A 1,025,612-nucleotide genomic window follows, 5' to 3' on the forward strand; every position below is an offset into this window, starting at 1 on the left:
CCACAGCTAAATATAATTGGCATCTGATAAGTAATAAAATACTGTATCTATTTCAAGGAAAAACTAAGCAGCATATGATAATTGTTACCTACTTCCAACTCTAGCCTTGGGGGGGGGGGGGCTAGCTTTAAGGTTGAGGGTATTGTACTTTACGTGTAGTAGCAATTCCCACTTTCAGTTGTTGTTTAGGCAGGAGTTTTTGCTTAAAGTGTCACCAGATATGTCTGTGGGAATAGCTACCTGAGATTTTGCAGAATTACTGCCTGTCAACAGCATAGACACCATCACGATGGGCAGATCAGTGGTCTGCATCAGCATAAGACAACGTCATTTATGGTAAATTGTGTGATTACATTGGATTTTATGATTTGCAGCTGTAATCAGTATTGGCAGAGTAGCGTAACCTCTGTGAACCAATATGAAAAAATGCAGTTCAAAGAAAGAAGAGGGTGAGGGGAGATTGAAAGCACAGGTTACTTGCAATCTCTTAAGAGAACAGAGAGCAAGATGTGTTTTAACTGAGCAGTTTGGACATGTAATGAGCAGCTCAGGATTGTCTGGTTGGACTTCAGTAGCTTACAGTTGGCACACAGATGGCTTTTGCCCCAGTTCACTTTAATCCAATAATGCTATTCTGCTCTGTCTCACACCGCACACCCAGAAGTGCTTTGGGAGTGGAAAAAAAATAAAGGGCTTCTTCCAGCTGGTATTGATGTAAGAAATGTAACTGCATCACTGCTCTTTTTGCTCATCATGTGTACATGGCTCTCAAGATCAAAATTGCTGAGACTAAGGTAAAGGAAATCAACTTGGCATTGGACTCAAGGTCATTGTATAGCATTACTGTACGTGACATACAGCAGGTATTTAGAAGAACTATTGCCTTGACTCCACTATATGATGTTTTGTTTCATTTTTTTCATCCTCCTTTGGCCCTTGAAAAAAAAATCAAACTAAAAATGAGTGTGCTATTGAGAAAGCATTTAAAGTGTTGATAATAAGTGCTAGGGCAAGTGTCAGCCACAAAGAGGATTTTTTAAAGTTGTAGGTTAGTCAGAAGGTGTCTTAGAAATATTTTCTAATAGCTTATTTACACGAACTTTTGAAGCATCATTAGTTGTTCTAATTGTGCCTTCAAACGTCTTAAACTGGAGTAGCTCTCAGTATTTGAACAGAACAGCTCAAGAGGAAGAGGTCTGTAAATTGTGAGCTACAGATCACAGTTTCTATGTGAATGTGTGTGCATTTAGCTTCTAGAGGAAACTATATCTTTGAACAGCTCCAGATTCTTAAAATATATACATTTAGATTGGGGGCAGAGTGGAAAATGACATGGACAGACTTAGCAGTCCCCCTAGGTTTAAGTGCACTCTTGGATGGGGACCAAAGTATTTAGCACCCAACTGAAAGAATTTTCTAGAATTCAGTTAGAATTCAGTTAGAAAGAATTCTTTCTTTCTTTCTTTCTTTCTTTCTTTCTTTCTTTCCTATACTTTAAAACATAGAAGCAACTTTTGTAGCCCTCTTCATACCCCTCAACTGCAATTTTGCATGGACAGTCCTCTCATCCCATTTTTCACCTGCCTTTAAAATACCCCCTGCCCTTTGTCCTCAGCTTACTTCAGGTGTTGCAAACTGAGGCCCAATACAGACGGGGGAAAGTGCTATGCTGGGGCTGATTTAAGGGCTCCATAGGGCTTGGCATCCATACGTGCCCAGCCCTAATAGCAGTGCCCATGCGCCTTCTTGCCACAGCCTCACCTACAGGGCGTGCACAATGATGGTGCATGGGCATCCACGCACCAAAATGGCACTCACCAGAAGGGTGCAAGCCCCTTTATGGCACTCCTAAAAAGAAGCCACTCTAGGCAGCTTCTTTTTAGGGAGCACGTCGGTGTCGTGTATGCCGTTGGCATGGCACCAACGAGGGGCAAAAACAGGCAGCATAGAGTCGCATGTCTGTATCCCCCCTGAGTTCAAAGTGCAAAAGTAGTCTGTATTCAATTACTGTAATTCAGCAAAAGGGAGAAGAGAGAAGGTACAGCGTCTTGCTCTTCCCAGTAGGCTCAGGAAGAAGCAAACTGCAACAGCTTCTCCTTGCTTGTGTTCATTAATAACTGTTGCCATCTAGACAACACTCTGATGTTGTTTGCCCACATACAGTATGTCCCAGTTCTCATCTGTGAAATACTGAAGAGTATGCCTCTGGATGTTGTTGAAACTCCCAGCATTTATCACCATTACTTATCTTGGCTAGGGCTGCTGCAACTTGTAGTTCAACAACAGTTGAAGAGGTGTACAAATCTCACCTCTGCTTTAAAGCTCTGGATCTCAAACCTTTCTCCTTTAGAGGTTTTGGATTCAAGGTAACTGTATATAGCATTACCCTATGCTCCCTAAGCATTGACCATTCTGGCTGGCTGCTTCTGGGAGTTAGAATCCAAAATATCTGGAAGACCAACAGATTCTTGCCAAGTACAGTTTTATATGAGCGTCGAGTTTAAGTAAGTAAAGCTGAGATGGAAGGAGCAATTGTATAGTATGTTACTGGATTTGGGGCCTATGGCTCAGCCATAAGTCACTGCGTAGGTGCATACAGACCAATACAATTTATTAACTGTATACAGTATCCATTTCCTTTATCTTTATGCATGTGTAGTAAGCCAATCCATATGTGTTACTCTTCCAGATGGTGAGAAAAATATGTTCAGTTTTTTAAAAATCCAGGAAATCAAGAGACTGGTAACCTTGTCCTCACCATCAGTAAAATCAGAACAGACAATATGCTTGTCAAGTGGGTTCAGTCTTCAAGTGGGAAATATGCCTGGAGTGCCTAATAAGAAAGTAATAGTATGAGAAAGTCCTTCTTGCAAGGCTGTCACCTGAAGAGATAATGCAAAATACAGTCCACCCTTCTCTTATGCGGGGGATCCGTTCCGGACCCCCCTGCGTAAGAGAAAATATGCGGATGCTCAAGCCCCATTCAAACAAATGGGGCTCATGCCCACGGAAGCGCAGTGGTAGCGCACGGGGTGCACTCCAGGGGGACACGCCCCATTCATGCGGCTTGAGCGCGGGCGCACTGTAAAAGAGGGATGAGGAGGGAAGAGGAAAACAAGCAAATTGATGTAGCAATTCTTAAAATGATGAAGTTCTTACAAAGTTCTTCCATTCCAGTATTCTCTGAAGATGCCAGCCACAGATGCTGGCGAAACGTCAGGAAGAAACTATTCTAGAACATGGCCACACAGCCTGAAAAACCACAAAAAATTATCAATGCCGGCCATGAAAGCCTTCGACTTCACAATATGATTCAAATTCTTATAAATTTAAACTCCCAAGTAGTTAACATATTTCAAATATGTTTTAATTTGAAAAGTCTGATTTATTATACTTTGTATCCGTGAGCTAATAACTGTATGAAGGGATTCAGTCTTACTAGTTTATAGTTAATCCTGCTAATTTGCCATAGTAACTAATTTCTTCAACAGTATTTCAAAATATGCACTGCTTTCAAAATATTCTTCTTAACTGCGTAACACTCAAAAGTTAAAATTATATACTTTAATCTAGACTCTTCACTGGCTCTATGTGTCATCACACAATAAGCATAAATTCCTCTTTTTTGCTTTGTTCTCTGCATTCTCCAACAATATAGTGAGCTCTTGCACAGTTTTATTCAAGGTTTGGATTGTCTCTGCATTAACCATGCTTGCTTCTGAAGTTGCATTTCCCATTTCTCCCACCTCCAAAACTGTGTTGCTTAGCTTCTCAATCTTATCTTCAATGGTCTTCAAGGCTGCTTTTCAGTTCTCTTTCAGCTTTTCTTTTAATTCTTTCTTTTGCAAAGCAGATTGTTTTCTGAGTTCTTACAACGGAGTTGAGTCCCCTGTCTCATTAATTTGAACACTTGCTTTTTCAGTATGGATGTCAATCACATATCCAGTTTCTCTCCTGGAAAGCTCTTCTTTATTTATAGTCAATACTAAAGAAAAATAATCAGTAATGACTTTTTAAAAAAATTTCTTTTCAAGCTTATTGAGATTTCTTATCAGAAATTATTACTAAGAAAGTTGTCTACTTTGTGGGCTGTGTTGGCTGAACATCAAGCAAAGACCTAAACAGCCATTTTCAATGCTGACATCACTTGACTCCATCATCACGTGAGTCATATCTTTAACTATTTTGATGTCACCAAAATCCACTTTAAAGTTTTCTAAATTATCTTCATTATTTTTCTTAATGTTCAGCCCTAAGCCTGCTATTTGTCTTTCTTTCTTGACTTTCCTCAATAGCTGTTCCTAGTTTTGCTATTCTCTGCTAGTAGTGTGGTGTCATCTGAATATCTTAAAATTATTGATGCTCTTTCCATCAGTATTCATATATCTTTCCTCCCAGGTTAATCAAGCTCTCTGTATGATACCTTCCACATATACAGTATATTAAATAGTGTGATAAAATGTAGATTGTAGTATGTGTTGTTGCTAACTGCCATCAAGTCAACTTTGACTTATGGTGACCTCCAAGTCACCCTATTATCAACTGCCCTTCTTAGGTCTTGCACACTCAGGGCCGAGGCTTCCTTGAATGACTCTCTCTGAAGTGATATTTCTTGTGCCTTCTACCTTACCAAGTGAGTCATATCTTCTCATATGGTCAAAGTACAATAGTCTCAGCTTAGGCATCTTGGTTTCTAGGGAGAGTTCAGGCTTGATTTTCTCTGGGACCCATTTATTGGTCTTTTTAGCAGTCAACAATATCCATAGAATTCTCTTCTACACAATATTTCAAATGAGTTGATGTTCCTCCTATCAGCTTTCTTCACTGTCCACCTTTCACAAAGATACATAGAAATGGGAAATAGGATGGCATGAACAATTCTTAGTATTCAATGATATATTTTTACATTTCAGGATATTATCTAAGTCCTTCACAGCAATGTATGCCCTACCAATGTAGAACAAGAACTATGCCCTATCAATGAAAAACAAGAACCAAACGCCACTCTTTTGGAGCAACCCAAGCTATGGATCATAGGCAGATTTCAGTCATAGAAAGGAGACAAATTTTAAAAACCTTTTCCCTCCATTTTAAACAGTTGCACTGTGGACATTTCAGCCATTAGTTACATCTGTGAGGCAAAACAAGCAGAGTTTCATAGGTTGTGTCTTTTTTTGGAAAAGAAGGAAGGGCTACATCCCACTATATTCAGAGAGACCTATAAAGCATTTTAAAGGATTCAAGAGGTTTCCACTATCTTTCTTAAAGTTTATGCTATAAATTTATTTACAGCTTATAAAATTCAAAATACAAACAATTAAAATATCAGACAGTGGGGCAGTCTTGTTTAAATAAAAGCAGATGGAAAGCAGGAAAGTATAACCTATACTTTCTGACCATCCCAATTTGGCAAGGACAGTCCTGTTTAATGCTGTCATCCCACTTTTAAAATGACCCAGTTTTCTTTCCCTCTTTCACTTCCCCTCACTTCGTCCTCAACTTACTTAAGTTGCTGCAAAAGTAATTTGTACTCAACTCAGCAGATGGGAGAGGAGAGGGCAGAATCCTGCCCTTTCCAATAGGCTCAGGCAAAAGCAAATTGCTTCAGCATTTCCTAGCTTGTGTGTTTTTACTTATTAATAACTTATTTCATTTTGACTACACTCTGATGTTCCTTGGACACTTTCCTAGTATTCATCTGTGAAATGTTGGAGGGTATGCTAACATGAGCTGGCAGCAAATTCCAGATTGAAAGCTTTGTCTCTCACCAAAATATTCAGTCCATTATAGAGCTGAGTTTTTCCCCAACACATTTTTAAAAGAGTCTCCTTTGTTTGTTTGCTTATTTCTTTAAAATTTCCTGCTGTTCAGTCCTAGGTTCCAGAAGGTGGCTTTCATGAGCTGCACAGAGACAGACAGATATGGAGATACGTTCTTACAATTTAAGATTTACAGTCCACTTCTATACATGTGTCTGCTAAGCACTGTGGGGCAGATGTAGGCTCAGTACGTTTAGGTCTGCTGGGTGACTGGTTGCTTGGAAACACTGTTTATGCTAGAACTCAAGAAAAGAGTATTATTGAACCTTTTTTTCTGATTTCAGAAGGGGGGGGGTGACTTTTAACAAGGCTAAGAAAGCAAGTTATATTTATTTTTTCCTTTACAGGTTGTTTTGCTCAATCTGGTTGTATGTGTGATCATATTCTACTTGGTGTATTATGTAGTCCTTTGCATTTGTTTCACAGCATTCAGGTGAGAATTCCTTTACAATAATTATGAAAGAATGAATTAATACAATTATGGGAAAGGGCTTGCATTATTATGTTACTACAGAATAAGGTTTTACATATTTTGGATGGAGTTTTTAAGCATAACAAATCCCACTATGGTTGCCAAATATGTACATATATGCATACTGACAGCTGTGCAAAAACCTTAAAATCTTAAATGTCTGTTGTACAGTATAAAATAATGAACTAAATTATGTTAGCAAACCAATAAAGGCATATAGGATATCAACACATATGCAAAGTAATTTATATTATAGTGTTATGAATAGCCAGTGTTGAGATAGCCTCATACACCACCACTGACATTTCAAATGTCTTCAACAGACTGCAGATGTTGGATGGACTGGCACCTTTTGATTTTAAGACAAACCCTTCATGGATTAACCCATATTATTTAGGTAAATTCTGTTCATTCAGTTTCTGTATTCTTAAAGTTGCTATATAATTTCTGCAGCTCTGAATGGGTAAACATTTTAAATATTGTGTAAGAATGATCAAATTCTATTACATTTAAACCAGTTTCATGATTTGACCTCTGACAGAAATCATTTGAAAGTCAAGGATCTCCAATGGTCTGCTCTACATGCTAAGAAAAAACAAACATGGTACAAGGGGAAATAGAGGCCTAAATATCCTGAAGGTACCAGAGCCCATCTGATTTTGGAAGCTATGCAGGGTCAGCTCTGGTTAGTACTTGGATGGGAGACCACCAATGTATACTAGGCTCTAAAGACTATGTTTCAAAGAATCCTTGCCTACGAAAACCCTATGACAGTGATAGGGTTGCTGAAGTTGACAGGTGACTTGAAGGCATACACACACATACACATGGAGAAATACTGAGGTAGAAAAGGGCAGAATGGTATAAAGAGTTTCAAAGTGGAGAAGGTTGGAATTGGAGAACGAATGCTGCCTGGTATCAGAAACTCCCCACCTACAAAAAAATGTGTTAGCAAGAAGAATCCCTGTCCATCCCTTTGAGTCATGTGCTAGTTTACTGTTGTTGTTTGCCTTCATCTCAACTTGTGGCAACCCTCTCATAGAGTTTTCATGGCAAGCTTTCTTCAGAGGGTTTTTTGTCATTACCTTCTTCTTAGGCTGAGAAAATGTGACTTTCCCAAGGTCACCCAGTGGGTTTGCATGGCTGAACGAGGATTTGAACCCTGGTCTCCTAATCCAACACTCAGACCAATATGGCATACTGGTTCATTTACTATGCAAAGGATAAAAATAAAATTGTAAAAACAAACAAAAACAAACAAACAAACAAACAAAAAACCACCAACCCCAAACAGACAAATATGAACCATGAGATCTTCATCTCCTATCTTGCTTTATCTGATTTGGTCTTCATATCCCCTCTGAAGTATAATTTTATTCCAGAGAACTTTATCTGAATACACACACCCTGATACTACTATTTCAAGATTTGCTCCAACTGTAGTTTGGTAAAGTACATTCCAGTTTGACAATAGAACCGTTCACTGGGACATAGGATCTCTCTCTTGTGGGAAATATTAATATACAATTTAGATATACTTATGTTAGGGATGCTTTAGGGTGGCGTAGAGTATTGGACTTTGGAGACTAGGGTTCGGTTCTTGCTTGGCCACGAAATCAGCTGGGTGATCTTGGGCAAGACACATGCTCTCAGTCTCAGGGAAAGGAAATGACAAACCTCCTCTGAACAAATCTTGCCAAGAAAACCCCAGAATAGGTTCAGCTTAGGGTCACCATAAGTCAGAAATGACTTGAAGGCACAAAGACAAGTTTGAAATAACAAGCAACCAAGCAGATTACATTCAATGCCATCCTAACACATTTCACTTCAGTGTAGAACTGATGAGTGCAGAGGAATGAGGTACAAGTGAGGATGTTGGGAGGCAGACTATGTTCACATGTCTGCAAGCAGTGTGCCTCTGCATACACTGTTGTATCATACCCTCCAACTGTCCTGATTTTGCAGAGGCAGTCCCAATTAATCCTCTGTTGTCTTACTTTCCCAGCTACTTTAAAATGTTCCAGTTTTTCTTTCTTCCTCTCACCCCCCTTGTCTTATGCTTACTTCAGTTGCTGCAAACTAAGTTCAAAGTGCAAAAGAAGCCTGCTCTCAATTAATCCAGTGTGGGAGGAAAGAGCAGAGAAGAGGCATAATTTTGTTCTTCCCACTAAGATCAGGCAAACACAATTTGCCTCTTGTCCATTCTTCTTCATTAATAACTCTTGCTATCTTAACCACACACTGATGTTGCTTGGCCACACGTCCCAGTTTTCATCTGTTAAATATTGGGGAGGGTGTATGCTGTATGCACAAAGATTTCCATTTAACTTGGAACCTGAGTCAAGCAGGAACATAGAAGTGGCTCATGAAAGGCTTTGGGGCCCTTTCACACTACATAATTTTAGTGCTTTTATTCCACTTCAGCTCCCATCCTATAGAATCATGGAGTTTGAAATTCACTGACACAGGATTGCTCTCTGGCAGACCATTCAAAATTCTTCTACACTTTGAATCATAGGATTTCATAGGATTTGCCACAGTTGCTAAAGTGGAATGATAGTGTTGTAACTGTGTAGTGTGTGTGCTGGTCTATGACCGTAATAAAGATGAACTGAACTGTGTAGTGTGAAAGGATCCTAGGATACATAATGGAGCCCTATTGAGTTATGTTGTGTAGTATGTAAAACATCCTGACTTTGATTCCTTGTAAAGCTATTATGTTTCCCCTCCTGGGCCAAATGAAAGAGATTTACATTAAGTAAATGGATTTTAGTTTATAATCTTTCCCTGAAAAGAAAGTGAAATCTCTATGAATAAAACCTTTTTAAATGTAAATTGTTATGATAAACATCTTAAACAAGTACAGAAGCAGAAAGAGTTGGAAGATCTGTAACTAATCTGCTTTTAAATGCAAATAACATTTCAATGAGGCTATTTGTGTTTCTTGTGTGTAGTGCAGGGAGAGATACAGAGTTGGAACAAGTTATTGCTCATATCCAGATCACATGTCACCCTACAAATAAGATGTAGGCTTTTAAACATATTTTTCCAGCCCAATAACATATATTTGAAGATGAATTAACATGAACATATTTTTGACATTTAGTTAGTTGTTAAATTTATATCCTACCTTTCTGTGAAATAGGCATCAAGTAAAACCAAAAACCGTTAAAACGGCTGGATGAGGGAAAACAGACTCAAATTGAATCCAGAGAAAACGGAAGTACTTGTGATAGGTCCCTCAGGTCTAAAGAAGGAAATTTGTCAACCTGTCAACCTGAAGGAAGAAGTTCGTAGTCTAGGAGTACTTCTGGATTCATCCCTGCAATTGACATCTCTGGTAGATGTGATGGCCAGAAGTGCTTGCTATCAGCTTCAGCTGATACGCCAACTGCGACCCTACCTAGACCGAGGGGACCTTGAAATTGTGGTACATGCTCTGGTAATCTCTCGGTTAGATTTTGGCTCCGAGATTGTGGAACAGCCTCCCAGAGGAGATTCGCTTGATAACCTCCCTGGAGTCATTCAGAAAGGCAGTTAAAACGGAACTTTTCCCATTGAGCATACCCCCCTGATATGACATGACCAAAAATTTTCTGCCGCCTTATGTCTGTTGAATTTATTAAATGTTTAATTGTTGATGCTTTTAATGAATTAATGGTTTTAATGGTTTACATGTGTATGAATTGTATTGTATGTTTTCTATAATTTCAAGTAGTCTGTAACCCCGCATTGATCCATTGGGAGAGGCGAGGAAACATAAATAAATTATTATTATTATTATTATTAAAGTAGTAGAGGCTTAAATACAGTTGTTATTCCCAACCAGAGTAGGCTCATTTGATAAATCATAACATGATAAGTTTGCACTCTTTTATTATTTTATTTATACCTCCCCTTTCTCCCAACATAGAGACTCAGGGCGGTTACCAAGAAATTTAAAACAGCACAAATTAAAAACAATACAAAAGCATTAAAAAGTATAAATATGAAGTTTAAAAATAATTAAATAATTTTAAAAGTTAAAAACATCTCACATTAAACATATTACAAAGTATCAAAAACTATATACAGACCTTGGCATCCGAACTGCACAGCATTTAAAGGAACTAATGTAAGTTTCATTGATTAAATGGGTCTACTTTAGCTGAGACAATAAAATTGGATTTTGGCATAAAGAACAATTAAAAACAAAAGAAAGAAGAAACAATAGAACTCCATCAGTTAGTGCCCTTTCTCCAACAACCCAACTTAAATATCAAAAGCCTATATGAATAAAAGGGTTGGCTTCCTGGCAAGACAACAGAAAGGGGATAGAGTGCACCAGACTGATTAAAAGCATCAGAAAGTCCCAGATTTTGTTCCTGCTTTTTCCAATTTTATTTTTAATTTTCCGTGGCAGGGAGGTTTTCAGCCTGGGAGCAAGCAGTCAGTTTAAAAGCCTTCTAAAATGTCTCCATCAAATATGCCTGTGACAAGAGAAGAATCCTTTGATTCTGTAGCACACAGAATCCCATTTTTAAAGGACAGCTTTAGAGATAGGAGTGAAAGAAACTTTAACCAGCCTTGGAAGAGATCTGGAAACCAGGAGTCAGAAGGCAAGAATAATAAGCTAGGAAGGGCCACTGTAATGAAAACTGTGAAGCAGGGCTTTTTTCCTAGAAGCCTTTATTACAGTGAGCCCTTATTATCCGCTGGGTTTGGTTCCAGGATTCCCCATAGATAACAAAATCCATGGATGCTCAAGTCCCATTAAATGTAATGGCATAGCAAAAGGCAGTCCCTTATATAAAATGGAAAATCAAGGTTTGATATTTGGAATTTATACTTTTTTTGAACATTTTCAAGTTGTCGATGCTTGAATCCATGGATAAAAAAAATCCATGGATCAGGAGGGCCAATTGTATAACCCTTTCAGTTCAGTAGTTGCTACTGGCCAACATGGCTGGGAAGTCACTCTGGAAAGTATAAGCATTATGATCTGCAGTCCTCATAGCCCGCATATACCAGCATTATAAACAGAAAGTTGACTCTTCTAGACCTGACATATATTAGCATGTTTTGAAAATGTGCTAAGAGCCAACTTGCATGTGGCTCTCAGCATGAAGTAAGAAGGTAATCATTTTGTAAATAGATACCAAATACTGTAGATATTCAGTCTGTCAACCAATGGGTTAAATCATAGATGGGAAATGTGATGTTGCATATATTGGGCTGCAACTCCCAGTATCCCTTGTCATTGACTATGCTGGCTAAGGATTATGGGAGTTTATGCCCTCCAGCATTTAACAGATGAAAATTGGGATACATGTGGTCAAGCAAAATCAAAGTGTGGTTAATATGGCAAAAAATTATTAATGAAGAAGAACAGACAAGCTTGAAGAGGCTGCCAAAATTTGATTTTGCCAAAGTCTACAAAAAAGGACAAGATTCTTCTGCTCTCTCCTGTCCTCTCCCTGCTTCTTAATCAGTTTAGTGCAAACTGCTTTTGCACTTTGAATTCATATGCTAAGATGAAGGGAGAAACTGGGAGTAGAAGAGAGAAACTGGGACATTTTAAAAGCAGCTCAAAAAGTGAGATGATTGAGGATTAATTGGCGATGTCCCTGTCAAACTAAGACAGTTGGAAGGTATACAATTGCTGAAAAGGGGGCATAATTTCCATCCCTGGACATGGGGTAAGGGTTAGCTGATTTCCAGTTTATTGCTCTGTGTCTTCAAGTCATTTCTGACTATGGCAACTCTGGCCTGGTACAGATGGGCGTTTTGTGCTGGCCTGGGCCTGAAATTAGATCTAGATAGGGCTGGGCGTCCACATGCACCCAGCCCTATTATTGGCGCCCGTGTGCCATCATGGTGTGCCCCCGTTTAAATGGGGTGCGCCATGATGACACACGTGTGTCAGAGTGCCCAAACAACACTCACCAGAAGGGACATCATCATGGTGCACAAGTGCCATAATGACATACCTAAAAAGAAACTACCTAAAGCGGCTTCTTTTTAGGGAGCATGTTGGTTCTGCGTCATGTGGCTGCCGCAGAACCATCCTGGAGCAAGGATGGGCGGCTTTTAGCCACCCGTCTGTACAGACCCTCTATCACAGGACTTTCTTGGCAGGATTTATTCAGAAGGCAATTACCATTGGCTTCTTCTGAAACGAAGATAGTATGATTTGCTGCAGTCGCTTGATGGGTTTCCAAGATCCATTGAAATCAGTGGGACTTCTGTAGGCAGTAACTTTCAATTCACATTGGTACTTTAGTTGAGACTAACATTGGATTTAGCCCAAAGTCATTTTCTTATAGGATTTGAATATTCTGTCTTGTTGGTCCACTCATTCTACAGTGGGCTTCCACTTGTGGAAGACTAGCCAAACTTGGTTAATAGGTAAAGACATCAGGTAGGCCTTCATGTGTAAACTGATCTAATTGGTTGAGTGCCACTAAAAGGGGTCAAAGTGGTTTGCTGTTGGCTATGGCTGTTATTGTTATTTAAAAATTTTTTGTTGTTTAGCTTTAGTCAAGATTTTATTTTTAATCTGTATGCTGTTGGTTGTTTTGATGGAAAAGGTAGGTTATAAATGAAATAAATAAAATCTCCTAATGCTAGAGATTGTCTGATTAGGACAGAAAAAAATTCCAATAGTTAATGAGCTACACTGTGCTTTAATATTCAATGTACTGAGTAGTTTACTCAGGCCCAAAACACACAGACCAAAAGAAGTGGCTTCCAGCCACTTTGGAGGCATTGCGTTTAGATGACATATGCCTCCAAAACAGCCGCAACTGTTCTAATGCCACCCTCCACTCCAAACGACCAGATTAAAAGGAGCCATTTTAATCCAGCACTTGGGCAGCACGGGTTGGGACCTGCGGTGGCAGCCCGCATTCAGAGCAGGCTGTGCAGTTCCTGGAGTCACAGCCTGATTGTGGCCAGAGCAGCCTCTGGCTGCTCCTATCCAGCCGGCCACCTCGCCCCTCTGTCCTTTATATGTTCAGTCATTTGTCCCAGCAAATCACTGCACACAGATAAATGCTGAAGTCATTACAAGATCCCCATAGTCAACACTAATTGGTTTATAGATTCCTCTCCAAACAGCTTTGTGACAAAACTGACTTATTGCCATATCATCTATGTTTCAAGGGTCTCTTGTCATGTTATTCTACTAGCAATCATGCAACAACTGGGCTCTTTTATTGGATATTGGAATACAAATACATGGACAAGTTTATAATGTGGTGCTTTTTGTTATCAGTTTAATATATTTTGTATGTGTATAATGTCTTTTTAATTTTCTATGAAAATTTTATTGTGTTTTATTGTATTATAACATTTGCATCATAGTTGCTCTTCAAATCACATACTCCACTCTTATGGCCATTGCACCAGTTCTGAACTCTGATTACTTACCTGTATTCTTTGAATTATTACAGCATTCCAGTCTGTGACTTGTCACTTTAGTGCACAATTTTTGCATTCTGCAACTGTGGCCTTGTCTACACCCGTAGAAAACCCCGTACTCACCCCATAGCCTCAGCACAGTCAAATTCAAATTCAAATTTATTATGGCACACAGCCAGCATAGCCTCAGCACAGTTTCCCAGTCTGCAGCAACTCTGATAACTACACTCACTGTGATGAAATTGGAGTAACCCAGAAGAAAAGGGTGGTTCTACACTGGTCATGTGTCTCAGAGTGCAGAGCATTTCAGGTCACATGGCCATGTCCTCACCATCAATCAGGGTTTTCCAGGTAGATGTAGGGGGAAAAGGCAGTTCTTTTTTCTCTGTATTTTCTGAGAAAAGCCCTATATTGCCTGTGAATCCTGAGGAACATTGTATGCCCAGGTCGCATATGCTACAGGATGAGTACATAGTTTCCTGCTGGTGTAGACAAGCCACATATCACACTTTTCCAATAACTAACAGCATTGCTTTCTAGCATTTGTGTCAAAGTTATTGCTTTTAGAGTTTTAAATAATGTGCTTAAAAATAGTTGTGGATTTATCAATCCAAAGCCAATCAGATTGTGCTTTTCCAGTTTGGCAATAGTGCACATTAGGGCGACAGCCAAATTAGGTAGTGACGGCACAGAGTTTTTGTTGTAGCATCTAGCCTAGCCTTGCATGTGCAGCTATGGATGTAGTTAGTGATGCTGTTATCAAGTATGGTTTTATATAAAATTTTGGGTGCCATGCGATCTGAATCTATGACCCCTGACTGACCCCATCGCTAGCCGCCATTACCCTAAGAGCGAGCTGACCACGTAGCCAGCAGCCTTGCTAGGCATGGTCACAAGAAAAAGGTAGATTCTAAACCTTTCAGCAAGCAGTTTTGGGAGTTGCCATACTAGTTTCGCAAGCTGCCCAAAGCAGGAGGACAACAGCAGTAGCTCCCTCCTTAATGAGCCAGTGATTAGCTTAACGGCTCAGCCATCAAGATATTTGTCCCCTCCTGGAAAGTGCCAGACCTCTTCTTTGTGTATCCATTGTGTAAGTTTCAGCTTAAACAAAGATAAAGTCATCAAGCCTTTGTTCGCCAGGCTGCCATAGCTTGAGGTTATGCTTAGGGGTATAAAAGGACCCCACTTCTAGCCCTTCCTTGGGCTTGTCAAGCATTGAGTTCCAAGCCTGATCCTGGGCTTGTAGATTCAGTTCTGAGCCTGAGTTCCTTGCTTGTAGAGCATCCTGCTCCGAGCTTGCATTCCCTGAGCATTTTGCTCTGCTGAAATCACTTGAGCGAAGCCAAGCTCACTGTCACCGGGCCTCTAGTTAGCTTTGCCCGCCGGCGCTCAACTCCTAGCCAGCACGGTCGTCGCTTCCCTTTTCATTCCCGCAGCCGTGTCTCACAATCCACTATCCCTCACATCCGTCGCTTTGGAGAAGACTCCTAAGGTAAATATCCCAACGGTGCCTCTATCCTTTCTCCTTTACCCCCAAACTCACCCCTCCCTTGCTTTAACATTGAATGTGTGTGTGCGTGTGTGGTCCCCTTTGTTGTGTGGCTTTAATAAATGTTTTATATTTTAATTGCATCTCATTGGCATCCAAGTCTCTGTTTCTTGGGGTTGGACTAGATGACCTCTTGTATACACATAGGGAGACGACCCCGCTCCATGCGTTGTTAGGACACGCCTCTCGTAATATTTGAGCTAATTAATTTCCCCTAATTCAATCCTTCCTAACAATGCACTGCAGACATTACTACTTAATAATCAATGGTTTTCACATTCAAAGAAGCTGAAATGAGCTGAACTTGATTAAAGCATAGCTGAACTGAACACTATTGGTTTTCATGACTCATGCAAGCAAAACACTCATGTGAGATAGCTGCACTGATCCAAAGAATTAGTAAGATTTAGAAGTGAGATAGGTCCAGGACATGGAGGGAAGATGATAAAACCAGTGGTGTGTGTCATTCAAAATAATTAACAACTAGTTCCTCACCTGTCTTCTCCTCTCAGCTCTGGAGGATCTGGTCCTTCCCTCCTTCTGATGCCATCCTTTCATTAATTCTGGTTCTCCTTTAGCCTCCATGTCAGTGGTTCCCAGCCTGGAGGTTGGGACCCCTTTGGGGGTTGAATTACAATTTCCCAGGGGTCACCAGGGACCCCCCTCAGAGCACCATTTCCCAAGCTAGGCCCATTAAAGCAGCAGCTACCTCCAGGCCCCTCCTCAGTGTCTTAGCAACTGCACACAGAGTCCCCTTTCCTGCCTCTCTCAGGAACATAGAGCTCTGTAAAAAGGAAGAGAGACAGCACAGCCAGAGAGTTTCAGTTTCACTTTGAACCACTACTCCTGACCTCTGCCCTTCTATGATGCGGCTTTCTGGTCAGGTTTCTCCAGAGGAGCTTTGCCATTGCCATCCTCTGAGGCTGAGAGAGTGTGGCTCCTTGCCCAAGGCTCAAGGCATACCTATCCTGGGGCTTTCTGAACAGTTTTCCTCAGAGAGGGCTGGCCATTGCCATCCTCTGAGGCTGAGAGAGTGTGGCTTCATGCCCAAGACTCAAGGCATACCTATCCTGGGGCTTTCGGGACAGGTTTCTTCAGAGGAGCTTTGCCTTTGCCATCTTCTGAGGCTTTTTTTTGTGATTAATCACTATGCTTTACTTATGTTCAATGAAAATACGATTCATAACAGTAGCAAAATTAAAGTTATGAAGTAGGAACGAAAATAATTTTATGGTGGGGGTCACCACAACAGGAGAAACTGTATTAAAGGGTTGTGGCATTAGAAAGGTTGGGAACCACTGCTCCATGTCTTTTAACAGTTTTAACTACCTGTTTTGTGTCAACAGATGGGGACTAGTTGAATGACTCCACTGGATAAAACCTCTAGTAGTCCTTTTTGTCTCTTAGTGACAAGTGTCCCCTGGTGTGATTAAGGAAAGCCAGTACATCCAGGGTTATGCATGGGACAGCAGTAGATTAATTACAATAATGACCAGAGCATCTGTTGAGGGTCTGAGATACCATTCTTAACCAGTGTCTTGCACAGATGAAAGCAGCTTTGCTTTCCTCTGCATAGGTTTCATTGCTTACGGAAGACAGTTATGACTGAGGATAAGAGAATGGACACCAAAAGCTAGGGCTGCTATTTAACTACTGGAAGCCCCCTTTTAATTTTTTAAAAGTGGTGGATGTTTATTACTGATTTTGGCAGGTGATGGATCAGCTCCTTGGAGGATAAGATGGATTGTCTTCTGACTTCAGGAAGGTGCCAACTGTTCAAGGCAACATTTAACTGTGTAAACTTTTAAGTTAATTTTGTCCATGCAGTTACTGCTGGTCTAAAGACAATAAGTACCCATAAACTACTTTAATTTAATGTATAATAGGATTTTGGTTGTGGCAGGCAGGGGACTGCAGTAAATACTTTTGTGGGTGAAAAAAAATGGAAAATAATGAAAGTCTATTTCATCCATAAAACCTAAATAGACTTGATAGTGATATTTTAAATGCTATCATAAAAGCCTATTCATGAATTGTTTCGTATGTAAATGATTGTATTGGCTAGGTTTTTGGAAACTTGTGTGATGTGTAGCTCAACTTATTGCTATCACCGAGGGTTGCAAGATTTTATGCTGGTGGAAATTCTCCTCCCATGCTGTTGTTTCTTTCATGGAGAGGAGAAAGAAGCACATTTCTAGCATTAGATATGAAAATGAAGACAGCCTTGGTGATTGCATTTGTTATTATCCTAGATGACTGTGGATTGGGAAAGGGGCATAGAAGAGTCGACATGGCATCTTCTTGAATAAATGGCATGTTGAAAGATTCTAAGAAGATCACAAGAAGTACATTCATGCCAGGATGCTGGGGCTTAAATCCAGAGGCCCACTCATCAGGATGAGCAGGAGAGCTAAATATAGCAGAGATGCCACACCAGTCAGTGAACACATACTCCAAATCAGAGCTTGAGATGTCACTTTTTTTTACTACAACTCCCAGAACTCACCTTCTTAAATAGTAATTCTTGTGATCTCTGCTTATTGCCATCTAGAATGGAAATTCTCCCTCCAAGCATTATGTTCACATTGTTGAACAACCTGGGTATATTACTGTGTATGAAAGCATGCATACAAACTGAATGGTGCTTATATTTCCTTGAGCAATTGCATTTGCATCCATACTAAAAAGGAACCTGTTACACACTGAGGATGAAAGTAAAGATAAATAAGTAGAGTTACTAACCTGTTTCCATACCTTTGTCAATTTAGAAGCCTCTGAACTAGCAATTTCAGGATGAAGTTTCCTTCTGCTGCTGTAACATATTTTCTGTTATTTTAGTCCTTCTAGTGTCACTGGAGATAACCTATTTCATCTCAGGACTACTCTTTGTCTTGGTTGTAGAAGAATGGGTTTGGGATTATGCTATAACGGTTACAGTCATTCACATCGCAATAACCTCAGCTGGTATGTATGCTATTTTATAATGTCTCCAAAACAGGAGTATAGTTCATTTTTTAAAAAGAAAGAAAAAACAGTATTTAAAAGGTGTACAATTGGTTTTACTGGCTTTACTGGATTGTTATTTTAAAATGAGCCATACTCTTATATTGTTAAAAGTCATCTGATATGGAGATATTAAGCAGGCAAGGTTTTTCTCATTACTTTATTTCTATGTCAGGAAAAAATTGTCTGTGTGGTAGACTCCTGTTAGTGGTCTAGAAATGAAATTAAAGTAGAAAAGAGAGAGAGAGAGAGAGAGAGTCAACCCAGAAGACTTGAATTTAATTCTGTCCATGAGGTTACTGCTGGTCTAAATGGCAATAAGTACCCATAGATTACTTTATGTATATTGGGGTTTTGAGTGTGGTAGGCAGTTGACTTGGTTAAGGGGCAATGGCAACTGGAGAAGTCACTGTTTTTCAGCCTAATGTACCACACTGCAGTCCTGGATTTATACCGAAACTAAATAAGCTATGATGTCAAGACATAATTTCTGAATGCTTTGAAATGCCACCCCCTCATTACATTACAATTTTTATTTAATGGTTAGAATAATACATGGTCTGAAGGCATAATGCTATGAGCCCTCTTGATGTAGCTCCATCTTACCTGGTGTAAAAGAGAGAGGGAGTCTCCCTGATACCAAAGTTTCTATATAAAAAGTTTATGTCTCAAATTAGTCCATTGCATTTTAACCAAAACATGTTTGTATGACCTTCTTACGGGGACAGTGATTTGTTCATGAACCTGCAGGGATTTAAAAAAAGCATCTCCAAATATTATAGATCAGTTGCCAGGTAAACAATCTGGAGTCAATTTTTAAAAATCCATGCATGCTCATATTCAAAATATTTTCCTCTGCAGAAAGCCGTACAAATATTTATGGGATGAAACACATTGGGCTATTTTGAGAAAGGTTCTTCTTCTTCTTCTTCTTCTTCTTCTTCTTCTTCTTCTTCTTCTTCTTCTTCTTCTTCTTTTTTGCATAAACCTGAGACTCATTCTCTTTCTTTTACATCTACTTCATCTTGCTCAACCTTACAGGATTGTTATGGGTGTATAAGAGGAAGGGAGAACTATGAAGAGTGCCCTGGACACATTGAAATGAAAATGGAATATAAATGGAATACACTAATGCAGGGCTTCCCACTTCACTCCATTCATCTGACCTAATTTTTATCTATGTGCTGTGAACAGAAAAGGAGCCTTGCATGCTCCCCAGCAGATGGGAGAAGAGATGGAAGAGGGGACTAGAAAGCACTCTGGTAGAAAATGTCATAGCTTTTGCATCCTCCTTGGCTGTGGGCTGTTAAGAGAAGGTTTTCTGGGTTGTTTCCTGAAAACCGTACAAACTTGTAACTTCAAGTATTTACTTTTTCTCTCATATGGCAGAGAGGTCAAGATCTGAGCCTCCATTTTTTTTAAAGTCCAGACACTACCCTACAAGTAAGGAAAGGGAAATATGAAGTACTCCATATGTTATTTGATCGCAGCTCCCATCATTCCTCACCATTGCCTGTGTTGGCTAAGACTAATAGGAGTTGTGGGCTCCAAACTTACAATGGTGCTGCTCTTAGCACAACTGGTTTGAGAGATGCAGTTTACCATGCTGATAACCATTATATATGGTTGAATTCTACCATAAATTACTTCTAAAATAGTCAGTGTACCTTGTGAAGAATTGCTATTTCATTTATGAGCATTGTTTTTCAATGATTTGTAGCCTCCTCTCCCCTTTACATCTTTAAATTGTATTTGAGCTTTTTCTAGTTCTGCATGAGAGGTGTTTATAATGAGAAAGAGAATTCTGCCCAGTGTTGGGTCTACAATGAAATGAGAAGAGGATGGCTTTAAGCCTCCAATATGAGCAATAGCAAATGTTTAATTGACCCTATTCCCAACATGGGGCAGCATTTTGCTTATCCCAGCTGATAAACGACAGTGTCCTGGCTTGCAAGTGCCCTTTTCCTCTTTCTGGCAAAAGAGCTTCACTAGAGATTCTTGCCAGCAGTAGTGGCTTATTACCCACACTTTCTTCCCCACCCTTCAGCCTGCAAGAGAATTGATTGTATGGACATATGGGGAAGGTACTTAACAGAATCACTCCTTGCTAACTTATATTAGTCATTCTTATATCTGAAAGCTTACCACAGTCCCCTAATGGTTATATTCATTTCAGACAACATTAATCCTCTGTCGGGACGTCTTGGAAGCTGACTGTGTAATAAGCTTTCAATAAGAAGAATATATATATTCTTATATATAATAAAAATACATATAGATATTCAGGACATCTTAAATATAGCCAAAAATAAGGAAACATAAAAAATGAAAATGAAAATGGTTAAGTGAGCAAATGAATATTGAAACATCATAGCAATGTAGGACAATGACAAAATGTTAAAACAACTGAAGCAAAACACGTGTAATATGCATCTGCACATCCTGAGCAGGAATTTTATGACACCAAGAGCAGAAAACGTCAGAAAGGAGACGGAATCCAGAACAACTATGTTTACTATAAGTGAAATGATTTCCTTTGGCCATATTGTGAGGTCATCACCAACTTTGTCAAGTCACTGCTTGGTATATCAAGAATCTATGAAATATACATGGCTTAGGTTTGATAATGTTATATGGTTATATGTGACCATGCATATTCTACTATTTAATAAATGCATTAAAAAGGAAATGTAGATTAATAATTTGACAGTCAATGTTAAACATGAAAATTTTAAATTTAGACAGCTAGAAAGCGCTTTCAGCTGGAGTTAACTGAAACTTGGGTCCCAACTCTCTCTCTCTCTCTCTCTCTCTCTCTCTCTCTCTCTGTGTGTGTGTGTGTGTGTGATGTATTGATGAGCTACCATGAAACAAGACAAGATACAGTAAATGGGATTAAATAAGGAATAAAAAAGTTGGGTTAAATGAGAGCAAACCCCTCAGGTCCACTGAAAGGGTAGACTCCTCCCCCACCCCACTCCAGGTCAGAGGACTTAAAGAGGCAGTTCTAGAGCCTTGCCCTTCACCAAAAGAGTTCCAAGGTTTACACCTAAATTCTTATATTCTCCTCCCGCTACCTGTCACAAACAAGGGACAAGAATCTGTTTAGTCCCTTTCCTCCACCTCACCAGCCAATAAGGCCTTCATTCCTTGTTGCAGAAGCCACATGAACAAGTGGTAATCCTGATCAGCCCTGTATAGCTCTGGCCATGAAATAAACTAGAGCAGGATGTGGAAGAAAGGGGCCCAACCCCTTATTCAATAATGGCATTGGCCCTATGCCATGGCCTAATCTGCATTGCAGAAATCATGCAGTTTTGACACTGCTTTAATTGCCATGGCTTACTGCTATGGAATTATGGGATTTATAATTTTGCAAGATATTTAGCTTGCTCAATCAGAGCACTGTGGTCCACCAACAAACTATAAATCATGGGATTCCATAGGATAGAGCCATAGCAGTTAAAGTAGGGTGAAACAGTGCAGATTAGACTCATGTTACAAAGGGCACATAGTGGTAACCTGCAAATCCTCCGTGATTAATATGCTGAATTTCCCGTTACAGGCCAAGGAAGCCAAGACCCTGAATTTGCAGAACTTGAGCAGGGCTGTTGATAACATAGTGAATTGGAGGTCTTTCATTCATGGGATCACCATAAGTTGAAGTTGACTTGATGACAGTTAACAAAAAAAATTAAAAAATTATAAAATCCTGTAATAAAGCTTTTTGATAGGGAAGGGGGGAGTCTGATTTTATCCTCCTCTTTACCTAAACAGATAGCTTCCAGCAGTTTTAAAGAGGGGCTTTGTGTGGACATCCCCAACAGCTGACTCAGACAGACCAATGTGTGCACTGCACCTGTTTATGTACATGTTTCTCCATTTGGAACATTGCTTCCATGCATGGAGTATCCCTAGCACTTGGAAAGGATTCATTTTGGACTACATCTTCCAGAATACTCCACCCAATGTGGCCAGAAGTCAGGCTGCCTGCATCTCATTTTTAATGTGTAATTTTATTTAGGCCTGTTATAGACTGCCAAAATAAAGCTGCTTTGGGTCTCTTTGGAGGTATGCTGTTTAAATGATGCATGCATCCTAAGAATCCGGAAGCTGCACCAAAGCTGCACTCCAGTGCTTAGGAATTGAGTGTGGCTTTGGTGCGACCTCCGGACTCTTAGGACCCATGCATCATTTAAATAGCATACCTACAAAGAGACCCGAAGCAGCTTTATTTTGGCAGTCTGTAACAGGCCTTACTTTTCCAGATTTTTCCCACCCATTGTATTGGTGTACTCTCAGTATATTACTGGTTTGGCTGAGTGGGTGAGGAAACTCTATAGGCTGTACTTGCTAGTTCAGTTCAGACAGGAGAGAAGAGGAGCTGGAGAGGAGAGAAGCTGAGTTTGCCAGGGATAAGAATTAGGTGCTTGTCACTTTGAATTAGAGCTTTGAGGTTTTCTACAATAATGGCTGAGTACCAAGATTTCTGCAAGCAAATTCTGTGCTGATGCTTTGTGGGTAACTTTAGGAAACTGTAATATGCTGGGTTAAATATAAAATATGTTGGATTGTTGATGTTTCATTGAAAATCTGATTTAAATTTGAAAATGATTTAAACTACTGTGATTTTGTTCGCATTGTTAATTTATAATTGGCTCCATAAAACCCAAAGAAGTGGTACATTGGCACTAATCCTGAAATGTAACATTTCATTTGCAGTTATGTCTGAATTTCCGCTGATGTTGCACTGGTGGGCAGCTTTAGGTATGATATATTTATATCTATGTATTTAACAAAATTCAAAATAAGATAGCTGTAATACTGGAAGTTAATTGCAAGTAGCAATTGAGTGAATAATTTTATTTAAAAATGTAGGGGCCCCATATCTGGCTGGGATACCATTGTGGAGGGCCGGAGATCTGCAACTCTTTACCCCCACTGTGCATCCAATCCTTCCAACTACCTGCTATTTGCATTGAAGGAAAGCTCTCACTCACATGAATGGCAGCATTTCTTTCCCTCGAAGGGAACATTTGTGCAATCTGAGTAAGATCAAGGGAGGGGGATAAATACCCCATTACATCACGCAAGGGTCTCAGTGCAAGTCATATCCTCCATGACTACTGTATACTTTTTAAAAGCTATTAATGCAATTGCTTGACGTCACATTTTGTGTGACCCTTCATAAAAATGATTCACCTAAGGGCATCATTACCTAGGAAGCTCTTCTGCACATCCTCCACTAAAACAAAGCTTAAGTGTGAGTTCAGTACTAGCCAGGGCTCAAGCTCAACTCAGGATTGCATCCTTCCAAGGTTGCTAAAATGAGTCCCCAGCTTGTTGGGGGCAATTAGCTTACAGTTGTAAACCGCTTAGGGACTGCTTAGATCAGTATGAAGCAGTATATAAATGAAGCTGCTAAGTGTCATAACATTTTTTCAGGATAATTTTCCAGTGGCTCATGTTCTGAGGGTATAATTTACATTTCACTGAAAGGCAAAATTAAAAAATCCTATTTTAATAGGATATTTTAGTGTTCAGTATTGTGATTGTCACCTAAAAGTATACAGCCATCCTATTAAAGTGGGGGCCTCTAAATATATTTAGAAGTGCACATAACTGAGGCTAGTATTGCACTCATAGAGTTAGTTAATTTGAATTTACTTTCTTCAAATAAATGGCTTAAGAATCTCAGGATTACCATCTGACAGTGTACGCATTTATGAAATATCAGGCAGCCTCAATGGAAGGAGATGATTATACAGCAAATGTTAAGTGGAGATATTTTGAAGTTCATTCTGTTTTCTTTGTCCTGAAGTGAGATTTTGAAGTTCATTCTGTTTTCTTTGTCCTGAAGTGAATGGCAGAAATATTCAACATATAATCGAAACTGTGCAGAATAACTGTTAATGATTTTCCTTGGGCCTATACTAACTTCTAATATTGGTTTTTATACCAATTTAACAGGCATGGCTTACCATACCGAAGTGGGAATTGTACTTGAGTAAGATAGTGAACATACTACTGGTACGTTAAAGATCCCTAGGATTTATGCAGACCAAAACTGTAGCACTACAGTTCTTATACTTCCTTGTGAAAAGGGAACAAAACCTTTTCACTATAAGGCATCTGGATATACTTTGTTCTGAAGAGAGTCAGATATGCAATTGAATACTAAAAAAAAGGTATCTTCCCATAACTTCATTTATAAAACCTAAAAAAGGGGAAGGACCGTTTTAAAATAGCTGTAAAACTAATAACAAAACCACAATTCAACTAGGTTTCATAGTTCAAAGGAGCTTGATTTTCTAAACAGAAGTATATTTATTTAAATTATGTCAGTCATTACTAATGCTAACAAAGAGTACTTTTTTATTTCTTTATAGGTTCAGGCCTAATTTCAATGATTTGTGGGGGACAATGCTTGGCCTACTTCCTGTTCAAAGACAACTTTATTTACCCAATCCTGGATGATTTCTGAAATACATTTTACACTGCATTCTTCAATTCTGCATTTTTTAAAAACACATCTTGTGTCGCAGACTAATTTCTGCATGCTGTTTCCATTCATTCAGAATTATAGACACTATAATAACCCAGGTTGTTTTCTTTTGTTGTACAGTAATACTGTTTCATATTTAATAAAATTTTATGTGTGAACAAATAAAAATGTTATTTGAATAATATTGAACAGAAATTAGTAGTACTGCAAAGAAAAGTCTAAAAGTAAAGTCTTGCTCCAGCTTGATTTTACCATTATATACCATTTTATATAATTTTACTACCCCATTGTATATAATGGGATTTAAGCATCCACGGATTTTGTATGTGATGGTGGTGGTGGTGGTCTTGGAACCAAACTCCAGTGAATACCAAGGGCCCACTTAATTAGTCCTACATAGCATACACCTGATAAAATTACTGAGACTGAGCAGTCATAACCAATATGAATTCCTTTGATTTCAAGAGTTCTACCTTAAATACTAATGCCAGATTTAGTTCAAAAGTATTATGGTCACTTTACTATATTAATTTCTAGCACATCTTTCAGCACCGAAACTAAAGGGGAGTGGATCTAGCATAGATCTCCACTCTAGAATGAAAAAGAAATAAACTATCTGGTTGTAGTATACAGTAACATTCATTAGCCTTGAACTCACAGGATCTTTACAATAGAGTGGTATATCTCTGAGATTAATGAACATCTGATGCATTACCCTGATCTGTTGATTAGTAACTGATTTAGGAGCACTGACACAAAGAATTATACATGTGCACACCCAATCATAACCTTCTTTTAAAAGTCTGTTTATATATTTCTTTGGTCATCAAACCCCCAAGAGTGACTCAGAAACATCAGAAAGAAAGACTGCACCAGATGGATGGATTCAGTCAGGGAGACCATGGGCCTGAATCTGGAGGACTTAACCAGGACAGCAGAGGATAGAGGGTCTTGGAGATGTCTCCTGGATCGCCATGAGTCAGGGCCAACTTGAGGGCAGTTAACAACAAGAGCAATAAGCATGGCAAGGGACAGATGGTTGGATTCACTTCTGCAGTTCTGATGTTAAGTTTGCTGTTCACCATGTTTCATATGTTGACTCACATTTTCCAAACTTAAATCTTACAAAATTGGCACAAACACCAACATGATTTAGAAAATCTGATTAGAAGAAGAAGAAAGCATTATCTTTATTTGTTTAAAACATTTTCTCTCCACTCTTTATCATCTGTAAGCTGCTCTGAGAGCCTTTGTGGCTGACAAGCAGGGTATAAATATAGTAAATAAATAAATAAATAGCATCTCAGCATAGCCAGCAATATAAACAATTTAAAATAATTCAAGATTAAAAGCATGAATATAAAAACATATTAAGCATATTTGGGAGTTGTAGTCCAAAAAAGTATAAGTTCCAGCAACCGGAAGCAGCTTGGAAATGAAGTAACAGTAATTAGAGAAGGTGATAATGCCTTCTTTCTCTTCTCCTCATAGTCTTTTATAGTAGTACAGACATACTTTTCAGCAGAGAGCCAGTCTGGTGTGGTGGTTTGGCTCGAGACCTGGGTTCAACTCAAGATCAGGGTTTGATTTCCCACTCAGCCATGAAACGCAGTGGCAAAGGGGAAGACAGTGGCAAACCTCCTCTGAACAAATCTTGCCAAGAAAACTCTATGATATGATATGATATGATATGATATGATATGGTTTTAGAGTCACTGTAAAGTAGCAATGACTTGAAGGCACACAACAAAAACTACTGTTCAGTATGTGTGGCTGCCTCCTTCTGCAGCGTTTTGCCAGCAAGGGTAATGTGCAGGGCTTAAATTATTGGGAGAGAGTAGTGAAGATAAACAGGGACTTAATGATATCCACAAATGACACTCCTTGAGTCTTCCAATTTTAAAGAATTATCCCCCGATTCCTACCCTGGCAGCCTTCTTAACAATAAGAAAACCAACCCTACATAAAAGGCCCTATGAGGAACGACTTAGGGAGCTGGGGATGTTTAGCCTGGAGAACAGAAGGTTAAGAGGTGATATGATAGCCCTGTGTAAATACTTGAAGGGATGTCATATTGAGGAGGGAGCAAGATTGTTTTATGCTGCTCCAGAGAACAGGACCCAGAACAATGGATGCAAGCTACAGGAAAAGAGATTCCACCTCAACATTAGGAAGAACTTCCTGACAGTAAGGGCTGTCTGACAGTGGAACACACTCCCTCTGACTGTGGTGGAGTCTTCCTCCTTGGAGGTCTTTAAACAGAGGCTAGATGGCCATCTGTTGGGGATGCTTTGATTTCCATTTCCTGCATGGCAGGGGGTTGGACTGGATGGCCCTTGCGGTCTCTTCCAACTTTATTATTCTGTGATTCTGTGATTCTGAAAGAAGCTGGAGGTCCTTCAACCCACCCACCCCCAGCCCCACAAGCATGATAATTTGACCCTGTGCCATAGGAAAGCCAAGTAGGAGGAAAAGAAAATGGACTCAGTGCAAGGTAAAGCAGATTTTTTTTTCATCTAGGAGAGGTTTCTTATATGGTCCTTCTCCTTGACCTGGAATTGTACAGTGGAATGTCACTAGTTTTTTTTTGTTGTCAGTTTGCTTTATCTTTGTGACATCCATAGACAATATACCAATGTTTCTGCCAAATATTAGCCTTATAAGCATGACAAGCAAATAATGCACTTCATTCTAGCACATGGCACAAATACTATCATGTTTAATTGGCCAGGAAACAAAAGTGTACAGAATGAATGTGGACATTGGTTACAGAATGTAGCAGCAACTATCTCCTTAATACACTTTACCTCCTGCCTGTGGCTTTAAGTCACTCACTCAAAACAGTGGAGATGTACAACTATCCACAAAGAATTCTTATATTCATTAGATCATGCATGGGTTATGATATTTGTTAGATATTTGTAAAAAAATATGTTTGAAGTCGTTTGCTTTAGAACTGAAATAGCAATCCTATACACCCATGTTGGGAGTTAGTCCCATGACTGACCCTATGCATAGCATTACAGATGTATGCTAAGCATGAGTCAGAAAACAAGAAATGGCATATAGCAATGCATATAATTCCATTAGCTGTAAATGATTTGTCACCCATTTTGAATGTGTACTTAATAGCGCAGGGCTTTATGGTGCAGATCTTTAGTGGATTATGACTCAGGTTAATCCCTGGGTGAATCAGGTTCTATACTTAACATCATGTCTTTTATTTAAAGCAGGAGCTTCAGCAATCTTGTTCTACTAAGTAAGATGATTGAATCTTTGTTTTGATCCTAACCTTTGTATCACTTCTGAAGTTTCAAAATGACAAATATTCCAGTCTTACAATTTTGCTACTGGGAAACAAAGTATTTTAACCCAACACCAAGTAGACTAATGCAAATTTTCAAATATGAGATTTATAAAGGATTTGAAGGACTAAATCTAATTGCTGGTCCTAAGTAGAGTAAATCCACTAAATCACTGGCACCTTGGCAAGTCAGCACTTATATAAGTTCCACTGATTTGTCTGTCCTATTCCAATTGAAACCAACAGTTGGATTTCACTCTACTACATAAGAAAATATCTTTTTAACTGTCCAGAATTTCAAACAGAAAATAAAAAGTAAATTAAAAACTATTTAAAATGTTTCATTTTGTGTAGGCTCATATGGCATATTTATTCACTTAAAAAAAAGAGAAGCAGATTCATTTAAAATGTAACTGCATTTTATATTAGAATACATATTACTATGTAACACATAATGGTCACACTTTAGGTGCTGCCATGACATTGATTAAATCCCGAGCTTTGTGCAGTAGAATATGGAATATGAAGCCCAGGAAAAGTCAGAAAAAAGAAAAAAGATCAGAACTTCAGTATGTTAATGTTAAATTTGAAACCATGTAAGCACTGACTTACTGTACCCTTCACAGAGCTAAATGGACCAGTGTTCTGACTCAGTATATAGCATTTTCACATGCTACTCAAGTGAAGGGGGCATCATGCATTGAAGAAATAGTAAGACCAGACCTACCACCTGCCATTGGGGTTCCTGTAACCACACTTATTAATAGGAACATCTATTGTTGTTATGGAAGCTCTCCACATCGGTAGAAGAATTCATGTGAATGCTGTGCTATATGTTGGACTTTGGACAATTATCAGAACATGGAGAGTATTGTTACCCTACATCCTTCTTGCTGGATATGGGGTTTCATAATTAATATCTAGCATTGGGCATGTTTTAAGAGCTCACAATGGCCTGTGTAAACTAGCAAGTTACATGTGTAAGGAATCATGGTGACATGAGGACATATGTGAGATCCAGATAGGAATAAAGTAAAGGCTGAATGGGATGGCTGATCACCCGTCCTAGGCTGTTCACATTTCCTCTTGCAATGGAGACAAAGGGAGTCCCATCACAAAGCAAACAAAGAACATACCCTTCACCTCATCTCATGCTGTGTTTCTATTCACCCTTCCTGTCCAAGCATCCAGGGGTTGTCCCAGATGTAATCAATGTTTTATTACTTTGGAGTTAAAGGAGCAGCATTTTGCCATTCCTGTTAGTGTTGGGGAAAGGCTGGATCAAGGCTGCAACAGTTAATTGCTGCGGCCCCAATCTGGCGCTGAAAGGGGTGGCAGCAGGTCACTCCAAAGGAGCGGTCTGTTTAGCCCCTCAGCATACCACCTTATTGTAGTTGGCATCAAGCTCAATAACAGAAAGATTCATTTCTGGAGGAGCTGAGGTTGAGGAAAATTGCAGGAAACCACAGTTAAAATTTATTAAATTTAAAATATATTCAACAATTTTTAAAGTAGGGTGTGTTCTGCTTATTGTTTTTAGGGAATGTAACATTGAATATTAATGTGAAAAATGTGTATCATCATTATCATAATTTACTTACATAGTTCCATCAGTATATATGGCACTTTACAAAATGTGTAAGTCCAACCTTTTTCTGCCTCTTTATACATGTTACAGTATTTCTCAGAACTTCCCATTTTAAATAGACAATTCCCACTTAAGCAATTGGTAAATCTTTAGTGGCATATTACACATATTACAAGTTGACTCTCCCTTATCTGAAATGCTTGGGACCAGAAGTGTTTTGAATTGCATTAACTATAATCTAATATGCACCAAATAACATCATATAATTAAACCTATATTAATCAGTATCAATATTTAAAGATTAAACTTGATTTTTAATATCTTTCAAATGTGATTAAATTATGTTTGCTTTTTAGTTTAAGTACCTACAATTACCATCTGTTCAAGTAATGACGAAGGGTTTAATTTCTCTCTCTGTATGTGTGCTTCAGACAATGTGAATAGTGTCATTCTGCATCATTTCATCATGAATCAGAAGATAAAATGGCTGTAGAAGAATGGCTGATAGTAGATGATGCAGAACCTTTGTTATTGGTTAGACATCTTGTGAACTATAAAATCTTCCTCTATATCATAAAGTTTATTGGAAAACTTTACACTGGCTCAAGTGCAGAACTTCACTTACACTGTTCAGTAAACCCTGATCTATCAGTTGTGGGGAACGGGGGGGGGGGGAGAGGAATCGGGGAGGACTCTTTCCCTGTTGAATTTCTGCCTGTAGTGCAGATTGTAAAAGCAGGGACTCAAAAGCAGGATGTGTGGCAAGCCCTCTTCCTCGCAGAGGAGTTTTCCAGCAGGGTGACCAGATGTCCCAATGGCAAAGGAGGACAAGGCACTGCAAAATGTAGGCTACTCAAGTAAGATGTAAGACATTACACAATAAAACCTAAAAACACTCCTAGAAGGTTATCACACAGGAGGCATCCCATGCAGAAATGGGATTTAAAACAGGATTTAACCCCCCCACAAAAAAACTTAAGACGGCACGCAAAAGTGCAATCGATTTTCAGACACATCAGAGGTAATGCAACATTAAACTGACTAGAAAGTGGACAAAACATGATTCTTTTTTACATTTAGGATTTTCCAGAAGTAAAAAGAATCCTGCTTTGTCTACTTTCTGGCCGGGTTAATGTTGCGTTAATGCACCTTAACAGTGATGTCATCTGAAAATCAATTGCGCTTTTGCGTGTGTTTTTTATTTTCTGTCTGGGTTAATGTTGCGTTAACCTGGATGTCATCTGATAATAAATCTGCTTTTGTGAGGTTTTTCCCCCCACTTTAAATCATTTTTGTACTGGATCCCTCCTGTGTGATAAACTCTCTAGACAGATAAATCCATGCTTCTTAGTCCCTCTCCAAATGGAGGATGTTTTCAAAGATATGGGCCTGTTTAGTCTGTAGGATCAGTATGTGGAGAGATCTTGCAGCACCTTTGAAACTAACTTGTTACCATGTACTAATATGTATTATATTTAATGATTTTTGTAGAATGTATGCCATAGGCAGGTTTATTTTATATGTTTTAATTGATTGTATGTACAGCGCTGTGTAAATGTACAGCACATTATCAATAAAGCTTCATAATAATAATAATAATAATAATAATAATAATAACTGAAAGAAAGAAAGAACAGTTGGCAGCATGAGCTTTCCTAGGCTTCAGTCTGCTTCCTCTGGGAAAGCTCCTGCTGCCAGCTTCTTCCTTTCCGTTAGTCTCAGAGGTGCTACATACAAGATCTCTCTAGACACTATTTAATGAGTTTTGTAGAATGTATGTCATAGGCAGGTCTATTTTATTTATTTTAATATTTTCCTAGACTGAAGTCTATGTATGTATGTATGTATGTATGTATAGCACTATGTATAGCACTATGTAAATTTACAGCATTATATAAATAAAGCTTAATAATAATAATATCTGAAAGAAAGAAAGACGTTGGTAGCATGAGCTTTCCTAGGCTTCAGTCTGCACTCAAAGGTGGTACATACAAGGGCTGCATCCACACTGAAGAAATAACCTGGTTTGGCACTGCTTTAACTGCCCTGTCTCAAGGTTATGGGATTCTGAGAGTTGAAGTTTGTTGTGGGGCCCAGAATGGGACCCCACAAACTCCAACTCCCAGAATTCCATAGCCTTGAGCCAGGGCAGTTACAGCGGTGCCAAACCGGGTTATTTCCAGTGTGGATGCAGCCAAGATCTCTCTACATACTGATCGTACAGACTAACAGGGCTATATCCTTGAATCCTGCCAGTGTTGGACTGGGGACATGGGAGATACAGGTTCAAGTCTCTAAAGAAATTCACTTTATGTCTACTTCCTCAGATGGATTGAGAAGACGTTTGGGGGGGGGGTTCTTCCTGGGCAGAAATGGAGGACATGTCCTGGAAAAGGAGGACCTCTGGTCCCACATCAGTGGGGGGGGCAGGAGTGGGGAGAGGGAGGTTGAGCTTCTGCTTGTTGGCTCTCAAAGCAGGGAAGCCAAGCCCCAGCCAGGCTGCCTGGCAGCAAGGCCTCCTCCTCCTCCTCCTCCTCTCTGCAGAGGAGCTCTCCATCCAGCCTCGGAGGTCAGTGGCAAGGAAGGACTCCTCGGGAGCGATTAGGCGACGACAGCTGGCGGCCAGAGAGCCTGCTCTGGGCGCCCTTAAGCTCTGGCGAGGCGGGGGAGCAGAGGAGAAGGAGGAGAAGCAGCAGCCCCTCTGCCCCTCCGCTGCCCTCTCCTCCTCCCTCAGCAGCCAGAGGGAAGAGGCAGCAGGGCTCCTCCACCTCGGAGCAGGTGAGAAGGGACAGCTCCTCTGCAAGGACGCCAAGAAGCACACAGGCAAGCCAGCTGGGACCTCTTTCTCTCTGGCCACATCCAGCCTCTCGGAGGGCCGAAGGTGGATCCCGCCAAAATGGTGACCATGGTGACCAAGCTGGTGCACTACCTGCATCTCAGGTAAGGCCCTTGGGGTTCCCCCCATCCCCCCCCCAAGCCTGCCAGGAGGTCCTCAGGAGGAGGGCGACACAAAGGAAAGGGGTCCCACCTGAGCAGAGCTGGGAGGCTTGGGCTTTTCAGAGAGAGTCCAGGGGATCCCAAACTTGGTTCCTCCAGGTACTTTTTTTCTGGACTTCACTTCTCCAGAATATTCCTGACTTGGTGAAGCTGCCTGGGGCTTTGGGGAGGTGAGCGCCTAAACACCAACTAGGGGAGGAGGCTGATACTGACGTATTATTATTATTATTATTGTTATTATTGATTTATTAATTTATTGATTTAGAATATTTATACCCCCTTCTTCAGCCAAAAAGTTTACAAACTGTCAGTTAGACATTTCCCTGCCCGCAGGCTTACAATCTAAAAAGAAAATGATATTTATTTCTATCCTGCCCTTCTCTCAATGCTGGGACTCAAGGCAGCTTACAACATTAAACAAACAAACAAACAAAAAACACAACACAGTTAAAAACATACAAAACCCATATGTTTAAAATAGGATTAAATTACTATAGGAATTAAAACAAATTCAGCACTAAAATATCAAATGCTTTAAAAAAGACAAAAATGCTTAAGATACATTAAAACAATATACAGTCGGCCCTTCTTATACACGGATTTTTTATACACGGATTCAAGCATACACGGTTTGAAAATGTTCCAAAAAAGTATAAATTTACCTTGATTTTCCATTTTTATTAGGGACACCATTTTGCTATGTCATTATATTTAATGGGAATTGAGCATACACGGATTTTGTTATACACGGGGGATCTTGGAACCAAACCCCAGCGTATAACAAGGGTCCACTGTAGTATCCCAGGGCATTCTTTAAAAGCATTCCCTTTTAAATGCCTGTCTGAAGAGGAAAGCTTTTGCCATCAAAGAAGGGGCCATTCTGGCCTCCCTGAGAAGGGAGTTGCAGAGTCTAGGGGCAGCCACCGAGAAGGCCCTCTCTCGCGTCCCCTCCAACCGTGCTTGTGATGGTGGTGGGACAGAGAGAAGGGCCTCCCCTGCAGATCTCTGAGCCCAGGCTGGCTCATATAGGGAGATACGGTCTGCCAAATCATCATCATCATCATCATCATCATCATCATCATCATCATCATCATCATCATCCTGCTTTTCTTCCAAGAGTGGGACCCAAAGCAGCTTATAGTCTAAAAACACACTCAGGCGTTGTTGTTTTTTAGCGTGACTATGCAAATAATCTCACTCACGCATTCTGGTCTTGTTGTTCACACACTATTTTCTCCTCCTGGAACTGCATCTCTGGGGTTTCAGTTGCTCACATGTGTCAGCACTGTGAGTGAAGATGGAGTCGATGATACAGATGTATCAAAAGCACGTTCAAGGCATGCAGAGTTTTATACTGGTTTATCCTGGGTCTATTCACATTAGTTATTCACACAGCTGACAATGAAAATCTTTTAGGAAAATTCAGGCAGAGGTGGTGGGGAGGGAAACCCAAGATGGATTATCCCAGGATTAGTGGGGGATGGTTGGCAGCCCCCCTAAAAACTTACTTGGGTGCATTTGAAATTAATGTGAACAACAAATATTCAACCCACATTCTACTCAGATTATTTTCACCGTTTGAATAACCTGAGGAGCAAAGTTTGGGAACCACTGAATTATATACTAGCCCTTGCACATCTTGCCCCAGCATCCAAGCTCTCTTTCTCTCTGCTTTTGCCTCTCAGTCTTTCTCTCTCATACACAGACATTCTTCTTGCACCTCAAAGATCATTTTTCCATTGTGCAGCCTTCCTTCTCACAGAAATCTGGATATTTACTCTTGTTGCTCTCCCATGTTCATATGTGTTTCCCCACCACCTCTTATCTCACTCCATTCTTTTTCTGCCATGTACATGCTAGGTGACCTCGGGCAAGTTAACATGCTCTGAGCCTCAGGGTGAAGGCAATGACAAACCCTCTCTGAAGAAACCTTGCCAAGAAAGCCCCATGATAGGTTTGTCTTAGGGTTGCCATAAGCAGGAAACAACTTGACAGCATACAACAACAGCAACAACAACAACATGTAGACACACACTCTGACATACATGCAGACATGCTTGACTTGGCATTCCCCCAACACGCTTGCACCCTTCTCTTTCTAAGACACACGTGATAGTGACTATTAGAAAAGTATCTCAGTATCTGATTATCAGATATTAATTCTATCCTTAAAAAGAAAAATCTAGGTCTGGCACAGGAGATTTGCAATCAAGATCATGGGCAATAAAGTTAGCATTACCTGTGGGGATGGTAGATGGGAGGACAAGAATTCCTTCCTTCCTTCTTTCTTTTCTTTTGATTTAAATCAACACCCCCACAAACAGAGAGAAAGTGTGTGTGTGTGTGTGTGTGTAACAGAGATGTTGTTGTTGTATGCCTTCAAATTGTTCCCGACTTAGGTGAACCAGTCATGGGGTTTTATTCACAAGTTTCTTCAGAGGAGGTTTGCCATTGCCTTCCTCTGAGGCTTAGAGAATGTGATTTGCCCAAGATCACCCAGTGGGTTTCCATGGCTGAGTCAAGATTCAAACCCTGGTCTCCAGAGTTGCAGTCTAAACTGTTATGCCATGGTGGCTCTCAGTGTGATAGAGATATCATACCATCTACCTCTGGAAGTCTTCCTTTCAGTGGCAGTAGTTTGCAAATGTACTGTCATCTGGGAAAGTCTATTATCAGTTATGTGTGTTGTTTGCCTTCAAGTTGTTTCCAACTTATGGCAACCCTAAAGTAAACCTATCACAAGTTTTTCTTGGCAAGTTTCTTAAGAGAGGGTTTGTCACTGCGCCCAATACACTGCTGCTTTTAAATGGGAATTTTGGTAGTTTAGATACTGTAAAAATAAATTATAACAAACGATATTTTAGCATGAATTACAGATTGGTTATTGTACCCAATCAAGACTCGCATAAAAAGAGGAGCAGATGGTACTAATGAGGAATAAATGAGAATGCTTGTATGCTTGTCAGTTATTATGGGATAGATTGTATTCATCTATTATTTAAAACATTTTAATCCAATTGTTTGACAAATGCTTTCAGTGTTGCCTTTTCCCCATGTTCATCTCTTTCCAAAATCAGGAGCTCAAACTGTTTTTCTTTGTAACAAAATTTATCACCTTTACAATAAAAATGAAATAGATTGTATGTATGCTTACTAATGAAAATTAATTTTATTTAATTATGGAAATAAAACGTGGCATGCCCACCAACACCCATCTTCACAGATCTAACAACAACAAAATAAGAAATAACATATTTCAAGTGCTTTCTCTGAGCATCGAAACTTGCACAGTTGGAGGAAACTCACATTTCCTAGTTTTGAGCTTAGTATGATTTGTTAGAGATCTATCACTCCTTGGGAGATATTGCAGCATTCATTACAACTATTGTCAGAGATAAATGTGATTTTCAAACTTTGCCACTAATGCTTTGATTATGTATTGCTGCATGGCAGGGGTTGAACTGGATGCCCCTTGTAGTCTCTTCCAACTATATGATTCTGTTATTCTCTTACTCTATGAAAGTGTCAGGGCCTGAACAGACTCCTGTTCCTGGTTCCAAAACTGCCGCTGAGGTGTCCATACTGAAGGCCCCCATCTCAGTCTGAAAGGACAGAAACAGGGTGCCTGGCTAGTGGCTACACTCACATGGCTAGGCACCTCCTTCCAACATCAGAGGCAGTGGCAGAGGCCTTTGAGATGGATGTAATGGCTCTGACCGGTATGAGGTACATTTTATAGACTAATTAAGACCCCTTTGGGTTGGGATCATTTCCTGACCACCAGATTGGTGTCTGGACTGGCTAATCCTGGCCTGGGAATAATGGCCTGTGTCACCCTGACAAGATGATGTAAGGTCAGAGGGAACATGTCTATAGGCCCTTGGATGTTAGTTGGTGCTAAAGAAATGTATGTTTGAACATGCCTAATGGAGACTTTCAACCAAAACACACTGCAGAAATAACACAGTTTCAGAGCACTTTAACTGCCCTGGCTCAATGCTGTGGAACACTGGGAATTGTAGTTTATTGGAGCACTAGAGCTCCCTGACAGAGAAGGCTAAATGTCTCACAGAACTACAATTCCCATGATTCCCTAGCACTCAGCTGGGGCTGTTAAAGCAGTCTTGAATTGGATTATTTCTGCAGTGTGTTTTGGACCTTTGAATCCCTTAAGTGGCACATCCCCTATTATCCCATCATAAACATGTTTGTAAAAGCTCCTCTTGGTTTTGTGTGGCAATTTTTTTTTTTTTTGGGGGGGGGGAACCAGATTCTACTCCACTTTCAAAATTGTTTGCAGTTGTTTGAGTTCCTGATTGTATGTATTCCAGTTTTCACCATTCTGTAATTTAGCATCTTTACAATCTCTATAAATTATTCAGGGAGGGCCAAGTGTCTTTTAAGGCTGAAGTACTTGAATTATTATCTTACATCCTGTTTTTGAGTTTGTTTGCCAAATGAGGATCTTCAGTATGCTTGCTGGATATTTAGTTTCACAAAAGTTTACATTTGCCAAAGAGTCCACTGTAGACGTGTTGGAACATACTTTAACGGCATGTTTATGTGGCATAACATTATGTTAGATGCCATTTTGTGATAAGGATGTGGAGAAATTTCACTTGGAACATATTCTTGGCTCCTGTAATGTAGCCACTAAACGAAGGAGAAACTTCCCAGAACTGAGAGACAGTTTTGCATGTGTTGATATGATTATATGGAGAACGTTAAAAATGATTGACAGATTGATAAATGCCTAAGATAGTAATGACCAAATAACCTCTCCATGTCTGACAATGGAGGTTATCGCACTGCGTTCTGAGAACGTTCCGTATCATCACATGATGAGAACGTTCCTGGAACAGATATTACTGCATTAGTAAACTAGAACGTGATCAGAACTGCATTTTACCGCACAGCGATTCCTGAAACCGTTCTGAGAACATATTCCACCAAGGCCGCCTCCGTCTCCTGATTGGCTGAAAGAATGACAGGCAGGGAGGCAGGGAAGCAGGCAGGCGAGCGACTGCAGTGAGGGAAGGGGTGTGTGTGAGAGAGAGGGGGGAAAGGAGGAGGGAGGGAAGGGAGGGAAGAAGGAGGGATCGGGAGGAAGGCAGGGAGAAAGAGAAATGGGGAGAGATGAGCCTTGCAAGTTACATCCCAAACCTCCTTTGCAAGGCTGGGAAGAAGGAGGAGCTCCATGCAGGTCTCTTCAAGCCGAAGGAAAGCAAGTTGCCAGGGAGGGGACTGGGCCAAGGGCAGAGCCCCGGCAGCCATAGCAGCTCTTTAAACCGGTTAGAAAAGAAGAGTCCTCTGCTGTCATCCCAATTCCCCATTTTGGCTGCTTGTCACCCTTTCGCCTCCTGTGTGCGCGCGCATGTAATGTGTGCCTTCATAGAATCATAGAGTTGGAAGAGACCACAAGGGCCATCCAGTCCAACCCCATTCTGCCATGCAGGAAATCACAATCAAAGCATCCCCAACAGATGGCCATCCAGCCTCTGCTTAAAGACCTCCAAGGAAGGAGACTCCACTACACTCTGAGGAAAGAGTGTGTTCCACTGTCGAACAGCCCTTACTCTCAGTAAGTTCCTCCTAATATTGAAGTGGGATCTCTTTTCCTGGAGCTTGCATCCATTGCTCCGGGTCCTAGTCTCTGGAGCAGCAGAAAACAAGCTTGCTCCCTCCTCAATGTGACATCCCTTCAAATATTTAAACAGGGCTATCATATCACCTCTTAATCTTCTCTTCTCCAGGCTAAACATCCCCAGCTCCCTAAGTCGTTCCTTGTAGGGCATGGTTTCCAGACCTTTCACCATTTTAGTCGCCCTCCTTTGGACACGCTCCAGTTTCTCAATGTCCTTTTTGAATTGTGGTGCCCAGAACTGGACACAATATTCCAGGTGGGGCCTGTGAGCTTCCCTCCCCACTTTAATTCTTGTCTGGCTCTTTGCTATGGAATTCTGGGAGTTGTTTGCTTGCTTTTGTGTGTTGCTCCAAACAGAGGAGCTTTTGTGGGTTCCTTCCTGGAGGGAAGGAGGAGAAGGTCCTGGGCATCCCTGCCATCCTTGCCTCCTGGAGGCTGCCAGCACAGGAGCCCCGCTGGACATCACAGTAGAGGCCCCCGCAGAAGCAGCCAGACCCTCTCCCTCTTGCTCTCTGCTCTGGCCCCCCTGTTTCCCTCTCTCTTTCTCTCTCTTTCCCTTCTTTCCTCTTCTCTCACTTGTCCCAACTTTCCTCCCTTCCCTCCCTCCTTCTTTCCCCCCTCACACACACACACCTTCCCTCACTGCAGTCGCTCGCCTGCCTGCATCCCTCCCTGCCTGTCATTCTTTCAGCCAATCAGGAGACGGAGGAATGAGAGAACGGATTTGAGAACAGATAAGAATACCACACACACCTCTGTTGGAACGTTCTCATCACGTTTCAGCTCTCTGGGAACACATTCAATCTGTACCCTCCTGGAACACATTTGGAACACATTTAAACGTTCTGAGAACCCGATTGGAACACATACGTGCGGTATACTCAAATGCGTTCCGTTCTCATCACGTGATGAGAACGGTCTCAGAACGCAGTGCGATAATCTTCAATGAGTCAAAACACAAGTTCATATTAATTGAAGAGGACTGGTCACATTTCTATTTGCTATCATAGGAAACTCAAAGGAAAATAATTGCTATCGTTGACAGCATCCAGGAATCATAGAATCATCCAATCTTAGGGTTGGAAGGGACCACAAAGGTCATCTAGTCCAACCCCTTACCATGCAGGAATTCACAATCATAGTGCTCCTGAAATATGCCCATTCAATCTCTGTTTAAAGATCTCCAAAGAAGGAGAATCCACCAGCCTTTGAGGAAATAAGGCCAACATTATATGCCAACTTTATGGTATGATAACCACCAGAAAACTGTTTTTGTGATGTTGGTTCCCTTCTCACACTGTATAAGTCATACACAGATACTTTTAGTGGGTTGCATAGCCCAAATCACATGGCTATTCTCCTCTCCCAAAATATGAAAAATAATGAGACTTTTTACAGACTGTACATGTGAGCCAGGCCTATTTAATTTCCCGTGGCCACAAGATATTCTTTTTATTCCAACTCCATGCAGTTTTATGCTAAATCCACATCTTCCTAAAAGGATGTGTAAACATTTAACTCCGCCACTAAACTGCCTTGTGTTACCAAAACCCACAATCCCTACAAAGTCCACCTGCAGTTCTATTCATTCCTCAGCTCCTTCACATACACACACACACCACTCTGGAGATGTCCATGTGTTCGCTTCACTTTTCATATAATCTTTGTTACATCTTGTGCCCACAACCTACAGAATCTGTGGTTTATATAGGGCTTTATCACAGCAGCTTCTTTTGCACTGTAGTCCTGCAACCTAAAAATAAAATGGTAAAATACTGGTATAGGGGCAGCCACCACCACACTTCTTCCTGTAGCTTCTGCCAGCATCACACTCTGTTCCTGTCCCTTAACCCCTCCCTCCCGCTCTTATGCCTTGTCCGACAGGCCTTTGTTTTGTTTTTTTTTAATTTCAACTTTTTTTGTGGCTCTAATTTGGAGCTCCCCAGCCCTAATCCACTCAATTTTTGAAACTTTGGGGCTCCGAAGCTCTGAAATAGTGTGAAAAAAGTTGGAAAACAACATTTTAAAAAGGGAGGGGAGGAAGAAAAGGGGGTAGGAGGGGACAGTGAGACTACTGTATATACTCGACTATAAGTCAACCTTATGTATAAGTTGAGGGCAGGTTTGGGGGCCAAAATTGGGTATTTTGATATGACCCATAGATAAGTTGAGGGTAAAACTCAGGAGCATGTAACAAAAGACCTATAGGATGAAGCAAAGGAAAACAATGCTAAAAACCCTACAAAATTCCAGCGGACATAACTGTTTGTGCTGTGGATGGATGAACGAGTAGAGAGAGATCAGTGCTTCCAGGACAGATTATGCTCTTGCCTTTCTCCAGGGGATGGTTCCCTTTTTTATAAGAGTTAATGTACAGGACTTGCATTGACCCATGGATAAGTCAGTCCAGGTTTTTGAAGTCAATTTTTTGACTAAAATTTCGAGACTTATATACAGAATGTGACTGCCAGTCATGCTACTGCCGAGGGAATGGCTTTCTGCACCCGTGGCAGTGCATGATTGGCATTTCATTCATGAGTTTCACGTGGACTGGGCAGCTACGGAAGGGAAGTGGTGTCATGTGATCAGCATCACTGATGCCACTTCCTTCCTGTGGGAATCGTGGTTTAAAAGCCACATGAGATAAAGCCCTAAGACACACCAAAATTCTCACTTCCTTGTCCAGCTTCTCTCAGGCCTAGGGTTGCCATAAGTCAGGACCTCCAAACCGGGACAAATGTAGGACAAATGTAGGACAACATTTTCAAATGTAGGACACATTTTTCTAAAAGTGGAGGACACGCGAAAAAATTTGATGGTTTTTAAAAAATGTTCATATAAATGCATGTTTCTTAGGAATGATCAAAATGGAGGACATTTTGGCATTATTTCTAGACAGATGGCAGAAATGTACTTCCCTTTCTGGCCAAACCACCCACCCCCCATTCCAAAACACACACAACAGCACATTTGGGCATTTCACATGGCTTTACTTAACATGGCCTCTTGCATCAGAGGCTTATTACATAACCAACCCCTTGGGTTTAACACTTAGCATGGTTTAACATGGCTATGCATACTGAATATGTCAAGGTGGTTTCACAGTTCTTGCACCAAGTGTACTTCTCAGAAGTGTGTACTTGGTCAAGGGACTTTGGTTTTTCTTCACTGTGCATGATTTTGTAAAAATCACAGCAATTTACACTGACCATGCCTCAGAGGCTTGCTGATATCAATTAAAGAACCAAAAACACACAGAAAAGGCACTTTGGAAAGCGACACTCTCTCGGCTTCAGAAACAGTGCCTGCATGCCTTTCAAACTGTCTCATATCATCATCACACTATCATTGTCAAAGCAAGGGAGACTTGTTAGCAATTAAAGCACGCAAAATAAATAAAAAAAAAAAACCTTGAGGCCTCTGGCCACTCACCACCTCCTCCTTCTGCTCCCCTTCCTCCTCTTCCTCCTCTTCCTCCTTCTGCTCCCCCCGCCTCCTCTTCCTCCTCCTCTTCCCTCCTCCTCCTCCTCTTCCGTCTTCTCCTCCCCCCTCCTCCATGTCCTGCGCTGCCTGGGGGCGGGGCGGAGGAGGCAGAGGAGAAGGAGGTCGGTGGAGCGGGGCCGCGCTGGGAGACAGGGAGGGCGGCGCGGGGCTTCCCCCTTCACCTCCTCCGCCCCAGGCCACGCGGCCCTCCTCTTCCTCCTCCGCACGGTGGAGGAGGAGGGCAGCGCGGTCAAGCTCTGCAACCCGGATGCATCCGGGGTTGTCCCGGTTTTTGGCGGCACCCAGGACGGGAGGGGCCCGGGGCTGCCAAAACCAAGATAATCCCGGTTGCAGCCAGGTTATGGCAACCCTACTCAGGCCCAGCATGGGTGCAGATCCACACTCCCATTTCCATCTTAGCTCCAATACATTTCTCCTGCCCAGTCAGTCATGGTGACACAGGTAGAGCAAGGCAGATCCAGATGGGAACTCTTCCACAAACTGATTGGAAGACATGTACCATCCTGGACCTGGCCTGGCAAAGTTACTGGGCATATTAGCTAGGGGATTCTCGGCATAGTAGTCCTATAATGTAGGTCTATTTATTAAGCTCTAGTCTGTACCCATAGAGAAAAGTTGTTTGAAAAAGCCCCATAGGGAAAAGAAATTAGCTTGATGAATTAAGGATAACACATGCACTTCAATTTGAGATCTTTAATGTGTTGAATATTAGACTGAATGCAATTGGCACTGTTAACCTTCAAAAATTATCCTAACACAGCTAAACTGCAGTCTGTTTCCCAGAAAAACAACAACACTGGTACAGAATTAATTGGTTTTTCATTTGTTGTTGCCTTGTGGCATTCCTTAGGAAGCCTATGGTTGACTGAAAATGTTAATTGGTGGTTTTAAAAAATAATATTGTTTATCTTAAGATGTATAATTACTGATTTCTTGGGACATTTAATAGCTTCACTGCTAATTTATGATTGCACTAGTATTTAAATATGGTATCAGTAACACACGAATACATTTCTAGGCAATTGTCAGGCCAATTTACTAAGCGTTATACCATTCCTGAAAGTGAAAAGGAATTATGTACATGATAGCAAGTACTGGAAATACAAGGGGATTCTCCCAATCTGTTTATATTTTCCAATCTTTCTCTCTCTCCTTTAGCTCAGACAACTCTTTGTATGTTAGTATTATTGACTTTATAGTTGGCCATGGCGACATCCCATTTGAGATTATAGTAATATGTTCTGTGTGGGGCTATATTTAGGACCTTTCAGTCCTCTGTTACCTGGGGCCAGGGTATCTAAGAGACTGTATCTTTCCTCAGGAACCTGCCTGAGTTTTATCCTCTTGATGAGAGACCTTTAACTTGGTCCCACCATCCCCACAGGCATATTTGGTGAGAACAAGAGAGAGCTTTCTCAGTGGCTGCTCCCAAGTTGTGGAATTCCTGTGTAAGGGAGAGTAGATCTGCAGGCAAATACCTTTTTATTCATGCAAATTTTCAGCAGCTGACTGGCTAATGAGAAAGGGGTCTTTAATGTTGCCTTTGTCCTCTTCTCTGATATTCTTTGAATTTTTAAAATTTTGATTCTTGGTTTAATAAATATGTATGTTTGTACTTTAATCTTATAATTTATTTTGTTTTAGTATATCCATTTTAAAATCATTTTTAAACCACTCCGAGTTCCAAAACTGGAGTCAGAGGGGAGATAGATGGAAAGATAAGATATGGACAGATGTTTATCATTAATATACAGAGTATATATGGATGTTGTTGTTTTTTGTGTTCCTTCAACTCATTTCCTACTTATGGTGACCCTAAGGCAAACCTATCATGGAGTTTTCTTGAAAGTTCCTTCAGAGGGCCTTTACCATTGCCTTCCCTGAGGCTAAGAGCATGTGACTTGCCCAAAGTCACCCAGTGTATTTTATATGGATGTAAATTAAGTTATTAAAATATTACAAGTATTTTTAAAATGTTCAATATACTTCTGTGCAGATAAAAATAATATATTAGAAATATAAAGCCATTAAAGAGGGAGGGGGAATATATAATTCTCCAAATGTTCCTTGGCTGCAACTCCCATCATCCTTCACCATTGACAATACCAGCTAAGGCTGAAGGAACTGTCATCCAACAATATTTAGAGGGCCATACATTCCCTCTCTCTGATATATAAGATAAAATATGTTACATCTGATGAAGTAGGATGTAGTCTATGAAAGCTCACCCTATAAAACATTCACAGTATTAGTATTTAAGACTCCATAGGATTCCCTGTGTGTTGTATTCTGTGTGTTTCTTTAGTAGGCTAGCACCATTGCCTTTTGGGAATTAACACATGTTTACACATTATTATAAATAAATTCAGAGCAAATGTGAACAAATACTTGAGAACAACAAACAAAGGAGATAGAAATGGGTAGAACAGAACCAAATGACTAATGCCAGAAACACTGAACAAACAGAGCAAGACAAAGAAGGGACAGACCAATAAAAAGACAAGATACTATTCATGAGCAAAGCAGCCACTAGTGTTACAAAAGATATTTGTGTAGCACATCAGACAGTAGCAATAATAGCAATTAGATGCTTTTTCTAGGCTGTAAACCTTAATGTGCTGTAAGTCCCACTGAATTCAGTGAGGCTAACTTCTGACATAGCATTGCAATGTCCATCTCCATCTAAGGAGTTTATCACACGGGACGAATTTCTCTTAATTTCGAACGAAAAGAAAGTGGGGCCAGAACGCATTCACATGAATTTGCTAGTTCAGCAAATTTACGTGAATTCAAATTGCGTTCAAACTGGCTTCCCATTGCCCAAAAATAGCTTGCCATTGCCTGAAACTGCATGTGATCACTTCTCGTGCAATAACGTGAAACCCCATGATTACGTTTGAACTGATTTCTCATTGCCCGAAATTGCATGTGGTATTCTATCATGCAATAACGTTAAACCCCATGATTGCCTTCAGATTGCCATTGGATTATACTTCCAATTTCCCTTGTCTGATAAATTCCTAAGTGTGTTTAACTAGATGTAAACACTACTGTGGGGAGTAAGCATGGTGTAGCGCTTTGAATGTTGGACTATGACTCTGGAGACCAGAGTCTGATTCCTTACTTGGTCATGAAACCAACTGGGTGGCCCTGGACCAGTCACATACTCTCAGAGGAAGGCAGTGGCAAACCTCCTCTGAACAAATCTTGCCAAGAAAATCCCATATGTTGGAAACAACTTGATGGCACACAGCAAAAACAAAACACTACTGTAACCAGTGAAATATATTTCAGAGTATACATTTTGAAATGAGATGACAGTTTTACTTTTTAAAAAACCACTAGCTTAATCGATTCACCAGCTGGAGATTTTAATTGATTGAATAATCATCCTACATATTATTCTCCTCCTCCCAGAACCAGGACATATTTACATTGCTGAATTATTTTGAAGATACATTTTTATGCATTTTGTCCATTAAAAGCACAATTTAAATGTGCTCTGTTTTTCTCTTAAGTTCTGGACAGCACATTTCTCATTCATTTTAAGTCCCAAATACTAAAATACTTTAAATGATATCCTCATAAGGAACAGGCTACCTTTGCATTTTAGAGACCTTAGCTAGGCATACTACTTATGAGTTTATCAGACAAGGGAAATTGGAAGTATAATCCAGTGGCAATCTGAACTCAATCATGGGGTTTAACGTTATTGCGTGATAACCCACTACACACAAATTCGGGCAATGGCAAGTCAGTCCGAACGCAATCATGTGGTTTCACATTATTGCGTGATAGACTGCCACACGCAAATTCGGGCAGTGGCATGCTATTTTCGGGCAATGGGGAGCCAGTTCAAAGGAAATGCGCATTCACGTAATTGTGCTAAACTATCAACTTTAAGTGAATGTGTTCTGGCCCCACTTTCTTTTCATTCAAATTTAAGAGAAATTCCTCCTGTTTGATAAACTTCTTAGGCAGTAAAGCAACTAAACATGTTAAATGGTCTTTCTTTGCCACTGTTATTTCTGAGCAACATTGAATAGACAGAACTTTCTAAGGTGTTTTTATGTCAGTGGTCTGCTGAGGCAGACATTCTGAACACATGAAGATTAAATTATCTGTGTCCCTCTAAGTTTAGATGCCACTAAGTTTATTATCCTTGAAGTGCAGTTTAAGGATGTGGACAAGGTACAGTGCGCCCGCGTTATACGCGGGAGCGCTTTATGCGGTCTTGAGCATACGTGCTCAAGCCGCAGGGCGTGCGCGGGGCACAAGGGGCGGTGCGTCCCATTCAATTGAATGGGCGCATGCGCCCGTGCTGCCCCGCGTGCTGCCATGCCACCGTGCACGGGCCCCATTGTTTCCAATGGGGCTTGAGCATAGGCGGAATTCGCCTTACGCGGGGGGGGGGGTCCGGAACGGATCCCCTGCGTAAGGCGAGGGCCGACTGTATTTGGTGAGGTTAGATATAGTGTGGCATACCACTTGACATTTTTATAACATTCAGCAAAAGGGGGACTATCATGTGGATGAAAAAGATTATAAACCTGCCCTTCATTGCAAGGTGATCCCATCAAATACAGTGGACTCTTGGTATCCACTGGGGTTGGGTTCCAGGACCCCTGTGGAAACAGAAATCCATAGATACTCAAGTCCCATGAAATAGAATGGCACAGTAAAATGATACCCATATATAAAATGGCAAAATTTATTTTGCTTTTTGGAATTTCTATATTTTAAAAATATTTTCAAGTTGTGGATGCTTGTATTTGCGAATAAAAAAAACCTGTGGATATGGAGGGCTGACTTCATAGAAAGACATCACAATGACTTCCTTCAAAGAATTCTGCCTGCATCATTCCAGTAAATATTGGCCTATTGCAATATCTATTTAGTTGATTAGGTAAAGTGCTTTGTATTTGTTGCTGTACTTTTCAATTTTATTTATTTACTTATTTATGATAAATCTCCAAATTAAATTTTTATGGTCTAAGGCTATTTTCTGGAAATTTCTGGTAGCAGTTGCAACAAGTTGTTCATGCACTTTTTATTTATTTATTTATATACCGCTATTCCAAAGATCATAGCGGTGAACAGCAAGTAAGCTAATTAGCAAGTAAGCTAATTTGCCCCCAACAGTCTGGGTACTCATTTTAGCGACCTCGGAAGGATGCAAGCCTGAGTCGAGCTTGGGCCCTTTTGCTGGTCTTGAACTCGCAACCTTGTAGCTTTGAGTGAATGTCTGCAGTACAGGCATTTAATCACTGTGTCCACTTGAGTGGACTTTAAAAAAAATTAAAAAAAAAACAACAACAATGAGACATATTGGAAGGATTTCTCCTTCCTCTTATTTATCTATTTTTTAAATTGTAGTGCACCAGTGAAATGGTATTTTTGGACTATAACTCTAAAAAAATGTTTAAAAGTCACTGAGAAGAAAACGTGCTCTTCAAATCATAGGACCACCTCAGCAAACTATGGGCCCATACAGACAGGCCAAAATAAAGCTGCTTCAGGTAGGGTTGCCATGATGGAGGACCTCCAAACCGGGACAAATGTAGGACCAGGTTTGAAAATGTAGGACTTTTTTTTAAAAATTTCCTGGCTAGGAAATTAAAAAAAAAGTCCTACATTTTCAAACCCTGTCCTCCTCCTCCTGGCTTCGGAGGATGCCTAGGCCGGCTCCCAAGCCGGGAGGAGGAACGGGGGCCGCTTGGAATCGCGGCGATCGCCGCGGTGCCAAGCAGCCTCGTCCTCCTCCCGGCTTGGGAGGAAGCCTAGGCCTGCTCCCAGGCTGGGAAGGAGGCGGGGGCCGCTCCTCATTGCGGCGATCGCTGCGATGACAGCAGTCTCCGCTTCCTCCCCGGCTTAGGAGGAAGCCTGGGCCTGGCTCCCAGGCCGGGAAGGAGGCGGGGGCCCCCCCTCATCGCGGCGATCACCGTGGTGGGAAGCGGCCTCCTCCTCCTCCCGGTCTGGGAGGAAGCCTCGGCTGGCTCCCAGGCCGGGAAGGAGGCGGGGGCCGCCCCTCATCATGGCGATTGCCGCGGTGGGAAGCGGCCTCCTCCTCCTCCTTGGCCTTGCGGAGGCCTTGAGGACCCCGCGGACGGAGCTCCGACCGCGGAGCCGCCTCCAAGGCCTTGCTGGGGCCCGGGAGGGAGCATCTCCGTGGCTGGAGCTCCAACCGCAGAGAGCCTTCCCAGGCCTCAACAAGGCTTTGGAGCTGCCGTGGGGGCTGAGGTGGCCGCGGTGGGCGGGGCTGTCCCGGTTTGGGCGCCAAACCGGACCGGGACCGGGATGGCACCGCCCAAACTGGGATTGTCCTGCCCCTGGCGGGATATGGCAACCCTAGCTTCAGGTCACTTCGGAGGCATGCTGTTTAAATGACACACGCAACTTAAGGGGCCAGAAGCTGCACCAAAGCTGTGCTCCAGTCCTTAGCACTGGAGCATGGCTTTGGCACAACTTCAGGCCTCTTAGGATGTATGCATAATTTAAACAGCATATCTCCACAGTGACCCAACACAGCTTTATTTTGGCCTGTCTGTATGGGCTTTATGCTACTAAAAAACCTTTCTGAAGAGTCCTAGTTCAGATCAGTAAAGCACCACAAACATCCCCCTTCCCAAAGAACAGATAAAGTGGATGCAGAAGTAACAACAAAGGCCAAAACTGATAAAAACCGACAGTGTGCAAGAAGACACACTGCTTTAGATTAATCTGGAAAAGCCATACCTAAATTTATTTTAGAATGTTTTCAAGCTTTGTTTCAGTGTGGATGCAGTTCATCTGTACTGTGATTTGAATGGCATTGCATCTCAATTAAAGGACAAGGTTTTCCACATGGAAAGGCTGATTTATCTAGGATTGACAATAAAACCCTCAAACATTCTTGAAGTTTGTGACATACATGATAATAAATTTTAAAATAACAACACCTATCTAAATGTATCTATGTACTTCAGTCACTTATCTACTGAGCATGTTACAACAAACAAGTGAATGTAAATGAATGAATATAATGCAAATGATGCTCCATTGCTAAGCAACCAGAACAATTTTTTTTTGCTGTTTCTGACCACATGTTTAATTGTTTGACTAACAGAGATAACTGTTACCCACTGGTTATCAAATCTGGCCCACCATTGTCAGAAAAGGACAAGGTTTTGGATTGTAGGACATCTTGTCTTCGTTAACATTTCTTTCATTTGCATCTACATTCAGAAATGTTTACTATGGTAATAGAAAATTAATTGAAATTTACACTGAGAACTCATCAGAACCATGTGTGTGCATGCACTCTTGTGTTCTAATTTTAAAGAGGCCTGTAGACCTCAGATAAGTATTTGTACAATGTTAAATCATAAGAAATATGGTAACTAAACAAATAAGATACAAACATAGGGGCAGTCTTTTCAAACCAGATCTGACTATTCATCATAGAAAACAGTTGGCTTTTCCTATACAGTCGGCCCTTCTTATACACAGATTTTTTATACACGGATTTAAGCATACATGGTTTGAAAATGTTCCAAAAAAGTATAAATTTACCTTGATTTTCCATTTTTTATAAGGGACACCATTTTGCTATGTCATTATATGTAATGGGACTTGAGCATACACGGATTTTGTTATACACGGGGGATCTTGGAACCAAACCCCAGCGTATAACAAGGGTCCACTGTATAGCTTCTGAAAATAGAGTAACAACAACACTAATTACTTAGGGGTTCCAATGAGTTACAAATTCGTTTTTTAAAAGCAATTTGCCAAGCTCTGGAAAAGAAGTGGCAAAGGCCTAAAGTGAGCCTACATAACACATTTCACAGATGAAACTAGGGACATGTGTGGCTAAGCAATGTCAGAATATAGTTAAGATGCCAAAAGGTATTAAGAAGAAAGAACACAGAAGACAGGAGAGGCTGCAGCAGATTGCTTCTCCCTGGGTCTATTGGAAAGAGAAAGATGTTGCTTCCCCCCTCCTCTCCTCTCCTCTCCTCTCCTCTCTGCTGAGTTAACTGAGTGCAAACTACTTTTTCACTTTGAACTCAGATTGTAGCAGTTAAAGTAAGTTGAGGATGAAGGGGGAGAGAAAAACTGGATCATTTTAAAAACAGCTGAAAAAGTGGGACAATGGAGAATGAATCAGAACTGCTCCTGCCATATGTAACAGATGGAAGGTATGTTTTTATTCCTTCCTCATATTGGTCAGGTCAGTTCCTCAGTGTGGGCTATTTCTGAAAGAAAACTCATGGACACTTGAGGACAAACCCTACGGTCCATGTCCCATTCATCCAATCACTGTGCTCCCCCTTGAGGATATCACATTACACATCACAAAAGACACAATAATGGAAAGTTTCAAGACAACTGTCAAGAAGCCCATTTCTCATTTAAAAATGATACCACTTCAGAAAACTAACTGATGTGCAAATTAGAGCAAGTGCTAAAGGCCACCTGCTAGTACTCTATTAAGGTGTAGGTGATACAACTGGGCCTGGTTTCTTTCTGAAGCATTGTGCTAGCTGATACAACATGCCTTATCTGATTTTAAATTTGCCCACTCCTGCAAATGCTTTGATTTGGGAGCAGCATTATATTTCAGCCAGCAGATGGCAAACAAGTAACTAAATGCAGCGACAAACTATTTCTACCTGGAAACATTTGAAAAGTATTTAAAAACAAGATAAAGAAATGTATTCTTAATTAGCACATTTATGGCTAAATTTAAGGAGGTAATTTAATCTACAAGCTATTTGTAGATTAAACATTTTGAGCTATTTATGTACAAAATGTAGTATGCTGAGTTCATGTAAAAGTTGAATGTCTAAACAAACAGGAATGTGTGTTTCTCCTCCTTTTAACCATGTTGTTGTTGTTGTTGTTGTTGTTGCTGCTGCTGTGTGTCTTCAAAGTCTTTTCTGACTTATGGGGACCCTAAGGCGAATCACCATTCATGGAGTTTTGTTGGCAAGTTTCTTCAGAGGTGGTTTGCCACTGCCATCCTCTTAGGCTGAGAGAATGTTACTTGCCCAAAGTCAGACAGTGGGTAAGTATTTTAAGTATTTCTACAGACAGAAGTCAAAAGATTCAGCATATATTTCTACTTAAAAAACAAACAAACCTTGAGCAGAACCTTTACTATAAAATAAACTGCATTGAACTCTTGAGTACATTGGGATAAACATGTTTAGGTTGCAGTTTTATCATTCTATAAAGCCCATGATAGGTCTGAAGGACCCTGAATAAGGTTTTTCATGCCTCCTCCCCATCAGCAGAATTTTAAATGTTTGGCTGGACTTACGCATTGCATGCTTACTTGGAACATAGTGGATGTTTGAGTCCTTCTGCTTGTTCTACTGCAGGTTCCACATACATCACCCATCATTTTTGTTATTTATAATTAATTTTATTTATACCCAGCCTTTTCCGCCAAAGTAGGTCTCAAAACAGTTTCCAAATTAAAGTGAGTATAATGTAACTAAAAACATACATAAGATCAACATTTTAAAAAGAATTAAACTATTAACATTATTAAAACAATTTAAAACATGCAATTTAAATAATAAAAAGTAATGTAAGACAGTACTATTAAAATGATACAGCATCTCTTAAAAGCTCTTCATTCAGTTCTAAAAGCCTGTCAAAATTTTAAAAACCCAAACATTTTCCTGCTGAGAGAAGGAATGCAAGGTGAGTTCCATTCTGACCTTTCTGTGAAGGATGTTTGAGCCTGAGGCAGCCATACCAGCTCTGACCAGCTCTGGTATGAACCCACCCTATTCCATGTTTTCTGACTTTGGTACAAATTGGGCAGAAAAAAAGAAAGTCTAAAATTGTTACCTAAGCATCATTACTCCTTAGTCCTTTTGAATTTTGCAGGTTGCTCATCTAAGTACAACATTACCTTGCTGTTCATTTTTTTTTTTAAAAAATCACACCAACCTGTTAAAGGTGGTAAGGGAAAGCAGCATCACCTATCCCACATAAAAAACTGAACACCCCCCCCCCCGTACCCCAAACTCTTCATATTTTCTTCATAATCCTCTGGAGGCTTCTTAACTAAGGCCCAAGACAGACTGGCACTTTGTGCTGGCCTGGGCCTGAACAAGGGTTGCCTGAGGGCTGAGCATTTACTCTCTCCAAGCCCTTCTCATGGCACCCGGGTGCCGTCTTGACGTGTGCCCAACCAGACGGGGTGTGCCATGATGATGTTGCCCGTGCGCAGCATCTAAATGTAGTCCCTATGGCGCCCCCGTAGTGCTGGGAATAGGAGCTGCATTTTGCAGCTCCTTTTTCGAGTGGCTTGGGGGCATGGCATTCAGGGGCGGCTATCTGTCGAGCCCTTAAGTCCTGTCTTGTCATATTTATAACAACTGACTGGCCCACTCTATGAAATATCAAGGATAAAAAGACTCTTCTAAGAATAAATGTGCCTAACTATATGGTTGGCTACATACAGAGCTCTGTGTATTCAATATAATAAACAGTTATGTTTATTCAGTCTTAGAAAGCAAACTTAAGGAGGTAGATTCTGATTTTGAAAGCATTCTAATAGGAGAGAATCAACTTTATTTGGCAGGAAGGAACCAGTGACATCACTAGAGGGGGTGCTTCCTACACTGATTGACACCTCAGAAGAGGGGTGACACCTGGTTGGACCCTCCTCCTGCTGCAGGGTGAGAAGGGCTGAGCAGTCCCGTCTTGCTGTTGCTGTGGCAGCACCAGTCTCATCATGAGGAGGCCAGCACTGCAGTAGCACAGGAGAGGACTAAGTGCACCCTTTTGGCCACCTCCTCTGGCAGTCCCCTCACCACCCCTACACTGGGTGACACCAGGTTTAGCAACGCCACTGAAGGGAATCCTTTTTTCCCTCTTTAACATTTTTCTCAAAGTCCTTGACCAGTAAAATAAAGTAGCTACTACACATGTTGATATTTAGAAAAAGAAACAAGTTAGGATAACATATGGAGCAGTTCTGTGACAATGTTGCGGTATCTTAAAGAGATAGTGACTTTGTTTTGGAAGTTTGTGAAGCAAAGCTTTCTATCTACACTACAGAATTAATGCCTGAACCTACTGGGAAGAGCCAAGATGGTGTCCACTCTTCTCTCTTCTGAGTTGTGTGCAAAACCACTTTTGCTGTCTGAACTCAGTTTGCAGGCAAGGAAGTAAGCTGAAAACAAAGGGAGAAAGTGGGAAGGGAAGAGAAAAAAATAGGATATTTTAAAAGCAGCTGGAAAAAGAGCGATAACAGAGGATAAATTAAGCGTGTCCCTGCCATAGTGATACAGTTAGAGTATATGGGATTGGTAGCTAGTGGTTGCAACTTTAGTTTACTTCGAGGTAACTTTCAGTGCCCTGCAGATGTATTCACACACACACACCTTTGACTTGTCCATATTTTGTTGTGTTATAGCCTGGAATTGGAGTAATTTAATTAGTTTTCTTATAACTTAATATATACAAGATACTCAGCACTGTGAAGCTGTAAACTTCACTATGGTACAAAATTAAGTGAACAAAACAAACAAAAAGTAAATCTGAGATAGTTTTATACCAATAAGGGCTGGGTTATAAATATATTCCAAGCTAGAAACATCTTGAAGTGCACAGTTAAACCTGTTGTTTCAGAATGGTGGCAATATGGGACAATTAAGAGTCTACCCAGGGAAGGCTATCCCGCAATACTCAGTGATGGGACAGAGAGGACATTATTAAGAGAAGCAAACAAGAATTCACTGGCAAATCTGAAGGGGATGGAGAGATTCAAAGATGAGGTGAGAGAAACCATCCCTGGCACAGATATTACCCAGAGTTTGCAGGAAAGTTTTTGGGAAAAGGTTCTCTGGTGTAAGGAGAGCCAAAAGCAACTTTTTGGATTTGCTGAAAAATACTAACAGTGCTCATTATACACACTGTTTACCACAGTGAAACATGGCATCATCATCATCATCATCATCATCATCATCATCATCATCATCATCTTGTGGGAATTGATTTCTTCAGCAGTGACTGGGACAGTGGCCAATATTGGGAGCAAGGTGGATGGGGCCAAATACAAAGGCATTTGAGAGGAAGTGTACATCAAGTGGTAACAATGCCAATTAGATCCGTTTCATGTACAGATTGTAACACAACAACATGTGGAAAAGTCAAAGATGTGTGTGTGTGTGTAAATACTCCTGCAGGATCTTGTAGCTTCTTAGGGTTTCCAGCCATGTCTTTTGAACAATTAAGCATGGGAATTCATTTTGTATGATCAATGGGAGCTGTAGGTTCCAGTTGCTATGCTAATCCATATTTATTTGGGAGGAGGGCCCATTGAACCCAACAAAACCTGTTAAATCCATAGTTCTGCACATTTGCCTACTCACCTGTGAGAGAGCCTTTGGAACTATTACATAGGGTAAGGTGTAACTGAACTTTTAGTCATCTCAGTTCATGGCAGAGACAATGCAAACAAAGTTTGGTGGATATTTATGTATAACCTCATGCAAATCAGCACTGTTCCTGTTTAAACTATCGCTTCTCGGCCTTTTGACTAAGATCAAGTGTAGTATCAAGTGTGTGTAAACTATCTCATTACCCTTAAACCAACTCTATCTTGGAAGAAAATCCAGTTCTTGTTCTATAAATGTAAGACATAGCATGTTTGTTCATTACATATCCTGTTGTTCCTGTTAAAGGCTTACATCTTCTGAATTTCTTCCATGAGTTTTCTTTAGCTTATTAATAATAGTTACAAAAACAGCCACCAGAGAGCACCAATATACCCTTTTTAGATAAATCTGTAAAATAAAACTAGAAAGTTCAAAAATATTCTCATGTTTAAATTAAATATATTAAAGTGTATAGGTGAATTAAGTTGAAATCCTACAGACACTGATCCGTTTATAGTGCAATCTATACATGTCTACTCAGAAGTAAGCGCCACCAAGTTCAGTGGGGCTTACTCCCAGGTAAGCATGTATAAGACCAGACCAAGTGCGGAATGAACTATAATATTGCATTAGTTTTTATTGAAATGCAAGTCATTTAACAATACTAGACTAGGATGAAATAATACCTAAATAACCAGGATTGACTGTAAAAATACAAGTCACTGGGGAACTATAAGCTGATCTTTTCTAATGCACTTTCTTCTTGTTGTGGACCTTCAAGTTGTTTCTGATTTATGGAGACCATATGGTGAACCTATCATGTTTTTTTTTGGGGGGGGCAGCTTACTTTAGAGGAATGATTATTAAAGGATAACCTGGAAGAATAAACTAGTTACAAAATATTTAACTTATTTTATAAATCACTTGGTTGCATTACCCACCCCAGCTCTTCAATTGTTGTTGTTGTTGTTGTTGTTGTTGTTGTTGTTGTGTGCCTTCAAGTTATTTCTGACTTATGGTGATCCTAAGGCGACCCTACCATGGGGTTTTCTTGGCAAGATTTATTCAGAGGCTGAGAGCATGTGACTTGCCCAAGGTCACCCACTTGGTTTCACGGCTGAGTACTGAATCAAACCCTGGTCTCCAGAGTCATAGTCCAACACTCAAATCACTAATCCACATTGGCCATGTCATAACGTTACAGGTGTCAAATATTTTACTTGTACTTTATAACTACCCTACCTTCTCACTTTTCACCACTAATCTTTTCTTTAATATAGCAGTCATGTTTCACAAGGTAAGGGCAGAGTTTTAAAGCGTGGAATATGAAGGCTTGTTTACATGGTCCCTTTATAAATGCACACACCACTCTGATGCTATAGTTTTGTTTATGGCCAGAAAGGACAAAATTAATCTTCATGGAAGCACAACACTAAATTTGTTTTGTAAATAAAGATTGGAGTCACAGTCTGGTCATTTGCTTTATTTGCTCATGCAGTCGAAACACTGTAAAACAATACAAATAACACTGTTTTCATTAGATTCTTTTATTTATTCAACAGAACCACTATTCATAGCTTAATGTAAAACAGATGAAATCCATAATGTAAAGCAGATGAAAGAAACATATTTCCATGCTTCTGCAATACAATATTAATTAAAGAAAATGAGGCAAGAAGCCTTGAGCAGTAGGACAGGACGAAAATCTATTGAACTGAGCAATTTTTATGAGGTTGAATGACGTAGCTAATACTGATATTTTGCACCTTTGCACCAAGTATAAATTGGTTAGCTAGTTTTATGGCTCATGCACCATGATCTTTAAAAGAGAAACGTTGCCCTTGATAACCCTCTATACAATTGCTGGCTTTTGAATAAATCCTCATAGCTCCCTTTCCTGTTCATTTAATTAGGACTTTTTAAAAATTGAAATTTGTGTGTAGGGAAGAAAGTGCCCCTGCAATAGTGAATAGTGAGCTGGATCCAAAACTTGCTGTGACAAAGTGCAAAGATGGCACCGGGGAGCATCCATTTCCAAATTTCTTCCTCCCTTTGTTAACATCTCCCTGCATAATATCATATTTCACTCTGGAGGGTCTCCAATGGGTTTTGAGGAATGTAATATGGGGCAAATTCAGTACAGAAGCAGAAATGGCTTTCCACTTGACATAGGAATCTTTGGAGCCAACTAATCATAATCTTGTAAAAAAAAAAACTCATAAGGATAGTTTTTTGTAGATTGGTGCTTCTGAAAATGCCACATTCAAATGCATTTAATATGTGACTTTGCATGTAAAATGTTTGCCATATAAAAAACTTGTGCAAGAAGACAGAATACAAACCAAGAGGGGGAAAGATTCCTAATATAAAAAGTAGGAGGGCAAAGAGGTAATTTTGAAAGTCCTCAAAACTGGGGCATAGTTAAACATTACTGTTACCAAAAGGAAAGCAGCTAGCTATTTAAAGTTTTTTTTTAAAAAAACAAACAAATCAAAAATAAAATATACCAGCTCAAATAATTCAGATGGCATGGACCTGTGCTGGTTGTAACCAGTGTGATATTATGGACATCATCCATGACCATGCCTGAGATGGCATAGAAAACAATAATTGAATTGCCACTTGAATGAGAATCATATTATCTCAATAGCAGCAGCTTATGGAAATCTGTAGAAAAGATTATTTATAGACTTATTTTATGAATGTTGATTTGGTAGTTAAGTCTGAGAGGTCAGTGTACTCTGTAAAGCTAATGGATTTAAGCAAATAATTCTCGCCAAATAATGTCATCATCTGACAAGAGCCACTTGACCCATTTATCATTTATAAAGTACATTTTAAGAGTGTCATTAAGAGTAACCATAGGAACAATTGTTGTTGTTTTTAGATCCTCAAGGTATGAAACAAGTTATTTTCTTTTGAGTGAATGGTACACAATTTGAGCTATGAGTGCTGAATATCTTTTCACAATCAACAATTTGAATCACTGTTTTAAATTTGGACACATTAATAGCCCAGTCAAATCAATGCTTTCATTCAATTACTCTGTGAATATGTGCAGATGAGATCTGAAATTCTAAAAGTGATAACTTTGAATAACTTTGCTTTCACATAATCATCTTTGTCCTGCATGACCCACTGACTTAGCACACTGTCAGTTCAGGTGGCAGCCTTATCTCCTATTTTTAAGTCCCCCCCCCCCCCCCCCCCCCCGTTCAGTAATTTCCAGTGACAGCCCATTTAAATGGTACTGCTCTTGTGTTTTACTTTTTACAGTAAAAACCACCGTAAATTTATCTGGAAAAGTGAGGTTTTTCATCTTTACCTTTAAATTCTCTAATCTGATTCTGCTTCACTTTACAGAATAGATTTACACTGTGCCCCCATACCATTTGGTATAACAAAATTTTACACTGTTTGTACATTACAGACATTACAATTACAATGTACACAGTACATTTTGCACATTTGATTCCCCTTCTCCATTTGGATAATGAGGCTAGGCTTTGCCATCCATATATTGAAGACTTTATATTGTCAAGTTCTGCAATCCTACACTATTTAATGCAGTTGTATATCTTTAAAAAAAATCCTTGTTAAGAAACTACTCATTTAAAACCACATGTTTTATTTAGTTCAGAATATCTTAATGCTAGTTTATTTCTGGACTCATTCTATATCCTTCAACATTTCACAGATGAAAACTGGGACACATGTGTCCAAGCAACATCAGAGTATGACCATGATAACAAAACCTATTAATGAAGAAGAACACACAAGCTAGGAGAACGTGCAGCAGTTTGCTTTTGTGTGAGCCTACTGGAAATGGCAAAATTCTGTCCCCTCCTTTCTTGCCTCAACTGCTGAGTTAATTAAGTACTAACTACATTTCTGCTTTGAACTCATTTTGTAGCAATTGAAGTAAACCAAGGATGAAGGGGGGAAGTGAGAGAAGGAGAGAGAAACTGGTATATTTTTTACAGCAGCTAAAAAAAATGAGATGACAGAGAAGTAATTGAAACTGTCCCAGTCAAATTGGGATAGTTGGAAGGCAGGTCCTTCTCCTTGGACACCAGATCCAATCTTAATAACTGAGGCCCATCCAGATAACAGAAATTTAATTAAACACTGGAAAAACAGGAGTGGGAATCTTCTGGCCCTGGGAAGGAGGTACAGTCCAATCCTTGGATCTCTGGCAGACTCCCAAAAGTCTCTAGCATACTCCCTTTCTTTTTTGCCCCCAAAATCAGACAAAAGGCCTAAAACCTGTTTTTACAAAACCTTACAAGGCTGTACAGTGCTGTTTCATGGGTCCCCATCCACCCAAATGACTCAAAGGGCAACTGGATGTGATGTGTTGTTACTTCCAGTTACCCAACGGGTGGGACTCTGGAGCTCCAGAAAAGTCAAAGATGAGATGGGCTCTGCCCCCCTCTTCCACTACCCTTTGACAGAACAAGGAAGCTGGAGTGTGGTGTGAGAGAAAATACTATATGTAGGAAGAAAAGACAATTCAAAGAGCGAAAAGGAGCAGGTTGTTAATAGCAAATTGGCATGTATTGCTGATGCCTTCTGGTAGACTGTACAGAACACATCTCCAATATAACCAGCTGTGTTTGTGTGAGATCAGATTGAGTGTGGTTTGGGGTAGATGCCTCAAATGATTCACTTGACTCAAAAGTAGGAACTTGAACTGGAAAGAAGTTGGGAAATTCCACAAATGTGTAGCTATAATTAGAGTAAGAGAGTTGGAAGGAACCCTCTAGATTTTTTAGTCCACAGCCATTATTTCAGTAGCAGTCTTCATTCTGCTCCATTACTTGCTGTCAATAATTCAGAAGCTTATTTCGTAACATGGGGGCTCATTGTTGAGATTTATGTGGCAATGCCTTTTCCTTACAATTAACTACTACCAGCTTGCCCCAGCACACCTGGTTTTCACTGCAGATGGCAGCTCTTCCAGGCCAGCATGACTCCAGTTTTCTTTATGCTAGTCTTGTATATATTTTTATATCTGCCTACTTGTAATTAGGCTGTCTTAAATGTGATTGATTATAGTGTAATTTCTGCCTTTATTTTTAAAATGTGACTTATGATTTTTGTTGAACATGCTTTATAAATTTGTCTATCACTTTAGGAAGATATTTATATTTTAAAGGTGGCTTGTAGGTTTATTCAATAAATACATGCATTTCAGAATTCAAGCTGAAATTTCCTCTTTCTTAAGAACAAGTCCTAGTGGATGGACTAGAGCAGAGCAGGGCAACTTGGACCATCCCATTGGTTTTTGCCTATTAGCCTTAGTCAGTATAACCAGTAGTGAGGGATTATGAAAATTATCCCTCACTACTGGTTATACTGACTAGGTCTAACAAGCAAAAAACAGCGGGATGGTCTAAGTTGCCCTGTTCTGCTCTAGTCTATCCACTAGCCTATGAGAATTGGAGGACCTTAGTTGCCTAACCCTGGATTTGAGTCAGTGGATTAGTGGATTAGGCCAGAGAGTGAAAACAATAAATCAGACATCAGAATCAGACTAGATCAGTTGTTAACACTCTGTACACAAGGAGCAACATAGTTATATTTACAATTTACAATTTAGGTCAATATGTCCAGCTGGGGCAGCACTTCAAAGTATGCATGTATAGAAAGGAACTGACAATGACTGGTCTTAACTGATGGGCAAGCAGTCTTGAGTTAGAAACCAACTAATCTGGATGACTAAATGATGGTATAACTCATTGCATCTAAAGTTATATGGTATATGGCAATTCTTTTCCTTTCAGGGATGATTCCAGCTTGCCCTGCTGGCACCATATGCCTACATCCTTTTCATACATGTGCCTACTGGAATCAATAAATGTGGATGAGTGAAGCATGGTGTAATACATTGTGTCACAAGCTATGTGATCTGAGAGGCCAGCAATTTTTTTCTCCAGTGTGCCAGGGGCTGATATCATACTTTTGCCCATTGGATACAATTGTTTCTTCCTTTCTTGGAAACTCACCAGAAATGGCCAATGGCTTGCGGACTGACACAGGTCCATGGACCACCAAGTTGGGGTAACGCTGGTGTAACTAACCACTGGGAAAGGTAAAGGACCTTTCCTGCTTGGAAGCTTAGTTAATACCATGGATATAGTATAGCTGTCCAGATGTTGTTGAACTGTAAATCCCATCAACCCTTACCAGAATAGTCAATGGTGAATGATCATGGGGGCTTACATGTTAATTCCTAAGCTATAGCAATGTGTGATTTATTTTAATATTTCAGTTATAATCTAAACATTTGGCAAGCTAGCCCTACTGGCAGTAATTCAAGATAACCTTTAAAATAAATATATTAAAAAAAATCAAATTCATCTCCAAAACAAGCACACATACACACTTTTAGGTTTGCTCATATAATAATAATAATAACAACAACAACAACAATAACAACAACAATAGTTTTTATTTATATTTCCTGCCTCTCCCTGCAGATTGAGGCGGGAGTACAATAGTAAATTACAGTTCAGTTCAAATTACAGTTTATATAAAGTAAAGTCCATAAAAACACAACAATAAATCAATCCTATAAAATATCCATATCAACATATATAACTTGAGGTCACATAGATTGTCTGAATTGAAAAAAAAAGGTCTTCTGTCTGGCAAATGGATTTCTTTAGTCATCATCAGCAGTCAAGCAAAGAAAAGGGATACTGATGGTGTGAGTGTGTGTGTGTGTGTGTGAGAGAGAGAGAGAGAGAGAGAGAGAGAAAGGACCATAAGAATGGTTTTTACATGCCATGGTCTTTTCTAAACAAAAGAAAAGTAAAACCAAGATGAATTTTCTGTAGCTCTTCTTCCAACAGCCTGATTCAGGGGCCAAGAACACTATTATTTAGTTAAAGCATTTACAGTATATACCACCCTTTAGCCAAAAAGGCTCTCAAACCAGTTTACAAGATAATAGGACACTCCCTGCTCTCAGATTTACAATCTAAATTTACGACAGGACTTACTGCTTGCTCCTCCTCCATCCCTATTTCCCTGTCATTTATGTTTCTGCCCATCTCTATGCAAAACTTCTCATTGTGCGTTGTAAAAGGTGGCTTCTCATTTCCCAGAAAGCCTTTTTCTTTGTTGATTTGAGAGAAAGGCAAGAGAAAAGGAGTTTGCCACAGAACCAGTGGACTGTAGGTTGGGGTTGGGAGTCACTTTTCAGGTTGTTGCTGGGGCTGCTACCAGACTGAGATATTGAGCAGCTGTCTTGTAAAGCCCTGTAGAGAAAGGGTTAATAAGAAACGCTCTCAGTGTGTGTTGTGTTAGGCAAAAATAGCAAAAAAAAAAAAAAACAAAAAAAAAAAAACAAAACAAAACAAAAAGAGAGAGAGAGAGAGAGAGAGAGAGAGAGAGAGGAGCTAAAATGGATAAGAAGGTGGGGGAGCCAACAAAGTAACATGCCCAAGGTAGGAAGAATGCATCTGCACAAATGGATTGCAACCTACAAGAGTTCATGCTAAAATAAACCACTCAGTCTTACAAGTGCCCCCTTCCTCTCTCTCCCCCTCTTTCCTATCTATCTATCTATCTATCTATCTATCTATCATCGGTTTTGAAAACCTGTGTGTGTGTGTGTGTGTTAAAAACCTATATATATTAAACACACACCTATATTAATATTATTATTATTATTATTATTATTATTATTTGTATAGCACCATCCATGTACATGGCACTTTACAACAGAATAAAACATTTAGCACTACTTCAATAATATACAAATACTAAAATACAATACTAAAATGCAATAGTAAAATACAATGCAAAAAAAGCTACACACACAAACACAAAATATAGAATAAAACAGATAGTCAATTGTAATAAAAAATATAAAACACTAATCTGAGATTCTAAAAGTTTTAGAGGACAAAAAAGTTTTCCGTTTGGACTTAAAAACTACAAGAGAAGGAGCAGGCCACAAGTTTACAGGGAGGTAATTCTAGGAATGGGAGAGGGTGGCATGAGAAAAAGAATGAAGTGGAGTCAAGAAGGAGGAAACCTTTAGCTTGGTGAGACCAGTATTCCCAGAGTGCAGATTCCTAACAGGCTGGTAAGAACAGATAAGAGCTGCAAGATTAGGTGGAGCTAGGCTGTGCAGGGCCTTGAATGTCAAAACAAGCAGCTTGCTTGTTATGGGTTTTTAATGGGGTTTTAAAACACATTTTTAATGCAGAAAATATAAGAAGAGCAGGTTTAGACTCAGAAGAAGGAGGAGTGAAGATAGGAGGGAGGAACATTAACCATCTAAGATAGGTGGATGACATCAATACTACTAGCAGAAAACACCACAGACTTGGAACAATTATTAAGGAAGGTCAAAGAAGAAAGTGCAATAGCAGGCTTACTGCTGAGCATAAAGAAAATTAAAATAATGACCATGGAGGATCTACATAAATTCAGCCTAGACAATGAGCAAATCGAAATAGTTAAAGGGTTCTCATAGCTTGGATCAAACATTGAACAGAATAGAGATTGTAGCGAAGAAATCAGCCAAGAAACTGAAGGAGTACTAGGAATGGGAAGGGCAGCTATGAAGAACTAGACAAAATCCTAAAGTGTAAAGATATACAATGGAGCACTGATGTTAGAATTGTCTAAGCCATTGTATTCCCCATCACTATATATGAATGTGAAAGCTGGGCAGTGAAGAAAGCAGACAGGGGGAAAAAATCAACTCATTTGAGATGTGTTGCTGGAGAAGAGTGCTAAGGATACCGTGGAGATCCTTGAACAGATCAAAGCTGACATCTCCCTGGAAGCCAAGATGATCCAACTGAGGCTGTCATACTTTGGTCACATCATGAGAACAACATATTCACTGGAAAACATAGGACCACATGCCATAGGACCACATGCCAGATGGATGGACTCAATCAGAGAGGTCAGGGGCTTGAATTTGCAGGATGTAAGCAGAGCAGAGGAGATGTTTCTCGAGATGTCTCATCCTCCGGGTCTTCATGAGTCAGGGTTGATTCGAGGTCAGTTGACAACAACAACAACAACAACATGTGTGTGTGGCTATGTTGTTAACTGCCCCTGAGGTGAACCCAACTAATGGCAACCCTGTGGATAAGGCGTTTTCAAGCCTCCCCTATCCACTATTACTCTGCTTAGATCCTGCAAATTCAGGCCCATGACTGCCTTGATTGAGCCCATCCATCTGGCATGTGGTCTTCTTCTCCTTATACTACCTTCTAGTTTCCCTGGCATTATTGTCTTTTCTAATAAGTCATGCCTTCTCATGATGTGGCCAAAGTATGACAGCCTCAGTTTAGTCATCTTAGCTTCCAAGGAGAGTTCAGGCTTAATTGGTTCAAGGACCCATTTGTTTGTTTTCTTGGCCCTCCATGGTATGCTCACCACTCTTCTCCAGCAACACATCTCAAATCAGTTGATGTTCTTTTTATCCACTTTCTTCACTGTCCAGCTCTCATAGTGATGGAGAATACAATAGCCTGGACAATTCTGAATTTAATGCCCGGTTGTATATCTTTACACTTTAGGATCTTGTCTACTTCTTTTCTAGCAGTCCTTTCATTCCTAGTCTTCTGATTTCTTGACTGCAGACTCCATTCTGATCACATGGAAAATCTAACTATTTTGATTTCCTTGTTATCTAGTTTGAATTTATGTAGCTTCTCTGTGGTTGTTATTTTTTCTTTCTTTATGTTCAGTAGTAATCCTACATTTGAACTTTTTTCTTTAACTTTGGCCCGTTACAGATGGGCTTAAAAGTACACGCGGAGCACGTACTAGGGTTAAGGTGGGGCGGTGCTTTTGCACCGCCCTAACTCTAGTGTGTGCTGTGCGCGCACAAAATGGCGGCGGCCGTTCCACACGGCCACTGCCATCGATACATCACGACCACGCCGCCTCCAAACGAGGCGGCGCAGTTGTGACGTATTGGGGTTGCGGAAGGGTGCCTAGGGCGCCTTTTCTGCGACCCTGGAAGGAGCTCCGTTTCGGAGCTCCTTCCTGGTTTGGTCTGCTGGGCACAGGCTTTAGACGGCTGCGCCCAGCGGACCAAAGGAGAAAGGGGCCAAACAGCCCCTTTCTCCTTCTCCCCGCCGCCGTGGGGTGTCCTTGGGGCTTGAAGCCCCAAGGACACCCCTTTCCAGGCTGCGGGGAAGGGGCCTTTTGCCGCTTCCCCGCAGCCTGGAAAGTGGCGGATTGGGGCTTCAGCGGCTGCCGCTCTGGCCGCTGAGGCCCCGATTCGGCGGGGAAAGGTGCGCCTACAGGCCGCCCCTAAGGGGCGGTCTGTAACGCGCCTTTTCTCATTAATTGATATAGATCTATGATGTTTCTCCTAGTACTGTGGTGTCATATGCATATTTCAGACAATTGATGTTACTTCCTTCTGTCTTCACTCCTCCTCCTGAGTCTCTCTCTATCTTTGTGTGCCTTCAAGTTGTTTTTGATTTTTGGCAACCCTATCATGGGGTTTTCTTGACACGTTTCTTCAGAGGGTTGTTATTAAAGGATAACCTGCAAGAATAAACTAGTTAATAATTTATTTTATAAATGATTTGCTTGCATCACACACCCAAACTTCTATAACGTTGTTGTTGTGTGCCTTGTAGTTTCTGATTTATGGTGACCCTAAGGTACCACTATCATGAGTTTTTCTTGGTAAGATTTGTTCAGAGGCGTTTTGCCGTTGTTTTCCCTTGAGACTGAGAGAGTGTGACTTGCCCAAGGTCCCTCAGTAGGTTTCATGGCAGAGCTGGGAATTAAACCCTGGTCTCCAAAGTTGTAGTCCAACACTCAAATCGTCACACCGGAGGAGGAGTCTGCTTATATGTGGAGGCTCTCCAAGATTTTAAAGAGATTTTAAAATTCCAGGTTCTCATGTGCACACAGTGAATCTCCATTGTTGTTGTTAGCTGCCCTCGAGTCAGTCTCGACTCATGGCGACCGTATGGATGAGACAACACTAAGACTCTGTGTCCTCCAGTGCTCCGCTTAATTCCTGCAACTCCATAAAACCTGTGACCTCCTTTATTAAGTCCAGCCGTCTGGCATGTGGCCTTCCTCTTCCAACCTTTCCTCTCCACCTTTCCCAGCACTAATGTCTTTTCCAATGAGTTCTTCCTTCTCATGATGTGTCCGAAGTACAACAGCCTCAAAGTTTGGTCATCTTGGCTTCCAAAGAGATTTCTGGCTTGATCTGCTCTAGGACCCATTTGTTTGTCCTGTTGGCTGTCCATGGAATCCTCAGCACTCTTCTCTGGCACCACAACTCAAATGAATGGATATTCTTCCTAGCAGCAATAGCAACTTCATTTCTATACTGCTTCATACTGAACTAAGCAATCTAAGCAGTTTACAATTGTAAGCCAATTACTCCCAACAATCTGGGTACTAATTTTAGTGACCTCCAAAGGATGCAGATCTGAGTGGAGCTTCAGCCCTTTTGTTGGAATTAAACTTACAACCTTATGGTTTTGAGTGAGCGGCTTGGGCCACTAGGGCTCTTCCTATCTTCTTTCTTAAGTGTCCAAACATAAGTCCATAGGACCCATGCTGCTTAGTGATGCTCCAAAGAAAGGAAGTCTTGGAGTTCCACCTGGACAGAGAAGGAGGAGGCGATGGAGGGCGTGTCCGGTGACAAGGACCAAGGGGGGCGGGCAGTATGACTTAGGAGAGAGATCCCAGCAGCTGGCTCAGAGAGGCGGGTGGGTGGCGCCAGTGCCGAAGGCTACAGCAGCTCAGCTGGGCAAAGTGAGTCACAGTCTCCCTGGGAGGAGGAGGAGGAGGAGGAGGAGGAAAAGGGCTGGCCTGGGCTCCTCCTTCCTCCTGTCCTTCCTTGCTCGCTCCAAGGGGAGGACCTTCTCCGGGGAGACCATCATCACCATGCCCTCGGTGCTGCTGCCATGAGCCGCTGGTCCCCTTCTCCCCCAGGAGTGGTGCTGACCGCCTACCACCCGAGCCATGGCCCTGGGGCAGCCCCCTCCGCCCAGGAGACCCCCTTAAGGTGAGCCCCAGGGCAGCAGGCAGCGGGAGGGAGGGAAGGAAGGAAGGGGCCAAAGGGGGACCAGGTGCGGGGCTCAGGGACTGGAGAGGCAGGGGAGACCTGCGCCCCTCCCCTGCAAGGGCAGGAGCTCACCTGCGCGGCTCAGGCAGGGGCAGGGAGCTCTCTCTCTCTCTCGCACCCACTGAGGCCTCTGGAAGGCTGTTCTCCGGGGGAGTGAGAGAGACAGCTATGGCACAGGTATATTGGAAAGCACAGGTATATTTGAGTGTACCCAGAGCAGGGCGAGCAGAGGCACTCCTTTTCCAGGACCTTTCAGCCTTCTCTCAGGAGGAATCCCCAAATGTCCTCCATTTGGAGCAGAGCTAAGTAGCATGCATTTACATGTATATGAGTGTTTTTAGCTCCACATGTCCAGCTGTCCTCTATTTACAGGACACGTCCTCCATTTCAGCTTTCTGCACAGGAGGACTCCCCAAATGACATCCATTTCGAGCAGGGCCAAGAAGCATGCATTTACATGTATATGACTGTTTTTCGCTCCACATGTCCAGCTGTCCTCCATTTCTGGGACATGTCCTCCATTTCAGTCTTTTGCCCAGGAGTTGTCCCCAAATGCCCTCCATTTGGAGCAGGGCTAAGAAGCATCCATTTACATGTACAGTTAGCCCTTCTTATCCACAAATTTTTTATCCATGGATTCAAGCATCCACGGCTTGAACATATTCCAAAAGTTATACATTCCAAATAGCAAAGCTTGATTTTCCATTTTATGTAAGGGACACCATTTTACTATGCCGTTGTATTGAGTGGGACTCAAGCATCCATGGATTTTGTTATCCACGGGGGGGGGGGGGGGGCTGGAACCAAACCCCAGCAGATAACGGCCCATTGTATATGAATGTTTTCAACTCCATATGTCCAGCCATCCTCCTTTTCGAGGACATGTCCTACCTTTCAGCCTTCAGTCCAGGAAACATTCCAAAATGCACTCCATTTGGAGCATGATTAAGAAACATGCATTTATATTTATACAGTATAGGAGTTTTACAGCTTTTCTTTTGGAATGCCCTATGTTTTTCTTGAAGGTTCTATATTTTGCCATGTTGCGTCTTCCTTTGTGGGTTGGGACATCTGGTCACCTTGACCTCAAGTTGCCAGGTGTCCCTTATCCATGAACACCTGGCAAAACCTTGTGATATGGTTTTCTGTAGGTCAGAAACAACTTGAAAGTACACAACAACAGCAAAGAAAGTTTGTCCCTTGCTTAGACAGAAGGAGACTGCAGAAAACCCCTGTTTTGGGATGTGAGAATAATGAGAGGATTTCTGCAGATCAAACTTTAATATTCAGGTTACTTTGATCATAGCTGACACAATGTTTTTTTTACAGGAGAGAACTTTTGATAGGCTTGTTTGGCATGTTCATGCATCCCAAAAAAGAAAATCAGTATGGATTTTATACAAAAATGCATCATTTAACTTACATTTAGAGACTGCAAAAATATGTCAGTTTTACCAAGAAACACATGGATAATTTAACCAATCATTACTTTTATTTAATAACAATAACAACTACAACAATAATACAATAACAGAGGATGGGATAAAGTAAATTTTATTATTATTATTATTATTATTATTTATTTCTTACCCACCTGTCCCCATGGATCAAGGCAGGGGACAATAATAACAGTTAATAGAACAAAATCAACTAAAGCACATCAGTTAAAATGCATATCAATTTAAAAGGATTCTCAAACCAGCCACATTTAAAATTCATCATTTAAAATTCACAGTTTAAAAAATCATCTGGATAGGCCTGCCAGAAATCTTTAATGCTCTTTTAAAAAAAAAAAAAAAAAAAAACTTTATTTTTACAAATTTTATCTTTTAAATTCAGACAGTGTATTCATCTGTCGAATTTCATCTGGCAGGTCATTCTACAATCTAGTGGCGGCTGAAGAAAAAGTCCTCTGGTTGTCAGTTGCCAGCTTAGTCCTGGCCGACTGGAGTAAATGTTCACCACAGGACCTGAGTGTATGGGGCAGATTGTATGGGAAGAGGTGATCCTGTAGGTGCTTGGTCCCAAACCATGTAGGGCTTTAAAGGTAATAACCAACCCTTTGTACCTTGCCTGGAAAATAATTGGCAGCCAGTGGAGTGAATATTGGTGTGATATGATCACTCCTGGATGTCCCAGTAATCAATCTGGCTGTCATATTTTGAACTAATTGAAGTTTCTGAACTTGATACAGAGGTAGCCCAATGTACAGAGCATTGCAAAAGTCCAGCCTTGAGTCTAAATTTAGTATTTAGGTAGAGCACAATTTTCTTAATAGCCACTTCTGGACCCTATGCATCCCGAATATCAATGGTTCCTACTGGTATTTTGAAAGCCTGGAAACTCTAGTTGGAAGCATGGGAAGGTTGGAGTGCTTGAACAGAGCTGGATAGCTTTTCTTCTTCCATGTTGGGGGACATGAAAGGCATTGTCTTGTATAAATATGTTTGCCCATCCAAACATATTTTTCTCCAGCTCTTCCTATTGATGTTGATGTGAGTTAATTTTCAAGCCTTGTAGCTGTGTTTTTATTTTCTAGCTCATAAATTTGTTATAATGTATGTTTGACAAGTGAATCTCCAGGTAAACAAAATGGTCTGGCAAATGAGCTGTTGGCTGCTTATGATGTGTGTGTGTGTGTATAGTACTGCTGTTGACATCCTCTACTTGGACTCTCACGATGGAGCAAAGGAGCAAAACTTTGCCCTTCTACATTTTGTTTTTTATCTCCTCCCAAAAGTAGGGTTTTCCAGAGTAGGAAAATCTCATTAAAAAATTATGTTTTTTATTGAACCAATTACACACACACACACACACACACACACACACACCAATAGGTTAACATTGCCAGCACAAAGACAGTATCGGAGCAAGTCCTGTTTCCTGGTGTGTGTACTTTGGTTTTCTCAAGTTTAATTTTTCCCTAATGACCTCAGTACTTCTCTCTTTTACTGCTTCTAAGATGCAATGAAACTTTGCTTTCAAGTGATAATAAATTATTACTGTTAGATTGTGAATATAAGTTTATGAAGGCACATCCAATTCAGTTTGTGGCCATGGCAAGTGATGCTCATTTGGACTATTGAAGTGAATGCAAGGGTAAAGCGAATTACATCTAGGTTGAAATCCAGCCTACTGTCTTGCAAGATCTAGGTACATTTTGTATCCTGCTCCTCCTTGGGATGTATATTTGGTTTACTAAGTGGGTAATGTCCCATCTGCCCAAACACCCCTTCCCACTTGGTTGCTTGAGAATGAAAGTAAGTGTGGTATAAGAACAATTGCCTTTTAAAAAAATGATGCATGCAACCTGTGTTTCAAAGAAACAATTCTTAATGCATTATATCTTCACAGTGTGCTGTAATGGTGTCTTCCACATCTTTTTTACTTACGTTTAAAAGATAATAAAAATAATTTTTATTTTGCATTAAAAAAAGATGCACAGAGAAAGAATAGTGAGACAAAGGAACCAAAGCTTCTGCCATATTACAGGGTAAAACTTTCAGTGCATCTTACATACACCAGTGCATTATTTTCTAACAAGTAAATTCCATAGTGGTTTATTTGAAAGCAAATGTAGGTAGAAGAATAAGTGTAATGCTCTTCTAGGTAATACAGATGCTGTCTTTTCTATTAGATGCTTTTTCACATGTGCATGGCCAATGTGAACTTGTGATAAAAAAGTCATTAAAACCAGTGACCTCTCACCCTACCTAAAGGCATAACCACCATTTGTAACCAGGGGAAATATTTAATTGAAGTTGGTATAGCTTTCCTTCAGGTAAATATCCTAGGAGGTTGTGGCTGAGTTGCATACTTGGATCTGCAAGAGCCACTTAGGGCTGGAACAGATAGCTCTTTAAAACTGCTATTTGGAGAGCTTGGAAGCATGGTGTTTATAGCAAGTAGCAATAACACTCTCAAGCCAGAACTCGGTTGGCCACCCAGACATGGGCAGCTTCAACACGCTGCGGCATTGCAGCATTTACACTCAGCACACTGCTTTGGGCTGTGGCAGGCTAGGAAAGGCAGACCGCGGGAAAGGCTCAAAAAGGAACAGTTCTTTTCTGCTTTTCTTTGGGCTGGGTTCAAGGTGGATTGGGGCCATGTATGTTTTCCGTGGTCCCAATACATCTTCGGCAGGGACGGCTTTAAGCTGTCCCTTCTTGCCGGTCTGTTCCAGCCCTAAGAGGAGCAAAGGGGAAGCAGTTAAACCAAGTGGTCTACATAGTAGGATAGTTCCTGATGACTTACACAGGAAAGCTAAACCACTCATGAAGGTTATCATTTGGTTTACAAATAGTTTTGTTTTAACAAGCCCACACATGGTGTATTTGTGAGGAAAGTGACTTGCCCAAAGCCACGTGCATGCAATGTCTCCCTACTGCAACCTGCCACAATAATTGACATTTAAAACATGAATTTGAAGGGGGGAAATAAATCAGTTGAAATTCCATGAGATGCCACTTGTATTCAGGGTCATGTTAACTTTTCCCAACATCCGATCAAACAGTCCTTGAAGATTTTTGGGGCAAGATGCAATACCGGTTCAGTTTCCCTTATCCAAAATGCTTGGGATCAGAAGTGTTTGGGATTTTTTCAGATTCTGGAATATTTCCATATACATAAGGAGATACCTTGGAGATGGGACCCGTCAAAATATGAAATTCCTATACGCATAGCCTGAAGGTAATTTTAGACATAATATTTTAAATAATTTTGTGTATGAAACAAAGTCTGTGTTTGTTGAACTATCAGCAAGCAAAGGTGTTATTACCTCAGCCACACATGAAAAAAGTTTTGGATTTTGGTGTATTTCTGGTTTTGGAATTCTGATTTAAGGGACTCAACATGTAGCAAAATGACAGCAGGCAATTATTACTAATAAAGAGACTGCTACAGATTATTAAGTCCTAAAAATAATTTTACACTGACTCCTGACTGAAAATTGATTGAAGATCACATGAGAGATTTTGGGCTTAATGACATTATTCTTAGTGATTTTGGTTATACTGATGAGTAGCCAAAAGTTTAGTATGTATCCATATAGAGTGAGCATTGATTGGAACTTGGAAGAATTACATTTTTGAACTACAGTTCCCAGAATCTCCCAACCAACATGGTCAATGGCCAAGCAGCTGGAGGATTTTAGGAGTTGTAGTCCAAATGTTATGCATTCAGATATAGTGACAAAAAGGTCTACTGTTGACAGTCCTTGTTCATCCACAATTTTTGATGAAGCTGGACTTTGTGGAAGCAGCTACATCTTGAATCAAAGGTGTGTTTGGATGTTTTTCAAATAATCCTGTTATGTAATCCTATGAGTTCATTGATTTCCCACAGCACTTTGATAGGAAATTGCAGATGACACCAAATTAGGAGGAGTAGCTAACGCCCAAGAAGACAGGATCAAAATTCAAAATGACCTGAATAAATTGGAAAGCTGGGCCAAAGCTAACAAAATGATATTCAACACAGAGAAATGTAAGATACTACACTTAGAGCAGAAAAATTAAATTCATAGATATAGGTTGGGGGACACCTGGCTTAACAAGACTACATGTGAAAGAGATCTAGGGCACTGTACATACTGCCAACAAGCAGCGTACTTGTGCCGATTTTAGGGTTAGGGACCGTGCGGTGTTACAATTTTAGGGTTAGGGACTGGTGGTGTTACAATGGCAGTGCCCCGTGTATATGGGAGCCACCATTGTGACATAAGCGACACATGGCGTCTGCACATCGCTTATGTAATGAGAGCACCATTGGCGCACTCGTTATGTCTGCCCTGCGGCAGAAAAAGAACCCGCTTTTTTCGGGTTCTTTTTCCTTCGGAGGGAAGCTGTGCAGTTTGGTGGCTGTGGCTTCCCTCCGGAGGAAAAAAGGCCGGCGGCAGGCCACGCTTTTCCTGTGGTCTGTCCCAGGCCTAGGAGTCCAAGTAGACCATAAGTTAAACAAGAGTCAACAGTGTGATGTGGCAGCAAAAAAGATCAATGTGATTTTATGCTACATCAATAAAAGTATAGTGTCTAGATCAAGAGAAGTAATAGTGCTACTGTATTCTGCTTTGGTCAGGCCCCACCTGGAATATTATGTCCAGTTCTGGGCACCACAATTCAAAAAACGATGTTGAGAAACTGGAGCGTGTCCAAAAGAGGGCCACCAAAATGGTGAACGGTCTGGAACCATGTCCTATGAGGAACAACTTAGGGAGCTAGGGATGTTTAGTCTGGAGAAGAGAAGGTTAAGAGGTGATATGATAGCCCTGTTTAAATATTTGAAGGGATGTCATATTGAGGAGGGAGCAAGCTTGTTTTCTGCTGCTCCAGAGAACAGGACCCAGAACAATGGATGCAAGCTACAGGAAAAGAGATTCCACCTCAATATTAGGAGGAACGTCCTGACAGGGCTGTTTGGAAGTGGAACACACTCCCTTGGAGTGTGGTGGAGTCTCCTTCTTTGAAGGTGTTTAAACAGAGGGTGGAAGGCCATCTGTTGGGGATGCTTTGATTGAGAGTTCCTTCATGGCAGGGGGTTGGACTGGATGGCCCTTGTCTCTTCCAACTCTATGATTCTATGATTCTATGACTTGCTTCCTAGTAATCCTGCAGTGGTATTACAAAATTATTTAAGCAATGTTTAAGTTAGAGGTTTCACAAGGCATTTTGCCTAAAATTGTCATTTCATGTCTCTCCCCAAGAACATAATGTTCCAATGGATATGATGTAGTTAAGGCAGGAATGGGCATTGTCCAGTCCTTTTTGATGTTGTTGAACTGCATTCCTTACCTCTGGCTAAGCTGGCTAGATCTGAGGAGGGTGGTGGTTCAACAACATCAGAAGGGCAACACGTTTCCCACCCAGATCTAAAGCTCGAAGAGTTCTGATTCCATACCTGATTCAGTTTGCCACGTCTCTGTTGATGTGGCATGCACCATTGCAAGAATGGCAAACCATAGTGGGGGAAAATAAAAAATAAAATTGATTTATTTTAACATTTTACTGGGCATTTCAGTCTTACTCTCTAATTGTGGTTTTTAAAATTTGATGTTGCATAGAAAGCCTTGAGTCAGAAATATGATCCCTTTCTCTGGGGCACTGATAAAAGTTTCAGGGAAAGAAGCTGTTCTCGTACAGTAGTTTTCTATTTCTGGTTTGAAGCAAGGATCCCTGTATAGAGGAAGTGACCACAAATAATCTTGATGAGATAAGCATTTGTAATCCTAGGCTGAAATATAGACCCAGCCATCCTAACTTCCTGCCAACATGTAATACTGTTTCTAGCAGTACTGTAGCTTAGAAAGGAAGTGGAAGATGTTTGGCTCCTCTTGTTTTTCTGTCTCTCCCACCAACCACAAACACATGCTCCAGACCAGATGCGCCTAATTTGTTTTTTTCCCAATAAAACATTTAAATTATTACTGTAGTTCCACATGTCTCTTCTCTCTAATGCAGGTTATCAAGATAAGAATAAAATGTTTTGATGTGAAAAGATAAGATATTTATTTGATAAAAAAAACCTTCATTTTTATGATGATTGAGCAAATTATATGCTTATGATTTATTATGTGAAGGAGATATAGAACAGAGGGATATTGTTTTCTCAGACATCCTTTTCTGGTTGCTGTTCCTATAAGGTTCTAAACCTACGTGTAGAATTTGAACAATGAAAAATGAAAACAGAGCTTTGGAAATGGGGAAATCATGAGAGTGACAGGAGATGCAAATTACAGAATTAACTGAAGTCACATTAGAACTCCAGAACAGGAAATACCACTTGGTTTGGTGTGAAACTGTTGGCAGATATTTTACAAGATGTGCACTGTGACATCGATCATTACATAGATGCCACCATATTTTGTCCTTTCTGGGAATTGGCCTCTCTAGGGGGTCATTTGTATTAGGGAAAATGCTTGTGAGTTATTCTCCCACTGTGCCTTGTTGAGTCTCCCTCTGTGCTTTATTTGTCCTTACTTGTTTCTTTTTTTTTTTTTAATGTACCGTATGTTTGTGTGAGATCCAGTCACAGATCTCCTGCTGTCACATCTTATTGATGTGGCTATTTTCCATTCTTATGTGGAGTAGAGCCAGGCACTTGGTTTCCGGGAGAATGCCACAGACAAATAAGGTGAGCTGCTTGATAGAATAACAGGCCTCTCTTTATGTGTTTTGTCAGACATTAACAGTAATAGCTTGTCTTTCAGGAAGCTGATGAGATAAGAAGGAGCTAATAAGTGTCTCACATCAAACAGGCAGCAATTTAAAGGGCCTGAACAGACAGGTCGAAATAAAGCTGCTTTGGGCCACTTTGGAGGTATGCTGTTTAAATGTCACATGCATCTTAAGAGGCCAGAAACTGCGCCAAAGCTGTTGTCCAGTCTTTAGGAGTGGAGCACGGCTTTGGGCGGCTTCTGGCCTCTTAAGATGCATGTGTCATTTAAACAGCATACCTCCAAAGTGACCCAAAGCAGCTTTATTTTGGCCTGTCTGTTCAGGCCCAACAACATTCTCATCACTGAAGAAATGACTCTTATTACTTCATTGTTGTATGTGTCCCATAAAAAGCTGGCTAACTGTAGTTTCTCAGCATGTGAATGCATCGTAACTTAACAGATAAGTTACCTATTGCTGTTTCAAAGACCACCTTTTTCATGTATTTCTCCATGCACTTTAAGATTTTTATCGGATGCCCTACTGAAGACCAGGATTCTATGGGTCATGGGTGGGAATTGTACAGCCCTCAAGAAGATGTTGGGGAACTGCAGCACCCAGCAACCCTAACAACCGTAGACAGTTGGGAGGAATTATTTGAGTAGCTGTTCAACATTTGGAATGTCCTCCAGTTCCCACTTCTGCTACTCTGTAAGTGGTTTCACTTTCTCTCTGCTTATGTTGGGAGCAACAACAAATGGAACTGGTTGAAACAAATGGTAGTGGATTGCCCTGGACATTTGCGGCACTAACATGCTGCTTCTTGAGAATGAGGTGGCCACCGATGCATGCTTCTCAACACAAGCTGACAGGATCTATTTGTGATTCTTTTCTCAGTGCATGCCTCTGCATGGCCTTCAGAAGCAAATGGAGGGATGGCTTGGGAAAGGTACACATTCTCCAGTTTTTTGGGACTATAATTTCCAAAATCCCCCAGCCAACATGGCCACGGCAAGGTTTTTCTATGAAGTCCTTGGCACAGCCCTATTATTAAACCCTTTGTCCTAATCAGTCTTTGACCTGAAGATACACAGTGAAATAACAACATGCTATTTCCTTGTTTACACTTTTCTGCCCTTCCTCTGTTTCTTCTATGCCAGTTTATAGATCGAACGCTCCTTGTGGCAGGTATGCCTGTATGCATATCAACTATTGGCAATCCCATGAATTTTTATACAGGTACTGTCTGCTTTTTACAGCACTATGTTCTGTGATGATACTGCATGACTGTGGAGGACTGATTGTCAAAATGGGAGGGGAATCATCAGGTGGAACACAATTCTAATTGACATATACTTGATAGCAGGGCACTAATAGGAAATGGATGGGATAAAATGGAGGGAACCATGGCTTGATTTGTAAGTACAGTTGGCCCTTCCCTTATGTGGGGGATCAGTTCCAGACCCCGTCGCGTAAGGGAAAAAACGTGTAAAGTCAAGTCCCATTAGAACTAATGGGGCTTGTGCCCACAGTGCACCCCATTGCTTCTTCTGGGGCACGGGAGAAGTCTTTCTGGTGCGGTTTCCAGTGTATGCTGGAAGCTGCGTATGGTGTGTCTGTGTATGACGCGGGCGCACTGTAGAAGGTTCCAGATTCAATCCTTGGCATCTCAGCTTAGGCTAGTAGAATACCATGCCTAAAACCTTGGAGAGCCACTGCTAGTCACTGTTGATGATGTTGTGCTAGATGGACCAGCTGTCTGTATAAAAAAGGCTTGGAACACATGGGCCAAGTAAGGTGGCTTCAGGCCACTTTGGGGGTGTGGTGTTCAAACAGTGCATGCTCCCAAAGTGGCCAGAAGCTGCTTCCATGCTGCCAGGAGGAGTCCAGTGCTGCTGCAAAAAGGGGTGTAAACAATCTGACTTCTAGTGACGCCAACTTGGGACTGTGGGAGCTGCCCACTTTGGAAGCCGCGATTGTGGCCAGAGTGACCAGAGGCTGCTCCTACAGGCCTGTCTGCTTCACCCCATAGTTTCCTGTTTTCTGATGGTCAGAGCCATTGATTGCTTGTTTGATTTCCCCCTGGTTACATTTTGTACTGTTGGCTAGTTAGTTCCCACTTACTCAATATCAATATAGACATCAGTTAATAAAATATATATCTTGTATACTGAAAGGATATTAGAGTTTAGGAGCTGACACTTGGGCTATTCAGGGTGCTGTGGGGTCAAGCTGCAACTTTTTCTTGATTCCCATAGTCTGTCTCAAAAAGTACTGCTTCCAAACCTCTCTGAACACTGCTGAGTGTAGGGAATAATTTTAATTTATTAGAATCTCTCACTCAAGAATACATAATTTCAGAAGTTTTCTCCCTGGTAAATGAGGTTTTGGAAGAAGTTTTGTGCATTTTAAAATCATTTTTCTCATTTTGAAATTCCCAAACTATTTTTGGAATTCCCAAATAATTTGGCCTCCCTAAATAATTTTATAATGCAATTCTATGCACATTTGCCCAGAAGAAAGTCCCATATTCAGTTCACTAGTATCTTCAGCCTGCCTTCTGACCATGGTATTTCTCAGGATGGCATCCTGTTATTGCAGGAAAACAGGATTACTGCACAGTTGGATATGCCAAGGGATGGTGTATTTTCATAGGGAACAGTGTTCTTCAGTACTATGCATACAAAAAGTGACCTTACATAGAACTTTATGGATAAGCTGAGCATTCTCAGCATGCACTAACCTGTTTTGTAGTGTTCCTATGAATGAGAGGGTGTTACATTTCTCCTTCATGTATTGCCTTAATTCTCCTCTTTCCTTGCTCAGCTAAACAAAGCTGAGCAGTATACTTACCATGTTCCACCACTGCAGCCATTCCACTTACAGTGTTCCACCCACAGATCCAGGTCAAACATGCAAGCCCACAGTGTTTTGAAGCTCTGACCTTTTCTCAGCTCCAAAGAGCTTTTACAGAACTCAGACTGCAGCAGATGCCTCCTGCATATCTTGAAGGGAAACTTCTAAGGTTGTAACCAGACACTGATGACATGATCACATAATTCATTACTTGTTGTCCTGCCCTCTTTATTCAGACTCTAGACACAGATTTTTGTCACCCATTACTCAATTATATAGTTTGCATATATCCCAAGATGGTAGTAGAATTATTTGTTGAAACGCAGCTATTTTTTTTAATATTCAGTCACTCATTTTGCATTGTCAGCTAAGAACTAAGTTCTCATTGCATTAGGGAACATATTGTAGTATTGCGTTTACACTTGTTTGTTGGATGGTTTTATAGGGTTCTGCAAAGTAAAATCTAATACTTTAAATAATTTATTTCTAACTTTATGTTATATTTTACATATTGGTAAGACCTTTGGTTACATACAATAGCATTTATATCCACATACATAGCAAGTGTTGTAAAAATAGGTGGCTCCCCCCCCCCCCCCCCCGGTGTACATGAATACTACCCTTTCTCTTAGGATCTTCTTTAATGCCATTTTCTGAACCACAACTCCTTCTCCCTTGACAGATTTCCAGATGATATAAGAGAGCCTCTCTGCTTGAGTGTAAATGTAGAATTACTTCTTCAACTTGTTTCCAGTATTTTCTTTGTAGAAGAATGTACCTGCTAACATTCCACCTAACTATTATTTTGAGTGGGGAACACCAACAGTATAGAAAAGGGATGGTGATTACTTATTCAGTAGTGTCTTTGCATATACCAAAAGCCTGACTCTTCTCATACAATAAGTAACTTATTGGCCTTGGTGCTAAGAACCTGTTCATTTTATAGCCAAAGTATATTAAACAACGTTTACCCTGTTGGTTCTAGTTTCTGTTGTTAACAGTGGAAAGACAGCAAATGTCTTGAGTTTCTAATGCTTAAATAGGTGCAATAAAAAAAAAAACTGCTGAAAGTTCTGAACTGCTGACACTTCCACTGATTACCAGGCTACTGAATTTTTATAAAGCAAATGCCTTTATGAAACAAGCAAGCATTCACTTCTGCCTGTTCAAGTTTCTCCCACTCAGCTTTTAATTTATTTATAGAAAAACATTCTCTCTCCTTCTGGTGTCAACACACTGCTTGGAAGGGGTGCTAATAGTAATTAAAGCTGCTAAGGTTCACTAGAACCTTAAAATAACAACAATACAATAAAAAAGGGGAGATGCAAGAGATAAAATATTAGGCAAACCTTTTAGAGCCTAAACCAAAAGAAATCTGTCATACACGGATGCACTTTCTGGGGGCAAAGATTTTACATAATCTATAATCTGGGAGCAGTCACTGAGAAAGCCCTTCTTCTCTTCTTCTTCCATCAATGGCAGTACACTTTAGTTGGATCACAGAGAAGTTGCCCTTTGGCAGATCTTAGTGTACAGATAGTCTGGTGTTATGATCTTATAAGTGATCTGCAAATTGGCCTTTAATTGATTTGTTGGCTCTTGTATTCTCTTCTTTCACTTTCAAACCAGCTAGCCAGTGCTTTTTAGCTAGAGTAGCTAGCAGTAAAGTCCTGCACAATCTAGTTCTAAACATAGTCCAGAAACCTTTTTGCACATAACTAGATGCACCAGAAGGTAGAGGGTCATGTACATGTTCTAAATGTAAATGGTTAGCTGCCACTCTCAAATGTACATTCAGTTTGTGCCTGTGATTCCACCCAAGCAAATATATAAATACATACATCACTTAAATTGTAATCCTGTTTATCATAAGCAGGGGCGTAGCCAAGGGGGGGTTTCTTGGGGTCCGGACCCCCCCTTCCGTTAGATAAAATGAATGGTGTGTGCTGCCGCGCCACCGCACCCAAGCCCCATTATAATGGTGGCACTTAGTCTGGACCCCTCCCCCCTTCCCAAAATCCTGGCTACGTCCCTGTCATAAGATTATATACTGCAGGGGAAAGACAAGCACAGTGCTACTCTGTTGATCTTCCTGGATTTCTCAGTGGCTTTTGATACAATGGATCATGGGTCTTAGAATCATAGACTTGGAAGAGACAACAAGGGCCATCCAGTCCAAACCCCTGGACAGATCTCTGTGAGCTGAGAGTAGGAGGCAGTGTTCTTCAGTGGTTCTGCTCTTACTCGGAGGACTGGTTACAGAGTAGCATTTGAAGATTCCAGTTCAGCACCATGGCGGTTAAACTGTGGGGTGCCACAGGATTCCATCTTTTCCCTGTATTGTTCAGTACATACATGAAACCATTAGGGAAGGCCACAAGGTGGTTAGGAGAGGGGTGCCATTAGTGTGCGGATGACACTCAACTCTATTTCTCCTTGTCATCAGAGATAGCTGTGGTTGTGCAGTCTTTGGACTAGTGCCTGGATGATGTAATGGGCTGAATGAGGGCTAGTAAACAGAAACTGAATCCTTATAAGATGGAGGCTTTGTTGAATGGTGGTTCTCCAGTCTGAGAATTGGGTAAATAACTTGTTCTGGATGGGGTTGCTTGGGAGTGCTCCTAGATCCATCACCAGGAGCAGTGGCACCACTGGTGGCACAGTGGTTAAATGCCGATGCTGCAGCCACAAGGTTGTGAGTTGGATCACAGGGCTTCAAAGTTGACTCAGTCTTCCATCCTTTCATAGGTTGGTAAAATGAGTACCCAGCTTGCTGGGGGCAATTGGCTTACAGATTGTAAACTGCTTAGAGAGTGCTGAGTTCACTAAGTGGTATAGAAACGTAAATGCTATCGCTATTGCTATCTCTGTCACTTGAGTCCCAAGTGAACTCTGTGACTCAGTGCTTAGTGCCAGCCTTGATTTGTGCACCAGCTATGGCCTGTCCTGGACAGAGATAACATAATACATGTACTAGTAGTCTTCCAGTTAGACTACTATTATGTGCTCTAGGTGGGGCTGCCCTTGAAGAAGACTTGAAAACTACAGCTAGTGCAAAATTCAGCAGTGCAACCAATGACTGAATATCATATAGACTGCATATAATGCCAGTCTTAAGAACATTGACTGCCAATTTGTTTCTGGTCTGAATTAAAGATGCGTGTGATGACATTTAAAGCCCTTAATGGCTTGGGACCTCAGTACTTGAAGGAATGCATCTACCCATACATGCCTGCTCAAAGAGTAAGATATGCTGGGGTGGGGGTGGGTCATTCACCATGTCCCATCAGTGAGGTCAATACAATGTGTCAGTACATCGGTGAAGGTCTTCTCAGCTGTGGCACCCCAACTGTGGAATGTTCTCCTCTGGAGGCCCAACTGGTGCCAACACTCTTATAATTTATGCACCAAGTTAAAACTTGGCTGTTCACCCGAGCCTTTGGGCCTCATTAATGCAACTGAAAGACTGCTATCTACAGTTTTAAGAACATTTATATTTTTTAATATCTGTTTTTAATTTGTTATATTGTTTAATATATTCTTAAACTTATTGACTCTTGTATATTTTTAGCCTGTTTTAATGCTATTGTAAGTTGTCCTAAGATCTCTTGATACGTGTATGTGGGGGATATTTTAATGAATAATAAATAAATAAGTAGTGTAGAAATTGGTAGGTTGTTAATGTCATGGATATAGGCAGCTGTGTGGAGGGAGTGGGTTAGAGTTATTGATGTTTGATATATTTCAACAATCTTTGCCAAGTGTACTTGAAAAATGTGACTGTAGGGAATAAATAGATTTGGATAATTATGTACCATAATACTTATTCCACATTTTCTTTTTTACTTGCCTTTTTCTCTTGGAATTGGGTTGTGTGCTGTAATCTTTGAACCTGAAAGTTGACTTAATAGGACAAGCATTACAGAGAACAAAAATGAAGGCATGAAACATGTTTATATGCTTTAGGTTGCAGGTTTTCCTTTCGTTCTGTTTGCTGTTAAGGCTAGTTATTTGCATTGTAATTCTTTGGAGTGAATGACTTCTATAGACATTTTTGGGGGGGATTATGTAAAAATAAGACTTGTGGAAAAATGTCAGTTTCCTGGTGTAGCAACAATATCTCAATGTCAAGATTCACCAAGGCTTCAACTCTGAAATTATACCAAATTTATTTAACTAAGCACCCGTATTTTCCGGCGTATAAGACGACTAGGCATATAAGACGACTCCCAACTTTTCCAATTAAAATATAGAATTTGGGATATACTCACCGTATAAGACTACCCCTCTTCCAACGCACACCAAATAAAAATTTAAAAAACATCAGAATTGATTTCAGTATGGTAATTTTAATTCAAATGCTTATGACATGCAGGTACTTAGCAGGAAAACCTGTTGTATACAAAGCCTGCTTGGATTGGATTGTATACACAGCCCGCAGATGCTCCAATCTGGCTCGGTAGTTTCAGCACCCACCCTATAAGACGAAACCCGGTGTATAAGATGACCTCTGACTTTTGAGAAAATTTTCCTGGGTTAAAAAGTAGTCTTATACGCCAGAAAATACAGTAGTTCCCAGAGAAAGTCATTTTTGGACTGTAACCCAGATGAGTCCTTGTCTTAATCAGGAATGTGAATCTTCTAGTTTGTTCATATGAATATAAACTGGGAAATAGTTTATAGGAGGGGCAACTGTATTTTCAAAAATGGGTATAAGAAGAAGCTGTATGTTGGATAGTGCACATGCCCATTTTTTAATGTAGTCCAGTGGCAAAATTCTAATTATTCATGTTTCCGATCTTGAATAAAGACTTTGACTTTTTCCTCTTGATCTCTTAGCACTTATATGAGTATGTCTGAACAGCTAGGTCTTCTACATTTATTCTTAACCATTTTTGTATTTGGGATTGCATCAGCACAGCTGCAACGGACACTGAAGCCGTGCTACCTTGTAAGAAGCCTTTGTTCCCAACTGTGGAAATCTTAAAATAGTTATCAAACAAAGGTATTTGATTGTACCCTGTAGAGCATTGTCCAAAACAAGTATTCCTGTTTCCTCTAAATTATGATGATTTCCTCATCCTCAGGAAATAAGATCCACGTCATTGTAAGCATTTGTGCCACAGACCCCCAAAATTAACGGATATAGAAGAGCTGTGAATATATAAACAAGATACCTTCAGAGGTATGGGACTTTATCACACGTGTGTGGGGGGGGGGGGATGTTTGCAGCTCAGATCCGCAGTCATTCCTATTCTAGCAATGCAAAGCGTGATGTTTTTTCACACCAGATCCAGAGTCACTCCTGTCAAGCAATGTGAATTAAGGTTAAAATGTGATGTTTTACCACACCTGGTTGCCTTTCTGCTGCCCTTCCGAATTGAGGGGGAAGTGGAGTCAGTTCTATTCCAAGCAAGTCACATGATGTGGATTCAAGCAAAGTGGAGTGAGTGCACATTGTATTACCACACCAGAGGGTTCAACGATTCGAATTGGCACCCTTGCACATGCTCAGTGGGGCTCTGGATGCTGTCCTCCTTCCTTGCCCCTCCTTAGCTGTCATCCTTCATCAGGGTGAAGAAGCAGTCAGGGGATGATGGGATAGATGGCAGTTTGGCAGAGAGGGTGAGATGAGGATGTAGGAGCAATCGGGGGATGATAGGATGGATGGCAGAGGGTCACTGGAGCCAGGATTGGGATGCAGGAGAAGTGAGCCTGGAAGCGAATTCTGTAAAGTCACTTTTTTTCAGTTTTACCGAAATGAGGGGTCACTTTGGAATCACTGCGGAAGCACCTCGCAAGAAGCTCCCATAGAAAGGAAAGGTGCCTGATAACACATTCACATTCTGACGTGAATGTGCATCGTTGGAAGCGCAATCACGTCAGAACTGACCTGCAAAAGCTCTAAAAATCTCCGTGTGATAAACCTCATTGACTTTCTTCATGGCAGAAAGTGTGTCTGAATCACAGTGTCTGAGGAGATCTGTATTTAAATTCTTAAAAGTGTTTATAGTTATCATGTTTGGCAACAAGATTCCGACATCTGGTGATGTGTGTGGTATATAAATGTGCACATATTTGTGCATCTCATGACTTGAAACACACTGTTCTTGCTTACAAATGGAAGATAAAGAGGGCATATCCTTTCCCAACTAGTAAAGGAATCCATGTATATTTCCATTTAGGTATCAGACCAGGTGGACAGTACAGATTCTGCTGTTTTCTTTCCTTTCCTTTGTTCTGCGTGCACATATTTGCACATATTTTTGTGAATGTGTTTGCTGTTCTTTGATGAAAAACACAATAGAAGGAGTTTTCCACAGTGCCAGCTCAGCTCAGGCAATAAATTCTGGGAAACAGCCATTCCTCCTCAGCCCTTGTGCCTGGCCATGCAAGTCCCATAATCTCTATTGTACCTCTCAATGTTGCATGTCTTTTCCAGTGTTGAAATAAGATTAAACTAACAGACCAGCTTTGATTATTGAAATGGAAATGAGTGCCATCTTGTCCTGTGCCTCAAGCAGATAAATGTTTGGATTATTCCGAGGTGGGGGTGGGTGGTGGGTGGAGAGGATGCCCGAATGGTAGAAAAGGATCCTCGATGGCTTTGCACAACTTCACTGACACCCAAATAAGTGTCAGTGTTTCAGACCTGTGTTCTTTAAGCTCAGCAGGAAGCATTTGGACCTTTGCTATTGCTATATCTGGAAATGGCCAAAATATTTGGGTCCACTGACCACATCTGTATATTGTAATGCATTATGGAATGAGTAATTTTAGTGTTTGAATTTAATCCAAGAGCAAGATCAAGTTGTTTCCATGACCAGAAGTCTTCCGAGATGGTGGAAAGCTTTGTGTGTGTATGTGCCTTCAAGTTGCCTGTTAATTTATGGCAACAACAGTTACTGTTGACAAAAAAGTATGAGCTGAAGTAACATTTTTCAACATTCTTTTTACTGGCATTTACAAAAGCTGTGTCAAAGTTGTAAGTTCCCTTTCCCTAGCTGTATAAAGACTATCTCTCAGCAATGCAAACGATAAATCTAGCCCTTGTATGCCTTGGAAGATTTCTTGCAGGAAACCTCTTGTACTTATTTAACCTTCAATCCCTGACTTTGCAGTAAAACTGTTTGCAAAGGCAAAACTGAAACAAATGTGATTAAGATTAGGCTTCCTTTACAAGACTTTTATATAGCTGACAGGGATTGCTTCTTGTTTTAATGAAGTGATTTCGGGCAGAATAAGCAGATCTCTTGACAAATCATTTCTTTCATGCCATTTGCTTTTGCTGATAAGCAGAACAATGAGATACGCAATCAGACTTCAAGCCCAAGTATCGTTTGATATGCATATAGCAAGCTGTTGCAGAGAGTTTCTGTATGGGAAGATGTCAAGAGATCGATTCAGTTTGTAAGTCAACTAATCTGTCGTTCAGTATATGTACTTTAAAAACCAGTATGGCATAGTAGTGATGCAAACCTATAACACAAGCACACAAGTGGTTAGCTGCACCGTCAAGCAATTCCACATCCCGTGAAGTGAACCATATCAGGTTACCAACAATAAAATGGATTTAACAGACAGATTAATGAACTGGCTGGTTCAACAGGGGATCATGATGCAGATGGGAGAATGTAAGGGGTGTGTGACCATGATTGCTTGTGCCAATTTGTCACTGGGTGCACTGGTATGCCCTATGCACAGTCATGTGATGGAGTGGCCAATCGCATGGGGCTTTCAAAGTGCTGGTGGCTGGGTGGACTGTCCATGTGGTTGGATGCATATAATATTTGTGATGGAACAGGAAAAAATAATGTGTGGCTTTGTTTTGGTGGCTCCTTTCCTGCAGCAGGAGGGATGGTGGTATGGACTGTGTGTCAGTCGTGGAAGCTGTTGGTGCATGATTCAAGCAGAAGGATCAACAGAGGGACATCAGGGTTTTTAGTTTTTAATTGTTGTTTTTATGCATTGATATTGTGTTTTAATATGTTATACTGTTTAATACTGTCTTAAGGGGGGAGGGATAAAGTGTTTTTAATTGTCATATTTTATATTTTACTGTTGTTAACCGCCCGGATTGGTTTGCCATAGGGCGGTATACAAATAATAATAATAATAATAATAATAATAATAATAATAATATATTACATATACAATAGAGCTGTAGCAATTTTGTCTGTATGAGCTAAAGGAACATGAACAACCCCCAAAAACTAAACAATATGATCTAAAATTAAAAATGACTCATATCCTGTAGATAAGCCCCCTCCCTGCAATTAAATTTGCCTCTCTGACCCCCCAGCTAGGTTTTGGTGCATGGTTCCAGTCTGGACCAAATGGTTCGCACAAACACTAATTTCAACTGATATTTGTCTCCAGCATTATTCCTGTTTTTTTTAATTGCAGCATGGAAATATGAAGACCACACAACAACAACAAAAAAACAGTGAAGTTAAGATCCTTGGTTGTTTGATTTTTCTCCACTTTGTGTATATCTTTGATTTGGAGATTAAGCTTTGTCATGGACATACCATTATCTGATAGGATTCAGACTTAATGAGGGCACTAACTAGAACAGAGTTGTGGAGGTAGTTAAAATGGTTCACTCTAAAAGGCTCTCATATACATTATGCAGGGGCTTTTTCTGCAAGTCTTATTGGTATTCTGTGACACTTTTGGCTGGTTTATAAGATGAAAAAGAAGCCAAATAGTTGCCAGTGCTACTGTTTCTCATCTTCTCTCTATCTTCTCTCTCTATCTTCAGAGCTAATATAGCTCCTTGACGTGTGGAAGATCTATTGGTACAGTAATGATATTTGGTGGGATACCATTTGAGTGATGCTGGAAGGCAACTCATTATAGGCCTATCTGAACATAACCTTGAGGCAATTACTAGCTACTCTGTGACAACAACAGAAATGAGAAAAGCAAGCTTCTCTACTGCCATTGCATCTGTGAATTAAACAATAGCTTTTCCAGATGGTACATGCTCTTTTACTCAGGATGCATTGTAGGAGTTGGAGGATAGATCCATAGCCCATTAGAACCATTAGTTGGGCCCTTTGTGGATAAAATATCTTACAACCATGCTGACTTTGTACTTAGAGCTAGTTGATGTACTTTCTGTTCCTTATTCTGTGGCTATGGATTATTTTCAGTTTGTGCATCCTGATGATCTGGACAAGATTCCTGGATCAGTGAGATAATCTATACAAGTACTATACTCCAACTTTGCCCATTCTGTTTTAAGGCATCCAGTGAAGATAAGGAGAAGTGCAGATTATAAATTCTCCTCTATGTGAGGGCTCTGTTGTCATCGTTAAATGCAGCAGTAGTTCATCCTTTGTCCATTTTGGAACAGTACATTTGATCATGTGGTAATGACTCAGCTCCAAGACTATCTAGATGAAACTGATTATCTTAATCCATCTCATGTTTCCAAGTGTGTTCTACTGTGGTTTGTGGTAGGAAACGATGGCTATCTTCTTAATCTACCCTCAAAACTAGATGAGAGAGTATTTCTCTCTTGGTCCTTCTAGAGCAGAGGTAGGCAACCTTTTTGAGCCGGGGGCCGGGTTGCTGTCCCTCAGACAACTGGGGGGCCGAAGCCAAAAAATAAATAATTAAATAATTTTATAAAAACATTAATTAAATAAATAAACCGGGACAAATGTAGGATAAAATTTTCAAATGGAGGACACTTTTTAAAAAAAGGTGGAGGACACGCAAAAAAATTGCTGATTTTTTTAAAAAATGTTAATATAAATGCATGTTTCGGAGGCTTCTATAGACAATTGCCCCCCTTGCCCGCCGCTTGCCCCCCTTGCCTGCCGCTTGCCCCCCCCTTGCCTGCCGCTTGCCCCCCCCTTGCCCGCCTCCTCCTGATAGGCCAAAGGCCCCACGCCCTCACGTGAGAGGCCAAAGGCTCCGGCAGCAATCGGCGGCAGGACCGGGCTGGGGCCGGTCCCAAGGCCTTGCCGGGCCGCATCCGGCCCACGGGCCGCAGGTTGCCTACCCCTGTTCTAGAGCTCTTATCAGTTTTCAGTGCTGTCAGCCATTGAATATTCTGGGCTGTCTCCTTGGGACAGAGGTTATATGGAGTGTTTTGTAGTAGCAATGTTCCTGAAAAACAAATTTTGGAAAAGCCTACTGGGATTTTCCACTTTTTCCCTTAGGTATTTTTCTTAAAATGGGTACTGAGAAGGAGACTAAATTTAAAATACTGAATTTCTTAAGAGTGCATCAGCTCCATTTGTAATGAAATTTTAAAACTGTGAAAGTACTAATTCAGTTAGTAAATTTGAAAATCTTGTCTGAATAAACAATGCATCTTAATTTAATATACCCAACATGAATAATTTTTTGAGCAAACCATATTATGTATATCACTAAAGTAACTGCATGGCTTTGAATATGTAAATAATGTTTTTTCATTGTCCCATCGCACAGGAAATCCCTGAGTAAGAAAGACTCTCAATATCCCTCCCCCAGTTTCAGAATTTCTGGTCATTTTATATCTACTCTTTGACCCTTATCTCTAAAACCATAAACAGTAGGGGACCAGATTATCTGATCAACTGCTTCCTTGTGTGTGATTCTGCCTATTCTTTAAGAACTCTTCTTTCATGGGCCACTGTCTTATGAAGCCATGATGTATCAACATGTTAGACGGGTTCTTCTATGTTCAGCAATCTATATGTGGAAATACATAATCTAATAAATTATTTACTTCTTTGTCCATGTTCTGCTGATGCCTGGAGGCATCTTTTTGAATAAACTTTTTTTAGTGTGGGGTCAATCTGATGGCTCTTTCATATTTGGGGTGTATGCCATTTTAATACTGTGGGTGACTGTATTTCATTTTCTAATATTTCAGTCACAATTTTCGTTAGCTGCTTTGAATATCTGCATTTGGATAGGAAATTGTGAGATTATTTTTTTATAAAAACAAAACACCTTGATATAATTGGGGGGATGGACCATTTGGATAGTTTGGACTCAGCTGATATACTTTAGGGGCATTCACACTATGGAAATAACCTGGTGTGAAACCAGGTTATTTCCTTGCCATTCAAACTCATCCTGAATGTACTCAGTGCACTTTGTTGAGGGGGGGGGGGCTACCCAAAAACCCACTTAACCTAGGATATTTGATACCTAGGTTTTCCCCCACATCTTTTTTGAAAGAACCGTATCGATCCACATCTTTGGCAATGTGAATATACTACTGAGTTGGTTTGAATCACTCTGTAGGGTTCAAGGGAATTGAAGCGGCTCCATTTTATCCTGAAATGATCGCACATGTGAATTACAACAGGGGTAAAATGACTCGGAGAGATTTGGGAACACAAAACGTAATGGGAACAGTGATCCTGATATGCATTGGTGATCGGCGATCCGCCTCATGTCCTTGGGACAAAAACCCTAGTGTGAATGCCCTCTTTGTCTATTCCATTGTTTAAATTTGTCTCTGCACTTGTGAATACAGAGACATTTCCAACAGACTTAATGCATTCCATCATAGTGACCAATGCCTTCAAACTTAGTAGATACAAATTCAGTTCCAAGAGGGTACTTTATAACTTCATAACTATTGCCTCTGTTTTGTTGTCTTTGTTCCCACTCAGTTTATGTCCTTAGGGACATAAATGAGGGACTCAACTTTTATCTACATACACTTCCTACACCATCCAAAGCAGAAAGCAGATATTGTGGTTTTAACACTTTATTTTACTTTATTTCCCTGTATGCTATTTGGGTGAGAGACTGCCAAGGAATGTCAGGTGTTGTATATTTCAGAGGAAGGAACGGGTAAAACTACCTCTGAAAATCTTGCCTCAGAAAACCCTATAAAATTCATGAGGTCACCATAAGTTGATTGATGACTAGCACATACACACATATACAATTTTCTATCTCTTCCTGATGAAGAAGGCTGTGAAGCTTCAAAAGCTGGTGTGAAGTACTTTATGCCTTTTGAATGGTCCAATAAAGGTATTATCACAGGATGGATTTTGTATCTTGTTATTTTTCCTCAGTATAGCAAAGACATGTACCCAAGTTGAGCTTTTTTTTTTTGCCTCCTCACAACTGCTTTCCTTATTTTCATGTCATGTGGAACAATAATAGGAAAGATGCATCCTTCACCATGTTATAACTAACTGTTATAATTTCTTACTGTGAGGTATGCTAATGATGGTTCATGGGCATTGCAGTCCAAAACCATCCAGATGTCCACCCTGCCCTGTTTTTATGGCAGTGACTGTCTCATTGGTCTTTGTAAACTAATCTGGGATCCTTTGCCACCTGAATATCAAGGTAAAAATACTTCAGGTAAATAAACAAATTTCTTTGCTTATGCTTGTTTTGCTTATTTTAAATATACAGACATTTCCCAAACTGCATATGACAACAGTAATTTTAGTGTCTATGTCTGTAGGTTTAATAGCCAGAATAATTTTATTTGTCGCCTTTGTTTTGTGGATATTTCATCTATGAAACAAAAACAGCTGAAGAAGCAAGATAGAAGGAAAAATTATTACTGCAACTGTGTAAATATGCATAGCCTCTGTCCATCTCATTTTAAAAGTGCAGTAACATATATGTTTGTGTATTGAGCTGGCATACCTGATTTGCAAGCAGATGTGCAAATCTGATCCGCACAAACTAGGAGATGCAAAATCATGAGCTGTGTTTTCTGCACACTGCTGTTCTTGAGCTTCTCTTCTGTGTGACTAAATCATGCTTGGTTTCCGAACCAGAGAAATGTTGTTCAGGTATATAACTGTCAGGTTTTATTTCCAGTTGTGCGTGAGCTATATAGTTTGTTTCACTGTAAAGATGTAATACAAGAAAACAATATTTTTGTGATCTGTAATCAGAATATCTGAAAATTCACTTATGCACAGCTTATTCCTTATAGCAGCAATGAAGAATGTGTGGATCTATGCCTGTTGTTAGATTGCAACTCCGGTCATCCCTCACCTTTGTTCATGCTGGTTAGAGATGTTAGTTAGAGTGCTAAAAACATTGCAAACTCACGTACATGAACTGTGTATGTGTGTGGATACCCATGAAAGTCCTTAAAATCATTAAATTTAATACAGGAATATCTCAGTTAATGAAACAGATGTTCTGGGCGTTATTTGTTTGACAGATGTTCTGGGCATTATTATTACAGTACAAATTCAAATAGGTACACACACACAGTGTAGTTCAGAATGTTTCAACAAACTTTTTATTCAAGTGTAATGGTGAAATGAAGTAACCAGGTCTTGTAAGCCTTGTGTAAGCAAAATAAAAACCTTTGAACTTCCTAGAAGCCATTTGGAGATGTCTTCCAAATGTCTTCCCCCTTTTTTCAAATGCACCCAGTTTTTCTTTCTTTCACTAATCTCCATTTTTGTTATAGTAGTCCCAATTTTCATAGCCAAACTTAGAGATGTATTTTTTTTTTAGCATGCTGGTTGTGGCTGTTGAGGCAGACCCATCTGCTTCCCCTTGTTCTCTTGGTTTTGCTGTTCAAGCATACACATTAAGTGATTTGAATGGCAGCTGCTGTTTACCTTGCCCATTGTAAGCAGTCACACAGTAGAATCAAACACTCTGTGTTTCTCCAGCCCTCCACCACCACCTTCACAGTGCCAATGCTGCAAGAAACTTCCAGCTAGGCAGAAGAAAAGGAAGAAGAATGGCTGTGTGGGTGGGAAAAGATAATATAAAAAATTCTTTATCAATGGCTTTGTTAACTGAGGTTTGCTTGTACTGTTATCTAGCTAAAGAAGATTGACAAAATGTTGTGGATTTCTTGTAGAATCAAGGCAGGTGTATTTGCTGATCCTAAAATCTATGGATATTGAAAAAGTGAGGATGTAACTAAAATTTATGGATATTGGAAAACTGAGGAAGTCAAGCTAATCTTTGGCTACACTGTTCCTCCAATGCAGTTAATGCTGTGCTGGAGGTTCAAAGGAGTCCTATAAGAAAAAGCAAACATGTTTGCAATTGTGTCATTTAGTAGTCCTCAAATGGTTCAGTTCAGTACTAGTAAATGAAAATGGGTTGCCAGGAAATGGCTGTGAAACTGGAACATTGGTGAAATGCCAGGATAGTGTCCTGTGAAGGCAATGCGAAACATGTGGCTGCTAGTAAAAGAGCAGCCACGCCTCTAATGCTCTATCTTTGTTTGGTGTAACAGAACTCATTCGTTTCTTGACATCACAACATTCTGTTTATTCCTGTACCCAGTGGTAACAGCAGTCAATCATGCATGGTGAATGCAAGGGTGCAAAATAATAATAATAATAATAATTATTATTATTATTTGTTTTATTTATATACCGCTATTCCAAAGATCATAGCGGTGAACAGCAAGTAAGCTAATTAGCAAGTAAGCTAATTTGCCCCCAACAGTCTGGGTACTCATTTTAGCGACCTCGGAAGGATGCAAGCCTGAGTCGAGCTTGGGCCCTTTTGCTGGTCTTGAACTTGCAACCTTGTGGTTTTGACTGAATGGCTGCAGTACAGGCATTTAACCACTGCGCCAGCAGTAGCAGGAGAAGAGAAATATCTATTAGTCAGTATGAAGTAGAGGTACTTGTGTAGCAGCTGCTACTGTTGATGTCAACTTTATAGCCATGGTCCTTTCTACTTGAACTCTGAGGGGTGAGTCTCACATAAATTCCATCTTTCGCAAGAGGCAAGACCACTTGTTCAAAAGCATAAACACATCTCTTCTCATTCTTTATTATGCATACTGATCAAGATTATTATTATTATTAACCTTCATAAATAAAGGTTAATAATAATAATAATCTTGATCAGTATGCATAATAAAGAATGAGAAGGTGTCATTCTGGCCTCCTTAATGGTTTAGTTTTGGTATGGGAAATGATGGGCCTTCAGATGCCCTTTGGTTGCAACTTGCACTGTTTCTCACAATTTACAATGCTGGCTTTAGCTTCTGAGAGTTGTATTCCAAAAAATCTGGAAGGTCACAATTGCCTTGCTCTTGTCTAGCTAAATCCCATGCAGAAAATGGATCTAAACTGAAAACAAATAAAGAAACAAACAAACACAAAAGCGGGTCATTTTTCAGACAATGTTCAGGGTTAACCCAAACAGAAAGTAAGAAAAACCTGCAAAAGTGGGTTTTTTTCAGAAGACATTAGTGTTAATGAGAATTACCCTGAGCAGAAACTAGACAAAACCATCTCCTTTTTTCTTTCAGAAAATCCTGAAAGTAAAAAGGAGTGGGTTTTGTTTACTTTCTGTTTGGGTTAATGTCACATTAACCCCGTCGTGTGTGAAAAACGACCCACTTTTGCAGGTTTTTTCTGGTTTTTAAATCCCATTTCTGCATGGGACTTTTGCACTTTGCCCCTGTGTGATAAATTCCATAGGCAGAGAAAGGAAAAGTACTTTTAGCACTGTGATTCTTGGACTACAAATACAAGATATAGAAGGATCATGTCTTTCTGTTGGAGCCTATCTGGGTTCAAAAGATTAATTTAATTTAATTTATATCCTGCCTTTCTCTTGATCGCTCACTCAAGTCTTCAGGGGAGACCTTCCTTGCAGTCCTATCACCTTCCTTGGCCCCCTTTCTGAGAGTGAGGGCCTTCTTGGTGGCTACTATCAGGCTAGGGAACTCTCTTCCCAGAGTGGCTAGGATGACTCTCTCCCAGCTCTTCTTTCCTTGGCAAGTAAAAACTTTTCTGTTCAACAAGCCTTTACAAATTGACTGGAGGGGCTTTTAACAGTGTGCTGTTTTGATGATTTTTATATTTTGTCTTTTAATGAATTTGTTTCAAATAACATTAATTCTAATTAATTAATTGTATCTTAGAAATAACTTTTCTGATGTTTTTATACACATCTTTATAAGTGCTATAAGTATATTGGTTTTATTTTTTATTTTTTGTAATATGCCTTGAAATGGCAGGAAATAATAATAATAATAATAATAATAATAATAATAATAAACACCATCAGAACAACAGGACACAAAATCCTCCAGCTATCAGGGCCTTGTTGACTAGATGATTCTTGTTGGCAAGATGATTCTAAGTGGCCCTATTTAGATGTGGTTTATTGTGACTTGTATGAAAGATAGTTTGTGCTGTTACAAGGAACAAATTGCATTGGTGTGGCCTTCACCAACCTGGTACCTTCCCAATGTGTTCAACTACAGCCTCCATCATCCTCAGTTGCTACAACCATTAGTCATATTGGCTTGGATGATGGAAGATGCAGAAAAACATGTTTGAAGGACACCAAGTTGGAACGGATATCGAAATCTCTTTGAATTAAGCTTCATATCTTATAGCAGTGATAGTGAACCATTTAGAGACTGAGTGCCCAAACTCAAAGGCGTTACTCAGTGCCAGGGGGCAGGACGTCTGGGTAGACAGGACGTCTGCCTCCTGGGGATGGGACTTCTGCCTTTTGGGGGTGGAACTTCTCGGAGACAGCTGAAGGCCTGGGAGGCCCCCACCTTCCCATCTCTCCGCGTGACCTCAGAAATGGCTTTGCGTGCCAGAGAGGCCATGCATTCCATAGTTTCGCCATCACAGTCTTATAGTGACATGCCCAAGGCCACAGAGAGATCTTCATAACTGAGAAGGCATTTGAATACAGATCTCCCTTAGTCAAAGACTGTGACAAATTTTCTGTCACTAATTTAGGAATAGATTAAAAGTGCTTCAAGTTGTTTGGTTTCCCCCCCCCCCCCTCCCAAATATTACATTTGTAAGTAGCTTAGAGGGGATGTGGAATAACTGGTTTTATCTACCAAGCTCTCTAGTTGTATAAGTTATTCTTTTCAGTGGACTTTATTTCAGCATGCTTTTAAAGATTATATAAGAGATAGCATAGTTATAGTTCTTGAAGGAATAAAGATCCTCTGTAGTGGATGAAACCTTTGGAAAATAAACTCACCTTGCTCTTTTGTACAAGCATTTAAATGGTATATTAAAGGCAGTCATTTGTCAAAACAGCTCAGGTGTGAACTGGGAGTAAGCCCATTAAGAAACTATGGCGGGATACAGACGGGCAAAAAGGGGTGTATTCATGACGTCATGAAGGTAGAGCCTTCAGATGGGCCTTACCTGAATGCCGCCATGAACACGCCCCCCGCATGCCCCAAGCGGGAAGAGGCAGCATTAAAAAGGTGCTGCTTTTCTCCGCTTCTTTTCCGTTTGATGCGCAGCTGCGCAGCTCCGTCTGTAAGCTGCTGCACCGGTACGCCAGAATTGCTACGCCGCTAATTTAAGTTGCCCATTTAAAAGCTCCGTGTCTGCTGCGTCACATAATGAGTCGGGGTCCTGGAACACGCACAGTTTTCAGTCAGGCTTTAATTGCAGCGTCAGCTGCCATGCAGGTGTGGAAGCTGCAGCATAGCTGCAGCGCATTTTAAGACTCGTAACCCTAACCCTAACCCTAACCCTAGAGCAACATGTACGCATGCGCTGCTTGGAAAGTTTGGACTTTAAAGTGAGCCCCTACACACATTCCTGTGCCATTTTCACCTAACAATAAAAACCCCTAAAACTGTAAATATTTACATATGTACAAGGGAGGTGATGGGGGATGGCAGGGGGACAGCGGTGGCAGCGGTGACAGCTGTGGCTGTGCATTGCAGATTCAGCAGGAGCGCGGGGACCAAAGGAGAGGAGGCATCCATGATGCTGGTGACACTGGCAAAGTGCAAGCGGGCAAGGATGCCAACACCAGTTGATCACCAGCTGGCAGGAGACCACCATTGTTCTTGGGCAGAGCGGGGAAAAAAGTTTTAAAGGGGCTTGGGCACTTTAAATGTGCCCATAGGCTTTCTGCCGCCGCTGCTTAGCGCTGCAGCTGCGCATCCGCCAGCCGGCAAAGGAAAAAAAAAAGCCCCGTTTTTGGCCGCCCGTGAGGAAGCTGCCTCTCTCTTTGCAGCGTCCTCCGAGGTGGCGGTTTGGAAACTGCGGGTCAGAAACGGCCCCAGGTGAGGCGTCTTCACTGCCCCCATGTGGAAGCCCCATCTCCTGAGCCACGCCCCCGGGGCGGGCGGTCTGGAGGCTCCGTATTCAGCAGAATACACCTCCAAGACGTCTTCCCCTGCCCGTTTGTATCCCGCCTATGATTGTATAGCAATCTATTGTTTCCGTAATACTGGACTTAGTCCCCAAAAGAGGAAGGGAAGAAATATAACTTCTTATCATGATAGAAGCAAACACTTGGGACTCTGTGAAAGGTTATGTTTATCTTGCAACTATGCAAGAGCTAAATGCTAAAGAAAAGCCCCAGAGAATATCTATTCACATTCTTCATTCTTGGCAGAAATAGTCCTTGGGTGTGAGTAGTTTTTATAACAGCTTGCCTTGTCATAAAACTGATGCCTCTGGATTGGTCTGGAGATGGAATAGCATTTTGAGTGAAATGATGGGGAAGAACAACTTTTCTTGATGTTCACCTTACCCTTGTTAGTCTGGAAGATAGCTCAGTACTTTCTGGATCATCCTGTGTCCACTAAAGTATCTTCTGTATGTGGAATAGTGTTTGAGTGATAGGATAGATAGGAAAATATAAGAAATAAGAATAAGAAATTCTCCTTGGCATTGACCTCACCCTTCAGAATGCTAGAGACAATGAAGACTGGCCTAGTCTTTCCCCTTTTGCCTGCCCAGAACTGTTCTTCCCCAATAACAAGAACAGCAAAGAAAGTCTGTGCAGTTGCTTTGTGATGTGCAGTGTGGCTCCTGATAAGACAGGCATTGTTTTGGTCAGGAGAAAAGCTGAATTCTTTATCAGTCTTTGAGTCATTTGCAAATACATCTTTCGCTAATAGTAATGGAAATTTGAGGGCACAGATATGTGGGGTGTGGCAGTTTAAAATGGATTAGAATATTATTGTTGTGTGTTTTCCTTTCAAACCTATGGCAATCCTAAGGTGAACCTATCACATGTTTTTCTTGGCAGAATTTGTTCAGAGATGGGTTGGCCTTTGCCTACCTCTGAAGCTGAGAGAGTGTGGTTTGCCCAAGGTCACCCAGTGGGTTTCCATGTCTCGGGGGGGGGGGGGGGTTGAACCAAAACCAATGCTCAAACCACTGCACCATATTGGCTCTATACCTGAGCAAATATGACTTGAAATATTTTACAACTGATTTATTCATGACAATAGCAGATTTTTGACAGTATTATTGACGGTAGATTTATAAAATGGACCCTTGGTATCTGCTTGGGTTTGGTTGCAGGACTCCTCATAGATACCAAATTCCAAGATTGTGTAAGTCCCATTGTCTCTCATATAAAATGGTAAAATCAAGGTTTGTTTTTTGGATTATTGGGGGGAGGGTAATATTTTCAAGCTGTGGATACAGAAACCATGGATACACAGTGCTGACTGCATATTCTCAGTGACAGCTGTTACCTCTGATGCCAGTAAGGTGGTAAATGCAATCTGGGTTTTAATCTGAATTTGAAAGGATCTTTCCAAGATGCTGGATTTATCCCCAAAACAGTCTAGACTAAAAGTCTGGACTAAAATCCAGAATGCATTTATAACGGCACTGACACTAAAGCCCCAGTAGCCCTTGTACATAGCTACATGGGTTTCAGAGTATTTCTTCTTCTGTGCTGGGACAATAAAGGCCAGCTAACAGACCAGTGAACCAGTGGCAATGGCACCCCCCCCCCCCCTTTGAGCAAACTTGTCAAGAAAATCCTGTGATAAATTCCCCTTAGGGTCACCATAAGTCAGGAAGGACTTGAAGGCAAACAGCACGCACACAATAGAGCAGTGGTTATGTACTGTACTGTGTTGTGTGTGGACATGGTACTTCTTCCAGCGGGCACCATAATATAAATGAAGGAGCAGTGGCTTAGTGGTTAAGATGCCAATTCTGACAATCATAAGATTGGAATGTCGGCAGTTCGAGGTCCAAGCACCATGTGAGGGAGTGAGCTCTCATCACTAGTCCCAGCTTTTGCCAACTAGCAATCCGAAGCATGTAAAAGTACAAGTAGATAAATAGTTACACACTTTGGTGGGAAGGTAACAGTGTTCTGTACAGTCATGATTACCACATGACCACGGAGCTGTCTTCGGCTCTTTGGCTTAGTAATGGAGATGAGCACTGCCCTCTACAGTAAGTTACAATTAGACATTCATGTCAAGGGAAAAAGCTTTACCTTTACAGTATATATTGACCTAATGTATTATTTTGTCACTGCAAAAACAATTCTTTACAACTATTAGTTACAGTAATTTGTTCTACCAGAATCAAATAAGAAAAATACATACTTAATTTTAGTTTTAGCCTTCCTTTATAAACTGGACCTGTATTCGCTACAACTTCTAAAGTCTGGCCAAATTCCATTTTGTCTTGGGCCCCAGTTCCAATATATGTTATGCTGATGCAAATAGCAATTAAGTTAGTTATGCTGCTTTGGCCTGTATATGTGTGAGCTATCTACACAGATCAAGTTTCCTTCTCTTTTTGTACTCATAATATCTTGCTGACTCTTTTTAGTCCATTTACTTTAAGAACCAGAAATTGTTCTAAAAGAAATTGGTAATCCTTAAGCAACTATGACATTAATCTGCATAGGAGCTGAAAATGCCTATTAGTGTAAGACTTTTGTGGTTGACTTTCATATATCCTGTCTCCATGATATTAATAGATTCAAACCTCTAGGCTTTAGATACATGGGGGATGGATTGTCGCCAGCTATGAACATTTTGCACAATAAGGATGGGGATCAAGTGTTCTTGGAAGTTTTGTTCTCTTTCTCTTCCTGGTGCTAAGTAGAGCATGTCAATGAAGCTGCTCCTGGCCAGGGGTTAGTATGTGATAATGGATTTACAAAGATGGCCTGAACAGTCTCCTAGAAACTGCACAAACATATTAGCCTTTGATCTTTCTGCATCTCAACAAAAACATATTTTAAGTACAGAAACACTACAAATATTTTTGCACAGATTAATACTTAGCAAATTACAGAGAAAGTTGCAGCAATTACATAGCTGATTGTTTTCCCCAGTGGAAATGAAACAAAAATGAATGTTCCTTCTAATCCAGCTCATTCATGTCTTGCCCAAGAAGGGAAGAATTCTTTTTCAAATAGAGGTGAATACTTAAAAAAATACTTTGCATTTCCTAAAAGTGAAACTTTCTTCACTGCAGTTACCTAGTTTGACTTTACTTTTTGAAAGCCCATCTATACAATTAAATATTCTGCTTCCTAGACAGTGGGCTTAATCCAGTAGTCTGTTTGCAGTTGCAGTGGAGCTTCCATCTCCTCCTTCAGTCTTCCTCACCATCTGGAAACCAGTTGAAGGAACTTCCCTACCCTCCTAGGAGGGTTTTAGGGATGCAAGCAGGAGGGGATTCCTCCTTCTTTGGTCTTTTGGCACCTTCCACTTCATCTGTGCAATGTCACCATTACATGCTGGTCATTAGTGGTAAACAGATAATTGTTTTAAACATTAACCTACCTGTTTTTCTACAGGCAGCTACCAGGGATCTGAGATAATATTTAAAGAGCCCAGCAATTTTAGTAAGGTCTGGTAGTCTACATCTTGATTCAAAAGGGAGTCAGGCAATGCAGCCATTTAATTATTATCCATCTCTGTAATGATTTTTCATCAAACAGTAGCACTAGCACAACCAGGACACATTTAAAGCATACTTCTGTAAATTCAAAGGAAGAGGATTACCATTAGCGTGCAACTTTTAGAAGAAGAATGTGTGCTTCCTCTTGTCTAATATGTATAGTGTTCCTAGCCACTAGTTGGACAATACAATATCTTCTTTTTTAAGCTGCATTAAATGCTAAAACTACAGAATACACTTTCACTGAAAATATTAATACTGAGCTAATTTGCATCTCAAAGCTCTTTAGAAACTATTTTGTTTCTTGTTAACTGTCCTTAAGTCGATCTCAACTCATAGCGACTCTATGGATGAGACATATCCAAGATACAGTTTAAGTCCATACAGTGGACCCTTGTTATAGGCTGGGGTTTGGTTCCAAGTTCCCCCGTGGATAACAGAATCCATGTATGCTCAAGTCCCATTAAATATAATGATATAGCACAATGGTGTATCCCTTAGAAAAAATGGAAAATCAAGGTATGATATTTGAAATTTATACTTTTTTGGAACATTTTCAAACCGTCTATGCTTGAATCCGTGTATAAAAAATCCGTGTATAAGAAGGGCCAACTGTACTAACATTTTTGGTGAAATTGCTTAACCATGATTGGAGCACTGAATGCACAGGCAGGATATGATAGGTCAGACCACCATATCCTGCCCATGGATCTGGCCCATTCCTACTCCCAGCACCTACCTGGTTTGGCACAGTGATGATTTGGTGTTCAGATGTCCTCCTGCCACTGAGCTGTGGAGCCACTACTGCTGCTCCACCTCACACATTGCTGCTACCAGTGTGCTACTTACTGAGTCCCAACATAGCCCATAAATACAGAAGGGAGGTGCCTGGCTTTACCTATGTGGCCAGTCACCCACTACCAGCATCACAGGCCATGACTGGAGTCTATAAAAATGGGGCTTATTTATTTCTTAAATTTATGAAGAATCACATTGATGAAGTGCAAGAATTTGTTCAAACTCCAAGTACATTTGAGGCAATAGGAAATTAAGAAAAAGAAAGACAGTGTGCTTTATAAATTTAGCAAGGAAGAATACATATGATCTTGGCAACGGGATAAACTGAGTGTTTAATTCTCTTCCCTCTGATAATAGTGGTATAAATCCTGTTGCTCTTTTCAGTTAGAGTTGATCCATTTAATCAGTGGTATAAGACTCTGAAGAACAAGGTTTGAATCCTCACACAGCCATGGAAACCCACTGGGTAACCTTGGACAAGTCACACTTTCTCGCTCTCAGAGGATGGCAGGGGCAAACGGCCTCTGAACAATCTTGTGAAGGAAAACTTCATGATAGGATCACCTTAGAGTCACCATAAGATGGACACACCAACAATAACAGTTTTACAAAAGTGCTGACTTACTATTTCAACTTACCATTCAACAGGAGCAGTTGGGTTTACTCTGGTTTGGAAGAGAAATTGGATTTTGGTCACTATGAATAGCTTTAGAAAAGTTAGTTTAGAAACCTATATTCATTAGTGAGGACAGAAAGAGCTAAAGCCCTGCTTTAGAATAGCTGAACACAGTGATGAACGTATTCATTTTAGTATTTTCAACTTGTTTTGCTTGTTTTAGCACAAGATCTCCCAGGAGAGTTTATCCATATTTGAAGTGTTTATCTCCAAGTACACTCACAAAGTGCTAGATGATTCAGCTAGCTGTTGTCTTGGCCTGGGAAAAGTTCTCTCTTCACAGACAGTTATGTGACCCTGAATGTTGATGAAACCAATTGGAATGGTTTTGAGAACAGAGATGGAAAAAAAAATTAGAATCCCTCCCCCTCTTCCTTCACACTGTAATATCATGACATGTTTACTGCTGCTCAGAAGTTGAGAAAAATTAACAAAAATGTCAGTTTGATGATGTGACATAAAGTTGTATGAAGACCAGTGCTATATCTGTTCATGGCACTGATACCACTGAGAGCCCCGATGCACTTTAGTAAGTCTTTAATTTTGGTGTGTACTTTTTCTAGCCGCAGATCTGGCCAATATACGATGAATCATGACAACTCTAGGAAGCCCTCAGGGAAGCCTCCCTATGATCGCTCAGGTTCTCAAGATTCACTGGATGAATTGTCCATGGATGACTATTGGAAGGAACTTGAAAACATCAATGAAACCAGAGACAACGATCATGAGAAACAAGAAGTGGTTATGGTGAAAGAACCTGATGGTAAACAAAACCAACTATTTATTTCTCTGACATGAGGTTTAAGGGCTCTGCTTTCCTTTGTTAATTGCATTCTTGTACAGTAAGGAAAAATTTCAAAAGCTTTCCCCCCACTGGGCAAGATTATAAAAAGCTTTGGGACGACTTTGGGGCTCGACAGCCTGCCCCAAAAGGGCAGGCTGGAGCCATCCGTTTTTGCTCCCTAGGGACACCACAGCAGCCAAACCACGCTGCATCCGTCCATACCAAAAAGAACCCAGAAAACCCAGGTTCTTTTAGGTGTGTGCGGCTGATGCAACGAGTGAGCCACAATGATGCGAGATCACTTTTTTTTGCACTTTGGAAATTTATGGTGAAAAAAGTGTTTGATATGAAATATTACATGGTATCTGACTTTTGGGGAAGGAGAGTGGAAATGGCTCAGTGTGTTGAGGTACTTTTTATTGTTGAGAATGAGAAAATTTGGGAGTATGCTTTTCATCCTTGCAGTGTAATGGTTTTAAAATGTGGTCATTCAGTATTGGCTACCATCTTTGTGGCCTGGCAACAATTGGAAGTGGTATTATAAATCTCTCATTGGCTGGACAAAATAATTCTTCTCTTATTTTAAACAAAACATGTTTTTTACACAACACATAATTAATTTCATGAAATACACTAATCCCCAGCAGCCTAGAATGGTAATTAGTCAAATATGTGGGAAACCTCCAAATTCAGAGGGAGTATGCCAGCCAGTGCCAACTGCTGCAGAACACTCTGTCATTCCTGCTACATTTTGCATAGGTATCTAGTTGGCCATTGTGGAAACTAGGATGCTGGCTGACATAAACCATGGTCTTAATGACTGTATATATGTGTGGGAGGTGGGTGGGTAGGATTTGTTTTTCATAAGTGATGAAGGTAGGTATGAATGGCATCATTGCTTATAGTGTGTACTTGCCTATCTAACTTCAGTCTGTTATTATTTATGAATGCAGCCAGTCTGTGGGAGAATTTCATCAGACTGCTATAAAGTATAAAGACCAAGTAACTTCTACGGACCTCACTATTTCCTGGAACTGTGGACAGATATTTTCCCTTATCTCATTTAAGTCTGTAGTGACTGCCATTTAACTCTTCCCTAAAGAAAAAAGACCCGATTGGTCTTTTATACAGGAGAAAGTAGAATTGGAGGCATAACTTAGATCATGCTCAAACTCTTCTCCCAGAAACTTAAGAGTATGGTGAAAATCTTGGCTCTGCCTCCACTTGAGTCATCAGTCCATTTGCTTTCTAATATATAGTCAACATACAGGAGGGTGTACCCTGAAAGGTGACTTATACATCTTATAAATAATAGCAAGAACCACTTATGTCTTTAACAGTATGTATAGTAGCAGTGGTGTCACCCAGTGTGTTAATTTCTCCCATTCCCCACCATACAGAATCCTTAGTAATGTTTTTGTGCTAATGTTACTCATAAATGGTAATTCTCATATATCACTGAATGTAATGCCAGTAGTTGTGACATAAACAACTAGAAAAATTAAAATTATACCTCTAAATTACAACATCATATACAGAGCCTAAATGTGCATAGTTTCATGTGGTTAAAGTGAAAATCTGGAAAAATTTGATGTTTTTAAATAATTCTTATAAAATTATAAACTTTTTAATTTTTATTTTTTAAAAATAAACCCTGAAGCGTTTCCTTCTTCTTCTCACTGAGCCTCATCCCACTCACCCTATCTCTTCTGCTTAGCTCTAGTGTTTTAAAGGGATGCAGGCAAATGCCACAGCTTGTTTCTGCCAAAAGGCAGATTTTGGTGGAGCAGTGGTGTCACTTTTAGTGTGACATCTGGTGTGGCCTGCACCCCAGCACCCCCTAGTGATGCCCTTATGTAGAAGACACACTTAACATCAATTGTATCTTGAATATTGTCCTTCTTATTCTCTCTCCCCACCCTGTTATCTGGCTCAGAGGGAGAACTAGAAGAAGAATGGCTAAAGGAAGCAGGTTTGTCAAACCTCTTTGGAGAGGCTACTGCGGACTCTCAAGAAAGCATGGTGGTTTTGGCGACTTTGACCCGGACTCAGGCAGCAGCAGTTCAGAAACGAGTGGATACTGTCACACAGACTATGCGGAAGAAAAATAAGCAGTACCAAGTTCCTGATGTGAGAGATATCTTCAAGCAGCAAAACGAGTCAAAAGAAAAAGTAAGCTTCTGGTTTGTGGCTTTGGTTTGACTTGTCTTTAAAAAAGTCATATTCCAAAATAGGCTATAACAGAAGTAAAGCATATGCTTCTACCCACAAGGAAGAATCTGACCTGCAATTATTTACAAAAGGTTCTTATATGGTATTTAGAGAATACAGATGTAATACTTTCCCCAATCGGACCAGGATAAAGATGAGAAATTTCTGCAGAGGGGGTGAGGAATCCATACATGTGTATTGTGAAGGTTTGCAGTTTTCCTGTGAAGCAGGATTTCACAATGTGAAACAGTTTTTTTTTCAGGCAGCAGATTCTGGGGTGGCAGACCATTTTCCTAACAGTAAACTACATTTCTTTGTCCTTTTATGAAAACTAATTTGTTTTTATGCTGTTTTCATTTTACTATTCATTCTATTTAAGCCTTTTTTAAACATCTTTTCATGTTAAAAAATCCAAAGCAGTTAGCAGTATTATGATGGTAAAAAGCAGAAAATACATTAAAATCATGTGAAGAAAATGGTATTAACATACTGTTAATAATATATGAAAAAATACATGGTAAAATAAAATATTCATTAAAATCACTGTAATCAGTAAGGATAAGTTCAAGAAGAATGCCTGGGCCAACTGATTTAAAACAATATTTTTAAACACAGTAGTGGCTGCCACTAACATCTGGTCTGAATTCAAGGTGATGATGGTAATATTTAAAGCATTAAATGGCTTGGAACCTGGGCACCTCCTCCTGTACATGCAAGAACTGAGGTCTATTGGAGGGGCACTTCTCTTTGTCCTACCAATGGTAGCAATATATTGTGAGAGAATGTGAAATAAAGCATTCCCTGCTATGGCCATCCCAGCAATGGAATGGCTAACCTTGGAGTCCCAATTGTCTGGTTTCATTCTGGCACCAATGTAAAATGCAGTTCTATTTTTAATTAAAGACTTTCATGGCTTTATCCAATTTGCACCAGTGCATAGTTTTCAAACTTTTTAAATTTGTTTTAAATTGTCATACTGTAAATTTAAAGTTTTTAATGTTATAGTTGAATATGTTAATTTCATAAAATAATTACATTATGTCTAAATTATCTTCCATGGTTTTAAAATCGTACACTACCCTGAAATATTTTTATATACAGTGTGATATAAACAAAAGAGAAGACTGTATAGTTTCGGGAGACTTTTCCCTCTTCATGATGTTATACTTGATTCATTTATGTATATATAAAATTCATAAACTGGAATAGAAAATATTTTGTTGAATTAGTTGAGCCTCAATATTCAGTATTAGCAATATCCAAAGAGAGAATAAATATAAATATAAAACATATTCATCCTCCCTGTTTCTGACATAATTTGCTGATGCAGAAACTTTAAGAAGAGTTTTTATTTGATACTTCTTTCCTCCTTGTTCCATGTGCCTTTCTCAAAGTGTACCTTACTCATATCCTGCCCAGTCTCCTTCCCTTCTCTCAGGGGTGTAGCCAGGATTTTGGGAAGGGGGGGGGGGCGTCCAGACTAAGTGCCACCATTATAATGGGGCTTGGGTGTGGCGGTGCGGCGGCACACATCATTCGTTTTATCTAACAGAAGGGAGGGGGGGTCCGGACCCCAAGCCCCCCCCCCCCCGGCTACGTCCCTGCTTCTCTCAAAGTTAACCTGTACAGCATGCCCTTCCTGCAGGGCTATGGTTCTGCCCTAGAGATACGAGAAAAAAACCATGCATACTCAAGCCCCATTATAGTCAAGGGTGGTGATGGCACGTGGCCCAATTGGCGGAGTTACATGAATACACCACCATTGATATTAATGGTGTGAGGCAGGCCCACTGTATTCTGTTTCCAGCTGCTAATTTCTCCCTCCTCCCTCTTGCTACTGCTTAGATATCCACTTCCTATGATAATAATTTCTCTCTCTTATTCTGTTTCTTTCTGTTTTAATTTTTTTTAAAAAAACTTATAATTATAATTAATTTTTTAATCTCTCTTTCTGATTTTCTTCAAAGCTCCTATTTCCCTCCTATGTGGGTGGCCACTTTTGTCTTCTTCCCAATCTCTACTCATTTGTACTGTCTTCTCTATGCACATACATTGGACCTCCAATTTCTGCACTCAGATTGTTTTTGGGAGGCAGAGGTAAAGGCCATTACTGTGACCCGAAGGTGCACTGCAGCATCAGACCCTACTAATTTCTCCTGTAGTGGGCAGAGGACATTTTAAATTATTTTCAATAATTGTGTTCCCTGTTTAATGCTGAAGAAAGTGCTTAGGGCTGAAGAAAATGCTTAGTGCTGAAGAAAGATTCCTTTGCCCACCTCAATTTTTTTTTTTTAGCATCAGTTTTCTTCATAGCTGAGCTGTGGAGAAAACTCTGTTGGAGCTACAAAGCCCATAGGTATGGGGAGTATCTAATTTTTGTTTTATGTATCCTGTTGTAGATAGAATTTTGTGTTCTCCCAGCATTACTTTCATTCAGCTGATAGTGGCATCAACAGCATAGGAAATTCATCTACATTATCGTCCTTGAGCCATGTACTATTATTCTGTGCATTTCTGTAATCTCTTTTGCTTTCTATATTGTATTGTATTGTATTTAGCAGTAGCCCAATTCCTTTTGGTTCTTACTTCCTAAAACAATAGGGAATAATACACACATAGCAAATGTATTATTATCATTATTTTACTGGTTTATAATAATTTGCAAGTATCTGAAGGATTAAAGTATCTAAGAGAAGGATTAAAAATTCCTACTTTTCAGGGAGCAATTTAGTTAAAAGCATTCAGTGTAAAATTAAGTAAGAACAAACAGTGAGGGGAATAAGATTAGCATCAAGATGCAAAAGAATACTTGCTTAGGCTCCTGTTCTGTTCACCTTTGGAAATGGGTAGACCTGGTTTTTAAAACTGTGTTTTTGCCACCTTTGAAGACCATAGTTTTCTCAATGTGCCATACAGTCTAGAACAGTGGTTCTTACCCTGTCGTCTTCAGAGTGGTTGTTTAAGTTTGAAGGCTTGAAGGCTGCTCAACCCCTTCTCCTCCCTGCAGTGGAGTGGCCACGTTACAGGAGCCAAGGAAAAGGTTGGCTCTGTTTGCACACTGCTGCTCATTTCACCCCAGCCACAAACTGGCAAGAAGAAGAAGCAAACGAAAAGTATTTCCTCCCCCCTGTGAGGTCAGGTTTAACAGATGGTGTAATTGTTAATGGTTCAGTGTTTCGGTCTCCTCTTCTTCTTCCTCCTCCTCCTGGTTTTAAATTCTGCGAAGCCTACTAGGGAGTCTGCAGCAACAAAAGATATTTAAAGGGGGTCTCTGGTAAAGAAAAGGTTAAGGACCACTGATCTAGAACATCTGTTATCCATTTCAGCGCCTCAGATTCTTAAAATTAGCATCAGTTTTGAAAAAAGGACAATAGATACAGTAAAATACCATCTAAAACAAATAATATCCAAAAACCTAAATAACTACAGAAGGAGCAGCATGTACAATAAAACAAAATGGCAGACAGGACAAAAACGTTTCTAAAGCTAAACACACTTCCAAATAACTATAGATAAGATCAACTACAAATGTGTTTCCACTATCACAGCATTGTTTCATGTTTACACTTTGCTCTCTGAACTCCTGTGGATAGCAGATTGTACAAAAGAAGCCAGCACTTTATACACAAGGGTTTCATTCATTTGTATTCTGCCCCTGGTGTGTTCGTATTTTACCCTATCCCATTTAGCCTTTGAAAAAATGTGAGTCAACAGGATTGCTAATGTACTGCAATAAAAAAGGATTCCAGTCTCATTGCTTGTGTAGGTTGAGTGGTGTATCAAGGGCAAGGAGAAGTTGCTTTCGCTCTTAGGTGAACTTGACCTTGGATTAATGTGTACACTGCATTTTTACCAGGGAAGCCAATTCATGTATCCCCAGAGGCTTGTAACTGCAAGAAAGGGCAAACTCCCTCCACCTTCTGTCAGAAATGATCTGACTTCTTTGTGCCAAACTGAAAAAAACTTGAATCATGATTGAAGGATTATAAAAATGACACATCTGTGTCTCCAAACTAAGAGAGAGGAACCAAACTTTTGCTTTGTTAGTGAGCAACCTGGAAGAGTTGGTCTGGGAAAACCTAGGACAAAAGCCAATCTCCTCTTGGGGTATAAGGTTGTCCCATCTGGCTAGGTTTTTGGGCTCAGGCTTGATTTTCTTAGACTAACTCCTAAAGGGAGAGTGAGCAAACAACCCAAGATTTTATTGGAGGAGAATTCAGAACTTCTAGTGCTTATTTTCCCTGTGGGGTTGAACATTATTGAATTTCCAAGGCTTGTTTCTGTGACCAAGTGCTTCAGATTTCACTGACACCTCTAACAATGGCAACTAAAAAGACCAGGTGCAGTGTGTATTTGAATGCTGGTCTTTACACAGGGATTCAGCAGATGTTGCAAACCTCCCAGCTTTGTAGGTTCCGACTGTGTTTTTTCCTTTTGCGTGAAGGTCTTGATATTTATATCATGGCTGTGGTTTTTTTAAAATATTAGAATGGATTTGCTTAACATTAATATTTGTGCTAGATAAAGCTTTAATTAAACACTAGAACACTTTACCTGTGCAAGAGCTGTGTCTCAAGGTTAATAAAATGCCAAAGTCTGAAGAAAGAAAAACATACCTTGAAAACTTTCCACTTTTTTTAAAATAAAAAGAGTTGAATACAAGATTAAAAAATACTGAACTGCTTTGGTCACCATTACTTGTTATAATGTTCTCAAATCCAACATGCTCAAGCAGGTTTGAGCATTGAACTATGATTCTGGAGACCAGCTGTAGAAACCTACTATGTGACCTTGGACAAATCACACACAGCCTCAGAGGAAGGCAAAAACAAACCTCCTCTGAGCAAATCTTGCCAAGAAAACCCCATGATAGGGTCATCATAAGTTGGAAACTACTTGAAGGCACACAACAACAACAAGGATATATATATAATTCTCACAAACTCTGGCTTGAGGAATACACAGTAAATCTGTATCTAGTATTAAAATAACACAACTTGCTGACTAGCTTACAGATTTAATATGACCTGTTTTTATTTTCTAACACTGGAGTGAAGTCAGAGCTTGGTTGCATTTTTTCTCTGGGGAATCCTGTTAGTAAAGCAGCTTCTTCACATTCACTTTGCTGCAGATTTCATTGGTGTAATGATTTGAAACAGATATCACAAAATTAGTTGTATCAGCTGCTTGTTGTTCAACAACTGCATTGATTGAAGCATACAACCTGCCTTGATTCTCTGTGGAATTACTTTTGTTTATTCTCAAATAATACCTTGCGCCACTAGAATGAACTGACATCAGTTAGGGAGTAATGAAGGAATAAATCTCCTTGTATTTTTTAATAATCAATGCTGCCTATTAAGATAGTGTTGATATAACAACATAGCTCATGCATTTTTGAAAACTAAATTTAGGGATTGTTCTATACGTATTCAAAGGATGTTATGAGTACCGTATATATTGACTCTGGCTGCATCTATACTACACAATTAATGCAGTTTGACACCATCTTAACTACTGTGGCTTAATGATATGGAATTCTGGGATTTGTAATTTTGTGAAACATTTAGCCTTCTCTGTCCAAGAGCTCTGGTGCCACAATATATTACAAATCCCAGAATTCCATAACATGGAGCTATGACAGTAAAAGTGGTGTCAAACTGCATTAATTCTGCAGTCTGATAGCAGCCTTTATTTGTTGTATACACCGGTTTGGGGTGTGCAGTACTCTAGATGTCATTGAACTGCAGCTCTTTTCATTCCTCATTATTGGTTATGCTGTTTTAGGATGCTGGGGAGTTAAAGGTCAACAAACATCTTGGGGCCGCTTGATTCTCATCCATGATACACACAAGTACCTAGGAGCAATTGCTATATTAGTCTGAGTTTTGTTATGGTTTTGAGGACTCTTACTTCTAGGTGGATCAGTTACCTCTAAAAAAACACCAACATTGTGTTGACAACGAACAATGTTGCTTTAGTTACAGGACTTCATTAAGCCATAGAAACTTTTGAATGTCAGCACTAAAATCAGTAAAACAATTTGCCTATGATTATCTTAGGTTTTTGATTAATTTTCCCCCCTGCATTTATTTTCTTCATTTTAGGAAACTGACAGCAAATTCGAGTCTGTAAGGACAAGCGAAACAAAAGAGGAAGCAAAAGAGGGTAAAACGGAACAAGTTTTTTGTATTGTTTTATTACTTTGAACTGTCTTTACAAAATATGTTGTAGAACAGGTTCACCTGAAAAAATATTTTACACAACTAGAATAAAATAAGGTCTGTAATCCTTTTACACAGCCCAAATTATTATAAAAAGGTTTGGGGGGGGGGGGAGAGAAGAAGAAGAGAAGACCCTTTTTCTCATCTGAGGAAGTGGATTGTAATCCATGAAACTGATACTGAAATAAATCTGAAAGAAAGAAGTTGGTAACATGAGCTTTCATACACTTGAGCCTGCTTCCTCAGAAACATGTTAATATGTGTTTGAGGAAGTAGGTTCAAGTCTACGAAAGCTCATGCTACCAACTTCTTTCTTTCAGTCTCTTTCTTTCAGTCTCATACCAAGTCCTGTGAGGGATGGGCATCCAGGGCAGAGATGTCAGAAATGGAGTGATGTGATCAAAACGGTGAGCCAAAAAGATAATCCTAGCAGCATAGTGTTGAATGGAAACCAAAGGATTAAGATGGGACAAAGGAAGCCCTGTAAATAGAATGTTGCAGTAGTCAAGGTGAGAGATAACCAGGGCATGAACCAAAATCTTAGCAGAAGAAACTGAAAGAAAAGGTCTGATTTTAGCAATATTTTATAAAGGAAAAATTGGCATTAATTGGCTCTAGCCTGGACCTGGGGGACAAACGATAAAGAGGAACTAAAAATTAAGCCAAGGCTACATGCTTCATTCACAAGATGGATAGAAACATTATTGACTGTGATTGAAAAAGTGTATTTTGAAGTAGAAATGAGTCTTTGCCATGCTAAGGTTTAAGCGTTGGTGTAGCATCTATGTTGAAATAGGTGAAAGACATGATGAAACACGCTGTTCAGTATCCGGAGAGAGTTCTGGAGTGGAAAAGTATAGCTGGGTATCATCAGCATAAAGATGATATTGAAACCATATGAATTGATAAGATTACCTAAAGATAAAATGTATAAAGAGAATAACAATGGACCCAGGACAGAGCCTTGAGGGACTCCAACCGGCAGGCAAACAGAAGTAGATGCCTGACATCTGGCTAGCACAGCAAATGACCGATTCAAAAGATATGATCTAAACCAATTAAGGACTAGATCAGTAAATCCTAGGTCCTGAAGCAAATCTGTCAAGAGACCATGATCAACTATGTCAAAAACTGTGGAAAGATCAAGAATAAGAACTGAACATGGAGCTTTTGGCTATCAAAAGAAGAGTGCAACAGATGAAAGCCAGATGGAAAAGGATCCATGACAGAATTGATAGAAAGAAACTCAAGACAGCGAGCATAAACAGCACATTCCAAAACCTTAGAAAGAAAAGGCAGTAAAGAAATCGGGCGATAGTTGGAAAAAGAAAATGGATTGAGTGAGGTCTTCTTGAGAATGGGAGAAACTAAAGCATATTTAAACATAAAAGGAAATAAACCAGTAGAGAGAGAAAGATTGATGATTTGAAGAATAGAGGGCAGTATAGCAGGATCAACAGTGATTAGGAAATGAGAGGGAATTGGATCAAAAGAACAGGTTGAAGGATTTGAGGACATCAACAGCTTAGACAGTTCACCCAACACTGTTAGACACTGTTTTTATAATGAGGAGGATAGGAATGTAAAATTCCTTGATTTTTTTTTTCTGAGATAAAACTTTACAGAGTCCTTCTCTAGCTTTCTGCTGCCCTTCAGATGTTTTGAGTTGTGGCACCTGTTGATCCTGACCATTAGCAAAGTAGCTAGGATATATGGAGGTTTAGCACAATATATCTGGTAGGCATCATGTTTTGTAAGGCTGTTTGTAAGTTTGTTCATCATGGTGTGTAGTTTGGGTATTCTTAAACTAGGAAACAAGTGAATGATCTGGAGCATACAGAACAAAGAAAGAGCTTGTGAGGCTGACTCATGCAACCATGTATCTGTGGTGAATCTGGTCTGCTGCAAACTAGGAAGCAGGTGAATGAACTGGAGCATGCAAAGGGAGGTAGCCACAAATCATGTTTTGGCAATACATGTGAGCTTTTAAACAGTTCTTCTGGTCCTTAGCTATAAAAAAACAGCTGAAATGAATTAATGGGTCCCCTTTTACTTGGCTGTTTGTCCATCTCTGTGAAATCCAGTCATGTGATTAAGATAACTCTAGTTACTGGTAATTGAACATCACAGGTTCTACCTAATGGTGTCTCTGACACTAGTGTCCTTTATCATTGCAGTTTCATGTATGCCTTCCTGAGGGTTGGGGAACCCTTTAGAGCAAATCTTGGGGTGCAGGGAAAGAGAGAAAGTGGAGGTGATGCTGGATAGAACCCAAAATTTCTAAAAGAGTTTTATCTTCCTAAGCTAGTGGTTCTCAACCTTTTCCATGCCCCACACTGCAAGGAAATGTTTGATTAATGTTTGTATCCCCTACAAAAATAATACCACATTTGAAGATGAAGAAGTCTTAATTTCTAATTTTTGAACCAAAAATTGAACCACGTAACACTACTACAGGTGAACAAACTGAACTGTAAAAAAAAAAAAAAAAAAAAAAGAGAGAGAGAGAGAGAGAGAGAGAGAGAGAGAAGCTTTTAACAACACATGAAATCCAAATCTAAACTGAGCAATTAGGTTCTGATTTATTCAGAAAAAAGTGATGACTTGTGACTTGTCATTCAAGGGCACAAGACACTGTTTGTCACACCCCTTAAAATTCCATTTCACACCCCTTGGGGCTGTGGGCACCCCAAGTTGGGAATGCCTGTTTGAAGGGAAACAGATCCCCTCATGTACCTTGGATATGTACCTAAGATATGAGTATAATAACTTGGTAACCTCCTTATGTTTTGACATATACAGAAGCAACCAATTGTGTTTTATGGTGCAGTCCAAGTCTCAAACAAGGAAAACTTAAAATAGAATAAGGAAACACAGTAAGATGGAAAATGACTAATTAAAAACAGTGATCCGTGTACTGTAGCCAGAAATGCGAATATACTTGACTTTTAAAAAATATCAAGAGAAGAAAGGAAAGAAGGAAGGAAGGACGGAAGGAGTGTTACTATATTTGGCCAAAAAAAAAAAAAAAAAAAAAAAAAAAAAAAAAAAAGAGAGGAAAAAAGAACACTCTTTCAAGAGCAGTGACAATCCTATATCCAAAAGTAAAACATTCCATTAATTAATAAATGCATTGCAAATGCTAAGCTCAACATAACTGTAAATCCCAAATTGTATGTAGTCCAAAGATAACCATCAGCTAAATAATATGTGCTCCCAGGAGCATTAATATGCTTTTTTGCCTCTCACTGAAGCCACGAGGCAGCCACTCATTAGTAAGAACAGTTTCAAAGATGGGAGAACTGCCAAACTGCTGGGTCAGCAGAAGGCGGAGAGGAAGATTGAAAAGCCTGGGGCTTATGCCAATAAACTCTTCTGCAGCATCCTAGCCTGGAAAATTACCAAGCATTTATTTAAGATTTTCATAACATCTGGTTCTTCTTTTCCAGTGCCTTTTTATGAGCCTTTCAGAAATGGGAAATTCTGAAAGGCCGTTTCCATATGCTAACACTCCACAGCACTGAATGAAAAGGGCACAGCTAAGACAGTCTGCGTGAATTCTGATAGGCCACAACTTTGGCAGCCATACTGCCATGTGGGGTTTTGCTCCAGGATCAGAACAAGATAGAAACGTGTTCTGTGTACTGAATTGTTCAGGCTTATCTCTGTACAAATGTAGCACCTGTTCTTGGGCTGTGCCAGGGACGCTTCAAGAATAATCAATGCTATTTTAACAGAGCATGGTGGATTTTTGTTCTGTTCTGTTTTGTAATGGCAATAGGCATTGCCTGTTGTTTCAAAGACATCAAATATCCTTCAAGTGGCCGAAAGGATTTCAGTAAAGTTGGAAATGTATTTCATCATTAGGACTGTGACCTAATAAATAAATACATAACATGAAGAAAACTTAATCCTTTAAAATCTTAACAGAGTGCTGTTAGTCCACATTCAGATAAAAGACTGAAGTTAAAAACAATGCATAGTCAGGCAATCCATTACTAACAAGACATTGGCTTTGAATTGAAGCAGCCTCCTTAGAATTAGGTGGAAAGGAAGAAAAGAGTTAAGCATCATCAGCATACTGGTAACATTAGGGCCCAAACCATGAGAAAACCTCTCCTAGCAATTTATTGTTTATTGTAAATAACATGGGGAAAAGATGAAACCCTGAAGGATTCTGTGGGCTGATGGCCAAAGAGTTGAACAGAAATCCCTCAGCTTCATCTTCTGGGTTCACACTTCCAGAAAGGAAAGGAAGTACTATAAGTACTATATTGTCTGCAGGTCCTATTCCAGTAAGACAGTCTAGCTCATATCCTCTAGCCCTAGGAGATGGTAAAGATCAATTGGGCATCTTCCTCAAATCTACTAGGTTGAGTCTCAGTTCTGCAAAGGCACAAATTTGTTATTAGAGTTCCAAGAATCCCACAGTGACACAGAGGTGAGAGAGGTTGCAAAGTTTAAGTGGCAACAGTCAAATGACAATTGGGAAAGGAAGCACAGTTTTGTTTCATGATGAAACAAGGAAGGATTGTAGAAAGTAATCAACTTTACAACATTCTTCTTTGTTGCTGATGTACTTGCATAGACATGTCGCTGGAATATTCTTAGTGAATGTATTTTATTTTATTTATTAAATCATTTCTGTCTCACCCTATATGCAAGGATCTTAGGAGAGCTTACAGTAAAATGAGTGGTTTAAAGCAAGTTAAAACAATAAGAATAATTGAATGATTTAATGTATGTCAAACAATTATTACTTCACATGGCACAATTTAAAAACAGTTAAAACAATTTAAAACCACTTGTGCAAATATGGATGAAATCAGTCAAGTCTCAAACACTTTAATAAATATCCATGCTTTTGCTTCGCACCAGAATGGCAGCAGCATTGGTGCCGATCAGGACTCTTAAGAGGTGGGCATTCCAAAACTGGGATGCCACAGCAGAGAATGCTTTTAATGTCAATGTCATTACCTGCATCTTGAATTCAGACTGGAAACATATTGGTGGCCAATATAATTCCTGTAAAAAAAAGTTTCACAAGGTTTCTTTATAGTGTTCTGGTCAGCAGTCTAGCTGCTGCACATTGCTCTATTAGATTAAGCTTCCCAGTTGTCTTCAAGGGCATCCCCACATAGTATACATTGCAATAGTCTAATTGGAAAGCTACCAGTGCATGTACTACTGTGGCTAAGTTATCCCTGTCCAGGATGGGCTCAGGTTGGCCATGGACTCCACTTGGGCCTCCAGTGACAAAGATGGGCCTAAGAGTATTACTTCCAAGTTATACACCTGCTCCCTCCAGGGGAGTGCAGCGCCATGCATGGCAAGTAATTTACCCAATTTCTGGGTGGCAGATCTTTGAACAGAGAAATCGTGGGCAATTGTGGCTCTCCAGGTGCTTTTGGAGTAGAGTTCCCATAATCCCTTATTACTAGTTACATTGGCTGAGGGGATCTGTAGACTAAAAACATCTGGTAGTGCATTGCCCAACCCAGTATGTAAGGAAGGAGCCCTGGTGGCACAGCAGTTATATGCCTGTACTGCAGCCACTCACTCACAAACCACAAGGTTGTGAGTTCAGTATCAGCCAGGGGCTCTGGGATAACTCAGCCTGGCATCCTTCCGTAGGTCACTAAAATGAATATCCAACTTGTTGGGGACAATTTACCTTACATTTTGTAAACTGCTTAGTACATCGGTAAGTGGTATAGAAATGTACTTGCTATTGCTATTGCTAAGGTGAAGTGCCTTACAGCTGTGTAATAAAGGTATGGTTAATTTTTATGCATGGTACACCACTGCTATGAAAACCAACATGGTGTAGTGGTTTAAGCATTGGACTATAATTCTGGAGACCAGGAGTCAATTCCCTGCTCAGCCATGGAAGCCCACTGGGTGACCTTTAATGACTCACATAAATTCAGTCCCAGAAAACCCCGTAGCAGGTTTGCCTTAGGGTTGCCATAAGTCAGAAACAACTTGAAGGCACACAACAACCACAACAATGCTATACCACATTAGAGAGAATCACATATGTTTTGTGTTGGGTGTATATCTTTGAAAATTTAAATGTCTGGCATGACTTCATGTATAAGTTGAGGGCAGATTTAGGAGCCAAAATTATGGATTTTTATATGACCCATGGATAAGACAAAGGTAAAACTTAGGGATGAATAACAAAAAATGTAAAGGACAAAGCAAAGGAAAATGATACCAAAGAACTTATAAAATTTTTGCAGGCATAACTGTTTGTGCACACCTAAAAGGCTGGATGGACGAGGGAGAGAGGTAGTCAGTGCTTCTTTTAGGTGGTCTTGGGACGGACTAAGCTTTTCTTTTCTGCCACTTTACCCAGAGAAGAGGACAGTTCCTTTTCTGATAAGAGTTAAGATACAGTATTTAGATTGACCCATGGATAAGTCGACCCAGTTTTTTTGGGGTCAGTTTTGTGACTAAAATTTCTAGACTTATACAGTAATATTTTAAAACAAACATACCCTTTTAATGTATGAGGTCTGAGTAGTCACATGTAGCAGGGGTAATAATTCTTATAATTTCAGAACAGAGGTGAAGTATAGCATATTCGACAATAACAACAAGAGCTCACTGCAAGTGTTAAAATAGCTCAGCAGAAAAAAAATTAAATACCTGACCTGTAATTTGAATTGCTAATCTTTCACTGAAGGGTATTCTCAGTATAGGGCAGTGGTGAATATCTTCAAAGAAGAACCTCCTACCAATAGCCTCTGTTCCACTACCTTCAGTTGCTGATACCTAGACATTCAGTGAGTCTTTTGTGCTAGAGAGGAGGGGAATCGAGAAAGGTCATGATGGACAACTTCAAAAGAACTATAACATTTATTTTTTTTAAAAGGGAAAATGTATGTGATGGATCAGTGTAAACCAGAATAAAATTTTGCCTCATTACTATTAAGTCTGCTTATTGGGTTGGATTCTGTTCAACCCTTCAAGTTTAAGAGGGGTGTGAGTTAGTATAGAACCATAAAGTGCCATGCAAGAAAGAACATTTTGCTCTCTCTCTCTCTCTCTCTCTCTCTCTCTCTCTTCTGCCTACACCCTCCACAGCCCTTCCTAGGGTGTTCTGGAGGATACTCCAGTCCTTCAGATCTGATCCCCAAGGGGCATAAGGAGTGCAGGGAAAAATGGAGACCAGCCATCATTGTCTCCTCTTAGATGAAGTTGAACATTCTGTGAATACAACTCCACAAATCTGGATTGAACCATTCTTTAGGTTGGAGAAAAGAAGACAGAGAAGTGATACAATAACCACCTTTATATATTTGGAGGGATGTTATGTAGAAGATGGAGCACACTTGTTTTCTACTATGCAAGAGACTAGGACACAAAGCAGTTGTTTTAAATTAAAATAGCAGAGATTCCACCTAAACATTAGGAAGAACTTCTTTACTGTAAGATCTGTTCAGCTGTGGAATAGACTGCCATGAAAGATGGTAAACTCTCTGTCTTTAATGGTTTCAGAACAGCATTTGGATGGCCATCTTTCAGGAATGCTTTGCAGTAATTAGACATTCCTGCGTGGCACGTGATTGGACTGAATGGCCCTTGGAGTTCCTTACAACTCTTCTGGTTTTTATGATTAGTTCAAAACTCTATGCTGGTACATTTTTTACTTTTTTGAACTGCAAATATAAAGGAAGACGCCATATATAACATTAATGGTTATTTTACCATTTTCTCTTTTTTCTTACATCTAGCACACAGCCAACATATTGGTGACAACAGCACAAAGGATGATGTGCCAGCAGCTGAAACAGACATAAATCTGGAAATATCATTTTCTGAACAGGCAGCTAGTCTCAAAGATAATCCAATAAACAAAGTGTCAAAGGGCAAAGAAGATGACACACTCCTTCCTGTAAGTGCTGTTTTTTTTTCTTGCAGTAACACCTTCAGTTTTCATCTGTTATCCTCTCTACCTCTGTAAAATTACCTGTGACAGAATTATTTATTCAAATTTTGCATCATGTTACTTGTCTGCTCATACAAACAGGCATGATGTGAATAAAAGGGCTGTCATTTGCATGTCTGACCCCATCTAAATAGTTCATGCCACCTCTCATACTTCCCTGCTATCATTGTATTAGCATGGATGCCTGAAGTAGGAAAGTAAATCTACAAAGATGTTGACCGAATCCTGGCAACTTGATCATGCAGAGTTCTAGGATTCAGTGATATCTATGAACATCAAGACCTGTGCTAATTGTAGACAGTGGAGCAGTGGTCTTAGAGAAGCTATACTGTGAATTATACATGTATACAGATATGTAAGCCCACTTTGAATAATATATTCTACCTATGATCTATCCACAGTAGAGCTGTGATCTCTCTCTCTCTCTCTCTCTCTCTCTCTCTCTCTCTCTCTCTCTCTCTCTCTCTCCATTTTGTGATATGGGGCCCCACAATCCTCAATCCTTCTTTCCCCTCAAGTGTCCTCTCAAAGTTTTGATTGAAGAGGGCTTAGGTACCTAGTTGATACAACCGAGGAGCTTTTTTTATACTGCTGGCAATGAGCCATGCATGGAAAACTATTTAGTTAGAACCTAAGATTTTTATTCTGTCGTTTGTCTAGTTAGCTTTATAAGTACAGTAACTGGAAGTGGGTGGGTGAGTACTGAGAAATGTAGCCTCTGCTATGAGTACATGACGACTGAAGAAGTGCAGTCAGGGAGTAATTTGACCACTTCAGCAGATGACTTTTTATGCCAGTCCTGAGATCATTCTCTGGGACTGAAAGGACTTCTCATTAAGATCAGATCAGGTTCTTTTTGTCCAGTTTTCAGTCTGTGTGTGATGGTCTTTTTTTTTTTTTAAAAAAAGCATGCATCAAGACCTTGACTTGTATACACTTTCATAAAGGCACCACATTTTCATATAGGTTAGGCTAATCCTTAAATGTGTTTAAAGCATGTATAAGTCTCCTCAACATTTGTAGTGCACTTAATAGCTTCCAGTTTGCTGTTTGGCTATATACTCTCACAGCCTGATGCCTTCCAGGTGTATATAAATTAGAAGGCCTCAGTGAAGCTGCAATTTTAATATTATACAGAATTTTGGAAGGGGGAAAGGGAGTGAGAAAAAATCCAGACCAGAAATGTGTGATCAAAATATAAAGGTAGTGCCAAAATATATAAATAAACTTTTTTTTTTAAAAAAAACCTCTCCTTTTATGACATTAATTCCTAGATGTTCTCCTTCCATGTCAGTTATACATATGAGGAAGAGAGTGGGGAAAGGCATATGGGCTCCATCCCATTTTTTAGATGCACATACAGGCCCTGTACAGACTGGCACTTTGTGTCAGTCTGGGGCTGAAATTAGGGTTCTGTAGGGCTGGGCGTCCACACATTCCTAGCCCTACTATCAACCCGCGGGCGCCATGATTGCATGCACCCATCCATATGGGACATGCTATGATGAAATCTGTGTGGCACAGGTCCTTGCTGTGTGGACGTCATCATTGTATGCGAGTGCACCAATCGCGTCCCGCACGTGGCATAGAAAGAACCCACCGGGAGCTTTCTGCCCATCTGCATCCTCCCATGGAGACTCATTATTTTTTGTTTTCTTTATGTTCAACATCAGACCTGCTTTTGCACTTTCATCTTTGATCTTCCTTATTAACTGTTCCAATTTCTGAATGTCTTCTGTTAATATTATGGTGTCGTCCTCATATCTTAGGTTGGTAATGTTTCTTCCTCCTATAACTCCTCCTTTTTCTGTTCCTAATTCTGCTTTCCTTATGTTTGCAGCCTATAAGTTAAATAAGTAGGGTGATAGGACACAGTCTTGCCTGACCCCTTTGCCTGTTGGGAACCACTCTGTTTCCCCAAATTCTGTTCTGATGGTAGCCTCTTGCCCTTGGTACAGATTCTTCATCAGGACTATCAGATGTAGTGGCACCCCCATGTCTTTAAGTGCATTCCATAGTTTTTCATGATCTATACAGTCAAATGCTTTGCTGTAGTCTGTGAAGAAATACACAAATTCAATATAGACAATGTGGAAATTGAAATGGTTAAAGAATTCCCATATCTAGGACCAAACATTGACCAGGATGCAATCAAGAAATAAGAAGAAGACTAGGAATGGGAAGGGCAGCTATGAAAGAACTGGAAAAGATACTAAAGAGCAAAGACATACAACTGAGCAGTAAAGTCAGAATCATTCAAGCCATTGTGTTCCCAATTACCATGTACAGATGTGGGAGCTGGACAGTGAAGGAAGCAGACAGAAAGAACATCAACTCACTTGAAATGTGGTGCTAGAAAAGACTACTTAGGATACCATGGACAGCCAAGAAGACAGACAAATGTGTTCTTGAACAGATCAGAACAGGGCTCTCTCCTTGGAAGCAAAGACAATATAGTTGAGACTATCGTACTTTGGCCACATAATGTGAAGGCATGGATCACTAGAAAAAACAATAATGCTAGGAAAGGTAGACAGTAGAAGAAAGAGAGGAAGACCACAAACCAGATGGATAGACTCGATCAGGGGTTATGGGAAGGACTTGCAGGACCTGGGCAAAGCAATGGAAGACAGGGTTGTCGTGAATCGGAACCAACTCGAGGGCAGCTAACAACAATAATGGAGTCTCACTGTGTGCAGATGAGAACCTGGGATTTTAAAATTTCTTTAAAATCTCAGATAGCCTCCACATATAAGCAAACTCCTCCTCAGTTTGCCACCCTCCATCTGCAGAGGAGGGCAGAATCAGCTTGGCAATCCCCATTGCTTTCCATATGTGTAGAGTAGAAGTGAGCAAGTGTGTGACTTTGGAACTGAATTTCCCTATAACCCCCTGCAGGTCACAATATCAGACAGTGCACAGGTAAATACCACATTCTGCAGATATATTCTGTTCGCACTGGTTACTGGAAGTGGTGTTTCCTCCCTTCTGGGACTCTTGTCACACTTCACAGTTATAGGACTATGATTTTACTGCCATGGCTGCATCCTGTGGAATCTTGGGTTTTGTACTTTGGTGTAGTTTGGTGGCTGCTGAGAATTGTAAATAATCCTCCCTAAACTGCCAATCCCAGAATTTCTTAAGAGGCCAAAATGACAGTTAAAGTGAAATAATAATGCTGTAATTCTAGAGTGTGAAAGCCCTCTGATTAGAATTTTGGCTGGGATCTGATTGAAGGAGTGACCTCTAGGACTGCTCTGAGGGCATTTGTGGAATAAAAGGGTATTAGTATGTATTTTTGCATCTTTGGGGCAGTTTTAGCTCAGGTTGTGGAGTGATAAATGCTGAAACCCATAGGCTGCACTTTCCCAAGCCCTGGTGTCCTATCTCTGTGGAAAGGATGGAGGGCAGTATGCCTAATATCTTTGCTCATACAAGGTTGTCAAAATGTAATATGTGGGACACATGTGGCCACAGAGGGTGTTTTCCTGGAACCTCTGCCCACCCTGATGGTCCCCATCTGTAAAAAAACAAAATACACCAATGTGATTTTCCAATATTTGAAGCTTGCAGCAGTGGTGATATTTCATAAAAACAAGACACAGAACTTCCTGTGGTTTGCTTTACTCCCCCCAGCAGGTTTTGTGAAACTGCAAATGGATTTCCAGTTATTTCCCAGAGTTGGTGCAGTCTTTCTTTCTTTCTTTCTTTCTTTCTTTCTTTCTTTCTTTTTATCATATGTTGAAATTAGGACTTTGTGCTGTCATCTTAAACCTTCTGTTTAGAATTTCAGACTGCCAAAAGACAAAACGGGTACAACCAAGATTGGAGCCCTTGCACCTCAGGATATGAAGAAAATCCATGCCTTGGCTCTGATTGAACTGACTGCTCTCTTTGATATACTTGGAACAGAACTTAAGCCACAAAAAGCAATAAAAATTAAAATAAAGGGTGAGCAGCTTTTATTTGTGTGTGTGTGTGTTTTAGCAGTAGTGGGATATTCTACATTGTACATGCTGTCCTGCCACATTAAAAAAAGAAACACTGTTGTCCTGCTGGTGTTCTTGGTACCAGTCCAAACCTATAAAGAACAATTCATTCATTTATTTATAAAGGCTCGTGTGATATTTCCATGTCAGTGACTACTGCCTAGGCAGGTTTGTAGGGTGGGTACAGTTCAAGCCAAGGGACATGCATTTATATTCAATAGAAGTCAGCTGCAGAGTGTTATGTGTGCTTAAATCTCTGCTACTAAAGTCAGTGCAATTTATAACCACTTAGCTCTGGGTAAATCATGCCAGTTAGCAGAAAAGAGTGCAGTGTGCACAGAGAAGGAAACTAGGTTATATAGACATTTACCAAGTAATACACAGAGTGGGAATGGTAGGTTTTGTTTGCTGTTAACTGCTGTCAAGTTGACTTTGACTTATGACCATCTTATGAATGATACATGTGACTTGTGTGTGTGATTTGTCTCTGGTCATATGTTGGTACTTACTACTTGTAATCTGTTGGGTGTATTTTCAATGAACCTATTCAATGAACTTGACCATCATATTTTAAAATCACCCTGTTGTGAGTACTATCTCACTTATATGTGCCAGACAGAGATCATTTTATTTTACATATTTTTAAAAAGCAGTTTTTACTAGTTTTCTATCAGTGTGAAGTTCATGGCAGCTTTGAAAAATTAAAAGGCAGTGCTAAATGAGAATAATGATATATTTTTTTAAAAAACTGAGAAAACAGGCTAAATACAATGTGAGAAGTATTCATTTGATTTTTTTTTTTTAAAAAAAAAATAGGCACCAATGCACAGGAAATGTTAGCATTTTGTTAGCGGCCTCTATTTCTGACTTCCTCTTTAATCTTTACAGTGACTTGAAACGTGTTACCAGTTAATCAAATACCTTCCTAGTCCAAAACCTGCAGTCAGGGTTCAGCAGAGATGATAGTGCAGTAGCTAAATAATTGAAAGCAGCAGTGCCAGGGAGTGATGAGAGACACACTACAAGGCACAAATGAGTTCTCTGAATGCAGGTTTTGTTCCACAGCCAAGAAAATAACTTGTTCCAGTGCTGAACGAGACACATAAGAATTTTTGAACTTTTGCTCCACTACTGCCTTCCATTTGCATATGCCTAAATTTGTATACACTAAATCAGTGTATTGAACTTCCTGAGTAGGAGATACTATTTTAAGAGAGCACTGCTTCATTTCATTTCATGTATGTAGTGTTTCTGGGCAGAATTCTGTTGGTTAGCCCCAACTAGATGCACTAAATCAATTGCTGAATGGTAAACACTAGGTAAATCTGACTGATTCAATGGATTTACTCTAATCAAGCCCGGCAGCAGGATTTAGGTATGTATTTTAGAGCTATTGAGCCTCTTCACATTTACTCCAGCATTTTTGTTCCATGTGATTTGTACAGAGAATGATTGGTCTGCAATTGAAATAATTTGGTACTAGGACTTTGTGCAAGTATGATACAGAAGTTTGATAATTTATCAAACCTAAATAAATCCCTTGTTCTGTCGATGGTCAGGCATGCAGATGTTTGCTCGTACAATGGACATGTTCTGTGTACAATTTCCTTTGCTGCAGTTCCTACAAATCTGCTCCAGAGATACCTCAGTCCTGTCGATCAAACTGAAGAGGTTAATCAGTAGACATGACACAAAGAGAAACTGTCCACTGTGAATAAGAAAATGTAGAATTTCTATAGATCAGTTCACTTGTGCGTATGCTGTAAATTTTGTCTTCATGATATTTATAGTAGGACTGTAAGAAGAGGCTGTATTAGAGAAGAGGCATGTGAGCTAGATGCAGTCATGGCTTGCTTATTTCTGCCTAATGAATTTTATAGCTGAGATTTGAATCATGGAGTTTCCTGTTCGGTTTCAATGAATGATTTGCTGTTTAAGAGCAATGATATTTTTGCATGTTGAACAAAACTTAGAAATAGACACAGTATCCAATTAAAGGCAAAGCAGATTGCAAAAATGTAAACAAATCAAAAACACAAAAAGTTAAATCCTGTTACTTAATGGGATGTAATGTACTTTATTAATAGTAAATGGAAGTATAATAAATAGAAGAAATACATAATTTCTGTATGGCAATATAGGCAATATGTATTTATGGCATCTCAAGTCTCTTGAGCATCTTAGCTTTAATAGAAGTGGGACAGCTTTGTTCTGTTGCTGATGCAACATTTCTAAAATACAGATGTTCAGGTTGCTTTTCCCACTATGGTACAAGAATATGAATCTTGCAAACTATAAGGATTTGCAAGTTTGCTTATTTTATGGCTGGAAAAGGAGAAATTAAGAGGTTTTGCTATTACCAAGTGTGCACTTTTCTGATTATGCTTATTACAGCAATCATACGCATGTTTTCTTGAAAGCAGGTCCCACTGTGGGATTTGTCACAAGGTTATCTATACAGGTACTAATTAACAAATTCACACAAACTAGGGCTATATCCCTGACATAGACTTTGTCTGAATGTAGTAATTAGTACCTGTGTAGATTTAACACAGTGGAAAATACTATCTCTGAAAATGTTTTCATATTCACCATCTCATGAGAGTATTGTTTTTTGTCCCCTTACTTTCTACAGAATCTGGTCTTTTTGGTGTTCCACTGTCAGTTTTGCTAGAACAAGATCAGAAGAGGGTGCCAGGCATAAGGGTGCCACTTATCTTCAAAAAAGTGAGTGTGTTGACCAATTCATTTTTTCATATTCATTTCATTTCTTCATATTCATTTCAGCATATCTTAATGCAAGCATGTCTGTGCTCCAGTTACTTTGTGGGCCTGACGTGTAGCATGTATTTCTGTTTTGAGAGAATATAACATTAATTCATCTACTAAAATATTTTTATATCACCTTTCTAAAATGTTAAGATTTGAACTCTGAACTATTTTTTGTACTGTGGTTTAAATTTAGGGCTTTCTTCCCTTCCCCTCTCCCGTGCCACCTGAAACTATGTTCCAGACAACTTCCCTGCCCTCTGGTGCATATTTTTGATGTATGTGACATGGGAACAATTCTCCTTATTGGTGCTACTTTTGGAAGCACTTCCATCAACAGAACAAACCTCTTAGATCTTTTCCACTGATCCAAATTCTTTAAAAAGGGGCACATGTAAACACCCTAAAGGCACCAAATCCCATCTGATCTTGGAAGCTAAGCAGGGTTAGCTCTGGATAGTACATATGGGTGACCAGCAATGAATACCAGGTGCTGTAGGCTATGTTTCAGAGGAAGGAACTGACAAAACCACCTCTGAGTATCCCTTGCCTAAGAAAACCCTGTGAAATTGGGGTCACTGTAAGTCCACAGGCGACTTGAAGGCACACAAGCACACATATACATACACATTCTTTGGACCCATTAAAATGACTCTGGTACCACTGCAGCATCTTAAAAGCCAGTTTATGTTGTGTCCTAAATCCATTTCTCAGTCTCAACTTGAAGAGTCCCATTAAATCAACTGTCAACATTTGAATGTAAATCCATTTGATTAAATATTTGGGTCTGATCTACTAGAGTATAAAAATTGGATTTAGGCCAGTTCCTTTTCCTGGCTGTCATGCATCGCCACCAACTCATGTGAAGAATTGTGCAGCATTGCAACTGGGATTCTCAAAACTTTGTAGTTCAAATCAGAAAATCCCTCATCAGGAAAGTTAATCTGTAGAGCCTGTTGAGTCAGTTCTTTCCATGTCATCTCTGGAGAACAGCCAGTGGGAGTGAAGCTAGAAAAGGCGGGGACTGCTCAGGAGTGGGTATAAATAGAGAGGTGGAGCCATGAGTTGGGGGAATGTGTCAAGCCTGCGGAAGCAGGGGAGTGCTTTTAAGACTGCCAGAGGTTGCAGTTGGAAAAAGGGGGTCAGCCTGAATGCGGTTCATACTCTCAGAACAGGGAACTGGGTATAAAAGGGACAGAGAGGTCTAGTGTTAAAGAGTGTGTCATTGTACCCTGAGGGCAGTTAGCAGGGTTTAGTTACTTAAGGACTAAGGGAGTCTGGAGTTAAGGTGTATATGTTAATATTCTGCGGGATATATAGATCGCTAGGAGGCGGGGAGATTATTAAGTCATCTGGAGAACAGACAAAATCAATATTAGGAAACTGGGGAAGTTTAATTAAAGTGGTTGTTGGTGTAACAGATAACCAGAAGGATTAGGAGATACTGAGGCTAGATAAAGGTTCTGTAGGAACTAGGTCTATAAGGGAACGTTTATAAAGTTAAGCGAAAGAAACTGTTAAACTTTGTAATTACTGAAACAATTTGTACACTGTATCAAGCTTGAATAACATCCTACAAGAAAGATACTGTATTCAACCTTGCTTGTAAATAAAAGTTGTCCCTTTGTTTCAACAAGTAGTTGCCTGAAGTGTGCTTACAGATACCATTATCCATGCTACCAAACATAAATAAAATGCTAGCAAAAAGAAAAAGGCTTTTTATTATTTTAGACACTTCAGATAGTGGTGAGATAGTTGCCAAGTCGTCACATATTGGAAGCAGTGGGATCAGATAAGGAAGGAAACACCATAAGGTCCTGGTCCTGAGTGAGAGTGTTGCCGCCACCATGTTACATATTGGTGCCAAGCTGTGGGATTTAAAAGATCCATTGTGCTGGCATCTGAAAAAAGTAATGAGACATGGTGAGCCTCGCCACATCATCACACTATGCCAAGTGTGTGTGATCCACTTGGTGTGCAACAGGGCTGGGGGGAAAAGCCTATGAATTGGCTTTGACTGGCAGTAAATAGTACTTACTATACGCTGTAGGTTCTTGTAAAACATAGAGTGCAGATAAATAATATGAATTAGACAATCCTCTTACCTGTCATTCTTACCTGGTATGAAAACTCAGGTATAATATGGATGTAATATAAATATGAAGGCACATGTCAGAGTGAAGTTTTTCATGACTGACCATAAGAGCCAGATCATTTTGTGCTCCAGTGTCATGAAGTGGTTTTTTTTGTTTTGTTTTGTTTTGTTTTTTTGAGGTAGTGGTGGGCTATATTAGTAAATTGCATACACTCGCCACACAACATAAATATCTATGCAAGTGCAGCTCTACACATATTGATTTCTCCTGTGGTTCATACAAACCTTTCTCCTTAACACAAAAGATTTTGTTCAGGAGTGGAATGTATTTGTGCAGAAGGCTCATGCCCATTTCCTGTCATGTGTAGGCCAGATGCTATGTGAAATAGCCACTAACCTTTTCAAATAAGTAGTATTTTACAACCATGACCAGGTAACTTGATCCTAAAGACATTCTTGGGTGCATCAAATTACAGCAAAAGCACGGATCCTCTAGTCTTCCAGAGGCAGATGAACTAAACTTGCTTTCTTTCATCAACATTGGTTGAGGCTGATGGGAACTGGAGTACAGTCATATTTGGAGGGCTGCAAGTCTTCACCTTTTTATATGGAAAGGTTTAGCTACAGGCAGCCTTCTTTGTGTAAAGCTTGTATATTTCCATGGTTACAGCAGTACCAATTTTTCACTCATATATGTGCCAGTGTTTTAGTAACAGCCAGTGATCCTGAGGTGCTTTCTGTTTTAATTTACAGCTCATTTCCCAGATAGAAGAGGGAAAACTGGAAACAGAAGGACTTCTTCGAATACCTGGTGTTGCTGCAAGAGTGAAGGTAAAATAACATTTAACTCTTAGAAGATTGTACAGTATATATTGTAATCCCATCACATTTGATAGCTTGTGTTCAGTGTCAGGTCAAACACAGAAATCTTGTAAGCATATCTAGGACACAAGCATTATAAAGTACTCCCTGGACAATGAACAGCTGCTTGTTCAAGCTGAGAGGGAAAGTAAGAAGCCCATGGCAAAACTGGAACCGTGGTCTAGATTCTTGTGTGTTAAAATGTATTACATGTCACGATCTAAGTTGTTCACAACTGTTAGCTTTTTTTTATTGAAACATTTAGAAAATTACAAATATTATCAACATAGTCAAACTTCAATCACAGTAACATAAAACAGATACTTTGTACATATAGGACAATACACATGCATATACATTTAACATATAACAAATATCTGTCTTGTAAGATTTCTTTAAATCATCTTAATCACTTCCTGGTTTCCTATACTGTACCTATTCATAAGAGACATAATAAAAATCCCTAAAGATTCTTCGCATAAGGTTAAGGTTCATAAAAAGAGGCAAAAACTAATACCATCAATTTCAAAAGATCCGAGTTATATTCATATAATTTACAGTTTACATTTGATATTTACATATCTATAATGATAGTAGTATTATCGATCAAGGAGTAGGGACAGGTAATAAAAAAGCCATACTGGAGTGAGAGATTAAAAATACCTATTTGTGACAGTAAATCTGAGTATTATATGAGTAAAACAGTTCGTTCCCTATTGGTTATATCTGTAATTCTGTACACAGTGCCATTCTTCTTCTGTCTCCTTGGGCCTTCTTTCTTTCAGTAGCGCTGTCAAGATGTCCATTTGCATGGATTCACTGAGATTATTTAGCCATTCTTCTTTTGTTGGGAGGATATCACTCTTCCAATATTTGGCATATAAGATCCTCGCTGTTGTGATGATATACAGAATGATAAGTCTGCTAATCTTGCTTTCCCCTAACAACTGTTAGCTTTTTATATGCAGCAGTGTATTTTTGTTTGTAAATGAAATGATAGAGATGGTGAAAAACATCTATTCTTCTTACGTATTGACTTCTCATTGTTGTGTGATGTCCTCTGGATTGTGATTTGTCACCTGAGTAAACAAGCCTTTGCTTTCCCTCCCTTTGAGACTATTTGTATCTGTCCAACTTTCCCAAGAACTCCTCACGTTCTCTTTTTAATATGTCCAGTAAAATTGAGCCTTTTTAATATGTCCAGTAAAAGGGTTTATTCGAAATAAAATGTGCATATAGGACAGACTTACATAAAAGCTACCTGTGAAAAATATGGTTGTCAGATGAAAAAAGGGGCAGTACTTTTGTTCCTTTAATGGTTGTGTAGAAGTGTGTTACTAAAAGTGGTGGTTTATAGACTGGTACTGGACCACAAAGTATTGGCTGCCAGTGAATGGAGTTTTTTCAGGAAAGCAACAGTTGTAGCTAAAGGGCATAAATATGGCGTTGTTGCCTGGCACTCTGGGGGTGGGGGTGGGGATGGGGATATCTACCAGTCCCCAAGATCAGCTTGCTTAAGAAGCACTTGCTGAAATTCTCCCCTCTATGCTGCCAATAAAGGGAGAGGAGTCCTGTCACTTGGAAAACCTAGTGGAACATTCCAGGAGTAGCTGTGTTGGTCATAAGTACACTAACATCCAAAATCCACAAACCAGTGATACCAAAATGCACAAAATACACGTTCCAAGCTTTTGAAGTTCCACTGGCTTCTTCATCAGGCAACAATGCTAAAAATCATACAGGAGAAAAAATATATATATGACCATGTTAGTCACAAGCCAGCATTTTGAAAATGTTTCTGTGCTATGTTCAGGTATTGTTGGAGGGACATTCATTCAAACCAACTCCTCATCCTTCTATGTGGGTATTGCAGGAAAAAAAATTAAGTTCCACTAGCAAGACAAAAAGGGATGCATTTCTTGAGATCCAAGTTGCCTCAGTCCTTTGTGAAGCCACAAGCTCCTTTGTTGGGTAGAGAGCACCAAATGTCTAAGAAAGCCCTATCTTCTAAGGAACATTGTATGAGGCAAAGAGAGAGGCCATACCTTTGAATGTTCTGAACACTGAACTGCAAATAATTTGGACTCATGTTGGTTAACTGATAATCATGTTTCAGTTAACTCAAACTTCTTGGAGGGAATTCATCACAACCTGTGCAACATTTGATTTTAATTTTTAGCGATGTTAGGAAATCATAATCAACAAATTGGGATGATTTTTCTCATGCCTGATCCTAAATTAAAAGTTTCAAACTTTGAGCAACATTTCTTGCTATTGGATATTATTAAAGAGAGAACAAAAAGAGCTATTGTAAAATTAATATGTACTCTAGCTACATTCATTGTATTACTTATACAGGAAATGTAAGAAGATATCCCTAGTATCATCTGTGAATATGCCTTGAGTGGCATGCAAGCACTCTGTGTAATTAGTACAGAAGCTAGGATAAGATGTTAAAATGTAGGTGAAGTAAAGTTTGGGATAGGATTAATAGATTTAAAATGCAATTTTAAAAAGCATAAAATATGGTGTGTGTGACTGCCTGCATTGACTTTTCTTCTGCTCATGTGCCTTTCAGAATCTTTGCCAAGAGCTTGAAGCAAAGTTTTATGATGGGACTTTCAGCTGGGAAAATGTAAAGCAGCATGATGCAGCAAGTCTTCTAAAGCTTTTTATCCGAGAACTGCCTCAGCCACTGCTTACTGTGGAATATCTCAAGGCTTTCCAGGATGTGCAAAGTAAGTACAATTTTTGTTCATAGGTAGCTGAATAATACTGCCTATACATCATGGATACATGTCCTTCTGGCAGATATTTTGCCTTCAGTCTGTAATGTGGGACAAGCAAACAAGAACTTATAGTCCTGATTGTTCCTGACACAGTTAATTTTCCTTGGCTTGCAGATTTATGGCTTGCATCCAGTTGGTGTAACTTTATTGACAGAGTCCTCTTTGATCCAGTAGATGTTTCTACCAGCAGAGCAGGAAGCAAGGCAATTTTGGACAATCCCCTCTAATCCTGCCCACTTCCCACACTGTTTCGTATGTCATACATATGAATCATTGTTGGAGAGAGGTGCAGGCAGGGAGTATCATAAAATGACCTGCCCTCATTCATCTGACAGATGAGATGTTTTGCCAGCAGAATGAGAACAATTAGATGAAACTCCTTGAAATTATCCATAAATTGTTCTTGAGATTTCATGCATCTCAAAGCAAAGGCACAAAACTATTTTCTATAATAAATATCTTGTTGATTCAGATAAATTAATATTGGATTGATTCCTTTGTTTTGTATGGGGAAGAACAGTGACCCACTGCCAGAGCAGATTTGTAAAACTACAGGCTGTTGAAAATGCTCCCTCATTAACTGCAGAATAAATTATATTACAGTATAAACTTAGGGGGACATTTATATTCATATTTAGAAACATTAGATATTTTAAGAAAATAAATATTCCAGAAGTCGAGTAATTGTAGTAGATTTCATTATTTCTACAATTTTTTTGGAATAGCCCAACCTATAGCTTTCATATTTTCTGATTCAGCATTTATTACATAACCTCCCTGGTCAGTCCAGAAGAAGCATTGGCTATATTACAAAAACAGTTATTCGCTTGTTTTCATCCAGAAGATTAGGACAGGTCTGATATAGACTTATTAATATATAGAGAAGTGGTGCTGGAGAAGAGTACTGAGGATTCCGTGAATGGCCAAGAAGACAAACAAATTGGTTCTAGAATACATCAAGGCCAAACTTCCCTGGAAGCCAAGATTGACTAAATTGAGACTATCGTACTTTTGCCACATCATGAGAAAGCATGACTCACTTGAAAGACAATAATGCTAGGAAAGGTGGAAGGCAGCAGAAAGAGAGGAAGACCATATGCCAGATGGATGGACTTGGTCAGAGAGGTCATGGGCCTGGGCCTACAGGACCTGAGCAGAGCAGGGAGGAACAGGGTTTTTTTGGAGAAGATTCATCCATACGGAAGCTACGATTCAACGTTGACTTGAGAGCATTTAACAACAACAAGACGTTCACACTGGAAGCAGTGGAACAGAGAAAAATGGTTTAAATGATAGTAGTCATAAGGCCATTTCATACATTATTTTCATAAGCTGCTTGCTTGTTCATTATAATTGTTCATGAGCAGTGTAATGTGTTCATATGGATCCTGGCAATATCTGTAGGTATGAAGATTTCCACCACTGACATGTGTACATTGTGTGTGTGTGTGTGTGTGTGTGTGTGTGTGTGTAGCCTTCAGTTTTTTTCAGGTATGCATTTTTATCTGTTATGATGGCTAGTTTATAAATAAAAATGTTAAGGAAACTATCTACTGAGATACGTTTAAGCCTGCTGAGCACTGTTGATAACAGTATTACTATTAGCTTGAAATGATAGCTTACAAATCCTGCAGAGATCAGGGATTCCTGGATTCAGCATCAGAAATTACTTGGTATGCACTTATATTAAATGTGTGCTCAGCAAAGAACATTGTGCTTCAATAAGTGTCACAAACGTCTTTCCTTTTCACATGCATAAATGACAGTTTCATTTGGGAAGGATTTCTCTTTGATTAAATACTCTTACATTACGAAACATAGTAGTATGAAATAAAGCAGCTAAAGGAGGCCAGACTCATTATCTAAAACATAATGACTCCTGTGACAGCTTGGTCATGAGATAACATCTGAAATCAAAGTGGAATATGTGGCAGTAGTGCTTTTGAAACTTGCATAGAAAATTAACGGTATTGGTTATGTGTTGCCAAGGAAGCTTCATATAAACTAGCATTTCTGAGCTAAATGCAGAATTATTCAAAATCTGGTATTTTCACATTTCATTGGCAGAACTTCCAACAAAGAAGCATCAGCTACAAGCACTGAATCTTTTGGTCCTCCTTCTCCCAGAGGGAAACAGAGATACTTTGAAGGTTAGAATTTTATTTCAAAATATTGTCATTTATATAATTGAGTCTAGGAAGAGGTGGTTTGTATGTTTTGTATTAAAAACAGAAATAGCCACTATAAATAACTGAAGAGTAGGCTTGCCTATGTTTCTACCACAAACATGTTTGGAATGGGTTCAGAGGACAAGAAGAAGGATGGTCACTGGTATGAAAGGCAAGTCTTATCAATGAAAGTTGAAGGATCTGGGTGTATTTAGCCTGGAGAAGAGAAGTTGAGAGTGATGACATTAGACTATCCTTAAAATACTTGTGGGATTGTCACATAAGAGAAGAAGCATTCTCTGTTTCCCCGGGAGGCAAGACTAGATCCAATAATTTTAATTACCAGAAATTAGATCTCAAATGGGTGCCAGGTCTTTGGCTGAGCGAGACCCTCTCACAGCCGCAGGAGTTTACCGCATACCATACAGTTGCAGACAAGTCTACATAGGGACCACCAAATGCAGTGTGTAAACAAGAATCAAGGAAGATGAGAGACACTGCAGACTGGGCCATCCAGAAAAATCAGCAGTAGCAGAACATGCCACAAACCATCCTGGGCATAAAATACTGTTTGAAAACACTGAAATTCTGGACCAGGCCAATCACTACCATGTCAGGATGCACAGGGAAGCCATTGAAATCCACAAACACCTGGACAATTTCAACAGGAAAGAGGAAAACCTTAAAGTAAATAAGGTTTGGCTACCAGTCCTGAAAAACAGCAAAATCAAGACTCAACAAATGCACATGAGAAATCTCCCAGGGTCAGGGGTTTCCCAGCAGACAATGAGCACTAATCAAGCAGACTCTAATCCTCTTTTGCAGACCCTCCCACCCTGAGGCCTGCCATTAGCAACAGAACAATAAACATGCAAATCACTCCTGCCTTCCCAGGGTCACACAGTATATATACCCAACTCCTTTCCAGGCAAGCATTCTCTGAAGATGCTAGCCACAGATGCTGGTGAAACATCAGGAAGAAACTCTTCTAGAACATGGCCACATAGCACGAAAAACCCACAAAAAACTATAGATGCCGGCCATGAAAACCTTCGACTTCACCTTGCAACATATGTTTTTTGCATATTAGTTTTTCTGATAAAGGTATCATTGTTCTATGGATTTTGGATGTTATTGTACTTTGCTATACAGCCAATATAACTACCCCTGGATATCTAGTTCAGCAGTGTGAGTCTGTGTGGTATAGTAGTCAGAGTGCAAGTATTGGAATTTGGAGTCCTGGATTCTAGTCTCCATGAAGCTGTGGAGCCCAGTGTATAACCTTGGGCTAGTCTCAATTTCTGACTGATGTAGCAAATTGAATCATTGTGAGAATAATGTGGAGAAGGAAGCAGTGTGCCCCTCCTTGTGGTCATTTGATATAAATGTATATTCCATATATTCTTTCCAGAGCCCTTCCCCAAACTATGTTTGGATGGCATCAGGAAGCTGCTCTAGAATAAAAGACTACCCTAGATCATCTATTTGTTTTTGGTTCAAAATATGTACACTGCAAAAATAATCCAGTCTGAGACTCCTTTAACTGCCCTGACTCAGTATTAGGGAATCCTGGGAATTGTAGTTCTCAGACAGAGAAGGCTAAAGGTCTCACAGAATTACAGTTTCCAGAATTCCCTATCATTGTGCCATCCAATGGATTTTGGTAGCCACAGGGGGTCCTGGAACCAAGTCCCAGCAGATACCAAGGGCCCACTGTACTTTGTATGTGTATTTCAGCCATCTTTTACTTAATACATACATGATCTTGCACACAACGTTTTCTCAAATACTGCTTTCACTTTCAGGCACTGCTTGAATTTCTTCAAAGGGTAATTGATCACCGTGATAAGAACAAAATGAACCTAAAGAATGTTGCCATGGTTATGGCCCCAAATCTGTTTATGTTTCATGGTTTGGGCTCCAAGACCACAGAACAAAGCGAGTTTGTTATGGCGGCTGGGACAGCAAGTGTCATGCATTTTATGATTAAATACCAAAATCTTCTTTGGACTGTAAGTTTCTTTGCTTGTTTCTTTGTTGTCCTTAAAGAACTGCTTCAAAAAATAAGTGTCCCTACTGTTTTTCTCCTACAAAGGATGCAAGTGACTTAAGTTAGTATAAAAGTTACAAAGAAGAATTGAGAGTCTGGCTGAAAATGTTTGCCTCTAAATTTATTTACAGACTATACAACTAATATCATTCAGAATTTACTACTAAACTTTTCAAGTTCTAAGGTTAAAGTTTAATCTATAAAACATAATAGAATTCAGTAGGTGAATGGTTTAATTATTCTCCATAGAAACAGTTATGGAATAAATCATGTGTATTATGTTTTTTTACAGTATAACTAGAATATTTTTAAGGATTAATTAAACCATATTTTGTTAATTTCATTTTGTGTTTCACAAGAAGCTAGCAATTTAATTATTTATTGTATGTGAACTATTTATATACTAGCCTATGGACATTATCACACAGGAGGAATGTCTCCCATTTTCGAAAGAAAAGAAAGTAGGGCCAATTCGAAAATGAACACTATTACGCGAATGCAAAAGAAATTATCATATGAGTACATACCCTTCATAGTCTAGAATTCGAACTACCATCCCTGTACATGTGCAGTGAGGGCAGAGTCGGATCGTGACCATTTTACACTTCTGGCGGGGCTTGCCTCCACTTCCTGTGGTTTTGCCTTGTTTCACGTTATTTCTTCATTCATTACCCTTTATTTCATGTTATTTAGGCAATTCATATTATTTGGTCATTCATTACCCTTTATTTCACGTTATTTAGGCATTGCACGTTATTTGTGCATTCATTACTCCTTATTTCACGTTATTTAGGCAATTCACCAATTCAAAATCAGTCCAAAGCAACCTTGTACTTGGTTTGAGTATTGGACTATGACTCTAGAAGGCAGGGATGGAATCCCTCTGGGTGACCTAGTGCAAGTCACACTTTCTCAGCCTCCTCAGGAAATGACAATGGCAAACCCCATCTGGATCAACCTGCCAAGAAAACCCTGTGACAGGGTCATGCGAGAGAAAGAGAGAGCCAATCATTTCCCTCCAGTTGGAGAGGATGAGTTTTGCAAAGGGAAAGAGACAGAAAGGGGTGAGAGGAGGAGGGAGGGAGGCAGTGTGTGTGTGTCTCTGTGGGGAGGGCTGCTTCACCCCCAAAACAGCTCCAGAAGTACTCCTAGAGGCTGAGAGAAAAGCCCTCCACACTGGGAGGGGGGGAGGAAAAATTGCAGCCAGCAAAGGAGCTTGGGAATTGTAGTCTGATTAGAAGGCATTCCAAGGGCGACCAAGACATGCGTTCCATACCTGCCAAATTTGAATTGAACGCAACTTTGGAGCGGAACAGGATTTGTAAATTCTGTATTTCCCCGAATTTACACATCTCTTGGTTGATCCTGGATTGGTTTCGAATTGACCTAGCATTGACTTCGATTACGTGTGATAACCTCTCGCGCAATATCGTGAATCCACATGATTGCATCTGGGATCACATTGCATTGACCTTCCAATTTCCCCCAATTTCCTCTGTGTGATAACAACCTATGTAACATTTGGTGCTAGGATGGCTGAAAAGTTAAAATATATATAATCCATTGAGCCAGATAAAAATATCCAGCAGATAACAGACGTACCTCACGCCTGATCAAGAACTTAACTGCAGACAGGGAGCAATTTTCCCTTTTAGAAATATACTTATCTTCTGATAAACTATTTGCAAAAGCCTTATAGTGGATGAAACATTGTGCTTTGGATGACCTGAGACAGTTTTATTACAGTTGCATTTTTTTTCCTGGACCTTCTAAATGTTGGTGTTTTTACTGCTTTGTTTTACTATTCCACTATCTCTTGTTTTATTGCTTTTAACTGATTTTATTGTGATAGTGTTGGAGTATTCTTAATTATTATAGTTTTTAAATGGTTGTAATTTGTCTCAACCGTGTATTGGATTGAAAGGCAAGATATAAATACTAGAATGAACGAATAAAGAAACATGTCACATTTTGTATCTCTAATTATTTTCCATATACATTAAGGTTGTTTTGGAAGTTCAGTTTTGTCCTTCTGGGATTTAACTCAGACATGCAAGCAAGAATATGGAAGGCAACAAACTGTTCATGAGGAACTGCTTGCTATGCGGCCTGAATAATTTCCAGCACAACACTGACTTCTCCCCCTGTTTTTTGCAAACTGAATTGAGAGACAATAAGATGCACCAGTATATTTCCGACACAAGCAACTGCAGAAAGACCTGCTCTATTTTGAGAATCCTTCCTGAGAATTTTACCACTATAGGGATTCAAAAAGTTCTTCAGAACAGTGATAACATTGCTAAACAGTGGTGATAATGTTGCTAATAAAATGTTGTATGTTTTCCTAGATCCCTACATTTCTCGTGAACCAAGTAAGAAAGCAAAATGCTGAAAGTCAGAAAAAGGAGAAAAAAGACAAAGCAATGAGGAAATTGCTGAAAAAAATGGCTTATGATCGAGAAAAGCACGAGAAGCAAGACAAAAGCAGCAACGATATAAAATGTCTCAACGAAGTAAGCACGCAAGTACCATTAATTAAAAATTGAGCTGCACATTTCACCCTGAAACTATAGGCATACTATCAGGGCAAGAGATAGCTGTAAAGCCACAGCATGGTTTCAACAGTTACAACTTCCTCCCTGGTACAAATAAATGAAAGCTGTAGTTATTATCTAAAAAACTAGATCTCATTAAAATGATGCCGCTGGTACTAGTAAAGAAGTTTCATGCAATATGTATGGAGTTCTCCTTGCCAAAATATTTAAAATGGCTATCTATTGAAATGTTATACCTTTGGCTTTTTGAAATTTTTGCTTTTCCTGCATATCTTAGATACCCTAGGTCATGAACCCAAAGCTGAGTATTTTTTTAATAAACTATATGTCTTATCACAAATTTAAGCAATAATTGTAGTAACTTGTGTTAAACTGCAGAGCCACCAGCAGTGTAAGAGTTCTCACTCCTTGAGGCAGGATAAGTGCCACCATCCCCTTGCCATCACACCTGCCTTTCCTGGCATGTCCCTTGCCTCAGTCTGAGACATGATGGGCTAAGTGCTCATCGAGACTGCCTGTGTCTGGTTGGTTGTCAAGACACTTTCCCCATAGTGCTTCATTTTGAAAAAGGACTGTTTTGAGGAAAGAATGAAACCTTTGAACCTTGGGAGCTCTTTGGAGAGTTTACCTACTGAATCTCTCAGTTTCCTCAGAGTAATGCATCAGGCAGACAGCTGCTTCAGGGAACCCTGCCACATGGACCACTTTCCTGCTACATTTGCTGTAGTTCTGTAGCTGCCATGTTGTGCTATAGTTCTGTAGCTGCCATGTTGTGACTCACTCCAAAGAGTTGTATTTGACATCTGTCTAGCTCTCCTGCCTGAGGCAGGCCCAGGCCAGCCCCGAGTACATTGCATTAAGAAAGCACTGAATTTCACAAAGGACTAATTTATTGTTGCTGATTCTACTAGCTCTTGTGGTTGGTACACACTTCATTTTTACAGTTCATGATAAAGTTTCTTGACCTGCGTGAGTTGAACAGTCTGCTTGTAATGGTGGAGGGAACTTGAAAGCAAACTGTGAAATGATAATTCTGTCATTAGTGTTTATCACACAGGAGAAATCCTGTGAAAAAACAGGATTTAAAAGGTAACACCCCCCCCCCCCCGCAAAAACGGGTTGATTTTCACACATGTCATTGTTAAACTTGTGTTAACACAAACTGAAAGTAAACAAAAGCCGCTCTTTTTTACTTTCAGGATTTTCCAAAAGTAAAAAGGAGCGGCTTTTGTCTACTTTCTCTCCACTTTCCATTCAGGTTAACACATAACTAGATGTCATGTGAAAATCAACCCACTTTTGCAGTTTTTTTTCCAATTTAAACTCTGATTTTTGCACAGGATTTCCCCCCGTGTGATAAACTCCATTGTTATATATTTTACATTTTTGTTGCCTTCTCATGGAAGTTGCCAGGGTAGTACCCAACCTATCAAAATAAAGCAATAACACACAAATGAGGTTACAGTATATTTAAAGGTTCTAATACAATTTAATTACAGTTTAAAAGGCCACATTGAAAAATTATGCATTAATTATGCCTTAAAAGAAACGTGAGAAAATGGGGGCCAGTTTTAATGCTTCCTGAGGCAGCATTCACGCATCCCTGACATCTTTTCTGTTGCCAAAGTAGCATCAAAAGCAGTACGCGACATATTAAATACCAGTATGGTCATATTTACATATTAAATACCAATACCAATAACTGTTTTAACAATAAAACAGTTTTAAAATACAAGCAGCAGATTAAAACACTCTCCTCAGAAATGCTATATCAGCAGCAAAAGCTAATTTCCATTAACGTTATCTTTAAAAATGTATTACTCATCTGTTCACATACTAGTTCACAGTTAATACATGCTGGTTTACTTTTAACTGGTTAAATATAACACAAAAAAGTTAATTTTATCCAGCATATGTTAGGATCAATGTAACATAAATATGGCACATATAAATATGACACATAACCATATATATCCCAAATAGTTGCACTTTGTAGTGTTCAGCATACAAATTTTGTTCTGATTAGCGTAGCCCATTTTCACCTAAAATCATATTTTCAATGGTGGTGAAGTGGAGACATCTTGTGGAGGGATGCAAAATTGTACTACACTAAGGTATACATTTTTGGCATCTTCCGGCCAAATTAGAAGTGGTGATGGCAGCCATGTTAATTTTTCTACCCTGTTCCCATATAAAACGTGTATGTATTCAAGAATAGTATTTAAAAGGTTGGTGTAGGAGAGATTTAATTCTGCCCTAGCTTGTTGGTTGTTATTCTGACTTTTAGTATCTGACAAGGCTGGGTTGAAGAGCAGGGGGTTCAGGCAACAGACTGGATATAAAATGGGGGAGGGTTTCACTACCCCAAATCATGATTCCTTCTTGAGGTTTTATCCTTGGAATGTTTCTTTGGCTTTTTAAAGGAAAAACACGACAGTGTCATCTCCTTCCAAGCTCAGATATTACACTATAACATAGAAACAATCAATGGGGAGCAGTCAGTCAGTGTGCACCATCATGCTGACTTGAGCAAGCCAAAAAAATGTATGTGCTTGAGGTGCTGTTTTAATACATCAGTTGGAAGAGTATTAGTAAGTCCCTTTCACTTCCCCAATACCTTAGCCTAAGTCACTGTCTGGAATTGTGTTGAGGCTGTTATGCCAGTACAACTGAAGATTGTGCCAGTGATAGTTCTGCTTGCACATCTAGGTTACCTTTCTAGTTATTTTTCTAGAGAGCCAGTTTGGTGTAATGGTTTGAGTGTAGGGCTACAACTTTGGAGATCAGGGTTCAATTCCCAGCTTGGCCATGGTTCTGCTTGCATGTGTAGGTTACCTTCTTTCAGGGAAGGCAATGGCAAATCTCCTCTGAACAAATCTTGCCAAGAAAACCACATGATAGGTTTGCTATAAGTCAGAAACAACGTGAAGGCACATATCGATTTTTCTAGACAAACAGTTCCCCAGTGGCAGTGCAGCAAGTGTCCCTTCCAGTTGACAGTGAACCACAGCTCTGCCTCTCCGCTACCTCCATTGATGTCTCCATCCTTGCTGCACTCACAGGCATTTATTCCCATGGAGCATTACACTCTACTGCTGCTCAGTAGGATACAGGCCCTTGACTTCTACTGTAGACCCATGGCAGAAAAGGGGAGCCTGGCCCTTTTACCTTTTAAAAAGGGGAATTGGAGCATGTACAAGATTTTCTTATTCCAACATCCCAAGTGGCACCTGCTGAAATTCCCTTTTTTATCCAGCTATGGTAGATACAATTGCACTGTAGTACCTTATAGCTTCAAGTGGAAGCAATTGGCCAGCATGCACATAGCAGTTGTCATGTGCACACCAGGACAGTGTATTGGACAAACATTTATTTGCCTACAGCTCACCTCAGTAAATTTGGCTCAATTTGAGAAAAGTGTGGTACTGAGCAAATCTAGAGGTAGTCAGGGTCTTCTTTACTGCCATAGGTCTAGACTGTACTAAAAAAAAGCATATTACGTGTTCTTTTGTTATCAGAATGTGTGATGTCTTGATAGATATCTTGAAAGAGTTTGGTAGGTGTCACAGCTTGTGCTCTGTACTTTTTTTAGTTTTCTACCTTATTTCAAATTTTATTTTATAATGATTTGTGAGCTATGGATGTGTTTGTTTATGACATTCAGCCATTTATGCTTGGTTCCTCATGGAGCAGGAGTCATATTTTTCATATGCTTCATATTTTATATGGCATTTTTCATTTATGTGGCCTGTTCCCCAGCCTCCCCAACTTTTTCCCCTCCAAACAAGACAGAATAATAAGGCAAGGTTTTGACTTTCTTTTTAAAGGCAGCTTATTGCAATGTGTAAACCGAGCTTAAATATGTCTACCAAAATTGTTCACTATTGTTCTCTGTTCCTTTGCTGTTCTGAAATAACTAAGCCAATTTAGACTTTGTTTTGTTCACATTAAAACTGAATTATTCATAAAATGAATCATAGAATCATAGAATTGTAGAGTTGGAAGCGACCACAAGGGCCATCCAGTTCAACCTCCTGCCATGCAAGAACTCTCAATCAAAGCATCCCTGACAGATGGCCATCCAGCCTCTGTTTAAAGACCTCTATGGAAGGAGACTCCACTACACTCCGAGGGAGTTTGTTCCACTGTCGAACAGCCCTTACTGTCAGGAAGTTCCTCCTAATGTTGAGGTGGAATCTCTTTTCCTTCAGCTTGCATCCATTGTTCCGGGTCCTAGTCTCTGGAGCAGCAGAAAACAAGCTTATTCCCACCTCAATATGACATCCTTTCAAATATTTAAACAGGGCTATCATATCACCTCTTAACCTTCTCTTCTCCAGGCTAAACATACCCAGCTCCCTAAGTCATTCCTCATAGGACATGGTTTCCAGACCCTTCACCATTTTAGTCGCCTTCCTTTGGACACGCTCCAGTTTCTCAATGTCCTTTTTGAATTGTGGTGCCCAGAACTGGACACAGTATTCCAGATGGGGCCTGACCAAAGCAGAATGTAGTGGCACTATTACTTCTCTTGATCTAGACACTATACTTTTATTGATGCAGCCTAAAATTGCATTGGCCTTTTTAGCTGCTGCATCACACTGTTGATTCATGTTCAATTTATGGTCTACTTGGACTCCTAGATCCATTTCACATGTAGTCTCGTTCGGACAGGTGTCCTCCATCCTATATCTGTGCATTTCATTTTTCCGCCCTAACTGCAGTATCTTACATTTCTTCATGTTGAATTTCATTTTGTTAGCTTTGGCCCAGCTTTCTAGTCTATTCAGGTCATTTTGAATTTTGATCCTGTCTTCTAGAGTATTAGCTATTCCTCTTAATTTGGTGTCATCTGCAAATATGATAAGTATGCCCCCAATTCTGTCATCCAAGTCATTGATAAAGATGTTGAATAGCACTGGGTCCAGGACAGAGCCTTGTGGGACCCCACTGGTCACTTCTTTCCAGGATGAAAAGGAGCCATTGTTGAACACCCTTTCGGCCTGTCAACCAAATACTAATCCATGTAACCTTGTCTAGCCCACCTTTTACAAGCTTGTTTGCAAAAATGTCATGGGAAACCTTGTCAAAGGCCTTACTGAAATCAAGCTATACTATATACAGCATTCCCTTCATCTACCAAGCTGGTAATTTTATCAAAGAAAGAGATAAGATTTGCTTGGCATGACTTGTTTCTCTGAAACCTATGTTGACTTTTTGTGATTATGGAATTACCTTCTAAATGTTCACATACCCTCTGTTTAATGATCTACTCTAGAATCTTTCCTGGTATAGGTGTCAAACTAACTGGACGATAATTGTTGGGATCCTCTTTTTTTCCCTTTTTGAAGTTGAGGGACAACATTTGCCCTCCTCCAGTCTGTTGGGACTTCTCCTGTTTTCCAGGAGTTCTCAAAGATTATTGCCAATGGCTCCGATATTACAAACAAAACAAAACAAGCTTCATTTATATACCGCTTCTTACCTAAGCAGTGTCTAAGTGGTTTACAACTGTAAGCCAATTTGCCCCCAACAATCTGGGTACTCATTTTAGCGACCTCAGAAGGATGCAAGCCTGAGTCAAGCTTGAGCCCTTTTTCTGGTCTTGAACTTGCAACCTTATGGTTTTTAGTTAGTGGCTGCAGTACAGGCATTTAACCACTGTGCCACCAGAGCTCCTTACATTTGCTAGTTCTTTTAATACTCTTGGATGTAGTTCATCTGGTCCTGGAGATTTATATTTGTTTAGATTAACCAGATATTCCTGTACTATCTCTTTACTTATTCTGTCCTGAAATTCCCCTATTCTGTCCTCTGCTCCATTATCCTCAGGTTGAACTGAGACGACTGAAGCAAAGAAGGTGTTGAATAATTCTGCCTTTTCTCTGTCTTCTGTTAGCATTTTGCCATCTTCTCCACGCAGTGGCCCTACCATTTCCTTCTTCTTCCTTTTACGGCAGACATATCCAAAAAAGCCCTTTTTGTTGTTTGTATCTCTCTAGCAAGCCTGCCTGAGTTCATTCTGTGCTTTAGCTTTTCTGACTTTACCTCTACACAGGCTAGCTATTTGTTTGAATTCTCCTTTGGTGATTTCCCCATTTTTCCATTACTTATACATGTTCCGTTTAAAAGTTAGTTCAGTTGAAAGTTCCTTGGCCATCCATCCTGGTTTCTTGAGACACCTCCCATTTTTCTTTCTCACTGGAACTGTTTTAAATTGTGCCTTCAGTATCTCCCTTTTGAGAAACTCCCATCCATCCTGAACTCCCTTCTCTTTTAGTATTCCTGACCATGGGATCACCCCCAGTATTTCTCTACGTTTACTGATATCAGCTCTCCTAAAGTCTAGAATGTGTGTCTGACTATGCCTGGCTTCTCCTTTCCATTGTATAACAAACTCCAGGAGAACATGGTCACTTCCACCTAATGATCCCACCGCTTGCACCCCATTAACCATGTCATCCTTGTTGGTTAGGATCAGATCTAAAATAGCTGATCCCCTTGTTGCCTCTTCCACCTTTGGAAAATGAAATTGTCTTCCAGGCAAGTGAGGAATTTGCTAGACCTTGAGGATTTGGCTGAGTTTGACTTCCAGCAAATATCAGGATAGTTGAAGTCACCCATCACTACTGCATCTCTCCTTTCTGATGTGTGGTCATCTGCTCTAAAAAGGCATCATCCATCTGACTGGGGGGGGAGGGTTCTGTAGTAGACTCCCACCATAACATCCTTGTTGTTTCCCTCCCCTTTAATTTTTATTCAGATGCTCTCCACCTGGCTTTCAGTATTGATGTCCTGGAACTCTTCACTGGTGTAAATATCTCTGACATATAGTGCTATTCCTCCTCCTTTCCTGTTTGGCCTATTTCTCTTAAAAGGTTATACCCCTCTATTTCTACATTCCAGTTATGAGACTTATCCCACCAGGTTTCAGTGATGCCTATTATGTCATATTTGCTTTGTTGTACTAGGAGTTCAAGTTCATCTTGCTTATTTCCCTTGCTCTGTGCATTAGTGTAGAGACCTCGCAAACCATGGGTCCTCTTTACTTGCTGCCTGTGCAAGTTTTTTTTGCCTCCCACTGTTGGGTCCTTGCACTATTTGTCTTATTTCCTCTATGTCAGTTTGACTATTTTCTTCATCGCTTTTGCCTTCCTTAATATTGTCTCCCTCCCCCATGAAACTCAGTTTAAAGCCCTCCTGATCAAATTCTTGAGACTGTTGGCAAAAACATTTCTTCCAACTGGCATGAGATGCAACCCATCCATTGCCAGAAGTCCCTCCTCATGGAACCGCAGCCCATGATCAAAGAATCCAAATCATTCTCGGCGGCACCATCTGCGGAGCCAGTTGTTTACATCCGCTATTTTCCTCTCCCTTCCTGGACCATGCCCTTCAACTGGCAGAAGAGACGAGATGACAACTTGTGCATCCATTTCTTTCAGCTTCCTACCAAGAGACTCGTAATCCCTTCTGATGTTCTGAAGGCTGTGTCTTGCAGTATCGTTGGTTCCCACGTGGACCAAAAGGAAGGGAAAATCTCTTGAAATCTCCAACGCTTAGGGGTACCAGCCACTCATTTAGTATTGTAATGCCTCCTTTTGTATTATTAAATCTTAGCATATAGCAAGTCAAACTAGTAATAAAAAGTCTACCTGTAGATTTAATTAAATGTTAGTGTGTGTGTGTGTGTGTGTAGGCTTTTAAAAAAGGAAGACCCCTGTTCTTGGAAATAATTTGAAATAAAACTCATTTCATCACACTCTTTAGTTAAGAGTTTCATAAATATTATTTTACACTATAGCATATCTGAAGGAAAGGAAAGCATTTGATTTGAAAACTCAGCCTTTTAGGAATCTTGAAACTTTGTTATGATAGTGTAAGAACAAAGTTTTTGTTTCTTTTCACTGTTGAAAGAATAATTGATTGATATGTAAATTTGGTATCTAAAATGTATGCTGAATACCATGGTGAATGTTACATATTAATTTCTATGAACGTTTATATCCAAATGTTCTGTCACTGTAGAAAAGGTTCAAGTGTATTAACATTTTGGTAAAATTGTTTTATAGGTCAAAGCTGTGTGTGTGTTGGGGGTGGGGCCTGCTTTGTATAGAACAATATGCCTAACATGAGTATTCATTATATGATCTGTCCAAATTAATTATTCTGCACTATGTTTTGAGAAGATTCTCAAAGCCAGCTGGAAGCTGCTATATTCCAATTTCATTACTGCTTTGCAGGCTGATGTTCCTCAGGGAGTAATACGGGTGCAAGCACCTCATCTTTCCAAAGTTTCCATGGCAATCCAGCTGACAGAAGAATTAAAAGCTGGCGAAGTTGTTGCCAGATTCCTCAGCCAAAAAAGGTATGATCCTGGCTGCTTCTTTTCCCCCTAAATGCTTTGTTTTTATTTCTTTTTTTAAAGTGTCACTTTGGAATGCTACATCAAGAAGGAAAAAAAACTGACTTAATTTTGGAAAAGAGCACAATGTACATTTAATTGTTAATTATTACTGTATTGAGCCCACACTTTTAGAAGTCAGGAAATAATTATTTTACCAATGAGATTGTTCTCAGTCATTTTAATGAGTCCTATTGGGCAGTCATATTTTGCAGCACCCAAAAATATGTCATGACACCTAATAAAGGTTGTTGTTGTTGTTGTTTTTGTTGTTAGCTACCCTTGAGTCAGTTCTGACTCATGGCGAACCCGTCAATGAGACATCTCCAAGAATCCCTATCCTTCACTGCCTTGCCCAGATCCTGCAAACTCTTGTCCACAAATTATACCAATGGAGGACCCCCCCCCCCAAAAAAAAAATCTGCTATCGATCATAGTTGTGGGCATGATTTGAAAACAAAAGGCTGTAAAAGCTTGCCAGGTGAACACCTCTTTGATGACCAAATTTATGGAGTCAATACAAGTGGTTCTCCAACTGGGGCTGGACCCCCAAGGGTCAGGGGAGATTTGCTCAAAGGGAGGTGCAAAACTTGGAGGCCCTGATCTGTCTTTCTCTGCTTCAGTCACACTCTTCATCTCTTTTTTATATACTGGTATATGCACTTGTGTATACCAGATACACAAGGCAAGAAAGTGAATGTTTCTGTGTGACTGTGTGTGTGTTGAAGAGTAAATGAGCATGTGTGTGAATGATAGAAAGAATGAAAGAGCATGATTGAATGTGTACAGATCTATAAGCACTGGTGCATGTGAGTTTGACTGTGTTAGAGACAGTATGTGTAAATTTTGCACATGTGTTGAGATAGGTATTGAATTTATTTAAATAACATTTTCTAATTTGAGGATATTATTTCCTTGTAAAATGTTAAAATATGAATATACATTAACATGCCCATGAACATAAACAAACTTAACAGACAAAATATTTTTATTCATATACTGTGTCAAGGGGTGGGTGACATTAGCATATAGATGTAAAGTGGACCTTAGGACCACTGGACCATTTTGAAAATTTCAAATTGTTACTAACCTGTCTGTCAAAATGTATGTGAATTGTTTACTTCAGCCCTAAAATCTGTACAGTATGTACAACTATAGAAGTATTTTAAAAAGCATTAATGATAAATGTTTGCATTTCTATAAAAACAATGAAATGGGACCACATGGTTTAAGTTAAATGACCTAGTATAAAAATGGACAGAAAGATTACATCTTTCTGAGTATATGAGCTAATTCACACAATTTTGATTCCATATAATTCATTATAGTGTGCAGCTCCACTTCCCATTATCATCCAAGTATGATATGTTTATTTCCATTAGTTAACAGATGGGAAGATATAATTTTAGTATGTTGGCAATTCTCTGAACTGTAAAGCATTGTCCTAACAACATATAATTTTTTTTATTGTAAATGACTTGGTACAGTGCCTAATCATTTTGTGACATTACTTTGTAGTGGAAATGTTCAAGTTTTGAAGAAAGAAGAGGTGTTTTTATATGAAGTTGGAGGAAATATTGGTAAGGCCGTTTACTCCATAGTGCTGATTCAAATTTTGGTTAAATCATGTAATATAACCTAAATTACCTCAGATGTATATGTGAAGGTATTATTTCTGTTGAAATACCTCCGTGGTGTCCTTTATACTGCAGAATTAATGCAGTTTGACCCTGCTTTAACTTCCATAGTGCAATGCTATGGAATTCTGGCTACAAATCTCAGGATTCCATAGGATGGAGCCATGCACAATTAAAGCAATGTCAAACTGTATTAATTCTGCAGTGTGGCAGCAGCCCAAGTCAGTTTTATGTGAAAGTTAACCATGACAAGGACCAAGCTAGAAGTTTTGATGTATACTTTCTGAATATTTGATATAGGGATGTAACTGCACAGCATTGCATGGTGGTTGTGCGTAGATGAGAGGAACAAACTGTAATGACTGGCTGTATATATCCTTGTACAGTGAAAGAGTGTTGCCTGGCTCTTTAGCCAAAAGTCACCATCATACTTCCCTGGATATAGACATTGTTGTCTGATTTTGGAAGCCAAGCAGGATTGGGCCTGCTTAGAACTTGGATAGGAGACTACCAGGGAACAGCAAGGATTCCCAGACAGGGCTAGAATATATCTCTCTCTGAAACCTTGGAGAGCCATGGCTGCTGGCCAGTAGTGCCAGCATCTCCTTTGAATGTTGGGGAATTAAATTGTTCAAAAGGAAACATTCAAGAGGTGGGTAACTTTTGGGATCTTTTTACACCTATTTATATAAATACAAACCACAAGAAACTCCAGTTCTCAGTAAATAATGAATTTTTATTTAGAAATGGGCAAGGGAGCACTCAGACACCATGAACTGATTCATTCTTGAGATGCACACGATGATACAAAAGGCTGAAAAGTTATATAGCAGAATATTAAAGGTTAAGAAGGGGATATATTTACCATTCTATGATAGAGACTCAGACTGCATTCAAGGGAACAGTGGGCAAAGTGAACAATGATATCTCAGATTTGAGAGGGGTTATATTTTTTTCTGCCCCCGGGACATGTGCTATGTTCCCAAAAGGTGTGTCAAAAGCTTTGATGATTTTCCCAAGGAATGGACAAACTGGTCCAGAAAACTTAAGGGTTTTTAGCACCAAAATGTTAATGCACTGATGATCAAACAGGCAGGGGAAATGCAAGGACTTCAGAAAGTGGGAACAGGGTATGGTCTTTGTCAGTTTGACAAATGTTTTTCTTTGTTTCCATGGGAAATTGAAATCAGGCAGGTAGGAGTAATGTGTCACATTTAGCATAACCTATAGTACTCATATTTGTTCTTATCTAGATCAGGCATGCCTGACACAATGACCCTGACACTGATGCCTTTTAGCGTACTTAAGTCATTGTGAACATTGTGACTTCTGGTTCTGCTCCACACTAGATAGTACATATGGAAACCTCATTTTTTTGTTGGAGGGGTGATAGCGTATGCTAACAGGATAGAAATGTTATAATATAATATATTAATCTCCTTGGAACATGCTGAGTTTGTCTCCTCTTTGGTAACTGGCTTAGTGGATATGTTGTCATGATCTCTATGAAGGTATCTTGATGTGATGATGAAGATGGTGACTTAACCACATCCATATCAGAACCAAGGAGGAGGTTGGCTGAAATTGAAAGCTCTCTAGAGAAAGTTTGCAAGAAGCTTTTAGAGCATAATGCTACCATTTGTTTCAGATCCCAATATACAATTGTAGATTGCTTCATCTCCCTGCTGGTATCTAGCTTCCTTATTTTCACTCTACCTGCAATCCAATGTGTATTTAATCCAGAGTAAATCGCATTGCATTCATTGGAGTTGACTCTAAGATAAATCTTAAAAATGTTTAAAATCTGTAATTTTACATAAAACGTGTTTCTCTAACAGGTGAACGTTGTCTGGATGACGATACCTACATGAAGGATTTGTATCAGCTAAACCCAAATGCAGAATGGATTATAAAATGTAAAAACTGCTGAAGTTGTGAATCTGTGAAGAAAGAGATGCTACAGATGGATTTTTGTAATATTATAAGCATTCAGGTCTACCAAACTAAAAGGGCAGTGTGATCATTTGATACTTGAACTACACCATCAAGGGGATATTGTCAGTACTACAGTTGCCTTTCAAGGAGTCTCCTTCCCTTTGTCTCAAGTCAGTATGAGCTACTATAGCAATGCAGGGTAAGAGTAAGCTGTGCAGGGCCAATATGTACAGTTCTTTTCTTATGGGAACTATTGTGCCTTTGAAATGGTCCCACCTGATGATTTGTACTTTCCAGTTGCTCATTATAGCTCCATGTAAAAACAAAAACAAAGAACAAGTTTTTTTCTTAGCAAAGACATCTATAAACCATGAGATATAAAAAGCATTATTTCATGGGTCCTAATTATCAAAATCTGGTATATGTATGCCATGTGAAAACAAGGCAGTGGTGATGTGTTGTATGTAACAGAAAGAGGTACCTGCCCACTGTTGCAGGTGGATGCTTATTTATAGTTTCAGGTTTTATTAGATGATTTGTCCTCACTGTTCCGAGGAATAGATTTCTGTGAAGACCTTAATGTGATTCTACTTACATAGCTAGTAGACTCTGATGCCAGTAAACTCTCTCATCATGATGTTTAAAATTTATTATTAAATATAGTTTGTCATTCTTATGCATTCTATACAGATTAGGCTGTCTGAATGTCACATCTCTAAAGTTGCTGCCATTCTATATCCCATGGGAAATTTGATTTGAGCATTTTCTTAAGGGCAATGTTGCTACCCAAAATTATTCACTTGTCAGTGAAGATAAACATTGCTGAGAAAAATCAAATGTGTTTATTCCCACAGTGATCTAACAGGGGAGTTGTGGCTAATTATTTTCAAGCAAGTGCTTACCTGCAATAGTTGGGGCATGCATACTACCAATGAATAGTGATTTACATTGATCCACATATTTATATTCTGTTGGTTTTGTTTTATGGGGGGAAAAAAACTGCAAGCATTCTCTCTCTCTCTCTCTCTCTCTCTGTGTGTGTGTGTGTGTGTGTGTATTTGGATTTTTTAAATCATCAAATGAAATTACCTTTTTTTGGAGGTGAAAACAGCACAAAAAGAACAGGTAATGTTCAGGAATATAGCATATTGCTGAGAAGGAAGAAATGTACTGGAGTTAGGAGTTATATTTCAAGGCACCTTTCCATTTTCATCATGGGATAATTCTTGCTATTATTCTCCAACTTCCTCAAACTGGAACCCTCCAGATTTATAGGATTATATCCTCATTATTCCCAGCCACCATGTCCCTGCTGGCTTGAATGATGGAAGTTTCTGCTTATCTGGAAGACACAAGGTGGGTGAAAGCTGTCTTGTGACAATAACCAATTAAGCACAAACTTCTGTTATGTCATTGTTGCCATTGTAGCTTCTCTGGCTTTTTGATACAGTATTAGAGAAGCAACAGATGTCATAGTTGTCATGTGGCCACTGTAAAGAATGAGTTGCAGAAGGATGCCATTTGAATGGCATGTGGACTGCTGACATCTCCAGTGAACTGTAGCTTAGTCTCCTGTTGTAAAACAGTTTTTCTAAGTAATGTGAATACACCGTGAATAATAGTAGTCAATGCAGGTGAACTCCCCTCCCTCTCCGTCTCTCAGGAATTACCACTAGACATTTCAGGTCAATGCAGAGAGGAGAGGAAATGTCTGACCTGATCAGTAGCTAGTTCTCAGTTTCCTAGACTTTCCCTGTCTCCACTGCCATATGCCAACAATTACTGTACCAATAACGGTGAACTTTGCCTTCCCTTGGTATGCAGTACTAGCCATTAGTGTCATCAGTGGAATGGGATCCACTTGTGGAATGGACAACTCTTGAAGCACCTATGCATTTCCGAGATCAGTTCCAGAAAGTTGAAAGAAGCATGTTTGGGGAGGAAGTGGGGAGAAGGGAGGAAGAAATGAGAGGCAAAGTACCACTATTGATAAGAAAGTTCACTTGCATGATGTTGGACGAGTAGTCTCTTTTTCACCAAACATTTTTAATAAAGAGAAAACTTGAAAAGTCAATACTTATGAATCTAGAATCTAAATTTTAAAGATCATATAGGTGCACAATTCAGTAAATTGTGTTTATAATACTTTTTATAGTCCTTAGCTGTTCCAAATAAGATTAATATGAGGAGGGAAATCTAGGTATTTAAATCAAGACCAATTGATGCTGTTGAGAACAGCAGCTGTGGTCATTAAAAACAAACTATCAATGGCCTGTAGATTTAATTTTTTAAAAAGATAACTTCATTGCTGGTTTAGTGCCATTATCTTTTTATTACAATTTGAAAAGCTTTTATACATAAATGGATTTTCTTAATGCTGTTTTAATTTGAACTATTAAATGTATACATGAAGTATATACAAAAGATACACTGACTAGTAGGGAATCAGCTAATTTGTTTTGTTTCCACACTTGTGTAGATTTGTACATAAAATGAGATGTTTCAGATGAAAATTTGTGTGGCTGTTTTTATTTTCCTCTTGTACATATTTTGTATTGATTATGTCATAGATCTTTGAACCAGAAGAAATCCAAAGCTTGAGAAGAAGGTCAGATCAGAAGAATGCCAAAATTTCTTTTTGTAAAAGTTGGAGAGGTTCTATTGGCCCAGTGATTTTGGGAGTTATAATCCAAAATAAGTTTTCTGTATTGTGAAACAAACAAAGAAACAAAAAACAAACAAAAAACAATCCAAAGATTACTCTTTGCATGTGAAACTCATGATATATGAAGTCATATCTTTCCATACCACTTTACTCCAGTGTGACAGTCATCTTCTAGTTTTGTACTCAAAATCAATGGGATGGATTTGATTGATTTGAACCCTCCCATGCTTCTTTGGAGTGCACTTGGACACTACTTCAATAATTTATTCCATCATCAAGTCATTGGAAAGAAGAGCTCTTCTAACTGGAAATGGAAACATTGTGACCTGGTGCAGAAACTATTATTATTGAATTTTCATACTGAAGAAGAGTTCTATGTAGTTCAAAAGATTGCACTTACTACAAACACTATCTGATTCAGCCATCTTTATTTGCTTGATTGATGGATTGATTATACACGCTGCCTAATTGGACCCAAGGCAGCTCAAAAAAGATACTTTAAAAATTGTACAATTTTAAAAACAAAATTAAAAACATCACATTAATATAACAAGTTAAAAATATAAAACCATTAAAAACATAAAAAAGCAAACAGCCCAATAAGACGCCTCCCTGGGTGTGATTACATATTAAATGCTAGCTTGAAAAGAAAGGTTCTTGCCCACTGGTGAAAGGAAACAGGAAAGGACCAGCCTAGCCTCCTGTGGAAGGTAGTTGACCAGTTCCTGGTCTCGTTTCCTGACCAAGTGTGCCTGTGATGGTGGTGGAAGCAAGAGAAAGCCTTCCCCTGAAGACTGGTGGGCTCAGCATTAGGGTTGGGGAAATAGAAAGTGTCAAAGTTTTTTGTAGCTGGAACCTTCACATATCTGATTGGAATTCTTTATTTAGATATCGATACATATGAAAGCTGCTCAATGTGGTACTCTGCTTACTGTAGTGCAGTAGTTCTCAACTTTCCTAATGCCGCAACCCTTTAATACAGTTCCTCATGTTGTGGTGACCCAAACCCATGAAATTATTTTCACTGCTACTTCATAACTGTAATTAAATAGGTGTTTTCCAATGGTCTTAGGCGACCACCATGAAAGGGTAATTCAACCCCCAAAGGGGTCCTGACCCACAGGTTGGGAACCACTGCTGTAGTAGATCACATTTGTGGAAGAATAGTGAGAAGTGTTAGCGAGGTGTTGGAGGTTTAGCTCTTGTTAGTTCTCCCCCTATATTGTCCCATGTTCAATCAGACTCACTCGGAGTCTTCTGTGTTCCTCACTCTAGTCTCTGTCCCACTTGTTTCACCACTGCCAGCTGCCAAGTGAACTGAAAGTTTTGCTTGGCTTCATTCTGTAGGAGGGGACACTTTGGAACAATCATGTCCATTGCCCAAACCATTTCCCTGTTGCAGAGTTCAGCCAGAGCTTCAGCAGGATCACCTCCTAAGGTAACAGGAAACTCCTCAAGAGCCACCAAAAATCCATTTGGATCCATAAGCCAGGTTCCATCTCTCAGCTTTAGAGTGAATGAAGTGGCAATTGGGGTACTTGCCTCTGAGACTCTGACTGCTAGTTGCCATACAGGTTGTGGAAATATCCAGAGCCTCTATCTCCATCACACCTGAATGGCTTACTCTTGTCTCAGACAAAGCTGTTCTTGGCCTGCTGACACCACCAAGTCTGATGTGCTGCAACATGAAGACAGCCCTCCAATGGGAGAATGCACACACCTGTCCAAAGAAGGCCTGCTTCTTTTAGAATTACTCCAGAGTCCAAGCCATGTTAATCTGGCCTTGCATGCTGACATGTGCCTATTACAGTTCACTGTTTCATTTGAGAAGGCAAATCATGTGAATATTAATAGAGTTTATTATATGTCTATTTCTATGTCTAAAAATGGAAATGATTTTGCATTTCCATTTTTTAAAAAAAGACTTATGCCTTCACAGATAATGAATATTGTAGTTTTGTCCCCTTTTTATTTTCAGTCCTATATTTGTTCTCACTTTCTTTTGTTTTGACAGACAGGTCTTCACTATGCAGTCTCTATAGGTGGCAGCATTACTCTGCAGTTGAATTCCACTGTTAAAAACAAAACTTCAAATATGACATGGTTGAAATACTTTTAGAGATTGTTTGGAAATCTTGGCATTTATTGCTAAAGTGGCTATCCATCAATACTGCTAGCATGCAGGAGACAAAGATATTTGAAGATACGAGAACATAAAATGCTGGTGCTAGATGTTTCCTAAACATAAAATATAGGAGATGTGAATCAAAGTACTGTAAATTGGTATGAAGTACAAATGTGGCAGAAATTTTCATCTTACTTTAGCAGAGTTGTTATTTGCATCCCTTCAGAAGGTCCATTTTTAGCTATTGGAACTTTCCTTTTTTAACCTGTCATTCACAGTGAGAAGCACCATTCATTTTGTACAGCTTTATCTGTTAAAATGCACTCTTTGTGCTGTTCAGTTAGCCATTAGTGTGCATTATCTGGTGGAGAAAAAAAGAGTAAATATTTAAAAGCTTGAGGAAGAAATTCTCAGGTAGCAATATTGCATTTCAATTGGTAGGAAACATAACTGAATGATATCATTATACAAGAACATTTTGCCTTGAATCCCAGAAGAGATCAAAGAAAAGGTAATTGTTCAATTTCAGCAGTACTGAAACCATTATAAACAAACAAAAGTTCATCTGAGGAAAGAAATACTAAAATTGGTATTTCTGATAAAAATGTTACGTTTTAAATGGAGAACAGAAGGGTTATCAATATACCCATCTAGCAGAAAAGGTCTAAGGTGGAGATGAATTCTTTGTTTATAATTTGATATCCTCCAGAGCTGATGATGAGATGATAAATGTATTGTTGCCTGTGATATATGTATTCCTAAAAATGCCTCTGATTTCTAAAACGCTGCAAAACCGGTTTACCAGAGACCACAATCGTATCCACAATATATCCAGGTAAACACTAGTTTACATTTGTTTTAGCTGTCTGCAGAGCTCAAAACTATATGTATTCTCTTTAAATATGAAACTACATAATGTATATATAGTGGTAGTCTAAATAAAATCCAACCTCCTGGGCTCCTAGATCAGATATACGCTAGGGGAGGAGTGGGAAACGTGGCCATCCAGATACTGGGTGTCAGCTTGTATCATCCCTGAATTTGATATCCGTAGGATCACAGATTTTCCATTCCAATTTAACATGTATGAAGTCTTTGAAGCTGGAAAGGAAGCAGCTACCTTAAGGGCATGAAGGATGTGCACGAAAGATGTGCAGCTGAGCATATACGTATTTTTCCAGTATACTGCTTCAAAATGAATGTAGGGATATTTTTGATTTTTATTTTTACAGTCTTCCATCATGGCTATCACCATACAGATCAAGACTGCCACCAAGAAATAACCAGGCTAATTCTTACAGTACAGGGCTACATTATTACAATCTGCAGAATGGAAGCATACATTGCCACTGTCACCACTAAGGAGGCTATGACTCCAGGCAGAGCAAGATTTGTAAGTAAAGCATTTGATAAATTTGCCATGTCAACCTTTTCCTTGCATATGCATCTAACCAACACCATTCAAATGGTTTTGCTAGTTTAATAAAGAGCAAATATGGGGCATTGGTTTGGCTGTTGGGCTCCAGGAAGCCAAGTGTTGAATGTTCATCCAGTCATGCAAACCCACAGGATGAATTTTGGCAAGTAACTCTCTATCAGCCCAAGAGGAAGACCATGGCAAACCTTCTTTGAGTAAATCTTGGGAGGAAAACCCTATGGCATGGTCAATATAAGTTGAATTTGACTTGAAGGCACAGAATAACAGCAACAGAATTCCTCTAAATACTCAGGGCATTGCTTTCTCTAGGTGAATGTCATTCAAAATGGTGGTCTGTGGATCAATGCTGGCCTGTCAGCTGTCAATAAGTTTCCAGGAAATTGTGAATATAATACTAATGGTCAACAGAACATAACAAAAGGGTTACTGGGGCCTGAAGCAGATAGGCCAAATAAAGTACCTTCTGGCTGTTTTGGAAGCATGTTGTTTAAATAATGCATACCTCCAAAGCGGCCAGAAGCAGCACAAACTGCCACAAGAGCCAGCCCAAAACAGAGCAACAAAAACCCACTTCTGTTGGCAGCCTATTTGAGACAAGCATGGTGGCCTTCATTGAGAGCAGGCCATGCTGTCACTGTGGTCTTGAGCTGATTGGAGCCAGAACAGCTTCCAGCCACTTCTTCATGCCTGTCGGTTTCACCCCAATGTGGAAAGAACTGCCTATGTATCAAAGCACTACATATAACTATACTGGATTTTGGATGAATAATAAAGGAAACATTAGCCTGCTAATTCAGCATTACTAGAAGCAGGCCAACAAAAATCTGTCTAGATGTGAGCATGCTGCAGAGCCTTTGTGGATTCAGGAAGGAAATCAAGAGAGCTTTCACACTTTTATAAATGAAATATAGGCTTCAGTGCTGGAGGGGAAATGTATTAATCTTCATTGCACAACATCAGCCTTTGCCAAGTACAAGAATACTTCAGCAGTCCAGGCTTTCAGTAGTAGAAACAGAAAAAGAACCTATAGATGTTCAGAACCTATAGATGTTCATCACAGATGTGTGTTATCAGCACTGAGAGTCCAGTGTTAATACAGTATAGTTAAAAGATATCACAATACAAAATTTGAGCAGTCTATCACCCTTTTTGTCCATAATTTCAAACAGATTCCTTTGCATCTCTTTTCTTTTTTTTTAATTTTTTAATTTTTATTAAACTTTATTAATAAACAAACCATACAATCACAAAATTAAAAACAGCCATACCTTAAAACATAGATACATACCTTACATACATTATCTTACACTGCATACATTACATCACTTTTCCTAACCTAATCAACCTTAACCTTCTACCTATCTAGCATTTCCTTAAACATCTCCCTCTCTATCTTCTCTATCTTTATTTAAGCTATAATTACATTGATAATCTGTGCTTTGTACAATACGTATCATTATATTTTCTCTTCTTTGCATCTCTTTTCCATGGATGCCCCATACCATCTGTCCCATACCATCCGTTCTCATAAGAATCATTAGGCATAGTCTTTTCTCCTTTTTCCCATCAGCTCATTAACCACAAAAGACTGCAAGCAACAGCCATACTTATTAAATTGTGACTACATGTCCCATTATCTACACTGATACTCTATAAGATATTATGAGCAAGCAAAGCAATGGCTTCAACGCTAACCCTATTCATCATAGCAGGCAAACTCCTGACAGGCTTTGAAGTCCCTGCAAGCCATGCTTTGCTGCAGAATGGCTACAGTGCCAGACCTATGAGAGTTCTTTTAGCACCTTTGAAACTAGCAGGAAGAAGTGGGCAGCATGAGCTTTCATAGACTTAAGTCTACTTTCTTAGTTGCATTTAGTGGAGTGGAAAGCCAGGGACAGACCTATATGTGCCCTTGATGTGTGAGAATGTCAACTGAAATTCGAAATCCTTTGTGTATGGAAATGAAGTGGCAAGTCCAGTTTGGCACTGGAAACTAGCCTGTTGGTGAAGAGAATACCACTAAATCTACCCCAATAAATCTATTGGATTTTTAGTCAATGGAATAGCTTTTTTTTCATAGCCTTTCGCATATATTGGAATTTCTGTCCACCATCCTAACGCTTTCTGGTTTTAGGGTTGTTTTGATGCTGATGGTTTGCTGTACCATAATATCACAAAGCAGAAATCATGTGCTCTGATTATAACTGCACTGGCACTACTGAAAAAATCAAAACAAAATTGTTTTCCATGAGGGGTGGGCAGGGACATTGGAATTCAGCACAGTTAGGAGTTGTTCCACTATACCAGAAGCACAGGAATTTATAGAAAATCCTTGAATCACCCGACCATAGAGGAACTGATCTGATTTCTCTCCCCCTCTCACTTATTCCCCCTTGTAATTTTTTGGCTCTTGCATGAAACATACTTGATTCTGCACACAACACACTTCTTTGAACATGACTCTTATGCCCCATAAGACACTGGAATTATCTTTGGGGATTCCCCCCCCCCCCCACACACACACAGCTTACACATTGTCAATTTTCCTATCCTGGTACATGAGGGTTAATCTATTAATTCTAAAGGGAATTGTGTAAATGGGCAGGTGGAACGTCTCTTTAGACTTCTGCTCAAACCCTTTGTTTCATTTGTGAATCTTGGCAGCATTTATTCTCTGCAATAATCATGGTGATCTGAGTGCATCAGGTGAAAGATCAGATGCTTCTTGTTAAACCTTCTTGTAGAAGCTGTAGCAGCCACACTGCAGCTAATTAAAAGTTTCTGCTGGCAGCCAATTAGTTTTCCTTGTTGGAAAAAAAAGTACTTTGGCTGGATTTCATGCCACTTGAAAAGTATTAGCTACTTGAGATTTAGGCAGAAGCTCTTCAGCTGATATGAGCTGTTGCTTCTTCTCCCACCCCAAATTTGACACAGTCTTTTGAGGCTCATCAGCACATAATGTGTCTTCTTATTAAGACCATGAGCCATTTGCACTGCTGTTGAATTACCCATTCATGGTAGAATCTCAATAAGGCTACAGAAAGAATTGTCTCCCCATCTTGCTTGAGAGATGCCTGCAGAAAGAAAAACAGGCCACCTTCCAGCTCTCATATTCTTATACAGATCTTGGTGCCTGCTTAGTACAATCTGCATTCAGAGAGGAAGGCTAAGAATGGTCAAACAGATACAGAGAGTGGGGAAGGGGTGGGAATCATGTGGACCTCCAGATGCTGTTGGGCTGCCACCTCAGGCAATCCTTAACATTGGCTAGGATGGCTGGGAGTGACAATGCAACAACATCTGGAGAGTTTCATGATTCTCATCCCTGGCTAAATGTCAAACCACAATGTTTAAGTTCTGCATCTGCAAATGGAAATGGATCATGCCTTATGCATACCCTCCTCCAAAGAAAAGCATTCTAGAGGAGAGATGGAAAGCCTGTGGTCTCTTACCATTGGCTATGCTGTCTGCATTTGGTGGGACTTGAAGTTATCGCCATCCAGAAGGCCACATTTTTCCTGTCCTCATTCTAAAAGACATATGGTGTGTGTAAAAATGTTTTCGTCTAGCTATATGGCTACAGCACAAGTGAATGCGGATAGTGCTTATTCATGTGTAGGGGAAAGATTTTCAAAAGTCCTGAGTATTATAGTCACTGGCTATCTTTCATTGAATGGCAGTGTATTGGCCTTTGATAGCATTCAGTGGTACTTAATTCTATCTATATCAGTATAGAAAAAAATGTAAAATCTACTTTTGTAAATGGGACGCAACAATTCAATGAAAGTCCATTTCTGAGCTTAGGGTCTGGTCATGTCAGGGCATCCCTAATCTTCATCTTCTATACTCCCTATACTTCCAGCTCTGCCCTAGGTCACTATGGGATGGTGTTCACTCTGGTTGCCTTGAAGATTGCTTGATCTTGTCTCAAGAAGAAAGTGATAGGGATTCTGGCTTTTTTTTCTGTTGTCTACTATTGTCTTCAGATCAGCTTTTGGCGACCCAAACATTCTTCTCCACATTTTTCAAAGTTTCATTCTTTGTTAATCTTTTAACTTCTGTTCTTTCATGGATATCATCCGCTTGTGCTCAGTGACCAGTTTTGAAGTCTGTTACTTCCTTCTTTAAAACCTTTGTAGTTATCATAGGTAGAATCTTTTAAATAAGCCTTTGTAGTTATCATTCCTTTAACTTTGGATTGAAAGGTATGGGTGTTTGAGTTCTGTCACGAAAGCACATACAGAACCTATCTAAGGTTTGGGATTTTTTCTGGGAGGAAAGATCAGCACCTTGGACAGCACCTTTAAAGGTTTCATGCCAAAAGCCACATCAGATTAATTGGCCCATTGCCATCAAAGCCACCAGCCTCTACAGTTAGTTGGTAACAGACAGTGTTCAAGGAGCACACTTATAAAAATTGGCCCAGAATTTTGTTCAACTACATTTAATAAGGACTAACGTTATCTTTAGGAGCCAGCATGGTGTTGTGGTTTGAGCCATGAACTATGAGTCTGAAGACCTGAGTTCCATTCTCTGTTCAGCCAATGGAAGTCACTGGGTGACTCTCAGCCCCAGAAAACTCTTCTTATAGATTCTCTTTAGTGAAGTCAGAAATGACTTGAAGGCACTCAACAACAACAGAACAACACCAAGACCCAGTACATACTGACAGGAAGTGACGTCCTTGCGGTGATTCTAGGGTTAGGGAGCATGCACCAACCACACGCTTCCTAACCCTAGCATGTCATGGTGGTGGCATAATGGCAGCCTTCCATCCACACAGGGGTTGCCATCATGATGTAAGCGATGTGCAGCATAAAGATGTCACTGCATGTTGCTTATGTCATGAGTGCGCCGATGGCACACTTGTGACATCTGTGCGGTGTCCCAAGAAGAATGCAGTTTTTCCAGGGTTTTTTTTTGGGGGGGGAAGAGCCCTTGTATCTCCCAATAGCTTTCCTGATATTACAAGTTACATATTCATTGATAAATAGGAGATAAGTAGCAGTACCTATAAGTTAGTTTATTCAGTTGGGTCTGGTTTTATTTTTATCTGATGAATGATTGTCAGAAATCCCCTGCATTCATATATTCATTTGGGGTTTCTGTCATAAGGATTATAAGTTTAGGGTTTTGTTTGGATATTATTAGAATAAGTTTATAATGGGTTTGATATATATTGGTTTGTTAGAATATGCTAGAAGGGGATAGATTGATGGTTAGCTTCTGTGCTTGCTTATTAGGATTGGAATGTTACAATGTTAGGGAGTTACCCAGCCAGGCATAGACTGTTACTGAGTTGGGAGGGGGAGTTAAACCTTAGGAGTTATTGCTATTGCTTATATGCTGTTATGGTAATATGTTCATGATGTTTATATATGTTGCTGTTATATTTTAAATGCTGCCATGTATGTTGGATTGTGGGATGATGGAATATATAACCATGCTTGAATATACTCATAGGATGTTAAGGTTCATTATTACTTAGTCTAGAGGTGAAGGATGTTTGTGCTTCAAGGCCACAGGTGCAAGGAGGAGATAACGCCGTGTGAGAACTTAATTGTTTTGAGAGTCTGCCAGAGATCCCGGACTAGAGGACATTACATCATTGGGGAGGAGATTCCTCAATGTGCGGGAAAGACTTATCCAATTAATTTCCTTTATTGCTTTATGGGGATGGGTATGCTTGTGGGACTATATAACCCATCTGTAACTATGCATCTTCATTCCTGACAAAGAAGTCACTTCTCTTGTATGTGCACTATTTTCAATAAAGTTGGTACTTTTACAGCCCAGCCTCTTATTGGGAAAGGAGACTGCAAGCAGGAGCCTGACAATGATATTTATTGGTGGTCTTTGGAGATTATCAGATGGGGGACAGGACATTCTTTTACCATGCTTGTCTCATCCTTCCTGCATGATTGCAGGAAAGATTTTCAAATGACGTCATGCTGATCCTGTCATTGTCCTGCCTGGCAAGTGGAATTGTCCCATACTTGCCCTTTTTTTTGAACTAATGGAACAACCTGTTATTGCAATTTCACTTAACCGACAGGTTTATGACAGGATCAGAGCGATATGTGAGAACGTCTTTTGCATGATCGCTATCACGGATGGGATAAGGATGGGCTTTGCTCCAGTCCCCTTTCTGATAATCCCCTAAGCAAAAGCCAGCTTCCATGAATAAAGGATAAAAGATACCCTATTCTACAAGCATTTATAACCCATCTCCTCCATGCTCTTCTGAGTTCATCCTGTTGTAATGCAATATCAACTGACTTTTATAAGCTGTTGAGTTTTACAATTAAGTGTGTGTGTGTGTGTGTGTGTGTGTGTGTGTGTGTCTTTTAATACACAGCTAGCTATGGGCTGAATGCTCAACCATTCATTGCTTTGAGCACTGTACGTTATATTAATTGAGAAACATGACCAGGCATGAAATTCTGTAAGCTTGCTTATGCTGTTCTATAAAACATAAGCAAATGCCTCTGTTCATATTTTGTTTCTTTCATAAAAATATTTTAGTGTTGATGTGATACGGCAAAGTCCCTGGTTCTGCTAAAGGATGACTGTTTGCATCTTTGTGTTTAACAATCTATCAGCAAACTTTCAGTAGTGGACTGTTCACAAATGTTCTCATATTGCATATGCAATATACAATATACAGTTTTATGGTGCTCTTCAGTCACAACCAAAAGATCCATTATAGCTACAAATCATAAAAGCATATCTATTCATGTGTTTCATGTGAACCTGACATTGTACACAAGCATATACAGCTACGGTAGGATCACCTAGATAATTTGATATTCCCATTTTGATTGGGTTCATCTTGGTTAACACAATTTGCATTACTCCACTGGGCTGCAGGAGGGAGAGGGAATTGCATTGTAAAGATAAACACAGGCCATATTTCCTTGGTAGACACTGAGAATGAAGTTTTATGGGTCACACCACTAATTGCAAGAAGAGTTAGGGAGGGAAATCCAGCTTAGTGTTTTATAGCCCTCACCACCAGGGATACAGATGATAGGAGTGGAACTGTTAGGCACTACATTTTCCCCCTTGAAAGTGTTGAATATATGAAAGAGAAGGACTGGTGTGGAAACCCCTTGCGGCTGCAATACTATATGTAATTGGTTGCTTTTGTGTGTTCAGCCCACTGAACTGGGCTGAACCCAACTGAACAAAGCTGGTGGCTTGATGCTACATAACAATATAGGTTAGAAAGTGCAAAGCCCCCATGCCCAACATGAACACTATTGTTCAAACTGTGAATATTTCTATCCATTCCTCCAGCAATCTAATAAATGTAAGCACAATCTTAAGAGAAAAATGCAGAGCTGCTTTCAAACTTACTTTGGTGAAAAAGGAGAGGGAAGGTGGGAAGCATATGGTTTGGGACAGAGCATTCCCTTTAGGATGATGATGAAACTGTTTGTTTCACGTCATAGTGAGAAAGAAGCTTGTAGAAGCTGACAAGAAACCTGCAGAATGGAAGGTCAGCCATTCAGGGAGACAAAAGTATTCAACACAAATGTATAGGGCACTTGGAGAAACAGGCAGTATATAACTGGATTTTGGAACTGGAAATTTAGTTTTTTCCAAGGCACTCTTGTGATTAGAATATCTCTCAAAAATACTATTTCCCTCAGTTATATCATTACATGTATTTTGAATTCTCTGACAAGTGAGTGCCTTTTATACTGAATCTGTTTAGCAAAAGGACAAAGGAATTAAGTCAGAAAAGAGGCTTGCTTTAAAGTATTAAAAAAAAGGTTGAGTCTCCCCATCTGCTGCATTTGTGTCTTTTACTTAAAATGACCTATAAAAACACTGTGGGCTGGCTGAACAATTTCTTTGGTTATTTTAACTTAAAAGTATGGCACAAAATAAAGGAAAACTGATGAAAAGAGAAGTGCTTAGGATGAATCCAAAGGGCAGCTTCCCACTTATTGGACAGCATAATACTGTTGAAGAACTATAGGAAGACATATGAAAGCAGTCTCATAACACAATGTCCTGTGAAGAATGATGGGTCTTCTAATGACCTAAGCCAGCGGAAATATTGTATATACCAACACTCTCTAGATGTTTTGCAGTACAACTTCCATCAACTCTGATGGCCTGGGTCTGATGGCATGTGACATCCAAATCTTCCACAAGGACAATGCAATTTTAGGCTGTATCAATAGAAGTGTAGTCTCTAGATTAAAGAAAGTGATAGTGCTACTGTATTCTGCTTTGGTCAGGCCTCACCTGGAATACTGTGTCCAGTTATGGGCACCACAATTCAAAAAGGACATTGAGAAATTGGAGCGTGTCCAAAGGAGAGCAACTAAAATGGTGAAAGGTCTGGAAACCATTCTGGGAGCTGGGGATGTTTAGCCTGAAAAAGAGATGGTTAAGAGGTGATATGATAGCCCTGTTTAAATATTTGAAGGGATGTCATATTGAGAAGGGAGCAAGCTTGTTTTCTGCTGCTCCAGAGAAGAGGACCCGGAACAACTGATGCAAGCTACAGGAAAAAAGATTCCACCTAAACATTAGAAGGAACTTCCTGACAGTAAGAGCTGTTCAACAGTGGAACACACTCCCTCGGAGTATAGTGGAGTCTCCTTCCTTAGAGGTCTTTAAGCAGAGGCTGGGTGGCCATCTGTCGGGGATTGACTGGATGGCCCTTGTGGTCTTTTTCAACTCTAGGATTCTATGAGTGTTGTAGGTGGAAAATCAATAGCTTGTACTACTTCTTGGATTTTTTAGTGAACCAGCATGATGTAATAGTGTGATGTAGGCCTAAGATTTCAGGAGACCAGAGTTCAAATCCATCCATACCCATGGAAATCTACTGGATAACCTTGGGTGAATGACACTTTCTCAGCCTCAGAAGAAGGCACTAGCAAACCATCTCTGAATAGATCTTGGCAAGAAACCTCCATGGTTGTGTTGCCATATGTTGGAGTTGATTTGAAGGCACTTTATAACAACAAGAGTTGGGGCAGACAAAGTGCACCAGATGTTGTTTGACTGCAACTTCCAGCACTCTTCGCTATTTATTATTCTCGCTGTGGCTGATGGAATTGTAGACCAACAATATCTAGAGAAGTGCATTTTGACTGTAATTACTCTAGCAGGGCCACCCAAATATAAAAGAGGCAGCAACAATATTGATCAGGAGTTGTTTTCCCTTTAACAGTTAATGTTATCTTTCCCCACCTGTAACCATTTGAGGGCTCTGAGAAAGGTCGTGGCCTCATTCATACTGGCATAAAAGACCTGGAAGGAACTGGGCTGATTCGGATGCCCCTCCCCCGAATTGCTCCGTTAGCAAGTGCCCACTACAAATGTTAAATCGAACGCATTCTGTGTCTGCTGGCAAGGTGGCCGCTGTCAATCAAGCGATCGTCATGGTGACGTTTTGAAGGGCATCGGAAAGTGTCCTCCCCCTCCTCCCTTTTTTTAAAGAGCCAGGCACAGGGTCAATTTTTTATAAACCTGTGGGCATTTGGGTCAGATCTGCCCCTGTTCCAGGCAAAGGATGGAATTGTCATGCATTTTTTTAATGCTTTTAAAAGCAACATTTGTAGCTTTCCCTTTGCTTCCCTTGCTGTATCTGCTCAAGAAGACAAATCATGCGCATATTTGCTCAAAAAAAATTGTTAAAAAATGTAACATTGATTGTAAGTGAGGTCTTTTGCAACATTTGTAGCTTCCCCCTCTGCTGTAAGCGAGGAGATCCAAGGATATAAACTGCAAGCCTGGCTCTATCTGCCTCTGGAACACAAACAATGTGCATATTTGCTCAAAAAAATTTGTTAAAAAATGTAACATTGATTGTTTGCAACATTTGTAGCTTCCCTCTCTGCCTTCCCTTGCTCCCTTCTTCCCAGGGCTCTTTCCTCCTCCCCCTCCCCTCCGATGAGGGGAGGAAATGCCTTGCCCTTTGCCCACCCTCTGACCTAAATCCCTCCCTCAATTTGCCTCGATCGCGATCGGTGCCAAGTTCTCATTCCCAGAACCCGGGGTTTTCCAAAAGAAACGGTATTTGCGCCGATTTAAAAAACACCATGCTAGGGGCCATTTACCACGGAATGGGTGTGCAAGCCTCGGATTTGCTTGTGTGAGATTCGGGGTGAGTATGAACTTCACGTGCAAGAATCGCTTTGAAAACCGGGTTTTTTCGTAGTCTGAATGGCCCCCAAGTTTCTCTTTTTTAGCCTCGTGTGTGTGTGTGTCTGTGTGTGTGTAGAGGAAATAATACGGAAAAACACTATTATATCTATGGGAAAAGGAGTAAGTAACAAGTAAATGTTTTGGGGTTGGGTTTTTTTTTGTAGAGAACTTTATGTTTGGAGATTCATTGCTCTTACATTTGCAAAAACAAACATTTTGTGAGATTTAAGAGCTAACCAATTTTATTTGGCATGAGCTTTTATGATATGCATCCCACTTCATCAGATGCATGGAGAGTTGCTTCATTTGGCAGATTATTATGCACATGTGTGAGTGGGAAACGTTATCAATGGATAGGAAAGAACTGAAAGGCAAGATGTACTATGATTTTTTTTCTGAAATATAGCCATTAATAAACACTAATTGTATGGTAATGCATATTCCTTGGCTTGATGCACATGTGTAAGATGATATACAGCTTGGGTCCAGGCTATTTGAAGGACTGTATCTTCCTTTAAGAGCCCATTCGTGTTTTAAGATCATCTGTCCTAACACATTCTCAGGCTTGTTTGGTGGGGACATGGGGGAGGGTCTTCTTGGTGGCTGCTCCCAGACTTTGGAACACCTTTCCTTGAGAAGCCAGGATGACTCTGTCTTTGCTATCCTCCTGGCGGCAAGTTAAAACATTTCTGTGCCTCTAGGGCTCCACAGATGGTTGAGGTTGGGTTCTTAATGCTCTTTGGTGGTGGGTTTGAAGGTTTAAGAGTATGCAGATAGTTTCATTTTTTCATTGTTTTAATGTTTCAGTATTTTTAACTGTTTTAATATGTACTGTTTTAAAACACTTTATCTTTTAAATTGCATATTATTTTTAATGAGTGATTTATTTTAATACTGTACTTGTTTAATTCTATTTTAATGTCCACTTTTGTATTCTTTTAATCGTATTGTTTTTAGAATTTGTAAGCCTGTTTGTGTCCCAGTTGTGGGAAAAAGCAGGAAAATAATAACAACAATAATAACAATAATAAATAATCTTGTGTCCCTCTTTATCCCATAGCTGACAGAACCTGACATAGACATAGAAACTTTTTGGTTCAGGATTGGCCACTTTTATTTATTTGATTGATTCCATCTATATGTTGCAATAAGGGGAGAAATATTATCACCCTGAATGAGTTGTCTGTCAATGATATGTTTCAGTAGCTTTAGCTGGACGTATAGGCAATAATAACTAATTAGTTTGTCTGTTTGCTCATTGAAGTTTGTGCTGTAGCAGATTATTTCTAGATACCAGCCTTCTCCTGTTAGTCTGATTTTTTTTTTTTTAACTTAGTTGGGTGGGGAACTGACCATACTGGTTCAGGGATTTGGGGAATTGTACTTCAGAAATTTCACTTTTCCAAACTCTGGTTAGAACTAATGTATGCATTTCAAGAAAAATACATAATACAGTTGGCTCTCCATATCAACGGATTCAACTATCCATTGCTTGAAACTATTCAAAAATATATAAACTCCAAAAAGCAAACCTTGATTTTGCCATTTTATATGAGAGATACTATTTTACTACCCCACTGTATTTAATGGGACTTGAGCACCCATGGATTTTGGTATCCATGGGAAGTCCTGGAATCAAACTCCAGCAGATACCAAGGACCGACTGCTTTCTTCGTGTAGCTGTGTGATGACATAGCTGTTAGTACCCGTATTGTATAAGCACATCACAAAAGTGTCTATACTTTCTATCCTGTTGCGTTTCCTCTCAGTTAACAATACTATGATGTCTAAGTAATTTAGTCCATGGCCCCTACTTAAACACTTGCTGCTGCTGCTGTTGTTTCTGTGTGCCTTCAAATTCCTTCTGACTTATGGCAATGCAAGGGCAAATAGATCATGGGATTTCCTGGGGCTGAGAGTGTTATTCACTCAAGGTCACCCAGTGGGCTTCTATGGCCAAGCAGGGACTCAAACCCTGATCTCCAGAGTTGTAGTCTAATGCTCAAACCACCACACCTTGCTGGATCTCACTTAAGCTCTATTAGTGACTTATTCCATGTGTGTATTGAGCCAAAACTAAGATTTCACTCTTCAGTAATCAAGTTTTTACTTACTGCCCCAGTCACCGAGCTCATGGGGCAAGGATGATGTTGCCATAAAAATTAACATTGCTAAGCTATTCTGACCATCATCAGATGAGGTGCACCAGTTTTAAATAGGAGGCTGATTGACACAGACTGACTGGAGAAAAGAAGGCGAGGTAAGAATTTGCCCAAAGTATCTTAAACACATTATATCATTCCAGACATATCTGTATAATGGTGTGCATCTAATTTTGGTAGCAGTTTTTTGTAAGATGATTACACTGGGTGAAGACTTGTTTTTCTAGGTAAATTTAACTGCCAGACATGAATTACTAGGTTCCTATGCCATCACAGGTAGACAGGGAAAAATGTTAGGAGGTATTTGTTGCTGCAGTTCTTACAGTTGTTTTTTTAAAATAAAATAAAATAAAATGTTCAGAAAATGTTTCTGCTCTCCCAGAATATTGTCTAGCAATTCTATGCACAAAATAGCTTATTTTTATTCCAACTCTTGAGCGGGTTTCTTTTAAATTCTAATAAATATAGGAACAACAAAATATCTTTAGTTCCTTTCTTATTTATTTATTTATTTGAAGAGAATGCATCAGTGAAATGGGAACTCTAGCTTTACATTAAAAAAAAATCAGAGGAGAAAATCTGTCCTTCAAACCATAGTAATGCCCCAGCAAACTGGTTTGTTGTTTGTTTGTTTGTTTTTAACTTTTGGAAGGGCCTTGCTGAAGATCCAAGAAATCACAACCAACAACTCCCATAAAATAAAACAAAATAAAATGGAATGAATGAATGAATGAATGAATGTGGAAGTGACAATTGCCAAAACCCAGCAAAACCCAAGGAGCTATATTATGGGAACTCTTAAAAGCAATCTGGAAAAGCCCATAGTCTGCCACAATATTAGGCAATTTCTTGTTTGCCAGTATTATGTATTCTGAGTGCCAGCAGCACAGAGCTTTCTTTCTTGCACCTACTACTTGGAGCTGCCAGAGTCTGAGCCTGGGACCTTCTGCATTCAAACTATTGGGTCTATTCCTGAGTGATGGCCTGTCCCCTTACAGGACTGAAGTGTCACTCCCCAAATGGTTGGCTTGAATGGTTCACAATCTGCATAGCTGGAGCATGCCTTTCCTTTTGAGGAGGATGAGAGAAAGCTTGACTTGAAATATTCAGCAATAAGTGTTAATGTAAAAAATGTAATTTATTCTGGGTGAAGTGGAAAGCACCCAGCCTTCTTTACTGCTGTTCTGGATTTTTGGTCCTCTTAATAATGACTCTGACAACCATAACATATACTGTATATAAAATAATTAATTTTCCTTGTCTCCTGGCATTACTCCAGACATGTCCTTAAAACAATACAGAGAGATTGAATGGACCCTCTGATAGGGCACTGCAAGGAAGCAATTTTGAGTTAAAATAATAAAATGGATGGGAGTTGCTGAAGTCCATTCACCATGAATTACCTTCGATACATTTGCCATTTCTGAGTTTCTAGAGCGTTTCCTCAGTAATTACATAGTTGCCTTGAGGGGACAGTCATTTTTCTATCAGCACTTTTAAATTTAGTTTACAGACGATGTGCCAAATTGTTATTTAGGCAAGTAAAGAATCCATGCAAGAATGGAAGAGAGGAACAAAGTAATGTAACTACCAGTGAAGTCATCTAATAAAGTCCCAACAGCATCTCTCCTTATATATAGAGAGAGACTGCTGGACTTCTTAAGACAGAAATGCACAAAGCTCAGTCCTCCATGTGGGGTTGAATTTCAACCTACATGGTCCCTAGGTGAGGAATGCTGAGAGCTGTGGCGGCTCCCTTCTAGAGAGGAGTATCCATATTCCCTTTTCTCTCCCCTCTAAGTTGCACTGTCAATGCAGACACCATTGTTGTCGGTTCCCCCAGTTCTTCAGAACAGACTGGGTTTAGAACAGAAGGATATAGATAGTAGAAGAGACATTAAGGGAAATTGCCCTTCACTCCTGCACTCACAACCATTCAGTCTGTGACGTTCCATAAGTACAGTTATAGATCCAGCCTACAACACTGGTAGTTGTTATATGCCTTCAAGTTGCTTGTCAATTTATGGCAACTCCATGCATTTCATAGGGGCTACTTAGGCGATGAGTACTCAGAGGTGGTTTGCTATTGCTTTCCTCTCAATAGAGCATACAGCATTTGGTAGTCTTTGGTAGTCTCCCTTCTCCCTTACCCAGGCCAAACTTTGCTAGATAGAGATCTTGCATTGAGCAGGGGGTTGGTCTAGACTCTAGATGGTCTATGAGGTCCCTTCCAACTTTATGACTCTATAAAAATAACAGGAAAAGTTCAGTATACACACCCATTAAAAAGGTCCTTTTGTACAGACTCTCAGTGGCCAAATGCCTGTTCAAATAAGGTTTTTTTTACTGGAAGGAGATCATGGAGGAGATCAGCCTAGTCTCCCCCTCTACCACCAGTGAGGACTGTAGGCTGAAAACAAGTTTCCATTGGCATCAGATTTAACCCCCTCTAAAGAAAACACCCACTGCTGCATGAGGCAGGGTGAGGAAAAAAGGGGAATCTGCATAGTGGATGGGGATACCTTGAAAGCTGCATTTGCCCAGAGATGAGAAGATTTCCCCTTCTCTTCCAATAACACTAGTGAACAGCATCAGCAATGTCAAAAAGCCAAACAAAAGCTGCAACAGATTTTGACAGATAAGTGTGAAGCAAAAGTAATGTGTGTGTTTATTTAGCAGAATGAATTAATTAGTATGGGAGGGATGCTTTGAAGATGAAAAGCATTTTGTAAGACTAAACATTAATTTTGTCACTGCGTTGTGATTGTCCCCAGTTGTTCTACAAATTAGCTATCTAATAGGGCTTTAATGGTGCTCATTTATCTCTTCCTTATCAGGTGTGGGGAAGTTCTTACAACAGCTTCACAGTTTCCTTTGCTTGGGTAAAGGAAAATGCATTTTCATCTGTGAGGCTTAAATGGCTATTGAGTGGTGTGTAGCTCCTCTCAGTGTTTGCTCATTGTTCAATTAGAATAGGAAACAGACATGGAGAATTTAATTAATGTGAGTGAACATTTTTGCCACTGTAGACTTCACATTTACATTACACTTGTGCTAAAACTCACTTTAAGCTTTGTTGTTGTTAATTGCCCTCAATTCAACTTTAACTCCTGGAGACCCCATGGACAGCAATAGCAATAGCATTTACATTTCTATACTGCTTAAGAGTGAGCTCAGCACTTTCTAAGCAGTTTACACCAAGCTGGGTACTCATTTTACCAACCTATGAAAGGAGGGAAGGCTGAGTCAACCTTGGAATCCTGGGATTGAACTCACAATATTGTGGCTGCAGTACCAGCATTTAATCACTGTGCCACCAGGGCTCCTTCAGATGAGACATCTGCAAGATTCTCTTTCCTCAACTGCCCTACTCAGGTCCTGCAGGCTCAGATCCATTAGCCTCCCTGATTGAGTCTAACCATCCGGCATGTGGTCTTCCTCGCTTTCGACTGCCCTCTACCTTTCACAGCATGATTGTCTTTTTAAATGATTTATGCCTTCTCATGATGTGGCCAAAGAATGATAGTCTCAATTTAGTCGTATTGGCTTCCAAGGAGAATTCAGGCTTCATCTGTTCTAGGACCCATTGTTTGTCTTTTTGGCTATCCACAAGCTACAGGCGTGAAAATGCCTTGAGTATTTAAAGAACAAGTAACAACTCAAGCTGTCCAGGGGGGTGATGCCTTGATGGTATTTCTTAGAGATGTCATCAATGCATCCCTTAGGGAAAGTTGTGTTCCAACTTGCTTAAAGGAGGCGGTTGTTAGACCACTCCTGAAAAAATCTTCCCTGGACCCCCTGGATATGAAGAACTACAGGCCTATATCCCATCTTCCATTTTTGAGCAAGGTGACCAAGAGGGCTGTCGCCCTTCAACTCCAAGCCATCTTGGATGAAACCGATTATCTAGACCCATTTCAAAACAGCTTCAGGACGGGATATGGGGTGGAGACTGCCATGGTTGCTCTGGCTGACGATCTTCGTCTAGGCATTGACAGAGGAAGCGTGACCCTGTTAGTGCTTCTAGATCTCTCGGCGGCCTTTGACACAATAGATCATGACATCCTCTTGGAACGCCTGGGAGAGTTAGGAATTGGTGGCACTGCACTCCAGTGGTTCCGGTCCTTCCTCTCGGGTAGATTCCAGAGGATGATGCTCAGGGACAGTCGCTTCTCAAAAATGGAGTTTAAATGTGGCATCCCTCAAGGCGCCATACTGTCCCCGATGCTATTCAACATTTATATGAAGATGCTGGGAGAAATCTTTCGCAGACATGGGGCAGAGTGTTATCAGTATGCTAATGACACCCAAATATATTTCTCCATGTCCCGATCAGCAGCTATGACAACAGATGGCGACGATCAGGAGCGCCTGTTATCAGCTCCGGCTGATATGCCAGCTGCGCAAAGGAAGTAAAGGCCCTAGAAACTGTTGTATATTCACTGGTAACTTCACAACTTGATTTCTGTAATGCGCTCTACATGGGGCTACCCTTGTGCCTAGTCCGGAAACTTCAACTATTGCAAAATGTGGCAGCCAGGCTGGTCACCGGAAAAACTAGGAGTGACTGAATAACAACTGTCCTGAAATCTCTTCACTGGCTGCCTATTAGTTTCTGGGCACAGTCCAAGGTGTTGGTTATAACCTTTAAAGCCCTACATGGCTTGAGTCCAACCTATTTGAGGGATCACCTGCTTCCATATAATCTGCCCCACACCTTCAGGTACTCTGGGAGGAATCTATTGCAGCCTTTTAAAAAAAAATTTGGTTCTATTTTTGAAATTGCATGCACGGTTGATATATTATACTATGACTTGGATCATAGAGTTTTAATGATGTAAAACCGCTTTGATTGGAAGGAAAAGCAGTATACAAATAAAAGTTTTAATTATTATCATTATTTATAAAACTAACTGCTACCTCCCAAAGGGCTTCTCTGCAATTGCTCCCAAAATATGGAACGGTCTGCCAGACGAGATCCATCAAATTGCCAGCTTAGACAGCTTTAAAAAAGCTGTCAAGATGGATCTCTTCCGGCAGCCCTTTCCTGAATAAAAGTGCCTGGCCACAGAATGATTGCCCCCACATCATGTATCAGCCCACTGCTCTGTCCTCGTTATATTTTTTATGGTGTTTTTAATAGATATTTTAATTGTAACTTGTTTAATCCTGTTTTAAGGGGGGGGGGGATTGGGACATAATGTTGTGAATGTGGATATTTTAATATGTTGTGATCAGCTTTGATTGTCTCGTCACATAAAAGTGGGATAAAAATGTCAGGGATGATGGGAGTTGTAGCTCTTCACCTCTGGCTCGAACTCACCACCTTGTTACGCACCGGCGCTGACCAGTTTTGGCCAGTGGTTAAAGCTTTGCTCTAAAGCAGCAGAGTTACAGAGAATAGGCTGAAGACCCTGACAATCTCTCCAAGCCTTCTCACTCTTGCTTCCACAGAAGTCTTCACACTTCTTCAGGATCCAGCTGGCTCTTGTATCTTCACCCAAGACACCAGACAACTCAGTAGTCTTATATAAAAGATCTACTTTATTCTACTATATACAGCTCCAAAACTATCCAACACAACTCCTCACTACTACCCACTACTACTACCCACAAAATACATTGGGATTCATAGCCATTATTATAGTCATTGCAAAATACCACCCACTGTTGTCTGTTTCCACCCAGTGGGCGTGTACATCCACTCTCATTGGTTCTCTTGGTTCAACCCATAATTAATGATTTCATCATCTCAGCCTTGACCACTTAACAATTCTCAGGTGTGTTCAATTATCCACTTTACATTTCTGTCCTTGGCATTTAGGACTTGCTAATTACATTACCTTTTACACCTGTGTGGCTTCTAATTGCTTTTGCTGAGTCACCCTGACTCTCACATACAAGTTTTATTTCAATCACTGTATATCCCATGTTGCTTTTTCCTTAACAAAAAATACAAGTTTTATTTATTTATTTATTAACATAACAATGAATAATAATAATAATAATAATAAATATTTATTTATATTCCGCCTCTTCCTCTTTGAGGACCAAAGCGGGTAACAGCAGAGTTAATACAATATACAACAATAAAAACAACAAACCCCACAAGACCCCAGCCCAACCCTCCCTCCCAACTATAATATTAAACAGTAAAACATAGTTAAAAAGTCCATAACAATACATCAAAACTAAAAAAACAAACCACAAATAAGAAAAATAATAAAAAGAGGGGGTTCAAGTGGTTCTGGACATTATCAATCGGGGAAGGCCTGTCGGAAGAGAAAAGTTTTTGTTGCCTTTTTAAAAGCCTCAAGTGAGGATAATTGGCGAATCTCTTCCAGCAGACCATTCCAGGTTTTTGGAGTGATGACAGAGAAGGACCCCTGGGAAGTCTGGTCTTTCTAGATTGTAAGAGGTTTTTCCTGGAGGATCGGAGTGTACAGGAAGGATTGTATGGGAGGAGACATTCCTTCAAGTAGACTGGACCCAGGCCATGTAGGGCTTTATAGGTGATAACCAACACCTTGTACTGTGCCCGGAAGCTAATAGACAGCCAATGTAGTGATTTTAAAATAGTGTAATATGGTCGAACTTGGATTTTCCGGCAACCAGTCCGCCTGCCATGTTTTGTATCAATTGGAGCTTCCGGATGTGGCACAAAGGTTGCCCCATGTAGTGCGCATTTTAGAAATAAAGACGAGAGGTTACTAGAGCATGTACAACCGTTTCTAGGTCCCGCTGCTCCAATGCTGCTAACTTAGATGGGGCCTTTAACTGCTGAATGATAGGGAGTTCAGGGAGGAACATCAGAAGTTTTTGATGAATGCTGACATCATATTGACCACAGCCTGATTTCCCAATCTGCTTGAGGGACAGAAGCATCTTTGGATACACTAATAAATACTTGCATCAAGTACTGATTGATTGGTGTGATTGATTCTCCTAGGCAGCTGTCAATAATATAGCATTTGGTAGTGGTGCAAAGCCTCTGATCCACAAGGTATATGCAGCCTGCCAATGGAACTGCCATACCTCCAATATGGCAGGATTATAGGCATGTTATCCAGTATCCGTTTGGATCATCATCTGGCCAGTATTCTAGGCTTTTGTTTAAAAGAAAAAGAGTACATTGCTAGTTCCTGGAGGAGCTGACATATGGGAAATGTGAAAAATGTGGAGGCACTTTTCTCTGAAATTGTTATGTAAGAAACAAGTGTACAGGCAGGTGGTGCAGGGACACATTATATATCACATATTATAGTGACCAACTCATTATAACTGTAAAAAAAAGTATGAAATTTGAAACATTGCGGAAGAAAAAATATGGAAAATTAATGTGCTGAATTCGCAAAACTAGAATGTAAATTAGTCATTTGCATAATTATAATAATTTACATAATATGTAAATTAGGTGACCAGATTTAAATAAGTGGAAAATGGCTACTTTACCTCCCAAGACTCCTCATTCCAGCTAACAAACTCTCAGGGCTGGTCATGTCCTCTTCCCTGGGAAGTAATATTGGCAACAGAAGCATTCCTTGATCTAGGGCAGTTTTATTAGATTATCCTGGCCTAAATATAGATAGTCAACCCCCAAGTTTTCTTCTGTGCATCTGAGAAAGCTAAAACAGTTGGCCTGTGGCCTTGGGCAGTGAAGGAACTACAAAACAATTAAGACTTAATCTTTTAAGTATCTTACTCCAAAGAACTCTGGGCCTCTAAGCACAACAAATACACATTCCAAATATCCACCCAAATACCACAGCTTGAGGTAATCAACTGCTCAAGACACTGAAGGCTCTCCAGTCTTAGGAATTTACCACATGAGAAAAGAAAGGCAAAACCTATTGGAAGAGAAGCAGCTTTTCCCATGCCATTCTGCATGCCCTCGTAGCATTTCAAAGCATGCCTTTTGCTGAATGAAAAATCAGTTCAGCAAAAGGCATGATTTGTTGACTGTCTCCCCTCCAGAAGAGACTGGAAGTGCTAAGAGGGCATGCAGGACAGCCCGGAGGAAGCTCCTCCTCTTCCGATCAGTTTTGCCTTCCTTTTCCAATGTAGCAAAATTATTCTGGAGATTATCAGATGGGGGATGAAATGTCCTTGCCCGTCCATTTCCCATTCTTATAGGGCGGTCGCAAGAAGGTTTTCATATGACATCACTCTTATCCCATCATTATCCCATTCAGAAAGTGTGATTGGCCACAATTGTGTGTAAGACTTTCAAATGGGTGGAATTGTTGTTGTTTTGTTGTGTGCCATCAAGTTGTTTCTGACTTACGGCAATCCTAAGGTGACCCTTGGGATTTTCTGGGGCTGATTTGCCAAAGTTCACCAGTGGGCTTCCATGCCTGAGCAGGGACTTGAACCCTAGTCTCCAAAGTTGTAGTCCAGCGCTCCAACCACTGTACCATACTGGCTATCCCTGAGTGGAGCAGACTCATTGAATCAATGGGGTTTACATACGTGTTGAATTATCGTTTTGTAGTTGAATGGCAGTTCTATATGGAACAGCAACTAGGTTTTTATATATCAACAACAAAGATGCAATTTTGCAGTCTTAGAGTCTACCTTTACATTTAATATAATCACTAGTTTTATATCAGATCACATTAGAGCACAATCCTGTAGATGCCTGCTTAAAAGTTAGTCTCACTAAGTTCACTGGAGCTTACTGCCAGTTAAGTGAGTGCAGCATAACAGCACTGACAGCATTTAATATTCTGCCAATAGGCCTGAGACACTTGAATGCTTTCACATGCCACATGCTCTAAAGGAGATGAAGCATCAACTACCGCCAGTGGGACTATTTCTTGGTGTTATTATCCTTACAGTTAAAAAAACAAGACTCTTAAGTGAAATTATATGAATCGTACAATTAAGTTGTTCAGAGTTATATCTCAGTTCGTATTAAAATCAATAGCAAATTGCCTGCTGCATTAAGGTAGTCACTTATCAAAGCCAGGCATTATCATGCTCAAAGCGTATTTAATATTTCCTTGTCAGATGAAGAGGTATTTGTTTTAAGGTGATCATCCCAGCATGGCAAATCAATGATCCTCGGCAAGCAATAAGCCAGATAGTCAGCAGAGCTGTCATAAAGCATGTGCTGCTACAAGTGTTTCAGACTTTTTATATGTTTCTACACAAGCTGGAAGTGACAGTGTGGCAGAGATCTTTAAGCCTTGCCATGGCTGAGTTGTCCCAAGTACTAACAAGGATATTTAAATGTATCATTCTGCTCTAGTTCCATTCCATTAGAGTAGAAAATGAGATTGACTTGCTCTGCTTGGCAAAGTTGATTCATCCCACAGTGCTACCTTCAAATGAGCTTTAGCAAAGCCATGGGCCCTCAACTGACTTTGAATCAGTGCTATAGGTAAAGGGTCTGAGAGGCACATGGCCTTGGATGGCCTTGCTTAAATACACAGCAAAAGGGTCTGTGCACAAATGGATTTCATGTAATCTACTGTTTCCTTTGCCCTTAGTCATAACTAGGAACTCTCTTGGTGTGCATCAAATTCGTGTCATGAGCAGAAGAGGTATTGCTTTGACCCAGCAATGGCAATCTGAGCATGGAAAGAAGACCCCCATTTGTGAAAAACAGCTGTGTTCTCACTCTTCCCCTTTTTAATAATAATAATAATAATAATAATATATTTATTTATATCCTGCTTCTCCCTGTATTGGATTGAGGCGGGTAACAAGATATCAAAAACAATAAAATCAAGTTAAAAAACAAAACAAAAAACAAAACACGGAAACAATAGTTAAAAGACATATTACATTTCAAGTTCCCAAACTCCCTCCCACCCTATAAAACAATAAAACAATTCCCAACCGATGGCCAATAAAATGAATCAAGATCATTCAATCCAATGGGAACAATTAGGTAAGTGGAAAAATTGGAAGTCAGTTCAGGAAGGCTTGCCGGAAAAGATCCATTTTTATTGCCTTCTTGAAGGCACCTAAAGATGTTATTTTGCGCATCTTGTCTGGTAAATCGTTCCAGATTTTTGGAGTGGCAGCAGAAAATGTCCTCTGGGAAATGGTTAATAGTTTAGTTCTCTCTGACTGCAATAGATTCATCCCAGAGGACCTGAGAGTGCGGGAAGGATTATATGGGAGGAGGCGTTCCCTCAGGTGTGTTGGACCCAAGCCATTTAGGGCTTTATAGGTAATAACCAACACCTTATACTGTGCCCAAAAGCAGATGGGGAGCCAGTGTAGGGATTTTAAAATAGGTGTAATGGATACAAATTTTGAACTCCCTGTTACCAATCTGGCTGTTTGTTATCTTACCAATTTTTACATATAGGTTTTCTGATACACCGAACATCCTAAGGCATGTAGAGCAACTTTCATCAAGAGTTGTTGAAGTACCTTGAAATCTTACGGTATTTAATTTGCCAACAGTGTGCATGGAAATCTTGGGAGTGTGTGTGAGAGATCATCAGTAAAGTTAAAGCTAAGTGAGGCACATCAGACATATTTATGAACAATCAGGGCAGTTTCACTGCAAAACGTAATGGGAATGAACATACAAAGGGATTCCATTGTTATTTTCAGTAAACCTTTTTGGTTGCCGATTCCCTCTTTCTCCCTTTCTTGCACATTCACATTTCACTTTGGCTGTATCCTTTGAAGGATGAGGTAGATGTGGTGGCCAGCAGATGCTGGTGAGATGTTGGAGCATAGAGATGTGTGTGTTCGTGCCATGTGTCTCTAACTTCTGATTCTTTCATTCACTCAGGATGAAACTAGACAATACAACCAACATGTTTTTAGAATTGCTTCTTCAAGTGGGAAAAGACAGCTCTTTGTCACAGCACATTTTATGTCCTCACATTTGTATTTTGTATTTGGAGTGGGGTTTTTTTTGTCGTTGGGCATTGGAAGGTAAGTGTGTTTAACTTGCACATCCGATTGCAATGACCTATGCAGATGTGAGAAACGTTGAGATGTCATTCAACAAACACACATACCCAGTCCTTCTTCACATCTGTTCCTACTACACACTTTACATTTTAGAATATGCAATAGTAACAATAGGTAGCTCTACTGCAGCCATCACAAGTCTGGTTGCTACTGTACAATGAACTCTTGGGACTTTATTGCACAGCCATCTTTACTCGATCCAGGTATGGGATGGGATCAAGCTTGAATGGCCTTGAACGGGTGTTATTGTACACAAAAATGCAGATTTTGTCGCAGGTCGACTACAAGCCATTCATCAGCTACGCTTAGCTGACTGATTTTTGAGGGACAGAAGCTTTCTGGGGTAAAAATGGCTGTGCTTTAAACTCCTTGATGTCTGCAGACAGCTATTAGTAATGATAGGCAATGCTATTAGTAATAACAGCCAATCCTAGTATTTGTAACATTTAGTTTCTGATCACCACCTCTTGTACATTTTAAGACAAGATGTTGCGATCATCACAAAGGGAATTGGCATGTTATTTGAAAAGATTTGTTGCTTGAGGTAGAATAACTTCATTGACTGCATCCTATGGAATCCTGGGATTTTCAGGTTTAGAGGAAACATTTAGCATCCTCAGATATCCTCTAGTCAAGTGCCTCACCAAATTACAAACTTTGGGATTCCATAGAATGCTGCCATAGAAGTAAAGTAGAATCAAAGTCCTATGATTGTCGAGTGTGAAATGGCCCCAGGTAGATGGGCTGCTGGGCTGACTCAGTATAAGGGAGAACACAGGCCTCTGGCATTTGGTATACCTGAATTTCTCAAATGCTTGTACACTATTTGATTTTCCAGGGTTGGTCCTGTTGTTAGATGGTGTAACGCAATTCTCTCAAGCAACAGATGCTAAGGCAGGGGTAGGCAACCTTTTTGAGCCGGGGGCCAGGTTGCTGTCCCTCAGACAACTGGGGGGCCGAAGCCGGGGGTGGAGCTTCCACCCTCCAGGGGCAGAGCCACATGCCAGGGGTGGAGCTTCCACCCTACGGGGCGGAGCTTCCACCGAAGCATCATCATCATCATCACCACCTCCACTACTATCATTGTTACAGCAGACCTTTCAGCAATAAATGCACCAAAAATACACAGAAATGCACTTTGGAAAGTCACACTCCTCCTCCTCCTCTTTCTCCTCCTCCTGCTCTTTCTCATTGAGAGGGGATTTTGCACAAAGAACACCCAGGGCAAGTAGTAATAATAATAAATAAGACTAAGAATAAAGTTACAAGCAAGGAAATTACTACAATGCAATTGAAAATAAACTGCAGCAAGCATGCACACAGTTTCAACCCAGAAAATCCCCAGGGTGCTGAGAGGGAAGTTTGCAGAAAGAACACCCAGCTAACCCCCTCCCCCAATGAACAGACCTCTGGCCTTGCTGTGGCTGCAGCTGCCGCTCTGGCTCCCTTTCTCCCTGGCTCTGCACTCCTTCTGCTTCCTCCTCCTCCTTTCCCTGCTCTTAGGGAGGAAGAGGAGGAGGGCGGAGAGCGAGGTGGAGCCTGCTGCAGGCCTACTGCAGCTCCTGGAGCCCTGTTGGAGTGCTCCAGGGACTGCACCAGGCCTGCTACATGGGCGCCGCCATTTTGTTTTTCAAAATGGCGGCCAAAATCTCGTGTGACCTTTGACATCCTGAGGTCACGGGAGACTTCGGCCGCCATTTTGAAAAACAAAATGGTGCCCGGAGCGGTGAAAAACGGGGGAAATCGGCGGCAATCGGCCGCAGGACTGCTCGGGGGCCGCTGGGAAGGCCTTGGCGGGCCGGATCCGGCCCGTGGGCCGCAGGTTGCCTACCCCTGTGCTAAGGGATGGTCACTAGGGGCATGTGCTATGCAGACAAAAAGTCAGAACTTTGTGTTTGTGTGATGCACAGACGGTGTCTGTGCTCTCCCTTAACTTAGTTTTATGTTCTCCAGCGTGGAACAAGACACCATCCTATTGTCACTGTTCACTCTGATTATTTTCTTCATGTGAAGGAAGAAACTGGCAGCAACTCTGGCAGCAAAATATCATGAAATGTCTTCCTGATGTGCTATCCCTGAAAGTAGCTGAATTGCCATTAAAATAGCGCAAACAATTCCTAAACAATGGAAATGAAATTGAAGCTAAACCGAGAGTTTATGTAGTTCAACTTGGCAACTGAATTTAAACTTTGTTGCTGTTTCCTTTGCACATCCCAGCAATTCTCCTATGAACATGATGGCACTCAATGAGTCACAGTAATAGTACTTGAAAACACACACACAGAGTGCAGAAATACTAAGTTTAAGTGCATCAGCTGGCACTCTTTTACTTAAATGGCAGCCTGCTGACTGTTTATTGAGTGTGGTGCAGGCTGGGAGAGATGAGGGCAATTTAAAGCATAACATGGTCATATGGGAGGAGGGGAAGGAACCTTTCCTTTGCCAGTATTCTTTTGCCACTTTACAATGATGCCCCAGGTGTCCCTCCTTCCCTCCCCTGCAAATTAAGTGCCCTGCTTGATGTTACTTCAAATATGCTCCCCTGGCTGCTGTAGAAAACAGCTAGAAATATGCTGTGAGTACACATAGACAATCCTGAGCTAAATAGGGTGACCAGGTGTCCTAACCGTAAAGGACAAGGCACCACAAAATGTAGGACATTCAAGAAAAATGTAGGACATTACCAAATAAAAGATAAAAACGCTAATATACATATCAATTCATGCTTTGTAGTCATGCTCAAAATGGAGAACATAAGGAATTCCTCCTGGACAGAAAGCTGAAATGCAGGACATGTTCTGGAAAGCGAGGATGCCTGTCCACTCTGGGGCTAAATTAACCAAAGGTTTGATTCTGTATAAAGGGTTATTCTTCAGACATTACCTATCCTTGTTGAATCAACTTTCAAAGAGGGGAATACATAGCCCTCCTTCCTCTGTCATCACATTCTCTAAACTGAAAGTAATTTTCCTTCTGTGGAAGGGCAGGGCTGAAAAAGAAACATTGTTTGTATGGAGCAGTTTCACAAAAGCAAAGAATCTGAGTTTCCAACATCTTTGTTCCTCACAAGCAGGATCTCCTTCTTTTCAGACCTGTCTGAAGACCTTCAGACCATTTTCCACATGAGGAAAGTAGTGATAGAAGGCAGAGTAAGGGGAGAGACTAGATGCTCCCTTGATAGCATGTTGAGTCAAGCTAAAATAGTAATGCCATAACAGGGCTTCAGTTAGCCTTATCATTCATAGGAATCTTCAATAATTTCTTAGGTTATTTTGAAGCAAGCAGGTCTAAATTAAAATAATAAGGGAAAGAGAAGGCTATGTGTTCCCTAGCAACTACATATGCCATCTGGCCAACTGTGCTCTCATTTTTGGCATAATGGAACTAATGAACAGTTTGTGCCATAGCAGACTCCAGTCTTCTCACTGAATAGTGAAGAGAACAATTCAGCAAAAAATAAATAATAACATTTGAGAGAGAATTTTGTGCTCCGTGTTTCTCTTGTATACAATATTTCATATATAATTAATGCATGTGTATCTGTGGCTGTGTGTAAAAACCTAAGGCTTGTGGCTTCACAAAACTGTGTTGTGGATTTTTACTATCCAGTTTACCGGACATCTCATATAACAATGACTGAGAGACAAGTCATAGAAGTACTGTCCCTGCATTTCACCAGGTCTTAGTTTGGATGTGAAACTTTCTTAAAATGTTGCTGAGAGTCACTTGGGACTTTATCACACAAGGCTGTCAAAGCAGGACAGTAGTGTCTGTGACTGCACCTTAATACACAATGCTGTGTCTGTTCTGTAACTGCTGCTGCTTCCATCTGTTCCTAGAATGCCCCTTTTTATTGACTGACAAAATCTGTCAGTGCCTCTCATTCACGCTGCTTTCCCACTATTGATTCATATGTGATAAGATCCTCCTGCTACAGTTCTGAGATACGAGCTGTCACAAGAATAATGTGATTACTCTTCTCTCCCTTCCCCTTCCCCCTCATTATTCCCAAGCAGGCTGTTTTTCTTTCTTTTTTCTCTTTTTCTTTCTTTCTTTCTTAAAACAGATTTTTTTCTTTTTTATTGAATCAATTGCTGTGACTGCCAAATAATAATAATAATAATAATAATAATAATAATAATAATAAACAGATCTAAAGGCATGCTGGGAGGGCACAGGGCAGAAATGTGGGATTATGAATATCAGCATGCAGAAGACAGAACCCAAGACTATAGCAGCACTGTGGCACTTTTGAAGAGCTTTGTGAAAATGACTGTCCCCAAGTTGTTATGTTTGCATTTCCTACAATTATATCATTGTGGCATCTCAGCAGCCAGATGTGATAAAGTCCTTGGAGATCTGAAAACAAATCAAAACAAAATATTTCATGGTGTTGGTCAGTATTGACCAATTCTGGTAACAATTTCTGGCATGCTGAACTTGATGGTAGATCAAACTGAGGCTGAGAACATCATCAAAACGTAACTTGGATGAGTACTTGGAAGACCTAGGGCACACTTGGCTTGGTTGTACTTATTAGTAATGACAGTCAGAAGCAAAGAAATCACCATGTTCAATTAAGAAAAGAAAGGAGACAGCATGTTATTCAGTATGATTAATTTCCAACTTAGAAGAAGTGAGATTGTGTGAGATTTGATATTTGCTTTTATTATTAGAAAGATGCTCTCAATTAAGACGAGACAATCTCAAATGATTGATTTGACTTGTCTTTGTATTAACTTTGTTCCAGAAAAATAGAATGAAAAATAGAATACTGTGGGTAATTATAATATTAATAAGATTTAAAATAAATCGAAGAACATAGTTTCAGATAAAAGTTATATTCCCACTGTGGACACATCTTATTATTCTGAACAATGTATATGTAAGTGGTGTCCTTTTGAAGAATGTGGCAAACTACCTTATAACTAGCCAGGGTGGCTATTCCCTGCCTCAGGTGACAGTATATCAACAGCAGCATGAGTGATTTGCCAGGACTGTTTCTTCATTAGTGTCTGGGTCTAAGGAAAGACCTCTTGAGAACTAGGTACTCAGACCTGGTCAGACCTGGTCTTTGGAACTTGTAAAGATCTTTACTAAAGATTATTCTTCCTTATTGAACTCTAAAAGGAAATCTCCATGCCCAACTTGCAAGAGTTGATACCTGCTTTTACCATCTGCCTGTCTGCATATTGTACTGGTTGTTTTGACAACAACTGTTTGTCTGCCCAATAAAGGAAGGATGTGTTTTCCAGAGCAGGGAGGTGGTGAACAGATCCAGGGAGCAGCCATTGGAGTCTTATAGAACAGAAGGAGATACAGAGGGAGGAGAAAATTGCAGTATCATGGAAGAGGGACTTAAGAATCCTGCTTGTCCCCAAACTGTGTCCCAGCTCAAATAGCATGGATAGCCTTGGTGATTGTAAAAATTGCGGTAAATACTTGGTGATTATAAATACTGTGACATTTCCAATCAGCATTTGATTCTGGATGAGCATGGCAACCCGACATATAACACAGAGCCTTGTCAGGAGGAGACTAGTGGGTATGTGTGGATTTCTCTCAGTTATGCTCACCAGGTGTTTCTGTGTAGCATCAGGTGATTGTGATTCCATTCTTCTGACCAGAGGCCCTATCCCACAGGCTGCAGGGCTTGTGAGTGTATACCTAAAGAATAGAGAGTAGATCTGGTGTAGTACCCATCCCGCTGCTCAACAGTCTCCCTTTCTAAGCTAGCCTTGGAGTTGGTGTTGGAGTCTCTTCGTCTATTAGTGCTGGGAGACCTCAAATCTCCATGCTTTCCTGTCAGGAGTGGCACAGGACTTCATGGCCTCCATGACAACCATGGTTCTCTCCCAAGTGGTATGAGTTGTTACAATTCATGTTTCTTGGTACAGTGAGTGGTGGCTACTCAACTCCAAGGATTAGGATGAAAAGGATTATTTAAATCCATTTCAATCTGGTTTCAGATCTGGTTATGGGACAGAAACCAATTTGGTCAACTTGGTGGATGACTTATGCAGGCAACTGGACAGGAATATGCCTCCGTTGGTTCTGCTGGACCTCAAAATGATCCTGGAAGTAACACCAGTTGGAGATGATGTGGTGGTAGCAATAAGGAAATGGTGGATAAGTAAATGGTGGTGTCCAATTGAGTGACAGGGGGCCCTTCCACCTCTCAAGGGGAGATATTTCACTGCCACAGTAACTATCTCCCATAGACTGGCCAGAAAGCAGGCACTGAGTGGATTCCTGTTAGTGTGAATGCACTCCCACGTCTTTTTCTTTTTGTGCCAAGATAAGACATCATCTGACTTGCCCGCTGCTCCCTCACCTTTCTTGTGTAAATAGTAGTAGCAGCTGGTCCTCTTGGAATATGATAGCTTGAGAGGCAGGGTTGGATGGGGTTAGAAGACCACTCCATATGCAGAGAGTGGGCTGGACACAGAACTGTGTGGGTGGAACATAATACTCTGCTTGGTTCAGGTAGGGTCTCAGCCATAGTCTGTTTGTAGAAAAGTCTAGTTTTCTGATGCCTTCCTTCCTTCTCTTCTTCCCAACTGCTATATTCACTACCCTTTTCTCCTGCTGCCACTGCTAACAATGTAGTGGACCAAAAGGATTCTGGCCACTGTGTGTGAATGCTTTTATTGTAATTGTTATTGTTGAAAGAAACACATAGCATTGCATTGTAATTCAAATGATATATTAGGATTTCATTCCAATACGTTTTTTGTAAATAACATTACACAAACTAGGTAGCAAATATTGCCATTGTCCTCTCAATCCCCCCCCCCCAACCCCTAGACATACAAAGAAAATGCTGTCTTGTATATCACAGGAACAGTTCATTATATAAACTGAGCATAGAAAAATTAGCAGAGTGCTTGGAAAACATTTAAATTCAGAATCTGGAAGACAATACCTCAATAGCATTGTTGGTCTCCCCCCACCCCACCCCCTTTAACAGACTATGAGATTTCTGCATGTTTATTTGGTGTGAACATTTTTGAACTGCAGCATGTTGGGCTTCTATATACAAAGATAAAGATGGATGAGTATCTCCAGACTGAAATTTGATACATTATGCTGCTGAAGCAGCATAGATGTGGAAGTGCCTTGTGCAGCCTCTTTTCCCTAAATAGCTGCCAAAGGGAAAATTTACATGTCTCCTTTACAGAGAGAGACACAAGCTCCACATTCAGGCAGAGTAGATACAACCCATTGTTGGGAATTAAATAATGAAAAGCCATAGGCATCAGACCACATGAGGGTTCTTGAGAAATACTGTACCTGCATTTCTTGTTATTCCCAACGCAAAGTGGTTTTTTTTTTTTTTAAAAAAAGTTTATACTCCTCTCCCCCTTTTTTCTGGGAAATTACTCTTGAGTATGTCCAAGACTCTTTCTGGAAATCTCACCACCCCATTATGCCTTGCCTCCAGGTAAAATCTCTTAGTCCTGCCTACCTGAAATGAGTCCCTCATGTGGATTGCCCTTTTGAATGGCACATATGGAAAGCCAAAGGAGCCAATGATCCACTTCCACTACTTTACTGTTAAGAGATCAAACCACATTACAGTTACAAATTGATTTTTATTTTTTTTTTGCAGGTCAAGTTGTGGCCACAGACTTGGAGACAACAGCCAAAAGTTTCCTGAAATAGTAAAGCCCAAGTGACAGACAATATCCCAGTTGGTTCCTGAGTATGGCTAGAAGGTTGGTACACAGCATATACACACAGTGCCTGTCAAGACTTAAAAGTATCCACACAATGGGAGCATGACTCACTTTATACTTTGGAAAACAGGGATCTGCATTAATACAATTCCATTCCTCAAAACTATGCAAAGTAATTTCACTTCAAACTTAGGGGAAAGGACATATCACATGAAAGGACTGAGGGGCAAGGACTGACATATCACACAGGAGTAATTTGCTGTTTCATTTATTCCAAGGGAAACAATTTCTTTCTTAATAGTTGTCTCTAAAAGCACACTCTGAAGTAGCACCATTTTGAATATATCACAGGCTGAAGTCAGAAATACTTGCAAAATACTTTTTTTATTATAAAGGCACTGCATATATATCAGTTTCCTTAAAAATGTGGGATACTCTTTCCCCCCTCTTCTTTTCAAGTGGTTATGCCTGTATCAGAGCTGGATGATGTCATGTCAATTTGCTGGGCATGAGAGAGGCTGAACTCCCTTTATCTCCAAGGCTTTGCTGAAGTTAATCTCTAGTGGTTTAGAAGTTCCCTTGGTGAGCTTCAACGATCGAATACATCCTTTGAAACGGATGTTAGTGGTCAGGCCAAACTGGTGCAGCCCATCTGATAGGGAAGGAGAGAAAAAGAAAGTAATTTATTATTTCAACCTCTTTCTATTCTAAAAGGAAAATAAATTCTTCATTTTTCCCAAATAGGAAGACAAGCAGGTAGGCAGACAAAGACCTTTCTACTCAGGCAACTAACTAACAGCTGAGGAAGAAACTTTTAAAAATGTGGGATTGTGGGCTACCTTTTTCTTTTTACTGATGTGCTTTTACAATTATTTAAATATAAATATTTGTTTAACTGTGTTTTGATACTGTCCTGTATTTGCAGAAATTGTACTCTGAGCCTACATTGCAGAGTTCTCTGCATATGGATTTATGATTATGTTATCTAACCTTTGGTTATGACTGTAGATCAGCTACATAACTACCTTAATTATATAGCTGAGAAGTGTCTCTCATCCCAACCCCTGCAATCTTGATTCATCAAGCAGCAGCCACTGCAAGGAATGGAGATCTTCTCTCTTGCCACTTGGGAGACAATACATGGACATTTCCACCGCCTCTCCCAATGTGATAACAACAACAACAACAACATTTATAGCCCGCCTCCCCCCCCCCCGAAGATCGGGTGATGGTCAGAAGCAGGATACTGTAATAATTGTTCCTTGAACCAGAGAGTGCTTGGGGATGGGGGTGGAAATGTTACTCAGCTGCATTCCAGTCAACTGCTGTTGCTGCCTGTTTAGTCAGGACTGGGGGGCTTTTATGATTCCTAAATATTCCCTACTCTATTGAATACCTAGGAACTGTGAATATAAGCCAATAACAAATGCCATAGCAAGGCCATGAATTGCAGCCCTTATGATTAATGGCAAAGTTACACAATTGAATGTGCTGTGGAATGCACACTGGATGTGCATGCCTATCAAGTGAGCTTCTATATGTACATCAATGATCACAATGGCAATACATGCCCAATTTAGCTTCTGCAGTCTTGAACTGAATGCAGACGTTCTACATTGGACAAAAAAAGGTAGAGTTTGGAGGTGAGGGAAAAGAGATGCTGTAGTTCTGCCTGATGTACCTGTACAGTAGCTCTCCCTGATCAAATATTTGTTAACCATGAAAGCTGAGTGACCCTATTGTTCACATATCTATATATATACTTTTATATGTACATTTTTTACAAACTTTTACATATATACAGATGAAATATTCTAAATGTTTGCAGACTTGTGGAGTGTAAAGAGTAGATTGTTCATAGTACCTCAGAAATTAGTTCAGATACACTGATAGCTGGCACCCAGTGACCTCACTGGTAACAGTGTAGTCGGGTAGGCATTTGTGTGTATCTGGAGCTCACAGGCTTTGCAAACTCCTCATTTAGCCTTTCACATTGCACAGTTACAGCACTGCAAATCCACTTTAATTATCTTGGCTGCAAGTCATGGAAACCTTGGATTTGTAGTTTGGTGAGGCACTATAGACCTCTGGTTGAGAATTCAAACTACCTCTCACTAAACTTTAAATCCCAGGTTTATATAAGATGTCGCCATAGCAGTTACAGTAGAATAAAGCACGATACTGTATAATTGTAAGTGTAAAAGGCCCCTCAGTTAAATGAAGTTAGAGGAAATACAGGTCAACTTCATTCAAGGCTGGTAAGCCTAGCCTAATACTCCCAGGATCCCATTATCCATGCAGAACAAAAGATGTATGAGACAAATTTTTAGGGTGATAAAACCACAAAGCCAAATCACACATGTGCAAACACCATAACTGTTAAGCTTTTCAATAACAAAATGCTGACAAATCTTATCTAGCGGCAGAAGCCCTGTGCATCCATTTTCTCCCCTCACCCATGCAATGTTGCTCATAAAACTTGAATGTTTTCATATATCTTTACAGATACTTCAGGTATGTATTTGTAAAATATGCTGAATGATCTACAACATACTGAAGCAAACACCTTCATCTTTTTGTTACAGAATGATCTCTGAGGTGGGCAGTGTTGTTTAGTTTATGTTCTATGTGCCAAACCAGGACTGCACTGCAGTATTCCTGAGGGCCTGGCACTCAGCTTTAGAATCCCTGTCTCCTGAATTCTCACCAAAGCCTGGCATAGGAGTTTATCACACTAGCGATATCCCGTGGAAAAAATGGGAGTTAAAAGAGATTTAAAGCAAAGAAAACCTGGAAATATCCAAAGTTTATCACACGACATCGCAATTAACGTGAAATAACATGAAGTTAATCCAAACGCAAAGCAGAGAAAACCAGCAGCTTTTTACTTTTGGAACAACCCGAAAGTAAAAAAGTTGCCGTTTTTCTCTGCTTTGTGCTCAGATTAACTTTGCTTTATTTCACTTGGGCAGTCCCCTAGTGTGATAAACCCCCCAAATTTGCAAGTTTTGTTTAAATTCTAATGTACTTGAAATCTCGTTTACCTCCCGTTAGTGTGATAAACTCCATAGATTTTCCACCAGGTCGTTTTAATCAAATCACCTTTCCATGGTCAGGGACAGTATGGAATAGTGGAGTGAGGGGATAATCTGTGCTAATTGTGGCTTGATAATAAATGCGTGATTGGTTGCATTAAGCTTACAGAATGTTCTAAATGAATCCATTAGTGATGTCTTAAGAGTAATCAGGAGTATTATCTGAGTGACCTGCTCCTGCTCCCATTTGGTACATAGAGAGTAGAGAGTTAGTGGTATATGCAAACAGATGTCAAACTTACACTGGTGTATACCTTTGTTGTTGTGGAAGTTGCTATTCTCTTTCTCTCTCTGCACTGACCAAAGGACCTCACAGATTTATTGTAAAGCTTCCTCACCACTCCCCATGGCTAATCTGTGCCTGGTAGAGAGTGAGGATATGGGAGAAATATCTGGCTACGAGCCCTCCGGAGGACTCCAGCAGACCTTAGCAGATAAGGTAATACTTTTGAATCTGGCTACAGGGACACAGCTAGGTGATTTTGCTGCTCACTCCCCAATCTCCACTGTGCTCAGAATGGTTGTTGATTGCTGCTCTATAATAAATGTGGGGCTTATGAATGGCCAGCTGTAGTACAATTCCACATGCAGAACTATTATGCTACAGAGGCTGGATGTCCATCTGTCAGGTATGCTTTGATTGAGAGTTCCTGCATGGCAGGGGGTTTGATTGGATGGCCCTTGTGGTCTCTTCCAATTCTATTCTATGATTTTATGATTGAGTCATACAGGATGCCAGCCAGTCTCATGCTGCACAGAGATATACCAATACAGAGCCAAATAGATCCTTGGTTGCCCAGTTGCTGAGGTCCATAGGGCCTCCCTATGCCCCACAATCTAATCTGCTGTTGCCAGGAGTCCATTGTGAAATTGCTTATATTGGAAAAATGTTCAACTGCCTGTCTAATCTTGGAATGTCTCTGACTGGAGGCTACAGTCAACGTGAGCTCTCCTCCTGCACTTACCAGCTTTTGTTTTACCGGGATTCATTCCAGATGGTATATACCCCTTACGTTTCTTGATCCCAGTAAAAGTACCATATGAAACTGAAACATATTTATGAACTAGTGGATGCCTAGGTTATATACTCACCAGGATATCCTCCAACGAAGACAGGATCATTAGTATCTGCTGCAGTGGAAGCTGCATTTGGGCTGATACCTTCCACATGGTGGCTATCCACAGTCAGCATTAAACGATGCTTTACTTTGTGTGCAATAACCTTGTGCCACTGACCATCACACAAGCTACCTGATATCGCTGGCTCATAGATGGCAGAAAACCGCCCTGCACCATTATCGACATGGAACATCACCTAGAGGAAAAATCACAAAAATAATTAGGGAAAACCAATTAGCTATACAAACAAAACAAAATAATAATCTGCTAATTGCAGGCCTGGCTGCTGTGCTGTCACATCCAGTCTGCCTTACAGGTACATCTTGATGCAAAGTATATTAAGCATGCCAAAGGGTCTGTTGTATGGATCTGTTATACTGTTATATGCCATGCTCATAGTGCTCTTCCTCCCGCCATTAAAAGCAATAGTGCCTCAGTTATCCTCTTCAATAAAAGCAGTGATTAAATACTTAATCAACATAAATGTATGAAACTGTGCTGTACTCAAAAATCCACTTGAAATTAATTTGCAGCTGAAGGACCAATCTTGGCAGGAAAGCTCAGAATTATGAGCAATATAGCTTGTCAGTTCATTGCTGCCAAACTCTAATATGGGTAATAGACACAAGACAGTATTTCTGCAATGAGTTTGATGATTACAGTGTTTGCACAAACACGAACAACTTGAAAAACATCCATTAAACGTAGAGCAGAGCATTAATGTAACAGGGTCCATGCAAAATTCCCACTAGAAAATATTTTAATAGACCAATGGGAAGATTTTTAAAAGGCAAACATAAATTTCATTACAGAAATCTTGGTAATCCATTTGTGCTAACTGGCTTGGGGTTAAAATGAGTCATCAGCTGTGAAAGTGAGCACAGCAGTCTGGCTCTGGTCTATAATTTAAAGAAATGTACATATATAGGGGGCACTAAGACTTTTGAAAAATCAGTTTATAAGACTACATATCTCAGAATCCTAGCCCTGCTAGGAGTATAGTCTAAGTAAACAAACAAATAAACAAACAGCCATAGTTTTTTGTGGGGTTTTCGGGCTATGTGGCCATGTTCCAGAAAAGTTTCTTCCTGACGTTTCGCCAGCATCTGTGGCTGGCATCTTCATGTTTGCCTGGAAAGGACTTGGGTATATATAATGTGTAACCTGGAAAGGCAGGAGTGAATTTGCATGAATATTGTTTTTGTTGCTAATGGCAGGCCTCAGAGTGGAGGATCTGCAAAAGAGGATTGATGTCTGCTTGACAGTGTTCATTGTCTGCTGGGAGATTTCTTATTTGCGTTTGTTGAGTCTTTGTCTTGCTATCTTTCAGGACTGGTAGCCAAACCTTGTTTACTTTAAACTTTAAACGTCAGGAACACATGGCCACATAGCTCGAAAAACCCACAAAAAACTATGGGTGCCAGCCATGAAAGCCTTCGACTTTACAAACAAACAGCCTTTTCTAAACCCTGGATTCTAGCTTTATATTTTTTTAGGGTACAACTCTCAGAATCCTGGTCAGGTTGGTTAGGGTCCTCTGAGAGATATAGTCCAAATTTTGAAAGAACTGTAAATTGTATGTGAGGAGAGGTACTCTTTCTGTGCCTCAAAAAGAACAAAGCATATTTACAGTTAGCAACTATAGCAATGTGGGTGAAGCTTATGTTTTTCTGTTAGTAGTGGTGCAAAGATATGACTAATCATGGAGGACAGAATCATAAAATAGTTAAGAAGCAGAATATACTCGAGCACAATTGTGACGATTCCATACTCACATTTTCATCCACCAATTCAATGCCAAGCCCATCCATTTTCTGGCTGCTAATTCCCAACAGAACACCGTTTGGCTGAGTTGTGCGGAACTCAAATTCTATGTACAGATCTACCCCCACTTTAAATGCTCCAACTGAAGAAAAAGGAAGAAAAGCAGAATAAGATAAAGCCCTCCAAATAATATCACCTTGACCTTTTTCTTTGTTGCACACAGACACATACAAAGCTGTTCATAATAATGTTAGTAATGGTGATCTGATACCAACTCTTAGCTTTCACCAAAAAAAAGTGTAATGGGATGCAGTTTTTGCTAAGAGTTCTTACCTACAGTAAGTAGTTGGATTTACTAAAGGAGAGACACTGGCATAATGTCCAAATTCTTTGTTTCCTGTGGTATAGGCTGGCATGCAGCACTTTTTCTTTGCTTGCTACTGTATGGTTGTTGAGACTCTCCACCAATTTAAGTTTTTTTTTTCTATGCAGCTTCTCACAAATCCATGAACCCTGTTCCTGTATTGAAGCCAGCAAATATATGGCCACCTTAAGTCCAATACATGATCCCATATTTCTTCCTTGAACTACTGTAATAGGGGCACTTGTCATGGGGGAGAGGAAGGGTAGGTCATGTTAGCTTCCAGCTGCTTAATCTCATGCTAAATATGTTGACATTCTATGGCAAATTGACATTCCATGGTAAATTCTCCTAAAACGGAGTGAGAATCATGCAGCACTCCTGTTGTTATTGAACTGCATCTCCCAGCATTTCTCACCATTGGCCATGCCGACTGCTGAAATGCTTCCTTGAACAACTTCTGGAGGGTCATATAATGGCCTCCACTAGAACAAAAGCAGGCTAAGGATAATGCCAGGAGGTACAAAAATTGATGTTGTGCTATGGGAATGTGCATGAAAAAGATGGGAGGAAGAAGGGAGGCTCAGCACTTAGTAGGGGTGCCATGAAAAATTGTGCATGTATATGTAACTTCATATATGTGTGTGGATAAATAGGAAACGCTGCCAGACTCATCATGTGCAATTAAAGGCAAGCACAGTTGTGTGATCACAGGCTTGAATCCTGTTTCCTCTCTATTCCTGGGAGGAGACATGTATGATCTCTCTAGCAAGTCTGTTCCTATCTGTAACTGCAGCCCACCAGATCCCACATCATTCCCAAGATAGCAATCCACACCTCAGAGGTAGGCACAGTATGGGAGGGTGCATGGGTGGGGTGGGGTGGGGTGGGCAGGAAAGGTTTCTTGCATGAATGGGAGCACAATTTTACTTCTAAAAGAGAAATGAGGATCCACATCACATCACACTCATAAAAATAACAGAACAATTAAAACAAATCTATTTATATTTGCGGAGAGAACTATAATAATGATTGCATAAGTAATTTTAATGTTTGAATGTTTTTAGAAAGAGTTTTGAAGATTTTTGCTTGTTCTGAATCCTTCAAAAACAAACACCAAATCATCACAACAGCCATAATCTTGTGGAAGTCCAGTTATTACTGTCATTAAACAAGTCTAGTTTCAACTTGGCTTCCTCAGGAGCATTCATGGTACTTTGATTCCTTCACTTTTCAGTCTTTATTCTCCAATGTGCTTCCTTTGGTAACTGTCTACTTAAGAAGGCCTAAAGAATAAAATTAGAAAATCCTCTAGTGCTCTGTTTATTGCACAACAGTACCTGCTTTGGCAAACCCTGTTCCTGCAAAGTAGGTTCCTTCTTGTGGATTGACAAAGCACTTTCCCACGTTATAACTGGAAGTAGGGTTATCTAGATCAACAGGAGACTCAGTCATTTGGAAATTTCGCATGCAGCCATTAATGCTGTAAACGACCTGGGCAAGGATGAAAAATAAAGATGTTAATACACAGTTACCCAAAATGTCTGATCCTGCAACTGAAAGGTTCAAATATGGCACATTGGAACACCTAGCATTTATATTCATTTGTGTTCACTGGTGAAATAAATTAGCCTTTTTACATTATTGTTCTACAGAATGTGAGTGTGATAAATCTTGGTTTATTGTATATAGTCTTACATTCTAAGAATGAATTCACACAAAATCCTGGTCACTTTTTAAAGATGTGGTGTTATAAGAACATATGTGATATAAGAATATATGACAGAACTATGAATTATATCAGAAATGTAACATGCTCCACCCTTTTGAGAATTTTACCCAGGATAACTGCACAAAAGGGAATGTGTGCATTTACAGTTAGCATTTGTGTATCTCACCTGCATACCACCATGACAAGAATGGGTGAAACACCACTGTACTAGTCTGAAAACATTTCTGCCTGCCAGTGCAACTTTGATATGTCCAACAGCTGGCTCCCTGTCCTTCCTAATATATGGCCTTGTCTTTAACACAAATTCATTCTCTGGTCAAATTTTGTTGTTAATAATTGCTGAGAATGGTTGTTGGCTTGGACCAAGAAAAACTGTAAGCAGTAAATATATAAGGCTAGACAGCTAGCTCCTTCCCTGGAAGATCATTGCCAATGTTTCTTTTCCAACAAATCCTTGAACCATCACATTATCCTATTCAATTTAGAATAAATATCTCTTTTGAGTGCCAGGCTTCTTACTGGAGGGCAGTTTGTCAATAACCTGTCTACCTTACAAGTGTTTTTATTGCTTGGAGAGAGCTATTGACAACTAAAAAAATCATTCTGAGTATGGATAGTGAAGAAGGGAAGGCCTCTCTCTTTCTCTGTTTGTGTGTTTAAAGAAGTAGGATTTTGATTTCAAATTTGTTTGGTAGTTAAGTAGGCTATCTCTTCCGGCCTAGTTTTAAAGATTTGGTGGACTGGCAACCATGAGTTTGATGGTTAATTCAGTGTTAGTGATCTAGCCAATCAGCTAATTTCTATGTCATTTAATGTAAAGCATTCACCAGGGAGCACTTGGCCAAAGTGGAAAAATTACTACCAAGCTCTCCCAGTCAATAATAAATATAATGGTTGCGATTCTGCATTGCATTTGTAGCTATATAGCTATAATCACTATAGGCCCAGTACAGATTAGAAGAAAGAGGCGGGCAGAGGCCATACTTTCCTCCTCCTCCTCCTCCTCCTCCTGCTCCTCCTCCTCCTGCGGCAACTACACGGCTGCAACAACAATCCACCCCCAAAAGGAGCTCCTTCTCATGATGCTGCCACAGCGCCATTTGCTGCCTGGGGCATCATGGTGTTATGCACGCATTGCGCTGTTTGGACGTGTGTACACATGATGTCATCAACATGCACGTTGTGTGGATGGCAGTGTGTAAAGATGGTGCCTCTGTCATGTACTAGGGTTCCGATCATGCAGATGCTGCGCACTCCAGAACCCTAGAATTGGCCCCAGGCCGCCGCAAACCGCAATGGTCTGTACTGGGCCATAGGTACTAATGATCTAAGGAAATGCCCTCTCAAGCCTACCTTAAACTCCAGGGAGCTGTTCTGAGCAATGGAGGTTTGCAGCACAAATGGGGAAAGTCAGGATGACGTTCCCAGTCTCCTACCACCCTGAACTGCAGTGCAATGAAGAGAAGCACCAAGATCTGGTTTCTCCTCATTGTATTTCAGCTTGGGAATGGCATCGTCCTGAAGAACCCCCTTACTGCACAACAGATCTCCATCACTCAGGGCAGTAGCACCACGATCATGAATACAAAACATAGCTGAATATGGAACGGTTACAGACCTGTAACTCTTGGTTATGAATCCATAACTGCAATGTAGTATGCCAGGCAATGCCTCATCATAGCTAAAGTAGACCCATTAAATCAACTGCTGAATGGTAAATCAAAATAAATGTACAGTTGGCCCTTGGTATCTGCACCCCATTAATTTCCAGGCACAGTACAAGGTGTTGGTGATGACCTTTAAAGCCCTTCACGGCCTGGGTCCAACCTACTTGCACGATCACCTTCTTCCATATAATCCTCCCTATGCACTTAGGTCCTCCTGGGAAAAATTTACTGCAGCCAATAAAAACTAGGCTGGCTGTGGTTACCCAAAGGACCATTTCATCTGCCGCTCCCAAATTATGGAATGGCCTGTCAGAAGAGATCTGACCTATTACCAATCTTGATAGCTTTAAAAAGGCTATCAAGACGGATCTCTTCCGACAGGCCTTCCAGAATAATTCACTCGGATACCCACTGATATGGACCATCTTACTGATTCTCCCGTTTTCCAATCTCTGATTATTTTAATGATTTAAATTGTATTTTATTATTGTTATGTGGGAAATATGATGTTGTTTGCTTAAGGGAGGGAGAGGATAGTGGGATTATTTTTATACTGTATGAATTTTATTATTATTGTAAGCCGCCTTGATCCTATGGGACAGGCAGGATAGAAATAAAATATTGGTTGTTGTTGTTGTATTGAAAGCTGACAGAAAATATTGGATAAACAAATAAAACTAAAAAGAAGAGGGACAGATTCTGGGATTTTCTAGTCTTTTAAATCAATCTGGATACAACTTGTACAGCACACACTTACCATCCGTGGGGTTTCAGTTTCAGGCTTCCCCAGTGGTTTAAGGAAAAAAGTGCACGTTTCAGTGCTATTCTACCCAATGGGTGGTGACATGCATGCAACCGCACTGGCACAGCAGCATGAACACACTGCCATTGATAATAATGGGGTGGGATGATCTGTGGACATCTGAGTCAGTGAAGGCTAGTCCGCTGATACAGTGGGCCACTGTATTTCCCCCCCCTACAATGTGGATACAACATGAACAAGATGATGGGGACAGCTGATATACAGTAGCAAAAATCTGCTTGGGTTCTAAAAGAAGAATGAAGAAAAGTTTCCTTTACTTACTGGGCCAATTCTTTTAGTTGTATAGTTAATGGGCAATCCTCCAATGTACAACATCCCCACAACATCCAAAATATCAGCTCTCTTTGGGCTAGTGGTCCTGTTTGTAGCACCATCAACTAACAAGACACCTTCTTGTTTGCTTCGGAATATTTTTATCTGAAAAAAAAGATATTTAGTTTATTACTACTTTATTGCTATGTACTTTCACATCAACTTTAACATATGGCAATCCTGCCATAGGGTTTTCTTGGCAATAATTATTCAGAGGAGGTTTGTCTTCTTCTGACATTGAGAGAGTGTGCTCTCCCAGGGCCACCCAATGGGTTTCCATAGCTGAGCGAGGAAATGTTATGTAACATCCCTCAGATTAAAACGATTATCAATTTTTCTAGCTCTGCAACACTTTGGAAAATTTTTTTTTTTTTTTTTTTTGGTATAACAAAAACGCTCCCAGTAATGCCCCAGCACCTAGGATTTTTTAGCCAGCGTGGTCACTGGAATTTATCGTCCAAAATACTTTGGAGATTTTTTTAAAAAAATTGTTCTATAATTTCTCCTTTTGGATAAATAGTCTTCATCCAGTCTTTCTCGGTCCAAGGATATACAGGAGTATGTGCAATGTAATCCTTTTCAGATTTAGTCACAATTAAGTGCCACTAAAGTTACTACTGCATACTCTCAATGAAGTATGGGATTGCATAAATTCAGCAATTTACACATTGCAGATCAATGATTAGGCTGCCCAAATTCTAGAATACAGACTAGAGAGGCTAACACTCTCCCTCCTAGAGAATCTAAGGCACGTTACAGACCTCCGGATTGCGGTGGTCTGCTGCCGCCGCCGGTTGCTGCGTCCAGGAACTGCAGCAGCCAAATGGTGCGGTTCCCGGACAGAGCAAAGAAGGAGCGCGAAAATCGCACTCCTTCTTGCAGCCCAGAAGAGACGCCATGAGGCGCTAGTCGTGCACTCACGGCGTCACTTCCGCCGCGTGACGTGCGGACGTTATGTCAAAATGGCGGCAGCCGTGTGGAACGGCCGCTGCCATTTGTTACGGTCTCAGTCTGTGCTAGGGTTAGGGGGCGTCTGGAAGAGACGCCCCTTTCTAACCCTAGCACGGACTGAGTCCGTCCTAGGGTCCCCGTTTGTAACGGGCAACACTTTCTTAATGCTAATCCTGGTCTATCTGATGCTGTTAGATGCTTCCAACAATTACTACTTTGTAGTTCTAAGAGCTAATGAACATATTTTAGTATTGGCTCAAATTAGGTACTATAATTGGCTCATATGGATACTATAATTTCCAAGCTATATTTCCATCCAGTTAATACCAGGAATACGAAGGTCAATGTGAATTTTTGCAGTTTTCTCTTACAAAAAGAAACCCAGATGTATTTTGACAACCAAATATGCATTGACTACAAATGCTGTTCAAGAAAAATCTTCATGAGGTTAGGATAATGGCAAACAACAAAAGTGCATAGTTTTTTGTGGAGTTTTCAGGCCATGTGGCCATATTCTAGAAGAGTTTCTTCCTGACATTTCGCCAGCATCTGTGGCTGGCATCTTCAGAGAATGCTTGCCTGGAAAGGAGGGGTGTGTGTGTGTGTGTGTGTGTGTGTGTGTGTGTGTGTGTGTATACTTTGTGACCTGGGAAGGCAGGAGTGATTTGCATGTGTACTGTTCTGTTGCTAATGGTAGGTCTCAGGGTAGGAGGGTCTGCAAAAGAGGATTAATGTCTGCTTGATTAGTGCTCATTGTCTTCTGGGAAATCCCTGACCCTGGGGGATTTCTCATTTGCATTTATTGAGTCTTCAGCTTGCTATTTTTCAGGACTGGTAACCAAACCTTGTTTACTTTAAGGGTTTCCTCTTTTGTAACAAAAGTACAGACTGTGGGCATGGTTCCTTTCATGGTAATTTTTTCCTGTCTCCATTTTGTGGGAGTGGAAGAAATTCATAAGCTGGGTGGATTCAACAGATGCTCCTGGTATATTTTGTCCAATAGGAGCAAAGAGCAGAAACAAAAAAGTGGCATATCTCTACCTAGGTTAAATATAGAACAGAGCAGTCTGATATTTTCAGTTCAAGAATGTATTTGGGAAAAACTAAGCCCCCTCCATCTCCCATATAGTTGTATGGTAGTAGCTGCCATTATCACAGACGACAACCCAATGAATAGTTTTCAAATCACCAGCTGAAGACCGAGGACCTCAAGAAAATGGGAGAATTTTACTGGTTTGTTCCTAAGAGGGAATACAAAAAGATCCTTCCTAATTTAGAGCCCACCCAATTCATTCCCCTATTTTCAAGAAACAACCAGACATCCTTGGCCAGCTCATTAACAAAATACTGATGAAAAACAGCATTTGAAATCTACATAGCATTAATGTCTGAATTAGAGAATGGAAATTCTTTCTTTCTTTATTATTTGTTTTGGGGATTGCAGCCCCCAGAACCCAGCCACTGTGCGAGCAAAGTACCTTTCCTAGCTCAGGTGATCTTTTACATTATACAACTGTGAAAGGTCTGGATAAAAGACTGCCCTAAGCTCTGCTGTGTTATATTGATTGTTTCTGTAGTCACTGCCATTTTGCGTTCTTTTTACTCTGTTTTATTCTGCTCATGAGCAAATGGGGTATTATGATGTCATACCTTGTGCCAGTGGCCATCGTTGATTTTGTTGGGAATCATTGTGCTGGTGTTTCCATGTCCCAGGTCATAACTGAAGTATGGAAAGCCATTCTTTATCTGAACAGTGGCAAAATCAGCATGATTGATCCGGGCCATATAAAAAAGTAAACCATTTTCAGCCTTAGTCCGTATTTCAAATTCAATGGTGAGTCTAAACATTTGAGAAAGGGGGGAGGGAATAGAAAGTTAGGACGCATTAATCTATTTTCTATTTCATTCTTTCTCATAAAGCTAACATTGCCAAAGGCAAATATGAGACAAATAAAACCAAGACACCTAATATCCCATTTCTGAACTTGCCAAGGTACATAGAGGTAATATTCATGCACTTACTGCACAAGCCTGATTTAGGGCTGAAACAACCCATTCTTTATGTGTACAGAAAAGTAGTTAGATCAAAAGTTGTCTCTCAGTCCATAGGAGACCAATAGTCACCTTTAAGAGCAAACTGCCACACCTTGACTTTCAGTTTGTTTAAATGAGTGGGTGTGAAAGTTGAATAAGGCCATTTGAAGTAAAGAAGATGCATGAGATACCAGAGGGTGTAAAATATAGGCAGGCTCCCAACTGGAACCCACTGACAAAACTTATGGATAGCCCTGAGCAAACATTCCTCTCAAGAGGTATGGGGCTTTTTGCATTGCACAGTTATAGCACTATGATTCCACTTTCATTGCCTTGATGACATGCTAGGAAACCCAGGGAATTTGGAGTCTAAGGAGAGGTATTTAGAATTTTCAGCCAGAGATCTCTTGTGCCTCACTGAACTACAAACCCCAGGATTCCAGAGGATGCAGCCATGGTAGTTAAAATGGAATTATAGTGCTGTAATTGTATAGTGCAAAAGAGCCCCTGATAATGAAAGTAAGCTCAGATTGCACAGTCGGTACATTCAAAGGCCTCTTAGTGATACCTGGCCATAATCTCAACCAGATTTTTTATATGTCCAGGATAATGAGCAGAATTACTCTTTCCAAAAAAAGTACTCTTTCCAAAATTACTCTTTCCAAAGTAATTTACATGGTTGTTCTTGTGGATTTAAATTTATGTTTACCACTCAAAAGGATAATGTGTTGTAGTTGTATTGCTACTGAGTGCTATATAGTATAACTAATCTGGATCCAAGTTTCTATGTGTTTTCTTAATATCAAGTACATTTTTATACCACTTATCAGTGCACTTAAGCACTCCCTAAGCGGTTTACAATGTGTAAGCTAACTGCCCCCAACAAGCTGGGTACTCATTTTAGTGACCTCAGAAGAAGGCAAGCCTGAGTCGAGCCTGAGCCCCTGGCTGGTATTGAACTCACAACCTTATGGTTTTGAGTGAGTGGCTGCAGTACAGGGATTTAACCACTGTGCCACCAGGGCTCTTAAAGAACAGACCTACAATGCAGAATGGAACTTATTCCTACGTACAACCATGCAGTCCAATATGGGTAGCAGCCAAACTAATAAAATATTTAAAAAGAAAGAAAGAAAAAAAAACAGAAGTAAGGCTATGGAGTTAAAACTGAAGGCATTAGTACAGTATTCAAAATAGTCCAGCAAGCTTTACTGTACCTGAAAAAGAGATATATTCATACTTCATGATTCGTATACATATTCATGAATATGAATTCACGAACATGAATATGAATCATGAAGTACTGTGATTCATACTTCAAAATATAGACAGAAATTCTGCACTGGGAGACATGTCTCACATAGCTATGTCTAATGATGCTACCCTTCTCTGAACCTAGCTTGTAAATCATGAGTTTTTCTGAATTTTAAGAGAGTGAGAGGGGATCAGGAAAACATGTCCAGCTATTTTCCTTCAGCAGGAAGTGCTGTTACTTTCTTTCTTTCAGCTGGACATGCTGCAAGTACATAAACTTCAGGGACTCCCACAGGTCCAAGGGATGTCCCTGCAGACTATGTACTTGCAGCATGACCAACTAAAGGAAAAAAGCTGGATATATTGCCACTTTGCTGTCTGACAACCCAGAAATGGCCATTTTAGTGTATAGCTGCTAGAATTCTGAATTATACAATGGCCAAAAAAAGTGAGTCGTGATGGCTAAATTGGAATAAACCTACAAGCCCATGCACTCAGAAATAAATCCCACTGGACCACCTTAGACAGAATTATCTAGTGAGTAAACTCTGTCTAGAATTGCAGTCTTATTGCCTGTGATTTACTATATAAATAAATCCAGGGAATTAATGCTAGAAAAAAGAATGGCCTTTTGATTTGTCTATGACTTCTGGCAAATATAGGCCAAGTCTCTCTGTTTGGCATTTTCCTTTGATTTCTCTTTGCTCTATTAAGCTATTTAGGAATTAAACACAGAACAAAGAGACGTACTAAGGCCTCAGGTCTAAAATGTCATTCTTGCAAAGAATTTAATTCTAGAAGATTTCAAACATTTTATGCAGTATGAAAAGAAAAACTGAGAAGTCATCCTGCTCAGATTCTTGCTCTGTAGCCACCTTCTCTAAAACCATCTCTGTTGTTCAGTGCATACCGTATTATAAGAATGGATTTTTTCACCACTTAATTTTGAAACTGGACATACTTATTCTTTACTTTGGTGTCATCAAATGCAACTGCAATATGACTGTTCCTTGATAGACCAAACTGCTTGCCTCCTTCCAAGGTAATTGGCTCCACATCTGCTGCACAATGTTCCTGCAAAATAAAAGGCTCTCATAATCTTTTCCTCGTGAGGTAGTCATAGTTTAGGAGTTCATCACATGAAATTTATTCTCGCCTCAATCACATTAGGGAAGGAAACATGATACATACTGGTTTGGGAGCTTTACTTATCACACTGTTCCTTAATTAACACTACCAAGGCTGTTTGAGCCATGGACTCTTTTTCCTCCACAACCACATCTCTCTGCCCAGTGTGCCTTTTGTTATTCTTTTCTTTTATTGTTTATTTGTCTTTTAATTGATTTTAGCCATCATGGTACTGTGATTTAAAGGTGGGAAGGAGGAGAAAAGAAAAGAAAAGAAAGTGACCGCCCCAAAAACCAAAAGTGATTGGGGCTAGTGGTGGGGAGGAGGAGTGGGGAAGAGAAAGCAATACTGAGACCACGTGACTGCCCAATGCTGGGTATGCATTACTGCATGGTGAGCCTGATATAATACAGATGTAATTGGAAGCATAATCAAGGGACTTCTTCCTATATAAAGGATGCCCTAACCACACTTCAGAGACACAAGAATCACACTTTGGAGATGACATCATGTGATAAGTATCACCAAAGGTGCTTTTCCCCTCTGCTTTAATCACAGTTTAAAAGACACATGTTTAAAAGCTCTCCTTCTGTGGGCAGGAGAAGATTTTTTTTTTTAATTTGACAGAAAGGCTTTTGAGAACTGAAAGTTTTTAAAGGAAGGGCTTTTAAGAGTGTGCTCTATTTTAATTGTACAGTTTTTTTAAAAAAAAAACCGTGGCAGATATTATAGACCAATTACTTTAGTTATACTTAACTCATTATACTTAACTAACTAGTGTCTCTTGGCCTAACCCCTGAATCCTACCTTACCAGGAAGCAGTTACTGTGAATGATAGCAGTCTTTTCTTTTGTTGATGCACCATATCGACATTTTCACTCCCTTCCCATTTTCACTTAATTTGTTAGTTGTTTTATGTGACAACTGTTACTATTACAGTCAGTGATATATGGGAATTACAATTTATGATGAGCATTAGTACAAAAAATATTACTAAGAATTCAGCATGATGTGATATGGGAGGAGGTCAGTGGGTGGCACCATGAGATATCATACTGGGTTGTGCCAACCCTAACAACACCACTGCTTGATAATATGACATTTATATTATTAAACATTTTGTTAAATAGTCTTGAGTTATCCATATCTCCTCCATTCCATTTTCACTCCAATGAACAGAGATCTACATAACGCAAGATGCAGGATTTGCTTGACAAAACTAAAAAGATAATAATAAATGATACCTTAGGATCAGTAGGAAAACAGAAAATATATACAGTATTTTAAAGGGGAATTTATTTTCTTTTGGTATTTCAGAAACATTATTCTTCATGCCAAAAATAAATAAAATGAAAATTTTAAAATCTTGTAAGAACTTATTTTTATATATATATATATTTTTTTTTTGGGGGGGGGAACAAACATACTCTTCTGAATCCACTCCTAAGATGCAAGTAAAAGAGGAAGACAGAGGGGGGTGAAAAACATTAAGGCACATCCAGACATGATGTTTTCTGGGGTAACTGATGCTCTGTATCAAAGGTGAGGCATTTAAGAGCCACCTATTCAAGGGATTAATTATAGCCATAAGAGCTAATCCAGATAGATGATCAAGATTTGTATGGACTGCTATCGTGCCCCAAACACTCACTCTATTCACCTACCCACCACATTCCCTTTGCAGTATTACCTGTGGTTTAGCCTGGTTTGGTGCTATTGTAGAACCAGAAATCCAAACCAGGAAGATGTCTGGAAGAGCCCATTAACAAATGTGTGAGGATAGTCCTTCAGCAACTGACCATTGACAAAGGAAATATGTTTCCTCACCCTATGAATCCTCTGTTTACAATTTCTTTTCTATGTGGTGCATAGAAAAAAAAATACATTTACCTGTCCAGCACAAGCTTTGATTTGTTGGACAAAGAAATAAGATAAACAACACTTGCTAAAATGAAAACTGTATTAAATATTGCAATGTGTCAAAGTGTCAAGAAAGAACACCCAAAGGCATTCAGTGTATAAATACTGACTAAATGTTTGTGAAATATAACTTTTAAAAAGTTATATTCTTGATGGGGCTTATAATCATGAAGATTGCGGAGAAGTTATTTAAAAAACCCTTGAAATTAATTCTTTTAGCTGTTCTCCTCCTGTTGTGACATTTCCTGCTTGACAGGATATTGATGCCTTCAGTAGAACTTTTGGGGGAAATGGAAAGACTGCTGTCTGACTATCTCACACCATTTGTCCACAGACAAAGTTGCACTACCAATGAATTGTGGGTGGTTTTTTTGTTTTTTTTGGCATTTAGTAACAAAGGGAAAAAAAAGGTAACATCACTGAAACAACACTGCAGTTCATCTACCAGAGTTAAATAAAACCAAAAATTAATAATGGGGAAAACACTAAGAGATACCATCACAGCGTCAAAGTCAACTGAAATGCTGGCACTCTTCACTTCAGCGGCAAGCAAATCCTGAGAAGCAGTAAATGACATGAGGCAAAAGTAGCAGTCACTGATGCTGTCTTACTAAGCATGTTATAGCATTTCTTGTAGAGAGTGATCCATCCTAGGGCTCATAACATCCAGAACACAGAAACCTGCTGTTCTGCCCATTGGTTTTTTTTAATTGACTAGGTCTGCACCCACCCTTCAAGAATAATCCAGTGGGACACCACTTTAACTGCCATGGCTCATTGCTATGGAACCCTGGGATTTGTAGTTCTGTGAGCTATTCAGCCTTCTCTGGCAGAGAGTTCTGATGCCACAACAATCTACAAATGCCAGGATTGCATAACATGGAGCCATAATAGTTTAAGTGGTGTCAAAATGGTTTATCTTTGCAGTGTGAGCGCACCCTAGGTCTTTCAAAACTAACACCAAGCCATATTAAAAATTCAAATTGTAGCTTGCATGCATACCTGCATTAAGCCCATATCTCCAATATTTCAGAGATGAAAATGGGGACTCTTGTAACCAAGGAACGTCTGACTTTGGTCAAGATTGTAAAAGTTATTAATGAGGGAGAGAACACAGCTAGGAGAGGCTGCAGCAGTTTACTTTTGCCAGAGCCTATTGGGAAGGGCAAGATTTCCTCCTCTCCTTTCTCACCTGCTGAGTTAACTGGGTGCAAACCACTTTTGAACATTAAACCCAGTTTTGTAGTAAGTGAAAGTAAGCTGAGAACAAAGGAGGAAATGGGCAGGAGAAGAGAGAAATGGAGACATTTTAAAAGCAGCTGACAATGTGAGGTAACAGTTCATTTAAGTGGGACTGTACCTGCCAAACTGGGACAGCTGGAGGGCACATCAGCCTGCAACACAACATACAAAACAAAGCAGCAGCAAGAACAACCCAAGAGGAGAGCCACCCCTAGCATTTGAAATTATTTAGAACCCCTGAGTATGACAAAGGTGCCTGCAAGGAATAAAGCCAAAATGGCTAACTTTGTTAGGAACACATCAGAAAATAGTCAGATTAAATATCTGAGACATCCATGGCTCAGATGCTGCAGCACAGTAACACTTATTCTTTAGGCTGACGAAGATTAGATGTAATTATAATGGTCTAATTAAACATGGGGAAATGGGGAAATTCTACTACAGTGGACCCTTGTTACACGCTGGGGTTTGGTTCCAAGATCCCCCTTGTATAACAAAATCCGTGGATGCTCATGTTCCATTAACTATAATGACATAGCAAAATGGTGTCCCTTATAAAAAATGGAAAATCAAGGTTTGATATTTGAAATTTATACTTTTTTTGAACATTTTCAAACTGTGTATGCTTGAATCCGTGTATAAGAAGGGCCGACTGTATATTTAATGTGAAGTCGATGGCTTTAATGGCCGGCATCCATGGTTTTTTTGTGGGTTTTTCAGGCTATGTGACCATGTTCTAAAAGAACATCTTCTAGAACATGTTCTAAAAGAACATCTTCTAGAACATGTTCTAAAAGAACATCTTCTAGAACATGTTCTAAAAGAACATCTTCTAGAACATGCTCTAAAAGAACATCTTCTAGAACATGATCTAAAAGAACATCTTCTAGAACATGGCCACATAGCCTGAAAAATCTACTATATTTAAGTTTTCCAAACAAATACTAGAACTTGGAACACTGTTTTTTCTTTTCTTTTTTTAAAAAAAGTAATGCGCTAATACTAGCCATTATTTTTGAAAAGGTAATACTTTACATTTTTTAAAGAATGTAATTTTACTGATGTGCTTCTTTTCATTTGTTTTACAAAAATACATTAAAATAATAATAATAAAATAGTCCCAAAGTGGCAAAACTGACTGCACAAAACATTACAGCCAAAGAGCAATGGCATTGCTGTCTGTTATGTTATTATTCCACCCTTTGATGTCCTCAAATGTAATGCATTAAAGGTAACGTACACTACACCCAGGTTGTGCCATCTAGTAATACGTTTTAGAGGGGTAGCTGTGTTAGTCAGTTGCAATAAAATTGGAGGAAAAAACAGCCTTCTGTAGGGCCTTAAAGAGCAACATGTTCGTTCCTATTGAAATAGTGATCAACTCTGGAAATCAAACCTATTTAATGCTTAAGAGAGCCAGGCATTAAAGAGTCAAAGGACCGTCATGACTCTTGTTTGACAAAGCTTACTCAGTGACCAACTGATACTACCTCAACATAAAGGGAAACTTTACTGATACACTCTTGAACATTGCTTGGTTATTGGGGTAGGAATTTTCCTTCCAAAGTCTTCGTTTACTATGGCTGGAATCATATCTGTGAATAACAGTGATGGATTTCTGTCATCACAATTCACTTTTTGGATCATTGTGGAAATGACCAAAATCCTCCTTAAACCGACTTTGTAACCAGCGCAGCCCCCATTCCCAGCCTAGCCAGTTCAGTGTTGTCAGAAAGCAGGGGGATCAGTGGGGATGCATCCAGCTACTTTCTTGTAGATGTCATCTCCAGGGACCTCCCAAGGACCAGTGTAGGTCCCTGAAGGTTGCAGCTTACAGGAAAACAATTGAATGCATCCGTGCCAATCTCCCTGTTTTCAAAGAATACAGAAATGGCCAGGTTGGGATGGAGCGTGTATGCTGCTGACACATTGAAGTTATTTGTGGAGTAGAAGGGAATCTTCATGATATTTATCTACAGAGATGTAGCTACACAATACATACATGCCTCCCAGTGTAGGATTCCAGCCTAGCTTTTCGATATCTATTATTATCTTTACTGCATCATTCCATTAAACAGATCAGAAGGGAGAAAGAAATGATGATAGACACTGAATGTACAAAGCTGCCTAACACCAACAAATACTTTCCATTGGTTCATCTAAAATAATATTCCCTACTACAAGGATGTGGAACCTCTTTTCCTCTAGATGTTTTGGTTCCAAATCTCTCACCAGTCCCTTCCAGTATGATCAATGATAAGGGACAGTGGGAGTTGTGGTGTAAAGCATCTGGAGGGCCAAGGTTTCTCACTCTGGATCTGGGCTAGAAGGGACTGAATTTAGGACCTTCTGTATACTTCTGTATGCTTTTCTGTCCCCAAAGAGGCTTCATATTTCATATCAATTTAGAACCGCTTAACAGTTTAAGACAGATCATACCTGCAAAAGAACAAGTTTACCAACAAATGTATGGTATTTTAAAATCTATTGAGGTTTAAACATTATTATATATTTTTCTATAGTAATCACAGTAGAGGGTAATTTTATTACATTCACATCTGGACAGTATCGTTTTTATAAAGTACATATTACAGCCCCATCATCTTATTACCCCTCTGGGGAGAAAGGTGGCATACAAATGAAACAAATAAAATAATAAATAAAAATAAAACATTACTTGTTGACATGGAAGATTTTATTTTGCTTTTAATTTTTACAATGAAAAACCAATGGAATGTGCTTTCCATCTGACAAATTTGCCCAATCTGCATATGTACTAGAGCAAATCTTTATATAGTTCATGGCTGTACAGGAAACACAAAAGAAGTATTCATTCTAAATCTTGCTTCCATTCTAAGCTGGAAACATTATGGTCTGGCTTAAGTGCCCCTCTGATTGAAAAGCAGGGTCCCAGCTTTTTGCTAGAATGGTCTGGCTGAACTTGTTTGTATCACCAACACAATTTTATAAAAAGATACGTTTTTTTTTTAAAGGAACTAAAAAATGGAAAACAAAATACTATTATTAGCTTCCACATGCTACCCTTACGCCACCTTGTGGGAATTAATAAAAAGTGCTGATTTATGCCACAGGTATGTACTAGAATAATAATATACAGTTAACATCTTCTATTACTATGACAGCTAATCTTGGCTAGAAACTATTTCATAGTTCATTTTTCTTTAGTCAGACTATTGTAAAGTACCCATTTACAGCAAATACTTAGCCTTCTAAGAATTACTGATTCCCTTGCTTGTTAAGATACCTTGTGTGAATCACATTCACCAACAAATATTTATTTGGGCAAAATACTTCTGCTTGATTTTTGAAAATCCTCTTATTCCACTGGAGCCCCTTCCCATGCTGTTCAGGAAGGTCCTTTTAGCTTCCTGAGATACTTTTTCAGGGGTCCAAGGAGGTGTAGGACAGAGGACAAAAATATATATATTATAGCACAACTGTCCTGCTTTGGATCCAAAGCTATTATAAACATTATAATAATTATAATATATAAAATAATTTTGAATAATGTAACATTATATATAATAGACTGTTACATATTGTTGTTGTGTGCCTCCAAGTTGTTTGCAATTTATGGCAACTCAAAATGAATCTATCACTGGGTTGTTTTTTTTATGGGGAGGCAAGATTTGTTGAGAGGAGGAGTTTGTCTTTGCCTTCATCTGAGAATGAGAGAGTTTAACTTGCCAAGGTCACCCAAAGGGTTTCCATGGCTGAGTGGGAATTTGAACCCTGGTCTGCAGTCATAGTTCAATGTTCAAACCATTAGCAAACCATGCTGGCTCTCAATGTTATATATAATATAACCTTATCTGTAGTATACTCAAATATATAATATAAAACCTAATCAAACACACATTGAAAGCTTGCATAATGTATTTAGAAGCTTGCATAATATATTTGTGCTTTTTAGTTGACCCAACAAAGGTATCACTCTTTTGTGGATTTTGGATTCTGATATATAATATTGCAATTGTAGTAGACAAGAAAAGGTATTGGCTTGATTTTATTACAGTGGCTTCTGCAAGAGCAAATGATGAAAGCAGTAAACAGACGCCAAGCTTTTGTCACTGGAAACAGAGAGAGCAATGTTTGCAATGTTGACACTCTGACCTATAATCACTTCTATCTTTTGAAGGAGAAGAGACAGAGTAATGGGATTCTACCCTGTTCCCCTTTAGATGACAGGTTGGTACATAAGCCATTTCATTGCAAACTGAAAAATTGCTATCGCTTGAAAGGTGGCATGGATACAAATATGTTAGTGAACTCCACTCATTCTTTATTACACTGGTAGTTATCTCACAAATATAACAGGGCCAAAGTTACACTGCTAATAGAGGTGCCAGCAGTAAAATCAAATAGATTACTCTATGGGAAGCTATTCCTATGTGATATTTTCTGTGGGAAAGAGATAGAAGACATATTAATATATTTGGTTGTAACTTTCTGTAATGGATATTACTGCTGTTTAACTCAATACATATGGAAATTTTACACATAAAATGTTTGGAAAGAGTAGGAGGAGAGGGGAATCAGGGTCTCTAAGCCCCTCATCTCCTTTGAACAACTCTTGTGCCCCCACTGTTTGTGCCCCACCGTTTGGGAACCACTGAGACGTCACAGAAGAAGCTGGTAATAAGATGACTGAAGTTGACAAGTGCTAATTGTATCCTGTGCATACCTACACCTATATGCCAAAGTTAAATCTTATGGCTGAGCTAAATGGGAGACCTGAACAATCAATAATTCCCACAGAATTGAGCAGAAAGGCCTACAGACCCATCTTGCTGCTCTGGAACTGATCTTATGGGGAAATCACTGGTCAAATAAGCAAATTATATGAGTGTTCAACTTTGCCCAGAATCAATTATGTCTGTGCATCCAGGTTTGTTGGTGCAGATGGCATGTTCCAGACTCTGTATTCTATATTCTGGCCAGGAGTGGAGTGGTTGGATTTCTAACTGAACTGGTGTGCACATGAAAAGAATGAGTTCATAGTTAGGATGTCACAAGATAAACCTATTCAGTGTCTAATGGCAAAGAATGTGTCTAATTTTGAAACTAAAGTACCACTAAAATGATTAGAACACAATAAGCTACCCAACTGAGTGTTTCTCCACTAAATATAGTGGACCATAGTTTAGTCACAAGTAACTTGTCATAACAAACTCTTTTGATGTGTCCCTTGTTTTTCTTAATGTAACAAACAATATGCTTCATAACACAGATACTGTCTTCCAGTCAAACAATCTTGAAAATGGGTATGATTTTCATGTCAGATTAAGGGTCTGTAAGCACACAAACAACCCATTTTTAAAGTAGTATATAAACAAATCAAAGAAATAGTGAATATATTATCACCATATAATTCTGCAGTTTCACTGTCCTGTGTAAGAACATATGATTAAAAATCACACACCCGTGTAATAAAACAAAGCAGACTTACAGGGAAGGGTGGGAAAGGTGGCGGAGGAGAGGAAGTGGAACTTGCTTTCTTCTCATGCATGTCTGGTTCAGGTTGGATTATGACTGTAGCACGGGAACCTTCATCTTCATCTTCTTTTTCATGTGGTGGTCCTAAATCAGGACACCGACCAATGTCTGCATTTTCAAAGGATACTGGTTGGGCAAAATCTATTGGACTAAAAATACACAATAAAAGCAATGTCAAATGGATTTATAAGCAATATTCCAAAGTGATTATGAATTTATCTCTTCAATGTACATAACATATGACTTTTAAAACAGACAAACAAACAAACAATTCTGAATCCATTTAAAATGTCTTCCATTTTATTCACCATCATGGTAAAGAAGAACCTTGTGGTTTAGTGGCGCAGTGGTGCACTGGTGGTTCAGTAGTTAAATGCCAGTACTGCAGCCAAAACATTGTGAATTTGATCCTGCAGGGCTCCAAGGATGACTCTGCTGTCCATCCTTTCGTAGGTCGGTAAAATAGTACCCAGCTTATTGGGGGCAATTTACTCATTGAAAACTTCTTAGAGTGCTTAGCACTATAAAGCAGTATAGAAACGCATGTGCTCTTGCTCTAGTATTAGGATATTGAACAATATCTGGGAGAAAAACATGCAAAGAGATTCTGGAGCACCTTTGAGACTGAAAGATAGACATTGGTAGTAAGTCTACAACCTTTTGTAGACTTGAGTCTACTTCCTCAGATGGGGGAGGCAACATTCAACTATGGAAGTTTAAAGGAAAATGGTTTTTGGCAGCCCATGCATAGTTTGGGGACATAAAATCACTCAGAAATTATACCTACAATATCTTCTGGTGGATCTGGGGACTCTGGGGACACCAGTGAGGTTTGGGAGTTCTGTGCAGACCAAGAGCTGTCTCTTCCCCACTCCTGTCTTAAAGCGAATGCATATTCCCTCTGCTTAATTTATTTTCTCCCTCAAGAGGATTCCTCAAAGTTTGTGAATCAGCAAAAATTAAGTCCATGTTTAACTTCTAATGATCAGTCACAAAATAAAGCATGCAAGATACATAGGTAGGGTAAATCTAATGTTATGACAAACAGACTTATTTTACCACTTTGGGAGACCTTCTCTGCAAAAATGTGATAACCACATTTATTACATGGTGAATTTTGGATGTAGGTTAGCATCAGTTGGGTTCTGACAGGTAATCATACATACTTACGCTGCATTAATGAGAAGGTTCCATATGCAGCCATCAAAGGCAGGTATGTTTCTAATTGGAGCAATGTGAAATTCAGGTGGTGTCCCTCCTACAAAAAGCTTCTTAATAGAAATAGGTTGATCTGATGGGAGTCTCTGAGACTGTCTTCTGTCTTCATCTACTTGTATGGCAAACATCCTATAGAAATGATGAAAAGACAGTTACACAAATACTCTAATTATTAGGGATGTAGCTCTTTCAGAAAGCAATAATAATAATAATAATAATAATAATAATAACAATAACAACAATAATAATAATAAACCTTGTCCATTGATAGAATGATGGAAATTTGGGCTGGATTTTGTACTTCCTGTTCCTCCTTTGGTACAAAACAAATGACTGGTAGGGATATGGGTTTGTTTAAAGGACTGCATTTGTCTATATTTAAGGATTCCATATGGAATCCATTTTTTTAAAAAAATGCAGAGAGCTATCTAAAATGCAGATTTGCAAACCTCACTGATGAAAGCATCTAAAGCTGAAAATGCAAGCAAAAAGTTTTCTAAAACACATTTTTCTCTACTTCTTTGTCTGGAAGGAATGGAGTTTACCTCTCTAGTTTCTTATTTTTAAATGTACAAAATAATGAAGCAGTAAGATGTGAGTGATATTAGCATAGTTAAGCTGAAAAAAGCAGTCTGCTGACAGGCTGGAATCTTGGTGGTACACTTCTACAGTATAAATACACCTTCATAATAGGTGGCAGCAGAACAGAAAAGTCCATGAGTTTCAGCAGCCATGAAGGAAGTAAGGCATTGGATGAATTAGCAGCTTGCAGCCAGCAGATTTTGTCTGCCTTCCCTCACAACCAGTGAGCAATGCTGGAAATAGTGAACATGCTAGTGTAGAAAACTGACAGGATTATGACTTTTTTAATGATTCATTTTAACAGTAAGGCTGAAGTGTGCAGTAAGAATAACATGCACAGAGCTTGATATGGAAAAACTGCATTTTGTCTAATTCTTTGTTCTTCTGGAATTTGGACTTGTTCTGGACAAAATGTATGTGCTTTATGTATGCAGAAAACAGCATTATGTATGCAGGAAACAAAATTTCTTTGCAAAAACCTATATGCAAGTTTTGCAAAGGGTAAGTGTCAAAATGCAAACATTTTCATTAGTCCAGGATTTTCATTATCAGGGTTTCTCAACATTATAGCACAATTTCCCACAATTTTTGGGATATATTTCAATCCCTTGGGCAGATTCCAAAGCTATAAACAATGACAATGCCAACGTGAAAAAAAAGATGGTTGCATCAAAACCTATGCTTTCCTAGATCTCTCGAAATGCTTGGCTTCATAACAACTGATCTATATCACAAAAGGCTAGGGAAAAATCAACGTATGATAAAATGCTCAAGTCAAGTGGCTTACCCTCCCCTCCCACCTCTCCTTTCCCTCATGTGCAGAGACTGCACATCTCAGCCTTCTCTCAGGGAACAATTACTTAAATCGGCATCTTAAAAGTAGAAGGGACAGGACACACCAATGCTCTTGGCCTTCTTTCAGGTGGGCTTCAGTATTGCTGCATGCCCAATGCACGTTTACTTGTCGGTCCTGTGCCGTGCCAAGATGTAAAATTCATAGTTTTGAAAACTTTCTTGATGAGACTTTTGTTGGCATTTTGTTCGTGAATGAAGATGTTATAAAATGTGACTCACACCACTGGAATTCACTGGCCAGGTTGAAGTCTCTTCCAACCATGAAATGACTGAAAGTCCCTCCCTTCAACCTATTGTATAAGCAGTGCACTCTCATGGCTGGAGAGTGGGAAGATGCCTGGTGCAGTATGCTCAGCAACAGGAAAGGATCTACATGTATCTAATTCATCCCCAAGGTCTCCACCAACATGGAAATGGTTGGAGGGGGACTGTTTATTTGGTAGGTTTTGTGTGGTAGTATTAAGATGTATAGCTATGTTATCTGATGTAGGATTCCTGAGTGCAAAGCTGGAGAAGGAAGGGATAAAAAGATCCTGGTATGTGGGATATGAGTACTAGGGATGGAAAGACTATTAGAAAATGTTCAAAAAATGATTGATTCCCCCCACCCCACCCCCCCCCCAAAAAAAAAAAGTGCTGAGAAACTCTGATGATAACAATTCTGGATTTGCAAGAATCTTTAGTTTGGGACTTATTCAGTACCAAATTCTCATGTGTTGTTTTGGAGATGAAATGTCACTTTCTATACTAGGACAGCTTAGAAAATACTGCTTTCTACAGAGGATATTGTTTTCTATTGAAGCCAATCATGACACATGTTTTGTACAGCATGTATTAAATTATGAATAAGCTTTGAAAACTGTATGGTTTTCAAAAACTTCTTCAACAGTGAGAAGAAAATTGTTAAAATCACTCATTGTTTTCTTTGAGAAGAAACTTAATGAAGAACAACAATGCTATAAATAACACATTTCCTGGGAAAAGTAATGACAAGGGATGAATTGGAAAGCTTTAAGAGGCACATGGAATGGTGACAAAAACAATATAGAAAAAAAAATGTCTGCTCTGGTTAAAACTCCTGAATACAAAATTATTTCTCAAATAGATGCTTTCAAAGACACTTGAGGAAAGCTGACCTATGGAATTCCCTACAAGAAAAAATTGTGGCAAAACATTTTGAGATTTCAAAATGTACAAAGATATCAGCAATTACTGTATGAGCTGATTTTGTCACACTCAACCACCATTTTATGACTGATGAGCCTTGATGATACCATCTGGCCTGGGAGTGAGTGAAAAGGCAGGGCCAGCTCCATCGGGCTTGGCCTCAATTAAGAAGAGCCCTCCCTTCAGTCCATCTACCTTGGCCCAGGCCTCAGAGGGAGAGAAAAAATACTGGACCTCATCCCTTTTTCCACCACCATTCTCTTCTCCTTTTGTGTCGTGTCTTTTTAGATTGTAAGCCTGAGGGCAGGGAACCGTCTAATTAAAAAGACTGTATGTACAGTGCTGTGTAAATTTACAGCGCTATATAAATAAAGCTTAATAATAATAATAATAATAATAATAATAATAATTGGACACTTTCAGGTCTCTACAATAGCTAAAGCGTAGAATGTTTGAGAATGCCTTGTCTAAGCTTTAGACAGAATAAGCTATTTTAAAAGTTAAACCTTATACAGGTCTACTCAAATGTCAAGCCACAGTGAATTCAGTAAGGTTTACTCCCAGAGAATTAGGCACATTACAGCTTTGAGGAAATCTGACTCTTCAGGTGAGCAGCTAGGACTTCACAGCTCATAATTCTGCACCAAAGGAAAGAACAATAACAATCTTCTATTTGATGTTCTATATATTTAAATCCCAACTTTCCAGCAATAGTAGACATTCTTAAGTTTGTTTGATACTCCTGCAGGTGATAAACAGAATTTCTGTATAAATGTCTAGTGATTTACAAAGCTCTCCATTTTGTCCAAGTTACCAGTGGAAGTGTTTATACACTCTGGCACTGAATGCCAGCACACAATAAAGGCACCTCAGTCCTCACCACTCTCTTATAATTACTCCAGAATGGGAAGCAATTAGTTTATAATTATATGGGCAATTAGTTTCCCAAAGAGTTCTCAGAAATGTCCTCTGATTTTAATAAAATAAAGCCTGTGTAATGATTAACAGATGAAAAGATTTGTTTAATAGTTTTTTTCTGTTTCAATTCCTGCATCTTATACAGGGGAAAGAAAAGCAAATCCATTGTACATCTGTTTTAAACAAAAGGTTATGAAAATTCAGTAAGAGTGAACCTAGCATGGATTTCTGTCCACTAGAGAGTGCTGTAAAAGCAATAATGTGCTGCTGTTAGTAGATCCCCTCACAGGCTAACAGATTAGCAACAATATGTATACAGTATTATACAGTAAATAACAATAATTATTATATTACATTATTATTATTAAAATTATACTGTAAATGATGATGATAATGATGATAATAGTGTCATTTCTCATATTATCAAAAGAGAATTGGTGCCTTCTGTAGAAAATATAAAACCTCCTCTCTGGAAGCTTTTAATCAAAGGAAATATTGCAAGGTATATTTAATATCTTTTTTGTTGTTGTTGAGGAAAAGTATGGTCTGAAATAAGAAGAGAAATGTATAAGCAAGAATTCTGTTGGTGTCATGCATGTGTAAATTCCTCTATGGAAGCACATTGACATTTTTGTTTGGTGAAAAACTTCTGCAATGCTTTCAAGTTGTGATGCAGATCTGTACCTATAGTGCTGTTGTGCACATATATTGGGTTTGCATCAGGTTGTACATCCAGTTACCATTTAATACAAAGGTTGCCTAGCAGAATCAATCAGTAACTCCATATGTAGAGAGTTATGCTACATAAACCCAAAGCAGTATCTCAGGATAAATAAAAAAAGCATTGGGGTAAATGGAGAAGATCTTTGCCTGTGAATATATATATATATATATATATATATAGTAATGGGATCAGAAAATAATTTAAATTCTGACAAAATGGATTCAACAGTAACAGAAAAAGAAGTGAATCAATTTATTTTACAGGGATCTATTAGAGATGCAACTGAAGAATAAAACCTAATGATCAAAGTAATTCCTCATTGCCTCTAAACAAATCTTTATTTTGGTGGCTTCAGATTGATGCAAAATGAAAATGCACACAAGTTATACTTCCATCTTTCATCTAGAGATGCACACAAGGGTTTTACAGCTCGATAGCATTTCTTTTTTGGATAGAGTAAAATGTTCCCTCAACACACTGCAGGTAGATCTTTTTCATTTTTTGTTCTTCACCATTTGTAAACACTGTCTTCTTTTGAGGTTGCCTTAGACCAGTGGTTCCCAAACTTTGGTCCTCCAGATATTTTGGACTTCAGCTCCCAGAATTCCGGGCTACTGGCCAAACTGGCTAGGGCTTCAGGGAGATGAAGTCCAAAATTCCTGGAAGACCAATGTTTGGAAATCACTGCTTTAGACCAATTGATGCCTCCCTCCATCTATTTGTTAAACTATACCATGCTGGTTCATGACCAAATCCATACCTTCTGAATTAAACTATAGGTTGAAACATAGATCCAAAACACGATGTAGGAATAATCCAGTTTGAGACCGCTTTAACTGCCCTGGCTCAGTGTTAGACAATCCTGGGAATTTTAGTTTATTATGGTACCAGAACTCTCTGATAGAGAAGGCTAAATGTCTGACAAAACTGCAGTTCCCTGCACTCCCTAGCATTGAGCCAGGGCAGTTAAAGTGGTCTCAAACTGGATTATTTCTGCAGTGTGTTTTGGACCTTAGTCTCCTGAGCTTTCCAGTGAAGTTCATGACTCTGAAAACATCAGTACCCACGCAGTAAAGTATGCACTCATCTCTCCATGTTTGCAGGACCCCCGTGAATATGGAAAAACTGCAAATAACAAAAACACTATGTTTTTACCTGAGAGAACACCTCTCCAGGAATCTCTAGGTCCTCCAGTGCAACTCTGTGTTCAACATCTGCCAGATATTGACCACAGATTTGAGCATGAGGAACTACAAATGCATACTGGAGTGTTCTCTCTAGGAATCTTTAGGTCCTTCAGTGTGACCTTTTGGTTAAAGTTGACCATAGAGGTGTGCTTGAGGACCTAGCTATTCCTAAAGAACATATTAATAAAATCCATGAATAATCAAATCCGTAAGAGTCATAGCTGCAAATGTGGAGGGATGAGTGTACTTTGTGACAAAATACATAGCTAAAAGTGATTGCTCATATGGATTTTTTTAAAAAAATATATGTATCATTTAGAAACAGATCAACACATGGGATGTAGACCCATAACGTGCCTTATTTCTCCATCACTGTGGCTTCAAGGGAAGATGTTTGTGCTATTTACTTCAGCTGCTGACATCCTCCTAGGTAACTGATCAAAGGAGTTACTTAGCTCATCTGTCCCTAAATGGGGACCTACATTAAATCTGTGAGCTGCCTTGGGTCCTTTGGGGAGAAAGGTGGCATATACATGAAATAAAATAAAATAAATACATTCTGCCATTTTGCTCTTGGGCACCATTGTTTCATTACAGAATCCCAGACAAATAGGTGTAATGTGCTACACAGTTAATTAGGCTTGGCTATAAGGAACCATTATTGAACACATGAAACTAAACGGCATTCTCTCTGTGTAGGGTACAATGGTGGCTATAACTTCCAAGTCAGGCATTCACTGTTCACTGTTGGCTCTGGGTTTTACTCCAGATGTAATTTGGGGGATAGGATTTAGCAGCTTGGACAGATCCCTTACAGTCTGGAACAATACCCAGAGTGGATTCACTTTATCCCTGGCATGGAATCCACTCAGCTGCCACTGGTTGGGTAGGGGAGAAGGGGGGGACATACATTGCTAAAGGAACCAGACCAAAGCCTTCTAACTTGAAATATTATGACTTAATAAAAATGTTTCTTCATTACCCCCACCTGACCTACACAAAAACACTCATAAAAATAGAAAACAGTGGGCTGTCCATTTTAACTTTGCTCCAATGAACATGTGGATAAGTGCATCCCAAAGTATGGGGAATGCATACATTTACCAGGGACAGGAGAAGGACTGGATCATTCCCCCATCCTTATCCTGTCCTTAATCCCGATGTCGCGAAAAGCTTTCAAGTTGTTGCACCGATCGCATCATTAACTGCCATTAACCCATCACTGCAGCACTGTATTAACACAAACCTCCATTAATACAAAATGCCATCCAATGTCACTTAAATGAGGGGTTAATGCCAGATTAATTATGAGATTGGCATGATTTCATCAGAAAGCCTTTAGCACCATTGTGGTCATTTGCACTTCCTGAATGGGAAAAGCGCAAATGTGATGTAAAAGTCCTTCCTACAATTGCAGGAAGGATGGGACAGTGATGGGACAGGGATGGTGCGTCCCTCATGTGATAATCTCCATAGTCAAAAGGAGTGTTAGTCACTCATGTTTCCAGACTGTATGCTATTAGAGAGCATTTTTACTTACTAGAATACATCCCTCATTTTTTTAAAAACTAGCCAAATTATGAATTTTTTAAATTGCATTTAGTATACAAATATCATAATACAGTGGGTCCTTATTATCCGCTGGATAAGAAAATCTGTGGATGCTCAAGTTCCATTAAATATAATGGCATAGCAAAATGATACCCTTTATATAAAATGGAAAATCAAGATTTGCTATTTGGAATTTATAGTTTTTAAAAAATATATTTTCAAGCTGTGGATGCCTGAATCCATGGATAAAAAATCCATGGATAAGGAGGGCTGACTGTATTACATGTTAGCTTTAGATTTTGCACCTCAAAGAGAGAACAGCATCTCTGGTTACCTCCTTCCAAGAACTGTCTCATTCCTTTAAAAGCCTGATTTGGTAGATATGGCATAAGTGCATGTCAGACATCCTTCCCACACTATGAAGCAGCTACTGAAGGGGAAAGAAGGATAACCAAGGAAAAAGAAAGGAAAAAAAACCTAGTTCAAACTGTACAAGTGTTATATCAGCACAAAGGCATTTAGCACCGGCTTATTCTGGCATGAACCACGCTGCTACTGTGTGTCAAAGAGCCAATGCCATTCACATTCCTTGTTCAGCTTCCCTGCTTCCTCTCAATTGCTGCTTGGTAGGAAGAAGGGAAGATACAGTACATATCTACAGTGGCTACCAAGTGACTCTTAAAGCTGTAGATGGCTTTTCTGCTTCAAAAGGTAGCATTCCCAAACTTCTACTAGAAAAACTTATTAAAGAACTTTTAGTTTCAAGTCAGTGTGAGTGGCACAAGCTACTGATGCTGCTTTCCTTTCCTTTTGGAAGCTGTTCCTTAATATTAGTTCAAGATCCAATTCCTCAGCTGCACAAATTATATTAATAAAGTGTATTTGCAAAAAGTATCAAAGGTTAAACATTCCAATTTAGATTAATGAAAGTTTTAAGCAGCAATGCCTACACTCACGCATGACCTATGTCATAATGAAATCATCACTGTCAGAAGATGATTTTTAAATGAAAACTGCAGAGATCCCATTCGTCCCTCCTCATAGTAGTTGCAGATGTTAGACTGGAAACACAGTGCCCTCAATATTCTGATTTATTACCCCGCAAGCCTCTCTATCCAGATGGAGTGTTCTTTGCCATCATGAAACTCGCCAAATTCAGGCTTGATAGTGATCCTGCGAGGGTCCCGTATTCCATTAGAGACATGCACTTCTAGTCGACCTCCATTCAGGAACACAGCATAATAGGCCTGCAACAAGAACCAGTTTTTTAAGAGGAGTTTCCTCCTTTTATGTATAACAGAAATGAACAGAGAGCAAAAGCTGCTGTATATTTTATTATGGATGAACCTGAGAATGTACCCCAATTTAGGCACTGATGACAATGATTTGATATTAAAATGTATTTCTAATCTAAAGCACACTGTTTTACAAACCTAAATTCTTCCTTTAGGATTGTCTTCTTTGAAAAGAGAGTCAAATTGATACAGCACCCACACAAACCACTGAAAGTTGGCATATTCTGTGTTTACTGTAATCATGTATTAAAGTTGCAGCAAAAAAAATCTCAAAAATAAAAGTGTTTCTTCTCTCAATAAAAGGGAAAGTATAGTCAATACATGGAGCATGAAGAAGTATATATGCTAAATATTGCAGATGCCAACTCAGAACATCATAAAGCATATTATGTACTTGCTGCCATGGTTAAAAGTAAACTGTGGGTGATTATAGCAGAAGCTAATGGTCATAATCTCTATATTAGGGATAGTTTTTCATGGAAGGTTTCAAATCCATTTCACTTTGACATGTGTTCATTCATAGCTCCATGTTCTTTCTGCATAAATCATCATATTTAACACATTGCTAAAACTGGTTTGTTTTTAAATGTATTGAATGAAACACATATTTTGATGCATTTTTATTTCCAATTTGCAGGGACACTTCAATAGCAATGGAAAAAAGTATCTTCTGATTTTGACAGTGTGGAAAATGGCTGGTTGACACATTCTCCATAGAAGCTCTGTGGAGAGGAGAGTGAATTGTCAAACATGCAGAGTTTGAGATGAGGAAAATAATTTATTTGGAAGGAGATTTGGGGGAACATTTATTTGATGAAATTTATTCTGTTGAAACATAACACAGAGCCTGACCTGATGGATAACAACATTGAAGACAGAGATTTGGAGAATAAATGGGGAGATAAAGGAGACCCAGAAGAGAATTGCATGATTTTGACAGGGAGACTGTTGGGGATACTGAAGATTTAGATTCAGAGAAGAACCATCTTGAATATGGAGATGATGATGGAGGGAGAGACTTTGGGGAAGGGTGTTGAGGATTTAAAAAAAATAAAGCAGTTTTTTTATGAAGAGTTTCTGTAATCCTTCAGATTACGTATGGGGTTTTGAATGATGTCCAAAGTGTGTCTGTCTAGAAATTTTGCTGGAAACCAAGGGTGAGATTTAAGAGGGCAGAACTGTGAAAATAAGATTTGATTATTTTGGTTCAATATATTAATATTAATAATAATATTAATAATATTAATATCTTCAACCAAAATAATCAAATATTATTTTCACAATTCTGCCCTCTTTAATCTCACCCTTGGTACCCAGCAAAATTATATTAATATTTTTTGTTCAAGATATTAACTTCTGGTTGTATTGCAAAAAAGAGGCAATTGTTGATATGATGGATAATTGTTAAATGAGAGAATGAAAAAGATAAGTTGTGTAGTTTAGAAGTACATTATAATGAAACAATATTGTCGAGAATACACTAATGTGTAACTGTATCATACAGGTCACAATTTTTAAAAAGTTCGGCTCAGAATGATGTGAAACATATGGCTGGGAAGAAGCAGTTCTGGCCACAATTGGGCTGGGGCTGCAGTGGCTGCATGGCGCATTCCCAAAGCAGGCGGAAGGTCTCAAGCTGTGTCTCCAGGAGTAAGTTTAGACTGATTCATTTTTGCTCCAGTCTGAAGGACCAGAGCATGACATCGAAGTGGCATGCATTATATAAATGCCATGCTCCCAAAGCATCCGAAGGCCGCCTCATATCACCCATGTATTTCGAGCCTATGTTGCTATAATGTTATTGACTGAAAATAACAGAATGCAGGAAGGAAAGAAGACACATACAGGCTTATCATGCCTCGGTACTGTTTGGGTTGTTAGACAGAAAACTACAGAATCATTTTTTAAAAATTAAATCAGTATATAAGCAGTGTCAACTGACCAATAGGTAAAAAGGAAAATGCTTTCATAGAAACCATTACATGAATCACTATATAGTTGGTCCTCTGTATTTGTGGGTGTTAAGGCTGCAGGGCCCCTGCAAAAGTGGAAAAACCACAAATAAATGAATAAAAGTCCTACCAGGGCAAGAAGCAGTCTCAAAGCATTAGAGATAGTGGCAAGGTCGTGCCTCCAGGCACATAGTCTTCATAGTCCCCCTACTAGACTTCAGATGCCATATCTGGTGTAGGACAGTGGTGGCAAGTCCTGGCCACTGAACATGCTTTCCATGTCCCCCAACCCACCTCAAGCAGTCTGCCACCTGCTTACATCTACCTTTGAGAGAAATGCGAGATATACTGCACACTGAGACACAAAACACAAGTGAGGCTGTCTCAATTCTAGCCAGCTTCACTCACATGTTTTGTCTCTCAGTGTATGGTGTATCTTACATTTCTTACAAAGGTAGACATGGGAGGGAGGTGGCAGACTCTCTTGAGGGGGAGCATGAAGAATGAACACATGGTGGCTATGGATTACACCATACATCACATTTAAAGCCTTCCATCTGAAGCCTGGAGGTGAGGACATGAAGAATGCACACCTGGCGACCATGGCTTGCTGCCACCTCCTGTTCTGCCCTGGGACTACTCAGCCAGGTTGTGCAAGTAAGCTGGCAAATCCTTATATATAAAATGATAACCCAGCTCAAGTCTGTATACAATATATAAAATTGCAGACAGCTGTTTAATGGCAAACTCACAATTAAGCAAATCCGTGGAAGTGAAACCCACGAATGAGGGATGGCAACTGTATACACCTGATGGTTGCCTATGTTTTTCTGCTATTTCTCTAGTACTTAAAGCATAACAAAGAGCAATAGTTATCAGACACCAGATTCATAAGGCAGTAGATGCTTTGTATATGTGCGTTGGCATCTATAATTAAAAGAAAAATTTGGGTGTGACAGAAACATAAATTAGTCTGTTTTATGTTTATTTAATAAGATACCTCTGCTCCAAGGCAAGTTAAGAAAAACTTTCAAAGGAATGTTCTGAATCTCAATCTTACTTCTATTTTCATAGCAGATGTAGTGGAAATAATTTATTTGAAAGTATAAAATATATGTCTTCTGTCACTGATATTAATAGAAACATGAAACCAAGCAGTATCTTCTTATGATTCTGTACCTGACCAGTTTGCCTGCGTTTCCTTCTTGGTGATACAGGCAGCCCACTAGTGCCGAAGAGAATGATACCAGATTCATTTTTAGTGCTGAAAGACAAGTGGATTTCTGTTCCTACATCAAGTGAAACTGGCGGCAGCTCCACAAAACCTGGTTTGGGGAAGTTGACTATGTAGATATTCTGCAGGGAAGAAGACACTGAATGGAAAACTTTCTGGGAAGAGCAGATCAAATTAAACAGCAACAACAGTTTACATTAGAAAGTGTTGTACAAACATCTGCCCTTTTGTTACATCATTCAATATTAGAAAACAGCCAGAAATCTTAAATTCAGAAAACAATAACTGTACAATCAAGACTTCTTTCAGAATTATATTTTCCCCAGTGATTGCTAGATAGGCTTGGCAACTGGCAGCCCAGAGACTCACATGATAGGTTAGATATGGATCGTTGCCTCTTCTCCCCATGTCAGCCCTTCCCTCACCCCCCTCTGAAATTGCTAAACAGAGAGTTGGCAGACTGTTAAAAAGCATGCACTGTGCTCGGTGAAAAGAGTGACACCCTCCAAAATTTTGGGATGGAGGACCTTCTATATATGGAAGTTGGTACTGGCCCTACCATAAGGCAGAGCAAGACAACTGAGGGTGCAAATAATGGAACCTCCTGGTCAAACTCCCCATCCATTATTGTATATGCTGTATGTATCGCCATTGCTGAATATACCTGTCTTGGGCCCTATAAACTGACCTGAGGCATCGGGTTTGAGGGAAGAACATTGCTCCACTGTGAAAGTTCTAATAAAATTCAGCTGCCACTCAAATTAGCCTCAGAAACCTTCTCAAGAAAGGTGGTTTTGGCCAGTTGTGGATGGGATTATACTCTTGGACTCCAGAACAAGGGGATCAGTGGGCTTAAATGCCCTCATGATCTTGTCCTTCAATTCAGGCAACTAAAGTCCAAAACACAATGCAGAAATAATCCAGTTTGAGACTACTTTCATTGCCCTGTCTTATTGCTAGGGCGTCCTGTAAACTGTAGTTTATTGTGGTACCAGAGCTCTTTGACAAACAATGCTAAATGTCTCACAAAACTACAGTTCCCAAAATTCCCCAGTACTGAGCCAAGGTAGTTAAAGCAGTCTCAAACTGGATTATTTCTGTAGTGTGTTTTCAACCTAAGTGTCTAGGGCAGAGCTTATGGAAAAAAGATGCTGGACACAACCTTGTATCTTCAAAATCCCAGTGCAGGAATTGATTATATAGTTTTGAGTTCTGCCTGTTTTTCACTTCATTCTGTCAACTGTTCAACTTTGGGACTCTTAAGTGTGCCACACAGCAGCTGGAGAAGGAATGAAACAGATCTTAACAGCTAGGATGTTTGTATGTGAAGACGTGGCCTTAAGATAATCAGATCCTTAGCTGTTTAGGTTGTTATAACCAAAAGCTTGAATTGGGCACAAGAAACAACCCTGGAGTAATTTTAGCTATTTGAAAACTGGAAAGCTATTTTCCATATATCTGGTCTCAGTCAGCATCCTACCTGCTGTATTTTGTATTAACGGAGCATTCAGCTCTATTTATAAGGCAGACAGGATGATATCAGGAGCCAGTAGTAGGTGGTGAAGGGTGCTTTGAGCTATTGATACCACTTTGGCTCCAAAACCAAGATGATTTATAAACATAGATGCTTTCTGGGAGTGTAACCAGGTATTCTGGAACTGTTTTTAAGGTGTTATCATGGAAACACCCTTAAATGTGAAGATTCTTGCAAGCTCGTTGTACTTAGATGTGCTCTCCATGTGCTCAGTGTGGCTTACTCCAATGGAAGTGTGCACGGGATAGATATTATTCCTGTGAGGGCTCAGTGACAATAGCCATCTAAATATTTTTATGTGTTTGATCATACACTTTTGATTGATAATTTCTGAGGAGGCTCAACTATGTAGGAATGTTGGTGGTCCAATTTTGCCAAATCCTTCCATGGGAAGGGCTTAGCTCCCCTGGTGCGTGTGTGTGTGTGTGTGGGGGGCATAAGCCCACTGACTGCCTTGTTCTGGGGTCCAAGAGTATAATCCCGTCCACAAGTGGCCAAACACCACCTTTCTTGGGACAGATAAACAAGTGTTAAGTAGTCATGCACATTTTATCAGGATAAACTTCAGTTTTACTTTTCCTCATCCAATCCTTGCAACCACTGATTCACCACCTCCACAACTTCATTTGAACTTCAAAAGCTCCCCCACCCACATATATTGTCTTCATTTCAATTATCATTAAATACCTTCTATGTCCTCATTTGGCCTGTCCTTGCTCTGCTGCTGTGTGACATACTTTATGGACAGGGAGCTTCAGCTGTGGTGTTCTTTTTTGGAAAATGGTTCTTTTTAATTTTAAAACCAACACTTTATTGTTATTTAAACGAGACATTTCCCTACAGTGCAGTTTGCTTGCACTTTAAAATCAATCCACTTACGCATTAGGCTCCATTATTTGTCATTGCTTTATTATCTGAGGTTAGCAGCACTTAAGCTGGCCTGCCGAGCCCAACTCATAAATAAGGCATGCAATGTACTGCCCAGGGCTCTCTATGCTGCTTCCCATCCACACTGGGAGATATTAGAGTGTGCAGAAGAGGTGCTCTATGTCACCAAATAATGAATCACCCTTTTTATGTGAGACTGCTTAAGCACAGCCAAAATGTACAATGATTTCAGATGATGATTAGGAACGATTCTAAGCCCAAGCTGCCAAGGACTGCTTCTATACCACCCTGTGAAATGAACTGGTCTCATCTTGGAGCAATGCCTGGAAGATTCCACCATCTGGCATTCTTGTTAATACAACTATTTAACCATTTCATAGTAACTCTTACCAGTGATAGCCTACCATTACTCAAAGTGAGTTGGTTGCTTCAAGCAGCAGAGTTTTGTATCATGAAAAGCAGCAAATTGCTAGAATTTACTATCACTATATTTGTACTATTACAGAGGTTGAAAGATGTGAGGGGATTATCTGCTCCAGGTGCCAAAATCACTTGATTTTCTTGGGTACAATGCGCCATCACTTTGAGGAGATCACAATTTCTTGTTGTTCCTCAGATAACAAAATGCCTGTGGTTGGTCTTGGTTTTTTTGTTTTTGTTTTAAAATCTCTCTGTTTTCCCATGTCCTATGAACCCAGTAAGGTGCTGTGATTTGAGCACTGGACTAAGACTCTGGGAGGATGGGGTTTGAATTCCCACTCAGCCATGGAAACCAACTAGGGGGCAGTACAAACAGCCTTGAAGCGGCAGCCTCCAGCCATCCTTCTTCAGCCAGATCGGAGCTGTGGCAATGTCACACCATGGTCCTGATCTGACCTTTTAAGGGTGCAAAAAGGAACTGCAAAAAGTGGCTCCTTTTTGTTCCCTTGAAAGCGCACCATAGGTGTTGTGGTGTGGCTTTATGGCGCTCCTTTGGTGCTGCATCATCTGGACATCATACCATATGGAGCAGCGTGTGGCATCAGGGTACCCTGGAGGGTGGAGTCAGGCATGTGTTGTGAGGACCTTATGGCCCGACTCTGCCTCATGCTGGTCCAAAGCACCGGTCTGTATAGGGCCTAGGTGACCTTATAAAAATTACACTCTCTCAGCCTTAGAGGAAAGCAATGGCAAAGCTCCTCTGAATAAATCTTGCCAAGAAAACTCCAATAGATTTGCCTTGGGCTTATCTAAAACATCAGCATGAGGGCACAAAACAAGTCACCTTGTTGTCATGGCAGAATTGCTCTCCTCACCTGTCATGAATACTAACATAGGAGCTTATCGCTTGGGCAAATATTAATTGTATGTTATTTTACTGCTGTAATCCACTTGGATTCCCTGAGATTAAGCGGAATATTATTATTATTAATAATAATAATAATAATAAAAGTCAGTTTACCTCTTTTGGCTTCAATTCTGGATCTGTGATTCCCCCGGATGTTATCATACCTAATTTGCCACTGATCTAGGTGGAATACCCCTGCCCAGGTGCTGGCTGAGTGAGTTCGAAGCCTCACACAGCCAGCACTCTTTTGAAGTCGGGGAGATTCCGACTTCAAAAATTGGTCAGCTGAGTGAGGCTTCCACCCAGGATGTATCTGGCCAGAGGCATCCCGCCTAGATCGGTGGCAATTTAGGTATAATCTTTTAAGAAACCCCAAGGTGAGATTAGTAGTAACTCACCAGAGAGCATTTTCACTGGCTGCACCAATGTACTGGAACAAACTGCCAGAAGAGCTTCGGATGAGCTCTACATTGGATGCCTTTAAAAAGGCTTTAAAGACTCATCTCTTTCAGTTAGCATACCCTCTGGACTCTCTATAGAGAATGTCTCCTCTGTCAGAAAGGACTAACTGTGATCTATAGATTCTATGTTCTTTTTATATGCTGTACTAGGTTTTTAGTGGATTTTTTAATTGTATAGATATACTGACATGTATGTTTTTTAGATTTCTGTGAACCGCTTTGATCGTTCTGGAAGAGCTGTATATAAATAAAGTATGTTGTTGTTGTTGTTGTTGTTGTTGTTATTGTTGTTATTATTATGTCCGGGGCATCCCGGATCCAGAACTGAAGCCGGAAGAGGTAAGCCAGCTTATTTGTCCAAGTGATAAACTCCATAACTTGTCAGGCCAATCCTTCAATAAATGTTACCAGTTTCCTCATCAACAACTGGTGCTCCAGGAAGCACCCATCATGTCTTGAAAACTCACCATATGAGGGGCTGCATGGTGACCTATGGTGTGGAAGATTCATAATGAAGAAACATCTTGCCATCATAGGTATGAGTTCTTCCTTTTTATATGAATTTGCTCAGTTTGTTCATGGACTGTGATATGAATACAGTAGACTGTTGTTATACACTGGGGTTTTGTTCCAAGATCCCCCATGTATAACAAAACCCGTGGATGCTCAAGTCCCATTAAATATAATGACATAGCAAAATGGTGTCCCTTATAAAAAATGGAAAATCAAGGTTTGATATTTGAAATTTATACTTTTTTTGAACATTTTCAAACCATGGCTGCTTGAATCCGTGTATAAAAAAATCAATGTATAAGAAAGGCAGACTGTACTAGGATACTCAAGGGAACATAAACAAGAGATACTAACCTCCAGTGTACAACCTTTGGTAATGCCCACATAGTCTGGACTGCTCAGAAGATTGTATGGTGTCCTTGAAATTTCAATGTCTTTGAGGCAACCGGCATACTTCCTTGTGTTCACTTCAGGTCTGCAAACAGAAAATCAAATCCGATTTATTTGCCAGTTAAAGCTAATTCTAAAATTCTAGAAAGCACAGCAGTACTAAAGCAGTTGCATATATTACTTTTTAAAACACACTGAACCCATTGCAAATAAATTTATAGTGCAATGTTGTACTTTTATACCCAGAAGTAAGCCGCAATATGTTCAATGGGCCTTGCTCCCAGTTAAGTTATTATACTACAAGATTTCTACAGTCATAGTAATACTAAAGTTCTAAAACAACATAGAAGCAACATGGAAGAAATTAACCAGTCAATAAAACTATGCATATTTTTGTTGCTGAATAAAAAAAATGGGTACTATTTTTATCACAGATGGGAATTTTAATAATAAATGGTTGCTTTTGCAAGAAGAACCATATTATAGATCCCAGAAATCTTGCATTCACCATTCTGGTTGACACTTTTGGTAGTAGAATCTCTCTATGTTTGGGAATTGGGCTGGATGGCTCTTGTGGTCTCTTCCTACTCTATGAGTCTGTGGTGGGTTACAGACCGCCTGTTTGGGGCGGGCTGCACCTGCCCCTTTCCCCAGGGTATCGGGGCCTCAGCGGCTAGACTGGCAGCCGCTGAGGCCCCAATCCGCCGCTTTCCAGGCTGCGGGGAAGCGGCAAAAGGCCGCTTCTCCGCAGCCTGGAAAGGGGTGTCCTTGGGGCTTCAAGCCCCAAGGACACCCTGCGGCGGCGGGGAGGAGGAGAAAGGGGCCGCTTGGCCCCTTTCTCCTTTGGTCTGCTGGGTGCAGCCGTGTGAAGGCTGCGCCCAGCGGACCAAACCAGGAAGGAGCTCCGAAATGGAGCTCCTTCCTGCTCCGCGCTAAGGGCGCACTAAGCGCCCTGGCACGGAGCGAGGATGTCATGTCCGTGCCGCCCTGTATAGAGGCGCCGTGGTCATGACGTCCTCATGGCGGCGGCCGTGTGGAACAGCCGCCGCCATTTTGTGTGCACGGAGCGCGCACTAGGGTTAGGGGGGTGCGGAAGCACCGCCCCTTTCTAACCCTAGTACGCGCTCCACGCGTACTTTCCTGCCCGTTTGTAAAGGGCCAATGATTCTATAAGTCTAACAACATCTGGGGACCACTGGTAAATTCTGAGTGTGAACCACTGGTAAATCCAAAGCATCTCCACCATATACAAGGCTTGAATGGCTGGGGAAATACGTGGGAATATATGGGAAAGCACAGGCTACACTGCAGCCTTAGGGAGAGCCACATGTGGCTGATATTTTACCCAACTTTGTGCTACAACTTTTATTTAAGCAGGTTGGCAGAAATATAGCACAAGAACAATCCACAAGCCATTTTCCCCTCAAGTGTTGATATTCTTTTTGTTATGCTCTGTCTTGGAAAAGCAGTTTAATAAATATTGACAGTAGTCTTCCTGCACAATGTAGTTCATCCTTCAATCCATGTTAATTGTCAGTGGATTTAAAGACTGGGAGTTTTGACGTGTAATCTGACCAACTTACCTATCAAGTGAGATATGCTTATGAGAATAGGAATCTAAAACATGAGTATTAAAGATGAGAAAACAGAAATTCACAGATTCTATAGCTATATAATGACATCTTAATTACACTAACTGTATAATATAGCTTAACAACATATGCATTTAATGCTAAGAGCTTTTCAGCTTTGTTTTTTCTTCTTTTTGCTGCAATGTAGCCATCTCAGCAAAGCATAGCATGTCTATCTGAAAAGCTGTAAATATTTGAATATGTACTATATATATAAAAAAGGGAAATAGATTCCTCATTCTGTTTTTTCCCCACACATAGAATGGATCCACAGTCCTGTAATGCAGACATTTTAGGTACTAAATATTTCCTGTGGGTGATTAACAAAACAAGCCTAAGAATGGTGAAGACACACACACACACACACACACACACACACGCGCGTGTGTGTGTGTGTGTTTGAAAATGTTTGTGCCACATCTGATACATTTGCTTCATACAATGACCTACAACAGCAGAATGTCTAGTAGCCTCAAAAAACTGTAACTCGTTAGAGAAGGTCAGCCTTACCAAGCAATACTTCAGGGTCACTGAGGCTCAAATTACATGTTGAACAAAGTGGTGAGATTACTTTCCCTGAACACAAAGCAGGCTAGGGTAGGTTGCATCTGAGCAGACAGATGTGCCAAGAGATGTTGCTTAGCGCTTACTAATCTTAACTTTTCCCACAAAAGATCACCTTCACTAAGATCTTTTTGTCACCCACCGGGAGAAGCTATTTGAACACTTCCCTTGGATTAATGGATTAAAACACACACAACAATGGAGATGTGAAAAGAAATTGTAGGAAAAAAGATTAACCAGACTCTCTTGCTATGTGTGTTTCCCCATATGCATGTATTGCATGTGTTGTCCTGCACAGAACCTTACACAGAGAAGGGAGGCGAGGAGAAATTCTTTGAGCCTCAAATACCATCTTTCAATATCACTTAAATGGCATTTCCCATTAAACAAACTTTGTGATACTGCTTAATTTTCAAGCTTTGGGCACAGAAAACCCTTATCCCAGCATTTCTTAAATCACTGATGGGGAGTTTAAAGAGTTTACTTCTATCTATGCAGAGGGCATTACAGTACATTCCTGACTTACTTAAAACACTCAACTGAAAAAAGCTCAGAGCAGCTTACATAGATCAATAGTAAGAGAGTCCTTGCCCTCAGCTATATAATCTTAATTTAAATTCTATTTAAACTTTTAACTTAAATTCTAGTTTTAATTTTGCATGAACTCAATTTGTAAGATTCATCTGTACAACAAGGGTCTTGAGAAAGAACTGTGATTCTGTCTGAGGCAATGGACAAAATTTAAAGAGAACTGGGGATAATCTTTTCAGGGTTTCTTTCTTTATTTTTGAACCCCACATAGGATAACCGTTTTTGTTTTGTTTTATGATTCCCCATTTGATTAAAGAAAATCTTAGTTTTTACTAGCCTATAGACCTGTATGGAATCTTCAGATAAAATGGCAGTAAATGCTGAATATCAGAGGTGAAGATGACCAACAGGTGAAGATGTTCAACCTGACGACCTTTTCCTTGGGCATTCAAAAATTCTTTCTGGCTTGTTTACTAGATAGGCTTCTGGTCTGATCCAGTAAGAAAATTCTTATGTTTCTGAAAATGTGTGTGCCACAAAAAGACAACCCTCTACTTTGCACTGAACAATTTGATATCCTCCAGATATGTTGCGCTACAGTTTCAATCATTCTAGCTTAGCAGGGGCCACAACTGGGAATTTTGGGAGTTAAAAGTTAAAAACATCATACAACAGTGTCATCCCCCCCCCCCAGCATGTGCACATTAACAACAAAACATGTTTAAAAATCTTTGAGAAGTGAATGTCAGATTTATTCATTTTTATGGGAAGAAATGGCCTCCCCCAGGTTACATGTAAAAGTATGGTTTTTTAAAAATCATCTTTTGAGATTGACACATAGTTCTCAAAGATTTCATAACATAGCTCAGTTGCTAATTTGCTCCACGCTGGGCTGAAGCTCCAAATAATTTTTTAAAAAAGAAACCCACACAGATTGTATGCAGATTTTTTTCTCCTTCCCAGTAGGATCCTGATATGATTAATTTAAAAGGTAAAAAAAAAAAAAGAAAAAAAGAAAAGACAACACAGCAAGATCTAAACAGCTGTGTGAAGATGCTTACTAAGTGTTTGTTGCTGCAAGTGTGCACGCAGCGTGAGGCAAGACTATGTTAAGCACTTAGGAGTAGCTTGATTTGCTGCAGCAGGATCTCTTGCTGAATGAACAACCCCAGAGCAACAGCTGGAACAAATACAGACACAAATTGCTTTTTGCTTTGCCACCTGTTGCAAGCAGTGCTTAACCCATGCAAAGCATAAAGCATGCAAGTACTGATTTAAATTGGATATTGTTTACCTTGATTTCATACTAGGATAAAAAATAAAAGAGAGAGAGAAAGAGGGGGGAAAAAAGAACCAACACACAATTTTATTTACAATTATAATATTTTTTTTAAAAAACCAAAAAACAAATACCATTCCATTAGGTTACTTTAACAAATACTCATATGGGCTATTATAGGCTACTTTAATGAATACATATATAAGAAAGATTTATTTGTAATATCTGTACATGATTTTAGAAAAAGCATCTCCACTATGGAAGTAGATTTGACACTTAGGAAAGTGCTTGTCCATGTTAGTCTGGTGGAAGAAATCCTCAAAGTTTGCAAAAATTAATAGAGGACTCAACCAATGACTCTCTTCCTCCCTAATCACACAATGGCTGAAAATAGCAGGAGTTATATCCCTAAGACACTGACTTGCCTTAAAAAGACCAAGTACTGTATGTTAAGCAGCACTCCAGTGCTGATTCCACCTATTTTAACATCTCCCCTGAAGACCAGTGTTATCGTTCTTATCAGGAGAGAATGTAAGGTACAAATCAAACCAAATTAAACCAAGACCCACATTAAGGGAGACTATCTTAATTGACATTTTTTCCACTAGCAGAACATGAGGCAGCTGGCTTGTGTTCTAGCTGCCTGCTTCCAACTAGCAGTTCTGACCATCTGCACTAGTAACTTTGCCAGACTAAAAACTCTAGACAGCTCCTGAACCTTTAATGGTTGTGTAGAAGAGGGAAATTTAGCAGGTGTTGCTTATCATTCAACCAGGTAACAAAAAACACCTGGAATTCCTTCTTCTACACCACCATTGAAGATATAGGAGCCAGCTCCAGTTTTCACTCAGGCAACACTACACACTAGTAATATTCAAAGAAATCTTGTAACACCTTTGAGGCAAAGGGTCTGAACAGACGAGTCAAAATAAAGCTGCTTCGGGTCACTTTGGAGGCATGCTGTTTAAATGACACACCCATCTTAAGAAGCCAGAAGCTGCACCAAAGCTGTGCGCCAGTCTTGCTTCTGAGGAAGTAGGCTCAAGTCTATTAAAGCTGCATGGCAGGGGTTGGACTGGATGACCCTTGTGTTCTCTTCCAACTCTATTATTCTATGATTCATCCTACCAACTTATTTCTTTCAGTTAGTCTCAAAGGTGCTACAAGATCCCTTTGCATACCAATTTACCAGACTAACATGGCTATAGTCTACACAAAAGTAGGAGATCACAAAATATATGGGGATGAATCAAAATGGTCAAATTCACTGGATCTTTTTATCCACTTTCTCCAGAAAGTTGGCTAATACAGATTTACTATGCTGGCTGTGGAAACAGGGGAGATCCTTCACAATCTGTTTCCAAGCTAACTGATATAAAGTGCGCCCACGTTATACGCGGGCGCACTATACGCGGTTTTGAGCTTACGCACAAGGGGAGGTGTGTCCCATTCGGATGAATGGGGCGTGTGCCCGTGGTGCCTGTGTGCCGCCACGCGCACAAGCCCCATTCACTTGAATGGGGCTCAAGCATAGGAAGAACTCGCCTTACGCGGGGGGTGGGGGGGGGTGGAACGGATCCCCTGCATAAGGCGAGGTTTGACTGTAACACACGTTGTTTCAGCACTACCTAAGGCATTATTTTGCAACATGTGAAGGTAGGTTTATGTACTGTTAGACTTCTTTTTATTGAAAGAATTTATTATTTAAATACTTTTACATTGCTTTAAATGAGTGCTTTTTAAAAAAGACAGTTCAGTTAATTGTTTTTAACCCTTTTTGGTAAAGCAATTCTTTTAAGCTATATTTTGTTTTCATCTGTGTTGTCCCTTGGGTCCCATACTGAAAGATGGTAGGATAATAAATAACCAAGGTGGCTTATGAGAAGTTAAAATGTATACAGTAAGGATTATTATAGACAGATTTATATCTGTAAAGATATCAAAGTCAAGTTGGTCTATAGCCAAATGTCCATTGTTCTGTCAGCTATACCACTTTGAATGTTTTAGAATGACATGTTGAAATTGGTGAAGATCAATACTGGGGACTTACCAATAATGGAAAAGTATAAACTGTGGAAAAGTGAATAGAAGATTTGTCCCTTGTCCTGCCCCCATGCTCCTTTCATAGTGCTAGAACTGAGGATCACCCTCTGTAGCTGACTGCTAGTATGTTCAGGACTGATGACCTAATTCATAAAGATATATAATTCATCTATACAACTCGGTGGTACAATATGTGTGGAAAGATGTTTAGATGGCTTTTAAAAGATCGGAGTAATTTGTGAAGGATGGGACTATGAAATGACACTTGCCATGATAACCCTATGTAATTTCCTGATCCTGTTTGTTAGTTTTCAGTGGTATTGCCTGGAACAGGTTCAAGATTCTTGGTTTAAGCCAGCCATCCAACTCTCATGATGTTATGTTTGAACGACAGTTTTAGGCTAATACATATGCACATGGGCTCATTTGACCTGGTAGTGATAATTTATGATTGTTTTTTAAAAAAGGACCTATAGCTAGAAGAATGTCAAGCAATCTGAAAATGACAAAAATAATAGTGCAGTAACTGCATTCTCAGACTTATTGAACAACAGAAAGTTGTTTGGCTCTGTAGCAATCTGTTCATCACTCCAGATCTCTCTGCATATGCGCAGTGTGACCTTATGACTCTTATACTTTCATGTTATAGGAAAGTAGGGCTGCCTGTTTCATCCTGTAGCTGAACTTTGTAGTGCTGTTACCTTTCTCTTGACAAAATGGTTTCACAAACATAAACAAAATTTCTAGTGTTTATTTTATAACAGAAGAAGCACTTATTAAAGCCCAGAACCTAGTCTCTGTTCTGTCTTAAAGAAGCCTTCATACTGCAATGGAATATGTATTTATACATGATCAAATTTACAATTGACTATTTGGACACCACCCCAGGTTCCAGTCCTTCTTTTAATTTTTTTTTAGTCAGACTTTAAAAATGTTAAGTAACAGTAGGTGACTTGGTAGATATCCCTTGGTGACTCTGGATAGATATCCTTTGGTGATAAATATCCCTTGGTAACCAGAAGGGAGAGGTGCTGATGAGGTCTAACATTTCCACCATCCCTCATCTTTAGTGCTTCTCCTCTTCTTCCCACATCAACTTCTATCTTTCCCACACCAGATTGTCTTCCACCTTGCCTCTGGTGGCAATGATAGCAACATGCACTACCTTCCTACCTATCCTGTGTTTAAAAAACAGGTACATTCAAGTACGTCACTGTCATTTTTAAGATGAGTTGAAAGTGATGGCAGGGACATGAGATAGTGGCTGGGTGAAAGGAGGAAGACAAGACAGCGTTGGCATTCAAAAAAATGGGATCAGCAAATTCCTCACTTTTGGCACATCTCACTCCTCCCAACTAAGGGGGCCACTTTCCCAGATGTTGCAGCTGAAAAAAACCCTATCACATAACCATCATGTACCTCAGGAGTTAGACCTGAGGGGTGAGTACAAGAATGAATCAACGTGCACTGCTGTGGCTTGCATTGGACCCTGAAGCCAAAGTGCTCATCAAGCCAAAGGGGTTAAAACAGAAACCCAGAGAATATAAAGTTCAAACAAACAATCAAGTTCAAATAGAGAAAAAACTTTTTTTGCTACCCAGTTTCTATCACTGATGATGACCCAAAACAGACAGGCAGACGGGGGCAGCTTCTGGCCACTCTGGGGGCATGGAATTTATATGATGCATGCCCCTTGTGCCCCTGGAAGATGCCTTGGGGCTGCACTGGTGCTGCCTAAAGTGGCCCAGATCAAGCCCCAGAAGGAGCTAATCTTTTTTGCTCATATTTGGGGCTGCGGCAGGAGGCATCCTCAGGACCGCAATGTGTGTTCGCCATGGTCCTGGGGTGACTGGGCTGGGAGAGACTTCTGGGCACTCTTTCCTGCCCATCTGCTTTGCCCCAGTGTGTTAAGTACCATTACCTGAGATTTCCTCTTAAACTTGGCAGTCCACCAAAATAGATAGGCTCATCAGCTTTCAAATTGAGACCAAAGTGCTTTCCTGTTGCAACTGTTGATATGATTTCTTCTTGATTGGAGTCAATGTCTACAATTGATACATTAGCTGTGGAAAATAAAAAAAAGTTTAATATAGATTTCACTTGAAGAATGTTTCAAATGTTAGTAGTTTGAATAGTGAATAGTTGCTCAATAATACATTTTGGGGAAATGCTTATGGTTTATAACCCTTAAGAAAAATGTGTGTGTGTGTATGCGCTCATACATGTGTGTGCTTACACATCTTTTCCCCAAAGTATATTTTAATGATGAATGACCTCTTGGTATATTGGTAGATTTAATCACAGTTTAATGTGGGTACATTGTTATGAATCAGTGCAATCCATGTAGCCTAAAATGAAGTGTTAAAAGTATCATGCCCTGGAAACAAAAAAAGTATAAAAGTAAAGAATAAACACACAAAAGAAAAAAAAATAAGCAAGGATTTGCCACAGTCAGAAAAATTTACAATGATTTGCAATGCTAGTTCTTCAGAACTAGAGCTAATGCTTAATTATGTTTTTCTTCATTACACTGACTAATGCTATGTTTTTAAAAAGCTGTAACTGACATATCCATTCAAGCAATGTGACAACAAAAATTGCAGTGGTTTTGTTTACACAGGCTGCAGTTCTGGTTACCTGATGTACTGCTGCTTATCAGGAAATTAGTTTTGGGCTTGTCTACACTATTAAAAACAAATCTTTCTCACTTCAATTTGGCAGTGATCCAGTCACAACGCATCCCTACCAATCCATGGTGGCTTTGGTCAACAGAAAAAAGAATCTCGCATTTCCTAGAAATTTGGATGAGTTGATGTGTGACTGGTGGATTTGCATTGGCAGCAAATGGAGGAAGCTGTGATGGTTAGGGTGGAACAGACAGGCACTGGTGGTCACATGATTATTCCTGCCAGGAAGTGGCAATTTTCAAGATATGGAAAGTTCAAGTTGCTCCTTCACCATTTTCAATGACTGAAAGCCAGTCTTCCTGTGGTAAAAAAAGAAGATAGAGGAGTGTCCTAGAGTAGGGTGGAAATGCATATGTTCACATGCTTGATGGACCGGTGGGGGTGGGGGTGGGGGTGGGGGTGGGGGTGGCGCAATCACAGATGTGGCCAAAAATCATTTGAGGAAACTAGCTTGAAGACCACCTTTTGTACAATGAAGCGACCTTGGAATGGGGGAATGTGTGGCTGCTTAACCTGAATTTGCAGCAATTTGCCTTGATGTTCATAGTAACAATACAGACAAGCCCAGGGTTTTGTTTTTGTTTTTCTTTTCCAAGTGAATCTGGAAAACCCAGGGCCCACCTGGAAGTGCAGCCCAGCCCAGTGTCTTCCTCTCTTTCCATGCCACCCTGTGACTGGTACCTTGGTCTCAATTAAAAAATGAAACCGCATCATTGGAAGTGCAATCACTTCAGAGGTGAGTTGGAACTGAGCCACAAAACCACCCAAAAGCTCCATGTGATATACTCCGCTGACAAAAGTCAAGACTATCACTGGTTTACAGCTGAGGCAGGAGTAGTCAAGGGAGGTGTCTGCTTCTCCCCCAGAATCCTACACACATTTATTTGTTTTAATGTACACAAAAATTTATGGATATCCATGTTGTCAACAAGAATTTTAGGGCAATCTCTCATACTGAGAGTTTAGTTGCCAGACTTAGATCCTCTGCACTATTCAGGAGGAGAGCCTCTTGGGGCCAGCAGGCATCTCGGGCAAATGTTGTTTGTTCTGTTTAATGATGTTCATCTGGAAATTTTAAAATATTTTGACACCCTAATAAAATGTAAACAACAGTGATAATGTAAACCTGGTGGGATATATGTTTACATAAATATGTTTTGTAAGTGGTAGTTCTGTTAGGACTTTGGTAGAATAAGTTATCATTTTGGTGAGGCATTAGTATGATTTTCAATAGCCTCCACATTTCTTTTTATGATCTGGAAACAGCTTATAGTGTGAAAATCACTATATTTACTGAACATATTGTCCCATCAACCACAAGCCTCTGAGGGGAAAGGAAAAGGGAACACCTATCTTCCCATCTGTGAGTCACAATCCCCGAGCTCCTAGTTTTCTTTTTCTTTCTCTTTCAAAAAAGTAGTATGTGCAAAGTCCAGGTTAAACAAATGTGGTAGATCCAGGGGCCAATCTTTGCTTCTCAACCTTTACACCACTGCGTTTTTCATTTTCACTTCCTGGTTTGGGAATTTCATATTTCTGACTTGTTTGCAGGGTGTTTTTTTTTTTGGGGTGGGGGTGGGGTGGGGTGGGGAGTACAGAGAAGTATTAAAAGCCAATATTTGGAGGCAATTTGGAGATTTTTCCCAAAAAATTGAAATGAGAGGACCTGGGGGCTTGGAGGGAAAGGGTCAGGGGAGCTGCAAAAAAAGGGACCATATGCAACTTGCAGGCTTCACTTTCCTCATATAGAAACTGAAATGTGAGATAAAAGGTGCACTTACTATTCTACCCATTTTTGTAAACTATTAATACTTAGTATCTGTACTTCTTCATGTACAAAATTTACAGTCCCAAAAAATGACACAAAAAACAATCAGTTATTTTGCAAATAATGAGAACATTCTTTTATGTCAGCCTGAAGTAAAAAGGGACTGATTATTAAAAGTAAACGGTGAAAGTGAAAAGTAAAATGAACAGCCTCTTGTAGAGCCCCAATCCTAACCAAGTGTATCCATTTTTTTCCCAAAGATACTTCCCCCTAGTCTCTCCAGTGCTTCTCATTTTTCTGTGATGAAGGAAATCATTCTGGAATAAGGGGATCTTTTCCTTCACAATTCCTATGAAATTATTAAGCTTTTATGAAAAGGTTGATGACACAAAAATATTAAATACACTATTAAGCTTTTAAAAATGTTCCTCCCCATAAAGTTTTGCATTTTGTATTAGTGCTGTCAAATTCAAACTTGTGAAGAGTTTTTGTACTGTTTGTAGCTTCTAGATGTCAGTGAAAGTGACAATAAGCAAGGATCAAAGTATGTGCATAACCAGGAGAAAAATGCTCATATTTGATGTAATACCATGTACAATGCACAGTTATTATACTCACACACTACTAGGGTGCTTCCACCCCATTCCTTTGGATGCCCTTGAATAATAGCAGGAAATCTTAGAAAATGGTTAACTCGCCTTTGTCACTCAGAATAATACTGTGGGAACACATGCAATGCTTTGTACCTGATATATGGTTTTATAGCATCTGACACAACACTAGAATATTTTTCTTTCCAGACACAAATCTGGAACTTTTTTTTTAATGAATCCACACAAATGATTTTAAGATTTTAGGACCAAGTTAGACAGTTGAATCTTTTGGAAAGCTAATGTTGTAACATATCTTCTACATTTACAACAGGGATGTGCAATTATGTTCTGAAATATCACTAATGTCATTAAAATTATTTTTGGTTTCACTGAATTTCTTGCAGATCAGGTGTGGACAGCTGTTGCATTCTGGCTATTTTTAAGAGAGCAGTTCACATAATCCTTCACCACTGGCTATGTCTGGTGGGAATTTTTGGTCATAGTTGCTCACCCCTGCTACATATAAGTGGCTTTCATTTTTATTAGTCATCATATAGTTTTTAAGATCCCTCTTATATGTGGAAAGCCTTTTCTGCTTGCAGTACAAGGAACTGTGATCTTTGGCAAAATAGGCCTATTATGTATTGTAGACAGATTATTAAATTTCTAGCATCTCACACTTTGATATACCCAGGTTACAAAAGGCACTGCGAAGTGCAAACTCAATTTGCATTCTAACAGTAATAGCATAGGCTTGTTTATGAACTTGGAAAAACATCAGAGAACTTCACGTTATTTCCCCACCCCACCCCCACCTCTGTTCAGATGAATTTGAGAGTGTAATTTGGGTAGCTGTATGGCAGAATTATGCCTGAAAAATTAAGGTACCATTTCCAAAAGAAAATCATACAAGACCTGTTTGACACTGCAATCAGTCACAGCTAACCTGAGACATCTGTAATTGAAAGCAGAAGAAGCAGCTAAGTCTTTTACAACTTTCTAAACCCAGCAATTTTATACATCATCTTCTCCATGATTAGGTAGTTAGCTGTGCTGGATAAGATAATTAGAATGTTTATGATGTTATCCCTGCAGGAACTCACCTTGTTTTAGAATTCTTGACAAGGTGAATGACTTCCATTTCCCATCATTATGGTTTTGGTTGCTGACAACCGAAGCTGTTCCTGAACCCAGATCATAGCTGACTTTAATATGCCCATCACTGAGTTCAATGCTCATGAAATCTTTCTGTTAATGAGAAGCATTAGAAATCTTATTTAGTTACTGAAAGCCAGGTTCTACTTTTCTGAAGAAAAAAAAATTCAAAGTGAGTCTTCAGCTTCCAGTTCCCACTTCATCATTGGGTGGTATGCAAGAGTCACTAACCCCTCTTTAAGTTAATGTAACTCAAGCCAGGGGGTTCAGTTGAGAAATCTACTATGAATGGGTTGGCGAGGTAGTATTATGTACTAAGAAGAGCTTCTTTTAATCACTAAGATCTAGATAATGTAACTTAAACACTGTTTGCATAATAAACTTCCAACTCATTGCTGCCAATTAATATCCTTCTTATTTACTTGAACTGAGTGCTTTGAAAAAATACTGGCTTCAATCTAATTGCCAATCACAACTAGAGCAGGCCTACTAAATCAGTTATGATCAGTATATTGCATAGCAATAGGATTTAGGCTGATTTATATGCTGGCTGAGAAACAGAATTTTAACCATTTCTGTAATATACACTGAGCTTTTTGTTACCTATACAGCAGTTCTAAGTCTGTCATTGTTTTTGAAATTAAATGAAAGACCTAACATAACCAACTGAAAATATGCAGTTTTCAAATAGTCATATGCTAATTATATCTAAATTACATTATTTTAATTGTTTTATTATCACCTATAATATTTCCATTATCATTTGAACACATTTCATAGATCTTTATGGGAACCAGGAGCTTTATGTGGCCTTCCATACCATACTATTATCCAGTCACAGATTTCTGTAGTGTCCAATTTGTCTGAGATCAAGATCTTCCAGAGAATAAGGAGAATCCTCTTATTCTCTGGAGTGTTATTGTCTGCTGAGTCTATGTATGACTGACTGAAAACAAACAGGAATTCTATTGAGCCCTGTTTGTATTCATTTGCATACAGTCTGTACACCCCCTTATGGAGAGGGATTGCACCCCACACTGTCTGCTTAAAATGTGTTGTTCTTGTGCGCCTTTGAGTAATTTCCATCATATGGTGATCCTAAGGCAAATGTATCACAGGGATTTCTTTGCAAGATTTGTTCAGAGGAGGTTTGCCTTTGCCTTCATCTGAGCTGATAGAGTATGACTTGTCCAAGATCGCACAGTGGATTTCCAGGGGTGAATGGAGATTTTAACCCTGGTCTCCAGAGTTGTAGTCCAATGCTCAAACCACTACACCACATGGCTCTCCTACCTACTGTGTATGCACTACTTTTATTTACATTCAAAGAAATTAACACAAAATCATGTATATTTTTCTAAAAATAAGGAAAATAATTCCAGTGAAATATATTTTGATATTATCTTATGCCTGAACATAACTGAAAAGAGAAAAGGCCTGTTAGAGACATATAGCCCTCCCTTCAGCCACCATCCTGGGGAGAGAGAGGCAGGTCAGCTCCAACAGGCCTTGCCTGCAAAGAAGATGACCCTCCCTTCAGCCACCATCTTAAGGAGAGAGAGGCAAGCCAGCTCCAACAGGCCTACGAGTGTAGATCCGCTGGATTTTCCCCCTTCCCCAGTGCCATTCCCTTCTCCTTTTGTGTCTGTCTTTTTTTAGATTGTAAGCCTGAGGGCAGGGAAATGTCTGATTTACAAATTGTAAGCCGCTCTGATAGCCTTGGCTGAAGAGCGGGGTATAAATAAATAAATAAATAAATATTATTAGCCCAAAATTAATGACTCTATCACAGTGCAATTTAAAAAGCAATATTCATTAAAAGCAGTACACATAATCACTGTCACAATCTGCGCAGAATCCTACTAACAACATTTTGCAAGTTGCTGCACTGCCCTTATAAATGGTCAATAAATGGTCTTGCACAAGTCATATAATTCACTGTCTTCATTTAAGTGACATCTGCCACTTAATGGCATACATTTTAATCTCAGTGGGAACTGTATACTCCACAATGTTAACAACAACAACAAAAAAAAACCCAGGAAGTATTTAGGTTATGCTTACCAAGTCAATTGTAGCAAGGTACATTAGAAGAGCAGTAGAAGAAAATGTCTTGAACTTGAACATAACCATGGAGATATTTGGATTCCATCTTATTGGGCGGCTCACCATGGCATAACCTTCTCCATCAAACTGAACTGTGCCCTCACCATCTGCCACCTGTGGACTAAGGGGGAGAGGAATGTTCAAAATTCAGACAGAAATTGCCAAAACTGCTATATACAAACAGCAATAATAGGGAACTGAAGATTTTTCTGAAACCTGAAACTGGTATAAATTTTCTTACCAGTAGGACTTAAGTAGGAGATTGGAGTTAACACCTACAGTATTCTTTCTTTCTTTCTTTCTTTTTTAGTCTGATGACCTGTCTCAAATAACATGGTTTCTAAAGTACTTTATTTATTGTTGGCCCCTTCACCAAACAATGATGATTATAAAATGTTGTTTCCTATGGACAAATGTCTATGTGAAGCAGACATAATAGAAGAGAAGATTTAGAAAAGATAACTAGAGGCTGTTAATAATTTTTAAAGAAAGGTTTAGATTACTCATTCTTCAATTATATTTGATATGGGTATATTCCACAAAGCAAATCTAATTGTTTATATCTGCCATATAGATCTACAATTCTTGAAGAGCAGAATAAAAATATGATTGATAATTGTATATCATTTATCATTGTAAAAGAAATCTGGTTTTATTTGGTCAAATATTTTGTACATTAAAGAGAATTAAAAATAGAAAAGATAAGGAAAATCTTACCTTACAGCACAGCCTTTACACTCTCCTTCAATGTCTCTGAAATTCCACAGGCCTATTGGTTTGCTGTCCAAATAGGTCTCTCCCATACAGCCAGTGAAAGTAGTGACTCTTACAGCCTCAGATTTCTGAAAATACAAAGCATGATGGCTGAGTTCTGAGCTCTTTGTTAATGGAAAACAGTGTTATAACTCTAAGCACAGAAGGGCCAAGACCTTACATTGCTTCACCATAACATGACCATCCAACAACAGCATCTGTAAGACTGTTTCTAAAAAAGCTTTCCCTAAATTCTGTCATGCTGAGCAATTACTGGCCCATCAAAAAAGTTACATTTTGGTGCAAGGTCCTAGGGTGGTGAAGCAGGGTCTCAGCTCCAAGGGTTCCTACAGGAGATACATTATCTGGATACATTTCTGGTTTCAGGTCTTGTTATAAAACATAAATGTTTTTCATGACCTTGGTGGATGACCTATAACAGGAAACTGCTTGGCAGCTTTTGAGATCATGGTATCCTTCTGGACTGCCTTGCTAGGATGAGATTTGGAGGGACTGAATTTACAGTAGCTTTTCTCCTTTCTCGAGGAGAAAGCACAGAAGCTTGTGCTGTGGGATTCCTGTTTGACATCTTGGTAGTATGTGCAGTCCCTCAGGATTCTGTCTTGCATTTTATGTTATTTAACATATACATGAAACCACAAGGAGAGGTTATCTGGAGATTTGGGATTCAGTGTCTCAATTCTATTTCTTCTTTCCACTGCAACCAAAGCAGTTTTAGTTCTAAACTAGTGATTCCAGTAAAGGATTGGATAAGGGCGGACAGGCTGAAGTTTAATCCAGACAAGCTTGAGATATTCATGGTCTGTCAACAAGCAGAACAATAATAGATTTTTGCATATATTTTTTCAGTATGGACTTTTTAAAAAATGTAAGCACTGCATGAATTGTTTGCATTTTTTTTGCCCTTGCCATGTGTGTATGTATACAGGTTTTGCTTAACAAAAGTGAAGAGAGACTAGTGCAAAAGGCAGAAAAAAGCACTGGTGGGGGAAGCACACATCCTTTAGCTCATACATGGGAGGGAAATTTTTTTGATGCAGTTGCTGATTTCTCTTGAAAGAAAAAAAATCTTTACATACCTATTTATAAATCAAATATTACTGACTTTCCTATTGGTATTTCTATCCCCTTCTATTCATTCCTGGCATAGTCATTATCAACTGTGGTCATAGCTGGAGCTGTAATATCAAGATGCCATTCTGCTTCTTTAGTAGAAGCAGGGGAACTTGCTTCTGTCCAATGAGGAATAAAACCTTGCTATTCAAATATAACTAATGCTGGGGTCATGGAAAATTTTAGTGCTATGTGGGGTTCTTGTGGATGCATTACAGAGAGTGATTACACATTGCCATAATTTACATTCTGCTTTCCTTGCTGAAGATTATTCATATCTGAGTCAGCCAGCTAAGCAAGTAAGCGGAGGCTATTTGACATAAAAGCCATAAAGATGGCTTACCCGGTGGCAAACTGTTAACATTGTTTTCAATTCCTGCAAACCTTGTTTGTGTGTTTTGTTTCAGGTGGGTCTCAGTATACAAATTACTATTTTTGTGTTCTATAATAGCTGAATTACAGTATATTTCAATGTTTTTCTATACAAAAATATGGGAACAATCAAGTTTGTAAATAATCTTACTTTATTATTGAAATCTAGACTGAAAGGAAAACTAAGATTACTATCCAGTGTAGCCTATTGATAATATTAAATTAATAATTTTGGCAGAGCTTTATTTATTTATTTTGCTCACAAGCTAGCAGTTATTATTCACAAAATAAAAGCAAAATAGGTCATATGCACTACTTGAAAATATTTTGTTCTAAAGAACAACTTGTCTTTTCCAAAAGTATCCAATTTTCTTTTATGTTTTACTTCATCAATATGAGTTAGATTCAATTCCAGATATTTAGCAATTTGAGACTCACAAGCACCTGCTACTTTTCATGAAGCAATTATTAATATTAAAAATATTAATGTGTGAGCATATGGAGAAGAGCAACTTGACTTTCAAAGAGAGGCATGACATGAAAGTCTAACAACTTCAATGATTTATTCCAAGGTCACGGTGAATATTTTAATTGGTGAATTGTATATTCAATATCACTTTTGAAAACTCCATGATAAATAGGCAATGTATTCTATTTCAGTCAAACTGAAAAAGTACATTAAACTGAAAAAGACCATTTTTATAAAAAAAATAAGCAAGCTGAGAGGTGAAAAGGGTATTTATTTTTCAATACTAAAGCATTCTTCTCTACTGAATATTCAAAATGAAATTGGAAAGTACCATCTTAACATGGTTCCCAGAACCACAGCATATCCTTTCATTTTAGAGTGCAATCAGAGATAGGATAAAGTCTTCTTTCCACTCATTCTGTACATTCCTTCTCCTCCTCCTATAATGAGCACAACTCCAAGTGTGTCACAGAACAGGTAAGCAAGCAAAGGCAGATGACTGGATAGAGGATCAACAGGTGAGAAAAGCCATGGCTCTCTGCTCCCAGAGAGTTTGTAGCCTGGGTATGGCCACTATCATTTAAAACATGATATACAGAAATATTGAACTGGAGAATAGGAGAAGGTTTTGCTTCTACTACCCTCAAGCCCTGGCAATGTCCTGAGACCTTCTTCAAGCTAGTTCAGAAAGATATGATGATTGTAGTTTTTTGTGGGTTTTTCGGGCTATGTGGCCATGTTCTAGAAGAGTTTCTTCCTGATGTCTCACCAGCATCTGTGGCTGGCATCTTCAGTTTCTCTGAAGATGCCAGCCACAGATGCTGACGAAATGTCAGGAAGAAATTCTTCTAGAACATGGCCACATAGCCCGAAAAACCCACAAAAAACTATGGATGCCGGCCATGAAAGCCTTCCTCTTCATATATGATGATTAATTATATCCCAAATGAACAGCCAGGCCAAAGTTCCCTTTCTGAGGTCTAAGCACACATTGTTCATCAAGGCTACCGATGCAGTTTGTGTTGGGAAAGCTGACCTGAATCCCAGGCAACTGAGACAGTCTAAAAGAGATTATGCTTCTTTATCCTTGCCTTATTCTGGCACATCCTGATATCTATCACCACAGCAAAAGTATGCTTATAATAATGTTGTATCAAGGACTTTGGGTAATCATTGGTTCAGTAATGGGTGATAACTGATACTGCACTCATGCTGCATTTTAGAAGAAGATTCTGTTTTGGGCCCAGGCTAGTTGTTGTTTTTAACTACTATTAATGCACTGTTACCTGGTAGAGTGTGCCCGTGATGTATGCGGGCTTGCCATACATGGATTTGAGGTTACGCAGATGGCAAGCCCTAATATGGTGAATGGGGCCATGCTGTGCGGATGTGCCCCATTTGAATTAATGGGGCTTCATCATATGCGGGATTTGCCTTAGTGTGTGTGTGTGGGGGGGATGGGGTCCAGAACAGGTCCCCTGCATAAGGAAAGGGCACACTGTACATGTTCATGTCACTACTGACAGAACTAAACAGTTAGTCAGTGCCTCCTCCCCCCAACCTAGTATTTTGGCACAAAACAACTGGCTTTTTCCATTATAGCATAACTGAACATTCCATTATGGCATGTTCTTCAGCAGCACAGTTCAAATAATAATAATAATAATAATAATAATAATAATAATAGGTTTTATTTATATACCGCCCAATCACTGGGAATCCGAGCGGTTTACAATAGAGGGGATAACAGACAGTTCCCTGATTGATAGACTGATTTTGAATGCCATGGCTCATTATTTAATGTTTACTACCATGAAGGAGGAGAAATGCCTTATTTAATGCTGCACAATTATAATTTTGCTGCACAATTATACTTTCCAAAGTTTTTTTTTAATGGAAGTAAAGAAAATTTTGGAAAGTATACAGTAATTGTACAGCAAAACATAATCCTTGGGGAGAAAAATCTGCCTGGATGGGGTTAAGCATGACATTGTATGATCCTTTTGAGTAGTGAAAAATGTACTGAGTTAACCAGGCCTATTTGTTGTTAAAATATACTGACCATGGTAGTGAATATACCTAACAGGTAACTGTATGTATACTAGATCTGTCTTACAATATTTAAAAATACATCATTATACAGGGAGTTACAGAGGTAAAACTGTTCTTAGCAGCAAGGGCATTTTTTTTAATCTATACTCTATCTTCCCCATTCCACCTTGCTTTAGAATTTTGTAAGGATTAGAGTTGTTGGGAGAGACTGCTGATACAAGTCAGGATGAGATTACACTTGCTTGGCCTACCTATGTCCAGCTACAAAACTTCATATAAACATTCTTAGTCATTTCTGGCGTTCAGGAGGGGCTGGTTTTTGTTTTTAGGTACGTGGAAGGGGACTTGTGGTGTTAAATACAAGTATCAAACACTTTCAGTGTAGAAGTAACTGCTGTGATACAACTGATGTAACTGCTGTGTGTAACCGAGTCTATGACATCCCACTATATCTCATAGAATCATAGAATCATAGAGTTGGAAGAGACCACAGGGGCCATCCAGTCCAACCCCCTGCCATGCAGGAAATCACAATCAAAGCATCGCCGACAGATGACCATCCAGCCTCTGCTTGAAGACCTCCAAGGAAGGAGAATCCACTACACTCCGAGGGAGTTTGTTCCACTGTCAAACAGCCCTTACTGTCAGGAAGTTCCTCCTAATGTTGAGGTGGAATCTCTTTTCCTGCAGTTTGCATCCATTGCTTCGGGTCCTAGTCTCTGAAGCAGCAGAAAACAAGCTTGCTCCCTCCTCAATATGACATCCCTTCAAATATTTGAACAGGGCTATCATATCACCTCTTAATCTTCTCTTCTCCAGGCTAAACATCCCCAGCTCCCTAAGTCGTTCCTCGTAGGGCATGGTTTCCAGACCTTTCACCATTTTAGTCGCCCTCCTTTGGACACGCTCCAGTTTCTCAATGTCCTTTTTGAATTGTGGTGCCCAGAACTGGACACAATATTGCAGGTGGGGCCTGACCAGAGCAGAATATAGTGGCACTATGACTTCCCTTGATCTAGACACTATACCTCTATTGATGCAGCCTAAAATCGCATTGGCCTTGTTAGCTGCCGCATTGCACTGTTGACTCATGTTCAACTTGTGGTCTACTTGGACTCCTAGATCCCTTTCACGCGTAGTTTCATTCAGCCAGGTGTCCTCCATCCTATATCTGTGCTTTTCGTTTTTCCGCCCTAAGTGCAGTACCTTACATCTCCATCCAAGCAATATTTTTCACTTCTTGTCTTGGAGACAACAATAATAAGGACTGAGTATACAACTGAGTGCTAGACTAGGACTCTGGGAGATCAGCATTTGAATCCTTGCTCAGCCTTGGAAACCCACGGTGACTTGTTCACAGAGGATCACTACCTTTATTTTCCCTGTTAGGCCTCCAACAAACAGCATGGCATTTGCATCTACATCCAAAATTGTGTAACCAGGTGGAGAAATTGCACTGAAGAGACTTGGCACAATGGTGGCTTTAGGACCTTCCAATGCCTGTACAGAAATTGTGCCATTTCTTCCAGTTCTAAAAATAAACAAAAATCAGGGAAGAGAATATTACTATCAATCAGTTAATTCATAAATCCACAAATTCTGCTAACTGAATAAAAACGGTGTGACATTTTCACAAATTCTGCACACAACTCTTGTTAGAAAAAGTACACAGGATTCCAGCATAACTATCTGTTTGCTGATCTCTTGAAAAGAGGTTGGCCAATAGGCCAGATTCCCATTGGTTAAAGCTCATCACACTTGTTTGACCTCAGATGTCTTGAGTGGCAGCTAATTAAGGGGAGAAGTTGGGAAGCCACCAATGGTGTTGTGTTCATTTTTTGTGAGGGGATTCCAGAGAAGCCACCACAATGTTATATGAGCTAGCTCTACAAGACTCACTTTCTATATCCCTTCACAGTAGCTTTCTGCAAGTCCTCCCCACCATCCTATGCATATGGAAGAGATATTTCCTTGGCAATGCACATTAGCCCCATTCCTTATTGGTGGAACTTGGAGATATATTTTCAAGAAAAACAAATATAATGGCATACTCAAGTCCCCCATAACTGATTGGTCCCAAAACCACCATTCTACCACTACAAAATTATGGATGGCTTTAGACTGTTATTACATTAATTCTTATGAAAAGTAACTTTCTGAGCATTTCTTATTGGAGTTTTTTGTCTTTCAATCCCACAACAAATCTCCCATACTTCATCAAACAGAATAATATACTGTACTTCCCTTCTTGTATAGCCTGCACAAGTAACAAGAATAAAGTTATATCTAAACTTTATTTGAACAGAACAAATGAAAAATTAAGCTTTAAATCATTCTATATAAAAGTGAAAGCCTTAGATTGATTTTTTAAAAAATAAATAAATCCCTTAATGCATTTATTTGTTCAATCAAGATTTACTGCTTTCCACGAATCAACAATATCTTTTATTATATGGAGCAGAATTATTAATATTTTCCCTTTGTTTGTAAATGTCAGGAGTCTAAATTCCAAACTGATTTGTCTCAATGAACTGATGATGTTAACAGAATATACACAGCATTCCTTGGTGAATATTATCTAGGAAATATCATAAATTGCACTGTCATGAAAATTACTGGCAAAGGTGTTAACAACAACAACAAGTTTATTGATTAGTCAACTGACAATATCAACAACAACAGTGCTAGCCAATTCTAATAGTGCCTATTGTATAACTGGACTTAAGTATGAAATATACTAAGCATTACTATGATTCAAATAATTTACATAACAAAACATGAATAAATATTTTATAGATAAGACTAGTTAACTGGTGTATGTAGAAACCTAACTGCAAACATACTACAAACTGTTTCAATATAATTTCAAGCAGGATTAAAAATGCTCTCATAATATTTGATCTCAACATTCCCATCCAAAATGTATCTAATACAGGAAAATAAGAGGAAAATTCTAAGCTACTAAATATCAAGCATGTCCTGTCAGAGTAGTCTCTTTGTTGATACATCTTTTTTCCACAAAAAGGTGTTAGAAATACAGCCACAAAAGATTCTTTCCTCTTTGAAAGCAATCATGATTAAATTTCACAGAAATACATGCATCCTTTAAAGTATTTGCTATATTTTCTCACCAACTGTTCAAGGTTGAGAACCATTTTCTCACCAATGGTTTGTGGCTGCTACCTCACTCTCCCTCCTGCTCGGACTTTGTTGTTGTTAACTGCCCTTGAATCATCCCTGACCCATGGTGACTCTGTGTATGAGACATCTCCAAGACCCCTGTCCTCCACCTCTCTACTCAGTTCAGCAGCCTCAATTTGACCATCTTGGCTTCCAAGGATATTGCTGGTCAGTCTGTTCAGACTACTAACTACCATACTTTTTATATCTTACAATAATTATTTGTATGTGCACTGAAGAAATAACTGCCTGTTATCTGAAACACTGAAATGAAAAGTGCCCCCTACCTCCCCAAGTAAAAGTGATTCTATGTGGGCTAAATGCATATTCACCTGCAACCATTATGTGTACAGCACTACTGGGTCTTGACTTGAAACACTAACAAAGTAATTATAAATCTGCATCTTTTTGTTTTTAAACAGTTATCAGCCACAGTGTCTGGCAGAGAAGCTACTGTCAGAGAAAAATCATTGACAAATAACAATATTTTAAAGCTCAAAAACGTATAAAACAAACAGCTTCATGTACATACCGCTTCATACTGAACTAACAGTGTCTAAGCGTTTTACAGCTATAAGCTAATTGCCCCCAACAATCTGGGGACTCATTTTAGCGACCTCAAAAGGATACTAGCCTGAGTTGAGCTTGAGCTCTTTCACTGGTATTGAACTTGCAACCTTATGGTTTTGAGTGACTGCTGTACAGGCATTTAACCACTGTGCCATGAGGGCTCCTTTACTTTATTTCTCAGAACAATTTTGCTGAAAGCTGTTACATGTCCAGATTTTCACCTCATTTTCCAAGCATTGCTACTAGGTTCTGGGCATTTTTTTTTTTTTTAATTCTTCTTGCTATGGGCAGTACAACTGTGGAGGTTCTATCCACTCAGCTGTTACTCCTAAATCCAAGCAGGAGATTATCATTTGGGAAGGATTGACAGAATTGACTTCATTAGTATGGTACTTGATATAGAAAAGGAGCACCCACTTCACTGCTGAAACATATAAAGCCCTTGATTACAAAGATAACCTGAGCATATTCTGCCACGACAAATTACTCTTTTAGTTTGAGCAGTGTATTACACTAAGTCAATTAAACTAATAATCCTTTCCTGTAATTGTGCAGCTGGAGGGTTGTGGAGTCTATTCACATAAAAGAAACTGACGTTCCAATTCTATGGATGCTTATCTAGAAAGTAAATCCCATTGAACTCAGTGGGAATTACTTCTGAGTAGATTTTGGTAGGATTGCATTGGAAGAGTGTTATTACGGGAAGTCATCAAAAGCAGAGAGGCTGCATGCTAACCTGAAAAAAGAGAATCAATTGGTCAGTGGCATCAACAAGGGGGTGCAGGGAGTGTGGACCACACCAGGTGACACCTCAGAAGAAGGTTGACACCTGGTCAGGCCCTCCTCGCACTGTGGGTTGAAAAAGGGTGACTGTGTCCCATCCCCCCCCCCTCCCGTTTCGGTGCAGTGGTGACATCCTCCTGAGAAGGAGGCTATCAACTCCGTGAAGGAGAAGGGTGAAGGCAAGTGCGACCTTTCTGGCTTTGCCACCATGGCAGCAAAGAAGGGTGAGCATGCCCTTTTGGCCACCCCCCACAATGTGACTCTAGGACTAGGGATGCCACTGGCAATGGCTATAATAAAGTTACTCAACATATTAGTTTCACTAAAGTTTTTATATGATTTTATTTTTCTTTCTTTCTAAAGTTAAAATTCTTATTTCAGAAAGTATTACTCATGTTATTTATTTATTCATTAATTTATTGGATTTATGGGATTCAAGGCAGCTTACATTCTGTTTTCCCATACATACTGAGCAGTTCAAGGTGATTCAAATACATCAAACTCAGAAATGAAAAAATAGTACTTAAATATTAAGAAAGTTAATGTTATCTTTCTACTCATGTTTCTATGGAAAAATTCTGGGTTGCATACATCATTTTGCACCAGTCCAAAAAAGGCCACCTGAACAATTTGGTAGATCACATTGTAAAAATGAGATGGGAAGAACTCTGCCAAAACTCTTGAGGAAGGAGCTACATTATTGTGGTGCCACTATGAAAAAGCCCTGCTACCATAACAGATTGCAAGCGTTAAATCTATCATGAAAGAACAGAGCACTTGCCTTGATGCTTCAATTCGGTACCAAAATCCATCATCAATGGTTAGATCTGGATACTCAACTCGTCCAACTCCAGACCCAACATCCCACAGGAAATCGACTTTGCCTTTACGCATTTCTATGGCTAGAAAGTCAGTCTAATATAAAAAATTTTTTAAAAAATCAATAGCATTAGAGAAATAAGAACAAAATCAACCAAACAGAGAGAGAGAGAGAAAATTTTAATAACATCTGTTCTTACCAGTGATATCAGTTTATTATTATACTAGCACAGCCATGCAATTCCCACCCTCACTGAATTATTCCAAATATGCTCACATAAGGAGCAAAATCAATAGTTGTAACCCATCAGTGCAAACATAGCACTATTAGAATCAATACAACTGTCTTCCTTGGCACACATACACACATGTGCATATGTAGCACATGAGCTTGTCATGGGGACCAGATGTTTTTTGTGTGTTTTCCATGTCTCCAGCTGGCCAGCGCTGTCATCCAATATGATTTTTTCAAACTTGACACTTGAGATATTTGTACTGATATGGAGAGTAGGATAGGAAGGGTACACATACCCCTGATTACCATAGTCTTTTGCCTGGCACTTTCAATGTTAATTTTCATTATCATTGTGCATCTGGCTATCACAACATAGCTGGATGAACTTTTGCTACTCCTGCTCTCCCTTGGCCACTACATGGCAATGTCAGGTGGGGGGGGGGGAAGGAAGATAATGAGTCTCTTCGGGTGGGAGAGAAGGAAAATTCATGCTACATCTCCTTGATGCTTGATGCCAGGGCTTCTTGGTGAGGCTGTGGCTTTGACCAGGTTTCTCTTCATTTCCCAACACTCAAGAAATCTCTTTTTCATTTTGTTCAAGTCTTTGAATACTCTTTCTATCCCTAATTAAAAGTACTACATAGGCAAGCAGAAAGTGACTGCTGAACCCTTCATAGTAGAAAGAAAACTAGACCATTTTAATTATTTTTGATCTTGCTTTTATAACCTTCACACTGTTCACATCAGAATCCCAGCAAATGCAAACTGTATCTGCCAATGGTGTCATTTCAAAAATCTTGAATCATCTTTATTCAATTTGTAAAAGAGTTTTTTTAAAATGATTAGGCTGCTTTTTCGTTCTTTACTTTTTAACTTGAATTGCAATCATATAAGAATAATTCTTATTTCTGTCAGTCTGGGATTATATGCTTCTTCAACAATTCTGACACAAAATAGGGCACAACTTGAAATGGCTCAGCTGCCTCACCATCCCTTTTCTCTTCCTTCTTGATCTTTTTTATTTTTTTATTTTTGCTGCTAGTATAGCACTGGTGGCACTATATTCACTCTGAGGAAAGAGTCATTCCAATTTTAATTATTTAAATTTGGAACAATTTCTTATTCAGAGTAAAGAACTGACCATTCTGGGGTTTGGACAACCCATCAGTGAAAGCATCTGCACTATAGAACTGGTGCACTGCTGAAGCTCTGGTTTGCTACAGGGTGCATGGATACAGGGTGGCTGCATCAGGGACTGTCATGCCAACATCTTTCTCTCCTGCTGCTTCTGGCAGCTGGGGAAACTGCCAGGTGACCAGTGAAGAGGAAAATGCTGGCAGCTGTGCAGCTGGCCAACCATACAGCAACAGCTAGATGGGCGGCAACTTAGATATGGTAACATTTGGGAACATCCTGGATCCTGAATTCAAGCTGGAAGAGGTAAACTGGTTAATTTGTTCATGGGATAAGATCCCTCTACTGCTAGTCCTGCAGGTGATGAACTTGGAAGATTATTTTGACACTGTGAATGAACAAAGGGTGGGAGGGATGGACTTTTGATGCGAGTAAAGATTTGAGAGCAATAATTATTTGTGAACTATAATGCTTGGTTATGTCTCATTGGTAAACCATGGAGCCAGAGGACTATGATGTCCCACTTCTAATGGAGGGAGCAGAAATCACTACATCATGTCAACAGCAGCAGTGGTAGCAAGTGGCACTGCAGAGGGCTGATGTATAGCTTGATCTCTTAACCTTCCTAATCCTCCCCAATTCTGAGTCAAAGAATCAAAACTGCCTTTTGATTTCCATCTTAAATCTATCAACACAAAGCTCTGAACTGACTATAAATTTTTATAATGGAAAATGAGAGCAGACTTACAAATTTGTTGCTTCCAAGATAAAAAAGCAGATTGTCAGCAGTTTTTGTCTTTACATTTAGAATGACAGTGTTGTAGCTTCCTTTCTTTATTTCTGGTCTGTATGTGCGAATGCAGTTGCCTCCAGAAGCCACAGATACTTTAATCTTCAATAGTGAAGAAACAAAAACAGGAGAGAAAACTCAGGTGATACAGATCATTACTGGCAATGAAAACTTTACATATTCCCAAACAAACAATGCATTCATGAACACACTCTTTCCATCAGGCTATGGCAATCTTATCTGGCATTCTGCACAAACTGTTATTCAGCTATTTTGTCACAAGAATTATTTGAATATGTGAATGTGGACAAGGGTCAGCTATAAAGCCTCTGTTGCTGAATACATTCAGAAGTAAATGGCTAATGAATTCACAAGGGAAACTAAGTGTATGGCCTATGTGGATCTTGTGATCCATGTGCTTCGTGCTTTCTCTTTGCTTTGTGAAAATGCTTCACGTATTTTAGTTCTGGTTCTGTCTCAGTGGAATCCTTTTAATCCTGAGAACTAATTTTCTAATATTCATTAAGACTTCACTTTATTCTTCCTGTAATATTATTGTCATTATGTAAGAAAGCTATGGCATTTATGTGCATATAATCATGAAGTCAATAAAGTCTTGGATCATTTCTATAATGTCCTGTTTTATTGAGCTTACAGAATTTTGTTATGGAAACAAGGAAAAAGTGAGCAATTTTAGTTGATTGTCTGGCTGAGAGTTGGTAGACAGAAATACCCCAGCAAAAGTGACAGTGGCATGGTGACCAGAATAAAAAGTATATAGTGCTGACTGGAAGAAGGAAAAGAAAGGATCCATCCTAGTCTGCCAGATCAGTGGCGTTATTAGTGTTGGTATCACCTGATGTGGTAACTTTGGTAGGGGGTACTAGCAGTGATCTTCCTGTCAAAAGCTTCTTGAAACCCAGAAACTAGGGTGGGCAGCCTAGGAGGCATGTGGCAGAGGACGCTGCTGGGTGGGCACTTGGGAGGGGCAAAAGAGAGGGTGTTTTGGGAGAACCTCTTCCTCCAGCTCTTTGGTGGTGGCAGTAGCATGGTAGCTCAGCTGGCTAATATGGAGGCGGGAAGAAGGAGAGACTCTACTCCCCACTTGCCTGCTTCTGCACTGCCTGGCCAAGATGCCATGCTACTGTTGCCACCAAAGAGTAGCCTGGCAGCTTCACCAGGTGGCGCAGGCAGGCAGACAGGGGGACTTTTCTCCTCATCTGCTTTCCTTTATGCTGCCCACCTCAGCAGCAATACTATTACCACCACTGAAGAGCTGTCACTGCCTGCTGGATCAACCGGGCAGTGCAGTGGCAGGCAGGTGGGGAGACTCCTTTCCTCACTTGCCTGGCTGCCTGCCTCTGTGCTGCCCAGCCAATGTGCCAGGCTACTGCTGCCACTGAAGTCCTGGAGGAGGAGGACTTGCTGGCTGAGTGGGGGATGGAGTCTCCCTTTCCTGCCCTGTCAGGAAAGCTGCTGGACTTCAGCACCCCTTCCCATTAACAGAAAGGGTGACACTCCCTTCTGAGATGTCCCCTTGTGATGCCCCTGTGTCAGAATCAAAGCAGTCTGTTTCTTAGTGCCTGGGTTCTTGATGTTAAAGGTATTCTGGAAATACTTAGAAAACTGCAGCAGCATCTTTAAGACTAACTGATTTATTTTAGCATGCACTTTCATGGATATCATTCTGCCCTGATAGAGTAATTTAAAAATAACAGTTTTTTAAGTATAGTTACACAGTAATGGGAGCGTGATAGAATGCAATAGGATATAGAAATATGCAAATTGTTACCCTGGCCAGTTAGCTCTGAAAGACTCATGTATTTTGGACCTTTTAATATAGCCAAAATTGAACTCCATTGGCTTTTCCATCCAGCATTGGCTTTTCCATTCAGTATGGATGGAAAAATCATAGAGATTTCTACTCAAAGATGTGGTTAATTTTTTTTTAAAAAAAACCCCGCTTTAAAGCCTATGGAAGAAAATTATTTCAGAGGTGAACAAAATGATTTCTGGCCTTGCCTCTATTTATTTGAAGTGCTGTTCTTAAAGTGAACAAGATATTTTATCATTGTTATCACACATGCATTCCTTTTTGTATTTCTCCTGGAGGCAGCTTGATGCTTTGACTCTTGGACTTATATTAAACAGTAGCTCACCAAACATTCATCTCTAGGGATTTACTTTACAGATTCCTGTAGGTCATATGGCAAATAAGTTTAGCATTACCAACTGATCCCTGAGTTTAAAATGTAATTACATTGGGAAGACAGATTCAGGACTCAGTAATGAGGCTAGAAAATGATGCTCTTAACCCAAGGACACAAGGTGAAGAAAATCAAGAAAATGAGAAAGCAATTCCACTTAATATTCTTAGCAATTCTGCAAAGGTGTTGTCAGATTCCTTATATACCAGCTATGGCTGATGATAACAAAACTTAACAAGTGACTAAAAGGGAGGCCTGGATCGAGTGACTATTAAATCTATCTATCTATCTATCTATCTATCTATCTATCTATCTATCTATGAAAATGACTTAATTATGTTTATTGATATGCAAAGGAATCCTGTAGCACTTTTGACACTAACTGAAGGAAGTGTTTTTGTGGACTTGAGCCTACTTCCTCAGATATATGGGGAAGTAGGCTCAAGTTTATGAAAGCTCATGCTACCAACTTCCTCTTTCAGGTAATCTCAAAGATGTTACAAGTTCCCTTTGCATACCGATTTTTCAGACTAATATGGCTATGTCTTTGAATTCTATGGCAGTTTACAGACTGCGCCTTTGGGGCGGCCTGCACCCGCCCCTTTCCCCGACAGATCAGGACCTCAGCTGCCACAGCGGCAGCCCTGAGGCCCCGATCCGCTGCTTTTCCAGTCTGCGGGGAAGCGGCAAAAGTGGCAAAAGGCCTATGTACAGGGCCTATGTTTGTCAGGATTGTTCATGCCATTGTATTTCCAATTTCTATGTATGGTTGTGAAAGATAGACAGTGAAAAAAGCTGATTGGGAAAGAATCAGCTCATTTGAAATGTTGTGCTGGTTGAGAGTTCTATGGAAAAAGTGGATAGCTGAAAAGACAAGTGAAGGGATCCAAGAGGAAGCCAAGATGACTCAACTGAGATTGTTGTGCTTTACACATAACATGAGAAGACATGAATTATTGAAAAGAATAATAATGATTGTTAAGGTAGAAGGTAGTAGAAAAAGAGGAAGAATCCATTACAGGTGGATAGATCCAATCAAGAAAGCCACAGCCCTGAGTTTGCAAGACTTGAGCAGGGCTGTTGATGACAGGGTGACTTGGACAGCTGTCATTCATAAAGTCACCATAACTCAAAATTAAGTAATGACAGAATGTAAGGGCTTGGAAATGATACATCAACTGGTCATTGTGTTAATTGTTCTTAATTGCCATTGTCTATTGAAGTCATTGAAGAACAATTAACAACATTGACAGTTGATGTATCATTTCCAAGTTCTTATGCTCTGTCATGTCCAAAGAAGAAACAGGTGTGGTTCTAAAGGTCTGTTTCAAGCAGTATGTAACTAATGTATAACTCTGGGAGCTGGGTATGTTTAACTTGGAGAAGAGAAAACTGAGAAGTGACATGAGCGGTATCTTCAAATACTGTATCTGAATGGATGTCATGTAGAAGATGAAGTAAGGTTGTTTTCAACCATTCCAGAGACTATAATACAAATGAAATCAAAATGCAAAGAAAGAGATTCTACCTAAATATTTGGAGGAACTCCTTTCTTTCTTTTCTTTTTCTTCCTTTTTTTCTTTTTGCTGTAAGAGTTATTCAACAGAGGATTGGTACATCTTGAAGGACTGTGGACTCTCCATCTTTGGAGGTCTTTAATAAGAGGTTGGATGGGTTTCTTTTAGGAGTGTTGTAATTTTGTACTCTTGCACAGCAGGAGGTTGGACTAGATGACCCTTGTGATTCCTTCCAACTTGATTCTTTGATTTGATGATTCTATAATAATATGATTGATGCATATAGAAAGGATACTCCAATCTACTAACTGTTATCTCAGCAGTTTTGCTCTACAATGAGCATACAAAAATCTGTGCAATCAGGGGCTGACTGATTCCAATACTTAAAAAAATAGCCTGGATTGAAATGGTGCATTTGTCTTTGTCTTTTGCTTTTACCACTGTTAAATGACCCGAGTGCTGTTTGTTAGAAGAACTAAGAGGAAAACATTTAATAAGTATGTGTGTTATGAGTGAGAGAGACAGAACAGTTGATTTTCCACACAATCAAATAAGTATTTGAAAAGCAAGCATTTGATTACAAGCAACATCTGAGAAATGTGCTTTTTCCCCTTCTAGCTTACTGTTTTGTTTATGACTTCTGATGAGATGCCCTATAGTAACTTAATCAAGGTAACCATGATTAAAACGATGTTCCCAGTAACAAAAGAAGAATGATGAGCTTCAGTTTACATATGGCCCAAGCTAAATACACACACACACACACACACACACACACACACACAGAGCATAAGGAAGGAACAAGAGAAGAATGTTGTGTTTTCAGTTTGTCACCATTGTGTTCTGAGATCTATTTCTTTGTCTATTAATTCAGTAACACCAAGAACTGATCATTTAGTTCATATCTCTGAATGCTGTAGCTCTCCTGTGAAACAGCTGGAAATGAAAGGAGGAAAACTTGCTGCTTTCTTCTTTGCTTCGCCAGCAAATTTCCTGGAACCAACTGTGAAAGCCTGTTACACTTTACAGGCCTGATACCCTAAGCTTGAAGACCTAGTAGGAACTACCACTTACCCCTAGCCAGACTGTGGAGTTTATTGCACAGCCCCTTGGGACGGGATCGGGTCGTGGCAAAAGGGAGTGGGATGGGAACAGAATGGGGGCTATCACACATTTTAATGCAGGCCGGAATGCCGTCGCCGCCATTTGAAGTTCCCATTCCTTTTCCCATCCGTCCCAGAGGAGGCAATTTTCAGGAATGCTTCTGAACAGCTCCTGAAAATCTGGCATGTGATAAATCTGTGATATCCCCCATTCTGTTCTCATCCCACTCCCTTTCATCACGTCCCGATCCCGTCCCCAAGGGACTGTGCGATAAACTCTTGTGTTAACTGTTTGGAATATGGGTACTTAAGTTGGGCTGTTACAGGAATTTGGCAGGGTTGCTGCCAAATGATTGCCAACCCAACTCTGTTTCTGCTTTCCATAAGGGAAATGTTTTGATACTCAGCTGATGTCTGCTAGTAGTACCGGACTGGATAGTAGTGAACAAACTGAAATGTAATTGAAAAGAGTAAAAACAAATGTGACACTCAGGCAGTGGGAGGGAACATGAGGGAGAGAGCTATTGATCTCATGGTTGGATATTTCCATAAATAAAAGACACATGGATTCAGTTTTATTTTTTCTTTGGCAGGTTACAGACCGCCATAAAAATACGCAATGAGCGTGTACTAGGGTTAGGAAGGGGCAGTGCTTCCGCACCCCCCCCCCAACCCTAGTACACGCTCTGTGCATATAAAATGGCGGTGGCCGTTCCACACGGCCGCTGCCATGATGGCGTGATGAACGTGCCGCCTCCAAATGAGGCGGCGCGGACGTGATGCCATTGCTCTGCGTGAGGGCGCTTAATGCGCCCTTTGCGCGGAGCAGGAAGGAGCTCCATTTCGCAGCTCCTTCCTGGTTTGCGTCACTGGGCGCAGCCTTCAGATGGCTGTGCCCAGAAACGCAAGGGAGAAAGGGGCCAAGCGGCCCCTTTCTCCTCCTCCCTGCCGCCGCGGGGTATCCTTGGGGCTTGAAGCCCCAAGGACACCTCTTTCCAGGCTTTGGGGAAGCGGCCTTTTGCCGCTTCCCCGCAGCCTGCAAAGCGGCGGATCGGGGCCTAGGAGGCTGCCGCTCTGGCAGCTGAGGCCCTGATACACCGAGGAAAGCAGAGCCTACAGGCTGCCCCAAAGGGGCGGTCTGTAACGCGTCTTTCTCTGTCATGTGTGTATGGGTGTGTGTGTGTATATACATTTAAAAGTCCCTCATTCACTGGTGCGCCAAAGGGGAAAAGGAGATTAGATGGGGAAGCATCCAATCAGACAGGCAAACCAATCAGCTATTGGTTGATAGGTCGATGTAGGTTGGTAAGGCAAAAAACAATGTAGTGAAGTGAGTTTGCCGGGGGAAACATGTGTTTAGTTAGGTCTGGTGTCACCTCACTGTGCTTGTTCAGCGGTGGCATTAATGGATCACTGTGTGGTTGTTGGGGACCAGGAAAATGTGAAGTGAGACTGATCTTTTCTTTGGTCAGCGTAGACAACTCCATGGAAAACAATTCTCATGGTGGTATCTGTGTCATTCCAGCGCATCATTCAAATCCACCTAATTTTCTGAGGCTCACTTGTCAACAAATGTGTCATCTTTAGCCTTATGTACTCCTTATGGACAGAGTAGAATGGTTAAAGATGCAGTGTAAGTTATTAAAACCGAAGGGCTTACAGAATTGGCTTGCTTCCTGGCTTGGTTTATCAAGTCTTTAATGTGAGAAATGTTTTTCCCCAGGTTGTCTTGAAGTTGTTTGATTGGTTTTAGTTTATCCATTAACCGATCAGCCTCTTCCTCTAAGTTTCTCACTGTGTCATCTGCATCAGCAACTTCATGTAAGAAAAACAACAACATGAGAGATTTAACAGGAGATGAAAACATGATTAGTATAACTCAGAACACTATGTGCCAATGGTTTATTAATCCAGGGATTAATGCCATGCCCACATATTCTCCCCCTTTCCTTTCTTTAACCTGAAAGGCTTTATTATGTTGTGTTAAACCAGTTTTCCATTACATCTGTAAGAGGAATCTATGATTTCATGTTGAATTCCTAAGCACAATGCAAAATAACAACAACAACAACAACAACAACAACAATAGTCCTGCTTTCTGTATGGTTCTGAGTCCATGATTAAATCTCCATTTACTAATTCAGATGTAACAGTAGGTTGCAGTTTAAAGTAAACACACTACTTATGCCAAAAAGCAGCATGTGAAAAGAGGGAAGTGATGATGAGAAATGCATGATGGCTCATTGCCAGATTAATAAACCATGGTTTATTAAAGCCAGATTGCTATCCAATCAAGCCTTCTGTTACCACTTTATTTTTAAAAGGTGCAAGATGATTTAAACAATCATTTTAGAATTTGGTTTAAAGGCAAAATAGGAGTAAAGGAGCAAGAGTAAAAGAGTGTTCTATGTGTGTTCAATAAGACATGAGTCAGAGGTAAACACCTGCACTCTTAACTTTCCATTTTCTGACATCTGGTCTTTGCATATTATAGGATAATTTATGCAAAGGCCAGATGCCAGAAAATGGAAAGTTAAGAGTGTGGCTTTTTGCTCTTACGTGTGTCTTATTGAACACAATTTGAATTAAAAGAATATTTCATATATTAGTAAAAAAATTAGCACATATTAGTTCTACAATTTCACATTAGGAAAGGAAAATAATTGCCTTGTGTTGAAAAACCATTTATAAAATTAGCAGCAACCATGAGAATGGGTTGGGAGGAATGCACTGTGTGAGGTCATAGGAGAAGGCCGTCTTCAATGTGATCTCCTGTTTGTTGAATGATCTCCCTTTGGAGGTCTGATTGGCACCGACTTTGGGCTCATTCTGACAAGTTTTTATAAAAGCTTTTTGGGTTTAGTGACTTGATGTAAAATCTGTATTCATACTTGGTTTTAGATTCTTCTAACATCTTAAATTATGCAATGGTTTATTATGTTTTTAGGTAGCCATTGTGACTAATATTTTGAAATTCTCCATATACACATTGCAAAAATGTCTACATAATCATCTCAAGTCCACACAGAATGGGGAAAAAAGTTTTTGTTGGCTCTGTTCTTTTCATAATTAGAATTCTTGTAATGTTATGTTCCTTTCTATTCACCTTCAAGGTGCAACAGTCAAGTAACAAATCATTATCACATTGGGGGGACACAGGTGTGAGTCTGCCTCACTGGAATATGCAGCACTTCCAAAGGAGAGTTTCCAAGATTCTCACTGCTTTCTGAGTTTTTGAGGGGATGATGAATTGTGCCTTTTGCCATTTTTAACTCAATTTCTCACTTAGGATTTTGATACATGAGTATGGTGTGGACATGTAACAACAGAAAGGACCCTGAATTGAGGTTTGTTCATTGTGCATGGAACAGGTTGCTGGTCTGAATGAAAGCGTTTGCATCTTTGCAGGAATAATTGATGGAGTAGAAGAGTTAGCTATTTTAATGCAATACTTTGCATATGCACCATGCAAGTATATTTGCGAAAATGAATGAAGAACATAGACATAGAGAATAGGGGGAAAGCCAAAAAAGGAAAGCAATAAAATTAAAACCTCATACGTACTGATTCCTGAAGACAAGTTTTGAAGATTTAAAAAAAAGAAGAAGAAACAACTTGTAAGGTAGTGTTTGAAAGACAAACAACACAACAAATGGATCAGTGGACATAAAACTGCAAGATTTCATTGCCTGACACATGGGTACTGCTGATATGGTATGTGGAATGCATAACTATACTTTTTTTTGGTACTCTTATTGCACTATATATATGTGTTATGTTTGTTTGTGTGTGTGTATGCGTGTGTGTGTGTGCATGCACATGCATGCCGACAACGTAAAGGCACATGCACAGACACGCACACTAACACAGATACACACACATAGTATATGTATCTGGTGTGTGTGCGTGCGTGCGTGCACATGTATTGCAGGTAGAGTAAAATAATTTGACCTGTAATTCTATATTCAGATTCCTAGATGTAAGTTCCACAGAGTTCTGTGAGATTTACTTTTGGTAGACACATTAAAAAATTGTGATATAAATGCCTATCCGATCAAAAAGTAAATTATTGTGAAGGATGAATTCCTGATTGTTTTTATCTGGTACTATTATGGTACTAGATCCTGTCTGATCTGGGAAGTTAAGGAGTCTCAGATGTGGTTAGCACTTGGGTGGGAGACTGCAAATGAATACTATGTGCTGTAGGTTGTATTTCAGAGGAAAGAACTGGCAATATCACCTCTGAGTATCCCTTGTCTAAATAAACCCCCCAAAAATCATGGGGTTGCCACACACATATACACGCAGAAGGACAATGGCCTAGTGAAAATTAATGCCTAAGATGGGCCTCCTACATCCTACCTTGGTTATTACCTGTTTATTGCCAGGATAAGTCCTCTTTAATCATGACATCATGATTTATTGTATGAGGAAAATCAGGGGTTTAAATGGACATTAGCCCATGAAAATTGTGCGATCGCAGTGAAGATTTTCACATGCATTGTGATTAAAGAGGACTTATCCCGGTAATAACCAGGTGATAGCCAGCAACAAGTCATTCACGGGATTTTCTCATGAATGATTTGTTGCTGGTTATTACCTGTTTATTGCTGGGATAAATCCTCTTTAATCACAACATCGTGTGAAAATCTTCAGTGTGATTGTACGTTTTTCATGGGCTAATGTCCGTTTAAGCCCCCGATTTTCCCAGTGCAATAAAGTCCAGAGATACTTTATGAAAGCTGTAGGCAGACTCAGGATTCCTGGAGTGACTGCCTTTTATGAGAACACAAAAATCCACCAGATACTCAGTGGGTGCTCAGACAGGTTATTATAGCCAAAACAATTAAGGAACACAATACTTTTGAATACACGCTCAGCTAATGATTTTGTGACGAATACTAGAACCAAGATCACAGGTCCACTTACATTTTGTGTTCCTCACAAATGTTATTCTTAGCAGTCTAATTTAGAGAAAGCTTCTTTAAACTATTGCAATCCTGTCAATCTATTGCAGGTCTAATGAAAGTTTTGGCCTATGGTTGCATATGGTGACCAACTGATATACCCAGATTATGACACATATCAGTTTTCTGAAAATAAAATAAAATAAAATAAAGGAGGAACATACTGGATCATATAAAGATTAAACCCCTTAAACCAAATTGGTACTATGCCAATATAAAAATAAGCATGCAAGAGATACAAGCATATTCATTTAACAATGTATGAATATCCATTTAATAACATAAAGCCCTTCCAGCCTATTTTCCTCCAAATTCTATCATGAAGACCACTCCTTTGTTCAAGTTCTTCTCTCCCCCCCCTCCGTCTCTAACCCCCATAAGTTTCTCTAAGAAAATAAAAATAAAATAAAATGTTTGTGTCTATACTTGGTATCACATTACATATGCAGATAGGAACAAGTAGACTTAAACACTGAACAGGATAATTTTATTACAGAATTTAAAAGCTCATGTAAATAACAGCTCTGAAAGTCTATCAACATTCACAATTCTCTGCTTGCCATGCACATATATGGAATATCCAGTGGAAGTGGATGTTCACTTTCTATGTCATTGCAATGGGAAAGGTCATACAGCTATGCTACAGATATTCAGATGCAATTTTCCTTCAGTTCAACATAGTGATACTCAATGAGTATAACTAAAGGATCAGCATAAAATATGCTCTCAACATAGCTGTATTACCCAAGAGGCTATAATATATCTTCTACAACCAAAAGACAGCTTTATTAAACCCCTCTCATATTTTCCCCTTCAAAAGGTTAGCTCATAGACTGAATTCATACTACAAAAGCTTGCCATTATTTCCACTGCCCTGGGAATGGTCTGCCAAGGACTTTTTCATTATTAACTTTCCAAGATAAATTTTCTTCATATTAATCAAAATGTTTTAAGAACCTAGAGAATGGATCCTTGAAAACATCCTGTTCAGTATGTGCCATTTAAAATCTTAAAAACAGCTAGAAAAAGAAGCAAATAAAGAATATTGGAAGGTATCATCTAAGAAATACAAAATGACAATATGTCCCTGGTAGTTTAGCAAAGGTGTCATAACTTATCCTTAAAGCAGTAGAAGGGACAACCCTTTCATTTCAGGAGACTATGGAAACAGATGAAGAAACCATGCAAGATATATATACAATAAAATCTTACTGTTTTTGGTGGGATCTTTCACTACAGCATTTGTTTTGGCTGCATCATCAGCAAGTTTTTGGTAGTTGTCTTTTAAGCCCAGGAGATTCTTGTTGAGATCTCTGATTCTAGCCAGTACATCATTCGCTGTATCATTAGCTTGGCTAGCTTTATCTTTGACTGCTTGTACCTTCGCTGCTGTATCTGTAAGCAGGAGGTAGGAAATCAGAATTATAGAGAAATTGCCTGGCACTCTGTTAGGGCCATATGCGCATGTACAGTTCACTTAAGTGTGCCTATGTCCTAATTTGGGAGGCTGTGAGAGTTGGTATTCCCGTCTTCCTTCTGCAGCATCCACAAGCCCCCACTGTGAATTACTGAATAGCCTCTGAACTTTTCCCTGCTAGACATTCTCTGCATCATAGGGACTGGGTAGAATCACAGAAACATATCTTGTACCTTGATGCAAAATGATGACATGAGCACTAAGATCCACCAGGGTCCTCCAGAGGTTTGAGGCCTGTTGTAATAATACTGTTTGGTTCCTGGAATGTAGCCAGATGCTTCTGTGATTCTGCCCAGTTGTGCAATACGGCTCAGCCCAGCACAGGTCTGCATGAGGATCTACTCTCCTATGCTGAGGCAAACAGGAGATCATCACACAGCTAAATAAAGCATCTTACCACTGCCATATTCAATCTTCATTCAGGCTGCATGCTGGTGTTATCGCACAGTTTTTCTCCTCAAAAACGTCAGCTGGGTACAGCCCGGCTCCAATGTGGGTCCCTGAACTTGCGCTGGTGGCCATTTTTCAAAGTTGGAAAGCTTCTGACTTTGAAAAAGCCTGCTGAAAGGAGTTCAGGGACACACATTGGAGCCGGGCTGTACCTGGATGGTGGTTTTGAGGAGAAAAGCCATGCGATAAGACCAGTGTGCGGCCTAAATGAAGACTGAATTCGGCAGCGGTAAGTCACTTTATTTAGCTGTGCAATAATCCTCACAGGCTAGAATCCTGTTGGTTATTTCCAACTGCTGAACGGTGATTCAACAGATAGGTAAATCCTATTGATTCAATGGATCTACTCTAGTTAGAACTAGCAACAGAATTGAGGTCATTGGATGCACAGATGATCATCGAAGAATCTGTTATATATAAAACAATGTTGTCAACAAAACCCTTTGATTTGGAAAAGGCACATCTTGGTCTTGCCAAGAAATCAAAATAATTAAATAGGGATGACTGTTTAAATATAAACAGAAAATATATTTATTTCCAATGGAATAAGTCAAAGAAATGAGAGATCTCATTATCATGCAACCTGTTTGTTCAGTGTAGAGCCAAAACTGATTAGTCTGTTCACACAATACTAAAATAAAATCCCAATGATTGTGTGGTTATCAAATGCTGCTAGGATATGCCGAGCTAATTATTATTTGAGGGATTTTTTTTCAGTGAAATGAAAACATGTGCTCTGTGAAATTTAAAAATTATACACATATATTACTTCGTCTGGCAAAAGGTTCACATGAATTAGTCTCAAATCTAAACTTCCACATTCTAAAAACTTGCATATATTATTTTCATATGAGCCAACTTTTGCAATGGTTTCATAATCATTACACCCCCCCTCCATCTCCCTGATATCACTGCCACCTGCACTGGCAAAAGAAATAACACAGATGCTTGTGAATTGTTTTAATTAGATTGCAACTTTGTTGAATCAGAGAAGTCTGCAATCCAGCACCACTTGGCATAGTGAGCCTCGTATAACTGTTGGTTTCTCTTCACCCTTTCACCACAGAGAATTGCTCTTTCCACTATAAAGTATGGCCACATACCTATGATGTCATGCCAGTTTGCCTCATATTAACAGAATACTGCCAGCCAATCTTGGCTTCTATTTTTACATCCTTTGAATGTAAAGGCTGTCAGCCAATTTCAGTCTCTTCCACAAATTTTTGATATTTCTGTAGAAATGAATTTTGTCTAACAAGATTATCTCTTCTCTATCTGATGTTGCCTCAGTATTAGCTTGCTAAGGCTAGCAGCAAGTTGTAGGACTATAGGGAAATGAACTAAAGAAAGGATGGATTGGCAGGCAGTAGGCTGTCTTTCATTCTTAAAAAAATTAACTTCAAGAACCAGCCTTTTAAGGGTGATATGAAAGTGACAGCTCCTGCCAGGTCAGAAAAAACTGAATAGCAAGTATTCATTCTCTGGCATTCTCAAAGAGCTAAAACAGACAAGAGAACTTGCAGAATGGAGTAAGTGTTCATGTGTGAATGTGTTCAAAATCTGTACGCTTGTTTCCCCCCTCCCCCCCAAAAAAACAACACTCAAAAATGTATTTCATTCTAGCACTTTGGCACATGTTACTAGAGCTAAAACTTATTTGTGAGCCATGAAAGATGACATCCATTTCTGATGATGCTTCAAGTAGACCACCATAACAGAAGGGCATCAATTGTGGAAGGCTGTGGGAGAAGAGTATACAGTGCCTACACTATGTTTTGCTGCCAGAGTGGGCAATGAAACCACCACAGTATAGTATGGAAAGACAGTTGCCTAAACAATATGAAGATGCATTTTCTCCACTCTCAGTGAGGCAACGTCATGCTTTCCTCAGTTTGATGTTATGTTGTTGGTGTTATATTTATTTATATCCCGCCCTTTTCCCAGTTTGGATCTTAAGGTGGTTTATAACAGTTAAACATCGTTGAAAATCAACAACATACAAAAGTTAAAATCCATAAAATTAAAATTTTGTCAAAACAAATTAAAAACAATAACAAATAAAAGTCTAGCACATTATGCAAGGCATATTTCCCATGAAAAATAAATTTATGTTCAGTGCTGCACACCCAAATCTAACTGGGTACACAGAGACATGGCATTGGCTCACTCACAACATGATCTCTGTTGAGCTAGAGCCATGATATGAGGAACAGCAAAGATGGGGTGGGGGAAAATATTGTGAAATGTGAACACATGGATAGTGGTTCTAAAAGTGCATCTAGGTTTATGAAGCACTTTGTACCCCAGAGTTTCATAGATCATAATCAGAAATTCACTCTACTTACCATTAGGAATTGCTGACAGTTTTCCCAGGGTATCGTTCAAAGCTCTGAGGAGATCAGAGTTTTTTTCCTCTGCATCTTGTAACCTATTCTGCATTCCCTTTAGATTATCTCCATTTTCTTAAAAGAAGGAAAGAAGAAAATCACAAAGGTTTAACTTAATTTTCTGTTCACTGCTCACTTTAGCTTTAGTCCATTTCACTTATTAGATTGTCTGAAATATTCTCTAGTGCTACCTTTTATTGTTAGAATCATGCTAAAAGCAGTTTGTGTGTATTCTAGCATGTTTGTCTGTAACCTATTTTTCTTTGAAAAAAAAAATAGACGCATGTGGGGCAGTCTTATTTTATCCTCACAGCATCTCTGTGAAAAAAGCTTTTACCAAGAGACAAGTATCTGGCCCAGGCGCATCATATCAGCGTTTTTGGCTGAACAGAGATTTGAAGAAAACTCTGTGCAGTTCATGTTGAACACTCTATACAATACACCATGCCATGATCAATTTATTTGCAATTAGAGAGTTAGCTATTAAACTAAGCTGGAAAGAATTTGAATCCTTCATCAAATGAAATGTCAATAAACTTCTCCATGGTACATATATGAACAGTATAAGAGCTTTAAGCCAAGGATTATTACAATGTCTAAAGCTATGGTTTTCTTAAACTTGTATTATACAACACCCAATGTTTACACAGGTTTTTTTGTTAGAAAAAGATTTAACCTAAGAAACATTACTGATGCTTGCACATAAACCAAAAAAGAAAAATGGCAAACTTTCTGAACAACACAGTCCTACTGACTAAATTGAACAGAGAAGGGTTTCCTTAACATCATCTGACCTGATCGATAGATGGCACTGATGTGTGGTAACAGCAGAATTTTTCGGTCCTTGAATCTGTGGTTTCTTAGGTGTGTGAGTATGAATAAAGTAGATCAATAAGGTCACAGCAGTGCCATGAAGTGAGCGTTTTACTTATCATATTCCCATTACATTTACTTGTTGAAAGGCAACCATTGCTAATGCAATACATACTGAAAGGCCATGAAATCATGGTCCTCTATATTGGATCGATATTTGAGGTAACACTGACAATTTACTCACATTATTTCTCTCTTTATTTTATGCCTCTTTTAGGGGAAAACTTTCATTTGCAGATGAAATAATAATCTAACACCCATTATAAGTGGGGGAAAATACACAAATCAAAAGGACATTAACTGAATATTCAATATGCTAGTGATGGGATACGATTCAAAATGGACTGCCAGGTATTTTTCATGACAGTAGTGTTTTTCTGGGATGACATCTATCAAAATGATTCTTTTAAGACTGTCAAAAGAAATGCTTCAATATAAGATTTGTGGCTGTTTGAAAAATACGTATGTCAACAAGTCAGGCGTGTTGCATGCCAAGAAAAAAAATATGATGAATGCAAAGGCATGCTTTTAGAGATGTAATTCATTATTTAATTTAGTATGGAAGATCTTGGTCCATGCTGCAGAAGAGGGAGGAAGAAATTTGTAGCCAGATGGTTCTTCCCTCTTTGAAACAAAAGGACTGAAGTGATGGCATATCTGGGAAAGAAGCTATAAATCATATATAGGGCACTGGGAGAATGTGGCACATTACAATTCTAAAACTGGTGTACTCAAGATAATGAGGGACATCTAACTAAGATATATTTTATATTTATCTAATTTGATATTCCAGAGGGTTCTTCACTGAACTATAAATCAGTTTCCAGCATAGACAAACACAGTATCCCCCCCCCCACCCCATGATGTATTAGGAGAGATCTCACATCTGAAATAAGTGCTACATAGTCAAAAACATTAAACAGAAAACCTGAGTCTTGAATGTTCTCTAGCTTTCCTAACAATGAGAGAAATTTTCTTCTCATAATTTTATACAGAATAGTTCTATATATTCCTGATGCTAACTACATTGGGTTGTATCTAATGATGGTTTTGTGCTTTCAGAAAAAAAAATCCACTTGTACAAAATAGGCCAGTAGGGTTTGACTAGCCACTGAAGGAAGTCACACCATTTCTTAGAGCTTATACAATGGGCTTTGGGTATCTGCTTGGATTTGGTTCAAGATCCTTAATGGATATCAAAATCCATGGATGCTCAAGTCCTATTAAATAAAAAGGCACCGTAAAATGGTGTTCCTGAAATAAAATGGCAAAATAAAGAAGCAAAATAAAGATTTGCTTCTTAGAATGTATATATTTTAAAACTATTTTCAAGCCATGGATAGTTAAATCCATGGATAAAGAATTCGTGAGGGCCAGCTGTAATGATGTTTTAAAATGACATTCACTCCTCTTTCTCATCATGCCCAGTAGTCAGGGGGAGTGTTTGGCCTGAAAACTGCTTCCACCCAGGTTTCCATCAGCCCAGCAGTCAGGAGGAGTGTTTGGCTTGAAAACCACTCTCATCCAGGTTTCCATCAGCCAGGAGGAATGTTTGGCTTTACTTTCCCCCAGCTCTCCATCAACCCAGCAGTCAGGAAGAATGTCTGGCTTTAAGACTCCTCCCACCTGGCTTTCCATCAGCCAGGAGGAGTGTCTGGTGGCAGTAGGAGCTTTAAAACTGCTCCCACCCAGTTTTCCATTAGCTTGGGGGCTAGATTTATCATTTATAGCAGATTAAGAGCACTGACTTTCTTCTCTTCTTTTTTTGCAATAACCCTAGTTTATTTCAAACAACAAGAGGGATTGTAGCCAATTGATTGATTGATTTCACAATTTCCAAGTAACCTGTTATTATATTGTAACTTACTGATTATTGACATTATTCATATTAGCCATTACGACGGACTTGAAGGCAACTTGGTTTCTCGAGCTGGCCTTCTATTGAGCTAATTTAATGACCTATTGTTCTTTGATGTTGGATGGTTATTATTGACTTGATTAAGTCTAGTTGTTTCAAGCCTGGCAATGCTAGGGACTATTGACTGTTCTCAACTTTTTATATTTTCTTTTTTCTTTTCTGATCTTTTTCTTGTTAATTTGTTTTCTTCTATGGCTCTTATTTCTCCTAATTTGATGTCCATCAGGTGTCTTCCCTGTTCTCAGCTCCCTTTCAATTGCTTTCTTTGAAACTGCCATCAGTTAGCTTGAAAGCAATGACAGTCCATGACATTTTTCTTGCTAAATCTCTCCATCTTCTTGCTCTCACTGAAACCTGGCTTCCAGCTCACGACACCATAACCTCTACTGCTCTGTTGTTTGGTGGACTTTTCTTTTCTCGCACTAGTCACCCGGAGGTCACAGGGGGAGGGGACAGTGTCATTTTAACCAACTCCTGTCGGTTTCAACCCTAATCTTCTCCTCAACAGCACTGTTTTTCTTCTTTCAAACTTCATGCTATTAAACTTTTTCTACCACTTCACCTTTGGATTGCAGTTATCTATCGTCCACTGGGATCACCTATTAAGTTTTTGTCAGATTTTGAGACCTGGCTTACTTTCTTTTTAGCAGATGAAGTCCCCTCCTTGATTATGGGGGACTTCAATATCCATATGGATGACATTAATAATCCTACAACTGTATATCTCTGATCATTGTTGTCTTCTTTTGGTCTCAAATTCTGTTCTAATGCACCTACTCATTCTTCTGGTCATTGCCTTGATATTGTTCTTACAAAAAAAAAAGTGTAGCCTCCGACTTCATGGCTAGGGAGTTCCCATTGTCTGATCATCACTTCATCTCTTTTGCCCTCACCGATAATCCATCTCCTCATCAAATTGTCCAGCACCGCTTTCGTGACTTTCATTCTATTGATCCTGTGATTTTGCCCAGGCTCTTGATACGTCTTTATCTTCCTTAAGTCTCCATGGATCCTTACTTAATTCTATTTTATTGACAACCCTCGATCGTTTTGCCCCTTTATTGATACATGCAACCTCTGCTAATAAGCCACAGCCCTGGCTCACTCCCATCGTTTGGTTTCTCCGTTCCTGTTCTCGAGGTGCCCACTGCATTTGACTTAGACTGCTCTTACTAAGATCACTGATGATCTTTTACTGGCAAAATCTAAAGGTCTTTATTCTGTTCTAGTCCTCAGGGATCTCTCTGCTGTGTTTGACACTGTTGATCATGGTCTCTTGGTGGATTTACTCCAAGAGCTGGGTTTTGTGGGATCACAAAACTGGTTTAAATCCTACCTGTCAAACAGATCTTTTGTGGTGGTTACAGGAGGTCAGGTTTCTGCCCCCGTCTCATTAGCTGTTGGAGTCCCTCAGGGTTCTGTCTTGGGTCCTTTACTGTTCTCCAATTATACTCTGTCCCTGGGAAATCTTATTAGCTCCTACAGCTTTCAGTATTACCTGTATGCTGATGACACTCAGCTGTACTTCTCTACCCTTGAGATTTGCCAAGTGTTGAACAGCAATTATCACCATGTCTTGCTGCTGTGTCTGAGTGGATGATTCACCATGCCTGAAGCTCAACATGGCCCAAACTGAGCTACTTGTCTTCCCATCCAAGTCATCTTTGCAATGTTCTTTGTCAATTACTGTGAATGATATTTCTATTCAATCTGTCAATGAGGCCCATAGTCTTGGCTTCCTATTTGACTATTTGTTATCGTTCACAGATCCAGGCTACAGCCAAGTCATGCAGATTCTTTCTTTATAATCTCGTCAGAATTCAACCGTTTTTTCCTGTTTCGACAGCGAAGACTTTGGTGCATGCATTGGTGATATCACACCTGGATTATTGCAACTCATTGCTATTGGATCTTCCTATTTCCCACCTTAGCCCCCTAATCTCTCTGCAATCCTCAGCGGCCAGAATCATCATCTCTGCCCGTCGCTTTGATCATGCTACCCCTTCTTGTTATCCCTCCATTGGCTCCCCATTCCTTTCAGAACCTGATATCAAATTCTTCTCCTGACCTCTAAAGCCCTTCATGGCTTGGCTCCTTATTTGTCAGTGCTCATTTCTCCTTACCACTTTCCATGCACATTGAGATCTTATGAAACTGGTCTCCGGATCCAGCCAAGGGTCTCTTCATCCCCTGCTCAAATCCTCTCCTCCACACACAATTAAGGACCATTACTTCCTTGGCTAATTTTAAGGCCGAATTGAAGACACTCTTGTTTAGGGAGGCATTCCAAATTATGGGTTGTTAATCTGCTGCTTACTTAGTTTTAATTGTATGCTAAATCCCACAAGTTAAGGACCAGGGCACTGTCAAAATTGTCAAAATGCAGAACCTATAGTGCTCTGGTCCCTAACCCTTTTGAATAAGGGGATAACCCCTGTATTGCATGGGGGAGAGATATAATTTTAATTATATTTATTTTCTTTCTATTTATTATTTCCTTTTTTACCCAGCCCATGATGCTGCCTATCCAAAATGATCCCTCACATAGAAAGAAAATAAATATACTTAAAATGGTATTTCTCACCTGTTCAATAATTCCTATGGCTATAAACGTTTTAGCGTTCCTTCAGGAAAAATAAAAGCCTATTAGTAATGCCTTCCCTAGCCAGTCTATAATTGCCTCAGCCGAACAAGTGTTAACCTCACTTTCAAAAGTAAAAATGTGCCCTTCCCAATCCATTTAAACCAAAGAATGAACCTTCATGCTTACTGTATAGCCAGATCCACTGATTCGAGGCACAGTCCAAAAAGGTTATATGTATGTGTATGTGAAGGTAGAGGTGTATGTATGTATATATGTAAGTATATTGGTGGGATGGATGTAATAAAAATTAAAAAAACAAAAAACAAAAACAAAAAGCAGACTATGAGTTGTATACACAGATTCTGGGTATAATTTAGAAAGGTTAATAGAGCAAGTTTTTTTTTAAACAAAAACTAAAAACAGTTGTTTAAAAGTGGGGAGCACAGACAGCTAGAAAGTTTTACTTGTGATACAGATGTAGTGGCTTTCTTCACACTTACTAAATTACTTTTGAAATGTGCCTTTGTTACACCCATACTACTAAAAAAGTAACTTGTTAAAGGTAACCACATTACTTGTAACACATTATTTCCAAGCAGTCATTCCCCATACAGTTTTGAGGGATATTGCATCTTTCAGTATCAGATTTCAGCTGTGTAAGTGGTTGAATTAGATAAACTGGATAGTGTCAACCTCCCCCCCTTCCATTACCAAATCATTGGACAGTCTCGTTTATATTTCCAAATGCATGCTAGAGAGATGGAACAATGCACAACAATGCATGAGCTACATTTCCAAGTGAATGCAGCTTTGGATATGTTAATGTTTTCTCTTGGTCAAAGAATATTATCAAAGTGAGCTTTTTCTTTTTTAAACATACACACACTCTTAAGATTACTTTAATTTGACTTATTGTAAAATGCAATTTTCTTAATATTGCTCAAAGATCTCTTGGGTATTAAAAATGAATAACATATATATTATACTTTTAAAAATAGTTTTCATATAGCAGATACACTTCAGGTGGTAGTTTTAGCAGTTACACAGCCTAATGCTTCAAATACTGACTGTTCTCTCTAGGGTAACTTGCCCAAATTATAACAATTATTCCATTTTTACATTTCAGAATAAACCTCTTTAGAATCTTGCTCCTAGCTTTGTAACCACTGAACCGGGCTCTTTTTATGGCTTTTAATAAGTTTAATCTCTGTGGATATCCTAAATGCCAATTTTCTAACACCATCTGTTTAATATTTCCCTATTTAATATCACAAATGCATTTTAATTGTTTTCTCAATATTAGAAAGGAAGAAAAAAAGCAAAATAAATTTCCTAAGGGAGTCTCATCCAAAAAGTAGGATGAAGTTCCAAAAATCACCATTAATATTTAAAGAAATTGTTCCACTCTTCTGGTGATAAATGCTCTGAAAGGCCATATTCTGAAGTCACCTGTGGTGAAATTAACACTCAGAGAGCATTTTACTTTAAGTGCCGTGCTGTAGCACACAATTTCAATGTGATGTTTTCCTTTATTTTAGATATACTAGAAATTCTCTTTCTGTAGTTTCTTACAGAAAGTGGTAGAGATCTAGCTTTTCCTTCCAGAAATGGCAGGTCTCGTTCCATCCACAGAAGGTTTCTGATCAAGTGAAGGAATTCTGCTGATAAAATAGGAATAGGATAAGCTCCCTCCCTCCTTGTTTAGATTACAACCTGCCCTTGGTTCCCAGGTATTATGATAGAATAGTGGATACAATGTTTGTGTGGAAGTGATTAATCACAGATAACAACAGCACAATCGACTGCATTATACAATAGACCACAGCACTGTAATTAGGGGACAGTTCATATTTAAGTATGAATTAACTGATCCAGGGCACACATGAACAGAAGAGTTACAATGTGGGGTAATGCAAGAAACTTCTTGAGAACTAAGAGGTATTGTGAAACAGACAGCAGCAGGAGGATCACAATTCCTATCCATGGAGATTATCGCACTTACCTTTTTACCCAATCTCGGCATGGGGCAGGATTAGGATGGAACACGGCAAAATGGGTATTATTGCACATGAAATTGCTGCTGAGCTGCCAGCCGACCACCATCCATACCCTATCCAGATGATTTAGAAGGACAGAAAGCTTCTGTACAACCAAAATCAGCAGGATAAGCATGGCTTGGGGATGAGTGGTAGTTGACTGGCTGCGCAGAAGCAATACTTTTTGGGTGTGATAACACCCATTTCCCCTCATTGCAGCCCAATCCTGTCCCGTGCCTGGATCGAACCAAAAATGTGTGTGCGATAATCTCCTAAGTCTTTGATATGACTCTTCTGATACAGAGAAGTCCATGTCCAAGTCCTGGAAAAACTGAGGCAGAGACCTATCTGCTCATGCTCTCCAATATTTCACAAACGAAAGCCAAGACACATCTGGCCAAGCAATATGAGAATGTGGTCAAGATGGTAAAAATTATTAATGAGAAAGAGTATACATGTTAGGAGAGGCTGCAGCTGTGTGCTTTTGCCTGAATATTAGGAAAGGCAGGATTCCAACACTTCTGTCCTCTCCTCCAGCTAATTAACTGAGTGCAAACTACTTTTGCACACTGAGGTCTAAAACACACTGCAGAAATAATCCAATTTGAGACCTTTTTAATTGCCCTTGCTCAATGCTAGGGAATTCTGGGAACTGTAGTTTTGTGGGCCTTCTCTGTCAGAGAATTCTGGTACCACAATAAACTACAATTCCCAGATTTGGGAATTCCTTCAATTCCCATAGGATAGAGCCATTACAGTTAAAGCGGTGTCAAATTCTGCAGTCTGTTTTGGACCTGAACTTAGTTTGCAGCAATAGAAGGAAGCTGGGGATAAAGAAGCTGGGGATAAATGGAAAGGGGAAGGAAGAGAAAAACTGCGACTTTTTAATAGCAGCTGAAAAAGTGGGACAACAGAAAATTAATCAGGACTGTCCCTGCCAAATAAGGACAGTTGGAGATGTGAAAAACTAATGTCATGGGGTGAAGGTGTTTTTTTTTTTTTGGGGGGGGGGGAATAACCCTTACAATCACATAGCTTAAGAACAGCTGAATTCTACTGGTGATAATGATTAATGGCAAAAAGTGCTTTGTTTTTTGGTGATATTATTTATTTTTTCCATTGTAAAGAAAATTGGATTAAAAGCTAAGAGGGATTTATCCAAGAACATATATTAAAATAACGATTATACAAAAAATAGTTAACAGGGGAGTGGAAGAGAAGAGATGTCACAAGTATATACACGATATACATTGCACCAGTACATATGTGGTATATGTTATTAGATGTTCATAGGGTAAGATCCATTTGGATCAGACTTCTAAGAGATTACTGCAATATACTCTTATAGTGCTGCTATTCCACTTTTACTGCTCCAGCTGACTGCTGTTGTATTCTGGGGTTTGTAGTTCTGTGAAGGCTAAGAGCTGTCTGGCTGAGAACTCTAAATGCCTTTCCCTAAACAGCAAATCCCAAAAAAACACAGGAGGCAGCCAGAGCAGTAAAAGGGGAATCAGTGGTGTCATTAGGGTGTGCAGTAGCATGCATGGACTGCACCAGGTGACACCCTGAGAGTGGTGTCACCTGGTGGGGTAGTAGTGGTGTCACCTGTGAGGGGAGATGGGCAGCTGCCTTCAGGGTCCCACATGGCCACGGCCACATGGGACTCAGAAGGCAGGGGGGAGATGCTAAGAGTGGCAATGACCCTTACCTGGCTGCCATGATGCCATGTTGGCTCTCTCTTTACTTATTCCATTTCATAAGCCAACTTTCAGCACAGTCTGAGGACGATCAACCCAGATGCAACTCAACAATAACATAGCAGAATACAGAAGCAAAAATCCAGATATAGGTATTGGCAATGCACTGACCACTTTCCATACTGAAAAATAACTCACAGACACAGTCGATTTCATCCAAGTCCTTGGAGGTTCTTTATCTTGAGTTGCACTGTAATACAAATGTATGCAAACTCTCCTCTCCCACTTCCATCGACTTCTCCAACTGTTCTACATCAACAATCCAACCAACTATACATCCAACAAATCCACTTCAATCTACATGTGACCTGTATACTGTTCCACTTATATATTATATTATACTGTGTTGGCTGTGAATCATCATCTAGTGCCACACAGCATGATGCAGCCTCTACAGTAAGTTTGCATCATGCCATGTGCATTCTATGATGCAGCATTCTATGGCAGTCTAACAAGAAATGATGCCATCTATCAATCAAAATATTTTCACAATCATTTAAGTGCCATGGCAGTGAGGTGGGAAAGTGCCATTTTAGTCCTGCCCCCTGCACCAGGTGACACCCCAGATGGGGATCCCATTGAGTGCATTATTATTATTATTATTATCATTATTATTATTATTATTATTATTAACCTTTATTTATAAAGCGCTGTAAATTTACACAGCGCTGTACATACAATCTTTGTAATTAAATGGTTCCCTGCCCTCAGGCTTACAATAGCAGCACTATAAGAGTGTAGTGCAGTAAATGCCTGCAATGCTGAACAGGAGGAGAGCATAATAGTAACATCTGTGATGTCAACTGCCACAACAAGCTGCAAATCCTAGAATTCCATAGCATAGAGACATGGCAGTAAAAGCAGTGTCAGACTGCATTATTTCTGCAGAGCAGTTTCAACCTAAGTAGTACACCTTTACAGCCTTGGATGTGTGGAAAATCTGGAGCAGAAAAAAGAGAGAAATCAAGTGATCTTCAGCAAATGTTTTAAATAAAAGTCTTTTAGAGTATAAGAGAGATAATGAACTTAACAACAAATGTTAAGTTAGTGAAATTATTTTAATTGTTTTCAAATTGTTATTGTAAAGTTTTAAAAATGTTTTTGTCTGAGGGTTGGATCTCTTTCTGTGGGAAGGGCGGCATACAAATGAAATAAATAACATAAATAAATAAAATAAAATTTTATATGACTTTATAGGAAAACACCATATAAGACAATTTTATTGCCTAATCAGCATATTATAAATGTAAGAACACATTATAAATGAACTATTTTAATAATTTTCTCAAAAATAAAACTTTTTATTATTTTATCATTTGTTAATCTGGGCTGAATTTGAGTGGTGACCAATAAATGCTTAAGGCTTTCTAGCCTTTAATTCTGTCATTATCATGGTTCAAATAATTGGTCTGAACTGTAATAGCTTCATAAACAAACAGATTTTATAAATGACATCTTTGTTACCATTATTTTGCTTTTATTCACAGGCAAACAGTCTTATTCTGATATGAATAAAAATCAGAAAATAGCATTCTATCCCTCATGTTGAATATACTGGCATGCACATCTGTTCAAAAGGCTGGCTGTAAAATATAATTCTTCAGCAGTTTCCCTCCCATCTTGACTTCCAGTGCAGGGTGGTGATTTGGGGACAGAGATGAGTAAATCTCCATTTTAATAGCTGTCCTCAAATGTTTTGCTCTGTAAGGACTATTTCAGCCATTTTTGGTTGTAATATATGGCATTTCCCTGATTAACAGCCATTTTATATCTCATGTAATTGGCTATAAATCAGATGGATGTCTTAACGTAGCAAAAAATAATAATAAAAAAAAATTCTTATCTCTGTCAAAGCCCAGGCTCGACTTCTGGGAGGATATATTACTTGAGTAGTGTATGGGCTTTCATTACTTTAACTAATACACTACCTGTAGTGCAGAGGGAGAAATTCTAAGCTAATGATCACTTCTGCCTACTAGTTCTTTATAAAGTCTTTATTATTTGTCTTTCAAATATGAATTTCCTATAGGGATTTGGAAACATCTAAGGAAATCTTTACACTACCCATTTTTGCTAACCCAGAAATGCCAAAAGGACAGATACAGGATTATTTTAATAATTATTTTGGACCAAATGCCACAAGGCAACTGAAGACAATTAATCTAATTCCACTTTATGAGGCCAAAATTCAGTCCTGTGGTGCAAATGAAATGTTTAACAATGTATACAGGACAGAGCACTCAAGAAAACATTAAAGCTTTATGTCTTGGCATAGCTCTTTCATCACTGTTAGAGCCTTCTAATGAAAAAGAAAAATCAGCTTCATAACCCTCCAATTAACCAGTAATAGGGTTTTATGACCATATATGAGTACTTAATTTGAAATTTTATAAGAAGCTCTTGTGGCAGAATTAGATAGTTTTGGAGCAGCATAACTTTCAGTTAGTGAAAGAGTGAATCTTTGATGGCAACTAAGGTGTAAAATGCATGAACTTGTGTTAAGTACAGTTGCTTATTGAAATAAGACAAAAGCCATTTTGATTACATTTGTTGACAAAACCAACTTAAGAACTTCTTACAGCCTGCAGTATGATCTTGAGAAAAGCAGTGTCTCTAATTCTAATCTACCTCAGATAATTTTTGTGAGAGTTAACATGACAGAAAGATCTTGTGATTAGCTGCAGAATCTGCTGGTATCAGAATCCAGTGATACCAATGCCAGATTGCCTTGTGTCAGCAGAATCTGTGACCTGGTGAGAGGGATCCCTACTGTCCAAATTTACAGAGGTATTTATTTATTATGTGTATGCCTGTGGAAAGTATTACATTTCTTTTAAAACTAATGGATGGTGATGAAAGAGATGCAAACAAAAAAAGAATGGAGAAGCAGCACATTTTGATGTCATAAAAATGCATGGAAGTGGTTTTTTATTTGTGTGCCTCTTAGGAAAATAGATATTATTTTGCATATCAGTTTCCACTCAACTTCTGTTGGTATGAAAGGAAAATCTGTTAAGAGTCCTTTGTGAACAATGGAGTGGACAAGAGCACCTGGCCAGCTGAAACACATGCAGGGCATATTATGTTTGATTCAAACATCACTAACTGTAATTTATCATAATCCTTTAGAGTAGGAGAAAACTTATAATTTTTGTATATATATGTGGTGGTGGTTCAATTCTAGATCATGATTTAGAGGGTGGACATCTGTTTGTTCACAAAGGGGAAAGGGATTATATTCTATTCCTTCCCCAATTGCTCAAATCCCAGTAATTATCAGGTCTCTAACTCCCATGCTGCTATAATTCACATTTTGAAAAACCCTGTACATGCAAAGACATGCCATTTCTAATCTGGCCCAAGGGAAGGATTTTATTGTTTGAGCCCACCTCTTTTTCTCCTTCTTTGCCAGGGACATATTAGTCTCTCTAGTATTTTTTCCTTATTTACCAGCCCTTATTTGGTCAAACATAAACCACTGTATTGCTGGGTTGGGAGCATTTTGTTAAAATATTGATCCTCTTCACTGCATATATTATTTGTAGGTCAACTATGCACATGGCCTAAACAGTTCAATACCCCTGGGATGGCATCAGGGCAGACTGGGTGCTGATGTGGCTGTCTCAGTTTGATAGCAGGGCAAAAGGGCCTTGGTGTGGGTCAAAATGAGCCACCTCCATGGCAACCCATGGCAGGCTGGATGGTCCTGCACATACCTTGCTTTCTCCACCATTGCCACTACTGAGAAGACTCCTGTCACCACAACTGATGTGGAAATGGGTCCATGGCATAGTGGCTTGCATGCATATAAATGTTCCAGTTCCAGTGCCAGCCTGAGGACTGACCTGCGTTAGAACTCAGGCCAGAATAGCATGGGCTTGGCTTGTGCTATCCTGGGCTGACTGCTCAGCCCAAAGACTCTTTTAGTACCTTAACATATTTGTTATAGCCTAAGATTTAATGGACAGTAGTAAGATACATGAAATGCTGTTATACCTTGAGAGAAGGAATATATACAAGCCATAAAATGCAAATTGTGTTTTATTTTATGGCTGTTTGTTTCCACTCTTTAATTCTGACATCTCCGTTTACAATTAAGGAACCTAAGTACTTCACATATTTGGAATGGACTCTAGACCATGATCATTTCTTCACCAGTAAATACATAGTCTTTAAAGTGCCATACAGTTCTGTGTTTTTCAGGAAACAGATTAAAATTGCTACCCTTCTATAGGTCATTATTATTATTTCTACATATGGGGAAAAGTAGCTGAGAAACTGAGCTGAAATAGGATCTGCACTGATTCGTAAGAGACAGTCTTTTAGAATTGTAGAAATAGAATTGTAAATCAAAATACTTCCCTGTAGAGATGTCTGTGCACTAAGACCAAAAGGCATCTCATTAGCTTTTCAATGAAACCCAATTATTGCAGGGAAAAGAAAATACATACCTTTAACATCATTTGCCTGCCTGTTCGCATCATTAAGAACTCTAAAGCTTTTTTGTAGTGCATTCTTGGCACCATCCTTTAATGATCCTTCTGGACCAGATGCCTACAGAAGAAAAACAAAAACAGCAACCAACTAGTGTCACCAAAATGTATGGTAAACAGCAGGTTCAGCAGAAGTTGAAAATCCTAAAAAAGTAAAACTGGGCAATTTAGTTGATGAGTCATGTAAATATGAAATGATTATCAATTAAACTCTCACATCCTGAATTCATGGTGAAATTCATGACATATAACTATTAAATATTTTTACATCAAAGGAAAGACTTCTCAAGTAGCTGATGCTCATGAAAGAGAAAATGGAAATACAAATGAATGGGAATGCACAACTTTTTAAAAAAATATGAATGTATAAATATTACATGTAAAGAAGTTAACATTTAATATTGTGTCTTAGGCTGCGCCCTGGAAAGAAAATATGATTAGAAAGTAACTACCATAGTTGTGGTTATTAAAAAGAATATAAAATTGAATTATATGATCTGTAACACAATTTTCCAATTTGTATGTCATCTCTTGATGTTGACACCATCAAACAATAGATGTGCATGTGTACATTTAAGCTAATAATAATAATAATAATAATAATAAGATTGGAATGATGATATTCAGGGATGGTAGAGCATATCTTCTAGTGCAATTGTCAATCAGTCAAATGTCTCAAAGCAGCTTTCACAGAAAGGACAGCTTGCTGAAAGCTGCCTTGTCTCGCTGTTGAAAGGAATTCTCACTGGATGGGGAAATGTTTATATACAGGGTTGTTTGTCAGCAATAAACTGCAATGTCATGGTTTTAATAGATGCTGTTTATCTATTAACAGTATATTCCTATGACATTCTTGGTGCCTTTTGGTACCAGTTATTACAATGACAGCAGTGTAGGTGCCAATCAGGCCTTTAAGGGGATGGTGTTTGTTGGAACAGTTACTCTTCAGTAATAGTTCAGATGTGTAATAAAAGGAAAAAACACAAAAATGTTTCAGACGATCACCCATTCAGGTTCATAATCTCTCTCTCTCTCTTAAAGCTCATCCACTCTTCCGGCTGGGAATGGCGCCTCGCCGAACGGAATCCTTTTAGCTCCGGATCCGTTCTGATCTGTGGCGGGAATTGGGGACCCAAAGGGATCTTTGAGGTCTCAAAATTCCCTCTGAATACTGAGGGATCAGAGGGGGCTCGACGGAGGGCTCATACTCTAGCTCCCGGCGCTGGAAACAGAAGTAAGTTTGCAGCCATGGTCGCGGACTGAAAGCCGGGGAGAGGAGCCTGCAGAGCAACCCACGCCTGCTGTTGATCTTTAATGGAAAGCCTTAGGCTCTCCATACAGAGGCGCCCACCAGCATTCAAAGATTTTATTGGACTTGTATTTTGATCTAAAGAAGAGCTGAGTTTGATTATATTTTGCTGAGAACTGACCATTATCTTGGGAGACAAACGGAGATTGGACATTTAAAATATAAAACTTTCTCTCTATTTGATTCTTTGAAACACTTTGGAAGATTCCACTTACTGGACCGGACTTATTGGATAAAATATAAAAATATAAAGGTGAGAACTGATATTCGAACCGGATTAGAAATTTAATTGAATATACGTCTTGGGCTTTGGAGAAAAGGCTTCAATCAAATTTGGGGAAAAACAGTCTCCCCCTTCGTTATATCATAGCCATTGACTCTTAGAAGGGTCGGAGAAAAGAGGGGAAGGCGAAGAGAGGGAAAGGAAAAATATAAACAATAAATTCCAACAGCGAATCGAACTAATCAAGTTGTCCTTGAAAACCCACCTGTGCCTGAAAAGCAGCGTCCGACGAAGGACTAGAGGAGGAGTTGGCGCTGGGGAAGAAACGGTGTTTGTTTGGAGACTTGGAGGAGTGATATCTGGAGGAGGAAGTGTGTGGATGTGAAAGCGGCGGTGGAGGTGTGGAAGAAGAGGAGGAGTGGCGAAGGGACGGACTTGGAGGAAGATTGGCAGGGACTGTGGGGTGAACTTGTTGGTGTGAGGAAGGGAAGGAACGGTCGGAAGTGAAGTGGAGGCTGTGGGAAGTTGAAAGTAAAGGAGTAGAAACAAGAAGGTACCAGTCAAAAGTGAAAGAGTGTGGGATTCTGGAGGACTGAACTCGCTGATCTGTTTCTGGAGAGAACGGACAGGAGAAGCAAGACTTGTGGGAAGAAGACAGAAATAGAAGAGGAGAAACAAGACGGAACTCAGTGGAAAAGGGAGGGGTTACAGATTGGAGGACTGTGACTGCTCTTTTAAATTTGGGAGGGAAGTTTAAAAAAAGAAAAGGAAGAAAAAAGGGGGCAAAAGCAGCAGTGAAATTGGTGAGATAAAGACAAAGACAATAAAAGGTAATTAAATAACAGAAGTAAGAAACTATATAAAGTGGGGTTTATTTGAAGCTGAAAGTGGAATAGAGTATTGTATAGAGATTTATATTGATATAGTAAAGGATAAAGGATAACTTATATTGGTATTAGGGTAAGGAAGTGATAATAAGGATTTGAATATAGCTTATATTAAGGAAAAGGATAGAAAGGAATTTGGTATAAGAAATATATAAGGTAAAGTATAAGATTTGTATAGATACTGGTATAATTGATATTATATTGTGTTTTACTTTATTCCAGTCACACTATTTTTAATATAATGAACACAAGAAAACAAACGCAGAAAATCAACTCATTGAATTCAAATCAAAGACGGTTGTCTATAGAAATGAATAAGAATACAGACATGAATGAATTATTTTTGGAAAAATTTGATAATTTAGCTTTAATGGTTAATAATTTGTCCAAAGATTTAAATAAAGAATTTATCAGTTTTAAGAAGGAGATTAGGGAAGATTTGAAAGCAATAAATCAAACGGTGGACAAATTAACAATTGATGTACAGAAAACAAAACAAAGAGTAGAAATCTTGGAATTTAGAAATGAAAAGCTGGAAAATGATATGTCAAAAATTTTAAATAAAGGTGAAGATGAATTGGATGCAAGAGCTATGATCGATTTGAAACCAAAAGAAAAGTCCGTTAAAATTAGAGGGATTCCAGAGCAAAAAGATGAAGATTTTAATGACAAATTAATTGTGGCCATAGCAAATTTTATGAATAGAGACCCTGACTCTTTTGGAAATGAGGTGGACAAGCTCTATAGAGTGAACTCTTTAGTTGCAAAACAAAAGGGCTTACCACGGGACGTGTCAGTGCATTTTGTCCGGAAAATAGTGAGAGATAAATTTTTGAATTTACATAACGAATCTCCTTTTAAATATGAAGATCTGGAAGTAAAGGTGATGAAGGATATCCCGGGAAGACTTTTGCAGAGGAGAAGAAGTTATATTGGTCTAACACAATTTTTAAGAGCAGAAGGGATATCCTACAGGTGGGATATCCCAGAAGGCCTTATTTTTTGGTGGAAGAGAAAAAGAGTGTACATACATACCCCAGAACAAGCTAAAAATTTTTTAAGACAAGTGAAGAAGAATCGTCAAGTAGGAAAAGAAGGGAAAGACAAGACTACAGGTGGAGATCAAACTGGTGAAGCTTTGAGCAAGGAAGAACAAGAAAAGGGTGGTGAAGAAAAAGCTTCTCAAGAGTTATTAGGTTCAGAATCAGAATTAGAATTTGATGATCAAGACTTGTCACAGGAGGAAGAAAGACTGAGAAAAGAAGAACAAGGACAAGGTGGTGACAACTGACTAAAGTTTTCGTGTACTGAGCTGTTAAGCTCCCAGTTGAATTATCTTCAGATCTGCTTTAACTAAACAAGATTAATCTTTTCTTCTTGGTTGACATATACAACTTACTTTTGAACACAACTTATTTACATTTTGTGATAATACAAATAAATAAAGATAATTAAATTTTTATTACCGTGACTGGTGTTCAGGAGATACTTTTTAAGGGTGGTCTGCATGATGAAGTGTCTTTCCTGGAACGTACAGGGGATGAACACCCCTCAGAAGAGGAAAAAAATCTTTCACTACTTACAGAAAGCAAAGTTAGATGTAGTTTGTTTACAGGAAACAAGAATAAGAGATAAAGATAAAAAACATTTGAGATGTGCCAAATTGGGTCAGGAATTTTCAGCAAACTCTAAATTTAAAAAAAAGGGGGTGGTATTGTATGTGAATTCGAAATATGAAGCAAAGGAGATAATGCGAGACGCAGAAGGAAATTATGAAATGATTGAACAAATAGATAATGATCATAAAGTGTTGATTGTGGGTATATATGGTCCGTTGGAAAATAAAAATAAATTTTATAAAAATTTGAAATCAAAGCGCTTGCAACGAGATGGAGATTCAATAATTCTTCTGGGAGACTGGAATGGGGTAATTGATACGGAACTGGACAGATTTTCAGAGAAAAAATTAAAAAAAAATCAAGGCAAATTACCAAAAGAATTCTTTGACCTAATGGAAAGTCTATCGGTGAATGATGCCTGGAGAATGAAATATGGAGATAGTAAAGATTATACCTTCTATTCAAATCCACATAAAACTTGGTCTAGAATTGACATGATACTACTCTCAGCTCACTTAAATAATAAGATTAAGGAAGTCAAAATTTTACCTAGAATCCTCTCAGACCATAGCCCAGTACAAATAAATTTGGATATTGAAAGAAAAAAGCAATTTAGTTGGAAATTAAATTCGCACTTATTACAAGATGAAAATATCGTCAGACAATTGAACGATCAGATTGATAAGTATTTTGAAGAAAATTTAAATAAAGGTACTTCACCACAAATAGTATGGGACGCCCATAAAGCAGTCATAAGAGGCTGGCTGATAAAGAAAGCAGTGGAAATAAGAAGGAATAGACAAGAAAAATTAGATAAATTGAATAAGGAATTAAGTGAAAGGGAGGATGTATTGAAAAAGAATCTGAAAGATTACTTAATCAAACAAGAGATCAAATTTTTACAAAAGCAAATATCGATATTATTAGTAGAGGAAATCGAGAAAAAATTAAAGTTCTTGAAGCAAAAGTATTTCATTTCGGCCAATAAACCCGGTAGATTGCTTGCTTACCAAATTAGAAGAGAAAAAGCAAAAAGGACGATTAAAGTTATAAAGGAGGGAGAGAAGTTAGTCACAACCCAGAAAGGGCTTAAAAAAGCATTTCTGAAATATTTCTCAGAATTGTTTAACGAACCCAAGATAAATGGATGTAAAATAATTAAGTATTTAAATAGACAAAAATTAAAGAAATTTACAGAGGAACAAAAAGAAGTCTTGAATCAAAACATCTCGTTGCAGGAGTTGAGTGATGCAATTAATAAAAGTAAATCGGGAAAATCCCCAGGCCCAGACGGATTTATAAATGAATACTATAAAAGATGTCAAGACCATATAAGAAACCCGTTGCTCCAGGTCATGAATGAAGTTATCTCGGGAAAGATACCTCAAACGTGGACACAATCGGACATAACGTTGATTCCAAAAGAAGGAAAAGACCAAACACAATGTAAGAATTATAGACCTATTGCTTTGTTAAATACTGATTATAAATTGTTTGTATCCATTCTAGCTGAAAGACTAAAAAAAATAATGACTAATTGGATTAATTTGGATCAATCTGGATTTCTACCAAATAGAATGATTAAAAATAATGTAAGAAATTTGATTAATTTGATTGAAATTCACGAAAAAAATATACATAATAAATTGGCACTGATCTTTATTGATGCTGAAAAAGCCTTTGATAATGTGATCTGGCAATTTATGTTTGAATTAATAAAGAAATTAGATATAGGAAATAAATTTCAAGTGTGGATAGAAACAATTTATAAATATCAAGAGGCTAGAATTTGGATTAACGGAGAAAAAACGGATATATGTAAAATTTATAGAGGTGTAAGACAAGGTTGTCCATTATCACCCTTACTCTTTATACTAGTAATGGAAATTTTGTTGAATAATATCAGAGAAAATGTTTTAATTAAAGGTTTTAAATTGAAAAAGGAAGAATATAAACTGAGAGCCTATGCGGACGACCTTGTGTTAACGCTAACTAACCCTGTGGAATGTAGTGAAATCCTGATAGATACTATGACAGAATTTGGTAAGGTTTCCGGATATAAAATTAATAAAGAAAAAACTGCAGTTATACCTATGAATATGGATAAAGAAGAAGTAGATATTTTGAAAGAAAGAACTGGATTTCAAATTCAAAAAATGGTTAGATATCTGGGGATTAATATAACAAAAAGAAACACAGAACTGTTTAAAAACAATTATGAGAAAGTATGGAAGAACATTAAGAAAGATATGGAAAGATGGCAAGAATTGAAAATCTCTTGGATAGGTAAAATAGCAATCTTGAAAATGTCAGTTTTACCACAAATGATCTTTCTTTTTCAAAGTTTACCTATTATTGTTAATGATACCCCGTTTAAAGTATGGGAAAGAGATATATCGAAATTTATATGGAATAACAAGAAACCAAGAATTAAAATGAGAATATTGCATGATGAAGTCGACCGAGGAGGGTTGAATTTACCAAATTTTAAATGGTATTATTATTCTTCTGTATTAGACTGGATGTTGGATTGGATGAGATTAGATAATGAGAGAAGTCTAAATTTAGAAAGAGTGGAATTAAAATTCGGTCTACACGGATATATGTTTTATGATAAAATTAAAATTGATGGTAACTTTAATAATCATATATTGAGAAAATCTATGTTAAAAATCTGGTCAAAATATAAAAGAAAATGGTTCGGTGCTATCCCGCTCTGGGTTTCCACAAATGAAGCAATGTATAGAAGAGAGGAATTATTAAAGAATAAATATGTGACATATGAGGATATTACAAAGATTGATAAAGGGGAAAGAAGAATAAAAACTCAAGAAGAATTAATTTCGGATGGATTCACTTACAATTGGTTTGCATATAGACAGGTTCGAGAAAGATTTAAGATAGACATGAAAGAATTTGGAATCGAAAAAGGAGAATTAGAAATGGAGAAAATAATAAACCATCGTGAAAAACAAATTTCTAAATTGTATAAATTAATACTCAAATTCGAATTAGAAGATGAGATAATAAAAGATTTTATGATAAAATGGGCAAAGGATTTTAAAGAAAATATTCAACTAGAAGAATGGGAAAACCTTTGGAAGAGAAAAATCAAACAGATCAATAGTATGGAAATTAAAGAAAACATATACAAATCTATGTACAGGTGGCACCTGACACCTTACAAATTAGCCAAAATGTTTAGTAAGAATAAAAGTACCTGTTGGAAGTGTAAAAGAGAAGTAGGGAATTATTTACATATGTGGTGGAATTGCGAAAAAGCTAAAAATTTTGGGAAAACATTCATACTGAGTTAAAGAAAATTTTAAAAATTGAAGACAGACCACACCCAAAGATGTATCTCCTGAATATGACAGATGGTATTAAAATGGAAGGAAGGAATGAAAAAATGACAATGTATGCACTGGCAGCAGCTAGAATGACATTTGCTAAGTTCTGGAAAAAGGAAGATCATCCCACAGTAGCAGACTGGCAATTGAAAATGATGGACTACTATGAAATGGAAAAATTAACACATTTACTAAAGAATGGATCAATGGAAGATTTTTATGACAAGTGGGAATGTTGGAATGAATACATTAAAAATGAAAAGGGAGAAGATATGTTCCCGGCATTAAATTAAATATAAAATCAAAGTCTAGATAATTAACGTATCAGTTAACAATAAGAAAATTATATATAGTAATAGAACAAGTGGATAAGAGAATGTTAATGAGAAATGATGAAAAAATATAGGTAGAGAAGATGGTTATTCTTTCTCCGATTTTGGGATATTTTTAGTAAGATGGTGAAAATAATTTTTAACATATTAACAAACTTGGGTCATAAGAACTTAATGGTAAATTTAAAAGGGATAATAAGAGTACAAAAAGAAACAAAGAAATTTTTTAGTTTATAAAACTCAAGCTCAAGGAAGTATACTGAGGTTTTTTTTTCCTTTCTTTTCGAAATGGACCGGATATGTATTTTTAGAAATACGATGTATTATTAAGAATTGTCTTTTTTATATTTCTGGATGTTTTATTTCTTTCAATAAAATTTATTTAAAAAAAAAAAAAAAGCTCATCCAATGCATCTAAGACTAGCATTTCTCTATACCTGGACCACTTCCACTATTTAAACTCTGGAATAAGCTTGATTTTCTCTTATCCAGCCCATAATTGTATTCATACATGGCCCGTACCATTACTTTAGCTTTCTGAAAAATGAAAAATAAAGCATTGAAAACTGCTAAATAGCATCCACCATGACTTGCATGTAGATGTCAGAATCATGCTTGTAAGCGCATTTCTATAAATGTCTTTGGTCCAAAACACACTGCAGAAATAATCCAGTTTGAGACTGATTTAACTGTCCTGGCTCAATGCTAGAGAATCCTGGAAACTGTAGTTTTGTGAGACATTTAGCCTTCCCTGTCAGAGAGCCAGGGCAGTTAAAGGGGCCTCAAACTGGATTATTTCTGCAATATGTTTTTAGCATCAAATTTCTGCAATATGTCTTTAGCATCAAATTTATTTCATACAAATCTGTATATAATCATAGTTCTAAATTATCTAACTGTTTTAACTGATTTTGATCTGTGTTCTTTTAACTAGCCAAATGGTTTAAAATGCTTTTAGTCTGTTTAAATTATATTTACTGTTTGAAACTGGTTAAATTGATTTTACTGTATGCTGTCCTGCAATCTATAGAATTAGGGCAGAGCAGATATATTTTACTAAATAAATTCAGATAAAAAGGCATGAAATAAACATTGCAGTAACAATAAACTTTACCCTGAATGATTGGTATTACTAACAATAATAAATAAATGTGTTGGTTTGCCAGACTAATGAAAAAAGTTCATCAGATAGAGTGAAGTTATTAACAGACTGAATCTGTAATATAAAAATGGGAAGCAGGTTACAGATGAGGCTGAATGATAGGACTTGATTTGAGCTCTTGAGCAACATTTTCATTGCATTGCATACATTTTAAAAAACTATTTACAGAGACTATTTAATGGAGCAGTAAAAGACGGCCGCCCAACTGAGCGGGCAGGCCGTGTTGCCGCCGGAGTGGCGACGCAGGCTCGGTGGAGCGCCCCAGCATGCTTTGCTGGGGCACGCTTGCTGGCGATTGGTTGCTGGGGAGGGAAAGGGAGGTACTTCCGCCTCTGAAAGGCCGCTCTAGGGGGTGGATAGTCCCTCTCTATGGTTGCCTCGGTCCTCCAGGGCAACCGATTGGTTCGGCTGCTCTGGAGGCGGGGCAACTCCTTTCCCAGCAACCCCCTGGGCATGGCCTATTTAGGCCCAGTTGCCCAGTGCATGGTGCCATTTGCTGCTTGGCTCCCCCACCCGCCCTCCGCCAGGGTGTTGGTGTTTGTCACAACTTTGGGGCGGCAGCAGAGGGTCTGGATCTGGTGGTCATGGTCTATATGGTTGCATAGCACTGTATCGGGAGTCCCTATGGGACACGGAAGCGACGAGAACATGCGTTGTGGCCATTGCGGAGGCCATAACATGACACCGCTTCCCGGTGACTAGGGGATTTAATTTGAATGCAATCACTAGGTTGCATGGATATGAGAGGGTGTTCCATCAGCCCCTAGCTCATCTCGATATCTTGCTGATATATGACTGGCCAGTATCTTACAACAGCGGGTTGTACGATGATCCAGACCTCATGCTTTTGGCCAACCCTACCTTTTGGCTGCTGGTTTTGCGTGAATAAAGTTGTGGCCTTTCCTCCACATATGGCTCATGTCTTATTGTGGCACCGCCCTCCCAGGCAAAGATTACTATTTATGCAGTGCTGATGTGCTGTGATGTGACATTTTACACTGCTAAAGCAGGAGTGTATTGATCTACACTCAGCATATGGATCACTATGACTGCCATGCAATGAAAACATATTGTGCATGATAGCCAGCATATCATGGAAATTTCAGATGATTTGGCTGTAATCCACATTTATGGATAACTTTACATATTTTAAACATTGCTGTGTAGAAAAACACTTGACATATTGTAGAAGGTGTGTGTTCACAACAAGTAGAAGTTGTGATTTGCCTCATGATGTATGCAGTGTATATACATAGAGCAAAACAGATACATATACCTTAATCATATATGATACTCTACATACATGTCTTACACTTTTTTCAGCAGAAAAATGTATGAAACTTCCTAACTTTTTGGAGCAGCAATAATGAGATCTGTAATAATGTGAGTTCACTTTAAAAGTCAGAACCCTACTAAGTCAAATAAAAAAGAGAAATGAAAAAACAAAATACTGTGCCGCCAACAATTTAAAAGTAGAAGAAATGAAAAATGGGAATTACCATGTGATTATGAGTAAATGCAAGACTTATGTAAGCCTTGCTATGTAATATTAAGCACAAAATGGGGGAAGAGGAGAGAACAGCAGGCCACTCCACCACCCCAGGAAAGAGATGTGTAGTACCTCCTGCTGCTGTGTGGACGTGCTGCTTGCTACCTGCATACACTCCATCTCACCTGGTGGACTGCTGGCCTCAGACTACTTCCTGCCAGGACCAGGCCCCAGGTACCCAGCCAGGAACACCTGTTCCCCTTGCAAAGGGGATAACGGCTGGGTGCCTGCTGCGGTGGGCCCGTCACTGGTGGGCCCACCACCAAAGGAGCATGACACCAAAGGGGGGGGTTGCCCCTTTGGGGGAGCCATTTCGGGGGGCACAATGACAAGGGCCAGTACATTTGGCTGGTAGGGGAGGGTATATTTTAATATATTTTAATGTAATTAATTTAACCGTATTTTGATTAATTTAAATGTATTTAATTAAGGTAAGGGGGTGAATTTTTAGCTGTGTATTTCTTATGTAATTGTTTATGCATTTTTGTAAACCACCGTGATCTGTTGGAAAGGCGATATAAAATAATTAATTATTATTATTATAATTATTAATAGAGAATAGGAACTTATATAAATTAATGGATTTTTTTGCTCATAATTAATAAAGTATAGAATTGTTGCACTGAACAGCAATCAACACTAATAAAGAAGGAATACTGTTGGAAAAATAATTAGATATGCACCACATAAAACACTGAACTGCTTTTCACCTGTTTTTCACCAGATTAATGTTGCATTTCACCAGACATGCGTCTTCCTCATATTTTCAAGTCTATTTATTTTTTAAAAATAAAATTGGATGTTGAACTCATAATTGGATCTTTTATTGTGATAGAATCTAGGTTACCATCACCATCCAGGCAAGTAATGGGGTATGTAAATTCAGTTGAAAATTTGAAATATCTAATTTGTGATTAATTTGCTTTGAAAGGAAAGAGGGATCCATCATATAAAGCACAAGAGGGAAGTGTCTGTCATATGTTAACACAGTTTATTTTTCTGGTAACATTCTTTTTGAGAGTGTAAAGATTGGTAGTTTCATTTTTATTTTTTACTGTTGACTGCTTCTAGTTTCAATACAAAGAAATAGGGAGAGGACTATCAAAGAGAGAAAAAACAGGGGAGTGTGTGGAAAAGAAAAGAAAAATCTGGTCCACTGTGTTTTGGGCAATAGACAGCACATAAGAGTAATACAAAAACCATTTAACAGCAAAAATTTAACCAGAACTAAAGAAGAAAAAGGTTTTTTAAAAAGTAAAAACCTCTCAACAGCTAGTGTTCTCTAAAGGTTACAATATCCTAGCAAACTGATTGCTTAAAAACAACATTATGAGATGGGCTGCTTTCTTGTTACTTGCCCTTTGTTTTGAAAAACAATTTTCAACAAGATCTTAAGAAATTTAATTAGCGAGCCATCCTTAACTTTTTGATATCTGTAGAATATCATATTTTGTGACACTCTTTGAAATACCTTTATGTAACCCTGTTCTCAAGCATGGATGTGCTGGTACAGGTGGTTTTCTTTATGATAGTTCCAGTGGTTCATTGTTTGTCTGACGGGTATTCAATAACCATAGTCCCTTGAGCTCATCTATTTTGTTTTCTGGCTTTTCATCACAAACCAGAGCCATTATAAACAAACAAACTTTTCCAAAATGTCTAAAATTTCCACCGATTTCCTTAAATTCATATTGTGCTATGGTACTCAGACCATCTGAATCCGGGTGATTAGGAAAGATTGTGGTTACATAGTGTGCTGATGATTCATGATTACACAGAGTGGGAAGTACCATCCATAGTCCTGTACTTAACCATGCAATCTACTCTAACTATGCAGGGCAGATGGAGACTCAGTACAAATCAGCAATGGAATTATTCCAAAGTCTATGAACACCATTCCACTATGGACAGATGGGACCTGATAAATATGCATTTGCAGATCATGGGGGACTGTCATATTCTGGGCACTGGAAGGAAGATGGTGGTAAATATGCTGGCTTTCTCCCCCAATCCTCCCCCCCCCCCCCTTTAAGCAAACTGTATTTTCTCTTACCAGTCGTATTGCTTCATTGGCACGAGCTTTAGCATCTTTGGAAATCCCATCAGCTTCAACAATATAGTCCTTGATATTGCTGTAGGCTTTAAAAGCCACTGTGGCATTGAAGGAGAGGTTTTTAGCTTCATCAAGGATTCTGTTAGGATATAAAATGCACAAAAGTCAAGAAACTTCTCTACTAGTTAAATGTGTATTGTTAGTTTGAACCTGCAGGTTGATTCCAACCATAAAAGAGAGTATGGGAGACTGAAGGCTGCCCAAGGGAGCTGTGGTTTCAGAAAATGAAACACTGACATCCTGTCAAATGACACAGTGATCATGCATTCTTTCGTTTCCAATAGTGTTCCAAGTCGCCATAAGCTCCCCTCTTTTTGTTTCAGCTCTTTACTGAAGACAAGACTGAGGGTCGCAGATTGAACTCCCCATTTATTTTGTATTTGAGAACATTTGAACTGTTGTTATTCTGACAAAGACTATTTATTTATTTCATTTATATGCCACCTTTGTCCCAGAGTGAGATCCAAGGTGGATCACAAAAGAAATCAATTAAAACCCAACAATACTACTTTCACAACAAAATCATAACATTTTAAATAATATAACATTATTTTAAAAAACATACACAATTTTAAAAAATGAATAAGACACCACCACCACCCACAGCAATAAGAAGCCTCCTTGCTTACACATTAAAAGCCTACTTAAACAAAAAGGTCTTTGCCTGCTGGCGAAAGGAGAGCAGAGAGGGGGCCAGTCTAGCCTCCTGTGGAAGGGAATTCCAGAGTGTGGAATCAGCCACCCTCTCACTTCCTGGCATACAGAAGACAGAAGAATAAACTTAGTTTAGAATAAAAAGAATAGCCATATTTTAAGCATAATCTTTACTTCTGCCTAGTATTGAATTCTACAATGCAATTAATTTGAGTTTGAAATAACAATAATTAATAAATAAAAAACAATTAATTTGAAATAACAAAGTCATGGTTATCATACCCATCCAGTATATTAGATGAATCATTCAGCTGGGCAGCATGAGACTCTGCTTGTAGGACTTTTTCAGGAATCTTTCGGTTTTTGATGTCTTGAGACAGATCATCAATTTTATGCCTTAAATCATTAGACATTGGACTTATTTTGTTCCGAACATCTTCTACATACTAAGAAGCATATAAGAGAAATGTATTTTAGCAAGTGAACTGAGGAGCCCCCTCTCACATATTTTAATGAAATATTTTAATTAATTAATTAATTAATTAATTAATTATCCATCCATCCATCTGTCCATCCATCTATTACAACAATTTGAAGCCATATAATTTAGATTTCCAAGTGGCTTTCCATCCATATGTTAGCTAGGCTTCATACTACCTTGACTTCAGAGATGAGATGGAACAGTTGCAGGTTAATTCATATGTAATGAATTAATGGAATATGAGAAGAAAATATAAAATGGATTTAAGCGATTACCATATGTATTTGATTGTAAGTCAAGAAATATATGCCCCCAAATGGACTCCAAAATCTTGGGTAGACTTATATATGGGGCAATAAGCTAATACTGCTTATAAAGTTCCTAAAAGAAGTGCCCACCCTTCCTTCATAGCCAGGGATCTTTAAACAGCTCCCTGTTTGAGTCCCGGTGTGCTCTCTCTCTCTCTTGCTGTGTGTTATTCCTCAGCCTGTTTTGCAAACCATGAGCCTTGGAAATCCTGGGATGAAGGGGAGAGGGAGGTTTCTACTCCGTTTTGCAACCCATAAACCTTGGATATGCTGGTGGTAAAGGGAAGAGAGAGAGACAGAGAGAGGAGATTTTTCTCAGTCTCTTACTAATCTTCTATCCTTACCTCTTCTCTCTCTTTTAACCTTCACCTAATCCCCCTTTTGTTTATTCCCTACTTTTCTTTTTCCTCTTCCTTTATCTTCTCTTACCATCCTCTACACCTGCTTTATCCTTCTTATTCTCAGTTCCCTTTCTTCTCCCTCTTCTTCCCCTATTTTCCATAACCTATCCTTATATCTTCTCCTTTCTTTTTCAACCCTTCTTCCCTTTTTCAACCCTTCTGCTTTCTCCCTATACCTTGTGATTGGTATGTACCTTTACTTAGTAAATTTAAATACATTCATCTCTTGAAATTAAAAGTATCATCTTACTACTTACTTTAGTTTCTTTTCTTAATTTCCAGGAAATACTTATTTTCAGGCCAATATAATTCAAACTGAGGGAAGGGCAACTGAAGCAAATATAGGGAAGACTGTGAAAGTGGTCTGAAAATTTTATATTCTGAAAACTAATGCAGAGTGCAGGCTATGTATTCTGAAAATAGTGATGAGTAGCATTCTTTCAGTCTGCCTTGCTGCAACCAAATGAGATGTATTATTAAGTGATAGTTGAAAAAATCATATCTTCATGTCCGGGGAACTATGTACATTTCATAGGTGGCTTCAGGAATTTTTTTGCCCCATTCTTCTCATACTTGTCTTTTCCACTTCTAAAAATGCAAGCCCCTTGGAGATGTGTTGTTGGACAATTTGAAAATGTGACCTTAAAATTTAAATACCTCTGATGGAAACAATGTTGCATATAGGCACAAAAAAGATGGCTGTCCCCATGCACACATGGGGACATTTTTCTTTTCTTCCCAGAAATGCCTTTGGGAACACATTAGTGCCAGTGATGCCATTATCAGTGATCTTTATCACTTCCGTTTTCAAAGTATTTCCTACCTCTCATCTCCCCAAATGATCCCAAGGATAATACTATTTCCAAGGATTACTGGCTTGAAGGCAGCATTCTCACCCCGAGATTCCTTGCCTTTGCCTTGTGGACTAAACAGGGTCCTGCCCCCCAAAATCTAGCAGTGCCACAAACATTTGTTAGCCACCCTCAAATGTGAGAGCCTCATCATGGGTAGCAGAGTTCACTCCTACTGATTGCAAGACATTTGAAAATTGGCTGGGATCCATCTTTAGTCCTTTCCTAGTTGAAACCCCTTTTATCAAGAGCTTGAAAAGTTATTTTTAAAATAGTGATTAGTAGTTGAACTCATTACAGGACATCTTTCATTTTTAGTTCCCCAAAAGTAATGATAAAAAGAAACAAGCAAATATTTCTTGCCATTTGAAACAAGAAAAACAAAAGTTACCAATTGTTATTTTGCATGGGGGGAAAAGAGAACTTTTTGAAGTTTTATGAACTTTTCAGGCCCCAAATGAGGTAACATCAGTGGATGGCAATGGCAAACCTCCTCTGAGGAAACTTGCCAATAAAACCCTATGATAGGTTAATTTAGGGTTGACATAAGTGAAAAATGACTTTGAGGCACATAACAACAACAAATTACTTCAAAATCTGCTTCCTCCACATTTCAGAATATTTACCAACTTTGTGATGTATACGGTAAAATTATAAAGCAATTTAAAAATACAGGATTATTAATTTTGATTTCTTTTTAATTTCTACTTCCGTTTTATAGAAATCTGCCCATTTCCCAAATATATTTACCTCCGCAGCTAAATTGATTCCATTTGCAAGGTCATTAGCTTCATTAAGGATGTCATTTCCTTCTTTTATAGTGTTTTCAGCTTCCTTCTGTCCATCTTCTACAGCTTGCTTCTTTTTCTATAGATTGTGTTTGATCGTATGAGGAAAACAGTTCAAAATGCATATGAGTTTCTTTTCTCACAAGATTTTACATACAAAAAAATATCCAGTTTCAATTATTGTTTTTTGGTTTGATGGGAATTTCTTCATTTGTCTTATGAAATATAGGAAAATGTATGGAAGAAATCTGTGGACTGCCATCCTTTTTAATACTAGAAATTAATAGAATTCCATGTCCATTTATTTATCTCATTCCTCTTTCCTACACCCAGCACAAATGTTACTTTGGTGAACTTACTATGTTTTAGGGACAAGATTTAAGGAATTACATCATGGTATAGACTCCACAGTATTTTTAAAAATACTTTTGTATATTTATTCCAAGTGTCACAGAAAATGAAACCAGGGAGAAAACCTGTTGCCAACATGGGTTTCTCAAACATCTTTCTCCATTGGTTGAGATATTGCGATGCTACATAAGTCCAGGAATCAGGAAGTGTGGTGTATATGTAATCTTATTCGGGTTTTTAAAAAATGGTATAGTTGTTTGAGAACTGGACTACAACTTGGTAGCCTAGAGTTTGTAACCAGGCTCAGCCATGAAAATCCACTGAGTGCCCTTGGGCAAGTCACACTTTCTCAGCTTCAGAAGAAACAAATGCTACAGAGAAAACCCCACAACAGATTTGCCTTAGGGTCACTGTACAGCACACACCGCCACCACCAAATAGGCTAAAGATATAAAGAGAAGAAGCATTTTAACCCTGCCCTCTCCATGTTAATTGTGAGACTGTTTTGTGAAAAAATGGCTATCCACAGAACCAAAACCCAGCAGATATCAAGGACCCACTGTATATCAAACATTGTAAAATTATATTATAGTATAATTGTCACAAAGAAACTTAGTTCTACCTTTAGGATATAATAATACAGTAGATAGCTCTTTAGGTCCTCCACGCATTTCATGAAAACTATCAGCACAGGACTAATACGAGCCTTTAGGCATAGAATGACTGAGAGACATAAACAAGAAGCTGAAACGTTTATCTTTATTTGAGTTTGACTTTGCTTTTACTTTCATGTCTAAGCACTTGTTAATGAACAGTGTAATGTGCTTTCAAGACTTGCAATTAAAATTAAATCAAAGGAAATCATTCACACCAGCTACTAACTACAACAGATATATGGTATTTTGATTTATAATCTGAATTTGCATATGGCCACTTAATCCCTTACTTGGGAATAAAACAGAAAGAGAAAGTACCAATGCTCAAGATTCTCTCTCTCTCTCTCTCACTCTGTGTGTGTGTGTGTGTGTGGGGGGGTGTATCTGAATATTTCTCAACAGATAATTTTAAAAAATGGTTGTTTGGGGCCATATCTATGTTTTGTCTGTTTGGACTACTATCTACCACTTATATTATATGCATATTTTAACTGAACTATTCATTAGAGCAAAATTTAAATTTCTCTCTATTCCTCACATCAATAGAAATTACATTGATTTAATTTAGTGTCTAACTAGGAATTAACACATGGCAGAGATTATATGCACATCAAGCCAAATGCTTGTGAGCAGCGTGTTGGTATATCAGAAGCAGCTAAACAAACTGCATAACTTTGTTTGCTGTGTTGTTTAAACATGGACACAACTACTGCCCACAACAAAATATCCAGGATTAGTTTCAAGGTTTATTTCTCTGATTTGTTGAGGAAGAATAAGCCAGAACCTCAGTTGTGTCCGTGTTTGGACAGAATAGTAAACAAAATCACAGAGAAAAGCTCCATGATCTTTTTAGCTGTTCTAGAGTGCATCAGCATGCTGTCTGTACACTACATGTCATGGATCCTAGAGTTCCCAGGCTTGTTGAGTTGTTCAACTGGACCACTGTGTCAACAAAGCTGTCAAGATTTTGCTAACTTCTGCTTTTTCAGGACCAGGAAGAAGTTTTATGATTTCAAGAGAAGAACAAAAATAATATTTTTTTTTTCTGTTTCACAGTCCACTTTGGCTTACACTATCCGAAAAAACAATTAAAGAAGGAGATCTTGGCCAGCAACCTGATGGTGACTTATTCTGGTGTAAGCTCCCATAACACCAGTGTATGTACTTTTAAGGTTGTTGTACAAGTTTATCTACTACCTCATTATTCAATCCCTCCTTTGTGTGTAACCTCAGCGGATGGTGTCAGGGAACAATCATGATCAATCAGTGGCAGTTCTTTCCCCCTAAACCACAATTGAATCATGTTTGGGATTTCCTGCCTGCATTGGCCACTGATTGACACAAAAGTGCACTCCAGCAACACAAGCATGGGTTGAACACAGAGATGAAGTAGTCATACAGGATCTCAGCCCTTGTGATCAGACACCTACCTCCACCGCTGTCATGTTTCTTTGGTTGATTGCAGATAACCTATCTGCCTCCCTAATTTTTTTGGTTGCTTCTCTCAGTAGGTCCAGAGCATCATCAACTTTATCTTGGTAGTCTGATAGTTTGTCTCTCACTTCATTCTTGAGCCCTTCTGTTTTCTTCCATGGATCTGCAAACAACTTATTCACTCGCTTCAACAGGGCTTCTGCTGCTCTGTAATACACCATATACAACACTTTATCCTACATTCTTATGATGTCATTTTTAAAATGGACATAAACCCATTATAAATTATTAAAATACATTAAAGGTATTAAATTAGATTGTATGCCCTTGGACAAGGCTATTCTGTTTTATTGTTTTATTTTTGCACAGTAATTTATACCTGTGATAAGATGTAGCACACCCAGCTGTTTGTCACCTGGGAGTTCTAGTCAAATGGTGATTCACTGATGTGTCCTAGCTTGAAGATGAACTGCAATACGTCTAGACAATCTCTTTCTTCAAGAACATCTTAATTGGTGATTACACAATTGGAAGAAACATATAATACATACCCATTTCAGTTTGTTTTCAGGCCAGGGCACAGTACCGAATCACACTAACTCACTCTGATTGACAAAGCAGTCTGGTTGAAAGACTGGGGGAGTGCTACCTTGTTGATCTGTCTGACTTTTGGTACAATTGATCATGACATCTTACTGGGCTGGCACTATCAGATGGGAGTAAGAGGCACTGTGTTATAGTGGTTCTGGTCCTATCTGCCGGTACAAATAGTAGCATTGGGGCTACCTGTTCAGCTCCATAGATATTAAGCTGAGACTCCATCTTGCCTTCTCAAACTGATCAACATCTATGTGACATTGCTGGGAAAGGTCATAAAGTGTTTTGCGATAGGGTACCATTAGTATGTTGATGATACCCAACTCTGCTTCTCCTTGTTATCAGAGCTGTGCAGCTACTGGATTAGTGCCTGGATGCTGTAATGGACTGGAGGAGGGCCAGTGGATTGAAGCTGAATCTTGATAAGATAGAAGCACTGTGGCTGTGTGGTTCTTGGGTCCAGGAAATGCATAAGCAACCTTCCCTAGAAGGGGTTGCACTCCGCCAGTAAGAGCTTAGGAACACTCCCAGAGCCATCTTTATCATTGGAGGACCAAACAGACTCTCTGGCATTGGGTATCTGTCTGGGAAAGCTGCCAAGACTGCTGATAACGCCTACCAGAGGTTTATAACTATGTAAAACAAAAGGACTTTGTGAGTGTCACCTAGTTTTTCAATGTTTGCAGTGTTAGATATTGATGTTATACGTCACTCTTTTTTTTCTTTTTTTTTGGTCGTTAAAACAGCTCTTCCAACCCTTCTAACTTCCGGATTCAAACTGTTGAAAATCTACCCAAAATAAAAGTGCACATTCAAAGTGACTTGTAGGTTACATCTCAGGCCATGTTTGGCAGCAGAACTGATAGTGTAGCAAACTGTGGGTTAGATATTTGATACAGCCCCTGTTGTAGTTGCCCACTCTGGAAATAAGAAAATATGCAATAGTGATTTGATGATTTCTAGACTCTGTTCCACTTAATTCTGGCTTGATTGTGTAGAGTACCAGAATGAAAACAAGCAGGATTTTTTTAATATAAAGAGTTGAGCCAAATTTTGTACTGGAGGACAATTCAAAGATATAAATTTACCCTAAAGACATAATTTTTCTACTAGCTGTCTATACTCTTTTCCTTATACTATTTCTAATAAATCATGTGACTTAATAACTCTACTTAGTCGACTTCATCAAGTTGTTCACTGGTGTTTTTTGGCATACCAACATTATAAATGACAATAGCACAGCCTTTGAAATATGGACTCTGACATTAAATCTGTATTCTTTAATATATATATCATAAAACAATGGAGTAAAAACTCTCTCTGGTCATCTATACACATTACTGTAATAGGGAAGACTTTTATTACTTATAATATTTGAGATAAAAAGACTGAACTGAAAATATAAATGAATAATATATGACACTGTTTATGAGTCTAGTATTAAATCACACACACAAAGACATCTGTCATTTATACCTGCAATCTACCTAGCACACTTCCAAACAGAGGTCTCTAGGGGGAAGATAAGTAGATAAACCACCACATCCTAGATTCTTGTGCCTACTCAGGGCAAAAGAAAGCATGTTTACTGAGCTTTACAGCTGGGGAGTTATCTTCCTGTTAGGTTTTCTCAATATCCATTGTAAGCAATGCATGGGGGGCAAAAATCTACTTGCCAGTTCCTTACATTGAAGTAAGATTTCCTCAAAGCAGTAGGGTTTAAAGTAATGAGTTCCAGTTTTGCATTGGTGAGACTTTATTAAAGCCAATATTTTTGTGTTTCACTTGAACTTCCTTCCTACTTTATAGATTATGCAAGGATTTCATAAGAATAAACTATTACATCCACACCAAATTGTCATTTAAACGTTAATTAGGTGACTGCATTAACAGCCTTACAAGAACCAAGCTAATATCTATATTTATATCTCCCCATCCAACCATAATTTCATAGATATGTATGCCTGAGCACATGCACACTCCAATCCCATTTTTGAGATTAAGAGAGAAAGAAACAGATGTGTGAATCTTTGAAAGCCCCATTTCTCATCCATTTCTCATCAAAATACAGTAATATCTCTTTTCTTCAACCATTATAATTTTATTTCCTTACTCTCCCCTTTTCTAAAACGTATGCTGGCCCATTTCCTGAAGGCTGGAGAACTACCCTGAATTTGATGAGAGGGATGAGAGGAAAAGAGAACAAACCTTAAAAATCAGACAGAGAATTTTTTCACGAGGGGCTGATTTCCACGGAAGATCCCTCTACCTAACCTTGAGGGTTCTCATCATCACCATCACCTCCCTACACAACAACTCACCCCATTCTCTAGGGTCACTGATTTTCAAGAGAAACGTTTATAATTAGAACTAGAAAGTGAACTGAATATGTGTTCTGATATAAGTCAAAATGGAAATAACATAATTATAAAAGACTGATAAAAGAGCTACTTCATATGGAGGAGAAGAGGGGTAGCCTCCTTCCTTAATCACTAGATCCTCTGTCAAGACAATATGCATGGGCCCGAGCTATTTCAAGGCCCATATTGCCTTATGCAAGCCTTTTTGAACTATAAGATCCCCAGGAGAAGCCCCTTTCTCTGTCCCACTATCTTCTCCGGCTTGTTTGGTGGCAACAAGGGAGAGGCCCTCTTGGGACCTTATCGCACACACAAATTTAAACGTTCTAGGGACTGGAGGAGGACGCTCGTGTGCGCGCGCGGCCGCCCAAAAACGGATTTTATCGCACACAATTCAGTCCTCCAAGAGGCCCCGTTCCGTCCCCCGTCGCGCACCCGTTCACGTCCAGTCCTGATGGGCGTGATTTTTGCCTGACGGATTACCTTCTGTCGGCAAAAAATGGCGCCCGTCAGGACTGGACGCGAACGGGTGCGCGCCGGGGGACGGAACGGGGCCTCTCGGAGGACGCCTTCGTGTGCGATAAAATCCGTTTTTGGGCGGCCGCGCGCGCACACGAGCGTCCTCCTCCAGTCCCTAGAACGTTTAAATTTGTGTGTGCGATAAGGTCCTTGGTGATTATTCCTATTCCTAGACTTTGGAACTCCCTCTGCATGGAGGCTAGGATGGCTCCTCTTCATTCTCCTTCTGTAAGCAAATATAGACTTTCTCATTCTGTCAGGCTTTAGGAATTGATTGTGGTGGGCTGCTAATGGTGTGTAGTGCTGTTTTATTGAGTTTATATTATTTTTAAAATGAATTTTAAATGTTTTAACTCTATAAATTATTTAATTATTCTTTTCCAAATTACACACACACACATGATTTTTGTATGGTCTTGAATATACACTATTCTGATTTTAATAATTTGTAAACTGCTTTGAGAATATAATTTAGAAAAAGAAAAAATAAACAACAGAATGCCAGTAAGAACAGAATGGTAAAGAAAAAAACTTCAAATGATCACTGTTTCCTGTATGGTATTCTTTCTTTGTTTCTTTCTTTCAAGGCTTCCAGAATACTGTAGACAAAATCTGGAGACTGAGCATCCAAAATGTCTATGCAACCTAGCCTTTGTAAATCTCCCTTGGTGCAAGACATATTTGACACCTGTAACATTACTTTCTGGCTATTCAGACTCAGAAAATAAAACTCTTACTATTTCAGTCTCTTTTGCCATTGCAACTACCATGGAAATTTCAAATCCTACTCTCTTTAGAATGAGTTCAGTTACCAGTTCATATATATTGATAGCTTTACTACTCACTCTAATTCATCTTGGGCAGCCTCTTCTTGTGTATCCAGTCTTCTCTTCCTGAGCTCTGCCATCATTTTGTCAACATCACTCTGTATTTCTTTAAGGCTTTTGTCAATGGTTTTATCTGGGACTCCAAGTGTCTCATTGAGTTTTAAAGCAGTATCATTTGCAGCTGAAGAAAAGTGACAATTACATACATCAACAAAGTGGTTTTCTCTGGTGATTTTCCTCTTTTCATATTTCTTCTACAAGGCACTTTTGAGTGTTAGCCTAGGATAGATGGAATCTCCCATTACTACTACGTCTCTCATTTCAGAATATGTGGTCATGAGTTCCAGGAAGGCATCATCCAAGTTCTCTGGTTTGGAGGTCTCTAGTAGATCCCCCAACCTTTCTTGTTGTCTCTCTTCCTTAATTCTTACCCAGATCTTCTCAACTTGGCTTCCAGGATTTAGTCATGGATCTCACAGGTGTACACATCCTTAATGTATAACGCTACTCCACTTCTCTTCCTGCTTGGTATATTTCTCTAAAATTGGCTACACCCCTCTGTTACTAAATTCCAATCATGGGACTCATCCCAGCAGGTTTCAGTGATGCCTATTACCATATATACTCGAATATAAGTCAACCTCATGTATATGTCAGGGCAGGTTTGGGGGCCAAGATTATGGATTTTTTCATGATCCATGGAGGTTGAGGGTAAAACTTGGAGGCTCCTTCAGTGTGTGTGTGTATGCACACAGCAAGAGGGAATCTAACTGCTTTTTGCTTCAGCATTTCAACTTTGGTTTCACCCTTGACTCCCCATACAGAAGCAGCAAGAGTGGGCGGGAAAGGGACTCTGTTTAAAAGCAATCAATCACCTAGGACTCTTTCTGCTTTGGCTCAAGAGAAAAAGAAACTATCTCCTGACCACATGGGGAAATCTGAAAGAGCTGCTTTCACTTTACCATATTGACTCGTAAATAAGTCAACCTGGGATTTTGAGGTCAATTTTTGGACATAATTTTTTAGACTTATAGATGAGTATATACAGTAATATCATATTTGCTTTGCTGTGCTAAGAGTTCAAGTTCATTCTATTTATTTCCCATGCTCTGTGCATTAGACATTAAGTCAATGGGCCATTCCCCTATCTGACTTTTAAAGATTGTTTTCCTTCCACTGTTGGATTCTTATGCTATTTGCCTTGTTCTCTATATAATATTTAGGCTGTTATCTCCAGTATTTCTTTACTCTGTACAGGACTCTACACATGGAACAATTGCCTGTTTTTGTCTCTTTTTAAGGGGAAGGGTCACTGGATTTAATTCATTCTCTTCCCTCCCAATCTCATCAAACAGCTGGTTGATAAACCCACTGTTTTTGTATGCTGGTGCACACATAGACAGGTAGATCAAGATCTGGAAAAGATGTAAAACAGCACCAAAAAAGAAAGAAGTAACCAAAGAAAAATGCATGCTATGAGCTTCCTAGAGAAGAAGACTATCCTTACCTTACTCCTATGCAAAGGTCTGTTAACCCCCCCTCCCCCTACACACACACAAACATGCCATGGCTCTCAATTGCATTTTGAAGTTGAAATATTAAAGAATCAAATTAAAAATCAAAATCAAATTCTTACAAGAGCATAGTTAGCTGAGTCTCAGGACATATACATGGCTAGTAGTCGTTTGGAAGCATTAAGAAGTAGCTGTTCATTAACAGCAAGCAATAACATATTTTTAAAGCCATCTTGAGAAATTAAAGGTGTACTCTTAATGCACAAGGCTGAAACTACAAATAGATGTCCCCCCCTTTTTTTCTTCTCCTAAATGAAATTTTACTGCCTTGAAAATAAACAAGAGCATAGCAGAAGCTGCCCATTAGTTATATAATCATAATAGCTGTTCTTCAAAAATAAACCCTAAATGTTTCTGAAGAAAATGTTTCTGAAGGAAACATTTAGTTGTTCTATGCTCATAATTGCCTGTCTATTCACAATGATAGCAAAGTACACCCTTTAGACTGCAGGAAGTGTACAATTACTTGGCTGCATCTCCTCCAATTTCACACATCTGAAGCCCAGTATGTTAAGCAACTGATTCCTTTCAGTTTATGAACTCTTGTTCAATGCACTGTGTTGTTTTTTTCCAAAATGTGCGGCTTCATTTTGCTTGAGAGACTATTGGCATTTCCTCCCCTTTCTCCAATACCTTCTGCAGCTTGGAGGGTGCCCTTGATGAACTGTCCAAGTAGCTTTGCTCTCTCATTAGTTGTCTCAGCATCCTGACTGGTTTGCTCCCCATCTGCTGTCACCTTGGTCGCCTGGCAATACAGATTAAAGAAAAGTGTAATTAATGAACATGACAGGGAGATACTACATCTGTCTGAAGTTACTTGGAAACCTTACCCCAAGCAAAAGGCAATCGATGAATTATTGATCATATATACTGGAAGTGACACACACTCTTCCCCAAGTACACAATTACATTTTATTACTACTTCGACCATTAAAGAGCCACCAGAGGCTTCATTCTTAGCTCCTAGAAAGCACGGTAGACATGGTTCCACCCATGCTCATGGCCAAAACAAAACTACACACTCATACCCTATTGAAACTTGGTTCATCTTAAGAGTTTCATGAATCACTTCTATACTACTGATTTCAATACTGCCAAATAGGCCTCCAGATCATGTCTTTAAGACATACTCCACAGTCCCTTTTAGATAATTATCACTATAATACAATTAAATAAGAATAAGGTGTTTTGTACTGGAATTCCCTTCACGGCACTACACAACACGCTACAATAAATGCACCATGTACCATTTAAAATAACTTGCTTTTTTACTCTTAAATCATGGGGTGGGAGGCTGAGTTGGAATACTGTTGAAAATTGGTGGAGGGTTTATACTTCTTCCCCATCCACTTCTCATTCTTGAATGCCCCTTTTTGCTTGGGGTCTGCTATAATAGCAACTTCAATTTACAATACTGGCCTTTACTAGCATCACATTTACTTAAGAATAAAAAAAGTTCAGCTGACCCCAAATTGCATGTTATATATTTAACAGAATATGTTTAGCGTTTCTTTGCCTGGGTGAGATGTAAGAAGGAGCTATACAACTCACATTATCCCTTGCAAATCTCTACTTTCACTAGCATGGGCAGAAGTGAATGATTTAACTTGAAGGTCCCAGAGTTTTTGTTCTTGCATTAATGAAGAAGTCCCCCTAATACTGAGAGATTAAATCCCATTTTCCAGATGATTTCATTTGCAGGTCTACTGAAAGCCTGTATCGGGGTACACTGCAAATGCTTGCCACCAGGAACCAGAGGAAAATAATTATTCACTTCTACTTCCTAAAAGGGCATTGTGTTATCAAGCAATGTTTAGGACGTATAGGTCTAAATCTAATTGCAACTCTCAACTAGAGCAGAATCAATGGAACTTACTTAAGGGCTGATTTATGTAAGTTCCCATAGATTCAGTAAATTAACTCTAGTTGGGACTAACAATTGGATTTATAACTTTATCCTAAAGGTGTTTTGGTGAAACAACCTTTCGTTTTTCCATTGCCATCACTCAGTATACCAAGCACACATAGGTAACTCAGAGTGGTAGAAGATAATGTAAAAAATGATGCTGTGAACTTGCAAGCAGCATGTTGTTGTTTTTTTACTCCAAGACTGGGGGACAGAGAGGAGAAAAATAAATGAATTGTTCTGTATATTAATGGAAATGCCTCTTTTATTTACCCTAAATTAGTTTGAAGATGATTATTTTCCATGCTATACATACTCAACTAACCAGGAATAGGAAAATAAAATTGCATTGCAATGGTAATTCTTTGTAAACCATTTAGGCTTTTGATCCTAGACGCATACAAACAATACTTCACAATGGAATTTATTGATTTCATTATCTGTACTGTCTTGCCATATGAGAAAAATCTTTTTATACTTTTGTACACATTCAGATCTTCAGGGAAGAGCAGAACCTGAAGGATTCTCCACTCTGCTTTGAAAGAAAACAAGAAAACGATCTTGGCATGACTACAATTTAATATACACTTCGCTGAGGATAAACTTCACTAAGTAGACATATAAAGGATTGTTTTGTAAGTGTTTATAGGCACATGCTATGGTTTGGGACTGCATGGCCCTCCATGTTTTGTTGAACCCTTATACTCCTTATCCAATATAACCAATGCAGAGGGATGATAGGAGCTGAAGTCCAACAAGTGCTAAATGCTAAACTGTACTCACTGTCTAAAATCACATGCTCTCTCAACCACAAATGGTACAGAGGAACAGCAAGGAACATAATTCCAGATTTTCCCATATTTTCCCCCAAGAGACATTTAGACTTCATCTCTTCAATTCTGTGTTCTTAAACACAGATTTCTTTACCACTAGATGTCACACTTTATACTAATATAGTCCTCCCATGGATTAACTAAAGAAATTCCAATTTTTGCTGTTTGGAGTCTTTAGTAATAAAAGGAATAGCAAACAACAGCGGTGTCATCTCAGGAGAATTTTACCCTCTACAAAACAAAGGCATTTTTAATAACAAATTTCCCCCTTCGATTCTAAATTAAATTTGCTTGATAGGGTCTAAGTCATAACTGAAATTCGATGTTAACTCAGGAGTTTCTCTTGTTGTTCCTTGATTAGAAACAGAAATGAACCAGAGTGCTTTTATTTCTAAAGTATGGACAAATAAAATACGGGCAAATATTTCCAAAGTATGGACAAATAAAAAAGACAAATTGTGGCAGAACATTTCTGTTTTCTTCTTAGCTCTGCCCATACAAAAAAATGTGACTGTGAAAGAGATTGCCATTGTTCATTCCAATTTTGCTGGTGATCAAGAGTTGCCAAGCAGAGAGAAACAAAGCCAGCCAAAAGCTTTCAGTACCTATGACTAGGGGAAGGGCTTGGAGGGAGGCGGGGGGGAGAAGCCTATCCATTTATAAATTCAGTGTACCTGACAAAATAGTCTTCAGTCTCTATTTCAGGCTAAATATTTTTGACATGATTCTATCATCTGTAGGAAAAACAGGTTCAGTCCCTTCCTCAGTGATGGCGGTCTAGTTGGAGTAAAGAGGAAAACTCTCTCTGTTCATAATTGTTAATCCTAGCCACTTAGGTTATTGATACCCATTAATGGATATTTCTCTCTACACACATGCCCAGTTGTTCAAGCTGTCCAGGCCACACTGGACTGGTGATTTCTGTTCTTCTGTCAAACCCTTCTCCAGTGCTGGTACAGGGATAAATATGAATTTATCACCTTTTCTTCCTCTACAAAACAATATGGTTGTCACTTGTGTCTTGCAAGTGTACATTTTTGAATCTTATGGTAGGTTGTCATGTATGGATAAATGCTTTGGCTTTCCAGGTATTTTGGAGTTCATTTCCTAGAAGCCCCAGGCAGCATGGCCAATGATAAGGGATTTTGACAATTTAAGTCTGAAACATGGACAAAGGTTGATAACTATTTCTATAATCTAGGTAGAAAAGGAACACATTGAAATAGGCATACATCTTCATTTCTGTTTCCGAACAGAAAATGGAAAGAACCTCTATCCACAATAGAGATTACAGGTTTCAATTACACCTAGAACATCACCAGGCAGAATAAGAAGATAGTTATGAATGTAACTTGGATCTTGAACTGGGAGAACAGTCAAAGATAAAATAGATAAAATAAACCAACTATTGTTCCAATAATGGAAATGGTGGTACACTCCAGGTAATCACAGTGGTGCACTAATATCCCACAGTATTTTTCAGCATGCCTGGCCAATTTTCCCCCACATAAAATTCAAAAGTGGGAACATGTACAAATTAGAATTCAATGCAGTTAAGCAGCCTTGTGCTATTTCAAAAAGCAAGATGGCAATGAGCCAGCTTGGCATGGTGGTCTGAACACTGGAGATCAGGATTCAGTTCCCAGCTCACTCATAGAAACCCACTCTGTGACTCTGGCTGTGAGTCACACATACCCTGCCCAAGAATACTCCACAGTAGGTTTGCCTCATAGAATAATAGAGTTGGAAGAGACCAGAAGGGCCATCCAGTCCAACCTCCTGCCATGCAGCAACTCACAATCAAAGCACCCCTGATAGATGGCCATAAAGGCCACCATAAGTTGGAAATGACTTCAAGGCACACATGTTTTTTTAAACATGAGTTGGAAAGGGGGAAAGAGAATGGATACCTGTATTACCACAACCATTAATATAATCTAAAATAATTTAGATTCTTTTTTAACCTTTGTATATTTAAAATTTTGTATGTTTAATTTTTAAAAACTTTTTTCTGTTTTAATTAGGCTATTTTAATTGTTTTTAAAAGTGTGTTTTTATATTGTGAGTCACCTTGGGATCCTTTTTGGGAGAAAGGTGGGATAAAAATAAAATAAATATAAAAGAGGACAAATCTTTTTATAATAAAATAAATCTTTTTGAAAATTGTGCAGAAACTGATATATGTATTTCCATTCCATTTTCACTAGAATTTCACAATCAAGTTCTCAAGTGCAATAGTTAATTGGCAGAATGGAGAGATGTGAGCCAATGCATTTGGGAGACCTACATTATAACATGCCCTTCATGTCTCAATGTTTTAACTCCCAATGTTTTTGTATTTAGTCAGTGGTGTAGCAGGAATTTGTTTCACACAGTGCGGGGCAAGGGGAGACTGCTTTGCCCCCTGGAGGTCCATTTGAGTTCCAGCATGGTTGCAGCCATGCCAAAGCCCAAATGGAAGAGACTCCCTCCCCCCAGCAACCACAGCCACTGGAAGGAGCAATGCCCCTTCAGGTTTGTTTGGGTTCTAGCATGGCTGCAGCTGCATAGCTTCTACACAAGGAAGAAAGGGATGTGGCATCCTTTCTCGCTCGCCTAGCAGCCACCCTGTGTGTGTGTCACCCCACTAGGTGACATGCCCATACAACTAAGTAACTATGGATTCTGAGGGGGAAAGTTGCTATATAAAGCAATAACAACCATTCTTAATAATGTACTGCTTCTGGATCCAGTATAAAGTATAGACGACTTGTAAAGGTCTTCATGGCCTAGAAGTAAGGTCCAAATTTCATTGCTAATCCCAACATGAATATGGACATTGAACCAATGGGATTAATTGGTGATTTATTGTTCAACAATAACTACTGTAGTTGGGAGTAGCAATTGCATTTAGTCCTAGGATAACTGAAAGACCACATGCCTTATGAGATTGTTGCAAGAGGCCTCCTTTTCTGTCTTCGCATCCTCAAAAACATATATTTATTTATTTTATACCTAGTTTGAACCAAGGAGAGTATCTTTACAGTAGATAAAACTGGACTCTAGAACAATCTCCTGAAGAAGGCGCATCTCACTATATAATGGCCTTCAACAGGATGGCCAGTACCTTCTTTTTGAACTGTTGTTTCCTTTCTTTGCTGGAAGCTATTTTATCTGCTACAGTGCAATTACTTTTTTGAAAATGTATTTCTATACATATTTTTCCTGATGTTTCATGACTTTATGTAAATATTGCTATCATAGTGCTTTAAAAATATTTTAAAGACATACGTTGGTAGCTTTTCTTGGGCTTTCTGAGAAAAGGCAAGTGAAAAATTGGGCCAGCCTCAAACATCTTGCTGCCTGAAGTGTGAGGCTCAATGGAGCTGCATCCCAAGTTTCATACAGAAGACAGTTGGATTCAGAAACCAACTGGACTGTCAGTTAATATTCCTTTACCTGAGGAAGCAAGCTAGTCAAGAAGAACTAGGCAGGCCAATGCAATAAATGCAGCAGGGAATAGCTGCAAGATTCAGGAGGAACAGCAGGAGCACTGTTGCCAAAATAGGGTCTGATGCAATAAGCAGTTGCCTCATTTTGTCTAATCATGGAGTGGCCAGTCATGTGTGTGTGATAGATAGATAGATAGATAGATAGATAGATAGATAGATAGAGACAGAAAAACAGACAAAAAGCATGCATTTTTTGTCTGTCTGCATATAGCCTATTATTTCTAAGATATCTTATAATTTCTCTCCAGCAATAATGGATAAAAAAAGGGATTTGAAGAGAATTTCAGAGACCAGGCAATCATGAAGGCAGTGAATATAAAAATAGCCATGTATGTGTTTGTGTGGTTTAAACTGGATTAACGCAACAGAGCCAAGGGCTGATATGTTTAACCTTTCTGCCCATGTCATTTTCCCCAACTGAAATGATGCTTCTGCTCCCACTTGCTATTAACCCAGTTGGAAGGAAAAGAGAACAGCTATTTGGTGCATTTTCTCCATCCAGATTAATAACATGAGGAGATGGATTTCACTTGGGAAGAATATGAAGGTGAAAGGATTAAATACCTCCACAGTCTGTGGGACAAGACCAACTAATTGATCACTTAAGCTTTTTATGATGAAATCAAGCTGTCCGATCCCATCTCTTTCTAGTTTTTCTAATTTGAACTACAACATCAGTCAGTCAATCACTGTATTTCTGCCACAGAATCAAGCAAATGTTTTCTTAACATGTAAAACTGATTATTTAACATGTGGACCAATAGTCTGATTTTAAATTTGAAAACAGGATTTGAAACCTAATTCATTCTACAAGTAATTAACAATAACAACAAAAACATTGTTGTCCATTATTCTGCTGACTGGTCAGAATCAAACACATTTTGATATGCTAATTGATAACTTTATAATGTAATTTCAAAGCCATTTTCTTTTATCAATAAAGGCCAGTCCTGACAATACAAGAATATTATACTGCATTACACCCTTGGATCAGACCACATGACTGTAGGAAGCACTTATATTACTAACACATATTGCACAACCTTCTATCTACAGACATTACTAAAATAACAAAGAATAGAATTGCAGCCTTGTTACTCCAGTAATATAAGAACAAATCCTAAAACATTGTTCTTTCAATCAAATTCAGAATTTATCACTAGGACTCACTCTTGTCAAAAGCTCATCCATCTCTGTCACGAGGGTATCCAAATTCTTCTGTGCTAACCGAAGTAGTCTCTCTGGTGCTTGCTGAGGTGACAGTAGATGCTATGGGGATAAAGGTGAACATTGTGCACCATGATTTTCAGAAATAACAGATATGACAACATTAACACTTTTTCAACTTATAACTCTCAATTATTATGTCTGCTAATATATATAAAACTGTTTATTTAAACACTTGTATGTAAGATAACAAGTGTACAACCCCTTGGGCAAGTTAAATTTGTGAAATAGCTTCTTTATTTTATCAAATATCATGACCATTATGTTGCATTACATACATACTTCATTTTGCCTATTTTTACTATTAATTTCTTCCCATTTACAAGAGTAAACATTAATTACTACTGCACAGTTTATATATTATCCTTCCCAAAATGTATGGTACCATCTATTTAGGCACAGCAGCAAGACTAAAGGAAATACTGTAAACCATTCCTTCATTCCCCCCACCCCTCTTATCTAAGTGCAACAACGTATGCTGATGAAAATATATGTGCTGGTCTGTGCCAGTATATGAATTCTAAAGCAGGTGATGATTTTGAATATACCTTTAATTCCTGGGTTGTATTTTCAAAAGAATAAAGCATTTTATATGGTGGATGAAGTGGGCCACTAAGGTTGATACTCAGAACCATTTGGCTTAGTTGATCTAAGTCACGGAGAAGGACTCCAGTACACTCATCATCACAAACTATGAGAAAGGACAGTAAAAAAATATTTATTTCTCCTAAATATTTGAGGCAGATGCTTCGTATTTCAGCCCAAAATTCTCCAAAATATAAGGCCATAAAGTCTAATAACTGGTGCCTAAAAACACAGTGCAATAAAAGGCAGAAAAACAAAGATGTGAACAGTAGATGGGGATAAACAGATATCTAATAGTGAATAACTTGCTAAAGGGACAGCACAATATAAACTACTATTTGTAGAAGTGTTCAGTATACAGTTTATAAACTCACAAACATGCAAACAAGAATCAAGAGGCACAGTTCAGAGAGGCTTAATGTCTAAAACAGATTTGGCAGAGGTGAGATAACAGAGGGATCAAAGGTCAACAAGGAAAAATGCATGTGTGTGTGTGTGTGTGTGTGTGTGTGTGTATGAGAATGATCCACAACTGAAGTTATGAATCATAACTCAGTCGTTTGCTTAGGGCTACGTAGCTGAGTGCCCTCTAGCTGTTTTGGACTGCAACTCCCACCATCTTTGACCTTTGTGCCATGCTAGCTGCGGTTGTTGGCACTTAAAACATCTAGAGAACACCATATTGCCTACATTTGAGTTAGCCAATGGTTGAAAAGAAGAAATAGGGCATGAGTTTGGGTCTGATGGAATAGAAAATGGTGGTACCATCTAAATACGGGGAAAACAATTCCAGGCAAAAGAGATATAAAAGATAAATAAAAAATGGATGTTGTGCAGTATTAAAACCTTAAGCAGTGATCTGTCAGGTTCATAGTTAAAAATCTTAGTTCACTTGATCGAACTGATGGAATTAGTGGATTAACAATTCTCAGCCATCTGTAAAGAAAGGCAGTTTTTAAAAATGATACAATTTTAAAGTGCCACAGTTTACTTGGTCACGTTTTGGACCATCCAATGAAAATGTAGGACACAATTTAATTTGTGTTATTATTTTGTGCTATTTTGTGTTATTAATTTTATTAAGACTTAACGTACCAAAATTTGTTGTAATGCAGCTAATACAGTATTCCCCTAGTACTGCCAATATGGTTTAAGATGAGCTGCCCAGGGGAAGATGGGCACTGTGGTCCACATAGCCAGAGGACAGCTGGCTGGGGAAGACAGTGTTATATTTGTATGTTCAGTTTCTGGAGAAGGAATCCTTACACACTCAATGGAGCCTAATGCACAATTTCTGTCTGCCAGAGATTTGTTTCTATAGACAACAGAAAACAATGTCCTCATCCATATGAGGATTAGAAACCCAATTTACTTGTGCTTCAGCTCATGCTGAAGGAATAAATTTTCATAACTGAGGTAGGAACACTTGAGACTCAGAAGGAGTCTCTTTCCAGATGGTTTTTCTATTGATGATTCTAGCTACACCAAAATGAAATAACATGTGACTAACTCCATTTTGGAAGCACATTAAGTAGTAGCTTGAGATGAGAACAAAATGTTTTGGGATCTTATTTTGGTAGACCCAGCTGGGAATAATAGCTGCTTATACCAGACACTTTCCTAAAAGAAGGAAAGAAGGGGGGAAAGGAGAGAGGGAAAGAGTGGAAGGCAGGCAGGCAGGCTGGCTATACTCTCTATATGATATGCACACCAACCTGATAGGGTATTTAGGTAACATTGATTTCTCTTATAAGAGAATTTAAGGTGTTTTTGCATCCTGAATACTATTTCCCTGCACTCTGCTTTTTTGCCAGCTTAGACTTTTTCTCCTTTTATATTTAAATATTGTATTAATTGAATTCTATATTACTTTTAATATTTAATTACATCTGCTTTTCCCATTTCTCCCCTACCAAATTGATAAGAAACTCAGCCAACACTGGGGATCTTTTAAAATAATTACACACACACACACACACATATGTTCTTGCATCTTGAGTAGAAGAAGGTAGTGGTTGTTGGGGGTTTCAGCTTGTCAGTTTGAAAAAGGCATGCATGAACAGGAGTTAGTATTTAAAAAAATCTCCATGCACCCACACCGTATCTCACCAATTCTCATGTTTAATGTATATGAATAATCACTCTAAACTATAGCGTTGTTCTGCTAATACTGAGATAATGACTGTGGAGTATATAAATACTAGGCATTATTATTAATTCATGTATTAATGGTATTTGCATATTCTCTCCATTCATCTTCATTTATTTCAAGATTTTCACAAACCTTTATGAGGTTGTGACTTTAAATTTTTTCAGGTACAGAGACATTCAAATGCTACTGATATTGTGCAATGAAAAAAGTACTGTCAAATTAGAGTGACATAACCACCTCATTCAGCAATAACTTCAATGTTTCTAGTGGATAAAAAGAAAATCATTAAACAAGCCTCCTTAGCCAAATCTAGAGTGGTAATATATAGCAGCAATTCATATTTTTTAATGATAAAGATGGAACCATTACTTTTTATCTTGTTTAACAGTTATACTGTACCTTTAAGTAGTAGGCAAAATTTTGTACAGGTTGTCTACATCAGCAAATAGAACTGGGTCAGATTTATATATATTCTGAACAACAAGACAGAAATCATTGGCTGGCTCCATTTTACCCCACTGAACCCAATCTAACTGTATACGAATATAGCATGACCAATCTTGATATGTGGTGACAGGATGCTGGGTGCTCCTCTCTCTTGGAGGCTATGTATTCCAAACAGTGTGTCTTGCATCTCCTAGATTAGCTTGTTGACTTTAGGTAGGAAAATGTTGCACCACCACCGTTATTGTCCCAAAACAGACAGGCCAAAAAGTGTGGCTTCCAGCCACTTCAGGGGCATGGTGTGCAGATGATGCACACCCCTGACATGGCTGGAAGCTGCTCATAGGGCACCTAAGGTGGCCCAAGGCAGCCGGCAAAAGGAGCAGTGAAAAGCTGCTCCTTGCAAGCAAACTGTTTGGGACCACTCGGGCCATCATCACAGTCCTGGGCCAATTGGGGCTCAATCGCAAGCAGAGTGGCCAGAGGCCACTCCTTCGTGCCTGTCTATTTCACCCCATAGAAGTAAGGTTCCACTGATAGTCTGATCAGCATCTGAAGATGAAGAGGGAGGAGATGCCATTTTGTTTTTTTGAGTAAGGAAATAAAATGTTTTGGATAGCCTTTAATATGTAGCAATGAAAGCTGGATACAAAAAATATCATGAAAAATAATCTGCAATCATACAAATTAGTTGATAGGGAGAAGGAGTGCTTCCACTCTTTCTCCAGTACATCCACTCCAGCTTGATATAGGTATAGGTACACTGGACCGCTGGGCAGGCAGCAGAAATTTGCACACACAGTTTCCTATCCAACTAGAGATAAATATGTAGAAGCCTGCTTCTGCATACCTAAATTATCACATGGGGTTGGGAGGTGGTCTGCATATCTACACACACACCACATATATCCTCTCTTGTATTCAAATTTATGAGAAACCTTTCTCGTTATAAAATTGGGTATGATGCTATTTCAGGCGATATGGAGCTAAAACTACATTTTGGCTGCAGACATAGAAATAACAGCAAAGCAAATCATTGGATGGGAGGCAAATTGATTTAGTGCAGCGAGAAGGAAATTGTCAAGTTGCGCAAGGAGGCACTGAGATGTTATTTTCAGTTACTTTCATTCCCGCTAAATTTTTCTTGCCTTCTCCTCCACACAGTCCTCCCACTAATTTGTTGCTTGAACTGAAGTGCACTGTAATTGCTCTAGTAAGGGGGCAATATTTTCTACTTTATGTATGCATGTCAGAAAAACCTATTAGTGGCCCAAGTTTCTCATTTGTGTGCTTGTGTGTGGAACACAAAGAGAAAACACATTTCCATAAATAACAAATGGTCTTAACACTGAGCTGTATGTTTTATATACCAACATCTATTCTACTTGGTCAAGGAGTCATACAGATCTGCCAGCCAAGCATTTAGAAAATATAAATCAAATAAACAGCAAAATACCATTTTCTTTGAAAGATCTAGCACCCCCCTTTTAACAGAATGCCTTGTGCTAAGCCAACAGATAGTAGCATACAAACAGATTTCTGTTTAAACAAGCCATTTTTAGTTAACCTTGAAAGAGTTGACAATAAGTATCAGAAAATGAGATGCAAATGAAAACCAATTTAATTCACCATGATAGAAAAAATGAATCACTTATAAATACATGAAAATACTCTGAAAGAACAAACAACTGTTTCCTCTAATGTGAATTGTGAACATTCAGCATGAATTAACGCCTCTTACTTGAAAATTAGGTAGAAAAGAGCAGACACTTAAAGTGTCATCTGTTAGTAAAAAAGACAGGGGATGTTACTTTAATACTTAGGCTGAAATGTGCCGGAGCAACAGAAGATGTTTCAAGATGATGATTATATAATTTATATGTGGCCAAATATCTCCATGTTTGGTCTATAAAACTGCCAGTAAGAATTTTCATTGAGTATTAACAAGTGGAGTATTATTTTCAGAGTATTACTGCTGGGCATATATGAAAAGCAAAATTCAAGCAATCTTTCAGTAAGGGATGTGTAGAAAGCACTGCAGACAAAATCTAATATAGTTTGGACTTATTCCTCCTTTCCTCCCCCTGCAGATCTTTGCTCCCCCCCCCCCCTATACTTTCTCTATATACTTCCTCAACGCTATAGATTTGAGGGCATGCAGGGGAAAAGAGATATTGCCTTGTCCCGTGCCATGAACATGCTGGCTAGGAGTTAATTAGAAGCCGCTTGGTGTTTTCACCACAAATTTGCATTGCATGACAAATGCAGTACACACGAGAGTTACCTTAAAAGTAGAATTTCTCACATGAGAGCATGTGTGTAAAAACAAAGTGTTTATAAAACTATTGACAAAATAAATACTTTTGAAAATTAATGTGTTTGCTTTCCAGATACCAGTCCAACTCATGCACCACTGCTTAGCAAATTCCTCGTAGGAACAATGGACAGACTGGGAGCAGCATCAGTTGCTACCTACCACACATAGAGGAATGGGGATAAGGGAACAGAACAAAGAGCTGGCTGAAACACCGGTTTCCTCCTTCCTTTGATACAGGTGCCAGCATTTACAGTTTTATATGTATTGTATGTAGTGGATGCACCATACTGACACACACAGTGCTGGAAATGGGCTTTCTTGTTCAAAAGTAACAACTAGAATTGGTAACAGAGCTGATTCATATTAGGAAACTTGTTTTCACATATATGGCTCCTATCCTATCATAGTACAGGTTGAGTCTCCTTTATCCAAATTGCTTGGGATAGGAATTGTTTTGGATTTTGAATGTTTTTTAATACCTGTATTCACATATAAGCACATAATGAGGTATCTTTGAGATGGTATAAACAAAAAAATCATTTAGGTTTCATATATACTATACACATCACCAGAAGGTAATTTTATGCAATATGTTTATTTTGTTTATGAAACAAAGTTTGAATACACTGAACCATTGTGTTACTATCTCACTTACTCATGAAAAATGTTTTGATTTTCGAAGTATTCTGGATTTCAGAATTCTGGATAAGGGAGATTCAACGTGTATAGCATTCCTTACTGATGGAATTTTATGAAACATCAGTTTGGAACTCTATTTTTTTTATATTTTTTACTGGGATTCAAATTTACTGCACTTAAAATGTGCTGTTTTAGAAAATCTCTGCAGTTATTATAGATGGTTTACTCACTTCATCCAATTTGTGGGGATCTCTCCTTGAACTCATACCACAATTATCCCATTTTACAACCTTCCTCCAACACTGTGTCTAACATTTTTGGCAGTGGAAATGGTAGAGACAGGTAAGCCTGATTTTGGGAACCCAACTGCACATTCTGTGCAATCGGGTCCAATGGCTATTTTGAGAAAGACACATCTGAAAAGCAAAAGACGGGAACAAAAATTTGAGAATTAGTAATAATATACATACAAACACATGCTATGCCTTCACGAGCATGCCGGGGTTCACATCCTGCACACTTCAGTCCAGTAGATCCAGGTTTGCATGTGCACTGTCCAGTGACAGGATCACAAGGAACAGAGAGTGAACCATATGGATGACACTCACATTCTTGGCATGATCCACCAGGAATTCTTGGGTTCCCAGTATATCCAGAAGAACATCTACAAGTTTAAAAGAAAAAATGAAGTTAGGTATAAAAATTTCAGTGTAAATGATTTTCTGTGAAGGAATCACCAAAGAAGTCTGGAACATATTCATTTCTTTAATGGAGTAAGAAATGGCCGAACACTCATCGTTATTGCATACTTAAAGCAACATATGATGCAGCTGGTATACACATGGTGCCTTTCAGAGAGTGTGTATATATACTATACATATAACTTACACTGAGGAAAACATTATCATTGAGAGGACAGAGAAGAACATTTATATTCTCCAGCCAGGAGCCCAGTCTAGCCTAGTGTATGTACCAACTATCCCTTAGAGCCAGAAGGAATAAAACCTTGTCTGAAGAAAAGCTTTTCTATACCCAATATGTCCTTAATGCACATTTCTCTAGTTTCTTTGGGAAATACTCGTATCGATGTGAGGAAATAATTTCTTCAATTAATGTATTCTGTGTTTGATCCATTTAAAGGTAAACCATTTACTGCAACCATTTCTCCTTCATTTAAAACAATTGCTTCTTCTCACTGTTATTCTTGTTAACTGCCTTCAAGCCTACTTCAACTTATGGTGACCCTATGAATGAGAGGCCTCAAAAGCACCTTATCATCTTGCTCAGGTCTTGCATACTCAGGGCTGTGCCTTTCTGGTTGGAGTCTATCCATCTAGTGGTCCTCTTCTTTTCCTAATGCCTTCTACTTTACTAAGTATTATTTTCTTCTCTAATGAATCATTTCTTCTCATGTTAAGTCCAAAGTATTACAGTCTCAGTTTAGTCATCTTTACTTCTAGGGACAGTTCCTAGAAGTTCTCTAGCACTCATTTATTTGTCTTTTTAGCAGCCCACAATATTCATAGAATTCTTCTTCAGCACCTTATCTCAAATTAGTTAACTTTCTTACTATCAACCTTTTTCACTGTCTAGCCTTGGCGGGTTACACACCGCCATTTAGTACGTATTCTATATGTACTAGGGTTAGGAAGGGGCGGTGCTTCCGCACCCCCCTAACCCTAGTACGTATAGAATACGTACAAGATGGTGGTGCCCTGTTCATACGGGCGCCACCATCTTTATGTATTGGACGCATAGCGTCCAGACGTGTCGCGGCGCCTATGATGTCGTGAATGCGCCAGCGGCGCCTCGCGACATCACAGAGGCGCTGCAAGAAGGAGCTCCATTTTGGAGCTCCTTTTTTGCTCCGCGCAGGAGCCGCGCGGTGTGACTGCTACAGCTCCCACACGGAGCAAGCGGCGGTGGCGGCAGACCGCCGCAAAGCGGCGGTCTGTAGCCCGCCTTTGATACCCATACATAGAAATGGGAAGTATGATGAATCCTAGCTGTAGTATTCAATGATATATCTTTATACAGTTGGCCTTTCTTATACACAGATTTCTTATACACAGATTCAAGCATACACTGTTTGAAAATGTTCAAAAAAAGTATAAATTTCAAATATCAAACCTTGATTTTCCTTTTTTTAATAAGGGACACCATTTTGTTATGTCATTATATTTATGGGACTTGAGCATCCACGAATTTTGTTATCCACGGGGGATCTTGGAACCAAACCCCGGTGTATAACAAAGGTCCACTGAACTTCAGAATTTTGTATAGTTCTTTCATAGTTGTCCTTCAAAATCCTAGTCTTTTAATTTCTTGACTGCAGTCTCCATTCTGATTATTCACTGTGCTAAGATATGGAAAATCTTGAAATATTTCAATGTCTTCATTGTCTACTTTCAAGTTATGTAAATCATATCTGGTCACTATTTTTGTTTTCTTAATGTTTAACTCTAAACATGCCTTTGCGCTTTCTTCCTTGACTTTATTCAGTAATCGTTCCAAGCCTTTGCTATTTTCTTCTACCAGTATGGTGTCATCTGCGTAACTTAAATTGTTTTTGTTCCTTCCTCCAATTTTCACACTCCTTGCCTCCAAGCCTAATCCTGTTTTACATATAATATACTCAGAATACACATACCAAACCCAGCCTGGATATCTGGCATTTCTCACTCTCTATATGGCAACAGTCTTTGTAGAATTTTGATCATCACTTTGCTTGCATGGGAAATTAATGAAGTGGTCCTGTGGTTACTGAAATCTTTGGTGTCCCCTTTCATGGGACATGAAATGTATATCAAGCATTTCCAATCTCCAGGTAATTTTTTTTTTCCATATTGGTTGACATAATTTAGTTAGAAATAGAGTAGATTCTGTCTCTGCAGACTGAAGCAGCCCTATCGGTAAGCTATCTGTTCCTTGTGATTTATTTTTCCCAAGTGCTCTGGGTGAAGCTTCCCCTTCACTTTCTAAAATTGGAAGTTGATCTTCATATGGTTCTTCCTCAAATTAAGCTGTCATTCTTTCATCCCTTTTATTTAGTTCTGTGTATTGTTTCCATTGTCTTTTTATTTCCACTTGGTCATGTAATACATTCCCTTGTTAGTTGTTCAGCATCCCCACTCTTGGTTTAAATTTCCCTTTGATTTCTCAAATCTTAGGGAAGAGGTCTCTTGTTCTTTTTGTTGTAGTTGTCACCTTCTATTTCTCTGTATTGATTATTATAGTTGTCTTCTTTGTCCCTGTGAACAAGTCATTGAACAGTTATATTTGTGGTTTTAGCTCTATTCCTATTACCTTTTACTTTTGTCTGTCTGTTCCTAACTGCTTGCAGAGTTTCATCTGTCATCCATTGAGACTCATCTTTCTTTTTGAATGTAGGTGGTAACTTTTTGCATTCCTCCTAGATAATGGCTACATTTACATTGCAGAAATAATGCAGTTGGACACCACTTTAACTGCCACGCCTCAATGCTATGGATTTCTGGGATTTGTACTTAGTTGTTATTTAGCCTTCTCTGTCAGAGAGCCCTGGTGCCACAATAAATTACAGATACCAGAATTTCAAAGCACTGAGCCATGGTAGATAAAGTGTTCTCACACTGCATTATTTCTGCAGCCAATGTCCCTGACTGCAGACCAGAGTCAATTAGGCTTAATAGTGCAAACTTATTTTTCATATTACCATAAAATTCTACAGGGATGTTCTTCAGTTTGTATTTCAGCATGGTGGTTGATTTAGTGTTCTTTAGCTTTATTCTAATTTTTGATATTAGCAGTTCATGGTCCATGGCACAATCTGCTCCTGGTCTTGTTTTTGCAGAAAAAATAGAACTTCTCCATCTTCTGATTCCAATTATGTAGCGTATTTCATTTCTATATGAACATCAGGTAATGTTCATGTATATAGTCACTATTTGGGTTGATTGAAGAATGTATTTGCTATGAACAAACCATTGTACTTGCACAATTCAATCAGGTTTTTTTGCTTCATTTCTTGATCCTAGGCAAATATTCCCACAATTTTTGATTGTGTTGTTTCCTATTTTTGCATTCCAATTGCTTTGATTAACAAGAAGTCATTTTGTTGTGTGATCAGTTTCCTCCTGGAGTCCAGCATAGGAACTTTTAGTTGGAGCATAAACTTGGATTACGGTTATATTGATGGGTTTTTCCTGAAGTCTTATTGACATGATTCAGTCAGACTTTGCATTATATCTTCTTAGTAGCAACTCTTTATATTTGTCTTCAGTCAATTTCAATGAACAGTCAGCCCTCTGCCTCCAATGATTCAACCATAAACAGTTTGAAAATATTTTTTAAAACCATACAAAAATTTGAAGAAGCAAACCTTAATTATGCCATTTTATATAAGGGGTGCCATTTTACTACCCCATTGTATATAATGGGACTTGAGCATCCACATATTTTGTTATCCATGTGGAGGATTCTACAAAACCTCAGCAGATATGAAGGGCCCACTGTGATGGTATTGTCCAGTCTTTGTCAGGTCATAATTTTCTTCTGTTAAATTGTAAACACCTTAACCAAATTCTTCTACACCAGTACTCTGTTTATGGTTAGAAAGTAAACAGTGAAGTCAGAAAAAAGCTGTACTAGAATGTATTTCACAATAAATCCCTAGGAAGAAAGCCCCATTTGGTTGAGCTGAATCTGCAATTAATACTATGGAAGATTTGCATCAGAGAGCTCTATCATGTAGCAGAAACCACATGGTTCATCACAATAAGTGACAAGTGTTAATAGTTTGGGGAAAAAGTAAGAAAGGCTAACAGTTACACAATAACACAAATTGAAGTAATGCTGTGGATTCATTTACTCTTTTATTGCAAACTCATGGAATGTTCTTCTTGTTACATTTACATAGTAATGTTTAATAGCAGCTTATAAGTTTGTTTGTTTATTTATTTATTTATTGTGTTTTCTAGAGTTTTGAACTTTATTTCGAATTACATTTCCTTACCTTTCACAGTATTGTCCTTCATATCCAGGTGGGCAAGCAGTACACCGATAATCATGAATCCCTTCAACAATGCAGGAGGGACTAAAACTTAAATGCAAAAATTGAGACATTACAAACTTTCATTTAAAATATCTCAGCTCCAGAGAAGAACCTAAAAGTGATCTCCTACAAGGATCTCAACTTGTGGTTGTCCTAAAGTGAACCTATCATGGAGTTTGCCTGCCAAGATTGGTTCAGAGGAGGTTTGTCATTGCCTTCCCCTGGGGCTGAGAGCATGTAGAATCATAGACTCATATAATCATAGAGTTTTAAGAGACCACAAGGGCCATCCAGTCCAACTCCATCTCACTCACTCACCCGACAGATGGCCATTCAGCCTCTGTTTAAAGACCTCCAGGAAAGGAAACTCCACCACACTGCAAGGGAGTGTGTTCCACTGTCAAACAGCCCTCACTGTCAGGAAGTTCCTCCTAATGTTGAGGTGGAATCTCTTTTCCTGGAGCTTGCATCCATTGTTCCTGGTCCTAGTCTCTGGAGCAGCAGAAAACAATCTTGCTCCCTCCTCAATATGGCATCCCTTGAAGTATTTAAACAGGGCTATCAAATCACCTCTTAACCTTTTCTTCCCCAGCTCCCTAAGTCATTCCTCAGTCACAGACCATGGTTTCCAGACCCTTCACCATTTTAGTTGCCTGACTTTGGACACACTCCAGTTTCTCAACATCCTTTTTGAATTGTGGTGCCTAGAACTGGACACAGTATTCCAGGTGGGGCCTGACCAGAGTAGAATAGAGTGGAACTATTACTTCCATTGATCTAGACATTATACTTCTACTGATGTAGCCTAAAATCACATTGGCCTTGTTAGCTGCTACATCACACTGTTGACTCATGCTCAACTTGTGGTCTACTTGGACTCCTAGATTCCTTTCACATGTAGTCTCATTCAGCCAGGTGTCGCCCATCCTATATCTGTGCATTTCATTTTTTCATCCTAAGTGCAGTACCTTCATTTCTCTGTGTTGAAAGCTTTGGTCCAGCTTTCTAGTCTATTTAGGTCATTTTAAATTTTAATCCTGTCCTCTGGGGTATTAGCTACTCCTCCTAGTTTGGTGTCATCTGCAAATTTGATAAGTATGCCCCCACTTCTGTCATCCAAATCACTGATAAAGATGTTGAATAGCACTGGGCCCATATGACATGCCCAAGGTCACCCAGTGGGTTCCATGGTCAAGCAGCGTATTGAACCTTGGTCTCCAGTGTCGTAATCCATCACTCAAGCTACTACACCATGTAGGTTGGCATAATTTAAAATTCCACCTATGTTGAAGAATGTAAGTTGGGAGATTCTTGCAATCTTGTTTAATCAATGGAAGTAAGCAAAAATATGGGATGCTTCAAAATAAGTGTAATTGCAAATGTTTATTTTAATCTGAGAACTACTAGTAGACAGAATACAGACAATAGACATAAGAAGCCACTGTAAATACTTGTGTGATGACACAAAATTGTGTAAAATCAAGTATTTCACAAGAGGCATATCAGTTTTTTTAATCTCCTTTGTTTGTAAGAGGATGTCAGAAAACTAAAATGTTATTGTTGTTAAAATAACAAATAATGTTACTGTTTTAGTTCTCCCAGGAACATAAAGCCCAAGCTTTTCTGGTACAGAGGAAGCCATGGACTTAGTAGGAAAGCCTAAACTTGTTATTGTCACTGTTATGTGCATTAAAGTATGAATTATAGGCTAGTTGGTGGGTTTTTAAAAAATGAAACTGAATAGAATACAAGTCCAATGCCAACAGGTTGAATAGGCAAATTAATTCTAAAGAAGTGGGGATCAAGGCAGACTTTGAAACAGGCAGTTCCTTGTTCTCTTGCATCGCTACTGTTCTTCTATAACACAGAAAAAGAAGAGCAACTGAATGCTGTTTATTTTAAAATTTTCTATACTGGCACTTGCATCCAAAAATTGATTGTTAGTATATATGTATATAATTTCAATAATGATTTTGATATTAAAATCACAATATCAGAACTATAAAACAGAGTGATTACCTCTTGAAAAAAATTAATAGTAAACAAAAACAATACATTTGATGTGCAGGAGCTAGTGTCCAAAAAGTGCAATATTGGCACCAATCATACTTTCCTTGAGAAGGCATTCCACATTTGAAACACTATCAGAGAAAGGTCTCTGTCCTCACGCAATTTGTAACAATGGGGCTTGTTCTGACAATATTAATGAATGGGGAGGTTGAGTACTTAGTTAAGTATCTTCCCCTTTCCATTTGTTCTTATTGTTCACTAAGCAACAGTGTGCGGAAAAAACCCAGGTTTCCTGAGCCAAGAGACTCTGGAAGGCAGACACTACCTGTTCACCCTAAAAGACCCATCAGCCATGGGAAAACTTAGAGGATACCCTGGAAAGACCCATTTATGGCAAGAGTTTGGTTGTGGTCTAATCTGCACTGAAGAATAAATACAGTTTGATACTACTTTAATGGCCTTGGCTTAATGATATGGAATTCTGGCATTTTGTAGTTTTGTGAGATATTTAGCCTTCTCTGTGAGAGAGCTCTGGTGCCACAACAGATTACAAATCCCAGGATTCCATAGCATTGAGCCATGAGTTAAAAGAGTGCCAAATTGCTTTATTTCTGCATTTATTAATGAAGTGGTCCTGTGGTTACTGAGAAGTTTTGTAAAATCTTTGTAAAAGAAGGGCTGAAAAAATGCAGCAAAAATCAAATGTGATGAAACTGGCACTCACCCTTTTTTGTGCCTAGTTCAGGCTGATTTCATTTAGAAATTAAAGCTGCAGGAGTGGGCAAAATGCAGCTTGCAATCTCATTTTACAACCTTAGAGCTTAAATAATAATAATAATAATAATAATAATAATGTTTATTTATATTTCCCAGGCAGGATTACATCAGTAAAAATGACACAATAATACAAAATACGATCAATAAAATACTAATACTGAATTAACCAACATTCCTATTAGTTCTCTAAAATAACAATTCATCAATTCATCAATAGCCAACAATCATAGTCAGGAGTGGAGCAATCGTCATAACTTTTTATATGGAGTCTGGTGGATAAGCCCGCCAGAAGAGATCTCTTTTGAATGCCTTCTTAAAGGTCTCTAAGCTAATGATAAGATGGATCTGTTCCAGTTGGCTATTCCATAATTTTGGAACTGCAGCAGTAAACGCCCTAAGGGAAGTTGTCATTAATCTAGTGTTATGAGGTTACAATAAATACTTCCCAGATGTCCTAAATGTGTGGGGCGGATTGTGTAGGGAGAGGCATTCCCGCAAGTAACTTAGGCCCGAGCCATGTAGGACTTTAAAGGTAATAACCAACAACTTACACTGCGCCCGGAACCTAATTGGCAGCCAGTGAAGAGATTTCAACACTGGTGTTATATGGTCAAACCTAGATGTACTGGTGACCAATCTGGCTGCCGCATTTTGAACCAATTGAAGCTTCCGAACTTGGTTTAAGGGTAGCCTCAAGTAGAGCGCATTACAGAAATCTAAATGAGAGATTACCAGTGCATGTACCACTGCTTCAAGGTCCTTTCAGGTGGGATGCAGTTGGAGTATCAACTGAAGTTGACACCAGGCACTCCTTGCCGTTGAATCTATTCGAGATGACAACTGCAAAGATGGATTCAGGAGTACTCCCAAACTGCACACCTCATCCTTTAGGGGAAGTGTGACCCCATCCAGGACTAGTTGACAAAACTCCATCCCTGGACTTATGGTACCTATCGCAAGTACCTTCGTTTTCTCTGGATTCAGTCTGATTTTGTTTTCCCTCACCCAGCCCATTACTGACCCAAGGCAGGCATCCAGAGGAGAGATGCCTTCCGTAGTCACTGCAACAGTCAGAGACATAGAGAAATAGATTTGGGTGTCATCAGCGTACTGATAACACCGTGCCCCATGTCTCTGGATGATCTCTCCCAGCGGCTTCATGTAAATGTTAAACAGCATGGGGGACAGGATGGCGCCCTGGGGGACTCCAGATGTCAGCTCTATCCTAGAAGAGCGGCTGTCCCCCAGCATCACCATCTGGAATCTGCCTGAGAGGTAGGACTGGAGCCACTAGAGCACAGTGCCCCCAATGCCTAACTCCCTCGGGCGTTCCAGAAGGATACTGTGGTATCGAATTCCACTGAGATGTCCAAGAGCACCAACAGGGTCACACCTCCCCTGTCGATGCCCAGACGGAGATCATCAACTAAGGCGACCATGGCAGTCCCAACTCCGTATCCTGCCCTGAAGCCAGTTTGAAATGGGTCCAGATAATCGGCATCATCCAAGACAACTTGGAGTTGTAAGACAACCACTCTCTCGATCACTTTGCCCAAGAATGGTAAAAAGGAGACCGGTCTATAATTATTTCTCACTAGGGGATCCAGGGAGGGTTTTTTCAAAAGTGGTCTAACAACTGCTTGCTTCAATTTCGATGGAAGTCTTCACTCCCCAAGGGATGCATTTATTATAGATTGTAGTAATGCTTTTGTTGCAACCCCTCCCTGGGCGGTCAACCATAATGGGCAAGGATCAAGGGGGCATGTTGTCTTCCTAACACTTCCAAGAATCTTGTCCACTTCATCGGTATTTACAAACTCAAAGTGATCCAATCTAACATAGTCCACAGAGTTATTGGACACCTCTCTTTCCCTTTCTGCTATAATGCCTGCATCCATACCAGCCCTTATCTGAGAGATTTTGTCTGCAAAAAAGTCATTAAAAGCATCACAACAGGCTTTAGTTGGTTCCAATAATATGTTTACGGTGGAAGACGATTGGGTTAACTCTTTAACCACCCTAAACAGCTCTGCTGGATGAGACTCTGCAGACGCAATATGTGCAGCACAGAAAGAATTCTTTGCTGTATCTATTGCCACTCCATAGGAATCTAAATAATTTCTATGGTGTGTCTTGTCAGATAAGCGTTGATGTTTCCACCAGTGGCTCTCTAGTCATTGCACAGTCCGCTTCATTCTAAGAAGATCTTCTGTGGACCATGGTTTTTTATTTGAAGTGGGCTGAAAAGGACGCTCAGGAGTGATAATGTCTATGGCCCTGATAAGATCGTTATTCCAAGTATCAACCAGGGCGTCAACAGAATTGCCATTGTTCTCAACCATAAAACCCTCTAACGCTTCCTGGAACCTTTTGAATTCCATCATGGGCAGACTATTCTAATAGGTCCTCCACTCCTGTTGAGGATCTGGATAGTGGCCTTCAGTCCCACCTTGACCAGAAAGTGATCGGTCCATGACAGGGCAGTAGTATGAATTCCTTCTGCTCACGGATGTTCCCGATCTGTACTGAAGACCACATCGAGTGTATTACCAGCACAATGGACCTGAGACTATTTGGGACAGGCCCATTACAGTCATGGAAGCCATGAACTCCCGAGCTGCACCTGTCAGACCTAATAAGCTGGACTCGAAGGGGATGTTGAGGTTCCCCAGGACAAGAAGCCTGGGAGACTCCAACACCAGCTCTGAGACAAGCTGTGTTATATTTTAGTATATGTGCTGCCGAAGTAAGCACTGCTTCCTTCACTTTACATTTTTCATGGAAGATTTGTGTTTTCCATTCTGGACACCCTGTGGTGCTTTCACCACAAATTATGGTGCAGGGCCCCCAAAATCTATTTTAAAAACAAACCAACAAACCTGGAAGTAGACCTCCAATTATTTCTGGTTTTGATTTTTTCAAAAACAATTCTTGCATTTCAAGCCTGATGCAGCTCACAATTGGTCTCAGGGGTGGATATCTGACCTTTGGATCATTGAAGGTTGGGGTCAGGACTTTCAAATGTCCTGAGATTTCAGGGCCAAAATCTAGGGAAAACCCCTTGTGTTACCACAGTGGGAAGCCCCTAGTGGTTATCTTTAAGAATGATATCTTCAGTGTGAAACACAATGGCATAGAGTCTGTCATTAAGATCACAAATACCAAGTCTAACAAATGATAAACACACTTTTCTTCCCCTTGCCTTGAGGGCTAAACAACCCTACTGTAGTTTGCCCATTTATTTTGAGTAAGAATCACTACACTACATTGGACTTTGGAGTAGGCATGTACAGAATTTCACTGCAAACCTTTTTTAAAAAAAGAAAATAGGGACAGTCTCCCATTTTTGGGAGGCGGGATCAAAAATAGAACAGTATGTCCCCTACTCTAATTTCTGGCAGTGGAACAAATTAGGAGATGCTTTTAAATCATCTCATGATATTCTAGCTTTGTATACACAGAATGCACAAGGATTTTACAGCATAATGATTTGACTCGGTTTCTGGCATTGTTTGGAAAAGAATGGTAGTAGTTTCCCCTTTCCTATCCCTCCAACTTATCCGCCTAATAATCAGAAAGCACATACTGCTGAGCTATGTAGGCATTATGTATTACTTAGATTTTTTGTTTATTTCTTTCATCCATCATAGGAAACCTCTTGAGAATCATGCCATCCAGTAATACATATTTGAGCACAAAACACAAGGTCTGTATTTACATATAATTTTCACTCCTTTTTTAAAACAATATTTGTAAAATGGAAAGATAGCTTTCAAAATCACTGCAAGACAATAGCAGATATTTTGCAACCAGATTTGATGGTTGAAAGCTTTGTTCTTTTCCCTTTTATTTTGGTTTTGTCCCTTTACCCCACCCCATATTTTAAATAATTCATATACAGTAGGGATTGAGGATATCTGGCCCTCCAAATGTTATTGTATTGCAAATCCCATTATCCTACATCATTGTGTATCCTGTATAAGGTGGATGGCAATTATAGCTTAACAACTTCTGTAGGTATACTCTTAGGAGCTTATCGCACACACAGTTTTAAACGTTTTGGGAACCAAAGGAGGATGCTCGTGTGCGCGCGCACGCTGCAGAAAACGGAGTTTACCACACACAATTCAGTCCTCCAAGAGGCCCCGTTCAGTCCCCTGGCGCGCACCTGTTCGTGTCCAGTCCTGACGGGCGCCATTTTTTGCTGACGGAAGGTAATCCGTCAGGCAAAAATCACGGGGCCTCTTGGAGGACTGAATTGTGTGTGGTAAACTCTGTTTTCTGCAGCGCGCGCACACGAGCATCCTCCTTCGGTCCCCAAAACATTTAAAATTGTGTGTGCGATAAGGTCCTTAGTCCCGCTTTATAAACTACATCAACCCAATTACATGTAGAATCACAAATCTCATTTAGTACTGGTATACCTCAGTTAACAAAGTAGATGTGTTCCTGGACTTTACTCCTTTAACAGAAATTTTAGTAGAAATAACATGGCAGTTTATTGCATTAGCTTTGCTCCTGTTATAGACGTGGGATGTAACTTAAAGAAAGTGGATCTTATTACATTTCTCTATTGCTGGGGAGTACACAGCCCATTTGCAACCTGGTCCCCTCTTTTCAAGAATGTGATTTTCCTGTTCTTGAAAAGATGCAGCAGAAGCCTGGGTTGCAAATGGGCTGCACACTCCTTGGTGATGGGGAAATGTTATAAGATCCACCTTCTTAAAGCTACATCCCACATCTATCGCGGGAGCAAAGCCAATGCAATAAACTATATGGAGAGAATAGAGATAGGTTCTTACATCACAAAAAAGAAGAGTACAGTATTCAGAACTAACACTATGCATATGTGAAATGAAACAACCACTTCAGATAAGTTTTGCATAACTACAGTAAACAAGAATATTTTGATTCTTCTAGTGCCCATTTGAAAGCTTCTTCCAAAATGCATCCCAAGATCATTATTTTTCTTATGACAGTCTCTATTTTTCTTATGATTTCCATTTTGATGGTGAAACTTCTAATCTATGCTTTTTCATCATGCCAGGTGAGGCAGACTAATCAACTTTTCCCTTTTCTTTCTGTTTGCCACTCCACACAGGCTCAGTAAGTCATTATAGAGGCAGTTTTTACCTTACTAGTAGTATGTAAGCATAAACAGCTAGACTAAGATGACACAGAACAGAATCTCATTTCCCAGGTCAAGCTTTATTTACTGTAAGCACGGTGCTGCAACCCAACACTGAAAGTCTCTTCCTCAGCCCTCCTTCACCATCTTCCCAATGCCAATGCTGCAAAAAATCCTTCCAACTAGAGAGAAGACAAGAAAATGGGGGGGGGGGGGGTTCACTTGGGTTACCACAAAAACGCTTTGTAAAAAGGAGCTTCTTTGTCAGAGGCTTTGTTAACTGAGGGATGCCCAGCAAACTGGATAATCAAGATGAATTAACCAGATCTTCTCTGTAAGTATGGAAAGTTAACCTAGATGTGGGAATGAAGCAGCATCGGGTCCCAATGCCCTAGAACAATGCTGAGTCTCAACTAGAGTAGTTGGGCCAAATATCCTGTATTTAAACCCAAGCTACTACAAGTTGTGATCAATGTTGTGTTTGCTTATTTTGGTACTTCATCTCTTAACTGCTAAACAAGGCTATTACCGGAATTCTGGCATAATTTTAAAGTTTTATACAAACTGAAATGCCAAAAGAGTTGAAGGACACATGGAATTGACTTCCTGGCTGTCTGAAACATAACCAATGTGTTCATGATTTGTGGGAATGTGAGGTTATGGGGGTCATGAGGAATAGCATTGACAAAAACAAGTGTGTTACATTTCCAGTTATTGCACATGAACTACCTAGATTAATGCTACCGATTCAGTTGTAGTACAATAGCAAATTGTCCTCTTGTGCTACAGTGCTGTCACCATCCTCCTCTAACTTGCTTATAATGCATTAAATCAATATTGCTTGAATGGGTAATGAAATTACACCTTTGCAAAAATGTAAACAAATTGATCTACTCTCGAACTCATTATCCAACAAATTTCAACTCAGTAAAATAGACCCACAAAGTAAGTCGCATTCTCCAAATTAGTGTTTTATCCCACAGCACATTACTTTGAAAACTGAATGCTGAATAGAAAAAGAGTTAAGCATTTTAAAAATTAATTTTTAGTATGAATCCAGTGGGATGCATGATACTCACAAAATAGCCCATTAGTTGAGTTATGCAGATGCAGGAAAAAAAAGTTAGACAAAATTATTGTCAGGTATCCTGTTAGTGACACGTGAAGGACTACCTGTGTGTTTACAGTTGTAAACCGCTTAGATACTGCTAGTTCGGTATGAAGCAGTATATAAATGAAGCTATTTGTTTCTGTTTTGTGTTCTTCCCCTTCTCCTTTTTTTGGTCATGGTGACAGAGGTTGGAATTATATATCTTCCTTGTGCAAATGACCCAAACTCACCTTTTTCATGCTACTTTTTCTCCTGACATGACAATGCACTCGCAGATGGAAAGCAGACCAACAGATGAGAAGCATGTGGCTATGTAATAGTGAAGGCATTCTACAGGACTTCCTTGGAGACTGAGGTCACACAACACTCACACACACACAAACAACACACTCACACAGAGTCCTAGTGTAATACTCTGATCACTACACCATGCTGGCTGAAAAACATCATTCTTTTCCACATATTTCAGATGGATAAAATGAGGCTAAGGAAGATTGGCTTGCTTGAGATTAGCTAATGACTCCAACAACAAAGGTTCCAATTAGAGATTTTCTAAGTTTGTAGTTAAGTCAGCATACCATACCAGCTCTGTAGACTGAAGTACTCAAGTGTAACACAGGGCCCAAACAGACAGGCCAAAATAAAGCTTTTTTGGAGGTATGCTGTTTAAATGATACAGGCATCTTAAGAGGTCAGAAGATGTGCCAAAGCTGTGCTCCAGTCCTTAGGACTGGAGCGTGGCTTTGGCGTGGCTTCTGGCCTTTTAGGATGCATGCATCATTTAAACATCATACCTCCAAAGTGACTCGAAGCAGCTTTATTTTGGCCTGTATGTTTGGGCTCACAGATATGCAGAATTCTAACCTAACAGCTTAATTCATGCTGAAGAAAGTCAAAAGGACTGTGGATGAAGTAGCTTGTAAAATTTGTGAGTTTTCTTCCAGTTGACCTAGTTAATAATGACATACATCCAACAACAGGCCACTGGACACCTTTGCCTCCACGGCCCCCACCCATAGCCCTTCATAACATAAAAGAAAACTAGTCTTGCAGTCCAGAACAAGCTTGAGGTTGTAAAGGATATTGCAAGCAGAAATCCCCCTCGCATTTTCTGTTGATAGAAGCAGTTCATCCATACCTTTGAATGCCAGCCAGCCAGCTGAACATTTTGCATGCCATCATGCCACCCTAGCAATCTTTCTGTAGGCAAAGGGTGTCTCATTTGCACATGGTATTCTGTCAGCAAGTACATTTTCTCTATAGGATTATGAAAATGGAATTTCCTTTTTTGCCAGTGAAACATATGCATCAATATGCATGATTATAGGAGGCATATAAAGTTTGAAATCTGGCCACTGGATTAAAAAACAGACAGCATCTTCAAAGGAAGCAGCAAAGAACTGCACTGGTAAAAACCTGCCGTCTTTTAGATTAAGTAATCAGAGATGGGATTAAAAATGAGAAGAGGGAAGTGGAGGCCTCTCACAATAAAATTAACAGAATTGTAAGTCACATTGACTGAAGAATGATAGCACAGAAAGGTCATTAGCATACCATACCCAACCAAACAGAAGCGGCATGATAGTATCTCTTTTAAATTATCTGATCATTCACAAGTTGTCCCAAACCAACTTAACATTAAATAAGAACTCAATAAATTAAAAAGCCCATAGCAAGGCACTGTAATGCTTTTATAGCAGTACAAAATATGAGGATAAGTCTCTCTATGACTCCCTTGTGACTAAATTGAACTTGAGAGCTCTGTTCTAGCTTCACTTGTGAGAATAATTTTTATAATACTCATTCATTATCCATATTACATTTCCCAGCCCTTATGGGTTTCTACATAGCTAATTAGCCTGGAAACAATTTCTGAAGCAAGGCAGTTTAGCAGAGGTGGGTCAGTCACTACTGCTGTGGTTCTATACACTCTACTTTTAAAAATCATAGCCAACTGACCCAGGAGGACACCAGGGAAGAGTGAGACCAAAGGCAAAAGCAGATTCATAATGTATGCTTACTTGTTGGTTGAAACAGCCAGAGGGCATGCACAAGGCTGGCAGTCATTTGGAGATCCTCTAACAATCCCATAGAACCCAAGGGCACACTTTTCACAATGGTCACCACTAGTGTTGTGACGGCAGTTCTATGGAGCAAAAGCAGAGCAGAAGAGACCACTTTAAGTCAGTCACAAAGAATTAACTACCAGAGAGATGTCTCATCTTAGGCAAGTGATTTGAAATTATACTGATACTTCCTGTGACAAAAATAAGGAAAACTACACATTCCCTACCCTCACTCCTAAATCAGAAGAAAATCTACATTGGATCCAATGAAACTATTTTATTTACAACATGGGCAAATTAGTTTTCTCTGAAAAGCTCTTAGAGTTTGAAGGTTTGTTACACAGCACCTGGTATTCAGAAGTAGGGATGTAAGTTTTTACCTACTTTACTCTCTCCCATAAGAATGAGTAATTTTCAAAAAACTTCTGATTGCTGTGCAAGATCACAAGGGGTGTTGCACTTTTTTTCAATTTTTCTTGCATTTGGACTGTTTTTGTGCAAAAAAAGTGGTGCAAATATGTACTCTGCACAAAAATTGTGTTTTGTATGAAATGCACTTTTCTGTAAACTGCCCACCCCCACATTTGTACAAAGGGGGGGGGGGGTCAGAATAATTTCTGTTTTTGCAAAAATAAAAAAATCTTCATATACTAGAAATCTCAAGGTGGATGACTGTTTTCTTCATGAACTTGTCAGTTTGTCAGTCTGTTTGGACAATATTTTGATTTTCTGCATAGCAGTATTAAAATATTCCTGGTTTTCTTATGAAGAACAAGAAAAATTGGGAGTATCTTACATGCCTCTTAAGAAAGCCATAATTTGATACAAATTGGCCCTCTGTATCCACAGATTCTGCATCCACAGATTCAACCATTCCCTTGAAAATATTCCCACACACAAATAAAATGCAAAAAGCAAACCTTTTGCCATTTTATATAAAGGGCATTATAATGGGACTTGAACAGCCATGGATTTTGGTATCCATAGGGGATCCTGGAATCAAACCCCAGTACATACCAAGGGCTCACTGCATGTAGTCAGCAAAGAAATAGAAAAGTACTCCATGGACTCATAGTAACCTATTGCAAAAAAAGAGGCAAGCTTTAAAAAAAACAAAACCCTGAAATAACCTCTGGCCTGGATCTATATCCAATACATGGAAGAATAATTAATTTCCTAATTTTTAACCCTACTGAGCATCATTGAGATATGTCACTCCATTACAATAAAAAGAAGTGGACTGAAGAGGTGCAGAGGAAGAATAACAACTCAATAATTTGCAGGTGAAAATTCACTCTTGCCTGCCCCCTTTAAATTTTTGGTCACAATTAAAAGGGGTTAAAATGGGTTAACAATCTGTGAGAGAGTTTCAAGTCATTTTTTCCCCCAAGCCTCAATTTGTCTTGAGAAAAAATCCCAAGTATCTTTTCCCCCAGTTAATATGATTCTGAGCATTAGATTCTATTATGAGTTTGCCCATTTGTAATTATACATTCACTAGAGAAGATCACTAAGGATTAGATTAATTATTTTAAATTAGTAGTCCACACTTCTTTTTCTGGCCACTCCTCACTGCTGTCCATAACAACTGTATGAGGGTCTTCTATTAAATTAGCTAATTTTTTATTTTACTTGTCTACTTTCACTGACTCCTTCCCACAGTCATCTATTCAATGTTTCTTTCTCTTTGCCTCCCTAAGGACAGAAATTAAAGTGGGAACTGGCCCTAATATATTTTTGAAATAATTCCTAAAACGTATTTACAACTTATTTGGAAAGTACACTTTTGATGTTTAAAATAGTTAATTATTTAGAAAAGAATAGATATGACATATGGTGTATACAGGAGACCAAAATTCGAGACAATGAAGCACAACTTTTGAAAAACTCTGGACTTGGACAATTATTCTACTCATCAGACAAAAATAAAAGGAGGAGAGGGGTGGCGATTTATGTAAATAATAAATATGAAGCCAAAGAATTATGTAAAGCTGAAGAAGGGAGATTTGTTATAATACAACTGAAAATGCAAAACCAAAAATTAGATGTAGTATGTATATATGCTCCGCTTGAAAAAAAAGATATTTTTTTGAGAAAATCAATAGTGAATTAGAAAAAAAACAAATGGAGATAGAGTCATTAAGGTGGGGATTTTAACGGGGTAATTAAACCAAAGAGGGATAGGAAATCCAGAAAAAAGATCAAAGATAATCAAGGGAAACTCCCAAGTAGTTTTTTTGGAATGATAAAAGAATATAAGCTAACAGACGTGTGGACACACCTGAATAAGGAAAAGGAAGGATACACATACTTTTCAGATATACATCAATCAGCCTCCAGATTAGACATGTTCTTAACTACAAATAAATTACTACCACTGATTAGAAAAATGGAAGTAGCACCCAGAATAATATCAGACCATAATGCAATAGAAATAGAGATAGATATAGGAAATAAACAGACAGAATGGAAATGGAGACTGAATGATGAGTTAATAATGGATGAAAAATACGTAGAACTTTTGAAAAATGAAATTAAAGTATTTTTAAAAGAAAATACTACACCAGGAATGCAGAATAAAACTATTTGGGACACATGCAAAACAGTCTTAAGAGGTATCCTGATAAAAAGGGCTGTAGAAAAGAAAAAAGAGAAGAAAATAAAGGAAATAGAAAGCTTACAGAAGCTGAAAGACTTAGAAGATAGAATAAATAGAAACCTAATGGATAGCAAACTGAGAAAAGAATGCGAGCTACTTAAACATAAGACATAGGAACAAAATTTAGAGGAATTAGCAAAAAAATTAAAATGGATCAAACAGAAACATTTCAAGCATGCAAATAAAACAGGGAGATGGCTTGCCCAAAAACTAAAATGAGAAAGAGAAAAAAAACATGATTGTGGAAGTTAATTACAAAGGGAAAATAGCAACTAAACAAAGTAAAATCAAGAAAGCATTTCATGAATACTTTGAAAAGATATTTAAGGAGGATACAGATGAGAAAAATGAGGACTATCAGATAAAAATGAAAAAATACTTAGAGAATAAGGAAATAAATAAAAGAACAAAAGAACAACAAGATGAGTGAAATAAACCCTTTTCTAACGAAGAAGTTTTAGCGGCAATTAATGCACAAAAAAAGGGAAAATGTCCAGGACCGGATGGGTTCTCGGCAATGTTCTACAAAGTGTTCAAACTGGAATTATGTGGGATATTATGTGATACATTTAACAACATAGTGAAAGATGGCAAACCAATCTCATGGAACTATGCAGATGTGGTAGTAATCCCAAAAGAGAGGAAAGACAGAAAAGAGGTAAAAAATTACAGACCCATCGCACCTTTAACATTGATTACAAGATCTACACTTGGATACTAAGTAATCTGCCTGGTGGCGCAGTGGTTAAATGCCTGTACTGCAGCCATTCATTCAAAACCACAAGGTTGCGAGTTCAAGACCAGCAAAAGGGCCCAAGCTCGACTCAGGCTTGCATCCTTCCGAGGAGGGAGCTAAAATGAGTACCCAGACTGTTGGGGGCAAATTAGCTTACTTGCTAATTAGCTTACTTGCTGTTCACTGCTATGATCTTTGGAACAGCGGTATATAAATAAAACAAATTATTATTATTATTATTAATAGACTTAGAAAAATCTTAACAGAAACTATCCATAAAAATCAGAATGGCTTCTTGCCAAAAATACAGATTAGAAACAACATAAGGAATATCTTAGACATTCTGGAATATTACAACTCATATAAAGACAAAAAAATGGCATTTATATTTCTGGACGCCGAAAAGGCGTTCGATAACGTCAAGTGGCAATTTATGTTGGAAACTCTCAAGAAAATGGAAATGGGGAACTTCTTTATAAAAAATATTGAACAAATATATAAGCAACAAAAATCCCAAATAATAATTAATGGGGAAAAGACCGCAAATATACTGGTGGACAAAGGTACGAGACAGGGATGCCCTTTATCCCCATTACTGTTTATTATGAACTTCGAAGTATTAAATAACACAATAAGAAACAACAAAGAAATCAGAGGCACAAAAATAAAAGGAGAAGAACATAAACTAAAAGCATACGCTGACGATATGTTTATCATATTAGAAGATCCCCTAAGGAGTATAGAACATTTGTTGAAAGAACTAAATGAATTTGGAAAATATTCTGGAATAAAAATGAACAAAAGTAAAACCTCAATCCTAACAAAAAACTTAAAAGAGAAGGAGAAAGAAGAACTGACAATTAGTTCAGGCATAAAAATAGAGAAAAAAATAAAATATTTGGGAATATGGCTAACGGAAAGTAATATAAACTTGTTTAAAAACAACTACAAAATAATTTGGCAACAAATAGAGAAAGATTTAAAAAATTGGAATGCATATACTTTGTCAATACTGGGCAGAATTGCTACAATCAAAATGAATGGCCTCCCAAAATTTATGTTTTTATTTACAAATTTACCAATTGACATAAACGAAAAAATGTTTAAAAAATGGGAAAAAGGAATACTTAACTTTATATGGAAAGGGAGAAAGGCCAGAATACAATCCAAAATCTTGAAAAAGGAGAAAGACTCAGGAGGTTGCACGTTACCGGATGTAAAGATGTATTACAGAGCATGCAGTATGTTATGGATCCAAGAATGGATAATGTTAAAAGATAAAAAAATTATTAAATTTGGAAGCATACAATATGAACAACGGCTGGCACGCTCACCTATGTTACCCCAAAAAATTATAGATAAGGATATTAATAAGCATACTATAAGAAAAGCACTGTTAAAGTCATGGCGTACAATAAAAGAAAAATTTTACAGAGGGGTGCCAGAGTGGGTGTCAATAGATGAAGCCTTCCTAATTGGAAGGGGAAAAGGAAAAGATAGTTGGATTACATACAAGGATTTACTAGTGAAAGACAGAAACGGCAACATGAAATTAAAGTCAGAAGATTTGAAAGAAAATGGAAAAAATATAACATGGTTTGAATATTTACAAATAACAAAAAGATTCAAAAAAGACAAATAGAGAAGGCTTCGAGAAAGATGTAAATGAAATAGACAAAATAATATGGGGGAAAGACAAAGGGAAGATATCTAGACTATACAAATTATTCTTAAGAAGAGAACTGGAACAGGAAATGGTCACCACATATATGGTTAAATGGGCACAGGAAATAGGACATGAAATAGAGTTTGAGAACTGGGAACAAGCGTGGAAAAAATCTTATAAGTTTACAGCATCTCAAGATCTCAGAGAAAATTATATCAAAACAGTAAACAGGTGGTATTACATGCCATCCAGAATAGCTAAATACTATCATGTAAAAGATGATAGATGCTGGAAATGTCATAAAGAAAACGGTTCCTACTATCATATGTGGTGGTCATGTCAAAAAATCAAAACATTTTGGCTTAAAATTCATAAAAGCATACAAGAAATATTTGAAATACAATATCAACTATCTCCCAGATTGTATTTATTAAATATGACATCTTTCCTGGGCGAAAAATTGGAAAAATTCCTCTGGAGAATCATGCTTTACTTGATTACAGCGGCAAGAACCTTATTAGCAAAAAACTGGAAATTGGAAAATACACCAAGAATTGAGGACAGGCTACAAAAAGCAATAGAATATATAGATATGGATATCCTGACTGCAATAATCAATAATGAAGCAAAGAAAAAAAGAGAAACAGAATGGGCTCCAGTAATAAGATACTGGACAGAGTATATGGAATAACTTATGGGTCACATAAATAGCATATATAAGTTTGATGTACTGAAATATGTATGAATTTGGGAAGATTGTATTCAGTACCTGTATTCTGTAATTTGTATAGAGTGTAATATATTGGAAAAACAATATGCAATACACACAACAAAGGTAATGAATGTAAATAATTATGACAAAAATCAAATAAAAATATTAAAATGGTTAATTAATGAAATATCCCACCTTTTTCCCAATGGGAGATGTAAACACATATGGAGACATGCTTGTAAGTACTAAACACATATGTGCCAAAAAGATATGGCCAGCCACAGTTCTGCAGCACATTTGTTTGTATTTCATGTTTCATATTTGTTTTCCACTGTAAACATTGGTATATAGAAAGCAAAATATATTGATTGAGCAAAGTGTGAGTCAGATCCAGGCATCAAAACCTTTTTGTTTTAAGTTGATGTCCAATGGCTGCTATTTCATTTCAGAGGAAATGAACCCCATGCAAGTGAGTGGGTGGGATAGAGAATGAGTAAACAGTCTAAAGAAAAGTATAATCTTTATACCTGACATATTGAGGTTTCAGGATCACATGTCTCACTGTGCCCATGACATTGACAAGGTACACAAGAACCTAAAGCTGGACCTGGTCTTCTGCCAGCGGATGTGGAGGGGAGTCTATAAAAACCAGGAGCGCATGCCTGCCAAAATAAAGAAAAACTAACGTCATTATATTGTGGCTAGGGAAGGAAGTATCAGAGAAGACAGCAAACACATCTTTATTCCCAACAGCTTTGATAGGCAGCCTGTCTTCACTCATTCTAAAAAACAAATCTCAAACTGTTTTACAAACAATGCACAGTACACTTGATAAGCAAGAGCACCAATCCTAATTGAAAACTATGTTGCCAGATCCCAGAGGGAGCACAATAGCACCAGCCGTTTCATATTAAAGCTTGAGAAACCTTTCATTTAGATGCTCCCGCCTTGTACACCATGTAACTATCCCTCTATTTCCTGAGTGGCTGAGCTGATTTCCTTTTTTGTTTTTATTGTATTTTGTTCCACTGGCTATACAAAGTGAGTAGAAGTATTCTATTTTTGCATTGTCCTTGGTGTGCTTTTCTGAAATGACAAGCTAATATCTGCCAATACCTTGGCTGATAGATAACAAGCAAATGTCAGCAAAACATATCTTCATTGCTACATTATTCATACTTGTATAATTTAAAAACCATACAAATAAATGATTCAAAATAATAAAAATGCTGCCATGGTCTGGGACCATTAGCCCTTGAAATAAAATGTATTCCTTACCCAGCAGTAAAAATCAGAAAGCATACTGAAAGTTACAACCAAGGCTGACAGATGCAAAAAAGGCAGTTTTTTTTAAATCTTCGGACTCTCTTTTCCTTTACCCTTCCCTCCTCTTGCTCCCTTATGTGTTTCATCCTTAACTAGCCTGTAAGAATTGCCTTGTAAATAATCAAGACCTAATAATAATGAAGAGAGGATAATGGTGATATTATTAAGTATTAGTATATGTGCTATATATAATACAGGAACAGGAGACATGTGCAACCATATTTTTACAAGTTTTTTGTGCCTACAGAGGACAATTTTAGTATTGCCCAGAGATGGGCAGTTAGTGAATCCCTAGTATGTTTCCTTTTTTGTCTTATCTTTTTTTTAAAATTATAGACTGATAGTCTCAGATCTGTCTTCACTTCCTTGCATATACTTCTTCCTTTCTCACTCAAGTCATGTAGCCATATCTTTCCTTTCTCCCAGACAATGTAGTTCATTTTATTAAACCATTCTCTTCACAGAAGATGATCTTTTTATGATTCCAAACAGCAGCTGCCCTATAGGGTAACATGATACATCTATGGCTCTAATAATAGATGCAATAATAGCTATTCCAATACTTTTTTTTACAATGTTTATCTCAAAGAATTTTGATGGTATAAACATGTTTATAGCAGTGGGACTGATGGAAATATTATGGCTCTGATTCTATACAGACATTTCTGGAAATTAACTACAGCGGTCTAGATGAACCAGTGGTCCAAGTCAGTGCAGGGCATCTTCTTATCTTTCTAGGTAGGAGCTAAATTTTTCAACTCAGAATATTTATGAGTAAAAATGCCTAGGAGTGGTTTGCAAAACATTTTTCATTGAAAAACAATAACAGAGTATATTAGTTTGCAAGTAATATGCCATTTTTAAAATGTAACAAATTATGGATAGTTAATACAATAAAGACATTACACACTCTTGTTCTGCTTCTATGAAGTGAAATTTCATGATTAAATTAAGGAAACATTTTTAGCATATTCACTGCATGTGTATCCTTTCTTCTCCCTGAACAAAATTTGATAAACTACTTAGAAATGTAAGCCAGTTTGAACTGGGAAAACTCAGAATGCTAGTTGGCTAATGCTACTGATTTCTGTGATGCAATTAAATAGAGCACAAGAGGCTTTTACTGCTGAGATGTATTGAACAGAAGGGAAAATAACCCAGCAGTTCTATTTTAGTGCCATCACAAGATGATACCAGCTTCATGGCTGAATCACAGCCAGCACCCACAGTGTCAGTAGCCCACAGTGGTATACAGAATCATACACTGGCATTATCCTGCCTTACTTGAGGCAGGCTCTTGTCGTGGAAGGTACTGAGAGCCAAATGATTCCCCCATTGACGGAAATGAGAAGGCAGTGTTTGCCAAATTCCATCCCTCTTTCAAGTGTCATCTCAAAAGTTGTCCCATAAACAACAACAACAATTGTTGTTGTTGTTGTATCCTGTTTCCCTCCCAACCTATTACTATTTAAAAGAACGGTACAATTAAAAACATACAAAAAGTTAACATTAGAACAGAATTAAACTATTTTCAGTATTACAACAAGGCACAGAATGCTGCATAGGATGAGTTAAAATGTCAAAATTCACCTCAAACTACAACTGCCAGAATTCCTTAGCTCTGAGCCAGGGCAGTTAAAGCTGTCTCAAACTGGACTATTTCTGCAGTGTGTTTTGAATCTATGTTTTGGAGACTGTTTTGTGTCTACTGCACTTCGAAGAAAAGCAGACAAGACCTACTCCAATGCTTGGTGAGGAGTCACATTTGCACTGAACCAGTGCAGCCAGGTTGGCCACTGGAGCTTCCCATGAAGTCCTGTGATGGCATAGTCATCACAAGGCTTTGTGTGTGTTTGGGCACAATTCTTGCACCAGAACATGTTCAAAGTCTCACAGGATTGTAGGTCTCCCAAGACTTTGGACAGAGCTTGGCAGGCCATATATAAGTCTAACTGCATGGCAATCAGCCATTATCAGCTGGACCTCAGCATGCTGCAGTAGGTTCTTCACCTTTTCCTGCATTTGGAGAAAACAATAGACAACAATGGCAACAATATTTTTGGCATGGATGCATGGAAAGAGAGGAGGAGGAGGAGTGTGATTTATTCAATTTATATCATATGTTTCTTATAACACCCCAGGGCAGCTAACAGTCTTCCATAAAAACACAGTTACATAAATATGTAAACTTCACAAGTTTAAAATAAGAAGTTACACATCTAAAATTGCAAATATCTTAAATCATGTATTATAGATTAAATATCTGTTTTCAACAGCATTGGTTTTTACTATTGGTTTTTACTGATACCTAAAAGACAGAATGGGGTAGGGGTGGGGGCAACCAGATCCCTAACAGAAGGATGTAACATAACTGGGTTGCCAGCATCAAGAAGGTCTCACCATTTGTAGTAATAAACACAAGGTTCAAATCACTGCTCAGCCATGGAAAACTACTTGATGACCTTGGGCAAGTCAACTCTCTCAGTCTCAGAAGAAGGCAACGGCAAAGTCCCTCTGAATAAATCTTGTCAAAAAAATCCCATGATAGGTTCACCTTAAGGTCATCATAGGTTGGCAATAACTTTGAGGCACACAACAACACTAGGCCATGTTACTCTAGGTCATCACAAGCAGTTTATAGGATCTGAAAACTGCAACTGACTGGGTATACTCCAATTCTGAAACAACTCCTAGAAACTCTCCTACTTACTTTGGCATGCTGGGGGGATATTCTAGTTACAGGCAGATGAATATAGAATAAATAAAGCAGAAACAATCATAATAAACTATCTGGAATGGTGGCAGCCATTTGTAATAACAGAGATCACATAGAGGAGACAAGTGTCATCCTCCCATCCTTAAATCTTTACTAAATCCTGTTAATTGCATGATTGGGGGGAAGATTATCACACCCCTGTGCACTTCTCCTACACTTGTTCTGTCTGTAAAAAGTAAATAATGCCTCCATTACTCTTTACAGATGGGACAAGAATGGGAGAAGCATGTGGGGGTTTGATAATCTTCCTCCTGATCGCGCTATTAACAGGATTTAATAACAATTGAATAATGGGAGGAGGATGCTTGCATCCCGTGTGATAAAGTCTAGTGTCATAATTGCACCTTGTAGATTCTGGACTAAGCACTAAGCACTAATCTGATGTGGGGAACTAGCAATTATTTTCCTCTTGATTATTCAATTTAGATGATTTTAATTGTTTTTAATTTTTTTATTGTATAGTCTTTTAAACTGTTTTTATCTTGTGTGTCACCTTGGGTCCCTTTCTGAGAGAAAGGCAGCATAGAAATGAAAGGAATGAATGAATGAATAAATAAAATTCTGAAGGTCCCTGAAGTGCCTAGAACCAGCACAAAATTTGTAGGCATAGACTACAATTTTTTTTTCTGTCTTGGAAACTTGTCAGGGACTTGAAGGCAGCCAATGGCTCAGGAACCAGCACTAGCCCAAGGACCATCATTTTAAGTAGTAATGGATTAGATGACCTCTAGGGTATACTTTATAAATATCTAGACTTCAAAGACAATCGCTACTGATTGGTTGAATGCAGCAGAGACAAGAAATTGGAAGAGTTACTGTACCTCACATGACAAGCCTAAGTATCCCACAGGACAGTCACATTTCTCAATCAGCTGGGCGCGAGGAGTTCTTCCTGATACACTTCCCTCCTGTGCAACTTCTATAGAGATCTCAGAAATTCTGGCAAAAGGGAAGGGGAGAAATCATAACCAGTGAATACAGAAGTGAGAATTATGTGGTTTTCCAGATGTTGTTGGATTGCAAATCCCAGCAGCTCTTGACAGCATAGTCAATTGTTCAAAAACACTGCATCCCCCCTCTAAGCTAATGGAACTCTTTAACACTGTGTTACATTTAGTTACTATACAACAATACAGCTACTTTTTTACTTTTCCTCTTAAGATTATATACATTAAAAAAACAATGCTTATTTTGGTCTGTCTGAAAGAAAGATCAAAGCTAGTGCTGTCTTTAACTTCATTTCAGTCATTATTAGTCTGTACCAGTGAAACTAATGTAAAATATACTTGCTTATTCACCTTCAGTGCTGTTTTGTTTTTAATTTAAAGCTAAACTACCAGAACCTTAGGGGGAGAAAAGTAAATGAATAGGATGTTCAACAAACTTCAAAGGCATTGTAGATTATGAAAATATTTTAAGGTATGTAGCCAGAATCTAGCATTTTGTCCAAATTTCATGAGAAACTGATATAAATGTTCAAATGCATAAACATATATGTATCACTCCAGTAAGGGCATTACTGTATGTCTGTTCAGGAGAGGGGAGCATAGTTGAGTATTCTTTACTGTAGATACCTGTCTTATTAGATGGAGCCTCTCAGATAGTAAGTTTTCTCTGAAAGATGTCACCAACAGGATCTTTTCACCATAGAATCTATTAGTATTCAGATATTACTGTCCAGGAGGTGTCTGTATGTCAGATCCTTATCTGGGGACCAGCACACATAAGCTCTGTGTACTGTTTCTGCAATAGTTTGAGTTCCTGTATAACAAATCCTCTGTGGTGCCCTTATAATGATTGTACCTGTATGCAGAAGTAATCTGTATGAAATCAGGCTATTTACCACCTAGTTTTACCAACTCTTAAAAATAATTTTAAAAGTGTATTTTTATGTGTGGGGAGATCCAGAACAGGAGTGCAGCCTGAGCTTGGAACCAAACACAAGCATCTGTTGCAGTCTGGAATTTGTGGGCTGATGTCACATTATTTGATGGATTTGAAAGTAAAGTCTAATGCACAAGCAGTATATTTATCTACAGGGATATGTGCATGTTAATTTTTTTTGTTTAAAAAAGCTAAGGATAAAAAGAATTTGCTTTGTATCTTATTTTTCTCTCACTGGTCCAAAGGAAACAAAATGGCCAGGCATCAGTTCTCTAAACCTCTTTGACCTCCTCTCTAGTTTTGCAATAATATGGGGAATATATTACCCTTGGAGAGTTACTGCTCTCAACTAACTAGGGTTCAAATGTTATTCCATATGTATGGTTCTGTGGGTGAGAGTGTTTATATATAGTTAAGAATCTCAGTGAGGTGAGAAGGAACAGTAGGATGGCCCTGGAATAAGAGGTAGAAAGCAAAAGGAGTAGATACCTACATTCGATAGGGAGCTTTGGAAGGCACAAGTCAGAGAAACATTACAGGATAAATAGGAAGGGGGGAACACGGTCATTATTGTCTCATGCCTTAGCAACCATTTTCCATACTTCTATATATAAAAAGCATCAGTACTTTGGAGACAGCAGAAACCTCATAGAACAAAAGGTATTATATGAGGACAGCTAAATACACAAAACTTTAAATTCAGGCTTAATAGAAGCTGCCTTTCTGGAGAGATTTGGCTGCTGCTTGTGGAGCATACTTAATGCATCTAAGTCTGAACAGTGATCCCCAGTCAATATTAAGAATTCTGAAATAATCAACATGAAAAAGGAACACATAGTTCCAGTTCAAATAGATGGACTGTCTTAGTCCACTTTTTTTGTGAAGGAACCCAGCCATATAATACAAGAAATAGTTCCATTTTGAGCAGTAAATGAGAAAGGGGTGGGGGAGAACAAAATTAGCACAGCAGGGAAAAATGTTTGGCTTTAGATTTTTAGTGGCAACCTCTGAATCATTCAGTGTAATAGCAGAAAGATGATTAGTATTGCTGCTAAATTACATAGCCAATATAAAGCTACCACTGGAATTAAGCTATTTTTACACTTGAACCTACTGTCAGTAAGAGGTTTCTTTATAATGTTTTTTCTGCAACATCAGTGATGTGCAATGCTGCATTTACAAACATTTCAGACAATCTCATTTTTACATGTGCCAAAATTAATTCAAAAATAGTCACAGAAAAGATTTGGTTTCACACAGTTCAATTAGAAGCCCATCAGCCTTTTGCCACCAGCTGTGGCTGCTGAAAGTAATATGCACATAATTCTCTACCAAATCACACACATAGGCTAGAATCTTTCTGGGTAGATCACTCCATTAAATTAATTGTTGAATGATAGGTCAACACATAGGTAAATCCAATTATTCAATGGGTTTACTCTATTGATGACTAATAATAGCATTTGGGCCTTAGTGTGTTACTGCAGCCAAATTTAGGTGTTCATTGTTGCACACTCTCCATTTCCTTCCTCCTTCTGGTACCAGGAAAGAATCTGAATAGGAACTTTTAAGAGAACATGGCTACAAGACTCCATGGGATGAGAAGTGCTGCCTCGCCAGGCCTTCCGTTTACATAGATCTCTGTACCTACATTCTGCCAAATGTGGTTACAATCCCTTTTCACATCTCTCTCTGTGTGCAGGGAGGGAGAGAGTGGGGCTGAAAAGTGCACCCTTGGCTCTCTCTACTTATATACAACAATAACCAACACCTGAATATGGTTTCTTTCCATGATTCACATGCACCCTACTGCTTGGCACTACCTTTGTGTGATGATTGAGTTGCATGCTCCAGTGAACAGGCTATGCTGATAGTAGCATTGCTGCTGGTAGAGTGTCCCAAGTCCAATAGGCATTTCATAAGGAATCAGACTAAATGTATCCCAAAGCTACTGGGCAGCAGCACTAGCGAGGGCTGACAATGGAAAAGGATCACTCAGAGACAAGAGTGTCACTTTAGCTAAGTCTGAAGGAGTTAATACTGTACAGAAAAAAAAATCAGTGGTAAAGCATGAACCCTTTTATCTTAAAAAAACTTACAATGAGACAATATAAAATGAAATAAAATAAAATGAGACAATATAAAACTCTTCAATCAAATACTTACATCCATAATTACACAGTGTTTTACTCTGGAAATGACAATCAATGGAGGAATGGGATGGTCTTAATAATGAGGCAAGCTGGAGCAAAACAGTCAGAGGACGCAATGCAAAGTCTGGCAAAGAATGTTAATAAGGTTCCAGGGAAGGCCTATTAATATATTTGTGATCAGTGTACCAACATGGTATAGTGGTTTGAGTGTTGGACTATGACTCTGAAGACTAGGGTTCGATTCCCAGTCTGGTCATGAAACCACTAGGTGACTTTGGGCAAGTCACATGCTTCTCTGAACTAAATCGTGCCAAGAAAAGCCCTGGATAGGATTGTCTTAGGGCCACTATAAGTAGGAAACAACTTGAAAGCACACAACAACAAACAAGCAAGATTTATGATCATACCACAGAAACACATGAGGAAGAATTCAAAACATTTTGCATGGGCATGCAGGAGAAAATGCATCACACACTGAAACAGGATTTAATAATAATAGGCAATTGAAATTCAAATGTAGGGAATAAAGCAGAATGAAACATTGTAGGAAAATTTGGTCTAGGATCAAGAAAGGAAGCAAGAAAACAACTTACTGAATTTTGTGAAGATAAGTTTGTTCACTGCAAACACATCCTTAAGGTGACCAAAGAGAGCACTGTATACATGGATGTAAACTGATGACTGATATAGAAATCAAATAGACTACATAATTGGAAACAGAAGATGGAAAAGCAAGACTAGGGGACGATTGTGGCATAGACCATGAACTGCTAATTAGAATTAGCAGATTAGATTTAGAAAGTTAGAATAATGCTAAAGAAATACACTAAGGCATGGTACAGACTGGCACAAAGTGCTGGCCTGTGGGTGGAGTCACGGTGGAGCATCTGCATGCTGGATGCTATGATGCTGCGTGCCATTTTAGATGGTGTGTGGTATCATGGCTTGACCCTGGTGCTGCATCTAGACGATGCAGCGCCAAAAGGGCGACACAAAGCCGCACCACTGTGGCTGTGACACCCTTTAGAGGGCACAAAAAGGAGCAACATTTTGCGGTTCCTTTTCCCGCCCTCCGGAGGCCGGATCAGGGCCGCAGTGTGCGGTGGCCGCGGCCCCAATCTGGTCAGTAAAGGGGTGGCTGCATGTTTGTACAGCCCCGAAGTCCATCACTGTGCCAAAATACAATCTAAAGAACATCCCTCTAGAATTTAAAGACCACATGAAGAATAGATTTGCATTACTAATGGAGAGGGAAGCAGAAGAATTTGGGACTGGAATCCCAATATTGTGGGGGAGGAATAGAAAAAGACATTATTGCAGCCAAAAGGAAATAAAAGCCTTATTTAGTGACAAGTGAAACTCTTCAAGCAGTAAGGAATAAAAGGAAATAAAAGTAAAAGGTGACAGAAATAGGGTCAGAATCCTGGATACAACAATTCAGCAACTTGTACATAGGGACAAAGAGAACTATTATAATAATAAGTGCATAGAAACTGAAGAAGACAACAAGAGATCTTTTCCAGAAGATGTGAGAAATTAAAGGGGAATTCAAACCAAGGGTAGAGATACATAGGTGCAAGACAGACGAGAAGAAAGGGATGGCCAGAGGCCGCTTCCTGGTAGAGCCATTTGGGTGCTCTGGCACGCTTACGTCACCAGGCTGCGCCCCGTGTGGATGGGGCCATAGCCTTATGACGTAACGGTATAAGGGCTCAGCGAATGTGGATGCTGAGCCACACCAAGCCCTTATTTTGCCACCGCCACGCCGCTTTGTGCCGGTAGGTATCAGTCCTATATGACCAACGAGAGAACACATTAACTGACTGGGACAAAAAAAAAAGTCAATTGAAGCAGTAAACTGAGGAGCTATATAAGAGAGATAACATGATGACAGATTCCTTCAAAGAAGAACAATTTGAAGAATACCCCACAATTTTAAAAAGCAAAGTGGAAAAGAATTTCAAAGGAAATAAATAATCAGTAACAGATGGCATACCAATAGAGCTGCTTCCGGGTTGTTCCCACTTAAGATTTGAAACGATTTAAAATACAACGTTTTTAATAAAATCGATTCAAAATAACACTGTTCTTATCCCGCTATCCGATTCGCTTTGTTCATCGTTCCCATCTGTTTGTTTAAATCGAAGTTTTTACCTGCAAGCGTTCCTACTTGGCATGAAATCGGTGTTTAAATAAAGCGATTCTTCTCCTCCATACCTTATTTGGAGCTGTCAATCAATAGTACGTCAGAATGACGTAACGTTAATCCGGAATATTTGGAAGCGATTTACCTTTTGGCATCGTTTCCATTTCATTGACAGCCAGGGAGAATCCCTTCAGAGAGCACAGAGATCAATGAAGGAGGCTGCTGGCAAAAAGCGAAGCTCTTTCCAGAGGAACTATGGGATAGGTTTTGGAGGGCAGCATCCTTTCTCCCAAGACAGCCAGGGAAAATCCCTTCAGAGAGCACAGAGATAATGAAGGAGGCTGCTGGCAAAAAGCGAAGCTCTTTCCAGAGGAACTATGGGATAGGATTTGGAGGGCAGCATCCTTTCTCCCAAGACAGCCAGGGAAAATCCCTTCAGAGAGCACAGAGATAATGAAGGAGGCTGCTGGCAAAAAGCGAAGCTCTTTCCAGAGGAACTATGGGATAGGATTTGGAGGGCAGCATCCTTTCTCCCAAGACAGCCAGGGAAAATCCCTTCAGAGAGCACAGATAATGAAGGAGGCTGCTGGCAAAAAGCGAAGCTCTTTCCAGAGGAACTATGGGATAGGATTTGGAGGGCAGCATCCTTTCTCCCAAGACAGCCAGGGAAAATCCCTTCAGAGAGCACAGAGATAACGAAGGAGGCTGCTGGCAAAAAGCGAAGCTCTTTCCAGAGGAACTATGGGAGAATCCATTCAGAGAGCCCAGAGATCAATGAAGGAGGCTGCTGGAAAAGCAGGGAGGGAGCACTCTTCCCAAAGATTCTCTTTCCAGGGTTGGAGGAGAAGGCAGATTCCATTTGAGAAATGGAGGGAGAAAGGCTATCCCCCCCCCATTGATCAGAGCCTGGGTGAGATCAGATGCCTCCTCGCGAGGAGCCTTCCCTTCCCTGTCTGGGCGAGATCAGTGCCCAAGCGGGCAGGGAATGTCTCCTCGCGAGGAGCCATCCCTTCCCTGCCTCTCCTCCGTTAGAAATGGGCTCTCCCCACACAGAGGGGAGGTTGCAATCCACCGGGGGAAGCCTTGAGCAGCCGGGACTTCAGGTGTTTAAAGAGCTGAAGAGATTAAGCGCCTGTAAACCATTAAAATAAAAAATAAAAATAATCCTTATCTCTTATTGAAAGACCGCAGCGGACAAAGGGGTGAGGGAAGCAAAAATGGCGACAGCCATGACGGATGGGGACAGAAAGGGCAACTCCCCCAAGGACAGCCCCATCGCACTCCGCTCCTCCCATCCATCTAACGCTTTCAAAGACTGTCGTTCCTATTTAAATGCTCCGGTTCCTAAATCGAATCAATGGAAAAATGTAGGTCAGACCCTAGTGTTTTTTTAACACGTGTTAAATGAGGAAAGCTCGAATCAAAATTTTATTCCGCTCTACAATTCGATTTGTAGTGGAGACGATTGCGGGTTGCTCTAGAACCGTTCTAGGTTTAAATAGGATCCTAATAGGAACGCCACTCCTTGGATTCGATTCAGAACGCGGGGTTTCACCTAGTGAGAACAACCTCTTCAAGGTGTAGGGACCAGAATCCATTCAAACTGTAACAAAAATGTGTCAAAAAATGCAGAAAAAAAAACAACGGCACACAATCAATATATATTCAAATCCCAAGAAATGGGACATCAGGAAATGTAGCAACCATCAGACCTGCATTAATCTCCCATGCCAATAAAGATTTTACAAGAAATATTTTTAAAGTAAAGGTAAAGGTATTCCCCGTTGACAAGGTTGTCAAGTCGTACCTGACCATAGGGGGCAGTGCTCATCTCCATTACTAAGACGAAGAGCCAGTGTTGTCAGAGACTACTCTGTGATCATGTGGCCAGCATGATTGCACATAATGCTGTTTACCTTCCCACTGGAGTGGTACCTATTTATCTACTTGCATTTGCGTGCTTTCGAACTGCTAGGTTGGCAAAAGCTGGGACTAGTGATGGGAGTTCACCCCATCATGCGGCACCCAGGCCTCCAACTGCCAACCTGCCAATCTTGCAATCAACAGAGTCAGTGTCTTAACCACTTGAGTCACTGCATACATGAAACAAGAAATACCAGCTGTCCAAACTGAGTTCATAAAAGGAAGAAGCATATTGCAAATATAAATTGGATAATAGAGTGTAACAAAGAATTAGAAGCCTGTGCTTTATAGGTTACAGCAAAGCCGTTGATTGTACAAACCATGAGAAATTATGGCCTGCTATAAAGGAAATGGGTGTGCCATAGCAGCTGATGGCCACTGTCAAGACACAGTATTTAGAAGTGGAATGGTTTCAAATTAGCAAGGGGTTCAAGCAAGGCTGAATTTTATCACCCTATCTGTTTAATTTATATGCATATGGAAAGCAGGGTTAGACAGAGAAAGGAAACATGAAAACTTGGGGATTAATATCAACAATTCAAGATATGCAGATGATACCATATCACTTGCTGTAAAAATTAATTAAAATTAAGGAACAATGTGCAAAAGTGGAGTTATAGTTGAACACTGAGAAAACAAAAATAATGACCACAGATGATTTACACAATTTTAAAATGGATGATGAGAACACTGAAGCAGTCAAAGACCTTTTATACCTTTCTACAGTTATAAATCAATATGGTGTCTATAGTGAAGAAATCAGACTAGGACTTGGAAGGGCCGTTATGAATGAACTAGATAAGATAAAATATAAAGATATATAATTGAATACTGAAGTCAGAATTATCCATGTTATAGTATTTCTGATTTCTATACATAGGTGTGAAAGCTGAACAATGAAGAAAGCTGACAGGAAGAAAATCATCACATTTGAAATGTGGTGCTGGAGAAGAGTTCTATAGATACCACGGATTCCTAGAAAGACAAATAAATGAATCCTAGAACAAAACAAGCCTGAACTGTCTCTAGAATTTAGCATGACTAAACTGTGACTATCATACTTTAGATATATCATGAGACAATAGTAGAAGACAATAATGCTCGGCAAAGTGGAAAACAGTGGGATAAAAAGAAGAATGAATTACAGGTTGTTTGAGTCAAACAAGGAAGGCACAGCTCTGAATTTCCCAGATCTGAGTTAGATAGCAGGTCCATCTAGCCAAGTACTGGATGACAATTTTATTCAACTTGGTTTTTCTTTATACAGTCTGCTCTTCCTATCTGCGGGGATCCATTCCAGACCCCCACCTCCCGCAGATAAGGAAAAACACAGGATCTCAAGTCCGATTATCCTCAATTGTGGGTACAACATTCATGCAGCAGCTAATTTGGCAATGTGCATGCACCCCCATTGAAAACAATGGCCCCGACTGAAAACCATCTGTGGATGCTTAAATAACTTTTCAAATTTTTCCATATGTAGATTTTTTTTAAAAATGAATATGGAAGAAAGTGGAACTGATAGATTTGTATCCATCTAGATAGAACAACTTTTGTTAGGAGTAGGGCCTTCTAAGGTTGGAGCAGAATGGGGTACAGCTTCTAATAGTGTAAGTTAAGCCTCCAGGGATGTGATTGACCATTCTCCCCTTCCCTGTTTTCAAAAGCAGAAGCCATTGACTAGCCACCTCTGGTTTTGAAAAAAGGTCCCCTAAGACCTAGAAAAGGCCCACTCCAAACAATGTCCTCAAATGACCAACTGTTTCCCCTTCATATTTCTGGTGGCATGATTACTCCCTTTTTGGCCCCAAAGATGGAGTGCACTTTTTTGTGCACACTTGAAATTCTAGTTTTAATTTCTGTTTTGTGGTTCTGAATTACAGGCACATCCAGCTGGGATCTCAGTTGGATAGCTGTATCCCCCCCCCCCCCGCCCCCTTGCAGGTTTTCTGTAGCTGGGCAAATCCACAGAACCCTACTGAGGTGCAGACTTTGCATATCCCTTACTTCATGAAGGAATGGTGAACCATACTCAGCCAGCTGTCCCAGAGCTGGCAGAATTCCAAAGCTGGGATTCAGCAGTTTCCTGAACTGCTGGTTGCCTCTGCTCAGCTTCATTCTTCCTTCATCTTCCCAAGAAGGCAAATCAAGGGAGTATCAAAGCAACTAAGCTTCCGAGGGAAACCAACAGGAAACTCACTGAACTGTGGTTCACTTCCTCTTCCATTTCCTCTGCCTTGGGAAGGGACTTGAAAGTGGGCTTCAATGGAAAGGAAGAGACCTCTTTCTGAGTTCCTGGTCCAATTGGCTAAGCCAGGAAGACAAATTTAGTCCACAAGCTGTTCACCAGTGGAAAACACTCCCTTGGAGTGTGATGAAGTCTCCTTCTTTAGAGGTTTTTAAGCAGAGGCTGGATGGCTATCTGTCAGGGGTGCTATAATTGTGTGCCTTGTGTGGACTCTTCCAACTCTATGAGTTTCTGCATGGCGGGGGTTGGGCTGGCTGGTCCTTGTGGACTCTTCCAACTCTATGATTCTGTTTGTATGTAAGTTTGTATGATATTCCTGCCCCAGGGGGCCACAATTTATATTATTTGTTTGTTTTAATCTCTTTCTTTTATTCACTGTTCTTTAAATATTTTATTTATTTAAAATTATATTCAGATTACTCTCTCAAGATGGTGTATAACATTAAAACAATACAAAACACTAACCATATAATGCAAAAAAAAAGTTATAAAAATAGAATAAACAGACATTAGAAATAAAACTAGCTTAAGAAAAGGCAAGTGGAAACAGCTGGAGTCCTTGTGCTTTCCTGAGGACCTGCAAGGAAAGGCCCTGACAAACCCCTGATTCCAGAAATGAAAGGTCCTCACTGAGCTCAGTGACAGGCATGTGAAAAGGGCCTCTGTTGTTGATCCCATTCTCTGGGCAGGTTGGTATGGGATTATGGCAACCTTTCTCGAACTCAGATCTATTTGATGTACATTTCTACATATGCCATGCTACTCCAAGCACTTTATTGCATTATCACAATTGATAAACATTATTTGAATATATAATGCTTAAAGGGTCTAACCTGATCAAGTTGGTACAAAATGGTTACCTGGTTTGTCTCATGAAGCTGCCATGAGTAGCCTTAATAAGTATGTAATGAATGTTGTACAGGACATCCATGAAGTCTTCATGGGTCACAGTTCTACTGACCCTTGGGCCATCCCCGTGGTATTTCCACTCATGCTGAAAAGGAAACACCAAGGTAATATGCACTCATGATTTAACAGTTTACAAAGTGTCAGTGACATAACTTCTTGAACAGGGTGGACTGAAAAATTACCTCTGTCATTTCTATCTCATGCCTTGTCAATTGACCATTCAGAGGAGCAGCTACATGCTTGACAATAATTCGCGTTTGTGTGGGAGGCCCACCCTGGATGATGACCTGGGGGTTGTAGGTTGCAAAGCCAGTCTCTTCTCGTGCTTCAAAGAAGATAGCATATTTCAGCTTTCCTCCATAAGCTGTCAACTAACAAAGAAAAACAAACCATATAAATATTTATAGGAAATCAAAGCCAAAAACTACAGAATCAAAAACATTTCTGCAGGGCATGCATGTTCAAATAGTGAGAATAAAATGAAATGAAATATCTCAAAACATTGTTCTCTGGACCTAAACATTATGTAGCTGTTGGTGAATGCACACTGTAAAATGTTGAAAATATGAATGTTTTTAATTAGCACAGACCTAATCAGACAAGTTCTTTTGTGTGCCCAATCTTGTGGACCCACAAATGTCCATAATGGCTTTAGATGAAACTGTACAGCCCATTTTCCCATGCTCTTTTAAAGAAACAAACTGTCCAGGATATGTCTGTATAGACATTTGAAAAAGCATTTGTTAGTTTTCTAGCATATCTATTTTTCCTGGAGCAAACTATCAAGTCAACCCCTCTGGAATTTGAAAATTCACGCCATCTTACATCAAGCTAACCTGAAGCACATTTCAATATGGTGGATGCTGCAGGAGCCTTTTAAACCATGCTTCCCAAATGCATCTCTCAGTCTCTCACTATGGCTGGCAAGGTTAGGTCAGCTAGAAGGAGATTGTGTTCCTTTAAGGATAATCCCAAATTGATCCAGGTCAACCATAGCCACAGGCAGAACAGAATATAGCACTGTACTGTCTTAATATTTACCTCAATACTTAGTTGGTTGCAATTCAGCCTGGGTCAGCATAAATGTCTCTACCACAGTTATTAAAGAGCGTTGTTCAAGTATTCCAATGGAGCTAGCCTCAACCCAGGACAAAAATAATAAATAGGGCTCCAGCCCTTTTATTTTTTGCCTTTCAAAATAGGTACTTAATGGAGAGTAGTATAAATGACAATGCCAGAGAATTACATGCTGAAAAAGTCAGATTGTATGTAAGATAGAATTTTCCCAACAACATTTTCTAATACTTTCTTGTATTTTTTTTTTTTGGACACTGTTGTTCAACAGACAATTCATAGCTAAGGCTGTGGAAAAACAGTCATGACAGTTTATTCATTTCAGTCCTGTCTAACCGTTCCAATAAAAGGAACAGAACAACAGTAACAACAACTGGGAAATTACAACTTTAATTATAATTCATATTCTTTACCTTCCGTCCTTCAAACTGTTCTGGAAGTCTCCAATAAAATGGTTCTGAGCGTAACTCTTGCTTCACCAAGTCGATATTTGCAATTGTCTCTGGATACTGGTATATAATTCCATGGACAGTTCGGTGCTGGACACTTTCATCAACCAGAGGAAGGATGACTTGGTCTGGCTTAAGAGTCAACTGTAGATAATTGAAGAGATGAGACAAAAAATAAAATGTTTTTTCTTTTTTTCTAGACAAAACATCAATTTATGAGTAATTTAAGGCAGGTATAAGGAGGCTTTAGGGATCATACTTTAGAACAGAAGTTCAGGATCCAAAACTTGGAATCAGATACAAACTAATGGTTTGTGGTAGACACATACTTAGCACAGTTAAACAGCAGATCATGCCAAAAATGTTTTCAATATTAGTGCTAGCTCATTAATAACATTACCTTTCCACTGTGATGGGATTGCATGTTCTTGTGAAGCAAGAGGCTATGCTAATGGCAGCAGTGCTGCTGGTAGGGTCTCCCATCTCAGACAGGCTTTTGTGGAAGAGCCAGACTAAATGTGTCACATAGCTACTAGGCGGCAGCAGCAGTGTGTGTGGGGGGTGGGGGTGACACTGAAGCTGCACAACACATATTATAGGAGCAGAGAATATGAGAAGCATGAATTGGGGGGAGATAGAAAAGAAATGGAATGTATAAACATTGCTATAGTTGGGGTGAACAAGCTAAAGCAGACAGGAATGAGACACTTACAGCCAGATAATTACACAATTTTTTACTCAGGAAATGAAAATCTAAGTAGAAATGGGTGGCATTAATAGTGAGGAGAGGTGTAGAAAAAGTAGTCAAATGATATAATGCAAAGCCTGATAATAATAGCAGAAAGACTTTGAGGGAAATCATCAGTATAATCATAATCCTGGTTTATGCTCCAACTACAGAGTCAGAAGAAGAAAAAATTAAAAGATTCTATGCTGGGATCCAGAAGAAAACTGATCATACACCAAAACAGGACTTGTTGTTAACTATAGGCAACTGGAATGCAAAAGTAGAAAACAGCAAAATCAGATGATAGGAAATTTTGGCCCAGGATCCACAGAGGATATAAGAGTGACTGAATGAATTTTGTGAGTTTGTTAATCACAAACACTTTCTTTAAGCAATCAGATTTAAGAGTAAAAGTTAGAGAAGAAGCAAAAATACAAAGTGACTGAAATAGAATCAGACTGAATTAACAACTTTTGGGCAGGGTCAAGGAAAACTATTATAATCAATACAGAAAAAATACAAGCTGACAAAACAAAAAAAGGAAGAAGAGACCTCTTCCATAAGATCTGAAAAATCAAAGGTAAATTTAAACCAAGAATAGGGGTGCTCTACGATCAGCAGGGGAATACATTACATCAGTAGTTCTCAGACTGTGAGAAGAGGAGGAGGAGGAGGAGGAGGAGGAGGAGGGATAACAAGCTTGCTGGATCGTGTCCTCTGGCAGGGCCTATCCTGGGCTGCCACTTCTTATTCCCCCACCAGTCCCATCATTCTTGGGACAAGACAGTGCCTGGATGTACTGATGTATATTCATGAATACAGATGAATATGCAAATGAAAATACACACACTAAACAAAGAAACTTATTTATATATTATGTTGAGGTGTGATATCAACATGTAGCTGTAAAGGGGCTCAAAAAGGTAAAGAGTTTGAGAACCATTGCATTACATGACCAGGTAGAAATAAAAAGATGATGGAAACAATATAATGAAGAATTATATAGAAAAGATGAAATGATGACAGATTCATTCAAGGAAGAACCATTTAACGATGAGCCTCCAATTTTAGAAAGTGGAAGATGCACTCAGAGCATGTGGGAGCAATAAATCACCAGGAACAGATGGCATACTAATAGAACAGCTATAAAGGAACTGAACAAGATCCTGAAGTGTAAACATATAACAGTGAATGTTAAACTTAGGATTGTCCAAGCCATGATATTTCCAATTTCTATGTTTAGTTGTGAAATGGACAATGAAGGAAGGTAAAAGACAACAGGAAAAGAGAAAGATCTCATTCTAGATGGATAGACTCAATCAAGGAAGCTATGCCACTGAGCAGGGTTATTAATGATTGGGTGACTTGTAAATCTTTCATTCATAGAATCACCATAAATCAAAGTCAACTTTATGGCTGTTAACAACAACAACAAAATTAGTGCTAGCATTACTATGGCCAATACTTTTCTCACAATGTCATGTCTCTCCTCTTGATGCTTTGTATTTCAATCACTGCTTTTCATTGACAGGAATATCATGTCAATAGCTCCCAATATAGCTGCTTTTCTATAGGAGAGGTGTGTGATATGTGCCTTCTGCTTCAGTTCCAATATTATGGCAGTCACGTGGGGTGAATTGGCATGATTCTCCTGCTCTCCCCTTCCCCCCCATATGCTATTCCCAAGAAGGCATACACGCAATGGGTAGGGCATATATTGGGAAAAAGGAGAGTTAAGGAGGCAGTATAGAAGAGTGAGTGCGAGACCATGAATCACCAAAGCATAATAAAAGCACAATTGATGAGAAGTGTTATTGCTTCAACAATACAACTGCAACAATTCAATAGGCAGGTGTGATAAAATCCTTTAACTCTATGTGGATTTTACCCCCCTGCACAAATTGTAAGGCAATGGCTCTCACACACAGAAGCTGGTGCATAATTTACAATTCTGCATGTTTATGATTCTGAGGTGGGAGGGAAGCCTGTATGAATGTATTAGACACTCTCCATTGCCATCAATATGTGGAGCAGATGTGACAATTAAATTAAGTGAAGAAAACCATCCTTGAAAAACATCAGTCTCTGAAACTTCACAATGTGCCTGTCTAACAGAGAAGCAGCCCTGAACTGACATTATTATTTTTCTACTGTATTTGCAGTAGCCCCAGTACCAAGATGACAGCACGTTTCTTTGAAGTGCTAATGCCAAAATGAAGTGCCTGACTTCACTCTAGAGGTGTTCCTGACTGCTTTGCATTAGACATGCTAATCAAGAAGAAACTGGTTAATGCACAAAGTATTTCAAATGTTTGCCTCAGTGTCATGGTACCTGTGTATCAGAGGGCTTGCCACTTGCACTCAGTCTGTTCTAAAATAGATTGGAATAGTTTGAAGTTATAAAAGTTCACAGGGATAACTGTATGAAACCGCAAGCCTCATTTAAATAAGAGATTCAAAAGAGGGATAACTGATCATTAGGGAGATTTTCCATCACATACGCTTGCATCTTTCAAAGTGTGCATGTGCATGTATGGGAAAAGGCATGCAGGAGAGGTGAAACTTTAATTATCTTTGGATGCAATCCTAAGCAAGCTTATTGGTCAATAAATTCCACTGACAACACTGGGACTTTCTTCCAAATTTGCTCATTAGTAACCTATTTTTTTCAAAACCATGACAATTGAATGAAATTTGGGCTGAGGACAGCCCAAGTACAACTGAATACAGAGTTTCACTTTTCCTTGAATGTAAATGTGGGTGGCTGGGTACTTCCTATCACACACATTTCTTTATTTTTCAACAACTGATTAACACTGGAATACTTGCAACGGAATGTGTAAACTTACTCCACTAAATAGCATTGCACTGGGTTCTATCTCTGGTGTTGATCTGTGATGGCTTGTTCAGATGCAAATCATCATTTAACCTATAGTCTTCAAGTGATCAGCATTCATGTGTGAACTAGCTCAGCATTTTGAATAGCTTATTCACATCTTTTAGTAATGACACCCTCCCTTTTTTTAAACAAAAAGCCCTCACTCTCTAGTACTTTGAGTACTTGAAAATCTTGATGTAAGTTCTATGAAAAGTTCTGATCAGTGAAGAATCAAGATGGAACATGAATTTTGAAAGCTTGAATTTCCATATAGAGCAAAGGTAACTGTATAATGAGTGTCCCAAATCTCTTTTTATGGATTTTGTATTCCATGTACAGTCGAAGAGATAGTGGATAAAATCACCAGCATGATGTCTTTGCACCCATGATATCACCTTTGTGGGTTTCTCTTCACCTTCTTCCTTCCAGTCTCTTTTAAAAACAATGCTGCGGCTCATGAAGGGGTACAAGGAACAGGATTTAATTCTTCCCTAGAACTGGCAAAACCACTGCTGGCTATTCCTTGCCTAAGAAAACCCTATGAATTTCATGGAGTTGCCTTAAGTCAACAGGTGACTTGAAGGCACAAGAGGAGATTACATTTTTCTCAGACTTAAAACTAGTAAATTGTTTTAAATATTGAATGACTATTTTTCCCTTTTGTTATGTAATGTGAAATCTTACAAATAGATTTTTTTTGGAAGTCCACTTCACTTTAATTTAATGATTTAAAAAAACACAAAAAGTACATCTACGCTTCTGGCAATCCTTGTCCTAAACCATTTATTTTTAAAAAATGAAATACAAATGAATTTTTAATGTAGGTTTTTAGGTTTTTTTTTATAAAGTACTTTATAATGAGAAGACACGACTCACTGGAAAAGACAATAATGCAGGTGGAGAGTAGGAGAAATAGAAGAAGGCCACATACTAGATGGATAGATTAAATCAGTGAGGCTATGGCCCTAAGTCTGTAGGACCTGAGCAGAGCAGTTGAAGACAGGAGGGCTTGGAGGTGTCTCACTGATAGGGTTGTCATGAGTCAAAATTGACTTGAAGGTAGTTAACAACAACAAATATCCATGTAGTGAAGCACATGATTGGATATCCCTTTTGTAATGTACTCATGAAGAATATATGAAAATTCTTCTTCTCCTCTTTTCTTGGTGAAATACAGTCACAGACCAGCCCCATCCATGTCAGTTAAAATAAATCCCATTAGTTAAACAGAAAAATTCACAGGTATGAGGATACAAAAATCACTTTACTTGGCTAACAGTCTTATCATCATATATTACCATTGCCTTTCCCCCCAAATTGTCAATAACACATTGTAACTGTGATAAGCAGAATGGGGCACAAATGAGTTCTAGAGAGTGGTCATCAAGGTTATGATTTCAAAGGGCACTTCCAGGTGGAAAAAATTAGCCTATATCAGACATGCTGAATCAGAATATCTAACCTCTGTAACACACAATAGGATAATGCTAACCCGGATCAACAAAATGGTAGAATCTAGGTGGACAACAAAAATGTAGCACAAAATCATCAATAAAAGCAACAAACAATGCAATTGCTGTCTCCTCTCATTTCCCCTCCTCTTTTGAAAAAGTCCTGCACTGTTGGCTACAGAGCATCTGCCAAAACACCACAACACTGAAACTGTTTTCTTAAAACAGCAGCATTGCATTATTGAAGCATTAAAAGGGGCCCCTAAATAATTCTGCATCAGGCAGAAGAGTCCTGCCCATAGGCCTGATTTTACTGAGGAAGGGCTGAGATGTGAAGGCGAAGGCTTTCATGGCTGGCATCCATAGTTTTTTGTGGGTTTTTCGGGCTATGTGGCCCGAAACCCCCCCCAAAAAATGAAGGGTTGAGATATTGCCTCCAAGGAGTTTGGGAAACATCCTGCTCTTTACTTGAAGCCCCTCCCATTCTCCAAGAGCTATCCCTTATCTACCTTACCATGCAGTTGAGAAGGCAAGCTGCAGATGGGGGAAAGCCCTCTGATATCTCTGATCAGACATTGCATGGGGTGTTCTCTGCAGATGGAGGGCACAAAACTCTATGGTTATCTGTGCATACAAAACAGTAAAATGACACCTGGGACAGAGCAGGCTTTGGGGCAGGATTTTGCCCCCCTCCCCTGAACTTCATCATTCAGCTTTGTCATGGGGAGCCATCTTACTCTGAGAATAATCCACTTCTGTTCTACATAGTGCTACCAGATGGACATTTATCCCCCTTCTGATATTTGCATATATTTTAAGCATTATTCCCTCCCCCTCCACCTCACCCAAATATTATTGTTATTAATAATATTTATTTATATAGCACCATAAATTTGCACGGCCCTTTAAGGTATCATCAAAACAGCATAAAACCTGCTAATAGCATACATGTGATTTCTCATACTCAGTTTCTAATCAGGATAATCTTAATTCACCCACCATCTTTTAGAGGTCAGATGGGCTGATATTCTTCTACTCCAGCAGACATGACAACCTACATCATAATAAACTTGTATAATAATCTATAAATATGCAGAATGCCATCCTCTCATGATAAATATGTACAAAAACCAGATATGTAAAATGGCCAATCTATTATCATTCATCTACCAAATGGCAAGTTCCTTGAACTTTTAAGAGCTCATCATCAATATAAAAGAAACATTTGCCAGACCATAATCTTCTTCAAAAATTTAGACATAAAGCCTCTCAAAATATGGTTCATCCAGGTAAAACTGGGAAATTCTGATTTTCCTCACTGTTTCACATTTGAAAAATGAAGAGTGTTACACACTCATAGGACAATTTCCCCAGACCTGACTACATTGCTTTTTCCTAGGTTTTAATAGCTTTCCTCTGGAGCTTGACATCCGTTATCTTATCTGAGACTTTTGGTGAATGTTTGGCCCTGATTGACTAATAGAACATGATCTTGCTCCTGCTTCTTGAAATACACAAGGGGAAATCACTGAAATTCCCCCCCCACCCACCCACACATATTTCCTACTACTATCCCTGTGTCTGAGTAAAAGACACCAGCAGGAAACAACATTATCACATTACATGGCTCAATAGTCCCTTACTCACCCACATACGGACCAGGCCCTTTGCCTCACTGCACTGCGATGTCAGGCCAAAGCAGTAGCAGCTGCTGCAGCCAAGTGGATTCCTGGCAGAGAGTCCAAACCTGCCAGGTTTGCACCTGTCACAGTAGATACCTTCCACATTCATCTATTGTAGAAACAGAAGAGAAGGCTTTAATGAACATACAGCATACACAAAGACACAGCAAGCCTGACTATCACCATAAGGTTCTTAAAGTAGGATGGATATGTGGTAAACATGCTGTCTTTTGCAGAATAAAACTTAATATCTGCAATAATTTAAGCACTTACAAAAATGTTTCCCTTACCTGCTGTCCTTTTTTTAAAAAGAAGCTTACGACCAGGTTGTGATCGCAATTTAATGTGAAATCTGCATCATACTGGATCAGATCAATAAGCAGCTTCAGCAAAGGAGTACATAGAGTAGTGTGGTGTGATGGTTTGGGTATTGAATTATAACTCTGGAGATTAGGGTTCAAATCCCTGCTTGTCCATGGAAATCCACTGGGTGACTTTGTGCAAGTCACACTTTCTCAGCCTCAGTGGATGGCAGTGGCAAACCCCTCTGAAAACTTTCCAAGAAAACCCTGTGATAGGTTTGTGTACGGGTCTCCATATGTTGGAAATGACTGAAAGGCACTCAACAACAACATATACAAAGTACATTTTAAAAATGTACCAAATGATCAAGAGTGGGCAACTGCATCCCGACTCAGGAGTTTTTAGATTGCAACTGCTGTGATCCCTCTGGCCATGTGAACTAGGGTTGGTGAGAGTTGCAGTCCAACATCTAGAAACCCAGTTGATCCTGACTGTAAGTGAAAATATACAGTTTCTGGAGAAATCTGAGATCAGTGACATTACTAGGGTTGGTGTCACTTAGTGCAGTTACCCATGGTGTCACCCCCACCTATTGACCTCCTCCCATATCACACTATACAGAATCCTTAGTAATGTTTTATGTACTAGTGTTACTCATAAATCTTAATTCCCATATATCACTGAATATAATGACAATAGTTGTGACATAAACAATTAGCATACCCTTAAATTACAATATCACACACATAGCCTAAATGTGTGTGTGTGTGCATTGTGTCATGGGGTTAAAGTGAAAATTGCATAGGATGTGATATTTTTAAAGAAAATGTAAGTATAATAATTAATTTTTTATTTTTATTTTTTAAAAACCATGGAGTCTCTCCTTTCTCTTCCCATTGAGTTTGTTCCACTCACACTCTCTCTTCAGTGTTTTAAGGGGATGCAGGTGTACGCAAAGCCCATTTCTGTTAAAAGGCAGATGTTCAGGGAGCAGTGGTTTCACCCCTGCTTAGGGTGTCACCTAGTGTGGCAACCCCCCCCCCCAGCCTCCTAGTGATGCCCCTTCTTGAGATACAGTGCCTGTGAACAACTTGTTAAATAGTTAATAGAAGTTAACTAATGATTAACTTCTTAAAACAGAAACACTCATTTTAGGCAAGTACTGATTCCCTATCAATATGTACTGTATTTTCTGGCATATAAGACTACTTTTTAACCCAGGAAAATCTTCTCAAAAGTCAGGGGTCATCTTATACGCCAGGTGTCATCTTATAGGGCAGGTGCTGAAACTTCTAAGCCAGACTGGAGAATCTGCAGTCGTCGCATATGTAACTGAAGGACGGAGCAAGCTGCAGGCATCCAGGACGCCCGGGGTATGAAAAAAAGAGACATGTTTGCAATACCGCTCTGATAGTCTTGGAGACAGGGAGGGTTGGGCAGGCAGGGACCGATCCAAGCAGGCTTTGTATACAACAAGTTTTCCTGCTAAGTACCTGCGTGTCATAAGCATTTGAATTAAAATTACCATATTGAAAACAAATCTGATGTTTTTTAAATTTTTATTTGGTGTGCGTTGGAAGAGGGGTAGTCTTATACGGCGAGTATATCCCAAACTCTATATTTTAACTAGAAAAGTTGGGAGTCGTCTTATATGCCCAGTCGTCTTATACGCCGGAAAATACGTTATGGATGTGAGAGATGAATAGTGAAAAAAATAGATATAAAGAAGATCAACTCATTTGAGATGTAGTGCTGGAGAAGAGTGTTGAGGATACCATGGACAGCCAACAAGATAAACATATGGGTCCTTGAACAGATTAAGCCTAGAAGCCAAGATGATTAAATGACTCTGTCATACTTTCGCCACATCATGAGAAGGCATGACTCATTAGAAAAGACGATAATGCTGGGAAAAGGTAGAAAGTAGTAGAAATTGAGGAAGACTGCATGCCACATGGATAGACTCAATTGAAGAGGTCACCAATGGACAGGGAAGTCATAGTTCCAAATCTCTGAAGACTAATTTAAAATGCTGAAATAGTTGATTATTGAATACACCATTAAAAAGTTAGAAAAGACAATAATGCTAGGAAGACAAGAGATCTTGCAGATTTCTCATTCACAGGGTCACCATGAGTCAAGGTTAACTAGAAGACAGCTAACAACAACAACAACAACAACATTGTTCATCAAGTAACCATTACATTACCAGGGATTCTTATTTCACTTGAATCATTCCTAGCACATATAAAGCAAAACAGAAGTTGAAAGGATCTGAAATGATGAAATTATGTTTTCTCCATTTCTATATCACTTTGTAGATTCTTCATACATGTCAATTTATTTTTATGTTGTATTTAATCTTATTTTACTATGACACTCCTAAAAGTAGCCTTCATAGCATCCTCAACAATCCTATAATCCATATCAGGAGTTTAATTAATCTCAAAGTATGATTTTAGCACCCTCATTTAGGCATTTATTGTTTAACAACTGTTCAGTAAAATACCAAGTAGATGGCATAGGAGGGATAGTTTTAAACTAAAAACCTGTAATTACAGGTGAGTGATTAGATGTATAAATTTGACCAAAACTAGCAGAAAAACATAAACAAACAGGACAACTACAGACAAAATGTCATGAATTAGACAGTTTAGAGACTGACAGAATTAAGAAAGCTCTCTTATAAGTGAGTCAAAAATAGTGTGAGCATGGCAATAAGGGTTCTAGGCTGTTAGCAACTGCGTTATACTCAGGCAAAGGAATAAAAAAATAAACACATTAAATAACAAAATAGTCAACATTTTTGAACTACTATCAAGAAGTCTATTCTTAGGAGTTTATCCCATGGCATTTTAATTCATTTTACCACTATCTGGATTAAATCTTAATTTGGGCAGCATCCTGATTTTATCAGATGGTTTTTGCCACTTAATTTGCTGTCCAAATACATCCTGGGTCCATCCCCACTTCCAGAGCTGCTCCTCCCAGCTCTTTTCAGATTCAGGAGTTTTCTGGCTTGAGAAAATGGCTGGCATAGCACTCCTGGAAGCAGGGATGGACCAAGGCTGTATTTGGGCAGCAAATTAGGTGGCAGAAACTGTCTCATAACATCAGGATACCACCCAAATTAATGTTTAAACTGGATAGAGGTAAGCAGAATTAAAATGTCATGGAATAAGCTTCTTAGTAAAATTCAGATTAATCATTTCTCATCTATACATAGAGAAGAATTAAATGAAAAAATTGCTGAAGAGAAGATGAAAAAAGTAATTAGACAGTTAAAGTATAACAAAGCCCCAGAATGAAATGCCTTTTCATTAGTCTTTTATAAGATTTATTTTCTGATTTGCTGACACCTAGACTGACTACACTGTTTAATAATGTTTTTGACACCTAGATTGTTTAATAGTATTTTTAGAGAGTGAAATTATTCCAGATTCATGGCAAACTTCCAGTAATAGTAATTCTAAAACCTGGAAAGGATAGTACAGAAGTAGACTCATATTGTCCGAATTGCCTACTGAGTCAGGACTAAAAGCTCTTCAGATTGTTATTACCAGGAAGAATGAAAAGTAGTATCTCTGATTACATATATCCTGATCAGTAAGGTTTTGTTCATGGTCACCATATTTCAAACCCAATTAAGTAAATGCTTAATACTGTGGTAAATAGCAAGCTCCATAGAAAATCACTTAGAATATATAAACAAGATGGCTAAAAGGCATGTGATTGTATGGAGTGCCCCACCCTCTCTCTCTCTCTCTCTCTTTTTTAGAATTCTTGAGAAATAAAACAAAGGTGACATTTCTTATTTCAACAGCTATTTTGAGAGTTAACAACTGGGATTCTCTAGATTTTTAATTATCTCATGGTATTAAGCAGGGATGCACACTATCTCAAAATACATTATTTCATTAGGACCCTTTGTTTAGCATTAAGAGACAACCCAGAAACAAGAGGATTTAGAATTGGACTTAGTTAACATCTTACTCATTTGTATGCAGCTGATGTGGCTTTATTTTTAGCTAACTGAAGGTTCCTTCTGAATTCAGCAGACTTTACTAAGTATTGGTACGGCTATAACAGTATTTGTCTACAGCTCTCATTACCCCAAATCGGCATGATAGTGTTCATGGTAGGGATTGTAATTCAAAACACAGGGGCTCCAGGTTGGGGACAGCTGTGATATCATGTCATGCTTATTTGTTATTATTTGCCTTCAAGCTAACTCTAACCCATGGTAGCCCTATTGGAGGATTTTCCTGGCAAGATTTATTCAGAAGAGGTTTTTCACTGTTTTCCTCGGAGAGAATGTGGTTTGTCCAAAGACACCCAGTGGATTTTGATGGCTAAACAAGGATTTGAACCCTCTCTCCCAGAGTCCTCAAACCATTTCAACATTTTGGCTCCTTATTTTCATCGAATAAACAGGACATTTGATTAAATATGTTTGGACAGGCTAGTTGAACCTATAGTCTAAATCTAGCTACAGTGGAGACAGTTTAGCAACAGAAATAAATATCATGTGAGTGCAACCTTTCTTACCTTGCAAGTGCATTGTCCTGAATGATCTGAACATGAACATTTTTCCATCTCTGAATCACAAGAATGTGGCTCGGTCCCTGCTACCATGCATTCACAGGCAATGCACTGTGGATAGTTTCTATATCCCATCCTGCATTCAGTACATTTATCTCCAGAAAATTGTGGCCGGCAGAAACAACAACCAGTATCAGGGTTACACTGGAAACTAAGGGATCCAGCTACACTGCAGTCACAAGCCTAAAACAGGAAGAGAAGATGCATCATCATCATCATCATCATCATCATCATCATCATCATCATCATCATCATCTTATTTTTAAGGTTTCTAACACTTTTAGGTAGGGTGAATTCTCAAATTATTAGTGCGCCAAATTCCATAAAAATAACAAAACAAATAATTGCTTGTGAATGTATTTATATTAATTGTTTAAGCAATTATTTTGTGTGAGTAAAATGACACAATCATTATGTAACCATAATTTACTGTATGATGTTTTCTATTTTAAACTTTTAAAAGCAAATGAATGTTTTGTTGTTGTAGAGAAAGGTTTTCTCTAAGTATGAGACATTTTTGTTGGGAAAGAAATTGGGTGAATGTATGTCTATAGAGATAGTTGTTCTGCACTTCCTGAGAGTGACCACAGTATGGACTGCCTCTTGCAGCTTGGAATTTGCTTTGGAGAGAAAATGTACATGAAAACATGTGCCTGACCAAAAATGCATAATTTGAAAAGATGCACATAAGCACTGAAAAAAATGTGTGCAAAAAGACACATACATTTCCATGCATAAAGGAAGGAAAAAATGTTGCAAGCTGATACAGGAGAGAACAGATGGAACCAATGATAGAAAATGAAGCACATTGGAAAGAACAAGATATGTAAATTTTCACATTCTTAAGTAAGAGTGAGAAATATATGGTACAGTATCTAAATACAAATAGAATAGACTGCTTGTCTATTCTGCAAAATAGACAGCCCCTTTTTCCTGTAGCACCCCTTGGCTTCTTCAGTTCTCTGGAGGTTAGTGGCCTTCTGGGTCTCTTTCCAAGTTACTTCCTGTGAGAAGAAAAAGTCTCTCCTAACGAAAAATAGCCAGTGGGAGAGGGGACGACAAAAAATGTACAGAAATTGTCTCTCAAACCTTTTATAGTGTCTTTCCCCCCACGAGATCCAGACTGTTTCTGTCCTGGGTGAGGCTATAAGCAAAGTGGAAAGGTTCTAGAAGAAAAAGCTGGAAGCACGATTTATATCAAAACCTCATCAGAGAGAATATATGACACCTCAGTTTTGATGTAAAAGAGTAAGATCCATAGATCTGTTGGTTTAGTTATGGTAGTGCAGACCTGAACTGTATATAGTTGGGACTACTAATAGTTAAATATTGCTTGGCAGGATGCCATGCAGTCAAAGAATTAAAATCTGTTTGGAGCTGTATGCCTGCACAGTGAGTAATGCCAGAGGATAATGCCTACTGGGCAAATTGTTCACCATATGCAGAGTAAATTACAATCAAATGTAATGTTTGTTTTGCAAGAAGGCAGTTTCATGCAATATTCCCTTGCCAGTGAATTATGATGGGCTCTGAAATCGGCTCCACTAAAAGCTGAAGTGGAGTGGAGGCAATCGCACCTTGCCTTGGAGAAATGAGTTCCAATGCGTTAAAAGGGGAGACTTGGCTGACATATCATTATTAATTTAGAGAGTGCCGTAGCAGCTGCCATACTAATGCACTCATATAATAGACAAGGCAAGGAGAGATAGGAGAGATCCCAGTGCTGAAACAAGGGTCTTCACCCCTATTAAGCTGGTTTGCAGAAGCTTGGTGATCTGTATGCTGAAAGAAGCCAGAGGTTTGGGAGAGGAACGTTACAACTCAAAGAGAAAATAAATTATTTTGCATTAATTAACTGATTTTAACAACCATGAAAAACAGCCTTTTAAAAGAGAGCACAGTAGCATCTGATTGGTTGCATTCAGGTAATATACACTGAAGAAAATCACAACAAATGGTAAATTAAACCCCTTTATGTTTCTGTTAATGATCATTTGTTCAGGACTTTTAATATGCTTTGATTACAGTTTTTAGCTGTTCATTTTCAGTACATTCTGAAGAGAAAGTCTTTCTGTTTCTTACTCTAATAACAGACACTTGGAAAATGAGAAAAATGTAACTGTCCTAAGATCATTCAATCAGCCTATAGTACAGAAAGAGGTGGCAATTCATCCAAATCCTGTATTGTGTTCACTGGACCACAACGACTCTGTTAGCCACAGTGCATTTTTCTGAATTTTGGTGTGTGTGATATTCCACATGACTTCAGATGGACCCTGCCAGGCCTGCCACCATTATTCCCAAAGTGGTGGGACATATAGGCACTACACTCAGATGAGGTCAGCCTCATGAGACCTCTTGAGAACAATACCCTCAGACTAGCCCAATAGGTAGTCTGGGAGTTGCTAATGCAAGCACCATCACCCCCAATAATCAGAAGAATGGGTGACAATTGTCTAGATGTCTCACCTGATGAGCTTTTCCATTTCCCTTGATTGTTGTCAGACAAGATTACCTCACCCCAAACAATCAAACACCTTTTCCCAGCAGCTAGTTTTTGCCCTTAAAAACTGGAAAACTCCCCTCTGTGTGCTAGTTGGGGGTTCATTGGGACATTTTGTCCCTATGCTCTCTGAATTAGCTCCAGCCAGGTCATTCACTCAGCAGTTGCAGAATGACTGAGTCCCACGCCATCTCAACCAACTGGATCCTGAAGTAAGTCTTGGCTTGTGTAAGTATCTCCATTAGTTCTGCCTCAAACCTTTTCCAAACTAACCCCTGATTTTCTGAGCCTTGACTGTATAAGTGAGTGATAGTGAATTGCTGTGTGATTTTCCCTTTTAAATAAAACCCTACTTTAATTGGAGACTTCTTCATTTCTTGGATCCACTGGCCCCTCAGTTGGAAACTGTTTCATAGGGTCTTCGTAGTCAGCCCCCTCTCAATTTGAGCTAAGTAAAAATTCCCCTACATAGAGTTTTAGCTACAACTCTCACTGGGAACACCTTTTAATTAGGTTCAGAATAGGCAAAAGCAAAATCTTTTCACAGGAAAGGCAATTAATTTACAGAACTAATTACCAAATGGTGTAATGATGAGCACCAATTAAAATTTGAAAATTTCTTATTTTGTTGTTGTGTGCCTTCAAGCCCTTTCTGACTTATGGTGAGGCAAGACAACCTTACCATGGGGTTTTCTTTGTTCAGATGGGGTTTGCCTTTGCCTTACTTTGAGAGAATGTGACTTGCTCAAAGTCACAAAACAGATTTCCATGGACAAGCAGGGATTTTAACTCCAGTCTCAAGAGTTGTAGTCCAATGTTAAACCACTCCATGAATAAGTCCATGATGTCAAGACTGAATGCATCCCAGCACCACTGCCGGCTGCTTAAGGCAATGGTGCCTTGCTGTCAATTTTACTTATTGCAGTATAGCTCTCAAACTTTTATCCCTGTGATTCCCCCTTTACATCTACATGTGGCCATCAATGACCCCAGCCCCCAGCTGGATGTGGTGTATGAATAAAAATACTTTGTTTGTTTACTATGTGTATTTTCATTTGCATATTCATGTATATTTATATTTTAACATTTTATAAGGCAATAATATTGTTCAAATTAGAACAGTTTTATTTAAATAAATTAAATACTTAACACACGTGTAAATTTTACTTATACATGCTTCAGAGGGAGAGAAGAATGCTTGACCTGATTCCCCCCCCCCCCACCATTCCCTTCTTCTTTTGTGTCATGTCTTTTTAGATTGTAAGCCTGAGGGCAGGGAACCGTCTATTGTTATCTCTGTTGTAAGCCACCCGGATTCCCAGTGATTTATTTATATAAATAAATCCTATTATTATTATTATTATTATTATTAATTATACTGTCTCACACACAGTCACCCATACATACAACAATACTCACCAATATATACACAGTCATGCTCTTTCATTTTTATTTCATTCACACACATGCTCATTTGCTCTCTCACAGTCACACAGAAACATTCATTCTCTTGTGTATATGCAAGTATTTACATAAGCACATATGGGAGTATTGAAGAATTAAGAAATGAAAGCTATGACTGTGTGTGAATGAATGTATATGAGGAAGAGAGAGTCAGAAAAGGAGCACTGCTGATTGTGTGTGAGAGAATGTCACTCACACACCAAAGGAGGCACTGCAGGTGCCTTTCTTTTCCTTTTCAGGACTGAAAAAAGTTTGGAAATACTGAGTAGGAAGAATAGGAGGAGGAGGGGGGATTAGGCCTCCAGATCTGACACCCCTCTTGAGCAACTTTGTTGCCTGCTCCCCACCATTTGAGAACTACTGCTCTAAGTTGCTCAGGATAATATACATTCAATTTCTCCCATTTTAGTATAACAACTTTCTGAGGAATACCGAGGAGGAAGAGGAGGAGCAGCAGTAGCAGCAGAAACCACACAATATGGGGGAAATCCATGATAGATCTCCCACTTTATTTTTTTTAAAGTTGAAATGCAGCTATTTTAACTGAAATTAATATTTATCTCCCTGCAGTGGTTGGTGGCTTTCATGCCACTGAGGTGCCATAGAGCTCTCCCAGGTGCTGAACCTGACTTCCCAAACAGGTTTGGCATCTTGTAGAGTTCCTTTAGCATTCAGATTAAACCCACAGCAGATTCTCAACCCACTGACATGAGAGCTGCCAGTTACCATTGTTAGCTTTCAGGGGCTTAACCTGAGTTCACAAATCTTTTAACAAATCGCTGCCCCTGAGGTCTTAAATCCCATCTTGAGAGAAAGGTGGGATATGAATTCAATAAAATACATACATGCGTACATACATAAATATTTTTGGCTCAGGAAATGCAGTTCAAATATTGCTAACAGACACTAAACACTAATTGTATTGTTAGCTGCAGCTAGAAGAGACCTATTAAAGCAAAGCTCATTTGGGAAGTCAGGAATTAAGTACAGCTGGCCCTCTGTATCCACAGATTCTGCATCCATGCATTCAACCGTTCATGGCTTTCAAAAAGAAAAGCTTGATTTTGCCATTTTATACAAGGTGCACTATTTTACTATGCCATTGTATACAATGGGACATGAGCACCCATTGACTTTGGTATCCACAGGAGTGGGATAGGATCTTGGAACCAAACCCTAGTGTGTACCAAGGCCCCATTGTAACTGCCATTGATGCATTGGGTTTGTTCCAATTGGGACTAACATTTGGACTCAGGCCAAAATGTAATTTAATTACATGAATTGAGTTCACATTTTACACCAAATTTGTGCATGGAAATTCAATTTAATAAATCTGATTTAACTGGATGTTTGCTTTGCCTTAGTTCTTTGAGAAGGGATAAATGATGTCCAACTGTAGACTGTGTTCTTCTGACTTCACTATACAGTGCTACCTCGGGTTACGAATTTAATTCGTTCCGCGGCGCCGTTCGTAACCCGATACATTTCGCAACCCGAAAAGGCACTGGAAAGCCGCTAGCCGCGGCTTCCGATTTGAATTTCGCGCCGAAATTAATTTCGTAACCCGAAAAATCTTTCGTAACCCGGAACAGTTTTTTCCAATGTAACTTTTTCGTAACCCGGAAATTTCGTAACGCGGTGAATTCGTATCCCGGGGTACCACTGTATTTCTGAAATAACGTATATGTATGTGTGAGTCTATACACTGTATTTGCCCAAAGAAGCAGCTCCAGCTCAAATAACGTGTGTCCCATCACCTGAATCAATGCCAATATTCACAAAAGAAAACTCAATTTTAGAATATTCTAGAAATGACCATTGGTTCCAGTCCTTGGGTTCTTGAGCCTCGAACAGTGATTCACTGCACAGAAAGGCAAGAAACACAGAGAAAATATAAATTTACTTACCTTGCACCCACTGGTAATGTCATGGCCCCAGTGATTCGGTGCACATTTGTCACATCGTTGTCCTACAGTGTTGGGAGGGCAGATGCAACGGCCAGTGTGTGGGTCACAATTATTACCGAGATGGGAACACTCACAGGCTTCACAGGGAAGAATACGAGAAGAAAAGAGAAGAAAGAAGCAAAATAGTGTTGCTGTTATTTTTAAAAAAACATGAATACACTTGTTATTATACTTGGATACATACTCTTTACAAGATCATTCACATAATGTTTCTTGCAGGGGAGTGGGAGGATGATAACTTAGAAGAAGACTCCAGTTCCTATGGGTCTTCTCCAGGAGAAAAGCTAAATTTTGCAACCAGAGTGCTAGATTTTGCAACCAGTTATGGCAATGTTCAGATCCTGACATGCCAATCTCAGACCTCACAGAGCCTTCAATCAACATATCTGGCAATGATACTAACTTCACTTCATGTGTCCAGGTTGTTCAAGTCTTGGTCCCCTCCCCAGCTCCATATCTATTCCATGTTACTCTCCCGAAGTTTAGAAGGGCTCTAACTTTGGCACGTTTCAATATGTTGCCCACAGCCATGTTGGACGGTAGATTTAAAAAAACACCTTTTGAATTTCGTTTTTGCCCATGTGGCTCGGGTGCTGTTGAAATCAACGAGCATGTTCTCCTTTACTGTCAATTCTATAGGGACATTCGTCACCAACTGATTAGCCCACTACTGAGTAAATTCCCAGGTAAAACTGACTCATTCTATTTATGCCTCCTATTGGATAACAATGATCCTATAGTATCCCATAAGGTGGCTAAATTTTGTTATATTGTTTGTAAACTGCGCCCTCAACTGACAAATGGACATTTTATTACCGTGTAGAAAGATTTGTTTGGATACTGTACATATATAGTCTACTATTAGTTTATATTTTAACCTGTTATTGTTATACTGATATGCTATTTGTGTGATTTTCTTTTTATACTAGTCAAAGACCGAATAAATTTTATTATATTATTACATGTGTCCAGGTTACTCTTGGCATTCCAGTTGTGCATCTCTGCCTCCTCTGATAAAAAAATGAAATGTCAAGATAATATTCTATTTTAGACATATTCTGAGGAAATTAGGCTGCAATTCTGTACTCACTTGCTGGGTATGATTCACTGTGCCTAACAGGATTTACTTCTGAGTAGACAAGCATATACCCAAATTGTTAAATGATGCTGGAAAAGATGGGAGTTATTGGTTTTGTTTTTGTATTTTTTCAAATTCAGGGCAATTCAAGTATGTATTTAAATAAACTCCTCTGCTTAGGTTTTTCAAAATGGAGCAATGATCAGCTTTGGTCAAGCAAGGAAGGGAGAGATTCATACTAGGAAAAGGACACAGGGGAAAGAAATTAAAACTGTTCCATAGTTCTGGAGTGCTAAAATAATATCCTTTCCCCTGATGGCATCTGTTTGGGCACTCTGGGAATTAGCCCTTTATCTGACCTAGCAGGGATCTTATATATGCCTGCCTGATCTACTGAGAGGACCCTTCAATGTGTTCCCCAGTAAGGTCATGTTGTATGAAGGCATGAGAAAGGGCCTTCTCTGTTGTCGCACCCTGACTGTGGAATGTAACTGGAGGCCCAATCAGCACCAATACTCATGTTATTTGTTTTTGGGTGCCTTCAAGTCATTTCCGACCCATGGCAACTCTAAGGCAACCCTACCAGATGTTTTTCTGGGACTGAGAATGGAAATGAACCCTGATCTCCAGAGCTGTAGTTCAGTGCTTAAACCACTACACAATGCTGGCTCTCTCGCTCACTTTACTTAGCCTGCAGGTAAAAAACATCACTATTTGCTAAAGCCTTGGGGGCTTAATTGATTTTTCTCCCACATGTTGGTACACATGGTTATAAACTGTTGTAATTTAAACATTCCTCTACCTCTTTTTAATTGTTTACTATGTTTTAGTCTATTTAAATTATTTTTTATTGTTTGAAGTTGTTTGAATTTGTTGATATATTTTACATGTAAGCCACCCTTCGATCTCATGATATCAGGGGCGATATAACTATTTTAAATAATAAATAAAGTCCCCAAATAGACTGGAATTTTCAAACTTCAGTATGATTTCCTTTTAAACTGTCTTTCATTCAAAAGTTTAATGAATATGCTATTATGAAGGCCTTTTTATTCAAAATAGCTTTCTAGGAAATGAATCCCAGAACCAAAGAGAAGCAGAAATTGATATTCTAGAGATATATTACGTACCTTTGCTCTTCAAATGTCATATTTCTCCTCTTTCCTTCTATTTTTTTTAATCAAAATCTCTCTAGGATTTATTATATTGAGAGACACTTGTTTCAGACAGATTTATTTTCAGAGAAACAATGGAACCAGTACCAAAAGGGGAAATCTACTCATCTAAGAATGATTGAGCATACCCTCTTTCTCAGAGAACCAGTGCATCTCAGGGGGAATGTTCCTCTCATCCAGAAACATGCATTCTTATCATCATCAAAGTAGACTAGGAAGATGGTCAGATTTGTCACACAAAATTCCTATTATTGTATTTTATTTGTGGGGAAAGAATGAATTTTAGGGGCTATCTTTCCTCTCCTCCCCCAAAATAAAAACTGCTGTCAAAGCTGTCAACATTGCCCATATGTTTGGCTCAGTAGACATATAGCCCATTATTGTATACAAAGATTTGTAGGCCAATATGCTTTCAACATTTGACTTTGCATAGGATACTCAGTCAACACATGCCACTGCTTTATGATAAAACAGAGTTACTTTACTTAAAATTATTATTATTATTATTATTGAAAACATATTTTGAAAATTTCCTTTTTAGCAAAAAACAGAACAAAACACCTCTCTGAGGAATTGTCTGCATCAGCCAAAATCCCACTCGCACACCCAACCCCTGTTCTGGCATTGCCCTGTTCCGATAACACACAGGTCAAACCCCAGTTTAGGTGTAGGCAATCCATACAACATCCAACATGTCCTACACCAAAACTGGCACATTCCAAGGTTAATACAATTAAAAAAAAAACCATTGCTCTTGTTTCTGCACCATGGCATCTGTCTGCATGGGCATCCCACTGGGCCACCCAAGGGGCATCTGCCATGGGTCTCTGATTCTGAAGCCAGCATGTGACCATCGTTAATCACTTTGTTCTAACCACAAAGCAAGTGACCCATGATGGAAGCAGATGTGCTGGGTGGCCCAGTGGCAGCTGCTGGGCCAAAATACTACAGACTTCTCCTGGAGTATCCTAACCAGTGCAGACAAGGCCTGAGATTATTTGCTTATCTGTTTCTTACATTAAATGTTTAGGAAAATCTTGGAAGGGTTTTGAGTGGGCAACTGTAGGAGATCAGGGAGTCACATTGCCCCTTCCCCTCTGACGATCATGGAGACCTGCAGTTGTCCATCACACTCCCAACAAAAATGTAAATGTCTGTCTCCACTGTCATCTAGGGGAATGGGAAGGCATTTTGCCACATTTTTTTTTGCACCTGCAGATACATTTTAGGCCCTGGATCCTTTTTTTAAAAAAAACACAAAAAAGAAGTGATCTGAAAGTGATTTAAAGGACATGTCCAGATAACCTCTTCATTTTTAAAAAGCCTCTTCTGGGCTTAAAGTAGCTCACGAGGGCAAAAACATGGCAAAATTGTCCCACACGGCCCCCAGAGGATACTGGAAATGGGCATGGAGGGCTTCATGTGTCCTGCAGTCTGCACTTTGTTCACTCATTTGAAAGGATGGTCTTCAAAGAATGCAGACAGAACATTATTAAGTGCTAAAGAGAATGGGAATCCTCAGCTTGTTGACGGTTCTATAAGCACACAACACTATCATTTTAGATCATAGGTGTTATTTCCACTGTTTTTCCTCTCTATTGCATTTGCCACAGTGATATCTCATTATTTTCCTTTTTGTATGATATAGTTCAACTTAAGATGAAACCATCAACCAATGTGCATTGTTACATATTTATTTAAGAGTGAGGTAGATGACCTTAACCTAGTCATTCTGGGAACAAATCTACTGGAGAAAGTTTTTACAAGAGAAAACAAGCTTTCTGAACCTGCAAGTGCTGCAAAAATGACAGATCACTGAGCTCATTCACTGTGTTTGTTCCATCTCCATTTGCACTAAGAGCCTTAAAACTACAGTTACTATTTGTTTTTCATTTCAAGTTTTCTCTTCAGCGAATTCAAGAAGTGACCTCTTACTCTTACCAAGTGCTGACATGTTTAAACTTTTACACAACAATAGACATGCCTTTATAGATTCACTCTTTTGTTACAGGCACACAATGGTATGGAGACACAGTGTGAATATAACCTCAGAAATTTTAAAAACATTTATCTGCCCAAGAAGGTCACGTCTTTGGTCGTTTACTGTACAGAAGGGATGCATTAAAAACACCTTTTATAGTGTAATTCTATACAGGTCTACTGGAAAGTAAATCTCACTGAAACCAAGGGAACTTGCTTCTCCCATTTAAGTGGGTATAAGGACTAATGCCCTAACAGACATGAAGCTGCTGAGGATATAGCCCACTATTAACAAATTCTGCATCTATGAGTTCCCAAATTTGTTTGCCATAAGGTCTAGTGGAAAGGATTTGGCCAGGAAATTTTGGGAAGAGTTCTCTATTTGGGACATATAGACTTGCTGCTAGATTAGATAATAACAGAACAAGAGACTGATAGTCTGATTTATGTAGGAATGTTGTACATATTTTCCTCATAACTGGTCCATTACTTCTTGAGTAAAGATGCACAGGATTGTTCTGTTGTGTTGTGTTGTATTTATATTAACTACTTGTCTTTTCTTATACTTAGCAATTGTACTGTATTTTATTCCTTTTCATTGCTGTCGGCAGCCCTGAGTGGTGCAGGTGGGACATAAACTTTCTGATCAACTAATTAGTTATCTAATAAGAACACAAAGTAAGAGCACACTTACGTTGCTAGAAAGTCCCACTGTATATAACAGGACTTACTATGGAGAGTATAGAAATAGGATGTAAGCACAGTCTATTTTCAGTCTGTGTCCATTTTGCATGTATTCATTTGTCTCAAGAATCTACACAAGAATGTGTATTTAAGTATACATTTATTCTGCATTTTCTTGAAAAATGCACATTTTCCTATGTACTTCATTTAAATGTATGCAATCTGAAACACTCACAATGATATAGGGCAGACACCCCCGAGATGTACTGAATATATTTAAGATAGGAGGGAAAGAGAGAGAAAAGGAGGCCGAGAGAAAGCGAGCATGTGCACAAGTGTGCAGGGAAGTGAAAATCTGCTTACTCTACAAAACGCAGGATATGAAGTTCTGACTGCACACATTTAATGAATACTAGCTCATATGAACTGCTGAGCAAAGGGAGCGTCACACTTAAATGGAAAGGGTTTTTATCAAATATGTGCTATTAGGAATATAAGCTGACCATTGTAATTGCACCGCTTAAATGCTTCAAATGGAGGGTGAAATAATTATTACCTAAATAGGCTTTGTTAAACTTTTCATTTCTCAGTATTTCTGCCTGATTCAGCATCTTGCATTCACAGTTTCCCTGGGAATTACCTTCCAATAACTATTGGCTATTTCTTTTTTCTAATCACAAAGGTCATACTGATGTCCTAAGACCAACAAGGTGAATGATTACTTGACATTTATCCTGTTATAGATTATTGTATGTCCTCCTGTTCCTGGATGTACCCCTCATTCTCAGAGCTAAAATATCTGTCTGGAAGTCTTCTTAAGATGTTCAGGTTTTTTTTTAAAGATTGTTTCCACTTCTGAAATGCAAAAGTGAGTAGTTTTTGTATGTTTAATTACTGCAAATTACAGGACAAAATGAAGTGACATACAGAGAATTCTCTAGCCTGTCACTAGAGAAGGCTGATATTATAGCTTGTGAATTCAGTGTTGTCACTTTGAGCTGATGGAACTCACAGAAAGAGAGGGCGAAAGGAGAACAGCACTGATAGCAGCTTTGGCAAGGAAGCACTACTGTGCTACTGGTATGGCATGTTGTAGGCTTCTTCCTTCTCCTCTGGAATACCTGGAAGTTTATCTTCTCCGGTTACCCCTTCTCAGGTCCCTCTGTCTGTTGCCCCTTTCACCAACCATAGCTCTTCTTTTTGGTCCCCTTGATACTTTTTGCTGCTTCCACCCTACTTCACAGAGTTGTTGTGGGAGTCTGTAGTACTGGAGTAGTGGATGAGCAGGCATGAGAGATGGGCCTCTAAATCCCAGGTTGTGTTGGGATTTCACTGAGGTAATCAGACCAGTTGCTGATATTATTAAATACTGATAAATAATCAGTTAAAATTGTAGTTATTTAAGTACAATGAAGGTTATGAATATACCTAGTAGCAATTATCACATTTTATATGATAGGAATATCTAAAGTGAGAGTTGTCATAGTGATTGGTGATTTGATGCAATCAGCCGGTAAATATAACCTCTCTTTTGCTTTACAAAATATAGTAATGTTGCCCTGTTATAAATGTATCTTTGGAGCTGCATGTTTTTTGACTCCATTGGTTAATTAATATATATATAAACTGGACTCCTACTAGTTGTGTTGGACAAAGAAAATGGAAAAACATATGTCAGTGAGTGCATCATTATCATTCTGTAGCCATGTCCAATACCCAAGGTGGGCCCACCTATAATTTAGGATTTCTAATTATAGGATTATTTAAATAATAAATAAGATCATTCATTCATTCATTTGATAAATGTCAGGGTCCACCTCAAGAGCCTCATCTTATTTACTCAGCATGCATTTCTTTATAATATTTTGCAGTGACCATGTGATCATCTTAGATCTAGAGTCAACACACACACAATCCAGAACCTCTGCTTATAGGTTTTCCAACCTAAAATTGTTAAAAGAAATTTTCCTTTTACAGTTGCTCTCTATGCCAAGTATAAACAGAAAAGATGTGCAACTATACACCACATATTTGTTTTCAAATGATATATCTGCATGTGTAAACATGGGCTTTTATCCACATTAATGTTAATCTAGCTGCAATATTTTTCTCTAGTTAGTTTCAAACTGATTTTATATTGGTATTATTTATAACTGTTGTTATATTACAAGGGAAAACTTCAGCCTAGTTTAGAATTAGGAGACTATCGCTGACAGACTTCATATTTCTGAAAATATGACACCCCCCCCCCCCCCCATTCATTTCACCTTGTCCTGAATAGGCCTTGTGTTCAGCTGTATTATGTAAGCTTCCTCGTAATGTTTTAGCATATCCTCCCATTTTCTGATTTGTCCCACTTTTTCTGCTTTTTTTTAAAATGTCCTAGTTTCTCTGTCCTCTTCCCACTTTACCAACTTGTCTTAGCTTACTTCAGTTGCTGCAAACTGAATTCAAAGTACAAAAGTGCAACAGTACTTTGCATTCAACTAGCTCAGTAGGGGTGGAAGAAGACAGGAGAGGATGGAAACTTGCCCTTCTATAGATTCAGGCAAAAGCAAACTGGTGCAACCTCTTCTAGCTTGTGTGTGCTTCCTTGTTTATAATTTTTTGCCATTTTAACCATTCTCTGACGTTACTTGACCATATATATTCCAGTTTTCATCTGTGAAACATCGGAGAATATGCATTTCTATGTAACATTTCCCACTGACCATGTGATCAGCTTAGATTTAAAGTCAACAGATAAAAATCCAGAGTTTCCTTATGTGGCTGGGTGGCTCTGCTAACAGGTCTAATAAATGACAGTTTATGGAACTTGTCACTATCTTGAGTTTAAGAAAAATTGAGACACATATTTAGGGCCTACAGTTTGGACATAAGGAACTTTCATTTTCTTTAATATACAGTGCCTGCTTCAATACTCAAAATGTCACCACACAAGGCTTCCCCTGGATATTTTCTTTAAAAATGGCATCCTTGAGAGTACACACAAAACATTGCACACAAAGTGTGCCTATACAAAATTAATTTTATGTGAAATTTCATCCCACAGAAAAATAACACTTCTTTTGCTCCACGGGGGGGGGGGGGGTCCCACTCAGAATAATAAAAATGAATATTCCTCATCTTTTAAATGACACTTGATTATATTACATACGGGTGCATCCTCCTTCTTCAAAGCCATAAAATCCATGAGCACAGCGGTCACACTTCTTTCCTCCAACACCTGGTTGACAATGGCACTGTCCAGTCTCATCACAATCAAAAGATTTCGATCCAAATGAATTACAGTTGCAGGGAACACAGCCTCTGGATGACTGTACACCAAAGGTTCCAGGCTGTCATATAGAATAGAAAGAAGTCATTTAGCAGAAATAAGAACAAAAGAGAGAGAGAGAGAGAGAGCAAGGTGAGCAAGAAATGCTGAGGAAGACATGGATTTCAAAGGGGTAACTGAAAGTAAACCAGTGTTATATTCCCTACTTTCTACTTAAGAGGATGAAAATAAATAAGTACAGTTGAGTTCTTACTTCTTTCTAGTCTAATGTCAGTTTCAAACAACCCCCATTTGTTTAAAAATATATATGTTTAATATGTTTTCTTTCACATGAACTCTGAAATACAAGTTCAAATGTCCAAAACTCAAATACAGAAAAAGCTAACTTTCAACTCTGCATTTTTGAAATTCATTTTAATAGTTTATTTGTTATATTATATATTTCTAATGCATTTAGGGGAACATAGATGGTTTCTCTTCCCATCTTCATCCATGGAACACCTCTGTAAGTTAGGTCAGACTGAGAGTGACCTGAACATTGTCACCCAGTAAGAGGTTCATGGCTGACTAGACTTTTGGACCCATATAAAAGTAGAGAACTAGAATCCATGCAGTAGATTTGTCCCACATCAGTATTAATGTGTACAGCTCCAAAGTGTGTCTGTTGTAGGACATGGTAATTGGAGGTTTTCAGCCCCCAACCAAGCTTTTTAGCCTCTAGTCCAAAACATACTGCAGAAATAATCCAGTTTGAGACCACTTTAACTGCCATGGCTCAGTGCTGGAATGGAATTCTGGGAACTGTAGTTTTGTGAGACATTGAGCTTCTCTGTCAGAGAGCTCTTATGCCACAATTAAACTACAGTTCCCAAGATTCTCTAGCACACAGTCAGAGCAGTTAAAGCAGTCTCAAACTGGATTACTTCTGCAGTGTGTTTTGAACCCCTGAGTTATTAACCCATAGGTCTCATACACAGGGTTTGCAAGCAGGCTATGTGGGAAGGATGGGGAAAGTTGTGGCCCTGATTTCCAGACTTGATTGCATCCACAGAGTTTCTCTGACCATTATTTTGTGAGTCGCCTTAGGGTCCCTTTTTTGGGAGAAAGGCAGTATAAAAATGAAATAAATAAATAAATAAATAAATATTGTTCCACAGATAAATTTAACACTGCAATCTGATCCATAAATGCAGACTACTTCAGCATGATACCAGCTTGGCATGTTTGGAAATCAAGTCCAGAGTCTGAGGTTACTCTGCCATGCAAAGCCATATAAAAACAAAACATATGCAAGTCATTATACACACACACACACACACACACACACACACACTTCTGTATACTGTGATGATTACTACAGCTTCACACTCGTTTAGAAGAGAACCTCCACTCATGCATTTAAACACTAAGGTTTAATTACATAAGAATCCTACTTAGTATTTTTCTCAACATGCAAAACAACAAAAGCTAAAAACAGGCACAAAGGAAATTCCTCAACAATCATTCAGAATAACATAATAAATTTAAGTACAATTTGCATGCAACTTTTCTTTAAATAAACAGACTGATATAAGCTGTAAATCCTGCTTTTAAGAAAAAAGAGAGTATAAATTTCCTTTTTGATTTAAGCTATTTGACAAATGGACAATTATGTGAACAATTATGGCAATGGCTGTAGTTCTTTTAGAAAGATGATTCTGAATTCACATGTCTACCAAATAAAACAATATTTTATTCATTATTTTCCTATGACAATGCTAAGTAATAGCATAAATGTGCTAGATACTATATACCTGTAGTTTTGAATTACTGCTCAGATAGCTTGATAAAATCCAAATTGAAGAACCCTAGACTTGGAAGGTACTGCAAAGACTATCCAGTCCAACCTCTTCCACACCCAACTAAAGCACTCCTGAAAGACACTCATCCAATCTCTTGAAAGACCTCCAAAGATGGAGAGTCTACCACCTTCTGAGGCAATCTAGTCCACTCCTGAACCAGCTTTTACAGGGTTTTTTTAAAAGGCCCTTGCTAGTTTAGTAAGTTTATGTGGAATTTCTTTTCTTCTAATTTGAAACCACTGGTTTGGATGACTCTAAGGCGTTGGTGTGACAGACCTGAGAAGAAAGGTTGTCAATGCCTAATGTGCTCCTTTTTGAAAGCCGGAAGAATACTGATTTTGTGGAGTAATAGTGCTATTATACTGTAGTGTGAATTGGCCCCAGTTTACAGATATATCCCTTGCATATCACAGTGCAGTAGGAGGGACCCTGAACTCAAAAGAAGCTTGTACTTCAATGAAAGCTTTGTTGTTGTTGTTGTTGTTGTTAGCTGCCCTTGAGTCAGTTCCCATTCATGGCGACCCTGTGGATGAGACATCTCCAGGAGTCCCTATCCTCCACTGCTTTGCCCAGATCCTGCAAGCCTGTGCCCATAACCCCCTTGATCGAGTCCATCTGGTTTGTGGTCTTCCTCTCTTTTTTCTACCCTCTACCTTTCCTAGCATTATTGGTTGTTTTTTTAGTGATCTGTGCCTTCTCATTTTGTGGTCAAAGTACAATAGTCTAAACTTGATCACCGTAACTTTAAAGGAGAGCCCTGGTCTGATCTGTTCAAGAACCCATTTGTTTGTTTTCTTGGCTGTCTATGGTATCCTAAGTACCCTTCTCCATCACCACATTTCAAATAAGTTGATTTTCTTTCTGTCTTCTTCCTTCACTGTCCAGCAATCATATCCATACATGGTAATTGGGAATACACTGGCTTGAACGATTCTGACTTTAGTGCTCAGTTGTATGTCTTTGCTCTTCAGTCTTTGCTGCTTTTCCACTTCTTTCATAGCTGCCCTTCCCATTCCTAGTCTTCTTCTTACTTCTTGACTGCAGTCTCCATTCTGGTCAATGTTTGATCCTTTCTTTATCTATTTCAATTTCCTCATTATCTAGATTGAATTTGTGTATTTCTTCTGTGGCCATTATTTTTATCTCTTTATCTTCAGCAACAGATCTACCTTTGCACTTTCATCTTTGACCTTCCTTATTAGCTGTTCGAATTCCTGAATGTTTTCTGCTAATATTATGGTGTGGTCCACATATCTTAGGTTGTTAATGTTGCTTTCTCCTATCTTCACTCCTCCTTTTTCTGATTCTAATTCTGCTTTCTTATTATGTTTTCAGAATATAAATTAAACAAGTAGGGTGATAGGATGCAACCTTGCCTCACCCCTTTGCCTGTTGGTAACCACTCAGTTTCCCCAAATTCTGTTCTGATGGTGGCCTCCTGTCCTTGGTACAGATTCCTCATCAGGATTATCACATGTTGTGGTACGTCCACATCTTTGAGTGCATTCCATAATTTGTTGTAATCTATACAATCAAATGCTTTGCTGTAGTCTATGAAATATATGCTGATTCTTTTTTGGAATTCTTTGGTGCACTCCATCACATGTTTGGAATGTGGTCCCTAGTGCTCCTTCCTTTTCTGAATCCTGCTTGCACCTCTTTCCATGTATGTTTGGAGTCTATGTTGCAGAATTTTGAGCATTATTTTGCTTGCATGTGAGAATGGTGCTATTGTTCTATAGTTGCTGCTGTCTTTTGTATCTCCTTTCTTGTGGATCGGTATGTATATTGAGTGTTTCTAGTATGTTGGCCACCTCTTTGTTTTTCATATTTGTTGGCATATTTCAGTTAGCACTAAAGTTGCATCTGTCTGTAAGCAATGTAGAAGTTCAACTGGGTTATCATCTGTTCCTGGTGATTTCTTTTTTCCATTTCCTTTATTGCAGATTCCACTTCACTGCTTAGAATTTGGGGTTCGTCTTCCTATAGCTCCTCATTCCAAGTATCATTCATTCCCTCATCTCTTTTATATAATTCTTCTGTATATTGCCTCCAGTGTCTTTTTATTTCTTCTGGTTCCTGTATTTCCTTTTTTTTCTCCATAGAGCATCCCTGCCCTTGGTTTGAACTTGGCTTTAATTTCTCGGATTTTTTTGGTAGAAGTCTCTCGTTTTATTGTTTTCTCCTATTTCTCTGCCTTGGTCATTGTAGTATTATCCCTCCTTATCCCTGCGTGTCCGACGTTGGACAGTTGTGTTCATACTTCTGGCTTTGTTCCTATCTCCCTTTGCTTTTGCTTTTCTTCTTTCTATTATTGCATGAAATGTTTCATCTGTCATCCATTGTTTCTTATCTTTCTTTTTGGCCACTGTTAGTGTTTTCTTGCATTCATCCTTAATTATGTCTTTGACTTCTGTCCACAGTTCTTCAAGTTCCCGGTCGATCATACTCAATAGTTCAAATCTATTTCTTACATTGTCTTTGAATTTATCTGAAATGTTATTCAGGTCATATTTTGGTATAATTATGGTTTTTGCTTTCTTTTTCATCTTAATTCTGATTTTTGTTATGAGCAGTTTGTAGTCTGTGGCACAATCAGCTCCTGGTCTGGTTTTGGTCACAAGGATAGAGCTTCTCCATCTTCTATTTCAAATTATGTAGTCTATTTGGTTTTTGTGTTTACCATCTGGTGATATCCAGGTGTATAGTCTCCTATCTCATTGTATGATGCAGGTATTTGCAATAAATAGATTGTTGGCCTCACAGAATTCTATTAGATGCTCTCCTGCTTTATTTCTTGTTCCTAATCCAAATCTTACTACTTTTTTATTCTTCTTTGTTGCCAACTTTAGCATTCAAGTCTCCAATGATTAGTTTAACATCTTGTGATGGTGTGTAATCAATTTCTTCTTGGACTGTATCACATAATCTCTCAATTTCCTCTTCATCTGCATCTGTGGTTGGTGCATAAAAGCATTTTGCAATTAAATGCCTTACATATATATTATATACTGTACCAGGCAAGTTTTGAAGTGTTTATTCTTTTTATTTCTAGGGCAAAATTCATCTTATGGTAATAGCTTTATGAAGCTAACCAGAAAAGCATAGCACTTCTTTCTATTACTTTTAGCTACACTGTTAATATGGTGTCACACAAGGCAGGCACATGCCTAAATGGAATACATGCTTTGTTGTGCATGGTCTTCTGTTTACCAAGGAAGCAGGTCTGAAAGCACCTCTTGGGCACCCGCTTGCACTGGGGAAACCCCATCTCTGTGGAGGTGCTCTGACGTGCTGAGCAGTTGATGGGTTCTCCTTCTGGATGTACACCTGCCTGCTCAGGTCACATCGTTTACCTGCAAATCCTGATTTGCAGATACATCTCCCTGACACATCACAGTTCAGTGACATGGATCCTTGGGGACTGCAGCCACATGGTATACAGAACAGCTTGTCTGGTGCCCAGAAGTAATTGGGCTTTTGAAGAGAAAGAAGGGAGAAAACAGTATTAAAAAGCCAAGCTAGACAAGAAAAGTCAAAATAATAAATACAGAATAAAAGAAAGAAAGTAGCATATGAAAAGCTGCTGTACACCAAGGTCATGATCCTATTGGCAAGTTTAATCTGTTTGAGTAGGAGACAGGCCCATGGTAGATAGCAGTGCAGCAGCAGAGGTCAAGTGTTTATAGGCTCTGTGATGACAATGGTGAGGAGGCCAACAACCAAAGCCATCTCCCTCAGGAGAAAAAGCTATCCTGCCAACTCTATGCTGCTTCAGTGATGGCAGGGCAGCTTTCCTTCCTGAGGGAGATGGCTTTTGCTCCATCTACCACCAGAAATATCCACATCTTAGAAGAAGCTGTACATTTTTGGCATATTTCACCAACAGGATTCTGGACCAATTCACTAGGTTTTGGGCTGAACAGATATCAATACAGAATTAAAATGCACAAAATAATTCAAGTTTAAAATGATATAAATGCAATGGCTTTTTGTTTTACAAAAGAAAAATTGGCAAAGGCATAGTTTTTATTTAAATATGCTTAAAACTCAAGTAATCTTTCCTGCAAATTAAAGGCAATAAGGTTCCACAACTGATAACTCATTCCCATCACAGGGGAATTCAAATATGAAAACATTTAGAATATCATTTGGATAAAAGGCAACATCTTTCTGTCTAGATAAAAGTGGATTGGGGCCTCCAGCCATTTTGACTTGAACACACATACACACACACACACACACACACCATTCAGTCTCTCCCCCCCCCCCCCCAGTGCTGAAAGGTGACTCTTTAAAAAAAAGTGTTAAATATCAGTTGCATATATTCATTTCAGTTGTGAAAAATAGGAAAACTTTTTAAAGTGAAAATAGCATGTCCTATTTAGTCCAAGAATTTTTCTAGAAAACCTTATAAAATAATACTTTATCTCTATAGGCTAAGGAGCACAAGGAGTGCACATCTTGTGACTGGACAATGCCCCCTTTGAGGCTTCAAGCTGTTGTGTGCTTACTCATGAGGCAGCCTTGGGCTTTGCGGGGGTGGTAGCAGCACCTAGCTACCATGTGTACATTCTATGTGCTCCCTCCTCCTGAAGATTGAGAGTGTTGTGTGAATGTGCATGTGGCAGTTCTGGATTTTAGAAGAGGGAAGTAGCAGCACTTGGCTGCCAGATGCACATTCTCTGTACTCCCCCCCCCCCCACTACTGAAGATGTGATGTGCAGATGTCAAGGGTGCAGCAGCACACAGCCACCACGTGCTCATTCTGTGTGCTTCCCACTCCTACAGCTTGAGTCTGTTGTGTTAATGTGCGTAAGACAGTCTTGGACTTCCATGGAGTGAGAGCTGCTGGTAGAAGTCTGGCTGCCAGGCATGCATTGTGCATACACATCTCCTCCAAAGAGCCAACAAGCTGCCCACTTCATAAGCCCAAAGAATGCACACTTGGTGACCAGGTCTTACCACCTCTTCCACTGTTGCCCATTGATTCATGGTTTTTCCCCTTGGGTGGGGGTCCTTCACCACTAACCCCCAAGCATGAGGAGGGCTGACTGTACCACCAAGAAAATGCCATCTAAATCAAGAGTTCTTTTATAATAAATAGGAAATGTGATGAAGCACAAATTCATGAAACAATTCCTTGCGGCTTACCTTACATTTATCACATTGGCGCCCCACAACATTAGGTTTGCAGTCACATTCTCCTGTCTTAGAGTTACAGGTCACTGAAAATGAGCCATTGACATTGCAATGGCAAGCTACAGACAAAGAAGAACAGATGTCATCCTAATGTTGGTAGCACATGAAATGTATATAAAGCAAAATGAAAACAAAATGCTATAAATGCTTACTAAGGAAAATCTAAAATGGCCAACCTTTTGCAGCCGATCACACTAAAAAGTACAAACCATCTATTTCTCTTAGCATGTTAAATTAGTTCATATATATTAAAAGGAAAATACAGACAGTCAACTCCTGGGGTATTGAACTGTATATAAAGTGCAATTTACTTTTTGATATCAGACAAAGTCAGCCAGCTTTGCCTGGTTTATCAGCTGCATTCTCCATCTTTAGTTGTTACAAATCTTATAAGCCCCCAAAAGCTCTGATATCATGAGGAAGAATTAGGAGAAACTCTCTCTTCTCCCATTTCTAACTATAACCAACATGCTATAGCTTCTTTTGCATTAACTGCTAGATAAGAAAAGAAAAATATAAACTCATTTGAGATCTGGTGCTGGAGAAGAGTGATGAGGGTACCATGGACAGCCAAAAAGACCAACAAATGGATCCTAGAACACATGAAGCCTAAACTCTTCCTGGAAGCCGAGATGAGTAAATTGAGGCTGTCATATTTTGGCCACATTATGAGAAGGTATGACTCATTAGGAAAGACAATAATGGTGGGAAAAGGTAGAAAGTAGTAGAAAGAGAGGAAGACTGCATGCCACATGGATAGACTCAATCAGAGAGGTCACCAATAGACAGGATGTCATATTTCCCAATCTCTACAGAAACCCTGGTTGGAGAAGACTGATTTAAAATGCTAAAATAGTTCACTATTGAATACACCATTAAAAAGTTCAATCTTCATGAATTCAGACAATGTTTAATACATATTAGTATCAATGGTGGGGCAGGGAGGGAATATGTAAGAGTGGATTTTCTGGAGAAGTATCAGTGCCACTGGAATGTGGGATTTAGCCCAACAACATTGTTCAAGGGATTCAGCACTAGATTGCACTTTAATAGCCCTAGATTGCACAATTATAGACACAAATGCTATGGTGAATTCTGAAATTTTGAAATCTATGGACCAGTATGTTGCAAAGGCTCTGAACGCAGCTGAATCCTAGGACATTTTTAGTGAACAGTGAGTGCTCTCTATAAAAATACACTCTTAGACAACTTAAGAATGCCCTCAATTATAGAGAATTGAGAATGCCCTCAATTATAGAGAAACCATCATTAGGGCTTTACTTTTTAAAAAACTCTATTGTAGATAATTTCATCTTCAACTGCATTATACACCAAACTGTGATGTTCCTATAAATAAAAATCACTTCTCAAATATAAGTCAAACAGATCTGAGATGCAGGTTTGACACCTTTATTTTACTTTATTTTAAGAAATAACAACATTTAAGAATGTGCACTGGTGACAAAATCCTGCTGTCATCTGAATCGGCTAATGCAAATGAAGCTGCCAGTGTTGGAAAGGAAGAAAAGAAAAGAAAAAAGAGATTTCCAAGTGTAATTTGAGAGCAAGATTTCTGCTTTGCAAGTTTCCAATCCTGAATCTGGTACTTTAATGAACACCAAGATTTGAATGCAACAAAATAAAGACACTGTCCCTCTTATTTCACAGCTTCAGGGCAAGCTTCATGGAACTGCCCAAGAAATATGCAGAAGAGAAAATTTAGTCATGATAGGGAAAAAATAAAGATGAGGTAACTGCAAACATGAGGATGTGAATATATTGAAAAGGTTCTGCTGTCAATTCTGCTAATGACAAAAAGCAAAGAATCTAAGTATACATTAAATATCTATCTATCTTTAATGTATTTTTAAATTATATGTTTTCAGTCCAGATACAGCCACCACACCATACATCTGTCTGCTGGGGAAATGTTCAAAGCTCCATCCATGTCAATGTCTCCAGGAGAGAAACAGAGAGTTGGGAGCTGCAATTTCACTCATAGTTTGATTTTTCAGATCCATGGCTTTTTAAATGACATCTTTAAAGAACAAGTCATGAGGCATCATACCAGTGAATTATTAATCATCTCTGATGCAGGTTCTGAATACAGAATCAGAAAGGATCCTAAATGTACAAAAAAGGTCATGAAAACTATTTCATGGAAAGATTTCCAGTGCACTCCTATTATACAATTCACAAATGATGAATAATTGTGTGGAGGTCATGTTTTATGAAATCTCTTCTTTTTACCAGCATTGATATGCTTCTGGTTGAATAAGGCAACCTGAGTATTAGGGCAGCACAGAAAATGCTAGATTGTGCCTTACCCATGATATTGTTGAGGTTAAAATTGTTAATCATCTGCTTCCCAACATTTCTTTTTGTGTGCAGCACTTATCTGCTTGCATTTGATATTCTGAAATTTGTGTACCTCTAGTGTTTATTGTTCTCTTTATTTGGACAAGACTTTAAAGCAGGAATGGATAACTGTGGCAGCTATGAGATCTAATTTTGTTGTCCGCAACCCTTTAAGGTCTGGCAATACTGCCAAAAATCCTTTAAAAAGAGAAAGAATCAAAAGTGGCTAGAAGTTACTTTGAAAAAAATGTTAGAGTGTTTTTGATGGGGTGTGTGTGTGAGTCTATTTAAAGACTAAATGCCACAGCTGCAGGCTTCCATGTGGCCATGTTCTGGAAGAGTTTATTCCTGACATTTCACCAGCATCTGTGACTGGCATCTTCAGAGAATTCTGGCATGGAAGTGAGTATGGTATATATACTGTGTGACCCTTGGTTGAGAAGAATTGATGTACATATTAATCTCTGTGTTGGTCTGTTGTTGAATGGCAAGGCCTCATGCTGGGAGGATATATGAGGAGGATTGGATCACTAATTAAATAGATATAAATCCCCCTCACATATCCTCCCATCCTGAGGCCTTGCCATTCAACAACAGACCAACACGGAGATTAACATGTAAATCATTTCCTCTCAACCAGGGGTCAGACAATATATATTGTCTGACTTCCATGCCAGCATTCTCTGAAGATGCCAGCCACAGATGCCAGTGAAACATCAGGAATAAATTCTTCCAGGACATGGCCACATATCCCCAAAAAACCACAAAAACTATGAGTTTATGTCACCTTCCTACATTTCATTTTCTAAAGGGAACTATCTTGTCTTTGATGGCATCCTCAACTCTTCTTAATAATTATGCTGGTGTCTTATTAGACATAATTGTATATTTTCTATGCTATATAGTCCAGCTGAGCGTGTGTTGTGGTCATTCCTTCTGGAAAGATTTGACCTTCATGACTTTCCATTTCAAGTTCATTTTCACCAGGCCTTGTTTATGCTGGCCAAGATCCTATATCACAGACATAGTTATGAATATGTAACTACATGTCACAGAGAATGATACATAATTATGTACTCATAGCTATATCTGCTTATAACTACCCAGTGTCTTAAATCAAGTTAAAAGATAGCAGTCACACTGAACAACAGAGGTCTGTTCTGCAGGTGATTCGGGTACAGCAGGATGACTTTTCCAGCTCCCTCCTACCAGCAAGCTGTAGGGCAATGCAGTGGCATCACTAAGGTGTGTGTGGACTGCACTGGGTGATGTCCCAGAGGGGTGGAGTGGTACCCTCTTGGTGGGTAGGTGCCTTCTATGGCAACCACCATGCAGGACTCGGAAGGCCTCAAGGGGGAGAGGCGGTGAGTAGAGCAGGATGGCAACGTAGAGGTGCATTCAGTCCTCTCAAAAGACAACCCCCTCCCCCTCCCCAGGCCTTCTAAGCCACATGGGATTCAGAAGGCCTGAAGGGGAGGCAGCTGGCTTTTGAGAGGGCTGAGTGCACCCCCCATCGCCATCCTCCTCTATTCACCTTGCTGCATTGTGCCATTCTACTCACAAGTGGGAGTGAGTTGGGGGAATGCACTTTTGGCTCCACCTCAAGAAGCCCCATGCCCTGCACTGGGTGACAGCCGGACACCACCGGTGTGATGAGGAGTTGTGACATCGCTCCTGTGGCTCGCTGGTAGGAAGTGGCTGGAAATGTCACCCTGCAGCACCCCAATCACCAGTAGAACAGATCTCCATCTCTCTGATGGTTGACAAAATGGCCTGTTATTCTGGTTGTAGTTGTTATGTGCCTCTAAGTCATTTTTACTTATGCTGAAGCTAAGGTCAACCTATCATAGGGTTTTCTTCGCAAATTTCCTCAGAGGGAGTTTTCCCTTGTCATCCTCTGAGACTGAGTGTGTGTGACTTGCCCAAGGTCATCCAGTGAGTTTTTATGCTTGAGCAGAGATTTGAATCCTGTTCTCCTGATGTGTACTCCAGTGCTCAAACCACTACATCACACTGCCCCTTCCCAATCAAAACAGGTTGGGGAAGAGGTATTTGTAATTGTGGCAATAGTGCAATGCCCATAAACCTGAACACCAAGTGGTTATGAATGCATATGTTTCAACAGGATGTGAGCCACTGTCTGTTTTCAACTTAGATGTCACTGTGCTGGACTTCATGGGGATCTTCTCACTTACATTATTGATGTTATTGTTGTTGTTTTGTGCCTTCAAGTAGTTACCAACTTATTTTGTAGCATACATTGAGGCTTGGGCCTAAATGCAGGCAAATGTGGGTCTATTCATCCAACAGCCCTCATAGAAATTAACACCAGGAGGGAGAAATGGGGTAGCCATGTCAGTCTATTGCTGGAAAAAAAACAACCCAATAGAGTCTTGTGGCACATTACTCACTAACAAGTTTTATTTGGCAAAATCTTTTGTGAATGAAGTAGGCTGCTTGCTATCAGTGAAAGTTTGTCAAATAAAACTTTTTAGTCTTTTGAGATGCCACAGGACTCTGTATTATAAACTATACTTCTTGGTACAAAAAACCTATACAGTACAGCACAAGAATGAAATAGAACAAACTGAACAGGAAATGTCTGAACATGCAAGGAAGCTCAGCCACAAGTGAAAGAGAAGGCATACACTTTCTCCATCTAGAAAGAAGCTCTGAAACTATGGCTAGTTTGACCTCAGCAAAAAATTATTTCCAAACATTTTCTCAAGAATGTCTTGCATAATGTGTGTGTGTGTGTGTGTGTGTACATGTGTGTGCACCCACACATGTACCACATACAAAGAATTTCTTATATTTTGTATGCCAGCATCCCCTTCCTTTCTTACAAACCCTACATGATTCAGACAATACATAAAAGTTGTTTTCTGGACTATGGATGGAAGATATTCCAAAGAGCCATACAGTCATAAGCTAAAATGAAAAACATTGTGCTAACTTTACTGCCCTCTTCTACTCCATATAGCACCATTCACACTATTGGCAGAAATACACACACACACACACACACACACACACACACACACACACAATGTCCATGAGTTACTTGGAGACCACTTACAATGAATCTGGGCAATGGGTAACACAACTGGAATTACCAGTTTTCGATAATGTGACATTTATTCTATGTAATACCATGCAAATAATTCCATGTCCCATTTGACAGACACTCATGAGATGTGCCCAAAGGGAATGAATGCATTTTGACAGGAGAAGCAAGACTCCAGGACTTACGCTGACAGTTCTTCACATCAAGAGCATCTCCGAAATACCCATCAGCACACTTTTCACAGTACTGGCCTGTTGTACCTGGCTTACATATCAGACAAGCTCCAGACAAGCTGTCACAACTGCCAGGAATAGAGAAGTCAAGGTTGTCATTACACTGGCAACGCTGGCACGATCCCCCTGGTATTAAAGGTTGTCCAAAGTAGCCTTCTTCACACCTAGGACAACAAACAGAACCCCTTAAAGTATATACAGTAGTCTGCTGAAATTAGAGAAAAAAAACATTTACAATTCCTTTTCCCTTATGAATAACTAAGGACAGCTTGATTTTCTCTCTCAAGCATTTCTCGGATCTTCTCCCACTTCCTTTCCATCTTTTCTTTTTAGCTTCTTGAACATTGATGTAGATTCATTACTCACTGAAATCCTGCCAGCTCCCCTACTTATTAGATTTTGTGGGTGGGTGGGGGTACTGGAGGGGAAAAAAGGGAGGGACCTTGTCATTGGAACTGAAGATGAGATGAAAGCATAATAAGAAATCTGTCCATTCATTCCAGAGGAAATCAGGTTCATGTTGAGAACTCTTTGTATAGCTCTCCAAAAATGATGTTCTTCTGCTGTGCTAACTAATCAGAAAGGCTGACATTCTTTTCCTGAACTTAAAATGCCTCTTTAAAATGGGAAGCAAACATTCTTTCCTGGATTGACAAAGAAATACAATATATGCATAATGAAAAAGAAAATATCTGTCTGCAACAAAAGGATGTGTTGAATTATACATGCACACAATTTAATGCAAGAAACACTTATTTTATTCTGAGCAAAAACCTAGAAATATCTTCCGAGATGTGAGTCCCACTGAATTCAACAAGATTTACATGCAGGTTAAGTATGTATAGATAGATAGGCATCATTCTATTTCTTTTGGTAAACAAAGGCCAAAACAAAGAACAAACTATAAAGATACAAAAACACAAGCAGATAAAAATTAATTTTTTTGTAAAATTATAATATAAATACATTATAAAAGCATAATGCAACATAGACAAGCAAATTGATATAACACTGATAGCTTTTTAAATTAGTATTCATTTTTCCCTTCATTTTTATGGGTTCGTTTTGTTCTTCTTTCTTTCATTTAGGCTTTTGCCTTGTATTCTATAATGCCAGCAGAAATGTACAAAGCCAACCCTAGGAGAAAACCCCATGGATTTGTGAGCAAATCATAAATGACCCTCCTCCTAATGACAATACACTTTGATTTAAAATATCCCCATCCTTTGAGACAGTGCTAATTAAAGTTCACATAAACCTATCTGTTCTTGCCTATTCCAGGATGTTTGGAATTATATTCTATTGGTGTAATTATGTGTGCAATAGATCATGAATGTCTTTTGAAAGTGATGGGTTATATATGTCCATGTTCCTATGGTGGTGGGTTGTATATGTCCATGTTGCACCTTTCTTTCTTTCTCTCTGAATTTCCTGGTATACTGTCAGTGTTATCTACCTTCACTGCATCTTAGGAATTCTGACACTATAACTGTCTTTTGATTCAGTGCCTCATCCCTTTTGGAATCTGCACACAGGAAAAGAAAGTCATATGGAAAATTAGTATTTGATGTTAACAGGGGAAAAAAGAGTCAGTGGTGACTTCACAGTTGCAAGGAAGGCTCAGAATGAAAACATGTTTTGTTTTGTTTTTTTAAAAAAGTTTTTAAAGACATTTTGCATATTTTTCTTGTCCCTCTTAGCTTTAACCATATCCTAGAGTAATATCCACTATATCTCTCTGACAGGTACATCTATGCTGTGACAGCTATAAATCCATTTTCTCTTCAGGGTACATTAGGTCAAATTACAACCCCTAGGTTACAGACTCACAGCATGAAATCACAAAGCATTAGATAATGCTTATCACAGTGGATTACTTGTGGAAATGGTTATTATTCAACATGAAAGAAGAGAAATCATTGAGACTGCATATAAATGTATGCTATTTCTGAAACAACTGAATAAAATATATATATATATATATATATATATATGAATAACAGTTATATGTGTGGAAAATCTAATATAGTGATTTCATATACAGCAGGCCCTCTGTATCAGTGGAGGTTAGGTTCCACCCCAACATGGATGCTAAAAAACCCCCACAGCCAATGGTGCACCATATTACAGCAATAGTAAGTACATGTCTATACCGCTTGTCAGTGAACTAGCACACCCTAAGCAGTTTACAATGTGTAAGCCAATTGCCTCTAATAAGCTGAGTATTCATTTTACTGACCTACAAAAGAATGGAGGGCTGAGTCAACCTTGGAGTCCTCCAGGATCAAACTTATAATGCTGTGGCTGCAGAACTGGCATTTAACCACTGTGCCACCAGGGCTCTTTATATTATTCAATGTTGGTAAGGTGAACATACACACTTCAGTGTGTGTGTGTGTGCTCATGTTGCCACCATTCAATAATATGAAGTGTGGCAATCTGCAGCTGGTCAAATTTGTAGATCAGAAGCACACTGACAGGGAGGCCCCAGTATATATGTGTTGGAAATTTTGAGGAGAGGAGGAAAAACTGGGTTGATGGGAAAGGAAATGGAAGTTTAACTATGTAATGACAAAGACACGTTACAACAGTTTTTAAACTCTTCCTCATGGAATCCAGAAAGAATCCAGGTCATTTTTTTTGTCATTTTACTGCACCCACTTCCTTGCTGCTCCCTTTTTTTCTATCTCTCATCAGAAAATTCAGAATGCCTCTGTGTTTCTCAGTGCTATGATGAAATTTAATAAGCCTCCTGTTCCCTCCTAAAACAATTTCTAGCCTCAGTCCTTATATTTGAGACTCTCTGAATTCAAGGGTCACTTTCCTTGCTGAGCATGTGCTGGCCCATAAATTCCCAGCTCATCTTAGGTCCTCAGAAGTGCTTGTTCTGAGAGAAGAAGATGAGACAGTGAATAAAAGAAAGAGATAAGAATTGGATTCTGCCAAAGGCAGAGAGACACAGAGCCTGAAATGTGAGGATTAGGGCAAATTGAAAGCAACAAGGAGCCAGTTGAGAGTTTTAAAGAGAAGGATGCTGTTAGTGGAAGGAAACGGAGAAGCATTTTAGGTTTATTGAACAGAGGACAGATAGGTAAAGTAGGGGTACAGCAATTAAGTGACTGAGGAAAACACTGGAAAGGAGATGCATATAGAAGAATGGATGAAGATGAGGATGAGCAATAGAGGCAAAAAGAAATGAAAATGCAAAAGACTTTGGGAGCAGGTAAACCGACAAAACATAAATGCTGCCCAACACTCGCTCTACACATAAATCAAAGGAACAATGATTACGACAATAACAAGAAAACATCCTATAAAGTGTTTTAATTTACTAGCCTTACATATAAGAAAAAAGAAGATTTATTACCAATTCTCAGAGTGGGAAGTCACAGAGGATAAAAGGCAAACCTGAATATAGAACCCTTGTGATAATTTGGGAACAGTTAATTTAATAGCTACATATGACTCACAGCAGTTTCTACAGATAAAATAAGAAGAGATTCCATGCAAATTCCTGAAGCAATGACTCATTCACATTTAATAGCATATAAAGAAGGCTTACTAAACGATGGTGTGTTTGTTATAATCAATAGCCCCAGACATTTTTATGTGGCTCATGACAATTAAAAGAAACACGTACTCAAATTATTTCCTTGTTCCTAGTCTATGAATTATACCCTGCACAAAAATATACTACTGGTTGATAATGAGAGCTGTTCCTGACCAACTGTCACAAAAATATAAGTCAGCTGATTTGTTCTGCCATTCAGGTCTGAGACGCTGGCATGCCAGTAAGACAGGAAAAGACATGGGGAAATAGCATTGAGCAGCAGCCGCCATAGCAACAAGTGGGCAAATGCCTAATTCTTTTTTGTGGCAAGTGTTTTTAGCCAAATATAACACTGTTTAAATGCACAGGGAAATAGCAGATTCAGTTTCAGTTCTAGGCCAGCCTTTAAGGAGGGATGTAGCTGGGGGGGGGGTCTGTGGGGTCCGGACCCCCCCTTCCGTTAGATACAATGCATGGTGTGTTCTGCCATGCCGCAGTGCCCAAACCCCATTATAATGGTGGCACTTAGTCTGGACCCCCCCATTCCCAAAATCCTGGCTACGCCCCTGCTTTAAGGAGACTGGTTGTGTGTGGTCAGCAGTACAACTGAGAAAGACCTCTCAGTAGTATCACATAGAGAAGCCTCCACCTCAGCAGAGCATAATATACTGAGTAAAACATATTGAATCCTATCATTCATTTTTCAATTAGTGTCCAGGCAGATGTCCTGGTAATCATTCCTGATATGACTAAATGACTTTATTTTCTAAAGCATCCCACAAGTTCTTTCACTGAAAGAAACACTCTGTGCATTTGGCTCCCAGGCTAGAAATTTACTTTAAAGAGGAATGAATCTAGACATGCTGAAGCCATTCATAACTGAGAGATGCAGGACAGCAATAGCAATAGCAACAGTGATAGCTAGTACATTTCTATACTGCTTATCAGTGCACGTAAGCACTCCCTAAGCAGTTTACAATGTGTAAGCTAATTGCCCCCAACAAGCTGGGTACTCCTTTTAGCTACATCAGATGGATGCCAGGCTGAGTTGATCCTGAGTCCCTTGCTGGTATTGAACTCACAACCTTGCGACTGTGAGTGAGTGGCTGTAGTATTGACATTTAATCACTGCACCACCAGGGCTTTGTGTCCCACAGTATCCTCCTACCACAGCTCGGTTATGGATGTTCAGCCTACCATTGTCTTCATTCCTTTTAAAAGTAACTTTCCAAAACTGCATGCCCCAGCTATCTCCAAGTCTCTGAGGGTTCTATTTTGTCCCTCATGCTGTTTAGCATCTACATAAAACCATTGGGAGAGGTCATCCAGAATTTGGGGTGTGAGGTCACCAATATGCTGATGATACCTAACTCTATCTCTCATTCCCATCTGATTGCAAGGAAGTTGTCTTGGTACTGAACCAATGTACATTGTCAGTAATGGACTGGATTAGGGCAAACAAACTGAAACTTAACCCAGACAAGACAAAGGTGCTTCTGGTCAGTCATAAGGCAGATTAGGGAACAGGGACTTTGCCTGTGCTGGATGGGATTCACTCCCCCTAAATTATCAGTCTCGCAGCTTGGGTGTTCTCCTAGACTCAGCTTTGAGTCTGGATGCCCAGGTTTCCATAGTGGCCAAGAATGAATATGCTCAACTAAAACTAATGTGTCATCTGTGCCCATTCCTGAGGATGTCAGATCAGGCTATGGTGAGACATCCTGTTTGGACTACTGTAACACACTTTATGTGGAGCTATCTTTAGAAATTGTCAGAATGCTGATGGGGCCAGTTATAGGAAGCATATAGTTCCTTTGGTGAAACGGCTCTTCTGTCTACTGGTTCATTCTCAGGCAGAATTGAAAGTACAAGTCATGACCTATAAAGCCCTACATTGCTTAGGTCCAGACTATCTGAAAAACAGGGGAAGGCTTTCTCCTGGTCTCACCATCATCACAGGCTCACTTGGTGAGGACATGAGAATGAGCCTTCTCAGTGGCTGCTCCCATCCTCTGGAACTCCCTACATGGGAGGCTAGGATGGCTTCCTCCCTGTTTTCCTTTCATCAGCAGGCAAAGACATTTTTATCAAGCAAGCTTTTAATATATAATTGTGTCAGGGTGGCTTTTATACTGAGTGTGTGCTTTAGATATGTTTTTTTAACTTTTATATGTTTTAATGTCATTTTATACTGTTTTAGCTAGTTAATTTTAATTATTTTTAAATTTTCATTGCAAAATCTTTTTAACAATTTTTAAAATTCCTGATATTTTGCCTAGCACATTGGCTGCATTCCCACTTCCTTTCAAATGTTAATGCTTCCATATTTTAAGGCATGTGATGAAATACTACGTACAGTTCCTGCTACAGAGAAGAGGAGGAGAGAGGTAGCTGGGCAGCCATTTTAAGTGGTGACTGTTTGTTTTTTTAAACTCTAGGAAGAGTGTGCTTGTAGTCACATCTTCAGTGAGTCACACCTGTGAGTCACTAGGGGCGGAGCTAGCAGACTAGCTCTTTATTTCTTCTCCCAGAGCCGCGCACCTAACGGCGCGTGAAATTTTATTTGTATTTTTATTTCATTTTTTTTCATCCAAGGAAATCTACAGCAGAGGCAGAATCAATTGAGCTCACTGCCACAAATTGTTGAAATATCAGGGGCTTAACGTTGGTGTTTTCTGGAGGATTTTTTTTTCCCAGGAGGAAGCCTACAATCCTGTTCCAGTAATTTCCTAAGACTTTTCAGTATGGACACTGACGGAACCACGGCAATCACCTGCAACACTTGTGGGATGTTTCTCTTCTTGCCTACAGAAGTGGAGAACTTCACACGCCCCAAGTGCAAGTTGATAGCCCTCTTGGAGGAGAAAGTGCAGCAGTTGGAATCCAGAGTAGCTACACTTCAACATATTAGGAAGCAGGAGGATTTCCTGGACACAACAGAACTAACAATCCTGGACGAATACCACGCAGAGGAAGATGCTGGAGCTGAGGAGGTGACTTCACATACACAGGAGGCAGACAGCTGGAGGAATGTCACACAGAGAAGTAGGCCAAGAAGGGATTGTTCGGGGAACTTGCAGCTAGAGAATCGATTCGAAGCTCTATCCATTATCAAGGAGGATGAAGAAGAGCAGCATGGACAGACTTCAGGGACAGAACAGGCAAGCCTGAGAGTCCCACCCAAGGGGACAGCCACTGCTAAGCTTCATAGGAGGTGTGTGGTCGTAGTGGGGGACTCCTTGCTGAGGGGTACAGAAGCAGTGATTTGTAGGCCTGACAAGATGTCTCGAGAGGTGTGTTGTCTCCCAGGGGCAAAGATCCGTGATGTGACAGAGAGGCTGACAAGACTGGTCAAGCTTACTGACCAATACCCCTTCTTTTTGGTCCACGTGGGAACCAACGATACTGCAAGACACAGCCTGCAGAACATCAAAAGGGATTACGAGGCGCTTGGTATGAAGCTGAAAGGAATGGATGCACAGGTTGTCATCTCGTCTCTTCTGCCAGTCGAAGGGCACGGTCCAGGAAGGGAGAAGAAAATAGCGGATGTGAACAACTGGCTCCGCAGATAGTGCCGCCAAGAACGGTTTGGATTCTTTGATCATGGGCTGCGGTTCCATGAGGAGGGACTTCTTGCAACGGACGGGTTGCATCTCACGCCAGTTGGAAGAAATGTCTTTGCCAACAGTCTCAAGAACTTGATCAGGAGGGCTTTAAACTGAGTTCCGTGGGGAAGGGAGACAACATTAAGGAAGGCGAAAGGGCTGGAGAAAATAGTCAATCAGACATAGAGGTAACAAGAAAAAAAGTGCAAGGACACAACAGTGGGAGGCAAATAAACTTGCACAAACAACAAGTAAATGGGACCCGTGGTCTGCAATGCCTCTACACTAATGCACAAAGCATGGGAAATAAGCAAGATGAACTTGAACTCCTAGTACAGCAAAGCAAATATGATATAATAGGCATCACTGAAACCTGGTGGGACGAGTCTCATGATTGGAATGTGAAAATAGAGGGGTATAACCTTTTTAAGAGAAATAGGCCAAACAGGAAAGGAGGAGGAATAGCACTATATGTCAGAGATATTTACACCAGTGAAGAGATCCAGGACATCAATCATGGAAGCCAGGTGGAGAGCATCTGGATAAGAATCAAAGGGGAGGGAAACAACAAGGATGTTACGGTGGGAGTCTACTACAGACCCCCAAGTCAGACTGAGGAATTGGATGATATCTTTCTAGAACAGATGACCACACAGTCAGAAAGGAGAGATGTAGTAGTGATGGGCGACTTCAACTACCCTGATATTTGCTGGAAGTCAAACTCAGCCAAATCCACAAGGTCTAGCAAATTCCTCACTTGCCTGGAAGACTATTTCATGGTCCAAAAGGTGGAAGAGGCAACAAGGGGGTCAGCTATTTTGGATCTGATTCTAACTAACAAGGATGACTTGGTTAATGGGGTGCAAGTGGTGGGATCCTTAGGTGGAAGTGACCATGTTCTCCTGGAGTTTGTTATACAATGGAAAGGAGAAGCCAGGCATAGTCAAACATGCATTCTAGACTTTAGGAGAGCGGATTTCAGTAAACTTAGAGAAGTATTGAGGGTGATCCCGTGGTCAGAAATACTAAAAGGGAAGGGAGTTCAGGCTGGATGGGAGTTTCTCAAAAGATAGATACTGAAGGCACAAATTCAAACAGTTCCAGTGAGAAAGAAAAATGGGAGGTGTCTCAAGAAACCAGGATGGATGACTAAGGAACTTTCAACCGAGCTAAGTTTGAAACGGAAGATGTATAAGAAATGGAAAAAGGGGGAAATCACAAAAAAGGAATTCAAAGAAATAGCAGGCATTTGTAGAGGTAAAGTCAGAAAAGCTAAAGTGCAGAATGAACTCAGGCTTGCTAGAGAGGTTAAGAAGAATAAAAAGAGCTTTTTTGGATATGTCCGCAGCAAAAGGAAGAAGAAGGAAACGGTAGGGCCACTGTGTGGAGAAGATGGCAAAATGCTAACAGAAGACAGAGAAAAGGCAGAATTACTCAACACCTTCTTTGCCTCAGTCTTCTCAGAAAAGGCAAAGGGTGCTCACCCTGAGGATAATGGAGCAGAGGACAGAATAGGGGAATTTCAGCACAGAATAAGTAAAGAGATAGCAGAGGAATACCTTGTTAATCTAAATGAATTTAAGTCTCCAGGACCAGATGAACTACATCCAAGGGTACTAAAGGAACTGGCAAATGTAATATCTGAGGCATTGGCAATCATATTTGAAAACTCCTGGAAAACAGGAGAAATCCCAGCAGACTGGAGGAGGGCAAACGTTGTCCCCATTTTCAAAAAGGGGAAGAAAGAGGATCCAAACAATTATCGTCCAGTTAGTCTGACATCAATACCAGGAAAGATTCTAGAGCAGATCATTAAACAGAGAATCTGTGAACATCTAGAAGGCAATGCCATAATCACAAAAAGTCAACACGGGTTTCAGAGAAACAGGTCATGCCAGACAAATCTGATCTCTTTCTTTGATAAAATTACCAGCTTGGTAGATGAAGGGAATGCTGTGGATATAGTATATCTTGATTTCAGAATTGGGAGCATACTTATCAAATTTGCAGATGACACCAAATTAGGAGGAATAGCTAATACTCCAGAGGACAGGATCAACATTCAAAATGATCTGAATAGACTAGAAAGCTGGGCCAAAGCTAACAAAATGAAATTCAACACAGAGAAATGTAAGGTACTGCACTTAGGGCGGAAAAATGAAATGCACAGATATAGGATGGGAGACACATTGCTGAATGAAAGTACATGTGAAAGGGATCTAGGAGTCCAAGTAGACGATAGGTTGAACATGAGTCAACAGTGCGATGCGGCAGCTAAAAAGGCCAATGCAATTTTAGGCTGCATCAATAAAAGTATAGTGTCTAGATCAGGGGTCGGCAACCTGCGGCCCGCGGAGGCCTGGCGGCCGGCCCCTGCCTCCCGTTGCTGCCGCCACCGCCGCCGCCGCCGCCCGTCGCGGCATTTCGCCGCTCTGGGCACCGCCATTTTGGGCGGCAAAATGGCGGCGAAGTCTCGCGCGACCTCGAACTTCACGGCCATTTTAGGTGAAAAAATGGCGGCGCCCAGAGCGGCCTCTGGGGCTATGGGCGCCGCCATTTTTTCACGCAAAATGGCGGCGCCCAGAGCGGCCTCTGGGGCTATGGGCGCCGCCATTTTTTCACGCAAAATGGCGGGGAGGTCGCGCGAGACTTCGCCGCCATTTTGCTGCCCAAAATGGCGGCGCCCAGAGCAGCGAAAAGCCGTGATGGGCGGCAGCGGCGGCGGGGCTTTGAGAGGCCCGCTACCCTCTCTGGGGCCCTCCAGCAGGGCTCCGAAGGAGGCAGTGGGCCTCTGGGAGGCCCGCTGCCATGCTTGGGGCCCTCCAGGAGGGCTCCGAGGGCGGCAGGGGGCCTCTGGGGGGCCCGGTGCTGTTGCTGGGGCCCTCCAGGGGGCCCTCCAGCGCTGGTGGCCCCCACCAGCTTTTTTGCCGGTCTCTGACGGGGCCTGGGGCCCCGTCAGGGGCCAGCAAAGGTGGGGAGGCCTGGTCCCCGGAGGGTGGAAGCTCCGCCCCCGGCACGCAGCCCCGCCCCGGAGGGTGGAAGCTCCAACCCTGGCACACAGCCCCGCCCCGGAGGGTGGAAGCTCCACCCCCGGCTTCGGCCCCCCAGTCGCCTGAGGGACACCAACCCGGCCCCCGGCTCAAAAAGGTTGCCTACCCCTGGTCTAGATGAAGAGAAGTAATTGTGCCATTGTATTCTGCTCTGGTCAGGCCCCACTTGGAATACTGTGTCCAGTTCTGGGCACCACAATTCAAAAAGGACATTGAGAAACTGGAGCGTGCCCAAAGGAGGGCGACTAAAATGGTGAAAGGTCTGGAAACTTTGCCCTATGAGGAGCGACTCAGAGAGCTGGGGATGTTCAGAACTTGAATTAAAATCAGCGAGGCTTACTTCCAGGCATGAGTATGTATGCAAGGGCATACAGGATTAGATCCTCAAGAATAAAAGATCCTGAACATTGAAAATGAGAACTCTGTGCCATAGTCTTTGACCACAATCCAAAAATGGTTCCTCTGTACTTTATGTTGGTAAATATGTATAATACATCTATTGTAGGTTGCATTGATGAGTAACAATAATGCAACATACCACCTCACAGACATGGAGACTGACTAATGTGTATAGCTGTAAAGTGAGGTACTTTGTAACGTCTCTTGAGGAAGGTGACTGATTCAAACATTGCTACTGTTTTGTTTTATCAGGTAGCATGTACTGTCTGACCCTATCCATGCAATAGTCTTAGAATGTCTGATTCAATCATGGAGGGGGAGATTTTCCTACCCCAAATCCTAGAATCCTAGATACCTCGTGGGCTATCAAGTTGAACGTCCCTGTGCAATGCAGGATGTCCAAGGATGACCATCTGTTGGGTATGCTTTGATTGAGATTTCCTGCATGGCGGGGGGTCGGACTGGATGGCCCAAATCTATAATTCTATGAAAGCATCCCCAGCTGTCCAGCTTCTTTCTGAAGACACCCAGAGAAGAAGACCCCATCCAAAGAGAGGTGTTTACTTTTAGCCATGGGTAGCCTTTCTTGTCTTGAGGACTCTGAATCTTCCAAACAGGTTCCAGGTCAGCCAGTAACTTCCAACTCTGCTAGTACATATGGAGGATCTGCAATTGGTTCCATTGTTGAATTGCTCTTACTGTCAAGACGTTCTCTCCAATTTTCAATAGACATCTACTCTCCTATAACTTAAAACCATTAGACCTGGTCCTACCCTTTGAGGCAGCAGAGGACAGACCTGCCCCTTACTCTCTGTGAAAACCCTTGAGGTAATTAAAGAATGCAGTCATTTCACCCATCATCTTCTCTTCACCAAGCTGAACATACCCAGTTCCTTCCATCTTTCCTCCTTAGAGAAGTAATGCTAAATTTTCATGTACTGTTCTGGTCCTGGGTCACCACTAGAAATCTCTTGAGAGTCTCATTAAACTACAAACCCTAGGGTTCCATAAGATGCAGCCATGATATTTTAAATTAGAATCATAGCAGTGTAATTGTGTGGTGTAGAAGTGCCACAGGTCAGATACTTTGTTCTTTGAAGAAGTTGCTCTTAAAGACCTGGACAAGGATGGATGAATTGTAGTTTTTATTTCTTCCAGCATTCAATTTTTATAATTTCAATACTTTTCCATCTCAAATATGAACAATCATTCAAATTCTGGTAGTCTTATTTATTTTATTATTCTTATCCAAAACAATCTGAAGTGAAATGCTCAGCCATCTCTACACAGATGGCCCTTACCATCTTTTTCTGAATCAGTAACATTACAGCAGAACTATGGGGTAAGCTGTGAAAAAGTAGCTTCAATACTGTGGACAGGATCATCTGCCTTTTAAAATTTTGGTCAGCTAATAGGATGACTTCCATATCTGAGGAACAAAATGTCATCGGGTATGATCTATTTTTTCCATATGTGCATGAGTACCATTTAAGGTGGCCATGCACCTATTTTATAGAGGACACCCCTCCTTTTGATCACTTCAGACCTCATCCTGCTGTTTAAAGTTCTCCCTGAAAATCTATTCAATCCAAGTCCAATTCAAAGGTTAAGAACCAGAAAGAAGGAAAGCAGCAAGACCTTGCTGGTGCCTATTATTATTCAGCACCTGGGCAACAAATGGAATTGGTGTGAAGGTCACCTGCTCACACTGTTCCCTACTAAGTAAGGCAACCAGCTTGAATATAAGACATAGCTCTAGCTGTTTTAATATTCAATTGAACCTTAGTTAGGAAGGCTTACCATAGAGTTTCATCAGGAGGAATTCTCCACCCTTACCCCTCAAAACCCAAGATTTAGCTGCTGCAGTCCCAGTACAATACAGTTATTTATCGGCTGGGGAAAGGTGGTGGCAGCAGCATTTACAGTGGCAATGTGCCCTGCTCCATTCCTATAGATGGATGCACAGCAATAAGCATCCTCTGGGATCTCCTGGAGCATGATGTTATTGGTGTTCATATGCTACAGGGATGGAGTGGAATGCTGTGCTGCTCCCTGATTTCTACCAGCCAGTAAATAGCTGTGTTGGTGGCCCAGCAGCATCACTAGGGTTGGTGTTACCTCAGTGTGGTTCAGGGGGTCGTTCTCATGGTCAGAACCCTCACCAGCCAGAACAGATTCAAAATAGGGACCCTACATATATGCAATGCCACACAATCCCTCTGCTGCCAATGTTTGGCTTCTCCATGCACAAAAGTGTGCACTGGGCCTACAGGAACTCCTCTTCCTGCGAAAATCCCCTCCCTCCCGGGTTCTTGGCTTGCTGGGGTGCCGCTACTCACTGGGTGCCACCTGTGGTGATACATAGCTGGTCTCCTTTTCTTCCTCCTCTCAAGTTAGAGCAGCTGTGGCCAGAGCTCTAGAGCACAAAGGTGGCAGATGACATACAGAGGCACCTCAGCACTCTCTGCTAGCCCTGCTGCCACTGCTGGCCTAATGACCAGGATGAGGTCTCCTTAGGGCACTGGGTATGCAACTACCACTGCCTCCCTAGCAATGGCTCCCCCTCTGATGGGTGTCACTGGTGTGGTGCATATCATCACACTCCACTTGTGATGCCACTGTGGGGATCAATGTCATCTAAAAGGTGGGTTTAGGGAGTTGAAGGAGGAGATTTGCCACAACTCCTCCTCACAAAACTTTACCGTAAGGCTTCCTAACTGAGGATCAATTAAATATTAAACCAAAAGGAGTTGTATCTAATATTCAGCCTAGCAACCCTACCACTATGATGAAATGTGTTTTGTTTCTATTTAAATTAGAGCAATTATTCCTACATTTGTATGTGTACATATAAATTAACATATGCAAATGCTATGCGAACCATGGTCGAAAAGCCATACATATTTTGATCTATGTGTGCTTTATTATTATGTAAAAAATACTATATACATAAAATAAACACATTAAATAGACAAGCATACATATATATTCTCAACACTATTCTTTACAAGTCTAAAATCTAATAAGACAGACATAAAAACACTTCCTTTCCTTTACTGTGAATATAGGTTTTGGGGGAAAAACTTGTTCAAAGTTAAGTGACCTTCTGATATTTGCATTAGTCTAATCTTATGTAGTTCATACTTTAGGGTCCAACATTTCCATCTAAACTTTCTATCCTGTTTATTTTTACCTCTCTCAGTTTATTTCAAATTTGTTAAGTACTACTTTTTCTATTCTTTTCATAGTTCCACACTGTATTACACAATCCTAGACATTTTACAACTTTTTAACTTTGAGTTTAAAAGATAAACATCTTATCCTATATCAGTCGCAAAATCTTTTTTTTAGTTTTACTATACTAGAGCTATTATACTCCCCTCCCCCACCTCTGTGAGAAATAGTCTGTAACCAGAGACCAGTCTTTTTCATATTGGTTTATGGTTTCATCCCTCTAGAGACTAGATGAATTAACTAATCTATGTGCATTTTTTGAGCATCTTAAGACATATGTCTTGTTTCTCTGTAAATTAATCCTAATGCCATTTTCTTTGATACTATCACTCAAATGTCCTTACAAGTTTATCAGGTAAGTCCTGTACAGGTAAGTCCTGAATGGATTCATATATCATAAAAGCAGAAGCCATCATGATTAGTATCAAGGGCAGCCACTCATACATTTTTATAAGGCTTTCAAAAATTGACAGTTTGATATTTTCTGATTTGATCAGTTTTTAATCCCTGTTTTAACAGTCTACACCCCTTTTGTTCCCCTGTGGGTTTCCAAGTCTATCACAACAAAAGTTGGAAATGGTAATGAGAAAGCCTTTACCCTTGGCTTAGAAAACCCAGATGGAGGGGTGTACAACATAAGCCCAGTGGCATGTTGCAGAGAAGCATGTGTTACCCAACCTCCAAAACAGGTTTGGTACCAAGAATATGAGGAATTCACAGCCCTATAGTTCAAAAGCTTGTTTTTGAACATTTTGCCTAATTAAACATCATTTAAATTCTAATTATTTAAATAAGGTAATTCATTCCTCCTCCTCTTACTACAGCTATTACTATTACCACCATAGCTATTCTCCTCTCACACATACTTGGTTAACTAGTAAAAATTCCAAGCTTTCCTATCTATTTCATAGAAGTGTTGGACTTTGCATAATTATTGGGGATCTTTGAAGGTAAAGTTAAAAGTACTGTTCATTTTAAAGATAAACCAGGCTATCAAATGAGCAAAAGAATGTGAACAACTCTTGAGAACAGTCTCTCTGTCACTACCAACTTGTGTCATTTACTTCCGGTGACTATAGGATAAGATACCATTTCACCCGGATGATCCCAGACAAAGTAGCTCAGGAAGCAAAGCGATAAAATCCATGCTATATAGGCACTTAATAAACTAAGCATCAAAACACACTGCAGAAATAATCCATTTTGACACCACTTTAACTGCCGTGGGTCAATGCTAAGGAATTCTGGGAATTGTAATTTTGTGAGACATTTAGCCTCCTTTGTTAGAGAGCTCAAGTGCAGTTCTCAGGATTCACTAGCATTGAGCCAGGGGAGTTAAAGCGGACTCAAACTGGATTATTTCAGCAACATGTCTTGGTCCTAAAATAGAAAACTGGGTGATGGGTAAATGCACTCACACCTTCACTACTTCATGTAGTTGTTCCCTTTTGTTTACATCTTTCAAATCAAACTTACAGTGCAGCAAAAGAAACAAAGTGAAGAAATGCATTTTGAGGAAATATACTTTAAAAAAAATTAAAAATGATTTTACAGAAAAAAATGATCCTATGATATCAAATTTTACTTCTGTTTCTGCTCAAAGAGAGAGGAAGAATTTGAGGGACCTCCTCCAACCACTGTTTTGAAATATTTGTAACACTTTGACACTACTGTAGTTTCACAAGCCAAGTAAGTAACTTCACAGGAGACTAATGAACAGCCAAGTTTTAAAGTATGAAATTTTAAAACAATTAAGACAAATAAATGTAGCTTCCCAATTGTATTATCTGGCTCAGTGCAAAGAAAATGAAATGGCAATTCAAATAATAATTGATTAAATGCATTCTCAGTGTTCAGGGCAAATATGGAAGATACAGAAATATAATTAACACGAACAGGTGCACAAAAAGTCCAGCAACAAAACATCCTATCAAGTAATATTATTTTCATGAGAAATACTTTGATGTTTTAACTTAATACTTAGATGCAAAATTAAATAAAAACAATTTTGTTGGCTATATGAAGCAGCTATATAAATTTGGAAGAGATCTTGAAATTTCTTATTAAAAGAGAAACCGTCAATGGTGAAGAATGTAATTGCTTCACCCATTTGACTATGGGGCAGACAACTGGAATATGGGTGTTTATAACAAACATGATCACTTTAATACACAAAGTGGAAGAAGCCTTTAAAACTAACCATTTAACAAAGTACTGTCAGATGAAGGATATAAAATCCTACATGATGCCTGCTTACCTCTCACAGCGTGAGCCGACATAGCCAGGGGGGCACTCATCACATATTAGTCCATGACTTCGGTCCAAATGACAAGTGGGGCTAAAACTTTGTTGTTGATGTAGCGCAAGAAGAGGGATACAGAGAAAACATAGAAAGAAATTCATTAGCAGCATAGTTGCTATCCTTCTTCAGAGCACGCTGCTTTCAAAACAGAAGTTTGGTCTCACACATGAGGCTTAGGGTTGGCTCCAGCCGGTAGGGTTTGGAATGACTCTGCTATTTCTGCCGACACTGGATATAGCTCAAGCGGGTGGCAGCATCCAAATGACATGTTGTTATGGGACTTTAGTCTATCAATGAGACGCTACACCATTTAAAAAGCAGGAATGCACAGCTGTTTGTCTGAGTCCCTGAGGGCCTGGCAACATATTCTATCCCAGACTGCAGTCCCCAGTTAAATCTCACTGAAGCTGAAGTACAATGGATTGGAAAGCCCAGTAAACTCAGATTGCTTGGAGGGTGAAATAATACAACTAACTGCTGCATTAAACAAAGATGTTGGAGGGAGGAGAGATTTCCAGTATCATGCTATTTTCAGAATCTGCCAAATCTTTCTCTAAGGATATACATAGATCAATGAATGAAGATACCTGGGACTTTTTGTTAAGAGTCATCATTATGCTTTTGCTGATAGTGTCATCAATATGCTTTTTTTTGGGAGGGGGGCAATCCATCAGTGGGATGGCGTGACTGATGATTTTTGGTGGTTCACTCCCCTTCCAACTTCCTATCTTGTCCTATATGTTTGCCAGCCAGATTGGTGGAAGGGAGAGAACTTTGGTGGGAGGAGGGTTATTGAAAACCATCACCCAACTCTTTCTGCTAATGGTTGCTTTCTGTCATTTGAGGGATACCATCTGGATACTATCCATAATAATGCAGTATGCACAATCAAGAGTGACAATACTCATAGACATTCCCCATTCTTTCTGGATACGTTTATTACTAAAGGCCAGGATTTTAAATGACTTTAAAGAACCATAAGGTGGTAGCTATCTGGATTATTTAAATTGCAGTATGAAGTATAATTACATGAACAGTTCTTTGCAACTTAATCACATACATGTTTCCTGAAAAGCACCTGAACAGAGCTTTACAACTTAATCACATGCATGTCTCCTGAAAAGCAGGTTCTACTTAGCTCAATGGGATTTGCTTCCAGGTACTAGACTGCGGTTGGTACTGGAACATCAGTTATTCAAATTGTCGTTGCAATAACAACTGACTATCTTCAATCATTCTGCCTACCCTGAGGTTTCAAACCAGTTATATCCATAAGAGACTGAGCTTTATTTCATGTTTCTTTCTATTTTTAAGCAAATATGATAGCAATAACACAGTTGCATCTCTTACAACACAGTCATTTGCATGTTTACAATCCCCTCTGACAGTGTTTTACCCTAACTGTGTACTTCTGCCTTCTAGCATTTTATTTCCTCTGTTTTTCTCCCTCTGGTATCTGATTGACACATAGTAATGAGGTAATCTGCTGGCACACTGAAAGATACAAGCAGTTTGAAACAACAGGATATCTGCCACTCTACTATTTTAAAGAGATCAGTCTTCAATTATTCTTCCTTTTATTTCACTTAGAGATTTGTTTGCACTACAGTACCATTCAATTTGCCAAACAACCCAGCAGTAGACCTGAAGCCTTAGGACAAAGCTTGCTTTAACGTGAGTGAAATTGTGAAATAATATAAGTAAGCAATGATAACTGTCATTCTTCCATTAGTGATGAACCTTTGCAGGTTTGTAATGAGATCAGTTTGAGAGTCCTGACATGTCCTATGAATTTGCAAGAAAGAAACGCTTCTGAAAATCAAACAATAAATAAATATATTTTTATAAAAAATCACGATTGGCATTCACTATCAGTTATGTACAGTCATCCCTCCATATTTGCAGCTTTGATATTTGCTGATTTGATTATTCATGGATTTCATTAATATGTTCTCTCTAGGACTGTCTAGGTCTTCCACTGCAACTCTGTGGTCAACTTTAACTAAAAGTTACACTGAAAAAAGCGGCTGCCCAAATCCCCCAGGCTGGCCACTTTGCCGGTGGGGGCCCGGTGACGCGGGGGCCTTGGCGCACCCCAGCATGCCTTGCTGGGGCGCGCTGGCTCCTGATTGGCTGGCCGGGGGGAAGGGGAGGGACTTCTGCCTCCCACGCGGTCGCTCTGGGAGGTGGAGGCCCCTCTCTATGGTTGCCCCAGTCCTCCAAGGCAGCCGATTGGCCAGCTACTCTTGGGGGTGGGCCGACTCCCCTCCTGGCCCCCACCGTCCAGGCTGGCCTATTTAAGACCATGTGGCGCTCTCTCCGGCAACATTTGCAGCTCAGCTCTGCTGTGGAGCAGAGCTGATTCCTCCAGGAAGGCGAGCATAGGGGACTCCTCCCCCTCCCTGTTTCAGGCCGAGGGTCTTCGGCCTTGGCAGGAGCCAGGCGAGTGCGCTTGCTGCCTCCCCACCTCCACGGCTTCTAGCAGCGGGCTGCGGCCGCCATTTTCTCAGAGGGGCTCCCTGGGCTACAAAGGACCAACATGTAAGATTTTGGAGGACAGCCCTTCCTTCCAATTTTTTGTGGGGCTTCCCCCTCCCTCTTTGGTGCTTCCTCCTCCATTTCACTGCCTGCCCTGCGGGGAGGCTTTTCTGGAACTTTATTTTGCCTTCCATTTGCTGGCTTTCCCAGGAGGGAGGACAATATTTATGGTCACACTCTCTCAGCCTAATTTACCCATAGTTGTTTTGATTTCATGTTGAAAGACAATTAGCTGGCTCAAGTCCATGGCTGCCTAGTGGCACACTCTCTCAGCCTCCTTCAATTTTGAGGTTCACGCTGTTGACAATTGCTAATTTTGGATGCCTGTTGCACCATGCCTAACAAATCGGTGTGCTCTAAGGCATCCTCTGCATCAGCATTTGGTGGCCAAGCTGGATGTTCGGGGAGAACACATATGGTGCCTGCCCCAGAATCTACCTCCACTGCCTCTCCTGGAAACACTCCCCTCCGAAGTGCTATGGATATTGCTGCATCCAGATCTTCACGTGCCAGGCCATCATCAGTGGTGCCTCTGTTATCTGAATCTGCGACTAAAGGACTGTCTCACTCCATTGCTGAGCTGATTGTGAAAGCAACATCACCCAGCCACCTGCATTCTCAAGAGCTTGCTTCACTTTCACCATCTGCCAGTTCTTCAGCTCCTACCTCCAACCAACCACTTCCATCGGCTCATGACAAGAATCAAGCAGCAGCATGGCCTTCGTTAGTCTTGTCGTCCTCCAGCTCCAGTGACTCGTCTTCATCGTCGTCCTCCAGTTCGGACGATGATGCAATCGTCAGCACAGGAGTGACCAACAGACGGAGGCGACGCAAGAAGAAGCGCAAGGCAAAGAAAAAAACATAGACGGAATCGTTCCTCCCAGCTTGCTCAACACGTTCAAGATGCTGGCAGCGCAAACTTACCTACTGGCAGGGATCGGTTTTGGGTTGAACATGCCATGGCCCCAGGCTTGCCACGTTGGGCCATCAAGCGACACACCTGGCGACCTGGTCTTCAGGGGGTTTGGGTCGACCAGCAAGTGGAAAGCTTGCCAGTTTGTGCACCTGGCGAGTGTCCTGGCTCTCATCTCCCTCATAAGACTAGAAAGCTTATTCTGAGGGGTTGCTTTGTTGATGTTTTTGGTTTGGTTCCTCCTTCAGGTTATGATGCCTTAGCAGTCACCTCCTCCTAGGGAAAAAAGAAAGGTCCCCCTGCTCTTCCAGTCAACCGTACTTTGGATAATTGGCTGGAGGATTTCACCATTTTCAGGGCTGTCATTGCTATGGCTTTCCCTGAGAGGGCTTGGCAGCTAGACAGCCATTTGCTACATGTCCTGAGGGCCAGAGAATTCGCAGGTGATTCAGCGGCTATCATTTATGATACTGTGTTTCGGCAGCATGCATCTCAGAACTCCAAGGAGCGTTGGGATCAACTCCACTCTGAAATCTGGCTCTTGGAAGTCGGCACCCAGGCTGTGCCTAAAGCCCTTTTCCCTAGCTCTGACCCTTCTGACCTAATGGACATTGTTTGCCAGGATTTCAATGTTTGAAAGTGTTCCCACAACCAGTGCAGGTTTGACCACATATGTGTATTGTGCAGGGGGCCCCACGCCAGGCTGTTTTGCCCCCTGTCCCTTCCTCTTCTCCTATCTCCAGGGTCGGACGCCCCGCCCTTCCTCCCAATGCGGGAGCTGGTCGTGCTTCCTACTAGCCATTGCCTTGGAGGCTTTGGCTAGGCCTGGCCTTTTGGCATTGCCATAATTTTATGGTCAAGTTTTAGCTGTTAGTTTCAGTTTGAGGATAACTGTCTCCAGTTCTCCTTGTCCCTGGTCCACTGCCTTCCCCAGCAGTTGTGCATCTCGTCCCCCCTCCCCCCTTGATGGGCAGTTTGGGGAGCATCTTGCTGTTCAGGTGCGCTATTGTTTTAGCTTGCGATTGCTGTTCAGCTAGCACAATCTTTTGATACGCTGGCATTTCTGTTTCGGAATATCTCCTTCTGCAGATTTACTGGCCTGGCCGGTCAGGCAGCGTTCTCTTGTGCATATGTTGCTGCGTTGTGTGCGTGGATAAGGTTGGCGGTAGGCGTTCCTGTGTAACGGCCTTTTGTGGCGTTAGCAGAGGTTCTGGATCTGGTAGGCATGGTCTATAAGGTTGCGTGGCACTGTATCAGGAGTCCCTATGGGACACGGGGGCGATGAGGGCATGTGTTGTAGCCATTGTGGGGGCCATAACGTCACACCACTTCCTGGTGACTAGGGGCTTGATTTCATATGCAATCAGCAGGTTGCATGGTTCCGAGAGGGCGTTAGATTAGCCCCTAGCTTATCTCGATGCCTTGCTCTATATGACATGCCATTATCTTACAACAGGGGGTTGTACGATGATCCAGACCTCATGCTTTTTGGCCAACCCTACCTTTGGTTGCTGGTTTTGCGTAAATAAAGTTGTGGCCTTTCCTCCACTTGTGGCTTCTGTTATTATTGTGGCGCCGCCCTCACTGGCAAAAAGCGGTTGCCTGAATCCCCCGGGCTGGCCGCTTTGCCGGTGGGGGCCCGGCAACGTGGGGGCCTTGGCGCGCCCCAGAATGCCTTGCTGGGGTGCGCTGGCTCCCAATTGGCTGGCTGGGGGGGAAGGGGAGGGACTTCCGCCTCCCGTGCGGTCGCTCTGGGAGGCGGAGGCCCCTCTCTATGGTCGCCCCAGTCCTCCAAGGCAGCCGATTGGCCGGCTGCTCTTGGGGGTCGGGCGACTCCCCTCCTGACCCCCACCATCCAGGCTGGCCTATTTAAGGCGACGTGGTGCTCTCTCCGGCACCATTTGCAGCTCAGCTCTCCCACCTGCCCTCCCTAGGGTGCTTGGTTTTTGCCACAACTTTGGTGCGGCAGCAGAGGTTCTGGATCTGGTAGGCATGGTCTACTCTATAAGGTTGTGTAGCACTGGATCGGGAGTCCCTATGGGACACGGGAGCCATTGCGGGGGCCATAACACCACACCACTTCCCGGTGACTAGGGGCTTGATTTCATATGCAATCAGCAGGTTGCATGGTTCCGAGAGGGCATTAGATTAGCCCCTAGCTCATCCTGATGCCTTGCTCTATATGACATGCCATTATCTTACAACGGCGAGTTGTACGATGATTCAGATCTCATGCTTTTGGCCAACCCAACCTTTGGTTGCTGGTTTGCGTAAATAAAGCTGTGGCCTTTCCTCCACTTGTGGCTTCTGTTATTATTGTGGCGCCGCCCTCACTGGCAAGACCATTTGTAGCTACTGAAGTGCCATTCTATGGTCAGTGTATGTTGGACATTGACCACAGAGTTGCACTGGAGGACATAGAGATTTCTAGAGAGGTGTCCTCTCAAGTAAAAACAGTGTTTTTGTTATTTGCGTTTTTTCCATATTCACGGGGGTCTTGTTCCCCTAACCCTAGTGAATATGGAGGGACAACTGTATATATAACCTACTGTTCCACATGTGTAACTGCTCCACATTCTTGATCCTTATGCAGTTATGACCATGGCACTATTGATACAATTGTAACTGCCCTCCTGAATCTATGTACCAATCACACCAAGGGAAGGAGGTCCATTCTGCTGGCAATTGGGGCATGGTTGGATGACATTTCCATCCTCTTTCCATCAGCAAGTGAAGCTGCATCAGTCAGAAACAGCCCCCCTCCCTCCTGCAATTCTTTATTGCAGCTTTGCATGCTGGTAGGAAGGGGTTGGAAACAATCCACTCACAGCCTGATCATCAGAAGAATGGACCTGCTTCTCCCAGTGCAGTTGATGCTCAGTAAAGTAGGTTGTGTGTGTGTTGGGGGGGCAGGAAATGTTACTTAGGCCCTGTGCACACAGGCCCTTTAGCACGTCCTGGCAACGTGCTAGGGTTGCCTCGGGGCGCTGTTTCCAGACGCCCCACAATCCTAGGATGTCACCAGGATGTCACAGCTGTGTGATGCCGTATACACGGTGCGCACAGCTGTGACGTCACTGCCGTGCGCCTTCCACACAGGAGTGCATGGCAGTAATGTGTTCGCGCTGCCGCAGGCAGTTTCTGGCGACGCTAAAAGGAGCTGCTTTTTAGCGATCTTTTGTTTCTACATAGCTGCACCACGCAATTTGGTTGCTGCAGTGTGGTTACGTGTGTACCCCGCCATAGTTAGGCATATGTAACAAAGTAGGTAATGTAGAACTCCAACCCATATTTCTTTGTTCACATTTCTACAAAATACACAGTGTGTAGATGCTATCTTTTAGCTTTCCCCCCACAATGAATTCAAGAGAACTTGACTACCAGGAGAATCCAAGATGTGTTCAATCAGAAATAAGGCCCACTCATCCCAATGTGAATCATTTGTGCATGAAGGTCAAGAAGACTGCAATCCTGCATGGTAAACCAAGTGGATCCATCTAACCCAGAGAGGGAGAAAGTGTTGCCTTCAAGCTCCTAAGGGCAAAATGGATGGATTTACAGTCAAAAAATTGCTTCCAAATGTGGCAGTTTTTGTGTTTTCCTGCCAATGTTGGCATTAATCAAGCCTTGAAAGTGAAGGACATTTTACAAATTGGGCACAACCACAGAGATATGGTGAGGAACTATACCTTTCGAGCAGAGAAATCTAAATATCTGTGCCTATCCTAGGAGTCCATGGGATATTGCCATGGCAATTAGTGGAATCATAGTGTGAAAAGACCCTAGTAGTTACCTAGTGGTTCTTCTTGTAAGTAGTCTTCCTATCAGGAAATGAAATTTGATTATTTGAGAGATATCTACTTTTTCATGTAAATCTCTACTGTGTTGCATCTGTTAAAGGATGTGGTACAAAGAAGAGCAGAACTTTTATTACTCTGTCCTGAACTGTTTCTATCTGTGTTTCTATATGTGTCCAGAAGAGGGCAGCCAAAATGGTGGCAGGTCTGGAAACCATGCCCTTTGAGGAGCAACTTAGGGAGCTGGGTATGTTTAGCCTGGAGAAGAGAAGGTTAAGATGGGATATGATAGCCCAGTTCAAATATTTGAAGGGATATCAATCCCAGGGCTCCAAGGTTGACTCATTCTTGCTAAAATAAGTACTCAGCTTGTTAGGGGCAATTAGCTTACATGTAGTAAATCGCTTAGAGACTACTTAGTTCAGTATGAAGCGGTCTAAAAATGCAAATGCTATGCTATTGCTATGTCATATTGAGGATGGAGCAAGCTTGTTTTCTGCAGCTCCTGAGAATATGACCCAAAGCCATGAATTCAAACTACAGGAAAAGAGATTCCATCTCAACATTAGGAAGAATTTCCTGAAGGTAAGAGCTGTTTGACAGTGGAACACGCTCCCCCGGACTGTGGTGGAGTTCCCATCTTTGGTAGTTTTAAGCACAGGCCGGATGGCCATCTGTCAGGAGTGCTTTGATTCCTGCATGGCAAGGGTTGGACTGGATAGCCCTTGTGGTCTCTTCCAACTCTATGACTCTATGGCCCGTTACAGACGGGCTCTTGAGGCATCCCCATCATGTGCTAGGGGTTGGCCGGGGACCTAGCGTCCACACCGGCCTCACCTCTAACACGTGATGGGGGCGGAATAATGGCGGCGCCCTATACACACAGGCGCTGCCATTATTACGTGTCGGACGCATAGCGTCCGCACGTCACCTGGCGCTTATGACATTGTGAGTGTGCCATTGGTGCCTCGTGGTATCATAACCGCGCCGCGGGAAGAAGCGCCATTTTGGGGCTTCTTTTTTGCTCCGCGCGGGAGCTGCGCGGTTTGGCTGCTGCGACTCCCTCGCGGAGCAACCATCAGTGTTGGCAGACCACCGCTTTTAGGCGGTCTGTAACACGCCTATGTTTAACATACTGGATTCTATGATTCTATCTTCCTAGTACGCCTAAAAAACCCTCTCTAGGGCCTTTTGGGAGAAGATCCCAGAGGTGAGCCCCTCTCTGACCCAGGAAGCCTCCTAACCATCCATCAAGAAGCCAAGCCCTTCCTCCAGTCCATCTGCCTTGGTCCAGGCCTCGGAGGTGGAGAAGATCTGCTGGACCTGATCCTATTCCCCACCACCACTCCCTTCTCCTTTTGTGTCGTGTCTTTTAGATTGTAAGCCTGAGGGCAGGGAACTGTCTGACTAAAAAATTTATGTACAGCGCTGTGTAAACTTACAGCGCTTTATAAATAAAGGTTAATAATAATAAAGATTGCCACCTCTTCATCAGAAAGGCCACAATAGAGGGCAGGGGCAATCTGGCTTCCAGAAATAAGATGTTCCCTGCTAGCCATCTCCACCTAAGGTAGAGGCTGTATGAAAACAGTCCTTGTCAAAGTATCAGGCTGTCAAAAGTATCCCTCAGTCCAGGCTGCCAAAGGTTCCTTCTGTTTCTTTATTTGTCTAGTTAACATGGGGGCAAATAGAAGCTAATGGGCACTTGGTTTGTGTTGGTATTCATTTCTATGTCTTGAGACCAGGCAAGATAATAACAGAATTGTACATGGTTGTTGTGTTAGTCAATCTATTGTTTTCCCAAAAGATGCTCCCAATAACTGATACAGGCATGCTTCCAGGGAGACTTCAGCATTACCAAGTGAATTTGCAACTTACTTGTTTGAAGGTATACTCAGTGGGCAAGCACACAGCTGGCAGTCATCAGGCTTCCCTTTAGTAGCATCTCCATAGAAACCAGGAAGACATTTATCACAATATAGTCCACCTGTGTTGTGCTTGCAGTCCTAGGTAGGAAAAGACACAAAACCAGTCTTTCAGAATGTCATACAACCATTGCTGATAAATGTAACCGTAACAGATGTTGTTCACCATGCTTCTCTCTGCACTTCTTTTCAAGGACTTCAGATAACATACCTACTTAGTATACTTAAGTCTTTTTCTAGGCTTTCAACACTCTTATGAGTGCATTAGACTGAGAGACCTAAATGAATTTGGAAAGCAAACTGACAACATGGATGTAGGCACAAAAATAATAGTCATGTGAACTGTATTTTGGACATCTCTCTCTCTTTCCAGTTGCAGATATAAACTCTGCCAATATCTTTTGAAATATGCATTTAAATCTTTTTCCATATAAGCATTCAAGATTCAGATAGGCTACTCAATCATAAGCAAACATCTGAAGGCTTTTTGTTATGACTCCTCCCAAAGTTATCCAGTGATCATATATGAACAAATATGCCCTGCTGATAAAAACCTTGACTTAATTTTTTTTCAAATATCAAAATGTCCATGTTACCAGTCTGACTGTGGCTGCATTCAAATATAATGATAAATAATGCTTAATTATTACAAGAATGAGCTTCCATGAATTTCAGACATGCATGCTCATTTTCCCTCCTCTTCTACCATGCCTTTCAGGAAGAAATTAGAAGCTTTCATGTCTGATTTTGATTAATTGCAGTCATTGTTTAATCTTAACTCAGAGAAACTGGTTAGTCTGAACTGATTGAAACAAAGAAAAATAAGACCTTGGTTTTTATTAAGCTGGCCATTCTCAGTAAATGATATTTAAGAGTAACCACAGTTTAGGGTTTTAATGTAATGTTAAACTGTGGTCAATATGATTTCCTTGTGGCTTCATTTGATAGGGAATGCAGTAATTACAATACCACTAAATTTGCATAGGTGAATTTACACATTTCATGATTGTGCAGTATAGAGTACCCAAGTGCTCTATAAGAAACTGGGTTTCCATGAATAAAGTATATGTTTATTTATTTATGTAGAATTCAAAGACATAGCTGCGTTAGTCTGGAAAATCAGTATGCAATGAGATCTTGTATCACCTTTTAGACAGAAAGAAAGAAGTTGGTAGCATGAGCTTTTGTAGCCTTGAACCTACTTCCTGAAATGCATATTGCCCTCCCCACTCCTTCCCTGCCCGAGCAAATCCCTCCTCTTTTTTTGTTCTGCAATAACTATACTGTACCATGATGCATAGAGAACCAGCACAGTGTAGTGATATGGGTGTTGGATTAAGACTGATGAACAGTGGTCAAATACTCACTTGGCCATGGAAACCCATTGGGTGACCTTGGGAAAGTCACACTCTCTCAGCCTCAGAGGTAGGCAAAGACAAATCTTCTCTGAACAAATCTTACAAAGAAAAACCCATGATAGTTTTGCCTTAGGGTCACCATAAATTGGAGATTATTTGAGAGCACACAACAACAACAGCAACAACCAGGATGCCATATCATAGCTTGCTCTCAGTATGTGCTTTCAGTTCTTCACTAGATGTTACTATGCTTAGCAGAAACAAGTGATGCAAATGGCATTCTGAACATTTAATTTCTTGTGCAGATTCTATTGCTTTGCTATCGCAGACAACTATGCCAAATATCTATTTTTCTGTTCATCTGAATGAATGAATGAATGAATCTATTTGGTTTACTTTCTATTGAGCTTTGTAAATAAAAAAGAAATAAATCTATAGATGAATGGAATGAAAAACTAAGAGGCTGAATGTTTATCAAGCTACACATCCAAGTTCACATGTCTTATCAGCACCACATGACCCTTATAGAACAGGCATTTTGATGTGCCTCCACTAGCCAACATCCAGTGTCAATTCTTGCTATATTATGTTTCTGTTTGTTTGTTTAACTATATTTTCTGTAAAGAAAAGAAGAAATCCTAATGAATATGTTGCAGTTGTTGAGAATACCAAGGATATAGATGGGAAATAAAGATGCAAGTTTCACAGGTCTTAATGGTAACTATGGTTACATTTTTTTCCAGATGGCATAGCAATAACAAAATAATGTTATCATTCATAGGAAAGAAGGAAGAAAAGGACACATGCCATCATGACAGGCAAAGAGTAAGAGGTATAAAAAGGGGCACACATTTCTGTTATGCACTACCAATTGCTGCATTAAACTTGTGCATGACCTCTGAACTGACACTCAATACTGTGACGTGATTCGTCAGAACTCTCTTAGAACTTGCATGCAATGTTAATATGGTGAAATATCTTCGCAAAGTCTACATTTCATAGATCTGTTAACACCAAAGCAGTTATTGTGAATATCACAATGGAAATATGAATGCATTATGCATCACCTTCCATGGGTGTGGTAGGGATCAAAGGTTTCTGTGGGTGATTTCTAGATGTGTGCTAGAGAAGGGTTAAAAAAACAGACTGAGACTACAGCTGTTGATCTAAGCTCTTATTAAGAGTCAAAGAAACATATTTCAGTTTCTTTTCAAGTATATTTCAAAGCTGAGGAAGAGTCAAAAGAAGTAACATATCAGTAAATTAGCTGCCTAAATTGTCTGTTGTATTACTGAAAAAAACACCATGAATAGTAATGAGAAGGCCAAAAGGCTCAATACATCTCAACAGAAAAAAAAATCCCTTTGATGTGAAGCATGCCTCTTTTTTTCAGCACTCAAACTTCTCTCTCTCTTTCTCTTTTTCACTTCAAAAGGCTTATGATCCAAATTGAATTGCAGCATTTAAGAGCCTGCATGGGTGCCGACCAATCCTCCTTCACTTACAGAGAACAAAAAAAATCCCGGAATAGATTTTTCAAGACTTAGTTTGTGTGCACTTTCTCTCTACAAGATGATACAGTGCATGGGTGGATGCTGCAATGAAGAGAAAGCACAGGATAAATGCAGATAGATTATGAAGATACTATATGTTATTGTTTAAAAGGTTATATTTTCTACCTAGTCTTCTCAATAGTGTAGTTTATCTGCCAGATAACGTTACTACAGATAATACTAGAGCTCTATAATCAGAACTATCAATGCACTGGCTACAGCAAATTTTGCCAAGATTGATTTCTTCCAAATATTTCTGCTTCTTCATTTCTACCTGGCAAAAGAAGATGGAGTTTGGAAACAGGGCTGAGTGCTTCAGGTATGACCCACTTCATCTCAGTTCCAGTCCAAGCATCACTTTGGAAATCCAAGGCTTTGTATGTATCTCTATTGATATATCTGTATACAGCAAACTGAATAATCAACTATAACTTTTCTACTTTTGGATGGAAGTGGATGAAGTCTTCAAGCACAGGAGCATTCTACAGGTGCCACATTTCAGACACATAAAGGGACTTGTCTGCCAGCAAGGGAAAGCTAATGTGGTGTAATGGTCTGAGTGTCAGACTATGGCTCCAGGAGATCAGAGCTTGAATCCCTAACCTTGGCAATGAAATCTCACTGGGTGACTTTGGGCAAGTCACACCCTCTCAGACTCACAAGAAGGCCTCTGAACAGATCTTGCAAAAAACAAAAACAAAACCTTGTGATAGATTTGCCATGTGTGCCTGGACGTACCTTCAAGTCACTTGTTGACTTATGCAACCCATGAATTTCATAGGGTTTTCTTAGTCAAGGTTTTCCTTAGGATTCTCATAGTTTGGAAATTACCTGAATGCACACAACAACAGCAACAAGTGCAAGTAAATTTTGAAATACTTTCCTTAAAAACTGAAGCCTTCCAGTAGATTTATGTCACATATGTGGAAGATTTGTAAGGCTGTACAGCCTTATAGGATAAATTAATCCTGATGATCTCAAATGTGTCTCTGTTCAACCTTGGTCCAAAACACACTGCAGACATAATCCAATCTGACACCACTTTAACTGCCTTGACTCAGTGCTAGGGAATCCTGGGAATTGTAGTTTTGTGAGACATTTAGCTTTCTCTGTCATAGAGTTCTGATGCCACAATAAACTACAATTCCCAGGATTGCCTAGCATTGAGCCAGGGCAGTTAAAGTGGTCACAGACTGGATTATTTCTGCAGTGTGTTTTGGATCCTAGTTTTGACCAATATTAGCTCAACTGGGGCTAATGTGGGAAATGATCCTAAATGACTTTCTCAGAATAAGAAGCTGGCTTTCATTTGCAATTGTAGGATGATAACAGACAATTAGTGAAAGCCAAATTATTTTAACAAGGAAAGTGTCTCTTGAATTCCATGCAGTCATTCACTACTACAACAGCAAAACAATTGTTGACTTGGGGTCTGAAGTGTCAAGAAATGCAACATGGGATATGCAGTTATAGAAATAAAATATGTATGTGAGAAGCAAAATGACTAAGCATGTATAGACAGAGAAATCACACAGGTGTAAAAGGTGATCTAATTTGGAAGTCTTGGGAGCCAAGGACAAATTTTGGAATGAATATTGGCAACACCTAAGACTTGTTTCATGGACAAGATAATCAGATCATATTCATGGGTTGGACTTGAGTCTGGGGTGAACAAAGTCAACCAATCATGTGAATGTACACACCCAGTGGGTGGCACCTAACAATAGCTATAATAATTGCCAGTTTTGTTAATGTGATGCTGGTTGTTGTGGATTGTTGTGGTTGATTGGTAGAATTGTGGTAGGATAGTTGGGCATATTCTGAGAGCAAGAATTGTAACTGTATATAGTGTATAGTAGAATAAAATAGTACTTTTGTTTAAGACTACAAAGTCGTTTGGTGTCTTGAGTGAAATCAACAAGAGTCAGCAAATCCTGATGGTGTTGGAGCCATCAGAGGAAGAAGAGTGAGAAAGCCTGAAGAGGTTTGTCAGGGTCTTCAGCTTATTCTCAGAAACTCTGCTGCTTTGGAAAAAAGCAATAACCACTGGCCAAAACTGGTCAGCTCAGCTTCATTAACTTGGTGGTGAGTTACAGCCTGAGGTGAAGTGCAACAACTCCCATCATCCCTGACATGAAGTGCAGAGTTCCAAACTATCAGCCAGTTTTATTGTAGATATTACCTAATTTCATTAGACAGCACCAGAAAACTGAAATGATGAAAAGGCAATAATAGAGGTTCCTCAGATGAGGAAAAAGGGATCTGTTTCTGCCATTGGATTTTCTGTCTCAACACATTTAAATAAAGCAGATAGATTGTCAGATAGATATAGAATAATCAGCTATCATGACGCATGGTTTGCTTTTCCTAAGTACTATTTAAGAAGATAATTAATGTGCAAGTCATTTCAGGTATTAATTTATGAAAAGGCAATTTGAAAAATTCACCAATCCACCTATTTAAGTGATCTTGTTCAGGACTTCATAGCAATCAAACATCTTGTAGTGAAAAAAACGGGAATGCCAGTGATAATTTCAAATGCCAAAACTGCATTATAAAAGCCCAGAATTTTCATGTGGATTCTTTCCTGAAGCTTTTCCTTTGGAAGAAAAAGAAAAGAAGGGGCTGGGAGGAGCATTTACACACAAACACAATACAGAGTTGGCTTGAACTCTGCAGGGAATCTAGAGTATGATATCCAACTAAATTGGCAGTGGCTCAAATTGCATTTCTGCAAGACTAATGAAATGAGAAATGTTGTTTCAAGCTTCATGCTATGTCAGACAATATAAAACTAAAATGCCCTTGAGTTAATCAGAACAGTCTATTCAGCGTAATTCACCCATTTGAAAAAGCTACTGAGCAGGCTGGAAACAGTGGTGTGCTGGGCACGATTATTTTGGATAGCAAAGGCATTAAATTTCTGAATTGCTACAGTAAATATGTGCACTCTGTAATGCTACCCTTCCTCTAGCCAAAATAGTGTTACCCTCCCCACCCTGTCTTCCTTAAGAAATTTTTAAAAATTCCTGTTACGAGTTACTTTTTCTTAGACCGTCTATCATGTTGCCTTACAGTAGCACTCACGTTTACTGTTCTTCTATGTATATAGTAAAACCCACAATAAATATGAGGTAGAACATTCTGCATTATGAGGTTTACTAAAATATTTTCTTTGCTGCTTTCTGTAAGACCTATTGCTACCAGAATAACGTAAAGAAGTATTATTGTTTGCCCTTATTTGCAGCAGCTATTTTATCATGTTACTGTGAGATTCCTTAACTTCAGAAGCAGTTCAATATAAAGATCTCTCCTGTCAAATCATTGCTTCTCTCCTTAAGTACTCATGGTCCCCAAGGTAGTTAATTCAATTGCATTGGTATATCAAGCTGATCTCAGTGCTGTCAGTCAACACTTACCAGGCATTCTCCAGTGATATCATCACAGGACTCCGCATGACCAAAGCATGTGCATGGCCTACAGATTCCACCAATGATGGTGCCATTAACTCGTCTATATCTTGACTGACAAGACTGTAGAAGAAAAATATATTCACACAATGAATGAAGGGAGAAGTCATAGTAATGAAGGAGTCAACCTGAGAAGGAATTTGGTAAGGCAACATTTCTCAACTTTTCCAAATTCTGACTTCTGCCCACCTCACAGTGTACCCAGCACCACCGTGTGCCACAGTAGAACATGCCACATTCAAGCCATTTCTATGTGACAAGATGTGTGACAGGACATTAATTTAATACCATCAATAGAATGGGGAACAAGACATTACATCTCAAAACCATTCTTGAATCCACTGGGAAACACCATGGGAGAATAAAATACAGCATTTCTTCCCCATACTTAGAAAAGTTATCCCTGCCCCTACAAGTCCAATTTGGTTTAATCGGGATGTTTTGCAAGAGTACTCCACCTAGGACTTGACTTGTGTGTATAAGAAGCCCCCATCTCCCTGGAACTTTTTACACATTTCTTCCACATCTCCTCTGCCCCCTGTGAGGAACCACTGTGAATAAGTATGAAGAATGAAGTACTAGAACACTTCAGGCATGCATGTCTTTCTGGCATAAGTTCTATGCACTAACCTTAACCAAATAGGCAGGTGTAAGACTAAAGGAGACATTAGCTCGTTGTTTCTTCTGAAAAGGTAGGAGAGAAGCAAAGAAATGAAGAGTGGAAAGCATGGTATACCACAACTTATAAGCTGAAAAAAGTTAGAAGACACATTACATGAATGAAAGAAGAGAGAAAAGAGAGGATCTTTTCTTGACAATCTAATTCCTAAAATATTTTAATATCAATTTTTAATATCATTCTTTAAGTGTCTAAGGCGGGATACAAACCGCCGCTTTGCGGCGCTTCCCTGCCAGCGCCATTTGCTCCGCGCAGGAGCTGCAGCAGCCAAACCGCGCGGCTCCCGCGCGGAGCAAAAAAGAAGCTCCATTTCGGAGCTTCTTCTTGCGGTGCACTGATGACGTCGCGAAGCGCCGCTGGCGCATTCGCGACATCATAGGCGCCGCGACATGTCTGGACGCTATGCGTCCAGTACGTAAAGATGGCGGCGCCCATGTGGAAGGGGCGCCGCCATCTTGTATGTATTGTATATGTACTAGGGTTAGGGGGGTGCGGAAGCACCGCCCCTTCCTAACCCTAGTACGTATACAATACGTACTATATGGCGGTGTGTATCCCGCCTAAATAAAAGCAGAAGACAGACAGACAGGTAAGAAATAAAGTAAGTCTCTGATTCCCTTCATATACATAGACAGTAACACGAGAGTTGCTTCCTTAGCCAAAAGTCTATATTGCTAGCAGTTTGAACAAATATTGCATCTTTGTGAACCGACTGCATGCCAATTGCTTCAGTTTTTTCCACTGAAAAAACAATCAAACAGGAAAAGCTCTTGTGGTCAGCCATGGCTTTGTGACTTCAGTACTCAGATACATATCCAGCAGCATGAGATAGCACCATGGGAAAAAAGGCTATGTACACATGCCCTTGTATACATACAGATGAAGGGGATCTTTATTATTCTTTTGGTCTGTGAACAGATATATGCTGAGAAGTCCTAAATTATTCTTATGGGGATGCTCAGCCTAATTTGAGAGCTTCAAGCAGGAAGAGGAAGCCATGCCTCCCAGTGTTCATGCCCCTTCTTCAACTTCACAAGTTGGGGGAGAAGACCTAAAGGCGACTTCTACTTGTGCTCACTTGAATATGATTTGGTGCCATTTCAAGCCTTTACTCCAACATTTGGCTGTCAGAAGCTATGGGAGACATTGGAGGAAGGGTTTGCATTCATGTCCACATTTAGGCATCATATAAGCAAGGTGAAGACCTATATAAGGCTCCTATAAATGTTGTGATGCTTGCCATTAAAAAAACTTTTGATAAATATTGTATCCACTCTAATTTGGCACAATGCTCATATAACATCAATGGGGATTTTACAGGAAGGAAACATCTTGAAGGTGTGATTAATCAGAAAGCCCTTGACAGGTCTGCTTGCACTTCAAAATCAGTTGCCAGGCAGCAGTTATTACCCGCCATATATTTTTCTGAAAGTTTTGCAATTTTGAACATTGAAGCACTACTGCTCGTTAGAATCAGGCTGTTTCTCTATCACTATTCTGCAAGCAAGGAAAGAGTACAGGGAGATGCAGGTTATGACAAACCTCAGGAATATTCAGAGGAATCATATATTAACATTCAGAATTCTCTGCGTTTGAATATCACATCACAGCACATCAGAATAATGTTTCAGTCTTTTAATATATCTTTAATTTATGCAGTGTAATACTTTCTCCACTTATATCTGACATTGATATGTATGTCAGTATATAGACTCCTCCATATCATTCCTAATATAGTGAACAACTTATGAAGGAAGAAAGCATATACACTAGATGTAGTCATGATACTCTTTGCAAGAATATTTTGCAAAGTTTGCAAGAATATTTGATTGATTGATTGATTGATTGATTGATTGATTATTTTGTTAGTGTCTGGTCAAAGAAAATTATATAAATGTTTATTCAGCAGCAAAAGGCTTGAAAATAGACTGATTTGTTATGCTTGTTTTTACACAAATAAACCTTTGCGAGATGTTCCATGGCAGCATGAAAGAAAGTCAAGACCAAAATTCTACATTATATGTTTAGAAGAAAGACCCTGCTTTCCAAGCAAGGACTGATTATGAAATATGCTGCTGCTGTTGTTGTTACTGTGTGCCTAAGGCAAACCTATCACAAGGTTTTCTTGGCAAGATTGTCAAGACAATGTGGCTTGCCCAAGATCACCCAATGGGTTACCACAGCTGCAGCATTTATATGGTCTGTCTGTCTATCTGACTGACTGACTTTGTTCTATCATTGGAGATTATGACATTACCTTTGCTTCTGGCATAGATGTGGGATGTAATTTTCAGAAGGCGGATCTAATCGTATTCACCCATCGCCGGGGGGCCTGTTTGCCTGTTTGCAAACCGGGCTTCTGCCGCAGCTTTTCAAGAATGGGAAAATCCTGTTCATGAAAAGATGTGAGAGATGTCCAGGTTGCAAATGGGCTGCCTGCTGCCCAGCGACAGGAAAATGCAATAAGATCCACCTTCTGAAAGTTACACGCTGCATCCATGCTGGGAGCAAAGATAATGTGATGATTTCCTATGCCTTTCTATATTATCTCACACCCACTGTAGAAAGGGAAGCATCCCGCCTGTTTTTTGTAGGAACACAGGGCATCACATGTCTGTTTATTGCCTTGTATGCTTAAGCATGTAGTTGATCTACCTTACCCAGGAAGAGTTGAAGTTTCTAGAGAACAAGTAAGTACAGCTATACTTTAAATGCTAACAAGCTAGAGGTCCTTGAAAACAGCTTTTATCATGGTTCTTTAATAAAGAAAATGAACTGTAATAAGAAAAGATGCTGGTCAAGGTATAAAGGTTCTCAGTGTACAGGCAAACAGGCAGGACAAAAGGACAGGAACTGATGGCAATCAAGGAGGAAAATTCTTAGCACATGAGCTGAAGAGAAATGCATTCAGAGGAAAGTCAAGTTAAATAGGAGCAGCAGTTCTTGATTATAGACATGAAGCTGGTATATGCTACTCCAGAGATCAAAGGTAAAATAGGATTTGAGAGTACAAGGGAAATCAGAAACATAAACATCTTGAATAAACACAGTGTTTCATTTCATCCAACCTCAACTCTGCCTTGTACATACTTTACAAACAGGTTTCAAAGGATAATGGGTTTCAAAGGTTGTATGCTCTCTAGCTGGCAAATGCTTTTCAATGAGTTTGTTGGTTATGTGGGAACTAATACGAGCATTTGTGTGGAAACAGACAACAGGTTTATTTTATTTTGTTAAAGATAAAAATGATACAGCAGAGACATAATTGTATGTTTATTTTATCTTATACTACGTATTTAATTTGACCATTGTTCTTATGATTATAAGCATGTAAGCAATACCGCATGGGGTACTATCATTTGCCTGCTCTGAGTCCCATGATGGAGGAACAGGCAGGATATCAGCTTAATTAAAAATAAAATAATAAAAAACCCATACATAAATTAATATACTATAAAAATAATTAACCATTGACCATGATGCATAACTTATTTTCTCACTTCAATCTCACTTCAATCTTTTCTTTAAGTCATTTAATTCTAACCCCCCCTCCCCTTAAAACCTACCACTAGCCTGTATGAATCGCCTTTCCTTTCCTTTCTGTATTAATATTCCCAAGAGGAAAAGCAAATGAACATATTTGTTTGAAAAAGGAAAATGAATTAAGGCTTTAAATCCTAACCAACATATAAAAATCATGGTGTGCTTTAAAGGAAAAGAGAGCTGACAAGTAAATGCCTAGAGTGCCTGTATAAATGGCACATTGTTTATAGTCTTGTGAAATGGAACATCTTTGTGTTTTAATACACTCCCTTAGAGGCATGGTTTTGAACATTTTTGCATTCCCCAACACCGGGAGCAATGCCTTGATAAGTTAGTTAAGCATATGTGCACTCACTCTGAGCATGTGATAGATAGTATTTGGAAGCAAATGCAGGAAAATTGCACATACAAACACATATATATTTCACAAAGATGCATTTTACATGTAAACCTCAAAGCCACATATGAGGACTCCAGTGCTCCCAAAAGGCAGAATTCTGGCAGCAAATGAGAAAATCCCTTGAAAGAAGGGGGGGGGGGGGATAAGAAAATACTTGTTTTAAAGGAGTTTTTCTCAACCTGTTACTGAATTTTAGCAGCAAAGTGCAAAAAAAGCCCTTTAAAAAAAATTGGAGCTCATTTTAAAGGGGCAGTTGTGATGCTGACTGCTGAAATTCAACAACAAATTATGGAGCTTTCCCTTGGCACAAGCTTCTCTTGCTTCTTTCAAGGCCTGTTTTGTGGCTTGCTAATGAACTTCAGTGCCACAATTTTCTGCTAAATTCTTATGATACTTGAATGGGTTTGGCTTGTGATGAGGTATGGGGAAATTGGCCCCTGGACTTTTCAAATCACTTTATGTCTGTTCTAGACCAAGTATGCTAGAGAAAGGGAAAAATGAGAAGGCAGTAACAATGATGGGATACAGATCGCCCCTTTGGGGCAGCCTGCACCTACCCCTTTTCCCTACGGATCGGGGCCTGAGCAGCCACAGTGACAGCCCCAGAGGCCCTGATCTGCTGCTTTTCCTGGCCTCGGGGAAGCAGCAAAATGCTGCTTCCCCGTGGCCTGAAAAGGGGTGTCCTTGGGGCTTCATGCCCCAAGGACACCCCGACAGCGGCGGGGAAAGGGAGAAAGGGACCGCTTGGCCCTTTCTCTTTGTATCGCTGGCACAGTTGTTTAATACACCCAGCCAAAGGAGCTCCGAAACGGAGCTTTTTCTGGCGCCGCTGAAAGGGCGCCACAAGCGCCCTCCAGCAGTGCCAGGACGTTATGTCCACGCTGTGCTGTTTGGCCATGGCGTGGCTGTGACATCGTAATGGCAGCGCCCATGTAGAAAGGACGCCGCCATTACAATGTACTAGGGTTGCGGGGCATCTGGAAAGGATGCCCTGAGGCAACCCTAGTACGTATCCAGGCTGGCGCTTTGCGCTGGTCTGGATACCGCCAATAATACAATACTAGGGAAAGTTCTGTGTAACATAACTCTATAGTGCTGGTATTTTTTTCTTAGCATGATCCTTCTCCAAAGAATTGCAAGTGGCTTCAGAATTATTTCTATTATGGGGTTGCTGAAAAAGGAGAAGATGGGAAGGGAGCATGCATTTTCAAGATTACTTCTTGATTTGGTAATGTCATCACCTATAATAGGTCACAGTAGATGTCTGGTAAGTCTTTGATTCCCATAATGAGATTTTTCCTTTAACTCACAGGAGCTTGCACTGCCTAATATGGTTTGGAAGGGGAGGTTAACCCTTTCTCCAGCTGAGTTCATTGTACAGTCAGCCCTTTATAGCCACGGCTTGAAAATATTAGGAAAAAAACCTAAATTTCAAAAGCAAACCTTGATTTTGTCATTTTATATAAGGGATACTATTTTATTACACCACTATATATAATGGAACCTGAGCATCCACTGAGTTTGGTATCCATGGTGTGTTTTTGTGTGTGTGTGCATGCATGAATGTATGCATGCATGTGTCCTGGAACAAAACCCCAGTGGATATCAAGGACTCATTGTATTAAAAAAAGGCCCATACAGACAGACCAAGATAAAGCTGCTTCGGGTCACTTTGGGGGTATGCTGTTTAAATGACGCATGCATCTTAAGAGGCCAGAAGCTGCGCCAAAGCTGCACTCCAGTCCTTAGGACTGGAGCGGGGGTTTGGCACAGCTTCTGGCCTCTTAGGATGCATGCATCATTTAAATACATACCCCAAAGCTTTTCTTACTGTTTGAAGGAAATAAGGAGCTTCATGGAGTGCAGGGCACAAAGTGTAGGAAAGAAAGGTTTAAAACACCATCCTTAGCAATACTGAGGTGGGACCCTTTCACATTATATAGGGTACATCTACACTGCAGAATTAATGTAATTTGACACCACTCTAACTGCCATGGCTCAATGCTATGGAATTCTGGGACATGTAATTTTGTGAGTTATCTAGCCTTCTCTATGACCAAGAGCTCTGGTGGTACAACTAATTACAAATTCTAGAATTACATAGGATGTAGTAATTCCAGTTATAGTGATGTCAAACTGCACTAACCCTGCAATGTGGCAACAGTAATAGAAGACTGCCTTTGATCCCAGCATAGATGCGGGATGTAACTTTAAGAAAACAGATCTTATTGCATTTACCTGTCACTGGGCAGCAGGCAGCCCATTTGTAACCCTGGCTTATGGAGCAGCTTTTCAAGAATGTGAAAATTCCATTCATAGAATCGTAGAGTTGGAAGAGATCACAAGGGCCATCTAGTTCAACCCCCTGCCATGCAGGAAATCTCAATCAAAGCATCCCCAAAGGATGGCCTTCCAGCCTTTGCTTAAAGACCTCCAAGGAGGGAGACTCCACCACACTCCAAGGGAGTGTGTTCCATTGTTGAACAGCCCTTACTGTCAGGAGGTTCCTCCTAACGTTGAGGTGGAATCACTTTTTATGTACCTTGCATCCATTGTTCCAGGGCCTGTTCTCTGGAGCAGCAGAAAACAAGCTTGTTCCCTCCTCAGTATGACATCCCTACAAATATTTAACAGGGCTATCATATCACTTCTTAACCTTCTCTTGTCCAGGCTAAACGTCCCCAGCTCCCTAAGTCATTTCTCATAGGGCTTGGTTTCCAGACCCTTCACCATTTTAGTTGCCCTCCTTTGGACAAGTTCCAGTTTCTCAACATCCTTTTTGAATTGTGGTGCCCAGAACTGGACACAGTATTCCATGTGGGGCCTGACCAAGGCAGAATAGAGGTGCACTTGCATGAAAAGATGCAAGAGAAGCCCGAGATGCAAATGGACTGCCTGCGGCCTGGCAACGGGAGAATGCAATAAGATCCACCTTCTTAAAGTTACATCCCGTATCTATGCTGGGAGCAAAGGTAATGTGATAATCTCCTGGTTATAATACATTTATTCCACTGTAACTGACCTGGCTATATCCTATTGAATCTGTAGTTTAGTGAGGGGCATTTAGAATTTTCAATCAGAGAGCTTCTCTAGTGCCACTATTTATAGCATAGTAGTGCTATAACTGAGGAGCAAAGTATTGGTGGCTTGGAGCAGCCTCTGGCTGCTCCAGCCCAATCAGGCCCCATTTGTCTGGGGACAATGGCAACTGGACAGCTCACTCTTAAAGAGGGCTGCCGCCACCACAATCTCAAATGATCAGCTGGCAGGAATGTTTTTTCTGCATTGCTTTTGTTGGTGGCTTTTAGGTGGCCTTCGAATAGCTTCTGGCTGATCCAGGAGCATGTGTCATCTACACACCAAGACCCCAAGGCAGCTGGAAGTCACTCTTTTTGGCCTGTGTGTTTCGGGCCTATATTGTGTGAAAGGACCCTTGGACCAGGGCTGTCATAGCTGCTCTGAATTTTGAAAAGGAAAGAGGAATCCCAGTCCTGGCGACTCCTCATGGCTACACACAAAACAATAAGGGGGGGGGTATTTAAGTTTAGGGTGAGGGCCATTTTGTTTCTGTTGTGTTTATTGTCTGTCTGAATGTGGAGTATGTGGGGTATTTACTTCCAACTGGGCACAAATAAAATTGGTCCATAGGCTGAAAGAAATGTATTGCTTGCTGTTCTTCTGTCAATCTACTTCCACATATAGGTTTTGGAATATCAGATATATCACTGAAAGGGACATATATCAACTGCTCTGTAGTAAGACACTCACTTCACAGGAGGTACCAGAATATCCTGGAGGACACTGGCAAATTTCAACAGCAGATGCATCTTTGTGTCCCGTGGATAAGTGATTAGCAGCTTCCAAACTGACACCACCCAACCTAGAGTTCAAGAAACAAGACAGAGGGAGATTACCATTTCACCTAGAAAAGAACATTGATCTTAGAATGTTTCTGTTGCTAGACTGGGTTGGAAGGATGGGAAGACCTTAACTGCTGAGATAGCCTGCTCCTGTTTATTTGCTTAAAGTGAGAGGGTCTTTGTATTCACTGCCTCTGCCTTGATATCATTCATGTTTAGACTGCGGCAAACCCATGTTAGAAAGCTGTCACAACAAGTGTATCAGTAGGAGAAGGACTGTGCTTAGCTTGCAACTTTATGCTTTCATTTTCATTGCAGGCACACACAAAAGGCTATTTGTTAAAATTGAAAGCTGAGGGACTGTCAAATATAAAGTCTCCTTTTCCTGTTCTAATAGTACTAGAAACTTGAATTATATGTATAGAGCATAGATAACTTTTTAATATCTGTTTTGTTATGGAAAACAGAATAGTCCACAGAGAAGAAAAATACTACATTAGAAAAAAATCAAAGGGAATCACTTTTTATTTCGAACATCCCATGTGTTACTTGATAACAAGAAATAGATGAAAAACCTTATTTTTGGTTCTAAAAATCATATAAGTTTTCACAGACTTGTGAAAAGTGATCTGAAAATATATCTCCTGCAGAAAGGGCAAATCATATAACCAGATTAGAGTATGACTATATCTACACTGCTGAATTAATGCAGCTTGACACCAATTTAATTGCCATGGCTTAATGCTATGTAATCCTGCAATTTGTAGTTTTGTGAGATATCTATCCTTCTCTGTCACAGAGCTCTGATGCCACAACAAACTACAAATCCTGGGATTCCATAGAATGGCGCCATGATATTTAAAGTGCGATCAAACTGCATTAATTCTGTAGTGTGGCAGTAGCTTCTCAAAGGGAGTGCTACATACTCTAATGCTAGTTCATTCTGAGAAGGGATGGAGACAACATTAATTTATTGCTATTTTAATATGAATAGGCCTAATGTACATCTCTTGGACTAATATATATATATATAATATATATATATATATATATATACACACACACATACACATGGCCACATAGCCCAAAAAACCCACAAAAAAACCAGCATAATTATACATTGATTTTTGCATTCCTCCTAATTCCTCCTAATTGTGCAGTACAGTTTATTAATCCAAAAATGTATGTATAAAAATGCATGTATCATGGAAAAATTCATATAAATGGCTGTGTCACCATTCTTAATACATATATAAAATAGTGGTTATAAGTGGAAAGTCCTTTCAAATATGTATATATTAGAGGAAATTATGTACAACAATGCCCATAAATTTTTGTACATATGATTCTTTTTTGGCAAATGGAATTGAACAAATGTCTGACTAGAAAAAAAGAAGATAGCTTCATTTTTATTTATATACCACTTCATATACTGCTTCATAGTGCCTAAGCGGTGTCTAAGAGGTTTACAACTGTAGCTTACAGTTACAGTTGTAAGATAGAATATTACCGAAAGCAAAACAAACAGAAATGTTCAGCACTTCTTAGGCAAACATCCAGTGCTTCTTAGGCAAGGTGGAAAAAGTTCATGTGCTTAGTGTGAATTTCTTTTTCTTCTGTTCAATAAGGAGCCTTTCCAGTTCTTAGCCTAGTATCCCTTTGTAGTCCTTTCTTGACTGCAGTCTCCCTAGCACCCAGAGCAAAGGCAGCAGCAAAGCAGTCCTAAGAACACCGCTATGACAGCCAGCTGCTCCAGTTGCTCAGAATCTACTCAATAACAAAGGTCTCCTTAGAAGAAAAAAATCTACTTGGTAACGGGGGAAAGACCCAGCCGCAAGCAAAGGGCCAGGAAAAGTAAGAGCTGGGAATGTGCATCTATAAAGCCCTCAGTCTCTTCTAGACTTCTGCAAGAAGTAACAGCTCCAATCTGAGCCCATTAATATTTGGTTTGTCATTCTGACAAGTCAAAGTAATTCTCTGACTTTACGAAATACATTTAAGTACTTAATATCACATTATTACGAATCTTTACATAGAGGTAATCCCCACAGTTTCTAATGGAGCTTGTTCCTAGATATTGGCCATTAAAGCCCAATTCTTGTTGGTCTGTTACAATAGTGAACACAGACAATAGTGGCACGTTTGCAATTTTTTCCACAATAGTGAAGACAGACAATGCTTCTCCAGATGGAATATAAGTTGCTGACAGCTCTCTCTCTCTCTTTCTCTCTCTCTCTGAGCATAACTCCATTAAAAACAAACCTGGCAGGCAAATAGAGAAAAGCACATTTATCTTTTTGTCTCCACATGACGTAAAAACACTTTTGTTCTCTTCCAGTCATCGAAGTGTGGGAGAGGGTGGTAAAAATGTCCTTTTTTACTGAATGGATTTTTTAAGCTTGAGAAAATGGACACTTTTATGACCTTCTCCTACACTTTTATGACTGGAAGAGAATGAACATGCTTTGACACCATGCAAAGACAGAAAAATAAATGCACTTCTCTCCATTTGCCTGCCGGTTTTGTTTTTAATGCAATAAGGTCTGTGTGCGTGTGTATATGCGCACATACACACTCATATGTACATTATTATATACTATATACTATACACTCACACACACAAACACAACTGTCAGTGTTATTTATATGTGTGTGTGGATATACATAATTATCTATCTAATTATATAATAATAATTATATACTATATTAATATTATTAACATTATAATATGGAACAAAAAAATAGAAACTGGGACCTTTTAAATAAGCTGAAAAAGTGGATAGCAGAGAATTAACTGGGACTGTCTCTGTGAAATCTGGACACTTGGAGGGCATGGAGTGGAGAACAGTGACTGACAACAATGGCAAATTTAAATAAAGAACAACCTACTTGATCTAGTTTGCAATGTTTTTGTTTATAGATACAAACCTGTATCAAACCGATCTTACTTTGATTAAACTAGAAGATCTCAGAAAAAGGCCAGCCTAGAAAGAATAAGCTCACATGTAGATATATGCAGCAAACATATATTATTAATATCATTTATTTTCCACTTACAGTGGGCAAAAGCACTCAAAGGTGATTTGCAAAGAACAAAATCCTAGCCACATAGAATAATTTCCACGAGTTCCTTTTTTTTCATTTTTCTAACATTGTTTTTATGCTACCTTCTCATGTGGTGTCTCATTTAAAATGAGGCAAGAAAAGGCTGGGGGAAAAATCTGGAAAATATCAAGATTGCTAAAGGCCAAGAGTACGGTAAACCAAAATATTTTTAGAGCTAAAGAGGTAACAAAATTTGCCAGTGTTCTTTTCATCCTATTTGCCCACTGAACCACATTGCCACTTCCTACTGGCATGTAATATAATTTAGAACAATGAAAAACAGTTACGCACAGAACATTTCACTCAGTATTATTCCACATTTGTATTCACTGAGCAGTACCAATTTTCATTAGGTTCTGCTATTTGGTAAATGGTATTTTAATGTGTTTAACAGTTTTTGTTCATTGAAAAAAAGCTGCAGTGATTTCCCCCCCTGCTTCAGTGTAGTAATTTCTATTCCTCTGTGTCATTCTGCAGACATTAAAGTATATAATGTTGGCAGTAATGGGTCGCAGAAACTTGGAGATATTTGAAAAATTTCAGTATCTAGACCAAATATTTAATATGACTGCTAGTGTGGCAGACATTGTTGACATCCAAATGCAAACAAAATTAAAAGAAGATGCAGCATTTGAAGCCATAGCTGAACAGTTTGTGATCTGCTATTGCATTAATTGTCATATCCTGAGATTAATGGGAAAGAAACCACCACTAACATGCAAGCCCACTGCAAAGCCTCATCTACATTTCATGCAACATTATCCCACAGTTGCATTAGCTGAATAGTGCCAATTTTTATTAGAAGCTGTAATGAATACTGGCTATAAGGATACTGACCTATCATACTTAATACAACACAGGTCTGAGCAATATTTGTTGCAGCCTATCATGAAATCATCAGTGCTTGTTGCTCTAAGCGTTGCTTGATTTCCATAGAGAGTTATGGTTCAGACAAAGAACAACCTGGCAGTAAAATCAGGGTACTTTTTTCTCTTCTAACAATTCTAATTTTCTGTTTTGTTAAAATAACAACAACAACAAAACAACAATCCAATATTTATCAGGTTATCTGTTAGGGTTTTAAATATATTGATTTTGCTGATTTATAATTTTTATTTAAAATTGGACTCAATTGTTGCCAGCCAGTTTCTGGGTACAGCAACATCTACACTATAGAAATATGGCTCAAGTCCAGGTTATTTGGCAGACCATATCCTCCTATATGAACCTGTCTGGGCTCTGAGATCCTCTGGAGAGGCCTTGTTCTCTGCCCCACTGCCATCACAAGCATGGTTGGTAGGGATGCAAGAGAGGGCCTTTTCTGTGGCTGCCCCTGGACTGTGGAACTCCATTCCCAGGGAGACCAGAATGGCTCCTTCCTTGTTGGCCTACAAGACAGGCATTCAAAACAGAACCTTTTTAAAGGATGGGCTGGGGTGTTATATGTTTTAATGTTTTTTTAAAAAACATTTTTATCTTTTTAAACTATTTGATATTTTAACATGCAATTTGTTTTATTATTGTAGTAATTTAATTCTGTTTTAATATACTATTTCTGTATGCATTTAATTGTACTGTTTTTTTAAAAAAATTGTAAGCCACCTTGAGTCCCAGTCTTGGGAGAAAGGTGGGATATTAATAAATAATATAATGCAGTGGCTTAGGGGTTGAGACACCGGTTCTGATGATTGGAAGATCAGAAGGTTGGCAGTTTTGAGGCCCAAGTGCTGCATGATGGGGTGAGCTCCTGTCATTAGTCCTAGCTTCTGCCAACCTAGCAGTTCAACAGCATGCAAAATGCAAATAGATAAATAGGTACCACTTCAGTGGGAAGGTAACAGCATTCGGTACAGTTATGCTGGTCACATGACCACTGGAATAGTGTTCAGACAATGCTGGCTCTTTGGCTTTGTAATGGAGATGAACACCACCCCCTACAGTCAGTTACAACTAGACATTCATGTCAAGAGACTACCTTTACCTTTACTGATGATAATAGCTTGAAACCACTTTAACTGCCACCCTGCAGCATCCTGGCATCTGTACTTTTGTGAGGCATCAGCACTCTTGCAGAAAAGGCTAAAGACAATATCAAACTACAGATCCCAGGATTCCATAGGATGGGTGGTGTCAAACTGCATTATTTCTACAGTATAGATGTATCCACAGCGATCTATTGTGAGTCCATCTCCAAGGTTTGAGTGTGTCTTCCTGGTCAGAGGACAATGAGATGAGATTGAGATTCCTCTTGGTGTAATTCCCACCTGCTGACAAATGGTCTCCCTGCCTCAGCTAGGAGAAATGGTGTCAGTGGTGGTGTTGATTTTTTTCTAAACTTATTATGTTGGGTATTTTAACATCCACGCTGAGGCCCCTTCATCTGGACCAGCTCAGTCTTTAATTGGACTTGTCTCAATTAATATCCAGTTGTACACATGTAGCAGGACACATTCTAGGTCTGATTTTGCTAGCCAGGATGACAGTGATCAGTGGGTAAGGACATTCAAAATAATAGCTTAGATCTAATGAGACAACTTCTGCAAGGGTGGGGGACCCATAAAAATGGTCAGCCCTCACAGACTAATAGATGCAGAAGGAGTCCTGAATGCTCTTAGGGATTTACCAATTGCTAGAACTGGCAACTCTCTTGATCCCCTGGTTGATCTGTGGCATAGGGAAATGACCTGGTGCCCAGACAAGGTGTCCAGATCATATGCTGGGTTCATCATTTGCCTCAGAGTGACAGGCACACCAATGGAGCTGGCACTGCTGAGGGAGGAGGAAGCAAATGTTTGGGCGGGAACTAACCTGGACAAGGTATAATGGTAACGGCAGTGATGGGGGCAGTTAGGGCAATGGCAGTGGGGGAAGTAGGGGTGGGGGCAGTGGTTGTTGGTGGGAGTAGTACCAGCAGACCCTTTCTCTTTCATGTTGACGTCTTCCTTACCAAGTATTATCATCTTTTCTAGTGAAACATGTCTTCTCATGATATGTCTGAATTACGACAGTCTTAGTGTAGTCATCTTGGCTTCTAGGGAGAATTCAGGCTTCATTTACTCTAGGACCCACTTATTTGTCTTTTTAGCCATCTATGGTATCTGCAGAACTCTTATCCAGCACTACATTCTTCTCATCATCCTTCTTTACTGTCCAGCTCTCAAATCCACACACAGTGATGGGAAATACAATGGCATGGACAAACGTAATTTTAATATTCAGTGAAGTATTTTTGTACTTCAATATCTTGTCTTGTTCTTTTATAGCTGTCCTTCCAAATCCTAATCTTCTTCTTCTTTCTTCACTGAAGTCTCCTTTCTGACTCATGTCTGATCCAAGGTATGGATAATCTCTAATTATTTCAGTTTCTTCATCATGTACACTAAAATTATGTAAATAATCTGTGGTCATAATTTTGATTTTATTAATGTTCAACATTAACTTTGTCTTCGCACTTTCTTCCTTGACTTGGTTTAATAATTGTTCAAGGTCTTTGTTATTTTCTGCTAGTTGTATGGGGTCATCCGCATATCTTAAAATGTTGATGTTCCTCCAATTTTCAAACCTCTTTCCTCTGAGTCTAATCTTATTTTGCATATGATATTTTTGGCATACAGGTTGAAGATATATTTTGGTAGATTTCAGCTTAGCCTGCCCCCCTCCCCCGGTTCTGATTGGAAACTATTCTGTTTCTCCATATTCTGTTCTAACAGTTGCCTCTCGTCCTGAGTACAGGCTGTGCATCAGGACAGGACACAGTGCCTAATACATTTCTAGCAGTTGCCATGCTGTTGCTGCATTGGACAAAGAGGACAATTCCAGAAAATGATTCTCCTCACCATTGTAGTTGCAAAGACAACCAGTAGACAGAGTAGTGGAGGTGAAGGGGTCTGTCAAATGTCTGCATTGAGATTAAATAGTAGAGGCATCGTCATCTGCAACTCTTGAAGCAAATACCTTAACAACAATATGCCAGGTATGCTCCAAGCAATTTCCTTTGTACAGCTTTGGTTGTTCCATTGAGGGGCTATGCCTCACGTTGTGTCTCCAGTTAGCTACATTAGCAGGTTAGTTGTGGGATAAAGGTCAAGTAGTAGAATGAATGAATATGAAACACAATTAGCTTATGGAGAGGGTTTGAAAGACAAGAAAAGAGGTGACATAATATAGTCCTTGAAAAGCAAGTTATGCACACAAAAGAAAATCAGAAACAGAGCAGAGCTGCCAGAGAAACCAAAGACCTTGAGATGAGTGAAGATGGAAGCTATGCTGCAGTGAAGGACATGCTTAAAGAAAGTGGTGAAAATATTAAGAGGTTACCCTGAAACCATAGACAGATTTGACAGTAAAGAATCTAGTCAATGTAAACTGAAAGGTAACTGGCTAAAAGGTCACAAGGGCTTAACATAGGCCCTGGACAGATGGGCCCTTTGCGGCATCATGGCGACGTGCTAGGGTTGCCTCGGGGTGGCGCGTGCACATGCCCCACAACCCTAGCACGTGATGAGCAATTTGGTTACTGCAGCGCTGCTGCGGAGCAAAGAGAGGCACCTCCCTGGTGCCTCTTTTTGGCGCTCTGTACCGTGCCAAAGTTACTTTTTCAGATTACAATTCCCAGAATTCCCTTTTGTTCAAAGCAGTGGGATACATTAGCAAAAAGATTTTTGACAGGGTGAAAGTATCATAATATGATACATAAGGGCTAGAGAAGATAATGTAGCAGACATGAATAGAGCAGATGTTTAATAATATAAAACAAAGGATGGAGTATGTTTTTCTTAGCAATATCACATGAATATTTGGCAAATGTTTGTACACATGCACACGCACACAAAGCAACCCAAGAGCACTTCAAAAATAAAACTAAGATACTGTTCTGAAAGCAACAATGTTTTAGAAATTCACTTTCCAATGTGACTACTGTTGTTCCATCAGTGCAAGTAATTGTTCTGTATGTTCAACATGTCTAAATCTTTAAAAAGTTACATTTTGAACTACATCTGCCAGAATTATCAAAGCATCATTGGTCAGAATATCTTCTTTTCATACAATAAAGCAACTTTTCAGAACTCCAGTTATGGCCTCATTAGATTTGATTTGTTGTTGCTTAGGTAATTTAATAATAACAGATTGGATGTATGAAAATTTCTGTAAGCTAGGCAGATACTTCAGGAAAACCAGAAAACCAGCTTAGTTTAGTTCAGATTATACCCAGGAATGCAGCCATGGGTGACCATGCACTAAACAGCAGTTAATTTCCCACAGCTTGGATTCAACCAGCTGGAAGGCTGATTCTGAAGAAAGCTTTCCAAAATTCCAGTAAAGAATTGAATTAGTTGCAAGGAAAGAAAACCTACCGTATTCTAAAACTCTACTTCACAGATGTATAAAAGCAATCTGCAAATGCGCTCCTTAAAAATATTTTTAAATTGTAAAGTACAGTACACTAGTGAAGACTTTACCCTCAACACAAATTATGTGCAGGTAGGCTCCATTGAAACATGAGGGTTTTGCTCTGACTAAACATGTTCAGAGTTGTGTAACAAGGCCACTTATAAAAGAGACACCAGACTCAATTTGTTTGACTTTTTACTCAAATATACCATGAAATTTTTGATGATGCTGATTAGAAATGTCAGTGGGACTCACTAGCTAAGACCTGTGAAATGCTTATCCACGTTGTACTACTACAGTCAGATTTATTTAATAAATGTGCCACAGAATGATGAATATGTAGCATTTTGGTAAATATGGTGTTCTTTGAGCATTATATGAGACGTTGCTTGCCTGCTTTAGCTCTCTAAATCCTAAATCTACTGCTGGTCAAGAAATAATTAGTTTGGATATAAATGTTCTTTTAAATAAAAACCTGAAGATCTCAACCCATTTATGACATTTCTTCACTACTGTAACTGCTACCGAATGAAAGAAAAATGAGCAATACCATTCCAAAAAGCAAAGTGATCTGAAACTGAATGAAGCTGGCACCGAGAAAAAGGAATGGTGATCAAACCACCTCAACAGAACCTCATCTCTGAACAAAGAAAATACTTCATTATATTCTGGACAAAACAGAAAACAGTTCCCACAATTACCTGTAGATGGCATTCATCCCATAGCTGTATGTGGCTCTTATAAGAAGCCTTTTTATATTTGCCAACACAGTCATGAATTCCCTTTTGCTAATCGGAGAGCTAGTGTCATGCAGCATGAATAAGTTGTGTTTCAACAACACCTCTTCAGTGTGCTCTTCAAATGGGTTCAAATTAATACCCTCCTGTGATGTGCTGATTCTCAAGCCACTTCCCTAATAAACAAAAGAAATGTTAAGGATACACAAAATGTTACACAGAACAATGGGTATAAATGTATGCTGCCAGGCATCTTTGATATTCATGATATGCACCCCAAATTTTGACATTATTATTGATGAAGAAACTTGGATAAATAAGGAGCAAAGTAATTGAAATGACCACTAATGTCATAAAAACATCCTAAGGATGTGTCTACATTGTGGAAATAAAACAGTGTGAAACACATTATCTGCAATGGCTCCATCCTGTGGAATTCTGGGATTTGTAGTCTGGTAAGGTTTTCAGCTTGGTCTCTCAGAGAGTTCTGGTGCCTCACCAAACTACAAATCACAGTATTCTCTAGGATAGAGACATGGCAGATAAAGTGGTGTCAACATGTTTTATTTCTTCATTGTGGATAAACCATATGTCCTGTTACAAGTATGTGGATATACAATAGGAATAAAGGCAGAGAGTTATAATATTTCATTTTTTGTTTGTTATTACATTTTCCACTAAAAAAAGTAGCACCTAAGGCTGCTAACAGGTAATTAATAATCAATTTCAACAACTAACACAATTAATACCATTGCAAAGCAGTTTAAGAGGCCAGATTGAAAAGACAGGTAGTGTACTTTCTCAAACAGATAATAGTTTTAGGAAACTGCTGACAGTTCAAGTGGAAAGGTTCCTGTGACTAAATCACATTCTGAAGGAGGGCATTCCATAGTCTAGTAGCCTAAAAAGATCCCTCTCTTAGCATCTAGACAAGTTCATTACAAGACAAACCATTCAAGAGCCAGGCCCCAAACTGTTTAAGCAGAGCTTTATTGGTTAAAAAAAAAACAGCACCTTATTTTGGGAATAAAAATAAACTGGCACTCAGAGTAAATAGTGTAAAGTAATTGCCTACACAGTGCATATCCCAATCACTTTATTCACTATAAGTAGGTTGTGATCCCCAACAAACCTAACAAGAAATTGTTTCCATTAAAATAGAGGGGCTTCATTTGCAATTATCTTTCTTCAAGGGAAGACTTTGTGATTCATCCTGCACGCAATATAGCATTTTTATATTGTACTAAAATCAATAATACATGGCTTTATAAGCTCTGTGATGCCATTATTACCATTATTTCTGTTAATCATCATCTCAAAGCTACAGCGAGCCTAAGAACACGTGTTGCAAATATACATGTTTTTGTTCCCCTTCTTGGTTTTTTGTCTTCCCTTTGCCCCTGAGCTGTTGACTTCCCCACCATGAAATTTTAGATTGTATTGTGTTTTAGACTGCATTGTAAGCTGAGGAACTAGCGGTGTGTGTGTGTGTGTGTGTGTGTGTTCAGTTTCTTCTTTAGCATTCTGAGGTTGGCTGACTGTATGCTGCTGGCAATTTACTGAATACACACATTAAGAGTGAGATAATACTCTACCTCTATGATGACATCAGATTGAAGCATCACTTCAGCAGCATCTTCTTCCCCAGTGAGGTCATATGAAACTGTAAATTTCAGATGTCCTCCAGCAGCTGTTATCTGTGGTAAGGAAGAATGATGCTGATTACATAGCAGAAAACATGCCTTTAACCATTTTGAACTACTCTTTTTCCAATTACAGTGCTTTCAAGGGGAAGGACTTCTCTTGTAAGGAATGGGCATCAAGATGATATAGAGCCCCAAGGAAGGAGCTGTTATAAATGGTTCCTTTTCTGTATGTGCGCTCTCTCTCTCTCTCTCTGTTAGAATTTGTGTGTGTATTGTGTGCCTTCAAAGCTAGAACTGTATCACTTCAAAAAGTCCATTTTTATAGAAGTCCTTCCAGACTACTTTCAGACACTTCTAACAGCTAAAACCTAAGAATACATGTGTATATGAATGTATACACACACAACCTCCTATACACCATTCCCAAGAGTCTGATATAAAAGGGATAATATTCTACATGTTATTTTGTAGCAATATTCTAATAATATATTTTAAAAGCTTCAACACAGAGTATGTAACATTTAGTTGATACTAAGCTATAAAAAGCCACTCAAGGATTAGGGGCTGTGTTTTATCCTACTGTCCTTCCTCTCCTCTCCACTCGACTCTAAATTCCCAGCTTCAAGACTAGTAAAGAGGGACTTTGGGTCAGCCAGCCTGGAGGTTGATAGTATTGAATGCTTCTCATGAAATGTAACCTAAAACAGAGGGAATCTGCCCTTAGGCAGGAAGTAAAAACAAATCGAGTTAAAAAGAATGCCACAGTGTTTTCCTCCTACAGGCATATCTCTCTGAATGCTGCCTATTCCTTCTGATTTGTTCACCGCCTCAAATAAAATATGTAGCAAATAACCTCAAGCCATCTCTTGACCCTGTAATGCATTTCCTCTCACACACACACACACACACACACACACACACACACACACACACATTTGTTCACTATTAACATTTTTAAAGATGTTGATCATGTCATTCCAGGGAATAGCAGAGAACACAGACTTCTTGGGAACAAATCACCAATGGAAGTATCAACAGCAAATTCAGCAATCTAGTTTTAGCTCTTGGACTAAAAATAGAACATTTAAAAAATAATAAAGTAATCCAAGGACTTGATCCCACTACAATTTTAAGCAAATTGCTAATCGGTTTATATGACAATCATTCCATCTGAAACCGGTTCCAATCCTACTTTGATCTATTTTTGATAAAGCGAGGCAAACGCAAAAACCAAAAAACCAAAAAACGGTGCTTCCAGGCACTAGCTTCCTAGTGGTTCTATTGAAAAGAATCGTTTCCAAAGTGTGTTCAACAAGTGGGAAAGACAGATCTGAATCACATCATTCTGGATGGCAAAGAGGTATTTACCATCCTTCCTCAGCTTTTGGTAGATCCCCCTCCCCAGTGCTGCCTTTGTGCTTGTGGTGTGATCTATGGGTGCATCCGCATGGGTTTTTTAAAAAATACAATTGATAGAAGATTCAATTCATTGATTTTGCAACTATTTGCCTCATTGTTTGCAAGTAGTTGCACAATCAATCAATTGAATCTTCTATCAATTTATTTTTAAAATATAGTTCCCAAGCTGGGCTCCTTGGGCTGCCACTTACATCACTGATGACGCACAGATTTTATTTGATATTTGATCTTTTTAATTTGTTGTCTGCTTTTTTTATCTAATTCTATCTTGTATTATTATCTATTGTTTTATATGTATTTTGTAGAATGTACGCCATTGGCAGGTCTCATCTTTATCAATTTTATTGTTTGTATGTACAGCGCTATGTAAATCTATAGCGCTATATAAATAATAATAATAATAATAATAATAATAATAATAATAATAATATGGGTGCCATGCATTTTGAAGTGGTACAAACTAGTGAAGATGATAATTGTGCCAAAAAAGAAGCCATTACAAGGAAATAATGAAATGTGCAGCTTTCATGATGGGAATGATGGACCTTTGGAATCAATTAACCAACAAGGAGTGAAGGCAAATGGCACACCAGTTTAAATGTAAGTGGGAATGAGTCCCATATTTCACTCAATGCTACCAAAGGACTGAGGATTTGAATCTCTTCCCTACTCCCGTGCATTTAAAATATGCATCACCACCCCACACACTTCCATTCCCATCCACACTGATGACCAAACAATTATGTAGACATTGTTTTAATTATTCTTCAAACTGTTCCAAAAGAAATAAACCTCTGCCCTCCATTATAATTTGTCCTGTACGATTTTTACTCTTCTACAGTTAGAATACATGAATTTTACAAAGGAACTTTCACATGTTCTAATAACATGTAAATCAGGTTTTGACAACTGGATCACATTCTGCATGCTGTTATATTCTATGTTTAATGATACCCACAAATGCCCAGAGGTTTTCTTGCCCTTGAGACCCTATTTTACCCACTAGGAGATTTGTCACATTTTGGGACCTTTTTGCAAAAATATATAGAGTTGATCCTCTGTATCTAGAGATTCTACATTCAAAGATTCAACCATCCACAGCATGAAAATATTCAAACAAACAAACAAACAAATCCCAAAAGCAAACCTTGATTTTACCATTATATATAAGGGGCACCATTTTACTGTCCCGTTACATATAACGTGACTTCAGCATCCATGGATATCCATGGGGGAGGAGCTGGGGTGGAAGGATCCTGGAACCAAACAAAGTGGATATCAAGGGCCCACTGTATGTTTTTTTTAATAAAATACACTGGGTTTTTCACAAAAATCATGATTATTATGCAAAAGGCATTTTTGCAAGGAAAATAATTTTTTACAGAAAATACACTGTTTTTTGTACTGAACCCAATGTTTATGCACATTCAGCTATCCCATACACATACATACTCTCTATATATAGTCAAAAGTACTACACACACACACACACACGTGTACGAACAGTAATCACCAGTTCTCCTTCCCTCTCCCTCTCTCTTTCTTTCCAGCATTGAGAATTATGCATTGTTCATAATCAATAGGACTGTAAATCTTTACAGATTTTATTCTCACATGCAAGTATGGAGTATTAAATATTTATACTTTAAAAATGCTTTCAGTTAAAAGGCTTCAGTCGCTTTGCACCTAAGTTAAGGTTATTTTCTCTTTTTGTCATTTTGACAAGTGTTCCTAAGCAAGTATAGCAAAACATTTCACCATCAACACCAGTGGTGGAATTGTACTGGGATGTCCCCTTCCTTTTAACCAGGCTTTGCAGAATTAAGCCCCCAACCAAGTATATTACATTCCCCCCCCCTCACTATAGGTGTGATAATACCGCATCTATAAAATTTGTGCTCGTTGCTCCCAGTACATTGAGCTATAAAATCCAAATATATCACAATAGATTTTCTTCCCATTTGGAAGCTCCAATTTTTGACCTTCTCAAAGGAAATGCAATAATTGAAGAAGGCAATAAGAAATTATTGTGTTAAAATTGACACATTCTGCACATTCAGATATCCCATTACTGACAGTACAAATAAATAGGTTTTCTTCCAACTTAAAACTACCAACATTTCTCCAATGACACAGTACTTGCTTCATCACAAAGAAACAGTGCAGACACAAAAGTGCCTGTATTGGTGTGCAAGATTTTTTTTAAAACTCTCTTCTACATTTATGGTTTAATACCATCCAATTTTTGCTAGCTACAATGAAATGATGAAATGCTGATAGTTTTGTAGAGGAGAGGAGACCTCAAGCATTTTTTCTTTTTGCCTTTTGGAGAAGCACCTTTCAGTGGCCCTCACAGACTAATGAGTACAGTATATAATCATGTATAAGTTGACCTCATGTATAAATCTAGGGCAGTTTTGGGGCCAAAATCATGGATTTTGATATGACCTGTGGATAAGTCAAGGGCAAACACTAGGGCATGTTACAAAAGATATAAAAGAGAAACAAAGCTCCACTTCCCTCCCTACATCTCCCTCTCTGGACCTCTCCCAAGGGATTCAAACAGGGAGGGAAGGTCTCTCTCACTCTCTTTCTCTCTCTTTCTTCCCCATGTCTTCCTTGTCTCACCAGCTGTTTGTTAGCTTGGGCTGTGAGGGAAGGCTGAGGAATAAGACACACACACACACAGTGGAGAGCATGTGCAGGGACTCCAATGGAGAGCTGTTTAAAGATCCCTGGCTACGAAAGAAGGGTGGGCACTTCTTTTAGGAACTTTATAAACAGTATTAACTTATTACCCCTTATATAAGTCAATCCATGATTTTGGAAACCATTGTGGGGCATAAATTTCTCGACTTATAGTCGAGTATATACAGTACTTCTCCCTGAATGTGTGTGGAAATAAAACCATGGATTTAAATATTGCTGGATTCTGCTTTAGAATGTAGACACAGTAATGTTCCTAGGAGCACCTTCAGACAGAAAATTTGAAATTAATTTAATTAATTTTATATCCTGCCTTTCTCCTCATGTAGGATCCAAGGGAGTGTACAATATAAGTCAAAATAAAGTACTGCTAAGACACTATCTAAGACAAATGTTTCAAATCATTAAACAAAAAATCTCATTAAAACATCAATGTAAAACCATTAAACACAGATTTCAAGGATGGTTTAAAAAACAAACAGACCCTCCAGAGCCCATTTAAAAACCATTCTACCCATGGTTTCCAGTCCAGGATTGTCCCAGCCCCTGAACCTGTACCTTCCAAGTCAAAACCTGAGACCCAAGGATAGCCTCTGGAAATGTTATTAAGTGTTATGAATGAAGTACCAGCCATAGTTGTTCACTACTTGTTTGTCATTCAAACATACACATACAGAGAGAAACACAGAAACAAAAAACATATTTTTCCTGTTTGGAAATTAAGACAGAAATCTTAACTAAAAGGGCTGTTCCCAGATCAAGGTGAAATGAAAAGATTGTTCCTTCTCACTTATTTAGAGAGTCAGAATAAGGAACATTTAATCTAGGCTATTGATTTTAACCATTATTGGGAAGGAAAGATGATACTAAGCCTGCATCTGCATTTCAGAAATAATCCAGTTTGGCACAACTTTAACTACCATGGAACAATGCTGTGAAATTCTAGGATTTTTAGTTTTGTGAGACACGTAGACTTCTCTGTCAGATACCTGGTGCCACAACAAACTACAGTTCCCAGAATTACATAGAACTAAGCCATGGCTGTTAAAGTGATATCAAACTGGATTATTTCTACAGTGCAGACTCTGCCTAAATCAATACACAAATTCTCTGGAGAGTATTTGCAAGCTGCAGCAACAAATCAAACCAAATTGTAGCAAGCTGCTGATTTAACAGCTAAACTGGAGATTTTTACACAGCCCTTTCCATTTCCACTAGAGCTGAGTCTATCAAAACCATAGAATTTGCACTTTCTCCTATGTGGAGATAACCCACAAAAACTGGAAAGGCAGGCCCAGGACCTGACATTTGGCAACTGTATTTCTATCCCAGCCATGTAAAAGCTGAAGCCCTGTTTAAATAAGACCTTTGCCTGCCAGTGAAAAGAGAACACAGAGAGGACTAACTGAACCTCTCGTATGAGGGACATGGGATCATAAGACTTGGGTAAGCTCTTATGGGGAAATACAGTCTTTCAAGTAGTCTAGCTCTCAGCCTTATAAGGCTTTATAGGTCATAAACAGCATTTAAGTTATGCCCTTGTGAATAAAAAATACAAGATGAATTCCAAGATGAAGACTGGGAATCTACACTGTAAACATCCCTAGAGGGTTTACTTCCAAACCAAACCACTGTCTGCTGAGCTACCCAAGGGCTTCACTAAGCTTAGGGGATGCAGGCTGCAGCAGGTGACACCTTAACAGGGAGTGATACCACTGCTCCCCAAACGTCTGCCTTTCAGCAAAAATGGCTTGTGGTGTTAGCACACATCCCTTTAAAACACTGGAGGTGGTGGAAGTGTGGTGGCACTCAGTGGGAAGAGAAAGGAGACACCTCAGTTTTTTTAAAAAAATAAATTTTAGATTTTCTTTAAAAACATATCTTACCAAATTTTCACTGTAACTGTGTACATGTGAATACATTTAGGTTTGCATATGATATTGTAATGTAAAGGTATAATTTTAATTTTGCTAGTTGTTTATTTTGGCCCTCAGTGGGAAGCCCCTTCCTTGATGTTGAAAACCTTCCTCTTCAGACAGGCATTCAAAATCGAAAGCTTTTAAAGAATGGCCTGAGGTGCTATATTGTTTTAATGTATTTTAAACATTTTTATCTTCTTAAAGAATTCAGTACTTTAGCATGTCATTTGTTTTGCTTATTGTAGTAATTTAATTCTGTTTTAATGTTATGTTTTTGTATATTTTAATTGTATTGTTCTTTAATGTTGTAAGCCATCCTGAGTCCCAGTCCTGGGAGAAGGGTAGGATATAAATAAATATAATAACAATAGCAATAACAATAACAACCACAATAATAATACAATCAGCCCTCTGTATCCAGTAAAACTATAGTCAACCCCTATATCCACAGATTCTTTAGTCATGGATTCAAGCATCTGCTGTTTGAAAATATTCCAAAAATATATAAATTCCAAAAAGCAAACTTTGATTTTGTCATTTTATATAAGGGACAACATTTTACTGTGCCATTGTATTTAATGGGACTTTCTCCAAGGACTCACTCTGTATTGCCATTACATTCAGTGTAATATACTGGAATTATGATTTATATGTAATATTAGTACAAAAAACATTATTAGTACAAAAACCAGGATTCTGGATGGTGTGGTATGAGAGGGAGTCAATGGGGAGCAGTGACATTATGAGTAATCACACTGGTGGACACCAACCCTAGTGATGTTAAGAGGCCTACCTACATATTCTTCCAAATCAGAGACAGACAATGAAATGTATCTAGAACAGATTTCTTCTTTTAAATGTCAGCAGAGTATCTTTAGATAACATAACTAGAAGATTGTTCCTTAGACGTAACTTATCCTGTTAAATACCACTTTAGTCTTTCCCTGGTTTTATGGGAATTCATTGCAATGTATCTAAAATACAATTATGTTTTTATGCTTTAGACAATTTTTTAAAAGAGGTAATCAAGAAATAGTTGGTGCTACAAAGCGTTAATGTACAATTAAAGTGGAGAAATCCTCATCAAAATGGCCATCTTAGTGTTCAACAGGCTGCCAACCTACCCCAAACTGCCTGCCACCTGAGACAAAGTACTGAATAGAGAACAAACCATCTTAACAGATGGGCAGTAAGTATTCATGTACCTCCAGTGGGTTGCAGGATGCACAGATGGAATGTCTGAACATCTGCTTGCTTTAATTTATGTGCTTATGTTTTAAGGGAATGTTCCATCATTAATCCACCCCTAGGTTGGATTAGCATTTTTAGAACTAACAAATACTGGCTGGAAAGTCATAAGGAGAATTTTATATGCTTTGTTGCATTTAGGGAAAAGAGTGAAAAGAGTGGTGTAGAAATGAATTCTAATGAACCTCTTTACATGGAAACAAAGCATGTAGGTCTTACTCTCTTGATATAAGTTTCAGCTAATATTATACATTTTAGTCAGGCTGACACTACCTTTGTTTTTAAAGAAGGCATGAGTTTGAAAGGTATTATCAATCTTTAATAAGCCCCTTGTCCTATGTTAGTAAGATAGATAAAAGCAAAATATTATTTTTCTTTGCTATGCTTGAATAATGACAGAGAACTACAACTTTTTAAAAAGTATTGTTTCCTGTAAATATTTCCATGGGGATGTCATATTGCTATAGAACAAATCCCATAATCATTCTTTAGTGCCAGCCTTAGATATTATTATATTGTACATAAAGAAAAATAGTAAAAAGGCCCATTTCCCCTGATCCAGAATAGAATATATTATTACTGGTGTGTATGTGTGTACGTGTCGCACAAACATACATAGACATATACACAACGCTTCTGTTGGATAGCACTGAAAAATGCTACAATATAAATGTCATGAAATAAACATCTTACTACAGTTTTACAAAAGCCCCTTATCCATGGCTGTTGGTGAATGTTGCTCTGAGATTAAGCAGTAGGACGTATCTTAGGAACCAGGTACAAACATATGATTTAGGGGCAGGGAAGAATTCAGTTCAGAATGGTGACTGATAAGATGAAAGTGTGGTTTGTGACAACAACCCCAAGATGACATCCCTTCTCAAGCATATAAATGCCAAGAGTAGGCCACTGCAATGATTGTTTGTGTTAGGGACCTTCCAACTGAGCACTGTATGTAAACCATGAGTGGGTCTGCCTAAGCACTGTCGTTGTGAATTGCTGTCAAGTCAAGTTCATCTTATGATAAGCCTATAAATGAGAGACCTCCAAGTCTTCCTGATAGCAACAGCCTTGCTAGGGTTTTGTAACCTCAGTGCTGTGGCTTCCCACTATATAATAAGTACCATTTTGAAGTAGGAGGAGTGAGATTGACAACATGGTGGCCCTCCTAAAACTATGCAATTATCTTGTAACTCACTAAGGTTAGAGGACATCCCTAGTTTATCATTTGTTCTAAATCACCAACTACAATAGTTCCAATACAGTTGTACAAAGATATGGTAATAACCATTGACTAGGCACCTGAATTTTGTTTTGTCTGTGCTTATCAAATCTTTCAGCAAATCAGTTTAAGTGGCCAGGTTCAGCACAGCATATTCACTGAAATTTTTGAACATTGTTTTGTAAATTTGCAATACTACTTGAATTTCCAATTTGAAGAAAGCTGTAGTTTATTTAAAAGTTTACCAACTGTACTGTGGAAAATCCTATCAGGGGAGTTTATCAGACAAGGGAAATTGGAAGTATAATCCAATGGCAATCCGAACGCAATCATGGGGTTTAACGTTATTGCGTGATAGACTACCACACACAATTTTGGACAATGGGAAGTCAGTCTGAACGCAATCATGGGGTTTCATGTTTTTGCGTGAGAGGTGATCACATGCAATTTCGGGCAATGGCAAGCTATTTTCAGGCAATGGGAAGTCAGTTCGAACGCAATTCGAATTCACATAAATTCACTGAACTAGCAAATTCACGTAAATGTGTTCTGGCCCCATTTTCTTTTCATTCGAAATTAAAAGAAATTCCTCCTGTGTGATAACGTCCAGGCTGGACCTTAGATTTGAAGTGCAGGAATAGCCTCTGCCCATAACCATTGAGAGAACAGCAGATGATTCAGGCAGAAGCAAATAAACTTTGCACTAGCAGTGGTCTTCCTTGTTTTTATAGATTTAAAACAATCTTTATGGCTGCCCAAAATATATTAATTATACATTTAGTTCAAGCTAACCTTTTGAACAAGATTTTTATTTTTCAAACACAGGCTCCTACACATTAAGTCAAAGGATTAAAACTTAACAAAAATTGTTCATCGTTGTGTTCTGAGGACTTCATTGTTCATTTCATAATAATAATTATTTATTTGGGGGGGGGGGGGAACAGAGGTATTTCAGAATTGTGTAAACGCTTAACACTTTGCAAAATTTCTTACATCACAGAGAAAACCTTGTTTCAATCTGGCTGAGACCTTCTCTTAATACACTATTGTTCTGTATATAATAATATAACATTATTTAAAATAAATATTTAAAATAAATATAATAGGCTTGCTAAATGATAGCTCAACACTAGAGAACACACAGTGTTCCTCCCACTTTACAACCACTGCAAAGGTGATTCACATTTCAGATTAGATTTGCTGTATGCTTTGACATTTAGTGAAATAATAATAATAATAATAATAATAATAATAAACCACCTAATTTTGCAAGTAGCTTTGGGCTTTATGGCCAATATCAAATTCTTCTAAGGTGAATAAAGTACTTGAAGTTTACTTTGCCAAACAGCTCAATCAGCTAGCATGAAAAACCCCTGAAAGGAGTCTCATTCAATTTTCTGGAGCACAGTTCACTGTAATGCAGGCAACTCAGGACCATTTTGCATAATCAATACAGCTTTATGCAATCAATAAAAAGTTTTACAACAATGCATTTCACATTAAACCTTTGGTTTTCATCAAAAACATTTATGGAAGCACACATACATTAGCATACACACATACACAAAGGGTGTGAGCATGTGCACATCTCATGGCATAGTGAACAGGTGGATGAGACCAAAGCTAAACTCTCTGTATATGTGTTATGTGCCTTCATGACGTTTCTGAACTATGGCAATCCGAAGGTGAACTTATCATGAGGATTTCTTGGCAAGATTTGTTCAGAGGAGGTTTGTCATGGCCTTATCCTGAGGCTGAGAGCATGCATCTCCCCCAAGGTCACCCAGTGGGTTTTATGGCCAAGTGGGAATGCTCAAATCACTATGCCATGCTGGCTCTCAAAGCCAAACTAGTCCAGCTTTTTCATTTTTCACTGTGTCCAACCAAGAGGCTGCTAGTTCACTCCTAATGATGCTCCCTAGCCAACAACAGTCAGAGGCATACTGCCTCTCCTACTGGAGCTGATAATATCGCCATGATGGTGTGCCCTTCCCAATAGTGAGAGGCAACATGCCTTCTATATTACCATATGTCTCACAAAAATGGACCACAGTCAACAGCCCATATCTACTCCTGTTAGTCCCCTAGGCTCACATATTCAGGCTGAGGGGAACAGTTCATCAGCTCAACTTATGGAGTCATAGAATCATAGAGTTGGAAGGGGCCTCATGGGCCATTGAGTGCAGGATCTCCAACTAAAATATCCGCAGCAGGTACCTGTTCAGCTTCTTTTTGACAAGATCAGAGAAGGAGACCTCACCACCTCTCTAGGCAATTGATTCCATTGCCAAACCACTTTCACTGTCAAGAAGTTTAATGTTAAATCAAAATCTACCCTCCTGTAACTTAAAACCATTAGACCTAGTTCTACCCTCTGAGGCAGCAGAGAATAAGCCTGCCCCACCTCTTTGTGGTATTCTTTAAGGTATTTAAAGAGTGTGATCATGTCATCCCCCAGTCTTCTCTTCCTCAGGCTAACAAATCCAGCTCCTTCAGGCTTAGAACTGGCCAGGCTGGCTGGGAAATTTGAGAAACTGTATGTCCTGAAAAAGTAATTTTTCCAAGATCTGGGATGAACAATACTTGGAATCAATATAATGTGTACTAACCTAATTCATATCCTGCAGCCTTTCCTCAGGCTATATTAAATACTTCTGTTTCATGTTATCTGAAAATTTGCTGCTCATACATTTACGTTTTAATTCTTAAGGGGGGAAAGTGGAGTTTGTAGTCAGTGAACAAGGTGAATTACTTTTAAGGAGCCATACAGCCCCAGCATTAAATTCTAGCTTACAGAAACTATTAAACTCATTTACTTTCCCCATGCACCACAAGATGTTCTGCTGCTGTGTTTCACCAGAGAAAGCATGATATGGTAACAGTGGACAAAGTGGTTTCTTGCTGCATATACCACCATTTATAAGTAGTCTGAATTGTCTGGAATGAAAGAGAAAACATGAATGCAAACTAATAACAATAATTTATTTTGCAGGTCGCACGGGTGATAGAAATGCAGCATCCATTTAGTAAATTGACCTGATGTAAAATATCCATTACTCTCTGTCAGAGTTACCTATTTTAAGGTTAAATGCATGCGAAAAGAGAGCTCAGGAGGAAGAGCAGTGGGGAAGCAAAAAGAATTGAGGAAAAAAAGCAGAAACTCAGCATCTCCTGCTCTTGGCATCATTAATGTCCCACTTGCACCTAAGAAACAGATTCTGTTTAATGTCACAATGCTATAATGTACCGCTATATTTCATTATCTCTCAAGGAGATTTCTAAACTGCCATATATCCAAAGAATAAGAAACAAAAGAAAAATAAAATTTAAAAAGCTTTGAAACTGTATTAAACTCAGAGGGTGTTTTTTTTTTTTTTTTTTTTGGTTCTTTTTTCTAAAGAATAGTCATACAGGTCTTCCAATACCTTTAGTTTTAATTATATTTTAATGTACTTGTTAATACTTTTTCCCCCATCATGAATTTTCCATCTACGATTTGTAACAGTTTAAATTATGCTTAAAAGAGAAACTTACAACTGAGCTGAGTCAATCCTCACATTTATAGTTATGCTAGTTAACATAAAATTAATGTTACAATCCTTTCCCTTCTTACCTGAGAATAAGCTTCATGCATCTCAGTGGAACAACTGAGCAGGTCTGGAAAAATTGTATTGCTAAAGACCTAAGTGAAAACTTGGCATCCTGTTCTTTTATAATATTGTTCTTCCATTTAGCTATGGGCATTTCAAACTAATGTGCAGATGAATATGATCCTATCTATTACTCACAAATGCAATAAAATGATTAAAAATTGCAATGAATGCAATACAATTAAAAACACCTTTAAATTACAGTGCTTTTATATCAGTTTGGAAAGTGCACCTATTTAGAGTGTGAATTTTATACAGGTTTTACTGTATTTTACTGTTATTATCTAGCTCGAATAGTTCAGCATTATTATATTTTTAACTTCAGTCATCTAGCCTGTTATATCAATCCCATTATTTTTAATTAATTAATTAATTAATTAATTAATTTTATATTCCATCTTTCTCTTTATAAATTTATATTCCATCCAAGGCTATTTACAAGCATTTTTTTAAAAAAGGGTACAGTTTAAAAAATATTTATACAAAATTACTCATACAGACTGAAACAAATAAACAAACAAAAACCCCAAAACAATTAAATGACAGTTCAGTTAAAAATACAAGGTTAAAGCACAAATTTACACAAATAAAACATAGTGAAAAAGGTAAAAATACCATCCCATACCTATTAAAAGATGACATCTCATATTTTTTAAAAAACACTTTAAAAAACAGGCCTATTTGTGTGCTGAGAGATGGTATATGGATATTCCATTCTACTGACAGTGATGTCATTCCTCCAACTCCAGAACATCAGTTTTCATTCTTATGCAAGTTTCACACCCAACACTTTGATTCCATTGGCAGGAATTTTGCAGGCATTGCAGAGCCTGTCCCACAAGTGGTTCCCCAAAGCAATGAAAAAGCTGTTCTGCAATGATTCCAGAAGAAGTTATGCAAGGTGTGCTATAAAGTTTTTTTGTGGGTTTTTCGGGCTATGTGGCCATGTTCTAGCAAAACATGGTCACATAGCCCGAAAACCCCACAAAATATTATGGATGCTGGCCATGAAAGCCTTCGACTTCGCGCTATAAAGTGTTATTCAAGTTAATACAGAAGTTGTTGCACAAGCTGCTCTGCAAAATGTTTCACACCTCATAATGACTTCATTAGACTACATGACACTTGCATCATTTGCTCTGGTAGAGTTCTAAAACTAATAGTAGAACAATGCCAACTCTACATGTTTCACCAGCATAACATTTGACATCACCCAGGGCCCTTTCCAACTAAACAATTATAGCACCATGAATCTACATTAACTTCCATGGCAACATCCTATAGCATTCTGGTCTTCATAGTTTGAAGCACATAGTTTGAGGAACTATGGCTCTTAAGCTGAGAATTGTAACTATCCCTCCACAAATTGCAAATTCCAGGATTCCATAGGCTGTTTTCATGACAGTTAAAGTACAAAGAAGCCCTGACTGTTAAGGAGCTCCCACTGTTTGTACCCCAGTAAAATATGGCTTGGATGGATGCAGCATATGGATGCATAAATGTAGGGTGGAGCAAGGAAGAAACATGCACTAAATGATAGACTGAACACAAAAAACAAATAGAAAAACTATAATAAATGTAATTAAAACCATTAAAACAATCACAAGCGGGAAACAGGACGTCATGGGGTAGTCACTAGGATGGTCCATATCAGTGGGATGACTAAGGTGCTATCCAGACCGGCGCTTTGCGCTGGCCTGGATTCGTGCTAGGGTTGCCCGAGGGCGGCACCACCGCATGCCCCCCAAACCTAGCACATCACATCATCGTCAAAATGGCAGCACCCTGTCTACATGGGCACCGCCATTACGACATGATGGACACATAGCGTCCGCATGTCGCATCACGCTTGTGACGTCACAAGTGCGCCATTTGCGCACTTGGGCATCACAAGCGTGACAAAAAAGAAACCGCTTTTTGCTGGTTCTTTTTCCACCGGCGGGAAGCCACGCAGTTTATCCACTGCGGCTTCCTGCCAGTGGAAAAGGAGGCGGCGGCAGACCGCCCTTTTGGGGCGGTCTATGTCCCACCTAAGTAGATTATTCAGAGAAGGCCTGTCAAAACAGATCCGTCTGGACAGCCTTTTTAAAGCCATCAGATCTCCTCCAGCAGACCATTCCATAATTTGGGAGCGGCAGATGAAAAGGCCCTCTGGGTAACCACAGCCAGCCTGGTCTTTGTTGGCTGCAATAAATTTCCCCCAAAGGATCTAAGTGTGTGAGGCGGATTATTAATAATAATAATAATAATAATAATAATAATATATTCCCGCCTCTCCCAGATGGATCGAGGCAGGATTACAACCCAATAAAATATACAGAACACAGCAATAAAATACAATAACTTACAAATATAGATACAAATAACTCCTTAAAACCAAGTTCTATCAAAAAGCGAGGGAGGGGTAAAGATATTCAAATCTCATAATGGGACAATGTTTCTTACATAAGGTCAGGTGGGTAAGCTCGTCGGAAGAGATCTGTATTAATTGCCCTCTTGAAAGCATCCAGAAAGGTAATAAGACAGCTTGTATGGAAGGAGGCGATCCTGCAAGAAGGCTGGACCCAAGCTATAAAGGGCTTTAAAGGTCATCACCAACACCTTGTACTGTGTCCGGAAACTAATAGGCAGCCAGTGAAGAGATTTTAAAATTGGTGTTATATGGTCACTTCTAGATCTCATGTGACTAATCTGGCTGCCATGTTTTGCACTAATTGAAGTTTTCAGTCTAGGCACAAGGGTAGCCCCATGAGGAGTGCATTACAGAAATCAAGTCATGAGGTTACCAGCGCGTGTACCACAGTTTTCAGATCCCCAGGCTTCAGGAAGGGACACAGCTGGCGTAGCAGCCGAAGCTGATAGCAAGCACTCTTGGCCGTCGCATCTATCTGGGTTGACCTCTGAAGCGAAGAAATCCAGGAGCACCCCCAAACTGCAAACACAGTTCTTTAGGGGAAATGAGACCCCATCCAGGACCGGTTGACAAATCCCCATACCTGGGTTAGGGGCCCAAACAACTAGTACCTCCGTCTTTTCTGGATTCAGTTTCAGTCTGTTTTTCTTCATCCAGTCCATTACCACCTTAAGACATTCATTCAGGGGAGAGAGCCATACTTAGTCAATGCTGTAATCTGAGGCATGGAGAGATATATCTGGGTGTCATCAGCATACTGATAGCACTCCAACCCATGTCTCTGGATGATCTCTCTCAGCGGCTTCATGTAATATATTAAATAGTATTGGGGACAGAATGGCACCTTGAGGGACCCCAGATGTGAGCTCCCTTTTTGAGGAGCAACTGTCCCCAAGCATCACCATCTAGAATCTGCCCGAGAGAAAGAATCAGAACCACTGCAATGCACTGCTCCCAACTCCCAACTCTCCCAGGAGTTCCAGAAGGGTACCATGGTTGATGGTATCGAAGGCCACTGAAAGGTCCAGAAGTACCAACAGAGTACAGAGTTATGTAAGAGATAATACAGTGCGCTCACGCCATACGCGAGCACACTATACGCGACAATGTAAACAATGTCGTGTGCCTATGTCGCCGCGTGCACGTGCCCCATTGTTTCCTATGGGGCGCGAGCATATGCATATTTTCCCTTATGCGGGGGGTCCTAAACGGATCCCCCGCATAAGGGGAGGGCCCACTGTAGTGTAGCTCACAAACAGAGTAATTACCATTGGCATTTGCAAGCAAAATGTGAATAACAACCAGTCCCATTTCACCACCACCACACATAGGCTCTAGTAGAGAGAAAAAGGCAGACTTGATTTTAACCTATTTCTTTCAACCTGGCCTATCTTAAAAATGTTGCATTTGGGGATAAAAGCAAGATACATGTGAGAAAATAATAATCATAATGGATTCGAAAAATGTATCTGGCATTGTCCAAACACATCCTTAAAATATCACTGTACATTAGAAAACATTTTACCAGGTTCCCACCAAAACATAACCTGAACATACATAAAGGGCCCGTACAGACAGGCCAAAATAAAGCTGCTTTGGGTCTCTTTGGAGGTATGCTATTTAAATGATGCATGTGCCCAAAGAGACCAGAAGCCACGCCAAAGCCACACTCCAGTCCTAAGGACTGAAGCGCAGCTTTGGCGCATCTTCTGGCCTCTTACGATGCGTGTGTCATTTAAATAGCATACCTCCAAAGTGACCCGAAGCAGCTTTATTTTGGCCTGTCTGTATGGGCCCAAAGTGTTTTATGATGTCGTTGTGTGCCTTCAAGCTGTTTCCAACTTCTGGCAACCCTAAGGCAAACCTAACATGAAATTTTCTTGGCAAGATTTGTTCAGAGAAGGTTTGCTATTGCTTTCCCCTTCACCCAGTGGGTTTCATGGCCCAGCCAAGATTACAGATCACACATAAAAACACGCTCAGGAAAATATGAATAGTATGGTTTTTATCACATTGATGCATTTATTTTAATCTAATTTGATTTTATGAAATGACAGTATCCCTTTAAGAGCATTAATATATGCTAAGTGGGCTGAAATATCCTTACAAATGAAAACAAAAAGCCTTTGCTATAAATTCAAATGTTTTGCTCTAGTCTCTGAACTTTTTCATATTTAGTGGCATCCCACGGTAACCTTAGATTGAATGCATATAGTACAGCCTGAAGCAATGATTAACTTTATAGATGAAAGATGAAATATGGTTAGAAGAGCTATTATATTAGAAAAGAATAAAGAGAAAAATGCATGTAAGTTATTAACTTAACATTAAAAGGACAATGCATAGGTATAGTCTGATGGAATGGAGAAATCGTTTGCCATGCTACTATTAAGGCACTCCACATTCCATCATATGAACACCGGCATCTTGCTCAGCTTAGCAACTCCATTTGGCAATGCCATTTCTCCCCACCCATCCATTTTACAGCACAAATGCATTCTGCAAGGCTAGAGCATGCTGGGATCTTTCTCTGTCTCACAGAACTACAAACTACATTACATATTACAAGAAGAAGGGAAAGGCAAATCAGGATATCTTTGGGAGAACTAGGATGGAGCCAGGCTGTAGACCTATTGCAATGGATTTCCATATGAGCCAAGGCGAGCTATTCCAATACTTCTGTCAGTTATAGCATATTAACTGCCTTGCTTCCAGCCTATGGAATTCTAGGGGTTATAGTCTGGTGAGGTAATTAGAATTCTTTGATAGAGAGCTCTAATCCAATCCTCTGAACTAGAACTCTCTGACAAAGTCCTAAGGGAGTTCTAGGTATCTCACCCAATTACACTTTCCAGGTTTCTAAAGGAACCATGATAGTTTAGATGACATCAATGTGCTATAATTATGAAATGTCAATACAACCAGTGACATAATCAGTTAAAGAGTTCTTTGAAGCAATGGTGAGTTTTCCCCCTTCAGTACTATTCTAGTTGTCTTATTGTGTTTTACCTATATTTTTCAGTAAGCCTCTTATCTCAAATTAGTTCAGTCTCAGTAAAAATTAAAACCACTGTATTATTGTGCCCATTCTGAAAGGAGTTTGCATCACAATGAACTCTAGTGATGGGAATGTAGCCCCACAGAAGGCAATGAATGAAAGTTTCAGTTATACAGCCTGATTTTTTTTAAAGAAAGCTTTCTCCTTATCCTGACTTCTGTTTGGATTAAGAATAGATTAATCAAGCCAGCTTCAATTTATGGTAATCATACGAATGAGAGACCGCAAAAGACCTTCTGCTTTATTACACTAGAGGGCAAACAGGATTTAAATGAGAGTTGAACTAGAGAAAACCAGGAAATGCCTGAAGTATATCACACAAATTTACTGGTTTTCTCTAGTTTAACTCTTGTTTAAATCCTGTTTGCGCACTAATGTCATGAAGCAGCTTGTTGTTATCAGCCCTGTTCAGGTTTTGCAACCCCAGGACCATGGCTTTGTTGACTGAGTCAATCCACCACTTTTCTTTTCACCTCCAACTTTACCAAGCATTATTTCCAACTAGTCATGTTGTCTCATTATAAGCCTTAAGTACAATAGTCTCAACTTAGTCATTTTTTGCTTATATGGAGAGCTCAGGATTGATTTGCTCTTAGATTAATTTAATAGTCTTTGGGGTGGTCCATGATATTCTTAGAACTCTTACCCACCATCGCATTTCAAATTAGTTGATTCTCTTCCTGTCAGCTTTCTTCACTGTACAGCTTTTCCACAACTATACATAAAAACTGGATATTAAGATGGGACGGATGATATCAATTGATAATTATATATTCTTACAAGACAATCTTATCTAATGTATGTTTTGGTTTTTATAAATTCTGATTTAGGCTACAGCACAATAAAAGAAACAATAAACAAAAATAAATAAATAGATGTCAAGGGACATGTTAGAAATTTGCAAAGGAAACTTTTCAGACATTTTGACATTTGCCTCCATACAAACACCACGGACAGAATTACTAAAATGGAAGATTGTACGCAGCCCTGAAAATATGATTACAAGGCAGAACAGAAATATTCTGAATAAATAAATAAGATATTGAATTAATTTGTTTCCCTCCAATAGGGACTATGCCAAATAAATGAGATCAGAATTAAAAACAAACAAACTCTGTGAAGGTAGTTGCTAGAGACATGATTACTATTGTCAGTAACAGCTGACTAAGGGCAAGAATAGATACATGAAAAGATAACTAACTTCATATGCACATGTTTACCTACCTGCATATAGGGATGGAGACATGGGCATACACATAAGCCCTGTCTCCAAATGTCCCCTGTGCACCCAGGGAATCCTATATTTGTTTTACAGATAGAAACAGAAAGAGATTTGCTTGTAAAGTGTATGGGACTATACTTTCCTCTTGATTCCTAAATATGCCTGCACAAGATAGGGGATATTGGAACACATGGCCCTCCAGATATTTTTGAACTGCAACTCCCATGATCTCTCACTACCAGGTGTGCTAGTTGGCTGTGATGGGAGTGGTAGTCTGGCATATCTTGATGGCCATACATTTCCACCCGGTGGTGTTCCAACACTGGGTGTCACCTGGTGTGGGGATGGGGCTTGTGGGGGCAGAGCCAAAGGGCAAACCACTTCCCTCCCTCCCATATGCCATTTTACACCAGAGTAAACCTGTACAGGGAAGAGAGGGGGTGTGCTTGGTCAGGTGTCACCCTCCTCTGGAGTGTCACCTGGTGCGGTCTGCACCCCATACACACCCCTAAGTGATGCTTCTGTTCCCACCTCTTATATAATAGCTGTTAAATATTCAGTTTGTGAATATTAGCTTTGCTTAGATTTGTTACTGAACTAAACTGTATGTTCCAGATATTATAATTCAGCCTTAAGAGTCCAATTTTGAAATATATACATTATTGGTATTGTAACTGAGTCCTTGAAAAAGATCTAGTACTGTATCACACAAGATTACCAAAGCAGAATTACAACAAGATGGTAGTGTCTGTGGCCATGTCTTATCATAGAACACCATAGAACATCCTTAGCTGCTTCATCTTCCACCCATTAATGTAATTTTCATTAATGTAATTTTCAATGCGTCCCAATTATACTGCTTTTACCCTATTGATTCATGTGTGATGATAAGTTCCTCCCACTGCAGTTCTGATATGCAGGCAATCACGTCATGAAAGTGGACATGATTATGCTCCTCTCTCTCTCTCTCTCTCTCTCCCCCCCCCCTTCCACCTTGCTATTCCTAAGCAAGCTGTATTTTCTCTTATTCAGTTTATTTACTTTTCTTAATCAGTTGCTGTGACTGCAAATTGAATTTTTTTTTTTTACAAAATACTGCCCAAAAGGCATGCTGGGAAAGGCATAGGATAGGAAAGTGGGGTTATGAAAGGCCAATGTGCAGAAGACAGAGCCCTAGACTATAGCAACACCACAGCACTTTTGAAAAACTGTGTGAAAATGACTGTCGTCAAACCAGTATGCTTGTGCTTCTTACACTAATGCGATTGTGGTGTTTTAGCAGCATGGTGTAATAAAGTCCTTACATACCTGGGACATTTTTAACTATTTTACTGTTTCTGTAGCTTTCTTTTCATTTTATTGATTAAAAGTCATACACTGTAGAAACCATTTCAGAATACTGCATTCTTTGCCTTTTCTTAAGATACCTTACTTCTTGATCCTCTATTCAGTCTCTCCGAAAGCCACAAAAATTTTGCTCAAAGTTCAAAGCAGGGCACAAAAGCTGGAAGTATATATCAAACTGAGGCAAAATGAGACAGTGCTCTTCTCACACTCTTGTGGGTGGTAAAAATGTTTATGCAGCTTTAGATAATTTTAATTTGCGTCATATTGTTTTCTTTGAAAACAACCTAGGCATCGTGTAATTTTATTTTAAAAGAAAAATGTTATTCTGTGTGTCTGCTTAGATTACAAACCCTTCACTTCATTACTTTTGGACAGTTTTCTATTTAAATACAAAGTAGACAGCATAGTAGGTGGCATTTAATTCTAGGCTTAAGCATTACAACCTATTGCTGGGCAAAGTGGGGAACTTAATACTGGAAAGCTGATTTTTTAAAATGTTAAGTATACACTGTTCAGATGCTCCAGAATCACAGACATTTCAGTTAATCTGAAAAGCTGTTGAAGGTCAAAACAAACTAAACCAAAATGAAGCATCACCAATTAAGATAGCATCTTTTTTTTAAAAAAAATATTATAGGAAATAGTCCTTTCTCTGAGATCCACTCAATTTTTTGTTTATTTTTTTTTCAATCCTAATTTTTAAATTCTACTAAATAATGTGTAAACAATTTCATCATATTACTGTTACAATGATAAGTACCAACAATTCTGGAAGGGTGCTACTATTCTCCATATAAATGCTAAGTGCTACAACAAACTTTAAAAAAATTGGCTGTTGAATATATATTTGCATATCATAAAATTAAATTAACTTGCACATAATAGTTCCAGAGAACTACACACACAATCCCTAGAAGCACAAGAAGTAGTGGTTGTTGCTTCTTTGTGCTCAGTTTTAGCCTTTTTCTTGCTTCTCCTATCTGATGTCCAAAGTATATTATAAACAAGTTTTTTTTAATTATTGTTTAGGAAGGCAGTTGAAACAAAATGATTAGGAAAATCTCAGTTAACAAACTGAATTGGTTAATAAAGCCCAAAATCTAGAAACGCATGTGATCTTCAACATACTGGCAGAGTTCCCATATTGCCAGGCCCTCACAAGAGCAGGAGGGCCTAGTACTTCATTCACCATTGAAATGAAAGATAAAGCTGCTCTGGCAAACTAAATTTTTGTCTCAGCAGCTAAGTAAACCCAAATCTTTCAACTGCTAGGAATGACTGGACTGATTTGCATTTTCCAATACTCCTATCTTGGGTCAGTAATACTATTTAATGAAAACTCAAAAGCAGATAAAAGATGGATAATTATCAAAACTACAATGCCTTCAATATGGCTATGTACTGTCACTGGGAAGGAGATTAAGCCTGAAAATACAGTATCTGACTACCAATAATCCCCTCTATCTTGTATCCCAGGAGTAGACAACTGTGTCTTTCCAGCCGTTTTGGATAACAAATTCCATAATTTCTCAGTATTGCATATCCTGAAGGGGTGTTGAGAGAAAATGTAGACCAACAATATTGGTAGGGCCACAGTTGCCCAACCTTTGCTATACAGTGACCCTTCCAATCTGCAGATGTTTGGTTCTTGGCCCTTCCCCGATGGATGAGGAAAAATGCACATGCTTAAGCCCCATTATGGTCAATGGTCAGTGATGTGTGTGCACCTGTGTTGGCATAGCCACATGCATATGCTGTCATTGACAAAAATGGCACGTGGTCAGTATGATAATGGGCAATATGACAAGCCCACTGTATTTACTAAGTCTTGGAGTCTGTATAATTCAATAGCAAAAAGCAAAATGGAGTCCACAATAAGCTTCTTGTTTGATACTGAGTTATTGTGGTTGTTTTAAAATCACTAATGAAATGGTACAGAAGAATATCAGAGCACAAACAGGACATTTGAATGCTCTTAGATACATTCTAAAGTACATTCATGACACTTGACATGACAGATAGGGAAGAGTAGCAAATCTTATATAAAGTGGAAAAGGGGAAAGAGTTACAGAATTACAGAACAAAGAAAAATCTGGAGAGAAATGGCAAAATAGCATCTGAAGAATCAGCATTCAAAAGATTATGAAACATGAACAGAAAGCCAATTAAAGTTGCATGGTGGAGTAACAGTTGTTTAGAAGTTGATTGGAGGACATCATAGACAGCTACAGCAGAGAGTTATGCAGAAAATAGTTTGGCAGTAACACAACCTTTATAAGTGATTTTGTGAAGGTTAGTTACAAAATTTATAAATGGTTTGGTTAAGGTTACTTTTTTGGGGTGTAAGTGACATAGTTCTCAGAAAGATGAGAAACTGACGTCAGTAATCACTCTGGTATTCTAATGATGACTATTCTTGCTTTTAGATTGACATTAAAAGCAGCTTCCTTGAGACAACCTCATGCTATCTCAAGAAATAAGATAACTCCTGAACCAATGTACGACTAGAACAAACTAGGCACAAGCATTTCCTGGATGCAAAACTGATATGCTAAATCAGCACATCAAATGCTTTTCAACTGAAGCCATCTGGAGATGCCCTATGGCTTTCCTACCAGATATTCTTCTGCACCAGGCCTGCACAGCTTGAGCTTCCCTAATGTAAATATCAAACACATTTGGTGGCTTGCTGAGTGCTTGGAAACAACATAGTTGTTTTAGTTCTGCTGTGCCAGGATTTTAGTAGGTAACAAATCTGAAGCACTTTTGCTCCAAGGGCTTTACCACACAAAACTAAAAAGTGGAAATTTAATAGCATTATAGTGTCTGCACTGCTGTTGCCTTGCATTCTATTTGTTACTGTAGTTCTCTTTTTCATTGATGAGCAAAACTTATTAATAGGCTGTCAACCTCGCTGCTATTCCATGTATGCCTTCAGGTGATAGGTCCCTTCTGTTGCAGTTCCATTTCTCAGGCAGCCATGTATTGTGAGTGGGTGTGATTTTATGCTTCTCTTCCCCCTCCTCCTCACAGAAATTTTTCTGCCAAAAGCTTCGTAAAGCTGGTTGCAGTGTGCACATTGACACGGCAGTGATGATGGCTTGCTCCCCACTTCTTCCAAAAGTGTGGGGCTGCTATGAGAATGCACACACAGCAATCCCACACTTTGGGAGTAGGGAGGAAGAAAGATTCTTATCACCAACATTTTTCCAAAGCAGGCTGCAGTGTGGACATTCACACAACAGCTAGCTTTAGATGCCATTATGGCTTGTCCCTCCTGTTCAATTCTTCACAAAGCATGGGGCTACTATGTGAATGTGCAGATAGAAGACTTATGCTTCAGGAAGGGCAAGGAGGAGTGATCCCAGTCACCAACAGTTTCTCAAGGCCATTCACATTCACGCAGCAGCTGGCTTCAAGAGCCGTTTGATAGCTAGGATGGCTTCTCCTTCACTTCCTTCTGATGCACAGGGCTGCTGTGTGAATGTGTACACAGCAGTCCCATGCTTCAGAAGGGGTATATGAACAGTACATTCCCACATGGCATTTGGCAGTGCAGAAAACAGATCACACAACTATTGACTGCCAAACTGCTATTGTAGGGAAAAAGTGTGACAAGGAATGATACCAAATTGGTATGCTTCCATTCTTAAACTAGCATAATTGCGGCAAGACTGCAGACTTGTGTGATAAAGTCCTAAGTCATGGTTGTTTGATTTAATGAAGAATGATGCATTTTACAAAGTTAGAGATGCTATCATATTTATTAGTTTTCAGAAAAACTCTTATGTAGCTTGTGTGTATGTGTGTGTTTCTGAAGACACCTAGCAATGGAGCCATTCAGTGCTTAGTAATATAAATTACTTTAAAGTATACAGAATTAAATTAGAATAATTTTACCTGTCACTCCCAAGATTTACAGCTTGATCCTATGAACATTTAGATGTGGTTAAACCCAATGAAATAAACGAGCTTAGAAAAACCAACCCCTGCAGAGGTATGCAGCTGTTAAAGCAGAAGTTCTCTTTATGTTGAATTATTAGAATACACAGTGTCAGAGGCCATTTGACATAGACAAGCAGGTTTCATTCCTGAATGAGCATCTGCAAACTTGTCATTTACTTTAGAAGTAAAAAGATGAGAAATCTTTTTAGAATCACATTTTAATTTATGGGCCTTAGCTGTTTCCCTGAACATTTTAAAGAATAACAAGTAAATTGCCATAAGCAATAAACTACCTACCCCCATGATATTGCCACTGTACTTAATGATGCTCCTTCAGAGTAGACAAGTGTGTGCATTGCAATTGATGCCTAAAACTACCAGAACCCAGAGTCATATCATATATCTGCATGGGTTAGAAGTCTTTACAGTCCCTTTCCATTTCTAATTTATGAGATTCCACAGCTCTATTAATCCTACAGTTAGCAGGCAATGCAGAATTTGTGTAGATTTGCTTTCTTTGGGACTGGTAGAATTTATCTTCTGAAATGATTAATGGTATTTGGCATTGCTCAAAGCTCGGTTAGGTACAGTCTTGCTTAGAGCAGGAAATATTTTAAATGTTTGCAGAGAAAAATCTCTTCATCTGAAAGACAATTGCTGGTAGGCCACCTGAGAGAAAGGTCCAATTAAAATAAAAGAAATTGTGATTTCAAATGGCCCGACAGCAAAAAGCTTGATGATTTCTTTCTATCTTTTTTATCATAATGAGCCTATCAGAACTCTAATATCATCTGGAGATGCCCTTCTCTCTATCCCACCACCTTCCAGGCTCCTTTGCTGGGAACAAGAGAGGGGGCCTTCTTGGTGCCTCCTCTCAGTCTTTGGAACTCTCCCCCAAGGAAGGCCAGCATGGCCCCATCCTTGCTCTTCTTCCCTCGGCAAGTTAAAACATTTCTATGTTGCCAGGCTCTTAGAAACCAATTAGGTTGGTATTTGCTATGTGATGCTGTTTTTAACATTTCTGTGTAGTATTTTAATTAATTATGGGCCTCAAATCAATATTCTCTTGGTGTTGGCATGCAGACCTTACATTATGCTAACTCATATATCATCCCCCACATAACTACATTCTGTGCTGTAACATGAGCAGGAAGGATCAGATAAGGTCTGGCAACCTCTCCTGTATTGGATGAACAGCGATGAAATCGGCGCTGAGATTTGAGGAGGTCCTTCGGAAGCCTCAGTGCTTCTGTAATCATCGTGACTCTGACAAGGGGAGTGAGGGATTGTCAGATGCTTCCGATCTTGCCTGTTCACATTGCAGCATGGAAAGCATGTGGCAGCGTCAGGGGTTTAAAGTAGGTTGGAAGGGGGCACTGTGTGGAGAGGACATGAATACCAATCTCCACAACCCTGAAAAATAGGCATCCAGACACACACAAGGGACATTTACACCTTTGTCTGTCCATACCAGAATTCTGGCCTTAATGTTTTTAACTTTATATATTGTTTAATTGTTTTAAAATAACTTTTAAATTGAGAGGAATTAGGAGGAATGTAAAAATCAAAATATAACTGTGTTCTTGTTATGTCTTAGTCCGGGAGATGTACATTCAGTCTATTCATATTAAAAGGGCAATAAATTAATTTTGCCTCCATCCCTTCTCTGAATGAACTAGCATAAGAGTATGTAGCACTCCCTCTGAGAAGCTATGGGCAGCTGCCACACTACAGATTTAATGGAGTTTGAAATCACTTTAACTATCATGGCTCCATCCTATGTTATCCTAGGTTCTGTAGTTTGTTGTGGCACCAGAGCTCTCTGACAGAGAAGGCTAAATATCTCACAAAACTATGAATCCCAGAGTTCCATAGCAATGAGTCAGGGTAGTTAAAGTGGTGCCAAACTGCATTAACTCTGCAGGGTAGATGCAGCTGCAGTGTGTCTGGAACCAATAATTGGTTGAGGCCTTTGAACTTCTCCTGATTTTACATATTCCAAATTCTTTTGTCTAAGAACTAGATTCAGGTCAAATCACCAACATCTGTCTAACAGAACTTGAAGAAATTGGTCTAAATCATTGCATTTGATTCAGATCTTCTACTTCATTTGGGACTAACAAATGGGTTTTGTCCATATTTGGAAGATATGAATGATATATTATCTTGTTAGGCATTCTAAGTATCACACAAAATGGTACTACCAGTTGTATACCCAAAACTATTATTTGTAGTCTCCTTAGCTGGGGCCTGTATGTTGATCACATTGAACCTGAAGTGACTTGAATGGAAGCAAATCAATTCTCAAATGCAAACAAGTCTTCCATATGCAACAAACAAACAAACAACCTAAGAAGAAATTCTCTTGTTTCCTTGTCATTTTCCCCAACCACCCCACTCAAATACAGGTAAAGTAATTGGTACAAATTATTGATAAAAATTACCAACTGTAGCAATAACAACTTTTTCAAAAGAAGTCTTGGAATCAAGAGGCTAAGCTTTCTAAAATGATCAAGCCTAGGAAAATACTGACAGATAGGAAGTAGTATGAATGTTATAAGTTGAATGGGAGAATATTATATGTGAATATGTTACTTGTGAGATGAGTGTGGAAGAAAGGAAAGGAGGTAAAGGAAAAAGGAAGTGTAAGTGTAAGAAGGTATGTGTAAGTGAAGAAACATATGAGAAAGGTTTTGAAAGAAAGAGAGGTATGAAGAGACGAATGGAAGAAAGCTGGAAATAGGAAGGGAAAGGTGGCAAGAAGCAGAAGGTGAGGAATAAGAAAGGAGTAAAAGGAAGGGAAGTGTAAGGTTGAAAGACAAACGAAGGAGAATGAAATAGAGAGAGTAGGAAGAGTAAGGAAAGGTAGTGGAGAGATATGGAAGGAACTGGTAAGAATGAGCAAGTTAGATGAATGAAGGTATGAGGGATGTAAGGGAAAATAGAGAGAGGGAGGGGGTAATGGGGTAAAGATGTTGTTAGGATTGGAGGTATTGGGATTTATTTTGATTTGATATATGTGTAGTAGAACTAGAAAAAAAGATTGAGGTTTTATGGATAAAATGGTGAGGGAGGGAGGAGAGTATATTGTTATTTTGGGGGGATAGATGAGGTTTGATTGTTTGTATTTTTGTGGTATTGTCTTGTCTTTTTAAAGTAATTTTTTTTTGAAAAAATAAAAAATAAAATAAAATGATCAGGCCTGTTTTTTCCAGACTAGTTAAAGCAGACACAAATTAGTCCCATAATGGTGAACATTGAGAATGAAGATAGTAGTATCTTGCCATGAAAAGGAACATCTATTTAAAATAGAAAAATGCACTTCCTCAGGATATTGATGTACCGTACAAAAGATAGCAAATGTGAGAACTTGTCACTTTAAGAAACTGGAACAGAAGTTATAATCCTAAATTCTTAGAGGGGAAAGATATGTCCTGTTTTGTTTTTCATTTGTAATCTTTTAATGTGACCTATTTTGGGGTACAAGAAACTGATTGAATTTGAACTTTTACCTGTATTAGGGCATTTGTGATGGATGAAGTCATTTGCATTATTTCCACAAGCATTTTGACAGTTTCAAAGAAAACATTTTCCCCTTAGAGGAACACCCCCCCTGCAATTTCTTGGTTTGATATTCAAAGATATAGCTGTGTTTATCTTGTATTCATGAGAACATCATACATCAGGAGTTAGGGGTAAAAAGAAAATTTGTAAATATTTGAGAAACCCTGATGAAAAGAATCCTGAATTGACAATAATCTGGGCAGGATATATTCTGAGCAAAATTTGCATTTGGTTGCTCCACAAAGAAAACATTAGTTTCTGCAGAGAAAACAGCATTTTTGTGTGTGCAGGAAATACTACCTCTGCATTAAAATGTTGTGATTTTTTTGCTCATAAAAGGTTGTATTTGGGTATTTATTCATATTATATTAGCACATGGTTCATTTGCATAGAAAACAACATTTCTGTGGAAGAAATAAAAGCTCTGAATTAAAATGTTTTCTGCACAGAAAATGCTATTTTCTGTACAAAAATGTTGTTTTCTGTGCAAAATAACCAAAATTTCTGTTCAAATTTTGCACAGAATAAGTTCCACATGGCAAATGTATGGTTTCAAATATTTTCTCTCAGAAAATTGCTGAAATTACTCAATGCTACCTCTGAGAAAAAAACTTAGTAAAGAATTTCATCCCTAACAGGATATTGCTAGTAATGTGTATATATATATATATATATATATATATATATATATATATATATATATATTATTCTAGAATTGTTACAGAATGTTCTACCTTCATCATAAATTATTCTAGCTTCACTAAACTGAAAATAGCCATAGTGATTTATATTCAGTGAAATTTTAGTCACTGCCCTGATTTCTTGTTTCTATAAACGACCAATGTACCTGCTTAAAAAAAAAAAAAATCTTACTGTGGTTATTGAACAGAGTAGTACAATGGAGATACTATAGTAAAAACTATCATGGCTCAGAAATACTCTCTCTCTCTCTCTCTCTCTCTCTCTCTCTCTCTGTGTGTGTGTGTGTGTGTGTGGTTATGCCTACAAATTGCTTGTCAGTTTATGATGACACCATGAATCTAATAGGGTTTTCTTAGGCAAGGAATGCTCAGAGGTGGTTTTGCCAATTCCTTTTTCTTAATTATAGCAAATATAATCAGGTATTTATTGGCAGTCTCCCATCCAAGTCTCCCAACAATAACCAGAGCTTATTGTTATCCTATTATTTGAAAGGATGTCATACTAAAGATAGCAATAGCAATAGTAAGTACATTTATATACCACTTACCAGTGCACTTAAGCACTGCCTCCAACAAGCTGGGTACCCATTTTACCAACCTACAAAAGGATGCAAGGCTGAGTGGACCCTGGAGCCCCATGTGGGATCAAACTCACAACCTCTTGGCTATGAATGGCTGCAGTACCGGCATTTAACCACTGCGCCTCTAGGTCTTGTTTTCTCCTGCTCCAGAGACTAGGGCATGGAGCAATGGATTCAAACTACAGAAAAAAAGATACCACCTAAACATTCGGAGGAACTTCCAGATGGTAAGGGCTGATTGACATTGGAACCCATTGCTTCAGAGTGTGGACTAGTAAAAAAGAACAACAACAACCCTTCTTTGGGGTTTTTGAAACATATACTGGATGGCCATTTGTCAAGAATTCTTTGATTTTGTCTTCCTGCATGGCAGAAAGTTGGATTGGATGATCTTTGTGGTCTATTTGAACTCCATGATTCTATGACCCTGCTTAGTTTCCAATATTAGATCTGGTGCCTTTACAGCAGTGTTCTAAATAAGGGAATAATAATGTGAAGCCAAACAGTCTTTAGTACTGTGCATACCAAAAATGCTTCTGAGAGAAGCAAATGTCTAAGGGCTGATTCAAATATTCTTTTGCATAAGTGCTGCAGCACTCTCATACCACCTCAGTTTTTAAATCTGGAGTGATTTAAAAGTACTCTTTATGTGAAGATTGCACCACACATGAAAAGCTGCTATAGCAGACAGGGCAGGTTGGAAGCCTTTCTTTGATGTGCAAGCAATTCATGTTGAGTGTAATTTTCATACAGAAGCATATCCCACTTGAAAACTGAGGAGGTACAATTGCAAGGAAAGAAAGTGCTGCCTTAGTAATTCAACTAGCCCTTAGCACAGGGATGGACAACATGTGTTCCTCCAGATATTCTTTGTATACAGCTCCCATCAGGCAGAAGTAGCAACGGCAACATTATAAGATCTGAAATCCAACAACATCTGGACAACCACAGCTCTTTCAACCCTGCGTTAAGCAGTGCCTGTGAGGAATGTAAGCTAACCAAAACCTGATTCCTTTCCACATAGAAGCTCATAAAAGCTAATGCAGCCAATAGTTAAAAGCATGATCATTGACTTAAAGGAGTCAAATTCATGAATATTATGTTCAACGTTTGCATAAGCCTGCACTTTGTAATTTGAAGATAATATTGCTAACACAAGTAAAGGTTATTGAATGATCTATGAGAAATACTTTGACTAAGTAAACAGAACAAAGCACATTCTCTAAAAATAAAATATTCTTATGGACATTAGTAGTATTGGATGCAGATCATAAGCATGTTAAAGGTATAAACAGTCCTAAACAACATTCTTCAGCTATGATTGGCATGTGAAGTCAGCTATATTTCAACTTTGGAATTTGAGTGACACACATAACTAGGAAACTGAACACTGATTTAGTCACCAGGACTAGCCTCTTTACATGACTCAAGCAAATTCTAGCCTTTAAAACAACAACAACAAGAAGAAGAACAACAACTTCTTTATGTCTGATTACCCATTCAGTCATGGCCCTACTATTTTTTTAAAAAAAATAAAATAACCAAGAAACATTTTTAGAAGTACAAAATCATTCCATGTATTTAGGAGGATGGGGTACATTTTCTGAGGAGATCATTGTTCATGATTGCTTCTGCTAAAAATTTACAGAACTGTCTTCTGCTCTAGCTCAAAAAACCCTAAGGAAGATGGATGTGAAGTTCTATGTGTTTCAATTACGTTGTGTTTCTCAGAATCCTACTAACATTCCTGTCTTGTCCAAATTTGGGTTGCTGAATTTCCCCTTCCACTCTGGCACACAGGTTTGTGTGTTTTTAGGTACCTACCTTTCCTAATGTATATTTATTTCTACTTTTCTGAATTTTAATTATTGAGTTCTAATGTGTGTATAATGCAATGTGCTATAATTTTAAAAAATTTAATTTTTAAATGAAACTATATTTTAAATATGTTCTAAGTGTTTTTAATTGTTTTTAATAATGCTGTTATTTAATTTTCTTTTAACTGTTATAATTAATTTTTAGCTATTGTCTTTCAAACTATCATAAACCACCTTGGATCCTATTTTGGGGAGAAAAATGATATATAAATGCAATAAATAAATAAATAAATAAATAAATAAAATATTTTTATTGTATGTCTTTTAAATGCATTGAAGCATGACTGTGTACATTGTTCAAATTTATGCACTTTAATTATCTCCATATATATATATATATATATATATATATGGACTTTTATACACATCTTCCCCCTGTGGTTTGCTCCCATTAATCAGAGATATGGAAATATATATTTGTAGTTTTGTTATTAATCTTCCAGACTACAAACTGGATAAGTTTATTATTTTTTTTAAAAAAAGAATTAAGTTAATATCCATTTCTTTTCCAGCATTAATAAACCATAGAAAGTATGATTACATTTGTAGTGAACTCAGTGCTATAAGGGTATTACTGTTGCTCCTAAATATATATAAATAGCTGAAAAAAGCAGCTAACAGCATTTTCTTCAGACAGAACCTGAATCCCAGATGAATACTATAAAATTTGAAGTTAACTAATAAAATTTAACAAAATTATACAAAATAGATGTTTATTAAAAGCAGAGAATCTTTCAGCTTTGGCTAGTCTAGGTAATATATTAGGGTTAACATATTTTACTCTTTTCCAGGACATGTCCTCTTTTTCAGAGCTAAAATTTCTATCCAGTTAGATTGGATAGAAGCCGATAATCAGATAGTAGACCTCTGTGGAAGAAGAGAGACATCCCAGAGGAAAGCAGGGTGAGGGATGCCCCTTCATGAGCCAGCCTCAGCCTCATGGAGGTTACCATGCTTCCAGCTGGATTGGGGCTGACATCACTGGGGCTGCCATTATCCTTAGAGGTAGGCCCATCAGGAAAGAAGATGGTGGGGATGGATTTCGCCACTGTCTCCAGGATGTTGCCTTGCCAGAAGGAAGGTCTGTCTTGGTCATTGGGCTGATTCATCTGAGGACTGGGGGACCCTCTTACTACTGCTAGAGCTTGTAGGATCTTTAAATTTAGACATCATAGTGATTGGTGATTTGAAGTAGTCAGCTGGAAAATGTGCCTTCTTTTTTGCTTTCTAAACTATGTTAACCCTAACACACGTGGTAAAATAGGAGAGATAAAAAGCATCCTATGACAGTTATAGAATTCTCAGGATATAGCTACTCAGAGGATGGCGCTGGAGCCAAGAGTAGTATTGTCCTCTAAAATAAGGCCATGTGACATGAAGGTGTCAAGTGTGTACGACTAGAAGTTTTCTATTGGAAATGTAGACATGTTGAAAAAGATATATGATCTTCATTATTATTTTCAAAGAATACACTCAAAAACAGTAGTTGTGTGTGTTTATCATAGCCAAAAAAAAAAAAGTATTTTGTTACTTTTAGGATTAAATTACATATTGTGGCATGAACTTTCATCAGGTGCATCATCCATATTGACAGCCAATGTAAAATTGCACTTAATATACAAGTCCTCAACATAAAATGGCTTCTGAATTGTGGCCAAAATGTAATCTATGCTTGTTAATACACACTCACTTCATTAATGTGTTATATTAGAGCACATAAGAAAAAAGTAATACTAAGAATTATTTCAAAGCTAAAGCTCCTTGTTGTTAAGTATGTGATGAATCAATGTGGTAACACAGAAGCTGTATTAGAAGTATGCATGCCAGTCACAAGAAAGTATGGGAAAGAATTATATGCCAAGGATTCAAGAAATGTATGCTAGTTTTTTCAGGGTTGCAACCACTTTGTACTAAATTTATTATGTCCCTATCCCTTTACATTCTGTCATTCTCTCATATTACTTGCTAAATTAAGCATGCTCTGGCTCTGGCTCCTCCACAAGAACAGTTGGGCTGGGAATGGATATTTCTTATATGTTAATGCAACCTACTCCCCTCAATCAATACTTAGATAGAATGAGTCACAGGGTTAGTCTTCCCAATTGATGGTTCCTCTCACTCTCTTTAATAATCTAATCAAAGATTTGATGAAACACCAGAACAGATAGGTACAAGTATTGTTATTGTGAGTCTAGAAATTGGGAGGAAGAGCAGGCAGATGACTAGCCACTGAATTTTAAGAACCATTTCATCCCAAGAAAACCTCAATGAGACAAACAAGATAAATCCTTTTAAATCCCCCTTTCTTTCGAGCACGAGTCTCTTCTGTCTGTGATGTTTCCAACATACAGATATGAGGGCAGGTAGAACCAGTGTGCTGTAGTGGTTTGAACATTGGCCTACAGCTCAAGAGAACAGGGTATGAAACCCACTGGATGACCTAAAGACAAGTCACACACTCAGACTCATGGGAAGGCAATGGTAAACCTCCTTTGAACAAACCAGGCCATGAAAACTCTGTGATAGAGTAGCCATAATTTAAAAATAACTTGAAAGCACACACCAACAATCATCCTTTTACTAACTCCTCCTGGGGAACTATAGTGGTCCCTTGGTATCACTGGGGTTTGGTTCCAGGACCCGCCATGGATACCAAAACCCATGAATGCTCATATCCCATTAAATACAATTGCATAGAAAATGATGTCCCTTATCTAAAATGGCAACACCAAGGTTTGCTTTTTGAAATTTATATGTTGTTTTGAATATTTTCAAACTGTGGATGGATTAATCCATGGATAAAGAATGAGTCAATATGGAAGGCTGACTGTACTTTCTTTCATTTGTCTCTCTTTCACATCTGACAAATTAAATTAAATTTTTCAACTAAATTTTGTTTCCTCAAATTTTGTTAGGCTTGAGTATCTAAGGTAAGTGCCTTTACTTTGGCCTCTCACCGAACTGCTCCATCTTGTGGCTGCAATACTTTCCCACCCTTCACCAGCTGGAGTGAGAAATATTGATGTGAAAGCACTCATGGTAACAGTCCTCATGGCCACACCTTCAAGAACAATCCCCCAGATAAGAAATTAATTAAAGGTCCAACATGTTTCTGATGACTTGGTATGTCTTGTGAAAAAGCAGCTTACTTCAGCAGCCATTGCAGTTTGAACATTTCCGAGAAGAGGAGAGAGAAGACATTCTTGCTATGCTATTCTATGTTAATTTATTTTTGTGGAGAATTGCTATGGAAATGATATACATTATAGAGGCGACCTATAAAAATCTATGGATGCAGCAGCTTTTGTGGAAAGTGGAGTTTTTAAATTTAGAGATCTTTTCCACCTCTAATAATAAAATGTTTTCCCCACATCCTCTCAGCAGGAAGTCTGAATGACACATGGTCCAAACCCTTGTTCTGATGCGAACAGTCTGGATGATGTCTAGCCAGTTCAGTACTGAATCTGCCATATACTTCCCCCGCCCCATAATGGATTAAAATAACTCACCCTTTGCTCTGGATCATCCCTTAAGATCCAGAGCCCTTTGTTGCAATGCTGTTTACAATGCCGTGCTCCCCAGTGCAGCTGCCATGGCAGTGAATCACTCATTCTGAAGTCAGAATTAGGTGTCTAGCCATGTGACTGATGCCAGGTGCCTTTTTCTAATCTCAGATTGAGTGACTTGCCATGGTAGCCACTGGGCTGGGTGGCACAGTGAGATGCGTGTGCAAATAGCTGCTCGTGACACAACAGGAATGCTCAGGTAACCGGGAGGGGGGGCATTGGAGCATCTCTGGGGCTAGAATACTCTAGGTTGCAGACACCACCTCCGGACAACTTGATCTTCCCACAATTTTTAAGAAAATAGTCAATGCTACACCTTTCTAAGCTCCTCAGTCTCCCCCAAAACAATTTACCATCCTGCTATTTGGAGGGAAGGCTAGTAAAGATCATTGAATGTTGTCTTGAAGTATATCGGCTCAATATCCATATTTCATATTCCAAGGCACAGGGATTTTAGAGCCCTTTTTCTGCTCAAGATCTCCTCCACATGGAGATCTTGATCAGAAACACTGTGACACAAAGCTGGTAAAATCAGAATATGTATAACAGAAACTGCAAATGGTATATTTTGCTATGTTGGCTACTATTTTTAGAATGTTAAGTAAACCACTGAGATTATATCAGCAGAAAAATTTTAATATTCTTTTTGATATAGTTTTTTCCCCAGTTTGCATTGTTTTGGATCTAGGAGTTAGAAATCAGTAAAGATATACACAGGTGTTTTGCGCCGGCCTGGGGCCAAAACTTGGGCTCGGTAGCGCTCAACAACCGCATGCTGCTGAGCCCTAGTATATGTGAGGGCTGGCATGATTGCATGGCCACGCCCACACGTCACATGCATTAGTGATGTCGCAGCTGCACCGCGTCCAAATGGCGCAGCGCAGCTGTGATGTCACTGTGCCGTCCTACGGCATTTGTGTCATCGCAGCTGCGCAGCAAACTGGAGCTGATTCCGCATGCTCCTTTTTTGCTGTGCAGCAGTACCGCACTATTTGATTGCCAAGGTAATGCTGTACAGCAAAGAGAGGCGGCCCCAGCCTGCCTTTTGCAGGCAGTGTGTACTGTACCTAAATTTTATTCAGAGTAGCTCAGTTATGTTGGTGCTGTTTTAAAATTAGGTCTTAAGTGTCCTATTCTAGACCAGTCAATAGGACCTTCTGATCACAATGGCCATATGCCTAGCAATTCTACTGTCAGTATTCTGACATCAAGGAAAGGGGAGTCAGATATTATGAAAGTGTGAAGTAATTTATAGGGCTGAGGAAAGAAGTTATTGTGCCTGAGAGAATCATGAACCCATCACCACTTTTGGAGGAGCACTCAAGCCTATTATCAGCTTTCCCCAGAAATAATTAAAAACTAGCAAATTGCTATAAGAAAGGTAAAATTCCCCCCATGGGTAAAATCCCTCCTCAATCCAAGCTAATCAAAGATTACAGCAGTGCCATGAGCAAAACTTGAAGTAGGGAAAGGCAAGTCTAATCGTGCAAAAAGGTTGGATAGTACAGCATCTTGAATGGAGGGAGACATGACAAATACAGTAATTGCTTTTCCCACATCCACTGCAAATAGGGCTTCTTGCTTGGCCACTGGGGTTTAATGCTATGAGCATGCTATCACAAATACTAGACCAAAACAACACTAAAGCATATTTCCTTTTTTCTCCACATTATACCAGTGCAACTCAAAGTGGTGGTCTGTGGACCAGTGGCAGTCCATGAACCGTTAGCTGCTGAGCCACAGCAAGTTTCTAGAAAACAAGGAAACAGGTATAGCCAAAAGGAAAGAAATATGGTGCTGGTCCCTGGCATATGAAAAAAAAAAAAAAAAGCCCTGTAAGTCCCCCATATCAAATAGTCTAAGAAGCACTGCCCTAAATCATGGAGGATCACTGTTAAGTTGGACTACTGAGGAACTCCTGGCTTTTTATGGATGTTGATCTTTGTCCCAAAAAGGGTTATTCAGAAGAGCAACTCATTCCATTGTGAATTTATAACTGTTTATACAGTTAACAAAATAACAGGGCACATTGGATGGAAAACTGTTTACTTGTTTAATTAGGGCTATAATTTCAATTGATTTCCCACCTACATTGTGGATGATGTCCTAAAGATAGTGAACAAAATTTACTAGTGCTTTTAGCAGCAACTAATATATATTCCTGGCATTTTCAACTTTTTTTAAAAAAATAAAACAGACAGAAACATTCCTTAGCAAGAGCCTTTCCTGGAAAGTCAAATTTTGGAAGGCATGTTACAAAACAAAGACAATCATCTGGCCTAATTAAATAACCCCAAACAAATTCAAAGTCATGCATGTTAAATGTGGTGCATTTTCACCAAGTCTCTTAATGATTCTATTTTATTTTTAGCATTCCATTCATTACTCACTCACTAGGAAAAGCTCATCCAGCCATGCAATCAGCATTGAAGTTCACAGTGTAACCTTGGACTATTCATTATCACTCAACCCTATGTACCTCTCAGGGTTGTTATGCAGATAAGGAGGAAAGAATCGTGTAAGCTGACCTCAGTCACTTAAAATAAGGTCAAGATATAAATGAAGAGGGAGGGAGGATTTGGCATCAGCTGTATTGGCTCTGACCACAATAACATCTCTATGCACAGTACTCCGACGTAATTTCCACTGTGGAGCCTTGAGCATCAGTGCAGTTTACACTCATGTCAGTGTACATAAAACATAGAGAAACATGCAGTCCTTGATCTCCTGTGTATACTATTGTAGATGCCCATTGCTGCTCTTCCCTACCTCTCTTTGTGCTGCTGCTGATGCAACAACTGTGCTGAAGCAGAGAGTGCATGAATAGAGTTGCCCCCACAAATCTCCAGCACAATCAGGCTCTCAGGAGCCCTTTAACGTGTGCTGACAGGCATTGGCTGTGCTATAGAAGGAAGCCCGCACAGTGTGTAGGACCCGAGACTAATCGGGACAGGCCCATGGCCATCATGGAATCCATGAACTGCCAAGCTGCACCTGTCAGATCTAATGAGCCAGCCTCGAAGGGGATGTTGAGGTCCCGCAGGACAAGAAGCCTGGGGGACTCCAGCACCAGCTCCAGGGGGAGAAAACATTTTGTTTCTTACATGAGATTTTTCATATACTGTTTAAAATATGGCCAGAGGGGGCATCCCCCACCAATCCACCGAAGAAGCAATGCCTCAAACTGTTCTTGTGATCAAGTGTGAAATCTAATAGCTGTAATACAACTGTTGTAAGGCTGCTGCCACTTGGAGCAGCAATACAACTACCCTTAAGCAAAAACAGGGAAGGGGGAAGCCACACTTCTCCCATCCCCACCCTATATTCCTATCTATCTAAATTTGTCCCTTGCATCACACTAAACAATCTTCTTGAAAGTAGTGCAGAATTATTTTAGTTTAACATGAATCCATCTGTCAAAGTTTGTGGATAGTAGAAAGGCTTATAAGAGAAAACCAGATGTTTTAGCAGTCACAGAAATAATAAATAAATAAATAATAAAATATTTATTTGTATTTTCTCGCCTCTCCCCACGGATCGAGGCGGGATTACAGCCGATATCAATTAATGATACATCATATACAATCATTTAAAATCAGTTCATAGCATAAAATAAAATAGCATTTTCATAAAAAACACACCAAATTTGCAAATACAATTTAAAAGCATCCTGAGGTAGATATATATTTGGGGTGAATTTCCTTATAGAAGGTCAGGGGGTAATGCTTTTCGGAAGAGATGAGTTTTCAGTGTCTTTTTGAAGGCGTCTAAGGTGGAGACGAGACAAATCTCTTCTGGGAGATTATTCCAAAGCGTTGGGGCCATAGCTGTAAATGATCTTTGGTGAGTGGCTATTAATCTCACTTTAGGTTGTTCAAGTAGGAGCTTCCCAGTTGTTCTGAGAGTGCGGGGCGGATTGTGTAGGGAGAGGCGTTCCTTCAAGTAACTCAGGCCCAAGCCATTTAGGGCTTTAAAGGTACTAACCAACACTTTGTATTGGGCTCGAAAGCTAATTGGCAGCCAGTGTAAAGATTTTAATACCAGTGTAATATGGTCTGATCTAGGTGTCCCCATGATCAATGTGGCTGCAGCATTTTGAACTAGCTGAAGCTTTCGAACTTGGTACAAAGGTAGCCCCATGTAGAGCGCATTACAGAAATCTAAATGAGAGGTTACCAATGCATGTATTACAGTTTCAAGGTCCTTTTGGTCCAGACAGGGGCACAATTGGCGTATCAGCCGAAGCTGGTACCAATAGGTTCCCATTAAGTGGGATGCCCAGTTCTTTGCCAAACTTGAGTGAGGACAGGTTGTGGGAAATCAGTATCTTTACAGACCATACAGCAATCAAACCAGCCAGATGTTTCCTCAAACTCAGCAGGTTTGTAATGTGTTCATAGATCACTTAATGGAGTTATCTGTCATTTAACATATATTAAAACACTATTATTTTCATGATTATTAAATGCATATTAGAAGTGCAGACTCCCACCTATATCTTCTAATGCATGCTAACAGATATCATGCATTGCTCAACAGAATGAATGACTGTCATTGGGCAAAAGTAGAGATATTGTGATGTGATTTTTTTTCTAGACTCTTTTGGAGTTGTATGCTTCCCTTTCCTTCTTTTCTGATATAATCATGAAGAAAAATTTGAAAACTTTTGCTTCTGCAAAGTAGGACTTCCTATATTCTGTTATCCCAGAACTGTAATTTATCTTAATTATGGTCAAAACTAAGTAGAGCTGAGATTAAGCACAATTTGTCAGGCTTGCACAAAATGATGATAAATCAAAAGCTAAGGCAGAACTTTATCCATAGATGTCCTGGAGGAGGAGAAGGGAGCATAAGTTTCATTCATGTCTGAATTCAGCCAGTGACTAAAGGCTTATTACTCATTCATAAATCAAAGATTATTAAACTGGAAGCTTGTTATTTGAAGAAAGGACTATTCTACGGAAATGTTCATTATCACAGCTCATTGACATCCTCTCTGTTTGTCTACAAGCCTATGCAAACTATCAACCTAGAGATAATACTGTGGATACTGATTACTAATTGTCAGATTTAAAAATATAAGAACTGGTGATTCACTTTCAGTTTCATTTAATTTTGAAGCATTCCTTGAATGGGTATACAAATTACAGGTCAGAACGATTCTGAGGATTATTATTTCAATAACTGATAAAATAATAGGACTTAAGAGGACGGGAGATACTGCATTACACTGTGATGGTTATTTCATATTGAGCAACAGTGGAAAGGTACATGATCAGTAGAATGCTATGTCCAGCAATGTTAAAAATGCATCAAGAATGAAAGCAATGTAAACTACAGGGATTTTCTGTGCTTTGACAAGTCTTACAAAAAAAAAAGATTAATTATAGTTGAATGAAATATTAACATCACAAAATACAGCTAACCAAAGATAATCAAGATATTTGATTAATGTCAAAGCCAAATATTGCCTGAACCATATAGTATAAATTAAATAAAGTATGTATTCTTATTTTCCCTGAATATAAATAAAAGAAAGCAAAATAAGAAACTGCTTAGTTAAGAGGAGGGCCTTAAGACCACTGTGCATAGTTCACTATTCAACAGCACAGGGCCTGATTTAACTTTGTTTTGTCCCTATTTTGGATGTAAGTTTGGATGGGTTTGGATGTTATTTCTTAAAGCTAAGGTCTTGCCATTATTATTATTATTATTATTATTATTATTATTATTAGTAACCCATTCCCATCATTCAGTGTGAAAAGCAAAGAAACAAATGCAGAGGTTATATTACTTGTTGGTGATTGGACTGTTGTTCAGAAAGATTGGTAAAATACTAACAGATCACAAAGAAGTACTCAACAACTATTTTGCTTCAGTTTTCTTTTTCTAAAAAGAGCTGTGTGCTTTCTCACAGCAGTAGAGACCTTGACAAGGATTTGGACTGCAAATCAAGACTGATAGAAAATTATTCAGGAAGCATTTAGCTAATCTAAATGTGTTCAGATGTGCAGAGCCATATGAACAGCATCCCAGGGTACTGAAGGAACTTGCTGATATGCTCTCTGCAAAATTCTGCATTTAGGCCACAAAAACCAAATGCACACTTATAGGATGGGGGATACAGTGGTACCCCGGGATACGAATGCGCCGCCTTACGAAATTTCCGGGTTACGAAAAAAATCCATTGAAAAAAACAGTTCCGGGTTACGAAGGTTATTCCGGGTTACGAAAAAAATTTTGGTGCTTTTCGGCGCTTTTTCGCACGAAATCGCGGCTTTCGCTATTAGCGCCTATGGCTTTTTCGGCTAGCGAAAGTTTCCGGGTTACGAACGCGGCGGCGGAACGAATTAAATTCGTAACCCGGGGTACCACTGTACATGCTTCAGCAGTGGTACATGCAAAAAGGACCTTGTGATTATTGTCGATCATAAGTTGGACATGAGCCAGCACTAGAATGCTGCAGCAAAGAAGCAGGGACGTAGCCAGGATTTTGGGAAGGGGTGGTCCAGAATAAGTGCCACCATTATATTGGGACTTGGGTGCGGCAGTGTGGCAGCACACACCTTTCATTGTATCTAACAGAAGGGGGGTCTGGACCCCACAGACACACACCCTTGGCTACATCCCTGCAAGAAGGCTACATTAATTGAAGCATAGTTTCCAAGTCCATGGAACTAATAGTACCCTATAATCTGCACTGGTAAAGCAACATCTGGGGTACTTCATTCAGTTCTGGGTATCATTATATTCTGCACTGGTTAGGCCTCATCTGGAGTACTTCATTTCAAGAAGCATATGGACAAGTTGGAGTAGGTTCAGAGAAGGACAAGAAAGATGATAAGAGGTACAGAAAGAAAAATATATGAGGAAAAGTTAAAAGAGCCAGGCATATTCAACTTGGGGAAGAGAAGACTGCGAGTGACATGACTGCACTCTTTAAATACAAGGGCTGTCAGAGAGATGAGGGGGCAGGTTTGTTCTCTGCTGCTCCAGATGGTAGGATCAGGTCTAGTGGTATAAAGTTAAAGGATGGCAGATTTCAACTGAACATTAGAAGGAAGTTCTTGACAGTAAGAGTGGTTTGACAATAGAACCAATTGCCTAAAATGGTGGTGGAGTTGTAGTCCAAAAGTAATATGTCCAAGCTCTAGGTGTTTTGTTTTATTTGGGATACTTACTTACATGTAAAAAAACACAATTTTCTCTTTAGGAATTGAAAGTCATAGATATTTACAGCACCATTGGACATGTTAATTACATTTATTTATTCTATTCATTTCTCAAGGGTTTGGACTATTTAAGGAAAAACTGCAATAAAAATAGAATAATTAAAGTATTATAGTTATATTATCTCTAGAAATTAAAATTACTGCATGGTTGCTTAACTCTGGTTGTTGAATGCTAGCTCAAACAGATAAATCTTACAGTGCCTTTTAACATTCAAAACACATTTGGATTATCATGGGGTGAACGTCTTGTGTGGAGAAAGAAGGAATGACTTTATTATTATCATAATATTTATTTTGTTAATTATATTTTAGTAATTTTACATCAGGGCAGCTTTCAGTTTAAAACAAGAATAACAGTTGTTTGTGTGTGCAGGCACACATACTTATTGAGAAAGTGGCAACTAAAATGTGTTAAGAAAAAAGTATTGTCAGTTCTGCTATGCATCTAACAGAGCTAAGGGAATGATACGAAAAAGTAGGGTGGATGCTGAATAAAAGCCCTGTGGTTTCATAGAATCATAGAATCATAGAGTTGGAAGAGACCACAAGGGCGATCCAGTCCAACCCCCTGCCATACAGGAAATCCAAATCAAAGCATCCCCGACAGATGGTCATCCAGCCTCTGTTTAAAGACCTCCAAGGAGGGAGATTCCACTACAATCCGAGGGAGTTTGTTCCACTGTCGAACAGCCCTTACTGTCAGGAAGTTCCTCCTAATGTTGAGGTGGAATCTCTTTTCCTGTAGCTTGCATCCATTGTTCTGGGTTCTAGTCTCTGGAGCAGCAGAAAACAAGCCTGCTCCCTCCTCAATATGACATCCCTTCAAATATTTAAACAGGGCTATCATATCACCTCTTAACCTTCTCTTCTCCAGGCTGAACATCCCCAGCTCCTGTAGTCGTTCCTCATAGGGCATGGCTTCCAGACCCTTCACCATTTCAATCACCCTCCTTTGGACATGCTCCAGTTTCTCAATGTCCTTTTTAAATTGTGGTGCCCAGAACTGGACAAAATATTCCAGGTGGGGCTTGACCAGAGCAGAATAGAGTGGCACTATTACTTCCCTTGATCTGTACACTATACTTCTATTGATGCAACCTAAATTTGCATTGGCCTTTTTAGCTGCCGTGTTGCACTGTTGACTCATGTTCAACTTGTGGTCTACTTGGACTCCTAGCCCTTTCACACGTAGTTTTATTTGGCCAGATGTCCCCCATCCTATATCTATGCATTTTATTTTTCCACCCTAAGTGCAGTACCTTACATTTCTCCGTGCTGAATTTCATTTTGTTAGCTTTGGCCCAGCTTTCTAGTCTATTCAGGTCGTTTTGAATTTTGATCCTGTTCTCTGGGGTATTAGCTACTCCTCCTAATTTGGTGTCATCTGCAAATTTGATAAGTATGCCTCCAATTTCACTAGGCAGCTTATGAAGCTGGACAGATGGAGACCTACTCTGGGCATATCATTTTTAGAAAACTAAAAAGATTTTGATAAATATAGATGGAACTTCAGGAAGGGTGTTAGTTGTCACTTCTTCCTTCTAAAAATTGATAATAGCAAAACAAAATACAGTACATATACAGTACAACTGTCATATATAGTACAAATAGACTGAGACGATATTTGAAAATAGTGAAGAAAACTGGCATTAACTGTGTGAGTTGTACCTTATAAACCAGGTAATAAAGCCTATATTTGAAAAAGATAAAGATCTATATGGATACTGTACATGAGAAATGTTCACATAGACACTGTTTTACTTGTAAATAGTTTAAAGAATGCCATGTGCGTCCAAGTAGTTTCTGACATGACTACTCTAAGGTGAACCTTTTGCAGGGTTTCTTGACAGAATTTGTTCAGAGGGGGTGTACTCTTGCTTTCCTTTGTGGTAGGTGCCCTGTCTGAACTGGCCCTCCATTCCCACACCACCACAGCTGTCTGCACAGGCATCCCTCTGATGTCCAGCATGTCCACTGCTGCTGTGAGTCACTTGCTTCTGAGGTCACAATGATATGTCCAATAGCAGTCACATGACTGCAACCCAGAGCAGCTATGGATGCACCAGGCGGCTCATTGGGAGGCCCATGAAGACACCTGAGGCAACGCAGGAACAGATGGATTTGGATCTTCCTGGATGATCCAGAGCAACAAGTAAGTTTTTAAAATACAGTTTAAACCTACTAAACCCCAGTTTTGGTGCAGAACATGCCAGACATTGTTAGGACTGCTCACATTAATATCAGGGTTAGGGGCAAACACGACAATGCCAGAAAAGCAGGGCGGGGGGTGGAGTCCTGTGCAGACAAGTCTGTAGAACACTGGAAAGCTGTTTAAGGAGGCTAAAGTCTTATTCATATAAAGAAAACTAATCAGAGGATTTAAAAATATTAAGAAATTATAGAAACAATATATTCCCATGGTACTTTAAAATAAGGGCATTTTCATTTATGTTGTCCTTTCTTCGAAGGTTATATATACAACATTGTCTAAAACTGTTTACAAAGTATACACTATAGTTAACAGATCTTGTGAAGCAAAATGCGAGAAACCTAGCAGGTGATGGGCAGATTAGTTGTGGAATAGGACAACTTCATATGTTTTTATTTTGATCAGGCTGCAGTTTTTATAGTAATGTTATTCTGGATGCTTATTCAAAAATACTGCTTGTCTAATTTCCTAGTACCAGCCTACAAAGCAGCTTATGCATCTGCTGAAGTAGAACTAAGGGCCTATACAGACCGGCACTTTGGGCTGGCACGGGGGCAGAGTGAGGGCGTAGCATCCTCACAACACATGCCCTGACTCCATCCCCAGGCTGCCGTGATGCCACAATCTGCTCCAAACAGTGTGTGGCATCACTGTGCTCCTCCGGCGCTGCGTCCATATGACATGGTACTGAAGGAGTGCCACATAGCTGTGCCACTGTGGCTATTGCGCCCTTTCCAAGGCACAAAAAGGAGCTGCTTTTTGCAGCTCCTTTTCGTGCCCTGGAAAGGCTGGATTGGGGCCGCAGCATGAGGTTACTTCAACTCTGATCTGGCTAGGAAAGGGGCGGCTGTATGTACAGCCCCTAAGTCTATAAAACTTATTCTGCAAATTTATTTCTCACAGTTATTCTTAGAGGTACTACCAGATTCCTTTGTATATTGAAACAGAATAAAGTTCCTATGCCTTTAAAGCAGTTTATAATTAAAATATATCATGAACAAATAGCTGACACGATTTGTTCTCCATGGATCCTGCCACACTCTACAAGAAGCAGGCATCTCAGTGAAGCTATATGGTAATGTAACATAAAAATAAAAATATGGATACCCTATCATTATTTCTTCTTCTTTCTTCTTCTCTTATACATAAACTTTAGTGGCATATGAGTAAGGAAGATGATAACAAAAACAACTATTAAGAAAAAAAGATTTATCTTATACTATATAGTGGTGTGTGTTGTTCATGCATGTTATAACCTGTGTATAATAGTGCATATTAAAGGTAACATATGTTGAACACATATACCATCTTTAATGTAAGTATAAGTGATATAAATTAAGATTAATATAAGTGAGTTAGGTTTGTCAGACTGAATTGTTCATGAACTTTGACCATGGGGGGGAAATTGCAAACATATTACAGGATACAAATGACACAGAAAAACACGAGGCAATGTAACTAATACAATCAATATACTAAAACTGAAATGGTAAGCTCAATCTTTTAAATCATTAATGTGTCTCTAAATCTTCAGATCTCAACAGTTAATGTCAAATGCTCAGAGATTATCTTTCCATTTTAAAACATGATTGCTACCATATGATCCCAATTTAAGAGAATAATTTTACTTGTTTTCCTCATGTTTCTGAAAAAGGTCTTTACTTTGCATGTCAACATTTTCCAGAAAAAAAATACAGTTCTGCTGGAAGTCAAGTATTTTGTTGTTGCTTAATCTTTTTCTTTAAAAAAAACATCATTAAAGTGCTCCTGGCAGCTACTAGGCTGTGTAATCTAGGTGAATTCAGTAACAACTAGCAATCTATAACACTGTATGAGGGTTGTGTATTTTGAGACGATTTTACTAGACGTTTACCATGATGACAACAATAACGATGATGATTACCCAACTTTTCCCCATGATATGAAACTCAAAGTTCCTTACAAATTAAAACAATTACAATACAGGCAAAACATGCAAAAAATTAATACTAAAATCAAAACAAACTACAAAGTATCCCTTATCCAAAATTTCAAAATCCGAAATACTCCAAAATCCAAAACTGTCGACATGGGTGGCTGAGATAGTGACACCTTTGTTTCCTGATGGTTCAGTGTACATAACTGTGTTTTATGCAAAAATTATTTAAAACATTATGTATAAAATTACCTCCAGGCTGTGTGTATAAGGTGTATATGAAACATAACTGAATTTCATGTTTAGAATTGTGTCCCATCCCCAGCATAACTCTTTGTGTATATGCAAATATTCTAATAGCCAAAAATAAAATAAAATCTGAAACACTTCTGGTCCCTAGCATTTCAGATAAGGGAGACTCGACTTGTATAGGCATATTAGAGCAGTTTTAAAATATACACTTAAAGATGATTTTAAAAGCAGTTAAAAACAGTACAGAACCCTCTTAAAAGCCCAATAGTTAAAAAACAAAACACCCTATGTTTTAATGTCTTCACCTGTTGATGGAAGGACAGCAAAGGAGGGGGGGGGGTCACACTAGCCTTTCTATAGAAGGATCTATAATCTAGGTTTAGCCATTGAAAAGGCTCCCCAGTGTTACTCAAACTTTTTACCCTTGTGACCCCCTTTACATCTACAGGAAGATGCTGTGCCCCCCCCCCCCCTTGATGTAGTTTATGAATAAATATTTGGTTTGTTTAGTATATGATTTTTAATCTGCATATTCATGTATATTCATATTTTAATAGTTTATAAGGAAATAAGATTATTCAAATTAGAACAATTTCATTGAAATAGATTCAGTACTTAACATATGCCTAAATTTTACACAAACTGTCTCACACACAGCCACACTCACATGCACCAGTGCTCAAAGATATGTACACAGTCATGCGCTTTCATTCTTTAACTCACAAACATACTCACTTATTCTCTCTCACATCCAGTCACACAGAAGTATTCATTCTTTATGAGGCATAAAAGGTTTGGGAAGTGAAGGAGGAGGAAGAGGAGGGGGGAATCAGGGCCACCAAGTCTTATGCAACCCTTAAGCTACTCTCACAGCCCCCCTTGGGGTCCTGCCGCACAATTTGAGAACCACTGGACTACACTTTTCAGTGGGCATCTCGTGTACCTACTAAGAATATCGGTGAAGACTGAAAGAAGGGCTTCTCCTGGGGAGTCAAATACAGATACAAATTCTTGTTGAGGAAAATACTTATGATGACATGTTCTGCCCTTCAGAGAGTGCCAACTGTATGCAAGTACTACAAGGAGAAGTTCTGTAAAGAATACAGGTGACAGCCACATCAAGGACTGTCTCCATGATTATTCTGCCCTGTTTACATGTTTGGTATCCCTTCTTTGTACTTTGCTTTGAAGTGGTCTTGAGTGTTGGGCACTGAACAGAAAGCTGTTGGTTCACATCTTTTAGATTCTCTTATGTCTATTTTATGTCTATTCTATTTTTTATTTTTTATTTTAAAAATCATTCCTATTGATATTTGTAACTTCACCACAATCAAAAAAGTGTTAGAATTATGAATTCATGAACAACTGCTTTCATTCTGTACACCTGGAGTAACTCAAAGCCCAGCCTTAGAATAATCACAGAATTACAGAACTATACCACTAAAAGAGCTCCTTAGGGCCAAATTTACATGTGATTCAAAGTATGTCATTTGAAAGCCCATCAAGGTTTTCCTTTAAATAAAGAAAATATGTGCAGTTGGTGGATTTCATCATAATGACAGTGTCCAGGGGGTTTAGCAGTTGTTCTCATCCGTGGGTAGCTCCAGGGTATGAACATGCCTGTGAAAAGAAGCTAAGCTGGTTTCCTCCCCTCTCTTTTTTTCACTGATAGGCAATGACTTTTTTTAAAAAATTCAGGCAGGATTTTAGCAATTGATCAGCTGTTAAGGAAAGGCTTTCTTACCACTTGGGTGCTGCCCCCCCCCAGTGATTATTGTGACAAACTGACTTACAAACCAGCCAATTAGAAGCCAGAGATCCACTAGCCAATCAGGTGCTGGCTGAGGAGTTTAAAGATTCCGCTTGGCAGTTGGGTTGAGTCAGTTAGGGCTTGGAATCCTGAGGGATGAAGCTGGAGTTCAGTGGGGGAGCCTGTGATTTAACATCCATCCACGCTACTGACCTTTAAAAACCCACAGGGGTGTTGGGTCACAAATAAGGAAAGAATTGTGAGGTGGTGGGGAAACGTTACATAATTTGGTGAGCAGTGCCGGGATCTGAAAAGTCCAGTAGCCGAAGGTGTGCTGAAGTTAAGGGGTCTGAGTGGAAATACCAGCTACCCGATAGTAGGTTTAAACAGAAAGAAAGGAAAACCTACAGTTTAAAATCTAGGTGTTAGATTCAGAGGAGTGATCTCTGAGGTAAAAACAAAAAGTGTAATTTGTAGGAGATCACTTGAAAACTGACAACCCTAGGTAAGACTAGTCTCTGAGGTAAACGTACTGGTAGCGGTAGGAGACTAGTAGGAAGGAAAAAGCACACTTTGTGATTCCTGAGGTAAACGTCAGTGGTAAATGTAAGGAATCACTAATTTGAGTTGAGGGGCAAGTGGAGCCTCTATACATAGTGGAGACCCAGTCAAATAGACGTGATTCTTGAGGTAAAAATTTGTGGTAACGTAGGGAATCAGTAGTCTGACTTTAAATCCAAGTGGATTCTTTTGACTCAATTGAGGCAGAGTAGAATAAGAGTATTTCCTGAGTTAAAAGTTCTAGGTAATTGTAAGGAAATACTGTCCACAATGCCTCCTAAAAAAGTTAAACCTCCAGCAGGGCCAGAAATTGTGGAGGATGAAGTCAGAGAAGAAATGGTGGCTAGTGTTGACACCATAATTTCTGAACCTCAGGAGAGTGTAGAGATTTGGAAAATAAAAGAAAGAATAGAAATGGCTAAAATAGAAAGTGAGAGACTGTGTAGAGTAAAAGAACTTGAAAAAGAAATGGAAAAGGACATGATAAAAAATGAGAGGATTTTGAGTGGAAAGGAAATTGAAAGAGAAAAAGAGATTGAGTTAGAAAGACTTAGGGCAAGACAAGCTGAGATGGATCAGTTTTGGATGAGGAGTTTAGAACAGGGAATCCCTCAAACTAGTATGATGGCTGAGGTAAACAGAATGCCTCAAATTGACATGAAACGGTTTCCACGATATTATAAAGGGGACAATATTGAGTCTTTCTTCACTAACTTTGAGAGAACTTGTGAAGAATTAAACATAAAAGAAGAAGAAAGGATGAGCTATTTGAGGTCACAAATTAGTGGTGGTCTGAAGAAATTTATGCTGAAATGAGGCCAGATGAAGCCAAAAATTACAATCTGTTCAAAGATATGGTAAAACAGAGATTTGGACTAACTCCCAAACACCACAGAAGAGAGTTTCATGCGATTAAGAGAAAAGGAGATGAAACATATACCCAGCTAGGATGTAGACTGGATTATTTGTTAAAAAGTTGGATTGAGGGATCTAAAATAACGACCAAAGATGAATTACAAAGTCTAATAGGCTTGGAACAGTTCTATAACTTCATTCCCTAAGAATATAGGTGGTTGGTTCAGGACCGACAACCTAAAACCGTATCTGAGGGGGCCAAGATAATAGATACATTGGCCTTAATCAGAGGGGATGACAGAAAATTGCCAAGGACAGAGGGAAAGTCGGCAGAAAATGAACAAAGCAATCCCAAAAATTGGCATGCCTCAAAAGAGAGAAATAACCAGGGAAAAATTTTTCAACCCTGGCGACAAAAGAAAACCTCTGAAGTTGAGAGGAAAAGGGGAGCAATGAGAGAAAATGACCCTGAGGCTTATAAAAAAGACAGTTGGTTGAAGGAATCATCCAGCTTCAATCCAAAAAAATGTTATGAATGTGGAAAGTTAGGTCACCTAAGATATAATTGTCCAGCAATATTCAATGAAGACTCCAGATCCAAAATAAAATCAGCTTATTGTATAAAGTCAGTTGGGCCTGACATAAAGGAATGTTGCCACAGAGATCAACCTGAGGCGGCAGTTGCCATAGAAACGACAGTTGGAACAGTAATGGACGCTAGTAGGAATATGTCTCCAAAACCCTGCTTATTTGTAACAAATTTACCTCAAGAGTTAGAAGCAGAGGAACATAGAGAATTGATACAAATAAATAAGAACTGGGTGTGGGGTTTTTGTGACTCAGGGGCTGAGGTGTGTATAGTTAAGCCACACTTTGTACAACCTCAAGATTGGTGCCCAGAAGAAGAAATGATCTTGAAGGGGTTAAGGGGTCCTGCCTTTAAGGCAACAGTAAGCAAAATAAATATTTCGTTCAGGGGACAGAACTTGCAGTGGAAATTCGCAGTATGGGATGACATTCCATTTCCCTGCCTAATTGGAAATGACCTAGATTGGTATTTTAGGTTTGCAGGGGTGATCACTAGACAACAAGAAAAACAAAATTCTTCCGAGGAAGTCAATCCACAGTTGGAAGAAAACCAAGATCAAGCAGTGATTCTTCCAGATGAAGTTAAAGAGACAAATACCTCAAGCAAGGAGGGATCTGAGCAGAGTCAAATCAAAGCTAACCCTGAATTTAGTCAAGAACAACGAAGGGATGAAAGTCTGAAACCTTTGTTTGTTTTGACCGAGGACAAAAGTGACATAGATTTGAGTGAGGAACACCCTCACAGATTTAGAGTCATAAAAGACAACATATAGAGATATCCAGCCTCCTCCTCCTCCCGGCTCCCCCAGAAGGGACCCTCTGGTCAGCAAAATGTGCGTTCATGGAATTAAAACGTCTGATGACCACGGCTCCAGTTCTGATGGCTCCGGATTACACCAAGGCTTTCATAGTTACTACGGATGCCTCTAATGTTGGTCTGGGTGCCGTTTTAAGCCAAGGAAGGGGAAGAGGGTCAGATCCATCCGATCTTATATATAAGTAAGAAACTCCTACCTAGAGAAAAAGAATGTTTGGCTATAGTGTGGGCTGTAAATAAACTTAAGCCATACTTGTGGGGGAGAAAGTTCGTGATCAGAACAGATCACTCTCCCTTGTGTTGGTTAAATCAGACATGGGGAAATAACAGCAAGTTATTACGATGGAGTCTTATGTTACAGGACTTTGACTTCGCCATTCAATATGTCAAGGGTAAGGAAAATGTAGTGGTTGATGGTCTCTCTAGACAATTTGAAGAGGGGTAAAAGAAGAGAGACAAGGTTTGTAAACAGGTTGATATGATAATGTATATAAGTGACATATATATGTATATAGTGATGATGTTTACCTGTTGTTTATATAATGTTATATATAATGGGTAAGTATAATTTATAACTGAGAGTTCCTTGGCCCATATAGCTGTTTGGTTACGTGTGTCAATGAACCTATTAAAGGAGGGAGGTGTGTGACGAACTGACTTACAAACCAGCCAATTAGAAGCCAGAGATCCACTAGCCAATCAGGTGCTGGCTGAGGAGTTTAAAGATTCCGCTTGGCAGTTGGGTTGAGTCAGTTAGGGTTTGGAATCCTGAGGGATGAAGCTGGAGTTCAGTGGGGAAGATAGTTAGGATTAGAGACTGAGGGAACAGTAATTTGGTAATAGACCAAGGAGGGGTCTGTTAGGTCCAGAGAGGGACAATATTAGTTCTGGAGAGTCTAGAGAGGAGAGACTCAGTGTAGCCAGACTCAGAAAGAGGGGTTTGGGCTACATAATTTCCTGAGTGATAGTATAGCCTGTGCTGCTGAGTTATTATTGGAGAGTTAAAACCAGACTTGTATATATGTAACAAAAGAAGACATAGTAACAACTTCATGTCAGTTACCTTTGCCTATTCTGTGTTAAAACAAACTTTTATTATTGTTTAACTATCCACTTGGCCTGTGATTTAACATCCATCCACTCTCCTCTCCTGCACTGCATACTCTCCAGATAAAAACTGGGACTCATGTGGCCAAACAACATCAGAGTATGGTCAATATTTAAGAGTATTAAAGGAGGAAGAACACACAATCCGGGACAGGCTACAGCAGTTTGCTTTTGCCTAAAAAGCAAGATTCTGGTTCCTCCTGTCCTCCTTCCCACGCTGAGTTAATTAAGTGCAAAAGCATTTTGCATTTTGAACTCCATTTGCAGCAAGTGAAGTAAGCAGAAGACAAAGAGGGAAGGTGGCAAGAGAGAGAAGCTGAGACATTTTAAAAGTAGCTGGAAAAAATGGAACGATTGTCCCTGCCAAAATGGGATAAATGAAGGGTATTGTACCGGTGTTAGCAAAAGTTCCCATTCATGCCAGTGCTGAACTCCCAATATCTGCTACTTCAATGCAAACATTATGAGCCTCTGACAATAGTATCCAAGCTCTCTTATTGTGTACAGGAGCTACAGCAAGGACCAGAATTGTTTTTTGAAAGTGGGACATTTGTGACAGAATATTAGCTGCAGTTGTTAATATTTGGTGCAAAATAGGTAGCTATGGACTTGCAGTTGCTCTTCTGTTTGTAGGGCCAAGTGACGCAGGTGATGGAGGTTAAGTAGAGACTGATGGCACAAATGCAGAAAAAATGGAATAACATTGCCTCACTAAGGTGAAAGAAGAAATAGAAAATAGACGAATAGCTCTAGAGAAGGGATGGAAAGGAATGTCTTGGCTTAGAACTGTTATCAACCAATCTATGTGGTCAATGTTAAAAGATATTAAAGTGGCCCTTCCCAATAGCAGTTATTTTTTGTTACATGTGGCAACACATAGAGGAAGATTACTCAAGGATATTTTTTTCAAGGGGAGAACACATTTGGTCACCACACACACTCATTGTTGTTGTTGTTGTGTCCCTTCAAGGCACTTCTGAGTTATGGCAACCTAAGGCAAACTTATCACAGGGTTTTCTTGGCAAGGGTTGTTCAGAGAAGGGTTGTCTTAGCCTTCTTCTGAAGCTGAGAGAGTGTGACTTTCCCACAGCCACCCAGTGGGTTTCCATGGCTGAGTGATGAAGCCTGGTCTCCAGAGTTGTAGTCCAACGCTCAAATGACTACACCATGACTAAAGTAGTTGTTATTAGTTATGTGTGTGTGTGGGGGGGGGGATATGACATTGAAATGGTACTAGTTGATGGCCTGTGGATAAAACACTTTCCTCTTATCAGCCTTGTCACTGCCTCAACAGAGCATGAGGTACAGCATGAGTCACCACTTCAAAATATGATATTAATCACCCAATATTTAGTCAGGCCACCCGCTATAACTATGTGAATGAGCTAAAATGTTCCATTTTCAATTCCCTTGTTGTATTTCTTTTAAAGATTTAATTACAAGTAGCTAGTTGTATGAAATTAGTTGCTTGCAAGCTCTTATGGTACATATCAGAAATATTTATGATGAGAATTCAGCTTGTGGAAAATAACTGTGGAGTAGTCTCAACATTCATTCTACAAGCTAGTGATTTGACAATGACTGTAATGAAATAAAGAATTGGTCCTTTTCACACTCAGGAGTAAATTACTTAGGACTAAACAGGAAAGTGGATATGAATGAGAGGGAAATGTGATCTGGCATCTTTTGTATTTCCTGAGAAATATGGGAATATAGTTTGGTGATGCTTTTTTAAAGATTAAAATTTAATTTTAATTGGTGATATGAATCAAGCCTTTTTACTTTTCATATGAATCATGATCTAAATTGCCTTAGCTGAAATTAAATCACCCTGGTAACCAGTCTCAGTAAGTCAACAATGATAAGCTACCTTCAATATATACAACTTCTGCTGCTGATACTATCACTAGTGTTTTCAATTCATCTTTTAAAAGGTAGTTGTAGACAGCAGTCAGTCCCAAGTAGCCAAACTGAGATAAACTCAGTCAAAGTGCCCAAGAGCATCAATTAATTTTGATTCAATAGTATTTTGTCTAAGGCATTAAACCTGTGTATAATTACAGCGCTTTAGAAATAAAGTGTAATAATAATAATAATAATAATAATAATAACCTATCTACCTTAAATGATTTTGTGAAGTTTCATATAGAGGTAACAATCAAGGGACAAGCCTTGTTTTCTGGAGTGCACTATGAGTGCAACATAGCTCTCTCCCATCTGTATACAATGACCCTATCCCATACATACAGTCTCATGATTTGTCTGTGTATCCAGACATGGCATGAAACCTACATGCTATTCAACATATTCAACCTGACGTTCGATGGATCTGGCACATTATTTCTCAAGTTTCTTTAAAACTTCAAAAAATAGTTTGATGTCTAGTCACTAAAATACTGCTCTGACACTGCTGTCCCCTGTGAATCATTTGAAATTTTTTTTCCCTTTCAAACTCTTTTTATAGGTTGGAAACAGTCAGATGGAACAAGATATTGTGAGTAGAGTGGATGGTCTATGCATTCAAATCCTAGATTCTTCAAAATATCCACCATCTTGCCAGGCCAGCGAGTAGGTACATTATCCTGCAAGAAGAGAACACTCTTCTGCAGCTTCCCTCTCCGTTTTTCTTTCAATGCCTCCTTTAATCAACACACCAAGTTAGAATAGTATTCTGCATTAACTATTTGGTGCTTCTGAAGATAGCCGGTCATCAATATACCCTCCTTATTCCAAAAAATTGTGGCCATGACCTTTCTTCTGCAGGAACAGGAATTTCATGATGGCCTGGAGTTCAGCACTTGAAAATTCTAAACTCTTTGTTGCCATGGTTCTATCAATGATGTGAAAAAAATTTGGGTGCTACAATCCTATTGGCAATTTGCAATACAAAAGAACACTCTTTCAAGCTACTTTCAAACTAGGTCAGGCTGAGAACTTTTTAGCAACCCCTTGTATTTATGATACTGTTGCCTGGGTATATTTAGCTTACTTGCTAATTAGCTTACTTGATGTTCACCGCTATGATCTTTGGAATAGCGGTATATAAATAAAACAAATTATTATTATTATTATTATTATTATTTATGAGGTATCTAAAGTATAGCATAATTTCTACTAGTGAGTCTGTACCCTTAGTGACTCTCCATCTCTCAGACAGACTCAAGTAAACTATATCTTTCATTCAACCTCTATCACATCTTTCAAATGTACTGGTTTGGCAAGGACAACCTGTTGTATTCCACTTTCTCAGCTGCTTCTAAAATGTCCCAGTTTCTTGCTTCATCCTTAGTTTATTTAATTGGCTGCATAGTGAGTTCAAAATGCAAAAATATTCACTCTTTGGATCACACGCTGATCTTCGATTGTGTATTCCTGCATGGCAGCAGGTTGGACTGGATGCCCTTGTGGGCTCTTCCAATTCTTTGATTCTATGATTCTATGATCTTGCTTTGCCATACGTATCCCAATTTTCATCTGTGATTTATCCAATAACTGGGCTCTGACCATACTTTTCTTCACTAAAGAACAGGTAATTAGTGACTCATTTAGTTCCCAGCATTCTATTTTATGCCCCCTTTAAATACCAAAAAACGTCATATGAATAGTCTTTTTTACAAAACCAACCTGTCTGTTGTTCAGTGTTGTGCATTCCTTTAGCTATAGTTGTACAATTTAAATGCAGTATCTGCATATTATGCATGTTTTGAGGGAGGCCATGGTACTCAGACAGCTTTGACTTCCAGAATGGATAATTGCTCTAGTAGTAAGAATAATTAAGCCAAAATCTTCTTGATGACTGATGTTATCTGCTTTGCTATCCAGTTCTATTGTTTGTATGTTTTAAATGAACAACTTTGGCACGTTGGGCAATGAGAAGTCAAAGAACATGGAGAAACACAGGCAAAAAGACTATGGAAATAAAGAGACAGGGTTCACACACTTTTAAGCATTTTTTTTCCTCAGAAATGACCCATTTAAAGACCAGATGAAATGGAGTTGGATGTGTGTGAGAGAAAGAAACAGGGCTGTCTAATCCTTGAGTGCACAACTTTTTCAGGCCCAGGAGCTGCATGCTTTAAAACTCTTTTCTTTGACCACTGTGATCTAATAATGGAAAAAAGGTAAAAATGAAAGGCTCTCCCTTTCCCAAGTGATATCCATTTGCTATATTCACACTGTTACAACAATGAGAACAGGGATCTTTATAGCTAGGGAACAGTGCCCAGCCCAGCTCCCAACAATGATGGAGGCCAGAGAGGGAGTGACACCTGTTTTTAAGACAGAATCACAAGTATATGTGAAGGATGAGATAGCATACTCTCACTCGAAACATGGTGACTTGATGACAACTTTTGGAAATTTGATATTTCGGGAAAACATATTATCTTATATTTAGCATGAACACACTGAACCTGACATATTTGCGGATATTCTTAGACACATCTGTTTAACTGAAGCTTGGAACATTAACTTTAAAATTAATTTGTTTCATTACTCATTAGCGAGCTCCAAAATTAATTCATTATTGCTAATTTTGGGAACAAAAACTTTTAATATGTTACATTAATTGTTACATTGGCTGTGGCTTTTAAAAGAAACTGCAGACAGTCTGGAACAGCACATCCAGTTTCAGGCAAAAATCTTACCAGTATGTACAACAGAGTTCATATTCCATGGAAAACTGTACAGGGCTAAAAATCATAAGTTATTTCACTACAAAAATGTGACTCAACTTTAAATAGCTTGCTAACCTTACCTTGATTAAAATATCTTAATCACTGATCAAAGATAAGGATAGGAGAAAAATAATCAAAGAACAAATTAAAACTCATTATTTATTTCCTCAGAAAGCCAGCATCTTGTAGTGGTTTGAGCATTGGTTTATGACTCTGAAGGCTAGAGTTCTGTGCTCAGCCATGGAAACCCATTGTGTGATCTTGGGCAATCTCTCAGCCTCAAAGGAAGACAAAAGCAAGCATTTCTGAACAAACCTTGTGAAGAAAACCCCTTACTAGGTTTATCTTAGGGTTACCATAAATTAGAAATGACTTGAAGGCACACAACATGTGACACCCTGGGGGCTTGCCATTCAACAACAGACCAACACAGAGATTAATGTGTAAATCACTTCCTTTCAACCAAGGGTCACACAGTATATATACCCCACTCACTCCTATGCCAGAATTCTCTGAAGATGCCAGCCACAGATGCTGGTGAAATGTCAGGAATAAACTCTTCCAGAACACAACCACATAGCCAAAAACCTCCACAAAAAACTATGAACAATTTATTTCCTGCCACAAAATAATGAATGTGTGCCTTGCTATCCTAAACTTAGAATTTGATGTTAACCACATTAAAACAACAACACTGCATGCTAAAAGTTTGCAAGCTCTATTTCTAACCATAACTGGGGTCTTGTACAACATTTGCAAGAGATGTCAATAGAAAGCATAGTCAACTTTAATTTTATTTCATTTCATCAATTTAAAAATGATTTTTCATCTGTTCCCACTATTCTTACTCCACTTTCCTCTCTATTAGTCTTGACAGATCTGTCTGTCTGTCTCTCCTCTCTCTCTCTCTCTCTCTCACACACACACATGCACTCCACATGGGAGAATACAGAGGTAATAAGATATTTCTTACACTTCCCAGCACTTTATTATATTTGTATAAAAGGGCATATTAAAACAGTGCCAGTTCATATCCAGTGTATATGTTGTAAAGTGTAACTAATACTGGCAAAGCAATTCCTCCCTTAATTTCCTCTGTCAAAATGCCACAAGTTGTTCATGTTTATGTTTCTTACATGTTTGTATCCTTGTAAGTAAAGTTTAATAAAATGCTAATGCACACAAATATTTTTACAGCATTAAAAATATTTAATCATTAATCTGAAGCTCAATGAAAACAAACAAACCATGGAGTGAATTTATTGGCTTTATGATTCTGAACTTGTAGCAAACAACAAAGCTCCCACAAAATTCTGTAACAACTGCAGATTCTATGTTTAAAACATGCAATAAAATATTGATGTTTTCTAAGGGCATGACAACTAGACCTGAAACCTGTTTGGTTCTTTCTTTTTCTTTTTGCTTAGAATCCCTTGAAGGCAAAAATTAAGTTTGAGACAGGAGCCGATTACCTGTGAGAATGAGGAAGGCACAAGCTCCCCCACCTTCTTCCTGTCCTGCTGCCCATATATAATACTCATTATCAAGCAAATTGGAAATAGTTTTGTGAAAAGGGGTTAAACATTTTTAATCAAAAATTTATTTAAATTTATTTTAAACTTAATTTATTGACCTTTTTGGAAAAAAACTGTTGAATTTTAAGTTATGATTACAAGAAATACATAAAGAAAATAAGAAAAAGAAAGAAAAGCGAGAGGGGATTGTATAGGATATGAACAAGGACTAAGCATATACATTAATATATTTGTGTGCTCAAGGGCAAGACCCATTATTTTTGAGAATGAGACATCAACATATATATTTTTGGAACACAGCAGGCCCCAACCTTTGTTTGTCATAGTTGCCCATAGGCTTGGTGCATCCAGATCTAGACACTGACCAACCCACCTGCTGATCAGGTTTCTCATGTGGTGTCGGTTTCTCATGGAGAGAAGGCCCCACACTGGCAGACATCAGTACCAATGTGGTCCCCTTGCCACCAGGAGGTGTGAGAAAGCACCTGCCCCCAAGCTGGGCATGCCCATTTTCACCCACACCCTCTGAGTTTCTTAAATAGACTCCCATTCATTACCTATGACCAAGTAAACCCTGGATAAAAACATCCTGGATTTAACTGTTGTTGCTGTTGTGTCCCTTCAAGTCATATCAAACTAATGGCAACCCTAAGGGGTTTTCTTGGCAAAATTTGTTCAGAGGGGGCTTGGCATTGCTTTCCCTGAGGCTGAGAGCATATGACTTACCCAAGGGCATCCAGTTTGTTTCATAGCAGAGTTGCAAATTGAACCCTGTACTCCAGAATTGTAGTTCAACACTCAAACCACTACACCACCCTGGATCCATTACAAACTGCCATGAAAAGTTGTGGCAAGCAAATACAAACTTAGCCTTGCATCACATGTCCCAGAAACAATCAATTCTGAAATGGAAGGCAGGATTGGTGGGATGAATCTCCCATGGATGACTGTCCCAGGAATGACTCCTCACTGAAAAGAAGAGATTCTGAAATCAAACTTTTTAAAGACATCCCATCTGCCATTTTGAAGAAAAGAAGAAACTATTTGTTTCTAATAAGACAACTACAGTTGAGAAGTCTGCGATTTAGATGGGAAATGTTAGAAGGAATCTCACTCATCTGGAAAGGGAAAACTTACAAATTAAACACTTTGGACAAGGCAAAGAAGTTTCTAGAAAAACTTAAAACATCTGAAGAAACTACAGAAGAAACAAAGCAAGAAAAAAAATATAGACATGAGAATCATAAACAACATAGCCCAAGAAGGAATAAAAACAGACAAAGAAAGGAAGAATTCAACTCTCATCAAGACATCAGAAAAAAGACATGTAACAAAATACTGTGCACAACAAATAAATAAGATAGAAATAATGGGGTTAAAACAACTAGTAAATATAAGGTAGAGATGTTTTATCATACTAGAAAGACTTATAAGTTGAATTATACAGGTGCAATCAGATGGATTTCAACCAATGGGAAGGATGACTAGCAGAATTATGTGTGATTTTGCTTTTAAATGTGTGTGAGAGTATTTTTTTAAAGTGTGTGTGTATTTTATAAGAACTCTGTCAGCCCAGGAGACTATCAATCCAAAAGGAATCAAGTACAGTCCGCCCTCTCCTTACGTGGGGGATCCGTTCCGAACCCATCCACGTAAGGCGAATTCCACCTATGCTCAAGCCCCATTGGAAACAATGGGGCTCGTGCGCGGCGGCGCGGCGCGCAGGGCGCAACAGATGCGCGCACCCATTCAATTGAATGGGACGCGCTGCCCCTTCTGCCCCGCGTGCACCCTGTGGCTTGAGCGCGTAAGCTCAAGTCCGCGTAAATATTTAAGTCTGTACATATTTAAGTCTTCCTATTCCCATATCCCAGGTTTCTTTGTTTTCTCACTCTTAAATCCTTGTAGTTGTTATGTATGAACGCCACCCATCCACCACTTTAGGACACTGTCACACTATACCTTTATAATACAATATTACAGTTTAACTGTCATGGCAACATAATATGGAATTCTGGGATTTGTACTTCAGGGAGGAGCAGTTAGAATTCTCAGCCAGAGAACTTTTGAGCCTTAGTAAACTACAAAACGCAGAAATTAACAGAATACTACCATAGCAGATAACGTGGAATATAGCACTATAATAGTGTAGTGTGCTAGGGCCCAAAGACTCCAGATCTCAGCCATTTGATATACTTTCCCTCTCTATGTAGTGCATATTGTCCTTGTAACAGCAGAATATGCCTCTGAACAAATATTTATGTGTTGATTCCCCCATCACATTTTGCACTTATCATGATCTTAGCTATTTACTTTTCTTCAGTGAGCGATATGGATTGTGGCTGGAGGGACAGAACATATCGACAAAGGAGTATTATTGAATTTCTCTGTGGATTATGATTAGAATCCTAAATGGCTTGGAGCCAAGATATCTGAAATATCAGTTCTTTACATTTCAGCCTGCCCAGAACTTAAGATCTTCTGTTGCTTGAACCACCACCTCAAGAGGTTAACTTGGCAAGTATATCAGACAGAGCTTAATCTGTAGCAGCATCTCCCCCAAAGGAAATCAAGCTGGCTACATAATAAGTGAGCTTTTGGTAAACAGCTAAAGCTACATTACAAAACAGGCACATTATGACACTGTAACTGCTAGAAGTTTAGAAAATATCCAGCCACTAAATATGTATAGTTGGCTTTCTCCTCAACAATAGACCAAAAGATAGCTACAACCAAAATTGTCTCAACAAATCTCTGCATTTTGCCACTGGGGTGTATGAGGCCTTCAACTTCACATTGGATGATGTTTTGCCATCACAAAAGTAAAAGTTATATGTACTGTCAATTATAAAATGTTTCCTTTTCATGACATGTCAGTATTAAACATGGTATAGATCAAGACTAAAACAAGTCACTAATGACTAAAGACTAATGACTAAGAATAAAACTAGCTACTTCAGAGGTAAAGTCCATTCCAGGAGTATAGGTCAAACACACCAGGGAAATACAAGTGTAGTAGTTCTGTAGTACTATATGTCAGGGATGATGGGAGTTGTAGCTCTTCACCTCTGGCTCTAACTCACCACCTTGTTATGCACCGGCGCTGACCAGTTTTGGCCAGTGGTTAAAGCTTTGCTCTAAAGCAGCAGAGTTTCAGAGAATAGGCTGAAGACCCTGACAAATTCTCCAAGCCTTCTCACTCTTGCTTCCACAGAAGTCTTCACACTTCTTCAGGATCCTGCTGGCTCTTGTATCTTCACTCAAGACACCAGACAACTCAGTAGTCTTATATAAAAGATCTACTTTATTCTACTATATACAAATACTAATGCCCTCACAAATCACAATCTCTACAATCTCCAAACTACTCACAAAACTCCACAACTATCCAACAACTACCCACAAAATACATTGGCAATCATAGCAATTATTATAGCCATTGTAAAACACCACCCACTTAGCCAGTTTCCACCCAGTGGGCGTGTACATTCATTTTGATTGGTTCTCATAGTTCAACCCATAATTAATGATTTCATCATCTCACCTTGTACACTTAATGATTCTCAGGTGTTTTCAATTATACACTCTACATTTCTGTCCTTGGCATTTAGGACTGCTAATTACATTACCTTTTACACCTGTGTGGCTCCTTAATTGCTTTTGCTTAGTCATCGTGACTCTCACATACATGTTTTATTTCTATCACTGTATATCCCATGTTGCATTTTCCTTAACAATGGCGGGATACATACCGCCATATAGTACGTATACAATACGTACAAGATGGCAGCGCCCCTTCCACATGGGCGCCGCCATCTTTACGTACTGGATGCATAGCGTCCAGACGTGTCGCGGCGCCTATGATGTCGCGAGTCCGCGCCAGGCGCCTCGCGACGTCATAGAGGCGCCGCAAGAAGAAGCTCCGAAATGGAGCTTCTTTTTTGCTCCGCGCGGGAGCCGCGCGGTTTGACTGCTGCAGCTCCCGCACGGAGCAAACGGCGGCGGCGGGGAAGCGCCGCAAAGCGGCGGTTTGTATCCTGCCATTATATTCTAAAATAAGACATTTGCCTAGCCACAAAGGAATTTTGTAGTACCTTTGATACTGTGTGCAAGAAGCTGCAGCATGACTTTTCATAGAAAAAGTTGTTTCATTAGCGTTCTTGAGGCCATTGCAATCACAAGAATGGAGTTGTGCAAATGCAGCACAAAAGCAGTCTACTTCCTCAGATGCATTTCATACTTATATTTCAGACTAACATAGCTATGTCTCTGAAATTTTCCTAGGCAGACAGTTTGATACACTATGAGAAGGCCAACTTGGTTGCAGCGAGAAGAAAACATTAGTTTAACCATATTTCTATACCAAACAAAATGTGGTGTGAGATCTTTTCTTCACCAGCCTAGAATTGCTAGCTATTCTAACCTATGATATAACATATACTAAGATATAACACACTGCTCTCACAACTGTTATTTTTGCAGTGGAGCAGCAGATTAAAAAAAAAGCACTGTACCAATGGTGGGAAACTGGCTTGCCAGGATGGCTGCAGCATCAAAGTGGCATGCTCTGTTGTGTGCCTTGCACAAAGAATAGTACATTAAAGGACATTTTCTTCAGCAAGGAGTACTTTGCTATTGAAAATTGCCTTTAATACCACTAATGTTAGGCCTTCCTATAAAGTAAATAAGTACATATTTTTCCTTTAGAGTTTATACCTGTGTATAATTACAGCGCTATAGAAATAAAGTTTAATAATAATAATAATAATAATAATAATAATAATAATAATACCTCCTTCCTAATTTTGGGGTTTGCAGAATGGTCATTTTGTTTTCAGGTGGGAATAAAAGTGGTAGTGTTTTTTAGGACAAAGAAATAATATTGGGTCCTTTTGAGAAGAAAAGGAACTCTGTCAGCTATACAAAACAAATCTTCCATTTCATCAGGGCACATGTCTCCTGGACACATGAGACAATGATATCCCCTGAAATGCATTGGGCTTCCCACAAGGTCAGGAAATATCCCAGACTTTGGGGTACTTATGGGAGAAAAGCAGCATATAAATTAATAAAATAAAATAGCCCACTGCAAGAAAAGAATCCATCTGGAATAAGATTTAAACTGGCTAAAAAAACCTAGCATTTAAATTTGTTTTCAATATGCACTAAAAGAATATAGATTTTCAAAATGCTTTCTTTATTCTGTTTTTAAAGGTTTTCAATTTTTTGTTGTGCATTATTTCAGGATCTCTGGTGGAAAGAATAGCAATAACAAAATACTTTTAATTAACATATAAATAAAATAATTTCATAATACTACATGCAAAGGTGTGGAATTTATTTGAATATATAGCATAAGAGGATGGTGTGCTGCTTTTCATAGTTTCTTCTGAGTACAGTAAATGTGCTATTCTGGGAATTCTCTGTTGATTTGCCTTCCCAATGTAATGCAGGTTGCCGCTGGCTCTTCAGTATTCTTCTGGGTTGCCTTGATCTTGGATTTCTGCACATCCTCCCTCACCAATCAGCTAGCACAACATTTCATATCTGCTGAGCACCCACGGAGTTTGTTGGGCTGTTAGGAGGAGGTCATTCACTCCTGTACCATTCATCATGGATGCACTTATCTGCACTGTTTCTTAGCACATTACTTTAGGACTTCCAACAAAAAATCTTATTGGTTGCATGACATCTTACCATGTTGTTAACAGAAATTGTTGATAGCCATGTAGACCTTGAAGGCACCACCAGCTGCAACGCCTTCTCAGTTCTGAGAATTTCATGTTGTCCACACCAATTCATAGTGTTCGTTCAAGGCCATCCAAGTGGGAGGGAATACTTCTGTGTAACAATGCACTCTTGTTTTATGAGATTTGTTACTGATACTTTTGAGATTTATGGCAGCCCTGTTATAGTGTTTGCTTGGCAAGATTTATTCAGAGGAAGTTTTCCATTGCCTTCCACTCAGGCTGAGAGAGTGTGCTTTGTCCAAGGTCACCCAAAAGGTTTCCATGGCTGAGAGGGGATTTGAACCCTGGCCTCCCAGAGTCATTGTCCAGTCCTCAAACCACTGTTACCATGCTGGCTATATTATATGATATACTGTAATTACTATGAAGAATGCAGGGCTCTATGGAAATTGCAAAAAACCACCAAATATTTTAACCCAAAATAATAGTTTTCTACATTAAAGCTGGTGCTTGTTAATGAAAGATAACCCTGGACCATTCTCCCCAAAACTGACTCTCTTGAAAGATAGGTAATACAAAACTTTGGCACACTAACAGGAACAAGAGTTCATCCAGAAGATTGGTGGGAACATAATAAAGAAAGTGTAGAAGGCTCTGTGTTCATCAGCAGCTTGTAATGCACGTAGTTTGAACACTGCATCATGAGTTCACAAAGATGATATTGGAATTATTACCTTGCTACTCAGTAATCCAAGGCAATAGTGTCCCACAATGTTTACTGTTGTCACAGCTGATTAATAACCCCACTTACTCACCACATTTATGCTTTCATGATATACTGTAGTTAGCAACCCCTTGCTTTCTTTCCAGTTCTACAACCCTGGTACCAGGCTCTCCTCTTCCATACTCCTCTAAAATCAATGCCTGCACAGTGTTATACAGAAAGTCTTAATCTCTGACATCTTCAAATTAAATAAATCTCAAGTAAAGTGGCTGAGAAAGTTCTGTCATTTGATCATTTGTAGCGCTTCTGCCAGTTAGAATGAACAACAGTAAGAAAAACAGACAAAGCACTTGAAAATGATGTAACTGCTTCTTATGTATAAATGTGCATGTGTGTGTGTGTGTGTGTGTGTGAGAGAGAGAGAGAGAGAGAGAGAATGGAAGAGAAAAACTCCCTAAAACTGAACTCTCAGATTAACAGCAAGAAGATGACATATGAGATATCATGCTGAAATTGTTTGTTATAATATGTTAAGAACCATATATAGACACATAATGGACTAGCTGGTCAATTAAACTAGAAGGCATATATTACATAGTGTGTGTGTGTGTGTGCGTGCATGAGCGCGCACGCGTGCATGATATATAATATATGTCTTCTAGTTTAATTGACCAGCTACTCCTTCCTTCAATTGTTACATTCAGCAAAAAGGAATAAAGTATTTATACAGCCATGGGATTCAGTATGCTTTCTTTTTAAAAAGAGCTTTTCTTATTCAGAAGCTGATTTCGACAGAATATTCAGTGAAGAAGTGTCCACAAAGCATAGTCAAAGCAACAGCAATCTAAAAATGGTAATTTTGGTTTAAACTGTCATCTGAAAAATGTTTTTAGAAAAATATTTAAAGCAAGAATAAAAGCTTTCTAAATGGAAGGGCTGACTTAGTGTTTGACATGACTGCCTAACTTCCCACTAAGAGTGTTAAGTGCCCTTTAACTCCTTGGAGAGATTTATATTCCCAAATGTTTCATTACGTTACAGTAGAATATGTTTGGATAAGTCTATGTTGCTTCACTAATCCCTAGAACCTAATCTACAGTAGGTTACAATATTTTATTCAACGAATCCATTTAGCTTTCCCAATCATGTATGGCACTTTAGGAAAATGATGAGATGTGATGACAGGCCATGTTTTCCAGAGCTGCTCTGGTTAATGACAGTTAATTCTTTTAGAAAAGGAACACATCTGAGTAGAGGATAAACACAAAATACAACAGATGACTGGAAGACAAGACTTGCACTAACTTTTTCTACAGACTTCCCCATGCTTTCCAGACCCGAGGGGAAAGATAAAGATAGGGGAAAGCCAGTCTGTCAAAAGAGTGAAACATGGAGCCGTGCAGGTTGAATTCCCTATGCTATCCCTCCCCAATTTGAAATGTGATGAATTATTAAGCAAGCAGTTTGTTGGCCAATTGAATATTACCTGCAAAGTAATGCTCATCTCCTTGAGGCAAACGGAAAGCTGACAGAGCTGAGCCAATTAGACTGACTGTCTCCTCAATGAGTTGTGACCTATCAATGGTAATAGCTTATTATGATGATAAATGAACCCATCTCTCAAACTGAAGCAGGAGCACACACTTCAGCAGTTTCCCTGAATCATGGGGCCATTACCTCACAACTCTGGATCGACAGGAGCGACAGCAACAAGAGTGGATGGCATGCATGACTAGACATAGATGATTGTTTTACCCTGCTGAATATATTTACAGTTATTTTTGGTGAAGCATTGTTTTCTTTTCCTTTTTAATGGGCCTGCCTGAGCATTCCCTGTTTTCTCTGGTGATATCCACACTCACACATACATACACATTTCTCATGCTGTACAAACACTAAACTTATCCCATGAGACAACTGGATGGATTTCTGATTGGTATCTACATGCCTGCTCAATCTTCACTGTCTCAGAGGTACTCAGCATTCGATTACTGTAGAATATCCTCTAGCCTGACTGCAAAAAGGTTGCTTTACTTCCTTTTAATCCAATTAGCACCTTTAATTGCACTGCTGGAGATCATCTTCCTTAGGAAAAGTGAAAGGAAATTGGGGGCAAGTAGGTGGGAACTAGAACTTTCTCCATAACTTTTATAAATGTTTCAATGTGTTTTGAAGAATTTTTTTTAAAAAAATGTTTACTTGTAATTATAATTTATTTACAACAGATAAAACCAAAACCACTACCAAATGAGAAATCATTCTCTGTGTGTTTTCGTCTTTTCATGCTGTTGTTGGATGAAACTGGTGAAATAATACATCTATCAGTCTTCCCCACCTTTATGTTCTTTGTAAAATTAGGTGTCCGGAAGCCCCATGATCATATCCAGTGGCTACTTTGGGCTCTGAAGTCTGTGAGGTGATCAATACATTCCAGGTTTTAGCCTGGAACTATCCAAAGTGTGGGACCTATTTTGTAGACAGGGATCATCACTCTGGATAGATCCTAGACTGAAATCCAGAATAGATTTCACCCACTGAAACTATATCCATAAGCCACTACTATAAACATCATACAAAGTTGAACATCATACAAAAGTTAAAATATCATTAAACTGTTGATAGAACTAAAAGCAATTTAAAGCATGCCCATTAGAAAGAAAAACAACAAATGCAGGTAATACAGCACCTTATTAAAGGCCTTTTCTCCATGAGCTATCAGATATAACACAACATTCATTCACATATAGACATGTACACATAGGAGATTATCACACGGGAATAAGAAATGGGAGAAAAGCACTATGCAATCATCATTTTGTGCGATAGCAGGAAGATTTTCACATGACGTCATGCACATACCATATGTGTCCCAACATCAAAGCGTCATGCTACTCAAAAAAGTGTGAATGGTTTGCCAATAGCACTTCATTAGCGCTATTGTGAATGTGTGAAAGGCAATCATGTTTCAATAGCACCTTTGAGAATCTGTCATTAAATCTTCCAGAAATAAATGGAATCCCCCAGTCTCCCAGCATGCTGTTCGGCAGAATAACTTCCTGTGTCACAGTTGTATATCACAGGAGAGTTTCTTAGAGGCAAGAGATACCCATTTTTTCACCAATCAGGGGTTGCCCTTCTTTCAATGTGCAGAATGTAAAAACACTATTTTACCGTTTGTGAATAGTTAATGCCCCATCAATTGCCACACTGTGTGAAAGTAAGTGTTGCAATTTTGCCATTGCATTGTTCTTGCTAAATAATGTTAGAATAGCATTATTAAAGTGTAAATATCCCTCATGTGATAATTTCTATAGAACGTTTGTTCCAAAGATTATGCTTTGCCTTGAAAGACTGATCTAAAGCTTTTCCCCACCTAAACATCTGAACCAAACCTTTGGAAAGACATTGAATCTCATCAAAACTCTGTTCTACAGAAGAATTCTCTTTTTATAGAAAACAAGGAAATAGCTCCCATGAGAAATCTGAAGTTTCCACTCCTACAAAATGTCTGACATGTTCTGACAACTGCCAGTCCAAGAGTGTTATTCTGTCTGCCACCAGCTTCTTTACATTCCAGCCATCCTCATCTCATGGCAGGAGATTTCAGTACTGGGGCATGAGATAGACACAATAAAACTGAGAAATGTCCTGTTATGAACAAAGACAACGTCCCTCCTGGGGCATTCAAACATACTTATAACCACTCTTCCTAGATCAGGTCAGTCATGCTACAGAACAATGAGAAATGAGCAAATGGGGGTCTGTGAAGCCTGAGTGCTATGGCAAAGGATGGCATTTTTTTCTGGAGCAATATTGTACTACGGTGTAGCATTTTTCTTGAGCATATTGCACAAACATAAAAGAATATAGACATCTAAAACTCAAGTTAGTAAACTATAAGTGTTACATTTATTTACAAACATTTACATTTCTGTTAGACCTACAATAGATAGCATATATCTTTGAGAAAACTTGTGGCATTTGACATAATAATAGGGTTGTCTCAAGATATTTTGCTGCCTAAGGAAATGTGCTCCACTTCATTCCACATACAAAAACACACTGGATTAGCATTTGAATCTTAGTTCAGTGCTGGTAACAATATAATTTCAAGGATGCAAACCACACAGCTCTGTTATCCAATACCTTGCTACCACTCTGTATCTGCTGCCTGAAATAGCACTGGCAGACTAGCCCTACACATGATGTAAGCAGAAAATTCTTTTTTTCAAAGACTTTTGGGAAGAAAGTTTAAGGTGTGTTGTGTTGACCCAAAGTTTCAAGGGACTAGACAAATTTAAAATGATATTTTTTAACTACAGCCTTAAAATATGCTTTCACAGTAAACAAAGCCATGCTAGTTTTGACACCAGCCATTACTTGATAGTCTAAAAAGGTTTCCAACTATGATATCTTATAAGATTTATGAGTTAAAATTTGCAGATGTTTATCATTTCAAACTAACAGATGGAACACACAGAAAGAGATTTCACTGCCAGTGAATCATTAAACTTACAAAATCTACTCGTAACAATGATTTTGAGCAGCCAAAAAATGTGCTGCAGTGGTTAAATGCCAGTACTGCAGCCAAGGTTGTGAGTTCAATCCCAGGCAGGGCTCCAAGGTCCACTCAGCCTTGCATCCTTCTGTAGGTCACTAAAATGAGTATCAGCTTGTTGGGGGAATTAGCTTACACATTGTAAACCACTTAGGGAGTGCTTAAGTGCACTGATAAGCGGTATAAAATGTATGTGCTGTTGCTATTGCTTATTATGATTGATAAACAATTTCCGTGGTGTCAGGGGGGCAAGGAGGTTTTGTATGGTTGTATGAGCCTGGAGGCATCATTTGCTTGATGATGTAGGTTGTCTTGGGAATTATTTGCTTGAAAGGCACGATATACATCTTAATAAATAAAATTGCAGCAGGAAGTTATTTGAGGTTCAGCTGTATAATCAGGGTTAGAGGGTAAATTCTTGGTATTTCTCACTGTATAAGACTTGGCACCACAGGAGTCAACAACAAGGTCACTTATATTAGATACTGTTATTATATACTGAAATCCTACTCTATGTTACTTTGGGCAGCAAACCACAAAAAAAACCCACATATGCACAATTGAGATTGTTGTATATGCAGCACAGAAAGAAAAACAATTTCAAAAGACTAGTTTTAGTCAGGTTTATCTATTTAGAGAACTATTTTACTGAGTTTACAAATAATAACTTGCAATATTCCATTTCCATAGCAATACACTAAATCACCTTGGCTAAGTATGTCATCATGGCTATAATTTACATCATGCAACATGACAGTTCAGATGTACTATGGTAATTTGTGAGAGTTTTCAGTATTACTATGGTATCAAAAATTTATATGGCTCAGTTATTAAGGCAAGTACTTTCATTCATATAAAGATATGTGACACTAAACCAAAGCCCTTCCAAATTATTTGGTGTGTGTGTGGGGGTGGCTTCCATGTTCAAACAATCTGTGTACATTTTTTCTATTACTTTACTGCTTCAGAAGGAGTTGGAGGGAATATATGAAAATATATATCGTAAGTACAGATTACCTATGAGAGCAAACACAACTCTGTTCATGCTATATGGACCTGAGTCTCTATAGCAATCTACAGTTCTGAACAAGATGCTCATATACTTTGCAAAAGAAACACTTTAATCTTTACTTGCTCACTTACCTTCTGTCATACTGATATCTAACCAAGAGGGGAAAGCTAATGTAGAGAAACCTTGAGAAGGTACCTTGGTAGACTTTCAATAAACAACACAATAATCAACAAGGCAAAAAAAGAAAGAAAACTCGGGACTGCAGGCTTCTATTTTACTTGCATTCAAGGTTCCTGATAGTTTTTGTAGTATAGCCAATGATCTACATGTTCTAATGTAGCTACTATGTGCACACATATGTACCTTAATGCACACACAATGGCACTAATAGATGGTATACAGATACAGTTTTAAGACTATAATCCAAGACCCTGCTCCAAAATACAGTACCTTGACACAGGTGCCTAGGAGAGCATTGGTAAGCATACAGAAGGGCCTAGTTTTAATAGTTATATATTTGTGATATTATTTCATAAATAATAAGCAGAAATACACAACTTCACACAAAGGTTCCAAATTCATTAGCCTATTCTCATACGAGGCTATATCTGCTCAGATTACATAGTCCTCCTCAGATGTAGGTCCCCATGCATTTGGCAGACATTTTGAAGTTTCTAGAGTCTTCAAGAATTTTAAATATGGGGGAGCATTCTGCTTTTGCCTGGACACTAGAAAAGTACCTTCTACCAATTTAAAAAAATGTTCAGTTTGTTAAATGTTCAGTGTGTTAGGCAGGGTCTGATAATATCTGCTTCTCCAAATATCAATGAACAAAAACCTTTGACAATTCTGCCTAAAACTAAAGAAAATTGTAGTCCAACATCTGAAAGGCCACACTTTCCCCAACCTTGCTCTATAAGGAGAACCAAGTTATTCTGTAAATTATGTCTTTACTACTTATATATTGGGGGAGGGAAGGGAATTATATAAGTGATGGCCTAATTACCATGATTATCAGAATGTCTATGTTTTTGTGGTGCAGTATATTACAGCTATTAGCTACCTGACTTTTTGGGTCTCTTTGGAGGTATGCTGTTTAAATGATGCATGCACCCTAAGAATCCGGAAGCTGCACCAAAGCTGCTCTCCAGTGCTTAGGAATGGAGTGTGGCTTTGGCGCGACCTCTGGACTCTTAGGACCCATGCATCATTTAAATAGCATACCTCCAAAGAGACCCAAAGCAGCTTTATTTTGGCAGTCTGTAACAGGCCTTTATTTCTCTAGCTTGTAATGCTTGTAATCAGTTTAGGAGCACGTGTGCATCACACAATTTTTAACACACCCCTTCAACATCTGATCATCTACCAGCATATGTGCAGACAAAGTGAGAAAATAGCAGCTCAGTTTGAAGGTCCATCAAGTGGGATAAAACTACTTGGAGAAAAAGACCACAATCACATATGTTATTCACCCAAAAACAGATCACCAGCAATTTCATTCTAGAAATAATATTTCAAATTATAGCTGCTTGCATAACACCTGACACTAGAAGTAGCCAGGAGGCTTTGGGAGCCAGGAATGTTTGCTTAGTCTACTTACCATTTGCTTTGTGTCTCACTGGGATATTTGACATGCGCATGTCAGATGCTTTCAACAACCAATATTCTTGGCCAAACAGTTATCCAATAAATAATAATAATAATAATAATAATAATAATAAAGTTTATTTCTACCCCGCCCTTCCATAGATATGATCAGGGCGGCTTACAAATTTAAAAACAGTACAATAGAAAAGGAAAATTCAAATATAAAAGTTAAAAACATTACTACAAAATACAGGAGCAGGAGATCAATAAAACACACGTATCAAGGGCAAAGAAAAAGAAGAGCTAATTTACAGCAAACCGAGGTCAAAAGGGGAAAAAGTAAGGGGCAGGAAAAAACAGTCTAACTAAGGTGGGAAGGCCAACCGAAATAGATATGTCTTCAGATTTTTCTTGAAGATAGCTAGTGAGGCGGCGGAGCGAAGCTCTGCGGGGAGCTTATTCCAAGATGAAGGGGCAGCGATGGCAAAAGCCCTCTGAGAGGTCCGTACAAGGTTGGACCTAGGGACCTCCAACAAGTTTGTCCCGGATGTTCTCAGTGTGCGGGGCGGATTATATGGGGAGAGGCGCTCCTCCAAGTACCCTGGGCCCAAGCCATTTAGGGCTTTATAGGTCAAAACCAACACCTTGTATTGGGCTCGGAAGCGAATAGGCAGCCAGTGAAGATCTTTTAGGATAGGTGTTATATGGTCTGACCTGGAACTACCAGCGACCAGTCTGGCTGCCATATTCTGCACCAATTGCAGCTTCCGGGTTTGGTACAAGGGTTGCCCCATGTAGAGCGCGTTGCAGAAATCCAATTGAGAGGTTACCAAAGCATGTACAACAGATTCAAGGTCCTTTCGGTCCAGGTAGGGACGCAGCTGGCGTATCAGCCGAAGCTGATAACAAGCACTCCTGACCGTCGCATCCACCTGAGAAGTCAGCTGGAGCGACGAGTCAAGGAGTACACCCAAGCTGCGCACCGAGTCCTTCAGGGGGAGAAATTCCATATTTTGTTATTAATAAGTCAAAATAATACTCAGGTGAAGACCATCTGCACTTACTTTGTTTCCCAAATAAGGACTGGGTGCACTCCAGTAATAAACCTGGGGTAGAAAAGTCGTTGCAGCAGTGTTGCTGATGCTAAGCTGTTGAGGTCCATCAAAGCTGTCCTGCTGAGGAGTAACTCTAGCACGAGCAGATATATCTGTCAGGTACCAGCCATTCATTTCCCCAATCTATGATAGCAAAATAAAATTTCTGTTAATATCTAACCACTATCTAAAACCTTCATTACCTATTTCCTTCTTTTCACAGAATCACAGAATCTTAAGAGTTGGAAGAGGTTGCAAAGGTCTTCTACTCCTGCCATGAAGGAACACACAACTACAGCACCCCTAAAAATGTCCATCCAATCTCTGTTTAAAGACCTCACTGTTCTGCTGTCTTGGTTTTGGTTTTATATCATATTCATGATCTGGAAAAATTTCACAATAAAATATGAGGGTAGGGCTTGCCATGTTTTTTGTAATCTTCTCTCAAAGACAGAAAATTATCAATAAAGAAGGAAGTGGTCTTGTCGTAGAGATATCGTTACGAAACAAAGCATTATTGCAGCATCATTTTTAAGACAGCAATCCTATACACACTTACCTGGGAGCAAGCCCATTGAAATAAACGTAATATATTTCTGAGTAAACACACATAAGACTGTGTGCTAAATCATTTTCAGAAAGTTATGATCAGCTTGAAATTGGCAACATCAGGGAGGTCTTCAAAGAGTTGTTTTGTCTCATGCATTCAAACACATTTTTTTCTTATTTGAGGACAGCAGCAATAATAAATCATGGATGCAAGTGCTGTAGAACAAGCACTTTTATGATATGGAAATACTGATAAACCATAAAGACGCATATGCAACTTTGATAGATTGCACTGAATCCATTATTTACCTTAAAAAATAAGCCAGTTCAGCACGCCCGCACCATACGCAGGTGCACCATATGCGGCCTTGAGCATACACGCTCAAACCACGGGGCACACGCGGGGCGGAAGGGGCGGCGCGTCCCATTCAATTGAATGGGCGCACGCGCCCGTTGCGCCCCGCACACTCCTGCGCCGCCGCGCCCGAGCCCCATTGTTTCCAATGGGGCTCGAGCATAGGCGGAATTTGCCTTACGCGGCGGGATCTGGAACGGATCCCCCGCGTAAGGCGAGGACAGACTGTATTCAATGATATAGTCATTTTGATCTCTGCATAAAAAGATCTAAAGTAATGTTGAAGTACCTTAGACACAAGCAGAGAAAAATAAATTTCCAGCATAAGTTTTCATGGACAACAGTCCATTTTGTCAGATACATGGAAAGAAGCCTCTGGAGATGGACATATATACAAGACATGGTGGGAGGAAGTTCCTCCCATGTGATATCATGATACCCACATTTTATGTGATAATCTCCTTAGACTGAACAATGGGCATGAAGAGTAGTTAAAGGGACAAAGGTAGGAGAAATGTTTTGAATATAAGCCAAAACAGGCAGGTGAACATAGAACTAGTGGGGAAAGTTCTTGTTCTAGTACAGAACCAATAAATCGTTGTGATAAAGCAGGAATGAAGATCTTGCTTAGTAGCTTGAGAAATACTGTATAAATATATCTAGTATATCAAGAAACCATTGTCTTTGTTCAAACCACTGCCAATGTGGCAGTTTGTGGATATAATCTAATTCAGCTGTTTCTCTTTCCAATCTCTTTAAAACATTTTTGTTCAAGGACTGCTGTTTGAAGGACTGAGAATGTTCAGGAAGAATACAGAAGGGCACCATAGATAAAGGATTTAATATATCACATTAGAGGATGCGGAAGTGAAAACACCTCTGATGAGTGATATTATTAGGCCCTGTGATGTTGCTCATTAGATGTGGTGCAAAGGTGGCATCTGAGTTTGTAGCAAGGTCTTGTCCCTGTCTTCCAAAAAAGCTGCTCTTCCAATAATATGTTTATCGGCATAGCTTAACTTATATGTAAAAGATGTCTCCCACCTTTTTCCCTTTCAATACTCTTCACAACAATCCTTGAGAATGAACAAATGAACATATGACATCACCATACCCACACTTCCTTTCTCCCTCCCATCCCCATTTGTGTATGTACGTGTGTGTCCACAAAAGGTACACACTGAGCCAGCATGATGTAATGGTTTCAGTGTTGTACTAATACTCTGGGAGACCAGGCTTCCAAGCCCCACTGGATGACCATGAGCAAGTCACACTCTCCCAGTGTCAGAGGATAGCAATGGCAAACCCCCTCAGAACAAATATTGCCTTCGAAGGAGTTTGCAAGTCTCCTTGGTGGCAGAGAGAAAAGGAGGAGGAGGAGGAGGGAATGAGGAAGAGGAAGAGGAGTAGTTGTTTCATTCCATGCATTTGATGAAGTGGAGTGGAGTCCATGAATGTTTATGCTAAACATTTATTTTTCTCTGATACTGTCAAACATGCTACAAGATTCCTTAAAATTAGACAGTCTCCATATAATACCATGAGAATTCATAGGACTGGAAAACAGAAAATATCTCAGTCATAAACTTCTGCTGCAGCTCCTTCATATTATATTTCATATATGAGTCTTTATACAGTAGATTAACAAGAAATGGCAAGTAAAGTTGCTAATTTCTTACATGCTAATATAAGAACAGAGCCATGGCTTCTACTTAAGGCTAAGAGGGTAAGAACAAGCTCCAACTGTAGTACATTGAGTGCAATACATTAAGACACCAACGCATTTCACTCAAAAGACTCTTCTTCCGGGAAGATTGCTTAGAATATTCTTGTTTGCTCTCTCTAACTTCTGGATACACCTGAGCCTTCTTGCTTTGAATCTTTAAGTACTCTCATAGTAAAGGGTTGGAAAAACAGTTTCACCTTCCTTACTGGATTAGATACTTCTGGGATAGAAAGGAAAATGTCTAGCCAACCCAACTGCTGTACCCTGGTTGATGGTGGCAGGTTCCTCTACAGTGAATAGAGGACAAAACTTCCTAGGGAGTTTATACCTGCACCTGTTTGTGCCAAAGACATCTCTAAAAGGGATGAGAAAACCCTGCCATAATGTGTGTGTGTGTGTGTGTGGCTATCCTTTCTGATACAGAAACAGCAGAAAGAAGGAATGAAGGTGGGGGTAGTGGGGAGAACTGGCTTAGCTGGAACTAAGCAATGGCAATTTGCCATTACCACCTTCCAGATTGTCCCAGCTCCACCTATCATGATCTGATCAAACTCCTCTGCAGATTGAAAACATATCCATGGAGCTCTATTATTATTATTATTATTATTATTATTATTATTATTATTATTATCATCATCATCATCATTAAACTTTATTTCTAGAGCGCTGTAATTATACACAGCACTGTACAAAGTCGATAAAATTAAGGAGTATATAAAAAGTACACCACTCATGTGCCAGGAACCAAAGCTCTATCCATGGATAGAGTGTCTGTATTCCTTCAATACAGAGAGAGTTTTTAAAAAGAGAAGGGTGAACTATCTTCTTTACTAGGCATCAAAATGGAAAGGATTTCTAACTATAGTGGGGGAAGGGAGTGCCAATGGCTTTCTCAACTGAATGCTTGTCCTCCTGAAATAAGGAGTGCTATCCATATCAAAGGAGACCACAGTACATTTAAAAAAAAAAAAAAACCACCCTACCTTTCCCTCTTATTGGATTTCTTATAAGCCGATTAAAATATTTTGTTTTTGTTTTCCAAAATCATGAAATAGAAAATCCGTCGAATTCCCAGGATTTCCCAGAGAGTACAAAGGTAAAAAGTTTTGTGCCTCCCTCCAAATTTAAAAATACAATGGCAAATATCTCACAAGGTCTCATCTGTGGAAGGAGCTTAGCACACCATATGTTGTGCACCCTGCTGTCAACAACTCAGCAGTCTTCTTCAGCACAATAGAATAAAGTGAGTGTTCAGCAGATGATCAGATTTAGGTCCAACTGTTTAACAGTCCCTTCTTGGTTTTCTTGGACAAAATCTTTATCTGGGAGAGCAAGCATCATTTCAGTTGCATCGTGTTTGAAAGAAACACATGGATGGCAGAGAACCCCCTAACCTGGTAAATCTCTTAACATGATGGATTATAAATGCAAATGGTAAACAGAAGGCTTGTTCAAGGCTGTTTGCATACTGAACGGACTGGATGCTACCAGGGTTGCCAAAATGGCTCTGCTGTCAACTGAAGGGAGATTCTTTTTATACAGTTGACCCTAGCAGTCATTTAATTTTGAATGCATACAAATGTAGCTTAAAACACATTTGAACCAAAATAATTTTTTCCGAGCTGAAACTAATCAGATTTTTCTTAACCAATTCAAATCACTGGAGTCTACTTTGGGGAAATTAAACCAAATTCTTTCTTGTCTGAATTCACTGTGTTCTACATCAAAGCTCACAGCTGGTGCATGGTTAAAAGATAATGCCTGGTGCTTGTAATATCATCAAAAGCACATAGTCTCATGTTCATGACCAGGCAGTTAAACATGGAGGATTGAAGATTATCTACAATGGTTAAGGAAGCTACAGCTAACATCCCTAGTTCTGGTAGTTGTAGTCCTAAAACAAAGTATATGCAATTTGTTTAAAAGTAATCAGATGAAAGGTGGGAATAATTTTAATAAAGCTGTTGTCAGTGCTGATGCAGTCATTTTACAGAACTTGGAAAAGTTACTCTTTGGCACCGCAATTCCCAGAATCCATTCTGATTATACTGGCAGGGCAATTCTAGGAAATATAGTCCAAAACAATTTCTTTTTCAAGTTATACAATTCTTGTTGTTTCCAGGGCATCAGCACTATCTTTGAGATTCATACCTGGAATATCCTGCTTCCCTAGAATATTTACATGTTATTTACATCCATTGTTTTTAACAATGTTTTGTCAGGAAATCATTTCATGGTTCTTAGTGGGGAAAATTTTTTGGTTCCTGGCACATGAGTGGTGCACTATGATGTCCTGTGAAACTGTCAGAAAGGTGTGGAAGTTGCCAAATTCCTATCCAGTTGCAAGGAAAACAATCGGCTGTCATCTGAGCCAGAGAAACTGATTACACCATCAGTTTTCTTTATGCCCATTAGCTTTTTTTCTTTTTCTTTTTCTTTTTTTTTTTTTTTTTTTGTCTCATTCAGGTTCTTTTCATCAAGTTTATGAAGAAATTTAAGAGTTTTGGAAAGTTCTTATCAAAAACAAAATTAACATGATTCTCAGTTATATAACTGGCAACATTCAATACATACAGCTACTATGTCCTGGAGAAACTTGTAGCTCACTACCAAATAGTAGTTAAAGATTATGAGCACTTCAGGGACAAATCCAGTGCAGTATCATAGGCGTGGCTGAATACACACAGGGATTAAATTCTCCTTCTGGCACTGTACTCCCCCAATGCAGCCACAAATCTGCTTGGGAGGACTGAATGGTCCCCTGGAGCAGATTTAGATGGGTCATAGGGTGCAAATCTGCTTATGCATTGTTGGATCCAATACTGCTGATAAAGAGAGATCTTTAAAGTCCCCCCCCCCCCCACTCCTTTGTCATTCATATCCAAAGACAAAATTTCCTGAATTATTCAGGGACTGTATTTTTTTACCTGGCCATGTGTTATGGAACATCTTTCCAATGTAAAATTTATAAAATCTGGCTTTTACATGTGAAGAATCATACATTTTTATTCTTGAGGAACAGAGAGGTGTGCAAGTACAAGGTCTAAAGGAGTCTAAAGAAAATGCATTTTCTTTTAAAAGAAAAAGGGTGTTCTAGTAGGATATATAAATTTATTTTTCTTTTCCTTACACTGCTGTAGGTCCAGTGGGAGCTCACACAGTCATTTATTATTCCTGAGCAGAAGCATTCCTCACAGCCCTTGGGGTTGTCTTGTTGCAGGTTAAAGAAGCCTGGTTTGCAACGACTGCAGTTCTCTCCTTCAACATGGTCCTGGAAATGCACAGTACAATATTAGCTTTCTGTCATTCATTACATGTAAATCCATCTGCCTTTTTTGTGTCCTTTGAAACAACAACACATTATTATTATTATTATTATTATTATTAAACTTTATTTCTAGAATGCTGTAATTATACACAGCGCTGTACAAAGTCGGTAAAATTAAGGAGTATATAAAAGCCTGCCCAAGGCGTACACTCTAAAATAATAACAATTAAATAAAGGAGTAGATAAAATTACCATGTAGAAAAGATAAGACAAATTAAAAACATCAAATATAAAAGCAAATCACATCACATCAAACATTATCAGACAGCCAGATGATAATCACAAATTCCCTGAGAACACTTCCCTAAACAATATGGTTTTCAGCTCAGCCTTAAAGCTGGTTAGGGAAGTGATGAGCTGCACATGCAGAGGAAGAAGGTTCCAGGAATGAGGGGCAGCTAGAGAGAAGGGACGGATCTGGGACGGGGCAGAGAAAATCCTGGGTTGAGAGAGAAGACTTTGGCTACCAGAGCGGAGAGTGCGAGTAGGGATGTAGGGAGAGAGAAGATCAGTTAAGAGGGGCCAGCCCATGCAGGGCTTTAAAAGTGAGTAGCAAAAGTTTGTACCTGATGCGGAAAGGAAGAGGGAGCCAGTGAAGGGAAGACAACAGAGGGGAGACATGATCATAACGGAGAGCAAGTGTAATAATGCGTGCAGCTGAATGCTGAACAGAAATTAATGGGTGGAGGTGAGAGAGAGGAAGCCCTGCCAGGAGGAGGTTACAGTAGTCTAGTCGTGAGACCACTAGGGCATGAACCAGTGTTTTTGCGCTAGAAGCGGAGAGATATGGACGGATTTTGGCGTTATTATAGAGAAAAAATCTACAGACTTTGGCTGTAGTCTGAATCTGGGGGATAAATGACAATAGGAAAAATGTAAACAAATATTTCAGTCAATGGGGAGTCTACATAAGGCCCCAAGCTGCATACAGGGTAATCCCTGACTATCCCATCTATCACTCTTCAACAGTTAGCAGTTATCCTGATTGGGCTGAAGTACTATACTATAATCTGACATTATGACAAACCTATGAATATTTGGCCCAGTTCAGTGGCACGACTGTAGGCTGAGCACTACAGTCCCATTTTCCTATGGTGCATAGACTATACTATTGGAGAAGCTTCATAAAAAACAACACTTCAGTATTTTGATGCATGTCATGTTAAATAAATTAAATAGCTGAATGTGGTTACATGCTTACCTTTTCCCCTTCAAAAAAAGAGTGAATTTCTCTTGCAAAACAAATACTGTTTCATTCATTGCACTGAAAATTGACAATGGCCAAGAAAGATATTTATATGGGACCTGTACAGACAGGCCAAAATAAAGCTGCTTCAGGCCACTTTGGAGGTATGGTATTTAAATGACCCACACAACTTAAGACGCCAGAAGCTGCGCTCTAGTCCTTAGGACTGGAGCGCAGCTTTGGCACAGTTTCTGGCCTCTTAGGACGCATATATCATTTAAATAGCATACCTCCTAAGTGACCCGAAGCAGCTTTATTTTGGCCTGTCTGTATGGACTCATGGATTGGGTTAAATAATGTGAATAAGATCATACTATACCATGGACAGAAACCTGGTGCCCTGCAGATGCTTTGGACTACAACCTCCTTAATTTCTGAGCATTGTTCATGCTAGCTGGGCTTTGAGACTTATAGTTCAAAAAATCTAGAGGGCACGTTTTCCTTCTTCAGCTGTGTGTTTCTTCAATGACATAGCTGGCAATTCTTGCTCTTACTCTAAAGTATGTGGAATACACTCTAGAGTTTAGGTCCAATGAAGAGGGACAGAGTTTGGAATGTCATTTCATTTTTCTATTGTATTTGTGGGCAGGTGAGATCTAAATCAAGATAGCTCTGTTTGCAATTTGTGTTATCAAAAAAGGATCCATCTCGTTATTACTGAGAATAATCCAGTTCTTCTGTTCTATAATATACATACTGTACTATGACAATTCTGAAGGTTTCTGTTGGATGAAAGCCAAAATCCAAATGTCACACCAACATTTCATTATAAAGAGATCCCAGTTTGTAAGAGTTGATGATCTGCTGGACAGTCACTATTATGGTTTACATACAATTAAATCCAAAATTAAATCAAAACTGTAGTACATGCACTGGTAACCTCACAGCTTGATTTCTGTAATACACTCTACAAGGGACTACCCTTGTGCCTAGTCTGGAAACTTCAATTAGTCCAAAACATGGCGGCCAGATTAGTCACCGGGAGATCTAGAGGTGACCATATAACACTAATTTTAAAATCTCTTCACTCTCAAGGGAGATATCAACCTTGATGGCTTCAAAAAGGCTGTCAAGATGGATCTTTTCCAACAGGCCTTCCCTGAATAATTGACTCAGTCGCCCCCAGCAGACCATTCTAGTGACTTCCCCATGATGTTCTGTTTTCTGTCTATGATTGTTTTAATGATTTTAATTGCATTTTACTATAGTTGTTGTTATGTTGTAATTGCCTCGATCTTATGGGAGTGGCAGGGTAGAAATAATAATAATAATAATAATAATAATAATAATAATAATAAGGTAGCATTGTGAAATTTGACACACACACCCCCAGACACACACACACTTCTGCCTCAAAAATCACCTAAGAGAATTATTTTCAGAAAGATGCTCTGCAAAAAAATCTGTTTACATTATCCCCATCCTGTCTACAGTGATATGTCCCATGGACAGATGGACAAACACAGTTGACTGCCATCCAGCAAAGACTAACCTTTCCATGGAAATGAAGGCTTGCCTGAAATAGGAACAGGAGCACATCATGCCTGTGATGCTTTATGGATCCACATCTAATAAAAGTCACTAACTTGTCCCACAACTAAATATACTGAAGACATGTAAAGAACATGGCAAAAGAAAAACCCTGAAATTATGATATCGAAAAGCCGTTGGTGAAAAAAGAAGGGAGGGGAAGGAATTAAAGAATTATAGATAAAGAGAGACAATATGGGAACAGATGTTAAATACAGATTATTATAAACCCGCTAATCCTATATCCAGAAAATCCTTTTCATCTATGCCTTATTGACAAAAGTACCAGTAAGCATCATCATCCCCTCATCATATAATTTATTCATATCCAGCCTGTAGGAAATAATTAGATTCCTGGGCCAAAGAGTTATGCTACAATAAATGGAAATATACATCTCAACAAGTGATGCGTGAGTCAGATGTCCACCATAATATTCATAAGTGAAAATTTTAGAAACTATTTGGAGGAGGTTTAAAAGTTTGATTTATGTGAACAGGGTCTGTCCTGTGTAGGCAAGATAAGAAACAAAGCTTGCAATGTAAGCTGACTTCAGTTTTACAACACACATGCGCGCGCGCACACACACACACACACACACACACACAGAGACAGAGAGAGCTTTAATAAATAATAGTCAGCATGGTGTAGTGGTCTGAGCATTACACTAGAACTCTAGGACATTGGGGTTTGAATCCCAACACAGCTATGAAAAATCATTCTCTCATCCTCAGAATAAGGCAGCAACAGACCTCCTCTGAACAAATCTTGCCAAGAAAACGCCATCATAGTGTGGCTGCAAGTGAGAGTCAAACTGCAGGCACATAACAACAACAAATTAGCAAATAATTATACCCAGGGGTAACCATGTTGGTCATATAGCAAAACACAATAACATCCAAAATAAACAAAACAGCTAACTAAATTAAAACACACAATATATATGTTGCAATGTTTTGAAACAAACAAAAATATATATTTTATCAAGGTGTTTGCTTCCTAACAAAGGGGCTTGTAGCCTCACAAAGGATTTGAAACAAACTAGATTTCAAAGGCAGTAGCCTTTAGTCTTGCTAATGGAATTTAAATGTTATTTCCTGGACTTTAAGAATTTCACAGTACCCACATGGCGAAAAGAAGGAGGGACCTGTCTGCATGAATACCTGCCATACCATCTGGACTGAGAACAACAAACACTACATCTTGACAAAATGCAGGCCTATGACTAACACTGGTCCAAAGCACACTGCAGAAATAATACCGTTTGAGACGGCTTTAACTGCTCTGGCTCCATGCTAAGGAATGCTGTGAACTGTAGTTTTTTGAGACATTTAGTCTTCTCTGCTAGAGAGCTCTGGAGCCACAATACTCTACAGTTCCCAGGATTCCCTAGCACTGAGCCAGGGCAGTTAAAATGGCCCTAACTTGAATATTTATGCAGTGTGTTTTGGACCATTGTCACATTTCCCCGTTTTCTCCTGTATAAGTTTAACACTTTTTGCCTGATGAAGAAGCCAGTGAAGTTTCCAAAGCTTGCAGCTGTATATTGTGCATTCCGGTAGGCCCAATAAAGGTATCACTATTTTGTGGATTTTGGAAGTTATTATACTTTATAAATAATTAGTAATAATTAATGGAAAAAAAATCTAATCTATCCTAAGGATGCAGGGATGTAGCCCCCCCACACACACACATACACAAATAGAATTCTGCCCCCAAATGAAATTTTCTTCAGCCTCATTTCTAGCATTGAGGTAACTAACAAATGCAGTTGATCATTTACAAATATAGCTTTGGCATCCAAATAAAAGAGGAAGACAAAACAACCAAGGAAATACAAATACAACAAAATAAGAGCTCTAGATGTGAATGATTTCCAGTGGCTTGCTCTGTACAATGCTGGAAATTTGATGAAATTTGGGCATCAGAAATCCTATTTGGGGGCTGATTGCCCCCCAGTTTTCTCCCCCCATAACTCTACTCCTCTCCTGTAGACTTTTCATGGAACTGGAGGAGAGGTCAATTGTTAAATTAGAGAAGGCAATGAACTGTGAAATTCACCAGAACTGGACAGAGTGGTGATCCTCCTGCTCAGTGTAATTGCCAGTACTGGGCAGAAGGATGAGGAAGGTAGCAGAGATAAAGGAAGTACACCCAGCAGAATATTGTTTCGTCCAGGTGTTACTCCCCCTCCCCTAATTTTCTTCAACATGGAAAGGAGTCCAGTGCTCCTCTCTTCTTTTGTTGCTTTCCTCACATGGAAAGTTGTGCTTCCAGGACCCTTTATTCTTGCTCACAATAGCGAGCACCCACATGAGTAGGAACCTCTCCTCTTCTGATACATCATATTGCCTATTAGGAAAATATCAGTGGGGAAAAGGGACGGGATTGGATCTCATGTGCTGAGAAAAGCAGAGACCAAGGGGTCAACCACACTGGCAGCATGGAGTGCCCTCTGGTTGCTCCAGCACCTATCACATCCCATTCAGCATTGGATTGTGGCAACCAGACACCATGGTCCCAAGGCTGGTCATCACCACAATCTGCAGTGGACTGCTGGCAAAGAGCACTTTTTAATGCTCCTTTTGTGGCCCAGTTTGGACCACCTTAGGTGGCCATGGTGCGGCTTTAGCACAGTCCAGGGATGTGCATCATCTGAACGCTATGCCCCTGGATCAGCCCAAAGGCAGGGCTTTTGGCCCATCTGTTTCAGGCCTCTATCACCTAATTTGTCCTACATGAACACTTACTCATGTGTACAATTCATTATTGTTTTGCTTGCTTTCATTTCTGGAATTCCTATGCAGTCTGAAGTTAAGGGATGAAGAAAGGTTGTGCTGCAAAAGATTGTGCTGAAAAATGGAAAATTGCATATATTTTACATACTTTTGTTTTGTATATGGTCATTTGTCCTCTTTAAAATACATAACAGAGCTAGGAGGAGCAAGGGACAATTCACACAAGTCTCCATGAATCTATGATGTCCACATGACAGGAAAGTTGGGTCATGTCCACCTGTTTTGTTCCCTGGTTCTTACTGTCCAACCTGGGAATCCATGGGATGTGACTATGCTATTGCCCACAATACTGGAATAGGACTACACACTTGAGTCTACCTTGACTCTTGGCAACCCCATGGATGAAATATCTCCAAGACCCCCTGCCTTCCACTATTCTGCTCAGGTCCTGCAGGCTCAGGCCTGTGGCCTCTTTGACTGAGTCTAACCATGTGGCATGGTTCCTCTCTTTCTACTGCCCTCTACTTTTCCTAGCATCATTGTTTTGTTCAATGATTCATGCCTTCTCGTGATGTGGCCAAAGTACAATAGCTTCAGTTTAGTCATCCTGACTCCCAGGGAGAGTTTGGGCTTGATCTAATACCCAATTGTTTGTCTTCTTGGCCATCCATAGTATTCTCAGCACTCTTCTCCAGCACCACATACCAAATGAGTTGATTTTCCTTCTATCAGCTTTCTTCACTGTCCAACTCTCACATCTGTTCATGGTGATAGGGAATACAATGGCTTGAATGAACCTCACTTCAGTTTTCAGAGTTATATCTTTACCCTTTAGGATCTTCTCCAATTCTTTCTTAGATGCCCTTCCCAATCCTAGTCTTCTTCTAATTTCTTGAATGCAGTTATCATTCTGGTCAACATTTGATCCAAGGTATGGGAACTCTGACTATTTCAATTTTCTATAAATCTTGTAGATCTTCCATGATCATTATTTATTTAGACTATTTGGAGCGTGTCCAAAGGAGGGCGACAAAAATGGTGAAGGGTCTGGAAACCTTGCCCTATGAGGAACGACTCAGGGAGCTGGGGATGTTTAGCCTGGAGAAGAGAAGGTTAAGAGGTGATATGATAGCCCTGTTTAAATATTTGAAAGGATGTCACGTTGAAGAGGGAGCAAGCTTGTTTTCTGCTGCTCCAGAGAACAGGACCCGGAACAATGGATGCAAGCTACAGGAAAAGAGATTCCACCTGAATATTAGGAGGAACTTCCTGACAGTAAGGGCTGTTTGACAGTGGAATACACTCCCTCAGAGGGTGATAGAGTCTCCTTCCTTGGAGGTCTTTAAACAGAGGCTGGATGGTCATCTGTCAGGGATGCTTTGATTTGGATTTCCTGCATGGCAGGGGGTTGGACTGGATGGCCCTAGTGGTCTCTTCCAACTCTACGATTCTATGATTCTATGATTCTATTTATACCCCACTCTTCTGCCACAAAGGCTCTCAGAGCGGCTTGCAGATTGTTACTTTGACAGTTCCCTGCCCTCAGGCTTTAAATCTAAAAAGACATGAAACAAAAGGAAAGGGGATGGTAGTAGGGAAGGGATCAAGTCCAGCAGATGCTGCCTGTTCTTCTCTCCCTCCAAGGCCATGGTGATAGCAGTTAAAATGGAGGGAAGGCTTTTCAAAGTCCTCTGGGCCTAGAAATGGTGGAATTGTGCCTGCTTCTCCTTCTCTCCCTCCAAGGCCAGGATAGTAGCAAAATAAAAAAAATTGTGAAGTCGAAGGCTTTCATGGCTGGCATCCATAGTTTTTTGTGGGGTTTTTGGGCTATGTGGCCATGTTCTAGGAGAGTTTCTTCCTGACGTTTCACCAGCAACTGTGGCTGGCATATTCAGAGAATGCTTGCCTGGAAAGGAGTTGGGTATATATATTGTGTGACCTGGAAAGGCAGGAGTGATTTGCATGTGTATTGTTCTATTGTTAATGGCAGGGTCTGCAAAAGAGGATTAGTGTCTTGTGGCATCTCTAAGATTAATTTATCTATTTTACCATTAGCTTTCATGAAGACATAGATTAAAATAGACAATGAGCACTAATCAAGCAGATGATAGCCACAGATGCTCGCGAAACATCAGGAAGAAACTCTTCTAGAACATGGCCACATAGCCTGAAAACCCCACAAAAAAACATAAAGGGATTTATTTGTATTTTTTATTTTATGTTATTTTATTATTTTTTATTTCTTAATGTTCAACATTAAGCCAGCCTTGGCTCTTTCCTCCTTGAACTTCTCCAGTAGTTGCTCCAGGTCTTCCTTGGTTTCTGCTTGTATTATTGTGTCATCTGCAGCCTTGGCTGACTCCTTTTCCAATAAGGACACATTCTTTTTCTCCCTATTCAGTTCTGATGGCAGCCTTTTGTCCTGATCACATCAGGGCAGGCAAGTGTAGTAGTACTCCTATTTCTTTGAGCACATTCCACAGCTTTTCATGATCTATGCAGTCAAAGGCTTTCACTGTAGTCAATAAAACACATGTAGATTTTCTTTTGGAATACTCTGGTACACTCCATTATCATCGTATATTTTCAATGCGATTGTTAGTGCCTCTTTCTTTACTGAATCCAGCTTGCACCTCTGGAAGTTCTAACTCCATATATAATAGGAATCTTTGTTGCATAATTTTGAGCATGACTTTGCTTGCATGAAAAATTAGTGCAATGGTCTTGCACCATGTCAGGTGTTTTTCAAATGCTGGGATGCCCAGGCAGAATGGTGAGTTGGCAGCTACCTAACACGTTTGTACAGTCTGCCCTCACCGTACATGCCCTCGCCGTACGCGGCTTTGAGCTTATGTGGACAGCGAGCAGTGAGGGACAAAATGGCATGGGCACCACAGGTGTGAATACACCATGGCGCACAGGAGCTCACAAATAAATGGGACTCCAGCATATGCGAAATTGGCCTTAAGTTGGGCCGGGGGGGGGGGGGCGTGGAATGGATCCCCCATGTATGGCAAGGGTGGACTATATAATGAGCCTGATAATGAGAACGTATATAGGAATTCACATTAAGCAAATGTCTGGTTTGTAGCAGACCTATGTAACCGTTGAGTGCTAGGGTGGTTTAGTTGTCTGAGTACTGGACTAGGACACTGGGAGATGGGTTTGATTCCTGAATCAACCATGGAAACCTACTAGGTGACCTTGGGCAAGTCACACTTTCTCAGCCTAAGAGGAAGGCAAGGGCAAACCCACTCTGAACAAATTCTGCCAAGAAAACCCTGGCAGATAGGTCTGCATTAGAGTCAACATAACTTAATGACACAACAACAATGTACACTGGTGCCTCGGGATACGAAATGATCGGGTTACGAAATTTCCGGGATACGAAAAAGTTGGATTGGCAAAAACTGTTTCGGGTTACGAAATATTTTTCGGGTTACGAAATTCATTTCGGCGCGAAATTCAAATGCTGCAAAGTGCAGCTATAGGCTTTCCAGTGCTAACGGAAAGCCTTCTCTTAGCTAAGGGGGCTGGGTTAGGGGTTAGCTTTGGCGCGAATTTTGAATTTCGTTAGCAGTATTGATTGGCTTGAGAAATCAAGCTGATCATCTGGATTGGCTAACGAAATTGGGGGGGGGGTGGTGGCCTGGCTTCAGAAACAAAAGCCGGCTTCCATTGATCTGCCCCCTTTGTCTGGCCTTGTGGACTGGAGAGGAAGAGTTGCTTCTGAACTCTAACTCGTGGTTCCAGTGGAGGTTTGGACTTTTTCTGGCTTTCTGCCTTTGGACTTGTTCTGGCTTTGTACTGTACGTGTACAGTGCCAGGTGTACACTTCGGATCAAGACCTGCTATCAGGAATTTCTGTACGTACAGGTAGGTGTATGGATTTCTACCTTCTTCTTGTGGGGTGAGACAGTGTGACCATGCTTTTGCTGTGGGGTGGTGGGGTGCTTTGGTCATGGCTGTGATGATTTGAGAGTGTGGGATGTGAGTTTTGCATGTTTGGCCTTGATTTGATGTGGGCCAGAGAGTGTGACCATGGGGTTGCATTTTTAGATTTGGGGTTTCTGGCCTTTGAGTTTGGGTTCTGGGGTGGTTTGGTCATGGCTGTGATGATTTCAAAGTGTGGGCATCGATTTTTGCAAGTTTGGCCTTGGTCCCATGTGGGCCAGAGAGTGTGACCATGGGGGTGGGGGTGGTTTCCAATTGTGGCTTTTGCTCAGTGTCTGTGCCTTTTGTCCTTTTTAGGCTTGAGCTATGGCTCCCAAGAAAGCCACAGATAAAAGCGGCGGTGACAAAAAGAAGAGGGCTCCCTTGTCCTTGGAGGACAAGAGGGAAATCATCGCCAAGCATGAGAGGGGCGTGCGCTTGGTGGACATTGCCAAGGAGTATGGAAGAAACCCTTCGACAATTGGCACTGTCCTCAAGCAGAAGGAGGCCATCAGAGGCGTTGTGGCTCCTGCGAAAGGCGTGACTACGATTGCCAAGCAGAGGACACCAAAGCACGAGGAGATGGAGCGCCTGCTGCTCCTCTGGATTAAAGAAAAGGAGCGAGCCAGGGACACTGTGACCACCTCGGTCATCTGTGAGAAGGCCACCACCATTTTTGAAGACCTGGCCAGCAAGGAGGCAGGCGAAGGAACTTCTTCCCAGGAGGAGCCAGCCACCCCAGAATTCAAAGCCTCACGTGGCTGGTTTGAAAGGTTCAAAAGGAGGACCGGGATCCACTCTGTCGTCCGTCACGGCGAGGCGTCCAGCGCAGACCACCAGGCTGCCGAAGCATTTGTCATCAAGTTCAAGGCCATGATGGAGGAGGAAGGCTACGTCCCGCAGCAAGTGTTCAATTGCGACGAGACGGGCCTCTTCTGGAAGAAGATGCCTCGCCGCACCTACATCACCCAGGAGGAGAGGAGATTGCCAGGCCACAAGCCTATGAAGGACCGCTTCACACTTGCGTTGTGTGCGAATGCCAGCGGGGACTGTAAGATCAAGCCCCTGTTGGTCTACCACTCAGAAAATCCAAGGGCCTTCAAGGCACACAACATTCAAAAGGACAGGTTGCCAGTGATGTGGCGTTCCAATGGCCGCGCATGTGTCACACGCCTCCTTTTCGTGGAGTGGATCAACAGTGTCTTCGCCCCGACTGTGAAGCGGTACCTGGAGGAAGAGGATTTGCCCTTGAAGTGCCTCCTCCTCTTGGACAATGCTCCTGCGCACCCGCCTGGCCTGGAAAAGGACATCCTTGCTGAGTTCTCCTTCATCAAGGTCCAGTTTCTGCCGCCCAACACGACCTCCCTCTTGCAACCCATGGACCAGCAGGTCATTGCCAACTTCAAAAAGATCTACACCAAGCACCTCTTCAAGCGGTGTTTTGATGTAACGGAGAGCACACAGCTGACCCTGCGAGAGTTCTGGAAGCAGCATTTCGATATCGTCGTGTGCTTGAAGATGGTGGACTTGGCCTGGCAGGAGATCACCAGGCGCAACCTGATTGCTGCGTGGAGGAAGCTGTGGCCTGATGCTTCTTCCTTGGAAGGGTCACAGACCGAGGGTGCTGAGCCAGGTGAAGAAGAGGTGACTGAGATTGTCTCCATCGCAAGGTCCCTGGGACTTGACGTGGACGACGAGGACGTGGAGGAACTCATTGAGGAGCACAGTGAGGACCTCACAACAGAGGACCTCAAGGCCTTGGCGGCCATGCAACACTCGGCCGTGGATGAGGACGTGCTCCATTTTGACAGGGGCCAGGAGGAGGAGGCGGCGGGGGCATTTTTGCCAACGGCAGAAATGAAAGACATTTTGCGGCAATTCCACAATGTGTCTTCTTATGTTGAGAAGCATTACCCTGAGAAGGTGTTCACCAGCCATGCCATTGCACATTATAATAATGTCTGCCTTAGCCATTTTAGGAACCTGCTTAAGGCCCGGCAAAAGCAGACATCCTTGGACCAGTTCTTCACAAAAGAGGGAGAACAGTCATCCAAGAAGGGCAAAGGTGCTGATGACCCTTAAAAAAAACACCAAATTTAAAAAAAAATTGTTGTTAAAATGGTTAACTTTGTTAAATTGGTTGAATTGGTTAAATTGGTTGAATTGGTTAAATTGGTTGAATTGGTTGTCTGGGTTTAAATTTGGGTGTTTTGGCTGCCCCCCCTCCTCCTCCTCCTCCTCCTGCCTCACTCTGAGATGCCAGGACCAGCAAAGGTAAGAAAAAAACTTTTTTTCTTTATCCTTTAGAAACCTTTAGAATGGACCTGCAAGTCATTCTTAAGCTCTTTAGTGCCTCAGGCAACTTTGTATTAAATTGTATTGTAGGGTACTTAGCTTAATAGGCCTCTATTGTAACTTTGTTTTGACTTGCAGGTTCAGTCTGAGGTCATAGAACGCATTAGTTATTTTCAATGGAAAAAGTGTTTCGGGTTACGAAATTTTCGGGTTACGAAAGGAATGGCGGAACGAATTAATTTCGTAACCCGAGGCACCAGTGTATCAGTTAGGATTATATATAAAAAGCCATGTTAGGTTGCAAACAGATTGGCAGTAAGCGCAGGCTTGGAGGTGGTGTTGGGGCGTGATGGTTACATGACTCATGCTCTGATGCTATCCCCAAGCCGATGTCATGCCGTCTGCCCAACCAGATGGCGGACAGTATTACAGCACTCCGGCAGAGCAATGTTTATATAAAGCACACCGCTGGAATGCCACAAAGCAGCTGAAAGGGCACTCTTTTGCCAGCTCAAAAAGGAACAGTGCTTTGGCGCCTCTTTTTGAGTCAGCAAATAGTAGGATTGGGTTAGCAACATGAGGTTTAGGGCTTTCTGTTTCTGTGTACAGTATGCCCATGTCATATGTGGGCGCGCTATATACGGCTTCCAGCATATGGTGGGAGCCGTGCTAGAAAGGCTTCTCCTGCGGCCCAGAAGAAACAATGAGGTATGCACCCATGGTGCACGCCCCATGGCACACCAGGTGCGCGCCATGGGAATGAGCCCCATTGTTTCTAATGGGGCTTGACTTTACGTGGTATTTTCCTTACGCAGTGGGGTCTGGAACGGATCCCCCGTGTAACGGAAGGGCCAACTGTAAAAGGAAAAAAGGAGGGGAGGGAAAGAAAGCAGTCTTGTGGCATCTCTAAGATTAATTTATCTATTATACCATGAGCTTTCATGAAGATATAGATTAAAATAGACAAATGCTCATGCTAAATTAAACCAGTTAGTTTCAAATTTACCACAAGATACCTTTCTTGTCTCTCCACAACTCTTCATATAATTAAATAGATACAATTAAATAGAAACTATTTCCACCACCTCTTTTCATTCCCCCTTCCCAAAAATATTAGTGGCATGCAATTTGAACTTCTGTTCAAGTACAGTTTTGGTGCTGAATATTGGCAGTGCAACCCCTGTTTACTCTGCAAAACAGAAAACAATTTAGAATTTACCCAAATGCTTGAATCTATAGCAGTGTAATTCTATAGACATTTACCAAAACCTAAGTAAAATTGAACACAGTGCAGCTTACATCAAAGTAGACATAGAATTACACTGCATAACTGCTAGTTTGGGAATAAAAAAAATCTGACAGGAAGCAATTTGATTTCTCAGAAAGAAAGAGCATTTCAGTATTATGCATGAGCCAAGTTGAGAAAAGGTTAATATCCTGAGCAGATTTCAAGGCTGATCAGCTGTCACTGTGGTACTTTATGAGTGCCTGCAGTAACACCCAGTGGAGTGACATTTTTTTAGACTCCTGATCCTGTGAAGAAATTCAGGTTGTGTCAGGGCCCTCTAATTAATACTGAAGGAAAGTCTCCATACCCACAAAGGAAAGTTCGGTCTCTTGCGTGGCTCAGAATCGTCATACAAGATCTCCTTTACATCTACAATGTAGAGAACCTGACACTCCAGGAACAACAGTGGGATTCATATTTAATGCAAAATTAAAATGAGATGTGGATTGTGTTAAGCACACTCCTTGGAAGTAAGTGCTACAAATTCCCATTAAACTTAATCTTCCTTTTTTAAAGAATAGAGAACTAAGATGTTTTTAGTATAGTAACTCCTCCTCCTATTAATATTCTGAAAATATATCAATAAATATTATTTTCTGAACATGCTTTCAATTTGTTTATTGATCATTCTCTATGTAAGGCTTTCTTTATATATTATTGCTGCAGTATGCAATGGGATTTTTCCTCATGCTATAGGGTTAAGATCTGGAATTTCAGAATCATGCTTCTGTGCAAACCTTCTTTGCAAAGTGGAATGTATTAAACTATGGACAGAAAAGGTTATGAAACAATCTTCCCATCAAATCATACACATTTTGGTCATGGTACAGTCAAATGGGAATGACCTACACATTCGACCACACCCATACAGTTCTGGAATATTCTATGCTGAAAAATAGCAGGCGAAAAATGCTTTTCTCCAGGCCTGTATTTTGACTGTAAACCCCTTAGAGTTTATGACTTATCAAACCTGTTCTTTGCAAAGTGCCACATATATACGTGGAAATGCATAAAGAAATAAACATGCGGCAATTCACTTCTACACTGCTGATGTAGCAAAGTAACTAGTTTGTTCAGCATCAACTGAGTTCTATTGCAAAAAGAAAACCTCAGAAAGGCCTTGCCTACTGATTGTAAAGCTTAAGAAGGCTTAAATGGGCAGCTTATATTTATTATTATTATTCCAGCAGCTTAGATAACAGGGGCATGATTCCAGTTCACATGACATCTACCTCCTTAAAAACTGTTGTGTAACTTTTCTGAAAGTGGAGGTCTGTAAATATCTAAGAACTGGGGACAGGTGGAGGCACTTTAGGCTCAAATATCTGTGAAATGTGCCCTTCTGTTTTGGAAGTACTAGTTCACTGCAAGTAAAATAAATCTAAACAAAACAATTATGTGTTGTAAGTCACAATAAATATCAAGGTTTCTCTCTCTCTCCTTATGTTACTGTAACAATTTTTCTTGTTGTTCTGTAAGCAGTTCTTCTGCAAGCACTTAAGGGACCCACAACCTAATAGAATTGTAAGAAACAATGTTTTTAGGTATTGTCTGTTTTATGTCAACACACTGTTCAAATAGCAATTTATTGTTTTAACCATACCTTGCTGGTGGGGATTCCTAACAATGATTCAGGATTAAAAGATCAAATTCACATCAGAAATACTTACTTCAAGAGAAGAGGGTCACAATTGTTTGACACTTTGGCACTGCCACAGGTACTTACAACAGAGGGAACGGATAGAGAGAAAGATTTTTATCTTAGTACAGATGAAAAGTTGAGCTCACAAGAAAAGACGTTGTAATCCATACCTTGCACCTGCAGGGCCCTTGGCACGGGTCATCGTTTAAGCTGCCTTTGAGAGAGCAGTTGCAGGGTGCACAGTGTGGAAAGCCTTTGTAACCCAATGCACATCGATCACACCTCTCTCCTCCAAAGCCAGGTTTACAGTGACAAAATCCAGGGAGCAGGTCTGTGGAAAGATAAGGCAAGCTTCAAGCTCAGCTATGTATTTATCCATTAATACTAAGGAAGCAGAAATTTAAAGAGAATAGTTTGCAGAGAGTGAATGTAAGCATTCACTGGTAAAATCAGTGGGAGAGAACATCCCAACCCGCCATTTTAATCCTTTGATACTGAAATAAAACTGTCAAGATGTGGATTCCAATAACTGCAATCCAAAGTGTCGAATTTAGAGCATTTTGGTAGCAGAGTGTTTATTTAAAATATTTATACTCCACCCAACATTATAAATTCTATAGATTAAACCATATTAAATGACTTAAATATGAGCTAATGATTTAAATGTGAGGCAATAAAAATTCAAAGCAATACAATAATATAAACTTTCTAGAAACATTTAACCATTAAATAGCTAAACAAGGAATCTAAAAGTATGCATGCATACATATTAAGATGGCATCATTAGGTCTCAAGGGCTTTTTTTTCAAAATCCAGTCTTAACTTGGTATCAGTATAAGACTTCTGGGCTTGTACATGGGAGACTGCAACCAAGTCCCAAAGTAGCCATGGGATGCTTTTCTTCAGTATTATGATTATTCCATCAACTCATTTTCATTTTCTTCTACTACAATTTAAATTTATTCAAGTCAATAATGGTGGCATTATCAGCATCAAATATAGACCTAAACCTAAGTTTTAATACTACCCAGTTTAGATCCATTAAGCCAGTAAAACATACAGAATGATTGCCTTATCAAGTTCTCACTGGGAAGTTGTCCACATAGTCCAAAAGGCCTGTGTTCCCCCAGCCTCGAATTGTCCAATTCAGACAACAGTGAAACATACAGAATTGTAACCTTATCAAGCTCTCATTGATTCACTGGGGAATTGTCTAAACAGTCCAAAAGGAGTTCAGACAACAAAGGCCCAAACCCTGGGGCCAGGACTGGTCCCAATCCTGGTAGATTTGATATGGATCTGGTCTGATCCCAGAGTAAACAGCTTTTACATCAGATCAGTTTGATCCCAGGTTTGCTGTAGAGTTTCTTGGAACTCTGTGGAAAAACCTGGCTGTTTATACAGTCCCCTGAGCTCCTTACCTTGTAGTATCATTGCTGGTACTGATAAGTCCCCTGCCACAACATCTGATGCAGAAATGAAGTACTTGACCATGTGGGTGCCCCCACCCTTTCACATGCTGACCCAGGGACCAACCTGGGTGAACACCAGGGCCAGAATAGCATGGGTTCATCCTGTGCTATCTTGGCTTATCTGCTCAGTGCCCACATCTACTCTAACAGGGATAAAAGGTTGGACAAGCTATAGCATGTACTACAACTGGGTAGAAGACCACTGAAATAACATGACAAACATGAGCACTTAAAACCAACAGGAGATACACTAATGATGAAGGTAGCCTAAAACTAAAGTCATCTCAGCAAAGCTGATTGGGTATTGAAAAAGTAGATGTAGGGTCAATGGAAATACATTGTGATTGTTTTTGTACAGATGTCCACTTGCTAAGAGAATACTGTTGTCCATGAATTTGGAAGCTCAGGTGACCAAGCAAGTGGTCTTGATGGAACTCTTATTTAGAGACATCTGATAACATATCTGCAAAATCCCTTGGATAAAAGATGGCTGGAGGAGCCACACTTTTTTTAAAGTACACTGCAGAAAGGAGGAATGTAAGTTTTTTAAAAAGTCAGTGAACTCTCATACAAGCAGTGCTACTGCAAAATGATTTTGAAGTGAATAGGTGGAAAATATATATATATTTGAAGAATGTGGTTTTTTGAGTGAGAACAATCCAGTAGTGATGGAAATCTTCACAGTTTGGGACGTATTCTGTGAAAACTTTGCATGTGGTTGTTTTATGCAGAAAACTGCTTTTTCTACACAAAAACTGCTTTTTCTGTACAGGAAGCACCCCTTTCTGTGTAGAAAATAAGGAGGTAATAATTGTGGACAGTCTATCAAAAATGGTGGATGATCATTTTATGTGCAAAATATTGTTTTCTACACAGAAATTAATATTTCTGTAAAGAAATAATTTCCTCACAGAAAAGATTGGGACCGAACAGACAGGCCAAAATAAAGCTGCTTCAAGTCACTTTGGAGGTATGCTGTTTAAATGTCACACACATCTTAAGAGGCCAGAAGCTGCACCAAAGCTATGCTGTAGTCCTTAGGACTGGAGCATGGCTTTGGCATGGCTTCTGACCTCTTAGGATGCATGTATCATTTAAATAGCATACCTCCAAAGTGACCCAAAGCAGCTTTATTTTGGCCTGTCTGTTTGGGCCCACTGTTTCCCATATAGAAAATGCTGCTTTATATACAAAAGAATTATATGAAAATTTTGCACAGAACACATACTAAACTGCAAATAGGCTTTGATAGCTATGAAGGTTTTTGAAGGCTTTCTCATGACAGTAGGAAAACTGTTGCTTCTTTGGGGTAAAGAAAGAGAGAGAGAGAGAGAGAGAGAGAGAGAGAGAGAGAGAGATTACATTCCTATTTGATATACCTTCAAGAAAGATATTCAGGAAGTTCTCTCTCTCTCTCTCTCTCTCTCTCTCTCTCTCTGTGTGTGTGTGTGTGTGTGTGTTTTGTGCGTGTGTTCATGCTCTCTGAATGGGCAGATTTATCTATAAAACCAACTCCTGATCATTTTGCTAACTTGGATTTCTTGTAAACATGCTGTAACAGTTATAATACCGTGTTTTCTTTAACAACTCTGAAGCAGCAGGCAATTATGCCAGCACAGCAAGAACGTCTGTAATGTGACCATAGAATACATTGTTGACGTTACAGCTGTATCTAATAATCCTTTGCCTCCATGTGCCAGAAGGACAAGATGTGCAGGCTTTACATTTGGAGAGAACCACTCATTATCATCCTTTCCCATTATACTCTAGGATTAGAGTATTTTTATTTTTGCTTTGGTTGACAAAGCACCTCAGAAGCAAGTTTTCATTTTATTCCAAATAAACATTTTTCCAAGCAGAAAAGAGCTAGCACCAACAAAATCAATTTCAAAATACCTAATGTTCATTCATACTGATTTGCAAATATATATAGAAAAGCCAGTGGAAAAATAAATGCATTTTTTAGCTTTTCCTTCAAATAAGCACCAGTGTTTTCTAGCTTATACAGATTGAAGAAAATTGGCTTTCTTTCTCTTTTTTTTCTTTTGATTCACACTGCATGGACAACAAGCATTTTGCCTGACTTTACAGAAATTGTTTGTGTAGAGTGGTTCATTATTGGGCTCACTAGATATATAGCACTTCCTTCTTCCAATTTGTTATCTCTAATTCCCCCACAAAAAAGCAGGTCTAGCAAGTTGCTGTTGTTGTTGTGTTCCTTCAAGTTGTTTCTGACTTATGGCAACCTTAAGACAAACCTATAACAGGATTTTATTGGCAAGATTCGTTCAGAGGGTATTTTTCTTTGCCTTCCTCTGATACAGAGAGAGTGTGAGTTGTTCAAAGCCACCCAATGTGTTTCTATGCTGAGCGCAAATTCAAACCAAGGTCTTCCAATGCTGCTATGCAATTAGCACATGGAGAAGTTCTACCAGCGATTACACCAGTAGACAACTATCTGCCTGGCTGCTGTTTCTGATAAGAGCTGTGTATTTAGTGCCATATCTAGTTGGGCCTACAAATATACAGTGGTCCCTTGTTATATGCTGGGGTTTGGTTCCAAGATCCCCTGTGTATAACAAAATCCGTGTATGCTCAAGTCCCATTAAATATAATGACATAGCAAAATGGTGTCCCTTATAAAAATGGAAAATCAAGGTCTGACTGTATTGAAAACTTCTTAAAGGACACTGGCAGAAAAAGGTAGCACATATGTATTTACTTCTCACATTGGGCATTTTGTCATGGGAATGTTGTTAAGATGTGTCCACTTTGATAGTGAAGTATGCTGAAAACAAATCTTACACCTTCTCCACTGAAGGGTGGCCCCAGATTGATGCCCTGAGTGGTGTAGTCTTTATCTGTCTTTCTTTTCTCAGCAACCAATTTCTTTGGTTGACAGCCCCTTTAAGACAGGATGCGAACAGCTGGTTTTAGCATGTATAATTATAATAAGTTAATATAGGCCCTGTACAGATGGGCCCTTTGCGGCATGTCCACGATGTGCTAGGGTTGCCTCGGGGCGGCGCGTGCACATACCCCGCAACCCTAGCACGCCATGCATGTGCCGCTGTTATGCAGTGCCATACAGATGGCGCACATAACGATGATGTCGCTGCGCTGCCTCTAAATGGCACCGCGCAGCTGCGATGTAACTGCGCCGTCTCTGACACATTGCAGCACAACAAAAAGGAGCCACTTTTTTGAGCTTCTTTTCTGCTGTGCAGCAGTGCCGCACAATTTGTATGCTGCGGCACTCCTGTGCAGCAAAGAGATCCGCCTCCCTGGCGCCTCTTTCTGGCGGTCTGTACCTCGCCATAGTTGCTAAAAGAGATCCAGTGTGATGTAGTGGTTTGAGACCAGGGTTGAATCCTTGCTCAGCCATGGAAATCCACTGAGTGACCTTGAGCAAGTCACTCTCTCGTGACCTCAGAGGAAAGCAAAAGGCAAATCCCCTTTGAACAAATCATACAGAGAAAATAACAATAGCACTTACATTTTTATTGTAAGTACATTTTTATTGTAAGAGCTGTTCAACAGTGGATAGACTGCCTCAGAGGCTTGTGGACTCTCCATCTTTAGAGTTCTTTAAACAGAGATTAGAAGGGCATCTTTCAGGAATGTTTTAGTTTTTTATTTCCACATGGCAAGGGGTTTATTTCCACATGGCAAGGGGTTTTCCTGCACTGCCCTTGTGATCTTTCCCAATTCTTAACATTCTATTATTCCTTTTTAATTTTCCATACACGTTTGTGTTAAAACCTAAAGTAACTGTTATCAGTGTTATATGACCTGTCCTAGAGACAATTTGTCCAAGTAAGAGTTGATCTGATGTTTACAGCAGAAAGACCCCAAATTTTACTCAGCTGTTTCTAGCCTTTAATACAAATTTCTTATGTCTTATCTGATTATGACTTTTTCTAACTCTGCTAAGTTAATAAATATACAGATAAATGTGACACCTTACAAAAGGCCTTGTTGCTTTTCAAGTGAAAGTAATACTGGAGAGGAGAATAGTAGGGATATTAATTATTTCTAACCACTGTCTCCAGAGGAGAAATCTCCTTGCTCTTGGCAAGAGGATAAAAAGTCCTTTACAAGGATGCAAATGTTTTACAGCTCTTTCTCTAGGATGGAATGTAGAGAACACACTAGGGGAATTGGTTGAATGGTCTATATGCATTTTTGTGCAGTTTCTCAAAGAATATCTCTCCAAAAACAGCAAAGGAGAAAGAAAATAAGAAAAAATAAAAGCCCAGCAGGAAGTGATTCCCAGTACATACACCCCTGCAAATGTCAGAACATAAAGTGCTAAAAGAGAACATAAGAGACGATGGCAAGGAACTATCTCAGGTCTCCAAGGGAGAGCACTGCCAGTACACAGGAAACAGATTCAAATAGATCTCCTGTGAGTTTCTGATAGGACTGGCATAGTAAAAAGAGTCTTTTTAATAATGTGGCACATATATGTTTAACTCTGTGACTGAATCAAGAATCTCTCACCTCCTGAAGCATCTTTTTCATCTTTGACACAAGTACCATCTAAACAGCCAATGGAACGGCAATTGCATGCCCTGCATGGGTTGCGATCACCTGGTAACACCTATGAAAGCAAAGAAGAGGCAATAAGGCTGCCAACTAAAACTCCTGATAATGCAAGAAAAACTGGGAAACACAAGCACAACTAATGTATACTTTATTCAAACGCTTATCATAGTCCACAATCTCATTTCCTAGCTCTCTTCTCATTGTCGATTACAATAATATTTCTTTGCTCAGGGAAACAACATTCTTCTACTGATAGAAAAGTGCTGTTTACCAAATTACATCCTCTGACAATTGGAAGTGAAATATTAGCTGGAGGCCCAGACCCCTCCAGTGCATTCTCTCATATCAATGTACTTTCATGTCCTTATGAATGTCCCTCTTAGAGATTTCCCACTGAGAAAGGCAAGTAATAGGATGTAAGAATTAGAATTTAACCTTGATAAAATGGCAATCAAAAGTCTGTCTTTTCCACCTAATAACATACCACCTGTTATTGAAATGACGCTTTGGACTACTGAAGATAGACTGGTGCATACTTTACCCCTTTTGGTCTGAAGTACCCATCAATGCAGGTTTCACAGTTGATTCCTGCAGTGTTCTGTGTGCAGTTAATGCACACTCCACCCCCATCATATTCCCCATGGATATTCAGACTCTGCCTTTTGTCTGCCACAGTCTGATTATAGTAACACTCTTCAGCTTTCCCATGACAATTGCAAGCTAAAAGAAAGAAAGAAAGAAATTATATTAGCAAACATCACATCCAGTTTGCAGATGTGTAGAAACAACATTTTTACCAAAATGTTAACAATATTGTTTCATCATTTTGACATGAGTACAGTGCGCCCGCGCCATACGCGGACTTGAGCGTACGCGCTTAAGCCGCGGCGCGCGCGCGGGGCAGAAGGGGTGGCACGTCCCATTCAATTGAATGGGCGCGCACGCCCATTGTGCCCCGCGCGCACCCGCGCCGCCGCACACGAGCCCCATTGTTTCCAATGCGGCTTGAGCATAGGCGGAATTCACCTTACGCGGAGGGATCCGGAACGGATCCCCCGCGTAAGGCGAGGACGCACTGTACTACAACATATTGAAAAAAAATGCATCAATTCACAGAGGGACACCGCCCCCCCCCCCCCCCCCCCCAATTTTCTCAATTAATAAGTTAACTCAGGAAAAATGTTAAAGCACTAATTTGAATGCACTCTTTTTAAATTCTTTTGTTAGTAGTGGGACAATGGCCAATTTGCTTTCCAGCAAATATGTTGGAAAATGTGTTTTCCAGCCATTTGCAGATCAGTATAGGCATATACATTATTTTTAAAAAATACATAGGTCACTCTTGAAAATATTGGCTAATAGAAGGTTACTATTTATAGAAAAAGTCTTTAGAATTCACTGTTAAAAATTGTTAAGCCATTTGGTAACTGCTTTGAAATACTGCACAAAGAAAACATAATTGTTCATAGTTATATATTAGGTAAAGGTACTACCTCTTATATGAAAGCACATAAAAATTAAAAGCAAAATAAAATGTTAACAATACAACCATTGTATTAGCAAGTCCCACTGTTTTCAATGCAAAGATGGGTTTAAATCTATTGAAATTAATGAAATTTTAAAGTCTTTTATACATCCATGGAAAAAGTATCTTTAAAAAGTTCCAAAACCTTGCATAAATGACAGAGGTTATTTTTTATATGTGGATTGAAATTTTTAATATGTGGGTTGAAATGGATGCAATCATTATCGCAGATAAATGCATTTTCTGACAATTTACATTTTTATTTCTTTTTATTAAATTTTTCAGTTGTGCTTGCTATTTTTTTCAAGGAGCTTACAAAAAATTCCCAGACAATCAACCATCCAGCCAGAACTGGATATGTCATGATGAATATGTACCGTATATACTTGTGTACAAGTCGACCTCATGTATAAGTCGAGGTCAACTTTTGGGGCCCAAAATATGGATTTTTATATGACCCGTCGATACATCGAGGGTCAGATTGAGTGGGCAGTCCAGCTGGGGAGAGGGTGATGGTGAGTGCGTGCTCTCCTCGGCGTCTCCCTCACTGGGCTTTTCCCCACAAAAGAAGCCAAACCAGGGAGAGGCTTTTGGGAAGGCGATCGCCCTCCACGGTGTCTCCTCAGCCAGGCTCCTTCTCTGGGGAAAGAGCCTGGCTGAACAGAGGCTGCAGGGCGCGTGATCGTCTCCCTTGCTGGGCTTTTCCTGTCGGAGGGAGCCAAGCCAGGGGGGGGGGCTGCGGGGCAATCGTTCACCCTTCCCAGAGCCTCCCCAGCTGGGCTATCTCTTGCAGAGGCAGCCCAGCTGGAGAGAGGCTTCGTCAAAGTACCGTATTGCCCCGTATATAAGTCTACCTGGGATTTTGGATGCCATTTTGGGGCAAAAATTTCTCGACTTATAGTTGAGTATATACGGTAGTTCATCTCTTTGTTTCAACCACATTAATGCCTTATGTTTCCATTACCATTTCCCCTTTTTTTCCTGTTACCTTCACACTCATGCTTGACAAGGAAGGTCCCAGCTTGCCAAGGCTTCTGATTAAATCCAGGGCAGCACCGATCACAGCTTTCTCCACATGTGTTATGCTCACATTCACAAGAAGATCGCTATTGAATTGTTAAACAACAACAAAACAAAGGTTAAGACACTAGATCAGCTAAGAAAGGAACATTCTGGAAAGTGATAAAACATTTGAGGTGATGTCTGTTATGTAAGATCTTGGTTCAGGCAGGGATACACCGATAGACCACATGGTGTCTGCAGACCAGGGTTCAATTCCCAGCTTGTCCATAAAAACCATTGGGTGACCTTGGGCAAGTCACATGGTCTCAGCTGCAGAAGTAAATCTTGCAAAGACAACCCAGTGTTAGGATTGTCATAAATCAAAAATGATTTCCATTTATAAAGATCAATCAGCACAAATTTGGATAAATGGGGAAAAAACAAAAGAAATAAAAATAGAAAAGGGAACAAGACAGGGTTGTCCCCTTTCCCCCCTCCTCTTTGTATTAATAATAGAAATTTTGAATGACAACATCAGGAAAAATTCAAAAATTTGTGGACCCAAAATAAAAGGACAAAGTTACAAACTAGGTGTGTACACAGACGATGTAGCTATTTATTTGGAAGACCCACTAAAAGGTGGAGGAGAATTAATAAAAGAAATTAGAGACTTTGGTGTATTAGCAGGATTTAAATTAAATATGGAAAAAACGGTGGCAATAACTAAAAATCTTAACAAGATGGAAGAATGTGAATTACAAAAAAAAAATCGGGTTTTAAGATCAAAAATAAAGTAAAGTACAGTGGTACCTCGGGATACGAAATACCCAGGTTACGAAATTTTCGGGATACGAAAAAATCCCATTGGAAAACATTGTTCCGGGTTACGAAAGTTTTTTCGGGTTACGAAAAAACTTTTGGTGCTTTTCGGCGCGATTTCACACGGAATCGCGGCTTTTCCCCATTAGCGCCTATGGGAATTCGGCTTGCGAAAGCCTTTCGGGTTACGAAATTGACAGCGGAACGAATTAATTTCGTAACCCGAGGCACCACTGTACTTGGGTATAGTAATATCAAAAAGAAATGTAAATTTATTTGAAGATAATTATAACCAGGTGTGGAAAGAAGTAAAGAAAGACCTAGCAAATTGGACAAAACGTAGACTTTCATGGTCCGGAAGGATAGCGGCAATTAAAATGAACATATTGCCCAGATTTTTATTTTTATTTCAGAGTGTGCCAATAGTAATTAGTGATAAATGTTTTAAAGAATGGAAAAGAGAATTGACAAAGTTTATTTGGGCAGATAGAAAACACAGGATCAAGTGGAACATACTAATAGATTGTAAAAACAGAGGAGGATTGGGAGTACCTGATTTAGGATTATATTATTACACCTGCGGATTATCTTGGATAATAGATTGGTGTACAATTCAGAATGAGAGAATATTAAATTTAGAACATGACAATCTCAAATTTGGGTGGCATGGTTATATTTGGTTTAACAAAGCAAATGAGAATAAAGAGTTTAATACTCATTATATCAGGAAAAGCTTGATGAAAATTTGGTTAAAATGTAAACTTAGATTTTATCAGAAAATTCTCCTTTGGGTATCACCAGAAGAAGCTATTTTGGGAAAACGTAGTGTAACAGAGGGAGAAAGACAATGGGTTACATTTAAGGACTTAATGAAGATAACAAAAGAAGGAAAAGATGGAATAAAGTTAAGATCAAAAGAGGAATAAGAAAAGTTAGGAATAAAAATACATTGGTTTAGATATGAACAATTAATGGGAATAACGAAAAAGAACTAAAAATATAGGAATGGAAGAAAGCGCAAAAAACCTAGAAAATATAATTTTGGGAGAATCAAAGAAAAATATTTCTAAGTTTTATGAACTATTGTTAGAAAGAGAACTTGAACAAGAAGCAGTGAAAGAAACAACGATAAAGTGGAGTCAAGGTATAAATTGTAATATAGATTTAGAAACGTGGGAGAGAACATGGCAAAAAACAAGTAAATTTACAATGTGTCAAAACTTAAAGGAAAACTACTATAAGATGTTGTATATGTGGCATTTAACCCCACTTAAGCTTGCAAAGATGAATAAAAATAAGAACTTAAACCCAAAATGTTGGAAATGTAAGATAAAAGAAGGTTCTTACATACACATGTGGTGGAATTGCAAGAAAGCTAAGGAGTATTGGAAAATGATTCACACAGCGTGTATGGAAATTTTGGGAATTTTTTTTATATGAAACCAGAAATGTATTTACTAAATGTAACCTCCGTAATACAGAAAGAAATAGAAAATAAGTATTGGAAAATAATATTGTATATGGTAACATCGGCCAGATTACTTTATGGACAAAAATGGAAGTCATCAGAGATACCAACAGAAGAAGACTGGATGGAAAAACTGTTAGACATGAAAGATTTAGATTTACTTACTAGAAATTTAAGAGGGGAAGATGATGGAGAGACTCAGAAAGGCTGGAGTTTAATATTGAATTATTGGGAAAATAAACTAAAGAAAAACAAGGATGGAAAATAGATAAGAAAGAATATAATATGTTGTAGAAGAGATATTTAGACAAAAATGGAAATTAAAAGGAAAAAAGGTTGTGATCTGATATGATGATTGAAGAGTTAGAATATTGTCAATAGTTACTTATGTTTGTTGTGATATAATTATATAATAATTGTGAGAAATAAAGCAGCATAACTAAAATTAAAATATAGAAGGAAAGACCTAAAGTTGGATGGAAAGAAGGAAAAAAAATGGGGAATGATAAGTAATTTGAAATATGGTAACTATATAATCCAGGAGATAATTGAGGAAGACTTATTCAGATCAGAAAAAATGAAGCAAAGATAATCATACTTTAGAAAGAAATCTTTTAAATTTTAATAGTTGAAGATGCTCTCTTTTTGGAAGTAAGAATAATAATATCTAGAATGAATATTATATGGTATGGGATGTAAGAAGGTGAAGGTTGTTTAGTTGATGTTCAAGTATGTGTTATGTGTGGTATGTATGCATGATAATTGTATTTGTATTTATATATTAATAAAAATTATTTAAAAAAATAAAAAAAATGATTTCATGGCACACAACAGCAACAAAGGGGGTCTGTCTTATATGTTCTGATACTCTAAGTGCCAACAGCAGCCTGCATGAAATCTAGTATCCTGGGGTGAAGGAATGAGGTGAGAGGACTTTCATTCCAGCTTCCTGCTTCATGTCAAATCAATCCTAGTGGGGCCAGAATCAGTGTTCAGGATTGTGTAATGTTTTTATCAGAAGCAAAACATACATGCCCCATCCTGTTCCCTACTGGTGACATTTAACACTTTGGTGTGGCGAATGTGCCAAGCAGAAGGAGAAAGTGAAGACCCTCCGTCAATAAGTCTTCTCACATGTGGAACATCCTTTCAACTAAGGTTAGGCATGTGCCTACATTTCTCTGATTGTGATCTTTGCTGCTGATTTTTATTTTCTGAAAAGCATTTCCTTACTGAATTTCAATCTCGGTTTGTTTTAATCCATTGTATACCACACCAAAAACTTCACTATGGAACAGTTTATAAATTCAACAGAGAACTGCATTCTATAAAGAAACAAATAGATAAAAACACAGTTGCATTTAGAACTGTGTAATTTCTAATTAAGGCATTTGATGGATCAGCAGAAAACCACATGCTGCAAAGTTTTGTGCAGTCTTCTGCATAGAATTACACATGGTCATATTGGGTTGCTGGATGACAACTGCTTTTCTAGAATTTGTTAAACTTCAGGATTATACTGCTATTTGAATAGTACTAAGTAGCTGAGGTCCCTGAGGGAGCACTCCAAGAGGAACTTTCCTATGGTTATTAGAGTAATCACTGGTGATGCCAGGTTAGAGTCCCAGTGTGCTACAAGTACCCATAATTTTCAATTTCAATATTTAAGAAGAGGGGCTATGCTATCTCATTTTAACTTTCAGGGAGTTTTAAAGAATACATACATTTGTAGCTGGATTCAATGGACAGGCCTTTGCATGGCCATAGCAGATGCACATTCCTCCCACTGAGATATCTTTTACAGAATAGTAATACTGCAAATAAAAACAAAAATTAATTAATAAAAAAACTCTATCATTGACAGATTGTACATAGTAAATAGTCACCTACTTCTGTCCTAATAACAAAGGGATGTGGAAAAAAGAGGAATAAATTTATATTTGATTTTAACTGAAACTGAAAATATAGCAATTAAGAATAAACATTTCCATTTATACTGTGCACCACACACTGTATCTTGTTACATTCATAACCCACTACCCACCACCACTTATTCAGGTACTTGCAGGGCAATTTCAGTTTTCACCTTTCTATATTCTGCTTCTCAGACAAGTAAGTGGAGCATTTTTGTGGCGCATCTGGATCTCCCTGAAACTGCCAGGGAAAATACTTTGATCATTAAGGGAAATTGTTTGAAGGATCAGTTGTCTACATTGGAATTTTAAAAAAAAGTTGTGCTGGTTCCACCACAACTGTGAATGGAACTATACTCATGTGGCTCTTCTCTGGAAGGTAGAACTACAGTGGGCCCTAGGTATCCCCTGGGGTTGCTTCCATGACCCCCAATGGATATCAAAAGCCATGGATGCTTATGTCCCCTAGTAAAATAGTGTCCCTTATATAAAATGGCAAAATCAAAGTTTGCTTTTTGATTTTTTTAAAAAATCAAGCTGTTGATTATTGCATGCATAGATGCAGAATTGATGGTTATGGTGGACCGATTATATTTCTCCTCTTCTTAAATCCAGTTTCCCTTTCTCTCTGCAGCCACTACCCAGCTGTTCTACATCAGTGGCATTACTGGGGGGGGGGGTGCGTGCATAGGGTGCAGTTCACACTGGGTAATATCCCATGAAAGTGGTGACATGCAGTCACACCCTCTTTTTGTTGGGGATGTGTGTGTGAAAGGATGAGCATGCCCCTCCAGCCTTTGTTGCAGTGGTGGCTCCCCTCTGAGATCACCACTGTGGCAGAGAAGGGTGAATGCACCCCTCCAGGCTGCACAGGGGGCAGACTCCTCCTGAAGAGAGAGCTGCCACTGCAGCAAAGCCTGGGGAAGTGAGTGCATCCTTCCAGGCTTTGGCGAGGTGGTGGCTCCCTCCTCAGGAGGAGGCTGCTGCCACAGCAAAGGAAAAAGATGAGCACACTTTTCAAGTGTTGCTGAGGTGGCAGCTCCCTTCTGAGGAGGAGGACACCAATGTGGCAAAGGAGAAGGGCAAGCATACCACTCCAGAAAGCTGCCTTTTCCAGTCCCTAGAAGCTCAGAAACTGGCAGGGCAGCCTTCTTAACTGACAGAAATTGCTGTTACTACCATTACTCTCTCCCTTCTCTCCCTTCCTGCAGTGTTGGCAGCCTTTTTAGCTCTTCACTGTTCATCACTGCCACCTATGAGATTATGGTTACGGAAAACAGCAGGTCACAGCCAATGTGAGAAGTTTCCTAGAGGATTGTGTGTGTGGGGGGGGGGGGGGGGGGAGAAATTGGAAAGTTGCAATTCAACAGTAAAAATTCCTATTCCTTTGCTATAGCGATTGAGAAGCTGCTGTTACAGTGCTGGAAAGGTAGCTTCGTACATTGCATATTGTACTGCTCACTGCTTTTCTATTATTTTCCATTACTTTTCTGTGACAGAGAAAACACCTTAAGTTTAATTTGAGAATGTTGAGATGTCTCCAAAATCCCCTTTAAAATTAACTCTTTGAAAGTAACTTGCTACTCCTATATTTGTAATTTGATTATGTTATGCACTTATTTGCACTCCTTCTACCTACATAAATTCCTACACATTAACTGTATTTTCTACAATTTGATTTCCAAGTTGTGGAAATTACTTCACATCCACCAGTGGGCACCCCTACTGAATCTCATGCTCTTCATCAAACAGAAGAAACACCTCTGTTCATGGAAGGGACCCTCCGCATTTTAATGTGAATAAGATTTCCACATTTTCTAGGAGGGATGAAGCCTAAGTAGGAGAGCTGAAATGTATTTTAATCTACAGGAAAAATGATCACCAGTATTCATGAATGTATATGTTTAAAGCATAGTTTGTCAGAGGAATTCCTGACCTCCAGATAATTTACATTAAATAACCATATTTCTAGGGATGATCATTTGAATCAAATAATACTCCCTACATTCAACTACATGCTACAAGCCAAAGAAGACTTTTGAAGAATGTATAGAAATGTATGGAAAGAGGAAGATCATATTACAGGTGAATAAACTCATTCAAGGAAGCCATGGTTCCAAGTTTGCAAGACCTAAGCAGAGCTGTTGATAATAGGGTGACTGGGAAGCCTCTCATTCACAGGAAGCCATAAGTTAAAGTTGAATGGATAACGGTTAACAATAACAATACATGCATGAAATCAATAAGCATACTTTGTAATCTGAATCCAAGCCAAACTATGCTCAGAATTAATTTTGACTATACTATGCTGCCTTTGAAAGCCAGCATGGTGTAGTAGTTTGAGCACTGGAGTACAACTCTGGAGATCAGGGTTCAAATCCCCACTTGGCCATGGAAACTCACTGGGTGACCTTGTGCAAGTCTCTCAGCTTCAGAAAAAGGCAAAGGTAAATCCCCTGAACAAATCTTGCCATGAAAGCCCCATGATAGGGCCTTATGGTCACCATAAGTCAGACATGACTTGAAGGCACACAACCATCACCACAATGCTACCCTTGCTGGTGGTAGTGCTGATTAGGAAAGGTTACACGACATATAGGGAAACAATGCAACAGTCAAAACAATTTGACTCTTATGGAAATCATCTCCCTCACATTCCTGCAAACCTTAACTGCCATGTCTGTGCTGCTACTGATGCATTTTCCAAAACAAAACATTACACAAAAAATACAAACAAAAATATTTTATTAAATTAAGTTAAATTTGCCATACTAATTAACAAAGGAAAGCAAAAGAACAACGAGAGACAAAAAGTATTTAAAAAGCCAAAATATGTCTTTCTCTGTTTATTTAAATGTCTATGGTGAGATACAGACTGCCCAAAAGGGCGGTCTCCCGTTGCCCTCGATTGTTGCATGAGGGAGCCGCAGCGGACAAACCACGCAGCTCCCTCGTGCAACAAAAAGAAGCCGCAAAAAGCGGCTTCTTTCTGCGGCGCCATTATGACGCCGCAAGGCACCAATGGCCTACTTGTGGCATCATGAAGGCGCCGAGATGTGCAGACGCTAGGCGTCTATCACGTCAAAATGGCGGTGCCCATGTGTATAGGGCACCGCCATTTTTATGCCCTCGTTACGTGTGAGGGGCAAGGCTCATCAGGAAGCGCTGCCTCTCACATGTAACGATGGCGCCCGATAGGGCTCGTCTATACAGCACCTATATTTCCATTCAGTACTAAAAATGATCAGGGTGAAAACTGAATGGGCAAGAAAGAGTGATGTTGGTCTTCAGAGAAATCACTGCATTTCACAGCAAATATTGGTGCAAGGAGTTCAATTATTTAAGTAGATTGGGATCTAATTATAATCATTTACAGGACAAACTTGTGTAACAGTGAGAGAGAATACGTGTGGCAGAGGTGCCATGAGACGCAGAAGGGGGAGCATATATTCTTATTTTAATTCTATATTTGTTTTAAAAAATCTTTCAATAGATCTCAATGAGAAGGGGAAAGGGTACACCAGCTCCAAGCATGATACAGTCCTAGAAACAGCCAGAGTATAGAAAGCAGTTTGACACCATTTTAACTGCCATGACTCAATGCTATGGAATTCTGATATTTTGTCATGGCCAGCCAAGAGCAGGACTCGGAGGATGAGGAGGAGGAGGCTGTGGCAAGAGGAGATGGAGGCTATACCAGGTCCTAATCCTGCCCTGCCAGACCCCAGTCCTGATCTCCCAGCCCCAGGGGTTGAAGCTCAGCCAGGTCCTAGCACTATGGGGGTTCCTCCTGAGGCTCAGCAGCCTAGTGGTGACTCTGGGGAAGAACCAAGCCTGGAGGTTCCTTCCTTTAGGCAGCGGAGAGCTGACAGTGCTTGTGTGCGTCGATCCAGGAGGATTGCAGAGAAGCAGGCTGTTGATAAGCCACAGCTGGCAAAAGGGAGGGGGTCCTGCATTTAAGTAGCGGCAGAACCCCGACCCTTTGCCAGCAATTATTGCAGTATACTTCATGGTGATTGCTGTCAGCACTGGCTTCTTGTTTCCTTGAACCCTGGTTTGCCTTGGACCTTCGACTTTGGAACGAACTGGACTTTTGTTACCTTCTGGCTGCCCTGACCTTGGACTGAACTGACTTCTGTGAACTCTGGTATCCTGACCTTGGCTCTGCTGTGATGTGCTTCTCTCAGACTAACAGAAAGGTCTGTAGACTGCCTCCCAGCTCCTTTCTTGCTGAGCCATTGTTATCAGCGTTTGTTTGGATGTGTGCTGACCACTGTCCGGGACATATTTGTAGTTTGATGATGCACCAGAGCTCTCTGACAGACCAGGCTACATACCTCACCAAACTACAGATTCCAAGATTCCACAGGTTAGAGCAGTGGCATCCCTAGGGTTGGTGTCACCCGTTGCTGTACTGAGTACTCTGGTCCAGTGGTGTCACAAGGGTTGACGTCACCCGGTGCGGTAACTCATGGTGTCACCCCCCACATTGACCTCCTCCCATTCCAAACCATACAGAATCCTTAGCAATGTTTTTTTGCATACATGTTCCTCATAAATCATAATCCCCACACAGTATCATATGCACAACCTAAATATATTTACATATGCATTGTGAATATTTGATTAAAATGTGATGTTTTTAAAGAAAATTTGGGGCCTCTCCTCCCACTAGCTTCACCCCACTCCCATCACTTCTTAAATCATTTTAAAGGGAAGCAGATGAATGCCACAGCCCATTTCTGCCAAAAAGGTGGGTTTTTTAGGAACAGTGGTGTGTCCCCCCTTTATGGTGTCATCTGGTGCAGTCCGCACACCCCACACCCCACTAATCACACCACTGGGTTAGAGTCATGGCAGTTAAAGTGGTGTCAAACTGCTTTAATTTGGCAGTGTGGATACTTCCCTATAATCCAATGGAGGAATGACTTGCCCTGAAATTTCATGGTGAGTTTCTCTTCCTGATCAGACCATGATCCACCTGAGTATACTCTTCTCCTGCTCTTGGACATACCAGGGCAAACAGATATGGCAGATCCAAAATTTTCCCAGTCTCCCCATACATATCCCTTCTTGCCCATACTGCTATAAAAGTGCGGTAAATGTGTATATCTCCAGTGCATAGCCTTGTAGTCAAGGATATTGCTCTCTTTTACTTTATCTTTCTCATATCCTGCATTTTAATCTCTGTGGTTGGAGAGCAAAATGGTTCCTCCCCATGGGCCCCAAGTTGTTCTCTTATGAATCACAGGAGTTCAGCCTCACTTAAGTGGCATAAACAAACCTCTTTAAAAGTTCACTGGTAGATATATTATATTAAAAGATATTCAATAACTGAAAGTGATAAAAAAGAAAAAGAAAAAGAAAAGAAAAAGAAAAACAAATTCAGTGGAGTATGGCTAATGTGTTCTTTATGTTACATCCAAACAAATGCAAAGCTCATCTAGAGAAATTTTTGGTAGTGAAAAATCAACATGACAACTCAACAGAATTTTTCAATTTTGAGGAAGGATGAATTAATATACTGAAACTGATTGATATACTAATTTCAGCATGCCCAAATTGTTCTGTATGTCATTCTTACATGTGCATATACCGCACACAAACACACACACTCAGATGTTTTCTACAGATAGGAAACTGAATAATCACAGAAACTAAAACTGAAGCTGAGCCATCTGCCTGAGACATTCTCCAAGGAATTTTCATGAAAAGAAAGAACTGCAAGAAAGAACACATCAACTTGAGGCATATTCATTAGAACATCTTTTTGTACAAATAAGTGATTTGTAAAACTCACTTCCTTCTTTAGAGCTACTAGCAATTCTAAAAAATAATCTCCAAACAAACTACTTCTATCATGAATCTTAGTGAAGTAGAGCCACAGTGGTGAGGGCAATTGTCCTGGTCATGCCCAACCCCCATAGTACCTGGAGCAGAGCCAGGCGATGGGCAGCGGGAGGGAAGTGCCCATATGTAGAGCCTCATGTGTTTGACTATGTATGTGGCTGTCTCTTCTTTGTCCCCTATTCTGTTGCCCCTGCATTAGAGTTATGTGTGATATGTGTAGGGGTGTTGCAGCTGCCATCTCCTCTGTCCCCATTCCCTCTCTATATTGGAAATGTGAGAGTGCTTCCATTTCCTCCTCTACTGTACTGGCAATGGGATTAGATAGTTTCCACTGTCACTGTCTTCTCCTAAGGCTGGGGAGGGCCTCCTTCTCTACCAGCACATGGTGAGGGATCACCATTTTATGTTGTGCAAGAGAGATGTGGGGAAGCATCTCTTACTGATGTGGTTGTGATTCACTTAACCTCCCACTCTATGCTCTATGTATAATCAATTACATTATTAACTCTGACTAAATATTGGATAATATTCTCTTTTTTCAATAGGCTTGCTTTAGTTATTTTAATTATGCAAAGATTTAAATAAATGTGGAATCCACATATAAGATACAGTAACCTTAAAAAACAAAAACCTGCATGTTGAAGCTACCCAGCCTGACAGTTCCAAAGCTTATTAACTGGTTAAATCAGATAATAGTCTATCTAGCTACTTTTATGAAACTTTTAAGAAGAGAAAAAACAACTAGAGCATTTTCTACAGGGGAAAAAATACTAATAAACATTTTTTTTCATTGCAGAAAATGTTCTGCCCTACACCCTTGCCTGAAAACCTCAGAAGACCTATTCATTCATCACTCACATACAGGGCATTCAGAAGTTAACCACGAAAAGGGCCTTACTCTTGGGTCCAAAACACACTGTAGAAATATTCCAAGTTGAGGTTGCTTTAACCAACCAGGCTCAGTGCTAGGAAATTCTGGGAACTGTAGTTTATTGTGGCACCAGACCTCTCTCACAAAGAAGGCTAAATGTCCTACATAACTACAGTTCCCAGGATTATTTCTACAGTGTGTTTTGGACCTTGATCAAAATCATAGTGGGTCTGCCCTTCATAATTTATCTCTGTACCATTGCCCTGAGCTAACCCCCATCCCAGATATTTGAACATGCAGAGGCAAACTTGAAAAGGAACTCATCCAGAGCAGCTGCTCACATGTAGGAGCTCCATGAAGTTCAGACATAATCACCAATACATACATTAAAGTTCACATAAACAGAAATACAACAGATAGAACTATATGCCATTCTTGTAGGCTGTGATTATATGAAACTACAGATAAGTTAATGCATTCTATATAGCTTTCCTACAGAGAAGGAAAGACCAAGACCATGCTAGGAATCTAAAGAGTTAATCAGAAGGTGCACACCAAGGGGTGTATGTGTACAGTTGGAAATTAACACTTTTGGAGGCTTCCAGAAATTATAATTTTTATTTTTGTGACAGAAAAAAAACACAGGGTGTCACAGGGCCCCTAAGAGTCCCACTCTTGTCTACTGGGTTAGACATCAATAGCATAGATGGGTAAGTATTTGAATGGATACACATTCCTTTGGGGAATGCTCAACTAACACCAATTTTATTGAATGAACAGTGGGCTCATGACAAAACAAAAATATAACAAAAACTCCAGCTTCAAGGCCTTGTTAACTTCACAGGTTCTCCAGCTTGTTCTTAAAACCTTCTGCAGATTTTAGAAGGTCTCATATGCTTCTCTGACACTTCTCTGTTGGCTTTCTCCACCAGTGGGATTCAGGATCCACATGTCCACCACCTCCTTCTCGGGTCCCACCAATCTCCCTCCTCCTCTGCCAGCCTTTGTAGGGCCTCCCTTACAGGGTCCTCAAATTGCTCGCTGTTTATGCTACGTCTATCTTCCAAGACTCCTTCTACACTTGGGTCTCATAGGGCCTGAACAGGCAGGGCAAAATAAAGGTGCTTCGGGTCACTTTGGAGGTATGCTGTTTAAATGCTGCATGCGTCCTAAGAGGCTGGAAGCCGTGCCAAAACCATGTTCCAGTCCTAAGGACTAGAGTGCAGTTTTGGTGCAGCTTCTGGCCTAAGATGTGTTTGCCATTTAAACTGCATACCTCCAAAGTGGCCTGAAGCAGCTTTATTTTGGCCTGTCTGTTCAGGCCCTTACTTGCCGTCTAGTGAGACTGGAACTTGAGGAGAGTCCTTTTCCCTTCATTAAAGCCACTGGCCAGCCTTCACATTCTTCCCAGGCTCGTGCTCCTCTCGCTCCTCCTCCATCCCTCCCTGCATTCGCCTTTTCAGCCTTCCTCTCATCCACTCCTTCCGCATTCACCTCACCCTGTTCCTTAACCTTTTCTTTCCCTTCACTTCCTCACTTTCATTCCCCTGCCACTTTCTCCCTCTCTTCTTTCCATATTGGTGTTGTACTCCCTCCTTCCATTCATCCTGGCCTCCCTTCTATTCGTCTTGGTCCTGTTGCATGACACACCAACTCTCCTACCAGTGTGTCACGTAGGGATAGACAGACTCTCAACTGGGACACATGATGTACTAGAATATTTCATTCATTTTGTTAAAATAGTAGCGCCTGATGATATACTATGTGGAGTACCAGAAATGTGTACAGGAAGTCCTAATTCCTAGAGTAGTATAATCCTAGTCCTTAGTATTAGTGGCAAAGGTAGCACTGCAAATACACATTTCAGTATCTTTACTAAGACTTACCCTCCTTGTAACGATTAGATCAATTTCATTGGGATCCTTGTGCATAAGCATCATTAAATCAGCATTCAGTGTTCGTATCCTCTGAAATCTCAGACGGATGTAGCGAGCTGAAGTGAACTCTAGAAGGGCTGGTGAAGGGTCATCTGCACTTGGCCGTCCATTGATCAAAGATGTGTGAATCTATAAAGCAGGATACAGAATGGGAGTTGGTTAAGTGACAGTTCTCACTCCTTCTAAAACTACCAGAGCTGCAGTTTCCATTCAGTAGGCATTGTTATAATGTGCAGCTAGATATAATTTGTGCAGTAGTAAAATAAATTGTTGTAATTTGGTTTTCTTAAAATAATTTGATACATTTATATCAAACAGGTTTTAGCTGTACTTTGTTTTTAATTTTATATGAGCCTCCTTGGGACCATGGCAGGAGAAAGGCAGGATATTAATTAAGTAGACTGACTGTGCCATCATTCTAGTATCTAAATTCATCCTCCTGTGAGTCACTACCAATAATAATTTTAAACACTTATTTTTCACCATATCTGTAGTGAACTTCTTGGTGATAGCCATCTCCAAGCTATTCAGAAAAGAGACCTCACTTTAGGATAGTTGGGTGATCAATCAACAACATGGTTCCTGTTTTTCAGAGCCCAGCTAAAAGCCTAACACAGGAGAATCTGTGATTGCCTTTTTCTCTGTTTCCCAGAAAACCACAAACTGGATTGGGGCAGTGATGCTACAGAAAAAAAACATGTCACTGTTTCTTCCAGCATTGTTTCCTGGATTAATGAATGCCTCCCCAAAGCTATTATTAACACTGTGGTGGAAAAATAAAATTACTTTTTTAATCAATTGTTTTTAGCCCAGTTAAGCTAAGATAATGTTACACTGGGAAGAGCATTGGTTGTATTATGGCAAGGAGTTAAATCACCCCACTTATTATCTGAAAGCTCAGATTTTAGATTTCTATTTTTAAATCCATGTATATGTGCCTGTTTAAACCAATGAACCATATGGTAGCTTCATGACAGATTTAACAAAACATTTTTTTCCTTCTTCTCTACTCACAGTTTTGGTATTTGAAGAAAGATACTTTGCCAGAAAATCCATGGAGTATAGTCACTCCCAAGTTGTTTCTGACATATGAAAAAAAAAAAATATCCCAGCTGTTTGGCTATGCTGCTCAGACTATTTAGGTTCCCTTGATTTTCAAAGCACGTTGACATTCTTATCTAGGAGGGTTTCCAGAGACTGCTTAAAAGGTTTCAGATATTTTAGCAAGATCTCCTTCTTCTAAAAATTCTTAAACTTTCCTCAGAAAAGACTACATGGATATATGATGACCATTCAGGTCTCGGAATGCCAGGATAGACAAAGATGTCAATTTGAGATGTATGCAGTGCATCACTGATGCCAGAGTGCATTTCGAAACTGACCCATTTTACCAAGGATTTTGGAAGAATCTAAAACTTGATATGAAGCAATGAAACTGGAGAAGCCTGTAGATGTGTTTGACTGCAACTGTATTGAGTTGCCCACCCACGTTTCTTTTAAGATTACAGATGATGGTCTGAATCCAAAGTTCTGCAGTTTCTTCTGCCCCTTTTCAGACAGTGGGACACTTTTATTTCTGCAGCAGGTTGTAACTCTATAGGCCCTAGAGCACCATGGTAAAAAAAAGTTAGTTGCAACAATGTTAACTGCTAAAGACTGTGGTATATGACACTCACAGAGGAGATAAGAGTATCCTCACTCCATCTCCCTCCATAGATATTGCTATAGCTTCTTGTTATACTTAACACATAAAGTTTAACTTGTTCTAAACATTACATGTTTTTTTAAAAACATGTATCCTTGTGAAACAGTGCAACTACAATGAACTTTGATGATTTCCCCAGCTTGGTGCCCTCTTGATATCTTAGGCTACAGTTTCCATACTCTCCAAGCAGTATAGTCATTGGTCATTGTGTCCAGGGATGATGGAAGTTGTAGTCTAAGAGATTTTCGGAGCACCATATTGGGGAAGTTGATTTGTGAGATACAGTCGGCCCTTCTTATACACAGATTTTTTATACACGGATTTAAGCATACACAGTTTGAAAATGTTCTAAAAAAGTATAAATTTACCTTGATTTTCCATTCTTTATAAGGAACACCATTTTGCTATGTCATTATATGTAATGGGACTTGAGCTTACACGGATTTTGTTATACACGGGGGATCTTGGAACCAAATCCCAGTGTATAACAAGGGTCCACTGTATATGAGAAATGTAAAAGATAGAAACTGAGCATGCCCATCAAGCAATAATTAGTAGCTTACTAATTATTCATAAGAGATTATGAAAGAAAGTATGATAATAAAAGAAATCAAATCATGGCAACCCACACTGCTTATGAGCTATAGAGTTCTATATGGTCCAGAATATCTCAAAGACTGTATCTCCCTATATGAGCCTACCCAAGTTTTAAGATCTTCCAGAGGGAACTTTTCTCAGTGGCTATTCCCATCCTATGGAATTCTCATCCAAGGGAGACGCAGTTGGGCCCCTTCTTTGCTCTTTTTTTGCCAGAAGCCAAACACCTTACTAGTTGCTGTAGTGCAAGTGGTGTACTGATTTTTTAAAATATGTAATAGGTTTTAATATGTTTTAACTGTTCAAAATTTTAACTGGATTGTTTAATTCTTTTAAAATGTTCATATTACAGTTTGTTTTATCTATTTTGTTTTAATTTACCTTGTAAGCTCATGTAGGAGAAATGCTGAATATAATAATAATAATAACAACAACAATAATAATAAATGCCCAATATGAGCACAGGTACATATTCTAGTATAATTAAATAGGTCAGGATGCACGAAGTGCAGGGAAGCCAAATTTTAAGACAGAAGAAATAAACAATATAACAGCACACTTCAATTGTCTTTCAAAGAATTCATGTAGACAGAAAAAAATTCACAGGAATATTGTGATTCATGTGAAACTTCAATAACTTTAGGTTCATCACTGCACCCCAAACACAATCAGATTCCCTTTTTCCTTTCCTAACTGTAAGCTATATTCCATGAAGTCATCACATCATTAAAACTTTTATTAAGAACATGTACATACAGCTAACCAATTTAACCTAAAATATAGGTGCTTCATTTGAAAAGCTATAATAATGTGAAAATATTTAAACCATAAGAAATCTGGAATACCAGCTGGCATAGCTAGATATGTGGACTAGGAAAATATGACATATATTATACATTGCATATTTTATTCAGTTGTACTTAAAAGATATAAGATTTAATCTTTGCTACATTTTCATGCATTAATAGTTTATTTAGGCTCCAGTCTTAAAACTACTTAGCTGAGAGTACATTTAGTTGAATTCAATGGGACTTCTGACAAGATGGCAGAGGACTGCACTGTGAACCAATTATTAAATTGCATTAGTTATGACTAAACTGTTTAAAATGCACAGCTTCAAACCACCAGCAAAATGTCAAGTGCTGTTCATGTCATATTCTACTTCAACTAACTCAATTCCCAAAAGAATATGGGCAAATGTCAGCTTACTGAATTGTTTAGCAAATACTACTGTATGCTGGACAAGATGCACTTCACACAGCTTAAGCTAAAGAGAACTTTTTTCATTAGTTTGCCCCTTTCTTCAATTCACTTTCACCTGAAACCTAAAATTACTTCTTTGCTACATCCTTTCTTTGTCCACAGCAGTGCAATTCTTCATTTTTCATTTTCAAATGGAAAGTAATTCGTCAAAGACAATGTCTTTTGTGAGATATTTAAAGAGATTGCTCATTGTCAAAGTAGTGGTTATTAATATATCACAGCATAATACGAAATTCAATTCCTTTAAACCGTAACTGTCATGCATTTTTTTAAAAAAAAACACCTTTATTACTGTTGCTCCTAAAACAAAATATTATATTAGACTGAAGCTTTCAACAATAATTATATATAATAGACATCAATAGATGTCTGAGAGAATACATCTATTGCAAGGTTCTACAAGAACTCTCTCTTTTTCTGTTTCACACACACACACACACCTTGATGTGTGTAGGCAGTGAGGGAGATGAATGCCTGCATGTTTTGCACTAAGAAATATGACTGTTAATGCCATTTCTATGCAGATTCTGCTAATTCCTAAAAATACCATTCTGGTATGAGCTGTATAGTTTTATAGTTCTCCCCTCAAAGAGGCACAGCAGTCTGACTTAAATACCGAAGGGTAGGATCTTTTCAACAGACTAAATTAGTGATCCCCAAACTTTGGTCTTCCAGTTGTTTTGGACTTCAGTTCCCAGAATTCCTGATTGCCTAGGAGGCCACCGCAAGTAAACACATGAGCCAAAGCTGGAGGAAAGGCCACAACTTTATTTAGCAAGCAAATAAAATTGGTAGGATTGGCCCAAAGCATGAGGTCAGGATCTGTAGTATCGAACAACCCCCCCCGGTTGTTCGATAAGCCGCATGCCTGGTGACCGCCAGGCAATGGGATGACCTAGGGGCTAAGGAACGCCATCTCGCAGCCATGCCACCAGCCGCTCACATGTCCTCTAAGCCCCTAGTCACCGGGAGGCGCTACCGCGTTGTGGCCCCCACAATGGCCACAATATATGCCCTCATTGCCCCCGGGTACCTAATGACTCCCATACCAGTGCTTCGTAGCCCTGGTAACCACACCAACCAGATCCATGACCTATGCTTCCGCCCCTGAAGTTGTGACTAAAACCACCAACCCTAGGGAGGGAGGGTGGGAGAGCCGAGCAGCGAATGACACTGGGGCCAGACCACATGGCCCTTATATAGGCCAGGCCCAAGCATGCATAGCAGGCATAGTGGCCCCTCCCCCAAGGCAACTCAGCCAATGGGCTGCCCTGGAGGACCAGGGCACACCATAGAGAGGTCCTCATGCCTCCCAGAGCAGTCCACTAAGGTGGAAGGACCTCTCCTCCTCACACCAGCCCAATAGCAGCACAGCCTGCTCCAGCAAGGCATGCTGGGGCAAGCCTGGGAGCCTTGCAACGTGGCTCCCGGCGGCAAAGCAGCCTGCCCGTTGAGGCGGGTGGCCGCTTGCTGTTGGCCAAGGTGACTGGGGCTTCTGGGAGATGAAGTTTGGGAATCATTGGGCTAAATATTTCTCAACTAGCTCCCTCTTCTCTCCTTCCAAGGAAACTAACAGCAGTGAAGGAGAATTTTGGACCATGGCAATGATGGAAAATTCTCTCCTCCCCACCTCCACTTGGCCAACCCTCCAGATCTTCCTGCCACTGGTGCTTGTCTTGGGAATTTATTATACCAGGGTGTTAAGACACCACATTCATATTAGTGTAGGAAATGCAAACATAGCAGTTTGGGAACAATCATTTTGGTGCAGCTCTTCAAAAATGCTATGGTGTTGCTATAGTCCTGGGCTCTGTCTTCTATATGCTGGTCTACATAACCTCACTTTTATGTCCTGTGCTCTTTTGATCTGTTTTTTTCTTAATATTTTCAATTGCAAAGTTACAGCAGCTGATAAAGTAAAAAAAAAAAGAAATTGAAAAAAGAAAAACATTTTATTAGAAAATTAGGGAGATGAGGAGAAGAGGAGAGAAAGATAATCACATGCACTTGCACCAAGTGAGTGCCTGCATATCAGAACCGCAGTGGGAGGGACATAGCACATGGGACTCAATAGTGGAAAAACCGTATGATTGGGAAGCACTGACTCATTTTGCCCATCAATGAAAAGGAGCACTCCAGGAATGGATGGAAGTAGCTACAGGACAGGCACAGCACTATGTGATAAGTTACAGCTACAGAGGCTACTATGCTACTATCCTGCTGTTATTCCACTTGGCTGCCATTTGTGATAAAGTCTTTACTGCTTTACCGCACTTCATTCATAATTCTGTGCATCTGATCAAAGTTAGTGTGGATTACATCTTAGGAGATGTACAGGATTGTTCTGTCAGGTTTCAGTCTTAAATACATTTTCTCAGGAATTAAACAAAGTGAACTTGTTTCTAAGAAAATATACACAAGACAATCCATTTTATTAATGTTTGAGTCAGATAAGAAATCACTATTTAATAATTTGGCCAACAAAAATATTGAGCTGGATGTTATAAACACAACTCTGTCAGCTTGGTCCAATAAAGAATTTGCGGGGCTAGGTACAACAAATGTTACTCTTGTAGTAAGAAAAGACAAAGAAAGGGAAAACATCTTTGAGAAATTGGGAAGAAGCAAGTATAGTTTTAACAGAGATCTCATGGAGATAATTTACAACTGATTACTGAGGGTCTTGACTGACTGGCGATAAACACTAGCCTGGGGGAAGAATAGGGGCATGTCATCTACATGACGCACACCCCGACACTGCCCTGATGCTGCCATCATGCTGGGCATGGTGGCCAGCATCACAATGCTCTTCTAGTATTGTGTCCAGATGGCACAGTGCCAAAGGAGCGCCAAAAAGCTGCAGCACCAGTAGCTATAGTGCCCTTTCTGTGGTGCAAAAAGGCCAGTTTGGGGCCACGGTGTCTAGTTGCTGCAGCCCAAATCTAGTGAAGAAAGGGACGGTCTGTTCAGCCCCTTAATCTGTAGCCATGATTTTGTCCTGCAAAAAAAATCTGAATGTTAAACAAAGCTACATTGTATAGTACAGCGTGCCCTTCCTATCCACTCAGGTTTCCCTAAAGATGGGAAAAATTATAGGTGCTCAAAGCTATATTGGTCAATGACTGATCACATGCATTTGCCTGCAACACATGCCAACATTGGCTAATATGGGGAGGGGTGAGCCACAGGAGTGCCAATTCACAGATGGCTAGCCCACTGATATGGAGTTGAAAGTGACTTCAGAAAGCACAAGAAAGCATTTTGACTCACTTACCTCTACCCCTGCATACAGAAAGCTAAATTATTGGGGGAAAGGGTTTTGGCACCAATGATGGAAGGTGCCAGTAGAAAGAGGATGCATCCTCTGCTTTTTTTTTTTTTTTTTTTGGCAAAAAAACCAAAAAAAAAAAAATTGAAATGTGTTTTAAGGAATGGGTGGTCAATTTCCAAAGGTCATTTCTGGTTAGGTGCAGAGGACTTTAAACAGAAATCAGACCCATGAAAAATATGATGCAGCTGGTTCCTGTAACCTAAGAAAACATTTTAATTGGGGGGGGGGGGAATCTGGGCTACATTACACCCATTTCTGCTCTACATCTAAGGTGACCACTTGTATATGACTAAGAATAAATGCATCACAATGGGTCAAAATAGTACAAAATGGGGACACTGATTTGCATAAAATCTGTATATGCTGATTTAGAAATATAAATGGACACTAAGAGGTGAATAAAAGAAATGCAATACATCTCACTAGATTAGGAAGACTCGGGACATGAATCACTCACAAAAATATTATTTAATAATCACAACCACAATCAGAAGGGTTATGGCTCATGTGCAGCTTCAAGGTCCTTTAAAAAACAACTTTAAAACTGATATGATCAATTGTAATTATTTTGCATTTAAAACAGCTAAAATTTGTGCAAACCTCCCCCTTCAAGGTGACAACCGAAACATATTTTCCTTTTTCCTTGGAAACTTTTTACTAGTATTTGATCCTCTTCATTATGAAAAGTTTCTAATAAAGCATCTTGTAAACAGTACAACTTTTTACTTGTCATCGATAGAGTGATTATTTGTCTGTGATGCAAAGATATGATCTATGGATGAATCATAATTGCTAATTAAGTATTTAAACCTACACTAGATTAAATAATGTATAGAAAAGGCAAATAAAGCTTTGCCCATAGAATCCATTTTAATTCCAATAAAGAGAGAATTTATGCAAAAAAAAAAAAAAAGAAGAAAAAAAAAAGAAACAAGTTCAAGACTGTAGACTGGGTTTTGGATTAAAGGAAATATAGGAAAATGAGTTTATGTAATGATACTGAAAAGTATCACAAGGACTATAGAGCTAGGTGGTAGAACATATATATGTTTTATGTTTAGAAAGATCCAGTATAACCTGTGGCATCTTCAATTAGTGCTAAGAAACACACTTGTTTTAAATCCTGATGAGGTACTGCCAATTGCTGTGGATCATGTATACAGCAGTTTCCTTTGCTCTTAAAGGAAACACCCTCCACAACTGGCATTAGAATTTGTTCAATAAGAAAAAGGAAGGGAAGAATCAAAGAAGGCATCTCTCCATGTGTACAGAAGGTCAATTCTGCCTTTCAGCTGCAGCCAAAGTACCGTGGCACTCCTTGATGAGCTCACATTGCTAACAGGAAAAATCATTTGTTACAAATGTACCAATTAATCTAATTGGAATGCATGAAGAATTTCGAGGACAAGGAGGAATGAGCACTGTTTCTTTGAAATTTATCTTTGTACATTACCTATCATCTTGGTTTCACAGTCTATCGGGTGTTACTGAGTGGACTTTTGACCACCAGTGATCTGGATTCTATTCAAGAATGCTGAAATCACTCAAGTATTTTCAGGAAATGTGGCATGCTCCAAGTAGCGTTTCTTTTTTTCTTTTCTTTTTTGCAATTGTATATTGTGAGCCTATCTATGGCATTTTCATTCAGCTCTTATGTCAGTCAGATTAGTTTTGCTCCCAGGACATCATTTATATAAACATAAAAACCTTTTAACAGAAACATATGAAACTTACAAACATTTTAACAGAAGTTAAAATATAATTAAATGATCAATTGAACTAAAAGCAGTTTAACAGCATATCCATTTTAAAAGGTACATGAAACATCTGTGCAAGAAATCAGTTAACACTGAAAGTATGAAGTTGGAACATGACCTGTATCTGAAGCACCACATCCTGTTTTAATCCTATTGGAATGTTAACTGGACAAACATCACAAAAACGCAGATGTAATGGTTTCCAAACTGGAAGTACAAAATTCTATGCCTTTTTAAAAAAAAGAAAATGAAAAAGCACAAGAACATGTTTCATAGGAGGAGAAAAAACAACCCATAACTCACTCATACTGTGCTTGGCAGTTGCTCTAAGCTAAACCTCTCCTGCCACCTCTGAGTGGATGGGGATGAAGAGTCAGGTTTGGCCACATTAAAATACTTTTAAGCTAGCTGTCAAAATAACCCAAATACATTACAATAGCAATGGAATCAATTATACCACCTGTCACTTCATTTGACTGCTTTCTTACAACGCATTGCCCATGGACTTTAGATCTGACTTTAAAAGCTATATGCAAGGTGCTGAACCTATGGGGGGGGGGGGTGAATAGAGTTCAGCATCTTGGGTGGTTTCTTTGAAGTTAATACTAAAACCTGGAGCAGATTTTATTGCCCCTCTGACATATGAGTCACTGGCCATCACAGCTTTCTAATACTTTGTAAAGTGATCATAGGCCTGTTACATATGGGCCTAAAAGTATGCGCTGCATGCATACTAGGGTTAGAAAGGAGCGTCCTTTCCAGACGCTCCCAACCCTAGCACGCGCGGAGCGCAAACAAAATGGCGGCGGCTGTTCCACACGGCCACCACCATTACGACGAGATGGCGCGGACGTAACGTCTTTGCGCCACGCGAGGGTGCCCAGAGTGTCCTTTCCACGGTGTAAGAAGGAACTCCGAAATGGGGTTTGCGTCGCTGGACGCAGCCTTTACATGGCTGCGCCCAGTGTCGCAGAAGAGAAAGGGGCCAAGCGGCCCCTTTCTCCTCCTCCCCGCCTTTGCCGGGTGTCCTTGGGGCTTGAAGCCCCAAGGACACCCCTTTGCAGGCTGCGGGGAAGCAGCCTTTTGCCGCTTCCCCGCAGCCTGCAAAGCAGCGGATCGGGGCCTCGGAGGCTGCCGGTCTGGCAGCTGAGGCCCCGATACAGCGGGGAAAGGGGCGGGTGCAGGCCGCCCCAAACGGGCGGTCTGTAACCCGCCACAGAATCATAGAGTTGAAAGAGACCACAAGGGCCATTTAGTCCAACACACTGCCGTGCAGGGAATCACAATCAAAGCATCCCTGACAGATGGCCATTCAGTCTCTGTTTAAAGATCTCCAAGGAAGGAGACTCCACCACACTCTGAGGGAGTGTGTTCCACTGTCAAAAGCTCTTACTGTCAAGAAGTTCTTCTTAACATTGAGGTGGAATCTCTTTTCCTGTAGCTTGTATCCACTGTTCCATGTTCCAGTATCTGGAGCAGCAGAAAACAAATTTGCTCCACCCTAATGTGACACCTCTTCAGTTACTTAAAAGGGCTATCTTATCACCACTTAACTGTCTCTTCTCCAGGCTAAACATACCCAGCTCCCTCCGTTTCTCCTCATAGGGCACGGTTTCCAGACCCTTCACCATTTCAGTGGCCCTCCTCTGGACATGCTCCAATTTGTCAACTTCCTTTTTGAGTTGTGGTGCCCTGAACTGGACACAGTATTCCAGGTAAGGCCTGACCAAAGCAGAATAGAGTGGCACTATTACTTCCTTTGATCTAGACACTATAATTCTATTGATGCATCCTAAAATCATATTGGCCTTTTTAGCTGCCACATCACACTGTTGACTCATGTTCAACTAGGTCTCCTAGAACTCCTAAATCCCTTTCACACGTAGTCTTGTTAAGCCAGATGTCCCCCATCCTATACCTATGCATTTCAATGTAGTGCAGTACCTTACATTTCTTTGTACTGAAATTTATTTTGCTAGCTTTGGTCCAGCTTTCTAATCTATTCAGGTCTTCTTGAATTTTGATACTGTCCTCTGTGATATTAGCTACTCCTCCTAATTAAGTGTCATCTGCAAACTTGATAAACATGCATTCTATTCCTTCATCCAAGTCACTGATAAAGATAGTGAATGGCACTGGGCCCAGGACAGAACTTTGCGGCACCCCACTGGTCACTTCTCTCCAATATGAAGAGGAACCATTGCTGAGCACAAGGCCTTACTGAAATCAAGATATGCTATATCTGCAGCATTCCCTTTGTCTACCAAGCTGGTAATTTTATCAAAAAAGGAGATCAGATTAGTCTGGCATGACTTGTTTCTCAGTAACCCATGTTGACTTTTTAATGATAATGGCATTGCTGTCCAAATGTTCATAGACTCTTTGTTTAATGATCTCTTCTTGAATCTTCCCTGGTATTGATGTCAAACTGGATGATAATTGTTGGGATCCTCTTTTTTCCCCCTTTTTGAAGATGGGAACAACATCTGTCCTCCTCCAGTCTTCTGGGACTACTTCTGTTCTCCAGGAGTTCTCAAAAATTATTGCCAATGGCTCTGAGATTGTATTTACCAGTTCTTTTAATACGCTTGGATGTAATTCATCTGGTCCTGGAGACTTAGGGGCTCGACAGACCACCCCAAAAGGGTGGGCTGGAGCCGTCCGTTTTTACTCCTGATGGAGGCTGCACCAACCAAACACCGTGGCCTCTGTCAGGACTAAAAAGAACCCACTTTTTTTTAGTCTGTGCAGTGGGCACCATGAGTGCGCCAATGGTGCACTCGCATGCAGCGATGACACACACATGGCACCATGATGTTTAGACACTGCTTCATGCTTGCATCATCATGGCGGCCCCATGTGGATGTGGCTGCGTCATGATGGCGCCACTGCCACGCAGTAAGGTTCATAACCATGCGGTTGCTCCGCAATCCCAAGCCCTAAAATCGGCCCCAGACCACTGCTTTCTGGCAGTCTGTACCAGGCCTTACATTTATTTAGATTAACCAGGTATTCCTGTACTTCCTCTTTACTTATTGTGTGCTGCATTTCTCCTGTTGTGTCCTCTGCTCCATTTTCCTCAGGTTGAGTACCCTTTTCCTTTACTGAGAAGACTGAGGCAAAGAAGGTGTTGAGTAGTTCAACCTTGTCTCTGTCCCTTGTTAACATTTCTCTATCTTCTCCATGCAATGGCCCTATCATTTTCTTCTTCTTCCTTTTGCTGTGGACATACCCAACAAAACCCTTTTTATTGTTCTTTACCTCTCAAGCAAGTCTGAGCTCATTCTGTGTTTTTGCTTTTCTGGCTTTCCTACTACACGTGCTAGCTATTTGCCTGCATTCCTCCTTAGTTATTTCCTCCCTTTTCCACTTCTTATACATTCTCCATTTGAAATTTAGCTAATTTCAAAGTTCCTTAGTCATCCATCCCGGTTTCTTGAGACATCTCCTATTTTTCCTCATCATTGAAACAGTTTGAAATTGTGCCTTCAGTATCTCCCTTTGTAGAAACTCCCATCCATTCTAAACTCTCTTTTCTTTTAATATTCCTGACCATGGGATCATCCCCAATATTTCCCTAAGTTTACTGAAATCAGCTCTCCTGAAATCTAGAATGAGTGTCTTACTATGCCTGGCTTCTTCTTTCTACTGTATAACAAACTCCAAGAGAACATGGTCACTCCTATCCCACCACTTGCACCCTATTAACCAGGCCATCCTTGTTGGTTAGGATCAGTTCTAAAATGACTGATCTCCTTGTTGCCTCTTCCACCTTTTGGACAATGAAATTGTCTTCCAGGCAAGTAAATAATTAGCTAGACCTTAATGTTTTGGCTGGGTAGGATTTCCAACAAATATCAGGATAGTTGAAACCACCCATCACTACTCCATCTCTCCTCTCTGAGTGTGTGGTCATCTTTTCTAGAAAGGCATTATCCAGTTCCTCAGTCTGATTTGGGGTCTGTAATAGACTCCCACAATAACATCCCTGTTGTTAATAATTCTGGAAGTTTCAGACCACTAAACTTGTCATTGCTGTTACAGATGATTTATTTATGAAATTTATTGCATCCTTTATCTATCGGGCAGCAAGAGTAACATAAAACAAAAACAATCAAAATCTATAATAAAGGTATGATATCAACATTCAAAACATATAATAAAATCTAGGAAAGCCCACAGCAAACAACAATAAAATTTGACAGGTCCACTAATACTTAAGAGAGATATCAAATATTACAAAGCATTTGCACTTTTAGTTCCATAACAGGAGGCAGTTTTTCAGACTCCATGCAGTTTAGGGCTTTAAAGATCAAAATCAGCACCTTGAACTGGGCATGGAAACAAACTGGAAACCAGTGAAGCTGATCCAAGATTGGCATTGTGTTGTCCTTAAAACACACTGGATGCCAAATTTTGCTCTAGCTGTAGTATCGTAAAGTTTTTCAACAGTAGCCCTACTATAAAGCAAGTTACAGGGATCTAAGGAGTCTCTACGAACTGCATTGCAGTGGTTCTTGGATTTCTGAATATTGTGCTGCTTTAAAACAGAACAATGACTTTGTGCCCAGAAAATAATGAATAACCTAACAAGTATTATTACACTTACTTACACATACAGACACACACAGCATTTATAAAAACCATACTTCAGCATTTATTATATCTCCTCAGTCTGCCTGTATTTTTGTCACACATCCTTCCATGCGTCTTTATAGTTTTCTTTTATCTTTCAGTAAAATGAATTAAAGCTGATGCTCTAGCTCTTCACCACAGGGACTTCAGACCATCCTGTCAGGTGGCTAGCAGGGCACCAGCTGATAAAAGACAAGATTCTTTACTTCATCTGGCAGCTTGTTTTCTCTTTTCTTTCTACTTAACTGCTCTGTCCTCTTGCTGCTTTGCCCTATGATGCAGCTTTGGGTCAAATTGAATGGTAATTTAAAACTCTTGTTTGGAATTTAATATTTCCTTTTAAAGTACATGCAGCCCTGAATTGGAATAGAAGCAATGTGTACAGGTGGGGAAGTATAAATATAAAGTTTTTATTCTCTCTCTCTCTCTTTCACTCACTCACTCACTGACACACATGTTAAAAAAAGAAAGTCAAAAGTTGCTTTGTATGATTCCTGTTAATGTTTATTCCACAATAAATCCCTGTGTTCAGATAGAACTTACTCTGAGGAATGTTGTAGCCTGTATCTAAAGTAGGTTAAATTATCCAATTAGTTTTTCCTAGTTGAAGGCTGATAAAACAACCCCTTAGCTTTTTAAGCTGAATCAAGACTTGTGGGGAGCAAGATTGCATGAACTTGATGCTTCTGTGAATTCTACATTAGTTAAAGTGATTTTATTTTGTGCTGACCTGAAATCTTTAAACCCTTTAAACTCAATAAATTGCCACCATCCTAAATGTTTCTGAAGTGCCCTTTGGGTTATTTATGTATGTTTGGTCTGACATCACTGAAACTATGAAAAATGCTAACCAAGACACATGTTAAATCATCCACATATCTGCTGCCAGTGAAGTCATGTTAACTGCTTTGTCATGTGAATTTGATTGGGACTGAAATTCACACATTTTAGTGGACTGTATGAGCTGTAGTCACTTATAAAAATGCCTCAGAGAGTTAATTTCTAAGGTGTATTTATAAAAATGTTCAAACATTTGTGTGGTTGTGGTTAAAAAAAATCAGATCAGGACAACTGCACTGCAGAGGTACACTTAATGTAAAAATCCATGATTCCTGCGTGATCACTTGGACCATCCAGTCATAGGCAGCCAGACACCTAGTGGGAAGCCCACTTGTAGGGTGTGATGGAAACAAAATTTTCTGACTATTGTTCTTCAGCTGTGGGCAGAAGCATGCTGCATGCTGCCTATGAAACCTGAAGGCTGTATCCAGTCTTCACACCAAATATAACGGCAACAAATTAAACTTTGTATAATGGAATAATAATAGGATATATTGGTGGAAGTTATTTGCAAAATTCTCCCATTTCCCCAAACTCAAACATTGTTCAAAATAGACATGATCAAATAGATTGCCTCACCCTTTCACCCTTAAGCATCACCAGATTGTTCTGAACAGTGTGTACTTTGAAATTATTTACTTACTTTGTAATCTCCTGTATCATATTATCCTATGAATCATGTGTATTAATCATTGCTCAATTTTGACATGAATTGCTATCCAGCAAAGAGCCAAAATGGAAAGGAATTATTGAGTGAGATCCTCATTCCAACTTTCCCCAAGAGAGAAGTAACACCAAATCACTTCCCTTCTGAGCAATACAAGGTTTCCAGACATTTTTATCCCAGCATATAATGTTTAAATATTGTTGTTTAAGAATGTTATTACTGCCCCTGTTTCTGAAAGCTAAAAGGCTTAGTGAAAATTAATTATGTATAAAAAGCATCCCAAATACAAATCTTCCTCTAGTTCAAAATCCATTTTAGAAAGTTTTGAACAAAGATAATATACAAGCTATTTTCACAATCTTAGACATATTTATTCAAAAGTAACTCTCACTGAACGCAGTGTGGTTTCCTTTCTAATAAGTGTTCAGTGTTAAGATTTCAGCCCTAGTGGCAGTTCTATCCTTAAAAACAAAACTAAGAGCCTCAACTTGACTTTGTGTGTCTGAAAGTCCTGCATCTCCTTTTCTTAAGCAAATTGGAAAGACAGCAAACCAGAAGCTACAATGCCAGTGTAAGCACACAAAAAGAGAACGATGAGGACCTGATGCAAAAGAACACAAAACAAAATAGAATTGATATGTGGGTGAAGGAACCCTACCACTTCGTTTCCTCACCAACTCCAGCAGTGAACTGATATCATATCTACCTCTTTAAAGAAATGTAATATGTGGATGTGGAACCAAAATTGATTCCTCATTAACTGATTCAACCCCAGTGTTAGGGATTGTCTCAATGATTGCCATGATGCCTGCTCCTGTCATGTTATGATTATTTTAATGATTTTACTCTATTTATTAGTTGTTGTATTTTAACAGTGTGGATTGGTTTAAAGAAGGAGGGACAATGGGGAGTCAGTTCTATCATTCTGGTAGAAGGGAGGTACATAGGGTACTGGTTACTCCCAAACTGATCCCCAATAGCCTTGGTAGTAGGCCCCCTGGGCTGAAAATGCTGCTGCTCAATGCCAGGTCGGTAAATGGTAAAACACCACTGATCCAGGACTTGATCTTGGATGAACATGCTGACTTGGCTTGTATTACGGAGACCTGGCTGGATGAAGCTGGGGGAGGGGGGGCTAATCGCTCCCAGCTTTATCCACCTGGGTTCTCCGTTAAGCAGCAGGCAAGGTCTGGGGTGTGTGTGTGGAAAGGTGGAGTTCCAGTGGTCTATCAGGATTCCATCTCCCTTACCAGATGCCCTGACCCAGAGCCTACTGGTTACGAGTGTTTTTATTTAAAGGTGGGTGGCCAGGACAGAATAGGAATTCTGTTGGTGTACTGACCAGCCCGCTGCACAACAGTCTACCTTCTTGAGCTGACAGAGTTGGTCTCTCGTGTGGTGTTGGAGTCCCCTCAGCTACTGGTGCTGGGAAACTTCAACATCCATGCAGAGACTACACTGTCAGGAGTGGCTCAGGACTTCATGTCTGCCATGACAACCATGGGGCTATCCCAAGTAATATCTGGAGCCACCCATGTGGCAGGGCACACTCTGGATCTGGTTTTCTGTTCAGAGCAGGATCACAGTGATCTGGGAGTGGAGGACCTTTCAATATTTCCTTTGTCATGGACTGGTAGGATTTAGACTGACTGGGACTCAAATCCTCTGTAGGGATGAAGGGCCAATTAAGCTGGTCCTCCCCAGGAGGCTTATAGATCTTGATGGATTCCTGATGGCTCTTGAGGAATTTCCTGCTGCCTTGGCAGGTGATCCTGTCAAAGCCCTGGCTAATCTCTGGAATAGAGAAATGGCCAGGTCAGTGGGCATGATTGCCCCTAAGGATCCCCTCACACGAAGTGGAGCCAGATGTGCCCCTTGATTCACCAGGGAGTGGATGGTGATGAAATGAATGGGACGGAGACTAGAGCAACAATGGCGGAAGACTCAGAGTGAATCCAACCGAATATGGGCTAGAACCCACCGAATATGGGCTGTAGCAGTGGTGGCAGCAAAGAAACTATACTTTCTGCCACCATTACATCTGCACAGTGTCATCCAGCAGAGCTGTTTAAAGTTATCAGGAGCCTCTTACATTCTGGCCCCAAAGAAGGAAACAAAGACCACATGACCGCTCACTGTGAGGAATTTGCAAGACACTTTGCAGACAAAATCGTTCGGATTCAGTGGTCCTGACAATTTGAGAGACCATAACTCCCCATATGAACCACCTAGATCCCTAAGATCCTCTAGAGAAGGCTTTGGAATCCTAGAATCCTAGAGTTGGACCACAAGGGCCATCCAGTCCAACCCCCTGCCATGCAGAAACTCTCAGTTAAAACATTGCCAACAGATGGCCATCAAGCCTCTCCTTAAAGACCTCCAAGGAGGGAGATTCCACCACACTCAGAGGGAGTGTGTTCCACTGTCGAAGTCGAACAACTCTTACTGTGAGGAAGTTCCTCCTAATGTTGAGGTGGAATCACTTTTCCTGTAGCTTGCATCCATTGTTCCGGTTCTGTTCCGGGTTGTTTTCTCTCAGCCCCACCACCATCCCAGGCTCATTTGGTGAGGACATGAGAGAGAGGCTTTTCAGTGACTGCTCCCACCCTCTGGAACTCCCTACCACAGGAGGGTAAACTGTTTCCCTCCCTGCTGGCCTTTTGTCGGCAAGCAAAGACATTTTTATTCAAACAAGTTTTTTAAAATCATGCAGGCATAATTTTATTGGAGGATGGGGAGTTGGTTTAGATTATTTTTAACCTTGTATGTTTTAAATTTTGTATGTTGTATTTTTAAAAACTTTTTACTATTTTAATTGGATTAATTTGTTTTTTAAAGTGTTGTTTTAATGTGTGTGTGTGTGTGTGTGTGTGTGTGTGTGTGTGTGTGTTGTGAGCCACCTTGGGTCCCAACTTGGGAGAAAGGCAGGATAAAAATAAAATAAAATAAATATTATATTTTAATCTATGTAATATCCTGCCTCAAGCCTTGAGAAGAGATAAATAAGGGGAAAATTTTATTACTACTACTATTGTTGCTGCTGTTAAGTGTGTTGTTAAGTTTGTGCATGTTGTTAAATGCATACAGCAAACAAATATTACTTTTTAAAGTTTTTAGGCTGAAAACACATTTATAAGAGGGAAATGGTTTATATACGAACTCTGTACATGAGTATCCATGTGTGTCTGTGTATACAGTGTTTCAACAATGTAGTGTTTAACTGTGTTTAACTGGTGCAATAAAAAGATAGAGAAAGACAGGAGTTTGGAGTACCAGTGTTTGCCAAATAAGAACAGAAATGATGCTATGAAAATGGTGACAGGAAAGACTGAAAAACATATACCATACTCAGGCCACTGATGTTAAAAATGGTGCATTCTTCGGCAGAACCTGAGAGATTTAGACAAGGAAAAATTAAAGAAACCAAGATCAAGTGTTTAAAATGACTTGGATAAAATGTAGTTGGAACTAGAAGCACTTTATGGTTGGTCATGAATAGCCTCCCAAACTCTAGTTATCGAAATAGGACAGAAGTCAATCTGAGTTAACAATGGGATGCACTATGCTATCCACAGGCCCACAAACTATACAGGAGTGTTTGTTTCACCCATACAATGATTCTGGTTCTTCTGTAACTGCCACCCTAAGGAGGGGGGGGGGTGACACCACTGCTCCTCAAACACCTACTTTTTGGCAGAAATGGGCTGTGGCATTCATCTTCCATTTAAAATGCTTTAAAAGATGGTGGAAGTGGGGTGAAGCTCAGGGGGAGGAGAGAGACCCCAGAATTTTTTTAAAATTCAAATTTCATTTTTTAATTTTTTTTTTAAAAAAATGATTTTTAAAAAAATATATTTTCAAGTTTTCTTTAAAAACATCACATTTTAACAAAATCTTCACTATGCATATGTGAAAACATTTAGGTTGTGCATATGATATTGTAATATTGAAGGTATAATTTTAATTTTGCTAGTTGTTTTTGTCACAACTATTAGCATTACACTCAGTGCTATGTGGGAATTATGATTTATCAGTAACATGAGTGCAAAAAAGCATTGCTAAGGATTCTGCATGGTTTGAAACAGGAGGAAGTCAATGGGGGGGGGGGGTGACACCATGAGTTACCGCACCGGGTGACACCAACCCTTGTGACACCACTGGAGCAGAGTACTCAGTACAGTTGACCCTCTGTTTTCACAGGGGATCTGTTCTGGACCTCCCTATGCAACTGGAGGGTCGCGCATATTCAAGCCTCATAGGATTGAATGGGGCACACCCTTGTGTGTGCGGCCCAGGCATTGTTGCCAGGTGCAGGTGCCATTGGAAACAATGGGAGTTGCCACTCCACAGGTAATCGAGGGCTTAGATCTGTGATCTGCGAGTTAGGAGGGGCGACTATATAATGAAACCTGCATTTGGAGTATTAACAATCATGAAAAAGAAGCACAAAATTTAATTTGAGAACTAAATAGCAGTGATTAGAAGTACTAACACCTCCTTACATATTAGGGACAATGTGAATTAAAGAATTAATAAACACAATAATTCACCTTGTGTCATGAAGAATGTGTACATAATCAGTCCCTGAAAAGGAATTGTGCATATTTCCCAGCCAATGTACATATTATCTAAGAATGTGCATGTCACAATAGTATTTGCTACTTTTGTAGTCAGTTTGCTATGGACCAGTGGAATGTCCATACCTTGTCTCTGTTTTGTACATTATCTGGCTATAGTCCCTAATTTTAAATTGCACTGTAAATGTACATATCTCAGCAAGTATTTGTATTTTCTAAATAATAAGCACATTTGCAGATCAATATGCATAATTACCGAGACAACGCTTCTGATTTTTGTGTCTAGTTCAGAAATACACAGTAACCATTATTTAGTTTGCAGTTTAGTTTCAGCCGTTTCTAAACTATCTATGTATTTTGTGAGAAATGTGTGTGTGTGTGTGTGTGCTCAAGCGCACATGCATATGCATGCATTGTGTGTGTATGTATGCACACTCTATTTGGAAAGGCTTATGCAAATGTTAGCTCTTCTTTTTGGATGGAATTACATTTGCTATATTAATCAGATTTTACTAGGCAGGAATATGTCACAGCAATTTTTCAAATCATGCTGCGATGAATGCGTTACAGTTTTGAGTACTTGTAGACATGTTGACCATTTGACCCTATGGTGTTGACAATCCAAAACTCCCAGTGTGAAGGGATTAAATCAGACTGTGGAGAGAATTGGATTTACAGTTCATTTGTAAGTCCCTTTCACCTTCTCTCCATGCCTTCTTCTATCAGCCAATCAGTTTGTCTCAAATGCCTATTCATGCAGTAAGGCATGAAGGAGATCTAACAGACAGGCATAGAGAAGTACCAGAGTTGAGCACTCCTGACTTTATTGCCCTGACATTAGTGCAGCTCAGGAATGAGCAACACAGAAAAAAAAAGACTTTTTCAAAGGGAGCCAAGACATGCATTTCAAAAAGGAAATCTGTGTGTATTTTATTAGAACACAGAAACAAATTTACCTCTAGATTCACCTTTAATCAGTTGAAATATTTTAAACAGACATGAACAGAGCAAGAAAAGGAGAAAAGAATATGAAGAAATAAAAGAATGTACTAAGAAAAAAATAAGAGAAATCATAAAAAAATATATTCCCAGGAACAAACAATATCTCAACTGAACTGCTACAAGGCACTCAGACAGAAGCAACACAAGTGTTAACTATAATATGCCAACAGATATGGAAAACAAAGAGGTGGCCAATAGACTGGAAATGATCAATATATATTCCAATACACAAGGAAGGAGATACAAAAGAATGTAGCAACTATAGGAGCATAGCACTAATCTCATGTGCAAACAAAATAATGCTCAAAATTCTGTAGCACAGACTCCAAGGATACATGGAGAGATACATTCTAGGGGTACAAGGATTCAGGAAAGGAAGAGGCACAAGGGACCACATTGCAAACAGACAATGGCTATTGGAGCAAACTCAGGAATTCCAGAAAAAATCAGCATGTGCTTTTATAGCAAAGCATTTGACCATATAGATCACGAAAAGCTATGGAACGCATTCAAGGACATGGGGGTGCCAATAGTCCCAATGAGAAATCTGTAACAAAGACAAGAGGCCACTGTCAGAACTGAATTCAGAAAAATAGAGTGGTTTCAAATAGGTAAAGGGGTCAGGCAAGGCTGCAACCTATCACCCTATTTGTTCAATTTATATGCTGAAAACAAAAGAAAAGCAGAAGGAGGAGGAGTGAAGATAGGCAGAAGGAACATCAGCAACCTAAGCTATGCGGATGCAATACTGGCAGAAGACATCACAGACCTGGAACAGTTACTGGGGAAGGTCAAAGATAAAAGTGCAAAGGCAGGGTTAATGCTGAAGAGTATCTAGCAACAACTACAACAACTAAGAAAAGAGACATCCTCAAGGAGCTATGGTATGGACATAAGCTTTGCTGGTTAAATCTTAAATTTGGTGATGTGTTGCCTTTTGGAAATGAAGTCTTGAAGCTGATGAGATATACAGTATTGAGAATTTTTCTCATATATGAAACATGACACAGATCTGTCCAAACCCTAGCTTTACACACACACACATTGATGTTACACTATAGTCAGTGACAATAATCTTAAAAGGTGGCAATTTTTTAAAAACCCTTTAAATGCAGAAGATATATTCAATATCTATTCCTCTATTTGTTACGAGGATGAAGTATCCTTGTCTGACTCCTATTTGTTCTTTAACAAATAGCTTCTTATAAAATCCCTTTCTCTGCACTCCTGTTCTTTTGAAGATCAATACTACTATATACTCTGTATATATCCATAGGGAGGATGATCTTACCTATAATCTTACAAGACAATCAAATGTGGTTTGCTTAAAGAAAATAAACAGATGTGTCACAGTGTCTCTTGTAAGAAACCTCTAAACTAAAACTATTCAAAAGATGGGTCTTAATTCTCTGCACTGAACTATATAACATAATCTACTTAGAACATACACACATTCACTACTCACTTCAGACACTGGCAAGGCCAGCCCTACCACTAGGCAGACTAAGGTGGTCATGTCAAGCAACAGATTTTTAGTAATATGAAAAGTAGCAGTAAATTGTTAATTATTAGTATGCTACTTTGAATCTGGGCCTAGAGGTAGCTGTCAAGTAGTCATAACTAAACCATTTGTTTCAATGGTTCTAATCTACATGTAATCAAGTCTGGATTCAATTTACTGTATTTTAACCATCTAACAGGAAGAGGTGCTTATGAAATTTCTTCCCCCTCAGATACCAAAGTAGTTTGGTTGGACTAGTGTACTACACATCTGATGAGGACTGCATTCTGGCGCTCTACCTCAGAACATGAAAACATATCATGACAGTTCATAATACAAGAAATTGTTAATAGATTTTGTGGTGCTGTTCATGGATTTTGTCAAGACCATTTATAATTTTCCAAATGGTTCCAGAACCTCTAAGTGTCCTTTTATCTCTTTGGAAATGTTGTTGAGATTGATTCCCAGGAAGAGTTGATGCATGGATGTAATACTACATCAGTGTAATATAGTGGTTGGACTATGGAGATTTTCGCATGAGGACAGAATAGGGACGGGATTGTTCCCCCGTCCTTATTCTGTTTTTATCCCATCCATGACTGCAATGACTTGAAAGGCTTTCAAATCGCAGTGCTGATCCCACCATTAACCTGTCATTAAAGTGATCTTCAGTTAATGCAAAATGCTGGCCAATGTTGCTTTAATGACAGGGTAATGGCAGAATAATGAAGGGATCTGCACGACTTCATCTGAAAGCCTTTTGCATGATCACTGTCATTCACGCTTCCCAGATGGGATAAGCATGAATCCTGTCTGAAATTCCTTCCTGCTATTGTACAGGAAGAACAGGAACATGACAGGACGTCCCTCATCTGACACTCTGGAGATCAGGGTTTGATTCACCACAAGGCCATGGAAATGCACTGGGTGACCTTGGGCGAATAACACACACACTCACACTCACAAAACTTTGTGACAAGTTTTGCCTTAGGGTCACCATAAGTCAAAAATAATTTGAAAGCACACAACAACAAGAAACCATATTCAAGGGTAGCTGCATTGGCCATATAACAAAGTAAAATAACATCAAGAATCCACAAAACAGTGATACCTTTATTGGAACAACCAAAATGCACATTATAGATATTGCAAGCGTTTGAAGCTCCACTGGCTTCTTCATCAGCTAGAGGGAGTTAAAAATCATACACTAGAAAAACAAGGTTTATATACACAGGAGTCCATGTTAAAAATAACAAAACTCATACCTAATTCAGAATCAAAAGAAAAATGGGGGTAGGAGGAAGAACATACTACAATAGAATATCTAAAATGGAAATATAATTGGCTTAACAGTCAGCTTTTTTTGAAAAAATTAAGTTCCCTACATGTGTGATTTTTCCAGTTAGGAGAAGAGGGTGCCATATAGTAGCAGCCAAACAAATTCATCATTTGAATCCAGTGTTGAACATCATCATATGTAGGAATGAATTGCCATTCTCATATGCTTTTATTGGCAGAAAATTCTACTGAGAGTAGAGGGACTAATTGTTCACCATGGCTGCATCCACACTCCAGATATAATCCAGTTTTACAGCGCTTTATCTGCAATTGCTCAATGCTATGGAATTCTGAGAACTGTAGTATTGTGAGACATTTTGCCTTATCTGTCAGAAACCTCTGGTAACACAGCAAACTACAAATCCCAGAATTCCATAGCATTGAGTCATGGCAGTTAAAGTGGTGCCAGAGTGGATTATTTCTACGGTCCAGATCCAGCCCATCTTGCTTACCAGATGAACTAAAAAGTATTCTTAGGAGCAAAGAGATACGGTCTGGATTGACCATCCTATGGATTTCGTTTCTTCTGGTCTGCCATTAAACCAGTACATTCCTGATTGCTCTAGTGGAACCCCGTTGAGTCAAAATGTGTTGCTGCTCACTGGTGTCACCCAGTGTGGGCCACAGCACTGCAACCCATAGTGACACCACTGCCTGAGGGTTACTGTTTATTAATTCCTGAAAAGACAGGATGCGTCAACACATCATGTTAAGAGTTTTCTCCCCTCCAGCATGAAAGTGAGACAATAAGCACTTCTTCTAATCAAGGTTTCTTCAATTATGCAGAAAGTTTCTGCATAAAACTATTGTATTTCTCTTTGTGAGGCAAAGCACAGAATGGCTAGTCTGGGACAGTCTCCTGACTATCCTATTTACCTGCTCCTTCAAACCACTACATTTCTATTCATTATAGGAACTGACTCAGGGCAGGATCTGATTTTTTCTGTTGACATCCCCTGGGGACTTGCATGCTTGGTGATCTCTTTGGCCCTATTGGTCACTTACCATCAAGACACAGGTCATCCAAAATAAATAAGTATTAGAAATGGGGAAGTGAAGAGATTAATAACTCCTCCATCTGTCACTCACAATTTACTATCTAGGAAAAAAAACCTCAGTGATTTCCATATAGACCAACAAGGAAAAAGCATTGATCCAATTACTAATCCCAGCCAGAGTAGACTGAATGAACAGGATTTACAAAAGTATTGATTTACTATTCAATAATTGATGACTGAACTATACTTGAGACTATCAATAAGATTTAGGCCAACCACAAGAGACTTTAGTCATAAAAGGTATACTATGAAAGAATCATGGCTGTCTGATCACTTCCTGTCAAGTAAACAAATCACCTCTTCCCCCTCTACATTTCATTCCTCCATTCTAGGCAAGGGCTCACTGTTTCTTTTTTTCTCCATCCTCTTCCTTTTATGAAAGATCCCCTTCTTCAGTTACTTTTTTTCACATGACTTCTCAGTCTCTCTCTTTCCTACAAAAGGAGTCCACCAAACAACAGGCAGAATTCAGCTAGCACAGAGTCATGTGATGCATTCCCTCGAAGCCTAATCCCACTCTCCTTGAGACCTTCTGCATTATTCTGCTGGTCAGAGAGAAACTCTAACTAATTCTAACAATTTAAAGTACCCAGTATATTTAAGTGATGGCATAATTGGAATGCTAATTGGGCAATCTATGGGATTCAACATGGGAAATAATCTTATAAATTAATTATCTAGCTAATTAATAAAACATTTTTTCTACAGTTAGGGCTATGCTGATGAATTCACAAGATAGGACTTTCTCTCTTGGGACATCATAATTTTGAGATTCCATCCCAAGCTGGTTCTACCTCAGCAGGTGTTTAAAATGGTGGGTATAAGTCCATATTTGCTTGTTCACTGGAACAGACATGCTTAGCAACCAAACTATCATGTAGCTGAATCTTCTGTCCAAGTACTCAGCTGGCAACCAATACTATTTGCATGGATCCGAGTTCAAAGAGACCTTGAAACTGAATTATGAGAGGTTGGAAATCATGTGAAGTCCTTTGTACAAATTTATACACATATACACTTCTCTTCTACAATTGTGTATGCCACACTGCACAGGGAGCTCAATGAAATGCATACAATTTAGGGGTGGGGCTACATTCACATGAATGCTATAGGTGCATAATGCAACTCCCCTCCATGTTCACAACTCCAATATCTCAAATGACAGAATAGAGCTAAGGAGTAACAGCAGACACAGTTTTGGATGGACATTTTATACGTATTTGAAGGTGCACTATGCAGTACTCTCAAATAATGCCTGTATAAGTGATGAAAACACCAATATAAAATGACAGATATGAGTAAATTACCATGTGATGGAAAATGGAAAGTTTCAATGCCAAACTCCAAAAGTAAATTATACTTTCAGTGATTAACAGGCTGTGATGGGATGTGGGAAATCATTCAGTTAGGTTCTATGCATGGAAGGGGATGTAATGGCTGTTATGCCCATATTCTGATACCTTACCCCAGGCTGTGTACACAGACCTATACTGTATACATACAGTAGGAATCTGGCAACAGAGGGAAGGAGGGAGAGAGAGAGAATAAATGTGTGTGTGTGCACGCATGTATGTGTCTTCAAGTCACCTGTCAACCTATATCAACTTCATGAATTTTCATAGATTTTTCTTTTTTAAAAATCTTTATTGAATTTTAAACTATAAAATAAAAGAAAATCAGTGCATTCCATCATATACCATCATTATGATCAATATAATCATTCACATTGTTCTTCTCCCCCCTCCCTCCCCCCTTATTATTCACAGTGTTGCTGAACTCTTAGCTATTCTTTTGAATTCCCCATGAAGTCACTCAAATATCTCTTTACCTCATATTAATCCTAACTCTCTTGCTTAAATACTAAAACTGTATATATCCTATCTCCTCTTTTATCTTATACCCACAAACCAAGTCTTATCCCTTCACCTATTGGTTACTATACTAGCTATTTACTCATTATTACATATCTAATTTACTTAGTCATTTTATTCTCTTGTCAGAATGATATATCTGCAGCATTCTTTTCCATGCAACATTTTCTTCTTCATCTTTCTCATTTAAAGCTAATGTTAATTTATCCATTTCCCATATGTCTAAACTCTTTTCCAACCACATCTCTATATCAGGTATGTCTCTGCTTTTCCACTGCCTTCCTAGTACTATTCTTGTTGTTGTGATCAAATAAAGTATTGTCTTCTTTTCTTTCCTTAGCTCTTTACTTTCGATTATATTCAGCAGGCACATTTCTGGGAGTAGTGGGAATTCTTTTTGAGTTATTTTCATTATCATCCTATGTATTTTAATCCAGAATTTTTTTACTATTGGACAGGTCCACCACATATGGTAAAAACTCCCTATACCTTTTCCACATTTCCAGCACAGCACCGTATCCTTTTTATATATCTTTGCTAATCTACTCGGGGTGAGGTACCACCTATGTAGCATTTTGTAAAAATTCTCTTTAATATCTGCACACAAAGTAAATTTAAGATCTTTGCCCCATGCTTTTTCCCAGCTTTCTAATTGAATATTATGGCCTATATTTTGTGCCCATTTTATCATTCCTTGTTTTATACAGTTTTGTTCTAATTCCAGCTTTAAGAAGGTCTTATAGAATTTAGCTATCTTTTTTCCTTTTCCATCCTCCAGTATTATATCCAATTCTGTTTTTTTTATCCGTTATGCCATATTGATTCATATCTATTCGGTATCTTTCCTTTAGTTGATAGTAGAGGAACCACGATATATTATATCCCTCCAAATTTAACATTTCCCTTGTTTTCATAGCTTTTTTTCCTTCCTCCCCTTTCAACAAGTCTTTATATCTTAGCCATGCCCTACCCTCTATTTTGCCTCTTTGTAGAAGTGCTTCATGGGGAGAAACCCATTCCGGAAGTTGCCTATATATTCCCTTTATATATTTCCCAAACTCTCCATAATGCTCTTCTTATAATGTGGTCTTTAAATTCTTTATTTAGTTCTACCCTTCCCAACCACATATACCCATGCCATCCATATCTTAAATTAAATCCTTCCAAATTTAGTATTCTTTCCTCTTTTAATTCTATCCATGCCCTTATCCAATCCATACAACATGCGTAAAAATATATTTTGAAGTCTAGTAGCCCTAATCCTCCTCTTTCTTTAGCATCCGTTAGTGTTTGCCACTTAATTCTGGCTTTCCTCCCTGCCCATATAAACTTCCTTAAATCCTTTTCCCACTCACTGAATATTTTGTTATTAACTATAATTGGTAAATTTTGGAATAAAAACAACACTTTAGGTAATACACACATCTTAACAATTGCTATTCGTCCTAATAGAGATAATTGTAGTTTTGACCATTTTTCCAGATTCTTCTTTATTTCCTGCCAATTTGTTCTATAATTATTGTCGAATAGTTCATTATTTTTTTGTGATCTGAATTCCCAAATATCTAACCTTTTTTTGTATTTGTATCCCTGCTTTTTCCTGTAACTCTTTTATATATATAATTTGCAAAGAATATATCTCTTATTTTCTTTTGTTCCGTTGTAATCCCCTTATCTCCAAAAATTTCCACTATTTGCCTCGATTCTTTCATTTTTTTAACTTTATAGGCTAAAAATTTGCCTGCTTTATTACCATGTTCGAATTGTCTTTGTTTTATAAATTTCATTTTTTTACTTACCTCCTCTATCATATTAACTTCTAATTGTTTCTTAAGAGTTTTCATCTTTTTCCTCAATTTCACATTTTTTGGTTCCTCTATCATCTTTTTTTCTAAACCTTGTATTTCCTCCGATATTTTCTGAACCTCTTTTCTGTATACTTTGTCTCTCTCACTCTTTCTCTTTATCAACATTCCTCTAATTACTGCCTTATGCGTATCCCATATAGTTTTCATACTGGTATCTTTTTCAGTATTTTCTAAGAAGAAATATTTTATTTGCTCTTTTAATTTTTTTATGAATTCTTTATTTCTAAGCAATGTGTTATCCAATCTCCAATTATATTCTTTCTCTCTTTGTTCTAATTCTAGCCAAATTTGATTATGGTCTGAGTTTTTATTTATCTTTATCTTAACCTCTTTCACTTCTTTCATCATCTCCGTTGATATTAAAAACATGTCTATTCTTGAAGCAGAGCTGTGCGGAACTGAGAAAAAGGTATGGTCTTTGAGTTCTTTATTTTTAATTCTCCAGGGATCCGATAAAGCTAATAAATCTAGCATATCAAAGAATTTTTCTGGTAATTTCCCTTGATTCTCTGTTATCTTTTTATTTGATACTCTATCTAATTTTGGATTTATGACTCCATTCCAATCCCCCATAAATATATGGTATTCATATTTTAAATTTGCTATTTTCTTTAGTAGGTTTCTATAAAATTTTGTTTTGTTTCCTGTTGGGCCATAGATCCCCACTATCAGTGTTTGCTTCCCATTCACCATTACTTCTATACCTATGTATCTGCCCTCCTCATCATTTATCACCTCTTTCACCGGAATCTTATTTTTAATGTATATTGCTACACCATTTTTCTTCCTTGTGCCTGCTGAAATAATCACCTCCCCCAATTTTGGATTTCTTAAGTATTTTTCATCTTTTTTCTTTATCCTCGTCTCTTGAATGCTGCAAATATCCCATTTCTGTTTTTCCAATTCATGAAATATCTATTTTCTTTTGTAGCCAGAGTTCATTCCTTTTATGTTCCATGAAAGGAACTTCATTTTTATTGCTGTTTGGTTTCCTTCTTATTATTCTTATCTTCCTCTTTTTCTTCTTCTTCTTTTTTTTTATTCCTTTACTTCTTGCCACTCCTTCTTTTCTTCAATTGTGACCTCTACGTTTTCTCCCAGGATCCTCAGCTCCGCCTCCCATTCCAGATCTACTCCTCCTGTTGCTCCTGTTGCTCCTATCAGGAGATCTTCTTGCTCTACTCCATCTTTCTCTCCATCTTTCCTTTTTTCCTCTCTTTCCTTTTCTTTCTCTTCCTTTTCCTTTTGTCTTTGAATCTGCTCTTGTTCTTCTCTTCTCGTTCCACCCTCTGAGTCCTTATCCATTTTCTCGTCTTCCTTGAACCATTTGTTATAAAAAATCCTTGCTTTTTCGACTGTGTCTATTTTGTAATATCTCTGTTTCCACATGAAAGAGATTCCTTCTAGCGGCTCCCACTTGTATCTTATGTTCTTTATTTGCAGCACTCTTGTTAAATTTGCGTAGTCTCTTCTCCTCCTCAACACATCACCGGGAATGTCTTTAAAGATTTGAATTTCATTTCCATCTACAGTGATTTTCTTTTTATAGCTTTCTTGAATTATTCTATCTTTCACTCTTTCTCTCGTAAAATAAATCACAATGTCTCGTGGCAAATTCCTTGTTTTGGCTGCAACTGAGTTTATCCTGAAGATTTTGTCCACGTCCAGATCTAACAGTTCTGGCTGACATTCTATCAGATTCGCTAATACTAGAACTACTTTATCATACAGGTTCTCATTATATTTCTCCTTTAGACCCCTTATTTTAAGGCATTTTCTTCTGTCTTTCATCTCTTTTATTTTAATTTGGTCTTTTTCCTGCATTTGTGTCATAGTTAGTTCTTGCGTTACTCTTTCCAGCTCCTCAGTTTTCATTTCCAGCTTACTCACTTTCTTCTTGATTCCTTTCATGTCCTCTGATAGTTCTGTCATTGTATTTTTAAGGTTTTCCATATCTTTTTTGAAGTCAGCCCTTAATTCATCTCTAGAATCTTTAATTTCTTGCCTTATGCTTGTCTCCATTTTTTGTATCGCCTCTAGTATCTTCCAGTTAGTGTCTACAGTTTTAAGTTCTACTGAAGGTCTTCTTGGCAGCATCTGCCTTACTTCCACCCCTTGCATCATCTTTTTCTCCTTTTCCTGTCCTCTGGTCATCATTTTAGAGTTCTTTGTTGTCAGTGTCCCGTTATTATACCTCCTCACCACTGTGTGTCACTGTGTTTCATATATCAGCTTCCCTTCTCTCTCAGTTCCTTATTTCTATTTCCAGGTGCAGTTATTCCTCCTGACTGCTAGGTGTCATTTCCTTTTTTCCTTCCACTGACTCCCTATTAGGACCTTCTTGTACCTGCTCTTTTTCTTGTTGGGAGTCACTTCCTGTTCCTGTCCTTTCACTTCCTTTCCTTACACGCGGTGTTTGACCTTGAAAACGCTGAGTAGTAAGTTTTAGCCTTCCTTCTCCCTGCCGAGGCCACAATCCCCTTCTTCTCCTCTGGTCCGCTGTCGTCTTCTTCTCCTCCTGGTCCGCTGTCGTCTTCTTCTCCTCCTGGTCCGCTGTCGTCTTCTTCTCCTCCTGGTCCGCTGTCGTCTTTTTCTCCACCTGGTCTGCTGTCGTCCTCTTCTCCTCCTAGTCCAATGTCATCTTTCCTCACCCCTGGTCCTTTATCTTCTTCTTCTCCTCCTAGTCCAGTTCCTTCTCTCTCTCCTTCACTTTGTCTTCTTTCCGCACCCTCCGTCTCCCTTCCTTTCCTCTCCTTCACTCCAAACTAGCGGCTGGGTTGCTTCTCTCTCGGTTTGTAAAGCCCCCTTTCAGTGTTATATATTCCTCCTTTTGTTGTTTACAGTCTTAGATTACTTTACCAAATCCAATTTCCCCCTCTCTACCTCCGGTAAAGTATATTTGATGAGGATCTTAATCCACAGCAACAGCTTCTTTCCTCTCCACCTTTGTCTTCTTATCCTTCCCCTAAAATCCGGGCCGGCGGGGCTTGCTTGCGCCCTGCTTATAGTCACGGTTTGCCCTCGTCCTCCTTCTCCGTCACCGATCATCCACAAGGAGCCACTTTTGTGACTCCTTCCGCAAAATCTGATGAGTCCTGGAGGACCCCGCGGGCCCACCCGAGTCCCCTTTACCGGGGGGAGCGATTTTCCCCCACAAAAATACTATAAGCGGTGCTGCTCTCTCGCCTGCTACCGCGAGTTGCAGCTTTCACTCCGCCATCTTTCCCGGAACCTTCATAGATTTTTCTTAGGCAAGGAATACTGAGAGGTGGTTTGCCATTGCCTTCCTCTGAAAAATAGTCTAAAGCCTCTGGTGTTAGTTGGTGGTCTCTCATTCAAATTGTACTAACCAGGGTTGGCTCTTCTTAGCTTCCATGATCAGATGGGATCTAGAATGCTATTCCACAAGCACTGTATTTAAAACCGTGGGGTCATTAAAACATTAAATGAAGGCTATGTTAAACCAAAATCCTAAATCTTCTATAGAAAACATAAAGATATTACCAAGAGTTAATGTCCCTAGAATAATTTCCACATAACAAGATTAATAAAAACAGAGGCACTAGATCTAATCCATAAAACCAAGAAATCCACTGTTACTATAAAGAAAGAAATTAAATGCAAATAGCAGTGGTTTCAAGGCAAGTGAAATGAAGCAAAAATCACTATGGTAACCATTAATTTTTAGTTTTCAGATTAATGAAAATCACAGGAATCAAAAGCAATGATGGCAGCTTTGTAAAGCTTTTGAAAAGGTTGAAGTTTTATTAAATCAACAGGAGAGGTAGTGCAAGTGCACCTACATGTTAATCTCAGCAAAATACACCACATGGTCCTAATTAGTGCTGAAAGGAAAGCTCACACAAATATAACACACATCTACTTATCAACATTGTTGGATTAGAATCCTAACACAAATAAATAACTACAAATCCCATGGAATTCAGTGAAGTATGTAATTTTTATATTTCAGACCTTTATAAAACGCAGCAATGAAATTCATGCCAAAACTTGAATTTTTTTATTAAAGCCCAAGTGCTGAAGAATTAAATTAGAAAATCACATTCCTTCCACTTCTACAAAACATTTGACATTTTTGATTTCCCCCTAAATTTAGCATTAATTATAATTTGAAAAGAAGGAAGCACTTTATGTTTCACTTTTCCCATAAAGCACAGTTATCAATCACTGGTGCATTATGTACCATACATATTGGAAGCAAGTCTTTTGAACACATCTTAAGCACAAATTAAGAATGGAAATTTTGCCCTTTGATGTATTTTTAAAAATGCAGCTATATATGGAAGATCAGAAAGTAAAGAGCTATAAAATATGTCAGAAGCCCTTCTGTCCTAGCAAAATGCCAAACATAGTGCCACCAAGGAAAATACAATGAGAGACCCCCGTAGATACAGGAGCAAAATGGCTGAAAGGGGTAGGACATGAGCGGCACAAGGATGGAGCATACATACTCTGTGTTCTATAGCACTTCAATTCAAAGTCAAATTCTCACCAATGCTTTGAATTCATATCTGCTCCAGGCTTGACACAAGATATTTCTGTTCCACTGACCTCAAACTAGAAAATGTGCATTTGGCTCACAAAACTGAGCAGTCTCAAAATATACACGGAAAACCAAACACAATAATAACACTCTTCTGTCTAGAAATCTAGCAAATATCTTAGCTTGAAATTCCAAATACGCATTGCCAACACCAGATTTCACTCCAAGAAGTGGCAGTGACAGGACAATGCATGCCAGAGAACTAGGTAAAGGAAGGGATAGGGAAATATTCAGCAAAGTATGGCGGGATACAGACCGCCCCTTTGGGGCGGCCTGCACCCGCCCCTTTCCCCGATGGATCAGGGCCTCAGCTGCCACAACGGCAGCCCCGAAGCCCCAATCTGCCACTTTTCCAGGCCACGGGGAAGCAGCAAATGGCTGGTTCCCCGCAGCCTGGAAAGGGGTGTCCTTGGGGCTTCAAGTGCCAACAACACCCCAACAGAGGCGGGGAAAAGGAGAAAGGGGCCACTCGGACCCTTTCTCTTTGTATTGCTGGCACGGCTGTTTAAAGGCCGCACCAGCAATATGTGCAGCCAAAGGAGCTCCGAAACGGAGCTCCTTCTGGCACCACTGAAAGGGCGCCACAAGCACCCTTCAGCGGCACCAAGATGTCACGTCTGCACCGCCCCATTTGGAAAGGGCATCGCCATTACAACGCCGCAGCAATGTACTAGGGTTGTGGGGAGTCTGGAAAGGATACCCCAAGGTAACCCTAGTATGTGTGCAGGCCAGCGCTTTGTGCCGGTCTGTATAGCACCTATAACTGCTATAGCCATCACCCATAGCTAGGGAGTGATCATTATATTGAAAAAACAAATCTGGAAGAAACCTAGGAGGCTATACTATCAGAAGAGGAAGACATTTGTTTCTATGTTCTGTGGATTTTTTTTAAAAAAAACCCAGTGTGTGATTGTAGGCAAGTTTGGATAACACCACTCAGTGGAAGGTATCTCAGTTCTTCCCAATGTTTGATTTACAATGGAAATCTAGAGACCCACTGTCATGGTGTAAAGTGACAAATATCACAGTTGCAGTTGCATTTCACAACTTTTTATATACAACACCATGTCTCACTCCTTTGGTCAAATGAATTAGAGTTAAATAAATAAAGGAAAAAGAATTCATTCATATGACACTAATTGAATAGGAGCCAAGATTCCTTGTTCCTTATGTTGTACTGAAAGATTAATTTGGGGAAACTGGGACAGTAAAATCAAACACATGTATTTATATGGAGAATAAAATAAACTCACAAGTAATTATAACAAAACCCTATACAGTCATTTCAAAAGGAACATTTGCAGTTCTGAATGAAAATCAGTAGAGAATAACTGAAAATTATAGAACTATCTTTGGAAAAGTGATGGCAAAAAAATAAATAAAAAAAAATTAAAAATCTGAATACCTCTGCCTAATAAGAAATCAAACATCAATCTAAATGACTGCAATATTATAGAATTATTCCACCTCAGAGGACAATAAAAGATATGCCTAGAATAAAATGTCATTTTTGGACTTTTAAAAATAGTTTTTAAGTAAAAGAAATATGATAACAGTTTACTAAAGGATTGATGTTTTCTGTAATAACGGCTGGATCTGAACTGCAGAAATAATCCCATTTGCCACGACTTTAACTGCCATGGCTCAATGCTATGGAATTCCGGGAATGGTAGTTTGGTGGGGCACCAGAGTTCTAGTGCCTCACCAAACTACCATTCCCAACATTCCATAGCATTGAGCCATGGCAGTTAAAGTGGTGTCAAACAGGATTATTGCTGCAGTGCCGTTACAGCCTACATTTTTTTTATCCCTTTCTGCTTCTACATTGTAAAGTACAAAAAATGGAGATTATAGCATAGCCATTTTTGTCCTAGCCAAGCAAAGGAAGGGAACGGGGCAAAACAGGGACAGTAAATTGCTGTTGCGCTGCCGCCCAACCATTACCTGTCTCCCAGGCATGCTCTGCTGGCCAATTTTGGAGGTACACTTCCATACTATCAAAATCGGCCAGCAGAGTAAACCCAGGGGACGGGTGATGGTCAGGCGGCAGCACAGGAGCAATTTACTGTGTGATAACACCTGTTTCCCCATGTTCTGCCCCATTCCCATCCTGTGCATGGTGAGGACAAAAATGGTCATGCGATAAATTTCATTTATGTTGACCCACCCATATTTACATTTTTAATGAAAATCTGTTTGGACTGATTGTTTTATATGCAATCATATGTCATTTGGGCCTTCATTACAGTAGTCTAGTCAGTGTTGCTTACACACTATGTAATGCTTTTGAAAACTTCCATTTATACATTAGTTGAGGAGGACATGCATATATTCAGCAGGGCTGTCTGATTGTCACCATATTGACGATAGCAGTATTTCTGATCTTACCTCTCCATTCTCCAATGGATGAATCTTGGAGTAATACGAAGTGCATATAACTTCATCATCCTTTGAATATGATGGAGGACCAGTGCGGGGAGGAATATTGTAACGAGTGAGACATTCAGTGTCTGTGATAGCATGATACTGCCAGGGCTGGTAGTTGACACCATCTAGTGAACGTTCCAGAATCCAGTTTCCAGGTCGTGGTGCATTGGCTGCTTTTACAATAACGTAAGCAATCTGGAAGATCTGGGGAAATGTAAACAAAACATCAGAATAACTTTCAATTGTGTTTTGTGTTCTTTTACTTTAGTTCTTTGAGCGACCTATCATGCTGAATCACAGCTAGGGACTAATTTTTATCTGAGTTTACAGGGAAGACTGAGTGGTAACATGATTGTACTTTTTACAGCCCTACATATCCTGGGTCCAGTCTACTTGAAGGAATGCCTCCTCCCATATAGTCCTCCCCGTACACTCCGCTCCTCCGGGAAAAAATTTCTACAAACAAGAAAGACCAGACTAGCAGTGACCTCCTGGAGAGCTTTTTCTGAGAATGTCCAGAACCAATTGAATCCATCCTCCCTACCATCTTTCTCATTTGCGAATTGTGTAATAATTTTGATGTATTGCTATGTATTTTAATTGTGCTCTAATATGTGATTTTAAATTTGGGAGGGAGGGTTAGCTTGGGGATTTGGTGGATTTTATTGCTTATTTTTGTATACTGTTTAGTCATACTGTTACCCGCCTCGATCCTCAAAACGGAAGAGGCAGGATATAAATAATTTTTCATTTCATTTCATCTAAATAAGCCAAGGGCTGGCACAGAGAGGATGGAGAAGGAATTTTCTCTGCTGCTCCATAGGGTAGGACCAAGTCTAATGATCTGAATTTATGGGGGAGTAAATTTTAATAGAACATTATAAGGAACCTCTTTAGCAATGAAACCAATTGCCTAGCAAGGCAGTGGAGTCTCCTTCTTGGGATGTTTTAAGAAATAGACCGGACAGCTACCTGCTGGGGATGCTTTAGGTGCAGATCCTGCACTGTGCAGGGGGTAGGACTTAATGGCTCTTGAGGGCCCTTCCATTTCTATCATTCCATACATTCTGCAAGTTATAGCATTTTAATAGCAGCTTGGGATTGAAAACTCTTTCTATTGAATGTTTGTGTTTCTGTTTCTCTGTTGTAACTAGTTCTGGGGCAAATGCTCAGCATACAAGATAAATGAATTACCTGTGGTTGGCCCAGCTACATTGTTACCATTAAAAAAAAAACCTAAGCCCCTGGCACTTGCACATATCTTACACTTATCTGTCATGCAAGGGCTTGGGGAAGAGGCAATGCTCAGCAATGAGGTGTCAAAATCAACATCCCCAACAATGAAGCTTTCTTCCATGAGCATTGTGGCATCATAACAACTGTAGGGAGGAGTCTAATCATAAATAAGTGGATTAAAAATAGCCTTTCTCACTCGTCCTCATTTCATAAGATCACTACCTAATGAGAAAAAAGACGCAGGCTTCATTGACTGGTCTGGCCTTGCCATTCCCTATGCTGTCCATGTATTGGAGCTGAAGATCTGGAGCAGGAAGCCAACTCTATGTGTATTATCACATGATCAAGCTTCTAAATCACACAGGGACCCAGTACATGATGGCTCCCTGTCCCAGATGTTTATTTATTGCGTTTTTATCATATTTTTTCCTATTAAAATGGCAGGTGGTTAACAACAGCAACATCCATAATATAATAACATAAACAACTGTATAGCAATCAACTGTAATTAACAGTTCAGCAGTGACTGTGGTCATTTTAATCAAAGGAATTTGTCATATTTCTCTGAAATGTCAGAGAACACACTGGCACAATCCAAACAGGCATCAAAGACTATTTTGAACTAAGCAAAAACAGCCTACTGAACTATCCACCTCAGCATTGCATTCCAGTAGAAACGAAAACATGAAATCATTTTCTGTGAGAAACCAGTGAGATCTTTCCCTCACCTCTGCTCAGTTTTGTGGTAAGAAGCAAGGAGGTTACTACACTCTCTGGTCTTGATGCTTCTAGGAGAGCCAAACCATGAATTAAATAAATTTCTTTGTCCAGCTTTTTGAGACACTGTGTAAACCCCTGCTTCAAACTATACTTTCAATTTCATCCTAAGGTAGAGACATGCACTGACATCCCTGAGAGACATGGCTATTTTCAAGATTAGTCCTTTCAGAACCCTGTGTTATGGGAGACTAGATTGCTCTGCTGTTAAATACTTGCTACATCCACAAAACACTACTAAGGCTGTTCTCATCTTGATCATTCTCAACACATCTGTCACTTCAACCACTAAGGTAAACTACATATTAAAATATTCAGCCTCAGCGTATATAGCAGGGCTAAATATAACCAATTAACTCCTTATGAGGGCCAGTACACCAAATTGAAAGATGATCAAGAAGATCATTATTATAAAAGGGAATATGGTCACTGACCACAATAAAACAATTGATTGATTATAAAAGCAGATTTATTGGTGACTACTAGTTGCATCAAATACTCAATAGCACAGAAAGCTTACACACCCTTCAGTTAATAGGAGCCAGAATCCCTCACAGCTGATTTGAATACTTGTATCCCCACAGAACACAGTTTAGAGAAGTTTCCTGTGGGCCAAGAAACTTCTATAAACTGCTGCATACATTTCTTTGCATATGTTTTTCCTAAAGCTTTTTTTGTTTTGGGGGGGGGGGGGGGTGAGCCAAGTGGCTTTAGTAAAACCTCCCTAGCCAGACTGAAAGAAGCACATTGACTCTTCTGATATACTCAGAGGAAAGCAAGTGATCTCTTGTTCGCATCTAGTGAAATGTCATATTGAGGTGAATAGTTCCATGCAGTTTCTCAAGTGTGTTCATTAATCTTACCCATGTCCTGTTTCAAGCTGAGTGATACAATTTTGTGCACTCATTACAAGCTTCCTAGGACCACATTTTCTATGTTAAGGAAAGTTGGGATCCTTTGTTGTTGTTAATTGCCCTTGAGTCGCCCCTGACTCTTGACAACCCTGTAGATGAGACATCTTCAGTCCCCCTATCCTCTATTGCTCTGCTTAAGTTCTGTAGATTTATGCCCATGACCTCCCTAATTCTGTTTGGCCATCTAACGTGCAGTCATCCTCTCTTTATACTGCCCACCTCCTTTCCCAGCCTTTTAACACTTCACACTTATAGCACCTTGGTCCAATATCAGGTCTCCAGGCTGACATTCCTTTCATGGAATATTGCAGGCTGGCATGGAAGAGTTACGGATCCCACTTTTCAAAGCTATATCAAACTGCATGATATAGTGTTACTCCAAGAGACTTGGGAAAGGGGAATTGGAGCTAGACGGGTTCACAAGTTATTCACTTAAAGCTGAAGCTAGTGCTAGAGGAGGCCATTCTAAATGAGGACTCGGGATTTTAGTTTCTACCAACTCCGAGCCACTCATGTTAATTTCATTTCATTTGCTAATACTGCAGTATCATTGGTTATTGAGTTTCAGATTAGTTCTATAATACTGATTAATGTTTATCTATCACTACTCCAAGATAAACATCAAAACAAGTACAGATGGGTTGAATTAAAAAAAATTATTAGTAGAATGTCATCCTTATATCCCAATGCATCTATAATATTGACAGGAGATTTCAATGCCAGAACAGGTCAAAATGATGAAGCTCTCTATAACCATTTCGGTGAGTTTCCACCTGATGTAGAAAAGGCCCACTTATGATACCACTGTAACTGCAATGGCTGCATTCTAGAGAATTCTGGGGTCTGCAGTTTGGTCAAGTACTAGACATCTCTGGTTCTTTAATTTTTGAACACAGTTCCCTGCCACCACCAAAGTAAGGTTCAAGTGAGACTTGTGAGGAAAACTGAAGACCAAAGGAAAGAGAAAGTCTTGCAACTGTTTCCAATTCCTTAACTGTGGCTGATGCGCGCGTGCACACACACACACACACACATTATGACCTCACTATTCTTAATAAACATAATTTTATTTAATCTGTGGAACAAGACTTCTGCAGTGAAAACACAGCTTGTTTTAAAAAGATATAAGTAAACCTTCTGAGCTGAATATAATTCATGATCCTGTCTAATATAATTTCTGCTTTTTAAGAATAATAAATCTTGCTTTTTGATATTTTACATCAGAATCTACAACCTCCAAATCTGGACATTTTAAGTACTACTAGTAGAAGCTGTTGTATTCATATATAGAAGTGTATAATTATACATAACACTGGATTTATGATTTGATTGTAATAACAAATTAATGAACATGGTTGACACTCTGTATTGCAGCTATGGATTTGCAACCTGGAGCTTCAAAACCGTAATTGCTCTATATGCATTAACACTACCTTGTTACAATCATGGCACTATTGGCACAATTGTAAAAGTCTCTCCAAATGTACTTTGCTAGACACACCAAGAGACAGAGACAATAACGTTTCTACCACCCTCCCACCAGCCAGAGAGTCTGCAACTATCAGAAGCAGAGCTCCCTTTCAGTTCCTTGTTAGTTGATGGGAGGGAATGGGTGGAAACATCATCCTCCTGCACCCCAACTCCCAACCAAATTGATCTCCTTCATCCAGTCTGGCAACTGCCTGATTAAATAGGTTTGGGGAGAGCTGGACTAGGTGATATTAGTTATGCATTCATAAACAAATAGGTGGTGTAGAATATTGCCTCATCTTTTCACAGCCACCTACTTTCACAGTTTTTCTATTATTTGCAATTATTAGGTGTCAGACACAATGGCATCACTAGAGTTGGCATAACCTGGTGAGGTGTCACCCCCCCCCCCCCATTGACCTCCTCCCATACCACACCATACAGAATCCTTAATAATATTTTTTGTACTGATGTACTCATAAACTGCACTTCCTATATATCACTGAATGCAAAGGCAATACAGTGCGCCCACGCCATACGCGGGCGCGCCATACGGGCCTTGAGCACAGGCGCTCAAGCCGCGGCACGCGCGCAGGGCAGAAGGGGTGGCGCGTCCCATTCAATTGAATGGGTGCGCGCGCCCGTTGCGCCCCGCGCGCACCCGCGCCACCACACTGCCGCGCACGAGCCCCATTGTTTCCAATGGGGCTCGAGCATAGGCGGAATTCGACTTACGCGGAGGGATCCGGAACGTATCCCCCGCGTAAGGCAAGGACACACTGTAGTTGTGACATAAACAACTAAAAAATTAAAATTATGCCTTTAAATTACAGTATCATATGCACAGCCTAAATTTATTTATGTGTGCCTGGTTTCATGTGGTTAAAGTGAAAATTTGATAAGATGTAATGTTTTTAAAGAAAATTTTAAAAGAATACTTTTTAAAAAATAAAATAAAAAAGAATTTTAAAATTTTAAATTAAAACAAACAAACAAACCTGAGACCTCTCCTTTCTCCTCCTACTAAGCTTCAGGCCACTGAGTTCCAACTATTTAAAGGGACGCAGGCAAATGTCACAGCCCATTTCTAACAAAAGACTGATGTTTGGGGAGTGGGGGTGCAACCCCTCTTAGAGTGTCACCTGGTGCAGCCTGCACCCTCCCCCCAGCCAAACCTGCATGACTACTGGCAAAAAAAGGCTCTATGTATCTTTTATATTTAAATCTTCAATGGAACAGAGTGGTATTATTTAAATATATAATATTTTATCTTGATAACATCCCTGAGACTTTAGGCTCAGAAATACCATAACGTCTACCAAATCCTGCAAGATGCCTTTCTGTTCTTAGTAAACCAAAAAGAATTGCTGCCGCTCTGCACCTTAATGGAAGAGAGATCCTTCATATATTGTCTTTCCAGCTGGCCTAGAAAACACCAGCCCTGAGCATTCTGCCAGTGATCTCTACCTGCATCTAATTATTGCTCCTTTCATATAAGCAGATTAGAAACATTTAATCAACACATATTATAGTTTGTGCTCTCACCTGACTTTCCAGCTAATTTAGATAGGATTTATTTTCAGCTAACATACTTGCCAGGACTGTGACACAACAAGACACAATTATATTTGAAGAAGCTCTGAACATGCTAATAATTTATCCTTCTTTGTAAATCAGTTTTTATTAAAACCTGGAAATAAATTAGGCAAATAGAGAAGCATACACATTGTAGTATGAAGAACAAAAATAAAGGTATTTTCATAGATAAGGTAAATAGCTGTCCTTAGATTGCACATTACCAATCCAATATTAGCATACATTGAAAGCTTCCAGTCTAGATGCCCCTTCCACATATTGATCATTCAATATGCAAGAGCCAGCATGTTGTAATAGTTTGGGTGCTGGACTGCAATTCTGGAAACCATGATTTGATTCCCTACTAGGCCTTGAAACCCACTGGCTCTCAGCCTCAGCGAAAGGCAAAGGGAAATCTCCTATGAATTAATGTTGCTAAGAAAACCTCATGATAGGTTCACCGTAGGGTCACCATGAGTAGGAAACTACTTGAAGGCACATAACAACAACATTTCTTTTCTGCACAGGAAAAAAGTGCCTTTCCATTCAATACAGTTATGGATCCCCTGAGTTTTCCTAGAAGAGAAAGGGTACATATATTTCTCCACTTTCAGTGCAGTACATCCAAAGATGATGGAAAGCAAAAACAAGCCATAATTTACACTTCTGCTATTCTAAAGAAATTAATGTGCAAGCATGCAATCATCACTTTCCATTCTGGATCCTGAAGTGTAAAGTATGACAAAGATTTTATTTTTTTTAAATGAGAAACCAGAAGACACTTTTCCATATTGTTGGTAGAGGAAAGCTTGTGTTTTCAAAGGAATGCTACCAATTCACACCAACTGACGTTTTGGAATATTATAATTACAGAGTGGAACAGATGAAATCATTAAAGTTGTTTCATTTCTTCTTTTTTGTAGTGCTTTGGCAACTTTGATAGTGTTGGCACCAAAATGAATAAAGGGGTGTGTGTGAAATTTCACATTAATAGTTTGCTAGTGTGACTAAGTACTTTACGGGTTTCCCAACATAGACATCTGAGAATTCTTTAAAAGGAAGTTTAATAGCAGCTAATATTTTCATTTTGCTCTTTCTTAACACTGTATTGAAGAACTGTTGCTCTCCAAATCATCTATAAAACAGAACTGTGCTGTTTGGTGAGAGCATAAGAGCATTTCCTCTTGTTGACCATCCCTGTTCTTTAATCATGACTTTCAGACATTTAGCATAATCCCTCCCTACTGTCCAGTGATTCAAAAATGTGTTTAGCACTTAAAACACAAGTTTAAATGGAATTAATGGCAAGTGTGAAAATGCCAGCTGAACATACTTAATGCTGTAGGTATGATTAATAGGCTACATAACATAGTCAGCCCAGCTGTCAATAGTATACCTATGGCTTCCTCCAAATAGCCAACAAACCATTCAGTCAAAACAGATTTCCCTACTGAACAGTGGGATAGTGTTGTATGTAAGGTCCAAGTATGTGATAAATTTGGGATTTGAAGGATAAAAATCTTCCTTCTCTCCAGAGTACTGTGTAACAATCAATAAAGTTTCCACTAGCACAATGTTTCCTTGTAATCTGGTTTTTCAAACCAAGCGAGGAAGTCAGATTGGTTGCCTTGGGTGACAAGTGATCTAGTCACTCACAGAGACTTGGTTATAAATGTTATATACTTCATGAGATATGCAATGTCAAAAGCAGACTATGCCACAAAACCTGATATGTTGCTAAGCATTGCAAATCTCACTAGGACTGCATCTGCACTGCAGAACCTGTTGGGATATAGAGTCCTGAGAAAATGCACAATGTGGTATTAAATAGTGACTGGATAACAAAGGGTCGCTGTCAGCTATGATGACAAGGCATTTTTCCATCAGTGCTGAGTCATGGGAAGTGACATTAGACATGATGGTCACCAAGTGCAGTAAAATGCTGCAAAAGGCTGTAAAAGTGCAAAGTCACCATGGACAGGGGACAGAGATCATTGTGACACAGGAGGAAGAGGCAGGGCCAAAAAGGCCACATGGAGCCCTGGCTATAAAAGGGGAGTGCCTCAAGTCACAGTGTGGGTTGTGGATGATGGTGTTGGAATTGTAAGATATTAGCTTCCAGGCACAGTATAAGGTGTTGGTCATTACCTATAAAGCCCTACATGGCTTGGGTCCAGCTTACCTGAGGGAATGCCTCCTCCCATACAATCCTTCCTGCACTCTCAGGTCCTCTGGGAAGAATCTCTTGCAGTCTAAGAAAACCAGACTGGTATCGACTTCCCAGAGGATGTTTTCTGTTGCCGCTCCAAAAATCTGGAATGACCTGCCGAAGGAGATCTGCCATATAACATCTTTGGAGGCAATAAAAATGGATCTCTTCCAGCAGGCATTCCCAAACTGGCCTCTTCTGAATGTTCACTCTCCAATGGCATAGCTGTTCCCACCAGACTGTGATCGCGATTGATTTTATTGATTTTATTGGGAGCATTTTGTTGGGAATTGCTGTTTTTAACTCTATTTTAGGGTGGGAGGGAGTTTTAGGATGTTTTGTTATATTTTTACTTGAGGGTTGTTGTGTAGCATTTTTATTGCTCTCTTGTTTGTTGTTACCCGCCTCGATCCAATATAGGGAGAGGAGGGATACAAATAATAATAATAATAATAATAATAATTATTATTATTATTAAGATAGCCTTGTACATAGTGGAAGTTCTGAAGAATAAAAGCCTCGTGAAGAGACATCTGGCTAGAGTCTCTTTTGTCAGCTTCTGGAAGGGCAGAGGCATTTCTCCAGTTTGCACACAGCTGCCTGTCGCTTGTAAGGTGGTGATCCTGGTGCAAAATGTCAGCATGGCACATCATGTACCACGCAACCAATGCTGACAGAACCAATGCAATGTTGATACATTTTAATTGCCATGGTTCCATCCTATGGAATTCTGGGATTTGCAATTTATTGTGACACCAGAACACTCTGAAAGAGAAGGCGAAATATCTCCTAGAACTATGAATCCTATAATTCCATAGCATTGAGCCATGGCAGTTAAAGCAGTGCCAATCTGTATCTTTTCTCCAGTGCTGATGCAACCAGAATCCCCCTTCCTAGTACTTCCAGCATAATAAACCCTCTACTCTCTTCATTTCACCACTAAATGACAGACCAAACTGTAGGTGGTGGTTATTACATTCACAGTGATTCAGACAACTGGATATTATTTATCGCAAACAATGTAATGCCATTTAAATACAGCTAGAGTATATTTTTTCTTGAAATTTGTTTGAAATGAATTGGTCTGTTTGGAATGTACTTAGTAATTTAAGGTTCTTCTCTGGAAACAACCATATTTTACAAGAGTACTTTTCTCAGGGAGCCATTTTCAGCACTCAGCTGCCAGTTTTGGAAAAAGGCAGACAAGGGATAAATGACTTAGTTGTTCTAAAGATGTCCAATAGCATTTAAACTACTCCACTCAGGCACATTATTAGGTCCTAGAATACTGAGATGACAAAAAGAGAGAGAACAGTGAAGCACCAAAATCAACAATTTAATGTTTTTCTTTGTTTGTTTGTTAAATTTTCTAATAAAGATTTTTTAAAAAATCAACAATTTAAACAGTTGGGTTAGAGTCAGAGTTCTAATCTAAATATCAAAGCATATACTAAAGATCAGCTGGTTGCAGGTTAACATTAATTTAACAATGAACCAAGGAACTATGATGTTTTCCCTCACTTGTTCTCACTTGTTAAGAAAGGGAAACAGAACAGGGGCATGACTAAAATCATCAAGACAGGCAATTGGGCTCTCCTTTCCTGAATAAAATCTACATCCTAACTTTTTATTTCTGCAACTCTGTTCAGTGACTGTTCTTCTAATGAATGATATCATTCATTCCTAGCTGGGTCCCCCCCCCCCTTCAACTTGAAGGTCATGGTCAAATCAAGCATACACGCTTGGGATTGTGATAGGGATTTTTAAGTCTAGTTAACTGACCTGATGACCCTAGGAGATTCTTACCTGTTGCTGTCATCAAGTAGGAAAGCCTTCTCAACAAAACAATACTCTTGTCAATTAGACCAAAAGTTCATCTAATCCAGCATCCTGTTTTCCTTTGTGGCCAATCACATTTGAATAGTCCATAACTATGACAGGAAGGAAAAGACCTCTCTGGCTCTTGTTCCCTAGCAACTGGTACTGAGAGGCCTACTGCCTCTGAATGCAGAGGTTTCATATAGCCATCATGTTTAGTAGCCAGTGACAGAATTATCTACCATGGATTTGTATAATCCCCTTATCTACTGTGCGAAGACGACATTTTCCACATGCTTAGAGCTACTGTCCGCATTACTGTTAGGGTTTTTTTTCTTCCTCTGGCTAATCTAGAGTTTTCAAAAGAGGAGTTTAACTTTGTGACTTTTCTCACTGACAACATCTTTGAGAGTCTTCCATCACTACAGGGGGCTTCCTTCAGGCTCCTCTTCCCCTACATATCATAGGTAGAGAGCTAAGTGATACATGACAGTAACCTACCAGTCCATCTGATAATCTGCAAGCTTAGTACACATTGATATGCTCAGAATTCATGCATCTTCAGTTCAAAAGAACTTGGTTATTTCTGCTCTAATGTGGGAACCTACCCTCACAAACAATGCTTTTCAGTGCAAGTTAATTCTAATAAAAACAGTGATAAACATATGCGGGGGGGGGGGGGCAATTTAAAAGTATTAGGTTGGCAATGTGTTATTTTTTAAAACCTCTCTGAAACACATTTGTGCAGAACCGTTATGAATAAAAATATTGTCTACTATGCACCCGGCTTTATCTATTATGAGATGCTCCCTTTCACATTTAGAAAGATGTAACAGATCATTATATGAACTGTTACAAGAGTATTTGCCATACCAGTTCCCAATACCGGCAGGGATAGTTCAAATTATAACTAAACATAACATAATCTGCATGTAATTGAACTCTGTAATTGTGGACACAGACTCTAAACTGGAAATAAAAAGTGGTCAGAAGTTACTTTATTAAAGTAGTGAGTTTCTTTTAGAGTTCTACATAGTTACAATTTTGGAAAGCTTTATTTAAATAGTACTCAGAAGTAATTAAAGTAGATATTTTCTTGCTAGTTTATTTTCAGAAATCTGAATTATACTGGCCTATGATACAAACCAGCTACTGGCCTATGGTGCAAAACAGACTTTCTTTTCTACCATCATGATGGCACCAAAATACCCATGACAGAATACTCTGCAGCATAGCATGAACCAACACTTGATACTCTTCTAACATTTAGTGAGGCCGCAGTGCAGTAACTATAAAAATAACTAAAGTGTTAGAATTACAACTCAAAAGGCGTGAGTTATCTCTCATTTAGTTATCACTCTAATGTTATCAATTATACTTTCTATCTTGAGGAAAGAAATGAATTACAATTAACTAGAAACTTACAAAAGGCTGGAAGTAATTGCTTTTTGTTACCAGTTATGTCCAAGCCACTTGCATAAACACGGGCATATGCATGCATTTGTGATTTCCAGTTCTGTTTTTTTGGATAAAGTTTGCTTCCATTAACCATATTGTTGCCCATTTTGGACTGCGGTGCACTGGTGTTTGGAGAAAGATACATGCATTGTGCTTATTCTAGTGGGATGGGATTAGAAGCATGTAATCTCTCTGTTCACTGTTTTTTAGTTAAACCATTTTTGAAAAATATAATTAAGCTGAGAAACTGATCAAAATTCTGAGCTGAAACTCCTGTGAGAGTGATTTTTCATTAATATGAAGATTTTCTACAAAGAACACTCCAAGTACTTAACAATATAGTAGACAAAGCTCATTTCTGAAACATGCAGTAGTTTACAGACTCCTCTTTTGTCTCTGTTGCAACCTTTTGAGAAGAATTCTATATATTCCTCTGTTGAAATTGTGCCAAGTTATTTACATTCCAAACAGTCATGGAATATATTGCATATTCCCGTCTCCATTCATCATCTTGACTGAAAGAGGGTGGTTTAGTAAAACAAAAACAAACAAACCAAAACCCCTCCAAGACGTAATCTTTGACAATGCACTATGCATATCTGACATTGGACTAATAAATATTTTTTTTGTTTCTTTCAAAATCCTCATAAGAAAAGCGGACAATCTGAAAATGATAGGGACTGTGGAAAACAGGGAAATGAAGAACACTGGTCTGTTGATTTGTTTGTTTAATCAGATAACAAGTCTTGAGCTGGTGGAAATTAGGAAACATATTTCTATCAACTAGACACAGGGGTTTAAACTACTTTTTGATACAGCCCAAATAATGAATTCAAATGGTCCCTTTCAATAATATCCAGACGTCATCCAGGCCAAAGTACATCTCCCCCCAAACAGTCAGCCATGAAGATGGCTTGTCCTAAATCTTTGGATAGGTTTATGACTCTAATAGTAGCTCTATGTATGCCACATCAGTGCCTATTAATCCAGACAATTAATGCACCTATTAGAGCGATTGATAGCCCAAAGGCTCTTCATGCAGTATAGGGCTTACCCCCAACCAACCATTTTAGAGGTCTAGAGATTTGTTTTTTAACAGACTGTGAAAATCAGTATTACCACTGGCTTGCACTAAGTAGGGAAGAAGTTCTGAAAACAATGCTGGGTTGGGGGGGAGATTTTCTCCAAGTGTGCTTTGTGGAAGTGGGCCTCCTATCCACAACTGACCATTTCCCCAAGATACTTAATGGGAAAACATACAAATCTTCATATTTCCAATGTGAGGCTCCAGATTAGACCCAAGATTAATTTCATCTCATCCAAGACAGTCCAGTGAAAACAGACATTATGAAAAGTGTCAAATCTGGATCCAAACTGAATCTTGTTTTCTGTGAACAGCTGTATTTTTTGCATGCTCAGTATAAAATCTGACAGGATTATCACTGAAAAGTGGAATGAGATAAGGATATAGAAGCAATGCACCATAAAGATGGCATTCTTGAGTAAAACTACACCAGAATAATTAGTTTATGGAATGCAGCCAAAAAATATTAGTTCAAGGATATTGAGTAAAGTGACCATTCCCACTTCTTCACAGAAAATGATCCAGTTATATTGTTAAAAGTTTTTCAAAGATCTAACAACTAGAGTAGAAAAGGGAAGTCATGTTCTACAAGGCAAATGGGACAGTGACTGAAGAACATTTTACAACTTCAGCAGCAAACAAAATATGGGACTCACTGGTAAGGTGACAGAAAAAGAGCATTTAAAAAAAGTAAAAAGTATTTTGCAGTAGCATAAGGATGTGACAAAAGTATTTGGCATTAGCATAAGGATGAGCCAAAAGAGGGCCCTGTAATGGGAGCCTGTCTATGAAGAGCAAATTGTTTATACAGTTGGCTGTTCATATCCATGAATTCTTTATCCATGGATTCAAACATCCACATTTGAAAATATTAAAAAAAAATATAAATTCCAAAAAGCAAGTCCTGATTTTGCCATTTTCATTGTGAACTACATAGGGTTGCCATAAGTGAGGACCTCCAAACCGGGACAAATGTAGGACAAATGCAGGACAACATTTTCAAATGGAGGACACATTTTTTTAAAATGGAGGACACGCAAAAAATTGAGGCTTTTTTAGAAATGTTAATAGAAATGCATGTTTCTTAGGCATGATCAAAATGGAGGACATTTTGACATTATTTGTAGACAGATCACGGAAATGTACTTCCCTTTCTGGCCACCCCCCTCTCCCCATTCCAAACAGCACATTTGAGCATTGAACATGGCTTTATTTTAACATTGCCTCTTGCATATTTCAGAGGCTTATTCCACAACCAAACCCTTTGGTCAAGGGACTTTGGTTTTTCTTCATTTTGACTTGTTTTGTCTGTATTCCTCCCCACTAAATAAAGGAGACATGAAATGGAGTTAATGGGTACAAGGTGTTAAACAAAAAAGTCTTGTCAGACTCTGTAGGCAAGAGGTGCACCATGTTAAGAACTGCATTAAGCACACTTAGGCTGCTGCCACACTGCTTTCACTCTCATCACTCCATCCTATGGAATCCTGGGATTTGTAGTTTGTTGTGGTGCCAAGGCTGGGCTTTGAAATCTCAGGCATAAGAGAGGCAAAAGGCTTGGGCTGCATCTACACTGGAGAAATAATCTGGTTTGAGACCACTTTAACTGTCTTGGCTGAATGCTATGGAATTCTGGGAATGGTGGTTTGTTCCAGCACCACAGCAGAATGGCAGTTAACCCCTGGAAAGCTCTCTGACCAAGGTGACCAATGCCCTCACCCCAAAATGTAGGGCACCCAAGCAAAAAAAGTAGGACATGGCCAAAAATAAAAGCTAAAAACACCCATGTAATTATAAATCCATACTTCTTAGCCATGATCCAAACGGAGGACATTTTGAAATTTGACAGAAGAGGACATGTCCTGGAAAAGGAGGAGGGTGCCTGGTCACCTTGTCTCTGGTCCAAAATACACTGCAGAAATAAAACAATGCTGGACTGAAATGCCCAGAGTTCCTCACCAAAGCTGCATCCACACTGAGGAAATAATCCAGTTTGAGAGTGACTTAACTGTCCTGGGTTAGTGCTGGGGAATGCTGGGAATTGTAGTACACTGTGGCCCCAGAGCTATCTCTGACAGGGAGTCCCATAACCCTCCAAATGTAGTTGAACTGCAGTGCCCAGAATTCCTCCCCAGGTGCATCCACACTGAGGAAATGGTCCAGTTTGAGACTGCTCAGTGCTGGGGAATCCTGGGAATTGTAGTCTATTGTGGCTTCAGAGCCATCACTGACAGAGAAGTCTCAATGTCTCCCAAACACTAGCATTCCCAGGATCCCCTAGCACTGAGTTAAAGCAGTCTCAAAGTGGGTTATTATTCCTGCAGTGTGTGAGAGAGATATAAAAGCTAGGGACTGGATTCATTTGGAGGATCTCTGTGTCCAAAACACACTGCTTGGACTGCCAGGGCTCAGTGCTATGGAATCCTGGGAATTGTAGTCTATTGTGGCACCAGAGCTCTCTGACAGAGAAGGCTAAATGCCTCACAGACACCAGAATTCCAGAGCATTGAGCTTTGGCAGTTAAAGGGGTCTCAAAGTGCGGGGGGGGGGGGGGGAAGCCAGGGAGAGTGAATGAAAAGCTCATCTTGGCTGTGACTACTCTGAGAGGAGGAGGAAGAGGAGGAGGAGGAGGAGGAGGAGGAGGGAGGGAGCCAAGTGAAGTGGCCAGGACCATCAGCCTCTTCTCTTCCACCGCAGACTGCTGGCAAGAGGCTCTGCCCCCAGGCAACGCCTCCTCTGTGGACCATTCAGCTTCCTTTTGTCAAAAGAGCTCTGGTGCCACAAGAAACTACAATTCCCAGAATCCCATAGCACTGAGCCATGGATGTTTAAGGGGGGGGGGTCAAACTATATTTCTGCAGCCTTTTGCTACCCCAAAGCCCTTCTTATTTACAAGCAAGGCAAAATCTTTTCCTTCCAAGCCATTGAAAACCAACCCAAGTGGAGGGCTGATTGCGTCTTTCCCATTGGTCAGCTTCGGGAGAAATTTGCATATTACAAGTAAAGGTGTTTAGGGCCTCAAAAACGATCCTGTGATAAAGAATTACAACAATACTGAATGGTATACATTTAAAAGATGAGGCATTTAGACTCCCAGTGAAACATGAACCATTTATGGCCTTTTTTTTTCCTCACTGTAACCTGGAAAGAAAGGCCTCATGCAAGGCATATATACCAAGCGGGCTGGCAATAGCTCTGAGTGGCAGATGTCTTGAAGACCTGCTCTCTAGGCTAAGCCAGGCAGGGGGGGCGGGGAGGGTGGCACACAGCCATGGGAAGGGGTGGAGCTGTCTCCAGGGCCTTGCTGGGGGGGAGGTCCCGGGGGAGGGGCTAAACTGGGGCGGGACCATGTGGCCCCGCCCCAAACCGGGAAAGTCCCACCCCCAGGCGGGATATGGCAACCCTAGAACTACATCACTGTATTTAATGTAACTTAAGCATCCATAGATTTTGGTATCCATGAGGGAAACTGCAACCAAACATGAGCAGATACCAAGTGCCCATTTTACTACTAAAAGTGTCCATGACTTACACTGCTCATGGTCATTCATTTATTCCACTCATTTACTTTACCATATACAGTAGGTATCAAGGAAGAATGCATCATAACTCTACTGAGGATAAATCACACTAGACAATAGTACATGGCCTAACACAACATTCTTCCTGATGAGAAGCATTACTTGCCTGCTCCCACTGTTAGACCCAACCAAAAAGCCACAAAACAGTTAGCAAGCCTTGTTGAGAGTTAGTTGCTGCTGTTATTTTCTAAGAAAGGTGTTGGGAAGCATGAGAAAAACCTGTAAAACTGTGGCAAATTAAAAAATGAAGAGAATATTATTTTTAAACTACAATAGCTTTTTTTTTTATGACTCATGAGATTGTGGGCATGGACATCCACTGCATTGTGTGTATGTCTCCCCCCCCCCCCCCCCACACACACACACACAATATTTATAGGGCTGGAAACCTGTGACCTTCATATGTTGCATCATCCTAACCATTGGCTAAGCTAGATATGACTGAAGAAAGTTGGAATTTATCAACATCTGGAAGGACATAGTTTCCTCCACTTCAACAAACTCCCAGGGTCACAGATTTGATTGTGGATTAAATCCAAATGCAATCAGTTCATCTCTTTTTTTGTCAAACTGTACAAATAAATTTCATACAAATATTTTTTGTGTGAACATGTACACACAGACCAGCTGGTATTAGCCTTTTTGTTTTTTACAGGTAGAAGTTACCAACCATTGACTTTTGTTGGTGCTCATTTTTCTGACTCCCCTGAAACAAATCCAGGCTGCTGTTTATCATAATCTGAAATACTATGATATTTTGGTTTTGTTTTAATTATGTTTCGATTAATGTTTTCATTTTGGAATAATGAAAATGATGAATCTGAAATGTTTAAAATAATAGAAAGAGAACAGCCACAATAGAGACAAACATTAGAGAGATAGAGGCATACACAACTACACAAGGGCATGTTAAGCAGAGTGTTTGTATATGTGGCAAAGAAGATTTATGCTGCATGATTATCTTACAATTAACCCTCATTGGAGGAATCATAATCTTAGATCTTCTGGATACATCAGTTTATTTAAATAAGGTGTGAATTAGGTCTTTGTGAATCAAAGAAATAATTCAAGCTTTTTAAAAATCATGGTCAGGCATTTAGCAGTTGACAGTATCTAAGAGATTATTTACAATTACATGTACATATTTTATTTGTTACACATTTTTATGCTTTCTGTCCTAAGGGCCTAAGGGACAGCATGGACTATAAATCCGAGTTAATAAAATACACCTCTTAAAACTCCCCAGAAATTCATTATATTACGCAGTGCACATGATAATACTCACGTTTCTATTCCTACTGGTAATTGCCTCAAACGATATAGCACACACTGTGAAATATACTTCCATACTTTCATATGCAAGTGAGTACTTCAATATCCACTAACAAATGGCTCATAAGACACAGGAAACAGTATTGTATTACAAAAGGTTATTCACTACACTAATATTATTCATATTGTGCTGAAATGAATCATTAATCTACATAGCACTAGCCAATGAAGCAGGAAATCTCATTGTGTATTGCTCCCACCTGCTCCTCTAGCTCAAAATAAATCCATTAGTTAGGAGCCATTTGTGTAATTTAGCTTGCAGAACAGCATCACACAGAGAAATACAATTGAAAAGCGACATGTGTATCTGTAATATGAGTAATATGCACGTATGGATTATGGGCAGCTTTTAACAACTTCAGACTTAATTTTTTCATTCTTATCTTTCCTGAAGGTGAAACAACAACGTGTCATTCACCAGAGCTTTCCTCCTCATTATTTTTTGTGATGGCATCATCCAACCATCATCTACTCTAAAAAAAACCCTAGTCATATAATTGTGAATGTACGCATGACACATGCAGTGCTATACGATGCATGTGCAGCCAGCAATAAATCTTAGTAAATTCAGCAGGACTTCCTCCTAAGTAAAAGTGCAGTGGATTGCATCATGAGTCACTCTGGGTGCAGTACCACAAGGAAAATGTCCTATGGAGGTATGGAGGTATGGCTGTAGGAAGGCGGACTTGTGTTACAGAGGAAGGCGAGATCGATGCTTAATATCTATCTCTCCTTCCGGTCCCCCTCCTAACCAAAGGGACTTGAGGGTCATTCCAACCGTGCCACAAACCCTGTCGCTGCTCCTGTGCAATGCCAGGTCGATTAACAACAAGGCCCACATCCTCCATGATCTGTTGGAGGACAGTAATTGCAACCTGGCTTGCATTACCGAAACCTGGCTTGGACCTGAGGGAGATGCTGTTTGGGTACAGGCCCTCCCTGCCGGGTTTTCGGTGAAGGACCAGCCCAGGTTAGGTGGGCGGGGGGGTGTTGCCTTGGTACATAAGAACACCTTGTCTCTCACCAGGAACCACATCCGACAAACATCTCTTATCGAGTGTATTTACCTGAAGGCTAGGGACAGTCCAGGGATTCTGCTGGTGTATCGGTCACCCCGTGCGCTAGGGGACTCCCTTAACGAGCTGACACAGTTGGTTGCGGAGCTGATGTTGGAGACGCCCAGGCTGTTAGTCCTGGGCGACTTCAACATCCCCTTCACAGCCAACTATGTTCCATCCGGTGCGGCTCGGGAATTCATGGATACCATGGCGGCCATGGGCCTGTCCCAGCTGATTACGGGTCCAACGCATTTTGCGGGTAATACACTGGATTTGGTTTTTTGTACGGATGCGGAAAATCCGTGGGCGGAAATAACTAATATTTCCCCCCTGTCATGGACGGATCATTTCCTTGTGGAGGCAAAAATCAAGGCTTCTACCCAGATCCCCCCCGGGGGTGGTGGACCTATTAGGATGGTCCACCCTCGAAGGCTGATGGAACCTGAGAGGTTCCAGGAAGCCTTAGAGGGGCTCATGGTTGGAAATGACGGCGACTCTGTTGATGCCCTGACTGGTATCTGGAATACCGGTCTCTCTAGGGCTATACACAGTATCGCTCCCAAGCGCCCTCTCAGGCCTGCTTCCAAACGTAAGCCCTGGTATACGGAAGACCTCCGGGCGAGGAAGCGGGTTCTGCGACGGCTAGAGCACCGCTGGCGGAAACACCTACGCTTAGCTGACAAGGCTCTCCTAGACCGCCTTTTGGAGGACTACGGAGAGGCGATATGAGCAGCTAAGAACTCGTTCTGTGGTGCTCGTGTCGCATCCGCGGAGTCGCGTCCAGCAGAGTTGTTCAGGGTAGTCAGGGAGCTAACTCAGCTCCCTCCTGCCCTGAACCAGATCCTTGAACCTTCAAAGGCCTGCTTGTGACCAATTTAACAACTTCTTCGCGGATAAAACCTCTCGGATAAGCGAAGGTCTTAACGCTGGCATTATCGCAGAACCTAGAGTAGAGGCATCCAGAGCCTCCGTGGACTCCATTAAACTGGATCAGTTTGAGTTGGTTAGTACCGATGATGTGGACAAGATCCTTGGAAGCGTTTGGAAGACAACCTGCTCTCTCGATCCCTGTCCCTCATGGCTAGAGGCTCAGGGGGGACTGGTGGTAACCTCGTTGTTACACCGGATTATAAATACATCTCTGAGGGATGGGCAATTTCCATCCAGCTTGAAATTGGCCACTATAAAACCGCTGTTAAAAAAGCCCTCCCTCGACCCCCTGATGCATAGTAATTATCGGCCAGTCTCACTGCTGCCATTTTTGGGAAGGTGATCGAGAGGGCGGTTGCAATCCAGCTTCAATCGATCTTGGATGAAACGGATTATCTGGATCCATTTCAAACTGGCTTTCGGGCGGGTTACGGGGTGGAGACGGCCATGGTCGCCTTGGTCGATGATCTCCGTCTGGGCATCGACAGGGGAAGCGTGTCCCTGTTGGTGCTCTTGGACATCTCAGCGGCTTTCGATACCATAGACCATGGTATCCTTCTGGAGCGCCTGGTAGAGGTGGGAATCGGGGGCACTGCGCTCCAGTGGTTCCGATCCTACCTCTCTGGGAGGTTCCAGATGGTGCAGCTGGGAGACGTGTGCTCCGATAAGAGGGCCCTCACATCTGGGGTCCCTCAAGGAGCCATTCTGTCTCCCATGCTTTTCAACATTTACATGAAACCGCTGGGAGAGATCATCCGGAGACATGGGGCGCGGGGTTATCAGTACGCTGATGACACCCAAATAGTTTTCTCTATGTCTCCGACTGATGCAGTGACTGAGGATGGTGTCTCTCCTCTTGTGGCCTGTCTGGAGTCGGTAATGGACTGGATGAGGGAAAACCGACTCAGTCTGAATCCAGAGAAAACGGAGGTACTTGTGATAGGTTCCCCTGGTCCGGGAATGACGGTGGTTCCACCTGTCCTGAACGGGATCACGCTTCCTGTGAAGGACTCCGTGCGCAGTCTGGGGGTGCTCCTTGATTCGTCGCTCCACCTTACATCTCAGGTGGATGCGACGGTCAGGAGCACCTGTTATCAGCTTCGGCTGATTCGCCAGCTGCGTCCCTACCTGGGCCAGAGGGACCTTGAAACAGTGGTACATGCTCTGGTAACCTCTCGTTTGGATTTCTGCAATGCGCTCTACATGGGGCAACCCTTGTACCATACCCGGAAGCTCCAATTGGTACAGAATATGGCAGCCAGACTGGTCACTGGCACACCCAGGGCCAGTCACATAACACCTATACTTAAAGATCTGCATTGGCTGCCCATTCGCTTCCGGGTGCAATACAAGGTGTTGGTTATAACCTATAAAGCCCTACATGGCTTGGGCCCAGGATACCTTGAGGACCGCCTCTCCCCATACAATCCGCCCTGCACACTCAGAACATCTGGGCAGCACCTACTGAGGGTACCTGGGGCAAGACTAGCCTCCACTGCAAGGAGGACATTTACCATCTCGGCCCCGACCCTCTGGAATACGCTGCCCATAGAGCTCCGCTCGGCTACCTCCCTAGCCCAGTTCAGGAAGGACTTAAAAACCTTCCTGTTTAAGCGAGTGTTCCCCGATACAAGCTCTAGTTAGCCCCCCCCCCTCGATAGCCAATGATAAGCTGGCTAGTATTTGATTTTAATGTATATTTTAATCTGTTTTATTGTTTTTATATTGTATATTGCATATGTTATTATGATGTGCACCGCCCTGATTGGAAGAAGGGCGGTATATAAATAAAGCATTTATTTATTATTATATTATTATTTATTACTGCTGCTCAATACAAGCTTCAGCAAAGAAATCTACTGTGTAGTAGTTGGTTTTGAATGCAAATCACTGTTGAGGACAACAGTTTGCAGGGATTTCCCCCCTTCCCTCCTTAATTAACTTTTAATCCTTATGGTTACAAAAATGTCTCTTGGCACTTCCACAGAAAATAAACCAGGCTGGTGTTATCATTTCTAATCTGAAGTCAGGCATCTTGTACTAACTGCTATAAGAGGTATCATAAGCTTATCAGTTCAATACGGTAGATTCCAGATCCCAGTAGCAATCTAATTACCATAAATAAGAGAAATTATATTACATTCTATTACATTTATAAATTTCTGTATACTGGTGGGTAGCCAAGATAGAGAATTAAAACTTCAAACTCTTTCTGTTTTCATTCTCACATCTCCCTAAAGCTCTTCTATACATTCCAAAGAAAGAGAATGCTGAAGACAATATAACCAAGCTTTGTAAAACAGTAGGCAAAACAATCCTGCACAATGACTTCATATTAGGAGTAAAAAACCCATTCTCGTGAGTAAAATCCTTCATAAAATCTGCCTGGAAAACAAGAAATATGTCTTCGGAAAAACGTTTGAGAAAGATACAAGATTTCAGGGAAAGCCCTGTTGTTAATAGTGAAGCCTGTATGCATGTGATGACTTTCAGTATGGGGTGAAAAGGGGGAAAGAATGTTTACCCATGGGGCTGATAAGGCTGTGCACTCACGTTTGAGGTTGTTCATATAAACAAATTCTCAGGATGAAATAATCTTAGAATAGAACCACACTCCTGTTACAGACTGCCAAAATAAAGCTGCTTTGAGTCTCTTTGGAGGTATGCTATTTAAATGATGCATGGGTCCTAAGAGTCCGGAGGTCGTGCCAAAGCCACACTCCATTCCTAAGCACTGGAGTGCAGCTTTGGTGCAGCTTCCAGATTCTTAGGGTGCATGCATCATTTAAACAGCATACCTCCAAAGAGACCCGAAGCAGCTTTATTTTGGCAGTCTGTAACAGGCCACAGTTACAGATATTGTTATTGTTCATAGAACCCTAGAGACCTCAAGGGCCATCCAGTACAACCATCTGTCATACAGGAACTTACAATCAAAGCACCCCTGACAGATGGCCATCCAGTTTCTGTTTAAAGACCTCCAAAGAAGAGCTCTTATTGTCAGGAAGTACTTCCTAATGTTGAGCTGGAATCTCTTTTCTTCAAGTCTGCATCCACTGCTAGATTCTGAAGCAACAGAAAACAAACTTTCTCCCTTAATAATCTGAATTGTTTTTAAATCAGGGGATCTTTATTTGAGGTCTATAGGTGCCTGGGAATCAACGAACTGGGTGGGATTTTTTTTTTTAAATCTTCTTTTGAATTTTTCCAGGCACAGTGAATTTTGACAAAAACATTTAAAGTAAATCATTCGGTAACATATTTTTTCCTCATTCCAGACTACTCTGTGAGAAGGAAATAATATTTCAATAAAATAATTGTATAATTATATAATTGTATCAAAAATTTAGAGTATGTATATTTATAGCTTTCATCAGTGATTAGTGATTCATCCCATAAATTTAAGAACCACCATTTTAAATTCACTCTGAAGTTTCACAAGACCAGATTTTGCATCAATCTTATATCAGCAGTCAGCAAAATGTGGCCCCTGGACAGTAAGCAGCTTTCAGGGTGAGTTTTGTGATTTCCCCAAAGGGACAATTCAAAAGTCCATGTCTGCCGGGTTGAAGATAGGGCCTGTTGACATTATCACATTGAGTGTGTCCTCTGAATGCTTCAGTCAGTATCCAGATGACACCATCCCACATCATGAAGAACCATGGGCAAAACAGCTGACTTTAAATCTTTCTAAATGTTCCAGATTTTTAATCTATTGTTCACTGAGCCTACTTACTACTTACTATGCAGGCCAATTTTATTAACCAACAGCTGTATCAATTTTTGTGCCAGTCAATGTCCATGCAATAACAACAATAGCCCAATCATGAGAATACAATACCATCCCTGTATCCACAAGGATACATTCCCAAATTTACCGTGGATAGCAAAACCAGCAGATAATGCTAAATGCAATATTTCTGCTGGACGATGACCATGGAGTCACACTGGAGGACCTCCAGATATCCAGAGAGACCATTTTCTAGATGTAGGGAAGTGGATATGTGGTTACCGATCCCACAAATATTAGGGATGGTTTTTTACTCATTCCCCACAGTTCTTACAAAACAGGGATAGAGAAGCTCTGAGACCAACTCTCCTCACCCCCATGACCTGTAGGCCACATGTTTCCCACTTCTGTGATTGAAGAACCACAGAGAAACTGGCTGTATATTTGAAAATGTTAGAAATAAAGAAAGAAGGGAAGAAAGAAGAAAGCTAGAGTAATGAAAAACTAGTTCAAAAGGATTTCTTGCTGTCACTGTATCCATGTTATGTTAGCAATAAAATGTGGCTGCCCTTGGAGTAGTTTTTATCTTTCACAAAGATCCTAAATTTTAATGTCTGCACTGAGATAAATGGCTGTTGCAACCATAATTCTATCATGTCTTGTGACCACAGATATTCCCATATGTTGTTATTTATGTTGCAAACATCCAGTTTTAAAGGTCTGCTTCAGAGTCCCCATAAACTGTTTAGCTCCAGTATATTTCAAAAACAAAAGTGAATCCATTCAGCCACTTCTTAAGCCTGCTTTCTCCCTCAGAGTTTGGAAGTCACTATTTCAGATAACGAGCAATTCCCAACTAGACAGCCAGCAAGGTGTAGTGGTTTGAACATTGGATTATTACTCTGGAGGCCAGAGCTCAAATCCCAACTCATCCATGGGAACCCACTGAGTGATCTTGGCCAAATCACATGCTCTCATCCTCAGAGGAAGGCAAAAGCAAACCCCCTCTGCACAAATATGATAGGTTCACCTTACAGTTGCCATAAGTTGAAAACAACTTGAAGGTACACAATAGTAACTTCTAAGTAATTCCTTCTCTAACACACAATTAATAACTAAATTACATCATAGTCGTAAAGAAGAAGAAATCCCATTCCATTCCAGAAGTAACAATGGCAGTTTCCAGACCGCCCAAAAGTATGTGCTCGGCACGTACTACGGTTAGAAAGGGGCGTCCTTTCCGGATGCCCCTAACCCTAGTACACGCCGAGCACGTACAAAATGGTGGTGCCCATTCTACATGGGCGCTGCCATTTTGACGTAGTGGACACTTAGCGTCTGCACGTCTCGGTGCCATTATGGTGCTGCAAGTGTGCCAATGGTGCCTTGCAGCGTCATAATGACACTGCAAAAAGAAGCCGCTTTTTGCAGCTTCTTTTTGCTCCATGGAGGAGTCACGCGGTTTGGCTGCTGAAGCTCCTTTGTGCAGCAAATGACGGCACCAGCAGACTACTTTTATAGTCACAAAGTTGTGGTCTCACTCGAGTGTGGAAGAGGAATATCAGAGGATCCAAGTGCTGGCTTTTGTTGCGTCTCATGTTGCTGCCTTGTTCTCTTTTGTGAGTGTTGATGCAACAAAGAGACAGATTACAGAACACATATTCTGTCCCACAGGGTCTGTCAGAACTCTGATTTTTGAACAGTTCCTTTCAATAAAGAAGTATAATGTAACAGGTTTGATGTTGGAGTTTCCTCGCTTATTAGTGCTGAGGGGCTTCAACATCCATGCTGAGACTGCCCTTTCAGGAGTGGCTCAGGACTTCATGACATCCATGACAACTATGGGTCTGCCCCAAGTAGTATCTGGCCCCATTCATGTTACTAGGTCCACTCTGGACCTTGTTTTATGCACTGGGTGGGGTGATGATGATCTTGGTGTGGTTGAACATTTCCACATTTCCATTGTCATGGACTGGTCATTGGGTTTAGACTCACTGAGACTCAGAACCTCTGCAGAGGTGGATGACTGATTAGGATGGTCCACCCCAGGAGGCTGATGGATCCAGATGGAATCCTGAGGGCTCTTAGGGAGTTTCCTGTCATCTCGGCAGGCAATTCTGTTCAAACTCTGGCCAACCTTTGGAATGGGGAAATAGCCAGGGCAGTGAACACACTTACCCTCAAGTAGAAAATGCAGACCACTAGGAGAGCTACTGTGAAGAATTTACACAGCATTTTGCATATAAACTCACTCAGATCTGCCCCAGTTAATACCATACCAGTGCATGTAACCTTGGCTCCTGTTGATCCAGTGTTAATGAATACTTTTACACTTGTGCAGCCTGATGATGTGGATGGGATCCTTGGAGAGGTAAAAGCCACCATACTGGACCCTTGTCCTTTTTGGCTTATTAAACATGCCTGAGTGGGTAAAGGAGGTAGTCAATGCCTCCCTACAACAAGGCAGAATTCCATCCTGCCTAAAGCAGGCAGTTGTGAGGTCTCTGTTTAAAAAAACCATCCTTAGATCCCACAATAATGAATAATTATCAATCAGTGTCCAACCTACCTTTTCTGAGCAAAGTTTTAGAACATGTGGTGGCTTCCCAACTCCAGAGGTTTCTGGATGAAATGGATTGTCTAGATCTATTTCAATCTGGTTTCAGGACTGGCAATGGAACAGAGACAGCCTTGGTCGCCTTGGTGGATGACTTATGCAGGGAACGGGACAGGGGGAGTGTGTCCCTATTGGTTCTCTTGGACCTCACAACGGCTTTTGATACCATCAATCCTTCTGGATCACCTCTCTGGGATGGGACTTGGGGGCACTGTTTTACAGTGGCTCCATTCCTTTCTGGAGGGGAGAACCCAGAAAGTGGTGCTAGGGGACTCCTGTTTGACCCCCTGGCCATTGGCCTCTGGGGCTCTTCGGGGCTCTGTGTTGTCCCCTATGCTGTTTAACATATACACGAAGCTGCTGAGAGAGGTCGTCTGGAGTTTTGAGGTGCGGTATCATCAATATGCCAATGACACTCAATTCTAGAACTCCTTTCCACCTCAATCCAAGGATGTTGTCCTGGTCCTAAACAAGTGTCCCTGGGATGAAAGAATCTCAATCCTTCTTTGCCAGGATAGAGAGGGATGCAGCTGGCTTCCCACTTTTCTCCCTAGTGACAAAGGATTCTCCTCACCACCATCCAGGGGGCAGATTCAAACACTTTGGGAATCACAGCTCTGTACTGTAGAACCAGCATTTTTGCAATTATGTTGCAGTTGGGTTTTTTTCCCCTCTGGGCTTTAGGAAAGCAGAAAAATTTAAGTATCTATGGCCTTGGAAACCTTACTGAACAGTCTAAGAGGGTTTGCTAGGAGGGTCAGCCCAACTGGTGGGAACCCATAGAAGAGATCCACCAGTGGAGAAAGACCTTCTACTTTACAGCCATCACACGATTACACTAAAACTGAATAATAAACATATTTCCTGTTTTTTCAGCTAAGAATCTTTTTTTTCCAAATACATTATTATCATGTTATGCCATTAATTCATTATGGTGGATAGCCAAGAAAGAAGAATAATTCAACCCCCCTCCCTGAAAAAGCTAGATGAATTTAATGAAGAAAACCATAATTATTTTTTGCCTTTGGCCCCCCTCCCCATAACATTAGAATTTGCTAAAAGCTTTCTGTGTATGTTCATAATTATCAATAATAACAGGCACTAATGCATTTCTGCAATTTACAGCTTCTGACATGTAGGAATTAAAAAATGTCCCATCTGTAATACAAAAGAAAGTAGCATTTCAGTAAGGGCCCATCAGTAAGTAAAACTTCTGAATTTATGGTTACCAACAAAGAAATAAACAAAACATTGTTATGCATTCATTTTATCCTCCTGACTCATTGTATAACACTCCTCACAAAACAGGGCAATTTTTAAAATAACATTCAGCACTATATCTGATATTCTACTAGAATCACAGAATAACAGAGCTGGAAGAGACCACAATGACCATCCAGTCCAACCCCCTGCCATGCAGTAACCCTCCATCAAAGCACTTCCGACAGAAGTCCATCCAGCCTCTGTTTAAAGACCTCTAGAGAAGAAGACTCCACCACTCTTCAAGGGAGTGTGTTCCAGTGTTGAACAGCTCTTACCACCAGGAAGTTCTTCCTAATGTTCAGGAGGAATCTCTTTTCCTGTAGCTTGATGAGGATTTTGTTTTTAGTACATTAGCATACTATTTTAGTATTTTAGTATATTACAGTGTTATGTTTTATGGTTTTGTTCTTGATTATATGTGTCTGATATTCCGCCTTCGGTGAAAAGGGTGTTATAAATAAATGTTGTTGTTATTATTATTGAATCCATTGTTCTGTGTCCTAGTCTCTGGAGCAGTAGAAAACAAGGTAGCCCCATCCTCAATATGGAAGCCTTTCAAATATTTAAATATGGCTATTATGTCACCTCTTAACCTTCCGCAGGCTAAACAAACCCAGCTCCTGAAGCTCAAGTTGGGGGGAGGAGAGGGGAGGGAGGGAAGTTGTCCCCAATGGCGGCGCGCGTGCACGCGCGCCGCCATTGGGGACAAAATCCCCGGATTTGCCATGCACGTATGCTTAAATCCACGCATGGCAAATCCACGTATAAGGAGGACCGACTGTATAAGGATTTATATTAATGTGTTTTTTAAAAGATACATATTATTTTTTTTGCTTTTAGTTGGTTGTGTCCTCCATTTTTTGAATGTCCTCCATTTTATCCTTGATTTTGTCCTACAATTTGCCCTACACTTTATCCTTGATTTTGTCCTACATTTTTCTGCATTTTGTCCTGGTTTGGTGGTAGTGAATTATGGCAACCCGAGTCAGAGAGAGAGAGAGAGGGAGAGAGAGAGAGAGAGAGAGAGAGAGAGAGAGAGAGAGATCAAATTAGTTTGGCATCACTTGTTCATTTGCTGACTTTCAGTGATCACAGTATTCCTTTCTAAGACCTTACAGGATTTCTGTTTAATATCTGCCTTAGAATCTTCCCTGGTATTGATGTCAGGCTAACTTTAGGAGGAATTGTTTGGGTCTTCTTTTTCCCCTTTTTTGAACATGTGGGCAAAATTTACTTTCCTTCTGTCTACTGGAACTTCTGTTTGCCAGGAATTTTCAAAGATTATTGCGATTGGTTCTGAGATCACTTCCTCTTATACTTTTAATAACCTTGGATGAAGTCCATCTGGCCCTGGAGACTTGATCTCTGATACTCTTTTATGTACAGAAGAGTACACATTATGAGTGCTATTCTCACCAAAATGGCCAAGCACTAGATGAGCTAAAACAAATTGCAGACAAAACATCTCTGTGTTTAATGAGTACTAGTCCATGCATTCCTCTCCAGCACTAAGGCTTACTTGGGAGAAGGCCTAATGCAAACCAGTTGGATTTATATCTGACATACATGTCTAGAACTGACCTATATATCACTTCTATTCTCAAAAATATATTGTGGAATTACGAGTCTATTGTGGAATTACCAGGTTTTTGCTGTTTCAAAGTGAGCAGTGGTGAGGAGGAAAGCAACCAAATCTTTGGACATTATCACACAAGCCTTCTGCTACCGGACTAAAGCAAGATAGCAGCATCATTGGGCAGTATTTACCACATGGCATCATCTGTTAAGGAAAAAGCAACATGGGATATACAGTAAGTGAAATAAAACATGTATGTGAGAGTCAGAGTGACTCAGCAGAAGCCAATGGAGAACCACACAGGTGTGAATGGTAATACAATTAACAAGTACTGAGTGCCAAGGACAAGAAATGCATAGTGAATAATTGAACACACCTGACAATTGTAAAGTGGTCAAGGCTGAGATGATGAAATCATCTAATCTGGATAGAAACAAGGAGAACCAATGGGAATGATGTACACGCCTACTGGGTGGAAACAGACAACAGTAGGTGGTGCCTTGATTTGACTATAAGAATGACTATAGATCCCAATGTGTTTTGTGGGTAGTAGTTGGATAGTAGTGAGGAGTATTGTTGGATAGTTTGGAGCTGTATATAGTAGAATAAAGTAGATCTTTTATATAAGACTACTGAGTTGTCTGGTGTCTTGGGTGAAGCTACAAGAACCAGCAGGACCCTGGTGAAGAAGGGTGAAGACTTCTGTGGAAGCAAGAGTGAGAAGGCTTGGAGAGTTTGTCGGGGTCTTCAGCCTGTTCTCTGCAACTCTTGCAAAGATATAACAACTGGCCAAAACTGGTCAGCGCGGTGCACAACCAGGTGGTGAGTTCCAGGCCAGAGGTGAAGAGCCACAACTCCCATCATCCCTGACAAGGGTTATGGGCCCAGATACTGCAGCACCCAGCATCCACAGAAGCTGAAAGTTCCAGAGAGTGGAAGACAGATCAGAGCAAGCTGTTTACGTTGCACTGATAAGCTCCGTGAGTAACTCCTCCTGTGTTTTGATTAAGCCCAAAAGGGGTCAGCTGTGCAAACTCAGAAGGACTGTGTCAATTGAGTCACTGCACAAGTTAAAATGGAGATTTTGAAGTTTAGCAAATTGAATAGAAGCAACTACTCCACCTGGAAGATTTATGCCCAGTCTCTGCTTGTAAAAGAAAGTTTGTGGGACACTGTTCAAGCCGGGCTGCCTGCCGCTGCAAACGCAGCTACGAAAGAGAAAGATAGTAAAGCTAAGGCTTGTCTTTTCCTAATGTTGGAAGAAGACTTGATTAACGACGTTAGAGATAAGGAAACCGCCAAAGATGTGTGGGACACTTTGCAAAGATTACACACTCCTTCGACTGCCTTTGCAAAAATGCTGTGGTCAAAAAGAATTTATAGGCAGAAGATGCAAAAAGGGCAATGTGTGAAAGAGCATTTGAGAAACATGCAAGATTTATTTGTCCAGGCTGAGCTTAGAGGTGTGGAAATTAATAGAGAACAACAGTGTTACATCTTGATTGAGTCCCTAGACCCTACTTGGGGCAACATTACCAATGCTCTGCAAAACTTACCAACTGAAGAATTAACGAGAGACTTAGTTGTGGCCAGAATTCTGGAAGAGAATCAAAGGAGACAGTCTGAGAGAAATGACGCAGCAACTTCCAAGAGTGTGCCAAGTGATCAAGCCAAGCCTGATGTGCGTGGGCTGGACCAGGCAGCTTCTTCGAGGGAGCAACGGAGATGTTTTTACTGTAAAAAGATTGGACACCTGCAGAGGCACTGTAATCTTTTGGCAGCTGATAGAAGCAAGCAACAGAGCACTTGGCAACCTCGACATGACCAGAGGCAGAAGCAGTCCAAGCCGCCATTTTTGAAGGACAATAGAAATAATAATAAGGTGTTTGCCACTATGATCAAGGAAAAGCAAAAAGCAAACTCCAAATGGCTAGTTGATTCAGGAGCTTCGTCCTCTATGTGTAACAACATTAACTTAATTAGTGAGAGAAAGCCAGCCAATGTTAATGCCGTAGTTTTGGCAGATGGGAATGAGCTTAGCACTGTAAATCAAATGGGGACAGTTTACATTCCAGGGTTGAAAGAAAACTTTAATGATGTTTTGCATGTTAAAGAATTAGAAAACAACTTGTTATCAGTGAGTAAATTAACAGACAGAGACTACATAGTAACTTTTGAGAAGAACTTGTGTAAAATAACTTTAAATGGGGAACTGCGTGGCATAGGCTTAAAGAAAGATAAGCTTTATTTTCTAGAAGAGAATGTTGATAAGTACAAAGTAGAGAATGCTAATACCATAGATAATGTGCCATTGCACAAAGACTGCATACATGAGCTCCACAGAAAATTTGGCCATGCAAGTTTTAAGAGTTTAAAAAGTTTAATAAGCATGTGTCCAGATCTGAAAGTAGCAGAATGTAAAAATCATTTAGACTGTACTGTTTGTAATCAAGTGAAGGTCAGAGCGTATCCAGTTGCTAAGAAGTCTAAAAGGATTGCTCAAAGACCATTTCAATATGTACATGCTGATGTAGCCCAAGCTAATTGTTTGTCACTAGGGGGAAGCAAATATTTCCTGGTTATTGTTGATAGATTTTCAAGATTTGCATATGTAAGAATACTGAAAAATAAGTCTGATGCTGGGCAAAGTTTAAAAGCATGGGTCAGAATGGTGGAAAGACAGTTTGATAGCCAAGTTGGGACTATTGTCACAGACAGAGGTGGCGAATTTTTAAATAACCAACTGTACAATTGGTTTCAGAAGGTGGGGATAAGACATGAAACCACCAATCCTGCTTGTCCAAGTGAGGATGGTTTAGCAGAGAGAAAAATCCAGGACATCAAAAGGATTTCTGCTTGCATGATGGCAGATGCAGGAGTTGGAGAAAGTCTCTGGGGAGAAGCAACGCTGACTGCAATACATATAAGTAATAGGATGTACCATTCTGAAATTGAAGACATTCCCTACAGAGTTTTGTATGGGAGAGTGCCAAATTTCAAGTATTTAAGAGTTTTTGGTCAATTTGCACATGTGTACATACCTGCCTGTTTCAGGAGGAAAGGAGAACCCAAAAAGCAAAAGGCTAATGTTTCTAGGGTATTCAGGAAACAGCTACAAGTTTCTAATGAGAGGAAAAGAGATACAGTACTCCAGATCTGCAAATTTTGAGAGACATGCTGGCTGGGACAAGCTGCATGCCAACAAGGAAGTATTTTTGAGATTAGGTAGCTCAAGTGAGCAGCAAGCACAGACTGAACCAACTTCAGGAAACGGAGGGGTTTCAGTCAAGCCAGAAGCCTCTACTAGCAGTAGTGGTAGTACTTCGGATGAGGAGTCACAAACAAGACCAGTAACCACTAGGATGACAGAAGACAAGAGGTTTAGCAAAAAGACAGCAACTTCTAGTGCAGACAGTGATGAGGAAAGAGGCAGAACGACAGAATTCATACCCAGGCGTAGTCACAGAGTTAGAAAGTCACCAGATAGGTTTGTTGTGACACAGGCAAGAGCTTGTACAGTTATAGAAGAGCCTGAAAGTTTTGAAGAGTTAGAAACTTTTTCTAGGGAAGAACAAGAAAGATGGTGTGATGCAATGGAAAGTGAGTTTAGTTGTTTAGTGAACAAAAATGTGTTTGAGATTGTGAATAGGCCTGAAGATAAACCAGTAATAGGTTGCAAATGGGTGTATAAGAGAAAGGAAATGCCTGATGGAAGCATTAAGTACAAAGCAAGATTGGTAGCTAAGGGTTTTGCACAACAACAGCATGAGAATTTTGACAAGACATATTCTCCAACAGCAAAGCCAGAAAGTTTGAGAATGGTGTTAGCTGTAGCAGCAAGAAGGAACTTGATAGTGGAACATTTTGATTTTGAAACGGCTTACTTAAATGCAAACTTAGAAGAAGAAATTTTCATGGAACAACCACAAGGGTTTGAAGAGAATGGAAGTCAGAAAGTTTATAGATTGAAAAAGGCATTGTATGGTTTAAAACAGAGTGCCAGAGCATGGAATTTGTGCATTAATGACGAGTTAGTTAAGCTAGGATACAAAAGAAGCGTGGCAGATGCTTGTGTTTATACAAAAGGAGACATAGTGCTTGTGATTTATGTTGATGACTTGTGCGTGGCAGCAAAGTCAAAACAGGAAATAGAGTCAGTTAAGAGAGAGTTGTCTGAAAAGTTTGTTTTAAAGGACTTAGGTTTGTTAAAGTCATATTTAGGCATCAATGTTGAGTGGACACAAGAGGGACATTGTTTATTGAGTCAGAAGAAAAAGATTGAGAATTTGATAGAAAAGTGTGGACTACAGAGTGCCAAGATAGTAAAAGCCCCAATGACAACTGGTTTCGTTTCTGAACCAACAACCAGAGATTTTGAGGACAAGACATTTTTCAGGAGCATCATAGGATCTCTACAATTCATTTCTTGCCACACTAGACCAGACATTGCGTTTTCTGTTAACGTGTTATCTAGAAGAGTTTGCAATCCTAAGGTTGAGGATTGGACAGCTGTGAAACACTTGTTGAGATACTTGAAAGGAACTTTAGACAAAAAGCTAATCATCAGAAGCAGCAATGCAGATTTAGATTGTTTTGTTGACAGTTCGTTTGCATCAGAATCAGGAGACAAGAAGTCAGTGACAGGAATGATAATCAAATATAGTGAAAGTCCCATAGTTTGGAGAAGTAGGAAACAGACAAATGTAGCGTTAAGCACAACTGAGGCAGAATTTGCAGCATTGAATGAAATAGTGAACGAGGTACAATGGCTAGAACAACTGTTAAATGACCTAAACGAAAATTTCAGAGTTCCAGTTGAAATTCAAGAAGATTCGCAATCATGCATAGCAATGGCTGAAACAGAAAGTTTAAAGAACAGAACCAAATATGTGGGTGTAAGGTACCAAAATGTAAGAGACATGGTTCAAAAAGGAGAAATAGAGTTAAGGTACATAGAGACACAAAATAACATTGCAGATTTGTTTACAAAAGCACTAACAGTGGAAAAACATGAAAGGTTGACACAAATGGTCGGAATGACAATGTAAGTCACATACAATATTTTATTTCGGAGGGGATTGTTAAGGAAAAAGCAACATGGGATATACAGTAAGTGAAATAAAACATGTATGTGAGAGTCAGAGTGACTCAGCAGAAGCCAATGGAGAACCACACAGGTGTGAATGGTAATACAATTAACAAGTACTGAGTGCCAAGGACAAGAAATGCATAGTGAATAATTGAACACACCTGACAATTGTAAAGTGGTCAAGGCTGAGATGATGAAATCATCTAATCTGGATAGAAACAAGGAGAACCAATGGGAATGATGTACACGCCTACTGGGTGGAAACAGACAACAGTAGGTGGTGCCTTGATTTGACTATAAGAATGACTATAGATCCCAATGTGTTTTGTGGGTAGTAGTTGGATAGTAGTGAGGAGTATTGTTGGATAGTTTGGAGCTGTATATAGTAGAATAAAGTAGATCTTTTATATAAGACTACTGAGTTGTCTGGTGTCTTGGGTGAAGCTACAAGAACCAGCAGGACCCTGGTGAAGAAGGGTGAAGACTTCTGTGGAAGCAAGAGTGAGAAGGCTTGGAGAGTTTATCGGGGTCTTCAGCCTGTTCTCTGCAACTCTTGCAAAGATATAACAACTGGCCAAAACTGGTCAGCGCGGTGCACAACCAGGTGGTGAGTTCCAGGCCAGAGGTGAAGAGCCACAACTCCCATCATCCCTGACATCATCTTCATCCTGTTGCTGATAGGAAAACCAGTCAGTGACCAGTTAGGAAAGCTAGTGATACTATCCAGCTAGTTTCCCATGTGCTATGATCTCTTCCACTTCAGAAGTGGAAGAGACTGCAGTCATGAGGGAGCAGGATTCTTCCCTTCTCTCTTCCCCTGTCCTCACTATTCCCAACCACATGTGCCTGCCTGCCTGCCTGCTTGCCTTCTTTTCCTTCCTTCCTTCCTTCCTTCCTTCCTTCCTTCCTTCCTTCCTTCCATCCATCCTTCCTTCCATCCATCCATCCATCCATCCATCTTTCTTCTTTTCTTTCTTTTTGCTATCATCTACCACCGAATCCCCCCCTTGCTAACCAATCTCTCTCCCCTCCACCATCTACTCTCTCTTTCCCCTCAACCACCCAATCTTTCTCCCCACCACTGCCCGATCTCTCTCCCCCTTCACCAGACCAATCTGCATGCCTTAAGTAGGACAATAATGGGGAAGAAGTAGAAGTGGGGCAGTGCAGAAGAAAAATGCAACACCATACCAGTATTGATGTGGAGGTGCAACAGAGATTGACTAAATACCAGTACGCTTCCATGTGCTTTAAAAATATGATTGCTGTGCTGTAGAAGTCTTGTGTTATAATCTCCCTTTTTGTTTGGGGGTCTTTGTTTTCATGACTGTAAACATTAAGCAACAATAAACCTGGGTAATGAATGTGTGATGGCTGAAATTTGTTATAGAATTAAAGACCAGAACTTGCATATCTTAGAGCATTCAACTATTTTAGCCAGTCTGTTGTTGCATTTTTAATGGCAGAAACATATTTCCATGAGCAGAAGACACTTGTGCCTAATCCTAATACTCTACAGCCAACATTGTACTACATTGTAGGACTGTACACATTACTGTGAAACTGTACAGTATTTCATGTAAGGCTGTAGCTCTAGGGTTAGGCTAAATATTACATCAAGGCTACTACTGCTGTGTGATCACCTTTGAAAGCAGCAGCAGAGTTTTCTGCCTTTTCTGTCCCCAACATTTAAATAAAGAAAAACACATCTGTAAAGAACTGTCAACAACTTACTTTTCTAAGTAGAGAGTGTCTAAGGCTGTGTCTGCACATATCAGAATACTCTAGGAACAGGCCATAGTATTCTAGCCCCAACATCCCCCTGTTACCTGGGGCCCTCTGCTTCAATGCCAAGCAGTTGTTTGCACACATGTCCCATTATGCTGCCCATCGCTGCCTCCACCATGGCAAATTCATGGGGAGTGATACCTGGCACTGCAGTAAAAGGCAAGGCTTTTTTAAAAAACATGTTAAGGCCCAAACTTGGGTTCATCCAAACAGTTCAGCATTGGACAAACCTATGCCTGTTACAGACTGCCAAAATAAAGCTGCTTCGGGTCTCTTTGGAGGTATGCTATTTAAATGATGCATGGGTCCTAAGAGTCCGGAGGTCGCGCCAAAGTCACACTCCATTCCTAAGCACTGGAGTGCAGCTTTGGTGCAGCTTCTGGATTCTTAGGATGCATACATCATTTAAACAGCATACCTCCAAAGAGACCCGAAGCAGCTTTACTTTGGCAGTCTGTAACAGGCCTATGTCTGGGCTCTGCATCATTTGGACTCATTGACATGGGAATATGGGGGGAGAGACCTTTTATTTGACCCTACAGCAGGGACATAAGAATCAGTCAGGCAGAAATTGGCAGAACAGTCCTCAAGTTGTTCAAAACTGAGAGTACTGACTTTGGTACTGACAATACTATGCAAGTAGTCACTCAGTCTCTCCCATGGGGGAGGAGAAACATAAGCAATTTAGAGGCACTAGCTGAGTACTCTATAAAATCATGAGACCTCTACAGCTTGTTATTTCTGACACTTTATTTGAGCACCTTATCATATTACTGTTGCTCTATTTTAAAAGTTAGCTCTGCATATCTTCTTCCTTAAATGACATTGGAATCTGTTGAATCCCAGTCTTTTTCCTCCTGGCATTTTATCTTTTGCTGCTGCAAGTGAAACAAAAACATCAGTCTTTATTTTCATCCCTACCATTGTTGTTGATGGTCTGCATATCGTCCACTTAGGGTGTTGGACCAGCTCTCCAGCCAAGAATACAGCCTTAGCAGCCAATGTCACAATCTTCTATAACACATCTTTTGAATTATCTAGTCTATTTTTAATTTCATGTACACTGAGAAGCAGCAGACAAGAGTCTAAAATTATGATGTTTTATTTTTGGCACCCAGTGGTTATTCAGTATTTGTATTAGCTAAAGGAAAAATACAGCCACTTCTCTTCTAACAATCAAAGTCATTTTATTTGCATACCTGCCATAATCCAGCATTCCTGGGAACATTGAATGATAACACTCTTCTATAACCTACAAACCTGTCATTTTATAAAGTTTACTGTGGAAGAAAAAGGAAGTGATTGGCAAGAGATGTAACAACATACTCATGGTTACTTCCTACTGAGTCTATACAAATATATCAGGCCTAGTATTAATAGTGCAGGACATTACAGGGTGAAGGTTTTTAAAAAAGACAATTAACCAGAGTGACTCCAAGCGATAATGAGGTAGAAGGGAAAAATCAGATAGAGGACAAGGAGATTAAGGAGGACAGGGATGTAGCCAAGGGGGGGGGGGGTCCATGGGGTCCGGACCCCACCCCTTCTGTTAGATACAATGAATGGTGTGTGCAGCTGCGCTGCCACAGCCAAACCCCATTATAATGGTGGCACTTAGTCTGGACCCCCCCTTCCCAAACCCTGGCTACATCCCTGAGGGGACAGGGGGTTGACACCAATGGTCCTCAAACACCTACCTTTTGGCAAAAATGGGCTATGGCATTCATCTGCTTTCCTTTAAAATGCTTAAAGAGATGATGGGGTGAAGCTCAGTGTGAAGAGAGGCCCCAGCATTTTTTAAAATAAAATTTTCAAAATTCAAAATTTTAATTTTTTAAAAAAAATAAATTTTGAATTTTTTAAAAAGAATATTCTTTTTCAAATTTTCTTTAAAAACATCTCATTTTAAGCCAATATTCACTACGTATATGTAAATATATTTAGGTTGTGCATATGATATCATAATTTGAAGGTATAATTTTAATTTTGCTAGTTGCTTAATGTCACAGCTATTGGCATTACATTCAGTGATTTTCCAGTAACATTAGTGCAAAAAAAGCAATGCTAAGTATTCTGTATGGTGTGAAATGGGAGGAGGTCAACCACAACCATGAGTAACCTCACTGGGTGACACCAACCCTAGGGATGCCACTGGTTGCTGCTACCTGTCAAGTAATTGGGAGTCAGAAATTCTTGTCAAACCATTGCAAATCACCCAATGATCCACTAGTAGATCCTGACCCAGCTTCTCTTCATAGCTGGGCTATACTGGTTGGTAGAAGCTCTCCAGAGGTTCAGAAAGGAGTATTCTTCAGTCCTACTGAGAAATACCAAATACTGAGTCTGGAAACATTTGGCAGGAAAGCAAACTGTGTTATGGCCCTTCCCTAACATTACTGTGTTTTTTTCAAAATGCTTTTTGAATTTACTTTATGCTTTATACTGCCTCAAAAATCTGATATGATAATGAAGGTCAGTACTTAAAATGTTTTAAGTAGAGCAATTAATAAATAACATTGATGGAAAAATAGGTTTATGATTCCATGGATACCTCAAATCTTAACTTGCCGGCATTAATCAGTGCCTGATGAATATTTACTACCAATAGATGCTAAGGACCACTGCTGGTAGACTGGAAAAACATAAAAGCAATTTCACCACAGAGAAAGAGAGATAAAATAAAGGTTACCTGCCGCAGGTCCAGTGTGATGGTCACATAGTGATATTCCATCCCATTCTGAATGCTTGGACTTTGCCACCAAGTATTCTTGCCATCAATTGCATTTGTTATCGGGTGCCTCACTGTTAGATTAACAATAAAGTGCATATTAATTAGAAATGAACTGGTCTCCATTTCTATCTCACTGTATTTGCTTCACAAGCCCGTGAGGGCTAACTTGTAATACAGAATTATAATTATAATATAACAAATTCAATTATTTTCCAGTACTTGTTACGGCACATTGCAAACTTTAAAAATGTATTATGAGATACAGTTCAAAGACATACTTAGATTTGAAAGAGAAGGTTAAACATAGAACATTTTAGCACTCACACAACCAAAAAGTAAAATAACTTTGAAAGAAAGCTCCGCAATACATGTCCTCAGTTCTACTCATAGGCCATCCAAATCACCTTGGAATGTTCATAGTGTGCTTATAGAAGATGAGTTATAGGCAACAAAGCTGTATTATAAGCTGTGGCATCAGGATCTGACCAACCATAATGGTGTCTACCCACACCAAGCTGAATCTGGTGCAATATCACATTGTTGTGCACATGGGCCAACCATTGGCTTCACTGGCCCATCCCTTTCAGTGCCACTGCCGGAGCTGCAGCCTTGTCAACTTAGCTTGTAAGAGCCTAGCTGTCACCATCAGGCATCCTCACCATGTGATCAACAAGAAGAGGGTCCCTCTACCCCTCCTCATTGATTTTGCACAGCTTCCCTGTTCTGACCTCAGCAAAAGCAATGATGACAGACAAGTTTTCCCAAGGAGCTACTTGGCTCATAAGGCAGTGTTGGTGGTCAGGGGCTTCACTTGGGGATGTGGGGGGTGTGGGCCATACCAGATGACAACCAAAGGAGAGTGACATCACTGCTTTTCAAACACCTACTGTTTGGCAAAAACAGACTGTCTGCATCCCTTTAAAATGCTGGAGCTCAGCTGAAAAGATGGCATGACTGGGGCAGGCTCAGTGGGAGCTTCAGTTTTTTTAAAAAAAAGTTTTAATTTTTTAAAATAAATAAATAAATAATGATTTTTAAAAATCTTTAAAATTACATCTTACCAAATTTATGCTTTAAACACATAAAATTATGTACATGTAAATAAGTTTAGGCTGTCCATATGATATTGCAATTTAAAGGTAGAATTTGATAGTTGTTTATATCACAACTACTGCCGTTACATTCAGTGATATATAGGAATTATGACTGGTGATCAACACTAGTACAATAAACATTACTAAGGATTTTGTATGGTGTGTTATGGGAGGAGGTCAATGGGGGGTGTTTCATCACGAGTTCTCACACCAGGTGACACCAACCCTAGTGACATCACTGGTGGCAGTGGCTCTGAAGAGGATCTAGCTCTTTCTCTGCACTAGTGATGGAAATGGCACTGTGCTTGCTGCCCCAGCAACTAAATTGGGCCAAATCAGATCCAGTCCAGCTGTCCAGATAACCAAGAGAACTAGAAGCACTCTGGAGTAAAACGTGGGTTCTCTTAAACCAGATTAATGGCATAAAACAGTGGTTTTGCTGCAAATGCAGCCTTATATTTTTTTGGACAGATTGCACTGGGACCTGGGTGAGTCTAATGTAAATCCTTAGTATAGATAAGGCCAGAGACAACATTAAGAGAATATGAAGAAGAGAAAGAATACATTGTTTACTGAGTCATGCCATAGTGAAAACCTTTTCAAATAACGTGGCTAGTTTTTCTAGTAGTAACTGCTAGAATCTGAGAGAGAGAGAGAAAGGGATAGTTAACAAAATATACAGTTGGACCTCCATATCCACAGGGGAGCCATTCTGGACCACCCTGTGGATACAAAAAAATGTGGAACCTTAAGTCCCATTCTCTCGAATGGTGACACAACATATGCATGCCTGCTAGCATGGCCATGTGCATGCACGGCCTTTGGGGACAACAGGGTTTGCCATCCATGGATGCTCAGATCTGGAGATGGCAAGCCTGCAGATACAGAGTTCCAACTGTACTGAAAAAGATAAAGATAAACCTAAACAGAAAACATATAGATGATCTTTGTGACTCATTTTATAAATAGTGAACTCAGGTTGCACCTGCACTGCAAAAATAATCCAGTTTGTCACTGCATTAACTGTCATGGCTCTGACAGAGAAGGCTAAATGTCTCACAGAACTACAATTCCCAACATTCCATAGCATTGAGCCACGACAGTTAAAGTAGTGAATTATTTCTGCAGTGCAGATGCAGCCTAAGTCTCTTGCATGGAAAGAAATATCTCTTTTCAAACTACAAAGTAATTTAATGTAGTACAATTGTAACATAATGTAATACAATTATAACAAGAATTGATTACACATAACTCATGTTTCTAAATTAGTGACTTCCAAGTTCTATATTGAATGTCCAGATTCCACTGGCTTCTCCTAGTTAATGTTGTGATCATTACTGGAAGTCTGGGTCATGACTGAATATGCAGCAGCTAACTACTGAATGCAAATATCTATTTAAAGGTCAGTGCCCAGTGTCCTTTAACACATGTAAGTCCCATTCAAGCCTGTGCTATTCCCTGTGCATGCTGATTTCCTTTCTGCTTCTGCACATTGATAAGAACAAAATATTCATTATCTGAGTATAATATATATTATTTTATATACAACTGTGTTAATCTGTGGCAGTATAAAAACAAGAAGGTCTATGGGACTTTTGGTTATTTTATCCTGAATTTGTGTACAAGTCACAATGTATTTAAGTGGACTAACCAAACTAATGATCTTCAGTCTCTTAGCTTTGTATCACATCAGTGTCTCATTGAAGGAAAGCAATCCTGTCTCATTAAAAAAAACCCACGATGTCTGAAAGCACAATTAAAAGTAAATTTGAAAGTGCAATTAAAGCACTTTTATGGGAGGGGAGGGGGTGTCAGGCTTAAAATAGCAAATAGTAATAGCAAAATAGTAATAAACTGTACATAAAATTCAAATGATACAACGGCATTAGGAAGTATTCTCTGTAGCATGTTATAAAACTAGAGAGAGAATTGAGTTATTATTGGATTCATCTTTGTATTTTAAAAAGATACTAAAGGCTAGAGAAAGAAGAACCTTTGCTCTAGGTAGTTTCTGATCTTTTTTCTCTCTCTTTTTTAAACTATGTCTGATCTTTTTTCAGAAATGAGCTTAAAAGTATTTTAGGGGTGGAAATCAGCTGTAAATCAAACCCAGGTCTCCAAGGTGATTGCGATAGAAGTTGCCTAATTGGAAATTTTGCTATCAGCCTTCTCAATTCAAATTGATATGAGGGTTAGTCATGAAAAGGAGGGATGAAAGATGAATGTACAATTAACTGTAATCCCATTACAGAAGTTTAATCTTAATTAATTTGAAACCACTGATTAATTGCTGGAATCTATTCTCTTAGTTTTAAAAGGAATGAGACAAAATATACTATGCATGGGCCGTTTAAAATGGATAGTACTGCAGGCTTCACACACAGACCAGCCTAATGAATGACAAGGGAGTTAGCTCATACAGGCAACCCATCAAAGTGTGGTCTTTAATTTGTGCCCACATATGATTAACCAGGGAGTGTGTGTTCATTTCCTTCTACAGTAATTAAGGGGAGGCGCACCAGATTCATAAATTCCAAGGGGACCATTTAAAATCTGGTTACATTCCATGGCACTCTTATTAAAGGGCTATCTCTGGGTAAATAAAACAGTTCATGTTGCCCAATGAACATTTTGCAGACCCAAAAATGAGATGGGTTTCTAATGAAAGACCATGTATTTTAATGGCTGGCTGCACTGCAGATTAACAGAGACAGATAAATGACAATACACGGGGAGTTTGCAGAGGTTTAAAAGATGCCATTTATAGGGTCAGGCATTAAGATTAAAAAGCCCTCAGATTTCAACCACAGGCAGAACTTGAAAAAGTTATTTTTTCAGGTTACAACTTCCAAAGTTCCCCAACCTGCCTAAATATTGGGATTCTAAGTAGGTTTTCCACAACATGGATTTATTAGAGGTGCTGATGACCATAAACCCACATGGATAAGCAGGTGATCATATTCTTCTTCTTTGAGGTTTCCCAAAACATAAAATTGTATGCTATTGCTCTCTGAGTTATGGCAAATAATGTTACTTGCTCTCCTACTTTCTTGGGAAAGTTTGAAAATAGCCAGGGAAACTGAGGTTTGAAAATGGCCAGGGAAAAATACAGAATGATTACAGCATGACCAAGAACAGAAGAGAGTAAAGACTTGGTCTGATATGTAGAATACTTTTTTGATGAGTAGATTCTCTTATTTGATCAAGAGAAGGACCCATGAGAGCAACCAGGCAGCATTAGTTAGCACAGCTTCTTATTGGACCATTATAGATATCAACTATGTCTATATGGGCAATCCCATTGCTAGATTTGGACCAAGAAGACAGCACTTAGAGCCCTGGTGGCACAGTGGTTAAATGCCTGTACTGCAGCCATTCATTCACAAAACACAAGGTCGTGAGTTCAATACTAGCTAGGGACTCAGGCTCGACTCAGCCCGGCATCCTTCCCAGGACGCTAAAATGAGTACCCAAGCTTGTTGGGGGCAATTAGTTTAAACATTATAAACTGCTTAAGGCACTGATAAATGGTATAGAAATGTATTTGCTATTGCTATTGCTAACAGTCCTGGGTTGTGTGTTTGTGTGCACATGTGTGTGCGTGTGCATGCACATAATGTGTAGTAGGCTGAATTCAGCATTTTAACATTTGCAATCTTTACTATTATTAGTGTTACTGTTACTAGGAATTAAATCAGGATTCACTTAACCTAGAAAAACATTCTTCACAATAATGCAAAGACATCATTGATTAAGGGAAGTCTTCTGTTCTTTAAGCTGATCTTTACTCCATGGAGAGCATTAATAAGTAAAAATGAAGAGAAGGTAGAGAATCCTGTGTAGAGCAAGCAAGAAAGAAAATCTGAATGATAATCAACATCTAAAGCTCTTTGTAAGTGACTAGGTCTTTATAAAAGATGTTTGTTCTTTTCCAGGATCCCACCAAGTGAAGAGAGAGAGAAAAACAGAGTGACTGTGGGGATATAGGTGGTTTCTACATTCCCCTCCACCACTGGCTTCAGCTCCACCCACCTTCACAACTAGCAATAGCATCACTAGGGTGCTGTCCAGTGTGATAACTCATGGTGTCACCTCCATGGACCTCCCCCCATATTTGAAATAAAAAGCTGGGGTAGCAGTGGAAGGAATGAGCTGATGTAGTCTGTCAGTATTTTAGAGGTAATGCTGAACTGGAACTTAATCTTGAAGCATGTTTTTCAGTGTGGGTGTCATAACTGAGTTCTTGAGCATGTAAAGATTGCATTCCCATCACCACTGAGCAGTGCTACCTGAGCTTTGCAATGGGAGCAGGCTGGCAGACTCCTGTGGGGAGGAGACAGGGGACTCTGTCTTGTTGTAGCCATGTGCCCCTCAGGTGAATTTGGAACATTTAGGGAGCAAAAAACACAAGACTGGATTCTGGGACTGAGTTCATTCAATATCCCTCCTTTCTCCCAAAAAGGGAACAAAAGAGACTTACAATACAGCTTAAAGAAAAATAGCTAAATCAATGTGTAGCACAACAGTTTAAAAAGGCATTAAAAACCAATCCAATCAAAACAGGAATTTACAATAATTAAAGAAGATGTAAATTGGTAACCACCAGTGGGGCAGGCATGGGATTCTTCCTTGGAATCAAAAGGCGTTGGATGTCCACCTAATCAGTAAACGCCTTTCAGAAGGCACTGGATGTCCACCTAATCAGTACATGTAATGGCTCAGTCACAGCTAGACCCTGTATCCCCCAAACTGAGACCAACATTCTAACTACTACACCATGCTATGCCTCAGTATACCAACTTTCCCTGCCCCCTTTCCTGTCACACTATGTATTGCTAGTAAATCTCCCTCCCAGCAACTATGTGACTTGCAAAGTTGTCTGGGATGACTTCACCTTGGGCAATTTAGATCCATTAGTTTTACAAAAGACTTGTACCCCCTCCCCCATGGGAAATGAAAACGACTGCAATGTCTTTCCCATGGTATGCATGAGCAGAGCTGTCAAAATTAGGATTAGCATTTTAGACCATGTTCCAACGTCCTGTTGCCCCCTCCTCCCACCCTTGACTGGCCAGCCTCAATTTGCCTCAGTGCACACAACAACAAGGCACAGACTTCAATGCAGCCCTCAGGAGTTTATTTGGGGATAGTTCTGAGCCAAATTCAGTGGAATGGACTTGTATCTGCATTGGTGTGTCTCATCCTTGGGGAGGTTGACAGTGGCTTCCCAAGTGAGTTCCTGGGACTGAGTTGGGAAAGGACTCAAGGCTTGGGAGGGGCAGTTGTGAGGGCAAGGGGGTCATCCAAGGGGGTGGGGGCAGTTGAAGGGACAAATCCCAATCTGACCAGCCATCAGCCAACCAGCCAAGCTAGGTGGCCAAGGTGAATCAAGGTAAGGGATGGTGGCCACAGCAGTTGTGGCTGGAGGGAACTCCACCTGGCCCACCTTGCACACTGAGGCATCGGTGCTGCCACTGCCAAGTACTCCAAGCAGCCACTGCTGGATGCATGTTGTCAGTGCATGCCTCCTGGGGGCCATATTGGGGCTCTTGGGGTCCAGAATGAGGTAGAGGTGGAAGTGATCAGGTAGTGAGGTGGAGGGCGGCTCTAGTAGAAATGCACTCCCTGCAGGCTCCCCCATTACTGGTTGGCCAGGTACATGCACCTGGCGATGGCTTGGCACCCCCTCTGAAGGTGTCACCCAGTGCAGTCCACACACCTCACACTCCTATAGTGACACCACAGACAATCAGCTTGTATCCACTGACATATTAGCCAAAAGGGAACATGACTCTTCAAACACACATCTCTCTTTTACATTAAACAAAATGAAACATTCCAACCAATTCAAGAGTGAAATTACCAGTACAGTGGTCCCCCGGGTTACGAAATTAATTCGTTCCGCTGCCGCTTTCGTAACCCGGAAGGCTTTCGCAAGCTGAATTGCCATAGGCGCTAATGGGGAAAAGCCGCGATTTGGTGCGAAATAGCGCCGAAAAGCACCAAAAGTTTTTTCGTAACCCGAAAAAACTTTCGTAACGCGGAACAGTTTTTTTAATAGGATTTTTTTCGTAACCCGGAAATTTCGTAAGGCGGCGCATTCGTATCCCGGGGTACCACTGTACATAATATTTAAATATATTTAAGCATTTTGTCATTCCTGTTTTCACTACTTAAATATTAGCCACAAGGAAGCCCAAGCAGGCTCATGAGCATAACATATGGAAGCAATTTAATTTTTTTCTCCTCATATCAGTCCAGCTAAATCCTAGAGCTTGTATTAGCCCCAGGGGCATCACTCAGAAGGTGTGGACTGTACTGGGTAACACTCCAGAGGCTGCAGCAACCCCCCCCCCCCAGCAGCAATATGGGTGGGTGGGGATAGGGTTGCCATAGCTGAGGACCTCCAAACCGGGACAAATGTAGGACAAGGTTTAAAAATGTAGGGCCTTTTTTTATAAAAAAAGCTCCTACATTTTTAAACCTTGTCCTCCTTCTCCTTCCCGGCTTGGGAAGAAGCCTCGGCCTGCTCCCAGGCCGGGAAGGAGCGTGGGGGCCGCCTGTCATCGCGGCAATCGCCGCAATGACAAGCGGCCTCCTCAGCCTCACAGAGGCCTTGGAGGACCCTGTGGCCGGAGCTCCGACCACGGAGTCTTCCAAGGCCTCCCTGGGGCTTGGGAGACGATGTCTCCCAGGCAGCAGGAAAGCCTGGGAAGGGGCTCCGCAGCCACAGAGCCTGCTCCAAGGCCTCCCTGGAGCTTGGGAGAGGATGTCTCCCAGGCAGCAGGGAAGCCTGGGAAGGGGGAGCAGGGCACCGCGATCGCGGCGATCGTGGGCGGCCCCCACTCCCCTTCCCGGCCTCTGTGGAGGCTTGGGCCTCCGTAGAGGCCGGGAAGCAGGGAGAAGGGCGCCTGCGCTCGCGGCGATCACGGGCGGCCCCCACTCCCCTTCCCGGCCTCTGTGGAGGCTTGGGCCTCCATAGAGGGTGGGAAGGAGGGAGCAGGGCACCCGCGATTGCCGCGATCACCGCGATCGCGGGCGGCCCCCACTCCCTTTCCCGGCCTCTGTGGAGGCTTGGGCCTCCATAGAGGCCGGGAAGCAGGGAGCAGAGCCAGGCTGCCTCCCTCGCCGGCGGAGGAGGCGACAAGGCAGCAGAAAAGGGCCTCGCCGAGGTGAGACCCTTTCCTGCTGTCAGGCCGCTTCCCTCGCCAGCGGAGGAGGCCAAGCAGGGAACGGAGGTGAGGCTCCTTTCCCTGCTTGGTGTCCGTCGTGGGGTGGGGGGTGTCCCGGGGGCGGGGCCAAACGGGGGCGGGACCGTGCGGACCCGCCCCCAGCGGGATATGGCAACCCTAGGTGGGGAGGAAGGAAGGAAGGAAGGAAGGAAGAAAGGAAGAGCGGAAGGGCAAAGCAGTCCCCCCCCCACACACAAACACATACTGGGTGGCACGTACTGCAGCAAGACCACTGATTAGCCTCATTTATTATTTTTATTTATTTATTTCATTTTTATGCCACCTTTCTCTCAGAAAGGGACCCAAGGTGGCTTGCAAGATAGAAACACTTTAAAAACTTTACTACAAAAATTTAAAAACAATTAAAAGAATCTAGTTAAAACACTCTGCAATTATTTTCTCCAATGTTAGTTGTGGCTCTGAAATAGGATTAGACACATGCACACACAAATAGGATTAGACACATGCACACACAAAGGAGATAGTTAACCAATGTTAACCAATAAATGTTACACGTACAGTTTGGAAACCTGCTGTTCTGGTCACAGATCCGACATTGAGTGTTTCTTATTGGTTGGCCAGGTACGTGTTCCACTAACTTGCAGTACATTTCTGGACCTTTTGTACCACAGGTAGCATTTGTTGTGATGAGGGCATTAGAAGCCAAGTTCAGCACTGCTGGAAACAAACCTGAAATAATCAAAATGAAAAATAAAGCTGAAATGTTGCAGTAAATTACTGAAAGAAATGTAAATTCTGTTATAACACTTTGAAAGTGCACATCCATAGTATACTAGTTTTGCTTCTGTGATTTGGACTACTACAGCGAATTTAGGAAGTAGATAGAACAAAGGAAAAAGCAACAAAACCTATCAAAATATTTTGGTGAATTTCATCTCTAGAATTAATACTCCTGGGGTAAGAATTGGAAAGTGGAGACTGAGGTCCAAAACACACTGCAGAAATAATCCAATTTGAGACTGCTTTAAGTGTAGTGGCTCAATGTTAGGGAATTCTGGGAACTGTAGTTTTGTGATCCATTTAGCTTTCTCTGTCAAAGAGCTCTTGTGCCACAATAAACTACAATTCCCAACTAAACTTGAGCCAGGGCAGTTAAAGCAGTCTCAAACTGGATGATTTATGCAGTGTGTTTTGGATCTGAATCTGTCAATACTCACTGGTTGTTGATGAAAGTAATCTTTTCAGGCATTTGTACACATAGCCTTACCCACAGACACGCACACACAAACACACAAAATCTACATTGAACTATTATATTTATTTGTATTCCATTTTTTCACAAAGGAATCAAAGTGGATTCCAACAGTATAATTAAAACATCAAACAATTAAAAAATACAATTTAAAAACCCCAAAACCCCAACCCTCCCCCCCAATTAATACAATATGCATTTGTCTCCACAAATGATTGTCTTTCTAAAATATTCACATTTGTTTGAATTAATTCAGGTGTATTATTTACTTCAAAACAAACAAACAAAAAGTTTAAGAGCCCCATATTGATAATATTCATCCCACTCTCCAGTTAAAATCAGAATGTTTTTTAGAAGGAGGAGAAATTTCAAAATCTCAAAAATACACTGGATCAAAATATTAGGATTTGCTACAATAATAATAATAATAATAAAGGAATGTGTCTGGACACCCGGAAAAGCTAAAGACATCAACAGTGGGTGGAATTTTGTTTGTGTCTGGGAATTACACTGGAATCTTATGTCTACCACCCCCACAACTGGCTTTTTTCCCTGTCCCTCAATCCTGACTTTAATGAGCACAAAGCATAACCTCAGATAAAACTGCCAAGGATGAGCTTGAATGTGTAACAGATTTCTTCAGCCTTTTTTTCTGCTTTTCCTTGAGAAATTAATGCAGCATTATCCCTTCCTTCTGATCTGCCATCTCTGCTCTCTTGTCTGTCTCTACAATTAACCTGTGTGTCATTTAATTACTGACCTTTTTGGTCACGGTACAGTTATCCTCTGACATTCTAAGTTAGTGACTCCAGTGTTCCCTTTAAAAGCCATGTTAAACATATCACCTATGCAAGGCAACCAATTAGCTGCTAACTTGTTCAATTTTTACAACCAGTCAATCAATAGTCAGAACTTTATTGAATTTGCAGCTCACCACATCTTTACAGATTACATTCCCATTTTTATTCTGGTTTAAAATCTATATTGTTACAATTTGTTGTGTTTCCTACCCCATCACCAAGGCCCAATTAATTTAGAGATATTTATGGTAGTCTTCTGTGAAGAGATAAACAATAAAGATGGGGTAGTGCAAGTGCAAATGAATCATCTGCGCCACTTGTAGACTGACATATATGTGTGTGTGTGCGTGTGCTTCCAAATCACCTATAGACTTATGGTGACCCCATAAATTTATAACCCCATTATTATGTCTGTGACTCTGTAGTATGAATAACATAAACACTAGAAATTATTTAGGCATAACATGAAGGCCAGTCTGCTGCTTTCATCTATTGAACATATAGCCACATCTAATGGAAGCAGGGAAACATAATGTGGTGCGGCAGAAAATAATTTATATATTACAGAAATATAAAATGACAAGGTAAAAAAACAAAGTCAAGGAACACACACATATACCACACATACACTAACATATACTTTCTTTGTATATTTTCTTTCAGTTAGTCATTACAATTCCTTGTACTTGTGCAAACCAACCTAAGAAAGCTTATGTGAATTTCCAGTGATGAGAACATTTTAGCCTTCTAGGAGAAACTAAATAGTAGATGCAGATACATATAACACTTTCCTGTGGCCTTTTTCTTAATTAAAAGAAGCCTTGGGAAACCGCCATTAAGAGTGAAAGAGCCTAACAATTTCCCTGCCAGCTGTTTTTCCACTTCAAATCAGCTCTTTTCCAACTACTCTTGCCTCTGGCAGATATTTCCACCATATTAAGGCCTTATAAAGCTGTGCTTTCTAATGGTAATTCTAAGTTTACTCACAAATGAAGTTGAACAGAACTAAAAGTATTCCTGTTTAGTATCAAAATCTGAGTTAATTTAGTAATTAGAAGTGCTATGTCCACCTCAAAACAAATGCACTGTCACCCTTTTCTTTAAATTTAAATTAATTATATCAAGATAATTTGATTCATGGTTTAAATTTAAATACCCAAGCATGTTCATGATGCAGACCCATTTCTTTTCTCTTAGGTGATGTGCATGCCTGAACAGCACAGTAAATGAGAAGAGAGATTCACTCTTGGCTTAGGCCCAAGACAGATGGGCAGGCCAAAAGGAAAACAGCAAGGTCACATCAGTGTCATTTATGCCGGGGCCACGACAAGCGCATGCACTCTGCCCCAATCCAGGCTGCCGCAGTCCTCAACCAACCCACCGAAAAGGAGCAGCTTTTACCACCCCTTTTTGGCATGGTCCTTTTCTGATGATGCAGTTTTTCTAGAGCAGTGAAAAACAAGCTTCCTCCATCCTCAATATGACATCCTTTCAAATATTTAAGCAGGCTATCATATCATCTCTTAACCTTCTCTTCTCCAGGCTAAACATAACCAGCTCCCTAAGTTTCTCCTCATAGGCATGGTTTCCAGACCCTTCACCATTTTAGCCACGTTCCTTTGGACATGATCCAACTTGTCAACATCTTTTTTGAACTGTGGTGCTCAGAACTTGACACAGTATTCCAGGTGAGACCTGGCCAAACCATAATAGTGTGGCACTATAATTTTTCTTGATCTGGACACTATCCTTCTATTGATGCAGTCTAGAACTGAATTGGTCTTTTTAGTTGCCACACCACACTGTTGACTCATGTTCAACTTGTGGCCTACTTGGACTCCTAGATCCCTTTCACATGTAGTTTCATTCAGCTAGGTGTCCCCCATCCTATATCTGTGTATTTTATTTTTCAACTTCTGGTTTTCTTTCATATGTAGTCTCATTATGCCAGGTATTACCCATTCTATCTATGCATTTCATTTTTCTACCCTAAGTTTGTAGGGTTGGCCTATAAAATTGGCTGCAGCTTGAATATGGACATAAATTGCTATAGTAATGTGTAACATGAAACAGCTGTCTATTCAGTAACTACTGAATAGCTTTGATACATTTAGTAAAGTATTAGTCTTGCTGCCAAATTTCAGACTACCTGGTTTATAATGTGAACTAGTTCATTTGAATTTTGTTCATTTGTACAGTAGTATGAATTGAGTAACAACATTTATTCTTCTCCAACTCTGATTGTTATCTACAACAGTACAGATTATTATTATTATTACTATTAAACCTTTTGTGTTGTGCAAGGAAAGAACATTGAAAAATAGCTTTTTCCCACCTCCCTAATATTATACAGTACCTTCCCACTCTGATGTACATGCAAATAATAGCAGTGATTGGCTTCTGTTGTTGTTGTTAAATATCTTCAAATCAACGTATGGTGACTGTATCATAGGATTTATGTGGCATGAGTTCTACAACATTTTGCTATCAAGGTCACCCAATAGGTTTCTAGAGCTGGATAAGGATTCAGTATCAAAGTCCTTTGCCTGAATATCAGGTTCTCTAGACACAATCCTGTTCCTTCCTCTCTGAATGGACAGGGGAGTGTAAAGACAGCTGGCGGCCCACTAGCAGACTGTTATACATAGGGTGATCATGACATTTGACAGTGACCACCCACCATGCTATCACCTTCTCCACCGTTCTAGCCTGGGTTCAGCCAGTTACCATATTTGAGTTTAAGTAGGGAACTATCAAAATTGGTCAAATATCATTTCCTTTTTATTTTTTGGGCCTACTTCATTCTGTATCATTTTGGGATGGGTTTGATATTATCCAATTCTTAATTTGGCTATTGGATTATGAGTTGGCAATATATTGTTGTGTCTTCTTTGAATTAAGCTACTGGACTTTTATTCATTGTGTTGTTATCTCATGGAGTCTGATATTGGTTTATTCAAGTTTAGGTAGCCAAGTGTGTTACAAGCTGTGTATGGAAACCTGTACTTCCTGGGGAATACCTGTACAGCCTATGATGAAAGGTTTTAGAGCAGGGGTAGGCAACCTTTTTGAGCCAGGGGCCGGGTTGGTGTCCCCCAGACAATGGGGGGGGGGGGGCAAATAAATAAATAAATAAATAAATAAATAATATAGGACAACATTTTCAAATGTTGGACACATTTTTTAAAAATGGAGGACATGCGAAAAAAATCTGATGATTTTTTTAAAATGTTAATATACATGCATGTTTGTTAGGCATGATCAAAATGGAGGACATTTGGGCATTATTCCTAGACAGATGGCAGAAATGTACTTCCCTTTCTGGCCAACCCCCCCTCCCCACATTCCAAACAGCACATTTGGGCATTGAACATGGCTTTACTTAAGATGGCCTCTTGCATATTTGAGAGGCTTATTGCATAACCAAACTCTTTGGGTTTCACACTGAACATGGGTTCACATGGCTATGCATATTGAACATGTCAAGGTGGTCTCATAAGTGATTTGCCCTCAGGTTCAACTGTACTTCTCAGAAGTGTGTACTTGGTCAAGGGACTGTGGTTTTTCTTCACTGCGCATGAGTTTGTAAAAATCACAGCAACTTACATTGGCCGTGCCTCTGAAGCTGGCTCATATCACCATCACCATCCCCATCATCATTGTTAAAACAAAGCAGACCTGTAAAAATGGAATGGAAATCCTCCTCCTCCTCCTGCTTCTGTTCTTCTTCTTCCTCCTCCTCCTGTTCTTCTTCTTCCTCCTCCTCCTCCTGCTCCTTCCTTTCTCCCTCCTCCTCTTCCTTCTCCTTCTTTCCTCCTTCTTTCTTCCCTCCTCCTCCTGCTCCTTCCTCCCTCCTCCTCCTTCCTCCCTCCTCCTCCTCCTCCCCACACGCTTCCGCGAGAGGCCAATGCCCCCGCGCGCCTGCGCGAGTGGCCAATGGCCCCGTGCGCCTTCGTGACAGGCCAATGGCCCCACACGCCTCCGTGAGAAGCCAATGGCCCCGCGCGCTTGCGTGAGAGGCCAATGGCCCAGCGTGCTTGCGCGACAGGCCAAATGCCCCGCAGGGCCTTTGGCGGCAGGCAAGGCGGCGGCAATCGGCAGCAGGACCGAGCTGGGGCCGGTCCCAATGGCTCGGCAGGCCGCATGTGGCCCGCGGGCTGTAGGTTGCCAACCCCTGTTTTAGAGCATGTTCTTTCAAGATAGAGAAACGAATTGCATCAGGGCTAGCCAGCCTCACTATGGTTGATTGATCAGGACTTCCTTTCAGGGTACCCAGTTTTGAAATGTGGCAGAAATAAGACATACTGTAATGGGACATCACCTCATACAAGCTGAGAGTGTTTCACCCTTAATTTACCCATAAAGAATTGGTTTTGGATCCACACTCCTTGAAGTCAGTTTTACTAAATCCTTTCCACATTGTACAATGATTTAACTCAAATAAAGTTTCAAAATTCAATTATATTGATTCCCTGATGGGAGATTGGAGATGGGATAGGGACTACATCCAAGGGCACTTGTGCCTGGTACATTGCTGAACATACTGAGACGTCCATGAGATCTTCCCACTAATCCTGCCAGGAAAATAAGAAGGAGGGCAAAGAATAAGAGGGCACATTCTTTTCCACTGCATTCCTGCTTGTGTACTTCATCATGAGTGGACAGGATCCACATTTTGGAAATGAATGACAAAACAAATATGACTAGTGTTATAATATATTTGGTTTGCTAATCCTTTGTAATTTTTATTGCTGTTTGCTAACTACTATTGTAAACAGGTCAAAATGTTTTAATCACTTGCATGCTAATCAATAATCAAGATTATTAATAATATTTCATACTCTCCAACATTTTATTGATGAGAACTGGGACACATGGAGCCAAGCAGCAACAGTGTGGTCAAGATGGAGAAAGGGTTTATTAATGAGAAAGAATACCCAAGCTAAGAGAGACTGCAGCAATTTGCATTTGCCTGATAGCAATAGCAATAGCATCTTAATTTATATACCGTTCTGAGCAATCTTGGGGTGGTTTACAACTGTATTCTAGTTTCCCTCATCACACTGAATACTCATTTTAGTGACCTCAGAAGGATGCAAGGCTGAGTCAACCCTGAGCCCCTGGCTGAGTTTGAACTCACAACCTTGTGGTATGTGAGTGAGTGGTTGAGGTATTGGCAGTTAACCACTGCACCACCAGGGCTCCTTATCTTACTGTGAAGGGCAAGATTCTGCCCCTCCTATCCTCTCCCACCTGTTACATTATTGAGGGCAATCTACTTTTGCACTTGGAATGTTAGCAGTAGTTGTAGGAAGCCAAGGACAAAGAGAGGAGGAGAAGGCGAAGAGAGAAAATGAGGTATTTTAAAAGCAGCTGAAAAGGTGGGATGACAGAGGACTGCTCAGAACTGCCTCAACCAGGTCAGGATAGTTGGAAGATTATTGTTGCTGTTTTTGTGTGCCTTCAAGTAATATGTGATTCATGGCAACTGTAAGTTGAACCTATAACAGGGGTTTCTTGGCATGTTTCTTCAGAAGGGGTTTGCCATTGCCATCCCGTAAGGGGGAGTGTGACTTGCCAGAGTGGGTTTCCATAGCCAAACCAGGATTTGAACCCTGATCTCCAGAGTCATAGTCCAATGCTCAAACAACTTCCCCATGCTGGTTTGGAGGGCACCATCTTTTAAAGTGTTAAGATTATGTTCTCATTTATTTTCTACTTCTTCCTTATTTCATGCTGAAATTCATAGCATTTTATTAGAACACTAGTTTTTCATAACTATCAGCGTCTGAAGTTTTTGACTATTGTTTCTGTAATGATTTGCGTTAGTGTAAACTTTATTTTGAATCATAGCTTTGTGTTTTGAAAGCTGCTAAATGATTGCACTGGTTTGAATTTTGCATTAAAGTAGGCTAGGATAGCCAGTTTGCTAGGAAGCACAGTCAAATATAAGAGTTTTCAATTGAATCGCTGATAAAAACATTTGTGCAACTCTCCTACTCCACTACAGATCCCTGCATGAACAAATGCAGCTATTCTAAACCTATTCTAGAGGAAACATTTATTATCTCTTTTTAAACAGATGCTCCACACAGCCAGTGAAGCAGTTAAAGGGAAATGGTTGGAAGAACAGTTGTTGTTGTTGTTGTTTATTTGCAGAGTTAATGAGGTAAAAATTAAAACAGTATGCTCCTTGAACACCATTTTGCAAATACACACATGCACATATAGTCCTGTGGCATGAAGCTGTTTATGGAACAGCTTACCAAAATCATGGGGAAGAAAACACATTGCTCCCAACTGTGTCAATACGCTGTTATTAACTGAGAACAAAATCTGACCCCATAATATAACAGGTTACCAGCAATAACACAAGAATCTATTGTTAGATGTTTTATTAAAGAGACACTGTCAATGTCCCAGTGTTTCTGGAGAGAAGGATTCTTGTCATATTCAACCCCCTGCTGGCATACATGAGCAGAGAACGCAAACGCAGCACAAAAGCAACAGAAGGTGGTCAAGTTCTCCTCCCATGAGCCCAAATCTTCATCTGTTGGCAGCTTCTGCTGCTCTTACTGGGTTCCCATGCCTTGGAGTATGTTTTTTAAAAGTATATTTGTGACACAGCTGATAAAGAAAAAGCTCTTGGTTTGTAGCATGTTTCTTAGCCCCTGATGTTTTAGAAAATCAACCTCATTCTTCCTAGTGGAGGTCACATCTGCCTATGTTCACAAAAGCATGGGATCTAGTGCTGAGGAGTCAGTATGCTAAGATGAATATTCATTTTCATTTGCCCTTGGGTAACTTGTGAGTGTTACTACATTCTGGATCATGTCTCTACAATGTAAAGAGAAAACAACTTATTTTTCAAAAAATATCCATGGCTAGAAATGCCGTGATTTGTAATATCCTGAATCACAGCTGCAATAATAAATAAATAAACATTTAAACTGCTAAGACCTAATGAGGAATCACACTTAGTAAAACAGGTACAACTATATATTTATTATTTGAATTAGAAAATGTGGTTTTTCCTTTAGGGAACATAAGATGACATCCTTTTAGATGACTAAAATGCCTTGTTATAGTATCTGACAATGAGGAAATTGGCCTGTTCTACTAAGAACCTGTTAGTATTTGGCTGATAAGTAAAGTGAACTGAACCAAAAGGTGTCCTAGGAAACCATTATGGCAGCCCCTTCACTCTGGCAATAGTTATGTGCAGTCCTGCTTAAAATACTATTTTCATATTGACAGTGAACTATTACAGCAGCCCCAGCCAGAATACTGTTGCCCTTTGCAAAGGATGAACTGAAAGAATTTCAACAATTGAAGGATTATTGTGTTGTGTTCTTGAACAGGGCTTTTATTCACTACTCAGATATCTGCATGCATCAGGGAAGCTGGCTAGTGACTGTTGCTACTTTATGCTATCAATGGGATGAGGGAATAATTGGCAGCCATCAATTCTGTCTGCTTCTGGTGACTGGAAATTCAGAATGCTGGTTATGAAGTTTTATTCCATCTGGCTCCATACTAAGAGGACTAGTGCAGCTGGCAGGATGTAATGAAAAAGATTCTGAATAGGATGGTACAAAAGTTGTTTGCTTCTTTCTCATCTCTCCATATCCCTTTCTCTTTGTCTCAGCCATGTAGATATCTGCTTTGATATTCAGAAAGTATTATATAATCATATATTTTACTATAGCATCTTTTCCCTCAGCCATGTTCAAAGCTAAGAAATCATATTTAATTTTGCATATAACAAAGGCTGTGGTAAAATGAACATGTCAAAACATTTTAATTTTATTTATTTTCATTATACAGTAAGATTCCATTTAATGTGGATTCATTTACCATTGTTTCAGTTATCTATGAAGACACCTCATTCTGTTCAGCATTGATTGGTTATACACTGCCTACCAGTTATGTTTGAATGCTGTCCTGTGCTGACTTGCTGTTTGCAACCCACCCATTAGTTGCTTGTGTTGGCACAGTAAAGTCTGGAGAATCATTGATGTAGCAAGTCTACGTGGTGGAGAATGATTTTCCAGTCTGCTGGATGAGGATGTTGAGGAACATATTGACAGCTATGAAGAAGTGTTAACCAATTAGGAATCTGAGGAACTTGTTTAGACCTCTTCAGAGGAGAAAGAAGAAGAAACAGAAGCAGAACCAGCAATGTAAACATTAGAGAAATTTGCCAAAGACAAAATTATGGAATATGATCCTTGGATAGAACACACCATTAAAGTAATGGGTGTATGATCACTGAAGGATTATAACCCCTGAACTTTCAAGAGATAAAAAATATGTTCTCCCAAAAGTTTCTAGCAGAAAAACAAAAACAAACACTTCCCAGTTATTGACATCATCTGCTCCTGACATTAACGTCAAACCATCGACAGTGTCTGCTTCTGACACAGACATTGGACCATCGGCATCATCCTGACACTACAATCCAGGACCACTTTCTGATTAGCCTCCTTTTCTCTTCTGGTGATACACCAGAAGGTCATAGCTTACAGTTATCAGCCACTACAATGCCTACATCATTCATTTCAGGTAGGGAAAATAAGGTTTGCTATTATCCATGGTTTTCATTCTACATGAATGAAATGTATTCATTCTCATGAAACTGGATCTTATTGTACATTGCATTTTAGTATTGACTGTATATAAATTTAATAACACAGTTATTCTTTCTCTACATCTCACTCCCTCTAACACACACACACACACACACATTTTGATTTAACACAGACATCTCAAGAAATCTTGCCAACTGAGACTTTTAAAACTTTCTTGTTAATACTATAGGTATTTCTTTGTAGTGATGTTAGATTATGCAAACTAAAATCCATTTGGTTGGATCCATACTTGAACAGAAGGAATTCCACCCACATTGGGAAAAGGAACACAAGATTTTTCTCAACTCCTGAGTTCACTCATAGCCCCCTAAACAGCTGATCCTTAGGAATGATAGCCCTTCAGGACTATGTTGGAGACAGCGTACGGTAAAGGTGAAATACAATTGTCTTCACCATGCCCTTCTTCTCAGAGGACCCTTCTAATAGATCTCATTTCAATCCCAAATCCCAATCCAACCTGTTGTAAAATAAAAGATCTCTAAATGGATTATCTTTTAAATTATCTACTCTAACCTAGCAATTCTCCCTCCTTTTCATGCTGTTCTGTTTATTTGATGCTTGTGTTTTTAGTGTTAAGCCAACAAAATATAAAATATATGGAGCTGTAAACAAAGAGCACAAAAGACTTTTCCCTGAGGATATAAAAGATTACAGATGGCTAAATCTCCCAGCATAATTTGTGACCCAACAAAGTGAATGCAGCCAACCTATTGCGGCCTGGCAGGTGCTTAATAGCTGTCCTCTTTTGCTAGTACATAACAAAATAAGAGATGCTGTCAAATCCTTAACAGAAGAGACCATTCAGTCAGTGCTTTTGGTGATGACATCTTGACTATGGTAGTTGCTGGTTAAAGGCTATAAAGTGAAGGTCCATGCATGGTAGTAAATTAAAATGCAGTGAGAAGGTGTATTGAAATTTCCAAACAGGCAATCTGAAATGCATGTTATAAATTATTACATAAAGGACAAAACAGCCACAACAATTGTTTTTCTGACTAATATCTCCCATTTCCTCAAACATGCTGCTATTTAGTACAATTATCTCCCTTGGTTCCTCACCGCAAAGAACCCTTTCCACTGCAAAGAAAGAAAACAATCTGCCTAAATTTCATCTCATCTTTTCCAAACTCTTCTTCAAGGTCTGTGGGGAAACCTTGAAATGTCACTAAATTTGTATCAAACAGGCTGAAAGCAATAAAAACCTGGCAGTTTCAGATGTTCTAAGAAGCATTCTTTAGGAGAGAAAAAAAAAAAGGGGGGGGGGAAGCTACTTGTTGTGTACAGTTGTAGTACTAAGCTATGCTAGTGTGTGGGAACACAGTTAGTAGGCATACAAAAATACTGTGGCAAAACAAAACACAATGTTGCAGCAAAGGATAATTTCCAGCTGTGCACCACAGGGAATAACTTAATGCACTCAATCCACCATGTAAAAGAACACTTTTATACAACCAGAAAATAAGTTCCATTTGGAGAAATCACTGTCCAGACACAGCGGTACTTCCAGACTGGAAAATATGATGTTAAAAACCATTTGTCCACAGGCAAACAAAATCCAATACCACCGCCTTTCAGTTCATGTTTACTGCTCTGATCAACTGTTCCTACAGCGTTAAACAACTCTGTTATCTTTTTTTGTTTGGGAAAGAGCTAATGCATTTTTGCTGTATTTCTGTTACTTTCTCTTGTCAATCTTTTTATTATTATTTTCTGCTCTAAGTCCTCAAAATGTTTGTTCTTTCTTTTAGAGAACTTTCTGAGAACTTTCCTGCAAGTTATATTTTCCACTCCATGTCAAAATATAATTTTAAAATATTATTCCTTGATATGTAACATTATGACATACAAAAAATTATCGGCCAAACTATTAATTTCTAGATTGGTATTTTCATAACAACTGTTTATTTACTCCTGGGCCTCTACTCTGATCCTGACATCAGAGTCACTAATATCTAAGGTAAGTGTCAGCTCTGCATATTTTGAAAGACTCTTCTTGACTAAGATGAGAAAAATAATAATAGAGCTGCTAACTGGGAGACAGTGAAGATAAATGTGTTTGATATCAAGGTTAGAAGATGTGAGAGTTGTACAGCTGCTAATGCCCTCCCAGAAGAAGGGACTCATCAAGAACTTCCTAGAACTACACTAAGAAGATTCCTCTTCTTAGGGTGTATGTACACTGTAGAAATAATGTAGTTTGACACCACTTAAACTGCCATGGCTCCATCTGATGGAATTCCGGAATTTGTAGTTTTGTGAGGCACAAGAGCTCTCTGACAGACTAGGCTAAAGACCTTGTAAAATACAAATCCCAGGATTCCATCAGATAGAGCTACAGCATTTAAAGTGGTGTCAAACTGCATTATGTGATTGTCACCTGTTACTTTACCAACTCTCTACCCACTGAGGAAAAGTGAGCAAGTGCATGAAGAGAAGGAAGAGGAGCAAGTGATGCCACCACCTGACACGGGCATTTCAGCTCACAAAAAAACAGATGTAAACAGTGGCATGGAAGTTTCAAAGCAGCAAGAGACATGGTGACCATGGTGAAGTGGAAGAGTCCAGCATTGAAGGTGTTTTCACATTCAAAGCACGGGTCTTCCAAAACTAGGGAGCTTCCAGACAGAAGATTCTTACTGCAACTATTAAGTCTTTTTTATTTGCCTTACCAGATTTTGAGGGGGTACAAAAAGATGAGAAAAAACAATAAGGAAATATGGGAGGGTTACAAGCTGAAGATGGCGACATCTAGAGCCTTATCACATTAAAAACAAACCAAGCAGGCAAATAGAGAAAAGCATGATTATCTTTCTGTCTCCACATAACGTTGAAGCACTTTCATTCTCTTCTAGTCATAAAAACCTGGGAGAGAGTTGTAAAAAACATCCTTTTTGCCAAACGGATTTTTCCAGCTTGGCAAAAGAGATACTTTTATATCTCTCTTCCATGCTTTTAAGACTGGAAGTAAACAAAAGTGCTTCAACATCATATGTAGACAGAAAGATAAACACACTTCTCTCCCTGCTGTGTTTGTTTTTAATACAAAAAGGCTGGACAAATCACCAGGGGCAGATGATATTCCAAGTGAACTGCAGCAATCTGCATTGGCAGAGTCAACTCTAGTGCTAACCAACATATGTCAACAGATATGGAAAACAAAATGATGGCCAACAGATTGGAAATGACCAATATACATCCCCATTCACAAAAAAGGAAGCACAAGAGACTGCAGCAGCTATAGGACCACAGCACTAATCTCTCATGTAAGGAAAATCATGCTCAAAATTTTGCAACATAGACTCCAACCATGCATGGAAAGAGAAATCCCAGAGGTTCAAGCGGGATTCAGGAAAGGAAGAGGCACTAGGGACCACATTGCAAACATAAGATGGCTAATGGGGTGCACCAGGGAATTCCAAAAGAAAATCAGCACATGCTTTATAGACTATGCAATCTATGCAATCAAAGCCTTTGATTGCATAGATCATGAAATGCTATGGAATGCCTTTAAAGACATGGGAGTGCTAACACATCTGATACTCCTAATGAGGAATCCGTACTTAGGACAAGAGGCTACTGTCAGAACAGAACACGGAGAAACAGAATGGTTCCCAATTGGCAAAGGAGTCAGACAAGGCTGTATCCTTTCACCCTATCTGTTGAACTTGTATGCAGAACATATTATAAGAAAAGCAGAGTTGGACACAGAAGAAGGAGGAGTGAAAATAGGAGGAAGGAATATCAACAATCTAAGATATGCAGATGATACCATAGTACTAGCAGAAAAATTCACAGAACTGGAACACCTACTAAGGAAGATCAAAGAAGGAAGTGAAAAGGCAGGCTTACTGTTGAACATAAAGAAAACAAAAATAATGACCAGAGAACTTACACACATTCAAACTAGACAATAACAAAATAGAAATAGTAAAAGAGTTCTCTTATCTGGGATCAAACCTAGACAGAAATAGAGACTGCAGCCAGGAAATCAGAAGATTAAGAATGGGGAGGGTGGCTATAAAAGAACTAGAAAATCATTTTACACATGATTGCCTGTATGGAGATTTTTGGCTGTAATCCCGCTTCGATCCGTTGGGAGAAGTGGGAAAATACAAATAAACATATTATTAAAAGATTCTAAAATGCAAAGATATACAACTGCACACAAAGTTATAATCATACTAGCCATTACTATGTATGGATGTAATAGCTGGATAGTTAAGAAAGATGATAGGAGGGAAATGAATTCCTTTGAGATGTGGTGCTAGAGAAGAGTGTTGAAGATCCTATGGACAGCCAAAAGGACAAACAAATGGGACCTAGGGCAGACCAAGCCAGAAACCTCCCTGGAAGCCAAAATGATCAAGCTGAGGCTGTCGTACTTCGGACACATCATGAGAAGGAAGGACTCATTGGAAAAGACAATAATGCTGGAAAAGGTGGAAGGAAGTAGGAAGAGAGGAAGGCCACATGCTAGATGGATGGACTCTATTAAGGAGGTCATGGGTATGGGGTTGCAGGAATAAAGCAGAGCAGTAGAGGACAGAGGGTCTTGGAGATGTCTCATCCATAGGGTTGCCGTGGGTCAAGATCGACTCGAGGGCAGTTAAGAACAACAAAAAAGGCTAGATTGATCTCCTTCAAACATCAATGAATAAAGTAATGTGGAATGAGAATAAATCTATGAATAAATCAATTAAGATTTTTCTCCTTGTTGGATTTTCAGTGGAAAAAAGAAAGAAAAGGGGGGGAGGGATGATGATGAGAATGCCCATGCCTGGAATCCCTGGAAAAATCAGTGGGTGAAGGAGGTTGATGCCATGATAAAAGCCTCTTCTGGAACCACCCAAGGACAGGGGGGTTTACACTGAGAAAAGTGGCTCACCTACAATGCCTTGGCCAAGTATCTCCTCCAAAACATGCAGCTATGACTGGTCAAGGGACACTGGAAATTCTGGATCACAGTTGAGGCACAAAATACACACAGAAGGGATGTTTACCAAATCTGCAAGTAACAGAAAGCAGGCTTATCCAGTTCACAGATGGTTCAATGTTGTGGGGACAGGAAAGAGATTGGTAATACTGTGTTCTGATACAAATTTATAATGTATCCTGTATAGCCAAGAATAATGGAAGGAATTTGGAACAACTAGCTTTGACTATATTACAGGTATACAATCACCTTATAATAGGAATGGGGAACCTGTGACTCTCCAGGTGTTGTTGAATTCCTGCTCCCATCAGATCTTGCCACCATGGCTTAATAATCAGAGATGATGTGATTTTTACTCCATCAATATTAGAGGACCACAGGTTCCTCCCTTTGTTTTACTGCATAAATAATTTTCCTTCCCTCTTTTTTTATTTTCAACTCTGAATGTTCTGTAAACAGTCTATTTTGGTTGCTGTTGTGTGCCTTCAAGTTATTTCTGAGTTATGGATACCCTAAATAGAATGTATCAGAAATAAATAATAAATACAAATACAACAACCATCGTTCAAGCAATAACTGCAGTAACTCAGAATGGTTGCTGTTGTTGTGTGAGTTCAAGTAATTTCCAACTTATGGAAACCCTAAGGTGAACTTCTCATGTTATTTTCTTGGCAAGATTTGTTCTTTTTCTTTACTCTTCTCTGACGCTTAAAGAGTGTGGCTTCCCCAAGGCCACCCAACGGGTGCCCATGGTTGAGTGGGGATTTGAACCCTGGTCTCCTGGAGTCCCAGTACAACATTCACGTTGCTATTCCATGCTGACTTTCTGTAGATAGTGTTTATTTATTTGTCCCCTTTCTCCCAGAGTGACACACAAAGCAGGTCATAAAAAGTATTGCTTGTTACCTACAATGATCTAAAGCATAGCTATTGTGATGTACTGGAGGCAACTCAAAATTAGTTCATTGCTAAATGAGGTTTTGATAATTCCTTTGAAACCATAGTATTATACAAGAATTTTATACAGTAAGCCAATGCTATCTTCCCTTCACAAACTGTTTGTTTGCTTCCTCAATCCCAGTTCATGTTGAGGATGAATGGAGAGCTCAGAGCAGATGGCTGTCAGAAAAGCGATGACTGCATCCCATGGTTGAGAATTAGTGCACAGAAAAAATTATGCATCTTGGTGAACAGTACAGCGATCCTGCAATAAATGCCAGCAGACATCTGGTTTGAAAACACTGTAAAGCCAGTTTGATATCCTTCTATGCTTACTTTAATATTCATGAATATTAGATTATTACCATGCCTGCTAACACTTGTCTGAGTGAAGTTTTAGTTGCCTTTCAAGGACTTGAATTTCAAGTACTTATTTCTTTGTTGTTTAAAGGTGACACTAGGGCTGCATCTACACTGCAGAATTAATGTATTTAAACACCATTTAACTGCCATGGCTCAATGCTATGGAATTCTGGGATTTGAGATATTTCACCTTCTCTGTCAGAGAGCTCTGGTGCAACAACAAACTACAAATCTCAGGATTCCATAGGATGGAGTTAAAGCATTGTCAGATTGCATTAATACTGCAGCATGGTAGCAGACTAGGGTGGGCATAGGTCTCTGTGCATTAATATACAAAGAGTAAAAAAAATACAAAAACAAACCAGGAATGGCAATGACAAATCTACATTTGTCATTGGAATTTTGCAATCAGTTCCTACAATTTTAATTACTGAAAAATGCATATTTTCAGAAGATTACTCTATTTTGTTTCTAGCTTAGGAAAACAAACATTTCTCTGTGTCTCTCCCTTGACCTGCCCATACATGAAAAGGTAGGTTGATAGGCTTGGTTTTGACTTGCAGTAGTGTTTACAGAAAATGTAACTTCCAATGGCTCACAGTTCATGGGTTTGTGGGGAAGCACAAATCAAGGGGTCAAGCAAGCCTACATACTATCTATTTATTCAACCTGTATGCAGAAAATATCATACATAGAGCAGGCTTGGACTCAGAGAAAGGAGGAATGAAAATTGGAGGAAGGTACATTAATAAAATATGCAGACAACACAATACTAGTAAGCAGAAACCAATAAAGACCTGGAGCAACTACTGAAGGAGGTCAAGGAGGAAAGCATGAAGGCAGGCTTAATACTGAACATTAAGCAAACAAAAATAATGATCACAGAAGATCACGGAATTCATCCTAGATAATGACAACATCAAAATTGTCAAGTTCCCTTATCTTGGATCAAACATAAATCCGTACAGAGACTGCAGTCAAGAAATTAGAAGGAGGCTAGGATTTTGAAGGGCAGCTATCAAAGAATTAGACAAGATCCTAAAGCGTAAAGATATAACTCTGAATACTAAAGTGAGGATCATCCAAGACATTGTATTCCCCATCACTATGTATGGTTGTGAGAGCTGGACAGTGAACAAAGCAGACAGTAAGAAGATAAACTCATTTGAGATGTGCTGCTGGAGAAGAATGCTGAGGATACTGTGGATGGTCAAAACAAACAAACAAATGGGCCCTAGAACAGATCAAGCCTGAACTATCTCTGGAAGCCAGGATAAAGCTGTTGTATTTTGGCCACACCATGAAAAGGCATGAATCACTGGAAAAGGCAATGATGCTAGGAAGGGTAGAGGGAGAATAGAATGAGAAGAAAGAGAGGAAGACCACATAGCAGGTGGTTGGACTTAATTGCAAGACCTGAGCAGATTCAATGAAAGACAGGGTGTCTTTGGGCTCTTTCACGAAGAGGAGGCAAGAGTTAAGAAAATGCGATCAAATAATGCTAATAATGCGATCAGGGGGAAGATTATCACACCCCCACATGCTTCTCCCATTCCTGTCCCATGCATAAACTGTTATGGACCCATTTATGGGAGTTTCCATTATTACCCAATGATGTGTTCATTACAGTTTATGCACGGAACATGAATGGGAGAAGCAAAAGGGGTGTGATAATCTTCCACCTGATTATGCTGTTAGCACGATTTAATCAAGTTTTATTAAGGTTTGTCTCTCGTGTGAAAAAATCCTTGGAGATGTCTCATCCACAGGGTTGCCATGAGTCACAGGCAACTTGAGGGCCGTTAACAACATGTCAGGTGAAAAAAGCCAGACTTGATCTAGAAATTGAACATGGGTGAATAATTCCTTGAATAACAGACAGCAGATGTCAGGTGGAAGTAATGAGTAGTGTTGGAGTCAATTAAAAATAGAAGCAGGCAGAGAAATTTGGTGAGATACTAGAAAGTGTCCATTGAGTAGCATTAAGGTCCAGCATTAGTGCTAGAGTTAAATTAGATTTAAGTACATTTAGATTGCATCTGCACTGCAGAAATAAACTAGTTTGACACCATTTTAACTGCTTTGGCTCAATACTAAGGATTTCTGGGAATTTCAGTTTTGTGAGACATTTGGTCTTTGTCAGAGAGCTCTGGTGAACAACAAACTGCAGATTCCAGAATTGTATAGCATTAAGCCATGGCAGTTAACGTGGTGGCAAACTGGATTATTTCTGCAGTGCACATGGCTTCTAGCTAAGGTCATTGGATAGAAGTATTTTAGTATCCAATAGCAAAGACTGAAGCCTAGTACCATATCCTGTTAGAATACTTAAGTTTATACTGAAGCTGTATTAAAGGCGAGGACAAAGAGATTGGAAGTTCTGCTTATTAGAGAAGGCACTATGATATGGTTTTGAATACGGCAAGTGTCCATTTTATAGCAGTTAACATCTGCAGTGCATTCTAGGCTTAATGTCACGTTAAGGATACTAAAATCAAAGACCAGGAAGCCACACTGTCTTAGCCAGTGTACAATATCTGGATTTCCTTTATTTCCTTTTCTTCATTTCATTTAACTGCCTACTGAGGCACAATTTCCCCTCCTATGTATTATCTAATAAATTATGACAGCAAGTTCTCCTTGAGAATTCTCCCTCCTACAAGAAACATGAAAGGGAGAGCAAAGCTATAGTAATTGGCCTGATACACCTGTCCACACACAGGGGCCACATCAACAGAGAGAAGGCTATTCTATGCATCTCAAGGCTTTGCCATGTGGTTTAGAACCCCAATTTTACAAGTTTCTAAATAATGAGGGATGTTAACAGAGAGTATAATCCTTTTTACAGAGATGCCTCCTCACCCTTCTCAAAAATATAGGGTTAGATTCAATTGTTCAAACTAGAGTGGGTCATTCAAACATTAAAGCTTGTTGTAATGCTGATTTTATGTGTTGTACTCCCGCCTCGATCCATGGGGAGAGGAGGGAAATATAAATAAAGATTTTATTATTATTTATTATTATAAAGTTGGCTTTTGTTTAATGAGTCCACTCTAGGGATGTAAACCATCACATACAGTATTCCTCCATGTCAGCAGAATTCTGGAAGGTTTATTTTATTTGTCACATTTCTGCATGTGTGTGTGCATGCGAGTGCTTGCGCACATGAAAAAATGCAGCAAACAGTGTTTTGAACATAAACAAAAGCAACCAAATCATTCACAAAGGCCTCAAATGTGAAAATGTAACAAAACATCTCACAACAGTTGACCATTTTGTCAGTAGGTTGTCTCTACATCTCAAGACTCTCTTTCCTATTAAGGATGAGAAAATTTACAAGTATACTTTACTTTCCTAGACTATCCTAGTTGAAACTAACAGTTGGCTTTAGCTCACAGATAGCAGCGGCTGGTCCAGTGCGTATAGCCCTTTTCACATAAATGCTAATTGCATGGAGGCAAACAATCCTGATTGGCCTATAATTTGTAAGTTTTTCAGAACTTGTAATTTATCACTTATAAGATATACAAAATGTATGACAAGCAAAAAGATAAACTCACAGTAGAAAAATATATTTTATAGATGTAGAGGAGAAGAACATTCCATTTATGCAAGGGGAAACAAAAGGACAATGAAACATCTGTAGACATGTACAAAAATGGTCAACTTCTTCACATTAAAATATAGTGGTTTGTCTGTCACCATAGGATAGTTGGATAGCATGATGTCTGTGCGTAAATTTTTGGAATCCATCTAGCTGTCACTAAATAAAATAATACTTTAACTTACTTTTTATGCTAAAAATTGTACCTTGTCATAATTAAAAGTTGCATAAGATTCATAAGAAACTCTAAACCAGTAAAATACAAAAGTATCATAAAGAAAAAGCCATCAGAAGTGCAGAGCTAGTTTATCCTCCAAACTGGAAAGTTTCTCTGGAGGATTAATCCTGGGGCTGAGCAGATGGGTCAGTCCCCAGGTGCAGGGATGGGTGGGTATTCACATGCTTCTTCTCAACCATGCCATGGACCTAGTACCCACCGTATACCCCTTAGCTTCCTTTGCTGTTGCCCCTTCTAGCAAGACACTTCTTGTAGCCTCTAACATGGAAACAGGCCACCTGGTTACACCCACTTGGCCATGCACCCCCTTTCCACATTAGGGGCCATGATGGGTTTCAGAGAAAGAAGTCATGCCAGACAAATCTGATCTCTTTCTTTGATAAAATTACCAGCTTGGTAGATGAAGGGAATGCTATGGATATAATATATCTTGATTTCAGTAAGGCCTTTGACAAGGTTTCTCATGACATTCTTGCAAACAAGCTTGTAAAATGTGGGATAGACAAGGTAACCGTTACATGGATTTGTAACTGGCTGACTGGCCGAACCCAAAGGGTGCTCAACAATGGCACCTTTTCATCCTGGAGAGAAGTAACCAGTGGGGTCCCACAGGGCTCTGTCCTGGGCCCAGTGCTATTCAACATCTTTATCAATGACCTGGATGACAGAATTGGGAGCATACTTATCACATCTGCAGATGACACCAAATTAAGATGAATAGCTAATACTCCAGAGGACAGGATCAAAATTCAAAATGACCTGAATAGACTAGAAAGCTGGGCCAAAGCTAACAAAATGAAATTCAACATGGAGAAATATAAGGTACTGATCTTAGGGCAGAAAAATAAAATGCACAGATATAGGATGGGGGACACCTGGCTGAATGATATTACATGTGAAAGGGATCTGGGAGTCCAAGTAGACCACAAGTTGAACATGAGTGAACAGTCCGATGCGGCAGCTAAAATGGCCAATGCAATTTTAGGCTGCATCAATAAACGTATAGTGCCTAGATCAAGAGAAGTAATAGTGCCACTGTATTCTGCTTTGGTCAGGCCCCACCTGGAATATTGTGTCCAGTTCTGGGCACCACAATTTAAAAAGGATGTTGAGAAACTGGAGTGTGTCCAAAGGAGGACGACCAAAATAGTGAATGGTCTACAAACCATGCCTTATGAGGAGACACTTAAGGACATGTAAGGTATGTTTAGATTTGAGAAGAGATGGTTAAGAGTTGATATGATAGCCTTGTTTAAAGATTTGAAGAGATATCATATTGAGGAGGGAGCATGTTTGTTTTCTGCTGCTCCAGAGAATAGGACCCGGAACAATGGATGCAAGCCACAGGAAAAGAGATTCCACCTTAACATTAGGAGGAACTTCCTAACAGTAAGAGCTGTTACACAGTGGAACACATTCCCTCGAAGTGTGGTGGAGTCTCCTTCCTTGGAGGTCTTTAAATAGAGGCTGGATGGCCATCTGTCCAGGTGCTTTGATTGAGAGTTCCTGCATGGTAGGGGGTTGGACTGGATGGCCCTGTGGTCTCTTCCAACTCTATGATTCTATGTTTTGAACTTCATCCCTTCTTTCTGTATGAAGACTGAGGGGCTGTATGCACAGGACAAAAAGTCTTGTGTTCCCCCCTGCCTTACATTGTCCTGTTTGGATGACCCAGGCCAATACCCCCAGGCTGGGATCTGGCAGATGGGGTACTGATCCAGCAGCCCAGTCTGATCCTGGCTTAAAGGGGTTTTAGCGATGGTCAAAAAGCCCTGCTTTTTACCACAGAGAGACTGGGCAGACTAGATGGCCCCATGTGCCTATTACCTTCTTCTGCCATTGTCTCTACTGAGAAGATCCTCATAGAATCATAGAATTGGAAGAGACCACAAGGGCCATCCAGTCCAACCCCTGCCATGCAGGAAATCCAGATCAAAGCATCCCCGACAGATGGCCATCCAGCCTCTGTTTGAAGACCTCCAAGGAAGGAAACTCCACCACACTCCGAGGGAGTGTGTTCCACTGTTGAACAGCCCTTACTGTCAGGAAGTTCCTCCTAATGTTGAGGTGGAATCTCTTTTCCTGTAGCTTGCATCCATTGTTACGGGTTCTGTTCTCTGGAGCAGCAAAAACAAGCTTGCTCCCTCCTTAATGTGACATCCCTTCAAGTATTTAAACAGGGCTATCATATCACCTCTTAATCTTCTTTTCTCCAGGCTAAACATCTCCAGCTCCCTAAGTAATTCCTCATAGGACATGGTTTCCAGACCCTTCACCACCATCACCTGAGGATATCTTGGTGGTGCTTTTCTCTGCAGGAGTGATGGTCTCCCCTGCAAGAATTCTAGTGGTGCTTCCTCAAATATCCTGATTCTCTTAGGCTATCCATTTTAGGCAGGGGAGAAGGTCATGCTCACCAGCTGCTGTCTCAGTCCTGGAGGAACCTGGATTCTTCTCCTGCAAGTATCTACATGGTCCTGCTCAGCAGGAAGCAATCAGGCATCAACCTACTACCATGGAATACTACTCTAAATGTAGGGGTTTTTTTCACTTTAGAGACATTACATAGATTTGGATTATGTGGGGGTGGTACTGGAGGTGTCCAGTACTCCTTCCGGTCAATGTGCTATAAATACCATTCTGTTTCTTCAGTGTGAATAGGACAGGATTTTTTGGACATGAGAGGCAAAGGCAAAGTCACACTTCACTCTTGCCATTCATGAATAAGAAGCCTGGCCAGACAACCATCTGGACAAAGAATATGAGACAAGATATTGTGCAGAGGGCCCTGTGATACTATACAACTATAGTACTAAATTCCACTGTAATGTCTTTGAATGGCTTAGAGTTAGACATCAATTACCTAGTCACATCTAATATATGTTGTGGTGGTTCAGTTTTCCTGGATCAAGCTGATCATGTGAATCCCCCGAAGCTTGATTTCTGTCCTAGTTTTGGTACAGAAATTCCATTGATTATCCATTAGGTCAGGGGACAGGAATAAAACAGTCCCATGGATTTTTCAGTAGCTCCCTGCAGATCTGCCACACAGCTATGAGGTTGAGTACTGGTGAATTCTGAATAGCAGGCCTTCACCAAACAGTCTCTACAGCAATACCCCCACAAAGCACTAAAGTGCATGTGTTTGTGTTAAACAATCATTGTGTTGAACAATTTGTGGCACTTTCCATCTCTACCAGGAAAAGTCTTTAATAAAAACAACAATACACAAAATACAACAGTGGCTGCTGCTAACACATTTCTGGGAAAATTCATTTTGCCTCTAAATTTATGGGTATTACTGATAAACTCAAAGAGAGCAGGGGGTCAGGGGTATAGAGTGGGAGGCAGTGCCATAGATTCTGCTTATCAAATAATCTCAGAGCTTCGACCATGACAGACTGGGCTCTGTTTCACCACTTTGCTTGTGGTAGAAATGAGCAAATGGGGCTCTGGGATGAAGTGTACTTCTCAATGTTTTTGCAGCATCCAGTCCCTCCATACTATCCTTTTTCATTGGAAACAAACAAACATGTAATCTGCCTCTCTTGGAAGACTCCAAGAGTACCAATCACCTTTTAAAATCACCTTTTTCTGTTCAGCATAAAAAATAAGTTTTTCAAAATCAAAATTGAATTTACAACCACTTCAACACTCATTTTACAGCCACTTCAAAACACACACACACACACACACACAAAACTGTCCTGGCATTTTTCCCCTAGCCTATGAGGTACCTAGGGACAGAAAATTGACTCCTAGACCTGCCTCAGTTGTTTACCCCTAACTTATGGAATTTTATAAAGTCTGATCTTATAGAAAGTATGTGTGTTTTAAAAAAATGTCTTAACCTGGTATGTAAAGCAACATCGAGATTTGGGATGAAATACAGTCAGTCCTCCATATCCACAGATGCTTTATCTGCAGATTCAACCGTCTATGGCTTGAAAATATTAAAACAAAAGTCCAAAAGCAAACCTTGATTTTGCTATTTTATATAAGGGTCACCATTTTGTCATGTCATTCTATTTAATAGGACTTAAGCATCCACAGATTTTGGTATACATGGGGAGTCCTGGGACAAAACCCAAGCCCACTGTATAATTAATATGCTACTCTTCCTCTTGTTTTCATTCGATGCTAGGCAGCCTGTAGAAAACTTGAACTGGTGTTTGGGAACAGCAAAAGCTAGCTAAGGAGGAACAAAATACATTTTAATATGGTAAAATGAAAGTGCAATTGGTTCATTAGATCTAGAAATCAATAACAACAACTCTTTTGGATCAGATTGCAACCATGCATCCAATGATGGTTGGGGCTGCTCTTCCTGAATATTTGCAAGCCAGCAGTGATTAACACTCTCTCTCTCTCTCTCTCTCTCTCTCTCTCTCTCTGTGTGTGTGTGTGTGTGTGTGTGTAGGCTTAGGCTTGTACACCAGCTGGTAAAACAGACTTTGCCAGGGATATTGATGATTTAGTATCCTTCAGACTAAGCTACTGAAGTAATCCATTCTAAGCTCAGGAAGTTGAACATTGTCTCCCACATTGCAGCCTTATTTTTCTAGTTCTAATGATGCTGTATGCTGGGTTTTTTTAAAACCCTATTTCTCCTATTTTACATTTGTCTAATTCTTTCCTAAAGACAGATAAAAGTAAAATATCTGTAAATGAAACATTTGGGGGGAAAATAATACAGATTACTGTAATTCCCCATGATAAAAGAAAATACCCTTTCTTTTTCAAAAGGGAAACTTTCCATTTGTTGCAAAGATATGGAAAACACATATTTCAATTAATCCTACACATTTAAAGAGCACCCTTAGGCTTTCTTATCTTACAGTTCAATCCAAATTAGAATTCCAAAAACAGTTCCTTACAGATTTCTGCTTGCTGACTGGCATACATAGTGTGTTTCATATTTTAGGAGCATATTGTATGGGAGTGTGAGTCTTTCCCCCTCCACTAGTTTTCTCTCCAGCAAAATACTATTAGAAGGTGCTTTGGCCTGTCTCAAATTACTTGTCCAACTGTTCTGTCAACACCAGAGAGATAACAGGAGAGCACCATGCTGTCACTTAGGAATGGTTTCATTTTCATGATTTCATAACCACCTACTCTTGGGTAATACCAGTTCTTTAACCACAACAGCCACATGTGATCATGTCTCAAGGAGTGGGAAGGGGACACATTTATGTGGATACACGTGCACAGAAACAAACATACACAGATCCCTCTTTACAGTGCTGAAAAGTGCTGCCACTCTTCCTCTGCTCATACGGCATGCCTAATATAGATTGGTCTTTCTCAAATATTAGCAAAGGAGAAATAAAACAATTTCCATGGCATCAAATTGTGGGAGAGGAATTGATGAGGCATTTTGGACCCCTCTGAGGATGAGTTAAGAACTCAGAGCATGTGTGTGGTTGTAGGGTTGTGCATCTTTGTGTTCTTTGTTCACCTGACATTGCATTGCAATTAGTCTAATAGTGAGATAGTTTTTGTCTTTTTATGTTTCCTGCTTTTCCCCTTCCTTTACCTCCGTGGATTAAACTGTTTTCTTCCCTCTGTTCCACAGAAGTCCTTGGAAATACGCACATCATTAGAAGGATAGGGATTTCTTGTATCCTATGGAATGTTGTCTACTGCTTGTATTCTACCACTAAGAAATTTTTTATGTTGTCAGCAGCACATAACTGTAACAGAAAATTTATGCTAATCAATAGCAACTGAATTTAGGTTTCACAGAATACTAGACTTCCCTAGAAAAGACAGGGTGGAAGAGAGTGCTGAGACTACTAAGCCAGTTCCTCCAGGCATCCCACACATTCATTAACACAGAGTGACAGCTCAAGTTGCAGTATTAATCTGATTTTGTTTTCCCTTTCTCATTGCGTTTTCCAGTCAGCTAGTCTTTTGTGTGCCAACATCTACAGTTCTGCTGTCACTACATGTGATTAAAAAGTTCATCAGTTCTAATGTCAGTGACAAAGATGATAAAGATGCCATTTCCCAAGTCATAATGCCTACATTTTCCTAGATCTCTTGAGAGTCTGTTGTATATCTTGTAAATACTGTATATAAACATAAATTGCTTTTATTTATGTTCTTTAAAAATGATCTCCATTAAGAACAGGGCTCATTCAATTTCCATTCAGGTTGGTTTGATGGGCAAAAGTACAGAAGCTTATCACAAAGAACAGCAGTCTATAAGTGGGACTTTGGATGGATTTCTGAGGGATCAAGAATGAAACAGACCACAGATCCTTGTTCAGCTCTCATCTGTCTGGCCCAGCATCTTCCTTTCTCATATATTTGTTAGGATTATGGAGTTACTAAATCCATTTCAGCATGGCTTCAAAAAATTTCAGAATTTAGAATAGTATTTCTAAAAACAATTCATTACTCGTTCTTTTTTAAAACAAACAAACTGTTAGTGTTAACTCATTGTACCTGAAAATACATGCACATACCCTGCAAAATTTGAGAAGTAACAAGTAAATGTTATCCAGCATTATCAATAGTTAGACTGCTTTTTTAAATGAAATTTGCACTGAAAAGCACCTCTGCCTGAACCTGAAGATCCACTAACAGACTGAGGAGCTAGACCTGGACTACAGAGAACAATGGTAGCTGGCTTCATTTGCTGATGGGGCTTGCCAAATAGAGAAAAAGCTCTGCTGTTCTTGTGTATTAAGTGGAAACAAATCAGTCTTAGACACCAGGGAAAGTGTAACACAAACATGACACAAGAATCCAACCAGCAAAAACCCTTGGAAGAGATGTACAAGACCAGGGAAATAAATTCATCTAAGCCTAGAATGATACACAGCTCATTCTTTCCAATCTCAGTTAGCAGTTGTTTTCTCAAGAAGTTTCAGTTAAAGTAAATCTATTGTTTGCCTGAGGACGCAGTGAACAATTGAATCCCATGTGAAATTGAGAAAGGTACTAAACCCCCAAAATGGTATCCCTACCAGCATCTTAGGTGACCCAGTCTCACAAACAGTAAGGGGACATAGTCAGAGTTAATCTGCTCCAGAGAGTAGTAGTGAGCACCCTATATATCTGATAAAATATCAGAAGACAGCATCAATATCTTTTGCAGTCCATTTGGAAGTATACCTGAAGGACTATGTTGTCTCATACAATCCCGTTCTGGGCTTTGACATCTTTGGAAGAAGCCCTTCTCTCAACTAGGAGATATTGATGCCCATTAGCTATCAAAGGTTGTCAACATGAGAATGTATTTTGCCCAGTGGTGATGCAGTAGGAATGGAGGTTGTAGTATTTTAAAATCTGTCTACATTACATTACTTCAGATGTTGTGGATTAGTCAGTTACCACATAATTTTATTTACGTATTTTACTTTACTATCTTGTGCTTTCGCTGCAGGTTTCATGCAGTGCTTCTGACAAATCAGAATGGCTTTGCTTCATGGTGTGACAATGAATAGTGTATCTTCCTAACAGAGTTACAAGTGCTCTATAAGCCATGCCTTAAAATCATGAAAGGCATTGGTTACATTTATTAACATTCTGAGAGAGAGAGCCTGGTTTATTATTGCTTTACTTATTCTGGGGGCACTGGCAAAGCAAAGATGCTGAATGCTGCAAGCTTCTCCTGTTGTTCCTTCACTCCTGACACCCTACAAAGCATCAGAGAGTCCCTGCTGTGAAAGAGATCTGCTTGAGCATTACAGCTCTTAAACCCAGTTGTCATGCCTTTCAGCCAAGTTTTCATCAGTGTCCTGGCTGGAAAATATATTCAAAAGAGGTGGCTTATAAAGAAGTATTTCCTTCTGGGTAAACATACATAGGATTGCACTATAAAACAGTTTTTGAACATGAGACTTAAAATCCCATTTGAGAATTTCTTGCACTGTGTTCACCTCTGATTCTTCCTAATACAGATGAGGGAAGGTGCAGGGAAGCATTTATAATCAGAAGGAGTTCTGTGGCCAATGCAGGGTTTATTTTGGCACATACAAACATGACTAAAACAAGAAATGCTTTAAGACTTCTGCAGGAGGGTGGTAACCTCTGCATCTGAGTCTAGTCCATAATGCAAAGGTATGTCAGAAAAGCGGGTGCCTATTGTGGGCTGTGATATGCAGGAGGAGGAAGAGAAATGCTGTAGCCTGCTTATATGACACAGGGTCACTACCCTGAATTGGGTCTGGACTGTATTCATGAGACCTGCATATAATTTGGGACTTCCTCCCTCTAACCCACATTTAAATAACTCACCTTCTGCTGTGGGTTTTTGGCTCTCTTTGCAGCAACAACAGAAGCTGCCTTTTCACTGGTGGTCTCTCCAAGCTGCCCATCGCAGCTACTGTAAGTACAAGTCACTTTGAGGTCAGAATAAGGTGCTCAACCTTGATAGCATATCTGGGCACTTGACCTCACCAGCAGTGCCGTGCAGAGGCCATTTGGGAAGACAGCCACCTGTAGTTTGCTGTGAGCACCGAAAACCCACAGCAAAAGAGAGCAGGCAAGGGGTGAATTCAAGGTGAAGGGGATTCAGGACCAGAATATTTTGAGGGCAGCCTGGAGTATTCTGGCAAGTGTAGGCCTGCCCACAGATAGTGTATCCAGGTGACAAATCTCTCTGGCAGGCCATTTCACAATCTGAGGCCAAAGAAAATGGATTCTGGGTAACATTTGTCAGTTTAGTTTGGGCTGATTGAAGTAAATGTCCCTCCCAATCCCCCACCCCCACGACCTTAGTGTGTGTGTGGTATTATACGTGAGCAAGCACATAGGTAACCAACACCCCAAGCATATATGGCTTTAAATGTAACAACCAACACTTTGTATCTTGCACAGAAACTATCTGACAGTCAGCAGAGTAATTTAAAAATTGATGTAATATGATCACTCCTAGATGTGCCAATGGCCAATTTAGCTGCCATGTTTTGAACAAACTGAAGTTTTCTGAGCATGATGCAGAGGAACCCAATATGCAGCATGTTACAGAAGTCCAGCCTTGGAGTTAACAGTGTATGTAATACCATCTTAGATCTTTCAGCTCTAGGAAAGGCCACAGTTGGCATGACAGCCAAAGCCAAAATTTCCTACCCTTTCTGGTTATAAACAAGAGTCAGTGATGGACTCTTTATTTATTTCATGTATATATTTATTTCATTTATATACTATCATAATGTTATTGATGGAAACAGAACCTAAAACTGGGACACAATAGAGCCCTTCAGTCCATGATGGTTTTCCCAGTGAGTCTGTGGGAAAAGTGGTCTTTTCCAGTTGTCCTTCATTTGGCTTTTTCTAACACCATTGCATAATCTGATAAACTGAAGTTTTTGCTTTAAGAAAATCTAAAAGCTACTTGAGTCATTGCTGTAATTTACCACACATCATAGTTAAATTCTTCTTAATGAGTTCTAAAGAACTTCTAAATGTAAAATGTTTCACCTTCCTTTCATCCTCACTATAGACAAATCACATAAGAAAATGAATACACTGTATTGTCAATGCATGAAGACAAAAACAATTCAGAAATATCATAGTCTAAAAATAAATGAATTCATTTGTGATGTAAAACAACTATTCTTTCAGGTAAGACTGTGGAGAAGAAAAGTCTTTTTTGTAATATAGAAAAAATTATGGAAATATGGAAAGTGTGACTGTAGCAGTGAGACAACCTAATAAATCATTCAGTATAAAGAAATGTTAAGTAGTACCCCAAAATTTGGGGTTTAGGGACCAGAGCTATGCACTATGTGTAATATGTTGTTGTTGGGGTTTTTTTTTTTTTTGCCAAAAATATGGTAAAATTGATGTTTGCTCTGCAGGAAATAAACATATTTCCAAAACGTCTTTGAGAGTATTAGAATGTGTATCTCAAACATAGCTAGCAATGCTATCAACTAAAAGTTACTGTGGGTGTTAATGGAGAAGGCATGGGAATGAAGTTCAAAGTATATAAACAATTTACTAGAACTCATGATATTAACTGCAAAGTTACATAAGAATAACCTCTATCAGCATTTCACTGTGTCCAAAATCCTTACAGTGACATACTAGCATAATCAGGGGCATTACACCACCATGAGTTATTTTTTTCCTGTGTTGTGCAAGGAGGTTTCCAGTGTCTTCTGGTGCAACAATTTTCTCTAAACTGTGCAATGGCTGCTGGATGGTAGCTCCCTCCTTTTCATTTATATACTATCATAATGTTATTGATGGAAACAGAACCTAAAACTGGGACACGATAAAGCCACCATGCCCCCTCCTTTTCAAATCACTTCAGTGATTAGAATTGAGTGGGAACCATGGTGGTTTGAACTGGATCATTTAAAATCTTGATCCGGTTTAAACCATAGTGGGAACAAGGCCTTGGTCACTGCTCCCTTTGCCACCGGTCACTCTTGGAGCAGCAACTGAGCAGCTGGCTGTGCGCATGCTGCCCTTGTGGCAAAGGCCAGTATGGGCAAGAGGCCTCTCAGTTACAGTTCAGCCAGCTGTTCAGTTGCTGTTCCCAAGGTGTCCAGGTGGAAAATAAAGAACTTCTCCCCATCAAGGAAGGACTCTCAATCCTTTGTCAGGGTGGAGAGGGGTGCAGCCAATACATATGTAGGGGGTTTACAGAGGTCACATGCTCTGGACTGGAGATTCGCGTGGATGGGGAAAGGGAGATATTTGTATCTACAGGAGCTACTCCAAATCAAAGGACTCTTTCCAAGAATTGACGCCAGATACTCCTCCCCCTCCTTCCCAAGACATGTCTTCCCCACACTGCTTCAAGTGTCCCCATCCCACACTGTTTCCTCTGCTACTTCTTGTCCCAGCCTGTCAGATGAAAAAAAAAAAAAAAAAAGCAGGAGCAGCAGTATAGCACCAACGTGCCTGCCAAGTCCTGGCAAAATTCACAAAGCTTAAGCAGGGTCCCAAATTGGAAAGCTCCTTTTTGCCACTACTTCTTCCTCGCCACTATGTGCTCTAACTCCTTGCTCTGGTCAAGCAATCCATCCCAAAACAGTGCTCAATTCCCTGCACCCAAGCCTCATGAGAGTTTCCCAGTTGTCAGTACTAGCGAAAGATGGATATTTTATCTACTGATTCAAGCATCCACAGCAAGAAAATATTCAAAAAATATATAGATTCTGAAAAGCAAACCACTATTTTGCCATTTGATGTAGGGGACACCATTTTTACTATCCATTGTATTTTTTGCAACTTGAGCATCCACAGATTTTGGTAACCACAGGGGGTCCTGAAACTAAACAACAGCAGACACCAAGAGCCAATTCTACTCAATATTATGTACCTATCCATCCATCCATTCATCTTTCTATGGTCAAATCTGCACTGTAGAAATAATGCAGTTAGACACCGCTTTAACTGCCATGGCTCAATGCTATGTAATTTTGGGATTTGTTGCTTGTTGTGGCACCAAAGCTCTCTGACAGGGAAGGTAAATATCTCACAAAACTGCAACTTTTCTTGCTCTAAAATAGTCTCATTAGATGTTGATACCAGTGATCATCAATAGAATACAAAACCTAGTCTGAATACAAATCCTAGATGGTATACATGATGAATCTATTATTTATTTTAAATGGCATTATTTTTACTCCAAGTCCTTCCAACAGCAGATGACATTCCCTTTGTGCTGCACGGTATATAGTACATTTACATAGGAAACAGCGATAGTCACAGACTGACATTGTCCTTTAAAGAAGGTTAACCACTAGTCTAATTTTACTTAGTAGCATTTGTTAGATGTGACCTATGCATGACCTCTGGTCATGGCCAGGACTGGCCATTTGTAGTTAGTGGATTGGTATAATAACCCTTAGTGTCAGGGATCTGAAGAACAGATGTCAGGTCATCAGATCAACGTGCTGCAGACTCCCAAGGCAGCATCACTTTTAACATACAACTGTGACATAAGGCAAAGATAACCAGAATGACCTTTTTTACTATTAACTCTTTGTTTCCAGCACAAGCATTTGTTAATGTGATTTATTCCAAAAATTCTACTTCAGGAAAGGGTATTCAGTAAACATTTATCCCCCTCCCAAATATGAAATATTTTATTCCATATTTTATTAAATGAAGTTTTATCAAGCAACACAGGAAGACTTATATCAATAAATCATTAACCTAACCCTTTAAATGTAGGACAGTGAACTGCTTGCCACCCAAGGGCAAATTCAGTTTAAGAAGTTCTCAGGGGCTGTGTTAAAGTGGTGACTAGGACTGACAGATTGGATACAGAACGAAGCTCCTGTAACTTTAATCCTGAATACGACATAGTACCATTATGCTCTTTCAAGCTGGACACAGGTACCTGTCTTCTCTTACCTTGAGTCTCTATACAGGGGGGGAAGGTGGGATATATATATACACACACACACACACACACACACACACACACTCCATACTTTAACTGCTGCTGAAAGCTGGATTTGGAAAGTAAGGAAGGACGGGTACCTTCGTCCAGCTTGACAGAGATTTCTGGTAACTCATCCTGCTCCATGATCTGTTCCGGATTGAAGCTGCATCATACCATATCCAAACAGGGCAGCCTTAGTGGTAGCCCAAAGAACAAAAATTTAATTTAGTTTTAGTTAATAGTTAATGATTTAGTTAATGGCAGGAAGATACTGGAAAGAAGACAGAGAGTGGGGAAACACCATATAAAACTTGGAAAACCACCAAATGATGTTGTAAGGAGGTATGGCCTGAATGGGGAAACCCCGAAGGCTGGAACATGTTCCTCAGGAAGCCATATTCTTCCTCAAGGACTGAGGTTCCTTGCTTATGGTTTATACACTCATCCTTTCCAATCATCAGTATCAATTATGCTTAAGTTCTGGTATCTGGAAGAAAGTCCGGTATACACATTTAGTTTGGCCACGAGATTTACTTTGCAGCTGACGTCTGTTCCTTACTATCATTACTATCCTTCATTAATTTCATGGTCATTGCTCATGGCTCAGTAAGGATGAAAGCATCCGAGTAACCTGGGGATTTCTAAATCAATGGTAGAGTGAGGTTTCCACAGCAAATCGAGAGGTCATGAAATTATTAATCCAAGGTGAAGGGTTTGCTCTTCTTAAGAGCAAAATAAAATGTATTAACACATCCTGCAACATTTAAAGGTGCCACTGACCATGCATAACATGAAAGGCATTTTATTCAGGTAGAGGTTGTACAGCCATAAGGGTAAAGTCAATTCACATGAAAAGGCATAAAGGCACAAATTATTTCACAGGAACATACAGATGGCTGGAAAAGCAACAGAAACAAGAAAGAAACCAGAACATTATTTTCCACAGAAGATATTTTAAAAAATAAATAAATCACTGCTCCTGACCACTGGAAATAGGGGAGGGGAAGATCAGTAACAGAAGTGGCTGGGATGTTTGTCAATGTAGTGATATATGCTGTTAATATAAGTTATTCATCTGAAACACAACCCTGGCGCCTAGGGAAATGTAAGCATTGCTTGTGTGAAAAGATTTAAGTGGGAAAACAAGAGCTAAGGAACAAAGTCAAATCAGTAAGAACAGGTGTGCATTTAAAGCCTCATGGGATGCTCAGAAACTTGGAGTAATCAAAAATACACTTGTTCCATGAAGCAGAATTAAAATTTTGAAAATGAAAATACTGATGTTTAGATTTAGAAAGTTACCTTCAACAATAACCTTATTTTTTTAAAAACCAATAGACTAATAGCATTTGTTCATTGTACAAAAGAATGCAGAGAAGACTAATAATTATTCCAAATGAATTCATCTGAATTTGTTTTAAAATCTTCCTTATGTGTCCTTTAGAAATGAATCTTCTGAACAACACAGAAATACTCCTCATATTCATGCACAGCTTTAAATTACCTTCCAAACTTTCAGCAAGTTTTCCAACTCATAGGGCATATACCCATCATTAACTATGTGGTTTGATATACACTTGCCCCTTGGAACTTGCAGGGGATACATTCCCCCCCCACACACACACACACACAAGTTCCAAAACTCGTGCATATTTAAGTGCCATAGGCTTCAGTGGGGCACGTGCATGTGAGGCATACTTAAATATGCATGATTAACCTCATGGAGGTTAATGGCAATCTCCTGTCTGCAGATTTTCAAGTCCGCAGTTCTGAAATCCATGGACTTGGAGGGGCAACTGTACATGGCTTGTATCTTTTAAAAACTTCAATTGATCTTCAAGAGATGCAGGGTGATAATCAGGATTAGGCAAGGCAGGGTGAATTAGTCAACCTTCTACATTTGTGGCTTTGACTTTTGTGATTTGATTATTTGCAGATTTGATTAATATGTTCTCTGTAGAATTTCTAAGCTCCTCCAGCATGACTCTATGGCCAAATTTCACTAGAAGTGTTAGAGGACCTAGAGATTACTCTAGAGAGAAGACTTCTCTAGGTATTTGTAAGTTCTACAGCAAAATTCTATAGTCCGCCTCCAATGGATATCGATGATAAAGTTGTGCTGGATGACCTAGAAATTCCTAGAGAGGTCTTCTCACTAGTAAAAGAAAGTTCTTTCTTTGCAGTTTTTCCCTTTTCATGGAGGTTCCTGTGCCCATAACCCAGTGGATATGGAGGGGCCACTGTATACACTTCTAGAAGGGAATCCAGTAGATGAAACAATTTAAGATGTTATTTAAGGTGGAAGATTTTGTCATCAGGGTTCTGCAAAGTGGTGGAATGCCAGATGGAAGAAGGTAGCAATAATTAAGATGGAGGTGAAAACAGCATGAACTAACATTTTAGGCAAAGATACAGAAATACAGTCTGTTTTTTGCAATGTGATATGGCTCCAAGAACAGGGAGTCTAGAGATGTTAATATTGTTTGTTTTTGTTTTGTTTTGTTTTTGTTTTGTTTTGCTGATAAATTAGTCTAAGGGCATAGATATGTTGTTTCCACTTTACATATGACATCTCTGGCTATAAAAATACTTTTACAAACCTCTTTAGTAACCATCTTAAATATGATTTATAGTTGTTGCCATCATTTTCATGACTAAGAAAGCTTGTAATAGTCCTCAACAGCTGCCAGCCAACAGGTGCAACTGAATAGCACTGCCATAAGCTCTGATCAATTTGGTTTTCTCTACTGTTAACAATCAGGCAAGCAGAACAAGATGAAGATTTTACATAATACTTTTAATATGCTGCAAAAACTAAGGTGAGGAAACAGGCCCCTGCTGTATAATCAAGGAAGCACATTGTGCCATCATTATCATTGTTCTCCAGAGCTGTGTATTTTATGACTTATAAATGGAAATTAAAGTGAAGGTCAGTATTCTGAAGAGTCAGTATTGCTTGCAAGTAGTCATAATAAAATCACAAATGTGCTATCAAAAACTTCATTCCTTGCACTGACAATCATTCAGTTATAATATGAACAAATAAAAGGCTAGTGTCAAAGAGTAAATTCTTTTTACTGTTATTTTTTAAAAAGGTAAACCATTTAATGTAAACTTTGTTGTTCATATCTCTACACCATCACGAATTTGTACATAACTGTACAAATGGGGAAGGTGGCCAGCTCTTAATTTTCTTGAAACCAGAGCAGAATTATCAACTCATATATTAATAAAAACATTGCTGTCTCCTAGCAGCATACAGATCTGTTCTAAGGAGAGTGGCAAGTTTTTTTAAATAATAATGATAATACATACATACATACACATATGCCAACATTTCAAAGACAAAAACTGAGACACATGTGGTCAAACAACATCAGTGTATGGTGAAGATGGCAATGAAGAAGAATTTATAAGCTAGAAGAGGCTACAGCAGTTTTGTTTTTGTTTTTTGCCTGAGCCTATTGAGAAGGGCTTAATTTTGCCCCTTTTTATCTCTTCTTGCAAACAGAGTGCAAACTACTTTTGCATAATTAACTCAGTTTGAAGGAATTAAAGTAAGGTGAGCACATGGCTGGGTCTATCTTCTCAGGAAGGATACAGGTAGTGAGTGCACCATGCTAAACTGGGCAAAGTGAATCCTGGTCACTGCTACAAACTAGGGGGGCATTCACACTTACTTTTTTGTACCGGGGAGATGCAGATGTCCGCAGTGATGCAATACCAAATCAATGTTCCCACTCCATTTACCGTGATCAAATCTCTCCAAGATATTTTAACCTAGTCTGGCATTCACACTGGTGCTGCTTTGTACAGTGCGTATCAGCATGGTGGCACCTCATGGCTGGGAATGATCCCAGTAACCTGAATCAATTCGGTAGCGCACTCACACTACCAAAGATACGGATCACCCCAGCCTTAAAAAAAAAGAGGTGGTTAGATATCTGGTGTGAAATGCACCAGGTTAAGTGGGTTTTTCACCCACCCCCACAAACCACACTGGGTGCATTTAGGGCCAGTGTGAACATCAAGGAAATAACCTGGTTTCACTCCATGTTATTTCTGTAGCATGAATGAACCCTAAACATCCAGATGTAAAACTACACCCAGGACCACATCCAAGATCCCTCCTCCAAAATAGACCAAATTCTTATTTCAGAATGCTAACCAGGAGCATGTATGGCTTATTTATTTTAACTTTTTAGAGGATGGCAAGAAAATAGCAAACACCTAAAACTCCAACTTCATTTTCTCCCCAGAGAAGCTCAAACAGAGCTAGAAGCAACATGGGAGCAACTTTTTTCACACAAAGGGCAAAACAGTACTTCTAATCCATTCCAACTTGTTTAAGTTTTGCCTTATAGTTTGTTAATTATAATAAAGGCTTTAATGAATGAAATGCATGAATAATAAGTGTCAGCATTTTTGATCCACATGGAAACACATTTAAACTAATATTTGAGTTATTTTAAAAAAATATTCTTTCCCAAAGTATGCATTTCAAATAATATTTTGAGATAAACATACACACATTTTGGAAGTATTTTGCTATGCTTGTGAGCTGACAACTGTGTCAGTATACTTGGGCAGTGTGAAAGTAAATGAATAACCATGTACTGTCACATTATTCCAAGGTCAGTAAATTCCATATTAGAAATCAGAAAGGTCCACAGTCTCAAGCATTCATAAATGCCATTCCAATCACATTACAAACTTTTGGAGACCAGCCAGCAAAACTTCCCCAGAGGAAGGCTTCACACTGTAGGGCCAATGATTCTACAACCAATGTGCATATTGTTTCACACAGTATCTCTGCACTAATATCTGTACAATCACTCTGCTACAAAAACAAAAGGATTAGGACACAGGGAGAAGGAATAAAGCACTGAAAATGTAAGAGGTAATACTGTGAGGCTTTTGCAGCTCTGTAAAAAAGAAAATTCCAGCTCAAAACTGGATAGGCACAATTGAATTCTGTACCACTGTGGATATTGGACCATCTTTGGAATCCCTGAATGAAACCCTCCTCTGCAAAGCTTCAGTTTTGTCCACTGGGTTGCATTTCCTTCTAAAGTGATTGAACTAGTGTTGCATGTCAATTATAATGGCACATCAGTGAACTGGAGCCTAAGGCCCGATACACACCACCAGGACATGATGTCCTGGTGGTGATAGTAGGGCTCAGGACCGTGCACCAACTGCATATTCCTGAGCCCTACTACGTGCCAGCAGCGCCACTATTCAGCGGCACCACCCACACAGGGGGCGTAGGGGTGACACGTGGGCATCTGAGCGTCCACGTCTCAGCAAGGAAGCGTCGTCATAAGGGCTGCAACACAGCCCTTAAGGCGCTGCAAAAAAGCAGCCAATCTAGGTGGCTCCTTTTTTGCTGCGCAGCGTTACCACTTTGTTTGGTTGCTGCGGTAACACTACACAGCAAAAGGGGGTGGCATTTAAACACCAGTCTGTACTGCCCCTAAGTTACTCACAGTTCCAATAAGGATAAGTGATTTCTGTCAACTGCACCTGCCGCCTTCCACACAATTTGTAAAGATTGCTTGCTTCTGAACTTCTTCTTAACACTAACAAGGTAACACCTTTAAAAAGAACATTCTGAAAGTCACAAGGAGTATTCTTTCTGCCCTGGCAGCACTGCTAAGTCTTATCTGCTGCAGCATGAATCTCATACCACAAGAGCAGAGATCACTCACCTGCACAAAGGAAACCCTGTTTTTGGAACTGCCCCAGAACTTCAAAAATTTTATACCATGTTTGCATAGACACATAACTACATACCATATTCATCCATTATGCACACAAAGGTGTTTCTCCCACCCTAACCATTTCACCCTAAGATTGATCTGCATTAGTGTCCTTAGCCTCCTCCTCTGGCTTTTCACACCGGCTCTCACCCACCATTAGGAACTCAAACACTCCATTTCCTGGTCTTGCCTTGGCCCCTTCCCTGGCCTCCATGCTCTTTTTCCCAGCATTGCCTTGGCTCCTTTCCCGATCTCTGCACTCCATTTCCTGTGCATGACATCTCTGGAGAGGGATGGTACACACCTCTCTGGCATTTGTCCCTCCCCTCAGAAAAAATTGATTCTGGTCTGGAACTGCAAAAAAACTACTATCAGGAAAAACCAGGTTTTTCTGTTTGCCCCATTTTATCCCAACTGGAATCAATTCAATGAAGATCGGAATCGGTTTCAAGTGGGAACGAGGGTCATATACTCTGAATCACAAATTGCTGCAAACTGTAGTGGGAATGACCCCATGGTGACCTAAGGAGAACCTATCATAGAATTACCTTGAAAATTTTTTTCCAGAAGGGGATTGCCATTGCCTTCCCCTGTGGCTGGTAGAGTGTGGCTTTCCCAGGGTCACCCAGCGCAAGCAGGATTTCATTTACTTCATTTGCAAAATTACCCAAAAGCAGCCACTTCCCTTGCTTAGGATACTTCCTCTCTTCTTCCCCCCACCCCGTAGAACAGTGTACCTAATACCAAGAAATAGGCATGGAGGACATGCTAGGGTTGGCGCATTAGGGTTGCCACACAAGAGGAAAGGCTGAAAAACACAAGACCACTGAACTAGGAGAAAATAAGCAGAAGCCCTGATCACTTCCCCCAAAGAATATTCTGGGTTCCCTTGGAGCCTAAACAAGACATTATTGACAAAGAAAGAGAAAAAAGGATGTCTGAATAATCAAGCTCTGATGCTCTCAGAACCACCACCACCACCACCACACATACACACTGGGTAGAGAAAATTGAGTGTTTCAACTTACATAAATGGAAGTTCTTTTTACAAAAACAAAACTACGGTGGAGACAATCCCATTTTATTGTCAGATAAATCAAACATACATCCTGTGAACTAAAGTCCATTATATTTGCCTTCTTACAGCAATAGTACTTACTGCAATCAATTTGTCTTTCCTTTGAGGTTGGAGTGGAACAGCTGGCTGCAAATGTAAAGTTGTCATTCTTAATATTGACCTTAGGCTTTCACTACAGGAAAGATTGTTGATACAAGTTAACATTCTAGTGTCATACTGGAAGTAAACTGCTTCAGGGAAGATGGTTAAACTAGATGTCCCACTAGGTTCTTTTCACTCAGCTCTACAGCCAAATGACTAGACCTGAAGCACTCTATGATTATTTTGACTCACACCTTAGCCCAGGAAAAAGAAAAGATGGACAATTTGTTTGATATCTACAGCTTCCTGCTTTAGGTACAGCAGATGGGAACCATCCATAGCCATCAGTCAACACTTTATCGATGCAAGTATCCTTGTTTCTTTTTTCAAGAGCTGTGCCCAGCTAGCTGTGCCATCTGTCCTGTGCCCAAGGAGTGCTTTGCAGTCTGTTCTTCGACATTCTTTACTGCCGTTCCTGGAAAAGATTATGCAACGTGCTGCTCTTTCCATGTGACATTTTTTTTAATCTGAACCCAAGCATACAGATGCCCTAGAAAGATTTCTTGCTTGTCCTTATTGATTTGTTCCATCAGTCATCTATAGCATTTCACAGCTGCTACTATCTACGTCCTGTTTTATCCATCTCTAATTACAACTGGCTCAAAACTAATTTTGTGGTTGGGACTAAACCTTTACTCTTAAAGCACAATGATTTTGTGAAAGTGTCTTTTTAACACAAACTGATCACGCTAATACAAACTGATTTGTTTTCTATCGGGGGGGGGGGGGAAATAATAATTCTATATAGAGTTTTCAAGTCAAGCTATTACTTAAACATATCATCTTCTCTTTATAATATCTCCTATAGTATCTCCCATAGAAAATATTGTTCACTTTCTCTACCCTATTCATCTTAATAATAATCCAAATTATTTACATAAAATGAACTTCATTTACATATTAAGAGGCCATATATATTTTAACCATTTCTGTGATCTAAGAGGTTATTTCTCAGATGACTCTTTGGTAATAAAATAAGTGAAGGACAATTTACTCACCAAAAGAACAACCTCACAAAATAAAATGGGGATTGGGATCAGGATTAATGTAGAATTCTCAGGCAGTATTGTTCTTTTTTGTTAATGTAAACAAAGAAGAAATAAGATAGGGAAACCAGTTGGTTTGCTGTATATTTGGGCATTCCACATTCAGTTAAAGCAAGATATATAGGTCGGTCAACCTACTGTTAATCCTCATTTTATAATAACTTGAAATAAAGCAACAATGGAAATTATGTTGAGCTGGTTTCAAAAATGGCTGGGATAATTCTGCAACCTTCTGCTACACATGCCATTCCAGTGTCTGATGTAATTAATGTAGTTGCATACAGAATATTAGCATTTTTAGGATTTCTACAGTAACTTTTATGCATATCTAATTGATATCTTACATATTAAACATGCTTATTTTGTGGAATGTGGCAAATTTATTTTTTAAAATGTCCTACTCTACACTCAGAATCATTACTCTGTGAAACTTTTTTTTTTAAGGAAAAATATGAAGACGGTATTGCTGGTATGTGATACATCTCTCAGCTTTGAGCCACTGAAATTAAATCTTGACAGCATAGGTCGTATCAGAAAAAGCAATATTTCTTTTCTTCCTTTTTTTTTTTTTGGATGCAAAACAGTTTCACTCAGATTCTACAAGAAAATAAAGCTGCCAGTGGAAGAGCTTATTGATGGAAAGACTTCCCTAATCACAGGAAAAAGAAAGACAGCCCTCAACAATCTGAATGTAAAGTAGGCTTTATGTGATATGGCAAAAAAATTAACACTTGTTTATCATTCCCATTTGGAAAGAGTCCAATTGCTTTCACAATAATATATAATGTTCCAGGATTCAGAAGAGAGCTCTACAATACTTTAGGGGCAAGAGGGACAATTTCCCTGTGGTTTTAAAAAGATTTTTTTTAAAGACCTCTTCAACATATTTAAGATTTAACTGGGAGGAAACAAGACTTATGGAAAATATTTTTTCCAATTGATAATCCATCAACAATATCATATGAACAAAGATAAAATTGTCACTATTCATGATGAAACAATAGGATTCAAATTATTTTGAATCCACAATGCTTCGAATTATTTATTCTAGTCAGCATGGCTTAGCAAGAGAAATAGGTATTCTTTAGGAGACAGGGAGTTTCCCTCTGAAATCACAGAACTGGCTTCTAGTCCACCTAGTCCACACCCTGCTTGGTACAGAAAATCAATTGGAAGTGCATTCCCAGAAAATGTCTGCTAGCCTCTGCCTGAAGGCTTTCAGGGAAGGAAAGGCCACCCCCCTTCTGACTAACTGTTTCCATTGCTGAACTGCTCTTGCTATCAGTAAATTCCTATAAAAATTCATCCAATATTTACACCTCTATTAATTGTCCCTGAAACATATTCCTGCTCCTTGGAGCAGCAGATAACATATATAGAGCACCAGAGAACTATCTGATAGTCCTTCATTTATTTTAATAATGTTATAAAATCTCTGATCAATCTTTTTCAAGATTCAAAAAGACACTCAGTGACTCCACAATGTTTGTTTTCTGGTGACCATCTGAGTGGCCCTCCTCTAAACTCATTCTAATTTTTCTATATTGTTGCTAAAGTTGGCACTCTCCACAGTACTCCAGATGAGATCTGAATAGTGCACAATAAAACTGAACATTTACTTTCTATGACAATAGATACATATGCAGTTTAAGATTGTATTAATGTCCTTTGCAGTACTATACACCAGTGGTTCAAAAAGAAAGAAAGAAAGAAAGAAAAAAAGCCACTCAAAATCATGGTTATATTCAGTAATGTGAGTATGTGATGGATTTGTTGCTTTGGAATTTGTAATTATGCACATTAATTTATTACACCATGCCACTAACTTTCAATGGTAGGGACTGTGTTGATGATCACATTACTACTGGTAGGATCTCCTAAGACAACTGGCTTTTGGTGAAGAGTCAGACAAAACATGCCAAAAATCTCAACACAGTAAGTGAAAAGTACTGTACAGCAGCAGTAGTGGTGTGTGACACTAGTGGAGCGTCATTCATAGAAAACATCAGTGGTCCTTCAGTTAATTCTTGTTAATCACATGTAGAACAAAAGGATAAACCATTTCTCAATGTCTTTTAATGTGAAAACTCCAATGATGAAGCTGTATAGAAAGAAACAAGGGCTAGAAGAAGAGACCCTCATGTAAGAATATACTCAACTAGCCAGTGATGTAGACTAAAGTCACCTGACTCAGACTTCAGTCACTTCAATGCCTCAACTTGGACTAGACGCAGCAATAAATGATACATTCACTCAGCGTGACTCATGACATGTATACTTTTAGCAACTGACTTACTTTTTAGCAACTGACACACTGGTGCCATTCACTTCAAGTAGCAAGTAAGACCTGTCCCCAGAGAACAGGATGCATTTCTCAGAGGGGAACAGCAAATGCATTAGGCAATGGGCTTGAGGAGGAAAGATCCTTCTAAAGCTTTTGAAAATCTTTAAAAAGCTTCTCCAATGTGCAACAGGGTCAGGCTGCCAAGCAGGCCTTACGTTCCACCTCAAGACCATTGCCTAACATGTTTGCTTTTTCCCTCAGATAAATGTGCCCCACACTGCTTATTTTTTTCTGTTAAAGTTGACTCCCAGACTTGAGACTCAACTTGAGGTGTAACTTAAAAGTATCTTGAAGGACTTGAGACTCAACTTAAGACTTATGACTTGAAGGTAGAGACTTGACTTGAGATTTGGACTAAAATATTTGAATACATCATTGCAACCAGCTACTGGGGTACAACAAAGGAAGTACAAATAGCACTGTGTCAAATGATGTAACTGGACCGAGGCTGAAAGGATGTTCAGCTGCTATGCTCAGATGTGAAAGGAAAATTTGAAGCTGCATAGTGCATATAAGACAAACATGGATGGGAGAAACGAGAAACAAGGGGAGCTAGAAATTATAAAACAAGAAATTGAATGTATAAACATTGCAATATTTGATGTGAGGGAGCTGAATTGAACATTTTCAGACAGAAAATTAGATGGTGTTTCATTCTGGAAATAAGAATCTAAAAAGAAATATGGCAGCATGAATAAAGAGGCAAGATCTTGCAAAAGCAACCAAGGAATATAATACAAAGTCTGACCAAATAAAATCAAGAAAACCACAGGGAAAACATCAAGATAACCAAATCCAAGTTTATGCTTTCATAAGGAAGACAACTAAAAATTATGTGTTGGTCCTGAGTTATCTTCACATCACAACAGGACAGAAAGTTCCCCCCGTATTACATAGTGAAAGACAACTGGACTATAAGGTATTTGATTAAGAGTTTGATTTATTAGCCTCAGCACACCATAAGCCTGTATGAGGGAGGAAAAGCACACGATGATACTAAAACCCTTCTCCTCTTTCTGCAAAAGGTTTGTAAAGTATCATATCCATATGTGAAGATGCAGATTCCATCACTCAATATTGCGGATGTGATATATGAGTAGGGAAGTGCCTGGAATAGAAGGGAGCCTTGAATAGAGATTCCAAATGGTATGATGGGTAGATGCACCTGGTCTCCATATGGCATTTCTAAGTGAGAGAAAGATCCAGATATAATGCATGAATACTTTATTTTAATGGATATAGAATTATGAGACTGCATAGATCCAAAGTCCTAGCTGCTTTGAGATACAGACATGTTTGGAATAGGAACTGGGAAAAGGCAGGAAAAGGAAGAATCATGATAATAGACAACTCTTTCCCATGTGCTCTGAGTTGACTGGGGAAATTGGCAGAAACCATTAAAGGAAGATAATTTAGAGGAAAATCACTGGACATTTAATTTTTTTCTTCCTGCAGTAACAAACTGCAGTTAATATAAATTACAGTCATATGGCTAACTTTGGCATCACACTTCATTTACTCAGACCATCTACTGTATCCCCCAGTCTTACCAGTTTAGTATGGATGAAGCTATCTGGCTTGTTGTGATGTGTGCTTCTCTATCTTGAGGATTATCTCTAAATGTCAGATTCCTTTGAAGACTCTTTGACAAATATTTAGCATTGAATATCATGCTGCTGAAGTATGAACTATGCATACTCTGATAGTTCCAGCTGTCTCCTGGGAGAAAACTTGTTTGGACTGGGTTCAACCTGGAATTTTATCAATGCAGGGTCACTGTTGTACTACACAGTCCTAAGCATCAGTGCTGTTAAGACTAGTTGGGAAGATCGAGATTTAAGCACTGTGGCAATTCCACAGAATCAAACTTCCTGCCAAAATAGAGCATGCTTACAAGAAGGAACAGATACTTCCATTGTAAGGAATGTACCAACTCCTGCTCTCCATCCCATTATATCCAAGAGGCATATGCCTACAATACCATGCCATACTCATGTGGTATTTCTTTCTTTACAATATGAAGATATTATTTTGGTCTTGTCTCTGAAAACACCCACATTTTAGAAAATATAATGAGTTGTAGTGGCACTGCAAGACTGGAATGTCAACATTTATTGAGTCATCTCCAGCTTTTTAAAATGTTTTCTCCTAGATTGTCATTTATAGAGGTTTCCTAATTAGGTACTGGTCTTCATGTGGGTATGGCAGATGTTAGCCCACAAAGCAGCCTCTCTGCTTAGCATGCACATATATGTACATTTCTATACTACTTAGCAGTGAACTCAGCACTCTAAGTGGTTTACAATCTGTAAGCCAATCGCCCCCAACAACCTGGGTACCCATTTTACCGACCTTCGAAAGGATGGAAGCTGAGTGAACCTTGGAGCCCTGAGGTCGAACTCACAACCTTGTGGCTGCAGTACCAACATTTATATTCTGCACCACCATGGCTCCCTAAAAACTACTTGTGATGGTGTCTTCCTTCCCCAAACTACTCAAGGGGTCTTAACACTAAAAAAAATCCTTAATGTTGGTAGAATGCAAACTGTACTCCTGAAATTATTCCAGACAGTTACTTGTTGAAACAAAGTTATACGTTTATTTGCAAGTTAAGTCAAATACAGTATCTCTTGTCTTGGATGTTTTCCACATTCGATACGTTACTGGAATACTTTATTTGTTAAACTGTTTAATCTTTGTTGTTTCTTGTCTTTATAATCATTTCCGTATACAAACCAAAAAACTCAGAATCTTTATTAAACTTTTATTTCCTACACCCCTTCTCATTATTTATGCCTTGCTTATTACAACACAACACTTCAATTCACCCAGGACACTTCTTGTCCTCTCTTGAGTTCTTTAAACTTTTTTAAACAGCCTTTCTCTGCAGCCTATTCCAGCCTCAATGGCTCTTCATCCCCTGAATGTAATTCCTATCTTAACCCTAACCAACTCCCTATCTAACCTCAGCTCTTTCTCTCTCCCTCTTTATATCCCTCCTGGCTACACTCTCACTGGCGGATGCTAGGCTCATCCCGATTGGATGTTGCCCAGGTTCAACCTGCCTGCTTAAATCTGCCTTTTTCTCCACACCACCAAACAAAGTCCCTGTAACAAAAGAACCACAAAACAGACAACCAACCAAAACCAAAGGTTCTGAAGAGAATATGACCCTGAGAATGAAAATGTTGTCTATAAGGGTAGTTTTACCCCACAAAGATATGTAAAAATTTCATTGGACTTAATTTTTACATATCTTTGTGGGGTAAAACTACCCTTATAGACAACATTTTTTCTCCACACCACCCAATAGTGGTTCAGATATAATCTGATATAATGCTTCAGATATAATCCCAAGGTTCATTCTTTTCCTAAGGTACACTGACATCTTTGAATACTGTGACTGCCAACAAGTACAGTGCGCCCTTGCCTTATGCAGGGGATCTGTTCTGGACCACTCCGAATAAGGCAAGTAACATGTATGCTCGAGCCCCATTGAAAATAATGGGGCTTGTGGATGATGCACGGTGTGTGCACCATTCATTGAAACTTTCATCACGTGGCTTTCAGTGTAAGCTGAAAGCCAAGTAAAAGGCACACACATATGACATGGGCACACTATAGCATTTGTATTTGTTGTTGTTGATCAGAAACAGAGGTTTTCCAGTGGTCACCTGAGATAGTGTAAAGTTAAGACCATGGATTTTACAGTCCTTCCTTTAATTTCTTGGCAGAGTCATACAAATCTACTTCATGATCTGAGCTACTACTGAAATAATTTATTTTACTATACTTATATCCCACCTTTCCATCAAACATGACCAAATCACTAGAAAAATAAAATATGCAACTGAAGAACAACACATGAATGCAAAATGATCTAAAATCAAGCGAGAGGACAAAAAATCTGGAACTATGTAAAGCATAATTTAATTAAAATAAAATGGAGTAGCACTGATCATAATATTGTCTTGTCTTGGAGGAATGTTGTAAAGATTATTGTGTTAATGAACTGAATTAGTTTAAGAAATCAGAGGATGACTTCATGAATTACAGAATTACTAGTTGAGTCTCACCTATCACGACTTCCAAAATCTGAAATATTCCAAAAACCAATCTTTTTTCATGGGTGGCTGAAATATTGATACCTGTCAGAAGACTCAGTGTAAATAAATGTTGTTTCATGCACAAAAATATTTAAAATATTATATAAAATAGCCTTCAGGCTATGCACATGTGCATACGAAACATAAATGAATTTTGTGTTTAGACGTGGGACCCATCTGCCAACTATCTCATTATGTACACATATGCAAATATAAGTATTCCAAAATCCAAAAAAATCCAAAATCCAAAGCACTTCTGGTCCCAAGCATTTCAGATACTCAACCTGGTATTTTTCTCTGTTATTCTTTGAGGACCTGGTGCTTACTGAAGCTGGAATCTGTTAATCTATGGTGTCTGATTTACCTTTGCATGTTCCATATATCTGGGAGTTGTGTTTGACGCATCTGATATATTTGATGGTTACTAAAAGCAACTATATAAACCCCATATTTGGGCATGTTGACCTTTAGCTATTTTAAATGAAGGGGCTATATTTCTTTGATGAAAGTTTTGGATTACCATGTCCTAAATCCAATGTTATTCCTTACTAGAGTAAACCAAATGAATCAGTAGAGACTACTATATGCTGGAACTAACATTTAGATTTAGGTCTAGGTTTCAGTTATTTCTTGTTTGGATACTGATGTAGTAAGAAGTGGAGCTTTGATATGTCCTGGCCATCTTTTTAACAACCAGTTCATCAGAAGTCCTTAAGCACTTTCAGAAATCTGATACTTTACTTTTTTAGATACATATACTGTATGTGTACAGATGCTCTGCTTTCCTCAGGTCTTATCTTTTACTGCCTTTCCAGTTTCATGTTTAAATAAAGCATGCTGAACTTTGTTAGCACTGTGCAGCTTAATCTATCAAGGTAATTCAAGCCAGCATCAGAACACTTAATTATACCCACGGAGTAAGCATTTATTTTATTCTTAGCTCAGCACTCAGTTTTTATTATTTAAACCTTAACATTTAAGAAGTCAGAAGTATAGCTCTAGAGTTGCCCTTCTTAAAATGGAAGAGCTCCTTCTATTGGTGAAAGGGTAGACAAATCAACTGGAAGTTTCCATTTGTATTACAAGTGGGAGAGGGAAGAAGGATATTTTTGCTGGCTGCCTGTCCTCCTGCAGTTTCCTGTACTGTACCAATTCCATTCTGTCTATAATGATGCCCACAAGCGTAGCCACATAATCTACCATGTAGATTAAGTCACTATACAGCATAGATCATTCATCAAAGGAAGTGTTTGTTCCAGGATATCTTTCAGTTGTACCATTGATTATGTGGAGAACATGTATTTCAAGGTCACTGGCCTTTAAAAAATAACTTCACTGAAGCATTTTGTGGTTGTTATAAGGCTGGTGAGTTTAGCTGAGGATTCAGTAAATAATTATATTTCATCTCTGCAGAAAAGGTCTGCAGTTCTAGTACTTCTTCTGTCTTTTTTGAATTGTCACCAACACTACAATTTGACACGGTTAGAGTGGAGTAAGAGCTAGGCAAAATTATACGGTGTTCTGAGTTCTTCTGCTAAATGCCTTCTTTTATAGGAATGTTATCTATCTTTATGCTGCCCTGTGTTAGTGCTCCATTTTTTCCATTGCAGTGCTTTCATCATGCTATTTGAGTGGGTTCTTTTGGATTCCTTAAATTGAAAGAGCCAAGAAAGAGCCAAAAACCCTCTAGTAGCCAATATGTATTACTGAGATATTATATATTATCCTTAGTGTATTCTTCAAAATTACATCATCAGTAGTGAGTTGATCTATTCAAAATGATCCTTCTTATACATCACTGCTTTTGCCCTGTTGCCCTATAATTATTTTCTTACAGGTGGCTTCTTATATGGACAATCATCAATGATAGCAGTTAAACTTTTTTGAATCAGGGGAAAATGCTATGAGATTTTTGTGTACATTTAAACATGTTCTACCAATAATTATATATATATATATATATATATATATATATATATATATATATATTCCCTTCTAAGGAGTTTTCCAGCCTTGCATGTTAATAGTAGCTGTAAATAAAAACAATAATAATTGTTCCTGTCTTTCATTCCATCCCAAACACAAATGCAAATTTTATAGTTACAACAAAACTATTCCTATGTACAGCCTGTTATGAGCAAAAATTGTCTCAAAAGGTTATTTGGTTGTTATACGCACATGCTTATTGACAAATCTGAAACTGTACAATCTTTGCTTGGAACATCTGTGGAGCAAGAGGAAAAAATCCTGTATGACAGCACAGGTTCCAGATAGCATGCGCATGTAACCCTCAAGCTATTTTAGTGTCCAAGAAAGAACATTTCAGGTTTCAATTTTTAAAAAAAGCAGTTTATAGCCTCATAAATGTGAAGCAAATTGAGAAAATGTGACAGCGCTGTCCAGTATTTAAACCACCCAAATTGCTTCGCAAATATGCTTAGAATTAATTGCTCTCTACCAGCAGGGAGTCCCTCTTACTGCTTCTCAGAAACCTGCTTAAAAACTGTGCAGGTAAAGTGACAGATGGTGTGTGACTAGCTCCTGGGTTTCAGCAGCAAAAGCAAACAGTCAAAACGAAATAAAACCCATACAGTGGCAAAAGACCAGACTGTAATAATGGTCATCTATAGTAATGTCATATCTGGATTTAACGACTCAAGGAACAACCCCCATCCTTTGTCAAAGGTTCCTTAAAGAAAAGACAACTCTCCAAGAAATTGATTTAGCTCTAAGCATTAAAAGAAAAAGATGGAAAATTCTGCACTGCCATTTCAGTAGATGTCTGATAGCAATGTTGTCAACCTTCACTTATCTGTATTTTAAACTTGAGTCCTTCATACAAGAGTCTAAAAAGGCATCAGCATTTCTCTCCCCTCCCAAAAATAATCTGTACAAGCAACTGACCTATTTTTATTCATAGGAATACACTTAAAATTCATGACCACACATGCACGTAACAGGCATAAATCAGAAAGGGATGAAATAGGTTATGAACAAGGGAGGGGGCTCAGGACAGGAGGACTGAGTAATATAGAAGTTACAGGTCTAGCACTCTGATTTACATCAAAAGAATAAAAATGTGGTATTCTGTCACTGAATATGTAATAAAAAACAGGTATTTCAGGCTTGGCATCTAATTAATTTGTTGAATATTCTATGGAGGTAGAGCAAGCGAGACAGAAATGCCAGTGAGGCATTGGTAAAATATTCATTTCTTTATGTTTAACATACTACAGTGGTTCAAACAGCAGCAAATATAATTCCCCTGGTTTAGGAATGCAGTCTGTGTTCTGTAAGAAAACAATAATGCAGGTATCTTCAGCCAACCCAGCAGATAGCTAAAATACAAGGAAGAACTCATCAAAAATACAGTTGTCTACACCAAGTGACTGATGCTTCAGATTAAGCTACAGTGCAATTTGAAAATGGAATCCAATAGCTTGAGGTTAAACAGCACCCCCTCAACCAAGCAATCTGTTTCATTTTAATATCCATCTAGTAAAACACATACACATCCCATCACCATTCCTATTTGCCTCTCTCTTTTGGTGTCTTTCTTTAGTATGGAGGCAGGACAGCTGAATTATCAGGCTTCTGGGAAAGGGTTTTATGCCAGAGTGGAAGGACAAGGACAAACAGCATAAACCAGAAATCGCTTCAGGAAACAATGCCATATATGATGGGATGCTTTTTGCTAAATTACTGAGGAATCCTGGTGACAGATGGAGTTTTGTGCAAGAATAGGGGTTAGTATCTACAGTGGTCCCAGAGAGTTACACTCACTCCATTTTTACCCAGTCATCCTTGAATCTCAGAGGGGGACACCCACCCATTTTTATAAAACTGGAAGTGAACAGAAAGTCAATTCCAGCTTTATAAAAATGCTAATTCGGGCCTAAATGAGGTATGTTTGTGGGTTTGAATTTAAGTGGAAGATCCTGTCTGTGTCATGCCATAACTGTCATGGCCAGCCAAGATCAGCTCGAGGAGGAGGAGGAGCCTCCTCCAGAGCAAGAGCTAATTGAGGCTACACCAGGTGGTAATCCTGCTCTGCCAGGTCCCAGCTGTGATCTCCCAGCCCCAGTGGAGGAAGCCCAACCAGGTCCTAGTGCTAGTGAGAGGCCTCCTGTGGTGTAACAGCCTAGTGGTGACTCTGGGGAAGAAGCTTGCCTGGATGTGCCTACTTACAAACAGAGAAGGGCTGAGAGTGCTTGCAGGCGCAGATCCAAGAGGATTGCAGAGAGGCAATTAGCCAACCAGCCTCAGGTGGCACAGGGGAGAGTTTCCCTTACTTAAGCTGTAGAGAGGCCTCCACTCAGTGCCAGAGTTTATTGCATGATTCTTTGGTGTGATTGCTGCTGGTACTGGCTCCTTGTATCTTGACTCCTTGTTGCTTTGACCTTGGAATGGACTGGACCTTTATTTTCTTGCTGCTTTGATCCTGGACTGATTTGACTATGCTGACTCCCGGTATCCTGACTTTGGCTTGGCTTTTGGACTGCTCTGACTTCTGGTATCCTGACTTTGGCTTGGCTTTCGGACTGCTCTCACGCTTACTCCTTGCAAGGTCTGCGGACTGCTTCCACTTGCTGTGCTTAGCCATTCTTATTGGCATAGTGTGGGTGTGCTGGCTGCAGTCCAGGACAATAACTGCATGAGAGTTTGGTGTACTGGGCTTGAAATCATCCCATATTTTTGGGGAAAAGTGCCATTAAAAAGCATTTAAAAATTAAAAATTTACAGACTTTGATATTTGATATTAAGTTCTCCTGGTCTAAATAAAAAGATAACACCACAGTCTATAATAGGTTTGCCATAGGGTTGTTATAAGTCAGAAATGACATGAAGACACAACATACTGACACACAGACACAAGACTTGGCACCATAACCAGAGTGTATGTAGGCAGTTTGTACACTAAATCACTGGAGGGAGGGATCACCACGGAAGATAGCTTGCTTGAGTTCTCCCCTTGCCAAGAAAAGAAAGTCAGAGCTACGCTTGGATGGCTCCTGTGCAAATACCACCCTGACTCCCATTTGCGAGAACAGGTATAAATCAAACCAGATATTTTACCATGTTGTAAAGCACAGGAATTGTAACTCTCTATCACTGGAACACTGTATTCAAGTATCCTACTTGCAGTGTAAAGGTTTTGACAAACAATATGTCCAGCACATCACCCATCATCATGCAATTCATAAGGAGGGAAGCAGAATAAGGAGGTCAGTGCTAATGTTTCTTCTTTCTTTCGCCCCCAGAACTTCAGAATTGGAGAATTATTGATTTATCTTACACTTGTGTAGAGCCAATTTGATTCCTTGGCAGGTGTTCCCAACTATGTTCCTTTTCAAAGGTTCAGAGGATAACAAAGGCGGGTTATAGACCGCCCATTTGGGGCGGGCTGCACCCGCCCCTTTCCCCGGTGTATCGGGGCCTCAGCTGGCAGAACGGCAGCCACTGAGGCCCCGATCCGCCGCTTTTCAGGCTGTGGGGAAGCAGCAAAATGCCGCTTCCCCGCAGCCTGAAAAGGGGTGTCCCTGGGGCTTCAAGACCCAAGGACACCCTGCGGCGATGGGAAGAAGGAGAATTTCTCCATTGCTTCGCTGGGAACAGCCGACTGAAGGCTGCGCCCAGCGAAGCAAAGCGCCGCCGCAAACCAGGAAGGAGCTCCAAAACGGAGCTCCTTCCTGGTCCGCGGAAAGGGCGCCCTAGGCGCCCTGGCGTGGAGTGAGGATGTCACGTCCGCCCCGCCCCGTGTAGAGGCGGCGCGGCCGTGACGTCCTCATGACGGTGGCCGTCTGGAACGGCCGCCGTCATTTTTTACACGCAGAGTGCATATTAGGGTTAGGGAGTTGCGGAAGCACCGCACCTCCCTAACCCTAGTACGCGCTCTGCGCGTACCTTCATGGCGGTTTGTAACCCGCCAAAGTTACTATTGTAGATACCAATTTCCAGACTTCTTCAGCCAACAGGATCATGCCCCATGAGGTTTCTTGGAGATGCAGTCAACCACAATTGATTTTGCAAGCTTTGGGGGCAATTCATTGTGCTATGACAATTTGAAATAGCCACTTCTTCATTTTGGGAAAGAGGATGTTGAAACACATACAAAAATAATCTAACTGTATAGTCTAATCAAATCCAGAATAATAATCTTTTATAAATGGTCTCACGCCCCAAAATCTCAAGTTCTTTCTTCATTCACTGAATTGTTTTAAATGGTAAGAATCCCAAATGCATTTTTCTCATTAAGTATAAAAATAGATTATGGGGGGGGTTGTAAATAAGACTGCATTTATATCACATCTACAATATATTCATTTTCCCTTGTCTGCTGTCAGGTACCTAAGAAAGTGTTAAATTTGTCATATTATGGATAAGCATGAAGTTATCATAAAAATTAAGAACCCCTCTCTATCCAAATTACATCTCATATATTTATCTAATAAAGATAATGAATTTCTGCTGAATGCAGACTACTTTTGTTTCTAGAAGAGATCTGTCAAGTTCAGAAGCAGAGTTGAGAGGAAATTGATTCTTCATGCAGTGATATATTTCTAGACAAATACTACAATTAATCATTAATTAGAACAAAAATCAAGTTAAAGAATTGCAGCAATAAGAAATGTGAAGTATAGTGGACCCTTGTTATATGCTGGAGTTTGGTTTCAAGATCCCCCATAGATAACAAAATCCATGGATGCTCAAGTCCCATTAAATATAATGACATAGCAAAATGGTGTCCCTTATTAAAAAAAAATGGAAAATCAAGGTTTGATATTTGAAATTTATACTTTTTTTGAACATTTTCAAACCGTGGATACTTGAATCTGTGTATAAAAAAAGCCTTGTATAAGAAGGGCCGGCTGTAAATGCATGCTGCTGATGCTTATGCTTCAACTTGTTTCCAACTTATGATGACCTTAGGGCAAAACTATTGGATCATTTTCTTGGCAAGATTAGTGCAAAGAGGGGTTGCCATTGCCTTCCTCTGAGGCTGAGAGAGTATAATTTACTCAAAGTCATCCAGTGGGTTTTCATGAATGAGCAGGGCATGGTTTCCCAGAGTCCGAAGACAACACTCAAACCACAACACTACACTTGCTCTCAAAATGCATGCAAAGGGCCAAGAAAGTGCAAGGAACACAGACTCTTCAGTGAGGTTTAAAGACTGGTATTTACTGGTCATTGACCGAAATAAATATACTGTATGTATGTAAGACTGGTACAGATAGTGGCTTACATCAAGAAAACCTGTCATATTTGTGTTTATTGCTTATTTAGGGGTGAAGAAAAACAGCACTTTGACAAAAATGCATAAGAAATGACATAGTAATCTGATGATATATTATCCTTTTCAGTTCATTACAGACCTGGATAAGTCTCTACTGCCAATCACTTCTCATCTAGAGCAACAGAATGGCTGGGGTTACTGAACAAGAGTTACTCCTGCCCTCCACCTCTGACTGAGTGTGCAGTCAATATTCTTCAGGGAACTATAGTTGGCTCTCTTGATCTAATACATTGGTGGGCAACAGATGCCTCATGGGACACAAGAACTCACCTCTGCCCAGCTGTTTTTGTTTTCCCCATTACCCCAGCCACCAAATTTGCCATAATGATAGCAAAATGGCTAAATGTTAATAAGTAAACAAAGTGGGAGAATGGGCTTTTTGACATTTGTTACACCAGAAACATGATTCTTCTTATTCATGATTCCAGGAAGCAAAAACAAGGCCTATGCCCCTATGTGCCTTACTTATATGTAGGAAAAGTGAAAATTTCAGTGACAGCAGGAGGGATGGGGGTATACTCCTCCCCAATGGATTCTGAGAATGCCCCTTGGAATATGCTCCCTTTTCTCTCTCTTTAAAAAGGGTTCAGAACTTGTGCCTTTCAAGTTGATCCAAGCCTTCTTACTTTCCCCCTCTAATGATTCAATGACTGGTCTAGGTAATACTAAAATATTATTTTGACAGCATTGCAATTGCATTCAATCAGTGTACTGATATCCTTTAAAATGTATTGAAGAATATTGACATAGATTCAGCACGTACGAGAAAGTTCATAGTCAGCATCATAATAACCAGAGGGATAATGCAGCTGGTGCTAATGCTATTTACATGAATGAAATCTGATTATCCCCCTCATTCTGGCATTGGGTAAAAACAAGCATACTTATTCCTGGTTTTTTTGTAATCCCTTTAGCAAATACCATGTGGAGCTTAATAAGATGTATGCTTGCTATATGTCACCCAGTTTGACCTACTGTTCCATTAGCAATCCTCTAGAAATAATGCAAGGAATGTCCTCTTTAAAGAAAGGGAAAACATCCAAGACACAGCTTCATTCATTCACACCATATGCAGCCCACATGCCTTTTCTTTTTCTGCAGCTTGGAACGGACATATTGCAAGGAAAACACAGATGTGCTGGAGCTTTGTCAGCTAAAGAAGTTGCAATGCAAGAGGTGACTTGCTGACACAACAGCAGCCACTACTGAAAGAAAAGTGGGAGAACTTTATCTCAGCTAATTCCTCTCCTGTTCACTTATGAAGCCTGGCTTACTTGGTGGAGACTTTTGCTGATCAAACAATGCCAGCCATCTTAACATGGCATCTCTTTGCTCTCTGTGTTTGAATTTACTTGGTAAGATTTAGTGGAGCTGTGACTGAAAAGCTTCTTCGATCCATACAAGGCATCCACAAAATTCCACTATTTCCCCGTGCCTTCTGTAGCACCTTTTGCTGATACCATCTCATCCTTCAACACTCATGAGTGCTTTTTCGGGGAATAGAAGTGGTTGCAGTACACAGGAAGATCTATAAAAGCCCTGTTTCATGAGCAGAATTCCACTCCTGTTTCTTTAGATCTAGGCCACAAAATCTGCATTGCTTGGATTGATCTGTAGAACATGAAGGTTGCACAGCAGTACTGCTTCACTCTTTGGAGTGGTGATTTTGAAGGTTTTTGATGAACAATTATTTTGTGTTTTAAGGATGGGACTAAACAGTCTCTATGGCTTATTTCCTGAACTCCTACTAAGAAAATAGACTGTTTGGTTGTACAACAATCATGACAAATGATCTCTGGTCAAGAAAACAAATTATTTTTATGCAAGTAGTTTTTTAAAAAACCCAAGGTCACAGTAAGTGAATTAAGGAGCTGCTTCCTAGAATAGGAAAAAATGCTTTGAAAATAAACTGTTGCTGTAATACGGAGACCTAATAAAGATAAACCATAAAATGACTAGATTCCTGCATTCACTACATACCTCAGAGAACAATTCACACATGACAAGACAAAGCATCATAGTGTGGACAAGAAATTGACTGAGCTTTAGTCAGTGGGACTTATTCGGGCATTGGCACAAAACCACAGTTAAGATGAGTGGAAGATCCTTTGACATTATCTGTAGAATGCAATGCTTCACTCTTTTTAAGAAATCATGAGCAAGGACTACAATGCAATAAAGCTAAAATGCTACGGTGATTAGACCAGCAGTGTTTCATGAATTGTATTATATTCATGTTTTTAATCAGTAAGAAGGCAATTTTATTCAACTACTTAAAAAAATAGGCATTTGAAAGTCTGCTTTTGCCTGCACTCAAGGACGTACTGAAATCTGTCAACCAAATGAAGTTTTTTCTCTGATGCTGCTTTACTTTAGTTGAAAATCTGGTTTAATAGCTGTTTTGGCAAAGCAGATCTTAAAATCATAGAAACAGGGGCCCATTACAAATGGGTCATATAGTACGTGCGGAGCGCGTACGAGGGTTAGGAAGGGGCGGTGCTTCCGCACCCCCCTAACCCTAGTACTCGCTCCGCAAGCACAAAATGCCAGCAGCCATTCCACACGGCCGCCGCCATCAATACATCCAAACGAGGCGGCGTGGTTGTGACGTAATGGGGCCGCACCATGGCGCCTATGGCGCCCTTTGCGCGACCCCGGAAGGAGCTCTGTTTTGGAGCTCCTTCCTGCTTTGCATCGCTGGGCACAGCCTTCAGACAGCTGCGTCCAGCGACGCAAGGGAGAAAGGGACCAAGCGGCCCCTTTCTCCTCCTCCCCGCCGCCGCGGGGTGTCCTTGGGGCTTGAAGCCCCAAGGACACCCCTTTCCAGGCAAAGCGGTGGATCGGGGCCTCAGCGGCTGCCGTTGTGGCAGCTGAGGCCCCGATACACCGGGGAAAGCAGCGCCTACAGGCCGTCTCAAAGGGGCGGTCTGTAACGCGCCATAGAATCATACAGCTGGAAGAGACCTCAAGGAGCCTCATGTCCAACCCCTACAATGCAGGAATACACAGTCAAAGCATCCATGGCAGATGGCCATCCAACCTCTGTTTAAAAAAACCTCTAGAGACTCCAACACTTTCCAATTAGTTCTTCCTAATTTTGAGGCCAAATCTCTTTTCCTGTAGTTTGCATCCATTACTCTGGGTCCTATTCTCAGGAGTTGCAGAAAACAAATATGCTCCCTCCTCGATATGACATTCCTTCAAATATTTAAACAGAGCTGTCATATAACCTCTTAACTTTCTCTTCTCCAGGCTAAACATCCCTAGCAGCCTAAGTCATGGTTTCTAGACTTTGGTGTCTTGGTGTCACCTATGCAAAGTCAGATAACACATTTTCATATTTCACATATTTAAAGCAGATTTGCAATAACTGTTTAGAGAGGAGTTGGAACCATGCAATCTTCCAGATGTTGTTGGGCTGCAGTTCCTAACAATCCTGATTACTGGCTACGCTGGTTGTTGCTGATAGGAGCTGTAGTCCAGCAACATTTGTAAAAATGCATGATTCCCATCCCAGCTCAGGAAAAGGATGGGTACAAATGAGAGTGGGACCACAGACTCATCTTGTGGTCATATAGAATAACCTTTATAGAATTCATGGTAGAACAAAACAAAACTAAAAAAGGTAAACTTAATATTTTTCAAGTGGTTTATTAAATCTATTGTAGCTATTGTGCTGTCTATCAGAAAGGCTTAAACACAGCCTAATGTGGCAACACAGTTTATTTTCCGAAGAAGGAGTTAATATGTTCCTTGAATAAGTTCATCTCCTATGTGATTCTCTGCTTTTCATGAGATTTCTTTAGCATTTTCTCAGCTATCATTCCCTCTAGTAAACTGCAATAGCTAGAATTTCATTTTGCTTTTAATGCCAATCCTCATGGAGGATCACACCACCTGCAGCTTTATTTGTGTGACATAGCTTTAGAAATAATGAAAGAGGTCTGCATTTTTTTATTACACATATTGATTGTCAGTAACTAAATATGTTTGCCAAGTGCTGCTGGTGAAAATGTTCCCCACAGTACGTGTTTTAATGTGAAAAGTCAGTGCAGAATGCAGACACTTCAGGTCCCACCTGCACCTAAATATCAGAAGAGCAACACTTCCCAACAATGTTAATTAAAAGGAAAAAAGATGAGTCTGAAATATACATAGCAATACACCAAGGCTGTCTTCTTGCACTGAGACAAGATATTGTTTTGTAGTTGTAATTACTAGTTATTAATGTGTCTTCTGAATATTGCTTGGATAAGAAGGAAATTTAATATCCAAAGCCAACAATCATAACCTTCTTTTGCCCCATAAAGGATATAAACAATTCCCAGTCTTTTAAAAAATTGTCTAATCATATATATTTTTTATATGTGTAGATAATTTGTCCATTTCAGCTATTCCAGTAATTTTCACAACCCCTCTTCTTTTTTAAGTAATAGAATATTTTTACAGTTGTGGGCAGGCAAGAGCTTTGCTGCTAGTATCATGTAGTGTAACACTGAAATTGACACCCTTAAAGTTCTTAATAAATAGCCCCAATAAAAACTCCTGGAGTTTCAGTCATATTCTTATTTTGAAGATATCTTATATCACTCTTTGTTTCATTTTCCAATATGTCTTAGCTTTGTTGCACATCCACCACATGGGGTAGGAAGTACCTTCATGAGTTTCACATATCCAACATGTATTTTTAAGCCCCTTATACATCTTAGACAATTTTGTTGGAGATAGATACCACCTGTGCATCATTTTGTAAAAGTTTTCTTTAAAATCAGAAGATCATATGTCTTTTTCCCATTTCTCCAATTCAAGATTGTATCCAAAATTTTAGCCCATTTAACAATGCAATCTTTGATTTGTTCATCTTCTAGTTCTGTTCTCAGCAGCATCTTTTAAATCTTCCCAATTAAGTGTTCATTACTTGTACATAAATTAATCTCAAATTCAGTTTTAATTTTTTCAAAGCCAAAACATTTCTTATCTAATTTAAACCTTTCAAACAATTGACCATAACAGCACTAGTAAATATCATGCCCACCCTCTGATAAGTCTTCTTGAGTTTTAAATGTAAATTGGTCATTTTCACATACTAACACATTTTGATAAGTTTTCTATCTTTCAAGTATCTCATGTTCCAAAATTTTCATAATTGTTATGGAATAAATTTGAGTTTTCATTACTCAGTTTAATACCTAAATATTTTACTTTTCCCCCTGTATTTTAAAACCTGAAAGTTCTTCTAATTTTATTATTTGATCTTTCATTAAACTCTTCATTAACTATTTTGTTTTCGTTTATTAATTCTGAAACCCACTACTTCTCCGAAATATCCCAAAACTTCTAATAATTATGTCATTGTTTCTAAAGGATTTTCTAATCCTATCCAAAATCTCTTAATTTATTTTTTCTTGCATTTTTAACCTTTAACTTTATTTTCGTTAACAGTTCTTCTAAAGTCAGTATAAACAACAGAAGAAAGAAAGGGCATTATTTGCTGATACCTTTCTTAACTTCACATACATTTGTGAACTCTCTGTTGATTAGAATCTTCCCACCTGATGATTACAGACTGCCTTTATCCAAGTAATGAACTTTTGCCCAAAGCTTAAGATTTCCAAGACCAGAAAAATAAAATCCCAGTTTAAATGATAAAAAGCTTTTTAATCATCTAAGAAAATCAGTACTGCTTGTTTTTCATAATGTTTATTCGACCTCTGTAATGTCTAAAGCAGTGGTTCCCAAACTTTGATCCTCCAGATGTTTTGGACTTCAACTCCCAGATTTCTTTACTGTTGGTCAAGCTGGCTGGAGCTTCTGGGAACTGAAGTCCAAAACACCTGCAGGATCACAATTTGGAAACAACTGGTCTAAATAAATAAAAATAAATAAATAAAACTTTTATTTTTATCCCACTTTTCTGTGATGAGACAATCAAAGTCACTCACAACATAATGCATACCTTAAATTATTTTCTTAATCGTCTTTATGGTAAAAATCCAGTTTGGTCTTCATGGATGAATTCTTGTAGTATTATTTTAATACAGTGGGCCCTTCCCATTATGCAGGGTATCTGTTCCGGATCCCCCCACATAAGGGAAAACCCACCTATGCTTGAGCCACATAGGAAATAATGGGGCACGTGCATGTGGTGGCATGGCACACATGCACCATTGTTTTACTCCCCACACGGATTCGACGGGCGCACTGTACTTTTAAAACTTTCAGTGAGAATCAAAGCAAATATTTTACAATCATTGTTTAGCAGTGAGAACAGCTCTTCCAGGGCCAGCCATATAACACCGGTACTTAAAGATCTACACTGGCTGCCTATTCGCTTCCAGGTGCAATACAAGGTGTTGGTTGTTACCTATAAAGCCCTAAATGGCTTGGGCCCAGGGTACTTAGAGGACCGCCTCTCTCCATACAATCCGCCCCGCACTCTCAGATCGGGTGAAAGACATCTTCTAAGAGTTCCAGATGCGAGACGAGCCATCACTATACAAAGGGCCTTCTCCACCTCGGCCCCTAAGCTCTGGAACTTGCTCCCCGACGAACTCCGCTCGACCCCCTCCCTAGACCAATTTAAAAGAAGGCTGAAAACACATCTTTTCCAACAGGCATACCTCCAATAGCCTTGTTGTGATTCCTCTCCCCCTCGCCGTAGTTATACTGTTGTTATATTGATATTATATCCTGCTAGCTTGGAATTGTTATAGGCATTTTTATACTGTGTATTTGTGATTTTGTGATTAACGTTTTTATTGTAATTTGTGTGTTGTTGGATTGTAAAATTCACCACTGTAACCCGCCTTGATCTCTGGAAAGGCGGGCTAGAAATAAAGCTATTATTATTATTATTATTATTATTATTATTATTATTCTCATCTTCATTTCTTCACATTGTTCTTTCAAAATTAACACTATGGTTGTCATCTCCCCTGTTGCTTCGTTAATGATCATTGCTAGGAGATATCTATGATTTCAGATTTCATCTTCCAGGTTTGAAGGGTGTAAACCCTTTCTAACTTTCTATAAACACATTAGGGGGGAAAATGCCAATATCCCGCATGAAAGAGGTAATGTTTTAGAATGCAGCTCAAACAACTGAACAGCTTACACTGTGAATAGAGTAGCATTCTTATTAACCTGGAAAAAAACTCACATCAAATTCAGTGCACACTGAATTCCTTAGTGTTGTAAGATCCCAGACAGGTGAGTTGCATTGCTCCCACAATTTAAATGGGAGACTTTATGAGTATGCACCACCTCCGAGACCAGTTGTGTCAGCTTGGCTATGGAGTCTGTTAGGCAACAGGGAGGACGGTAGACCAACAGAATCCCTAGACTTTTCCTAGTCTTAAGGCTGAGGTAAATACACTCGATGTGGGGCATCTCATGGAGAGGTATCCTGGTCAAGGCAAGATTATCTTTGTGGACCAATGCCATCACCCCCTTGCTCACATCACCTTACCTGCTCACTGACAGAGTACTTGGCTGGTAAATTCCGAACCTAGATGGCTGAGCTATCATCACCCAGCCAGGTCTCCGTAAAACAAGCCAGGTCAGCCTTTTCATCTTCTAGGAGATCATGAATTATATGAGTCTTGTTTTTGACTGACCTGGCATTGCACAAGAGCAGAGTAAGGTTTTGTGGTTGGTCTATAGTGCTCTCCAACTCTATTGGGGTAACCGAATGAATGGAAGGGAGATAGATAATAAACATCGATCTCCTTCCTCTGTGGGCTGGTCTATTCCTTTTTCATCCCTTGTACATACACAAAGAGAAAGGTCTGGACTTAATGATTACTATGAAGAAACACTGTAACATGGTACTCCTGTTTCACACTCCAACAGTACACTGAACATGATTAGTGCCTAAATGATATTTACTCAGACCTCACATGTTTCTGTCATGATGCACTATCAAAGAGTGGTTTGCTCTATAGATAAAGTGAAGCGATTTGAAATATTCTTTTAGTTTGCATGGCTTTTCTTTTAGTTTAACAATAATTGCTATGAAACGCCTTGCTAACAGAACATGTAGGAGTCTTCAACATCACAGATCACAAACTTGTGTGTATGTATCCACAACACTTTTCAGACACTCTGCCCCCAGCAAATTGAATAAATCCGGATAATTAATGTAGCTATGGAGAATCAAGAGACACTACAAAAATTACTTTTTTCTTCTCTGAAGTGCTTCAGCTAGAATGACTATATCAATGGCTATTTTCTTTCAAAAAGTCATTTCTTTTTCATATGACTAATTATTAAAAATGCTGTAGTTGTAAGTATCATACTTGGTTTATTAATTTTTAAAATTAACTTTCCAAGGGATTTATGTGATGTTAATTCCTCTCTACGAGTTCAATTAAAAGGGGACATACAAGACAGAATAAAGACCATCTCTTTTTCAAGTTAGTCAGAAAATGTTAGGCTGAGATATACAAAGAGACTGGAACCAATGCGTTAATATTAATTCTGTTAAATTACATTTCCGGGAGCAGGGGTTCAACCGGAACATAAAGTATGTTTTCTCCCAGGGAAGCTTAGTGTGATCATGAAGGTATTTCCCAAGAAATTATATTGTGAGTAGGAAGAGGGAAGGAAATATGAATGATATATTACATTTTTCTCTCCCTCCCAACCCCACAGCAGATAGTAACTGTGTAGCAAGTAACAAATATGGGTAGCAAAGAAGAAGAGGGGGAGAAACAGGAAGAAGAAGTCCAAGGCACACTATCTTGTGATACACGGGCACACACTCAGGACTGGAAGGCTTTCCTATTCGGAAACAAGAGGTAAGGAAGCATGGTTTGAGTGTTGGACTACAACTCTGGAGATCAGGGTTCGATTCCTGGCTGAACCATGAAACCCACTGGATGACCTTGGGCAGGTCACAAGCTCTCAGCCTCAGGGGAAGGCAATGATAAACCTTCTCTGAACAAATCTTGCCAAGAAAAAACTATGATAGGTTCACTTTAGGACTGCCATAAGTTGGAAACGACTTGAAGGCACACAACAACAAGGAAAAGTGGGTTATATGACACATGGGAGAAGAGAAGGGAGAGTGGAGAAAAATGACCGCCAGAGAAAGAACAGAGAGAATAATAAAAGACTAGGAAGAGAGGGCTCAGGGAAGGGGGAAAGACCAAAAAAAAAAGCAGTGACTGGACAGAAGATTTTGAAGAAGCAGTGAGTCAATTTTGTTTCTTTAAAAAAATATATCAAAGAATGGTTCTTTTGGAATATTGTTGATAGGAGGGTCTACTTCAGAGGTCGGCAACCTACGGCCCATGGGCCAGATCCAGCCCGGCGAGGCCTTGGGACCAGCCCCAGCCCGGTCCTGCCGCTGATTGCCGCCCCCACAGCAACTTCCGCACCGCTCCGGGCGCCATTTTGAGTTCAGCCCCCCAGTTGTCTGAGGGACAGCAACCCGGCCCCCGGCTCAAAAAGGTTGCCTACCCCTGGTCTACTTACTCTTGATGGGGGTGAGAGGTGAGGTGGTCTGGCTCAGAGTGTATTTTTAAAGATAAATGTGTGGAGAGGTTTCTATATTTTTTTCTCTTTTTCTTGTTCACTTCTCTCATTCTTTTTCAGCATGAGGATGGCTGAAAAGTGGAAATCCCAAAACTCATGCAGTTGCTTCCTTCTCTCTCAAGCTCAAGCAAGGATATGGGGGAAGAAGTGAAATTATACATGGGATTTCTCATCTGAATTCCTGTTAAGGCTTTTAATCCAGTAATGGTCAGTTTCCTGTTATTTTTAAAAAAATACTTCTGACTATAGTCTTGTGGAGAGAGAGAAAAATAAGTAGGAAAGGATTTGTGTGTTTAGTTAAATTTAGATTTTAGCACTAAGCCAAAACTCTAATTCAATTATATTTATACAGGAAAGGGGGAAACTATTACTTCAATATTAATTTACCATTTATATTTAAAATAACTGTCTATCTACACAAGGAGCCTTACCTAACTGAAGCTGAAAAATGGCATCTATGATTTATTCCTGTACTCCTTAGAGATTATCACCCTGTCCTTTTGGCACAACTGGACAAAGATTATAAAATGATGTCTGTCCTTATCCCATCCTTCAGTCACTCTTATCATGCAATCACAATAAGATTATCAAATGACTTCTCACTTATCCTGTCCTTCTCTCGTCACTGAAGTGGCATAGCCCTGTCATTTTGTATTAACAGAAACTCCTGCTAATACAATGACTGTGTCACTATGGGGTGAAGATGGGATAAGCATAGACACAATAAGGATGGAAGTGATCCTTCCTTACCCTGTATGGTAATCTCCACATTGTTTCTGTTTTGAACTTGGGAGACAAAGATACAACTGTAATAACTTTGGAAAACTCTATTTCTCATCTTCCCCACCAAAAAGACAACAACAACAACAACCCTTTCTTGCCTTTGCTTTCTCTCTTCCCTTTCACCCCTATTTATAATCTCATCTCTTTAGCACTCTTCCCAGCCTACTGAGTCTCATGAAGATCCCAGACAAAGTACCAGGATGAAGATTGCAAATCTCAGTTTTCTGGAAAAGATGAGGAGCCTGTATGCAGTATCGGGTACAGAAGCCGAGTATAGTGGACCTTTGGTATCCACTGAGGTTTGGCCCCAGGACCTGCCATGGATACCAAACTCTGTGGATGTTCAAGTTCCATTAAATACAATGGATAGTAAAATGATGTCTCTCATATAAAAAGCCAAACTCAAGGTTTTCTCTGTGTAATTTACATATATATATATATATATATATATATATAATATATTTTTGAAATCCCAAATTCTGATGCTCCAAAAAAAAAAAAAAACAACAACAACCACAAAATTTCTTTCATGGTGTATAACACAGGAGCCTATGGATATTTAAATAATTTTCCTCAATCCAGTTTAACTCTTAATTCGGGCAGCATCCTGAAATCATCACAAGATTTTTGGCTCCAATTTTGCCACCTGAATACATCCCAGGCCCATACCCACTTCCAGGAGGGCTGTGGCAGCCATTTTTTCAAGCTGGAAGTCTCCCAAATCCAAAAAGAGCCGTGGCAGGGTTGCCATAATTGTCCACTATTACCAGGGACAAAATGTAGGACAAATTCGAGACCAAACTGTAGGACAACTGTAGGACAAAACTCAGCCCAAAATGTAGGACATTTAAGGCCCTCCATTTTTCTTAAATGTCCTACATTTTGGGCTGAGTTTTGCCCTGCAGTTGTCCTACAGTTTGGTCTCGAATTTGTTCCACATGTTGCCCCTGGTTTTAGTGGACAATTATGGCAACCCTAGCGAGCTCCCATGAATGATTTGATGCTGATTATTCCCCAATTATTAGAGATGGGATAAGCCATCTCTAATCACAATGTGTGTGATAATCTTAGCCACGATCACACAACTTTCCCTGTAATGCCTTTTGAATCTCCCAATTTCCCCCGTGATAAAGTCTTCTGTTTAAAAACCTCCGAAGAAGGAGATTCCACCACACTGAATTCCACTGTCAGACACCTCTTATCATCAGGAGGTTCATCTTAATATCTAAATGGAATTTTCCCCCATAATTTGAATCACTTTCTCCACATTCTAGTCTCTGACTGGAAAACAAGCTTGCTCCTTGTTTCATATGACATCCTTTCGAATATTTAAACATGGCTATCATGTCCCCCCCTTAACCCTGCTCCAGGCTAAACTTACCCATCTCCTTAAGCCACTCATCATAGAGCATGGGTTCCTTTCCTTTCACCATTTTGGTCATGCTCCTCTGAACATTTTCCAGCTTGTCACTATCCCTCTTGGGCTGTTGTGCCCAGAACTGGACACAGTATTCCAGGTGAGGTTTGACCAAAGCAATCTAGAGTGGTACTATTACTTCCCTCAGTCTAGACCCTATACTCCTATTGACACAGCCTAGAATGATATTGGGTTTTTTGACTGCTGCATCACATTGCTGATTTGTATTCAGACTGTGGTTTGCTAAAGCTCCTAGATCCCTTTCGAATGCACTGTCAAGCCAGATATTACCCATCCTGTATCTGTGTATTTCATTTTTACTGCCCAAGTATAGTATTCTATATTTCTTCCAGTTGAAATTCATTTTGTTAGTTTTGGCCCAGCTTTCTAATCTGTTAAAATAATTGGTTCTGATCCCCTGGGATATTAGCTACCCTCCTAATTTGGTGTCATCTGCAAATATGATAAGCATGCCTTCTATTCCAAGTCTGAAGAAGCAGAGCAAAGGCTGATTTGTTTCAGTTTTGCCTCAGCACAGTTATTTATTCTCCAACTTTTCCCCAATATTAGAAGACCCAAACTTGCTTACAACATAATTAAAACATAGAGAGATCTTGTAGCACCATTGAGAGTAACTGAAAGAAATTGGCAGCATGAACTTTCTTAGATTTTACTCTACTTCCTCAGATGCATTTAGTACAGATTAACATGCCTATATCTTTGAATTCTAACATGATTAAAAGTATCTTTAAAAGAATTTTCTTTTTAGAATAGTTAGAGCAGACATATATAGGATTGTGCCGCACACTTCTGTTTCCTACTTGTGATGTATCTGTACTAAGTACCTTTGTTTTGAACTGCTCAAAACTGCTCAACACGTTTGAACTACAGCTCCTATAAACCTTTGTGGGTAGGCTAATCTACCTTGAGCTGTAAGGCAAAACATATACAGCCCCAAATGTTCCCCTGTCCTGATTTACATCATGTTTTTCTTCTCTCATCTAGTTTTCATTACTGCTGATAATAGTTCTAGCATTTAAATTTGGGTAATATTCAGTGGTAGCTCAGTGGTTAAGACACTTAGGCCCAGTACAGACTGGAGCTTTGTGCTGGCCTGGGGCCGAAAGTAGGGCTTGGGAGAGCAGAGCGTCTGCACACTCCCAAGCCCTACTGCACGCCGTGGGCGCCATCTTAGCATGCCAACATTTACACAGGGTACGCAACAATGATGTCTGCATGATACAGCGCCCAAACAGCGTGGCACCACACAGATGTCATAGTTGCGCACAAGCTGGGCGCAGGTTCTTTTAAAGCCTTGCGGAGGCTGCAGCATTTGTCTGCTGCAGCCTCCTTCCAAGACAGAAAGGGGAGGAATCTGGCCGCCCCTTTCTGTCCATCTGTATCCCCCCTCCCAAGTCTGTCAACTGCAAGAATGGTAAATCAGCAGTTCAAGGCCCAAGTGCCATGGGATGGAGTCAGCTCCTGTCACTAGTCCCAGCTTCTGCCAACCTAGCAGCTTGAAAGCATGTAAAAGTGTAAATAAAGAGGTACTACTTTGGTGGGAAGCTAACAGTATTCTGTGCATTCATGCTGGCTGCATGATCACAGAGTTGTCTTTGATAACACTGCTCTTTGGCTTAGTAATAGAGATGAGCATCACCCCCTACAGTCTGATACCACTTGACAATCTTCTCAAAGGGAAAACCTTTACCTTTACTTTTAACCTTATATTTAGTTAGCAATTAGCTAAACAACCAAGTTTGGGACTAAGACCCAATTTAGTTGTTCATAAATGAGTTGGAGTTAGAAATCAGTACTGAAGTGGTATTGTCACCCATTTATTTAGGGTGTTAGAAAAAATGGATTACAAAAAGCTCCAGAAAAACATACCAAAACCATAGAAATCTGTATTAGAATGGACACAAAGGTTCACTGTAAAGCGGTATAAAGTAATGTACATATATGTACTGCTGGGATCTGAGTTAGTGGTAAATTATGAAGATTATCAGGCATAATTAGAAAGCAAATTAAAAAATGAAACTGAAAATAGCATATTGTTATTGTAGAAATCTCTGGTGCCATGCTTGGGAGTATGATGTACTGGTCTAGTCATTGCACCTTGCACCTTATTGTCTTACTGGTAAAGGTTCCTAAAATGGCAACCAAAAGTCTGGAGTATCTCCACTCCAGAGGGAAGGGAATTTTCAATATTTGGGACTGTTTAATGTAGAGGAGGAAAAAGAAGTAAGGACAGGCATGACAGAATATAATACAACATGGTGAAAGTAAAATAAAGTAGATACAAATACTAGAACTTGGTACTTGCTGAATGTGGGAGACTGAGAATATATAACAGGAAGTGCTTTATGTATTCCATAAACTGTGGAATTTTTTGTCACAATATACTGATAGCTGCCATACTGGATGGTCTGCACAAATTTGAGGAGGATAAGGACATTAATGGTTACTAATCATGAATGGCTATATATTATCCCCAGAGGCCTTTATATATTGCTTGTGGGCAGATGTTTAATTTACTATGGTGTCACATATCTTTCCAAAAGGAGCCCCACACAATACCTTGTATGTGAGGCTACTTTTGGAAAGCACTCAGGATAGTAACTTCTGTGAGTCTAAGATGCTGCAATCATACTGCTAGCTAGAGCTTGTTAAAGGAGCATAATTCAAAAGTGTGGTTATGATCTATAAAGCCCAGTATGGTTTTGATGAGAGCCAGAATAGTGTAATGGTTAAAGCATTAGACTACAACTCTGGAGATCAGTGTTCAAATCCCCACTTGGCCATGGAAACTCACTCGGTGACCATGAGCAAGTTACACTCTCTCAGTCTCAGAAGGAAGCAAAGGAAAAAACCCGCTTAACAAATTTTGCCAAGAAACCCTGTGATAGAGTTGTCTTAGAGTCATCATAGGTCAGAAACAACTTCAAGGCACACAACAACAACAGCTTGATCCAGACTATTATTCATACAAGCCTGTCCAAATGTTGACATCTTTTGAATTTGTGGTGTTAAACACATACATACATACATCTTCTTCTTCTTGGCTTTACTTCACAAACAAAGATTCAGGAAGGATTCATCCATGCTTTCTACAAGCATATTGATGACGTTTAGGGTTGCCATAAGCCAGGACCTCCAAACTGGGACAAATGTAGGACAACATTTTCAAATGTAGGACATTTATTTATTTATTTATTTATTTATTTTAGCAGATCCAAGCCTCTCCCTCCCAGCTTCACTTTCCTTCCCCCCAACCCCTTCGGGGGAGAGGAAATCCCCAGAAAGGAGAAGCCTGGGCAGCGGAGGACAAGCCTAGACCGAGGATGCAGGCTCCTGAGGGAATTGTATGCTCGGCCCTGGCCTGTCCTCCGAGGCCACTCTCCTCTTCCCAGACCTCCCCTTTCCTCCAAAGGGCTCTTTGGAGTTCTTTGAAGGAAAGGGAGGCAGGAAAGGAGAGACCTGGGCAGTAGCCCGGTCCTGCTCTTCCCAGACCTCCTCTTTCCTCCAAAGGGCTCTTTTTGGAGCCCTTTGAAGGGAAGGGAAGAGAGCAGGGAAGGCGAGGACTCGACGGCTGTGGAGGATAGCCCCAGGCCTCTCCTTGGAGGCTTCATTTTCCTCAGGCCAAAGGGAGAAGCCTGACCCAAGCAGGGAAGGTAAGCAGGGAACTAGGGAGGGAGGGAGGGAGGGAGGGAGGGAGGGAGGAGGCAAGGCGAGGGATTTTTGTCCCCAATTCGATGTCCCATGCTTCTTCACCGAGACTCTACTGTACACAGAAAGTGCACTTTGGGGGGGGGGGGGAACCTTTGAAAATGGGCACCCACCTCCTCCTCCTCCTCCTGTTTCCCCCTCCTCTTCCTCCTCCTCGCCATGCACTAAGAAAGGACGCTTTTCCCTCCCCCTGGCTGGCCCAGAGTCTCACTCCTCCTCCTCCTCCAAGGGTCCACTCCTCCTTGAGGCTGGCCAATGGCAGAGTGGGGCTGGAAACAGCTCCGCCCCAGCTGCTCTGCCATTGGCCAGCCAGCCTCAAGGGGACGAGTGTTCCCTTTAGGCGCGATGGCTGCCGGCCGGGTCCAAACTCGGGATTTATAGTGAACCGGACCGTGACCGTGCCAAACCGCAAAAACCGTTACAAGCACGGGCGCAGCTGGGTTATGGCATCCCTAATGACGTTGGATGTATCCTTCGAGCCTGTGCAATGGATTTTTCTGGTGGAGTGCAGCGTGCACAGAACTGGCCTCACCCTTTAAACCAGAGGTTCTTCTGCTGAGGCCTTGACAAGCATGGACGGTGCCAGTGAGGTCCTCAGATCATAGGTTTGATTAGAGTTTCCTTCTCTTAGATGGTTGACCTTACAGAGGAGCACCATCTGCCCGGGTTTGGGATTAGAGTTTTCCTTCTCCTAGGATGTTTGCCATAAGGCTAGAGAGCCCATCCTGCCCTTTGGCACTCTTGGTCAGACCCTTCGGTTGTGACCTGTCTGGCATGGGAGGCCCTGCCGGTGGTTATTATACCACTGCCAGCATAGCTCACAACTTCATTAGGGTACGCAAGCCTCTCCCCCACACAGTCAGAGCATAGGTGGAGGGGAATAGGAGGCCAGAAGATGACAGTTAAGGAGGGAGGAGCCTCTTTCTTCAGGCTATCCCTGCTGGAGCTGGGCCTGCCTGATCACCCCCTCTCAGGCCGGAAGATGACAGTTAAGGAGGGAGGAGCCTCTATTTTCAAGCTAGTCCTGATGGAGCTGGGTCTGCCTGATCACTCCCTCTCAGATGTACTATCATGCTTACAATTGCATGCTTTTGCTCCAGTCATTACAGCAGTGCATCTGGAAGTTCCTGAAATGAACAATTTGATGGTAAGGCTTTGATGTGGTAATAATTGTCCATGTCATGAGCATGCAGATGGCTAGATATCAGTGGTTATAAACTGGTCTTTTGTCTTTTCCTTTTTGAGCCAGAATGCCCTCCTTCTTCTGGACCACATATCTGGGTCTAATAATGGCATATTGATGTTTTATCTCATCTTCAGACTGAAGATTTTTGAGAGTCAGTACCATACAATAGTAACTGAACTGGAAAAAGATGCTGTGGATTCTCTGTGAAGCCTCATGTCAGACAACTGGCCACAGCTATCAAGGCATCACTGGGGGAAAAAACAAACCCTAGTTTCAGACCTTACTAAGATAAGAGTCTCACTGCATGATCTATGAAGACTCATGGGATTGTGCTGAATACTAATACTAAGAGTAATAATGGCCTGTTACAGACTGCCAAAATAAAGCTGCTGCGGGTCTCTTTGGAGGTATGCTATTTAAATGATGCATGGGTCCTAAGAGTCCACTGGTCGCACCAAAGCCACACTCCATTCCTAAGCACTGGAGGGCAGCTTTGGTGCAGCTTCCGGATTCTTAGGATGCATGCATCATTTAAACAGCATACCTCCAAAGAGACCCGAAGCAGCTTTATTTTGGCAGTCTGTAACAGGCCAATAAGCCTGTAGAGGGGGAACCATATATACTACCTTTGACCTCTTTAAAAAAAAGGTGAAATATGAATGTAATAAACAAATAAGTCATACATACATACATACATACAATGATGAACAGGAGAGTATTTTTGCATTCATGTCCTGTTTTTGACTTCCCGTTGGCCATTGTAGGAACAGAAATCATACAGACAGGAAAGTTAGAAAAAACATGCAAGTACATTCCATTTATAGTATTAAAAAAAACTTAAAATACTTAATATTAATTATACTGATATTTATAGGCAATGATAAGAGGATATTTATTTTAACTACATTGATTTTAGCTTTGTACTTAAATTTTTATTACATTACCATGCTAAAAACCTTAGTATAAATGCTTTGGTTTTACAGAAGGCTGAACTAGATAGATCTGATGCAGTATGTCTTCCTGTGCATCCTTATATTCTAGACATAATAATTATTGAAATAACTGGCAATATAAACAATACAACATCATAAACAAGGTAACACAGAAAACATGTCAAATCAGGCTTTACTATAAATAATGTTTGTATAAATGGTTGGTCTCTAAAGTAGAAATGTATGCATGAGATTGCAAAACACCAAACAGGTGCATCAATTTCCGTGTAGCTGTGCTTTCGTTCTAAACATGTGTTGCTTAAAATCCAGGCATTTGCACTAGTCATATTATACGACAGATTTGCTCATGCTCACAGTGAAATCAATACAGGAACTCTCAGTATCTTTTCCCAACAGAACAACATAAGAGAAATTCCTCAAGTATTTACCAAGCCTTTAGTCAGGAAAGACATACCCTGATACTTGAAAAAGTCAAGATGTCAGGAGATTATTCTCATACTGAAGAGGCTCTCTTACATTTTTTAGTCTCTGTAGTGTGTGATGATATCCAGTTTGATAGGTCTTTTAAATATGAGAACAGATGGCAGGTGTGGAAAAATTGGAAGGCACTTCTTAGCATTCAATTTATTATCACTAATTAAAAAGGAATCTTTCTGTAATGAGGTTCATATACAATGTTGGCTGCCTAGGATGGGAACACATGATTGTGGGGTACCTGCATGTGTAATCTTCTGCTAGAGATGGATGCAGAAACAGTAAATCATAAGGCAGTAGTAACAGGCACATGGTACTGATCATCAAGACCTGAAGGTCACATTATCTTACCTTAGAAACTTCAAAAATATCTGATTTCATCAGTGTGTTAGTCCCTCCACTTATGCAGGTTGCAATTATTCCATGCCATTGCCATTGCCATAGTTCTTGTGGCTAATTCATTCCCTGGTGCCTAACTTTCTGGTGATGGACTTCTCTCATATAATCACAGAATCTTAGGAGTTGGAAGGGGCTACAAAGACCATTTAGACCAACCCCATGGCATGCAAGAATACACAACTACAGCACTCCTGAAAGATCCACTCTGTTTAAAGAACAGCAAAGATGGAGAGTCACCTCCCCTCCTCCAAGGCAGAACATCATTATGGAAGGGGAGAGAGAGGCAGGCGAGCTCCACCAGGCCTGCCTGGAAGAAGCAGAGCCCTCCCTCCGGTCCATCTGCCTTGGTCCAGGCCTCAGAGGGAGAGAAGAATGCTGGACCTGATCCCCTCCCCCCTCACCATTCCCTTCTCCTTTTGTGTCGTGTCTTTTAGATTGTAAGCCTGCGGGCAGGGAACTGTCTGATTAAAAATAATAATAAATGTAAGCCGCCCTGATAGCCATTAGGGCTGAAGGGCGGGATATAAATACCTAAATAAAAAAAATAAATGCAGGGGATGCAGGCCACACCAGGTAACACTCCAGAGGGATGTAGATGTAGTGGGGCGGTATACCCAGAGGGACTGGCACGGCTACTGGGTGAGAAAGAAAGGACATGGCCTTTCTTTCCCACTCGCCATGCAGCTGCACTGGTCACTAAATGGGCCCTCCAGAGGCTGCAGGACTGCCCCCTAAGCAACTGTTGGGAGGAGGTGTTTTCCTAGTCTGGCATGTCTGCTCACACTCCATCTTCTACATTACATTCCTCTGTATTTAGTTAGGCTGGTCCTCAGATGGCAGGGACACAGTCAGCTGCTGGGGCCACACTTGAATTCTTAGTAGCTTTGCAAAGCCTGTCAGATCTTGCACTGCACAAGCCCTGGGAGCCTAATGTCATATCCCCGCCATAGTGAGGTGGCAGAGTGGGCAGTATGGACAGGATAAACTTCACAAAACATCTGCTATAGCTAAAAGGTCACTTTTTCCTCGAAATAATGCATGCATGGCTCTGATTGAAACTGGAACCAATGCAGGCAGGCATGGCTTAAATCTCTCCCCTCTCCCCTTGTTTTTATTTGAGTAAAGGTGGGAGAGCACAAGAATTAAAGAAAAGGGGAGGGGGACACCAGCATCAGTTTTTTTAAAAATCACAGCTTAAACCTACGCCAGTTGTGCATGCTGGTTCCAGCCCCTAGACATAAGCCGTACACCCTTGGAGTAAATGCTCTAGCTCTATGCTGCATGATTTGCATAGCATGTAGTCTGACCTTCAGGCAGCACGCTGTGTCAGAGGCAGGATTAAGGATCACTCTCATAGGGTTTGGCCTTCAATTGTGATTACTGTTCAGTTGATAAAAAGAGGTGGGTTGGAAATATGAGGGAGCGGGAGCTTCATTCTGATTGGGATGACCATGGGAGCAAAAGGTTAAAGTTCCCTCTGCACAAAATGATCACCATCAGAATCAAGTGTACCAGCACCATGGCTGCTATTTACGTGGAGAGGAAAGGTCTCACTGGCAGCAATTTAAACTTTCCTTTGCATAATGAAGAGTCAAATGGCATTGATTCTAACCAGCTTAGAGCTCTCAACATCCACCTGAATTAAGACATTCCTTCTGCTCAAAATCAAGGTATGTAAACAATACAAGTGCATGACAAATGCCATATCTAGTTGGCTCTATGGCTAACCAGCAGGAGCCAGATCATATAAATTAAACTGATATGATGTTATCTATGTGGAACATCTGGACTTCCTGGTGTTTTGGACTACTGTTTTTGTACTTTTCCTTACCATTAGCCATGGGGACATAGTGGCTCACCAAGTAAGATGCCAACTTTGACGATCACAAGGTCGGCATATCAGCAGCTCAAGACCCAGGCACCGTGCTATGGAGTGAACTTCCCATCACTAGTCCCAGTGGTTTGAAAGCATGTAAAAGTACAAGTAGATAAATAGATGCCATTTTGGTGGGAAGGTAACAGTAACAGTGGGAAGGTAACAGCAGTCATGTTGGCCACATGATCATGGAGTCATTTTTGATAACACTGGCTCTTTGGCTTAGTGATGGAGATAGGCACTGCCCCTTACAGTCTTGACAACCTTGCCAGAAGGGAAACTTTTACCTTTACATTACCATTAGCCATGCTGGCTATTGATTGGGGGAGGGGGGGGTCAAAGTTCAAAACACCTGAATGGTCAAGTATTCCCTGTCATCAAACCTGCTGAAACCCTGCTTCTTAGAGCACCAATAAAAGGTGTGGCACTTCACAGCTGTAGCCTTTGGAAGTTTTGCTAGTATATCTCCAGGTAGACTGGAAGATTACCTTAACAGGTTACTCTTTGGTAGGTTTGTTGCATTCTATGCTCCTCTCTTGAAGAAAGTCATTAGAGCTGTGATGGCATGTATACAGCCATCTAGCTGAGCCTGTTTGGAGGAGATTACACTTCCTTTAAGAGACAGAATAAATTCTTGAACAGATGAGGTACAATACTGCAACATCTCTGCATGATGGCTGTGCTACATCACATCAGAGAAGAAAGAGTGTCTCTTCTTTTTGCCTCTTTCCTATTTGCTGAACAGATCCAGTGCCTTGTAAAGTAGTTTATTAAACTAACTTCAAAAAAACACGGAGGGAAGAAAGATTCTGCTATCACCAAAGAGTATTTATTTCACAGAGTTAAACTGTCCTGAGTTCCTTTTTTGCATAAATACACATGCATTTCACCAGCAATTTGACTGTCTGAGACAAAGAGAACTGGGAAGGTGTCAGGATACTAAATAATTCATTGCCAAGCACAGCAAGCCTGTCACATAAATACAAGGAGAAAGGCACTAAGCAAGCATATGTATTTGCAGCTCAAAGATTAGTACATATTATTTAGAAAATGTAGACTGTTGCTGGAAGAGGACTCAGAAGCAGGAGGAGGAGGAGGAGGAGATACCAACAAAGAGTTAACGAAGATTAAACATTTCTCAGTGAATTATGGTAGGGATTTGGATCAATTTCTTTTTAAAACTGAGAATAATGGGCAGCTCACCCAAAAGATCCAAGAGGTTGTTACTGTATTTCAGAGTAGTCCTCCCTTTCACTCATTACTGAAAGGTCTTTCATGGGAAGGGTGACCAGACATCCTCCTTTTCCAGGACATGTCCTACATTTTAGCTTTCTGTCCAGGAGAAATGCCAAAATGTCCTCCATTTTGACCATGACTGAGAAGCACCGTGTAGCACCACTCAAATTCCCCTTCAATAAATTTGTCTACTTGGCAGCCTGTCCTTACTGCAAATAGGGAGATAGGATGGATCCTTCTTAAAGTTCTTGTTTCTTAGGAGCACTAGTAGCAGACAAGATTTGCCACAAGAACTGTTACATTGTTTCTCAGAGGAGAAAAGAACAGCAAACCAGCCTGCTTCCTGAGAGGAACCTCTGCTGAATGCTGACCTTCCCTCCATCTTCCCACTGTTCTGGGACTCCCTGGAAGTAGCAGCAACAGCTCCAGCTCAGCAGAGAGAGAGAGAGGTGGGGCCTGCCTTTCCCCTTAAAAGGGCACTGTCTCAGCCTTCTCCTCCCTTGTGAACACCAGCCAGCCTGCTTCCTGAGAGGAACCTCTGCTGAATGCTGACCTTCCCTCCATCTTCCCACTGTTCTGGGACTCCTTGGAAGTAGCAGCAACAGCTCTAGCTCAGCAGAGAGAGAGGCAGGGCAGTAACCCCTCAGACATCCGGAAGCTCCCATTGCTACCCTTCTCCTCCGTCAACTCCCTCATGTCTTGGGATCCTCACCCCATCCCATCCAGCACTGTTGGACTGTATCTTTATTTTTCTGCTTTTCTCTTTTCTACATTTTCTCCTGCCATCTGTTTGTCACCCAAACCTCTCTTCTCCATGGCTCCTCGCACCTCTCCTTCTCCTTATCTCATCCCTATCCGCCCCCTCCCTATCTCCCAACTCCCATTCTCTTGCGCTCTCTGGAATTGCCGCTCCGCTGCCCCAAAAGCAGCGGCAATCCATGATCTTTTTCTATCTCAATCATTTAATCTTCTTGCCCTCACTGAAACCTGGCTACCTCTGCTGCCCTTTCTCTTGGCGGTCTCTCCTTTACCCACACTGGCCGCCCTGAGGGTCGCGGAGGAGGGGTCGGCATCTTATTATCAAAGTCCTGCCAGTTTCAGGTTCTCTCTCCTCCCCCCAGCTATTCCTTCTCCTCATTTGAATTACACTCCATTAGACTCTATTTTCCTCTGCAACTTTGGGTTGCCATCATCTATCGTCCTCCTGGTTCAGCGTCTCAGTTTTTCACAGATTTTGAATCTTGGTTGACATTTTTTCTTTCGGATACTGTCCCCTCCCTGATTTTAGGTGATTTTAACATCCACCTCGACGATCCCAAGAATTCCTCAACCTCTCGCTTCAGCTCTCTCTTAGCTTCCTTCGGTCTCAAACCCCATTCCAACTCTCCAACCCATTCCCTTGGTCACTGTCTCGACTTAGTTCTCCCCTCCAAGTGTGTCGTGTCTGACTACTTGGCTTCTGATTTCCCACTATCTGACCATCACCTACTTTCCTTTACTCTTACCTACATTCCTCCTCCCCGTCATACCGTCCTCTGCCAGTTCCGTGATCTTCATTCTCTTAACCTTAACCATCTTACTCAGTCCTTGGATTCATCCTTCGCTTCTCTCAATCTTGGGGACTCTGCTGATTCAGCTATGTCTTTACTGAATTCTACTCTCTCCTCAACTCTTGACAGCTTTGCCCCAGTATCTACGCGCGTGTCCTCCTCTTCCTCTACGACTAGGCCTCAGCCCTGGATCACTCCCACTGTTAGATTTCTCCGGTCCTGCTCCCGAGCAGCTGAACGTCTCTGGAGAAAGTCCAGGGAGTGGGCTGACTTTATCCATTTTAAGTTCATTCTTTTATCCTTTTCACGCGCCCTGTCGATGGCAAAACAAGACTACTTCAAATCATTGATCTGTGCCAACGAGAGGCGCCCGCAGCGCTTGTTCTCCTGTTTCAACACACTGTTAAAACACTCTCCTCCCTCCGTCTCTCCACTATTTTCTCCCTCCGACTTCGCCAACTACTTCATTACAAAGATCACTACCATTCGTTCTGAGTTAACTCTTCTTGATTTGGCTCCCACCACTAATCTCCTCGCCCCTCCTACTAATAAACTCTCTGTGTTTCCTCCTGTTTCTTTGGAAGAACTCTCTTCGCTGCTGAACTCATCCAAACCTACCACCTGTTCTCTTGACCCACTTCCTTCTCGTCTTCTAATCTCTATAGCCCCCTCTTTGTTACCCTCCCTCCTCTATATCTTTAATCTCTCTCTTCGGGTTCCTTCCCCTCAGTCTTCAAACATGCCTTAGTTTCCCCTATCCTGAAAAAACCCTCTCTCGACCCCTCTTCCTTGGCTAGCTATCGTCCAATCTCTCTTCTTCCTTTTCTCTCCAAGGTGTTGGAACGAGTTGTCTATTCACGCTGTCTTGAGTTTCTTGAAACCAATTCCATTCTGGATCCCTTCCAGTCTGGTTTTCGCCCACGGCACTCCACAGAGACGGCCCTTACTAAGATCTCAAATGATCTTTTGTGGGCCAAGGCGAATGGCCTTTATTCTATCCTTGTCCTACTCAATCTGTCTGCGGCCTTCGACACCGTGGACCACTGTCTCCTAATAGATGTACTCTCTGACCTTGGTTTCTCGGGCCTTGTTCTCGATTGGTTCACATCTTACTTGTCAGATCGATCTTTTTCAGTGGTCTCGGGTGGTCAGACCTCGTCTTCTGTTCCCTTGTCTGTTGGAGTTCCTCAGGGCTCTGTTTTGGGTCCCCTTCTGTTCTCTTTATACACACTCTCCCTTGGCAAACTTATCAGTTCTTTTGGTTTCTCCTACCATATTTACGCCGATGATACCCAGCTGTACCTTTCCACCCCTAATCTTTCACCAGAGCTAGAGCAGCAAGTGTCATCCTGTTTAACAGCTGTCTCCCACTGGATGCACCATCGGCGTCTGAAGCTCAATATGTCCAAGACTGAGCTTCTTGTTTTCCCTCCTAAGCCCACCCTTCACTATTCCTTTTCTATTTCCGTCAATAACATCTCGATCCAGCCGGTCCAGGAAGCCCGCAGTCTCGGTTTCATCTTTGACTCCTCTTTGTCATTTATCCCACAGATCCAGACTACAGCCAAAGTCTGTAGATTTTTTCTCTATAATATCGCCAAAATCCGTCCATATCTCTCAGCTTCTACCGCAAAGACACTGGTCCATGCCCTAGTGGTCTCACGATTAGACTACTGTAACCTCCTCTTGGCAGGGCTTCCTCTCTCTCACCTCCACCCATTAATTTCTGTTCAGCATTCAGCTGCACGCATTATTTCACTCGCTCGCCGTTATGATCATGTCTCCCCTCTGTTGTCTTCCCTTCACTGGCTCCCTCTTCCTTTCCGCATCAGGTACAAACTTTTGCTACTCACCTTTAAAGCCCTGCATGGACTGGCCCCTCTTTATTTAACTGATCTTCTCTCTCCCTACATCCCTACTCACACTCTCCGCTCTGGTAGCCAAAATCTCCTCTCTCAACCCAGGATCTCCTCTGCCCCGTCCCGGATCCGTCCCTTCTCTCTAGCTGCCCCTCATTCCTGGAACCTTCTTCCTCTGCATGCACGGCTCATCACTTCCCTAACCAGCTTTAAAGCTGAGCTGAAAACCATATTGTTTAGGGAAGCGTTCTCAGAGAATTTGTGATTGTTATCTGGCTGTCTGACAATATTTGATGTGATGTGATTTGTTTGATATTTGATGTTTTTAATCTGTTTTTTCCTTTCTATATGGTAATTTTATCTATTCCTCTTTTAATTGTTATTATCTTAGAATGTACGCCTTGGGCAGGCTTTTATTTACTCCTAATTTTACCGACTTTGTACAGCGCTGTGTATAATTACAGAGCTATAGAAATAAAGTTTAATAATAATAATAATAATAATAACAAATGGCTGCTTTAGCACACAGTGCAAATGCAGATGTTCGAAATTTTTCCCCTTAATTTGAGCACAATTGACAAATGAAAGGAATACTTTATAGATAGATTCAGTCAAGCATTTGTTGCTAATAAAGTATAATTTTAAGCATTTTTCTTGCTCAGAGTTCTGAATATATCACAATCCAACAAGGCATTTTAAGGAAGCTAAGTTCATCAGAAAAATATGAATGAGTACATAATAAAATACAGTGTATGTAGTATACTTGTAAAGAAACCATATGAAATGAATTTATATTTATATTAGTCTGTTTACTTTTTATTTTGAATGTACTAGATTTTGCAATGTCTTGTCCTCCTTTGTGGTCTGACCTCTGGTCACCGTGTTCACAGGCGGTGAAGGACTCCCTCTGTACTCTAGAAGAAACTGGTCTGTTGTCTTCTTAGTTGTTAAAAAAAAAAAAGACAGAGGGGCAAGACAGACGGCCCTGAAGGGGCGACTTATAGCTGCCCCTGACAAAGTCAGATTGCGTGCCATGGCCCCAATCCACCTTTTTGCCATCTGAAAAAGAAGCGGCAAAAAGCTGCTCCTTTTTGCGCTGGCAAAAAGCTGGCTTTTTGGCTCCACTGCAGCCAGAAACCAGCTTTAAAGCACTCTGGCAACATGCGGCATTTAAATGTGGGCAGTCATCTGGTATGAAACCGGCTTCTGGGCATTTTGGGGGCATGCATCACGTGTACGCCAGACCCCCAATCTGGCTGAAGGCTGGCTTTTTATGCTGATCTGTTCCAGCCTAAAGTCAAGAGTGCTTTGCTAGACAGAGATTGCAAAATCTCCTTTTTTACTTACTGCACCCTCTTATACATCTTAGGTCAACCCTGGCAACAAAACCTCTCTGACAGAGATCATTTTTTCCCTTGCCTTAACAATAGTAGACTGCAGCATACAAGCACATATGCAAACCACATACACAGAACACTCATCTAACTTAGAGCAAGTTTTGCTATGTTCACATCAGAGCTGACCTAAAAAGCTTATTTTTAAAACATTATCAATCATGAGGTTGAAACATTAAGAAATAGGTGTGCCATAACAAATAGATGTGCCATTCATAGGTAGGACATAATTTTATCCTCTTTTCTGTGGGGTTCCTTGTAAACGTAACAGGTGCTCAGCAACGAGAAAATCTATAACCAGGAATAAGCTTTCTTGAAGACTAATTTCCCATCATTATTTTACCAACAGAGAGTTTTCTCAATGCATGCAAAGCAACAGTGAGACCTACTAAGACTGGAGACATCTCGCTATCACCCTATTTATTCAGTTCAGATTATTTATTGTTCAGGTAATTTACTGCAGATGATACACAAACAACTGCACAATGATGAAAACAAATGATGTTGTGGTAATATATTTCCATGAAAATTTAGGAATTTATTGCATGTAATTTGCATGCCGGCCCAGGCACCAGGCTGGAACGGGTTAAAATTGATTTTATTGCATGCAAAATTGCTGCTGCTCTGCTGCCTTACCATCACCTGTCCTCTAGCTGTTACTATCTATCAGAGGCAAGTTCTCATTCTTGACACCCAACTGACACCCAGTTGAGTTCTCCTATCCCTTAGGGTGCATACTCCTTGCTGGCTGCTCCAGCCGTGGGCTTCCTCTCCAGGGAGAAAGCCTGGGACTGAAGAGGTGCATGCAGGCCCTTGCTGGCTGCTCCAGGCCCGACTTCCATCCAGGGGAGAAAACCCAGGGCTGGAGGAGCAGGAGGGGCACGTTTTGGTGAAGCCTGGAGGGCTAGCACTCCCTTTTGGCAGCTTCCACCAATCCCCCAGCATTCCCCACACACACCAGGTGATGTCACTGCTGAAGGACAGTCCATGTTTTTTGAATCTGGTCTTCATTAATATCCACATCAAGGCCAATAACAGACTATATCCAGTCCCTGGGTTATGAAGTGGATATTTTCCTGTCTAAATGTATACCTAATTGGGCAATTTATTCAAATGGCTTATTTCTTAATTATCCAATAATAATGATTAATCTGGTCAAATTTAGAAACATTTGCTTCTTCTAATAGATACAGTAAAGCTAACAAAGTGATGCTGCACCAAGGTGTTCATTTTGAGCCTGTTCTACTGTCATCTTAATAAAAGAAGTGATTATATCAGTCATAACACAGCAAAGAAAGAGAGGTTTTCTAGCATGCATGCATGCATCTTCCATACTTAATTTGAAATCTAAAATAATTTTCAAGTGCATTCAGGCTTATGAGTGACTCCCTTTGTGAATATGTGTGTGCACATAAAAGAGCGCCCACACATCTCTTTCTCTGTGTATCCACAGGTCAGTTTTCCTGTTAATGGAGGTCCATTTATAAGGAGACTAATGAGGATGACTGATAGTTTGCCTGATCTCAGGGACAATCACAGAGGATCTTTAAAGATTCTCTGCAGGCAAGGACCAAGAATAGCTGGTTTGCTTTCAAACAACACTACCTCTGTCATTCAGTACTCTTACCTTCATATCAGTTTTCTGCAACCTTTTATTTCTCTTTCAATAAAACCTCTATTTTCTCATGTTTGCATTTCTATTTGAGTTCCCTCTTCTGCTTTTACTGTACGCCTTAGCTCCTAAGCTTCTTCTGAAAACCACCTCATATAGTATGAAAGAACATTGCAGATAAAGAAGTCTTGGGGCTCGTTCCCACTTGCAGTTTAAACTGATTCTCAATTCACCCTCACTCCATGTTGGAAATCGATTCCAAAAGGTCGCTTGTTCCCACTATCAAAGCAGATTGTTTTCTTACCCCAGTGTAATCACTTTTTTTGGCATGGTTGTCATCCCCACTAGTTGTGCCACTTCAAATCAGCTATGGGTGAGGAGGAAGCTGGGGACGGAGGGAGAAGGAGCCAGTCGGGGACAGAAGGAGGAAACCAGGGAACCGAAGGAGAAGGAGGAAACCAGGGACAGAAGGAGGAAACTGGGGAATGGAGGGGAAAGGAACCAACCGGGGACAAAAAGAAGAAACTAGGGACACAAGGAGGAAACTGGGGAACAGAGGAAGAAGGAGACAGCCAGGGACAAAAGGGAGAAGCCAGTGATGGAGCAGCTGGGGAATGAGGCAGGAGGATGAGGGGGGGGGGGGACAATGGGATTTTTTAAAGTAAAATCGATAGAATATTCAATTGATTGATCAGTAAATCAGTCAATTGATTGATCAATCAATCGAATATTCTATCAATTTTACTTAAACAAAAAAAAAAATGCACCGGCACAAGTACAAAGGCAGTGCTGGGGGGAGGATGGTGGATCTGCCAAAAACTGAGGAGGGATGGTAAACATTCCTCTGCCATTAGTCCCTCCAGAACCTCTTTCAAACTACTCTCTGGAAAAACTAGGGGTTTTTTTGCCTTTGGTTCACTTTATCATGATAGGAATTGATCACATTGTGACAGGAACCAGTTTCAAATGGGAACAGGGGTCATTTACACCGATCAGCAATTGGCTCTATATCATAGTGGGAACACACGCTCAATGTAACAAATGTTATTATCCATATATGTGGTACTTCAGCTGTCTTGTCTCATCTGATTGTCTCAATGTATAACCTATACTCAGGACAAGAGGCTTCATTCAGAACTGAATAAGAAAAACAAATGATACACAATCAGCAAAAGAGTCAGGAAGGATGCATTCTATTACCCTATTTATTCAACATGTATGCCAAAAATATCATACACAGAATAGGCTTAGACTCAGAGTCAGGAGGATTGAAGACTGGATGAAAAAACATTAGAAACCTAAAATATGCAGACAACACTGTATTACTAGTCGAAAACGACAAAGGCCTGGAATAATTATTTATGAAGTCAAAGATGAAAGCGCTAGGATAGTCTTAATGATGAATATTAAGAAAACAAAAATAATGGCCATAGAATAACTACATGAATTCATCCCAGAAAATGACAAAACAGAAATAGTAAAGGAGTTTCCATACTCTGGATCAAACATAGATCAGAGTTGAGACCACAGTCAAGAAATCAGAAGAAGACTAGGACTGAGAAGAGCAGGGATGAAAGAACTAGACAAGATCCTAATGTGCAAAGACATTACTGAATGCTAAAGTTAGCATGAGCCAAATCATTGTATTCCCCATCACCATGTATGGATGTGAAAGCTGGACAGTAAAGAAAGCAGATAGGAAAAAAATCAACACATTTGAGATGTGCTGGAGAAAAGTGCAGAGGATACTGTGGATGGCCAAAAAGAGAAAGCCTGAACTTTCCCTGGAAGCCAGGATATCTAAATTGAAGTTGTTGTACTTTGGCTACACCATGAGAAGGAAAGACTCATTAGAAAAGGCAGTGATGCTAGGAAAAGTGGATGGCAGCAGAAAGAGAGGAAGATCACATGCCAGATGGCTAGACTCAATCAAGGAGACCACAGGCCTGAGCCTGCAAGATCTAAGTAAAGAGGCAGAGAACAAGGATCTTGAAGAATGTCTCATCCAGGTTCACCATAAGTCGAGGTTGTACCGGAGGGCAGGAAACAACAAGAACAAGCCTCAGCTGTAAAATGTCTTCCCCTTGGAAGACAGATTGGCACCAGAGCAGGTTTTCTGTTGCCTGGTTAAAACTCTGTAACCAGGTGAATACAGTCACATTTCCCTCCAATCTGTAGATGTTTAGTCAAGTGGGATCCTTTGAGAATGAGATTCTTTCACTAGAATGAAAGAATCCAATATATTATGCATTCTGTAACTATTACATTTTGGACTCTAGGACCTAAATCCAAGGAGTTTATCACACTTAGGCTTCCCATATCCCTCCTGGGGGCGGGACTTTCCCGATTTGGGGCGGGTCCGCACGGTCCCGCCCCAGTTTGGCCCCGCCCCGGGACTCCCCCCCCCCCAGCGAGTCCTGCAGGCTTGGCTGGGGCTTGGAGGACGTCTGTCTTCCAAGCCCCAGCCATGCCCTGGGGGCTCCTCCACAATCGCGGAGTCCTCCAGGCTTGGCTGGGGCTTGGAGGACGTCTGTCTTCCAAGCCCCAGCCATGCCCAGGGGGCTCCTCCGCGATCGCGGAGCCCTCCAGGCTTGGCTGGGGCTTGGAGGACGGCTGAAGCCAAGCCCCAAACCTCTGCCTGGGTGCCTCCGTCTCTGGGGGGGGGGGGAAATCCCGGGGGTGGGGGCAAAACGGCGACGGAGGCAGCCAGGCAGGGGTTTGGGGCTTGGCTTCAGCGAGGCCCCATTCCCTTGCCTGGCTTCCTCCATTGGCGACGGAGGCAGCCAGGCAGGGGAAAGAGCCTTTCCTCTTTCTCCTCCTCCTCTTCTTCTGCCTCCTTTTCTTCCTCCCCTTCTTCCTCCTCCTCTTCTTCTTCTTTCTCCTCCTCTTCCTCCCCTTCTTCTTCATCTTTTTCTTCCTCTTCTTCTTCCTCCTCTCCTCCTCCTCTTCTTCCTCCCCTTCTTCCTCTTCCTTCTTCCTCCCTTTCCTCTTCTTCATCTTCTTCCTCTTCCTCTTCTTCTCCATCTCTTCTTCTCCTCCTCCCCTTCTTCCTCCCCTTCTTCCTCTTCCTTCTTCCTCCTTTTCCTGCTCTTCTTCATCTTCTTCCTCCTCCTCTTCTTCTCCATCTCTTCTTTTACTCCTCCTCTTCCTCCCCTTCTTCCTCTTCCTTCTTCCTCCTTTTCCTCCTCTTCTTCATCTTCTTTCTCCTCTTCTTATCCATCTCTTCTTCTCCGCCTCCTCTTCCTCCCCTTCTTCCTCCTCCTCTTCTTCTTCTCCTCTTCCTCCTCCTCTGCCTTTTCCACTCTTCGTCCTCTTCAATGCCCAAATATGCTGTTTGGAATGGGGGGGGAGGTTAGCCAGAAAGGGAAGTACATTTCTGCCATCTGTCTAGGAACAATGCCAAAATGTCCTCCATTTTGATCATGCCTAAGAAACATGCATTTATATTAACATTTTTTAAAAAATCATCAATTTTTTTGCGTGTCCTCCATTTTTTAAAAAAATGTGTCCTTCATTTGAAAATTTTGTCCTACTTTTGTCCTACTTTTGTCCCAGTTTGGAGGTCCAGAATTATGGCAACCCTAATCACACTGCCCTTTTTTGTTCTTCCCTCCCTAGCTAGGTGTAGGATGAAAGCTTTAAAACATGGATTTTGTTGCACTCATCTGTGCCCAGGCAGGAGGCAACCTGTACCCAATCATGGTAACCTGTACCTAATCTGGACTTCTCCTGTACTTTGCAAATAACAGGAAAATCACTTTCTTGTTTCAAAAAGTGTGAGAGAAGTCCAGAGCGGGTATGGGATGCCATGATCAAGTCCAGGTTGCCTCCTGCCTGGGCACAGAGGCATGCACTAAGTTTTTATCCTTGGGATGGTATGATGGAAAAGGGCAATGCGATAAACTCCCAGTTCTTAGTTTAAATTTAAGTAGGCTCACTGAATCAATGGAAACTTGGTAGGACAACACTTATATATGTTTTATTAAGTTTGTGGGTGCATTCCATTGGGATTCACAATTAAATTTAAGACAATGTGACTGAAATTCTGGTGAGCCCACAAATTTTCCTGCATGTTGGGCCCTTTCAGCCAGGGAACTGCATGACTATACAAACATCCACTGTGAAGTCACCTTTGGCAAATTGCCTTTTGAAACCTCTTTCTCAAGCTTTTTACCCTAGAGGACCCCTTGAAATAGTTTTCCAGGTCTCAGGGAACATCTGCATAAAAATTACTATATCTGTAGTTCGGGGGGGGGGGATGTTTTTTCAATCACAGTCTGTCACAGACCCCCTAGCAACCTCTTAGGGAACTCTAGAGTAAAAAAAAAAACTGCATTAGACTACTGTATTTGTAACACAATACATTGTGATTACTAGTAAGACTGTAAATCTTCTAAAAATAATAAAGCATTGACAAGAGAGCAGATTCTCCAAGGAGAGAGCAGAAAGTGAGATGTCTTTTGAGGATCACCCTTTGATTCTGATTGTTGTTGTTGTTGCTGCTGCTGCTGGCCCTAAATACATGGTGTAAGGGAGAAGGCTTCCGCTGAGTCACTGACTTGTTTGGGATGAAAGCTAGCAGCTTCTAGCTCTATATAACTTCTGCCTCTGTCTTTGAAACATAGTATCTGAGGGCCAGCAGCATGCAACTTGTGGTATGTGCCTTGCAGCACACATTGTCATCTCAGTAAGTGTCATTACTGTCTGAAAGGGGGGGAAAATAACTGCAGAGATGGAGTCAGAAGAATCTGTAATGGTCTGCTGCATTATGTGCAGTGTTTGTCTTCTTGCCAGAAAAGTTCCTTGACTACGCTTGCAGCAAGTGCAAACTGGTGGTTCTCTTGGAAAAGAAGGTCAGTGCGCTGCAGCTATGTGTTGAGACTCTGCTGCACATCAGAGAATATAATGACTTCCTGGACAGAATAGAGTGAGTTTTGATCCTACAGACCCCAAGAGGAAGAAACTGCCAATGAAAATGAAGAGGACTGTAACACAGAGGGAGCACTTTTGAAGACTGTCACTGTTAGGAGCAGATCATGCACAAGGGATTGGAACTGCTCTAATTAAGCAATCACCTCTGTCTTCATGAGTGGTAAAAAGGTGAAAACAGGGGACCAGCAGTAAGAGGCACTGCATGCCATGGAAGGAGCCAACCTAACCACCAACTACAGTAAGAAGAAAAGGAAGTGCTTGTGGTAGGGGATTCCTTTTTCAGGAGTATAGAGAGAACTGTGTGTTGGCCTCTGTTTAAAAACCTCCAAAGAAGTAGACTCTGCCACATTCCAAGTGAGTGTGTTCCATCACTGAACCGCTCTTACTGATGGGAAATTCTTTCTAATGTTGAGGTGAAATCTCTTTTCCTGTAGCTTGCATCCATTGTTCTGGGTCCTGTTCTCTGGAGTAGCAGAAAACAAGCTTGTTCCATCGTCATTATGACCTCTTAACCTTCTCTTCTCCAAACTAAACATACCCAGCTCTAATAAACACATAATTTCCAAGACAAAAGAAGTACTAGTCCTACTATATTCTGTGCTGGTCATGTCTCATCTGGAATACTGTGTTCAGTTCTGGACACCTCATTTTAAGAAGGATATAGACAAGCTGTAGCAGACAAGCAGGACAAACTGGAGCAGGTTCAGAGAAGGACAGTGAAGATGTTTTTAAAAGTAAACTCTGGGTGTGGGAAGACCAGACAAAAGGTCAGTAGTATGTGAGTAGAGGCATGATTTCGTTCCTATTGCCCTAATATTGACTGGAGTACACCACTGTTTTTTCCACTGAAGGGTGGCATTCCCATTTATTGTAGAGTAGGTTTTCTCCCAATGTAAACAGTAGGCACAAGTGTATTGACACCAAAACAGAGAGCAAAGAGTTAATCATCCCTACCCCTTTTCCTGTGTCCCAATCTTCAATTTACTTCCCCAAATCTATTAGCTTAATGTTAATTGCATTAAGAGTCTAATTTGGCCCTAAATAAATATTAATGTATTATCATGGTCTCCACAATTCGTGTGTGTGTGTGTGTGTGTGTGTGTATATAGATATGGTTTCATATTATTTCAAAAGTATTTAAGACACACTGCTCTAGCAGCCCCATTATATTGCAATAACATCTGCTGAGACAACTGATTTGGCTCACTAAAGCTGTTTTCCAGTTTTCATTGTTCAAATGGAAACATTATTAGTCACTTAACTACAAAAATAATCCAAATGTTGTAATCTTTTCCTTGCTTGTGCTTTTAATTTAGAAATCAACATTATGATTGATGTGAGTTTAGGCACTCAGAAACAAAAGATGGATTTGATATTACCTTGTAAGTAGTGATTTACTATGAATATGAAGCATATCTAAAATTGGTAGTACTTCACAGAAAAACATTTCCTATGATATCATGATATACTGCTCATAAATGTAGCATACTAAAAATAATCTTTAAGTTGCAGGTAGCACTGAGATGGTATTTCTTTATTCTCTTGCTTACCTACCAAATGTTACAGCACGGTGGGAAACATGCAGCCCTCCAGATATTGTTGGACTGCAACATCCATCAGTACTAGCCAGTATAGTTGATGATGTAAACAATCCCAAACATTTGGAGAGATGTGTATTTCCTATCCTAATGTATCTAAATGTAGTCAAACTAATGAGTCCAGTTAGTTTAAAGTAGCGTTTAGCAACTTTCATGCCATACTTGTCTGAGTGCATCTCTTTGGGGATGCACAAATAAATGAGGGTGATGATGGAGCCAGGACATAGATACAAATATTTATACTTATGGACATGAACACACACATGGACATAGCCAGTTCCAATATGTTTCCATTCCTGTGAGGCCACAGGCCTCTTTGCAGGCATTGTCCTCTGTCTACAAAGAGGCTGGTGGCCTCACTGGAATGGAGACATATTTGATTGCAAAAGAGGAGTCCTTGTTGATATGTAAATTGATTTAAATTTCCTGGACTTTGAAAATCTCCCTATTGCCAACTGACCAGAGGAGGAGGGGCAAGCCTGCTGAAGATACCCTCCATATGTCATTTTAACTAAGGACAGAAACAACAAAATGCATCTCCAGTTTTTCTCCTGTTTGGTATGTAACATCTTGCCTGATGAAGAAGCCAGTGGAGCTTTGAAACTGTGCATTTTGCTTGGCCAATAAAGGTATCACGGTTTGGTGGACAAAGGAGATAAATTACATCTTCTGAATGCATGAGATAACTTGATTAAATTTTAATTGTAAGTTTAAATTACATTGACAGTTAAACAGCAATGACAGTTTATTCAAAGTGTTTCATTTTGACTCTTTCAAACATTATTTTAGTATCATATATTTTAAAACTATGACAAACTTCAAATTATCTGGGCCACTTGTACAAGTAAATTACCTGTCCCAAGCACTCCATAGCAACATCATCAGAAAAAAACTACTTGGTTGGTCAATAAAGGTATTGCTCTTTTGTGGATTTTGGATTTTGTTTTATTTTGCTGTATAGCCAACACAGCTACCCTAAATATTTTTTTTCTGGATTATACATCAGTTAAACACAATTTGAACATATTAGTGAATCTGTCAGAAGTGTACAGTTAACCTATGTATACCATATAAGCACTAAGTATAAAAGCAAGTAGAGAAGCTTGTGGACTAAGGGGAGAGGGGTCATCTTTAAATGAAAGGAGGAAGAGACCAATACTCACATAATCTGTGAGTCATCCATGTAAATAAATAAATCAGTTTTAATTTGGGCTGCTGCTGCTTGGGTACCCCTTTTGAAATTTACTTTTTTCCACAAGCCAATCCTAACTAATCAGCAATTACATGGTGAACACAACATCCTCACAACACCAGACAGATGTGTTTGACTGCAGGTTGTTATTATGCCAGCTTGTTCAGGAGCTGATAATTGTACCTTCTTAGGTTTTCATCAAAGACACCTCCCATTCTTTTCAGTTGAGCTCCAGCTGTTCGTACTGGTGAGACTAACAGTTTAAATCCACCTATTTTGACTTAGGTTGTTACTGGGCTGTACATTTTTATGATTAACTTTAACATGGATAAGAACAAGTGTCATGAAATAACTGCATGTGCTGTTTGAAGCAGTGAAAAATCTCCACTCATTACTCTGTAAGGGTGGGAAAGTGTTACACATAACCTGCACACAGAGCCCTTTGGGGGGCACATGGCTACCCCACACAGTCCCTCATCAAAAATGGTGCAATTAGAAGTCTCCTGGAGTGATTTTTTTTTTATTTATAGAAGTCAGAGGTAATCAAAATGCAAACAAAAATCAGAAGCAGAAATAGGTGTCTTGTCACTTCTGGATTTCATGTTTCTTTTTCTTTCTTTTTTTTACCTGATTTTCCTTTACTATCCTGGTGCATCCCAGAGCAGGGGCAAGTATTTGACAATAACATCCCTGCCACAGTAAAGTTGCTTATCCCTGATCAACACTATCAATGGAAAAAAACCCACTCCCATGGTAAAGTAGAACTTGCATTGATAAAGTCATTTTATTGACTTTTCAAACACTGTTGATTTAACCTGACACTGCCTCACGGCATTAGCAAGTGCCTACAATGCTGATTGATCTAATTATCCAATTGCTCTAATTATCCAAGCTGGCTTTCAAGGGGGCATTTGGTATGCCTGCTTTATTCATTTCTGGTCCTTACTGAGCCACTATAATTCTGAAGTCAGTTAAGTCAGCTCATGTAAGAGCAAACATTCATAAGAAAAGCCAACAAAATGAAAAAGATCTCCTTGCAAAGTTTACCAAGCCAATGTTTATTGGAGTAAAACAGAGACCAGATGCAGTTACAATGTACAATTAACATGAATTTTCTTGCTATGACTTTATTTCTCTCACACAACATCATAGAGCAGCATATAACTCTCAGGGCAAAATAAATTTCCAGATGTCAGATCTACTCAAATATTTTTAGAGATCTTTAAGCAGAGGCTGGGTGGCCATCTGTCGGGAGTCCTTTTATTGGCAGGGGGTTGGACTTGATGGCCCTTGTGGTCTCTTCCAATTCTATGATTCTATGATTTCCACCTAAGTCACATCTAAATATCCACATATATTTTCCTAAGAAGCATGTTGTCTTGCTTTGTTCAGGCTGTTGCTGCTTCTGTGTGCTTTAAGCAATGCTTTCACCCCCTTTACACTGACAACTTGTATGAAGGTTTTCTCAAACTCTTGTCTTGTAAACATCTTTGGGCTCATTCCCATTGGAAGGGTGACTAGCTTTCTGATTCGGCTTGGCTGCGTGTCAAAAATTGATCCCCAAAGGCCTCTTGTTCCCACTATAAAGAAGATTTTCCTTACTCCAGAATAAGCATGTGTTTTTGGCACTATTCTTGTTCCCATTTGTGCCGCTTCATATGTCAATTATTTGATGGAAGGGAGAAGCCTCCGAGTTGGGGATGGAGGGGGGGTAGCGAGAGGAGGAAAGGCCCAGGAAGGCCTGCATGTGTCTCTAGTGCTCCCTCCCTCCTGCCCCTTCTTTCCCTTCCCTTCCCTTCCTTTCCCTTTTGCTGCGTTTCCTTCCCTGAGAAGGGAATCCTCTGGGAGGGAGAGGTGCAAAGCACTCCGGGGAGAGGTGATGCTCCTTCACCCAGTTGTCCTGCACCCTTCCACCCCCACCTCTCCACATAGATGGAGACAGCCTGAACTGAGATATAATGTGTATAAATGACACAGTATTATCCTCTCCCAATTGTGCACTATGGTCCTTAAATAGGTGAAAGATGGTAATGCCTCTGTCCTGACCTTCAGGTTTCACATGGGAAGAGGATACAGAAAGGATAGCTATCTTTAAATATCTGAAGGGACATCTTGTAGAAGAAGAAGCAAACTGGTTTTCTGCTGCTCCAGAGACTAGAACACTGACCAATAGATGCAAATTACAAAAGATTCCACATAAACATTAGGAAGAACTTTTTCTTTTTTTTACTTTGAGAGCTGTTCAACAGTGGAATGATTGCTTCAGAGGGTAGTTGACTCTTCATCTTCGGAGTTCTTTAACCTAAAGTTGGGTGGTAATATTTCACAAGTGCTTTAGTTGGGCATTCCTATATGGCAGGAGATTGAACTAGATGACCCTTGTGGTTCCTTCCAGCTCTAAGCTTCTATATTTCTAGGATATGACCAACAGTCATTCCTATCCTATATCCCATCCACAGTCAGCTGTTTGGATGTCTGAAGGAAGCTACTGTTTAGTACATCATTTAATAACAAATTATATTTGAAAAACATCCATGTTCAATGGCTTTATCATAACAGGAACTAACTTTTAATGGCTTTTCATCACTTTTTTTGTAATGAACCTCCTCTGTACTCCAGATGGAGAGTTACAGCATGGAATAGTTTGGCCAGATCAGATTCGTAGTGCAATAAAGGTGCCTTTCCAGAAGGAGAAGCAGTAGCATTAGGATGCAGGAATCTGAAGTAGAGAAGGTCTGGAAAATGCCAGACTCCTTTAGGTGTCTCAAGAAACCAGGATGGATGACTAAGGAACTTTCAACCGAGCTAAGTTTGAAACGGAACATGTATAAGAAACGGAAAAAGGGGGAAATCACGAAAAAGGAATTCAAAGAAATAGCAGGCATGTGTAGGGGTAAAGTCAGAAAAGCCAAAGCGCAGAATGAACTCAGGCTTGCTAGAGAGGTTAAGAACAATAAAAAGGGCTTTTTTAGATATGTCCGCAGCAAGAGGAAGAAGAAGGAAACGGTAGGGCCACTGCGTGGAGAAGATGGCAAAATGCTAACAGGAGATAGAGAAAAGGCAGAATTACTCAACACCTTCTTTGCCTCAGTCTTCTCAGAAAAGGCAAAGGGTGCTCAACCTGAGGATAATGGAGCAGAGGACAGAATAGGGGAATTTCAGCACAGAATAAGTAAAGAGATAGTAGAGGAACACCTTGTTAATCTAAATGAATTTAAGTCTCCGGGACCAGATGAACTCCATCCAAAGGTATTAAAAGAACTGGCAAATGTAATATCGGAGCCATTGGCAATAATCTTTGAAAACTCCTGGAAAACAGGAGAGATCCCAGCAGACTGGCGGAGGGCAAACGTTGTCCCCATCTTCAAAAAGGGGAAAAAAGAGGATCCCAACAATTATCGTCCAGTTAGTCTGACATCAGTTCTAGGAAAGATTCTGGAGCAGATCATTAAACAGAGAGTCTGTGAACATCTAGAAGGCAATGCCATAATCACAAAAAGTCAACATGGGTTTCAGAGAAACAAGTCATGCCAGACAAATCTAATCTCTTTCTTTGACAAAATTACCAGCTTGGTAGATGAAGGGAATGCTGTGGATATAGTATATCTTGATTTCAGTAAGGCCTTTGACAAGGTTTCCCATGACATTCTTGCAAACAAGCTTGTAAAATGTGGGCTAGACAAAGTAACTGTTAAATGGATCTGTAATTGGTTGACCGGCCGAACCCAAAGGGTGCTCAACAATGGCTCCTTTTCATCCTGGAGAGAAGTGACCAGTGGGATCCCACAGGGCTCTGTCCTGGGCCCAGTGCTATTCAACATCTTTATCAATGACCTGGATGACAGAATTGGGAGCATACTTATCAAATTTGCAGATGACACCAAATTAGGGGGAATAGCTAATACCCCAGAGGACAGGATCAAGATTCAAAATGACCTGAATAGACTAGAAAGCTGGGCCAAAGCTAACAAAATGAAATTCAACACAGAGAAATGTAAGGTATTGCACTTAGGGCGGAAAAATAAAATGCACAGATATAGGATGGGTGACACCTGGCTGAATGAAACTACGTGTGAAAGGGATCTAGGAGTCCAAGTAGACCACAAGTTGAACATGAGTGAACAGTGTGATGCGGCAGCTAAAAAGGCCAATGCTATTTTAGGCTGCATCAATAGAAGTATAGTGTCTAGATCAAGAGAAGTAATAGTGCCACTGTATTCTGCTTTGGTCAGGCCCCACCTAGAATATTGTGTCCAGTTCTGGGCGCCACAATTCAGAAAGGACATTGAGAAACTGGAGCGTGTCCAAAGGAGGGTGACAAAAATGGTGAAGGGTCTGGAAACCATGCCCTATGAGGAACGACTTAGGGAGCTGGGGATGTTTAGCCTGGAGAAAAGAAGGTTAAGAGGTGATATGATAGCCCTGTTTAAATATTTGAAAGGATGTCATATTGAGGAGGGAGCAAGCTTGTTTTCTGCTGCTCCAGAGAACAGGACCCGGAACAATGGATGCAAGCTACAGGAAAAGAGATTCCACCTCAACATTAGGAGGAACTTCCTGACAGTAAGGGCTGTTCGACAGTGGAATGCACTTCCTCGGAAGGTGATAGAGTCTCCTTCCTTGGAGGTCTTTAAACAGAGGCTGGATGGCCATCTGTCAGGGATGCTTTGATTTGGATTTCCTGCATGGCAGGGGGTTGGACTGGATGCCCCTAGTGGTCTCTTCCAACTCTACGATTCTATGATTCTAGGTCTCCAGCACCCAAGAAGGTACAGTCGAATAATGGAAACGATGAGGGAAGGATAAAAAATTTCATTTGCCTCTGCCAGATGATTAGCCCACAACTTGTTTTTAATAACAACAGTTTGCTAATGTCTGTAAATAGGGCATGGGGGATCACTAACTTTAGAAAATATCACTGAGGTTGCCTCAGTGAGTTATCAGTGGCACAAAAAACTAACGAGACACATCAAATTGTTGTTATTAAATGCCAGTCAGAACTGTTTTCCTATTTATTATCCGATTTTAATTAGCAGTTGGCAGTTTCCTCATTTATAAACTTATCATGAAATGCCTAATATACAGTGATTGACTTTTGCTTATTCAGTTAAAATTCTGCAGTTCTTAATTATTTATCCAATGTATTTTTATAACATATTACTAATCCAAAAATAGGTTAGCTGTACTGAGTCTGCTAAAGCTTTTCTGTCACTTTTTGGGAACTTCTAAGGATCAGGATCATTAGGTATGCAATTTTGAGAATGAAAAAAATGTTTCAGGTTGAATATTATTCAAGTGAAAAAATTGCTTGTTTTTTCTGTAGTAACATCCTATCTCCTGCAACATTATTTTTTTCTCTTAATAAAAGTGCTCAGTTTCTTAGACAGGAAATATATTTATATCAAGACTACCTTTTTAACATTTTCTTTAACAGTTTAAACTCTTTGTTCATGCCAGCTGTTGTTCTGAACTAGTTTCTGCTCATTTTCTAATTTCATATTATTATTAGAGGTCAGTAGCACCAAGGCAATAAAGGTAAAAGGTAAAGGTTTTCCCTTTCACAAGGTTGTCAAGTCATGTCTAACTGTAGGGGTGGTGCTTATCTCCATTACTAAACCAAAGAGCCAGTGATGTCAAAGACAACTCTGTGATCATGTGGCCAGCATTACTGCATGGAGCACTGTTACTTTCCCACCAAAATGGTACTTATTTATGTACTTGCACTTTTACATGCTTTCAAATGGCTAGGTTAGCAGAAGCTGGGAATAGTGATGGGAGCTCACTAGGTCATTTGGCACTTGGGCTTCCAATTGCCAACCTGCCAATCTTGCAATCATCAGAGTGAGTGTCTTAACCACTGAGCCACCACCTCCCTTTTAAGACCAAGGAAATATGACTCTGTAATGATTTTAGAAGTCAGGCTTGTGAAATTATTAGTTTTTTCAGTGAGTTCTAATATAAGTAGTACCCACTATAATCTCAGAATTGTTTCAAAGCTAGTAACATGCTAAATCATCTAACAAACATATTGTAAACATATTTACTTAGGTAAACATTTTAATTCATAGATTTAATGTAGATAAACATTTTAATGGAACTTTAAGTAAACTGAGATAAACATTTTAATGGATCTTTAAGTAAACAGACATTTAACAAAACTTTATTTAGGTTACAATCCTATGGGCCATGGCAGCTGGCTTCCATACCAGTAGTCTGAACAGTAAAGGTGTGTTGTTGTTGTTGTTATTCCAGTTGGAACTCAAAGCAGCATACAATTTAAAAGCATATCTGAGGTGCTGAACTTGATTGAGAGATCAGTTTGAACACTCTGGATCATTCTAGAATCCAGTCTGGAGTGGAATCACCACTCCATAGACATGGAAATCACCAGCTCCCTCTGGGTCACTTTTAGAGCATCATGTCTTGGAGCTTTTTGAATACAGCAGACCTAGGGGAAGGAGACCTTTTGCCAGATGACTTCTTGTTGCAGCAGCAGAAACCTCTATAACTTTTATCTCCATTGGCAATGGTGGACTGGAGACACAGGAGGACCAGGAATAGAGAGAAGCCTGATGGAGTGTCTTTAGAAGCTGGCTGGTTTGGGGATGAAGGACAGTTTGATAGTTGGTTGCCAAGCAATGGACAGCACAGAAGGAGTGAAACCCAACCAAGCTGGGTTTGATAGACAGGGCCTCCTGGCAAGAGGGGAAAATTTTTTGAAAAATAGATTCAGTTGTGTCACTTGGTCTGGTCTAGTCAAGTCTGGATGGTCATTATACTTAGAGAGAGAGAGACTGAGAGAGAGAATAGGATAAGGAGTGGTTAAAAGCCTTAATATAACCATACTGATTTTAATATTTTAATATAACCATATTGATTTTAATATTACCTTTTATTTACAGTGGTTGACTCCAACTGGAGTGATTACTATATACTGTGAAGAAGAACATACATGCTACCTAAAATATTGAAACTGGTTCATGGAGAGTCTCGGGACTCAAGCCTTTATACACTTAAAGATAGTCTTAAAGGAGTAAAAACAGATGAAGTATTAGTGACAGAGGACTTTCTGGGTTTGGAAGGTAAAAGCAACCTAGCTCTTGAAGAAGGTTCCATCACACCTGGATTCATCAAAAAATCCCCTTTCCCCCCAATATATCTTGGAAAGGCAGTAGAACTATGCGCTGAAGCTGGTGCGTTTATAAAAGAGAAGTGGAAGGGAAGGCAGTGGAAGGGAACATTTTACAAAAATGCAAAACAAAATCCAAAATTAGTCCTTTTTAAAAGTTGCATTTCATATACAGTCCACCCTTCCCTCATGTAAGGGAAAAATTGTGCATGCTCGCCCCCCATTGAAAACAATGGGGCACATGTGTGTGGCGCAGTGCAGCACACGCACCATTCATTAAATTGTACCGCTGCTTCAGCATGAGCTGAAGCTGTGTAAGGGAAGCCTGCGTATGGGATGTGGCAATGCCTCTGCCACAGTTTCTAGAACTTCCCAACACTATAGGGTTGCTCAGGCTATTTCTTTAGAAATAGATTCTTTGGGACTTTATTTGTTTCTGAAGCTTTTTATATGCCTCACAGAACTTTTTGAAGTTGTATTGTTGTAAAAACTATGCTTTGAAGTATCTTTTTCTTTGGCTTTTTGTTTTATGGTTGTTCTTAGGAAGCAATGGGTGGCAAAGAGATACTGCTTCAACCAACCAATATCACAAAAGTTAGTTTGGCAGCTCATCAGTTGATAAAAAAACCTTTTCTTGTTAAAGGGAAACATGGACAAAATACATTCATAAGTATTAATCCTTGTTGAAGGTTGAGATTTGTTTTGGTGGGGATGGGTATAATGTTAATGAAAAGTGAAGAATAGCCTAAATTCCTTGATGTTTCTAATCTGTTACATAGAAAGACTGAGATAGATTTAAGAAAAGTTGAGCTTTCCTTAGCATTATCACTTTTATTTACTGGACTCCAGGTATCCCCAGACAAGAACATATTTTGTGTCTTTCAATCTGCAGACTCAATTGCACAGGCTTTCATCCCCCCATTTACTTCTAGGAAAGGATCAATGGGAGTAATAAAAAGTGGGCAATGATTCTCTTATCTTCTTTGGACAAGACACTCTTGAATGTCTTATTGACACATTATTTGACTCTGAGTTTAGTGTATTAGTATAGTTGTTCTACCCTGTATAGCTTTACAGCATTTACCTTTTAAAAGTATCTCCATGTACCCTGATTAGATATATTTAAACCATTTTTCCTCTTTTCAATACATAACAATCTCTCCAATGAAACAACTAAAACTAAAAAACCAAATAAATCAACATACACAAATCATGGAGATATTAATGGTAAAATTATTTTTCCGTATAGGCAATTATCAAAATACAAATCAGTATGGATATTGTTTTCCTTTCTTAAGAAATAAAATAGAAATGTAAATCCCATTTCATTGGATAATTCAGCTTGTGCTAGAACAGACAAAAGAAGAATGAAAAGGCTGAAAAGGGTTTTAAAAGGACTAAGACACTAAAAAGCCAAATTTAGCTGGCATTTAAAGAACTGTCTTTTAAAAAATTCTTATGTTTCAGATTCTCTATGAATCTCTTTGGCTTTAGTCTAATTTCTATTGAAATGAAGACCACTGTGCGGAAGCTTCAGAAATACCTTCTATTGAAACTTTGAGCCTTATCGCACATAGCGCTCTCCTGCTGTAATTCTATGGCATACAAAAATTGGGATAGTATTCTTACGTCTTGCATGTTTGGTCCCATTCTGGAGTTAGAGCACTGTTAGTACCCCAAACTCATCACACTGCACTTTCTGCCTCACTCCCCTTTTCTCTCCCTCATTCCCCTTTGCTCCATTTCCAGTGAAAGCCACGTGACTGCTGGGGAGCGGAGGGGAGGGGAGGGGCAAGCTTTGGGAAGGAGCAGGGGAGGAAAAGAGGAGGAAGGATGGAGGAAAGAAGGAAGGTGTCTGTGTGTGAGAGAGAGAGAGCACACAGAGAGAGAGAGAGAGAGAGAAGCATTGCAGTGACAGAAGAGGACTTTGGAAGGGACTTGATCTCCTCCAAGCAATATCGGCAGGAAAGTGTGATTAAAATTTTGAATTGCAAATCATACACAACAACAGTGCTAAATCATTATTATTATTTTTCCTTTTTTAAGAGTACAGGAAAATTTTAAAAATACAAACAAAAAGTCAAAAATAACAATAGATAAACAAACAAGCACCAAGATTATACAGCTTCACACATTGCTCCGTTCAAACAACATTGGGGGGATACAGACCGCCCAAAAGGGTGGTCTGCCACCACCCTAGTTTGCTGCACGAGGGAGCCACAGTGGACAAACCGTGCGGCTCCCTCGCGCAGCAAAAAGAAACTGCAAAAAGCAGATTCTTTTTGTGGCGCCATTGTGACACTGCAAGGCTCCAATGGCACACTTGCAGTGTCACAACCGCGCCAAGACGTGCAGATGCTAGGCGTCCGTCACGTCAAAATGGCGGTGCCCATGTGTATAGGGCACTGCCATTATTACACCCCCGTCACGTGCGAGGAGTGTTTGAAAACGCCACTCCTCGTACATGACGGGGCGCCTCATAGCGCCCATTTAAATCAGGCCATAATTATGAAAAATTCCTTCCTTTGACAATTTGGAGTCAAACAAATCTATTAGACTTTAACTTCCTTTAACATCATTCTCATGTCCTTACTTCTAATTGAATTATTTTATCCATCCTGTTATACCTCTTTCATATATCTTAAATTCTTATATTGACAGATTTTTCATGTGAGTAAAGAGACTCCGTTCAACCACACATCAGTGACGATGTCATGTGGGAGGGGTAATCATGTGGTAATCATGCTCTAATTACCATGTGCAATAAAAGCATGTTTGACTTAGTATCGCCATACATCAGAAATGACTTGAAGGCACACAACAATAACAAGAATGGGTTCATAAACATTTTATTATTATCATCTCTCTTTTCCAGTGCTCTCATGAAACAATACGGCACAAAGAATACAGGAGAATAACTAGACAAACTAAATAGCTCTGTTTCAGTGGGCTTTAAGGCAGAACTAGGTTCTAAAGACATTGAGAGACGTAGGGCAGAATATTCATTTGAAGCCCTTTCCCAGTACCACTATGATGTAGTGGTTAAAGTACTGGACTGGACTCAGGAATTCCAGGTTCCAGCCATAAAGCTTACTAGGTAGCTTCAGAGTCACTAACTCTTAGCTTAATTATCCTGGAAGAAGTCATGTGCATACCCTCCCAAAATTTCACAGATGGAAACACACATGATCAAGCAACATCAGAGTTTGGATAAATGAGGAAGAACACACAAATTAGAAAAAGCAGCAGCAGTTTGCTTTTGCCTAAGAATACAGATAAGAATAAGATTACACCCCTTCTTCTCTTCTTTCCCTTGCTGAGTTAATTTAGTGCAAATTTCTTTAGCAGTTTGAACTCAGCTTGCACCAAGTGAAGTAAGATGGGAACAAAGGAGGAAAGTCAGAGAAGGAGGGAGCAATTGACACATTTTAAAGGCAGCTGGAAAAGTGGGACAACAGAAGATTAATCAGAGCTGTCTCTGCCAAATCAGGACAGTTGGAGTGTATGCATGTGAAGACAAAATGAAGATGAGGTGGTATATTGTGTAAACTGAGTGGGTTCCTTGGGGAGAAGGGGAAAATGGAAATTAATTTAATAATATTAAATATATATATCTTAGTATGGTTGGTTGGGTTGCTTGCTGTAGCTGTAACCATTGCTCATGCACTCATGACAAAAATACACTGCCACTACACTGCAGTTCTGAAAGAAATGGGTTGGCAGCAATGCCAGTGTTGACACAATGCCCATGAGGAACTACTCATTGGTCCACTTTGGACCATGGTATTTTGGCTTAATAAGTGAAAGTATGAAAGAGTCTTTGGACTGTGCATGCAAGTATGAGTTGCCATTAAGCCAGGGAGTCTCTAATTAGCCATGTTTCCCTGTGGGAGCCTGGATTTAATGAGATAATGGGAATGTGAGTTGGCAATACATCAGGGGAGGATCAGCAGGTGGGAGGGAGAAATGAACTTGCTGTCACATACTCACCATTTCCTCCTTTTTCCTTTTTTATTTCTAGTTTTTATTTCACAAGCAATTAAAATAGCTTAGGAGTGAAAAACCAGTCACGGGAAAGGGTTAAACATTTGCGTTCATAATCCCTAACCCATACTTGAACTACAATCATGACAGAAACAGATCGGTGAGAACCTTTCATCTTAATATCTCGATTTGCCCTTTAGTCACATCAGAGGAACTGCAGCCAATATATAGTAGCATTTGTACCCCTTTTAGTTTAATGCCCTGGTATACCATCGTGGCTAAGGGAATTATCTATAAATTAGGAACTCCTCATAGTAAATTAGGCATGTGCCATTAATTTACTGTGTTGCTTATGCAAGTTGCACTCTTTCAACCATTGTTCACATCTACAATACAGGAATACTTCTTGTTGTTACTGTTGTTGTTGTGTACCTTCAAGTAATTTCTGATTTATGGCTACCGATGACACAGTTTTCTTCGCATGGATTGTCCAGAGGGGGGTTGCATATTGCCCTCCCCCTGAGGCTAAGAAAGTGTGACTTGCCCAAGGTCACACAGTGGGTTTGCATGCCAAGTGGGGATTCAAACATTGGTCTTCTGGAACCCAAGTCCAACACTACACTACACTACACTGGCTATATTTATACTCTTTACAGGAGTGTTGTAAGGATTATAACACATAACCAGGGTGACTATACATGAAGTATTCTGAACACTCTAAATTAAGATCTCTATCAGTAGAACTCACTGGGAAATAAAATGTAGTCTGTTATCCTAAATGATGGGGAGGGGAAACTTGGGGTCCCATTAACAGAGTCAGTATCTCCTTGGTATTTGGGGGGAATTATTAGCTCAAAAGGAGGCTTACAAGGGGAGGGTAACTCTGACACTTTCCCACCTATATATACCAGTATTCACTCCAGAGAAAGTCTATTTTTTTAGTAATTTGCAAAGGCACATGCAAACTCAAAAAACCAATGCCACCTTAAGAAACCTACAAGGCTAACAGAAAGAAAGCTGTGAAATACTAGATAGCAAGAGACTGGGGCATCAATAGGAGGGTGTTAAGAGTGTAGGTTGAACCGGGTGACACCCCTGCTTCCCGAACAACTGCCTTTTGGCAGAAATGGGCTATGGCATTTGCCTGCATTTCTTTACAGCACTGGAAACGTGGTGTGAGTGGGGTGATGCTCAGTGGTAGGAGAAAGGGGAGGTCCCAAGGTTTTTTTAAAAAAATTAAATTCAAAAAATAGATTTTTTAATTAAAAATCACATTTTTAATTCTTTTAATTTTTTCTTTAAAAACATCACATCTTACCAAATTTTCACTTTAACCAAATGAAACCATTTACATATGAATACACTTAGGCTGTCCATATGATATTGTAATTTAAAGGTATAATTTTGATTATGTTGCAAGTATTGCCATTACATTCAGTGGTATATGGGAATTAAGATTACGAGTAACATTAGAACAAAAAACATTACTAAGGATTCTGTATGGAGTGGTATTAGAGGAGGTCAATGGGAGAGGACACTATGAGTTACCTCACCAGGTGATGCCAACCCTAGTGACGTCACTGGCAAGAGATTGGGAATTGAAAGGGGTGATAATTACCAGTCCTGTAGAGAGGGGTCACAGAAAATGGAGAGTGGCTCAGACAGTGTCTGAGCTGAGAGACCTTATGTGTGCTGTGAGCAAGGTGGCTGTGTCTGGGGCTGATATTTATATCCTATTTAATAGCCTCCAGTGGTGCTTGATGCTGTCCCATGGTGTGAAAAAAGCTTTTGATGGTTTCCCTATGGAATTGACAAAAAGAGCTGAATCAGCTGATAGATTCAACTTCAGAGTGACAAAACATTGATAGGATTCGAGGCAACCCCTCGATAGTCAGACAGGAAAGATAAACAGGAACATGAACTGAGGTGAGGTAGAGATATGGCCATTAAGTGTTTTGTGATTGAACTCACTTAGAACTTTATCGCACTGCGTACCTTCCACGCGTTCTGAGAACGGAACAGAAGGAGTAGGGATGAGTGCGGAACAAGTGGGGGATGGATTTTACCACACGCACCCGTCCCTCATTCATTCCGTTCCCCCTCTCTTCCGTTCTTAATCCGTTCCAGAGGGGGAAATTTTTGAGAACTGTTCTGAACAGTTCTCAAAAAGCGTCCCCTCTGGAACGGAATGGGCAGGGAAGAGAGGGGGAACGGAACGAGTGAGGGACAGGTGTATGCGGTAAAATCCGTCCCCCACTCATTTCCGTTTCCTGCCGGGCCGGGCCGAGAACCCGGTGCGATAAACTTCACAGTCTCCATTGAGAACAGAAGTGCAAAGAGTCTTGGAGGGGGGTTGGAATGGATCAGCAAATTCATTCAGCATTTATATTAGTACTATCTAGGTCTCCCACATGACCTTAGGTCAGTGTGACCCCTTGCCTAGTTTTGAGAAGTCATCATGACCTCTACAAAACAGGCTACTAGATACAAATATGAAAATCCTGTAGCCCCCATGGTGTGTGCATGCAGTGTATGGTAACAAGTCTCTACAAATAACTATATCCCTTCTTGTTGATGGGTAGGGTACTATTTTCCATTGGATGCATGCCAACTTCAGCTTATGTGTGAGTACCTTCAAGTCCCCTATCAACTTATGGTGACCCCATGGATTTCATAGGGTTTTATTAGTCAAGAATTACTCAGACCTAGTTAAAAATAATACTCAAGTAATGCACCAAACAGAAACCATAAATTACTTTCTACATTTTAGATGTAACACATCTTTAGGTCATTTGCCTTTGTTAAAATTACTTTACATTTTGTATAATTTTCTATACATAATGTTGTCAATCACCTAAAATTCTAGACTCATTCACCAAAATATATGAAATGCTTTCTAGACTCTTCCATCCAAGTAATTAATCGGATGTTTAATAGCACCAAACATAGGACAAATCCCTGTTAAATATCTGGCTGATACATTTCCAATATGACATTGATCCATTAATAGTAACAATCTGTAAGTGGCATTCCCACTAACACTGTAAAAAGGAATCTCCACAAACTACAAATTGAAGTAGCAGAAAGACATCTTTGCTGAATATCTGTCAGCTGCTTGAATACTTCTTTCCTCCCACAGAGGAATACAGTACTGAATTTAAAAAAAAATTCATTGAGCTTCTATTTTAAAACCAATAAAGAATGACACTGTAATTCTTATAAAATAAATTATTCATAAGTCAAATCTAGACTACAAGTATTGATAATATGTTCTGTGTAATGGAAACAAAACTAAGAGAGAAATTTTGATTTGATGTCATGTCTGCATCCTTGGGGAAGATAAAGAATGCTCTTTTCAGAACCATTTAAGCAGTACTTAGGACACATACAAACATTTAACTCTCTTTATTCTTTCTATTTATTGGAAGTGCTCCACATCAACAAGCTTTAATGTGATTATCCAAGTTCTCAGTCTCTAGCAGTTTTCAGAGGCTGAATCTACACAGGCTCAATAATGTGTCCTTACCTTCATCCTAGTCATGTTGGAACACACAATGTCTCTCTCCTTCCCATGTAAAGACTTATTTTCATTGCCGAGGGCTTTATAGCAATTAAAAAACAACACTCCAGTTTACTCCACTGTGTTTTTTTTTGGAGGGGGGATAGCTTTTTAAAACATGTGGTTTGACCACTAAATTGGGATCACAGTGGAATTGGGGGATTAGAAGCAGGTGGGCCAGGCTGTTGGGCAGTCATCTGATAGTTTCAATCACGGAAGGCAAGCTCCCTTGTTTGTATCAGCATCCAGAAAAGGTGATGTTGCCCTTTTTAAAAAGTGTTTGTATGCACATATTCACAAGTCAGCATTTCACCTCCCCCTTCTCTACCAGTTACTCTTTATAGAAGTTGGGGGGGGGGGGAATCAAAATAGGGAAAACAAAGGCTATTTGATTAAGTGAATATTTAAATATGTTCATTAATTGTGGGAATCCAAAAAACAACAACACCAAATAGCTGCTGTGACCAGTTGTGCTATGTTGTTGCACAATGTTGTTGCACACCCTGTTCAGGGTGGAACAGAACAACCACCCACACTCAGTGGGCATACATTGACATCACACAACCATGATGCAAGATCTCAAGCACTGTATTTATCACATTATAATTACTGGTGTCCTTTAATCTGTGTATGCTTTATTTTTAAAATGCCATGTTTTCTTTTGCAATTATTAAAGACTTCTGATTTTATTATGCAGTTTTGATATTTTTAATCAACTTATGTATCTGCTTTGTTGCTTCCAGTTGATGGGACAATAATGAATTCAAAGCCAATACACTGAATGAGAACCAGAGTGATAAATAGTTCCTGTAGTACACATAATGGAATCATATAGCCAAAATGCAAGTCAGTTAGGATGAGCATAAGGCAGTAGTAACTACAACAGGTGCAGTGGAAAGATTTTGTATCAATGGAAACACTAGGCACTTCAAAAATGCCCCCCCCCCCCCAATTTATAAAAAGCCATTGAAACAAAATATACAAGCAAACTTTCTTTCCCTATTGAACAGCATTCAAGGACTATCAACAGTAAAATAAGTCAGCTTATTTTGCAGTAGATCTTTTTATATTCCCAATTAACCAGTCAAGCTACAGCTTCTTCTGCCAAGTCATCTGATTGGTCTAACTCCTTACAGCTGAGTTCCAAGTAAGAAAGAACCTGACTAAATATAATTTTAGACTGCTTCCCATAGCATGAAGTTGATGACTGAAATATACTCTGAAAGGATCCTATCAGACTAACCACAGTTTGACAAGGGAAGAAAACAAATTCAAAGGCAAGATTTAAAATTATCTAACAAAATTATTACACCTGTGTAAGATGAATATACATTTTTTAAAAAGCTTATTCATAACTTTGAAAAATAAGCAAGTTTTATTCAAGATTGTTTTGAACAGAATAAATACCATTGATTTCTCTGCTCCTGATCTCTAACATGAATAGAAAAAATAAATCCACACATTAAATATGCATTGAAAGTGTGAAAAACCCCTACCTTTTTACTGTGCTTTAATCACTTTGCTATACATGCAAGGATTCATACAAAAATGTGGGGTTTTTTTAAGTTGAAGTAGTGAAAATTCTATATTGTTTAAAAGTATTAATTTTCCAAGTTGGTATCTCAAGAAAGTTCCATTACTATTGTGTCTAGATTAAACAGTTCATTTACAATATTCAAGACCAGGGATAGCATATTTAAATGAAGAAAATTAAAAATACAGTGAGACAGATGCATTAGTCTTTCATAGACCATAGAATCATAGAGTTGGAAGAGACCGCAAGGGCCATCCAGTCCAACCCCCTGCCATGCAGGAAATCCAAATCAAAGTATCCCCGACAGATGGCCATCCAGCCTCTGTTCAAAGACCTCCAAGGAAGGAGACTCCACTACACTCCGAGGGAGTGTGTTCCACTGTCGAACAGCCCTTACTGTCAGGAAGTTTTTCCTAATGTTGAGGTGGAATCTCTTTTCCTGTAGCTTGCATCCGTTGTTCCAGATCCTGTTCTCTGGAGCAGCAGAAAACAAGCTTGCTCCCTCCTCAATATGACATCCTTTCACATATCTAAACAGGGCTATCATATCACCTCTTAACCTTCTCTTCTCCAGGCTAAACATCCCCAGCTCCCTGAGTCGTTCCTCATAGGGCAAGGTTTCCAGACCTTTCACCATTTTAGTCGCCCTCCTTTGGACACGGTCCAGTTTCTCAATGTCCTTTTTGAATTGTGGCACCCAGAACTGGACACAATATTCCAGGTGGGGCCTGACCAGAGCAGAATATAGTGGCACTATTACTTCCCTTGATCTAGACACTATACTTCTATTGATGCAGCCTAAAATTGCATTAGCCTTTTTAGCTGCCGCATCGCACTGTTGACTCATGTTCAACTTATCGTCTACTTGGACTCCTAGATCCTTTTCACATGTACTTTCATTCAGCAATGTGTCTCCCATCCTATATCTGTGCATTTCATTTTTCCGCCCTAAGTGCAGTACCTTACATTTCTCTGTGTTGAATTTCATTTTGTTAGCTTTGGCCCAGCTTTCTAGTCTATTCAGATCATTTTGAATGTTGATCCTGTCCTCTGGAGTATTAGCTATTCCTCCTAAATTGGTGTCATCTGCAAATTTGATAAGTATGCTCCCAATTCTGTCATCCAGGTCACTGATAAAGATGTTGAATAGCACTGGGCCCAGGACAGAGCCCTGTGGGACCCCACTGGTCACTTCTCTCCAGGATGAAAAGGAGCCATTGTTGAGCACCCTTTGGGTTCGGCCAGTCAACCAATTACAGATCCATTTAACAGTTCCTTTGTCTAGCCCACATTTTACAAGCTTGTTTGCAAGAATGTCATGGGAAACCTTGTCAAAGGCCTTACTGAAATCAAGATATACTATATCCACAGCATTCCCTTCATCTACCAAGCTGGTAATTTTATCAAAGAAAGAGATCAGATTTGTCTGGCATGACTTGTTTCTCTGAAACCCGTGTTGACTTTTTGTGATGATGGCATTGCCTTCTAGATGTTCACAGACTCTCTGTTTAATGATCTGCTCCAGAATCTTTCCTAGAACTGATGTCAGACTAACTGGACGATAATTGTTGGGATCCTCTTTTTTCCCCTTTTTGAAGATGGGGACAACGTTTGCCCTCCTCCAGTCTGCTGGGATTTCTCCTGTTTTCCAGGAGTTTTCAAATATGATTGCCAATGGCTCCGATATTATATTTGCTAGTTCCTTTAGTACCCTTGGATGTAGTTCATTTGGTCCTGGAGACTTAGGCCTGTTACAGACTGCCAAAATAAAGCTGCTTCGGGTCTCTTTGGAGGCATGCTGTTTAAATGATGTAAGGGTCTTACGAGTCAGGAGGTCGCGCCAAAGCCACACTCCATTCCTAAGCACTGGAGTGCAGCTTTGGTGCAGCTTCCGGATTCTTAGGATGCATGCATCATTTAAATAGCATACCACCAAAGAGACCCGAAGCAGCTTTATTTTGGCAGTCTGTAACAGGCCTTAAATTCATTTAGATTAACAAGGTATTCCTCTACTAGAACTTCAATATAGAACTTTGTAAAATGGGCCATTCATAGGGAATATTCATTAGCTAAGGCCAAGTACCATTTGAGAGCTATAGTTAATTTTTATCATGCTAAGGGAGATAGGTATGTGCCAGCTGCTATTAAGATTATTCACCCAAGATAATTACTGTACACAGCTTTTATAAGGAATATCAGTTAGTATATTGGCCATCTTAATCTGTATGGGAAACTGGAAACAGACTTTCTAGGAAGATATTGGGAAGATGTCAGCCACAGATGCTGGCGAAACGTCAGGAAGAAACTCTTCTAGAACATGGCCACATAGCCCGAAAAACCCACAAAAAAACTATGGATGCTGACCATGAAAGCCTTTGACTTCACATAAGATATTGAGACTCTAAAAATTTGTAGTAAGAGTAATTTTAAATTCATAATTGGGGCTGTGCAATATACCAAGTATTGTATCTAAATATGCCATTTTCTGCCTGTCTCTGTTCTAGTGCATTGACAAATCAGTGCATCAGACTATCCAATTTTCATTATTTGTCATAAATGTATCCATAAGAAAGTTATTTCTCAGTTATTACATATATAAAAACTACCTGGAGGCTTTTTTTAAAAAATTGGCCTTTGTGTTTCCCATGGAATTATTTCAAGCTGCATCTTTAATCAGACAAAGAATTCAAGATATAGATAGAACTAACTAGCACAAGCTGTGTTTGTTCATGTCTAATCATCAGTTGACATTTTCTAACATTCCTTATTATTTTCAGAGTTTGACTAAAGTATTACGTGGCTTTCAGATTTGTAAGGCTTAATGTAGTCCTGGGTGTTAGAAGGCCAATATGGAAGAAGATTCACTGTTTTAAGACTCTGCCCTTGCAATTCTGGGGTACAAAAATATTGATACACTTAATTTTCATCATCCTTTTTATTAGGAGGCTAGATCAAAATTGATTTAGCCACCCCTGACATCCTTTCCTTGTTGTCCACATGTATTATTAATTTTAATATATCTTGAATGGTATGCTGTTAATATTGCACATAAGGTTGCATTATTTTTATATACAGTCTTTAAAAACCAGACCAAATATACTTGTTAGTGAAAATCTTTGACCTCTGTGTTTTAATGCTAAGGGTACGTTGTTGTTGTCTGTATATTTTTCTGAGCACCAGACGAAAGCTATGGACTCTTCTCCAGAAAAAGGCACTCATATACCATGTTTGAAGTCATAGAAAGGAAACTGAAGAAATAAAATGTGTCTGGTTCATGAAACCCCCTGAAGCCAATCCATATCTTACAGATTAAGAACCTTGGGTTTGGCAGAGTACAGGTGAATACACAAACAATAAGCAGTGTTGTGAAATATGTTAAAATCAATAGCAAGTACACTTCCTAAGCAGTTTACAAAGTGTAAGCTAATTGCCCCCAATAATTTGGGTACTCATTTTAGCGACCTTGGAAGGATGCAAGCCTGAGTCGAGCTTGAGTCCTTTCGCTGGTATTGAACTTGCAACCTTATGGTTTTGAGTGAGTGGCTGCAGTACAGGCATTTAACCACTGCACCACCAGGATTCTTGTACTAGAGCCAGTTCCAAGAGAAAGAGCTGTTTGAATGATGGGCAAGGATGGTGGATGATACTTGGTATGGTGTACAAGTGCCTACTAGCCAGCCTAATGTAGATTAGTTTGAATTTTACTTATAATTTCAACCATCATGTCAAATAATAATTCAGGAAGAAATACAGTTTGCTTCATGGAAAACTCTCTTGGACATGTAACATTACTCTGCTAATGGGTGGGGAAAGTAATAATCTGGAGAACTCTCCAGATGTTGTAGGACTTCAGTTCTCACAGCTCCAGACAGCATGGTCAGCGATGACTCCCACCCCACTGTTGATGACATAAAAATAATTGGAGACATTTCACATATTCATGGTTAAGAGTGTGTCGTTAGATAATAAACCTCTGGAAAGTGATGTTCTGCATCAAATGCTGCATAGCCAGTGTCAAAGCCAATGGAAAATAATTATTTAACCTCAGAAAATTATTTGAAATGGATGTGTAATAATTCTCCATACTTATGGAACACTGAGTTGTTGCTGAAGATGTTGGGAAGATTCTGTGCACAGGAGACACAATTCTTACTATTTTACCAGCTTTTTTGAACTGCTATGATAAGTGACAACTGAAAGTTTATTCCTGACAGCCAGCAAAACCATCATATTTTCACTTGTGTATTTTCCCAGACAGGCCAAAACAGTAATGTTGCACACCATGTCTTTCTCTTCATTTTCCTTATGAGTCCCAACTAACAACACATCATTATCGTACTGTCACTTCCAAGCACACAAATCTTTTAAGCCCAATGAGACAGATATAGACACCTTTCATTGGGAGTTCAAGTGCAGTAATACCTGCTATATCTTTGACATTTTCCATCCAAAGATGTTTAGTGGTATTGTATGTCAAGGAGACTTTTCATTTTTGTATTGAAAAAAATGACAAAAGGGGGAAAGGCAGTATATGCATCTATATCATACTTGCTCAGCGTTTATTCTCAGCACCAGATATGCATCTCCTTTGGAAAATAGAGATACATGTTAATTTGTTTTTTGAATAAATGCATTTGGTGTTCATCAAAATGTGATGGTTTCTGACATATAGTTAAACTTAAGTAACCAACTTGCACATAGCCCACCAGTAAAGTAGATTTTAATGTATGTGCTGCTGAAGCAATCACACCAGTAAGACAGGTTTTCCAGACATTTTTCTACTGTCCTAAACTTATATGGATCTGAATTAGCATGTTTACTGACTTATATGTAGCAAAGTTAAATAAAACATTTAAAATGTGTGCAGGTAGTTGTACTTCTTGAGTCATGAAGGGCATCCCAGGGACAACAGGACAGATCAGATCTCCTCCTCTAAGTATGCTCTTAGATTCTACCTTCCAGAATCTACAGAGACTTCTAAAGCCTGCGGGATGTTGGAATCCCAACACACATGAGAGGAGGAAATGTAGGCATGCATACTTGGAGTGTACTCAAAAGTAGGATCCACAGCTTTCTTGAGCAACAAACATGCACCCAAAGCTAATCTAGGTGATTAAAGAAAATAATAAAAGTGATATAATTTAATTTCTTCTCATACCAATCATTCAGAAGAAATAAAACATGATCAGGGTAGGGAGAAATTAACAAATGCAACACTCTTCCCTCACTGCCACCCTGCCAACATGAGCTTGACACATATTGGCTATCTAAGGCGCTTTACAGACCGCCCAAAAGGGCGGTTTGCTGGCGCCCGTGTTTGCTGCGCGAGGGAACCGCAGCGGACAAACCGCGAGGTTCCCCAGTGCAGCAAGAAGAACCCGCAAAAAGCGGGTTCTTCTTGCATCGCCATTGTGACATCGCAAGGCGCCAATGGCACCCTTGCGGCATCACAAGGACGCCAAGATGTGTGGACTCTAGGCGTCTGTCACGTCAAAATGGCGGCACCCATCTGTATAGGGCACCGCCATTTTGACGCCCTCATTACGTGCAAGGGGAAAGGTGTGTCAGGAAGCGCCACCCCTCGCGCGTAATGACGGCACCCAATAGGGCCCGTCCAGAATGCGCCTTAGAGAATATAATGTAGGAACTATCTAAGATAAAAATCAAATTTGTCTTGCCCAGAGATAATGATGCTACTGAAATTTTTTAACTTATACAGTTGGCCCTTCTTATACATAGATTTTTTTATACATGAATTCAAGCATCCATGGTTTGAAAATGTTCAAAAAAAGTATAAATTTCAGATATCAAACCTTGATTTTCCATTTTTATAGGGGACACCATTTTGCTATGTCATTATATTTAATGGTACTTGAGCAGCCACAGATTTTGTTATCCACGGGGGATCTTGGAACCAAACCCCAGCATATAACAAGGGTCCACTGTACATAAATGTTTGTGCTTGCTAATCTGAATAGAGGTTAATTACCACTTTGGTTTTATATTTGACTAGTATTTTTTCTATTCCAATTACTCAAATGAAGTTGTATGCTATATTATGCTACTAATAATGATGTACTGTTAGTTGGGACCCATAAGGAATGAGAAAGGAAAGAAGCAGTGTGAGACATTACTGTTTTTTGCTTGCTTGGTAAAAGACACAAGTGAACTATGGTTTTGCAGGCCATCTGGGGGAAAAATCATTGTAAAAATGGAACATTTTTCAGAAAATGTCCAGGAAAGGGGGAAGGAATGGAGACACTACTTTCTCTCATTTCCACCCTGCCAGCATGAGCCCAAGTTTCAGTTTTGGAAAATTTTCCAGCCAATGTCTCTGTTTCTTTGCCAATATTATGTTTGAGACAGATGTGCATATTCATGTTTTAAACGTATTGTGCAAAGTGTCTCTTAATTCTACATCTGCTACACATTGTACAATCAACACAAAGATAAACATAAAGTAACTGACATATGACTACATAATGTTTAGATCATATTTATTCCAATTTTTCTTTGAATTGGAACTGAATGGAATTAGTCAAATTTCTGTCTCACTGAAATCAAAGAAACAAGTTAGTCAGGGCTGAAGTTCCATCAGTTTCAAGGTTTATTTCACTTATTCCATTGATTCATTGATCATATTCTAGCTGCGACTAACAACTGGATTTATGGTCAAGTGGTATGCCGCTAATTTAGTCTTAACCTAAATCTAACACTATATATTTTCCTTGTTATAGCTGGCAAGTGTATACTCTAAGGGTAGTGTTTGAGGAAAACCAAAGATTCAAATTTGTCCTTTTGTTAATCTCTTTCATTCAAAACAAGTTCCTGCTGGCAGTTTCATGAAAGGATTCTATGGTGGGATACAAACCGCCGCTTTGCAGCGCTTCCCTGCCGCCGCCGTTTGCTCCGCGCGGGAGCTGCAGCAGCCAAACCGCGCGGCTCCCACGCGGAGCAAAAAAGAAGCTCCATTTCGGAGCTTCTTCTTGCGGCGCACTGATGACGTCGCGAAGCGCCGCTGGCGCATTCGCGACGTCATAGGCGCCGCGACACGTCTGGACGCTATGCGTCCAGTACGTAAAGATGGCAGCGCCCATGTGGAAGGGGCGCCGCCATCTTGTACGTATAGGATATGTACTAGGGTTAGGGGGGTGCGGAAGTACCGCCCCTTCCTAACCCTAGTATGTATCCTATACGTACTATATGGCGGTTTGTATCCCGCCTATGTGTTCAACTAAGACTCTAGGCAACCAAATTCCCACTTGAGCATGGGAACCCACTAAGTGACTTTGGGCAAGTCACACTCTGTTACACTCAGACAAAGTCAATGGCAAATCCACTCTGAAGAAATTCTGCTGAGAAAAGTCATCTTAGGGTTTTGTAAGTCAGAGCCTTATCACATAACAAAAGAAAGCTGAGACAGAGCAGCAGAGAAGTGACTTTGTCCTTGCCTCTTGCCTCATTACATGCCATCAAAGCACTTCCCGTTCTCTGTCCTGAGGGAAACAGTTGTAAAAGCATGCCTTTTGCCAAACAGGTTTTTCCAGTGCAGCAAAAGACATGCTTTTACAACTGTCTTCCTTGGCAAGAAAACATAAGTGCTATGAGGTCATAAGGAGAGGCAAGAGAAAAGCTGCTTTTCTGGTGCTCTGTCTTGGATTTCTTTGTCATGCAATAGTCACTTCAGAAACAACTTGAGGGCACACAACAGCAACATCAATCTACATTAAGTAGGCCCAAATCACAAACAAGAAAACATTCCCTGAGATATTAGGGAGCTGCTTATAGTAGAATACTTAACACTGGACTTGACTGAAAACATTGGACTTAATGGTTGGGTGCCATTCAAGGTATTTGATGGATTTGTTACCAGTTTGCCCCTCCTCCCCTTTTCATTAGAATGTTAACGTGGCATTAAAAGTTATTTTTACAAACTATACTAAAATTCAAGGAGAATCAATCATGGTATTTGCATATGCAAAGTCATTGTAGAAAAAGCACAAAAGTCTTCTCAAAATACTGAAGTCATTGTGATGCTATTGGGTTTGTTTGCTTTTTTAAAGAAAGAACAGTTTGTCCTTTCTAATACTTTTATGTTCATTATTGGAAGAAGATGCAAGTTGTAAGAGTGGTCCTGTGCTCACCCTTCCTTCTTATTCTATTCCAAGCATTAGGGTTTTTTGTCTCCTTTTTGTGTTGTTGTATTTTGTTTTGTTTTTAGTTATAAGCAGAGCTTTCATTTTGAGGATTAAGCTGTTATCTCCACCTGGATAAGATTTAAAGGGCAAGGTGGTTTTCCGTGAAAAATGTCAACAATAATTTTTCCTCTAAGAGAAGATATGGTCTATACAGAAAATAGTAAAGCTTCTGTTAAGAGAGATGCCACATTTCATAAACTATTTTTAAAAACATAGAAGAGCAGCAATTATAGTCAATAATGTATTGAATATAACATGTGAACTAACACCAAAGTTAAATGCCAAGAGGTCACTAAAATAAAGTAGGGTCTTTTTTATTATTATTATTATTATTCCCTGCTATTTGAATAGTTGTAAGTACTGGCCTGCTGTGAAACTGCAGTTAAAGTGTATTTCTCTGCAGGTAACCTTCACAGCACTGGAGCAACACAGATGCTTAATTCCAACTTTAATACACCCCAATTCTTCTTAAACTGTATGTGTGGAAAGTACTACTCACCGAAATAATATAAAATATATCAAAAACAACAGAATGCAGGAAATAAAATATGCCTACTGGTTATGCATTGTTTGATGGACCAGCTGTGGAATCAAGAGCAGTTTAACATTAGGCTTGCCACTCTGCAACCTTTTTGCCATATGTAGTTCCCATGTAGCTGCAGTAAATAAAGGGCTAATCCAGTTGGTTTTTCAGATTCTGGCTTTTTACTTTTTCTGGTCAGGCAACTATTGGGTGGGATTTCAGCCTTTTAAGTACATAAAACCTTGGGTGTTCCGTGCATATAGGTTGTAAAGTTTAATTGCAGATCTTCTGTTTCAGCTTCAGGTTGTGTGATTGTATAAACCTAAACACATGTCTAACACAGGTTGGAATATCACCATTTTATTATTTTATAGCATAGCATAACAATTAAAACAAACTATAGTTTTAATTTTGATTAACTATAGTGTGGTGAAGATGTCTATTTTCTCAGAGATTTTAAAATGAAGACTACATTTTTTTCAGTCCTTGGTTGGCAATCAATGTTCAACATTGGCAGAAGGAAAGCAATAAAGCTGAGCACTATGGCTACATTTAATGTGAACATGCAGTGAGCTAGATCAATAATTCAGCTTATCCTGTCCCCAACAACAGCCAGCTTTACTTTGGGCCTGCAACTAACCTGCAACAATTGTTACAAGAGGGTTAATAAACCTGTCTTTTCACCACAGTTGAGAAGTGAAGAAAGAAAAAAGGAACTTGAATACCTGGCAAATGATAACCAACTGGCAAATTACATAAGTGCTAGAGGATAACAAGCTGTGCATACAAAACAGTTCTCCTGATGTTCAGCAACTGATTTTACAAAAATGTTGGAAAGTGTTTTACTCTTACATATTTTTCATATGGTACAATTGAATTAAACATTAAAGATTCTGCATCCAGAAGCATCACCCACAATATTAAAACCATTATATAATATAATGTTCTAGTAGATTAGCCCTAGAAGTACCATAATCCTATGCTAAATGATTATTTAACAAGTAATCATGTTAAGATCTGCTGTTCCCTCAGTCCTTCAGTTTATACATGATCAGCCATAGAAAACACTCCAGTGCTGTTGAAGGACACTTCTTTAAATATTGTTTCATCATGTTATTTTACAGGCTACTTTTATTTAAGGTTGAACCTGTCTCTATGTTCTTTCAGAACAGTGGCATTAAGGAACATCTATGCTTCCAGCTCCTTTAGTGAAGGAAGAAAGTACAACCTCCTCATGAGGGCTGTTTTTCATGTCTGACACCATTAATGCTAACGATCTTCCTTTTTGGCTTACTGTCCTGGGAAGACAGAACAAGAAAATCTCAAAGGAAATTTTGTACTTTTTCTGTGTACTTTTTTCTGTGCTCTGCTAAGGCAGCCAAGTTCATTCCAAATAAAACAAAGCCATCCTGCTGGGATAGTGGGTATGATGAACCACACCTAATCTCAAAAGATACCCAAAGCTACAGCTGCTCCTGTTTCATTTCAAAACAAAGTTCACACACAGTCAGGCAACACAAATACAAGGACACTATGTTTTTTCCTTCAAAAAAAAAAAAATGAAAAGAAAAAGAGGAGCCAGTCATACCTAGTTTACATGGCTTATTTGCTTCTTAACAGTCGATATCTCTTTTCTCTTGAGACCACTGTTCAGTGATAGAGCATATGCTTTCTGCATCTGGGCTCTACCATCTCCAGAGCTAGGAAAGAAGCTTGCTAAAACTTTGGAAAGCTGCCACCAGCCAGCATCAATAATGCTGGACTCAGTGGACCAAAAGGCTGACATGGTATGAGCTGGATTTCCTATGTTGTTCTGAGGCATATTTTTCATATACATTTATGAAGTTTATTTATATGGGGAGGGGGGTAGAAGCTGAGTAAGGATGCTCAAAGATTTTGTTCTGTCCATATTTCAAAGCAAAATGACCATGTCCATACTCCCCAGACAAATGTACATAACATATGCTGCAATATTTTGAATGTCATACGTCTCCAAATGTTGTCATGCACATCTGGGCACAAAAATGTATCCAAATGCATTTATACACAAGATACAAAATAAATACATTTTAAAAAGCAGTGAAAGGAAAATGTTTAGACTGCATATTTAAGTACCAATTTACATGCAGGTTTTTAAAAATAAAAAATCAGATTAACACAGAAACAGAATGAGATGATCTTATAAGCCAATGTGCAAACAAAATAAATATACATACTACAAGTCATTATTTAGTAAATACCTCTCACATGTAAGGGTCAGTCTATTTCTAAAACAGTTAAAATCCACAGTATGGGATGCAGTCACTTAGCAGTTAAGATGATGACTCTGATGATAGCAAGGTTGGCAGATCAGCAGTTCAAGACCCATGTTCCGTGTGATGGAGTGTAAGAACCAAGCATGGTTCTGTCATGATGGTATGATGGCAGGCTGTGATAACCTGGTGAATTATTGGGAGGATGGACATGGGGAATATTGAAAGGTATTGTATATTAATTAAGTGGGCACTCTGGGTCTGGGAACAAGCGGATGGGGCAAATGGTAACAGGGTAAAGGTTTGTGGTTTTATGTCTTTCCTGACAGAGGATCTGGTTCTAAAGAGGGATACTTCCCTCCCTTCCGTGAGGGCAATTAAATAATAAACACAGGAGGGAGAAAAGGGAGACTTGAAAAGTTGCTTTGATCGGGATCAAAGGCTGGAGACCATGACCAGGCCAGGGTGGGGTGGATGATGTGAACTTTTAGACTATGATTTTGGGAATGGACCTTTAGTTCTGACAAAAACCTCGGATGGGTTACTTCTTTCTCAATACCTGAAATAAAAATCTTTTGTTTTCTACCACACTGAAATGTTTTATTGGTTACTGGGAACACTACTGAAATAACAATACACATGAAGACAGGTTTATAGAGCATTGGGTAGGTCATGTCATAAATGAATACACAAAATAGCATTTCAAAATGAACAAATTTCATCTCCATGGTACAGTAGCTTCCTGAGTTTTATCTAAGTTCTATAAAATCAGACATAAAAGGAAATCATGGTTAGGTAACTAGCTTCAAGCTGTGGTTTGATATCCAGTTTGGCAAAAAAATAGATTTTAGCCGCCGCTAGTTTTCATTATGTCTCAATAAAATTAATGAGTGCCTTCATGAATAACTGAAGACCATTTTGTACATTTTTTGTGCTCATCAGTGTAATAGTTGAATAAATCCAGACTTGTATGAATAACACATCAGTTTCTAGACCCCTTCAGCCTGGGTTCCACTTTAGCTATGGAACTGAAAATGTTAAATCTTATAGATTTTTTTTTCCATCTGGAAACTGTCAAGGGGCATATCTTACTGATTCTCTAAGATCTGTCAAAGGACTCTACTGTGAAATTTTGTTACATTACCTAGAACCTATAGCTGCTAGCAGATGTTTCAATAATTTTTTTCCTGAGTGGGGTCATTTCCTTTTGCCAGTAGAATTCAGAGACTAAAAACTGGAGCTCTTACATCATGTTTTTGGGAATTACCTTGTGATTATCATGCAGTTTGTTCACACTTTAGTTCTAGTTTATTCTTCAGTCTGACTACTGGTCAGGTTGGTCCCATGCAGTGGCATCACTAGGGGATGCAGGGTGTGGATCGCACCAGGTGACACCCCAGAGAGGGGGTGTATACCCTTTGGGGTGGTACACTCAATGGAGCTAGGGTGGTTGCTGGGAAAGTGAGAAAGGGCATCATATCCATTTCTTGCTTGGCCAGCAGCTTTGTAAAATTCTGAACAGTCTTTCAGAGGCCCTAGCACTGCCTCCCCAAGCAGTGGGCACTGCTGTGTGTGGGGGTGGGGGAGTAACTTTCATTTGAGATCCAGTACAGCTGCTTTTCCAAGCAGCTGTGCCAGATCCCAAACAGCCTTTTGGAGGCAGCAACACTGTCCTCAGCAGCGGATGCTACTAGGGGGTAGCAGTGCCTCTCATTTGGGGTCCAGTGCAACTGTTTCTCCAAGCAGACGTGCCAGAATCCAAATGGTCCTTTGCAGCCACAGCACTGCGCCCAAAGCAGAAGGAACTGCTGGGCGGGGGGCAGTGCCCTTTGTTTGGGGTTTGGTGCAGCTGCTCCTCCAAGCAGCCATGCCAGATCCCAAATGACCCTTCAGAGGCAGCAGCACTGGCCCACCAAGTAGTGAGCTCTGCTGGGGGGGGGGGTGTCAGTGCCTTTTGTTTGGAGGCAGGCATGGAAGGCATCAGGGGAAGGTGGCAGGGCAGTCCATCCCCCACAGCCCCCATTGCACTCAGTGTCACCAACCACAGGGACACCACTGGTCCCATGCAGTCCCTGGTTCACAGCTCAAGACTCTCCTTGGGTCTTTACAAAAGTGTCTGATTTATTTTAAGAAAGAAATATGTATGTCCTTCATCAAGGCAGACAAAAAATTTAGGAACTTCTCAACTGTTTCCAGAGAACATGTATTCTTTATTAATCTGCCTCAATGAAGGAATTACACATTTTCTACACACATCCCAAAAAACAACAACACTAAGGGGCTGGACAGACCGCCCCGAAAGGGCAGCCTGCAGCCGCCTGTTTTTACCCTGCATGGAGGCCCAAGGGATATGCCCAAGCCGCCTTTGGCGCCCTCATGCGCACCAACGAAATACACGTGGTGCAGCGCCATTTGGATGCTGCACTGCATATACGTCATCATGGCAGTCCCCGTGTGGATGGGGACAAGCCATGATGGCGTCCAGACAGTGCGGTAGGGCTCAGGAGTGAGTGGATGCTCTGCTCTCCCAAGCCTTAAAATCGGCCCCAGGCTGGTACAAGGCACCAGTCTTTACTAGACCTAAGTATTTTAATAAATATAGGAACCTTGAGAATATTGTTTGGTTTCCACATCTGACCCTCTTTCATCCCAAACCTAACAGCATGTTAATGCAAGTATGTCTTTATTATATTGTGCAGCATGACCCTCAAATATGGGTAGGGTTAGAAATCCACAGTGCAGTTTTCCCATCTGAATGTTTAAGCAATGAAAACAAAATTATTTTTGTAACAGTGGAATACGAAAGAAAGAACATATTTTTAATTAAATATTTTAAAATCTAATCCTATAGCCTATATTGTTTGTCCTATATTTTTAACTGTCTGTATAAGGAAACTGAGTTAAACTGAGGTGGGTGGTGCTTGGTATTGTGTAGAAGTCTAGTCATAAGAACATTAACATCAGGTAGATGGAAAGAAAAATGACAGTGTCATCCCCAAGGGAGAAACCTGAAAGTGAAGTATTTTGATAGCCAGAGCAGAAAAGTAATATTAACCACATTATCATTACTGAGCAGCTCTGTAAACTACTTTTACTTTTCATCTAAAAGTAAACTCTGCATCAATGCAAAACTCTTAAGAGGAGCAGGAAACCCTGGAACTCCTCTGCAGTTTTATGTACAGTTACATTTAACAACAAATCACAGCACTGACAGGAACAAAAAGAGAGCAATAATAATGGAGGTTGACTTTGGACAGCCATTTATTTTATCTGGCATATCAGCAATTCTACAGGAAACTGTGCTCCAGATGAGAATTCTGTGCTCTCAAAGGCCTGTAATGTTATCAGATTTCCAGTATCTCATGATATGCTTGCTGCTGGTGGAATGTGAGAGCAGTAACCAAATCCAGATGCATATCTAGGACATTTGTATATATATTTTTTAATTTATAATTTCCTGAGCATGATATATGAGTTGAAATTTACTATTTGTTTATTAAATGCTTAAAAGAACAGCATACCCCTGGGAGCCAATTCATAAGGTTACTACTCTCATTTCCTTCCTGAAGGCTTAATATGACTGTGAAGTTAACAGAAAAGGACTCAATAATTAAAATAACCACAAGTGCAATGGGGAAAAAGAGATTTATTCCCCCATGTAATCGACAGTGACTGCTGGGTGGGAAGTAGAAGAGAAGTAAGAAAAATGTTTCTTCCTATATTCTGAATCTCAGACAATTGCAAAAGATTGCTATCTTTTTCTTTCTTTCCTTCCTTCCCTCTAATTACTCAGTGTTCCTTCCCCAGCTACAATTTAAGAAAAATAGCAAGTGGTTTGTAAGTGGGTGGATCTGCAACCTCTTTTAAAGGTGATTTGCCACTCCTGGATGTTTCTAGAAAAGCAGTTCACCCTTTTTCTGGCTAGAAAAGGGGTGTATCAGAGGAATGTGGGGCCTCAAAGCAGCTTTGATGGGTGTAATTTGCACATCTCTACACTGATGGAGATGTATTATATCCAGAAAAGGCTCCTGCTCTTTTTGTGACTGTTTCCATGAGTGGAACAGAGAAGTGGTTTTCACTGAGTCCCCTTCATCACAGAACTCCCAGTACCATTTCCCCTGGCATGCAAGGAAATTAAGGCATAAGGAAGTACAGGACGCAGACAAAATAGGTACAACCCAGAGACTTCTATGACTGGACTGCATATATAGAAAGCCTAGCAAACAGCTTATTGTGGACCTTATCTACAGAAGCCCCAACAAGCAGCGTTTCCTCTCATCATGACTGATATATACACCTTCTCTTTTCAATAAATAGAGCAGGCCTGGTGGCTTTGAATGAGAGTGCACAAACACATACATGGACACAATCAGTAGCTTTAATGTGGTACAACCTGAGAACATTCTGAACAAATTTGTTCCTCAGTGTTTTGAAACCAGATGTTCACAAGGTCCAGCTGACATTTTTCATTCTAGCCAGCAAAATATGGAATGATTCCAATGGAATGATTTTTCATCAAACAATGCACGTCTCTATTAAGGAACTCCAATACCTCATTTCAATACTATGTTTTCAGTGTTTTTGTTTTGTGTTTATTATAGTTAAACATCATAATAATCCAGTTTTCATGAGGATTGGTAGCAGATCTTGAAGTATCTGTATATGTATGAGATATGCTCTTCTGTTTCATCCTGTCATATACCAGTTTATAGAATTCCATGATTCAGTGACAGCCACCATATAACTTTTCATGCCCTAAAATTCACAATTCATATTCTTAAAATGACCTATTCCTCAATATTTTATTCACTCAAGTATTAGCAGCACCCCAGGGTAAGTTAATTTCACACAGGCGGGATACAGACGGGCAAAAAGGGGTGTATTCATGATGTCATGAAGGTAGAGCCTTCAGACGGCCCTTACCTGAATGCCGTCATGAACACGGCCCCCGCACGCCCCAAGCGGGAAGAGGCGGCATTAAAAAGGTGCTGCTTTTTTCCGCTTCTTTTTGATTTGCGGCGTACGTGCGCAGCTCCGTATGTAAGCTGCTGCACCGGTACGTCCCAATTGCTACGCCGCAAATATAAGTTGCCCGTTTAAAAGCTCCGTGTCAGCTGCGTCGCATAATGGGTCGGGGTCCGGGACATGCGTGGTTTGCAGTCGGGCTTTAATTGCAACGTCCGCTGCCATGCAGCTGTGGAAGCTGCGGCACAGCTGCGGCGCATTTTAAGGCTCGTAACCCTAACCCTAGAGCTCCATGTGCGCATGCGTTGCTGGAATCGCGGGAAGTTGTAAGTTTTGCCGGCGGATGTTTTGGTTGTAGAAAGTGATAAGGGAAAGTTTGGAATTTAAAGTGACCCCCTACACACATTCCTGCGCCATTTTCACCTGGGAACGGGCACAGTTCGGCTGCTCCTGGCACAGCTGTGTGGCGGCTCCCCTTTGCCACCAGGCAGGATGGCACAGCCATCCACCAGCACCCCGAAAAAAGGCAGGGGGACGTCTTGGTCTCATACTGAGACGGCTGACCTCATAGCTATATGGTCCCAGCCAAACATTTTGCAGAAACTGGAGCAGTCCTACCTGAATGCTGACACATATCGAGAAGTGGAAGAAGCCATGAGAGCTGCTGCACCGGTACACCAGAATTGCTACGCCGCTAATTTAAGTTGCCCATTTAAAAGCTCCGTGTCTGCTGCGTCGCATAATGAGTTGGGGTCCTGGAACATGCGCAGTTTGCAGTCAGGCTTTAATTGCAGCGTCCGCTGCCATGCAGGTGTGGAAGCTGCAGCACAGCTGCAGCGCATTTTAAGACTCGTAACCCTAACCCTAACCCTAACCCTAACCCTAGAGCAACATGTACGCATGCGCTGCTAGAATTGGGGAAAGTTTGGACTTTAAAGTGAACCCCTACACACATTCCTGTGCCATTTTCACCTAACAATAAAAACCCCCTAAAACTGTAAATATTTACATATGTACAAGGGAGGTGATGGGGGATGGCAGGGGGACAGCGGTGGCAGCGGCGACAGCTGTGGCTGTGCATTGCAGATTCAGCAGGAGCGCGGGGACCAAAGGAGAGGAGGCATCCATGATGCTGGTGACACTGGCAAAGTGCAAGTGGACAGGGATGCCAACACCAGCTGATCACCAGCTGGCAGGAGACCACCATTGTTCTTGGGCAGAGCGGGGGGAAAAGTTTTAAAGGGGCCTGGGCGCTTTAAATGCGCACATAGGCTTTCTGCCGCCGCTCCTTAGCGCTGTAGCTGCGCAGCTGCGCATCCTCCAGCCGGCAAAAGAAAAAAAAACCACACAATTTTTTTTAAAAATAAACTTTTTTATTTACAACAACAATAAAAACATTTTCTATATACAATATTTACAAAGGGAAGGGGGAGGGTGAAGGGGGTGGTGGTGAAGGGGGATGGCAGAGGGGGCAGGGGAGGGAAGCTGCTTCAGGGAGGGGGAGGAGGCGGTGGGGCGGGAAGCCGGCGGAGGAGTTCCTGGAGGGTCTCTTCGATGGAGGAGACTCTCTCCGCCAGTTTGTCCACTTTGTCCTCCAAGGCAGCGAACCTCCTCTCCGTCCGGTTCTCTGTGGGGGGAAAAGAAAGAGGATGGTTAGGGTCAGCCTGTGGAGCCCATCACCCACTCCCACAGGCAGGGTTTCTGGGTGCCCCCGCTCCCTTCCCTGGGTTCACCTCCGCACTTACCTTGCTGCCGGGCTTGGAGGACTCGATCCAGGGTCCTGGCATCGAGGGCCAAGTCCCCTGGCTCCCCTGGCAGGCGGCGGCTCGGGCCAGGCTCCTCGGCGGCGGCAACAGCAGCAAGGACTTCAAGCCCTGGAAAAGAGGAAGGAAAGGCCCAAGTTACCATGCTGGCATGGCAGACGAGGGCACAAGTGTCGTGGGGGCTGCAGTCAGGCAACCCCCACCCCTCACCCTGGGGACCTACCTGCCGCCAGAGGAGCCTGCTCTGGCTGCGGAGGGGCCACAGCAGCTGGTCCTGGCTGTGGCCCACCCTCGGGGACATCCTCGTCCCCCGAGGATGGTGGAGAGGGCGACCTGGCACGGTGCCCTCCCTCCCTCCGCCTCCGCCTCGGCCGCACGCCTGCAGAAGGGAAGAGGAGGGATGGCATTGGCACCATGCAGGAAGGAGAGGAGGGCAAGGGAAGGGTCAAGGAGGGGAGGACAGGGCATGGCAAGAGCTCTGACTTACCTGGAGGACGGCGATCTTCCGGTCTGGGCCTATCTCCCCTGATCCACAGGTCCTTCAGCCGCTCAAAGAATGGTGGCCGCCTGTCAACCGGGGGGTGCTCCCCGAAGTCTTCGAGGGTTTCGAAGAAAGATGCCTTCAGAGTTTTAAACTTTACTCTGCACTGATGCATCTTTCTTCGAAACCCTCGCTCTTCGAGGGCACGGGATGCCTGGAGAAAATACCCCCGGTTCGGCTTGTTGGTGCTGGCCATCACCCTTCGAGCAGCTGCCTGTGGCATCAGGGAGTCCAGGAGGATCCCGACCTCCTCATCGGTCCAGTAGGCCATGCGGATCGGGACCCTCCTGCGTGGCTCTGCCATCTTGATCGCCGTCCTGGGGTCTTGCACAGTTGCGCACGGGTATATATGGGCACCTGTGGCTCAGGGCCGTTAGGCCAAGGTGGTCCTAGGCCAATGAAAGCTTTCAGAGGAGCAGTTTGAATCTCTCCCCCAATAGATGCCCTCTGGGTGCCCTATTGATACATTCAAATGGGCCATTAGGAAAGCTTGAATTTGAGGGGGATTGATACATTGTCAAAGGGGCAATTGGCAGTTGGAGCTGATGTATCTTTTTCACCCAGGAAAACAGGCGCCAGGAGACCTTTTGTGTGTGTGTGTTTCTGTGTGTCCCCCTCAGGCACGTGGCAAAACATGCCCACAGCACAGATCAGGAATGATAGGCAGACACAGGCTGTGGATAATGGGATACATTTATTCATGTGCTTATGCTATTACAGGACATTGCACTCTGACATCACAGATGATGGCACAGGAGCCATCCTTCAGATTCTCCTTGTCAGAAAAAAATCTGCCAGGGCATTCCTCACAGTCTCCCCTGCTTTCTTCTTCTCTTTCTCTTGAGCCTCTGTGATTGGTGCCAGGGTGGGCAGCACAAAACGGCGCCTATATCGCATGCCCTCATCCAGGACCCTGCCCTTGGTCTCACAGATGTTGTGCAGAATGACACATGATGCCAGGATAGGCACCACGTTCTCCTCTGCCACCTTTGTTCTTGGGCAGAGCGGGGGGAAAAGTTTTAAAGGGGCCTGGGCGCTTTAAATGCGCACATAGGCTTTCTGCCGCCGCTGCTTAGCGCTGTAGATGCGCAGCTGCGCATCCGCCAGCCGGCAAAAGAAAAAAAAAGCCGCGGTTTGGGCCGCCCATGCGGAAGCTGCCCCTTTCTTTGCGGCGTCCTCCGAGGCGGCGGTATGGAAGCTACGGGTCCGAAACGGACCCAGGTGAGGCGTCTTCACTGCCCCCCGTGTGGAAGCCCCGACACCTGAAGCACGTCCCCGGGGCGGGCCGTCTGGAAGCTCCGCATTGAGCTAAATACACCTCCAAGACGTCTTCTCCTGCCCGTCTGTACCCCGCCACAGTCATTTTTTAACCTTGCTGTAAATTTTCCCAGGTATTTTCCCAGGTATAGTTCTTGTCCCTCCCAAATTGCTCATGTTATAAAAATCATTTCTGGTATTCTGGTACAAAGGTGAAAAGGGAAGCTTAAACCACCACCCCCATGACAAAAGTTTCTTGACATGGTAAATATATCTAAAGATGTTTGAAGGATTATAGATCGTTTCAGCAAAACAGAATATTTGAAGAAAATTTCTGTCTTCTGTAGGTTACATCACTTCCACGTCATGGACAAAAGCAGCTGCCCCAAACCTGGTTCTATACTTTAAATAAGCATTTCTTTACGCCTGAAAAACAAGTATCTCTTTTAAGATTAAATTGTACTATTTATTCATGAAAAAAAAGTCATTGTAGAAAAGCTGAAAGGGTCAGTTCATATATAGACCTATAATTCAAAATGCTCTCTAATGTCAGGATGAGATTTTAACCAATAAATATGGTTGTCAGCATTGGAGGAAAAGGACCAATGCAGAAGTAATGAGAGAAGTAATGGATGAGAGGAAAAGGAATTCAAGCAGGTATCTGTGGAAGGAGGGCCTAAATACCCTGAAGGCACCAGATCACACCTGGTCTTGAAAGCTAAGCACTGTCAGGCCTAGTTTTTACCTGGACGGGGAATGCTGGATTTTCAAAGGAAGGCAATGGCAGATTATCTCTGAGTATTTCTGGCTTGAGAAAACAAACCTAAGAAATGCATCATGTCACTGTAAATCCACAGACAACATGAAGGGGCATTAACACACACACATATCTAGAGAAGGACTGTCTCTGAAAAATGGAAACTCATGGTGCTGTAGGTTCACAGGCGGAATTTTACTTTGGGTAGTGAAAGATGGTAGCACAAATAAAGGACTCTACTACTGTCATTGTCAGCCATCAGTTTGAAGACATTAATGAAATTGAAACTAACTGTAGCAAAGAGTACCATATTATATCCATATTGCTTAAATAATACATGCTTCAAGGAAATGACCCTTAATTGTTGTAATTTCACATTTCAGCTGTTAAGTGAACAGTGAAATCCCTTAATACAGCACATTTAACTACTGTATGTTTCCCCTTTTGTTTTGTTGATGTTGATATTTTGTTGTTCTTAAAATAACTTACTATTTGTAGATTTAATATATTGCTGGAAAATTAAGGCGGGTTGTAGACCGCCGAAAAGCGGCGGTCTGGCTCCGCCGCCGCTTGCAGCGTCCGGGAGATGCAGCCTTTAAACGGCGCAACTCCCGGACGCTGCAGAGAAGGAGCGTGGAAATAGCGCTCTTTCTCGGGCCCCGGAAGAGGCACCGCAAGTGCCAAAGGGCGCACTCGCGGCGTCACTTCCAGTGCGCCACGTGCAGACGCAGAGCGTCCATTACGTCAATATGGCGGCCCCCATGTGGAAGGGGCGCTGCCATATTGTACGTATTCCATACGTACTAGGGTTAGGGGGGTGCAGAAGCACCGCCCCTTCCTAACCCTAATACGTATGGAATACGTATTTTTTGGCAATGTGTAACCTGCCAAAGGGCCTCCGTTGATCCCACAGAAGTTCCATCTGAGACATTTTTCTTCAAATGTATCTTTCAAATCTTTGTATAACAATAGGTGATATATATTGTTTAACAATAGCAACCTCAGCTTTTTACAAGTCTACTGCCACTATTGGCAATGATCTCTTTACTAGTGGAGTGATTTTTATCAGTCTTATGCTCTCATGGTTTAAAAAACAAATTGTTCTATTAAAGGTTACTGTTTTTCTTTCAACAGACGCTATCAATAAGAGGAAAATTCTAGCATTACTATCAGGAAGATATAATGGCTGACAAAATGCAGAAAAATTATTGTTTTTATACAATTAAGCCATTACAATCAGGTCTTTTCTGGAAGATTAATAGCCAGCCTGTGAAGAGTTGGTGGCTCTTGGCAATATCTTCAGTCATTTCCCAGGGAAGATCATCATTAATAAATGAAAATTACCCTGCCTAGCAGCAGCCACTACCATTATAAAATGAAAATGGAGAGAAGATAAAAATGTTTTTTAATTCTTTTTTGATTTACAAATCCTTCAGATTTGATTGTGATCAATTTTGAACTTTTTTTTTGAAAAAAATTAATGCCTCCTGGATTGCCCAAAATAATTGTTTTAATCATTTCAGGATCACTTACATTTATAACTCATGACAAAATTACAAGTGACATGGAGAATACATAATGCATCTTGATAGGTCTTTATGTCCCCAGAATATATCTAATACTTTTAGCTTCATTCATACTGAAAGCACTATTGGGAGACAAATTATTATTCTTCCTCCCTGTCTCTCAAAGATAGCCAAAAATGGAATCAACTATCCACAAAATACTATTTCTGAGATTGAATATGAAAATACATCATGTGTTTGACTGAATGGACAGGCTGCTTACCTGTAACTGTACTTCTTCAAATGGTCATCTGTGCCCTCTCAACTGGGTACTGTACCAGCACAGATCCATCCACAGAACATTCCAGAGCTAATTAGCTTTTGACTAGAACCTCTCCCCTTTCAACACGAACATAAATTGTGCCTAGATCTATTCCCTCTCAGTTCCACCATCTGTCAAGAGTAGATCAGACAGGCAGGAAGAAAGGGGAGGAGGGAGGATTGTGTGAGGGCACAGATGACCACTTGAAGAACTACAGATACAGGTAAGCAACCTCCTTCTTCATGGTCTCTGTGCATCCCATAGCTGGATGACTAGCATGCTTACCAGTGGAGGTGGCGCAAGGTAATCTTGGATAGAAGATAGCACTGCCCTTCCAAATACAGTGGACCCTTGTTATACACTGGGGTTTGGTTCCAAGATCCTCCGTGTATAACAAAATCTGTGTATGCTCAAGTCCCATTAAATATAATGAAATAGCAAAATGGTGTCCCTTATAAAAAAATGGAAAATCAAAGTTTGTTATTTAAAAAAAAATTGAACATTTTCAAACCGTGTATGCTTGAATCCATGTATAACAAATCTGTGTATAAGAAGGGCTGACTGTAATATGTCATCCTGAGTTTTACAATCAGTTCTGTAGCATCAGATGAGAGTAGATGGCTCACCCCATGTAGCCACTCTGCAGACTTCTGGCAGGGAAATACCCCTTGGCCATGTATGTGGGACACAGTGACTGCATGTCAAATGGGACCTCCGGCCCAAGGGTTGTGGTTTCTTGGCCAAGTGGTATGCAAAACTGATCAATTCAACAACCTATTTGGGCAGTCCTTGTGACAAAACAACCCTCTTTAGTCCCCCATAGCAGAGAAACAGTCTAGATCTCCTGATAGAAGCAGTACAGTCAGTGTAGTAAGCCAAGGTTCACCAAACATCAAAGTAAAACAAGGCTCTTTCTAGCTGAGATGAAAGACCCTAATATAAAGGCAGCAATACAATGTCTTGATTGAGCTGGAATGGGGAAGCCACCTTAGATAGGGCTGGTCTGCTTGAAGGGTGCAAAATTCACTAGCCCATTTGGCTCAAGTAATAGATACCAGAAAAACAGCCATAAATGTGAGAAGTTACAAATCCATGGTAGCCATCAGCTCAGAGGATTTTTGCATCAGTTGAGATAGGTTAAGCAAAAGAGAACAAGGTGGAACAGGGTCCTTCATAGGCTGGTAGAAGTGGGGTAAATTGCCCAAGAACCTTTTGACAGCTGCACTTATAATGCTTAGTTTGTCGATACTCAGTTTGTTGATGCACCACTATGGCCAGGACGAGGAAAAGAAAAGACCTTCTAGTCCAATAAGAAAAATCATCACTGCCATTTTATTAGCTGCTACAGTCAGAAGTCCTGAAGCATGGGCAAAGGAGCAAAAATGGCACCATTTTAGGGTGTAAGGCCACCAGGTACGTAAGGCTTGCAGAATAGAGTGTCTAAAGCCCCTGCAGTCTCCAGGCTGTTAGACTGAGTGGCCTGAGATCTGGAGGTCTAACCCTGCCCACAAGTAGTGGAGTAGAGTAGGTGGGTATGGGAGCCAGAGGTACGCATGGGACATTTGCAAGAGTGTTGCAAACCAGAACTGCCTGTGCCACCATGGGGCTATGAGGAAGAAGTCTGACATGATTTCCTGAATCTTGACCAGCACTCTCACTATCAGGGAAAAGTGCAAGAAGAGGTACAGTAGGGATTTCATCCAGGACAGGAAAAATGCATCCCCTAGTGGTACCCTACTGGTACCTCTCTTTGTTTATACAGAATACCATGGTCATATTTTCTGACAGTACCTGTGCCAGTGTCCCCTTGATGGAAGTTTCAAACCAGTACTTTTTAAGAATGAGGCTGGTGCAGTACGCCCCCTATCTGGAGTGTGACATGTCTGAAGTAACCAGAGTCATAGGCTGGTGGGCTGAAAACACGTGTCCTTGAAGAGGTTGATTGGCCAGAGCCACCAATGTAATTACTGAGGAAACTGCTGGTGGAATCTGCAATCAATTGTGTCTTGGGGGGGGGGGGGGGTTGAATCCCGGATTAAGGTGTTGCAGGAACCAGAGTTACAGGGGTAGGATTGAAGACATGCACACTGGGTGACCATTGAGGTCACAGTGAACAATCCTAAAAGTCTCCCGATGAACCTGGCCAGCACATGTCTCACAGGACGTAAATGAGTAGGTGCCAGATGGACTATGTTCAGTTTGCTGGAAGGAACAACTGGTCAAGTCTGGAGTCCCAAATCACCCCTATGAAAGAAGCAGATTGGGAAGGGATGAAAGAAACTTCTTAGTGTTCACCCAGAGACCCAAATCAACAAGAAGTTTCTACTTAGGTCTTTCTGCAATTTTTCCTTTATCAAAGTAATGACGAATCAATCATCCTGGCACAGACAGATCCTTATCCCTTTGGTTCAGACGTAAGAGGTGACCACTGCTATTACTTCTGTGAACACCTGGGAGGTGACTGCCAATCCAAAGGATATTGGTACAGCTTGTGCCCCTCTTGTAAAGCATAGATATTTGCTGTGCTGAGGCTGGTTGCGGATATGGTAGTAAGCATCTTATAAATCTAATGAGACAACCCAGTCTCTAGGTTCCAGGAGGGAGAGAATGACAGTTCCCTAGTCTGATGACCTCATGACTGGAGTCAGTGGTATCAGATAGGTGAGGTGTTTCAGCAGTTGCAATACCACAGCCATCAGATCCAGGAAAAGGTCAGAAGGGGTCCATGATCTGGGTTGGTACCAATGCTTCTGATGATCCCATGGCATCTTGGGATGACAGACAGAAAAGACATAAGGAGGATCCATGATCTGAACTGGTATTCTGCAATGTTCAGTGACATGCCAGAAGGGTCAGTATTGACAATCCAGATAGTAGCAGTGGGCCCCTCGTGAAAACACCAGCAGATAAGTCCATGGTGGTTCCAGGGCAGCTCGTAGACATAAATGCTAGAGGCAGAAAAAACTTCACAGTACCAGTGACATTACCAGGCCTGAATGATACAACAGAGACCCCAGATTATCCTTGTTTACCAAGTGCTATGTGTTGTTATGGCCAATTTTCCCCTTACTTTAATACAGATGTATATCATTATATGATGCCTACATTTTAGGTTGAACAATGAAAAAATTACTGCAGTCAAAAATATAAAGGGGCAAAACTTCAAATGGGAAAAAACAGTATTGGCCATTAAACATATTGAACACTGCTTTACCTGAAGCACCAGCATGCTGCAGAAGAAATATCAGTGATTAAAATGCTGGGTTTAATGGGCTATATCTCAGTTTAATGCCTCCTGGCTATTCACCATTCCACAGCTTGATGAACATTCAGCTCCTTCATCAAAGATTATCTTGTCAGAATCCACAAGCCCTATATTTATTGTTTACATCTGTACAGGACCAGGACTTACTTACAGTCACCAACTCCAATAGATTTTTAGGCTTCATTTAGGAATACAATTACTGTCTCAGCCACCAGGTCCTAAAACATCATCTTTTTTCATAAGCAATCAAACCCTTTTCACCTATTAGTCCACGTCTTATCAAGAAGGGTTCTCTCTCTCTCTCTCTCTCTCTCTCTCTCTCTCTCTCTCATACTTGTTTACTGGCATGGTGTTAGCTCTGATACCACCAGTCCACCTTATGCTATCATAACTCTCTCTCTCTCTGGCTTTTCTTCACAAGTGAAGATTCAGGAAGGACTCAACCCGTGCTTTCTACAAGCGCACTGATGACTAAAGGCCAATCTGAGATAAACAAGTCCAGTTGCAGAAAGCACAGCAGAAAGTCTCCTTGGGTGATGTTTCCAGGTTGTGGTTCTTTCTGCGTTGTCATTTCTCTTCGAGACACGTTCGGTGTGAGTTTTCAAAAAAAGCTGCAGCACTGTGGATAGTGCGTCTCCATGCCTCCCAATGCGAGTGCAGGTCAGACCATTGTTGGTGATCAATTTGGCCGAGCCTGAGATGTTGTTTCAGGGAGACCTTGTATCTCTTCTTTGGAGCGCCCCTCTTACACTATCATAACTACTTATTCGGTAATAGTAGAGGTCACAACTCTTTGTTGGCCATGCAACAACTGATCCCTACTCCTCACCAAACCCTCTCACACACATCTAAACAAGCGTATATTGAATAATTAGCAAAAACGGCTCTTACTACAAGGATCATTATGTTGTATACTGCATACCTTATATGTACAGTGAAGAAAGCATTTAGCAAATGACAGATGACAACAGGGTATTCACAGTGGCTTAACTCCTCCTTATGGAGATGTATATGTGGCACATAGCTGTGTCTCTGTAGCTTTGTTTCCAAGTGCTGCCCCCAAACCCATCTTTTAAGTGATCTAACTCCCCCAGAGCTCTTCCCATGTCATTTGAGGGTGGGGGACATCAGCTCAGACATATCTGGCTATTTTCTTTTAACTGGATGTGCTTCAGCAGGCATCCCCAGAGACTCCCAGGGGATCCTGGTGAGGTCCCTGTAGATGGTGCCCTTGTAGTGCATCTAGATACAGGAAAATAACTGGACATGTCTCTACTGATCTCTCAACAACACCATTAGTTCTGCCACTCTGAATACCCTGTTGTCATATGTCATTTGCTAAATGCTTTCTACACTGTTCATATAACGTATGCAGTATACAACATAATGATCCTTGTAGTAAGAGCCATTTTTGCTAATTATTCATTATACGCTCAGCCAGACCTTAATATCTCATGAATTGTATTATTTTGTTAGTCTTGAGTTGAACAAGTAGACATTGAATCCTCTCCTCTAACTACCAAGATACGTAGGTGGCAGAAAATGTTCACATGCTCAGTTAACACACTATGCAGTTGTCTGCATTATAGCTGGGGGAGAGAAACACAACAACTGCATGAATAATCAATAAGTGTAGACTGTGCACATAAGAACCACTAGTCCACCCACTCTCATCCTGGCAAATATTTCCCATGCTTGTTATATGACCACTATGGTGGTGGTTTGGAGAGACAAAATCCATCTTTCAGCAAAACATCAAACCAAAAGAACACCTATTCTGGAATCAGTTATGCTATTTTACGAGATTTTACATCTAAGCTCCTGGAATTCATCTCAAAGATACATTATGTTCTGACGACATTAAAAAGAAGTGCATTCTTTTGCAGTGTGTATGTTTGCATGTTCATTTTAGTAACAGATTTTCTTTCATCAAGAGATGTTAATATAAGCAGCAGAGCCAACAGTCATGGTCAAATAGAGTGCTAGGACAATTCTACCCAATGACTTCATTACCACACACATTATGAAACATAATTTAGATAAAAATGGAAATACTGCTGGTTGGGAAAAACAGGCTGACTGGATGAAAGTTTTCTGATTCGTTTTGATTGGGGTTTATTAGTTAAGTATTTTTATCCTATGTTTCAAAACAATTTTTTTCAAGGCATCCTGTAGTAAATATCATAAAGACACTTTCAAAATATTGGTAGCTAAAAACAGAGGCATCACAAGCAGGGTGCTGAGGGTTCAGGCCACACCAGGTGACTACCTAAAGGGAGTAACACCACTGGTACCCAAGCATCTGCCCTTTGGCAGAAATGAGTTGTGGAGTTCACCTGCATTCCTTTAAAATGCTGAACAGATGGGGTGAGTGGGGTGAGGCTCAGTGGGAGGAGAAAGGAGAGGCCCCAAGTTTTTTTAAAGTATTCTTTTAAATTTTTCTTTAAAAACATCAAATTTTACCAAAGTTTCATTTTAATCACATGAAACTATGTACACGTAAATACTATGTAAATGTAAAATTTAGGCTGTGCCTATGGTATTGTAATTTAAAAGTATAATTTTAATTTTGCTAGTTTTTATGTCACAACTATTATCATTACATTCACTAATATACAAGAATTATGATTTATGAGTAACATTAGTACAAAAAAATTACTAAGGATTCTGTATGGTGTGAAATGGGAGGAGGTCAATGGTGGTGGTGGTGGGGTGACACCATGATTTACCACACCAGGTGATGTTAACCCTAGTGTCACTACTGTCTAAAAAGTTAAACTAAAAAATACAATTAAAACTCCAACTGAATCACTAGCTTCTAAGGAAGCAGCAACCCAGTGGCTAGGAATTCCTTTTGCTAGCTTAGGCGCATTTGCTAGTTAGTAACCTATATGGTATAGGGGAAAAAACATCCTGTTACAGCCATACTAATTTTCCTTATGCAGGACAATATTTAAATACAGTCAGAAACTCCAACAATACAGACCACATCTCATCCAAACAGGGCTGTGTTACCACCTTTGTAACACATCAGAATACTAAACTAGCCAGAAGATGTCTTTGGTGGGATACAGACCGCCCCTTTGGGGCAGCCTGCACTTGCCCCTTTCCCTGATGGATCAGGGCCTCAGCTGCCACAGCAGCAGCCCCGGAGGCCCCAATCCGCCACTTTTCCAGGCCTTGGGGAAGCGGCAAAAGGCCGCTTCCCTGTGGCCTGGAAAGGGGTGTCCTTGGGGCTTCATGCCCCAAGGACACCCCGACAGCAGTAGGGAGACAGAGAAAGGGGGCGCTCAGCCCCTTTCTCTTCAGTATCACTGGCGCGGCCATGTAAAGGCCATGCCAGCAATGCACGGCGCGAAAGGAGCTCCGTTTTGGAGCTCCTTTCGGTGCCGCTGAAAGGGCGCCAGGACGTAACGGCTGCCGTTTAGACGTGACACGGTCATTACATCAAAATGGTGGCGCCCGTGTCTACAGGGCGCTGCCATTTTGACGCCCCCGTCACATGCTAGGGGTGAGGCCGGTATGGACGCTGCATCCTTGGCCAAGCCCTAGCACGTGACGGGGGCACTGCATACGCTGGTATGTACAGCGCCTTTACCTCTCTTCTTTGAGCTGCCATGTCAACCACAAAAGGAATCTAACTTATGAAAGAAACACTGGGCCCAGGCAATATTTTCAGCATATAACTGATGGGTGGGGAAAGTTATTTAACACATCTCCACCTGATGGTTTAAATCTAAAGAATATATTCTTCTTTCCAAGTAGACTCCAAACTGGAAGTGACTTCAGAAGGAGCAGTGTAGTGTCAGGAATAATTAGTGAGCACAGAAAAAAAAATTGACCAGCTTCCTATCCTGCCCATTTATCCTCCCCTGTAAGTGTGTCCTGTAGCAGCAGTTGTTATCAAAGCAGTAAATGCAGGATGGCACACAGTAGTTGAGTTTAGGCCTGGATTGCTTATAAATTATTTATGACCTGTATCACATGAGGCTAACGATGCAGAAAGTGCAGAATGGTGCAATACTTTTCACAGGGAACTGCCTAGAGGGAGCAGTAGAGTCAGCGCCAGATAGAATGATGTGGCTGTTTGCCTTCTTGTTTGTTTGTTCTGTCCTCCCTTTGTGGTGGCAGAGTCTGATATTCTTGAGAATTATTCACTTCCTACACCATCCAGTGTTCTGCATACTCTGAAACATTTCACAGATAAAAACTGAGACACATGTGGCTGGGCAATTTTATTGCATTGCTTTTATGCCCAGAATAGACATGGGATGTAACTTTTAGAAGGTGGATCTTATCACATTTCCCCATCGCCAGGCAGTATGCAGCCCATATGCAACCCAGGCATCTGCCACAGCTTTTCAAGAATGAAATTTTCCCATTCTTGAAAATATGCAGGAGAAGCCTAGAGAAGCCTGGGTTGCATACAGGTTGAGTAATGCCTGACAGTGGGGAAATGCAATAAGATCAGCCTTTTAAAAGTTACATCCCACAGCTATCACGGGAACAAAGGCAATGTAATAAACTCCATAGTGTGGAAAAGGTGTATGGCCATTCAAGAAGTGAGCTAAAGTTATTTGTAGGCGAAAAGACACAGAACTACTACTTTAAATAGAGAAATGCTAGAAATTACGTAGTGGATTTAGGGAAGCCTGAAAAAAAGAAAGAATACCAAATGAGCCTACTGGGAAGGGTGAGACTCTGACCTCTCTTCTCCCTCTGGCTGAGTTAACTAAGGGCAAACTACTTTTTCACTCTAATGTCAGTTTTCAGCAACTGAAATAAGCCAAGGACAAGGGAGAAATGAAAGGAGAAGAGAGAAACCAGGACATTTTAAAAGCTGAGAAATTAGGACAGCAGAGAGATAACTGCAACTGACCCTGCAAAACTAGGACAGTAAGAAGGTATCATAGCAGCAGCAGCAGCAGCAAGATGTATTTCTTTCCCAAGGCACACACATAGACTCATAGTTAAAATACAACACTATAAAATCATTAAAATACACTCATAAGAGTATATATGCAATTAAAACATCATGATTTAAAATTGACTGGGTAGACCTGCCAGAAGTGATATGTCTTTAATGCTGTTTTGAAAGTGATCAGCATTTTCAGCTGCCCTATCTCTTCTGGCAGGTCATTCCACAGTCTGGGGGAGGCCAATGAAAAGATCCTTTGAGAAACTGTTGACAGTCTAATCCTGAACGGTGATCATATAGGTAACCTGGACCCAAACCATGTAGGGTTTTAAAGGTAGTAACCAACACTTCATACTTTGTCCAGAAAATAATTGGCTGCCAATGAAGTGATTTTAAGATCGGTGTGATGTGATCACTTCTGGATGTACCAGAAATCAGTCTGGCTGTCATATTATCAACCAGCTAGAGTTCCTGGACTTGGTACAAAGACACAGCCAAGTCCAGCCTTGAGGTTCCCAGTGCATGCACTACCACCTTTAGGTCCTCTGATTCTAGAAAGGGGCACAGTTGGTGTATCAGCCAAAGCTGATATCAGGCACTCCTAACCGTTACATCTATCGCAGCTGACATTTAGAGGGACAGATCCAGGGACACTCCCAAACTGCAAATACATTTTAGGAAGGGGCACAGTTGGCATATCAGCTGAAAGTATGGCTCTGGCTTCAATGGGCATTTGGGTCAACTCACATCAAACCAATCTGAGATAATGAAAACTATATTTTGTTCTCAAACTCAGTAACAACAATTAAAAAGGGAGAAAACAAAAAGTAGCAGGATGAGGAGCAGGTAGAAAAAAAGGACCTTCAAGTGGTAGAAGAAGCTAAAACTGAGAACAAAGCTGGAGAGAGGAGATCTGTTAGGGACAACCAATCAAATACACACATAATGAGTTAGGATTGATCAGCTGGTAACAGATCTTTATACAACAAGCTTATAATTATAAGATAGGGCAACAGCAAGTTTTACGCAGCATCCTAATAACTATTCTGAGATGGAGTTCCTATAACAAAACCTACTTCCTTTGCTTCTTATAAATCTGTATTTTGCTTCTTAATCATACCTCAAAAATACTGTACTCATACCTTTATGAAACAAGACACCTAATACCACAACAGTATTTTTATATTAGTTTATCATTCATATTTACTGTGTAGGTCACTGTAAAATAAGTGAAATCTTCTAATTTGTAAATACTGCTGATCTTACTGATGGCAGGATTCAATTATCTAGTTACGTTATGAGGTTTTCCTCTTTGAGTAACTCACCAGTATCATATATACATATTTCACAAGGTCGTGCTCACTGCCAGAATCTACAGCAGTGCATCCCTTTGAGTTTCAGCCTAATGTCATTACAAAGCCTACAGCAGCTGCAGCAATGCTATGCCAGTGAACTATTGTGAAATCTCACCATGAATTATAAACATACTTTCTCATTCTGGCCCAAGTACTTTTACTACATCAGGTTCTGCTGCAAGTTGATAGCTAAATGTTTATCCATTTTTCCCACAGCTTTTAATCGCAACTAGGTAACCAAACAGCCAAATGCATAGCTTTACATTGGAGCATACTATCTTGCTATACTGACCAAGAAGCAAGAAAAATGTCATTGGAGAAGCATCTGAAAACTATCACTAAACATGTATCTTATTTTGCAGTGAGACACTAAAGAAAATGCTTTGAGAAAATGTACAAAATGTGATAGAACTTCAGAGTTCATGTAAATGCAATACTTAAGCATTATATCTGATAAGTCAATTTCTTAAATTCCACTTTGAACTATCCATTTAAGGTAGTATATACATTTCCATTTTGCAGAAATATAATATAAATTTACTGTACTAGACAAGAGTATTAGATACTTTTTAAGGATGATTTTTTAGATAATGAAGCAGCTCAAAACATGAATGATCACCTCCTTTGAAGTCCAACATTCTTTCTTTGTGATATCCCACCAATTAAATATTTTTGACAGAAGATGCATTACAGTGGGCATAAAGTAGCATGCCACCCTTTTGCATACCATCAATACGTGCTGCTACTGATTCCAGTGTTTTCAAATATGAAAATTCAATTTGTGCTGTACTGTTCTGAAATGTGGTATGCTGACATTTGTAGTAATAGACTATGGTAAAGAATATTTTTTCCACATGCATTTAAGCATTCTTTGACCAGTGCTACAATTTTTTTATTATTATCTTAAATTCCAATGTACTGGCATGAACATTTTTCAGTGCACCATTGTGACTAAAACATCCTATGAACCCAAGCAAAATTGTTGCTCTGATGTACAATGCTTCTATGTAATGAAACAGAAGGAAGGTAGCAGGTTAAACACCATGAAGCATAAAAATGAGAATTGGGTTTCTCACGAAGAGTGTGTATTTGTTTAAGTAACAAAATGTTATAAAAGCTAACATATTGTTTCACTGCTATAAGGGCAACCATGCATGATCATACTGTTAAAACAAAATCAATATCACTATATTGTAAATTGAATTCATTTAGATGCATTACCTTTTGCAGGAGGTTGTCTGCTCCCATCTTTCTTTACCACTGGCTATCAAGCAGAAAAATATCTGGAGGGCCAAAATTCCCTACAAGATATAGAGACTCTCTTTGATTTTAAATGAACAAAGAATTAGAAAAATGTTTCCTGTGTCCAAATCCTCCCTCTACTCTTTCCTGCTTACTTGCTTCCCATAAGGTTACTAGTTGATCACTGTGTGAACAGAATTATGGATTTAAAAGAGCTTTAGTCCAATCCAGCACCATTCTTCTTATATTAGAAAGCTTACCCCACATCCTGAAATCATTTTTTTTTTAAAAAAAGGTTCATCCATCCCTATTAGTGACAACTAATGTTTAGATATCAGTATAATATGATTATACCAGTAAGTATGGTGTAGTGGTTTGAGCACTGGGCTATGACTCTGGAGATCAGTGTTTGATTCCCCACCTGGCCATGGAACTGGGTGACCTTCGGCAAGTCACACACTCTCTACCTCATAAAATCTCATGATAGTTTCATCTTAGAGTCACCGTAAGTCGGAAACAACTTGAAGGCACACAACAACGACATAACATGATTATATCATGATACAACTATGCTTTAAAACCCACATGGTTAGTCTGACAATTAACTCATTACAAGAGCTGCAGTTTCTGCTGTAGCCTATGTTCATTTCAGCATGTGGTTCTGCACATGGGGCTTTCCAGGAACGTCTCTGGATCTTAACACTGTCTTTGTACATATTATGCAAAAGAAGGTTGGCAAATTACATGCAACACTGAAAATGTTACTATATGGCAGTAACCCAATATTCAGTAGAATCGTCATGATGCATTGTTTTACTGAAAAATAAGTATTAAAATTAATTGAATCCCATTTCTCTTCCTTCAACAACAAAAGTACCAATAAAACACCAATAACTAAAAACATTTTAGATGTTCTCTAGTGTGTATGACTGTTTATTTTAAAACTGTTTCAATCTGTGTCTTGATGGGATTACTTATTTATTGGTTTTTAACTTTTGAAGCTTTTAGTTCAACTTTGTTTTAAATTGTCATCTGCTTCAGGTCCTCTGCTGAGAGAAATTCAGGATATGAATTGAATTGAAATTAATTAATTAATTAATTAAAGGTAACGTATGAGGGCTTTAACAACTGCTTGGCTGAACTGAACTGAAGATTACATTTGGGTCTTCAAATACATTTTGGAATTCATTTTGTTTGAATTTTATTTATGTATGTAATGACAATTGATAAGAGGGTAAATTGAAGGGAAGAAGATTAAATTATGAAGCAGCATCTGAGATATTAATTGGGGGTGATCCTTTGATTCATTTTTGTCTTACTTTTTAATTAGCTTTCTGTAAACTTTTTGACATTCACATGTTGGTGCAAGGGTTGTTTTATTCAGCTGTGTATGAGAGGGATGGAGCCATATTTTTAAAAATAACTTGCACACACACACTATTTTTTGTGGTGCTTCCATACCAATGCAAATTAATCATAATTGAAAAGGAACCGCTGATTTGAGATGATCCAAGGTGCAGTGCATATTAACTGAATAATTAATTTTATTTCACGTGATTCAGATGAGGAATTAATTGGCTGCCTTTGCTTTCGTGAAATAAATAATGCTAGTAATTCTTTCTTAAGCTGCATATACAGATATTAGTCAGAATATATGGATTTTATTAGTCTTGTATGCTATGATCCAGTGCCTCCAGTGCTTCTTTAGTGCCTAAAATTATCCTTAAAGCCACATCTCTTTGATGGTTCATAGTTTATGGTTGACTCATAAACAAAAATATTATGGAAAGTTTTATTGAAGCATAAATAATAAACCATGGACTCCCCATAATCTAAGTAGAAGGGTGCCCCACTCCCCAGTGCAGGGTGTGTTGCACATTCCTATTTAGACAAGTTATCAGTGTCATAGATCACTGAAGCAAGTAAAAGCAGCAAAATACATGGTGCAAGATTAAAATTGCAATTGCAACATCCATACACACACACAAAATAAATCTGTTGTGATTATTCAAGAACATACTACAGTACTTAACAAAAGTAAGCATTAAAATGAAAGATTCCAAAAAATTGTTACATAATTTGAATGCTGGTTTTAGCATTTGAAGGAAGTTTTATAATCAAGGTATTTGCATAAACTGTGTTGATTGCCTAGGCTTTAGCAGATGGCCCAGAGCTGGATACCAAGTTCTTTCAAATCAAATCAAGAACAACCTGCCAAATAACTAAAAGTTCAGCAGTAAAATACCAATACAGGTCTGGATGTCTCATACCAAGATTATGGCACAAGTACAAGCCTCCAAATAATTATCTCACTCAGAATATATGAATTTTAATCTACAACAGAGAGAATCTGAAAATTAAATTGATGTTAAAATCAGGAAGCTTGTCATAACTTGGTGTGAAATTTATAACTCATTTATATTTGGAGATTTTTAAAACTGATTCCTAGAATTGCATTTAGTATTTTATCTACTCACACAAAATTCATTCTAATACTCTGGAGGAAGACAAGTGGAGAGGCTGGCTTTTTAAGGGCTGCTGTATATCTTTTTGGCATGTTTTCCTGAACTAAGAATATTCAAACATATAAGATACAGTGTTCTAGAATGTTGTTTTTCTTAGGCAGGCCGGATATAGTAAAAGATTTTTAATGTGGGGGGAGGAATACTGGAGCCTAATGAATAAGTAACATATGAAGGAAAGTACTAAATTAACTCCAAAATTTTGACCACACAAGTCTCCAGACAACTTTAAAAGTTGATTTACAAACCAGTGTATTGTCTCTGATGCAAGATGTGCTGGGATTCTACATTTTAATAGCCATCTGGAAACTCTGTCGAAGTCTTAGCTATGACATGACCTAAGATGCCCTAGACATGGTTCATTGTCATATATACCAAAACATTTCAAAGTTGTGTTCAGCATTAGGTCTGGATTTATTCACAGTACTTTTGTTTTATGTTAAATAGTATTGAGTTATATTCAGTGTTACAGAAGTGGAGAAATTAAGAAAAATGGCATTCTGCTAGAGGGTGCACAATTCACAGCAGAACCAGCACCAAGCTTAGTGAAGTAGTAATTTTTTGTACAACACGTTGTGTGACAGCTTGTACAATGCCTTGTGAAGTTCAGTGTTGAATAGTTTGTGGAGCAGCTTGGGAAAGCAGAAGCTAAGTTACTGTATTTAACATTTGCACAAGGACAAAAATTGTTTTTTGCATGCAACAGACACTTTGTGCTAGTAGAATAACACAACTCGATACAACCAAATGACTTCTCACAGAAAAGGGACAGAGTAACCATTCTCATATTCTGGCAAATTTTGCATGTACTATTAGCATGGGTTAGGTTAGAGAAACAAAAGAGAGCCGGGATGGCGTAGTGGTTTAAGCATTGGACTATGACTCTGGAAACCAGGGTTCAATTCCCTGGTCAGCCATGAAAACCAGTAGGTGACCTTGGGCAATTCACAATCTCTCAGCCTCAAGGGAAGGCCTATGAACAAATCTTGTCACAAAAACCCCATGATAGGGTCATCTTAGGGTGTCCATAAGTCAGAAATGACTTGAAGGCACATCACAGAGAGATGAGCTTATCACTCAGGATTTTAAACTGGTTCCAGCCTCCCAGGCTGGAGCCGGTACGTGGGATGGAGGGGATTATTGCTCACTAAATCACTGCCGAACCATCAGCCGCCATCAGCCTGAGTCCCAGCAGGGTCCAAGCTGCACTCTGCCACACTTTTTAGAAGTTAAAAAGTTTTCCGACTTTTAAAAACTGCTAGAGGAGTGCAGCTGGGACCCAGGCTGAAGGCAGCTGGCGGTTCAGCCCAGGAAGCTGGGGCCTGTTTAAAATCCTGAGTGATAAGCTCCAGAGAGAAATAAAATGGCTTCTTGACATTGGTCCAAAAGACACTGCAGAAATAATCCAGTTTGAGAGCACTTTAACTGCCTTGGCTCAGTGCTAGGGAATCCTGGGAATTGAAGGTTATTGTTCCACCAGAGCTCTCTGACAGAGAAGGCTAAATGTCTCACAAAACTACAGTTCCCAGAATTTGCTAGCATTGAGCCAGGACAGTTAAAGCAATATCAAACTAGACTATTTCTGCAGTGTGTTTTGGGCCATTGTCTGGCCTACTAGGTGTTCAGTTGGGAGTTTTGTCATTGTATGGGCCTCTTACAATTACCTCTTTTGATTACAGCACTTGAGGGTAACTCAAAATCTACCATGCTTCAAAGGTAATATTGAAGTACAGGTCATTGACTAGACACTGTGATATTGGTTCAAAGATGTTACTGTAACATTTGTATTAAGGATGTGGTGGCTTAGTGGTTAAGATACCAATTCTGATGATAGGAAGGTGAGAAGTTTGGCAGTTCAATGCCCAAGTGCCATGTGACAGAGTGAGCTCCCATCACTAGTCCCAGCTTCTGACAATCTAGTAGTTCAAAAGCATGCAACTTCCAGTAGATTAATAGGTACCACTTCGGTGAGAAGGTAACAGCATTCCATGCAGTCATGTTAGCCACATGACCATGGAGTCAGCCTTGTCTGACTACTTTGCCAATTGGGAACCATTCGGTTCTCCGTGTTCTCTTCCTGACAGTAGTCTCTTGTCCTGAGTACAGATTCCTCATTAGGAATATCAGATGTCTTGGCATTCTCATGTCCTTAAAGGTCCCATAGCCTTTCATGACCTATGCAGTAAAAAGCTTTGCTGCCGTTTATAAAGCATATGCTTATTTTCTTTTCAAATTCCCTGGTGTGCTCAATTAGCCATTGTATGTTTGCAATATTGTCACTAGTGCCTCTTCCTTTCCTGAACCTCACTTGATTTCTCTGTCCATATATGTTTGGAGTCTATGTTGCAGAATTTTGAGCATAATGTTGCTTGCATGGGAGATTAGTGCTATGATCCTATAGTTGCTGCATTCTTTTGTGTCTTCTTTTTATGGATGGGGATGTATATTGATCACTTCCACTCTGTTGGCTTTCGTATTGTTTTCCATACCTGATGACATGTGTTGGTTAGAAATAATGCAGTTTGACACAAATTTCACTGCTATGGTTCCATCTGAAAGAATCCTAGGATTTGTAGTTTTGTGAAGCACCAGCACTCTTTGGTAGAGAAGGCTAATAACCTTGTAAAACTACAAATCCCAGGATGCCATAGGATGGAGCTACAGCATTTAGACGGGTGTCAAACTGCACTATGTCTACAGTATAGATGCATCCCAAGTTGCGTTATGAATTCAATAATTACACACAACATACTAATACATAAAATAATAATACTTAAGCCTGAATCCTATTGGTAGTCCTGGTGAGAGAAGCTCCATTGAATTAGCTATTGAAAGGTGTACATTCCAGATTGAATTAGTGTATTCTAATTGTAACAAAAAATAGAGATTTAGGCCACAATTTATAGTGGGGAAATCAGAAACTTTTTCTTTGCTCTTCACTATGTTTGTTTTTTACTATTACCCACAGGAAATAAATGTAAAAGATTCTTTTTTTTAAAAAAAAAAAGGTAAATCTGTAACATACAAATTGATCCATTACAGCCATTAAAATATCTACACTGTGGAGGCGTACTAGAGTGTAGCACTGCAAACTTTGGGAAAGGCAAAATCATCATGATCATGGCAGCACACATAATGTATACTTCCATAGTCCTGATTGCTAACCAGCATCACAGATGTCTTGTAGAAATAGATTTGGCAGGTGACAGGAGATGGACAAGGGCAGATAAATATGCGACCATGGGACTCTGCTCTGAAATGTATCTGCTATGCCTAGATTCTATTTAAAGTGTGTCTGCCAATACTAATGAAGGTTTCTTGCCAAAAACACCTATGGGCATCTCCAGCTGCCCCCTTCAAATCTCTGCAAGCCCACTTTCTTTGTTTACATTTCTTGATATAGTTCACAACCTTCACTATAATGAAGCCAAAGTACATGTAATTGTGTTTGCTCACATTAATCCTTTACTCTCCCTCTTCATTCTGTTTCTTCTCACTAGCTGTTTCGCCTCTGTTCGCTAAAGTTTAGAAATGTAAGTTCATCTGGCCCAGAACATGTCTTTCTCTGCAGTTACATATAAGATGATGGCCCTCTATAAATAACTAAAACATCAACAGTAAAAAGAAGGTGGCAAAAACATGAAATAGGTATTTCTATAGTAGGAAATTACCTCCTTGTCTGAGCAGTAAATGGCAACAGCAGTGAATATATACACCAATTTATTTTAAATGTGCTATTTTAAAATGTGACTGGCTGTTCTCAGTTTTCCACTGAGTCAATTTCCAAACGCAGTCAACACATTTGAGTGAACTTGTTCCACAACACAGTTTAAAGTAACTTTCTATAAAGGCATATATGACCTACTCCAATGACCATTTATATCCAAGTGAGTCCTGCTGATTTCAGTGGCATTTATGCCAAAGTATTTATGAATAGGATTGCAGCCTTAGTCAACATGCTATACATCTTTAACATAGGGAGGCATCTACTTGAGGCTTTCTAAGGAGCACAATACATCATAGCTTCCAAGTTTAAGTGTTTAATCTTCTGTCCTAAATTGTGTGGGATGGGCAGAAAATCCTTAAGAGCAGTATGAGGATTTTGATTACTTTCAGATTACTACATGAAAAACATAATCAAGCTTTATTCAAACTATTTTCATTCCCCTCTTAAAACACCTTATCCCACACTTTTGCTTTCAAGAGCTAAGACTCTTGTACTCCTGCCACTTTCATTGTGAGATTTAAACTGTAGTCTTGCTAAGACCATTCTTGTCCCTAAATAATATTGTTCCCATATTACCCATGCAACAGTTTTTTTTCTCCTTTCCCCCCCTGCAAATTAAACAGATTTAGGAAAGAGAATACCTACAATGGAATTTTGCTATTATGGAAATAAAGCAGTGGGAGATTATCGCAGGAAGCTTCCCTATCGATGTGGCTTTTCTAACACCCAAAACAACAATGATTCTTTTCACATTACCAAGCACCTGCGAATTAATAACAGGTTGGTGATGCATCTTATAACACCACTGTTTGGTTTACTCCTCATCTATGAGATTAAGTAAGTGAAGTAGACTTGCCTTCCTTGGGAGTGGGGTGTGTACAGTGAAACCAATTTAATAATAATAATAATAATTTGTTTTATTTATATACCGCTATTCCAAAGATCATAGCGGTGAACAGCAAGTAAGCTAATTAGCAAGTAAGCTAATTTGCCCCCAACAGTCTGGGTACTCATTTTAGCTCCCTCCTCGGAAGGATGCAAGCCTGAGTTGAGCTTGGGCCCTTTTGCTGGTCTTGAACTCGCAACCTTGTGGTTTTGAGTGAATGGCTGCAGTACAGGCATTTAACCACTGCGCCACCAGGGTTAAATCCCCTTTCTCCTGCCCAAGAGAAAATGACTGCCTCTTCATGAGCAAGAAGACTTTTACTTTCATTGAGAAGAGGGGGGTGCAATGAAACTGGTTGAAATCCCTTTCACTCTGAATTACCCCGAATGACCTATGGCACATACTTCATACTTCAATAAGGGGTTAACTGCACAATCCTGCTTCTATCCCACTAAGAACAGTGTGATAACCTTTGTAAAGTGTATTTGACAGTTTTGTCCACAAGGCACACATTCAATCTTCATTCATTGTAACATAGCCTGTACCTTGGCACTGCCATCATATAACTGTAGCCTGAAATGGACTCAGACCTGTTCCTCCTAAAATGCGCTTTATTGGAGGTGATCATACCTCTAGGGAAGTGACTGACTTGTCCCTATTCCATCCAAATCCTCTGGCTCATATATTATTACAATCAATAACCATTTTAAAATATCCTGCATTTGAAGAAGTGGCCTGTGGTTCACACAACTGCAATCTGAAATAAACTGGTTAGTCTGGAAGATGCCACAACACCTTCTGTTTAGGATCATGGCAATAATCCCTCTGAATCCCCTTTTGGAAGCAAAGTGGGAGAGAAATGCCATCAATAAATAAAATAATTCCAAGTCAGGGTTTCAAATCTTCCAAGTGGGAAGTTTATATTGAGCCCAAGCCACGTTTGTAAATGGAAAGCTGGTTTGCAAGAGGCAGGGGTCCTGAGAAAAAGAGGGGATGGAGAATGTCTTCTAAAAGTCAAAATCGACCCAGCCTGCATCCATAAAGCAGGAATAATCCAGTCTGACAACGCTTTAACTGTCGTGGCTCGATGCTATGGAATTCTGGGAACTGCAGTTGGTTGTGGCACCCAGAGCTTTGCCATTGCAGTTGAAGTGCTATCAAACTTTTCCCTGCAGTGTGGATGCAACCTCTGGCTGAGGCTGCATCCACACTGGAGAGATAACCCGGTTTGGCACCACTTTGACTCTTCTTCTGGCTCTTTGCTATGGAATTCTGGGAGTTGGAGTATGTTGTGGGCCCAGAACAAACTCCAACTCCCAGAATTCCATAGCAAAGAGCCAGAAGAAGAGTCAAAGCGGTGCCAAACCGGGTTATTTCCTCCAGTGTGGCTGCAGCCCTTCATGGGGCATGAGTAGAAGAGGGGATAAGAGGCAAAGGGCGCGAAGCAAAGAAGAAAGGGGACAAGGGAGCCAGTTAAAAGACGAGCCTTTCCCCCCAGTTGGACTGTTTGGTGTGAGGTGTCTTTGGCCAGGGACAAAACAAGCCCCTCAGGACAGGAGCCAGCGGCTCTCCAAAAGTCCATGCCTTCCAAGGTTTTGTACTGTACCTCGTTGCTGAGGCGCTGCCTGATGCTGCTGCTGCTGCTGCTGATGATGATGATGATGATGATGATGACGACGGTGAGAGAGTTGCGAGGCGCACCGGCTCACCAAGGCGGCGAGGAGGAGGAGGAGGACCAAGAGAGGCGGCAAAGTGGTCCCTGCCATAGCGGCCCAACCCTCTCCCTCCCTCGCTCCCCTCCAAGTGAAGGCAAGAGGAGAAGAGGAGAAGGACAAGAGGAGCAGGAGCAGGAGGAGGAGGCGGGCAAGGTCCCAGAGAGCCGCCTCTTCTTCTCCTTGTCCCTCTCTCCTCCGCCTGGCCCACTTGGCCTCAGGAGGGTCATCACAAGACAATGAACAATGGGGGGAAGCCTTCCAAAAGGGGAGGCTTTGAGCACAGATACAGAGGGGAATTTGGGGCGGGTTAAGGCCTGCCAAGTTTGGAGGAGAGATAAGGGAACAGCCACAAGGTCCTGTCCAGAAAGTCAGGGGAGAGTTCAGAACAACAAGGGCGCACAGCTGAGGAGGAGAGGGACAGAAGGGAAACACTTGGAACCCAAGCAGAGACTCCCTTGACCTCAATCCCTGTCCCAGGCAGAGACTTGAGCATTACTTGACATAAATCCTAACTCCACTAGGGACCTCAGCATTACTCCAGGAGAGGCACAGTCCTAACCCAAGACTGGTCTTTTAACAGCATAATAATGACCTGAGGTGTTCCAGCTCTCAGCTCCAAAGGGCAAAGGCACGCTGTGAGGAGAGATAGTCTCTGCATAAATAAGAGAAAGATGGGGAACAGGAGGCTTTCCAAATGATGTTGGACTGCAACCCTCATCATCCCTACTGGTCAGGGGAGCTGGCCAGGACTGATGGGAGATACAATCCAAAAGCTTCCTGCCCCGTAACAATTTTATGAAGAAAAAAAGGTGAATTATTTATTTGTATTATTATTATTATTATTATTATTATTATATTATTATATTTGTATCCCACTCTCTTCCCAGAACTTGGACTCAGAGCAGCTTCACAACATTAAAAGAAAACACAGTTAAAAACACAGAAAAGAGGTGCATGAAAAAGGAATTAAATTATGACAAGGTTTAAATAGATAGCTATTTGCCTCACTCAGGAGGTGACCCAGGGCATCCTTCTAGGCACTGGTTCAGCCCCGGAAGCTCTCGATACCTACTATAGCTGTAGTACCTGGCTGCAGGTCAAAAAGAGGCAACTAAATGTGTGCATATGGGCTAGTATTTGTAGTTATTCCAGAAATAAAAGCTTGGATGAAAGGAAATGTCAATAGGAGGAGTGGGTGGTAGGGGAATGTTACACCACTGCAAGAATCTGGATGCAAAAGATCTGGAACAGATTAAAGCAAATTTGTGGGCTCTGATGGAGAGTACAGAATACATTGCAGACTGCCAGCTTGGCAACAAAGAAGCAGAGGAACTTCAAAAGGTTTCCGAGGACAGAAGAGGAAATTTTGCATCCTTTTTCATACAAATTACTGCATTACCACTCCACTTGTTTTAGACACAGACTGTTGTCAATATGGTCATATACCCACTTATGAAGGGGCAATTTATCAGTCTGTTTTTTAAATCATTGTATGCAACATCTAAACAAGGTGGTAAAGAGAATTCTGCCTCTTTGCTACTTTCACAGAGTCTGAGACCGATCAGATACATGGCCAAGTTTTTGTACCCACTTGGCAGCATGCTACAATTGCCCATGCACACCAGGATAAGCTACCATTTTGGTAGATAGCACTCTGTCATCACAACCTGCAAACTGATGGATCACAACTAAGTGCCATCTTTTCAGTGAGGCTTACTCTCAAGTAAATGTATATAAAACGACATGCATTGAACAAATCACTTGCTTGTTTCATAGAATCATAGAGTTGAAAGAAATTCCAAGAACCATCCAGTCCAATGCCCTGCCATGCAGGAATACAGAATCAAAGCGCACACACACACACCCCGATTAGGGTTGCCATAAGTCAGGACCTCCAAACCAGGACAAATGTAGGGCAACATTTTCAAATGTAGGACACGTTTTTATAAAAATGGAGGACATGCGAAAAAATTGAGTTTTTTTTTTTAAAATCTTAATATAAATGCATGCTTTTTAGGCATGATCAAAATGGAGGACATTTTGGCATTATTCCTAGACAGATGGCAGAAATGGACTTGCCCTCGGGTTCAACTGTACTTCTCAGAAGTGTGTACTTGGGCAAGGGACTGTGGTTTTTCTTCACTGCGCATGAGTTTGTAAAAATCACAGCAAGTTACATTGGCCGTGCCTCAGAGGCTTGTTGATATCAATATCACCACCACCATCATCACCATCACCACTATAATTGGCCAAGAAAGGCAGACTTGTTAGCATTCAAAGCGCCATAAATACACAGAAAATGCACTTGCATATATTTAATAATAAAAAATAATTAAAAAAAACAAGGCAGGGGTGTATATATTTAATAATAAAAATTAATGTAATAAAATAAAAAACAAGCAATAATAAAAATTAATGAAATAAAATAAAAACAAGCAATAATAAAAATTAATGAAATAAAATAAAAACAAGCAATAATAAAAATTAATAAAATAAAATAAAACAAGCAATAATAAAAATTAATAAACTAAAACAAGCAATAATAAAAATTAATGAAATAAAAACAAGCAATAATAAAAATTAATGAAATAAAATAAAACAAGCAATAATAAAAATTAATAAAATAAAATAAAAACAAGCAATAATAAAAATTAATAAAAAAATAAAAACAAGCAATAATAAAAATTAATAAAATAAAAAAATAAAAAGCAATAATAAAAATTAATAAAATAAAATAAAAACAAGCAATAATAAAAATTAATGAAATAAAACAAGCAATAATAAAAATTAATGAAATGAAATAAAACAAGCAATAATAAAAATTAATGTAATAAAATAAAAACAAGCAATAATAAAAATTAATGAAATAAAATAAAAACAAGCAATAATAAAAATTAATGAAATAAAATAAAAAGCAATAATAAAAATTAATAAAATAAAATAAAACAAGCAATAATAAAAATTAATAAACTAAAACAAGCAATAATAAAAATTAATGAAATAAAAACAAGCAATAATAAAAATTAATGAAATAAAATAAAACAAGCAATAATAAAAATTAATAAAATAAAATAAAAACAAGCAATAATAAAAATTAATAAAATAAAAAAGCAATAATAAAAATTAATAAAATAAAATAAAATAAGTATTTTATATTTTTAAAAATAATTTAAAAACCCCAAAAAACCAAGGCAGACCTATGGCCACTGACTCAGCTTTCCTCCAACTCCTCCTCCTCCTCCTCCTCCTCCTCAAGGCTATGGAATCCTGGGAACTGTAGCTCTGTGGACCATTGAGCCTCCTTTTGTCAAGAGAGGTCTGGTGCCACAAGAAACTACAATTCCCAGAATCCTATAGCACTGAGCCGTAGATGTTTAAGGGGGGGTCAAACTATTTCTGCAGCCTTTTGCTACCCCAAAGCCCTTCCTATTTACAAGCAAGGCAAAATCTCTTCCTTCACCAAGCCATTGAAAACCAACCCAAGTGGAGGGCTGATTGCTTCTTTCCCATTGGTCAGCTTCGCGAGAAATTTGCATATTACAAGTAAAGGTGTTTAGGGCTTCAAAAACGATCCTGTGATAAAGAATTACGAGAATACTGACGCGGTAGACATTTAAAAGATGAGGCATTTAGACTCCCAGTGAAACATGAACCATTTATGGCCTTTTTTTTCCTCACTGTAACCTGGAAAGTAATGCCTTTTGCAAGACATATATACCAAGTGGGCTGGCAATAGCTCTGAGTGGCAGGTGTCTTGAAGACCTGCTCTCTAGGCTAAGCCAGGCAGGGAGGCAGGGAGGGTGGGACACAGCCACAGGGAGGGGTGGAGCTGCCTCCAGGGCCTTGCTGGGGGGGGAGTCCCGGGGGCGGGGCCAAACTGGGGTGGGACTGTGTGGCCCTGCCCCAAACCGGGAAGGTCCCGCCCCCAGGCGGGATATGGCAACCCCAACCCTGATAGATGACCATCCAGCCTCTGTTTAAAAAACCTCCAGAGAAGAAGACTCCACCACTCTCTGAGGAAGTGTTTTCCACTGTTGAACAGCTCTTACCATCAGGAAGTTCTTTCTAATGTTGGGATGGAATCTCTTTTCTTGTAGTTTGAATTCTCTGCTTATTTCATCATGGATACCATAAACTGCTATTTTCAAAGCACATGTGTGATAATATAGACGTTCTCCAGTCCATTTGTATAGTCTGCAAGAGATGTTTCCTAGTGGGCTGCATGAAACTGACTCATCCATGGCAGCCCCTCCTTCCAGTCAGTTTGACAGTTGAGAAAAATCAGCATCACTGTTCAAATGTTCCCTGCTGCTGAACTGAGCAGGATGGGGATTGAATCTTGATAAAAATCACTCTCCCAGGAGACAGGGGAAGCTTAATAGCTGTTGTTGTGTGGCCCCAAATCATTTTTCACTTAGGGTGCCCCCGCGGTGAACCTATCATGGAGTTTTCTTGGCCTTTTTTTTTTTTTTTTTTTTGCCATGGCCAACTTCTGAGGCTGAGAGAGTATGACTTGTCCAATGTCACCCAGGAAATTTTTATGCTCAAGTGGGGATTTGAACCCTGTTCTCCAGATTCATATTCCAGCACTCTAACCACTACATCACACTGGCTCTCAATAGCTCTAGGTGAAGGGATCTTATTCAGGAGAAGGATCATATATCTTCCACTCCGATAAACTTATTGTAAGGAAAAGTTACACAGTATGGGAAGTCTCCTTAACTACTGTCATTCTTATTATTGTAAATTGATGATACTGTAAGTTTTAATGGAATTATCATTGCATTGTATTTTACCGATATGTTTGTATGCATTTTAGTGGTTGTAACCCCACCTCTATCCTCCTGGGAGAACGGGAAAATATAAATTATTATTATTATTATTATTATTATTATTCTGCAGCCATCTCTCTGTCCCCCTCCCCCCACTGTTCAGCTGTGTGACTGGAGGGATGGGGTTAAAGTTTCTCACTGAGTGCCTTCCGGTAGTTTTCAGTTTGTGGCAATCCTAAAGTGAATCTATAATGAGGTTTTCTAAGGCTGAGAGTGTGTGACTCACCCAAGGTCACCCAGTGGGCTATCATGGCAAAGCAGAATCGAACCCCAATTTCCAGAGTCCAGGTCCTACACTCAAACCACTCCACCACATTGGCTCTCAAGGTTAATATACTCATGTTTAAATCTACGTTGTATGTTTGAATGTTTGTTAGCGAGCAAGGAGAAAAAGAGAGGAGAGTATGATGATGGAGCTTCTGTCTTTCTCATACACTGACATATGCATACCTCCATTTAGTCTGCCTACACACAGAGAATGAGTGGTGGGTACTGTGAGTGAGTGCATTCTCACATACCTTCATGCGTGTTCCAATCATCCACATAGCTGAACAGTGGGGAAAACATTTTAGCAGAAGGAAAGAGGGAATCCCATTGATTGGTGGAAAGTCCTTTTCTCATATTAAGCCCTTGTAAGGGTTAGGATACAGAATGATTTATAGCAGAATGGGGAGGGAATAATCAAGATTCTAGAAGAAATGTTAAACTGTACAGCATGTGTTACGATTGTGTATATTGGTTGGTAAATGGAAAGAATATTCCATATCCTCCATGAGGCAAAGTGAATGTGCACAATGGCCAGCCTAATGTACATTAACAGTTTAACTTACACTATGCCTTGCATGTCAGAGCTAGCATGGTGTAGCGATCTGAGTGTTAGGCTAAAATTTTGAGAGACCAGAGATCAAACCTCCACTCAGTTATGGAAACCCGCTGGGTGACCTTAGCCATGTCACACTCTCTCACTCTCAGAGGACATCCTCTGAATCTTGCCAAGAAAACACCATGATAAGTTCACATTAGAGTTTCTGTATGTTGAAAATGACTTGAAAGCAAACAACAACAACATGCTTTACATATATATGGCATTGTGAAAGGAATAGTCTAACAAATTTATAATATGTATTAATTTAGAGTGAAATAAATGAGATAATGGCCTGTTACAGACCGCCAAAATAAAGCTGCTTCGGGTCTCTTTGGAGGTATGCTATTTAAATGATGCATGGGTCCTAAGAGTCCGGAGGTCGTGCCAAAGCCACACTCCATTCTTAAGCACTGGAGTGCAGCTTTGGTGCAGCTTCCGGATTCTTAGGGTGCATGCATCATTTAAACAGCCTATCTCCAAAGAGACCCGAACCAGCTTTATTTTGGCAGTCTGTAACAGGCCAGAGACAAGATACTGCATAGCAAATGTAAAGTCAAAGGTATATTAAAATATTCACATATGCTATGCAAATCAGTGCATATTCACATACATGCAAATCAAATAACTTTGAACAGACCAAATAACATTTTTTCAGTCAGTTTGCAGCCCTGTGCTTCATGAGGACATCCATTACAATTATTTTATCAATTTCTTAACTGAAATATACATTCCAAGACCATCACCTTCCAAAGGAAGCTTGTAGCATAAAACACTGTTTTTACTGACCATCTATTGACCAATCATTTAATGATCAATAATGTATTGCCAATAACTAATACAGATTGTAGGAGGAAGTGGATAGGAAACAAACTTTATTGGAAAGGCTTCATATGAAATTAGGATTTCATAGCAATTTAAACGCTTGGTAATTGAAAATAATCTTAACTACTCTACCTACTCAAAATCAAAAAATAGATAGATGTGTTTTCTACCCTTCAAGCTATTCTTGTTAGTGACCTGCAAATTCTAAACATAATTAGCATTTTGGACAAAAATACTGTACTGTATTGTTACAGAGTTCAAGGCTGTGGTCTTTTGTGTGTGGTACTTAGAGATCAAGAAATATAAGTGGTAGAGTAATTTACTGTTCATAAAGTTAGTAACAAAGTTGCAGTTGTGAAAGTGACATAAAATAGCTACAAGGATCATACAAAAAGGATGAGATTACATGTTGCCAAGGACAGAAAATTTAGTAAAGATTTGGAAGGCCAAACATATTTCATTAGAAACTAAAATCAATATCTATGATTCAATTGTCATGCCATTCTTCCTCTTTTGGTTGAAATATTGGAGGAGAAGAACAGCCAGAGAAACATCTTGACAACAGAATTGAGATGACCAAAGAGTATATGCTGAATTTCAAGATTGCAAAACAGAAGAAATGTAATAGAAGAGAAAAGACAGGATAAGAAATCACAATGATATAGAAGCCCCCAAAATTGAGCTACTATAGCTTGTGTTATCTGGAATGCACTTCAGAGAAAGCAATTCAGTTGGTGTGACACGCCACACTATAGTATAAGAGAAGTACAATAAAACCAAGACTGGGCTTTTATCATGCCATCACCCTGCCTAATTCACTCATTTTTATGGGACCATCACATGAGGCTATTCTTCACTGTAACCCCCCTTCTATCTTCCATTGCTGCCTCTTTCTTTTTCCTTAGCAGAGAAAATCTCTTAAGAGAGAAGGACCAGGTTGCCGCATAGTGCTTGCTTTTATGCCTAGCATGAGGAGGTGATTTCCACCTGGAAATGCCCTGGATCACTACCCAGAGTGGTAGTCTGTTGACTGGTGACTGTGAGTGCCATCCAGTCCAGCACCCTGCCATGCAAGAATGCACAACTAAAGTATTTTCAAGAGAGTGCTTGTTTAAAGAACTCCAAGGAAACAATCCTGCAGAATTTTTTTAACCTTACATTTTTGGCAGGTTTTGCTTTCCAACAAATGTCAGGGTGGTTGAAGTCTCCTACTTTTTGAATATTTGGTAATTTGTTCAAGGAAGGTATCATCCAAGCCTTTGGTCTGAGTTGGGGGTCTATAGTAAGTCCCCACTATGGGGTCATTATTGTTTCAGTACCCTTTATGTTTTACCCAGATGTTCTCAACCTGTTTTCCATGTTTAAGTCATGGATCACCTCACAGGTCTACACATCCTTGACATATAATGCTGCTCCTCCTCCTCCTTTCACATTTAGCATTTCTTTGGAATATGTTGTGTTTTTTATTACTACATTCCACTCATGAAATTCATCCCACTTATGATACCTATTAAGTCATATTTCCATTTTGTATTAAGTGATAAATTGCAGAGCCAGCATAGTATAATGGTTTGAGAACAGGGTTCAAATCCCAGTGAGTCATGGAAACCCACTGGGTAACATTCAGCAAATCACACCTTTTCAGCCTCAGAGAATAAATCTTGCCAAGAAAACCAAGTCATATGGTCACCTTAGGGTCTTAAGTCAGAATTTTATTCTCTCTCTCTCTCTCTCTCTCTCTCTCTCTCTCTCTCTCTCTCTCTGTGTGTGTGTGTGTGTGTGTGTGTGTGTGTGTGTGTTCTTCCTTAGGCAAATAGCTACTCCCTGCTACTACATACTGTATGGTTGCTGAATCAGCTGTAAGTTGGATCTTAATGAGGGTTACCATATTTTGAAAAGTCAAAAAGAAGAACATTTGGTGAATGACTACTTGGAACTACTGATCGCTATGACAACTCTCAGGCAGCATCAGCATGCAGGAGGCAAAACAGCAGCTGACATTTTTAAAATCCTCTGACATTTTCAAAATCTACCTAGGCAGAAATTTTTAGCTATGAAAAAAGGATATGTCCTGGAAAAGAAAGCCATATCGTAACTCAATCTTAATTCAATGGCCTTCTGGCACACTACCCTTATAACAAAACTGCTTAACACCCCAACCTTGTGAGGACACTCTTGGCCAGTTTATCACATCTCCTTTCTGGTTCCTACCTTCCCAACATCATTCCTATGGTCTTTGGCCACCCTGGCATTTGTTGTTGTTGTTGTTGTTAACTGCCCTTGAGTTGACTCTGAGTCATGGCAACCCTGTGAATGAGACATTTCCAAGAATCTTTATCATCCACTGTTTTGCCCAGATCCTGCAAGCCCTTCCTTATAATAACCCCCTGATCAAGTCTATCCATCTGGTATTTGGTCTTCCTCTCTTTCTTCTACCCCCTACTTTTCCAAGTGTTATTCTTTTTTTCTAGTGATCCATGCCTTCTCATTATATGGTCACAAACATTTTACCTTCCAAGGAGAGCTCTGGTCCGATCTGTTCAAGAACCCATTTGTCTTCTTGGCTGTTCATAGTATCCTCAGCACTCTTCTCCAGCAACACGTTTTGAAGGAGTTGATTTTCTTTCTGTCTGTTTCCTTCACTGTCCTGCTCTCACATCCATAAATGGTAATTGGGAATAGAATGGCCTGAGCGATTCTGACTTTAGTGCTCAGTTGTGTGTCTTTGTTCTTCAGTGTCTTGTCCAGTTCTTTCACGGCTGCCCTTCCCATCTCTAATCTTCTTATTATTTTTGACTACACTCTCCAGTGTTTGATCCTAGATATGGGAACTCTTTAACTATTCAATTTCCTTGTTGTCTAAATTGAATTTTGTGTATTTCTTCTATGGTCATTATTTTTGTTTTCTTTATGGTCAGCATTAGACCTACCTTTGCACTTTCATTTTTGACCTTCCTTATTAACAGTTCCAATTCCTTAATGTCTTCTGCTAATATTATAGTATCATCCACATATCTTAGGTTGTTAATGTTCCTTCCTCCTATCTTAATTCCTCCTTTTTCTGATTCTACTTCTGCTTTTCTTATTATGTTCTTAGCATATAGGGGTTCATTCCCACTATGAAAAGCTCCGAATCCTGTTTCAAGTTATATGCCCCTAGTTCCCACTGGAAATTGGTTATGATCCTCATTTGATCAACTCCAATGGGGGGAAAAGCGGAGCAAATACAAAAACCCTGGAAGGTTTTAATAGCAGTTATTTTGAGGTTCTTTTGTGAAGAATCGGTTCTGATGTGATTCCCAACAGTGGGAATGCCAGATCAGAATTGATTCTTTTTCTGAGGGTGGGACAAATGGCAGAGCAGTTTGTGCAATCCCTCCCCAGAGATGTCACACATACACCCAGTGCTGTCTTTTTGGGCGGTTTTTTTTTTAATAATAATAAAATTAATTGCAAAATTGATAGTCTGGCAAAGCAACTACTTGCAAGGGCAAGTAGCTGCTGAACCATTCAACTGATTTGCAATTAATTTTTTTAAAGAAGGGGAAAAAAAAGAAAATGTGTTCCCCAGCCTTGCTCCACTCGCTGGTCTCCTTGGCTGGACCCAAGGCTTCCCTTTGTCCTCCACCACCTCATCCTCATCTTCTCCGCTCCCCCCGACAGCCTCCCTAGCCAGACCCAAGGCTTCCTTTCATCCTCCTCCTCTTCTTTTTCTCCGCTCTCCCCAACAGTCTCCCTGGCCAGACCCAAGGCTTCCCTTTGTCCTCCTCTTCCTCCTCTTCTCCGCTCCCCCGACAGTCTCCCGACAGTCTCCCTGGCCAAACCCCAGGCTTTTATTTGTCCTCCTCCTCCTCCTCTTCTCTGCTCCCCCTGACAGTCTTCCTAGTCAGACCCCAGGCTTCCTGGGATGAGATGGAGGACGTGTCCTGGGAAAGGAGGATGTGCCTGATCAGCCTGGGAGAAGATTGCAGGCCCCTGTCTTCTTCCCCTGAAGCTGAGAGAGTGTGACTTGCCCAAGGTCACCCAGTTGGTTTCCATGGTTCAGCAGAGTGGAATTCCTCCAGCCATTCCACCAGGCTATCTTTTGCTGTCCTCTTCCTCCTCTTCCAGCCTTCCTTCCTCTCTACAGTCCGGACTGCTGTAACGTCATGATGATTGACATGATGAGCAGCCCAAATGGGGACTAGAATCATGCCCCCCCCCCAAAAAAAAAACACAGTTTCACAGCAGGATTAAAAAGCTCCCTTTTATAGTAGGAACTGGGGGCCTTTTGGAAATGATTCCCAATACAGGGCAGAGCCAGATCGGGAGTTGGATTAAACAGTAAGTGGGAATGGGCCCCAAGTTAAACATGTAGGGGGATAGGATGCAGCCATACCTGACCCCTTTGCCTATTGGGAACCATTCTGTTTCTCCTAATTCTGTTCTGATGGTGGCCTCTTGTCCTTGGTACAGATTCCTCATCAGTACTATCAGGTGTAGTGACACCCCCCATGTCTTTGAGTGCATTCCATAGCTTTTCATGATCTATACCAGGGGTTGGCAACCTCTGGCCCACAGGCCGGATGCGGCCCGCGGGCACCTTTCTGCCGGCCCCCGGTCCCTCCTGCCGCCGAAATCGCCGCCGATTTCGGCGGCTCCGGCCGCCATTTTGCCCTTCAAAATGGCGGCGAAGTCTCATGCGACCATAAAGGTCCCGTGAGACTTTGCCGCCATTTTGAAGGGCAATATGGCGGCGCCCATTAGGAGGCCCGATGCGGCCTCTGGAGCCCTGAATCGGGGCTCCAGGAGCCGCACCGGGCCTTCAAATGGGCACCGCCCATCTCCCTCATGGCTCTGCCCACCTCCCTCCTGGCTCCGCCCTCCCTCCTCCCTCCTATAAATGGAGGGGCGGGGGGAAGGAGGAGGAGGCAGAGAGAGAGAGAGGGAGGAAGGGAGGGAGGGAGGGGAGGAGGAGCAGGAGAGAGAGGGAGGGAGGGAGGGAGGGGAGGTGGAGGAGGAGAGAGAGAGAGGGTGGGAGGGAGGGAGAGAAGAGAGAGGGAGGGAGGGGAGGAAAGAGAGAGAGAAAGGGTGGGAGGGAGATGAAAGAGAGGGAGGGAGGGGAGGAGAGAGAGAGAGAGAAAGGGTGGGAGGGAGAGGAAAGAGAGGGAGGGAGGGGAGGGGAGAGAGAGAGTGAAAGGGTGAGAGGGAGAGGAAAGAGAGGGAGGGAGGGGAGGAGAGAGAGAAAGGGTGGGAGGGAGAGGAAAGAGAGGGAGGGAGGGGAGGAGAGAGAGAGAGAGAGAGAGAAAGGGTGGGAGGGAGAGGAAAGAGAGGGAGGGAGGGGAGGAGAGAGAGAGAGAAAGGGTGGGAGGGAGAGGAGAGAGAGAGAGAGAAAGGTGGGAGGGAGAGGAGAGAGAAGGAGGGAGGGGAGAAGAGAGAGAGAGAGAGAAAGGGTGGGAGGGAGAGGAGAGAGAGAGAGAGAGAAAGGGTGGGAGGGAGAGGAGAGAGAGGGAGGGAGGGGAGGAGAGAGAGAGAGAGAAAGGGTGGGAGGGAGAGGAGAGAGAGAGAGAGAGAGAGAAAGGGTGGGAGGGAGAGGAGAGAGAGGGAGGGAGGGGAGAAGAGAGAGAGAGAAAGGGTGGGAGGGAGAGGAGAGAGAGGGAGGGAGGGAGGGGAGAACAGAGAGAGAGAGGGTGGGAGGGTGGGAGTGAGAAGGAGGGAGGAAGGGAGAGAAAGAAAGTGGTTTGAGACAGAGGCATGCATTTTTTGCTGTTTTGTGGCCTTGCCTAGTCGCTTCCATTCTTGCAAATATTGCTATTATTATTGTTGTTGTTATCCTTTGGTATTCTCTTTGCAAAATCCCCCCACATGGACTTGCTTGCTCTTTTCTGGGTTGAGAAAGTGTGCATGCATTTTTCCTGTGTTATGGCATTGCCGGCCCTAGTAGCTTCTTGCAAATATTATTATTATTATTATTATTATTATTATTATTATTATTATTATGTGGCTCCGCCCCGGAGGGTGGAAACTCCGCCCCTGACATGTGGCTCCGCCCCCGGATAGTGGAACCTCCACCCTGGCATGCGGCTCCGCCCCAGAGGGTGGAAGCTCCATCCCCCGTGTGCGGCTCTGCCCCCGGAGGGTGGAAGCTCCACCCCCCCCCGGCTTCAGCCCCCCAGTTGTCTGAGGGACAGCAACCTGGCCCCCGGCTCAAAAAGGTTGCCTACCCCTGATCTATACAATCAAGTGTTTTGCTGTAGTCAATGGAGATTTTCAGACCAGTGCTTAAGTGCTGGTAAAATGCAGCTAAAATGTTTAGGAAGCATGTGTGTGTAAAAGCCTGGTGCGCTTCCTAAATGTCAGGGAATCATCAGTTCCCCTCCAAAGTCCCTGAATCATTTGGAGAGAGGCAATTTGCTCTTAATGGAAATTTTGCATTCAGAGGAAATAGCCAGTCCCTAAACAATTCAGAGATGCTGGAGGGGAGCTGACGATTCCCTGACATTTAGGAAGCATGCCAGGCTTTCACACATATGCGCTTCTTAAATGTTTTAGCAGCGATTTACCAGCACTTACCCCACAGTAAGCGCTGGTCTGAAAATCTCCTATGAAACATTGTATGTTTGCAATGTGGTTCGTAGTGCCTCTTCCTTTACTGAATCCTGCTTGCACCTCTGGAATTTCTCTCTCCGTGTATGCATGGCTTTAGGCAACATCTTTCCTACAGCCTTTGTTCCTAAACAACCATTGTGAAAACTGGCCACTTCATCACCATACTCACAAGTTTTACATTTCAATGGCTACTCATACAGTCTAATTATAAGGGTCCTTCCTGGGCACCAGTTCACTCCATGTATCTGAGGAAGTAGAAGAAGTCTACAAAATGCTACAATTATGCTACAATTTCTTTCACTCAGTTAGTCTTGTTATGCCCAGATTTTAAGGGCAACCTGTTCAACCTGAGAGCGTGTAGTGGAAATCTCCCTCCCAGTAAACTTATCCACAGCAGGGCTGACACAGACAAAGAGACACCAAATTTGGTTTTAGACACTATGTATGTAACATTTATTGAAATACACAGACATAGACAGATACAAGTACCAAGAGAGCTCTCACACACACCATTCACACAATACTCACACACACAGAAGGCACTTCACTGAAGCCGTTGATCAGTCGTCTTCATGAAGGCGTGGGAGCTCTGTTGCCGCGGGTCCAAAGCACACCTTTGATTTGGAAAAGTCTCTCTTTTAAGGCCTTACCACATCCTCCGTCCTGCTGTCTTTATGTGAGGACCTCTTCCTTTGACGCTGACCAACACTTCAGATCGAACAGTTCTTTGCAGTCTCTTCCTTATCAGTCTTTGTTTCTATCCAGGCTGTTCGTACAGTCCTGGATATCTTCTTCTTTATGGATAAGCAGCTACATCCAAGGTTTTGGACATGCCATCTATTGCCACATCAGCAGTTCTCAAAAAATCCTTGCCTTGCTTGCCAGGCAGCTTTCCCCATCATGCATTGCTCATTCTCCATTTCGTTTGCTCCAGTAGTGCCTTTCATACACAGTCATACATTTCCTTACAGTCTCAAAGGTGCTATGAGAACCCTTTGAATACTCAATTCAACCCTGGTATGATGAGTTAGTATTTCTTCAGGCCTGAGAGCAGAAGTCTACCTTAGTATGTGAGGAAAGGCTATATGGGACACACACTTCTCTCCTCCAAAATCATTGGAAGGCTCAGGAGGAACAGGCAGGAAAGGGAGTGCGCTGATGTCTCCCAGCATTTCCCATCTCAGCTGGTTATCTCACTCTTTACAGCACAACCAGCTCTGTTTCTAGGAGGCTACAGGTGGCAGGTTGAAATTGGTAGTATACATTACACATATAAGCTTCATCTCACAGTTATATTTTCTGCAAAAAACAAACAAACCAACAACTGAATAGGCATCCTATTTACAATGGTCAGACTGTCCAATTAATACTGTCTGCTAGTGTACCATTTTTTCTGCTGTCACCAGCCAGTTAAACTTCAGAGATAGAACCATACCTTCTGGGCAACATTGACACTTTTGAATTCCTCACACACCTAGCCAACAATCAGCATGGCAGCTTCATTTTTAAGGCATATTTCTTACACGACACAGTTGGGGAATCACTACAATAATCCACACAGTGGCTGTAAGGCAAGTCAGTATTGTTATTTTCTCTTTGTTGCAGATGTGAAACTGTGGTGTTTTGCCTAAAGGCACATATATGAAGTGAGATTTGATGTCATTGTTCTGAAATCTTTTCAGACAGGGCAGAAAATGTTTTAAAATAAGTAAGAATTTTGATTGTACTATAAAATAAACTATGGACTTGTTATACGTACATGCTCAGCTATAGATGAACATACATCATGAAGTGTTTAGTTGTACTGTATTAAATATTACCACCACAGATCAAAAACTGTATGTAGAACTTATTTAAACTTCATGACCTTGGAGATTTGAGACTCCTTACAATAGAGTGTATTTATAAGTATGTCAGGACAACATTGCAACTGTCTGCTAATCTTACCATAGCATGGAGCTTGTATTACATGAAGGAAAGCTTGTGCAAACTGAAGATAAGTTTTCTATTTAGGCAAATATATGTGAAACTGCACTTACTCAGAAGCTCTCCCTTCTTGACATATTCTTGCAACACTTCAGGCCCAAAATTTTGTTCAAATGCACACTGCATTGTGCAGACAATAGAATATTCTGGAGTTCTATAGAAATGCATAGACAATCTATTTGTTCTCTTCACTACTCATCCTCATTGAATAGGTCTCCTTTCTCCTGCAATAGCAAACTATTGAAACCTGGATGAAAATTCTATGTGCTTCGGTTACCTGAACTTTCTTTTCAAAGAATTCTCGTTACTTCTTGTGCTTTTTCAAAACTGATATGTGTTGGTCCCTAGCAAAATGACAGCAACAATAATGTCCCACCTGCTGTCAACTATGCATTACTTTTAAAACGTATGGAAAACAGTCCTCGGTCTTTTGAATACTCAGGGATAAGGCAGAAAAGAATTCTTAACTCTAACTGAAACCATATATTCAAGATTAGCCTTGACAATCTTGATTGTTAACATTTGTTTTGAACAGAGTTTGAACAAACTGTCAAATATTGAGCTAGTTGTTCTAATGATCCAGAGTTTAACCCTACCCAGTGCTCAGAATTCACAGGCTATTTAGGCAAGAGAAATTCCAGAGGCAAGGTAAAATGGCAGTATAAGGATAAAGCTAGTAGAGTAGAGTGGGTCTGCCACATTTGCTGGGGTTAGCAATGCAGGACCTTCCCTGAAAGTGGAAAAACTGAAAATTAAACAAAACCCACTATATTTTTATCTATGAGAACAATTTTCTAGCAATCTCTATGTCCCCCAGCACAACTCTATGGTCAACCTCCACTGGAAGATGACCACAGAAATGTGCTGGAGGATTTAGAAATGCCTAGAGAAGTGTTCTCTCTAAGCACAATGTTTGGTGAAAGTTAGCCATAGAGTGATGCTGGAGGACCTAGAGATTTCTAAAGAGAACCTATGAATCAAATCTACAAAATTCAAAGCTGCAAATGTAGAGGGTCAACTGTACTCAGAGAGCGGTCAGTGATGGCTGGTGTCTTTCAAGCCAGTGAGGCAGTGACTTTGTCCTGGTTTTTCAGCTGAGTTTTAAGAAAAACTATCCAGCCACTGAACAATAGTCGCAAAATAAAGTTTGGACCATGACTAAAATTCATAGTAGATTTACCCCCTCACTGACATGTAAGCCCCCAGCTGCTACTGAAAAAATTAGATAAGTACAATTCAGAGCTGAAAAACGGTTAAGTGCCAGTAAATAACTATCAGAGATCAAGCAAGAGTAATCCAGAAGAAGAGTCAAATCCAGTCCAAGTTCAGATATTAAGGGGTCAGTCAGACAAGAACCAAGGCTTCTAGCAATATTTTACAAGACCTGGATTAGATCTTATCTTCAGTAGCTCCTCCAGCCTAGAAACGATGGTTTTACAGCTGAGTTGCCCGAACCGTACCCTCTGTACGCATATGATCTCCTCAACAGAATTGCCATTCTTTTGAAGAGATCCTCTAACTTTTAAACTGTTTAAATTGGGGATTCTGCTTATTGCAGGAAGTGTGTTTGTTGATCTGTGACTTCCAGGCAATCTGAGCCAGTATTCAACTACAAGGAGTCACTCCTTGTTGATGCAGGTTTCATCTGACCACCCTACAACCTAATTTGTGCTTTCATCATGGGCTGTTTCCTTGGTTGGGAGGAAGCCCTGTCTCATTTGCTGATTCAGGAACTGAACTCTCTGTCTCTTTGTGGGGAGCGGGGATTCTGCCATCCTCTTTACGAGGATCCAGAATCTTCAGAGGTGATATGGCATCCAGCCCTGGAGAATACAGATCATACCCTGAAGATGATCTCTCCAGTGACAGCATAAAAATCTCTAACAACTGCAGCCTTTATCAACAATTTTAAATATTTAAGAATAAATGGTTCATGTTTTTTATCTACTGAGCAATCTTGACAATGTATTTTTTAAAAGAAATTGTGGAGGTAGTGTATAATGAACAGAGATGCAGAGGAGACTTGGGTTGAATTCCTGTGCGATCATAAAGCTTGCTAGTAACCAAGTATCTCATAGATTTGAAAGTACAATGGAGTTTAGATTAAATTTTTAAAGGGGGGATAGGCACTGCAGCAATTACAGCTGTTACTTGACCATCATCTTGCCTTTGGAAATTTACAGTATTGAATGCACATATCAACCAACACTCATACTTGGTGCAGAGTCTTCAGTTTAAATAAAAACAACCTTTATGAGATTCATGACCTTCTCTGTCACAAATCTCACCAGCAGACCTTGTTCAAAATATACTTATTCAATCGAAAAATCTAACAATTATGAAAAGGTTATAGACATTATGAAAAGTGAATGGATGGAAGAATGTTCCAGAAGGAGGAGGAGGAGGAGGAGGAGGAGGAGGAAGAGGAGGGAGGAAACCTGAGAAGGATGGTGAAGAAAGATATGTTCAGCAAGTGAACAGACAGCTAGATTTCAATTTATGATGAAATACCTAGACTATTAAATTCTTTTCTTACCCTCATAAAATACACATTTTAACTCCATTTTCATTCCTAAAACATGTTCAATATAACATAAATCCCACTCTGTTGAATTCATCCAGTTTCCAAACAAATGTAGAACTGTAACCTTCAACAGAAACACACAAAGAAAGAATGACAGAAAGGGGAGGGATACACACTTTGAATTCTTGTACCAAACACTAAAATCACCAACCAGCACACTTGTGATCTGTCCCTTTCCTGCATTACATATTTCATCACAATACCCTATATTGGAAAGGTACATAAATTAGCAGCAGAGTATATACTTTGGTACATAAGGTACTGACTTCAGTACTTGCCACCTCCAGATAGACCTGCAAACCCCTGCCTGCAAACCTGGTGTTCCACTCTCAGGAGTTTATCACACAGCCATTTTTGCCTTATGTGGGCACGGAACAAAATCGGGCTTGGATGGCCTTGAACAGATGTTATCACACACAAAAATGCAGACTTTTCCATTGGGTGACCACAAGCCATTCCCCAGCTGCACTTAGCCAGCTGATTTTGAGGGATGGAACCCGTGCCCGGATAAGGCAAAAATGGCTGTGCGATAAACTCCTCAGTTACTCAGATAGACAATACTGAATTTGATGGAACTGTGATCTGTTTGATGGTATAAGACAGATCCCTAAGTTCCATTACAGCATTAAAGCTTAAATTGGGACAAGGAGGATCTCCAATTAAAACCTGGCTAGGATTGCCATTCTACCTGGTTGGCCAGGTTTTCCCCAAATGCTAGACATAGCATATGGTGTCCATTTGGGCCATCTGGATTCCAAGCTTTCATTGTTTTATTTGTTTGTTTGTTTGTTTGTTTGTTTGTTTTAAAGTATATCCTTAGCCCTTATAAAAGGTGAGACATGGGGCAGAATGTGGAGACATTCTTTCATCAAACTCTTTGGCAAGAAATAAGTCCACTCCAACCTTTCAAGTACAAAGGAAGGAGAGAGTGCACAGAGCAGATGACTGAATGCAACAAGCAATGAAGGGGTACATGGTGAGGGTGCAAGGTGATGTGAGGGGAAAGTAGAGAGAAAGCAGAGTGATTGGTGCAAAAAGTGAAATATAAGGATCAAGGGAGGAGTGTATTGCAAGGATGCAAAGTGAAGTATGAGAGTGAGTAGGAAGCAAGAAGAATAAGAGGGGCAAGCAGCAGAGTGCAAGAAGCTTAGGGAGGTCACATTGTGAGGGCACGGTGAGGCGATGAAGGGAGCAGAAGAAAGGGAAACAGAGTTCAAGAAGCAAGGGAGAAGTGCCTAACAATGGTATGAGATAAGATGAGCAACTGAGTAGGAGGGAAGGGAGAGTGAGCAATGCAAGAAGCAGGGGAGAAGTGCTTAACAATGGTACAAGGTGAGAAAAGAGAGTGAGTAGGAGAGGTGAGCATGAGCAGTATGGTGATGAGTACAAAAAGACAAAGATGTGCACATAGTGATGGTGAGAGGGAAGACAAAGGACGAAGTAGGAGTTAAGAGAGAATGAGAGGGCGAAGTAAAAGGATGGAAGTGAGGAAGTGAGAAGCCAGGGAGGTAGGCATAATGTGAGACTAGCTGCAAGAGAGTAAGTGTGGTATCCCAAGGCAGGAAGGAGGGAGGAATGGGAGATATAGCATCAGATGGGGAATTGAAGAAATATGAGGTGAGTCCAAGATGGGAAAGTTGGGAACTGGGAAAAGTTAGGAACACAGTGAAGAAGGCAAGACAGTGGCGGCAACAGCAGCTACAGAGGTCCTGAAGGAAGAGGGGAACAGAACAATTTACCATATTTACCACATGACCTTGGTCCTCCCTGTTTCTAGTCCAGCACTTTAAACATTACTCTGCACTGATTTTCTTGGGTGATATTCAACTGTACAAAACTGGTATGAAACTTGAAACAGACAGGAAGAAAAAAACACATCAGCCAGTGTTCTGGATTTGTAAAATTAGACAGCAAATTAGAATAGTTTGCAAAATCAAAATATAATAATAATAATAATAATAATAATAATAATAATAATAATAATAGGATTTATTTTTATGCCACCCAGTCACTGGGAATCTGGGCAGCTTACAACAGAGGGGATAATAGACGGTTCCCTGCCCTCAGGCTTACAATCTAAAAAGGCACGACACAAAAGGAGAAGGGAATGGTGGGGGGGAGGGGATTATGCAAACTAGATGCTCAGATTTGGAGAAATACAATATGGCAACCCTAAGTCTAGCAAACCTAACTGACTTAATTTTGTTATGTTCCTTCAAGTTGTTTCTAACTGATGGTATCCCTAACACACTATTTTCTTGGCAACATTTGTTCAGATGAAGTTCTGGGGCTGAGAACTACAGTATTATTGTCCCGTGTACCTGCCTCAACAATTCTCATCACTTTGGCCATTTCACCATGTGAAATGTAAGTATTTCACACAATATGAAAATCAGGTTTGTTGCTAAGCAGGGCCAGCACAGTTTTGATACAATGAAGGAACTGCCTTAGGCAGCAGATGCCCATAGTGGTTACAGCTCCTCATCATTCATCCCAAATTCTCTAAATTAGCCTACTCGGTGCTCCTTATCTACATTACTGCCCTTTGGTCCATTGGAGAATGTTGTCTAAGGTTCACAACATCAGCCAAGGTGAAACAAGATTCAGTTGCTAGTCCAGTGAGAACTGTGAACATGGAACTAGGAGGGGATGCTATCTTGTCCTTTGCCTTGGGCAACAAGTGATTTGGGCTAGTCCTGCCCCCTTGATGTATATTCAACAGGGGCCATCCAGTAAACTTCACACTCTTCCTGTCAATAACATATTAGCAGCAAACAAGACATTGCTTTTAGGTGTACACCCAGACTGTGCATCAAAGGAAATTGTCCTTTGATAAATACTACTATTACTACTACTAATAATAATAATTTGTTTATATCCCGCCCCTTTGAGGTCAATCAGGGCGGCTAACAGCAATAAAATACAATACATTATACATCAAAAATCTACTTCCCTCCCCCCTTAAAAATTAATTAAATCAATTATAATTAAAACCAACAGATTAAAACAACATCAACAGATACACATTATTACAAAACAGAACAAAACAGTACAAAACAGTAAACTACGGTAGCATTCTACTTAAATTTGAAAAGGAGGACCTTGGGGACTCTCATGAGAAGAGGGTTCCTGAGGCCGGGGTTATCTATCCAGGAAAGGCCTGCCGGAAGAGATCCATCTTGACAGCCTTTTTAAAGCTGTCTAAAGATGTCAATTGATGGATCTCGTCGGGCAGGCCATTCCATAATCCTGGGGGCAACAACAGAAAAAGCCCTCTGGGAGGTAGCCAAAAGCCTAGATGTTTGAGGCTGCAGCAAATTCCTCCCAGAGGACCGGAGTTTGCGGGGAGGATTATATGGGAGGAGGTGGTCCCTGAGATAGTTTTTTACCCAAGCCATTTAGGGCTTTAAAGGGGATAACCAACACCTTGTACTGGGCCCGGAAACTAGTAGGCAGCCAGTGGAGGGACTTTAATACTGGAGTAATATGGTCTCTCCTCGATGTTCCTGACAGTACTCTGGCTGCCATGTTCTGCACTAATTGCAGTTTCTGAATCAAGCACAAGGGTAGCCCCATGTAGAGCGCATTACAGAAATCTAGACGTGAGGTTACTGTCTCGAGATCCCTTCCAGAAAAGGGCGTAGTTGGCATATCAGCCGAAGCATTTACCTGATTTGTCATCAGGAGCGACGAGTCAAGAAGCACCCCCAGACTGCAAACACAGTCATTAGAGGAGAGTGTGACACTGCAATGCAGTGCCTCCGATACCTAACCCCCTTAGGCGGTCCAAGAGGATGCCGTGATCTATCGTGTCGAAAGCCGTTGAGAGGTCTAGGAGCACCAACAGGGTCACACTGCCCCTGTCGATGCTCAGACGCAGGTCGTCGGTCCAGGCAACCATGGCACTCTCAACCCCAAAGCCTGGGGTTGAGACTGAAGATGGTTTTCATCTAGGATTGCATAAAGCTTTTAAAACTAGATTGCTACTTTTCAGTTCTAGTCCTGATTTAGTGTACATTTTCAACATAACCTAATTCCATTACACAGGAAGCTTGTTAATTTTCCACATCAAATTTTCATGACCTTTATTCCAAAGAGAAGAGAAGGTCAGAAGAATTTGCCCAAATTGCTGTACTGTTAATAGATGGTATGTCGCTACAGATGGAATGATTTGGCCCAGAATTCCTTTATGTCAGCAAGCAGGGATGAGTGAGTGTCTGGATCAGAACCCCTCCACATGGAAAGATAATGTGCAATGATACATCTGCTGCTAATCTGACCTTGAGCCACCAGCCAACCTGAGATCACCATTTTTGCATGATGCTGAAAAGCCTGGTCTTCCATGAAATGCACCTGCCACTCTGACAAAGCCAAGAAGCTATGTTCTTATGAATGGCTTTTGTTTTGCAATTTATTTCATGTATTTTTAAAATAATTTATAAACTATTTTGCAAGGTCCTTTGGTCTTTAAAAGTCATACTTAAAGACATAAATATATTCACATGGGTTAGTATCTGGCATGTGTTTCTCACACGGAAGCTGTATACTGTATCTGTTTTTATAATAAAAAGCACAGCAGCTATTAAAAACAAAGGTATAGAGACAATGAATTAAAAAGGACAAAAAGCAACTGTAAAAGATTTTTTTTTGAAATATTAGATACTAAGTTCAATTAAAGACTGTTGAAACTTTACTACTGGAGATGGGTCTTTTTAATCCTCTTCTGTATTATTTTACTACAGGTTTCTACACACCCATAACCACATATACCCTGGGAGGGATTCTGAACCGCCAGTAGCAATTAAGGGTATCATTTCTACCACTCTGAAATGAATACATTTGTGGAAGTATACGTATTTCCAACCCACTTTTTTCTTTAAAGATCACATTTGTTATTAGTTATCTCCCTTCTTTGAACTCTAAAGTTGGAAAGCCTCACAGGCTTCAAGGGTTCCTGGCACATACTCCAGCAGTCTGAACCTGGCCATCAGGTCAGGGCTACTGAAAAGAAACAGAATAGAATGGAACACTGCCTGGAAACAATGTGATCTTCACAGTAATGTTTAGCAGTGTGGGGAAAGCCAAATGAGAGAATAGATTCATTAGAGAAAAATATTGTAGGAAAAGTGAGGTGGTGCTAACAAGTATATGCAGAAAAGAAGGAGGAAGTAGAGAAGCCATCCTCTGACCAACTAGAAATAGCTCTCCAGCATCTAGATGATCTCCTTTCCTGGCCTCTTCTCAGCTTCACTTCTATTTTTCCTCCATATTCTTTACACATAATTTTCATGTCCATAACCCTGACGTCTCAGATTATAATAAGCTCACTACTCTTACTACTAAAGCAAAGTGTTTTGTAGATTCCATTAGACTTGTTTCAGAAAAAAAGAGGAAACAAATCACTAGCTTGGCTTGATCTTCACAACTGACCCTAAAACACTATTCTATCAATACACTTGAGAGTTTAAGGATCGCAAAATTGTGTGTACCGTAATGGTAGAAGTAGCCTATCCTAGGTTTTCTGACTTGGCCAATGATGTACGCTTACAGGGACAGTGGTTCAAGATTGTTCCATCTTCACTATCTCCTGGGCCAAAGGATCCCACAAGAGACAAGTTTCTGCAGGCCCATCTCCTGCCCTGTCCCTGTGTTAAACTATGTGACATGTAGAGTGTGTGAGAGAGAAAGAGGGGGGCATGAGATTACAATCATGAATATAGGAATGGTAGGTCAGGAAACAGTGTTTTATCTTTTTCTCATTTAGCCATCTAGATGATTTAATTACCATATATACTTGACTATAAGTCGAGAAATTTTTGCCCCCAAATGGTCCCTAAAATCCTGGGGTAGACGTATACAAGGGTCAGTGGGGTCCTCAAGAGAGAGCCCAGCTGGGGCGATGCTGAGAAGGGCGTTCACCCTGCAGTCTTCTCTCCAGCCGGCCTCGCTCCTCCTGAGAAGGGAAGCAAGCTACAGAGAAGGCTGGGAAGGGCACACGTGCATCCCTCGCAGGCTTCTCTGCAGCCGGGCTCCCTCCTCACGAGGAGACCTGATGAGGAGGCAGCCTGGCTAGAGAGAAGCCTGGGAAGGGAATCCCTCACAGGCTTCTCTGCAGCCAGGCTCCCACCTCACGAGGAGGCAGCCTGGCCAGAGAGAAGCCTGGGAAGGGAGTCCCTCACAGGCTTCTCTGCAGCCGGGCTCCCTCCTCACGAGGAGGCAGCCTGGCCAGAGAGAAGCCTTGGGAAGAGCCATATAGGGCTTTATAGGTCATCATAACCAGCACTTTGAATTGTGCCAGGAAACAAACTGACTGCCAGTGGAGCTATTTCAACAGGGGCATTGGGTGGCCATTGTAACCTGCCTGTTTACAGCCTGGCTCCAGCTCTTTGCACCAGCTGAAGTTTCTGAACACTCTTCAAAGGCAGCCCCAAGTAGAGCGTGTTACAGAGCCCTGGTGGTGCAGTGGCTAAATGCCTGTACTGCAGCCACTCACTCACAAACCATAAGGTTGCTAGTTCAATACCAGCCCAGGGGCTCAAGCTTGACTCAGGCTTGCATCCTTCCGAGGTCGCTAAAATAAGTACCCAGATTGTTGGGGGCAATCAGCTTACTCTTTGTAAACTGCTTAAGGAGTGCTTAAGTGCAGTGATAAGCGGTATAAAAATGTACTTGCTATTGCTATTACAGTAGTCCAAATGGGATGTAACCAAGGCATGTACCACTGAGGCAAGCTCTGGCATTTCAAGGAACGGGCACAACTGGCACACATGTTTTAAATTTGCAAAAGCACTCCTGATCACTGCAGAGGCCTGGGCCTCCAGGTTTAGAGCCGAGTCCAGGAGTACCCCTAAATTGCGAACCAGTGTCTTCAGAGGAGTGTAACCCCATCTAACACAAGCTGGATCACTATTCCCTGATCTGCCTTCTGACTGACCAGGAGCATCTCTGTCTTGTCTGGATTAAGTTTCAATTTGTTTGCCATCATCCAGTCTACTACTGGTGTGGAAAGGAATAGTAGAGTTTGGTGTCATCTGCATTTATTATTATTGTTAAACTTTATTTATATAGCTTTTACACTTTATTTATATAGATTTACACAGTGCTGTACATACAATTAAAAAATCGATAAAAATGAAACCTGCCAATGGCGTACATTCTACAGGATAATAACAAAATACATATAAAACAATAGATAATAATACAAGATAGCATTAGATAAAATAAGCAAGCAACAAATTAAAAACATTGAATATCCCATATCAAAGCAAATATCAAATAACAGTCAGATAACAATCACACAATGCCTGGGACTGCTTCCCTGAATAATATAGTCTTCAACTCAGTTTTGAAATTGGTTAAAGAAGTCATGACCCTTGCTTGTGGGGGAAGGAGGTTCCAGGAGTGAGGGGCAGCAAGTGAAAAGGGCCGAATCTGGGACGGGGCAGTGAAAATCCTAGGCTGAGACAGCAGACCTTGACTATCAGAACTGAGGGTATGAGTGGGGATGTGAGGAGAAAGAAATTCAGATAAATAAGGAGGGGCCAGCCCATGCAGGGCTGTAAAAGTCAACAACAAAAGCTTATACTGAATATGGAAGGGGAAGGGGAGCCAATGAAAGGGATGATAATAAAGAAGAAACATGGTCAAAGCAGCGAGCAGATGTAATAATGTGTGCACTGAATGCTGGACAGAAATTAAAGGCGGAGATGAGAGAGAGGAAGCCCTGCCAGAAGGAGGTTACAATAATCTAGTCGCGAGACCACCAGGGCATGGACCAGAGTCTTGACAGTAGAGCCTGAGAGAAATGGACAGATTTTAGCAGTGAGGTGCATATTGATGGTACTTCACCCCAAAACTCCAGATGACCTGTCCCAGCAGTTTCATGTATATGTTAAATAGCATAGGAGATAATACAGAACCCTGAGGGACCTTACAGGTCAATGGCCAGGGGGTCAAGCAGAAATCCCCCAGCACCACTTTCTGAGTTTGCCCCTTCAGGGAGGAATGGAACCATTGTAAAACAGTACCTCCAAGCTCCATCCCAGAGAGGTGGCCCAGAAGGATTTCATGGTCGATGGTTGTGAAAGGTCTCTGCCTACCCTTCACCTTGACACCAGCTCTTTAGAACCCGCTTTCACATAATTTATGTGAAGGGCCCCAAGATACTCACCTATGATGGCCCAACACCCCTGCGTTTCTAAAGATCAGTAGTGTGGTTTGATTTCAAAACACAGGCCAAGTGGATATTCAAACAAGAATAAAAGTTTATTTTAAAACAGAATGGAAAAAGGTAACTTGGGCCCGTTACAGACGGGTGTAAAGTACGTCCCCAGGATGTACTAGAGTTAGGAAAGGGCATCCATTCCGGACACCCTAACCCTAGTACATCCTGGGGACGTACAAAATGGCGGCGCCCTATACACATGGGCGCCGCCATTGGGACGTCACCACTGCGGCGCCTCCAAACGGGGCGGCACGGAAGTGATGTCCTTACACCGCACAAGGGCGCCTGGGGCACCCTATTCGCAGGATTTGCATCACTGGCACAGCCTTTAGACGACTGTGCCAGCGACGCAAGGCAGAAAGGGGCCGAGCAGCCCCTTTCTCCTCCTCCTCCCCGCTGCCGTCAGGTGTCCTTGGGGCATGAAGCCCAAGGACTCCCCTTTCCAGGCCGTGGGGAAGTGGCCTTTTGGCGCTTCCCCTCACTTGGAAAGTGGCAGATCGGGGCCTCAGAGGCTGCTGCTGTGGCAGCTGAGGCCCCGATCCAGCAGGGAAAGGGCTGGATACAGGCCACCCCTTTGGGCGGTCTGTAACGCACCTTGGACATGAAGTTGTTACTGTGTCTTTCTTGGTTACATATATACAGGTTTGTTCTTAAATCCCAATTAATAACTCAGCCACGCAGGCTATAATGTCCCTCAGGAAATTATAATAATAATAGGATTTATTTATATGCCACCCAATCACTGGGAATCCGGGCGGCTTTCAACAGAGGGAATAATAGACGGTTCCCGCCCTCAGGCTTACAATCTAAAAAGACACGACAGAAAAGGAGAAGGGAATGGGGGGGGAGGGGATCAGGTCCAGCATTCTTCTCTCCCTCTGAGGCCTGGACCAAGGCAGATGGACTGGAGGGAGAGCTCTTCTTCTTCAGGCTAGCCCTGGTGGAGCTGGGCCTGCCTGGTCAACTCCCTCAAAGGCCGGAAGATGACAGTTATGGAGGGAGGAGTCTCTTCTTCCAGGCCGAAACCTCTCTTTCAGAGTCTGGCTACACTGAGTCTCTCTTCTCTAGACTCCCAAACTAATACTGTCCCGCTCTGGACCTATCAGACCCTTTCTTGGTCTATGATCAACACCCCACTCTAACAAAATGCTGTTCCCTCAGGATCTTCTGGAACACAGTCCTCTCTTGGACTCTACTGTTCCCCAACTGAACACCAGCTTCCTCTCTCAGGATTCCAAACTCTAACTGACTGAAACCAACTGCCAAGCGGAATCTTCAAACTCCTCAGCCAGCACCTGATTGGCTTAGGGTCTCTGGCTTCTGATTGGCTGGTTTGTGAGTCAGTTCATCACAATGGTATCAAAAGCCACTGAGAGTTTCAGCAGAACTAGCAGGGACATACTGCCACTGTTAAGTTCCCTGTGTAGATCATCTACCAAGGTGACCAAGGCTGTCTCCATTCCATAGCCAGGCCTGAAACCAGATTGAAATGGATCTAGATAATCAGTTTCATCCAGAAGCCCCTGGAGTTGGGAAGCCACCACTTCCGTACTTCTACTACTGTAACAGAAATTTCAGGAAACTTAAATTTCTAGGATTGGCAGAGCAATAGGATTGGCAAGAGGACCTAGTAATTGAAAATCCATAAGTTTATTTCCAATTGTCGACAAAGGAAAACAATGAACTCAGTGGAATTCAAGTTCCAAAAAGCTGAGACCCCGAACAAGACAAAATGGCTCTTTTTATATTATTCAAGACAAAGAAGCTTCTTCAATACACCTGATTGGCTAATTACAATTTAAACATACAGAATTCTTACAATCAGAACAGAAATACATGCATACATTAAAACTGCATCATCACTCCTTACCCCCTCCTGTAGGAATTTAGTAGCTCTCCTCCTAACCTTGCTTCTGAATGTCCTTATCTCAGTAGTTTATGTTATGTCTTTTTACTGGTGCCAGCTTCCATCCAGGTCAAGACGCACTCATTATTCCTTTGCTCTAGTTTTTCTAAACTCCAAGCCTTTATTTCAAAAAACCATCTCTCTGGCTGACAAAGGTGACTCCATCTTTCTATAGTTTTTTATTTCAACAAGGAATATTTCCACCACACTACCTTGCCCCAAAATGGTAGGTTGAAACTGGCCGATAATTATTCATTACTGCGGGATTCAGGGATGGCTTTTTTAACAAAGGCCTCACAACTGCTTCATTTAGGCAAGATAGAACTCTGCCTTGTTGTAGGGAGGCACTGACTACTTCCTTTACCCACTCAGCCAGTCCTGTTTGATAAGCCAAGATGGACAAGGGTCTAAGACACATGCGGAGGCTGCACAAATTGAAAAGTATTAATACTGGACAGACTGGTGCCACTGGCATTGTATCAACTACAGCATCCAGGTCTGAGTGGACCTGAATGACTTTATCTGCAAAGTGCTTTGCAAATCCTTCACAGCAGGTTGCTGAGTGATCTGCATTTTCTACTTAAGGGTATGTGTACTAGGCTCTAACCCATATTCAGTGAGATTCACTTCAAGTCTTCCATCAACATTGAAGAAGAAGAAGAAGAAGAAGAAGAAGAAGAAGAAGAAGAAGAAGAAGAAGAAGATGATGATGATGATTGTAATACTGAAACAGAATCCGCAAAACAGAAGACAGTGGAATATGCTTTGGAAATTTCTAAACTGAAGCTGGATGGCCATCTGTTGGAGTGCTTTGATATTGTGTTCCTGCACGGCAGAGGGTTGGACTGGCTGGCCCTTATGGTATCTTCCAACTCTATGAGTAGATTCTGTGATTTCTCTTTCCATAAAGTACTTTCTTAACTCACTGATATCCATAAAAAGAGAAAGTATTTTTCTTTGATTGGCTGTGAAGTTACATTTTCTTCACACAAATCATTTTAAAAAGCTAAAGGTAATAGGCTGTGAAATTAGTTGTATGACTGCAATAAACATGCATGTCAAGGCATGCAGATGAAGGAGCCTGAGCACTATAAAGGCCCACAGGAGAGAGCATCTTTAACCTTTTCTGCTCCTAATCGCCACTCAGGTGCTATTTGTATAGGGAAGGAAGCAGCGTCTATTGCTATCACAAAATGGAGGAAAAAGGTAGGCTCCCACCTTCAATCCCATTCTTTGGTCCCCCTGCTGCTTAGCTCTGACTATATCTACTATTTAAAATTGTACACGCATTAACTGTACTCACACAATGGATATTGCTTCTTGTATGGCCCTTTAAGATAGCTTCAGCAGCAACATTCTCAGATGATCAGATGTTTGCTAAAGATCTCCTCTTGATTTTTCACACTCTGATGCAGCCAAGAGGAACTAGAACCAGCTTAGGATGACATTTGATACTTTCAATTAGAAAAAAAATGCTTTTAAAAATAGTTTTTACCATCTTCATTTAACTGCTGCGTCTGTTGCATGGGAATAGCTGCCAAAATTGCTGGAACTGATTAATGTAGGGAGTTGGCGACTACTAATTTTACTCTGTGATGTATCTTAGCTTTTCTATGCATAGGACCTAGGAACTGTGAAGCTTAATCAACACATCAGCAAAGCTTTATGGGCTCCTGCCAGAAATTGATGAGTTCCAAAAATAATAAATATTAAATTAGACCATATCTGTCAAATGCTATTGACCGGCTCTTCAGAATGTTGCTAGTACTGTAAACTAATCTTGCAGTCAGGAAGAAAACCAGATGGGCTATATCTAACAAATAAAATGTCCAGATATTGTCCATCTGCTTTGTATCCCACAGTTCAGATTTTAAATAAAAACCTTTATCCTAAAACATTCTATTAGTGATATCCCCCCCCCCCACTCGCCTTTTCCCCAAAAGCACATTCCAAACAGTACTGTGCCTGGAAACAAGCTAAATTAATGTGAATCCCAAAACCCCAAGAATGTGAAAATGAGCTACCTTGTTAGGAAATTATTCTATTATACTGTTAAAAAATAGATTTTTATTTTTATTTGCCTTTTAAATAGACAAAGTAGAAGGAAAAACAAAAAGAAACCATCACAATGCCATTTTGGATGACTTTAAGATCATATTCATAACAATTATAAAACCACCATATGAAGAAGACCTATGAAAATCTTAAACATACCCAATTTAGACTAAAATTCTCTGTTGGGCAGGCAGTACATAACCCTTTGCCTGCACAGTTCCACATCACTTCCACACCCAGAATATGCTACAGTAATATCAGATTTCTTTATATATAATGTTTTAAATCACTTCCTCAAACACCTTTCTTAAAGTACTCACTATCCTATGTATCTCTCAAAGCACACACGTTTAAATGCATTCCTCCCATTGACTAGTGTACTTGTGCACATTCTCCAAAGATACTCATTTTGAACTGTGCACATTCGTGTTTGCATGATTTTAAAAGGGGGGGGGGGGGCAATCTGTCACTCTCAGTTTCTTCCTGGTATGCTAAAATCAAAAGATATGTGCATGCATTTGTTAATAATCTTGCAGATTACACACTGAACAAATTCATTTAAAAGAAAAACAATTTAATACAGATTTCCCACATTGCTAGCCCTAGTCACCTAATTTCCTGAGTTTTTTGTTTAAGCTTTTCAGCCTTCACATTTTATTAGTGAAACAGTGAAAATCTAATTATAACTGGCAAACAACATTATACTGTCGCTTTCTTGAAACTAGTGAAATAACCTTACATCTTTGACAGTTTTAATACTTAATATGTTATAGGCCATCCTTTCTAAATGTTTTTACTAGACAGATATGATCCACAGAGTCCATCAACAACTATCAGTTCAAACATTTGGAAATGATAGGTAATTCAAGGTCTTCTGCTCTAGAAATAACCCAACGTTGCACTTTGCTCCAGGAGAAATGAAGTTTAACATCCTTTGGGGCTTGATTATTGCTGACTTGTAATTTATGAGAGGAGATGGACTTCATAAAGTGTTTATTTTCTTTACAGGCACCACTAAAGGGTTCTTTAATGTTCTTGTGCTGTTTGCTCCTACTTCTATATTTTTAGAAGACCATGGCAGTGATATGTGTGTGTTTTAAACTCTGCACTTCAATCCTGATGTTAATAGAGCTTATAATAATCCTTTTGTTTCATGCGGTTATGTTTATTTTGGGGAGTCGTTATTTATATGGACTATGAGTTCATGCAGCAAGAAAATATTCAATAGAAAAGAACAGCTGGTAATATCAGAAAATAAACTATTGGCACATGAGCAGTCTATTGGCTGAAACTAATCTGCTTCTTTAAGTTGCCTTCAAAACAGACCACCTGAAAATCATATGTAAGCTACTCCAGGGTCTGTGAAAGAACACTGCAGTTTTTACAAAAGAAGTGGTAGAGCAATAGATGCAGCAACACGTGATATTCCACATTAGCTGTTCTCACGTATTTGCTAACCATGTTACTTGGAGTAATGGAGTGAAGTCACCTCTACTGTCCTTTTACCCAGCTTTCATACATTTATTTGAAAGTTTGGAAAGAACCAATGCATGTAGCAGCAAATGGGAGTGTGCTCATTCATTATGCATTATGATTATGGAGGCTTTCTTCATACATTCAACAGAATTTCTGTTCCTCCACAGATTCAGTAAATCCATAGCTGCTGCATAACACATGTTTCTGCTCATATTTTCTAAACTGTCAGGTGTCTCCAGATGTGTTTCAGTGTTACTTTAACCATCCCCAGTTGATACAGCCATTGGTTAATTATGGTGACTAGGTGATGGGAGTTGTAGTCCAACACATCTGGAGAGCACCAAGGTTGGAGTGTTGATCTTAAATTGCATTCAAAGAAAGGAAGAGAGAAAGAGGTAGAATGACAAAAGACAGATACACTTGGGGCATTTTTGTCCTCTTCCCAAACAGAGGGTAACATCTTTTATCAGACAGACCACTAATAGAAAAAGTAGAGATGTCTAGCAGGAAAAGAAAACTTTTGTAATGAAATGTGGATATAAAAAGAGAAAATAAATTACTGTGTTACATGAATAAGGCAGATAGTGACCACAGTATAAAACTAATGCAGGCATACCTCTGATATCAAAGCTTCCAACAAAGAAGCTTCTTTTAACACCCACATATCCCCCACTTTTTCTCCATGTCCTCTGTCTAGCTGGAAGATTTTAGAGCATTTACAGGGGCAACATGGTGAAGGGCAGCTGGAGAAAAAGATTTGTGGTACAGAGTTGCAGGAGTGTGTTCAGCAGTAAAAAAATATGCAACAAAGCTGGAGCTGAGAAAGAGCAGGATTCTGCTTTAGACAATCTTACCACAGCTGTGTGTGAGTCCTTACAACAGGCAAGATAACAGCAGCTGCCTTGGAGAAAGGGGTAAAGCAAATTAGCTAACCTAACAAACTACATCCAGCATGTTGAAAACAAACACAAATTTGGCCATCTAAATGAAAATCATGAGGAAAGTGAAGGTTAATGAAAGGGGAGGGGGGTCATGCCCCTTCACTATAAGAATAGTTGAATAAGAAGAAGCCATCAAACCCCATGAGAGACTCTCAAATTTCATAAGGGTGAGGTGTGGAATCATTATACATAGGCCTTAGTCTTTAAATGCCTACATTGCTAAGGTAAAGAAGGCTTCAGCAACATCAGAAGTAATCTCTGCTTTAGAATTGGTTTTCTTTTCATCACTTCCAATTATATTAATAATTAGCTTCCAAATCTTTCTTCCTAGCCCACTTGTCGGCTTTATTCAATGTGACAACTGTGTGAAATCTTAAATGCTTTTTTCTGCATCTGACATTCATTTATAAATGATTTTTTTAGAAGTGTTTAAAACTCAGCAGAGCTTCTGAAAAGCCAAGGAAAGAATAATTGCACAAATCGGCTATTGATGCCTCCATGTGAAACTAATGCAAGTTGGTGAGCACTTAAAGACACACGTCAGGGCTGGACACCATTAAAGGAAAATAAAAAGCTTCCAGAACCATCTAAACTGTTACAAGGTCATTCTGCACTGCATATACCTCTCTAGTTACCATTCCCTCTGCTTTAACAGCAACTGGTTTATTTTAAGAAAAGTACTGTTGGAGAAATGTCACATGTGGGAGCCATGTGCACAGTTCCTTATTTATGATGAAAGTGAAGCTATTTCTTTTATTAAAAAGTTGTGACTTAAGCAAATCAACAACAGAATAAAAAGCCCAAAAGAGTAACCCATTACAAAACCAGTCCAGCAACACAATTCTATCTGTTGAACCAAGACAATGCATGGAGAGTCAATGCAAATGTGAGTCTAGACAGGGAAGCACATCATTGCCCAGTTCTTTTTAAAAAGTGTTATGTTTATAAACAGATGCCCATAACAGGAGCTGCATCAAGGCTAATAAGAATGCAATAAGCAGCTGCACTTCATTTGTTTTCAGAGGAGAAATTTCCAGGAATCCCTTGCCTGTTAACAGCTATATTATTTGCACCAAGCTTACGTATCTTTTTTAAGTGTAATTTTGCCTAAATCCATTTTTTCTTGGGCTGCATCTATAGTGCAAAATTAATACAGTTTGACACCATATGAATTGTCATGGCTATGTGGAATGGAATTCTAGGATTTGTAGTTTTGTCAGCTATTTAGCCTTCTCTAGCAGAAACCTCTGGTGCTACCACAGACTACAAATCCCATGAGTCGATTGGATGGAGCCATAGCAGCAGCACTGAATAGTTTAATATACACTGACACTTATTAGTTCTTTATAGGTAAGGAACTAAAAGCACATAGCCAAGCAGCAAACAAAGAGGAGACAAGCTCCACATGCTGAAAGATGGTCAACTGTTTATTAGTGTTTAAAAAGCTTTTTAAACACTAATAAACAGCTGACCATCTTTTAGCATGTGGAGTTTGTCTACTCTTTGTTTGCTACTTACTAGGTCTTTGCCATAACCTCACCTCGGTAAAGTGGGTTCAATTGTTATGGGCTATGGAAAGTAGAATGTTCTTGTTCAGTTCTGACCAAGACTTTTCCTGTGTCTTAGAAAATCACAGAAATGGAAGAAATTGCAAGGGTAACATAGGGCAACCCCCTGTCATGCAAAAATCAACTGCTAAAGCATCTCAGAAGTTCTGCCTTAATGTCACCAAGTAAAGACACTTTACCTCTTTTTATTCCTTCTTTTAACATAAGGCCCTTTATTATTTTTTACCCGTTGAAAACCTGAGTTCATTCTGAGCTTTATCCCTCTTGACCGTCTCTACAGATATTGTCTTCTTGTTGGTACTCTTCCTTGGTTATTTGACCCTTCATCCTTTTCTTATACATGTCCCTTTTAAATCTGAAGTTCTTCAAAAGCTCATGTCATACTCACCATGGCTTTTTAAAGGTGCTTCCCACTTTTCATTCCCATTTTCATTATTTTTCAATATTTCCAACCATGGGATGTCACTCAATATTTCCACAGACTTATTGAAATTAACTTTCTTAAAGTCCAGAGTGCCTGTCTGATTAAATTCAGCTTTCTCTTTCCTCTGTGTAATAAATTCCAAGAAAACATAATCATTTCCATCCATGGATCCCACCACTTCCACATTATTGACTAGTTCTATTATTTGTTGCTTCTTCTACCTTTTGGTAACTGAAATTGCCAGCAAGAGAAGTGGGAAATTTGTTGGATTTTACATGCTTGGCACGGTTTGACTTCAAGAGATATCTTAGTACAGTAGTTGTAATAGCTGGATTGTTCCTATTCTGCTGCTTCTTGATTTAAAATGTTGATTGTATAGATGTTCACATAAGACAAAAGATGGAAACCCTCAAATGCTCTGGTTTTCAGCTTTTAGAATTCCCAGCCAGCATGACCAATAGCAAGGGCTAATGAGAGTTGTAATTCCATGTTAGTGGCTCAAGACTTCAGCAGTCCTAACATAAGAAGGTTAAGAGGTGATATGATAGCCCTGTTTAAATATTTGAAAGGATGTCATATTGAAGAGGGAGCAAGCTTGTTCTCTGCTGCTCCAGAGAACAGGACCCGGAACAATGGATGCAAGCTACAGGAAAAGAGATTCCACCTGAACATTAGGAGGAACTTCCTGACAGTAAGGGCTGTTTGACAGTGGAATGCACTCCCTCGGAGGGTGATAGAGTCTCCTTCCTTGGAGGTCTTCAAGCAGAGGCTGGTTGGCCATCTGTCAGGGATGCTTTGAATTGGATTTCCTGCATGGCAGGGGGTTGGACTGGATGGCCCTAGTGGTCTCTTCCAACTCTATGATTCTAAGAATCACCCTGCTAGATTAGAGAAAGTGTTCACTAAATTAGCATCCTGTTTCCATGTTGCTGCTTCTGGGAAGCCCTCTGCAACCCAGAAGCATGCAGGTATGTCTTTGGAGGGTATGTGTCTTCAAGTCACCTGTCAACTTATAGCGACCCCATGAATTTCATAGGGTTTTCTTAGGCAAGGAATTATAGGTTACAGCACCTGGTATTCATTGATAGTCTCCCATCCAAGTACTAACCAGGGTTGAATGTGTATGGCTTCCAAGATCAGACATGATCTGATGTCTTCAGGTTATTTAGGGAGGACATGAAGGTACATTGCTTCCAAATCTATTTGGCTGTCATGAGGAATAAATTTGTCTGCCTTGAATTTATGCAGTCCTCTTTGAAAGCCATCCAAGCCAGTGGCCATCACAGCATCTTGTGAAGAATTTCTCTGTAGCCATTCTTCTACATTATCCATGAATTTTATACAATTCACTCATGCTATCTGCTGCTGGCAAGGAAATTAGCTTGACAGCTGTTTATTTCCTTATGTTGAGCCTCCTCAGACAACCTCATTCAGAATGTCCATGCTTTGTAGTGGCATCTAAGGTTATTATGCTGGGGGGAAAGAAACTGATTTTACTTGATTGTGTTCTAACATCCTTCATAAAAGTAGTCCATCTGGTTCTTTCATATATACAAAGAACTAAGGGAATGTTTACTGTTAGTCCCCACACCATCTCTTGTTCTCTAAATAAATTCAACATGTAAAAAATAGGCTTAGACTCTCCTATTTTCTTCCATACAGATTTCTTGCCAGGATGTCATGCTTACAAAAAAATAAACAAATAAAAACAAAAAGCATTCTGTTTCTCTGCTAAGTGGAAAAATCAGCTATGCACGGCTCCTGCAAAAAGAAAGGACAGAACAGAACAGGATCTTTAGGTCATATTTCTTACTAATGTAATGCTTAAGAAATATCTCGGCAAGCATTCTCATCTGAATATGAACTTTCTAGACTGACATATCCAGAACTCTGCCATAGTGTTTTAACACATTTTAATATAACTGGTGGTTCATTTCTAATATAGAAAATAAATTCATTTGCCATTTCACACAACAAAATACATTTAAAGTTATAAAATTGGCCAAAACACATTTTAAAATGATATAAAACATCAGTCTTTATTGTTCATCATGATCTGGTACTACTTCAGACACCTTTCTATACTAGTGGTTCTCACAGGCTTTGCTTCTCCAGATATTTTGGGACTTCACTTTCTAGGTATCACAGCCAGACTGGCCAATGGTCAGGGATTCTGGGAGGTCCAAAACATTTGAAATCTTACCAAGAAAACTCCGTGATAGGGTCACCTAGGATTGGCATAAGTCAAGTGACTTAAAAGCATAACAGAACCAACAATCGTCCAAGCACTGCTGTGAGTTATATGTACACATCAGGCTGACTGTGGATAAACCATTGAAAAGGACCAGGAAGCAGTCATCATGTTGCCCAAAGCAAGTAATAAAATATCTTGCTTTCAACAGAAGTGTCTGATGAGTCATAGGCCTCAAGGGGGAACCAGGATAAGGAGGTCTATGTAGGTAACACAGGTGGTATTTTATTATTATGCAAAACTAATTTCTTTTGCTTAATTAACTGGGGATATTTGCACTCTTTTCTGAATGATCAAAACAAGCAACCTACTTCTAAAATTACAAGTTGACACGTGTGGTATTTTCAGTGCTCTTATGTACTGTTCAGTGCTCTTATGTATTTTCAGTGCTCTTATGTACAATACCATCTGCTTTTTAAACTCTTATACTGTAGTGTATCGGCATGTGTTTTTAATCCCCCTCCCCATTTTTAACAAACAGCTTTTCAGTTGTAAAAGGATAATTATAATGTGCAAAGACCAATTTAATTCACCAACAAGCAGCTAACAAATAACCTATAACAGTTTTAAATGTTTCTGACCTAATTCATAAGTGACTGTTTAAAAGAAAGATAATTGTTTTGTTTGGGAAGCAAAGCTAATGTCAAAGGGTATTGTTAAACAGTAATGCCATGAGTAACATAGGTAGATAAGGATAAAAACTAAGGGCAGACAGCCAAGGATCAAAGAAACAGACTGGACATCATAAAGAACCAAAATACTACAGAGCAAAAAAAAAGCAAGCACCAGGAAAATGTCAAAGCAGGAATTGCCAGCTGTGTTATGTGGTATATTCACCAGCCATGGCATGAGACATAATAGTTAATTCTGAAGTAAAAAAACACTCATCATGATAGTCCCCAGAGAGAATCCAAAGGTACAGAAACATCCGTACTGTCCCATCTTCTTCTCTTCCCTGACTTTGGATTAAATGTCTTTGTAGGTCTTTTGTAAAGCAAATGGGACTTAACTGCAATACTAAGCTGCTGGAAAATACTTACTATTACAACAGATATTCAACTTGAATATCAAAGGCGGTTTACAGACCGCCCAAAAAGGGTGGTCTGCCGCCGCCTCCATTTCCGCCGCTGGGAAGCCTAAGCCTCCAAACGGGGAGGCTTCCTGGCATCAGAAAAAGAAGCCGCAAAAAGCGGCTTCTTTTTGCGTCACACTTGCGACGCACGAGTGCACAAATGGCACACTCCTGACATCGCAAGCACAGGGGGACGTGCGGACGCTAAGCAACACCCATGTGTATAGGGCGCCGCCATTTTTTACGCCCCCAACACGTGCTAGGGGTGAGGCCGGTATGGACGCTAGGTCCTTGGCCAACCCCTAGCACATGACAGGGGCATATTAAAGGCCCGTCTAGAATGGGCCAAAGTTAGGATTGTCGAATCCATTGTATTTCCCATCATAATGTATGGATATGGTAGCTGGACTGTGAGGAAAGCTGCTGGAATGGCAACTCATCTGAGATGTGGTGTTGGGGAAGAGTATTTTTTTAATTAGAATTTTATTGATTAAAAATATATAACAAAGACATTAACATTACATAACATACACAAACATTCAACATCATAACATACACCGACATACAACAAAAATGTACAATACAAATACCTCCTAAGAGAATCGAATAGTCTACATTATTCAAATTGACCTGCATTAATACAATAGTCATTTTTATATTAAACTACTTGCCATTTTACTACTGTTTAACATAAATAATATTTCCATGTTTCCTTTATACTATACTTATCTTGCTATAGATCTAAAGAGTATTAAGGATACCATGGATGGCCAAAAAGACAAACAAATGGGTTCTAGAACAGATCAAGCCTGAGCTCTCCCTGGAAACAAAGGCGGGTTACAGACCGCCCATTTGGGGCGGGCTGTACCCGCCCCTTTCCCCGGAGTATCGGGGCCTGAGCGGTTAGAACAGCAGCCGCTGAGGCCCCGATCCGCCGCGTTTCAGGCTGCGGGGAAGCAGCAAAAGGCCGCTTCCCCGCAGCCTGAAAAGGGGTTTCCCTGGGGCTTCAAGCCCCAAGGACACCCCACGGTGGCGGGGAGGAGGAGAAAGGGGCCGCTTGGCCCCTTTCTCCTTTGGTCCACTGGGCGTAGCCGTGTGAAGGCTGCGCCCAGCAGACCAAACCAGGAAGGAGCTCCGAAATGGAGCTCCTTCCTGCTCCGCGCTAAGGGCACACCATGCGCCCTGGCGCGGAGTGAGGACGTCACGTCCGCGCTGCCCCGTATAGAGGCAGCGCAGCCGTGACGTCCTCATGGCGGCGGCCGTGTGGAACGGCCGCTGCCATTTTGTGCGCGCAGAGTGTGCACTAGGGTTAGGGGGTGCGGAAGCACCGCCCCTTTCTAACCCTAGTGCGCGCTCCACGTGTACTAAAGTGCCTGTATGTAACGGGCCAAAGATGATTAAATTGAGGTTACCATACTTTGGTCACATAATGAGAAGACATGACTCACTAGAAAAGACAATAATGCTAGGAAAGGTGGAGTGCAGCAGAAAGAGAGGAGGAACACATGTGACATGAATAAACTCAATCAAGGAGGCTATGATCAACATCATAACCTGAGCAGGGCAGTTGAGGATAGTGGGGCTTGCAGGTGTCTCATTCACAGGGTGTTCATGACTCAAGGCCAACTCAGGGGCAGTAAACAACAAACAAAAACAACAGAAATAGTTCAGAACAATATATCATTTGGGGGTAAATTTATTTTCTTCACCATCTCCTCTCCATAGGGTTGCCATATCCTGGGAACTAGCGGGACTGTCCCACTTTCTGGGGGGCAGGCACGGTCCTGTCCCGCCCGCCCTCAGTTCCTTGGTGGCTGCCCAGCTCCAGGTTCCTGGCCCTGCTGCCTCCCTTTTATAGTGCAGAGCCGAGGGAGCGCAGCAGGACTGGCGCTGGAAGGGGGTGGGCTCTGCTGGTCTGCCCTGCATCCTATTGGCCAGCCCTCTCAAGGAGCAGGCAGGACTCACCTCTGCTCCTTTGCACCTGTGCACAGCAAGGCTCAAAGGCAGCGACGACAGAGCAAGGAGGAGCAGGCAGGCGGCAGCACTAGCCACCATCCTGGTAGGACATGGGGTTGGGTGGGAGGAAAGGGCCCTTATTCCTGGAGCCCCATGGTACCATTTTCGACCTTTTAGGCCTCTGGGGCAGCCCGGCCAGGGGGGTAAGGAAAGGGCTCTTTCCTGGGACCCTTGCCCCCCAGCCCTCCTCGGCTTCTCCTCCGCCTCTTACAGGGAAAGGGCCCTGAAGCACCGGGAGAGCTGCTGCACCAAAGGCAAGGGGCACCTCAGGGACCCAGCCGATAAGAAGAGGAGGAAACGGCCTCGGCAACAAAGTGGCGCCCAACTTAGGAAGCGGTCCGGCTCAGCTGAGGAGGAGGAGGAGGAGGAGGAGGAGGAGGAGGAAGGGGCTGGCACCCAGGGAGCAGCAGGAGGGCACCTTCCACACCCCTCCTGGGCTCCAGGCTCCACCCAGGATCGCCCCTGTCGGCCAGGCCCCCCAAAACACACACCCCTCCCCTCTCTAACCCTCTCTCTGACTCCCCCTCCCTCTATTAATCCTCTTCGACTTAGCCCCCCTCCAACCCCTATCTATCTACTCTCCCCTCTCTCTAACCCCCTTATTTAAGCCCCTCTATCTAACCCCCTCTACCTAAGCTTTCTCTAACCCCCTCTATCTAACTCCCTTATTTAAGTCTCTTCTATCTAAGCCTCCCTCTAACCCCTTTCTATCTAAAGGCTCTCTCTAATCCCCCTTTATCTAACCCTAACTGCCTCTAACTCCCCACTAGCTACCCCCTCTAGCCCCCCTTCTATCTAACCCTCTATCTATTTACCCCCTCTCTCTAAGCCCCCCTCCTCTTCTTCTCAGGGATCCAGGGCTTCTCAGGGCTTTGCCCCCATGCAAAAGACAAGAAAAAGACTTTGCAAGAGATCTGACCCACAAATTCCCCCCTTGAGACCTAGCTGGGGGGAAAGAGGAGGTGAGGGGTTTTTTTTTGGGGGGGGGGTTGCAGGGGACAAAGAGAAGGAGGAAGGGGGGAATTGCTAAGAATGCTTGGAAGTGGGACATGTAGTTTGCCGGCACAAGGGTCTGCCTGTTCTATTTCAAATGCAAAGAATGCTTGGGAATGGGACATGTAGTTTGCAGTGGCACAAGGGACTGCTTGTTCTGTTTCAAATGCTAAGAATGCTTGGGAGTGGGTCATGTAGTTTGCAGTGGCACAAGGGAATGCCTGTTCTGTTTCAAATGCTAAGAATGCTTGGGAGTGGGACATGTAGTTTGCAGTGCAACAAGGGACTGCCTGTTCTGCTTCAAATGCTAAGAATGCTTGGAAGTGGGACATGTAGTTTGCTGTGGCACAAGGGACTGCCTGTTCTGTTTCAAATGCTAAGAATGCTTGGAAGTGGGACATTTAGTTTGCAGTGGCACAAGGAACTGTATTTGGTTCAATGCTAATGTACTGTGGACTTTTATATCCAATGAATGATATCTAATCCCGATTGGTCTATTTTTATGCTTTTAATGCTAAAACAAGTCTGCCTTGTTGTGATAATGATGGTGATGGTGATGATGAGGATATCAGCAAGCCTCTGAGGCATGGCCAATGTTAAGTTGCTGTGATTTTTACAAACTCATGAGCAGTGAAGAAAAATCAAAGTACCTTGACCAAGTACACACTTCTGAGAAGTACAGTTGGTGTAAGAAACCTGAAACTGAGGGCAGATCCACTTCTTGTTAAACCACCTTGACATGTTAAATATGCATAGCCATGTTAACCCGTGTTAAGTGTTAAACCCAAAGTGTTTGGTTATGGAATAAGCAACTGAAAAATGTAAGAAGCTATGTTAAATATAGCCATGTTAAATGTTAACCCATGTTAAGTGTTAAACCCAAAGGGTTTGGTTATGCAGTAAGCCTCTGAAATATGCAAGAAGCCATGTTAAATAAAGCTATGTTAAATGCCCAAATGTGCTGTTGTGTGTGTTTTGGACTGGGGGAGGAGGGGGTTGGCCAGAAAGGGAAGTACATTTCTGCCATCTGTCTAAGAATGTCCTCCATTTTGAGCATGCCTAAGAAACATGCGTTTATATTAATGCTTTTTTAAATTATTAATTTTTTTTAGTTGTTCGCGTGTCCTCCACTTAAAAAAATATCCTACATTTGGGCTTAAATTTTGTCCTACATTTTTTTACATTTGTCCCAGTTTGGAGGTTGACAGTTATGGCAACCCTACCTCTGCAACACTGTAGATAAGCTCAGAGGGAATAAACACTATACAAGAACTTATATCCCAATCAAACACTGTATAAGTGCACCTAAAGGATTTGGTTCTAAACCACATGAAAATATATCTTTTGATATTAAAATGTACACAAATTTATCTTGTGGAAATCAGCTTATCTATGGAAACCCACTGGGTGACACTAGGCATGTCACACTCTCATCCTCAGAGGAAGCTGATGGCAAACCCATTCTGAAGAAATCTTGCCATTATAGTTTGGCCTTAAGGTCACCATAAATAAGATAGAAATGCACAGTAACAACAAAATATCAGGACCCAACCGTTCATGAAAATAGATAGCATAATGATGTAAACACAACCAAACATGTTTTTTTTTAAAAGTTGTCATCAGTGCTATAAAATTCAGTATTCAAAATTCAATTTTTTTCAAAAGAACTCCAACAATATACATAATGAAGCTGCTTGCAAAGCATGAGAAAGACAAATTAGAAGAATACATCAAGCAAACAAATGTTAGCTCATGAACAGTTAGAAAAACACAGCGTACCCTTTGGTGTCATATTTTTGGATTCTTCTAAGTGCCAAATTTCCACTTTACCCAAAACTGTTGAAATATGGGGAAATAAACATCTGCACCAAAAGCTCTCTTCATTCAGGCTTCTAATGGTCTGCAAACACTCCTAAATAGAGAACAAGCATAAAATTAAAAACTATAAAGCAGAACAATACTAATGAAAATTACATACAACAACCACTTATAGAAACATAACAAATACACAGATTGTTAGTTAAGGCAATGCTAATTTACTGTAAATGTGGAGGAAATGTCCCTTCTTTTTTAACTCTATGGAAAAGGGGGGACAGGCGTGGAGTTTAATGACCAATAACCCACATGGTAACCATACTGTTATTGTCCTAAAGCAAGCATGAGAAACTAGTGGTGCTGGCTAGGGTTGATGGGAGCTGCAATTTAGCAACACATGGGAGAACCACAGACATTCCCTAAAGGAACAATTTATTTTCATATAGTCCACAAGTAAATTTCAGCAAATATCAAGAATGCTCATGAATAAAAGTAAAGAAACCAAGTTACACATAATGGCCAGTCATCTTTGTTAAATGGTTAGTACAAATGCATACTTCACATTTGCAACAATCTTCATCCATTATTGTCTAATGCAAATTTTCATTTAGATCTTCCAGGATCCTGTTTTACAAGATAGGATCCAGGAAAGTTCCCACTGCAGTGTGTCCTATTTAAGTGGGGTTCTATGTGCTGGACTTGCTCAATACAACAGAACATTAGTATCTTTTTACTATATCCATCTCCCAAAAAGTGTTGGACAATTGAGGCTTGTATTCACCCTCTCTTTACGCAGGGACGTAGCCAGGATTTTGGGAAGGTCCAGACTAAGTGTCACCATTATAATGGGGCTTGAGTGTGGTGGCGTGGCAGCACACACCATTCATTTTATCTAACGGAAGGGGGGGTCCGGACCCCAAGAACCCCCCCCCCTTGGCTACGTCCCTGCTTTACGCAGTTCCAGTGGCAACTGATAATTGCCATGGCAAAAGGATAGCAAATCTGTCCAGCTTTTACTCCAAATTTTAAAAGAGGTATCCAAGGTGATAACCCTACCTTCTCAGATAAATTCAGTATCTTTTTTTTTAATTAATTTTTATTGCAAATTTCATTTATACATCAACATAAGAAGAAAAGAAATAAAAGAGGAAAAAAAAAAGTAAAAAAGAGTATATATGTATTATACAATTCCATATGCATTAGATTAAACGAATATCGGATGTTCATTACATTATCTGTCAGTCTAATAGCCTCAATTTCTGGAATTCCTTATAGCTCAGTACTAGTAGAGTTGCCATAATTCAGTTACATTTTTCCATTTAGTAGCGTGCTCCTGTATGGTTCTGTTTGTTCCTAGCATTGTCATTTTATCCATTACATAGTAGTCATGTAGTCTTGTTAACCAGTCTTCTAATGAGGGCAGTGTCTCAGATCTCCAGTTTTTTGCTAAGCTAATGCGTGCTGCCGTTACCATATATAGTATAATACTCATTGTGTTCATTGATAATTTTGATTGTATTATATCTAGCATATTCAGTAGAAATATTTCGGGCTTTAAGGGAAATCTTAACATCAGCGTTTCCTGCATCTTTTTATGGATCATGATCCAATATTTCTTTACATATTCACACTGCCACCATAGATGGAAGTAAGTTCCAACCTTCTCTTTGCACTTCCAACATTTATTGTCATAGGACATATTGATACGAGCTAGTCTGGCTGGAGTTATATACCACCTGTGGAATATTTTTACATAATTTTCTTTCAATGTATTCCCTTTAGTAAATTTTAGATTCAGTTTCCAAGAGCGTTCCCAGCTGGATAATGGAATTGTATAGCCAATATTGTCCATCCATTTAACCATGCTTTCCTTAATTACTTCTTCTTCCATTTCTATTTCTAACAGACATTTATACATTTTTTTATAAACCCTTTGTTATCTCCAAAAAAAATCTTATCTACAGGCTGCCATTCAAGATCTATTCCTCTTTCTTTCATGTCCCTCTCGAATTCTTTTTTCAATTGGATGTATTGAAACCAGCTTATTATTTTTCCTTCTTGATTTAATTGTTCTCTGAGTTTTATTTTGGGACCACCTTTAGTTTTAATTAGTAAATCCGCATAGTTAATCCATTGATTTTTATCTGCATATTCATTTTTGTGGAACGCTTCTTGTGTAGAGATCCATCTAGGTATTCTAGAATAAAAGATTCTCCTATATTGGTTCCAAATCTTATACAGCGACTTCCTTATTAAATGTTGGTTAAATTCCTTTTCAGCAGTTTGCGTTTTATACCCTAAGTACCAATGCCATCCATGTTTTACTCCCGCGCTTTCTATTGATAGTATCTCTTTATTTTCAAGCAAAATCCAGTCCTTAATCCAAGATAATGCGCAGACCTTATAGTATAGTTCTAGGTTGGGTAGTCCTAAACCGCCCTTCTGTTTCCTATCTTGCATTACCTTGTATTTAATTCTGGGCCTTTTGCCCTGCCAGATAAATTTGGATAACTCCTGATTCCAACTTTTAAATCGCATTTTGCTTAAGGGTATAGGTAGAGACTGAAAAAGAAATATCATTTTTGGAAGAACTGACATTTGGATAGTAGCAATTCTACCTAACAGAGAGAGTTGCTTTTTATTCCAGTCTATTAAATCGGTCTTTATATTTTTCCATGTCTTCTCATAATTGTTTTTATATAGGTCAGTGTTCTTTCCTGAGATTTCTATTCCTAAATATTTGATTCTTTCTGTTATTTGGATTTCAGTCTTTCCTTGTAGTTCCATTATTTCTTTAGTAGTTAAATTTTTCGTTATTATACCACACTTTTTTTTATTAATTTTTATTCCGGCGATGTTTCCAAATTGTTCTATTATCTCTTCTAACTTTGTTATATTGTTTAGTGGATCATCTAAGAATACCACAATATCGTCGGCATAGGCCCTTAAAGGAAAGCTCTGCTTATTGATTCTTGGTACTTTGAGTGTCGAATCTTTTTTAATTTTTTTGATTAGCAATTCTATTGCGATAATAAAAAGGAGGGGAGATAGGGGGCATCCCTGTCTGGTACCTTTATTAATTTTACAGGTTGGTGTTTTTTGCCCGTTTATTATTATTTGTGTAGTTTGAGTCTTATAGATGTTTCTAACCCTGTTAAAAAATTTATCTTTAATCCCAATTCCTTCTAACACAGCTAGCATATACTCCCAGTTAATATTGTCAAAGGCCTTTTCTAGGTCTAAGAAAATTATCCCTAGTTTGCGTTCTTTATAAATATCATGGTGTTCTAACATATTCAGCAGGATGCGTATATTTGTTTTAATATATCTGCCAGGTAGAAACCCTGCCTGTTCATTATCTATCCATACTTTCAAAATGTTTTTTAATCTGGATGCAAGTATGGATGCATAAATTTTGTAATCTAAATTAAGAAGGGTGATGGGGCGATAATTATTTATATCTTGGGCATTTTTACCTTCTTTGGGAATTAGTGTTGTTAAAGATTGTCTCCATGTTTGAGGTAGGTTTCCATCTTCTATTTGTTTAATTGTTCTATGTAACATGATTGCCAGTTCCTCTTTAAATATCTTGTAGTATTTGGCCGTAAAGCCGTCCGGTCCTGGCGCTTTGTTTTCTTTTAAATTTGTGATGGCCATGTCTACCTCTGCTAGTGTTATTGGGGATTCTAGCATTTCAAGTTGTGGCTTTGTTATTTTTGATATTTGACATTTTTCAATTAATTCTTTGATTTTAGATTTATTGATTTGTGTTTCTGAATTTGATGAGAACAATTTCCCATAAAATTCTGTTATTATTTTTGAAAGTTCTTTTTGAGTTGTGTATTCTTTCCCATTTGCAGTTAGTTTTAATATTGTATTCCTTCTCCCCCTCTCACCTGGCGGCGGCGGCAACAGCACCGAGGCAAGGGCTCCGCCCAGGACCTCTTTAAGGAGGCCCAGGAACACCGGCCTCGGCGTGGCGGTGTGTCACCATCCCACAGACATGGAAGAAATCAACCACTATTATGTAAAGTTCCTGTGTCCGCAAACTATTGGGTTTTTTAAAGCTCTAGTTATCACACAAATACTCTCTCCCTCCCTCCCTCCCTCCCTCCCTCCCTCCCTCCCTCTCTGTTTTTTTTTTTTTTTATTTAACTACAGACCACAACTTTGTCACCTACTTTTCCAGCAACCACATCTTGCTTCCTTTTACAGAGGCCATTTAGAGGCTGCAACCACAGAAAGGAAAGAAGCTCAATCAGGTGAGCTTGAATTACATGGCAAGCCAAGGGTAAGAATTTATTCCTGGCAGGTAAAGTGTTATATTGAAAAGCTTTTATTTCAATGGTTTTCTTTCCTTTAAATCTTTCTCAAATGCCACTTCTTTTACTAAAATTTCTCTGAGTTCACTATAGCAACACTTTCAGCAATGAAACCTGGAAAAGTTACTTTTTAAAACCAGAATGCTCAGGATTCACATCCAGCATGGTCAAGTGCACAAAAAAGTAACATTTTCCAAATCTACAAAATTGTTGATATCCTCCTTATTCCTTTCTCTTTCAAATATTTCCCTGTGAGTTATATGGGCTTATCTTACAAGTCATTGTTCTGACACAACTATGCATTGAACAAATTCTGCAATGAGTTGAAGTGTTACCTTTTTAAAAAGAAGCAGAAGAATTTTTAAAAAGAGATCACAGAATGGATATCAAATTAGAGTTCTGGAAGCCCAGCTACAGATATGCTCCAAGCATTGAAAAATGGCTCACTGACAACCAGCGAACACTTCTAAGGCATTAAGTAAGAAGAAAACTTTGCCCTCCCCTCTTATATAAATCCCATAATCCCACAATATAGATCTGGGATATAACATGAGAACACATTTCTTTATGTTAGATTGAATGGATATCTTTCTTAAAGAGTTCTAAAGAGCTGCAGGAGTAAAGATCTAAAAATAAAAGCCGTCCTGAATATATTTGGGTCTAACCACAGACGTTCCTCTCAAGAAATTTGAAGGGAAGGGAGGCAGAGATGAACTGGTTAAAGGAGCTTGATCCTTAGCTGTACTAGTGGTGGCACCAGAAGATTGTCAGGGATTTGAAGGGTTAAAACACAGCACACAGGGAAATGCTTGATGTGTGTGTGTTTGGCCATGAGCATTCAGCAGAAGGACAAGGTTGATTAGCACAGCTGATGCTCATTGGCTCAAGGACACTTTAGTGTCTAGGTGCACGTAGCCATGGATGATGAAACCACCTGGCTGGATTGCACAGGGGACACTTGTCATGGTTACACACAGGAACTGACTGGGTTTGGGAGCCCACATGGTCTGGAGTCTATATAAACCCAGGGGTTGCAATTGATAGCTTGTGGGTTTGTAGTAGGAGTTGGTTTGGTATGGTTTGGAGTTTTAGAGATCTGTATTTGTATGATAGCACTGTGAATAAAGAGCACTTCGGGAGATTTGGCTTCTCTGGTGTTTTGTCAGTAGAAGTCTTGCATCGCTTTGCTGAGTGTCCCCGGAGGTTCCTGCATTGCTTCAGTTCCTGGAAGACATCCAGTTGCTGTATCTCAATTGCTTTTGGAGCCACGCTTCTGCTTCTAAAATTGCTAGCTCTGCTACAAAGGTCTGATTTAACCCCAGGACTCGTTTGAGTTGCTGACAGTGGTTGTTGGACCCCAGCAGTTGCGCTGACATAGATGATATGCGTGGGTCCTGACAGAAGAACAAGAGCACAAATCCTGAGAATATGTGAGCACAGGATATGACCACAAGTCAAGCACATCAATCATTAGAACCTTTGCTCTTGGTCTTGCTCTTGGTCTCTTGATGCTGTATGATGTTGCTGGGGAAAATATTTGTGATGAACTGCCAAGGTACACAAACACAAAAGACATTAAAAGAAATGTACAGAAAGCCAATGTAACCTTAATACACTCAGCAGCCACTAAAGACTTGGGCACACATATTTAGATTATGTTGCAAAATAACTTCTGTTCACATCAAGAAGTGATGAGATAAGATAAAACAGAAGAGAGGACATAGACCTATACAGCTTCCTAAATAAACTCTTGAGGAAAAAGATCACATAAAAGTCTTTGTGGGAATGAAATAATAACTGTAAACCAGATTCAAACCTAGAAAAACTCAGGAAATTTGGATATATGAGAAGTGATTTTCAAAGAAGAAGGATCTCCCATTCTTCTTCTTGAATAGTACTTATTTCTCATTTCCTTTCTGTGTAAGTCCCATTCTCAGATTCTGTTTATTGTGCTGTATATAAATAAATAATAGTTATGCTATGATTTGCTCTTTCAGTGATAACAGGCAAAATGAATGAATGGAATACATTTTTGTGATGAATCTGTAGAGGAGCCTCCGATTTCATACAAATATTATGTGTGAGTTATTTTAAATTGTTCTCTTCTGGTCTTCTTACTTATATCTTTTCCTTGTTAGTCTGACTTCTTGGTTTTAACATTGGAAACCTGTACTAATTTTAACAATAAATACATAAATAAAAGCAATTTCAGAAACAATACTAAAATATTTAATGTTTTAAAAAAGTCTGCTGGTTGAAAAACACACCAAAATGAAATAAGTTCTTTACACATAACATTCTACATGTTTACAGTCTTATGTACATAGGTTGCATATCTGTATGCATGCATGTATATGTATATTAAATAATCTGTAAAGAGTAGGAATCCCTGATCACCAAAACTCTTGCTACATCTTTTTGTATTAAACACTTTCCATGGAATGACCTACAATCATACATGATTATTGTTTCTGCAAATTAGCACCAATTAATATATATTAATAAGTTCACATGAGAGATGCCTTTGTAGTCTGACCAGATCCTTTCATCATTGCCCAATTATGCTGCACGATACTTCATGGGCCCTGAATTTATCCACAATTGAGTTAAATGGGCTCTGAATTTATCCACAATAGAGTCTGATTTTTTTTTAATGGACATTGAACTTCACATCTGCAGATTTCAATTTTTTGAGCAGTTACTTGAATTGACCAGCCTCACCAAAGGGAAGTGCCTCCATCTGTAATGGAAGTGGCAGGAGGCATAATCCAAGTCCTTGCAATACGAGAACTGACAGCAGCATACCATCCAACATTTCACAAATGAAAACCAGGACATCTGTGGCCAAGTAACATCAGAGTGTGGTCAAGCAAGCAAAAGTTAACCATAAGGAAAAACAGATCAACTACAGCAGTTTTTTTGCCAGAGCTTCCTGGGAAAAGGAAGATTCCAACACCCTCCTCTCTTCCTTGCTGAATTCCTTGAATGCAAACTATTTGTGCACTTTGAATTCAGTTTGCAGCAGTGGAAGTAGGCTGAAGCCAAAAGGGGAAAGTGAAAAAAGGAGAGACAATCTGGGACACTTTGCAAACAAAATCCTTAATCCTTTGCATGACAGAGGATTAATCAGGATTGTAGCTGCCAAAATAAGACAACTGCAGGATACACCACAGACATCTGATTGATGTAGTATTGATCAGTTACTGCTTAGAGATATGTGGATTCTGGCTACATCTGCACTGCAGAAATAATCTAGGTTCACACCACTTTAACTGCTATGTGTCAATGCTATGGAATCCTGGGATTTGTAGGTTACTGTGGCACCAGAGCTTTCTGATGGATAAGGCTAAATATCTCACAAAACTACAGTTCCCAGAATTCTGTAGCATTGAGCCATTCCAACTGAAGTGGTGTCAATCTGGATTATTTCAGCAGCGTGGATGCAGCCTCAGCTGGTCCTTGGAAGAAACCCCCCTTCAAACATCTCTAGAGACCTGTGGAAAAGACGTCTCTATGATCTGACACTATCTAGTTGCACAGTATTTATAGGTGGGCTACCTGAATGTTTTCCAATCAGTATTAAGTCTGTTGGGAGAAAATACCCAATGGAAAACCCAATTCAATAGTCCAAATGATCTTTCTACCATGAAACTACATTCACATAGAAGAAGAACAAAGGGAAATGGCTGATCAAGAGTGATATTACCCAAGGACCCTAAGGATGTTATTCTTATATCTATGGAGCTGTACACATGGACCAAAAAGTCCATGTTCCCCCCAGCCTGTCATTCTCCTGTTTAGATGAAACAGAACAAAAGCCCTGGGCTAGGGACGGACAAATAGGATGCCATTCCGGGGGATCTGGCCCAATCCCAGCCCAACCAGCCCTTAGTATGGTCTTTTAAAAATGGCTGTTTATTTTTTTAAGTAGTTTTCCAGAAACTACCATGATAGCTGGTAAGACAGACAGCCACACACACCATTACCTGCCTCCCCCCCCCCCCCCAATTCTTCTTGCAGTTCCCAGTTGTGGCTTGTGATGTTGGAAGGTAGCATCTGGCCATGTGGGTGAAGCCATACCCCTCATTTCAGCCCTTGTGGGTGTAGCAGAGGCCTGTAACTAGAATGGTGACAGGCAAGGTGTGGCAGTGGCAGAGGCTCCATGGTACAGCAGTGTGTGGATCTTATCACATGTGGTCCAAATGTTGCAGAAATGTTGCGAAAGTGCCAGGGATGTGATCATCCGTGGGGCTTCTAAAGTGTAATTGCGCCTGTGTTTGCTGCGTGACTCCCCCGTGCAGCAAAAAGAACCTGCAAAAAGCGGGTTCTCTTGCGGCGCAGTTGTGAATACCCATTTTGCATTGCCCAGAAAATCATCCCACATGTATAGTGTAATTTACACCTGCATGTTACCAACAGGAATCTAGCCAGAGTTTCAGATCAGGGCTACAGTTTTAAGTATCAAAATGAAATCTGGCTTTTTAGAACTATGCAGGATTAATTTGATACTATACTAGGACGTCAATGCTCAGTGAACTTGTACTGGGGGAAAAATTACCAACCTTGGACCTTCTTTATTATAACTGGGCAAATTTCTCACTGCCACAGAAGAGAGCATTATGTTCTAGGGTCAAACCAACAAATGAGCACGTTGCCTTTTGAAGACTACAATGAAAGGAAAATTGTATTATTTTTACTGAATGGGTTTCTTGGGTTTTAAAATAAAACATTCAATTGCTCATTTTTTAAGGGGAAAAAAGCAGCCAAGGGCTTTATCAGAAGTCTGGCTTTCACCTCAATCATGATTCCCTCCACTGACAAATCTACATAATGTGTGCTTTTGCACCTCCTCTGTAGATCTTAGGTTCTGCTTTTCTTACTGTCTCTTTTGTCTGTGCTGCTTTGATGCTAACTGTTTTCATACTATCCCTCAGGCTTTGAACAGTTTCTCCCTCCTTGTTTGACAAAAGCTATCCTCCACATTCAAATCCCTGCTTAAAATCCCCTTCTCTCTAGAAGCCTTCGAATACTGATCTCTTTGTTGACATCTCCCCCCACCCATACACACCATTTTGAATTAAATTGTCATCCCATTAATTGTTGTCTGCTAGAATTAGACTTTAAGCCCCTCAGGGCAGGAACATTTGTCTTATGTACTTCTAAAGTGCCATGTACATTTACAGTGTTCTGAAGGGGGGGTGGATACCTTTTTAAAGGAAGAACTACTGTAAGTGCTGGTGAGAAAATAACTTCAGAAGAAACTAATTACAATGTGGGCAGCATTTCTTCTGAAGAGAGTACAAACTGATGTTGTGAATAAGATGCTTCACAAGGCCTTCGACAAACAAGTTTTTAAAAATAGATTTACCTTAACAAGACCTCACCTCTTTTTGTTTCTTCTCTCCATTAAATGTCATTGGCTTAAATATCTACCAAAACAAAAACCAAAAAACGAAACTCAAGCGTCTGCCTCCTACAATTCATTTAAAAATATAGAATTTCAAGCACATTTGGGGGGGATTTATGATAATTGATTTTCACAAAGTTCAATGGCTAAGGATGGAGGACCCTTTTTTGGGAATGTCTGTCATAGAAATAATTGCTAACACCTTAAACATGTTATGAGTCCATAGGGATGTAATACCAATAGCAATAGCATTTACATTTATATACCGGAGAACTCAGCACTCTCTAAGCAGTTTGCAATCTGTAAGCCAATTGCCCCCAAGACAAACATTTTACTGACCTATGAAAGGATGGAAAGCTGCGTCAACCTGGAGCCCTCCAGGATCAAGTTCACAACATTGTGGCTGCAGTTTAACCACTGTACCACCAGACCTCCCTTATGAATGAAACAATCCTTCATCCCAGGTAGGTTACTAAACATTTGCTGCGGACTTAGAATAGGGCTGGACTCAGGAGTAGTCTCAGCAAATAAAGATTAAGCTCTTTTGCAGTAACTCGGTGTAATGCTTGTCACTCTCTAGCACTGTAGGAAAAAAACTTGTTTTTGTGGGAAGAGAGTGATCTACTTCAGCAAAGTTTGGGACCAATTTCTGTGGGCTCATGACAAGAGATGGAAAGGCCCAGAATCAAAACTGGAAAAATTGTGTGTGTGGGGGGGGGGGGGGGGTATTTTTTCCGGTTCTTATCAAATCCCCTTTTTTCCTGGAAAAAATGGATTATGAAACATTTTCATTTTCATTTAAAATAGTTAGAGCCATAAGTCTACATTTACTTTCCCACCACCACATTGTTTCATAATTATATGTGGTAGATAAACTTCTAGTAATAGTAAATATAATATCTCACATCATTGCAATTCTTGGTCTTGGTTTTCTTTTCTCAGTTCTTTTTATGGGAATGAGCACTTTATGTCTTTCTGGCACAATGGAAGACTAGAGGAGACAAAGTAATTTTCCTTGTTTTATTAATGTTGATAGTTTCTTCTGGTTTTTTTTTGTGCTTTCTCCTCATAAACTGACAAAACCAAAGAGATTCCTCATACTTAAGGTGTCCAGGTGTTCTGTACAGTTTGGGATGCTGCAGTTTGGTTTGGTACAACAACATTATACTTTTAATATATCAAACATGATAATTTCATGTCAAATTACATATGCCAAATTAGGTTATAATTTGTATGTATTAGTAACAAAGTGATTTTATGTGAAGAGTATCAAAATTGCATTTTTTCAACAAAATGTCCTTTTTCTCAGAAAATAATGGAGAAAATTATGAGAGCCTGCAAAGTGTTGTGGTTTGAGTGCTGGGCCAGGGTTTGAATTCCTTTTTGGCCCTGGAAACCCACTGGATGACCTTGGGCAAGTCATACTCTCTCAGCATCACAGGAAAACAAGGACAAACCCCCTCTGAACCAATTCTGCCAAGAAAACCCTGTGATAGGTTCAACATATGGTTACCATAAGTCAGAATTTAAACAATCATTTTTTTCCAATGCCTTCCAGATCTTCAGAAATTTTAAATTTCTGGCCATGATATATATATCTCTTTAACCCAACAGCACATGTGTGTCCTCTCAACAGCTCTATGAGATATCTTCAGATCTGTCCATCTACAGTCTGTACCTTATATGAAACCAGCCCAAAAGTTATGGATTTTCTTCCATATCATTCATATCAAAGCAGAATATAACCTCTGAACCTTCTAAAACTGCAGCACTTAAAACTAACTAACAACATGGTTCCTCCATAACAGATAATCTTTTTGGGGTGAGATTTTGTGCTGGCATGAGGAAAATTTGAACTCTTTAGTTCATATCTAGCTGAAAATAATGGAAAAGTAGAATCTTTTATTGATCAATCTGGTAATTTGTTCATTCTGCAAGAGGGGCTTTAGCCATTGATTCCAACATAATGATTTATGCTGGTGTGGAGGACTGGCATATTCAGTGGTCTGCAGTGCTAGGTAGTTTAATGTGTTATCATTTCCAATTAATCTCGCAGGAGTGTATGAAAGCCAGCAATTGTATATATGATGCCACAATACTGCATGTCAGGTGATAAAATGGAAATAGTTAACTTTTGTAAAAATTCCAACAATTGACTTATTATCCCTGCAGATCTCAAAGGTATGCCCAAATAAATAGCTGTGAAATTTCTTCATACCCGATATTACCTTTTTCTTCACTGGAGAAAGAGTGATAGATGCTAGGTGCATTCTCCTTCTGTAGTATGTTGTGGAGCATACAACTCTTCACTCAGCCACTGGGGAGGGCAGGCCTCAGCCATTGTCTGGGATGGAAGAGGTGGGAACAGAAATGTTTTATATATACGCTATACACATAGCCTGAATATATATATGATTTCTATGCTGCCTTTCTCCCAGAAAGGGACCCAAAGCAGCTCACAAATAAAGTAATGTTATACACAATATTTTTAATAATTTGTGCATGAAACAAAGCTTTGTACACCAAACCATCAGAAAGCAGAAGTGTCACTGTCTTAGACACCCTATCTGGACAATTCTGGATTTCGGGATTTCAGATAAGGGATACTCAGCCTGCAGTATAGTGTTTCTCCTCTTCTGTGGGAAATGTCTCTAATTTATGAGTGGGTTGGAGTAGTGCATTGGATTCAGGTATAATGGAAACAAATGGGGAAATAGCCATTATAACTGGAAAAACAAAAATTAAAATTACATAATTAGGACATGTGGTAACCATGGCACCCTAGCAGGCATGCATGATATGCATCATCCATTTATGATAACAAATCTGAATGAAGCTGCAATGCTGTACACGTTTATCTTAGATTCCCCCCTCCCCCAGCTCAGTAGTGCTTACTTTTGAATAGACATGCATAGGACTGTGCTGAAAGGAATGCATTAAGGGATAACACAACAGTTGGGTCAGTGCTCCTTTTATTTATTTTTTAAAAAGTAAAGAGAGCTAAATATCTGTTATAAACCACTAATCATGAATTATTTGCTAAAGCTTCAAAAGTTTTAGTGATTACTTGTGTTGTTGGAGAGGAGGGCCAATAAAAAAAATCATTTTCAATAAATAACAAGGTTGAGTGCACATTTGCCAAAACCCTCTTAGTGTGAAAATGTCAAGTGAAGCACTCAAGTGTTTGTTACTTTGCAGATGTCTTACTTTGCAAGGGCTGACCTGAAAAAAGGATTATTGTATGTTATTTAGGAGCACCTCAAATTATGCTAAGCTTGTCACTTGTGGGGCAATTGAAAATACTCCCTGGTCTGGAAAGCTAAAACTGACATTTAGGTAAGATCCAGTGAAAAGAAAACAGTAAGGAGTTAATGAGGGGAAACAGAGTTCATCACGCAGTTATTCAGCAAAGGCCAGAAGTTAACTGAAATAATAAAATAAATACCTTCTCTTCAAATATGTTTAGCCCCTGCAGGTATGAAAACACAAACCCCTAATCAAGGATTTCATATCCTGATGACCACAGATGTGTGTGATTCACATTTATCTCTTTGTTCCTAATGTGGTCCCATAAGTTCATAGATAGGAATGAGGAACTTCTACCCTGCAAATGATGGCTGTATCTACACTGCAGAAATAATTCAGATTGACACTCCTATAACTCCCAAGGCTCCATACTGTGGAATTCTGAGCATTGTAGTTTTGTGAGACATTTAGGAGATTAGCGCATGGCCATTTTTGCCCTGCCCATGCATGGGACGAGATTGGAGCAGAATGGGGGGAAATGGGTGTTATCACACAGAAAATTGCTGATGTGCTGCTGCCTGACCATCACTCACCCCCCAGGCAAGCTCTGCTGGCCTGTTTTGATGATATGTAAGGCTTCTATACCACTAAAATTGGCCGGCAGAGTGCGCCTGGGGGGTGAGTGATGGTCAGGCAGCAGCGCATCAGCAATTTTCTGTGCGATAACACCCGTTTTCCCCCATTCTGCCCCAATCCCACCCAGTGCATGGCCAAGACAGAAAGGGATGTGAAATAATCTCCTAAATGTCTCACAAAACTACAGTTCTCAGAATTCCACAGCATTGAGCCTTGGGAATTCAAGGAATGTCAACCTGTATTATTTTTGCAGTGTCAAATTACAACATCAATCTCCCTGTGCCAGTGAAATAAACAATAAGAAAGAGAATCTTAGCAGTTTTAGCTTTTATCAGTCCTACCAAAATGTCTTCCTTCTACAGCAGGGGTGATGGTCACATGTTTCTTATCCCTGCTGTTGAAGGTGGACTCTCTTGTAGGGTAGGAAGAAATGAAACTTCTGAGATTTCCTTGCTTATGTAACTGCTAAAGGAAGAGGGCCCACCTTCACCAATCCACATATTTTGAGAACTAGATAAATCCATATCATGAGACTTGAGCTAGCAGGACTCTGTCTACCAAGTACTGGCATTTATTATTTTAAGAGCACCTTTTAGGCATTGTACACAAATTAAATCAACATAGCCCTGGCAATCTCATTAAGAAAAGAGGAGATGGGTAGAGAAGGGGGGATGCATGTCAAATATTATAATCACTAAACTGACACAAAAAATAATCAACAGCTTCATTGTAGCAGAGGAAAAGAGCTTGATTTTAAATATTCATGTCTTCATCTGAGACTCATCCTCATGTCTCAGCTCAATAATGCATAAGGGCTAGATAGCTTGTAATATCCAACAGAAAGGGGTATTTTCCCCTCCTAAGCTACTGTGGATATTTCTTGGAAGCACCCTGTAATGAGCCTGTATCATTTCTTCTTCAGATCCAAAGGGAAAACATTTTCTGAAATTAGAGCACCAAGTCAACTCAAGCCCAGAACACAAACCAATATAGTAAAATGACTCGAGGTTTTCAAGCCTCCTAATTAACTTTATTAAAACATACAAACTCATGTTTGAATAGATATTCATGGATACCATTAAAAGGCATGTGCTTAAGAAAAGCCAGAACTGTTTTCAGGATTATAAGTAACAAAAACACAGAAAGGTTGCAAAGTGTGTTATGCTAAGAGATATGAAAGAGGTATAAAAACTTTCAGCAAGTTTTACTAAAGTCCCCCCCCCCCACGCCCTCATAAAGCCTTGCAGTTTGACCAAACTATAACATTAGTCAGCCTCAAGGAACATTTTTGTTCCTCTCTTCACCAAGAAAAATGGTTGGTCTGATTAATTCAGCCAGCATGAAGAAAAACTTCCAAACAGAAGGTACTTTAGCCTCTTTGAACATTTTTGCAGCTACAGTTTAGTCTATTAATGCTTCTTTAGAAATCAGTCCCATAAAGCTGAGTGCTACTGAGTTTTTAAAAAGAATTATCCACCATTTCTTTAAAACAACAACAGCAACAACAAATAAGCAGGGAAACCCTTTTATTGTCTGCATTCTCTTCCTGCTGCTATTCAATGTCAGAGTTTTCAGTTTGCCACTCTTATCTTATGTTAGGCTCCGCCAAAACTTTTCACAAAATGTTGATATTTAGTGAGAATAAGTGTTACTTCAGGTTTTTTATAGCATCCTTTTAGTAATTTAATGCTTTCAAACAATTCTTAAATAAGTGTGCATATTAAAACATTCCTAAAGTATGCAACAAATGCGCTCCTAAAGTATCCAACAAATGAAAGCTCCCTTGCTTAACTAACCAAAATCCCACCAATTATTTTAATATTACTGCCTATACCCATGTATAAGTCTAGAAATTTTGGTAAAAAAAACTGGGTTGTCTTATCCATGGGTCAGTGTAAGTACTGTACTTTAATTCTTTTTTTTTAAAGGAACCATTCCCTTGTGAAAGGCACAAGCATAATCTATCATGGAATCACTGATATCGCCTCCAGTCTCTCATCAGTCCAGTCTTTAGTATGAGCAGTTATGCCTGCTCAAATTTTCTACGTTCTTTGCCATTGTCTTCCTTTCTTTATCCTTTAGATGCTTTGTTACATGCCCCTAAGTTTTACCCTCGACTTATCCATGGGTCATATCAAAACCTATAATTTTGGCCCCCAAACCTGTCCTTGACTCATACATGAGGTCAACTTATAGTCGAGTCTATGGTAATCCTTTTTTATAGTGCAGATCTACATAGCCTGTTACTGCCATCATCCATAAGCATTGGTCATGCTGACTGGGGTTAATGGAACCAAAACACCAAGCCAGCACCTACCCACCAACTGTTTAGCAGGGTCAGTCCCAATTAATCCTCTGCTGTCCCACTTGTCAGCTGGTTATGGAATGTTCCAGTTTTTCTTTCCTTCTCTCACTTTTCTCCTCATCTTGTTTCAAAATATGCAAAATGAGTTCAAAGTGGAAAAATAGTTTCCATTCAGTTTACTTAGACAGAGGGAGAAGATGGGTCAAAGTCTTGGCCTTCCTGGTAAGCTTATTTGTTTTGTAGGTTTTTTTTGTGGGTTTTTCGGGCTATGTTCTAGAAGAGTTTCTTCCTAGAACATGGCCATATAGCCTGAAAAACCCACAAAAAAACTATGGATGACGACCATTAAAGCCTTCGACATTTGTTTTGTATTTCCTTTTTTCAGGCTTTACCAAACTCAAACCATAAATTCCAGGGTTTCTCTATTTAAAATAGTAGTTTCACGTGTTTCTCATTAATAACTTGTTCTGTTATTGCCTGGCAGCATGGTTTTAACTACACTCTGATGTTGCTCAGCCACGTATGTCTAGATTTTCCTCTATGCATTATTGGAGGGTAAGCAAGCACCAAATGATATTACACCCACTGGCCTACCCACTGTTGCCTGGTTAAAGGGAAGACAAGCACAAAAGTCTATAATGGCTGGATCTATTAGAACTAGTTTGCTGTGCCTCAAGGGCTTCACAGCTCTTCTTCAAAGGTTTGACAGGGTCTTCTAGAATGTTCCTTGATAGCTTATCTGAGAATATCATTGCCCATGAGGTGGAAACCTCTCCCCTTGGCATTTCACAGTTTGTCTACTTTTGTATTAAGAAGCTCTATTTTATTGAAAGGGCAAATTTTAAGGTGAAAATGCAAAGTGACAAATATTTCACTTAGCTTTACTTCAGCCACTAGTTTTAATGTCAGCTACTTTGCTATGCTAAGACACTGTAGTTATGGAGGTACTGCTGGTTTGTTGCAATAAATAATTTGGTTAAAATCATTTATCAAATCAAACCAAAGTTATATATTTGTGATATATAAATATACTGTTGTGTTTCTTTGCTAGCCAAGAGATAATGTAAGGATATGTTTAATTCTGAAGTGGGTAATTCCCACTTTGGGAATATAGAAAATATCCCGGACCATGGACAAGGTACCATTTGTCATTTGTGGGATCAGTGAATTCTGGGAATTCTTGTTCAAAAGTCATTCCCCTTGCTTTCAATATCCAATGTACTATATGTTACTAACATGCTAACCAAATCTCCCATTTGCATCGTAGATAAGCTGAGCCGTAACAGGTATCAAAACATTTAAAGGATTCCCAGGATCTCAACAACAGTGATCAGTGGCCAAGGGAGTGAAAATCCAGGAACCGCTCAGCATACATGTCCTGCCCATTCCACACAAGCCCCTCCTCCAAGTTAATTAATCAAATTAAAAATAAATCTGTACATTCATCAAGTAGCATACAATGAGCCCTTGTTATCCACTAGGGTTTCATTCCAGGACCTTCCATGGATACCAAAATCTGTGGATGCTCAAGTCCCATTATATACAATCATACAGTAAAATGGTGTCTCTTGCATAAAATGACAAAATCAGTGTTTGCTTTTGGGTTGATTTTTTTTTAATATATATATTTTCAAGCAATGGATGGTTGTCTTCAATGATATGGAAGGCTGACTGTACATACACACTGTGAAAAAAAAAGGGTAGGGGACCTTCCTGTAATGGTACTGGCAGGCCCCAATGTTAGTAAGCAGCAAAAGAGCTGAATGCTGATCTCAAATGACTTGGGTTTCCAAACACACCAACACAATTTTTTCTGGATTTCACCTGGTTTTTAGGTATACTGCTCAGTGCCTATTTAGCCCATTATCTGACTTGAATTCTAAGCTTTCATTTTTTTAAAAAAGGAAATCATTAAATGCGTAGACTTATAGAGAAAGATGTATAGCTGCTCTTCTGTCCAGTACCTTTGGAAAAACAAACCTGCCCCAACTTTCAGCATGTTTAAGCCAGTGAGTGTGGTCTCATACATATCAGAAAAATAGTATTTGTCAAGACCATTGGTTGACTTTCAATAGGGTTCTGGATTTTCTTGGGCCAGTGATACAAAGCTGCAAGAAAGTCTAGCATGTTAAAGGAAAGGCCAGTTGAAGTCTGTTTTGCAAAACTCCTTGCAAAAATAGCACAGAAAGCAATGAAGCCATTGGAAGCAGGATGCAATAGAGCAGGGAAAGCCCAGAATATAAATGACAGTATTTAGTGTGAAGTCAAAGGCTTTCATGGCCAGCTTCCATGGTTTTTTGTGGTTTTTTCAGGCTATGTGGCCATGTTCTAGAAATGTTTCTTCCTGACGTTTCACCAGCATCTGTGGCCAGCATCTTCAGAGAATGTATTTAGTATTATTAATATTTAAGGTTTCATGGAGTCTTTTTATGACTTATTTGATGTAGCAATATTAAGCATTCTTATTAGAGGTCCAGAAAACAATCATGTTCAAGTTTATGAGGGGCATTTATGGTTTCCCACTGCATGTGAATGAAAGCCTGAACTGTATGGGCAGGGACTGAAATGGTAGGTTTTGAGAAATGCTGGACCAAAAGCACTGGGATGTGTTAGGCATGTTTGTGAACAATATTTTACAGCAGAAACATTTAAAGTACATTGCTTTTATTATCCCTTAGCCTAGTAGTCATCAGGAACAGAATAAAATGACCCAGAATATCAACTTTCTAATAGGACATGCCCACCAAATTTACCATATGCCTAGGATGAGGTGGAAAGGATGCATTAGATCACAAAAATTCAATGGGAACTGCTTGCACCTAATAAAATCTGTAGGAGAAGCTGGTGACAGTTTTCATTCTCCTTGTCCAAAGAATTTTTGAAGTTAGATTTGAAAGAGCCCCGGTTGAGGGCCTTAAGAACATACATAGGCCAAAAGGCATTGGTCTTTTTTATTTAACCAATAAAAGAACCATCTTCTGAGCATCCTGAGATAGGCTCCCCAATTTCTCTTGCAACATTTGAGACAGCCAGACCACCAAACTCACCGGTTGCATAAAACTAAATAGGAGTAATTTTTTTATTTAAAAAGTAATAAAAATCGCAATGAAATTACTTTCTTGTATCCATTCCAGCCTTTTCTCTAAATCAATGGCGGGATACAAACTGCCATATAGTACGTATTCTATACGTACTAGGGTTAGGAAGGGGCGGTGCTTCCGCACTCCCCTAACCCTAGTACGTATAGAATACGTACAAGATGGCGGCGCCCTTTCCACATGGGCGCCGCCATCTTTACGTACTGGACGCATAGCATCCAGACGTGTTGCGGCGCTAATGACATCACGAATGCGCCCATGGCGCTTCGCGACATCATCAGTGTGCCGCGGAAAGAAGCTCCGAAATGGAGCTTCTTTTTTGCTCCGCGCGGGAGCCGCGCGGTTTGGCTGCTGCAGCTCCCGTGCGGAGCAAATGGCGCCGGCTGGAGACCGTCGCAAAGCGGCGGTCTGTATCCCGCCAATGTTCTGGAAAATGGCCCAGAATACCAGCTTCCCAGGGAAACATGTTGCAGAGCCATCTCCAGTGTTACTACACTCTCTCCACCTTACCTTGCCTTCCCCTTCATATCTGTTTTTACTCCCAGCCCCCCAGCCCCACCTTACCCCCCAACGTGCTTTATTTCCCCTCTGTTCCCATTTCCTTTCTTGCTGTGATAATGGCACTGCCTGCTTTTCTTCCCCCTGTTTAAAACAGCACATGCAGCTTTCTGCAGTCTCCACTTTGGAGTGTAGACAGACAGCAGCATAAAATAAAACAAAGACAGGAAGAAGGGAGAAAATATTGGAGGTGCAGTTGTGGCTGCAAGGGAGGGCAGCATTGCAAAGCTGGGGGAAAGGAGAGGGAATAGGAGGGACAGCAGGCGGATACAAGGTTCAAGAGAAAGCAGGTGTAGTACCTTGAGGGAAGAGAAAACATGCAGATGGCAGAGCACAGGATGCAAGAGATGATGTTATGGCAAAGGTGTGAGATGAGATAAGGGAGGAAAATGAGGGAAGAGAGGAATGTGATGGGAGAGTGCATGGAGCCAGAAAGGAAAGCACAAAGTGATGGAAGGGGCAAACGAGGGAAGGTGGTGGCACAAGATTAGGCAAGGAGAAAAGAGAGGGTTGGGAATGTAAGTAGTGAAATGCAAGATGGGAAAAGAACATGTTGAAGGTGCAAAGTGAGGTAAGGAAGTGAAGCCATGGAGTAACAGATTGAGGCAGTGGCATCACTTGTGTTGGAGTCACCCAGTGTGGTAGCTCATGGTGTCAACCCACCCACCCACCCCCACATTGACTTCTTCCCATATCACACCATACAAAATCCTTAGCAAGGTTTTTTTTATTGTAATGATTCTCATGAATCCTAATTCCTGTATATCACTGAATGTAATGACAACAGTTGTGATATAAACAACTAGCAAAATTAAAATTATGCCTTTAAATTACAATATCAAATACACATTCTAAATGTACATAGGTCCATGTAATCAAAGTAAAAATTTGGTAGCAAAATAATAAAATAAATATATATATATTTAAAAATTAAAAATTAAAAATCAAAAATTATTTTTAATAAATCCTGGGACCTTTCATTTCTCTTCCCACTGAGTCTTGCCCCACTCTCTTCATCTCTCCAGTGTTTTAAATGGATGCAGGCAAAGGCCACAGTCCATTTCTGCCAAAAGGCAGATATTTGGGGAGTAGTGGTGTCACCTCCTGTTAGGGTGTCCCCTGGTGTGGCCAGTACCCCTGCACCCACTCCCCCCTATTGATGCCCCTGGAGTGAGGCATTCCCAAGTCATGAAGTGGGGCAAGTGAGAAGAGGGGAGAGGAATGCAGTGGAAATTTGCAAATGGAAATAGGTACAAAGTAAGACATAGCAGAAGGGAAGGAGGTGTGATTTAGTAAGTTTCACAAGAATGAGAGCTTGTGACTCTATTCTAATTCCTGAACTGAAGTATTACTTTATTAGTTCTCTCAGAAGACTACTCACTATGAAAATAGTGCTAAAGCTGAAACATAGTGGTTCAAATAAATGTCTTAAAGTGTTAAATTTGCATAACTGGAATGCAAATTAATAATATCTATGGGTAGACTAATTTGCATAATATGCAGATTAATGCACAGATTTGAAGATCTGGAATATGACAATCCTGTAGATGATCCAGGATGTTTTAGGCAGGGATGTTTCCAACTCCAGAAGAACCATGTGAATAAATACAGGCTATATCAGAGAGCACATTCCACATCCCATGCAGGATATCCATGCCTGAACTGGCAGACAAACATACACAAGCTGAGAGAAAATATGCCAAACAACAGCTGCAATTCATCTTTCAACTGTTTTTTACATGAGTTAAAAACAAACAGACAAATGAGTGTTTCAACAGTGTTTATTGTACATTTAAGAGAACTGACCACCACATTTTGAAGAAGTAGATACTGATGGATGCAAGCAAGCTCTAGTAACCCCTGTGGAACTATGTTAATTAAAAAAAATCCACAGAAAATAAAGAATATAAAGCCAAAGAAATGCAAGTGAGGAAGACAGAACCTGAAAGGGTGTCCTAGCAGAAATTCATTGCCCCTTAGGAGGAGTAAAGCTAGATGAGGTATGTTAAGGGAAAGTTGGCATATTCAAAGTGTGGCCTATTGCATGTGTGTATGAGGGACAAATGTCACTCTTAAGCACAGGGCCAGAATCCTCAATGATATGAGATGTGGGTTGGCATGTTAGGTATAATACCATGTGAGAAGTACTGCCACCTGGCTCTGAATATTAAGGAAGGGACCACAAAAGGACACACAAGAAACAAATCAGAGAGTACTTGAAAGAGGACCTCTTGCTAGAGAGAATTCCCATTGAGTACCATGCCTCTCTCTCTACTGCATTTGAGATAGATACTGTAGCTGACCTCAAAACCACAGATGAGGTCTTGCTCAAAAAGTGTCTCTTCTTTCTGTAGCCAATGAACCACAGTCCAGCCATGGGGCCACTGCTGGCCAGGAGGCACTTCTTTTTCCCAGCTGCTTTGGTTACTTCTGAGTGAAGCCACATCCTCAGCCCACCCTGACACCATCCATTTTTGTCCCACTGGTGTTGTACATTAGAAGACAAAGTACTTCTGAGCATCGATTGGCTGTGAGGTTAGATAGAGTGATTTATGAGAATAGAGTAATCTTTCCATGGTTAGACAGGTATTTTTATCCTTCTGGAGCCTGTATGTATCTACTCACACAGGGAGTTAAAGAACTCCCTGATAAGTGAACTTGTAGAATTTCAGCTTTAGTTAACATTAATTCCTATAAACACTTGCTGGAGAATAAGCACCATTTCACTCTGTGAGGCTGTGGTCACGGGGAGGGGGCAGTTACTTTCTTTTTTATTTTATTTTTTTGAAAAAATATTGCTGCTTCATTTAATTTTTTCAAAAGCAACACTGTAATCCCTTGGTAAGAGAAAGACAAACAATCTCACATTTTTCTATGTAATAAATGAAACACAAAATGGAAAAATAAAACTTTTGTTTCTGGTGTAACTTAGTTTCTCTGTTAAGGATGTTTGAATAATTCATATCTGCATTCCATTCCAATAAGAACACTTTAAAAAAATGTTAATTACATTTGCGACCAGATCACACCTTACACCCAGAGCTAACGCAACCCACTGTTTTTAACTTTTCCTTACAACATCAGCCATCATGACCATGTTCCATTAGCAATAGTAAAATAATCATATTTTATATTTCTGTACTTTGAGCTCCTTAACACATGATGCATTCAAGTCAACCAAAAGGCAAGCAGCAGGAATTTAACCCACATAGGATTTACCTGTTCATAGTTCCATGCAAAAGAGGCACAAAGCAATTTGTGGCATACCAGCAGCCAGAGTCCTCCTCATTTGTCTTTCCTCTATGCTGTCATTTTGCTACCTAATGTGCGAACATTTCAGTTTTTAAAGCCATTTCCTTATAGTTGATGTGAGCACTTTATAATGCTTTTAGCCAATCAGTAGTTTCATTTAGGGCAGTTTTTTAGTCCTCATGTTTTATGAACTTTGCACTGCTGTTTTATGCTGCTTTATGGTTCTTAAAGATTCCCATCATATCTGCCAGTCTGGACACCAATGCAATTTATAAATACCTAAAATGAAATAAAATATAGGGGAAGTAAGTCTTCTGGCAGGAGATAACTGAAAACAATAGTGGGAAGGAATAGTCTCAAAAACACAGAAATGCCTTTTTAGAAATCATATGTTGAGACTAGATCCAGATGTCTGTGTTATAATGCAGAACTCTTGGGGGCACCCCATTTATTACAATAAAGGGAATTGCCCTTTGTGTATAAGGGGACAACAGTACTGGCACCCTGTTCTCCAAGCGGGGGGGAGCCTTAACCCCCAGTTTTGGGACATCTGCGCTCCAGACCATGGGTTAACTGTTGGTTTCATAAAGTTTTTATAACAGAGGCACTATGTGTGAAATTAGAAGGTAAAGGCAGAATGACTGTGATCTTTCTTTTAAAGCAAAGGTGGTGGCTTTATCCCCACCAAGAAGGGCCATTGTATTATAGGGAAAGCCCATGGAGAACAGAGCCAAGTTTGATGGGCAGAGTTCAAAGAGCAAAGAAGATGGAGCAAGAGCCCAGATTAACAAATTCCCCACTTCAGCTTCATAGGCCTGTTACAGGCCTCTTTGGAGGTATGCTATTTAAATGATGCATGGGTCCTAAGAGTCCAGAGGTCACGCCAAAGCCACACTCCATTCCTAAGCATTGGAGTGCAGCTTTGGTGCAGCTTCCGGATTCTTAGGATGCATGCATCATTTAAACAGCATACCTCCAGAGAGACCCGAAGCAGCTTTATTTTGGCAGTCTGTAACAGGCCATAGGTAACTAATTCTGACACTCAGACTTTTATAGTACAGGATTATACCAGTGGGATAGTGAACCTGCTCTGAGTTTTAGTATGAATTTTAAAGAAGCTATCCAAGATATTGGAGCCAACAAATTCCATTGGTGCTCCATTCTTTAGAGAAGCATTGTTGGGCTTTTGGTTACTTTTGAAACATCCTTTGATGTGAACTTTAGATTATTTTCAGCATGCACACAGCTCTCACAATTTCTCTTTTGTACAGAAGATAGTTTTAACATCCCATGAAATGAGTAATGGAAGTTATTGATTTTTTTAAGATCCCATATATTATGGACTAAAATAAACAGAAAATTATATCAAATTTTGGAAGGCCATTTTGCACCTTTCACAAACTCCCTGGAATTTCTATGACAAAGCCAAATGCCATATAACAATCAAAATATACAGTTTGAACAGATCCCAAGGGTTATTGAGTCCACACTCTGGTGATGCAAGAATCCACAGCTAAAGCATTGCTGACAGATAGCCATTCCACTTCTTTTTAAGAACCCCCAGTGGAGGAAAGTCCATATATTCTTGAGTTAGTACAATCCATGTTTGAAAATCTCTTCAAACTGAGAAATTATTCCTAACGTTTAATCAGAATTTCATAAATATATCTAAAATAACACTACGCTCTAGTGTGGTGTAGTGGTTTGAGTGTTGGACTATGACTATGGAGACCAAGGTTTGAATCCTGGATCAGCCATGTAAATGGCACTGGGTGACCTTGGGCAAGTCACAGTCTCTCAGCCTCAGAGGATGGCAATGCGTAACTCCCTCCTTGCCAAGAAAATCCCATAGTAGATTTGCCTTAGGATCGTCATAAGTCAGAAACGACTTGAAGGCACACAACAGCAACAACAGGAATTCCTTGGAGAAAGGAATTCCTGTATACATTTTTATTTTCTGTTTCAATGAAGTTTATCGCACCGGGTTCTCGGCCCGGCCCAGCAGGAAACGGAAATGAGCGGGGGACGGATTTTACCGCACACACCCGTCCCTCACTCGTTCCATTCCCCCTCTCTTCCCTGCCCCTTCCGTTCCAGAGGGGACGCTTTTTGAGAACTGTTCAGAACAGTTCTCAAAAATTTCCCCCTCTGGAATGGATTAAGAACGGAAGAGAGGGGGAACGGAACGAATGAGGGACGGATGCGTGCGGTAAAATCCGTCCCCCACTCGTTCCGCACTCATCCCTACTCCTTCCGTTTCGTTCTCAGAACGCGTGGAAGGAACGCAGTGCGATAAAGTTCTAAGTTTGAGCAAGCTATTAGGTTTTTGTTGTGTACCTTCAAGTGATTTCTGACTTATGGCAACTCTAAGGCAACCCTATCATAGATTTTTCTTGGCAAGATTTCTTCAGAGGGAGGTAGTTTTTACCAGTTTGCAAATCTACACCTGAGATTTGAAAAACTTTGTTTTTTAAAAGTTTACCATGATTTGCCTTAGTAGAAACTTCAGCTATTAGCTTGCTAGTAAATGCATTTTAGAGTTCATTTTGGCAGCTTCAGTCAGCTCTGAGTGTGAAGGGCAGCAATTATTTTATGGAGACCGAGCTGCTTCTATTGAAAGGGATACTTGCATAATTTTGAACAGTGTATGCTGACAATCATTCAGAATAGCTTCATGATTGACTGATCTCCATAATGATGGCCATAACTGGGAGGTTTTGAGATGGAGGTATTAGTGTGCAAGGTACTCACCACAGTTGTTTCAGGGCAGCATTTTGGCCACAAATAAAAGACTGCAAAGTGTTGATCCTCACACAGCATAGCTATTATATCAATGCACTTAGGAACAATTGTGGGGGGAAGATACTAATAATACTAATCAATTCTGCAGAATTAACTTTGGTAAGGAAAAAGTAGCACTGGTACAACTATCTGACAGACATATAGCTTCCATGTTTTCATCTCTTCTGAACCACTTTGGGAGCTCCCTGTTTGTGAAAATGACAAAATGGAAAGGCTGCCTTTACACCAATGAAGAAAATGTCCATTTTGCCAAAGAGGATGAACTCAACAAGGCTCACGATGAAGAAGGAGAGGAAACTATTAGGACATCTTCCATGGGATATGCTGTACATAGCCAAGACCCAGACTATCACAGCCAGGTCCACACGCAAAATGCTCAGAGTACATTGATTTCCACCTGGGAAGCTGGTTGGAATGTAACCAATGCTATTCAGGTAATTCAGTGCTTAGTAATTTATGGCATCCATAATCTTTTCGTCTCCTTTTCTTAAACTGTCTTCATTTCACAGGTTTCTGAATATCTCCAGGTTGTACTCAAAAGTATAAAACGGTAAGCTATGACTGAATAAACAGGCAATTCTTAAACTGCTGATATATTGTATTTTTGTATGCACATGTATTTGGATATTCCTTGTTACTATTTTCTTTCCTACCTTAACTCCCACAGCGATCTCTTTCTGCCATTCTTGAAACTGAGATGAGTCTCTGTCTCATTTACTTTTGTTACTTTATAATGTATCATGTGAAGTGATCACTCTGCCTAAATAATTAAATTGGTTGGATACAGATTTCATAACAGTTAGACTAGACCAGAAAATGCAATCGTACTCAAGTTAGTTATTATTAGCTGAAGAGCCATTGATTTCACTGGGTCAAGCTTACCAGTAATCAAGTATGGATACAACCAACCAGATGTAATGACTTAGCAAAACCATACTTTGTAGTAACTATTTCCATGGAAAACCATTTACTGATATATTGTGTAGCTACATGTGCAAAAATATTGCTTTGTTAATGGTGCAAATGCAAATACTATGGTTTTATGAGTTTTCCTGTTGTATATAAGAAGAGAATCAGGAAAGGAAAATTTGACCATTGACTCATAAATTCATGATCATTGACATTCATTATATTGAATTTGTTCAGGAACAGAACATGTTCATACTTGTATATGTTTGTAATGCTGACATAGCTAGATAACTGACAGAAGGAAAGCAGAAGTGTCCTGGCAACATTTGTATTTAGGAGAATATGTAGCCAAGGGTCCGTAGGGGAATTTTATTATGTTGTTATTAGTCCAAATATTGCAAGAGGGGGGCTGGCTACAAGAGCCCACCGAGATCGTCTCCCGATATGTATACGGAGTAGACCAGGGTATCCCAATAAATGGAGCTGAGACAGACTTCTAGAATTAATAACCAATTTATTTATAAGGGGAAAAACACATACGATTCACTAGCATACACACACACATACAAGGCTCAGGAAAAACATAGGTTAGCATGGGATAGGATTTTAGGCATCACTGGGGTGATACATACCAGAATGTAGACTCCCTCCAGGAATCCAAATGGAATATGATGAGGATGGCATGAGGCTCAGCCATGGAATGACTGGCCAGGAGCCAGGAGCCAGGAGCCAGGTCAGGGTTCAAGGGGACAGAGCTTCCCCCTGAAATCCAGACTGGCCCAGTGAACAGGCAAATCTGAGAGTATTTATAGGCAAAATCTTGCTTCTGGCAAAGGTGCTTGATGGTGAGAACAAAGGTGTTTAATTACTTGCTTTTCACCTGGATATCCCTGTCTGATTGTCTTAGTGGTCTTAAGCTGCTCGGACAACAGACCTGGGGAGGGGGTAAGAGCCTCAGGCAAGGCAAACATTTGCTCTTCCTGGTCATATGATAATCCTCTTATGCGACTCTCTAGATATGATGATGTGGGTGCCCCTCAGGGGTGTATGTACATGTCCTCATGCCTTGCTGGCAATGGTGGACAGGCTTGGAGTCTGGCCAGGGGTCATCCAAGGGTTATCATTGATTCCAAAATTTATATGGAGCAGCATGGGTAACATTCCCCCCCCTCGGAAATTACGAGGACTCACAGGTGGGTGAGCATGAGTATTTTCCGAATTAATCTTTGCCATAGAAATTTTGGTGTGAGAATATTGGAGAGGGCATCCTATTAAGGGAAGTATCACACTGGTGATGCACATGGGAAGCCTTTGATTGTCTGGAACCCAATCATACACCATACATACCAAAGATTATACAAAGTCAAAAGTGGGGGTGAAAAAAGGAATTATGGGAAACATAAGCAACAGAAAAAGCCTTCAATAGGCCAAGAGAAAAGCAATGAGCAGTCAATATGCAGTATGAAAAAGCAACAACCAATAGAAATGAGTCCAATGACTGAAAAGAGCAAATGAATGTGACATGAGTCCAAACAGTTGGTGGTTTGTATATGGAATGACAGAGTCCATGTTAGGTTTTGTCCAGCGGGAGCCAGATGGCTCAGTATGGATATGAGAATGCGGGCTTAAGGTATAGCTGTCTTGTAAACAGTTTCTTTGCAGCCAATGTCCATCTGGCGAGAGGATGAGCCATAGTTCTTGTATGCGGGCATTTGTCATAGTGAAGTGGGCTAATGTCCATGAGATGGCAGTTTAAGTCCAGTGGCGAGTAGTTCCACATGTGGAACACTTGAATGCAGGCAATGAGCTTTTGGAAAACAGCGATGAAAGCTAACAGCGATAGGTCTGTGGAGCTTGTCATCTGGACAGACAGCAATAAGAAAGGCATCTGGATGTAGGTAGGACCATGGAGGACCATCTGGAACAGGAGCAGAGGTGCGAGGACACCGGTTGTGTCTTGAATGATCCTTTGGAGGATGTCCATGGCAGCAGGGGATGGAGGACATCACAGGAAGGATGCAGGCAAAATAGTCTCAACCCTGGAGCAGGGAACATCACGAAGGCTGGGAAACAGCTTGGAGAGTCCTGTATCATGGCATCGATGGGATGACATCTGTGGGGTCTGGTCCGGCTTTTGGGAATGAATGTAGGAGGCTTACCTTCCCCATGAGGATATAGGAGAACAGAGCAAGGACAGGATAGAATTTTACATGCAGTGGGGGTGAAGGAAGACAGACTCCTCCCCCGCCTTGCTCCCGACAGAGCGGGTCAGCTTCAAAATAGGAGTGGAAAAGAGATATGGTTTTTATTTGCCTTGGAGGATGAAGAGGACAGTTTCTTCTCTCCTCCCCCCCCTGGTCTCCCGCAGAGACCAGGCTGGCTTTGTTATAAGACAGTTTTGTAAGAAAAGGATAGGACCTCCAACTTATATCTATGTGCCATGGGAATTACTGGAAAAGATAGGAATTTTTCCCTGGCTCCCCGCTGGAGCCAATCCTGATAGGTGAAGAATGCGGGAGAGGTCAACATTTAAAGCAGTGGCAAAGAAGTTCAGTGAGGCCACTGTCTGGCACTTAAATAGGCAGACAGATAGTACATAGAGGCCAGGGATAGGACTGGCATACACATGCAGAGTATAGAAACGCACAACATTAATAACAGAAAACCAAGGGGTTTGTAAGGCAATGCACTGTTTGGTTGTGGTCAATTTCCGGGCTTGACCAAGGCTGCTGTGAAGATGTGTAAATTTAGTCCAACTTTTAGCAAAAACCACCTCCAAAATAGCCAAATCATTTTTGGATACCAGGACCTGGGTATACTTGCACCATTCTAACAGAGGAGTCCAGCCATGGGTGCATTTTAGAAGCATTTCTTTTAAACAGTGAAAATAAGCTGGAGCAGCCCTGGAGGAAGTTTTAACTTTGGCAAAAACCTCTAACCATTGGGCTTGCTGACCGGCAAAAATGAAAAAGGCAAAAGAAAAGCAAAAACAACAACAACTGTATCACTGGAAAGTACTTTGACTGGAAAATAACTCAAAAAAAAAAAAAAAAAGTCACACAGTCAGGCGATTTGACCACTAGGCCTACTGGTAACCAAAACTATGGGAAGCAACATTAAAAGCTCATAAATCCAAAGGCCAAAACTCTGATAGCCAAAAAGATGAAATCCAAAACGAAGGTGTTGCCGTAAATGCATAGGGCTAACAGCAAAAATAGAACAAAAACAAGAACAACAATGAGAAGGCACAGCTAATTCTGGGCTGAGAAAGTGTGACTTTCACTCAGTCTCAAAGTTGCAGAACAAAATGAAAACAAAATGACACACATAAAAATACGCCACCGCCTTGTGGAAGAAATCACTCAGTTCTCCGAGCATAGGCAAAACAAAACTGGGTATATTTGCAACATGATCCTAGCCTCTGATCATGTGCAGAGAGCAAAGCAAAACCTTTAGGAGGTGCTGTGTGGCATTATTGGCACTCACTCACAGCAAAGAACAGAGCAACTATGAGAAGTCTATCCTTCCCAATTCCTAGGAGGAGAGAAGAGGATTTCTGAGCATGCTTAGAGTGCATAGTCTCTGACCATGTAATGAGAAAAGCAGAAACAACAGCTTGTGACTGACAGGGGTGTTTGTGAGACAAACTGGTATGAACACACTTCAAATTAAACAGTGGATCTGCTGTCCTACATAAATTGTGGAGGACAAAAAAGGTAGACTGCTTAGTCAGTGAGGCTCACCTATGAATTCCAAGGCTCTGAAACAGACAGAGTGGAGAGAGTTCCTTCACACTCCCAAATCTCAAACAATTACAAGCACAAATAGCAATTAATATATGGAAGACCAAGGTTGAGAGTCAGCAGCTAAGACATTTTTCCCAGATAGACTATGCTGATATGAGGCTCTTTATAACGACTTAACAGAAAAACAAAGACACTTGGGATAGACCAAGAGGAAGTTGCCTTCAAACTCCTGAATCCCAGGCAGTCAAGCAAACAAACAAACAAACAAACCAGAACAACTTTACAATGCCTGACCCTGCTGTGCCAGCCAAGTCTATGCAAATTAAGGCAAGGGAGACAAATGGGGCTCCCTTTTCCTGATCGAGCAGCCTGACTATGGAAAGTCTAGTTTTTCAAATACCTAAGTACCAGATTTATTTCACAAAAGGCTATGTTCTCTTATCACAACCAAAACAACAAAAAGTAGCCCAAATTTGGGTCAAGAGAAAAAAACTAGAAAGTCCTGTCCCTTTACATTCTCCATAATTACAGAAGAGATCTATAGTCTAACCAAGTAACATCCAAATTAAAGTCTGAAAGCCTGTTGTACTCACTAGAAGAGGGGGAGCTGAAGAAAGGCACACAAAATCAGCTAAAAACACCTGGGGGGAAAGACCAAAACTTTGGTTTGGGGCTGAGACAGTGTAACTCTCTTGAGTCCTACTCTCGGGAAGGAGGATGTAGGACAAGACTCATGGAAGATGACCAGATCAGACTTACAAGAGCAAAAGAAAACTTTTGGATGAGCAGAAGGTCTACAAAACTTTATATACAGTACTGATTACTGAAGACAAGACAAAAGAGTAGATCTCTTGAGCAATGCAAGAATAACAAAAGAGAAGATGGGGTTGTTGGGCGGCAGGAGGCCTCTGAGCATGTAAAGAGAGCAGAAAAAACTGAAACAGGAAACTACAGCTTAAAACCTATGCAGCCCCGAGCACATGGCAGCAGGGATACACTCTGGGTCCAAACCATGTGTTCCTTAGAGCTGGAGGGGCACAATATGATAGACTACATGCCTTTACCCAAAAGGCAAAATTCTAACAGCATAAACCTATACTAAAGAAGAGACAGATTGTGTGTTCTTGCCAAAAGAACACCAACACAACAAGAATATCTCACAACCTTAAAACACACAGAATGACAATCCTAACTGCACAAAACTAAGCCCAAAAGCTCAAAAAGAGATCTGTAAAGAACAAACACAATGGGGAATGGGCTTAAAGCCACACCCGCAATGGATTTCAAAATCCAAACTAGTTCCATGGAACAGGGGGTCTCTGCAACCAACCTGAGCCTGCAGCTCTGAGATTTTGTGTTCTGCATTGCATCTGAGCACATACAGAGTGTAAGCAAACAGAAAACAATGTCTCTAATTTGCAGAGCGGGAAAAGAAGAGGGGGAGGGAAGTCTTTCCCTCCAAGCCTTCTCAAAAATGGTGTTGCAAACTTTACAGAGATAAGCCACTCTTTCCCTTGTTGACAAACCCTCCACTCACACCAGAGTGGTATAAGTCACAAAAGGGGAAACAAAGGCAATTTGCCATTAACTGAATTTGAGTTCTAAGCTAACCAGGATGATGGGCTTTGCAACTTCCTTTGCCCATGATTCGGTTTTCTTGGCTTCTAGCAGTCAAATTTTCCATTAGGCTGTGGCATTAGGCAAACTATAGAAGAGGAGAAGAAAACTGCCTGTTTTCTAAAAATCTCAACATTGACCAAAGTTCTCTGCACATGCCTGGAGTTCCTGCAGAGTGCTATGCTTCTCAAAGGGCAGTCTCTAAGATACCTTTTCGAAAGCCATTTTCTGGGGCTTTTCTTCCTTGCCATGTGGTGGGGGACAGGGGAACCGAGGCTGAGACAGTGTGGCTCACCTCTTGGTCAAGGAACTGGGCTGAAACAGTGTCACCCATTCCTGCTGTTTCTTCCACGGAGCTGGGCTTGTGTCTCTTTGGGGGAACACATCTCCCAGTGCCATTCCAACTTGAACCACGGGGATGAGATGGATGACCTCTAGGGTTACCTTTCCCTGGCATGCCTGTCTGGAAAGGTTTCCAAGTCTTGGGATTTTGGGAGGGAGTCCATGTCCTACTTTCTGGGGTTTTGACTCCTCTGGCCCCTGGGTGCCCATGTGGGGCCTGGCTGTGACCTTTCTGCTTGTGGACTGTAGTCCGAGCTGCAGCAGAAGTGTTTCTAGAAGGAAGAGGGACATTTTCCTTTTTACGTGGGCAATGAGGGGTTGTCTGTCTGAGGTTGGCAGGACAACTGCTGGTGTCTGTCCCTTGGGAATGAGGGGAATGGGGTCCTTGGGGGGTTTCTGGGGGCTGTACGCTGGGAAGATTTGCACCATCTGATGTTGCCATCTCCCTTTGAGGAGTGGGAGCAGGCTGAGTGGGGTTTCTAGGTGGACCTGAAAAGCATTCTCTTGGGGCACTCACCCTACTTTTCTTTTTGTTCTCCCTTTTTTGAGCTAGGGCCTTCTCTTGCCTTTTTGCTACTTTCACACGGAACATTATGAAAAGCAACTCCAACATTGGGTGAAGGGCATTAAGTCCCCCATATTGCCCTTCGGTTAGACGGTCCAAAACCGCTTTGCTCTTGGGATGGAATCCCTCAAGTAAATCACTGACAAACTCTGTCTCCATCTCCTCGGAGGAAAGAGCTACCTTTGCCAGCAAAATCTTTTTGGCAATGTATGCCTCTGGATCCTCATTTGTTTTTTGCTTTAGACTATGGTACAGATTCCTGACACCTTCTCTTGGCCACAATAGGTTCAAGATTTCTCCCATGCAAGAGTACATATCTCTGGACACAAGGTTCCTAAACAGTACTGCTGATTCTAGCATATCTCTGTGTGCAGGAGACATGCATAATCTGGCTAGCTGTGTTAAATGGAAGCCTGTGGCAGATGGGAGGCTGTTTGCTGCCCGAAGCATCCATGTGAGGCTGGTCTCTTGATTCAGGGGGCCCAACAATTCTGCCATCACACAAGCTTCTGTGATGGGGAAAAGGGATGGTTCTTGCTTAGAGGCTATTTCCAATTTTTGGATCCTAGCTGCCAGAGTGGAATTTTCCTCTCTGAGGAAGTTGACTTGGGCTACCAATTCTCTAATTTCCTTCTCCATTTTAGTGGTGGGGTCCTTGGGATCTTAGGAGGAACTCTCAGTGTCTTGACCTCCAGTGAGAGGACAATCAGCTGGGACCTGGCTGCTCTTTTCTACAGTGAGCTGCTGTCCTGGGATCCTCCCTGAGGACTCCACAGAACCCCTAAATGTAACTCTGGGTCAGGGACGCCGCCCAATTCACGCGAGGGCCCGGCGCTCCTGCAGGTAGCGACTTAGGGGTGATCCTCCGTTTAGACCCGGTCAGAAGTCAGTTTGGCCCTGCCTCACTTTCACTGGGGAGTTCGGACGCTGTAGCTCCACTCCGGCGTGGCCTGGCTAACAACCCAAACTTTGGCCCCCAGCTAGACTCCTGCCTGAGTTTTCCTTTCCTGGGACCTCCCTGAGGCTCCCACAAATGGCACTCCTTGGAGCTGCCTTTCCCTCCCTTGACCCCGGGCTTTAGGCTTCCGGACCAGGACGTCTCCCTCCTTTGCCTACCTCACCCGTTCAAGGGGGATTTGTGACTGTGATTTTGGGGTTATGTTTTATGGGACCTTTATTCCTCTGGCTTTGTTTTGGGATAACACAATGGAAAGGGATCTGTTTGTTCCCAACCCACAATACTGTAGCTTTAGTGGTGACAGGCTGGGGTTAAAACCAATGCAGCCAGATGGGGTGTCCCTTAAAAGGCACACTAAAAAGAAAGCTCTGGGTTTTAAAACCACTTAGCTGGATGGGCTGTGACCTTTAAGAGGTACACACCTGGGGGAAGCTAGGAGTTAAGACCCACTGGCTTCAAAACAAACATGCCAAGACCTTAAGGGTTCCTTGGCTCACCATTTTAAAACAGGCTCTTCCATGTGAGGGATGCCTCAAACTGGAGGTTTGCCTTGTGACTCCTTTTTGCACTGCAGCCCAAATGCCTGGATTTGGCTGTAGTGGTTCCTTGCACTAAATTTTAACTGTAAGCTTGGGTTCTGGAGTGAGAAAGTTTTCAGGATGCCTGGCCAGGGTGTCCCTAATAACTTTTTCCAACCCACGGATAGAGAAAACAAAAATAGGGCGTCGGGAGCCTACTCCGACAAACACGCCCAGGGGTGACTGGGGCCCACCACTGGATGGCGTACCAGAGCCAATGAGCAGGACACCTAACCAAAGAAATGAAATGGGAACAGCCAACCCAAGATAGCCCTTTTGCCCTTATGGCCAAGCGCACAAGAACACACACACACACCTCCCTATTTATTCCTGTCTGCAGCGGCTTCTTTTGGGATCCCTGTTCTCTCTACGTTCCGAGATCTAGACAGCCCAAGTGATCAGTTTGGAAAGTCCAGATTTCGGGGGAGAGTTCTATGCCCAAGCTTTCTCCACCAAATTGTAGCCAAGGGTCCGTAGGGGAATTTTATTATGTTGTTATTAGTCCAAATATTGCAAGAGGGGGGCTGGCTACAAGAGCCCACCGAGATCGTCTCCCGATATGTATACGGAGTAGACCAGGGTATCCCAATAAATGGAGCTGAGACAGACTTCTAGAATTAATAACCAATTTATTTATAAGGGGAAAAACACATACGATTCACTAGCATACACACACACATACAAGGCTCAGGAAAAACATAGGTTAGCATGGGATAGGATTTTAGGCATCACTGGGGTGATACATACCAGAATGTAGACTCCCTCCAGGAATCCAAATGGAATATGATGAGGATGGCATGAGGCTCAGCCATGGAATGACTGGCCAGGAGCCAGGAGCCAGGAGCCAGGTCAGGGTTCAAGGGGACAGAGCTTCCCCCTGAAATCCAGACTGGCCCAGTGAACAGGCAAATCTGAGAGTATTTATAGGCAAAATCTTGCTTCTGGCAAAGGTGCTTGATGGTGAGAACAAAGGTGTTTAATTACTTGCTTTTCACCTGGATATCCCTGTCTGATTGTCTTAGTGGTCTTAAGCTGCTCGGACAACAGACCTGGGGAGGGGGTAAGAGCCTCAGGCAAGGCAAACATTTGCTCTTCCTGGTCATATGATAATCCTCTTATGCGACTCTCTAGATATGATGATGTGGGTGCCCCTCAGGGGTGTATGTACATGTCCTCATGCCTTGCTGGCAATGGTGGACAGGCTTGGAGTCTGGCCAGGGGTCATCCAAGGGTTATCATTGATTCCAAAATTTATATGGAGCAGCATGGGTAACAAATACACCACTTGCAGTTTTTTTAAAAAAATTCTAAACATGGAAAGAAAACAAAGCTATTTAAGAACTTCCATAATACCTTACTTTTAATCTTCATAGTCTTTGAAAGCAAAAACAGTTCATATTTCTTTTTATATTTAATTTAAGATGGGGGAAAAACCCACAATTGTATATTTTGTTAAAAGTATGTCCAAAAGGACAAAAGAGTTGTTTTTAATAAAACATGTTCTGAAACTACAAAAACTTGTGGTTGTAATCAAAGAATATCAGTTTACTTCTACATCTGCTTCATCAGTTTGGCTCAGTATGGAGGAAGTTTCTTAATGGTCTGAACAGTTACAAGTAAAAAGTTTTAACTCCTACTGTGATACTTTGATTTGGTGCATTCATGTTTGAGAGTATTATTTACTAATATTCAATAAAATTAAAATGTAGGTATAAATGTAATGGACTGACTATTTTGGAGCTAAAATGCCAAATATTAATTAATGAGTTTTACAAGACAGCATAGCTAAGCAATACTGAGAGAATAGCATTGGTATATGACAGTGTACCAGTCTTGTGTACACTTGATAAAAGGTTTCTCAGAACTGAGTAATCATGGACAGGACTAAGCTGCCCACCAATTATGGCAGAAATATATGTCAGTCTATACTACAAACAATGCTGGAGATCTGGTAAGATTTTACCATGATCTTCTGTACCAAAATAAGATTAGGAATATTAGCCAGTAAGAACATTGGCAAAGGTCAAATCCCCATGAGCATACTTGTTCTGTTGCCAGGTAAGCAGAAACTGGTCTCTCTTCCCCACAATCCCTCAGGTGTGCAATTTAGCTGGGAGGTCAGAAGTGTAGGTTTGTCTGTTGTAGGTACATTCAAGCTTCCTTTGTTTTCTTCAGAAAGGATGAGTACTGTATATCCTTCTTCCTAGGACACAGCTGTGGGCAGCTGGAATGGATAACGCCTTCCACAATAGCCATAAGAGTACAGAAAAGGAACCAGGGGTTACACCTATGTATGTCTTCAAGAGGAGTGTAGACAATTTTTTGCACAACAGACATACTTATTACCACTAAAAATGTGTAGTGGTATTAGCTAGATTGAGAGTCAGTGCAGTGTAGTGCTTTGAGCATTGGACTCTGGAGATCAGAGTTCGAATCTCTGCTCAGCCATGTAACCCACTGGGTGACCTAAGGCAAGTCACATTCTTTTAGCCTCAGAGGATGGCAATGGGAAACCCCATCTGAAGAAACTTGCCAAGAAAACCCTGTGATAGGTTCGCCTTAGGGTCACCGTAAGTCGGAAACAACTTGAAAGCACACCACAACAACAAACTGGGTAGATAACTTCTAAAATGAGAAACACTGGGTGCTTGAAACCCAAGAGTTTGCACTGAGAGTTGAAATGAGGAGGAAAATTCAAAACAGTCATCTCAAGAGTTATCTCACCATAGTATACATTATGAATTGAGTCCAAATATTTCATACCTTCCAGGTTGATTCATGATGAGCTGTAGCACTGCCAGTTCAGGAGCACCCCAGGCCCTGAAATTTTAGGGCCAAAACCTGAGAAGTAAGAATATCCCCCAGAGGTGGACTCTGGTGAGGTAATTAAGCCTGGCAGCTAACATCAGAAGATGTCATTCAAATGAAAAAAATAAATAAGAAATCTAACAAGTGAGAAAATATTTGGTTGGAAATGACAGTCAGAATTCATTAAAGGACTTCTGTCTGCAGGAAATAGAATTGAGTAGTTTTGCAATGTTGATATTCATCAAGGGGCTGCTGTGATGTTACTGTGTAGAGGAGCCAGCAAAGTGACTGATGCACAACATGACCTATGCACATTGGGACACCAGCTAGGAGCACTAATGTGTACTGGTAGAGCCCAATGTGTACCAGGACACTCTTGATGGTGCCCTGATACACATCTTCTGAATTCACAAGGAAGGTTCCTGAGCACCTCTGCTATATAGCTAAGTATACACATTACAATGTAGACAATAATATTCAATCACAGTCTATGGGTGGGTCTGCACCTGCCAGTCTGCTCCCAGAAAATTTTGGCCTCAATGCTGTCCTGAATTCTTGATTACATCTGCATTCTAGAGTGACCCTGGGCAATTGTTTACACAGTCGCTGGCACAGGTCTGTCCCTCTGAGGTCAAAAATGAGGAGCCCAGTGTCAATCACATAGCCTTGTGTTCTCAGAGGGAGCAATTTGTTCCAGTGGCAGTGGTACCAGGCAACACAGTAGGAAGCTTGCGTAAATAGCTGCCTGGTGTTGCTCCAGAGTGCTCTGGATTGTCCAAAAAAATCTGGAGAAAAAGATAAGTCTTTTTAAATAGATGAAAGGCAGGGATGACCCAGATTTGAATCAGAACTGGCTTCACATTATCAGTCCACAGTGAAAGAAGGGCTTTTGCCCTGCAAAGTGAAGACAAGTGGTGGTGAGTGTGGTGGAGGGACTGGTTCATTTGGCCATGTAGAAATTTCCTGAAAAAAACAGGCCAAAAAAAAAAAAATCAGCTGTCTTCTTCTTTTAACAACCCATGAAAGCTATAGTACAAGGAAATAAAGTTTCCCAAACTCTGCTTTGAATAGAAAACAACAAACTTTTTCCAACTCTGCTTTTGACACTTTTGTAAGCACTGATTTTAACACAAGAGAACTGTCGTTCAGTTTAAAGATCTTTTCAACAAAAAGAAAGGTTGTTTTTCCCAAACACTGCTTCTCTTCTGGCTTTTCAATGGCCACCTTTTCTTTTCATTTTAAAATTATTTTTAACAGGTTGTAGAAATCTTTCCCAGCCCAAAAATAATAACCATAACCATAATAATGTTAGTAAAAATCAATGAATATATCTGGGAGATATGGAGGACAATGGATCAATAGGTAAATAAAAATTAACAGGACAATACTATCTATGCATGTCTATTCAGAAATCATTGCCATTAAGCTTAACGCAACTTAAAGTTTTTAAACTGTGAGAACTCAATACAGTCAGCCCTCCATATCCACAGATTTTTTATCTCTGGATTCAAGTATCCATAACTTGAAAATATTTTTAAAATATATACATTCTGAAAAGCAAATCTTGATTTTGCCATTTAATATTATGCTGTTGTTTTCTATGGGACTTGAGCATCCACAGATGTTGGTGTCCACAGGGGACCTAAAAGAAAGCCCAGTGGATACCAAAGGCCCACTGTATATCCCAGTTATGGTACTGTCCGGGAATGCTGCCAGCTACACTGACAGTAGCTGATAACAGAGCCTTTAGTTTAGTGGAAGTAAAGCAGACCTTGCAAAGAAGCAGTCCGAGGGCAGGTCAAGAATATGAGCCGAAGTCAGGATTCCAGAGATTCCAACTTTCCGAAAGTCAAGCTGAAGTCAGGATACCGGGAAACAGCGTAGTCAAACAGTCCAAGGTCAAAACAACCAAGAGATAACAAAGTCCGGTCCGAGGTCAAGGTAACAAAGAATCCAGATACTAGGAGCTAGTGCTAGCAGCAATCATGCAGAGGAATCATGCAATAAACTCTAGCAACCAGCATTAGTCTCTCTCCCACTTAAGTAAGGGAAACTCTCCCTCGTGCCACCTGAGGCTGGTTGGCTAATTGCCTCTCGGCAATCCTCTGTGATCTGCGTCTGCAAGCACTCTCGGCCCTTCTCTCTTTGTAAGAAGGCACCTGCAGGCAAGCTTCGTCTCCAGAGTCACCACTAGGCTGTGGTACCATAGGAGGCCTCTCTTTGGCACTAGGACCTGGTTGAACCTCCTCCTCTGGGGCTGGAGGATCACAGCTGGGACCTGGCAGGGCAGGAACAGCACCTGGCATTGCCTCAATCAGCCCTTGTTCTGGAGGAGGCTTATCCTCCTCCTCATCCTCCGAGAGCTGATCTTGGCTGGCCATGACAGGTACCAAGGTTTTCTTTGTAGTGTGTGTGTGTGTGGGGGGGAGCATTATGGAGAGGAAAGGGAAAAAAAGATGATAAGAGTAGAAGAAGTAGGGGTAAAAAGAGGCAGAAGATGAGAGAAATAAAGGGAAGACAAAAGTAGATAGGAGAATTGTGAGGGGAAAAGAAGAAAGTGAACAAGAGGATGGAATGGGAACTAAGGAATGAGGAAGAAAACAAATGGAACTAGAAGTTTTTATGAGGGCAAAGGTGTGGGGTGGGAGAGAGAAATAGTAGGAAGATATTTAGCCAGTGGACAGAAGGAAAAAGAAAGTAAATGGGGAAGGAAAAGACATTTAGCCAGGAAATGGAGAAAAAGTGAAAGGAGACAAGAAAGAGGGAAAGAGAGGGATTAGTGAATGAAGAGTAAGATGAATGAAGGAAGAATTGTGTGGAGCAGAATGAGAAACAGAGAGAGAGGGAAGTGAAATTAAGAATAAAGAGAAAGGAATAAAGTGCCTAAACAGAGCTGGAAAAAGAGACATTTGGGTTTGTTTTGGTTTTTTAATATAATGCATGTCCACTTCAGAGCATGAAAGGCAATCATACTGTGTCTTCAACCATTTAGAAATGGGAAAGTTAAAAATAAGGGAAGAAAAGCCATAAAGTTTTCTTTAGTATCTGTAATACTATACCTGTGGTATCAGTATCTGTATTTGAAGTACCATATTCAACAGCTACTGTGGCAGCAAATATTGAGACATCTTGGTAATTCTACACATCAACTGCTCCTTTTCCACTGTGCCTTGGAGCTGGCCATGGATAGAGAAACAATGTGAAAAGGAGGAAGGAGGAGAGCAGTTGGCCAGGCAGAGCATCTACAGCATCTGTCCTTCTGCCTGCAGAAGAAGCAGCCAACAACACATAGGAATGTTCTTTTCTTTTCAAAATAGTACACTGGGTCCATTCCATCCATGGGGATTTGGTTCTGCCCCCCCCCCATTGCATCAATAGGGGAAAAAAACATGGGAACTCAATCCCATATGGGGGTGATGTGCACACATTCACATTGGCATGGCTGCATGTTTGCTCCACCATCTGAAGGTGGGTAGCCCATTAATACGCAGGGCCATTGCATTCTTACCCTGAGAGCCCTCCTTTTATCCTGATGTTTGGGGAGAGGGGCCAAATCCTGAGATTGAGGACCAGGTCCTGGGAATTGGGAATCATATGTTTTTACCTTATAGTGAGGGTCACAGTGGTAGTAGTGGGCATGCTTTGGGTATGGCTTAGGTGCCCTAGTGAGCAGAGGAGAAGGGTTGAAAATTTCAATTTGGTTTCCTTTCAATTGGTAATGTAACAAAAACATTTATTCTTTTTTCTCTATAGAAAAAAATCAATTGGCAACCTAAGACTTGTCTTTGGTCTTCTTGTTACTTCTAGTTTCAGACTTAACTGGTCACTGGCAAATGAAAACCAGCATCAGGTTAGATGAGACAGATACATCATTAGCTACTGGCTAACAAATAGTTAAGTCTGAAGTGAGAAGTTTGCTCTAACCTGATCATTGAGATTCCCCCCTCCCCCTACACACACACACCTTGCAAGGAAGATTTTTAAACAGTTTAACTGCTTTCATTTATATTTTGGGGAGGGGAGTCTTTTTGTGTGTTTGCTTGTGTGCCAAAGTAGGAAAAGGGAAGAGGTAGTGGGTGTGCAGTCCCAAATGTTGTATGTGAAAAGCTTTTAGTGCGAATGAAGGTTGCAAACCCAGAAAAGTACAGTAGGACAGCAATCCCAGTTGCAAATGCATTTTAGAAATAAAATTATTTTAACGGAAGAAGAATATGGTGTGTTAAAGTCCTTTGTATATGGGGTATATGTTTGAAAGTTATATCCTGATGAAGTCTGTCTCATATTAAATCTTGGTAGCAATACTGAACAGTATAAAAATTAGGATTCTTTCTCGCTAACCTTGTGCTCATCAAGATGAAGAATAGTGAAAGCCCATGCCACAGCAGACTGTCCCTCCTCTCTACTCTGAACAATAGACCTAGGGTCAGAGATGACAGGCAGCAAATTAAAAGCTGATGCCTTTTCTTTTTTTCCCCCTGCTGGCTTCATGTCATTTCCAATGTTTATATCTGTTCTATGAAGCAATAAGAAGCGAGGATGACAATACTGTCATGAAATGAAACTGTAGGTCATGAATGCTTTTCTCCATTCCAGAATGTGAGCTGGTGTGTACCTTTGGAAACCCAACCAGAAGCTGCTTCCCTATCTTCCCTTTTTTTCGGAGCACAGTGTGTGATAAAACACATTCTTTTTTTTTAAACACAATTCTACTTAGTAACATGTACTCTTGCTATCAGAGGAACACCAATACAACTGCTGCCACCACAATATCTGAAATTTAATCTAATTTTTGTGGCAAAAGGAGGATAATAAAGCAGTTGTGACTATAATCTTTGTGTGCACACTGACACACAATAAGCTATATGCTTATTAGGCTACTCTCTCCCTTTCTATTAGGTTACAATCTCGTTGTCTTTGCATTTTATAGTTTTTTTCTACAGGACAGAAATCATTTTCCCCTAGGACTTCATTTATGGAAACATGTTTTTCTTTTGAAAGCAGTGACAAATATGGGGTGATGATAGAAAAGCCTCTATGAAATAATAATGAATTGGAACTGTGGGGGGAGTCTTTGCAGACCTCAGAAGAATGATTAAAGCAATCAGACTCCTCTTTACTGGTGGAAACTGAGTGTTACAAATGAGAATGTCACAGTTGTTTTGCCCTACCCGGAGGAAAGGGCAACAGTGTTTTGCATGGCAATTAGAGGTAGCAGTTCCAAGTTACATATGAAATTACCCACCAAAAAAGCTGCTATAAAAACATTAAATTGGAAAAGTTTTATAATCGGTATTGTTTGGGAAGAAAAAATGAGAAAGGCTGTTCCACTTTTGCGTCCATATGAAATAAAGATGTATTCCAATTATATTCTGCATTGAGAACAAATATTTCCAGTAAACACTTTCTCCCTCCAATCGATTTGGATGTAATATTGATATCAGCATAATTTATGACATTTTGTTTACTGATAGTTACATATTTGGGTGGGGGAGGGTGGAATTACAAAGGTGATAGACAGACGTACACTAGAGGACTCTGTCTTATTATCACTCACCACCACCTATGGTCTAGGTAGCACAAATTGTCTGCCGTTGGTATGGAAAATCACAGCAATTGTCTAAGTTATATCACCAAATCTCTAATATCCATGGAAAGAGCTTCTTGATTACTCATACAGAGTAGTGTCATAACTTAATTAAAATAAGATAGAGGTTATGTTTCTTGGTGATGAAAATGACCACAAAACACAACCTTGTAGGCTTCTGTGGAACTTCAGAAAGCTGCCATGTCCCACTGCGGATGTAGTTTTCAAGGACTAGTCATATTTTGGTGCTTATTCTTTGCAAACACACACATATGCATGCACATGTGCTTTCCTGTGCAGAAAATGGCATTTTCTACACAGAAATTTTCTGCACAGGAAACTTGCTTTCTGTACAGAAAATGCACAAATCTCATGTTTTAATATTACTCTATTATAGCACTTTGATCCCATTTTAACTGCCATGGGTCAATTCTGGGATTAGTAATTTTATATATTAATTAGAATTCTCTACCAGACAGCTCCAGTGTCTCACATGAGTACAAATCTGAGGATTCCACAGGATGCATTCATGGCAAGTAAACTGGGGTTGAAGTGGGATCTGGGGATTTAATTGAGAGAGGAGATTGCTTAAGCTATTCACTTTCTGCCAACTTCCTTGTAAGCACTCAGCTGTGGCAGGCTGGTGTAGAATCCCCTGGGAAAGATCTACTAAAAGACGAGCCAGGTGGAATTCCCCAGTCAAAGTAGAAATATACTTTGTGTGAGAAAGAAAAAAGAATCAGATGGAGGAAAACACATGCCCATGTGGGCAGGAATTAAAAAAAACAATGGGCATTTATTGCTTTGTTATACATAGGACTTTGTGACATGAGGCTCTTTTCCCTCTAAAAAAAGTGTTGTTTCCACAAATGATATGCTACCAGGACTGCTCCCTTTCCTTTTCCACCCTATGAAGCATTCCAGGACTGTAACCTTGTTTGCACTAAAAGCTTATCACACATAGAATTTGGGATTTCCCGCTCACTACCCCCTATCCTCACCTCTTTTCCTAATTTAGCTTCATCCCTATTCAGACTGATTTGCTGCTATCTCAAACCTCCTTTCCATCAGTTTTACCAACCTAATGAGCTGTAAAGTGGCAGCAAGTCCTCCAGCGGCTCTAATGGTTTGACTTTTTAAAGTTGTGTGGTGACACACTATCAGGGGAGCCTGGAAAGTACAAAGCTCAGCACATAATATGTATGTAAGAATCCAGCCTCAGATTCCTCCCTCCTCTCTAGTTTAAGCTGTACTTGCATTAGTAAAACTAAATCAGTATCCTGTGACAGCATTAGCATGCTATAAGTGCTATTCTTTGGGAAGTACATTTTAATCCTTTTTTATAACCCCCTCCAGATTTTTTTAAAGGTTATGCACCCAGATTTTTCTCCTTCTGTTCAACAGGAACTACAAAGCTTTCAAGACAGACCTCAAATATCTCACATAGTGGTTCATGTAGCTATCTTTTATGTAGTTATTCTTAGCAACAGTAGCTAAGTCACTGCGGTACATAATGGCATGGCACCAAAATATTCCTGGCTTCTGATATTTCTTATAATATTGGTAGGTGCCTTATGCTCATTGGAAAAGCAGGGCCTTTTTTAAATACCTTATAAATTGCTGTTTGCACATAATATTTATTTATTTTGAAATATAATCAGCTTTGTTTAATCTTATTTTTAAATGAAAACATTTCTTTCAAATAATATCTCACTATCTTTAACAGACTTTAAATTGGGTTAAACACTTTCCAGAGACCAGATGGCAATACTGCAGTGTTTTGGACTTCAGAAATCCAAAAAGTCACAAGGGCCCATTGTGGGCACCTGCATGGGCAACCAGATGTTAGGTGGTGTCACCCCTAGCCACTTTGGGGGGGCATTTTAAGCCATTGTTTTCTGTTTCAAAGTCTCCCCCCCCCAAAAAAAAAAAAAGAGAAACAGCATTATTTAATGAAATAAAAGTGGTTTTGGCAATCTTTATGGGTGATTTTCTTCCTTCAGCTGAAAAAATGCAGGACTACTCAGCGTTTTGGTGGGTCAGTGCTGGTAACAGCAAATGACAATTTCATTGGTTTAGTATGTAAGAGTAAACTGGTTTCTCTGTGTTGCAAAAATGAGAGACAGAATCAGAGTGTATGATGGAAGAGCTGGGAGCGGGGCTAGAAACACAAAAGTTCCTCACAAAAATGCTGAACTGCGGTTGACAGTTGAGTTGGATGGAGCCATAGTGGGGCAGCCATATGCACAAGTTCTTCTTCTCTTTCCACAGAAGAAGCATGCCCACCAGTCAATCTTGCTGAGCAAAGGACACAAAGTGACCATTCCAGGGACCCAATCCCACCTTGCCACTCCCTCACCCACCCTCATACATTTCCAACATCCAGCAAGCTGTGTTTCGAATAATGACATTCTGCAATCATAATTTGGTCTCATATTTTGATAGCTCCCAACAAATGTAGAAATAAGCATTGATAGATGGATCGATGCCTTTTCTTTCTGTTATTTCCCATTCTCTTATTTCCCAGGCATGCTAACTGTATAGTTTACATGTAATGTGTCTGTTTAATGTCCTCATGAACAAGGTGGTGGTTGGTTTGTCTTTTTAAGATTGAATGTTCACATAGGCGGGATACAAACCACCACTTTGCGGCGCTTCCCCACCGCCGCCATTTGCTCCGCGCGGGAGCTGCAGCAGCCAAACCGCGCGGCTCCCGCGCGGAGCAAAAAAGAAGCTCCAAAATGGAGCTTCTTTTGGAGTCGCGTTTGCGACGTAGCGAGGTGCCAGGGGCGCACTCACTACGTCACAAAGGACGCGACACGTACAGACGCTCAGCGTCCGATACGTCAAGATGGCTGCGCCCGTATGAACAGGGCGCCGCCATCTTGTACGTATTCAATACGTATTAAGGTTAGGGAGGTGCGGAAGCACCGCCCCTTCCTAACCCTAGTATGTATTGATGACGTACTATTTGGCGGTTTGTATCCCGCCATAGTGTTTAAACAAAAGCCATTTCTGAAAGGTTCTTGTTCCTCACATGGACACTCCAAGTGGTTCTATTAAGGGAGGAAGGAGTAACCTCACCTATGCTGCATCTGAACTGCAGAAATAATCCAGTTTGACACAGTTTTAATTGCTATAGTTCAATGCTGTGGAATTCTGGGAATTGTAGTTTTGTGAGACAGTTAGCTTTCTCTGTCAGAAAGCTCTCATGCCACAACAAATTACAATTCCCAGAATTCCATAGCATTGAGCTGTGGCAGTTAAAGTAGTGTTAAACTGGGTTGTTTCTGCAATGAGGACAGATCCCTAGCCAATATGTTCCAACACATCTGAAATATATTTGGCATCCAGTTGCCTGAGACTAATGCTTTAATATTTCAATTTACTTTTACTCTTTCCCTTTCGTATGAATTGTTTCTTTTAACAAACAGCCTTTAGGACACTCAAGGCAAGGTTTTGAGGGAAATAATGCAAAAAAGAGGGTAGATGTTGGTCCACTACGATTGTCAGTCAAAGGATAAAATTTTGTATAGCCAACAATTTATTTTTCTTTACTATAGAAAACTTTTTTCTAAGATGTCAGTGGGTACCCAGAAGTGGCCAAAACATTAAGCCAAAGAAGAGTGACCCCTAGTGTTTACAAATATAGATTCAGAAATCCAGCCCTACTTTCTAGCAATGTTTTAATGCTTTTAGTACTGAAAGCCACACACGTTAGTTATCACATTGCACATGATTGGTCTTTACAGCACATGGGTATCTAAAAGGCAGTGCTCTTGCTCACCATACATCCATGGATAATCTATCATGCGTCACTAGGTGCATAAATCCAACAATACCATAAATTCTCTCTTGGAAAAATCACAGTGCTTTGCTTGAATGGATAAATAGACCTATTCCAGAAACTCAAATGCCCTAAACACTGATTTCACAGTGTATTGAAGATGACAAATCACACCCTAAGCCTCAGAGGTAGTGAGCTGGATGGAATGCTTGCCCCTGGAGCTAAATGGAGGAAATAACCCTTTTTTTCCTACTACAGTTTCTTTCTATTATGACAAATGAAAAAGGGAGGGGGAAACCCACTGTCCCAAATGGCCTCATTTTTATTCAGAGGCTCATAAGAGGTAAGATTGTAACAAAAATATTTAGTTAAAGTTTCATTAATTTTAACACACGAAAACTAAGCAAGCCTTGCCCTTGCTTAATTCACTGAAATCAGTGGAGGTTCAAAATATGTTGAGCCTGCCTCACTCCAGTTATAATCAGTGATCCATTTTAATTCTCACAAATGATAAGCTGTAAATTGTCAGCAGAGGTGTGTGGTAGAAATCTAGATTTGCTTCTCTTCTTCAAAAATGAATATACCGTACATATTTTCAATATGGATGTCATAATTAATCCAAAAGTGACAATGAGTCAGAAATGCATGGTTTCATATTTGTATAAGCGCCCCACCCCCACTGCTGTGAAGTCATTTTCATTTGCTCCTTTTTTGGACTTTAGATAGCAGCTGGAGAGATCTATACATATTATAAACAATGCATATCGAGTGGGGACTCAGATACTGGGCAAATCCCTCACTGTGAGGGCTCCTACGCATTTTCAGGGATCCTCTCTTTGCTAGGGTTTCAACCCACATAAGGCCCATTCACATTATGGAATTCCATTTTATTCCACTTCATTCTACTTTACCTGTCAAGACAAAATTCTGTGGCATCCTGGAATTTACAGTTTTGGAGGAATGAGATTAATAATAATAATTAATAATTTGTTTTATTTATATACCGCTATTCCAAAGATCATAGCGGTGAACAGCAAGTAAGCTAATTAGCAAGTAAGCTAATTTGCCCCCAACAATCTGGGTACTCATTTTAGCGACCTCGGAAGGATGCAAGCCTGAGTCGAGCTTGGGCCCTTTTGCTGGTCTTGAACTCGCAAACTTGTGGTTTTGAGTGAATGACTGCAGTACAGGCATTTAACCACTGCGCCACCAGGGCTCCATTGCTGTGGCAGAAAATTTTAAGTACTGTTCTAAGTACTCCCTAAACTGTAAATCCCAAGATTCTATAGGCTGTTGCCATGACAGTTAAATTGGAAGCATAGTACTATAGGGAAGTAGTGTGAAATGGCCTGAAGGCAGAACCTATACATATAGGTGCATATCTATGGCCTCATTCCCACTTACAAATAAATTGCTTTGCGATCCAAATTGATGCATCAGTTCGGCAGCAGACCATGGCTCACACTGTATTTGCCCGAATCATATTTTCTTGCTGTAAAATAAATTAACCCACTTGTGGTTCACACTGACAAGTGAATCGATTCAATTTAAACCATTTCCTGTGGGAATCTCTCAAAATAACCCACCTGTAGTTCACATTGGCAAATCAATCGGTTCAATTTGAAGTGTTTTCAGCAGGATTTTTTCCCTCTCTGTCCATCAATGCAATCACATTTACATACTTTCCGCTTCCCCACCCGGCGATCCGTTATCACATCATAGTAAATCAATACCAATTCTTATCTCATTCACACTCATACTGAATTGATTTGTGAATTCAATTCTTCAAATCGATTTTTGAAATCAATTCTGATCTGCATCTGGTTCACACTTGCATGGAATTGATTTATCCAAAAAGAAGTGGAAAAAATCAGCGTCCAAAAGACACGGGTTAAATGGGTCTAGCACATGCCCCTCCCCCTCTGAATCGCTTCAGCGATTCGGTTCAAGTGCAAACAGGGTCATTTAAAACATTTCCAATTGATTTGCAAACCCATTTAAAACATAGCTGCCTACTTTGCCTCTTTCAGACTTTATGTGGAATGTGCATAATTTGGATTGTCATGAGGACAACAGACATAATATCACTTCCTCCTCTATATTTGCTCAGTGCAGTTTCTATATAGTCCTTATACCCTCCTGTAAATATTAGTGACAAGAGGAAACATTCATATGCCATGACTGCAAATGTGTAGTATTTTGTCAACCTATCCTGGCATGATTTCTGGTACTACATACCAGATTACTGGCACTAAATATGTATTCTATTTTCTATTTTAGAAAGCTCTTAGGAACATAACTGTCATATGCCACTGCCACAATTATCATATACATGAGTTATGTAAACAGATAATGTACCTGCCTCCTAGCAGGAATTCTAGAGGACCATTTAGCCCAACATCTTTTAGAGTAAATACAGACAAACATAATGTATGGTACCTTACAGTCTAATATCTACTATTTATTTTATTTATTTATACAAATACTAATATCCTGTATGCTTGTACACCACTCAGAGCAGTTAATAGCAATTAAAAGCAATGAAGGTTTAAAATTATGAAATATGTTTAAAAGATGAATACACAAAAGATAAATACAGTCAGTCCTCTATATCCACAGATTCTTTATCCATGGATTCAAGCATCCATGGCTTGAAAATATTCAATATATATATATATATATATATATATATATATATATAAAAATTCCAAAAAGCAAACCTTAATTTTGCCATTTTATATAAAAGACACGATTTTACTATTCATTATATTTAATGGGACTTGAAAATCCATGGAATTTGGTACCCATGGGGGTCCTGGAACCAAACCCCAGCAGATACTAAGGGCCCACTGGGCATAAAATTATGGAAGGAAATTCTTGACAGTAAAAATGGTTTGGAAATGGAACCAATTGCCCAGAGAGGCAATTGTGCATTTTCAACAAAAGGCTGGACAACTGCCTGTGGGGATGCTTTAGGTGGAGATTCTGCATTGAGCTGGGGTTTGGACTTGATGACCAAGACCCAGTACATACCGGCCCTTTGAGGCGTCATGGCTAGGGTTGCCTCGGGGTGGCGCATGCACACGCCCTGCAACCCTAGCATGTGATGAGGACATCGCAGCTGTGCAGCTCCACCCACATGGCATGCACAGCTATGACGTCACAGCAGCGCAGTGTCCAAACAATGATGCACAGCTGTGATGTCATCACAACGTCTTTGGTGGTTTGTCGCCGCGCAACTGCACCACAAAAAGGAACCTCTTCCGCGTGCTCCTTTCTTGCTGCGCAGCAGCGTCACACAATTTGGTTGCTGCGGCGCAGCTGCGGAGCAAGGAGAAGCGCCTCCCCGGCACCTCTTTTTGGTGCTCTGTACATCACCCAAAAGATCAAATATAATCATTTCTATGATTATCTTATTCAAGAGGGAAATTCCTGCCTAAACAGGAAGGCAGTGAGATTGTGGCAATAGCATCAAAATTATGACTAAGTAACATTGTGAATATGAAACAGTTATGGATGAGTAATCTAGGTACTTTATTGCATTGCCCCCAGAATGGCCCCATTGTGTTCCCAAAAGAGGGTGTGACCAGAACGGGATGGGACTAAGAACGGATGTTATCGCACAGAGGAATGCCGCCGCTGCCGCTGGACGTTCCCATTGCATCCTACATCTGTTCCAGAGGGCGCAATTTCTGACAACTGTTCAAAAGCGTTCTCAAAAATTGCACCCTCTGGAATGGATGTAGGATGCAATGGTGTTCCTCTGTGCGATAACATCTGTCCTTAGCCCCAACCCGTTCTGATTACACACCCTTTTGGGAACGCGATGGGGCCGTTCTGAGGGCAATGCGATAAAGTTGTATCTGTTCTGTATTCATGATCACTAATTTATCATGATTGTGGCACTATGGCCATGATGATAACTCTCCCCAAACTCACTTTACCAAGCATCAGCTGCATGGGGAGAATGAGATCCATTTTGCCAGTTATGTATGTAGCATAGGTGAACAATGTTTCCATCAGATCTGGGGTGGGATTGAGGCCAGGAAAAGTTGCTTACTTAAGCATACTTAACTAAGTAGGTGATACAAGAATCTGGCCATAGGTCCCTGAATCTGAAGGAATAATTTTGCAGTTGTTCCCCAAGACCAAGCCATTAAACAGAAAAAAATAACATTGGATAAAAGTATTATTGTTGAGAAAACAAGCCCCAAAACTGCACAATTAAGTGAAGGAAGGGAAAATAAATTTAGAATTATCACAATGCTGAATTTCTCTTCAAAGTCACCATTTCAAGATCCATGATTATTAGACAGCTTTCTCCCTGTTAAAAATAAACAAATGAATGGGGTCATTAATTTCCAGTAGAACTCTGTAATACAAATGTCTGCTATAAAAAGAAACCCTAAACACAGAGAAAGAAGGGAGTTGGGGGTTGCTTGTTGTTGTTGTTAAAATCCAGTAATATTTTGTAATAGCTGGTGTGCTCAATTTGGACATGATTTTAACTCCTCCCCAATAATCTGGGGTTCTGAAAAATCGATCCATATTTGACACAAGGTGGGGGGGAGATACAGTATTTCAAACTAACTTCAGGCTTATGTGTTCCTGCTAGCACCAGGAGAATACATTTTCTATAAATGCATAACAATTATGTGTGCGATGGGACATAGGATCAGAGTAATGTTTTGTGACAGCGTATTTCCCCACATGAAATGACCTTATGTAGAGGCTCCTGGGAGTTTTTATTCTTTTTTCTTTTCATCTCACTCTGGTCTACAGAGATGCTCAAATGTGGAACTGCAGTGACACATTTAGGATTACCAAAATACATTGCCTCAGTGTAACAGCTGCAGAAAGCTGGAGAGGTTAATGGAGCTAACCTTGCATCATTGTGTTTGGTAAATATATTGTTTTTAACTCACTGAATTTTTGTTCCCATTAGTTGCATTGTGCACTCAGTCTTTTATTTCACAGTTCTATTGAGGCTGTAAACTAGCAGATTGGGAATCATTCTCCCAGTCCAGATACAGATACAAAGGCTCACCTGGCTTGGCATGGAGATATTAGTTCTAGCTGTGATGAAACATGCCATACTTGTATCCCATTTGGATTATTATAATGTGCTCTAAATGGAGCTGCTTAACAAAATGCTGGGATACTTGAGCTGGTACAGAGAGCTGCAGCCCAAATGTTGATCAGGGTTGGTTATAGTGACATTTATATATTCCTGATGTTTCAGCTGTATCTGTGGCTGGCATCTTTAGAGAATGATGACATGGAGGTGTGTGGAGTATATATATTGCGTGACCCTTGGTTGGGGTGAAGAGATTTACATGTTAATATGTGTTGGTCTGTTGGTGAATGGCCAAACCTCAGGGTGGGAGGAATATGCGAGAAAGCTTTAATTAGTGAACTGTTGTCTGTTAGGAAACCCCCGGACCCTGGTAAACAAAGTAAACAAACTTTGGCTACCAGTCCTGAAAAACACCAAAATCAAGATTCAGCACATACAAATGAACATCACCCAGGGCCACATAGCCCAAAAAAACCACAAAAACTTATTTGTATGTTTTTACCTGTCTGTGTCTTCACTTGTATCTAATTTAATTTCTGTGAGCTTTTTTGATTCCCAGTTCTGGGGATTTTAGGTAGGACAGGAGACTTGTGCTCTCTCTCTCAGCATAAGACAGTAAGACAGGCTAGGCTTACACTGGCAAAGAAAAAAAAAGAATACAAAGAAGAACTGAAAGACTTTAAAGATGTAAGCAGAACAGCTTTTCTCTCCCCCGTTTCTCTTGTACTGAATATCTATCGCACTTGTAGCAGTGCAAGACAGCTACCACTGTTCTGATTACTCAACCAACAACACAATGAACCATTATTTTAGAATGCCTTTAATCCATTCCATAGGAACACGACAGGTCAATTCTCCTTCACTCACACTCCTTGTTTGCAGTTTGCTTCCAGAAAAAAATGTTGGTTGATGTCATGCATGAGAAGGCAAAATGTTCGCCAGGAACTCTACTCTGTCTTCTGCAGCTCTAACCCCCTCCTCCATATATGCACATATAGCTATACACACAACATCAAAGACACCTTCCAGGACCATCTGGAGGTTCCAAAAGGTGGTTTAAGAGGATGACTTGTCACTGTATATATAGGGATATCACTTGGCGCTTCTTTGATGACCCTTGTTCTCTACCAGCTACTAAGTGGCAATGTAAGGCAGGGCAGGATACAGGGAACAGGTGAGTGTCAAGCAAGTTGGAATAGTTGTGCAAGGAAGATGGTGAATTCCTCTCTCTGCAATGAATAGTAACAACAACAAACAATGTATTGTTTTAAAGTATGTTTTATGTTTTAAATTCTACATTGTTTAATTTTATTTTAAGGGTGGGTGGGTTGAGGGTTCGGACTGTATATTTTAATCTTGTAAGCCACCCCGATTGCATTTTGTAGAGAGGTGAGATATAAATAAATTTTATTATTATTATTATTATTATTATTATTATTATTATTTATGATGCTATGCCAATGTATACCATTAAAAGTATCACAGCCATCCTGAGATGACATAATATAAAAAGAGAAATAATAGTGTTCCAATGAAAGTAAGCTATTTGGCTCTTGCTTTTGAGTGGGGAAAGGAATCAAATAAGAGTGTAAAGGAAGAAAGACAGAACGATTGTCAACAAAGAGCCAACTCAGCCACTAGAGTGAATTACACTGATATATTTGAAACAGAATCAAATTTTATCTTATTAATGATACAGAGGACCCCTTTGCCAGCCTAATTCTGTTCTCCTCCCACCTTTTCTTATTTTTCTTATTTCTTTTCATTTACACAACATTCTAGGGAGGCTTGGTAGTAGAGGAGAGAGTGAGGGATTGTCAAAGCTTAGCTTGGAGGCTTCTTGTGTTCTACCTCTTGCCTGAAATGCATGAATACGAGTTCGGCAATGTTAGTGTTAACGTATGAATATTGAACCATTAGGAGTCATGGGACAGGCACTCCAAAAATATCTGAACTTGTTCTTCAACTGACTTAACCTGTCCTTATATCCAAATACAAAGTACATATAAATGTTAGAATAGAGTTGTACTGGGTGTGTGCATGAGGTGTGTATGTGTGTGACATCAATCATGGTATAGATCTGCAGCCACATTCTCAGGATCTATCCTTTAATTGAGCACCCAGCAGAGACAATCTGGACAATCTATAAAACCTGTATAGTTCATGAAGGTTTAAGAAGCACATAGCAGCCTACCTTAACAATTAAACTGTTTTAAAAATTGATTTTATTTTATTACAATTCAAAAATTGTATAAATTGTCAACATATAAAAGCAGCAATGATCCTCTAACAATTATGAACTTTTTCACCACCAGAATCATTCACAATAAAAAATACATCTAATAAAGACTGCATGATGATTGCACTGGATAGTGATTGTTCAGCAGCAGCAAAATTGAGACAGGAAGAATGGAAGGTGCCAAATCCGTACAATTTAAGTCCTGAACAAATAAACGATCCCTTAATTTATAAAATTCACTTTATCCCATATCATTCCTTATGTCTTCTGCTTCATAATCACCAAAAAGTTACTTCCAAAATAATGACTTTTTTGTTACCCAACACAGCTTCCCAATCATCTTTCTTTCACTTTCACCTATGTTCATACCGGACAGGCTTGTCACAGGGCCAATATCTTGACACATTATACCAATTTTAGCCTAATCTACACTTGAGGTTGTCTTGGGGCTATCCTGGCTTACTCGCATTCTTGATCCAGTTGTTCTCATTGAGTGACACATTTCTGTGCTCCAGTATCTGGACTGAGAGGCATACACCTCCTAAATCAGGAGCTAATTCAGTTCCAATGGGCATACCTTTCAAGTTCACATAATGACCAGATTAACTTTGATTTAGATTAGGCATAGGCCCAGCAGAGCACAGTCTGAGAGGCCCAAGTATGGAATATATAATATTAAAAGCATAATAAATGCACCCACAATGTATATGACTAGGCACAGGATCAAGACACAGGATCAAAATGGGAATTATAATAATTAAATAATTAAAAGCCACATACAGCAGCAGTAATAATAGCTGTGGCCCAGCAGCCTCCTCTCTCCCCCTGGATCTTGAGAAAGGGTCTCCCAGAGAAGAAGAGAAGGACGGGGGCACACACTTCTGTTTCCAGAGCCTCACAGCTAGGGGAGAATGGAATCTGGCACAGCCAGTCCGTGGCCTCCCTGTCTCTCTTTCATGCCGAGTTCAGATAGTTGGGGAAAAGAGAGAGAGAGAGAGAGAGAAGGGGGGGACTAAATGACAAAGAGGAGCAACAGCAGCATTGCTGGGTTCAGCGGTGGGGAGAATGGCAATCTTTCCCAATTTTGCAATGGAAAAAGGCATAACAGGAGAAGATCCCACCTGGCAGGAACAATTATGTCAGGTGGTCAAACACGTGTGGCTGGTAGACCTCTTCCAATCTAGAGGGAGCAGTGCCTGAGAAAGGGGTGGGCTAGGTCTAGAGAATAATAATTGTCTCTTGCAATTGTTCTATTACAGCAAGAACGATCTAATATGAACAACTAGTTAGATAAATAATTTCATTGTCTTTTTCTTTCTTTCAGTTATCTTTCATGAAATTAGAAACACTGGCAAGAATCTGATTGCTGTTGATGCATATTGTCAAACTTGGTTAAATACATAAATGGGAAGCGTCAATAAAATTGTTTATTTGTAATTAAATCTTTTTTAAATTTATGTCTATTCTTCAGTGGTGTCTTTGCCCCTGGTGTCACCCAATGGAGGGGCTGCAAAGGGCGCTCCCAGGGGTGGCATGCTCGGTCTTCCTCAGGGCTACCCCATCCTTTTTCTCAGGAGGAAAAGGAAAGGATGGCATGGGGGAGAGCCCAACCAGGTGTCACCCCTTTTCTGGGGTGTCACCCAGTGTGGACCATAACCCCCGCACCCCACAATGACACCACTGCTATTGTTCACCAGTTTTTGTATTAATGTGAATTAACTGTCAATAAGAATAAGAGTGTGCATGGCACCTCTTGACCCATCCTGCTTTGTTATAGGTATTTAACCCTGATGATAAGAGACAGAGAGAAGTTGCTTATTTAAATTTATTATAAACATTTCAACGATTCTTTTGAACAATGCATAACGGCACAAATATTCCAAGTAAATACAGTGGAACATCCTTTGTTCTCTGTTATTTTTGCTCTGCTGAACAAAGCAGGACCATAGCAGATTTTGGGAAGCTAGAAATTTGGAGTGAAATGGGCTTCTCCTACCGCAACGCACCCCACACAGCAATGAACTAATATTGTTGCTCCATTTGTATTTAATGGAGTGGCTGCCTTCCCAATGAGGAGAAAATTTAGAGCACCAGGATATGCCTATTGCTGCTTGACAAAGGCCAAAAGAAGAGTTTCTCCTTTCAGTTATCTATGCAAATACAGAAAGAAAACAAAGTATTACGGGGTTAAAAATATGAGAGGACATATGCATGGATCCTCAGCTTTATTTATCTAGCATTGCTCCCAAAAATGCCATTTCCCTACTTGCGGGAAATGTATGAGGGCAGCTAAAGCTCTTTGATTTTATCATTACTGAATCACTATTGAACATTAGTACACACATTGATTAAATAACTGCTTTAAAGCCTTTCAAAATTATGTTTGCAATCACATTGGCACTTAATATTTAATAGGAGCTTGTCTTTATCATTTGCTTATCTTCTATTTCCTGTCTTTTCTGGATGTCTTTGCTCTTGCCAGCAATTATTTTTCCTCCTAACTTCATTCATCAGGAATATACACATTTTTGGCAGCTCTTATTTACTGAGACAGGTTAATGTAACAGTGATCTTTCTGTGCAATTACTAAAAGGTAGCCATTGACAGCTGCAGGTTTGAATGGGTTGTTTCTAGTAAACATATTTCATCAGGGTTTTTGTCCTCTCTATTTTTGTCCCTAGGGGATTTTTGTTCTAGGTTTGCCATATGCTCTACTCCATAGTGGATACAGTGGACTGCTTCTTATTATCCTGGCTGCCGTTTTCTGCTGCTACACTGGCAAAATTCTAATCGCTTGCCTGTATGAAGAAAATGAAGACGGGCAGCTCATAAGAGTGAGAGACACATATGAAGACATCGCCAATGCCTGCTGCAGAAAGCTATTTCCGAAACTTGGTGGCAGAGTTGTCAATGTGACCCAGGTGACGGAACTGATCATGACATGCATTTTGTATTTGGTTGTTAGTGGAAACTTGCTGTCACATAGCTTTCCAGCTCTACCAGTGACGGAGAAAACGTGGTCGGTAATTGCATTCGTAGGCCTGCTGCCTTGTGTATGTATCAAAACCCTCAAAATTGTATCCAAGCTCAGCTTGCTCTGCTCTTTGGTCCACTTTGTTATTATCTTTGTAGTGATAACATATTGTCTGACCCAAATACACCGGTGGTCCTGGGCAAGATTTAGCCTCTCTGTACAATTTGAGAGTTTCCTGGTTTCAGTAGGGGTCATCATTTTCAGCTACACATCCCAAATTTTTCTTCCTACCCTTGAAGGGAATATGAAAAACCCTAGAAAATGCAGATCTATGTTGAACTGGACTCACTTCTTGGCTTGTGTCTTCAAGACAGCCTTTGCACTCACTGCATTTCTGACATGGGGTGAAGAGACAAAGGAGGTTATTACTGACAACCTTCCCTCATCATTACAGACCTTGGTGAATTTGTGCCTCTTGACTAAGGCACTTCTGTCTTACCCTTTGCCCTTCTTTGCAGTCACAGAGCTCTTGCATGCTTACATATGGCCAAGTCACAAATCCAGTTATAAATCCCATTGGCTTGCTATCATTTTAAAAAGTTCCCTCCTCTTGTTAACACTGCTGATGGCTCTGTTTGTACCACATTTTGCCCTTCTGATGGGTTTAACTGGTAGTGTAACAGGTGCTGCAGTGACCTTCCTGCTTCCTTCTCTTTTCCACTTAAAGCTTAAATGGGAAAAGTTAATGTTCGTGGAGAAGTGTGCAGACATTTCTATGTTTATCCTGGGTATCATTTGTAGTGTAGCTGGTCTTGTTTGTTCAATAAAAGGTCTCTTGAAAGCATTTGGATAAAGGTATAGTGACTACACTGAAGCCTCTTGACATGTGGCTCAGTAAAACTGAAAAGTAAGTAAAATAAAATGCAAAGGGGAGCTGGACTCAGTGGACTAAATGTTGCACCTGACAAGAGTATAACTATTGAATCATTGGGATTTACCTGTGTGTTGATTCACCATTCAACAATGGATTCAACAAGTCTCTCTAGTTGGGACTGAATTACAGCATCCCAGCTAGAGGATGTTTTGTCATGGTTTGGCTCCATTGAAATCAACAGAACAATTATTATTATTAACCTTTATTTATAAAGCGCTGTAAATTTACACAGCGCTGTACATACAATATTTTTAATTGGACAGTTCCCTGCCCTCAGGCTTACAATCTAAACAAGATGCTAATAGCAAACATATTTGATTGATTTCAGTGGGACTAAAACATGACTAACACTGACTAAATCTGATCCAAGATATTCATATATGCATGCAGATGCTTTAATGGTCAGTTTTACATTCACAATGGAAAGTTATTTAAAGCTCTTGTGATATATCATACAGCAAATATTTTGGCAAAACAAGTCCAGAAAGACCGACACTGAACAGTATAGAACCATCCCTTTTGTATCCTGATATGGCTTTGCCTCTCACCTATTGAACTGTGGGCTCATCCAGGTGGGGTCATTCTGAGCAATGTGTGTTGTTCAAATATCTTCTGCTCCTTCTCTGACACTTAATGTTGCTTTTTCCTCCAAATGCTACTACATTTCCCATTTCCTCTTAATCTTTTTTTAAAACTTCAGCAAATCATAGAGTTGCACCCCCACACCCACTGCTCTTCCTTTAAAAAAAAAAAACTCTCCATATTACTGTTAGATCACTAAGGCTGCTGCAACACTGCAGAAATAAAGTAGTTTGACCCTACTTTAACTTCCATGGCTTAATGCTTTGTGATTTGAGGATTTGTAGTTTGGTAGGGTACCAGAGCTCTCTGACAGGGAAGGCTAAATATCTCATAGAAGCATAGAATAGAATCATAGACTCATAGAGTTGGAAGAGACCACAAGGGCCATCCAGTCCAACCCCTCTGCCATGCAGGAACTCTCAGTCAAAGCATCCCCAACAGATGGCCATCCAGCCTCTGTTTAAAGACCTCTAAGGAAGGAGACTCCACTACACTCTGAGGGAGTTTGTTCCACTGTCAAACAGCCCTTACTGTCAGGAAGTTCCTCTTAATGTTGAGGTGGAATCTTTTTTCCTGTAGATTGCATCCATTGTTCCAGATCCTATTTTCTTGAGCAGTAGAAAACAAGCTTGCTCCATCCTCAACATCCCTTCAAATATTTAAACAGGGCTATAATGTCACCTCTTAACCATCTCTTTTCAAGGCTAAACATCCCCAGCTCCCAAGGTCGTTCCTCATAGGGCATGGTTTCCAGACCTTTCACCATTTTAGTCATCCTCCTTAGGACATGCTCCAGATTGTCAACATCCTTTCTGAACTGTGGTGCCCAGAACTGGATACAGTATTCCAGGTGACACCTAACCAAAGCAGAATACAGTGGCACTATTACGTCCCTTGATCTAGACACTATACTTCTATTGATACAGCCTAGAATCGCATTGGCCTTTTTAGCTGCTGCCTCATACTGTTGACTCATGGTCTACTAGGACTCCTAGGTCCGTTTCACACATAGTCTTGTTAAGCCAGATGTGTCCCATCCTACATCTATGCATTTCATTTTTACCCCCAAAGTTCAGTACTTCACATTTCTCCATATTGAAATTCATTTTGTTAGCTTTGGCCCAGCTTTCTAATCTATAAAGGTCATTTTTAATTTTGATCCCATCCTCTGGGGTATTAGCTACCCCTCCTAATTTGGTGTTATCTGAAAATTTGATAAGCATGCTCCTTATTATTTCATCCAAGTCGTTGATAAAGATGTTGAATAGCACTGGGCCCCTGGACAGAACCCTGTAGCACCCCACTGGTCACTTACCTCCAGAATGAAAAGGAGCCATTGTTGAGCACCCTTTGGGTTCAGCCAGTCAATCAATTACAAACCCATGTAACAGTTGCCTTGTCTAGCCCACAGTTTATAAGCTTGTTTGCAGAAATGTCATGGGGAACCTTGTCAAAGGCCTTTCTGAAATCATATGCTATAGCGACAGCATTCCCTTCATTTACCAAACTGGTCATTTTATAAAAAGAGTGAGAGCGAGAGCGAGAGCGAGAGAGAGAGAGAGAGAGAGAGAGATTATATTAGTATGCATGACTTGTCTGAAATCCATGTTGACTTTTTGTGATTATGGCATTCCTGTTCTAAATGTTCACAGACTCTCTGTTTAATTATCTGCTCTAGAATCTTTCCTTGTATTGATGTCAGACTAACTGGACGATAATTGTTGGGATCCTCCTTTGTTCCCTTTTTAAAGGTGGGGACAATGCTAGCCCTCCTCCTGTCTGTTGGGACTTCTCCTGTTGTCCAGGAGTTCTCATAGATTATTGCCAAAGGCTCTGAGATTACATTTGTCAGCTCTTTTAATATCCTTGGGTGTAGTTCCTCTGGCCTTGGAGATTTAAGTTCATTTAGATTAACCAGGTATTCCTGTACTACCTCTTTACTTATTCTGTGCTGCATTTCCCCTATTGTGTCCTTTTTCTCAGGTTGAGCACCCTTTTCATTTTCTGAGAAGACTGAGGCAAAAAAGGTGTTGAGTAATTCTGCCTCTTCATAAAACCACAAATCCCAGAATTCCATAGCATTGAGTCATATCGGTTAAAGTGGTGTCAAACTGCTTTATTTCTACAGTGTGGCAGCAACCCACTCTGAAGTCAGGCATGGGGGATCACTGCTTCAGCCTGCCCTTCTGTACATTTATGCTGTTACTATGAAATTCCCTTATCATGACCTTCTCTTTTCTTCCCTCACTCCATATTAGTGTGTGACTACCAGGCTAAACAATCTCAACTACCCTCCCATTTCAGTTTCACCATTTTACATTTTATGTCTGATGATATAATGCTAATATGGAGATACTTTCTTGTTTTAAGAAGAGGCTCCATGGGAGCTGGATAAATGGGGATGGTGTGTTCAGCCTGAAGTGGGGGCATTATAAGACAAGTAATTACAGTGTAATCAGATGTCCTCCTTTTGTAGAACATGTTCTACATTTGTGCTTTCTCTCCAGGAGTAATTCAAAAATATCCTCAGTTTTCACCATGACTAAAAAACCCATTGACTTAACACCACATTTGTTGTTCCCTTTCAAGAAATTTGTTCTTAGCAGCCTGCCCCTACTGCAAATAGGGGGATGGGATGGATTCTTCTAAAATTCTTTTTTCCTAGGAGCAGCAGCAGACAAGACTTGTCCCCATAATTTGGGATACATTTGTTTCTTGGAGGGGAAAAGAACAGCAAGCATGTTAGGCAATGGGCTGCTTGAGAACACAGTGCAAATGTTGAAAAGGTTTTTTTTTCTTATGCCACCCCTTTGGACAAATGAAGGAATAACTTAAATGTAGATTCAGTCAAGGGGTTGTTGCTAGTAAAGTACAATTGTAAATATTTGTCTTACTCAGCGTTCTACAGTATATTACAAGCCAATAAGGCATTTTAATAAAGATATGTTCATCAGAAAAATACAGTTGAGTACATAATAAAATACAGAATATATATATATTATAGCTATAAACAAGCCATATGAAATGAATTTATATTGATATTTGTGTTTTTAATTTTGATTTTGTAATATCCAACATTTTTTCTTGAATGTCCTATACCTTGCGATGCCTTGTCCTCCTTTGTGGTTATGACATCTGGTCACCTTGAGTAATTTCTGCATTGATGTCCAAGGGAATTTCATCTTGCCACCTTAATGCTAACACTACAGAAAGTTTAAGGAACAACAGAAACAACAACATCAAGGACAGAGACCTTGGGAGGAGAAGGAGAAGGTAAAAATTCCAAATCAGAAGTACAACTGGAGATGAGAAGCAGTCAGAAGGGGCACAGCTAACATCCCAACCCACATTACCGACAGCTACCCACTAATGAACTGAAATGAATTGCCTTCATGAACCACACTAATTGAACTGCACTCATACAATATCAGGTTTTTTGAAAAAGGTCAGTGTTCAACAGGAACACAAAGTGGGAAATTAAATGAGAAAAAAAGTGAGAAATTAAGTGAAATAGCCTTTAATTAGCAGAGCATCATTTGGACATGCACCAGGGGCGGGGGGGGGGGGGGAGGGAGCAGTAAGTACAGCACAACAACCCACTATTGGAATGACACATTTGGTCTATCTGGATGAGGCCTGAGAAAATTACATAGGGCATAGCAACAAAGATCCATCTTTGTGTCCTAGCTAGGGCTATAGAGCCTCCTGTTTCAATATATAGACTAGAGTGCCAGTACTTCCCATTTGCATTTCTACCATGACAAGAGAATGAGGAGCATAACAGTGCATGACTACTGTATTCCCAGCTTTAACATTAATTTACCATAAAACAATGTATCATACCTATTTTGTAAAACACAAATGTCTGTAATTAAATCACACAGGCAATGTTTTTTTCTAGGAAAAACTATCTTTGGTTGTTGGAGTTGAATTATCTGGACTGGAAAAGCAAATGGGGAATGCTACCTAGGACTTTCTTCATCTGACACATCAGGTCTCCAAACTGAGGGCCAGTACAGACCAGCAAAATATGCCAGCTTCTCAGTGGTGTGGAGGCATGGTGTACGGATGACGCTCACCCACATGCCACCTGTTTGGTGCTCAGGTGGCATTATGTTTAGACACTACACGCAGCAGGAGCACCGAAAAGCAGCAGCGGCGGTGGAAAGGATGGCTTTTTTCCAGCCAAAGAAAGAGTGCCATTTTGCCACTTCTCTTTGGGCCAGAAAAATGTCAGATTGGGGCCACAGTGTGTGGTTGCCGCACCCCCAATGTGGCAATCAAAGGGGTGGCATAAAGCTGCCCCTTTAGAGCTGTCTGTACTGGCCCTGAGTCAGTCTGTGCTCATGAGTGGAGGGTTGAAAGGGGTTAAGAATAAACATGCTGCTTCTCCACTCTTCCTCCTGAAGTGGATTTTTCTCAAGAAAAGACTTGTGGCTCTTTGCATTTGTGCATATAATGTAGAATGGGGATCCCACATGTTTATGTTAATTCTCTTAACTGAAATCCCTTTAAGCAGGCTTCTTTCCCCACTTTTTCTGTCCTTTGCTCTGTAATGTATCTTACTTCCTAGTAGAATCATTCTGTTCTACAAGATGCTGAAGACTGAAAGCAAAGTACAGTATGTAATTCTTACACAGGCCAGGTGAAAAGTTACCATTTTTCCCATTAGATGATACAAATTATCAGATAAGTCACAGAAAATATTTCATTTGTTTAAATAAATGTTTGATTATTTGGTAAAGGAAATTCCTTATTGTTTGTTTTTAAATGATCATATACCTCCTAACCCAAACTGTGTGGTTTGCGTACCTCAACAGAAATATTCATGAACAAACTGAATTTATGGGGTGTTTTTTTTTTTAAAAAAAAATAACATTAAATAAAGCATGTATGAGTGAACTAATTTCTCTTCATTATTTTTACATTCCCCCCCACAATGTACATGCATGCATGCAAATAGAAATAGCATCCTGGACTCTCTGAAGTCCCCAGGACATTTGAACATTCATTTCCAGTACTGAAAATATCTCCTGGAATACACGAGTGCATGTCCACAGCACGCTACCAAGTTGCCTACAAACTATGTAATATGGGTCATGGAAGGGTAATGAATGACTCTCTAGATCAGAGGTTCCCAAACTGTGGTCCAAGGAGCCCTTAGGGCTCCATGGGTACTTCCCAGGTGCTCTACGGCCACTACAGGAAAATGAAAGAAATAAAAATGGAATGAAATTAATGAATAATAATATATTCTTACATATATTCCCAAACACCATTAACATGTAAGACATAGAATAGGCCTCTTAGGGACTCCACCATAAAAATAAGGGCTCCGTGAGTCAGAAAGATTGGGAACCCCTGCTCTAGATCAAGGGTGAGTGAAGTTGGGTCAGTGGGTGGCTACCCCCTGAAGCTCCCAGTACTAAAAGCCTCCTTATGGTGGCAGCTGTGGGACTGAAAGCTGGAAAAGCTAGAACCAAAAGATTAAACACAGAAGTGGTGCTCACTTCCAGTTTTATTTTGTTTTTGTTTAATTTTTTTTAAAACCCATGGGCTCTAGATGCTGTTGATGTGGTGTGATAATGCCAGCTGCAGTTCAAGGACATCTGGAAAGCAAATTGATTCCCATTCCTGATCCAGTGCTTGAAAAGTTTCTCTTTTTTTGGACTACAACTCCTAGAATGTTACAGCTAGCATGTCTGATGCCTGGAGATTGTGACAGTTACAGTTATCAAAAAAGAAGCTTTTCCATGGATTTTGTCAGTGTATATCATGAAGAATATAAATTGTACCATGCAAGTGGGTGGTTCTAGCTGGTTTATGCTACTAAGGGTGCATCTACACTATGGAAATAAGACAGTTCAACACCACTTTAACTGGCATGGCTTCCCGCTTACAGAACCCAGTATAGTGAGGCACCATGACTCTTTGGCAGAGAAGACTAAACACCTTGTAAAACTACAAATCCCAGGATTCTATAGGATGGAGCTAGAGCACTTAAAGTAGTGTCAAACTACATTATTTCTCCAATGCAGATGCACCCGTTCAGTGTTGATGGGTGCCATTTTGCTCAGTCGGAAGACTTCCAACCAGAACATTTCATGCGCCTCAGCACTGAACGGGGACGGCTTGGTGCCAGGGGACAGAATGGGGCCTTTTGGAGGATGCTTTGGCGTGCAATAAAATCAGTTTTTTGAGGTCGTGCACGCACATGAGTATCCTCTTTCCATAACCGTAACGCAGACAAAAACGGGTGCGATAAAGTCATTATTTTCTACTCTTTGGGAGCAGACCTTTTCTGTAGAGGGAGGATCCGATGTGAGCTAGGAGCTAAAGGATGCAGAGAGGAAAGAAGGCAAGCAACAATCGAGGGTGGGTGGGAGGGAAGCAGAGCTGGGATGTGAGAGTGAAGAAACTTTTCCCTGAAGAATCTGCTTCTCAATCTCCTGCTGCTGAAGCATATTCATGAACAAAGACTTTTCACTGAAATTTTTATATTATATCAGACCACTTTGAGTCCCCCCAGCACCACTGATGAAGATGAGATAGGGGTGGGGAAGTCAATGTCTGGCATCCCATTTGTGTTTGACACACATGTAGGTGTCTTTATACAAGTGATTATTATTATTATTTTGCTATCATATAATTTGTATATTCAGTTCATATTTGTATGAGAAGAGTTCCACATGTGTTAATACTTATACAGGCAGTTGTTCATTCTTAGATAGTGTGTTATCTACTCATTAGGGCCTTCTAGGTACCACTTGAGTCACTGGGATTACAGAAAAAGGAAGCAGATTTGCAAACAAATCACTGGTTGTGTAGTGTTGATATTCAGCAAAAAGGTGGCTTAGTACGCTGTGTGGCTTCAAGTCATTTTTGACTTATGGCAATTAGGGTTTTCTTGGCAAGTTTCTTGAGAGGGGGTTTGCCATTGCCATCCTCTGATGCTTAGGAAATGTAACTTGCCCAAAGTCACCCAGTGGATTTCCAAGACCAGGCAGGGATTTAAGCCCCAGTCTCCCAGTGTTCTACTCCAATGCTCAAACCATTACACTTTGCTGCCCTGCAACTATCACATATCTGTGAAAATATAGATCTATACTACACAAGCACAATGTAGAATCTCAGCTAATAATTACTTGGTATTATTTTTCACTTGGTGTAGTGGTTTGAGTGTTGGAGTAAGACTCCAGTAGACCAGTGGCATCATTAGGTAGGTGCAGGGGGTGCGGACCACACCAGGTGACACCCTAAGGGGAGGTGACACCAACTGCTCCTCAAACACCTATCTTTTAGCAGAAAATGGGCTGTGGCATTCACCTGCTTCCCTTTAAAATGCTGTGAGAAATGGTGGGAGTGGGGTGAAGCTCAGTGGGAGGAGAAAGGAGAGGGCTCCCCAACATTTTTAAGTTTCAAATTTCAAAATTTTTACATTTAAAAAATATTTTTTTTGAAATTATTGACTTTTCATCTTTCCTTTTTAAAAAAAAAAAACACCACATTTTAACCAAATCTTCACTGTCTATATGTAAATACATTTAGGTTGTGTGTATGATATTGTAATTTGAAGGTATAATTTTAATTTTGCTAGTTGTTTATGTCACAACTATTAGCATTACATTCAGTGGTATATAGGAATTATGATTTATGAGTAACATTAGTGCAAAAAAGCATTACTGAGGATTCTGTATGGTGTGAAATGAGAGGAGGTCAATAGGGGAGTGTCAGCATGAGTTACCACACTGGGTGACACCAACCCTAGGGATGCCACTGCAGTTCGAATCCCTACTTGCTGTTCAAAACCACTGGGTAATCTAGGGCATGCCACTCTCTCTCAGGAAGGCAAAGGAAAAAGACCCTCCACAGCAAATCTTGCCAAGAAACACCACATGTTTGCCCTAGGATCACTATACATTGGAAGAAGACATACAAGAACAATAAATTGCTTCCCTCAGTTTTTTTTAAAGAAGTGTTTATTCCTGACATTTCACCTGCATCTGTGACTGGCATCTTCAGAGAACGCTTCCCTTGGTGCCTATATTTGCAAGACACTTTTTCTGGAATACAGTTCTCTTGGGGTTTGGCTAAAAAGTCTCATCAGCATCAGTAGGAAATTGTTAATATGCAATTCATCTTCTTTCTTTTCTTTTCTTTTCTTTTCTTTTCTATATGCCCAGCCTTTCCTGATTTTTTCTTTCTTTCTGTTTTGGGCAAATTAGAAATGAAGTAAATCAACTTCAATAAGCAGACACATAATTAACATCCTGTACAATAGACTTTAGTTTTAAGACGATATTAACTTATTAAAAGAATAGGCATCACAATATATTTCACATTAGTGATAATCTGTTATGATAGGAAACAATCTACACAGAGTACTTTAATGAATACTTAGCATCTTATTATGCCAAATCTATCTTAGGTTAGGTAATTAGAATAATTATTTGAAAGACAAAAAGTTAAATTATCATCACTAAGATTTTCACTCAAGCTGGCACTAAGTCATAATAAAAATGTGCAAATGGAGGTAGGATCACAGATGTGAATGTCAAATGATGTCAAAATGCTACACTTTCCTTTGTATTACTCAGCAATGATGCTTCTGGTATAAAAGTAAGCATGACCTAACAATATATAACCAGCTGAATGTTTACAAAGGCAAAGAGTCAGTATTGCCCAGTATGCTTTCTTGTCCTTTTATCTTCATTATAGAATCATATGCCAATTGATACAGAGCTTGAATTTATAGGCCTTGGGTATGTTAGGCTTGCCTAGGTCTAATCTGCATTGCAGAAATAATGCAGTTTGACACTGCTTCAACTATCATGGCTTAATGCTATGGAATCCTGGAATTTGTAGTTTGAAGTGGCACCAGAATTTTTTGACAGAGAAGACTAAATATCTCATAAAAGTACAAATCCCAGAATTCTCTAGCACTGAGCCAGGACAGTTAAAGTGTTGTCAAACTGTATTATTTCTGCAGTACAGATTAAACCCTAGTCAACAGTACCACTATTCCCTGAGATTTCAGGGCCAAACCTGAAACCATGATGTGAGTTCTAGTGATGTCATAGGTGCAGCTGAGAATGAGTGGAAACATACCTGAGGTTTAAAGCCACCTTGCATACATACAGTAAATACATTTCCCCCCTTCTCTAACATTTGCTTACCTAATATTTGTCTGCCCTCCTGGACGCTTGGGATACATCTACACTGTAGAAATAATGCAGTTTGACACCATTAACTGCCATGGCTCCATCCTACAGAATCCTGGGATTTGTAGTTTGGTGAGGCACCAAGACTGTTTGAAAGGGAAGGCTAAATGCCTTGAAAACTACAAACCTGTAGATGCCATAGGATGGAGCTATAGCACTAGGCCACAGGATGGGGCTAACAGTATTATTTTTACCATGTAGATGCACGCTTGGAAATAGCAATTCCCTGAAATTTCAGCCAGCACCCTGGAATTTGGCTACCCATAACAAACATATATAATGTCTAATCCAGAGAAGGAGAAATGTTCTTAGCATCTATTTATATCCATGTTACTAAAAACAATAATGGTGGCAACTTATGACACAGCAGACTGGGACTGAATCATAAAGCAGAGAACAACAGTTCACTGCATGGAGAAACCAAGGAGCAGAGAGCAACAGCCAGACTCCATCTGGTGAACATGTTAAAACTGTACATAGTGATGGTTTAAAACACTTCATGTTTTCCATATTGTAAATATTACATACAACCTTTGACTGCTCTATTCTTTTTTAAATGACCACAGGCCATTATAAAGTATAAAACAAGAGCCTGCTGAGTAGAAATTTCTGTCTAGTTCCAATATAGTGTGAAATAGTGATAGATTCCATGCATTAACATTCTTACAATGTAAGATAAATTATTCAAATTGTAATGCACATTCATACTTATAAGACAGTCACTTGACTCATAAATATATTTTAAGTCTGGGAGCACTAATGTATGCAGGGAATTTTTTTCAATTCACACTGATTCCCCATTCATTCCAAGTCAGGAAAAAGATCAAAATGCATATTCCTTTGCGCATGAAAATATACTCTTTTGACTAGAATTAATGAGTATTTGCATATGAGCAAAAGATTCTTATTTAAACATATACTGCAACAGGTTTATTGAAGGGTTTTACATAAAACACCAGCTATGATTGCATGATCTGCCATTTTTCATTTATGAACTTCCAGATTTAGTCAGACTGAGCCTCTAATCCTCAGTACACTTGGTCATAATGAGATGAAATAATGGGCTGCTCTGGTAGGAAGACTGGTTGCTGATCTTCTTGTGATGTGGGACAGCAAAAGTTTAAAAAGAAGTACAAGGATTTGTATTGAATAAAGAAAGTTTTGATGATGTTTTGATTTTGGAGTTCACAAGAAAACCTGTTTTAATATGTCATTTAACAGGTGACCTTCAGGCACTCACTGCCTCCTACCAAAACCTATTTTAAAGGGGTCTTGGGAAGGTAAAATACAGTAATTCCAACATATATCACCTGGCCTCCTTGGAAAAAGTGTGGGATGAAAAATGATTTTATTTATTTATTTACGTTTCTAATCATCTATTTCACATCTGTTTGGAAGATCTTTTTAATTCTTTATTTGATGCTTCAAATAAACTTTCCCCAGGTAAAAATAAAAGTTCAGTATTTGAATGTTGGACCACAACTCTGGAGACCAGGGCTCATTCCCAGGTCAGCTGTGAAACCCACTGGGTGACTTTGGGCAAGTCACACGCTCTCAGCCTCAGGGAAAGGCAATGGCCAACCTCCTCTGAACAAATCTTGCCAAGAAAACCCCATGATAGGTTTGCCTTAGGGTTGTCATAAACTAGAAACAACATGAAGGCACACAACCACAACAGCAAAACAGCAAATATAATAAAATATTATTTTATGAAAACTAAATAGCTATAATATCTAAACAGCAGATGGCAGAACAACACAAAAACTAACCAGTAGAGACAGAAGTCACAGTTAAAATACCTGAGAGAATCGAACGGTATTTGTCAGAAACCAAACCAACACTGTAGGCAAACCTTTCTGAAGAGAACATGCTACAACTGGAGTGCCTCTACCAATAAGGCCCTTCTCTGGTCACCTCTCGGTTAAATCTGTGATGGAAGAGATCTCCAAAAATGATCCCGGTACATCAGTAATAATGCCAACTACTAATAATGACCCCAGGGGAATGAGCCAGGAAGTCAACATAGGCGAAAGTGTGTGTGTGTGTGTGTAGGACTTAAGATTGCCTGCCAGGTTATAGCTATGTCATGAATTTTACTGAATTTTCTTAGGTAAGGAATATTCAGAGGTATCTTGGCACTGCCCTGTTCTGAAATATAACCTACAGCACTTGGTATTCTTTGATGGTCACCCATCCGTTTACCAACGATTTCATAGAATCAGAGAATCATAGCACTGGAAGAGACCATTCCAAACCCCTGCCATGCAGGAAGACACAATCAAAGCACTCCCTTCAGATGGCCATCCAGCTTCTGTTTAAAAACCACAAAAGGAGGAGACTTCACCACACTCCAAGGAGTAAAAGCATAATAAACATGTACTGGAGGGGTTTACCAGTTTCTTCTAATAAATTTCTCACCTATTCATTATTTGTGCAATGGAACAGGTCATCCAACTAGAATCCGTTTCACCAGATTCTTTTCTGGAAACTGAAAGATACAGAGCTAAAGCTGATAATTGTTCCAGGGAATTTTATTCTTTCCATTTCAACAGATGGGAGCAAACCAGATCCCTCCCATTTGTTTTTGCACCTCCTGAAGCAGTGGGGGGGGGGTATATTTGGGCTATAAAATAAGGCATGTAAAACCCTTGTTTTTAAACTGAATCACATTCTCCAAAGTGCTGTTGAGCAGTGCATTGGCTGAAAGCAAAATTGCCAAAGCAAAAAGGAGTCATTACCAACTGATTCTTTTTCTTTCTTTTAAATAACAGACATCTTACGTTGTTTGCCTTCTGACTTATGGCAACTCTATCATGGGATTTCCTTGGCAGAATTTATTTGGGGGTGGGGGGTTGCCTTTGCTTTCTTCTGAGGATGAGAGAGCATGACTTGCCTAAGGTCAACCAAGGGATTTACATGGCCGAGTGGGGATTCAAGCCCTGGTCTTCCAGTATCCTAATCCAACATTCAAATTACTACACCATGCTGACTCTGAGACACTTTAGTATATTTTTAAATGATCCAATTATATGTTCTTCCATAGTGATTGAACAGATTGTGTCATAAACTGTGCTCTGGGAAAAAAAAGTTCCAGAGAGGCAAACCCAATGTTCTTCTCCAAGGCATATCTATATACATCAGTAAAAAAAGGAAAAACTGCAAAGAGAGTTTTTCTCAGTTTCTGAGACTGCACCAGTTTCTAAAACCAGGTGGTTCCTTCTGTAGGTAAATAACAGTGCATGACGAAGCCATGGAGAAATACTGGAGACACAATATCAGCAACAGCTAGGCAATGAGTCCGGCTTACAACGCTGTTCTGGATCACAGAATTGCTGGCTGTACTGGGTTGGAAATAGGTAGAAGACTCTTGCAAAAGTTGAATCACCCTTCTGCTGGATGAACAGCCTTTCTGACAGCATAATCCTCTCAGAGATCAGCCATCCCAAGGATGTGTCAGTACAATTGCTCTGCTAGTTGTGGTCAGCCAGCAGAAGAACCCAGAAAAGTATGAAAAGGGAGAGAGTGAAGGAGGAGCTTAGTTATGCCACCTCTGTCAGCCAGGGCAGAAACACAATACTGGCACAAAATATTAGGCCAGGGTCACACAGCCTCAAATATTTCACAGAGGAAAACGGAGACACATGTTGTCAAGCAACATCAGAGTTTGGTCAAGATAGCAAAGGTTATTAAAGGGGAAGAACAAACAAGCTAAGAGAAGCTGCAGCAGTTTGTTTTTTGCCTGAGCCTAATGGGAAGGTCAAGATTCCACCCCTCCTGTCCTCTCCCCCTGCTGAGTTGTGTACAAACTACTTTTATACTTTAAACTCAGGTTGCAGCAATAGTAAGGTGGAAAAAAAGGACAGGGATTCAGCCTGTGCTGTATGGGGCCACATTCCTCCTGAAATCTCAGGTTCACAGCTTGAGTGTGGTCTTGAACTCAGAGCTGAGCTAGAGTCACTTCAGTGGTGTTCCTGTGCTTGGTGTCACCCAGTGCTTGTGCTGCTGATCACGGCTCAGGAGGATCATGCTAGGCCTCTGACAGCCATTTGAGATCTGGCCCAGCTGCTCCTGAGAGCAGCCACACCAGACCCCAGATGAAAGGCACTGCTTGCCCCCTGAGCAATGGATGCTGCTTGGGAAGGGCATCCTGGGCCTCCAATGGCTGTTTCAGGTCTTGTGTGGGCAAATGAGAAAGGGTTGTAATGTCCCTTCCCACTCATCCAGTTGCCACACTAGCCCCACACAGGTTTTATTACTCCACTAGTAGTATGCCCCACTCTGTGGTGTCACCTGGTGCATTCTGCACCCCCTGCACTCCCTTAGTGACACCACTGGGTGCCCTGGCAATGGCCAAGAATGTGTTTGTACAGCTACGACTGGTGCACCAGTTCCCTGGTATATTTCTTTACAGTGTCACATGTCTTGAATACATCTTCTTTGGATTAATGTAACACACTCTACATGGGGCTTTGGAAACAGTTCAGAAACTTCAGCAGTCAAAAATGTTGCAGCCAGGTTGCTGACGGGGACAGGTTATAGAGAGCACAGAAACCACCCTACCCCCTTGTTGAAACAGCTCCAGGGGTGCCCATCTGTTTCTGGACAGAATTCAAAGTGCGGGGTATGACCCTTAAAACCCTACATGGCTTGAGTTCAGCCTATCTGAAAAACTCTATCTCCCTATATGAACCTGCCCACATTTAAGAACTGTGGGAGAAGACTTTCTTCTAGTCCCACCACCATCCCAGGCATGTTTAGTGAGGAGAGAGCATTCTCAGTGGCTGCTCCCAAATTGTGGAACTCCCTCCCCAGCAGGTCTGGTTAGCCTTCCTGCTGTCTTTTTGTCATCATTTTTTTTATTTTTTATTTTATTATTTTTTTATTTAAGGAGGCTTTTTTAGTCTTTTGCAGCAGTTAGTGCCTTTAATGGGGTGGCATTTTATTTTATTATATTTTAAGTGTCTGTTTTTGTGTTTCTACAGCAGAGATTTAGTGTAACTGTGTTTTAAATTTTGTACTAAGAGATTGCTGTAATCGTATTGTGCTTCTAAAACATTGTACACCACCCTGGATCCTATAGTGGGAGAAAGGTGGCAATTAAATCAAATTTAATTTAATGAGGAAGTGGGAGGTGGAGAGAAGCTTGGATACTTTAAAAGCAGCTGGAAAAATGGGACAACAGAGGATTAATCAGGATTGTCCATGACAAATTGGGGCAGTTGGAGGGGATTGGATTAGGGTAGTCCTAACGAATTCTGAGCAATCTAGAATGGATGCTCATCCTTTTTTCAAAGCTGAGAAGGATTTTGATTCAGCACAGCTTCAGCTGCCCTACTGTTGGTTCATTTGGCTGACTAACATCTTGAGTTAGGGTGGCATCCTTGGACTGGTGTTAATACTTTTACCCTGGAATTATGGGATAATCAAAGATTGCTTTTAAAATTTGTACATGAGAAGGCCTAGTTTAGATGAAGAGAGGGGAAAGGGAGAAAAAGATACTGTAAAGCAGAAAGAGCACAGTAAACACAGCAAATTGCTGTTGGGTTTTATTATCTCAGTGGTTTAATAATCTTATGTCCCCTTCACTGAAATATTGATACTTTCTCTTATAGAATGAGAGCCAATGTTCAAGCCAACTGCTAATAGGTTTGTGTTCATTCTCACTCACTATAAACATAATTGTTTTTAACTGAATGGCTTATCAAACAATGTTAAATGATAATAGACATCAAACATTAGCAAATTAACAGGGTTAAAACCAGCCACACAAGCTAATAGTCAGTGAAAAATTCTAGGTTGTCTAAAAATGGGGAATTGGTGGGTAGATAGATAGACCCAAGAAGTGCAATTGTGAAAAAGAGAGCAGGAATCTCTGTAGAGTTTGGAAGATTTAGCTAGCAAAGAAAATCAAGGCGAGAAGCAATAAAGTGGGGAAAGGAGATTTGGGGGGGGGGAGTCCCCTGGGGAAGAATAGGGAGGGGTTGCCCTTGATTTCACAGCAGAGGGGACTTGACCAATTTCTCAGGCCACAGGCTTTGAATTTCAGAATGGCTTAATGGTACTTGGGCCTTAGCATTTTTGTTCCTGAAAATCAAAACAAATGGAGGCTGTCTTTGGCTTTGTTTGCACTGGCCAGGATATTCTGGGGGTCAACCCAAGGCATCCTGCCACCCCCTCAGCTGCCCCGACCTGTTCTTATTACCTCAGCATCCATTTCCACATTGTGATGGCTATCTGCACAGGCATCCCACTGGGCCACCTGACACATCTGCCACCTGACCTGACACACCACAGGTCATTCATACTGAGGTTGAAACAAGGCAGCTGGCCATGTGACCATTGCTGAGTGGCTCTTTCTGACTTCAGAAGCAAGTGACCTGCAGTGGCAGCAGACATGCCGGGCATCCCAGCAGGAAGCCCATGCAGACAGCCACCACAGCTCAGGAACAGAGGGCTCTGGATCTTCCCTGGAATACCATTAACATCCTGTTGAAAATCTTACCTGGTATTCATGTCTGGCAGGTGTTTGGGAGTTGATTTACAGTTTGTTCTCCTCTGAAAAAATCTTGCCAAGAAAACCCCATGAAAGGGTCATCTTTGGGTCTCCATAAGTCAGAAATGACTTGAAAGCACACATCAACAAGAAAAGGGGAGGGTATGGGATGTGAGAGATTAAGCCTGGAGACAAAAGACTCATTAACTAGGTCCTGAAATGGTCATGCATGCAGTATTTCTTAGAATACACCCTGCCTGGGTTTCACACATGGAAAAGACTTTTTCTGTGCCCCCCCAAGACCAGTCAACCCCCTCAATACAAGTACAGTACTGTATAAGCTACTTGTAAATTATTTATGAATTTCATTTATATCCCATCTTTATCCCAGATCTAGGATGCTATTATTTCTTTAACTAACAGGATTGTAGGAGTAATTCATCACAAAAGATTGAGGTGTTTATGAACAGAGGTGAGCACCTCCCAAGCTGACATCTCATCTTCAGGCATGGTGAAGAATATTGTCCTAACAACAGAACTGCAATAAGAGTTAGCTGCCCATCCGGTCAGTTTCTTTACACTGAATGGTGAGGTTATACCAGCTTGCATTTTATTTCAGGCCAGTGGTAGTTGGCAGCTTCCATGTCAGTGGGACAGTGAATTTATTCTGGATTTTAGTCCAGACTCAAAGGGAGCTACCCAACTTGCCAAACCCAACCTCCAAAAGAGGCTCAGCATCTTAGATAGCTCTGTTTAAACTAAAACTCTGAAAGGATCATTGCCTTGCTGGGATGGAAGCCACCTGTCTCCACTGCTTCAGTTGTTTTGGGCAAGCAACAGATATCATGTTACTGCTGACAATAATAATAATAATAATAATAATAATAATAATAATAATAATAATTTTATTTGTATACCGCCCTTCCATCGATCAGGGCGGTGAACAGCACAATAACAATACAAAAACACCATAAAAATACAATACATTCATATTAAAAACAAAATTGAAACACCATCAGCCAATCACCATTGTCGTCGGGGGGGGGGAAGACCAGCTGGAACTTCATTCGGGGAATGCAGATTGAAATAAGAAGGTTTTTAGCTCCTTCTTAAACTGGGCCAGGGAGGTGGCTGAGCGGAGCTCTATGGGCAGCGTATTCCAGAGGGCCGGGGCGACGATGGAATATGACCTCCTCGTTGTGGAGGTTAGTCTAGCCCCTGGGACCCTCAGTAGTTGCTGCCCAGAAGTTCTGAGGGTGCGGGGCGGAATGTATGGAGAGAGGTGGTCCTTCAGGTATCCTGGGCCCAAGCCATATAGCGCTTTATAGGTTATCACCAACACCTTGTACTGTGCCCGGAAGCAGATGGGCAGCCAATGCAGATCTTTAAGTATAGGTGTAATATGGCTGGCCCTGGAAGTACCAGTGACCAGTCTGGCTGCCATATTCTGTACCATCTGTAGCTTCCGGGTATGGTATAAGGGTTGCCCCATGTAGAGCGCATTGCAGAAATCCAATTGAGAGGTTACCAGAGCATGTACCACCGTTTCAAGGTCTCTCTGGGCCAGGTATGGGCGCAGCTGGCGAATAAGCCGAAGCTGATAACAGGTGCTCTTGACCGTCGCATTCACCTGAGCTGTAAGGTGAAGCGACCAATCAAGAAGCACCCCCAGACTGCGCACGGAGTCCTTCACAGGAAGCGTGATCCCATTCAGGACAGGTGGAACCACCGCCATTCCTGGACCAGGGGAACCTATCACAAGTACCTCCGTTTTCTCTGGATTCAGACTGAGTCGGTTTTCCCTCATCCAGCCCATTACCGACTCCAGACAGGCCACGAGAGGAGAGACGCCATCCTCAGTCACTGCATCAGTCGGAGACATAGAGAAAACTATTTGGGTGTCATCAGCATACTGATAACCCCGCGCCCCATGTCTCCGGATGATCTCTCCCAGCGGTTTCATGTAAATGTTAAATAGCATGGGAGACAGAATGGCTCCTTGAGGGACCCCAGTTGTGAGGGCCCTCTTATCGGAGCACACGTCTCCCAGCTGCACCATCTGGAACCTCCCAGAGAGGTAGGAACGGAACCACTGGAGCGCAGTGCCCCTGATTCCCACCTCTGCCAGGCGCTCCAGAAGGATACCATGGTCTATGGTATCGAAAGCCGCTGAGATGTCCAAGAGCACCAACAGGGACACACTTCCCCTGTCGATGCCCAGACGGAGATAATCGACCAAGGCGACCATGGCCGTCTCAACCCCGTAGCCCACCCGAAAGCCAGTTTGAAATGGGTCCAGATAATCCGTTTCATCCAAGATCGATCGAAGCTGGATTGCAACCGCCCTCTCGATCACCTTCCCCAAAAATGGCAGTAGCGAGACTGGCCGATAATTACTATGTACCAGGGGGTCGAGGGAGGGCTTTTTTAGCAGCGGTTTTATGGTGGCCAATTTCAAGCTGGTTGGAAATTGCCCATCCCTCAGTGATGTATTTATAATCCTGTGTAACAACAAGGTTACAGCCGGTCCCCCCTGAGCCGCTAGCCATGAGGGACAGGGATTGAGAGAGCAGGTTGTCTTCCGAACGCTTCCAAGGATCTTGTCCACATCATCGGTACTTACCAACTCAAACTGATCCAGTTTAATAGAGTCCACGGAGGCTCTGGATGCCTCTACCCTAGGTTCTGCTCTAATGCCGGCGTTAAGATCTTCGCTTATCCGAGAGGTTTTATCCGCGAAGAAGTTGTTAAATTGGTCACAGCAGCCCTTAAAAGGTTCAAGGATCTGGTTCGGGGCGGGAGGGAGCTGAGTTAGCTCCCTGACCACCCTGAACAACTCTGCTGGACGCGACTCCGCGGATGCGACACGAGCACTATAGAACGAGTTCTTAGCTGCTCGTATCGCCTCTCCGTAGTCCTCCAACAGGCGGTCTAGGAGAGCCTTGTCGGCTAAGCGTAGGTGTTTCCGCCAGCGGTGCTCTAGCCATCGCAGGTCCCGCTTCCTCGCCCGGAGATCTTCCGTATACCAAGGCTTACGTTTGGAAGCAGGTCTGAGAGGGCGCTTGGGAGCGATACTGTGTATAGCCCTAGAGAGACCGGTATTCCAGATACCAGTCAGGGCATCAACAGAGTCGCCATCACTGCCAACCATGTGTCCCTCTAGGGCTTCCTGGAACCTTTTGGGTTCCATCAGCCTTCGAGGGTGGACCATCCTAATAGGTCCACCACCCCCGGGGGGGATCTGGGTAGAGACCTTGATTTTTGCCTCCACAAGGAAATGATCCGTCCATGACAGGGGGGAAATACTGGTTATTTCCGCCCACGGATTTTCCGCATCTGAACAAAAGACCAAATCCAGTGTATTACCCACAAAATGCGTTGGACCCGAAATCAGCTGGGACAGGCCCATGGCCGTCATGGTATCCAGAATTCCCGAGCCGCACCGGATGGAACATAGCTGGCCGTGAGGGAGATGTTGAAGTCGCCCAGGACAAGTAGCCTGGGCGTCTCCAGCATCAGCTCCGCGACCAGCTGTGTCAGCTCGTTAAGGGAGTCCGATAGCGCATGGGGTGGCCGATACACCAACAGAATCCCTAGACTATCCCTAGCTTTTAGGGTCAGGTAAATACACTCGATAAAGGAAGTCTGCCAGATGTGGTTCCTGGTAAGAGACAAGGTGTTCTTATATATCAAGGCCACACACCCCCCGCCCACCTAACCTGGGCTGGTCCTTCACCGAGAACCCGGCAGGAAGGGCCTGTGCCCACACAGCATCTCCCTCAGGCCCAAGCCAGGTCTCGGTAATGCAAGCCAGGTCGCACTTGCTGTCATCCAGTAAGTCATAGATTATGTGGGACTTGTTGTTAATCGACCTGGCATTGCACAGGAGCAGCGACAGGGTTTGTGGCACGGTTGGAGTGACCCTCAGGTCCCTTTGGTTGGGAGGGGGACAGGAAGGAGAGATAGATATGACGCATCGATCTCGCCTTCCTTTGTAACGCAAGTCCCTTCTCCCACCGCCATACCTCCCCTTGCCCCACACTACCTCAATGGGAGCTCCGCTCGTGCCGATGTTATCCCCCTCCTCCCCAGCCAAAGCATCCCCCGCGTCCATGTCCTCCCCCTCCCCTTCCCCAACAATTAAAAGAGCAGAGGTCAGCCACTTCAGGCATCCTCTGCTCTAAGGCTGACATCCGCACAGTCTCTCCCAACTCTTACACAGCCAAGGGTGCGCAGCTGCGCAGTTGCGGGGCTGCGGAGTCCTCCAAACAGTCCGTGGGCGGCCTCTCTGGGATGGTGAGCAGATGTGCACCTCCGACACCCCAGAGAGAGCCGCCCGGCAGCAGCGCAGCCCCTGGCCCAAAGTCCGGAAAGAGAGGGAGGCGTGGTGAAGGAGGAGTCCAGCAGGCTGGTTTTAGCGTGTTGCTGCCCCAACACGCCCCTCGCTCCACCTTCCTCCCAGGTGTCCCTGATCAAGTCCTCCGGAGCCGCCTTGGAACCGCAGGCAAAACAAAGAGGAGACCTCCAAAAAGTCCGTGGGCGGCCTCTATGGGACGGTGAGCAGATGCGCACCTCCGACACCCCAGAGAGAGCCGCCCGGCAGCAGCGCAGCTCCTGGCCCAAAGTCCAGAAAGAGAGGGAGGCGTGGTGAAGGAGGAGTCCAGCAGGCTGGTTTTAGCGTGTTGCTGCCCCAACACGCCCCTCGCTCCACCTTCCTCCCAGGTGTCCCTGATCAAGTCCTCCAGAGCCGCCTTGGAACCGCAGGCAAAACAAAGAGGAGTCCTCCAAACAGTCCATGGGCGGCCTCTCTGGGACGGTGAGCAGATGCGCACCTCCGACACCCCAGAGAGAGCCGCCCGGCAGCAGCGCAGCCCCTGGCCCAGAGTCCGTTAAGAGAGGGAGGCGTGGTCACTTTAGGGACAAGCAAGGTGTCTTCACACATTAAATCCAAAGACACACACCCTTTCCTCAGCTGCTGTTGCCTCTGCCTTTGCCTTGCCTCTGCTTAAGTCCCAATGGTGTGGGGAAGCTTGCTGCTGCTGGCTTCAGGGCTGGAGTGGTGTTCCTGAAGGAGTGTTTGGGGAGGGTATAAATATCTCACCCAAAGCCACGCCCCCTTTTCTCAGCTGCTGTTGCCTCTGCCTTTGCCTTGCCTCTGCTTAAGTCCCAATGGTGTGGGGAAGCTTGCTATTGCTATGCTATTGCTGACTTTGCTATTGTCTACCCATGTAGAGTCAGGAAGTCTCTACATGGTGCAGTGGTTTGAGTGTTGTCTAGGACATAAGGAAACCAGGATTCAAATTCTCACTCAGCCAGGTAAACCCACTGGCTGACTTAGGGAAAGACACATTCTCTCAACCTCAGAGGAATGCAAAGGCAACTCCCTGAACAAATCTTGCTGAGAAAATCCCATGATAGATTCAGCTTGTTGTTGTTGTTAACTGCCCTCAAGTCAACCCCAACTCATGGCATCCCTGTGGATGAGACAAATTCACAGCAAATGATCCAAGCCCCCTATCCTCCACTGCTAAGATAGCAGCCATAGAAGGAGAGGAAGAACCTATGCTTAGGTCTTATAAATTCATACCTGTCACCTCCCTAAGCATAGGGTCTTCCTCTCCTTCTATGGCTGCTATCTTAGATGGCTTCAAAAACAAACAAAAAATTAGACAAATTAATGGATGGTATTGGCTACTAGTCAGAATAACTATATATACCAGCTGAGATCCTTCTTGTGGACAGAAGCAACTGATTCACCACTGTGGGAATAGAAATCTGAATTAAGCAGCCTATCAGTCTGATTCAGCATTGCTCGTCTTTTGTTCCTATATTAATTATAATGTAAATGTATAGTAGACTTTTCACTGCATTAATTCTTGAAAACAATGACAAAAACAATGACTTTCTACAATTAAGAATAGAAATGTTTGAACCATACTAAGGCCAGAATCCTATTGGTTAGTCTTAACTAGAGTGGGTGTGTGTGCATCTACACTGTAGAAATAATGCAGTTTGACAACACTTTAAGTACTGTAGCTCCAATCCTGTGGAATCCTGAGAGTTGTAGTTTTACAAGGTCTTTAGTCTTCTCTATCTAAGAGTGCTAGTGCATCACCAAACTACAAGTCCCAGGATTCTGTAGGATGGTGCTATGGTCGTTAAAGTGGTGTTAAACTACATTACTTCTACAGTGCACATGTACCCTCAGAACATTCAATCCCTTGTTTCATGATGAGTCAACAATCTAAGAAAATACCATTAATGATGATGGTGGTGACAGTCATGGTGATCGTTATCTTTATTTATAACTTACCTTTTCCTTCAAAGTGCTATTTAGTGTCTCTGCTCTAGTTGGGGCTGACAATAGGCTTCAGATCAGCCCAATAACTCTCAATACACAATAAGAACCAACAAGTTACAAGAATACAGTAACAGGCTAGACAAAAATAATAGTTCAATATGGGCTAATGATACAAAATGTAAACTGGAGATAATAAGGTTATAATACTGTAATGAAAGTACATGGAAAAATTACCATATAAATTCTCATTTCTGTTTAGCTGGCTTAGACTGCTTTTGAAAAATAATGTACAAACCTGTAAAAATTAAGATTATTCTTTAAATCTTCCAACCAATAGCACAATAGATCATGAATCTGATTCACCACAGCTGTGTGTGCCTTGTCAAAATGTCTTCCAACCAAAATTAGAATAGAGCACAGTCACTCTATTATATGACACACTGAGGTATGTGGATGAGTAAAATATAATTAATGCTGGCAAATGTTCTTCCAATATCCTTTCCATGTAAAGCTGTACTCCAGACAGCCACAGCTTTTCTTAGCAAAATATTAGATCAAAGTGAAGGAAAGTTACTTTACTGGCAGGAGGATAATGGGAGATATAGCTAAAAAAAAGGCAGTTTTTTCATGCTCTGGATCAAATACAGAGAGGACTGGATCTCTTTACTCCTGGCACTGTAAAGATGCTAACCAAAGGTTAACTCTAGCAGAAGCTATTACCAGCTGGTATCAGAAGTCAACAGTACAAAACATCTGCCAAGAATCAAATGCCAAGAGGGAATTTATAATAAATAATAATAAATAAAATTTTTATTTATATCCCGCCCTTCTAAAAATCAGGGCGGCTTACAACATAGGTTAAAATACAGTCAATACATACATCAAACAAACGTTAAAATCCAATACAATAATCATAAAAAATAACCAACAAAAGCCCCATAGCCCATCCTCTTGGCCACGGAAGAGGAGGGAGGCCCACAGGATTTTTTATTCGGGGAATGCCTGTTGGAACAGGAAGGTCTTTAAATCCTTCCTGAATTGGGCCAGGGTGGTAGACGAGCGGAGCTCGGTGGGCAGCGTATTCCAAAGGGCTGGGGCAGCTGTGGAGAATGACCTCCGTGTAGTGGAGGCCAACCTAGCCCCAGGCACCTTCAGTAATTGCTGCCCAGACGTTCTGAGGGTGCGAGGTGGAATGTACGGGGAGAGGCGGTCCTTCAGGTATCCTGGGCCCAAGCCATTTAGGGCTTTATAGGTGATTACCAACGCCTTATATTGGGCTCGGAAGCGAATGGGCAGCCAATGGAGGTCTTTCAGAACCGGTGTTATATGGCTGGTCCTGGGAGCACCAGTGACCAGCCGGGCTGCCATGTTCTGCACCATTTGCAGCTTCCGAGTTTGGTATAAGGGTTGCCCCATGTAGAGTACATTGCAGAAATCCAGTTTCGAAGTTACCAGAGCATGTACAACAGTTTCTAGGTCCCTCTGGGCCAGGTATGGGCGCAGTTGGCGAATCAGCCGAAGCTGATAACAGGTGCTCTTGACCGTCGCATTCACCTGAGCAGTCAGGTGAAGCGACGAGTCAAGGAGCACTCCCAGACTGCGCACGGAGTCCTTCACAGGGAGCGTGATCCCGTTCAGGACAGGTGGAACCACCGCCATTCCTGGACCAGGGGAACCTATCACTAGTACCTCCGTTTTCTCTGGATTCAATTTGAGTCGGTTTTCCCTCATCCAGCCCATTACTGACTCTAGACAGGCCACGAGAGGAGAGACGCCATCCCCGGTCACTGCATCAGTCGGAGACATAGAGAAAATAATTTGGGTGTCGTCAGTGTACTGATAACCCCGCGCCCCATGTCTCCGGATGATCTCTCCCAGCGGTTTCATGTAAATGTTAAATAGCATGGGAGACAGAATGGCTCCTTGAGGGACCCCAGTTTTAAGGGGCCTCTCATCAGAGCACACGTCTCCCAGCTGCACCATCTGGGACCTCCCGGAGAGGTAGGAACGGAACCACTGGAGCGCAGTGCCCCCGATCCCCACCTCTGCCAGGCGCCCCAGAAGGATACCATGGTCTATGGTATCGAAAGCCGCTGAGATGTCCAAGAGCACCAACAGGGACACGCTTCCCCCATCGATGCTCAGACGGAGATCATCGACCAGGGCGACCATGGCAGTCTCAACCCCGTAACCCGCCCGGAAGCCAGTTTGAAATGGGTCCAGGTAATCCGTTTCATCCAAGACCGCCTGAAGCTGGATCGCAACCGCCCTCTCGATCACCTTTCCCAAAAACGGTAGCAGCGAAACAGGCCGATAATTATTATGAACCAGGGGGTCGAGGGAGGGCTTTTTTAGGATCGGTTTTACAATGGCCAATTTAAGATCCGATGGAAATAGCCCATCCCTCAGAGATGTATTAATTATCCGGCGTAACAACAATGTTACCGCCGGTCCCCCCTGGGCTGCTAACCACGAGGGGCAGGGATCAAGAGAGCAGGTTGTTTTCCGGACACTTCCAAGGATCTTGTCCACATCCTCGGTACTCACCAACTCAAACTGATCCAGTTTAACATAGTCCACGGAGGCTCTGGACACTTCTACTCTAGGTTCTGCTATAATGTCAGCGTTCAGACCTTCGCTTATATGAGAAGTTTTATCCGCAAAAAAGTCATTAAACAAGTCACAGCAGGCCTTAGAAGGTTCAAGGATCTGGTTCAGGGCGGGAGGGAGCTGAGTTAGCTCCCTGACCACCCTGAACAACTCTGCCGGACGCGACTCAGCGGACGCAATACGAGCACCATAGAACAAGTTCTTTGTTGCTCGTATTGCCTCTCCATAGTCCTTTAACAATTGGTCTAGGAGAGTCTTGTCATCTAAGCGGAGGTGTTTGCGCCAACGGTACTCTAGCCGTCGCAGAGCTCGCTTCCTTGCCCGGAGATCTTCCGTATACCAGGGCTTACGCTTGGAAGCGGGCCTGAGAGGGCGCTTGGGAGCGATCCTGTGTATAGCCCTAGAAAGACCGGTATTCCAGATACCGGTGAGGGCATCAACAGAGTCGCCGTCATTTCCAACCGTGAGCCCCTCTAAGGCTTCTTGGAACCTCTCAGGTTCCATCAGCCTTCGAGGGTGGACCATCCTAACAGGTCCACCACCCCCGGGGGGGATCTGGGTAGAGGCCTTGAGTTTCACCTCTACCAGGAAATGATCCGTCCATGACAGGGGGGAAACATTAACTATTTCCGCCCACGGATTCTCCGCCTCCGAACAGAAGACCAAATCAAGAGTATTACCCGCACAATGCGTAGGACCCTGTATCAGCTGGGACAGGCCCATGGCCGCCATGGTCTCCATGAATTCCCGAGCCGCACCGGATGGAACATGGCTGGCCGTGAGGGAGATGTTGAAGTCGCCCAGGACAAGAAGCCTGGGCGTCTCCAGCATCAGCTCAGCGACCAGCTGTGTCAGCTCGTTAAGGGAGTCCGCTAATGCACGGGGTGGCCGATACACTAACAGAATCCCTAGACTGTCCCTAGCCTTTAGGGTCAGGTAAATACACTCGATATAGGAGGTCTGTCGGATGTGGTTCCTGGTGAGGGACACGGTGTTCCTATGTATCAAGGCCACACACCCCCCCCGCCCACCTAACCTGCGCTGATCCTTCACCGAGAACCCAGCGGGCAGGGCCTGAGCCCACACCGCATCCCCTTCAGGCCCCAGCCAGGTCTCAGTAATGCAAGCCAGGTCACACTTAGAGTCCTCCAGCAGATCCTGGAGGATGTGGGTCTTGTTGTTGACAGACCTGGCATTGCACAGGAGCAGCGACAGGGTTTGTGGCACGGTTGGAGTGACCCTCAGGTCCTTCTGGTTGGGAGGGGGACAGGAAGGCGGGATAGATATGATGCATCTATCACGCCTTCCCCTGGAACGCCAGTCCCTTCTCCCACCACCATACCTCCCCCTGCCCCACACAACCTCAATTGGAGCCCCGCTCGCAAGGATGTTATCCCCGGCCCAGGCATCCCCCACTTCTCTATCCTCCCCCCACCCTCCTATGGCTATTAGAGGAGCAGGGGTTAGCCACCACAGGCATCCCCTGCTCCCAGGCTAATCCAAGGCCTCTTCGCCCAATAAAAGCTGCGCAATTGCGCAGCTCCGCAGCAGCGGAACTCCCCAGTCCGTGGGCGGCACTCCCGGGGCGGTGCGCAGATGCGCACCTCCGACACCCCGGGAGGAGGCCGCCCGGCCGAAGGCGCAGCTCTGGTGGCGTCGGTGGTCCGGCGAGAGGGAAGAGGGGGGCGTGTCAAGGAGGCGCCGGTTGCCCGGCTTTTGTACCCGCCGCTCTCACCTGGCGGGCTCTTCCCTGCTTCCCCCCAGGTGTTCCTTAAAGGCCCACTCGCTTCCTGGCCGCCAAACGCCAAAGCCAGAAGCCAAGCCTAGAGTCTTAAGGGGGTCCCGTCCATGGTCTCATTCTGCAGGTGCTCCTACTTGTTCATCTGCCTTCTTTGATATAGTGAGAGGAGGTGCAGAAGTAACTTTCATAAGCCACACTGGCCCAGGACACTTTGGACTTTATCACGCCACAGGCTGCTGGCACAGGACAAGAACGGAACAGAAGGGGCCAGGAGCGAGTGTGGAACAAGTGGGGGACGCAGTTTACTTCATGCAAAGTCCCTCATTCGCTCCATTCCCCATCCATTCCAGAGGGGCGATTTTTGAGAACTGTTAAACCCCATGATTGCGTTCCGATTGCCATTGGATTATACTTCCAATTTCCCTTCTCTGATAAACTCCAATACTTAAGCCATCAAGATAGTAGCTTCTGAAGCAGTAAGACTCCCAAGCACCTCTTCCCATTTCTATCAGTAAAAATAAAATAATAATCAATTAATAAATGTCACAGAAGTAGCTGTGCTAGTCTCTTGCATCATAAAAAAGGGAGGGAGTGAGGGAGGGAGGGAGAAATGTGGCAGCACCTTTAAAACTAAGTGGCTTTCATTTTTGCATGAGCTTTTGTGGCTATAGGCCCACTTCTTCAAATGCAGCACTGAATGGTGCAGAACCTTCCAACTTTTCACTGATGAAGCCTAGAACATAGGTGGACAGGTAATATCAGAGGCCCTTATCACACGTGAAATTGGAACTCCAATCCAAAGCCATTCCGAAGGGAAGGGGAAGCAGAGTCAATTTGAATCCAAAGCAATTCATGTGATTAATTATCATACGTGAATAGTGAAATTGTGTTCATTCCTGAGGCAAAGTGGAGCGAGTGCAAAATAAATGATCACACTGATACATACCATGTGGATTCAACAATTCGAACTGGCACCATTGTGCATGCTCAGTGGGGCTCTGAATGCATCAAGAACTTTTACGCTTCTGGAGTGAAGAAGGGGGCTACTTCCTGTTTCCTGTTTCACGTGAATGCTAGCCTCACATGAATCATTCCTGTCATTCCTCCCAGCCACATCAGAATGCAGCCTCAGTTCTTTCCATCCCTATTATTATTATTCACCTACATCAGGAGTGACTTTGGATTGACTTAAGATTGGGCTCGGAATGACTCCCCATAGAAAGCAATCATGTGTGATAATCTATCATGTAATAACGTGAATTCGCATGGTTGGGTCCAGAATGGCTTCAGATTGGAGTTTCAAAAACTGTTGTGTGACAAGGGCCAGAGTGTGGCTGAGATGACCAAGGGTATTAATGAGAAAGTACAGACAAACTGAAAGAGGGTACAGCAGGTTTATGTTACCTCCAGGAACTGCATTACACTAAGTATCAGAGAAGGGGGTATGATTGTTCAGACATCCATTCCATGAGGAAGGATAACCTTCCTCCCACTCCCTTTCCCTCTTACTGGCTAAATTAACAGAGTGCAAACTACTTTTGCACTTTGAACTCAGTTTGCACCAATGGAAGTAATCTGAAGACAAAGAACAAATTGTCTTATTGTAATTTTATCTGGATTTGTACGCCGCTTTGATCTGAATTGGAAAAGCGGGATAGAAATAAACTTTTTTATTATTATTTTTATTAAAAGTGGGAGGAGGAGAGAGCAACTGGGACATTTTAAAAGCAGTGGGAGGACAGAGGATTAATTATGGCTGTCCCTGCCAAATTAATATGGTTGGAGTGTATGGAACATTTTTAAAATCATCACCAAATAGACACACATCTGGGATTAGGAAACAGTGGCGGGATACAAACCGCCGCTTTGCGGCGCTTTCCCGCCGCCGCCGTTTGCTCCGCGCGGGAGCCGCAGCAGCCAAACCGCGCAGCTCCCGCGCGGAGCAAAAAAGAAGCTCCATTTCGGAGCTTCTTCTTGCGGTGCCTCTATGACGTCGCGAGGCGCCTGGCACGGACTCGCGACGTCATAGGCACCGCGACACGTCTGGACGCTATGCGTCCAGTACGTAAAGATGGCGGCGCCCATGTAGAAGGGGCGCCGCCATCTTGTACGTATAGGATACGTACTAGGGTTAGGGGGGGTGCGGAAGCACCACCCCTTCCTAACCCTAGTACGTATCCTATACGTACTATATGGCGGTTTGTATCCCGCCAGTATGGCCAGCCAGAGGCTTCACTTTCCACGTTTACTAGTCTCTCACCATTGAGCCAGCAAACAAACAGTGAGGGGGCAGAAAGAGTTGGGCTCTCTGCTTTATCTGCATCACCTGCTGCTACACCAGAAATACTATTAATGTAATAAGACCTCGTTATACCCTGTTATATTATAATGACACAATCCAAACATATTGCCCTCAATAGTTTTGCAATTGCCTTTGTATTCTTCCAGCAGAAGATTTACAGCAGTACTAAAAGTGCAGGGCTGTGAATTGTTTTCCAGACTCCACCTCAGCCTTTATTTTTCCTTCTTCAATTGCAATGATATATGTATTTCTTTCCTAGCTTACTGATAAGAGAACTTGGGAGATAGATCAGGAGAGGATATTGAAAGGCATTTCTTCAGACCCAAAAACATTTATTAAATGTTCACCTTGATTACTGTGATCTACACTCTCTAAATGTTGAATACTGAATTGTATGTCCAAAACTCATTTTATACTAAGCAGCTACTTTGAAGAAGAAGAAAGGGCAGTGGGAAAATAGGAGCTATATAAGGCATGTTATCTGTGCTTCAAATAATAGACTGATGCCTATCTAGAGGAAAATACTAAATCAAGTTTCAGTTTCCACTATTGCTGTTCATTAACTATAAAACTTTTAAAACTTGTAACAAACTGCTGAAAATCATTTATTCTGCTTGCCTGCACTATTATTAATACCAGGATAATCTATCTCTGTTACAAAAAGTTTAATCTTCTAAAATTCCAGTTGAAAAGGAAATGAAGTTTAAAAAAAAATTCTGATGGTATTTCAAGATTTACGGTCAGAGAAGCTTATATGGGAAATAAAATGATAGGAAATTTATTGCATTTTTTAGTCATTTGTATTGTGTTTGAGGCAGCAGAGAGAAAACCTTGAAAGTATTTTTGTCACTGTCTAAAAAGTTGCCCACTTGTTGCTCTTTTTGCAGTATGATAAACTTTACACAGAGTTTGTTCATCTTGTGCATTCTGGCCTCTTAAGACATTATTACACCAGCCTCAGGTCTCCTGGCAATTGTGTTATGAAAAGAAACAGGAACATACAGCTTTGAAAATGTTTCTTATCACACCCTTCCTTCTTAAATATGACTGAAATGCTTCAACCCCGCCTGCCCTCTATGTGATAAATCTCTTTGCTGCAGTTCCTGCATTATAACAGTCAGTGCCTTGAGGAGGCCTGATATTCCCCCTCTATGCCCCTGCAATACACTATTCGAAACCAGGCTAATGCTTGTTTATTAAGCATTATTATTAACCAGGCTTGGCTATTTATTTTTTAATTTTTGTTGTTTTTGCATGATTGCAGCAAAAACAATTAAAAATGAGAATGCGCCCTTGGTACCCACTAAAGTTTGGTTCTGGGACCCAGCATGGAGACCAAAATTTATGGATGCTCAAGTCCCATTATATACAGTGGTGTACTAAAATGGCAAAATCAAGATTTCCTTTTTGGAATTTATCTTTTTTTAAAAAAAAATATCTTCAGCCCATGTTTGGTTTAATAAAAGAATCTGTGGATAAGGAAAGCAGACTGTATTTTTATTTTATTTTATTGTTTTACTGTAAGTATACAAACACAGCAAGGATTTTAAAAAAAAAACCAAAAACCCTGACAGGCACAGGAGTTTATCACACAGGAGGAATTTCTCTTAATTTTGAATGAAAAGAAAGTGGGGCCAGACCACATTCACATGAATTCGCTAGTTCAGCGAATTTACGTGAATTCGAGTTGCATTCAAACTGACTTCCCATTGCCTGAAAATAGCTTGCCATTGCCCAAAATTGTGTGTGATCACCTCTCACGCAATAACGTGAAACCCCATGATTGCGTTCGGATTGCCATTGGATTATACAGCCATTCACTCAAAACCACAAGGTTACGAGTTCAAGACCAGCAAAAGGGCCCAAGCTCGACTCAGGCTTGCATCCTTCCGAGGAGGGAGCTAAAATGAGTACCCAGACTGTTGGGGGCAAATTAGCTTACTTGCTAATTAGCTTACTTGCTGTTCACCGCTATGATCTTTGGAATAGCGGTATATAAATAAAACTAATTAATTAATACTTCCAATTTCCCTTGTCTGATAACGTCCACAGTTAGCCTGCTTTGGAATAGTGAGTGAGACAAGGAGAGAGGAAAAGAATCAGACTCAGTGGTTGCTGTAATCCTGGAACTGAAGTGAAAAGGCTTTTTGCACCTGTGTAGCTGTGCTATAATAACGACATTTACAAACATTGCCCATCAATGAAAAGGTACACTACAGTAACAAATGGAATGCAGGAAGGCAACAGAATAGACACGCCATGTGTTAACCACCAACCAAAGATACTTTTATTCTGTTAAAAGTCCTCTTTTTAGCCTTGCATGGTAAAGCCCTAAGATCCAGTGCTCAAACTGAGGTGGTACAGAGTAGGAAGCTACCTCTTTATTTTCAAGAAGATGACTCTGAATCCATTTTTGCTTTTCTCACTTCAGAATTTCCTTGGATCCAAACTACTTTGAAGAAATTTAACTGTGTGTGACCCAGAAGACTTATTCCCAAAGAAGCATGCATGGAAAACACAGAATAGCAATTTGAAACCACAACTATTATGTACTCTTTTCTGATAATAAATCCTGTTAAACATTGAGATTTACTTCTAGGTAAAATGTACAGGTCAGAGCTATTATATGCTGGTTACATGGGTGTTAATACAGTTTTTCAGTCAGTGTGTACAAGAGTTTAATCTAAGCTTCTGTAGTATTCTACAGCTAGAGTTGCTCTTTTCATGAAGATAAGTTTTTTTTAAAAAAAATTCCATGTTCTGCTCCTAGGTTGGTGAGTGAGGCTGGGAGACACTTTCCAGGTTACTCAGTTGTTCATGAGTCATAACTTAACAAAAACAACCTTCCTTTTATAGATGATTATAACAATGATAACGATGACAGTGATTTAAACTTGCTTTAATCAGAAGATATGCTAAATGTTGACAGTTTAATGAATCAACATTAATTATAACAAGCACAGCAGTAAAATTATTTGTTTCCAGAGCTTTCTCTTTCTGCTACTGGCCATTAGGTTTCATTTTTAGTTGTTATTGATGAAGTGTGCCTTCAAATAGTCTCGGACTTATGGTGACCCTAATGCAAAACCACAATGGGGTTTTCTTGGCAAGATTATTCCGGGGAGGGGGGCTTGCCTTTTCCTTCCTCTGAGGTTGAAATAATGTGATTTGCCCAAGGTCACCTGGATAGTATCAACAGCTGAGCAGGGTCTCCACAGTTGTAATAAAATGCTGTGATAAATAGGAATCCCCCCCCCATTTGTCAGAGCCTTCTTCCCAGATAACAAAGAGTTAAATATTGGGGGGGGGGACATTTTAATGAGGGATTAGATCACAGCTAATGAGATGACAACTGTCCAATGGGATCAGGAGTTGGGGAGAAGCAAAAACTTTCGAGATGGTTCTGAGAGAGAGGCTTTAAAAAGCGTGGGTGCAACACAAGGCTTTCACTTGTCTGTCTGGGGCCTGTCTGTCTGGGTCTGCTTGCCTGCCTGTTGGTTGGTGGCCTCTGACTCTCGTGAGGCAGACCATAAGGTTGAGCTGGACAATGGACTTCAGGCTTCCAGCTATCCAGAAACATCAAGGACTACAAATCCCATCTGAGCTGGACCATGTACTAGTCAGTGGCATTAGAATTACAGGCTTGGCTGAAATGATTGCAATTCTGCAACTACCACTTTCTGTTCCTGCCTAGAAGGCAAGTTGGTCCTTCATGTAGTGACAACCTTTTGCTCTAGAACTCCTTTAGTTACATTAAAGCCTCCTTGCACTCCTTTTTCACATGCCTTGGCTTGGCTAGTTCTTTCCTAAGTTGACAAGAGAAAGTATCTGTGAATTCCCCCAGTAAACCCCCGATGGGTTGCTAAGGTGAGAGAGGGTAATTCCTTGGGTGGTGGCAGCAAGGTTTATTTTAGATAATAAGGTGGTCTCAAGAGGTCCCTTCCAGCTCAGCAGGAGTGGCGGGGGACCTACAGAACCTCCGCATGCTTCTAGGTTCAGAGACATACCTTCACAAATGCTAAAGCCACTATGGACGATATCACACAGGAGGAATGTCTCCCAATTTCGGGGGAAAAGAAAGTAGGGCCAATTCAAAAATGGATGCTATTACGCGAATGGTTGTCAAACACACAGAAGAACACAGCGCCCACCCCAAAGTCAAAGTAGTGCGAGTGCAAAAGAAGTTATCATATGAGTACGTACCCTTCATGGTTGCAGGTGGTCGGACTTCTTCTCCTGTTCCCTTATCTGTTGGAGTTCCCCAGGGCTCTGTTCTGGGTCCCCTTCTGTTTTCTCTCTACACACTGTCCTTAGGTAAACTCATTAGCTCTTTCGGTTTTTCCTACCATCTGTATGCCGATGACACCCAGTTGTATCTTTCCACCCCTGACATTTCTCCAAGGCTTGAACAGCTGGCGACTAAAGCTACATCCACACTGGAGAAATAACCCAGTGTGGCACTGCTTTAACTCTTTGTGGCTCAAGGCTATGGAATTCTGGGAACTGGAGTTGGTTGTGAGCCCAGAGCGATGCCCCTGATGCCCCATTCCCTAGGCTGCCCCACTCCATCATCCCCCAAAGGAGGAGGAATGAAGGAAGGAGAACAACTCTTTGGGGCTAATAAAAAGGGGAAGGAAGTTTTCTGTCTTTTTGAAGCCCCCTGGCCCTGGAGGAAGGAAGGAAGGAAGGAAGGAAGGAAGGAAGGAAGGAAGGAAGGAAGGAAGGAAGGCAAAAAGGTCCCTAAGGGGCACAAGGAGCCAGGAGCAGGGCAAGCCCCAAGCCCACTGTTTTAGGCAGAGAGAGAGCTTGTAGGGCACTGAATGGAGAGCCTCCCCCCCCTACATACACTCTTTCCTGTCAAAAACAGCTGCTTTTCCTCCCGGCTGCCAAGGAAGACTTAGGAGCCCTGGAAGCCAAAACAAAACAGAGGATCACGGGAATTGATGCGGGGGGAATACCAGGGCCACGGCAGACATGCATATCACACAAAATGACATTGCATTGAATGCAAAGTAGCCTGGGAATAGGGTTTGTTAATTCCCTAGTTCACCAAATTTATTTAAATGTGGATTGATGCGTGATTGCATTTGGAGTGCGTTCAGAATGCCAGCGAATGTGTCTGATAACCTTTCATGCAATAACGTGAATACCCATTATTGCGTTCGAAATGACACTGGATTATACTTCCAATTTCAGTCGTGTGATAACAATCTACACCACAATAGATCTCTTGCCTTTTTATATAAGCCACTAACCTTGTCTTTGAGAAAAGACTCTCGTCCCTGGTGTTATTTTCCCCGTCTCATGATGGAACTACTTTGCAGTTTCCAGGAACTTTGAATTTTCTCTTCATTGCCACCTCTTCAAATTTGCCAAGTCATCTAGGGCTGAATGTTCATTAAACATAGAACTCCAGAGGATTTGGCAAGATTGCCTCTTCCTCTCTGTATCAAAAAATGACTGTCAAGATTATCTCTTTATTACAGAAACTAAAACAGGAAAGTTAAAAAGCCACTTCCTGTTTTTGCTACCAGTTTTTATTAGTGTGGTTTGGGTCAGTTTTTTTTAAAAAAAAATAAGGATATGGTTTGATGGATATGGTGGACAAGATGTGTATGAAATCATAATGCCTGCTTCATGTAAGAATGTGGGGCCATATGCATTTTTTCTGATTTCTTTTTTAAATTGGGAGACCGAGGTGGGGGGTTTGCACTTTTCCCACCTTTGCTCTGCCCCAATCCAATAAAGCCAGTTGTATAAGGAACACATCACATGTTGAAAATAGGCAATCCGATATGTTGCATGATTTGTACATAAATGTCTACAGGGGTAGAATAAATATAGAGGAGGTATGTATCCCTGAACTCAGTGGGAACAAGATTGTTTCACTGGCGCTGTACAGACCGGCAAAAGCACCGGCCTGCATACGTACTAGGGTTGCCTCAGGGCGCTGCTTATATACGCCCCGCAACCCTAATACATAATCTGTACGTCAAAATGGCGGCACCCAGTACACATAGGTGCCGCCATTTTGACGTGGTGGATGCTTAGCATCCACACGTCACAGCACCATTGTGATGCTGCAAGTGCATCATTGGCGCATTGCGGCATCACAAGCGCGCCGCAAAAAGAACCCGATTTTTATGGGTTCTTTTTGCTCCACGGGGAAGCCCCATGGTCTGGAGGCTGCGGCTTCTCCACGGAGCAAACTAGGGCAGCGGGAGACCGCCCGCTTTGGGCAGTCTGTATCCTGCCAATGTCACTCTTTCTAAAGGAATGCCCATAAATATGTTGGATGATGCTTCAGCAATTTTTAGAGTAAAATCTTGTTTAGCTCTTTTTCTTTTGGTCAGGTTTTAACCCAGCTCAGATCCCCACAAGTGGTTTCATACATGCACACAATTCCAGCTGTGTAATAACCTCTTTCAATGCACATCTCAAATTGCATAGGGAGAGTTCTACACAAAAAAGTAATGGGTTAAAGAAGAAAATAACTTCTATACTGCTGTTCTTCCACTCAAAACTACAGGTTTTGGATACATAAACCTATTTGGAGCTTCCTGTATGGTTTGCTACTGCAAAAGAGCCAGAAGCTACTGTGAAAGACTGTGGTTCCTAATTTCATACACTGACTGCTCCTATTTATCAAATCCCTTTAAATAGTGTGTGAGAGAATCTGGTATAGTTGTGGAACCTGAGCGAGTTGTGCCTCTCAGATGAAAAACATGGCTACATTAGCAACAGTAGGCATAGCTGTAATGATGGAAATAAGGGTTCCCAACAAGATCTTGGAGAACTCAGGAGTATAAGGTTGACAAGATGCTATTTTGACACTCTCTCTGCCTCAGCACTATCACTGCTTATGGTGATTTCATAATGCAGGAAGGAATGGGACAATCTCTTTCCAGTTTGTGTTAGTATCACATCTCTTGTTTAGAAGTCAATTCCCTATCTATAGCAGGATACAGACCGCCCAAAAGAGGCACCACCTTGGCACCTCTCTTTCCTGCGCAGGAGCGCCGCAGCATACAAATTGTGCAGCGCTGCTGTGCAGGAAAAAAGGAGCTAAAAAAGTGGCTCCTTTTTGCGGTGCCATAAAGCACCAAAGACGGCGCAGTTATGTCACAGCTGCACAGCCCCGTTTGGAGGCTGCACAGCTGCGACATAACCATTACGCGCACCGTCTGTAAGGCGCTGTGTAACGGCGGTGCGTGCATGACGTGCTAGGGTTTTGGGATGTGTGCACGCCCCCCCCCCCCCCGGCAACCCTAGCACATTGTGGACGTGCCGCAAAGGGCCCAGCTGGACAGGGCCCATGTCATTTATTTAAAAAGCATAGTAATTCATATTTTAAGTACATATTGTACTGAAGTACATATTGAATGTTTTTCCACACTAAATGTGCATTCCTAACTACCTTTTATTTCAGGACACATATTTATAAATATATATTTATCTATAAATACATTTTATAGAGATTTGGGTACATTTTACTGTCCGGGATTGTTTTTAAAAAGTGAAAATTCAAAAGATAACTGTATTCTTATCCATATGTTAGCTGACAATGTACAGGTGAGGTCAGTTCATATCAGAATTCATTTTTTAAAAAAACATACTTCTCAGTCATCCTGCCCATCGTGTTCCAACGTCTCCTGGTTCACCAAGTGTGTCCTCTTCTTTCACTATCTGCCAAGTTTATGGCCACTGTTCCAAACTATATTTTTAAAAGCACAGCTTAAGATATCCTACAGCTGAAGATGCAGCTATTGTTCTCTTTTCTTCTCATGATACAAAAACCAATCTGTTCAAAAGTGTAGTGAGTTCACCATTTCAGAAAAAAAAAGAATGGAATCATTCTCTACACATGAAGAAATTCCAAGAAAAGTACAGTACATCTTGGAGTCTTAAACCATCATATATATATTTGCTTTCTTTAGCTGCTTTGAACTTTGACTGCCTCTGATATTGTTTATGCAATATATAATAGCTGATTTGTCTCCATTAAGAATATAGCAACTACTAGCATCTATCTTGCTAATTATTTGATATGAACCAGATCCGGTTTCATGCCATTGCTCACAGCTCAGTCTCTGTGCCATAGTTCAGCATCAGAATGAAAAGAATGACAGAATAGAAGCAGATATATTTTCTCCTGTGGTGGATGTAGCCAAACTGTAGAAATAAAGCTGTCTGACATATTTTAACTGCCATGACTTTATCCTACAGAATACTAGTATTTATAGCTTGGTGAGACACCAGAGCTCTCTGACAGATCAAGCTACAAATCCCAGGATTCCAGAGGATGGAACCATAGCAGTTAAAGTGGTATCAAACTGCTTTACTTCTGCAATGTATAGGAGCTGACTGAGGATTATCACAAGAGGCAGTAACTTGGTATTAAAGCAAGATATTAATTTGTGTGACCTGTAGTCATCCCACAATGTTGTGTCTATTCAGTTGCTGGTTTGCAGTTCGTTTTTGGAGCACACCTTTTTACTTTTTGTGTTTGTTGGGGTTTTTTGGCTGTGATTGTGTAACTACAGCAAAAATTAAAAAATTAAAAACAAACAAGCAAACAAAAAACCCAGGGTAAAAACAATGCTGGCAAAAGCACACATACACTGAAAGGCATAGAAGGTAAGATTACAAAGCCAATGCAAAAGGTACTATGGATTGTCAAAGCAACATTCTGACATGAACATTTAATTGCATTTTAAAGTCATTTATTTATTTGTTTGTTTGTTTGTTTGTTTATTGGACTTATACCCCCTTTCTCCCAAAATGAGATTCAAGGCAGCCAATTGCCTTGAGCATCTTTTGTATTTTAGCTATACTATATTTATTTTAACTTGTAATTCAGCTTGAGTCCTGGTTTTGAAGGAAAGACAGATATAAACTGATCCTCACAGACAGACAGGAGCTGAGATCTTGTTCATTCAAGTTCCATTCTGCAAATCCAGTTTGAGGTGAAACACACAGGCCAAATAAAGCAGTTTCAAACTGCTTTGAAGGTGGGGTTTTTAGATGATACATACTTCCAAAGCAAGCAGAAACCATACTGAAGCTGCACCCTAGGGCTAAAAACGGGAGCAAAAAGAACTTAGCATGGAAAATACACACCTCCTGCATATAAAAGCCCCAAAGGCAGAGCTGTTCTAAAGGAGTGATCTATCCTAACGCCAACCCTAAAGTCACAGGTGCTACTGTGTGGCTGATCAAAGGGGTGGCCATCCATTGGGATGGTGTCTAGGCAGAGGCAGTCACTGGCAGTGTGTGTTTGTGTCAGTGTAGCTGGATGGTAGGGAGGCAACAAAAAAAAAAACTACGCAGTGGCATAGCTTGATTTGGGCCATGCTCATTCAGGCCACCTTGGGAGCAGTTGATGTGGACAGTGGGGTTTTGAGCTGCTTTTTCCTGCCTGTGTGTTCTGCCCCACAGAGAAATGTTTTCCCTGTGAGTTTGGGAATTGTCATCTTGGTAATCCAAGGGGTCATCATTCTTCTTTGTTCTCACATGTGGCCTAGTTCTTTGATCTACCTTAATCCTTTCATAAATCTTTTAAAATAATAAATGTCTGAGCTTCTATCACCTGATAGAGAGAGTGAGAGTGCATGCAGCAGTTAGAGATCCTGATTAAGGAGTGAAGACACAAATAACTTGGAGAAACAAACTAAAATTTTTATTATAGGAACTCATTCTAAGATAGGAAAGCTAATCTAAAGTAGCTTCATTCTAAGGAAGAACTGAGAGAGGATTGGCTTGGAGAAGAGGAGAAAAACATACCTAAGAGTATGAGTTAACATCACAGAGGGGTCAGGATAGGTAGAAAAGGAAGGAGGACATTTTGGGACACAGGCCACATTCCCATTACGTTTAAATCCAGATCATGATCCGGGTTAAATGGGCATGGTTCCCACTGAATCCGATTTTAAATATCGGTTCAGAAAGGGGTGCCATGCTTTTTGCCCATTTTTACTCATTTCACCCGTGTCAAAAAGATGCTGGGAAAATGGGGTATTTGGGAGGCTGAATCAATTTATTTAGAAATAAATTGATTCAGCCAAGTGGGAACCAGGTGGATTTGAATCGGAATTGAATCTGTCCTGGTTCCCATTGGCAGCCCGGGGTGGGTGGGGGGGCAGCTGGCATTACCCGGCCACTCCTGGCCCCCAAATTCCTGGCCCAGCCTCCTTATCGGCTTATTTGGTTGCTGACCAGCTTCCTTGCCCTTTTTTAAAAGTTTCCTGTGGCTGGGGAGGCCGGAAGGAGGTTGCAGAGAAGCTGAAGGCCTTGCAACCTCCTTCCCGGCTTTCCTCCGGCTTCTCTGCAACCTCATTCTGGCCTCCCCGGCTGCGGGAAATTTTAAAAAAGGCGCATAGTAGCTGGTCAGTGGCAAAAGAAGCCGGTAAGGAGACAGGGCCGGGGATTTGGGGGCCAGGATGGGATGGGCCAACAAGTGTCCCCCACCACTTGCCGATTCTTGAACTGATTTCTGAAACCGGTGCAAACATAGTGTGGACCATGTTTTTTCTGAATCGATTTCAGGAATCAGTTCAGGAAATGGATTTTCCAGTAAGTGGGAATGGGCCCTCAGACTTTCTAATCCTATTTCTACAGCCCGCTCTAAGGCATTCTTTACTCTTCAGTGCTAAGCATTGCTGCACTTCCAACATAAATAAAGATAATGAAAGCCACAAAGCAGCTAAAAAGGTTTTGTGTTAATCACCAGAGGGCCAACAGGTTTTCGGTGAAGGGTTTTCGGTGAAGGACCAGTTCAGGTTAGGTGGGCGGGGGGTGTTGCCTTGGTACATAAGAACACCCTGTCTCTCACCAGGAACCACATCCGTCAAACTTCCCTTATCGAGTGTATTTACCTGACCCTGAAGGCTAGGGACAGTCTGGGGATTCTGTTGGTGTACCGGCCACCCCGTGCGCTAACGGACTCCCTTAACGAGCTGACACAGTTGGTTGCAGAGCTGATGTTGGAAACACCCAGGCTGCTAGTCCTGGGTGACTTCAACATCCCCTTTGCGGCCAACTATGTTCCATCCGGTGTGGCTCGGGAATTCATGGATACCATGGCGGCTATGGGCCTGTCCCAGCTGATTTCGGGTCCAACGCATTTTGCGGGTAATACACTGGATTTGGTTTTTTGTACGGATGCAGAAAATCCGTGGGTGGAAATAACTAATATTTCCCCCCTGTCATGGACGGATCATTTCCTCGTGGAGGCAAAAATCAAGGCCTCTACTCAGATCCCCCCCGGGGGTGGTGGACCTATTAGGATGGTCCACCCTCGAAGGCTGATGGAACCTGAGAGGTTCCAGGAAGCCTTAGAGGGGCACATGGTTGGAAATGACGGCGACTCTGTTGATGCCCTGACTGGTATTTGGAATACCGGTCTCTCTAGGGCTATACACAGCATCGCTCCCAAGCGCCCTCTCAGGCCTGCTTCCAAACGTAAGCCCTGGTATACGGAAGATCTCCGGGCGAGGAAGCGAGTTCTGCGACGGCTAGAGCACCGCTGGCGGAAACACCTACGCTTAGCCGACAAGGCTCTCCTAGACCGCCTGTTGGAGGACTATGGAGAGGCGATACGAGCAGCTAAGAACTCGTTCTATGGTGCTCGTGTCGCGTCTGCGGAGTCGCGTCCAGCAGAGTTGTTCAGGGTAGTTAGGGAGCTAACTCAGCTCCCTCCTGCCCTGAACCAGATCCTTGAACCTTCTAAGGCCTGCTGTGACCAATTTAACAACATCTTTGCGGATAAAATCTCTCGGATAAGCGAAGGTCTTAACGCCGGCATTAGGACAGAACCTAGGGTAGAGGTATCCAGAGCCTCCGTGGACTCCATTAAACTGGATCAGTTTGAGTCGGTTAGTACCGATGATGTGGACAAGATCCTTGGAAGCGTTCGGAAGACAACCTGCTCCCTCAATCCCTGTCCCTCATGGCTAGCAGCTCAGGGGGGACCGGTGGTAACTTCAATGTTACTCCGGATCATAAATACATCTCTGAGGGATGGGCAATTTCCATCCAGCTTGAAATTGGCCACTGTAAAACCGCTGCTAAAAAAGCCCTCCCTCGACCCCCTGATGCATAACAATTATCGGCCAGTCTCGCTATTGCCATTTTTGGGGAAGGTGATCGAGAAGGCGGTTGCAATCCAGCTTCAATCGATCTTGGATGAAACGGATTATCTGGACCCATTTCAAACTGGCTTTCGGGCGGGCTACGGGGTTGAGACGGCCATGGTCGCCTTGGTTGATGATCTCCGTCTGGGCATCGACAGGGGAAGCGTGTCCCTGTTGGTGCTCTTGGACATCTCAGCAGCTTTCGATACCATAGACCATGGTATCCTTCTGGAGCGCCTGGCAGAGGTGGGAATCGGGGCACTGCGCTCCAGTGGTTCCGGTCCTACCTCTCTGGGAGGTTCCAGATGGTGCAGCTGGGAGACGTGTGCTCCGATAAGAGGGCCCTTACATCTGGGGTCCCTCAAGGAGCCATTCTGTCTCCCATGCTTTTCAACATTTACATGAAACCGCTGGGAGAGATCATCCGGAGACATGGGGCGCGGGGTTATCAGTACGCTGATGACACCCAAATAGTTTTCTCTATGTCTCCGACTGATTCAGTGACTGAGGATGGCATCTCTCCTCTCGTGGCGTGCCTGGAGTCAGTAATGGGCTGGATGAGGGAAAACCGACTCAGTCTGAATACAGAGAAAACGGAAGTGCTCGTGATAGGTTCTCCTGGCCCGGGGATGGCGGTGGTTCCACCTGTCCTGAACGGGATCACGCTTCCCGTAAAGGACTCGGTACGCAGCCTGGGAGTGCTCCTCGACTCGTCGCTTTACCTTACATCTCAGGTGGACGCGACGGTCAGGAGCACCTGCTACCAGCTCCAGCTGATTCGCCAGCTGTGTCCCTACCTGGGCCAGAGGGACCTTGAAACGGTGGTACATGCTCTGGTAACCTCTCGACTGGATTTCTGCAACGCGCTCTACATGGGGCAACCCTTGTACCATACCCGGAAGCTACAACTGGTACAGAATATGGCAGCCAGACTGGTCACTGGCATACCCAGGGCCAGTCATATAACACCTGTACTTAAAGATCTGCATTGGCTGCCTATTCGCTTCCGGGCGCAATACAAGGTGTTGGTTATAACCTATAAAGCCCTACATGGCTTGGGCCCAGGATACCTTGAGGACCGCCTCTCCCCATACAATCTATTTTAGATTGTAAGCCTGCGGGCAGGGAACTGTCTGGTTAAAAATAATAATAAATGTAAGCCGCCCTGAGAGCCATTAGGGCTGAAGGGCGGGATATAAATACCTAAATAAATAAAATAAAATAAATCTGCCCCGCACACTCAAAACATCTGGGCAGCAGCTACTGAGGGTCCCAGGGGCAAGATTAGCCTCTACAGCGAGGAGGACGTTTACCATCTCAGCCCCGACCCTCTGGAATACGCTGCCCATAGAGCTCCGCTTGGCCACCTCCCTGGCACAGTTCAGGAAGGAACTAAAAACCTTCCTGTTCAAGTTAGCATTCCCCGATATAAGCTCCAGTTAGTCTCCCCCCCTCTGACGGCAATGGCGAGCTGGCCAGAATGTATTTTTAATGTAAATTTTAATGTATTTTTTGTTATTGCATATTGTATTGTATTGTGTATTTGTTTATTATGCTGTACACCGCCCTGATTACAAGAAGGGCGGTATAAAAATAAAACTTTTATTATTATTTATTATTAACAGCACTCTCAAAAGCCTCTGGAGGGTTGCTACTGCCCCTTTCACTGTAGGAGATAGTCTTTTAAGGCCTGGATCAGGCTCTTTCCACCCCCCAGAGCCTAAAATTCAGCAAAATGGCAAACAACCAATCCTCCCCATAAAACTGACTGTATTTTTTTTAGTATTTTTGGAATGAAAACCTGTCGCTACCTTTTTAGTTTGAACATGCAAGCCCTGGAACAGATTTGGAGAGGTGGTGGTAATGCCTTAAGTAAATGATTTGGAGAACTGACCCTACCAGAATATCAAGAAAATACTACATCCCACCTGGTCCACTTTAAGGATGCCAGGTCACAACTATCACAGGCCTTGAGATTTCATATCCTAAATTGGAGACCTGAGCACTGCCCCTTATAATATGCCCCCTTGTGATGTCACAGGGCAGGTCCTGGTAATGTTGCAATGGTCATGTTGTAAGGGACATCCCTGGTGATGCCATTAAGCATCACTTCCGGTGTATAGAGTGCACTATTCAAATCACAGCACCAAGTCTATGAAAAATATATGGGGAAAATATTATACACAAATATTTTGCAAGTAAGGACTCTGAGATTCCTGCCTCTCACCCTAGGGACCAGAGGCCAAGTTCTGAACTCAGGGCCAGGCCCTGGGATTTGTCAAACCTAAACTTAAATGATCTAGAAAACAGAGAAGGCAATATGAACTTGACCCAACACAGAGTTAGGATATGTGCCTTCAAATACTCCAGCCACGTGGCCTTGGGCAAAATCACAATCATACACAGAGAGATAGAGCACTAATATGGGCATAATAATATTATAATAATAATAACTGTATTACAGCCATTTGGCCAGCACAATTACAAAATTCCAATTTAAAACATAACTTAGTTTTATACCATAGGTTCATGTACAGGCAGACTGGAGAGTATAAACAAATGATAGTTTATAAAAAGTGAGGGTAAAAAGTAAGGATAGTACTGCACGATCAGGTAAACACACAACAATGAGTAGGCTGCCAGCACCTCGCAAACAACTCTATCATATTGTGTAATAGAGCACCACATTCAAGACATATTAGTTCAAAACCACAGTTATATCCCCTGTCCAAGCAAGAGTTAAACTACAAAGTGTCATTAATCAGATGCAACTGGTTGGGGTAACTTCATTAGACTTTAGTCCCCAACTAGGTTCGTTTGATGGTATGGTAAAATACGGCCATACCTCCTCATTTACAAATTTTACCATTAAGTGCATAATAATATTGTACCATACAGGGTAACTCAGGGCAGAAGTAGATCTGCAAAGATGCATTGGAATGCTTAAGAACAAAGCTGTAGGACTTTGTTGTTAACTGCTGTCAAGTGGACTTCAACTTATGGTAACTCTATGAATGAGAAATCTCCAAGTCACCCTTTAATTAACAGTCTTGCTCAGGTGTTGCAGACTCAGGTCCATCTGGAATGCAGTCATAGGCGGGGTACAAACCGCCGCTTTGCGGCGGTCTGCCGCCGCCGCCGGTAGGTCCATGGGGGAGCCGGAGCCTTCAGACGGCGCGGCTCCCGCGCGGACCGAAAAAGAAGCTCCAAAATGGAGCTTCTTTTTCAGTCGCGTTTGTGACGTAGCGAGGCGCCAGGGGCGCACTCACTACGTCATAAAGGCTGAGACACGTCCGGACGCTCAGCGTCCGATACGTAAAGATAGCGGCGCCCATGTGGAAGGGGCGCCGCCATCTTGTACGTATAGGATACGTACTAGGGTTAGGGGGGTGAGGAAGCACCGCCCCTTCCTAACCCTAGTACGTGTCCTATACGTACTATATGGCGGTTTATATCCCGCCTTAGTCTTTTCCTGTTGTCTTCTATCTCACCAAAGTTCTTTGTAGTAGGTCACACCTTCTTATGATGTGTCCAAAGTATGTCAGTTTCAATGTAGTCATCTTGGCTTCTAGGGAGAGTTCAGGCTTTATTTCTTTTGGGACCCATTTATTTGTCTTTTTAGCAGTCTGTGACATCTGTAGAACTCTTTGCCTGCACCACATTTCAGATGAGTTGATTTTCTTCCTATTAGCTTTTATCACTGTCAAGCATTCACAACCATACACAAAAATTGGAAATATGATGGTCTGGACCATTGTACCTTTAATGTTCAGTTATATGTCTTTACATGTGAGGATCTTATCTAGTTCCTTCATAGCTGCCCTTCCAAGTCCTAGTCTTGTTTTGATTTCTTGATTCCAGTATCCATTCTGATTAATGACTAGAAACAATTAATCACTGAAGCTGAGGGTGTATGGGATTAGCCATAGAGCATATTGGTATCAAAAGTATCTTGGCATAGTGTGAAAAGTAAGAAGGGAGCAGGGGGAAGAGAAAAACTGTTAATTAGCACTGTCTACTATACTAAGCACAAGCACTTGCAGACACAAAAAAAACAACCCATGAACAAAATGGTTAGCAAATAATAATAATGTATAATAACTGTACATAAACAGGAGCAAACGAGTGGAAGCAGAAGGATTCTAATAGTACACTCAGCACATCCACAGTGCAATACATGTACCAAATTCCCATTACAGCTGCCTCAGGGATATTGGGCTGTGCTTGGACAGCTGCACTACTCAGTCTTCACCATCTGTGGCTGGTTACTCTACCCAGCACCCAGAACAGCCTGTCTAGTTGAGACAGTGGGATACAGGCAGCATCTATAAAGCACAACAAATCACTAACAAGTCTACAGGACTGGCTGAACACTCATACAAAGGGCTACCTCACACCCTCCTTGGAGTAAGAAAGCTTTTTGGTAGCAATTGCATCATGAAACAGTTGCCTGGTTACCATCCACAGGAGTCTGCCAATGGTTAGTAATAGGCAAATGTTGTCCATTAAGAAGCCAGATGGGAATGCCTTGCCTGCAGTCATTTCTCTGTTAACTTGGGAGGTACTTTGGCAGAGAACAAGAAGGATTGGCTGCGAGAAAGATAATTGAATAAAAATCCTCATGTTTCCAGGCTCTTGTTCCTTCTGCCATATTTAGATGAGGCCTGAAGCCAAAAGCAGTCAATCAGTTTGGGTTGCCCCACCCTATGAACACCTTAGTCTTGTTTGTTTGTTTTCCACACATTTTTATTTTTGGAAAGTTAGTGCTACAACCTTGCCAAAGTTCCCCCTGAAAATTCAGCTCAGCCCTATTTTGGACACTTCAAACACCAAACCAATAGCATTGTGTGATCATGCACCTTAATGATATGAACAGGACTTGCTCAGAAACTGATCTGGGGGCCTGATGTAGAAGACTTCCAGGGGGATTGTGCACCACACTTCATTCATGAAAAACACACCAAAATTATGAAGAAAGTATAACATTTTCCAGTCCCCCTAAACTCAGCCTTAGGCTGCAGTTATGAATCCTCAGCTCACTTAAGAAATAACACATTGCAGTTGCACTGTACAGTAACCTACATATGCATCAGCTTCCCCCTGCTACAGCCCTCATCAGCATTTGTCTGACTTTCTTTGACAACTTGATGAGAGAATCATAAGTATGTAGCTCATACATAGGGCAGTTTGCTTTGTGTGAACCTTTGCCATCTATTTGATTGGAGAGCACTAGATTTACATACTTTCCTGCTGCTGTGCACTGTCCTCTAGATGGGATAATCAGGCCCCAGAGGCTAAAATGTCAATCCGAAAACATCATGTTTTCCTAAAGTGTGTTGAAATTTCCTTGTTACACATAGGGGAGAAAAACAGATGCCTCTACCAATCAACATAAACACACTTTGAAATTCTGATGAGTGCTTCTTCTTTCATTGGATCTTACTAGTATGAGCCTATAAAATCAGCAAAGCACACTTCTGTGCTTCCAAGCTGTATTACATGTTGGAGGAGAACTCTTAAATTACAGTCCCTTTTGCAAGTGGGGGACAGTTTCAGTGGGGAGTAAACTGGGAGATCTGGAACATTTAGGATATTGGAGAAAAAAAGTGAATCGCATTAACTGGAATTCTCAGTTTGGATGCCTAATGGGGGGGAATCAAAACAAGCAAAACAAACAAAAGACATATCACAAGAATAATCTAGACGAGTTTCATGCAGTTCTGTTTGAGCTACAAGGCTCACACTTTTTCTGCTGCTTATATCCAAGCCTTGCTGGAACAGGCAATGGTATATGTAATCCAAGATCTGATAGTGGTGGATTTCCGTGGAAGAACCATCTGTGATGACAACCACAGATGCACATTAACACTCGTATAGTTGGCCGTCTGTATCCACAGATTCTTTATCCATGGATTTAAGCATCCAGGGCTTGAAAATATTCAAGAAATATATAAATTACAAAAAGCAAATTTTGATTTTGCCATTTCATATAAAAGACACTATTTTATTATCCATTGTATTTAATGGGACTTAAACATCCACAGATTTTGACATCCACGGTGTGTGTGTCCTGGAACCAAACTCCACTGTACACTGATTGAACTCACCCATACAGCTGTTCTAAAAGGACATCTCCAGAGGATTGTAATGCCTTTCAGATGATACAGAGTGAACATTACAGATTATACACCATTAGAAGCAAAGCTCCCTAAAGAGAGAAAAGCATGAGCATACCTCATTCTGCAAAGTGCAAATTGGCTTGCTTTTGTTTTGTGATTGTTCATTTTGGGGTTGTACAAGACTAAATTCTGTTCCTCACTTCAGGAGAAAGGAGAAAGAGGATGAACCACTGAGTGAAAAACTGCAGAAGCAACAGGGACACATTGTGGGGAATTTCTTCTTGTCTACCTCAGAACCAATCCATGAAGAAACATCTTGCTATCCCTATTTTGCTCAACAGAAAAATGTGTGCAGAAAATGTTGCCTGCTTGAACACATGCCAAACGATGGGCATGGCATCACACAGGAATTGCAGGAAACATTTTTGGTGTTTGGGAAAATATCAGTGTCATGGCAGGAACACCATTAAACATAAGAAAGAACTTCCTGTACATTCAATAAATGGTTAAGTTAGTAAAATAAACAAAAAAATAAATCTCTTATAAACATGAATAATAGCACTTCTAATTTAGCATAATCTTATCCCTATTGAGCATTTCCTTTTCTTTAAACACCCCTCATTAATTGCCTTCAAGTTGCCTCTGACTTATGGTGAGCCTATGAATAAGAGACCTCCAAGCTACCCTATCAACAGTCCTGCTCAGGTCTTGCAGAATCAGGGTCATGGCTTCCTTGATTGAGTCTACATATTTGTAATGTGATCTTTTTTTTCCCTACTGCCTTTTACATTTCCAAACAAGCATTATTGTCTTTTCTATGAAGTCATATCTTCATATGATGTGCACAAAGACAGTTCCAGTGTAGTCATCCTGGCTTCTAGGGTGGCTTGATTTACTCTAGGACCTAAATGTTTGTCTTTGTAGCTCTTCACAATAGCTGCAGAACTCCAGTTTTCTTCACTGTCCAGCTTTTACAACTATACATTGAAACTGCAAACACAATGACACAGACAATACTAACTTGAGTATTCAATTATATATCTTAACACTTCTGGAATTTTTCTAGTTCTTTCATCGCTGCCCTTTGAAGTCCTAATCTTTTCCTGGTTTCTTGACTGCAGGCTGCATTCTGATTAATGGCTGAGCTAAAATACGGAAACTCTTAGACTATTTCATTGACTTCATTGACTGTTTTAAAGTTATCTAAATCATCTGTGGTCATTATTATTTTTTTCCTTAATGTTCAGCTGTAAACCTATCTTTGCAATTTCTTCCTTGAGTTTTTTCAGTAATTATTCCAAGTCGTTGCCATTTTCTGCTAGTAGTATGGTGTCATCTACTAGCAGGAGGTAGAAGGCAGATTGCTGATGTTCCTCCAATTTTTATGCCTCCTTCCTCCAAATCCAATCCTGCTTTACATATGATATGTTCAGCATACATGTTAAACAGACAGGGTGATAAAATGCAGCCCAAGTGTTGTTTTGACAATTTACAAGAATATAGTGTTCTGTTACCATTCACATACTCACAAACTTTCATAAGACCTGAAAAGTTAGATACAGGCTGCTGTCACACTGCATAATTAATGCAGTTTGACACCACTTTAACTGCCATGACCCCATCCTTGTAGTTTGTTCTACCATCAGAACACTCTGACAGAGAAGGCTAAATAGCTCACAAAACTACAGATCCCAGAACTCCATAGCATTGAGCCAAGACAGTCAAAGCTTTGTCAAACTGCATTAATTCTGCAGTGCAGATGCTGGAAGAAGAGTATGAACCCTTTCAGAGAGCCAACAAACATCTCAAGATCATGACCCCATCCTATTGAATCCAGGGACTTGTAGTTTGTTCTAGCATCAGAACACGCTGACAGAGAAAGCTAAATAGCTCACAAAATTACAGATCCCAAGACTCCGTAGCATTGAGCCATGTCAGTTAAGGCTTTGTCAAACTGCATTAATTCTGCAGTGCAGATGCAGCCAGAGTACAGATGCTGGAAGAAAAAGAGTATGAACCCTTGCAGGGAGACAACAAACATCTCAAGATTTTTGTGGGTTTTTCAGGCTATGTGGCCATGTTCTAAAACAGTGGCTGGCATCTTCAGATGCTGGCAATACGCCAAGAAGAAACTCTTCTAGAACATGGCCACATAGCCTGAAAAACCCACAAAAAACTATGGATGCTGGCCATGAAAGCCTTCAACTTCACAATCATCTGAAGATCCATAGAACAATAAGCATATTTTTTCTGGCAATTCTTTCCAATAAGAAGAGAGCCAGGAGAAAAATCTAGGACAGTGGTTAGGATGCATACAAAAACAGGCAATTCAAAGGAACTCAGCAAACTCATTCTTTCAGACATGATGAGTTCAACATCATCACTTATAATGACCTTGTTTTAATGCACAACTGTATGTGTATTTCCAAATAATCAAAGAAAAACGGTATTCGCCACAATCTCAGAGAAGCCTTATGATATAAAGCATCTTGCTTTGAAGATCCCACTAGTCTGACAAAATTAAAATACTTGCTAAAAATGACATCTGCAGAGGGGGGAAATGTAAAACAAGACTGTAACACAAAGCAGGTTAAAGCTGCAAAAGAATTTTTTTTTCTCAACACATACTATGGAAATCTTGATCTTCTGACACTCACAAAAGTGTCACTTTAAAGAAATAGCCATTCCTTCTTTATCTGTCCATAATTCTTTACAAGAGCAGTTGACAGAATTTTTCAGAGATGTTTTACAATGCCTTCAGCAATAGGTTCAACTCAAATGCATTCTTGTGGCTTAATTAGATACTCAAAGAAAGTGCAGTGTCTGTCATAAACATTGATTCTTTTTAGTGAATATGGCCTACAAACACATTAATACTTATCTAGGCATTAGACCGAGCCAATTAAATCATCCTGCCATCTCGAGAGTAAGCAAGTGTAAAAATGAAAAGATGCTTGTGTACTTTAGGTTGAAGGAAGTGTTCTCCATTAGACTGTGGCTGAAACTGTACATGCTTAAGTGAGGAGCAAGCCTTTAAAAACAGCTCAGTGGGAGGAGGTCTTCTGATATCACTACAAAATGGAACCTTACTTGGATCCCATGACTTTTGAGGATGCACACTTACAAATCACCAAAAAAGAGGAAACATATTGCCATCCTCCCCCCAAAAAAACTTATGTAAGGTTTAAATGAACTAGTGTATATGTGTAGCTGCAGATGCAAATTTAGAAGAGATTAGAATCATAGAATCACAGAATAATAGAGTTGCAAGAGACCGCAGGGGCCACCCAGTCCAACCCCCTGCCATGCACAAAACACAGATCAAAGCATCCTCAACAGATGTCCATCCAGCCTCTGTTTAAAGACCTCCAAGGAGGGAGATTCCACTACACTCCGAGGGAGTTTGTTCCACTGTCAAACAGCCCTTACTGTCAGGAAGTTCCTCCTGATGTTGAGGTGGAATCTCTTTTGCTGTAGCTTGCATCCATTGTTCTGGGTCCTAGTCTCTGGAGCAGCAGAAAACAAGCTTGCTCCCTCCTCAATATGACATCCCTTCAAATATTTAAACAGGGCTATCATATTACCTCTTAACCTTCTCTACTCCAGGCTGAACATCCCCAGCTCCCTAAGTCATTCCTCATAGGGAATGTTTTCCAGACCCTTCACCATTTTACTCGCCCTCCTTTGTACACGCTCCAGTTTCTCCACATCCTTTTTAAATTGTGGTGCCCAGAACTGGACACAATATTCCAGGTGGGGCCTGACCAAAGCAGAATATAGTGGCACTATTACTTCCCTTGATCTAGACACTATACTTTTATTGCATTGGCCTTTTTAGCTGCCTCGTCGCACTGTTGATTCATGTTCAACTTGTGGTCTACTTGGACTCCTAGATCCCTTTCACATGTAGTTCGTTCAGCCAGGTGTCCCCCATCCTATATCTGTGCATTTCATTTTTCTGCCCTAAGTGCAGTACCTTACATTTCTCCGTGTTGAATTTCATTTTGTTAGCTTTGGCCCAGCTTTCTAGTCTATTCAGGTCATTTTGTATTTTGGTCCTGTCCTCTGGGGTATTAGCTATTCCTCCTAATTTGGTGTCATCTGCAAATCTGACAAGTATGCCCCTAATTCTGTCATCCAAATCATTGATAAAGATGTTGAATAGCACTGGGCCCAGGACAGAACCCTGTGGGACCCCACTGGTCACTTCTCTCCAGGATGAAAAGGAGCCATTGTTGAGCATCCTTTGGTTTCGGCCAGTCAACCAATTACAAATCCATGTAACAGTTGCCTTGTCTAGCCCATATTTTACAAGCTTATTTGCAAGAATGTCATGGGAAACCTTGTCAAAGGCCTTACTGAATTCAAGATATACTATATCCTCAGCATTCCCTTCATCTAACAAGTTGGTAATTTTATCAAAAAAAAGAGATCAGGTTTGTCTGGCATGACTTGTATAGTTTGTATATTATAATTTAAATAGAATTGCAATGCCATGAGAGAAGAACTATCGCAATAGCAGCCAGCCTGTGTACCTATTCCTAATTGATGATGGGAAATTTTAAGATCATACTGTTCATTAGCCAAGTTCTAATAGTTTGTTTAGATATCCAACAGGAACTTGTAAGCCTTCCAGAGCAATTTTTAGGGTACATTGGGATAATGTCACAGATTCTGTCAGGAACCGTGGAATTCAGGGGTCTTTATACTACACAATTGTAGCACTGTGGGTGCATCTCCACTTTAGAAATAATGTATGTTTGTGCTGGGTAAAGACAGTCATAAGATGGCAAAAAGTTATAAATTTTTGTTAGAACAAGAATTAAAAGAAGAAACAATTAAGGAAACTATGATAAAAAAACCCAGAACATAGGACAAGAAATTCATCTAGAAAGCTGGGAGAAAGTATGGGAAAAAGCAATAGGTTTACATTATATCAAAATGTAAAAGAGTATTATCTCAAAATGCTTCACCAGTGGTATATTTCCCCAGATAAACAAAATGTACAACTGAAGCAAAAAACAATGCTGGAAATGCCAACGTAAAATAGGAACCTTTTTTCCACACATGATGGAATTGCAATAAAGCTATAAGTTACTGGGGGGAAATACACAAACATATGACAAACATTTTTTTCAAAATCTTTCTCCATGAAACCAGAATTACTTTAATTGAATATAACAACAGGTCTTGATAAAGAATTTGAAAAGGAAAATTGGAGAGTGAGATTATATATGCTGACTGCAGTGAGGATAGTGTATACATTGAAGTGAAAAAGTGAAGAAATTCCAACACATAAAGCCTGGCTGTTAAAATTAATGGATATGATGTAAAGGGACATTATGACCCATCACTTGAAAAATAAATGAGTAAAAAAAACTGATGAAGAATGGACTTTAGTATTATCTATCTAGAAGAGAGCACTAAGGGGAAATTACTGAAACAGAGAGCAACAAATAAAGAGTAGAAAATAACAATAAGAAAAAACAATTTATATTATGGAATTATTTTATTATATCCCACCTTTTTCTCAATATAGGGACTCAAGGCAGCAAACAACAAATTAAAATAATACAATTTAAAAACAGTACAACATTAAAATATATAAATATAACAAAATTTAAAAAAACAATTTTAGAGTTAAAATACATATGAATTAAAATGTAACGTGTTCAAATGCAAGCTTTAAAATTTAAATTGCACATTATTTAAAACCAAGCCTTTATCAGCTTGAAAAGGCCGGCAGCACAAGAATGTATTTATCTGCTGCTGAAAAGATATCAGGGATGGAGCCATCTCTAGGGCAGAAGTTCCAAAGCTTGGGAGCAGCCACTGAGAAGGCCCTCTTTCTTGTTCCCACAAAACAAGCCTGGGAAGGTGGTGGAACAGAGAGAAGGGCCTCTCCACATGATTGCAACACCCTAGTGGACTTGCAAAGAGAGATACAGTCCTTCAAATAACCTTGATCCAAGCCGTATAGGGTTTTAGAGGTCAAAACCAGAACTTAAAGATAAATTATTGATTTATCTTGAGATATTGTATGTTTAATGTGTTGTGTCATTTTTATGTGTTCTTTTGTATGTAGGTGTTATTTATGTTTAGTGTACAAAGATAGCAAATAGAAAGCATGTGATAATATGTCTTATTTTAAGTAATAAAAAATATATATATATAAAAATAATGTAGTTTGACACTACTTTAAATGCTGTAGCTCCATCCTATGGAATTCTGGGATCTTTAGTTTTACAAGGTCTTTGGCTTTCTCTGCCAAAGAGTGCTGGTGCTTCACAAAACTACAGATCCCAGTATTCTGTAGCATGGAGCGATGCCAGTTAAAGTGTTCTCAAACTGCATTGTTTCTACAGTGTAAATGCATCATATGATTCCACTTTAAATGCCATGGCTACATCTTCTGGAACCTTGGGGCTTGTAGTTTGGTGAGGGAACTGAGCTCTCTGGTTGAGAATTTTAAATACCCCACCCTAAATGGCAAATGCCAGGATTCCATAGGATGTTGCTAGGGCAGTTAAAATAGAATGGTAGTGCTATCATTTTGTGAAGAGAGAAGTACATCACTGAGTTCTGACCTTTAAGCTGGACCTGGACCAGTCTTGCAAACAGGATGCCTTGAAACATGGGATAGTTTTCTGACCATTCACAAAAGAATAGGCTGCCTCCTGTATAGTAGTATACACAGTCACTGGATGCTTGCGATCGTCTAGGATCACTGTTATCTGGGAGTTAGAAACAGATCTCTGCCTACTTCAAATCATTTTCTTGTTTGGCTTCTTAAAAAATACAGGCTGCAATCCTATGACTGTGTTCCTAAGAATAAACCACACTGAACATGGCAGGAAAAGCATCACAATAAGCATGCTTAAAATTGGGCCATCTACGGAAAGAAGAGGTACACTGTGCATGTATAGTTAGGGGTTCGTTAAGACAGATGATATTAGACCATTGTTAATTTATTATCAGACCTGAAGATTGCTTTATACATGCTCGTGCATGCCCCCCCCCCCCATTACAAAGATTCAGCAAAAGCACACCTTGTGACATACCATCTATGTATCACAATCTGTCATATCCTTGACAAGTGTCTTATTTCTACCATTCCCAGAGGGCAGGTAAGAAAAACCTGCTACAGCTGTGAGCAAATCGCCTTATGACATTTTACATCCTATTTGCAGAAAGAGAAAGTGGGAGAAACTACTTAACGACTTTTCCAGGGGGAGAAGAGATAATCCAACAGTTTCCTCATAGTAGGGCTGAATAGCAACAGTAGCACAATTTTGCTGTGCTGTTCATTTTGTTTGTTTTTGTTGCCCCCACGAGTAAGTGCAGCAGCCACTGTTCTGGTAACCTGAGCAACACTTCACATCCTATGCAAAGCAAGGAAGCTTATTGCACACGTCCCCCCCCCCATTATGGGCACTGGAAGGGGATGCTAGGGGCCGCGCGCAACCCAGAAAACACAGATTTTACTGCACAGCAAATCATCCTCAAAATGGCCCCGTTCCATCCCCCAGTGCCAAGCTGTCCCCTTTCAGTGCTGAGGCACATCATTTTGCTTGGTCGGAAGTCTTCCGACCTGAAAATTTGATGTGCCTCAGCACTGAATGGGGATGGCTTGGCCTGGAGGACAGAACAGGGCTGTTTTGAGGATTATTTGCTGTGCGGTAAAATCTGGTTGGTCTCGGTCATGCGCAGCCCCGAGCGTCCCTTTCCAGTGCCCATAACAGGGAGGAAAATGTGTGCAATAAGCTTCTAGATGTGGCAAATTTGGGGCTGGTATTTGAGTGTGTATTAAAGAGAGAGAATGACAGCTACGCTTGCCCACACACAAAAGATGAAGAATATTTGGAGAAAATTCTGCAAATTGGACCTTTATCTAGGAAACTGAGAGAAAGAAAAATTCCAAAAACAATTTGAAGAATATCTTTTGAGAAATGACATTTCAGTTCTAGTTTCTTTCACCCCACACAATTACAGCATTTTGATACCACTTTAACTGCCCTAGCCACATCTTTTGGAATCCTAAGTATATATTGTTAAACTGCATGTCCCAGAATTCCAAAGCATTCAGTCATGGCAGTTAAATGGAATCAAACTACTATAATTGTAAACTTCTATGAAAATTATTGGGGCTTTTGAGAGCTGAAGTTCAAAAAACTAACTTTTCCAGGTTCAGCAGTCCAGAAGGTTTGATTTGGATGAAAGAACTGTATCAAAATTAACATCATATCATGAAGGACAAACCCCTGACAAAAATTCCTAGTTTTCTAAAGTCTAAATAAAATTATTAGTATTAACTAAAGCTGTGTTATTGTGTGTCTTCAAATCAATTCCAACTCATGGTGACCCTAAGACAAACCTATCACAGGGTTTTCTGGGGCTGAGTGTGTGATGTACCCAAGGTCACTCAGCAGGTTTCCATGCCCAAGTGTGGAATCTCATCCTGATCTCTAGAGCCCTAGTCTTATGCTCAAATCACTACACACTGGTTCTCTTTAACCACAATAGACCCATTAAATTAGGATAACCCATGGGATTGCAGAATCAGCCATTGTGCCTCCCTCACTACACAATGATACAATAAGTTGGACCACCGGCAGATGGAAAGTCACTTGCATTCTGTTGGTATTCAGAAGCAGGATGAAGTAGTGCAACTTCCCTATAACTTCATGAGTATAGATTTACATTACACAAGCTTGATAGAGGACCTCTGCCTGGATCTATTTTAGTTGGATGTAACAATTGGCTTCAGGCCTAGGTTTGAGATGAGACAAATATTACCTCTGTGCAAGGTCACTCTTTAAGATTGTTCAGCGGTTACTTTGAGTCAGGTACAGCATGACATGGGGTGTCTGCTTTCCAACACTTGGGAAACAAATCTAGGCACTAGTTTGGACTCATAAGGGGTACATGAAGTATAATTTACTTAAGAGTATTTATACTCCACCTTCAGCCAAATAAGCTCCCAGAGCAGCTTATAAATTGGAACACACATGGAAAAGGAGATGACAGTGGAAGAGGAAATTAAGCCTGCCAGATTCTGGCTGTTATTATCTCCCCAGAGCAATGGTCATAGGCATTAGAGCAGCAAGTGAAAGATTCTTGTACAGTATATATCTTCCAAGCTGGTTTCCTGGTTGTAGCTTTACACAGGGTATGGAATAATCACTAAGACAGTGGCGCTGCACATGAAGGGGACATTTTAGGGAATGTGCCATAGGAAGACAATGTTAGCCTCTGCATATGTGGTGGAGATAATACAGAAAGTGAGCATCAGTGCTGACAGCCTTCTATTAAAAAATATTCTCCACAACAAGATGTAAACTCCTGCTCTTTTTAATAAAAAAAATAGAAGGGAAACTAATGTCCTCAGACATTTAATGAATAGGAACCATGTTCTTTATTGTGGCTACTAGTTAATATACTTCACTGCCATATCAAGGGCATTCACAAATCTGTATGTCACTATGCCTCCATAAATATAATGGTCTCATGCTGTGATTAACATTCAGATGCTAATGCGCTGTCACCAGGATGGAACTCATTTGAAGTCTGAACTTTTCCTCAGCTGATGCTTTCAGTTAATGTATATGCTGTAATCTGTACACATAAATGAAAATCAATAAGGAGTTAATGGAAAGAAAATGCCTTGGGGAGCTTCAGGTACTACACAGAGGAGTTGTACAGGGAAGCAAAACAAATAGTTGAACTAAATGGACAAAAGAAGAGGATTGTTTTTCAGAAGAAGCAGATCGGGGCTTGGCAAAGTCCTTTATATGATCCTTATCTTGAACATACTGCAGACAGGCTTCTGATGGGTTTAATGTGTTTCCACTCTATCAGGGTTATAAGAGAGTCCCTATCCAGCAAAAATGTGCTAGCAACATCCAAGCTGAAATGACTCACCTTGTTACAACAAAAGGCCTATAGATCTTACCTTTATCACAGTTACAGAAAACAAATTTTCAAAGAGCTGGACATTGTACAAGATGGATGTAATGAACTACACGATACATTTTCAACAAAAGGACATAGCAATTTTCTGCCTGGCCTCCATATTGTAAAAGCACTTTATATTAATTTCCAGAAAGCAAAAAGAATACTTGTTTCAAAGCATTTCACACAAAATCTCTCAGACTAATAGTGTTGGCCATTGTTATCAGAGGACACAAAACCCAAATACAACAGACCCACCCAGCTATCCTACATTCTTCATATGTAGTCATTTATCACAGTGTTTACTTCTGGCTTGTGTGAATGCTGTAGGATATCAAATCTAATCAATTTGCTAGTGTCCTGAAATATCCTCTTTTCCATTAAATAACATAATTGGATTGCCTTTGTTAGCAATATTTTTTTTATTTGCTATTTCTTGCCATTTTCTATTTGTTATTTGCTAAGCTGCCTCAAGGCTCAGATACACAGTTCCATGTAGCAAAGCTTATTTTATTTTAATACAACTTCCCCGATTCCCCTGGCAATGATTGGACATGCTGACAATATTGGAAATTGTAATCCAAAAATAACTTTTCAAGCTCTGGATGTCAGGACTTAGGGTCACCACTCACCAGACACTGTCCCATTTCTTGTTTTCTAGGCAAAATACAAGTGGTGTCACTGTAAAGCTGACAATGTCAGTTAGTAATATCATGGGGGGGATGGTTGTGGACCGCACTAGGTGACACCCCAGAGGAGGGGTGACACGCCCTCCTCCCTCTTGGGTGCAAGAGGAGAGAATGCACAGCCTTCCCAGCTGGTCTGTCACTGGGCTTTCTTCCTGGGGAGCAGGTCCAGTGACAGATCAGCAGAAGAGGCGAATGTGCCCCTTCTATCCCCTCCCACTGCTTCACTGGCCTGGACACAGTGATACGGCAGCTGGGGAGAGATGGGAGCAAGGTGGTCCATGGTTCCAGGATCTGGCTGGGTCAGAGGCAACTGGGTAGCCAGGCGAAAAGGCTTCCGAGTTAATGGGAAGGAGTGGGGCAGGCTGCTCCTCCTGGCAGCCCTTCGCAGCAGGTGTCACCCTAGCTAGTGATGCCACTGGTGCTAGTAGTGTGGTAGGGCCAGTGGCACCACAAAAATGAGCAGGATGGCCATATGAAGCCAGATACATATTTTACACCTCAGTTTAAACAAAGCATAATACTGTAACCACAATTGTATTTTGACATATTTTTGTACAACTTAGCCAATGCACTTCCCATGACAATCTGAATACATCTCATGAACGCTTGCACTGCCAACTCCCAATGCTGTCCACTGCAGCATTGCTAAGGATATTGAGGATACCTTGGCGGGTGCAGGACATCTCCTCAGGACAGTATTTTTTTTTTTTGCACTGAGCAGTATCTAATCAATGTTATAAACAGCTGCTCCAAAGGATCACATACATGAGACCCAAACTGTTTTTCAATGTTAAAATCAAGAGTTTGATGATATTTTAACTTGAAATACTTTGCTAATAAAGAATGTGCCACCTTTTGTTCTTTAGAACCTTAGACCAGTGTTAAATCCTTTCACCAAATTGCTTTACAGAAAGTTCTAACCTTCCTGTTGCATCTAATTGACTCAGCTTAATTAAAAGCAAATTCTCAGTCACCTCTTCCTTGACTGTGGAAAGTGCCTGAGACCGAATGCCTTTGAGAAAAGATCCCTTCCTTTATCTCTTCCTTCCACCACAATCCCAATTAAAAGAGTACTTTAATAACTTGCATTCCCAAGGAAACCTCTTGGCAGCAAGTAAGCTCTCAGGAGATGAGAGTGGGACAAGAACGCAGTGTGGGCTCAGACAGTGTATGTTCCTCAAAGGCATGTAGATACTCAGGAATCTGGTATGCAAGCAGGATGGAAAATGGGATAATCCACAGTTTACTTATCACAGTCAGGAATTCAGTGTTTATCAATTCAGAGTCATTGTCCTGAAGTAACGATTCCAGTTTGACAAGGGACAGTAAAAATATTTCTGTTACCACTACTTATGAATATCCACTAGTGTTGACTTGCATTGCTGGATGGATCCAACACCACAAGCTGAACTTTCATATTAAGTCAAAATAGTGCTATTCAATAGAATCTCAATCACATATACAGTCTGCCCTTTCTTTACACAGGGGATCCATTCCAGACTCCGCCGCGTAAAGCGAATTCCGCTTATGCTCAAGCCCCATTTAAATTAATGGGGCTTGTGCATGCTGCAGCATAGCAGTGAGCGTGTGCCATGGGCACGCACCCAGTTATTCCCTTTGGGACATGCCGCCCCTTCTCCCAGCGCAGCTTTCAGCGTATGATGAAAGCCGCTTAAAGTGTGCCTGCATATGATGCAGGTGCACTGTATACCAATTTAAAGAAAATTTCCAAATGTTGTACACCTGTATTAGTTGTAGCTTATCCAAAATAAAACTATAACCCAATGTGTACATCCAACAAAGGAGGTTGGAAGGAGAGCTATGCCCACTGACATCAATTCAAGCTGCTGCACCAATCAATTTACTATCTGACCATTTCATACAGAGGCTTCTAAATCCATTTGTAGCCTCCTCACACAACTGGAAACTTTGCTCAAACCGACCATGCCACTTGAGTGGTATGTGCCATTTCACATGTTATATCAAACATATAGGCATGAAAAGTAGGAGTGGCTGTCATGGCAGGGACAAGGATAGCAGGACACTTTTGCATCTCCTCCATGGGAGTATCCTCTGAGCAGGATCAACTGAAAGGGATCTCAAATGATGATTAGTGAAGTGAAAATCAAATTAAATGCATGACTATGGGGCTGTACAAACCATACCTAAGGGGCGGCCTGCAGCCGCCTCTATCGGCGTCAGATCAGGGCCTCAGCAACTGCATGCCATGGCCCTGATCTCTCCTTTCCACAGCACAAAAAGAAGCCACAAAAGTGGCTCTTTTTTACGCCCTGGAAAGGGCACCATTGCCACTGGTGTGTGCCTTTTCCATGCTCCTTTGGTGCTGCATCATATAGACACAGTGTCAGAGGAGAACCGTGACACTGCACACAAGGTGGAGCAGCGCACAGTGTCATGCCAGCCTGGGGGCAGAATTGGGGTGTGCATTATGTGGATGCCATGCCCCAACTCTGCCCCCAGGCCAGCCTTAATGGCTGGTCTGTTGAGCCCCTATATTAGCAGTTAAATTCCCTGTTAATGGGAAGCAAAATCTATTTTAATCCAGTAAATCTTGTTGTAAAGCAGTTCTTTCAATAGTATTAACAATTATCTAATTTGGATATTTGAGAGAAGAGGGGGCTGGGGCAGGTTTGGACAAATCTCTGCTCTGCTGAAATAAAAAATCTTATGGAGGATGATTAAGGAAGACTGGCAAAAGAGAAGGAAGCCAATGAGCATGTGGAAAGTCCTACAACTTTGCCTCCTATTATTTCACCTGTTTACAAAACTTAATGAGTTTCATGTTTGTTTCTGAGAAAGAGGATAAACTGAATAATAGAATCATATTGAAACCCTATGCTCATTTTCCTGATAATAACTCTCATTGAACTGTGTGGGATTTATTTCTGAATAGAAATTTAGATTTGCACTGTTATACATATCTATCTCAGCTTTCTTACATCATGGAATTCAGGTCAACATACATAGTTTCAAAGGGAATCTCCCATCCAGAAAATAATGAAACACAGATCTGATTAGCATCAAGAAAGTGGATAAAATACATGACACCAGATCATGTTCTGCAGAATTCCCTTTCTGACCCTCCCTTCCCATATACTAGGAAGGCCCTAAAGATTGGATATTGAGCCTGAAGCAAAGATAAGTATATAAAATATGATAAAGTGATGATATGTGTTTAATCTGGAAAAGGAAGGCAACCTGATGACATGAAATGGAACTGAACATTGCTCTTCATGTTTCAGAAGTTCCTTATTAGTGGGACAGGAAAACTATAAGCTATGCTTAATTTCTTTTTGAAAGAGAGAGAGAGCAAAAACTTTTTTTCAAAAAAGGTATCCCTCGCCAGAAAAGGGCAAGAAAGTGAGCAAAACAGTTGAAAATGATGGAAGACATGCATGAGCACAAGATTTCCATATAGATGGAGGTTGCATTCCCAGGAGTCCAGAAAGATCTCAGATCAAACATAGAACTTGCATCAACCTAGCGTGGGTGCAGGAAATAAAGATACCTATCCCATAATGATATGAAGAATATATGTCAATGGAAAACCATGAGCCAGTTTTCCTGTCACCGATGTACATCTTCCAATCTTTACATGCAATCTGACCTTGCTATTGGATGTGCCTGCCTCATTCTCCTTGAGATACAGAATACATAATGTGAAAGTTGTTTAACTTCCAAAGCTCCTCTAGCACTAAGTTACAGCTCATTATGTATTCACTTTCTCACATTCCTTGGTGGTTCATGAAGGTTTCAAATACAAACAAAAAGCCTTTTCACCCCAATCTTATCCTGATTGAGAAAAGCATGAGGAGACCCGGGACTGTTCTCTCTCTTCCTTATTGCTCAGCAAAAGGATAGAGAAGGTGAGTGGGACATAAATAGTCATTAACACAGCCTTTGGCTATATGAAAATAAGGGCATTTGTTAAAACATTAACCTAATACATTCATAGATGTCTGAGATTAAAACATAGTGAGCACTGTAGGCCATGTACATTTAAGATTCTTTTTACAGATGTTGGAAATTTAAGTAAACACCCTTCTTAGACTGTCATGTGTCATACTTAAAGAAATATTGCTAATTTTTATCCTTATAGGAGAAGATGAAATTTAGACTTTTTCATATATCATAATAGGAAACACAACCTAGAACTATATGGTAACAGGCCAATTTCTACTGTTCCTTCACCAGCTTCACTTATTATTTTAAATGGTTGCAATACTATTGATGGCTTTTGTGGGGGGGGTTGGGCTATGTGGCCATGTTCTAGCAGAGTTTCTTCCTGACATTTTGCCAGCATCTGTGGCTGGCATCCCACAGATGCTGGCGAAACATCAGGAAGAAACTCTGCTAGAACATGGCCACATAGCCCGAAAAACCCACAAAAAACTATGGATGCCAGCCATGAAAGCCTTCGACTTCACTATTAATGGCATTTGTGTATGTAATTCAAGGCCACATGTGCATATCTTTTTCTGGAGATTGCACAAGGTGGTACAGGAGACAAGATGCAGTTCACCTCTTCTTTATCAGTTAGCTTTGACTATAAGAGGAAGAGTAGGTGTGGGTGTGGGTTTGGGAGTGATCTGCCATGTCAATGCGCCTGGCCAATCTTAGTGAGGTTAAGCCTTTACCCCTTCTGTGTACTCCATTTAAGTGTCTTAAATGAATCTTTGTGCCATTAATATACCTTGTAAAATTATCTGGCAAGCTTGAACTAGTCTGAAGTCACTATCCAGCAACTCTGTATGAGAACTTCTGAGTGTATCCTTCCATGTTTTACAGCCAGATGTTGATAATTTATTGTATTCTTGTAAAACTTTTAATTTTTTTAAAAACAGTTATCTCTTAACATTTGCAGCTATGTGGTAATAATACTTCTTTTTCTTACAAGTCTGACAAATAAGCCAAGCCACTGAACGCGACACACTCACACACCTCATTCTTAAAAAATACAAAACTCCTACAAATTTTAGTCTCTGAACCTAGTCCTCCAATTGTTCTCTTTCCCTCCTCCACCTTTTATTTAATAGGGCAATTTAGCACTAGTAAGTGAGGTAAATCTGTTTTCTTGCATTCTTTTTAAAATCGCAATATTCCTAGTGATGCACCAAGCACAAATCCATGAACTTTGCTAGGCCATCTTTAAACAGAAAAGAACATGAGTATATTGTGAACCCTTTTGTAAAAATCTATTTTGTACATTAAAATAATCACATAGCATTTAATTGCATTCTTGCTTAGTTCTCATAGGTTCAGGTATTCTGCTCCACATGACATTCACAGAGGCAACTGAATTGTATTGAGATGTGAAAGTGAGTTTGTAGTTGATGAACCAAGGCATGGAATCATCTCCCTCATTTTTGGCAGACTTAATTTTTGTTTCAGCCATCCCACACGAAAGCTATTTTCATGTGAGTTCTTTCCAGTCCTTTTGGTAAAGAAAGTTTTTTAAAAAATCAAAAGGTACTCTTTGTGATATGTTAATTCTCAGCAAGAAGTCTTCATTCTAGGTAAGAAAAACTGAGACAAGAACTGTATGCATATTGTTACACAGGCAGGAAGGCAGGCCTAAGGTTAAATCTCTGATGCTATCAGTTGATTTTCACAGAACTGATACCCACTTTCATTCTTCTCATCTACAGAGGCAAAAAGCTCATTGCCCATCTAAAAGTAGATCTGTGACCAGGATTTGATTCAAAAGCCAGCACTGAATGCCTCTCACATCAAGTCTGCCTCACAGGAAGAAAAAGCCATCCACTCTTCCAAGCTTTATCTGGAGGGGGAAAATGGAAACCAGAAATTTAGGTAAATATGGTAAATAGCAGCATAGTGATGGGAATGATCATGCCTTCAGTATTGCAGAGAGGAGAAGTGAAAGGACAAGTGTGCAATGCATACTTGTGCTTGTACATTTCTTATCTGAAGCAGGTGCCTCCATAAGGCATCATCACTCATAGGCTTGATGCCAAAAACACATCTTAGGCCTCATTCAGACTCATCTTTTGGTGCTGGATGGAACTGGGCAGATTTGATTTCCCCCCCCCCCAGCCCCCCGAATCCCTCCAGAAGCAAGTGCCCACTACCTCAATCAGGGTATTTTAACCCTGAAAGCCCTTATAGCTTCTGCAGAAAAACTGGTTTAAAATGAAGGTGCCTTTGCTGTCATTCAAATTCAGTTCCGCTTTCATCATAGGTGACATTTGCTGCACCCATTGAGCAATCAGAAGTGTGCTTCCCCCCCTCATTTAAAAAAAACAACAGGTGGGAGTGTGCACATATTCTGTCAAATTAAAAAACCTCCAGGTGTGTGTGTGTTGTGTGTATCTGGGTCACTACAGATTATGGCAACCCTAAAACAAACCCATCCTGGGGTTTTCTTGGCAAGATTGGTTCTGAGGAGATTTGCCATTGCCTATCCACTGAGGCTGAGAGAGTGTGACTCCCCCCAAAGTCCTGGGTCTCCTCAGCCTTCCAGCCTCCTACCTCCCCTTCGCTTCCAGCCCAATGCTACCTCCGAAGCCCTTCCCGCCCCCCATGCATCCTCTTCCCATAATAATAATAATAATAATAATAATAATAATTCCTCACCTCGGAATGCCATCTCTGCATCCTTTGCTTTCCCTCATTGCCACTCCAGAATACACATATGTAGCAAAAGCATTCTGTATCAATTTGCCAAATTGAAAGACAAACATATGTAACGTTCACATTGTAGCATTCACATATAAAAAATAATTTAGAAAAAAACCTTTTGCAAAGTGTGTGCTGGGAGCAAGCAAATGAAAGGTAAAGTACCACAAGCTGACACACATTCTATCTATATATGTATCTACCAGTAGCAAAATGTGTGCGCATAGTCTGTCAAAAATAAAAAAAGAGAGAGAGAAAGCTGCCTGTGAGAGTGGAGGCTTACTCCGCTCCCTGCCCTCCCTCTGACCTGCCCTGAATTGACCCTTTCTCTGGCCCCTTCCTCCTCCGGCTCTTACTCCCCCATTACCCCGATTCTGCCCTTGGCACCCCGGCTCCATTTGTCACCCTGATTTCCCTTGGCACCCATCCTCTGGCTCCTGCCTTCTTCTCCTTCTCCTCCTTCTGATGCTGCCCTCCATGGCCCCCTTCTTTCCTCTGGCTTCCTCCTCCTCCTCCTCCTCCTCCATCACCCTGATGAAGGGGAGGCATGTTCCACCCGCTGCCCTCCCTCTGACCTAAATCCCTCCCCTGAACTTGCCCTGATCATGATCGGGGACAAGTTCATATTCGCCCGACCTGGGTTTTTTTTTTAAGATACAGCTTTTCCTCCACTTCCAAAAGACCCGTGCCAAGGGGCATTTGCCCCGGAATGGGTGTGCAAAACTCAAATTCACTTGTGAGAGATTCAGGGCGAATATGAACTTCACATGCATAATTCGGTGCCTGATCCGGGGTAAAAGGTAGTCTAAATGGCCCCTTGGTTTCTCCACCTTTCTTTACTAGCGAAGTTGTCAGCCTGAGTAGTGGAAGGGCATAACATACTTGTCAGGGATGATGGGAGTTGTTGCTCTTCACCTCTGGCTCGAACTCACCACCGTGTTACGCACCGGCGCTGACCAGTTTTGGCCAGTGGTTAAAGCTTTGCTCTAAAGCAGCAGAGTTACAGAGAATAGGCTGAAGACCCTGACAAACTCTCCAAGCCTTCTCACTCTTGCTTCCACAGAAGTCTTCACACTTCTTCAGGATCCAGCTGGCTCTCGTATCTTCACTCAAGACACCAGACAACTCAGTAGTCTTATATAAAAGATCTACTTTATTCTACTATATACAGCTCCAAAACTATCCAATACAACAATACTCCTCCACTACTACTGCCCACAAAATACATTGGGATTCATAGCCATTATTATAGTCATTGGATAATACCACCCACTGTTGTCTGTTTCCACCCAGTGGGCGTGTACATCCACTCTCATTGGTTCTCTTGGTTCAACCCACAATTAATGATTTCATCATCTCAGCCTTGACCACTTAACAATTCTCAGGTGTGTTCAATTATCCACTTTACATTTCTGTCCTTGGCATTTGGGACTTGCTAATTCCATTACCTTTTACACCTGTGTGGCTTCTAATTGCTTCTGCTGAGTCACCCTGACTCTCACATACATGTTTTATTTCATTCACTGTATATCCCATGTTGCATTTTCCTTAACACACTAGACTAGACACACACACTCATTTTGACACACACATGAGCACACACACTTTCTTCACACCTTAATCGCATTTGAAGTATATATTACTCTAGTTGCACAAAAAGATTAGTTTCATTCTTTCCATTAATAAAAAGACAGAAGGACTACAGTCCTGGATGTCCAGAACAGACATCAGTAATCAACATCCTTGCATAGCTGCTGGAATCTCACAGCAGAATGGGGACCACTGCTATAGCACAAACTAGCAAGTTAGGTATGGACGTTGCCCCATACAGATTACATTTTCTCTGCCCATCAGTGGTACTACCATGTAAGCCCACCACAGGGACCACCAAAATAAGGAGGAGGGCACGAAAGAGCCTCTTCCAATTTAAAGGCAGTTTTGTAGGAGGTGTGTGATGTGGAAAGGCCAGAAAGTAACCTTAAGAGCAAAGTAAGGTAGAGCCAAGCTGACAGAAATGTATCTTGAAGCAAGGAAAATTTTAGAATTATTCAGTGCTTAAGAATCGCATGGCATATCCGATGAAGCATTGACTACATAGTGCTTTTCACTAATAACAGTAGCATCATAAAATGTAAGGGAGATGTTCAACATGAGTAATTTTCACATGGTGTTTGTTTAGTAATTTTATTTTATGACTTAATGATGGCTGTCTGTGATTGGCTAACTTACAGTGCACCTTTTCCTTACACGGGGGTCCATTCCGGACACCCCCCCAACCCGGCATAAGGCAAATACAAGGTATGCTCAAACCCCATTGAAAACAATGGAGCTCGTGCATGTGGTGCGGTGCATGCGCCACAGGTGCACGTGTCATTCTCTCTTCCATCTCGCAACTTTCATCATAAGGTGAAAGCTGTGTATAGTACGCCCATGTATGACGCGGGTGCACTGTATGTCAAATATACTCTAGTGATTTGCTATATGTTGTATATTGTTGCTAGGTAGATGCTCCAAAACTACTATGAATGGTAAGGTGTCACATCGCTCAGTGTGCTTTGGAGCCAGTTTGCTCCATTTGAACACTGACATCTGGACCAGAATAACATTAAATAAACTGCTGTCTTCAGTTCCCTGATGCCTCTTTTTTTGAACCCTGAAAGGGATATGTTTCTCTTATGTATGTGCAAATCATTTTCCCAACTTACCTGACAATCGCTCTTGCTAGTCATGTGGAGTGGAACTATTTCAGTCTGCATACTTCAGTCCTCCATTTAAGGGGAGTAGTGTGGAGAGAAACCCCATGTCAATGCTATATGAAACGTCTCTCAGTGTTTCAAAAAGTGGAGCAAAATATAGAGGCTAAGCCTACAGTCAGCCAAAGCCTAGGTAGCCTATATTTATTGCTTAGCAAGTTTGAATCTAGAAACTTTAAAATGAAATCTTTTGTTTTACCACTGGGTTTATGTGAATTAGTTTTTTGTTTTAGATATCTGAGTCCAGGATCATTTCCTCAAAGTATATTCAGCATAATGTTTAGGACCTTTAATGGTCAAGTTAAAAGGACAGAGTGCATTCACTGTTCCATTGGCATCAGTGCCTGCTCTTCAATAGAAAACCCTATAATATTCATGGGGTCACCATAAGATAACAGGTGACTTAAAGATACACGCATGCGCGCGCACACACACATACACACATACACACCATCCAGAGGCTTGGAGGGGTGTTCTTGACCATTGGAAGCCTAAACTTTTTCCCCTACAGAAAATGAGAGTGGGGCTGCAAAAATGGCCTAGGGATCCTTGCTATAGACAATGTTGGAAGTAATGTCTTATGCGTAATATCATTATTACTAATATGTTTCTCATTCAGATAATGAGGGAGGAAACCCAGCTAATTGCAAAATGACACAATGGAGGGGATTAGAAGCATGAGTCAGCTATTTTTTCAAGTTCTCCTATGAACTTCATAATGAATTGTTTGTTTTATAAGGTAAATTTCCAACTCTGACCACAAGAAAGTAAAAGATTTAACAGTTTTATATAGCTCCCTCTTTATTATTTGAGAATCATTTATAACCACCAATAACTCCATATAAGGGATTCTTTACTAAATATTGCTAAATACTTTTATTCCAGAAGTTATTGTCTTTTTTTAGGGAGAAAAAGGACATTACATAAACCTCATTTACATAGGAAAAGGCTGGAAAACATGAATAGCAAGTTGCTGCTAAGCAGAAACAGTAAATCTCTGTGTGGGGCTTTTTGTTTGTGTTAATTATACTAATTAAAATTAGAACTTCCAACATTAAAATTTCTTGCAGCTGTGTAGTGTTAGCTGGTATTGTTAAGATGCATGGAAATCCTCCAAGAGAGGGCATCAAGAATTGTTCATGATCTGAACACCCACACAGTCTTGTCACATTGGAAAGCTTGCAGACAGCATAACTAATAAAGTTATTGTGCTCTTTTGAAAGAATAATGCCATGCTTGAAGAGAGCATATTAACCCTGTTGTAAACTATTGATTACACTCTGTAGTAAAGGAAATGAAACAACAAAGGCATGGCATTTTAATTTGTATCCTATTTTTGGTCCCGCTTGCTTATTGTGTTTCATTTGAACTTATATTTGAAAACACTAAAAATGTGTCATCCATGACTACAAAAATGAGTATTATTTGGCTTGGCAGTTGCTCAATGGCATTTAAGAATGAGCTGAATGAACATTGATCCACTTTGATGGCATTCTGAACCTGAAAGTCTCACTCCTTCAGCCTAGTCACAGCTTGGGAAAGTGTTTTTGAACTACAGTTCCCAAAATCCTTTTCTTGCATGGCTAGAAAATGCTCAGAAAAATACTAATTGGTAGATTCCCCAGGCATCTTCCAAGCCATGACACCAATATCCATATTGACGTTAACTTGCTATGTTCTTGCTATCTGTAGCCATTCATTTTCCACCTACCATAGATGCACAAACTGTATTCAAACTTTATAGCAAACTCTGCTAAATGTTAAATGTTAACAGGCTAGATTATAGTTTGTTTAAATATTCTGTCATGATGTTTCACATATAATAGTAGTTTCTAAACTACACTCCGCCTTCCATTTTCCTTTGATTTTTTCTCACCATTCATATCCTTTTTTATTTCTATATACTAATTGCCATATACTATATACTTTTTTTCTTGGCAGTTATAAAGGTTGTGGTTCCTTTAATAAATTTGTAAAGGTAAACATAGTCCCTTGACATGAATATCTAGGCATAACCAACTGTAGGGGAGGTGCTCATCTCCATTACTGAGCTGAAGAACCTGCATTGTCCAAAGATGTCTCCGATGGTCATGTGGCCAGGATGATTGCACCAAACGATCTTCCCACCAAAGTGGTACCTCTCTATCTACTTGCATTTTGTATGCTTTTGAACTGCTAGGTTGACAGAAACTGGCCTAGTAACAGGAGCTCATCCCATCATGCAGCACTTGGGCCTTGAATGGCCAACATTCCGATCTCAGAACCAGTAGTGATCCCACACTGGGTGCCACCTAGTGCAGGGGACAGGACTTCCAGTGGGACTTCCAGGTGTGGGGGGTACATGGAAGTGGCCGTGCAGGCCTGAGGCACAGCTGTGCCGCTTAGCCAGAAATGGCAGAGGGGTACTCACACAGCTGGAAACAATGCCCGTGTGGGCCAAAAGAGCAACTGCATTGCTGGAGGGACCCATGTGGCCAGAAATGACACCTGCGCAGCCAGAGGGGCACTTGTGTGGGCCAAAACAGCACCCGTGCCATCCAAGTCACAGCGTGAAGGCCTAAGGGGCACCCGTGAAGGCCTAAAAAGCATCTGCGCAGCCCCTGAGGAGCACCTGTGCAGGCCTGGGCAGCACTCTCAGGGGCAGTGTCACTCCCCCTCCTTCTGGAGTGCCATCCCCTTTCTAGGGTGTCACCCAGTGCGGTCTGCATCCTCCACAGCCTCATACTGCTCAGAACTGGTGTCTTAACCACTAAGCCACTGTATCTTTCTGTACCTTGGCATTATATTTATTAAATGAATGTATAGTTTGGCCTTTCAGAACTAAAGAAGCTACACCATGTTAACTATTGATTATTTGTTATTGTGGTTGTTTAAAATGAGTATTGATTATTGTGATGACTCAATGATGATGTTGTTTAATTTGTTAATGTTGTCATAATTAGATGACTATTTTTGTTTTAGTAGAGGCACTATTTAAGGGTGTTATTTTTGTTTTAGTAGAAAAACAGGATTGAAATATTATAAGCAAATAATATAAAATTAGACTTAGCTTTTCACACCATGTTAGCGATTGTTCCTAATTTACACTATAGCAATAGCAATAGCAAGTATATTCCTATACTACTTATTCAGCCACTTAAGAACTATCTAAGTGGTTTACAATGTGTAAACCAATTGCCCCCAACAAGCTAGGTACTCGATATAGCAACCGCAGAAGGATGCCAGGGTAAGTCGATCCTGGTACTGAACTCACAACCTTGTGGTTTATCAATGAGTGGCTGCAGTACAAGCATTTAATCACTGCATCACCAGGGCTCTACACTCCCTAATCTTCCTAATTTATCTCTAAATGATCAATCAGTCTATCTAGTCACAACGACTAGAGCGCAGCTGGTGGAGGCACCAGTGCTTATCTGACAAGACACTCCATCAAGCTCTTTTGAAATCTTATGGAGTGGCAATAAGTGCAGCAAAGAATTCTTTCTATGCTGCACGTATTGCATCTGCAGAGTCACGTCCAGCAGAACTGTTCAGGGTGGTGAGGGAGCTGACTCAGCTTCCCCCCACCCTGAACCCTATTTTGGAACCAACTAAGGCCTCCTGTGATGATTTTAATAACTTTTTTGCAGATAAAATCTCTCGGATAAGGGCTGATCTTGACACCAGAATTACAACAGAAACAATAGGAGAGGCATCCAGAGCTTCCGTGGACTCTATTAAACTGGATCACTTTGAGTTTGTACATACCGATGAAGTGGACAAGCTTCTTGGAAGTGTTAAGAAGACGACATGCTCTCTCGATCCCTGTCCTTCTTGGTTGACCGCCCAGGGTGGTGATGCAGTAACATCATTATTACAACTCATAATTAATGCATCCTTCAGGGAGGGTAAATTTCCATCGAATTTGAAATTAGCAATAGTTAAACCTTTGCTCAAGAAACCCTCCCTGGACCCCCTCGTGAGAAATAATTAAAGGCCGGTCTCCTTGTTGCCATTCTTAGGTAAGGTGATCGAGAGAGTGGTCGCCTTCCAACTCCAAGCAGTCTTGGATGAAACCGATGATCTGGACCCATTTCCAACTGGCTTCAGAGTGGGATACGGAGTTGAGTCTGCCATGGTCACCTTGGTCGATGATCTCCATCTGGGCATCGACAGGGAAAGTGTGACCTTGTTGGTGCTTTTGGACATCTCAGCGGCTTTCGATACCATTGACCACAGTATCCTTCTGGAACGCCTGAGGGAATTGGGTATCAGGGGCACTGCACTCCAGTGGTTCTGATCCTACCTCTCGGGCAGATTCCAGATGGTGCAGTTGGGGAACACTTGCTCCTCTAAGAGGGAACTGACATCTGGTGTCCCTCAGGGAGTGATTCTGTCCCCCACTTTGTTTAACATTTACATGAAACCTCTGGGAGAGATCATCCGGAAACAAGTATGCTGATGACACCCAAATATGCTTCTCTGTGTCTCCGACTGATGCAGTGACTAAGGATGGCATCTCTCCTCTGAATGCCTGTTTGGAGTCGGTAATGGGCTGGATGAGGGAAAACAAACTCAGTCTGAATCCAGAGAAAACGGAAGTACTTGTGATAGGTTCCCCAGACCCGGGGAAGGAAATTTTTCCACCTGTCCTGAATGGGGTCACACTTCCCCTGAAGGACAAAGTTCGCAGTTTAGGAGTACTTCTGGATTCGTCCCTGCAGTTGACATCTCAAGTAGATGCGACGGCCAGAAGTGCTTGCTATCAACTTCGGTTGATACGCCAACTGTGACCCTACCTGGGCCAAAGGGACCTTGAAACAGTAGTACATGCTCTCATCTAGATTTCTGTAATGAGCTCTACATGGGGCTACCCTTGTATCAAGTCCGGAAGCTTCAGTTAGTACAAAATATGGCAGCCAGATTGGTCACCGGTGCATCTAGGTTTGACCATATAACACCTATCTTGAGAGATCTTCATTGGCTTCCTATTCGCTTCCCGGCACAGTACAAGGTGTTGGTTATCACCTACATGGCTTGGGCCCGAGTTACTTGAGGGACCGCATCTCCCCGTATGATCCGCCTCGCACACTCAGAACATCTGGTAAGAACTTATAGGAAACACCATCTTCCAAATATGTTTCCTCATCCCAAAAGGCCTTTACTATAATGGCCCCACAGATCTGGAATAGCCTACTTGAGGAGCTCCATCTCATGACCCCCTTGGAAACATGTAAAAAGAGACTTAAAATGGTACTCTTTTGTCAAGCTTTCCCCCTGAAGAATGAAGACCAATATCCCTGCTGACAACGATATTCTGCCTGGCCCCTGGATGCTGGATGGTTGATGGATTTTTGTACTGTTGTATTGATGAGTGTTGATGTAATTTTTTTTTATGTTTTTATAAGATTGTTATATGTATTGATTTTAATAGTCTGTAACCCCGCTTCGATCCACTGGGAGAGGCAGGGAAACACAAATTAATTTTTTTATTATTATTATTTATTATCTGAGAACACTGATTGAGCCAGATTCCAAGACATATAACATCAGTTGCATATATATCTATCCACATTTTACACATTTGTTGTGATCAAGCAACATTAGTGTCCATTAGTGTTCATAACGGTATTCAGTTGTGTTGTAAATATGGTTAAATTTTAACTAGTTCCAGTCCATGAGTTTCATCATAGTTTTGTTACAGTCCTTTTTTAAACTAAACATTTGGGAAATATTTCCCCAAAAATATTTATCTGAATACATTTTAAATACATGAAATACAAGCTTAAAGGCACATTTTCCCATCAGAATGCAAATTAAAATGTATGTTTTGATGCATTCAAGACTGGTGCTTGCTCTGAGATATATGATCAATTAATTAATTAATTCCAGATCTTCAGCATTCCATTGCAATTGTTCTTCAAAATAATTATTTTTAAGTATAATTGTCCTTTGTAAACAGATTGTCATTTTGATCCTAAAATATCTTGGGAGAATTAAATATTTCTGGACAGGCTGTTGTATAATCATATGAGTGGATGGCTTCTATTTATTCCCCCATGCCCCTCAAAAGTCACAGATCAGCCAGGATGGTCATGGCTACTCTTTTGCATCTCCAGTTTTTCTCATTCCTTCAAAACATCCTGGATCTGTGTAGTTTTTTTAGATTTCCTTAAACCCCATTTCAAGGCTTAGTTTTACTGGTTTTCTTCTCTCCACCACCTGGACAGATAGCAAAGGTATGAACAGAGAAATCATGAAGAGACCAAGTGAAGAAAACTGTGAGCAGGGTCTGACAAAGACATTTTGATTTTACAATAATTTATAAGACGATAATATGTTTATTGTTAATTATGCTGCATGCCTACACAGAGAGAGTACTGTTTTTATTGATTTGAGCTTTTTCTATTTTTTAGACTTTCCTACATTTAGTAGGAACCTACAGCATGAGAATGACACCATAATATTGCTGTAAGACATCACAGACTTGGAACAGTTACTGAAGAAGGTCAAAAATGAAAGTGCAAAGGCAGGATTCATGCTGAACATAAAGAAAACAAAAATAATGACCACAGAAGAAATACATAAACTTGATCTAGACAATGAGGTAATTGAAATAGTTAAAGAATTCCCATACCTAGGATAAAATATTGACCAGAATGGTGACTACAGTCAAGAAATATGAAAAAGACTAGGAATCGAAGGGCAGCTATGAAAGAACTAGAAAAGATCCTGAAGAATAAAGACATATAACTGGGCACTAGATAGAATCTTCCAGTCAATTTTATTCCCCATTACCATGTATGGATGCAAGAACTGGACAAGATAGAAAGAAAATCAATCCATTTGAGATGCGCTGCTGGAGAAGAGTGCTTAGGATACTATGGACAGCCAAAGAGACAAACAAATGGTTCCCGGATCAGATCAAGCCAGAAGTCTCTTTGGAAGCCAAGATGAGAAAATTGAGACTGTTGTACTTTGGCCACATAATGAGAAGGCATGGAGCACTAGAAAAGGCAATAATGTTAGGAGATGTAGAGGGTAGTAGAAAGAGAGGAAGACTGCACACCAGATGTATAGAGTCAGCCGGGCGGGTTATGGGCATGGGTTTGCAGGACCTACATAGAACAGCGGAAGACAAGGAGTCTTAGGGATGTCTCATCTACAAGGTCACCATGAGTCGGGATCAATGTGAGGGTAGGTAACAATAATAATAAACATTCATTACATACAGTCCAAGGATCCTTTGTTTTAAAATACAGTAGTAGCTTTGCATATTCTTCACCATTAATAACTTTTGTTCTCTTTTTCCTGGCCAAATTCTTTTGGCCATATTCTGATGATATTCATCCACACATGTCCTAAGTTTGATCTGTGAGATATGGAAGGTATGTTCCTTCAAATCTATGCTTTGGATAGACCAACGAATCTAATCATATTTGTAAATACCGCTGCTTCTCCTTGTGACCCTTTTAGTTTCTCAACATTCTTCTTCACTTGTATTTTTGCTCAGCTTTAAGGTCTCCCTGAATTAAGCATAATAGAAGTCTCCAACCCTAACATTACAAGTGCTGACTAAAGTGGTCCTACCATTTCTTACAATACATTCTGTATTTAGCCTCCCATCTCTAAGTATAAAAGCATACATGAGGACACCATTATGACTAGCACAAAGGTATAAAATCACTACTTTCCCTTTAAAAATTCCTCATAAAGTGGTGAGCATGGTGAAAAGGAAAGTACTGGACCTCCACTGTAAAACACTTTCTTTTGTAAAAGTGGCAATTTGTATGCCATTCATAATTGGTATACAATATGTGTCAAGGACACAATCCCACACAGAGTTTGCCCAGAGTTTAAGCCAGTTAAAATAAATTAACTGCAGTTGAGACCTGTTCAGGCTCCCCACCTACAGAAATTCAGAAATGGTGCTTCAGATAACATGTTAACCTTTTATTTCACATTTGTGGCTCCAAAGCCCCTTAGCTGTCTTTCAAAGTCCCCCAAACCTCTTACCCATTTGTACTTTTTTCTGGTGAAATTTTCTACCATGAAACTGCTAAAATTGGTTTTTATCTGGCAGTTAGCCCTTTTTGCCAGCACAGGACACCCTACCCCCCCCCCCCAAAAAAAAAAAAAAAACCACAAGCTACCTTTGGCCTTTTTTTTGGATGAAAATGGCAACTGGAACTAAAAAGGAATCACACCTGGCTGAAATAATCTAAACTGGCAGTACTAGATAAATATGTTGTGACTCATATTCTCTGCTGATTTGTTCAGAGGATGAGACTTACAGACAGTCCTCATGGCCAACATGCAATTCAGATGCCACTAAGGCAAAGGTAGTGAGAATTTATGGTGCTCCCATAGAGAAGAGAGAGGTCTCTTGGATCTCACAGAGGCATCTGTCTTCCTGCATGCTCATTCAAAAAAGTGACACCAGTCCATTATGTCTGGCCTCAAACATTAAAACAGGATTGTTTCAGATAAGATTAAATACCATTCAGGTTTTGGAAATAACACTAAGCTGTGGTGAATTGAAAACATAACAGAAACTTTCTAGTTTCCTTCTCCCCATGTCTGTACCAGAGAATTGGTGAGAAGGGGGTCATCCACATACTGCTGTACTATTTTGTCCAGCTGAGCTTGCTGACACATTTGGGCAAGGCTAATGGCATGCTTGTGAGCCAGCATGGTGTTGTGGTTTGAGTGTTGGACTGTGACTCTAGAGACCAGGGTTTGAAACCCATTGGGCGACCTTGGGAAGGTCACATGGTCTCAGCCTCAAAGGATGGCACATCCTCTGAACAAATCTCACCAAGAAAACTCCATGATTGGTTTGCCTTAGAGTCACCATAACTCGGAAATGACTTGAAGGTAAACAACAAAAACAAAAGCAATGTCATGCTTACTGGAGAGGGGAGCCACAACTGCTCTACACTCTTATTGATTACATAGATACTTATTTTTAGAATTGAGTAGTAATGCATTGCAATTAATGTCGGTACTTGTAATTTATTTAATCATTGTAATGAATGTGCAAGCCATATTTAGATTATAAAAAGTAACATAATGGGTTACTCCTTTCAAAGCTGTTGGTTTTCTGTGGAAGCTGGCTGCTTGGAATCAGTATCAAAGACTGTCTTCAGTGAAGTAAAAGTAATCATTAAGAAAATTGTGTGTCTGACAGATAGATAAGTATGTGATCTGCTGTTTACAGTTACATGACTAAGAAGATTAGACTAAGGAGGAGTAAACCAGAATGAAGTTGAACCTGAAGTATCTGTGTATAGTCAATGAATCAAAAGATTAGACAACAAAGAGGGAATGTACAAAGGGACCTAATTAGCTGCATGTGTCTCTATTGCCCTTGTACGTGTACAGTTAGTTGAGTATACATGGTTGCACATATTTCCCCACTTCCAACAATAACATTGTTAGTTTTTGTGTAACAGTGATCTTTGATCTTTTTTTATCCAATTATTTTAAAAAGAAGCATTTTCAACACAATTTTTCAAGCATTCATACACTTGAGGCTGGAATAACACAAAAATGACAACAAAGCAGAAACCAGTGGAATGACTGATGGAATACTGCTACCATTTTGGTAATGGTAATGGTAAATACTCTAAAGGCACCAGATCCTGTTTGATCTTGGAAGCTAATTAGGGTCAGACCTGGTTAGTTCTTGGATGGGAGACTGCAAATGAATACCAGCTGCTGTAGGCTATATTTCAGAGGAAGGAACTGGCAAAAACATTTCTCAGCATTCCTTGCCTAACAAAACTAAGAAATTCATAGGGTCATCATAAGTGGCTTGAAGGTGCATATACACACACGCATAGTGGGAGTGGGTTACTCTGGGGTTTTACAATGAGTTATACAATGAAATTATCCTGAAAAGTAACTTTCCAAGCTCTGTTTCACTACTTGAATTTTTGTGTCTTTGATTATTTTCTTCCTCTCTTAAAGTAAAACTTTATGCTTATCCTTGCCGAATTTCATTCTATTGTTTTTCTTCCCCAAACATGGTATAATTATAATGACAGCCTCCAAGGGAATACATTAATTTTGTACAAAAAGAGCAGCAACATTCCAGAGTGGTGCTTTTGTCTCTAATGTTTTGCAGATGTTTCGCGTGCAAGTATAAATCTACAGACACAAATAAAGAATGTAATGGTTCTTTATAAAATGGTTCTAAATGAGAATAAAGGAACATTTGGGAATACCCTAGAAAGTACTTTTTAAAATATTTAAGAATCCTTAACATTTAGCCATGGCATAGAAAGACCTTACTTTTAATGGTGTGGCCAGAGATGCAACAGCTTTTTAAAAAAAAAACCTTGATAAAACTAAACCAAACAATCTGCATTTGTCTTGGTTCAGGTGTACGCTACTTTGGAATATAGACATATGAATATGAGATAGTGTTTCAGTGATTAGTAAACGATAAATGACAGGTGTCTTCACTATCCTTTATTGGACATAAACCAATATATAACATTTAAATAATGTTCTCTTTTATTGTTAATGAATATCATTTGTGTCATCCCTGTGCTGTGATCTGAGGCTTATAAAACTACTCACCTTTTTCTTAAGTGATACTTTCAAGTCATGAAGTCCTGTAATTGCATTTCTATCTCTTCCTGTGAGCAACTAAAAAGACATGTGGCATCTCATCTGAAAAACCAGCAGATGGAAACGTTCTCCCTATGTGTTCCATCAAGGGAATTGTAATTTTAGGTGGGGGTTTAATAGATAGCAAGGATTTACTGACATGCTGCGGATTTCATGCCTTTGCCATCACTATTATTTGTGCCTCTATCTTTTAATGGGAATGAAAACAATTACAGAGCAGAAGAAGTTCTGCTTTTCATTGAGGGTATCTTTCCCATATATATTCTAGGTGAGGGAATGTTCAGCTTGACAAAACGAATGTAAAAATGACATATTTGCACATCAGATAATAGCAGTTAAAACAAAAATCTGGCTTTAAATCTCTTAGCCAGCTGATGAGAAGGTTCCCAGATATCAAAATAGCCCAATATGCTAATGACAGCTTTATTAAGCTGTAAAATACAGAAATTGCTGCAGGCTACTTTTCCCAGGAGGTGGCCTTGTGAACCAAACAACTTTATGCAATTGAAATACAAAATCTGCCTTACCTAAGCTTAAATGGAGCTATAACCCTACACTATAAGCATTGATTGAGCTCGTGATTTTTCTTGTGGGTGAACCAGCTGAAAAGAAAATCATCTGTACTGACCATTTCATTAGAATGGAGTACAGAAAGTGCAGTGCTTTGGAACTTTCCATTTTTGGAATACAGTTCTGCAATAATGCTCTCATATATTATCCAGTGGCTGTGAACCAAGCAACATCCAGCTAACAAGAAGTTAATTTACTACTTAGGATGGCAGAAGGTTATGTAAGATCAGAGGAGATACCAATCAGGTTTTGTGTGGATATAGAGATTCCAAAGTACCTGGAACCTTCAGAAGACAGGGTTTTACTGCCTTTGTTCTTAGAGGAGGAGGGGCTATTGATCTGTTCTTTCAAGCTCTCTTTGAGATGCTGGCCATCTGCATGAGGAAATCTGATCTGCAAAAGGTCAAGATTCTTCCCTTGCCTTTTGTTGCAGTTGTGTGTCTCCAAGTCATTTCTGACTTAAGGTGTCCCAAGGTGAACCTATCATAGGGTTTTCTTAGCAAGTTTCTTCAGAGGGGGTTTATCATTGTCATCCTCCCACCCACCCCCCTTCCTTAGCCATGGGAACAGAATATTTACTCCTCTATAAGTAGCAAGGGCCAGCTTTAGTTAGGACACATGTTTCCCTAGTTGTAGGTTCCAAGGTGTATTTGTAAAATAATCTGTTTCTGTAACTTGTTAATTTTCTAAACTTATGGCCGAAGAAGGTATGGTACCTAGAAACCTGATTTAGTCCTTTCTTAAACTCTGTTAAGCCTTGGAATGCTTTTGGCTACTAGGCACAAACTCAGATTCCTTTCTTCTTTAGCAGGAGGGAAGGAAAAAGTAGTTTGACCTCAGGTTATTCATAACTTTGCCTCACACTGGGAAAGGTGGAGAAGAAAGTGCTAGGGAGTGCATGGGTAAGAACAGAGAGCTTCTATTGGCTGCTCCTCTCTTCTTTGTTCAAGGGCTGAGGACAGAGGAAAAGCTATGACAAGCTCTCAGAATGTCATTACCAAATAAGAGTACAAACAGTAGCTAAGTTATATAGGCAGATTAGTGGTTCTCAACCTTTGGTCCTCCAGGTCTTTTAGACCTGAGCCTAATTTTTTTGTTGTTGTTAGTCTTGACTAGAATAGAGCCATTGAATCCAATGGATTTGCGTACCTATTGATTTCAACTCACAAAAGCCCCAGCCAGCTTGGCCAGTGGTCATTGATTCTTGGAAATGAAGTCCAAAAGACCTTGAGGACCAGTGCTGAAGAACCACTGGTACAGGTGAACAAACAGTTGTGGTTATTACAATAAAAATTTTAAAAATTAAAACATCATACTGTAATAGGAAAACATGTGACCACATGTCCTATGCAACTAGGGAAACATGCTCAGACTGATATCCTAGTGCTAGCTGCTGATGGGAAGTTTTGAGGGGCCTGCTTTATTAAGGCCCTTATTGTTAAACTGGACTTGACATGATAGCTCATCAAACAGACAAAGCTAAAGGCAGATCTTGGCATATGTATTGCAAAGCATTGCCATCCTGGCATTCAGTGCTGTTAATCCAAATAGGTACACCCAAAGAATAGGAGAAAAACTGAGATATTGTCATTGAACAAAGAAATATTTTCAGGCTGCGATGTTTTGGCCAATTCAGTTCTATAACCAGAATATTGGGCTAATCAGATTCAATAGTCATAGACCAGCATAAAGGACTGACCTGAGTCTAAATTTTATTGTTAGTCCTGACTAGAACAGAGCCATTAAATCCAGTCAATTTGCCTACCTATTGCCTCACCATTCAACAGGTGATTCAATGGCTCTTCTCCAGTTGGGATGAATGAGTAGGATTCCAACCCTGATTTCCTTGGCCTTTGATACATTGTTTTTGTAAGAAGATATGCTCATGGGATGTTCCTACTGAGGAAGGGAGAGGGGAAGGTGGGTGGCGCAGTGGTTAAATGCCTGTACTGCAGCCATTCACTTGAAACCACAAGGTTCCGAGTTCAAGACCAGCAAAGGGCCCAAGCTCGACTCAGGCTTGCATCCTTCCGAGGAGGGAGCTAAAATGAGTACCCAGACTGTTGGGGGCAAATTAGCTTACTTGCTAATTAGCTTACTTGCTGTTCACCGCTATGATCTTTGGAATAGCGGTATATAAATAAAACATATTATTATTATTATTATTATTATTATTATTCTGCAGAACACTCTTCCCCCTTTAAGCCCCTGAAAAACTGACTTCGAACAGCATGGCAAGTGATGCAGGGGCACCACAGAAAAGGAAGAGTGGGTAAAACTTATTTCTCACCCCTTCTCCAATGGAAGTATCAACTGGACCTCTATCCTGACTCACATGGAAGGAGCCACAAACAACTCATAATGAGAAGTTGAAGGCTTTCATGGCCGGCATCCATAGTTTTTTGTGGGTTTTTCAGGCTATGTGGCCATGTTCTAGAGGATTTTCTTCCTGACGTTTCGCCAGAATCTGTGGCTGGCATCAAGCCACATAGCCCCAAAAACCCACAAAAAACTCATAATGAGCTTGTCATTGTTCTTACCTTTTTAAAAAAATGCAGACATCTTGACCAGGAAGATAAAAGAACTACTTTTGATTGTCCATTATAAAGCATCCTCACCAATGCCAAAAAAAAAAAAAAAAAACCAACCTTTTGAAATATAAAGAGTATAGTATTTCAGCTTTTTTAAAATGGTTTGTAATAGAAAGGCTTTTATTAAGATTAAAGCTCAGATCTTTCCAGCTAATGGAATTCAATTTCTTCTCCCTCACAATAACTTCTAGGTCCAGTTTTTAAAGCTATAACTAGAAGGTCAGAGAGACTAAGACTGGAACCCTTCATTCTGTGCTGTGATAAATTTGTTAAACATTTCAAGGAGGAACTTGCTCATATTTTCACAGAATCTGATGGCACCAAAAGAGCTTAGCTTGCCCATAGTAACAGCCTATTGCAGTGAAATACAGGGAGTGCTGCCCTGGGTCTACTAGTGGTTTTCACTCCCATCGACAGTGTTATCCTCCTGAACTGGTTCTGTGGGGAGAGAGGTACTGTTGTTACCCAAAATGCAAGTGTCTTGAGAGGGTACCCACAGTCAGTATTCAAATAGGAGAATTTAATTAGCTCAAATGAAGGCTGCATCGTTCCAAAAAACTGAACTCCAGAATTCATGTTCCAAATGTAGTTTTATTTATGACAGCAAAGGGGAAATCAGCTTTCACACAAAATACACACTCACACACACATATAAGAAGTAACAATATAAAAGTGGTAGTTGATAGTGATTTAGAGGGTTTAATAGAGGGCAATAGCTTATTGGGTTCAAGCACAGAACTCCGACTGGAGGACATGGTGAATGAATCTGGCTTAGCATGCAGCCTAAGAACTGGGTGGGCCTGTGTATGCCATGGATTCAAGGGCAAAATGAACAGAGTGGCTGTCTGAACTCAACCAACATCAAATTGGCCAAATGGGCATATTTATAGCCTGAAATGTGTCCTGGGGCACTTTCTTGGGTTTTTGAGTGCATTTTCCAGGAGGAATAATGGCCAGATTTGCAGGGTGCCATCTCCAGAGGGAAGAGCCTTTTAATTTCCAACCTTCTGGGAAGTACCTGACACATCACCCACAATCACACTCCTACGTGAAGAGGTTATACAGGTTACAGCCTCAACTGACCAATCCTGTTCATGTGCTAATATAGCGCACCTGCTCCTTATGCATGTGCGCCATATGCGGCTTCTGGTTTATGCATGCACAAGCCCCATTCACTATAATGGGGCTCGATCATAGGCGGAATTCACCTTACATGGGGGTCTGGAACGGATCCCCTGTGTAAGGCAAGATTCCACTGTGCTTCCAAGCTGAATCCACAGGATCTCCTTGTTTGACTATTACCTCACATTGGGTGACCTCAGTGACTATTGCCTCTAAAGGGCAGCCTGCAGCCGCCTCTTTCATTTTCAGATTGGGGCTGTGGCAACTACATGATCTGACATTTCCACAGCACAAAAAGAAGCTGCAAAAAGCAGATCCTTTTTGTGGAAAGGATGCCTTTATCACCACAGTGGCACTTTCTAGTGCTCCTTTTGGTGCTGTGTCATCCAGATGTATTGCCAAAGGAGCGCCATGATGCCACGCACTGTGTGGTTGGTCACATGGCATGACAGTGCTGTTGGGGCAGCATCGAGGCGTGTGTTGTGTGGACACCATAACCCCCCCTCTGCCCCAAGGGCAGTGTGTAACACCGGTCTGTCGAGACCCTATGTGACCAAAACATCCCTTTTAATATTGATTTCAAAGGTTGACCTTAGTCACCCTTAGGTGAAGGAGATGTAGTCTGCAGGATAACACTGTGTTATGTTTGTTCTATTCCCTATTTACATTGCCAGTTATAGAAAATGGCTTTAGAAACCTCCACTGCAGCTCTATACATATTAACCTGGGGATTCCATCTTATCCCCCCCCCCTCCTATTTAATATCTATGTAAAGCTTCTGGGCAAGGTCATCAGGACTTTTGGGGCTGAATGCTCTAAATAAGCTGGTGGTATTTAGTTCTTCTTCTCCTTGGCCTCAGCTGAGGCTGTCCAGGTGCTAGAACAATCTCTGGATGCTGTAATGGGCTGGGTGAGGGCTAGTAAACTGAATCCCAGGGGACATTCACACTATCTTTTAAACCGATTTTGAAATCGATTCTTCCACGTGAAGTTCATATTGGGCCCAATTCTTTCACAATCCATGTCGAGGCTTGCACAAGGAAATGCCCCTTACCTTGGGTTATCGGGAATCGGGCTAAAATCCATATTTTCTGAAAAGACCCGGGTTCCGCGAAATATGAACTTGCCCTCAATCCTGATCGGGGCAAATTCAGGGAGGGATTAAGGTCAGAGGGCGGGTAGAGGTCAGAAGAGGGGGAGAAGGAAAGAGCCGAAGGAAAAAGGGGTATCTGGATGCAAAGGGTGACAGGAGGCAAAAAGGAGGTGACTGACGGGATCAATTCAGGGCAGGTCAGGGCGCTACAGCAAGGGAAGCCTCTGCTATCCAGCAGAGACCTTTTTCCTTTGGATTTTATTTTTTTTAATTATTTTTGGGTGTCTATGCGCATATTCTTTCCTTTGGAATGACTGCTGCAATGCGAATGAATGTTACAATTCGAATATAATGTTGCAACTTGGCAAATTGATACAGCTTTTGTTACTGTCTCTAAGGAATTCAGGGGTAGTGTATTTTTCCCTTTGGAATGACTGCTGCAATGCAAATGAATGTTACAATTCGAATGTAATGCTTCTCTTTCCAATTAGGCAAATTGGCAAATTGATACAACTTTTGCTACTGTCTCTAAGGAATTCAGGGGTAGCCTAGGGAAAGCAAAAAAATGCATCCTTTTCTGGCATTCCGAGGTGAGGAATTAATGTTGTTGTTGTTGTTGTTTTTATTGTTGTTGTTGTTGTTATTATTATTATTATTACCTGTGTATGACGCATTCTGGGGTGCCAAGGGAGTTGGATACAGGCTACAGAGATGGCACTAGCTTGCATTTTGGGGTTGAAAATGGGGCCAAGGGCAGATCATAACCTACAACACTGACCCAAATGCCCACAACACACACACACACACACACACCAGAGATTTTTAAATTTGACAAGTGGTGCCTGGTCCTTTTAAAAAAAAAGGAGGGGTGGAAAGCACACTTCTGATGCCCCTATCAGTGCTGGAAACGTCACCTATGACCATCGCGGAACTAACTTTGATTGACAGCCAGGCACCTTCACCTTAAACCCGAATTCTCCAAGAGGGCATTTGTGTTAAAATGCCCCTGATTGGTAGCCAGCACTTGCTTCTGGAGATATTTGGGAGGGAGCCCCCCGAATTTGACCAATTCGTTCCAGAGCAATGCTGCCAGTGTGAATGAGGCCCCAATAAGAATAATTTCTGTGGACTTGTGGTTTCTATATACAAAAACTGGGTAAGCAGTCTGCCCTGTTTGGGGATGCACTCCCCTCAAGGAACAGGTACATAGTTTCATAATATTTCTGACAATGGAAGCTCAGACTGACTTTATGGATGAGAGTTCATTGCTTTGATTGGCTCATGGGCTTTCGTGAATAGGAATTGCCTAGTCACAGTAGTTCATGCATTACTAACTAGTCTTTTGCTTTTTGTGGCACCACTACTGAAGACAACTCAGAAGCTTGAGCTAGTGCAACATGCAGCAGCTAACTATTACCCAAAAGATCTTACAGACACCTGGTAATATCAACCTTTAAGGACTTGCACTATCAATATGTTTCCAGGCTTAAATCAAAGTGGGTATGATGACAGTCAAATCCGTAAATGGCCTGGAACGTCAATACCTACAGGAACATCTTTCCCCACATATGCCTGCCCAAGAACTCTGCTGTCTGGGGGAAGGTCTATGGGGCAATACATTGTGTAAAGGCAAGGGCAGGGACTTCTCTGTTGTGGCACTCCATTTGTGGAATGCTATTTCCCCTTGGAGACCTGATTAGCACTGACTCTGGCTTCTTTTCAGTGCTAAGTTAAAACATGGCTTTTTATCAAAGCTTTTTGGAATCTCTTTAAATTTGCCTAGATTAGTACGGGTCTTAAACTGTTATAGTTGATTTCAATTATTAAATTATTTTATATTTTTAGACAATTTTAAATAATTTATATTGATTTTTTCCTATACATCATCCTAGGATCCTGTGATATAGAGCAGAATTGAAATAGAAATAAAACTTTCATATTTTGGCAGGTTAATATTACAACTCAGGTTTTTGCATCCTTGCTTTCTTTAGCTATGGTGAGATGTTTTTTATTAGAACAAGAAATGCTACATGCCCCAGTCACTGCTATCAACAATAAAATCTGCAGATATTTCAACAACTCATCACACCCATAGTTCATCAGAAATCTGTGGCAGCTCCTGGGGGCTCTTGTGTCTCTACTGCAATATTTAATTAAAGATTTGTCAAATGACATCTTTGGTCTCAGAGTTTCTTTGCTCCCTTCTGCTCCATTGGGTGTTGCTTTGGGAGAAATGTACCTGTTACCAAGACAGATTTGGAGACAAGGGCTGGGTTATAGCAGCCATGCATTCTTCATAACTCATGGTTTGCAGACATTCAGTCCAATCATATTTAGGAAGCAAAAACTAGGGAGCAACCAATGAAATGTGCTGAAGAAACTGGAGATACATTTCAAGATGCTCAGTTATGGATGATTTATTGCTTTAAAAGGTCCTATATATTTTGGGGTTTATTGCCCTCAAGGCCTTCTTCACAGACTATTTGCCATGTAATGTCAGAAATTTCTGCAGCTGAAACTCTCAGATCATTTACTGAACAAAAAGAAACCAATCGGTGGGTTTCTTGACATGTGTCTTCTGCCGATCATACTGAGCCAGTTTTTATCTACTTCATTTGTTTCCACTGTTGTATGGAATGTTGGTATTTTATATAACTAGAGACAACCCATAGAATTAATATGATTTATTTATGTGTTGACTCAATAATTAATAAAATCATGGAATCATAGAATCATAGCTTGTATGAATTGTTCACTCATTGTTATTTCAATGTGTCTCCTCTAGCTGAAAGCATTAATAGCATTCAAGCCAACATTGTAAAAAAAATGTAAGTTTCCTTTAGCACTATATTTGAAAATGCAGACTTGGGAAAGTTACTTTTTGGACTACAAGTTCCACAATTCCAGCTGTGGTTTCCTGGGAGGCTCCTGTCCAAAAAAACAACCAAACGTTTCTAAGTCATACAAACAAAAATCCATCAGTGATACCTTTATTGGCCAACCGAAATGCACAATATACTTGTTGCAAGCTTTCGAAGCTCCATGGGCTTCTTCATCAGACAAGATGTTACAAACTAAACAAGGGGGGGGGGGACTGGAGATGTTAGTCAGATGCCATATTAATTCCCTGATGACCCTTAAGATTTTTTTCAAAATATGGATGTGTACATGGCCTGCACAGGGAATGAAAACAAGTACTCTTTCTGGGATCTACTGTATAAGTACACCAAAGCATTTCCAGGCCCTAGCTATTCCTGAGGTCAAGGAATCCTCTGCTGGTCTAGAAGGTAGGACTAGATAGAGCCTCATTTACAAGAGTTTTGAGTTTCGTTTAACATTAAAGGTACCGTAGGTAAAGGTTTTTCCTTAACAAGATTGCCTAGTCATGGCCAACTGTAGGGGGCAGTGCTCATCTCCATTACAACATTAGGAGAAATAAAAAGAATATCCTAAAGCCTGGTGAGCTTGCCTACACTGTTAGTCTTCCAGCAAAGGCTAGACTGTTGGCAATGTGCTAGATTTCATGCATCAAACACACAGTTGCATTAGACGGCCTATAAGGCTCCAGTTCTATGTACAGTCAATATGGTTCTCTAGAGCACCATTCAATACATTACAGATCATCCAGAAAGGAAAATAAGGAAACTCCTGCATGTAAGTAGATGTGTTCTGTTTCAATACACATTTGGGATCTTCAGATTTCAGCTGGATTAAGGCTTTGGATAAACAATCACTACCAAAAAAGCATGTTTATGTTTGTTTTAAAGAAAAGAATGTTTTTACCCATGTGCCAATAACAAAGAAAAAGGATCCAGCTGTTCAAACACTGGGGAAATGGGATGCCCACCAGTTTCACTGTGTTATCATGATAAATCAGAGAACACACTCAGCTCTGTGTGTATCAGATACAATACAGTTTTGCTGCTCTGTTTTCCAAGAAATGGAAGGCATGCCCTTTAAACTTGGGTTTTGTTTTGTTCCAACAGAGAAAAGCATCAGAGGTATTCAGAATAACTCATTACTTTTCTCAATAAATTTGATATAAGCCTAGATGAACAATGAATAAAAGTAATTATCCTTTGGCAGCTATAATTCTGCAGTGCAATTATGAAACACTTTGGTATATGAAATACTTTCTACCAAGGTGCTACAGAACACCATGATATAGCTTTTTGCTATCTGAAAGTTGTAATCATCTAAATCTCCCAAGAATGTTCTTCTGTATCTCTGTGACCATCTGTAGATATCACTACCTTTTATGTGAAATTCACATCTAGGTGTTTTGTGTTTTCCTTCTGAAACACGTGAATCAAAAAGATAGTATTGCAATTAAGATATTTCTAGACAGATAGCTGAGAAGCATAGTGCTGAGCAGTCATGCAGCCAGACTTCCTCTAGGCATCAGAAATGACCTTCAAGTTGTCCAGGATGAAGAAAAGACATGCCAGTAGAACCGTCTGGGAAATCCTGATTTTAAAAAAACAAGAAACCAAACCAACCTGTTCCATATCTGTTGTGTGAATAAACAAAAAGCATCATTTTCTCTGGGATGTCAATCTGTTATCCTTTCCCCTCTATACACAGGTATTGTCTTATCAAAACAGACCACTGTGGTTTTATATGAGTTGTAAATCTCAACTTACTTTTCTATATCAAAGGGTAAACAGGCAAGGTGAAATTACTGTAGACCATATTTAGAATTCTATTTCATTGCAGAGGTCATGAATAAAGAATGCAAAAGCTGATTTGGAGAATGGGAAAGTGTATGAAATTTGTTATAGGAGAGAGGAATATGAAACATTTAGATTTCTATGTAAGATATAATGGTTGATGTATGCTTCAATCTTCAGCTGCCATAAAGGGTGACAGAATGCACAAAGAAAGGTAGCCACTTCTCTATGTGCAATCCATCAAATGCTCAGTTTGTGACAAACATGGAAACTTTGAACACAGCTGGATCTGGAGATCACAAGCCTCTCTGCAGTCCATTCAGACTGCCAGGCACTCTGCTCACCTTGCAGCAAAACAAGAAAACAAAAACATAGTACTTTGGTCCAAACTGAAATATATTACTTAGAATTAAGGAAAGCTTACTGTGGGTTTAGTCAGCCAGGTTTGCCTAACATCTAATGTTTTTCTGAAGTCAGTTTGTTAGAGAGAGTCAAGCAGAATTAAGTTGCCTGAAGGTGGGAGGACAGAAAAAAAAACAGTCATCCATTGAACTCTTTCAAATAGTTTCACTGTCTTCTCTATGTGTATCACAAGCAATGGGGGAAAAGGTATCCAAATCTACCTTTGGCTGTCCAAGCCCACCAGTTCTCATCATAAAAGCTTGACATTTTTCAGGATCTGACTTTGTCTGATTGTCATAAATTGAGTATATTATTCTTTTGTGGATCACTAACTATCACTTTTTATGTATTTTGTATTTTGTTTTGTTTTGCTGCATGGCCAGCACAGCTATCCCTGAATATGTTTTCTGGTTTTGAAGATTCCAGATTTAGCCACATCAGGGGAATCCTAAACAAGTAGGAAATAAGGAATGGCTCTGAACACTTTGAGGTTTCTACCTTCCACAAAGTTGAAACTTTGGGAGGGGGGGACTATAATTGGCTGAGTTTTACCTACTTAGGAACGTACTTTTACCTATCTAAAGGTTATTCCAGATGTAGCAGATCAGAGACATTTTGCTGAACAGATTTTTTTAAAAAAGGAATGTGGCTAAAAAAGTTGTGGCCTCTGTCTACATTGAGATCTGTCCAAACCAAATGACAGCAGAAACAACATCTATACAAAATGTAGGACGGTGGCTCCAACACCGTCACCCTCTTTTTTCCTCTTGTATGATTTTTTTTCTAATTAAATTTTTATTGAATTTTTTACAATAAGGCACATAAAGTCAATGACAACTACAATAACTAATTACAAGGGCCAAGGATATTATCAGATTTTTTTAAAAAAACATATTTTTCCTGATGAAGAAGCCAATGGAGCTTTGAAAGCTTGCATTATGTGTTTTGTACATTTTGGCTAACCAATAATGGTATCATCCTTTTGTGGATTTTGGATTTTGTTTATTCACCATAATATGTTGCTTTCCACTGGAAATCTCTACCTCAGCTGGTTAGTTTGTTTTGAGAGTGAGTGTGTATGGCAATTTGAGGTGGTGCAGTTAAACATATGGTCCAATAATCTCATGGTAGGAAATTAACTTTTACTTAACTTTGTAAGCAACTTATCAATGTATTTTTGAAATCCCTTGATTGTCTTATTACACAGATTCCCAGCTTAGGACAGGAACACCAGACTAAGAATGCAAGCAGAGTTATGTGCTGACCACTTAAATTTTTGTTGTTGTTAGCTGCCCTCCAGTCAGTTCTGACTTATGGTGACCCTGTGGATGAGACATCTCCAAGAATCCCTGTCTTCCACTGCCTTGCCCAGATCATGCAAGCCCTTGCCCATAACCCCCCTGATTGAGTCTATCCATCTGGTTTGTGGTCTTCCTCTCTTTCTACTGCCCTCTACCTTCCCTAGCATTACTGTTTTTTCTAGTGATCCGTGGCTTCTCATTATGTGACCAAGTATGATAGTCTCAACTTGATCATCTTAGCTTCCAAAGAGAGCTCTAGCCTGATCTGTTTAGAAAACCTTTTTTTTTTTTTTGTCTTCTTGGCTGTCCATGGTATCCTAAGTACTCTTCTCCAGCACCACATTTCAAAGGATTGATTTTCTTTCTGTCTGCTTCCTTCACTGTCCAGCTCTCGCATCTGTGCATGGATGTGTACCACTTCAATTAGCATTCCCAGAATTATCTTCTGTGGCATTTGATATGAAAAAAATCACAATATATTCTCAGAATGTTTGCATATTTGATAAATACTGAATGATCATTTGCTCTGATAGCCTTTAGGGCTGAAGGGTGGGGTATAAATACCATAAATAAATAAATAAATAAATAAATAAATAAATAACCAGTGTATTTTGTATAAGATTTGATAGTTGTCCTGTAATGGAATTTAGAATTTGAACATATGTGGTAGTTGGCATGTGGAAGCTCTTAATATTTGACCGTATTTGATAACTGACATATGCAGTAATATTTATTTCAATTAATAGTTCACAGCTTTTGAGAAACTGTATTCTAGCATCTATCAACCTTCAAAAACCAAACCAAACCAAGAGATAGCAACAATTCTAAATTACTTTGATTTCAAACTGATAAAGGTTTGGAAGCTGTATATATATGGTGCCTTTCCCCAGCTCATTCTTAATATCCACCTATTAAGAGCTGCCTGTTTGAACTCAATAGACTGTCAGGGAGATTCAAAAAATGGAAAGAACTAACTAATCTCTTTTAAACTTGAATGTTTTAAAATGGATTATGTAACATGTAATTATTGTTTGTGTTTTATGACTTTGGTAATGTTAATGGCTACACCATTTTTAGATAGGGACATGTTTGTTAGTAATTTTGTTATTAAATTTGAAATTGTGTTTTGAAACTAGGAGGTCCTAATAGAATGTGTATTTCTCTCTCTCTCTCTCTCTCTCTCTCTGTGTGTGTGTGTGTGTGTGTGTGTGTGTACATATATGCCTTGTGTCTGTGGTTAGTTTTTTTTAACAGACACTTCAGTGCAATAAAATTACTTCTGGAAAAATTTGGGCATATTTGAAGCCTATGCATGTAGGCTTCATTTGATCTGAAGGACTAACTATGGTCCAGAAAACATTGCAGAAATAATCCAGTTTGAGATCACTTTAATTGTCCTTGCTCAGTGCTAGGGAATCTTGGGAACCTTAGTTTATTGTGGCACCAGAGCTCTCTGACACAGAAGTCTAAATGTCTCATAAAACTAGAGTTCCCAGAATTCCCTGGGAATTGAACCAGGGCAGTTAAAGTGGTCTCAAACTGGATTATTTCTGCAGTGTGTTTTGGACATGTGTGGGATTTAACCTCCATACTCTTTACTCAAGACTCTATACACATGGAGGTACACAATACATATGTTTATCTCATGCAGATGTCTGTTCTTGCTTGTTTAAGGAGTTAGCCCCATGATGTAAGGATGGGGCTGATAATCCAGTTGGCTTCTTCTCAATTGTGTGGAAAATAAAGGGGAAATCACATATTCCCTTGTCTTTGAACAGGCACGAATTTAGTAGTATGAGTTCAGTTTGGAGATCAGGCCCATGAGATGAATTCAGATATAAATGAAATCCTGTCCTATTCCATTGGTCCATCTGCCTCAGTATTGTTTACACAAGAGAAGGACAATTGTGTGGTACTAAGGGCAGTTCCTTCATTTCAGCTTGGGATGCTTGTGGTTGTTGTGTCATTTCCAACTTCTGGAGACCCTAAGATGAACTTATTACGGATTTTTCTTTATAAGATTTGTTCAGAGGAGGCTTGTTTAGCCTTTCCCTGAGGCTGCTCAAGGTCACCCAGTCAGTTTTGTGGTTGAGTGGGGAATCAAACCCTGGTCTGCAGAGTTGTAGTCCTGGTGGCACAGTGGTAACTTCCAGTACACCAGCCACAAGGTTGTGAGTTCGATCCCAGGTCTCCAGGTTGACTCAGCCTTCCATCCTTTTGTAGGTCACTAAAATGAGTACCGTTTGAGTACAGATTGGCCCGTTACAAATGGGCCTAAAAGTGTGTGCTCCGCGCGTGCTAGGGTTAGAAAGGGGCGTCCTTTCCAGACGCCCCTAAGCCTAGCACATGCGGAGCACGCGCAAAATGGCAGCGGCCATTCCACACGGCCGCCACCATTACGACGTCATGACTGCGCTGCCTCTATACGGGGCGGCGCGGATGTGACATCGTCACACCGTGCCAGGGCGCATAGTGCGCCCCTTCCCTGGCTGCAAAAGGAGCTCCGTTTCGGAGCTCCTTTTGCCATTTGCGTCGCTGGGTGCAGCCTTCAGACGGCTGCGCCCAGTGACACACAGGAGAAAGGGACCAAGCGGCCCCTTTCTCCTCCTCCCTGCCACCGCAGGGTGTCCTTGGGGCTTGAAGCCCCAAGGACACCCCTTTCCAGGCTGCGAGGAAGGGGCCTTTTTCTGCTTCCTCGCAGCCTGGAAAGCGGCGGATCGGGGCCTCAGCGGCTGTCGCTCTGGCCCCTGAGGCCCCGATCCGGCTGAGAAAGGGGCGGGTGCAGGCCGCCGCTTTTCAGCGGTCTGTAACCCGCCATTGTAAACCACTTAGAGATTCCACCTCAGCATTAGGAGGAACTTCCTGACAGTAAGGAGTCTCCTTTGGAGGTCTTTAAGCAGAGGCTGGATGGCCATCTGTCAGGGATGCTTTGATTGAGATTTCCTACATGGCAGGGGGTTGGACTGGATGGCCCTTGTGGTCTCTTCCAACTCTACAATCCTATGATTCTATGAGAGATGCTTGGTTGTACCACTATGAAGTGGTACAGAAATGTAAAGTGCTAAGTGCTATTGCTAGTCCAACACTCAAACCACTATACCATGCTGGCTCTCCCTCCCTCCCAGAATGTGATATTTCTAAATTTGTTATAAACAGAAGTGATTGGAAGTTCAGTGCAAGCTTTGAACCCACCCCTTCAAAGGACTCCCACGCTATGGCAAGGGCTTCTACCTTAGTTTTTTGTGGGTTTTTCGGGCTATGTGGCCATGTTCTAGCAGAGTTTCTTTCTGACATTTCACCAGCATCTGTGGCTGGCATCTTCAGAGATGCTGGCGAAACATCAGAAAGAAACTCTGCTAGAACTTGGCCACATAGCCCAAAAAACCCACAAAAAACTATGGATGCCGGCCATGAAAGCCTTCGGCTTCTACCTTGTTTGAGAGGCTGCTCCTGGATGCTTCCAGAAGTGGCAGTTCTTCTTTGAGAACTTTCTTTCAACAACATAATGCAGGGCATAAGAAAAGGCAAGGTCATATGCAGCCTATAGACTGCAAGTTGCTGCCGCTAATCTTCACAGAGTGGCCCAGGTTTCAGAAGACTTTTTCCTATATCTACTTCAACCTTGAACTTTCTTATGAAACCCACATGCTCTCCCACTAAACCACATCCCTTCATCTAGTAATTTACTGGACTGAAACTACCAGTACTGTACTATTGGTTATCTCATGTTTCTCGTGTTCAGTGCAATGTGTCTTTGAGCTTCTAACAAGCACAGTGCAATGTGTCTTTGAGCTTCTAATAAGCACAGATACCTAGTGAACGGGTTATTTTTTTTTTATCTCCCCCCACTTTAATTTCTGAGTAATCATTCATCCAAAACAAATATTTAAAAAAAGTTTTTAAAGAAAGTTTCCCAAGAACCCCACTGAGCTTACTCAGCAGGACTCCACTTTTTCAGCAGTGCTCACTTCATACTGGCTTTTCTAAAGACTATTTTATTACTCAGTCTCCAATATTATTGACCTTGACTCTGTTGTTTTCATCCATCCTGCTGAAGGTGTTAGTCACATTCTCCTTTAAGACACAGAAAGTCTAACACTGTGCAAAAAGGAAAAGTGAAAATAATATGCAACATACAGACTTGTTTTAATAAGAGGTTTATACAGTTATATATAAAGTGTTTAAAACTATCTGCATATTTTTAATATCCCAGTGACATGCTGAAATATTATGACTGAGCAGTGGTGTCACTAGAAGGTGCAGGGGGAATGCACCAGGTGACACCCTAAAAGGGGGTGACACCACTGCTCCTCAAACACCTACCTAACAACTGAAAAAGAACAGATGATGTTAAAAAGAAACACACATACAAACACACAGGAATACTGCAGGAAACAAAGGCTTTTACATACACATATAAAGTAAAACCTCAGTCCCATTTCAATCATACTTGTTACAGTAAAAATCTAAATGTTACATGCTGGAAATTCTGGGTCCCTTTTCTGTACCACCCTTGTATGCAGCTCCAATAATCAGGGCGAATGATCTCTGAACCAACAGCACACTCAAAAGTGAAGCAAATTTAAAATGTTTAGAAAGGATAGGCAAGTTGGTGAAAAACAATACATAATTTTAAAACACTGAATAATATAAAGTATCAGGTAGTGATGATAAGGAAAGTTACAACATAATAACAATACTTTAACAAACTTAAGTGTTTTAAATTTCCAGCTAAAAAAGAAAGTAATATCTACCACTCCTATAGACATTTCAGGAGTCTTAGGCGTGGGACAGATGGTCCCAAAACACCATGCCACTGCCAATTCTAGGATTAGGGACTGTGCACCAACCCCAAGGTCCCTAACCCTAGCATGGCACGACAGCGGCCTAATGGCAGTGTCCCGTTTACACAGGCGCCACCATCTTGGCATAAGCGACGTGCAGCATATACATGTTGCTACTTGTGACGTCCGCCCGGTGGCTCAAAAACAACCTGGTTTTTCTGGGTTCTTTTTGGTCCAGAGGGATGCCGTGCCATTTGGCTGCTGTGGCGTCCCTCCGGAGGGAAAAAAGCCACAGCCCTTTGGGGAGCTCTGTCCCGGGCCAGAGGCCCTGTTCAGACAAGCCTGAAAGGCCAGCCTGGGGACAGAGTCAGGGTGTTGCATCCAGATGACGCACACCCCAACTCCACCCCTCAGGCCCCCTGATGCCACACATCACTCCACATGGCGCTCTTCCATATGACACAGCACCAAAGGAGTTGCATATAGCTGCAGCAACGTGGCTATGTCGCCTTTTCGAGAGCACAAAAACGAGCCGCTTTTTGCAGCTCCTTTTTGCGCCCTCAAAAGACTGGATTGCAGGGTGAGGTTGCCATGGCCCCGATCTAGCTGGGAAAGGGTGGACATCCTGCCACCCCTTAGGGACTGGATGTACAGCCCCATAGTTGCAGCAAAGGTTTTAAGCAGGGCAGATCTGAATAGCAGGCTAAACACAGACTATCAGGCAAAGAAAACCTGTGCATTCATGGTCATATCTTCATATGCATGTTTCTTTACATTCTAGCTGGGCCTTTATATAAGATTATAAGATTGTCACCATGCATGTGTCTGACTTTGCTAGATATCAAAGGCCATACACATGTCTCAATCTGGCAAACTTTAAAGCTGATTGTCCCCAACGTTGAATATGAATGTTTCCAAGATTGATATGTGCATGCTGGTTCATGCCCAGATTAATTGGTCTCATATCCTGTCTATGAACCATCAGCACCTGTTGAGCCCAGGCTTACTTGCTGAACTCTGGCTCAACTTTTATTTTTTAAAAAGTACCTGCTTTATATCTTTCGTACTTCTTCCTTGTCATATCTTTTCTAAATGAGTAGAGACATATATTTTGTCTTGTTGTTAGATTCATGGCAACACGCCCAGTTGAGTTGTTTTGAGGAAAATAATCATGCCCAATTCAGATATTCTGTGGAGTTTTATACCAATGGGATTTGCCAGAAAACTGTCCACTACAGCCCTAATTGAGTAGTTTCTGTTACACTAAATCCCAATATCCAAAGATACTCCTGAGTATCCATACAGAATGACACATGTCATCCAATTCTAACAAAGAGTTTGGATTCCTTAGCTTTATCAATAAAGAGAAACAAAGTATAATTAACTTATCAGAGACCCACATATTTAGACCTAACTGATTTAAAAGAAAAAGAAAAATTAATTTAATGTAAGCCTTGTTTTTACTTTTTATGGTAAAGTCATAAAAGAATAGTAAGGAATCACAGAACAATAAATTATAAACTTAAAAATTTTTGAACATTAAATTCTTTTTAAAAAATCATTTCTTGAGTGCCATGGTCTGCATTATCTGATAGTCAAATAAATCTTTGTTCTTTTCACAATTTAACTTGAATATCAGTATTGCAAAAACAAAAAAGCAGGAAAATTCCAACCATTTTACTTTCCCTTCCAAATTATTTACCATTGCCCTAAATTAAACCAAAATGCACATCTATCTCCAACTAAAATTTAGCTTCCTATTGACAGCTATTTCTCCATCTTTTTTTTATAAACAATATATCCTTTTCAAAAAACACACAACAACAACTACATAAACATTCCTCCATTCTAATAGTCTGTTTTCTGTTTTCCCCTCTGTTTTCTCCATTTCCATAGAAAGTAAATCCATTTCCATTAAATCCATAAGCTCCAACCAAGTAATTATTTATTGTTTTAAGTGGATTTAATTGTACACCATTGTGCAATCATAGAATAGAATTATAGAGTAGGAAGAGACCACAAGGGCCATCCAATCCAACCCTCTGCCATGCAGTAGGACACAATCAAAGCACTCCCAATAGATGTCATCCAGTGCCCGTTTAAAAACCTCCAAACAACAAGACTCCACCACACTCCGAGGCAGCATACTCTACGGTTAAACAAATCTTACCATCAGGAAATTCTTCCTTACTGTCAGGAAGTTTGAAATCTATTGCTCTATGTAGAGGAGGAGGAGAGCTGCACTTTTCTATCTATCATACAGTCTGAGGTAAAATTCTCATCAACACTTCAGTCACAATACTTGTTAATTAGCCTATTTCGAGCTCATTCCTATTTACATTTAAACTGGCTTGGGATTTGCCTTCGCTACATGTTGGATTCCAAAATGTCCCATTATGAAAGCAGATCTTTTCATTATCCCCTTGTAATCGTTTCTTTTTTTGGCACAATTGTTGTCCCTACTAGTTTGTGTCGCTTCAAAATGCATGTCAATCATCTGTGCATCATCAGTGATGTTAAGTGTCAGACCAGGCAGCTTGGCTTGGGATAGATAGATAGATAGATAGATAGATAGATAGATTAGATTGATAGAAGATTTGATTCATTGGTTTTGCAACTACTTGCCTCACTGATTGCAAGTAGTTGCAAAATCAATAAATCAAATCTACCAATTTTATTTTTTTTAAAGAAATCATGCATCCATAGGACGCACCACAAGAACAAAGACAACACTGTGAGAAGAGGGGAATGGTGGATCTACCAAAAACTGAGGAGCGATGGTAAACACCCCTCTGCCATTAGTACCTCTCCTCCATAATGATGCAATTCAGATCCATCATTCCCATTTGTTGAAAACACTCCGGAATGTATTCTTTCCAAAGGAATCACTAGAAAACTAGTGTCTGGAAAAATTGGGGTTTTAGTGTTAGACTCGTTTTATCACAACAAAAATGGATCATAGGATCGGAACTGGTTTCAAATGGGAACGGCAGTCATATCAACTGATCAGTGATTCACTTTAAATCATAGTGGGAACGAGCCTTCTATGAGTCTTGTTTTAGGTAGTGAAACATCCACCATCCCAATGACCCAATTGCTCCTAGTTTTTTTTGTTCCTACGTAAGTGTTAGATGGAAGGCAACAGAAAAGACAAAAAGTTATCTGGTATTATTTTAAGGTGAGAGCTTTGACTGTAAGCAACAGACAAGCGGGTGTACATTGCCAGGGCATTATAGCCATGTCTGAGTTACCTCTCTATACTTTGGTGGGTTAATTACCGTCATCTACTGTATCTCTAAATTTTATGTGGATGTGTGAAAAGACCATTTAAATTTATAGCCATTTTGGGTTTTCAAATGCAAGTAAATGCAAGTAAATGGCAGATGGCTGAAGATCTGGATTCCTGAATCTTGACCATTGATCTTGACAATGGACTGGATCTGGTTCAATCTAATTTGAGTCAGCCACAGATCTAAATGGATGAATCAAGAGCTGAACCAAATCAGGAACAGTAAAAACAGCCATGCCATTCTTTCTAAATCCCATAGTTTGTCTTGAAAATAAATGAATTAAATAATGAATCAATCAAGGCAAGATAAAAAAATTAATAGTCCCCCCCAACTTACAACAACGGTTCAGTCTTCCCATTTCTAGCATTCAGCATTGTTGAACATGAACAAAATTAATACAGCAGTCCTAATATTCTAAACTGGCAAATAGGTGTCTTTTAGATTCATTGTACATTTTAAGGTGCACATTTCAAATATGTTGGGCCCGAAACAGATGAGCCAACAGAGTAGCTTCCACACGGCTTTGGGTATGTGGTGTGCAAATGATGCATGGCCTTGAACCAGCAGCTCCAAGACTGCCTAAGGTGGCCCAAAGCCACCAGCAAGAAGAGCAGCCAAAAATGCTCCTACTGACAGATCATTTGTGATCATATCTGCTTCATCCCTTAGATATGCATCTAAATTTGTAAAGTTTCAAATAGTTCTAAGCAGTGTTTAACATGATAATACTGACTACTACACTCATTCCTCCCCGTTTGCAGACTTGGAGTCCACGGTTTTGGTCCTCCATGGACAGCAAGAGAGGAAGTAATAAATGGCACACACACCCATGGTGCAGCTGTGGCAGCATGCACAGGAGCATGGTGCCATTATAACCAATGGGGTTTGAATATCCACATTATTTCCATTTGCAGGGGGGTCTGGAACAGATCCCCTGTGAACCGAGAGGAGCAAGTGTAGTTTCTTTTGATAGTGAAATGATCTAAGCACTAACTAGCAATTATCTGAACTTGGGACAATGTGGTGCAGTTCCAGTCTCATGTTAGAATTAGAAATCCTTCTTGTACAGTTTTGCTATCCTGGCTAGGATTACCTCCACATAAGCAAGCATGTCAGATAAATAGGTAGTACTTTTTTTGTTATATTTCAGTGTTAGCATTACTTTGGTCTTTGAACTGGCTTAAGATCATTATATCTCTACATACCTTCACTCCATTCAGAACTTGGAAAAGTTACTTTTTGAGACTACAATTCCCAGAATCCCAAGTGGCCATATTAGCTGGAGGTGCTAGAACTTGTCGGCCAACCCCCCTCAAGTTTTCCAAACCATGCTTCTATTGTGCCTGATTTCCAAAGAAATTTAAAAAGATATTTAAATATTTCCAGTTCTTTAAAGGAGTGCATTAATTGTTATCAAAGAACGGGAATAATAACATCCTTTGCCTCCTATTTTACTTCAGTCTAACCAATATGGAATCAGTCTGAGTGAAAATTCACATAATGCCAATAAATACATTGTATTTGATGATGTTTAACCATATTTTAGAAAGAACGCTTAATACCCTTCATTTTGATTTTTAAATTCTGCAAAATCTGATGCTGAGAGTTTCAGACATTGCAAGGCTCTGATCTGCATTAAGAAACTGACTGCTCAATTTATTGTATTGTTAAATAATTGATGTAGTTCTTGGGTCCTTAATAAACCATTTTGCTGCATATAATACTACTGGATATAGTAGAAATGTGAGCAGCCTTCAGGCTACTAACTCACCTGGCTATCATTATTCTCTGTCTTTAGATACTCTGTGTTTTCCACTAGTACCTGCACCAATGGACCGTATTGCATTTTAGCATTTTTGTTGTTGTTGTGTGCCTTCAAGTTGTTTTTTTACTTATGACATCCCCGAGGCAAATCTATTACACTCATCCCACCACATTTGCTGGTGTTAGGGGCACAGGACCTCCGTGTATGTGGAAAAACTACAAATAACAAAAACACTGTATTATTACCTGAGAGAACACCTCTCTAGCAATCTCTAGGTCCTCTAGTGAAACTCTTGTGATCAACATCTGCCAGATATTGACCACAGAATTACACTGGAGGAGCTACAAATGCCTAATGGAATGCTCTGTTTAGGAATCTCTAGGTCCTTCGGTGCAATTTTTGGTTAAAGGTGACCATAGAGTTGCACTGGAGGACCTAGATATTCCACTGGCTCTTTTGGATTTTAGTATAAGAAGAAAGTTATGAATTTTTTTTTACAAAAAATATTGACTTCCAGATGAACTCAAGTTTCTTTTTGCTATAACTGTAACCTTTTCCCCAACATCCTATCAATCTTCAGTGATACTTGCAAGCATTTTCTTATTGCTCTGTACTAAAACATGGCTATATATTAAAAGCTGCTTGGTTAGAAGAACCTAAAAATGAAGCTACAATCCAAGAAGATGGCACTTTTACATTCCATATATCACACTGAGGTAATCCTACCCATGTTTACTTAGAGATAAAGGCTACAGAGCGCAGTTGTCTGTAAAGTAGATTTACTGCATTCAGACATCATCATCATTCTCACCTTCATCCTTTATTTAATAGTGCCATCAGTGTACATGCTGCTTTACATGAGCGGGTTATAATTGTTAACTTGACAGTTCCCTGCCCTTAGGCTTACAATCTAAGAAGACAGGACACACAAGGATAACAGGATAGGAGTAGAAGAAGGGCTTATGTCCAGAAGATGTTGGCTGCTGTTCTTTCCATCAGTAGCCACCACAGAACAAGTTGGGATGGAGGGATGGCCGTTCTTCACCTGCTGAGATGTTCTTTATCAGTGGAAGGGGAATTATCCTCCTGACACAGAACTGAGATTAATTTTTGGTGTTGGTGTGAGGAGGTCTAGGCTCTTTTTAATAGTCTTCTTTTTTCTCCTTTTTTCCTTTCCACACTTGGCTTTCTACTTGTTCTGCTGCAATGGCATCACTCTGTGTGGTAACACATAGTGTCACCCCTCCATTAACCCCTTCCCATGCCACACAATACAGAATCCTTACTAAAAAAATTTTTGTTCTGATGTTACTCATCAGTCATAATTCCCATATATCACTGAATGTAATGGTAATAGTTGTGACATGAAGCAACTGGCAAAATTAAAATTATACTGTACCTTTAAATTACAATATCATACGCACAGCCTAAATGCATTTACAGTTCCCCCTTCATGTCTGCAGGGGTTCTGATCCAGACTCCCCCCCCCCTCCCGATGGCAAAAAACGCAGAACCTCGAGTCATATTCTTACCAATGATGACATGATGTGTGCACAACTGCTCTGGCATGGTTGTGTGCACACACCATCATGAAGAGGCTTGTAAAGTTGTCCCTTGGAACTCGTGGGGGATCCGTTCTGGACCCCCTTGTGAGTTCCAAAACTTGCACATATTCAAGCCCCATAAGCTTGAATGGGGCACCTGCATGCGGAGAGCATGCCATGGGTGCACGCCCCACTGGGGTTAATGCCGGTTCCCCCTCCGTGGATTTTTAGGTCTGCGGATTTCAAATCCGCAGGCTTAAAGGGGTGACTTGAGTTTCATGTGGTTAAATAAAACATCTGGTAAAATTTGGTAAAATTTTATGTTTATTTTATGTTTAAAATTTTAAATTAAATTAAATTAAATTTAAAAAACCTGGGGCCTCTCCTTTCTCCTCCCACTGAGCCTTCCCCCCCCCACACACAGCATCTCTTCAACATTTTAAAGGAATGCAGATGAACCCCACAGCTTGTTTCTGCGAAAAGGCAGATGTCTGGAAGCAGTGGTGTCACCCTGCCCCCTAGAGTGTCACCTGGTGCAGTGTCCGGGAATGCTGCCAACACACACTCACATGGCTGATAAGAGCCTGCTTGGCAAAAGGAAACCATGCTGAGTTGCCAAGAAGCAGTTCCTCAAGCAACAATACCAAACGACATCCAATAGAATAAGCCACTAGCCTGTCCAAAGTTCAGGATTACAGAGAGCAATACTACCAGTCCGGTCTAAGGTCAAGAGTGCCAGAGGGTTGGTCAAGTGTCTGGTCTGAGGTCAAGGATTCAAATGCAGTCTAGGAAGCCAGGAGTCAGATCAAGCAGCATTCACTACTGAGAACTAATAGACTCTGACAAAGAGAGCTCAGCATCTGCCAGGTGCCTTATATCTAGCTCCCTTATCACAGCTGCTGAGTGGTTAATGAGCATTTCTCAGCAAGCCTCTTGGAACGCTGAAGGCATATCCTTTCTGATCTCCTCTGGCTGAAGGAAGAAATCTCAATACTCTGATCCTCTATGTCTCCCAAGTCTGGCACTTCTACTGGGGCAAGGCTGAGCTGATGAGCCCCAGGCTCCACTGGAGAAGTTCCCTCTGAGTTAGGGTCTGGCTGAGTCAAATCCACTGGGGCTGGGAGAGCAGAGTTGGGACCCGGCAGGGCAGAACTGGGGCCTGGCACAGCTTCAGGTTCCTCCTGTACCTGAGGAGCTGTGTCCTCCGAGTCATCCTCGTGGCTGGCCATGACATGCAGTCTGCATCCCCCACACTCCCCTAACAAAGTTCTGTTTGGCTGTAACACTGGCCCTGTACAGACAGGCCCTTTGCGGCATCATGTCGACATGCTAGGGTTGCCTCGTGGCGGCGCATGAACACACCCTGCAACCTTAGCACGTCGCCATGATGCCATAGCTGTGCAGCACCGTCTAGACAGTGCACACAGCTATAATGTCACTCCTGTGCAGCATCCAGATGGAGCCATGCAGCAGCGACATACTCGCGCTGCTGCCAGCTGTTTACGGCGGGGCAAAAAGTGTCTGCTTTTCAGCACTCTTTTTTTCACGCAACCACACCACACAATTTGGTTGTTGCAGCATGGCTACGTAAAAAAGAGAGGCGGCTCCCGGCCGCCTCTTTCTGGCGGTCTGTACCCCGCCACTGACTCAATTGTTTATGGGCCTCTCCCCCTGCTGGCTACTACCATGAACTTCATCCTGCCTATTAGAGCAAATGGGAGGAGCAACATAACACTGTTTATTTTAATTATCTTATTGATAGCTATTGGTACAAAATCCTCTAAGCATTATGCTTTCTTTCTTCCACAACAGTTCAAAGTGTTGATTATGAACTATAAAGCTCCATAAAGCTCAAGTCCAGGATGATATCTTCCCATATAAGCTAGCTTGAGCAATAAGATCTTTCAGGAAGGCCCTTCTTTCAGTCCCACAGCCTTCAGAAGTATGTTTGATGGAAACATAGGTGAGACCCTCCTTTGTGGTGGTTCCCAGACTTTGGAAATCCCTCCCTAGGGAGGTTAGGGTGAATCCTTACTTGCTATCTTTTTGGTGGCACAGGTGAAAATCTTTGTATCCCAACCAACCTATGGGAATTTATCATTAACAACAAAGGGGATTTTTATAGTGCTATATAACATTAATAATAATAATAATAATAATAATAATAATAATAATAATAGATTTATTTGTATCCTGCCCAATCACAGGGAATCCATGTGGCTAAGAAAATATAATACAGAAAATACAATAAAAAGAAATAATCCCTTCCCAATCCCCTGACCAATACTTAAACAAGACAAAATCAATAACAATGTAAATACAATAGCAATCAAATGAAAATATAAAAGCATTACAAATCAATGAAGTTCTTTTTTTGTTCCAATAAATGTTTTTTATTTTTATTAAAACAAAATTTAACACATTTTGAAGATGAATTGTACAAAACCCACATTTAGTGAATTACCATCAGTTACATTCCAGTTCTTTTTTTTCTGAACTTTATTAAACTTCCTTGATTACTGAAATCTTCCTGTATAAACTTACTTTAATATACTGAACTCTTAACTAATCTTTTTACACTACCGCTGAATTCTTAATCTTAAACACTATACTTTTGTGCCAACAGTTCATTGAAATAAATCTGCTTTATCTTCAACACTAACACATTTCTTTAAAAACATTTAAATAATTAAATAATATGGAAATAATTTAGTTTAGGAACTAGTTTAGGAACTATTAAGTAAATATATCAGATCTGAGAAGATATCTATAAAGTACACTACAAATAGTACCAGATGTGGGAAGATAATTATTGATTACATGTTTGAAGGCGACAGATAGACACTTTAGTTAAATACAAAGAAAATGCTTTTAAAGCTGTTTTCCAGGTTAAAATAAAAATAAGGTTAGTGTTATCCATGGTGAATGTTGCTGCCAAGACCATACAAGTTGGGAGTGTATCATCCCCACGGCCTATTTATTTGATATTTTAATACCATAGTAAGAAAGAGAAGCATTCATTTATACAGAGCTACAGGAGCTGAACACAATCTTTTTTAAAATGGTACTATCACTCTTTGGACAGTTCTTGTGGATAAACTTTTTGCAGGGCACTGTTTTGTCTACAGATGAAACCAGTACCATCATCTCCCATTTCTCCAAGCTCTTGAAGCGAAGAAACACAAAGGTTGCGCTCTTTCAGTTCTTTTGGCAACTTGGACTTCTTCTCATCTATGTGGCGAGCGTATCTCACAGGGGTTAGATATTTCAGATCCTTAACAGCAGAATCATTTACTTCACACTGTAGTTTTTTCTTTGCACTTTCCAAATAAGGAGTAGTTGGCAAATTATATTTAATTAAGAACGATCCCATGTTGTCATTTTCAGGAGTTTTAAACTCCAAGATTTCATCTTTGTCTGTGTTGCTGTCACTCTCCTCCTCTTTTTTACATAACGCAGGCTTACAACTCTGTTCGTTTCTTGGACTTTTTTCAACTGCATTTGGGAAATTCTCTTCATTACTTGAGTCCATATTTTTATTCAAAGGAGCTTCCTTGGAAACAGTGTCTATCTTATTTTTATCTAAATTGACTTCCTTTGCCTCATCATTTTGAGTGATTTCTTTCCTCACACATTCTTCATCAGATTTTCTTAGATTTGTTGTAGCCTTCATAGCATCAGCTAACGCATGACATAATTCATCGTTTGGCTGTGCTCCTGCTAGAATGGCACTTTCATAAATACCAAGCACCTTTTCAGTGGAGCGAAACTGTTCAAGGTGCATCTGGCATACCCAATATTTGGCAAGCTTTTTTGCATCAGGAACTTGAAGTATGAGTTTTTGCAACGTGGAATAACCCGTCTCAATTAAGGATAAACATTCTGCAAGTGTCTTATTAACTCCATCACTGACGATTCCTTGTTCATCTTCTTCTGCTATAGCAGCCCAAAATGACTTAGCTGGTTCTATTACAGTTTGCCCAACTGTTTCTATTTCAGTCTGAGCAACAGCAAATACTGGAGCAAGTGGCTTCTTGATCCCTTCCTGTGACTGCCATTCAGCTAGCTGAGTTCTTCTCACTTCCGAAGATCTTGACCGAATACTGTTTCTCTTGTCAACTGATTTTGAAGCTGACACGGTACTACGGGTTTCAGAAAGAGGTCCTGCTAAAGTTTCTCTTACAGTTTTAGATACATTAGGTTTCTTTGTTCTGTGCACAGAATTATTAGTATTGGGTGGAACAGCCTTTAACACTGGTTTCCAATTTCGGACAGGGTTTATTTGGGCTTCTCCTTTATGCATTAATGCACTACTAAGAGATTGCTTCTCGTGAGACAGAATGGCCTTGGGATGGCTGACAGACACTCTCACAGTTGGCCTGTTTGGAGAAGGGTTACACCTTCAGGCTTAGAAGCACCTACTGTGCTGGTAATCTTGGTGTCCCTAGTACACTTACTACTCTCTGTGGTTCCAGTTCTCACCACTGACTTAGGTGGAACATCCAAAGAATGTCTTTTACTCTGGTTTTCTGGAACTTTTCTGAATGAGTTTATCTTAGATGACACAATCCTACCACGATATGAACCAAGTACACGCTTCTCCGAGAGGCATGCACCAGGATTGGGGGTAGTTATTTTCAGCTGTTTCTCTTTTGCATTTCTGTTGAGTGAGAATGTCTTACTGAATGGGGTGCCCTTGTTTTTGTTTTCGGCAGGGTCAGAAACTGCTTTAGTACTGAACAGAGAAATACAATTTGTAGCTGTATCAATTTGCTTCAATACAGTGGGAGATTTTAAGGCCTTTGGAGAAATTATATTTTCCCCCAGAGTGCTGTTTAGTTTGTTCTGTGCAGATCCATTTACATTTTCTTTGTCCTCCATTTTTGCTTTACCGATAAAACTGTTGTCTACTTTCACTTGACTAACTTTCTCGATGCTCCACTGCTTTCCTCTCTAATGAAGCTCTGCTGCTGCAACTGCCATCATCATCAACCGCCGCCGCCCCTCAGTCATTTTGAATTGAAGCACGCCGCAAATCAATGAAGTTCATAAATAATCCCTTTCCCAGTCCCTCAACACATGTTCAGATCAAAACAATATTAACAAATTAATTATCAACATAATATAGTACCTGAGAGAAGAAAAAGGGAAAAGGAAAGAAAAAGAAAGAAAAAATATACCAAATACAATACATCAAAAAACCATAATCCAAATAACTTTTCAGACATAATAAAACACAGTTTGTCATAATTACAATAAAAAGGGACAATTATAGCAGTTCAAGGTTCATAGAAGGCCAAACACACTTTCCAGGACCGCCTGTCTTGCAGTGGACTGCTACGGAGATACAGGTGGGTGGGTGGAGGGAAAGGCAGAAGCGGGTGTACAGTACCACCTCATCCTCCAGAGCTCCCAAGTAGACTGATGGAATGGGTGAGGGGGAGGCAAAGGGCAAGGTTTTAAGGCTCCAGCCCAGCCAGTGTCCCAGAAGCCTCCTCCTCCTCCAAATTGTTAACTTGACAGGGCAGGGAACTGTCAAGTTAACAACTGTAACCCACTGCAGCTTGCAGGCAGACCGATGGAATGGGTGGGGCAAGTACATTTGTAGCAAGTACATTTCTATAGAGCTTATCGTGAACTAAGCATTCCCTAAGCAGTTTACAATGAGTAAGCCAATTGCCCCCAACAAGCTGGGTACTCATTTTACTGACTTACAAAAGGATGGAAGGCTGAGTGGATCTTGGAGCCCTCCTCGATCAAACTTACAATATTGTGGCTGTAGTAGGTTTAATCTTTGTTTTAAAGCAATATTTTAAATGGTTTTAATTGTGTTGTTGGTTTAATACTTTTTAAACCTCAACTTTTGTATGTTTTTAATTATGTCTGTTCAGAGAGAGAGAGATTTATTCCTTAGTAAGCCCCCTTGGGTTTCAGTCTGGGGAATAGGTAGAGTACTATATAAGTAAAAGGATGGATTGTGAGTGGATAACAAAAGAGAATGTGTGTCTGTGAAAGCTGTAATTCCAAGACCATGAGATCTAGATACCTGACACTTTAAAGGAAAACCTGGCATGCATCAGTTAAATGTAAACTAATTTTAGTAATTTTTAAATATATCTCAGTGTTTGAAATCTGAAATATTGCCATCAATCACTATTCAGCAGGCTTCCCTAACCAGCTCATAGGTCTGAGTCAATACATTTTGAAGCCATGAAAAAAAAAATTCTAAGAGAATTATAGAACTTCCACTCTTCTCCATTATGAAGAGGTATCCCCATGGGCATGGACTGGGCAAATGTTTCCCGCAGGGGCCATGTGCCATTTCTAATGTTAGATTTGTGTCCATTAATCCTCTTGTGTAGAGACTGTCCTATTTGTTCAATGTTTAGAATGGAGACTTCAGCTATGAAAGAACTTTAAAAGACCCTAAAGAATAAAAATATACAATTGAGCACTAAAGTTGAAATTATCCAGGCAATCCTATTCCCCATCACTACCTACAGATGCAAGAGCTGGACAGTAAAAGAAGCAGAGAGAAAGAAAATAAATTCATTTTACATCGGGTGCTGGAGAAGAGTGCTTAGGATACCACGGGCAGTCAAAAAGACATACAAATGGGTCCTGGAACAGATCAAACCAGAAGTCTTCTTGGAAGCCAAGATGAAAAAATTGAGGCTGTTGTACTTTGGCCAGATCATAGAATCATAGAATCGTAGAGTTGGAAGAGGCCACAAGGGCCATCCAGTCCAACCCCCTGCCATGCAGGAACACTCAATCAAAGCAATGACAATGTATGAATCATTTAAAAAGATGATAATGCTAGGAAAGGTAGAGGGCAGAACAAAGGGAGAAAGACAGCACACCAAACTGCTATACTCAATCATAGTTTTTTGTGTGGTTTTCGGGCTATGTGGCCATGTTCTAGAATAGTTTCTTTCTGACATTTTGTCAGCATCTGTGGCTGTCATCTTCAGAGAATGCTTGCCTGGAAAAATTTGGGTGTATACACACACACACACACACACACACACACACACACACAGTGTGAGCCTGGGAATGCAGCAGTGATTTGCATGTGTATTGTTCTGTTGCTGATGGCAGGCCTCTCAGGCTGGGAGGCTAATGCAAAAGAGGATTAGTGTCTCAATCAGAGATGTCACTGACTTGAATTTGCAGGATCTGTGCAAAGCAATGGAGGACAGTAGTCTTGGGGATGTTTCATCCAGAGGGTCACCATGACTCGGGATCAACTCAAGGGCAATTAACAACAAACAACAGAGTACAGAGGGGAATTGCTGGCATAGGATGGTAAAGGAAGAAAAGCAAGGAAAGACAGATACCAGGAGCCCAAATAAGTCATTGGCAAAATCTAATTCCTAGGTGTCTACAGCACTATTATTTAGAATTAATTAGATCTACAGTATGAGATTGCTGTGGGAGCTGTACTCCAAATAACTTGTGCAACCAACCATGCTGCTGTTAAAATGTTTGGATTTGTGGTTAAACAATGCTGGAATGAATTCTGGTTTGTTTCAAATTTGTCAACAAGAATAAGTTTTTCTAGTCTGGTTACTGACCCCACTGGTGATGTTACATCACTTGTTTTTCAAATTTTGATTTTAGCTTCTCAGCTATCACCATCTGGACTGGATTTCAAGCTTCTGAGGCATTTGTACATTGTAGTATCATAAACACTATGTTTTGGAATCACAGTAACACAGCTAAAACTTTATGCCGTATTCTATGGGTTTATATGCCATATACAGTCCGCCTTCCATATACACTGACTTGCAATCCGCAGATTTGAGCATACGCGGATGGCAAGCCCACCGGGGGGGTGGCATTGGCAGAGGTGTATTAGGAGGAAGTGGCAGGGATGAGGAGGAGGAGGAGGAGAGAGAAGGAGAACGAGGGAGAGCAGAGAAGAGGAGGAGGAGGAAGAAGAAAAGGAGGACAAGCGGCACCAGGGCAACAGAGAGGGGTAAGAGGAGTAGGAGAAAGTGGAGAATGTGGGGAAGAGGAGGAGGAGGAGGAAGGAGGAGAAGGCAAGGGAAGTGAAGGAGGAGGACAAGAAAGAACTGCAGCAGCAGCGATGAGGGAAGAAAAGGGCAAGGAGGAGAGGGGGAGGAGGTGGAGAAGAGGAGGAGGATGAAGAGGTACCCCTTGCTGCCTGCTGCAGTGAAAACAGTGAGGCTGGGATCAGGGAGGAGGCAGGGCAAAATGCCATTGTCCTCAATGGTGGTGTGGCCATGTGGCTGCACCACATTGAGTGCTATGGGACCTGAGAGGTATCTGCAGGGTCGGGGTCTGGAACGGATCCCCCAAGGATACTGAGGGACCACTGTACTGCCTTTCAGGGAACTTTCTTTCACTGAATGGCACTGACTCTTCATAAGTTGTAACATGTGTATGCAGTGCAAAGTACTGTGGAACAATCTCATAATGGAGACCAAAATGACCCCTAAAACTAGTTTGGTCAGTTTTACACAAAAAGATAGTTTGGATTTAAAAACCAGTTTTACAGAGTCACAAGAAAGGTTCTAACTGGGGAAAAAAGGATCCTCAAAACTGCTTGAAATAATGCTGAGGGAAATTGCTAATGAGACTACTATAAATACAGACAGACCCCTTAATACCTTTGTGTGTATGTGGTTTTTCAGCTGTCTGGTCATTTCAATAGGGGTAAATTTAATTGTTTTACTATTTGCTATCCTGATTGTTTTACTATTGATGGTTTTGCTATTTGTTTCCAGTCTCCAGTTATTGAAATTCTACTCGATGAGGCATAGGGACACAATGTAGGGTACCGATCAAATGTTTGAATCCTCTCCCAAACAAAATGTTCTCCACACAAATTTGTGTTTTGGGGTAAAATTTCATAATTTGCTCTTTCTCTTCTCTGTCATTCTATTTCTGTATTCAAAAGGAAATTTGAGCCCTTACTTGGAGACTCTTGGCTGCCATCTGCTAGATATTTTACAGAAGAAGGTTCCTAAACAGTATGCAAATATAGTCACTATTGAAAGTGCCAATATGAAATTTCATGGTTTCCATGCTTAGGACTGGAGCTTGATTTCTTCTTCTTTTTTTTAATCGGTCTGTATCATTTAAATGGTCTCATATGTGTATATTTGCAGTAGTTCTTTGTGGAGACTAATTTCAAGCTCTGTTTTACAGTCAGATAATAGATTTTATGCTACTGAAGGAAATGTTGACCAGTAATATGTTTTTGCAGGAATATTTTAGGGGCCCTTTCCTAAAATATGTGAAAAGTCAAGTATGGAAAATTACCATCTTCCTGGTAAATGATGAGGAGAATGTGTGAACAAGTGGACACAGGACACCTGGAATGAAGACTCTTACATAATTCTCCAAGGATTACATTATACTCTGAGCCCTCAGGTAGCAATATCAATAAGGGTCAAAAACAAAAAATGAAATACAAAGGCTTCTCTAGTCTCAAGGCTAGAGAAATTGTTAAACAGTTACCTGATAGCTTAGAGTCTCAAAGAAATGTTAGGATTCTTAAATCATGGAAGGGCCAATTCAACTCCCTACAAGAATCCAGGTAAATGAAGACAATTTATTTAAAGAATTGATTTTTAGAGAATATTTAAAAATTATATTTTTTCTGGTGTGAGAAATGTGAGTGTGTGTGTACATTTTCCTTTAAATTGTGGGAGGGAATACCATCATTTAGATGCAATTCACAATATTCTTCACAATTAGCCATGATATCTAGAGTTGATGGGAGTTGCACTTCAACAACATCTGGTAAAAGGTAAAGGCTTTCCCTTTGACAAGGTGGTCAAATTGTGTCCAAATATAGGGTCGGCACTCATCTCCATTACTAAGCCAAAGAGCCAGCGTTATCAAAGATGTGGTGGTGATCCTTCCTATAGCCAGTAATGTCACTAGGGTTGGTGTCATCTGGTCTGGTAACTCATGGTGTCATTCCCCCTAGACCAGAAAGGGATGCTGGGCTGTGGCAGTAGCAGTGGGCTGCCCCACTCTCTCTTCCCTCCCACTGCCTCACTTGCCTGCCCGCTGTCACCTGCCCACCACCTGGCCAGATCTAGAAAGAGTTTCTAGGGGGCAGTCTCTCCCTCCCTTCCATCCTGCTGCTTCAACCATTCACCTGCCTGGTTACCCAGCTGCATGACCACTCACCTGGCCAGACCCAGGGAAAGGAAAGGAAGGTAGGGTAACACTCTGCATCCTTGTACTCTTCCACATAACGGAATAACAGAAATTTCCGTTTTTCAAGAAATGGCTGCTCTGTGAACGCTTTGTCGACGGGAGAGGAGTGGGACATCTCAATGACACTTTGGAAGCGTAACCAGCTTCTGGAGCATTTTGTCAATGATTTAAGCATGGTAAGTGCCTCTGTGTGATAATCCCCATATAATTGTCATCAGCATATTGGGGACACTGAACCCCCAAACTCCAGATGACCTCTCCCAGAGGTTTCATGTATGTATTAACGGGGAGGAGAAAACTTAGTCCTAAGGGACTCCACAGCCCAATGGCCAAGCCACTGGATAAGAATCCCACAGCAGCATCTTCAGACATGCTGTACTCTCCTCCCCACAGAGACCAGAACAGTACCCTCAAGTCCCTCCTGGAGAGGTGGTCCAGAAGGATACCATGGTCAAAGGTATCAAAAGCTACTGAGAGCTCCAGCAGAACCCCAGCCGGTTCTCTGTTCAGGTCATCCATTAAGGCAACAAAAACTGCATCTGTCTCATAATCTAGTCTGAAGCCAGAAATGGATCTATATAATCAGTTTCATCCAGAAAACTCTCAAGATTGGAGACCATCAAATACTCCAGAAGCTTGCTGACTGGACGATAATTATTCAAAATGGCACAATCCAGGAAGCCATTTTTACACTAATGGCCTAACTACAGCTTCTTTTAGGCAGAGCAGAAGCTCCTCTTGCTGCAGTGAGGCTCCTCTTGCACAACTTCCCTTATCCACTGTACCACTTTCCTTCTAGCTACTTTCAGGATCCAGGAAGGGGAAGGATACAGTATACATGTGGCCCTCACCTCACCAAGGATCCTGTCCACATCCTCAGGTTGCACAAATGCATTCAATAATACAGGACAAGCAGGTGCCAAGATAGCATACACTAGACCTGTATGAACTACAGAATCCAAGTCAGAGTCATGATTCTGTCTGGAAAGTATCTTGCAAATTCTTCACAGAGGACTGTCAAGTGATCTTGATTTTCTTCTTGTCCAGAGTGTAAAAGCCCCTGACCACTTGAGACAGCTCCTCTGGATGACACTGTGCAGATGCAATGAAGACACAGAGAGGTATAGTTTCTTCACTGCCACTATTGCCATGGCATCTGGGCTCTACCCTGTGTTCAGTCAGATTCACTCAGAATCATCCATCTATTCTCATTTATTTCATCACTGCCAACTCCCTACTGAACCAGGGGCTTACTTGATTCAACACCATGAGAGGGAACACTTAAGGGTGAAAGTATCCACTGTCCTGGTCATTTCCCCCTTCCAGAAATCAGCCAGGGCTTTGACAGGATCACCTAGGAAGGCAACAGGAAATTCCCTGAGAGTTGTCAGAATCCATCTGGATCCATCCTCCACTCCATCCCTGCAGAGGTGTTGAGTCCAGTAATCTATACCCACAAGGTACTGATCAGTCCTTAACAAGAGAACTGTAGAAAGTTCTTCATCCCATATCATTATCCCACCCACCATAGAAAACCAGACCCAGAGCATAACTTGCAGCATGAGTGTCACCAGATATTACTTGGGACAGTGCCATCATTTTCATGGTGGACATGAAGTCCTGAGCTACTCAAGACATAGTGGTCTCTCCATGGATGTTGAAGTTCTCCTGTACAAGGTGAGAAGGGAACTCCAACACTGCTCTGAGACCAACCTAGCCACCTGGGTGGTATCTGATAGCCCCTTATGCAAACCCATTGCCCCTTTGCATATAACACATTAGTACACGGAGAAAGGCTTCCCCCTTCTACTCAGAATAGTCCCTGAGGTTGACTCCAGAATGTCTAGGAGGCTACTAGCCATGCTGTCCCATCCCCACCATAGCCCTCACTACCAGAAACACACTGGCTGAGCTTTAAGTTCTACTACTATTAAACAGGATCTTGGACAGTATGGTTATTATTATTATTATTATTTTAAAAAAATTATTGAGAATTTAAACACATAACAATGCAAAAGACATTAAACTAAGACAACTCTAATATCAAAATGATTGTTACTAAGAATGATTTCTTAATAAATGATACTAAATCTAACCTATATTACACATACAAAAACACCAAGACTAACAAATAACAACTACTCTAACACTCTACATTCAATGTAAAGTCGAAGGCTTTCATGGCCAGCATCCATAGTTTTTTGTGGGTTTTTCAGGCTATGTGGCCATGTTCTAGCAGAATTTCTTTCAGACGTTTTGCCAGCATCTGTGGCTGGCACCTTCAGAGAATGCTTTGCCTGGAAAAAATTGGTTGCATATATACTGTGAATCACTCCACGTGCAGGGCTAAATAGGAGGAGTTTCTCCTTCTGGGGCTGGCTGGCCAACGGCTGCTGGCAGGGGGCGGGCTGTTGGAGCTCCAGCCTGCCCCCATTGGCCAGCCAGCCTCAAGAGGAGGAGCTCCTCCTCAGGCAGGGCAGGAAGGGGTGGGGGTCCTCTTCCTCCTTCCCGCCCTTCCCGCGGCTGTCAGACAGCCACGGGCAGGGCAGGGCAGCAAGGGGGTGGGGGTCTTCCTCCTTCCCGCCCTTCCCACGGCTGCCAGACAGCCTCGGGCAGGGCAGGAAGGGGGCGGGGGTCCTCCTGCCCCTTCCCTCCCTTCCCGCAGCTGCCAGACAGCCGCGGGCAGGGCAGGAAGGGGGTGAGGGGTCCTCCTCCTCCTTCCCGCCCTTCCCGCGGATGCCAGACAGCCGCGGGCAGGACAGGAAGGGGCGGGGGTCCTCCTCCTCCTTCCCACCCTTCCCTCGGCTGCCAGATAGCCGCGGGCAGGGCAGGAAGGGGCCCTCCTGCCCCTTTCCTCCTTTCTGGTGGCTGCCAGGCAGCCGCGGGCAGGGCAGGAAGGGGGTGGGGGAAGAGGAGGAGGAAGAGGAGGAGGAGGGAAGAAGGAAGGAAGGTAGGAGGAGGAAGAGGAGGAGGAGGGAGGAAGGAAGGAGCAAGAGGAGGAGGGAGGGAGGAAGGAGGAGGTGGAGGGAGGAAGGAAGGAAGGAGCAGGAGGAGGAGGAGGATTTCCATTCCATTTGTACAGGTCTGCTTTATTTTAACAATGATAGTGGTGGTGGTGATGATGATGATATCAGTCAGTTTCTGAGACATGCACTCACTCTTTCTGAAGGTGAGACAATGTGACTTTCCAAAGTGCATTTCTGTGTATTTTCGGTGCTTTTAATGCTAAAAGGTCTGCTTTAACAATGATAGTGGTGAAGATGATGATGATGATGATGGTGGTAATATTGATATCAGCCAACTTCTGAGGTCCAGATGTCCTCCATTTTGATCATGCCTAAGAAACATGCATTTATAATAACATATTTTTAAAATCATCAAATTTTTTCGCATGTCCTCCATTTCTAAAAAATGTGTCCTACATTTGAAAATGTTGTCCTATATTATTTAATTATTTATTTTTTGGCTTCGGCCCCCCAGTTGTCTGAGGGACAGCAACTCGGCCCCCGGCTCAAAAAGGTTGCCTACCCCTGCTCTAGAGTTTTAAAAAAGAATACATAGCTGGATGCTATGAGGTTACTGCAGTGTGTAATTTGACCCAGTTAGAGGTCTATCTTTATTTATTTTTTGTATGGTTAGGGTTCAAATTTGTGCAAATGTGTCAAATGACTGAATGCTGGTGTTCAGGGCTTAATTTGCTCTGAAATAGCTTGCCACACAATTAATGAAAATGGTGCTAACCACAATTAATTAAGTCCAATATATGGGCTGAACACTGATGAATTAAAGGCTTTATTAGCTTGTTACATTTATAACCCATCTTTTCTCCAAAGAGTTCAAGGTAGTGCAAATGGTTTCCTCTCTTACACCCACACTGTATTCTCACAACCCACTACAACAAGTTAGAGCAGGTTGAACAAGATTGGTCTAAGGCCTGCCAGTAAATATCATATTGAACTTGGATCTTCAAGTCCCAGTGTAATTATTAAAATCTTATATGTAGGCTGGTAAAGGTGGTGGTGAAAGTGACAGCTCTTGACACATATGACTGACTGAATAATTGTGTAGTCATTGTCAAGGTATGTTACTACTTTCACTTGGAAAGGATATATATAATTCCTCCTAGTGACCCTATTTTCAACTTGTTATGCCTTCAAGGAGATCTAGTGTAGTGTAGAGGTTTGACTGTTGCATTTGAACTCTGGAGACCAGGGTTTGAATCCCTGTTTGGGCATGGAAACCCACTGAGGGACCTCAGGCAAGTCACATTCTCTCGTCCTCCGAGGGAGGAAAATGCAAACCCTCTCTGAATAAATTTTCCCAAGAAAACCCTGTGATAGATTTGCTTTAAGATTGTTATAATTTGGAAATTACATGAAAAGCACATTAACAACAAGGTGTCTACATGAGAGCCAGCAAGGTGTAGTGGTTTGAGTGCTGGACTAGAATGCTTAAAGACCGGGGAGGGGGGTCAGATCTCACTCAGCCATGAAAACCCACTGAGTGACTTTGGATAAGTCACATTCTCTCAGCTTCAGAGGGAGGCAAAGAAAAAACCCCTCTGAACAAATCTTACCAAGAGAACCATGTGATAGGTTCAAATTAGGTTGCTGTAAATTTGAAATGATTTAAAGACACACAACAACAATATGTTTCCATATGTATTTATTGGAACCCTCACATTTCACCTTAAACATTTCTCAGGTTATCAGGGGCAAAGATCTGTCCTCTTGTGCTTTGTGAAATAACATGTATACCAGTGGCACCAAATAAAAGAACAACATGGATTTTCAACAGCAAGCTTTTAATTTAAGAACACTGAATGTCAGTCAAACATCTTTGTCTTTACAGTATTTCACGCAGCAAAAGCCTCCTGCTGTACAATGCCATTGCAGTCAAGTGATCCAATGATAAACCAAGGTTTATGCAGTCAACAAAGGAAAATTTGTCCTGTAAAAGAGGGAGAAATGGTCTCTGAGCAGAAATATGATAAAATAAATCTTTTTTTAATGGAAAGTAAAATGGGGATTGTTTTTGTTCCTCCTTCAGTTTTGTTATGTTGCAACCTGGTTTGTGATTGATTTGACAGCACCCAGTAGTGCAGTGGAAAGATTCTAATGGGAATACATGTAGATCTGGGAGAGCCTACAGAGATTTAGATGTATTAAGCTTCCCCAACCTTTTTTCAGTTTGGGAGAGATTTATTTTTTCATCTCATTTGGAACCTATCACCAGATGGGATTAAAGATGGTGTGTTCCTTAGGGCTTTATATGTGAGGCAGAATTTACCTCCAGGGCAAAAAGAAAAAAAAATCTTAAGAGGCTTTCTCTATCAGCTGTTTTAATTCTCTCCAAGTTCCCACTCAACAGATCAGCTCACAGCATGCATGGACACAAAAAGTATCAGAATGGATATATGTGTTATAATTGGAATTTATTTTGTAATTATTCCATTAGTGACTATTAGCAAAAACCTAAAGGGATGGAAAAGCACATTGATCTGTGTTTATCATAAATTAAATTATTAACTGAAACTTCTTAAATGTGTGTTAATTAACAACATCTTCAAAATATCCCCCATTTTGCTTCCAGTACTGTACAAAATAACTACAGGTATACTATACATCCCTTAGGGAAATCCATAATATTTTTTAAAGGTGCAGGATTAGTCCAATAGCAAGTAGGATGGGAGTATAGGAAAATTATGTCTTTGGACTACAGCTTCCAGAAACCACCACCACCAAAGCCAACAAGGTCACTGGCCCCAGCCCTTAGCTTCCTACTTCATCCTATAGAAGTCCATGTGACTTTCTTATTGCATAAGAAAATTCTTATCATGCTTGGCTTGTATCTTGTTTTGCATCTTGTTTTGCATAGTGACCAAATAGATAGGCGTATGCACAGGGACATGCTAAAAGAAACAGATGCTGCTGGATACTACATTTCAGATTGCCTGTTTTCAGGAATTCCTTCCTCGGTGAACACTTCAGAAATGTGCAGGCCCTCCTTGGAGAATCATCAACAGGGTCCCTGAGTCTGAAGATGATCTGGGGGATATTCATCACTCAAGGAGTTCAAATTGGGTTTGCTGAGACCTAATACCACACCTGTAAAGTTATCTTTGAAAATAAATAACTTAAGGGCCCCAAAGTTAAAAAAGAAGATGAAAGAAGCTATTTACTTTTGCATTTTTCAAAAGTAATAATTACTTTTCATTCTTTCAAAAAAACAACCCACATCTGAGTTGTACAAGGCCTCACTTCTCCATAAGGCAGCTCTTGAATTATGTGACATCCCTTTCCCACCATTTAGTAAGTCCACAACCTAGTAAATATAAAGGTAACTAAATAGTTACATCTATACTGCAAAAGGAGTGAGGTTATTCCCTATTAAATTTAGTTGCAAGCATAAGGTAATGTAGGTCCAAAACACACTGCTGAAAGAATCCAGTTTGAGACTGCTTTAATAATTGCCCTGGCTCAGTGATAGGGGATCCTGGGAATTATAGTTTATTGTGGTACCTGAGCTTTCTGACAGAGAAGAGTACAATAAATGTCTCACAAACTACAGTCCCAAAATTCCCAAGCAGTGAGCAAGGCCTCACACTGGATTATTTCTGCAATGTGTTTTGGACCATAGTTATGTATTTATTGTTGGGAAAAGAAACTAGTTACAAGTAATGTCATTAGTTGTCCAATCTCTGGACAATTTAGCATAGATTACAATGTTTTCAAATGAAAAGTATATTTTAGGACCTTCACAGGTCTACAACAGAGGATATAGTTAGCCTTAACCCTGATATTTTAAAATATCAGGGTTAAGGCTAACTAAGTGGGGGGCGGGCTGGAAATAAAAACCAATAAAGATGGTTTTGCACAGAAGCTTAAATTGTGGCACCTTGAGTGTGTGTATGATGGGTGCATGTTCCATTGTTCTGAAACAGAAGAACCAGAAATGTGGTGAGATCAGGGGTTCATGTGCTTATCCAACATAACTTGGCATTTCCTTGGCTCCATCAGATAAAGAATCAGTGTTTTCCAACACCACAGCTGCTTTCATGTTCCAGATATATTGGGGTTAGTTTTCAGTCACTCTATTCAAGCAAAACCTTTCTGGACTGCATTCAAGTTTCTCTACACAGCAAAGATCTTTGTAAAGTGTTAACCATCTCTACCACAAAGAAAAGATTCTGTGTTGTGGCTCTTTCTGTGTATTTATTAGTGCCAGCAGCTCCCTCTGCACTCAAGTCTTACACAGTCATGTAGAACAACAGCTAATATTTTAAAATCCATATTAGGGCTACTCAGAGATCACAATATATAGTGCAAGCTTTTGGGTTACCCAAAATTTTTTCAACCGATGATTAACAGACAAAACAATAGGGAGGGGAAAGTAGATTATGTTGAAGCCTCATATCTCACAGAGTTGTTGAGAGAATAAATTAGAGGGGGGGGGGGGGGAGATCTATGTATGCCACCTTGAACACACTGAAATAAAGAAGCATGAAGATAATTTAGTAAGTAAGTCCCATTGATTAGAATGTATCATACTCATGTGTATAGAATTGTATACTTGATAGTTTAAATCCTGTACCTTCAACAGCTTCTGGCCAGACAGAATTTCAGTAAGTGAATCTTTCCTTGACATATGAAGAGGGAAATTTGCCAGCTATATTTTGATACCCTCCAACTTTCCCAGTTTGGCAGGGCTAGTCCCAATAAATCTTCTGCGGTGATACTTTTTTAGCAGCTTTAAAAATATCCCGGTTTCTTCTTTCTATTTCCCTCCTTCGTCCTCAGCTTACGTCAGTTGCTGCAAATTACTCAATTACCAGTAATTCAGCAGAGGGAGAGGAGAGGGAAGAAGGGGTGAGATCTGCCCACCCCAGTAGGCTCAGGCAAAAGCAAACTGCTGCAGCCTCTCCTAGCTTGTGCATTTGTACTCATTAATAATTTTGGCCATCTTGGCTACACTCTGATGTTGTTTGGCAACATGTACCCTGGTTTTCATTTGTAAAATGCTGGAGGATATATATTTATGTCAGGCCGCTGTTAAAGGTATGGGGAGAATACTGTAAAATGTAGATGTACAGGATCCTGAAAGTATGGTGGTTAGTGTCAAACCAGCAATACATGATGATGATGATGATGATGATGATGATGATTTTAAAAGATATACACTGGTACTCATGTCAAAGCCATATCACATAGCATCATAGGAAAAGACTGTGGTCATTCGCTGATAAAAGAATGGTGCTTTGTATATGTTTTGATGCAGTTTTATAAATGCTTATGTGTTCTACAGACAAAATGAGTTCTCAGCCTGTGAGCATCAGTGTAAACTTCAATAATGGTATATATAACTGGAAGGTTTATAAAAGAAAAGATTTACCTCACTTTGGGCCCCTTCCAGAGGACCATAAAAACAGTTTGTTTTATGGAAAGTCCTAGTACTGGTGACTTTATCTCTATTGCTCCATAATGCAAGGAGTTAGCCTAGACTTGATTCAACAAGATAGCCTCAGTGAAGCAATGAGATTCCACTCCCAAATGCTGGTTAAAGAATGCAGAGGCATGGAATATTACTAGAGATAAGAGAATTACAGTCTACAATTGGGTGTCTTAAACAAAAATCAGAAAAAAGAGTAACGTTTAAATGTCCCACATTTTCAGCCCTTCAGCATATGTGGCCTTCACCCAAGTTGAAGAACCCCAGTCTGCAACCCTGTTTTACTACAAAAAGCTGATTGTAGTTGCTTAGGCAGCAAGATAGCACAGCCTAGTGATTTGAGCACTGGATTATGACACTAGAGACCAGGGTTCAAATCCTTGCTCAGCCATGGAAACTCATTGGGTGACCATGGGCAAGTCCCACACTCTCAGCCTCAGAAACCACCATGATAGCATAAATAATAATAATAAATAAAACTTTTATTTATATCCCGCTTTTCTATGACAGGACAATCAAAGCGGTTTACAACACGTTAAAATCCACATTTACAAATTTATACCCCAAATCCCCCCCCTTAAAATAGGATTAAACAAGTTACAATTAAAACATCTGTTAAAAACTCAATAAAAAATACAGCGAGGACAGAGCGGTGGGCTGATACATGAGGTGGGGGGCAGTCATTCTGTGGCCGGGTACTTTTATTCAGGAAAGGCCTGCCGGAAGAGATCTGTCTTGACAGCTTTTTTAAAGCTGTCTAAGGTGGCAATTTGACGGATCTTGTCTGGCAGACCGTTCCATAGTTTGGGAGCAATTGCAGAGAAGGCCCTCTGGGAGGTAGCAGTTAGTCTGGTTTTTAAAGGCTGCAACAGATTCCTCCCAGAGGACCTGAGGGTGCGGGGCGGATTATATGGAAGTAGGCGATCCCTCAAATAGGTTGGACCCAAGCCATGTAGGGCTTTAAAGGTTATAACCAACACCTTGTACTGTGCCCGGAAACTAATAGGCAGCCAGTGAAGTGATTTTAAGATGGGTGTTATTCGGTCACTCCTAGTTTTTCCGGCGACCAGCCTGGCTGCCATATTTTGCAGTAGTTGAAGTTTCCGGACTAGGCACAAGAGTAGCCCCATGTAGAGCGCATTACAGAAATCAAGTCATGAAGTTACCAGTGAATGTACAACAGTTTCTAGGTCCTTTACTTCCAGGAAAGGGCGCAGCTGGAGTATCAGCCGAAGCTGTTAACAGGCGCTCCTGATCGTCACTTTCACCTGATTTCTCATGTGAAGCGATGGGTCTAGGAGCACCCCCAGACTGCGAACACAGTCCTGTGTGGAGAGCGTGACCCCATCTAGGACTGGAGGTTGCAACCCTATACCTGGTTTGGGGGCCCCTACTGTAAGTACCTCCGTTTTGTCTGGATTCAGCCTGAGTTTGTTTTTCCTCATCCAGCCCATTACCACTTCAAGACGTTGATTGAGGGGAGAAATGCCATCTGTTGTCATAGCTGCTGATTGGGACATGAAGAAATATATTTGGGTGTCATCAGTGTACTGATAACACTCTGCCCCATGTCTGTGAATGATTTCCCCCAGCGGCTTCATATAAATGTTGAATAGCATTGGGGACAGTATGGCGCCTTGAGGGATGCCACATTTAAACTCTGTTTTCGAGGAGCGACTGTCCCCGAGCATCACCCTCTGGAATCTCCCTGAGAGGAAGGACCGGAACCACTGGAGTGCAGTGCCACCGATTCCTAACTCTCCCAGGCGTTCCAAGAGGATGTCGTGATCTATTGTATCGAAGGCCGCTGAGAGGTCTAGAAGCACCAACAGGGTCACGCTTCCTCTGTCAATGCCTAGACGAAGATTGTCAGCCAGAGCAACCATGGCAGTCTCCACCCCATATCCCATCCTGAAGCCGGTTTTAAATGGGTCTAGATAATCGGTTTCATCCAAGATGACTTGGAGTTGAAGGGCGATAGCCCTCTCGATCACCTTGCTCAAAAGTGGCAGAAGGGATACACCCTGTAGTTCTTCATATCCAATGGGTCCAGGGAAGGTTTTTTCAGGAGCGGTCTAACAACCGCCTCCTTTAAGCAAGTTGGAACACAACTTTCCCTAAGGGATGCATTGATGACATTTCTAAGAAATGTCATCACCCCCTGGATGGCCAGCCATGACGGGCAGGGATTGAGGGGACATAGCATCACCTTAGGATCACCATAAATCAGAAATAACTTGAAGGCACAACAACAATAGCAAAGAAAGCATTGCAGTAACAATGTTTTCCCACAAAAGATGGAGAAAATTTGATTGTCTGTATCCTTCCAGAAAAAACAAATAAACTGAAATTGGCAGTGCATTCCCTGCACACAATTAAGTTGATCAGGAAAAGCCCTTCTACCTGGTAGCATGAGAGACTAGACCTGGTCAGTTGCTGCAAACCATTGCACAAACTGCTGCAAGGATGTACATGCCTGGAAGCTAAAGGTGCCAGTCAAATTTTACAACAAGCCATCATGGATTGGGGGGGGGGGGGGGAGTCTCACTGTGGCAGGGACTCTTTTCTTACTAAGTTAGTATTAAAGCAATACTAAAGCACTAGCACTAACAATGTTGATGAGGACACGTTTTGTTAAGCAATATGTGGTCCTACTCACAAGAGGGTTTTTTTGGTTGGCTTTTCTTTGGTTTTTTTTTTTTGCTACATCCTTTCACATAAAATAGGCTACTCAGGGGAAAAAAAACTCTTTTAAAATGGCATGCTTTGCATAATGCAGAAACAACCCCCCCCCCCTCAAAACATAGTCTGTTTTGATTCATTAGTTCATAGCTATGGCTTGATAAATCTGGGTCTGCTTCCTGGTTTTCACTGGAAACCTGGCTTAGTTACACCAAGTCAGACCAGTGGTCCATCTAGCTATCATTGTTGACAACAGTGGTAGGGCACTGAGGGGCTGTACAGAGAATGTGGCCATGTAGAAATACACAAAGAGCCACGCTGAGACAAAGAGGCTATACAGACCGGCCATTAAAGATGGCAGGCAACTAGATGATGTGCAGTTGCCTGCAGCTGCCCCTTTTAGTGCCAGATTGGGGCCACAACAATTGCACACCACAGCGCCAACCTCGCCCTTCCATGGCACAAAAAGGAACTGCAAAAGTGGCTCCTTTCTGCACTACAGAAAAGGGCACCATAGCTCCTTTGGCACTGCGTGATCTAGATGCCCACTGTCTGTAATGACCGGTCTGTATAGCCTCTTCGTCTCAATGTGGCTCTTTGTGTATTCCTACATGGCCACATTCTCTGCCTCATAATACCGTTTTTTCTGGTTTTACACCATTTGTGCAAATCTTTTCTTCATTATGAAAAGTTTTAATGCTTCTCTCAATGTTTAGGTTTTGTCAATAAGTGTTTTAAGTTAAACAATGATGGTAATTTCTCTTCCCTCTTTTTAGACTTTAGCTCTGGCCACCAGTGAAATGCTGTTTCCAATAATTTATCTGAAAGTGTGTTTGGCCCTTGGGCTGAAGGTGGTTTCCAACCTTTGGCCTGTAGTGGCTATCCAGGGTCTCAGCCAGAGGTTCCCCCAGGATTGAACCTGGAATCTTCTGTATGCAAATGACTTACAGATTCCCCCCCCCTTAATTTAAGGCCCCTCTTGCTTATCTGAAACATTATCAATGAAAATCTAATGTGCAAGGAATGAACAATACCTTTATGCCCACTCTGTTGTCAGAGAAGTGAAAGTGATAGTAATAGCAATAGCAGCTACATTTCTATGCCGCTTCATACTGAACTAAGCAGTCTGTAAGTGATTTACAACATGTAAGCCAATTGCCCCCAACAAGCTGGGTATACATTTTAGCAACCTCAGAAGGATGCCAGGCTGAGTTGATCCTGGAGCCCCTGGCTGAAATCAAACTCACAACCTTGTGGCTGTGAGTGAGTGGCTGCAGTACCTTCATTTAACCACTGCACCACCAGGGCTCCCTATCTCAATACATCTCAATACACGCCGCACACTCTGACGCTGCCCCGAAGCCAGCATCATGCTGGCTGCCCAACCACATGGTGAGCAGCTTTGTGGCGCTGCAGCGACATGCCACGGGAGCTCTGCAAAGCTGCAGTGGAGGCAGAAAAAACGGCTTTTTGCCAGCTCAAAAAGGAGTGGCATTTTCCATTTGTGAGGCAGGGAAAGGCAATCTGCTTTCATTTGTACAACACCCCACTTCTTTTTCTGGGCGCAATACAAGGTGTTGGTTGTTACCTTTAAAGCCCTTCATGACTTGGGCCCGAGTTACTTGCGGGAACGCCTCTCCCTACACAATCCACCCCACATTCTCAGAATAACTGAGAAGAATATGTTAGAACATCAATCAACTAGGCTCATATTGACTTCCCAGAGAGCCTTAACAGTAGCTGCTCCAAAATTGTGGAACCGTCTTCCAGAAGAGATCCATTTTATTACCTCTTTGGAGGCGTTTAAGAGGGCACTTAAGACGGATCTCTTCCAGCGAGCTTACGCACCTGACCTTATGTAAGAGACACCTTCAGACCATTCTATGAATCTGCTGCATTACCACTTGACTATGAGTTAGCTTTTATGATTAATTGTATTTTTATTGATGTATTTTTATATGTATTTTATTACTGATATATGTGTTTTAGCGGACTGTAATCCCGCCTCGATCCATCTGTGAGATCTGGGAAAATATAAATTATTATTATTATTATTACTGTGCTGGCAAAAAGCAGGTTTGGGGGCATGGTGTGTGGTTGCTGTGACCCCAACCTAGCATTTAAAGGGGCTGCATCAAGCTTCCCCTTCAGGGCCTCTGTTTCGGCTAACAGTTGAGCTGTAAGGGGAGAGCATATAGCTATGTTTGGTGTTGTTTGGAATAAAATGACTGAAGCTTACTGACATTTTTGATACATCTATGTTTATTTGTAAACAATACAGTTGTGTGAAGGAATAGCGAAGGAACGATGGTGAACACTTCAGCAGATACCAGAATCCTCACTGCTCCCCTATCAGATTTTTAGGGAAATAGCTAAATAGCCTAAAGGCAGCAAATCCTGCCTGCTCTTGGAAGCTAAACACACTCAGCCTTAGTTAATTAGTACTTGGATGGGAGACTGCCAATTAATACCAGGTATTGTAGGCTATATTTCAGAGGAAGGAACTGGAAAAACCACTAAGAATTCTTTGCCTAAGAAAACCCTATGAAATTTATGGGGTCACCATAAGTTGACAGGCAACTGGAAGGCTCATACCTTCACAGTTAGTGTAGTCATGTGAGTGTGGAACGAGAATGTTGGAAGATCAGGCTTGGGACAAATCACAAATTTCTCAGCATAAGAGGAAATCTCCTCCAAATAAATCTCGCCAAGAAAATAGGGTTTCCATAAGTAAGGGTTGACTGGAAGGCACATAACAACAACAAAGCCAGCTTTGTCATTCTTGCAGGAGTTCTCATTTAGTTATCTGTCTGTCATCTTCTCCCTCATTTAATCTATCTTTCCCGAAGAACCACCAGTCAGCTGTCATCTCCAGCAAAGGGAATGGAGAGCAGATTGAGTAAGGAAGACAGGCCCTCTTCCAGAACATTGGCCATTTCCCTTTGCCAGCTATTGAAAGCCACTCATTCATTTCCTTAACAATAGGAAAGCAACTGTCCACTTTGCCAGGGCTATTTGTAAGTCAAAACTTCTGCCCAGGTATGCCTTAGGGAAACCTAGGCAGACACAAATCTCATTCACAAAGATTGTAGTCAGTAATCACTGAGTTAGAAGGGACTCCCAGTCATTGATCTCAACCCTAAACCATGCCATAAGAATACCCGAGTCACTTGGACTAATACAAGTCCTTGGGGCCAAGAGTGACCAAATTCAAAGGTAAGATGTGGGATTCGAAAGCAAAGCTTTTAAAACTGTAAAAGTATAAATGTCTTATTTTATAAAAGTATTACAGACATGGGATCTATGCCCTCATTTGTAGGGCATGGAAAGTCAATCTGCTTTCAACACCCTGCGATCTCATGGTTATTAATAACAATAAAAATAGAGTAGGGACAGCATAAAAAAGACAAGGGTTAAATATTTGTTAAAAACAAATATCTGGACACAGATAAAGCAATGCAAATGTCAGAGGAACATTCCTTTGAACAATGTGTCATAATAGAAAATGGCCAAGAAGAATTAAATAGGAAAGGGAGGGATAAATTGAATTTGTCTATAAATTAAGCATCAATATTTGTCAGTGTGTCAGTTTAAGAGGTATTTATAATGTGTTTTAAACATTGTTATCTTTTTAAACTTTTTGATATTTTAACATGTAATACATTTTAATTATTGCAGGATTTTATTATTTTAATGTACTATTTTTCTATGTTTTTAATTGTACTACCTGCATTTTTTTAATGTTGTAAGCCATCCTGCATCCCAGTGTTGGGAGGTCAGTTTATTATTATTATTATTAATTGGGTCATTACACTAAGTGACAAGGCATCCACTGAGTGTGGTTATCTACAGGTCAGTTTATATGGTACCCTGATAGTTCAATTGGTGCAAAAATGGTGGAGTGTAGAGTACCCAATAGGTGATCTCTGAACTAAGTGAATAGCTCAATATAAAAAGCACATGAGGCTGCAATATCTTTAGAAGGCCCAATCAAAGGGTCACAAATTAGTAAGTAAGCTCTTTCTCTCTCTCCAGAAGTCTACACCACAGGCTGGCTAGCACACCATGCTGGATAAGATATGGGAAGGGAGGTAGTGGGGGAAAAACTGGCTTCATGCTGTAGTCAAAATGTTTGCATCTAGACTTAGGGCCTGAACAGACAGGCCAAAATAAAGCTGCTTCTGGTCACTTTGGAGATATGCTGTTTAAATGATGCATGCATCCTAAGAGGCCACAAGCCATGCCAAAGCCATGCTCCAGTCCTAAGGTCTGGAGCACAGCTTTGGCACAGCTTCTGGCCTCTTAAAATGCATGCATCATTTAAATAGCATACCTCCAAAGTGACCTGAAGCTGCTTTATTTTGGCCTGTCTGTTTGGGCCCTTAATCTCGAGATGGAGTGTCCAAATTAGATTAGACAAGTCTGTTTTAAGTATTGCTGACGTCAGGTTACATTTTGTATTCTGGGATAAAAAGCAATTTTTATACAGTCAGCCCACCAGTCATGGATTCTTTATCTATGAGTGCAGCCATCTATGGCTTGAAAGTATTCCACAAAACAAAAACAAACACCCCCCCCCAACACACACACCTTGATTTTGCCATTTTAAATAAGGGACTTAATTTTCACTATGCCATTGCACTGAATGGGACTTGAGAATCCACAATTTTGATATCCATGGAGGTCCTGCAGCCAAACCCCAGCTAATATCAAGGGCCCACTGTGTTAGCTAAGCAGGGTTATTGACACAGAAATACTGCATACTCTGCTACATAAACAAGTTCAGTTTAAATCTAGTACTACTCAAAATTTAACCATATACTGGTTGGGAGTATATGGTATTGCAACATTAAAATGCACTGAGTGCATGTTCATCCAGGCTGCATCTCCACTGCAGAAATAACCCAGTTTGACACTTTAACTACAATGGCCCAATGCTATGGAATGTTAGGAACTGTAGTTTTCTGAGACATTAGGGAGTTTATTGTATGGGGCTCCAGGAATGCAAATGGCACAGAACAAAAGGGGGCATGATGGAAACAGAATGGGGAAAGGACACATTTCATTGCATGCCAGACCCCGCCGTTGCTGGAAGTCCCCATTCCATTCCAAATCCATCCCCCAGAGGCTGATTTTCAGGAACTATTCCAAACAGTTCTTGAAAATCAGCCTCTCTGGCATGGATTTGAAATGAAACGGGGACTTCCGGCAGCAGCAGCAGCATCCCAGTGTGCAATAAAATGTGTCCTTTCCCCATTCTGTTCCAATCACCCCCCTTTTGTTCTGTGCCATTTGCATTCCTGGAGCCCCGTGTGATAAGCTCCTAGGGAGCTCTGATACCACAACAAACTACAGTTTCCAGAATTCTATACTAGTGAGCCATGGCAGTTAAAGTGGTGTCAAACTGGATTATTTCTGCAGTGTGGATGCAGCCTCAGAAATTAGGAAGCTTGATATATGACATTAGAGGAACTGTCTAGAATGTATAAAGAAACTTCAGATCTGTGCTGGAAAAGTGAACAGCAAGAACTGACATTTTACCACGTGTGATGGACTTGTGAAAAGGCTAAAATGTTCTGGGTGCAAATAATACTTTGATGCAATCTTTTAAAAATATTAATATCAAATTAAAACTAGAAATGTTTTTACTGGAACTAATGAACAATCATTTGGTGAAAAAATATGTGAGAATACTTCAGTATACATGATCACTTCAGTAAGAATGCTATATGCTAAAAGATGGTAGAGCGAAATATTACCTAGTAAAGAAGAATGCTTTTCAAAAATTAACAAGTTAGTAGGAATTAACAAAGTATCTACTTTGATTAAAGGAAAACCACCGATGGCATTTGGAAAAAGATTAGAAACCCCTGGTAGACTTTTGGGGAAAGAATGGAAATGAAGTGATGACAGTTGGTTTAGAAAATTAGCATGAGGTGGCAAGAAGAAAGTTAACTGTAGCTTACACAGAGAGATATGAATATTATACACACACACACACAGTAGAAAAGATAGTTGGAAGTGTTTATATTTTCTTGTTTCTTTATAGAGCTTATGTTTTGTTGCTTGCTTTTTTTAGTGCTGTTTCTTTGTCTTTTTAAAATTTGTCTGGTGTGTGATTACTGTTTTTAATGTATGCATAAAACTTTAATATAAAGTATGCGAAAGAAAGAAAGAAAAGAAAAATAATTAGGGGGCTGACTCCCATGAAATGCACATAGGATTGGAGCCTTTCTCAGCGATCCTCAGCTCCCTGACTCTGCGACATTACAGTTAGATTTGCCAGACTATGGTCTTACCTGGCATATGGATCAACACTTTTGTTTGCGTGGGGTTGTGTTGTCGCTTTACTGAGAAAATGAGGCAAATTCCTGAAAACACTCAAGGTGGGAGAGCCATTTACAAATATGCTGGAGAGAGTGGAGTCCAGTTTTGTTAAGCACTATCTATAGCATTTTTTCTCCACTGAAAATGCTGACAGTTTTATATCCATTTAATGCAGCCAGCCTGAGATACAGGTTAAGCTGAGAGTGGTTTTTCCCAAGGCTGTTCATTCAATCAGCTTCATTCACACTTGACCGGGGAGACTTCTTCTTTTCTGCTGCGCAGTACTGCGTTTTGTTTGTTTTTAGTGTGAGACACTACTTCTCAGTTAACAGCCCATGAGAGATGGTACCCCCCCCCCTTTCAGCTTCAAGAGTAAAGCCTACTCCAGTATGTGGTGTATTTTCCCATAAACATCCACAGGACTGTGATCCTAGACGGTAACCCCAAGGAACTGAGAAATCCCATTGAATACTGCAAAACTTTCTTCTATGTAAACCTGGAAGGATCATGATATGCCTTGTCCTTACAGGGTAAGCCCCAGTGATCTGTGTGTGTGTGTGTATTGTGTACCTTCGAGTCGTTTCTGTCTTATGGCGACCCTAAGGCCATCATGGGTCTTTCTTGCCAAGGTGGGTTCAAGGAGGTTTGCCATTCCTTTCCTCTGAGGCTGAGAGTGTGTGACTTGCCCCAGGCACTTCCAGAAAAACATGGCTAGGAAAGGACCATGGAACTGGAACTGAAACAGTCGGCAAAAGGCTCTCATAGCACCTTTGAGGCTAACTTGAGGTCCAAAACACACTGCAAGAATAATCCAGTCTGAGACCGCTTTAACTGCCCTGGCTCTGTACTAGGGAATCCTGGGAATGGTAGTTTATTGTGGCATGAGCGCTTTCTGACAAAGAAGGCTAAGTGCATCACAAAACAACATTCCCTAGGATTCCCTAGCACAGGGCCAGGGCAGTTCAAGCGCTCTCAAACGCAACTACTTCTATAGTTTCTTGAGGGTTTTTTTGGGCTCTGTGGCCATGTTCTAGAAGAGTTTCTTCCTGACATTGCACCAGCAGCTGTGGCTGGCACCTTAAGAGAAGATGCCATTCCCAGAAGGTGCCAGCCACAGATGCTGGTGAAACGTCAGGAAGAAACTCTTCTGGAACATGGCCACAGAGCCCGAAAAAGCCACAAGAAACTATGGATGCTGGCCATGAAAGCCCCCGACGTCCCACTGAACTATTTCTGCAGTGCGTTTTGGACTCCAAAGAAAGAAGTTGGTGGCCTGAGCTTTTGTAGACTTGAGCCTACTTCCTGAGAGGCATCTTTGCATCAAGTCTATGAAGGCTGAGGCGCCCGCCTTCTATCTTTCTTGGCCTCAAAGGAGCTACAAGAGGCTGAGTTTCAGGGCTATGGCTTTGAATTCTAGAACTGACACCAAACCTGGAGCCAGACCAGATATGCCCCCCCTTCCCAAGATGACCCTTCTCGGTCCCCTTGCTCTGGGTCTCCTTCCTCCTCCTCCTCCTCCGTCCCAACGACGTTGCATCATGGAGTTGCCGCCTTACTCCCCGGTTTCAAAGAGGAGGATTTCCTTGAAAGGACTCGGTGGCAAGGGACCTGGGAGCAAAGCAATGCAATATAGGCAACCTCCTTTGAACAAACCTTGCAAGGTAACCCCAGGATAGGGACCCCTTTTGCTGTTGGGCTTGTGATGGGAGAGCAGGAGATAGATGCCTCCAAGAGCCCGCTCTCCCCTTTTTCGCTGGGCTTGCAGCTGAGGAACGGGGCCTTGGAGCCCCTGAGCCGAGCATCTAAAACATCCAACCCCCCGCGATCACACACACATCGCCGCCGGTGGAAGAAGGAAGGAAGGAAGGGAAGAAGGAAGGGCCAAGGCAGCCCTTCCTCTCTCGCTGCTGAGATCCCGGCTGGCTCTGAAGCGTGGAGCTCGTCGTTTCAGCCGCTGCTCCCCTTGCGCCGCCTCCCGGGGAAAGGGGAGGGGTTGCGGCTGTCCTGCGCGCCCCTATCCTGGGGCTTTCCTTTCCTGGCAAGACTGGCCCTCCCTCCCCTGAGGCTGAGAGAGAGTGGCTCCTCCTCGCCCAAGGCCACCCGCTGGCTCAGCTAGGACGGACTCCAACCCCGCTCCCTAGACTAGTCCCAGGTTGAAAGCACAGCCCGACAGCAGCAGCCCGCCGTCCTCCTCCCCGCCACATGGAAAGTGGAGGAGCAAGGCCAAAGCAAACAAACCCAAACCCAAACCCAGCTAGAAACACGCCCAGCAGCACAGCCACATGCCTGCTTCTTAGCCCTGCTCAAAAGGGAGGCCTTCGGGGGACTCCGAGGCTGAAAGGTAGGGCATGTCCTGGAAAAGGAGGACGTGCCTCCTCGCCCGGCCCTTCCCTTGGACTGGGAGAGACTCTGGAGAGCAGGCTTCAAGTCCCAGCCCGGCCATGACGAGGCCACT

The 1,025,612-nt window shown here is 40.2% G+C and overlaps 5 protein-coding genes and 2 pseudogenes across 7 annotated transcripts; 5 read left to right on the forward strand and 2 right to left on the reverse strand.

Moving 5' to 3' along the window:
* Positions 1 to 662: 662 nt before the first annotated feature.
* Positions 663 to 24,854, forward strand: TMEM244 (transmembrane protein 244). The gene is made up of 6 exons (XM_089528474.1): positions 663 to 794; positions 6,167 to 6,252; positions 6,615 to 6,688; positions 18,080 to 18,205; positions 22,967 to 23,011; positions 24,634 to 24,854. Exons 1-6 carry the CDS (start codon positions 762 to 764, stop codon positions 24,726 to 24,728), a joined length of 459 nt encoding a protein of 152 aa, XP_089384600.1. The 5' UTR covers positions 663 to 761; the 3' UTR covers positions 24,729 to 24,854.
* A 7,532-nt stretch (positions 24,855 to 32,386) lies between these two features.
* ARHGAP18 (Rho GTPase activating protein 18) lies at positions 32,387 to 151,271 on the forward strand. Of its 3 annotated transcripts, none has more exons than XM_089530403.1 (15): positions 32,387 to 32,581; positions 100,894 to 101,093; positions 103,051 to 103,286; positions 109,433 to 109,493; positions 117,292 to 117,452; positions 121,292 to 121,457; positions 124,131 to 124,222; positions 127,113 to 127,190; positions 129,799 to 129,958; positions 132,077 to 132,159; positions 133,983 to 134,189; positions 136,576 to 136,740; positions 145,026 to 145,150; positions 146,705 to 146,766; positions 148,662 to 151,271. In XM_089530403.1, exons 1-15 carry the CDS (start codon positions 32,538 to 32,540, stop codon positions 148,751 to 148,753), a joined length of 1,932 nt encoding a protein of 643 aa, XP_089386529.1. In that variant the 5' UTR covers positions 32,387 to 32,537; the 3' UTR covers positions 148,754 to 151,271. The 3 variants fall into 3 exon arrangements, with proteins under 3 accessions (XP_089386529.1, XP_089386530.1, XP_089386528.1); XM_089530404.1 differs by lacking the exon at positions 32,387 to 32,581 and adding an exon at positions 50,719 to 50,835; XM_089530402.1 differs by lacking the exon at positions 32,387 to 32,581 and adding an exon at positions 66,044 to 66,191.
* LOC149311121 (U2 spliceosomal RNA) lies at positions 54,311 to 54,461 on the forward strand (annotated as a pseudogene).
* A 33,707-nt stretch (positions 151,272 to 184,978) lies between the features above and the next one.
* On the reverse strand, positions 184,979 to 794,107 carry LAMA2 (laminin subunit alpha 2). Its single transcript, XM_089530405.1, has 65 exons — positions 793,931 to 794,107; positions 646,040 to 646,210; positions 637,153 to 637,265; positions 598,920 to 599,162; positions 563,907 to 564,086; positions 555,111 to 555,200; positions 551,086 to 551,203; positions 549,114 to 549,292; positions 548,528 to 548,627; positions 542,723 to 542,883; positions 527,685 to 527,825; positions 521,895 to 522,068; positions 449,274 to 449,375; positions 447,643 to 447,854; positions 438,354 to 438,465; positions 429,913 to 430,026; positions 423,536 to 423,663; positions 414,365 to 414,451; positions 398,222 to 398,433; positions 392,564 to 392,670; positions 390,623 to 390,886; positions 385,449 to 385,629; positions 377,315 to 377,451; positions 371,387 to 371,623; positions 366,501 to 366,644; positions 359,762 to 359,941; positions 358,457 to 358,645; positions 358,226 to 358,359; positions 347,833 to 347,950; positions 343,437 to 343,571; positions 337,092 to 337,216; positions 326,006 to 326,092; positions 321,483 to 321,676; positions 315,424 to 315,566; positions 314,819 to 314,917; positions 308,052 to 308,163; positions 305,863 to 306,025; positions 301,538 to 301,748; positions 299,063 to 299,179; positions 296,554 to 296,717; positions 295,558 to 295,696; positions 283,032 to 283,134; positions 269,371 to 269,487; positions 266,311 to 266,493; positions 261,792 to 261,946; positions 255,263 to 255,406; positions 253,108 to 253,241; positions 249,165 to 249,324; positions 243,731 to 243,855; positions 242,972 to 243,134; positions 240,856 to 241,000; positions 236,626 to 236,767; positions 228,621 to 228,741; positions 223,489 to 223,665; positions 220,161 to 220,309; positions 212,031 to 212,207; positions 210,814 to 211,009; positions 204,598 to 204,657; positions 202,015 to 202,127; positions 199,416 to 199,605; positions 196,764 to 196,919; positions 193,621 to 193,774; positions 191,931 to 192,061; positions 190,129 to 190,351; positions 184,979 to 186,593 (listed from the first exon to the last, which is right to left on the reverse strand). The coding sequence occupies exons 1-65, from the start codon at positions 794,088 to 794,090 to the stop codon at positions 186,436 to 186,438; spliced, it is 9,753 nt and encodes a 3,250-aa protein (XP_089386531.1). The 5' UTR covers positions 794,091 to 794,107; the 3' UTR covers positions 184,979 to 186,435.
* Positions 497,281 to 499,954, forward strand: LOC149311123 (uncharacterized; annotated as a pseudogene).
* A 68,125-nt stretch (positions 794,108 to 862,232) lies between the features above and the next one.
* On the forward strand, positions 862,233 to 894,120 carry LOC149311124 (vesicular inhibitory amino acid transporter-like). The gene is made up of 2 exons (XM_089528475.1): positions 862,233 to 862,517; positions 892,975 to 894,120. The coding sequence occupies exons 1-2, from the start codon at positions 862,233 to 862,235 to the stop codon at positions 894,118 to 894,120; spliced, it is 1,431 nt and encodes a 476-aa protein (XP_089384601.1).
* A 104,450-nt stretch (positions 894,121 to 998,570) lies between these two features.
* On the reverse strand, positions 998,571 to 1,000,381 carry LOC149311125 (cytoskeleton-associated protein 2-like). The gene is given in 2 exon segments (XM_089529482.1): positions 998,571 to 999,890; positions 999,893 to 1,000,381. Coding segments are annotated over 2 exon segments (1,809 nt in total).
* Between the last annotated feature and the right edge of the window lie 25,231 nt (positions 1,000,382 to 1,025,612).

The sequence above is a fragment of the Sceloporus occidentalis genome, unplaced genomic scaffold (genome assembly GCF_023333645.1).
Source record: "Sceloporus occidentalis isolate IW3139 unplaced genomic scaffold, rSceOcc1.0.p SCAF_6, whole genome shotgun sequence".
NCBI lineage: Eukaryota > Metazoa > Chordata > Lepidosauria > Squamata > Phrynosomatidae > Sceloporus > Sceloporus occidentalis.

Bases quoted from the DNA above. Each gene is read 5' to 3' on its own strand.
- TMEM244 (XM_089528474.1), top strand. From the start codon at position 762: ATGGCTCTCAAGATCAAAATTGCTGAGACTAAG. The intron at 795-6,166 runs GTAAAGGAAATC...TTTCCTTTACAG, and splicing joins TCAAAATTGCTGAGACTAAG to GTTGTTTTGCTCAATCTGGT. The intron at 18,206-22,966 runs GTATGTATGCTA...TTTCATTTGCAG, and splicing joins CATCGCAATAACCTCAGCTG to TTATGTCTGAATTTCCGCTG.
- ARHGAP18 (XM_089530402.1), top strand. From the start codon at position 66,091: ATGAGCCGCTGGTCCCCTTCTCCCCCAGGAGTGGTGCTGACCGCCTAC. The intron at 117,453-121,291 runs GTAAGTGCTGTT...CCTTCTGTTTAG, and splicing joins AAGATGACACACTCCTTCCT to AATTTCAGACTGCCAAAAGA. The intron at 127,191-129,798 runs GTAAAATAACAT...TGTGCCTTTCAG, and splicing joins GTGTTGCTGCAAGAGTGAAG to AATCTTTGCCAAGAGCTTGA.
- LAMA2 (XM_089530405.1), bottom strand. From the start codon at position 794,090: ATGGCAGGGACCACTTTGCCGCCTCTCTTGGTCCTCCTCCTCCTCCTC. The intron at 337,217-343,436 runs GTATAAAGATTA...TTTGCTCCATAG, and splicing joins CTGAAACCTCAATATGTCAG to AACTGCCGTCACAACACTAG. The intron at 321,677-326,005 runs GTAAGGAAATGT...TTAAACTTGTAG, and splicing joins GAAGGACAATACTGTGAAAG to ATGTTCTTCTGGATATACTG.
- LOC149311124 (XM_089528475.1), top strand. From the start codon at position 862,233: ATGTTTTCATCTCTTCTGAACCACTTTGGGAGCTCCCTGTTTGTGAAA. The intron at 862,518-892,974 runs GTAATTCAGTGC...TTTTGTCCCTAG, and splicing joins ATGTAACCAATGCTATTCAG to GGGATTTTTGTTCTAGGTTT.